The sequence below is a fragment of the Zeugodacus cucurbitae genome, chromosome 5 (assembly GCF_028554725.1).
Source record: "Zeugodacus cucurbitae isolate PBARC_wt_2022May chromosome 5, idZeuCucr1.2, whole genome shotgun sequence".
NCBI lineage: Eukaryota > Metazoa > Arthropoda > Insecta > Diptera > Tephritidae > Zeugodacus > Zeugodacus cucurbitae.
Genome location: NC_071670.1, coordinates 934,916 through 2,087,956, shown reverse-complemented (window position 1 = coordinate 2,087,956; position 1,153,041 = coordinate 934,916). Strand labels below are relative to the sequence as shown.

Genomic DNA, 1,153,041 nt, shown 5'->3' with positions numbered 1-1,153,041 from the left:
AAATCGATACGAGATGTCAGTTACGTAGATATAATTCTACGAAAATTATTACCATCGCCCACGAACCGACGTTACCAGCGTCAACTTTAGCTCATACATACATATGTACATACATATGTATACATACACACATCTACTTGTATACACCTCTCGCCATTTACGACTTTAAGAAAGTGGATATTAATCAAGGCAACCATAAAAAGCAACATCCATAAAGTAGCGAGCAGATTTTGCCCACGTCACGGTATCGTGCAATCAGAGAAGAAAGTTTATTTAATGGCAACTCACTGGCCACACTATAAAATCAAGAATAGTGGAAGTGTTTTAAGGTAAACATTGCGAATATATGTATGTACGTACATATGTATTTACACACAATTTAAAGAAGAAGAAGAAAACTTCTGCAATAATTCCATTATTTAATCAAACCAATTGTTTTCGTAGCACGAAATCGAAGAAGACTAGCGCCTACACCGGCTTGCCGCTGGCCAATAGGTAAATTAAAAGCGGCAAAATGACATGCCAACCCGCGAAAGGGTAGCAAGGACGGGGAGGGAGCGTAGTAACAACGTCGTTGTCTTACGTAAGCAAATGCACATAGCAAGCATACGATGGAACAGAAAGAAAACCCACAACGCCACGTCAAGCTGAAAATGACGGAAGTGAAAAATAAATGTAATGAAAAAACAAAAAAAAAAAAACGACGCTGGCTGACACAAACTGGTCTGCTGTTGAATTGACGTTGGTGAATTAAACGGGGCCTCTTTGGCTGTCTTCACAGAAAGTGGTTGTTGCACTCGCCTGACGGTCTGCCGGCTGAAAGTCTGATGCGCTGGCTGTTTGACGTTGTCTTATACAATTGGAAATGTTGTAGGACGTGGAGGGGTGCAGCTGAAAGTCAATTGCATGCAGAGCACAAATGTTGGAATCCAAAAGAAACGAAATCAACTGTTTAAATACTATAGATAGAGATGTTCGTGGATGATTGGCGGGTGAGTACATGTATATAAATAAATATATACATACATACTTATGTACATATATTCTTCTATATAGTGAGATATTCTTTCGGGATAATGTCGGATAAGTTCAAACAAAAAATAGTAAAAGTAATTCCCATAATTTTCAAGCTTGAAGTAAGAGTTAGCTGATACATAACTAGGGGCTAGCGACCAGGGGGGATCTCCTGTGGCAGAGGGATTCGCCTTTAACTTAACATCGCTGATAACTTCATTTAGCTATCTGTTAGCTCTTGTCACCCTCTCTAAGGCACGGTTATGGTTGTTCATAAAACATTATATACTATGTAGGTACTTGTATACAGTGTTTATCGGTTTTGTAGGCAAAGTGAAATTTTATTACGACTTGAGTTTAAAGCCCTTAATCTTAGTTGATATAATGATGTTTGTTGCAGCAATGTTATAAAATAGGATTTTGTTGATATGATCTAGGTGTCAGATTAACAGTCGATATAGAACGAGTTCGAAACCAGGTTTAAATCAAGATTATGCATGAATATTTTAAATATTTGTATTTGTTACTTCCAATTGGATTTAAGGGTTTTCTGGTTTACACGTTCTGTCCAAATTAATTCCTTAAAACTTCGGACGGGTTTCGAAAACAATTTAAGCATCCTCATACATAGATTTTTAAACTAATTACGAATAAATATTCTTAAGAGCTATAAAAATTAATTATGAGAACACAGAATTCGACTGGTTTCGATTTCACATTTAGCGTCTTTACATACATATGTACATATGCATGTATGTATGTATGTTTTTACACATTAATTCCAACTATTTGAAAACTTCCCTTTCATTACCCACTCATAAACGCTTATCACTTTAGTGATAATCTATTAAACAGCTCCGTTTAAGCACATTGTTGTGAAATAATCTATGAATATTCTCAATTTACTTAGCATTTGAAGCCTACAAACATAGAACTGAAGGCGTCTTAAACTTCAAATCCTCTCTTTTCTTCGATTACAAAAATGCCACTTTGAACTTAATTTGATTTATGTTTAATTTAAAATTTTTTAAAGCATAAAAATGGGAATAGAAAAAAATTCAACTAAAAAAAAAACGAAAGTCATTGAGTAAACGCAAAGTTTTTTCGGGCTAAAAATAAACCTTAAAAAACCACTAGTTTTTAACACGCACAACGCTAAACGACTGATAAGCAACATATCTGCACTATTTATTTAAATTATATGGCGATAGGGTGATTCAAAAATAGTTTTGGAGTTATTTTTGTTTTTTTTTTTACAAATATGTATTAAATGATACACATTGGCTGGATCAGTGCAAGTAAAACAAGCAACGGTTCAAATAAGTCCTCCATATGATCCTCAGAGAATTCGTGTTGACTGTTTTGAAGAAGAAGATTTTTAACACTAGCCACCGCGTGGTAGTCTAATTAAAATTCTTGATTGATAGCTTATATTATTGAAGTCGAGCAACAGAATCATAGACAGATAGAGAATAACACTTAAATTGCTGTGGGCCTATGCGTATTACAGAAAAACTAATTCTTTCCTTCTATTTCTGTTTAATAAACTCTGCCGGTATCATTTAATCGAAATTGTTATGCTCTGAGATTCTTATAGAACCACTGAACACAGTCTAGAGATCCCTAATATCAAGTTAGACACCCAAGTTGCTTCATAGATCTGGTCAGCGTTCAAAAACTATCTGTTCCAAAAATCTAGAAAACGGGTTGCTTGATTCCCTCCACAAGAACTCAAAGGATGATGAAAAAATGTCGTTTAGTCCAGGTCATAGGTCATAACATCTCTGCTTAAGTTAATCAAGCCGATTGCGTCAAGTATGGAATTTTTACGAAAAAGGTAAAATAGCAGTTTAAAAACATAAAAAATTGTTAAAAAAAATTATTGAACCACCCTATATCTGCACTTTGTTTTTTTTTTACATATTTATATTACGTAATCCGCATTGCAATTAAACGATAACGTTGATGAGCATTGGTTTGATAATTCATATCATTTAATCGTTTACTCTATATACATATAAACATATGTATGTATGTATGTATGTGCTTTGTACTACAATGTACAGTTAATGTGCATGTGGTATTTATTTATACAATTACAAAATTTAAATATTTAAACAAGTGATAAAATGCTACAGGTAAAATGTGGGCGCTGCGAATGCGGAAATTTAAGCACACATTAAGTAGATACATAAATACTGTTAGTTCGGATCAAATGCGCAAATGGCTCTATTTATTCTTTTCTCCACACCATTATATAGTATTTACTAATTATTTTTCTTTTATTTCTAAGTAATTTTTGCTTTTTAGTTAACAATAATGCAGCGGTGAGGGGAAGAGAAGAAATAGAGCCGTAATAAGCATCATTATTTATTATAATTTAAATAATATTGCGAATATTTATTTATTTATATTTTTTCTTAAATATGTAAATTATTATTATTTTTATTTAATTTCCGCTTATTCCCTCATTCATTGCCTGCAAGCCACGCACAGCTTACATACGCATACTATACACATACATACATATAAACATTTGTAACTGTGTGCCACTGCGCGCTGCATTAATTACCCGCCGGAAGTTGTTTATTTTCTTTGTTTTCCTACATTGTTGTTGCGCTGCTATTAAATATTTTTTTTTTTTAATTTTTTCGCTTTTCGTTTATTTCAATTTCTATTGTGTAAAATCATGATAAATATTTATTCCTTTATTTTCCTTATTTTTTTTTCTTTTGTTGTATTTATTTTTGCTTTTGCATTTGTAATTTTAGAGGTCAACAATGTCGTCGTCGTCGTCGTCGCATTGTTGTTGTTTGCGTTTTTGTGTTGTGTTGTATTTTTTCTTTGCTTTGCTGTCGCTGCTACAATGTGTGTTTTTAATTAGTTGTTGTTGTTGCTTTACAGTTTCATACACACTATATGTTGTTGTTGTTTCTGGTGTTTACTCTTTGTCGTCGTTTGCATTAATTTTTGCTTATAAAGTTGTAGTTATTTAAGTGTGTTTATTTACAATGCAACTTTGGCGCTTTTCTGTTGCGTTGCTAAAATAACAACAACAACCACTCAGTTTGCTGCTGCTGCGCTTCGTTTTGACAATTTTACACGCGCTAATGATAAATACAAACCTACATACATACCAACACATGTTGTTGTATTTCTTTTTACATCCAATATGCAAGCACATGTGTTTGTATGTATGTATGTATATTTAAATATGTGCATAGCGTAGATGGCTTTTGTACTTTTTTGTGCTTTGATTTCAAACGTCTACATACATAAAAATCTATATGTGTGGTTCACCCTGTCAAGCTTGCTTGCATACAGTTATGCATGTATGTATATACATATGTATGTATGCACCATACATATCTAATTTACTACATTTTAAGTAAATTCACCTGTAATTAATCTTATCGCACCTCTCCATTTCTTAGACACCCAAGGGGCTTGATGTGTGCACATGTTTGTATGTATGGTGTATATGTATGTTCATATGTATATGCTTGAATCAATCAAGGTTATATAAATGTCGACCTTGTCCATTTTCAACGCTTTTACTGCGAATTGCTATTTTTGCTGTCACTGTATGCCGTTGTTGTTGTTTTGATTTTGTGCTGCTGCTCTGCTTTTTAATCTACAAACAGGGTCTCGCATAGTAATTGGTACGTACATATGTACATATATACACGTTAAAATGTATTTTCTATTATGTAAGTGAGATAATAATCGTTTTCGATTCCATTCTCTTCTTTAAATCCTACTAAATTATCCAGTTGGACTCAAGACGGAAGGATATATTAGGTCAAGAGCTCAATAAACTGTTGTTCAACTACTACAGTTGAACTTCCATAACTCGAAAAAATTCGAGTTAGAACCACTTGCGTGTTACGGAAGGAAAGTTGTATGAAATTTGACTTATATAGCCAATTCAAGAGTTCGAGTTATGTGAACTTCGCCTTATAGACGTTCGAGTTGTGGAAGTTCAACTATATTTTGTCTCAATTAGTCTAACTGAGTTGTTTGTTCGTTTCGTTACACTCAAAAGTTTAAAAAATTTAATATAATATTATTTATTATTATATTTTTGTACTCAAATTTATTTATATATTTTTCTTAATATTTTTAATTTAATTCCTTATTATTTATTATTGCTTTGATATTTTTTAAAATTTCTTATAAACAATACAAAAATAACAATACGAATTTCTATACCATTTTGGTGAATGTACGTCATCATCAGCTGTTATCAACGCATGGTCTCATTTTTTTAAATTTCATCCGATCAGCACTGATCTTATTGGATTATATATATATCAGTATGGCGAAATTACCTCAACATATAATCCCAGCAAAAACGGTTGTGCATTTTGGCATATACGAAATTCACCACTGCTTGAACACGCTCTTTACAAGATATGCAACTCTGCATTTATTGCCACTAGTAGCGCGTTTCGTCTTTTTTTCGCACATTCATCCATTTAATAGAAGCACAAAGCAATTAGTACATGTTTTGTATAAGCTGTTCAAAAGCAATGGCTTGGCAACCCTATGCAATGCACTTGTGTCATCCTCTTTTAACTTGCAAAGAATGTGCTGCAGGTAATTGAAAAAGTCAGACAAAGCAGTCGCACCAATTTTCTGATTTGCCATTGGGCGTGCGTGTGTGTATTGGACTGACATTTTCATTTCGTTGCTGTGTTTTAAATGGATTGCAGTAATAAAGTGTGGAAATTTAGTATATTTGTAAAATAAATTCATTGCAGTAAATTAATTGTGGAAAAAATATAAATGTTAGTATATATTGAGTATAACTACTTAACTGTGATTTGAAGTTTACGCAGTTTGATTGCTGTGTTATTTGGTGTAAATTATTTCCCTAATACGTGTATATGTATTGTATTATCCGTGCGAAAAGTTTGGAATAAAATACCAAAAAGTTATAAATATCAAGTGAATAATTTTAGGTACAACAATTATGCTATTGTGCAAAGGTGCATTTGGAAAGAAAATATGTAATTATTGCTGTTGCGCATTTAAGTCAAAGCTCTGGGCCAATTCGTAGCGCTGACGTATATGCATGTGTTTGGTGGGTCTTATTTTGTGGCAATCGTAACAGAAAAGTAAAAAAAAAATACCAACAAAGATTGTAGTGCAATGGTAGCCAGCCTAACTAAGAAGTAGGGAAACAAAAACAGTGCGAAGACTGCATTCCCGTAGACAGCGGACAAAGAAATTATACGAAGTTTAATGCGAGTGCAGTGCTGCAATGTTCCGTCGTTCGGTTCGGTTGTAAATTGTAGAAAATTCATAATTACGTTTTTGTAATTAGTGTTTGGGTGTGTGCGACTTAAATTTGTTTAAAACGAAGACGAAGAAATGCGTTGTGCTCGCTAGATGTGCGCAGTTGACAATTCGAAGTTTAACAAATCATTCGTGTGATAAGGTCGCAATTCAACAATAGTAAATAAATGCGGTCAAAAAAGTTTAATGACACCAAAAAATAAAGTCAATAGCAGCATCTACGAGGCAACAAAAAAAACAACAAAGTGTGTTAAATTTGACAACCATACGCATACATATACATATGTTCAAATTAGATTTTCAATTGACTTGCCAGACCGCCTAATTATTTCAACTTTTATTTTATATTTCCGTGCGCTCTGGCATCTCGTTGCGCCTATACATATGGCAACTATTTCCAATTTGACATTCAGTAATTTCCTAATAAGTAGTTGCATTCTTCTAACCACCCAACTATTTACAAAGCGGAAGCGAAATAAATAGCTTGTTTTTGTATAGGCTCGCTTGCTGTTATCTCTGTTTATTTGATGTATATTTTGTTTTCATTTTCCTCAGGTTTTTCGTTGATTGCCTTTGTGCTGGTCATAAAATTGTTCACTGAATTCATCCGTTCGCGAACGATGCAAAAAATACATTTTGTTGTTGTTTTTTTGGTGGTGTGCATAATCACTATATATAATTGAAAAAGTAGTGCAGTTCATTGTTGCAATGTGTTGAATTTTAAGTGTTTTTTTTTATAATTTTATATAAAAACGTGAAAGCTATTAATCTGAATTTTGTGTATCAAAATAATATTTCCAAAAGAAAAAAAAAATCATTTGTAAAAAGCATTCAAACGAATGAAGTACACGTATAAAAAACGAACTGAATAACAACAACACTCACACACAGTAGCCTTGAACTTTTTTCCCTTCACATCAATTTTTGTATTGTCTTTGCTCTGCTTCTTTTTTCTGATTTTTTGATTATCTCAAAGAATTGGGAAAAAATTTTTTGTGTGCACAAAATTTTCAAATCATTTTAATTCAGATTTTTTCTCATTTTCCCCTAACTAGAACTAAAATTTTTGCTTATAAAGACGAGCGAATTACAAAGAAGGCGTGTGTATTGAAAGTTTTCCCAACAATAGCGAGGAAATATTCCTATTGTGGTACGCAGCAAAGAAGCAAAGCAAACGCCAAAAAACTTGGAAAAGTCGCTCGACAACTACAATTAACTTGACCGCAAAATAAAGAAATCATTGCAAGAGTGACAACCGCGCTGCAACATTGTGGCTGGTGTGCTTGTCACGGTCGTTGCCAAAGCTAAAACCAGGAGACAAAGTCGATCAGCGCCAACGACATTGTTTTCTCAACTCTGCGCTGCCCCCTTTGGCTAAAACGACGCGAAGTGTGTGTGAGTGTGTGCCACTGAACGCCACATACGAAAATACAAAGCCTCGTGTGGGTGAATTGGGGAGGTAGGCACAGCACGGAGTACATAATACACGGAGTCGTATGCTGCGGTGCCAGCGAAGGTGCTAATAGTGACGTATATATACGTGATTAACATATTGGTTACTGCAAACCTATGAAGAAAGCAGTGCAAAAGTGAGCAGTGGAATAAGTAAACGTTGATTAGTCACCAAGCAAAACTGAAATATACAAATAAACGTATTTTCTGTGTATATGACTTGAATTGAAAAAGCTTGACTATTTGAACAACACTATTTGCAGGCTTAACTCTTGTTTGCAGCTAAACCAAACACAACAGACAATTCGCTGTTTGTGGTGCACTTAAAACCGCCAACTGTTAAGATCGTCGTCATCAGCCAAGCTGTGCCTAATTGCTGCTGAAGCAAAAAAGCAAAACAAAAACAATAAATAAGTCGGCAAATAACAAGAATACTGCTAAAACAATAATATGGAGTCGGATGAGGATTCTTATGAGATGGAGAATGTTGATTCCGGCAATGTATCATCAGGCGATGAGGGTGATGAAGATTTCGGTATGGAAGTGGATATACCCTCCTCACATGATCGCCAAATGGAAACCGAGGAGTATCAATATGAAGTGCTATCCACAGATGAAATTGTACTGCATCAGCGAGAAATAATCGATGAGGTCAACAATGTGCTCAAGGTAATAACCTAAATTTGCAATTTTTATTCGTAATCGTAAAATCGTTAACAGCTAGGGGCATATAAATCAGTAGCCTTAAATAAGCTATAAAAATCTGTGGTTATGAAGTGCAAGTGTTTCAATATTTGTTTACTGTCAATATTTTCTTTTCTATTTATTTTTCTTATCGCGCAAATATCAGGTGCTTTTTTTCAGAGTTCAATGTACAGATTTTTGTTAATTGTTTAAAACGAAACGAAAAGAAATGTTTATTAAATTTTAGATACAGCTTTTTATGCCAGTTTTGTGCTCTAGTGAAACGCTCAAGAGATTTTTTTTGTATTTTTTGAAGTGTTTGCCAACTGTTATCTGCTTATTTGTTCTTCATGGCCATTGCTGTATATTTCGAGTACAAATATGCTTGCTATTTTTTGGTTGTAGTATATTTTGGTTATTAAATTTTTTACATATTTCATGGCAAATTCTTTAAAGATTGTCATCAGTATTTATCAAGCCTAGCGATGATCTGTAGCAGCTGGTAACCCAAACAGTCTTACAAAAGCTTCAACACTTGCATATTTACGACCTTCACGTTGAAGGTTGCCAATTTCAATGTGCTTTTACTGGGATGATGATATAACAATGGCTTTCGCTTTTGCATCCTCTAAACACACACTTCCTAAAAACAGATGCATCCGAATGGCAGGCATACCTTAATATGCAAACAAACGTTTGCATGTACAGGCATGTGCTCCATTTCCATTATCCACCCACACAAGCGCAAATTTTTTGCTTACAGCAAGCAGTAGGGGTAACACGAAACAAAGTGATTTCCAAATGTGTCAGCCAAGTGCATTTACAGAATGTATAACAGACACATACACACACACACACACCCTTTCTGTTGACCTATTTAGCAAAATTCTGTATATATGAGCGCTTTCTTAATAGTGTAGTTAAAAAAAAAAACGAATATATTGCAATTACAAACTTTTGTTGTCAACACGCGATGTTGGAAATTTCATGTTTTCTTAAATTTCACTAACAATATTTTATTGATAAATTGCAAGCTTGCTTTTGCCCTTTCTCACAACGAAAGTTTCGTTTGTTTACAAACAAAAATATTTTGTTGCATTTCTGTTGAGAGTTATTGTGCATATGCGCGTTAATATGTATGTATATACGCCAATACACATTTGTGCTTGCACAGATTTTTGCAATGACAAGCATATATTTGTAGTTTCTAGTTGGTACAGCAGTTGGTACGGCTCTTCGCTATAAATAGTTGAGCGTTGACGTCAATTTAGCCCTTTTTGCCAATTTTTCACTTTTCTTGCAATTTTTTTATAGATGAATGCATTTTAATTGCATAACATGACATTGAAAATTGACAGCCAAATAATCGATTGTACAATCGATAACCAGGTTACACACCTATTTATTTATAACCACCACCTTAAATAGTGACAAATATATTATTTTACATGTGTTAAATGTTTTTCTTATTTAACTCTCCAGCTGCCGCCCACAATAATCCGCATACTGCTAAATCACTACAAATGGGATAAGGAGAAGCTGCTAGAGAAATATTTCGATGGCAATACAGAGGAGTTCTTCAAGGGCGCACATGTCATCAATCCATTCAACAAATCCACCAATCCAAGTCGACATAAGGTATGTATTGAGCGCAATTGCAACATTTTGAATTTTAATTAATTGCTTCACCAATTCATATTCGCAGTTGTCCAAAAATCCAGTGGAGGAATGCGAAATTTGTTTCTCTCTGCTGTCGCCAGATGTAAGTGAAATCCATATTCTGTCTTTTTCATTAAAATTCAATTTATCATTTTGCATTTGCATTAAACCATGTTGCAGAGCATGACGGGTCTGGAGTGTGGCCATCGTTTTTGCTTGGGCTGTTGGCGTGAGTATTTAACCACAAAGATCGTCACCGAAGGTCTCGGTCAATCCATCTCGTGCGCCGCACATGGCTGTGATATTTTAGTCGACGACGTAACCGTCACCAAACTCGTGGATCCGCGTGTCAAAGTGAAATACCAACAATTGATCACCAACAGTTTTGTCGAATGCAATCAGCTATTACGCTGGTGTCCGTCCGTTGACTGTACGAATGCAATTAAAGTGTCGTACGGTGATGCACGCCCCGTCAGTTGCAAATGCGGGCATGTCTTTTGCTTTGCATGCGGTGAAAATTGGCATGATCCCGTCAAATGTTGTTGGCTGAAAAAGTGGATCAAAAAATGCGATGACGATTCGGAGACATCCAATTGGATAGCGGCTAACACCAAAGAGTGTCCAAAGTGTAATGTGACGATCGAAAAGGATGGCGGCTGCAACCATATGGTGTGCAAAAATCAAAATTGCAAACATGATTTCTGTTGGGTGTGTCTGGGTTCGTGGGAGCCACACGGTTCGTCGTGGTACAATTGCAATCGCTACGATGAGGACGAGGCGAAAGCGGCGCGTGATGCACAGGAGAAGTTGCGCTCCTCGTTGGCAAGGTGCGGCTTTGGTTGGAATTTTAATTATTTAATAATATTTAATTTATTTAATTATGCTTTTCTGTTTGCCGTAGGTACTTGCATTACTACAATCGCTATATGAATCACATGCAGTCGCTGAAATTTGAGAACAAACTGTATGCGGCCGTCAAACATAAAATGGAGGAGATGCAACAACACAATATGTCTTGGATTGAAGTGTGTAACACACGTGTTTTTGTTATGAAAATATTTAATAAATAAGTAATCATTATTTTCCACATTACGCAGGTGCAATTCTTGAAAAAGGCCGTAGACATACTCTGCCAGTGCCGCCAAACACTCATGTACACCTACGTGTTTGCCTACTATCTGAAGAAGAACAATCAGTCAATGATCTTTGAGGATAATCAAAAGGACTTGGAGTCGGCAACAGAGAAATTGTCTGAGTACTTGGAACGTGATATAACTTCAGAGAATTTGGCTGATATTAAACAAAAAGTGCAGGATAAATATAGGTGAGTGGCAGATTAATGATTTTCATTAACTTTTTTCAATCAATAAAAAAAATTTGACGCCTGTTCCAACAGATATTGCGAGAAACGTCGCAAGGTGCTGCTGGATCATGTGCATGAAGGCTACGAGAAGGACTGGTGGGAGTATACAGAATGACGCGAATCCTGGATGGATGATTAAAAAGCACCAACAAAAACATAATTTTCATTCATAATAAACAATAGAGCGCCGAGAGCAAAGCAAAACGCATGCAGTAGCAGCAACTTGAGAACAGTTACAATGATGTCACCAGTGTTTAACGAATGAAAATGCATGAAAAAAAACCTAAAAAAAAACGAAACCGAAAACAAGCAAAGCGCAACCGCCCACAATGCTGCAACTGTGTAACAAGGATGTGGCAATAAAAAGCGGAAGTGGCAGGAGTAGTGTATGAAGCCAAGTGAGCCAATGCTACATAAATATGTGTGTGTACGTGTGTGTTTAACCAATTATGTGTATGATGAGTGCAGCGCGACGCGAAATATTTTACAAAACCAACAACAAACGGCGGCAAGTGAATAATGCAAATAATACTGCTTTACGAAGTCTTAAGTTGCAAAATTATTATTATGAAATTGTAATAAGTGAATTACGCAAAAAACAGGAAATTTCCCACAAAAAAAGTAGAAAAAATGAAAATAAGCAAAACCAACAAATACTAGCTAATACAGAAAGAAAACACTAAAACCAATACAATTACGTATGTATATAACTGAATGTATGTACATGTGAAGTGTTAGTGCTAGCACTAAATAGGCAGGTGAGCAACGCCCGCAGCAGCTACTGCATTTCGGGTGCAATTTGAAGTGGAAAAAAACACAGAAATGCGTCGAGTTTATTGGGAAAAGGTCACGCAGTCACGCTCCAAAGCCAACAGCACACTTAAATACATACCAACACAACACACACACAACACCACTTACTACTCCACACCAGAAGCCTGAACGCTGCTTCTTACTACAAGCATTTGTTGTTTTTGTTTTGTTTTCGGTTTGCCGCGCTTGTGCTGTTTTCAAGCGGATTCATACTTGAAATTGTTTTTTTATTAAGCAAATTAGCGTTACGAGTGGCGTTTTTAAATCCAACAACAACACTTATCTATGTATGTAAAGAGCAACAATGGAAAATTATACACAACAACAACTACACAAAATGTATATGCAAGCGCATAATATGTAGTTAAGTTACCAATGCGGATTTTGTAGAAAGCAAAAATGTAAATATTCATTTTTCATGCGTGCGGCAAAGAAATCGTTAAAAAAGAAAAACAAGAAAAAAACTACATTACAACAAATTTCGAAAATCCAACAAAAAGATACGAATGTTATTATAGTGTTTCAGTGCATGCGTTCGTTGAAAAAGCGTTCGTATCGGTGATATGCCCACGCCGCTTGATGTAGCATTGTCAACCAAGTTTTTGTGTTATGTAACATGAATGTTTTTAGAAGTTGGAAGCAAACAAATTTGTAATTGTTTTATGTTCTTATTACAATTAATATTAATATTTTTTTTTATTTTTAACTTTAATTTTAATTTAAATGAAGATGAACGCAAAGAAATGTTAAGTTTTTCTCATATAATTGTCATTATAATTATTATTTTTTTTTTATGTTGAGCCTTATTTTGTAGTGTATAAAATCGCAATTTTAAACCAAAACCCCGTCGCACACACATTATTTTCACTCAGCAACAACAACAACAAAACAAACATATGAGAAACAATACAAATTTACTAAGCAAATTTTAGACGCTCATTTAGCAGCAACAGCAACAACAACAACCAAAAAGAGCAGTAGATAAAAAAACATTTTTGAGAAAACTTTTGGAAATTTCTATATTTAAAATTAAACTAAAAAAATTGTAACTAAATAGTAGCGGTGTCAAGTGCGCAAATTGGCATGCAGGCAGTAGTGTTGGAAACTAAAGAAATTTAATTTAGAACAAAAAAAAATAAACAAAAGCGAAAACGAAAGAAATGATAAACAAAATAAGTAAAATCAAAAAACACAGAGTCCACAATTAAAAGCAAAACAAAAAACAAAAACAAAAATATATATAATACATAACATTAGCAGTTATTTGAAATTGTTTAAATGCAATACAACAACAAAACACATTATTATTATGTATAGACGAAATGCAAGATGATGAAAATATTTTAGCAAGCAAAAAACAACAACAAAAACAAAACAAAATATAGTTATATAATAAATAGTTATATGAAACTGCAGAACTATATATAAAAAAAGAAAAAAAAACGCATACATACACACATATAAATAGCGAACACCCACATAAACAAAATAAATATTTAAAAAATAAAAAAATTAAATTTCAAATAAAATAAATAAAAAAAAACTACCGGCAAAAATACAAAGCAAACGGTTATAATATTGTCAACAAATTGCAGGCCCTATAACTAATATATAGCTATATCTAAAGAAAAAATGTGAAATTTCATAGCTGCACTCTGTGAGGTCAATGCATAACTGTGCAGCCAGCGCAATTTGTTTATAATTATTGATTTCATGTTAAAGAAAATAATTTATTTGTTTAAAATGTGTTTCAAACAGTTTTTCTGAAAATCTACATATATGCAGCTGTTACGTCTTGTCGGCATAGCGTGCATTCAGTTAGCAGCGAAGCAGCGCTTAAAAGAAGCATAAAAATTATTAAGTGAAAAATTAAAAATTTAATTTAATTAAAAAATTATAAGAAATTGGAAGTGATAGTTTATAAAATTTTTATGTAAAAAATTCTATTTTTTCGTTTTGTGTTATTGGAAATTTGTGCGAAATTATGATTTGAGAAAAGTAATTAATAATTTGTGCGAAAAATTCAAATTTCAATTGTGTGCGTGTAGGATTTGAAAAAAAAGTAATGAAGAAACATTTAAATTGTCGAAATATCCAAAAAAAACAAAATTTGGTTAAGCGCAGTTTTTTTGAAACAAATATTTTATTTTTGTAATAATTTTTAATATATTACGCTCGAATTTTCTTTTTCGAAGTATGTATATTTTTCGTCACAAATTTCCAAAACTCTTGCAAGTATATTTTTCAAATTTGTTGTTTTTTGTTCGTTTTATTGCATTTTATGTGTGTTGGCTGCTCGTATATACATACCAACTGCTTGCTCACGTGTATTTTTCAGCAAAGTCATCAACTTCATCCCGTAATTTCGCGCTCGTACAGACAAAGACATGTAGTTAAAGTTTTGCGAATGCAACTATTGTTTAAAATAGCATATAAAAAACATTATGTTTATAAAAAGAAAGAAATGTTGTGTTACAACAACAACAGCATTGCGCCCATTTAGCCATCGCCCTTAGCTTGTAGAGTCAAACGCCCCAAATCAATTGATATGCACCACAAATCATGCTAGTTAAACAATCCCATTCTTTTCAGTGTATTACATGCATACATAATGATAATGCGAAACATAAATAAAAACAAATGGTAAAAGAAAAACATTTGAATTTGCAAAATTTAGAAAATAAAATATATATAATATAATAAAAATAAATTCATTATAATGGTCTTCGATGCTTTAAACATTGTGTAAATAGTTATTAAAAAATTGTTTAATTAAAGCAGCAAAAACATCAAAGCGTGTAAAGTCGAACAAAACAGATAAACAGACAAATAATGAAAACTGCAAAACAAAAAAAAATAATAAAATATATAAAAAACAAACATAAACAACTGCTTTTTTACTCTACAGCGTTTATTTGGTTGGTTGGGGTTTTTCTGATTTTTTTTTTAAAAGAGTTTACAAAGAAATAGCGAGCAAGTTGGAATCCCAAACAGGAAGTTGCCGTCGGTTGCACATATTCAAATTACCAGCGAATTTATAGAATTAAAAATCTGTTGCAAATCGCATGTTTTTATAGAAATCAGTCACAAATTGGATTAATTGTTTGTAAAAGTTTCAGAAAAAGGTTTTAGTAGTTACTCCGTGTCATTGGTTCAATATGATGTTCAATAAAACAACATTTTTCATATAATATTTCACTTTTAATGTTTACACTAAATAACGTAATTTATTGCACAATATACGCAATATTTTGTTGTTGGAACGAATGCTTTTGTATGCCAGGCAGTAATTATTCACTTTCTACTTCATTTTTATATTCTCCTTTTATTATACGCATGTGCAAACGCTGGTTGATGCACCCAAAAGTGTTCAATATCGGTGTTACCATATCTTCCACTTTTGAGATGTTTCATATAACTTTATATGCTCATTTAAGGTAAAACATCATGTAGTTTCTAAATTTGCAAGCTAGAACTCGAAATTCCGGTGTTTTAATCAATTTTTCGCTGAAAGTTTGCGATTTGCAACAATTTTTTATTTCTCTAAAATCGCTGGTTCTTCCTGGAATAAATCTTATTATATAGGAATATAGAGCATCCGATTCCGCAAATTTTGACATTTTTAGTTTTCCGCTATAACCACTGGTTCAAAAGTTATAAGCGTTTTTGTGTTCGGCAGCTACCTACTGCCTGCTCCTGGTCGCCTAGTAGAAATCCCAATTTTTCGCACCAGATTGAAATGCATTTTTCGGGCAGCGGTGCCAGCAGAGCGGCAGAGGTGCGTGATGGTATTGCATATGCAAAGGGGCAAATTTGAATTAACGGAAGTGGGAAGTGGCGGGATCGGAAGTTAACCAAGACCGGAAACCGGAAATGGAAAATAACGGTCCTCTACTTCCGGTTTGGGATCCAGACCGGAAGTTGGGGACCGGAAATCGGAAGTTGGGATCGGAAGTGGGCCACATCCGGTTTCTGTCCGATGACATTTTCCGGTCCCGCCACTTCCAACTTCCGTTAATTCAAATTTGCCCCTTTGCATATGCAACACCATCGCGCAGCTCTGCCGCTCTGCCGGCGCCGCTGCCAAAAAAATGCATTTCAATTTGGTGCGAAAAATTGGGATTTCTACTAGGCGACCAGGAGCAGGCAGTAGGTAGCTGCCGAACAGAAAAACGCTTATAACTTTTGAACCAGTGGTTATAGCGGAAAACTAAAAATGTCAAAATTTGCGGAATCGGATGCTCTATATTCCTATATAATAAGATTTATTCCAGGAATAACCAGCGAATTTAGAAAAATAAAAAATTGTTGCAAATCGCAAACTTTCATCGAAAAAGTTGTTAAAACATCGGAATTTCGAGTTCTAACTTGCAAATATAGAAACTAGATGATTTTTTACCTTAAATGAGCACTTAGAGTTATATAAAATATTTCAAAATAAGAAGATATGGTAACACCTAAATCGAACACATTTCGGTGCATCAACCAGCATTTGCACATGCGTAGAAGAAAAGGAGAATATAAAATTGAAGTATAAAGTGAATAATTATGTGTATCAAACAAAAAACAGTCGTCCAAACAACATAATATTGGGTTTATTGTGCAATAAATTATGCAATCTAGTGCAAATATTTAAAGCAAAATTTTATATGAAATTTTTTGTTTTATTGAACATGTGAGGTACTCAATGGATAGCTAATGACACGGAGTAACTACTGACACCATTTCCTGAAACATATTTAAGCAAACGAATGCATCTTGTGTGTAATTTCTATGCAAATTCGCGATTTGCATCACATTTTTAATTTTATAAATTCGCTGATAAGACCAACAGAGAATCCACTTATTTAGGATTATAGTCCATGCGATTCTACAAAATTCGAAATTTAGATCAGCCAAATCGGACCTCTGGTTCAAAAGTTATAAGCATTTGCGTTTCGCTGTTGTCCGGCGCTGCCGACGTCGGCTGCGGGAAAATGCGTTTCAATTTGCAGCGAAAATCTGGCCGATGCACCAGGCGACCAGGAGCATGCAGTAGGTGGCTGCGAAACACAAAAATGCGAATAACTTTTGAACGGCTGGACGGATTTGGATGATTTAAATTTTGAATTTTGCAGAAACGCATGCGCTACAATCGTATTGAAAAATATTTGAAATTGCAATTACGTAATAATTTTAAAAATTAAAAATGTGCTGCAAATCTCAAATTTTCAGCGAAAAGTGGCTAAAACATGGGAATTTCGAGTTCTACCTTGCAAATATCGAAACTAGATGATTTTTTACATTAAATGAGCATACACATTTCAATGAAATATCTCAACAAATAAAGATATGGTAACACCAAAATCGTACACATTTGGTTGCATCAACCAGCGTTTGCAGGTGCATAGAATATAAAATTGAAGTAGAAAATTAGTATCTATTGTATAACAAACAAAAACATTCGTTTAAACAACAGAATAGTGCGAATATTGTGCAATAAATTATGCAATTTAGCGTAAACATTAAAAGTAAAATTTTATATGAAAATTTTTGTTTTATGGAACATATGAGGCACTTAATGAATGGCTAATGACACGGAGGAACCACTAAAACCAGTTTCTGAAACTTTTACAAGAAAACTAAACCATTTTAGTGGCAATTTTCATAAAAACATGCGATTTGCAACACATTTTTAATTCTATAAATTCAATGGTGGTTCTAAAATTTTTTTTTAATTTTAATAAGTATGCTTGTGGGGTTGCCATCATTTTTAACAGTGGAGTTAAATGAATAAAACACAATTTTTTTGTTAATGATTTATTCTTCTCATATATTTTTATTGATAATTTTATAAATTTCTGTACAGGGTTGCCATCTATTTATTTTTTGCGAACTATCAAATTTGCAATATGGGTATCAAACGAAAGGTAATCGCGAAATCTGTCATCTTAACGTATTTTCCTGCAGGGTTGCCAAACTTTTGTCTGTGAAAATAAAAATTTACCACTTAATTTATATATCAAATATTTTAATAACAATAAAATGATTTCTGTAAATTTATGAAATCCAAGTTATATAATATTTCATGTAATAATTTTCTCGAGCAGAGTTGCCATCCATTTATTTTTTGCGAACTATCAAATTTGCAATATGGGTATCAAACGAAAGGTAATTGCGAAATTTGTCATCTTAACGTATTTTCCTGCAGGGTTGCCAACCTTTTGTCTGTTAAAATTAAATTAAATTATTAATTGTAAATTAAAAACTTTCATGCAAACATGTTTCCTATGGATTTTAGTAATAATTCCCTATAAATTAATACACAAATTGAAATATCGTTTTTTCATCTTAATTAAAACGTTTTATTTAAAATATGAAATTACATTTTTATAATCGTTTACTTTGAAACTTTTAATTCACTTTTTGGTAATTACGTGTATATATACTACATATTTATGTAAGTTTTTTACTTTTTACTTTTATATTAATCGGTAGTTACATACATATTTTACATGGCTAGAAAATTTACAACAAGTTCCTAAGCGATATTACATTAGTACTTAGATGTGTGTGTTTGCATGTTTGGGTTTGTTTTTTTTTTGGTTTTATGTGTATGTTTACATGCATTTGTTCCCAACTCAACTGGATTCATTCTAGAAATTCGTTAGTTCCGAGTATTTTTTACCTCGTTTGTGTCTACTCTCTGCTTCTCTCCCTTTCCCTCTACTACTTTCCATCTTCTCTCTTTACCTTTCTTCCTCCTTTTGCCTTCTCGTTTTTAAGAACTATCATTCCATTGGATTAATGCAATTCTTTACGCGTTGTGTTGGGCAACATCAAACACATGAGACCGCCACCTATCAATAGGACGGCCACAATAAACGTCGGTGCCGGGCAATACGTATCCAAAAGTGTAGCTATCACAATGTTACCAATGATGCCACCCATACGCGCCGCCACCATCGATATAGCCACACCTGTAGCGCGCAAATGTGTTGGGAACACCTCGGTGATGAGACAGTCCAAGGCCGCATTGGCCGCCGATATAGCACCGCTAAACACAGCCGTCACGACCAAGTTCTGTGTCGAGTTAGTGACGTAGAACATGCCAGCCGAGCAGACACCGGCCGTCATCGTGCCGAAGATAAGGAAGAATTTGCGACCCAACAAGTCCATGCCCAAAATGGCAATCAAGTTGGCTGGCAGCGCCGAAGCTAGTGAAATTAACGACTCCTGGAACACGCTTTGCGGTATATGCGCTGAGCAGACGCCGGTGTCTTCCTCAATCATATTATTTTTGACGACATAGTTGGTGACTGTGCAAACGCCAGCAGTTTCGTTGGGAAAAGCGCGACCGTATTCCTCGAAACGATTGAATAGCTCAGGGAACCACATCATCAGACCGTAGTAACCGATGTGGAAGGTGAAATTGATAATGATCGAGACGAGTGTGAATTTCAATATGGGCGAGGTGAACAGTTGTTTGCTATGTTCGGCCATGCTCGACATCATTTTACTATATTTGCCCTTGACGCCAGCCTGATTCTCCTTAATCTCAGCCAATAATTTCTCATCGATTTCCAATTCGGCAACGGGATATTGCTCGGCCGGGCGGCGGGTGTTCGTCACGAAAATGCCACGGAAGATGGCCATCGCCTTCTCCTGTTTGCCCTTGGTCAATAGGAATTTCGGCGATTCGGGCAGATAGAAGAGTAGGAAAGCGACAACGAATGATGGCAGGGCACACACCATCAAGAAGATACGCCAGGAATTGTATGTAATTAAATCTGTTTTGAAGCCAATGCCGCTGGGGATGATCAACCACGCCAGGCCGGCAACAAAGAGATTACCAAAAGTCCAGAAGGCAGCCATGAAACTCAGCATGGAGCCACGTTTCGCTTTCGGCTGGAATTCGGCGAAGTACGACCAAATGACCGGACCGCTGCCGCCGAGACTGCAAAATAATGGAAATAGTGGATCAACAATTAGTGTGTGAACATTTAACGTAGATGAGGTGAGTTCAGCGGATGTGCGGAAATGAAGCGAAGTAAGTTTTGGCATTTTTGAAATGATTGAAAGAGGTGGTGAAAGCGAGGATGAGCATAATTTTTTCGAAATAAGCCAGTAAGATGAATGTATTATTTTTTATGTATTTGTATGTGAAAAGTGTTCTCAAAATGAATTGATTAGAAAAATAATTTTAATTTAAAAAATATTGAAATTAAAAAAATATTGAAATTAAAAAAATATATGATTTAAAAAAAATTTTAAATATCAACAATTTTGAAAAAATCTCACACGTTCATTCACACTTTACCGGACAGCTGCTGCAAACAAATTTTGCAATTTAAACTGACCCGTTGGCAAACGGCTGTGATTCATTTTATGTAATTCTTTATTATACGCCTTGTTGTTGTTGTTTCATGCAACAAATTTGTTGTAAATTAACATTTAAATGCGTTCGGCTCGTGTGATTTACATGCTGGCGCACGCTTTTACGCAGCTAAAGTGTTTGACGAAGCAACGAACTGCCGTGCGGACACGGCGTATGAGCAACATTTTTCACACACACACACACACACACACACACACACAAAGTGTGAACGAAAGGAAAAAATCGGGGAAAAGATTGGGAAAAAATACCAGTTGCATTTTGCTCACACGCAAATTGGCCGGAATAAATTTACTTTCAAATATTTTCTATATTTAATTTGTATAAGTAATTGCCGCCATAAATATTAATAAGCGGCCAGCAATGTGCACATGTCTCTGAGTGTGTGTGTGTGTGTTTGTGTGTGTGTATGTGTTTATAAATATTCACTCATTATTATTGCGATTTGTTCGTTCGCGCACAATGCACATTATAAAAGCGTCGATTTGATGATGATTTCAAAATGTTGTTTACGAGTTAATTTCCCATTGAGCGCTTTAAAATCGTTTTTTTTTGCCGTTTTGTGTAAATAAACAAATAACATGCTTGCAGGCGGCAGGCGGCAAGTGTATGTGTATGTGTGTGTGTTTTAGCACATTAACACCTCGCGTACACGGTGAAAATGAAAAATATATTATGTGCGAAAATACATACATACATATTTACACTTGTCTATATATATGTACATATATAGTATATTTGCAATTCCGCTGTGTGTGTGTGAATATGCGTTAGATGGCAAAGAAAGTGTTTTGCCGGCGTATTGAGCGCGTTCGCCTACTCAACTCAAGCACTTTACTGACGCGTTAAGCAGCGTTTAATTTAATTAACGCAAAGGCGCGTTTTTACTTATTTACAACAACTATTGCGACAGCCGCCATGCCAATGATTCATATTTTGGACGATTTAAAGTTTGTTGCCGTTGAGTTAAAATGCGTTCAAATTCACTATTTATGCATGTATATGTATGTATATAGTAGATATGTGTGACTTTTGGTGGTCTACTTACGCCGCACCGTTGAGAAAGCGAAACAGCATAAACCATTCGTAGGTTTGCGAAAATGACGATGCAACAATACAAAAGCCATTCATGAAGGAGATCACAATGAGCACCTTCTTACGTCCCACCGCATCGGCGATACTGCCCCAGAAGTACGCGCCCACCATCATGCCAATGAAAATGATCGAATTGAGCCAACCCTTCGTGCTCGTATTCAAATCCAAATCACATTCAGCCGATGGCAGAATGAACGACATTGAGATGACGTCCATTTCCTCGCTGGTGCTCACCAAACCGCAAATTGCGAGTAGGATATAATGGAATTTGCCATAGCCGCATAATTCGATGGCCTGCTCGAAACCGGCCCGTACGCCAGTGGAGCGTCGACCATCGCCGCTAGAGCCTCCGCCATTGTTGCCACCGCCGCCGTTGCCGCCACCATGTATGGCGACACCGTTGGTGACCTCAATGACGGCCGCACTACCCTTTTCTACGTCATGCTTGTCACCGCCAGCGCTGCTTATGTCCGTCTCGTAACCCTTATTGACTGCTGCAAATTGATATTCGGGATCTTTGCCGCCACTGCCCAACGAATAGGGCTGTAGAATGGAACGATTGTCGATCGAGTTGTTTCTGCTGCTATTGTAGTTTGGTTGGATGCCAGCCTCTACATTATAGGCTGGAAAAAGAGAGCGAGAAAGAGAGAGAGATTGTAAGTAATGTGTTGAAATCGGAAGAGTGTATATAATTTATAGATATTTTTTGATAAATATTAATTTTTAGTGATAAAAATAGCTAATGCGTGCGGAACATTTTGAAATTTTAAAAATCATTATTTTTTATAATTATTAATTCATTAAGTAAATGAATATTTAGTATTCACTTTGACAATTTTTTAACCGAACTTTGCTGCAGAAGTCGCTTATTAACAACAAAATGATTCATAGCAGCCTTTTATTGAAGACATTACTAAGAAAATTTGTTGTCAGGCAGCATATGAATCATTTAAATGTGAAACTGTTATAGATATGTTATAAATATGTATGTATGTATGTTTGAGACACTTGCTATTGATTAATAATTTTTACTACTGGCGTATAGCTAGCCTTGATGCCGATTCAATTAGATAGTCTTGATTAATAAGTGATTAAAACGCGTAGAAATTGTTCATACATATATACAATATATAGCAGACATATGTGTATAGATTTACGATTTCTCAATATTGATTGTTTTCATTAACTCTAAAAGCCGCAATAAATCGCGCTTCAAGCTTTCAAATTGTGCACATTCCACGTTTTTTTGTGCGGTTTGAAAACAAAAATGCAAAATTATGACTTTTCGAGGTGTAAAAAATTTCGTTATTTTTAGAAAATGTGTGCCATCAATTTCGTAAGGTCATGTGTGTAGTGTGTTGTTATCACGAAAACATATTTGTATATATGTATGTATTTTTTAACGCAGACGGCATTATCAGTGGAAGCTGCTAATTCGTATTTGAGCGCGCGTATACAAGGTCGCGGCTACCGAAATGTCTGCTGCTGAGCGACGTTCTAATGTTTACAATAAAAGCTGCGTGTATTTTTTGAAATAATGCTACTCTACCGCATTAGCTATTGTCAAATAAAAGTAAAGGATTTAAAGAATTTACGTTTCATAACCACACTTTGTATACTTACAATCACTTTTATTCTTAATCGAATCACCTTCTACCATTCTATGAGTTCGGTTTTTTGTTGGCTTTTCTCTCGCTTGAATCGAGACGAATAAAATTAAATAAAGAAATATGAGGAAGTGATATGAATCACTTAAAAAATCGTTGGTTTTGGTTTACGGTGTTTTTTACAAACTTTCCGTTATGGGATTCTGCAACTATTTATTTACGGGTTGTAAAAAAATAGTCGATGGAATTTCCTTAGTTGTGAAGATTGAACTTTATCGGTCTGCAAAGAAAAGATAAATGAAATTAGGTTAGAGAGAAGGAAATTTAAAATATTTATAAATTTTTGTAAGAATATGTTATTAACACTGGCAGAAATAGGTCTGCGTATTATATTTTCAGGATTTTTTTTTAATTTTCTTGAAAAAAAAAGTATTTATTTAATAAAAAATATATAAAATATAAAAAAGTATTCGGTTCCACAAAATAACCGGTATATTTTATTTTTTTAAATTTTATTTCGAATTATATGTACAGTTTTTCACTTTAATAAAAAAGTATTCGGTTCCGCAAAATAATCGGTACATTAAAAATATGTTTTTTTTTCAAATTGTTTTAAATTATATATACTGTTATTTGCTTTCAATATACAGAGCGAAGAGATTACGCTTTGTTTTTATTGATTAATATTATACTATATTAACCAGCTTGGGAATGAGATGAGTGCGTTATCAAGCGAAGTTCAACAACTTCAAACAGCGCAAATGTGGCTTAGCAAGTGTGTGAGTATCAACGGTGACTGCAGATAATGTAGCTAGAGCTCATTTGTTTTCATAAATATACAAATACATGTGTGCAAATATTAATTTTATATATTTTATAATATTTATATACAATAGGCTGTTTACACACATTTAAATATTTAAATGCAGACTTGGAGGGCGCTAAATTGTCGATAACACACGTATATACAAACACACACACACATATATATTTAGTTATAGTTGCAGCCACAAAGGCATGCTGTGTTTAGCAAAATCAGCTGTGAAATGTAAATATAGCACGTCTGTATGTATGTAGCGCGAAAGTATGTCACTGCATTACTAGCGTACTCGTATAATTGAAAAATTATATATAATATTATAAAAACAATACTTGTATGGTGCTGTCGATTGATAAATCTCATTTTCTTGGCCACGCACAACACTGGCTTATCAAAAGCAAAAAAAAAACGCAGAACCTTAGCTGTGCGTGACATTTATACACTTAGCGTGTGTTAAGCGAGAAAATTATATTGAAAAAAATGTGTGTAATTGTTTAACAATTTATATTTTGTACACAAGTGTAGACCTATTTATGCATATTTAGCATTTTCAGCTGCTTTACAATTTGTTTTTTGTTTACTTCAAGTTCACTTTTGTTCTATATTTATGTAAGTAAGTTACTTGAAAGTGCCGTTTGCGCTTATTGCGCTTAATGTTACTAAGATAATAATGGTTTATGTATTAACACGCCCGCATTATATAAATGTTTGTGATAAATTGAAAAACTACCCAATTACACGTACTCATAGTAGTCGCATTTAGGGATTTATTTACATTTAAAAAGTGCTTCAAGTTATGTTCAGCGTTTATTGATGTCAACACTTCAAATTCAAGTATCGGAGTACTTATAATTGACTATAAAAAGTTGCTTTGCTAATTCAAGTGTAAACACAAGTTAATCTTCATATACAAGCTATATGTATGTAGTAGACATTAGAATATTACGTCTCTCAAATGACAAAAGCGTCTGAATTGCTTGTTAATTAAGTGGAGTTGCTGCCAATTCAAACAATTTGTAGCAGCAAACGCGTAAGTTGCACATGACTTTTTAAAGATACAAGCACTACTAGCACTCTTGTATACAAGTACGCTTGTACACTTACATTTTGGCACTTAAAATGCGCGTCTGAGTTGTTAAATCATGAAGATGCGCTCTCAAATTCGATTGACTTCGATTTGTACAACAACATTATTTACTTGTAAGTGCAACTAACGCGGAAAAATCAAATACTTAAAGCAACTGAAAATGCATTTAACTGCATGTCGCATGAATGTGTTTATTTTGTTTTTATAACAAATTGTAAAGCGCAAACAAACAAACAAAAAATGTTAAGACAATTTTCTTTCACTTCAAAATAACACAAGCAGCTTTTGTATGATTCAATTGAAATAGCGTGATTTTTGCTTTATACATGTTGGTGCATGTCTTGCATTCACTGCTATATTTTGTTGTGCATTTACCGCTGCTGCATGTATGCTGTCCACCTGCATGATTGCAAGGTGAAATGGATATTTGACAATGTCAGTCACACAGGGTGTTGTGCTATTTAAATGCTTACGTATTTGTTTGCGTGGTGTGTTTACGTAGTTGTTTGCTTGAAACAATACCACAAGGAAGCAAATAAGCAAATATTGTGCACTTATTTGTGAATGCAAAATAATAAAGGCGACTTAAAGCCAACTTTGGCAATAAGAAAATGCTGCAATAAAAAACGTCAATTGATTAATGAGGAAATCGAACGGTTTGCAATTTATGTTTGCATTGAAAATGGTGTATGCAAATTTACATTTATACATAATTATGTACAACCGTTAGTATGCACAACTGCGTGCTGAATGCTGGCAAATGTTTTTTAGCACATTTATTAATTATTTGTTGTTATTATTTTGATACAAAATGTAGCTTTTTCTATTTTCATTACAGTTTCCTCAACCCTTGCCGCTACTAACTTGCGTAATCTTACTTTAAAGCTTGTGCCTTACAAGCAAATATTTTTGCAATCAACAAGCAGTGGCAATATCATTTGTAACTTTAGCAGTAAATAAAAATGTCAACAAAAATAACAATTAAAAGTTGAAAGCAAAATGTACGGCACAAAAAAAAATGCGACAAATGTGACAGAAACAATAACAATTGCTTTGTTTCATTTGTACATTTGCAAATATTAATGCAGCAAGTAATCATCATAAAAGCAGCAGCAGCAACAACAACAAAACAAAGCTACAAAGCTAATTAGATGCAGCCAACAAGTTCCTGTTCTCCTTCATTTGGACTTGGATTTGTTGTTGGTTGGCTGGCTGGCTTGTTGGCTTGTACGGGAAAACATATGTATGCATGTGTAAGATAGAAAATAACAACAACAAAAACAACCACAAGCAAGCTATTACATGCACATAGTTGCAATTTGACTTTAATGGCGCTTAGTGTTTGCCCAAATAATTGACGCTAACAAAATCAGGTTCAATGACAATAAAGCCAGGTGAGCGCCGCAATACCAGAAGTGTGCGTATGTGTGTATGTAAATTGTTAGTTAGTAGTTAATAAAAACAACAATTGTGCAGTTTATTTGCCTTTTAAAACTCGTTTCGCCAAAATTCAACACTTCAAACAGTTTTAGAACAATAAAAAAGATATTGCAAGTCTCATTAGAAGTTCATTAAATTAATGTCCATTTTATTAGCGCTTAGAAAACGCTATAAATGTTTGTATTGCGCCAAACAATATACATATGCTCCATAGTTTCCGTTAAATTAATTGCAAATAATGTGTTGACTTTTATTTGGTGAATAATCAAATGATAGATATTTTGCATAACCGTTTGTAGTGGCAACCACAAAAAGTGTCAAATAATTTCTGTGTTTATCAACAATAGAAATAAAATGAAAATTAAATTGTGAAGCTATTAATTCACATTTGTACAATATTTTATGTAAAATTATGCTAAATGATAAATGTTGAAACCAAATTGTGTTAAATTGTGTGCGTCGAACCTCACTTAAGGTAAAAAAAAATTACGAAAATATTGTTTCTCCCATATTAATAATAGTAATTCGTTGGAAATTTTATTTTTATAACTTTTGTGTTATATTTTTGCTTTTAGTCGCTATCACATCGCACAATTAGTACTAAATGTAAAAATATACTATGCCAAGGCAGTTTAAATTGTGGTGAGGGATGTTTTTAACGAACTTTCTAAGAAACATTTTGGAGTGAAAGTCATTATACAAATTACTATTTCAGTCTAAATGAACTTTCATCATTCGATCATCGATTAAATAAATTTTTATGTATAAATTATAAATTTGTTTATAGAATTATTTCTTCGAACACAAGATAGAATAATTTGAAACTGAAAACTTACAAATGTGGTTATTTTAAAATAAAAGAATGACAAATTGCATAAAAGTATGGAATTGAATTGAAAATCACGATCGATTTTCTTTTTTGCAAATTATGTTTTAAAAGAAGAACTACGAAGAATTGCATGAAGGCATTGAATTGAATTGAAAGACATGAATTATTATTATTAGTAAATAATATTATTTTAGAAAAACTTCGATGAATTGCATGAAGCATTTAATTAAATTCAATAAATCATGATCAAAATATTAATATTCATTAAAAAATTTAATTTTATGAAAGAAAATGTCTCCGATATTCATAAGTATGTATGGAAAGTATTAAGTTCTATCAAAGAAAATGTTAAATTACACGATAGAAAAATATTTCTAATTATTTTTCATATTTTTCAAAGAAAACTTCAGTGCATTATTTAAAATATACATGACTTGCAATTAAATGGAATTCGATACACTCAAAACACATTCAAAACACACTCCACCGCCGCAAATGTAAATTTGAATTTTTGCTGTATATTTTTTTTGAATATTTTTTTTGAATATATTTTTGCTCTACTCTGCAATTCATATGTCACGTTTCGCTTGTGATGATTCTTTGATAAATAATTTCACGTTAATGCACGTTTGTGAGAAATTTTCATCAATTACCTTTCGTTTGAGCTTGTGTTTATTGAAATGATTATGACGCTTGTCTGCCGCTCCTTCAATTTGACTAGGCAATGGCACTTTTATAGCAAGTATTTATTTGTTATATATATTTTAATGTAATATATAGACAAACTGTTCAAGTTTTTTTTTTATTTTTTCAAAAAGATTTTGCCAAGAACACCTTCTGAATATGAAAAGCCAGCGTTATGTGAACGAATTTTTATATTTCTTAGTTCTACGTGTAGTCTTTGTAAAATCACAATATAATTGCACTTTGCTGTTGTTGTTATTATTGCTACTGTGGTACTTGCTTGACGAAAACATGAAGTTTTCAAACACTTTACACACACAACACTAAACCAACGAATGCAGTACGCACGCGCATTCGAGCCGAGCTTGCTTACAAAAAAATATGTTTCAAAAAGCGTTTGGTGAAGAAACTTTTAGAAGTATTCCTTCTTTTCTTTCTATGTCTCTTTGCTACTGTCACAAGTCGCGTTCCAGCACCGTACTGTGGGTGCGCGCGTTGAGTGTTTTTTTATAACAATTTGCCAATAATTGCAAATGCAAAGAACGTCGTGGAGAAACTGTATTTTTATTTTTTATATTTTTGTACTTCTTCTTGCTGATTTTTGTTTTGCTTATTTGACGTACCGAATTAAGGTGACCGATCGACCGCTGCTGTGGGCGCTTGTGATGTTGCGTTGATACGCGTCGAATCCGCTATACTTCACTCAGATCGGTGACAGTTGCTTAAATATTAACAAGTGCGTTGCGTGTTTGACTGGCAGCTGAACGAATCTCATGCCGTGCTCGTATGCGCGTTGCTTCTCTGTGTATCTGTGTGTGTGTGTGTGTCTGTGTGGAGCGACGTCAATTGGAAATGGAACATGTGTAGCGCCAAAGCACAGTTACTTTTTTAGCTCACACACACATACACACGCACACCCACTCAGCACTCAGCGTTCGGCGTGACTCTTGAAACGGATCGAGTGCCGAAACGAAATGGAAATTTCAACGACAGCGAGCGAACGAACGTACAAGTGTTCGACAGGATGAAGGGCGGCGCGAGTGATGAAGGGATGTTGAGCGTTTATTAATTAATTGCGGATCGGTTAGTTAATTGAGCAAACAAAGCATGATCAAAAACAATCAAAATATACACACACACAATAACAATAACAATAACTAACAAGAAAAAACAAACGCCCGCCAAACTGTGCCGAAGCTTGTTTTAGAACTTTGCTGCACAGACTCACGAAGTCGTTAAACTGTAAGCGAGCGCGCACACAAAAGCTGGCTGGTATTTGGAGCAACAACGTTGATTGCAGTTGCGGCTGCAATTTTTTGTTGTTAGTGTGTGTATGTATGTGTATTGGAAACAAAGAACGCCAGTGTCAGCGGGTCGGGGGCGGTGCTGGTCCATATACGAGCACCAAATAGATTAGGTAAGAAGTAATGTGGCGATTGGATTGTATTAACGCCTATAATGATTGGCGTAGTGGCGAGGAAGCGACAAATTGCGCTGTGGCACGTGCCGCTGATGATCGCGAGCGTACAGAAAAAAGTAGAAAAAAATGCAGCATGTCGTACAAAAAAGTGATTGCTAGTAATTAATAAATAGTTGATGTTTAACACCAACAACAGCAAATGGTGAATGTCATATTGGCAGTGACATAGGTTCGGGCGATAAGCACACAGAGTGCTACACATGCTTGAAAATGAGTTTTGTGTGGAATATCGATTATATTTTAATCGTATGCACTAATTTGTTGCAATTAAATTGGAGGATTACATGATAATATAGTTAAATTAGAGAGATTGCTAAGAAATATGCGCATACACGAGGTATAGGGTGGGTTTTGAGAGGTTGGATAATTGCTAAAGGGTTAGCTGTCAAATATGATGTCAAATCAGCTGTCAAAGTATAAACGCACGTTTGACATTTATTAATAAATTATAAAGCAAAGACTTGCACTGGATGTAGGTTTAGAAATCTTCATTTTCACCAAGCTAGTGATTCTTTTGTGGTGTTTCGGATGCTAAATTCAAGTTTAGAACTACTAAAGCCTAAATATTGACACTTTCATTACTTTCTTTGCTTTTTATTCGACACAAAAGCTCTAAAACTCTAAAAAACACCCTTTATAAGCCTACAAACGCCAGTGCCGCCCACATTGTGTGCAAATCATTTGGGGAAAAGTGCCGAGACGCGCTTAAGCTAAGTGTTAAATACAAAACAACGTTGTGTGCGATAAATAAATTATTAATTTCATATATATAAGCAGCTATTAAAGCATAAACTGCATAATCTGCATAAAATAAACAATGTTGTTGTTGCTGTTTTTTTTAATGATAGCATTAAAGTATGTAGTGTTCGGGCACTGTAATTGCGCATTAACTATAGCAAGCAAAATAATAACACTCGTTGAGGTTATGATAAAAGCAATGAATAAACAATGAATAGTGAACAATAAGAAAAACTGCAAATAGAGCAAAGTGTTTAACTTAACTTAAAGTATAGTCACTAACTTGAATTGACGCTCATTATTTTGAGGTAAATGTGGTTATATAAAGAAAATTTTTAAAAATAGAAAAAATTATATTGAATATGTTTAATTTGCAGTGTAGTTCCAGTACATAATATTGACTTTAGAGTATAATAAATAAGGCACTGCCAATAAAATTAGTACATTTTGAGTATTTTGTGTTACAGTTAGAAGTTTGTTTTTCTAAAAAAGTGCCGTTAAACAGACAGTGTTGTTACAAAATTAATTAAGAAACGCCTTTATCTGTACACCTGTTGCTGATTGCTTTGTTTTGAAGCCAAATTAGCGAAAATATTTAACGCATGTAACTAAATCAATTGAAAATTCTCGGTTTTCAACAATACTTTGCTCTAAATTCAACAATACTTTGTGCTAAAATTACCGCTATTATTAAATAATTATATTATTAATAATTTAATAATTCTCCATTTATTTTAATTATCATTTTAGGCTATTATTTGGCTTACTGCTTTGTTGTTAATGCCACGCAAAGCCGCCAAATAGCCAATTGTTCAAGCATTGAGGCAATTACTACGCTTTTACCGTTATCGCTTGACCGAATTTTAGCTAAATATTAGCAATTTGATTGTTAGCTATCAAATACAGACAGTTTGTGACAAGCTGTCACTATTGTATCGCTTCTTTTCAATTGTATTAACTACTTTGTTTGTTGTTTGTGCTGTCTAAACTATTATTATTATTATTATGAATATTCAGAAGCAAATTAATACTTTAAGCCAACACAGTATTGCGTTTAACGGCTTGCAGTGTAAATTGCGAAAGAGTTTTGTACGAAAACAACAATAATAATAAATAATAACAAATTTATAATTTATGTAAAATTATTTATGTAAAATCAATTATACTTATTAAAATCGCTGTGAAGCTTCAAAATCACAACAACATGTTATCATATTTCACCAGCTTCATTCACATGCCTTCGTTTCTGGCATTTTCAACAATTAAGTTGTGCACGGAAATGTGCATTAATGCATTAATTTAAGCGCATAAATTTAGTGAAGTTGTAAAAAAAATCGCTCATACTTCTTAAATATGCACGCATTTGAGTAAATATATTTTCATATGCAAATTTAATGTGTTGTTTAATTAAAGCAAATTATGCTTTATTTAATATAAATTTATTTTCGTACTTTATACAGGCATTGCATGTGATAAAGGCAGCTGGTAAACCTGTCAAGCGGACAGCAGCTGTGTGACTCAATAGTGGAGAATTGCGCATTGGGAAATTCAATTTAAATTGAACTCTTCATACGAATACAGAATTAACACTGTCATAAACTAAATGAGAGCGATTTTCATTCATTTTTAAACTCAAAAAAGCTTTCTCATTGAAAAAAATTGGATTAAATAGACAGTTTTGGCTCTTACATTATATTGGCACAGATAGACGACAGTGCGTATGAGTGAAATTTCTGGGTCAACTGAGTAATTAATGCAAGTAGTGGTGAGTTTGTGGCAATAAATTCATTAAAATTTAAATTTCAGTCTTTTTTACTAATAATTTAATGTAAAGAAAAAAAATATTTAAATTTTATAATTTTTTCAAATTTTTTAAATTTTTTTTCAAAAATTTTGTAATTTTTTTTCAAATTTTTTGTAATTTGTTTACAATAAAATAGTATTTAATATCTCATCACATCATTAAACGCTAACCACATACACTCGCTTTAAGCTGTCAGTCAGAATTTAAGCTCATTTGGCTCGTGCAAATGGCATGCGCGGCATCCCCAGCGCCTCCCAAAACAATCCAGTTATGCAGTAAGTAAGTGCACACAGTTCTTATTTTTATTTACATCATTAATTACTGAAATTTTTTGTGCATACAAAAACAAACAAACACACACATATGAACTACATAAATATATATATATAATACATGTGTATATGTATGTATTTATATAAGAGCGCTTTGTGCGTTGCCATGACTTGCACTAAACTAAATATTTGTCCCTGTCAGCGTGTAAAAATAGCTCAACAGGTGTATTGCAATCCCTTGCTTTGCAACTTCACTTACGCAAACATTGTTAAATAACAAGGTTTACATAATTTTTTTTTTTTTGTTGTTTTAGTATGTAAATAAAAGAATCTTCGCGAATGCTTTTTAAATTCTTTTATTTTTAAAGGCGTTAAGGGTGTGTTGTTTATGATAGTACGAAATACTTTTTTATTAAAATAATATTTTTCGACAATTTCTCAAATTTAGGCGCTCAAACGAATCGATAACAAAGATTAATTATTCGATAAATGAAGTATGGAAAATTACAGGAAAATATTTTTAAAATAAAATTTACAATGTCAAAGTTAAGAAGAGGCAGAAATTGAAAGCCTTTGCAAAATAATGAAATACAACAGCTGCTATGCGGCACAGACAACACAATAAACGTGTAATCAATGAAGGTGTTGGCATAAAAAAATAAGTAGGTGAATGTTTGATTAACAAATTAAACAAAAAATAAAACAAGAAAATAAACAAAAAATGTAAAAAAAATATTAATAAAATTTAAAAAATTATAAAAAATATATATTTAATTTTTTTTACTTTCATTATTTTTTTTATTAATTTTTTTTAATTTTTTTTTTTATTTTTTAAATTTAGAAAATTAACGAAAAATGTAAAAAAAATATTTAAAAAATTTAAAAAATTATAGAAAATATATATTTCATTTTTTTTATTTCATTATTTTTTTATTAATTTTTAAAATTTTTTAATTTTTTTTTTAATTCTTTTTAATTTTTTATTTTTTTTTTAATTTTTGTTTTTTTATTTTTCTAAGTCAAATATTCACCTACTTTATTTTTTTTTTCAAAACTAGAAGTCACCCAGAACACAAATAAGTAACAAAAAGCTACAGATATTTGTTTATTCTGCTTTGAGCTAGCATTTTATTACATTTTGACAATTCTTTTGCTTGCTTTTCAAATCAGCCGGTTTTCGTTGATAATATTAAGCGGTAGCGCGATAACTGACTACTAAATTGTGTTTAATAAGTTGCATTTTTTTTGTTGTTTTGGAATTTCGCTACTGCGTTTCGTCTCAAAAATTTTGCATTTTGCTTATTTAATTGAATTGCGTTTGTAGTTCAGCGGCCAAAATTTCGCGTTTGAATATAATTAAAAGCGAAATAAATAAATAAATAAAAAGTTGATAATGAACCGCTAAATTTGCACAATATTTGGCGCTCACTAGCGCTGACTTTATGGAAATAAACAAAGAACTCATTTACTGGCTGGTTGTGGAGCTATAAAAAATATTTTTTTTTACTATAAAATACATATTTTGTTCGCTGTTTGTATTAAAAAATAATAATAAAGTAATTTTGTTTCTCTAAAAGTTCTTATATGCATAAATTTAATACAAAAATTAATAAAAAAAAAAATTAAATTTAAAAAAAATATTAAAACAATTTTTTTTCATTACAAGTTCTTATATATTTAGGTGTAATATAAAAAAAAATTATTTAAATATTCAAAAAAAAAAATTATTAAAAAAATTTAGTATGAAAATTAATTCTTAATTTAATGAAAAAATTATTAAAAAAATTCAATTGAAATATAAAAAATTTAGTATAAAAATTAATCCTTAATTAATGAAAAAATTATTAAACAAATTTAATTTAAATATAAAAAATTTAGTATACAAATTAATCCTTAATTCATGAAAAAATAATTCCCAAAATCAATAATATTACGCAACTGTTTTATAACGAAAAATCATAAGCTTTTGACCTTAAAACTTTTCAAATCATTAAACTCCACATTCTCAGCAGGCGAAGAATTCAATAATATTTTTATTACTTTACACATATACACACAAACATACATACAAATATGCAAACGTACAAGTGTTTGTGTGTTTAACAAATTTAAATGCATTTTATTTCCGTTTCCAAGCAATTCTTAAAAATGCAAATACGCACTCTTATTAATCGATCGCCACCACGCCTCTTTCACAGCTACCATAAAAAAATTGGTAAACACACGCACATACACATCCACAGAGAGTGTAGAAAAAGTCCCTTTTGATAATGAATATGGAAAAATTTTTGCACCAAAATTAGCATGCAAATAAGCGAAGCACTTAAAAAAATGTGAAATGCAGTTGCAAAGCAGCGTTTAACGAGTTGCAGGCAATTATTACACGAGTATTCTTGGTGCAAAAGTGTAAACACTTGTTAAAGGAAGCGCAGGTGTGCGTGCGATGTATGTGTGTGTGTGTGCAATGTCATCACGCGTTGCAATTAAAATGCCACAATTTCTTGTTTGTGCCGCACAATTAACAATTAAACAGTATTTATGTTAAAAGTATTAAAATATCACAGCAAAAAAAGGTGTGTTTTATTTAGTGAATTTCAAATGTAATTATTACACATTAAAAAGCTGTACAAATGTATGTATATGTATGTGTGTTGTATTTACAATGCATTAGCGTCACTTAGTGTGAAGTTATTTTTTTTAAATTTATTTCTTGAAAAATTCTGCGCTTACTCTGGCGCTGGCGCATACCTTTCTGCTACCATGCCGGCCATTAAGTGCTTGTTGGCATTATTGTTGTGCAGCAGCCGTTGTGCGCTTGAGGTGTGCGCTATTTGCCAAAAGAAATTGATTAACAAGGTAAATGTCAGGGTGAACAGTGGTGTGTTTTATCTCACAAAATAGCGAGTACTTCGATATACATATATACATAATTGTGTATATTTGTATGTGTATATGCAACTACATGTGCAAATGCGCAAGAAAGCAATTTTAGTTTAGAGTATGATGATCTTTTGAAGATCTGTATAGCAATTTTTGTGTGTGACCTTCGTGCTTTTTTCGAGTGAAAGTGCTGTTATTTTAGAAAATTCGAAAATGTGTGTAGATAATATGTATTTATATGTAGAAGATGAGAATTGCGAAAAAATTATTCAAGTTTTTTCATGGTTATATATAGCACTGAAAAATCTCTATTGTTTAATATGAAAAAAATTATAAAGTTTTGAAATTTTCAAAAACAATTTATATTCATTTTTTATAAAAAGGAAACTAATTGTTTCATAATTTCCTATAATAAATGAAATTATAAAAATATTTTGTCATAAAAAGTGAAATATACTAATCATGAAGATGTTATCAAATATTTCAAAAAATTAAAAAAGAAATTTTATATAGTTTAAAAAAAATATTAAAGAATAATAGAAATGTATTTAGTTGCCCACATATTTCTTTCAGTATTAATAAAAACGCATTTAGCTTTTAAATAAAAAATATTTGGAAAATCAAAAATATTTCAAATAAAATTTTACAAAAACAAAAATAGTTTAGTAAGTCAAGTAATATTTTCATATAAAAAATTAATCATTTTATAAAAAATCAGAATAAAATTTTTGTTATTTAAATTAAAATTCATTATTAAATGAATTGTTCATTAAAAAAATTATTAAAAAATTATAGAAATGTATCTAGTTGCCCATATACACAATTTTTCAGGAGTTATATAAACTACCTTCGTTTTTTAATAAAAAAATTAAATGCGAAACCGAAAAAAAATCACATACAATTTTACAAAATTTTTAATCTAAGATTTCGAGTATTTTTCTCATACATGAGATGAATCATATAGACTTCAAACAAGTCTGAATAAAAAACTTAAGAATTTTCACTTGAATAATAATGTACTAAAAGCATTTCGAATTAAAATACTTCACTCGATAATATACGAGGATTACAAGATTGCTTGAAAAAGAACAAAACCGCGCACAATTTCACTGATCGCTTTACAGCCAGTAGTAGTTCATATAGTACGAATACTCAAGGCTTATCTCACACCTGCACTTAGCTGCCTTAGGAAAAAAATATACGCGATCACGTGTATTATTTCACTCACAAATTAATTATTTTTATAATTTTACATTTTTTTTATAATACAACACTGCTCCTCTTTCAGCCAAAAAGCCGCAAGAGTTTAATATATCCAGCCAAACTGTGAGAGATCCTTTCTTCCTTTCATCCTTTCAATTTCAGGCTATTTTGCCCGCAGGATAAAAAAATAACACAAATTGACTGCTTACTAACCGTTAATTGTTTTTTTGTATTGTTGCTGTTCACAGTTGTTGTTGTTGTTGATCGTCAATTTCGCAAACCCACGAAATAGTTAATGCTGATAAGCTGCCGCAAAACTCCAAGCTGCGTTAAAATACGAACACTATCCAGTCACGGAAAGAAAGATTTGTTTTGATAATATAAGGGTTAATGAGCTCTTAACGGCTCTAAAACCCGTTTGACAATGAGTAGCGAACTATGGCAATGCTGGCTTATATTTCGGAAATTTTCACACAGCACCCATAGCTAAGTAGCTAGATATGATAGGATCATCTATCTCTATCTCTGTGTATGTGTGTGTGTGTGTCACATCTGTTGGCAGTGATGTATGATTAATCTTTGGTTACGTGTTTGTTGTTATTGTTGCAGCGCTACTGATAAGTCAATCTACAGTACAGAAGCTGTAAGTGATGCTTATCACTAAACGTAAATTAAAGCGGCAAAAAAATACAGCAACAACAATAACAATAAAAGCAAAGTAAACAAGCAATATAAGTAGAGGGAAGTAGACGACGAAGAGGATGTATGTACATATGTACAGGTATTATCTACGGCGAACTATTGCATTAAATTGTTACTACTCTAGTAGTGACACATTTAATTTGTGTTTAGTTACATATCAACTAGTTTGTAAGTGGGTTTTCACCTCAGAAACAACTTTTAGAAGAATTTATTACAATTTTTATTAATTTTAAAATACTATTTTTGTTGCTAAAATCTGTTGTTTCTTTGGATTTTTCTTTAATTCTTGATTTTGTACTAATTTTCGTACTGGTCCTTTTTGTACTAGTTTGTTACTAGTTGTAAGTTATTAAAGTCAAAAAGGTTCTTGGAACATTTCTTTTGAATTAATAAGAAATTTAAGCTTTTTACAGAGTTTTCGTATTTTTTTATATTTACTTTACATTAGTTGTACTTTCACTAGATCAGAAGTGTCTGTTGTCCTGATTGTGCTAAATTAATGATGTTTAGAAGAAGTTATTAAACATTGTGTGCATTTTAAAATACTTTTTGTGTTGCTAAAAGCCACCTACTATAAATTTTTAATAAATTCTAGATTTTTTACTTATTTTCATATGGACATTTTTGAACTAGTTTGGTACTAGTTTGCGTGTTATTAAAGATAATAAGGTTCTTAGAACATTTCTTTTGAATTAATATTATATTTTAGACGATTTTATCTTTGAAATTTTCATACTTTTCTTTTGGTCCTAACTAGTTTTTTCCGAACTAGTTTCCCTTTTGGTTTAATTTGGTACCAGTTGCGTATTATTAACACTGAAGCTATTAGAGCTTTTCTTTCGACTTAATAACAAATGTTAAGCGATTTTTGGTTTAAGATTTTAGTATTTTTTCTTTGGTCTGAAGTAGTTTTATTCGGACTTGTGTCCTAGTTAAGTACAATTTATTTCTTTACGAAAAATTTAAATTTAAGGGGTTATATCGTCCCCTCAATATAACAATAGCGTATGTGCTCATACGCCATTATTTTTTTATTGCATATTTAGAATCTCCATCATTGATTCTATGTTTGGTCAAAATTTCGTCAAATTCTACTTCCACAAAGTGGGTCAAAATGTCATTGGAAAAAATGGTGTATAATTTCATGTTCAAAAATTTCCTTCATTTCTGATTTGACAAAAACTTTAAACTCGATTTTCATAAAACCCAAAAAAAAGTATACGCTATTGTTATATTGAGGGGACGATATACTGTTAGGAGGTCGAAAAAAAGGCATTTTTCAAGAATTTTTTCTAAGCAAACTATTTGGTTTATTGATTTGAAACTTGGCAGGTATATTACGACAACCTTAAACTATATTCACATATATTTTATTGCCAAAAATAATTATCGGGAGCATTATCTTGCGGTGAACACGATATCTCTAAACCAAATAAATTTCATTTATATAATAAATAATCTAGTGATTGATCGAAGATATTAGCAAAAAAAAAATTTTCACAAAATGGCGGCTACTCAAAGCTAAATTCGGGTCTTTAATTGTTTATAAAAATAAGGCGTTTTCATCGGATGGGGAAATCCTTCGATTAATTACTAAAAACTATAGTTAAGAAGCTTGTGTAAAAATTTCAGACCGATCGGTTCAGCCGTTTCTATAAAATCTTGCTCACCGACTTTGAAAACACCGTTTTGGTTTTCGAAATTCAATTTTTTTTTTGAATTTTTTGAAAATCCTAACTGTATATAACCCCTTAAATATTTCATTGTTGCTTTTTTAGATAGAATTCGAGAGGTTATGACTTCTATTGCTTAGTTTGTTAACTAGGCTTCAGGATTATGCTTCTAGTTATTCACATGAGGGACTAGTCTTTTTTGAACCAGTCCATAATTGAATAAAAAACCTCGAAATTGATATTAAAGGGCTACAAAGGTAACATTATTAACTGAAAGTCCGTCAAAATAACCAAAATATAATTCAGTTGGTAATATAACTAGTCGGGCAGCAAATCAAACACGTTACGGCTGTATCAAAGCTAGTAGCATTAACTTTGGTTATACTAAGCAGCACTAAAGTGGTTAATAAATGATGTGTGCGTCGGTATGTCCGCAAAACAAACAATTAAAGCATACATACACATATATACATGAGGCCCTGTGTTCCACATAGGAACTTAGGGAAAATATATATATAAATTTGTAAATATGTATGCGTGTGGTTTTCTTAGCCAAGTGCATATCACTAGCAGATAATACCGATTAAGCCACTGTAGATATTAACTACCTACGTAATTTAACATTATAAATTTTATTGCAAAATCAAAACACACACAAACACATGCATACTACAGACATACACTTTGTTTAACATTTTTATGGCAACTCAACGATATTCCGGGGTTTATTTGAATATTTTGTTAAATATTTTTCATCTCGCTGTTACTTTTTTCATTATACAATATTTGAAATACAAATGTATATGTTTGCAATAACTCTGAGATCCACAGGTGATTTAGGGCGCCCTGTTGTGCTTTCAACTTTTCACATTACTCGGTTGTTGTTATTGCTTTTAGTTGGCAGACTAGCCACTGGCTTCCAGGCATTCTAAATCTTTTTTTAAACTTATCTATAAGTTTTCCAGCGATTTAGCCAGCCATTATCATTAGTGTATTTAGTTGTACATCTAAATTAGAAATGTTTACAATAGCCGCACACGGTGCATAATTACTCGCAGATATCTCAGGAATTTTATGGACTTTTTGCAAAAAAAAAAAGAAAAATTTTCTTGCAAAAAAAATTATAAAGTAGTCAAGCACTTCTCCTTGCGAAAAGAAATGAAAAGTGCTTTGAGGAAAAAATGAAAATGGAATTTTCGCAATTAAAATTGTTTTCCAAAAAGAGATTTAGTTAAACGCTTTAACCGCACTCACTGCCACTAAAAATGGCTTTTAATCATTGCAATTTGTTTATGAACGCTGTTGAAGGCTGGTAAATTTGCGAATTTTAATTTGTGGATTTAATGGACTTTCATTAAAGTCCCTGTGATGGACGTTATACCGGAAATGTTTGCTTGTCCGAATTTCATACAAATTATTTATTTTAATTAAACTGTACGCGTGTGAGTGTGTGTTTGCGTATGTGTGTGGCTTTAATCGAATTTAAATTTTTTAAATTTATTGCAAAGCCAAAAATAGCAAATACTTGTTTGCGTTTTAAATGTACGAGTATACAGCAGCAGTTCGAGGAAATAAGGAAATCAATAATGCTGTCACAGGGGCTACTGTCGAAACAGTGCCCATATATTACGCAAGTGATATTTGTGAAATTTGAGATATTTTCGGCATAACTGTGTATGAAGTGTGATGATTTTATGTTTAATCTACTCAATGTATTTTAAATATATAGTTGTAACAGTTTTTAATCAAATATTTAGCTAAATAAATTTATATTTTTTTTTTGAATTTTTTTAATAAACTTGTGTTCAAAAAATAACGGGAAATTTCGTTGAAAAAAAAAATTCATTCGTCTACATTAATATTGTCGCCTTTAAAACAGTCGCCATTCGATATTATGCACTTATGCCAGCGCTGCATCCAATCTTCGAAACACTTTTCAAAGTCGATTTTTGGTATAGCTTTCGAATCTTTTAGCGATATGATTCTTTAAGATTTTCTTTATTTTTGAGATATAGTAACAATTGAAAAATTAACTTTTCGACAATTGGATATTTAAAAATTCCCGTTAAAAATCATACATTCTAATACAGTTCGAAAGAATTCACTGATTCATGCTACCAAAAAAAAGTTTGCAAATCTAAATATATGTATTAAAATATATGCTTAAAAAAATAAAAAAAAAAAATTCGCAACACCTAGTAAAAATTGGAAAAAATTGGCATATGACTCAATTTTCGCTTAATATTTACCGTGATCTATCATTTTCAATTATTGACATAACCCATTTCGTTTTGTCGTTTTTTTTTGTCTTTTTTTTTTTGTAAATAGCAACAAGATAATGTTTTGCAATGCTTCATTTTTAATGCTTAAACGCAAGCAAAGACAAATATTTATGCATAGTTCTACATATGTATAAACATACATACATATAAGTAAGTAAGTTTGCGCTTGTAGAACAAGTGAGCTGTGTCGGCGGCAAAGTTATTAAGTCGTCTTTTAGATTAATTCATTGTCAGCGCATACGAATGTAATGCAATGCAATGAATTTTCTTTTATTGCAAAAGTTACCTTGCTTACTGTAAACAACAACAACAAACATTTATAAATATTTATATAAACATTGTATATAGGTATGTCTATATGTCTGTATGTATGTATGTACATACATTTATGCATTATTGGCAACGTGATGCGGTTTTTCTTTCTTTCTTTAATTGAAATGTACTTGAAATTTATGGGTTCACAAATAACGGCACAAAAAATGTGTATTTCTTGCGTTCAGATGAAATGCAATTGAAGTTCATTGGCGAGGCGGATTTTTTGGTTAAACATAAAGGGAACAGTGGGATTACTGGATACATACTCAATGTAGTAGAGAGATTATTATAGTAAATATATTATTATAGCGAAGATATTATTATAGCAAATATATTGCGAAATAACGGCAGAAGTTGGGCGGTGAAATGAGGGACAAAAATAATTCTACTTTTTATGGCAACAAAAACAGCGAAAAGTGAAATAATTTTCTAAAGCGAGAGAGGATTTGGAGATTTTGGATTTATATATACCAAAGTGATCAGGGTGACGAAAAAAGTTGAAATCAGAATGTCTGTCCGTTCGTGAGTGACTAATTTGTGCTTATGGCAAATTTTTTACGAAAATATAGATACATTTCTCATTCATTATATAATAATTCCAAGATGATGTTTTCCTTATAATAATGTGCCTCTAAGCCGAAAATGGACAAAATCTGATCAATGCTACCTCTAGTCCCCATATAAACGGCCACCTAATAAACGGATTTTCGAACTTCCGGTGGAGTCTATACCGTATATATCGGTTAACACATTCTATCCCATTGTACTCGCTTGGATACAGATCTTGTTTTTTTCTTAAGCAAGTGAGTACAATGGAATCGAATGAGTTTTCTGCACCATTTTTTTTTTGTACCCAAGCGAGTACAATGGTATAGAATGGGTTAATATGCGAGATATCATAGCAAATTTAAGGGAGGGGTCTAGGTTTCAGCGCAGAAAAATCACTTTTTTTGTGATTTTTTATCTCAAATATCGATCAAGCAATTTTATTCAAACCTTCTATACATTATTGAACATAGTTTTGACTATGTTCTGTAAATTTTTCATGCAAAAATATTAAACCATTAGCCCGTGACAGAGCTTCCCCTAGGACGTCTTGAAAATAAAAACAATTTGCGATGTTCACTGTAACTCGGCCGGAAATTATCCGAAAATGAAAAACCATCAAATTTTAGTTAAATTTTAAACAAATCTTCCCTCAACATTCTCTGATTATTATTTTTTTATTTAAAAATATTTGGCGGCCATCTAAAGTGTGAACCGTTATTTTCGACTAAAATTTCCGCCATTTTCAGGGTTGGAAACACCCTTAATGTTAAAAAAAAAATTTTACTAAACGTAGGGGGGGGAGGTATTTTACGTGAATAAAATGTGTACCAAGTTTGAAATGAATCGGTCGAGCAGTTTTCAAATGGCAGTTTTCAAATGGCAGTTTTGAGAAAAACGCGTTTAAAGCTGCACTGCAATCCAAACCGCCCGTAGCTGTTAGAGTTAGAGCGTTAAATGCCCCGAGACTAATTAAACAATAACTTCTAGAATATTACTTAGATCGGATTAAAATTTTGAGGACATATTCTTGAAATGTTAAACAATAAGATAAAATAAAAAAAATCGATTTTCGAAAGTGAAAACCCAGACCCCTCCCTTAAGTGAACGTAAAATTTTGAATATAATATAGCTTGGTGACAAAATTAGGAGAATCGGTCCAGGAATAACCTTAGCTCTCATATACTATATATAATGATTTTCGCCAATCTAATAGACTTTATACCGGAAATACGGGTCAATTAGACCTTCTTACTTGCTTTAAGTTATTTTTTATTTTTTTTTTTTATTTATCTAATTTTTTATTCATTTAAAATTATTATATTATTTTTTATTTATTTTTTTAATTTATATATTTTTTTTATTCATATAAAATTATTATTTTTTTATTAATTTAAAATTCTATTTATCTTTTTAACATTTTTTAAAATTATTTTTCGAAATTTGTTACTCTTCCAGCCTAAGTTATGCATGAATTTTATATTTTTTTAAAACAAATTCGACTGAGATAAATTTTATACACCTACATATGTATATATGTGTATGTACGTATGTATTTATATACCACTAAAGTAATATAATTATTTGCGTATATTTTATGTATTTCTTGTTTATACAATATTTTAACAACTTCTTCCACTTAAATTGTAAATAATATAATAATTTCATAATTTTCCAAATCACTACAAATATGAAGTGTTTAGCGTTTAGGTAGCTTTGACGTAGTCAGCGATATGAATAAGATTTAAGATATAAGATATACATAAGTATTTAGATATCGTGAAAAGGAAAACGTGAAACTATGTACGGCAGCCAAAGTACATATCATAAACCGATTTGAAACGTGAACAGCAGCAACAACAAAAATAATAACAACAGCAAGTGTTAAGGAATTGCTGAAAAAACCTCGCATACAAAATAATAGCGAAAAAAGAAGAAATAAAAAAAAACAAAAGTGCAATAAAAAGTAATAAAAAAACGAATTAAAAATAAAATTGTTTTTGTTCTTGTAGCGCAAATTAAAAATAACTACGCATATAGAAATAAACACATTTGCAAGCCGCCTCCTTTTCCACAGTCGTGGCTGCTGCTGTTGCTGCTGCTGCCGTCGCCGTTGACGTCTTTCGCCTTAAGTCCGGCAATAATCATAAAGAAATTAACTGAACACCAGCAGCAGTGGACTTTTCACGGTTTTTGCTCAAATCAAATGTTGATTAATGTAGTTTTAGCATTAAATGTGACAATTTGTTTTTTTTCTTTTGCCAGCTTTAATTTTTGATAAACTTGCGAATAACAACGCACAGTGGCGTGCAAATGTATGCAGGTATGTATGTATGTATGTGTGTGTGTAAAAAAACAACTTTGTTTTATGCTATAAAATAAGCAAATATAAATAAAGTTATAATACACGCATATATACACACACTCACACCCTTGCATTTAGACGCGCACAAACATTTGCCGACGCAGATGGACCCGGCGCTGACGTCATTCACTCCGCCGCCGCTGTGTTTAAGATAAAGACTTTTTGACTAATGTTTTTTTTTGCATGCATGTTGTTGTTGTTGCTCACTGTGTATTGTTATTATTGCTGCACTTGCAGTCCCGTGAGTACGCTTCTGGCTCGACGCTTCCCTCGAGTGTATGCAGTTAATTCTGGGGGCGGATATTTGTTTACATGGCATTATTTGTGGAGTAGAAGAAGAAGCAGCACAATTTCTATTTTTCCAGCTCGAAAAACGTGTATAATTCGGTAGCAGTTTATGCAAATATGAGGTTAAGCTAATAAGCTGGTATGCGGCTATGGTGTTGATCACGTGTGTAATGTCTTTTTGAAGTGTGATGGAAGACGATAGTACTGAGGCTGATATCTCGTAGAATATTTCAGCTAGAGAAAACTGACTAATCACTGCAGCCTATGACCGTTTTCACACGGGCAATTTTTGTCGCGGCAATTCTTAGTTTTATAGGAGAGAGGGCGACGAAGAGAGGAGAATTTCTCTCTCTCTCGCTTCGCTTGGTCGCCCCCTCTCCTATAAAACTAAGAAATTGCCCGTGTGAAAACGGTCTATGAAGCATTAAACTCAATGAGTCTAGTTGAGTGAGAAATCGGGATATGAATATAATTCCTCATCCTTCAAATCTCAATGAAGAGTTACATAAAGAGTGATCGTCATCTCATAAGTCAAATGGATCGTACAAGAACATTGCCCAGAAGAGAGAGAGTGAGCGAAGAGAGAGAAAATGAGTGTTTCCGACTTTTTTGCAAAGATTTTAAACTTTATATTTTTCAGAACATACAGTGAGAAGGAAAGAATACAGAAGCGACTGAGTTTAAGATCTAATTGAACTGCAAAATGGGTTCGATTGGACTTATTTGGATAGTCTGGCAAACTGAGCAGCTTTTCAGGTTAGTTTCTTACGCCTAAGAACCCAGAATTTGTCTGAAAAAAACCTCAAGCAGTAAACATTCTCTAATCGTCATCGAAAATCATAGCATATACGCGAGTTTGTAGTGGCTTGTCAAACAAATGTGCCGAAAAAAATTTACTTTTCGTTCATCCAAATGTAATTATAGATTTTTTAGCAGACTCTCGTGTCACCAAGTTCGCAATTCATAGCGCTTTCATTCACACGCTGGATGGACATTTATTTTTAGCGCATACATCATGTGCCACTGTCTTACTGCTGTTAGGAACAACAGTGGGTTGGGTGGGCACACCGTATGGGAATGTTTCGAAGAAAAACAGCTACATATAAACAATAAAGAATAAATAAGAGGCTCAATAGAAGGAGAGCATGCTTCAATTTATTTGTTATGGCGAAATTCGCTAATTTGGATTTGTTGATTTTTTCGTTAATCATTTCATTTGACTTATGCTGCCGAGCATTTATTCGTACAAACGAGTACATATTTTTATGACTCACGCTTGTTTATGCGCACATTTCAATTAATCAATTGATTAAAAAATTCTTCATTCACAATTGCAGCGATGAGTAATTGAGTCATGAATGTGCGTTACCTCAGAAAACCGATTTTTTAAAAGAGTAAAAATGTAGCGTCTTGTTGCTGTGGGAGTAATGACGCTGACGGATTCATCATTTCTCCGAAAAAGTGTTACGTAAAAATGAATTTTACATAACTTTTCAAAAATGCAAAATAAACTACTTGAATAGGTCTAACTATTCAGAAAATGGTGTCCGAAAAAATGGATACGGAAAAATTTACAATAAAAAAAAAATTAGAAAATGGAATGTAAGATGTATAAAAAAAGCTATAAAGAAATGTGTTCAAGAAATAACGGTAATTTTTGCTTTTCGATTTTTTTTGCCATTCAATATTATCCACTTATGTCATGACTTCTTCTGAATAATTTCAAACTCGATTTTTGGGATAGCCTTTGACTCTTTGAGCGATTTAATTTGGCTTTAAGATTCTCTTTTATTTTTGGAAGTGGGAAGTGGTCGCACGGAATCACGTCAGGCGAATGTGGATGGTTGCAGTATTGATTTTGTCCAAAAATGTATGAATGTATATCAACAATTGGGAATTTCAGAATTCCCGTTATTTTTTTAACATACCTTGATACCTCCTCCAGGTCAACGTTTAATCAAAGAGTAGTAAAAAAGGAGTTATACGCTTCGTAATAGTTAGAGCGAAGCATGTAAATCAAAGTGTGCGTATGGAAACAAGTCTTTATTAGAATTAACTCACAATTGAAAAACGATTTTTCGTGTTAAAAGCTAAAATTCAATTATGATTTGCGTTTTTGAAACTTTAGTTCAAAACAATTTTTCAAAAACAATAAACGAAAACTCAAAGACCACAATTGCTTTTCAAAATCATTAAAAAACAGCGTGTTTTTTATGTTTCCAACAGAGAAAAATGTTAATTTACTATACAAATGAGTACAAAAGCAAGTTGTTTTGGCGGCTGTTTGACGATTTAAAAATACACTCATGTGCGCACAGAGCTTAGAATTGAATATAATAAATTCTTTGGCAAAAAAAATACAACAATAAAAACACAAAATAGTGTATGAAATGAAACACACAGTTTTGAAATATAGAAAAAAAAATGAAAACAAAATCGGAATTCTTGCAATAAAAAACGCAGACGCAACATTAGCATGTGTTTGGCGCGTTCCTGTCCATATGACCGCATGTGGTCTGACGTACGATCAGCTGTACGACGAACGTGCTTTGATTTGGACCCCTATCTCTCTCTCTCTCTCACTCGCTCTCTCCTGCTCATTTGTCTACCGTTCGTTGGCACTTTTTTCGCATTGCACACCGACTGAGTGGTTCGAAGTATAGCGAAATATGACATTTTGGCACATTTGGCCTTGTCTATTTGTCTGCAATGTTCAATGTGCCCTTAATGAGCGATCGTCGATCGTCGTATATATCTAGATATATTTTCGTATTTTCAATATTTTTTTAAATATTGTTCGTGTTTTCGCCAATTTTTATTTTCGCCAAAAAAAGCGGAACGAAAGTACACAAAATTTTTTTGTCGAAAATATTTCTTCGTAGCAACAAAAAATATATATATGTATGTACTTACATATATATATATATATATAGGTATGAACACCTATCGGAAGTATTCGAAATCTTATTTGTATAAAAATAACGCCGCCCGAGTGGCTGTTATTGGGATACGTACATATTCTTGAATATATACAATCATACATATATACAAACTTATGTGCAGACGTGAGAGTCCAGTAAATTGTCGCCTGAAGTCACACAAGCGTCTGGACGTTTTGCTCCAACAACTCTACGAGTATATGCGTTAACTAAAAATAAATTTTAGCAACGGGAAAGTAATAAAATAAAAGAATATGAAATCGGTTCGAACAACAAAAAAAAAAACGAAGAAAACCTTGTTGACGTCAACGAATAAGCGAGATATTAAATAAATGAATCCAAATAAAAAATGAGTAATTCGATTGTGGGCAGTGATGAAGACGTGATGGATGCAGCGGAGAGTACTAAATAAACAAGCACACTTCTCTGCGTGTGTGTCTGTCGGCAATAAAATGGCTTTAAAAATCCATAGATTCGTAGGAATTACTAAATGATATTAAAAAGTAATTAAAAATTATATTTAATTGAGGTATTGAAATGTTTAAAAATGTGCGCACTGCGGTTTTTGATCTGTTTTTGTGGGTGGCGTGCTCCGGAGCTAAGCGCAGTGGAAAACACATGAAGTATAGCAATATTTATGGCGAAGAGTGGGTAATTAAAAAATGCCTTCAAAAGGTACAAAGAAACGCTATTCTGGATGAAATATTTTGTTTTCGAGTTGCAAATAACATATTTCGAAAATAATTTTAATACAAATTTAAATGTTAAAAAAGTTATATACCGAACTGTAGCGGCGCTGTGGTTCAACAAATTGACAAACTGCTGAATTTTCGCTAATTTTCTTCTTTCTTTCATAAATGGTAGCTCAAATCTACTTCTCTAAATAAAATTTGCTGTTTTTGTTTTTGTCAATAAGCTATTTTCTCTGAAATCTTCCATCAGCAGCAATAATTTGACGCAAATGCTCATTTAAATCACCTTCCACAAGACAGATACAGTACGATCAAGGTGCAAAGTCTAAACAAAATCGTCAAATTGCTGGATGACAGCAAGAAAAAAGAGACAAAGGTTGGTTGGTTGGAATTAAGCAATAGAATTATTGTCGGGGGCTATTAAGACGAAAAAAACATTAAGAACGGTAACAAAAAGCTTTATGATCTCAGCAGAACACCAGATTCTGCAGCTACATAGCGAGATCTGTCAGTTCCTTACACGAGAATATAAATTTCAGTGGTATCTCTACTACATATACTAGTCTGAAACCACTATCAGGAACATCAAGAACATCAAGAACAGTGACAAGAAGTTTCGTGATTTACAGCAGAAATTTAACTATATAACAAGGTCCTGAGAAATCTTCCTTACAGGAGCATAAAACTTTCAGTAATATCACTCACACTGGTTTCAAACTAGTCTCAAAGACATTAAGAATAGTTCCTGCAGCCCAACCTCCCATTCTCTTAAACATACACTTTTGGTGAGACTACATTCAATGGAACCTGAATTAAAATGGGTTTAGTAGAAGAAGATACGGTAAATCATTTCCTTCTCGGTAGAAAGTCCCTCGCTTCCTATAAGAATTTGTTACCATTCCTAAAATATTTCTACATAACCTAACCTCACTTCACTTTTTCTCCATCGCTCTAACGAATTATATAAAGAAATGTCCGAGTGTCACAATGGACAGTCGAATCTGTCTAAGTGAGATTTTCTGCATTTGCGGACCTAACCTATCATATGGCGACCTTCGAAAAATTTATAATAAAACTCGGAAGAATAGAATCAAGTACTGCTGCAATATTTCAAATTTCAAATGCTTAAAAGTTTCAATCAATCTCATAAATAAGTTGAACACGCCAAGTACATTCAAATATAGATTTTCTGTCTGGCAGACCATCATTTTTTGCAGTCATATATTATAAGCTTGATGTTTTTTGCAATCACCCGAAAATATATAGACTTTCGCGGAAATTTTAATCTCTTTTTTTTTTTGTTTCTGCAACACGCAGACCACGCAAAGTCTCGCCATTGGCCAGTGACGACCGCACACATTGCGGGTGAAAGAAAGTTGTGACGCACAAGCCTTAAATAATATTGCGTCCGAAGACTAGACTTTTTTTATTGACTTGTATTTGTTTGCGTGCTTCTCGGGGCTAAATCGAAAATATTAAATAAATTCGCTTGAAGCCCCTCTCTTCGTCACTAAAATGAGATGAGATGCGTTAGAGATTCACCGGCAGCCATCATGCGCCCATGCGCCGCCACTCAGCCAGACATTAATGGGTGAAAAATTTGTTTATATAATTTCCGAAAATGAATTATGGGCACCTTAATATACTAGGAGCAAATAGCTACTATGTACATATATTATGAAAATATATACTTTGGTGGATTTATGCATATTGGCTTGTCTGTTAAACGTGCTGACATGCGAACAAACAAAAGAGCAGCAGCATAGCTAAAAGAATTTTAAAACAATTTCAGGAAATTTCCTACGTTGGCTAATGAATGCTTTAAACAAATTGTGCACATTCAAAGTTTTTGAAGAAACTTTTTCGCTAAATTGTGCCTAAAACTAGTATATTTTTGTTTATCTGCTCGCATTATCAGTGGATTATGATATGAAAAGTGCTGGCTGTTTAAATATTTAAGTACATTGAAATTACTACGCCGCAAGTAATTAAAAAATAAATAAATAAATAAACAAATGCCATTGCTGCTGTTGTTGTACGAAGTTAGTGGCGAAGCGCGAGTACCTATGCCCTGGAAGCGACACTCAAGGTGCCTGCCTGCCTGTCTTCACTCACAAGTAGTTGCTTGCTTGCTTACTTATTTGCGATCATGCGTACGTGACAGGCTAAGTCAACGAGTCAACAACAACAGCAGCAACAACACGCATGTAAAGAGATAAGTTGAAATTTTACAGCCCAAAATGGCTGTCACACGAAGTGAGTACGCTAAAAAAGGAAGTAAGAGTGTTGGAAAATTTTGAAGGCTGTGCACCCTGTGTTATGCTGCGCGGTGGCTGCTGGCACAACAAACGGTGTTTTCTCACACATTTTTGGTGTTTATGTTGTTATTTTGCAACATTTTGGCGTTTTTGTGTTTTTGTATTTTCGAATTTTTCGCATTTTAGACGCTATTTAATATTAATTTTTTTGTTTGTTTTTTTCTTTTAATATAAATTTAGCAACAAGCAAATCATCATTAACATAGCGCGCACAGCTCCTCAGCTCCTTAGTGTGATCAAATTTATACACACTGGAATATTTGTAAACAAAGGCAACTAATTGATTTTGACTCGTGGCGAAAACAAATGTAAATGGGTAATAAAAATCGAAAGTAAACAAAATCGAAAGCGAACGCACAGCAAAATTAAGCGTAGAACTAAATAGCACAAGAGCTGTGATAAAAAATTGCAAGCGCGCAAAATAATTAGAAAAAAATGTAAAAAATTCGTTGCGGTAATACAAAAATAAATAGGAAACATATAATAGCGAAATTAAAGTAGCGAAGTGATGTGTTCAAAAAATAACGGGAATTTTTGATTTTTGAATACAAAAAAAAAATATGTTTATCAGTAGGGCTCGCTAAAGCTGTAAAGTTTTTAAGTAAACATGTAATAAAAGTAGCGCTACAACCGCTCATGTATGTGATGTGTTAAAAAAAAACGGGAATTTTAGTTTTTGAAAAAAATATTTTTATATTTAAATATTCAAATTTGGGCATTTGACCACTCTAAAACCATAAAATTTGAAAATTCAAAATTCCCGTTATTTTTTGAACACATCACATACAATAAAATATTTACAAATATGGTGTATATTGACGCGAATTACCGCGGTTTCTCGATGCGCGCCGTAACAAATTGGTTCAGCGGCACTTCGATTGCTCGGTTGACCGGCGTCGTGCGAGTCTACAGCGGTGGCTGCGATTCTCAAAAGCATTTCTTGTGTTGTTGCGTTCAAGACTGTTTGGATACGTTTAAATTAATTTAAATTGATACTCTACGCGTACGTGTATATTCGTAAGACAGCAGAAAATAAATAAATATATAAATATATGAAACAATAAAAGCAACAGCAACAACAACACTGGCTGCGGTCACACAAATTCAGTTTTATTGATAGGCGCATATAGACGCCCCAAACGAACCGCGAACCGCTTCGAACTCGTTACAACCAATTGGCGACCAGTTTAATCCAAGACAATGATTTTCCATTTAAAAATTTATTGTACGAGTATATCTGCATATACAATTTTACGCTGCGGTAACTCCCCGTTATTTGAAAAACGGGTAATATGGATGATAGCTTACATACACGAGTAGATATTTCATGATAATTTGGGATATAAATAAATGTTCTAATAATAATAACTACACCGTTTTAGTCACCAACGTATTAACACGAAAATTCTATTTTTTTTCTCTTTCGAAAACAGTTAAAATGGCACTTCAAAGCACTTGACTTGTATTTATGATGCTTCCTAGGTTGAACTGATGCTTTGGTCACTATCCTATATATGTACATTACATATATGGCATAAGTCCTTAAACCTTTACCGTTACACTATATTCTTATCATCTAACCATACACATATATTTTTTTCTTCTCCAAATTTCACTATTTTATTCTTTGTTTCGTTCACTTTTTGGTACATACCCTGTGTTCTGATCGCTCTCCGGCGTTTGCTGCTGCAGTAGCGCCCAGCAAATAACCCTCTATAATGTGCCGTTAAGGCTTATATTGTGGAAACATTGTTTTTGGTACCATTTCATTGTGGAACTGTACGAAAATTTTCGAAAAAAAGAGAAAAAACAACACACGCACGCACGCCGACCTGCACGATTTTCATATTGAAAACGTTCCACATTCAATAAACGCGCGTGAATACATATTGATATATGTAGGTTTATAGACGTAGCTGAAGGAGTGTGCGTTTATTTCGGCACTTGTTTTGCTGGCATTTCGTTATACATTCGATGTATAATATGGAAAATTGTACGATACTGTGGTTCCACAACAAATTCGTGGCAGTTTTGAATGCGTTCCAAAACTGTGAACGAATATTGAAGGTGGAATAATTGTGGTTAGATGGCAACAACGTCAGTTTTCGTGTATAAAATTATCAATAAATACTTAATTGTATTCTCTACTAAATAAGGAAGGCCATAATCGTTTTGGGTTGGCATGTTAGCAGCAATTTTACATACGCTCCCAAAAGATAAGAGTTTTCTTAGTTTTTGAGGCGTAAAGTAAGATCGGGAAATTAATATATATAGTCTTTCACATTTATTAGTTGTAACAGAGGTTTTCGAAAAGAGATGTGTTCAAAAAATAATGGGATTTTTTTTTAAATATTTATTCACTTGTCTACATTATTTTTGTAGCCTTCAAAATAGTCCCCATTCGATGTTATGCACTTATGCCAGCGCTTCTTCCGACACTTCTCGAACTCGATAGTCGTTGGCTCTTTCAGCGATTTATCGTATGCTTGTAAAATTATGGCCCTTTAAGGTTCTCTTTATTTTTGGAATTATAAAACAGTAAAAAATGGAGTGTATAGCATTGTTACAGTACTGTTTTTGGTCAATAGAGTTAACGAAATTCTCCAAATTCGTGAACTTTTTTATATTTTCCAATTCACGTTATTTTTTGAACACACTATGTACATACCATACAGTTTTCCATGTTTATTGGTGTTGGATCAGAATTTGTTTAAAGATACCCGATTTCTATGGGGTAAGAGTGGAAAAATAGCCTTATAGAACTATAGATCTCTGTTCCTAGATTATGTGAGATAAAATTACTTTCAAAAGGATATATAAATGTGATGAGAATACTGTTCATTAGATCAGTTTCTAAGTCCGGTACATAAAGGTGAAATATAACATTCTCTGGTCTACATCACAAGCATTTATAGCAACGAGATCTAAGCGAAGTACATAAAAGTAAGTAATATCTACATTGTGACTAAACAAGGGAGAGAATTCGATCAACAATAAGCATAAGGACTCACTGCCCACTATGGAGGAAATAGCGAAATTATTCACAAGAAGCTTTGGACATTGTATACGAGGAACGACAACAATAAACACAAAAGAAAAATATTTTAAGACGAAAGGAAGCAAGGAAGAGGCCTACAAAGTACAAAATATGCATTTTTATGAGGTAATGAAATTTTGTAATTTCAAATAATTTAAGAATTTGTAATTAACGGTAATAAGCAGAAGTCACATGTGCGCGTCACTTGATGGATGGAACGTACATATATCACTTAGTTTGTTTATCATTTTCGCGAGTATAAACACAAGCACACACACACACATAGAAAAATAGATTTTATATATATAACCGCTATGGATGTATGTATGTATGTATATTTAACAATTTATTATATTGGATTAAAAACTAAGTAAATAGCAAACACAAACACACACAATTAAACCACTTTGTTATCCAAGTAAATACAAAAGCACATACATACATACATACATACGCGCGCCTAATTAGACGCGCTACAACGTAGTTGTAGTTAGAAATGAAATTTAATGTAATTTATTTATCGTCAACAAAAGAAAAATATTTACATTTTCAAAACGTCCATCTGAGCGAAATGTGATAAAGCAAGCATACGTGTGTGTGTGTGTGTGAGAGAGAGCGAAGCGCGAGAGCAACAGGTTGTTGACGCATGGCGGGCGCTTGACAGTTGATGGCTGACAGTTGAGCGACTGCCGGTCGAGCAAAGCAAAGCAAAGCACAGCGCGAGCGCCAGCGTGTCGGTGCAACATGGCGTATGAGCAACAAAAAGCGCTTAGTGATAGCCATAGCCAAGAGTGTGGAGAGTTTTCGTTTTGTATTTCGTAATTTTTTATTTTATTTTCTTTAATTTTCAGATACATATGCATGTTTATATTAGTGACCATATGGAAGTGAGGAAGTGTGGCAGCGTAAATATATTTGCTTGTTCGTTGGCTTGTAAGGCTGCGTGGGCGTGTGTTTTGTTTTCTCGTGTTCTACACTTGTGCGTATGTATGTTGTGTGTGTGCTTGTCAGTCAAACTGTCTGCCGTGGCAACATTGGCATGTCCTTCACATTCACGAAATATCTATGTACATACAACGTAGAGTGGCGCTAGATAAAAAGGTGACTCAGTACATATAACATAGAGATTATGGCTTATCTATGTTATGCGAGTAAACAGCTTTGGATTGCATAAAATTGGCTTGAAGGCAGCAAATAAAAATATTTTTTTTATTAAAAATATTTTATTTTATTTTATTAAAAATATTTTTTTTTATAAAAATTCAATTTTTTTTCTTATGATAAAATTTGTTTTTGTAGCAAACACTTCAAGTGCACACAGTTAGTGAGCACCCTCCTCCCAGTCGCCGCGATCGTGATCGCTTTTGTTTACCTACCTTTGGGATAATTCAATTTGACGATCCACAGCGTGTAATCGCCGCTAGCGAGCAGGTAGTAGCCGGAGAAGCAGCGTTGCTCTTGTTGTTGTTGTACGCAAGTGGCGTTTGTTGCGACGTTGACGTTGCTGTTGACGTCGCGGTCGCTATTGCTGTGTGCTGTTGCGTTAACTTGCTGTAGTCGGCAGTTATGCGTCTCATAAATGCCACTGTCCAGTGTTTCCATTCAAAAAAGTGTATCGACAGCGTTGCTGACGTTGCACGTCCGTTTGTTGTTGTTGTTTGCAATGGTGCGGTGGCTTCGTTGAGGAAATCTTGACTTGGCGACAGTTGAGCGTGGCTCCAATTCGTATCGCGTATTTTCTTAAGTCACGTAAACTTGCGTAAAACAACAATAAACACTGACTGTATGTATCGCGTGCGTAGTCCAAACGACGTCAAAGCTGATTTTATGCTGCTGATTGAGTTCGCGTTCTTTTCTTTAGCAATTGAGCTTTGTTGATTGTAATCTCAACAAAATTAAAAAAAAAAAAATTTGCTCCTCTTTTACTTTTATTGTGTTGCATTAACTATTGTACTATTCTCTTGATTGTGACATTTATTGTTTGAGTGATTCTTTATTATGTGTTGGTTATTTGTAGTTGTTGTCTATTTTTTGTCTATTTTGTGGCTTCTAACTCGTGTGTTTTTGGCGTACTTCCGTTAAGTTGGAAATTGTCAAATGGATTCATAAATATTTATCTGTGTCTGTGTGTGTGTGTGGCAATCAGGGACATTTCCATGTAAGTCGACGGATTTATTACGTGGCGTAGCGGAGATTTAATACGTTTTGATCTTAGCAATAAATTTTTTTTATTTTATTTATTGCTTTATATATAAAATATTATTTTAATTTTATTATTTATAAAATTTTAATTTTGAACTTCGTTAATACTTTTTTTATTTTACTTATTTATTTTTTCACGTTTTTGTTTAAAAGTCTATCAATATTCTAATATTATATTTTTTATTTATATTATCAGGAATTAAACATATTTTCAACAATTTAAATAGTTTTTTAAATACAAATTAGTTTTAACTATTAATATTTCTTTTGTTTTTATTTACAATTTTTAACTGATATATTTTTAATAAATAAATAATTAATTAATTTTAGTCAATAAATTGCATTTTAATTATTATTTTTGCACTTTTCAATCAGTTCACATATAAAAGTATATTAACACATATTTCCTTGAAAACTTAATAGTTTTTAGTATAAATTTTCAACACTTTCTCAACACAACCAACAGTTATATTCTCATACAGTTAATAAAATACAATATTTATTTTATTAGATATTTTTCTCTGGGGACTTGATAGTAACTCATTAGTTATTTAATTGATTTAACGTTATTTTAATTTAATTTTATTTTTTTCATTTATTTAATTTTTATATACACCACACATCCCTGTAAACACTTTTTACTTTTCTGATTCAAAGAAATCGGTATTTTAGTGTTCACTTCTTAATTATAATTTTTGTAAATGTTTTTAATTATGTTATTTTTTTCGAAATTTGATTCGCTACTTATTTTGTTCAATTAGATTTCCTTGCCATTCAATATTTTTTTATTTATTTCTTTCAATTATATCAGTATTTTGTTTCGTAGTTAAAAGTTCTAGATCCTCAGAAATCTACAAGTTAGAAATTGAGAACTATAATATGTATTTAACCAATTTTCATATATACACTTTAATAAAAATCCAATACCAATTCCCTTTACAGATCATGAATATTCGAAAGCTTACCAGCTCAGAAATTACACTTGGCAAACCAATCGTGTAAATTTGTATCACAGAAGGTATGGAACTACATATCTACAAAGCTATTCAGCGATCGAGATCTAGCATTGGTAATTGAGGAGAGAAGACAGAAAAATTCATTTGTAAATAAAATGTAGTTTAATTTGCACATTGAACTCGTCACATTTCTGTACATACATATGTGACACAGTCCAATTTGGTACTTCGCAGCCGCCGATGCTCAGCGTGAATGAGTTTCAATTAAAGAAGTCAGGCGATTTCAGAAGAACGCGAAGATGCATTAAATAAACACGTTAATGTAGCTATGTTCGTATAAAAATATATTTTTGTAAAATAAAATAAAATATCAGCAAGAAAATATGCCAGAACCTGGCGCGAAAATTGTTCAAAGAAATTTGACATTTAATTGTTTATGGTTTTTTTCTATAATTTAAAAATCATTATTTTGCAAAAAAAAAAAAATATAAAATAAACAGCATTCAATTGCTATAAATATCAGTTTAACTAAACGCGGTTTCGCTATGTGTTCTTTAGGCATCTGCTTTCTTGGGTTATTTCTCCTTTTTCTTTTTCCTCTTCTTCGCTTTATTTATTTATATTTATAGCAAAATTGAAACATTAATTCCACTTAATTGCTAATCGTTTTTAAATTGTTTGTTTACTATTTATGGACGCATACTTTTCGCAAACACTGTTCAATCCATTGTAAATAGTTATTGTGTCTGCGGAATCGCTTTGTTTTTGTAAAGTTTTATTTTTGTTAAATTTTTAACGTCTTTTTGTGATGAAATGAGACACTCAAACGCCCCTTATACTTCTACGAAGTGAACGAGACACCGTTGTTCGTTAAAAGCTCCTTACTTTCGATATATGACAGTATTTGCTACAAACTCGGGGGCAAGCAAAATAACAAACCGGGAAAATTCAGTTTCATTAACGCTGTGCGGCGCTATTTTCGGTGTTTCTGTTGGTTAAGGCACAATGTAAAAGCAATAAACAAAGGTGCCTCCAATGCGGCTTAATGTTTTCATCAATTGCATTAATTATGAATGAATTGGTGGCGGTTGGGGCATAACCGAAAGATAAATAAAAGCACAACAACACACAAAAATCGAAACAAAACAAAATCAACACTGAAAAGATAGCGGTTGTGCATAAAAAAAGCTTTACAGTCATCATACAGTTTACGATTGAGGTTATGTAATACGTACAAATGATGCTGGACTTAGTGAGGCAACGAAGTGATAGATGAAACTACGGACAGACAGGGGTGAAATGGGTGAATAAAGAAATTTGTCAATTGACACTGGTGTATAAATGTGAAATAAGCCATAAGATCCGGAAGTCGGTTATAACAGAAAGTAGATATATAATTTGAGGAAGATGGATGACTGCAGAAACATTTTTGATATAACAAAAATCTAACTTTCTAGTATCCTGTCGAGCGAGCGGTAATGCAAATGTATAGGTTAACGTCTATTTCGCATATAACAGTAAAGTCACGAAGTTTATTTCTGAAAACTCAACAGAGTTAGCGAAGTTAACTGAGATAACTCCCGATTTAAACTCTATTAAAGCAGTTAATCCGGATTAAAGCCGCCGCCTGTCAGGGGTATTAGCTCACTAATTATCAACAACTACAACTGCTTTCGAAAATGAATATATGTATGTAAATCCATTATCTAACCAGATCTGGAGACTAACAACGAATTTACTAAAATTTTTAATATCTTTATCTCAAAATTAATAATAATTTAATCAATTAAAACCATTTAATTTATTTATTGAAAACACGCCATTTTCCCTTTCATTAATCTAAACATGTCGGCAGATTAGAACATTTTATTAATTACTGTCTAAAATGTTTGCCATTTTGTTTTTGTTTAATCAATTAGATAAGCGGCAAGTTCAAACTGGTATACATGCTTTCGTGACGGGAAAACTCTGTCAGCAGGTAATTCAAATTTTTTATTTAAACTAAATTTCACTAGTTCTAAGTGAATGTGTACACACATATGGATGTGCGAAAATTAATGTGAATTACACAAGCAACAATGAATTGAGAATAATAAGTAAGATGAAAACACAGTGAGCTCAAAAAACAAAAGCAAAGTGAAATATTCTACGAGGGTTGTGTGATAATTTGTTGAGTTTTTGTATATTTCATATCGAAACTGTCCACAAAAACTCAAATGCGTGACCGTGGACATCGCTTTGGAAGCCTTACTAAGGACTAAAAGGTCAATTCGTGAGATAAGAACCTATGAGAAGGAATGATATTAAGAAATTGAAAGCTAGGCGATATGAATTGGAGCTGATTGATACTAAAGACGTCTTAGCCGCGGGACTCGGTTTTCCGGGAAAGTTAGTCTTCGCCTTAGACGAAAATAATATCATAGTAATTACTTTAAATTGGAGCTTGACTTATTCCAAAAGGTTTCGATTGAGTTATTTTCACAGTTTTAGATCGTGAAATAAGCGGAAATCAAAGAAAATACGTACATCAAGATAAAGAAAAAATCTAGGTTAGGTCAATTCGATAAATTTGTTAAAAACTCGAGATTCTTCGGTTTCTAACAAGTGGTAAAAGCAGAATTTCTGCATCGTCGTCGATATTTTCAGAGATCGGAAAAAATCGATGCCTAAAATTTAGTAGAATCAACAATAAAATGGATATTTCCAAAAATAACGGGATAGAAAAATGTTTTTTCGAACCCATAGTCATTTACAAGATCGCTAGAATACTTCGAAAGTCGTTATAAAAGTAGTAGTTCTAGATTTTCAATTTCTTATCCTAGTTTAGAACCTCTAAAAGATAACCCGCTCGCTACAAGTAGCTTCCTATAACATATACTTAAGATTGATCCTTGGCAGTTCTAAAGGAGCCGTTGGACCGAGTGATGATGAATTAGAATCCTCAATTTGTTTTAATAAATCATTAATTCTGCGGCTAATACTGTCGAAGCAAGCTTTTTCAATTAAAGTATTTTTTATCCAAATTCACACACGCCTCACCATTTAATCATTTAATCAATTATTTAATTTTTCATTTGTATTTTTTTCCACTTTTCAGTTGTGGTTATTTATTAAATTTTTAAACTAAGAGAAATTGTTGTTTTGATTAATTAATTAATGCGCGCACAAAAAGCTGCCGGCATTTAATAAATAAAATAAACGCCGACAAACCGTGAAGTAAATAGAAAAAAATTATGAAACTGAAAAGGAAAAAGAACATCGCTTTGTTGAGGCGCGATTAAACGCACGCGCTTAGTGTCAGCGGTGGCGATGTCGTCGTCGCTGGAGAGTGGCACCACTGTTGTTGTAAGCCTTAATTTTCGCTTTTCATTCGTTTTTTTGTTTTGTGTTTTTAATTCGGTTTAATATAATTCAATTCCAATCGCTTTTGCAATGATGATGGGAATTTCGCCTGCGCCGCTGTGCTGATTTTCCGCGTTCCAAGTGCTGCGAGCACTCATTTGAAATGCGGATTATAATGCTGAATGTGTTTTTTTTATTTTAACTGTTATTTTTTTCACTTAAACAATAAATGCGCTACGTACGCTTGAAAACCTGATGAAAATGCATTGAAGCCGCGTTAATAGCTTTTCACTACATTCAATTCAATTCAACGTTGCCCCCGGTCGCACTGCTTGGCATTCACTAGTGAGCATTCGATTTCGTATGGAAAAACTCTATTGTGGACTTAGAGAACTCAACTTGTAACAACTAAAAAACTTTTATCCGTTTGAATTTTCGTACTCGTCGATGGAGCGTTATGTGTCGCGGTTAATGCTAAACTGTTTAGCTGATCTACAAGTAAATCCGACAGTCGTCGCTCCAAAAACACAGACACAAACGCCGCCAATTCAATTTGGCGTATGCCGCCCCCCTCTGGTTACGATTACACCCTCCACGAACCACCCATCAACCAAACAACCAAACAGCCAACCAACCAACGGTCCGACTGAATAAACAAACGGTGTTTGGCGGTGCCGGACGAATGCACTTTACAGTTGTCTGTCTATGTGCGCACTACAATTACGAATACAATAACTATTTCATGTGTCTGTTTGTGGGCATGTAAGTGAGTATGCGTGTGTTTGCATAGTTGATTTGTGTAGCGCCTCGGTGCCAGAGCTCGGCTTCAATGCGCTAAATCTGATTATAATGCGATCGTGTAAATTAAATCTGCTCATCAGGCATTGTCAGCGGGCTTGATCCGTTGATCTGTTGATGTCGTTATCGTTTGTTTGTGTCGGCGGCTTCGTTGAGTACTATACGAAAGATATGGACAATTGAATGTATGAGCGAGAACCGCCCGCGTGCTCAGCCACAGCTGATGAGTAAGTTTTCTGTTTCGTGAAAAACGGTAGATTTCCATCGTGGAAAGTCAAAAATATTTCTTTCTTTTTGGGATTAAGTCGTTGCATTCTGATGATCTTAAGACCACTTGGTGGTACATTATGTTGTTGTTGTTGTAGAGCCATAAAATATTCCCAAAATAATTCTGCGGAAGTCTAATTTGCCAGTACTTGGCCGCATAAGGATCCGGATCCGTTCCGCTTATGTAGAACCGACTGTGGTAGGAACGGAGAACGGCATATTATCCTAGATCATGCTGACAAAAGTTCTTCCGCTTGATAGACTCAGAAAATATTGGTTTGAGTTGACCTAAGAGCTATTCGTCTTGTCATAAGTCTCACTTTTTATATCTACATATATGCTCTTTTCTGATGCTCAATTCATTTCGGCCTTAAAATTATTGGTTTCTTCAGTGCATCAGTCAAAGTCCAACCTCTCCAAATAAAATATATTTTCTCTGCTTCCAGAATCATATCTCCAGGAACGAGCTTTACCTTTCATTTCTGCGTTATTTCTTAAGACATCTTCGATATCTATACATTACTCTATCATTACAGACACTCTTTTCTAAGCCAGTCTTTTAATTTGCTGCGGCTCTGTGATTATCAGCAAAAGTGATTATCAGCAATAAATTAATAACAATGACCTTTGTTTCTTCATTAGATGGGTGCATTGTCTGATCAATGTTTTCTTATATTTTTCTTTATTTGAGGTTATCGAACTTCCAACTCACTCTAATGCATACGTACAAGCCACGATCGCCACCATAGGACGCCCACGCATAAGTCAAGCGAAATTGTCACACCACAAACACATAAATACATACATACATACATACATATGTACGATTTTTTTTTATATACCAATCACCATTTTCAACACCACCCACCTGCATTACCGGCACCACCCACTGCCACACTCAACAAGTCACTTATGTACATACATGCTAACATATATACGTGCGGCGAGGAATCAAGCTGAATAAATGATTGCTGCGTTAAAAATTGAATTAATTCAATGAATTTGCATTGTAAAGCGGGTGTGTATGATAAGAAGAGCTCAGAAACGAGCCATGGTATGTTTGTATGGATTTATGTATTATGTATGTGGTATGTGCTATTACAATGAACCAAGTAAATGTGATTGAAGGAAAAGTGTACTCAGTAAATGTACTTGTAATAAACATTTGATAAATGGAAATTTAAAGAACAAAGAGTGTATACATGTACACATTTATGTACAAAAGTTTATACATATCCGCATTATTTTGAATATATACTGTGATTTGAAGCGTACATAAATACCACACAGTCTCATTTGGGAGTTCGTGCACATTTTGCTATACTTCAATTAATTAATATAATATGACAAATTGTGTGTTTGTTGTTGTTACTGTTGTTGTTATTGTGTTGTTATTTTGAAATCTTATGCGATGAAATGTTCTACATACACACAAACATAAACATTTGTATATGTCAGACACCCCAAATAGACCACATATACCACGAAATTTATGATATATTTATCGGTATATAAGTACCTGTGTGTTTATATACATGTATTGTGATAGCTCACAAGTTCGTAAATTAAAGTGTAATTGGATTCAAGTTGCCCAAATGAACTCAAGCATACTCAACGCTGCTGTGAGTGCTGCTTCAAAATGTTCACATAAAATGTAAGAATTAATATATGAAAATTTAAATTTCTAAATTAAGAAAAATTATAATAGTTCCGGCGCTTAAGTGTTAGCGGTAAATAGAATAAAATGAATTTAGTTATTTTAATAACATACCCAGTGCAGCATCACTATCCTTCCAATTTTGTCATGGGTGACCAATCGTCCGCACATTGTATTTGCCTAGCGCGCTGGACAACTTGCCAGTATTGTTTCTCGAGCATAACAATATACGCACACGTATTTACATATAGAGCCTAGTATAATGCTATAATTTATTTATTTTATTATTAACGAACTATTTGCCATGGTGGACGCTCCGCTGTGGCACTAGCGTCCAATCACTCAATAAGATTTTCACATATTGATTTGGAATATTATTTCACTGCACACGCGTTATTTATTATGCACTTTTTCACTTTATCAACATTTTTTTGCATAATTTTCGCTAACTCTATCAACATTTATGAAATAAAATTTAATTTTGCGCTAAAAGTGGAAGTTGCACGCCGAATTAATTTCAACTGTCAAATCTGTGGAGTTGTAATTACAGGGTGATGATGTTACACCAATTCAAAGGGTGAATCATGTGTTGTTAAACTATTAATTAATAAATGTTACATATTATTACGTGTTACTTATTATTAACTATTTGTTATAAAGTTTTATCTGCTTAATTCATAATTCTCACAGCAAATCACTAATTATTTGGCATTTGTAAAAAAAAATATTTTACTTTATTTTGTAAAATTGTCTTGTTGTTGGTTTTTGTTCGGTGACTAAGTCAGTCATGGCTATGTACATGTAATATTCTCGTCTGGCCCTCCGCACTTACCTTACCTAGTTCACCGATGCGATCTATTAGCGTTGTGTAAATTGAAATTGCACAAAACAGTAAACAATTAGAAAACGATACACTTTAACAACGAGAAATACAACAACACTGTCAATACTATTAGCTGTACACAATATATGTATTCTTATTGCAGCCTACCATGTGGCTATGATCGCTAATTTGGATATTCGCGTTAACGGAAGTCCCAAATTGATCGTTAAATTCAAACAGAAGAGTTAGTTTTTATATCTAGCGCCTAAAAGAATACTGCATAAAATATCAAGTAATAAACGCCGAAAACAGTTGTGCACTGAGCCCTCATGGACGATTGAGCACCGGTACCCATGCCCTGCGTGCAGTGAAAGCATGTCTCCCAGCGAAACCTACCCATCTAACATTCCTCCTACCTATAATTCGTTCCTTGAGCCTCCCCTCGATGAAAATTAATCCGCTATTTCCCTACGAACTGTTACAGCAACCACTCATCGCCATTAACCAAATTAAAATAAAACAATTATTTCTTTTAAAAAACAGCGTACAACTGATTTATTGAACAAATATTTGCTACAGTATCAACTGCTGTCCTCTCTCTTATTATTCACTCTCTTATCCACTTAGATTACATCTATTCGGAACGCATCATCTTCTCCTTTTGTCTCTGCAACTTCTTCTTCGACAGCTTCTTCTTAGCTGGCTCGTTTTCGGAGGCCTTGGACACGATCGCTTCCTTTTCAGTGAGGATGACCTCAACGTGGCATGGAGACGACATGTAGGGGTTGATGCGACCATGAGCACGGTATGTGCGACGACGCAAGCATTGTGCGCGATTCACCTGAATGTGATCGATGACCAAACGGTCGACATCGAGACCTTTGCAGTCAGCGTTAGCCTCAGCGTTACGCAGAAGTTGCAAAAGGAATTCAGCGGATTTCTTGGGCCAGCGACCTTGGGTGGTCTTCCATTGCTTGGCTTGTGCGCAACGACCAACACCACCGTTGAAGCGACGGAATGGCACGCACTCTTTCTGTTCGACGACGGATTTCAAGAAACGCTGGGCACGACGCAGAGGCATACGCTTGATAGCCTGGGCGGTTTCATGGGTGTTCTGTAAGAGAGTGAAAATAAATTAGTATCAGATAAAATATATTCGTAAAATAAGTGTCATATGAATCAATCAATGTGCGGTAGGTCAGGTAGTAGCTGCGGCGTTTGAACTAACCAGCGGCCACTGTTTTCCTGCAGCATTACTTCCTTTTAGCATTTTAAGTAGTAATTAAGTATTATCTAAAGTACCCAATTTTTATCAGAAAAAATGCTGAAACATTCTCACAAATTAGCTGGTATTTGTACAATATGCAATAGACTTGCGTTTGGTTATCGATAATTTGAAGTAGAACGCATTAAAGTTGTGGCACAAGTTCTAGATGGTTAAATCGCAGTTTGATGACGATTCCCCAGCTGATGCTTGGCGGCAGGCTAAACGGCTCTGCTTATTTAATCTAGCATCTTTGCAAAAGTGTCAATAAAGAATATTTTTCTCTCACGCACTGATTTAAGATGCAAATTAAATATTTAGTATATATGTATTCTTGTTCAGCACGACAGGTAGTGATGAATCGCAGTGTTAGACGTATTTACCACTGTTTAAGTGCTGATTTAATATAAGCATAATTATTTTAGAAGTACACACATGTTTTCATGCACATCTTAATACAAAGTATGCTACAATAATAATTATTGGATATAAGTTAACAACGTTGCAATGTAGCTCAAGTTCTAGATGGTTAAATCGCAGTTTGATGGCGATTCCCCAGCTGATGCTTGGCCGCAGGCTAAACGGCTCTGCTTACTTCCTCTAGCATCTTTGCAAAAGTGTCAATAAAGTACATTTTACTTACGCACTGATTTAAGTTGCACAATTAAATACTCAGAATATATGAATTCTTGTTCAACACGACAGGTAGTGATGAATCGCAGTGTTTGGCGTATTTACCACTGTTTAAGTGTTGAATTAATGTAAGCATAATTATTTTAGAAGTACACACATGTTTTCATGCACATCTTAATACAAATTATGCTAAAATAATTATCATTGAATATAAGCTAATAACGTTCTTCAACGTAACGATAACCAAACACCTTCGTTTATGTTGCATTTGTAGCACAAGTTCTAGATGGCTAAATCGCAGTTAATGACGATTCCCCAGCTGATGCTTGGCCGCAGGCTAAACGGCTCTGCTTACTTCCTCTAGCATCTTTGCAAAAGTGTCAAGAAACTCATAGTTTTACATGCACTGATTTAAGATGCAGCTTCAATATTTCAGATGTAAACAAAGCTAATAAAACAACATCCATAGCAACATATACGTATGTAATTATGGTTGCACTTTGAATGCAGCAACATCACTTAAGGATGAAATTGTCCACATCAACCGTATCATCATAAAACACAAACTACAGCACTTATTTATACACAACTAAAATCTGGAAGAATACTCACCTTGAAGTGCACACGTAGATTTGGTCCGCGCGCCTTGCACGATTTTGTGGCATTCTCTGGTTCCCGCGAGTACCGTCCCATTGTTGTTTAATTTCTGTAAAATTACAAATACACATTTTATAAGTATATTTTCTCCAGTCATATAAATCATAGTGGATTTTGTTAACAGCAGTTTATGGCGCGCTTGTGCAAAATTGACCAAAATGTATATTAGATACACAAAACTACACTTTGGCGTTTACACGTTTGCACATATTTTCTGTTTGTTTAACATATTTTATTGGATGTTGAAGAATTTTATTTTTCACTTCGACAAAATCGTACCTTCTTCGTGATGAATTAAACCGGAAAAGAACCTATTTGACAGCTGTCACTTGGTGGGTAAGGCAGTGTAGCAGTATGAAAATGTCAAAGAAATTCAACATGGTGGTTAAACCGCAGGGTTGCAATGAGTGTAATTCACGAAAGGTAAGAAAATAAAAATTTGTGAATTAAAAATACAAATAATGTATTTACATTAAGCTTCTTCTAGTTTTTGTCTATACAAATTTATTCATTGTATTATGCATAATATAATATAATCTTATTAACAATTGATATATATGAGTAATCACACAGCGACATCTATGTCTCGATTTCATGTATCAAATTGACATTTATCGTTTGACAAGTAATAAGGCAGTAGGGGGTTGAAAAACTCGAAACCATTAAAAAATCCAAATAGAACGCATCCAACCGAACTTGTCATATTGCAAAACCAACAACAACGTAGTACAAAAACAATATTGAAAGCAACAGAAAGGGTGGCGGTGGGCTGGTTTTGAACATACGGGCAGTAAGCAAGCGTTCAACACTCACCGATAAAATAAAACCTAGTTCGAGTTTATTCGTTTCAAGCGCAGCACTGATTGGGGTTGAGAGTGGCTGTGACGATAAAAGCTAAGCCAAAAATAGGAATAACTTGACGTGCAGACACAGAGCATTGCGTGAGCCGAACAAATTGGAACAGAGGAGCAGCTACTCGGGATTCACGGCGGCCACAGCAGTTGTGTTGTTGTGCTCACAGTGTGCAGTTGTTCAATGTGTGCAATTTAATACTAGCGCCGGGCTGTTAAAGAAACATTTTGAAAATAGCGAATGTATTTCGGTTTATGTGCATGCATTAAGCTTCCAACGCTGGTAAAGCGTTTCATCATCACCAGACCAAATAAATAGAGCTACAACATCAAGCTCCAAAGTAAGCGCAAGGACAAACATAGATCAAGGCTTTTACAAGCATTGGATGTGACAAATCACATTAGCAGCAGTGACCCTTCTAAAGGAAGAGGACATATTGTGCACAATACAAAAACTCTTAAACTGGTGAGTTTTAATATTTTATTAAAAATTTGAATGATATTAATTTATTTTGCTTTTTAACAAACATTTGGTTGATTATATTACGCAAAGTTATAAAATACGTTGATTACGTTGATTGAGTGTCCTTGTTTGTATTGGCTTTTGCTAAGTGCATGAGTTGAGTTTGAAAATGAACAGCTGGACATTTGCATATGCGGCTTAGTAACCCCCTATGTGATATGACAGGCTTACATAACCCGTGGAGCTGGACATTTGCATATGCGGCTTAGTAACCCCCTATGTGATATGACAGGCTTACATAACCCGTGGAGCTGTGCTTGTAGTTGTGACAGTGTGTGTTTGACTAATCCTCGCAACGAGTAATTATTATGAAAGTAATGGAAAGCTAAACAGAGCTTTAAGCATAAATTTTGATTTATTGGTAGTTTAAATTTATTTTTTATTTAGGCAATAATTTCCATCCCGACTTTAAGCAGAATTCAACGCAATATTGTACTTGTCAATCGATTCGCTGCAGAAACTCATTAGTTTGATATACAAGTTATTGTTGGCTTTCATATTTGTTGCCAGCGCCTAAAGTTACACTTTTTTCTATGACACGTACACATATACACACACACTGCTGCAGTACAGGTAACAGCTTTAGTATACTGTTAAAGTAAGGGAGCGCTACACAGCGCTCAATGTACCCTTTCTAAGTCTGCCTTCAGCTTATTTTTACGCTCTTATTCACTCTCTCTCTCTCTCTCTCTTTTATCGCGCCACATTAAAGCGAACATTAAACTATGACGGGCTTGCTAGCTTCGTCACACAACACCTACCCCCTGCTGCAGCCACATACAGCTCGGCTTTGCATAAGACCCACCACCGTTAATAACGGCCACCCCACAGCTCAGCCTATAAACCGCTGGTGTGTGTGTGTGTGTGTGTATGAGCTCCCCAACCAAGTTGGGTTCAATAAATTCACCGCATCGTCGCCGTCTAAAACGGGTCTTATGACCCGCCCAGCAAGGAAGACTGCTTGTCTTGCCCCCCACCAGTAGCTAAGGTTGTCGGTTTGGTTTGTTGGCAGGCTTGTGCGCGAGTTCTGAAACGCGGTGCCGATTTCGTGCTCGTACGATTGCTTCGGCCACTCCTCGTTTTGTGTTGATGTGTGTGTGTGTTTTTTGGTGTGTTGTCGTTGTATTGAAGTGGACTTCCAGCGCTCAATATCCTGTCGTCATCCAAATTGTTTGTCTGTCTGTGCTAATGCCTATGCCGAGCGCGCATTTTAATGCCACAGAGTGTTTTATTTTCTCGATTATGACATCAACTTGTCTATTGTCACACACGTGGCACATGTAAGTGTGTGTGTATGTAAGCGTAAGTAGCCGTAAGTCGTCGCGACCCAAGCTGTCCTCAATATCCCCTGCCATATGTTCCAGTTTTAGTTGGTATCAGCGCTGCGCCTTAAATGACGCTTTAGAGAGTCCTTTTGCGCGCCTTTGTGATTTGATGATTGCTTTGTAGCCTCGGACATACATACGCATGAACATATAAACATCCATGGACTGTCAGCGCAAGCCGAACTGTTGCTTTTGAAGTTCGCTTACATATTCGCGGTTGATTCGATTTTATATTTGCTTGCATTGTTCCATTATCTGACTTTCACCGGTTCCATATGCCTATTGCTTTGGCTTAAGCCCCCTCGCCATTAATGAAAACTCACTTTGAGTCATAACTGGGTTTGTCAGGCGCAGTTTTGCTTATTTCCATTAATTCCATTGGTTTTTTACCGTTTTTGTTTTTGCTTCTCTTCAATTTCTAGCGCCGTTAACTGCTTGTGCCTTGCACCGATTTGATTATAGTGAAACTGCCACCCACACTTCAACCCTCACTTTTTGATTGTCCTCGCTCGGCATTAAATTGCTATCGATTAGTTTCAAAAAGTATCAACTGACTGAGCGACTGCGGTCAAACCGAACACAAATATCTGGTGACTTAGTGACGTTTATTTGCCTATCACCCGGCTCGTTCTAGTCAAAAGGACAGCGTAGAAGTGTAAGAAACGCTATAATGTAATTAGTGGGGTCAGAGCCTTGTGCAAGGTATACAATGTCATTGAATATATATTATAGCGAATTTTGAGAACTTACCGTAGAACCGGTGGGAAAAATATTCATAGAGATTAAATATGGTTTGAATAGTAGTATGTTTTAGACGCCTTATGAGGGAAAGCAAGGAAAAACCATGATCGAGATTAATTAACGAACTCAAAGAAGACATGAAAAAGCGTGGCATTAAAATTTGGAAAGACACCGCAAAGGATTGAAATATCTGGAGATCACATGTACATCTTCAAAAGGTTGAGCTAACGCTCACAAGGAGCTGTAGCGTTAAAAGATGACGATGATGAAGGAAGGATTAACATCTCGCGAATCCTGGAATATGCAGTTCGTAGTCCAGTGATCTGCTTTGGAATGACTGTGATATCATCCGTCTCCATATGTTTAATGCTGCTAGTGGTTTGGTTTTGATTTCAAGAAGAAGAAAGTTATCTGTGTGTAAGGAACCCATCAATTATTTCTCTACTCAGACAAATCCAGAGTTCAGTGTTTATTTGTTCCTCGAAATGTGCCAAATTCAAAATCGTACTGAAACCAAAATCATCTTTACTTGATCGTTCAAACTCAGAAGTCTCCATACGATATTGTCTGCGCATTTTTCTCCATTAGGATGCCTCGAGGTCGTCATGGCGCTCATAAAGTTCATATAACTCTTCTTCTAATAGTTTCATCTAAATCCTTTGCCTTCGGTTCGTTTCTTTTTTATTGTGTCTTGTTACCGAAGTGGCGCTGAATGTCTACAAATCATCAAACGAACAGTCAGCGCATTCGCGTCTTGGCTTCTACGTCACTGTTGGCAGTTAAAACTTTTAAGATTTATGGTCCTTTGAACATTGACAACGGCGAATACCGAAAACGGTGGAACGATGAGCTGTTCGAGTTTTACGACGACATTGAAATAGTTTAGCGAATAAAAAGACAGTGACTACGCTGGCTAGGTCCTGTTGTCCGATCGTTGCAGTATCCGCTGATGAAAGTTGAGGACGAGGCAGTGGGGGAACGATCAGGTGGAGATCGAGCTGGTTTCGCTTCGCTGGTTGGTATTTCTAATTGGCGCTAAATTGCAAGAAGAAGAAATGAATGGCGCGCTATTATTGATTCGGGTATAATCGCGTAGGCGGTGCCTAAACCAATTAGAACACAACTATAAATCCGGGACCGTAACGGTTATGCGAAACGAACTATCGAATGCGTCAAAATAATGCGCAATTTGATCAAATTTCAGCATAATTAATGTCCTTGACCCCGATAAAACTTTCCTTTTTTGGTTCCGGAAGTACTTATTCCTATCCAAAAAATATTGTTCGAATCGAAATGTCGAGCATACCTGTTGAAATCACTTCTCGCCTTCGATATTTTGCTTAGAAACCATTTCCTCCGTCGCCTCGATCTCTGCATACAATTTAGTTTATGGCACGAGCTGTGCCCCTGTGTCGGTGTGTGTGTGTAGACGCCACTCGTGCTTTTATTGTGGAAAAATCGTTGATTTAATGCAATACTTATTGTTACAGCAGCACACTATTGCTATTGCTGTTGTTGTTGTTGTTGTACTATTACAATTATTGCTACTACACTCATACACTTGTGTGTAGATTTTATGCGTGTTTTAAAAATAAACGCTCAGTGCTTCGTATTTTCCAGGCGCTCAGCTCGAGCAATGCACTTGCTGTGCGCTGTTTTATAGGCTTCCTATATAGTATGCTTGTATGGGTGTGTGATCGTGTATTGGTTGCTGCCGTTGTGTATACCTTAGGATCGCGCTGCTGATCGTGTCTTCAATGCAATGATCAGGTCTTGGCTGTGTGTGCGTTTCTTTTTCGAAACAATTTTTATTTTAATATTCTTACATATGTTTAGTTGTCTGTGTCTATTTGAAAGTTTTCAGTCAACAATATGCTGCTCGTGCTGATCGCTACTTCAAAATAGGGTATCAAGCACACGGAGTCGAGGCACTACGCGGCAGGCTAATTACACACACACGCTCACACTTAAATGGCTTAGGCTGCGTGCAATTAAATAGTTTACAGTTGGAAACGGTAAAAGTGTACTGTGCTGTTGGTCATGCTGCGCTTATTCCTTGCTGTAGTGCAAACCCTGTGCTCTATCCCCTCGGCTTGGTGTTCAGTGCTCTGTGTTGCGTTGCGTTGGCGCGTCGCTGCGTCAAGTGTTGAGATGAGTTCAGATTTATTTATGGCTTCCTAGAGTCGTGTTTCGTGTTTCGTGCACTTTACTTTCCAGCGTTGTTTATAAAACTGCGATGGTGTGGACTTGTAGTAGCAGCAGCCAACAGTTAGGCGTATGTCTTCAGGAGGTAATTGAACTGATCTTAAAATAAACACCTAGACAAGTCGCAGTTCAATGCTATTTGGCTGCCAGAGTGGCTGCAGAAAGAGTGTTTCATAAGAAAAAATTCACAAAAAATGTCAAAAACTCCGCTCCACGCATATTTACATATATGTATTATAGGCTGCTGCTGCTGGCGTTCACCAGATCAGTTCTAATATCCGTTTATCTATTACCTTTGCAGCCGCAATGAATTTATATATCATACGCATTTGTGTTTCTTTAAGCAGGCATTTCTGTGTTTTTCGTAAATATTTCAAAATCTGTTGCTATTTTTAGTCCGAGATTAGCAAGCGCATACATACGCTCTTCAGCAATTATTATTCGCTTGCACTCTCTCGCGCGCTCTCTTTTGCAATGCGCCTTGTTGGACGGTATATTGTTTTTGTTGTTTTGGCACACTCTGTCTCGAAGTTAGGCGTTTTAGTAGTAGCAGCCGCTGGTGAGTTAGTCAGTCCGACTGCCAGTCGGTCGCTTGGGCGCTGAGTCACAGCAATGTACTAAGTAGTAATACTCGTATGTGGGGCCATTTGGTCTTGAAACAAACGAAAGATGCTTTCGATATTTATTCTTCGCTTTTAATGACACACATTACAAATGCGCTCACATATAACATATATACTCACGTGTGTATACATATATATTATATATGTATTAGAGTTCTGTGCGCGTATATAAATAATATAAATAAGTTTATAGGCATTTTTACGATTTTCGCAAAATGTGGGTGATGTTATCGAAATTCCGTTGTTTTGTTTGATAGCAATAAGACTAAATATTTAAAGTGTATACGATCGATACATTCGCACCTGGATCGACGATTAATCAGCGGCGACTAAAGAGACATTTATATCAGTTTAAGTAAGGGAGATTTCCCACTTCTTCTTAAGTTACATTCGAGACTGTGATTGATTTCAAAATAATCATAATTAAGTGTTCTTATTTCTGGAAGTCCGATCTCAGCGAAAAGCTTCATACTACAGTTTAGCATACCGACCGAGATTCGCCAACACCAACTGGAGGATATCTTTCAGACTTAAAATGATCCTCAAACGGAATTTCGAATAGTGGCTTCGTCCATGAAGAACATTAAAAAAATCGCCGTAAAACCAAAAGTTATCCTAACCGACTACTAAGATTACAAATTCCATAACTTCCTCAATTGCTCGTATATCTGCATAATTTTGGCATCGTTTTAAAGCTAGACGCTTCTGGAATATAAAACGGAAAACACAGATATAACTTTTAATGGAAAAATATTTCGCAAAAATCAAAAATCTGCAAACTGACCGAAATCAATCTCAGCTCTAATTGGTCCATAACTTTTTGAAATTGCAAGATATGAACATAATAATTTCTGTAAGGATTAAGTGTTGCTCTAGTCATAAAATAAGATCAACTTCATTTTTTTTTTAATTTAACTACATATATGATATTTTTTTTTCATTTTACTCAACTCCTATAATCTCTGGTTTTAATCGACTAAGATAAGCTTCACACGTGCTTCGAGCTCAGATTCCATACATAAACGAGATTGATAGAGAAGCGAGAGATAGTGCCGGAATAGAGGATTGATTTTTCAAAGATCTTATTTGTCTAAAAATTCCACTTTGGTGCTACAAGCTCCATTAAGTTAGGTTAGGTTAAAGAGCAGATCCCTTTGCTCCAGCAGATCCCACTTGGACAGCTCAAACCAGTCTTTTGTGATGTCGCAAACTTCTCAAAGTGGATGCCTTAGACTCTTATTTGTCTGAAAATTTCACTTCGGTGGTGCAATCTCCATTAAGTTAGGTTAGGTTAATGGGCTGATCCCTGTGCTACGGGATATCCCACTTGGACAGCTCAAACCAGCCCTTTGTGATGCCGCAAACTCCTCAAAATGAATGCCCGAGACACTCAAGTGACGACAAAGCGCTTTGAGCCTTTTACGAATTTGTACAGGCAACTAATTTGTAATCGCGGCAGTTCAACTGGTTCTCCGATGTTCGTCCTACTAAGCTGCTCTAAGGTACGCTAGGAATTCATATAGACTTCACGAACTATCGTAATTTAACTTCATGGTTGCGATTTTGTAGCAGCACGAAGTACTCCTTCCTTTCTGAACAGTTAAACGTTATATTTCCTGGCGTCTCTTTAACTCTATGATGGTATTCGAGTCTCGCTTTTCCTAATTGATTCAGAGACCCTAAAAATGTATTCGAATTCGTGTTTTAACCAAAATACGTGCGATCATTCTACTTATGTACCTTTTATAAATAGACTTGTACGCTCTGGTTGCCTTATGTTAGCTTCAACTGAGATACACAAAAGTTTTCCCAATCGAAAAATTCTACGCCATTTGTAAATAAGCATTGTTCCCAATCAAGCGCAGCCATTTCCAACGCTCAGCGCCAATTTGAGTTCATCTTTCTATTTCAGTGTTCGTTCGTATCCCGACACGTCGATTACTTGTGCCTCGGCGCCGTGTTTTCAATTACAGTGTTCTAAAATTCAAAATTACAAAAACAAAGCAAATAAGCACAAAAACTAAAAACCAAAAACACAAACAAAGTAAACTAAGCAGTTCTTCTGGCTGACCTGAACAGCACAAAGCAGAGCAACGCAGAGTAGCGCAACGAGCCGCCCTCGCCCGCTTTGCCGCCACTTTATCGGCGCTCGCCCACATTAACGTTCTTCAAATATTGTATTCCTTTGCTGCGATTTGTTGGTGAAATAAATTTGGTTAATTAAAAATAGAATTCAAACATCGTCTTTGTACGAGCACAACTCTTGGCTAGTCTGTGTTCTGTCTTTGAACGCTGTGCACGCGTCTTTGTTTGTCGTAAACGGAACGAGGTGGAAGTAGCGCACAGCGCAGCCACGCCAAGGCAATTCGAAGCAGTGAAGTGTCTTCAGAAAGAAAAAAAATAAAAGAATTTGAAGTAAGCCAGAAGAGATCGCCACCGATCAGGCTACCGAAAGTGATCAGCGTTTGAGACGATCGTTCGATCGCAAGTGTTTACAAGTAACAGTATTCCAGGCATCAAGTCCCTGCACTAGACAGAGCGGAGGAGTGGAGTGGTGTCCCCGCAGCGGCCGCTGTATTGGTGTCATTCCGCCGTACTATACGAGGTAAGTGCCATAACAGGCAACCAAATGGTGGTCTTGCTGCTTCTGTGGCGGATATGAAAATAAACAAGAGTTCTACGCGGCGCAATTGACGCGTATGTGTGTGCGCCTCTTCACATCTCTACACACACACACACCCACCGATAGGCGCGTTGCATTGTTACACGGCACTTTGCATAACGTCGACTTTCTGCGGACTTTTCCAATTTTCCTCACTCTCCTTGTTGTGGCCTGGCCTTATACGAAGACCTAATAGCGGACAGCTTTTGGCCAACCCGGCCTACCCACACACACACCCAAAAAAGCGGCCCAACAAGCGACGCGGACACAAGCTAAACGAAATCCCACTCGCTGAATTGATACGCCTGCTCATTGCTGTGATGTGTGCGTCCGCTCTCTCTCGCGCTCTCTGCTCTTCAAAGCGTTTGCGCCTTCGTGCCCGCTTTCGCTTGAACTTTTTGGCCACCACATCTTGGCGTGAATTCATTTCGATTTAATTTTAGTCCAAGGTTTAAAGCGTTAGTGGCTTCTGTGCGCGATCGTTCGTTTGTATGTTTGTGTGTTCGGTTATGTACGTTCGGTTCTGTTGGTTGGCTAGCTAGCTAGCTGGCTGGCTGCTTGTTTATTCGACCGATCAGCTGCCTTGCTCTGTTCACTTGCTCACCCTCACGTGCGCACACACGCACACAATCACTTACTTACTCGATCGCTCGTTAGTTGCTCGTCTGTTGGCTGATCGTTTGTTTAATTTGGCTTATTGGTTGCGTATACGCGTGTTGATCAACAAACGGGAACTACAAATTCAATACGAAAATACGGTTTTGTCATTGGTGGTTGGCTGTGCGTTAACATTACAAGTCGGAGGAGGGGTTTCAAATAAATAGCAGGTGAATTTAAATATAATATTCAAGAGACTCAGGTATGTAAACATGTGTGTGCTGTGGTGAGGAGAGTTTAGAAGTTTTGACTTCGGTTTGTTGAGGCTTTCTTCAAATTTTTTTTCCTTCGCTTTCTTCAAAGCAATTTCACTGTAAGTCTTTTCATTAAAGTGTCTCGGGTTTCAACGGCGCGCATTGCTTTCTAATGCCTGATCGTCTCTCACTATAAATAGCCTTGCGCTCTGTCGCTGAATTCGCTGACTGTTTACCTCTACTCCCGCCAGCTTCAGTGCTGATCTTGCATTGAATAATGTTGCAACTCGCAATTGATTTGTGTTGCATATACTTTTCGGGTTCTTTTTTTAAACTTATTTTAAAATGTCTGCAATGAGGGCTTATAACAAGTAATGATTTCTAGGTGTTATTTTATATGCATACTGATCAGTGCGATCTTCATTCTTTCAAGACACATTTCGAAAGCGTTTAATTATTATTTTTATTATCAAAAAATTAGAAACAGGCTGCTCATCTAATTGTGTCTTGGAATATTTAATATTTTTTTACATATTTCTTTTTAATTTTGTTTTTAAATATTTTTTGAAATATATTTTTAAATATTATTTTAAAATATTTTTTTTTGTAATTTTGTTTGTAAATATTTTTTGAAATATATTTTTAAATATTATTTAAAAAAAAATTTTTTTTTTTTAATTTTGTTTTTAAATATTTTTTGAAATATATTTTTAAATATTATTTTGAAATATTTTTTTTTTTTAATATTGTTTTTAAATATTTTTTGAAATATATTTTTAAATATTATTTTAAAATATTTTTTTTTTTAATTTTGTTTTTAAATATTTTTTGAAATATGTTTTTAAATATTATTTTAAAATATTTTTTTTTTTATTTTGGTTTTAAATATTTTTTTTTTAAATGTTTTTCTTATATATTTTTTAGTATTTATTAAAATATTTTTTTTTCCTTTTCTCAAATTCATAAAGAACTATTCATTTATTTTTAAATACACTCTGCCTGTTTCCAACCAAGCGCTCATCGGCTAAGATCGCGTTTATCTATATTTTAAAGCACACACACACATGATTACAAATATACATACATATGAACTCAGTAAGAAATTCGAGCTCTTCCATCCCTTTTACTCACTTTGGCTTTTCTTGTTTATGATTTTGGCTTGGCCAAAAATAAATTTCCCATTTTCTTCGCCGCTGTCTACATACACGCTTCTTTCTATGTATGTATGTTTGTTTGTATGTATATTGAAGCGCATTAATGTAGCTTATGAAGCGCTTTTCTTAGTATATTTATACGGAAAATTTTCTATAGCCACATTTATATGGCTATGTATGTGTGTGTATGTGTTGACATAAACTGAGCTGATTTCTCGGTACCAAGAGCGTATGAGATTCGTATTTGTATTTCCGCTTGGAAAATTCTTTTGAGTCAGCAAAGAAAGAATTTCATATAAACAATCAGCTATCTATAATATATGGAATCAGTTGGAACTACATAAATAATATTTGTACTAAGTTAGCATGAAGATTGCTTAAGCTTCATAGTGTCTCAGGAAATGTTTAAAAGCGATTACTTTAGGCTTTAACAAACTTGAATATTCCATAATTAATATAAAGTATCACTTTAAATAAATTCTAGGTAGAAAAACCTAATGTCTCTTTGAAAGCTCTTACACTCCCTCATTGAGTTCATTAACAAGATCAATAAAAATTTAGATTAATCATTGAATTCTCTGGACTACTGATTGGCAATAATCAACATAACTGTAATTTTTATGTATATACAATGTTTTTTGATCTCGCAAAAGCCGCTAGAAATGATTGTTAAAGCTCATTTATCGTTCTTCGGTGAGATCAGAGGTAGGATCTGTATCTGTATCTGTTACATGTACTTTCATTGAAGCAGGACACTTACTATAAACAGTTTTTAGACCTTTCCGAATTCCCGATACGTTTCTTATGCGTTTCTGTTTCATGTGAGAACTTCATTCTGAGTTTGTAAATAGCTCCTTGAAGCTCGATCGCTCTTAGAAACCATTTGTATCTTTTTGTCAGTTGGTATTCAGGATCATTTGAGTATTGATCATTGAGTATTGATCATTCATTTGTTGAATTAGAAAACAGTTGTTAGTCGTCTCCGAAACGCTGTTGAGATTTAGAGTTCAATCGCTCTTAGAAACCGCTTTTTACTCTTTGAGAATTTAAGTTCAAGATCATTCGAGTGGTAATCATGTGTTTTTTGTGTAAGGTAATCATGTGTTTTTTGTGAGAACTTCATTCTGAGTTTGTAAATAGCTCCTTGAAGCTCGATCTCTCTTAGAAACCATTTGTATCTTTTTGTCAGTTGGTATTCAGGATCATTTGAGTATTGATCATTGAGTATTGATCATTCATTTGTTGAATTAGAAAACAGTTGTTAGTCGTCTCCGAAACGCTGTTGAGATTTAGAGTTCAATCGCTCTTAGAAACCGCTTTTTACTCTTTGAGAATTTAAGTTCAAGATCATTCGAGTGGTAATCATGTGTTTTTTGTGTAAGAAAATAGTCGTTAGTCGTTTCCGAGACGCTGTTGGGTTAGTTTTTTAGTTCTAAATAGTTAATTGAATGTTAATATTACCAAAACTCACTAGATTTGTGCCAAATTAATAATCGACACAATTATCGAATACTCGCCTCCAGTCATATTCCATGTAACATCAAGCCAATATAAACCCCTTCGTGGTATTTCCGGCAACGAGATATCTAAAAAAATAAAAATAGAAGTAACGCGCTCACTTCGATAGATTAAAATCGCTTTGATATATAATTAAGCAATACGCTCTTCAGCGCTTTCTACTTTTGGCTTTGCGACGCAATCAGCTTTAAACGGCGCTGCTCGAGGTAAACTCCAACGTCGTCGCTATAGTCACTATCTGCAGACATACATACAAGGCAAAAAATGCATATACAGCCATAAATATATATACATATGTATATATAATATAATGGATATACGAAAAAATTGCGCAGAACACAGGCTTGAGTGCTTTGGCTGAGGCTCAATGCTTGCGTCACAACGCGAGTGCGCCAAGTGGCAGTGAGAGCAATGTGGCGAGGGAAGAGGGGGCCACTCAGAAATCAGAAATCAGTACTGTTATCAGACCCTTATCAGCAGATTCACCTGTGTGTGCACGACTTTACAGGTAATACACACCTTGCATATATACTATAACAACCAATATGTACATATACATATGTGAGACTCGCAAGTGGCTTTGCTTGTGTTGGTGCAATAGTGGCTCATCGTCAAAGCCATGCGTTTGAACTCGTATCGCATTCGAAACACCACACATACATACATGCACCACCCCACTTAACTCTTAATAATTTCATATTTGCCGAGCACTTTGGTGCCAAGGATTGTGCCGGTGTGTGTGCATATATATATTTCTGTGTTCATTAGAAAAGAAAAGCTTATAAAATACAAGTACACAATACAAGTCGCCGAAACAAGATAAAGATACATATTTATATTTTAATTGTTTCTGTAATTGTCGAGTCAGTGCTTTTGTTATTGCTGTTATTGCATTCTACTATCTTGTTGAATAAAATATGTTCAATATTTATTAAAAAAACCGAAAGAAGTTGTAATATGGTGAAATAGTTCCCGCAGAAGCTCTACTCCAGTGGTAGAACCTTAAAAGAATATTGAAAATGTTTGAAAAATTGGCATAGAAAATCGTAAAATCGTTTCCTTTCGTTTATGTTACTTGGATAGTTTCTGAGATCACGTGTGTTATCGCTAGATATTCTAAAGCAATCTTAGCATATTTCTTAGTCTTTAAGACTCACTTTTGTTATTGTGATCCCGTTTCTTTGGCTTATGTTACCTTGTTTAACTTCTAAGCTAACTAAGATGCTTATTAATTATATTAAAGTAATCTTAATAGATTTCTTAGTCGCTCAGACTCAGACTTTTGATATCGTAATCTCGTTGTATATGACCCCTTCGCCATCTAACATAGTCTATGCAGTTTAAGAGATAAAAGTATCGCTGATATCTATCGAAATATTTCTATCCATGATTCGAAGAAATAATACGACGTATCAGTCAGTCTTTATATAAGCTCTAAGGTCTAACCTCGTCTATTGAACTATCGAATATTAAGGAATTTGATTATCTTAATTGTATTGGTGATTTAAGCTCTATTCGGGAGACTTTTGTAAGGGACCATGATCTTGTTAGGACTCAGACCCGCTGTTTCAACGGGTTTGGATCGTACAGGTCAATGCGAGACCTTTTATGAACAAAGAGAGGAGTCAAAAGTTCTACAAAATTATTCATAGCGTAGGTAGAAATACGTATCTAATCTTTAAAGAATCGTCGGCTTGAACTTTGGTCGATACAAATTCCCCAATTAAAGTAAAAGTTTTTCTCTAATTCTTTCTTGGATTTAGGCGTCTAGGGAGGTATTATCAAATCTGCGTGTGTATTTTAATCTCATAATGTAAATTAACAAAATGTGAGGTTATGTCGAAATAAATTTAAAAAAGCTTATATTTTTATAAAAACTTTACCCGACTACCGCTCATCCGAAGCCCTGCGTACGTGATTTGCGTTCTTGTGTTGTAATAATGGTAGTATTTCGTCATAAATCCCCACCACCTCATAACTCTATAACGTTAAGTATCACTTCACCTGCTCGGTACTCGTACACTTGATCAAACTAACGCGTATATATATATAGTTCACTATATATACCTGGTGATGTGTGTTTGTATGTGAATCAATGCCACATCATTTAACGTTTAGAACCGACTATCGGGCTTATCAGTGTGCGCTTCAATCTTATCTTAAACTTTGACGACGGCGGACTGAGTGTTTGTTTGCCTCCACTCCAATTCTACGCGAGTATACGCGACTGCAGGCAAGCAGGCAGAGACACAGACACAAAGTAATACTTAGAGGTGTACAAATAATTATGAAAGCGCGTATTTATGCATATTTGTTTGTATTTGTGTATGTATGTGTGTGTGTGTCATAATAATAAATAAATATAAAATTCACTTTGCAGCTCTGACTCAGCTGGCTTTCGGCTTTGCGCGCTATCAGTTGATATAGCCTAATTTAATAGATTTTTCCACATACAACAACAGGTATGCGTCGTGGTTTGTGTGTTTGTCTTCTCACCACACTTGCCACTCACCGATGTCAGTCACCTTTCGGGCGAGGAGGCAGTTTGTGCATGGAGTGGGGCTTAGGCAAGGCTAGCGCTCGTGTATATCGGACGGACTTCCTGCACGGACTGCACCGTCTGCCAGCCTGCCACGGTGTCTGTCTGCTATTTGTGTTGACCTATTTAATCCCCACCATTCCAGTGTTGCAATCTTAAATACACACAGTCGCCGAGCATTGTTGACACACAGCCAAACACAGAGTTACAATAAATTCCACTATTTGCTTTATTGTCATTTCTCAAACTGGACTTAAAGCGCTGCTTATGAACTGAAATGAACGCTATATATTAATATATATAGTTATATGTATCGATATATAGTATAGTATATATGTATTCCATATACACTCAAGTCTAGTTGCATGCTAATCAATGCTTTGTTTCACAATGTAACATTAAGCTCGTCATTGTCAGCTTTGCTTAGACAAAAGTATGGTTTGTAATAGTGTTACATCTTCCCCGCACCTCTTCGTGGCTCTCCGAAATAATAAATTGCGTAGCATTTTTTGCATACTGTTAATTTTTCCGCCGATTCGCTAATGATTAATATCGGTTTAACTTGAATTTTACTCGAAGGCATAAAAGCTAAAGCTTCTCTAAGTGTTTGTATGTATGTGTGTGTCTGCATATATTTTCAATTTACTGATTAGATATTTGTCGTAAATACTTGAATTGTATGTAAATATGTGTGTCTTTATCAGGTGCTTTTTCCAGCGCTGGGCTGTTCCCTAGTGTCAGGATGGGGCTTAGTGCTCACCCATACACAAATGTTTTTTTTTTGTATTCTGATTAAATCGTGTATGTCAACAGAGACAGGTATTTTTATTGTGATATATAATAAATGGATTGCTTTATGTCCAAACATGGTTTTGTGGCACTAGATATAGGTTATAATAAAAATGTTTAGATATTAAGTTACATTGCTTTGCTTATTAAAGCTTATACTAGAGCTTATTATTAAAAAAAGTCCAAACAGACTTTCTGAGAAATTTAAATTTATCTTTTTTATATTTTCCAAGCTTTTTTCCCAAAAGCTTAAAAGCTTCCCTTAAGGCAACTTTCTGAGCTTTTCAAGCATTCATTGGCATCGATTCTTCATTTTAATGTTATTTAAAATCTTCCATTAAGTCAACTTTCTGCTGGGAAGCTTTTAGCTTATGTGTGAGCTTTCACTGAAGCTTTCAAAAAACTGTTTAATGTGCTTTACGTGTTATGAAGATGTTTTTAGGTTTAAAGGCATATTTTTTTATATTTTCTAAGCTTTTTTTTTGCAAAAGCATCGATTCTTCATTGTAATGTTATTTAAAAGCTTCCCTTAAGCGAAATTTATGAGCTTTCATTGTCAACGATTATTCATTTTAATTTTGTTTAAAAGCTTTCTTGAAGACAAGTTTCTGCTGGGAAGCTTTTATCTTATGTGCGAGCTTTTACAAAAGCTTTCTTACAATATTTTTAAAGTGATTTGCGTATTTTCTGATTGATTTTTTGACTTTAAAAGCTTCCTTTAATTGTTTGGATTGCTTGTCGAGCTTTAAAAATAACAGTACATTTAAGTCCAGCCAAAAAAAATATATTTAATATTTTAACAGCAAAGAATTGCACAACCTTTGACTCACATCGATATCCACCTATTTAAGCGCCCCCTGCCTGTCTGCTAACGGGTTGTAATATCAGTAAGCTAACGCATACAGGCAGCCACGAGAGATAGCGTTAAAGTCTTTTGGAGATATGGCAAAAGAGTGGCGTGCGCGTCGCGCCACAGACCAACAAACCAGAGACTAAGCTTCAGTTCGCCCAAAACCGTGTGAGCTTATCATAAAGCAAAAATTCGTTATCATTGCTGCGTCAGACAATATCTCAACGTTAACCAAACGCACTCTCTACTTCGGTTCTTGTATGTGTGTGTTTGGGCTAGCCGATAATAGGCGCGCTGAGCCCGAAACGATTGCCTAGCCGAGTGGCTTGGTTTGCCATATTACACTGGTTTGTGGCTGAGTTTTTGTCAAATGCTTATTAATTAATAATAACAAAAACAGCGAAAAAGCGCTAAAGAACGCAACGGCCGCTGAAGTGAACGCACGCACACTTAGATATCGAAGTTCGTGAGTGTGTGTGAGTGCTTGTGTTTGTTTTGGCGCTTACGCACACGAACACGAGTTTTCACGGTTTTTATCGTCAGGCGGCTATCAGTCAGTCATACGCGCTCTGGGCCGAGTCTAACCAACCAGTCCGTTTTACTTTGCTCACAGCTCAACACACACCGTGCGCTGTGCGGTTCGTGACGGTTACGTACGCGAGCGCCTTTACTATTTTAGTTAATTCATTAAGCTCAAGCTTCGTGTAATATTCAAACAAATCTTATTGTGCATACATTTCCTTGTTGTATCGTTTCATATTATACTCGCTTGCTGTGCGGCAGCTTCAAAACGTCTCACAAAAAGCGCATGAAGATGGAGAAGACTCCCCGCTACACGCAACGGGAGCGCAATATGGTGCTGGGCTTCGCCGCTCAATATAAGGACGTCATCGAGAATAAGCGCACCGACGCCGAGTCGAATCGCAAAAAGGACGAAGTGTGGCGCCAAATCGCAAAAGAGTTCAATGCGCGCGTCTATCATCAGCGCTCCTCCAAGCAATTGCGTCAGCTCTACAAAAACATGAAACTGCTGCTGAAGAAGGATCTCTGCGGCGAGAACAAGGGCAATCGCACATTCATGGATCTGCTGAATACGCTGTCGCAGCAGGAGTCCGTTGCACAATACATATCCGAACAGATGTCGCCGAACGGCGGCAGCGGCATTGGCAATAGCGGCTACGGCAGCAATCGACAGCACAAATACGACGATGACTATGATGACTCAAAGGTGAGTTCAAAATGATAAAATACTTAATACTCGCATGCCCAAGTATGGCGCACGAGCTGTAATCACAAATCGAGGTGAGGTGCTCAATTGTTGTTGGTTAGTGGGCGAGCGTGTAGATAAATGGGGGCGATATCTGTTGGGGTGGGCATTGGGGTGCGATTGATAACAAGTTTGGTTTACGCGCTGCACAGATTAAAATTGCGACGGAATAAAAGCATAAATATTAGAAAGTGTGTCATTACAATATTCCGAAAAAAAAATTACTTTTCTAAATCTAGTATTTTCATCAGCACAAAAACTCACTTTCTCTTCATCTTATCTTTTCCATTTAGAACCCCTTCCCACAACTTGCCTCACTCGGCTACGATGGCATGGACCCCGACGTAATCGTCATCAAATCCGAGGACATCAGCGACAATGATCAGTCTCAGGCGCCTGAGGATATGGACGACGATGATGGTGACTGCCTGAGTTCCAAGGATATACCCGAGGTGTGTTTGGAGGAGGAAGACGATGAGATCTTCGCCACCGATTTGCGTCAATCCACACCTATACAGTCGGCGCATGCGTCACAACGCGCCTCTTTCAATTCAAATGGCGCGCATCATCAGCAGAATTCGTCGCAACAACAACCTGAAGTGACAATACAAAATGTCGGCGGCATACGCGTCGGCAGCATTGGCAGCTTGGCGAACCTCAAGGCGTTGCAGAATGGCGGCAATAATTCGGCGCTGAATATACCAAACAACAGCAGCAACGGCAGTAATGGCAATGCGAATGGTTTGTCCAGCAACGGCCATGGCACACATAACGGTGGTGGTCGCCATACGCCCAGCACGCGCCAGCAGGTGAGCGCCGAGCAACAAGCGGCACAACAATTGCTCCTTAACGGCCTCGGCTTGAGTGCGGTGCATCCACCAGAGCCGCCGTTGCCGCAGCTGCAGCGCGCCACGCATACCAGCAATAGCAATAGCAACAACAATCTTATCAATAGTACAAATCAGCTGTTGCTGAGCTTGAACGCCAACGCTGGCTACACCGGACTGCACAAGAGCAGTCACGGTCATGGACACGGTCACAGCCATCACCACCACAATGGACATGGTCATGGCGGCAGCGGTGGCGGTGGTGGCGGCGGTCTGCACAATCACAGCAACAGCAGCAGTGGCAGCAGCAGCGGCATCGGTGGCGCACACAACGCCAACAGCCGCAACCAGGACTACCTCATGTCGCTGGCGATAAAGGAGCGCGAAAGGAAGATTGACCTGTTGAATGCGCAGATCGATTATTGGAAGACGCTAACCAAGAAGTTGGACGTGAACGCTGCGCATAATCCGACGCCCGCGTGCATGTGCCATTTTCCCGGCAAAGTGAATGGTCTGCAAACGCCGACAAGTAGCAGCTAGTCCGACACGGACAGGGTGGAGGAGGAGGAATTAGCGGATGGCGTGTGCGGTATGATTGAAACTGATGCGGTCGCTTTGGCGCATGGCGCGCACGCTTTGCGTAAAGATGACATAGTGCCTGATAAAGTGGTTGGCGATGCGCCGGAAGCGCGCGTTGCTCTAGAAGCAGCGTTGGAGGAGTGCAGCGCTGGCAACTCGGTGACGTCATCGGCAAGCGGTGCGACGCTGAACGAGGCGTTCAAAGTGGCCGCGGAGAATTTCGAAGTACTCGAATTGGACGCCTACGCGGAGGAGATGGAATTCGATGAGAGCGATGTGGCGTGCTTGCTGGTGAAAATGTATAAATAATTGAATAGGTGTGTGCGCACAAAGGCAACTGCAGTACGCATTGCTAAACGTATTTTTTCATGTAATAATAAGCTAATAGATTTGTAAGTTCTACCAGTCAGATTTTTTTGTGTTCAACTGTTTTGTGTTATGCGTTTTTTCTCCTAGCATTTTTAAGCATTTGTTTAGTTTTGTTTTTGTTATGCAGTATTTTGCTTTAGTTCTTAGTATGTGTACTTATTATGTAGTTTATTCAAAATATTTTTCGTAGTTTTTAAAATGTCTTAAACATAGCAAATGTACAAATATGGTTCCTAATCTAGTCCTGTTGTCCTACAAAAGAATTGGAAGACAACAACGGTGTTGTTGCTGTAAATACAAATATGAATTTTTGCCAAACCAAAAAAAAAAAAATATATATGTAAAAAATGTATAAACTTGAATTGAAATTATGCATAAATCAATTAATAGTTTGTGAAGTTGCCATATTCTTATATCAAATGAAAACTAATTTATTAAGGTATTTTTAACAATTTAAAGAAAATAATAATGAAATATTTTCAATGCATATTGACATAAGTAGTATAAGTAAATGTTGTGTATGCAAAACAAATCGGAAATTTCGGTATTGGAAGTCTGTAACTAGCCTTATACATGGTATATATGTGCCCATATATGTTTAAACATACTTAACTACATATTTATATAATAGTAAAATGTGTACTTAATATACCAAAATTTTTATAAACTTTGGATAACGGAAGAGCTTGTGTGTATAATTTCTTTATTTTAAAAATTAAATAAAATTATAATTATATTTATACAAAAATAATACTAATTGTAAAACTCAACTAATTAAATTTTCATGGATTTTTTCATTCATATTTTTTTCTGGTAATAATTAAAAAACATATTCGAAGTTTGCTGAGAAGCATTCTAAATATTTCTAAGCATTTCTTGTTACTAAAAATCAAATTGATTTATAAAAATGTTTAATAGAATCATAAATGTACATTCATATTTTTGTCGTATACAGAACGCGAATAAAATTTTATAAAAAACGTGTCTAAAATATATTGTTTAATTGTACAATCACTTAGAATTTTTAGCCTTTTATTTATTATTATTTTTGCAAAATTTACAAAATACATATTTATTTATTTTTGTTGACAATGTCATATTTATCGTCTCTGTCAAATTTTGCAAGCGCTGTATTAGCATTATCATACAGTTTGAAGTACAATGTGTTATTGTTCTACAGCGGTTGTTGTTTTCACTAAATTGTCAAATTCATAAACATTTAAAAAATAATCTGTAATGCAAATGCAACCATGTGTTCTTATCGCTTTTTCATCTCGCCATTGTATTGACATTCTTTGAAGAAGAAGAAGATCATTTTGCCTACAAATGAAGAAGTTTGTGAAAATTTCTACATATCTAGAGTTTTTTTCACTTTGTTATTGAAAGTTTTTCAACAAATAGTAAATTTCGCTTCTCATTGTATTAATAAATATAAATTGTGCTGAAAATGTATAAGGAAGTGGCGTAAATAAGTAGAAACTCAGTGCGAGTGCGAAAAATTATAGGTGCTGCCTTGCGTTGACTTATTGTTGATTGCAATTGTTGGGGAAAATATCTCGGCGTTGATATTGAAGGAGGCGCGGCTGCAGCACTGATTTCGTCGCAAAGGAACGCAATGCTGGAGTAATGTGAGTGGCAATATGTATATTTAATTGAATATTTGTGTGCATGTTTATGTGCTTGCATGTAAGTGAAAATTGTAAAAGCGCCCACCGTTTGGTGGGTGGGGTGCATTTGTGGTGATATGTCTAGGGGCAATGCAGTGAAAATTGAAAGTGCTCAATTAAATTCCAAGCAGCGTGCAGCAACTTCAAGACGACGTAGTGCAGCTTCGAACAAACCGGGCTGCGTACACTAAGACGTAGCGAGTTTGCCTGCTCATAGGCCATTCGTACCGCAGTACGTCGCTAAGTTAGAGTAGTGTATTCGTCATATTTTGATGTCGGCGTTTCCTACGGCTTTGTTAGCGCCGTCGCAGTCATCGTCGTCTTTTTCAATGTGTTGTTAAATATCGTCGACGCCACTTCGTTGCTTTCCGCTGCCTGCTAAGGTAGTCTAGTGGTGGTCGTTCGCATTAGTAGACGTCGTCGTCGTAGTTGTCGCGTTAAATTAAGCAGATTTCAGTTGGGGAAAACGTACGAGTGGAAAAAAAAGTAAAATTGTGAAAAATAAGTTGAGCGCGTATGCTGTAAACGTCGGTGTAGGGATTAACTTTTATTGGATCTCTCCAAGTAGTGTTTTTTCCATAACGAAACAGTTTAATTCAATGTATTTCCTCTTAGAAGTTTGTGCGGTGGTAAGTTGTGTCGTTAAAGGCAAATACATTATAAATACATTACGTCCTCGCATACGTGTGCCACACGCTGAGTCAGAGGCTTGTTAGACATACAAGTACTGGCGTAAAATAGTGATTTCTTTTGCATATTGCGGCGGTTTTGAGTTTGCTACGGATCCGTGAAATATCCATTCAGTGTCGTGCTATTCCATGCAGGCAGCTGAGAGCTGCGTCTGCCACCGCCCACAAACGTAATTGAGTTTTGCCCATATTATGCCGTCTAGACGTAGATACAACTTCAGCAACGTTCTGCTATAGAAAGTTATATTTATGTATATGTGTTTTTGTCGAATTAACGAGCGTTCATGCATTTATTTCATCCCTACTCCTGAGTCATACCACAAGTGTCTGCCTTTCTGAACGTTAGGTTGCTGTCGCCGCGCTGGCCAATGCACTTAGCAGCGGCGAGGGCATAAAAACGACCAAAACGTCTATACACTGTGATTTAATGGTAAACAAAGGAAGTAGCATAATGGTTGAAAAGAAAAACGAAAACAAAAAAAATATATTTTATTGCGTTTTTAGTATGGCTATTGGATTTTATTTACCTACAACAACTTTGAACAAAGTACAACAGTATATAGTACTGTGAATTATATCATTGATACTATTGTTTTCTGTTAAGCACATTAGTTTAAATTTTTTTGTTTAAATATTGAATAATATTTTTTGTTTAATGCTTCTAACACTGTGCAGAGTTGCAGCGCACTGTTCACCGTCGACGTCGACGTGGTACCGCCACGCTCGTTGTTGTTCCAGCGCCGCGTTGCTCACTTATATTGTCTGGTGCCTCACCTTCTTTTCCGCTTTTTCACTTCCTTTTTCCTGTGCTGCTGTCTACCGTTGTCTGCTGTTTGTTGCTGCTGCAGCTTCCTCCTTTTTTATTTTTACTTTTCTGTTGCATTCTATAAGACTTATTGAATAAGTTAACTTCTTGAGTTGCAAGCTTTTTCAATATTTTCTGTTATTGTTTTTGTATAAATTGTGTGTGTGTGTGAGTATGTCTTTCATTTGCTATGCTATTCCAATTGTTTTTTGGTTTATGTAGCTATAGATGCAAATTTATGCTTAATATATTTTTTTGCAGTTTTAACCTGCCATTTATCGTTGCCATCACTCTGACTCACTCTGCACCGTTCGTTGTGAGTCGTAGAGCACCTCTGCATACAGCAGGCCAAAATATATATAGTATGTACATATGTATTCTTGTCAAATACCAACGTCATCGTTGAAACGCATTTGCTCAAAAACTATTATTAACCGAAATTAATAGTGTGTTTACATTTATTATCTGTGCTAACGTCATCATCAAAGCGAAACCTCATCATTCGCTAATTTTGTGTGTGCTCACAGCATTAAATTAACATTTCAACATACAAATATACATATGTACATGTATAATTAACCTCGCATACGTCATCAACTACATTGCACGCGCCAGAAAACTATTGAAAAAGAAATCGCAAAAATATCGCTGACAAACTAGTTTACTCTACTCTACTCAATAACGTGCGTGTGTGTGCACCTTAAGCGCGAGACATTTAATTAATTTCTTAAAATATTATTGTAAACAAATCATACAAAGAAACATATTCAGCAAAAAAAAAAATTAAATAAAACAAATATTTACTCGCTTTGGCCTACAAACTATGGCAGATTTAATGCGTCTAGGGAATGTGGATGCTGGCATACATAAGGATAAACTTGGTTCACCGACTGGCGGCTTGGATGACGGTAATTTAGCTGCTTTTGGTATAAGCGCTGCACTAATGGCTACAGGAGGTATCGATATGGGTGACTTGGCCCAGGAATTAGATCAGGATGAGTTTGACGGACCGAATATGTTGAATGGTGAGTGCAGTAATAAAGATATTTTGTATTTATTCCGACATTTTAACTAACAACATTGTAATTTTTTGATTTTTAGGTGAGCGTCCAGCCATCATTGCTCCACCGGAGAGTGAATGGTATCATGGGCGTTTGGATCGTTATTCCGCTGAATCGCGTCTACGCGGAACTGGCAAACTGGGCAGTTATTTGGGTAAGTTAGCAGGCAAACCGAAGTTAGAGCCACAAATTGTTACGCGAATGTGTGTTTGAACAGAAATTATTTTTTAATCACAAATTTATTCGCTTTTTTTATATATTAATTTTCAGTACGTGAAAGCGATCGCAAGCCTGGTTCGTATGTATTAAGTTATTTAGGACGCACTGGCATTAATCATTTTCGGTGAGTAATTCAAATATTTTATGCTTCTAAGTATTTTTTTGATATTTTTCATTTATTGCTGTCTCTCTCTCTTGCTCATTATTCATCAGCATTACTGCGGTGTGTGGTGATTTCTATATTGGCGGACGTCAATTCGTTTCGCTGAGCGATCTCGTTGGCTACTACACCTCATGCAGTGATTTGCTGAAACGTGAACGCCTGGTGCTGCCGGTGCCACCGCCGGAGCCGGTCAATGATAAGAAACGTGTTGTGGCGCATTTACCCTATACCAAAATGGCTGACACCGATGAGTTGAGCTTTCAAAAGGGCGATATATTTTTTGTACATAATGACATGGGTGACGGTTGGCTGTGGGTGACCGCACATCGCACTGGTGAGCAGGGTATGATCTTTCGTGAACTAGTCGAAGATTTGGATCCCGTAATCGATCCAAATACGGTCTTTCCATGGTTCCATCCGAATTGCACCAAGAATGAAGCGGTCGACATGCTGGTGAAAGGTAAGTTGCGTTAAATTATTTTCCGTTTTCAACAATTGGTATAAATATATGTGTCTTCTATTCAATTGTTCAACAGCCGGTCCAGGCAGCTTTCTGGTGCGCCCAAGCGATAATTCGCCCGGCGATTATTCGCTCTTCTTTCATATAAACAATCAAATTCAACGCTTTCGCATTGAAAAGAAAGGCGTGCGTTATCTGATGGGCGGACGCACTTTCGAGTGCTTGGATGCAGTGATCAATCGTTATCGCAAAGAGCAAATCGTCGAAGGTCACTCACTCAGTCATCCAGTAAGTGCATTGACGTCACTATTTTTGTATTAAGTTATATTTAATTGTACTACTTTTCTTTTCTCTACTCTTCTTCCCGCAAGGTGGTAAACGGTTCACAGCCTGAATTCAATCAACAGTTTGTGGTGGAGAAGGCAGCCGAAAAAATATATGCCACACTGCGCGAATGTCGTGATCAAATCGGTCTGAAGAAGATAAAGGGCATCAAACATCACGGCCATTTGTTTAAGAAGTCTGATAAAACCGCCAAATGGAAACAACTGTACTTTGCGCTTATCAGCGAGGGCAGCGAAACACATCTCTGCTTCTATGACAATCCGAAAAAGACTAAGCCGAAGGGTCTTATCGATCTATCGTGCGCGTATCTATACCAGTGCCATGAATCGCTTTGGGAGCGGCCATATTGTTTTCAAATAGTCGAGCGCGCTCTGCCCTGCTTGGCTAACAATACGTATCTGTGCGCCACGCAGGAGACGTACGTGGAATGGATTAATGCGCTCAAAGCGCAGTGCAGTTCACAATTCAGTCGTGCGCAAATCAAAGTGCCGTGTTTGCGCGAATTGCGCTGCCTCAATTTGCATGTGCTCGAGGCGCATAAGCTGCCATTCAAATTGGTGCCGCATCCGTATTGCAGCATCTCGCTGAATCAAGTGAAGGTGGGCAAGACGCGTGTGAAGATCGCGCCCGATCCAGTGTGGGAGGAGGAATTCGTGTTGGAGTGAGTTGGAGTGAGCCGTTACTACATGGCACTAATGTACTAATTAAATTTCTCTATTTTACAGCGATGTGCCGCCGGATGTGGTCTCGCTCACAATTACGCTCATTTCGCGTGGTAAGCGTGGCAAAGACTCGGAAGTCGCCGAGCTCACCATCGATTTGGCCAGTTTGAAGAACGGCCAAGAGACGGAGGGCTGGCATCAGCTCGCCGGCATGACACCCATGGGCGAGTGGGGTTCATTGCGTTTGCGCATGCGCTATTTGGACGACTTGATTATGCCCTGCGAGGAGTACAGTCCGTTGCAGGAGCTGCTGCTCGAGCCTGAATTGTGCGTGGTTAAAGCATTGGCCGAACTGTGTCATAATGATCGCGTGCCGCTCGCTACGGCGTTACTACGCGTATTCCGTCACGAAAAACGAGAGACGGAGCTAATACGCATACTCTGTCAAGCGGAAATCGCGCGCGAAAACGAAACGACCACACTTTTCCGCGGCGCCTCGCTGGCCACCACGCTAATGGATCTGCACATGCGCACCGAGTGCTCGGGTTTCTTGAACGCAGCCGTTTCGGAGACGGTGCAGCGCATACTCGACAGCAAGCAATCGGCCGAACTCAATCCCACCAAGATGGATGTGAACGATGATGCTTGCTCGAATGCCGAATTCCTGTTGCAGATACTCGACTCGGTGACGCATTCGATATTCACCTCGCCCGAGGCGTGCCCACGCAGTGTGCGCTACATATGCAATTGCCTGCAGAAGGCGGTCGTCGCCAAGTGGCCAACTGAGCGCTTGGTGCGCACACGCGTTGTCTCCGGCTTCATATTCTTACGTCTGCTGTGTCCGTCATTACTGAACCCACGTCAGTTTGGTTTGGTTAGCGAGACGCCACCAACCATGGCCACGCGTTCTCTAATTATGGTAGCCAAATGCTTGCAGAATCTAGCAAATCTCATTGAATTCGGCGGCAAGGTGCGCTGTGCATGACTTCTGTTGAAATACGAGTTTAATAAGCGTTTGCTTTTGTTGAACCATTACAGGAACAATACATGGAGGTGGTCAATCCATTTATATTGAAGAACAAGGAACGAATGATAGTCTTTCTCGATCAATTATCACTGGTCACGGATCCAAATCCACCGCCAGGCATGTTCAGCGAACAAAACTCCAATCACACCGTGCAGGATACTGGTAAGTGACAGTCAGGGAGGTAGTTAAGTTAGAAATTTGTCACGGTTTCACTCCATCCGAATCCATAATATGGGAAGATTGGGGGTCTAAGAGGTCTGTTGCTTCTTCATCTACAAGTTAGAAATCGGTTAAGCATTCACTCCATCCGAATCCATAATATCGGAAGATTGGGGGTCTAACAGGTCTGTCACTTCTTCATCTACAAGTTAGAAATTGGTTAAGCATTCACTCCATCCGAATCCATAATAGAAGAAGATTGGTGGTCTAACAGGTCTGTCGCTTCTTCATCTACATCTTTTTGGTCTCGACGATAATACTAAAGTTATATATATGGGACCCACCTTTTCAGTGCCAGATAAAGTGAATGTTGGGGGAATTAGGTTTAGAGATATCTTAATGTTTAGAACTCAGGTGTACAAAGGTTAAGAGTGAAAATAATACCAGGGGAGGAAGGATTGACGAGTTTTAGTAGTAGAATCTCCCGTACGACTTCAACATATACGTATCTCTCGAAGGAACTCTGAGGATTAGGGAGAGATCCACCGCGGGTATATTGCATATACAGTAATAATATGACAGCTTCTTGGACTCGCCGTCTGCAAGACCTAATTAGACTACTAAGCAGGGTCAAAAATAATCTGTACAACAAAAACAACAACACTTTATTTAAACTATTCCAGGTCGCGAACTGGCTACACTCCATCACATTTGCGTCTCCTACTTGCCGGAGTTGCAAGGTCTCTCGAATATACTCTCCATTAAGAAGTTGGTCACCGTCACCGATATGCTGACAAAACACAAGCTGAAATATCGCGAGAAGATTAGCTAAGATGAAAGTTATGATGATGTCAATAACTCCTGGAGGATAATAGCCAAACAGTAACATAACAACAACAACAACAAAAGCAGCAACTGTCACCAAAAGTCAGAGCGTCAGTGCGAAGGGGAGATGAGAGTGCACAGTTGAATTTAGCAAATTAATAAGCAACACCAAAACCAATAATTAATTATTTATACAATAGCAACAACAATGGATATCGTAAATGCAATGCGTGTGTGAATTCTGTAAACGCAAGACATAAAACATAACCTAACCTAACACATAAGTAGAAATTAGGAAATAGTAGTCGAAACAGTGAGCAAAATGCTGGTCACAAAAACAAAAACAAAGAAAAATATTTAATTCAAACATATTTTGCATTTGTAACGCAAGCGAAGAGTCGAACTAACTGTACTTTGTTTTGCATTTTCGCCTAAGCGCGCGCTTTCGCAAGCAATTGCTTAGCATTATGAAAAAGTATTGTTTTAAGGCTGTAAACTCAAATTAACTTTTTATACTTTCGAAAATTCGTAAACTTGTCGAAATTTTGTGGTTTTCGTGCGGTTGGAGCGCCACTCACTTGTTTCCACCACTCACTTGTGAAAAGCTGCTCTTCAAGCAAATGCCGTTGCCTTTTTTGTATCAAATATTTGTATAAATAGTATTGTAAACGACATTTTCGTCTTACATGTGTTTTCGAAGCCATCTTCAGCTTTCTTTTTATTTGGTTTGGAATTACTTGTTGTTTCTTTTATTTTTATTTTTTTTTCGATTTATTTTTTGTGCTAAAATCTTTGTTATTCGCAACGCGCTTCCGTCTGCTTCATTTGCACAAATTTTCTTTGCATTGCAGCAATCGTATTTACTTTCGCATTTAGCTAGACACTCGGCGCTCTCTTCCTTACTTTAGTAACGCGTAAAATATATTTTTTTATTACTTGTACAATTTAAAGTTTTTATCAAGTGAATTTTCGCTTCTAATAAATACATAAATACACCTTTTATCCGAAAACTATTTTAATATAAATTTATCTTTTATTTCAAATATCTTCTATTTGCTATAATTTTTTACAAATTTTTAATGTATGTATTTATTGTTATAGTTTTAAAGTATACTTAATTTCTATGCTTTGTAATTTTTTAAATATTTTTTAATTTGTTTATATTTTTTTTTTTATTTATTTTTTTTAATTTTTTGTACTTTCTGTTTTTTTCAATTTATGTTACTATTTTTTTACAGATTTTATTATATGTATTTTCATGTGTATAGAACTGATTTTTTTAACATATTTATCTCTAGATGTTTTAAGGAATATATTTTTTTCTATGAAATTTTGATATTGATATTTATCTGTTATTACCTAATTCTCTGTTTATTTTTTTTAATTTCGTAATATTTTTAATGTATTTTATTTATTTTCAATGAATTTTTTATTCTATAAATTAATTTTAGTTTTCATTAATTCATTTTATTTATTAATTTTTTTATTTTATTTATTAATTTGCTTCTTAATTAGGATTTTTATATTTCTTTAATTTTTTATATATTTTTAACGTTTTAGATACTTTATTAAGTGTTTATTATATTAATTATTTATTCTATTAGGTCTACAACTTTGCTTCCGCCGTTTTTTTGTCAATTTAAGGATTTTTTTGTATAAAAACGGTTACAAAAATGTTATTCACAATATTGGCCGTCGCTAGCTACTACGCTAGGATGCGTATTCCATGCAAACGTCGAGAATTCGACTCAAAAAGTGTCATTTTCAGTTGAGAATAAGTTTTGGATGCAAACAGATCTCTACAAATATTTTGTTGGGTTAATGTTGACACAAATGTCCAAGATCGATATAAAACGATTTAATCGATTTAATCATCCAGTGTTTGACCCTAGAGACATCTATTGGAAAACGGCGGAAGCAAAGTTGTAGTCCTAATATTTAATATATTTTAATTTTTTATAACTATATTTTTTTTACTTATTAATTTATTATATTTTTTCAATAGGTTTTTTATTTAATTTATTTTTTAATTTTTATTTTTTTTTATAATTTTTAATTAATTTATTTTTATTTTATTTAATTTTTAATTAATCAATACATTTTATTTATTTATTTTATTTTTATAAATATTTCACTTTTTAAATTTTTTGCTAATTTTTTAAACATTAATATTTTTAATTTTTATTATTTTTATTCATTTTATTTTTAATTCTTTTTATTTAATTATTTTCTTAAATGAATTAATTTATTATTTTATTTATTTAATTTTTCATATTTTTATTTTATTCTAATTTTTTAATTATTAATATTTTGAATTTATTTTATTATTTATTACTATATTTATTTTTTTTTAAGTTTTTTATATTTTTTGTTTATATTAATTTTATTTTTAATTCTTTTTATTTAATTATTTTCTTAAATTATTAATTAATTATTTTATTTATTTAATTTTTCAAATTTTTTTTTGAGTTTATTTTATTATTTTTTATTTTATTTATTTTTTTTAATTTTTTTTTATATTTTTTATATTTTTTATTTTTATTTATTTTATTTTTAAAATCTTAATTCTTAAATTAATTAATTAATTTATTTAATTTTTCATATTTTTATTTTATTCTAATTTTTTAGTTTTGTCTAACTTGTCTTTTACAACTCGCTTTTTGCTTTGAAGTTTTTCAATTAATTAAATACCAACATATATACTCCAACTTATTCTTACTCATATTAAACGTCTTCTTTTGTAATTATACTCGTATACCTACCTATTTATATATACCTAAATTTATATATATAAAGACATATACATATATAATTATATAATAATAATCGATAAAGAGTAACGGATACGTTTCAAGTGCGTCGCGTTGCTTAAAGAAGAAAACAACTTTAAATTTACTATTTAGCTTTAAAGAATTTCAATTATAAACAACAAAAACAAAAGCAAGTAAATAAATAAAAAAAATATGTAAATTTAATGAAAAAGTTATGAAAAGTGAATTGCAACCGCATAGACATTTACATATATCCTAGTCGAACGTATATATATACAATACAAACAAACATGAATGAATGATAACTGTACTTTTCCTTTGTAAAGCATTTAAATAATTAACGGGAATTTATGCATAAAAAAATAATGAAATGTTTACTTTGGAAAGACACCACAGATACATGACAGTCGGTGAACAATAATAATAACCAAATAGAAACAAATCGAAATAGAAAATGTCGGAATTGCGTTTGTCAAATAAAGGTAAATGTTAAAAAAAGAAATATTTCAATTGAAAACGAGATTCTTTAATGAAATTTGCATATATTTTTTATTTTCAAAAATTGTAATTTTTTTATTTTCAAAAATTATAAATCATATATTTTTTCGAAAATTTTGCATCATATTTTTTTAATCTTGCAAATTATAAATCATTATCTTTTTTTTTTAAATCTGAATTAATTTTTTTTTTTTTCATTTTACACCCATTTTTTTCCTTCATAAAAAAGCAACTCTGCAATTATGAAAGTGTAAACATAATTCTCAAAATCAACTTAAAAGTAATAAATACAATTTTTAACGGCATTTTCAACCCAAACCTATAAACAAAAGCAAACAACAACAAAAAAGTGAAATCAAACTAATATAGGGAGCATTCAAACACACCGTAGCTTAGATTTTTTATGCGCCTGCGCATTTTACAACAGAATTCAATTACAATAATAAACAAAAACAAAAACAAAAAATAATAAAAAAGTTTTTTTTAGCAAAATTAAAAAAAAAAACAATAAAAATATACTCGTATCGTAACAGTTTTACGTACACCAATAAGCAGCAACGGAATTAAAGGGAATATACAATATTGAAGGGAAAATACATACATCCATACAGATATATATACATACATACATAAAGCAAGTAAGATTTAATTGAGAGAGCATTTTTACAAATTTTTGAAACATTTTTTGTTTTTATGATATTTGTAAGAGAAAGATATGTAGATATGCTTATTTTCTAATTTTGAGGTTAGAATTAAAATTTTTTTTTTAATATTGATTAATTTTTATTTCTCTCTTTATACAGATTTTTTTTTAATATTTTGATTTCTTTTATTCAAACGTATTTGATTTTGTTTATATTTAATACCTTTTAATTTATATTATTCTTTTACTTTTTAAGCTGTTTCATTAAAAATTATTTAAATTTATACTTTAATTTAGTTCAATCCATAATCAGTTTATTTTTTGTTTTTTTATTAAACAAATATTTTCAACAAATTTTAATTTATTGAAGATTTTTAATTTTGAAATTAGATACATTTTTTACTTTCTTTTAAATATTTTTACGTTTATTTTATTTCTTTTTATTTTTTCCTTTTATTTCTTTTTATTTTATTTTATTTTATTTTTATTATATTATTGTTTAATATTCTTCTTGATTTATATTTAAATATTATATTTTTTTATTTATTTTATTTATGCAATTCAATTTTACATTAGTCCATACAATTTCTCTTCGCTCCAACAATTTTTCTTAAAAATCTTATATTTCATACCAATAACTCCTAATTGAGCCCAGATAAACCCAGTCAGCCCGCACTTGCGTATTTAGCAGAGGTGAATCCGTTTGAAAACGCACACCACAACAACAGTAGCAACAACAATATAACCAATAAAATCCGATGAAAATGTCAAATAGAAAATAAAAGCAAAAAACCTAAAGAAAGAAAGGGAATAGAAACCAGCGAAAATGCTGCTCCTAAACTTCAACAGATTTTGTATGCATATATTCGTAGTTATTTATGCCAACAACCTATATACAACAAACACACACACACACAAACATAAATACATAAATAAATAGCAGAAATTAGCAAGTCTAATTGCGATAAAAAAATAAAATTAAAGCAAAAAGAAAATGTATTCATAAAAGCCTAAGCAAACGAAAATATGTAATAAGTAAATGAGTAATATTAAATAAAATAAAATAAAATATGATGCATATGTAATTGAATTTGCAACATTTATACAACAACCATCAAAATATAAATACGCATTTAGCAAGAAAAAAAATGGAAAATAACAAGTTTCAATGTTTCTTTTTCTCTTTAATGTTACTTTTGAATTTCACATCAAAAGTGCAAATTAAACAGCACTGTACTGGTTATAAACAATGGTAGAGGTGTGGTAAAGTATCCCAAAGTGTTTTCGCTGCTAAAATATACGATTTCAGTTAATTTAGGCCAACATTCGCATGAAAACACGCGATTTGCAACACATTTTTAATTCTATAAATTCGCTGGTAATTCAAATATGGAACTTTCTTGTATAGGATTATAGCGCATGCGATTCTGCAGATTTCGAAATTTTTAGATTTTCTCTACGACCACCGGTTCAATAGTTATTCCCATTTTTGTGTTCGGCAGCCACCTACTGCCTGCTCCTGGTCGCCTAGTAGAAATCCCAGTTTTTCGCACCAAATTGAAAGGCAAAAAAAAAACATGCAGCGGCGTCGGCAGAGCTGCCCAATGGTGTTGCATATGCAAAGGCGCAAATTTGAATTACCGGAAGTGGAAAGTGACACGACCGGAAACCGGATATGAGCAACTTCCGGTTTCCGGTCCGCAACTTCCGGTCTGGACCCCAAACCGGAAGTGGAGGACCGTTATTTTCCATATCCGGTATCCGGTCAATATCAACTTCCGGTCCCGCCACCTCCTGCTTCCGTTAATTCAAATTTGCCCCTTTGCATATGCAACACCTTCGGGCAGCTCTGCCGCTCTGCCGACGCCGCTGCAAAAACATGCCTTTCAATTTGGTGCGAAAAACTGGGATTTCTACTAGGCGACCAGGAGCAGGCAGTAGGTGGCTGCCGAACAGAAAAATGCGAATAACTTTTGAACTAAAGGTCGTAGAGAAAATATAAAAAAATCGAAAATTGCAGAATCGCATGCGCTACAATCCTGTACAAGAAAATTTAAAATTAGAATTCCCATTGAATTTATAGAATTAAAAATGTGTTGCAAATCGCATGTTTTTATGGCAAATTCCCACCAAAATGATTTAGTTTTCTTGTTTCAGTTTCAGAAAATGATATGAATAGTTACGTGTCATAAGCTATCCATTGAGTGCCTCACATGTTCAATAAAACAACATTTTTTATATATTGTGGTCTTTTTAATGTTTGCACTTAGTGACATTGTTTTTGCACAATTTATTGCTCAAAACCTGTTTTATGTTGATTGTTTTTGTTTGCTACACAATATTTACTCATTTCTATTGCATTTTTATATTATCATCTTCTTCTATGCATGTGCAAACGCTAGTTGATGCAAAGAAATATGTTCCATTTTGACATTACCATATCTTCCTCTCTTAAACTATTTCATAGAATTTTATATGCTCATTTAATGTAAAAAATCATCTAGTTTCTAAATTTGCAAGTTAGAACTCGAAATTCCCAAGTTTTAGCCACTTTTTCGCTGAAATTCGCGATTTGACGTTTTTTTTTAATTTTAAAAAATGTTACGTAATTGCAATTTCCACTATTTTTCGATACACTTGTGACGCATGCGTTTCTGCAAAATTCAAAATTTACAGCACCAAAATCCGTCCAGCCGTTCAAAAGTTATTCGCGTTTTTGTGTTTCGCAGCCACCTACTGCATGCTCCTGGTCGCCTAGTAGAAATCCCAGATTTTCGCACCAAATTAAAATGCATTTTCCCGCAGTCGACGTCGGCAGCGCCGGACAACAGCGAAATGCAAATGCTTATAACTTTTGAATCAGATGTCCGATTTGGCTGATCTAAATTTCGAATTTTGTAGAATCGCATGGACTATAATCCTCAATAAGTGGATTCTCTGTTGGTATTACCAGCGAATTTATAAAATTAAAAATGTGATGCAAATCGCGAAATTTCATGGAAATTACACACAAGATGCATTCGTTTGCTTAAATATGTTTCCGAAAATGGTGTTAGTAGTTACTCCGTGTCATTAGCTACCCATTCAATGCCTCACATGTTCAATAAAACAAAAATTTTCAAATAATATTTCACTTTTAATGTTTGCACTAAATTGCATAATTTATTGCACAATATTCGCAATATTGTGTTGTTTCAACGACTGTTTTTGTTTGATACACATAATTATTCACTTTCTACTTCATTTTTATATCCTCCTTTTCTTCTACGCATGTGCAAACGCTGGTTGATGCACCGAAATGTGTTCGATTTTGGTGTTACCATATCTTTATTTGTTGAGATATTTCATAGAAATGTGTATGCTTATTTAATGTAAAAAATCATCTAATTTCTATATTTGCAAGTTAGAACTCGAAATTCCCATGTTTTAGCCACTTTTCGCTGAAAATTTGCGATTTGCAGCACATTTTTAATTTTAAAAAATATTACGTAATCTCAATTTCAAACATTTTTCAATACGTTTGTAGCGCATGCGATTCTACAAAATTCAAAATTTAGATCATCCAAATCCATCCAGCCGTTCAAGAGTTATTCGCATTTTTGTGTTTCGCAGCCACCTACTGCCTGCTCCTGGTCGCCTAGTAGAAATCCCAATTTTTCGCTGCAAATTAAAATGCATTTTTCCGCAGCCGACGTCGGCAGCGCCGGACAGCAGCGAAACACAAATGCTTATAACTTTTGAACCAATGGTCCGATTTGGGTGATCTAAATTTCGAATTTTGCAGAAACGCATGCGCTACAATCCTGATTAAGTGGATTCCGTGTTGAAGTTACTAAAAAATTTATAGAATTAAAAATATGCGTCAAATCTCGAATTTTCATGGAAACTATACATAAAATGCATTCGTTTGCTTAAATAAGTTTCAGAAAATTATTTGAATAGTTAGTCTGTGTCATTAGCCATCCATTGAGTGCCTCACATGTTCAATAAAACAAAATTCTTTATATAATATTTTACTTTTAATATTTGCACTAATTACATATTTTATTGCACAATAAACGCAATATTGTGTTGTTTGAACGAATGTTTTTGTTTGCTGCACAATAAATATTCATTTTCTACTTCAATTTTATATTCTCCTTTTCTTCTATACACGTGTAAACGCTGATTGATGCACCGAAATATGCACCATTTTGGTGTTACCATATCGTTGTTTCTAGAAATATTTTATCTAATTTTATATGCTCACTTAATGTAAAAAATCATCTAGTTTCTAAATTTGCAAGTTAGAACTCGAAATTCCCAAGTTTTAGCCACTTTTTCGCTGAAATTCGCGATTTGGTGAATATTTTTAATTTTCAAAAATGTTACGTAATCTCAATTTCAAACATTTTTCAGTACGTTTGTAGCGCATGCGATTCTACAAAATTCAAAATTTAGATCATCCAAATCCGTCCAGCCGTTTAAAAGTTATTCGCATTTTTGTGTTCGGCAGCTACCTACTGGATCCTCCTGGTCGCCTAGTAGAAATCCCAATTTTTCGCTGCAAATTGAAATGCATTTTCCCGCAGTCGACGTCGGCAGCGCCGGACAGCTGCGAAAGACAAATGCTTATAACTTTTGAACCAGTGGTCCGATTTGGGTGATCTAAATTTCGAATTTTGCAGAAACGCATGCGCTACAATCCTGACTAAGTCGATTCCGTGTTGGAATTACCAACGAATTTATAAAATTGAAAATGTGTTGCAAATCGCAGTTTTCCATAGAAATTACCACCAAAATGGTTTAGTTTTCTTGTAAAAGTTTCAGGAAATGCGGTTAATACTTACTGTGTGTAATTTGACATCAATTGTGTGCCCCATTTGTTTAATAAAACAACATTTTATTTTTGAAATTTTCATGTTTGCGCTAAATTGCATAATTTATTTATTGCGTAAATTCTGTTTTATTTATGTATGTTTTGGTATGCTACACAATATGTATTCATGGCAACCTGTGTGTTGGTTTACAATGTTTAGCTCTTTGCATTTTGTTTTTGTTTATTTTCATCGAACTTTTTGCAATTTATTTTAAAATATTTATATTTGTTTTTGATTTATGCTAATTTTGCTATCATACATATCTTCATGCTCTTTTACCGAGCCATTCTAAAAGCCAATCAGGTTTGCAAAAATATTTATTTTTTATTTTTATATTGTTATATATACTAAAATAGTTTCCTTTAAACAGAAATCTTGTATCATGCCAATTCATACACACTTGCGCCAGCTCAAATGTGTAAATATTCTCTTTTGATTATTTTTAATTAATTCTCCATATTTTTTGTTGATTATTTTTTATTTATGGAAGTATCTATGTATTTGCATGCGGATCCACACTAATTTAATGTCAAAGCCGCAGCTGCTGTCCAGTTTACTGATAATAATAATAATAATTTTATTAAAAATATTTATTATTACCCATATTGTTATTATTATATAATATTTTAGCATTTTTGTTTTAATAATAATACAAAAACAAAGATTTTGTTACATACAAAATTGAATTCATTGAATTTCCATTTCGTCGTAAAAATAATTCATTACACTTACATTTCTTCTCTACCAATAGTACATACATATGAATTATTACACACATTAGAAGTCGATTACTTTTAGTTGTTTTAGTTTCGTTCACATTTGCACTAAATATACATACAAGTACAAGTACATTTAATTACAACGATAATAAATACAAATAATTTAAGAATAATATTTAATTTTATTTTATTTTAAATATTTCTTAGCATTTAGTATCAGCTTAAAGGTTAATTCAAAAGAGTATCGAAAGCGCAAAGCAGAAGGAAAGCAGCAGGTGTGGGGGTTGGAGTGAGGGATGTAATGAATTAAAGAATCACAACTACTTAATTATCTACTGCAATTAAACGCTTAATTTGTTTGCGGAAATATTTGCAAATTACAACTAATAAATTCCTAATTGCCAGCGACGGTATATCGACCGTTATTTATTTGACAATAATTTTTAAAAACAAAAATAAAAATTATATAAAATAAAAAAATTAACGAACTTATTTTATAATTTTTTTTTTTATAATAATTTTAATGCAATTTTATAAATTTATATAATAAATTCAAAATTAGAAAAAAATTACTTAAAAATATTTCAGCTAACATTTAAAGATTTCCAATTTAAATCGCAAATATTAAACTTCTTACTCAATGTAAATAAAAATTACACACATACATATATATCTGGATATATGTATGTTTTTTTGTTTATTTGTATCACAGGGTAAACTTCGCGCTCGATTTTCATGCGAAATTAATTTTATTTGGGGTATTTCTCTTCTTCAACACTTCCTTCAACACCTTCTTGTTGTTTGTGTGCAAAAAAAGCAGAGTAGTACACTAGCAAATGAAAAGCGGCTAAAAGTGAAGGTTCAATAGCAATTCTGCTGCGTAAAAAAGAGGGGACAGGGAAATGGCATGCAATGAAGTTTTAATTTTGAATTTTTATAATCTTTATATTTATTCACATTTTTTATACATTTCTATTCTGCTGGTGTAAACGAGGGTTAATGCGCCGAAATGAGTTTGAATTTCTGTTTTTCTGGAATTTTTTTTTTTTTATTGTAATACTAAACGCTTTGCTTTGCACATGAAAATTGGCTTTATGATATTAATAATTTTGAAGAACGCGTGCCACGCCGCGTCTGCGTCTGCGCCTACGCTGGCGTTGGTCACGTGCGTTTCCAACATTGCACCATGTCCCAGCTTGTCTTGTTTGGTTAATGAAAGTTTTTTCATTTAATTTTTTTTTTTAATATTTGTTTTGTTGTTGTTGTAATATTTTTTAAATTGCCAGCGTTTTACTGCTACCCAACTTGGCTAATTTTTTGTTTATTTGTAATTTATTTTTTTTTTCAGTGATAGATATTATTTACTTTAACACTTATAGTTGCTTTTAGCGCTCGCTTAATAATAAACTACTTTTGCGGTTTTTAGTTAAAAAATACTATAATTGCTTAATTAGAGTTTATAATTTTTTATTAATGCATTGGCAACAGTGGCGCAGCGCAGCAGTTATTTTTGAATAAATTTTTTCTTCGAAAAAGCAAAATATTTTTAAAAATGTAAACAAGGGTTAAGTAAGTTAAGTGAAAAAATCGGCATACAAAAAATAAAAATTTTTTTTTAGTAATAAAATTTTATAAATAAATTTTTCTCAAAAATTCAAATTATAAATTTTTGCCGACTACAGATTTTACTATGAGTCAGCACTTTAGTAAAAATCTGGCGCACATAAGAGTTAAGTTAAGCGAGAAATCGGCAAAAATCTAAATAATAATAACTTTTTAATAATAAAAATTTCTGCAAAATTCAAATTCCAAATTTATGCTGACCACAGATTTTACTATGAGTCAACACTTTACTTTATATCTGTTGCACATAAGGGTTAAGTGGAAAATATATATTTTTTTTTCCTTTCTTTAATACTTATTCTACTTAACTGGTGCCTAAAATATGCAGCAAATATTAAATTAAATTGCAATTTTACATATTAACCGATTTTTTCAAACCCACTCTCGCTTAATCTCGACATAAATTGCCCCTAATCCACTTTGAAATGTGTAAATTGTGGGAGAAAGTACAATTTAGCTCCTTGCAACTCGCGGTTCTACGCAGTACAGATATCAACTCTCCAAAATATCTTTGGCACATAAGCATGACTCTACAATACCAAAAGTAATACTTTAACCGTTAAATAGGAACCATGTAAGTTTGACTTGAGCGCACAGCCACACATGCAGAGAATTGTTTAGGAAAAATTATTAACAATTAAATAAATAATAAATTGACAGAAAACACATTTCAAAATAAATTTATATGCACTTGCTTCGCAGTATTGTACGTTTTGAAACTCACTCACTTTACTTTTCAAAGCTTCAAAGCTTGCAACTGTTGTGCCTTAACTCTCTAAACTGCTTTCTTTGCCCGCCACTGTCGCACTCTTTTACTTTATGCCTTCCAACTGCTCTCTCTCTCTCTACTTCTCTTCTTCCGTTTGTATGTATTTATGCTTATTATGGATTTATTTCATTACATTAATTATAATTATAACTTCGCTAATTTAATCGTAGTTTATCTGTTTAAAGAGTATGTTGTAACTATATAGTATGTATGTATGGGTGTGTGTGTGTGTGTGTGTGTGTGTGAAAGGTTGTTAGCCCTTTCCTTTTACAGTTATAAATTGTTATTAAAATTAATTAAAAATATAAATTCAGTCACTTTCGTCGCGCTGTTCGTAAGCTGAGCTCCTGTCATGGATCAACATTGAGAGTGTCTCTAAGCTGCGACGCACCTGCAAGCAGAACGGAGAAGAGTTACAGTAATATAAAGGCTAAAGTACCGTTTATATTAGTTTAGAAAGAGTGAAAAAATAAAATGGTATGACAATAATAGAAAATAAAAAACATGTAAGGAAGGACTAAGTTCGGGTGGGACCAAACATTTTATACTGCCGCAATTTATTTTGGTAATTTTATTAAGATAACAAACAATTCGATCCATATATTCGACATAAAGCTCATTAGAATAACTAAAATCGGTATATATAGTACATAATAGTATATGGAGGCTGATGTAACCTGGACCGTTTTAAACTATTTTTGCCACCAAGCAATATTATATCCAAGACAATATATTTTCTTAATTTTGTTAAGATATCTCAAATAATTTCCTGATATATACGGTATAAAGTCCACCGGAAGTTTGAAAATACGTTTAATAGATATATGGGGGCTTGAGGAAGTATTGACCGGATTTTATACATTTTAGACAGAAATGTAAAAGGAAAATATCTTCTCCATATTTCTTTAGAATATCTGGGATTTACTTTTATTTTCGGTAAAAGGCATTAGGGTTCTCATTTCGGGTATCTGGGACCTTGAAAAGTTATAGTCCGATTTAGGCGATTTTTAAACGGGCGATATCAGATTACAAATGCAGTATTTGTACAAAGTTTTGTACAAATCTTAGTAGGGGCGAGTCAAGTCCACTTTTCCTAAAAAATTTCATCCATATATGCCTCTCACTGTACAAAATTTTTATAGCTTTATTTATATCATTTAGAGGTTATACACTTTTCATTCCGAAAACTCAAAATATCCGTGTAATATCCTATAGTGTTTGAGGGAATTTCGGAAATATTGAATTGATTTTTCGTTCACCCTCTCCTCGACAGTGTCTAGTGGTCGATCTGTGTTTGAAATCTTCACTTAAAACTACTGTTATCTCTTCCTGTCACTTATAGCCAATCGACAATCTCTTCAATCTCGTGAGGTTATTACTTTTATGAATGAAACAAACAAAATTGTCATATGCTTGGAAGACCCACAGAAAAAAAAACCCAAACATAAGGAAGCTAATTAAATATCAATAGATAAGCTGTGATAATGATAATTACGGAAATTTGACGAAAAAATGCGCGGAGTAAGAGCACATGTCTTGGATAAACCGATTCAATTGGACATGCGACCTATTAAGAAATATAGAAACCGATAAAACAATTTTAATTGTAATCGATTGCATTGGAAATATTTAATTTCCTGATTGCAGTTATTTAGTTAAACGTTTATTTTTGGTTTACCTTATCGATATTTATGTACTTCTAAGGCTGATAAGCGCTGTGCTAAAAAAAAAATGTGTCGTATGTTGCAGAGCAGACAGCTGGCGTGTTAGAGATTACGGCCAGGTGGCTTATTACACAGATAAAAAACATATACATTGGTATATATTGAAGGTAGCAACGGAAATGCCAAACAAAATTTATACCTAAACATACTAAGTGAGATTATATAGATGTATTTTACATAGATTATTTTTTATTTAAAGCTAAATTGAACGAGAGACGAATTGAGAGGTGTCTTAAATTACTGTTTTTGGAAGTAGACACACAATACACAGACGACAGACATGAACTGCTCTGTCAAGACCAAGAAAATGTTCTAAGGTACTACAACAATAAGATTTTCAAGCGTTTGGCCCTACTCTACACTCCCATTCTCTACATTATTTTCATATTTCACATAAAATGAATATTTCCTTTCGCACTCACCTTGGCAATCTGCTCCAAATTGTGTGTAAGTATATCTTGAGCTTCTTCAGTGCTTTTAGCTTGCAGCTCCTTTTGCCAACGCAAAGCCTCGGCGAATATATCGTCATCGGTGCCGGCGCGCTGCGGGAATAAAAAACAAGAATTTGTATTAGTTTAAAACGCATGCGCACACACCACCTCCACCGCTGTTACTCACCCAGTTGAATTCGGTTGGCGAGCGGTATGCGCTCGTTTTCGCCTCAATGTCGAGTATTCGGTAGAGCAGAAAAACGGAGAACAACGCCAACACCATGGTGAGCAGCACACCCAAGTAGACGACATGTAATTCCGTGGGGAATTTCAAGCGCAGCAACGCCTTCTGCGTGAGCGTCTTAAAGCTCGACACAGCCGCGTGCGCCGCTGATTTCGGTGTGCTGGCCATCACTGTGACGGGTAGCGAGGAAGAGGTTGACGGCGTGGGTGACGACGATCCCGACGTATTGGCGCCGGTCACGATGAGCGCAATGCCGGTGGTCGCAATGCCCTCACCACAGCCGGTGTTGGCATTTGGCGTACCGCCGTCTGCGCCGCTGGCAGTTTTGCCGTTATTGGAGTTGTAACGTGACGAGGGTGGCGCTGAGGCGCGCAAATTTGAGTTGGAGAAAGCGCCGCCTGCTTCTTTGGCATCTATTGGAATATCTGCAATGCGATGCAAGTGGTTTAGGTTAAGATATTACTTAAGTGTCTTCATTTTCGTTTTACACTCACCGGAATGTCGTTGGTTTTGATTTGCTGCTGCGGTGCCATCGGCGATGCTCACACTGGAACCAGCTACATTGCGGCGTATCAGCGTTTGACCCAGTTCATCTATGGCGCCAGCATTGCCTGCGATCGGTGCGCCTAGCGCTTGCGGTGGACTCTCATTGCCGCTGATGGAACAGCTGCTGTCGTCCTCAATTGAGTATTCTTCGGAAATTTCTATGTCTGCGGGTGCTTTTGGAAGATTTTCAATGGGTACTAATGGCGGGCAAACGCTGCACATTAGACGGAAGGCGGCCTCGCGGCTCATAAAACTACCGAAGACATGCCGCTCATCGGCGGTGGCAACACCCACGGCGTTCGGTATGATTTTTGCCAATTTCTCTTTGGAGATTTTCGTCACGGACGACGTGGGTATGACAACCTGGTTGGTGGGTGGTGAACACAAAATATTTATAAAATGTATTGTTTATAAACGAGACGCTCTCACGAACTCACCTTGGTAACATAACCAAATACATTTGAATAGAATGCAAAATGCTGATCTGTTATATAAAGGTGTCCCTGCAGCAGTATGTCACTAACAAGCGCACAGGAAAAATCTGCAAATTTGATTATTAAATTTTATCCTTTGCTTTGTAGCTTCTCAATATTCAACTCACAATTGATGAGCTTCTCATCTTTGGAGACCTGCGTAAAGTGTCGATGGAATTTCTTCACACGTGAACTGGAGACCTCTTTGCGCTTCTTTTCCTTCTCGGCAGGCACCGCTGTGGTAGCGGCGGCAGCAGCCGTTGCTGCCGCTGTCGATTGCTCATGCTTCGCCGTGGTGTTGGTGACGGCACTTACGCTGCGTATGCTGGTTGTGGAGCCGCTTGGCGCTATTGGGTTCAACGATCTGCAATGTAAAAGAAGGAATCATAAGTTTAGTATCTCAAAATGCTAATATGAGTATAGGGAATATACATATGTAATTAGAGTGAGACTATATTGGACCTTAAGTCGACCCTGAACCTGACTAAACGACCAAAGACAATAAAATAAAAGATACCGTTACAAAATATTTATTTTCTTAAAGCTCTTTTCAATAAAAGCTCTTTCGAAAATTCAATGTGTCTTCAGGTGTTCGCTTATACAATACGTCAAACCCACTTAATTCCGTCACAAAGTCCTTTGTTCAATGTTGAGTGCCAAAATTTCGCAAAAATTTAATAGGAACTTACTTATTATTTGTTTTAAATGAATTCACGCTAAGTATGCCACAATATTTGCCTAGTTTGATATATGCTCTGATGATGATGATATTTGCAGACCAATTCACCTCGCAGCTGTTTTGTTTATTTATTTTTTCTTTAATTTCTATTTTTTTTTCGCAACACGCCAACCATAATAAATAACGTGTTAGTGACGTTTGTTGTTTTCCGTTGTTGTTGTCATTCTTTAGCGACGCGCACGCAATCATTTGCGTGTATTTATGACGTCATGAATGACATACTATACCGTTAGAAAAGACAACAATGACACAGAATGGCTATTAATATAGCATATTAATTAAGTGAACAACACCTTGATTGCTGATGCTATGCGAAAGCCACAACAAATATATATGAAGAAACGTTGTTGTTGATTTTTTGCATTTATTTTTGCAATTTGTATTTCTATTAAGTTTTGGCTGTCACTCAAGATTTTTAATTATTATAATTAGAATTTTATGTGAATAGGTTGTGTAGGCATTCATATATCTTAAGATATTACTTTAAAAATAGCATTTATTAGTTATTTTAGACGCCACGATATATAATTGATTTGAAACATTCAGTTATAGGCGCCCACATGCTTTACTATACCACATATACGATACCAAAGTATACTATACTATACTATACCGCAGTATAATATATCACAGTATACGATAACATATTAACCAATACCACAGTATACCGTATACCGTAGTATACTATACCATAATGGTTTACGATACCATAGTATACTATACCATAATGGTATACGATACTATAGTATACTACACCACAGTATATAATACCATAATATACTATACCACAGTATAGTATAGTATACATAATAGTATACGATACCATAGTATACTATACCAGAGTAACGATATGATAGTATACCGTATACCATAGTATACTATACTATACCCAAATATACTATAGCAATCAGTCTGAACCACTTTAGTTGTTAAAAATGCATTCAAACCGAGATCAAATAGACATTGAAAAACGTATTATATAAAATAAGTTGAAAACTGCCCGAGTATAATATTTCGCATATGCAGCGATCCCACGCTGTCTGGTGTTTCGTTTGTAAAATATTAATTAGCCAATATTTAGAGCCACAAAACACAAATAAGGCACTTAGTGGAGCGCTTCTATATAATTTTCTGCAATGTTTTGCTTTTTAATTTGTATAAGTAACTATACTTAATGACTGCAGACGGAACTACCATGCAAAAATAAGTATATTTTCCTAGCAAAAATTTTCGCAATAGACAATAATTTCCAGTAGGTAATGAAAGTATATTGAACAACATTCAAAATTAGTTTGACCCATTTAATGTAACGCTAGTTCGAAATATTCACCTCAGTAGGTCACATTTGAGGTTAAATCGTAAACTCTAGTAGTAGTTGTTTCCTAATTTAATTGCGCCATAAATATTGATTAATCATTAAGCGTTGTTACTATCCAACTAAAATACGTTTATAAAGCGAAAATAATATTAATGATAATTCTATGAAAAGAGTGAGTGACCAGTACATGTAATTCGAAAATAATGGATTTGTCTTTGATATCAGTAGATAAGTACAACCAAATGTTAGTTATTAAAGCGCTGAAGCGGTTCGATCTCTTAAAACTTTTCTCAATTCGATTTGAAAAATATGAAGAATATTTTAATCTTATTTTTAAACTTTAATAAGAAAAAAGTATACAATTTTGAAATTTTGAAACCCAATTAGCCCTTGAGTTTATCGCATAAGTAACTATTAAATAAGAGTTACTTATTATTTTATTAAGAACTTGCGATGATCATGAAGTGGTCGCAATACTTTTTAGTAGTACTATAGGTATTCATAAAACCTTCTTGCATTTCTTAAGCATTTCACTAACTAAATAATAAATTTTTTAAATTAAAACCATGATAACACTGTGATTAATATGTCTAATTAGAAGAGGTAATAAACTGTGGCTTTTGCGTGCTTTATAATTCATAGAAATAAAATGCACAAGATATCTTTAAATAAATATATATATATTTTATAGCCAGCACTCGACGGGCGGAAGTAAACATATGACGGCGAGTGTGTGTTTATAATAATCAAAATATAAGTACTTTAAAAGCGTTGAGCCACAGAAATATGTACACTGAGTAGGCGCGATAAAATGTATTTCGAGATTTCGCATTAAATTTCTTAAGCACAATAAAATCAAAATTTTTTTAACGTAAAAAAAATGGCAATAAAACAGATTTGTGTTATAATCAACAAAACCGAAAAAATGTGGCACTGCACAATCACTGCATTCATAATCAAATTTATACAAAATATTTGCCGGCCTAAAGCAACGATTCTTCACTAATTTAGAATATTTAATATTATAATAATATTTGAACTCACTCCCGCGAAGTGGCGCGATGGAATTCCACCGCGTACGCGTCATGATGCTTCCAGGGCAGCTCGAACATTGATCTGCGCTTGGAGCGCTTATCATTTTCAACCGGCGGCGTCGTTAGCTCAGTTTCGCCATTGCACTCCACATCGGATATGTAATTATCGAATATATATGTTTCGAATGATTTCAAATCATTCTCATTTCTTGGCTGGAAAACACTTTTCGCGCTGTAAATCAGATTGCTTAGCGTGTCGTTCATCATCGCGACGGCGGTATGTTAAAACTCTACAACTCTTTAAAAACAAACGAGTTTCGTACGAAACACTTGTAATTTTTTGCTTTTTCGCTAATTATTATTTTTTTTTTGTTATAATTTGCAAATTGTACACTTTTTTCTTGCTTTTGCTCAACCGCGTGTGGCGGTCATGTCACCACTGTGGTGGATTTCAATCCGCCGTCAAATTTAACTTGGCATTTACTCTGTTATCACAACTAAACGAAGATATGCTGTGGGAATCACTAATACACAGTATTTATTTATGCTCATTTATGCGCATATGTTGTTGGGGTTACGTGAGAATTTTCAATATTTTGCCGTATCAAACAAAACATTTTCGCTGCGCGCAGGAAATTTGCAACTTTATCGCGCCCGCACACTTAGAATACTAAACCGACGAGCGGCGGTGAATTCATTTAAGAGCCCATAAAACAAAGTAATATTGACCAGGATTTGCTGCTCTATGTATATACATATTTATATATAAATGTATATATGTATGTATAAATGCATGTCTGTATGTAAATTGTCATAAAGTGTTGATTGTTTGCGCATAGTTAACGGGCAAGTGGAGGAATTAACTACCTTAAGCTTTTGAGACTGCGACTGGGTGGGGGGCTGTGGAAGTCGGCACACCTGCCGTTATTTGTTTGTTTTTTTTGCTTGCTATTATCAGCTGCTGTATTGCTTATCAGCGCGATATGAACGCGTGGAGCAACGACGGTAGACGAGTTGTAGCCGAGCGTTTGAAAAAAAACTGAATATTTGTAGATTATGGTGGAGAGTATGTACATATCTATCATATATAAGAGTAAGTATGTAGATATGTGTATGATTTCATGGAACAGATTTTTAGGCAAATGAGATAAAATGAAAGAAATAAAATAAAAAATACTCTAAGAAGAGCAGAAACAACAATAATAATAACAAGAAATAGATAACAAATAAAAAAAAAAAATAAAAATATATATTGTATGAAAAATAACAAAAAAATATTAAAAAAAACAAAAAAAAATAAAAATATAAAAAATTATCAATAATTAGGTAATAAAAACAAAATAAAAAATATTATTATAAAAATAAAATAAAATAATAATAATAAATTATAAAAAAAAAAATAAAAAATAAAAATAATAATAGTTGATTAAATTAAATATAAAAAAATTACTCATTCGTAAAAATACAAAATTTCTTAAAATAAAACGCTTTGAAAACAACAAGCGTACCTGCTATATTGTCAATAAGCATTTTTACGCATTTTTTAAGTAATAAAAACAAAATAAAAAATATTAAAAATATATAAAAATAATAAAAAAAATAAAATAAAATAATATATTAATTATAAAAAATATAAAAACAAATAAAAAATAATAATAATAATAATTGATTAAATTAAATATAAAAAAATACTAATAATTAAGTAATAAAACAAAATAAAAAGTATATAAAAAAAATAAAAATAAAAATATATAAAAAAAATTAAAAATAATAAATAAGTAATTAAAATAAAATCATAATAAAAAAATATAAAAACAAATAAAAAATACAAAAACAAATAAAAAATATAAATAATAATAATTAATTATAAATAAAATTACTAATTAGCAAAAATACAAAATGTATGAAACAAAACCACTATACAAACGACAAGCGCACCTGCTGTACTGCCAATAAGCATTTTTACGCAGCATTTCATTAATTTCACTCTAAAATTCCTTATAGCATTTAAAAGTAAATTGGTTTCGCCCGTGGCTTAAGCCGTTCTATGGCATTCCCGCACTACTATTGTCAACAAACAAATTTCAACTAAAGGTTCTATCTCTTTGTGTCTAGAAATACGCTTTGGATTTATGCTAACCATTCGCACAGCACAAGTACTTATCAATTTGCAAAATAGTAACAAGGGTTTCTTTATTATTATTATTTATTGTATCGAGTGGCGTCAGTCAATATGTGGCTAATAAACAAGAACAACAGTGTAATTGACAGCTTGTCAATAGACAAGTGAGACAGGTGGCCTATGAAAATGTTTAGACTCACTACATACGTGTATATTATATAGAAAGTACGTGCGATTAATCAATGTAGTGAACCGTTATTGTTTTTGCCCTACGTCAAATCAGCACAGCTGCAAGATAACGGTAAATATGTAACAAAACAATATTCCACGCATATTTCAAAGCGTTGTTCAGAATGTTCAACTTCCGGTCTTAGACCAAGTATCCTCTGGGTAGCCAGAAAACATCCGTTTGGAGGCGAGCTTTATGTGAGAAGGTGAAACTCGCCTCCGCGGTTGTTCGTAGGTTTTGGGATTCTCCAAATAAAAAAACCTGCAAATTGAACGGCGTCTTTGCCCGAAATAATTAACAAGTTTTAAAGCACGAATTAAGTCTTTAAGTGGACATTAGGAGATCTGTTATAAAATATTAATCTCCTATTTGATATATTGATACCAGCGATAAGTAGAGTAGAAACCTTCTAATTTTCAAAGAAGTCTCTTTCCGTATGGCTACTGTATAACTTTGGAAAACACTACAGGACGATGTCGGAGTGTTGCCGGTATAGGAAGAAAATCGAAAAAGACCCAGCGACAGAACGCTTAGAAAATAAATAAATGTCGAAAGCGAAAAAAGGCTTTCAAGCTAAGTTTCCATATATATACTAGAACATCACAATTAATTTCGCAAAGCAATCCAGCATCGAGTTACTTAGGCGTTAAATTGTTAAATTGATTTCTGTGTGACTGATCGAAAGATAAAATATATTTTTGTACCACTTTGGCTACCTATAAATCACGAGTTCTCCGGGAATGTCGCATGTAATTAAGTATACGCCATTGCCAAACAGTCATGGGTATCGTCTTATTGCCAATAAAATCGGTAATAAAATTTTAAGACTATCACATGGTGCACTAAAGCAGCAAGTTTTATCAATGGGTGCACATATAGTATTATGCGAATTTAAATGTTTTTAAACAAAAAAGTTTAAAATTATAAAAAAGTAATAATGGACAACAACATGAGTGTGTAATAAAAGTGGAAGGGAAACTTTAAGCTGGTGTATACACTAGAGACTTAGTGGTAGAAAGAGCTAAGTGGAGAATTAAGCGTAAACTAGTTCAGTTGTATTTTTGCAGAAATTGCAGAAAACTACTTTCACTGACTAATTCATTCGGGCACTGACACAGCAGATTGACTTGGTTAATCCCCAGAGTATTCCATATTGCCCACATTGCCCACAAGAGGATGAGTAATAGTCAAAACATTGCCGTGGGTGTTTTCGCATACTATCTCTAGCGGTATTTTATTTTCATTATTGATAACAACAAATCGACAATGACAGTTTAGTATTAGCGCAAATCTTATCGCTTCGACGAACACCTGCGTCTCATGCGAAAGTAGACACGCGCAGAGCCCTTCGATAACCCAATGAATAAACTGTATTGTGGTTTTAGTTTTCAAACAAAAAAAAAAACAATTATTTGGCATATTTTTATCAGTTCAAACGCACAAAATTTATGCGATAACAGTTTTTTGTTTACCAATTTTTACGAGTATTTTATCAGTTTGCACATGGGACGACCAGGTGCGCAAATAGTGATTTTTTTCTTAGTTTTTTTCTTTTTTTGGAACGTGTTGGCAACTAAGCCATTCGCTGACACGTCACCGACATTCCAATACTTTGAGGTTAAATGTATTAATACAGTTGGGAATGTAGAAGTGTTTGTAATACACGTTTGATACAATTTGCTTGAATTTATGGATCCACAGCCGATGCTGTGGCAGACCAGGTAGATCAACTTTAGCAGCTATGCTATCAAAAGCGTTATTGAAAGTGTATACAAAAGAATAGTTTTACTGGTGACCTTAGTCGTCCCAAACGTTTTCATATGGTAGGGATCTTAACTTATGAAATAAATTATCTTGAAAATTAATTAATTAAATTAAAATAAATAATTTAGATATTTAAGCCAAATAAATCAATTAGAAGAATATTAACGGCGCAATAACTCTAATTTATAACTCTTGAGTAATAAGCTTTTACGTCTTTAACTGATTAACTTCTAGTCAACGCCTACTCTATATGAAAAAGAAAACCACTTTCATTCATATACTCTCATACATATGTTTGTATAGCGATGCGACAGTCCGCGACAAGAAAAACATTAAACCCCTCGCCTCTCCAACTTAAAGATGTGCCCACACACACTCATTAACTAAATCACGTCGTCGAGGCTGTTCTAGCACTCTACCATCTCGAGATGCTGATAAAGTTATGCGGTTTTCCACACAATAATGTCGGCTAACTCTTAATGTGGCATTAAACACTTGCTGTCTTATCTTGAATGACTATCTAAGTATTTTAATGGATGCATTACTTTTACTTATGTCTTGTAGTTATTAGTCAGTATTTACACTGTAGGCGGCATTTCGCGTGAGTATTCTACGATAAACGAGTATGTGTCTAGAATGTGATCACATGTTGTTGGAGTTGTTGGATTAAACATTTTTATTAATTAATTAAGAACTGTTATGTGTTAATCTTCAATTCTGTTGGAATTTTTTGCTGTTTTTACGCTCATGGCAGATAATTCGTGTCAATTTGATTAATGGAAATAATGATGATGGAAATAAAGTTGAAAAAAAAAAGATTTATTTTTTTTCTAAAAACCTTTTTCTACAGTCAAATAACTTTCTCTTCATGAATTGTGTTTATACACTAAATAATAGTGTTATAAATATATGTTCGTATATTTAGGTCTCTAACAATACTGAAAATGCAGCTTTCGAGCTTTTGAAAACTAACAAAATAGCCGAAATAATATAAAATAATACGCTATTGACCTAAATAATCGATGTATACCTTCAATTACTTTCAATATACCGGCGCCGATTTGTAGTTTTTCGCTCTCAATTTCGTTTTCACATTTATTATTCTTTCTTTTCAAAGAAATATCTTCAATAGATTCTCGTTGTTAGTGAAGGAAAGTATACAATAGAGAAATGGAATGGAAAATGATGATAAAGTAATGGTACCTGCAGTATTATAGCCTTTTCGCACAGCCAAATTAATGTAATGTATTAATATTATAATTGAGAAATCAGTTTTGGCTTTCGCACAGCCGGCTACTCGATTAACGATCTGCTGATGTACATAATTGTTTTTGCTGTTCAGAAGAAGTTGGTAAGTTTCATCCGCTAATTGCTATTTTATTAATTAACTAAGCCAAATTTATAGTGCGTACTCCAGTTTCAACTCGATTTGTATGCGATTAAAAATTAATGTAGTAAAATAAGATTTTTTTGCATGGCAAATCGATCTAAATCAGCGCTTTAATCGAGCAAAGGCCGATTAATTGATCAATTAACTCCTGTGCGAAAAGGCTATTACCACGTTTGGAATAAAGGTGTTTAAACTCACTGCAATCTTTATGACAATTATCCAATGAACTCTCGTTCATACTTAATATTATGTTTAGCTATTTCGAAAGGTATTTAGTCTCCCAAAAAACTGATGATAATTTGTATTTTGGCATTGCACTGCAATAATCTTAGTCTAAGTCTTCTTCTCTAATTGACTCACCCGCCGCCTTCGCTTCGATAATTATTCGAATTGTTCTGTTTGGAACTGTCCGATGTTGTCGTCGAATAGGCTGTTTTGAAGTTATCACTTTGATTTGAGCTTTGCCGCTTATGTTGTTGCTGTTGCTTTTGTTTTTGCGTTCTGCTCGAACTGCTCGAGTTGCTGCCGTTCGGCGAGGTTTCTTTGTCCTGCAAATTCAATGTTGTGACACTTTGCGTTTCAGCGTGACTTTGCAATGGTGCCATGGAAGTAGAATCGTTGGGAGCTGCAGCAAATGTACTGACGCTGGAAGTACAAGAAAATGTGGGAAATGCTATTAAATACAAATGGAATATTGAATTAAAGGATATGCAATAATAATAAAAGAGAGATTACGCTAATTGCATACACATAAATGATACAATTAATATGGGAGAGAGAGCGAATCAGTTACGCAGTTGAAGGCAGACAAGAACAGCTTTTATTATTTTATGGTTCAATATGTACATGGATTTGTATATACATATGTATTTCCAAGTAACAATGATAGTGTTTCATAATACGCATTGTATTATTTGCTTACGTCTTTATAACGGCTTATTATTATCATTATGGACGATTGACAGTATCAAATCAATTGTCCATTGAACCTTTGAACTGATAATTGATTGTAATAAATATATATAATTGTTTGTGTGTTCATAGTTATACTATTTACAAACGTATTTATATAAGTGGTGTGTTCAAAAAATAACGGGAATTTTTGTTTTTTTTTTTTGGAAAATATTTATTTATTCAATGGTCTACATTAATGTTGTTGTTTCAAAATAGTCCGTATTCGATAACAAACCCGATTTTTTGGGATAGATTTTGGCTCTTTTTGCGATATCAACATAATAAAAGAAATTGGTTTTACAATTGGACTCTCAAAACCTGTGAAATCTTACAAATCCCGTTATTTTTTTAACACACCACAGATATTATAAATTATGTACGGAAGAATCAAATATATATTTGTAAAGCTTATCTATTTGTAGATAAGATTATTATAGCTTTTTTATTACTTCTTATTGATCCACATACATTTAATAATTACGCGTTTGAAAATAAAGGGTGCTTTTATAGCTGTATAATGGTCTAGAGTGATAGCTGTCAAAGCAAACAGTTGTCATTGGCATTTGATAATAAAATTTTAGTATATTGATGGTGACCTAAAGTCGGAATATATTGGAAAAAGTGGTGAAAAATTGGTCAGTCTGAGTCGACTGTGTGTAGCTTTGCACAATTTTTATGCAGCGGAGGTGCTCATGTTAAACTGTAACTGTAATTAAACTGTTATTAAATTTGCGAAATAATAATTATAAAATTCACCAAAATTTTTCTATATTTTATAAGAAACTAAAGTGCTACGCCTCTAAAACAAACACCCTGTATATTTGAATATGCGTATTTCTTTGATCGTTTCTTTGTTGTTGCTGCAAATTATTCTTATTTAATATTAATTTCCTTAATCTCATTGCTGAGTAAGGTTTGCACATTTATTCATAAATATGAGGCTGACTTTCATTCATTAAAATTGTGTATATAAAAACACCCACTCATTATCTTTAGGCGCATGTATAATACACTAATACATACAAACATGAAGTTCATACATCAACGGAGGCTAATTATTTTATTTACTATGTTTCATAAACATATAAGAGTTAATGTGTTAAGTGTTTGTGTGTTTACTAGGGCAGACTGTTTCATTTGAGTATTTTATATTAACAAAAAATAAAATATAAAAATAAAATAAATTATTTTAAAATGTAATTTATTTTAAAATTACAACTAATAGCTGTTTAATTCGATTATGTACTAAATAATTAAATTTGTTTAATTTTAAAATTAGATTTTCTAATTAGGTTTAGATTTTCTAATTTTAAAATTTTCTATATTTAAACTCATTTATTTATTTAAAGTCCATATTTTTAATTTTTCTTAAGGGGTTAGGGGTAGTCAGGATTTTCAAAAAATCTATTTTTTTTTTTGCTTTTTCGTTAAGGGTAATGTCTTAAAAATATTCTCTGAAAATTTTAAGTTTATCCGATAATAACTTTTCGAGTTATTCGACAAATAACAAAAATCGCTCGGGCGGTCCAACACGCTACTTTAAATGCGTTTTTCTCAAAACTATGTTTTTTGAACTGTTGACAACTGTAACTCGATAACCGCTCAGTAGATTTTAATGAAATTCATACAGCTTTTAGAATACATAATAAACTCAGGCCTGATCGAAGGATTTTTTTTCGATTTTAAAAGACCAATTAACTGTTGATTTTTTCGTGACTTTAAGTTAAAACATTGTATAATAATGCCAAATTATTACTTTTGTAAAATAACATGATTTAATAGCAAAAAAAAATTACTGAAAATTCTCATGTTTTCGGGTCTCCCTTTATCCCTATCCCTTTATTACATATGTATGTAAATCGACCCACTCTAATATCCTAAATAATCTACACTTGCCTAAAAATACTCATTATCTGCTGCTTAAATGCAAAGTGACAGTTTAATTTATTTGCGCTAGAAGGCGTGGTTCAACATAATGTCGTTCGTTAAAGACTAATGACGTCAATGTATCATACAAATGTTGGAAATGTAAATATGTAGGTAAACATATGTATATAAATCGTATTTACAATAGTTAGGTCAAGGAAATATATAAGTATATTTACAAAAATTCCCTAAAACAATGTTTTCTTAACGTATGCATAAATTGTTGCCTACTTTTAGGCTTCATAGCGCTAAATACATATGTATTTATTCTAGCGGGTATTTGTTAAGGCCGCAAATCGATTGATAAACCTTATCTTGCTTTTGGTCAACTATTTTTAATGAATAAATAGTACATTTGGGTATTTGAGCTACACAAGCATACGCAGAGTAAGGAAATTGTAGGAGGCAAACAATTAATGAAGCATACTTTTGGGTGTTTTGAAGTTGTAGACATATTTTAAAGGCGAAAACATTAATGATCAAATATTTTTTCAAAAAACGAAAATTTCCGTTATTTTTTGAACGCGCCTCGCACATTAACACATTGAGAAAAATATTAATTAATTGAAGCGTTGCTTTATCAGCGTAAATACAGCATACGCATTTGAGTATTCATAAATTTGTATTAGCATACATACATACAAAATAAAATTGATAGCAGCTTAATAAAAATAGTTGCGTGTAATTTATTTGCCTGTTTGTAGAGACATGCGTAAGCAACAACGCGCAATGTTTACATTGATAACGCCATTTAACGCGGCAAAACAACATAGAAGATCGTTTTGATGGAATAACAATTTGAGTGTAATTTGGCACTTTTTGGTGTAGGAGGCACGCTTTGAGAGGCAAAGAGTTGACTAGAATTTGATTGCGGTTCAAATTAACAATTTTTATATGCAAAAATATCTCATTTAACTAGCGAGCGATTTAAGGGGTGGATATAAACAACTTGTGATAGTATTTAGCATTATTATTATTATTAGCTATTTGTAATTCTCTCCGCTGCGCTTTATAAGCTTATCACACTAAGTAATGTAAAAAAGAGTTGCTCGCAAACTCGTATGATATTTTTAAAACAATAACAACTAATGCGATATGATACTACATAAAAAAAAATTGTGAAAATTGCATTAAAGTAAAGTGAACTTTAAAATTGAATTTGCAAATTAGACTCAATTAGTATGTGACACTTTTATTTTATATTAAGTAGCTCCGCAGAAAAAAAGGTGTTGTAAAATAATGATTTCATTGCCCTCAACTCTCTCGCGTACCAAGTGCTAATTTGAAAATAATTTTGTTATATATGAGTGCGCACAATTAAAAGTAATTACTTTTTTTCACCACGAACAAACGGCAGTAAACTTAACAACTTTCGCTAACAAGCAAAGGTTTTATTTTTTGCTGTAAAAGCAATAAGCGCGACAAAGCCAATTTGGCGAAAATCAGCTGATACATAGGTTTGCTTATAACAGATTTATTTACTAAATATACATATACTAGGAGTGTTCAAAAAATAACGGGAATTTATTCATTCGTCTACATTAATATTGTCGCCATTCAATATAATACACTTATGCCAACGCTGCCAACATTCATCGAAACACTTGAAACTCGATTTTTGGGATAGCCTTTGGCTCTTTCATCAAATTTCTTGTATGCTTGTAAAACGACGGACCTTTTGAGGTTCTCTTTATTTTTGAAAATATGAAAAAGTCAACCGGAGCCATTTCTGGCGAATATGGAGGCTGAGATATCGTTACAGTATTGTTTTTGGTCAAGAATTCTCAAACAAGCAACAAATTTTGAGCTTTTAACAAACGCCAAGATCATAAAAAAACGTTAATCGTCTAACAAAATAAAAAATAACTACATATTAAAAAAATAAAAATAACAATGTTGACAATTGAACTCTCCTAGCACGTTAAATTTCAAAATTCCCGCTTTTTTTGAACACATCTCGTATATACATTTTCCCCATATTGTTCATATGCATATTGTTTACAAATAACAATTTGAATAAAAATTTTTTAACTTGTAGAATGCTTGGAATTTCGATTTAATACCATTTTATATTTACTGAGAAACCATAAACTGATTCATAATGCATATATAAAATGTATATAAAGTATATACCAAGGGGTGTTATTGTCTTCTATGCGCTTTTTTTATTGTTTTTATTTTTTTCTGGCCACAAAAAAGCCACAATTGGTTATTGAACTGGAACGAAAGCAACATTGACCCAATATATGAGTACAAAACATGCCGCTTACCGGTAGGAAAAACTCAACTACAGATTATTGAAAGCTTTTACACCGAAACATCTTCATTGTTCTGGCATACATTTCATTGACATTAAACTGCTTTTAAGTTCAACAAAATAAAAACATTTACTTGTCAAATAATGCTGAAAATCAGTTTGGTACGCTGCGGCACAGGGTCATCAGCATACCTTTGATATAAGCTGGCGATATGTTTATTATATTCTACATAGTCCAATCGATATTATTTTCTTGCCACTGCACCCATTTCCTTAATTACAGTTCGTTCAATAGCTTTTGTAAAACAACAACAAAAAAAAAAGTAGAGCAAATATTGAGTTGGTTGTTGTAATATTTGCTTATTGGCCCGCCAATAGTTAATTGCATTAGCTAATGAAGGGTTCAATATGTTTCTAATGAATATATATTTTTTATCGCTGTTTGCATTTTGAAATACATAACGGTAATTGAAATATGAAGAGCACAGAGCCATCAATGTAATTATGCAGTAAAAATATATATCTATATAGTTCGCTGTATAACCGCACGCTTTTCGTGGCATGTCTTTAGCGCGCCAAGTTTCGCAGACCTATTTTTCAACATTTTACAGTTAGTTTTCACCTTGCCCCAAAACCTTCGCAGCTGTACCCATTCTACTTTGTGTTAAATGACCGCAAGCGCTATATTTCCACAAAGCCAAATGCGAATCAAAGTAACCGAAAATGAAAATTTCCCACACACCAAATTTTTTGATCTGTGATTTATGTCTGTATGTATTTTGTGTGCTGCGCACCTTGAAAAGTTTTGTTTGAAATTATATTTCAAATGCATTGCGGCAGCTGCGTAGCAGGTGGTCTGACTTTTAGTTTAGACATTAATTTTCTGTTGCTGAAATGAGTGATGGGCGCGTTTTTTAAACGGTGTGATTAAAAAAAAATTAAAAAAAAAATAAATAAATTTTATTTACACAAAATGATTTGCTTTATGAATTCAGAAATTTTAGTTTACTTAAAACTGTAAACAATAAATTTGCATGAGATGTGTGTTCAAAATATAACGGGAATTTAAAAATTAAAAATGTCTCGGTTTTAGAAATTCAGTTGTAATTTTTTTTTAATTTTTTTAAATTATGTTGGCCCTTTTTTCAAGCCGATAACATCAATGTAGACCAATGAATAATTTTTTTTTCAAAAAACGAAAATTCCCGTTATTTTTTGAACATTCTTCATACTGTGAACACACCTTAAATAATTATTTGGTGGTTCGTTGATTTTATAAAAATGTTAATATATAGCAATTTGCTATTTCATTGCTTTTAGGAAATCACCAAGGCATAGTGGATATTGTTGTAATCAATGTTGGATATTAACAGATGAAATTGCTTACCATGGTTTTCCAAATATTTACTTTGAGATCATAAATAGTATTGTAATAATTATAAAAACCGTAATTTAATTTGCTATTGTTGTTATTTAATAACTTGTACACTCACTTTTAATATTTTCATAATTATTTTTCAGTTTAATTCTTATTTGAAAACACACTAGAAACTTTCCATTCACTAAACATTTCATTAATTGTGTAGCAGAATTAAAGTTTACATGATTATTTCACACACACATACAAGTGTATAACTTGAAAACAGGAAATCGAAAGAAACGCGAACAACGAAATTTTGAAAACGTTTTGCGAAACACAAACCGCAAGCGCCGCGAAAGAACACAAACTGAAATCAACTAATTTTGGCAGTTACGCTATGACCAACGAAACATTAAACTAAACAACGCCGTCGAAGAGAGCACGAGAAGACAATGGAGAATATAAACAAAAAATCACATTAATTGTAGCAACAAAAATCACAAAAAAAAAAAACAAGTAATAATACAAAAAGCCACTGAAACTAGTAAAATGAAATTAAATTTTACACAAAACATTGAAAATACACAGCGGCGAAATAGATAAAAAAAGTAAAAATAAAAACAAAAAAAACAAGTGGAGGCGCACGAAGATGAACAACAAAAGATAAACAAATAAATAAATTAACAAAGCAGTATGTGTGGAAGCGGTGAAATTAAAATGGAATATGGAGAAGAAAAAAACAATAAAAAACTATGGGAATAGAAAATAGTAGAATAAAACAACGAGTGTTGTAAAGAATAAAAGAAATTAAATTTAACGGCAATAAAAAAAAAAATAAAAATTAAAAAAAGAATATACAAAAAAATATATATAAAAATAAATAAAAAAAAATATATATATAATACATATATAAAAAGCAAGAAAGCTAGAAAAGGAACACGAGTTTAGTGTAAAAGCAAAAAAAAAAAAATAATTATATCGAGTTGTTGGCCACAACGTTGTAAAAAATATGAACCACAAGTTGGCCGAGAAACAAATAAATAAGAAAAAGTAGAAAAAAATATATATATACAGCGGAACTTCTTTAACTCGAATCACCATAATCCACAGAAAAACTTCGAGTTAGAGAATTTTCATTAAAACATATAATTTTTCAAAAAACTGGAAAATGTAGATTTATATACTCTTTTATTTATTTACTTCGCAAAAATTTTGATGGACATACGTTACAACATCTATTTTGAAATTTTGTAGGTTAGATTTTGCTATTGGTTGGCTCTTGACGTCTGTATCCCATGCCCTTGTTAGATGATTTATGCAATCCATAAGTGTAACATTCTATTTTTTGTTCACCTCCGTATGATATAGAGGGACTCTTTTAAAATTCAGTCTCGTTAGTAAAATTTTAAATTTTGTATTATGTCCTGACCAAAAAGTTCGATTTATGGAAGGAAATTTGTATGAAAGTTGCCAACTCGTACTATTGCCACTTCAAGAGTTCAAGTTATAAAGAACATCGAGTTATAGAAGTTCAAGTTGTGGAAGGAAATTTGTATGAAATTTGGTTTCTAAACGCTATTGCCAACTCAAAAGTTCAAGTTATGGGGATCTTCGAGTTATAGAAGTTCGAGTTATGGAAGTTCCACTGTACTTATGTATGCCAAAAAAAAAAAATCAAAATTAATGCTTAAGCCAGCACAATGGCGATGACAACGCGGCTACCATCAGTGTGCGATTATTTCGGGAGTTCAATAAACCGTTACAAAGCAATTTAATTTACAAAGCATGTGTTGTGAGCGATAAAAAAAAAACAGTTAAATAAATTAATATGATATTAAATAATTTAATTAAATTTGCTGTATTAAGTAGTAAGAATTAACTCTTTCGAGGCAGACAAAAATCGGAAACAATCAAATGATAGAGAGATAAAGAACCGCTAATCTCTAGTCAGAAAACACCACACAAAAACAATAAACGCCGACGCGTATTAAGCGCATATAATCATTATAATTAAAGAACAGCCCAAATATGTTTGCTTAAACTTAGGCTTCTCAGCGTCCTTATAAATCAAGAACTACTAATCTAGCCAGAAAATATTCCTCAAAACACCTTACAAAAAATGCAAACGAATGTATTATTAATACAAAAACGTTTTATAAATAAGAGTTTAAACTCCAACATTAAAGAACACCCCTAATGTGCTTATACTTGGTCTTCTCAGTGTTCTTATAAATCAAGTTAGCGCGGTAGTTAATGCTTCATACCTTTACAAAATTATGTTAATCATATACTTTTGCCACTCATGCAATACTGACTTGCTTTGTAACTTAATTTCCTACAATTCCACCACCATTTGCGGTCATTAATTCTTGACGGAATTTTTTTGTTGCTATTTCAAGAAGTTAATTCACGCTAAGTTGGCGCTTTTAACCGCCGAATCCATGAAACGTTAAGCGTAGCGCTTTTAAATTATTTGAAAACCATCAGCATTTAATCGATGTAGAGGCTTCAGAGGCGTAAGCAGTATTGAGTTGCTTACATAAATATTTTATAAAAAAAATTAGTCAAGTGTATAAAAGCATGCGAATCCGGTATTTTATGCTGCCAAGCAGAAATTTATAATTTGATACACGTTTTTCTGTTTTTTTTTCTTGACTAACTACGCATTTACCAACACGAGCTTCGTTTCTGTAAGAATTCACGCTTACAAAGCATCTGTTTTCCACTCCAATACTGTTTGGTGTCGCGGCCCCGATTCATAACAAGAAGCGAACGAGCAAGCAAACGCGGCTACTTTGATGTGGGAACTCGAACTCGGGTTTCACATGTGTGCCTAGAGCGCTGCAAATGACTGAGGAAATAACAATCGGTAATAAATGTCGGTCGCAATATACATAAATGAACTAAATCGAATTAATCAATGGAACTAATTTTATTGTATGTTTGCAACACTTATCGCCAACTCGGCGTTGTTGAATGACTTAATTTTATTTATGGGGAACGTATATGAGGAGTATTCAAAAAATAACGGGAAAAAGCCAAATGTTATCTCAAAAATCGAGTTTGAGAAGTGATTCGATTGGAAGAAGCGCTGGCTTAAGTGCATAATAACGAATGGAGACTATTTTAAAGGTGACAACTTTAATGTAGGTGTAAATATGTATATTTTTTCAGAAAAACCAAAATTCCCGTTATTTTTTGAACACACCTCGTATAATTCAATAAACAATTAAATGTATTTCCCCCATTCAATATATGAGTTGACATTTTGGCTTAATTGATTTAAAGTCCTCTTTGTTTACTAACAAACAATGAAGCTTGAAGAGTGAAAATATCATATAGGGTATGGTGGACAGTTTGAGAGCTCTTGTATAGAGATTGTAGTTATACAACTATATTTCCATGGTGCTATAGAATTTGTGCTACCACAATAAAAATCGTAAATCTTTTATTAACAAAAAAATTAAAATGAAAGTAGAGCGAAAGCAGTACAAAAAGTCTTCAGACTCAAGTTGAGCCCAAACAGCTGACACGAATTTCAGAGATGCATTCAAGTGTTGACAAAGCAACACCAAAGTGTGCGTGCCGTGGTGTCGTGCGACAGACACACTCGCATGCTCATAAGTGTCTGCAGGCAAAGGAAATGAGAAATTGCTTGACTGCTGATTGCCGAGGAGGTGAATAAAAAATGCAAAGGTAAATTGGTGCCAGCGGCAAGCAATCGCCGCTTTAATGAACGATGGGTGGCGTTGACTTCTGTGGATGTCTTTATATAATATAAATAAAAAAGTGTGCAGGCAGAAGAAGACGCGACGAAACGGCACATCAACAGGAAGCATATGAAAATATTCGCAATTTATACATACACTTGCAACAAAATGAGTTCTTTGAATATTTTATGTGCGTACTACTAACTATGTTTGAGGCGAAGAAGTGGAAATGTGATGGAATATTTTACAATTACATTGAAAGTAATTATTAAACTTAAAGACGGCAAAAAAATAAAACTTTTTTCTTTTTCAATACATTAAAAAGTTAAAAAATTATTTGAAAGAGAAGATGTAAGAATAGTTAAGATAATTGTTCGCGGTATTTGTTGTCAAAGGTAACAACAAAAAGTCAAAATAAACGCTAAAATAAGCCAAAGTGGAAGACGTAAATTAAAATGAAGACAGGAAATGTCAATTGCACGCGTTGGCGCTGAAGAGGCAGCTAGCTTTTGGAGATAAATGTACACAAATCAACTACAGTTGAACTTCTCTAATTCGAATCAACATAATCCACAAAAAACTTCGAGTAAGAGAGATTTCGAGTTAGGGAACGTAATTTGTATGAAATTCGATTTCTATTGCCAATTCAAGAGTTCGAGTTATGGAAGTTTAACTGTAAGCGGAAGTCAAACCATGTCAAAATATTAAAAAATAAATAAATAAATAATAAAATGAAAACTTGAAAACTATATAATTTGAAAACAAAAAATACAATAATTTAAAAACACATACGAGGTGTGTTCAAAAAATAACGGGAATTTTTAAAATTTTCAAAAACCAAATGTAAAAATGTTTATGTTTACAGAGTATGAATATTAGTTTTAAGGTGTTAAATTATAATAAAATTCAAGCTCTAATAAAAAATTTATTTACTTTAGATTGAGTAATGTCAGGTACAATAAAAATATTTTTGTTCTTTAATAAATTGAGTATATCTACATAAAGTGACCGCATTCATAAATATGAATACTTACACAAAATTCATGCCTAATTTAATTTATTCAACAGAAATTATTTATGCGCACAGAGGAATAAAGACAACTAAACATACAAACATGTGTATCTATAGGGAAGAATAGCCAGAGAGCGCCAAACAAGTTCTTCTATATTGATAGTACACTCATAAGCATACACATATGTAAATATACATATACATATATCAACAGATCTATGTATGTTAGGTTAGGTTAGGAATCTGAATCAATGGAGCCCATTATTATGCATTTGTAGTACATATATTCATATATAAATATACATATGCTTGTAAACTTGAATTTAAACGAGTTGTAGATATTTTTTTCTAATTCTTCTACGTTCTTTTTTAAATAATTTTGTGTATCTTTGCTTTGTGTATGTTGCCTACTTTGTAAGAATTTCATGTCTACCTTCTCAACAGCACGCCTCTACGCCGCCCCACCTCTGTAGGCAACTCTGTATGCGTTATTATGGCTTCCTCACAGCTGCCACGACGTCTAAAATTGCCTTTATTGCTGGCTGCACTTGATTTCTGGTCACCGCCGTTCCCAGAGGTGGCCGCTGCAACACTCTGCATCAGACACATCAGCGCGGTGTTGTTGGAGTACATTTCACTTTCTGGTTCTGCACTTTTAGCAATAATTTTATAAATATTTTTAAACTTTCTTTTCATTCAAGACAAAAAGAGAATTCTTTAGTGCTGGCTTGATTTTGTATTTTACATATTCTTTTTGTTATCGAAATGACACACTTTAAAGCTTAATTTTTTTTATTCAACACTGTTCGTATGTAGGAAATATATTAATAAACAATTTTTTACGCTGATTTGACACCCTCAAACCGGTCGCAAAATTATATTTTTACGCTGATAAAGATACAAACTGTGAATATATATATATGTGTATATATAGAAGATTGTATTTGTGGTTTTGTGCTGAATTAAAATTGCACAAATTCTCCACAAATCGTAATCCACGCGCCCCACATATACACGACGTTGCGGCGCACGCGAATGTTGAGACCGAACTGGCGAGCGCATGGCTGCATTCGAATTAAGTTCAATAAAACAAAGTACATAATGCAGAGGCAGAAAAAATATGTATATTAAAACAAGGATACACACGCACATAGGTAAATATAATGAAAAAATTATAAAAAAAAAAAAACAAAATAAAACCTTGTGAGTTGACGGCTGACTGTAGCTTGCCACGTTGCCGGCTCTTTCTTGGATATGAACCACACTGCACTCATTGGAAAGAAATTTAGTAAATAAGCGCACACATACATGTACAACAACAACAGAGGCAAGAAAAACAATAAACAATTTTATGTATGTTTGCTTGTGTTGTTGTAAGAAAAAGAGAAGGTGTGCACAGCAAAACAAACACCGGCAACTCCGGCAACATACACGCGAGGCTAAACAGTGCCCCAACGCAGTGTGCCGGCTAAACAATGCTGTGTGGATAGCCAGCCAGCCAACCAGCTGTGCATGGCATCTGATAAAGAAACTAAAAAAGAAGATAAACGCGATAAAAATAAAGAAATTACCAACTCACATATAAACATACAAGCATACCAAGAATATGTAGAAAACATAAGGCCAGAAAAGTAAACGGTGACAAGTGGAAAGCGCGTGAAGCAATATCTAGAAGAAATCATAAAAAAATGCTACAAATCATTCATGCAAACGCACACATTGTACGAACGCGTACTGCACTACAGTGTTCCACACAAAAAACCAGTTAATAATTATTGTTGTTGTTGTTAGTGGTGGTGAAGTTGGCTACGTCGCACAGTCACCTTAAAGGTGTTGAATAACTGTATCAGCTGTGTGCAGTCACTCTCAGCTGTTGCGAGAGCGCCAATTCATGCTATGCCACTAATGACCGTATATATGTATGTACAATAACTGGCCGCTTCACCCTGCTCTGGTGTCTGCTGTCTGTTGTCTGTGAAAAGTAGTCTACTCCAAAGCTGATAAGACAAATATTTAACGAGTAGTAATTAGCAACGGTAGCGTATTCAAGTGAAAAGACAACAGTTAAGGGCCGTGAGCGGTAGAGGGCGCCAAAGTGAAGACAGTGTAAGAGTAAAATAGTAAGAATATTTATTAATATTTAACTACAAGTAAAATAAATATGTCTCTTAAGTACTAACTGGGCAAATTTTTGCTGGAAAAGTGTTTCTTTGACCAAAAAAAAAAAAAAAATAGAAGAAGAGAGTAACAGCTGATCGCGTAAGAAGCAGAGAGAGCGCCTGTTGTTGATGAAAGAAACATGATTAATATAGAATATGAGCGCATTACAGCAGGAAGAAGGAATGAACGGCTTTCGATATTACTGGCCAAAAGTTTTGATTTTAAAGATTTTTGATATTGCAACGCGGGTCGTAATGAGCGAAAAAATCGCAAGCGACAAAACATGTAATGTTAAACATTCGCTAATATGCAGTTGTAAAAAATACTATTTTCTTAAAATACTCGAATTACCCGTTTATGACGTAATGGACATATTTTGCTGTAACTTGTAAACCAACCAAGAAGGGCTTCGGTCATATGACCAAACATTTTATACTCTCGTGATTAATTTATTGAATATTGTTAAGACGGGTTGTTTGCTAGAAACATTAAGGTTATATAGTTAACCGATCTGAACAATTTCTTCGGAGATTATATTATGACCTTAAGCAGTAATCCATGTCAAATTTCGTGAAGATACCACGTCAAATACGAAAATTTTCCATACAAGCCATGGATTCCGATCGTTCGGTTTGTATGGCAGCTATATGATATAATGGTCCGATATCGGCAGTTCCGACAAATGAGCAGCTTCTTGAAGAGAAAATCTGCAAAATTTCAAAACGATATCTTAAAAACTGAAGGACTAGTTCGTATATATACAGACAGACAGACGGACATGGCTAAATGGACTCAGTTCACATACTGATCATTCATATATGTATATACTTTATAGGGCCTCCGACGCTTCCTTTTGGGAGTTACAAACTTCGTGACAAACTTAATATATCCTGTTCGAAAACCCTAACATTCGGTATATGGAAGCTAAAAGAAGTTATGATCCGATTTCATACATTTTGTCAAAGAGACATATTATTAGAAGAAAAATCTGAATTTCCATAAAATATCTTAAAGATGTACCGTTATTTTCGGTACCAGATTAGCCAGCCATAGGCACTGAGGTCTTAATGTGCGATATTTGTGGCTTTGAAAAGTTATAGTTCGATTTAGTACTATTTTTAAATGAACGATGTCACACCTCCAATGCAATATTTGTAAAAAATTTTATTCTGTTAACTTCATTGGTTCCTGATGTATTTATGTATACCAAAGTGAACGAATCAAATTAAATTCAAAAATGAGTACGAGTAATTGTAAACAGATTTCTCCTATTTTCAAACCGTAACAGCAAGTTGTTAAGAAAATGTAATGTACCAAATTTACATGAAATTGCTCGAGTAGTTGCTGAGATATGTTTTTTTTTAAGCAAAAGTCAGCGATACCACGCCCATTTTCTATTCTATTCTACACATCTGAGTACAGGCATCTATGGCATCTCCTCATTTGTAGCATAAATTGTCTCCAGCTAGTAAAATAACAATTTGTTTGCTAAAATTGAGCACACACTTCACTCGTCAGGCTGTCAATTAGTTTTAAATTACTCGCCACTTCCTCATTAAAGCTAAATTTCATTTCATCAAAGAGTAGACAGATGTTTAGTACTAATGTATTTGTAACTTTTAAAGTCTGTCCACCGCAATTGCGCTTAATTTGAATATTAAATTTCAATTTCAATTTCCATTTCCTTTGTAAGCACTTCTCGCGCTTCTCAATTTCACTCTCGCCCGTTTTGTAAATTGTTTCAATTGCCACCCGCCACAAATAATTGGCAGCTGATATGTATTTCAGTTTCAGTTTCTATTGAAATTATTTTCAAATTTTTTTTTCATCAGTTTTGTATGATCAACAACAACAAAGGCGGCAGCTGTCAATGTTTGGTTACTCATACGCAACCGCATTCGTTTGCTGTTCTATGCATGCTAACGTCAAAATCAAACATCAACAAAGCTGCTCGATTTTAGTTTATTTTCTTTTCTTCTTCAAAGGCACAATGCGGATTTGCGCGCGCAAATATACAAATAAATGCAAATAGTTTCCTATTTTCTGGGCAGCTGAGTGAAAATGTGGCACACTTACACCTGTACACACTCAGTTACCATATTATGCATTAAATTATTTTGTACCATGTAAACAAATGGGCAGCGTGCCGACAGATAATTTAAATTTAAACAGAATTTAAACGAATTTCAAACGAAATTTAAACGAGTGTTTGTAAGCGATTAGTGCAATACCAAATATTTATTATAGAATTTATTGCAGGCATGAAAAGATTTTAGCCTTAGCTATTCGCTGGCAGTCAGTTTTAGTAGATTTTAGTATTTAGTATTTTGGTAGCAAATGTTTCTAATGCTAATGTTCGTATGAATTTATCGATTTATCGATTAATTTTACGCTTGATTTGTTCGAATTTACTAATAGTTCACACATCAAAGGATATGCTTGTTTGCTGTTTAGACTACAGTATTGAACAAAATATTTGCAACAAAAAAATCTTTGAATTATAAAATTGACTAGTCTTCAATATCACCAATAGTTACGAACCATATAAAGTGCAATAGCGTTGCTAGAGGTTAACATGTTGTCATTCAAAAGCGAAAATAGGTATTGTTTAAAAGCAGTCAAACATGGTCTCTATGTTATGATCTGGGGATGGTATTCTGCTTCCGGTTTAAGATCGCTTCAGAGGTTTAGTGGTACCTTGGATCAGAACGTCTAAAAAATAGAGTGAGTCTTCCAACATTACAACGACCGGAAGCATACGGCAGAAGTCGGAAAATCATGGTTCCAGAGGAATAAAGTGTATAAAATGGAATGGGCCCGGTTATATATTTCTGGCCTAGGCAATACTAAGTGTTGTCAGGTGCAATCTGACATTTCCATTGGAAAGTTTGACATTTTTTAGCATAACATCACTCATAACGTTTTGTCATTTAATCGTGAATTGTCTTATTTACAGGGAATTAAAAAATTCATCTCGGCCAAAAAATGGAATTAACTCGTGAACATTTTCGTGCGATCATTTCAACAACTTTCGACGTGGATTATCGCCACAAGAGTGCATCGATGAACAAAAATCTTTGTATGGCTATGAAGCAACATCCTATAGCACTGTGAAAAACTGGCCGACGCTCGCTCAAAGACGAATTCCGTGAAGGTCGTCCAAAAACAGCCGTTGTGCCAGAAAACGTCGATGCCGTACGTGAACTGATAATGCAAGACCGTCATGTAACATACCTTCAGATAGAGGCATGCCTATGCATCTCTCTCACCAGCATACATTCGATATTGCATGAACACCTGGCCGTAAAAAAGGTTTCTTCTCGTTGGATCCCGCACAATTTGACAATCGCTCAAAAAAAGGCTCAAAAAAAGTGCTTCGAAAATTGGTTTGAGCGCATGCAAAGGTGTATAAATCTTGCTGGAGAATATTTTGAAAAGCAATAAAACCATTTTCGTTGATAAATATTCCTATTTTCATCATTAGGACAGAAATATATATAGCAGCCCTCGTATCATTATTATTATATTTCAGTTGCAAATATTTTGTCCGATACTGTATATTTTGCGATCATTTGGTTTAATATTCAAATTTTTGAAACTTCGGTGGAGATGACATAGTCTTTATGAGTGTTAAATCAGTTAATGTAAGAATTATTAAGTTTTGAGAGCAGAGCAGTCAAAATTAAAAGCAAATTAATCATAATGCATTTGAAACTTGTTCAAAGCTTACTTTTTTGTTTTCTTATTATTGTTGTAATTATAAATTTTTTATTATTATTGCAATTACAACGTTCAACGTTCACTATCAATGCGGCTGGTTAATGAGCGTTTTGAATGTAAACTGAAATAAACATTTACGGCTTATAACTGAAAAATATTTGTGTGAATGAATGTGTTCACAAAAAGGTATAAAATCTAATAATATTTACCACTTTAATCGCATTTTATCATTAACACCGGTGGCAATGTTTGTACATATGTAATTAACTCGAGTAAGAAAATTCACTGTCAAAATGACGTAAGATTTATTGCACATTTCATTGTTTACCATTTCATTGCGAGTATAATTTCAGCAGTCAGTCACTTTATGAGCAATTGCGCTGTAGGCAAGCAAGTTGTAAACAAATTGCCGGAATCGCATATATTTCATAAACTTTTTTTTTGCAAAAAACTAACGTTCAAAGTTTGCTATACGTTTAAATGACAGCAAAGTGACTGAGAATCGCACACACGCGCTGCAAAATGAGCAATTAAAAAGGTTTGCATGGAAAGCGAAAAAAAAAAAAATAAACACAATTAAAAAAAAATTTAATACTGTTGAGTTAATGACAGCGACTCTCGCTGCGCAAGGTATTCATGAATAAAATAGTAAAATGAAGTAATTCATAATTATACGCTGTGTATGACAAGTGCCACGAGCTGTTGTGTGTGAAAGCTCGAGCTTAGATCATGCGGCTAGTTCAACTATTATTTTGATAAATTTTGACTTAGCGAAATATTACTCGCAATGACAGTTCAAAAATGAGTTAAAAACAGGCCCATCAGTCATAAACACAGCAAGTGTGGCAATAAACTTTATTATTCTGCTTAAAGCTTTCGTAAACCAGTTTTAGTTGTATGCTATAAACATGAACTAAGTTTACGATGTTTTGCTTAAGAGAAAATACTCTTGTTTTAGTATTTACTTATCTTCATTCAAGCAATAAAGTGATTAACCAAAGCAAATGAAGTACCCACTTGAAGATTTCGGTGCTATTTAATTTGACTAGCGCAAAAATTACAAAAACAAAAATTATGATAAAAAGAACAACAGTAAACTTTCTGGAAAATTAAAAAATAAATATTTTTTTGTAACGAGTAAAAACCTTTTTTAATTATATGTACTTAGGATGTTCAAAAAATAATGGGAATTTTTAAATTTCGCGAGTTTGGAGAGGATATATATATTTAGCGAAGGACGAATATAGACGGAGAGTAAAATTGTCAAATTGTTGTTCGTGAATTCTAGGCCAACAACAATACTGTAAAGATACCCTAGCACCATAATCGCCAGACGTGACTCCGCGTTATTTTCTCAAATTTCCAGATGAAATAAAGAGAACCAAAAACAATTGGAAAGGGGCCATAATATCGAATGCGGACTATTTCGAATGCAAAAACTTTATATTAATATATAGGAATGAAAAAAATGTAATAAAAACGAAAATTCCCGATATTTTTTGAACACAACTCGCATATGAAGGAAAAAAGAATTCAGCAACAAGTAAGGCCAGTGTTTGCTGTATAGAAATAACATTTGGTAATTTTGCCCATATTAAAGACTTTTAAAATTGCCTTTAATAAAAAAAAAAACTCAAAACTTAGACACATCTATTATTTATTATGTCTTGCCATGTCATTCCACCCGCACTAAATACACTTAATTCAGCGGAAAAACTAGCCCATACTTCATTCACAGAGTCTAAGCATATTGCTTCAGGCCACACAAACACCTATTTCCTTTTCCATTTCCCAACAAATTACTCTTCTATTTTTGCCACCACTCCAACACGATGTAAACAACTCTCACTTCCGCTGTGGCAACCCTAATTGCATGTTGGCATGCTTTTCAAGCAGATCCCCAACATTTGTAGCAAAATAAATGAATATTTCAATACTTAATATGTGTGAGAATATATGTGTATTTGTGTAAAATATTTTTGGAGTCATCTGGACGCGACATATGCTGCAACTCGTGCGCTTTTATTTATAAGAATTTCCCTGCATTTACATTTAGGGGGAGGTAAAGCTATGAAATGAGAAAATAAATGGATAGAAGCGCCACACCACAAGTAGACGGCTGAAGCCATTTGCACGACAAACGACAGGCAGGCGGGCCCCAACAAACAAACAAAACTGACTGGGTGCCACCGTGTATCGAAAACGGAAATGCAGCGCTTTTTATGCTATTCGCTGCACGCAGGTTCATTTACCCTTAACCCCTAACAACGGCGTTGTGGTGGCCAAACAGAAATCCAACCTGTACTGCACGATTATTTAACATTTAATGCAATAAAGCGCAAAGTGAAGGCGCAAAGTTATAGAATATACAAAATCGAAGGCAATGCAAGCGACATTTTAATCGTAATAACAGCAAACGCCTGGTCAAATGTGAAAAGGGGCCGCTTGACCCGACTTTGTGCGGCGCGGCTAATATACGAGTACACTTTGAATGTGTCTCATGCGCTTTGGCTTGAAAGTCAGTCGGGCAATTAAGTGGACGCTTAGGTAGCGAGTGCGCCCTAAACAACCCCTATTTTTTATCGAAAGACTTTAAGAAGCTCAGTTGAGACGTGTACGTAGCGTTCATAGGTTATTTACAACAACAATAACAAAGAATGCCATAAAATGCAAATTACAGCTTTGATTCAATGTTTGCAAAGGTTGGGTGCATATCGATTTCAACCCTGCACATAAAAGTATAAATAATTGAACTTGTGGTTGAGTGGTTGGGGATATCTTAACTAACGTATGAAGAAGAATATTTGATATTTTGAAATGAAGGCCGACAATTATTGTCTTTAATATTAAGAGTTTTGTAAAAAATATCGATAACCGATATACATATCGATAATAAAATGTAGATAGATATCGAAAAAACCAAGAAATGACCAGTAAACTCCTTAAAGCCTAAAAATTTAGCATTTGTAGTGTGAAGATTATTGAAGGTTTGAAGAAATTATCGATAACCGATACACATATCGATAGTAAAATGCAGATAGATATCGAAAAAACTGATTAATTCGCAGTAAACTAAAAATTTAGTATTTGTACTGGCAAAACCATTGCAAGTTCGATATACATATCGATAATAAAATGTAGATAGATATCGAAAAAACTGATTAATTCGCAGTAAACTCCTTTAAACTAAAAATTTAGTATTTGTACTGGCAAAACCATTGAAAGTTCGATAACACCATCGATAACCGACATACATATCGATAATAATATGAAGATAGATATCGAAAAAACCGATAAATTTTCAGTAAACTCCTTAAAGCCTAAAAATTTAGCATTTGTACTGTGAAGATTATTGAAGGTTTGAAGAAATTATCGATAACCGATACACATATCGATAATCAAATGCAGATAGATATCGAAAAAACTGATTAATTCGCAGTAAACTAAAAATTTAGTATTTGTACTGGCAAAACCATTGCAAGTTCGATATACATATCGATAATAAAATGTAGATAGATATCGAAAAAACTGATTAATTCGCAGTAAAATCCTTTAAACTAAAAATTTAGTATTTGTACTGGCAAAACCATTGAAAGTTCGATAACTCCATCGATAACCGATATACATATCGATAATAAAATGTAGATAGATATCGAAAAAACCGATAAATGACCAGTATACTCCTTAAAAGCTAATAATTTAGTATTTATTCCGTGAAAATTATTGAATGTTTGAAGGAATTATCGATAACCGATACACATATCGATAATAAAATGCAGATATATAACGAAAAAATCGATAAATTTTCAGTAAACTCCTTAAAGCCTAAAAATTTAGAATTTGTAATGTGCAGATTATTGAAGGTTTGAAGAAATTATCGATAACCGATACACATATCGATAATAAAATGCAGATAGATAGCCAAACAACTGAATAATTCGCAGTCAACTCCTTTAAACTAAAAATTTAGTATTTGTACTGGCAAAACCATTGAAAGTTCAAAGGAGTTATCGATAACCGATACACATATCGCTAAGAAAATGCAGATAGATACGAAAAAATCGATAAATTTTCAGTAAACTCATTAAAGCCTAAAAATTTATCATTGGAATTTAGCAAATCTAATGTGAAATCTGCTGTCAAATCAGCTGTCAAATCTAATGTCAAATCTGCTGTCAAATCTCATGTCAAATCAGCTGTCAAATCTAATGTCAAATCTGCTGTCAAATCTGCTGTCAAATCAGCTGTCAAATCTGCTGTCAAATCAGCTGTCAATTCAGCTGTCAAATCAGCTGTCAAATCTAATGTCACATCTGCTGTCAAATCTGTTGTCAAATCTAATGTGAAATCTGCTGTCAAATCAGCTGTCAAATCTGCTATCAAATCTATTGTAAAATCTGCCGTCAAATCAGCTGTCAAATCTAATGTCAAATATGCTGTCAAATCAGTTGTCAAATTTAATGTGAAATCTACTGCCAAATCAGCTGTCAAATCTAATGTAAAATCTGCTGTCAAATTAGCTGTCAAATCAGTTGTCAAATCAGCTGTCAAACCTGCTGTCAAATCAGCTGTCAATTCTAATGTCAAATCAGCTGTCAAATCTAATGTCAAATCTGCTGTAAAATCAGCTGTCAAATCTGCAGTCAAATCTAATGTGAAATCTGCTGTAAAATGCAGATAGATATCGAAAAAAAACCGATTAATTCGCAGTAAACTCCTTTAAACTAAAAATTTAGTATTTGTACTGGCAAAACCATTGATAGTTCGATAACTCCATCGATAACCGATATACATATCGATAATAAAATGTAGATAGATATCGAAAAAACCCATAAATGACCTGTAAACTTCTTAAAAGCTAAGAATTTAGTATTTATTGCGTGAAAATTATTGAATGTTTGAAGGAATTATCGATAACCGATACACATGTCGATAATAAAATGCAGATAGATATCGAAAAAACTGATTAAATCGCAGTAAACTCCTTTAAACTAAAAATTTAGTATTTGTACTGGCAAAACCATTGAAAGTTCGATAACTCCATCGATAACCGATATACATATCGATAATAAAATGCAGATAGATATCGAAAAAACTGATTAATTCGCAGTAAAATCCTTTAAACTAAAAATTTAGTTTTTGTACTGTCAAAACCATTGAAAATTCAAAGGAGTTATCGATAACCGATACACATATCGCTAATAAAATGCAGATAGATACGAAAAAATCGATAAATTTTCAGTAAACTCATTAAAGCCTAAAAATTTATCATTGGAATTTAGCAAATCTAATGTGAAATCTGCTGTCAAATCAGCTGTCAAATCTGCTGTCAAATCAGCTGTTAAATCTAATGTCACATCTGCTGTCAAATCTAATGTCAAATCAGCTGTCAAATCTGCTGTCAAATCTAATGTCAAATCTGCTGTCAAATCAGTTTTCAAATCAGTTGTCAAATCAGCTGTCAAAACTAATTTGAAATCTGCTGTCAAATCTAATGTCAAATCTGCTGTCAAATCAGCTGTCAAATCTAATGTCAAATATGCTGTCAAATCAGTTGTCAAATCAGCTGTCAAATCTAATGTGAAATCTGCTGTGAAATCTAATGTCAAATCAGCTTCAAATCTAATGTCAAATCTAATGTAAAATCTGCTGTCAAATCAGCTGTCAAATCTAATGTCAAATATGCTGTCAAATCAGTTGTCAAATCTGCTGTCAAATCTAATGTAAAATCAGCTGTCAAATCTAGTGTCAAATCAGTTGTCAAATCAGCTGTCAAATCTAATGTGAAATCTGCTGTCAAATCAGCTGTCAAATCTAATGTCAAATCTGCTGTCAAATCAGTTGTCAAATCAGCTGTCAAATCTAATGTGAAATCTGCTGTGAAATCTAATGTCAAATCAGCTTCAAATCTAATGTCAAATCTAATGTAAAATCTGCTGTCAAATCAGCTGTCATATCTAATGTCAAATCTGCTGTCAAATCAGTTGTCAAATCAGCTGTCAAATCTAATGTGAAATCTGCTGTCAAATCTAATGTCAAATCAGCTGTCAAATCTAATGTCAAATCTGCTGTAAAATCTTATGTGAAATCTGCTGTAAAATGCAGATAGATATCGAAAAAAAACCGATTAATTCGCAGTAAAATCCTTTAAGCTAAAAATTTAGTATTTGTACTGGCAAAACCATTGAAAGTTCGATAACTCCATCGATAACCGATATACATATCGATAATAAAATGTAGATAGATATCGAAAAAACCCATAAATGACCTGTAAACTTCTTAAAAGCTAATAATTTAGTATTTATTGCGTGAAAATTATTGAATGTTTGAAGGAATTATCGATAACCGATACACATATCGATAATAAAATGCAGATAGATATCGAAAAAACTGATTAATTCGCAGTAAACTCCTTTAAACTAAAAATTTAGTATTTCTACTGGCAAAACCATTGAAAGTTCGATAACTCCATCGATAACCGATATACATATCGATAATAAAATGCAGATAGATATCGAAAAAACTGATTAATTCGCAGTAAAATCCTTTAAACTAAAAATTTAGTTTTTGTACTGTCAAAACCATTGAAAGTTCGAAGGAGTTATCGATAACCGATACACATATCGCTAATAAAATGCAGATAGATACGAAAAAATCGATAAATTTTCAGTAAACTCATTAAGGCCTAAAAATTTATCATTGGAATTTAGCAAATCTAATGTGAAATCTGCTGTCAAATCAGCTGTCAAATCTAATGTTAAATCTGCTGTCAAATCTAATGTCACATCTGCTGTCAAATCAGCTGTCAAATCTGCTGTCAAATCTAATGTCAAATCTGCTGTCAAATCTAATGTAAAATCTGCTGTCAAATCTAATTTCAAATCTGCTGTCAAATCTGCTGTCTAATCAGTTTTCAAATCAGCTGTCAAATCTAATTTGAAATCTGCTGTCAAATCTAATGTCAAATCTGCTGTCAAATCTAATGTCAAATATGCTGTCAAATCAGTTGTCAAATCAGCTGTCAAATCTAATGTGAAATCTGCTGTCAAATCAGCTGTCAAATCTAATGTCAAATCTGCTGTCAAATCAGTTGTCAAATCAGCTGTCAAATCTAATGTGAAATCTGCTGTCAAATCAGCTGTCAAATCTGCTGTCAAATCTAATGTCAAATCTGCTGTCAAATCAGTTTTCAAATCAGCTGTCAAATCTAATTTGAAATCTGCTGTTAAATCTAATGTCAAATCAGCTGTCAAATCCAATGTCAAATCTGCTGTCAAATCAGCTGTCAAATTTGCTATCAAATCTAATGTAAAATCTGCTGTCAAATCAGCTGTCATATCTAATTTCAAATCTAATGTGAAATCTGCTGTCAAATCTAATGTCAAATCAGCTTCAAATCTAATGTCAAATCTAAAGTCAAATCAGCTGTCAAATCTGCTGTCAGATCAGCTGTCAATTCAGCTATCAAATCAGCTGTCAAATCAGTTGTCAAATCAGCTGTCAAATCTAATGTGAAATCTGCTGTCAAATCTGCTGTCAAATCAGTTGTCAAATCAGCTGTGAAATCTGCTGTCAAATCTAATGTCAAATCAGCTTCAAGTCTAATGTCAAATCTAATGTCAAATCAGCTGTCAATTCAGCTATCAAATCAGCTGTCAAATCTAATGTCACATCTGCTGTCAAATCTGTTGTCAAATCTGCTGTCAAATCAGCTGTCAAATCTAATGTGAAATCTGCTGTCAAATCTAATATCAAATCAGCTGTCAAATCTGCTATCAAATCTAATGTAAAATCTGCTGTCAAATCAGCTGTCAAATGTAATGTCAAATATGCTGTCAAATCTGTTGTCAAATCAGCTGTCAAATCAGCTGTCAAATCTAGTGTCAAATCAGTTGTCAAATCAGCTGTCAATTCTAATGTCAAATCAGCTGTCAAATCTAATGTCAAATCTGCTGTAAAATCTTATGTGAAATCTGCTGTAAAATGCAGATAGATATCGAAAAAAAACCGATTAATTCGCAGTAAACTCCTTTAAACTAAAAATTTAGTATTTGTACTGGCAAAACCATTGATAGTTCGATAACTCCATCGATAACCGATATACATATCGATAATAAAATGTAGATAGATATCGAAAAAACCCATAAATGACCTGTAAACTTCTTAAAAGCTAAGAATTTAGTATTTATTGCGTGAAAATTATTGAATGTTTGAAGGAATTATCGATAACCGATACACATATCGATAATAAAATGCAGATAGATATCGAAAAAACTGATTAAATCGCAGTAAACTCCTTTAAACTAAAAATTTAGTATTTGTACTGGCAAAACCATTGAAAGTTCGATAACTCCATCGATAACCGATATACATATCGATAATAAAATGCAGATAGATATCGAAAAAACTGATTAATTCGCAGTAAAATCCTTTAAACTAAAAATTTAGTTTTTGTACTGTCAAAACCATTGAAAGTTCGAAGGAGTTATCGATAACCGATACACATATCGCTAATAAAATGCAGATAGATATCGAAAAAACTGATTAATTCGCAGTAAAATCCTTTAAACTAAAAATTTAGTTTTTGTACTGTCAAAACCATTGAAAGTTCGAAGGAGTTATCGATAACCGATACACATATCGCTAATAAAATGCAGATAGATACGAAAAAATCGATAAATTTTCAGTAAACTCATTAAAGCCTAAAAATTTATCATTGGAATTTAGCAAATCTAATGTGAAATCTGCTGTCAAATCAGCTGTCAAATCTGCTGTCAAATCTAATGTCAAATCAGCTGTCAAATCTGCTGTCAAATCTAATGTCAAATCTGCTGTCAAATCAGCTGTCAAATCTAATGTCAAATATGCTGTCAAATCAGTTGTCAAATCAGCTGTCAAATCTAATGTGAAATCTGCTGTCAAATCAGCTGTCAATTCTAATGTCAAATCTGCTGTCAAATCAGTTGTCAAATCAGCTGTCAAATCTGCTGTCAAATCTAATGTCAAATCTGTTGTCAAATCAGTTTTCAAATCAGCTGTCAAATCTAATGTCACATCTGCTGTCAAATCTGTTGTCAAATATGCTGTCAAATCAGCTGTCAAATCTAATGTGAAATCTGCTGTCAAATCTAATGTCAAATCAGCTGTCAAATCTAATGTCAAATATGCCGTCAAATCAGCTGTCAAATCTAATGTAAAATCTGCTGTCAAATCAGCTGTCAAATCTAATGTGAAATCTGCTGTCAAATCTGTTGTCAAATCAGCTGTCTAATCAGCTGTCAAATCTAATGTCAAATCTGCTGTCAAATCTGCTGTCAAATCAGTTTTCAAATCTAATGTGAAATCTGCTGTCAAATCTAATGTCAAATCTGCTGTCAAATCTAATGTAAAATCTGCTGTCAAATCAGCTGTCAAATCTAATGTGAAATCTGCTGTCGAATCAGCTGTCAAATCAGCTGTCAAATCTAATGTGAAATCTGCTGTCAAATCTAATGTCAAATCTGCTGTCAAATCTGCTGTCAAATCAGCTGTCAAATCTAATGTCAAATATGCTGTCAAATCTAATGTAAAATCTGCTGTCAAATCAGCTGTCAAATCTAATGTGAAATCTGCTGTCAAATCAGCTGTCAAATCAGCTGTTAAATCTGTTGTCAAATATGCTGTCAAATCAGCTGTAAAATCTAATGTCAAATCTGCTCTCAAATCTAATGTAAAATCTGCTGTCAAATCAGTTTTCAAATCTAATGTGAAATCCGCTGTCAAATCTAATGTCAAATCTGCTGTCAAATCTAATGTAAAATCTGCTGTCAAATCAGCTGTCAAATCTAATGTGAAATCTGCTGTCAAATCAGCTGTCAAATCTGATGTCAAATATGCTGTCAAATCAGCTGTCAAATCAGCTGTCAAATCTGTTGTCAAATCAGCTGTCAAATCTAATGTCAAATCTGTTGTCAAATCTAATGTAAAATCTGCTGTCAAGTCAGCTGTCAAATATGCTGTCAAATCAGCTGTCAAATCTAATATCAAATATGCTGTCAAATCAGCTGTCAAATCTGCTGTCAAATCTAATGTCAAATCTGCTGTCAAATCAGTTTTCAAATCAGCTGTCAAATCTAATGTCACATCTGCTGTCAAATCTGTTGTCAAATATGCTGTCAAATCAGCTGTCAAATCTAATGTCAAATCTGCTGTCAAATCTAATGTAAAATCTGCTGTCAAATCTAATGTCAAATCTGCTGTCAAATCAGTTTTCAAATCTAATGTGAAATCTGCTGTCAAATCTAATGTCAAATCTGCTGTCAAATCAGCTGTCAAATCTAATGTAAAATCTGCTGTCAAATCTAATGTAAAATCTGCTGTCAAATCTAATGTCAAATCTGCTGTCAAATCTAATGTCAAATCAGCTGTCAAATCTAGTGTCAAATCAGTTGTCAAATCTGCTGTCAAATCAGCTGTCAATTCTAACATCAAATCAGCTGTCAAATCTAATGTCAAATCTGCTGTAAAATCTTATGTGAAATCTGCTGTAAAATGCAGATAGATATCGAAAAAACCGATTAATTCGCAGTAAACTCCTTTAAACTAAAAATTTAGTATTTGTACTGGCAAAACCATTGAAAGTTCGATAACTCTATCGATAACCGATATACATATCGATAATAAAATGTAGATAGATGTCGAAAAAACCCATAAATGACCTGTAACCTTCTTAAAAGCTAATAATTTAGTATTTATTGCGTGAAAATTGTTGAATGTTTGAAGGAATTATCGATAACCGATACACATATCGATAATAAAATGCAGATAGATATCGAAAAAACTGATTAATTCGCAGTAAACTCCTTTAAACTAAAAATTTAGTATTTGTGCTGGCAAAACCATTGAAAGTTCGATAACTCCATCGATAACCGATATACATATCGATAATAAAATGCAGATAGATATCGAAAAAACTGATTAATTCGCAGTAAAATCCTTTAAACTAAAAATTTAGTTTTTGTACTGGCAAAACCATTGAAAGTTCGAAGGAGTTATCGATAACCGATACACATAACAATAATAAAATGCAGATAGATACGAAAAAATCGATAAATTTTCAGTAAACTCATTAAAGCCTAAAAATTTAACATTTGTACTGTGAAGATTATTGAAGGCTTGAAAAAATTATCGATAACCGATATACATTCTGAGTATAAAAAGTTATCGTTATCGAATGATATCGATAAATGTAAAACTTCTCTAAACCCCTTAAAAAGCAATAATTTAGTTTTTGTTCCATGAAGATTTAGCAAAAAGTCAAGTTACTCCCACCGATAGTCTAGATAGTTGCATGCGCCAAAGTCCACATCTTGTTCAAAAACACTTAAAACTCACTACAAAACATTCGTATAATAATTAGCATGTCATTTAATTGCACATAACTCCCATATACAGTTACCTAATTACTCCTTTCAGCTATTTAGTTTTATTTGATTGGTTATTGCATTTGCACTGACAGTTGTCAATTAAAATGAGTAATAACTGGGCGGTACTTTACAGCTGATTTAAATGGGTATATACGAGTGCATAAATATTTATTGATTTGAGATTTCAGAGCCAACGGATTTGTTGGGAACTTCAGTTTGGATATTAAAAGTTATTATTTTTTTATAATAGCAGTAAGTCTATATTAGGGGGATGATTTTGTTGTAACTGGTTAATTTTTAAGGTATTATTGCTTAAACTTGAAATAATATTTCATTTTACTTACAACACATAATACCATCATTGCTAAATGCATACCTGTAATGAAAAAAACGGTAAATAATTTTAGTAAAAAATATTTTTTTGTAACAATAAAATAGCTCTTATTCATATAAAAGTATAAAATTTACAGCATCTAAAGAATTTTGGTCAATAACGAACATAAAAAACCTGAACTCGAACATAATTAGATGTGTTCAAAAAATAAGGTGATTTTTCGTTTTTTTTTTAATATTTACTCAGTCATCTACATTAATGTTGTAACTTTCGAAATAATCCCCATGTATATCTACATAGTAAAAAATAATAAAAAAATTTACAATTGAAAATTAAATTCCCGTTATTTTTTGAACACACTTCGTAAGTAAACCCTTGTCTCTTTATCAGACTGCATCTTTTATAAAATAATCAACGGAAATACCTGATTACTTCGGTAGGAAAAAATGTAATTTTTTTTCCAGCATTTTTCTCGTTAAGCGCTTAATTACATGTTTTGTTTTAATTAATTAATTACAAAATCTTACGAGAAATCACATTAGTTGCTATTGCCTGACCCTCATCGTTATATACAAATGTAATTTAGTGCAAAGTGCAATATTTTCAGGTTGTCAGTGATGATTTCATTGAATTCATGCTAATATTAGCAGTTTGATATATCAAAGGAAATCACTTTTTAAATATTAAACTTTCATTTTATTTATTTATAATAATTTTAGTACAGTTAAAATACACAAAGCAATATTCACAAACGAAACAAGTGGAATGTAAGTGTATTTATACAAAAGTAATGAATTACGCCAAAAATAAATATAAATTTGTGTTTAAAACTGACGTGCGGTAAGAATAACTTCAATAACGCAAATTTAAAATAAACTCGATTATTATAAATAAACGACAGTATATGAGTAGGAGTTTTTGAAGGTGTGGCTTTAATTTTTGGAGAATGAAAACGTCAGATTGCCTGTCAACTGAGTGTAATTCGAAGTTATTGATTTACATACAATTCAAATAAATATTTCCAAAAATAAACAGAACCTTAAAGGGTCCGTCGTTTCATAAAAGCTGAGAGCCAAATGCTATTGAAATCAAAAATCGAGTTCGAGAAGTGTTCCGACGATTGGAAGAAGCGCTGGCATGAGTACATAATAACGATTGGGTGAAGGTGACAACATGAATGTAAACGAATGAATAAATTTTTTTTCAAAACTAAAAAACTAAAATTCCCGTTATTTTTTGAACACCCCTCATATATACGTAAAACGCAACTTAAAGCTTTTCCTTTTCACTGATAATTTTTTAAAGGCTTATCAGCACAAACTATTGTCTATTTTTACCAAAAAAAAGGCAATATTATTTTTTTTCACACTTGATAACCCCACAACAACTGACCTATACTATAAATTATCAACTCTTCTCTGCCATTGTGCACAACACTATTTTGTTATTAGATTTGCGCGTATGTTAAAGCATAATTAAATTATAGTATAAGCTTGATTAACAATATTTGTAATAAAGCATACACAGAAACATAACTATAAATCATTGTTGCACACACAAAGGGGAAATTTGTGAGTTTTCTGTTCCTTTTTTGTAAGAAACTTTAATAATACTTTGAATAAAACAAATTTACTTATTTATAAATAAATAAATATCGCCATACATATGTACATATATACTCGTACAAAAAAACCGACACAAGTGACAGCGCTCGTTAATGTTATCAGCACATGTGTAAGTTTTCTTCTATCTCATTCATTGACGTCTCTTGTTAAAAAATAATAATAAAAAAAATCTAAAATAACTGTATACATATGGCACTCATTCATGTGCTTATCAGTTCGAACTTTTTTGGGCAGCAATTTATTTGTTCATTTATTTATTTGCGAAATTTGTTGGCGGAAATGGAGAAAACATGTCAGACAACGCCAGGGGAACGGCAGTTGACAACAGCAAACGTATAAGAGAGATGGGTATAATTATTTTTTTGAAGAGGTATCTAAAATAAATGAAAAATACACCCACCAAAAAATTAAAAAAATAAAGGCGTTTGGTTGTCAGTTTAATGTCAAAAACGACTCCCCAGAGATTGCCATTTTGTTTTTGATTTAATAAACAGACCTGCTTCGATTTGTTTGAAATGTTTTAACTTATTATAAACAGTTATTTTATTAATTTACTTTGTAATTTTAATTACATTTTAGTTTAGAGCTTGCAATTTTATTTTAGACTCTAGTTTTAGCTTCTCACTTGACACTGTTTAGATAGCTTCTGATATGCACAAAATAAAGAAAAAATTTATAAGAAAAAAAGCTCACATTTCACACTTCATAAGAGTCTTAAAATACAAAATCACAACATTTTAGTTCAGAAATTTCCACTTTTCACTAATTTCCACTTCCGCAGCACATATATTTCATTTCACAGAATTCACTATACTTCTTATTATATATATTTTTGACAATTCTAATTGCAGATTGGCCAACGCCGCGCTACCTGAGACATGCGAAAGTAAATAATAAAACACACTTTAGTTGTGGCAGAGGAGCTGAGGTAAAACTAACGTAATGTAGACTTGGCAAGCACACAAATCACGTACCGGCAATGATTTTTCAACAGCGTCACACCAACCAACGTAGCAGTAATAAACCCGAGCAAAAAATAAATATCAAAAATCACAGGCAATTGTTGGAAAAATACTATGCTGATTTGGCACAAACTATTTTTATTATCCTTTCGTATTACTTTTTCATTGAACAATTTTGCTTTCTTTCACTTGCAGCGAGAGTATACCACATGGCACTACGTGACGACGGCTCCAGCTGCTGCGCATCAGCTTTTTCGCATTGTACGCGACGTGACGCGTTCGAATCGAGTCGAGAGTATTGAATGATTAAATTTAGCCCGAGTGTGTTCCAGCATAGCAAATGCGCTAGTTGGCTGATGGAAGAGCAGCGAAGCTGTGCGCTGACTAGTAAAGCTTGCTGTTGTTGTTGTGCAGTGTATGCGTTTTTCAACGGCAGAGTTGCCATGTTATTTTATTGTGTTTTTATATTTGAAAATGAGAGAGAAAATAAATTCTTGATTAAAAATATTTCAAAACAAAGAAAGGCAACAGAAGTGGCGAACCTGTCGTGTACAAGACAAGTGATCTATTTTTTGCTGAATTGTTGTGTCAAGTGGGCAACCCTACAACTTGTTTCCAGAAAATTGCAGATGTAATTGAATGATCTAGCATCGTGGCTAACCCAATGAAAAATTTACGAAGCTATATTGGCTCCCAAGGTCAAGATCCCGTCTCAATCTCAAGAACAAGTTGCTAATTTATTAGGTTATACGCCAATAGGCCAATCTGTACATATGGCTTTAAAATTTGGAGCAGTTTAGCTATTTCGTAGTTAAAACCAATTTAAGCTTTTGGGAATAAAGTTCTACGCACCATTGTGGAGACCCCTTTCTATATGGGAACAAAGTTCTCCAATGAAATCTAAAGTTGCTGACTGTAAGGAAAACGATCGAAGGCTAAACCCTTACCTCTTCCGTTTGGAGTACCATGAAAATATATTTGCGATACAACTGCTAGACAATAGCTTACAACGTAGAATAATTAAAAGATACCACCAGTTAGTGCACCTCTCTCCATTAATCCATAATTCATCCGCATTGTATTTTCATGAAATTTAGTAATTATTTTTATAATTAGACATATTCTAAATACATATACGCATGTTTAAAAAAAAAAATTCAACGAAACTATGTAAGATCCATTTATCTTTCTAAAGCGTTGGATTGAGGTTCTTCTTTAAGAGCATGAAATGGTATATTTTCGCCCAGAAAAACTCGATTTAAATTTAAAATCAAAGCTAAGACTTGAAAAAGAAATCTGAAAATATCTAGCAACATCAGAAAGCTCTTCTATAGCTTGTAAGGTCTTTTATAGAAACACCTCAACCATTCTCCACAACATGGCAACCCTTGCCATTTAATGAAAATAGTGTGCTGCATCAGTGAATCTCTCACATCATACATGAATTGTTTTAGTACTACAATGACGCCTACACAATAACTGATTCGAACAAATGAGCCGTAGTTGCTGTCATACGAGTGATATAGTATTCAAATGAGCAAGATGATATCGGTATATATGGTTATATGTACATAGGTATGTATACAAATGAATATGTAAGTGAGCCTGTGCAAGTGTAAAAATTTATACTTTTTTTGTGTAAATTATTCAATTGAATTAGTTGACGCTGTAGAACTTATGAGTTTTTGTTTCTGTACACCTTTCTTTGCAAATAGAAATTTATATATTTTACTCTTAGTCTGTGTGTATGTATAAACACAAGCAATTGTCTTAATCCCGCAATATTTTCATAACTTTTTTTTTATTAATTTTACCTGAATGCTTATCTCCGCTGTGCGCTCGCCACAGGCGTTAGCGGCATGAGTGATTTGAAAAATTATTAAAAATAAGAAACAATCAAAAAAACACTTTGAAATGCAATGAAGCAATAGAGAGCGAAAGCTGGCTGAGATTATTGCAATTGCAGCGCTACATCTATTATGTAGGCCTTTGTTTACACTTATGCTACACACACACAAGAGGTCGGCTGTGGGCGGTGTGGGCAACATAAAAGAGTGAAGCGTCCGAGATGTAAATTGAACATAAATTGAATGCGCTCGACAAATGTTCGAGTAAGCGGATTTGCTACGCTGCAGACAACAATGTTGCAATTTTATTGTTGCAGATGTTGGAAATATTTTGAATATAAACGTTTTTTATTACTTTCGATGCTTCGAAAATGTTACAAGAACAACATTTTTTATTTGATATTAAAGCGAACCATAAATTTTGGGATAATTAACCTCAAATAAATTTCAAAATTTCACAATTTTTGTGCATTTATAAAGATGTATGTATGTACGAGGTGGGTTCAAAAAATAACGGGAATATTCGTTTTTTGAGAAAACAATATTTATTTAATTGTCTACATAAATATTGTCGTCTTCAAATCGATTGGGGACTGATAGTAAGCACTTATGCCGGCGTTTCTTCCAATCGTCGAAACACTTCTCAAACTCGATTTTTGGGATAGTCTGAATATTATATCGTACTTCAGGGACTTATATATCAACGTAATAAAAAAATTTTGACAATGGAACTCCCCAAAATCGCGAAATTTTAAATTAAAAAAATTCCCGTTATTTTTTTAATGCATCTCGTATATGTATGTAGTTTATAGGTAAGTAGATCCGGACTTTGCTATCATACTAGTTTGGGTGCCTGGCCACAGCGGAATCGCAGGAAACTGCAAGGCTGATGAGCTTGCTAGGACAGGTACTTCTGTTGCACTTACAGTGGAATGGGAACAAACAGGAGCGCCGCTGTCCTCTTGCAACTTGCTTCTGGATGAATGGGTCTCAGTCGAACTGAGCAGGCGTTGGACAGTCACTAGCACCTGTTCTGTCGCAAGATCATTCTGGCCCAAAGTAAATCGCAAGAGGTCAAGGGAACTCTTTGCCCTAAACAATATCAATCTTTCCCAAGTTATAGGTGTTCTAACTGGCCATTGTCCCATTGGGACTCACGCGGTCAAATTAAGAATTTTATCGGATGCAAGCTGCAAAAGCTGCCTAGAAGAAGTTGAGGTAGAATCCTCCCAGCATTTCCTTTTGGAATGTCCCGCCTCTGCGAGATCTAGACAAAAAATCCTTGGATCTCATTATTTTGGGCACCCCCGCGAACTAGCGGACGCAGAAGTTAAAAACCTCTGCAGATTTGTGGTAGGTTCCAAGCGCTTTGTCGATTCATAAATAAGTGAGGGGGTTAAATTTTTACGGCATCACAAAGGACTGCTCTCGATAGTCTAAGTGAAAAAAAAAAGTAAGAAAATATTATGGATTTGATTTTACTACATCTTGAATTTATGATTTCATATATATTTTTCGCATTCTATAAGCTTCAGCATTTCACACATACACATGTTGTTGTTGCCACATTTCGCTTTTACAGCTTAATTGACGAGAGCTTACAACTCAAGTGACAGCCAATTGAATACTTTGAATGCTGGCGAATTTCAGTGTAATCAGCAATTGTTGCAGTTGCAATTGCAATGGCAGGCAAGTAGGTCAATTAATTTATGAAGTTTGCAATAAATAAATATCCAACTTATTGCCACGGATATTGAATAAAAATTTAAATGTGCATTTATTTATGTGTTTGCTAAATTATGGCTTGCCTTAATTTGATTGATGATGAGCAACTGCGGTACTCTGCTAGCTATGATTGATGTGACATGTTTTTCAAGTGTGATTCTGCATACCCGAATTGCAAATGGCTAAAGTCCAAAATAAAGTAATCAATGAAAATTTGTTTGAAATGACTCAATAGCTGTCTTTGATGCGTCAAGTGTTGGAAAGCAACGAATCGAACAAACTATGTCATTTCAGTCACTCACAATAGTTAAACTGGTATAAAATTTGTTAAACCAAACTTGAAACTGGTCTCAAATTTAAAAACTGGTCCAAAATATGTCAAATCAAACTTGAAACTGGTCTAAAATCGTAAAACTGTTCTAAATATTTTTAAATAAAATTTGAAACTGGTCTAAAAATATAAAATTGTTCTAAAATATGTTAAATAAAGCTTGAAACATGTATAAAATTGTAAATCTGGTATAATATATGATACATAAAACTTGAAACTGGTCTAAATTTCTAAAACTGGTCTAAAATGTAAAAAATAACTTGAATAATAATAAAATGTGTAAAATAAAACTTGAAACTGGTCTAAAATGTGTTAAATAAAATTTAGAACTAGTCGAAAATGGTAAAACTGGTATAAATTGTGTAAAATAAAACTTTAAATTGGTCTAAAATGAGTTAAATAAAACTTAAAACTAGTCTAAAATTGTAAAACTAGTCTAAAATGAGTTAAATAAAATTTAAAACTAGTCTAAAATGTGATAAATAAAACTTGAAACTGGTCTAAAATGTGTTAAATAAAATTTAGAACTAGTCTAAAATGGTAAAACTGGTATAAATTGTGTAAAATAAAACTTTAAATTGGTCTAAAATGTGATAAATAAAACTTGAAACTGATCTAAAATGCGATAAATTAAACTTGAAACTGGTCTAAATTCGTTAAATAAAACTTGAAACTGGTTTAAAATTTTAAAACTGGTCTAAAATGTGTTAAACGAGACTATGAATTACTAAAGATATCGGTTAAACCATTTCGGTTGAGGTATCCGCATCACTCCCCGACACCTCCACTCGAAAATCCAGCAATAAATGGCAAATGATTGCCGCATGACCCAGATAACATCAGCAATTTCCAGCGCGAAAATGCAAATACTTAATTTAACTGCAAATGTGTCACTAATATTTATACTAGAAGTAGTTGTAGCGCATTTATTATTATTACAGCATCTCCAACAACTGTCAGCAATACTATAGGTGTATGAAAAAAATGACAAACACTCAAATTGACATTAAAGCGCAGTAAAATAGAATGACGTTTGATTGTCCTTTTCGCGTTGTAACTGCTATGTCAAGCAAGTGTCATTATTTATTTATTTATTTATACTGCATTCTTTCAAATAAGACATGCAAATTACGAAATAAATAAGTAGAGTGAAGTGAGCTATCAAATCGCGCATAAGAGGCAGTGAGGTGAGCGGTCTCGCGCGTTGAATAATCAACAAATTGCTCTTTAAGTAATTTATGCGTTGTCTGTTGTCTATTTTGTACTATTTACTTCTATTATTATTATTTCCTTTTGTTACAGTGGCGTGAGAAATGTTTAAGAAGTGTATGTAAGACGTGTCTTGAATTTTTTGGTAAAATTTTGCCATTCTTTTGGCATAATCGCGAGATTCTTATAAGGAATACCTCGAAAAGTTCAAATGTCTAATAATTTATGCAAAAGAATTTGTTTAAGCAGTTATTACCTGTTGTATACTAGTTGCGTGCTATAAATACAAAATTTAGTTATTGAAAAAGAAAGAAAGAATGCAATTGCCAAAAACATCTCTAAAATAATGGAGAATACCGAGTCCGACAATCAGATAGGCACTTTTTTGATTACCTAAGACCTAAACATTGCACAAAAGATCATTTGGAACCATATAAAAATAAGGATAGATATAAAGAATAAATGGTTGATGTATGGAGATCACACGAGTTAACGTAAACAATGACAAGGACCGATTTACCAACTTCGAATCGCCGCAGTATCGCAATTAAATCGATACATTTCTGCAGCGGTTAGACACTGGTGAAGTAAAGTGTTTCAGTAACCACGATATCAAGTGATAAACGGTGGCGCCAAGGCAAGATTTATGGTTCCGAAGAATTTGCTATGTGTTTGATGGGATTGGGATGCAATCAACTACCATGAGTAGCTAACACGGCCAATTAGACCATCTGAAGGAAACAATTGATCTCGAGCGGTCATCTTTGACCAATAAGAGAGGCATCTTTGACTAATAAGAGCGGAGTTTTATTCCATCAGGAGAACGTCAGGCCACACACATCGATAATAACTCGCCTGATGCTTCGAAAGCTTGTTTGGGAGGTTCTCTTGCAATCACTTTATAGTTCGGAGCTGGACAACCTATTGTCCCGTCTATGGCGCAAGATTTTGCTGGTAAAAAATTCGCCTGAAGACAAGCCTTTAAAAACGCGACTGTCCCAGTTTTTTTGTCAATGGGAACCAGGCTTTCTTTTTACTAGACGCTGAAAGTTACATCAATAAAGAACTCACAAAACATTATTCAGTTTAAATTCCACAAACTTCTAAAGCATTTAAAAGTTTAAAAAGTGAAAAAAAATATATAATAAATCAAGAGAAAGCCTCTAAAAGCCGCAATTAGCGTTGCCGGCAATGCGCCCGCCAGCCCACACACAAATGGATGCACGCGATTCCCCACACACAAAAACATAGTTGCACAACATGCAACGTGGCAACTTCCTGCGGCAAGTTTGCGCTTTGTTTGCCATGTCGCCATCTTGTAGCTTCACACACACAAGCATAGTTTGCTGTAAGGCAAATGTCCGCCCTTGTTGCAACAGTGCTAACAAACGGCAACTACTCTTCGCGTCCATCTTGCCACTTTGTATGCCAACAAGCACATCCTGTTTCCGGCGCAACAACATATGTACGCTGGGCGTTGGCCAATTCTTGGTAACAGACAACTGCTCAGCTCTTTGCTTGAACGCGGAAAGTATTTTCTTCTTCATTCGAAATATTCATTCTTATTTGAAAAGTTGCCAATTTTGAGTGTATTTTTGCTTTTGTTGCAGACTTGCGAAGTGCATGCCAAAGGTGTAAAGTTCACGTGTAGCGAATTTTTTTTTAATACTGGCACGCTTGCTAGCCTCTCTTTTGTGTATGATGGACACATGTGTGCCACAGAGAGTTCAAGGTTGAGCTCATTGTTAGTACTAAGATCATTTATATGGTAACTAAGTACTGTCTGCAGTTTGGAGTGAAGCAATCACTCACTTTATCTAATATACAAGTAAAGCATAGGTACCTTTGGGAGCTTTTCTTGGCTGCCGAAATCATAGGTTAGGTTATATGGCTATTTCCCAGAGGGAAACACACTTAGACTATGACATACAGTCCATTGTAAAGCCAGGATCACACCATTAATTGGATAATAAGATTCGTCGAAGCGCTCTGAATTTACTACAAATTTGCAGTTCTGTCGAAATTATACTCAATCGGGATAAAATAATGGAACTTTTCAATATCAGTGAGGGATATACGATATCTTTTCGGGATCGGCCCACAACTTGAATCTATTATGAAGCATGTAAATGGAAGTATGCTTCAAGCTTTCGCAAAACCTTTCAATAATGGAATTAAGATCTCATATTCATCTACATAGAATCATAAAAGACAAATCTAAGAGCGCTTACATTCCATTCAGTGTACAAAACAAAGCACACGATTTATAAACACTGAATTGAATAGCATTTAAATCAAAGTATTATATTCCCACATCCACATCCTCGTTTGAATGTCAAAACACTTGACCTTGAGTCGAGAGTACACAATTCATACACATGCACGCTTTCACAACAAATCTAATGCATTGAGTCGGCATAACACCATAGAACACTCGTATTTAAGTTGCTGTCAGCTTACCTTTTACATAAGTGCTTCCCGCTCGTCCTCAACTTGCGCGCCTCAATATCACAGTTGCCAATTGCGTTTGCATCCTCCTCCGCCCAATGGGCGTCGGTATTGCCATTCACCGTTATGGTAATGCCAACATTTTTACTTTTTTTAAACGACTTTCCGTTGCTGCACGCGTGGCTTGAGTCCGCCGACGCCGTTGAGGTGGTGGAGGAGGACTTGGAGGATGTTGAAGTCGTCGACGATGTTGATGATGACGATGATGTTGAGGATGTGCAAGTTTTCGCTGAGTTTGTGGCATTATGCCCGAAACCGGGAAACCGCTTGTGCGCGCTGAAGCTGCGGCGTATCGATTGCAGGCTGTGACGTAAGAACGACTCGCGTTTAAAGCCATTCTGTTGGGATTTGTTGGATTTTTTGTCTGATTTCTCTGTGTGCGATGGCGCCGCCGGGTCTGGCGGCTTCCGCGTGCTCGCACTCGGCATCGATTTGGGGCGCACATGCATTTCACTCACCACACCCTCCACAATGACGGATGGATGTCGCAGCAAACCGCGGAAATCCTCATCATCCGAATCGGTTGTTGGCGCTTTGCATTTTTTCAGTTTCGCATTTGTTGAATTTTCTAAATTTTTGGGTTTCGCTTGCGATTTTGCGTGCGCGCCGTCGAGCAATAGCGCGTCTATTTGACGTAAACTCGGAAAATCGTCAGACGGCTGCTTAGTCTTTGGCGGCAACGCATGTTTACGCTGCGACTTATCGATGAAGCTGTAGGACTTGATAAGAAACAGTTTTGAGGGATTCTTCTGTGCGTTCAAGCGCGCTATATGCGAATCGGAGCAATTGCGCGGCAGCAACGCAGCGTCGGCGGTGGAGTTTTGTAGGGCGTGCGTCATAATTAATGTCGAGTCTTTAGTATTTCTGGAGTTTGTGTTTATGCGACAATTCAACGCTGCTACTTGGCCAAACAAACTGTCATGCATCATTGGCTGTCAAATTGTTGCCATTTTTTGTTTGTGCAGTTATTTATGCGTTTATTTATTTACAATTTCATAAAGTTTATTTGAGGCTTTTTATGGATTTTTTATCGAAATTTGTTATTGTTTTTTTTTGTTGCTTTTTGACGCGTTTTATTAGGGGCGTTATGAGCTAATTAAATATGATAAACACGCGCCGAACATTCGGTCGATCGATCGATCAGACGCACCAATTCTTAGGCAAACAATGCTGTTTTTGGTCTCACCCACACACGCGCGCACTCATTCCCTCACCGGCGCACGGTCGCGCGATCAGTCATTTGTTAACGCTTTCACGGCGTTTTGGCCGCATGTCGCTGATTGAGTTTGGAATAAAACGCAACGCGCTGCTCATTGCTTATATGCCCGACGCAGCGCGCACAATTTGTCAACTGACAGCTGACAGCGCTTTATGGCTATGCATTGTAGACCAAATAAGTATTAAACACTGCTGATTTCTTGTTTTAGTTGCACTTTTGTTATATAAAGTTATATAAAACTGTAATTTATAAAAACAATATTTTATTTTAGTTTAAATTTATTTCACTTTGTTTTGCTTATTGCTTCTTCACTCCATATGTATGCCACTTTTGCTGTTGTTGACACTGCATCAGCTGTTTTCAAACACCAGTCAAACAGGTTTAACGTTGGAGTACATGCGCTCAAAGATAACAACAACAACCGCTATAAGCACAACAACACAATTTCTAACGACAAAAACTTTCTTCTTCACACGCTTTGCCGTATATTGACAACACTTCGATAAACGCGCACTGATGTCATGTCATATAACTTATAGCGCTAACGGTACACATATATTTTTTATATAAACTTCCGAATTGATTGCAGGCCATATATTTGACATTTGCTTTTCCGATCTTTTAACACCAATTATTGTATGAGCAATCACATAATCTCTAGCACTAAACAACAACTACACAACACATTACACTTATTTCACTGCGGCTTTACAACAGGCGCTCGCTCGTGCTTTACAAAAACCATAGAAAAAAATCGAAATCGAAAAAAACTAGTAACGCACTACTCGCCTTTTGTTCCGTCGCCGTCATGCGCCGAATTCGCACTGAAGTCAAGGCGTTGCTAACGCAAAGGTTCGAGCGGCGAACGCGTCGCGTATGCCGGCGGCGCCGTCGCTGGGCGCGTTTGCGCGACGCTTTTGTTGATTTGCTCGTTTGCTTGTTGGCTTGTTTATTTGCGTTGGTAGTGGTTACTCTGGACACATGCGAATGTTGGTCGTATGTATGTGTGGAGCGTGCGGGTGGTTGGCGGCTAGCCAGGCGCGACGTGGGGTGGTAGTTGGCGCGTTGTTCTGGCGTTTTATAAAATTTCGGACACCAGCGCGTATGAAGTTGTGACAAAAAGTTGGGGTTTTTTTGCAAATGTAAGCAAATTAAAGTTGAACAAATTATATGGAATATGCTAATTATATAATTGTGGAGTTTTTCGCTTCAAGATGAGTTTATATGTACATATGTATATTTTACACAATGATTTCCTGTTGTTTTTGTAGTAATTATTTGGCTTATTGTCACGTTCTTTGTTGTGGTTTTTTAGCAGCAGTTATGAAAGTTATGTAATTTATTTTCTCAATAAGATGATACAATGATTATATGATGTGTTCAAAAAATAACGGGAATTTTCAAAATTCAAAAGTTATGTAATTTACATATAATCTCAATATGATGATAAAATTATTTGTTAAAAAAATAACGGGAATTTTCAAAATTTAAAAATTATGTTATTTATAAAATCAATATAGTGATATGATAATAATATGGTCCGTTCAAAAAATAACGGGAATTTTCAAAAATCAATTTTTTCTTAATTTCTAATTTTTATTCTATTTAAATTTTCAGCGCTATTCATTGTTTACTTTGTAACAGCCGCAGTAGGTGATGTGTTTTTATAAGCTAGGCGATTTCGTTTACATGTGACGATGGCTCAGCCTACATATTCGCCAGCCAGACAGGGCTCCGTGTGGCTTTTTCCTATTTCCAAAAATAAAGAGATTCTTAAAAGGATCGTCTTTTCACAGACATGCGAGATTCGCTGAAAGAGGCCAAATGATATTCAAAAATTGAGTTTGAGAAATGTTTCGACGCTGGCATAAGTGCATTATATCGAATGGGGAACTATTTTGAAGGCGACAACATTAAAGTAGACAACTTCAGAAATATTATTAAAAAAAACGAAAATTCTCTTTGTTTTTTTTTTGAACATACTTCATATCGAATGGGTAATATTTTGACGGGGATTAATATTTTTTTATTACAAAAAAAAACGAAAATCCCGATATTTTTTGAACACACCGCGTATCACATTCAGTGAGTTCAAAATGACATTCTGACTGTAAATTAGTACTAATAGAACATTTTAGCACCAAATTTAGCCAAGATCCGTATAATTTTTATACGGTGGATAAAATTGTTTGACTCCGAAGCTAAAACTCATAGCGAGTTCAGATAAATATTAAAAAAAAAATTAAATTATTTTTTGGTACAATTTTTTAGTTTTTTCAGTTACTCTTCTTCTTCAGTGGGTTTTATTTAGTACGCTCGAAAAAGTTTGTTCGCGTTTTATATATATGTTTCTAATATCTTTATGTCAATTAATTATGTATTGTTTATTAAGTTGAGCTGCGGTAAGCCACTACATATGCATTATATGCATGTACTAAGTACTGTAATAACACATTTTATCAGCTGTTATCGCTTTCTATCGCAATCTTGTGGCTTGTCAAACATCAAGCCATGTTAAACACACATGTGGACTTGGACTTCATTTTAATAATTGTACAACAACCGTTTGAAGGGTTTTCCCACCATATCTACTTATATATTTGTTAGATTGAAACTAGCTGCCTTGAGTGAAAGGCGGGGCGTATACGTATTTTCCCATCCATCCGCGATAAAATTAGAGTTTAGTAGGCGTTTGGTCTACGTGAGAAATTGTCTTGTTTTGTTTTATTTGTGCTGTAGATTTAGATAAGCAAAAATGCAAATCTAGCAATCAAGGAGTTCAGCGTGTTAAAAATTTAAAAAAATTAATATTTGTTTGTGATTATTAAATTTGCACTTTTTATTTATATAAATTTTAAACACGCGATGCCATAAAATTTTTTAATTAAGCGAAAGTGTAAACAAAAATATTTGCATTTGGCTTTTTAAGAAGAAGCCAGAAGCCAGAAGCCAACAGAAGGTGATTGCGTTCTAGCTTTCAGCTGAGCAGGTGGTTGCTGAATGCACAGGGTGGTCGCCCATTTTAATGCGGGTACTAACGTCAGGGCTATACGTTATATAGAAGCGCACTTCGACAGTCACAAGTTCCAACGTAAGCTGTGACGCTCGTGCACTTGCTAATCGTTTATCGATAAATTTCTTTCGAATATCAGCGTGCAAACTGCCGCAATCATTATTTCTATTGCCGCAAACCATTGAAAAACACTTAATCACTAGAGTTAAAAATAATTTGCTGAATATGAACTTAAAGTAAGTGAATGATTCATACAAATATAATCTGCATATTAAAATAAACCGTTATTATTATTTACAGTTCACTGCTTGTTGGTATTTTTTTGCATTTGGAATTCATTGAAGCAAACCAAACTGCTTCATAATCTCTAGCGTCACAGGTGTTTAATAAATAATAATTCGGCAAGCCTTGAAGGTAGATGCGGCGTAAATACAATATGGCCTATAAGGTAATTAATTTATGATTACTACTATCAAAGGTTAATCACTTTTAATTGTGAGCAATTTCGCGTTGATATTGCAATCAAAAAAACTTGCTATGGTCTCCCTAAAAATTCGACGTTTAGCATTTTGTTTATCAGCAGATAATTACACGATTTTCGGTGAGTCAATGAGTGCCAAAAAATAAAGATATTTTATGAGAAGAAAAAAAAAAATATTTTTGAAAATTAGTATTTCTTAATTAAAAAGACTGGTATGATAGCAAGATATTATCAATAATATTGTACAGGTTAAAAAATGTTTTAGCGCTGGTAAAGGATACAATTTTTTAATTTTTATACTATCGCAACAAAAGTTTCTTAGAGAGTATTATAGTTTTGTTCACATAACGGTTGTTTGTAAGTCATAAAACTGAACGAGTTAGATATCTGTCTGTTTGTCTGTCCGTGCAACGGATAACTTGAGTAAAAATTGATATATCTTAACGAAACTTGGAACACGTATTCCTTGGCACCCTGAGGAGGTTGCTTTCGAAAATGGGTAAAATCGGACCATTGCCACGCCCACAAAATAGCGAAAACCAAAAACCTATAAAGTGTCATAACTAAGCCATAAGTAAAGTTATAAAAGTAAAATTTGGATTTTTTGGGGAAATGGGCGTGACCCCGCCTTCAAATCGGTTATTTGCATATATCTCGCAAACCAATAAAGCTATATAAACCACACACCACCATGAAAATAGTTGAAATCGGATAATAACCACGCCCACCTCCCATTAAAAGGTTAGGTTGAAAATTACTAAAAGTGAGTTAACTCATTAACGAAAAAAGACAGAAACACTAAATTTCACAGAAATAATAGCAGAAGAAAGCTGCACTGAGATTTTTTTTACAAAATGGAAAATTGGCGTGGCACCGCCCACTTATTGGTAAAAACCCATATCTCAGGAAGTATTCGACGGATTTCAATGAAATTCGGTATATAACATTTTCTTGAAACCCTGATGACACGTGTGGAGAATGGGCGAAATCGGTTCACAACCACGACAACTTCCCATATAACTCATTTTTGAATTCCATCTTATTCCTTCACCTTATAATATATAGATAAGGAACCAATGAAGATAGCGAAATAAAACTTTGCACAAATACTGTATATGATCTGAATATGAAGAACTCAGTCCCCCAAGGTAACTTTTCACCGAAAATTTCGGTAAATCTCTCAGATATCTTAATTTAATTCAGAGGAAATATTTTTCTTCTAATAGTGTGCCTCTGTACCAGAAAAGCTTAAAATCGGGTCATAACTTCCATTATATATGAATATATGAGAATACCTAAAAGTACTTCTACGTACAAAAAATTTATCATGAATTGTTAACAAGACATTACTAATTATATGCTATAGTACAAAAATCGTTTAGCGCTGGTATAACGGTAATATTTAAAAGTAATTTTTTTATTTTTTTTAACTTATTTCTATTTCATTTCAAAAGCTTTCAGCTAACTGACTGCAAATTTTTTCGTTCCTCGCTCTTGAATTTATAGATTTATGCGCAATTGAGCGGGGAACATAAATATTGTGAGATTTTACTTATAAATGTGGATTTTATGTGATACTACAGGCGTTCAGCTAAATTAATTGAAAATTTCAGCTCATTATACCCAAATTGAAAGAAGTTATGGCGTTCAGAGTGTGAGAAGGTAATGATACCAATTTTAGTTTAGTACCAGTTTTCAAAAAACTTGCAAAAAAAAATACTGAGATATAAAATATATTAACTATCTGAAAAAAAAATAGAAAATTATGTAAAAATCACTGAAAACATTCTATAATTGATGTTTTTACCTATTATTTATTTTTTATTTATTTAATATATTTACAAAAAAACAAAAAAAAGTGATTGCTCATCAGTAACAACACCTGCACTATCAATTTATTTAATTCGCATGATAACACGTGCCGAGCAGACTTCGATAAAACATAATTTGCGATACGTATTTACCGTAATCAGTTGACGAAAAATTGTCTGTTTGATAAAAAAGCAGGTGTCCGGTGTAAACAAAAATATTACTGGCAGGTGAGTAGTTTTATCTATGTAAATGCCAAATTGCTTGATAAAAGAAGCATTATTATTATAATTAATAATTGTAGATTTTGTATCGGCATACGAGAGGTGTGTTCAAAAAATAACGGGAATTTTTCGTCCAACGTTACAATTGTCAAATTTTTCTAGGCCAAAAATAATACTGTAACAATAACGAGGAGTCTGTAACTTCATATTCGACCGACATGACTCCGTTTGAGTTTTTCCTATTTCCTAAAATAAAGAGAACCTTAAAGAGTCGTCGTTTTACAAGCGAACTAGAAATCGCTGAAAGAGCCAAAAATCACATTTGAGAAGTGTTTCGAATGTATATTTTTTTTTTTTTCAAATGAAAATTACCGTTAATTTTTGAACATACCTCAATGGTTATTCTGTACAATCAACAGTGGAGGCAATAAATTATGAAAGAACTTGAAAAATGTTTTCACAATGCAAGCAAACTCTAGAATAGCCATTGGAAACATTTAAACTGTAAAATGTAGGACATCGCCAAACAGTTTTAATGCCACTGATATTTACTACTTTGAAACCGTTATCTACTAGTTTTGCTATTATTCTGTAATTTTCACTTTCACTGCATTAGCAAAGAGTTGAATTTGAAGCACTTAATCAGCTGAGAATATTTTAAAATTACCTAAGCGAATTTATTGCTTTAAATGTTATCAGTTATCATTGGGTTATTTACATAATCTATTGTTGTTTTTGCACTACTTTCGAAAAACGTTTGGTTCATTTGTTCTGAAAAAGCTTAAATATTGGCAAAAGCTTAAATATTAAGCATAAGTGGCACAATTCTAATCTAAATATTTTGATAAAAGTCTTTTTAAATTTATAACAAATTATAATCATGCGAAAAAATATTAAATATTGACGTAAATACTTAGTGATTACTGGCTTGATATACATTTAACACAACCAACAGTACAATCAATTATCACCAAACGACTAACTATGAGGAATGTGTGGGAGAAATAGATAGATAGACTTGCTGTAAACTTCCGGAGGGGTGGAATGTAGGGAATATGTTGCAGTTGTACGCATAATCTGTGGTAATAAAATTTAGAATATTTAACTAAATAGTATTTATAACTAAAAATCAGCGTTGTATGCCCGTCAGCGTCTATATCCCAAAAATGTGTCCAAAAAAGTTTCTTTCCATTTTTTATTCATATAATAGTATTGTTTCAGTTAGTTCTTTCGTTTGATGCCAACAGCTGATTCTACTGAATTTTTTCGCAGCCAACTTCACACTTAACCGCTTTACCGTTACATGTATATGTATTTGAACAGACCTAAGAATTTTATGTAAACAATTTTGTTAAAACTTTTGGAATAGTTTTTGTTTGGTTCCCTATCGAACTGTATTTTCGTTATATTTTACTGTTTTACTATCAGGATACAAATATATATAACCAAGCAAGTCGAAAATCATGTGAATATATTAGGCTTCCGCCGTTTTCCAATAGATGTCTCTAGGGTCAAGCACTGGTCGATTGAATCGATTAAATCGTTTTATATCGATCTTGGACATTTGTGTCAACATTAACCCAACAAAATATTTGTAGAGATATGTTTTCATCCCAAACTTATTCTCAACTGAAAATGTCACTTTTTGAGCCGACTTCTCGACATTTGCACGGAATACGCATGCTGCCAGAAATATGATCAAAAGTAGTAGCTAGCGACGGCCAATATTTTGAATAACATTTTTGTAACTGTTTTTATACAAAAAAAGCCGTAAATTAAAAAAAAAACGGCGGAATCCAATTTGTAGACCTAATATATTAAAGAAGTATTGAAATTAATTTTCGAAATTAAATTTTACTCATAAACTGGCAATTTAATATTAACTTTCGCTCAAAATAAATATTTATATATTTTTGGTATTAATGTTATCAGAGTCATAAAAAATAGTATATAAATCAAGGGATAAATATTTATTAGTTTTAAACAGGGTTGCTCCAATACAGATAAATATAAATTGCATTATTTATTGCTTTAAAAATCAAAGTAATAATTTACATGCAATCGATCGCAATATATTTACTTTCCAAAATAGAATATTTGTTTTCTTAGTTCAAGATTGCCACAATCATCAAAAAATCAAGTAACGAAAACTATAATTTTTCAATAATATAAATATTTACTATTCGAATAACAATATTACAGTTAAATGACTGTAAATACGCCATAAAAGCTGACCTTTGTAATAAATTCCTAATTGTAAACACATAAATTTGAAATTCAAATAGAAAATTAGCCGTAAATATATCTAATACTCGTATAATATACATTTAAACTCTATTGAATGGCATAATAAATATCATTACTTATTTGAAACTTAATTTTTTAACATTCTTTTATTATAGTCCTTGAGGAACTATAGAAAAAAATATATTTGTATATTGTCCTACATATTTTCTCTTAATGACAGTATTAGCCCCGATACAATTTGTGTGCAAATGCACATTGAAATTGCTTTATAAATCTCATTGGTAATTCCACGTCATCACATTTTCAAATTTTCCGCAGAACAGAAAAAGAAACATTTCAGACAACAATCGCACATGTCGCATTTTTCTCACAATCGTCGCTCGCGTCTATTGTTTGTCATCAAACATTTATATTCGTGTTTTTCTCTAAAAATTTTACTAATGCATTAACCAAGAATTCACGTTAAGTTGAATAATCCCATTTCCAATGTAAGAATTTTTGAAAAATCAAATTTTTTAGTTGTTGTTGTTGTGCATATAAAAGTGGCAAAGAAAAAGTTATGTAGAAGAATTTCTAAAAATAATAGAAATTTCGTCTGCGTGTGCCTCGTGATGCATACATATAGTATACAAATACAAATATACTTGTAGATGTAATGTATAGGGAAATGAGGTATTGAAAGGTGGCGACAGTGGGTGGGAAAGGGAGCAAGTTATATTTTTTTAATACAGTGGAACTTCCATAACTCGAAGTTCTATAACTCAAATATCTCCATAACTCTAACTTTTGTAGTGGCAATAGCGTTTAGAAATCAAATTCTATACAAATTTCCTTCCATAAATCGAACTTTTCGACTAGGGCATAATATAAAATTTAAAATTTTATTAAAGAGGCACAATTTTAAAAGAGTCACCCTATATCGTATGGAGAAGTATAAAACATATATTACTCTCAAGCATTTCATAAATCATGTGTCAAAAGTGGGATACAGACTTCAAGAAATTTTTTTTTTTTTTGAAAATCTCTAACTCGAAGTTTTTCTGTGGATTATGGTGATTGGAGTTATAGAAGTTCCACAGTATTTTCAATATAAAAGTATATTAAATACATATTTATATCTAATATTTTCATTACTTTAAAATTGATTATTTTTTATTCTAAACCATTGAAAATTAATTAAAAAAAAAAACAAAAAACATTTTATCAACTTTTTTAATAATTTTTTGGAATTATTTTCTTTTATTCTGAACATACTAATTTTAATAAAAAAATTAAAAAAATATTTTTTGTTCCATTTTTTGAACAACACCAACCCACTGTGCATACTAAAAAGGCATATTTACTTGAGAGTAAACTATGGACTCATGTCATTGTCGATGTTCTTTAAATCAGTTTACTTATTTTGTGCTTTTACCAATTTAATTTCATACACACAGGCACTCACACACTTCATACATTGTTGCCAGCAATTACTTTCACTAGCTGTTGGTATATATATATGTAGTTGTTGAGTTTACCACGCGCTCTTGTTTAGCAGATTAACTAAGACGCCGCTACGTCGGCATTGTAATATAGGAAAACAGCGAAAATCATTTCAACAAATCTGCAAAGTTGACGCAGCGCCCGGCTGCTGGCTGCTAACTGCTGACTAATCTATTTTTATAATGAATGTCTCGTTGTGCGACAATGTTCCAGGAAAATTTTCTTTCTAGTATTTATGTGTTGTTGTGAAAATTTTTATGACTTGGCTTTTAGCGGTTGTTTGTTTGTGATTTTTTTATTGTTATTGTTTTAATTAGCGCTTGTCTCAGTTTTATCGTAGCGTCAACTTGTTGCTAATTGTTTTGTAGCAGTTTGAGTGCCAGTGTATAAGTTAGTTATCTATTTTAGTATTATCTTAATTGTATAATTTTATTACTTTTTATCAGTATAGTATTTGGCGTTGTTCACTTTATTTGTTCTTTCTTGTTTACTCTACACAGATTTTCCCACACAATTATTAGAGAGAAGTTCACACATTTTGCGAAAGAATTCCGAACGCTGTTTTTTATACGCAAAATGCGTGTCTCTGCTTTTTTATTATTACAATTTTTTTGTTTTTGAGATTTTTTTTAAATCTCTCTAAATATTTATGCGAAATTTTTCCGTTGTGCGTTGTTGGCGCGAAAATAGCTGCGTGCGAACTGATGTGCGGAAAATGCGAAAAGCCTAAAAAAGATGATGCGAGCGAAAAGTTCTTGTCTGCATACTATATATACCAATACATATCGACACATATGTATATAATTATGTATGGAACCATAATATTCAGCAAATTTACTAGATCGGGTCGTTTTCAATGGTAAAAAAAATAATGTCATAAAAAAATGTATTAGATCCCATAGATGTCTCTATGGTCAAGCACTGGTCCATTAAATCGATTAAATCGTTTTATATCGATCTTGGACATTTGTGTCAACAAAATATTTGTAGAGATCTGTTTGCATCCCAAACTTATTCTCAAAATCATTCGGCTTCTTTTTGAGCCGAATTCTCGACATTTGCACAGAATACGCATGCTGCCAGAAAGATGGTCAAAAGTAGTAGCTAGCGACGGCCAAAATTTTGAATAACATTTTTGTAACCGGTTTTTTATAAAAAAACCTTAAATTTACAAAAAAACGCCGGAAGCAAAGTTTTAGACCTATAATTAAAATTTTAAAATTTCATTTTGAACAGCCACATTTCGCTTCTTCTAACTTAACTAGAAAACATAGCAAATTTGTTTAGATTCATTACTTACTAACTGATTTTAAGAAGGGATAGCGCATTTTATAGGTTATGAGTACCACCTAGGACTTATGAAATGCGTACGAAGCACCCTGTTAGATATAATATATGCGTGGAGTGTTCAAAAAGTACCGGGAATTGTAAAATTTTAAATTTTATGAGATTGAAGAGTCCAATTTTCAAAATTGTTTTAACTTCCCTGTTAATTCCTGATTACTTGACCAAAAACAATACAGTAACGATGCGACAGCCTTCATATTCGCCAGCCAGACATGACTCCGTGTGAGTTTTTCCTATTTCCAAAAATAAAGAGAACCTTAAATGGCAGTCGTTTTACAAACATACGACAAAACGCTGAAAGAGCTAAAAGCTATACCAAAAATTAAAAGAGCTAAAAGCTATATCAAAAGTTTGAGAAAGTGTTTGAAAAGTGCTTAATATCGAATGGGCACTATTTTGAAGGAGGATGGAGTTATATGTAGAAGTTCACGTAAGTGAGGAAAGTTTCTGACTGTCATTCACTTGGGAGTGACCAGGAACGATTCTTTTACATGTGGCTCAAGCAGCTCACGACGATGAGACGGCACTAGGAGTTTTCGAGAGAAAGGTTTTGCGGAAGATTTATGGACCCTTAAACATTGGCAACGGCGAATATCGCAGACGATGGAACGATGAGCTGTATGTGTTATTCGACGACATAGACATAGTCCAGCGAATAAGAAAACAGCGGCTACGCTGGCTAGGTCATGTTGTTCGAATGGATGAAAGTGCTCCAGCTCTGAAAGTATTCAATGCAGTACCCGCTGATGGAAGCCGCGGAAGAGGGAGACCTCCACTCCGATGGAAGGACCAGGTGGAGAGGGACCTGGCTTCGCTTGGTATAACCAATTGTCGCCAAACTGCCAGAAGGAGGAATACGTGGCGCGCTGTTTTGGACTCGGCTATAACCGCGTATACGGTGTCTACGCCAGTCAAGTAGAAGACTATTTTGAAGACGAATGAATAAATATTAAAAAAAAAAATCAAAATTCCCGTTATTTTTTGAACACACCTCGTATTTTTATTTTTATAATGCATGTTGTATATACAATGTACCCTATTTTTATGAGGAAAATAAAAAAATAAGCATTAATTGTTGACATTAATGGGTGAAATGAAATGAAAACGAATGACGTGTGAAATTCGTGAACTTGCTGAGATAAGGAAATGATTATTGAGATTTTTAACCAAATATTTGCTAAATATAAATTAAGTACATTATTTCTTTAATATTTTTTCAAGAAATTAAGAGAGGAAATTAATAAAAAAAGAAGAAATGAACGAGAAACATTAAAGAAAGGCGCCGTTGAGTGAAATTAATACACACAACTTCTATGAGCAATATTAATAAGTCGTCCTGTGCTACTTTGGATAGCAAATTTAAGAGAAAATACAACTTTAAAAAACATAATATAAGATTCTGTAGAAAAAAATGTCACTCTCATACTATAAATTGCGATGAGTGCCATTAACTGCTACTTTATTTTGAGCTGCAATAAAGGAACCGCCACAGGAGACTGCTGGTGATGCCAACAGCTCCATAGCTATTTACTTCATTCCTTTGTTCATTTTGAATAGCACTGCACTTACTAATAAAACTGAATAATGGCATATATAAAGAAATATAAAAAGTATAAAGAAATATATAAAGAATATAGGAAAAAATATTGCAGGTTGAACAAACAGTTTTATTGCCTAACAAGACAATCTGCTTGGTGCAGATACATAATTGATTTGGAGATCGCATTATAACTTCAAAAACATTTACACATAGAATCTTGCGACTATAAATATCTGACACACTCACTTAAAGTAGACAGCATACGAGTAATAAAAAAATATTAGTCATCAACTAAAAAATAGCGGCTGAAGTGTATAGGCTCATTGTGTTCAGTGACAGCAATGAATAGTACAACGCGAGCAATGACAATTGTCGGCGCACAAGAAGGAGCAGCAGACGATCAACAACAACACACTTGAATGGCCATCAAACTGTCGTGTCCTTTGAATGGTCAACGCGATTGTCGCAAGTGTCAAATGTAAATGTCTACAACTTTGGATTGACAGCTTGGGAGACTAGGCGTTACGCTATTTACAAACATACAAACAAATATATTATACATATGTATGTACACGTGTGCATATGAAATTGTTGAGGTCAAAATCTTGACAATGAAAATTTGAGATTTAATCACACAATTGTATAGACTACATATATGCTTGTGGAATTCGTAGTCTTCTAGCCAGCCATTTTGTATGTAGGTGCGTTACAGTCTGCCAAGCGGCAATGTACCGACATTGTAATTGCCCTTTATGCTTTGACGCGCCAACACAAAGTGACAAGTGACAATAAACGTCATAATTGATGACGTTGCGTTGATATTTGCGGCAAAAGCTAGAAGAAACAGACATTCAGCGAAAAAGAAAAGTAGCACATTTTTGGCGACAAATCGTGTGATTTCATCAAAATATTCACACACACAGCACGCCTTCACGCCTGAGTAATTCTGCTAGGCGATTTGTTCTTATTTTTGATTTTTGTGCTTTTTTCTTAATTTTATTTCGTACACATATTATTTATGGTGAACGATTCAGTTGGTCTAGACATGCGTTTTTCATGGCGTAAGCAATTGTTTACTCTTGATTTTATTTCAAAATGTACATCTATGTATGAGGCTAAGTAGATTGGTTTTTGACATTAACAGTGGTAAAAAGACAAAATCAGAATTTGTTGAAAAACAAACTCGAGTTTAAGATTGTGTGTTTATAAACAAATTTAAATAGAATTTCATTTGATATTTTCAAAAAATAACGGGAATTGTAAAATTTAAAATTTCCTTTAAAAATTGTTTAGAGAGTCCAATTGTCAAAAAAAAAATATTTTTTTGTTTTTTAAAAATAAAATTCCCGTTTTTTTTTGAACACACCTTGTACAGTGACAAGGTACAAGTCATCAATAACAAGAGCAACTATGTTACAGTTTTATGTTCTTGTTGTTGTAGCGACATAACACATTCCCCAAATAATTTTGAGGAATGTTGCCGAAGCCGAATAAAAATCCGGGTCCGTTCGGGTTACGTCGAACCGACTGTCGTGAGAACACTTTTATCTCCATAGTCGCTTAAGCTATATCCTGACATGCCAAGAGTGGAGCTCGAATGCTCTAAAGCAAACAGATATTTGAAAACCTTTCTAAACTGATGTTCTTGACAGCAGTTTCGTTAAGAACAACACCCAAACGGTTAAGCACAATTTCTGAGCTTTAAGCTTATTATAAATAGCAGACATTTAAAAACCCTGATAGCAATATTATTTGACATTCAATAGAGCACAACACCACAAAGAGCGCCAGTATATACATATGTATGTATGTGAACACTTTTGTTACAAAGACACATCCGATGCAGCAGCTTCTGGGGCAAGCAGAGTATCAGTTTGCTTGTTGTTTACAACTTATTGCCCCACTTCTTTATTATTATTGTTATAATTGCGTATAATATTGTAAATATGTTTGCACACTCGTATAAAGTGCTCGTGTTGGATATCGATTTACGGACTTACCTTGAAAGTCTGCGTTTGACATTATCATCATTTATTGGCTTGGTGGTTTGTTGTTGAGTTAATCTGCAAAGGGAGAATAAATCGAAATATTTAAGCTAATTAGTTGTTCAAGCAAGTTCATGAGAAAAAAAACGTAAATTGTTGTGATTGATTGATTGATCGATGCAAATTGTGGTGCGGAGCTTATATGGAGGCTAGTAGTGTGTGCAGATGTGCTAATGATTCCTTCCCTAACTGATTGCTTGCTCAAACAAGCATGCAACAACACTTAACAGACGATTTTTTAAAGAAATTTAATTTATAAATAGCATATGCGATGAGTTATTAAATGCAAATTGATTGACCTAATAAATAATCTAATTGAATTTGAAGAATGATTGAACTGATTACGTCTTGAAAGGAAACACGTAGACACTGGTACTATAAATTCCAAATGAAAAATATTCTAACAGAATGAAACCTCAGGATGACTTGCAACGATTTACTAATTTAAAGCTTCATAAAAGCTTCAGGGAACCAAACAGTGGCTCTGTAACAACAAAAGTGAGGTTAGCTATGCCTTAGCAATAATTCATTTGAATATTATCGGCGATCAGAGTTACGAAAAAAGTTTCTTAAGCTCTTAAAGCTTCTTAAAAGCTTTAGAGAACCCCACAGTGACCTCTTAGCAACAGAAAAGACGTAAGATATGCCTTTGCAATAATTCATGTAAATATTATAGTCGAACAGAGTTACATAAAAACCACTTAAAGCTACCACACATAAAAGCTTCAGAGAACTTCACAGCGACCACTTAACGACATAAGTGAGGTTAGTTATGTCTTAGCAATAATTCATTTCAATATTAACGGCGATCCGAGTTCCGTAAAACATAGATAAAGTAAAACAAACAGTAAATAAATTACATATTTGTACAAAAAACGTCAAAATATAATAGAATGAAGTAACGTCACGCCAACATACATTAAAACAATATGTAGATCATAATAGGAAGAAGAAGCAGATAAGAAACAAATATTTATTACTTTGGCGAGCATAATTTATGTGGAGGATAAGGATATCGTTGTGGTGTGGCAATATCCGCTACTTATTAATATTGAAGTGAGCTAGGGTGGGGTGTGAGTGAGCCGGCCATGTGACGTATGGTAATAGGGTAAAAGTGAGGAAAAAAGCATACGAAAAATTAAGGTAAATAATAGAATGATAAGAATTTCCTGCTTTCATATTTCTCCACGGGAAGGTGCGGCAAAAAAACTATTTGCGCACAGTAGTTTTATTGGTGTTTATTTTTATTTTTTTATTTATGTTTTCATAGGTAGCAGTAGGTGCTTTTTTCGTCACTGTCAGTTTAATGATCGCGCTTTAAATATGTCTTGCAGTAAAATACAATATTATAGAAAACGTTTTTTTTTTCTTGCTAAGATCTAAGATCTCGCTTTTTAAATGAATGATAATGGATAGAGCTTTTACATGGAAAAGCTTTTTGTAAAAATTATTAGTTGTATATCAACAAGCTTAAACCCTAGAAACCTTTTTTTAGGCAACACCGATATGAATATGACAAATCTGACATTGTTTTCGAAAAGTTAAATATTTCAGAATATTCTGTCGTTATTTTCGAAAAGTAAGACATTGTTTTGGAGACATTACAATGGGAGCGGGAAAGTTTTTTGAAAGAGTTTAAAATCGCAACAAATTTATATTATTTTTCATTCAGACATTACTTCTTTTGAAAAATAAAAACTAATGAAGTCATATGCGTTTAGACATTAGTTTAGACATTATCTCATCAGCCAAGTAACACACCTTATAATACGTATGAATCCTATGTATGTACATACAGAATTTAATTTAATTTTTATATTACATACTTCAAAAAAAATTATGCAAATATTCCTCAGCTGTGTATATAAATATGCAAATTATGCATTTGCAACCCCTTCTTCCCTTGCAAATGCTAATTCTCTTGTTCGCACACTCATTTTTTTTTCTCATTATTCTAATTTTTTCCTTTTCTACACCGACACTTTCCAGCACTTTCTATTTCTATAAAATTCTCATTGCCCACACTTCTCACATTCCCTTCTTCTCAACGCATAGTCAATGCATTTTTAAAATTGCACAACCTTCCGAGACTAAGCTTCCCGAGTGACTTCTGCTTACCTCGTTGCTTATTAAAAGCGCACAATCAAAAATACATACATATGAGGTGTGTTCAAAAAATAACGGGAATTTTCGTTTTTTTGAAAAAATTATTTATTAGACGGATGAATATTAATGTTGTCACCATTAAAATAATTCCCATTCAATATTATGCCAGCGCTTCTTCCAATCGTCGAAACAATTCTCAAACTCGATTTTTGGGATAGGCTCTTTGAATCTTTCAGAAATTTCTCGTATGCTTCTTAAACCACGGTTTTAAGGTTCTCTGTATTTTCAGAAATAAAAAAGATACCTGGAGCCATGTCTGGCGAATATGGATATCTTTACAATATTGGTTTTGGTCAAGAATTCCTGAACAAGCAATAAAGTGTGGTTTAAAAAAAAAATATATATACATATATCGGACTTCAAGGGCATGTACGAGTATATCAACATAATAAAAAATGACAATTGGACTTTTGGACATTTCAAAAATTTGAAATTCCCGTTATTTTTTGAACACACATTTTCGCTTGTTTATCTACCGCTGTGTGCAAGTTGCAATTCCCTGCAGCACTCGTGATCTCGTAAACAAGCAACCTACCCCACCAGCAGCAGACCACACACCCACTCCCACCGCACACAACAAGCAAACAGCGACTTATGACACACTACAACAAGAACTATCACCACCACCACCACCACTGCCGCATTCACTATGGCTTTAAGAAGCCCACCTCATTTCGTTGCATTGCCTGTCAACACTCACCTCGTATTCGCATTCGTATTGCATAAAAGTGCTTTGTGCTTTTGCGTTTTGTTCAATTGCTTTACATGGCGTTTGAGATTGATGCAATTCTCCCAAAACGCTTTACACTTTTTATGAATTTCGTGTGCGCGTATTTTGATGGTGATTGGATTACACAATTTTTAGATCACCGTTTTGCTTGCTTTAGTGCGTGTCACAGCATTGAGTACACTTTACCTGAAGAATGCTTATTTGCAAATTTTTCTTCGACGCAAATACGAGTACCAAAAACGCACTGCTGACAGCAGGAAGACCTTTTTTCAAAATGCAATTTTCACTGTTCTGAGCAACTCCACACTGATTTTCGATTTTCGCAATTTTACGCCGTCAAATTTCCAATTTGCATTTGCTTATAGTGAAATTTTCACATTACAACTTTTTCCAATAAAATATATATCTATATGTACTCGTTATTGTAGACACTCATAGCGTTTTGGCGTTTCAAGAATTCAATTTTCACTGACTAGCTAGCGTTCGCGTTCACGACAACCGTCACTGCAGGCGTTTGCTCTCTACACTAAATGTGGCCGCAACTGATTATGACATCTCGCAAAGGCAAAGGCAAAAGCCAGCCATAGATTTCGACGACGACGATGACGACGACGACGCTTCGAAGTATGCCTTCGGCGCCATTGTAAGCCTTTGTCAGCCTCTTTGTTGCGTCGCGCCGCGCTGCGCCACCGTGCGCACACCCGAAGTCAGCGCCATTCGAACGCAGTCACGCCACTCGCCACACGCCATTTGCTGCCGGCCACCCACCCAAGAGCCAGCTGCTGCTTGACTCCTTGTCCAGATGTGCATTCAATGAATATTGAGCGTCCAACAACAACAACGCTGCGTTCGTGTACTCACGCTTTGTGCTCTTACACTCGCGGCCAAATGTCAAATACATCGGCCTTGCCGAAGTACGCGTTTGTTTTCGACGCGACCTTTCGAGCTTCGACGTATATCCTACACAGGTCGGCGCTGCATCACGTGAGTCCTGCGCGCGCACGCGAACCAACACGTCCAGCGCCCAAAAGAAAGGGTGCATTTTGTGTGTGCGCTCTCTCCACTCTCTCGCGCGCTCGCTGTTGCTGCAACCGGCTTTTTGCACGAAGGCAGCGCAGCGCAGTGGATTTTTTATTTGCTTTAGCTTTTACGACTGAAAGGAAGTGAGAGCGCATGCGCTGAAAATGCCTTCGAAATTGCAACGCGTTGTGTCTTCATGCAAAATTGATATTCTTCGACATCGAAAATGGACAAAATGGGTGGTGTGTGGTGGACAATGCCATAATTACCGTAAGTTGGCAGGCGTAATGGCTTTGTTGGCATTTATGTGATTTTGTTCTGTTTTTTCATATTGTTGTTGCTGTTGTTACTGTTTGTGTTCTTTTGTGTCTTTTGTGGTCATCTGTTATGTCAGCCAGGGCCAGTTGCAATTACCCGCTGCTTACAACACTTCCTTACGGCATTTATTCTTCGCTTCGCTTTATGCTACCGGCGCCGTTATTATCACGTAACTGTTATTGCATATAGCCATAAGCGAAGAAGCGGCGAGTCGCTAAGAGCTGACTAATACTGTCCATTACATGCACTCATACACAAAAAGAAGCTTCACAAACGCGCGCAAACAGTCTCTAAATTTAATATTCTCGCTTTTTGTCTTACATTTATTGAGTGTCATTTAAAGGCAATTGGCCACACGCGCCGTCATCAAGCGGGTGTGTTGTACGAAACTTTGCCGTTTCTTAAAGAAGTTCAGTCACCTCTTAATTATGGTCGCGAATTAAACTTACAAGCTTGCTCTTAAAAATGCTCGAAAAAAGTCAATTTCAACCACGCAAAAAGAAGGAAGTAAAGAATATTGTAAATGAACCGAGCAACGAGTTCATGGAAATTTGCTTTCGACAAGACATCCTTTAAAATAAAATATATAAAGAAGCGTGTGGGAGTAGGCCTCTCATGGGAACCTTATTTCCGATCGGAATTATGCGACGACTTACAAATCATATTAATGCAATAAAAGAGAGGATACTCTTATCTAGTGAATACGAATAAACCCATTCTCCAAAATCAAGACGATAAAATCGAGCTAAGACATGAACTTTTATGAATATTGAGACGTCCAAAAAATTACCTCCTGCATCCATATATTACATACAGATCTCTAGCAATCCGATAATAGACATAATACAACAGATTCACTTAGTATAGCAGAATTGGCAGAATACAGAATATCCGCGAAGGATAATGATACGCTAGAACATTATTTTTGCGAATGTCCAGCCTTCAGTCGGTTGAAAAGGCTCCCAATACACCAACATAAGGGAAATTGGGCAGCTGGGATGGAAAAAACTGAGAAGTTTCGTTAAATTTACTGAGTTGTTTATATGACGCTTATTACAGTACATCTAGGGTGCCCAAGAGGGCCCAAGAGGGCCTAATGATGGCTTAGGTGTGGCCGTTTGTGGTCTAGCTCTTACCATCAATAATATATATATTACATAAAGATATCTATCAGTCCGATACTATAGTATAATAAACTCAAGGTAATCAGCAACAAATTTATTGAACCGGGCTTAGAACTTTAGTAGACCCCAAATCATTTATTGGAAAAAGCTACCAACTTGTTAGAACACTCATAATTCTCTCCGAACCGTTTAACACCAAATCAAAATCACCAAGGCTGGAAGGGACTTACAACAAGCATTTTGAAAAATGGAAGGGAGGAAAAACGTTCACGGCAATCGGTGCTACGTAACCGGAATGGAACCGACATCTTATCGCCATTTTTAAGCCAAGTTTAGACCTTTGGAAATCCTTCATTAAAAAGCCTTAAAGTTTTGTAGAACACTCATAGTCCTCTATAAACCGTTTAATACCAAGTCAAATATACATATGCAGTAGTGGACGACGGAAGAAGCGAATTCATTCAAGCATTTTGAAAAATTCGAGGGATCGTTTTATTAAACTTGGCCAAATATAGGCAAAATTCCATGACGGTCGGCTCTAGGTAACCGCAACGGACCCGAATTCTTATCCGGCCAATAATCCAAGTCTTAATCTCAGGCAAAAGACTATATGACGCCGAGATGAAACAAAAATTGACTTACTAACTAATTAGTTATTTGCGGAGCTTGAAGTGGAAACCATATTTATTGCATAATTACCGGCTTTAAAAGCTGAGAAATGGTCACTGCAGAGCAGTTCGAGAACCTCTGACCGTAATTTGCCAATAAAAGTATCGCGTTATCACTTTTTATATACAATTTTTTTAAAAGCTTTTCTTTTCCTTCAAGGTATATATATGAGACACAGTACTTTTGTTTTTGTCTGCAATTTTTGGCAACGACGTTTGTTTACATTCGTTCGCCTATTTGTTTTACCGCTGTGGTAGGTTAGGAATATGACCATATAGCGTGACTTAAAGTAGTTGGCACTGCATAACAGTCATAGTTCGGTCGCTTTTTTATTTCTTTTTTTTTTTTGTCTTTTTTTTTTGCATCTTGAAGTCAACACTAACATGTGAAGTGAGCACTTGTGTCAAAGGAATGATTTTTATTGGGTTACTTATAGTCACCTACTGTGAGTGCTCGATTATATAGTAGTACCGTTTAGTGCAGAAAACATATATTTTTTTATTTAAATATTGAAGATTTTCTCTCTTTAGATTTTTTTGAACGATTGCTAGATTTTTATTATATCTGTTCGAGCAATACTCTCTTGAAAATACGTACGAACGTGAGAAACACAAAATTTAAAAATACACTTTTCTCTAAATTAAGATTGTGTCCGCAGTTGAGGTCATTGCTGTCTTAAAAAAAAGAAGCAAATTCAATTTCTATTATTTGTATCTCCGAAAATATGTTAATTTGATCCGCACTTAAGTAGAAATTAATCTTCCACCTACAATAGTTTCTTAATACAATTTTTGCTTCTGTCATAAGCTCTTTCTAAACCTGTTTACTTTGACAGCAATTAATTACCAACACTGACATCATGACTTTTTGTTGCCCAACTGCTAATTGTTTGAATTCGAAGTTTACGTGTGTTTTGTGAAAAAGAACCCTGAAGGGAGACACAGCCCACAGCTCAACGCGTTTTGGCAAAAGCAAAATTGTGTAGTCGCGATTTCCTTCGTGGTCTCACAGAATATTCCTAAGTTCACTTGTTAACTTAACTCAAGAAGGCAGGGAAGAAAGGCTATTTTGCTTTGGGCCATTAATATTCTTACAACAAGTGGGAATGGTGGTCAGTCACATTGAAATGCGAAACGCGTACGTCATGGCAAAAATTTAACGGGCGCCTCAACTGTAAATCTATGCGACTTTCGTATAGATTTCTATATACAAAACTATTTTTATGTATAAATATTAAACACTTATGACGTGATTACACGGCGCACCTATTGTAGTGTCAGTATTTGGGTGCAGTACTAAAACGACGGCAACCGAAGCATTTCTTAGAAATTCCTCGTGATGTGACTTGCAATCATATGATATGTTTTGATTGCCTTGGTGGGAGCCCTCAGGGCTGGCACTATATAAGAAATGACGTAGCTAGTACCAAACGGTAGCCAGTGATATCATATGATATGAAGTGACTCGACATCATGTCATTATCATATGACTTGTTATGGTAGGCATCCGCTCTGGCACTATATAAGAAACATCGGTAGCCTCCTATGCGACCTATCATCATATGACTTGTTTTTATTTCGTTGGTGGTAGCTCCCAGCTCTGGCACTATATAAGAAACACCGGTAGCCTCCTTCAGACAGTGGCCAGTGGTATCATATGATGTGATGTGACATGTTTTCATGTGATGTGACCTATCATCATATGACTTGTTTTGATTGCGTTGATGGTAGCACCCAGCACTGGCACTATATAAGAAACACCGGTAGCCTCCTTCAGACACTGGCCAGTGGTATCATATGATGTGATGTGATCTGTCGTCATGTGACGTGACGTGTTATCATATGACTTGTTTTCATTGCATTGGCGGTAGTTCCTAGCTCTGACACTATATAAGAAAGACCTGTAGTTGGTTCCTGCCGATGTCCAGTGATGTCATATTATATGATGTGACCTATTATCATATGACTTGTTTCGATTGCGTTGGCTCAGCTCTGACACTATATAAGAAACACTGACAGTACTCAGTGGTATCAAATGATATGAAGTGTCCTGGTGTTATGTGTGAGGCGTGACGTCATATGACCTATGTGTTGATATTAAGTGAAGCATATGATGTGATGGAGTAACACATGGACTAACTAAATCATATTTAACCAAACTGTTAATCTGTTAATATGAACGTGAGAATATCTATCTATGAAGTGTTTTGTGCACCGAAAAGACCGAAATTATGTCGGAAAAGGAGTAACACTACAACAATCGCCTGTCTAGTGACCGAAAATCCGACATTACCATTTCACCCTCCCGCATATTGCACTCACCTTTCATCCGTTTTCGCCTTCAGACCCATCGATGCTGTTGTCACCTTTAATGCTTGTTCAATCAATGAACTCAGCGCACTTGAACGACGTTGATGATGCTTTCGACCAAGTAATGGCGTGGGCGCTACGGAGCTCGCTAAAGAATTGCACGCAGAATTAGATGTTTGTGGCACAGTCAAAGTAGGCACCGGTATGGTAGCTCTCAACCGATCGGTGTCCACCGGATCAGTGTTACAACGCGGACGTGGTCGTGGTAAATATATTTCACTAACTTGCTCTTGACGAAGTAAACGTTTCTTAGGACGTCCGAAACATAGATTTTCGCTGGACTTATAAAATGGTTTGCGGCTACTTGTGGTGCTCTCGGTAGTGCTAAGATTTGAGTCGCTCGAAGTAAACTTGTGTAGTAAAAGCAGTGCTGAGGGTTAGAAAAAAATAGTATGCAGCGAGTTAGAGATAAAGGATTAGTGAGTGGCCGAGTTGGATAAAATGTTTTTAAAAATATTTCAAAATTTTGTTTTGAAAGAAAGAGACAATGAAGAAAGTTGCTAACTGGAATGGATCTCGAATTAGCCGGAACCTTTTATAATGAATATTATGCTTCGTAATAACGAAAACTATCCCGGCTTCCGACTGCGCATTAATTTGAATTTGAACCGTATAAGATTATGCCAATGGCTAACAGACACGACTAGAACGACTTGATACTAATTTTAGACAATTTGACAGGAAAATACTTTTAATTATTTCTAATAAAATATGCTAAACCGACTGATGTCGCATCGTTGCGTATAAAATATAGAAGCACCGACGAGAGCAGTCTCTTCTATACGCTATTTTCTACGTTCTTAAGGAACCGATTCGAACCACCATTAGTAAGAAATTCTTCTCGAGCTAACTATTTGTCGTTTCACGATTAAAAGAGAACAGCTATCAACTTCTAATGAAGCTATGCATATTTTGACTGCAAAATTAATTATTTTTTAGCGCGCAAAATATATCTTCGCCACGTTCGACCTCGACATCTAGGGCTTCCCAGCACTTTCTGAACTACTCACATTTGCTGCTCGCAGTCTTTCTCATATCATAATTGCTTTCGCACTCGTCCAACGATTCCATTGTATCCAGACCGGGTGAGATGGAGCGACTGATGCGTCGATGATCTGTACGCAGAGGACGCAAGTAATCCTCCGTATTAACGGAGAGATATTGCATATTCTTATAATTTTGTGTCATTTTTTGAGTTTCTACCGAAACAATTAAGACAACGCGGGAATTTTGAAAAAAACGTTTTCTAACAATTACTGCCAGATAGATAGACTAGGTCTATTATATTTAAAATTCAAACACAAACAATTTTACGTTGCACACTTTTTGTACGCCGAGCGTTGAGCGTCGCGCGTACGCTTACACTGCCACTGAAATTGACAATGAAAATTAGCAAAATACGCCCGTTTGAGGGCGCCGTCTTACTACTACTCAGGGACAAGTCTAAAGTAAAAATAAATAACGACGAGCAAAATGCCGGTGTTTGAGTGGACGCGGAAACCTTGATGCCAAAAGGCTTGCGGTTTTGTTTTTCGCTCCGTTGCAAATTTGCCACCTCAAATCGACTGTCGCCTCATTTTTCCTTACCCGTTGTTGTTTTTGTTTTTTGTTTTTTATTTGACTATTTGTTTGCTATTATTATTGTATTTTGTTATATTTCTGTCGTATTTGTTGTCAATATTCTTTAGTTTTGCTTGTTACTTTGTAATGAGAAAACATTTGCTAACGTTATTCACAATTGGTTCTACGTTTACAATGGATTTTTGTTACTATTTTTTTGTATTTGTTTTTTGGTTTCCGTTTTTTTTTAATTATTTTCTTCAGTTTTTTACAGTTAATTTGTGCTTAATGTTAATGTGGAAATGGTAATATGTTTTGTTCTTGATGTGGACTCTGTTGACCGTACAGCGCTACAACCGTTACAATGGTAGTGACCGACCGCATGTTGCGCGTTGACGCACCTTCAACACCAGCAAGCGGTTTAATCAGCAAAGTACTCATATGAGGTGTGCTCAAAAAATAGCGGGAATTTTCAATTTTTTTTTTTTCATATTTATTCAATCGTCTGCAATAATGTTGTCGCCTTAAAAATAGTCACCTTATGATATGATAAGTAAACAAGCGCATCTTCTAATCGTCGAAACACTTCGCAAACGAATTTCAAATTTTTGGGAGAACCTATAGCTCCTTTAACGATTTCTCGTATCCTTGTAAATTCACAAAACGTGAAAAATAAAAAAAAAATACATTTAAAATTTTGAAAAATTAAAAATTTAAAAATTCCCGTTATTTTTTGAACACACCTCGTATGAAGAAATTGTTCAACTGACCAGCTAATTCTTTTAAATTATAATGTTGTTGTTCCAGCGTAGGTTTTAGTGTCACCGTTGTTATTTAGATTAGTGTGTTTTATTAAATTAAAACGAATGCGGAAAGCGGTACTTCCAGAGATTGACCTCCGAAGCTTAAAATTTTAGTTATATTTTTATGAACTCGCTTATTAATTTCTTAATTATTTGTAAAATATTTAACTGAGAGATATTCTTTTAAGTGAAATACTATCTTTTGTTTGCAAACTTTCAAGACACCCACGCCTGGCCGGTCCGCTGTACGCGCGCATCCGTTGGCGACCTTTAAACTAAACGACTGCCTTAATTTGCGTTGTCTTTCCGTCTTTCTAACTACTGCGTGTCCGCTCGAATGTGGCAGTAAACGCGCGCGATTTGCTTATAAAAACGAACATATGTATGTACGTAAGCTAGTACTAAGTGCTATGTAGTTAATAGAATTTTGGCTGCCGCAGCTCATCCATTAAAACTTGTATAGGAAAAAAGTTCCTATTATGTTAAGTAACGGCGCTGAGGCGCGGTCAACGACAGACGCTGATCTAATTGAATGTTTAATTTATAGGTTTTCATTGCTTTCACTTGTCTGCGAAAACTTATTTGTATATCTATATATGATGTGTTCAAAAAATAACGGGAAATTTCGCGTTCTAGAAAAAAATATTTATTCATTCGTTTACATTAATGTTGGCGCCTTCAAAATATAGTCCACATTCGACATTATGAACTTCGACTTCTTTGAATCGTCGAAATACTTCTCAAACTCGATTTTTGGGATAGCCTTTGGTTGGCACTTTCAGCGGTTTCTCATACTCTTGTAATACGACGTCTCTTTATTTTTGAAAATACCAAGAAATCACACGGAGTCATGTGGAGGCTGGGAGCTTTTAACAAACGAAAGCTCATAAAAGCACGTCTAACCTTAGCGGCGGGTACAGAGAAAGTAATCAATGAATAAAGATTTCGTACTTCAGGGGCTTGTATATCAAAAATATGAAATTTAAACTCTCCAAACTCGTGAAATTTAAAAATTTACAATTCCCGTTATTTTTTGAACACACCTCGTATGTGATATTATATTATAAACTACGCTGGAAACTCGAAAGATTTTGGGCCCCACTTCTTCTCGCATGGAGTGTATGAGGCATTAGAACACGGAACTCCACTCTTTAAAGATAGTTATTCAGGAGGTAAAGATGATAATTATTGAGCGAAAAGAGACAAATACTATTCGAATTCTTTTATTATAACAAGAAAGTTGTTCGTAATCGGATTTGAACCTGTGATCAATTGACATTTAGTCAGGAACTCAAAACATTCAAGTTGCTCTAGGATTATGCGAATATATATGTACATATGTGTTTTTATATTAAATACATAATTTATGTACATATGTATGTTTGTTTGATGAAATAGTCTTCTATTAGTTATATTATGTTTGTTTACCTTGGCAAGCAGCTGTGCTTGGCGCGCTGCCCAGGTGGAATAACAAAGTTATTATAAAAAAGAGAGAAGTTAATTAGAAAAGCAGGGAATTTTGATTTGAAAAACAAAATTTAATTACTGTATGTTGTTGTTGCTGTTGTTTTTGTAATCGAGTAAACATTTTCAGGCATCTACATATGTGCGGGTAGTTCATGGAATTACTATAAAGAGCATAAAAATTTCGGACAAGCATTAAGCAGATAACTACAGTTGGACTGCCATAACTCAAAATTCCTTAAATCAAAGTTCTCCATAACCCGAATTCTTGAATTGGCAATAGAAGTCAAATTTCAAACACATTTCCTGACATAACACGGAAGTCTCTCTAATTCGAAGTTTATTTTTGGATAAAGGTGATTCGAGCTAGGGAAGTTAAGCCGTATTTTTTGAGTGTGAGAAATTACCGCAAAGCCTTCGTGGTGTAATAAAAAATAACAAAATACCTATATTTAAATGCAGATAAATAATACCAAAATATCTTCACAGTTGTTAGTCAATATTTGCATTTATACAACTACACACCTGTTTGGTCATAGAAACAGATGTCAAAAAAGCGCGCCTAAAATGCTGCTATGTACGGTATAAGAGGGGAGATTTGTGTATGTGTGAATATAAAAAAAAATTTATTTACATGCGAAAACAACCTCTAAAGGAAATTAAAGTAATAAAGAAATAATTTTGAAAGTTCGAAAATTATAAAAAAAAGAATCAATCAGAAAAGAATAATAAGAACTATAATTTTAAAGGGTTAGGTGAGTTTCACAGGCCGGAAAAGTGGTTCTCTTAATTTTTTTTTTAATATTTACAATCATATATTTCTTTTAAACAATTCAGCATATCAATGATACATAAAGAGTTTTTCACGTAGCCGTAGCCCCACTGGAAATAGTCTAACGGTGTTAAATCGCACGACCGAGGCGGTCATGGGCTATTTCGTGAGAGAACACGTTCACCAAGTCTTGACTGGCGTAGACACCGCTTACGCGGTTTTAGCCGAGTCCACAACAGCGTGCCACACATCTCTCCTTTTAGCAGTTTGGCGCCAATTGGTAATACCAAGTGAAGACAGGTCCTTCTCCACCTGGTCCTTCCATCGGAGTGAGGTCTCCCTCTTCCTCGGCTTCTACCAGCGGGTACTGCATCGAAAACTTTCAGAGCTGGGCACTTTCGTCCATTCGAACAACATGACGTGATTCTGCGTTGGATTTCAAGGCTGACATTATTATCGGTGTTGATACTGGTGCCCAGGTATACGAAATTATCTACAACTTCAAAGTTCTGACTGTCAACAGTGACGTGGGAGCCAAGACGCGAATGCGCTGACTGTTTGTTTGATGACAGGAGATATTTCGTCTTGTCCTCATTCACCACCAGACCCATTCGCTTCGCTTCCTTATCCAGGCAGGAAAAAGCAGAACTAACGGCGCGGGTGTTGTTTCCAATGATATCGATATCATCGGCGTACGCCAGTAGCTGTACATTCTCATAAAAAATTGTACCTTCTATGTTTAGCTCTGCGGCTCGAACTATTTTTTCCAGCATCAGGTTAAAGAAGTCGCACGATAGCGAGTCACCTTGTCTGAAACCTCGTTTGGTATCGAACGGCTCGGAGAGGTCCTTCCCGATCCTGATCACGAAGCTTGGTTTTCAATAAATCGATTGTGACATTCGCTGTGTGCCTTGTGGCGCCGTCCTATTGAAACCACATAATCAACCAAGTCCATATCATCCAATTCGGACCAAAAATATTCTGCTACCATTGAGCGATAGCGATTCCCATTCACATTACGCGCCGTTCTTGATAATCACGAAAGAAGTACGGCTCAAACGGAAGAAGTGGTGACTCAAACAGTCGGCGCATTGGCGTCTTGGCTCCCACGTCACTGTTGACAATTATAACTTCGAAGTCGTAGATAATTTCGTATACCTGGGAACCAGTATCAACAACACCAACAATGTCAGCCTCGAAATCCTGCGCAGAATCACTCTTGCCAACAGGTGCTACTTTGGACTGAGTAGGCAATTGAAAAGTAAAGTCCGCTCTCGACGAACCAAAATCAAATTCTATAGGAGTTTTCGAGAGGAAAATTTTGCGCAAGATTTATGGTCCTCAGAACATTGGCAACGGCGAGACGCAGACGATGGAACGAGGAGCCTGGACCAATAACACAAATTTTTTGCTTATTGACAAGGCCATTCAGCCAGAAATGAGCCGACCCTAAATTGGACGTAAAGTTGAGACCACTTACTCCGAATTCCGGTAGTAATTTTTTAATAATTTCTACTCGTTGTTGGATCGTATATCGCCCCTATTGAAAAAACCCTTTATTTAAATCGGGGGAACTTCCAAAGTGAGAATCCGATCCGATTTGGAGAATATTTTAAACATATTGAACTATTTAATAAGACAATAAAAAAGTTCAAATTTTTAAATTTTCAAACCAACCCAATCCCTTAAACAAATTAAGATCTCTGAAATTTTGCAGAAATAAAAAAAGTACCGAACTATAGCAATAAATAACAACAAATATAGAACTTGCAAAAAAAACAGTAATTCATCACAACAACAGCAAAATTGGATACAGTTACAACCGGAAATTAAGTTTAACAAAGCAAATGCACTTAATCGCTTATATGTTATAAGATGTATTTACAAATGAAACACACACGTATATATTTTTCAAAATAGTCTTTTTTACACTTGTTTACAATTGTTTAACAATTTTTCATTAAAATATACAGACACATTTATGATTTTTTATTTTTTTTTTAATTCATGCTAAAATTCTCTAATAAATGCTAACTATATATTTGTTCTGTTTCGCTTCTGTTTTCTTAAAATATACATACATATTTATTTGTGTGTTTACAAGAGTATTTGGAGTAAAATGAATTGCGTTTGTCAACGCGATGAAATAATTTTTCTTTTAATTACGTCTTTATGCTTATACATACATATGAAAAAGTGAGGTTAAAAATATTACTTAGTTTTAGATTTGATGCAGATAGATATGATATAAAATATTTCGTTTTTCATAGCTTTAAATTAAATTATAAATGCAATCTCTCGAAGTATTTTTATGTTTTTTTTTTATAACTAATATAACGAACTGTTCAAACGTAGCGCAAGAAAATAACAATTTATAAGCATAAAGCAAACACAACGGTCTGACAAACTGACATACATTAAAAAAAAAACATAAACAAATTTACTTAATATATTTTACACATTTTTACTTTTTTAATTTTTATTTTTTTGTTTTTTTTTTTTAAATATTTTTGACACCAGTTGCTGGATATCACTAACAGTTTTAATTAATTTGTATAATTCTTAAAAATTTTGGCGCACACTGCTAAGCCACGGCGTTGACCACAATCAACAATGGTCGAGACAACAAACGTTTTCTTATTCGATGCTTATTTAAATTGATTACTCTTTTCATGCTTTCCACATTCGCTCGGCGTTATATTTTAAATGAAAAGCCTTTCAGGTGGCATTGAGTAAAAATTATTAAAATCTATTTGCATGCCATCTATGTATATAAAAAAGATAAAGCTTTCTGCGTATTTCCTTTGAGTGTGCTCCTTTGAAAAACAAATTCGCCGCTAAAACTCTAAAATGAGTTCACTAAAACTTCAGCAAACAAACTTCCTTTCGCGCTTCACGCATAATTGAAGCCCAAAAAGATGGCGCACCATTTGCGATGGCTGTCGCTCAACTGGCCCTCCGCACGCTTAAGCGCCGCCAGAAATGTATTGGACGCATAATCGAACTTCTTCAGCGTGGCATTGAACTCCTGCAGTTGCGCATACGTGCGCGGCGTCAAATACAAACCGGGCAATTCGCCCAACAACAAACGCACACAATTCTCCACAATGAAACGCAGCGATGAGCGTCTGTGATTTTCAAAAGATTCACGCTCGCCATACAATTGCTTCTGATCGTCACACAGGCGTATATCATGCGCCGCCAAGTTGCAACAATAGAGGAAGGAGCTGAGACGCGGTTCGCCCACCGCTGCACGATCGACGCCGGGCAACAGTATTTGTAGCACATCGGCCGTGCTGAGTATTTCCAGATCATCCTGCAGATAGTAGCTGATCAAATCTTTCAGATTATGCAAATGCTCGAGCTCATTCGCTTCGTAATAGCACAATTCGTAGGCGCGCTCAAGCAGCGTTTGGCGATAATGATAGCTGCTGTAGTCGCTAATGTGTTTGCGCATAAACTTTTCGGTGATCATCAGTTCGGAGCGTATCAGATCGGGTGCATTCTGCAGCACCCACTGACGATGCGTCCAGGCGTGGTAATTATTCGCGCTGCGATCGGCGCAACGATCACAAATGCCAAACTCGCTGGGCCAATCGATGGCGTCGTGACCTGTTGTGGAGAGTATTATAGTTAAAAAGCATAAAACTGTGGGTTGTACAAGCAAGTGGAGGACAATTGCAAACTATTTGCGACAAGTCCAAGATGCTCAAAGAACTTCAAGATGGACAAAAATAGTTTAAAAAATCTCCTTTAATTGCTCCAAGTATCTCTCAGTGTACTCACTCTGAAACGAATACAACCAACGGCGATAGGCGAAGGCTTCGCTCGATTTCGGCTTCTTCGACAGTATCAACGCGGAGAATTTGAATTCGCAATTGATTTTCAAGTGATTCGTCTGCACCATTTGGCGGCGTATATTCCAGAATGTGGCCACATCCGTATTAATTAACAGCGCCACATTCAGATACTTCAGCAGCACGTCGCTGTGTTGCAGATAGCGTGATTGATGCTGGCGCCGATAGCCAATTATGGCTTTGTGCGAATGATCGTAGACATGTTTCATACACCACGACTCCAGGCCGAGATGATGTTCCGCATGGACCACCGGCGATTTGTTGCGATTCAAAATGGTCGGTATGATTTCGAATGTGGAGCTAGAACAACAACAAGATATTTGAAAAAGATGTCAGTTAAATGTGCAAATGCTGGATGATTAAATACAGTGTACTTGTATGTGGTGCTTGTATGTGTGTATGTATGAAAGTATGTATGTATGTACTTACATGTATGAAGCGCACTATACTTGCAAATAGTTATTAGAGCACAGCACTACTTGGCTCAATAATAATAATAAAAACAAACACCAAAAAACACAAAAAAAGCAAGCAACGTATGAACGAAATATGCCAATAGCACTTATATAACACAGCACATCACAACGCATGAAGGTATGTATGTATGTAATTTTTTTTTATGTGCATACGTTTTCATCTGCTTCCCCAATAAACATACATATGTACATAGGTATTAGATGAAAATGAATCGTTACGAGCGCAACACAACCAGCCACAGCTCCAGCTCAATTGAATGACAAGGTCAAACATTTGTCGCTCACTGCGAATACAAATAAATTATCATGATAACCGACAACCACAAGAATTCATATGTATGTAGGTACGTGCGCCTGCATTCTATGAACTTGTCGTCCGTCGTATGATATGTGTATGCTTCAGAGATGTGAGCTGTGGTCTGGGGACCGCAAATAGCAACGAGAGGAACGCCGTTGGCGCACAATCAAATCAATTAACTCGCATAGCTAATATCAATGAAGCGGGAATAATGTATGAAATAATGGTAAGCGACTGTTACAGATGTGCTGTTGTTGTAGTTAATTGGATGAGCATACATAAAAAATACATATATGAGCACAGAACATACATAAATATTTTATTTATTTCAAAATATAAATATTAATATTAATTCTATTAATTTAATTTTATTAATATTTATGAGATAAATGTAGTAAAATTAATAAACATGTTTAGTAATCTGTATTAACACAATAAATATCGCACTTTTTGACTTTTTTTAAATTAAACAGTTCCTTCGGTTATGCTACTGCATTACGCACTATATACAGCTGTATGTATGTATGAATGTATGTATGAACAGACATATGTATTTAATTATTAAAACAATCTGTATAAATAGGTCGTGCATATAATTGAGTGGCTTCCACAACAGAGAATTAAACTTTACGCAAATGAGTTTTGCATAATAATTCGACAGAATGAAATTTTAGCAGCGCATATGGTATGTAACTTATACAGTTAAATTGTAAGAGAAATCAAAAATTACATTAGAAAAAGGGAAAGGTCCATAATATTACAGCAAAAACAACAAGAACAAAACATCAAACGTAATTAAGTAAAAGATTAATAATGCATTGTATAGTATAGATGTATGTTTCATTAGTATGCATGTAACCTTTAAAGTCGCCAACTTTACGGAAACTGATATGAAACGATTGTAAAAGTAAAGTTTAAAGACATGAATATAAACATGCACTAATCGAGAGTAAGAATATGAATGCATAAATGTATTTTTATATGAACGAGAATGTTTCTTCTCCCTGATATGATAAGCTGAGATGAGGTTGACAGGAAATTATGAGTTACAAGCAAATGTATGTAATGATTTTGAACTTACAGATCTGGGTCCTTTAGGAATACCGCATGTATGTCGTTAATGATTTTCTCGCATAACACCTCACTCTCATTGTCTGCTACCAAATCCATATTGTATTATCAAATTGCACCTTTAATTTAAATTTTAGACTTTAGAACAACTTTTTCATTTAATTTTTTTATTTGATTTCACTTTCGGCTTTTTATTTTTTATACACTTTATTACTGTTTTTATATTTTATTATTTTACAAATAGTCTTTCGCCAACTCCTTGCATGTTTTTGCGGTTTTAGCAACAATTTGTTGTGATACCTGATGAAATATCAGCACGTTTATTCAACGCTTTTTTATTGTTGTTAATTTTATTTTTAATTTCAAAAAAATATTGCAAGTAAATATAAAACGCGCCAGCCGTCGCATAAAAGAAGGTAAAAAATAACAGAAAACTGCTGAGCACAGCGCAACCGATCCGTTCGACAACAACCGCACCAAATGTTTTAAAAAGTGTAATAAATGCCAATTTAAATAAAACGCAATCCAACAAAAACAAAAACAACAGTACAAGCGTTCTTGATCAGAATTGTCTTTTCTGTCTGTCCATCCAGCTGTATTTGCGCGATTGACCACAATTTTCCCGTGTATGCGTGTATATACGTATGTGTATGCGCGCGTTTTTGTGTTGTTGAGCGCCACAATGCCACAGCTATTTCTCCAAAGCCGTATTTATGGCGTACGCCATAATTTACATATGAATATTATGAGACATGCAAATAGGAGGCGCCTTGGGAAGGTCCTCGAGCAATAAATATACGCCTAAATCGAAACTGAAAGCTGGCACGAGCTGCTATATTCACGGATTCCACGATAACTACGAAAACCGAAATGAGAAATACAGCAGCTATGCTCCAGGGCAACAGTATCACATAAAATATAGAAATAACCTTCAATGTCAAATACGAATTTTAGCACGCACGATTTTAACACCGTTCGCCCGGTTACAATTAATCTTACCGCGGTCGCGTAAAGGCACACAATTTAAACCAATTGGAAACACAAATCCACATAAAATTTATAAATTTCCAATTTAACTCAGAAACACCAACCCACTAGAAATTTTATGATGCTGTCAAACGCCCCGTTCAACTGTCATAATACACATGTTTGCATTCCGTTGCAGATTCGCGTTACCAAATGCTCACATCTTTCAAGCAGTTATGCACTTGGCAACGCAACTCGAAAACAGCTGATTGCTGTCACTCGTTTACGGTCGATTATGAAACGGATTGCTGATAAAAGAGAAAGTAAATAAGAAAATTTGCTGTTATGAATTAAATTGTAAACGTGCGTGCACATCAAATAGTCATATAATTTAAATTGAAATAAAAACGCGTACAAAAGATGTCAACAAAAGTGGTGGCCACAGCGACAGTGCGCGCACTGAAGGGACGCAAATTGTTGCCGACACGAGCAGCTCTTACACTGGTAAGAACGTGAATCTTGTGATGAAATTATGCCATATATGTGTTTAGAAAACAAAATATTTCTTGTGAAAACAAACTATTTTTAGACAAATTCCGCAGTGAACCGCATTAAACAATTGCTGAAAGATAAACCCGAGTTTGTGAGTATAACATCCGGCAAAGAGTTTTAGTCAAATAAGTAATTATAGCTGGTTATTACAGACAGGTCTAAAGGTAGGAGTGCGGCAGCGTGGATGCAATGGACTTTCCTACACGCTGGACTATGCAAAAGAAAAAGGTAATTGTATACATGAGTAAAAAACCACAAGACATAAAATTGATTTATGCTTCTTTGCAGATAAATTCGACGAAGAAGTAGTACAAGATGGTGTCAAAGTGTATATTGATAAGAAGGCACAATTGTCTCTACTTGGTAAGAATTTTTCAAGACTTTGCTTATATAATGCACAGCTGACAGTGTTGTTTACGTTTTCTTATCTTTTGCGTTGCATTTTTACTATTTGGGTTCAACAAACTTTTATTTCAGGCACCGAAATGGATTTCGTCGAGTCTAAACTATCCAGCGAATTCGTTTTTAATAATCCCAACATAAAAGGCACGTGCGGTTGTGGTGAATCGTTTAGCTTCTAATTAAATGCGGAACACTGTTGGACATTATAATATTTAAGCGCGCAGTTTAGATTTCTTCTAGGAGCTAGTAGTTAATAATATATGTACTCGGAAAGATACGCAGCTCTTCTAAACGCTCTTAAGCATAAGTCTGCTTTAAACTAGTTTAAAATTGTCGGTTAAGTACTAGTTTTGTGATTACTATTTGTTTTCAAATGAGTTGAAACATATGAAGATATTTAAAGATGTTAGTTCTATAAATAATCGAAAATAAATAGCTGTTTTAAAGCTTCAGGCAGAAAATCAAAGTTGTACACTATATAAAAGTAAAGAGAACATTAATGCATTTGCGGTTTCTTAAGTAATTTATTTGCCATTGCAAGCTGAATAGCCATTCTCTTCATACTCGTCCCTGGTAAGCAGCATGTCTTTAAATCCATCACTGTTCGCCAATTCTTTGCCACCATACCAACCATAAGAGGTGGGATCTTCGGGGAAAATCAATGAAACTTCTAAATCATCAGGCGCTAATGAACGAATTTCGGCTTTCAAACGTGGTATAAATCCCGGGAAAAGTGAGCTCCCACCTATAATGAGTATATTACGTAGCAATTCACTGTGCGAATAGATAGGACAATCCTTGAGGCAGTCGATGACAGCTTCCGGTATACCAACTTGTTGTATGCCCACATCACTGGGGTTAAAAAGCAATTCGGGCACTGTAAAACGTTCGTTGCAAAGTCGTACCGACTGCTGATCGCTTTCTTCATTTTCTGCGTCTTCTTCCTTATCGCCCTCTTTGTCATTTTTGCCTTTGCCTTTATTGCGTATAAAACCACGTTTAACTGTTGTGAAATCAGGTAGCACATATTCCACCACGACCTCTGCGCGTTTCTCGGCAGCTGTGTGCACGCGCATGTCATCCTTAAAGTCCTGTGAAACAAAGCAAACGTCTTCTTTTATCTGATTAACCACATAGGACTCGTCCATCATATTTAAATGTCGATAGGAAATAAGTTCTTTTAAGTGATTCGTCAGAACTTTGCCGCCAACTTCGACACGTCGTATGCCGCGTTCCACACGCCGTCCGCGCACGAATGGCACAACATGAGTGAAGCTATAACCAACGTCTATAACAACGCAGTTCAACGCCTGCAACGGACTTTCTTCACTTTCTGCGGCGTAATTATAAGCCGCCAATTCGGCAGTTGTGCACTTATGCACACCGGAGCAATGATACTCCTCGAAAAGTATTTCCATCATAGCTTCTTGTATACTGGGGAAATTTAGTTGTGGTTCCGTTATAACTATAGGACGATCTTCCAACGAAATACCCGTGCCTTCATTGCTGAAAATATGATCCCACACGGTTTTCTGTATATCCCAATTAAGAAGGTATCCCTTTTGAAAACACAATATGAAAAATAGTCCTGAAGCATCGCGGCATTCATCAATTTGGCTACCAATAAATGCACGTCGCCGCTCCGCTTTCGCCTTCATAATACAGTTGGGCACGACAGACGGGTCATCTTGCGTTGCTAAACCGACTTTAGCTGTGTAGGCGCCATTATCCAACACAACTGCATCCATTTCGGTATGTCCAGATCGGTTAAATATAGAAAATCGCTACACAGTAGCAACTAAATGCATTTATACAAAATCAACAAACGAATAAACAAGGCACATTTGACAATTTACTTTGACAGCTAACTGGTCAAATGTCATTTCAGAGCAACAACAATTTTTTTGACATTTGCTTCAGCGCTTGTCAAATTTTAGCATTAGTAAAGGAAAATTTTATGTAATAATATAATTCTTATTTATTTGTCACATTAAATATGTCCTTAGTGCGTCAAATTTTCGCAAAAGCACCCCGTGGTGTTCACTGGTAAGTAAATATTTAAAAAATTAAAATGTAGTGTATTTCACACATCGCTTACAGGGCAAAAACAATCAGCAACACTACGCGCTGCAAGTCGTCCGTGGGCACACGCGATGCGCCACCAATCGATGTGTCGCAAGTTATCGCACAACCTGAAGAATTGGAGAGGAAACAGAAACTTAGCGGCGCAATCACAGTGCCCACCAAGGTCGATCTTAGCCCCATAAGTGGTGTACCAGAGGAACATGTCAAAGAACGTCGTGTACGCATACACTTGCCACCCAAAAATACTATGCAAAGTGGCACCGATAATTTACACCATTGGGTGATTGAGTTCGACAACCGTGAACGATGGGAAAATCCATTAATGGGTTGGACCTCAACGTACGTAATATTAACTTATATGTACTATATATACCTTATATATAAATATTTTTTATAGAGGCGATCCACTGTCTAATCTGGAAGTAAGCTTTGGTTCAAAGGAAGAAGCAATCGAACACTGCGAACGTAATGGATGGCGTTGGTTTGTGGACGGTGATGATAAACCAAAAGTGGAACGTGTCAAAAATTACGGTTTGAACTTCCATTGGAATAGACGCACTCGCACATCCACGAAATGAGCACTGCATAGAGAATAAGTGCCGAAACGTTTTTGTTGCAATTTTAAAATTATAAAAGGATTACTAAGGCACATCATGATAAATACAGCATATGTGTGAACTCAACACTAAATTTAGTTTTCATACACAATTGTTCTAAATTTACCTTACCTTTTAACTTCTATAAGCGGCGATGATGTTGTTTATTTCTGTTGTTACTACTACTGTGACTACGGCTGCGTTTCTTACTTCTACTTCGGCTACAGCTGCGCCTCTTATTTCTATTGCGGCTACGACTGCGCTTCTTACTTCTATTTGGGCTACGACTGCTTCTCTTACTTCTACTGCGCCGTTTATGTTTTTCTTGTCTGGTCTTGCTTCTGCTTCTACTGCGACATTTCCGGATTTTACTACTGGTACGATCACTTGCATATTTTTTACTCTTTTTATGCTTATGACTATTGCTGGCACTATTGCTTCTATGTCTGCTCTTCTTATGACTCTTGCGCTCACAGCTTCTGCTTCTACTCCTGTCTTTTTTGTGAGATCTTACAGATGTGTGTGATGTGTTACGACTGTATCCTCGAATGGATAAATCATCCTTATCAGACTTATATTTCTTATTCATCTTTGGCTGATGCATCCGCTCCTCAGCATCCCTTTCTTTAAGATATTGTTGTAAAGATTGCATTTGCAGATCTACAACGGCGCGCACTTCCTCATTATGTGTTGGTTTACTCCGACGATAACGGCGACGCTTTTTTGACTCTCGTTTCTTCTGTGCCACAATTTCGGCGAATGACAAAGCGCCCTCACCTAGGGATCTATAAAAACCATTATCTACTCTTTATAAAAGCTTTACTTTTTGAAAAATTTATGTATACATACTGTACTGTTACTTCTGGTTCTGTACATTTCTTGGTGTTTGCTATTACATGCTCGTATAAGGATAGTTTTTCGGCCCGTGAGAAATTCAACTGCAAATCCGAAAATCTTTTAGGTACATCTTTATCTGGGACACCCAAAACTGTTCGCAATTCGTCAGCGTCTATATAAAAATGTATAAATATCTATCAAAAGCACAGATCTTGACAATAAATAGATGAATTTACCGGTAACAATGAAATTCTCCGACGCACAACTTGGAGGGAAGTCTGGTTCGTAGTCCAACACTAGTTGTGTCTCGTTTTGTTCTTCATTATTCAAAGTAGTATTCGTGTCAGAATCCTAATTGCAAATATAAAATAAATATCCGCCAAAAATTTTAGCGCCTTTTTGGCTTTATATATATAATTATATACATATGTAGCACTCACCAGTTCAGCATCCCATTCAAGACGTTTTAATATTTCTTTTAAACGCGCTTTGCTCTCATCGATGAATTCCGACAATGTGTTATTCCTGTACACAGGACTAAATTCTTTAACTGGCTCATTCATTTATAAAATAAAAAATTATGATAATTCCTTTTTTTATATATATCTCGTTGACGTCGAAAAAGTAAATAAATAAACAAGCGTCACTAGACTATACTTCAGTGATTTTCAAACATGCATAAGTTGCTCAACCATTGGCTCTCAAACATTTATAATATTGTGCGATCAAAAAACTGATAAGTAGGACTTTTAATTGTTTATAATTTTTAGTATTCGTAAATTGTTTTAACTATTTCTTCAGAATTTAATATTTTTATTTATTAAATATTGTGTTTTTATGGTAAATCTCATTTTATAATTCTGGCAGCATCTTCAATTAGATTTGTTATTATTTGACATTTCTGCATTGTTGTCATAACGAAAAGCCAAAACGTAAGATAAGTTATTGGAAAAAGTTGTTTATTTACGAATGTAATTTTTGTGGATTTTTACAATAATATAAACAATAATTAAAAATACAACAAGTAATCCGACGCTTTTTATATTTCTCCACAACGTAAATACAAAAGGAAGGGGTAATTTTATTTGGATGGTCATTTTGGAGGTCAGAGGGAACCTTATTAACACAGGAATACCAAAGGTAGCATGAAGTGAACACCACTATGAATAACAGGAATAAACGAGCACGACTGGAGTTGTCTTTGGCGCCGGCAACTATCGATGCAGGCATCGGTAATAGCTGCGCTATCAACGCAACTGATATAACGTCCAATATTGGTGGCACACCAAAGTGAGTATTGTTACACATATTTTACGTAATTCATTTCACGTATATTCGTATACTTGCAGTATCTTTTTGGGCAATTCGACAAATTCAAGTGCCAATAGTACTACTTCGGTTGGTATGTTACCCACAAACGTATTTCTAACAATCTGTGATGAGAACTCCGACGAGTCGCAGGAATACCTGGCCATTGGCAATACGCTGACGCCCATAAAACAAGAACATACAGATACTTTATGCAGCAGTAGCACACAGGCCACACAAACTTTGCCCCTGCAATATCGCCTTGTCAACCAAATACAACGTCAACCGCACAATATCGATACGATTAACAACAGCAGCATCGTCAGCAGTGGTGCAAATGCGGCTTTTAATGCTGCGCTGCCAATGCAACTACCGAACGGTTGCGAAATCTATATAGTCAAAGAATATGTAGATAATGTGCCCACCATGCTCACAGATGAAAGTGAGTTGTTGCAAGGACCGCCTAGTCCACCAGCGACCGAGACAATAGAAACAATTAAATTAGAGCCGGACTCTTGTGTAACGTCGACAGCCTGCGCTGGTGCTGCCACATCCACAACCACAATCAATGGCGTGCAAATACTGCGTAATACACCGCTGCCGCTTATAAACGCTAATAAGTCGGCCAATGCCACTGCCGATGGGCGTACAAACACAAATAGAAGCGCTACAACGGTAACAAGCATTAGCGCTCCGGACACACAGGGCAATAGTACAAAGCGCAGTTGCATATTGGAGGCGTACAAAAAGGTAGGCGTGCATTTAACGTTTCACATATTTCTATTTTCTTATTTTATTTATTCGTTTTTATAATAAAAATATGTATAGCGTGATGATAAGCGACGCGCAACGCATAATGAAGTGGAACGACGGCGACGCGATAAAATAAACAATTGGATTTTCAAACTGAAAGAAATGCTGCCGACCGAAGGCGTTAACAACAATAATAATAACAACAACCAACAACAACAAATTGGCTTAGTGGAACAGTTACAAACAAAAACGATCGCAAACAGTAATACTAACAATAACAACAGCAATAGCAGCAATCGTACGCCGCCCAATGATTCCAAGTCACAAATACTGATCAAAGCTTGCGAGTATATTAAAACCATGCAGGACGAAATAAAAAGGTAAACAAACTACTAGTGGATAGTTGTAAATTAAATATTATATACGTAAGTAGTTGCTTTTAAATAAAATTAATTTGCATAATTGTCTGTTACAGCTTACGTGAGTGCCTTAGTGAAAATGAGAACCTGCGTCTAAGTAATCAGCGTTTACAAAATGAATTGACCAAATTGCAACGCGAACGTGGCGCTAATTTACACACGCGCAATTTCAATAGCAACTTCAATATAACCTTAAACAGTTTAAATAGCAATAATAGCAATGGTAGTGGCGGCGGCGGTGGTGGCAGCGCCAGCAGTAGCCCTGGTGGCACGGGCAACAGCATTTTTGGCGGCCTCAATATTCCACCACACAGCAGCAATACGAATACGTACACGAAACGCGAGTTAATCATACGTGATTATGTTGATTAGAGAAATCATTCATTTATTATTATTCGTTTTTTTTTTTACTTAAATGACTGTAACGAAGTGTTGTGCTACAAAAGTGCAACTAATTGGACGAAACTGCTGCAGTGCTTATTTAATTTTGTTTTGTAATATATACATATTTATTAATTACTTAACTGACGCGACACTCACTACATATAGTATATTTCATATGAGTATGAGTGCAAAAAGAATTTACTATTTCACTATTATTGTTAACGAAATATACCTACAACTACATATAATTACATATAACAAATGTCACAAAAACAACTATATACTGTAATCTCTAAAACTATCCACTTGAAATTTGTAATTCAACTTAAAGCTCTAGTTACTATGTGCTTCTCTAATACATATTATATGCGCTTCCTTTAATTAGTGCAAAAATCTCACTTGTACTCTTAACACTTTATAACTCTCACACAAACATATGCTATATACATACATATATGCAATAGCTAAGCATATTAGAAACACTCGTTGCATAAATTTAAGAAAAAAAATCAAATTGTTATAAGCAAAATGTATACATACATAGTACATATGTATAAATGTATGTGATGAAATGTGCAAAGCATATTTGTTTTTTTTTATTTTACTATTGTTATACAAGTTTAATGTGCAATGTATGGAACTTAAAACGATTTTCAGGGATAATATTTAAGTTATTTTTAATATTTAAGTTGATAAATCAGCTGTTTAATTTTTTAAATAAAGTTACCAATTTTTTTTACTTTGTGTTTATGCAAATAAAATTTAATTCTTCGTTTTACAAAAAAAAAATTGTTTAATAATATATTTCGTTGCATAAAATTTAATTCTTCTTTTTACAAAAAAAAAAAATATAATAATATATTTTTTTAATAAAATTTTATTTTATTCTTTTTTTACAAAAAATTTAATTTAATAAAATATTTTATAATTTCTTTTTATGCAATTAATGAATTTATTACATGTTAGTATTTAAATTTAAATGAAAAAAAAACGTTCTTTTGATCACCAATTAATTGTTATTTTGTTCAAAACAAATTTAGCGCTAATATTTTTTTTATATTTACATAAGAAATTAATTTTTATAAAGAAAAATTGTTTTTAATTTTATATGTTTAAGTGAACATTATTATTATTTTTTGTATAAAATAAACCTAAATATTTTTATTTTTTATAATTCCATTATAATTTTTCAAAAGTATTTGGATATGACTATTTTCAAAAACAAATACTTTGTACACATACAAAAAAACATATTATACAGTTAAAAGCGGAAGATCGTGTAATTAAAACACTAGAGCGCCATATAGAAAGTTTAACTGCATAGAATTTAATGTAATGTAGAAAGCATACATTTTTTTTTTTTTGAAAACTCGTTTGGAGGTTAATTTTGTACTACTTCCATGCAATTGTTATACAGTTATGTACCAAAAACACTGTTCAAATTGTAGCAATGAATATTTAACTAAACATTTTTAACTGGCTGCCAAAGTCAAAATAAAAAAAAAATATATATATTAATATTTATAAAAAATATATAAAGTACTTAAAAAAAAAAATATATTGAAAACAAAATTAAATTAATTATAAACAAATATATAAAAAGAATTAAATTAATTATAAAAAAATATTAACAAATAAAATTAAATTAATTATAAAAAAAATTATTAAAAAAATTAAATTAATTATAAAAAAATATATTAAAAAAAATTAAATTTGTTTAAAATGAAAATCTAAAACAAATAATAATAATGGTTCACATTAAACAATATTTGCTGTGACACGTTACACTCATTTTTTGGTAAGCGGCGTGAACATAAAATGTTTAAAACAAATAAATAGTTGTTTTTGATAAGCGTTTGTAGTGTAAAGCAAGCAATTTTTTGCCTTTTACCTTATATAACATTTATAAAAGCGTTGAGAATTACAAATAAAAAAATATACACATACATTACATATACTAATATTAGCAAATATTAATGAAAGAGAAAGCGTTAGTGATCGAAAACTACTAGCAGTTATTACTAGCAATTGTTTTTTTTTTTTGTTTACATTAACAAGTAGTTAAAGTTTTTGCGAAATTAAACAAGTGTTGTACAATGTGAAAGCAGTTTGTTGGCGACTACATTTAATAAATAGACAATTAATAAACATTATCACAATATTATACAAGTTAAATATCAATAAAACAATGCAAATATTAAACTGTTAGTTGAATAATGTTTCTAAGAAAGTAAAAAACAAAAATTAAACCATAAATATTAACCATTTTTGAAAAGCATACATTCATACATACAATTGTTATTGAACAGAGAAAATTTAAATTTTTTAATTATTCAAACTACTAAATGTTTATAAGTAGCATTTCCTATATTATTATTAGACATATAAGCAAAATAAAGCTAACAAACATTTTTGAAATTTTCAGATTGAAACAGATAAATACATAAGTAATAAAGTTTACCTCAGAAAATAAAAACAGGAATACCGAAAAAACGTTGATTTTTGTTATGATTTAATGATATTCGAGTAGTGCTTGCACCTAAAGCGGTGCTTTGAACAACTTGAGTAGAAAGTAGTGCTTTTGCTATTCAAACAACATAGCAATTATATATACATACTTTTTTTTAGTATTTTTTATTAATTAACGAGTATTTGAGCTTCTTACGAATTCCATGAAAGCGCAATGAAATGTTTGTTATGTTATAAATGTTACAAAAGATACCAATAGCTTTAGTGAACTTAAAACTACGATGCCACATGCCACTTTAGTAACTTAAGTAAATAGCCAGTCAGCCGCTGGCGCCAGCAGAGCCGCCCAACAAGCCGTGAAGTACAAAAGTCTATTTCAACTAGAAATTAAATGCTTTTTCAAACCACTTCGCCACCTTTCCAACCCACTTTGTTAGTAGACTATCGACCAAACCGAATTCTTTTCGCAATCTTCCAGCGTTGCATACTTGCAGAGCGTATTAAAGGTGGTGTGTTGGGGAAAGCCCAATATTTCGCGTTCCTCATATATGCGATAGGTAAATGTACTCTCAAATGTGCCCATGAAGTGTCGCGCATGCGCACATATTATTTGATCCACAATTGCCAGGCCGCCATCCTTGATGAGCGCTTTTTGAGTCAACGACTCCGGTGTGAAGCGACGCACGCGTATGCGCTGCAAGTACGCCTTCAGGTTGGTTAACTCCATGGCGGTGGTGTCGGTGGCTATGTAGACCGTGGTCAGATTGAGTAATTGCAATTGTGCGCGTATTTGTGTGGCCGCGGACTTCAGTGTGGGCGTGGATTTTTGTCGCCAATGCACAAAATCGCCGCGTCGAAAGTGTACGGCCAAATAGTCGCCACCAAGTGCTTGCTGGTATTCGCGTTCAGACTCCCACATGGGCGGTCGCTGTATACGCTCAATCGCTTTATCTGACTTTAGTATACGCTCGCGATACTCCTCAGCTATTGCTTGCAGTGGTTCGGCAAAGCGCATGGATCGGCGTGCGCGCCAGAATTCTCGGTCGCCCCACTGATCGTGCAGCACAATCTCAGCGTTGAGTATGGCATACACTTTGACATCATTCGCCATCGGCGCTGTGTTATTTTTCAATTCATGACGTAGCACACGTTCCAGTAAGTTCACGCTCCCTTGATAACGCACACAAGCGAAATCGTTATCTAGCAGCATAGGCTGTTGTAAGAGATAGCCGTGCAGATACTGTTCTTTGCGGCAATCGTGCTCGAATTGGAATTTTTCATGAAACACGCCTTGCTCAAACATGTCCTCAAAGTTCAGCAGTTGGAACACCTTTTGTACCTGCACATAGGGTGGTTCTTGCAAACCGAACTGTGCTATCTCCTCTAAAAATTCTGGAAAGTCAAGCACAGGTGCATAACGTCGCATACTTTCAACATCGAAAAACAGTTCCCAGGGGAGGCTATGCTGTTCCAGATGACTCGATTTCCAGTGATATAGCCGACGCCAGGGTGGCAGCACTAAACGTATATTTTGGAAAGGCTCCCGACTTGCTAACTGACGTACGAATACCGCTAAACGTATGTAGACATCGCGACGTAAATTGAAACCCTCCGGCGGATTTACGTCGTAAAGCAGATAAATGGTGTTTCGCAATTTAGCTATTGATTGTGGACAGTGCTGACCGGTGGGCAGATCTTTGGTCAAGTGGAATATATGTTGTAGTTTATCGCAGCTATTCGGAAAGTACGATACATCGCTGCTCGCTGCTAACGTTAGCGCGACAACACAACTGGATACAAATAGATAGCGCCACATTTTGAGCGGCCAATTACAACGCACTAATTCATTTAATCACTAATTAGTTTTAGTTATAGCTATCAGTACACATTTTACCACCTATCAGTTGAAACGCCATTCAATATGCTCTCCAACAGCTGATGGCAAGGTCGAATGTTAGAGTGGACAGAAGCAAAAATAATATTTCGCTGTACTAGCTCTTAAATCTTTAATAACTTAAACTTAAAGTAACTAAATATAAATATAATATAATATATATTCATTGTTTAACATTTACATACCTTTTTCTCAAATAGACACTTAATAAATTTTTATTTTATTTCAAATTTCACATTAATCTATAGCGCTGAACACGAGCTCACGTTCTTATCAACAGCATAGTTCATCAGCTGATTTTGACAGCCGCTTTTTACCAATAACAAAACAACAACGCGTGCTTGCAGCTCGCAAATCGGTCCTTTTTACCTTAGATGTGTGTAGTTTTCCACAATTTGCATTAAACATTAATTAAAATGAGTGTGCGACTGTTAAATGTGACCAGTAAGCTGCAGAAATTGACTTGCACCAGCAAACGCATCGGCTATCATCCCATTCTAGCCAAAATAGGTTATGCAACAAGACCAACGCAGAAATTGTTGCAGCCATCAGCTTTGAGCAGCACCAATGCTATATGCAGTAAATGGAATATACTGAAAAATCCCTTTCACAATGGTTATTCTACAGCCGCTAAAACAACTGCGCCAAAAACGCCTGTACTCACAGTGCTATTGGAGAAGATAGTGGGACTGCACCAAAACACCGGTCAACTTAGCTTCGAGCTGTGTGACAAAATCATCACGCAATTGGAAAACAACCCGACCGTTTACAATCAACTGCTGGACGGTGAACAGGCACATTTTCTGCTACGCGCTTGCGGCACACAAATGCCAGCACGTCCAAGCACCACGCGTTTGGAGCTTTTCCAGCGCTTGTGGTCCTATATGTCTCAGCATGCACAGTTGAATGCGTCACATTATATAACTTGGCTACATGTGCTGCAGCACAATCGTGCACCATGCACTGATTTCCAGAAATTTCTCGAGGAGTTCAACAAATTGAATACAAGTAATGAATACGCGTTGTCCGATATCTATGCAGAACTATTGGATACGGCTTGTGAAGCTGGCGATATGCAACAATCAACGGCGCTGCTTGCAGAAATGCGCACACATGACTTTCCGCTAACTGAACGTCACTTTAATGCGTTGCTATCGGGACACTCGCGTAATCACGATCTGGCTGGTTGCCGCTCGGTGCTCGACAACATGAATGCGGCGGGTATCATACCCAGCGCAGAAACACACTCCTTAATGGTATGTGCATATTTGGAGAACGACGTGGCGGCAAAAGCATCCGAAGTGTTGAATCAATTTCATGGACAATTCAACGCGACACAGGTAGTGCGCATGCTACGCAGTCTTCTATACGTAAAAGCGCCACAAAATGAGGAGCTTATTAAGCAGCTGGTACGTGAATTACCCAGAGATTTCACGGAAGGTACGGAAGTGCCAATACCACTACGTCACTTGTGTGTGGAACTGCTGCATAACGGGTAATTTCTCTGTGACGTATATTGTATTAAGAAAGTGATTACCTTTATTTACGATTTTCAGCAATCTAGCGACAGTGCAAGCCATTATCTTCAACTTGCCCACACCGCGTTTCAACGAAAACCAAAGCATCGACACCTTTGGCGTCTTTCTGCTGCAAGAACTCTTCCGGACTAAAAATAGCGCCGCGGAGATTATTGCGGTAGCCAAAATGCTGCAAGATAGCAACAAGAACACACGTGCACTGCACATTGCCACTGAAATAGCGCTGCGCCGCAACGCCGAGTCGGCAATACCATTCCTGCAATCGTTGGCAGAACAGGAGCCACTGCGTCCACACTACTTTTGGCCACTACTCTTGCAGAGCCATGAACAATCGGGCGAAGCTGGTTTGCTGAACGTACTGAAGCAAATGAACGCGTTAAATGTGAGCTGCGATCGCGAGACCATTGGTCTCTATGTATTACCCAATTTGCCGCTGACGCTTCAGCAACCTGAAAAAGCAATAAAAGCGCTTGATGAAGCAGGCGCCAAACCTTCATTGGTGTTAATTGAACTAGTCATGTATTTACTGTTGCGACAGCGTTTTGAGGCGGCGCATAATTTGCTCGAGTTGTACCCGACCAAAGTGCAAGTTGAACAATTGGTGCCAACGCTTGCGAATGCAACGGTCAATGTGCGCGCCACCAAGCGTTACCAACAATTCGCTAAACTGCTGTCCGCACTGGCAAAGAAGAACGAAAACCGCAAAGCTGACTGGATCGGGCAGTTGCTCTTGAGCATGGTACAAGGTCAATTGCGTCTTCGCAGTGATCTCAGAGCGCTGCAACGTTTCGTTGACGAAATTTCCAAATTCGGTTTGGCAATATCGCCCGCCGCCGCCAACACTATAATAACAACGCTCGAGGAGCAAATGAATAAGGATGAGCACTTGTCTAAGCTGAGAGAGGCGCTGCGTAAAATAACCGATCACAATGTGATGCTGCTGCAAAGCGCCAGCACAGCGGGCAGCAATACCGGTTCGACTTTCGTGAAGCATCCACGTGACATGACGCTCGACGAGTTGGAATGCCATCTTGTCGAATTAGAAGCGAAAGGCATGAATACGCGTGGGCTGCTGCGCCGACTTTTGCAGCTATGCGTGCGCGATGGACGTTTGGAGCGCGCGCTGGAGATTAAGGCCAAGTGTGATCAACTGCAGGTACAGGTCAGTGCTGGCATGTTGGCGAGCACGCTGGATTTGTACATCAAAGTCAATGATCTGCCCAATGCCGAGAAGTGTTTGAAGCGACTGCAGCAAGAGTTCCCAGGTAAGTGAAAAACGCGCCTCTCTTTAGCACCCTCTTGATTTTTTGTTTTGTAGACTTCTCGCTGGACGAACACAAGTTCATCGACTATGCAGCGCTGCTGGTGCACCACAACCAGCTGGAGGCGGCCACGCAATTGCTGCAGACGCGTGCAACCACACAACGCGTCAACGGCGGCGACTATGTCATTAAAAATGTTTGGAATTTCCTCACAAACGTCGCGCAGCTGGCAGCAAAAATGCCGGAACTCGAACCGGAGCGCAACCTGACACGTGAACACTTTCACTTCTTGCAAAAATTGCGATACTGCAATGCGCATAACTCGGTCTTGGGTCCGATAGTGCGCGAGCGCTTGCTGCGCGGCGACATTAAGGGCGCCGTGGCCGATTTCAAAAAACTCGCCGAGCTCTACAAACACACGCCGCTGCAGTTCGAATTGCTCTCACTGCTAGTGCGACTGAGCAACGGCCACGAAACAGTGGTGACGCAGTATGGTGGCGTTACTGGCGATGAGGCACAGCAGCTCTTGAGTGAAACGTCCAGCGCCATCTCCAAAGTACATGGCGCCCTGAACATGAATAGTGGTCTGCTGCTAGCTTTCGCAGAGTCCGGCACGGATAATCAGTTGCGGCGACTGCTCATCAATCCCGAGTTCCGCATCAATGAGAGTTTATTGATGAAGAACTGCGAGTACTTGGGCGAGGAGGGCGCTGTAAGTACGCTGCTGCGTTTGGCGCGTGGCTCACGCGGTTTCGGACGCGTTATTGACGAACAAAACATTTACAATATGCTGCTAACACACTTTGCCAAGGCGAATAATTGCCAAGCAGCGTTGGATTTGTACGAGCGGCTCGAGGCGGACGACGACCTGAAGATATCGCAAGAGTTTCTGCGAAATCTGGTGCAATTGCTGCGCGTCAACAACATCGAAATACCCAGCAGAGTGGCGCTGCGAGCGCAAATCATGTAGTGTATACCTAGCCGCGCGTTGTTGTTAATTTAGTTTAAGTCGTATGTATACTAATTTATAGGTTACGAGTACGAATTGCAAACGCTTTCGTTTGACTATGTATGAAGGCATTTGTGTAATTAGTAAATAAAAGTAGCAAACTCTTCAATTGTTATTTGTATTACTTAAATTAGTTTTATTCACTAGCAATTAAATGCTAAAATATACAACAGCGCAAATACATATTTCCTTGTTATTAGTAAACTAGCGTGTAACTAGGACCACCGACTGGTTGGTCGTGTCGCATTTTATTTGCCAGTAATTTTGATTTCTTGATTTCAGTATAATGCGTAAGTGCTAATTGAATTATATTGTACATTTATAATTTAATTTGAATTTAACGCATTTTTTTTAGAGTGAGAAAATCAATACGAGCGTAAAGAAATGGCGAAACACAGTAAAATAAAATGGCATAAAATAATAAAGGAAATCAAATCAAAATTTGCTATTTAGAGTTGTAGCACACAGTCGGAGGTAAGTTTAAATTGTTTGTAGAGTTGTAAAAAATGCATTGTTTTTGTTTACCACGAAATTCATAAATCCATTAAGTAACAATATTTTTATAACTTTACACTTTAGTGGTACACTTACATATATAGCACTATAATTATTTTTTATTAATTTTACTTATATAATTCGCAGCACATATTAATTATTAATTTTTGTTTTGTTTTTTTTTTCTTTAGCTATTTTATATGCTGCGTGCTTTGCTTTTTATCATTTTCCAAAATATTATATACGCATATATGTACGTATGTATTTTTAAGTATATCACTCAATGCAACCACTATTTGACTGACAGCGCCGACTAAGCGCCAATTTCATTTATACATATTTAGCTAAATAGTTATTTGTGGAAAATTTGTATTGGTTAAACATACGTACACATGCATATACATACATACATTTGTATGTGTTCATCAATTTTTCGTCGTACTACATACAAACGAACATATTAAATGGTTTATTGGTTATTTTGAGATTTAGAATTTAAAGAATCTAATATCGATATGCTGGCCACAAGGCATAGCAGCTAAAGTCGGCTTTGTGTAATGCTGATGCGCCGAGTGTCTTAAAGTGAATTTCGTCACTTCGAAAATTTATATTTGAAATAACTTTTTTGAGTATAACGGTTTTCAAAACCACTTTAGCTGTTCTACTCTGTGGCTATAGCGTTTTATTGAGACTAGGTGGTACATGTTAGATTAGCTGTTGCCTTAAAAAATATGTTTCTTGTTAATTTTTGAATGAAAAGAACTTGTAATCACAGCGTAATTATGTGAGTACGATTATCAATGGTATTAAACACAAAATAATTAATATAATATTAGTTTAAATTAAAAGTAATAAATACATTTTAAAAATTATATTATAAATTCACAAATTAAATATTTAAATCGTAAGTGAAATAAGTTTTAAAATTGAGGATAATTATTTAAATTTATTTTTTTTTTTAATTTTAGATTTTCAATATTACAACAAACAAAAGTGCATAATTAAAAAAAAATATAAAAAAAAATTAATTTAAAAAAAAAATTAAATTAAATAAAAAAAAATTTAATTTAATTTAATTTAATTTAATTAATTAAATTTAATTTAATTTAAAAAAAAAACATCAAAAAATTAAATTAAAAAAAATTAAATTACATTTAATTTAAAAAAAAAATTAAATTACATTTAATTTATAAAAATTAAATCAAATTAAAAAAAAATTAAATTAAGTTAAAAAAATTAAATTAAAATAACATAAAATTAAAAAGAATGTAATAAAATAGAAAACAAAATGCAAAACAGACACGTTTAAACATATGCTTGCTTTGTTCTAAAATCTTAAGGCGTTCCTTTTCTCTTTTCGAAATTTTTTTTTAACAAATACAATGTGTGTGTGAAATAAAAAGATATTTCTTTTTTTTTTGTTTTTTTTTCTTTTATTAATTAATTAATTAATTAAATACAATAATTATTTATTGTTTACCTTAGCGCTTGACTTTTATTAGCTGCATTCGTACCGTAAGACTCACTCTCGCACAACACACGCGTGCATACAAGATTTTGGTTTCAGATTCACATAATTAATAATTCACAAATAGCAGAGTATTCAACCATACGTGCATACATACAGACATTTTGACATTCGCACTTAGAAAAATTCACATCGATAAAGGTTTAAACTCTAGCTTTAGTATGCAATTCACGTTTTTTTGTTGTTTTTTTTTTTTTTTTTTTTTTGCTATTACTTTCGTTTTTGCAGTTCAGTTACAATTTGCAATATTATATGTAATGTACTTCTTACTTAATTAATTTTTATTTGCTTTTCTACATTTTTTTAAATTTTTGTATATTTTTTTGCATAGTTTTATTGTTTTTTTTTGTATTTTTTAGCTTTATAATATTTTTTTTATAATTATTTTAATTTTTTTCATATTTCTTTAATTTTTTTCATATTTATTTTAATATTTTAAATTATAATTATTTTAAATATTTTTAAATTTCAGAATTTTTTTTATATATATTAATTAATTACATTATGCTTTTGCAGTTAAATACAGACACAGTTGTCATATATCTACAAACCTTTAATTTAAGTTTAAATTACTTTTCGAAAATTTTAAATTTGCCTCAAATTTTATAACCTCAATGCTGTGGAGATAATTTTCATACATTTGTTGTACACATTTTAAAATGTTAAATTACAAAAAAAAAAACAAAATTACATGCTCGAAACGCAGCTTAGTTTGCCTTATACATGTATCAAATATATTTTACGCATACACATACATACATATATAATATTTTTATATATAAATAAAGCGTGTATTTTGGGTGTAACGTTTTCTATGTATGTATAAATATTGTATATGCACTTTTGAATTAATGCATTTTAGAGTGTGTGGTGTGTGTGTGTGTTTTCTCTGCATTACTTTGTGGTACAATTTTCCCTAGTTTTTTGTTTTTTTTTTAATTTTCAGTTTTTCTGCTCAAACTTTAGCGTTTTGGTTTTAGGTAATATTTTACAATTGCTTTCATATGCTGTACTCTCTTATCTGTGCATGCACATAATTAGTTTATAAGTATGTACATCTATACATTTGTATGTATGTATATATCAATTTTTTATTTAGCATTTCAACTTGCTAGCTTTTAATATTATTTTAAAAACATAAATTAAGTTTTGAATTAATTATTTTAATTTTTTTAATTTAAAATTTTTAATAAATATTTTTTGCTTTCCTTTAATTTTCAATTTTATTTTTATTTTTAGGTATATTTTACATTTTTCATATTCTGATTTGGGCGTAAACAAGGGTGTGATGGAAGCAGCTTGAGCACAAAGGCACTGCTGTTTGGTTTGGAACTTAGTTTTATGCGAAGTCTCTCTCAAAATCGGCTTCGCCATTAATTTGTATTTCGTATTTCACCATTTTTGAGCGAATGTGAAAAAGTTGAGAATTCACTGAAAATTACATAACTCCGCACACAGAGCTAACTACAACTTGTTGTATTTGCATTTGCATTTAAATTACATATACATATATATAGTTATATTAGTAGTTTAAGTTTAAGTGAGTGCTTAGCTTGTATGTATGTATATATATATGTAGGTCTGCAATTAACATTTTAAGAATTAATTATTAATAAACTTGCATACACTTAGCCTTACACTTATGAAATATTAACTAATATTATGTACTTGCTTAACTACAACTTGCTTATATGCATGTATGTATGTTTTTAATGTTTTAAGCGCAGATTTCTTAAGTTTCATTTCGTTTGTTTATGTGGATTGTATGCTACTGCCTAGTACAATTGTATGTACAATTATTTTTGTTGTTGCTAAAGTTGTATTCCGCCTAAAAGTGCACTATGACAGCTAAGTCGAGTTGCAAATTATTAAAAAAAAAAAATTATTTAAAAAATTGAAGCCGTGGGTATTCTACATTGCATTTTCGAAATATATTTTAAAAAAATTTTTGCAATTTAATATTACAGTTATTTAATTGAAAACATTTTAGAAAATTTTTTGAGATATTATAATTTATATTATGTTTAACTATTACATTTTTCGAACATTAACAAAATCTGTTTTAATAATAAATAATAACGATTTTCGAAAACCAAAATTTTGATATGAATTAAATTTGAATTTAAAATTTTGATAGAAAATTGAAAACGTGGTTATTCTGTATGGTATTTTCAAATTATATTAAAGATAAAAATGTATATAATTTTAAATAATAGTTAATTGATTGAAAAACAATTTAGAAAATTTTCGGAAAACAAATTATGAGTTAGATTATGTTTAACTATTACATTTTTCGAACATAACGTGCTTTAATAGAAATAATAACGATTTTCGAAAATCAAAATATTGAAATAGGAAAACTAAATTTGAATTGAAAAATATATATTACTTGCTAATTACAAACCAAACTAAATTTTGATGTTAATACGTTACAGAAGTAAGTTTCGAATTTCGAAAACCAAAATTTTGAAAAAAATAGGTTTGTATTAAAAAAAAATTATTTGCTAATTTTACATTTTTTATTACATTAATAAAAAGAATAACGATTTTCGAAAACCAAAATATTGAAATAAGAAAAATAGATTTTAATTTAAAAAAATATATTATTCGCGATTTCGATTTTCAAAAACCACAATTAAAAAAAAAATTGATTTTAAAAAAATATGTTATTTGCTACTTACAAACCAAAGAATTTTGACTGTTTTTGTGTTTCACAATATTAAATTAGTGTTTTTTAATATATTTTTCGTATCGCTCAAATGTTTTGCGCTGTTTTCTTAAAACAAATTTCGCTATAATTAATAATTTAAACTTAAATTATACGCTTTTAAATGTGCCAAAGTAAATTAATTATTTTTTTACTATATTTAACTTTTATGTAATATTTTTCGCAGTACAACATACCGGAATCCCGGAATAGACACAGAATACCCACATAAAATTATAAGAAAAAAAATTAGATTTAATTTTTTTTTTTTAGTAATTTTTAACATGCACACATAATTATATAACACATTACGTTTACAACAAAATATGATTTCTTCGATATTTGACTTGTTTATTTTTTTATTAACTTTAAGACTAAAATATATTTTTTATTTATTTGCATTTTATTTTCTATACATACAACTCAAGTACACTCAGACTCAGGCGTGTTTTATGGATGGATGGAGTGTGTGTGTGTTTGTGTGTCTATTTTTTATTTCTTCTCACTCAACCCAGCTCGCCATTAAGGCAAATCAGCTGCTATTGAGCTCAACAAGTTTACACCTTTTTCAGCTGCTAAATCACAAACTGCATTATTACTATTTCTTTTGCTTTGTTTATATATATTATTTATATATATATTCTGTATTTTATTTTACTTCATTATTACTATCATTATTTTATATTTTATTTTTTATTTGCAAGGAACCACATACACAATAATGGCAAAATATGTTATATCATAAGAGTGTTAATATATTTATTAATGGGACTAGGCGCTTCCATTAAGCTGAACGCGCTAAACTCACTACCAACACTAATTTAATTATTTAAATAATGCTTTTCGAATATGTGTTAAATTTAAAAATATTATGTAATTAATATATACGCTAATAGTTAAATGCGAAAATATACACGTACTTCAAATTAAATGTTTCCAAAAAAAAGAGTGGCAGCTGCTAATATTTCAAAATTTTACCACGAAAATGATTAAAAAAAAATAATTAATAATTTCCGTTTTAACTATGCAATTACCCTGAGCCACATTTTCGCTACTTTCTTTCTAATAAAAATTCGTTTTTTCTACATTATTTTTTGTATTTGACTACAAGCGACATTTGTGTATGTACATATGTGCTCACATTTGAAAAGCGTCGCGCCATAAATGATATGCAATTCGTATTTTTGTAATATTTGGAGCAAATAATGCTAAAACATTGCCAAAAAAGGTGATATGTGAAACAAAAACGAAATCTGAAGGCCACAATATACACACATACAATTTTTTTCCACGGAGGTGAGTAATATTTACTGCAAACGAATTCGAATTTTTTGATTACGCAGTCTAATGTGTATTGGCGATAAAAAAATTATGTGCAAGGCGACGCTGGAAGCGGCAGATGGCCATGAACTTACGCGAAGAATAAAAAAGAATGTTAATTTTGAAAATAAAACAAATTTTAATTGAAAAAAAAAATGAAATTTTTAAATTTTTGTTTATATTTGAAAAAAAAAATTTGAAAAAAAATTTAAAAAAAGATTTGAAAAAAAAAAATTGAAAAAATATTAAAAAAAAATTGTTTGAAAAAAAAATAATAAATTTTTTTTTTAATTTGGAAAGATAATTTTTTTAATGTAGTTTTGAATTTCGCATTTAAAAAAATATCATATCTTTTCACCTCTCTGATACGTTATTTTCATGCTTGCTCGTACACTCTTTATGTATTATTGTAGGAAATTTTAATTTTTTATATATTTTAACAAAGAGTGTTACTTAGCTTTACATGATTTTTAACGGTTTAATGAACTCAGCTAGTACTGTTTGTTATGCATATATATATAAATGTGTTATGCTATTTATATGTGTACATTATTGCGTTATTTTGTAAATTTCAAATTAAAAGTTTAACAAAAAATTTCTTTTCTTTTAATAAGTTTGATTATTTTTACATAATACAAATATACACAGTAGTCATTTAAGCAGTTAGCAGTTGTTTTGATTAGTGGAAAAATTGTCGTACACATAAATAGTACAAGTAAATATTTGTTTATACTTTTTTCTTGGTTAATATTTTATAACTTCAATATTTTTCTATACACTAGCAAGTAGTTTGTATTTCCCATATTTTTTTTAGCTTAAACACGAAAAACCCTAATGTGTTCATTTAGAATGCAGAAATTGTTTAATTTCGAAATTCAAAAGTGTTATCGAAAATTCATTATATTCTCACATTTAACTACAAATACATGGTAGAAAAATTTTAATAATTTTATTTTTTTTATTTACTCAATAAATTTGCATATATTTATTAACTTTTTTCTGTAATTATTTCAATTTTATATATTTCATTAATTTTTTCATATATCATTTTCATATATCGTTTGATTTTATTATATACATTACAGCATACTTACATATTTCGCCCGATTTTTAAGCCTTTAAATTTGTGTAATTTTGAAAAATTCCTCTGCAAAACTTCATACATGCATACGTTTGAATTAATTACAGTTGCCTTATGTGCGAAACACTTGAAATGCTATCTAACTAACGCATTGCTAGCTTAGTTGCTACATTATTATACATTTTTTTAATTTTATTTTCTCCGTAACCATATTTTTTGTAAGTCTCTTATGTATGTGCACATTCATTTATACATATGTATTTATGGATATACATATATTTTTTTAAATATCATTTGTCGGTATGTACAAGTTGGAAGAATTTTTTTTTAGCATAGAAATTTGGAATATGTTTAATGCGCGATATTTCAATAACTAACAAATGCATTTTTTTAATTACGTTTACAAATTTTTAAATAAAATTGAACATAAAAATGAAAATGCAAAAAAAAAATAAAAAATAATAAAATTAATTCAAAATTAAATATACAAGAACACAATTAAAATTTTTAGTTTAAATTAAATAATAATAAATAAATTTAAATTCAAAAAAATTAAAAAAAAAAACTGAAAAAATAAAAAACAATCCAAATTATAAAAAAACTCCAAAAATTCAAATAATTAAAAAAAATTCAAATTTATATAAAAAAAATTCAAATATATGAAAAATTATATAATTTTTTGTTTAAAAAAATTTCAAATTTTCATGATATTTAACCGAAACTAAATGCGTACAAATATGATTAATTTTCACAAAAATAGCAATTAAGTTTTTTTTTTTTAATTGAGATTTTAATGTTTAAATCCAACTACGCAGTGCTTAGCATTTCACAACATAAAGTAGTGTTAGAATTGAACTTTATAAATTAAGTAAGCATTAATATAATATTTAAAAATATTGTTTTTTTTGTTGTTGTAACTGCACACACAAAATGATTTGAAAAAAAAAACGCTGTTAATAAATGTAAAAAAAAACATAATCGAAATTTACTTTTTGCCATCATTAGTAATTTTTTTTATTAATACACAATCGTATGCGTTATGAATTGATTAGTTCACTTCAATTATTAACGCTTTTCATTTGTATGCTTTCAATTTTAACTAATCTTAAGACTTCATGCAGCATTAGTGTGCTTTTTTTAGTAAAGCTATTGCTAACCGTTATCTATATTAATTATGTTTTTCAATTATAAATAACCTTAAAATACTTACAAAGTATATACATAGAAGGGTATTTAGTTCATTACGCGTTATTTTCAATATTTTATTATTGTATTTTTTTTTTGTTGCAATTATTATAATTTTTTTTGTAGTAGTGTAGTTAGTGTTAAATAAGTTGTAATATCGCGTGATTTCATTGCCGTTATTATACAATTATATATAGCTTTTATTGTTATTGTTAATGCGGGCGGCATATGTATGTATGTGTGTGTGTGTGGGTGGGTGCATGTTTATAAATGTTTTGCAACAGTTGACTTGTGTACGTGTGTTTGTGTGTGTTTATAATTTTTTTTTTTTTTTTGTTTTATTTGTAATTTATGCATTTTTTAAACAGTTCAGTTGATTTGCTTTAACGCTATTCTACTTATTGGCTTACTTATGCTGTTTGATTTGCCCTTTTTTCGTGTGTTTTTTGTTTTTGTTTTGCCTGCGCTACCGCTTCGTTTGTTTACAGAGATCGAATAGAACGCTCACTGGAATGCAGGGCATTGGAGACAGTGCTGAATCAGTTGCAATCGGTAATATGCTTGAGTTTAATGTAGATTTTATATGCTTTTAAGTGCACAACTTTTTACAATTTGTTATATGATTTGATTTATTTTCCATTTTCAAACACGCTTCTCTCTATGCCACACCTGCGCACTCACCGAGTGCAGTCGACGTTCGAGACGGTAGCACTTGTAATGTATATATAAATTAAACATACATACAGTAATAAAGTACATTTATAGTAGCTAATTATATATTTTATATATATATATATATATAGTGTATGTATGTATGTATGTATGTGTTTAACTACTATATGTATTGTACAGCTTCTTTTGCTTGCGAACTATTAGAGAGAGCACATCCAGCGCGGCCAAAGTTCGCCGTGTTGTTGTTATTTTTTTTTTTAATTTCAGTCACGTTTGCCATACATTAGCTGCATTACATATAAACACCTGTACTTCATTCCCTTCCTTTTACTTCTCAGCGTTGCGCGCAATGCAGTTTGTGTTGCTTCGGTTGTTCTCCATAATATGTAATTCATTAAATTAGCATATAAAATTATTTAAATGTGTATTTTATTTTATTTTTCTTTTATGTTTTTTTTTTCTTTGCAAGTACATATGCGAGACACTTCAGTGCAATTCAATTTTGTATTTCCTTAATTTTTTCTCAAAACCATTTTAAGCTGTGCGCACTTTCCAAACATTTTCATACATACATACGTTTGCGTTTCTTTCTTTAGTTCTATTTCTCTATCTTCATATTTTTTATTTCATGTTTTACGCTCATTTTTTCATTGTCTCTCTCTCTCTCTGTGTGGATTTCGCATTCGTATTCGTTATATAAACTAACCTTTTGCACTGACTAACTTCTAGGTAAATTAAGCATATATTTTTTTCTTTATTTATAGTAGTTGTTAGAGTGTTAGCGTAATTGTGGTTAAGAAGACGTTAAAAAGCACACAAGCAGTCATGTACAGAGAAAATAGCAATATACAAACACATATATATTTTTTTTTGGTAGTTAGTAGGCCATACATATATATTTATGTGTAGTTGTGTTTATATCCTTTTCATATATACATATATATCCTTGTATATTACAAGTAGTATGCTTCCTTACAACGCACGCTGTTCTCTTTTCACTCTCTATTTCAATTTTATTATTATTATTATTAATATTATTATTTTATATTTGTTTGCTTCTTCGTGCTTACGATTCGCAGTTATGTTTTGTTTTTGTTTTTGTTTTTATAATATAATTAAACACTTATAATTACATACTTTAAATAAGCAACTATACGTACAAGATCGTTTATTGGACAATGCAACGCGCAGCCACGGTACTAAGTGCGACGCAACGCTTTCATTTAACCACAGAACACTCACTTTTCACACACTTTTTCGAGCGCCAACAGCCAAATATAACATGACACAACACAGTAACTACACTAAATCCATGCTGGTGGAGCTGACTGGCTGACTGTCTACTCGACGGTAGCTGCTAAATTGTACCAGACGCTGCTACTGTCATTGGTGTTTGACGCATGTGAGATGCTGTTTGACGTTCGTGTTTTGGTTCTTAGATTGTTTCTGTTGTAATGCTGTGATGGCGGTGCCCATGTAGTTGCTGCTACTGTTGTGGCGGCGTTTTATTGTCCTTCGTAGAATTTCGTCACTTTAGCCACTTCCTCCCAAGCTATGAAAAAAAAAAAATTAATTATTGATATGTTTAACAACAAAAACAACAACAATTTTGAAAGCGAATTTAAAAAACTCAAAAACTTCTGTTATCAGCTACTAATGTCAATCGCTTGCACTTACCGGACCCAATGAAATCCACAATAATCTCATTGTGTTGTAACGCATTGTATGCGTTCGACACGGTGGGCGGTATGAAATGTATGTCGAATTCTTTTCGTTGAATATTCACCACAACTGCTGCTGTGGCGTTTGGTGATTGTGGCGGCGGTGTGCTGCCCGTAACGTCACCGTATGCATTTGCATTGTTGTTGTTGCTGCTACTGCTGCGACTGCGCGAAGCACTATTACTGCTGCCGCTTTGGTGGTAGTGATAGTGCTGCTGCTGTTGATGGTATTGACTATGATAGTGGTGTTGTTGTTGTTGCTGTTGGTAGTTGTTGGACGTATCACGCGTGTACGCGGATTGTGAGCGTTGCTCGCGCTGCTGTGGCGGCTCATAAGCATTGCCATACGAAGTACTTCTGTATTGTTGCTGGTGTTTGTGCCGATAGGAGCGCTGTTGTTGCGGCGGTGGTGGCTGCATTGGCTGTTGATGCTGCTGTTCAGCGGCTGCACGCGCCGCCGCAATGATGGCGGTCTCAATGTCATTGCAAGTCTCCAGCTGCTGCAGCTTCTGAGTTTCGCTATTTCGCCGCTGCAACTGTTGCTGTTGCTGCAGCTGTAGCTGGATTTGTAGATCAGAGTCAGTTGCTGACGCAACCACAACGCTGCCAATGTCATTCACATTGACGTGCTCAACGGTGTTGTTGACAACATTGGCCACGGCAGTTGATGGCGTTTTCACAATATGTACAATGTCTTTAGCAACAGGCACGTTGCTTAATGGTGGCCCCATAAATGTAGGCTTTGGTGAAGATGCGCGGACAGCAGCATAGAGCGCTGCGTTCTCCACGTACGCCGTAGCAGTGTTGTCGTTAACCAACTCCATTGGCACGACAGCACTTTTTGGATACGCACTTGCCTGTTGATTCGCAACGCCTGTGTGCAATGTTGCAGCGGGCGCTTGTTGCGTTTGTTGCTGTATTGCCGTTTCATCAGCGGCGAACTCGTCCGGACACTCGTCTTCAGCGAGGTTGTCGTCGAAAAATTTCAGTTCGTCCTCGTTGAAGTCACCGAATGTGAATTCAATGCCAACGGCGCTGCCTTCGCCGCCGCGATCGTCGTTCATAATTATAACTGCCGGCCGACTGCTGGACGCATTGCAACTAAGCGTGCCCACAGCGGCACCAGCACTAGCAATGCTGGTTGGTGTTATGGCAGCTGGTGCAACATGGATTTTGCCGCTATTATTGGCGTTGCTAGCCGGTTGCCTCTGTGGCTTACTTGAAATGGGTGGCATCACAACCGATTCGCTGCCCGCATCGAAACTTGATTGTGAGCGGGAAGTTTTACCACTAGTAACTATGTCCATGGGCGACGCTTGCGTCTGTGTGGCGGTACTCGACTTTTGTGCAACGTGAGCTTGCGGCTCAAGGGTTGGGGTTAAGCCTATGGCCGGTTCTGTGCTCAACACTGGCTGTGACTTCTCTTTCTTGCTTTTCCGTGCTGTAATGACCGCGGCACTTGCGTCGGACGTCTGTGCCGCTAAGTTTGCCGTTGCGATCGGTACTACTGCAGCGATTGCAAGCGCGTTGATTGCTGTCGTCGGCGCAAATACAGTTGTTGGCGACTTTTCTTTTGACTTGCGTACTGGCATTGTTACTGGCACTGTCGCAACAACATTTCCTGCAACGGTAGCAGTTGAATTGGTTGGAACGGCTGGGTATGCAGCTGAAGTGGATGAGGTAGTTGTTGCTGCTACGCCTGATGGCTGTGTCGCTGCCGCTGCTAATGCAGGTTCTTGCGTTAATATCGGCTGCGATAGAGGACTACTTTTGACCGCGATCTGTTTGGCAGCTGCGGCGAAATTGAATTTAGTGGAATTAGCAGCATTTGTGGCTGTTGTCGAACTGATGGCCTGGGTTGGAACACCACTACTGCCGACTGCGCCGCCAACAAGTGGGACGGCAGCGGATGGCGGTGAAATAGATACATTTGTAGCGCTATGACGCTTCACTGTCTTTTCTAATGCAGGATACTGCTGATCCAGGTTAGTGCTGTTGAAACTGTAGCTATCATGTTCAACACTCTTTGACTTTTGCAGCGGCTGCGTCTGCTGCTGTGACTGTTGATGCGGCATTGGCTGGTGTTGTGACAAACGCGCCGAGCCACTGTTGGCATCAACTTTGTTCGCATCCGGTATGGTATTTCTGTCTACAGAAGTAGCAGCAGTAGCGACAGTTGCAGCGGTAGGCAAAACAGCTGGCTCGACTATGGGACCAGCCACTTTTTCACCGCTTGCAACGCCTGCAATGTTGGACGCTGTGATTAGTTGTGCGGGTGCGGCAACTAGACTCTGAGAATAGGATATAGTTTTAGGAGCGGCGGCAACCGCGGGTACCACTGCAGGTGCTATGTTTGGCTTGCTGTTATCTGGCGCCGTCGCAATCGCAACATTGCTGCAACCAAGCTCTGGGAAATCCGGTTTAATTGTGAGCTTCTTGCTCTTACTCTGTTTGCTGGCAGAATTTGCTGTTGCGGCAAGAACAGCTGCTGCCGTGGAGGGGTTGTTATTCGCATTCGTTATTGAGGCGGGTGTGGCAATTTCAGCACTATTATTGGCCACTTGTGGCTGTAACTGTTCGCTCGTATTGTTGGCTATAGCAGGAGACGTATTAATGCCATTTGCCAATGCACTATTGTTGTTAGCGGCGTCCAGACTGGGCCAACGATCCGCCGCAGCTGCCGCGGCAATATGTGCATAGGAAATTGGCGCCGAACCCGGTGAACCACCGCCCGCCGTACTTTTTGGTGTTTCGGGCGTGGCTGTGGGCGATGTGTCGCTCTGTTTGTGGCGCTGTTTGTTTTTGGTCGATGAAGATGTGGTTGATTCTATGGGCAAGGAATGCACCGAATCGAGATCACTTGAATCGGATTTCTCCGAAGGTGGCACTGAGGAAGTTGATTTACGACGCGATTTGTCAGTCGTGCCGCTGTTCATATTGTGAGCATTTACATTATGGGGATGTTGCTGCTGTTGTTGTTGCTGTTGATGATGTTGATGGTGATGGTAGGGAGCTTGCTGCTGCTGCTGCTGCTGGTGTTGATAGCCATACTGCTGATGTGAGTGGTTGCTATTGTAGTTATTATTATAATTGGAATTATAATTGTTACGATAATCAAGGCGTCCATCTTCACCGAAGGTGTTGCTGTTCCCTCCACTACCACCGCCACCGTTGCCATACGAGTTAAAGCCATGCGCATTATTATTATGGTATTTATAACGCGACTGTTGCTGCTGTTGTTGTTGCTGTTGCTGTTGTGACACATTATTATTATTATTGTTGTTGTTATTTTTCTGTGTATTTAACACCATATTGTGCGCACGCGAAAAGCCACCAGTTGTGCCAGAATTATTATTGTTATAGCTATTGTGGCCACTGTTGTTGTTGCTATTGTTATAATTCGAGTTCTGTGTGAAATGTGTGTCGTCAATGGAAGCGCGTTGCTTCTTTGGCTTCTTCTTTTTGGTAACCACATGAAATTCGGCCGTCTCGGATATTAGCGTATTCATAGATAATAAATCGATAGCCGAGAATATCGGCGTGCCGGCATCCTGACGATCCACCGAGTGTGCAATCGGAGTATGCATAATGCTCTCGGACTTTTTGCGTTTCTCCAACTTGTCAGCGCGTTCAGGCTTTTCAATTTTCTCCTGCCGTTCTGCCTTCTCTACTTTATCATTTCTATCATGTTTTTCCAGTTTTGAATTGCCGTCAATCTTATTATTTGTCAGTTTATCATGCCTATCACTGTCTTTTTCCTTTTCCTTATCTTTTTCTTTATCCTTGCCTTTATCCTTTTCAACGTCGCGTTCTTTATCTTTATCCTTCTCCTTCTCCTTATCCTTACTCTTTTTATCTTTCTTCTCCTTCGCTTTGTCCTCACTGCTGCTGCAAACGGAGCCACTGTTGCTGCAAACACCACCAACACTGCCTTCAGTGCCCAAATATTGCAGCTCCTCAGTACCCCATGAGCGGCGTTCGCCTTTGCGATTGTTCGCCATTGCATTTGCAGTTGTGGCAACCGCAGTCGCTTGTTTGCCGCCAGTAGTTGGCGATGAGGTTGTGCCTTCTTTGCTGCCACCGTCAAAGTTCTTATTTATATCAGCTGTGGAGGCAGAATTATTTTTTCCGCCCTTACCGCCACCGCTACCCTTGCTACGCATTGTGACATTATTGCTCTCGGTGGTGGCGGCTGATCGTTTAAGCTCGCCAACATCAATCTTGGCACAACTACGCAACTCTTCCAGCGAATTGCTTTTCTTCATTTTATTCTGTTTCACTTTCTCCTTTTTGCGCTCTTTCTTCTTATTATTTTCGGTTAATTTATTGCCGCCGCCGCCGCCACCCTGCTTACCATCCTCCTCAATGAACTTCAGCAATACTTCGACCGGGTCCTTACCACGATACCCAGCCTCATTCTCAACATCGACTGGTATGGTGTTGTCCTTTTGCGGCTTCTTCTTAGCTTTGGCCTTCGCCTGCGATTGACCTGCGCTAACAGTAATGCTGCCACTGCTGCTATTGTGCTGCTGACGTTCGCAGTCGTTGCCATTCTCGTCTGTCTGACGCTGACGAAGTAAAAAAGAACAAATATTGTATTTTGGCTGCTCAATAATCACATGGCATTGTATTTACTTACCGACATTGGCAGTGATTTTGTGTAGCTGCCTATACCGATGCTGTTGGTGCCAACACCAGCGCCTGCATTATTATTTGTATTGTTGATGGAGCCACCGCTGTTTGTTGTTATTGTGCCGGCAGCCTTTGCTGTAACGGCTGGATTCAAAGTGGCGCCGACGCTATCGCCCTTTTCGCCCATCACCGATTTAATGGACTGGTAACGCTCATCTAACGGCATCGGGAGGGAACAGGACGCAGCCGCCGACTTGTGTTTGTTGCCAATATTGTTAACGGAAATGGCTACTTCACCACTCTCGCACAAACTGCCATCACCGCCATCGATTTGATGAAAACGAATCACTTCATCGACATAATGATGGGAGTGTGCTGGGGCGAAATCGCCACCCTCTCCGCGGTGCAAATTTGGACGCGGTATGCGCATATCAATATCCACACGCTCGTAATACGGTAAGCCCTGAAATTTCAATATTGTAGAACACAATTCCATGAAAATAACTGTGTATTCATTACCTGCCCGCCGTCTTGTGCTTTCGATGGTAAAATTTGCTGCTGCTGTTGTATATCGATCATATCGCCAATATTAATAATATAATCACTACTACCACTAATGGAATTGGCAGTTTTTACTGCGCTATTAACAATACCCGCGCCAGTTGCCATCGTGCCACCAACACTATGGCCACTCGCTGTGGTCGCCATGTTGGCAGCGCCTCCAATGACACTTGTCACACTAGCACCGACACTGTTGCCACTGTCCTTGCTGCATACACCCGCCGAATTCGTGCTGCCACTGCCTGTACCGGTACCAGTACAGCCAGTAGTTGCGTTGGGATCACCACCAACAAGACCACGACGCACCGGCTTATCTGCGTAGCCTGGTGTCTGCTGCTCAAAGGTACTTAGCAAACAATTGGCGTTTGGATCACCCACAGCCAGTCCAACTACGCCGACCAATGTCTTGTTGCTATTTAACGCAACCGTAGCACTTTCCACGCCTGGCAAAATGCCGCGACGCACACGTTTATCCGTATAGACGGATGATTGCTGGCCAAAACTGCTTAGCAAGCAATTGGCAACATTGACGTTGCTGGGTAAGCTGCCGCCTTCGCGTTGCCGTGAAGACACGGACGAGTTCTTCTTGTGGCGTGATGTATGATTTTGGCGTCGAAAATCGGATGGCAACTGTAAGAGATCTTGCAATGAGCCACCCTGCTTCTGTTGATGGCGATTCTGTGAATGCGGATGATGACGATGACTATCGGAACGTGTCGATGTTATGCCCAAATCTTCATTCTCCACCTTCTGTAGCAAATCCTGTAATAGACGTAATATAATTTTAATAAAAAAAATATGTTTTTTATTGTAAAATCAATGTTTGCCAACCAAGAATATTTCGCTTTTATCTTTTTTGTCCTTGGGTGTCTTATAATTGTAGGCCTCGTCGAGTAGCTTTTTCAACTCGGGTTCTTCTAAATCGGAGACATCAGATTTCTGTAATATGGAAGAAATATACAATTTATTTAACGTACACAATGTTAAAAAAACATTTATATCTGTAGTTAAATGTTCACTGTGCTATTTACTCCTCTCATTCCTTGTCAATAATGTAATTTAAGTTGCATACAGAATCTCAAAACGAAAAAAAAGTATCATAACCTTATTGTATGCAAATAATGTATGTATTTGGTACTTAATTTTACTGAAATCCGTTAATTATTCACATGAACTGCACATTGTCTTTTAAAAAGTTTATATCTAATACACATTACTATTTTTTTTTTTAATTTTAACTTTACCTAAAACATTCGATATGTGAAAAAACACAACGAACTGGTGTTCTACACTTTTAAATGTTTATAATAATATCACTATAATCAATAATAATTTCTTCTTATACGAAAATATAAAAATATATTATTTGACGTAGCGCTGCCCTTGCAGTAATGCGGTTTTAGGTTTACCTTTAAATTGAAACACTTTATTTGCTCAACGGACGGACATACATACACCGAATATGAACGATCTAGTGTGTGTTCCATCGAACCAGGCATTCCAAACCGTTTTGTACGACCTGTGTTGCTATTGCTTTTCAGCAATTGGGAGTTATCGCAACGTTCACCGCTAACGGAGCATTGCGGTTTTCTATGTTTAATTTGTTTCTTTATTATTATTCTTTTCTTTCAAGTGTTCATAGGCAAAAAAGCAATCATCGCACTATTTTAACTTAGTGATTATTTTGTTTTGACACTATTACCACCTATTCGGGTGAAGAAGTAGGGAGGGGCGGGGATTACAAACGAAAAACTATATATGAATAAATGCATAAGTGAATCATATGGTCATGCATAAATGTGTATTCATTTGTGTGTATGTAAAATATTTAAAAAATATAAATATGTATAAGAATGAACTCTTTACAAATATACATATGTATTTATGTACGCATGAACAACAAACCACAGCAACAGCATTAAATCGCTTAATTGAAAATGTGCGTTGAAGTGGAGACAGCTAATAATAGAGCTAGAGTTGACATTTTATTAAACTAAACTTAACTAAACTGCGTTGTGCGACGTGTGTCAATTTGGAAAGTACAGGTCATGTGGCGAAGGTTAGCAAACTATGTATGTATTTTTAGTTTCCATGCAATCTATCGGTTGAAGTGTATATTATCATAAAATTTATCAGAGAAGTTTGACTAGTAGGAATGCACTGGTCAACAAATTATACAAACATATAAGAACAAAAATAGTATGCGTTTACTAGTTTTAACGAAATTTCTTTTACGTTTTTTAATCAGAATAACATTTTTTTGCATAATACAGACAGGCTTGTCAAGCAATTTATACATCAAATAATAATAAATAAAAACTCGTATACTAATTGCAATGAACGTATTACGTTATTATTACAGAAAAAAAAACTATTTAAAAAAAATCGCAATCAACTATATTAAAAAACTAAAAAAATGTCCATTAAATTTGTAATATATGTAGTTATTTGCCCAATATTCCAGTTCATATGACATAGCCTTATCTACAACATGTATGTATGTACATAAATATATGTATAAAACATATGCATACGTCGCTATCACTTGCTCTCTGAATTTAGAAAGATATTAATAATTAGCGACAAAAAAGTATAAATGCGCTGTGAAATGAAAAGTATAGATAAATAGATGAGAAACAATACTGCAAGTTGCACAAACAATGGCTTATATATACAATGCTACTAGGAGAAAGGTGAGCGTTTTAAAGGCCACACTATTGATTTCCTACATTTTTTATTATTTAATCGCATCACAGTGATAAACAAAACTTCATTAGCAGTTGTATTTCCACACTAACTACGGTATGGTGATAGCCTTCATCGTCACATACATATGTATATTTATGAACTACACACTATTTGTATAAGAACCGCAAACTTAAATTACACATTTATAAAAGGTTGCAGTAAGTGATTTAATTCTCTGCTAATAGTACTACTAGAACTAATGAAATATACATCACACCAACAAACTTACCTTTGTGTCAGTATTTGTAGTAGCGTCATCTGTTTTTCCAGCATTGGCAATGTTCACAATTGTTGTATGTTCTTTGCCGGTGATACCACCTGTATCGGCTGGTGTGTTAGATGTGGTATTGTTTGCAGCGGCAGTACCGTTGCCTCCTGCTGACTTGGCGACAGCAGCATCAGACATTGGATTGTTTGGCAAATTGGCGTTATTATGGTCTTTGTTGGTTTTATTTGATGGTATGAATGATGATGGTGTTGGTGTGGGGGTCGGTGTTGTTGTCGTTGAAGTTGTTGTTGTGGTTATTTCACTTAAAGTGGCACCGGCTATGGACACAATAGGTGTGTCAGGTATGATGGTAGCGGCGATCGATGCGGTGACGGATAGAAGAGTCTTACCACTGATTTCATTGTTCATTTTTCCGCATCAGAGGTGGGGATGGGCAAGCCAATGCCATTAAAATGGTCTAATTAGTATGTGATTGGGCCTCAAATCGTAGCTTATGCAAAAGTCCTTCTAAGAATATTCTGCGACAGCCGTAAAAATGTACGTTGTAATATTAAATAGTATGTATAGTTTTATACAATTCTCGTTGTTAATGTTATCTCCCTGCTCCACCAGTGTGAGTAGTAAGATAGATGTCCAAAGCCGGTGTATCCGCCACGGACGTACGTGGCTATGGCGACGTTTGCGTATGTAACCACAATTGCAGTGCCAGCACTTTGTAACCAATCAATGATTTTGTTATTGCTTAGTCTACCGAGGTGTTTCTTTTTTAATGGTTTACTTATTATTTTTCTTTAATTTCTCATTTTACTTTCAAAGAGTTGCACTGAAAACCAAATAACACATATCAGAATATATTCTACACGGCTTGCTTGACTACTAAATCATCCATTACAATTATTAATTTCCATAATTATAACACAAAATAATTATTTTAATATATCTTTTAGCTTCCTATTCTTTTCATGTGAATTGTAAAAACTTTTCATATCATTTTACACGATTTTTCGCTGCGTAACACACACAAAGCAAAATATAAAAACAGCGACTTGTCAAAAAACTTCGCCATTTCAATCGTCTAGCCGATATGCCGCATACAGCAACCGCATTTGAACAAAAGAGACAACACTATATAATAGGCGAAACGAAGAAAAGCGACAATATGTAGGCAAATCTAAAATGGCAACAAAGATTACTTTTAAGGTTATAATTTAAGGAGCCTATTGAAATAAACTTGAAATTATCCAAAAATTGAAGATCCAATATTTCTAAACAGAAGCAAATATTCAACTCAGCAATTGTATTGAGTAAACATTCTAATAAATAAATACTAATTCTCTTATCTGTCATAGAATAGACAATATTGCAACCCTGTTCTGTTTTTCTTTTTCTATTTTCGCAAATACACCTAAAATTGGTTTCAAAAAGCAATCGCACAAAATGAGGTAATTTACGGGCAGGTAAAATTTTTTTTGTTCTTTTCACAACAAACAACTTTTGTCTTGATTCACAAATCTGATTTCATATCCCAGTCAAATGATTTCCGAAATAACTTTGACTTTTTGCACAATGCGCGCATGACTTTCATGAGATTGCCTCATCTTTCACAATATAGGGGTTTGAAAACACGTCATATGCAATTAAATAAAACTCGGCAAAGAATTTTCAAACTCATTCAGTTTGTCCTTAGCTTTTACTTTACACAATTTTCCGTTAGCGAAATATGAATTCACTTATGTATGTCGAAAGCTATTTACAAATATGTTAACTTTTTTGCATCGAGTATATTATGATATGCACTTTCAACAAAAAATCACATTATACGTAGTATTGAACGCACTACTTTCAACAAATTGGTAACTGCTACGCACAAAATCCTACATGCACTTACTTCGTCGTTTTAACTACTTTACTCTGCCCGCACTCTAATCCTTTTCTTACATTTCATTTACGTTTCTTCATTCACGCCGTATTTCCAACTTTTTGTTCTGCTTTGTACATTTACACACACACACACACACTGCCACCAATGCTTCTTCTACTTTTTTTTCATTCAGCCATAGCCAGCTAAAATTTCAACGCATTTTCTGCAGCAACACATTCATTTCACAACTTGCTTTTAGTTTTTTCAAGTTTTTTTAAGTCAAATAAATATAGTTTTTTATTTTTTAACAATTTTCAGAAGGTTTTAATGCACGAATTTGTCTGCTCAAAATTCACAAGGACTGTGACCAGAAAATCTATTCGAGGTATTTTCGTTTCGTTTCAACTTCGCGATGAACGAGCAAATTTCCCTACAGAGTTGCACATAAAAGCGTACAAATGACATTATTTTAAATTGTGATAAATACTGAGTTTAAGATTTATGAGTTAAATTATATTCAGAATAGCGTGTACGCTAAATAATTTAAATTCTAATTTATTTGCATTATTACATAAATTTCTCCTTTTGTTATTTATAACGCATCTCATCTACTACACAATTGTTCCTAATTGTAAAATGCCGCCACCCTGAAAGTAATATTTTTCATATTGCTGTTCTATACATTGAACGAGCTCAACCATATTTGTTGTAGAAAAATTTTCAGATAGAAAAATTCTTGTAGAACAAAAAGTCCAGTAAAACTGCAAATAAATGCGTGCAGCAGTTTAAAATTGCATTCCAAGAAGATAAAAGTTCAAAATAAATATATTTTCACCTTTTCAGTTGTTTAAATGTAAAAAGTCTACAACAAAACGCATATTTACAATTTTTTAAGTGTCGGAACAATTTAATTACTTGCAATTAACAACTCATCTCTATTATTGTTGCTGTCGTCATCATAAGCTATTGTGGATTCGGAAGGATCTCATCTGTCTACAAGTATAAAACACAGACGTTAATTAACGTTGCAATACCAAGAGCAAGAGCTGCAGCAACAGTCAAGGAGTCTTACAATGGCGCTGACTGAACATGATAATGTCTTCTTTTTTGTTCCAAATCTTATTGGTATGTAATAATGGAATGTACACGTAATTGTAGTGCAACATTACATAGCTGGCATGTTAATTCAATTAGCCTGTCTCAGTTAATTTTTGTAACTATGCATATTTCTCTATTAGTTATTGATTTTTCACATGTGTGTATATATGTACATATATGGGATAACTAAAATATTTATTGCTCTTTACAGGATATGCTCGCATTGTGCTAGCGTTGATAGCATTCTGGTTTATGTCCACTAATTACGTGGCCGCAGGATGGTGCTACGTCATTAGCGCTCTACTAGATGCTGTCGATGGTCATGCGGCACGCGCATTTAATCAAAGTAAGTGTTATAAATTTAAATTTGTTTGTTTTTTTATGTAAGCATATATAGATTTATAAAATCCATAAAGAAGTCATCGTATGCTTTATCAAAGAAACAATAAAAGTTAATCTTTATAGATATGTATTTACTGATTAGGACTTTCATATTAGAATTATGTTTTTCTCGCGTTAAATTTTTATATTTACGTACTTCTAATAAATTTGTGTTATCAAACCCGAAACAAATTAAAAAAAGTATTTCTGTAAACACGATGCAATGCAATAATAATATGCATACATTTTTTGTGCATACAAAGGGCAAGCGCAAAAGTCAAACACTGATAAAGAAAATTATTAATAGTAGTGTATAATAGATAATAATAATACCCACCTATTTCATTTAATTTCTTAGGTACACGTTTCGGCGCTATGTTGGATCAATTGACCGATCGTTGTGGCACCATGGGTCTTTTAGTGACGCTCAGCTACTTTTATCCCAAATATATGTTCTGGTTCCAAGTCTCAATCGCCATAGATGTTGCTTGCCATTGGCTTTATATGCAAACGTAAGGAATTAGATGAAATTTAATATAAATGTAATAATAATTAAATTCCTCTATATATTTTTTTGTTTCATAAATTTACATAGGAGCGTTATGGTCGGAAAAACATCACACAAATCGTTCGATGTCAAGGAAAATGTGATAATGCGCACATATTATCAGAAAGATGTGCTCACATTTATGTGCTGTGCAAATGAACTCTTTTACGTGTGCTTGTATCTTCTGTACTTCACCTATGGACCATTAAGTAAGTTGTAAAAGCTTTTCATCAATCAAATTGTTAATTTGTTTTTTTTTTTTTTTTGATATCGACAGTCTTTGGCATGTCCCTGTTTAAACTTTTGGCTATCGTTATGGCACCATTTGCTCTACTAAAGTCTCTGATCTCCTGCTTGCATGCCTATGTAGCCAGTATTGATTTGGTCGCTTTGGATATGCGTGAACGTAAGGAAAAGCGCGAAAAGGAAGAAGGTAAAAAGGCAGAATAATTCCACCAATTGAAGTCTTCGAAATTCTTTTGTGATGTATATAATTTTATACAAACATCTATAACGATCATTTACGCGTTTCGATAAAATATTTATTATTAAAAGTATGAGTGTTGTTTAGTCGTAACTAATTTTATTTATTTTTTTATTTAAAATGTAATATTTTTCCTTAAATTTAAATAGTTAATTTCAATTATTTATTCTAAGTCTTAAAAGTGTACCTACATAATTGTTAAACTTCATATATAAAATCACATTGCGAGCGATCCAATGGAAGCAGCATCTTCAGAAACGTTGTAGTATTTTTGTTGTGACTAAGTGAATTATATATTATGCATATATAGAGGAAGGGTAATTGATTGATAATTTAACGTAATATTATTTCATATTAACAAAGTAACAACATGGAATCAAATTAAACCTTAACTGTAGACACTTTTGTTAAAAATAATTGTAGTTTTAGATGTGTAAAAACTGAAATTGAAATATTATATATGTTGTAAAAAAATGTATGTATAAATTTCTTCCAAGTAGCCAAACAGAATGTGAATTGATATGTGTAATATGAAATAAGACATTTGGTAAAGTTATGAAAGAATTTAAATTTAAAGAAAAACATATTAATTGAAAGCTATATGTTTTGGCCAAAAATATTAATTCATGAATGTAACTCACATATTTTATGCTTAATGCACATACATACATATGTATATTTGTTCGGCAAAGGTGAAATCTATAATAAACAAAACTGAATGTCTCCAAATTCGTTTAATTAAAAGAATACTGAGAGAATGACGGAAGAGAGAATCAAGTAGGTGACGCTTATATAGAAGGGTAACGGACTTAAAACCTTACTCCAGCTTTTTGTTAAATGCTATAAAGTTGAAAATGTTTGCACAGTTATAAATACAATTGCGTATTGATTACAATTAACAAACTTTTTTTTTAGTTAACTCTATTTAAGTTTCTCTCACACATTTCAAAAACCTTATATATACAAATATTTTTAACGTTTTTCTCAGTAATCACTGAATGCACCCAACCGAATCAGCTGTTTAACGTTGTTTTCGCAACAGCTGATTTGCTATAAGCCATAAAAAACTTCTTTATATTTAAATTAAGTTTTTAGTTAGGAAAATGTTAAATTATTTATAAATAAATCAAAAATGGTGTCCATACTTTCAAGAGTCAAAGACGTAATAAAATACAGCATGATGTATGCTTGTGTTACGCACTGTACCTTTGAATATGTCGGTGATTTTGTGGTGGTAAGTTGGAAATACAAAATGCAAGTTCAATTTAAATAATAATACAATTCTAGTGCAACGGTCCATCCATGGAGCCTACATTGCATTCGAAGAACATCCTGCTGACGGAACGCATATCCACGCGTTTTCACAATCCGCGACGAGGCGATATAGTTATTGCTGTGTCTCCCACCGATCCCAAGCAGTTTATTTGCAAACGCATTGTGGGCATACCTGGAGATCGAATTGTTTTGAAGAACAACACAACACCGAAAGAAACCGATATCGATGCTTTAGTCACAAGTAAAAAGCAGAAAGTCAGTGAATTTCAGGATGAATATGTGCCGCGTGGTTACGTATGGATTGAAGGTGACAACAGTGAAAACAGTTCGGATTCACGCTACTACGGTCCAATACCACTAGGACTTGTGAAAAGCCGTGTTGTCTGTCGGCTTTGGCCAATAAAAGAAATGCGTATGTTATAGGCACAAAGTTTAATGATAGATTCTACTTTCTGCCAAATAGTAAATATACACTTGTTATTTTCTGTAAGTTTACAAATAAAATACTTAAAAAAAGTACAAATTTAATCGTTTCATAATATCGAATTATTTTTCTCTCATATCAGATAGTATTATTAAAAAAGATATATATTTTTAAACATTTGCACATACATACATATATGTTTTTAAGAAACGTTGGTAATATAAACAAATATTTAGCTATCTGGCAACTACGAATTTCCGATTTGCGCGTGTTGCTTTTGTTTACCGCTTACTTTTTTTAGCTTACTAATAAATATTTGTATTTTATTAATTAGTAACTTTAAGATTTTAAATAATGACTACAAACGTTAACATACGCCTTGCTATTGATCGTGTCAATATGGGTTTGCTGGCACAAAACCAGACACGGGCACCGCGTCTTTACACACCCGGCGAAGTGGTCACTGGTCAGTTTGGTTTCATGAAGGGCCATGGCACCTATGTTGAAGGTGAAGACATTAAAGCCTCCGTGGCTGGTGTGATGGAACAGGTGAACAAGCTAATTTCAATAAAACCACTTAAGAGCCGTTATGTGGGCGAAATTGGCGATGTTGTGGTTGCGCGTATTACTGAGGTACAACAACGACGTTGGAAGGTGGATACGAACTCACGTTTGGATTCCGTACTGCAGTTGTCTTCCGTAAATTTACCAGGCGGTGAATTGCGTCGAAGAGGCGTGGAAGATGAACAAATGATGCGTAAATATTTGCAAGAAGGTGATCTTATATCGGCAGAGGTGCAGAATATCTTTGACGAAGGCACGTTATCACTTTACACACGCAGTTTGAAATATGGCAAACTATCACAAGGAGTGCTTGTTAAAGTATTTCCTTCGTTGGTTAAGCGACGTAAGACGCATTTCCATAACTTGACATGTGGTGCCTCAATAATTCTCGGCAACAATGGTTTTATCTGGATATCACCGACTGTGAATAATGAAGCTGATGGCGGTGACGGTGGCTATGCACAGAATTTGAGTGAAGTAATACCGCGTGCAGACCGTGAAGTGATTGCACGTCTTCGAAATTGCATTCTAGCTTTGGCGCACTGTAAAATGATGCTCTATGATACGAGCATTCTGTACGCCTATGAGGAGTCTATGAAATACGAAGTGCATGAATTGCTGCAGCAGGAGGCTATATTTGATGTGGCATTCCTAACGCAACATCGTTTGCGTTTACAGGAAGAATGAGTGTGAATATTAAGGTGGGTGACAAACTGTAAAATTACGTTAAACACATACAAATAAATGACAATTTTATTATAAATACAGATTTTTTTATTACATTATGAAATACTGTACGCTATATGGACCACAAGTTTGTCTAAAAGAAATTTTGAAAAATCAAATCCGGTTGTGATAGTGTTTTCCGTAGACGCCGCACACTGATACGTTTGTGTCGCCTCTCCACCGGGTATCTGTATCATGGAATGAGTAGGCGAAAGCCGTAAATTCAAACATTTCTTGATTTTGAAATAAATTAGAAAAGACAAGAACAACACAATACACACATAGAAAACAAAAAATTAGATATACACAACTTACTCGAATATACGACTATGATATTCGATCATTATTTTCACGCAATCGGCTAGTAATTGGCCCTCCTTAATTATCTCCTGCAAGTCCGGTGTATTTGCGCCCTTCTGCAGCGGATGGAAAATGGTTGGTGTTATCGATATGGCAAGTGTATCGGCACTGATTTGTTGTAAAGGCACTTTCGTCATCCTTAAATTCAAAATTATTTTTATAAATAAAATAAATATAAAACTAATTGAGTTAATTAACTCACTTATTAAAATGTGCAAAAAGGTAATTCATTGTATCACGATTGACTTCCGGCAATGTGCGTACCAGTTTTTTCAAAATCTCGATTTTCGTTGTTAAATCTGTCAGTACTGTAATGAGTATTAAATTATATTTATAATATATGAGCATAAATATATTCAAAATTACTCATAATTTTACAAGAAAACCAACACTTACGCCACTGATTCGGTTTACCAATAAATGTTTTCGCCTCATTCGCGCTCACTAGTGGACTTTTTATTTCGCGCAGAAATAATTTAAGCACACCAGTCAATGTGAAAATGTCTACATTCGATTGACGCAATGACTCATAATCGTTTGCATCAATGCGAAAGCGCAAAGTTTGGATTTTATTATAATCCCCGCACTGGCGATATATGCCTTCGATGGGTTCCAAAGCCTCGCGGTAATGTTTCTCTATTAAAACGCAGCATTCCACAACGATTTTCGGCACGGTTTTATGGATCTCATGCTTCTGAACCACTTCGATATACGTGTCGAAACAGGGTTCATCTAGTAATGATAAAAAAAGATATAAAAAGGAAAGCTTGAATAGATGGATGTATGTACATGTGCATTTAAATAAAAGTAGATTTAGGTCAGCTTTAAGTATGCAACGCCGTTATCACTGACCCTAACAAGGCCAGTTAATTATCGAAAAGGGTTGCTTGGCTTTCTCCGCATAGCATTGTGATAAACACATATGTACATATATTTGTTAACTACTCGCAATTTGCCTGCATTTAACAGAGGCATGTGAATGTGTTCGACAACTTTATGTTCATCGAGTACGCATAATTGCGTAAATTCGTATTTACATACATATTTTTATTAATACACACATATTGTATATTCATATGTACTATCTTTTATTTTATTCTAACTGCTGCCTAATATTTCCAAAACTCTTATCGTTATGTAGTGATATCAATAGAAATACTGATTAAATTTATAGTTGTGGAAATTGCATACTCCATCTAACAATACTAATTGCAGTAGCCATATATAAGACATAGAAGCCTGTGGTGCAGGCATTAGTCATTTTTTTAATACTATTATCCATGTAATTCGTTTCTTTGTTTACAATTATTTGGTTTTCCAGAGAAAAAAGAGAGTTTTGGCATACATTTTTTTTATCAATTTACTGGAAAATGTATTTTTTGCTCAAAAATGTGCCAAAGCGGGTTTTCTTTCTTTCTCAGACCTGAAATAAATGTTTCTCCATTTCATTTTACTCTCATTTCATTTCCGTTATAATGTAATACACATTTTCACTCACCATTGTAGATATTTTGTTCCTTTAAAGTTGCAATACTGGGACGTTGCTTGAACCAATTGGAAAAATTTATCCACGACCCTAACTTTAAAGGTTGGACCGCGGCAGGCGCTTGCGCATTTGCATTTGCCTGGGGGCCTTTCTTACGAAAACTGGTGAGTTTTCGTTTATCGGTTGGCTTGAACGGACTCAGGTCTTCTACCCGACGTACCAGCTCTTGCATGCGCGTGGACAGTTTCTCTGCAAATGTGCGCTCAGCCAACACTTGCTGCTCCAATAGAGTAACGCGTTGTTCCAATTCTGTGATACGTCGCGCACAATACCCCTCACAGTAGGCATGTTCTTGATTGCGCTGTCCATGTCGCCGCGCCACCGGCGATTCACTTGAGGATTTACTACTATTTGTGGAGCTATCGAAATGCACTGTAGAACGCGTTACATTAATTTCTACGGGTTTTTCCTCAACCGTCAGGCGCGACAAATCGCGAGTGCTCGAACTTTTTAGTAGCGCCAGCTTGTTAATGGAACGTGGCTCTTTTAAATAAATGACGGCTTCTTGTCGCTGGCGAAACTGCTGTTCGGGATTGTGGTTATAGTGTTGTTGTTGTTGCAGTGCGCGGGTATGACTCGGAGTACGGTCGCGAAAATAGTGTAGAATCGTTTTGTTGCGTTTCTCATAAACCGCCTGACCCGCAGCGCCGATTAATATGCCCGCTGAATCGGGCGTACCAGGAGTGACTGGCGTGGTTGGTGCTACATTGTGGCGATTGCGACTATGGCAGCTGTGACTGCTATTGCTGCTGCTGCTCGTTTGCATATTGTACAGCATGAAGGCGCAGAAGAGGAGGAGAAAGAGTTTAAGAAATCACATATGCTTGCAAACTGCACGTTCTATATGTACTCATATGTATGTTTGTATTATTATATGGTATATGTGGTGGATATTTACTTTTCTGACTCGAAGACGTAATTCAGAACCGATATCGTTTATCACACTTGGCGTTTTTGCATGTGCTTAAAAAAACTATTTAGATGGAGCGCTGAGCGGTGTAACCGCATACGGGAGCGTAAGTATTCAGATAACAGTAATAAGTTTGTATACTTATATGCATTCACTTGAAGTATTTTGTTTATTTAACTGTGTGTTTGTATTATTGTATTTTTATTAGCAAACAACTAATTGTAATTCAATTCAACGCGAGTCACTGCACACAACGCTTTCGTTTACAGTATCCCGCCGGCAAAAATATATATTTGTATTTCTTTTCGGATTAAGTCGTCAATTCTTTACAACTTATTCAGGCACAAACTACGTATATATGTATGTTGTGATTTCGCCTGCACCACCGCGCCGGACGACGTCAGAGACAAGCGCTTGTAGATAGTTTAAACAATAGTATACGATTGATTCGACCGCGTTGATGACGCTCAATGCTCCAAGAGCACCTAATTACTGTTTTTGGTAACTCAGGAAACTCAAATTGCATGAAAAGAATCGCATTTAAGGCAGTGTAATCTTATCTATTTGCCAATGGTGAGCGACGCTTACCTCTATACCGCTGCCGTAAGCGACGTCGGAGAGGCCGCACTATATCAACATATAGGCGCTATTTTTTCCAAGCTCTTTTTTCAATTGAAAGAGAGTATAGCTAAAGCAATGCATATTATACTATTTTTTTAAACAATACAAGCCACAAAAGGTACGACTCACCGCATAAGCTTTGTTATTCGTCCCCACGAAAGCATAAAAACTGTTTGCATTATGATTAATCAGAAACAAACTCAATACAACGAATCGCGCGCTCTTATCGCAGTACATATGTATAATTTATATTTAATTAAACTTTATAAAATAAATTAAAAAGAAAATTATTGGACAATATGATGTCGATGTTGTAAAAGGTTTTAAAATGCTACTGGCAAATGACATTCACTTAGGTTTTACCGCCTAAAAATTCAAAATAAATGTTTGTCTCTATCTTGCAAGCGGAAATGTTAGATCATCAGCGGTTTTTGTCTGCCAACAGTTTGAATAACACTAGTTGATTGTGAGTAACTTTCGCCTAATAAATAAAATAAATATGGCAACGCTAATCCTGTATCTAGTGCTGTTTATGATGCGTCTCTTTTATATTCCTCCATTTTGACATTTTAGTTGAGATACAAATTTTCAGTGTAACTTTATTTTCAACAACTTCGGTTCGTTTAATATTCTTGTGCATATTCTGCAGAAATATGCTAAAAATAAAAACGAAGGCTACATGAGATTCTTTTCGTATTAAAAATATTTAAGTGTGAACGTAAGCCATATTTTGCAACGATTGCAAATAAAAAAATAGCATACGCATACGTCAATTAACAGCTGAGCGAAAACTGGTGTGAAGTGGAATATCAATAAAAATAAAATATTTGTGTTTTGTATATGTATCTGAACCGCAGTTCAACATTTGCGTATTTTTGTAAGCAACAGGTAAGCCAGTACTTTTGCATATTTTGCGCTACATATATACAAATACAGCTTATCTTACTAAGTCAATACGTCATTTCCATTGAAGGCACGTAGTTTGCTTTGTATTTGTTTTAGTCATCCTTGATAAGCGCGTCAACGACCGTTCTGCTAATATTGGAATTTAGTTGCAGTGTACGCTTTGATTATAAACTTTGTAATAAATATAAATTAAAGCATTAATTGTCATTTGCTAACTTGCAGTTAAACCAAAAATAAGCCGAAGATGCTAAAACTTGCTGCACAAGGCATTGCACCGCGCATCGTTGCTAACTTGGCAGGTAGCACACAGGGTAGTTGCCAACATGTGTCGCCTGGCGTCAATGCGGCTTTGCAGAAGTTCATTTCGTCAAGTCACTGTTGTGACCGCAAAGTGAATATCAAAGACCACTACGAATTCGATCAAAAGGTTAGTAGAAATTCTAAATACACACACAACCCGAGCATTATGCAATCAAAACATTTTCTTACAGGTAATAAACAGCGACAATCCGGTGGTTGTCAATTTCCATGCAGAATGGTGTGATCCATGCAAAATACTCACACCGAAAATGAGCGAACTCTTGGACAATTCTGAAGAAATCGATTTGGCTACCATAGATGTGGATACAAACTCTGATTTAGTGGAGACGTTCGAAGTAAAAGCCGTGCCTGCCGTACTCGCTTTCCGTAATGGCGTCGTGGTTGACAAATTCATTGGACTAGTGGATGCAAATAGCATAGAGAATCTGATTAACAAGCTAAAACGCAAGAAAAAACCAGTCGACGATACTGCCGTGAACACGCAGGACAAATAAATTGCTCAAAAATGTATTTCAAGCGTGCTGAATAGATGGCAAACAAGAATTGAAAAGAAACGATGATTAATTATAATTGTGTATTTCGTATGTAAGTCTTTATTTACACATTGTATTTTCCTGGTAGAATTAGTATGTATAATTTTTATTACACTCATTACAATGAGGTTTACATTTTATTCTTCTCTTTATTATTTTAAAGTACGTAATACGATTTTATAACATTTGACATAATGTGCGATATTAACAAATAAACTATAAATAAGCAAATTAAAAGTGGCAATATTATAGCCGACTAACAAGCGGATAACGCCATATATATATACTGCAAATACTTTGTTTGGGTAATTATGCAGTTGTTTTTCGAAAATTAATAATTAATTAGTACAATTTAAAAAGTGTTTAAATTCATTTAGAATCCTTTTTATTTTCCTCCTAAAACTATAAATATTAAAAAATTAAAATTGTGACTAAATAAAAAGCGAATCATTAGTTTTTTCGTGTCTGCAACATAAAAGCTTGTTTGAAACGTTTCAATAGTTTTATTTTTAATAAAAGCGATACTACAACGATTAATATATGAAAAATCCTTACTACTCGCAACTTCAGTTAGCTGTTCATCAAACGATAGATGCAACTAAATATAAACAGGTCACATCTACGCCTACAAATCCTACGCGCTCCATTATACTCTAAATAAAAGTTGTTTACAATATATTCAACGAAATTGAAATTAATATGTCCCACATGCCTACAATACTTTCTGCCTTGTTCACATAGAACATTGACACTTATTGTCATCACCTAACGCGCTAGCTGTATGATCAAGGCGGCGCACATCTCGAAAAACTCCATTGTGTGGTGCCCTGTGGGCTGTTGCGGCATCGCACCCTGTACACTCAGCGGCGGTGGCGTTAAACTCTCCAATATAACATCGTCGCCTTGCTCAACCTCTTCGTTGGTTAAAGACTTAAAATCCAGCAAGTAACTCTTGGAATCCACTTGATATAGCTGCAAAGACATCTTGGAGTATTTGCTTGTCTTCAGGTTCTGACGACGCACACGCACATGGTAAGGATTGATGATCTTCCACTCGTAGTCGAGCGCTTTCATGGCGCGATACACTTCCTGCATGATGTCGTTAGGTTTACTTTGTGAGCGTATACCCAAATGCCATTTGGCACGTTTGATGGGTGTGCCGCGTGCTGCTTTTTCAGGGAAGGCACCGCCGCCCGATGCCTGTACGGACATGGCCAATTGACGTTCGCGCATCGGTGCAATGCGTTCGGGATGTGGGCGCATGGCGCTGTTGGTGCCGCCTGGCGTAGAAGTGCCCGAGGCGGAACCGCCGGCAGTGATTACAGCAGTTGGTCCAACTGGTTCAGCGCGCTCACTGGGTGAGTGCGCGGCAGGCGGTGGCGAACCAGCTACGAAAAAGTTATTGATTTCCGTCTTTGCCGCCTCGTCAGCAAATCGTTTGTTGTCGATGATTAAATGGTAGGCAATGGCCAATTGATCGTGCGGATCGCCACTAAGCAATGCATTATGCACTTCTGTTTCCTTAACACCGAATTTCCCACAAACTTCGGCCACTGCGACCGTGTCAATTACATTCGAATCTTGCTCAATTGAAGACGGAAAGAGATAGGATGGTAGCTCCTTTTGGAACCATTCATGCTTCTTAATCTCCTCCATTGTGGCGCGTTTGAGTGGATCTACTTGTAACATCTGGCACACTAAATTCACCACCTGCTTATTCAGGTACTCAGGTATGGGGAAAATACCAGATTTGATTTTGCGGAAGAGAGTCGGCACATGTTCGTCATCGAATGGTAGTGTGCCACATAGCAGTGCATAGAGTATGACGCCGCATGACCATATATCTACTTCGGGACCAGCATAAAGTTTGCCTGATATTACCTCGGGTGCGGCATAATTGGGTGAGCCGCAAGAAGTGCGCAAGAACTCACCATCTAACATCATGTTGGACAAACCGAAATCAGCGATCTTCACATGTAAATTGTGATCGAGCAACAAGTTTTCTGGCTTCAAATCGCGATGTACCACCATATGGCGATGACAATAGTCAACGCCGGATATTATCTGCTGGAAGAAGCGCCGTGCTTCATGCTCTTGCAATTTGCCATGTTTAACAATATAGTCGAAGAGTTCACCACCGCTCACATATTCCATAATCATAAAAATATCAGTTGGCGTGGATATGACCTACGGAACGACAACAACAAATAAGACTTTTAAAACTATCGATTACGTAAAATCAATAAACAAAAATAAGCAGAAAACAATAATTACACTTGGTGACCTTCCTGTATGCGTAATTAAGCGTACATGAGTTTAGTTTTAAAACGTAAACCTACCTGATAAAGCTTAATGATGTGAGGATGACGGAAGAGCTTCAAATTCTGTATCTCTCTACGAATTTTACCGACAACGTCGAGACTTTTAATTTTCTGTCGATTTAATATCTTGACCGCTACCTTATGGTGCGTCATTTGATGCTCGCCAATTTTCACCTTGCCAAAGGTTCCTGTGCCGAGTGTTGCGCCTAGTAGATAGTGACCGATTTTAACGAGCGGCTGTGGGCCACTACCAGTGGCCGCTTCTGCCGCGGCGGCACGTGATTGTGGCATAACGATGATGTCTAATTGGTTTTGGGTATAGAGAACTACTCAAGCCTAATAAAATAGTTTTAATTGTGGTATTTTCCAGTTATGCTCTAAATTTTCACTTCACGTTGCTGAGGTCACGAATGCAAACGAACAAACAAACACACTAGTTCTAGCGTCTTTAGAATTTATAATATACGTTCTTTCAGCAGCACTTCCACTTCCTTATCGCACTATTTGCCTTTTGATACTTATAACTCTCCGCCACTGCTGCGAATATACGCTGCTCGGGCGACGGCTGCTAATAAAGAAAAATTGTCTTCAACAAACATTTAAATACGTTTAATGGCACTTGGTAAGCTGTGGAAAGGCTTGGCCACAAATATTTGGCTATAATTTGATTTTAAAAGCAATTGACGCAATTGACGCAATAATGGAAATATTGGATGTTTCTCACGTAGGTAAAATTTTCGCAATGACGAATGAAAACCAGAAAATTTTCCGATTGCTTTTGACAAATGAACGAAAGACAGAATAAAAACAAAGATCGTGGTAGCACAGGGTGTCGTATTAAAAATTTCTGGGAGTATAAATTATTATGTTAACAAAGAATTAAATAATTTAATATTTTGTTGTTTTGAATATTTAATTTAATTTTAAAAACTAAATCTGATAATAAAGAGCAGATTTGTTAATTTATTAGCTATATTTAACGGCTGCTACCATGCGTTTATTATGGCAACCATAATCGCATAAAAATCCGATTAGAAATCAGTTATTTTCTGACTGCATATATGAGTTTAAACGAGTATACGATATATGTATTATTCCTGATTTTAATGATAGTTTACATTAGTAGGCTTTACTATGTATAATTTGTGCTTTAATATTGTTTTATTTATTACTTTTATTATAACAAAATTCATAAAAAGTAAAAATTCCATTGTACGTTATCCGGTATTCGGTTTTGTGTGTAAAATGTATTGCACAATTGTTCTCCCACCTGAATCGTTTGTTTCTGTGTGTGTGTGTGTGTTAATCTGCCACTGCTGCTGCTGTCATTTTCGGTTGAGCAGTTCAGTTTGTGTCGTTTGCTGTCGTTCGTGTTGTTCGTTTCAATTTTCTGTGCGATTTGAGCAGTTTTTATTACTATTCATTCATAAATTTAATAAATTATTGATAATTGAATAAGAATAATAAAAACAGTGAGTAAAATTAAAGTGTGAATAGATGCAGTGAAGTGCGAAATTGAGTTTTTCTAAAAGCAAGCGTGAGAAAGAAGTTGAAGGATCTGCAATTGCGCGCAGCGCACACAAAGAAATCGAAGCAGCGGAAAAATAATCCAACGTCAGCAAATTAGATGCTGGCGTCGTTACAAGTGCGCAAGATGCGCTGTGCTTAAATGTGATATTTTCTTTAGTAAAAATAAATAATTTATAGTGATTTTACTTGTTAATATTGCGGAAAACGTGAAAAGTATTGTCGGTCTCATAATTGGTGCTTTCGTAAGCCGCTGAGCATTATACATTTATAAAAGTACCAAAGTGTGCGTGTGTGCTACGTGCAGTGAAAAAATTTGTGGTGTCGCTGTAAATTTAAATAAATTAATTTAAATTGTGTTGTTTAACAACAATGGGTGTGATATCATTTACGCCTGCGCAGGCTATATGCGTCTGCTTTATTAGTTTTATCGTAATAGTGACCAGCATACCCACAGTCATCGGCGCAGATGCCAACGCTACTGCTGCTGCCGTCGTCGTCGTCGCTGCTAATACGACGAATTCTGCAGCACCACCTGTAGCAGTTGTCGAAGACGAATCATTTATTACGCATCCTCCGCCACATTATCTAGACAATGGTGAAATCAGCGCACTTTTCGGAAAACTGCAAGATCTCTTTCCACACCTAGCAACGAAATATTCCATTGGCAAAACGGTGAAGGGACGTCAAATGCATGCGCTTGCGTTGACTGCACCCAGCGAAAATGAAAAAAATGGCAATTTGCTGCGTCCTTTGATTAAGGTAACCGCAAATTTACATGGTGATGAAGCGCTCGGCAGACAAATAGTGCTGTTTCTGGCACAATATTTAACAATGAATTACGCCAATGTGCCGGAGGTTCAACAATTGTTGAATACAACAGAAATTCATCTGCTACCCAGCTGTAATCCAGATGGTTTTGCGACAGCCAAGGTAAGTGAAAATATTATAATTATACGAAATTATACTTTCACCAAAGAGAGTACTTTTAAACAACTGTGATTACTTGATTCCGAAAGATTAATTGATCGTATTTAGCTTCCATATTCTGTGCGGCCTTGCGTGGCAGTTCAAAAACAGATGTTTTTATAAAAAAATTAATTACAAACACATGTATCTTTCGTCAGAATTTTTTGGTGAATAACATCTTTAATCCATTGACAATTGTTTTGTAAATAATATTAATGTTTTCGGCTTAGCAACATGTGGCCCGACAGTACATATATACAAATAGCGTTTTATATATCAAAACAGCGATTTCCTAAGAGTAAATCGAAACAAATCGCCGAAAATAAAGTTATTTTGTCAAGCTTGTGCAAACATATGTACGGATCTCTGTATGTATAACGCCAATTAACATCTATACATGTTAAACATTTTAATTGTTGCTATGACTGGATAGCTTAATTATCGTCATTTTTCAGGCGTTTAAATGAATGATAAATTGCTTACAATTTGGGTTTTATTTTTATCTATTTGCCATCATTTTTCGTTAAAAAGGGAATGCAAAAGCACATGTTAAATCTATTTCAATGAATTAAAAAAATCGCAAAAGAAAATAAAATCTCTAAAATATAAACTGCGAAAGATTTCGCCATGCGAAATTTATGCAAAAATATGCTTACCCGAGCTTTCTAGTACATACATACATATGTATGTATGTATGCATTAGCATAAGGAGTACAACACAGTGAAAGTTCATAGATTCATATGCATATATTTGATGCACATATCTAAAATCATCGTTTTTAATAATAATTCATATGTTACAATAATGACAGTTTTAAGCTTTTCAATTTCGCAAGAAATATGCCAAGTATTCCTGTCAACAATGTTAAAACTGGTTCTCAATATTAGCGAGAATGAGCAGACGTACAAATACCTATATATTCATATACGAATATTCTTATGTATGTATGTATGTAAAAATATATAAAGACACGCTTGCGATAAGCTACACTGAGTCTAAATAAATTGATGTTCGTGGGGTTTTTTAACTTTGTTTATTATTTTCTACATTATTACTATCTCTGTATATTATTTTTTGTCTCTAGTAAGATTGTATGAGACTGTGTATGTTATGTATTTCCAGCAAATGAGTGTTCAGCGCATATAGATCTTGTCATTCGTCAGTGTGAAGTGTTATCTGCTTTCAATAACAACCTTTAATGACTACCGTGTAAGAACTGGAAAGTTGTTGCGATAACAGAATGCACTACGTATTTACATACATACCTACATTCCAACAGTGAACAAAGAAAGAAAAAAATGTGTAAAATAATTGCGACAAAAACAAAAGTATCAGAAACAATGATTGACAACACCCTCTGTCACGGGTGGCGATAAACACGTTCACACATAGCCATCAATTCTGCTGCAGTTGCTAGTAGAAATATGTCACGTGTCGCTACCACTCGATAGTGGAATGAACTGTAGATAATTGCAACGAAGATATGCCAACATCAGCTGAGGATGCGACCCAGTGGGTGTTCATGTGTTTTTCCATCACTGCTTCAACACTTTGAAAATAATGTAAAATTGTTCACCACTTATGTATTTGCCACTTGTAGTACTTGTATGCCAGGCGTCTAGCAAGTTCAACGCTTGTTTGCCGGGAATTGACTCTTCTTTGTCAATTTCTTTTTTGACAATTTCGCTTTTTGTTTGTTTTTGTTGACTATTTATTTGCTTATTTATATACAACGTATGTAAGTACGTTTGTCTGTAGCTGTGAATCATCTTCATGCAATAATAACCGGCAAAACTAGTTAAGCGTAGTGTTTATTGAGGCCGGACACTTGAAATTGGCCTTCGTTAATGCCGGCACACAACGGTTTTTTTGGCGTTTACGAACCTACATCTTCTTTAAGTATTCTTTATTATTATTTTTGATATCTTTTATTATAGTATTTGTAAATGCAATTTTGTTTCGCTTGTGTTTCATTCGAACCTTTAAGGTTTCACGTTGACGCTTTTCAATTTCTTACAGACACCCTCTGTAGACAATTATAACCTTAGCTGTGTGGATTTTTACACCTCATTGCTTTCGTGTGATTCTTTCCACAACTATATTTTACAAATTTCGCATTCAATAATGGTTTTTTCACACTTTTGTTGGTTTTATTATTTGAATTGTTATAAAAAAATGGTGAATATATGTATGTACATACATATGTAGTATGTTATGCTTGAAAATGTCATTTTGTTTTTGTTATTAATATAATTTTTTTAATTGTATCTCTCTCTATATGTATGTGTGTATGTTTTCTTCACATTTGTAAATGCTTCATTTATATTTTACTTTCTTCATAAAGCTTTAATATCGTGCATAATTTGCGTTACATTTTCATATTTCTTTGTTTTGGATTTCGTACTCGTATGTGTTGCCTTTCACCTTCTCAGCTATCTGTGTTTAATAAAAGCCCCCTATTGTGCTTTACTGATTAGCATTTGAGTCATGCTACCGCATTTTTTTATATTATAAATTTGCCGCCATACAATCTCTTCTGATGTAAATGTAACGGAATTGTGCGAAATGATGGAGAATTTGGTTTTAAATAGCAATTCGTTTTTTGAGGTTAAAGAAATTATGAAACTTAATTTTTATATAAAATTTCCATCACACATTTTATATATGTATGTATGTATGTTACTTTTGTAACTGTTTTCTGCGAATTTTAGCACGTTGAAAAGTATTCTACCAACGCTCACTCATTCGACGCAGTATTAATGTATGCCCCACCAGCCGGTCCATGTACATTTAACCGGTTTTCCGCTTTTCTTTTCCGCTCACATAGTTGTGTTTGAATTCTAATGCGTATAATAAACTGAGCGAGAAAAGTTTATTTAATAAAATATGTAATCAGCGCACTAGTCATGAAAATAGTACGGCAAAAAAATTCAAGTAATAGTTAATATGTTAGAGATGTGCTTAGATTGTAAACAACGCGGACGGTTGGTTAAAAAGTCGATTGCTTTCGCTCAGTCATGCCGAAATATTTATTGTTTGCGGTTTAAAATCAACACTTTTATGACTAATTTCACAATTAATAACAAATTATATTTTTAAGTATAATTTTATTTACTTAAAAAGTGATTCATTGAGAATCGTAGAATAATCTGTAGGCTGTGGTCGGTGAAATACAAGATATTTAAGTGTTTCGTAGAAAAATATAATTATTATAGCACTAAATTCTATTTTCTACATGAAAATATCGACAATAAATGTACGTACATACATATCTATTAAAGAAAGTCACTTTTATCGTCGAATTTCTCTATAATAATAGCTTCTGCGTCGTTCTATAACAGTTCGCTGACGTATGTCAAGCACTCACACGCCTATTTCTGTGTCCTTCAACTCCATTATTTACTACGAACTTTTGCTGCTACTCAAATAGAAATATTTACTATTGGCTGGTTCATTCATAAATGTATGTAGTACATACATTCTATTGAAAGTGGGTTCAGACCAATTGACGTCGCCGTTTGTTTGGTGGAAAGGATATGAATATATAGAAACATATGTACATGCATTTGTTTGTGTTTCTGTAGCCTCATGCTATTTTTAAACTTATCGCGCGTCACAATCAAAGAAAAAATACTGCATATTTATAAGTATACAAGGAAAAAAGGTCAAGAGAAATATGTATAATATAAACGTTATCTGTACTGACATGAATAATACGCATGCAGAATTGAAGCCTTGCTTGAATTGAAATTCTTGTGGGTTTTACTTTCTTGATTTTGAATTGAAAATAAAAATATCAAAAACATGAGAAATTAAATGAAAACAAATCTCGGATGTTTTAAAGCTTGAGTTTAGCTTATTATTTCATTTGCGCCGCTTTCATTTGAACTATACAACAGTTTTATGTAGTAAATGCATATAAACGCCTCATCGTCTGTAGGCCAAACCGCTTTTATATCACAATGTTTTTTTTCCTAATAACTTAATTAAGCAGAGCTTTAACACTTGAAACGCCTTGAGTTGGCACAAAACTCACTCACACTCGTACATACTGGATCGTGCAACGTCACAAGTCCATGACGAACGTTCAAATGTGGCACGATCACGAGTGCAAATATGCTTATGTGACTGCCAACAGCCAAACAAGCTCAGCCCAGCCCGTCTGCAAAGCATAACTGGCCATTAAAACGTTCGACTGACCGACTGTCTGATAGAGTAGCAGACCGCCTGTCTATTTCTTTGCTACTTCAAGCCACGTCATTTGGCCCCAAACGGGAAATCTAGCTCTAATTTAGCAAAGCGCGCTTGTTTTTATGTGCTTCACATTCGCTTACTTCTTTAGGTTTTGAATCATTTGTATAATTGTTTTCTCTCACACGTATCAGAGACTTTAGACCAATCGTAGCGAGTAACTGTATATACTCTTTCAAGCTACTTATATACAGATCTATCTATGTTTGTTTATTCGGCTCAAGCTCTACTTAATTGTTCAATATATCATTTAATTGTTGTAGGAAGTGCACACACGTACAAATGTACATATGTAGCTTAAATATATTCTAACAACCTAAAAAGTCTAGCTCAAACTAATTTCTAGCACACTTCGTTTCACAATCTCGTATCAGCTGTTCGCGCTTTGATTGACAGGTAATTTCTGAAAGTCACAGACAGACTGCTACACCTGTTTGTGTCTGATTTGCACAATCTATTTCATTGCAAATCGCAAATCGCACAACGAATAGCCATGTGAGTGTTAAATCGCTAATGCTAAGCTTAATTCCAGCAGCATACCGCTAATCCTTTCACAAGCTTAAGTGCTTTTCAAGCGCTCAAATAAACACAATACATATGTTCATACATATAGTATATACATATTTATATGTTTATTTATTTTTATGTAAATTCTTCTACATGCCCGCAAAGCTCAGGCTTTCTTCGTTAAACCTTAAATCAGTTAATAGTTTGTTTACACGCGCACTTAACGTGGCCCAAAGTAATGTGTATTATAAAGCATTAAAAGCTCAAGTGCAAAAATACTCACCACAATTCACTCAGGTTTTATCCAATTTATATTGACGACGTCATTATTTCGCTCTTCGCTCTCGAGTGAGTTTTCCCACATAGGCGCTCTTTTACTCTCTCTCTTATTCTCTGTTTGAGTGCGTGAGTTTTGCTCAACGGTGCTCTCCGTTTTCAACGCTCAATTTGTACGCTCTCGCTTTCTCAATTTAAGCAGTTGATTAAAGCTCAGCTTAAATGCAGTTTGTTTTGTTGAAATCCACATAAGTTGCGGTTATTTTCTTAGTCTTATTTTTGTGGTCTTATCAGCTGTAGATTATGTAGCTCAATGTTGTTTGTTAATCTCAAAAATATTGCAATGAGTTTATTATGCACTTAAGCTTTGCAAAATGTCATTTTATAGTTTGAAATATTTGGTTTATCTTGATATTTGAACCCCACTCGGTAGTTCAAGATACATATGTTTATGTACCTAGATCGAATTCTGTTTATTTATAAGCGATCTTAGAACTAAAATTCAGCATTTTTTGATAATCAACTGCTTTACTTATCGTCTAATTGCAAATCGTAAAGATATGCCAAAGAAAATAATGCCTCACACCAATATTCTTTGATAATATTAATTTATTTTTCGGTGTGAATTAGGATTTATGGCACAATTATATACCATATATGTATGTACACAATCCGCTATTTGAAAGTTTAAGTATGGTACCCTCACTACTACATATGAGTCTCTATGTGATTTTGTTCGACCAATTTGTAGTCCGATAAGATAAAGATAAACTAGAAACTATGATATAAACTACAACAAAGCAGGGTGAAACGTCGTTAATGACATTTATAGATACATACCTATCTGTTTATACGATTTAACGAAGTAAACAGAGAGTTTTTTATTGTGTTGGGGTAGAAACTGGTGAGAATTTATAGAGGGGGGTAAGAGCGAGCTGGCCAGAGCACACAAACTAGTAGTGAGTGCAAAGAGAGCATTGAGCGACTACGCCAAAGCACATTTGTGACGTCATTGAACTCAACAAAAAAATATATAAATACATTATTACCAGCTGAGCGCTTACTGGCTAGAATATTCCTCATTTTGTGAGAATTTGGTTAAAAACTGACTACACCTGCACCTAACTATGCTTGCTTGAGTTGTTTGTCCATCTATTTTGTTTGCCCCAGAGTGCATCAGCGGGGTTTGTGTGAAAACCCGCTTATAAAACGCCGATGAATTTCATTCACATCCAGAGCGCACGCTCCCGCATTGACTCGCGCTCACTGTCATTTGACGAAGCGCTATTTGTATGATGTTGACTTTTGCCGCCGAGTCGCCGCCGCCACCACCGTTGCGTCGTGTCGTTGACGCCGACAAGCAGTTCACACGATTTACGGCATAAATCAGCAGCGAGTCATTGGTTTCCATTCAGTTTGTGCAAAACGAGCGGCGAGCAATGCAGTGATATAACAAATAAACGCTTGTTGACGCTTGAGCTAGAAATTTTTCGGCTCTTCCCCTCAACGTCGCCGAGTACGGCAGCTGGTTGGTGGTTGATAAACAAAGTAAAAAAGATAATAATAATAGCTAAATCGAGCGAAAATCGTGCAGCAGTGCTGAAAAAGGAAAACTGTGTAACGTCACACAATTGGAAAATGAAAATTATATAGACACAAGCTGAAGGCTGACGGCTGCAGTTGAGAAACTCTGTATTGCAAGCTGCGGAACTCCACCAAAGCAGCTTTAAACGGACGCTCTCACGGCTTACGCTGTAAAATAGCAAAGTCGTGCAAAAATTTGTTTCACACTTTGGTGATAACAACGACTGCCTGCTGGAAACTAGTGTAAGAGACACGTAGAAGCGGTAGGAGCTGCATAGAGTATACAGGAAATTGTATTATTTAAATTTCTCGCACCAAAAACAATTCCATCCATCCTGCCGTTGTATTGAAAGACAGCGCATACCAACAGGCGCTGGCAGCAACTATAAATAGACACATCCTTTAACTTCAAAGGGAGAGCGCCATTTGCGCCACACACGCACACAACTCGCACCGCCCACACGCGCTTGCCATTAGACGCCTACGCGTTCCAGTTTGCGTCGTAGAGCGACGAACCGCTAAAAGGCACATCGTGCCCGAAAAGCCCTAGCAGTGCAACCTTGCGTCTCGCAGCAGCAGTATTAACAAATTTGGTATAAAAGAAAAATAAATTTTTGCACCGACGCCACTAGCTGCCATCAGCGAGCTAGCTAACTTCACTTAACTACCGCTCATCACTTGTCAATTTCACGTCAAGATGTTCACACGCTGTCGCCAGCAACAGCTCCCACAGCTTTTCCACGCCTTCACATACGCGGTGCTGCTATGTGCCGCCTTAACTCAGGCATTCGTCATTAAGGATGACGAGTCCTTCCTGCAATCGCCCTACTATCAGTCGCAGGGCGAAATCGAGGACATGTTCGCACGTTTCGCCAAGACATTCCCGGAGAATGCGCGTGTCGAGACCATCGGCCGTTCGCTGGAGGGCCGCAATTTGGTGGTCCTGCAAATCGGTCGGAATGTGCAACAACCACGCACACCACTGACGCCCATGGTCAAGTACATAGGCAATATGCATGGCGATGAGACCATCGGCCGCCAGCTGCTCATCTATTTGGCACAATATCTGCTGTATAATTATGAGACCAACTTGGAGGTGGCAAATCTGGTCAACACCACGGATATATATCTGATGCCGACCATGAATCCAGATGGCTATGAGCGTTCGCAGGTGAATAAGCGTGAAATGTGGTGAAGTATAGTTTAAATTGAAAAGTGGGATATTTTGGAATTTAAAAAATCAACTTAATTCTATCTAAAAAACAGTGTGAAAAAGTGCGAAAATGTTGCTCGGTTTGCCTTTGAAACAGTGCATATTAATTTATGTGTGCCTGTGTGTGGGTAGTATTTAAAATGCAGCGTTGCATTCGCAATCGTTATTCGCCGTAATTTATTTTGTCAATGGCGTCGCTGTGCATGGACTATAAAGTGTTATTTAAAATGGTTTTTAGTTTTATGATTTCTTTCTTTTATTGAAAACTTATTTACGTATTTTGCGCGCCGCTGTGAAGACAAGCAATTTATTTATTTTTTTTTTTTTTAATTTAATTTCCAAACACGTCACTTGCATAACTACCAAGTTTACCATAGTTGTTGTTGTGTTAACTGTAGTTGCTTTCAATAGAGTGTTAAACCAAGAAGGTGAATATGTTAAAATGACAGATAAAATTATAAAAAAATAATGGTGGTAAATAGGAAGGAATTTGTAAATAAAATAAATTAAATGCGCAATAAAAAAATAAAAATAATAATAATCAGAAATAAAAAAATATATAAAAAAATAGTAAAATTATTATAAAAAAATTAATAATAATGAGAATAATAAAACGTTATAAAAAATAGTGAAATGAAATAAATATCTAAAGTAAAAATATTATAAAAAAATTTAATAAAAATTAATGAAATTAACAAAACATAATAATATACAAATAATAGCAACAGTTATAAACAGAAAATTTTAATTTTATATCCCATTAATTAACAAAAAAATAAAAGAATAACGTAAAATTGGGAAAATTATATAAAATTATTCATGAAAGAGTAAAAAATAATTTAAAAATATATAATAAATAATATAAAATTATGAATAAGAAAATTAATAAATATACTGATAAATATTAAAAATTAAAAATAAAAAATATTAAATATCAATTATCATTATAAAAGCTCACAAAACGTTCTGCGCTGATAAAAACCACAATTTATAGTTCAAAATGTGAATACTTTCTAAATTTTATGCTTTTCGAATAACATATAACCTAATTTGTTGCGGTTCTATGCTCCTCGAGGAGCTGGAGTAACTAAAAAGAAGAAGAATTAGCTAACAATTTAAATGATATTTAACAAAAAAATATTTTTTTTTACCATCGCACCGTTTTACAACTAAAAATAAGACATAGTCGTGAGTTCTCAATTTAAATCTGTTTTTTACACTAAATCAAAGAAAATGATATTTCTAAAGTCGCGTTCGAGTTGAAAATTTTACTATATTTATTCTGCTATTTAACACTTACTACTGAAACGCTCTAATTGCTCTACTTCAAGTGCTGCAGTTCTATTTTGTTTGTGAATACCTGTTGATATGCGAGTGTGCGTGTAGATTAAAATTTTTTTTTTTTTTGTGTTTGCTGTTGTTGTGGTTTTGGAGAAATTTTGTTGAAATATGTTAGAAAGATTTGCTTGGTTCATTAACACTTTATTAGCTGTACTATGTAGACAACTGTATTAGCTAAAATGCAGCAGTCGCGCCATTTGTGTAAACAATTTTGTTTTCTATTTGATTTCGGATTTTTAACAACATGTTTTGCTTGTTTTTTTTTTTAATATACAGAAAGAAAAATATATTTGCTACAGTACAAAAAAATAATAATATTGTTAATAATAATATTACAAAAGCTCGCAAGTAAGGCTAAAAGCTCGAAATAAGTTCTAAAATTCGTAAAAAATATGGAAGAACACTTGAATGGAGCGCAAAATATATATATGACGTCACTTTAGCAGTACGCTTGATTATGAGTGAGCCAAGGTTTCCAACTTGTCATATTCTAAGAAACCCGTAACCCATATTCTAAGTACAACCCGTAAAATTCAGCCTTAAAAGCAAAGTTTCTCTGACAGCTGTCTTATGGTAGAATCGCTAGTGTGACGTCAGCAAAACAGCTGTTATTGTCAAATAAACACTGCACCAGTTAGCTGTAGCGTAATCGACTTACTTGTAATTTAACTTAAGAGATTCGAAGAACCCTATAAAGCTCGGATTTTGTTCGATTAGATGCTTTTAAATGCAATTCAAAGCCGTAAAAAGGTTAAAAAGCGAATTTCGATTGCCAAAAATATCCACAGATTCGCAATTGATTATATTTTTGTATGTATACGCTACTAAACAACACGAATATTCTTAGGGTAGCTAAATTTTTGAATCATATACATACATAATTTGTATGTATGTTTAGTATGAGCGTGTGGTTATGTATACGTGATTTGATGTTGATGTCCTGACGCAATTCTAACACCTGTTTGCCAACAACTCAGCTAAAGTTAAAGTCTATCTGTGTTTGTATTATATGTGTGAATGTTTTTTTTAATATATTTTCTCTATAACATTAACCAGTAACTGCCATGTTTCTAAAATATTCTACATATTTTTAGAGCTCTCCGCGCAAGCATACACACTTTCGAAGCTTTTGCTTGTTGAGCACACATTTTACCATAGCGTTGTTAGTTAGTTGGCGAAACTTTTTGGGGAAAATCGATATAGGCCAACAGTGGAGTTCTGTGCCCCAGCTTTGTTGTATTGGTAGCATGAAAATGTAAATTACCCTGATCCACATATACATACGAACAATACATATATACATATATGTATTTAGCCAGCCAACGACAGCAAAATTATAACAATTGTAGTTAGCTTGTGCACGTTAGTTACTAAAAATAATGATCTACAATAATAGCAGCAACAAAATCACTATCATTCAATGTAGGCGCTGTTGTGTGACGAATGAGAATTTTCATTTGAAATGAAAATAGAAAATTCATACAAATATTTTTTTATATTTTTCTTTTTGAAATTATTGGACAAATGAGTTTGTGGCTTTACCGTTATTGGTTAGATGCTGTTTATTTTTTGTTGTAATATATATATATATATCATTTATAAAGCTTTAATAACTCTTGTGCATACAATTTTTTCATTAATTCTACCTTTGTACATATTCTCGCTGGCGCTTGTGTCAACAAGTTCTTTTTTATTGTTATTACTATAGTTTTTTTTTGTATACATATGTCAATCGAATTTATTGTCAACGTTAATTATATAATATTTCTCATCATCAGCAGTGCAACGTATTATTATTCCACTTTGTTGTCTTGTTGTTATCAGCTGGCGTGTTGGCGTTTGTGTTTTCTAATGTAAATATGGAAGTTATGCATAACTACACAAACAAATTGTTATTTATTATGTACATATGTACATGTATGGATTTGCAGTCTAAAGTGTGCACTAACACAATCACATAATGCCACGTTCTCACCTGTTTGCTCTTGGTAATTTTGTTAGCAATTTCGTTAGCCTCGTGGGTGTCTCGCGTGTTTTATTTTTGCTCTTTGTCGTCTGATGTGTGTTTATTTTATGTATTTTATTTGTTAAAAATTTGCATTTCTTGCACATTTGCATATTTATTGTAACTTACAGTGTGCTAAAGTAAAGTTTTTTATATTGTCCATTGGCTTCTTACTCGAGGCACTCAAAGACACTTTATTTTTGCCATAATTGTCAGACATATTTTATCAATTAAAAATAAAATAAATAAGAGATTATAATTTTCTTAGCATTTGATTCGTAATTTACATAATTACAATATATTTCTTTGACATGAAGACAATTTTTAAAAGAGTTGAATTGTTAAAGAATATATAAATTATAAAAAATATTATTTTAAATTCAAGAAAAAATATATAAAATTTAAGAAATTAGTTTTTAAATAAAAAATGTAATAATACGAACTTAACAAAAATTAAATTGAAACAAATTAAATCAAAATTAAATAAAAAATAGGAATTTATTAAAATTATGAAATTAAATAAATTAGTTTTTTTTTTATTTAAAAATAATAATAATAATAACTGAAAAAAAAAATTAATTTAATTAATTAAATTAAAATTAAAAAAAAGTAAAAATTTATTAAAACTAAAATTTATTTGATTTAACAAAATTATAAAATTAAAGAAATTAGTTTTTTAAATAAAAAATGTAATAATAAAAAAAACTAAATTAACATTAAATTCAAATTAAAAAAAATTAAAAATTTATTAAAATTTTACAAAATAAATTAGTTTGTTTATTTAAAAATAATAATAATAATAACTGAAAAAAAAATTAATTTAATTAATTAAATTAAAATTTAAAACTAAAATTTATTTGATTTAATTTAAATTCTGCACCACTGAATTTTTTTTTTAATTTACATAATTACAATATATTTCTTTGAAATGAAGATAATTTTTAAAAGAGTTGAATTATTAAAGAATATATAAATTATAAAAAATATAATTTTAAATTCAAGAAAAAATATATAAAATTTAAGAAATTTGTTTTTAAATAAAAAATGTAATAATACGAACTTAAAAAAAAATTAAATTGAAATAAATTAAATCAAAATTAAATAAAAAATAGGAATTTATTAAAATAATGAAATTAAACAAATTAGTTTTTTAAATATAAAAAAATATAATAATAGCTTAAAACAGATTAAAGATTAATAATAATAATTTAAAAAAATTTAAATTTAAATTAAATCAAAATTAAATAAAAAAATTAAAAAATTATTAAAATTATAAAATTAAATAAATTAGTTTTTTTAAATATAAAAATAATAATAATAATAGCTTAAAAAAGATTTAATTAATTAATTAAATTAAAGATTAATAATAATAATTTAAAAAAATTTAAATTTAAATTAAATCAAAATTAAATAAAAAAATTAAAAAATTATTAAAATTATAAAATTAAATAAATTAGTTTTTTTAAATATAAAAATAATAATAATAATAGCTTAAAAAAGATTTAATTAATTAATTAAATTAAAGATTAATAATAATAATTTAAAAAAATTTTAATTTAAATTAAATCAAAATTAAATAAAAAAATTAAAAAATTATTAAAATTATAAAATTAAATAAATTAGTTTTTTAAATATAAAAAAATAATAATAATAGCTTAAAAAAGATTAAATTGAATTAAATCAAATCAAAATTTAAATTTAAATTAAAACTAAATCAAAATTAATTTAAAAGGAAAATTTAAAATTAATAATTAAAAAAAATAATAAAAATTCATTAAAATTAAAATAAAAATTTCATTTATTTCATTTAAATTCTGTACCGCTTTTTACATCAAGTTGAAAATAGTAAAACTATCCATTTAAAACTTTTTTATATTATTTTATATGTATTTATATTCATTTATTTTATATTTATTCATTTTATATTTTTCCCTAAACGCTTTATCTGCTCTACTGCAGCAAAAATCTGCCAAAGTAATTAAGTTCATTTTACAATGACGTTTTATTAAATTTCGTTATCGCAGTGCATCACGCGGTGGCAGCGTTCTCACGTTATAAAAATTAAAAAACTGCAACATTTGAAAAAATAAAAAATAAAATCAAAAGCAAACACTTTGCGTGTGGCGTTTTTTTCACGAATTCAGTGTTTATTACAAATGTATTATATGTATATATATATTTTCTATTTTTATTTTATTATTTTTTATTTTATTATTTTTTATTTTTTTGTATAATTTTTTTCTTTTTTTATTTGTTTTTTGATTCAGTCTTATTTTTATTTTTGTTTTTTGTTTTGTAATCACAATGATTGTCGTATATACAAATGTATATTCTAACAAATTCTAACAACTGTATCGTTGTTATTGTTGCAGCTGCTGTTGTTGCTTTTATTTTATTTTTTATTTAGTCATTTTTTTCTTTTTTTTTCTTCTTGCTCTAAATTCATGCGAAATAGGAGCATAATAAACAGCTTCACTTTATTGCTGCAACTGTCAATGTGTTGTTTCTTTTTTCTATCATCGCTGCTGCTGCCTGAATGCAACATTGCAATAACAAGACGCCGACTGCGATGGCAACTTTTGTACTTTGAGTTATGCGCATAAATGTATGCAGTTGTTGTGTGTGTGCGTTTGTATATAAAGCGATTAAGTTTTAACGATTCGCCTTCGTTCTGCGACTCGCCTTCAAAGACAACTCTGACAGTGCAATTTTTACACTGTTGTTGTTATTGTGATTATGTGCATATAGCTTGTTTCATTGTTGACTGCTTTGTATTCATTATAATTTATATTTGGGTTTTCATTACTGTTGATAGTGTTTGTTTGTTGTTTTTGTTGTTAAAACAACATTCCATACAGCAACATTTTTCTTATATCAATATGTATGTATAAATAAATAGAGCTAAGCGCCTGTAATGCGCCAATTCACTGCAGTACAAATAAACTCAAAATAAATATCCTCATTCAGCGTGCATTGTACTCGGTTAGGCAGCGCTTCTTAAGCTGCTAAGCGCACAGTGAAGCTTTTAGTAGTAATACAGAGCAAATTTTGTTAGTATTGATTCACAAAATTAACACTGATTTTCTATGATATCTGTACTGATATACTATATACATTTATGTATGTATTTCAAAATCCCCTTATTCTCCATGGGTCCTACTTGCTATTTATGCGATATTTAATATTATATATTAAGTACAGCTTCAATAATATAGTACAATCGTTTCATATTTTTATTTGATAAACTCATTCTTAAAATAAATAAAAAAGTAAAAAACATACTAACGGTATTACAAAGAGATCATTGTGCCTCTACCGGTATCATTAGCAGTGTTCACGAATCAATGAACTTCATACAAAAATATGATTGTCGTCACACACATACATGCGTACACTCAAAATCGCCATATTGTAGGCATTAGCTCGTTTTGAGGTTACTCATACGCCACCGCCACATTCAACAATGGCTGCCACACACAGCTTTATAACAACACAATTGAACGGCACTTAATGAATGTCTGTTTGTAATGTGTTTTAACGCATATTTACTTAAATTATTATATTTTTTAATCAACATTAAATGAGCGCATTTCCGCTAATGTCTAAAGCGATTTTTGGACATTTTTTTGAAATTTTTTTAAATAAATATTTTAATATTATTTTATTTATTTTTATTTTTGTGATTAGATTTTTTATTTATTATTTATTTTATCTATTTATTATTTATTTATTTAAATTATATACTTTTTGTTGCTTTTCTTAGACTTCAATGAATAATAGTTCAAATTTTGTCGGGAATCTCACAAAAAAAGTGAGGTTAAATTTTATTTATGCACCTTGTACTATAATATTACACATCGTCTAAACTACTGATAATGCGAAAATAATTATCATTAAACAAAAGACGAAAGAAATAAATAATGTTGCTAAATTAAAATGCGCAAAAATATAATTTTAAAAGGGAAACACAAAAAAAATTAATAAAAGAAAAAAAATAAAAATCAAAATTCAAAGTGCACGCATTACAAAAAAGTATATTAAAAGTAATTGCTAAAAATTACAACTTATACATATTTAATTCACACATTTTGACAACAGTTGACGCCAGCTATGCCAGTAATATGTGGCGGCTTCACTGGTAATCGCTTTTTTTTTTCTAATTTTTAAACATGAGCACAAATAAACACAAATTTATTTTTTTACCTCTGCTTGTGTTTGTAAAAAGGTATGCATGCACTTACTACTACTTCTATTAACTGTCTCTTGTGTGTTTTTACCTTTTTATGGCACAATTGCACGCACTTTTGCGCTATAATTTTGTTGTTGTTTTTGATTTTTGTCTTCTTTTTTACAAATTCATGTCTTTTCGCATGCGTGCCGTACAAAGTGTTGAAATATTTACCGTCTGTCTGGTGTACTAAATGCCAATTAAGTGTCGACATTTGTTGAGCGATTTTTAACAATTTCAAACTTTTCTAAATTGCCACTAACACATTCATGCTTACATATTTATGTATGTACATATGTGCTTCTGTATGAATATGTATGTGCATATAAATATCTGTGCACACACGTATGTAGTCCATAGATTGGGAGATAGTGGTTTATTTTGCAAGCGTTGGTTATTCTGCGCTCATAAAAATGTAAATAAAAATCCGTTATGCAGTAACAAATTTTTGGTAAAAATATTGGTTTATATGATTAAAAAAAATTAATTTATTTTGTCGAAAATATATTTAAATGTTAAAATTGTAAAAAAAAGTTTAAAAAATCATTTTCTTGAACACCTCATTTTTTTTTAACGTACAAATTTATTTTATTATAAAAAAAAATATTAATTTTGTTTATGATTTTTAAATTCCTTTTACATAAACAAATTTTAAATTTTTTATCAGCTGACAACATACATTTTTATGTTTAATTTTTGTCTTAAAATATTATTATTTTTTTATTAATTATTTATATATATATTTTTTATATTTAACTCTATAAAAAACATTTTTGTTATGAATTTTGTGAATAATAGATAAATTATTGGACTATCGTTCAACCAATGCGTGAAAATGTATTAATCAATCATTATCGAAATCTTGCTTGAGCTTTTACTCTTCGATTGATTTAAGTACAAATATACATATCTATACTCGCTTCGAATATAAAAATAATTTGTTCAATTGTGTTATAACATATTATTCGTTACATGCATTATTTTTTAATATATTAATTTTTTTATATAATTTAATTTAATTATATATATATTTATATATTTTTTGTTTTCCTTATATATATATTTAAATTTTTTTTTTATTTTTTTTAACAAAAACAAACAATTTATGTATTTCTATTTTTTTAGTTTTTATTTTATATTTTTATTTTACTATATTTCAATTTATATAATTTTATGTTTTTGCTTTTTAAATTTATTTTTGTTTTTTGTTTTGATGTTAATTTTATTTAAATTAAATTTTTATTAATTTTTTTTTAAATATTTTTTATATATATTTTATATTTTTTTAATATTACTTTAATTAATCTAACTCTACTTTGTATACATTTGCTTTTATTGCGCTCGTATTACCCAATATGTTTATACGCTCGCATTCCGCGGTTTCCTGCATTGAATGCCAAATTTATGCTGAAAACCCCTCAGCGACCGATCGCTTTGAATAACAAGCATTTAATGTACTTGGAAAGGTCAAGTACAAGCGGTACACCGCATAGTCGTACACCACAATTATTGGGCTTCTTGCAATGACAGTACATGACGTCGAACATACATATGTATCGATAAATACATATATGTATAAATTATTATTATTTTTGCTTCGCTTTTGTTGCTTCAATTTGGCGCATTTGTCATTTAAGTCGGTGGTCGGTGGTATTTAATATCCAAATCCAACACACACGCACCATATTTGTTTGTATGTATGTGTATAAGTGCACGTGTGGTCGCTAGTTAAAGTTGCCATATGGTCAAAAACTAAATCATTAAATTAATTAAATATAAAGAAAATCCGCACTCAGCGCACATAATGCAACAGCTGTCGGTGCTAACTGGTCGTAATTGACACCCACATTGAGGTATTAGCTGCTTAGCGTACTTACTCGTATGTGTAGATATGTATGGGTGTTTGTGCGGGTTTATCGCGTCGTAATATGCTTTGTTTTTGCCTTTCTTCTCTGCGATGCTTATCAATTTCGCACTTTTTCCATTTGAATTTATTTTCTCTTTTTACAGCCATTATCGATTACTCTTATCTGTCATTTCTTTGCATAAAAAAAAAACAATTTTTTGTTGTTGTTGCGCATGTATTTATATCTTATTGCGCCGCTTGTATTTCCAGGAAGGTAATTGTGAATCACTTCCGAATTATGTTGGTCGCACCAACGCTGCCGGCATCGATTTGAATCGCGACTTTCCCGATCGCCTGGAAAATCAACAAGTCACCCAATTGCGTTCGCATCGACGTCAACCGGAGACGGCGGCCATCATTAACTGGGTGCTGAGCAAACCGTTTGTCTTATCGGCGAATTTCCATGGCGGCGCAATTGTGGCGAGCTATCCATACGATAATTCAATGTAAGTGCCTACTGCGACTGAGGAGAAGGCTAAGGAGGAGTGGTGGGTGGAGGTGCGCAAGTTGTGCAGCGGTTGGCAAACGAGTTCACGAGCGGGTTTATGTGTTAACAGCGCAAAAAAGCGCACGTATTACGTATGCGCAAAAATATATTTAAATGCCTACACACACATACACACATCTGCTCATTTACATACATACATACATACATACTATAGTTATTTATTAGTATGTGATTGAGGATACATTTCGAAAAGTGAAAGGATTAATGCAACGTATTCTGAGTATACGAAACAAAGGCTGTGTGTGTATGTATGTTTGTAAATATTCATTTTCGCGCGCTTAAACATACAAACACGCTTGTGAGGCCAGCCGCCAGCTTGCACTGCGCCGAAAGTGGGACATTCTCTTTAACTCGAACGCTTTTGTTGATGACTTTTTTAGTTATATTGTACAGATTTGAAGATATAACTCGCGGTTTTGCACCAATTTCTTTTTATAAAATATAAAAATTTGAGGTTATGTTTTTTGCTTAATATTTTATCACATTTTCTTGGTATAAATAATTTAAAAAATATATTTGTTTCAATTATTAATAATCTCTAATTTGAAGATTTTATATATTTATATGATATATATGAAACATATTTATTTAAAAAATGTACAATATTTGAGGTTATGTTTATTTTTACATTTTATCGTTTTTTTATCGATTAAAATTATCCAAAAAATATATTTTCCAACAATATAACAATATCTACCAATTATCTGCGTTCGAGTTTAGTGAGAATGTTTCTCCGCCACATACATTTCTTAACTCCTCTAAAAATACCCCCGAAAAAACACACCCACCTACATACATATACATATATGTTTATATGACCAGCGCCCATCATGAATGCTGCGAGGAGAGTCTCACTCCCGACGATCGCGTTTTTAAGCTAATGGCACACACCTACGCCAACAATCATCCGGTCATGCGCGAGGGCCACAACTGCAACGACACCTTCACCGATGGCATAACAAATGGCGCCCACTGGTATGAGCTGAACGGTGGCATGCAAGATTTCAATTACGCCTTCACCAACTGCTTCGAGCTGACCATTGAGTTGTCGTGCTGCAAATTCCCCACTGCCGCCACGCTGCCTGCCGAATGGGTGCGCAACAAGCGCAGTCTTTTGCAGCTACTGAAGTTGGCGCATACCGGCGTCAAAGGCCTGGTTACGGACGCTAGCGGTTATCCAATCAATGATGCAAGCATTGTGGTCTCTGGGCTGGAGGATAAACCGATACGCACCACGAAACGCGGCGAATACTGGCGTATGCTCACACCGGGCATCTACAATGTGCAGGCTTTGGCATTTGGGTAAGTGGCATATGGAACGAAGGAAAAGGGAAAGTTTTGCTGAATGTGACTTGGTATGGCTTGTTTGAAAGCAGAGCGTGTGCTTGCGAATGCCTCAAAAATGTGTTAACTTTATGCAAACTTTTAATGTTCACTTCTTTGTGTTTGTTTCTTTCTTCTATCGATGCTTCGCTTTTGCTGCTGCAGCTATCAGCCCAGTGAGCCGAAACAGGTGCACGTGACCAACGAGAACAACGAGGCGCTGCGTCTCGACTTCACACTCTCGCCGCTCGAGACGAGTTACGATGGTATAAGCGGTTATTACGGCCAATATTTCTTTAGACATTAAAGCGTGTGTCCCTCAACTGCTCAACTGCGTTACAATTGCTCAGTTGTGGTGAACACAAGTTTGCATTGTTCGGTTCACACTTTTTACACTATGGTTTCTTTACACTCATTTCATATATGCTTTCAATACTGTGATTTATTAGCGTATGTGGCTGGGAAAATGTGATGCAAAAGCTTGCGCAAGTTGCTGGAAAACAATATATGTCCTACTCTTTGTGTAGCAACTATTGTTGCTACACATGCATTTGATGCAGCAGAGTTTTCGCCAATGTAACTGAAAAGTACAAATTTTTTAAGTTTAAAATTTTTTAAAGCTTTTGCGCAAGCTTTGGTTTTTGCATACAACCTCTGTACAACGCACATTTATCACACTCATTAACCTATAAACTCTCTACTAGCTAACTACTACTCGAATTTATTATGAATTGTTTCACGCATGTACTTTGCAAAAGCTCTCTATGCAAATTTTCACCTAAGCTTTCATCATGCACTCAAGCTTTCACAATGACGTTGAGTCATCTGTAAAAGAACTTTCGCACTATCATACTCACCCACACATTCACGTGCACTGTACGCTATAGTTAGTGTCATGCCGCAGAGCTTTCATTTTCACATATTCACATTAATCACATTCAACACATATACAATTGGCTTTTCACATCAACGAACAAAATTCATTGCACAGTGTCCTTGTATAATTTTCCTTATCTAATATTACGCATTTAGCATTTCATAGCTCCCTATATACTACATTACATATGTATTTAAATAGTGAATACGAGTATGAAATGATATACATACATATACATAGATGTCGATATGTATATTGCATTTGCATACGATAAAGAACAGTTCATTTACTATAATCAAAAAATTAAAACGAAATAAATAATGAATAATGAAAATAAAGTAAACCCACGTACTTATATTATAATAAATGTATGTATATTTAATCACTGTTATTGTTATTATATCAATGTGTGTATGTGAGGAATAAATAAAATATAAAAACCTGTTTTGTGTCCAATTATTTATTATGCACTACATAAAATATATATTTTATTAATAACTAATTATCACCTTATAATAAATACGAGTTCATATATATTATATAACATTAAGCACATATTGGCAAAATTAAACTCACTTAAAAGTTGTCTAAAAGCACAAATATGCAACAACATTAAAAATGTGAAATTCATAAGTTTTCAATTGCTCAGAAATTTTTAGAAGAATTATGTTGTGATTTGTTATGATTTATCTACTGAATTGTAACCAAAGCGTATGTGAGCGCTTAAGCTTTCATCGGTCTGACAGAGCTTTTAATGTATCATCTTATTTACTATGTTAACTTGCAAACAGCTTGTGACAATTTTACGAATTTTAAATGTTCACATATGATCATGTTTTCCCAAACTTCAATCTTTCTTGAGCTTTCACTTAGGTTTATATCTTGACAATTTTAAATGATCACATATTACACTGGTATTTTAATTTCACATTCAACAACATTTTGTGAGCTTTCACCTATACTTATATTTTTAGTGATTGTAGCTTTTGAAATAAAAAGTTTGACTTATAAAGCTTAGCGAAGCTTTCAACTTTAAATGAAAGCTTTAAGCGTGAAAAAGAAAAACGATTCGATCTATTTAATAAATGACTTATTTACAATGACTAATTTATATTTAATTAACAGTTTAATTTTAATGAAAAGTATCAAAAAAAGCCCGTCTTTAATAACAACTAGCCCATACCTGAGGTGTTAATTACGCCAATATAAGCAGAACTGGTTACTTCAAAGCGTATAGCATACGTTTAATAATTCCATTACTGTATATTGAAGTTGTTAATTGAACTCAAATTTAGGCCGACTAAGCTGGATGGCTGAGACGATGGATCAAGACTTCGAATAAAAGTTCAATAGGCGTGATGAGACGTCGCCAAGACTCATAATTTTGTCATATAACATTAAGACGGCAATTTATTAAAAATTTATAATCATACGGAGCTTTGAGCTTTTAAAAAAGTTAAAGTTTTTGAGCTTTCACTTGTCGCAACTAAAACTATGTAGCGTTATAGTAGTAAAAATATAATTTTAAATGTTAAAATACAAATTTAATTATTAAATTATTTATTTATATTATATTTTATTTAAAATTAACAAAAATATGTTATATTAGTTACATTATGGTATTATTAATTTAGCATAAATTATTAATTAATTTATTACTAAAGTAACCATTCAAAGCTAAAAGGGTTACCATTATAGCATATAAATAAAAATATTAAATATTAAAATATATATATTTAAATAATCCACTATTATAATTATTAATTATTAAACAAATTAATGAATTCCAGAAAATACGTAAACTAAGTAATTTTAACTGAATTATCAAAAATGAGTGATTAAATATCAACCAAAGTATCAATAAAGCAAAGCAACTCTGCTACTGTGCACAAATGAATCGCATTTAAGTTTTAACACAAAATAAATATAATAATTAACGACAGCTGTGGAAATCCAGCAAAGTTTGGCGATTTATTTTATTTGAAGGAATATAATGTGAGCTGAGGGTATTTTACTTCAAACTAATGCATTACTCATCCGCTTTTTACTATATCACCACTGTCACAACTATCAAAAGTCACTGCTTAGTAGTCATAGTCTTTAGTTTCTTCTTGTGATTTGGATTGATTTGGTTACTATAGGAAATTTATGAATATAATCATACATTGATTTAGAATTTTTTTTTCCTAATATTTTTAGTGCATTTTTCTATTTTAAATTTGAATTTGTAATTTTTCAGTACTGTAGTTATTTAATTTCATTTGATTTAATTTTTATTTTATTTTATTTTATTTTATTTTACTTTATTTTAATTTTATTTTATTTTATTTTACTTTATTTTATTTCATTTAATCTTATTTTATTTAATTTTTTTCTTTTAATTTATTTTATTTTATTTTGTTTTGTTTTATTTTTTTTTACTTTATTTTATTTTAATTTAATTTTATTTTATTTTATTTTTATTTATCGAACATTACTAATTTATGCTGTAACCAAATCTTGCATGATTTCTGTATTCAATTTCATTTTATTTGTTTATTTTTTAACTTCTTCATCTTCATCATTTTAGCAGTGTAAAATTCACGTTTTCACTTTTCGCACGCTTTTTGAAAGCCATATTCCACCTGATGTTTGCAATTTTTATTATTTTTTTATTACTAATGTTTTTGTTTACGCTTCTTTAACAAATGTAGCGAACCTAATTTTGCATATATTAACACAATTTTTAATTAATGTCTTTTTTTGATATCTCTCATACACACACACATAATCGAACCGAACATCATGAAATTATTTACTTTATTTACTTTCTTCTTCATCATCTACATACGTTCTACTAATCTCTTTTAGGTGATTTCCGCAAAGTGAAAGTGGAACGATCCAAAGCGCCAACGAATGACGATGATTTTCTAACGCCAACCAAATTCGAGCATCACAACTTTACGGAAATGGAAAAGTTTGTATTCAAAAATAGTTACATATATGTAAGCTTTTAAGCTTTTGAACTCAAACAGTTGAAAGTTACAGAAAATCTTACAAACGAGAAAACTCAGTTTAGAACAGTTTAGTATAGTATCCTCGGTATCAATTAACAAAGCAGAATTTAGTTTTGCAAAATAAAGCTTATCAAAGCTTTTTGTCACAGTGATGTGCGCATCGTAGAAGGCTAGAGGTGCTTTACAGCGTTTTTGAAACTTTATGTAAGCTTTGGCATAACGGTAAGTATTTGCTCATCATGAAAGTTGCAATCGATCATTAAGGATTAGTGCCACTACAGCTGTTTTTGGCATTATTGCAGCTTTAAGCTCATAAGCTAAAAGGTTTAATGAACTTGTATGAAAGCTTGATTTATTTTACAAGCTTTAGCTCTTGAAAATATAAGAAGTTGTCAGTCAGTTTAGCAATACTAACTTCTACTAGAACAACTGCTTGAGTTCCTCAAAAGCTTGCTGTAAGCAAAAATTTCACAATTTCACAATTTCAACACCTCCGCTAGATACCTACGCAACATTGCCGAATCATATCCCAGCATAACGCGTCTCTATTCGATCGGTAAGAGTGTACAGCAACGCGATCTCTGGGTAATGGAGATATTCGTCTCACCGGGTCAACATATAGACGGGGTGCCGGAATTTAAATATGTCGCCAATATGCATGGCAACGAAGTAGTCGGCAAAGAAATGTTATTATTGCTCACCAAGTACATGTGCGAACGCTATGGTGTCGATGGACGCATCTCGAAGCTGGTAAATACGACACGTATGCATTTCCTCTACAGCATGAATCCTGATGGCTATGAAGTTTCACACGAGGGTGATAAATCAAGCGGCAACGGACGTGGTAATGCGAATAATGTCGATCTGAATCGCAATTTCCCCGATCAATACGGCACTGACAAGTATAATGCGGTGACCGAACCCGAGGTGGCTGCAGTCATGAAGTGGACGCTCTCATTACCGTTTGTCTTGTCGGCGAATCTACATGGCGGCTCTTTGGTGGCCAATTATCCATTCGATGACAATGAAAATGATTTCAACGATCCAATAGCACGTCTGCGCATGGCAACGACAATGGGACGAAAACTTAATCCGACGGAGGATAACGAGCTCTTTAAACACTTGGCTTTGGTGTACTCGGAGGTAAGTCAGAGTCCCTTTCTCTTTAAGTCTCAACCATAACTGTTTATTGCTTTCTAGGCTCATCCCACCATGCATCTTGGCGACCCCTGTCCCCTCTTCAAACACGAACACTTTCCTAATGGCATTGTGAATGGCGCCCAGTGGTACAGCGTGACGGGCGGCATGCAAGATTGGAATTATATACGCGCCGGCGTATTGGAACTGACACTCGAGTTAGGTTGCGACAAGTTTCCCATGGCCGATGAGTTGCCAAAATATTGGCACGACAACCGCGAGCCATTGCTGAAATTTATAGAGCAAGTGCACAATGCAGTGCATGGCACGGTGCGCAGCTCCATCGGCTCGGCTATAACGGGTGCGGCGGTACGAATGGACGGCGCCAAACATGCCAGTTTCAGTGGTGTACATGGAGATTACTGGAAGTTGGCCTTACCGGGCAGACATAACATTACAATACTGGCTGATGGGTGAGTAGCGAGCGGTTGAAAGAGAGAGAGAGTCGGTAATATTTAATGCATTTTTGTTGCACAGTTTCGCGCCATACCGCGAGGAGATCGAAATACCAGAGGATACACGTGAAATGCGTCTGGATGTTATCTTGATGCGCGACGATCCACAACATTGGTCCTCGGCTAATGATTTCCGTGTGATTGAGAATGTGGTGAAGACGCGCTATCACAGCAATCCGGAAATACGCCAACGTTTAGCTGAGTTCGAAACACAGAGTGGTCAGATTGCGACCTTTGGCTATGCGGAGAGTGAATTCGGCATCTACTACAACTCAATTAAACTAACGGCAGATGTAAGTATTTGGCTTTCAGTTTTACTTGCTTTGGAAATGCATTTCTTTACTTCATTCTTGAATAAAATTCTTGCAGATCGGTGAGCCGGAGGAGACCAAATACAAAATTCTCATACTCAGTTCGTTCTTCGACACCACCTCGCCGCTAGGTCGTGAAATCACCATGAATATAGCGCGTCACATACGTGAGGGTTACCAAATACGCGATACAAGCACCTTGAACTTACTGCAAAAGAGCGTGCTTTACTTGCTACCGTTAACTGACAACTTCAATGTCATCTTCGATATGTACAACAGAAAGTGAGTAACACACAATTGACAGATATATTATATAATTCCCTCTCGTTATCTCTCTCTTTACAGTAACTCCCTGTGCGATCCGGAATTGGGTAATGAGCTAGCCGATCGTTTGCTTAGTCCCGAAATGGAGAAAAAACGCGATTTGCTTTTGCAGTTTTTGGACAGCGAACGCTTCGATTTGGTGTTAACCTTCACTGCTGGCAGTGCAGACTTGACGTAAATCTCTCTGGAAGACTCTACTTATTCCAACTGATACTGATACTTCTCTCTCTCTCTCTAACAGTTACCCCAAAGGCGAACCGATTATCGAGAAGCTCGCACATTCCATCAAAGACAGCGAATTCAGCACTTCACCACACCAGTGCCCGCTCACCAGCACACGTTCGCTGCATCAAGCCACCACCGAACGCCTTACGAATCTTCTCTACAAAATGTACAACATACCGCTCTTCAGTTTGGGTCTCTCCTGCTGTCGCATGCCCGTCCAGTCGGAGATCGCCGGCATTTGGCGCACAAATATCGATAAAATCAAGAATTTCCTGCGTCTCATCGAAACCGGCGTTGAAGGCCTGGTGCACAACGAAAAGGGTGAGCCGCTGCGTAACGCTTACGTGCGTCTCATCGATCACAAGCACGTCTACAATGTTACAAGCAATGCAGCGCATTTCCAAATAATACTGCCACCTGGCGAATATGCTTTGGAAATCAGCGCGCCACACTATGAGTCCGAGGTGAAACGTGTGCTGATCACACCACAGCAGGTCAACAATGTGGGCATGGTGAAATTGAATCCATATACGCTGCTCACCGGCGTAAGCGAGGTGCATCGAATGGGCGGCGACAATATGGGCAGCGCCACCTCAATAACCACACAGTCGGCGACCATCTCCGGCTTCGTTTTGGACACCACCAATCATCCGGTGAAGCATGCAAAGGTTTCGGTCGTGGCGCCACATACGCGCAACTATCTGCGCAATTTCACTGACAGTTTGGGCGCCTACAGCATAAGCGGTGTGCCGCTGGGAGAGGTGACACTCCGGGTGGAGGCGCCGCGTCATGTTAGCACAGAGCGCGCAGTGCACGTGGAAGGTGGCGCTGTGCGTGGAGTCATTTTCCGCCTAACGGTCGACGAACATGTGTGGGGCATGCCGCGTTGGCTGTTCATTTTGTTCGCCAGCATCATCATTATTGTGGGCATGATCCTCTGCTTTTTGGGTGTGCAATTCGTGTTGGCGCGACGTCATCGCGCGGACAAACGCTACTACAGCTTCTCGTTGCTGCCGCAGAAGGGAAAAGAACTGTTCGAGGATGACGGTGACGATGGCGAAACAGAGCTGTTCCGCTCACCCATCAAAAGTATGTACTTAGAAAAGACATGTACTTGGGAAAAAATTGACATGAACGGTCATCTGACCTCTGACCTAATTAAATTTTTACTAAATTATTTTCTTCTCTCTTCAAATTTCACAGAGAGCATGTCCATAAAGCCTTATTATGATGTCGAAGGACTCGAAATGGTGCACAGCGATGAGGATGACGACGATTTCCGCAACGAATTCAATGAGGATAGTGGTGAAGAGGTTGTCATGTTGGATAAACGAAAATAAACTGTGATTAATCAAGGAAATAACAAAAATACACAACAACAACAACACGCTGATAGTAATTAGTAATATAAAGAGCAAAGACAACAGCAAACCAGAAAACAGCGGCAGCATAATTTAAGACAAAGTACGTACTAACTCAGTTTTACATGCTAAATTAGAACATACATTTTATATAATATATAAACATTTTTAAAGTAGTCGATAGTTATTATATGAAAAATAATTTGAATATATTTTTTTTTGGCGCAGAAATTTCAAAAAATTGAAATGCATTAAAAGTTTTAAATTTTAAAAAATAAATTAAAATTAAATTTTTAAATACTTCAATGCAGTGAATGTTAAAAAAGAAAATAAAAAAAAAATATTTTCTAAAATTTCATAATTAATTTATATATATTTAACCTTTAAATATATAAATTTAAAAATGCAAATATTTGAGATGATATTATTCTTAAAATCCTTTATGTACGTAGAATTGTGCTAAAATATACAACAACAAAAAACGAAAAATTAAATATTAATATTTATAATAACTGCCAACCTCTGCAACCGAATCTCAACTAAAAGTTAACATATTGAAATTTTATATAAAAAAAGAAATCAGCTTTAAATACTAAACCTGCTAGTGCTTTCATATTTCGTCAAATTGCAGCTGCGTTCAATAAATAAAAAAAAATCATTTACCAAAAAGACTGAAGGTAAATTGAAAAATCAATTAATTTGTATAAAAAAAATGAACTTTATACAAAAAAAAATGAACTTTATACAAAAAAAAATGTGTGCTTATTCACAAAAATTGTGCAAAATTAAGTTACTCATTTGCCAAAGTTGCTTATACATTTTTAATATATGTGACCTGGTCTACGGAAAGGGGGCTTAGGTGTCAAAAAATCAATTTTCACTTTTTAGTTGATTCGGATGGAAGATGAGAGTTGTTTATTTTTAACAGCTGTTTCCCAGAAAACTAGTTTTCGCACGTTAGCTCCCTTTTCGTAGACCAGGTCACATATATTGAAATGAATTTAAAAGCTAATATAACAATAATTAAACGCGCACTAGTGCTATTAATAATAATAATAATGAAATATTCAAAAATAATGATTAAGGAAAGACAATTTTAATTTTTTTTATTTAAACTCGAGTGAAATTCGATATTTTTTTACAAAATTTTTATTACAAAACGAATTATTTACAAAGTTAAATTTTTGTTTATTGAAGTTTTATATATTTTGGCACTTTTTTCATTATTTGGCAGCTTTAAAAAATTTATAAAAAAATTAAATTCGAAATCAAATAAAATATGTTATTTTTTAGTATTTATTTTTTTAATTAACGTCATATTTTTAATCATTCAAATTTTTTTAAATTACAAATAATTATTTACAGTTATTTTTTATTGAAGTTTTATATATATATATATTTTTAAATTCATTTGTCAGCTTAAAAAAATATCGAAAAATTTTAAATTCGAAAATTATTAAAATATGTTATATTTATTCATCAAAAAATTATCTAAATTTTAATTAATTATTTATAATACTTTTAACAATCATTATAATCACATTACCAGTGAAACCAACATTCCACAAAAGTTGTATATTTTTTCATGAAATTTTCTATTAATGCGCATTTTTTTAAAGAGGTTGTATGTATTTATAAAAACAAAAAATGAAAAAAACATTTTAGTAGTTTGTAGCTTTATATGCTCCATATGAGAATTAAAAAAAATTACTCATTAACATTTTTTAAAGCAATTTAAAAAATATTTTCTAACATTTACATATATAAGTATAGCGTGTGGAAACCAAAACTGTGCAATAAATTATGAAAAAATACATTTATTAATATAAAAGAAAAAATATTTACAAATAATATAAATATTTAAGCAAACACACGCATACGCACGCAAGCCAAGATATTAAAACAGCTGACAGCTATACATACATACATACAGTTTTACAATGAGCAGTGTATTAAAAAAAGATTTATTTGCTTTAAAAGTGACACACCTGCTCTGTATTTAGTTAAAAAAAAGTTAAAATTAAGTATGTGTGTATGTGTTGTGCTCATAGAAATGTGCACACGCGCGAAATTTTATCCAACTCAATATTCTGCAGTTTGTAAGTTAATAAATTTTTTTTATTTAAAATATTTTAATAAAATGTACGCAATATGTATTTATAAATGAAAAAAAAAGATTTTTTTAAACAAAAAAAGAAGTAAGTAGTTAAAAAATAATATTTTTTAAATAAAAAAAAAATATATTTAATGCACTTTTTTCTAAAAAAATCCTTAAAATTAAATTATTATTAATTAAATTTGAGATTTGCTTGCAAAGATATATTTATTTTTTTACTTTTTTGCTTTTTAATTAAATATTTCATTTTTTATATTTTTTTAAATTAAATATTTAATTTTTTTTAATTTTTAATTAAATATAAAAAACAATGTTTTTAAATTTTTTGTAATTTTGCCTGTTGTATGAGTGTGTATGCGCTTCGATTTCATGATGCTCACTAGTAGTGAGTGCCATAATCACAGATAACAACATTGCCGACGTTGGACAGACGACGAAGCAGATGACACTAATGGACCGCTAGCACTGTCAATGTTATTTCTTGAGTTTCCTAGGACGATGCGCCACAGCATGTGTATGTGTATGCATGTTGTTTACGTCTATATGTGACATAAAAATGTGACTTGTGAGATAAGCGACTAAATATTCCACTAGCGAAAGCAAAATAAGGCAATTAATCGGACGCAAAGCAAATATTAGGCGGGGAAATGCTGAAATTAATGAGATTTTTATTTCATAGTTATTTTTAGTAAGAGTTTGCAAAAATTATGAAATATTAAATGAGACGATTTTAACCCTTCTACGACGTGTGGAGGTTGTTGAAATTTTCTAATAAAAAAAATTAAATTAATAATATAAAAATTAAATTTAATAAAAAAAATTAAATTAAATTAAATAAAAAAGTATAAAGCAAAAAAAAAAAAAAAAAAACAATTTAAAAAAATTAAAATTAAACTTTTACTTTTTAAAACATAAATATTATAAGACTAAACCAAATTTTATTACATTTTTATCTTTTTAATGATACTAAAACTCGTTTTTTACATAAAAAATATATTTTTTCCAAAAAAAAAAAATTGGAAGAAACAAAAATATTTAAAATATTAAAAAAAAACTAAAAAATTTGCAAAAACTACCAATATTTGATTTCAAAATATAAATGATTTTAGCACACCAAAATGTATTTATATATTTTTCTAAATTAGAGCAAAATTCGTTTTTATATAAAAAAATATTTTTCTAAAAAATGAGAAACTCAAAAATTATTATAATATTTATTTGTTTTAAAAATATATTTTAACGCAATTTTAATTAAACTCTTGAAACACTCCCCTTTATATCGATAAAGAAATATTTAAAATTGTGTATTTACTTTGTAGTTATACAGAATATATATTTTCTAACCTCACACTTCCTGGTACAAAACACACACTTTTCCAAAAAAAAAAATTGTATACATATATTTATTAGCACATAGCGCATTATGGATGTTTCATTAGATTTACGAGCAAAGGTTATCAGCGCTCTCGTGCGCGAGCGTTGTTTTCTGCTGCGCTTCACTAGCGGTAGATAACAGCCTTCCAAGCAGCATCTCACTCTGGCGGTTTCTATGACACGCGCTGCTTTCATACTATTCTCATCATTCGCCTACTGTTTGTCACACTAATCGGCAGATTCGAGATTACGAAAGTCAGCAACACTCAATTGCTGTTGCCTTGCCATTTTGCTCACTATCGTAAAATATATTGTTTGTATATAAAAGAAAAAGTTTAAAACCAAAAATAATAAAAAAATACCCAAAAAGTGCCGTAAGAACTCGCTGCAAAGCTAAAAATACGCGCGTTAGCTTAAGTTTTTGCCTCCAAGCGGCTCTAATCTGATCTGTAGTAAACAAAATTTGGTGTATTTGTCGCCTTATCAGCGGTATATTTTCCATTTCGGAGAGAAAAAAGCAGCTGGAACCAGTAAACTAAAGATTAACGTGATTCTTCGACTTGTCTTCGAGTGCGCGCCATCATTTGACAACAGTTTGTGTTGAGTAAAAGCGAGAGTGAGACGTGTCCGTCAATTTGCAACGTTATTTCGTGTTAGAAGAAGAGTTTTAAAAGTTTTTCAGTGAATCCGCGTCATGTTGAAGCGTTGTGCCACACGCGTCACGTGCCAATTGAAGCACACACAGCACTGTCGTTACAGCAGCAGCGCCAGCAATGTCGAGAGCGAATCGAAAGCGCGTCTAGGCATTATTGGTGTGCCCTTCTCGAAGGGTCAGGGTAAGGGTGGTGTAGAGAAAGCGCCTGCGTTGCTGCGCGAGCATGGTCTAGTGCCGTTGCTCGAACAAGTGTCCTGCGGTAAGCAATAAACTACCTCATAAGTGTGTGAATATATGTGATTTCAAAGTGATCCATCACAACAGGCCAACTGGAGGTGCACGACTATGGCGATCTGCAATTCGATGTGGATCCCATACCGACGGAGGCGCCGGAATATAGTAAAATCAAAAATTATGGCGAATTTATGGGCTGCAACAGAGCGCTGATACGCAAAGTGCAGCAACTGTTACAGGAGAACGATCAGTTCCTAACGATCGGCGGTGATCATGCAATTGGTTTTGGTAAGCAAACTGCTAATATGTCAGATTTAAGAGTCCATGTACTTAGATCTTATTTTTTTAAATAAAAAAAATATAATCTAAAATATAAAAGTCAATAGTTAGGGTATTTATACTTTTCATGAATAATAAAACAAATAAAATTTTTATTTGTAACAATATTTATTATTATATGTCGTTTTCTAAATAAACCTGAAAAATAGTAGCAGAAATTTAATTAAAATAAATTAATTGCATTATTAATTTCAAACTTCTCAAATATTTTCATTTCGTGCTCAATTTTCATTAAAATAATCCATTTCCGTACTATCTGTCGTTATTCGTCGCATTTCATGTAATTCATGCTCACCTTTCATTAAAATAACCACTTTCCTTACTTTCCGTCAATATACTCGTTTAATTGCATGCAATTAGCAAAAAAAAAAAAAATATCGCATGCGATTTTTTTAACCTCGAAAAGTTTCTTCGCTATGCTCCCATATGTCGCATTTTACCAGTCGCCCAGCAATTTTAGTAAGCATCTGCGATTTTTTTTTATAAAAATCGCATGCGACATATTTTTCGCTCGCATGACACAAAACGAATTTTTGCTGAAAATGCGACGCGCCACATTCTACCAGGCACCCAGAAATCACAGCAAGCAGCCGCCTGCAAAAGTGCGCGAAAAGTGTTGCATACTTTCGGGCGCTTTTGTACAATACAGTGGTGGCGACACACATTACTACCAAAATCGCTTATTATTGTATTTAGGCCTATATTTGCAAAGTAAACTATTTGAAATGCTAAAAAATGAATTTGTCAACGTTTTTCTTATGCGTATTTATATTTTTATTGAATATTTATGAAATTTTCTCCGTTATTATACATATTATTTAGGCTCCGTTGCTGGACATTTGCAACACACACCCAATCTTTCGCTGGTTTGGGTGGACGCACACGCTGATATCAATCTGCACAACACCTCGGAATCTGGTAACATACATGGCATGCCCGTTTCCTTTCTGCTCAAGGAATTGCGCGTCTTCTGGCAGCATGCGAAGCTCGAACAAACGGCACCGGTGTGGTAAGTCAAAATATACCTAAAAAATACTTACACGAATAGCGCATTAAGTCGCATTTGTTTATGTGATGCACACAGTTTACAGTTTACTAAGCCATAATTCCTTATCAGCAAAGGCGATAAGCGGCGCTGTTAGGAAAAAAAGTTGACAGCCAAGCAAAATGAAGAAAACAATTTGTTTTCGTTGTTTTTCCACACTGTCTATTTGCATTACTTTGCTTCTCTTTTCTGAAAATAAAAATAATATAAGTTTAAAAATAAAATATGTATGAATGCTGAAAGTGGGGAGGAAAGCGTGTGAAATTGGTATTTTTTACAAAAAAAAAATTCCTTCTAAGTGACTCCTCACGGCAGTGACATGTTGTCTCAGTTCATAAATGTGTCAATTGTAGGTCGTTCTAATCACTTGAACGCATCGCTCGTGAGTAGCTCTATGTAGCTGCTCGTCTCTCCCGTAATAATGTGTATTTTTTTGTGCTGTAATATTGAAATTGAAATTCGTCGTTTGTTTTTAATATTTTTAGCTTACAAATTACAGAAAGAGTTTTATGAAATATTTTCAATTTATTAGTAGTTCTTAAGCGATTTTTGCTATATGTCTATAGTATTTTTTATAAAAACACTTACTAGTATATAAAAATATCACAAATATTTTGAATTTCATACTTTGTACGTCGCATATTACATTCGTTCGCAGTCTTATTGGAAATGTACATACATACATACATAAACATTAACACTTAAAACTATTTGTACTTGTTTAGATATACATATATATATTTAATTGGAAGCTATTTGATTTCATTTCTTTTTTTTTCTATGTAAATGTTACTACTAGTAGCAAGAATACTTTGTATTAGAAATTGAAAAATAAAATAATTGATTGAAAATAAATTAATTAAAATAATTTTAAATATATTTATAACTAAATTTAAAAAAAAATATAAATAATGGTAATAAAATTATTTTAATATTAAAAGAAAAAATAGTTTATACAATAATATAAAATAAAATGTGATTATAAACATAAATTCAATAAATAAAATTATACCAAAGACATAATAGTATTAGTAATAATAATAAAAATATCAATAATAATAATGAAAAGTTGAAATAAAAATTATACAAAAACATCAAAAACATTAAAAATATTTAATATTTATAAATATAATTTCAATAAAACTATCTAGTTTTAAAACTGTGACGTCTTTTCAAAAGAAATTTTTTGCCTTATAAAACTAAATATTATGATTAAATAAAAATAAATTGCCACTAATAAATGGGTATTTTATACATATATAAAATATAATAAAAATAATATTAAAATATATATAAAAAATATAAAGAATTTGCTTTAAATTAAATATATACATTTTATAATTAAATTCAATAATTTTAGACAGTACAAATAATATTTTCGTTTACTTTTAAAACTCAATAGTAGCCAAAAAGATTGAGTTCTTTTAGTATAATTTAAAAATAAATAAAATAAATTTAATATTTTTTTTAAATTTCCGAAAAATTCAGAACTTAACCTCAAAATTTTCAATTTTTAACATTTCTATGCAAAAAAAAATATTTTTTGCGACTTTTTTTTAACTCAAAAGAAATAACACAGTTTAATATTTTTATAATATCCGAAAAAATATGAAAAAATTAGAACTTAAACTAAAATAGTTAATTTTTAAAAACAAAGAAATACACAGTTCTGAGTTCTAAAAATAAATTTAAAAAAATATTATTATAATTTCGGAAAAAAAAGAAAAATCAGAATTTAACCTAAAAAGTAGTCTTGGAGAGACAGTTGCTCACAAAATATAATACAAATAAAATAAATATTATTTTCTCCTAAAAATTAAGTACAATTCGCGCATAAAATAATTATTAACACTATAAATACAATAAATATATAATATATAAATACATATTAATTAAATCAGTCTAACTAATCGAAATAATGTAATTGCCTTGTGCTTAAAATTACATAGTTAGCTAAGAGCATAACTTAAAAGCTTTAAACTGTTAGCGAAAAAAAAAATAGATTAAATCTAAATTCGGGTGCTGTCAAAGAAATGAAAAATATCGCTTTGAGCTAATAATAAATAAATGTTAATACTTTTGTAAAGAACAAGAAAAAGAACGACGACGAGATAACTTTGCTGGTTTCGTAGAATTGGAAAAAATTACTGCAAATTCATTTTTTCTTTTTTTTTTTGGCTTTACGGCATTTTTTTTCGCTCCCTTTAATCGCGCTCAATTCCTGCCGTGTCTAAGCTTTTAAGCAATTATAATTACAATAATAAGTATAATGATGTAGCATATTCAACTTAAAATTACAAGAAGTTAGATAAAATTTACAAATAGAATAGAAAAATGGTTACAATGGTTGCTTGTGTCAACTAGAAACGAAATATATGTATGCATATACAAAATTAACTGGCAGAAATTTGCACATTAATGCAGAGCCGATATACATCTGTAAATATTTTTGACATTAATATTCGTAATTTATTGAATATTTCACAATTTAATATTTAAAAATTATTTAAAATGCAAAAAAAAAAATATTTTATTTGATTTTTTTAAATATTTTTTAATTTAATTTTTTTTTTTGCAAAATATCGGCTCTGCATTAATGCTTATGGCTATCTGTTTAGGTTGGCGCTAAGTGATGGATGTATTATGGTTATGCTTGTCTTATTTTTGCTATTGTCTGCTGCTTTGTACTGTTTTCATCATATCTTCATTTACAGAAAGAAAATATAAACAAGTCTTACAATCGCTTACAGAAATTATACACTAAATCGTTTTAAAAAAATAAGATTTTTAAATTCTTTACTAAAATATAATAATACAATAATAATTAAATACTTTGTACGTGAGCGGTTGGCGTTCAAGAAGTTCAAATAATCTGGGATACATTTTTTTATATATTTTTTACTGTGAAAATTAGCACACAAACACCTGTAAATAAACAAATCAGAATTAAATTAAAAATATTACAATACAATGTTTGGCAAAATGTACTTGTACGACTAAGTAAGTAATTAAACAGTTGAATAATGGAAGAAAAAGGTTGAAAATACAAACCGAGCGTTTATTTTTGTCGCATTTAACGGTTGACTGATTTTGAGAAAAACGAAAAATTTTGGATTTTGATATTTCTTTTTGTTTTTGCTTTTTGGTTTACAATTTGTTACGGCGCACATCCAAAAATTAACCAATAATGGGTGGGTATTGTTGTTGTAAATTCATAGAGAGAGAGAGTGAGAGAGTAAAATTAAACTAAAAATAAAGAGTGGAATGAATTATACAAGTCATAAAGCCAATTAAAGGAGAAATGTGATATGCTAATTTTTCAAAATATGAAAAATTATAATAACTGATAAAGTTTACTTACCGAAAAATATACACAATATACAGTTATACAATATACGTTTACATTTTACAAAACTAGACTCAACAAATGCGTGAAAACGTAGGAAATACCGTTGTAAATTCTTTTTTTTCTGTTTTTTTTTTTTTTTGTCTACGACGAGTTTTACGCTATGGCGAATTTAGCGTAGTGGTAACAGCTGCAAAAACTGAAAATTTTTTTGGCTTAAAATTTACACTAGACAAAGAAACAAAGAGTTACGAGAATTTGCTGTGCCGACAATTAGACGACACAAAAAAGTACAACAAATAACTGGAAAAAAGAAACGCTTAGCGATGGGATGGCGAGTCAATAATCGGTGTTTACAATATACGAACAGAAGTTTGGTCATCACAAATGAAATTGATGGGGGAAAAAACACAAGAAATGTGAGCACGACTAATCCTTCGCAGCATTTTATATACAGAAAACATAATTTGATTGAGGAAAAGGTCTCTCTGGCAGACGAGGTTTAATAGATAGAAGGAAAAAAATAAATTTAAAAAAATTTAAAATATATAAATTTCCAGAATTATAATTTCTAAATTAAAAAAACTTGAAAATTTAGAAATTTTAATTTTGAAAATTTAGAAACTTTAATTTTGAAAATTTAGAAATTTTAATTTTGAAAATTTAGAAACTTTAATTTTGAAAATTTAGAAATGTTTTTTCAATTATTTAATTATCTGGATTCTAGTTTGAGGTCAGTAGTGGGTTAAAAAAATTATTATTATCAAATTATCTTCTAAAAACAACTTTAACTAAAATGCTGCTTCAAAATTAGTTTTATAAAACGAACTTGAGTGAGAACCCGAGAATAAACTGCTGCCGACGTTGATTTAAAAACAAAATATCGCCCGCTTTTGCAAAGAATCACAGAGGGTGTTACTCAAAAAAAGGAAATTCGAACTAATGAGCTGAAAACCACAAAGCGAAAGCAACCTAAAAGTAAAAAATCACTAGCGAATTCATTTTTGGTACACTGCCGACAAGTTTTAACAATGCTATCAAAGGAAAAGTTGAAAGAAAAAGAAATAAAATCCAAAACCAAACCGAAAACAACTGAAGTCAAGAAAAAGTGTTTTATACACCTTTGCCTTGTGAAAACGTAATTCAAATGAAATTAAATGAAATTAGTGGCAAGAATTTAAAGTAAACGAGACAGGAACATAATGGAGAAAATTGAAAGATGTTAAAAAAAAATGAAAAAACGCACAATGAAAACACAAATTGTTGCAGAATATTTGTGAAATCAGTCATAAACGTAAAACGAATTGAGCAAAAAACAGCAAGTGAAATCAAACAAAACCACACACGATTTGAGAAAATCGCAGTCTAACAAACGAAAGTGCTGAATGCCTACGCACAACACAACAACTGAGTACAAAATTAGAAGTAAACAATATAAAAATTAAAATAAATTTTAAACAAAACACAAATTTAATGGAAAAATGCGCACAAATCGAAAATAATTGAAACACAAAGGTGTAGTTGTTGAAGCGAAGTAAAAAAAAATATATAAAAATATATTCAAAAAAAAAAATACCAAAATAAATATAAAAAATATTATAAAAACATATATTTAAAAAAATAATAATAATAGAAATTATACTCAAAAAAATTATAAAGTATAAATTAAAAAAAAAAAGTTATATTAAAAAATATACATATATAAAAAAAATATAATAAAAATATATATATGAAAAAATAATAATAGAAATTATACTCAAAAAAATAATAAAATATAGATTAAAAAAATATATAATAAAAATAATAATATAAAAAAATATATATTAAAAATAATAATATAAAAAAATATGTATGTATATTAAAAAAAATAATAATAGAAATTATACTCAAAAAATAATAAAATATAAATTTAAAAAAATTATAATAAAAAATAACAATAAAAATATATAATAAAAAAATAATAATATCATAAAAGTCGAAAATATAATTTATACACAAATAATGTATTAAAAAAAGAGTATATAAAATAATTATAGAAATGAATTGAAAAAAAAATATATATATTGGAAACGGAGCTACATCGAAACTAATACCGGAGTGAAAATACATTGGAAATATTACTTGTAATATTTGTTGTTGTTAAAATAAATGAAGAAAAACTCATAATCGTATTTTGAAACACATTTATATGTAATATTACTTTCTTTTTGGGTTTTTGGTTAATTCTTTTTTTTTTTTTGTTTTTGGTTTTGCTTATAATTTAACCGCTAGTATAATAATAATTAATATTATTATAAAATGTAATCATAATATTTCGTTAATATATGTAATAATAAATTGCATTAAATATCATTTTGGTTAAATGTGTATATAAGAAATGAATAAATTAAACTTTATAAACTTATATAATGTCTTTGTTAAATATCAATATCAATATTTTAAATTAAGTTTTCTTTTGTTTGTTGATATTTTTAGCTTTTCATATGACATTGAAAAGTCTTATTTTTCCTTCAAATACATAATGTAGGATACAGAACACGTTCGAATCAACACAAAATTTTTCTTATTTTTTCATTTTTTAGAAATAATAATATTTAAAATGTTAAAACATTTTTGTTGAGTATTTTTGTAAATAAAAACAGAATTCACACTATAAATATTGCAAGTGTTTCAACTGCACATAATATCAACCATAATTAAGTACTAAAAAAAATTTGCTTTGGAATGCTTTGAAAACACAAAGAAACTTGTAAAATTCGTTTCCGCTTTTTTTGTTCAAGGAAAGTTTTCGTTATTTCGCTAATTATTACGCTTTTGACTTATATAGTTTTCTTAAGGGTTTAAGTTTTCCAGACTTTGTTTTTGCATTTTGACTAGCATTGGAATGATTTTTATGACTTTTAGTTTATTAGTTTTAAGTATTACTCATAATTTGTTGTTTTTGTTTTTTTTGTTTAATACTACAAAAAATTAGTTTGAATTCTTAATAGAATTCGACTTGCGAGATCATTAGCATTTAGCCTTTACAGCTGTTTGACTAGAAAGAAAATTCACAGAATTTTTCAAAAAATAATTAAAAATTAGAAAAAAAGAGTTTTCTATAAACACCTATGTATGTAGTTCGAAAACAAACAATTGGGAGAACACGCGTAGTTAAATTAAGTTATAGCATATCCTGCTAGCACTCATCGAGTTGAAAGGAGGCGAGAGAGTAGAAGAGAGCCAATGAATATGTTGCGAATGCGCCGCCACAAATTAACACAGTTTACAACACAATGTGTTCGACAGACAATGCAGCATAAAATCGAGAAACAAACGAAAATGGCAAACGGAAAAACGGAAAATCAAACCAAATGAAATGAAACATATATGTATGACAAAAACGAAAACCAAAATAGTAGATACAACAAAAATTAACCAACCAACGAAATATCGCTATACAACCAACGAAAAACAAAGAGAGAGAAAGTAAGAAGAATTTACAAATTGGTAAAAGTAAAGAAAGCGGGATATATATAATTTTTTTTTGCTGTGGGGGGGTGATGAAGTGATGAGAGGCTAATAATAATGCAATGACATGAGAGCGCGTGACACACATAAAGCGAGTGCATATGTTTTTATGATTTAATATTTATTTTTTTAATTTTTTTTCAATAAAATTTTATCAAAATATTAAAGAAATTAAAGAAAAAAAATTTAGAAAATTTTATAATAAAATGTTATCGAAAAATTAAATTAATTTAATTATTAAATATAAAAAAATTGTATTTAAATTAATTTATTATTTTCATTTAAATTAATAATAATAATAATTTAATTATTAAATATAAAATAAAATTTTCTTCTTATATTTAATAATTAAATTATTACAATTTTATTCAAATTAATTTTATTTTATTTAATAATTAAATTATTATTATTAAATTAAATAAAAATAATAATTTAATTCAAATACAATTTTTTAATATTAAGTAATTAAATTAATTTAATTTTTCGATAAACTTTTATTACAAAAATTTCGAAAATTTTTTTCTTTAATTCTTCAAACGCACCCGCGCTTATGTGTGTGTGTGCAACGCAAATAAAAAAAAAAGAGTTAATGGAGAATATACAGAAATCATAAAGGAAACGTAGTGGAAGTCATGAGCTCATGGACACAAACTAAATGATGATAATGATAATAATCAAATAAAAACAAATTAAATTCAAAAATCAAAATTAATATTTTATTTAAGGTTAAAAACACAATTTGTTGTTGTTGTCGAAAGTCTTTTTTTACGCTTCAAATATACGCGCAACAATCCGCATAAATAATGGCGCATTTAACTTTCATGTTTCAATACAATTTTGATGTTTTTTTTTTGTGTGTGTGTGGGAAATACAAATTGAATTAAACTTTAAATTTAATTAAAATAAAAACACAAACTTATAATTAAAATTAAAATTAAAAGTAATGATAAATTTAAAATTTCTATTTAGCATAATTGCTGTGTTAATTAAAAAAAATTGTATTTAGAGAAATCTGCTAAAATATTTAAATATTTTTGTGCATATTTTTCTTCTGCACAGCTTTTGTGCGAAAAAGTTTTCAAAGTGGCACACAAACTCTCATACGAAATTTGTGTGTAAAAATGTAGTTCGCGTGGAACTCAGGCGGTCATTGGGTGGGACAAAGAGAGCGTCGTGTGTCGATTGATTGCCGAGTTGTGTGCCATAAAAACAGGACGTGTAAGATACACACAATACAGTTATGCTAGGACATTGTAAATTCGAAGTGACAATTTTTTTCTGTTTTTAGTTGAAAAATGCATAATTTTTGCCATGCGCTATTCTAATGAGCACGCTAAAAACGCGCTCGGTTACCGAGAAATAAGTGAGAAACAACGTAAAAACGTCTTGTGTTCTTACTTATTAGAGTTAAAAGCGCTAAAGGCTATAAAAAATTGTTTTTAAATTTTTTTTTCAATTTTCAAGTTTTTTCTTGGCATGTTACAGCGCCCGTCACGGCGTAAACCGCACGTTTTAGCAATTTTCGAAATGTCAACCAACATTTTATGCATCTTTTTTTGCCTCGACTTGTGTGATTAGTTACATAAACAGCAGAAATTAAAATGTCAATTTGTGTTGCATATGAGTTCAGGGGTATAATACAATAATATCAAATAATAAGAGTAAGAATAAAATAATTATAATATAAATTGAAATATAAAAATAATTAAGAATAATAATAATTATTTGTCGCAAAAGAGCGTAGGTGTAACTTTACAACGCTGTAAAGCGTAAAACCTGCAGCTGTACAGCAAAATTTCTCAGCGCTTATATCATTTTTATTTTTTGCATATGCTTTTTTTTACAAAAATTGTATTTTATTCCGCATTATTCAGCTTTTGCGCCGCGAATTGCAATTTTTGTAATTTTTTTATAATTTTTTTTTTTCAATAAAATACTAGCGCTTTTGCAGTTGTTTCAGACATTTTGTCGCTGTAGACAATTTTATTCTCATTCGCTGTGTACAAATATTGTGTGTGTGTGTGTGTGTAAAACATAGACATAAACAAAAAATTATTATTATTATTATTTTAAATTATAAACGGTTAATAAAGTAATATTGAATTGAAATTAAAATTAAAATTATGTGAACGCAAATCAATTACAAACTTAACGCAAGGTATGCGATGAAACGAGCTCTAAATAAGATAAATATATATGTATGTAAAATATTACAAAACAAAAAATAAGTCAATTAAAACTATGGTTTACAAACGCTAGTTACTACTATTTGTTGTTTGTTTGTTAAGTTAAAAAAAAATGATTAAAATAATATTAGAAATCATACAAAACAAACTGAAAACCCATGAAAATAGTAATTATTATTATTATTATTTCTCTGTCCCATACTTGTGTTGGTTGCTTCTTTTTTCTTTCGCTTTTCTTCATTTTAGTTAAGGTACGCATATTATTCATAAGTAATTACTACGAAACATAAAACATTCACATATATGTATATAAATTGTGTGTCATTATGTGAAAATTAATAAATTAAAAACTAATAATTACTTAAAAAGAAAATTAAAATATGCCATGAAACGCACACACATTTCAAAAATGCAATTTGTAAACAAAATCAAATCAAATCAAATCAAATTATAAAAAAAAACAGAAAACACTAAATTCTTGCAACTTTCTAGTGCCGGTATATATGTATTTTAAGTTTAACAGTTGCTTTTGTACGTCAATTTGAGTTGGTTGGTTGGTTGTTTGGTTATACAGTACGCGTATCACTTCAACGCCGCTGCCATTTTAATTCTCATTCTCATGCTCTTACAGCTTCATCTGACTTTGTGTTGGTCGCGGTCTGTGTTTATTGAAAAGCTTCGCGTTTTTGCACATATTTTGTGGCGCTTTTGCTAAACATATTGTTTGCTTGCTTGCCGACTCCCTTCTACTCTCACTACTACTTTCTTTTTAACCATTGTGCTCTCTCAATTGTTTATGCATTTTTTAATTAAACATTTACTTCTTTAAAACGCAGCGCTGCAACCCAAGTACGCACCTTTTATTCGTATTCACTTCGCTTGCTTTTGCTTGATTTCTATTAAATTACGACTTTCTTGACAATATGTGCTTGCATAACGTATCTCTCTCATTTGCGCACGCGCTCTTAACTCTATTTGCCCGTAACGGCTTGCGTATCATTGCAGTTGCTGCATTTCTCTAAATTGGAAATTGGCGTTTATACCGCGGCGTCAAGAAAATAGAAAGCATAAGTTTTTCATCATCATCAACATCAACATCATTGCAACTACTTCATACATACATAAGTGTTGTTGTTGCTGTTTGTTTGTTTGTTTTAAGTTTTCTCATTTTTCTCTAATGTTTAATAAAACTTATTATGCTTAAAATAATTGCTAATATATTAAAAAGTAAATTTTCAATAAAATATATGCAAAAAATTTATACTTTCTTCTGAGATACACATTTTCGCGTAGACACTATTGCACAGAATATCCTTTCGCTCCGTAGCAAAACAAAATTATGTATTTATAAACGCTTTTTTACAACAGACCGCATTTGATTTTTGTAAATAATTTAGTGTGTGTGCAATTTGAACTAAACGTTAGCACGCGCTATTTTCTAAACGTTAGAGAATTGTAAAAAAAATGTGTATAGAAATCGCTACAGCGTTTGTATATAACATGCGCTCAAAATATCTTATTTTTCATTTAAAATAGTGATTTTTAAAAACCACCTGAACTTCGAAAATTTTTCGAACATGAAAAATAGCCGACCATTAGAAAGTACAATTAAAGTAGTTCAAATGCAGCTTCAAACGCTGCTGAAAATTTGTTTTTATACAATTTTTAACGAACTCTCTGGCAAATAAATGTTTCGAACATTCAATGTGGTCAGCCGAAAAGCGCTCATATTTTAGAAATCTATGAAAATAACAACAAAATACAGTTTTTGCAGCCGCAGCGGATATTTGGATAAAAGAATACTTTGTTTCTTTCTCTTTTATCAGTCGCTGAATGATTTACCATTTAAACATAATACAATTGCATTGCGCGTTTTTGCTTTTCTTTTTTTCGATTTATTAAATTAACGCTGTAGCCGTGCATTTTATCGTTTTGTATGATGTATATGTATGTGTGTGTGTGTGGTGTGTGGTTTAGTTACTAATAGCTGCATATCTACTCCTGTTGTTTTTAACTTTAACTTGCTATGCGACATTGAAACGTTTTTAAGTTATTTGTATGCTTGCTTGCAATTCAGACTTGCTTATCGCCTAACTAACTGCTTTAGTTTTTCCTTCAACACATTTCTCTTTTTTTTTCTTTCATTTTGCATTTTTGTTTTGCATTTTTGACTAGAATTCTTGTTTGTTTCATGCGTTTTGTGTATACTTTTTTTGTTTTTTCTTCTTCTTTTTTCCACCTGTTTCGTTTCGTCTCTATGCCATATGCTTAAGTGTAAAATATTTTTCTTTTTTAAATTTAACTTAATTAAATTATTTGTTCTTATGCGTTTTTTTTCGCTTAGCGTTTGCTTTACTCATACTGCAGAGCTTGTTCTTTTTTCACTTTGTTCATGCTACTCGTTTACACTTATGAAAAAAATATTAAATATATATATATTTAGATATATATGTTTAACAAACTGTGAGCGACTCCAGTTGTTGTAGCATCAAAAAAATGTACTAATAATATAACTATATAATAAATATTGATTACTTGTTTTCTGGGTTTCTTTTTGTTTTGTAACTTTTCACTTGCTACACTGCCTGCTTACCTAACCTCAATTATAATTTGTTAAATAGAATTAAATGAAAAAAATCTATGCGCGTATTCACCGTGCGCGTTTTAACGTTATAAAAAAGTTTTTCGTAAAAACGCTAACACCGTGAATACCCACAAGAAGCTAATTTTTTTTTTTTGCTAAATTGAAATTTGTGAACTTTTAAAACTAAAACCACTTAACAGCTACGAAAAATATAGGTTTATATAAATATATGTATGTATATGTAGACAAACACGTACATATATGCATGTAAGTTTAAATTTGTGTGTTGTTATAATGTGTTTGTGTGTCGTAAAATGTTAATGCGAAAATAAATTATATTGTATACATATGCACATAGTATAAGCCGTATAAACATTATTTTTCTTTTAAACATTATTGCGGTACGGTACTTGGTTGAATTTGAAAGCAAAATTGTGGGATAAATCAAATAAATATCCATATGTATACATATGTTGGTTTGTAGATATACATAAAAATTAATATTAGTTGTTTGTGTAAATATGCAATAAATATGTATATAAATATATTTTGCTTAATTACTTACGTACGTACACTAATTAATATATATAAATATGTATATTTATATGTATGCGTGTGTGTATGTGTATTGTATATGGACTGTATATATAAATATATGTAAATTATGTGTACAAAATAGCTGGGAGCACACGCGCGTCAATTTTACATGAACACACAATTTTATTTTATATTTTTTGTTTTAGAGAAAAAATTATAATTTACGAGTGTGGGTACAAGAGAAAAAAAACACAACAACAAACATAAGAGTAGTAGCTGTGGTGAGAAATCGAACGCATCGCAAAAATTATATATTAATAAATAACTGTAAAAAAACTTGAAATCTTTTAGTTAAACGCTTGATTCAAAAATATAATTTTTAGAAATTTCAAACTCATATGGGTTGTAGCAAGTATGTAGCAGCAGTTGTGGCGCATTTAAACGCCAAACTCAAATTAAACTCAATTGAAACAAAGAAATCAACACAAGATGCCAAATGTATTGCACTACGAAACGAACGTAAACAAATGGGCAGGGGTATTCATTTTGCAGCACAAACGAACACAAAATCGTAATTGTAACAAATTTCTATTAAATTATATTTTAACAATACAAAATTGCGCCACAAATGAATACCCGCGCAACTATTGTTTGTAAAGAAATCAAATTATGTTTGAAAATAAACAAATTGGATTTTTGCAAAAAACATTACAAAATTGTAAATGTATGTCTGTGTGTCAAAAATATATATGTATACGTGTAAATGTATGTATATATGTACGCAGCCTAAAACACTTCACACTAAATTATGCATAGTTTGTATTTGTATTTTGGGTGTTTTGTGCTTCACATTGCAATTTTTTTGTCTCAAACAAATTATTGAACGTTTATGTTATGCGCTTTTTGTGTAAGAGTGTTGGCGAAAATGTTGTGTTGCACTCGAGATGTATGATGAATGCAAATTCGCTGAATTTTTATAGCTTTGCAACAATTCAGCTAACCGTAATGTATATTCAGCGCTGTTGTTCTGTTTTTAAATATAACAATTTATGTTTTACATTAATTTTTTCGTATTCAGCACATTACAAACGTTATTCAGCACAACTGTTCTGTTGTTAAAATAGCAACTTGTAATTCACTTGAAATTTTTCGAATTCAGCACACTACAAATGGTATTCAGCGCGCATTTGCTGACATTCAGCGCTTAAAAACTGCATTTATTTAACATTTTAAAGCTATATGCTGGTTGAAGGCATACTCTTAAGTTGTTTAAGCTATTCAGCGCCTATACATTTATTTCAAAATTATGTTATTCATAATTCAGCGCATCACTTGCATTAACAAAAGCTTGAAAGGCCTGAGAGCAACACTACTTCACATTATTTTCGCCACCAAATTACACAGCAAGCTGTGCGTTGGTTTTCTGTCAATATGCAAACAATTTATGTTTTAAAAAATTAAATTTTTATGTTTAATAGGTTATGTATGTTTGTATATTAGTTTAAAATGTATATTGCATGTCACTTGTTTGTGAATTTTAATTATGTAATTGGAATTATTTTATAATAAAATTTAATTTTAGCCTGCTGGAGGCGCATTTATTTATTTAATAATTATTGTAATTATTGTTTCGCATTCGATACTGTCTTGTTAGGGTTGTTTAGCTCATTTAAAATTCCAAGAGATCTACTTTTTCTATAAGTTGTCCATTTGCGCACGCAGGCTTTGCCCCTTTATTTTCTAGTTATATTTTTTATAAACTTACACCAAACTTTTGGTTATTTCTTAGTTATATTTTTTTTAATTATTTAAATTTAAACTTTTGCTATTTAATACTGTAGCAGCCTCCTTGACGTTGCTTTAACTATAATCTCTAAGATTATTACTCATATATTATTTTATTTACTATTTTTTTGTTTTCGTTTTTTGCTAGTTCTTTAAATAATTAAAAATTGGTAAGCTTTCCATTAGTTGTTTTTATTTTAATTTAATTTAATTTAAATTACTTGTTATCGCCTCTGCTCGTCTGGATTTTCACTCTTGTATGTCACTAAACCCAACCATTAACTTTAGCTATTTTTAAGATATTTTCTTTTTATGTTTTGCTAAGCTTTATATTTGAAAATTATTAATATTATTATAGCGCTTTTATAGCAAGTAGCGCAGCATTTAAACTTTTAATTAATGTTTTTTTAATTGTTATATAATTAACTTTAATTTTTTACTTAAAAACCTGCGCACGCATACACTCGTCTATCTTCAAACATTTCTTTCGAGCGCTTTGCTACACATTTTATTGCAATTAGATATATCATTTGCTTTTAACGCATATTTTTTTTAGTTAGAAAACGTATAAAAATTGTCAACTTTTAAAATTGCAAATGAAATTTAAAATACTTTTATTGCTGCCGGCAGGCCAAGTTTGTGATTTACGCCATTTACGACGTTTCGGAAGATTCTTGTTTGCCTTTAATTTCTTAATTATTATTTTTGTATTTTTTAAGAATTTTTTACTAATTCTTTTATGGTTACTGCCTAATTGGCGCTCATTGAGCTATACGGTTTGGTGAAATACTTATGCAGTAGTAGTTTTCGTACAACAATAGTTTTTGGAATTTATCGAAATGGTTTTTAACCTGGAAAATCATGTGTTGATCTCTTCGTTCGTTTTAAATTTGTAATAGGGTACGCATTTAATTTTTCTTTTTTCACACATACAATTTGGCTTTTGTTGTTGGTAGGGGTATTAACAAAGATTACTTAGTATTTAGAAATTCTAGCGGATGCAGATATATTTTTGTTTTTAGACTTAATTTTGCAATACTTTCGCTTTCATTATTTTTCCTTGCATTTTTCTAATTTACATCCAGTGTAATTCGTACGAGTAGTGAAAATATGAAAACATTTTCGTGACTGTGCGCCGCACAGCTGAACAATTCAGAGATTTAATAAAAATATATTTACTTTTATGCGACGGCACATGTGTATACGCGCACGAACTGACACACAGACACAGAGGCAAGCGTTGCAGCTGTTGGCTAATTTAAAAATAACACAAACTTTTGAGTAATAATTTTCGCGTTTCGCTTGCCAATTTGCTTCCCATACAGGCAATGCTAATTTCTAAATTAAGCCAACACTAGGCACAGCACAGTGAAATTGCCAAAATTTGCAAGATTTTTTTTTTTAATATGATACATTTTTCCTTGATTGCTTTGGCATTGTGAAATTCAGTTGAGCGACAAACACACAAACATACATGCGCTGAACTATGGCTGATTGGGAGTGCCTACAGTAACCACCCCAATTGTTTGTGGCGTGTGGGAAGCTAACCGCCTGCTTACGCGCACAACGGGTGGTTGCTAGCGGCATTTGTCGCGCCATTTTACGCATTTGTGTGCGTCCATTTTCTTTTTTCGCAAAGCCAACGCGTGGGTGGAAGTTGATAAGGAAAATGTATTCAACTGACACTCATTGCTTGTTTTTCGTTTTCATATTTTCACTACACTGCAGTTACACTGAATCGATTCACTCTACTTGCAAATGCTTTGATAACCGTAAAATTTTGCTACAACACACATTTCTTGTTGCCAATATTTTCCTGCACCTTTCTACTACTCCGCGCTTGTGATCTTGTTTTAGTTTGTACAGTGTAACAAATTAGATTAATTAACCTCACTTTGTAAAGTTTATCAATTAATTTAATTTCCAGCATTGTATTGCTGCAAGTTGGGATTTCTTTAGCGTTTATACTTTACGAATATGCTTAAATGGTAAAATACAATTGAAAAATGGAAAATACGTGGTTGGCGTGCGCTGCGTAAGTTGGGGGGAGGAAGAGCACCCTCACCCTCCCCACAACACGCTTTGCGCCTCACACAATTTTATCAACATCAAACAAAGCCAACCAGCGCATTTCCACCAACTTGCCTGCGGTCGGGTTACAGCTCCGCTCCGCGTTCACTGATCCGCAATTATGCTGCTGTTGTTGTTGTTACTACTGTATTTCCGCTACTTTTGTATCATTGATGTTATTGTTGTTGTTTTCATTGTGTATGCGTGTATTGCTGTTACATTTGTTTGTTGTTGCTGTTGTTGTTTACTACTACTACTACTATTGTTGCAGTTAGCTGTTACTACTGTAGAGATTTTACGCTGGAAAGATACTTTACTTTGATTTGTTGGTCTTGAAGCTGACTTGCAGCACCCGATTGCCCAGTGTATAACCGTTCAGTGCACGAATTGCCATTGCCGCTTCATCATAATTGGTCATCGATACGAAGCCGTAGCCTTTGCATTGATTTGTGGTTTGGTCCTTAACAATTTTAACCGATTGCACAGCGCCGAATGGGCCGAATAGCTGCCACAGTGATGCCTCCTCAGTTTCGGGTGCCAAATTGTAAATAAAAATGGGATAAGCACCGCCCGGACCACTAGCCAAAGCACTAGCAGCGGCCGCTGTCGCACCCAAACCATTTGGCAGCATAACATCGAGCATATCGCCGGCCATGGGTGAGAAACGTGCCAAGCCCTTGTTGACTGGCGTATGCATAGCTCCGCCGATGCGCCGCACCAACTGTGGATTGAGGAATGCTGGCAATTGTGGTTGCATGATTTTGCTGGTGCTACCCGGTGTATTGGAGAATTTCACTACAATCGGATCGGTACAATCCGGCGGCGTGGTGCCGTTGAGTGCAATAATGGCGCGTGTTGCTTCCTCACGCTTATCGAAACGTATGAAACCGACACCTTTGGTCTGTGAATCATTGCCGGCATTCTGTAGTATACGCGATGTTATTATAGCGCCGAATGGTGCAAAAATCGCCTCCAATTCTTGTTGTGTCATATTCTTCGGCAGTCCCGAGACATATAAATTGGCACCCTTAATGGCGTCCGATGAGGGGCGTGCAAATGACACCTTGATGGTTTTATTCTGTAAACGCAATCCATTCAATACGTTAACGGCCTGTTCGGCATCCTGTGCGCGTACATAGTTGACGAAGCCATAACCCAAACTCTGACCCTTATTTGGTCCTTGTGGGTTCAGTGGATCCATAAAAGCTTGCGATTTGTCGCGTATCAATTTTACAGACTCAATTTCGCCCACACTAGAGAACAGCGAACGTATCTCATCTTCCGTCATTGTTTGTGGCAAATAGTTGACTATGAGATTGGTACGAGTCTCGGATGAGCCATTACTGCCATTCTGTTGGTTATTCGTATTGCCATTGGTAGTTTGTTGTTGTAATTGCTGGGTAACGGCTGCAGCGGCGGCGGCGACGGCTTGTTGTGTTTGCTGTTGCTGCACCTGTAAAATGGCCTGCTGCACCTGCTGCTGCTGTTGCAGTTGTGCGGCTGCAGCAGCGGCAGCAGTCTGCGCAGGCGATGCATTCGAAGCGGCTAGGGCGGCTGCGGCAGCGGCCGGATTTGCAGCGGTTTGAGCCATTAGTTGGGCCTGAGCGTCTACTGTGCCTGCAGCACCGGCATTCGCCATCATAAAGTCCACTAAGTAACAGGCGATGGCGCAGAGGGATGAGTTAAGTCGGTTAGAAGCGGACGTGGGTTATGTAGATGAACGATATTGAGAGATACATGGAAGAAACAAAACAGAATACAAATTTAGAACATGAACTGACATTTTAAAATACTAGAGGTGAATGAATGCATCCAAACACTTTTGTAAGCTGTTTTTACATATTATTAGTTGTAACAAATTGAACGATGATCCAAGTATTAACTCGCAACTTAATCACAGAGAACTTGTCGTTTTTTTATTTAGGATATATATTCCAACTCATTGTCATATATTTCTGTAAATCAACAAGCTTCATGTGATACTATATCCAGTATGATTGCCCTTCAAATATCCCCGTTGTTATACAACTGTTTCAGACATATTAATTTTACTAAATATCTACGTTTGCCTTACGAAATCGTATATTATTTAATTGTAAATATGTATGTATGGCGATTGTCTTAATTACAGACATGAATGTGTATAATTAAAACAATGGAAAATAGTAAAAACAAACGTGATATACGACTAATATTCATAGGTGCATATACTTATTTTTGTGTCATTTGACTTGCATGACTTTGCAACAAAGAAATGGCAATAAAGTCTAGTACTTAAATACGTTAAAACTTGCATGTATGTACTGTGTGATCAAAATATTGTAACTAAAATGTTGCTAAAATTAAGTTTTAAATTCTTTTTCACATTTCATTTGTATTTTATTCCCAGTGATTACAATTTCGAACAAATTAATAAAATAGTGTCGAGTAAAAATTAAACATTTGTTAAGAATATCGCGCCTCACCTTTATGACATACACACATACATACTACAAATTAGACATATTTAAAAAAACAAACACCGACCAGCTATAGCTATAACAAACGCGTTTTACATTCATTAACAATAAACAAAAAGCAGTTTTAATGTTTTTCATTTTATAGGGTGGGGACAATACCGCCACCGCGGTTAAAAACGCAGCGTCGCTAGTATTAGAACAAAATATACGCGCAAATGCAAATACAAACATTACAATTTTAATTCTATTTTGTACAGATGCTCCGACGCATGAAAGAATGAAATAAAACTACATACCAAAAAGGAATAGACAATATGTGCATTTTCAAGTATATGCATATGTACATCCACCCGTATGTATGTATATGCGGAAACGACGGCGTTGGCAGTGGCGCTCCACTATAAGCCAGCGTTTTCATTTTATGTACAAACTTACAAACGAACTTGCTATTATATAGTCATGCGCTTTACTTTTTTTATTGGAATACTCACTTGCGTTGGCGTGTGTTTTTCTCGTTGCGGCAATAATTTTGATGCTTTTTCACAACTTCGCTTTTGCGTAAATTTGTTCTTTCACTTTAATGCTGCGCTGTCTCGACGTTGACGGCTGCGTCTCTTATGTCAATGTTGATAGCTAAAAAGTCGTTGGCAACACTGAATTGAAGCGTGTGTGGAATTCGGGAGAGAGCTGCTAATCGATTTATCGATTTTCTTTATATGAGTGTGTGTATTTTGCTTGCCGCTACCTTTTTCTGTACTTTTTTATATAAATTTTCCGCTAGTGTTGTTTGCTCATATATGTAGATACACTTTTTCTGGGTGTATTTTTCGTTTGATTTTGCACGATGTTTAAGAATTAAGCTTCTTTTTGTTGTTTCTGCAAATTAAATACATTTGGTCAAAAAAATTGTGCGAAAAAACACTTAAAATTTACAACAAAACTACATCTTAGATAACTGATAGCGGTATTAGAGAATATCTAAATTGCATGCATTTTTTACAAATTGTATAATGTCGTATTTCCAGTTCTTTTGGCATGAATATAAAATAAGCGCTTATACGCACACACACAAATATGTAGAGTACTTGCACGCAATTTCATGTCGCTATTGCTGTCACTTTTCTGTTTCTATGAGATACTTTTCTTGTTGTAGTTCAACATTGCAATGCAAATTTATATATACAATACAATTTACTTTTCACATTTGTCTCTTAGCAAATTCATATTAATTAAATAAAATGTGTTTGCACTAAAAACGTTTAGTCTCTCAACTATTGCATTCGTCCGTCCATCCATCAATTATTGCGTCCCTTGCACCGCTGCAGAATTCGAAATCACACCGAACATGCCCGTGCCCGTACCCGTGGGACGACCGCGTTCCTATTTTAATATTTTTACTCCACCTGAACACAAAAATTTCTTTTCCTCTGCCCTGCGCAATTGTGACTTCCGACACAATCAATCGATATATTCACAGATGCCAGCTAGCTTGTTCGTATAATCGTGTCACTCGTCTATTGTCCGGTTGATTTGTGCTGCTGTTGTTGCTGCACCCTTTTCCTTTGCACGCTACGATCTTGGTTTTCCTTCGACTTTTCCAATTTAACGACGCAACAATGGAGTTTAATGAACTTTGCTCACACGCGTTCAATTAATTACAAGCATTAATATAGACAATTACCGTACAAGTGGACACATATAAATTTGTAAGATATTACGCCATTCACAAACACAAATTCGTTAAATTATCGAATTTTCACTTAGCCCCCTTTATTGCTTTTCCAAAAAATTTTCTCTACCCAACAAAATACACACATATATATGTATGCGAATACTGGCGTAATTAGTTTGTAGTCGTGTCGTGTAACTAACGAATACTTTTTGCAGTTCTTATAAATTTTCAACTTTTTATTACTATGCTACTTCGCTCCACTAAGCGTTTTAATTTGTTTTATGACTATTAAAATATTTTTTTCTTCGTTCTCTACCTTTTATGTATACTAGTTAATGCTTTTGGTTTTTTTTTTTCTCTAATTAATTTTGCACAATAAAGACGACAATTTCACCCGAGAATTGATGTGTTTACGGCGAGCGCACGAATTCAAGTGAAGAACGAATTTCATAGATGTGAGAATCGAAGTTACGAATTCACAAACGAACGCAAAGCGGCACGGCGTCGACAGCGCAGCACAAACCAACGAGCACGACGTGCTGCGGAGTCGACTACGACGTCATAAACGCCGCTTTGCGCTTTTGTGCGTTGCCGGATTTTTTATGACTTCGTTATTGTTTAGTATGCTCCATAGAGCAAACTACACTTTTCCCCCTGTTGTATGGTGTTGTGTTAGTGTATGTTTGTGTGTGTTTAACTCTGAAAACATCGGCTATTCTAAGTTCTCTGTCTAACTATACTCGCTGATCTTAGTGCTGCTGGTGTTTTACCTTTTTCACATTTAAAATGGCGGACGCTGTGATGAGCGCAGCAACCGTGTCTGCTGTCTGGAAATAGTTTATGCCGGTAGTCGTGTAGCTATAGCTATGCATACATACATACAAATTTACAAATGTACTCATAAACACACATACATACCTACATGTATGTATATACCTATTTACACACTTTTTTATTGAATCCAAATTATTCATTCAAAACAATTAAACAATTGAACAAAAAAACCATTCCACTTACTTAAACTATGACTAGTTTTCACTTTTCATGAAGTTAACATTTCAGAATTTCCTGAACTGAATAGAAATGTGATGTTCGCGGAAGTATACCGTACACTGCAGAAAAAGGCCGGTAGACAACATATTGTTGTTGTACACGCACTAAGCGCGCCGTGCGTGTATATGTAGATATGTATGTATGTGTTTCGGACAGTGCTGCTGCTACTTCTGTAGAAGCTTTCGACTTCCGTTTTACTCGTAGGTAAACTCACCCGAAATCAAACTACAGTTGCACTGTCCTATTGGACTAAAGCCTCAAATACGCTATTATTTATGAAAAATATATAAATATTGCCCCACCTTACATCTGGTGTAAAAATTGTTCTTGCTTGGACATTGTTTTTTGGCTTCTGGTGTTGTACATTTGTGTGAGTAGCCCCAGATTGCGCTTCTGCTACTAACATTACGTCGGCAATGACGTTGACGTATGCGTCGGCGTTAAAAGCGATATCCGACGTTGTGGCAGGTATGGCAAGCAACGTGCAGTGAACTTACAAATACAAAAAGGGAGTTTCGAGCAGTGCAGAAAAGCTTCCGCCCTACTTCACGCACGAGAAAGAAAAGCGAAAGAACGGACGAAAGAGAGGTCGTCAACCGCTTTATAGTGAGCATAAACAGATAGATACTTCGTGCTGCTGCTGCTGCGGCTACAAAGCACACTCTTTCAGTATTACAGCATGTTTACAACGAGATCTAACTTTTAGCCCGCACACGGCACAAAGCGGTGGTAAGGTTTGCATTACCATATCAAAGCATAGTGGAAATTAGTGGGTAGACACCCCCTTAAGGGTTGGAAAGCCTTTTTTATTGTTTGCGTTTTGCTTACATCCGGCGCATGTGTCGGAGGCGGCGGCGGTGGCGGCGGCACGATGTCAGCAAATCCTTTTCTACACAATCGGGTGAGTCTACATATACATACAAACATACATATTTACATGTATGTGTAATTCGGTTTTACGCAACGCAATTACGTCGCTCTAAAGCAGAGGGTGGCTGGGCTGCATGCAAAAAACTGCGGTTGACACGCTGAATCGCAAACAAAATGGTGGCAACTGCAGGAATATGGAAAGAATGTGTTACATTTTGCATTGTTGAATTAAAATTTTTCGTGCAAAGTGACAAAGGACGTGAACTACAATCACAAACACACAGCATAGAATCACAAAGGCAATATGTTGTGCAATTAATGCAATGCAATTAACACGATCAAAAGCGCGGAATGGCAATGTCGATAACGACAATGGTAGCTGAAACGGCGAAACAGCTGCGACAAATTACCCGGACGCGCGGAGACCGAATGACGCGTTGCCACTCGAGGCGTCGAACGGCGCGATCAGTTCAATTGATTCGCTTCGATACGATTTACGGGCATGATTTATGGACGGACACATATCAGAACGCAGGCGGAGGGGAATCAAAGTAGCAACCACCACGCGCCAATTTCGCTAGCAAAAACAAAATGCAAGTACAAAAATATTTGTGTGTATGTGTATGACGTACTCAACGTATCCGCTTCCTCACTTATGCAGCTGCTCGACAAGGTATACATTTAGACACATGCGTGTGCATACATATACATATGCTCATATTACGCCGAATTTTATGCTTTCTGTAGACAGTGAGGCGACGTCTGGCACCTACAACAACAATACCATGGTACAAAAATGCAACTCAGACGATTTTGTTGGTAAAACAAGTGCTCAGCAAATTTGGGAGGTGGGAGAGGCGTCAATGGACTAGGGCGTATTTCTGATAACCACAAGGGTTCGGAGGACTACATCTGAAGCATAAAACTTAAAATTTCGTTCGCGTCACAGATCGAGCAGCTCGCTTAGCTGAGTTTTAACATGTATTATATATTGGAAATCTCAAATCGCGGCAGTGGAAGTGTGATAGCGCAAAATACATTGGAACTACAGGGACTTTCGTGATTTTGCATTATCCTGGAAGGCTCCAACGTGACAATCACTAACAAACGAAGTACCGTATAGGCCAAAAACGCCATTCTGAGAATAATTGCAACCACAAAGCTCTCAAAGACGGGCTATGTATGAACTTACTGCCACTCTCACGTGTTTAAAAACAATATTCACATGCCTTTATTCGTCCTTTATGCCACTATAAGTGCAATAACTCGAGCGAGCTTGTATTTCCTTGAAGTGTTTCCCACATTCGGCGAGTTGAATGCACACTTGAAACTCTGTGACATGGCATTGTAACACTTGCCAAAATGTAGTGGCTCTTCGGCTTCCTTCGCTTTCTTCAAACTATCGCTTACATTGTTTTTTGCTGAGCGGAAGCACAACAAAAGACGACAAAACAGAAACTTGAGTCACCGTAGTGTAGGTCATGTGCAAATCGACCATATAAGTGAGAAACTTGCATTTTGACAGAAATCCATACCGGATGCGTAGCGAGGCTCAAATATGGTTTTGAAAGTACGTACACGTATTTACTACTGTTATTGCGGGCGTCCGGTTAGGCGACGTCGGCGGAACAAAAAATACTTTGGGTATTTAAATAAGGAAAGGATTTAAAGGATTTCATATAGAAATCCTGCGCTATTTGAAGAATCGAAGTAAAGCTGCTTAGACAATCACAGCCGAGTGAGTTGTTTAAATGATTATAATTCGGGTCGGGTATCAAACGACACTAGAGAAAAATGCTCACTTTGTAGACAATTGTAGCCAACTACTTTTCCAACTCATGAAGCTACATTTTTCTAACCTAGAAAGTCTTCTTAGAATAGCTGTCCGCTAAATGAAGTCGGCTTAGAACTTGTGGGATCATAAATTTGATTTGAAGATTTGTCGCTAAGCGCCAATCTACAGCAGCATAGTTGGAGCTGTTGATATCACCTCCTGAACGATCTATCTTTCTTCTACGTTTTCACTTATGAAGGAACGATTTTTAAGGTATTTTGAAACAAATGCATTGAAGAACTATTGTACCGTATTACCACTGCTATTACAACAATTTTAAATAAGTGTAACCCCTTATCAGGCCTTTTGGGATTTTCGAGTGATTTTGCAGTGATTATTCAGCTTAAGAAAATTATAGCTGAATAACACACGGAAAGACAAAGCGCAGTCGCAGGCCTGGTATGGCGTTGTACGCTTGCAGTTTATGTTGCTTGAAGCGTTTCACTAGAAAGTTGGTTTATTTGTTTTTCAGAAATATTCAAAAAATCAAAAGGGTTACGTCACAGTTGAATAGAATTATTAGGGACATAACAAGGATTCAAAGCCAAACATCTGGAACCTAATTTTCAAAACACAGCCGCTCGTGAAAAAAAAACAACGTATTTATAATCTGTGGAAGCAGAAATCCAAATGGCCAAACACACACAAGGCACTTCTAATCCACCCTTAACTTATGCAAATATGGCGAAAACAAAAAACAACAACACAAAAAAGCAATTTCGGCTTCCATATTTACCGACACACGCATGTAAGCGCGGCAAATGTATGTAAACCAAATCGACAAAACCTGAAAAGTCAGCCGATTGTGTAAGGCGTCCTTACAAGCAGGACGAACGCTACTTGCTGCATAGAGTGGCATGTAAAAGCACCCCCTTTGGGCTGTTTACACGCTTCGTGCTGCAGGATAATGAAAAATGTAAAATGCACTTACAACATCGCACGCGTGAACGAGCAGCGCTGAGGCAAGCGACAACTTGCAGGGTAGACGAAACTGGGCCGCGCATTGTCGTCGTCGCTGGCCAGTGCCAGTGCAGTGGCACATATTGCTACTAATCACGTGTCACAAAAGCAACGCGGCCAACTGGCAGCCAAGCGGTGCGGTGCGCTGTGCTGGAAAATTAAGGACCCTCGAAGCGTTGCTCGCCTTGCAAGGCAAGCTTACATGTAAATACGCTGTGTATGTGTGCGCGTATCCTTTTACAACGCTGCCAGCCGTTTTTCTTGTTTTTTTTTTTAATTTTACATTTGCTGTCTGAGAAACACATGCTCATAAATACATACATATATTGCCTAAACTAATCGCGGTGGGTTGTTTTCAGCTTGCTGCGCCGATGCAAATGATTAGTTTTCGCCCCTTGGGCGTTGCCCAGCCGATCGCGTGGTGATCGTGGCATGTGTTTTGAAAGTTTCCAACAACTGGCGCATTTTCAACGCGCTACGTGGCCTGTCAGCTGTATTGGTTCACAGCCGGAAACCGAAACGATTTTAATTCATAATGATAATATATCACCGAAACCTTTTTTCCGTGTGCCACTCATCGACCACACTCTTAAGCCACTTTCGGGTGTTTGATGAAGTCCAAAGTTATGCTGTCTATCACTCAAGAAATCCGTTTCCAATGGGTTCCATGCATGAAAACGCTGGCGTTTTTTTTTAATTTAAATACGAAGTTAAATCAAAATATGTTTTCTAATCAAAACGAGGCATCGCTTTGGAAAAGTACAGTTATGGTATAACCGTTAAAATGTTTATAAAAATGGTCTAACGGTAGACGATCTAGCAAATAAGTAAATTCGAGTCTAGGCTAGTGAGCCGCGTTCTCTCAATTTTGACATCTCACAATATATATGACAGACAGTAGTAGGACTCAGTTGCTACATCTAAACTTAAAGCTTACTGATCCAAACAGAGTTAAATCGTCGAAATAACAGCCCGGTTCTACGTTACCGGAATTTACACGAATTCTTGTCCGTATAAAAACCGGTCTCACAAAGATCCGGCTGTTGTGAGAATCATTCTGGCTCAGTCCTGTCCGTGTTCAGGTCTCAGTTGGTCCAAAGGAGTGATTGGATTAAGGTGAATGGACAAAAAATGGCTCGATTGAGTAGATATTGCAGGAAATGGACGGCATATCGGAGCTATCTTAAATGCTAGCTGTGCTCTGTCTTAAATCGGGGTTGAATTAAGACCGAAATCCGGTCACATAACCGGGAAGAACACCCGCTTCATTCTTTCATATCTTGGTATTGCAACTAGCCTTTTCTACGAGGCTTTATGACAGATACATCGATTTTAAGCATTAGACGTGGTGACCTCACGAAAAGTTGAGATGAATGTAGCCGATAAAAATCGAACTTAACTTCAAGTGGGGTCCTCAAGCAGGAAAACGAATTTTCTGAACTTTTTTATAGCTCAGAGGTCGATCGTTGAGAGAAAGGGTAGAGCAACCGTTGATAGGAATAACGTTTGAAGTGGTACTAGAAGGTTTAGAAGTGGTACTCGTATCAAAACAAGGACTCGTATCGTGACAATAAGCATTTACAACTACTAGACTGTCTGATCTATTTGGAAAAACTAAGATATCCTGAATCTTTAGCCTGTTTAAGATAAAGAAAAGCTGGAAATTAAAGGTTTTAAGCGGTTATAGTTGCGATACACATTTATTTTCTATCTACAGCAGGATATTTTCGTATATCCTTTAAATATATATGTATGCTTCATTGTCTTATTCTCATTTCTATTTATTTTCTATCATTTTTATTTACAGCTTGGCCGCCGATCAGCTCGTTTATATTGGCTTGAGGGACATTGACCCGTACGAAGCGTATATACTGAATAAATTGGGCATACGAGCGTTTGCAATGGATGTAAGTATACATTACATACACTTACTCAGACTATATACAAACATACATACATACAAAAGGATATGCGCGCGTTCTACTTTAAAACAGTGGGGTCTTTTGAGATTTTGTAAAGAAATAATTGAAGGAACTTTTTAAAAGACTGGCAAATGCGATGCGATATGAAAAATACTACAGATGGCGCATGTGAAGCCTGATTAGATGGGAGGTGGTCTAGGCCAATCCGCGAATTACTTTAACAACGACCCTTCGACAATCTCAAACCTCCGGCTTAAAAGCAGCTATACCTTCTATTTAACAGTAGTCGAAGAAGCTTGATCTAGTAATCTTGTGAACTACGATCCAAACTAAGAGGCCAAAGTAGCAATTTGGATTGAAGAATAAGAATAAGCCTTGACGTACGGTCCTTCAAATTCGAGTGAGATCCAGCCTATCAGAACATCCACCTCAAATATGCATTCAAAAATGTATTGAAGACAATAGTCAGCGCGTGTGAAGAACTGAGTCACCGCGTCTTATATGTTTATTGAAGAAAAGAGTCCAAGTTGACCCACTGTGCCTTAGCTCACGCGATGGGTTTTTGTCTGGTAACGAGGGGGTGCATTCTATACGAGTACACTGTCTGTCTGCGCAAACAACTGCGGCAACATTTTCCGTGAGTCCTTCGGCTGGGTTTCGTAACTGTATGTCCATATGTGTGTGTGCTTTATTTATGCTGTTACAAAACTTGTTTGACAACGTTGTTCCTTCCCTGCCGTTGGAAAGTTGACGCAGCGGCGCCGCTGACAACAGCAGGAGCAAGATCAGTTTACGCTTAGCCCACGGCATACACTGTAGCGATCATTGATATCCTTGCATGGGAGCGAGCTGCGGCGAACAACCCTCGCCGTGTACATTGCAGCGACCGCACTTTGTCTACACCTTGATTGTGGCGTGGTAGCGGCAGCAGGGTGGCGGCGGTGGTTGTAATGGGTATAGGGTGCTAAACGCATACAAAAGGGTACGCAGGATTCGCCGTCACATGCAGGGACATTAATTTTTACAACGCCGCGTCAAAAGGGGAATGAACCGGATCGGCGGCGCGGTGCAAATTAAAAAAAAAAAAACGAATAAATAAATACGTTCATATGTATGTAGACGCTTGCAATTGTGTGCTGGCGATTTCCGCCTGTCGCGCGTATAATCCGCATACGCCGTCCGTTGCTGGGGTGATGCGGCGCTAATAAAGCCTTGCACTTTCCGATCCTACCAACCTATTTTAGCATTTTATTTATGGGACGTGAAAATCGGTGCGTTGAAAAATTCCAATGACTTTTCTTGTGGGAAAACTTGGTGGCATTGTTCTAAGGGCACCTTTCGCATAATGGAAAATGCGTTTATTTTACATACACTGCAAAAAACGTTAGCCCAAATGCGGGATTCACAAAAAGCATTGGAAAGGTGAGTGTAAAATGTGCCTGCTGGAGCGGAGCCGACGAGTGAAAGTTTGAAGACGGCTGAGTTCGACAATAAAGTGAATGGAGGATCAGAAGAACAAGGATATCTGTCCTGAAGGTAGTTTAAAGCGATAAGATGAGAAGTAAAAATGGATTTTTGTAGCCTCATATTTCATTTATTGAGTTCAGTTCCAAGCAGAAAGCGGAGAATTAGAATCTATGAGCAACTAATTGAATATCGAAGTCAGGTCCAGTAATAAACAGATTGGAACCTAAAATTACAACAGCAAAGTTTCCTCCATTTATTACGATCTTGTGCTAGCCTCTTTATCTGACTCCAACTTAATTTGACCTTAGATATTTCGATGTTTAAATTTCTGCTCCAGGTTAGAGCTATAGCGTTTCGTGTAATTGTATCTTGATCGCGGCTCAGAGCCAGCCACATTTTCTTTCGAAAATTTCGGCCCAACTTCTACAAGAGTGTACAGCTGCTGGCGTACGCCGATGATATCGATATCGGACTTCACAACCGCGCCATTAGTTCTCCCATTTCCAGACTGGATTAGGAAGCGAAGCGTCTGGTAGCGAACGAGGACAATACGAAATATCTTTTGCCATCAAAGAAACACTTAGCGCATTCGCGACTTGGTTCCCACGTCACTGTTGACAGTCATTACTTTGAAGTTAGATAATTTCGTCTATTTTGGAACCAGCATTAACACAAACAACAATGTCAGCTATGAAATCCAACGCATAATCATTCTTCCCAACAGTTGCTACTATGGATACGATATATATACGATGGAGTGATGAGCTATAAGAGTTTTACGACGACATTGACAATATTCAGCGAATAAGACAGCGGACAACTGACTCGTTCCGAATGAACGCAAGCACCCAGCTTTGATACTGGTAAAAGCAGTGGAAGACAACCACTCCGTTGGAAAGACCAGATGGAGAAGGAACTGGCTTCACTTGGTACTACGAAAAGGAAAAACAGATGGAGCGCTGTTGAACAACAACAAACAACAAGCGGGAGCAATTAATAACGGATTCGAGCCAAGATGAGTAGGTTGCAGGGTACTGCTCACAGGGCACTGCTCTTAGTGCTTATTTTGTGTCTCTTCTAGTCAAATTTTGGTCATTAAATGGTTTAGAAAGCTCATATTAAGCATAACTAAAACTATAACTAGCTTTTACTATCAAACTGAGTTCAATTCAGGCCCCTCAAGATGGCCCCTTTAGAAACTTCACTCACAGGGTTTATACTTTTATATGTATTGTATATAACTAATTACTACCGTTAAGTGAATTCTTGAATATGTCCTACCTGAAAGCCTCGCCTCACTCTTCTTGTATGCTTTTCTCTTTTCAGTCTGTGGACAAGTATGGCATCTCTAAAATCATCGAGCGTACACTGGACTCACTGAAGCCGCAAAATAAGATACATGTCAGCTTCGATATTGATGCCTTGGACAAAACCGTAGCGCCCAGTACTGGTACCGCCGTCTGTGCCGGCCTCACATTACGCGAGGGTATCTCGGTGGTAGAGGCATTACGTGACACGAATCGTGTGCAAGGCATCGATTTGGTGGAATTGAATCCCAGCTTGGGCAATGAACAAGATGTGAACACGACAGTTGCATCGAGTTTGGAACTCTTGAAAAGCATATGCGGTTACAAGCGTAGCGGTAATTTCGCCAATATCAAGATGGATCTATTCGAGACGTTGAAGAATTAATATACTCACACAAATGTTACTATATAAATGCATATATATGCATACATTCATTCAAAGGTTTTATAATTAAGCAATAGTAAGAAATTCAAGTGTCTTATGACATACATACACATGTAAGTATGTACGTGTTTGTTTAAAATTGTATATTTATTAGCTGTGAGCAACATTGGAATGCTAAATAAAGAATAGTAGCTGATTCTTACACCGAACTATGCATAATATATGAAGCGTGTTTTATTTATGCACCTACATACATACATACATACATACATATGTATGCAACTACAATTTAAATATAATATTCGCTGAAAATAATGGAAAATTGGTGAGGTTTTTACCTCAATCCGTGTTGACCGTGTGCTGCTGTGCAAGAGCTACTTGTGCTGGGTCTCCTCATCCACGCCTATTGGCACAATAGTTGGAATGCCGGCTGTTGTGGTTGTGGCATTCAACAAGCTTATGCTGTCCGACATGCTATTCGCCGTATTTATGAGATTATTTGTAAGTACTTTATTAGTGGGTGCTGTGGAGCTGGCGTCAAGGAGATTCACATTCACAGCACCGGCTGCAACCGCGACATGAGCGCCACTATCACGCATAGCGGCATCAAGGGCTAAGCGTTGAGCTATTGCTTCGTGTAAGAGTTGCGGCGCAACAGTAGTGACGGTAAGGCGTTGCACAGTCACCAACGTGATATTTAAAACGCCTGCAATGGAATCAATACAACTTTATTACAATAATTGAATTCAAATAAATTTGAGCTTATGTGTATTTGCCTGATATAACGATGATGCCAGCTATGATGGAACATAGTCGTATTATGAACTGCACGAGATTATCGCGATCGGTGCGCACAATAATCTTTAATGCCGACCAGTCGTATTTGAAGTAGATGCCGGGAGAGCCGTAAGAATTTTTGCTTGAATCTAAAAATAAAACAAAAATTGTTATTATTGAATAAATATGTATAAGGAAGGCAATAAAGCACAGCATTTATACACACCCAATTGCCGCACATTCTCCGTCACTGCATATTGAAACGTATTGATCGTTGTGAAAGTGTTGTGTATTTCGGTGGGCACAATCTTCAAGAAGTACTGCACTGTAGTCTCTTCGTCGGCTACTAGCGTTTCGTCGCCTTCAAGCGGTTGTACGATACGTCGTGAATATTGTCCAAAACTCAGGCGATTGATGCGATGTGTAAAATTGGCTGGCGTGCGTCGAAAATCGATTGTCCAGTGATCGCCAAAGAGCCCAACGAATGGTTGTGCGCCACCAACCAAGTGTAGTACTCCAGCAACCTTGAATTTGGTTAGTATAGATAAATTTCATAAAATAAGCACATAATTTTGTTATAAAACTACTTTATTTTAAAATACAATACAAACTGTTTGGGAAGCGTTAAGCCAGTGCTACATATACATTTCGGTTGCTAAAGCAGTTGTTTCTTTAAACTTACTTAACTATGGATCGCTACTGTCGAAAGTTTTCGTTACGTTAACACAATACCTGCTTGTCTGTTACAACTACACGTTCGCGTTCAATGCACATCATTTTCGTACAATAATATTTATTTATATATAAAAATAATTTATTATTTACATACAGAAAATTACGATTTAAAACCGAATTTGCATTCGTTATATAAAATACAATAATTATAATAATATAAAAGAAAATATAATAAATTTTATCATGCTTTATAATTTCGGATTCTCAAATAGTGGTCCTCTTGATATCTCTATGTCCGCATATGGCTGGGTCTGTTCAATGTTGAGTGCTCGGAACTTTTTCAGCACCAGAAGCGAGTAGAACTTTTGTGCCGCCTGCTTCCTGGTGTTATTAACGGTCAATGCAGACAATATTAGGCAATCCTGTTTTATTAAACGTGACTTAACGGTATAGAATAATTGCGCTGCACGTTTATTGAGTACGCGTTCCTCAAATTGTTCATCTGTTTCGTTTTCCAACTGCTCTTCTGCGGGATTAGGCGGCGGTGGTGGTAGATCATAATCATTCCAATCTGTTGATATATCGCTGGTGCGTTGTGCCTTGCTGGTTTGTACATCTGTTTGGATATTTGGTATATTCTCAGCTTCTTGCAATATAGATGACACCTGATCGGCTGGTAAATTGGGTAAATGATCGATATGCTCAATACTGGAATGATGCGGAGTTTGGTCGCCGTGATGTAGGCCAGCGGGCGTCGCGTCGCCATGGTTGAAATCATCGGATGCGTCGAGGCCGTGATGCAAATTACTCGGCGTCAGTGGTAAATCGTTAAGTGATGTTAGATTTTCCATACCGTTGATTTCATTCATGCTGAGCATACGGCTGGGACTGCGCATATTGTCAAACAACGAGTTCTCTGCAGGTGGTATTAAATTGTCGCCCAATGAAAATTGTGCTTGACCAACACTTTGTTCGAGGTCACGCACAGCTTCTGGAGCCGCCAGACTTTGTGCCGTCACATCCGCTAAGATTTGCTGTACAGGTTGGAGGTCATGCTTTCGCTTACGACCACGCTTATTATTTATGACATTTGCATCATTTTCATTCTGTATATGCTCTATGGCCAACAAATCAGATGGGCCAAGTATAGAAAAGTCTTCGAGTGCTGAATTGCGCGACACTAAATGACGTTGGTAATTTAAAAACAATGTTCTTGCCGGTATAGTTCTTGAAGGTAATGAAAATAATTTTTCCACACCGCCAGTTTCCTTCCAATAGGTTAAACGTTTTGTTGGTGGTGCTAAATCCAATGTTGTTACAATGTCCGTTGTGTTCGCCAATTGTGCCTTCATTTCCTCGCCAGATATATTTTTGACTTCATCAACAATAAGTTTGCGTTTGCGTTTAGCTTTGGTAACACCTTTATATGCCGAGGCATCTATAGGGGCTAATGCAAAGCTTTCATCTTCATTTTGCAGTAATGTTGATTGATCCAATTGGTTTTCATCTTCCTTTAAATTACCCAAAGCTTCAATACCGTCATCTTTAAGAGCTTCCTTTTCTACTTCGTTTATTTCCGACGCGTGATCACAACTCGAAGCTACAGATGGTGGTCTAATGTCCATATGATCCATGCCTTCATCATCAGATTCTTGTGCCGCTCCAATAGCAGCTTTTAAATTATTGTCACTGCTATCTAACGGCGGTTCAGCGAACAGGTCGTCTTCAAAGAGTTCTGGTTGTCCAAATTCATCGCCAAAACCATCTCCATCCAAACGAGAATTTCCCAAATCTGTGTCGTTTAATGTTATTTTTGGTTCATCCACCAATGTTACGTCCGCCATGCCACCATCACCAAATAACTGATCATCGATATTGGCATCTATTGGACCACGTATCAAATCAGGAGTATCACCTTCAAATCCCATATCACCAAAACCGTCGTCATGTATTGAAAGTGATAAGCTACCACCATAATCCTCTCGCATAGTGATCTCATCTGCTCTGGATTGGTTTATAGCAAATTGTGCCTCAATGTCAATATCATTCAACTCAGGCAAGGCTGTATCAAAATCATGAAATACTTCTGGCAGAGTGATTGCATTTACATTTGCTTCTCTATGTCCTTCCGGAAGATCAACCATGCCAGGCCTAAAAGCCATTTTGATCTTAACAAATGCTTCATTGCAATCCGCCAATAAATACTTAGCTTTCCTAGAATAAATTCTAACGACGCCCAACAATAGATGACCCGAAGTGCGAAGCGCCAATTTTACTTTTGGTTGCATTATGCCTTCCACAGACTTCTCGATATTGGTTTCGAACACATGCGCCTTTGTTATTTTCTTGTCCCAGTGAGCAGCCAACCATACTCGGGCCAAAGGGCCCTTTTTGGCCAAAATTAAATGTGCATAAAACATATTTTTTTATAAATTTATATTAGCTACGCCACAATTAACCAAACATTTCTTTACAGCTTTCTTTTTAGATTGGACTGGTAGTGTTGCCACCGTATTCAAATTTCGATTTCATTTTGATGTGTATACGTTGTTGCCATTCAATTATTAAAGTGGAATATGAAATTTATTTTATTTTTTTTTTGTTTTTGTTTTACTTTACCTTTATCGTGCAATATAATCATTGTTTTATGTTAATCTGTGCATAAAATTGTTCAACAGTTAAATCAGCTACGGATATTTTAATAACATCCCCGCGTTCAGCATTTCGAGTTGCCAATTATGGCACCTATGAATAGAGTTGCCATTTTCCAATTTATATTCGCGAACAGAAAACGTAGTAATTTTATAAATTCAGTGTTTTGTATAATAAAACTAAATAAATATTAATTATTCCTGATAACGCTAACATAATTTATGAATTTCGTACGCCAATAAATCACTAAAATACTTAAATGCAATAAATTTGTTAAAGTCATAAAAATGTATAGTGCATACGCTGTGTAATAATATACCGATTGTGTATAAATAAACAAATAACAGTGGACAGTAATAGTTACGTATGCAAAAAAGCCGACAATCAATTTGTTGATGAAATAAATTGAAAACAATTAATTACCTTATTAATACCCAATGTTCCATGTAAACGGCAAGCATCATATTGCTCCTCTGGCAGTTTCTTTACATTTCCTAATGGTTTTACATTCACTTCATTATTGTTAATAATATCTTTAAAAAGAATATCTGCAACAGAGTGATATTCTTCTCGCAAAAACGTATTCATATGCTGCATGCGTTCGAATTGCAGACGCTCCTCTTCCGGCAAAACCCACCATGTACCTTCTCGTTGTAATGCACCATACGCGAATACGTCCTGTTGTGTCTCATCCATTAGATCAACGCCGGAAAGAGCTACACATTATAAATTTGTATTATTGATTGTATTTTTATGCACTATTTGACAATGTAACATTTACTTACAAGAGCAAGGCATGGCCACAGTAATATCGACATGCATTTGCACTTTATCATCCATGTCGATGTCAGGTTCAAATTGGTATATGAGATTAGCTTCCTTGTAATAGCATACCTCTTTGTATATGAGGTAAATTATGAGCAAACGACTTATTAAAGATACTGGGAACAATGAAGGATACGTTATTACAGTAAATAACTTACTTTTATGCAAATATCTGTATATCAACTTACATGTACCACCTATTTCTGTTGTTTCTGTATATTTTTCGGGCACCTTCTTGAATGCATCCAAATTTTTGGCCAACTCGATGAGATTGTTTTTATCACCACGATAACGCAATGTTGCTGTCATATTCGATCAACATTTAACTAATTATTAGCAATATTAAAAAAAAAAATTATCAATACGTATAAAGACGATGTGTCCATTCAAGCTTCATCTGCAAAATAAAAACAATCGATGGTTGGTAACGCCACGTTGGAGTGTTGCCCATAAATTAAACTCGCGGAATCTGTTATTTTATCGAATTGCCTTTATATTTAGTTGTCAAATCTCCACAGTTGCAACTGCAAACGAGTTGGCAATACTGTATAGTTCGGTTGGACACCATTTTGACAAACAAACGGGACTTTTCGCTTAGAATTTGGACGCCTTCAATTATTTTGTTGGAGTACATTAAGAAAACTGCACAAATTACTTAATTAATATTTAAAATTTAATAATGGCTGCCAATTGGATCAAAATAACTGAAAGGTGATTATCAATAAATGAGTTTTTAAAATATCTAAACTTGTAGTCGTAATATTTTCCTTTGAATGTAAAGGATGCGTAGGGATATGTATAAGGTTGATATATGTATGTGTGTATATGTGGTTATAAATCTTGGATTATAAACCTATTTTTTACTTTGTAGAGCGCGGGAGGGTATAAAAATTATAAATGCGTTACCTTATGATACTTTTACAACCGTTCTAAGTTTTGTGCATCGACAAATGATACCTGTGACAACTGAAGATGCTATAGAGCCCGAAAATGCTTTGGAGGAATTGGAACGCTTAGTTGGTGTACCACGTGCCGATTTTCTACTCATGATAAAAACTTTTTCCTACATTTTACGACGCACGTCGACATTCGTCATCAAACCAACCAGATTACACGCTGAATTACGCGAAAAACTGCAGCTGCAAGATGACGCGAAAATCGATGCGATTGTAAGGTTATGGGTGCGTCAAACTACTCCAATTATGAATAGTTTGGCTTGCGAGCGCTATGAATCAAATGAGATACAAGATGTGGCATGGAAATTAAATGTGGAAATCTCATCGCATTGTGAGCAACGTGAAAAAAATTCCTTGGCAATGTTGCAGTTAAAAACTGGCACAGGTGAAGACATCAATTTGGAGATGAACCACGAAGAGTTGCTGCAATTGTATAATCAGTTTGAGTGTATTCAAAATGAATTAGATGCGCTAAAACATCATCAGGCTGAGCAAAAGGCTTAAATATTTCATGGCATGGTAAAAATAGTAAATACGTAAGTACGGTCATTAAATACAATAGTTGTAGAATTAACGTATAATACAGTATATATAGTTTAGAAAAAATGTAACATACATTTGTAAAACATCTGAAGAAATCTAATTGCAGTGCAAGAAATTACTTAATCGTAGTATAATGTAGTTCACTGCTTTGAAACAGCATTATTACCAGCTTCAAATCTTCAAAATTTGCAATATTATAGTAAACACAAGAAAGAGGAATTAATTATACTTGAAAAATATATCTATTGGTAATTCATGTTACTGAAATTTATACTAATTACATAAGTGCTAATTAGATTTCCATTATACAATAATATATATTAATTTATAGCATAATTATATAGTTAAGCGAATGGATCAAAACGAAGTCAGAAATGATATTAACGAGAAAACTCCTTCTCCTTTTTCTTCGATAACATGAAGTTTCACAATTTAATTTATAATTTGTACATCATCAAGTGTCAAATGATAGCCCTTTTAGGGCTGAATAAGTTATTGCAGTTTTATTTGCTTATGTGAAGTGGTGTGGTATATTCTTTTATACCTGTACCAGATAGTTGGTGAGTCCGTTGTAGTCTTTGATATTACCTATGCCGTCAGGATAATATCCAATTTCGTCAGGTATCGCTAAAGAGGGCAGTCCCCAATGCGTTGCATTCATAAAAGCTACCGGGTTGCCTCGGGTGAGATTGGTTGGCCAACTGACGCCATTAGTCCTTGCTTCTTGCTTCCATTATTACTTGAATTATTAGCTGAACAAGGTTCAGCAGCTAACACTTGTTTGGGTCGTCTTCTTCTCACCTTCTGTCGGTGCTGGGATTAGGTTAGCGGTGGTATTTGCTTTTAATTGTTGGGAATTTGCGCTCATTTTGAAGCGTGATACTTCACATTAAAACTTTTCACTAGGACAATGGTTCCTTTATACCTGTCTTAACTAGCCGTTACAACCGTGGTTCAGTTTCGTTTCAAATTGTATTCTGACTAAAATGATAAAAATGTCAGTTGTATTTATCAATAAACAATTTACTATTAAATTACTTGTTAAACTTCAGTTTGACATTGAAACAAGCCATCGAACTTTAGCTCAGTAGTAAATTCTATTCTTTTTATCGTTAAACTTCGGTTTAACGTTTTAAATAATATTTTGAACATCGGTTCAATATTAATTTATCCTTTTTCCTGTTAAAGTTCAATTTAACGTTTTTAAAGAAAAATTGGAACTTTCTTTTTGGCAGTGACAAAATTTGATTTGAAATAAAACACGACTATGTCGTATTAGGATGAACCCACACTGAATGTTTTCTGACGATCTGTGAAGACTTGTTTTACTAATCGAAAACTGTAAACGAATAATATCGATTTACTTATAAATTTAAACATTTAGCATATAACTCAATCGCGTTCACAAATCTCGAAGGACCATGTATAAAGCGCTGACAAATCTGATCGATCCTAACGATAGTTAAAAAAGTAGCCAAACAGCCATTTGATTATGCATCCTTCAGCAGTGTAATATAGAAGCTAATATATATAGCTTAACTGCTCTAATTCGCCTAATCGTCATATCTACTTAAAAATTTAAACATTTAACATATAATATAGAGATAGCAACAATTAACCCTCTAATGCATGAATTTTTGTTTCGACTGTGATTTTTATATTAGACTATATTCAGGTCTGTGAAGACGAATCTGATGTTAGTTTTTCGATTTGTCAATTTGTGTACCTTTTACAGGTAAAATAAGGTAATCCGCCTCAAGGCGGACCTATGCATTAAAATGTTCATATAAATTTATGTTTTCATTTCTTCTTTATTGTGATATTTGAAAAAACAATCTTTTGCCGTTGAATTGCATAAATTAATTTTACATTTAATGCAAAATGCCTGAGTTTCTGATTTGCATCCACGAAATTTGCACATTTTTTTGCCTGAGCGGTCCAAAAACTTACACCAGTGTCCTATTTGATCGTATCTTATATTTTCTGATAGGTGATACGTCTTTTTAGCTTTTGGTGGAGGTGTTAAAGACGATGGACGACCACGTTTTACAGGTTTTGTCGAACCAATCAAACAAAGTGTTTCTGCCACTTCTGATCTGAAGTCAGGAAGTTTACACTTTAGGACGTCCTTATTTAGTCGGTTATAAAGACAATATGCATTCACCATACTCACGTCCAGCATGTGGTAAAATAATTTATTTGTCCATTTTCTGGTTTTCATTTTTATGTGGTATCGACCAATCAATCCGTCAACCAAATCCACACCACCCATATGCTGGTTGTATTCTTTCACAATAGCTGGACAATCCACCTCAACATTTTGTTTCAATTTTCGATCCCAACGATTTGCCTTTAAGGAATATGAACTTTCATTATGTACAATTGCATCTGTTCCTACGTAGGTGGATAACAGACGAACTGCTCTTGTGTCGTACCACAAAACGCTGCTTATGTCTACTCCAAAAACACTTCCCACGTATTCTTCATTATACCCACGTGCTACTTTTTTTGATTGCAGCTCTGCGTCTGTGGAAAGTTTTATATTTGGTACTCGATTTCCTCGCACTGTACCTAAACTGTGAATTCCGCGACTTCTCATATATAATAGCAATCCCAATGAGGTATAAAAGTTGTCAAAGTAAATAATATGATTGGCATTGTTTGGTATGACTTGTGACAACCTAACTACAACATTGGATGCAGCACCAAGATCTGGACAATTTGGCAAAATTTTGTTATCGCCGGCGCCACAATAAACTTCAAAGGAATACGAATATCCAAAGGAATCGCAAATCACGAATAGTTTCGCTCCCCATTTGTGAGGTTTTGCTGGCATATATTGCCTCACTGGGTTTCCACTCATTTTCGTGGCACACATTTGCTCATCAACGCAAAGTCTCTGCCGCATTGGAACTGAAGAAAAACGTTGGTTGAAATGTTTTACTAGCGGCCTTATTTTATACAAGAGGTCATAACCAGGTTGACCTTTCTCTATACGAGACGCATCATTATTGAAATGCAAGTGGTTTCTAATTTCTTCAAATCGATTGCATGTCATGGATAAACGTATCGGATCTAATCCGTATTGTCCCCAATATGAGCGACTGTTAGGAAAGCGATAAACAGACGTAAACAACAATATTCCCAAAAACTTACGCAGCTCTTGGTGATCGATACAAAACTTTGAAGATATATCTTTTTGCTTGGCATACAAGTTCATCTGTAAGGCTATTGCCTGCAAAATTTTTATTAAAAATTTAATAAACTGTTATATATTAGAAATTACCTTCAGAAAGTCTTCGGTCACAAAATATGCAAAGCAGTCGTAAGGTGTTTTTAAACATTTTAAAAAATCCGGCATGTCCTGGCCTTGAAAAGCCAAATCTGCAACACTCAGCTGAAGTTTTTTCTTCTTCCAAAGAATCGATCTTATCGCACTCATATCGTTTCTCAAATCACTTGCAGCTGGTAGGACTCCGATTTTTTCTTGCGATTCTAATGCTTTGTGCACAGAACGTGTCACTGTCGACGGTAAGAATACACTAGAAGTAACGTCACAAACAGGCAATGGAGGAATCGGTGGCAGCTCAATTATTTCAGCATTTTCTTCAAAGTCTGTCACATTCAAACTGCATTCGATTGCGTTTCGCATCATTTCTGAGGAGTTTAGCATTGCATCAATGATCGTATCATTTTCCGGTAGTGAGTAGGTTGGATCCATATCAGAATCGTCACTATCAAAATCGCATTCATTGTCGGAAGTATCAGTTACCAATTGCGACTCTTCGAAATATTGTCGAATTTCTTCATCCGTCATATGGGTCTTAGAATAACGCGACATATCTGATTATTATTCAATAATAAAATAAGAAAAATTTTCAATTGTATCACAAATATTTCATTTTACTTGAAAAAGGTAGGCAGCGCAATGCATGAGTCCGCCTCAAGGCGGAGTTCAATATTTTCGAATTTACTCACCTGCTATTAGTTTTTTTATTATAAATCGAACACTATCATAAAGAGCACAAAATTCCACACCCGTAAGTATTTTTTTCAACTTGAAACGACACAAGAATTTATATTTCTTGTTGTTCAGAAAATTGTGTTGATTGCAAAAATAATTAAATTGGCGGGAAAGTGCTAATCTGTCACTTCAAATTGACAGTACGTCAAAACTAGAAGTAGTATTGCCAATCTGAAAAAACCATTACGTAAGTTGAACTTTAAGCGTTCTTTTGAAAAAAAATCCGAATTTTAATATTAAAAGAAATATTTTATATCTGATTTTGAAAACACCCCGTCTGTAGGCAGGCATATGCACTAGAGGGTTAAATAAAAGTCATTCATTTAATGGTTTATGTCGAAATAACGAGGTTTAGGCTGTTGAGACGTTTAACTCACTAAACCGCTTGATTTAACATGATTTCTCCATACACTTCATAATCACTTCACCGAAGTGATTTGAAGCTGAACGTATATGAGTCAAAAACAGCTGATTTATAAATCTCCAACGGCAGTGAGAACAGGATAGTTTTGTGAAGCGTTTAAATGTAATCTAATCACTTCAAATTTTCTGTCGGAACATGATATTAGAAATTTTTTTCTTCAATAGTTTCCATTATCTCTGAAAATTAAATTTTATTTATATTTGCCCATATTTCTTAGTACACGTTTCCGGGGTCACCAATATAGTGATGTTTAACAAACATGAAGTAATGACAATATATAATTTCCCATATTTTTAGTACACGTTTCCGGGGTCACCAATTTGGCTATGTTTAACACACACCAAGTATTGGCAACATTTAAATGGACAGTACTTTTGAATGCCTTATCCAATCGCGCCAAAACATTTTTTCACTATTAGATTCTATTGGCTACCATTTTCGACACTGGTAACCATACTTACCTCACCAAATACGCGACAATCCCATGAGTTCCATATTTCGATGGACTCCCCATGATGCACCTTTGGCGGTCGCTGGCGAACGGAGCGAATGTACTAGGTGGATGCACCCTATTTATATATATAGGGGGATGCATCAACCATCACTCCGCGATGACCACTACCGCGGTAATCTGATAAACCGTTTCGGCTTGAAAGCTGCTCGGTTACGTCTGAGTAATTTTATTTTTATTGTTTCAAATTGCAAGTTCCTTTCCTTTCTTGATGGTGAACGGATTGATGACTGATCTCTCAGATCATGGGGATAACGTAGCGAAAGCTTTCCGTAACAACTACTCTCGTCTCGATTCGAATCATTCTTATCTCTTATCCTTTATATCCATCTATCTTTAAGCATTTAACATATAGTTGATAGCATATTTCCGCATCTCGATGGACCAAATATGTCGAGGTTGAGAAAAAAGGTGGCACATAACTAATTGTAGGCGTGTGCCGCCTTTGTGGATACGTTGAATCTGGACCACCCCTTCACTCTACATTTTCTTCGTTGTCCAGGTTCCTTATACTCTTTGGTCAAGTCAACCTTGTTCTTCTGGGGGTTGTTCGAGCTAGTGCTCGAATGTAGCGAAGACTTGCTCTACCTTAATTCACTCTTATCTATTATCCTTTATAACTATTTTTTTAAATATTTAACATATAATTGATAGCATATTAACGCATCTCGAAGGACCATGTATGTTTTCCTTTAAACAACAATAAAAAATAAACAAAAATTCTCAAATGAAATGCTATGAACTCGCATGCGATAAATTGCTGTAGGAGGTGCATCCCTGTACCAAGTCCTGCTAACACGAACATCTGAAATTGTTCTGATCTGAATAAGCGTGCTCGGTACCATCTGAGGAGATTTCGGTTAGGTTTGAAACTATATTAAACTTAATCTCTACTATCCTTGATGTCTAACTTTAAACATTTAACATATAATTGATAGCAAATTTCCGCATCTCGAAGGACCAAATATGTCGAGGTTAAAACAAGGGGAGTGTAGCGTTGGTGAATTGAATATTAAATATGGTGGATCACATGACATAAAATGCGTATATAATTCTTCAATTGATAAATCATTATAAAAACTTGAATGTATTTTTAAAATATTTAACATTAAAAGTGTTTCCGCGATCTGTAATCTGTAATACATATGTAAATAGCTCACCTGTATTACTCCACCATCGCTAATACCAAACAAACTAGCAATTTTAGTAATTGTTGCTCCTTCTCCACATGAACCCAGTCGGTACATTACTACAGCCAATTGAATTTGGATAGGAAACTGTTTACATGAACGTGGACCATTGAACACTTCGTCATCCTTTATCAGATCAATGATAAAATCAAATGTGGTTTTGCTGACTCGCACAATTTCTCGAAACCTGTTTTCATCCAAATGCGGTAATACATCTATTAAAAAGTTGGGTGATTTTGGGACAGAATGATGAACAAATGTAGATCCATATCTAAAATATTAAGCAGCTGCCAATGCAAAGCTAAAGTCTTCCATAATTTCATCTTCCTTTTTGCGTTGGATTTCTGAAATCATTTATATATTTATGTATATATGCGCCTTTAAAAAATGTAGCATTGACGCAAAACAATTACCGTCATGTTTTCCAAACAGCTCCAACATTAACAAATCAAATACTAGTGATTTTTCGCAAAGTTGAATAAATTTTGCTTTTTCGCTAACTTTCGGCATTTTAATATTTTGACACCCAAACAGCTGTTTAATACATAAATAAGTGGCATTTACACAAAGAATTTGAAGTGCGTTCATGTAACACACTGCGTATTTGCATAAATTTATGCGATGGGTAACATTACACGTTTAAACGAATACCCTTATTATAAAAACTTGAATGTATTTTTAAAATATTTAACCCTTAATCGGGCAAGGCCACAAATTTTGAAAATTTTTTTGTTTTTCGGTAGCGTCAGTCAAAATAAAAATACAACTTTCTTAGATTTTATTTTTTAATTTTTTTTTACTATTTATTTAAGAAAATATCTTTTGTGACAGATATGTTACATTGCCTGGAAAAGGAAAATTAAATTTATGTCAAATGGTATGCACGGTAACAGTTATTATGCTTGTTGTAGCACAATGCAATTCCGCATTTTTCACACATTGTTTGGGTAACTCCTTGGCAATTAGGCATCTTGCATCTTATCCTCTTTTCCGTCCATATTGGCCAATGACCAACTTGATCAAGTCGTAAAGCTTGTGGAGGGGCGTGCTGCGCTGGTCCTTTGCGTTTTTTTGCTTGTATTTGTGGCTCGAGGGATCTAATGTTCTTGACGTTGATTTTTTGTCCGTATTTTAAAAGTGTTTCCGCGATCTGTAAGCGAAACTCTGCCGCAGGCAACAACTTTTCTGTGTTATTGGATCGATTTTTTTTATATAGAAGCCAAGCGTTTGCCATCACTAAATCTAATAGGTGGTAAAATACTCGAACTTGCCATCTTTTACTTCGAAGTTTTATTTTATATCTTCCCATGATGGAATCAATAAGGTCTACACCACCCATATGCGCGTTGTATTCACCAACAATAGACGGACGATCAATTTCAACGTACTTCTTTTGAATTTTATCGTACCTTTTTACTTTACGTTTTGGTATTTCACCAAGGAAAGTCGATGCGAGATTTACAATCTTACTATCTTTCCACGAAACTGTTGAAATGTCGATTCCTTCAGCCTGACACACGTACTCTATGCCAGATCCTCTCTCTTTTTTCATCATTTCTTTTTCGCTTGGTAGTTTACAATTGGGAATTCTATTCCTCCGAATTGTTCCCACACTGAATATCCCTTCAATTGCCAAGTATACGAGCAGTGGAATTGAAGTAAAATAATTGTCGAAATAAAGTTTGAAATTTTGGTTTCGTGGAATCATACGTGACAGTCTCATGACTACATTGGAAGAGGCTCCCAAATCCGGCTCGTTATCCCCAACGATATTTTCTTTTCCAGTTTCCGGTTCAATTTTGTAAGCAAATCCAGTTGTCCCGCAGAGAACAAATATTTTGTAGCCCCATTTATGAGGCTTGTTTGGCAGGTAGCGTTTCAAAAGGTTTCGGGCTTTTGTGGAACATATTTGTTCATCGACGCATAGATGTTGTTCAAGAGGCACTTTTGCAAAATTCTTATTTAACTCATCCAGGATCGGGCGTATTTTGTACATTCTGTCAATATTTTTATCAGTCGACGGCAAATTTTTGCTGTTGTCGTTAAAGTGTATGCGACGTCGTAAATTTTCAAATTTTTTCAGCGGCATCGCTTCTTGTATCATGGATGTACCAATTTTGCTCCAGTGACTGGGTACATTAGGAAGTTGTACTAAGGACATCATATAAACTACTCCAATAAATTGCTGAATATCCATTTCTGATACACGAAATGGATCATTAACGTCCTTTTGGACAACATACAAATTTGTTTCATTGGCAATACACTTTATCAATTCTTTTGGAAATAAGTACAAGAAATATTCAATTGGCGCTTCGATAATCTTTATATCATCGGGCAATGATGTATTGCCTGTAAAACGCAATTGGTGCTCTTCCAAAACTAAATTCTTTTTTTTTCCAGAGAATGTCATTGTAACATTTTTTTTGTTGTGCTCTCTCTGCCAAAATGGGCGGAACATCGTTCGAAGGATCTGCACACAATTCCATATTTTCATTTTCAATATCTTCTAATATATTCTCAACCACTTCATCAAAATCAGCATGTACCAACTCTTCATTATAATTAGGATCATCCACATCATCATCATCATCAAAATCGAGTCCATCTTCACTCTCGTCAAGAATTTCTCGAATTTCACCCTTGCGCAAAGTTTTAGACATTCTGCTAAAAATATACTCGCGCTGTAAGGCAATGTGACATATATGTAACAAACAATAAATACAATATAGAAAAGACGAATGAAATTTTTTTTCGATTGCACTTAGTAAAATCACTAAATTACATGCTCACCCAATGTATTTAAACAAATAAACACGTTTTTCACATTCACAAAAACCGCTTTTCGTCACCAATTTCAGCACTTGTTGTGAAATCACCAAACTTAATGCACTACACTTTTGGCACAAAAATACGTTACAATAGGGATGTCTCGCTCTATCTTATTACTTTTATACTATTCACAGTTTGTACCAGTTGTGTTACAAAAACCAATATGACTATATCAAATAAGAATGGCAAAAATTACAGTCGAAAAAAGGGTTTGTAACATTTCTGTCACATGGCCAGGTTAAGGGTTAATGCTGAATTTCTATTAAAAAATTTCCACTTTGATGTTAACCAAATATTCAAATTAAAACTATGATTTATTGGCGAAACTGGGTATTTTTTGAGAAACCGAAGTATCCCCTCTGCTTTTCCTCCTTTTCCACGGATGGATTGGTTGTTATAGTTGTCGTCACTTCCTTCAACAGTTTTTGATCCAAATCAACACTTGAAGCACTTCTTCTTATGCGTTGATTTAGATTATCACGTTGTTGAGTTGTTTCATTTGCCCGACGATTTCTCATTGTTAACTATGCCGTTTCATTTTCCGCCTGTCTTTCTTCTTGTGTTTGTGATGCACGAAGTCGGGCCATACTAACACGGCGCTGTTCTCGTGCGATTTCTTGTTCATCCGTCGTCAATTGATAGGCAATATTCCGAACTCTATTTGCATTTCGCGTTCGATGCGAAAGATTAGATCTTTTGGCTCGTGGCATTCTGAATTAAACTGAGAAATGAACACACAAAACATGTGCTCAAATGTCATAACCTCACAAAATAAACATTTCACATATGTCATTGCATCTTGCGTGGGTTGGCAACTGTGCATATGCATGTAGCTGTCGAAAGTTGATGCACACAGCGCCATCATCTGTTCGTTTACATTTCCTTTTTAAAATCGTATTTGAAAATTTATTTTCTTCATAATTTTTTTTTTCGGAAAATTTTCCAGAATTTTCTTAAATATTCTTCTTGTTTGGGGGGAGACCTGTCCGAATTGGTGGTAATCACCGAAATCGGTTCAGGCGTTCTCCAGTTATAAGCGTAGTAACTAATGTCACTTTCTTTTATATACATACATATATAGATTTGTTCAAAGTGCTATTCAGCAAATTTACAATTATTTCGGAACTTTCTTCATGTGCATCTACCAAGTCTATAATTTTCACTTTGACGCCATCCTTTTCCGAAATGAAGCGAACTAATATCGGAAACATTTTTGTGCTGCCATGGTTAGAGGCGTCCGTCAATATAGTGAAGAAATGGCAGTCATTTACGTCTTTCTGGAGCTCTTGCAATACGAACGGTGCGAACACTCCGGTTGCGATGGCTTCGCATTTCGTTCGCGTACAAGAAAATTTGGACTTTGCGAAACAACTCCGAATGATTTTAGCGAGCGAAAATTGTGATTAGAACTTATCACATGAAATGCCCAAACGCATTCACACGTCGCGATATGGGCGTCTGTTCCGGTCAAAGTAGAACTTTTTAAATATCTATTGAGTGTGTGGCTGGACGTGGCAGCGTGCAATGCATTTTGGTGATTTTTTGATTTAATATGCGACTCAATATCTCGGCGACCACTATGCATAATACTAAAACCCGTGTTGCACACTTCGCAAAGGACATCACTTTCGGTCTTCGCTTTCTTAATAAACGAAAATTCTTCGCGCAATTTTTCGTTAAATATATTTACTCCACGTTTTCGCGACATTTTAAAAAAATAATACAACGTACACACACAATAGCGTCGCTCCCACAATATCACCTGTCAGCATAAGTTCCACAAATTGTTGGTAGAAAATACATGAATAAATGTAAATAAGTAGAGCTTTAACATATGTAATTTCTCTTTAACACGAACAAATACAATAAAAGCATTCCACAAACGGCGTTGCCATAATGGCGAGTTTAACATAGTTAATAGCCTAGACAGACGAACAAAATTAATTGGCATTAAGAAATGATAATGCGCATTGAAATTTTATAGTGACAGACGACAAATTTTGTGCATTTATACAGCTGATTGAGAAATTTGTTTATTTATTACAAACGTGAAATAAAAATGGATAAAAAAGAGTTATTAATGGCAATTTTGGTATTTTTGGAAAACAAAAAGAAATTTAATGAAAGAATTAAATTGTTATTAATACATTATTAATTGTTATTAATACATTGCATTATTGGCTGCAGTCAGCCCTATGATTTGATGCACCGCATCAAAATATTTCCACGTCGATGGGCTGCCCCCCGATGGGCCAGTTTTCTTCTTTTCTTCTCTACAATTTCACAAAGGTTAATAATGTTAAAAATGTTTTATAATAGCATAGTATACCTGTATCTTTGTGATAAGTTTCTAATTTTAATATGGACTTCCTTCGGAGTAAATTTATGTGCCATTTGCACAGATATATCGGCATATATATGCAAATTGCGCTTGGCACGTCTTAAATCATCGGCCCGCTCACGCCACAAGTCAATTAACACACATTCATCAGTGCTAGTCCAAACCACTCGCTGCTTAATTTCTGCCATCTTCTAAAATATTAAAATTTGATTTTGTCAATAAACTTGTACATAATTGAAAAAGAAATTTAAAACTTCTTACCTCTAACGCTTTCCTTTCTATCATTTGTTGACGTTTTCTTCTTCTTCTTTCTATCAATTAACATTCACAATAGCAAAAATCGGGCATTTTTGGGCAGCATTGCCAGCACAAATGTGGTAAATTCAGCTAAATGCACGAAATTTTTGTGCATTACTAATTTGCTTTAAAATGAATTAATGCGCGAGTTAAAGCAAATCATCGCCGCTAATGCAAATTAGCGATGTCGTCTGTCTAGGCTATAAAGCTGGGTGAATATATTTAATTTGCATTAGGGGTATTCATTCCATCGTCACGGGTGGGACACAATTGTATAGCAATTTTTTGTTGTTTTAACGCAAATTACGTACATCAATATTCTTCGTTTCAATTTACGTACATTTTTGTGATTTTCGCTAAAGCTTCGGTACACGGTACATGGCTCGAAATTTACGTACTGTACGTGTCATTTACATACAGGTGGTCAGCATAATCATACTATTACAATTACAAAGGCACTTTCAGTATTGTACTCATGGCCATTGTCAATGCAAATTATCAATTCATGATGATTGACGTTGGTGCCAATGGAAGAGTATCAGATTGTGGAGTGATGAAGAAAACTGTATTCTGGAGAAAGCTTTCAGAGAATCAACTAAACTTTCCACATCCGAGAAGATTAGCTTCCACTGAAAAAAGTACCCATATGTTTTGATTGGAGATGCAGCTTTTCAGCTACATCCAAATTTCATGAAGCCATATAATCGTGCTCAATTAACCAACGAGAAACGCATTTTTAACTATAGATTATCTCGAGCTCGACGAATTGTCGAAAATGCCTTTGGAATTTTGACAAAAAGACTTAAAATATTACAAATACCAATTAAATTTCATCCCGAGAAGTGTCGTAAAATAGTAATGTGTTGTTGTCATTTACACAATTACTTGTCAAACAGGAGCCAGGCTTTTTATATACGAAGAGGTGATGTGGACTATGAGAATACAAACAATGGGACTTTCGAAGATGGTTCTTGGTGAAATGAGCAAAAAATTACTTTGCAACTTCAAAGATCAATCAGAGGTAACTCTTCTGTTGATGCGAAGAATATCAGAGATGATTTCACAAAATATTTCAACTCGCCCGCTGGTTCAGTTTCATGGCAAAATAATTACAGTCTACAGTAGTAATTTAAAATACCACTCATATATGTATGTAAAATTCAAAATTAAAAAAAAATCAGTACTGTACTTACCTCTGTACTATCAGTTGCCGCTATGGCCATTTGGTCTTTGATGAACATCATCTCTTCAAAGTACCATGCTTTTGGAGTTGGAATAGCATCCGTTGATGCCCCTGATCGCTTCGCACTTTCAATTGCTTTGTACATAGTCTTTATTAAAATTTGTGCGCAAGATGTTTATTTTCTTTTTAATTTTTTCTATAGTAAAGTCAGGTTTGTAAAGAACAAGTGCTGCATGGATTTTTTAAATGCTAATTGTTTTTTTGTTTGATTGAAATAATCTTTAGATTTCACTTTCCACAACTCGGGCAAATCACGATAAAGATTTATTAGCATAGAAATAAATTCACGTTCACTTTCACTTGTTTCTGCCATTGCGCACTTGTTGGGACTACTTAACGGGACAAAATTATACACATAAATGAGCTCATATTGATCAATAAACATTGTAGACGTAAATATGCGCATCAATATAGTCGCCGTCAATATGCTTCAATATAAAATCCTATCAATATGCTTCAATACGCCATCAATATGTTTGAAGCCCTCGTACACGTTCAATATGCCCTTCAATACGTATTGATCAATAATATTGATCGTCTACGCGCTACTTAATGGTTCAGATATACATATGTTTACTTGGCACCAACACCAGAACACAAATAGTTCATTTTGCACATATAAATATTTGACTGAGGTAGTAGTAATGATATGCTGAGAATGACGTACTCGATTTATACGTTTCATGACGTTAGAAAACGGATTGATGACTGATCCCTCAGCTCAGGATAACGTAGCGAAAGCTTGCCATAACAACTACTCTCTAGTCTCGATTCGAATCATTCGTATCTCTTATCCTTTATATCCATCTATCTTTAAGCATTTAACATATAATTGATAGCATACAGTAGATATCGGTTATATGCAATTGTTATAATGCAAAAAAAAATTTGCATACAGGCGGTAATTGCAAGCAAGCGGTATTCGCTTATATGCAAAATATATGCATATACACAATCAATTCGATGTAAACAAAAAATAGCACACAAGAAATAGAATATATAAACTTATTCAGTTTTAATAAAAATTATATTTCACTTCAGTCAATTCATTTAATTTGAAAATTGTTAAGATTTACTTAAAAAATCTGTTATTTTCTTCTGGCATTTCTGTTTTTCAGAACTCTCTAGGATTAAATTTTCAATATCTTCAAAAGCCTCTAAGGGATCTATATTGTTATGACAAAAATAGTCACGCAGCGAATCTAAGCTTAGCAAGGCATTTTTCGTTGAGGGGTGTTTAACTCGAATCCTCCTGGTACTTTTATTGTCTGGGATTTCTGAAATATTTAAAGGGATGACTTTTATAGGTCCAATGATCACTTACGTACCATCTTTATTTTAAGGCATCATTCCTAAACCGACTTTTGAGGTGTGACCATATGGTCACACTGAGCATGATATGGGGTAATTTTTCTCATGTTTTTATTTGAAGTAAAGCAAAGATTTATCCCACATATTTAAACTAAACAAGTGTGAATTAAACGAAAATGATTTAAACAGTTATTTAAGTATATATTGAAAACTATTTTTTATTAAAATAATATACATTAAAAACTATTTTTTATAAAAACATTTTATACCGTATCGTATTTAATAATTAAGATGGCACATGATATTTCTCAAAACATTTTACGCAAATCCCAACGTTACATTTCGAGCACTCGGTTCTACCAACAGAAACGCACAAATCGGCAGCACAACGTCTTCTTTTTTCGCAAGGACGAACGAAATGATTGAGCCCATCATGTCTCAATGTCTCCTGTGCTGTTCCTTCCAAAGATCTTTTTCGAGGACCCTTTGATTTGGGGCGGTCACCAAAGTGTTTACAATAGTAAATGGCTATTTGTCGCCGAAACTCGAGCTGAGGTATTTCTGGGTAGACTGATCTGTGTAGCAGCCAGCTATTTTGTACCGAAACGTCAACTAGCCACGTAAAGATACTATTCCACCATTTCTTTCCTCTTATACCTATTCGATACAAGCCCACATTCTGATCCATACGATCTACGCCGCTCATATATTTATTGTACTCCCTGATAACTAATGGCCGTGGAACATCAATAAATTTTTTTTGCTTCTGTGAGTATCGAACTGCATTTGTTACCGGGTTTGCGCCATACGTAGTCGAAGCGATGCTAACAACTGCGTTATCATTCCATTTTGTGAGAAAAATATTAGCTTCTTTCAATTTTGTAGACTCAATATGACCACGCTCCTTATTTTTCAATATTTTTTTATGTTCAATCGGGCAACTTTTTGGCAGCCGATTTTCCCGGATCGTACCTGTTGCGGTATATCCTCGAGCTTTCAAGTAAACTAACAGAGGAACACTGGTGAAAAGATTGTCAAAATAGAAGGAAAATGGTAGATTCTGAACCGCTGGTGTAAAATCGTCTATCATATTCAGCAGTGGAGCTGCGCATTTTCCAAATGTTTGCTCGTAGGTACTATTGGCACGAGGATTATTTCCTTGATAAATTTCAAAATTAACTAAATATCCCGATATCGTACACAAGGACCAAACTTTATAACCGAACCGTAATGGTTTTCCTTTGATGAACTGCTTGCATCCGTGACGCCCAAAATATGATATCATGCTCTCGTCAAATGAAAGCTGTTGTTCTGGATGGAAATGTTTCAGCATATTTGATTTTAAGTGGTCGGTTAATGACCGCAGTTTCCACATCTTATCTCCGTCAGTTATTTTTTTACAACTATCCTCAAAGTGTAAGAATCTCAAAATTTCCTCGAATCGATTTCTACGCATAGCTAAGTATACCATCTCATTGCGCATGTCATTGTCAACGCTCCAAAATGACCTGAACGTACTTCGACCATTGTATCCACTGACCAACAAGATGGCTATGAAAACTTTAAGCTCCGCACTGGTAATTTGAGGATTTGGTTTACCAAGAAAAATTGCATATCTTCGCGATTCGTTTATAATGTGCTCTATGAGTTCATCGTCAAAAAACTTTTCAAGTTGCTCATGAGGCTTCACCTTACAGTCTTCAAAATTTCGTGAAGGGAAAATGGGGATCAATCCGTCCGAGTTATCTTCTACCCACGTAAAATGTGATTCCTTACGTAACAGTGGCGGTGGCACTGAAGACGGTGTAGGTTTCACTTTTCGTAAGCCGCTGACATACGTTTCAGGTTGTGATGAGGACGGTTCTATTGATATTTCGCCCTGTTCCTCTAACAAATTAGTTTGCAAGTTCTGAGTAGAGTTTTCTAATATGTCGATCAACACAGAATCAGCAACTTCCAAGTCATCCTCCTCATCATCATTATCAATCGTTAAAACCCTTTTACCACTGCTCATCACTAACTCACAAGGTGCCTTCAATTGACCAACACATATATCCTCTGGCTTACCTACGTCGTCTTCATCACCATCATCTTCTCCACTGATTCCACCATTTTCGTTGTCCGGAGGTAAGATATATAGAGCAGCGGGCGAATCTTCTTCATCGCTATCACAAAAGTCATTTAGATAGTAAATAACCTCTTGTGTGTTTAAACGTCTGAAAGTTTGGAAAGAATTCACCACGAATTATAAAGTTTTCAATTCATTTGAACGAAAATTACGTTACATAAAATGAGCTTTTAATCTAGCCCAGCGTGACCATATGGTCACACCAGGAAAAAATACCGTTAATGGTCAACAAGAACATTTTATTTTTTTACAAAATATAGTTGTCATATATTTTCACTTTATTATTATTCAAATTGAAACTTAACTTCTTTTAAAAACAACACACTTCAAAAAATATTACGGTACTTACCTTTTGTTTCTATCAAATTTCGCATTTTTTGCCATATTTTTTTCTTTCAACTTTTTCACACCTGCTCACTTCGAAACAAAGACACTTTATGAAAAATTTTAAACGCAGTTCGCTTCGCGCATGCGTATTTACATGGAAAAAGCTAGTTCAAAGGAAATTATTTGGGTGAGCTCTGATTTTTTTTTTTAAATTCAACTACTACTTCTTGCGTGACCATATGGTCACGCTGGGGTTAACTGAGTTAATACAAGCCTCAGATTGCGCGAACACTTCCTCATCTTCAGTAGAATTTTGATTGACGGCCAATACGTCCGCAACAATATCCTCGTCCGACATGGTTCCAAAGCAGACAAGTTCATTATCGCATTGAATGTATTCATTATCGAGTGTGCACCATTCATAGTTTTCGCCTTCTGTGGCTGCAATCTCATCTGTAATGAATTGAATGTTGTCAATGCCTGCCTGAAATGAACAATATTATTTTAAATTTGTACCATCTTTAACACGAAATTTACCTTTTTGAAACAATTACTAATTGTTTGCTGCTTAACAAGGTTCCAAGCGCGATTTGCATAATTGATACCATCCAAAATAGTGAGCGATTTCAGGAATTCAACTATAGATAAGCCCTTCTCCAACGCACAAATTTGTTTTTTTATTAGTATTTGTCGATATTCCATTTTAAAGGAGTGGATGATACCTTGATCAAGTGGCTGTATAAGGGCAGTTGTATTTGGTGGCAAAAATTCAATCGTAATGTTTGAGAATTTCTCATCTGTATTGTGGCAAGGAGCATTATCAACAATCAAACATATCTGCTTGTTATCTTTTTCAAGATTTTGATTGAGATCTATTAGAATCTTTTTCCAAATAACACTCGTCATCCAAGCACTTCTATTATTATAATATGGCAGCGGTAGCTGTTTTCCTTTAAAAGACCGTGGTTTAGCCGACTTTCCAATGCAATATGCACGTTTATACGTGCCGGTTGCATTGCATAGAAACAGAAATGTGAGGCGTTGCTTTTGAGTTTTGAATCCCTTTGGATTCTCATACTTGCCTTTGTAACTTCCATTTGGCAACGCCTTGTAGTACAGCCCGGTTTCATCGGCATTAAATATACAATCCGGCGAAAATTTTTCAATAATATGAGGCAAACGGTTAGTAGTGAAAACTTCTGCACTTGTTGCGTTATTTTCGCCAGCTTCTCCGTAAATCTTGGAGAAGTTAAGGGCATTTCGCCCGCACCAACGCTGCAACCAACTACGGTCTGGCACATAACTTTCGTTTAATTTTAACGCAAATTCCTGTGCTTTAGAAAGCAAGACAGGTCCGGTAACAATTCCATTTTGGGACCGGATTTGGTTAAACCAGGACAACAAGGTTCTGTCCAAATTCACGTGTGCGCCTTTCCTATCCCGTTTCCTATTGGGATTTGTTATGGCGCGGATTTTGTTCTCTTGGATTTGAATGCGCGATATAGTGCTTAAGCTAACTTTATATTTAGCAGCAATGGTTTTTCGGTCTTTGGAAGTCTTTAAATCGTTTAAAACCGCAATTTTTTGTTTCGCTGTTAACACAACACGACGCGACATTGTAACAAGTGTAACACAAAATCATATGTTTGACAATCGATAAATCGATAGAATAAATTTAGTGTTTCAGTGTTGGAAAATTTGCTTAAAACAGATTAAAATTTGTACGTAACGATTCAATTTTGCTGAAATTTTTTTGCATAAATGCGATATTTGCTTATAAACGATTTGCATTCAAACAACCAAATTCATATAATAAAACGTTCTATAATGCGTTGAAATATGAAAATTTTGCATATAACCAAAATTTGCATACAAGCGGTTCGTCATATAACCGATATCTACTGTATTTCCGCATCTCGATGGACCAAATATGTCGAGGTTGAGAAAAAAGGCGGCACATAACCAATTGTGTGCCGCCATTGAGGATACGTTGAATCTGGACCACCCCTTCACTCTACATTTTCTTCGTTGTCCAGGTTCCTTATACTCTTTGGTCAAGTCAACCTTGTTGTTGGGGGTTGTTTGAGCTAGTGCTCGAACGTAGCGAAGACTTGCTCTACCTCGATTCACTCTTATCTATTATCCTTTATAACTATTTTTTAAATATTTAACATATAATTGATAGCATATTTACGCATCTCGAAGGACCATGTATCTTTGCCTTTAAACAACAATAAAAAATAAACAAAAATTCTCAAATGAAATGCTATGAACTCGCATGCGATAAATTGAAATAAATCACATGCTATAAGTTCGCAAATCTCTTGCTATATTTGATGAGAGATCCTTTCTTCCTTCGCAAAGCTGTAGGAGGTGCATCCCTGTACCAAGTCATGCTAACGCGAACATCTGAAATTGTTCTGATCTGAATAAGCGTGCTCGGTACCATCTGAGGAGATTTCGGTTTGGTTTGAAACTATATTAAACTTAATTTTTACTATCCTTAATGTCTAACTTTAAACATTTAACATATAATTGATAGCATATTTACGCATCTCGAAGGACCATGTATGTTTTCCTTTAAACAACAATAAAAAATAAACAAAAAAAAATAAATTGAAATAAATCGCATGCTATAAGTTCGCAAACACCTTGCTATACTTACTATATGCTTAAATGATAACTCGAGCAGCTCAAAAATTTTTGAGGGTAGATTTGACAAAAACAAGTAATGAGTGAACAATATCAATCGCAGAATTCGCGGCAACAGACAAAAAGTTCAAGACTGTAATCTAGTGTAATTAAACATACATATATATGTGCAATGCTTCAACTTTAATTATTTTAAAAAGAAACAATGAAAGAATGTGGAATTTTTTTTCTTGTCTTTTAAATTTAAAAGAACGAAACATTACATAACAAAATTATATTCAAATATTTTTCTTAATTAACCCTTTATAGCATCATGTGACAGATATGTTACAAACCCTTTTAGAGGGCACAAAACATAGGAAAATTAATTTTTCCCTTTTAAGTATGATATACCAGCACTGTCAAACTCCGTATTTTTCAATTTTAAAATTCTCTGGTTTATTATGTATTGGCATCATTTATAAAACGGTACTTTCTTTTTCGCTATGGTAAAGTTAGTGAATGCACGTGCTTGCAATTACCGAAAAGATAAAAATAAGAAAATTTTCAGTGTTTTAATAAAATATTTAGTGGAAAAGTTCAGGTACGTTCACTATTATGTTTAATTCCTATAAGATAATTCAAAAAATGTTCACTAATACAATATATAGTGAAGTTTAGGTTTGTACCATTTCTGTAACATTGAGTAATAAGGTAATAAGCAAGCGATGGCACGTTCGTCTATTTTATCTATTTTTAGACCTTGCAGTGTCTAATGCTTGGCTCTTATACAAAAGAGCTCATAAAGAAAAAAAATTAGAGGGCAATCAGTTGTCATCTGCTGATTTTCGTTTAGAAGTTGCCACGGTGTTGTGCAAATTGGGTACAAAGTCCCCTATGAAACGAAGTTCAATTCCTCTTCGTTTCAAGATACAATCTAAAAAGCATAAGGGCCCAGCCCAACATGTTCCTACTATGGCAGTTTGGCAAGATCAAGTTGGACACTGGCCGGTATGGGCAGAAAAACGAATTCGTTGCAAGCGTCCAGGATGCGTTGGAGTATCACAAACGGTATGTGAAAAATGTGTTGTGACTTTATGCTACAACAAGCAAAACAACTGCTTCAAAGAATTTCACACTTCTTAAAAACATGTAAATATTCACGAAATACAAATATTATTATTGAGCTTAGAGACGTTGTTACATAACGTGACATATCTGTCACATACCCTTTTTTGTTGTTTTTCACCAAAAAAAAAAAAAATTTGTTTAAACTATAAAACACGTATTTCATTTCTATCCGAAATCTATTAGAAACGATACAGTTTTTCCGTTTTTACTTAGTTGAGTTATAAAGGGTTAAAAAAAATAATACTTTATGAAATTTCCATATCAAATATTTATATGTGCAAAAAATTATATCAATCCAAGTACATATCTTTTTATTTATAAATGAAATAGTTTTGAATTTGTTAATAAGGGATTGTGTTACCCTTATGTATCTTCACCAATTGGACACGATGAGGCATTGACTCCACCAGTTTTTTTAGCACAGACATATCAATTTTGTCCCATTCGGCCAAAATGGCATGATTTAGTTGCTTAAATTTTTGCAAATTTAAAAATTTGTATCTCCGCTATTTCTACTGATATGTTTACTTGGCACCAATCAGAACACAAATAGTTCATTTTGCACATATGTACAATACCTGGCCATCGAATTACGAACGGGCAATATTTTCGAACAGTTTCAAGTTTGATCAGCAAAATATGCACTAAAAAAGGCTGAAATATGCTCGCAAATATGCACAATAAAAAAAATATTCAATTAATAAAAAAATTTTGTTTTATTTGTTTTAATTTTCATTGTTGTTAAAAAGATAAAAATTGCATTGCACAATTTAATGTTGCTTCAAATTTTCAAATAAAAGCGATCGTCGTTTTTCATTTAACAATGTGGTGTAAACGGAAAAAGATCTTTCAACGTCCACTGAAGTCACTGGACAGTATTTAAAATTAGCAACTTCCAACGGTGTTAAAGAATCGATGAAGTTATCATTTTCCTTCGAGTTTTTGAAAATAATTCTTTTAATTTTGCATAAAGACGTGTAGCCTTCGTTTCTTTTTACAACTGCATTTAATTTTTGCAAAATCGATTTGTGTTAATGATTGATTTACAACTCCCATGACGTCAATACCTTTTTGCAAAGATAAGCCTTTTGTTCGCAGCTTTTCAATCCCTGCACAAAGGCAAGCAAAGTTTGATTTGATAAAAATAAGGTAATTTTAATATTTCTTTTTTAATATTTCTTCTATTTTTTAATATTTCTTTAGTTTGACGAATAACGTCTGAGTCGTCATTGCTGAGTTTATTAATAGCTGAATTAATTAACATAAAAAAAGGATTTCATTTCAACAAAAAAAAAAACAATTCATTTTAAATAATAATAATAACAAAAATAAAATATAATATAAAAAAAAGCTTTGTATATTATTTTTCGCATAATTGTTTAACCCTTTCGACCCCGATTTTCTTCCTGTAATCTTAAATTTTTTTTTTTAGTTTTAATCTCATTATATTTATTCTAGAAAGGTATAGTAAAATTTTCAACTCGCCACTCCCACCCGTTTGAGCGCTACAGAATGTTGCCTGTGAGCAACGTTGGGCAATGGTGGTATAGAATTTATTAATATTTTTTTTTTCTAATCGCATTTTATTTTATTTATTGGGGAAAAATTAGGTATGAAAAGACAAAAAACAGTTTTTATTGTTATTGCAGCAAAGATGGACCTTACATTTAAGACATTTGGACATTGGAGTTCCTGTCTTGCACAACCTGCAGCGCCCTTTTTCACCGAATACTACCCAATGTTCCGTCTTATCATATCGTTTCGTTTCCGGAGGGTTCGGCTGGAATCTGTACTTTTTCGTGTTATGCGACGACACACTGCTCGATGGAGAGTTTGTATCGCTATCATTCCTCTCTGCGTTGGACGGTCTGCCTCGCTTTCTTTGCATAGAAACTGCAGAAGACGTAGATTGCAGAAGGGCATCAGCAATTTCCAGTTGAAATTTTATTAGGGGAATGTGTTTCTGTTTCGGATGAAGCAAATTTAAATGTTTTCTATAAAGCAGCCACGCATTTGTAACAGACGTTCCCAGACACCAATAAAAAATTCGTATATACCACTTCCTTGAGCGGTGGTTAACTTTATAAAGTTCCATCAACATGTCCGCTAGATCCACACCTCCCATGCCTTTGTTGTAGTTAGCAACTATCGCAGGTCTTTGGACATCTACGTGTGTTTTTTCTTTTGGGTTCCAACGTTTGCAAATGCCAACTGGTTCATGACTTATATGCGATGATATAAGTTGGACCGGCTTATTGTCAAACCACCTTACACATACAATATTATGATTGGTTTCACATTTCATGTCATAAGATCCTCTTCCACGTTTTTTGAGTTCCGCTTCTGAAAGTAACTGGCAGTTGCTTATTCGATTTTTACGTATAGTACCAGTGGCGAATATGCCCATTTCCTTCAATGCAATCAGAAGGCTTACTGATGTAAACCAGTTATCAAAATAAAGTTTGAAGTTCTTGTGTTTGGGAATAGTTTTCGCTAAATAGAGAACTATATCCGAGGAAAGTCCCAATCCATATGATTGACAGGTGCCTTCACCAACATACAGCGTGAAATCATATACAAGTCCAGACGTTCCAGCACGCGTAAACATTTTCAACCCCCATTTGTGAGGCTTAGCTGGATTGTATTGTTTGTACGTTGATCGTCCTGTAAGCAAAAGTAACAACAAAAATACGGATACAACACATGTGTAAGCACATACCTTTGAACGCAATTATTTGCTCATCAACGCTTTGATGTTCTTCTTGAGGAAGTTTATTGAAGTTTTCTCTGATGATATCGAGCAGTGGACGTATCTTGTATAGCTTGTCATAATTTAAATCTTCTTTTTTAGGCTGCTTGCTGTTATCATTAAAATGTAAACACTGTTTAATTTTGTCAAATCTATTACGAGGTATTGAATCTGTTATAGCGGTAAGCTTAATATTTTGAGACCATGCCATTTTAAATTGGGGTAGTTTTAAAACACCTAAGTACAGTAGAGTACCAATATATCGTCTTATTTCTACACTGGTACATTTAAGTTCAAGGCCCAGTTCTTGAAGTCCATACAAATCAGTTTGCTGCGTGATCAAATCAATAGCACGACAGTCAAAAAATTGTGAAAAATATTCTACGGGCATCATGACGTCGTGAATTTCCAAGTCGACATCTGCCTTCCATACACTTTCAGGAGCTTCAAATGGCTTTGATCTCCATTTTAATGCCTTCGAATCAATTTTTTCAATGCAAAACCCTTCACTAGAACAAGATTCATGCTCGTTGTCTTCCGTAATTATATTGTCAAGAAGTCCGATTTCTATGCTTTCCCCTCTTTCCATAATCCCTTGCAAATTCTGCTCCAGCACTGCAGACACATCCTCTATCTCATCACCACTTTCTTCATCAGTTGAAACATCCCAATCGAAGTTTAAAATTCGTTGTACGTCCTCATTTGACAAACCTTTATCTTGAGGCCTCATAACTAAAGTCATGGAAATTTTATACCACAATTGCCCAAAGTTGCTCACAAGCAACTTCGCATATGTAAAAATTACTCACCTGATGTTGGTTTAAAACTAAAGAAATTTTCTTGCAAAAATATTTCACTTAACAATCGCTGAAAAGTAGTTCATTTACAGATTGATAATTTTTGTTACAATTATTTAAAAAATTCTCTCTTTTAAAAATGTTCTCCTTCATGCAGAAATAAATTTTCGCCGACACTGCTGCAGTCTTTATCAAATTGCTTTGCTAAATGATTTACTAGTGATTTTTTTTTTGATCACACCACGTGCTGACTCATAAGACTACCGTTATCATATCGGTTCAATAAACAAAAACAAAAATAACGCTGGTGGTAGGCCTATGAACTAGCGAAATTGCCCTCAGGCAACATTGGGGTCGAAAGGGTTAAGCGAAGCGGCCATGGATTGCACGGAGGCACGAATGTCTTTCGCCACGGACAGCAACTGGTCAAATTCCTCCCGTCGTTTGCGTTCCTGCTCAGCAAGAGTGGTTTTCACTTGTTCAAATGCACTGAAGAAAGTGGCAGTCTGTCGCATTCTGTCTGGTGTGGGCGATGGCACTGTATTGGGTTTGGTTGATGGCAGTGCAGCATTTGAGGTTTTTTGAGGTGTATCCAACACGTCATCAAGTGATTTCTGCAATTCTTCATCTGCACTATCATTCATCTAAATATGAAACTTTGTGATTAAAACTCAATAATTTTTTTTTGTTATACGAAGATATTATCTCTTAAAACCCCGACTCCTTAGTAACGCCATCGCCACCAACAAGTGCAGTTGGGAAAAAGTCCAACACTTGCAGGTCCATACCATCTAGCGGCGCTGGACCTTCAGAGGCAGGACGATTTCCAGTAGCGTTCTAGAAACGCATAATTGCGGCTTGCTGCTTCCTTACGCCTGACTTCCAGTCTGCCCAGCACTGCGAATTGAAATAAATATCAATGAATGCACAATTGTACATACATGCATATGTTTATATATGTGGGATTTTTTATTTTTTTTTTTTTTTATTTATAAAAGCTTATACAAAGTTAATACTATATGTATAACCTAAGGCATGCAGCGCTAGCTACAAAGGCTATCAGCTGTCCGTTGAAGAATGTGATGGTTTTATATTCTCCTCAATAGATCACAATCTTTGAGAAAACGATAGATAATTTTTATATTTTCTTCCGTAGCGTTGGAAAGGAGGGTAATCGGATCTGTGTTGAAGTGGCAATCTCTCTTTTCTTTCAAAGTTGGGCAAAATTCTAATATATGAAGCACGGTTGTTGTTGAGTTACAGAACGGGCAGCAGATGGTACTGTTTCTTCCGAGGAGGTGCGCATGCGTCAGTATAGTATGTCCAATCCGTAGGCGAATGTAAGGTGTTATAAAATTGGTTGCTACTGTTGATGGGTATAGCGGTTTGATTCTGGCTGTGTTAACTATTGAGTAATGGTGGTTATATGAGACCCAATCGATTGCCAATTTAGAGAGCCTATTTTGGTGTATGAGTCGGTATAAATCAGATTTCATGAAGAAACTGAATGTAATTGTGGGCGTGTTGGATGCATTCTTTGCTAGTAAATCAGCGTAATTATTTCCGGATAATCCAGTGTGGCTTGGGACCCACATTATCTTAATTTTATTTTCATATTTTATAAGATATTCTCTAATTGCAGTGATGATGTTAGTGTGGTTGTTGCAATTTTTAATGGCTTGGAAACATGATAAGCTGTCGGTGCATATGACATATTTTCCAGGGCTTTTTGTGGCATGTAGAACAGCATGTAAAATCCCAGTGGCTTCAGCAATGAATATCGAACAAAAGGGGAAAAGCAGCACAAAATTCTGATACATATATCGCATTAGGTGTGGTGGATTTAGGCAAACGAGCTAGTTTATCGATAAACGTGTTTTTTGGAATCAACCATTGTGGATGACGACGTTTAGGAAGTTTAGCAGGTTTTAATGGTAAGCTGTTTATTTTGGCAAAAGAGGAGCATTTATATATGGCTGACTCAATTTTTGGAGGACGGATCCGAGTTGATGATGAAGAAAAGGCATCTTGAAGCACATGGTTAGAACCAAGGATGATCTTCGGGTATAATTTGTATGTGGTGTCTACCATATTATCTATCAGAGAGGGAAGACCGGATTCTGCTAACATATTTTTGATTGGTGACGTGGGGAATGCTCGAAGCGATCTTCTAACAGCGGAGTGATACGGTGCGGCCAACAATTTTAGGTGACTTTTTGAATGATGCCCATATATTTCAAGAGCGTAATTGATGACGGAGAGTATGAGTGCCTTGACAACATTAATTAGCAAAGACGGGCCAATGAGCGAACGCTTGCATGCTAGGTACTTAACAATATTTGAGTTTTTAGTAATTCTATTTCTAATATATTCACAATGTTGTTTGAATGTATATTTACTATCTAGAATTAATCCAAGAAAGTTAAGTGTATGAGAACATGAAATATTTACATTGTTGAAAGAAATCGGTGGAAAATTACAATTATGTTTTTTACAAATGTGGAGTAGACTGGATTTTGAGTACGATATTGAAGCGCCTGAGGAAAGGGACCATAGGGATAGTTGAGAAAGGATTTCTTTAAAGGTAGAGGATATAGCACTAAGGTCAGAAGATTTTGAAAATAGAAGGAGATCATCAGCATATAATTGATGCTGAATATTAGGGAAGGAAGAAAGGATAGAGCTGATTTCATCAAATGCTATGGTGAACAAAATAACTGATAGCGGTGATCCCTGAGGAGTGCCGTTATCCAAAGGAAGAGTCGGTGAAGATATGCCAGAAATCAGAACTTTGATTTTGCGTTTAGAAAGAAAGGATTTAACAAAACTAAATATACGGGGGCCAACCTTCCATTTGATTAATTGTCTTAAAACTACATGTATGCCCACGCGATCAAACGCTTTTTCGAAATCAAGGGAAAGAAGTGAAACATGATTTTTATTAGACAAAGCGTCACATATAAAGTGGTCAAGGTGTAAAAGAGCGTCGATAGAGCTGTGTCCTTTTTTGAATGCAACCTGATTAGGATGAATGAGTTTATTGAAATGGAGAAACCAAGAGAGTCTAGTAGCAACAATTTTTTCTAAAAGTTTGCCTAGACAGGGTAGAAGGGAAATAGGACGATAGCTGGTAACTTCGCACGGAGGTTTGCCAGGTTTTAGAATAGGAATGATTGCGCTGGTTTTCCAGATTTGGGGTATGGTGGCAGTTCGATAAATATTATTGTAATGGTTGATAAGTCGTTTGAGGAGGTGAGGAGGAAGATGTTTGATGATAGGATAGGAAATTTTATCTAACCCAGGCGTTTTACCTTTAACCGTAGAAAGAGCTATATTGAGTTCTATTAAAGATATGTCTGAGTCGAGGTATACGGCTGAAGGGGATAAAGCGGATGAAACGTAATTATAGGCAAGTAAAGAGTTCTTATTAGACGAGTATTCAGAGGAGAAATTATAATCAGAGGAGTTAGACGAGAAAAATTTGGCGAATTCTAAAGCTATATCCTGTGGATGTAGTAGATTGCCTTGAGAGGAGTTGAGTGAGAGAATAGGAGAGAAAGAAATATTGCCAGATAGTCTTCTTATATTTGACCAAATCATTTTAGGGTTAGAAGAGGAATTAATGCTGCTGGTAAATGTATTGAAAGATTTAACTTTAGCTTGCTTCGCTTTTCTTCTGAAGATGGCATTAGCTTTTCTATAAGCAACAAGGTTTGATGATGAACGATTTTGTTTGAAATGATGCCATGTTTGTTGCTTATGCAGTCTGAGAGAAGATAGCTCACTATCCCACCAAGGAGGGTTATGCTTACGAGGATTAGGAGAGGTTTGAGATATAGATTGGTTGGCAGCAGATCTTATAATTTTCTGAATCCTGGAGGTTTCCTGATTAATAGTATCTGCAGGAGGGAGGGTGTCTGAGTAACGTAAACAAAAATCTTGAAATCTGGGCCAATCAGCTGAATCGGAGTTAAAAAATATTCTGGGTTTGAAGAAATTGGAATTATGGGAGGAGATTTTGGCTATGATAGGGAAATGATCGCTACCATGCAAGTTGTCTATACAATGCCAAACAACTTTGGGAGAGAGTGAAGTGGAACAAATTGTAAGATCTATATGGGTGAAGGTGGAATGAGTGGAGAAATGGGTAGGGGAGCCATCATTAAGGACAACACAGTCCGAACAGAGGACAGCGTCCTCAATAATGCGGCCCTTGGAGTTAGTTGAAGAAGAACCCCAAAGAGGGCACCAGGCATTGAAGTCACCGGCCAGTAAAAAAGGAGTCGAGCAAGAAGGGAGAAGGTTAAAGAAGTCTGCTGAAGTAAAAGTTTGGTGAGGAGGGGAATATGCACAGATGATTATGACTTTTTGGGGGGAGGAAATTTCGATGGCAACGGAAGAGATATTCGAAGGAGATATTGGGAGAATATTATACGGTATACTTCTCTTAATCAGGATTGCAATACCTTGTTTGCTTGATGTGATGGAAGGAAGGTTATAAAAATGACCAGCATAGACTTTTGGGGTATGAGCTGATATATTGTTTGCAATATGCGTTTCGTTTAATAATATTACAGAGGGGTTATATTTTTTAATTAAAATTTCAAGTTCAAAGTAGTTATTAATGTATCCGTTTATATTCCATTGAAGGAAGGTTAACATAGGAAATTAAAGTATATATGTATGAAAAAAAGTTCTAATTGGAATTTGATATCAAGAGTTATGTATCTATGGGTACTTGGGTATGTGATTGTGGATGGGAGGAGGGTACAGGTGAAGTTGAGGAACGGGTTATAGTGGTAGGAGAAGTAGTTGTGGAAAGGGGTGAGAAGGGAGGAGAAGGAGAATTGTATAGGGAAGAAACGGAGGGAGAAGGGGTTACGGGGCAATCACTATGGATTGAATGTATATTGGTAGCAATATTTTTTGAAGTTGAGGCTTTAATTTTGTCGTTGGAATTATTAGTGTTTGAAGTTTTTTCGATGTTAATGTTATTGTTGTTGGAGGCTGTTACATTAGCGTAAGAGAATGATGAGGGAGTAGAAGGCTTTTGAGATTTGTATAAATTGATGGCTTCACGCATCGAGCACTTGTGGATAGTTTTAATTTTAAGTATCTCTTTAGACTGGACATATTTTGGACAGGCGTTAGAGGAAGAAGGGTGATCACCATCGCAATTAGCACATTTGACTCTAGAGCATTCAGTGGGAGGAGTATGATTTGGGGGAAGGTTGCAGATAGCACAAGCTGGGGGCTTATTACATCGCTTAGCAGTATGACCCAGCAAATGACAAATCTTGCAGCGCATGGGATTAGGATAGTACGGACGGACATCGAGGGTACACCAGGCAACTTCAATACGACTAGGTAAAGTATATTTATCAAAAGTTAATAATAAAGCACCAGTAGGTACACGATCACCATTGTTTCTCTTGGTAAATTTATAAACTTCAGATACACCTTGATCTTTTAGACCATCAATTATTTCGTCATCAGCAAGCTGACAGATAAATGGAGCGTAGATTGTACCCTTTACTGAGTTCAGAGAGTTGTGAAGAGATACCTCAACAGCACCAGCTCCGGGAAGATGTTTGGTTTGTAAAAATTTGTCAGCGATTTTTTGGTTCTTGACCAAAAGTAGTAGGCTGCCGTCACGAAGCGGTGTGATTTTGTTAATTTCCTTACTTATTGCCTGAATGCCTTTATGTACTGCAAAGCAAGAAGTGGATGCAATAGGTTTTTTGGCGTCCTGTGATTTGATTATGAGGTACTTGGGATCGTCCTTCTTAGAAATAGGTAATTCCGGAAAGAATTCCAGCGTTGAATTTTCTGGCTTTTTCCTTTTGTTTTTAGGACCCGGGGATAATAGTGCAAACCTATTATTCCCCAGACTGTTGGCCCCCGGGGGCATAGCGAAAGAATATACGTTCTTGCCCGATTAAATTGTGAATTTAGCTTTATAATGGAAAACTTTTTATAAAGACACGTGGAAAGTGTAACGAATAGAAGCTCAAAATGTCAAATCTAGGTTAAATTGCGCGTACACCAAGTAACGAGAAGTTAAGCAGCGAGTAGGTATAAACGATTTTACCCGTATAAACGTGTTGACACTATGAGCGACGGCGTTTGACTCCTATGTGGGATTTAGTTTTCCCACACGTTAATAAATGTTCCGAATGATTAAAAGACGGATTTATCTTTTATTACACTGTGATTTAATATAGTAATTCAGTTGTTTTAGTTTATAAATTGAATATTTAAAGTTTGATGAAAAGGAAACTATACTTATTATTGTGAAAACTTTAATTTAATAAAATGAAAATATAGTTTAATATCTTCCGGCGTCTACGTCGATACGTGCGTACGGCTAGACGTCTACCAGAAAACTCTTCGTCTTGATCCTGCATACTCTTGTTCAAAGTTTCGAAAAACGCTGTTCTTCTGAAAATGGGTTTCGGAGTTGTTTGAACACGCAGATTTGCTATTTTATGTAAAAGGAGTTTCAGGATTGCTCAATCCCACATATATAATATACTGAACGAACCTTTTTTTACTGCGCATGCATTCAATTACGCTGTGAGAGTTGCCCATACAACATTAGCAGCTTTGCCGCTGTTTGGGCCACCAAATTGTCCGGTACCAACATTTCTGTGATTTTTCAATAAATCTAGAAATTTTTGTTTTTGTTGTTTGGTAACTTTTCCACTTCTTACTTTTTTCTGTAAATAATATAAACAAAGAGCTCATTGAAATTTCTGACACGTTAGATGGTACCGGCGACGCTGGTGAAGATGAACCTGGCTCCATTCTTTCGGGTATTGCCGATGGACGACCTCTTTTACGTGGGTTTATTGAGGTAATATTAGACGCGTGAAGAAGCTTCATTTGCTATGGATAATTGAAAATCCAGCAATGTCATATATTTCGTTCGTGTGACTTGATTTTTTAGGTCTCGTCTATACAGCAACCAGCTATTGTCTACCACTGTACTATGGGCCATCATGTGGTATTCTTCGGATTAATTTATTTTTAGTACGATTATCTAAGCAGATACTTGATAACAAGGGGTCAGAAGAATCCATAGTTCTATTAAACACATCGACAATATTGTTACTTCGTGAATTTTTCCTTATTTCTTGCTTCTGATGCAGTTTCGCCTAGTCAGCCAACTGGTACTAAAGACGCCTCCATTATTTGTGCCGAATGAACTAAAATCTTGTGGACTGTTGCCGACATTGGGTACCAATCGTACTTATTGAAATATAAATCGGCAGTATCTATACAGAAATCATTGAACTTTTTAAAATTAATGCGAAATTCGCACGAAATCGACACCAGTATTATATGATAATGTCTCAATAGATCAATGTCAACATTAGTAATTGATGCAAATAGTTCAAGTTAGCGAACACTCTTCTAGCCGTATTCCCGTCGTTTGTTGAGCCACATCCACATCCAGTAGTTGCTTGTCAATCGTAAGGTATTCTCCATGCGTATAATTTTCCCGGCACTTTTGAATTAACATCTCCCAAATTTTTCTAATGGGGGCAAATTTGGCTTCAACTATGTGAAGGCGTGCAGATTTATCGTCGAGTCCTTTCCGCAATTGGAGAAATTCGAGTAGCCTAACTGATGTAAAATAATTATCAAAGAACACGTACTTGTTCATGGGCGTCCGCAGAAAATGACTAAAAGGGGGGAAAATCTATTTTATTTTTATTTTTTTAATTTAATAAAAGCCTTCTATTTTGTTCCGCGAATTTCGTGAGAACCTTATCAATAAATTGCTTGTCGTCATTTACGGCTCTTCTGTGTATGCTCAACATGCAAAGACCTTCAAATAGAAAAAGAGTAATTAAAAAATAAAAAAATAATAATCATAGAGAACAAACCATTTAAACGATTTTCAGCCATTGTTGAACTTAATTAACCATGTTTTCACTCGCCGTAAAGTGCCGAACAGGCCCGTAGCCAGCTTTTCATTTCGGGGGAGCTGAAGTAAAAACATATATAAACTTTAAATTTTCTGTTTATTAAAAAAAAAACAATACAAATTCATATACATATTACTTAAATTATTTGGTAGTTGTAACTTAAATAAGTAATATTTTTCTTTTCTTCTTGTTTGCCATATCATTAATTACTTCATCTGTGAGTGAATATTTTTAAAATAATATAATTTAAAATACGTTGCATCGCAATGTTGCAGTAATTTCAACACTTCTATGGTTGGATCTATTGTTGATAAGCTGGCACACCACAATCAATACTCTGATTTTAATGCTGTCATTGATATTTGCTCCTCGAAGTAAATAGTTAAATTTTTTAATTCTTCGGCATTATCAATTGCAGCAAAACGAGGGAGTAGAATTTGAAATGTCGAGGGTATATCCTCATTCACTAATAAACGTTCTGCCATGTTTTGAATCAGAGCATCAACGAATGGAATAGGGGGTTATGCAAGGTGAAACTGAAACAAAAAACAAAAACGTACCGACGAACGCAACGTAGCACAGAAAATATGCTTGTGCTAGACAAAAAGTTATTAAAAAATATGTATGTACATACTTTTGTATTTAAATTTGAAATAATTGTTTTCTCTCAAATTGTAAAGGGGGGCAGTGTCCCTAGCTGAGCAAGGGCCCAGCCTCACGTTTGTGTTTGTTTTTATAATCCGCAGATGAAAATTTCCACAAGCATTGGTGCAATTTATAATTTTGAATAAATTTCACAGTTGTATCATAATTCCACTTATTTGCCATTTAAATTCTTTCACAATGCAAAATGCAATTGAAACTAAATAAACAACATAAAAATCGACCGAGTGGCTAGTGAAGACCGAACGCGTGTTCACATGCAACGAGCGAGTCAGTGATTAGCTCAGAAGGGGCAAAAGAGTGAAGAAAAAAGAAGCACTCTGCCTAGTAAACAAAATGTGATTCTAGTGACTCTCTCGCCCACTGACTCGGTTCATTACTCGCCTTACTGTTTAAACGAAACGAGCACTCGGCCGAGTCACTATCTCGCCGCTCTACTCGTTACGTGTAACAAGGCCATTCGAGCTAGTGCTCGCAGAGATAACGTAGCGAAGGTTTGACTCGATTCGCTCTTATCTATTATCCTTTACATATATCTATTTTTTAAACATTTAACATATAATTGATAGCATATTTCCGCATCTCGAAGGACCAAATATGTCGAGGTTAAAACCAGGGCGGCGTATAACCAATTATAGGCCATCCCTTCACTCTACAGTTTCTTATACTCTTTGATCAAGTCAACCTCGTTCTCCTGGTCGCTGTTCGAGCTAGTGCTCGCAGGGATAACGTAGCGAAGGCTTGCCGTTATCCATCCTTTATATGCATCTATCTTTAAGCATTTAACATATAATTGATTAACAAATTTCCGCATCTCGAAGGACCATATGTATAACTCTTGGTTTCCCACAACTCAATAAGCAGCGCTTCTTAGCTTTTGCAACTTCGAAGGTGAAATTTCTAAGTGTCTCATAGTATATGCCATATGAATAAAATGTACATTCTTTTCAATATATGCAACAAGCTGTTCTTCCTTCTTCCTTGTGAACATTTGTTGGCTTGTATATTTGAACACGTAAATTGGTTTGTTCTCACTGCCGCCCGGCATCAGACAACACAGCAATTGCGTCTGACTTCTTCAAACGCATGAGTAACGTAGTTCTTTTTATTTCATATGTTTTCGCAAAATCTAACCTAAAATCCTTGCAATCAAAGCAGCTGATTAATTTTGATTGAGAACTTTATTTAAACGAAAAAACCAATGCTTCTTTCAACGCATTAAAGTGTAAACAATTAACATTTAGGAACAATACTTTTTAGGTATGATTTAGAGAGATTTAGAGATTTCTTCGTTTGATTTATTACAATGGACTGAATGTGTAGCACATAAATGAAATCCTTAGAAACTATAAGTGATTAGGAACGTAACGAAAATGAAGAAGAGATGGGAGAACAAAATAGTGATGGAAGTGTTGTCATTTCAAACTTCATGAAACTTTATTTCCAACAAGATTCGTTGCCAGCGAATTTTCCTGAAATTTACGTTATTATCCTCTTTTCGGGCTGCTACTTTAAGCGCTTTGTTATAGCCTAGACAGACGAACAAAATTAATTGGCATTAAGAAATGATAATGCGCATTGAAATTTTATAGTGACAGACGACAAATTTTGTGCATTTATACAGCTGATTAATGATAATAAAAATAATGATTCATAAATTTCTGCATTATTGGCTGCAGTCAGCCCTATGATTTGATGCACCGCATCAAAATATTTCCACGTCGATGGGCTGCCCCCCGATGGGCCAGTTTTCTTCTTTTCTTCTCTACAATTTCACAAAGGTTAATAATGTTAAAAATGTTTTATAATAGCATAGTATACCTGTATCTTTGTGATAAGTTTCTAATTTTAATATGGACTTCCTTCGGAGTAAATTTATGTGCCATTTGCACAGATATATCGGCATATATATGCAAATTGCGCTTGGCACGTCTTAAATCATCGGCCCGCTCACGCCACAAGTCAATTAACACACATTCATCAGTGCTAGTCCAAACCACTCGCTGCTTAATTTCTGCCATCTTCTAAAATATTAAAATTTGATTTTGTCAATAAACTTGCACATAATTGAAAAAGAAATTTAAAACTTCTTACCTCTAACGCTTTCCTTTCTATCATTTGTTGACGTTTTCTTCTTCTTCTTTCTATCAATTAACATTCACAATAGCAAAAATCGGGCATTTTTGGGCAGCATTGCCAGCACAAATGTGGTAAATTCAGCTAAATGCACGAAATTTTTGTGCATTACTAATTTGCTTTAAAATGAATTAATGCGCGAGTTAAAGCAAATCATCGCCGCTAATGCAAATTAGCGATGTCGTCTGTCTAGGCTATTAGAAGCTATAAGTGAATAGGAACATAACGAAAATGAAGAAGAGATGGGAGAACAAAATAGTGATGGAAGTGTTGCCGTTTCAAACTTCATGAAACCTTATTTCCAACAAGATTTGTTGTCAGCGAATTTTCTATTATCCTTCTTGTCGGGCTGCTACTTTAAGCGCTTTGTTATGGCTGGAAATTCGACGAATTCGATTCGTTGCGAGGGAATTTTCTCGAAAATTACGTTTCTTTCAAGCTGATGACGTGAAAAATCATTTAAAAAATAAAATCATAAAAAAACTATAATGGAAATGTTTCAACTAGAAAGTTGACTTACTAACGGTATTGCAAAAAAAACGCATATGAACTACAAAAAACGTTAAAATCTTTGCACTGACATTTGATTCATACATACATATATATTTGTAATAAAAATAATTAATTTTACTTGACTTGTGAATTGTGAAAATAAATAATATCACGACAAAATATATATAATCATGCATAGCATATACATTTATAATTCAGTATTAGAAAATTTTTTTTGTATGTATACTTGAAATGCTCTAAAAAGAAAATAATAATGATAATGGTGTTACTTAAATGGAAAAGTAAAATCTACCTATACAATTGTAATGATTTTTTTTTTTTTATATAATACGCATTTAAACACTATCCTTATGAACGCTAAATATTGTGCAGTTATTCACATTCGAATTTTGCACGATATTTAGTATTTTACCTTTAATTGTTTAAGCCCTTAACAAGTGCATTACTTGGCACATTAATAAATTAATTAAAAAATAATGATTCAAATAAGTTTGTTTAGGACTAAGTCCATAGCATTAAATATTTAACTGTTAATTTAAAGTATTATCGCTTATGTTAAGAATAATTAAAAAAAAAATAAAGAAATTGTTGTAAACTCCCTAAATACATACGTGCGATCTCACTCTTTTTTTATCAAACAGCGGCAAAATGCCAAAACAAGTAAGTAAAATAATAAATTGTGCTGCATATTTCATTTAATTTCCTTTAATTTACTTCATATTCTTTAAATATTTATTTTTCTATTTTTAAAACATTGAGTTATCACTTTTTTTTCGTTGATGTTTGCTTAAAATTGGCTTAAAACGATTATGTTAAATTTTTAAAATAAAATTATTAAAAATTAAATTACATTAAATTAAATTTTTTGTTATATCATTTTGAAGTACACCTTTTTTTGTTAAACAATAATAATATATATTTGTATACGCAAACTTCATTATTATTTTTTTTTTTTTTGACAAAAATGTATTTACTCATTTTACATTTTCGGACCTTCATGACAGTGGTCACTTGTGTTTTTATCATTGAATTTTTTTTTAACTTTTTGTTATTCCTTCAAATAAGGTTTTAGATAATCGCTATAGCAACAAAACCTGTATTTTTTTATTTTGTAATGCAATTTCTCTTGGGCTAAAATGAATATTACTCATTAATATTTATTGCACTGTACGACAAAAACTGACTTTTTTCTGGATATTGGACCAAAGTAATTTTTTCCAGGAGATTGAGTTATAAGTAAAAAAAATGGTATTTTTCGATTTTCCAAGTTAGCCTCCAAAATCGAAATATTTGGATTCGAAGTTCGAAAAAAGGACCTTAAAAATCCAAAATATGGGTATAATCTACATTTTTCTCTTAATTCAATGTTGCATAAAGCGTTTTGGTCAAGCTTATATGACAGATGCTATGAAAGGTCAAATTTTGTTCTTCGGAAAAGATAAAAAAAAATTATATCGAAAAATACTGGACCCTTATAACATCTGGCATATAAGCTTGGTCAACAGTTTTATATACCATTGAAATAAGAAGAAATTTAGACTATATCCATATTTTAGTAGCTGTATCCTAATTAATAATAATAATAAATTTATATTTAATAATAATTTTTTTTAAAAGTCCTTTTTCCGAACATCGAATCCAAATATTTCGATTTTGGAGGCTATTTTCGAAAAACTGAGAATATAATCTTTTTACTTATGACTCAATCTCTGAAAAAATAGTTTGGTTCAATACCCAGCTTCTTTAATCTTTTAGGTTTTTGACGGCGTTAAATTTTCGTAATTTGGCATAAACTAATAGGGTTTAAGTCTGTGTCAGTCAAGAAGTGGAATATTTTTGTGTTCTAAAAACTCCTTTATTTTGATATCTTGCTGAAAAAATCGAGTCAAGTTCGCATAACTCTTCCGCTTTCGCTATCATCAAAATTTTCAGCAAATCGCAATTGATTGGCGAGTTAAATTACTTTGGAACCCATGTCATTTCAGCGGTACCGTTAGAGCAAAAAAACTACCCTCACCATAACTACTCACCTGATGGCGCTCAGTTTATTGAAACTTCTTTGTCAACTCGTTTATCATGCCAATAGTGTTTGAATCCATCCGGTCCCTGTAAATCAAACTGTTTTTCATCGTTAAATGAAGCCTTTGACTATTCTGCGCGCTTCGGACGACCTAGTAGATTCTATTGGCTACCATTACCTACACTAGTAGCCATCGTAGCGTTACCAGGAGCGCGACAATCCCAAAAGAAGCCATTATTCTTCTTCCAAATTCTCGGTAAATTTTCTGCAAAGCTCAAAAACTTGCCTTTATTAACTTAAGTTAATGACGATTTCTTAAGGCGTTTTCTTGTACAAAACTCTAACTCGTTCAAATACTTAATTTGTGCGTTGTGAAATCCCTATGAAAGTGATGCAGTTTTTATTTTATTTAATAGTGAGTTTATGTGAATTGCCACCAGTGTACATCGTGGACTGTAGCATTGAGCATGATTTAAAAGCAAGTGACAAAAATTGTTGAAGTCGTTAATATGTATCTTTCCTTACTCTTTGTAGACATACCATATTATTGCATATTTTTGCCTTTCGAGTCGAACATAGCTACGCCTTACTTTGTTTATATAAATTGCCTTTATGATATTTTCATCTACGCGCCTAATGGTAGGCAACAAATCAGTACAGTTTACTTTAGGAGCAAAAGTTCAATTCAACAACGCCTAATGGTAGGCAACGAATCAGTACACATTTTGGTTTGAATTTAATTTTTCACAAATGACAGTGTTTCTTACTAATAATTTTTCTTTTATTCAATAAATTAAATATGTGTAAATTACAATAATAATAATAATAATAATGCGAAAAAAACACTATGGAACAAGAGTGTGATAATAAAGTGTGTATGTATTACGCCATTGCCACTAAATAATGTGTTTATCAAGTCTACATTGTTGTATACCGCGATTAAGTCTTAGTTTTTCCCCATTTGCATTTACGCTTTTCGCTTGCTTCTACGTCTCGAAATGTTTGTAAATTGCCGTTACGTAGGACATGACCTGCGTCCAGTCGGGCCGCTCCAGCTGGCACATGTCGTTGATGTTCTGTAGAAATCGAATAAATCGAACGATTAAAATATGTACTTGTACACATGTGTGTGTGTGTGTGTGTGTGTGATGTCTTACCAGTGTCGTTTGTATGCCCACCGATTCGGCCGCCGCAAATGCCAACGAAAAGTTGCGTCGCTTATTTGTCGGATTCAGCGTGTCGTAGGGTATGCGATCCGGCAGATAGGAATGTAGTATTGCACAAAGCGCTAAACCGTCATTCCAGGACGAGCTGAAATTCGTTATGTCAATATTGCGATAGCCGACAGTTTTGTTTTGACACCATTTCAGCAGCGCATTGCGTTTTGAGCCGCCGTTTTTCGCCAGCATATTCAGTGGGTCCTTACGTTCGCCTGCAGAAAAAAACAACAAAGCGATCATAAATATAAAAGCACGAACATTAATGAACGAAATTGACCCTGTGTGTGTCTGTCTTACTAACCACTTAACAGCGATTTGCTCAACACATTATTTAGTCCAGTAAAGTGATGCAGATTCGAGACTAAGCTGGTTTGTGTTGTTGCTGTTGGCGTTTGTTGTTGCTGTTGTTGTTCGCGCAGCGGTCCTTTGGCAGGTATACTACTACTAACGGTATTACTATTTGTAATGTTGTTCATGCTACTGCTGTTGATTGTTGTTGTGCTCTGTAGACGCACCTAAAGAGAATAAAACAACAACAAAAAAAATAAATATAAATATAACAACAACAAAACAACTAGTGTTGCTTACATTCTCAGTCCAGTCGTTATTCGTTGCATTATTGCCGACGACCGGTGGCAGTAGATTGCTTGTTATCTCCGGAGTGCCGCTGTTCAAGCTAGATGTGGAACTGTAATGTGACTCAGTTTCCTCAACTTTGGGCTGAAAGTGAGAATGAGGATGAGATGGGGAGGCATTTTAATTAGTATAAAAATGTTTGGTAGTTTTGTTGTTGTTGTTGTGCTTGGCAGCTTGAAGCAGTCCTTATTTCTCTACACTCCACAAAAAACTGTGAAGAAAGTGAGGGACTTCTCTATCTCTCTTTTCCGCAAAATCTCGAAACGTTAGGCCTTTTTCTTACGTTATAATCAAAATCCGACATCTAACAGAACTACATAAAGGTTGTGTTGAAAGAGGGGCTCCTCTCTTTAGATCGTTCCTACAAGAGTTGCGCCTGCGCAATCGTCACTAATTTGGGTTTATATCCGATCAAAGATTGTTAGAAAAGCATTCTTATTTTTTCTATCTTGCTTTCTGTTTATTCTTCAATATTCAATTCCAATAATTCGATATTGGCAGACTGAGTTACAGACAAAGACAATCCGACTTGTGTGAATACTCGGACACCGCTGAAATCTGTAGAGCGGATCAGCTTGCAAGAGAGGATACACCCTAGGAATATTGAAGTCGGATTGGAAGCGGGCGGGTAGTCCGTAGTGCACTTGCGCTGGACACACTGACTTCGCTTTGTTGGACAAACGCTGGACCACAACCAGGGTCTTGGCGACCCGAAAAGTATTTGAATGCCACAAAGGACAGTCGAAGTTGTCTTAAGAGTGGTTCTCTGCAGTCGTGGAGATTTACTCTTCGACCTAACATAACCCCAATAACCTGTACCTCTCTTTTTATGCTACTATACCAGCTTTATATTAATAAAGTACATACTCATTACTCACCTTATTGTTCTCAATACTTTCGATGAGCGTCTTCACCGACAGCCGCGAATCCTGTCTATTCAGACTGTTGCCGATTTTACTGCGTCGCGAAGCCATTTCCTGTTGGACAGTGGTCAGCACCGATTGCTGTGTTTCATTCTGTTGCATTTCTACAATGTGTATTGAAAAATTGATTTGGTCAGGGTTGGATTTTTATGCAAATGTTTTGTGTATAAACTTGCTTGACACTTACGTGTTTTTGTCAGCTTCTCGATTTGCTGTTCCAGCAGTCGTATCTTCTCCTTTTGCGTTTTGTTATCGAGTACCAGCTGTTCGCGCGCACTCAACGCTTCAGTCTTAAAATCATTGGCCACACGCACCGTCATTAGCAAGTCCGACTGGAACTGTTGCCATTCCTCGGCCTGAAAAGAAGTTGTTGTTTAGTGGAAATGCTTCACATTTAGTTTAGTTGGCGGTTAGGCATATACCTCCTGTTTGCGCAGTTTCACTTCATCTTCGAGCTGCTTCTCGGTCGCATTTAGTTTGGCCTCCACATCGCCCAAATGCTTCTGCGTCTCGCTGAGTAAGTTTTGTAACTGTTGTTTGTCCTCCAAGTGACATTTACATTGCACCTGCCAATCAATTAAGAGCAGCCACATGTGATGAGTTTGAAACACACGTTTAACACCACACTTACCTGTAATTCGTTGGTGCTATCGACTAGTTGCTGATGCTCCCCGCTCAACTTGTCCTTCTCTTGCTGCAATTGCTCCAGCCGATATTCCAGATCCGAGACGGCACACTTGGCATTATTCTTTGCGACCTTGCACTCCTCAGTCACGCCGGACAGCTGCTCCTTGAGGCGTCGAATTTCCGCCTGACTGCGCGAATACTGATCCTGCAACTCGGCCACGCGCTCCTCCAGCGTATCCTTCTCCTTGCGCGCCGCATCCAATAAATCGGTAAGATCGGTTTTTTCACCTCGCGCCAAATCCTGCTCCAGCTCTTCGATTTTGGAGCGTGCATTCTCGAGCAACGTACTCAGCCGATTTATCTCGATGCTGCGCTGTGAGATCTCTTCTTTGGCCTGCATCAGCTGGGCTTCCATTTGTTTGCGTTCAGCATTCGCTGCATCCACCGTGGAATCCAACAGCGCATTGCGTTCGCGCGTGCGATTACAATCGGCCAAGGCGGCCTCCAGCTGTTGACGCAACTCCTGCATTTCGCCATTGAGCTCCTCCTGCTTGACGAGTATCGATTCGCGTTCTTCCTGTGATGTCTTAATCAGGTCGAGCAGCTTACGTTCGCGTTCCGAGGAGCTGATTTCGGTGCGTAGTGTGTTGATTTGCGTGCGCGAGTCGTTGAGTTTCTCAGTTTGGCGACACAGTGTCTGGAAGAGTACATCCTTCTCTTCGGCCAAACGTTCGTTCTCCGCCTGTGCGTCACTCAGCTGCGACTGCAAATCGGCTAACTCTTGTAGTGTAGCCTGTAGCTCTTCATTGGTCGAATAGTGCGTCTCCTCCATTTGTATGATCTTGTCTTGCAGGCAGGCCACGGAGATTTCGCTCGATGAAGAGTGCTTGTCCCAATCGGGCGTGAGACAGGGTGTGCCCACATCATTGTCGGTCGTCTACAGGGTGGGGAAGAAAAGTTATTGTTAAATTAGGTTTTAAAACATATTTTGTTTTTTTTTTTTTAGAAAACGACTTCCGAGAAGAGAGTTTGAGTTCACAGTTCCCAGTAGATCCCAATCTTTTAATAATTATTGCTGAGTTTCTGTTGCACATTTTAGACTACAAACAAGTCGTTAGTTGTCTCTTCATGTTTACTACCACCCTCCACCTACTCCCTCTACTTACACTTGGCAGCGCAATCGAAGCCGGCGCCGAGCTATGCAAACGCTGCGAGTCTTGTATGATTTGGTGTTTCTCGGCATCCGACAACGGCGAGTTGACGACATCACGCAAACGATTGCGCAACGTTTCATTCTCGTACTTGAGATTTGTCACCTCCAATTGACTTTTCTCGTGCTGGGTCTGTGGGGCGAGCGGAAACAGAAGAAATATAAATAAATAAATATGAGAAAATACGACGTTGTGGCGTGCCATACAAAGTGTCGGCGTTAATTAAATCACACTACTTGCAGCTGACAATTAAATAACTGTAAATTATTAGCAATGCAATGCAGAGTTGCAAAATAGTAAAAACAACTTGTTGTTGTAGTTGCATGTTTTGCTAGTGATTTACAGTTCTTTAATGGAGAGATATTTTGCATATTTATATAAAGACACGATCTCCCACCTGCATCTTGAGCAGCTCGGCCTTCAATTTACCCACTTCGGATTGATACGGCAGCAACTCGGCAATGCGCGCTTCCATCAATGATTTCTCGTGACCCAAACGCTCCAGCTGCGCTTGCAGATCCTGCATTTTGTTGTTAGCCTGCAAGCAGAGAACCATAAGATAGGTTTTTTAGAATTTTATAAAAAAAAACTTGTGTTGTTGTTTCACCTCTAACAATTGTTGCTGCTGTTGTTGTTGCTGTTGCAATAGTTGCTCGTTGTTAATGAATTGCTGATAATTGGCCGCATTCAACTTGTATAAATCAATGCTCGCTTCAGCTGGCGTCGGCAACGCCGCTTGTTCAACGGTGTAATTATTATTGGTTGCTGCCGCGGCTGCGGCGGCGGCGGCTGCTGCTGCTGCAGCTTGTGTATTAACCGCGGAATTGTGACTTCCCGGCGCGGCGGCTATAGTCGTCATTACATTGCCAACTGGTGCGGCGGCGACTACAACTTCGGCGCGTGCCGGCGGCGTTGGTGGCTGCGCTGTCGCTTGCGCTTGCGTCGGCAATTGCTTTGGCTGTTTCTGTCCCTTCTTGCCGACGCCGGCGACCTTTGGCTTCTTGTGCGGCAAAGTATTGGCGCTCGGTTGCGGCGCGTTGCTGTTGTTGTTGGTGTTGCGTAACACTTCCGGTGTGCGACAGCGCGTGCGCGCTGCTAACGGTGCCGCAATACTCAAATCACCGTCGCCTACGTCGACGCCACGCTCTGTGACCGGATCGATGGGCGGATAAAATGTAGCTGCTGCGGCTGGTTCCTGCTGACTGCTGCTGCCCACCGTGTTCAGCGAGGTAGTGGACTGCGATTTGTGACGACTGTTGGAGGAGGAATGCTTGGAGGAGCCCGAGGGTCCTTGCCCTCTGCGGAACAACGATTTCAATTTGATCATTGTGTTTTATTTAGTTGTAAGATATGTACGTGTGTGTTAAATGCAATTTGGGAGTGGGAACTTGTGGGCGGCGAAGGATGTGTGGATGTACGTGGGATTCTTTTGCAAATTTGTGCGTTCTTTTTTTTGCTAGTTGGACTGGTGCGTCTTTTTTGCGCTGAATTCGCTTTTTATTGAATTTCTTTTATCTTTTTGAAACTGTTAACTCTTCAAAAGTTCTTCAATGTCTTTTCCTAATTATCTCTTTTGTGTCTTTTAGCACTTTCATTTTTATTTTTTATACTGTAATAGAATTATTTGGCGATTCTACATGTTTTTGTTTATTTGCAATCGTTCATTGTCGTTTTTTGTCTGTATTGAAAAATAAAATTCAAGCTAGAATTAAGCATTTAACATATCGATAACTCGATATTTATTAAATCGACTTTGATAGATGCTTTGCAAAGGAGACTAAAACATTTCTCAATTTTAGTGTAAAAGTGAAACCTTGCCTCGATATTCTTAACTTTATGAAATAAAGACACAACGATGGCATGAGATCCGCTCTCTCAATACACGTATAACTCCAGAGCTCTCAGTGAGTGTTTGACGGCTCTGGTATTCTACAAACCGTTGTTGACCGATCGAAACCCTTAAGAAAGTTCCCAAGCAACACTCTATACATTTTAAAATAATAAATAAATTGCTTCCAACGCATTAATTGTTTTGTGAATGAGTTTTCATAATGCTAAATGCTTATGTCTGCTCTCAATGGATTAATCAAAGCACAGTACAATCATTTAATTGTACTCGAGCTAATGGCCAAACAACAAGCAGCCAAGTAACAATAAGAAGCATTGTGTCTGCTCTATTTTCATTATTTTTTCTATAAGCAACTTGACATGATGCAACTGAACTGTCATGTATACATACGTGGTGTGTTCAAAAAATAACGGGAATTGTAAAATTTAAAATTTCACGGGTTTGGAGAGTTTGCCAGATTAGGCTTTGTGTGACTCTTCTATTTCCAAAATTATAGAGTTAAGGTTCTCTATATCTATATATACATATATATATCTATATCGGACTGTCGTTTTATAAGCATACAAGAAATCGCTGAAAGAGTTAAAAGCTAACCCAAAAATCGATTTTGACAAGTGTTTCGACGATTGCACCATAATAAGCGCTGTCATAAGTGCAAATTATCGAATGGAGATCATTTTAAGGCCACAACGTTTGAGTAGAATAATATATATATCTATTTGTTTTTCGAATAATTTATATTCCCGTTATTTTTTGAACACACCTCTATACCCGACGTTTTAGTATTTGCTACTCCTTTGTCTTTTTTTCCTTTATTTTTTATTTGTTTAATCCTGAAATCAAATTTTTTTCATAATAAAAGTGAGGAACTGAAGCTTTCTTCAGCTCAAATTGGAATGTGATTGATTAAAGGATCTTCGAAAGTCCAGTAATTTTGTTTATGACTCAATACAGTAAAAAAAACTCAATCATATAGGCGATAATTCGTTGATATTTCACAATACTATTTCAAAAACGTTTATTTTTCTGCGAAACAGTATTTTACAAAAATTAAAAGATTCGCAAAATTTTGAAAATTTCAAGAAAGTATTGTCATTACGCAAATACTATTTGAAATACGTATGTATGTTTGTGCAAATGAATGGCAACAGGAAGGCGCATACAAATAAATAAAAGCTGAAATCAAAACGCCGTTGCGTCGGGAATAATTAATAAGAACCTGCTGACGATCGAAAATTGGCGAAAGAGCTCACTCATGCGACAGCGCGTCAGCAGTCATTCGTGAGTGCAAGTGTGTGTGTGTGTGGTGAAAATACGTAAGACCGCCTTAAACTGTGCACAGCCTTATTGTTTAATAAACAATGTGTGTGTTGTGACAGAAACAGAAACAGAAACGATAAAAAAATGCTCTGATAGCAAAGAGATAAAACAGCGCGATTAAAGCGACTTGTGGGAGATAACGGAAGGCAGCTAAAAATAAAATATGCCTGCGGGCAGAGGGCGGGTTGTGAATAATTTTTTTATAATGAAATTCTCGCCTTAAAATATTTTTTTAACCACAACCTCTTAATGCGAACATCGCGTTGGTTACCGGCTGCCACATAATTTCATGAATGCAATGTCATTGCTGTGTTTTTTTTGTACTTAATTACTGGTGAACCAAATCTGGCGCGGCGCGTTTTTTTTTTTTATTTTTTCAAGTAATTTACGAGCCGACATTTCAATGGAAACATTTTTTTTTATTTTTAATTGATTACCACCTGCGCATAGTAATTATAAGTTTTTGCACTTCAATTGCAATCAGCAATACATTAACAAATGCGCAAGCTTACAGACAGACTTACATACGCATGTGTTTCTATGTTAATCTTATGTTCTTTTTTCATTATTTATTTACACAAATTTTCGCTCTTGCTTTGATTTTTGCTCTTTTCTTGCACACATTTTGCTCTCAAATACATACACACATATAAGTGCCTGCAATTACTCAGTTGAAGCGTCGGACTCATCTACACCAATTTTCGTTACTTTCCTCGATAATTGTCTTTTAGGTAATTTATTTGTGCTCATTTTGACCGGATTCTTTTTTCTTTAAATCATAGACTCAAGTATTTGCTTTTCTTTTAATGAGTCAAACAGCAGACACAGCATTAGTCATAGACAAGGCTTGCAGTAATCGGTGTAATGGACGAAAGCAGTGGTTCCCAAACATTTTGCTTACATATTGGAATGTGCGTGAAGTACTAAAAGAGTGATTATGTATACATATCATAGACTGCGGCCAAATTCAGCACGAGTCTTCACAATATCTAGAATCCCAATAAAAAAAGCATATCAATAGAGGCCTACTCCATGTAGAATGACTTTTAAAAACATCTTAATTGCTTCTCGACACGTTATAGAAAAAATTTTGCTGCTAAAAGTGTCGATAACAGCAAGAAAAGACTATTTGCCACAACGGAATTGCGGAAAAGCAAGCAAGGAAACCCAGAAGACGTGTCTGTTTTCTTAAGAAATACTATAAATAAGAATAAACGATTTTATAGTCGCAAGTAAATACTTTCTACCAGAAGGAATTGCGTAAAAGAAAGCAAGGAAACATGGAAGACACGTCCTTTAAGTAAGAAATACTATAAATAAAGATAAACGAGATTTCATAGAAGCAAAAGGCTTTCTGACAGACGGAATTGCGAAAAAGGCAGCAAGAAAAGCCGGAAGACGCGTCTTTTAGTAAGGAATACTATAAATAAAGATAAACGAGATTTCATAGAAGCAAAAGGCTTTCTGTCAGAAGAAATTGCGAAAAAGGCAGCAAGAAAAGCCGGAAGACGCGTCTTTTAGTAAGGAATACTATAAATAAAGATTTAATAAAATTAGTAGTCGCAGGAAAAATCTTTCTGGTACGACGGAATTGTGGAAAAGCAAGAAGGAATCCTGGAAGACACGTCCTTTAAGTAAGAAATATTATAAATAAAGATAACAGAGATTCCATAGTCGCAAGAAAATACTTTCTGACCGACGGAATTGTGTAAAAATAAGCAAGAAAACCTGGAAGGACGCGTCCTTTAGTAAGGAATACTAAAAATAAAGCCTTCTTCATATTTGTGACATATGTATGTATTTCAAACTAGAAAAATATCCATTAAAGCGTTATTTGGGAACCACTGACTGCTGTTAGTCATACAAATACACCTCTGTACATACATATGAATGTTGTGTGTGCGCAGAGATAACCTACTACTAACCCATTAAAAGAGACGGTCTAAAGAATTTCTATCAATATGTATACATATATCTATGCATGTAAAGTCAACAGTATAAAAGGTTTCTCTTTCAAGCACGGATATAATACTTTACGATAAGCAATGCATGTTGACTTGGGAACCTACATTGCTAGCAAGTAAATCACTATTTCGAGATTGTCTACACACTTCTTTCACAGTATGCTTTGAATCGGCTTCATGATTTACCAGCGCATGCAGAGAACATTACAAATCCACTTTTGTAAGTGTGTATGTATGTAGAATTGCAAATCAGTTTGTCTCACTGCGACTTCTCATCTTCCCCGCTTTTCGTATTTAATTTTTCACATTTTCTTTTAACTCTGTTTTCATGTTTATTCTTTGAAGACACAGCAGCTTTCATATAAAGCAAGGCTTTTGTTGACTCTGCCGTTGCAACGAGAGCGTGTTAAGTGCAACGGCGCGGCAGCCAAATAAACAAGCTCCACACACACACAATGGCAGCATAACGTACTTCGGAGCCCCCTTCTACATCGTGTAAATTGTGGCTCCTCATACATCAGGGTACTTGTTGCTGTTGCGCTGCAGCCGCCACTTTACCAAGCTGTTAGTGCTTACAGTCTCCTCTCACAGCTCGCTTTGTGACCAACTGCAGGCTCCCAGCGTCTCTGTCTACGGACTCTAGCATTGGCTCCATTGTTAATGCTCCCAGTGCTCTTTTCTTTATTATTTTCTTATTATGCTTCGCATTAACATTTTCACTTCAACACACAGCGCTGACGGATATGTCTCGCATCCAATTGTTGTTGTTGTTGTGGCCGCCGCTATTTTGTATGCTTCCCTTGATTTATGCAGTCGTAATGGAGGCTTGTAGTGCCTGTATGTAATAAAGACGAGTATTTTCTTATGTGTTACTAACTTTTCCTTCGTCACTGCTCGTTTTCTTTCTTTTGACTTCTGCTTTTTAATATGATTCTCATGTGACTTACATATGCATAGCATCTGGTAGCTACTCTTGACCTAGCTGTGTTTTGAATAAACGATTGCGTTTGGAGAAATCTCCAGACGGAGTGAATGAATTCTTGGCAGAAGAGTGAGTAATTTGTGTAGATATGAACGGTTTTTTAAGGGAACGATATTGGAAAGCCCCGAGTCTTGGTAGAAGAATGGGGAAGTTATGTAGAAACGAACGATTTTGAAAGGAACAGTATTTGACGCCTCGAGTCTTAGCAGAAAAGTGGGGAATTTACGTAGAAACGAACGAATTTGAACTGTACGGTACTTGTATGTAGAAACAAACGATTTTGAAATGAATCTGTTAGTCCCGCGTCTTGGCAAAAGAATGTGTATAAAAATATTTTGTTTTGATAATTGGACTCGCCGAACCACCGAAATTTGAAAATTCCCGTTATTTTTTGAATACACTTCGTATACGAAAAATTTTGAAGTGAACGGTACTTGTGAGCTCCGAGGCGATCGCCATAGTCAAGGACATGTTCCACCTTCCATTACCCAAACATTATCTACATTTTAAATCAGAAAGAATTAATAGAATTTTAAGGTTAGGGTGCATTTAAAATAAACTAACGATATTCCTTCGCTTTCTGCTTGTTCTTGCTGCTAATATGCTTCCTTTCTAATGGGTTTGAATTGAAAGTAAAGTTACCTATGCTTGAACAGCGTGCTTGAGAGCTTCAAAAGTGAAAATTATTCAACAAAAAAATCGTAAAAAAATTTCCCACACATAAAATATACACCTAACCACTTGCTTTGGGTAATTCCGCACGTGTAGATTAAGCGTGGTCGGCAAAACATATAAATGATTGACTCAATATTCAATAAATGCTTGAGGAGTTGATTACTTGAAAATGTTATGACACCAAAAATGGCTTAAGCGGTTTATTGCGCATAGACAATATATACATACGCTCGTTAGCATGTAAGTTTATCTTTTGTACACAGTTATACGAGTATAAGCTTAAGTAGGCGGAGATACCGTTGAAATGGAGATAATAAAACCGATAAGCAAGTGGAAAACAAATACATTGGAGGTTAATAAAACCTTCTAATTGCCCTGGCAATAAAAGTTGTAAATGACACATACAAAACTATGTCGTGACTCAAATTACATATGTACGCATATAAATAGAAAATTCCTAAGAATTCCACAATAAAAATTATGAAAACATTATGCTCAAGTTATTGCCACAAAGTAGACTGATAACTAACGGAGTAATAAAATTAAATTACAAGTAATAAAGTTAAAACGTTAAAGGCGCTGTGAAGTCATCGTTTTCTGAGCAATACAAGCTTCTTCACAACAATGCAACAGCTGACCTTGGGAGCTTTAGCTTTGTGCGCCCAAAAGTCAACAAATGCCTTTTATGGACTTTTGTAAATCAAAAACAGACTCATTTGCATGCATAAAAATTACAAAAAAAAACGTTTAAAACCTGTATTTGTTGTTGTGCACGTATTTTTTCTTAAAAAAATAACAACAACAACGAATTTCGTTAATCCACCGACACAAAAGCTTGCGCAGCCGCTCCGACTCTTATTTGCTTTTGTTGATCACATATTTGTTGTTGTTGTTGTTTTTATCATTGCATTTTGTAATGCATAAATTATTGATTTCGACAGCAGAAACCATCGCAAGCAAGTGGCAAAAATGTAAATAAATAAATAAATTAAGCAAAAAGTGACTAAGAAAACAACAAATCAGAACGAGTACGGAGTAGTCTCAGTTGTTTGTTGAGCGCGCAGCGATGTGTTGTTGTTTAAAAATATTAAATGCTTTGCTGTTGGATTTACACAGCTCCTCTTTCTACTACTCGTCCATATGTTTGTGAGGTGTTGCTTGATATCTTCCATGCCTATAAATCATATATGCACTCAAATAATCATAAAGCAACCAACCAATAACACAATGAAAAACCACAATTCATAAGGCATCGTAGATTAACGCTAATGAATCAGTGTTGAGCGTTGAAGGGCGAGTGAAGCAAGTGGAGACAAGACAGTGGAGCGAGCGTGTGAGAGTAGTGACAGCTATTGCGCATAAAGGTGTTCTTTTTTTCAAAACTGTGGAGATCCAATGTCGATTTCTTCGGATTTGTTAAAAAAAATTGTGGTTAGGAAGTAAAAATTTTAACAGAGTCGCTTAGATCCTCAGAGCTCCGATATGTTAAACTAAGACTTTGAAGCGAAGATGTAATAATTTCATATTTTGTTTTTTTTTTTTGGGTTTAATACGGCCTCGTCATTTTGTGATTATCTATATATAATACTGAAGCTCGGTTTTGGTTCTTAAGAGTCATATAATCTTTAGAGTTTGAGGTTTTCTTTTCTTTAGATTTTCGATAACACTTCCTTTTAGGCTTCTCCTTTTCACAATTTGCTTAGAATTTTGGAATTTAACTGGGCGTTGAGTTGATCGAACGTATTCTCATAAGCTGAGTTCCCATCCTAAACTTCAGAGAAGTCGTTTCTTGAAGGAAAAACTTTGAAAGACATAATGTAGCATAAAACTATTGAAGGGTGGGCGTGGTATGTTAATTGTGAAACTTTATGTTGACTTTGTGCATGTTTTTTTTTTAATTCTCAGCAACTTTTTGACAACCCTAATGTCATAAAAGTTGTAAAAAAATAGTTGCGCGCTCCGACTCACGTTCTAATTGCACCTTGTGAGACGGTTCTATGTAGTTTTATGAATATTCAAAGACAGTTTCATAGTTTCAGTGATCACATGTCCCTGACGTTTCATAATTAAGAAGTCAACACGAATTAGAAAAAAAACATGACAGCAACAACAACTGCTGCTGCTGAGAGATGACTCAAGGGCTGTCGCTAGCAAGCAAGTATAGTGAAGCGCGTTTGTGCGCAGGGAGGGTTTTGCCTGCGTTGTTACGATCAGTGGGGTGACTGGGCTGTCAGTTTATTTATTTATTTTTTTTTTTGTTATTTGCGACACGACATTGAGAGCGCATGAACGAATGCAAAGTTTTGTATTATTTTCCGCTGAAATTCATTTTAGCAGCTGATGCATGATTCTTATGCTAGCAGAGAGAAGTCCAAAAGAAACACGGCTATTAATGTTTTTTTCTTCTCGTGTTCCGTAGCGCTTTCGTTGCATGACTAGGCTTCGTTAATTCCAGCGCTTCGTGGCGCAGCAATCATGTCACGCATACGAAATTTCACAATTTAATTGCTGGTAGAGCAATTTTCGCAATATTTTCACTCGCTTTTTGTACTTTGCTGGCTCTTGGCTGGCTGTTGGCACACAGCAGTTTTGTCTCACGCACACGCTACATTTGGCATTTACCGTCGAGATATCACTGCCGCCACATTTAATTTAAACTCATTTATTGTTAATATTATTTTGTTGTTGTTGTTATTCTAGTACGCTCTCGAGAAGGTTTTGCACACGCATTAATGAATAGTAAGCAACAACGCCCGAAAAATGGTGAACAATAAATTAAAAACAAGTGAAAAACACGCGCACACCAAATGGCGTTGCACTGTCAGTCAGTCGTCTTGACATTTCGTCGTTTAAAAGTACACACACGATCGTCAAAAAACAGTTGAAAGAAAAAAAAGCAAGCTAGCTAGCTCAGCTCCAAGTAAAGCAAACAAGTAAGAAAAACACTGAAAATCAGTAAGTAAATATGGGTAAACGCAAACGAATTGCTGCCGCTCGGCCAACGACGCGACGCTCGGCCTGCGCCATAGCCACCAGAGCCAGCAAAATAAACCGGTATACAAAATCACAAGCGCACTAACAACAAGTACTCGTATAACTACGTAACGTATGTCGGGACACGGAGCCAGGAGCAGCGCCGACAATCACAAACAGCGTGACAGTAATTGTACAACAAATTAAACACAAAATACAGATATATACATATCTATCAATATATATGGAAGATCGCGACCGTCAATGATCAAAACACAACAAACAATACAATCAACTAGTCAAACCGACCGTTCGTTCGCTCACACAACCATTCGACCGCTCGTTTATCCAACAACTACATGGCGTCTACAAAACGATATCCGGTGCGAGCGACAGCTCGTTGGCTGTTAGCAGTTGCTGGCTGTGTGTGCTCTTTGCAACTCTGCTGCCAAACAAACGTGCCTTTGTGTTGGTGTTAACTGAGCGAACCGGCAAAAATGGTGTTGCCAGATACGGAGGCCGTATATGGAGGAAATTAGAACCGAGGCAAGGTCAATTGTAGACCACATCTCGCTAAAAACAAAAACATTATTATTATTTTGTGCGAATGATCTCTGCTTTAAGCTGAGAAAGGAGTTCAATATGTCGGCCGTATTTACACTGTTGATCTTCAGATACAACGTACAAAATGTGATCATCAGTACCGTCCTTTGTCTTATGACTTATGAGGACTTGTGCTTTGATCAGGACAATGCCCTAGACACCACGATGGACATTCTTCATAAATAATTCGAGTTTAAGGTTTCCATTCGCCAAGGACCATCAAAATCATGTTTACTACTAAAATAGACATAAATGAAGTAAGATCCAGCAAAATATGTATATGAAACAGAGGCATCGAAAAATGTTAGAAACCTTCCCTACTAAGGTCTGGCATCACCGAATGTAATGTTAAGCGCAAGAGAGTCATGAAAGAGCGCTCCAACGAAACTGGTAATTGGAATGTTGATAAAACAACACTAATACAGGCATAAATAAGCATATCTTTGTATATGTAATGCAATTGTTGTGAAGACATGCATTATTTGTATGTAAGAGTAGCCGCTATCGAGGGCTTTACAGCGCACAAATATCGGTATCAAGAATATCGAGGATTAACCAAGAAAATGTTAATGGAATGAAAGTTACAATGTCCTTTAGATTTCAACAACACTAATCGGCAACTAACAAAACCCTACAGAATCCAAGTAGCTGCAAAACCCGAGCCTAGAGACGATCAATGTACTCTACTAATTGGCATTCGCTGTTCCGGTTGCCTTAACATGAACCGCAACAGCTGTTGATCGAGACTCCAAAGAAAGTCTATGTTAATAACATAGAAGTGCTGTAAATATTATGAAATGTTAATGCTCCGTTACGTCGCTGTTGTTGCTCCGTTACGTGTGTACTACAGTGGTGGGCGCGAAAAATAAAAACTTTAGCTTAAATTGAGTTGTGAAAGGTATGGATGAGATGAAACTTTATATTACATTGGCCACAAAAAATAATTGGATTAAATTTCAAAATTTTCACAGCACAAATGAGGCGATCATATTAGGTAACAAAAATTTAAGTAGTCCTGACATTTAACGCTCTAAGATCTCAATTTTGACTAATCTACGCAGGAAAGAATTCAAATTTAAAAGCCAAAACTAATTTTTATATATTGCAAATTATATATCGCTGCTAAGTATTGTTCAACTATCATCAATATGGATATTTCAATTTCGATATTTTATTGATAATAGGAGGCTTGTTCAAAAAATAACGGGAATTTTCGTGTTTTTCTTTGTTTTGAAAAATATTTATTCATTCGTCTACATTAATGCTACCGTCTTTAAAATATTCTCCATTCGATAATATGCACTTAAGCCAGCGCTACTTTCAATCGTCGAAACACTTATCAAAATCGATTTTTGGTATAACCTTTGACTCTTTCAGAGTTTTATCGTGAAAACTGTCTCTCCAAACCAATGAAATATTAATCATATATTATTGTATATTATTCCCGTTATTTTTTTAACACATCTCGTATATAGGAATCTGTCTTCGGCATAAACTTACCGAGGTATGGATTCGACAAGTACATACGTACTTATAGGTACATACCTCTGCTAAATTAGTAATCAATTAAAAACAGTTGCATTGTTACAAACCGTTTTGTTTTTCTCAAGAAATAATTTTGTTTTCCCACAACAAAAATTAAATAATTCACACATAAATCGCTGCCAATTATTCTTAGCATTGTTGATTACATGCCAATTCACAAGCATTCCCCAATAATCGCCGCGAATTAAAAGTGATTGCTCGAAGGGTATAATTAAATTTTAATTAACATATTAAATACAAAGCAAACATACATATGTATGTATGCAGTTAAACAAAACAAATTGTTTAATTATTCCATAGAAATAGTTGTGCAGCGATTTATAATGCAAATAATAACAATAAAGCAACAATAAAAATTAATTTCAAAAATGTTTAGAAAATGTTTTTGTAATTAATTTTATTGCGTCGGCCAGCCATTTGGTACATATGTATGTGCTAGCGGTTGTTGTTGGCATTTATGGTAGAGGAAAGAGTTAGTGTCGTGCCGTAAGAACGACTAGATTCTTTAAGTATGTACATATGTGTGACTAGCTGCAAAGCAATAAATCCAAATCAATTCTACTAGAGGCAAAACATTTATGGAACACGTTTTGCATTTTAATTACTATTTTGCATTGTCTATGTTTATATATTTATAAACATTACATACAGACTTACACATGTTTATACATAGTGGCAATTGCGTGTGTAAACGGCGTCGAAATGCATGCTTAAATGCAACTATGTATAGATATGAGCGCCGTAAAGTGTATTTTACGTACAACAAATTGTTTTGTTTTGTCAATACATAGTTGGTGTTTCATTTGTTGTTTAATTGTTTTACAATTATATATATATTTTTTTTTAATTAAGGTTTACTGTTATTCAATTAAATGCTGTTTTTTTTTTTAGTTTTTCTTCAATAATTTCGTACATAACTACAATTTTATAGCTTAATCGTTTTATTTCTAATTTTATTTTGTTTTAATATATTTAATTTTTATTATTATATTATAGATTTTATATTTTTAGTCTATTTAATTTATTTTATTATTATTATTATTTTCATTTTTTAATTCGATCTTAATTTATTTTACTTATTTACTTTTTTTATTATTTTATTTATTTACTTATAATATTCAATAATTTTTAGTTTGATATAATATTAATTACTATTTTTTTTTATTCTATTATTTAATTTCATATTATTAAAAAATGTATAATTATTTATTTTTTTATATTTATAATTTTACTCAATTTAATTATTATTTATTATTTTATTATATTTTTTATTTTAATTCATTTTTATTAATTTTGAATTTTTTTTTTTTGTCATTTGATCGATATTTTTATTTACAATATTAAAAAAAAAAATTTTGGTTTGATTACTGTTTTTTATTCTAATTTTTATTTTATATTGTTAAAATATATATAATTTTTATTATTTTTTATAGATTTTTTATTTTAGTCGAGTTAATTATTATTTATTTTTTTTATTTATTTTTTATATTTAAATATACACTACTAATTTTTAAATTGAAGTAATATTAATTCATAGATTTTTATGATTTTTATTTAAAAATATTTTATAAATCAAAAGAATTTATTATTAATATTTTACTATTTTATTGATAATATTTCTTTTTTTATTAATAAAATTCTTGAATTTTTTTTAAATATTTTTGACTATAAAAATAATTATATTTTTACATTTTTTCTACATCATTTTTCAATATTTTTATTTTTTTCTCTTAGTATTATTTTAAGATTCACATAATTGTACAAGCAAAATATTTGCATTCCATTTTTAACTTTTAATTTATAATTTATGTGACAACTTGAATGTCGCGCTCCCGTTTAATGCGAGTGCGCTTTCTTTTTATGGCAAAACAATGACAGATGTGCTTGTTTATTAATTTATTTATTGTCTGATAAGAGTGAATGGCAAGTTGGAAAATTTATGGACGTAAAAAAAAATATTAGCGTATAACCTGCGCCCACTTCTTGTCAGAGTCACACTTGGACCCACAGAGGCAGTAAAAATTATCGCATGCAATAATTATAATTATTGTTTTGAATATTAGTACGCTCTCCGAGCCCGAAGATAATCTGATAAGATAATGTGGGCAATATCCAGATTGGATATATAGAGAAAGATACCTCTGTATTAGCTCTTGTTTCGCGCACTGAGCCGTATAGACTCTTATGTACGACTAATATTCAATTTAACCTCACTTTCTAAACTCACTCCCACTTCCAAGTTCAGGTGATCAACTGACACAACTTGTGTAGCACTACTTTAAAAGCAAGCCTCAGAGAATATAGTTTCCTACTACTTTCTCCCAGCCTTCCTCGCAGGGATGTGTGCAATTTTTCCCGCCACATTGTTGTTTTTACTGCTGATGCTCCGACTATCGCCAACAGCAACAATTCTAATGCGTCAATAAGTTGCTCAAATGGTGCAACCGCGAAACAAGTTTCAATTGCAGCGGCGTCGCCGGCAACAATAACAAATAACAATAAACTCAAACACAACAACAACACCGATTTAGCATTTGCTCGCGCCAACGATGATGATCTGCGCATATTAATTACACAAATTAAATGGCAGCGTTGCAAAATGTTGCAGCCGCAATACCGAAGCCGCAACAACAACAGCAGCAGCAGCAGCAACGTCGCTGTGGTGCGACATAAACAAATTGTGTGCGCACAGCAAGCAAAGGAGGGGGTGTAGGAGGAGCAGGGCATGTGAGAGCGCACATACAGGGCGGCAAATTGCGACCACACCAAACAGATCATTGACTGGCTGCTTGAATTGCATGCTTCTCGTTGTTGTTGTTGTTGACGTAGTCACTGTCGTTGTTCTTGTCTTGAAATGCAGCTACATAGATCGTTGCGCTTGTGCGGCTTCAATGCTGACAGCTGTTTGTGCAGAGAGAACGCCTACAAGGAAACACCGTCGTCGTCGGGCGGTTGGCGAGGGTACGCCGCCAGCAGGCGGGTATTTACATATACGAGTCCAAGAGCATGTGTGACAATCAAATCAAGCTGCAATGCCAGCAAAGAAGGGCAATGATCGTTTTCCCATTTATGGTTGAACTATGAAAAGAAATGCTGATAGTTGATCATATAAAAATAGAAAGTGCAATAGCAACGCGATCGGTGAGAGAGCAAGAACGTCAATATAGCACACTTCACTGATAATGGTAGGGTGGATGAGAATATACGAAAATTTAAGGAAGAACCTTCAAATTATGAAATAATAAGTTAAGATCCAGTCTACCTTAGACCAGCCGATAATTATAAAGTGAATAAGTGAAGTCCTACTAGAAAGTACTTCAAAGACTGCTTGTATCTTTGAAAAGATGAAAGATGACAGAATGCTACTTCGTTCTGGATACTGTGGAGGTTAAACTCCTACTTATCCGGACTGAACCCCGACATTCAGAATATAGATATGTCCTGCATGTAACAAGTCCCCACATGATACTAATCACCTCGCTTCATGTCAAACGAATCCGGCTCATCCAACACCATTCTCCCTATGGTCCGCCCCTGCCGAAATAGCTCGTTTCCTAAGCCTAACATTAGATGACCGCGATGAAAACAAGACTTATACTTTTCGGTGCAGCAGGGATGTCCTATATCTAGTCCATAAATTGTGGCTTTACCATCCTAGAACCCTGCTTGATTCAGTAGCCTTAACTATGACTAATTTGTATGCATTACAGGTCTACATATTTTCCAGATCTACTCACTCTGTTGGTCTACGACAAGTTTCAGTGCACTTTTCCCCAATGAAAGTTCTCTAGCTGTTTGCAAGTGCAATTGAAGGCAACTCTCTTCAACTCTGCCAACACTATTCGTTCAACTTCTCAGCACTTGTAATTCTGCACTCTGCACTTTTCTTTTTTGTTTTTGGTTCTCCTGCTTTTGCCGTTGCGCTTCGTTGCATTTCCAGTTGTTGTTTTTGTTCTTGCATTACTGTTTGTTACGTTTGATTGCTGTTTGGTTTTTATTGCCAACCAGACAGTCAGCCATCGTCATTGCAAAGGTTGTTGCTACTATTTTGTACTGTTATTAGTGGTATGGTGGGTATTATTAAATAGCTGTATCTCTCTCTCAAGTATGTAAGTGCAGTTTTTCATTGTTGTTGTTAAGAGTTCTTGTACTGTTTGTTTTTTTTTTGCTGGTGCAGTGTTGTTGCCTTCTTATTTGCTGGCGATTGAGTGTTGATTGGCGCTTTTTGGGTGTGTGTGTAAGTGAGTGAGGTGTGTGTCTGAAGTTCTTGAATTTGCAAAACGGTTTAGATTATTCAAGCCATTCTCTAAGTTTGACTTTTTGTTTTCCACAGATTGCAGCACATTTCACGTCTGAAGAGAGCTTAGCAATTTGTTTTTTTTTTTCTGAATGATTTACCGTTGCACGTGTAGTTTTTTTGGACTTTCCTAATTTATCTGAATACAGCAGCATTATTTTGGTCATTTCGACAAGTGCAACTTTACACTAAGTACCCAACTGAGATTCCATTCCCGTCTTGTTTTAGGTGCAAAAGCGTGGGCGATGTCAACCAACATCCAATGAGATGGCACTAGGAATTTTCGAGAGAAAGGTTATGCGGCAGATTTATGGTCCTTTGAACTGTGGCAATGGCGAATACCTCGGACGATGCAACGATGGGCTGAATGAGTTCAGCGAATAAGGCAGTGAACAGCTAACTAGATCCGAATGGACGAAATCACTCCAGCTTTGAAAGTGTTAGGTGCAGTATCCGCTGGTGAGGAAGACCTTCACTCCGCAGTAAAGACCAGATGGAGAAGGACATGGCTGCACTTGGGATTTCCAATTGGCGCCAAACAGCGAGAAGAAAGAACGAATGGCGCGCTGTTGTTAACTCGGTTATAACCGCATAAGCTGTGTCTACAGAATACTGATACTTTTAAAGTTGGACCTAATATGTCTAAAAACCTTCTCGAAGTGCAGAAGATATTCCGAATGTGTGTAAAAGCTTGAAAAAATAATTTTTTTAAATCAAAAACAACAAATAATAACATTTTTGCAAAGTCTGACTATACGAGGTATGTTCAAAAAATTGCGGGAATTTTAAAATGTTTAACTGTTCAAAAGTCCAGTTGGAAAAAAATTTACAAGCATACATAGACGAAATCGGTGAAAGAGCTAAAACTACCCCAAAATTCGAGTTTGAGGAGTGTGGCGACGATTTAAAGAAGTGCTGGCATGAGTGAATAGTATCGAATAGTGGAAATTCCCGTTATTTTTTTAAATTCCTGCATTGTGCATATTTTAAGTTAGATTTCCCGCCATTCATTGATGAAATTCATACATTTCTGTTTATAAAATAAATTAACCTGTTTGTGGTAAGGTTCACTAAACGCAATTCCAGATTTTTCAAGCACTCGAGAATACAAAAAAAAAAATATTTCAACGTAAAAGCCGCTTTATACTCTAAATCAGCTCAAAATATGTCATTATTATTTACTATTATTTGCACGAGTACTTCGGCACACACAGCACCAACGAGAACCGCGCGTCGCTCCAGCCAAAGCGTAATCAACAACAATTACAAACAAGAAACACACATACCCTCCTCGTGCCCATAGAAATCGTACACCGCACAATGTGAGCCAAACTGTCAACATAGTGGAAGACAAAGCAATCACAGGCAGTGGGTAGTAGCTGTGCCAACAACAACGGACAACAGATGCAAATGGCAAAGAGTTTGTTTATATGTACAATAACAATAACGATTATGTTTGACAATTGACTGCACCAGAGCAACGGCAAGAACAAAACGAGCAAAATATTGCGCAATAATATGTATGTATGGACGCGTGTGTGCAGCAGCAGCTACAATTGAAAATAAGAAATCAAATGTGGATGAATGTGGCTCTGCCTGCATTTGGCATCAGAGTAACTGATGAGCCCACTGCTTACTGAAATTACAGAAGAATGCAAAGCCAGCAGAGCGAGTCTGCCAAGCAACTGTGCTACTGCAAGCGAAAGGAATCGCGCAGGAGTCTGCAATCGACGCATATTGTTGTGAATAGTAAAAGAAAATCCGAATAAGCGCATGTACGAGTATGTGGAACCACACAGAGCTCCAAACGCAGGTAAAAGGTAAAAAAGCTGCAGACTTGTAACGAATGAAAAACCTAAAGCGAGGTAAAATGGGCGAAACGCATGCTACTAGTCGCTGTATGTGTGTGTGAGTGTGTTTGCTTGTTGCCGGTAGTTTGAAAACTAGTCTGCAGATCTTTATTACAAATCTCTGGCGACGCAACAGATCGATTGCAATCAGTTGGCCGATAGCGTGAGAAGAATAGTTAACCAGGAGAAGTCAGCAATGCGCGCATTGCCAATGGCAGCGCGACGCTCTTAGAAGAGACGGAGAGTGGGGTGAAGTAATCAAACATGAAGCAATAATGTGATTAACCCTAAAGTGATCGCGTGGACTAGGAGCAGTTGAGACAGTTTGCGGCAAATTTAAGAATTGTAGGCTTTCTGATTTCGGGATCAATAGGATCATGATCAAATAGATCATTAGATCATAACCTCAAATTGTGAATATTTTATTGAATCAAACACAAAATAGTTAATTTATAAAAATTCGAAAACAAAATTAAATATGTATTAAACAAGTTATTAATGTGCTGATAACAACAACAACAATAACAACAACAGCAGTTGCAACAAACTGACGCATAGCGCTCATACTATATATTAGATGAACTTGTTATGAATACAATCTTTGTTGCAATGTTTATATTGTTGTTGTAGTTTTTGTTATACTCTCTGCTCTGCAGCTTAGTTTGTTGTAGTTGCTGCTTGTCAAGCTGCGCAAAGGCATGTGCTTAATATTGTTATTATTGTTGTTGTTGTTGCATGTGCAGCAGCATTGTTAGCTTTTGTAAAATGATACTACAACAGCAACAACAAAATTCTTATATATATGTATACATGAGTCCGTGGTTAGGCGTATAATTCATTCTTGTTGTTGCTGTTGTTGTTCTTTTTATTGTACTTCTTTACTTATTGTTGCCATTTTCGCTGTTGACGCACCAACATGCCGACTAGTTTTACAAGTTACAACAACAACTATAGTAAATTGTCCACTTTTCTGTCGACGCAAAGCATAGAAAAATGTGCTAGAATTGCAAGTTGGGGAAAAAAAGAAGTCAGAAATGCACCAGCCACATAAACGGGAGCAAAATACATACTTAAGTCACACATTTGTATCTTGTAGATATGCAATTTTGTATAAAAGTTGATTGTTTGCTAAATTCTTCCTTTTTGCAATGTGATAATTTTGTTGTTATTGTTTTGCTCACTTTTATGTATGCTAGTATGTCTTAAGAGGGGTACCAAAAGTTAACTGAACTCCCTTTACATAAATTTGGCGCCCCCTAGTCAAAATTTCATATTCCATTTTAAGTATTCGGGACACGATAACCGAACCGACCTCTGAGCGTACTTTTGCCATGAGAAGATTCTAAAAAAATCTTTTGGTGGTTCGGAGTCGCTTAAGATTTATAGGCCCCAAACATTTGTCGAATAACATCAAAACAAAAGTGGAGAAGAAGCTCTAGTGAGGTTAAGTCAAACGATGCCGATGCCAATTATACATATACTTATATATAGATACATACATACATATATATTTGTACAAGCAATACACCTTTGCCTAGTATCTAATATATTTAATAAGCCGTAATTCGCCAAAAATCCGACACCTTTTGAATTCTTAACTTAAGTTTTTATTTGCCTTTACTGCGCCGTCATCAAATACTTAACCGTAACTTTGGGTAATTATGTCGTTTTGAGCTGTCATTATCGTTGATTGCTGCATTAACAATTTCATTATCATTGTTTTTGTTTTTGTTGTTTTGGTCATGCCGCTCAGGTGTTTTAATGTCTTTGGAGCGTCTTCAAAGCGATTTTGTCATTCCAAATACACTGCTATAATAACAATAGTGTTATAACTTGACTAACAGTACTTTTTGCGGACTGCCATCTTTGACAATTGAAATGCCAGACCAACCGCGTCTAATAGTTTTTTGCACTTTTTGCGACAAAGTGATTTCATTTTATGGATTCCTTACCTTTCCGGACTTTATTGTCACATTGCTTGGCGCGCCGGCCGGCCGGCTACTCATGTGCATACATATGTACATATGAGTGTGCAAAAATATATTCACACCAACAGATATGAATACATACACGCTAGTCGCATAAAAATATCAAATCTGTTAAATTTGTTGTTGACATTTTTTCGCTTTTGCGGTTTTCGACTGCGTCGCAAAGTGAAACCTCACAACAACCGACCGGGGCAATGAAGCGTTGAAATATCAAAATATTTGTACGAGTATGCTATCAGCAGAGGGGAATTTAATTTGAAAGAGCATATGTATAAAAAAAAAAAAAACAAAAAAAAATTTTAATTTGAAAAATATTTGATGACTTAGCATTGCCAACTCTTCTTGTTGAACGTCATCAACCAACCGCCATTTCTTTGCAGCATGTGTGCTTACGCGGCTGTTGAACGTTGAAAAAGTGGCTTTTTTCCTTGTTTTCCGTGCTTGTGGCGTCGCGCATGCGCACAAGCTCAGCCACCCAAGGCACTCAACCGTGCTAGCGGTGCACAGACGAGCGTGGCGGCATTAAGCCGCGGTGGACGAAGCGTCGAAAGCGCGTATAAGCCGCAACAAAACAGTTTTGGCTGCTTCCACTAACCACCACCTTGGCTGTTGCGGTCATGTGCAGTTTGTTCCGTTGGCATTTGCCGTTAGAAGAACGCTACCGCCGCCCTCCCCCCGGCTTAAATGCTAGTGTAGTCACTGAGCCGCAAATAATTTTAATTTTTTTTCCATTTGTTTTTTACGCTTTGGTTTCTCGACTGCGTTTTTTTATGGCAAATAATTATTTTTTACTTTTTACATTTGCGTTTGTTTTCCACATGAAATTGCCATTTCTTTTACGCTTCGTTTGCAACTGACTAAACTGGACAAACGCGTTGTGTGGCTGGTGTTTGGTGGTGGAATTCATGCCACAAGTTATGTCATGCCACATATGGCTAGTTGTTATGGGTTAATGTTTACTTCTTATTGCATTTTTCTTTTATTTTAAGAAACTGCACAAAAATAATTATATTAAAATATTTAATTATCGGTGTGAAATTGCTCACCAGTCTTTGTTATAAAGTGTTCCAATATTTTTTTTTTTTAATTTTTTTATATTTTTTACTATTCTGTGTGCTAAAATTTTCGTAGCGTAAGTAATAAACCTACTTTGAACTAAAGTCTTGTTACTGAAGTGCAGCATGTGTCTCACCTATGCAAATTATTCATTTCGAATAACTTTTCCAATATTTTCAACATTTATTTCTCGCCTATTTTGTTCCAAAAACAATACGCTTCGAATTGCCATTTTCCTTTGCGTCATTTTGCGTTGAAACATGTATTTAGCCTTCGACATTTAAAGCAGCTCCCAGCACCTGCAAACCTAACCTTAAGCCTTGAGCGCTACACTCACTGCTGCACTGGGCCGGTCGAATGCAGGTCGCATGTATGAAAAGAGGGCAACTGCTGCCGCATTCTACGTAGTGCAGTGCAATACGTATTTAAAACTAAGTGTGCCAAGCTCCATCGATCGCATAAACGGCGTCGACCTTACGCCAGCCACTTGCCTTTGACTGGGCAGCTTTTAACGAACTTTGGTACATTAATGTGTGTGTGTATTGATAATCATCACACGCATTCATTAAAAATATTATTTTTCTTAATTCGAAAATTTTTTAAATATTTTTTTTTTTTAAATAAAAACGACACAAATGCATTTTCCTTTCCAAATTTTGTTTGAGGAGCTGTGTTTCATTATTTTGGAGCTTCGTTTAATTGGCTTACGGCATTTCGTTGGATGCCAGCTTATTTTATTGTTATTGTTTACATTTGCTCGCACTCAAGTGTTGTTGTTTTGCTTGTTTACATAAATATACATACATACATACATTTATATGTATGTGTGTAACTGTTAAGTGTTAACATTCGATTGTTACGATTTTATTAATTTTTTCTTGTCGCTGTGCATGTTTAGCAATTCAAATTCAAATTTAAATTCAAAAGAAGCAACAACAGCGCAGTCTCTGAACGGAAAAGTAAGAAATAAATAAGCGTAACAACAAAAGCTTTTAGTAACAACAAAGACTGAAATCGAAAGGAAAGGGAATTTTAGCAAAAGAAAACAAATGATTTCAATGCAATTTCAAGGCAGTTAAGCCACCAATTGCTGTCGCCTACAGCGTTTACTCCAAACCAACAGCGCTGTCCAGCCCCCCCAACTCTCTATATGCGCCAAGCGCTAGGTAACTGTGAAAGTGAACAGCCGCTAGTGTTTGGCATATGGTAAAGCTGAAATAGACACAATAACAATAACAACGCGCAAAATAACAATAACAATAAAAAAGAGCAGCGCAGCTGTTACTATTTATTGTTGTGCCATTTGGAGCATTTTGTTGATGAGAGATTGTATGGGTATAGTGTAACAGCCAGAGTATCTATCTATGGTGTTACCCCACTCAACTGAACTGTCATAACCTATAGAATCGCCAACTATAAACATATGTATTCATACATATGTATAAGCTCACATTGCGGCTCCTCCAGTGCGGGCATGGGAGCGGCGGTTTCTCTGCGCTAGAGTTAAAGATAATTTATTTCGCGATGATGAGTTGATGATAACTAACACATTGGCAATAACGGCGAAGATGATGCGTTGTAAATTAGAAAATTTCTATAAAAAAAACGCGAACAACAAGCCCCAGCAGCGTGCTCGTGTGAGTTTCGTATTTGAATAGGACGGCGTTTGAATGCCAAATTATATAATTAATGCATTTTAAATTGGATACATTAATGTGATGCGGTAAGGCAATGAGCTGTGCCAGCCAACAAAGGGAGTATGAATGTGTAGAAAGTGTATGGTGTGTAGTTGACATGACAGCTGGGAGGGGAAACATGGTGTTAATGCTGGCGACAATTGGGGATAAGGAGAATGTTAAATTGAAAGAAAAAATGGGCGTAGTTGCAGTGTGAAGGGGTTTTCGATAATATTTTATTAAATATACATACATATTTTTGTAACCAAATTATATATCGTTTTAAATTTTAATTGTCTAACCCTCCTACACGACTACGCCCATTTTTTTTTTTTCGTTTATATGTAGTTCTCAAATTAGTATTATAGTATTTTTGTATTGGTTTAGTGTATTATTTAGAGAATTTGACAAAGTAGAAAGCTTACCTTGAAGTTGTAATTTCGAAATGAACAAGAACAACAACTGTGGACGGAGTGGTTAAGTGTTGCCTCTTGGGTTAGGTTGTAGTCGACGGTTTTGGTAAAGCACAAGATTATATTCTTTTTATTTTTAGCTTTAACTTTTTGGTTGTTGTCTGAACAAAACTAAATGTATTTAATTTTAGATTTTAGCTTGTTTCAAATTGTTTTCATTTAGACAGCTGAAAATGAATAATTAGTAGCGATAGAAGCCCTTTTTTACTTTTTAGTTGCATATATTGTATGCCCACAGCTGTTGTAGTAATTTACAAATGATTTTAGTTTTTTTCTGTTTAAATTTTTAGATAACTATAAATAACACAAGAAATATTTGTTAGAAAATTAAAACAAATAATTATGTATCAGCAATTACATTGTTAGCATATAAGCAATTAAATTCCTTGAAATTCCAAGAATTTCTGACACATTACTGCAATAACCGTCAACCCCTTCCAAAATTTATTTTCACTTTGGGGACATTGCACATACATATACTCTACATAATTGTTATTGTTTTTTTTTGTTGGTCGCGCGAATTTAATTACAAATTACACGCTTAATTTCTTAATAAGTCAGCAGGCCTGTGGTTTGGTTAAAAAAAGCATTGAAATGCGAATAACATAGCAATAACAATGCAGCAAAAAATAAGAAAAGCTGATATTTCTTGACATTGGCTGACCACAACGACCGGCTGTAGCTAACGGCAAGTCTTTGCTTTATTATATAGTGTATTAATTTTTTTTTATTATTTTTTCTTTGCTGATTGGTCACAACCGCTGTCTACGACGCACGCAACGGCACTTGTTCGCAACGTTGAAGGCGGCAGCTGCGGCTTACAAACGGCAATATTGCAGCTACTTTTACACTAATTAGCTTTCTTCTATTTCCACTTGTTTTCTTTTATTTTTTTTTACACAAATCATATCTATAAACGATTTTCGTCTAGCTTTCCATTTTGTTACACTTGCTGCGCTATATATTTTGCAGCTGAAATGCGATTTTCTTTTACTATTTGCTTTCTATGAAGGTGTCTCAAACGCTTTCTAACGGCAGCGTCAGCGACAGCAGCGTTAATTGCATTAGCACAACAACATATAGGAAAACAGTACAAATCGGGTGGAAAATGTACACATACACACACAAACACACACTAACACAAACAGCCACCTTCTTCACGTACGTATTTGTAGACAGCGACTGGCACGACAGCTGCTTGCAGGATGTCGCCGCGTAACTGCAACGCCTGACCACCAGATGTGTGGAAAAGCTGCTGGTTCATATGTATTTTCACGAGTTTTCTTTTCACTGCAGTACTTTTTTGGCTAAATGCCTTTCAACGTTATTTCGTTGCAGTCAGTGAAACACATAAAAAAAGCTATAAAATATATTTAGCCTGCAGTGCGGCTTTTTCTGCAGCGCTGCGCACCTTTTTCACACGCTTTCGTTCGTTTGTTATCCTTGCGCTGCGTAGCCAAGCAACCTTTACGGCAAATTGGCACTACGCGAAATTTAATATTTCTTTTATTTATAAAGAACAATTAGACCACTATCAACACTTTTCATTACACAAAATAGTCGCTGTAATATATTTTTTATGAATTTATTTCCACACACGTTAATTTACCGACAACTAACAACCGCAAACGCGCAATTGCAATGTTTCTTCTGCAACGAATGGAAGACAACAACATAGCGTAAATGGCAATAGCTAGGCGAAAACCAGCAAAAACCGAGCGGGAAGAAACAACGCAGAGCGGAAACCAATTCAAAAGTTTGAGAGCGCCGCTCTTAAATATTTTCCCAATTGACAGCAATTCTATGTAGTTGGCAACGCGGCAAATGACAACAAAATTATTTGATAATTTTGTTTATATTTGTTCTAGTGCTATTTTTTTTTTAAAATATTGTTTATATATATAAATTAGTGTATTAAAGCCTTTTTTGTTTAAAAACTTTAATTATTACACAAATTTAATAATATTTTTTGTACGAAAGAGTTTGTTCACTAAAGCAACCCTGTCCAACACACTACTCGCTACTAGCTGTCCAATTTGCCCCTACATTCATCGTGCTGACTCTGTTTCACACCTTCCAATCGGATATCTTTACAACCGGTGTCGCTCTGCAACACATTTACGTGAGCGTGATGCAGGCATATCACTTGCGTTGGCAGCAACAATTGCACCGACGAGTAGGGGGTAAATTGGACGAGTATAAAAATTTTTTCATTTCCAAATAGCGCCGAGAATGCTTCGAATTCAGTTGCAATAAAAAAGTTTTATTATTTTGATTAGTCAAAGTCAAGGAAAAGACAGCAAGTAGTTGAAAGAAAGAGGTGAAAGCAAACACAAAGTGAAAAACAAAAGTTTCAAAACATAAACATAGCAATTAATTTGAAATAGATAAAAAAAAACAACAACTGTGCCGCCAATTTGTGAATTGTGAATAAGAAAATTAATTGAACAAAAAGCTGTGTGTTGTATATAGCTGTGGAATAAGCGACTCAAAAACAGCAAAACCATTTATAAAGCCAAGTAGTAGGTAGTAGCGAAGGCGCAAGTGAAGCGAGAAGCAAAATAAGTCGTAAAAAAAAACGAAAGAATAGAAACATCAGTGCCCGTTGGCCAGAATTTAAAACACAAGCAAATTTGGCTTAAAAAAATCAGTTTTAAAAGTGGAAAAGTGTGGGTATTTTTGTGGTTTTGAAAATATTTAAATTTGTGCAACAATTCGATATTGCTAAAGTACAGCCAGTGTACGTCCAAAGAACAGCGAAACGGTGTTAGCGCGCGCGAGACCCCCTCGATGTTGGATTCCTTTGGATCTAGCTTAGTCAACACCAACGCCGCTGCCGCTGGAATCGCAACGCAGGCCATCATACAGAGCCAACGACATGGAAAGCATCTGTAGATTGTGCTTTCAACCAGCAGCGGTAAGTGGGAAAAGCGCGCTCTTTTATTTTTAGTAATTTCGTATAAGACGCATAAAGCCTAATAAGAAAAATTTCGTATAAATTTCGCATATTTTCTGCTCGTCCAATTTGCACTGTGCGCCATTGCAGTTTTTTTCGGGTGGGAGGAGTTGCCTTTCAATTGTTGGAAAAAATGTGTATTTTGTTATTTTTATTGATTTTTCAGTCGTTTAGGCGGGCGGGCGGTAAGCAGAGAGGAGTGTTGGACATGGGATACGGGCAACGCACACACAATTGGTGGGAGTGGCGATCCAAGCCAAGCGCCAGCTTAGAAGTTTGGGTGGTGGTATTTTTTTTTTTTGTTGTACCACTTTTCTAAAACGGTATAAATTGCAAAATGGAAATTGGAAAGTGGGAAGCAAGGCGCACGAGAGTTGGGGTGAGCTATAGGGATAATAAATAAGTAGGTTGGTTGTACAAAAAGGGCGGTAAAAGCAGAATATGAAATGCTGGCAGTGCATTTTGCTGCATGAAAGGGACAGCGGAAATGCATTGCAATTACTCCGATACGTTTTTTTTAATGTCGTATAGTTTGCTTACTTTGACATAAGACAAAATAAAATAAAAACAAATTTTCGCGGTTTAAGTTTCCCCAGCCACTCACACTCATACTACGTTCGGCTCTTTAATAACCACTTGACCGGCTTGAACGCCACTAAAATGGCGTCTAAAATACGAAAATTTCTTATATTTCTGCCTCTTCACGATTCCCAGCATTTATTACTTTTTCAGCACAATGTACGCTTTGTCTGTTGTGTGCGGCCACTCCACTCCGCTCCACGTCTTCCTCCACACACACGCCGACGAGCAGCCCATTTATACATTTTATTTTCATTATTTTTCATTTTTTTTTTGCGTTGTGTTTTTTTTGTGCGTTTATTTTTCTTTCATTTCTTTTGTTATTCTACCACAATTCCCCCCCAATTTTAAACAATGGTTGAATAGAAGAACAAGAAGAAGGCAACAACAAAGCGAAAGGTAAATAAAAAAAGAAAGCAAAAAATAACAAAAATAATTCCAACATTATATTATGTCGAAGGCGTAGAAAAGGAGAGAAAAGGAAAAAACAGGCACTCATAGGCGAATTAATGTTTAAATACATAAGAGAAGAAAAAAAATTAAAATTGAAAATTGCGCAAAAAATATGCTTATGAAAAATATTAATAAAAATATAAATAAAGCACAAAAATTGCGCCAAGTAATGACAAACGCGCCGACAATGCTCACACACAGCGATTTTTGCAAATGAAATAGCAGCAACAGCAGCAACAACAACACTGCGATAAGTAAACCAAAAAAAATTAAAAATTTTAAGAAAATACACATATAATAATAAAACAACGTTGAATTAAATACACAGAATCAGCAATAACAAAATCTAAAAATGAAAATCAAAATAACAAAAAATCAAACAACAACAACAATGTTAACAAGTCAAATAATCCAAGCGAAGTGTACGACGAGTATAAAGTGGAAACAGTCGACGCCGGCAGCGCAGTTAGCAGCACGAACGACGACAACAACATAATAACAAAGAGCTCAACAAGCTGCAAGCAGTCAGTCGCTCTGCTTGACTTATTACTTTTGAGAACGCTGTTCGCAAAGTATCGCATAGATATGGATGTATTGTATGTGTGTAGCAGTAGAAGGCGAAGAGAGGGGGAGGAAAGCAAAAGCAAAACATGTATGAAGTAGTGTGACGCCTTGGCGCTGCTTGCGTTTCAGTTGGCTGGATGGTTGACTGACTAGTCGACCGTTCGTCCGTCCGACTGTAGTTTTGTCCGTCAATTGGTTTGCTCAACTGCGCAACAACAACAACAAAAACAAGGTATTGCAATGGGTACGGTCGGTCAGTACAAATAGCAAGCGTCGCCGAAAGCAACACATGTAAAAGCAAAACTAATTTTATTTTATTGTTTTCTTTTTTTTTGTTGTTCTTTTTTCACTTGCGCACTGCGCTCAACCAGTTCACTGCAATGAATTTTGTTTTCTTTTAATTAAAAATGCTTGTACAGCATATGTAGCGGGGGTAGGAGTGCGCTGGCAGACAAAATATTGAGTGTGGGTGTGAAAAGCAGGATTGCAACAGAGTTGCCAATTGTGTGAATGAATATCAAATAAATAATAATAATGTCTAAATATCCGATAAAAAATAATATTAATTATAGTTCTAGCCTGTTATTATTGTAGAGGCAGAAAATAATGCTCAGATATTAATTGAAAATACTGCCGAATTCACTAATTTTGAAAACGGACTTTTTATACCAGTTTCTTCAAAGAGTGCCTCGTATAATATATGCGCAGCGCTGAAGGAAGGTTTTTTCCAGCATTTATTCAGCCATTTATACCAGTTTTATATATTCAGCACTGCATAGCCTACCTACTATAGTTATTTATACCACTTTTAACCTGCAAATATGATTAAAAATTTATACCAGTTTAAAATGCAAATGAAACAAGTTCATTTCTAATATATTTCTAATATTAAAGAGTTTACTTATGTATTTATACACTTAATTTTTTATACCAGTTTCTTCAAATTCCTCTACAAATTGTACACAGTTTTGAAAGAAAGATATTTCCAGCGTTTTTACATAAATTTATAACATTTTTATATTTTCTGCATAAAGGGTGGACTTTGCCATTTTCTTTTATACCAGTTCTATACTCTGAATAAGTTTTAAATTTTATACTAGTTTGCAAAGCATTTTATATGTGATATTTCTGATAGTTTGCTATTACATAAGCAATTTCTTATATATTTATCCATTTCATTACTCTAATTTTTATACCAGTTTCAAGATTTTAAATTTTTGCTATTATTTTTCGCCCCCCACAGTTGTTCCAAGTGCCCGGCTATAATATACCCACCTGTGTCAAGTGCTCTGAACATCTAACCGCTAACGGTTTCTATCCATCAGTACGTGGCGGCGGCTCTGGTGCTGGCTCCGGTGGCTCCAGTGCTGTGGATACGCAGAATTTGGCAAATGTCGCCGCTGTCGCAGCGCAACTAAGTAATAACGTGGCCGCTGCTGCTGGCAATAATAACGTTGCTGCTGTCAACGCTTTGGCACAACAACTTCAACAGCAACATCAACAACAACAACAACAGCAACAACAGCAGCAGCAACAACAACAACAGCAGCAACAACATCAATTACAATCAACAAGTTCTTCCGAAAGTCTACATTCATCATCTGAGATTACCGAGAAGGTGAGAGAGAGAGCGGACAGCAGAAGTTTCATATTTTTTGGATAGCATTTTATTTTTGTTGTTGTAGTTGATATTTAGCTTGTAGATGGCGTATGTATGTATGTGTGTATATTTTTGTTTTGTTGTGTTTGCGTTTTGTTTGTCAAGTTTTTGCGTGTGCCAAATGCGGTGTGTTTAATATAGCGGATGCAAAGTTGCTTTGTAACCAGGTCAAAGGTCATCAAGTGTGTAGCTGTTGAACGACTGTGATGCATTGTATTTAGTAGATAATTTTGTATAATTAAACGTGGAAACTAAAGTAAAAGGTGCAAGTATGTATAAATTATTTCAAAAATATGTAAATTGTATAATACTTGGTTTAACCTCAAAAATTTGAATTCTAAAGTCCTGAAGCATACATTTAGGCTGTTTTACAGCATTGTTTTCTAATTAATATTTATTAAAAGTATACTCTTATATTATGTTTACATATAACGAGATTATTTCCATTTACGAGCTTAACTCGATAATCTGTAATTAAGAAACGAGATTTCCCATACAAAATTCCTCTCTGGATAATCCGAGATTATAAAATTATCTCGTTTTATACAACTAGATTTTCGATGTTATTCCTAGGTTTATCGATAATTTTGCGAAGAAAAGGAGAAATGTCAAATGAAAATGTAAACAACAATGGCCGACAGCGAGAGAAATATGTGTAATACAACAACAAATGCAACACATTTGACAATTGATAATCTCATTTGGCTATATGTAAACGGTTAGATTATTGAACGAGCTTAGAACGAGATTATTTTCATATGTAAACATACTAATAGTTTCGAAAATGGAATTTTTAAGCTTCTTACGGTTTTCGAAGCATACTCTTAGGCGCTAGTGTGTTATTTTCAAGTGTTTTCAACGAAATTTTCACTGATTTTTGTGTCAATTTCTTAAGCCCTTACGCATTGTTATTATTTTTAATGAAATATGTATGTGGATATGTGTATTTATATGAATTTAAGTAAAAATACATATTATATGCATTATATAAACATGAATATGTTGAATCCTATAAATATACTTCAACTCTTCTCTTTCTTTATTCACTTTTCTCATTCGCAGCAAAACCGGCAAAATCGTCGCCAGGTTAATTTGCAGAATCGCGCGAAATTAAAAATGGTCACAATGTCCGCATTTGAGTTGGAGAAGACCATACAGCAGTTAGACGTATATAATCGTACACATTTTAGTATATATTTATATAGAAATACTATAAGTAGTTGAAAATTTTCATTTCGATTTGTAAAAAATTGCAAAATTAAACGCTTAATTTGAGTAATTTTTTTCAAAAATTATATATTTAAGTTTTATTTTCTAAAATTTTTATTAATAATCAATTTCTTAAATACAAATTATAACGCTTTTGTATTTAGCGCTGCAAATGTTGTTGTAAAATATATTTTCGAGCAATTTTCTAACTGACGCTTCTGTGTACCAAAACAGGTGGACTCGATTTTCAACGAGGAGGGCTCCTGCCCGCTCTGCAACAAGACCTTCTCGCGCAAATCTTCGCTACTCACACACATACGCAATCATGCAGCCGAACGGAAATTCGTTTGCAATTTTTGCAATAAAGGTTGGTGGAGATTTGTTGTTGTATATAAAATGTGACAAATTAATAATATTTTGTATTTACAGGTTTTACACAGGCGGCGAATTTGCGCAATCACGAACGCATACACACAAACGATCGTCCGTATGTGTGTGTGGATTGTGGCAAGCAGTTTACACAGGTTAGAGAAAAAATTTCCCTGAAAAATTTAAGAAAAATATTTAAAATCGAATTAAAAATGAAAAAAAATATTAATAAATAAATAAATATAATACATTTAAATAAAAATGAAAAAATAATAAAATAAAAAAAGTTATAAATTTCAATTTAAAAAAATTAAATAATAATATATATAAATAAATAAAAAATAACTATAAGTGTAAATAAAAATAAAAAAATTAAAATAAAAAAAAATAAATTTAAAACAATAATAAATGTAAATAAAAAAAATAATAATCTTAGATAGAAATAAAAAAATATTTAAAACAGAATAAATTTAAAAAAAAAAAATAATAGATATAATTAAATAAAAAATACTAAAAATTTAAATAAAACTAAAAAAAATAAATTTAGATAGAAATAAAAAAATTTAAATAATAATAAAAAAAAAATAAATTTAAAACATAATAAATTTTAATAAAAACAATAATAGATATAAATAAATAAAAAATACTAAAAATTTAAATAAAAATAAAAATAAAAAAAAGTTTAAATAATAATAAAAAATAAATTTAAAACATAATAAATTTTAATAAAAAAATAATAGATAAATAAAAAATACTAAAAATTTAAACAAAAATAAAATAATACTAGATATAAATAAATAAAAAAATAATAGATATAAAAAAAATAAATAAAAAATAATAAAAATTTTAATCAAAAAAAAAATAAATAAATTTAAAACAATAATAAATGTTAATAAAAATAAAAATAAATTTAGATAGAAATAAAAAAAATGTTAAATAATAATAAAAAAATTTAAAACATAATAAATTTTAATAAAAAATATAATAATTTTGGATAGAAAAAAAATATAATAATGAATTTAAATAAAAATAAAAAAAATTGTAAATTTTAATAAAAATAAAAAAATAAATAAATTTAAATAAAAAAGTAATAAATTAAAAAAAAAAATAAATAAAATAATACTACATATAAATAAATAAAAAATAATAAAAGTTTTTATTAAAATAAAAAATAAATAAAATTATATCAATAATAAATGTAAATAAAAATAATAATAAATTTAGATAGAAAAAAAGGTTAAATAATAATTAAAAAAATAAATTTGAAACATAATAAATTTTAATAAAAGAAATAATAGATATAAAAAATAAATAAAAGATAATAAATTTAGATAGAAATAAAAAATAATAATAAATTTAAATAAAAATAAAAAAATTTAAATTAAAAAAAAAAATAAATAAATTTAAAACAATAATAAATGTAAATAAAAAAATAATAAATTTAGATAGAAATAAAAAAGGTTAAATAATAATTTAAAAAATAAATTTGAAACATAATAAATTTTAATAAAAAAAATTAATAGATATAAATAAATAAAAAATAATTATAAATTTAAATATAAATAAAAAAATTATAAATAAAAAAAAATGAATAAATTTAAATAAAAAAGTAATACATTTAAATAAAAACAACTGATTAAGTTTCCTTGCTTCACAGATCACAAACTTGAATAATCATCGACGTTTGCATACTGGCGAACGTCCCTTCGTCTGCATCGAACCCGAGTGTGGACGCTCGTTTGCGCAGGTATTGATGACACATTTTTTTCATGTCACTAAGCATTTAACTAACGGTTTTTTGTTTTCAAAACTCACGCTCTGACAGGTGACCAATCTGAACAATCACATGAAGACGCACCACAAAGTACAGCAATACTGTTGCAATCAATGTCCGAAGAAGTTCACACAAGTCACCTCGCTCAATCAGCATCTGCAGGCGCACGCCGGCATCACCGGCTACTACTGTCCCCGTTGCCCGGACAAGACGTTCAAACAGCAATCACAGCTGCACACACACATGAAATCGCACGGCATGGCCTTTCCGTACGAGTGCACCAAATGCGATGAGAAATTCCTGCAGCAGGCGCATCTTGATCAGCATCTGAAGATGCACGACGAATTCAAATTCAAATGCGACACCTGTCCGAGCTCATTCAATCAGGAGACGTTGCTCAAGAAGCACGTGCAGCGACATTTGGAGGGCAGGTGCGTGGCGCAGATTTGAATTTGTGTTTTTTACGATTAAATCAACTATATTAACTGTTATTTTTGGAATTCCGCTTAGGTACCTTACCTGTCCGGTGCCCAATTGCAATGAGGCGTTTGCAGTGCGTCAACATTTATCCAAACATTTGCTAACCAATCACGCACACAACGAGCTGCCGCCACCGAAGCGTTCGAAGAAATCGATAACACTGCAGTCGCCGCAACAGCCGTTGGCTATGATCGGACAACCGCTCTCCATACAGCACACTGTGGGCCAACGTATGTGTTCGAATACAGGAAGAAAGCGTAAACAGAAACAGTTTATTATTTATATATAACGTTAGCTTTAGTGTGTAGTGTCTGCTTGTCCGCCGATTTGCCTCGAATTTCAATCAAAATGCGACAAGCAGGCATTTGCATTAATTGTAAGCTGTTGGGTCGTTTGCCTGTACAATTGCAAAGAAAATCGTTTAATTTGCTTGTCTTTTTCGTTTAATATGAGATTTTAACTTAACCTAACTTTCAACCTAACCTCACTCCGTTCATGTTTTTTGCGTTGGGAGCACTGTTTACTTACATGTTTTGTCTCTACTTTGCCACCAGTTTGATTTCCAGTGCTTAATGTGTCCCGATTCACTATTTCATCTGTTATTTGTGGTCAAAAGTTTTTATTTATGCTCATTAGAAGTCACAATGTACACAATATTCTAACCGTTTAAACCTGCACGCGCTTTTTAATTTTAATTTCCCTACAAATGATGCCCTGCAATTCCAACTAAAGCTCTATTTTTAAATAATTTTCCGTCTTGCTTAATATTTTAATTAATTATTTTTCACCTACTGGCGCCCCTCAAACTGTATTTAACGCTCACTGTCCTTCCAACATTATTTATAATTGTTCAAAAGAATTAAATTGATTTCCATCATCTCTCTGTTTGGTCTTCCAGGCGGCCGACCGCGTAAGAACAAAGAACCTAACCTAAATCCTCCCATCAAAGTTGAGATTAACGAGCCGCTGCACAATCAGCATGTCATCAGCAATGCGAGTGGCTTATCTATACAACAACAACTAAGCCAACATATGCAACAACAGCAGCAGCAGCAACAACAACAGCAACTGCATCAACAACAGCAGCAACAACACCATTTGCTGGCCAATCAAGTGAAGGCGCGCTTCATACCGACGAAATAGAGGTGTGCGCGGCGGCGACGTAAGGACAACAACAACTGAATCGCTTTAAAACTATTTTTTTTTTTAACTTTAGAATTTTTATAAAAAAAATTATAAAAAATTCAATTTCGTTTCGAAATGAATATTCTCTTTTCGTAGCAACTATTGCTATTGCTGCTTGTGTAATATTTAAGGCTTTAACTTAATTTTTAATTAATTAACTGTAATTACATTTCATTTAATTTTGTTATTGTTGCTGCAATGTGTGCAGTGACGTGTTACACGCATATACAGGGTGTATGTAACGCGTGAAAATCTAAGTAAAAACAGAACAAAAAAATTATAAATTGAAATTGTTGTAAGCAACAATACACACATACATATAAATATTATTAATGTTAAGTGTAAAAAATATTATATAAATATATGTGGCGCGTCTGGTGGTAGTAGAAGCTTTGTCGAATGCGGTGTGAAGGCGGAAAATTTATGAAAAAAATTTATGAGGAAGTAATGTTGGTAGAAATGCCATTAATTAAAAAAAAAAATATATTTAATTTTAAAAAATAATAATATGATTTAATTATTTAATGATTTTTGAATATTATTATTTTTTAATAAAAGAAATTTTAAGCTTTAAATTCTTACTTAAAAAAATACATTTCTATTATTTAAATTTTTTTTTTAATTTTATTTAAATTTTTATAAAATATTTTTTTTTTTATTATTTAAAATTTTTTTTTTAATATTTTTTTTATTATTATTTATTTAAAATATTTTTTTTTAATGTCTTAATATTTTTTTTAAATATTTGTTTTTTATTATTTTAAATTTTTTTTTGAATATTTTTATTTTTTTTTATTATTTTTTTTTAAATATTAAAAAAAAAAATTTTAATTTTTTATTTAATATTTTATTTTATTAATGAGTACTAGATTTTTATTTATATACATATTTGTATATTTTCATTGATATTTCTCTCCAACCGCATTTACCAAAATCTGCCACCACCAAAACGCGTGTCGGCGAATATTGTAAATACATACTATTAAAACAATTTAAAATTTTAAGTTAAAAGCGGAGCAATTTTACTTACAAATGTCTCGGCTCGTTGACAAAATGCATATGAAATTGTTTTCACTTTCTTTTCAACAAAAACAAAAAAAAAAAATAGTAAATGTTAAAGAAAGAAATTGAAAAAAATGGACTAGCAATGTAAGCGTGAAAAATAACGAATAATAGGTTATGCTCAAGTGAAACAACAAGAAAAAAAATGAACAAAAAAATTACTTAGAATTTTTGTGAAATGTCTCTACTTTAAAGCGTGTTTATTGTGCGCTTCAAAAAATTCACTTCCAAACATTTTAATTTTTATGGAAAATAGCAAAAAAAAAGTATTATATGTACATATAAATACATACAAACATGTGTACACACACATATTTTGGTATGTATATTTCGAAAGGAAGCAAGAATGATTAATTTTTTTGGTTTTAACTTTTTTCTTATAATAACAATTTTTTTTATTTAAAAACATTGTAACATTTTTATACAATATTTTTCGTTTTTCTTGTATTAAAAAATTTATTGTTAATTTTTAAAAAATTTTAAATTTCATGTTTTAGATATTTTTATACAGAAGTATTTGTTTTTAATTAATCTGCTTAATTTTTGAATTTTTAACCACTTTGTAATTTCAATTTATATTTATTTTTGTTTAAAATTTTGAATCATAATTTTTTTTATCCATTTCTAACAATATTTTTCAACCATTTATAATGTTTTTTGTATTTTCAAGTTTCGCACTTTTTGAATAAAAAATAACTCAAAATAAGGTTTAAATTTTTTTAAAAGTTAAAAAGAATTAAATTAAAAAATAATAATTTTAATTAAAACCAAAATTAATTTTTTTAACTTCTAAAAATTTTTAAATTTTATTTAAATTTAATATTTAATTTTAATACAAGAAAGGTTAATTAATTTTTTTTTTGTTTATATTTTAGATTTTTAGATATTTTTTATTCATATTTTTGTTTTAATTTCTAATTTTTATTTATTTTTGATTAGAATTTTTTAAAATAATTTTTATGATTTTTTTAAAAATAATTTTTATGATTTTTTTAAATAATTTTGATGATTTTTTTTAAATAATTGTTATAATTTTTTAAAATAATTATTATGTTTTTTAAAATAATTTTCATGATTTTGTTTTTTATAATTTTTATGATTTTTTTATAATTTTTTTTAAATAATTTTTAGGATTCTTTAAAATATTTTTTATGATTTTTTTTTTAAATAATTGTTATGATTTTTTTAAAATAATTTTGATTATTTTTTTAAAATAATTTTGATTATTTTTTATAATTTTTTTTATACTGTTATTTGTATTTTCAGGTTTCACCTTTCACCTTTCATATTGTATATTTTTTTCAAAACTGTTCTTTTTTATTTTCAAACAAAATCCTTTGCACTTCTTATTTGTATTTATTCTTCCTGCTTGCTTTCCATTTTACCGGAAACATTTTAAATATTTTTTTAACATATTCGCAAGAAAATATGTTGCTTCAAACAAAAAAGTAATAATAATTGCACACAGTGCATGAGTTATCATCTGCAGTCTTCCCAAGTTTGCTTTCTTATTTTACATTTTACAAATATTTACCTTTTCAAATATTTTTTCGACTAATTTTTTAGTCTAAAATACTTATTTATTTAATATACACATATACATTTTGTGAATTTTACAAATTTCTCCTTTCTTCAAAGACTTCTTTTTCAAGTCTCTCAAGTATAAAAAATTTAATTTTTTTATTATAATATAAAATTTGAAAAGCAAAATTCTATTTATCAGCTGTTCTGCGGCAATATTTGAGTTTTTTATACACATTAGTTTGTAGTTAAACAATTTTAATAATTAAAAACAAAAACAAAAAAAAAACAATTTTAAATTAGTTTTGTAATCAGTAGTGTTAAGGCGCTAACCAGACTATGCGAATTCTACAAAAAAAAAAAAAACAAAAAAAAAGAAAAAAGAAATAGCATAAAAGTACTAAAACAAAATACCGTTACATATAATAAATTCGATAAATATAAACTCAAATAGCAATAATATTAATAACTATACAATTAATAAGAAAAAAAATTAATAAAAATTTAAACAAAAAAAATCAACAAAAAAATATTTCACATGAATTAGAAGTTTGTGTGAAATAAGTGTTTTTTTTTAATATAAAATAATTAATATAATTTTATTTTATTTAGCGGTTTCCAACTGCAATGTTTCAAGAAGTCAACGTCGCAAGAGATTTGTTGGAGAAAAAATGAGAGATTAAAAGAAAGTTGTTTAAATCACTGTAATGCCGTTATTTTGAACAAAATGAAAGCCAGTTTGTAAATGAAAGCCTCTAAGCACTTTACTACAATCAAATTCCTTAACAAAGTATTTTTGTACAAACAAAACACTTCTCGGAAAAAAGGTAAAACTCAAAGTCGGTATGACAATTTGAAAAAAGTTTCCAATTAAGTGATTTTTTCCTTAGACAGCTTCCATATAAGGATCAAGATTAGTCAACAATCAAAACATCCAGAACGCAAACTGCCATTAAAACCTTAATAAACACGACTTATGAAAAAGCTTTGACAAAAAGTGGAGCTATTGCTGTAAAAGAACCGCTAAACGTGCCGAGATCATCAGAAGTATCTCACTGAGAGACTTGAATATCTACTTCTCAAATGAGTACCATTCTCAACGGAATAGTCTAGACAATTTTTGAAGCTTAAAGCTTAAAAGAATGGACTTACGAAAAACTTTCACTGACAAAGAACCGTTAAACTCTCTCAAAACCAGCTCAGTGAGAGACTTGAATATCTACTTCTCGAATTCTCAACGAAATGGTCTTGAAAACTAGCATTATTTCATCTTTGAAGCTTAAAGCTTTCTTGAGTCAAATTCAAAAACTCAGCTCCAATGGAAACTGGTACATAAAGCATAAAAGACTGGATTTACAAAAAGCATCGAAAGATTTCACTGAAAAATAACGGCTAAACTTTGCCGAGAACATCCGAACCAGCTCACTGAGAGACTAGAATCAGCGAAATAGTCTTGAAAACTAAAATGACTTCATCTTTGGAGCTTAAAGCTTACCTGAGTCAAATTCAATAACTCAGCGCCAACTTGGATTGTTCTAAACTTTCCTCAGACACCAAAAGTTATAAAATTTTTTTTCCAAGCGAATAACCTCATTTAGCACACTCTTAAGACGCCGTTTTTGTTTTCTAACTCATGAAGATTTCGATATTTCAATTAATTTGGCTTTCTGTCGATTTTTATATGTATTTCAAAAAGTGGTCCTCACGGCACAGCAGCCACTTCTACAAGGTAAGCAGTCTCTTCTAGTAAACTTTCGCAGTCAGCGTATTTTGAGGCTTCAGAAGATTGATTTTATTTAATTTTGTTTCATTTTATTTTAAGTTCACTTCATCAAATCACCAAAAGAAATCATCAATCAATCACTTCATTAAATTTAAGAAAATAAGCCACAAAGACGGTACGTTCAAGAGGAATGGTGTTGAAAACGCAGGGGAAATTTACCTTAAAGAGCGCATGAAAAATATCCCATCCTTGCTGCATATGTATGAAAGTGTGTGAGTGAAAGAGACAAACAGTGTGACAGCAGCGATTGGGTTGAGAAAAAGAATACTCTCCCTGAAAAGTGATGTGAGGAGAAGCGGTGAGCTGACACCTGCTTGGCGCTCACTTACTGGGGTTGCTCGTGAAACCGCAAAATAAGATGTGATGCGTCGAATGGAGCGCCACTCACAAAGGTATTTAATTTATCACATGAAATACGCCATTTTGCCGAACTTCCTCATACTCCAGTTCGTGCGCCACCCTTTACGCAGGCGTTAGTCGGATGAGCGCATCCTTTTGTTTTGCACTTGTTCGTTCTTTTGTTTGTTGGTGTTGGCAGCTAATTAAGTTGTTGTTTTTTTTTTTAATTTTTGTGGTTACGCTTCCAAAAGGGTGGTTTGATTGCTTGCCTCCTGCCGTCGCGCAGCTCACGTCTGCGCATCTCATTAGAGGCTTAGTGGCATTTTAGGCGCTTTTTACCGTTACACCTGCATCAGCCGTGGTTTCTTACTCAAAATCTGTGTCCAATAAAAGTGTCTGCGTTGACAGCTGTTGATGGATGGTATGCGCGCCTTTGATGGACGATGATGATGAGTTGACGAAAGCGGGATTAGGCATTTTTATGAAATATGTAAAGCGGCAGAGGGTACGAAGGATTATGTTGCTTTTGTTGTAAAGTTTTTAATGAAGCTGCGCTCGGTTGCTTTAAAAAATTTAAATTTCCATTCTTTTAGCCCGACTGTATTTTCAGACTCTTCTTTAGCTCCTCTTAGACAATGCGCTGTGTTCTTTTCGCACTTTTTATTATTAAAAATCATAAATTTTCTGATAACGGTTATGAGCTGCGTCTCAGCAGGTTTCTTTTTTTTACTGTTATTAAGTTGTACGCAGCTAGTTTAACGCCTTGTTGTCAGTTACCTTCTACTTTCTTCGCTCAGCAAGTCGTCTGCGGCCTGTGGCGGCGTCTAGCAAATTTAATGAATACAAATGATTATCACGTGGCAGCTCGTACGCCATTTTTATTTTATGCCTACATTTTTTAATATTTTCACTCTTATACATATGTATTCTTAAAGATGATTATTCTGCGGAATTTTCAATCCTTGAACGAGTCCGTTTCGGGAATTTAGACACCAGTGTCGTGGGAATTCCAATTAGTGGATGGATGTGGTCAAAGGTTTTAATAAAGAATACTTAAGAACTATTCCATTTCAGTAAACTGGAAGGAATCTCTGATCCTTTTTGGATCCAATTCCGAACGGTTCTTATTTAGTCCATTTAGTCGAGTTCTGTACTTAGCGATTTCCAGAAATCTAAATACGGAATTGGCAAGACAGATTTCATTTGATTCGAATTAAAAAACCCTGAGAGGGCTTCGAACCTTGTTGTCTCTTAAAGCCTTCGAGATCCAGACTACTCACTACGTGGTGTACATCCGATCTCTAAGCAAGATTTAGAAGACTAACCGCTGATCTCCTGCGTCGAACTTTTCGTGAAAAGCTTACAAAAATAAAAAATAAGAGGACTGGGTACCTTGTTGTCCTCTAAAAGCCTTCGAGATCCAGACTACTGGAGTACCGTGGTGTACATCCGGACTAATTGCGAACTTCTGCATCGAACTTTTCGAGGAAAGCTTACAAAAATAAAAAAAATAAGTTGGTTATTCCACAAATTAACAGTCCGAGTCCTAATTAGAGGATCCAAGTCCAAATTAGGGTTTAGTTGCAATAAGTTACACATAAAAGGGGTTTACTGCATAAATCTTAACCTCATTTGCGTTTTTAGTCTAATTTTATGTTGATCTCATATAACAGTTATCTTTAAATCCTTCCTGTTTTAAATTTAAGCCGTCTCTGTAAAGCGCTCAAATCCTTTTATAGCGCCTTCGTTACGCTTTTGTTAGAGTCTTGTTGTTGTTGCTATTGTCGTCTCATTTAATAAAGCGTATAATTTACACGCCGCGTTTAATGCGATTTTGATGATTCCATCATGTCATATTACAGGCGAAAATTACATCAATAAGTACAACAACAATAACAGCCATTGAATAAACAACAAATTAAATGCTTCGTATTTACAGCGCAAAAGTCAACAAAATTCACAAAGCCAACAAAAACTACAGCGCTACGAGCGGCAATGTAATGCAAACAACAAATAAAGCTGTAAAATTTCCCAAGGGGGGAGTCAAACAGACCGAAGGCATACTTAGCTGCGCTGCAAACAAGTCGTCGCTTTGTATTCCACTATTTAACGCCTTAAATGATGAACTTTACACCCGTCGAGGCGCAACGAATGCCGGCGCTGAGCTGGTGGTGGGTGTTGTTGGTTTGTTTGCTCGCCGCTGTTGACGCTATAACAGTTAAAAAGCCAATCTTCCTTTTCTACAACTTGCATTGTGCTTGCTCCGGCCTCTACTGTTGTTCTTTTTGTTGTTGTTTGTGTGAAAAACTCATAAACACTTTTGGTGTACAAATTGAAATCTGGCATTTATGCTCTGTTTTTGATGTGCGAACTCATGCACCGCAAGTGGCTGGCCACACGAACGGACGGACGAATTCACGAACGGTTGGGCGAAAAGTCGCAAAGACAGTCACCAGAATTGACTTACAAACATCGCTGATGCTGTAGACACGTGTATATTTTTGTGAGGGTGCGGTGGCGTGAACCCTCAACCGCTGCTCAGCAAACTCATTTAAGCATTCATGAGCGTATGCCACACGTCCGACGGCTGTCAACGCTGTGACATTTATATAAGACTCATTACAACACAGACACTTTGAGACCCACATAGAAATGCATACAGGACTGGAAAAGGACCTTATTGGGAACTATAACGAGTGGAAGAGAGCGTTTAAAGTAGTAAAAAATAATCGTCTCACTAAAAGTCGACACTTTGATTCAACTGCAGAGGGTCAGAATTTGATTATTCATTTTGCTAAAGTGATCTCCTATGATCAATTAACCTCACCTGTCTAACACCTCTCTCACTTTGGTCCGACTCTGTTCAAACAGCTCGACCTACCCTTAGCTGACTTCGATGGCAATTGACTTTTGTTTGCCGATTCAGGCAGATTTAGATAACCGTTACAACAACGCCAACATTCATTTGAACCGACCTCACCTGTGAACCTGTGGTCCAACCTCGCCGAAATGGTTCGTTCCTTACTGTTCGTTGATATCAATTATAGTAGAATGAATGACTTGACGACCTCTAGTAGTCAAGTAGAGAATTGTCTCGTTTTGATGTGAGTTAGACTTTTTATAGCTTTGGTAGTACCTAATGGCGGTTCCAATCAGGAAAAGTTATTGCTGAATCGACTTAAAACATTCTCAAGTATCTTTAGCGATCGTTACTGAGTAGTTCTTGCTTTGTCTGATGTAATTCAAGGTATATTCCGGATTCTTCGACCAATGGAACGGAAGAAAGTCGGGCCTTTGTGTCTAGCCGACTAGGGTTTTCTTCTATATTTCAATACCTTTCTGTAAGTAATAAGCAATTTAATTAATTTGGAAAGATTTGTAATTTTTTGTTTAATTCTTTCTTTCATCTTATAATTATTAGTTTATAATTTTTATATTTTATTTCATTCCATTTCAGTTGAGCTGTTTTCTTGTCCAAACGAAGCTGCCAAAAATCGTATAGAATTATTACAATAGACATTTCCTTGAAGCATACGCATAAAGTGTAGGTAAAACTATTTTTTTTTATACAAATTTTATTTTTATTTAATTTAATTTATTTTTTATTTACATTTTCCATTTTATTTCAGTTAATGTAACACATTTTTAAACACGGTTTAAATAAATCAAACCGTCTGGCTGCGCTCTATTGGCACTACCACTTGGCAGCACTGCACTTTGAAATGTAAACAAAAAAGTCTAACTGTTGCATACCGTTAAGTGAAAAATTGAATTGCATTTTAAAAATTCATCGATTTCAGCGCATGGAAGCCTCAAAATTCAATGTAAGTACACACAAACACATATATAAATATAAATATTTATATATAAAGATGTTTATGATTGTTATGAACGTGTGTGCATAAGCAAACCACAAAATCTGTGCATAATCGCCCAGCTTATCGTGGCTGCCGCGTGCGTTCGCGCCCGTGTCTGTGTCCATGCTTTACATGAAAAAAAAACATACAAGTTACAAATGACCTAAATCTCGTTGTTCTGATAACCGTTTGATACACCAACATATACATTTAATAAATAACCAACCATCCAAGCTATTAAACGGCTTATAATCAATGTACTGAGCATATTGTGGAGATGCTAATCCCTTTATGAGCTCGTCGTACACCCGCCAGCATAACCGAGGACCGGGTGGCGCGTAGCTTATTATTTGCTTATGATTTATGCGCACATTTATGGCTGATGATGTGCAGTTGTGGGTGGGGGTGGTGCTGGGTCGTTGCATGCGGGTTAATGTAAAGCAAGTGACCAACTCCATGAATATACGATTTGCTTTTATGCTTTTTTGGGAAAATGCTACCTTTTCTCATATAAATAAATATGTATTGGTGTTAGCAAAGTGGCCAGGCATGTCCAAATGCTTTTGGCACTTTTACTATTTAACACGCGTGTTTGTGCTTTACGCTTTGTGCATTTAAGTGGAAACTATAGATAAATGTTTTTATGGCTGAACAATATCGGCGGATCGGTGTACGGAAAATCAATGCATGGAGTAGCCCGAGATGAGTGGGTTGATTATGGGAGAATGTGGAGCTGGCTTCTTAAGAGTAGTGTAGCCTTTTCTTCGCTTGAATTTGCACTTCATTGTTAAGTAAATGAATGCATGACATTCTTATGATTTATATTAAAAATGCTTCGGAACATATGCTGGTCAATAGTGGTCAAGTGTGCGGTCTTGTGTCAGCAGAAATAGAGATTTTGCTAAGTGAATTTAGTTGACCGCAATGAGAAGGCATTTCTTCTCTGGTGAAACGGCAATCGTGTGGTCAGCGTTAATTTTTGAGAAATGACTTCCCGACTAATGGATTGCTTTTAGCGCGTATGCAAAGTTGTGTGAAAATTTGTATTAAATATTGAATTAAAGTGTTGAGTACGTGAGTGAAGAACGTAAAAGTAAGTTGGAATTATAGAAGTGGAAAAAATGGTGGAGTTCCAATGCGAAACTTCGTGAAATAGTAAGGAATAAACACTACCCTTGATTACCGGCGCTCAAAATGCAAAACTACTATTAAATATGCAGCTCTCAGACGAAGAAAAAGAGACGAACGTAGATTTGATGCTTCATCTAAGTGCACTGTCAGTATTATATACTATCTTAGCCCACAAATAAACTTGTCAAACACACTCAAATGCCAAAATACGTAATATTTCCGGCCAACAAAAAGTTCAAGTTGCTGTTATATCACCGAACAACAAGCAATTCAATATTGTAGGAAATTGAATGAGAAAAAAAACTGCATGCAACAATGATTGAATCATAGCGAGCATGCTCCATAAGCATACAGATATACGGAAACATGTAATCTGCCGAAATCACTAGCGAATCACTTCCTCTGCATGTCAGCGTATACAAAACATAATCCGCGCACACAAAAGAAGAATGTGAAACTAGAAAAAATAGATGTATTAACTTAAACTAACACTGGACTGGCATACGTCCAGTCAAGTCATCCGGTCAATGCTGTTTCCGTTTTCGAAGCACAAATCTCTGCACAAGTAATGCGCCATCAAAAAGGTTTGTGTGTAAGAAAAAGGTCAATGGCGATAAAGACGATTTGTTGTCAATAATAAAATAATAAAAATGTATGTAATTTCCTATACAATAAGTGGCACAATGACTGCGATACAAATAAAGCCGTAAAGGCAGTGAATCAACTAATAAAGTGAGCAGCATGACAGCGAGTAAAAAATAAAAAGTAGAAAAAAACTGTCCAACAATTTACTTTTTAGGGCAAAAGGCGCGATATGTTTGAAGAAGTGGCTGTAATGAGGAGAGGAAGTGATGTAAAATGAGTGTGTATTAAGGAGATAGTGTGGAAAGTGAAGGTGTTAGTGAAGAAGTAATGGGATCGTGGAATAATGGCTATCAAAGCGAAACGGGTATGTATTTTAAAATTTCATGTATAAATGTTGTTAATATTAATATTTTGCATTACAGTTACAGAATAAAAGAAATTAAAAAACAACAATCTTCGTAAATATATTTAACATCCAAACTATGCAAGTTTCAAGAATTACCGTTATGGAATAAAAGAAATAAAAAGAAAAAATCCTCGCTAATATATACAATATCCAGACTATACAAGTTTCAAACCTAGCAGAACTAGAAATTAGCATACAGTACTAGATTTACAGTTAGTAAGTAGTATAAATTGATCTAAGAGACCAATACGTATATGATTGCTCCTAAAGCAGTGTGTATTTAATATCTACTAACACGCAAAAATTTTCCCAGCTTTACTAGAACGCTCCGAAATAAATTCCCACAACTCTTTTTTGGCATGGAAAAAATGGCAATAAGTGCTGCTCAGTTGACTTTAATGGATCATCGCGTGTATTGCACATGTCACACAGACATATTGATCGTCGGAATATGCATATGAGCGTACATTAAAACATCACTTTAAATATTGCCTTCTCGCATGATTTGCATATCATAACAATAAACGAAATCAAAGAGTGTAAAAGTAATATGATATAAAAATCAAAATAAAGGGCTGTTGAGCGTTGGAGAAACCATTAAACAAATCAAAATCAAATTTTGCACTTTCACATGACCTCGCTGGCTAATTTTGTGGTTGAACAAAACACAATACGACAGCAAGGGTAATAAGGGATTGTATAAAAGCATTGATAGAGTGAAGGCACACTTCCCACGCTAGCGATATGCTAATTGAGACACTTAGCTACCGAGGCGTTGAACCCGAAAATGTCAAAATATCGTATGGAGGGAGCCACCAATGGAAGAATATGAATTTGAATAACTCTTTTTTTATGCCTGCCTTAGCGCGACATGTTTAAATGTAGCCCGAAAGGTGACACCAGTTGTAGCTGTGCTCCTGCCGATAGCCGCCGAAAGGTGAAAGTCAGCTCACGTGTCGCACAATTGCCTGGCACCTACGACATTTTTATGCATCAGCCGAGTATACATAACATTAAAGGGTGCAGAGCAAATCAATCGGTGAACTCAACAACCAAAAATAAAAGAAACAAACAACTCACAAAACAAATGCGACACACAATGTAAACAACGCCCTCACACAAGCTTGTCCTAGAAATCAAACAAATAATAATATACGCTCATAACAAATTATCATGACTGCATATTGGTCTCATATTTCACTACCGACTGCTACCTTGGGTGTCTTTATTTTGTATGTAGGTGTTTTGTTGACTATTTGTTGAACGCCAACCCTTTCTGCTCGACACACATATGTATGTCTGGAACCCTTCACTCGTTGCGTATTGCCTTTTTCGTCGGCAATTTAAGGACTTCCGTTACGCCGCTGTCTTTTCGACGTTAATTGTTATTTTAGCTATTAGACAAGTCAATAAATAAATAATTTGTGCAATGCCTTCACATGGCAACCACGTATCTTGAAAGAAAATAGGGAAAATAAAACGAAAGCAGTCGGCGTACCATCTCAAAGAGGCTTGAGATACTATCCCTATTGGTTCTGAGTTTCATTTAAGTTGAATTCTTCTTAGATATCATAGCTTTGTATATTCCGTGATATAATCACCATTTTCAGTAGTTGCAGTTAATCGAATGAATTCCTGTAAATACTACTCGTTAAGACCTCTTGTTCAGGAGACTTGAAGAAATATGTTGGAAAAGCCTTGAGGCACATTACTAATGATATATGTATATTGTCCTCTATCCTCTTGGATTGAATATGGAGTATTCATAAACTAAATTGGAAAGTTAAAAATAAAGTAAAGAACAGGAGAATTACTCTCTCACAAATCATTGCGCCCTGTTCTGCAACGAACTTTCATAACTTACAACTAAGTAAAGCCAAACTGAATGATTTAGTCACCAATCCGAAAAATATGAAAATTGTCAAAATTAAATAACTGATAATTTATTAGCGGCCCAAAAGCAATTACAAATAACGTGAATGAAGCCAAAATCCCGAAAGTAGCTATTGTTGTTGGGCATTTTTGCCCGAATGCAAAAAAAAAATTAACGAATAATGGAACAAAAGAATTATGACGGGTCACTTAAATGCCAAAGATGTAAGAGAATGCGTTTGGCAGTGAGTGCGAGTTGCTGAGCAACAAAGCAAAAACAAAATTGGAAGCGGGATACACCGGAAAGTCAAAGGATTCAGGCCATTAAGTTCCGGAAGTGTGACAAAAACAATTGAGGCTGAAAGAGTAGCTAGAAGTGATATTCATGTAGAAAATTTGCTTGAAATGTTGTGCGAATTCGAAAGGACGAATAAGGTAAATATTTGCATACGGCATAATTTATTAAAATGTATTTATTTATTTTTTTGGTAGGATATAACGAGTGTGGGACAAACCATTTTAGCCACCGAAGACAGAAAGGGTTTAAAAAGAGATTAGTGTAGACGAAGATGAGATTTATGTTTTCCGCACAAACATAAACAATTGTGTGATTAAGAACCTGTGCTGAAAATAACGAACCAATGAGCTTGTTATGAAATAAGAGTAATAATTCATGAGTCTCTCACTCAAACTATTTTTAATAAATATTTTTTCTTTGCAGTTTGGACACAGCAAAAAAAGTTAAAATAAAACAAATAAAAAGAAAAAATCCTGGATATCATTTACCACAATTCTCTTAATTTTAAATTACCCAAGTTTCTGCTACTCTTCCGTTTGACATAAATCAGCGAATCAGCTGAAATGATTTCTACACAAACAGGAAAGTAGTGCAAAGTAAGCGTCGAAGCAAATTCGCCAAGTAAAGCCATTAAAAGGCCACCGACTTTGCAGTTGGGCGTGAAAAGGGATAACAGCTGTCGATTGAAGTGCTTTAAAATGCGCTTTTTAATAGCTGGCAGGGCATGTAGACACTTCGGAAGCATTCAATAGCCTCTTCATATGTATACCAGTAGACTTGTTAGCATTTCCTCCACACCCACGCTCATTTTAAAGCGCTTAATCGTGAGTGTACCAATTGAAAATTGCAGAAGAATTACCCACAAACGCTAGCGGTCACACGCAATCAAAAAAGGGAGGCGTTTTTCAAACCAAACCACAAATGAAATGAATTTGTAAAATTTAAAATTTCTCCAAACACAAAATTGCGCACTTCCGCTTCAGCCGCATTGCAAAGTCAATTGCTTATTTTTTTCGGGTTGTTATCCTTTTGGCATGTCGTCGTCGTCGTCTATGGCTTTTACAATTCATTTAACAGACGATTTCATTAGTTTAAGTGTAAGCAATACATTGGAATGCAGAGGACCAAACTCGTTTGGAGGGAGTGTGTAGTGCGAAGTGTTTTGTAAACTTTAGCAATAATGTCTGCACTACATTGCCTCTTGCCTTGCAAAGTTCAAAACACCCTCACAATGCCACAACCAAACTATTTTCCATATGCTTCGCTACTTTGCTTACAAATCTTTGATTTTCAGCTAACTGCGTTGAGACTTTGTACGCACTTTGCAACAAAATTCGCACACATATTTGCGTATTTATTGGTCTGCGGACTTTCGCAGTCACCCATCCGCATCGTCCCCACTCTTTGTGCGAGATTGTTTTTCCGCCCAACCTATTTTTATTGCATATCCTGTCGTTTTTTATGCTTTCAAGTGCTCGCAAACATATGTGTCATTCATTCACTCACTCGTCCCTTCATGCTTGCGATTTTCTAACGATTTCATAAAAAATCACGCTCAGCCAGAGGGCGTCTTTCAGACTATTAGTACTAATCTAAACAAATTCGATCATTAAGCACTAACCCTCCGTTCGCGTGAAGCGGACGCACAAAAACAGCGGGTGGAAAGCAGAGAATCCTGTTGCAAAAAACACTAACAAAAAGTTGCGAAATATACTCATTCGGTGTACAAAAAGTCTTTTGCTTCAATGAAATAAAAATAAACATAAAATATTGTCAATCAATTCAATTAGAAGCTGTCGGCACATCCTTGTAAGCATAAAAATTGGCTCTGCTCGTGCCTTGTGATTTATGCGCTTCTTGTGGACTTGTAATTTATGTGGTCAAGCTGAAATCTAACGATGAGTTAGTGGACAGGCTAAAGCATATTGAGTATGTTTTATGTTTGAAATGGTGTGGGCGTAGTTTTGTTGCTGTTGGGCGGGTGTTCGAAGGAAATTTGTTTATATTAAGCGATGTTAGAGCTTCTGCTGAAGAGTCTCTTAATTAATTGTGTCGATTGAGTAATCATGTTTGAACAGTTAATTTCTTTAACTTGCTATAATTTATACACTGTCAGCTACCGAGAGAAAGTGGTAGTGAGGATGCCGGTTTTTTGGCTGATACTACAGTCGTCGATGTCTAAGCTTTTCGAAGAATGAGAAGCTTAATGCTCATATTTTACTAATAAACAACTAATTTGTGAGCTCGACTTCTTCTAATTTGCTCGTCGGTCTGCAGAATCATTTCCGTTCCGTTCCTTTTGGTCCGCATCGAAAGTTCCTTTGTTATGTTCATTAATAGGACTTTCCTCTGGTTGGCGGTAACATGGACTAGGAGAGTCTATTAGACGTCCTGTACAACGATATTCTAAACCGTTCATTATTCCAACATCCAAAGGTACTTCGTAATACAAAAATATCGATACTAAGTTATCCACTCGATGAAATTGGTCTCTAGTCTCCGGACTCTAGTCTCTAGTGAGAGTCTCCTCGAAATCCAAGTTACCATGACTGCTTTGCTGAAGGCGAAGAGGAATCAACCAAGCACTTCCTCCTTCAATGTCCGGCATTCGCCAAACTCAGGTTAAAACTCCTTGGTAGACACAGCTTCGGTGAACCCTGCGAAGTGATTGGTGTCGGTATTAACCGACTTCAGAATTTTGTAATGGTGTCCAAGCGCTTTGTCGAATTGTGAGGATCTTTCAATCCGTTAGGTGTATTTGGGTGCCACAAAGGACAGTCGAAGCTCTGTTTAAAGTGATATTATCGGCAGTCATAGAGATATACACCTTGGCCTAACCTAACCGAGTCTATCGAAACTTAACTTCGTTCGTTCTAATCGGTTTTATGGGTAGTCGTTCCTTTAGTCTTCTGCCTGCTAAACTTTCTATGAAATATTTAGCTTCGAATAATTTCCAATTTGTTGTTTCCACGGCATCGTTCTTCTTCTGAACTCATTTCTTACCGTATTAAGTAGGTATTCCTCTGATTTCTTCCCACTGTTGATTTTTTCTGTCGCCTGAAACCTCAGTCGGTTAGCTGTTAGCTGTGAAGTCATTAAAATCTCAACTAATTAGTTGTGCTTTCCCGCAGTTAAATTTATCATTTTAATGTACAAATTCACACGCGTCCACATGTCGGCGGTGATTTCGAAATGAGGCCACAAAGCAAAGAACCAGAACCAACTACAATTACAATTACAATACAAGCCTGCGATTGTTAAAACAATGTAATTAGCTGGCTAGTAAATGGCAGCAAAGTGGGCGAGGGGGTGTTAAAAATCACATTAAACCACTGGCGGTTGGCTGACAGGGTTGGCGCCCGCTCTTCCAAGTGAACGTACAGGGGTGCGGTCGCTCCGCAATAACCGCCAACACCCTTAATCGACGTATGTAACGGCTTTGATGGGCTTTAAAATGTTTTACAATTTCTACATAATGTCGGCAGAGCGGCAAAACAGTCATTAACCGCCGCGCCAGCTGCGGCATAGCGGCGCGTTTACCGTTTGCCGTCGGCCGATTGCTCAATTTGATTCAGCGCTTTGGCAATTTCTCATTTTCATAGTCAATTAAGTCAATCACACGCCCTTTTAGCCACCTTTTGGTTGGTGCGGTGCGGTGGGAGCGCTTGAGCACTTCCGCTGCGGCGTTGCGACTGCCGCGCGGCGTTAATTCGGCTGCCTCGACATTTATTGCTCAATTTCAGCGGTTTCCACAACAACAACAACAACAGCGCTACATGCTTACAAATGTTTATTAAAAATTCGGCGTGTTGTTGCCTTTTCGCTGCGCTGCCGACGTGTGGGCGCGCTCGCCCGATGACAACATCAAAACATTAACAACAATACACCCGTTGTATAGCACTAACCGTGATGCGCACTATTATTATTAAGTGCTACAAAAACAACAAATTTAGCTTTGTTGCGCGCACACATTGATGTGGTGTTGGCGTAAAGCGGACACGTGGCAGCTGCTTTTAAAATTGAATTTCCAAATTTCCGCTCATGTAATCCGCCAGCGTCAATTGGTTTGGTCTATGCATAAAGTGGTGTTGTTGTTGTTGTTGTTGCAGTTATTGTTATTCAGTGGTTACACCGATGATAATGATGAGTTGCAACATGCATATGCGTACATGCAACATGTTGGCGAGTTGTGAGGGGTTGTTGAAGCGACGCATTTGCATATGAAGAAGTTGAGGCGGGTGGGGAGATTTGCATATAAAGATATGAAATATTTAAATATATTATATTATTTTTTTTTAATATTTCATATTTCATTTAATAAATTTTCTTTGCTAATTTTTCCGATTAAAAAAAGTAATGAAAGCAAAATTTGGTTCAGAGGATGGTGTAATTTTTTTGAGAAAGTGGGTTTGGTCCCGCCTCTTATTCATTTTTTGTATGTATATTATAAACTACTAAAGCTATATCAATCAAATTTCATTTCCTTTAGCCACTACATAGTGCATAGAAAAAACGTTAACTTCGGCTGTACCGAAGCTAATATACCCTTCACATGTGCATTTCTTTTAGTAGGGAACCGATCTGAACAATTTTTTAGTTATTTCTATGAACAATAACTCGCACCAAATTTCGTGAAGATATGTAGTAAAATGCGGAAGTTTTCCATTCAAGCCCTTGATTCCGATCGTTCAGTTTGTATGGCAGCTATATGATATAGTGGTCCGATATCGGCAGTTCCGACAAATGAGCTGCTTCTTGAAGAGAAAATAACATCTGCAAAATTTCAAAACGTTATCTTAAAAACTGAAGGACTAGTTCGTATATATACAGACAGACAGACGGACATGGCTAAATGGACTCAGTTCACATACTGATCATTCATATATGTATATACTTTATAGGGCCTCCGACGCTTCCTTCTGGGTGTTACAAACTTCGTGACAAACTTAATATACCCTGTTCAGGCTATAAAAAGGACGATGTGCGTGGCCGCGTCCACTTATTGGTCAAAACCATATCTCAGGAACTACTCGACCATTTTTAACAAAATTTGGTTTGTAACATTTCTTAATCATCGCAATGTAATTTGAAAATGGGTGAAATCTATTCGAAACCACGCCCACTTTGCTAATAACACAATTTTGAGGTTCATCTGATTCGTTCACTTTACACTACACATATAAGTTAAGCAACAGTGAAGATATCGGAATGAAACTTTGAAAAAATTACTATATTTCTGGTGTGGTATAACCCGTATAAAAATCACCGAAAGCACACTGTAACTTTGTCAAGGCCCCAGATATCGAATATGAGGACCTCGAAGCTTGTAACTAATTTTTTATTGAAAATATCGACAAATCGCTCAGATATTCTAAAAAAATTCAAAGGAGGTGTGTTCCTTTCAACAGTGTGCGTCTGTGCTAAATATGAGAAAAATCAGGCCAATATTTCCTCTAGCTCCCATATACCTCATTTGTGGATTTTCAAAGTTCCTGTGTAGTTTATGCCGGTTTGCATGTGAGATATCTTAGCAAAATTTAGTGAACGTAAAATCTTGGATATAATGTTCCTTTGCTGGCAAAAATAATTGAAATCGTTCCAGAAATTACCCCAGCCACCATATACTATATATAATGATTTTTGTTTTCTACTGAACTTTGTTCCGAATATGTGGGTCAAATTGTGTGTTCTTTGAGGGGGTATTCTGGTCTAGGATATTGAAAAAATCCTATTTTTTTTGCATATTTTGAAAGTTTGGACTTTCCTAGAATATGACCTTGAAAGAATTTTTCAAAATGCGACTTATTTGTGGAGATACAGCCGATTTTGTGACGTGGCGTCCTAGCCGGCCGAGCGGTCTCTTAAACTTTAAACGCGTTTTTCTGGAAACTACTTTTTTTGAGGTGGTTGTCATGATATCTAAAGTTCTACTGAACCGATTCCACTGAAATTTGGTATATATCTTCTTTATACATGATCTATCGTGTCTGTCTTGGATTTTCAAAAATTTTGATTTTTTGATTTTTTGTATTTTTAAAAAATTCGAAAAGGTCGAAAAAATCGGGTCAAAAAAAATTTTTTTTTCAAGTCGACGCCATTTTTTTTTTTTTTTTGGAAATGGAAATGGTCAACCCGATAACGACATCCTTACTAATGAAGAAGAGAATGAAGTTTTAGATCTCTACAGGGGTTGAAATCACGTCAACCAGGACGCACCGCTTTTTTAAGCCCCCACTCCACCGGCCCGTATCTCAACGAATTTTGGTTTTTTTCTTGCAATTTTTGTTTATATTATTAAAATTGCAATAAAAAAACATATAAAAAATGGGTAGTAAAAATGTTTTTAATTTTTTTATCTTAGTTTAAAAAATGTCTAAAATGCATGTGTCTAGACCAGAATGCCCCTTTATAAAATTAAATAAATAAATTGAGAGTGTATAAAATGTTCGGTTACACCCGAACTTAGCTCTTCCTTACTTGTTTAATATTAATATTTTTTTACACTTATTTATTGTTATGTTAAACAAATTTTCCATTAAAATAATTATATTTTTAAAATTTATTTTTCTAATATTTTTTTATTTTATTTAAATTTCAGCAAATCATGCTTCAAAATCCAAAGAGTGTTTTCAACTTTTCAATCAAAATAATGCCATTCAACACATTTTGGCCTCAGCAGACTTCCTGTCCCCAGTGCCACTCCAGCACACACACACACACACACACATGCACATACATACGCGGCAAAGCCAGCAACCGTCGCACAATGCAAAATGGATCGAGTATGGGCAATAAAATGTCAACTGGCATTTAAAAGAGACTTAACTATTTAAATAATCAAATAGCCATGGTAGGTAAGTGATTTTCTTACCAATAAACAAGCACACATACATAGATACATATTTACATAATTAAGTCAGTGAATGACATGGACAGTGTGAGCGAAGTGAATGAGTGAGTGAGTGACTGTATGAGTAAACGATTGAGTGAGCCAACAGACATACACCTCAATGCAGTAGCCAAGCGTTTGTATGTAATTGATATATACGATATAGAGGTGTGTGTGTGTGTTTGTCAAATCCAAGAACGCAATTAATGTTGCCCTACAATCGTCTTATCAATGAGCTTTAAATCGATATGTTTACCTAGATATATACATATATATAAACATTCATATATTCATATGTATATGTGCGTATGTGTGCTTGATATGATCAGCACCTTGGTGCAGTTTGATTAATTTGTTTTCCAACATTTTATCAACAACAACTCCTGTATAAATATTATAATCTATAATCAGCCCTTCTGTCAGCATTACACTTTATATTTGTTATCAATTTGTTTGCCTATAATTTCATTGAATTTTTTTATAATCATAATTTGGTATGTATAGTATGTATGTATGCCGGCCGTTTCCCTTATGCTGCTCATGTTGTTTAAATATGTTCCACTGCCTTCCTTATCTGCCTGCGTTGCGTTCCAGTTCATCCTTAACATAAATACTTTTGTTTGATATCACTGATTTGACGATTTCACGTTTTCATTTCATTTGGATTTCGCTTTAACGCGCCTCTCAAGTGGTCTCAATGGCATTCATTTCATCTTGGTTTCTTTAAATATTTTTCTTTATTTTGTATTTGTTTATTTTGTGTGTAATATTGACACTGTTGTTTATTTACCCTACTGGGATTACGCGTAAGCTCGTATAGGCATGCTGATATTATGAAGAAAACATAAATTTTATATATTCATTTGTCTTTTTTAAATACTTTTGAAGTAAGGTTCCTGGCTGAAGCCAACGAATTACAACGTTATGTATTTCTCAGGTCTTCTACAGCTTCGAGAAGCTTTAGTTTTTACTCCACCTGACGATTACAAGTAAAAGTGCTTTTTACTCTAAGTGACGTGAAATCGTTGCTCTCTACCTTGCAAGTGTTGCTCTTTAGGGTATCTTCGGCTCGTTTTCAAAGTGTTTCTTTTATGAAGTTATTGATGCAGAAAGCTTCAACAACCTGACTTAATGTTATACTCTTCACTAAAACTTCCTCGGACTTTATAAAAATGAGGTCGTTATTATACCAAGCGCCTTCTCTTCTAATCCTAAACCAATGATTCTCACCTAAAGGACTACGATCCAGGGTTAAGCAACTGTAGGCTAGGAGATCCACTCAGTTTTAAAAATAATACTATTTGCCAAGTCCACTCGGTCTCCTTCCTTTAAGAAATGTCATAGTAGTTTGCTTATATTTTTGTATTCCTCCTCGATGGTCTAACCGATAAAACACCATAAACTCAACAGCATTTTCCAAAAATACTTCGGTAACTTTTTATGCTTCCTCAACAATAAAAATAACTGGACTTCTAGTCCTCTTACTGTGAGACAAGGTTCTATAAAGGTTTGCTGAACAAAAGACTGACATTCATTCAAACCATCATGAGTTTTCTAAGAGTTAAAGAAGTCCGGCACCGGCAACTTTTCGAAAGAACACCTTCGGGGTTGTTAAGTTTTGAGATAGCGGGTATCTAAAAAAGTTTATCTTCTCTACAATCAGCTTTGATATTTAAGGAATAATGTCAGATACCGATATTTGAAATTGTTGAAGACCTCGCCACAGCTCTCTTTTACACCAGGAAGGAATTAAAAACACTATGAGCATCATGAGAACTATTTAAGGCGAAATGTATGTAGTTTCCGTATAACTACTTAAGAAGATGGTAAAATGGACGGAACTCCATAGCTCAATATTACTGTGGGGATTATACTTGGGGGAAGAATTCTCTGTAGAGACGGTTCTTGGACTGATATTGGTAAAAGTAATGAAGAAAACATATCAATAGAGTAGAAATAGACAGAAATAGATGAAAGATCTTCGATCCAGCGACAATGCCATTATAGTTTCTTATGGATACTGAAAGGATGTTGGAATGGACCGAACTCTATAGTTTAAAATTTATGTGTGAACTATACTTCGAAGTAGAGATCTCTATGGAGTATGTTCTTGGTGCGGTTTTGGAAAAAGAAATGGAGACGAAGTTGGAGGAAAGGATCGAGTTATGGTTTTATAGCTCAAATGTTAAACGGAGAACATATTTCAAGGAAGAGTTTCACTCTAGATTCGGCTTTTCGCCAGGTTTTAGAATCAGTAATGAGAACAACATAGAAATAGAGCTGAAGTATATTAAAGATCTCCGATCTAAGGCTAAAGCGGTGATCATTTCTGCTCGTGGGTGTTCCAAATCGCTTTTATTCGCAAATTAGTGACATTTTCACACTCTTTCTTTAGTTAATATCAATGCTTTGACAATTGCTAAACCAATAACTCACGTTACAATGCGATAAATGGTACTTTACCGCTAACCTCGTACTCATAACCCACTTACATGACTGACATGAAGATGTTTAAAAAGAAATAACACAATTCTAAAAATAAAATAAAATCAACGAAACACATCAACATTCAGTCAAAACATGCCATGAAGCAACTAACATTTCACTTGATTTGTGATTAAATAAAGGAAATTGTTACTAAATAATTGTTAATAACACAAAAAAAGAATGATGATTATAAATAAACAACAAATGAGCAACATAAATACGACATACATGCTATACTACATACATATGTGCTTATCGTTTATCGTTTATTAAATCACGACTGCGACGACGAGAAGCAGATAACGTCCAACTTCAACTCACTTCGATTCACTCGCTGACAATATAATAATTTTCTGCTTTCGACGGACAAGCGATAGGTTAGTTTGACAGCGCAAAAACAATGAGTATTACGCAACAACAACAGCAACGATAAATATTTAATTTGATTTTTTTTTTGTATTTTTAAACTATAAATATACATATATACTTACATTCATAGAACTCGTCACGAGAAAAAAACCTGGAAACAATTGCAAATATTTATTTTAATTTTGTCTTGATAAATTACTGTTTTTTTTTTGTTTTTGCGATTCGTCTAACTAACTGGGCGCAAATTAAATAGCTGACGAGTGACGTTGGCGAAGTTTAAACGGACAGTTTTCTGTTGTTGTTATGCGTTGAGAAAGAGTGAGAAGCGGATTTATTTACATTAGTATACTTTATAGATATATGTTGGGTCCGTTTTCGAATCCAGAAGTCCGCTCTTCTTACGTTCGTCTACAGAACAAGTGATAATTTGATTACGAATTAAGATATCTTGATGAGGAACCTCTGGCTACTCTTGTCCTTGACATCAATATGAGCTTGATATTGTCACAATTATTATTAGATTATTCGGAAAACTAAACCTGTAGAACTCAGTCACTAACGAAGATACAAAGCGAAGATTAAAGTAAAAGGGGTAAAAAGCGTTAAAGCTCGACCATTCCCATAGCAGTTATGTGCGATACTTATTGCCTGAACAGTAGATAATTAGATAAAGTGGATGTCTTAAAACGCACTCGGGCCTTTAGGAGCTCAATTGTGAAACCACCGGCACTAGAATCCCCTCATATTATCAAGTCCATTCCGAACCATCCTCTGGTCTTGATCAATTTACTCAGTTTAACAAGTACTATAAGTGCAACCTCCGAGAGTCGTCAAGAAAATCGCGACCAATTGTTGTCATTATTTTGCTGTACAAAGCTTTGCATTCACTTAGAAGATGTTATACAGTCTGCTCCCCATTTATTTCTTGGCAGCTTTAACAGTAATCATTGTATGGTGTCCTCAGTCTACTGCCAAGCCCACTTTTTTCAATCGGAGGTTATAGGATTTAAGTTGTAAGGTGGTGCCTAGTCTGGTGGGTCATTTGTATATATAGAGATGGTACAGTAGGTCTATCAATGGATCGGTTCGGAAAAGGAACAGTCGGTATGGAACCGTTTTAGGAGAAATTTCATATCTCACGACTACTTGACCGATTTACAATATATATTTCAAGTATTAACGAATATATTGGAACAAAATTAAACGTATTTGATATGTGGTATTTCTCTTAAAAAATAGTCGATATCGGTTCATACATTTTCTAGTCCCCATATACCTACTATGGCGATCTCAAGGCCTCCGGTCGAATTTATGACGGATATATTGATAAATTTGTAATGTGCTAACAGACATTTCTTCCAGACAACAATGTGGTCTGGTACAAAAATTGATATAATCGGTTCAGAACTTCCCCTAGACCACATATAACTGTTATATTGATTTTAATTATTTTTTTTTTTACTTTCTCTAAAATTTTCTTCTCATACCTGCCATGTTCTCTGCTACTGATACGTGTTCACTTGTCGCTAGAGCTTGTCCAACAAAGTGCTTTTTTGTTTGATAAACCTAAATCGGCGCGACCAACCAGCTGAGCGTATGAGTTACTGTACCGCCTACTCGCTATGACTGATATACCGAAACATATATACATATAATAACAAAAACAACACGTTATACAGTATTTTCAACGCCAATGCAATCAGTAGCAAATAAATCATAATTATGTACGAAGAGAGTGTGTAATTGCTAGAGAGCGGACATATTACCGTTATACATATCTATACGACACTTCAGTGTACGCTTGTAATCGCTTCGGTTGTTGTTTAGCTCCCACCTACCAACCCATATATCATGGCATTTTATAGCACCTCCCTCAACCGAGCGGCGTAGGTTGGTTGAGTCCCCTCTCACACAACAGCACCCTAACCACAACTCTTCTGACTCCACAACTGTTGTGTTGTTGTGTCGATCGTTTGCTTGAAGTTTTTATTTCAGCTTCTTGAGAATCTCAAGTGCTCGAACTGGTTCCAGAACCAATACAAAGCACTGTACACTTGTCCACAAGTGTTCGACAACATATTCCGTACGCCGCCGTTGTTGTACATTTGGTTATTATTTTTGTGTTGTTGTAGTGTTTATGGCACTTGTTGTACTTGTAGTTGTCACTATGATTGTACGAACAAAGCGTTGTTGTATTGATGACTTCGAACTCGGATGACGCAGAGCCCCGGACCGGTGTTCATCACGTTGCTTTTGCCGGCGTCAATGTTGATGATGTGTAATTTAATTTGTCGTTTATTAGTTGAACACTCGTTTGTTTTATGAGACACTCGAGAGCTGTACTTGAATCAGCGAAGTGTTTTGTGGCGTCGAATTGTTTTTTCTTCTCTTTTTATTTTGTTTTGGAACATTGTCTATTTGAAGTACTACTGGCTCTGTGTCGAACACGATTTATACAATAGCATTGGAGTTCGAGTGGTTCTACTTCGTTGATTGTGGAGTAAAGCCAATTATTGGCAATTTATTTGGCTATTTAGATTAGCCGACGGTACCGTGTGAAGTGCGTTAGCGAAAGTTTACTCAAAGAGCTACCGAAAATGAACCAAAGCGGGCATGTGGACGAGTTTTTCTTTGTGATTTCACAAGTAATGAAGTCTTTTAGGGAGTGGAGTCTCTTGATCGCATTAGCTTTAATGAAGCTTTTACAGCTTTCAGTGATAAAGCTTAATTTAGAACTCGATATTCTCGAAATTGGAAACTGTCTTTTCTAAGTTCATTTCCAGGGCTACATAACTTTTTGTTAAAGCTACTTCTAGTTAGTACGGAATCTCTAAATAAAAATTGTAAATTTGTTCCCAGCGATTTCGCCTGCAATCTGCTAAGCTTTCTCAGCGATAAAAGGCCATATTGTCTGGATTTTCGATCTAGTTGAGGCTATATCGCTTCCAGCATGTTTTTTTGCTTTGAATCAATGGATATTGTTGCATTTCTTGCGGGTTTTGAGTTCTTTGACTTCTTGAATGTCTCCTTAGGCCAGGAACTCTGATTGGAAAGCCTACTTTCGATATTTCTTTTGCCTTAAAACTGTCAGTTTATTATTTAAATTTGTTACCAGAGCTTTCACCTCCAACTTTCGAAGCTTTCTCGAGTTGTTTGAGTCGTTCGGATTTTAAAAAGCAATTGATCGAAGTTAGGCAGATGTTTTCAGCAGAACCCTTCTATAATTGATACAATATGAACTAGAAAGGTCACGTAGGCACCCAGAACATTGATCCGAAAGCTTTTTATTATATCTTTGAGGTTATCTATGGCAACAACTGTATGGAAAATCAAATGACTAGCACTTCCATTGATTTATAAACGGTTCTAACTAGTTATATCCGAAAACTATCCGTTTCTAACAACATATTTCGATAACTGTTTAACTGGCAAACTCGGAGAGATTACAAATTTCTGTATAAATATAGATCTTATTGCCAGATAACTGCTGATTGCTGCTGTTTCTTCTCCATAATTAATTGAAATACAATATATGACGTGCGTATAGCAACAAAATAGTTAACGTTAGATCGTTAGGGCTTGTAGGAGTATATATGTTAAGATTAGGTACTAAAATGAAGGAAATTCGAAAGTCAAAATAGTTAGAAGAAGATTGCGTGAGATAAGATACGGGTGTGAAAAAGTAATTTGTGGGGTAAACAAAAAAGTTGTGACGCAAGCTGTGGACAACCGTTGATTAGAAGAGACTGTGGAATATTGTGAAATTGAGCGCGAGAGTGAAAAAGAAAATTAAAAAAAAAATTTAAAATTAATATTAAAATTGTCTGGTGAGTTGTTCAGTTTTGCTGCTGGTGGGCGGCTTTAAATCACCCTAAATCTCCCTTATTATTTAGAAACCGCAATAATTTCATATTCTATACCAATATTGATATTTTTATTTTTATAATTTTTAATTTTATTTTGTTTTGAATTTGCTAACATTAAAATTTACAATTTTACACAAACATAGTCTAGTTTTATATATATATATTTACTATAATAATAAGTATTTATTTTTCAGTTTTTGTTTTTCATTATGTAACTCCTAGCATACTAAATATGCTATTGTAGGTAAAATTATTTTTTTAAGAAATATAATTTTCAAAAATTTAAAATTTTCAAAATTTTTCATTACTTTTTTCACTATATCAGACACACGATTTGTACGGAAATTTAAGAATTAGCAAAAATATCGAATTTTATTAACTATTTATTCCAAATTTTTGTGATTTTTTATGTGGAATTTTCAATTCATCGTTTTTCAGTTTTGTTTTTGTCTTTTTTGTGTGAGTTTTAACTTAATTTTATATATTTTTTTATTATAAACTATGTTTAAGGTATACTTTTGGCTTAAAATATTTGTTTATAGTTTGCCTTTGTTGTTTTTGCTAAGTGTGAAGTGAAGAAAGTTACTTCAAAAGTGTGAATTTGAATGTGAAACAATTTTAGAAGCGCGTAAATGCGGAAATTTTGTGGTTTCTATAAAAAGTTTATTTAATTTTTGCTATAATATAACACTATTCCAATACAGTTATTTACAATAAATTTTTAACAGGAAAACATTTTTATTGTTATATACAATTTGTCAAATTTATTTACATTTTTTCAAAATGGCGCGTCTCTTCACTTTTTACGAAATTTAAGTTTTCTATTAATTTTATTGCACCACAGAGACTGCCGATACGACACTGTAATTTTTGTGTGTACGTTTCTGGCCATTTCAAATTATTGTCCAATATTCGAGTAGCGCCGCTAAAAAATTAACTGCTGTCTCAAAAATTTATGGTTTGCGGCCAATATTACTTTACGCGACAGCTTTCACCGATTTGAGCTTTCACAAAATGAAGCTTTCGCCGATTTGAGCTTTCGTAACATGAAGCTTTCACCGATTTGAGCTTTCATAACATTTGAGCTTTCACAAAATGAAGCTTTCACAAAATGAAACACTCGCAAATTGAAGTTTTTATAAGTTTGTCCTTTCACAAATTCCAGCTCGATAAAGCTTTCATATTATATCCGCTGAAGCTTTCACAAAATTATCACCCAAAACGCTTTTGTTATTGCTGCTATTACATACAAGTACTGTTGTCTTAGTTCACACTGCACTAGCGCCACCAGTTCCACGTCGCCACATCCGATCCACTAGATCTCAACAATATTAGGGCCACCATGGTCGCTGGTGGGAGTGCGCATGAGCTGCGTGAAGACCTGCTGCCGCTACCGCGGCCGCATGTTGATACGCGGCAGCGCCATTCGCATGTAACACCAAATTGTGCGCTGCTGCGGCATTCTGCATTTGCTGCGTCATACAATCCTGCGGCAGTTTGGTGCCATCCGCCAAGCATGGTTTGCCATTTCGCACTAAAACGGGTACGGCTACGCGTCGTGGTGAGGGTAGCGCGGCTGCATGATGCGGATGCATGGCGGGATGATGCTCATAGACGCCTTTCTCGTTTTGTGCGCGCTTCGTCTTGTAGCGATGATTTTGGAACCAGATTTTTACTTGCGTTGGCGTTAAACGTATCAAGCTGGCGAGGTGCTCACGCTCCGGCGCCGATAGGTAACGCTGTTGCCGGAAACGTCGTTCCAATTCATAGGTTTGTGCTTTGGTGAAGAGCACGCGTCGTTTGCGTTTCTTATTCGGCATGCCGTCGGCGCCGTTGCCTGAGCCATTACCGCCGTTCTCGTCGTCATTCTCATCATCCATGATGTCCTCTTCGATGCCGTCCTCAATGAGGCTGTCGTCGTGCGGGTTGGAGGAAGAGCCACCGGCGCTGGTATTGTCCGCGCCTGCGCCGCCACCGCCTCCACCACTCCCCGGCATACTTTTGTTCAGCTGCTGATGATGTGCGTGGAGCTGTTGGTGCGCCGCGGAGCCAGGATGTGTTTGCATATGCAACGAATTCGCATCGCCGACGGAGAGCGCATCGCTTTCGGCGGAACGACTGTAGGTTTTGTAATCGCCAGAGAGCGCAGGCGAGGTCTGACAATTTGAGCCAATGTAGGTGTAGGAGACTTCCGAGGTGTGTGGTGAGGTGCTGTCAGGACTGGCGGGCTGTTGCATGCCTAAAGAGAGAAAAAAGCGGAAAATTCATGATTAGTTGTTGCGAAATATATGTAGAAAGGGAGGTTTTGTTATAAATAAGAGGAGATTTCAGAGCTTTGCAGCGGAGTTGCTAGTGACGATCAAAGGGACTGCAGTACCTTTTTCAATTCAGTAGCATGAGCCTTTATCAACTCAAAATTGTTTCTAAAGTGGCCTATCTTCATTGTCTCCTATTGTTTTCTGTTATATGGTTGTTTCGAGGCGTCCTTAAAATCTTTTGTTTCCCGCGAGTCTCTAATGCTCATCAACTATTAAAAAGCCAATTTGTCTTTCTTTCCGTTCAATTGCAAACTTCCTTTTGTTATTGTTTTCACTTTGCTCCGCTTGCAATTCAAGTCTCCTATTCCCCATAAGACACATCTCTCTCTCATATCCTGGGCGGCAACACTACAAAATACCTTAATTTATTAGCCTCTAAACAAGGCACAATGGGAGGGCAAATCGTCATTTTGGGCGGAAATAAATTGCAGTCCAACAAATATTGACAATCACCGATCTCCATGCCCCAGTGCTCACAAAGCCTGCGCGGACGAATTGCGAGACAATGACGCAATGACATAACAATGCGGACAGCGGCAGAGACCGGAAGGATGGCACATGGATTAGATCACACCTTCATTTGAGGTTTTCACTTTTCACGCACAAAACCCAATTGAAGTCGCACAATGGGCGGACAAGCGACGCTTAATAGTATTTACTTTTTATACAGCAATTCAACTATTAGAAGCCAGTTTCTAGGGGGAAACTCGGGAGCAGCTAATCAATGGCAGCGGGGTGCCGCCTTAAAAAGTCACTGCCACTGCAGCCGTCGGCCATTTCATATGCGTACGAAGGCAGACGAAGGTGACATAAGAGGAATGCAACAACAATGCAATGCAATAGGAAGGTCAGTGGAAAGATAACTGACAAATAGAGGAAGCGCACTGGAAGTAGGAAGTGAATGAACGAGCTGCTTGCCTCGAGAGGAAGTTCAGTCAATGCATTGTGAGTCCGCCGCTTAGGAGAATTTGTGATGCCGCACGCTGAGTTATTGAAAACAACAAATAAAAGAACGTAAAATCACAGCAACCATTGAAGAAATCACTCTAACTGTAGGCTGCGGTGTGACAAGGAGGCGCATTCGTGTGGAATGTGAGTGAGCGAGTGCGAGCGCTTCCATCGACTACACTATGTATGTGGTTAGTTCGCTTAGGCTGTAGTTGACGCCTTTTACTAGTTCTTGTTGTAGCCGCTTTGTGACGTTGCGGAAAATTATGAATGAATGAATGCGTGAGCTCAGGTAGAACTCCGAAGTGAGTCCGTGTTTATTTCATTGCCATAATAAGATTGATGGGATTGTGAAAACTACAGGAGGTTGGGGTATTTAATTGATGCTATTAGTTTATGAATAGCGCTAGCGAGACAAAGGCAGGACGAATGAGAGAAAATGCTAATGATAGAATGCATATTAATAGATTTCAAATTGAGTTCGGGAAGATCGGTTTTGATACTTTCATTCACCGTTAATTTAAAATTTTGCTATACTAACTGTTGTACGAGCTCGGCTTCTAGTACTTGGAAGAACGTAGTGGACGCCTAATATCAGATTATAGACTTCATGGAGCAGAGCTCCAAAAAAGCTTTGACTTCCGGCTATTAAGTGGCGAACTAGACAACTATCTTAACTCAGCTCAGGCGGAAGTTCTTCGCAAGTAGTCTATTACCGCTAAACTTTTTTCTAAAGCTTCTGACTTTATCATTATGATCTTACGATCGTGAGCTCTTACGATCTTTCGTGTTTCGAGGAATCTTGCCCACTAAAATGCCAGCTCACTCTCACTCTAACCTCAATGGGTGTGTAGCCTACATATGTATCCTCATTTCACATTTGTTTCTATCGGAATCACACATTAATTTCACTTACAAGGCAATTCGAATGCATGTACCACCTTTGTTCTGGGGTGTGAAAGGGGGCTGTACCCGCAACACCAAAAGGTATGAATACAACAATGCCGAGCCGTAAAATTGTCGACAAATTTTCCATGTTAACCTTTGTGTTTGCTTAGCGCATAATGCACAGCCACCACCACCACTATCGCCAGCGTACCACCGGTGAGTGTCATACAAACCCACCACAACAACAACAAGTCGGCCATCAAATACAATTAGACACATTAGCTAGCGTCTATGACTCTTGCCGGGTTTCTACTTCCTCCTCTGCAAATATTTTATGGGTTAAGCATTGTTGTTGTTGTTGCTGTTGTTTTTGGTTTTGTTAGGTTAGGTAGGTTTGTGCTTGTCATTAATTGTAAGTTAAAAAGTTATTTTCATTTAACACAATCGATCGATGCGAGTATATATGGCAATCTTAACAAGACAAGAGGCAGATGTTCAACATCACCGCACACTAACACACCCCCCGAGCGCGCGTTACGGTGGAATACATATAGGCACAACCTCGTTGGCCGCAGAATTATTGCAGCAAATGAACCCTCGAACCCTCATCCTTGTTGCCACGCTAGCATCTGCCTTCATTTGTTGTTGTTGTTTTTATTTTGGCTTTTCTGCTTGCTAAGTATCAGCGTTTTTTCCCAAATTACATTTCAAATTTGTCTAATCACATTTGTTTGTCACAATCGTTGTATTTTTGTTGTTGCTTTTTTACACTTCAGGATTAGGCATATTTGTTTAAACGCTCAACACTCGAGGCTTCAACTCTCTCATTTTAATTTGTACTTTCGCTAAATTGTCACGCACTACCTTTGTATTAACCACCTAGATGCGAGTGTTTTGAGAATTCTAGCAGCTGTCTTGTAATGTTTTTATTATTTTTACCCCTTCCCCCCGTCGGTCGCTGTTTTGTAGTTATTAAGTCATTAGAATAGTGTGGTTATGTTGCCTAGGTAATAGGGATTTATTAGCGCTAAATAAGCTTAATTTGTTGTTTCTCAATATGATTCGGCAGGGGTAAGGTTGCCAAGGATATTCGAAAAGTTGGAGGCGTTTTCGGAAAATATGAATTCACTTATGATCCTGGAGCTTTAACCAAAAAGCTTTTTAAACTCTCAGTGAAAGCTTCTCGGAGCCTTTTAAATATTAGCCGCAAGAAAGCTCAAAATTTTGAGGTTTGACAAAAAAGCTCTATAAAAGCTCTTTGGAAATCATTTAATACTATTCTTTAAGTGCGTTAATCGTAAAAGCTCGTTAGCTGCTTTGAAATTTTGAGATATATTTTGAGCTTGAATCTTCACTAACATATCCGGAGGAGAATCTCTTCCTCTCAAAAACTAAATAGTAGTAATAAAGCGGCTGCTTCTACTCACCATAAAGCTCGTTCTCCTTAATCCACGCGCTACGCGCCGGATGCGCCAACACTGTGTGCGTCATTTGATGATACGACGACAATTCATCACTGAAACTGGTGAAGTTCTTTGGCAAATATTGACCAGCAGCGGCGGCTGCTGCCGCGGCCACGGCGTTGTGATGACTAGCTATCAGGTGAGCGGTGGCTTGTGCTGAAGCCGCATTCGCCGCCACAGCCGCGGAGCTTTGATGATGTGCTGCGACCGGTTGGCCGTTAGCATCAGTGCCATTGACGACACCACCAGCTACTGGGGTTGGTGTGGTACCAGCGGAATGTTGTGTCGTCTGATCATCGGTGGGTACCGTTAAGGTATTGCTCGTACCGCCGGTGCCGCTTAAAACTGATGCCGGCGGTGTTAAGTGTGCGCTATGTGCCTCACCATTGCTATTACTATTGTTGTTGTTGTGTAAGCTGGTGTTATTGTTGTTGTTGAGATGCTGGGGATGATGATGTGTCAGGTGGGTGGCATGATGCTGCTGCTGCGCATGTTGGCTAATATCCGTTTGGCTGTGTGGCCCACCGGCTGTGGCATGTGGGGGTACGACGCCATTCTTCAGCTCGCTGCCATCCAAATTGAGTATGTCCGATATGTGAAAGCCGGAGGAGCGTTGCGAGGGCGGCACCTTCGTGTCGAAGAGACTGTTGGGTAGAAGAGAGGGGGAAAAAGGGTTAGTTTAATGAGTAAAAGTGTTTTAAAATTTGTGTTGAAATGAATGTATGAAATGAAGAAATGGAGTCCGAGTTCAGGTCAAGTCGTGACTTGACTAAAAAGTCATATCACTTACGGTCTAGTTTCAAAGTAACCACTTGTATAAGATTGAGCGAAACGCGGATTTGGTTTCTAGACACTCCAGCGCTATAAAGTGTCTTCAATGACCTGCATTGTGTGAGCTGATTATGCTGACCGCACAATTGACCTTTCTCAACAAGTTTGTATTCGAAATAATCGTTGGGAATTCCGTGTTCAAATTACGCCTACTTTTTACTTTAGCGACACTTTAAAGGTATCCTTGTTTCTATTTAAAATCTCGCAGGAATATCCCAATCACGTAATTCCCCAAAGATGGCACTTTCGCGCGCGAATGCGGGAAAATACGGACGCGCAGTCGCGAATTGCACGTATTTACCCAGCAAGGCGGCGAGTGTTGTTATATATAGACGACGAATATATAAATAGTTTATAACAGTAAAACGTACAATAAAAACAAACGAAATCCGTCAGCAGTCACTCCCATCGAGCGAAAACACTCAAGTGTCCGGCTACTTCAGCGGAATGCGCACGAAAGGATCTACGAGCCGCAACGGCATTTTCAACACGGCATTTTCAGCACAGGTTTCGGTGTGAAGGTTGATTGCCGCCGGTACGATGTGGTATGGATGGAATTTCCACATATCGAGACTTGGTGCTTAGATGACATCGGGGAATTCCTGATGAAATGTGAAACATATGTGTGACCAAAAGTTGAGTAGTAAACGGGCGCGTGAGCGTACGAAATCAAAATACAAACAAACAAACAAAGAAGGCGAGAAATGTACGAACATGCAACACACACGGACGATCTGTATGTGTGAATGATACGAGCTCTAGGAACTCTGTAGCGATAAGGCAAGTGGACAACGCACCAGCCCAAGCCGTCTGTGCTACTGCGGAACGATCCGACCGCCGCCGCATGCCAGCCGTACAGGTAGGCAATTGGGCAACTCGGCTGACGACATACTGTCTGGCAGTGAGGGATTCCCCAGACATATTGGCGCACTAACAAGATGACCTTTGAATCAATACAGCAAGCAAGTGTTGGTGCGGCGAACTTGTAACGACGTGGGAAATTCTACAGCAGCAATACTTGCGAGCCGAAGGAACGAGAAGAAGAAAGGAACAGGAAGACCAACAGACAGTCGGACAGTCGGACTTAGTGAATCAGTGCAGTTTCAACGTCACATACGTCACACTTTGCACGAACTCAGTACTCGTAACCTGTGCCGTCTGCACTGCTGGCTTGGGAAACTCCAATTTGGGAAAACCATAAATTGCAACGCAATATGTTTATTGCCACTATTGTTTGAGTGTTTGTTGGTGGCAAGTGCAGGAAGTAACATATGTTTCGCATTTGCAACGCCTATTGCGACCGACACAATGCGGAAGCGGAATGTCCGAGGTAACATTAGAAAAGACGGAAAGACAGGTAAACTCGTGAGCTCGTGCAGTAGCTATGCACCAAACGAGTTTCCCTACTAATCAGATTTGTTTGTTAATTGTTGTGGGTATTAGGCAAAATTTAAATCAAATTTATTTAAATTTGTTTGCTAAATGTAAGCTGACTTAAGCGAGGTAGTCCGACTGATTAGTTAGTCGACGCAAGCCTGCACAGTAAGTCCGGCTGAGCTCAAACATATGTGCACTGTCTAAGGTGCGAATAATCCGACGATTTGCTAGTTTAAATCAAAGTTAATTTATCAAAGGCAGGGATTTGCATGACGAAAGATCGCTTGCGGTAACTAAACTGAAAGAAGTCCAAAAAATGGTTTGCGTCTGAAGGAAAGGAAGGAAAGCGGGTGTCAAAAGAAATACAGTCTTAAATCCTAAATCTTCACACCTTTTGAATGTGCTTCTGCCACATGAATGGCGTATTATTACGTCTGGGAAGCCGATTAATGAGAGCTTCGTCATAGGTCCGGATGAATGACTTTATCAGTGGTTCATTCTGCCCACGACTTTTTGGGGGTGAGTTCCTCGTTTGTCAGGCAAATTCACCCACTTCAGTTAAATATTTTTTAGTCAAAACAGCAGTTAAGTAAAGCTCCCCAAAGTCTCATTTTGCCCATATAAAAAAATATCGATAATACTCAGCAATTTTTTTGTTTGGAAGGATCCCTATTCAAGTTATAATTCTCTGGATCTCTTGAAGTTCTTACGATGACTTTTATTAAAATCAGAGCTTTATTTCTTCGGTTAGATGGTTACTTTTTTGGTTGGTTCTACTTGAAACAACATCCTTACGTCCCTTTGATAACTTTCCGTGGTGCAATTTGAGGGTGTCGAAATATATTTTTTCAACTAAGCATAATCAAACCGGAAATGTTCTTTTGAGTTTAGAAAAATACATTTTTTTTTTACTCAAATTGGCTTAATGTTCCTGAAGAATACTCATTGTCTAAAAAACCCGACTTTATCTGCACCTTCGCACAGGTAGCCGATCTCAACACACTTGTGTCAAATTAAGAGAATCACGTGTTTTCGAGTACCATTGTGCTGATTTCCGTCTTTTTATTGACTTCTCTCATTGATAACACTTTGAAAGGCCCGTCTATAGAAAGGGAGTGTGTGTGGATGTCTGGACAAGTGTGTTGGGATAATTGAAAGTCATTGACTTTGAAAGAAAAAATATTTGATTCTTTAACAAGCGGATGTGTTGGCAAAGGGAAACCAACATAAATTTATACTTGTGCCATTGTTTAAGACAAATTTGGCCACTCTAATTCATGATATTGTTTTTGCACTTTGAAGGGATGTCATTTATACTGTTGAGATTTATATTGTAAAGTCCTTTGAATATTTTCTGTTGGAAAAGAACCTGTTTTGCAGATATGTTCCCACGAAATTCGGCCGCAAACTTGGGAGACATACTGAATTCAACTTTAACCATATAATTTAAGAAATTTGTATACCAAAGTCCGTCACAGGAAGTCTCGCATAAATAAATACTTCGTCAGCAACATGTGAAATTTCTTGGAGCCGTCACAAGAACTATTTTGTTAGAACTTGAGATTTCTTCGAGTTTTGTATTGCATGATCCCGCCCACTTAAAAAATTTCACTTTTTATATGCTTACCCCGGTAACGCGCTACGCAAAGCCGCCGGATAGAACGCGGGTAAGAGCGGATGTCCCCACGGTGGCAGTAGTATCGGTGACCAAGGCAGGAAAGGAGCCGCCGCCGCGGCCGCAGCAGCCGCGGACGGTACCATCAAACTGCTCATGCTGTGCAACGAAGGAAAGGAACTGAATGCAGCCGCCGCTGCTGCGTTTGTGGGCAGACGTAAATGATCCGCGATCGAGGTGGGCGTAACTGTCGCTGAACTATACATGGGCACGGCACCGATAGGCGAATGATGCCGCTCCTTTGTTGGGGTCGCTGATGCTGTGGGCGATGTGGCGCGTGTCGGTGTGGAGGTGCGTGGCGGTGGCGGTAGTGTGGGCGGTGTGGGTGTCCGTGAGCTGCGTCGCGCTATGGGCAAAGCGCTGCGCGGTTTGGAGGGTGAGGGTGGTGGCGTGGCGGCGCTGGAGGAGAGCGATTCCAGCGATTTCCGTCGGTGCAGCGGTGATCGCGGTGGCCGTCCCGGCGACGGCGTGCGTTTGCGTTTCTCAGCCACTTTGACGATGTTGGCGGTACGCGGCTGCGACAGTAAAGTAATCTTTGTGTCAATAGTTTATAACTTGTTGGGGTCTGCCAGACTACAGGTAGACTTTCGCGTATTATTCCGCTTAATTAGTCAAGGACGTCTGGTGGTTCGCGTGTAATTAACTTTTCTTTGTTTGGCTGATCACTGTTTTAATGAGCACTTTAGGTAAATATGGTCCAACGACCGGATTTCACTCACAAAATTCGCACTTTTGATGTATATTCGACATAACTTTTAACAACTTCATTTAGGCTTTCTACAAAATCAATGTTTAGTAACTTTCGAAATTTGATTTCCTTCACGCTTTCAAACGCCGTGCTTTTAGTGGGCGTACTAACTGATAATAGTTTGAGCTCTTCAGTTCGAGTACTATTCGAATTTGGCTGCTCGAATTGAGACCGCGTATACTTTTCAAACTGAAGTGTCATCAACAACTAACGAGTAGCCGTGTACGCCAAGAAGCCACAACCAGTCAGCCTGTCGACCAACCAACGCATCAGCCCAGCTCAGGCAGCTAGGCCCGGCAGCCAGGCCAACCAACGGCAATGCAGTCAATGCATTGTACACACGAACAAACAAACAAACAAAAGTCATCAACAACCACCATTACACACACACGAACCCGTGTGGAGAGTCTGCTGAAGAACGTCAGCCATCGAGCAGTAAATAGGTATGCGGACAGACAGGCCGACAGGCAAGCCTTTGTGTGCAACTTCATACACTCGGGCTGCGCTACAACAACAACAGTCATTCAACTGAATTGTTTCCTTTTTTGCGATCGATTTTACTAAGTGGCTTCTCATGTCCTGCGCGTACAAAAACAACAAACACTACAACACAAGCACGCATACTTCAGTTGAGAGCGTTGCAGAGCGGTTATCGAGTCGAGTGGAATGGAGTGCAGTGGAGTAGAGTGGAAAAGCAACCAGCAACCACCACCGAAGCAGCGCTCCTCGCAGGCTCAGCCCAGTCAACTCGTTGTCTGCTTTTTGCTAGACTTGTGTGTTTGTGTGCCGGCCGTGATGAGTGAATTATCCTTATGCTCGAGAGTCTCCATGCGTGCGTGCGACTGCAATGGCTTATATAGTGTCGTTGCCTTCGTGACCACGAAGCCGTCGTGAGTTTCGTACGAACCGGCTTAGATAGCCGAGAGGGTACTTGAGTGTTGAGTTCGAATTTCGAGTTCCGCCATTGTCTGTGGTGCTAAGTAGGGCACTACTGTGTGCTACTTACGACTTTTGTTGTTGTTGTTGCGCCTTAGAAACGCAGCTTCCAACGGGATTGAGCGGTAGGGCAGGCAGACTGCTGTAGAAACGGCCAGCCAATCAAGCGGCCAGAAGAAATTGTAGGACTGGAGCGCGGGGTTTGGGGAGCTCTCTGCTTTGCATCACATGCATTGAATGGGGATTAGCGGGTGTGCTTGGTGGCGCAAAGTAGGAGAAGACTCTTCGTTCCGGATACTGGTGTGAGTTTTTGTGAGCGTGATTTCAATGATGTGCTGCTGCTGGAGATCCACATGCAGCGGCCATATTGGCATGGTGCCATAAATTCTGGCTCATTCTCTGTCGAACTTAAGCGTCTAGCAGCGAGACGATGGGTTTCAAGCTTTACGTAATGTACTTGGTTCAGTGCTGAGCGCTTTTTTGTTGGTATTTTTGTAATCTTTTTCATATCATAAGGTTATTCTTTGCCTTTCCAGGCTTATGTGCTCTTACTTCCGCTCTGTTATTGCATCGTCAACATTTCCATTTTCATCATCATTCTCATCTGTCTCGGAGTGTGTTATGGGTTTGGGTTTTTGTAAAAGCCAATAGCCGCATTGTCATCAGTTTTTACGTAATACTACTCTATTAGCTGTCACTACAACAACAACAACACTAGTTGTAACTAATCTTATTACATCTGTTCTTATTGCTTATTTCTCTTTTAGTCCAAGCTTTTGGGAAGTGTGCCTAGCTATGTTTTAAGCTCAATGAAGATATTACTTCCTTCTTTTTAGGCTTAGTTAGCTTACTCTGCTTTGACTTTTGTACTTTCTTTCACTTTTTAGGCACGCGTTGCGACGTAAGTCAGCTCCATTTGTTTTGTTAACTGTGCTGTGTTAACTGTCTATTTTGGAGATTTTTAATTCCTTGTTATTCATATGTTGAGATCATAAGATATATCGGGTGCAAAGTCTAGTCCCCTATCATGCCTTCCATGCGACGCCGTCAGACCAGAACAAATTGAGTTCCATACTATCCATTTTAAATTATATAAAAACTGAATTTGACAAATTTTAAGCTTTCTTAGTATTACTCGTCGGATATAAATCGGTTGGCCAATCCTTTTCGAAAATGTTCCTATTTGCCGTTTTCGGGTTCTTAGAACTTGCGTGATTGCATTATTGGGTCCTTTGCCGTTCATTTTCCAAATCGGTTGACGTATTCTCATCATCGATGGAACACTTTTGTTAACAGCTTGTTATAAGTTAGGTGTGGTTAATCCTACTGACTATAGGCTCAACAGAGTGTTTTAGAGTTCGTGAGTTACTAATTCCTGAAAAGCTGTCCGAGGATAAACCGTTAATAGTCGATCTCCATTTATCACTCGACCCTTATGACTAGGTTGCAATGAATTTTTATCTTTCGGAGCGTGAAAACACAATCGGATTTCTCTTTGTAAAATCTCAACTCTGTTTCATTTAATGGAACAACGCGGTAATGCAAAATGATTACTAGATTTGTGTTCCTCAGTTTCGAGTTATGTGAAAGGCTTTCTATTTCTAGACTTGTGAGTTAATTTTACTTCTTAAATTGAAATCTATCGATTTTAGTTTATACCAGATGATATTCCGGTCTGTGGTATGTGTTAGAGGTTTGTTGGAGATTCCTATTCCTTTGAGTTTGGTAATGAGGGGAGTACTAAGCTACGCCAGGCAAAGAAAAAATCGCAGAAAATCTCTTTGGGTGTCAACGTGATCCGGTTGGTGGATGTAAAATAACAGGGCGACATTAATTTTTGATATTGCAAAGAGCTGGATTGGGCCTGTTATCATAAGAACTCTGTCTTACTCTCTTTATTTACCTAATCCTAATTTCTTTTCTACTTCGTTTCAATATTATCCTCAGATCTATTGGTTAGTAATTTTTATGGATATCATTCCCCAAGATATATTTCTTTTTAAATGCTCCCGACGAGACGTAGACATATAGGAAGACGAAATTGTAGACAGTACGATCTTGTGAGCCAGACTGTTGTGGGAACACACGTTCCGAAGCGTTCTCGGGATGCACTGATATCAGATTTTGCTTTTTTGGGAGAGTTAAAGTGGGGCTGATATACTGAATAGCGGAGAGATATACTGTATTAAAAATATTATTCATAGAGTTGGTCAACTTCCTTCAGTTAAAGCATTCTTTACACAAAATTTTCATAAAATTTAAATCTTGAAACATTCTGTGTCTCCTTTAAAAGTAACTAAATTACTTACAAGCGTCCTTCGGCGGAGTCTTTAGCAAGCTCATAACGAACGCAAATTTATTGAAACATATTTATGTAAGCGACCCACACTCCTTGCGATTTAAGAGGCCACTCCAAGGCACATACTCATATGGGTAGTAAGCAGTATGAGAAATCAAAAAACCAAAATCTAATAAAGTCCTCAAATGACGGACACTAAACATTCAACAAGGATTACATTACGGCAGACAGCCCCTAAAAGCATGCCACACATAACAACACTGTCGATTTGCATATGTATGCATGCATGTGAGCACGCGAGTAAAGCTGAAAATATTATTTTTCAACAAAGATGGCTAACAGTCGCAATAACAACAACAGCAATAATTATAATGAAATGTGCTTAGTACTTGCTGGAGTGTGTGAACAAAAAATTACAAAATCAGTGCAACAACTTTGATAATAAATGTGTTCTACTAATAACAACAACACTAACAAAAAAATCAAATTCAAACGCTAACGCCTCCTAACCAGCACTATGCTACTACATTCATAAAAAGACTCGATTCAGTGTTGTTGTGCGCATATCTCTCTGCTTAGAAAGCATTCTAGGTAAGCGCTCAGCTCAAATGGCCAATCAAAATGCGCCACTGGCTGTTTTGTTGCTTTCTAGCAGCGTGTGGGTTTTACCCGCATGACACGCACGCCACAGTGCAAGCCTGATAACGTGTGAGAGCAAGTGAATAGGCAACACCATCGTTCCGTGTAACTCTTAACTCCGCGTTGCTTTTGCTTTTGTGCCTTTACGGCAGCACTTGCGCACTGTTTTAAAGGGATTTTGGGAAATTTTCTCGCGCTTCTCCTGCGCTATGCGGGAAATTCCGGAGAGCTGGGTGCTCGTTGAGGCTTTGAAGTGCCACAAGGACTCGCGCGCTGTCAATGGCGTCCACGAGTGTGTGCAAAAGAGCGAGATGAGTAGATTTGATAATGCGAGCATGTGCCAGATGTCCTTTTGAAGAAATATGCGCTTGTTAAATAATTGTGCACGCCTACTTTCCGGAGGTTTCCACTCGTTCCGCTGCACAGACTTGGACATTTAATATAATAGTAGTTTCTCTTTTATTTTGAAGCGCTCGTTAGCGTTAATGTTGCTGCGAAGAGTGCACAGCAGACACTTTTTTCGACGAGCTTACTTCAATATTCGTCTTTTTTTTTGACGCAACGCCGTTAACAAGTGTATATTTCCAGTGCTAGGTAAATATTGTTCGAAGCACAGGCATATCAGCTTTATTACAACCTAACGGTTTTAAAAAAGTTAGATTTTTGAGGTCTACGACACCCTCGAGCTCACTCAAACATTATATATATGAATGGGTGCGCGCTGACATCGCCCCAGTTCCTCCACTCTCCATAAGTTTAACTCCAACCTCGACACTCGACAGGACATAGGTGTGGCATGCTCCACTTAGCGCACGGCTCATGGCAAAGTATATACTCGTACTCACTTAAATTGATATGCCGAGTAGCACTTAGCATACATATACTCTATATTTACTCACACACTTTCGTACTTACTTTAACTCCTACTCAGTTTATATATATGCTAGGTTTATACATGTCCTTGCTGCTTCTTGGCGGCGCTTAGAGTGCCGTCACTCATGTGTTGAGTGTATGCATGCCTGGCGGCCATTTATCAAAGTCATTAGTACTATCTACGGGTTTATTATGTACTATTTCGCCAAGTCATGTAGACACTTTCATTAGTCTTTGTATTCATATGAGTATTAAAATACAAGAAGAAGAAGTAGTAGCATATATGAAAACTTTTTAAAGGTGATTGCCGTCTAAAGTTACCGGGAAATGCTAGTAGTTTTCTATATACTTCCAAAAATACTAGAATTTCAAGAAAGTTTGTGCCGCTAAAGTTTGGGAAATTCGTGAGAAGTTTTGGAAACTTATTTGCTTTGGGGTTTATTGCACTTTGTGTCAGTTTTCTTTGTAAAACTTCGCATTTTGTATATTGTTAACGCTTTGTAAGCTCATTGGCGCAAGCTTGAAAGCTCCCCGAGCTTCAAATTGTTCAAAACCGTCTGAAACAGTCTAAAAGCGGCATAAAGATACCTTAGCGATTCAATAAAGCTAAAAATCTGAGTACATCCACTTAGATAGATGATATACATATGTACTTCCTAAGGAGGTTTACTTGCTTTTGTGGTTCATACTTGCCTTCTACAAATCTATCCAAAAAATGTTAAAAAATTAACCGCCGACAAACAACTAAATGGATATTTGTCTCTGATAGTCTCTAGATGAGTAGCCGATTTCAAAAATAAAGCGATGTTGAAGCCAAGAGAAAGCTTCTTACAGTGTTGCAATCGGCAGAAAAGCTTTAAAGTAAGTGCATCAAAAGAGAGCTTTGAAGCTTCTTCAATCGCATCGAGTTGGTCTCGACAAAACCAGGATAACTAATATTGCTTTTGCTTTCTCCATTGATTTCAGTTAAAATAGTAAACGTTTTTCTAAAAGTAGTTCCAAGATGCTTTCGGAGTTTCACTTGCAAGATTTTGTTCTGGGAACTTTGATTGATTTGATCTTCAACCGAACGCTTTTCATTCCTTCAACTGAATTGCCCGGCTACAAGGATATTAAAGTCTTTTTGATATATCTGCAGAGTTAATTGAAGTGGAGTCTTATTTTTATCTAACTTGACTGTTTTATAGTTTCACGGGCCGTCTTTGTATCCGATTATCTCTTTTGAGAAACTTGTGAAAATCTGCTGATGTCTTTTATAGTTTTTGTGCCATCTTATCTGAAAATAAACTACTTTGGGCGAATTGAAGAACCCATAAACGGTCTATGCTTGGTGTTGTATAAACTTCAAGAGCTATATGTTGGCCAGATGGTCAAAACCCTTTAAGTTGGATTTGACTTTCTATATTAAATAACCTCGGAGGTGTGGATTTTACTTAAGCAAGATTTCGGATCGCCTTATTTTCTGAATATTTCTTGAGGTTCGCTGAAGTTATAGGTCGTGAAGGTTTCGGATTCCCAGTTCTCTGAATCTTTCTTGAAGTACTCAAAAGTTATAGGTCGTCTAGTCTTCTAATCGCCTTGTTCTCTTAATCTCTCTTAAGGTTCTCAGAAGTTATAGATCGTCAACTTTTCGGATTGTCTAGTTCTTTGTTCCTCTCTTGAGGTTCTCTGAAGTTATAGATCGTTACGTTTTTAGAACGCCCTGTTCTCTGAATCTTTCTTGAGGTTCTCTGTAGTTATCGATCGACAAGTTTTTGGAACGCCTAGTTCTCTGGATATCTCTCCTGAGGTTCATTGGAGTTATAGAGCAGTTATAAGTACGCACTCTACACCTCACCCCAAATCACGCTCAGCGCAATCTGAAGCTGAAGTGCAGCACCAAAAAGCAGATGCTACAAAACATGAGTTTGTGCAAACAATCCCAACAAGAGTCATCAACTTTAGACACTGGTGTTTCAATGAGGGTACGAAGCACGAAGCCGAAGCATCGGCGGCTATTTACGAAACAAAGCAATTCAAAAACTATTTACGCCAAGGATTTTCGAAAACATATAAAAGTCGAAAAGGAATGAAAGTAGCTTATGATAATAAAAATAAATATGCCACTAAATGGAGAGGAGAGGAAAGGACGAGCGCAGCGCAGCGAAGGCAGGAGAGGGGTGCGATGAATTAAATAACGAGCGCAGCAACAACAACAACCCCAATTAGCGTAAACATTACCATAACTGCTGAGATAAATGTTATTGGGAATGAATGACTTTTGGCACGGATGTGTGTGAGAGTGAGTGTGTGTTTGAGAGCCTTGACAAGCGCTAATAAAACTAAAAAAGGCGGAAAAGCGTAAAAAATCGCTACAATAAATTAGTGAACGGCGCAAAAACAAAAAACGAAGTGTGAAGCGTTGCGACAAGAGCACGTGAGGCAGAAATAACAACAAATCGCAGTTAAAGAGCGCTCAAGTTGAGTAGCGGCAGATGCTGCTCTTGTCTGCCATTGATTTGCGCTGTAGGTGTACGCCTATATGTCGATGCTGCTATATACTATATAAATTGATAATGCCGTGCATGCATATGTGTGTATGTGTGTGTGAGCACACTCCAGCTAGCATCTGCAGCCTCAGCATAGCTTTATGGCAGCCGCAGATTTATACCTTTTCAAATGCAATTGAATGATACATATATGTAGCCATACATACATACATAAACATACATATATACACACATACATACATACACACGTGTGTTTGTATACCTTTCAGATTTCAGTTTATCCATGCAACACGACTATTTGTCATCCATTTTAATTTCTCTTTCCGGTTTCGTTTGTATGACTCTGTGCCGTTTTTTTCACATTGAGTGAGGAAGTTACAACAACAACAACAAAAGCAATAAAAATGTTTGTGTGTATGCTATGAATGAATGAAGGTGCTGCCATGTTTTTCTCAAGCAGCTCATTGAATTTGTATTGGAAATAATTTAGAAAAAAAACGAAAGAAGAATCGAATAAATACAAAAAAAGAAAAAGGAAGGAAGCAATGATTTTCTAGTGAGGCGGTACATGCATACATACAAACATATATGTATGAGTGCATGTGTGTATTTGACTAGAATCTTGTCACACCTTTCTTGTGGGCAATATAATTAATGGGTGATTAATGAAAAAAAGGTGAAAAAATCAGAAAAATACAAAAAAAATATACAAAAAAAAATTGAAAAAAATCTGAAAAAACAAAAAAAAAAAAATCGGAAAGATATAGAAGCAATTGCAATATCCATGTTAGCAATAAGAAATGGTAAAAATCCATTCATCAAGCGTCTATTGACTTCAAAGTTGAATTACAACATTTTTACAAAACAGCCTTCAAGGCGTTGAGAGCGGCTTGTATATACATATGTATATGTATACCCAATTATAAGTCACTTCCTATTCCCGCATGAGTTTGTTTGTGTTTTTACTTTTGTCACTAGCCAAGCAACATGGACCATCTGTATTTGCGCAAGGAGACAATAAATTGCATATTAGTAAAGGACCAGCTGTGCATACAGCCGCAAACGGTGCTCCTCACAAATGTCTTTCGAATTGCCAAACAAGCCAATTTTTATGTTAAACTGTATAATTTTTTCTAAGCAAACAAAATCTGTTGCAACATTTCGTTGCGTTCATCGATTGCATCCAGCGATTCCTTTCCTCTGCGATTTGTAAACTTATGGTGGCTTTTGTCGCATCTCTTGTTGCCTCTTGCGGGCTTCCGGTATGTTGTATACATTATTGAGATTTGAGATACCGATATTAAAGAAATTATTTCAAATTAAAATTAAAATCTCATATGTTAATAGTCAAAGGAAGAATAAGGAATATTCCGACTGAACTATATACTGATAAACTCCACAATAAAAGCAATAAAGAGGATATATTTTCTCATTCACTTTTCAGTCAGCGATATTAATTAACTTCAAAAAATATATGGAAAAAAAATATAAGAAAATATTTAATATTTTAGTGGAATAAGAAAGCTGTAGTTCAAGTTAATTTGTATAAACTCTTCAAGATATCCAATGTTCATAATCGAACTCCTCAAAAATAACCAATTATAGTTCGTTGGTAGCTCATATCGACTAGTTCATAGTTAATATCTGACTCTAAGAAGCAGGTTTGTCTAAACCCTAGAATGCCTCAGGTTCCGCATTCCCCTAGACCGAATCAAAATAAAAAAACACTCTCTATAGCTTTCAGTGATTTGATCTCTTGCAGACCTTAAAGTTATGATCCTGCCTACTAATGATGGCGGTTGTGGTGGAACACCACGTATTCCAGAGAGATCAGACATATATTATATATTTTTCGGAAGCAATTGATCTCCGTCCCTATTCTTTTCTATTCTTTTCTCTCTAATTGCTGTTGTATTTCTTATTCTTCATTGAGTCAATGTTTATATTTTTCTTGAGTTCGAGGTTCAAGAAGTTCTTCGCTTTCGTGAATTTTCGTTGTAAATCATGTTGGAGAGCACTGGCGAAAAAGGAGTGGGGTCAATGTGAGAAACAAGTTTTCAATGTGCTACTCAGAAACTCTTATGCCCGGTTTCACAGTCAGTGCTTAGGTTGTGCTTAAGATAAAACAGAAATATTGCGTTTTACAGTTCATACTTAAGTTCTGCTTAAGTACTGAAAATGGGAAACTTAAGCAGTGCTTAAGTAACAGCTGATTTTTGTTTTGAATATGGACTTATTTGTCAAAAAAAAAATAAAATAAAAATTATTTGCTGAAAAATTTTTTGGAATTTCTTGCATTCAATGACTGGTTATATGCTCTCCTGCGAATTGCAATAGGTGCCCCCACTCGCTTGCGGTGAAATTCGGTGTCCTTTTATTGTTTCCATCCATTTCCCATATTCTAAATTTATTCGTCGCAAAGTTATTTTTCATCAACAATAATTTCAATTTGTCAGATGGTATTTGTAAACAAATGTTTTTCATTGTGCTCCCATATATCATAATAGAATTTTATAGAAAACTAGCAGACCCAGCCACACGTTTTGTGGCTAAATTAGTAAATCTTTCAATGCAGAGAAAAAATTCTTACGCATAAAGACGAAACCGTTATAGCCGATAAATTTTAAAATGATTGATTGACATTATTGTAGATCTGTGTTAAGCGTAAATCATCATAACTTGTAAAACTTTAATTTTTTGAATCGTATATTGAAGAAAGTAACAAATGACCAAATTTAATAGTTGGCTCTATCATGGCTTTGGTGACGATATTGATTACCTTCTTCCACAGCCAGTCTTTGCAAAGTTTGATATTGATTTATGTTACGCAGCATGATGACAACTCACACTACTTTTAATTGCAAGTGAGTGGGGATAGTCCAGCAATTTAAAATAGTCTGTGGGATAGTTGAATACGTCATCCTGGTTTGTAGCTGTGTCAACTCTCCTTTAACGAAATTCTAAATTGTCGCATTAAGATCAAAATGATCCTTGTTTTTTTACCACCAATATATGTCATTCATTCAGCCATTTATGTTTATTATATTATGGTTTCATGTCAGAAAAAACACTATGAATAAGCTCCTCTTTCGAGACCATGAAGTGAAGTGACAGAAACCCGTTAAAAATGTTATTAATCCATCGAGGTGTCAACTGCGTCGTTACCATTTTCAACTATTTCTACAATCGCAGTATGATATTGTTGGAAAAATACTCGTATGTTATTTGTTAATTGGAGATTCTTTATGTGTCGCCACAAATTAAATGATTTTAGGAATGTGAATAGTTTGTCAGCGACACTTGATCCAGGAATAGTCTGGCGAAAAACACCTGCCAACAGAATCATGGCTTCACCAAAAATATTTTCGTTGTCGCGAAAATCTTTTAAAGTCCTGTGCAGTACCTCCAGCGACTTGAATATCTGGAAAATCTTCTATCTAGCTATTTATTTTGGCGATTTTGCAGACTGGTGTTTCGTTGATTTGAAATTTAGGAAAAATTTCAAGGCCGAATGTGCCGTTTGTTTGCCTACTAACAGGTGCCAAGTTGCCCCTATTCCCGTTAACCTTGGTGGTGAAAATGAGTGAAATTGGTTCTGGAATTACATCAGCCCTCATATACTATATATGATGATTTTCTATTGGATTTTATGTCGAATATATAGGTCAAATTGTGTGTTATCTTAATAAAATTACAGCAATAAATTGCGAGAGTATAAAATGTTCGGTTGCCCTTCCCTACTTGTTACAAATTGTTTTGGGCTATCGACACAGCCTTATACAATTGAACAATGATAAAAATTTTTTAACAAAGCAACAATGACAACTTTCAAAATATTATTATTTTTTGGTTTTTTTATGTTAATTTTTTGTCAATTCAAATATAATCATCTTCTTGTTATCTTCCTCACAATTTTTCGATATATACTTACTTTCTAATCCTTCTTGACTTTTTCGAGACTAACGACACAAATTGTTTGTATGGGCGATTAGAAAATTGTGATTTAAGACTTTTTCAAGCAATTTTTCATCTAAAAACATTCTAAACAAAGAATTTGCGAAATCGGTTCAGCGGTTCTCGAGTTATGCGCTTAGCAACACATTTTGCGATTCTTTTTATATAATAGATAAGCATCGACTGTGAAACGCAAATGACTACTCAGTCAACAACAATGCTTAGCTAAGATTTTATTTGGGCACAACTTAAGTACGAACTGTGAAACCGGGCATTAGTCCACACAGACCTCTACCTTTGCAGAGACGATTTAGTTTCGCCACCGGTTGCGATCTAGATCTTGATCATCTATAGTGACTAATAAACATTTAGCGTTGCTCCTGTCTTCAAAAGATATAAGTAAATGCATGTCTATGTAAAATTGGAGAGTAGTGGAGAGTTTATATTTTAATATTTCAATCAACGGTTTTTTAAGTTTCATGCAGACCTCCATTTTCGTTTTTTACAATTAATTTTGTTTTAAATAAAAAAAAAATTTTTTTTTTTTTCAAATATTTTTTTTAATACACATTTTTTTATAAAAACTTTACTTTCAAACAACTCACACTTCCACCAAACACCTAAACTAACCTCACTACACTCGCACACTTCCTTCGCCAACTTCCGCATGCTGAGCGTTCAACGCACTCGATTCACTTTAGCTAAGACTAAACGAGAGCCCGAGATTCCGAGTGCCCGCTGATTAATGAATATCGAGTACGGCGTGTAACAGCAGTGTCCAACAACTTCAATTTATTGTCCATACAAATGTTATTTGCGTGCAAAAACAACACACAGAAATTGAAATTTCATTCACAAAAGCCAAACACCTTGCCGCTGCCGATGAATGCACTGTTATTGGCTCGCAGTCAGTCAGTGATTTGGAATAACCGTACGCATATGGCAATCGCTCTGAAGAATGCTTTGGTCAAACAATGAAGAGTCACTGGGAACCTGCTGTGCCTTTGAATTTTGCAGGATATATGCGATATTCGTTGTTGGGCTCTTATCGTTAAAGGTATGTGTGTCAGCCAGAGGTGTCAAAGGTGAGCCAGCGCACACAAACAAACCGATGTACACACTCACACACACATACAAACAGAAATGCCAAATTTCATATGTCCTTTGTTTATTTGATTTCATCTGTGGGCGATTTTGTTAGATCTGCTGCAATTGTTGTTGTTGTTTCAACTTTTTTTTCACTTTCTGTTGTTGTTGTTGCTTTTCTTCCTATTATACATTGTAATTCATTCCATTTGCGCTACTTTTGACACATTAAAGTGCCGCTGCGCATTATTTACGACTAATTCCCCCCTCCCGCACCTCGGGACCTGCTCCAACGTTCGGGGTTCACACTCCCTCAACAATTTTTCTCCAAGCGCATGTTTATTTGGATTTGAGTTTCTTTGTTTGCTACAAATTGCAGTTTTTCTTTTGCTTATTGTTTACCACTTTGTTGTTGTTGTTATTTTGAAATATTTATTTATTTTTGAAAACTAAATGGATTTGCTCTAATTGAATTTAATGTGTGCCAATTGTATAGGGAGTGTGTTCAATTGAGAATGGTTTAATCCAGCTTTAAGTGGCCTATTTTTATAAAAAAAAAATTTTGTTTGTTGTTGTTGTTTATAATTTTTTCGAAAGCTGTTTTTGAGTGACAAATTTTACAGTTGACTATAGAAACATTGTGGTGTCGTTAAGAACATTTTGATTAAATTTAAAAACATTAAAATCAAACTCCACTACTCTCCACTATTTTTATACTCTCGCAACAAAGTTGCTAAGAGAGTATTATAGTTTTGTTCACATAACGCTTGTTTGTAAGCCATAAAACTAAAAGTGTTAGATATAGGGTTATATATACCAAAGTGATCAGGGTGACGAATGTATTTGAAATCCGGATGTCTGTCCGTCCGTCTGTGCAAGCGATAACTTGAGTAAAACTGGAGATATCCTAATGAAACTTGGAACACTGTCGGTTGCCTTACGTAGCCCACCATACACCATGAAAATAGTTGAAATTGGATAATAACCACGCCCACCTCCCATACAAAGGTTAGGTTGAAAATTACTAAAAGTGGGTTAACTCTCTAACGAAAAACGTCAGAAACACTAAATTTCACATAAGAAATGGCAGATGGAAGCTGCACTCAGATTTTTTACAAAATGGAAAATGGGCGTGGCGTCGCCCACTTATGGGTCAAAAACCATGTCTCAGGAACTACTCGACCGATTTCAATGAAATTCGGTTTGTAATAGTTTCCTTACATCCCAATGATGTGTTGTGAAAATAGGCCAAATCGCTTCACAACCACGCCTACTTCCTATATACCAGAACTTTGAAGACAATCTGAATCGTTTACTTTACAATATATAAAGTAAGTACTAGTGAAGATATCGGTGCAGAACTTTGCACAAATACTATGTTAATAGTGTGGCAGCCCCATTCTAAAAATCGCCGAAATCGGACCATAGGTTTTTAAGGCCCCATATATCGAACACGAGGACCTCGGTGCTTCTAACCTAATATTATGGTTTCCAACTTTCAATGGACTTTATACAATATATATAACGAATATGTGGGTCAAAGTGTGTATTATATAATATAAATAAAGTTAAATAAATAAATTGCGAGAGTATAAAATGTTCGGTTACACCCGAACTTAGCCCTTCCTTACTTGTTTTTAATTATTTTTACTACTACTTCAATGAAAAGTTAAAATTGTTACCGACGCCTGAAAGTAGACTTTAACATATTCTCTAGTTCAAAAATATTTAGAAATTAGTAATATTTTTTTATATAATCTTAAAATTAATTCGGTATTTTTTTATCCGTTCATTATTTTTTTTTAATTAATTCAAAAGAAAAAATTTGTTCTTTACACCAAAATTCTAAATTTTATTTGCTTAGTTTTGAAATATATATTTTTTTCAATTTGGCTGAAAATCGAAATTTTCTGCTCGCCGCTTACAAGCATACATAAAAATATATATGTATAAATAAGATGCATGTGTTTGTTGCATTTTCCAACAAAAACAAACTAAACACTACCGTTATATGTATGTACGTTTTCGGGGCCAGTGTAAACAGCATTAGCCGAGATTAGCCGAAGGTAGATGTGACGATTAGGCGCACAAACCCAATTACAATTGCCGAAACGATATATGAGGCACCGTTTATCCGCATATCAATGCAACATATATGTTGTATACAACAACAACAAGAACAGCCAGCAACATTTAACTAAAACAATAACAACAAAAGTGTAATAGTTTTAACAATCACATCGAATAACACTGCCAAACAATAAGCGAGCGCATGTGTGTTTGTGTGTGAGCCCCTATTTGCACCGACCACACTCACAATGGCCAAGGCGGAACTAGAATTTCCAAACGATTGCACATGTGTTGCAGCAATGCGTAAAAACCCAATCGCGTTCTCTAACATATGTTTTTCCCGCACGAGCATATGGATCTAGATTTACAACAACAACAAAACGCAAAATTGCAAATGTACTGACTGGGAATATACGTGTGACAGTGTGACTATTAGACTGTCTAAATGTGTGTTTGCTCAGTTAAGAGACAAAGGCAGAGGCCAGAGCCATGCGGATCACTGCTGATCAATGCTGCGACTTCAATGCGAAGGTGACAAAGTGGAAGTAATGCCAAGAAATATTTACACAACCGAATTGCATATATACATAGAAAGAACATAGAGAATACATAGCGAGTACATAAGTCTATGAATGTCACAATCGCACCACTGTTTGTGCGAGCCTTAGAAGCTACTTTTTTTGCCGGCCGACCGGCTGATCCTTTTTCACATCAATGCCGTAACATTGGATTACGAAACATGCCACAAAGCGGTGCGCATGCGTCTTCGGCAACATCTTAAATGCAATTTCATTACGTTAAATCTCGTCTAAGCCCACAAAATAATTGATTGATTTGCTGTTGCAGTTTGGAATCAGGCGTTGGGATTCTTTGTCGTCGTTGAACGATTCTGCAGGAATGGATATTCAATTGCTTTGAATTGCTTTGACGCGTAAATTGTTTTTACAGCAGTTTAAATTGTCGTCCCTATAGTTTCGCCCACAATGGCGTAGCTTACTAAAGACGCTGGTTTACAAGCAATCTCAATGAATCCATGCAAATCTTTTGTCGTCTCAACTTATTTATGTTTATCTTTTGCACTGAATTGTTGCACAATTGCCATTGATTGTCGCATGTTTTTGCGGGTTTTAATTAATTTTTGACAAGCTTGGCAAATTTGTCGCATTTGGAATGTATTTTTTAAGTTGAAGAATTCTTGGAATGCACTTGTGTAGATGTGGGTTCTTAAGAAGCGGACGCAGTGAATACAGCTGAAACATTATTGTTGGCGAAATATGTTTATTGTGTCTTCTATTCGATGGGATTTTCGAAAACATTCACACTTTTTATAAGACAGAGCTCGACTGAGCCATATTTCAGTGAGTTCAGTTGTGTGGAATTCATGAAATGATTGAGGTAAATCAATGGTGACTGCTGAGTTTTTTTTTTAAGAAAGTAGTAGCGCTGACAAAATTCATGTATGGCGAAAGTGGAACTTCGGTGCTCGCGATCTTGTGAACCAAATTTGTACATCAGTCTATGGATTGATCTTAACTTGATCTTCAATGATCTTAACGTGTGGTCTCCCATCTTCTGATATCATCGCGCGGTCTTTTGATGGCGCCAGATTCAATATTTCTTTCAATGGAAGCGCGATCGTCCATCCTTCTGAGGGATTTTAGCGTCAATGCAAGATAAGTCTATCTTTTTTTTGGAACTAAATCCAAAATACTACTACTCGACTTGCACTCCTGCTCTCGGAGAGCACTCATCAGCATCTCGATATAAGGGAGCTGTGGAACGGCATCTCAAACTCATTGCATACCGCTGCAGCCGAAACGATTGGTCTCCGGCAACGCCAAAAAACCAGTTGGTACGATGAGAATTGTCGTTCCGCAGTGGAGAGAAAACAGACTGCCTACCTCGCAACGTTGCGATCGACCACAACACGTTCGGGGTGGGATAGATATCGAGAACTGAAGAGGGAAGCGAGACGCATTTGCAGACGTAAAAAGAAAGAGGCCGAAATGCGTGAGTATGAAAAGCTTGAAAAGCTGGCCGACATGGGTAATGCTCGAAAATTTTATGAAAAGATGAGGCGATTAACAGAAGGTTTCAAGACCGGAGCATTATCATGTAGGGACCGAGAAGGTAATCTGGTAACGGATGTCCAGAGCACACTGGGATTATGGAGGGAACACTTCTCCGACCTGCTCAATGGCAGTGAAAGTACAACACCAGGAGATGGCGAACCCGATTCCCCAATCGATGACGATGGAATAGATGTTCCATTACCCGACCATGAAGAAATTCGAATAGCAATTACCCGCTTGAAGAACAACAAAGCGGCGGGGGCCGATGGATTACCGGCCGAGCTATTCAAATACGGCGGCGAAGAACTGATAAGGTGCATGCATCAGCTTCTTTGTAGAATATGGTCGGAAGAAAGCATGCCTGACGATTGGAATCTTAGTGTGCTCTGCCCAATCCATAAGAAGGGAGACCCCACAATCTGCGCCAACTACCGTGGTATAAGTCTCCTCAATATCGCATATAAGGTTTTGTCGAGCGTATTGTGTGAAAGACTAAAGCCCACCGTCAACGAACTGATTGGACCTTATCAGTGTGGCTTTAGACCTGGAAAATCTACAATGGACCAGATATTCACCATGCGCCAAATCTTGGAAAAGACCCGAGAGAGAAGAATCGATACCCACCATCTTTTTATCGATTTTAAAGCTGCCTTCGATAGCACGAAAAGGAGCTGCCTTTATGCCGCGATGTCTGAATTTGGTATCCCTGCAAAACTAATACGGCTATGTAAGCTGACGTTGAGCAACACCAAAAGCTCCGTCAGGATCGGGAAGGACCTCTCCGAGCCGTTCGATACCAAACGAGGCTTCAGACAGGGTGACTCACTATCGTGCGACTTCTTCAATCTATTGCTGGAAAAAATAATACGAGCTGCAGAACTAAATAGAGAGGGTACAATCTTCTACAAGAGTGTACAGCTCCTGGCGTATGCCGATGATATTGATATCATCGGAAGCAACAACCGCGCCGTTTGTTCTGCGTTTTCCAGACTAGATAAAGAAGCGAAGCGTATGGGTCTGGTGGTGAATGAGGACAAGACGAAATATCTCCTGTCATCAAACAAACAGTCAGCGCACTCGCGTCTTGGCTCCCACGTCACTGTTGACAGTCATAACTTTGAAGTTGTAGATAATTTCGTTTATCTGGGAACCAACATTAACAACACCAACAATGTCAGCCTTGAAATCCAACGCAGAATCACTCTTGCCAACAGGTGCTACTTTGGACTGAGTAGGCAATTGAAAAGTAAAGTCCTCTCTCGACGAACCAAAATCAAACTCTATAAGTCGCTCATTATTCCCGTCCTGATGTATGGCGCTGAAGCGTGGACGATGACAACATCCGATGAGACGACTCTTGGGGTTTTCGAGAGAAAGGTTTTGCGCAAGATTTATGGTCCTCTAAACATTGGCAACGGCGAATACCGCAGACGATGGAACGATGAGCTGTACGATTTATACGACGACATTGACATAGTTCAGCGAATAAAAAGACAGCGGCTACGCTGGCTAGGTCATGTTGTACGGATGGAAGAAAACACTCCAGCTCTGAAAGTATTCGATGCAGTACCCGCTGGAGGAAGCCGCGGAAGAGGACGACCTCCACTCCGGTGGAAAGACCAAGTGCAAAGTGACCTGGCTTCACTTGGTGTTTCCAGTTGGCGCCAAAAAGCAAAAAGGAGGAATGAGTGGCGCGCTCTGGTGGATTCGGCTATAATCGCTTAAAGCGGTTCCTACGCCAAATATATATATATATAATCCAAAATTCCCGTATACAATTAAAGGTCCTACCGTTTTTAGATCCGATAGAAAATGCTCTCCCTTCTTCCATCCTTTATGGGAACTCAATTCTTCTTGTTATGCTGCTTTCATCTTGTACTACCGGTCTCCCTATACTCTTTGCTTAGCTGCCGGGTTTCTTCATGTTCTCTCTCTGGTAGTAACGCCTATATCTCAAACCTTGTGATAAGTGCTGTTAACGGCGGATCTCATTATGTTTGGCTCCCCTGACAGCAAACAACAATTTTATTTAACACCGATTACATTCTACAGAAATTCATGGAAGATCCTTGGTCAAGTTAACTAAATCAAATCAGGGCTTGAAAGAAAGTCACTTTATCTCGAATTCTAGGGTCAGCAGCTCACTTTCTTTGAAGACTGTTTAGGTTTTGTGGGGCTCACTTTTCTTCAAAAGTTGTAAAGACTGCCATGAGGATGTGAAAGATCGCAAATAGTAAGACTTCTAGAAGTTTTTCCGCCAAACTTCCCCGAAAATGTGACTACTAACTTACCTTCCTCAACTTCGATAGTTGTAAGCTTGTTAGTCACACTCATCTTCGATACAAACTCACCTCCATCTGTGAGGCTCACAATTATAGCGTTTCTTTTCAATCCTTCCGTAATGGTAATCACAAGTATTTGTCAATGCCGATTTGTTGCAGCTCAACAACAACTTCCTGCTTTACAATTTTTTATTACTTTACAACCGAGACTCCCATATTATTACACAACAACAAATAGACTGCCTGCTAGTGTCCACAAGAGTTTCCTGCTTCGAGTCGCATTGTCAGCGTGAAGCGCGTACATTTGATGCGTCTGTATTTGTGTGTATTAAAGTCGCATCCGGTTGAGAGTAGAAATAAAATCACGCGGAAATCATTTAACTCATTTGTTGTCGATGACATTTTCGATTTCTTCTCCTTCTCTCTCTTCTTGCGCAACTCTTTCCACTCTTTTCCAACCGAATCATTTCCTGCTCGCCTGCGGCTGATGCTTATTTATGGCGTTTTTATTGAACAAATCGACAAAGTTGTTTGGCCAAACAAGACAACGACGGACTACGGCGAGCGAACGAGGGTTGTCACTAAGACTTTTTTCCGTTCCACACAAGTTTCCTAAGCCGTCTTCCCGTCTCGCGCCTCCCCTCTGTGTTGGTTTTGTTGGCTTACTTCGCTCTTCTGGTTCTTCCGCGCTGACTTCTGTCTAATTCCTCTCCAACAGCATTTTTAAGATTCTCCACACTCATCAAGCTGAAGTATTTAAATCCGTCTTAATTTGCTGCGTCCATCCAATACTGTCTTGTAGACTTTAGTTTCCTTTTTAAGGATTTAGCATATGAATAATTTGAGTTCATTTTTCAATGTCTCTCAATTTATTAGCGAAAACTAGTTTTTGTTGTTTTTTTGTTGGTTTCTTGTCCTCAGGTAATTAGATTTTATTTCTATTTACATATATTACATATTGTGGCAACAATTAATCTGGCTTGATTTCTTCTTCGATTTAACTTGTCAGTAGGCGATAGCAACTTTTCTCATACCGCTTTGGTTCTCATCGTTGGCTGAGACGAGTCTCTCAACGAGAATACGACGTGTGAACATTTCTTAGTTACTGAAGAAAGTTTGGTTCAAATAAGCAGCTTTATAGGTCTTAAGGTCATTCTCGAAGTGCAGCCGTTATGGAAACTAAGCTTCTAACTAACATTTTTCATGGAAAATCACCAGTTTCAGCGATGCCCTGAATACTGTTTCGTTTAACTAAGCAAGGAGCCGTCAAATGTTCTGATTTATAATCATAACGGAATTTTCGGACTAGACTTGCTTCTAAAAGCTTTACAGAGTTAGCGAGTATTAGACTGTGAGAATTAATTAGTAACTCTACCGCTTATGATTCTACTGAGTTTTGTAATGAAGTAAAAGCCTCAGATCTGCACGCTAAGATATTATAGATCTTCAATAAACGCTCTAAATAGGTCACGATTAAGAGTCAATATCGGGGTTATCGCCTAAAATCGTGTCTCAATGCAATTCATTGGCTCTTAGAAAGTGTTCCACTATTCGAAATGCCGTGTCAATTGGCATTTTTCGTCGCCAATTCAATGTTTTCGCTCGCACTTGTCGTCGAAGTGTGCCCAATTAAGTTTTGGAGAGGTAAAAAAACTTGTTTCTCATTCGATTTAGTTTTTATTTACGGCGACTTTCTTATTATATGTGCACTTTGCTGGCAAGTAACTTCTCTAAAGTTAGAATAAACCCCGAAGTCTGAGTTTGTCATGCCGTGACTTGGAGCCACTTTGTTATTTGTGACTTATCGCAATGAAATCCGAAGTTCGAAAAAATAATTTTATTGCCGAAAAACGACGATTTAAACAAGTCATACGGATCGACATAAAAATACAGAGGCAGTTTGATAGAACAGTAGATTTATTGAATAAACAGCAGTCTCTATCATAGTCTTAGTCTAGCTCGACAGCTTTCTAGAGTTTGGGTTTTATAGTTAAAGATCTTCTGGATACTAGTATGGACTGTGCTAGAGTCCTTTTAATACATATAAGTCAGGCAGTTCTTTGGCGCAGTTCTCGGGCAAGTTTTGGTGGTTTTTGAACATTGAACTTTCTCAGTTCGTTCAAATTGCAATGGAATATCGGTCTATTTGATTGTAATAAGTCAATATGTTCTTTACTGCAGTTCTGGAGAAGTTTGAACTTTGAACTTTCTCAGTTCGTTCAATTTGCGCTGAAATATCAGACTATCTGATTCTATAAGATTGGTATTGGAGTTCGCTAGGGAATACATCTTGCTTCGTATGAACTTTCGGTCTCGTCGAAATTCGGATGAGAGAATACTAACTGAGAAGAACTAGTGTATTAACGGCTGTTACAGTGTTGCACTCCAAGTTCAAAAGGTCACTGATTTATTTAGCCGACCTCATAATTGACAGAATACATACTATATATACCAATAAGTTTTGAAGAAGGAAAGGGGGGAAGAGGGACCATTACAATTTCCGTTTATTTCGCAATGAAGCACCCACTCTGAGCGCCATTTATGGATTTATTTCATTTTTGACGATTTTTGTTTTATAAACTCTTTTCATTAACTGGCAACTTAGACGGCCGTTGAACGCACTCGAGTGGGCTGGCTGCCGGCGTCCAACTGCGCTCCCCTCTGTCTCTCAGACGCAAGTTTATTAATCCTGGGAATTGCTACAAATGTTTTCGCTTGAAATTGTTGTTGTTTATTTTTGGTAGTACCGTTGTAATTTGTATACAATGCTTTTGTTATTGTTGTTGTCTGAGAAGCTATATTGCATGTTGTGACTGCATTAAAAGCGGAAAAAAATTCGGAAATCGTGAAAAAATTGTCATAAACTGCGCGCCTGTCAATCCAAAAAGGGGTCACAACTTTCTCCATAGCTGGCTGAGACTAACTCTAGGGGGCGGCAAGTAAACAGGTGAACTCAGATACACACACATACACACAGTTTTGGTCATTTATATGACAGTTGCTTTCCGTTGTTATTATTTTTTTTCAAGGCAGATTCACCGTTTCTTCCGCTTCGTAACATGACGTGGCTGTCATTTAATTTTCTACTTTCCCCCACTTTGTTGGTTTTGTTTTTGCTTTTGCCTTCTCAACATTTAAATTGATATTTTCATATGTCAAGAGTGGAAGCTTTCCCGTTAACTTTCTTTTTATGCTGGTGTTGTTATTATTGTTGTTGCACTTCACTGTCACAACGGCCAACTAATGTGTTCTTCCGTATGTGTCTGTGTGTGTGTGTGATATGTGTATCCTTTTGCGTCTACTTGATAAGACCGGCGTACACCTGCGCCCAGTTTATTTCACTTCTCTGACATTATGACATTTAATATGTCCTTTGCTTTGCTTTCTTGTTGTTGTTTATATTTATTTTCACTATTTTTTTCTAGCATTTTTTGAATCGCTGAATTTATTTGTTCACTACACTTTTCGAGTGTCATCATTGTCGCTTTATTATTATTTGTTATGGGAAAATAACAATGTCAATGCAAGGAGCTCACGCGTAGCATGCTTGGTTTGAGTTGAAGAACTCTTCTTTATGCGCTTGTCAATCGAAAAGAAATTCGTATTAATAACCCTTACTGCTCCTCTTAAGCTCAAAGTGGAAATTTACTGGATCGGAACACGTCTTTTATTGTTGTTGTAGCGGCAGAAAGAATTCCCCAAAATATTTCAGAAAGACTATAGTCCGGTTATAAATGCGGGTCCATTCCGGTTACTAGATGGGACTATCATGAGAACGATAATCTTTTTGGCCACTTGAGAATATGCTTTCCAATCCAAGGGAGTATTAAATTTTCTACCATTTTCAAAGCCCAAGCTAATTTATAATACACAACTAACGGCTTTTTGTACTTCCGGGTACAAGACCAATATTATTGAGGAGGGTTGTTTGCAGAAGTAAGTAACTTTTCGTCGGGCCCAGACACTTATTAAGCTTTCTATGGATCAGAACTAGAATTGATACTCGTTCCTTCGTACCGAGTTGGGTTCTAAATTGACCGAATTATTCCCCTTTGCCTTCTACTCATAGTATTCTACATTTATGGAAGACCACAGGTTGATTTCTATTTTAAAGACCTTTATTCAAGCTGTGTTGCATTGATAGACAGTTTCTAGATTTGTTTTGATGGAAGGTAGTGACTTTTTTGGATCTTTAGGATTTTTAGGACTTTTTTGGATCTTTAGGATGGTTTTCAATTCGATATATCGCTTTTTTCATCACGAAAACCGAAACTTCGCATTTTATTTTCGAAATGGTGTTATTTAATATGTTCTTATACTAGATTTCAATTGGAAAGGTTTCAAAACTATATATAGCCATTTATTATACAAATTTCACAATATAAAAAATATATTTTTGTTTCAAAAATATAAAAAATCGTCCGAAAAGCTTTAATTTTTTCGAAAAGTTTCGTTAATTGACATGCTGTTAAAACTCCGACGATTGCTTGTTAGGTCTCATCCTAAGAAATTATCTCTAAAGAGCAATGCTTGTTACCTGATACTCGTATGTATTTGTGTTTGAATGAGTGCGAGATTAATTAAGTTGTTCTGTATGAAGATACTCACTCATATTCATGTTGTTTGTATTCATATTCCGGTTGCATGCAGTAATCCTGTTGATACACATTCGTGTTGGTGTAATAGCCGATGTAGTCGTCGTAATAGCCACAATTTGAATTGTAATTGGCCATTTTGACGAGTAGGTTTTATTGTTCACTTATTTGGTATTTTTTGAAATATTTATTTATACTTGTTTAGACTATGTTGTTGGAACACTATGTGTTACTTAGAGTGCCGAAACCACTTATTTCGGTTTATATTTAATTAACAAAAATTTAAAATAATTTTTTTTTAATAATTTTTAATCTTCACTAATTCCACTTCACTTTTTATTACTTTATTGCAAAATTTTGTTTTCATGTATTTATGTTGATTTTTTTTCACTGGAAAAGAAAATTTAAAAAAAATATTTTATTTAAATTGTTTAAGCATGATTTATGCATTTTTGAAAATTTTCTGCGCTGAACCTTGATATTCATTACTATTTACAGCCAAAGTCTTACCGTAGACATTTTTATACTTGTGTCTCGATACCCAAACATATTGAAAAAACGCCTCAACTTTTTATTCATTTTCTACGAGTACATATCCAAGTGTTATTTAAAGCTATAGAGCAGTTTAAGTTTGAATTTATAGCTGGGGTCTTTATATAGTAGAATAGAGGTTCTAAACCAGAGAGGTGAGTCCATATGTAATCTCTCGATCAGGAACCAGTCTCTAACCTAATCGAATGCGAAAACCTAAGACCTTAGATGTTTCTCCACCCGCCTTCATTTCAGTCATAACGATCTAAAGTTCTTTTGGCAATAGGCTCTTTCCATCAAAAATGTTATAGTGAGTTCCTACTTAGAGCTCAAAGTATACAAGAAATCCCTCGACGGAAGTTTATAATAAAGATTTACTATGTTTAAGAGATCCCTTTATTTAATATATACGGAAAGTTCCGTTAGAACTTTGGACGTTAGGAAAAAATCAAGTCATCCATTTAAAATTTCTGCATTCTTTGTAAATTGCGTGTGAATTCTTTTAACCTGAGGTCTGTAGGAAGAGTTTTATAACGAAATGCCATTATTCATTCAGAAGACTAAAACTGGGCTGAGAACGGTGCTGAGAGACTTCAGATCCCTTCAGTGACGAAGTTTCTCCTGTATAGTTAGTCTAGATTTCCGCGCCTTTTTTGACTTTTCCGGTTCATAAAGTTTCAAATTCTTGCTAATTCTTCATAATTTTAAATTTTTTTCTGTATTTATTGCTGTAATTAATCTTATGTAGCGTAAACAACCGTTAATCAATACCAAGGCACATACAGTTATGAATATAGCGGGACGAAAAAAACATTGTATGTATGATAACTGCTATGAATCGATTTATAATACCAATTTGACTGACGATTGTAACGGACAGCAACAACAACAAGAACACTACGTGATTAACTGCGTTGTTGTGGTGGCGTTTAAGGCGCTCGAAAACGATCACTTTTTAATTGTCCAATTAACAATTAATGAGGATGACACATGAGCACCGATTACTCTGCAAAACCGTTAGATATTATATATATATTCGCGCGAATATATTATATACTAACGTTGTTTTTAATTAAATATTTTTTTTTTGGTAAACGCCGTCGGCAAGTCGAACCGCTGATGTTGTCTAAAAAATTTTTAAATTTCTTTTATTTTCTTGTTTTTTATTTTTATTTTTTTTTGGTTTTAAATTATTTATAAAAAAAAATTTGTTTTTTTTTTGCTTAGCATTTACACTGAAATTGTAAATCGTCACTCGATTAGTTGTATCATAAAATTTATATTTCTTTTTCTCTACAGTTTTTATGTGTCACTGATAGTCCATATTGGCTACCGTATAAAAAATTCCTGTCAAGTTTTACTTTATTTATTTCTGCTCCACTGCTTTGCTAACATTTTAAGGCGTACAATAAAGATTTGTCGGTCATAAATTTTCTGAATTCAAAGCACACATAAACTTTTTGGCAGGGAGCCCAACGAGCTTTTTAATTGTTTTTTAATTTTTGAATTTTAAATATAAAAAAAACAATATTTTTTTTAGTGATTTTTGAGTTTTTATATTTGTTTATTTTTTAATTTATGAGCTATATTATATTTTATTGCATTTAAATTTAATTTCTGAATTTTTTAAATTTATTTTTAATTTTAGTTTATTATTCTTCTAATAGTTCTTAGATGTATAATTCAATTTATTTTTGATTTTAAATTTTTATAAATTTTTTTTTATAGTTTTTTTAAATTAAAGTTTGTCTTTTTGTTTAAATTTAGTTTTTTCCAATTTTTTTAATATTAAATAATCTTTTTTGTATTATTAATTTTACTATTAATTAAAAATAATTTATAATTTTAGTTTTTAATATTAAATTTTTTGTACGAGTTGTCTTTAATATTTTAAAATTTTACTTTGAGTTTTTTATTACTTTTATGTTTTTATTTTTGTACACTTTTTAATTCATTAATTTTTGTTACACATTTCTTTCCAACACTTTTCTTTGACACTCAATTTTTCATTCAAATCCAAATAAATTTGCTCAACGCTCAACACCCGCGCCAATTGCACACGCGTTCCGCGAATTCTGAACTTCGATCTCGCCGTTTCGAACCTTGCTGATCTCTTCTGCACTGCCCGTGGTGCTTGCTTTAGCGTTTGTGGTCGCGTTTGAAGTGGTGGTGCAACGAATTTTCATAGCTCGAAAGCCCCCACATTCGTCGATGCCAGTCGAAATGGATATATTGAACGACTTCGGTAGTGCCATAAACGGCGCAAGCCGTACATACATACATACAAACTCACTCAACTACCAACTAACTTATAAACAAATACTTACCCGAGTGTCAAATAGTGGTCCGTTGATTAGCACCCAATTGCTATACGTTATACGCGTCCGTCCGTCCATCCGTGAGCTCCAGCTGGCTTGCTTGTATGCGGCGATATCTCACCGATATGTGTTGCTGATAAGCGTGCGCACACTGTATACCGACTACAGCCCTCCTTTGCTCTCGGACTCCCCAAATGGCCCACCATGCGTCGGAGCTACCGATCAGCATTCAATCGCGGTCGTCTATCTGTCACCTTTGACGATTTCACCTACAACCAATAACTCGCTATATCTCGCACTACTGTTGTTGTTGTGCTGCGCTATTTGCCTTGGTGGTGGTCTCTCTGGTAGCCGTGCTCGAGTTCGGGCGTCTTGTTTACATTCACCATTACCCAGTTATATGAGTTGTGTAGTTGTTGTTTTGTCGCTTTTTGGTGGCGATGTGTATAAGTAGTTATCAATATTTGATTTGTGCAACTGATAGTGAGTCAAACCCGCAACAACAACAACAATGATATCATGCAAATGCAACAACAATCGCATTGTTACGTGTTATCAAAATGTTCGGTACACGTATGCGGAGTTGCGCCTGTGTTGGGGAGCGTCCCATTTGGAATCGGGTTCCGTTGGGGTTCTGTGGATATTTCCAATAATGATGTGGTTTCGGTAGACCCGACATCGAAAAGATCTTTACTTTCACGATTATACCAAAGATATTACAGCTTTGAACGGAGCAGAGAACATATAATAGCTGGAAATCATTTATTCCGCTTGATTTCTGCGGCTTAATCCCCATCGAATATGTGGAGCTCAATTTTCTGCTCAATAAGTAAAGTCCCGCCCATAGAATGGAGTATACTAAGATGCATTACACTATCTGATTCTTTTAAAGCTCAGAGCCTACTTTGGATGGTCAAGCCGTTATAAGACACTATCTCCTTTCCTTGATTGGACCTATCAAAATTCGCTTGGTATCCGATTACCCATATTCGATCAGAACCCACATTGGATGGTCAACCTTTTATAAAACTCAATCTTTTATGAGTTGATTTCCTTGCCTTGAGTGAACCTATCTGATCAGAGCCCACTTTGCATGATCAAGCCGTTATAAGACCCAGTATTATGAGTGGATTCCTTTTCTTTAGTGGACCTGCTAAATCTAGCTTGGTATTCGATTACCAAGGCTCTGTGTGGCGCAGTTTATTTCGAGAATCTATCAGAGCATGTTAATTGGGTTAGGGAACATAGGGACGTGGACTGTTTGTAATTTGAGGTCCGCGAGTCGTTTGGTTCTTGTTATTCCCACTCTAGCGGTTTCCTGTCGGCCCATTAACCGCATTCTATCAACGGTGTATACGGGCAATCATGAACGCTGTCAATATGCGTGTGATAAGCTGTAGAACAATAAACGAAGACTGCGCTTATCACTTGACCAGCACTCGCTGCTTGGCATCTGATCGAATGACGAACGCACGAATGACGAACGAGTGAATATACACCGGAGGCGTACAATGATTGAATTGAATATTATGACGTTGCCACGGCGTGGCATATCACCGGTGGTGTGGGGTTTATCAGATTTTGTCAGGTTTTTTTATTATTTCTTGCTGCTGATTTGGGTTTTTCGATTTATTATTTATTTTTATATTTATATTTGTCATTTAGTTTTTATTATTTTCTATTTGCACAAGCGGACGCAAGGTAAATACGCGAGGTGTGAGTGTGTATGAGTGACTATCTAACCTTTGATGACTTTAGAGCAACCCCCAATTGACTGCTCCCGAAATTCGACCATCCGCTGCCTGTTGCTCCACCAACATCACACGAATTGGTTTGTTTTTATTGTTGCTTTGTTATTTGCTGATCAACTGCGCTCGGTTCGGCATGATAAGCTCATATTACCCTGTATTTCCAGCATTTGATACATTTTCGATACAAATAAATGCTTGTTTTGACTACTGGTTTTTGGCCACCGTCGTTACTCGGGCGTGCGTACCCCCTCGCGCACCACTGCTTTCGTGGCTTATCGCGCTTTATTGACTTTCGTCAGCAATTGCGATTACCATGCGTTGTTTTTGTTGTTCTTGTTGTATATAAACATTTTGGTTTTGGCTCTGAACTGTACTCACGTGGTTGATCCTCTCTGCGGGGTATTTGTTGCATTTTGTTGGTTTTTTTGTTCGTTTTTTCGAACACAAATATTTTTATAATATTTTTACGCATTTTTACGATTTGATTGATTGCCATCCAATATACTGATCATCACTTTTAGCGCGTGAACTTTGTCTTTTGGATTGTTGAAGTTGCTGCTGTTGTTGTTATTGTTTTTAAGTTGTAGACAAACGGACGCCAGTGAGGAAAGTAAGGTGCTGATGAATTAAGGAGAACTTGTGGCTAACCTCACTTCAATTACTTTACAACTGGGGAAGAGGACTTCTAGAAGACAGTGTTGGATCGAATATCTGTTTTCTTTAGAGACTTTGTGACTTCAATTCTATTTGATGGATCTGAAGAGTAACAGGGAGATTATGTCTTTAAGGACATTTGATAGATCCGAAGACTAACGAGGAGTGAGATTAACCTTTCTTGCTCAAAAGGGAAAATATATGAGTTTGCAGTCGATGAACGGAGTTGTCTTAAGTTTAGCAGTCTGGTTTGTGAGTTGAAGATGAGCTTACTCTTCCCCAACCGCTTCAAACTAACCATAGTCCAATCTTCAAGACATTCTTTTCCAGTCAAATATATATTTTCTTTCTTCAAAGCGATATACATATGTATGCATGTAAGTATGTCCATGAAGAATGCAATTAATTAATACGTTTCTGCAAACATTTTCAGTTCATAAATTCCTCACTTTTAATCATTAAATCTCAGCATAGCATAAGTAAACATTAAAATAATTACCCGTTAGATTATGTCGTCGCTTTGTCGATGATTGGCCTTAAGTGCAGCGCCAAAATCACATAACATCACATAAATCGGCACTCAAGTGGCCACTTCAGAAATGGCGAACTACTAGAGAAGAGGAAGACGCCGACGAAGCGTAGCATTCTACAAACTACACTACCGCTGAAGCTCCGCACGCAATATTTTACTGTTATTTCGCGGAAAAAATGTGTCTCGTTATGTCAGTTATTGGATCTGTGTCAAAGCTTGTCGGCATGTAAAGTGATTACAATTATGCGACTGCCACAGAGATAATGACGTGGGTAGTGAGCGACAGTTGGGGCGATTCACGCATTTGAGGGATGTACGGAGTTGAGTGAAGCAGAGTTTGAAGCGCTTGCGATGGTTTAAAAGCGACGTTGATTGCAAGCTTTTGAAAGCTTTTTGGGGATTCTAGGCCATCTAAGCGTAGCGTAATTGCTTTCATCGCAGAATCTCTCAGTTGAATTTGCTTGAAAGCTTTTAAAAGCTTTTGGGAAGTATACGAAACAGCGTTGTAATGTGAGATTAAGTTATAAGCGCTTGCGTTGGTTTAAAAGCGACTTATTTGAGCTTTAAAATGACGTTGATTGAAAGCTTTTGAGCGATATAATTCATTTGAGCGTAAATATGAGTGCCTTCGTAGCATTATCTCTCAGCTTTCCTGGACCTAAGTCATTTATACGTTCTCGAAAACCGAAATTTCGAATATTTCAAGTTTATTTATACATTTATTTCGCCTCGTGAATACCCTCACTGTGCTTTTTCATATCTACCACTGCATTGCCTAGCGAAATAGATAAAAATACGCTGACACGTAATGGAAAATCATGCAGTTTTGTTTGCTAAGTCAAGTGCATTTTGCCGTTCTCCGTTCGTTATCTACAAATATACTTTTTTGCGCGGCATTTTTTCAAATATATTCGGTATTATTTATTTTACTTTAGGGGACTAGGAACACTAATATACTAACATACATTTGCTTTGAAAGCCGGCGATTGAGCATGGCTTTTGCGGCGGTGGAAATTCTAAGTTGAAAAATATCGAAGAAAAGTAAACAGAATTCAACTTATATCTAACAAAAATTTTTTTATTAGAGCCTTTTCAAATAAATAATTTTTAATCATTAAAATTCTTCATTCTCAACTTAGCAACACCCAGCCCTCTCTTGGGCTTTACAATGTCTAACATAATTTCACACATTCGATCTTCCGTTTGACTTACTCACGTTTCCAGCAGTCGATCATATATCAATATCTATGTGGTGCTACATGTGTTGTGGCCACTCGTTGTTCGAGTCGTTTTGAAGTGCGTTGTGTGTCTTCTCGCATGGTTTGAAAACGCCACAATTGGAATTCTCCATAATGCGCGCGATAACATGGTTGCATGTTGATTTTCTATGGATTTTGATTTATGGAGTATTTTGATTCTATTAAGTGGTTAGTCTACTTATAGGAACTTAAGTAGGGCGATTTACGGTGTATAGTAAGCCACTTTTAAGCTAAACAATAATGCACTTAAGCAAGAGAGGATTTTTTACTATTAGATTACTGATTAGGTAAGTGGTATGAGGTGAGCTTTCATCGAATCAGAGAAATCTAAAGAAAATGATAAGCAATTATTTATATGCATGGCTAAAATTATACTTTTAATTGCGTACTAGAAATATAAATTGACAATTTCTTAAATTTTTGGAATTGCAAGAGAATAAAAGAGACCGCGGAGCTTTCACGCTTTAGTTTTGAAAATAGAACACTGTTAAAAAGAGCCAGTCTTCCAAAAATTATATGAATATTAAGTTTGTCTACTGGTTGCACTAGATAGAAGCCTCTTATGCCAAAAGATTGCATTTCTGTTTTTCTCAATTGTATTCTTAACTATTCTCAAAATTTTTTTAAATACTATTATATATCCTATTGGATAGGTCTGTGGTATTTCTTAAAGTCGAGTTTAAAAGCTCTTACGACTTTATCCAATATATTGATATCAACCAAATGGCTTTAATAGTATTTAAGTATTGTAGCTTTCACTAAAGTTTCCTATAAAAGCTTTTTGTAAAGCTTTATTTATTACTGTACAATCTTCTGCTAAATTCTCGTTTTAAATATTTGCGAGCTTATATTTAAGCTTTCGTATTTCAGAAGCTTGCGTAATCAGCATGATCATGATTTCTGCAAAAACTCAATGAAGTCAGAAGCATTCCTATTCGGTATTAGGATTTACAAAGCTTTGTTCAATAGCCCCCTTACGCGTCTTTAAGAATATACATATTTGCCAAATAAAAACAATTCTCCATTTGGTTTTTGTTTTTTTTCAAGAGCTTTTTATAAAGCTTTCAATTGTTAAATTCTCAAAATAAATATTTGGAGCTTTCGTTTAAGCTTTCGTGTTCCAAAAGTTTTCGTTATTCACATGATTTGTTTATGCATGCATCTTATTAAAGCATTTAGGAAAGCTCGCTCAATGAGTATATAGGTCTAGATTTATATGCAGCGTTATAGTTTTTTTCATTTTGTTTGGAAATCTTTAGTTTATAATTCACCACTGTTCCAAAAAAACTTCCACGGACCAAATATTTAGGGCTGGCTTTCGTTTAAGCTTCGTTTCGCAAAAGGTTTTAGCATTCATTTTTAATGTTATGACTTTCATCAATAACACTGTGATAGTTTTTTTCCAAAAAAAAAAGACAAGAACAAATTCGACGGTTTCCTCCTATTTCGGGTCCTACGAATCGAACTGCATCATTACTTTTTTGAGTTACAATCATGGTTTCATACAAAATTTTTTTTTGAAGTTTTTCATCAAAGTGGCCCATTGTAAGAGAAAGGCACTTTTTTCTTGGTCTCTAACTTTTTTAATGTTGACTTTTTTGGTAAACTTTCTTTGGCAAAGCTTCTCAGAATAAGTCTGTCTTTAAGTTCTTAGAGGACTGTAAACCCCAAAATCAATGTTTTTTGTGTCCTTATAGCCAATATGTCGAAAAAACTGAAATTTAATCCATTTTTTTAATGTTTTTGCCCTCAGGTTTCGTCAATATTTTAATTTACCCTTTGATATTTATACATTAAGTGACATCTTGTAATAGTAAGAAACTTAAGCAAAGACAACGTTCTGAGAAAACTAACCATTAGAAAAAAAAACTTAACAAAATTTGTATTTTTTAAAAAAGCTACACTAACTATGTTTGTATGCTATTTTATTCTTTTTGTATCTTATAACTGTTATCAATAAGTATCATAAATTTGTACACAATATTTAAATTAAATTTAATAAGACATCTATCAATGTCCAACACAAATCAGCAAGCAACGAGTCAAGCTTTTTTCCGCTGTACCAATGCTCAAGGGGGCGGCGACTTGATGAAATCTTTCTCCATGCTCATCGAATTCAGTCGGAACTTGCTGCTCAAAATGGTCCTTGTGATGGTGAAAGAAATAAATTTTTAAGGACATATTCACACCTATTTCTTCAAAAGCGTCTACCATGTCATATACATATTTTTTCCAATCTTCAGACCGGTGCATTCCTAAGCAATGGTTTATAATGTGATGGGGTGTCACTTAATGTATAAGTATCAAAGGGTAAATTAAAATATTGACGAAACCTGAGGGCAAAAACATTAAAAAAATGGATTAAATTTCAGTTTTTTTTACATATTGGCTATAAGGACACAAAAAACATTGATTTTGGGGTTTACAGTCCGGACTTATTCTGAGAAGCTTTGCCAAAGAAAGTTTACCAAAAAAGTCAACATTAAAAAAGTTAGAGACCGAAGAAAAAAGTGCCTTTCTCTTACAATGGGCCACTTTGATGAAAAACTTCAAAAAAAAATTTTGTATGAAACCATGATTGTAACTCAAAAAAGTAATGATGCAGTTCGATTCGTAGGACCCGAAATAGGGGGAAACCGTCGAATTTGGTCTTGTCTTTTTTTTTTGACTATCGCAGTGTAATTATTGCAAACTGTTTAAAAAGTTTTCCTCTGAAGCTTTCGTCTAAAGCTCATAGCTTCGACTTGAACTTTTGTATTATCGTAAGCTTTCTTATTCGGTAATATTTATTGCAAACATTTTATAGAACTTTGATCTAACTAAAGCCCAAAGCTTTGGTTTGCCTATAGAACTTTTAGCAGCTTTAAAGCTTTTGTATTTTCGTAAGCATTTTTATTTGATATTACTGTCAAGAGCAAAGCACCAGAGAAACAATGGAGCACCTCTTCTGTGAATGTCCTGCATTATCAAGACAACATAACAAGCGCAGGCATCCTAAAGGATGATTACTACTCATTAACTAAGTGACGGCACTCCATCTGGTATCGCAAAGGACCAAAACTGGTCTATGTGTGGCTTTTTAGCCTGCCAGAGTAACCTAACATTTATTCGGTATTGGTTTGGCAAAGCTTTTTTCAATAGCCGGCTGCTTCCATACTCACCTTAAGGTATATTTCTTGCAAATAAAAAGAATTCTCCATTTTGTTTTTTGTTTTTTTATTTTATTATTTATGCAAAATATTTCGAAAAAAGAACACAAAAAATTCGAAAGAAAAAAATTGTTGTATGTTACTTTGTTTTTGTTTTGTTGTTTGTTGTTTTTTTTTGTTGCATTTGCATTTTGTTGTTGTCTCTCCGCTGCGGCACCACTGTGCGCCCTCTGCTTCACACTGTGTGTGTGTGTGTATACATTTATGTGTATATGTGTGTGTGTTTGGTTGTTTGACTATTTTTTCTATTATTATTGTTTACACTGAATTTAAATTACCATATTTTCATACATTTTTCACCACTTACAGTTTTTTTACCACTTAAAGACTTTTTTTGTTTTTTGATTTTAAATACTTAATAATCCTTGTTTTTTTGTGGTTTTTGCTAATTTCTTTAAGTGTACGCGCGATACTTTCCACTCTGTTCCCCTTGTTGTTTTTTTGTTTTTTTTTTTTCAGCTGGAAACATCAACTTATGTGTTAGTTACATAATTTGCTTCATTTTACTCTTTAAATTACATTCTTCGCATTTCCATTTTGCGCTGAAACATTTTACAATTACAATTACAATTACTTGCTGCATTACAAACACAAATACTATGGAGACAAGTACTCGTACATGCGAGTCAAGTACTCAGCTTGGCTCAGTTGCAAGTGTGGGCGTGTGTGGTGTGGAAGTGGTCTACGGTTTTTTCGGCTTTTTGGTAGAAAATTTCGAAAATATGGATTTGTTATCGCAAAAAAAATTGTTGAAAATTTCTCTCAGTGCATTTGCAAAATGTATCGCATGCTACAACATTTCTGCACACCATTAGTTGCTGCTTATTGTTGTTGTTGCAGCGTTGGCTTTTCTGTGGTTGTTTTTTCGCTACATTTTTGGCAAAAAAGTGTTGCCAACTGTTTGTAAATTAAATGTTTTTTAGTTTTTGTTTTTTTTTTGTTGTGGCGTTTCCTGTTTTGTTCCTGTAGTTTGGGGTTTATTTTCGCTTACTGCTGCTCGCTTGTTGGTTAGGCTTTAGCTATTGGTTGCTTGTGGTCGCTAGTTGTTTTTGTAGTGTTGCTGTTCATGTTGTTGTTTGTGGGTTTTAAATATAATATATTAGCGTACAATTATTGTTGCAATTACAATTGTCATTGAGTACATTCACATATATATGTTGTATATATAATATTTTTTTGTTTTTGTTTTTTTTAATTTTACTTTTAAATTTAATTTATATATATAGAATTTTTTACTTGTTGTTGTTGTTGACTTTATGCAATAATACAATATATAATAATTAATTATTTAATAAATGTTGTTGTTTTTGTGTATTTGATGCACATTTGAAATGAGAAACACAAAAACAAAACAAAAGGAGTAATAAATATTTATTAAATTTTATTTTTTTTTTTAATTTTTTTTTTAAACAATATACATATAATATTTTTGTATGTCAAGCATGTATTACAAATGAAAGTTGTATTTTTTAGTTTTAGGGGCTAGGGAGAGCGACGTCGATAAACAGTTGCGAGCTTCATACTTATTTTTTTTATTAATATTTTTTTTGTAATTTTATTTTTTTTTTGTAATTTTTAAATACAGGCTACACTCTGTATTTTTCGCAACTTAATTTTTTTTTGTGTTTGTAAATTAAATTACTTCTTGATATTTTTTATTTTTCTTTTTACTCTCTCTTCTTGTTTTGTGTTTGTTTGATTTGTGTCTTTCTCCTTTATTTGCTTTAAATTTTTGTTTTTTCTTTTATTTTTAATTTTATTTGCATTTTTTAAGTGTATTTTTTTTAGTTTTTTTATTTATTTATTAATTCACGCAGGACGGGGTTTTTGCTTACAATTTCTTTATTTCATCAGCTGTTTTGTAGGCATTTTACATTTTATTTGTTTTTGCTTTTATAAATTTTTTAAATTTATTTCTACGCTCTTTCCTCCACGCTTCGCTTCGCTAATTGTCAGTGTAAATATCAATTGTTGCGGTCGTTTGTTGTTGTTGTTATTATTATTGATTTATTTATTTCATATATGTTTTTGTTGTTGTTGTATACTCTATATATATATATATTTTAAATATATATGTATGTATGTATGCATGTTGTATGTGTTGTTATGGTTTGCTATATAATAAATGAACATAAAAATATTTAAGCTTTGACTAGGTTTCTTAGGTTTTTTTGTTTTTGTTTTTGTTTTTGTTTTTGGTTTGCTTAGCTTTGCTTTACTTAATCGCTTAGAGTTGCGTTGTTACGCAACTAGTTGTTACGCAGTTATAGTTTTGCTTTTTATTTATAAATAATTTCTTTAGCAATATTTCTTATATGCATAGGGTATTTGTTGTAGAATTGTGGTTGTTCGCTATTTTGTGTGTGAGTGTTGTTGTTTTTGCCCGCTTGTTAGTGGAGTATTTTCTGTTTTTTGGGAATTTCATAAAACGGTTGAGAATTACAGCGACGAACGACTAAAATGAAACGTTAAAGCGAGAGAAAGCGTAAAAACTCCAAAAAGCAGCAGAGTGCGTATAAACTGCTTAACTCCGTGAGTGCGAAAGAGAGCGAGAGTCTGATAAAAAGCTTTAAAGCTTCAAAAACAGTTATATTTCTATATTTCCTGCAATTCTCAACCGTTTTATGTTGCATATTTTGAAATTTATTTTTCGAAAACCAAACAATGTCACCGTTAAAACGTAAATTATCTATAAATTACAACGCAAAAAATGCTTTTCATTAATTTAAGTATAAAGCAAACATTCAACATATCTGTAAACAAGTATATGGTAGTCTTCAAGTACATATCTACATATGTAAATGTTATTAAAGTCAAATGATACACTTAATTAAACTATTTTTATTGTTTCTTTTTTGTTTACTACAACTACGCTTTTATCTCACTTACTTATTCGCTTCCTTAAGTTTCAAGTGTTGATTTTTGCGTCTGATTAAATTTGCACAAATCTTCAAAACTGTCTTTCTCAAGTTACGAGTCATTAAATTATATAATTAAAACACTAAATTAAAATATATACTAAATGCTAAAAACTATTATTTAATAATAAATAGTATAATGAGAATTGATATGAATGCGTTCGTTTTACGTATAGGAAATGAATATCGTTTCTTTTTGTGTGCCTTATCACTTTAAACGCTGATTTGTAGCGATAGATTGCGTGGGCGTGACCACCAGTAATCTAGTTAGCTAGTAACGATAGACAGTGTGTGTGTTAAGTGGTTTTCTACGCGCTCTACTACTTCCAACTGACGCCATTCAAGCTTATCAGTAGGTGGAGCTACTAATAGAGAACTATAATATACGCCCATGAGCTTTTGGGTGATATGAAATCGCACTCTTTGAATACAGGCAAAACGACTTGGAGTTAAACAGTACACGCTTGACGAGCCACGACTCTAAAAGTTTAAGGGAAGTTCTAACACATAAAGCTTTTACAGAGTCACATGATCCATATTATTTTAAATCAAAAGCCTTCACGTAGCACTAATTTTCAACAGATTTGCTGCACAACGCTGGGCGCACTACGTCTCTAAAGCTTTTGACAAAAGTAGTTTTAAGCTTTCATGGATCAAGTAACATATAAAGCTTTTAAAAGCTTCTAGATCTTCCACTATTTTGATTCAAAAGCCTTTTAAAAAGTGCTTATTTAATTGTACCTTTGAGATAATTTAGTGGGTCTTCTCTTAGTACGCCAGGGCTTTTGAAAACAATCAAAACTATTTAGAGTTGAAGATCTACGCCTCGAAAGCTTTTGAAGAACAATGTTTAAAGCTTTCAGGTTATTGCTAATATATAAAGCTTTTTAAAACTTCTCGAACTTGCACTGTTTGAGTTTCAAGCATTTTTCTAAGTGATTTTTTTTATAAAATTCCAAATTGATTAAGTTGAAAGCTCATTCAAAGCATTGAAAGCTTCTGCTCTTGAAGCGTAAATTACATTTTCTCCGCATCTTTCCTCCAGTCTTTTATTGGAAATATACTTTTAAAGCTCTTTTTTAAGCACATGGGCATTAAAAGCTCCCTTTAAGCTCGCACAAAATGCTCTCACTTAACAAGCTCGTATTTTTTGGTATGTCAGTAGTGCTTGTGTATGTCAGTAGGTCATTGTGTGTAGTTTATTTCTTGTATTTGAATGTCTTGAGTATAAGAATAGCAGCAGGCGTTTTTATTCAGTTATGTACTCATGTTTTATGCGCTTCATTTCATTACCTTCAGCTTTTGCGTTCCATTTATATATATATACATAGATTTGTGTATATATATATAGATATATAGAGAATTCTTAACCAGCTAATGCTAAACACTTGTTTAATCATATTCATTTCTTACAGCGTCTTAAGTGATTAATGAAAAGCAGGCGATTGTTATTTTTGTTGTATTTATTTGTTAGAAGTAGAGTGAGTGAAAGTTGCATTTTATATATATGGATATATGTATTCATAGGCGTTGTGAGCTTTTTAAAATTTCCTTTCCACTTTCACAAAAAATTACACTTAATTTAATTATTAATTTGATTCACCAAAACTCGTTTAATTAACGCAAACTTTCCTGTTCCGTCTCTGTGTGTGTGAAAGTTTTCATTCATGTGACATGAGAGAGCAGCTTTTTTGGATGCTGTGAATAGCTTGAACTGCCTTTTCCAATGATTATCAATGCAGGCTAGTCATTTCTTTGAGTTTTCAGGCATGATTTGGCTAAACGTGTTTTCCAAAGCTTTGTTTGAAGCTTTTTAGAAAATTCCTGGTAAGCTCTCACATTTCACTGTGCTTTCCCTATATGAATTTACAAATATTGTTAGCTGTATGTGATGTTCTTCATGCCTTTTTCTTATAAAATATTCTAAAAAGCTTTGAAAGCTTTTAAAGGTTTATGAATGTTATGTATTGGAATTTTTTTTGAAGTTACTCGTCGTTAATTTAAACATTTATCAAGTAGAGTTTTTTCTTCTACAAAAGAGCATTTTGGGAACACATCAGCGTATACGGTATTGACTAACTAATTCTTCCATGACTCTTATTGTCTACACTTTGCAATTTTCTTGATCTTTGCTTTAAGCTCCGTTTTGAGCTCTTAGCTGTCGCTCCGTTCAGTAATTTTTGTACATTTCCTTTAATTGGTTCATCTGTTGTTGACTCTCTCTATCTTCAGCTCTCTCTGTATACAACTATCTCTCTTAAAAGTACCGTTGTCGCATTAGTTAGTTCAGTTCCCCCTCTATACACTCTTTTCTCTCTGTTTACTTCCAAAATAATGCAGTTTAAATCAATCTGCTTTCAATTCTCCCAGCCACTTGAAAGCTTTAAGCTCAAAACTTTCTATTTTGTAGACTTTCACACACGTTTGCGTACGGAAATGCATACTCATTGTCATTCTTTTCCCCCTCTAACTGTTGTTTTGGTCTCTCTTTTGCGTTCAGATTTATGATTTACGTAAATAAAATTGGCTCACACCTTCATTTGCAAAATTTCGAATTCCACTTTTTGCTTAAAATTAATTTGCTTCTTTTTTCTTCTTGATCTTTTTTATTTACTTAAATTTTAATACATTTTACTTTTAGTTTTTCTTTACTCTTTATTATTATTACACATAATTCTTTTGGTTTTTAATTAATACTTTCTAAACAAGAACAACATACTTTTTGTTTCTGAAATGTAGAGTATGAAAGAATTGTGAATTATTTTGAGTTTTATTCCACCCATTGATTGATTGAGTGTTGACTTTGAGTGAGTGTGTTGGCATATTTTTGGGTGAGTGGTGAGTGAGTAAGTGATTATGGTAAGAACTGTATGCGTTTGTGAGTGTTTTGTGAGTTTGAGTACAATTATCGAGCTGAAATCATTGTTTTTGAGCTCTTTATTTTCAAAATCTCTTTTTATTAATTTCTCTTCTTCTTCTTTCAAATGTTCGCCTTCTGCTTCCTTCGTTTTTTCTGTTCCATCTTGTTTTGCTTCGCACTTCTATTTCTTTGCTTTTACTATTTGCATTTATTACAGTTACATCTTACAACTTTGCTGCCCTTTCACTCTCTTTCTATTCTCACTTTCTACATACATTTGTTTGCATGTCATGTTGGAACTGCGCTCCGTTTTGTTTTAATTTTATTTTCTTAAAATTATTTTCATGATTTTTTCTTTTTGGTTTTTGGAAAATATGGTTTCTTTGTATAATTCACGGGTTTTGTGGTTGTTGTTTTTTATTTTTGTATGACTTATTTGTTGTATTTATCATTAGTTGTATGTATAAGTGGGTAATGATGATAAAGCAGGCTTTTTATAGTGGGAATTTATTTATTTTCATTTTTCTGTTTTTCTTGTTTTTTCGGGGGTAGGGGCGGGGCTTACTCTTCCTTTAGTGGGTTTACTGAGTTGTTGAGTGCGTTTACAATATTTGCAAATTTATTATTATTTTTTATTGAATTTATATGTTTTTGTTTTGCTTCTTTTACTCCTTCACCTCGAAATATTTGTATGTTGGGTTCTCGTAACCGTTGATTTGCATGTTCGCCACGATCTTCTCCTCCGGTACAACGGGGTGTGTGGTGGCGTTCTGGAAATGTGAAAAAGTTTGAGTTAATGAATCGTATGAGATTAAAAAGTGGAATATATTGAAGACTGAGTATAATATCATTGAAGTGAAAGCTTTCGCTCCCAGCAAGTTTCGACTTTATTGATTTTAAAATGTTATATTGCATTGAAACTTGAAGATAGAAAGAACGTTTCTTATACTCTCAGCTGCATAGCAAATTTATTCTGATGATAATGTTTCCAACGTTGCCAATTTTCAGTGAAAGTTTACTCTCAAGTTTACTATAGGTCCTGGCACCACAGACTTTTTCTATTACATATTGTTTCATTATTCTAAATATTTTGATTCCAACGTTGCCAATTTTCAATGAAAGAAAGCTCCACAGACACCACTTTCTATTATATATTGTCTCATTATTCTAAAGACATTGTTTGCAACGTTGCCAATTTTCACCAAGCATTTTCATTTAGCAGCATAGAGTTTTCGCTCTCGAGTACAACTCACCTGATCAACTTCAATGAAGCCCTGCGCATGTGGAGAGCGAGATGTTCTCCACTTGGCCACAGCGACACCAACAAAGATGGCCGCTAACAATGCAATGCCGGCGAAGGACAAAGTGAAGTAGACATTGCGTCCCTCCTTGTTCGCGTGCGTGTGTGCGAATTCGCGACGCAGCGAGAAGCTCTGCAAGAAACTCTTTAGTAAACTAATCACATTACAGTATAACAAAAGTGTTTTACCGATTCGCGATGACCCAAATCGTGCGACATAAAGTGTTGCACCTGTGGCTCAGCCTCTTGGTGAGCGACGGCGGCAGCGACATCCTCTACGGCGCGCTGTACGGCATCATCATCGACTGTGGGCAGGACGGTTTGGGTTTTGGTGCTGCAATGGAAAACATTGTAGAACATGGATTCGTGTCTGTATTTGCATGGTACTCACCTGACAGTGACATCGGCGTACTCTTCACCGCCGGTGCTGTCCTTGTCGCTTTGCGCCAATTTAGTGGGATCTGCAAGTTGACCAATCTCTTTGCTGCTCACCTTGGAGTCACCAAGTGCTGCAGTGGATGAGGAGCCCGACATGGACGAGCCAGCACCACTGGCGCCACCATCCTGCTCGGCTTGTGACTTCAATAGCTCATCAACCTTCTTGGCCTCCATGCGCAACTTCTCTTCACGTAATTTCTCACGTTCAGCGGCGCGCTGTTCCTTACGCTGCTTCTCGGCCAAACGTAGACGTTCTTTCTCCGCCACTTTACGCTCGATCTCAACGCGATATTTGTCCAAAATGGCAGCCTCCGCTTCTTCGCTCATGCCCAACGATGAGCCGGGGATGTCGTCCTTGCTGCGTAGCGCCAAAATGTAGTCGTTCATCAGTTGGGAAATTTTGGCAGACAATTCGGGGTAACGTTTCAACATGGTCATGGATTGGTTGACGGCGCGATCGATATCGATGAGACGTTCCAGAGTGCGTGGTCGTTCTGAGGCGGCAGCTTCCAAACCACCTGGACCGCCGGAGTTCAAGAGATGACGATAGTGGGCCAAGGCATGAGCGCGATCCTTGTGCAAGGCGCGCAAAAGCTTCTGCAGACACTTCTCGACGTGGTGAGCCTGCAAGTAAAAAGATAATTTGAAGTAGGCAGCAAGTATTAGCAGCTCAGAATTGCGTTATTCCACTCTGGGCTTGCTGAGCTGCCGCGCGTTGGTGGATAACTCACATTTGGTGGCTGTTCGGTGAGCGCTTGAGTGTAGCAGGTCATTGCTTCACGTTTGCGCTGATTGATGTGGGCCAATACGCGTTGCTGATGCATGGCGGCCAACTGATGCTTCTCGGCGTTGCCTTCCTCCTCGAGTGCCTGAACAGAAGTCTAAAATTACATTCCCATATAAAGACGTATAGCACATCAAGAGAGAAAGAATCAATCAGAGAGAAGAATGAACGAATTGCAATTTTGTTGTAGGGATTGATTGGTTGATTTTCGAATTTTGCAGTGGTGGGAAAAGTTTTGAGTTCTTGAGTTAAATCAAAACAAAAATGGGAACATGTTAGTGATGATTTTTACGGTAGTGGTGGTGGTGACGTAGTGAGTTCTGATGAATGGCTACGCTACGTATACTTGATACTAGATCGATGCTCAAGCATCTGTAGTGAGTGATGACAAAGTGACTTTCTCAGGTGAATTTTTCACATTAGTGTATTCGATTTCAACGTTCCGACATGAAAAATTTGCTGACATTGACAGAAGATTCAGCTTTTTTAGTTTGTTTTCACTACATTTACATTTTTTGGTTTTGCTGGTATAAGAGGAAAGCTTTTCTGAAAGTTCTATGGAAAGAGCTTCTTAGTTCTCATGTAAATTTTCGGTAAAAACGAAATGCCTCGTTAAAGAAAATTGTTGATTGATTTATATTACACGAGTTTAATGCAATCAAGTAGTGGATTGATGGCATTTTTTTAATAAGCTTGTAAGCTTTCACAACGTGAGCTTTTGTTCAATTGCGGTGTAAAAGTAGTTAAAGTTATCTTAAATTGTAAATATTTTGTATTATTTTTTTATTTTCCTTTGCGTTGCTTTTACTTGATGAGCTTTCAGGTGTCTCATAAGCTTTCACTAAAAGCTCAAATATTAAATCATCTTTTTTTTTATTATTAAGTTTTAAACTCTGTGTAGAGCTTTCACAACTATACTCCTTTGAGTTTGAATATCTAAATCATGCTCAGCTAATTAGTTCAATAACTCAAGCCAGACTACATTTAAAGGGATAAAAGCAAAACTTTTTTTGAGGGTTGTTAATTTTGTATCGCTTAATTTATAAATTAATCACAGCTACAAAAAGCTTCCGATCTGATGTCTCTTTCGCTCCCATTTGGCTTATAATAAATAGGCAAAATTAAGTGCAAAATGTGCGAAAATGAGTTAAGAATGAGTAGATGCAAAAACTTAGCTAAATATATGAAAAAGCTAACTTAAAATGTTAAGATGACGGAATTGAAAAGCTTAAATTGAGTATGAGCACTATTGAAAATAAAAATGTAGATAATGAATTATGAGAAAAGCGACGCGCTTAGTGAGAATATTTCAAATTTGGCAAGTGAGAGCTTAAATCGTACGAAAGCTTTCAAAAGCTTTTTGTTTGAGAATAAATTTATTTTATTTTATATAAAATAAAATATGTATTTGTATATATTGAAAAAGCTTTCAGAACAGAGCTTTTCAAAACTATGAAAAGCTTTTTAAAAACGTTTTAGCGATGTTTTTTTTATAAAATGCTTTTACGAAAAAGCTTTCGAACTGAGCTTTTTATTTTCGATGATAACTATAATTTGAAAAGCTCTCACTAAGCAGTTGACTGTTCTGTGGCCATGCATTAAAATGAAAAAATATGTAATAAATGAGCTTTTAAAGAAAAGTGCGGGAAGAGAAAGAGTGATATTACTTTCACATGCAATGTTGTGCCCGTTATAGCTACATGTTGATCTAAATAGTATGTGTGTTCTTGCATGCATATACCCACACACATATCTGTATATATACTACATAAATTAATACCATTTGAGAGCATTTCCCACTCACCTGGAAGCGTGCTGTCATGCGTTGTTTGAATGTCTGTGCTTGCTTGGGATCAGCCATACGCATATCCTGGTACTTCTCCTCCAAATCGGACCAGTCCTTCATGACACGGGTGACCTTCTCGCGATGCGATTCCTCGAGGCGCTGTTGGGCTTCCTTGTTTTAGAATATGTTCGGTTTTGTGTTGATAAAATGCACATTGAATGGAGTACACTTACTTTTTGACTTACTTTGTAGCTCTGATGCTCGTAGTGCGGATCGAAGTGGGTGAAGTATGGATCGACGGTGGGCTGGCTGGTGGATGGTGCTGTGGGGAATTGTTGCTGTGCTGTCGCAGCGGCTGGCGCATCAGCCATCATGCCAGCTGCGCCCTTAACCACCGACTCAACACCCAATTTGCCCTTTGCACCACCCGCCTCATCTGCGTTGGACTTCACCGCCGTTGGTTTCGCGCCGCTTGAGCTACCATTCTGCAAATCCCAGCTGTCCGACTGCTCTTCAGCTGCACCGCCACCATCCTCCTCGTAGTTGTCCAAGTCCTCGCCAGAATCATATTCGCCATTCAAATCATCAGCATTCGAGCTATTCGCCTCACCAGCAGCTGCCTCATCGGCGACCATTTCGTCCTCCTCATCATCGCCCATCAGGTCATCCTCATCGTCAAGGTCGTCATCGGCGCCAATATCTTTGGAGTAGTTCGAGTCATTGTCGTCATCGTTAGTCACATCCACATTGCTGTTGGTAATCTCAGCTGGGGCGATAACGGGTAGGTCGGTCTTCTTTACGCGAATCTCATCGGCTGGTGAGTTGCGTAGGGAGATCGGAAGAGAAAAGTTTTGTTAGTAAATTATGAAATCTTTTGAGGGTTCATTTGGGAAAGTGTAGGGGTTGTGGTAAATTGCGGAATGAAGAAGGTAGCCCTCGAAAATCAAGATATGCGAAGCGAAGTTATTTAGACTGGTTTACGTGGGATATAACCAGAACTTCGAGGGTGATGAAAGGATGAGAGGTGAAGAAGACAGAGTGCATGTCTTTTGTGGATAAGTTGTGTGAACTCTTAAGTTTCTTGCCAAAAGTTGAGAGAGAAATAGCTGGGACTCGCGCTTAACCGAGAGCAAAGTTTCGCATTTTCTTCAACCTTGGAAGGTAAATGAAGTGAGTACTGCTGAAAAGTGGAAATCTCTGGAGGAGGTATTTTCAGGAAGAATAATTAATTATTTGATAATATCCGTCCGAATAAGAAGGATATGGCAATACCCTTTTGAAACATTTTCGGGAGGGGAAAATAGGAAAGGAAGCTAACGGTATTGTCAAGAGTACAGGCCAAAAAATGACCACAAAAAATCATAAAAACTCCACCGCAAGTGAAAAAATCGTGAAATTGTTAGTTTCGACACACAGCGTTGCATTTAGTGCAGATATCATCAGTGTTTGTGGCAATGCTCAGCGCGGCAGGTGGTCACTGCTGGCATTAAAATTCAATTATGCTGCTGTGCATTCACTATGCGAACGCACTTATTGATTGGGGATTTGAACATGTGGCAACTACGTGGCTGGCAAGCAGCGCTGAAAATTCATTTCGACAAATTTGCGAACTAAAATGAAAATGGAAATGCTTGCAACAAGCAAACTACTGCTGTTTTGCCAAAAATTTCGCTCCAAAGAAGCATAGCAGAGAATGAGGTTGTTGTTTAGCGCTTTTTGGTGTTTGTTGTTGTTTTTTCTTCGCCAACGCTCTAACATTACCGCGTTGATTGATTTTCGTTGTTTTCGTTTAGTCTTTGCTATTTATCTATACACCAGCCACTTTAATGGTGACCTATATACGCTGTAACGGTACATATATATAGTTATATGTATTTAACTCCCACCAGCACTAAGCATAAGCACCTTCTCTCACTCGCTTCAATTGCAATTTAACCGCTATGCCCCCACTTTTCCATTCGCAATTACCCACGTAGAACACTGCTTAAGTCTTTGCATATACTCACTTTTGAAATGTTTCGGACAGCAAACGAATTCCACACCCGAGAACAATGAAATACCACAGGGCAGCAACATGGCGAAGCTGCGCATTTGCATGCCGCGCTCCTGACAAGCGGCAGCGCCGGTCTGATTCCATCTAACGAATGGCCAGCAACGTGAGGCGTTGTGGATGTGATCGAAGAGACAACCTTCGGGCACCAGTAGAGCATCCGATTGGAATGGTCCTTCTGAAAGCAAGTGTATAATGTAGCAAGTGGAAGAAATTGTCCGGTAAACGGTTGAAAAGTGGATAATATAAAAATGAAAGAGAATATCGGGAAAGCAGAAAGAGATAGAAAGAGAGGGAGATAAAGATAGAGAGAGAGAGAGATGGAAGTGGGTGAAATAAATTAGTTAGTTGGTTAGCATAATAGAGAAAAAATAATACTCCTATAATTATAGCGTGAATTCTTAATTCTATGTGTTCTATGTTTTTTCTATATTTCTGCTGTATTTCGTTTTCCCCATTTTTAATAAAATAGTCTATCTGCGATATTTTAGAAAATTTGTTGGGTACTATATTCCTATATTTTACTTATATAATCTTTGTACCATAATTTTTAGTTTTCTTCCCAAACTATAGGCTATAATTTCGTTCTTTTCTATAGGCAATTCCATGTTTTTTTCTCACGCTTCATATAAGTTTTACTTCGAATTTTATAATACAATGCCATATAAATTATTAACTTTTTATGTCTGATTTTCGATGTTCTATGTTTTATATTTTTTACTCTTATTTTATTATATTTTCTGTATTTGATATCCAAAGATATACATATGATACACGAATTTTATAAGCTGATCTGTAATCTATGTTCCTATATTCTAATATTCTATGTTTGTAAAGCATATTTTTAATTTATTACTATATGCTGCACTTACTGAATTCCAAAAACAATTTCGCATTTTATATTCGATAATTTAGGAAAAATTCTATGATTTATATTCGGTGTCTTAGAATTCAATATTATGTACGACATTTACTACATTCCAAGACCTATATATTTCGCATTCGAAATCGATATTACATGAAAAATTTAATTTCAAGCAAATTCACTTTCAATCCGATATTTTGTATGTATTTTTGGTGTACGGAATTGCGATTTTAATTTTCAAATTTTATTTTTTTTTTAATTTTAATTTTCACTCGAATTGCAGAACCTGCCTGATATTCTATGTTTTTTTAATTAAATATTAAATAAAGCATATTTACTGAATTCCAAAATCTTTAATCACTTCCTATATGTTATATCCTATAAGCCATTCTATGATTTATGTACATTCTATGTTTTTAGAATTATATATTATATGCGGAACTTAATACATTCCAAGTGCTACATATATATGTATATTTCGCTTTCCAAATGCGATATTTTATGAGAAATTCGATGATTTATATTCTATGTTTCTGAAATCAATATTACATGTAGATTTTACTGATTTCCTAAAGCTTTATTTCACATTTCATAGTCCATATTTTGAGCCAATCTATGATTTATATTCTATGTTTTTGCTGTATATTGTGCATTTCTAAATTTATGACTAATTTATTCTATCCAATCCATCAAATTTATTATACTTTTGTTTCCTCAAGCTCATTATTTTTTATCCTTTCTCTTTCGTAGTTTACTCACCCAAGCAACGGAATGGTTTGATCCAACGATGTGCCCCTTTGCATTTGGCCGAATTCAAAGCGCCCTGACGACACCAGCCGCCGATTTTCTGATAATGCGAAGATTCAACAATATTGGTGATGTCACGATTCGGATAAGCCTGCAAGAAACGGAGTAGAGGGTGAGTAAAAATATTTTTAAATTATAAAAAGCGGTAATGATTAAGATATTAGAGGGTATATGTATTTTCTCTCGGTGGATTTGATATATAACTGAAAAAATAATTGGAATTTGCAGAGAAAAATCTCTCTTTGACGATTTCTTATAAAATGATAATGGTAGAATTTTTCGATAAATTTTTTTTTGTAATGTTTTTGAAAGAGCCTTAGCTAAGACACACACTCAACTTATGTCACTGCTGACCGGTGTCTCACACGACATCATTTAATTCACTAGACTATAATGTAATCCTTTCTTCATGTTGTTGTTGTTAATGGATATATTGCGGTTTACAGTTCATTTTGCACACAAAAACCAACAACAACAACAAGGAAGAAATTTAATTAGCAATTAGTTGAGCTTCGTATGAATTTACCGTTGAGGAAAGTGGCATTGAGACGGACGCTTATTGATGCTGATGCTGATGCTGACCCATCAGAGTTGATGATGCCAAATACGTAAAGAAATTTAATTGGCAGAATGCGGTAAATAAGCGACTGTCAGTTGAGATAAGTAGCTTGAAGGGAGAGATGTAAAGCTGCATATGTGCGTGTATGTGTTTGTATGTGTTTGTGCGTGTAAGTGATAAAGTGTTGGAGCGTTGATTTGCAATTTTGGGGCGAAATGCAACACTGAGTGAGGCGCTTGGGTGTGTGTGTGTGTGTGTGTATGCGGGCAGCATGTACAACAACCTTGACACGACATCATCATTGCACCGTAAGGTGTATGCGGCAACCACAACAAAAACAATAACAACAACCACATTAATTGAAACAACACAACGCTGACAACGACAAATGACAACAACAAGTCAAAATACGGTCCATTGAAATGCAATGATATCGACACTCAAGCTGGCGCTTGCTTTTGAATGTGTTTGTGTGGTTGCTGCTGGCAATAAGCGTGCTGCATACAAGTACACCAACAATGAGCAGATATAGCAGCTGCTGCCACGCATTCCTCCTTCCCTTCCCTTCAACTCTCCAACAAAAGCTTCTTATTGCTTGCGGATATGTGTATGTCCGTGTGTGCCTTCGCACGTGTATCATGCACTCAGTCACTTCGATTACAAAATCAATTTGTGCACCACCTTAACTCGCCGCCTTGCTGCTTTCCGCTTGCCGCCTTGCATTGACAATAACGATGACAGCGAACCGCCACGTACGAGCATGTCAAGGCAAACGCATTGGATGGATGAAGAGCTGTATCCAATGCAACGCCCGCCTGCCAGCACTTGAAAGTGATTTTGTCTGATTGTTGTTGTTGTTGCTGGTGTAAGCTGAACTGTGCCGCTGGCAGGTGGCAGTTGGCAGGTGCGTGCATGCGTGCGTTTGTCAGTCTGTTATTGAGCCTGTTAGCTGCGTTTCCAATTACCCGCACGCATATAAATCACGGTGCATGCAATGTAACGCCTAAAACTAGGCAATATTTGTGGACAGTGGGTGGGTGGCAGGCTAACGGCTACAGGTTGTGAGGCGAATATTGCAGCAGCTGATGCATAACAAACGACCGCAAAGGTGCAGCAGCAGCGGAGCGCATAAAGGACACGAGCACACTGCCTCACACACACACATGCATATGTATATATATATATATGTATAACAAATGCAAATTTATAGATAATAACCACAGCTGTAGCTGTGCGGCAACTGTTGCGAATTACAACGGTACTTTTTAATTTAAATATGCTTGTGTGTGCGTCTCGCATGACAAACAATAAAATTAATTTTGTCATCTAAATTTGCAACAACAATAATCAGCACATATTCAGTCCATACCTGGCCTGCATAATAAACTCGTTACAAACTCGCACAAACACATACATATATATAGTATATATGTATATATATGGCCAACCACATGCACTATGCGCTTCAAATTGCAATGGCATTACTGCAGTTGCTGAAATTTATTAGGAAAATGCGCTCGTCTCATGTGACTGTGACAAGCAGCCATATACATATGTACATATGTATATATGTATGGGTGCCTGTGTTAGCGAGTGCATACGTGCCTTTGCCACACAGCTATGCTATATATTGCTGGCACGTAAGCGGAAATACACATATACTCAAGTGAATTTCTATATTTTTAATTATTTAAACGAAATTGGTGCATTTCGGCATTTCGGGACTAGAAAATTTACATATGGGATCCCGAAATTTTTTTGTTTTTTTCAAAGTCAAGTTGAAAAATTCATATATTTACTGTAATAATAGTGAGAAAGTACAAATATGCATACATGTTTTCGGGATCCCGAAATTTTAGTAAATTTGCTCCGCTCTAAAATTAATAAATTATATTAATTTCTAGGTTTATTATAGTATTTTTTGTCATTTCATTGGAAAATAATGAATCCCGTGTATTGTAATTCCGATACCGAAATTTCGGGATTCGAAAAAATCCGCTTTGCTGAACATCAGCATCAGATACCTATATTTTATACATTTTTGTATATATTTTACTCCGCATAGGCATTTATTGTGCTGCTGCTGTTGTTGTTACTCATACGCCATGTCGTACCACAGCAATTTGTTGAGGCTTCTACAAAAATGCTATAAATACGTGTTCATGCATGTATGTAGCTATGCGCATACACATTTCTGACACTGTTATAATGCGACAGCAATAAATCAATAAATGTTCGTTTGGCATATTTGTCGCGTTGCAACATTATCGTTCAATATGCTTGCGCAATAAAAAAAAAACAATGGCAACGCGCTTAAATTGCAATTTATGGCTTAGCTGTGGAATATTTTGAAACTTCTGTTGCAGAGTTTCCAAACGATTTTCATTATCGTTCAGTGTTGGGGAGAATATTTTAAATATGCGCTAGTATTCTAACGGGAGTTGTATCCTAAATGTATGCTACAAATGATAGTGATTTTGAGGTTTAAATTAAGGGGGCCTGCTTTAGAGGCTTCAAAAAATCGATTTTTTTTTTGCGTAAATCACTTCCTAAACTATCCAAGAATATGTCTCCAAAATTTCAGAACAAAATTCGGATTATTTCCGGAGATACAGACGAAATAGTGAGCAAGCTCCGAGCAGGTATACGGGCGGCCGGACCGCCTGGAGCCCGCTTGCTCCACCCCTTGATCTATTATGTATATTATAATGAAAAGGGACGTAACGGTCTTTCGAGACAGCTTAACTGTCTATTTTTTTAAGAGTCCGAAGGACAGTTATATGGAGCAGGAATCGCTGATTAGCATATTAATAGGGTAAGTTCAAGAAATTTACGATTTTTTGTGAACGAAAACTTTGACACGCGATTTCTTGGATTTCCATTTATAAGATTTTTTCAAATTGGCGGGCAAGTTGCGTTGTATTTGGAATTCAATTCTCTTCTAGGTGAACCTAAAATACATTAAGCAAGTTAACATTAATCCGGTTTTTAAACGATTTAAAGTAAATTTTTTTTAATGCATTTTTTTTTATTCTGCGAAAAATTGTTGAATTTGAGAAGACTCCTCAAATATATAAGAATAAATCCTAAAAGTTTCATTTCAATCAGACATCTCTTTATTTTCCAAAAAAATCCTTGAAAATATAGATTTTTTAAAGCCTCTAAAGCAGGCTCACCCCGTAATTATTTTTCTTGTGATAGCTTCGAATAGTTTTTTTTTTTCATCAATATTACTTCGAGAAAATCTCCTCTCTTTCGAACCTTTCGTTCCGCAATAACATTCATAGAGAGTATTTTGCTAGGAAGGAGAAAATGCAGAGCTTGTTCTTTAGTTAGAGCTGACACTGATCTTTAAGGACACTCTTCACAAAGCCATCACTATAAATTCTATTTCAATTTATTTGAACTCATCCACACATGCATACGCCTTCACAAAACCGCTGCAACCACATCTTTACAGCTCATCTCACTTAATCTTCCACGCTAATAGAGAACACTCTGTGGCCGCCATGCGCCATTCGCCATTCGCATTCGGCCGGGCGACCAAACGAGCCAAAGCCAACATTTAGCGGTTTCATGCCGAAGATGCGTTGCTCATCAGTGTCGGCATGCGACCCTTTGAAAATGCACTAACGACCGTGACGCCGGTCGGAATGCCGCACAATTAATGGCTTCGTTTGTGGTTGGTCAGTGATAGCTGTTGGTGGCCACTAAACAGATTGCAGGCTGCATACATAATTGCAGCATATAATTGGGTTGAATGTGCAGAGAAATGCATCTATGTGTAATATATTAGAATAGCAACGAAAAAAAGTCGAAAATTTGCTTCCTTCAAATTAACTAATATATTAGTTTCAAAATAATACCGTTAAATCACAGTTAAAAATTTAGAAATATTTATTTTTAAACATTTTAAGCTTGCAGCTATTAATTCTATTCATTTTATTGAATTACTTTTGAAAATAGCGCAGTTATGGTCGATAATATGCTTGATGCGCCTGTGGATATGCTATGTTTTTTATGTGTTCCTTAAATTTGCCCTCTTTTCGTGAAATTTTAGTGAAGTGACCTAATATTGCGTAGTTATGAATATTTTTATGTGGAAAATATTCAAATTTCACACTTTAACGGTTATTTTTAGTATTTTGGTGCTAAAACTTTGAAAAGTTCTTTACTTCATGGAAAGTTTTGTTGATAAGTTGATGACTTTTCTCGCATTTTTGATAAAATTAAACAAATCAGATCAGGAAATATATATTATACGGTGTAACTCGCTCTATAACTTTCGCCGTTTTTTTTTTGTAATTTGAACGCTTTATTGTATAAAACGGTTACAAAAATGTTATTCAATATATTGGCCGTCGCTAGCTACAACTTTTGACCATCTTTCTGGCAGTATGCGTATTCCGTGACGACAGAACTCTTCATCTTTCGAGTCGATCCAAGTATCCATCGAATTTTTGACTTCTTCATAAGAACTGAAGTGCTCCTTAGCTAGACTGTGTGCAATCGATCGGAACAAGTGGTAGTCAGATGGAGCAACGTCTGGAGAATACGGCGGGTGGGGTAAGAATTCCCATTTTAGCGTCTCCAAATATTTTTTGAGCACCTTTGCGACGTGAGGCCGAGCATTGTCATGCTGGATAATGACTTTATCGTGTCTTTTCTCGTACTGTGGCCGTTTTTCTTTTAGTGCTCGGCTCAAACGCATCAATTGCGTTCCGTATCGATCTCATGTGATGGTTTCACTCGGCTTTAGCAACCAATTCAGCATCTTCGAAAATCTTCTCCCTTCCACCACCATGCCGGTCTTCGACTTCATAATCACCATTCTTAAAACGTTTAAACCATTCGCGACATGTTCTTTCACTTAGGACAGCCTCACCGTACGTATCCGAAAGCATTCGATGAGCCTCAGCCGCACTTTTCTTGGAATTAAAGAAGAAAAGCAAAATATCCCGCAAATGTCGAGAATTCGGCTCAAAAAGTGACAGTCAGTTTAGAATAAGTTTGGGATGCAAACAGATCTCCACAAATATTTTGTTGGGTTAATGTTAACACAAATGTTCAATATCGATATAAAACGATTTAATCGATTTAATCGACCAGTGCTTGACCCTAGAGACATCTATTGGAAAGCGGCGGAGTCAAAGTTGTAGAGTTTTGTATTTGTCTAAATCGTATTTTTATAAATATACAGCTGAACTTGCTTAACTCTAATCACCATAATCCACAAAAAACTAATAGAAGTTCGAGTTATGTAAAATCAACTGTATATATGTATATTTATACATATGTATCTCTTAAGTCCACTTGAAATTTATATATGAAAAAATCATTAATTTATATTGTTTTAATATTTATACAACTTTAATTGTTTACTCAACACGCTTACATGTGTAGGTATGCACTTTTTTATATGTATTGGTGTTTGCTTAAGACCTTCATTTCACTCTTCTCGTCGTATCCTCGGTCGACACGTGGCTTGACATTCTTTTTTTCCAATATCATTTATTTGACCAAAAGTAAGGTGGCTATATGCTTGTTTATATGTATGTAGGTGCTTGTGTGTGTGTGTGAGTTTGTGTTATTTTGCTCAACATTGTCAGCGAGCGAACAAGTGTATTTGTTTGTTCTTGTTTTTGTTTTTGTGCGCTTGTAGTTGCTGTCTACTCATGCGTGCTTACAAGGTAAATCCACTTGAACTATTTCGCATTTAACCACTTTGTGTCATCAGCAGCGCATATAACCAATATGTATGTGTTTATATGTGTGTGTGTGTTTATGTATCTGCATGGAGATGAGTTATAAAAACAATCAAGGAAAAAAAAGTGAAATAAAAATAAAATGACAACGGCAGGATTCACTCACATCGAATGGGCAATATGTTGCTGTGTACTTATATATGTAGAGGTAGGTGTGTGTTTGTGTTTAAATGCTTGCTGCATGTGACATGCATTTATTGAAAATAAAATATGTGCGCATACCGAAGAACAACACAGAGACACACACACACATACATATATACTAAATTTGCTTTTGTATTGAAATTTTCATATGTGTGAGTGTGAGTGTGAGTGCTGAGCCAGTGGCTGGAATGTATTCACGCGCATCAACAGCGAGCGAGGACACATTGTTGACAAGACTTTTACAAAAGCAAAAAAAAAAAACAACAATTTGCATACACCCACACACAGACACAGAGTCCACACGAACAGCCCCGCATTGGAAAAAGCGCTAGTTGAGTGAGTGGCAGTGTCCAAGTGGGCTGAGTGTGTGCGAAGTGAAGGCGACACTCTACAACAACTTTTATAATGACATGTGTGCGTGTGTGTGCGATTTGAATGGCTCTGGACAGGTGCAATACGCTCATTAGCCAAACATGCTACTAGCTACTATGGCGACTGAAGCACAACAGGACACAAAAAAATAGTGTGTATAAATCACTAATAAGTAGCCGAGTTGTAGAGCTGCGCTGGAAAAAAGTGCAATTGCTGTCAGATGAGAAGAAGAAGCAGCAGCAGCAGCCAGAGCTTTATACAAATACTTTATACTCGTATATGTGTATGTGTGTGTATATATTCGATGGGTTGTGGCCGCTATTGCGGTACAAATGTATTCTGCTGCATCAGGGCACATTTGGGTCGCCAGGCAGGCAGGCAGGCAGCCAATTCAGTAGCTAAGCTTCCCCACAAGCAGAAATAAGTGCTGGGTAAAATGGGTGGATTGGAGGTCTCAACCCAAAATGTCGTTTACATACAGATGCATAAGTATTTTTGCTTGTATATATAGCAACCGTGTGCGTGTGTGTGTGCTGCGTGGCGCTCAGTGAGGCTGAAAATCACAAGCTCCTACTTTCTATGTGGTATATATACTTGTATGTGTGTGTGTGTTGCTGAAATTAGCCACAAATGTTGAAAAACTTATACAATTTAAAGGGCAGGCAAAGTTGTTGTTTTGTTGGAAATTGTTGCAGAAAAACTGGCAATAAAAAAATCAAATGAAAGTCTGGTAGAAAAAAGCTCAACAGAAGGTTGATTCAAAGAGGAAAGTATTTCTAAATCGCAAAGTTGTTTAGGAATTGTGGGCAGACAGAGTGAATGACAAACAGATGAAATTTTTGACAGAGGGATGTAATCTCAAAATCATTTTTTTTTATTTTAGTGAAGACTTTAATTTTGTGAAAAAGCTATATATAAATGCATGATTTAGATTTTTTTTAATTTCATATTTATTTATTTTTTTATATTTATTTTTGAGTCTTACGAATTTTCTATTATGTATTAAGTTGATTTTTTATGATTTTTAAATTATATTTTATAGAATTTAATGTTATTTTCATTTTATTTTTATATAATTTTTTATTTTTTTTTTTAATTATATTTTTATTAATTAATCTCGATATATATAATTTGTAATTATTTTAATTTCATATTTTATTATTTTTTATTTAATGATTGATTTTTAAGAATTTATTCTTTTTATTTTAGTTCTATTTAATTGAATAATAATTTTATTTTATTTTATTTTATTTTTCCTTTTATATAATTTTTAATTAATTTTCTTTAATTTTTTTTAATTTCTTTTATTAATTCTTCTCTATCTTATACGCTAAATTTTTAGCAAAAAATCTTATAATAATTTGCATCTCAATTTGTGAAGTATTATAAGAATTTTGTATTTTTGTTTTATATTTCTTAATTCAAATGTTCAAAAAATCCCTATCCTTTTTCGTTCGCTTAATTTTGCTCTCTTGCAGCCACTTTCATTGACCTTTTTCCACCTCCGCCGCCACTTTCACTCTTTAAGACAAACTTTCGCTCGCCAACTGTTTGAACGCCGCACATTTTTTTGCTTAATATGCGCATTTGTTCACCGCAAAAATAGAAAGAAAAAAAAAAACAACAAAAGTCTGCATAATTTATGCGCCAAGCGGTTGGCCTGCCTGTGCCTCTGTTCCCCCCGCTGTCAGTCAGCTGCATGTGGGTCGTCATGTGGCGTAATTAAATGATGCCGAATTCAGTGAATTCATTAAGCGCCGCCGCCGCTACCATCTCCGTTGTGGCTGCTGCTGCGCTACTTAGGCTCGCGCGCCTTAAAGCATGCTACGCCACGGCAATTAGAAAAAGCGAGACTAAAGCGCTAGCATATCATAGCCATTATCTTCGTTCGCCGGGCTGCCAGTGGTTGGTAGTGCAACGGCTGGCGTGTGCTAAGCACTAAGAGAAAACAGAAAAAAAACACGAATGACACGACGAAATGACAAGCGAGACGGTGTGGGGGGTGTGTGCAGAAAGAAATTAATGTGGCTGAAAAAGCTGAAAAAGTTTCGCAAAAATGGCGTTCCGTAGTTTTTTTCGCTTCTCATGGGTATGCGCCTAAAAGCTGGCTATGCATGCAAAGCATGTTCCTCAATCATGTACCGTTACACATACACAACGTTGCACATGCATACCGCTTCTCCTTGTGTGTCGGCTTAATCTATTGCTCTGCTTATTTTGCTTTTCCACTTGATTATTCCGGCGCTGCCGTTATCGTTTATCTCTTATCTGCATTTTTTCTCTCACTCCGCTAACTTCTTCATTTGGTCAATCCTCTGCCGTACATAGTGTAGAATCTTCCTTCCACTCACCCTCCTCCGCTCCGTATTTCCTAATTGACTGACTCCTTAATAACTTATTTCCCTTGTTGGTCGTCATCATCTGACCGCTTTTCCATTTTCCTTTCCACACACAATGCCCCGACCTCCCCTACCTCCTCTGCTAGCACGCCAACTGGTTTCTCTATCCAGTTTTTAGTTCCGTCCCATTTGTGTTCCTATTTCCTCAACTACTTGCCTTCGCTGCTCATTAACTTCCCTTCCCTCGCTTCCTTAACCAGTGTCCTCTTTTTGGGCACTATTCATGGCGCTTATCGACCCCTCTGCATTGCTTGGTATAGTCATATGTTGCCTTAATATTTAAGCCATGCTATTGTGTCTTTAAATAGTTAGTCACATTTTGTCCTGGATATCCAAGAATTGGTAGTAAAACACGACACAGCTTGGACCTTCCCAGAAGGTAGCCTATACAATTTCAGAATTGAATCTTCTAAGCATGACTTGTATGAGTATTAAATATTGTACTAACTCTGTGAATTTGACGAATCTTCAACAAAAGAATTTTCAGACTTCTTTCTGAGAATATGAAATTTAAAAGTTTTTGACACAAATGAATTTGTCGCTCAGCACAAAGGTATGCTACACTTTGTTTTTTTTTTTTTAATTGGCAGAGTATTTTGTAGTTTTTTGTAGAAATCTCTGGTGTGGGTCTGAGTTAGTCCAAGATAGTTTTGCGTGTAGTTTTAATAAAAATTTAATACAGTATACTCAAACTATTGATATAAATGAGGCATGAACAAATTGTAGCCTACCTTTAGGATTGTATACATTTTTAATTAACATACAGAGACCGTTATAATGCAGTTTCCATTTATTACTATTTGAAATTGCAGTTTTACAGTTTTATACATTTTTTTAACTGATTTACCGTTAAAAATATTTCTTTCATTTCATTGTAACTCGAATAAACAATCCATAATTGATTTCCTTTTAGCTATTATGCGCTCGCTTTGTTTTTTTCTCCAGCGATTTCCGGCACAAATAACGTAAACAATTAATTTTTCAATTAAAAATAAATATGTACCGTTAAATATGCCGTTATTTTTTTATTAGTGATTTAAATATTTCATTACTTTTGCATTACGAAGAGTGAATTGTTGTGTTTTTCCGCCCTCTTCCCTCGCCAACATAATCTAAAGTATTGTCAACATAAATGACAGCGGTGGTGGCAGTGGAGAGGTGGTTTCTGGCAAATCGAAATTGAAGTGTGTGCAAAAAACCAAAACAAAAATCGGAAAAATGAGCGCATAATAAAAATCAATTTCAATGAAAAGCACTTAAAAGCACCGACACTTATTGAGTGCACAAACAACAACAACAAATTGTTGTATATATGTATGCTGTTGTTGCATCAAATTTGCATGTGAGGCCGCTGCAATCAATTGCCTATCAACAGCAGCCACGGTCGCGACAATGCAACGCTCGCTGAGGGCACAGCCGAGTCAATGTTATCCAGCGCACTGGGCTGGGTCCCAATGCGATCGCTCGCTGCTGGGACTTAAGGCTTTTTTCGCTCTCTCTCTTTTTTTGTTGTTATTGTTGTTGAATGGCTGCTGGGATTGCTGTCAGGCGCAGCAGCGACATCTAGTGGCATTTTATGAGGCAATTAAATGTGTAGCGGCGAAGTGGCGAGAGGGGAAAGTGAAAAAAAACAAGGAGGAATATAATAAAAATTAAATAATAATCAAATGAAAAAATGTGAAAATAAAATAAAAATAAATTTAAGAGAAAAATGAATTATAAAATATAAAATATAAAATAAATAGATTAAAAAAAATAATCAAAAATTATATAATCAAAACTAAGCGTACGGAAATTAGAGACCCTCCAGCTATAAAACTAGAGAAACCAGTAAATTAAAAAAATATAAAAAACTGATTATCATGTAAACGAATGTAAATCACAAATCATAAAATTTATGCGCGGAACTATTGCAATTTATTGTCTCGTCAGCGTGGTTGTGTTCTCTTTCAAAAGTATGTGAGAAAAAATGACGGAAAGCTCGAGAGAGTGAGACCAAAAAGTAAAAAAAAATGCAAAATAAAATCTCGCTGACATACTTTTAGGCGCTCAGACACGTTAGCTAGCTTGGTGAATATTTCATTATTGCAATTGACAGCTGTTGATGTGTGATTTTTTCCAAAGAATCAATGAATCTGCATTATTTATGTGTTATTCTCATGGGTAGGAGAGGCAGTGCATGAGCGCAGCCAGCAATAATTGAGTAAACAACAAAAAATTATTTAAAAAAAGCAAACAATACACTTGTTTGATTGAGTGCAGATAGAGTGGGGAGGTGGGGAGCATAAAAAAATTCGAACAATGCTGTGAAAGTGTGCATAGTAAATTAACGAAAAACAAGTGTTTGATACGAGTAGTAAGGAATAAATAAAAGAAATTGAAAAATAGTTTTTTTCTTTCTGAAATGTCAAGTCTTGCTATTTGTTTTGGACGAAGCGCTGATAATTTGCATCAAATAATGGTTTATTTGCTTTTAAAAAAAGTGGAAGAGTGTTAAAGTAATTAAAGAAATGCCAATACTGGTGTATGCTTCATAAATAGCTTAAATATATGATGTAAAAAATTACTTTCTTCATACAATACATAATAATTAACAAAAAAATTCAGTTTTGTGAGTAATAAAGCGTATTTGAACAGCTTTAGCAGTCCTCGAAAGACTCTGCTGCCAGAAAATCTATTTCTCAAACCACTTCATTGAGTGCTCCTAAATGTAGACTGCATTTTTTCACACAGAATTGTGTCAGCCACTTGACGGACAGAATGGAGCTTGGAAAAATTCAGTTCAAAATCAAATCCTGAGCATACTACCAAGCGACCTAGGTAGGAGTGCTTACTGCCACTGCCTGATGGGGCTACATGCCTTGAGGCTAAATAACCTGTCGGATGTAAATTACAAATGGCCAAAGCTGTATGGAAGAAGGTGAGATTGAGACATCGAGACACCTTCTCCTTCATTGTGCTGTTTTCGCTAGACTACAGCTGCAACGTCTTGGTAGAACGAACTTCGGAGAACCAGTTGAACTGCCTTAGCAAATTCGTTTAAGGCACAAAGCGCTTTGTCGTCACTTGAGGCTCTCGGTCATCCATTTTGAGGAATTAGCGACATCACAGAGGAATCGTTACCTTTGCTGTATAAATGGCATTTCCTGTGATCCTCCTGAGACTCGCACTTTGACCTAACCAAGCAATTTAAAGACAGCATAGAACAATTATTGAATAGAAAGCTGCAACAAATAGCTAAAATAACGCCATCAAAAAAATTTTGAGAAAGTGAGGTTGTGTAGTAAAGCTACTGAGCACTAAACAGTTAAATTTTGAATTTCTAGAAATTTAAAAAAATTTTAAATACCAAACTCAGCCAAACATGCAGAAAAATTACCGTCCAAAATGAACGCTTTTCCTCAATTGGAGACTAAAGTGCGCACCAGCCTACAGTTCCACAGCTTCAATAAGCTTCTCAAATTCAGAAAACATATTCCTTTTCACACATATTGATGCACCCATGGTCTTGCTTTACACAAATATTTCGCAAATGTGGTTTTTATGAAAAAAAAACACTGTTGCATACTTTTCAGCGCATTAATTACTGTTATACATATATTTGTATTAATCTGCCATATTTTTTATGTAATTATTGCGGCGCTTAAAGATGTTATGTTTGCATGATTATTAGTTGGCGTCATTTTAATTGCTGCATATGTCGGCCGCCTCGCAACATAACCTCACTTTGCATCATGGCAATGTCAGTGGATATACACACACATGCGCGGTTGTAAAATAACAACAACAACAACTGTGTTTCAACTGCATTTCAATTAAATTCTTTATCTTCTTCTGGTTTTCTTTCTTTTTTTTCCCAACTCAATACAAATTACATTTATTGCTTTACAATTTCACTGCGCAAACACACAAACACACACACACGAGCACTCGCAGGCAAACAGACAGACAGCCGCGCAGTGATGTATGTATATAAATAAATACCGTTATTTGCATGCATTTGCACATATTTATGTTCGGAGCGCAGGAAATGCATTTTGTATTTCATTTGTACATGTGTTGTTGTTATTGTTGCTCTTGTTCTTGTTGTTGTTGCATTCAATTTTGCTGTTGGCCTTCCAATTATTATTACATTTTCATTACAAGTGTTTGTTGTTGCTTGTTGTTTCCTTCGCTTAAATAATGAATGTGCTCGCGTGTTGTTGTTGTTGTTCTGTGTGTGTATGTTTTTGTTGTAATGAGTGCGAAATGTCAAAGGAAATTACTTTGTGCAAGCATGCAAATATGCGCCAGAGTGTCGGTTGGTATGCAACGCAGAGCAGATGGGGAAATGTAGTAGCAACAGTTGTGTGTGAAGGACGGCAGGGTTGCCAACATTTAATTGATAATATAAATTTTAATTATTTTTTGTTAATTTATAAAATATTTGAATGAAAAAAACTGAAAAAAACTGAACATTTCTTTGAAATAATTTAAGATTTTCACAAAAAAAACAACAACAAAATAATAAAGTTGGCAACCCTAATGTTATTATGTGTATATTTGGGTCCAAATACTTCATAATAAAAATGAAATGAAGTTTTGCACACAATTTGAAGATTTCTGCTGAAAAAGAGTATCACTTAACTTTTGTAAGTTGGCAACCCTGTACTTATTATATGAACTTATACCCTTTTCACTAATATAGTTTCATAGCTTTAACCTGTAGCATTATATTGCTTACCAAAAAGTATCTGTAGTTTAAAGTCTTAGTCATAAATTAGTAAATAATATATTATTTTGCATTATGGCAACCCTATAGTTATTATCTTTATTTTCTATTGACAGATAGATAGCAATATATAGAAATTGTAGCAACACATTGTTAAGTAACAAGTTCTGGTCATAAATAATTATAAATTTTTTGTAAGTTGGCAACCCTATAGTTATTATGTTTTTTTTCTATTGATATATAGATAGCAATATATAGAAATTTTAGCAAAAAATTTTAAGTAACAAATTCTAGTCATAAATAATTATAAATTTGTTGCAAGTTGGCAACCCTATACTTGTTATAATTATAAAGACTTCGTTATTAGCTCAAAATTTTCTCAAAACAGTACTTTTTTTGTTAGAACATTAAAGTTCTCGCCATAAATAATAAATATATAAATAATTCTTATCAAATTGTACAACTTGGCAACCCTGTAGTGATTATGTATATTTTCTATTGATAAAATGCTTAAAATTTTAACAAAATCTTGCGTAGAAAAGCAATTTCTAGTATTTGAAGCTCTTCATAAAGCTTTAAATAAATATAAAAAATTGCAAGTTGGCAACCCTATTGCATTTTTGCAAAGTTTCGCCACAGTTGCATAAAAACACAAACGTAAAAGTTGTATATTTTCTGAATATTTAGTAGTTATACCGCTAAAAAATAGTGAGTAATTATTATTTGATTTGGCAACCCTGTTTATATTCTTAATTAAATATAAAATATTTTTTTTATATGCTAGCAAACAAAATAAAAGTTGTGCGCTCCCCAGACAAGTAAAAATGTTATATATAAAAAAAACAACACATGGCGACCCTATCCAGTAGCTGGCAGTTAAAATTTGCAGAGGAGACTGTTGGAATTTTGTATACCATTGACCCATTTTGGATGTATGTGTGTTCTGCCGTTGGTGCATATATATTTCTCGAAAATTATTACCGTTATTATAAAATTCTCAATAATTCTCCTTCGCTTGCTATTTAATTTTTAAACATTTTTATATTTTCATATTAATTGAGTTCTTTTTATTTTTATTTTCAAGTAGAATATGGTTGAACGCACACATCCACAGACACATGGAAGAAGCAGCGAAGTGGCCTTCACAAACTTCCACATACACTTGAGGCTACACCTCCCTCACCCACCCCAAGCGACTGAAGGACAAAAGGACGTTTGCAGAGTTTCACCCAGAAAGCGATATTAAATTGCCAGAGGCGCGAATATTGTGATGCTACAACAACAAAAAATGTCTGCCATTTCACCTTTAAAAAGAAAAAAAGAGGCGCGTACGCCACAGAGGGAAGGGTGATGTGCCACTTTAAAGCACCCACCGTTTGTCTTCAATTTGAAAATTCTCCGAATTTGTATTTTATTTTATTTGAAATTTGTTGTTATTGTTTTTTTTTTCAAATATATTTATTTACACCTTTTCATTGCAGTTTGCAACTGGCGCCCCCATTCGCTGGACTCACCCATTTATTTCTTATTAACCATTCACACCCCGAAAATCAATTGGAAATTTGCTTCTTGCACCCAAATGAAATGGAGAGTTCTAAATGCAGAAAGTAGAGCAAGAATGTCTGCTGAGGTGTGTTCTTGTTGTATTTCTTGTAAATTGAAATTAGTAAATATCGTCTTGTTTGCTTGCAGGTGGGCTGTTGACAGTTTTACGACAACTTCTCATTTTGGGCGCTACGGAAGTGGTGTGTTGTTGCTGCCAAATGAGAGTGACTTTCTTCCTGCCGCAGCCATTTTGCTTCAGCTGCGCTTTATTGAGCTTTTCTGTGCTGCCCCCCTTAACGCTCTCAGCGCCCGCTTTGGCTCATTGCCGATATTGCGATGTTTGTTGTTTTTGTTGTTATTGTTGCAGGTGGACACCGAATTTGGGTCACTTGTGCGCCTTCGAAGTGTGTCGAGCACAAATAAGGTGGCAGTTAGTGGCTGTGTGTGTGTGTCCGTGCGCTGGTTAAACAAAATTTACTGTTTGTCTCAACGGGAGTGGCGTCGCAATTATTTCCGCAATTTTATGATGCTCCATTTGAACAAATTGAAAATCAATTACGTTTGAGGGAGTCACTAAATGAGCAATTGACAAGCCGAAAGCAAATAACAACAAATATACAATGTAAACTCACGCCAAATAATGTTTAAAATGCAAAAAATTCACATAAAAACTGAAAATAATAAAAATGAAAATTTTAATAAAAAAAGTTGTTTTATTGAAAAAGTAAGGCATGGAATCAAAGCTTCGTTGGTAGGTGTAAGTATAAAAGACAATTTTGGCAACAAATTTGCTAAATTACATACATTTTGGTGGTGATTTTCCCAAAAATACGCGATTTGCAACACATTTTTAATTTTCAAAAATCACTGGCAACTCTGGCACTTAATCTTCTTCGCTAGGATTGTAGCGCATGCGATTCTGCAGATTTCGAAATTTTTAGATTTTCTCTACGACGAACGGTTCAAAAGTTATTCGTATTTTTGTGTTCGGCAGCCACCTACTGCCTGCTCCTGGTCGCCTAGTAGAAATCCCAATTTTTCGCACCAAATTGAAATGCATTTTTCTGCAGTCGACGTCGGCAGCGCCGGACAGCAGCGAAACAGAAATGCTTATAACTTTTGAACCAGTGGTCGGATTTGAGTGATCTAAATTTCGAATTTTGCAGAATCGCATGGGCTATAATCCTGGCTAAGTGGATTTCGTGTTGGAATTACCAGCGAATTTATAAAATTAAAAATGTGCGTCAAATCGCAAATTTTCTTGGAAATTATGCACAAACTGCATTCCTTTGCTTAAATATGTTTCAGGAAATGGTGTTAGTAGTTACTCCGTGTTATTAGCCATCCATTGAGTGCCTCACATGTTCAATAAAACAACATTTTTTATATAAAATTTTACTTTTAATGTTTGTACTAAATTGTATAATTTATTGCACAATAAACGCAATATTATGTTGTTTGAACGATTGCTTTTTTTTGCTACACAATAAATAATCACTTTCCACTTCATTTGTATATTCTTCTTTTCTCCCTTGCATGTGCAAACGCTGGCTGATGCACCCAATTATGTTCCATTTTGGTGTTACCATATCTTCTTATTTTGAAAGATTTCATAGAATTTTATATGCTCATTTATTGTAAAAAATCACGTAGTTTCTAAATTTGCAAGTTAGAACTCGAAATTCCCATGTTTTAGTCACTTTTTCGCCGAAATTCGCGATTTGACGCATATTTTTAATTTTCAAAAATGTTACGTAATCTCAATTTCAAACATTTTTCAACACATTTGTAGCGCATGCGATTCTGTAAAATTCAAAATTTAGATCGCTCAAATCCGTCCAGCCGTTCGAAAGATATTCGCATTTTTGTGTTTCGCAGCCACCTACTGCCTGCTCCTGGTCGCCTAGTAGAAATCCCAATTTTTCGCTACAAATTGAAATGCATTTTTCTGCAGTCGGCAGCATCGGACAGCAGCGAAACGCAAATGCTTATAACTTTTGAACAAGCGGTCGGATTTGTTTGCTCTAAATTTCGAATTTTGCAGAATCGCATGGGCTACAATCCTGACTAAGTAGATTCCATTTTGAAATTACCAAAAAATTTATAAAATTAAAAATATGCGTCAAATCGCAATTTTTTTGGAAATTACGTACAAACTGCATTCGTTTGCTTAAATATCTTTCAGGAAATGGTGTTAGTAGTTACTCCGTGTCATTAGCCATCCATTGAGTGCCTCATATGTCCAATAAATCACAACTTTTTATATAATATTTTACATTTAATATTTGCCTTAATTGCATACGATATTGCACAATAAACGCAATATTCTGTTGTTTGAATGCATGTTTTTGTTTGCTACACAATAAATAATCACTTTCCACTTCATTTTTATATTCTCCTTTTCTTCTATGCATGTGCAAACGCTGGCTGATGCACCCAATTATCTTCCATTTTGGTGTTACCATATCTTCTTATTTTGAAAGATTTCATAGAATTTTATATGCTCATTTATTGTAAAAAATCACGTAGTTTCTAAATTTGCAAGTTAGAACTCGAAATTCCCATGTTTTAGTCACTTTTTCGCCGAAATTCGCGATTTGACGCATATTTTTAATTTTCAAAAATGTTACGTAATCTCAATTTCAAACATTTTTCAACACATTTGTAGCGCATGCGATTCTGTAAAATTCAAAATTTAGATCGCTCAAATCCGTCCAGCCGTTCGAAAGATATTCGCATTTTTGTGTTTCGCAGCTACCTACTGCCTCTCCTGGTCGCCTAGTAGAAATCCCAATTTTTCGCTGCAAATTGAAATGCATTTTTCCGCAGTCGACGTCGGCAGCATCGGACAGCAGCGAAACGCAAATGCTTATAACTTTTGAACCAGTGGTCCGATTTGGGTGATCTAAATTTCGAATTTTGCAGAATCGCATGGGCTACAATCCTGTCTAAGTAGATTCCATTTTGAAATTACCAAAAAATTTATAAAATTAAAAATATGCGTCAAATCGCAAATTTTCTTGGAAATTATGCACAAACTGCATTCCTTTGCTTAAGTATGTTTCAGGAAATGGTGTTAACAATTACTCCGTGTTATTAGCCATCCATTGAGTGCCTCACATGTTCAATAAAACAACTTTCTTTATATAATATTTTACTTTTAATATTTGCACTAATTGCATAAGATATTGCCCAATAAACGCAATATTATGTTGTTTCAACGAATGTTTTTGTTTGCTACACAATAAATATTCACTTTCCACTTCATTTTTATATCCTCCTTTTCTTCTATACACGTGTAAACGCTGGTTGATGCACCGAAATATGTTCGACTTTGGTGTTACCATATTTTCCTCTCTTGAAATATTTCATATAACTTTATGTGCTCATTTAAGGTAAAACATCATGTAGTTTCTATAATTGCAAGTTAGAACTCGAAATTCCGATGTTTTAACAACTTTTTTGCTGATAGTTTGCGATTTGCAACACATTTTTATTTCTCTAAATTCGCTGGTTATTCCAAGAACATATCTTATTATATAGGAATATGGAGCATCCGATTCTGAAAATTTTGGCATTTTTAGTTTTTCGTTACGACCACTGGTTCAAAAGTTATAAGCGTTTTTGTGTTTCGCAGCTACCTACTGCATGCTCCTGGTCGCCTAGTAGAAATCCCAGTTTTTCGCACCAAATTGAAATGCATTTTTTTGGCAGCGGCGCCGGCAGAGCGGCAGAGCTGCCGGATGGTGTTGCATATGCAAAGGGGCAAATTTGAATTAACGGAAGCGGGAAGTGGCGGGACCGGAAGATGTCGCCGGACGGGAACCGGATGTGACCAACTTCCGGTTTCCGGTCCCCAACTTCCGGTCTGGACCCCAAACCGGAAGTGGCAGACCGTTAAATTTCATTTCCGGTTTCCGGTCTGGGTCGACTTCCGGTCCTGCCACTTCCCACTTCCGGTTATTCAAATTTGCCCCTTTGCATATGCAACACATTTTGCAGCACCGGCTCCTCTGCCGGCGCCGCTGCAAAAAAATGCATTTGAATTTGGTGCGAAAAATTGGGATTTCTACTAGGCGACCAGGAGCAGGCAGTAGGTGGCTGCAAAACACAAAATCGCTTATAACTTTTGAACCGCTGGTCGTAACGCAAAACTAAAAATGCCAAAATTTTCGGAATCGGATGCTCTATAATCCTATATAATAAGATTTAATGCCGGAGTTACCAGTGATTTTTGAAAATTAAAAATGTGTTGCAAATCGCGTATTTTTTACAAATTACCTGTTAAAATGACCATTTCTTTTATGCTAGGGTCTTGCAATGTGTTGGGGATACATTTCCAAGTATTCTCCAATTTCTTCCATATCAAAAAATTTAAAATTTCGATCAATATTTCAATATATATCTTGTTTTTTAGTTGGCAGTTTGCATACCAACTTACCAGCACAATGCAGCAATTTCTTCGCTCAGTTTCTAAAAAGTTGAGCAGGAGGTGCAACGCTGACATGGGCTTGTACAAAAAATGTGTAGCTTTAAGCTTTTTGCGGCTGACTAATGATTGAAAATGAAAATGACTTTTTAATGCCAGAAACGCTTCGTGGCTTGTGGATGTTTTTTTCGGTGGTGTCATCGCAGGGAAATGAAGGCTGGTTAGTCAGCAATCATTTGCATAAGCGCCTCAGTATTCGTGTGTGTGTGTGCGTTTGTGGCCGTAGGAAATAATGCAAAAAATTACATTTCAAAAGCCAGTTCTGCGACATTGACAAGCGCCACATGTGTGCGTCTCTCCCTCTGTGTATGTGTGCCATTGGTTGTGTTTGTTCAGAGCTTGAGGCTTTGCGAGTCATGTAGCCAGCAAATGTGAGACATCATTACACTTGTGCGGAGCGCCTTTCATGGCATATCCGGTGACACAGGCCAAGCACAAGACACACACACAAACAGAAAAGTATATCATAAAAAAACAACAACAACAAGAAAAAACACACATGTCATTCGAGTAAGTCCGCGTGCATTAGGCCCCACACAATGCCACACAAACACCAAGTGAATCCATGCGCTGAGCTCTCAAGTCAGTTTGCTGGCCGCTGGAGGGCGACATCATTATCATTCAGCGCGTTTTCTTTTTGTTTGTTGTTGGTGTTGTTGTTACCGTTTGCTGCAATCCAATGGTGACTGGGTAAAGGCTAGTTGGAGTAGGAACGGGGGCAGAATAAGTATCTGGTACTAAGCTGCCCTTTGATTTGGTGGAAATAAATAAAAACAATCCTTTTGAGGAAGTTGAAAAATCGATTTTATTTCATTAAATGGCTAATTTATTATAATAAAAATCGAATTTAAAATGTTTAATCTTTGTTATTGCATAAGATATACAAATGTTCTTCAGAGTATCAAGGCTCTCTTTGATTAGTGGTAGTAGACAGCTTATAGGTAATCTGAGGGCTCTACTATCAGCTGCATATTAGTTCGGAACTTTACTATGGTGGAAGTGTCCCAGAGGAAGAAGCTTCTTTACCTTATGCATAATCTGCGTTAATTGTAGCTACTTCGTTCATTTCGTGAGTAAGGAGGATGTCTAGTCTTGGATGCAGGCATTTTAGAGACCTCTTCACTTAAGTAGATGTCTTTGCAGAGAATGAAACATTATTTTTTCATTTATAATCTTCAAGGCCGGATATAAAACCGTCAGTCCATTAAAGAATCGATCAGACAGCCGAAAATATGTTCCAGCTAAGCTTTCGATGTCGATGATGAAATTCATTCTGCCCAAAATGAGCTGACGCAGTCGACTTTTTGAAACTGAAACGGAATGAAATGGTACTTGCCAAATTTCAGTCTCTTCTGCAGGAGACGACGATGCTCTTAAATTGTTCTTGAAGGCTAACAATTGCTGCCGATCGCTTTGTGTCACATGCCATCACAGTATTCTCGATGTCCATTTCTTTAAACTAGAATCAATAGAAATTATTATCTATATATCTACTCTATAGGTTTTACCAAAACCACAAATCAGTGATCGGCACAAGTCAAGGATGAAACGGTAGTTGTCTTTGTTTAGTTCTGCATGAGAATGCAGCTATGTAAACAGTAAAAAGTATAGATGTACCGTAGATGAGCGTAGAAAATCTGAAAGCCATATCTCAAACTATTAAATTAAAGAAGCATCTGGTCTTCAGTGAAGGCAGGCTTATTAGCTTACTTGACACTCAACCGGTGGAAGGACGGATATTTGTCAATATTGTTGTCTGGAATTGTCATCTTTCTAAGATTTTCGCCGACTTCCTTGTACAGGCAGCTCATATTTTATACGAAGAACCTTCTTTTGCTCAAGCATGCTTCGAGACAACTCTCACATTACTTCTGTGTTTGTATTCACAGTTATGGAAAGCTTTCAAGACAAGTAGTTACCTGACTGTTTCCACTTTACTTTTAAATTCTGAAGCTTCCTTTGGAAAACAGCCACTTTCACTCATTACTTTAACGAAAAAAGTCACTTCGAATTCCAAGTCACTTCCTTGGCAGCTAATGCGCATCCTCTACGCTTGATGTGCATCCTGACTCTTGCCAATAGCTTCCTGACATTATTGCTCATGTCCTTTGACACATCCTTCCTTCCTCATAGCAGCAGCAACTGTGGAGGTGCATCCTCATTTCGCTGTTTCTTCTGTTTTTTTTTTCGCTTTGCTTTTGACATATTTCGTGAGCTTTCAATATTCCAATGTCTCAATGTAGCCTGTGTCGCTGCTTGGCGCTGCGAAGGCCACAATGTGCCATTTGAGAAACAAGGACATGTACATCAAAAAAGAGAGAACAAAAGGAAAAAGAAAAGAAAAAATTAAAATAAAATGAAATAAAATAAAAACTAATATATGTAATAATAATAATAAATAACAAAGCAAGAAATAAAAACAAAGAGAAAATGAAGGCAGTCCAAGCTTCGAAATATGAAATGTACAAAATAAATGCAGCGCAAACTGCTGCAGTATACTTGAGCACGTCCTGCGCCACGCTCGAGCCGTGCCAACGCTTGACATTGAAACGGAGGCACGCAAGCGTACGCGTCTATTTATAGGCGGTATCTACTTACAACAACGGTATATTTCGGTGAGTTCACAGCGTATTTCTATAATTTTTATAATTTTTTCTTTGTTTTGTTGCCAACAAACAAGTTTAGTGGCGCATAAAGATCGCTTTGTTCGTTGCTTTGTTTGTTTCTTTTTTTGTGTGTGGCGAAAATATTTGTTGGTGCATTTAAAAATAGTTCCACAGCAGTTTTGGTGACCACATACATGTTTAGCGTGGTTTTGGCAGTCGCATCTATACGAACAGAACCTATCCAAAAGTTGCTTGAATGAAACAAATTTGCAATGAAAAACTAGTTCAGAACTGGTCTGAAAAGGATGCAAGTAGCAAATAGGCGATTGCATGCCGTTCACTCAGCTCCCCGTGTGAGGTAATCAGTTAAGAAAACTTGAACTGTTTGTATGTAAGGTCAAAAGATAAACTATACCTACATAGAATAAAAGGAGAATATAAAACTGAAGTAGAAGTGATTATTTATTGTGTATCAAACAAAAACATTCCTTGAAACAACAGAATATGGCTTTTATTTAAAATTAAAATTTTATATGAAAATGTTGTTTTATTGAACATGTGAGACACTCATTGGATGGCTAATACCACGGAGTAACTACTAACACCATTTCCTGAAACATATGTAAACAAACGAATGCATTTTATGGGTAATTTCCACGAAAAATCGCGATTTAACGCATATTTTTAATTTCATAAATTTTTTGGCAACTTCTAAATGGAATCTTCTTAGTCAAGATTATAGCCCATGCGATTCTGCAAAATTCGAAACTTAGATCACTCCAATCCGACCACTGCTTCAAAAGTTATAAGCATTTTTGTTTCACTGCTGTCCGATGCTGCCGACGTCGACTGCGGAAAAATGCATTTCAATTTGCAGCGAAAAATTGGGATTTCTACTAGGCGACCAGGAGCAGGCAGTAGGTGGCTGCGAAACACAAAAATGCGAATATCTTTCGAACGGCTGGACGGATTGGAGTGATCTAAATTTTGAATTTTACAGAATCGCATGCGCTACAAACATATTGAAAAATGTTTGAAATTGAGATTACGTAAAATATTTTAAAATTAAAAATATGCGCCAAATCGCGAATTTCGGCGAAAAAGTGACTAAAACATGGGAATTTCGAGTTCTAACTTGCAAATTTAGAAACTACGTGATTTTTTACAATAAATGAACATACAAAATTCTAGGAAATCTTTCAAGAGAGGAAGATATGGTAACACCAAAATCTAACATAATTGGGTGCATGAGCCAGAGTTTGCACATGCAAGGGAGAAAAGGAGAATATAAAAATGAAGTGGAAAGTGATTATTTATTGTGTAGCAAACAAAAACATGCATTCAATCAACAGAATATTGCGTTTATTTATCAATATATTATGTAATTATTGCAAATATTAAAAGTGAATTTTATATAAAAATGTTGGTTTATTGAACATGTGAGGCAGTCAATGGATGGCAAATAAAACGGAGTAACTATTTAACACCATTTCCTGAAACATATTTAAGCAAACGAATGCAGTTTGTGTGTAATTTCCAAAAAAAATGCAATTTTAAGCATTTTTTTAATTTTATAAATTTTAAATAATTTCAATTTGCAGCGAAAAACTATTTGATGAATTCCCACACAGGGTTGCATTTACACTCGCAAAGGTAGTGGGCACCTTGAGTACTAGAACTAGCTACTAGTTGTATTATTTTTTAATTGCTTTGCTTGCTGGCGGCCAGAAGCCATTTACATATACACAGACACACAAAGGGCAAAGGGCAAATACGCATACAATTACATTCAAAATACAGTATATAGGATATATATAAACAACCTTTGCGTATTATATATGTGTGGTTGAGTGTTTGAGTTTGTGTATGAGAGCCACTCATGAACTTCGCTAAGCAAACACACTTGTTCAAGTGCAAGTCCACTGAGCCACCGAGCGCACTGACATTGAACTCCGTTATGTTTTTTGTTTTTTCCTCCTTTTTACCTTTGCTCACTAGAATTTCCTTTTTCATTTATATTTTTCACAAAAATTTTTGCGTCAAAATAACATTTTTGCATGAATAATTCTTGAATTTGTTATTTTGTTTTGCTTTTTTGCATTGTTTAAATTTCATTTTAATTTTAGTTACACTGCGTCACCTTGCAGATCGACTCTGATTGAATTGTATTAGAATTCAAAATATTTCTAGCGCAAAGCTGGACAAGAAATGCATGCTTTTGTTAAGTAAATCTTGAATTAAGGGTGTTTAGAGTTGCTGGTCGGACTCTTTGTACCATTTAAACTATTATTTTGAGAACCCTATCGAAGATTTCGAAAATAATGCCTCGATGAATATTGAAAATTAACCGAAGGGACTGCACATTTTGGCGACCGTTTGACTGGAAATACAATCGAAGTAGAGGAATGTGTTGAAACAGAAGAATCTCGCTAATCAAAGGAATGAGTTTTAGCCAATAAAAGTAGGTACTGTCCTGAAAAATTTCCAGGTTCCAGCTTTAGGCCCTTCTGGAAAGTATTATTTAGTTTTTGCTAATAAAAATTGTCCATCAGTACCTCTGTCTCGACGAGTTTTTATAGCCTTCTTCGTTTATCTCAGATCTCGAGCTGCGGTTGGAATCTCTCAGTTGTCTAAGATCAAGAGTTTGGGAAGTAGTTCCAAAACTAAACGGCATTAAGTGCAGAGAGGATAACCTCTTTCGCATTCTTAAAGCTAATAGTTTAATTTATTAAACCAGCTAGAAGACAGCGTAGCTTTAGTAGATTAAGTTAAGAGTTCTTCGCAAATCGAATTCCACGTCTTATATTTTCCAATTGGATTCGGTAAATATGGCACGCCTCCTGCCACAATTCAAGATAAACTAGTTTAAAATATTTCCGACACTCTCAACTGTCTAAGCTTGAGTTGATAATAAATGGAAATATCAGAGAATTCCAAGAGTTAAATATGTTTTGTATTTGCACTGAAAATTCACTATTTTCCATATTCACTCAATATTTTACATATATAAACATATATATATGCATATATGTATATCTATATATTGGCATGTAAATTTGTATGTATATGTATAGTTGTTAGCCTGCTGCGCATAAATTTAGCACAATTGCGACTCACAGCTCACAGCTCACAGAATTCGCACATAAACACTGAAACACAGCACTTGGCATAAATACAGAGACACACACAGACATACCGAAATACCCAAACGACGAGCTCATTCTTTGAATGCCTCTTCAATGCACATACATATACATATATACCAGTGTTTGGTATGTGTCTGGCAAAGTAAATATGGAACGATTCAACGATAATTGAATGAGTGTATAAAAATAATCTCGGAAATATAAATTTTGATTTATTGCGACACTGCGAGAGACTAGCACAAGCACAAGCACAAGCGATGAATCAATTGTGTGCGCATAAAGACGAGGAAGAGGAGGTTTGCAAGGGCTCAGGGAGTGAAATGCTTGGAATTGCGAATCAAGTGATTTTGTAATAGAAGCGTATCAGCGTTGTAAATAACAAATTTTCTGTTGAAATTTCTATTAACTATTTGAAACATTTAACTATAGGGAAGCTGAGACAATATGCCGGACCTACACTGCGAGAGAGCTCCGTTAGAGCCATTCGATGAAGTAACATTCTTGGCAGGGAGCACAATGGGCCTAATAAACGCCTAAGTGCGGCCGCTTGCGGCCAGGCTCTCTTCGCCTCCCTTTTAAACCAACCAATATTCTTGGCAGGGGAATATTGGATAATATGATTATTACCTCTACTATAGGTAGTCAAGGGTAGGTAAATCTTAAATACATTGTGATCTTATTGTGATCTTAATATGCTTGAAATACTCGAGCTCATAACTAAAGCTTCACAGGGTTTCGAAGATATTCAGACGGATCCCTGGAAAGCGAGCTAGTCACTAGCAATAATATCAATAAGTAGAATGAGGCTTCAAATTCCGACGAAAAATGTCAGATTTTCCGAAAATGCTTCTTATATCTACAGAATCTATCTATTATATCTACAGTATTGCTCTGAAACAACATCAGTACTCAAGGATTCCTTCACTGTCTTCAACTGCATAGCTTCTAGCAGTAGTGCAGTGTATTAAAAAAGCTTTTTTGGTCAAAATGGACCCCAAACAGCATATTTCTGATTTCATAGGAGTTATTCCAGCTGAATGGAATAAGGGCCGTACATGACGACTATTGAAATGATAAAACGTACGATTTAAGAACTCTACTATGAGTGCTAACAGCGATACAATGATTACTAAAGAAGCTGCCTGGAAGTAAAAGAGGAGAAGACTATAGGACATCCTCAATGTGGATGCAAGGCTTTGCACAGGAATATAATGAAAATGATCGGTCGCGATTTTCTTGACGATGACTCGCAAGTTCAGAGATGGCATGGTTGTGTGAGGGGATTCTAGTTCTGGTGGTAGTACAATGGATCTCGCTAAGGACCTAAGTGTGTCGTACGACCCCAGCTGATATGGTCATTATATGAAAATGCCTCTCTGTTTGTCTACTTCTGCAGTTCCAAATACAACTCTATGATAGTGTCGAAACTACCAGGAATGTGTTAGACGACTACTGAGTAATTACGGTTGTTATAATCGGTAAAGAAACTAAATTCCATGGAATTTAATATTAAACAACTGCAAAGTGCTCTTTTCAAAACTCCATAAATTCGGTATCAGCTGTTATGCCTTGTTGTTATGGAACAATATTTCGCATTGAAAAAAAAAAAAACTTTCTAGAAATGCGTGCGATTTTCGAAATTAAAAGCGCTTCATGAATATTCAAAAGTTGCGTAAAACACCTCAGCACAACAAATATATTTTGCTTTGTTATTGTTGTTATTTTATTACTTTTCGAATTGAATTAATGAAATTCGAATAATTTGTTTTTGTTATTGCTGCGCAAGGCAAAGGTTAAAAGTGAAGGCAGTTTAGAGAAGGCTTGCTTTAGAACCCAATGTACTCACTCTGGCTTAGAATGAGGAGAATGGACATGAAATGCGTAGCGTAAATATGTTTCTATATGTATGAATCCCATATTCAGATAATGCTGTCATGTGAACAATGAATTTTCATTCATAGAAACTGTTCAATATGCGGCGTGAGCTATAAACTACACGCAGACCAGCCGAACGGCCGACCATATAAGCGAGGCAAAAGTTGAAATAAATAAAATTTAATAAATTGTTACATAAATATCAGCGCAGACAAATAGGAAATATTAATTTATTATTTCTATACATATACATATATGTATACACACAATTGACTATGTGTAGTGAATCAGTGAATTATCGAAAACGAAAGAGTGAAATAGAGCAATAAAAACGAGAATTTATTGCAAATATTTCTAGAAGAATTCAAAAATAAATATAGAACCTACATTTGTCGGTATGTGTGAGACTCAAATTTCGAATACACAGAGTAATACCGTTATGGCGTTGTCAAACAAAACGACACGATAACCTCTGACCCCACAACGTTTCGGAATACTTACTCGTGTGTGTGTTTACAATTGTGAAGCGAAATAAATAAATACAACATACAAATCAATATAAATGCAAATCAGCGAGACAGCAGAATGGAAAATGAAAATGAAACCACGCAAAAATGTATGCGGAAAAAATATAAAAAAATTAAAAAATAAAATATTATTCCAAAAATATTTAAAAATACGAAAAATGTTCTATAAAAATATTTTACAGCAACAATAAGTGCAAGTTCAGCGCGTAAACTGCAAAAAAAAATTAAAATTGACAAACCTATAGGCCTACAGAGTGTGTGTGAGAGAGAGAAAGAGAGCGAACGAGCGCCCACAGCGTTCTCTGGTAGAAAACAAGCCGCTCTGCTCCGAGCTCCAACTGTTTCCGATAAGCCACCATTTAAATGCCAGCTGAGCGTTCGCCTTTCGCTCTTTTCGGTTTTCAAGCGCCTCAGGCATGACTTGGGGCACGTCGGCGCTTGTGAGCTCAGCTCAGTTCTCAATTAAGTTTCAACATGTTCTGTTCACGACAAAGCGTGTTTTTACCGAATTTCTTGCTTTTAACCGGCGCGATGGTGTTGTTGCTTTTGCATAGCAGCACCACCGAGGCATACTCGGGACTAATACCGGCCGATCCAGGTGTGTGGAAACTTAATGTTTTAAAAGTGTAAAAGTTCAAGAAGTCACAATAAAATTGAAGAAGATTAAAAATAATATATTTTAATAAAAAAAATTGAAAGTTTATTATAAAATAAGAAGTGAAATCAACGCTTGTGTTCGCTAAAAATATCTACCATTCGCTACATTTTTCTCATTGTTTAACCCTTTTCTGTTAGATAACCCGGGCAAGTGTATTTATCGCGGCGATGTACTGAAGCCTGGCGTGAATGAGGGCATTGCGCCGTGCCAGCGCCTCACTTGCAATCAGGACGGTTCGATATTCATTGAGGGGTAAGTTCGCTCGCATAATTAAGGAAATTTAAAGGAATAAATTCTTTTGTAAATAATATTAAAATAAAAAATATTTTGTGTAATTAAAAATGCGTTAACGCTGGTGATGGTATGGGAAGTGATGAGTGGAATAATATAAATATATAATAAAAACAGTGTATAATAAAAAATTAAATTACCTCAGTAATGAAAAACTTAATTTAAATTAAAAAAAATTTAAATAAATTTATAAAATTTGTAATCAGCAATTTTTTTATAAATATTTTTTGAACAAAATTATTAATTATTTAATAAAAAAAAATAATTAAATAAACAAAAATTTAAGAATGAAATTTTTTTTCTTCATAATATTTTTTATGGAAAATATAATGACTTAACGAACTTATTAAGAAAAGGTATGCATTTGAAATTAAAATATGTTTGAAAATATAAAAAAATTAGAAAATATATCGAAAAATTCAATAATTTTAATTTTAAAAATTTATTTTCCAAAATTGTTAAACATAATCTTATTCAGTTTTCTATCAAATATTATTTTTTAACTAATTAAAAAGATTTGTTCAAATAAAAACATGTATATGTATATAATAAAAATATAGATGTTTCTAGGGTCAAGCACTGGTCGATTAGATCGATTATATCGTTTTAAATCGATCTTGGACATTTGTGTCAACATTGATCCAACAAAATATTTGTAGAAATCTGCTTACATCCCAAACTTATTCTCAACTGAAAATGTCACTTTTTGAGCCGAATTCTCGACATTTGCACGGAATACGCATGCTGCCAGAAAGAATGGTCAAAAGTAGTATTAGCGACAGCCAATATTTTGTATAACATTTTTGTAACCGTTTTTATACAAAAAAAGGCTTAAATTTACAAAAAAAATTACGGAACGGCGGAAGTAAAGTTGTAGACCTAATATTAAAAAAATAATGCGCAGAAAAAACGAATATAAAATTGAGAGATAAATCTAACAAAGAATTATCAAATAAAAGAAATTGAAAATAATAACAAATAATTATTAAAAAAAATATATTTTAGAAATATTTGTTGTGAATTAATTAATTAAAAAATTTGATCTAATTTTTTTATAAAAAAAATTTAATTAAAAAAAAAATTAAATTATTAATTTTTGTGTATTAAAATATTTATTTATAAATGTAATATAAAAATAATTTTTATTTAAAGTCTTAAAAACTTTGTTTATGAATAAGTTCTACAAGTCGTAGCCTTAAATTTTATTAAATATTCCTTTACTATGAATTATTAAACAAAAAATGTAAATTCCAATTCTCTCTCTTGGCAAGCCAAGGCCATTGCAAATGAGTGCTAATAAATATAATAAACATAAGTTTATAGGCATATATAGCACGTTCGCTTTCTGGTGTATAGTATATAGTATATGCACCAGAAAGTGCACTTATCACTTTTGCAATTTTAATCAAATTAATTAATTGAGTCAATTAAACAAACAGGCGGCAGACACAACTCAATTATTCGCTGCACTTTTTGCACTAACTTTTAATTATTCTTTGCCACATACGACATACACGAGAGCATATACATATACATATGCCATTATGTATATATATACAGCATTATATAAGTAAATACTTTTGCTCCATCATTAATCTAATTTTCGTTTCACTTTTCGTTTTCACTTCGCCTTCGTTGCAGTTGCGGCCGCTTACGCATCGAGAAGTGCAACAACGGCGAGCGCATACACATGGACAAGCCGTTCCCGGAGTGCTGCAAGCTACGCTACAAGTGCAAGAAGCCCGACGGCTCGCCGTACTACATTGAGCGCGACGCATTCGGCGGCGATCAACAGAACAAGCTCCGGCGCTGAGCGCGTTTTAGAGAGTGTGGGAGTGCGAGAGCAAGAAGGTAGAGAGAGAGAGAGAGAGCAGTGATCTTGTTGAGCCTGAGCGCTCTAAAAGCGTTTAATGTCATCAATTGGAGGTTGTTGCTGCTGATAAGGCTTACACGGTTCATTTGTTTGTGTCTTTCTTAGTTAGTTGTATATGTACTGTTTGTATAATCTTAGTTCGTAAATATTTTTGTTTGGATTACATGTTTTTATTTTTATTTTGTATTTTTTCCGCTTAGATTTAGAAATAAACAAATGCATATTTATTATCAACAACAACAAAGTCGGTGCATAGATTGGGGGGAGATGTGGTGAAAATGTATATGCGATAATTACTGTAAAATAGCTGAAAACATATTTGGAAAACAACGGGAGCTTTATCCGAGAGGACAGGGAGATCCGGTTCTTATGTGTTGTAAACAGTTTTGTTTTTTTACTGGACCCAACAAACGTTCTAGGTTTGAATGAACTATCACTCTATGCCAGTATTTAAATTTGAAAGAACTCCAGAGCGACTCTCTTTCGAATAACTGGTAAATACTACAGTCTCTCCTTGTTTAATTATCTACCCTTCGAGGTAGGAACAAAAAATGGTAACCAAGTCTAGTTCAAGATCCCGAAGATATCTGTAAGATTTCTCGTGAGACTATGACAGCCAGTTTAGAAGCCACAGCTTTGAGTTCGAGATAGAATAGTAGGCAAGAAGTGATGACGTAATGACATCTAGAGAGGATACAGATCCCAGCTCTGAAAGTTTTCGATGCAGTACCCGCTGGTGGAAGTCGAGGAAGAGGGAGACCTCCACTCCGATGGAAGGACCAGGTGGAGAGGGACCTGGCTTCGCTTGGTATAACCAATTGGCGCCAAACTGCCAAAAGGAGAGATGCGTGGCGCGCTGTTGTGGACTCGGCTATAACCGCGTAAGTGGTGTCTACGCCAGTCAAGAAGAAGAAGAAGAAGGATACAGATGGTTAAGGCCAAAAGATCAGTTGACTTGTGATCATTAGATGGGAGTGTAGTAGAAACAGAACAACTATTCTTTGAAAGAAAACGGATCATCCTAGTCGGTCTCCTATACTTATCAACAACTTTTTGGAGAAATGAAATTAATAAATTCAGTTCGACTCGACCATTATTTGTAATGGATGCTCTAGCTAGCTTTCTGGTCTCTGATTTGTCTGGTATATTAAAATATGGCATTCTTGCTTTGAATATAGAATAAAGATGTGAAGCTAATTTTTATCAATAAAATAATCGATGTGAGCTTGTTTTCCTCTTAGAGTGACCAGTAGCTTTAAATGCCCTGCTGCAAGTGCAAAAAGCCGGCCGACCCAAAAGCCACGGGATGATAATTTGTTTAAGCTCAAACAAAAGCTCCAGGATCCGCGCACGTGCGTTGCAACAGATTGCCTTTGTTCATAAAATATTTCGCATTGTAATTATATAATAAGTTATTTTTGATTAAAAAATGACATGCATGCCTATGATGACACAATGAGAACGAGCGCGTGCGACAAAGGATCAGCGTGAAGAAGGAAGATGGCTTATTTATGGCCAATGTCAATAAGCAGGCAATTTGTTGTTGTTAATATATATGCATAGTGCACATCACCAACACCACTACACACACACACACACAAACGCGTCTGCATTGCAGCGCATAAAAGACGAAATTACACGATGCAGCGAGGCGTATGAGCAACATTGCCGCTTAATTAAATTTATGCAAAATATGAGATGGAGACGCCGCCGGAGCGAGTCCAGGCGCTGTCATGCAGCAACAGAAAGCCGTAATGTGTATGAGAGTGACTGCGTATGTGTTTGCGTTTATAGTTTTATGCGCTTCACTTGCGGCGACACCCCTTTCCCTCGTGCGCTCGGCTGTGTAATGAAGCGCATCAAATGAGCTTGCCATTGTCTTCGCTGATGAGGCCACAAAAGCCTACCTGCCTAGGTGGCAAGTGGGGCAATTTCGCTAGCACTACGTGTTATTTGAAAGCATGTTTTTGTTGTTTTCATTTTTTTAATTGTCGCGCGGACTTCGCGGTTATAAACAATGTCAGCAATGAAGGCTGACAGGCAATAAAACAGGTTGACAGGTAAATGCAAGAAGAGTTGGGCAATTATGCGAGAGAATATTCGTAGACAGTCCGAAAGAAGAGAGAGAGAGGGACAGAGTAGAGCAGTTGTTTGCGGTTGAAGGCAAATGGCATGCCGAGAATTCGTCAAGAAGTTGCGGTCAGGTTTGTGCGAAAAGTAAATGAATGCTGTCAAGTAACGGTGAACTGCGGTAAGTACAGATTACAGCAAGACATGTAGTCGGTTCAAGTAAGATGCTGCAGAATGGGTTGGATGGGTAGGGTAGCCAGGCTAGTTTTTTGTTGGTCACATGCAAACTCACACTTGAGATAATTTAAGAATCCCACAAAGTTTGCAGGAATTAAAATAGTTTAGCGATAAGCATGTCTAAAGTGTTTAGCTGACAGTAAACAATTAAAAGTTGGCACTGTTTAAAATTAAAAATATATTATATACTAATTGACAGCGATTTGCTGTGAAAGTGTAAAATCATGAAACTTTAGCGAATTCGTTAATAAGAATTAAGAATCGGTTAACGCCTTATCTGCTTATATTCAACTAGGGAGTACAGTGCGGAAGGGTGAGAGTAAGGTCTGACTGGGAATTTGAAACGTGAAAGATTTCATGGCCTCTTTGATTCCCGAACAGCAAGGATATCGCTGAAGAGCCTTCAAAGTGGATGTAAGCACAGTCAAATGTTCCATTTGTCTCATAACTCTGAAGTAGCACCTACTCAAAGGTAATCTCACAGACTTGTGTCTCATCCCACGATCGTCTTTTAGACGACAGATTCGATTATCATGTGAATACCATCTGAGATATTCCTCACCTCGAAAAACTCCAATGGACACTTCTAAAGATCTCAATGCACTTTTTCCACTCTCTTCTCTCTCGCTCTCTCTCTTCTGATAGTCAAATATGTTGCTGACTAAATGTTTCCGTATTTAAAATGCTTCGTGCCAAGTCAGCGTAATTCGTGAACAAGTTAAATAAATGCAACGCTGAATGTAAGGAAAAAATATTGAAACGAGCAACAGAAATGCTGCTCACAAACAAGTGCAATTTTTCGTTGATTTTATGCAATAAATTAAATTGCAGCAAAATGTCACGCATACGCCATGGCGGGTCAGCGCACAGACAACTCGCAGGCCAAGTGGGTAAGTGAGTGAGCAAGTAAGTTGGTGTGAGTGAAATAATATAAATGAAGCGGCAGGACAGGACAGGAAGCACTACGGCAGGGAATGCAAAGCGAAAGCTTTCGAGAATGGGAATGGACGAAAAGGATTTTACGCTGACTGCAGCGCATGAAAAAATGTACTTAAAATTGAGACAAGTGAAGGATGCGAGTGCCAAGTGTGACCATTAGTGGCATGGTAGAAGTGGGTGCGGTGTATGGCGAAAAAATTCAAGACTTTAGGCGAAGTTGGTAAAAATCTGCCGCGATTGCGGAAAAATGTGCAAAAATAATTTTTATTTGTCAAAAAGATTAAATAAAAAACGTAACAAGAACAACAACAACAAAGTAATAGTAAAGCTTTGGCGTCCACAAACGCTTAATAATATGAACAACACGCCCGAAGCGCATATATTATAAGAGAATTCATACACAAACATAGAGAAAAGGGTGTGTAGCGCTGGGAGATGCAAAGCGAGAAGGCACGTGGAGTTATTCAATATTTTAGCAACCTTTTCGCCACCAGCACTCCGCTCTCTGACACATTTGAAACACACTTCCTCTATCAGCAACACTACTGACACACCTACAAATACAGTGTATATTATATTACAGCCATTAATTTTGAGTCCCAATGGGAGAAGGAGGTATTTTATATTTGATCAAAAACATAAAACAGGAAGGAGTTGGTGTAATATGAAACTAGTGACTTGAGTACTAGTTAAAAAGTGCTTCAATGATGATATACTTAAGTAAATAGTGCTGTCGAAACACAACAATCTTAACACATACATTTTTTTAAACAGTTTTGAAAGCTACATATGTGGTAGTTTTCAAAAAGATCTGCTTCAACGCATTTACATTTTTTTTTTAATTTCGAAAACAAAAATCGAATTCGAACTTGAAAGAAAGTTTCAACAGTTGTAAGTTTTCAGCAAATGATTCATTAGCCACCTTTTCGACATTTAAATAACATTTTTTTACTAAAAAATTCGATTTCGAAGTCGAAAATAGTTTCAGTCTTTTAATTTTTCAGCTAATGATTCATAAACTATATTTTTGATTTCTGATTGTCCTTTTTTGTTATTTCGAAAAAACTTCGAATTCGAACTCGAAGGAATTTTCCAAAAATTTTGAGAATTTCGAAAATTTAAATATCAAAAAATTTAAATTTTTAAAAGTAGTTCGTACACTTTCTAACCACCCTTTTGCGAAAATTAACCGACGTAAAAGCGAAAACTGCTGTCATCCTTGCACCAGCGCCAACCAAGAGTATTCGCCAACACGTGAATCCTTAAAGTGATTTTAGCTATTTTTTTCACACAACTGACGCTGCGTATACATATATATGTGTATGAAGGGCGGTTCCTAACTGTAATTTTTCAAAATCTCGTGCTAAGCAAAAGTGCAGCCAAATAGTCAAATAGCCAAGTGCGAAATGAAATTAGTTTTTTTGGCTAGGGTTTCGCCTGGCAATCGATAAGTGGCTTAAGGATGGGTATTACCAGGGATTTGCACAGCAATAAAAATGCAAATGCTCTATATATTGTGTGTGTGTGTGTGTATTTATGAAGGAGTGAAATAGAAGCGCAAAGTGTCTGCATTCTATATGCATAGAGTGATGTAGATAGTATGTGTATATGTATGTAGATGCCAAAAGTAATTTTCATAAATTTTTCTCTGCATCCATTTGACAGTTGACCCATTTTGCACACCTTTTTCGCAGCGCATGGTGTTTGTATAAGGTCTTTTTACTTTGGATTTAAGCCATTCGATATTTGGGGTTGGGCTACTTAATATTATTCTATAAAATTTTATTATTTTTTTGCAAATTTTCGATTTTTATGACTCACCTTTTTGCAGTAGTCCAGTAGATCCATTTTGTCGCGCAAGCATGTGGCGCCCGATGTTTTCTTATTCAAATCCGTTACCCAGCGTCCCTCTTCGGAGAGGTATTGCGGTTGGAATACTTGGCCAGCTTCGCAGAGCACCGCGATTTGTGGCTCCCAACGCGGTGAGGCGGCCTGAAATTACAAAAAAAAGACAAAATAAATTATTAATAAATAGAAAAAATATTATTTTATTATAAAAAAAATGAAAAATATTACTCTAAATTAGCTAAGCATTTTGCTTTTACAATTTTCACTTCAGTAAGCTCGATTTTTCCACTTCAGCCACACAAAAGTATTGGCTTCACTCAAACTATATATATTTTTTGCTTTAAACTTTAATTTTCTTCATTCCCACTTGCGCTTATTGCCCTTCCCTGCTTTCACCGCCATTTTGTGGTGCATTCACGCTCCAATTCGAAATCAACATCAATCATACGCCCTGTTGTTCGTTGTCCGCTGGCCAGCGCTCGAGTGCCGTGCCGACTGTGTTGCCGCACATTTGTCGCACACTTTAGCAGCCGAAGCTAATTTTTAATGCTCACTTTAATAAGCAGAAACGGCAATTTCGAAACGTGATAACCTAATTTCACATGACCAACAGCCAGGCCATTGGCCAGCTTGGCGCTCACTTCACTTTGAAAATATGAACGCTGCCGGTTGAGTGACTGGTGAACGCTGGTGCTGCGTTCAGTTTTAGGCGTTAATTTCTTTTGGTTTTTTATGTAAATTTCTATTTTAATATTTTAGTTGAAGTGGAAATTGAGAGAAGCACTCTTTGTGCTAAACGGAAGAAGAGGTTTGGCGAATAGAGTTCCTTTAGACATAATATATAAAAAGTGAGTACTTAAAAAGTAGTAAAAAAACGTTTTTTATTAAATTTTTTTGAAAAAAATATAAATAAATTTTTCAAAAAATATTACTTTCCAAAAATTTTCGAAAAACCAAAATGTTCATTCTTAATTTTTTTTTCAACATTATAATTTTTTTTTTTGAGTCATTAGAGCTTTATTATGCGAAACGTGGCATTTTTTATGAAAACAAAAATTTTCTGATTTTTTGAGCGAATTTTTTGCCACCTTTACTAGTTGAGACGCACTCACTTAATCTAAATCACAAAAATATGTGAAATATTCATGAAGAAACGCATAATCGAATAAAAATTGCCGAATCAGTGAACCCCAAAAAAGGTGCACGCAAACACGCAAAAACATAGGCAATTTTTTTTTGTCAAGGTACAAAAACAAAACAAAAAAATCGCAAAATTACGCGCTCTGACAGTCATCAAATCGTTTTGTTATTGTCGTAGTTGTTTATTTTTACGCATGCAATTTGCTTGTTTAATGCTTGTAAGCACTGCGGCAAGCGGAGTGATAGCATACATACATGAGAGCACACACTCATACATACAAATACGTGCTCAGGTGCAGAGCGTGTGATTGATGACTATTTAATTGTAGGCAAAAACAAAAACAACAAGAAAAAAATTGAAAAAAAAAAAAAACAGAATAAAATTCGGCTAGGCAATTAAGCAAAAATGAGAGAGACCAAATTTCAGTCGAAGCTAAATAAGAGAAGGAGGAAGAGAGACATAGATCGACAAAAACAAATTGATTTTGGTGCACGTTTCGTGACCACAAAAAGTTGCCTATAAAGCCCGACTTCAGAGGGTTAGATTTCAGCTCGAATTTTCACTACGTAGACATCTTTTAAGAACATATTTTCTAAAGGGTTTAATAAATGTCTTCTCGGTTCGCGAAAAATATGATATCATCTGTCAAATCTACGACGACTTTGGAAGATCTATGCCATCATACGATACCTCTACGACTCCCAAGTGATTCCATTTATTTTTGAAAAGTTTGGTTTTGAAAAGCTAGCGTAGACGTTTTCAAAGAGTGAATGATTTCAGCTTTTCGAAGGTAGCTTCTCTTGGCAGAATTGTGTTTTTGCTATTCAAAGAGCCATATATGTAGTTGAAGCCGATTACTTCGTGTTCACTGATTTCTAACGTCGAAATTTCAAGAAAGAGCTCACCCGCCAGCTTCATTGTATTTAAAACTTCTGTTCTCAGACTGTTTTTGTAAGTCCAGTCCAATCTTTTTATGTCTAAAATGCGTCATTGTGTCTTATGACCTTATAACCATAGTTACATTACATTTATCTAAAACAGTTTCCTAACAGTTCAACCATTTTGCGTCCACTCTTCGAGAAGTCCTACTGAATTCTGCATTTTCTACACTTTCCTTTTTCTGCAATTAAAATTTGTTTTTGTATTCAACAGCATTGGTCTGCGCTCATTAGTTCCACTTCAGTGCTGTAATGCATTATCGGAGGCTTATTTTTGTTGTTTTCATGGCAGTCCATTATATTCGTAGCAGCGGCGTGTCCATTTGCATTGTTAATGCGGTCGCATTGTCATACGCACGCATTGGCATTAGCATGCGTTTCTATTAAGTACAAATACAACAAATAAACAAAGAAGTGTTTATGTTGTTGTTGCATTTCAAGCATATGCTTTTCAGCAAATGAATATGTACTTCTATTATTTTGTTTATTGTCAATTGTTTTGTTGAGCTTTTTTATTTTTGTTTTTGTTACATTTCTCACTTCTTATTGTTGTTGTTGTTTCACTGCGGATATGTGTGGCCTTGTAACAGTTTTTTGCTTATGAAGAGCTTGTTGTTTACAACAAATTTCATGCGCGCTTCCATTGTGGCAGCCATTCAGGATGGTAAGCGTGAAATAGGCTTTTACAGACACAGACACTCGCTTACACAGCTGGAAGGATATGCAAGAGTATGGTGAAAAAAAGCCGTTAAAAAGCCGAGAGTGCAGAGAAAAATAGTACGAAAGACAAATAGAATTGAACAAAAGTTGACAATTCAAGAATAAAACAATGGAAAAATTGCTTAGAAATTTTAATTGGGCAAAAATAAATATGAAATAGGGCACCTATTTTACTCGCAAGTGGACTTAATGACTCGGAAGAACCAAAATATATTGTATTCGAACATGCGATTCATTAGTCTTCGATTCAATGACTTAATGACAAACTTTTTCCGAACAGAATCCAAAATGCCAGACAGACTATTTGTATTCTGAATGAGGAGAATTACAGAAACTTAGAGTTAATCACAAACTTCAAATCAAGGTTAGTTGACAATCAGTATCCTTTCATAGAATACGATTTTAGAATCGAGAGATTCGAGCAGTTTGTAGCAAATTTTAGTCGTCGTCGCGCGTCACGGACGAGAAAGTCGTCTGGTAGTTTGGATCAGTTTTAGAGGTCTATTGATTTACTGTTAGTTGAGATGTATCATCTTATGTTGGAAAGACTCAAGTCTGTTGCTCAGGTGGAAAGATTGTTGCAAACATATGTATATGTTTGAGCCATCTTAAGAATGAAATGGTTGAATTTAGTTTAAAATTTAGGACCACGTATCCACTACTAAATTGTGAATGAGCCCCATCCTTCTAACCACTTGAAACTGCTGACGTCAAAACACTCTCAAGATTTGTTGTGTTTTGTATGCAAAATAATAATACTCCGACCCTGCTCTTCCTCTACTTACTACATCGCTTCTTTGTTTCACATTTTGACCAATTGTTACGTCACTTGTTTTGTTGTTATTATTGTTTTTTTTTCACTTTTAAGCAGATTAACATTTTTGTCTCTATTTTCACGCATTTACATCGAGTGGTTTGTGGCGAGATGAATTTTATTCACACTAAACAATCGTACAGCTCCACAACCAGCAACAAGCTCCAAGCCCTACTAACTAACCATTCAGTAGCTTCTATACTGAGCCCCTACACAAGGCGTGGTGCCCTGCCGCTAGCTCCATCCACGCAGCAGTCTCATTATCCTTATTGTCTACACAATTCTAATGGTCTGTTTTGTTTTCTAGTTTTTAGCTGCTTAAACTTTTTGTTGTTTTTTTTGTTGTCGCAATTACACTATTGCGGTTAAATGTAGTAGGGAGCCACACTCTAGTTGGAGATAATATTAAAAACCCCCGTTTTTGCGATTTTTTTCGCATTTGTTTTGACAACGCAAACCGAAATTTGGCTTCAGGCGCCTACAACAACACCAATAAGTCAAATAATCAGTGACATTGAGTGTGGAAGTTTGCTCTCAATTAGTTTAACACAATCTTGGCATGGAAAAAAGTGAAGGTTTTTCCAAAAGAGTGGACGGGAGAAATTGTGGAAAGTGACAGTGGATTATTTTCACCACACATAATTAAATTTGGTAATTTAACAGAGCTCAACAAAGGTTTAAGTCTCGAGAATTAATAATTATACACGAACAACTTTCAGAAGGAACTATAGATCCTAAGATAGTTAAGAAGGAGTACGTAAAGTAGAACACGACCTCTGACGGATATATGTACATACTTCTCAGGCTTGTATGAAGTGGTCCCAATATAGAACATAGGCTTCCCTTCTTTCTCTCTAATATGAGTTCTGTGACATCTCATAAGGATGACTCATCACTAGCTAGTTCAAACTAATATGAAGATAAAATAACAAAGATATTTGGTACTGGGCCATTTCGATCTTTTATATATATAACATAAATTTAAACATACGTAAATCGGGTGAGAGTTATGGATGAAGAAAGTAAATGAATGTGTAAATATATAGCACTGAGCTATTTGATGCGTCGAGATGCTAGAAGATGAAACGATTATAATTTATACAATTAATAGGTTGAGAATTCCAAAGCACTATGGATACAACGGAATGAAATTGTAATTTTTGAGGAATCTCTGCTAGATTTTCCAGCTATTGTAAATGTAAATATCTATTTAATACCACGAAAAATGCGATAAATTCAATGTCAACTAATAGAGGCCATTAAGGGAGTAGTTTATCGTCGAATATATCAAAATACATATTTTCCAATACAACTGCGCTCCCGTTGCACAGGAGCTTACTTCATACTACACTGCGTTTTTTACTTTTGGCCTAATTTTCGCGATTCCTCGGCCACAGCGCGCTAAGCGCTTAAGCATTTCTAAGCGTCTTTGTCAAGCCACTCAAGTGGATTTCGCTGAGTACCCTGCTGTCCCTGGATCTATGTGGGCGTTAAAGCATTAGCTCTCTTCGCGCGCAAATCCACTTTTGTCTGTCCGTGCACTTTTCCAATTCCAATTCAACAAAGAAGATGTTGAAAAGCTAGTGGAAGGCAGAGTGCCATTGTTCGGCGGTGTCAAGCCTTGAAACTTTAAGCGGCAAAAAACAAGAACAACAAAATAAAATATAAACGAAATTAAATAATATAAACTAGAAACTGAACAAGAACAAAAAAGAACAATAACAATAACAAACAACAAATACAAGCGATAAAGAGTGCCGAAAAAAGTTCGCACAAATCCGTGAAAAAGTGTTGAGAATAACAACAGCAACTTTGCCACACTCAAACAACAGCAAAAGGCAAACAACAAAAACATCACAACAACAGCCAACAAAGTAAGCGAAGTGATAAAGCGGCAAACTAAAAATATGACGGCTGATACAAGAATTAAGTGGACGGTCGAAAACACGTCCGAGTTTCCAAGGGCGAAGTGCCCAGAAAGCGAGGGAGTGCAGCAATTGGCTCTGCAAGTGCGAAAGAGTGTTGACGGCTTAGTGCCAAAAGTCGTCTTGGCCGGCAGCAAAGTGAAAGTGAGCGCGATAAAATTGAAAACGGAAATCGGATGCTGTCTTAGGAGCGAAGCGACGCAACAGCCAAGGGGTACAAGAAAGTACAAGAAAATACGCGAGATTCACACCGCTGATAGCAGCTGAGCCGTACTTTACAAGACAGCTAAAGTGTGATAAGATAGTGTGTACATTGGTTTATGCACAACTTTGTTAGTTACCTTTATTTTGCAAAAGACAACGCTACAAAGGTGAATAGAAAGACGGTGATTGAAGCTGGAAGGGGGACCTATGCAGATACAGCTGACTTGAATTGGCTGCTGATATAATGAAGAGACACTGGGGTAGAGCTATAACTGAGATTCCGATGCAGAGATCAGATTGAAGACAGAAACAGAGACCAATACTTGAACTAGGTCTCAGATCTGGACTGATATTTAGGTCTATCGAACCTTTGGTCTATCGAACCGGATTCCAATACAGAGATCATATTGAAGACAAAAACCGGGACCGATACACTTAAATAACGTCTAAAGACTGGACTAGGATTGAACTATTTCCTTTGGTCTATCGAACGGATTCCGAAATTATTACTGTGATGTTAATTATCATAGACAGAATCTGAGAAGAGGAGTGGAACAGAAACCGAGATCGAGGCTATTATCGAGACGAAAACTGTCGTTGGTATGGTATAAGGTGACTTAGAGTTAATGTGATTCCGCAATTAAATTCAGGAGGTGTAGAGCAAGACATTTAAGTACTGGCCTGTTAAGGAGTTTATTGAGACTTCTGAGGCGACGGAATCTTGTGTGATCTCGAGACTACACCTGATAATTAGGTTAACACAAGGTTCAGATAAAGATGGATTGAAATAGAGACAGTATTAAGCTGTATTAAGCAACTGAAACTGAAATATAAACTACAACTGAAAGTCATCCGGAAGTTTAGGTTGGAGTTGAAAACGATTTGAATCAAAGACTAGTACTGAGACTGATGACTGAAGGAAGACTCGGACTGATACAATGACTGAAATTGGACGAAGCCGTGGTTCAGGTTATGAGTGATACTGTAACTAGAACCAATTTTGAGACTCTCAGTGAAGCAGTAGCTTTCAAGGCGCAGGAGTTCCGGACATTTCTGATTTCTATAAAGCAGATAGGAACTCTGACTGTATCTAAAGCTAAGAACATGAATTGAAGCAGAAAACGAACCCTAAACGTGATACTATGACTCACAATGTAACAGTAACTAAGGGACTAACACTAAAAGAGTGCATGCTCGACTCAGCAAGATTTCTTCGGCCGAGATTTTGACAACGCAATCTTTCCACAAAACCAATAATTATTTATTTAATGAGATTTCTATGAATTTCGCTTTAATATTGCCAGTATTCAAGGAAATTTTTGTTTTCGTAACCAAGGTCACCTTGTAGAAATCTATATTACTACACATTTTCATACAATTTATTTACACGCATCACTTTGCATGACTCCGCAGCACTTTCTTCACGGAATTATGCTGCCTTTGAGGGCGCACAACAAGTTGCTGCCACAGCGTCTTTGCCTCACGGCCGCGGCAGGTGGCACAAGGCACCTTAGCAGCGGCCACCGTAAGCTGTGTGTGCGTACTATATGATATTGCTCATATGATATTTAAGTATATAATTATATGTGTATATGTATATATGTATAAGTAACTTAATAATTTGCAATGAAAACAAGCCACGGTCGCAAGAAAGCGAGTGAGAGTGCGCATAGGTGACGTGGGAAGCTCAAAGGCAGTAGGGTACATGTAGGCAACTGTGGTTGCTTAGCGACGACTGTTGTTGTTGTTTTTGTACTCTATTTACTTAACTGTTATGCTTTCAACTTTTTTACTGATTTTTTAGCAACTTTCTCTTAGTAATATGCAACCTTTACAAGCTTTAAAATGGACTCCTGCGGTTGCTTTGTGAGTGTAACCGCTGCTTTGCTGGCGTTTTTTTCTACTTTTAATAATAATTTTATTATTATTTTGCTTATTTGCCACACTTTCGTTATTTTATAACGTTTTTGTTGTTGTTATTTTTATTAAGCCACATTTTTTCTCAATTATTTTTCAACGTTTTTCCTATTTATTATCTCCTGCTTTTAATTTTTCCTGCCTCACGTCACTTTATCTGCCATAATTCAATATTATATTATCTGCGCATTTTTTTCTATGCGCGCTCTGCTGCTTAAGTCCACATGCGGCATGCAAATACGTGATTTATTAACCGTTCCATGCATGCATGACGCACACCATTCCACCATACACAGCGATATATGTATGCCTACCTATTAGAAGTCCGTATGTCTGTGTGTGTGTGTGTGTTTGTATGTTCGTGTGCGTCGACATAATTTACTCTGCACGAATGAGCAAACAAACTGCGCAAATAAGCGTAAAAAAGGTTGAGTAGTTGGGGGAAGGAAGTGCATTTAGCATAAAAAATATTTATAAATAAAAGCGGAAGCGGTGAAATCCATTGGGTCGTGACAAAAAATGTTGTTGTTGCGCTGCATCGATAAATAAATACTTGTTTGTTGTTGGCGCGCATATGTTCGCGTGTGTGTATAAATAAATATTATTTGTAATTTGTTATTGTTGTTGTTATTTTACATATACATAAATGGAAATATGAGCTTTTTTATGCTGCTTAGGCTACGTGACTGCAAGGACAATATGCCAAGGCAACTTCATATTTTTTTCCAAAGAACCTTTTGGGCGGATTGTGTAAGTGAGGGCATAGGTGTAATGTATAAACATGAAATAATAACAAATATTTGCATTATTTTTTTAATATTTCAGTCAATATGTAGTAGCAGTAGCAGTGATCTTCAATATATCCTTCATAATTCTTAATTAAAAAAAGCGTTCCTGACCATTAAATGAAGAGAAAAGTTAAAAATATTCCAAAAAATGTGTAAGTAATCGCTCAAGAATACAAGATTTTAAAGCTCAACAATGCTCTCTGACCGGAATTTGGAGGACTCATAGACTCTTATACGAAATTAGCCTGGTTCTACGTTAAGATCTATTTAGCAAAAAGAAAGCAAAAATGGGAAATGCCTCAGCTGCCGACAAGCGATGTTTTAAGCTTTTATAATAAGTTGAAATTGAGAGACACATATGTATATTACGACTGACCTTAGGCAAATGTTATGATTGAGGCTGAAATTAATATGGAGAATGAGACGTAGACTAACTGAGATCTTAGTACTGAAACAAAATTTTATAAATATTTCAGATAATTTCGAATCTTGGCTTCGAAAAACAGGCAAAGACTGTAATTAGGAACTGAGAGCAAGAGTAAGATTCATGAGTATCAAGTTTGTATAGAGATAAACATTCAGTTTAAAATTGAAATGGAGATATTATGCGACCATATGGAGGTAGATATCACATTTAAAATTATAAATAAAATAAAATCGCTTTGAGAGATCGCAAATGAGCAATGTGTAGTAGTAGATTAGTAGTAGCTTAGATCTTAACTTGTCCGAAGGTGACTAGAGACCAAAGCAACAACAGCAGCTTAGACAACAAGCCACTGAAGCTGTGACTGGAACATCAGCTAACAGTGAAATTCAGTGTTGGACGATAGCTGAGTTCGAGACTGACCCCCAAACTAATACTGAGCTTCCAACTAAGATCCGTACTACCAGTAAGACTAAACTGAGGTTGGAACTAAAAGGGAGATTGATACAGACTGGGATTGAAATAACTTAATGACTTAAAAAACATTGTAGCTAATGTTAAAACTAGATCAATTATTGAGACCACACTATAAAGCTGCGATAAAACGAAATAAGATTTTGAAAAAAGATTTTGATTATGCTCAAAAATTATATCATAAAATTAAGACTGAGCACTGAGTTACTGAACATAGCAAAAATTTTAGTATAGATGAGCGGCAAACATTAAATTCTAATTTACGCTTTACAAAAAGTATATAAAACAACAACAATAAAGTTCGGTTACCTTGGTTTCGCGTGAAATTGAATGTTGCGTATACGCAATGGCAAACACACGCGCCAAAAGCCACAGCCACAGAAGCACACATACATCAACGGCAGTACAGTGTGCCGGGCGCCTTGTGGTGTGGCCTAGTTTTAGATAACTGTATTTTTTTCAAATATAGTATTTTTTCATTTTTCCAAAATAACGGGCGTACAGCAGGCAGCGCATGGCGGGTGACCACCAAACAAGAAGTTTGCGTTTGATGTATGTATTTATTTGGCTACCCACTAGCTGTTGTTGTTGTTGTTGTCCACAACAGCTGCGAACGCCGTTAGTTGCTCAGCTGCGGTGCAAAATTTAGTTCATTCGCGGCCGCCATTGACGCAGCAGCGCGCACAGCGACAAGCGGTGCATAATGAGGTTGCTGGCGAAAAAGCAAGCGAAAAAAGAAACAAAAAACTACACGCAACAAAAACAAAAACAACAAACTAATGAATAAACACAGCAAAATTTAGCAATGAAAACCACAGCCACGAGGCGTTTGAAATATATAGAGGTAGCGCAGCGCTGAGGTAGCAATCTTGTCAGGCGTTAGTTGGGGATTGTAGCGGTTGCGCAACAACAAACATAACAACAACAACAGCAGCGCTAGGCAACAATTAATTGCGCAGCATATTGACGCTGTCCGCCACGCACACACAGGCTCCAGGTTTTTTATGCCGCGAGAATAGCCGGCAGAGAGAAGCTGCGGCGGTGAACGATGCATGGCGGGAGGAGGCAGGGATGTTGTTGATGTGCGCCGAATAGCTGATTTGCCGTTTTTTCAGCTTTAATATTTTTAATGCTGCAGCAGCTGTCTCATAAAACAAAAATACACACACACGTAGAGGATGCATGGCGTTGCCACATATTTCCAGCCACAAGAGAAAAACAAAAAAAAAAAAAAAAAACAACACAAATAAAACTGCCAGCAAACTGCTGCTAACGCTGCATAAAAAATTAATCAAATGCTGCCTTCACACATAATGCACGGAAACTACCGCTATGCTTTTGCGTGTGTATATGTTGGTGTGTCTGTTGTTGCGCCAGCGCGTCAGTTGGCCAACACGAAAACGAAAATGTTAATAATGCAAAGTTTTAGTAGCGCGTTGGCGATTTTTTTCTGTTGTTGTTGTTGTTTGGCATTTGGCATGCTTTGTTTGTAGCGGCGTCTATTTGCCACAAACCTGCGGCGCATGAAAAATGAACTAACTTTGTGCCACAAATCGACAAAAAATGTGTGTCAAGCATTTCGAAAAAAATATATATATTCGAACATGAAACTTTTCGGTATTATGCGTGAAAATTTATATTTTTATTTTAATTTTTATTTTTTCAATGAGCCTTACTCAATTTGCGCCTAAATGTTAGAGATATTTAGAACATTGAAGTAAAAACGTGTGAAATAATTTAAAAAATTAAATGTATGCCGTAAAATTATTTCTATAATATCTATTCTTTGATTTGGAAAATTTAAAATTTTTCTATAATAAAAAAAAGCAAAATATATACCCTTTTTTTGAAAATCTATGCCGTAAATTTTTTTTAATAATTTTTTTTAATTTCGAGAATTTAATTTCATTGTAAATATTTTCTGGGATATTAAATTTCGTTAAGAAAAAAGGTAAAATATTGAAAAGTTTGGAAATTTATGAAGCAAAAATAATTTAAGAATTTTTTTAAGTTCGAAAATTTAATAACTCTCTATTTTAGAAGGTCAAATATTATTGTTGAGATAAATCGTTAAATTGTAATAAAAAAGTTTAATATATTAAAATTTTTGAAATTTATGCCGTAAAAATATTAAATTTTTTTCTTATTTTCAAAATGAAAAAAAAAATAAATTTTTTATAATTCTATAGCGAAAAATCGCCATCCATATTCTCACTTCATGTGGCGTTTCAATCACCTCGAAACACATTAGCTCTTCTCACTGAGTAATCCCTTCGAGTTTATATCTGCCTATTGAAGTCGACGCTTCCCTCACTGCCCCTAAATGTATGCTACACGCCGTGCGACACACGGCCGCTAAGAATATTATTGAATTTGCTTTGAAATATGAATATGCAGGCAAGTATTTATGCGAGTACAATGGCATGTATAGTAAAGCTTCATTGTCACACACCCTTTCTCCGTAACACTCACACTCTCATAGAAATACACTCATAAATTGCGTTGCATTGTTCGTGCCATTCATTGAACTTATTGACATTTTTCACGCGATCTTGACTTATTGTGCAATTTGCTCGGGCTTAGTTGGCTGTCTGCACTGCAATATAGTGTAGTGGCATACGCTACGCCATTGTGTTGAGTTTTTCACAAATTTATTTCACAAACTTTCATAAATTTTTATATATATTTTTTGCATTTCTTCCATCCACAATTCGCTGCAAGTTGTAATCAGTGGCGAACAACTATGAAGTATGAGCGGTAACAAAGGAATATAAATATGAATTATGGCAAGTGGAAAAGTATTTGTGCGGAGCGGGAGATGTTCAATTGTAAAGCGCCTAGAGGTATGCAATATTTGTTTGTGAATAAAGTGATAACAAACGAACATGGAATTTGATGCGAAATTTCAAACAGAAAGAGGAGGGTAACAAAGCAAAAAGGGTGCAGAAAAGGTCAGGTAAGGTCAATAAAAGTAACTTTTATACACAAATTAAAGATTAATAGAAGCGCTAAGAAGCCTACAGTGGAGCTTATAACCGCCTTTAAGCCGAATATTTTAAAACTTCATCACCACTCACACAACTTTGAATATATAGTATATAACGACAATTTACTGTAAGCGCCTAAAAGTATGCTAATTATTCAAAATTCTTGAATAATCGTACGCATTTCCTTACAAGGCCTTCAACTACACAAAATTGTTCTGAAAATACTAAGAAATTTGAATCAAAATTGCGCCTAAAAGTATGCAAAATAATTTACACTTACGAAAATTCGAAAGCTTTTAACTTTCAAGCCTTTCAGTAAATTAAAAAATATATTTTCACCTGCCAACCTCTGCTCTTCACTTCAACTACGTTGTCAGCTTTGTTAATAAACTCCCAAAACTATGCCAAATCTGTTAATTGTTATTATTTGTTGCCCATCCCTTTGCACTCACTCTTCCTTTCCTTCATTGCTGACAATCTATTTTAATATTTGCGCATAAAATATGTGTCAGAATAGTTTCACTGAAAGTTTTTCGTCTACCCAAAAGATTGCTGCAACTTCTTGCCTACCTTGAGGCGCCACTTGCCTTAACGCAGCTGTTGTGCCTTATCAGTACATCAGTGCCAGGTTGGTTGGCTAGCTGACTGTTAGACTGATGTGTGTGCCGTCTTGTGACAGTCAAATAAATTTAATTACTAATTTACATTCATGAAGCGTGCAGCAGCCTAAAGTTATGCTACACCACAACTATTGCTGCTGATGCTGGCATTACTCCCGCCTGCTCCTTTGATATTTCGCCTACCAGGCATACATTGCCGCATGCTATTTGCCACCACAAACGTGTTTACAATCGAATGTTGGGCGCATGCACACCTGCACGCCTAAAAGTATGCCACACTTTATTATGTTCTATATATTCGTAAAGAAACTTTTTTAGTTTCGCAAAATTCTTACCGGAAATGGGTAAAAGTTTGGCGCTGATTTACACTGCCGCTCGCAATAAATATTTCGAGTGTCGAGCAAAACTTGTAAGTTACAGTTATCAAGTGAAAGAAGAAGAAGTAGAAGAAGAGGCAGCAGTAGTGCAAGTTTCATAGTTGTATGGCAAAAGCAAAGTTTCAGGCGCCGTGAGCACTTTTCTTCAAGCGCATTAACGCTGATGGGAAAAGTAAAGAGACGAGTGCGCTTAGCTGGCAATATAAGGCTTTCCGTCTTTCTCGGAAACAACTAATTGAACACAGCCTACACACCTGATGTCTCGCACGCTCACTCAACGGCCAGGACTACCTCAGACTGCTGTCGAGGCATTAAATTCTCTTGTAAATCTGCACAAATTAGTTTCTTGCGCAGGCGGTCCGGCGCGTAAGACGAATTACGGATTTCATTAAATGTAATTTACTCCACACCAAAATGTAGGCAACAATTTCTTTACACTAAGTTGCAGCCTGGCAAAGTTCGCAAATGAAAAAGTAGCACAAAACTTTTTTGCGAACCAACTGAGCAGGGGGAACGAGTAGTGACGAGAAGATGGAAAAGTGACGAGTGACAAAAGATAAAAGTGAAAAAACGTGCAGTGAAGTCGTGTGAAAGTTTAATCACATCACGCTCAAATGGAATTTGATTTGTTTAAAACATTCGTGCGAGCAGAGAGAGAGAGCGAGACAATGGCAACAAGTAAGTGCGCAGTGACAAGGCGAAGGCGCTGCGAAGCACGGAAAGCGTGATTAGTTTTAAATGAACTTAGACAAAAATAACAACAACAACATGTTGTTTAGTATCTTAAGTGCCTAAGTGTATGCAGCAGTCTACAGCTAATCTTTGAGCGAACTTTTTATACTCTTTGCTAAACAAAAAAAAAATGTGGAAGAACTCTTACTTGCATTAAGCGTTGCAAATTACGGTAATGACGAATGAGACAACGCAATGACAAAGTGCTTTTGCAGCTAAGTGCACCTAAATGTATGCAATGAACTTTAGACAACAAAAATAGCAAAAGCAAAATTAAGTGCGAAAAGTTGCAAGCAAATTTTTACAGCGTCGCGTTTACACACTTTTAAACGCTCTCATTTATTTTTGAGTTACTGCATACTTTCAGGCGCACACACTTTTTATAGCGTTTTTTAACTGCCAAGCGTCAATATCCCGTTTTAATATCCTCAAAAAATTGTTGTCAGTCAATATGGAGTACACAGTACATAGTTATTAAAGTATTTGAGTTCAGCGGACTGCTTGTGCAAGCAACACGACCCACTTGCCACACACACACTTGTGCCACATCCGTTTAATACGTTTAATAGCAAACAGAGATGTTATTGCACGTTAAATGCGAGTAAATTAAAATGACATCGGCGACAAATAGTTTGGAGAGGCAGCTGCAGCGGCAAGTAAACAGATGAGCAAACAGAATGAGTGTGTAAAGTGATATAGTACAGAGTGTGTGCTCAACGAATGTGGCAATGTGTGGATGAATACGGAGCAGTTTAAGTGCAAAGAGCGGTCGGTTGGATCGACAAGTAGTCATATATAGTTACTACAAGCTTCAAGTGATCTTACTACTTGCTCTTTTATATAGCCGCAATGGGAGTCATAACGGACTACAAAACAATATTTATTCATATAATATATAGTAAGACTTAATTAATTATGACAGAGAGGAATACAGATAAAAATCTTTTCGAGGCGAGTGAAAGAGAGGGTAATAGAGATAAAGAGAGAATAGATATTGAGAGAATTTGATGGTAACGAGAAAAGAGAGGCGTTCATTTCTAGTATAGATCAACAGAGGCCAGGAGAGAGATGTAAAAAACATGTTTTCAAAAACCCATCGAACAATCCGGGAGGATAATAGAGAGAAAATAAAATGTCCCAGGAAGTTTTAGACAGAGTGGGAACTGAGTATGATTTTTCTATTGAATAAGAAAGAATTTTGAGATTATGCTGCCAAAAAAAATCTCCTTTAGAGAAATCAATAGGAAGAAACGCTCAAATCGTTGTAGAGTATTTCTAAAAAAGGTTTCTTCAAAGGAGAATTAGTAATATGACTGAGATTAGACATAACACAGCCACTGAATGAGGAATGAGTAGATAATGAGAGTGTCAAAGTGAAGCAGGAGATGAGGTATGCCAGAAAAGAAAACATGGACCACTCCAGAGAGAAGTAGTACCAGCAGAAGTAGCGTTAGTGAAGAGAGCTTGACTTATATGCACATTTGTAATGTACATAGAACAGTTAAATATCGAGTAAATTCCAATTTGAACTCAATCAACTCAATCACGGCTGTCAGCAGATGTTACACTACGTTCATTACAAGTGCTATTGACGCGGCGCACACACATACAAATTTGCTTTATTGACAGCTGGCACTTAAAAAATAAATACCGAAATTTGTGTCGAACATACAAAGAGACGACGACGACGACGATGATGAAAAAAGTCGAATAACCGAAGAATGCGAGTACACATAAGTGGCTGACCAAGCGAGGCAGCAGCTGGCAATGCTGCTGTGGCGCAGACAAATTGCAATAACGCTGGCGGCGACACCAATTGCGACAGCAACTAAAATGTCGGCGAAAAATAAAATACGAAAACAACAACAACAAGTATTTACCAACAACAAACACAAGCGCAATATTTAAAGTAAATACCAGCAGTTTGAATTGACTCGCAGTGTTGCAGGAATGCATTGGACTACAGTATAACGGTAAATTAAAAATAAGTAATTTTTTTGTTCAATATTTAACAATTTTATAAACATTTTCCATTATTTTTTTTTTTAATTTTTAAACAGCCTTAAACCCTTCCCCCTCTCTCCCTCACTTGTTTTGCTGGCCATTTCATTTACTCTTTGGTCACACTACTACAACAACCTCCATATGTGTGTGTGTATATTTTTATTGAGCTCTTTCTCTGCAGAGCTCCCCAACCCCGTCAGCTGCTGTGCCAAATCCGTTGGATGACGTTGACGCTGGCGATGATGATGACGATGACGACGACTCAGTCGCCATTTGCCATTTACCAGCTGCCACATTTAATTTTTATAGCTTTGCTGCCGCTTGGCGTTGGTCAACAGCAGTTGTGCAAACAACAATTGCAACAACTGCAACAAAAACAACGAAAGCAATGCAGTAAAATCTGCACTTTTTGTTATTATTTGTGCCAACAACTATAATTACAACAACAGCCGTCAGCAGTCTCCGTCTGTCTACTCGATTATTCTCTGTTATTAAACTTGTACAAACACTATTATTATGAGTATTATAACGACAATTTGAGTGACTGTGTGCATAGATAAGTGAATGAGTGCCTGTAAGTATGCAATGTTTGCAGTAAGCAAAGTGGAATGAACTATGCACTGTCGCCAGGCGGTGGAATGGCTGCAATAAGCGAGGACACACACCATAAATGGGTGGCTGAATGCAGTTAAATGGCGCTGAATATGATTGCGGACAGCTGAATATGAGCGATGAAGTGCTGAATGGGATTGGAAAAGAAAAACGTAGGAAAATTGCATATTGCTTGCAAAATATACTTTGAGATCTTAGCGTTATTCTTGCAAAAGAGGAAATTTTAAAAAGAGCGCGCTAAAAACTTTGTTTCTAAATGATAACTAAATTCTTTTGAGTTCTGGATTAAATATTTCAACTAAGGTTTTTTTTTATTTGGAGTAAGTTGACTTACAAAGTGAATATAAATTAATTCAACAGATATTTGTCCTCTTCCAAACAACTTAAGGTTATCACATCTACAGTAGAGAGTAATAAGTTATGTATAGAAGAACATTTTAGAATAAAAAAGATAGTAAAAAACGAAAAATGTAGTCAAAATCAAAGTAAGTAAGTCTTAGTAACTAAATTACAAATAATAAAGGACCATAAAGAGAGAAAGATATAGATGATGTTTAGCATTCAAAAGTCAATTGCATTCACGAGTGCAGCGCCGGCTCGAGGCCAACTGCTTACCTCACCAGCACTTATTTGTGGTGTCTTTCTGGCTGGGACTTCTGCTGTTTCTACTTTAAACATATTTAACTTTCTCATTTGAAGCGAATGCCACTTTAACTGAAGACATAAAAAATAAATAGAGTAGAGCAAATGAGTAATGGCCTGCTGGTCGCCAGCGCACACGGCACTAGCATATATTTACTAACAGTTGAACAGTAAAACTTGAAATTGCAAAATTTTAGTGGCCGTATACAGTATAGTATATGAACGCAAGTGAAGTTGGGCGTTGGGAGAGCTGAAAGCACATGTGGAGTATGCACTAGTTCTAGTTAGTCGTGTTCAACCACAATTTCCCGTTTTTTCTCGATTTTTTTCTTCTATTTTTACGCTCCCCTATTTAAGTTTCTCCGCACACACACAGCCACAAAAGTCTCAACGTTGTGCTAAATAATAAAAATGTAAAAGAAAAACAAATATCCCTGCATAATGTGGAGCAAATAAGTAGAATGCCAAGTAAGCACCCTCATGTTGCTGGCTGCTTTAGACTACATTTTCCCCGCAACACTTCTGCCTGCTTACTCATCTTTAACTGTTTTCTTACGCCGTCTCCAGTGGAATTGCAGTCGCCCACTTGCTTTCCTGGCTGCTTGTTTGTCCTCTTTTCTGCACTTGAAGCTGCTCCTTTTTCCTCATTTTGTTTCTTTTTTTTGTATTTGTTACCCTCTTTCAGTGGCTTCTTATGTGCTGGCTTCTTTTTCTACACTCCTTTTTTCAATTGCATCTTTATACTCGCCTGCCATGCAAAGCAAACATTACTTCGATTAAATATTTTTCACACTATTCTTATTTTTTCCAATTTGTTTCTGAGTTGTCTTCGGGGCGGCACGATTTGCTCCTAATTCGTCAATGGCACAGTTTCCAATATTTTTTATTTCTCATTCTATATAATAGTTTACAAAAAATGAGTTCCTATTGGCAGTCCTGTGAGTGTAAGTTGGCTACACTTTATACTACACTGGAGGTTCTCGATAGGGCTTATACTATATTGATGAAGGAAGAAATTGAGTACAAAAGGGTTTGCGAACGTTAAAGTTAAAGATTGTACAAGCACTGGATGGTAAGCCGGGACAATATTTCGATCTCTTTGTCGGTAAAAAACAAACAAATTTTCTCGAGGGGTAGACCCATATGACCTGGATGCGTATGAAGATGTTTTAGATTCTGACAATAAAATTGTTCTCAAAGCAGTCAAAGATTACTTAAAGACATTCCTATTAGAAACATTATCAAGTCACTTAATAGTGAAAGAATTTTATAATTTTCAACAATCCTAAAGGTATGCTTCGATGTATGGTATATCCGACTGATGGTTATTTAAATTATTGTTTGTTGAATTCTTTTCATAATTACTTTGATAAAATACTACTCTCTTTGGAACTGTTACTTTAAGCCCAAAAGTAGGCTTCAGCTATTATTCAAATTCACATGTTCAAGGGTGTACGCCCTAAAGTATGCTTCATAATTAAATTTCATTTGTATTATTTCACTTTAACGTAAAAAAATATTTGTAAAATAGTTAAAACAATTGTATATTGTATTCAATTTGTACTCGTTTCTTTAACTATAATTTATGTAATACGAAATTAATTTTTTTGTTATTGTCATCCACAAACAAGAGCATTGAGAAGAAGAGACAACAATAAATAAGTAAACGATATACAAGTCAAGTGAGGCGAACAAATAGTTGAGCGTGCAAAGTGCACAAGGAATGAACATTCAATGACTATGGTAGCTAAGAAGAGGTGCTGGGTGGAGAGGTGCGAAGAGGTGTATAACAGCATTGAAGCGCCCTAAGTTGTATGCAAGTTTGCGCTGAGTGTCACAGTGGATGCGCATTCTAAGCAAATAAATTTGCAGTTACATAAGAAAGCAAGTATAGATTAGATTATATATTATATGTAAATGTACAGGGTGACTGTGTGAGGAATACGAAGAAGAGGTAGAAAATATGAAATTAGAAGCAATTAAAGTGAGCATTGAAAGTTGTTGTACAATTTTTTATAGTATTTTGCAATAATTAAAATCAGAAAAATCTTATTAGCAACACCCTGTATATATTTTTTCTAAATGACTTGCTTGGTTATGTTATAGTTGTTATAAATTTTACTAAACTTTTATTTCTATTTTCATTTTGCAGTCAAAAAGTTGCACCCTGTATATTCGTACTTTATTTTGTCCGTCCACGCAGCTACTTTTTGCCTTGCATTCACATCATTACTGCCATTATTATTATTATCTATGAGTATGTGTGTGTGTGCTGGCAGCACAAACCGATGACTCAGCATGAGTCATAGCTCAGCACAGAAGCGACAACAACAGCAACTAGCAGTGGGATAAAGCGCTGACTAGAAGGGAGAGACAACGGGCAGCGGGCAAGTGCGGCCAAATAGCAATGGTACAGCAGCAGCAATGTACATTTGTATGAGTGCGTGTGTTTGTCTGTATACCCGCATAAAGGCATTGCCAAGCAAAAGGCATTTCATTGTGGTTGGCTCTGCATATTTCAGCGCAAATAGCTGAGAAAACTGCAACTGTGTGACAAAGGGCGACAGAGAAAATGTAAAACAAAACTAAAAAAATAGTAAAATGAAAAAAAAGAGCGAAAGCGCATGGAAATGAATGAGTGAGGTTGCTCATACGCCCTGGTGCCACTATTTACTTATGCAGAGTTAGCTTGGCAGTCTACATATATACAGATGTATGTGTGTGTTTGTGTGCAACAAAGTGGCACTTTAACCGCATTATTGTTATGCTGACTGGTGTTAGATGTTATGCTTTGTTATTGTAATACTATTACTTATTGTTGTTGTTTGACTAAGTAAATTTGCAGCTGCATGCTGTCGTACAGTACTTCAAATATATACATATATATAGACACACAGAGTGCTTCATATAGTTATGCATGCTAAGCTTTTGCTGCTAGTTTTATGGCTGAGAGAGGACGAAAGGAGTGTTAAAGGGATATTGGAGAGACAAAGAATGAGACGAATGTCTCTAAGCAGGCGAGGATATGCCAAAAATGGTAAAAAACGCGCTGTGTTTGTATGTGTGCCATTTCTACATATTTACATGTATCTAATATAGTGCTACGCTAAAGAATGTGAATAATCGTGCGCAAGAAATGCAAAAAAAAGTTAAAAAAAATGAGAAAAATTTAAATTCTCTTATAAGCACATAATGCCATATTTGCAACAACACATACTAAATAAGCGCATATGTATAATACTTATTTATGTATTTATCTAAATGCACAGCATGCTGTGTGTGCAAAATATTAGCAGTGTACGCATATTTACTATATAGTACTCCTCTAGATATTTCTCTATATATTTCTGCTTTGTATACTAATTCTACTCCGGCATATTTTTATTTATTTCTCTTGTTATGCTTATTGCTGTTGTTGTTGTTGTGTAGCCTTCACATTTTGTCTATTTTATTAATATTTCATTTGGCATTCCATGTCGCCGTCGCCGCTGCACGTCGCTCCCATGTATTTGCATTTTGGGTAGCGCCAGCGTTTTGCAACTTTAGCGATTTTTAAGTGGCTTTCCGCTTGTGCGGGTGCCTGGGTGCGCGCGGGTTGGATCGGTGCGGTTGTTGAGGGCGTCGCAATGCTATCAACCATTATCCTTTCTGTCAGCTGCTGAGTGCGCATTTTAAAATGAGCTTTTGCTTTTTCGGGTTTTGGATGCCAGTTGGCTGACTGTTTGGTTTGGATAGCGGTACGTTCTCCTTTTTGGCAACAGCTTTGCCTAATCATATGGTCAATTTAATGTGGCAAATAAATTAGAACGAAATATTAAATTAGTTTTGAAACGGCATTTTGGGTCGGCCGATAATTGCTTATTTGCGGTGAGCGAGAGGGAGGGAGTGAGGGAGAGATAGAGAGATAGAAATTGTTGTAACTTTTGATGCAGATGAGCTACTCAGAGGTACCACTAAATCTACCCATTGTTCTAATTCTTAAAGCTTTTCTGAACTGAGCTCGCTAGACGCTATTGAACAACAATGGACCAACTGGAAAGCTAAGAACCAAGTCGACCTCGAGTGAAAATTATTTCGAAGTAAACTCACTTATTCACAAGGAAGAATTGACCGATGAATTACTAATCTACAATAAAATCTACTCAGGATTGTCTATAAAATGAAGCAAAGTCTCAGATTAATGGATTAGGATATTTTCAAGGTACTAAAGAGCACTCCAGACATTGAAAAGTTTAACAAATTAATTAGAAAAAGATAACAGAATAAATTTAGAAAAAGTTAAAGAAAATCCGCCTAAAAGTATGCAATCAATCCTAGTAAAGCGTTCCAACAAATGTTCCCTTGAACTATGTACTTTGACAAGAGATCTTAAGTTAACTGTTTTATTTAAAAATTTTCGAAGGGTAAAAAAAATAACGAGAAATAAGTTTGAGCGCCTAAAGGTATGCTACCAAAAACATTTTTATGATATATGTTATGTGTAAATAACATTTGAACATGGTTTATGGCTACGTAACAACCTTAGCGAATGATTTTTGATAATTGATTCCTGTTTTAGGATAAATAAGTCAAAAATATCAATTTCACTGAAAGTATCAAATTAATATTATATATAAAAATTATATAAGCAATTGGGAAGGGTCAAGTAACTTAATCTTTTTTTCATTGTTTTAAACTATTTAATAATATCCGTGAATAATTTTTTTCATTTAAGTGCACAACATTTTTTAGAATTATTTCATTTTCACGGCATCCAAAAAGTATGCATTTCAATTTATAATTAATATTTTTTTATTAGCGCGAATTTTTTTATTCATTAGCAAGTATTCTTTAAAAGGCAAGCGCCATTTAAAAGCTCACTCCGTATTAATTTCACATTAAGAGCAAAATCCACCCGACAGCCTGTAAGTATGCAGACAATTATAGCGCAGCTATTGATATTTATTATGAGCAGCGTATCATTAAGAAAATTTCAGCGTAGAAATGCTCAAAACTCAATCAACACCTCCCTTTTGTAAGGGAGCGTGCAACTAATAACTGTACCGCCGAGAATGCGCGAGCACGCGCTGCGAGATATCGATTCACGGGTGCGCAAAGTGCCGCAAAGTATGCTTTACTGGCATTAATTACGACCTGCTGCTATTACTTAACGAAATTATAGTAATTTGCCGAGACTTTTGCGAGTTGCTGTCGTTCCCCAGTTAACGGCCTAGGCAGGGCGTGGTATACGGAAGTCGACAATAAGACGGTTCACAATTTGGTCTATGCAAAGTTGGCTTAATTAAGGTTCATATTTAATGAAACCACACGCGCGCTCTTGCACATTTATTTTCCAGCGTGCCGCGACTTCTGAGAAATCTCGGAAAAATGGCAGTTCAACTGGGAGTTGATTGTCGAAACAGGAGTCATAAATTTCATTCGACTTACGCGTGTTTGTAAGTAGCAGAGCATATAAGCGCCAAAGTAATGACGTGATTTAATATATTTATGTATAGCATACATTTAGGCACTCCACTTCACTTTGCAAAACCTATCGACTGTTATATTTCAGGGGGCAAATTACAAAATTATGAAGCAGAAAAATTGTATAAATTTCTTGGCAAATCGTGCGCAAAAGATGAATGTGCAAATCTTGGCCTGGGCTATAGCAGCGTTTTAGGAGCCAGCAACGCCTCATTTAAAATAACAGTAGTACAACAAACACGCACAAACGGCGCGTAACATGCACTTAAAAGGGCGTCAAAGACTGCCGCCTGAAGTGACTTATAAAGTGCCAGCTTTTATGCTCTATGCACTGCGCCTAAAAGCCTACTTTGGTGTGAGTAAGTGATGGAATTTATGGTACTAGCATGTGCAGCATGAGCTATAAACTTCAATATTATCCACTCAACGCTAGCAGGTCAACCGAAGATAACAATTTATATATCAAACGCCTAAAAGTAGGCAATATTTCACGGTTTTTATGTTAAATAGCAAACTTCTCCACTCAGTAACGCTGGAAATTTGCCGATCAAGCAGAATAATACACAAAATATAGCTGAAGCTTATCCTTGACCGCACTCACCCCAAGCAGAAATTATTAAAATTTTACATGTATGCGCTCGCACTCAATAGGCGCTCATATATTGTGATTATATGTGGCTATCGAGAGGTAATTTAGAAGACTGTATGACATTTTAATTTATGGCTTTCGATGTCCTGCAAGCTTCCTCACTTGAATAAATAATCTTCTTGGATAGTGATTACAGCTGCATGCCACAAAGCCATAGTGTGCGTGATAAACAAGATTGTCAAAAAGAGACTAGTTGTTAAAGGGTATATGTTTTATAAACTCTAAATGAAGGATTACTGAAATTTTATATCATATGCGCCTAAATGTAGACTACAAGTTGGTGAAAATTAATTAAACTAAAATTTAAACGATGCATAACAAAGAGATGGTGCTATCTTTAATATTTATTAATGCAAAATTCATCAATTTATCAAAAAATAGCATTTATAAGTTTATACGCCTAAAACTATGCAACTAAAATTAACAAATATTAGTTTGAGAGCCTAAAATTATATTTTAAAATTAATGAGCGCAACTTTTAAGCTTCAACTGCGCTCGTAATGCCTGTCAAAATAAATATTAGAATTTCAAAAGTCTACAACAATAACAATAAAACTTTCTCAAGTGTATAATACTAATATGTTGGCAACTAGCTATACTGCTTGCTGAAGGCCGACAAATATGCTGAACGCCTGGCAAGTTGATTAATTCGCAAACTATAATACGTTAGAAAAACAACAATCATAGTCACAACAAAAACAACTTAGAGTACACATACATATCTTCTATACATGTATATATGAGTTTACTAAGCCCATTGAAGTGTACTGGCGTGCGCCTATAAAATTTCCAAGAGCCTACACTCATTTGTCTTACTGCCAAGATATTAAGCAACTAACAGCTCGGCTTCTGAGCATTTTTCACTACTTCTCTGGCTTGTTTCTGCACTTTTCTTTCTCGATTCTCGCAAATAATGAAAAACACTGTTGACAAATAGAGAAGGCTCGTGCACGCCCCGAATGCAATCAATTGCGAAAAATCGTGAAGAGAAATTAATGTGTCTACACAAACGCATTTGCATATGGGTGTGTGTGTGTGTGTGGCAGCAGGCGCCTAAAAGCATGCAAGTTGCAATGATTTCGAAAGTATGTCGAAGGACATTTGCTACGCCTGTGTGTGTTCATAGACAAAAGCTTAAGTAGATACACAAGTATTTTTCGTATTTTTTACAGTGTATTTCGCTTCGAGCGTGTTGTTTCGAAGCTGTTGAGCTGACTTAATCACACTGAGTGCACATACATTGGCACAAATACTTGTGAGTGACGCCACTGCACATACTCCTACAATGGCATTATGCAAATGCGTGTGTGTAAGTTTACGAAAAAACCATATAAAAAAGTAGAACCTTTTCAAATCAATTGTTTGAATTTTTAAGCTGCTTGAATTCACTCTGGCACACCTAGCATACTTGCATGCTTCTACTTGAAAATATGATTTCTCATTTGCAAATAAATACTTAACTGCCAATGCAAAAATTAATCATCGAATTCGAAGGTTTTGTATTTTTCAAGGAAAACGCGCCTGAAAGTATACTAAAAGAATTACAATAAACGATTTTGTTTGTTATGAAGCAGTTTTTTCGATTTTAATATCAGAATTTATATTTCGCTGAATCACGAAAAATTTCGAAATTTCGATTTTGAAAAAATGTTTTTGAACTTTCAGCCAAGCATTTCTTAAAAAAATGTACATAAACGTCTTATATATGTTGTCAAATTGATATCAAAGTAATTTCTTCGAAGGACATTTTTTCGGGATCTCGAGTTCAACATGTTTGGCATCCCGAAAATCCGGAGGAACTATTAATATCAGTAATTGCTATAAATGTTATAAAACAAAATATAAAATAGAATATATATAGAGAAATAGAACATCTGAATCCCGGAATATATCAGAATCACAATTTTTCAATATACGTACACATGTTTTTAAACTTTCACCCGAGTTAAATATGAAAAACGCCTTAAAATATGCAACAAAATGAAATAGAAGTAACCAAAAAAGTTTTAAAGTACCCTAACATCACTAATTTTCAAATCCCGAAAATTTTCCGGGACGCACGAAATCGCTCTAAATTGCATTTCCGACTATTTACTATTATATAATATATATAAAACATATTATGTTTTTATATTAATTTGATTTTTGTTGTAAATTTCATTATTATTTGCATTTTTAAATTCTCTCGCCTAGATGTAGGCAACGCATACCCAGTTATTTTTAGAATTGCACAAAACTCAATTTTAAGCAATTATTTTCAATTGTCTTTCACATGTATTGCATTCTCTTGAAAATAATTTTTTTCCAAATGAAAAATACTCCAAATTATTTCTTTCACTCTCGCTGTACGCCAACACAAGTTTAATTAATACGCGATTATTTGCTCGTTTGCGTGTTTATTCGCTTGCATTGCGTCCCCGCAATTTCTCGTTCACGTTTGCGCAGCGCACCACGCTTTAATTTATTTTATTTACGCACACGCCTTTTTTCTTTTTTATTTATTTTCATTTCCATTCTCTATTCTGCCCTACTCTGCTCATCCTTTCTTCGTCAGTGCGGCGCAGCAAGTGTAACGGTTTATTTGTTGCGCCCGCATGGCAGCCGTTTTAATCGGCGATGCATGCAACACGCTCACATTTTAATTAAAGAAGCAAACATTGCATTGCGTGGGTCGCCCTGCTGCTCAAGAAGCAGCGGCTGGTGAACCGAGCAACCGACCGAGCAAAGCAGTTAAAAATCAAAGAAATGCGCGAATAGTTTGCCTTCAAGTGTCAACGCTGTGCGACTGTTTGCTGTTGGCCAACGAAATCGCAAAAGTGACGAATTGACTCTTTCGAGTGATGGACGCACTTACGGACTGCTCGGCCGGAAAGGATTGGCCAGCTGACGGACAGCAATCTTCTTCATATTTTTTTGGGCTCAATAAAAGAAACTACTCTCGCTTCGAACGAGCTCACAGGAATGAAACTACTTAGGAACTACTTTGAGTAGAGATCACTCAATTCAGGAGTTCTCTCCACAAGAAGTAGATCCTAACTGAACTAAAGATTATAATAAGACTGTCTTGAAAGATACTAGACAATTCTTAACTTAAGGGCATGCTTCTCGTTGGATGTAGATCCCAGACAAACCCAAAACCGAAATAGATCCTTACAACATATGGATAACGGAAATTAGACCCAAAGGTTCAAGGTTTCTGAAGGTAGGTCGCCTTTAGCAATGACTTTTATTGGAATCGAGAATGAACACTGTAAACAAAACCTATACCTAAGTATAGACCATTTAAAGACGTAGAACCATATGCTATGGAATTTAAAGACTCGCAACCACCTCCAGGGTATACCAAGTCTACAAAGAGACAGTATTTTGTATGTGAATAAGCACGCTTTCGGATGAGTCACCTCTTATTTAAACGCTAGGTAACCTTCAAAGTTCGACACCCGCACCGCGAAGCTTCAACACACTTCATTACTTGGTGCCCTTCGGATGATGATGATGATGGAATACAAAGGAGAAATGATGCAAAATGCAATCACTTCCAGGCGATTAGCATATGACAAAGCAAAAAAAAAAAAACGCTGAGCAACTACAAAGACAACAAACGGAGGGAGGGATGTGACAAAAGAAACGAAAAGAATGATGAGTAACAGAGAAAAAAAGAAGTGGAAAGAAGAAGGGGAAGACAGCAGAGCTCGCGTTGAAGCGAAAATCTCTTTTGATCTCGTTTTCGGTAGAAATGCAAATGATGATATCAACACACGGTAGAAAGAAAGTACAACAACAAAAACAACAAATGGAACTCCATATACTCACCGAAAGCCTCGGAGAAGTGTAAATGTGGCACCGCTTGGTAATGTCTATAAAAGATTAGCTTCGTCTTTTTTCGCTGGTGTATTGTAAGCATTGCAAATAAATACAAACAGCAACTACAATAATACGTTTCCTTTTTGGAATTTTTTTTCGACAAATGGCGACGTGTTTAGCTTCTGGCAAATGTTCGCAGCTGATACACCACTTCTGCTCAAGTTGTTGTTGTTTTGTGCTGTTGCCGCGGCAGCTGACGCGATATGACAAGCAAATCCGCAACATTTGTTTAACAAAATGTTGAAACACATTCGTCGCGCGTGCAACCATTCTGCGACTGCGACTCACGTCCTCAACTCACACCATGCTTTTGTCTCCGTTTTTTTTTCTTTGCGCGCCTTGATCCACTCTAACTCCCCCAGCAATTGCTTGTGCTGTCACAGATTTGTATTCCCTCATCGCACTTAAGCCGCTTTTTAGATGTTTCGCCGCATGTACTGCCGATTCCTGTTGCTTTTTAGTCGCGGCTTTTAGTTCTACTCCATCGGCTCATCCACCACCGACCCTCCGTCCGCCAGTCGGTCACGTTGCTCACTTTTACTAACTCAATTTGAATGTCATAAATACAATTTCGCACTCTGGCAATACAAACGCGAGCCACCCTCAGGTCCCCTACCTCTCATACCCCTGGTGGCGCTTTGTTGCTTGTCTTGCCATCTTCGGTTCCACGTGTGCAAATTTAGCACGAATCAGCAAACAGCGGCAACCACGTAGCAGATTGTAGCTCTCGTCACTGACTAAATGAGTGATTGAGCAACTTGGCAGGCGGGTGCTCATGATAGCAGCTCACTTTGGCAAGCTATTTTTAAACTGAATTTCCTTTGTACTCTCTTTTTATTCGATTACCGATGTGCTTTTATCAAGCTGATCAAATTGAGTTCGCTTTTTAATGTAGAACAACCTGCTGATACCTGGGTTTTAGAAGACTAGTCTCCACTACATTGAGGTTTGGCTCCTCCATTGTAAAATGATTGGCTTTCTTGATAATTCTGGTATAATGTAAACGGAAATGGAGCTGCTCAGTAATAGACTTGGCACCACTACGTTGAGCTTTGGTATTAGGTGCTTATTATCGGAAATGAGGAAATGAAGTTCCTCAGTAGTCGCATTCTATAAGCCGTATAAAGATCAGATTTGTTTAGGTACGGTTATCTTTGAGAAGCTAATATCGTTAGTCGAGGTTCCAGATATAAGATAACTCCACCCAGTTACTGAAAACTTTACTATAGCAAAGCTCTTGGAAAGTCTCAGATCTCTTCGCAGCTGAAATAGGTTATTAGGTTTATTTTGTCTGAGACATTTTTTCTTCCTTCATCCTCAAACGTATAAGACAAATTCAAATACAAATTTTGCCTTTAGCGAGAGCAAAGTGAGTCTTCGACTCAGTCACTAAAGCGGTGTTTAGAGAAACATTTTTGGTCCTCAGGATATTGTATCCTTCCTTAACTACACTAAAACGCTGTCGTACTTTAAATTTCGTTCCCATCTGGGCATCCGGTAAGTGTAGGAATCCACCCACACACTACTAACATATCGTCCTGACATTCCCCACTCACTTGCCCAATAAATCTCTTTGTCACAGTCCATGGCCGAAATGTGACTAAAACTTTGTCCTTATTTGCCACACCAATACAATCAATATCGCCCCCGTGATGTTACTTCGTCCCCCGCTGTTACAACGAGCCGTCTGTTATTGAGCCCTCACAGTGCTGCTTCGTATATCTTTCTCCCTAGCAACTTCGTCCGCTTGAATTCCTTCTCACATATTTTTTCCCAACTAGTTTTTTGTCTTCACTGATTTTTTCGTAATTGAAATTTGCCATATCTGTAGTGCTGAGCAAATAAATAAACATGTACACAAATGCCAAAAACACGCTCACTCGCACACACAGAGAGTTACGGGATCCTTTGGAACTACTTTCGCAAGCTCCCCCGGTTGGTTGCCGAATAAACACACATAACAAACTAGACGACATGTTTACCTAGGCGCCGAAGCGATACATTTGCCAATGAAGTTGCTGTGAAGCTTGCATCCATACTCGTTGAGATCCCGGCACGTATATCCCGTATGTGTGCCAGAGTTTGGAGCACACACATGTGCGGGTGTGTGGGGATACGCCTCCATCCGTGTGTACAAATATGAATGTGGCAGAGGTAAGCAATCATGCGACATCCTTTCGAGCAGTACGTGCCTCTCGTTTAATTGCTTTATTGACTAATTCCAATGAATTTGTGCGGTGCCCAGCAGAGCTTGTCCGAGCTCCAAGTGTAGGGATGGCAATCAGGAAAAGACGCCAAAGGTAAATGCAAATTGATATTCGAGTGGGAAGAATTATGCAGCAGAAATTGAATGAACTGTAAACGGAATGTTCAGGGTTCATGCAGTCAGGTCAGTTTTGGATTTGGAGATTTGTCGATTTATACATTTACTCATACGATTGGCTCTAATCAGCACAGCTCTGACACCGACTCAGCAAAGTAACGATATGTGAGTTGCCAAGAAAAAAAATTTCTATAACATTTTTATAACTTCGCATTGGCCGGCAATGACTTTTACCGTTAGCAACAAAAATTAATTGATTCGTACGGAAATCAGTTAAATGCAGGAACGACAAACTAAATTTCGTTAATAGGTGGAGAATTGAAAAGCCCAATTAACAGCGAACGAAACAAAGCGCCAGAGAGAGATAGACAGTGAGTGTAATAGATAAAGAGAGAGAGTGGGATCAAACAAGTGTGAGCGATAGACCATACAAACTCAATCAGTACACAGAGCATGCCGACCAACTCGGAACGTTAGGACTCCCCATTGTGCTCCACACCGCCTGCTTTTATGGAGATTGCTGTCCCTGACTGCCATATATTCTTATACTTCTGTATGTAGCTTAGTTTATTGCAGTTCATCTCATCCATCTACTAATTTTGCCATTTCCCCATGTCCGTGTAGAAGTTTTGTTTTATGCATGCAAAGTAATTTCATTAAATGCTCAATTTCCTGAATACCAATTTGCAGTTAATACAAAAACAAGTACAAGTAGAGAGGAAAAAACACTTTGTTGTAATGTGAAAGTGAGTGTGCGACAAGCATAATTGGTGCATATTTGAATTTTTAATAGTTTAAACGAATCGAATGAGCTCTGGACCGGTCAGTAAACACGAAGACTGGGTTGGTAGAAGCTTCATACGGCCATTTTGTGTGAGGTTATGGGATTCGTAGTTAAAGTTTTGGTGCGAAATGGTTTGATTAAAGCTTGTGATTGAAGGAAGTTAGCGAGGTTAGACGGTTTGAGGGACAGTGGAACTGGGCCTCAGCCCACCAACATAGTTCTAGGAAAACAAGATCAGTTATCTAGGTTACTCTCTTTAGTTCGGACTTTTCTCTTGACACTTAACGGCTTAAATAGTAGTTAACTATGAGTTCAGTAAACTCGGCATCATTGATGTCCCACAAAGAGAGGACCTTAGTAACAAAGAGAAAATAAAACGGGTTCTCTCACATACAAATAACGATACAATGTGAACTGAGTAGATAAGCATCTTCCACGGATTTTCAGTCGATTCTAGTTTTAGATGTAAGACACCGACGAAAAAACTATTCCCATAAAGTATTACCTTTCTCGGGAGAGTTATAGAGAAACAAGCAAAGGTTGAGTTCATTTCGGGGCGATTTCTTTTAGAACTAACCTTCCGACAGTGATCGAGGAACAAGACTTTTAACTTCCCATGAGTATTCGTAGCCGTAGAAGTCCAAAAGTTCGAATAATCATGAGAGAGAAGAGCGATGAGAACCAGCAAATGAGAGGAATGAGAGCAAGGTTAGCAAAAGAAACAAACCACAAAGAAAGAAAATCATCAAATAGATGCTGCGAGACAAAGATACGAACCACACACAAAGAAAGGCATCAAATTGGAGCTGCGTATATAAAAAAAAACACAAAATAACGGAATGTAATGTCTGCAGCGATGAAAACCAATTTCCACAGTGTCTGGATGCGTACGAGCACGAGTCAAGTTAATTTAAAGAAATTGACACAAAATTGAAGGTCAACAAACAAGAAATTGCCGAAGCCAAATTACCAAAAGGCGAAGAAAATCCACAAATAAATTACACGAACACCAAAATGGGTGGACAAATGAAGTAGACAATGGCCATAATGATAAAAGACGATGAACTAAACAACAGTGGCGGGAGAGCTGTGGCGAAGTGCGCCCGAAAGCCGCATGACAACTAAAAATACTAATTTGTCGTAAATTCGTTTGATTTACGAATGCGAATTGCCAAAATTGAGTAGGCCACTTTGAGATATACCACCGAGGAGACTGCTTTAGATGGTAGCCTTGTCGATGATTGCTTGGCAGCGCGCTGATGGCAGCCTACTGAGAAATAACGAAGTTCTCTTTGGACTGGCGGTGTGAGAGGGTGTGGGTGCACAGCACAGCACAGCAGGGATGTACCGATTACTTAGAAGCCAATTTAAAGTAATAGCGTGGCTTAATTTGAAGGCAATAACGGTAAGGACGAGATGGGCTTCATTTTAATTGGACATTTTAATGCGCAACAACAAAGGCAACGGGATTAAGCAGCACAGCAAGTGGAGGGGGTGGAGTGCGGACGCATGACAGTCTCAGAGTAAGAGTCAGAGTCAGTATGAGTGATGATGATGCGGTTAAGCAGAAGAAGGCATAATATGAAGCTTTCAGCTTAAGAAGCTACCGAAGTTTGAGTGTGTGTGAGTTGAAAAACACTTTGAAGACAGAGAGAGAGATAGAGAGACCTTCAAATTTTATGATTTTCATATGCAAATATTTGACTTAATGACTTTTATTGCTGTGAAAATGGGAAATATATGTAGTTTATGTATAAAAAAAAATTATATTTACAAAAAAAAATATTTTAATTTTTTAATTTTATTTGAATTTTCGTATATTTTTTTTTGAGGAATTTTTTTATATTTTTTTCAAATTTTTTTACATCAAACTCCTGAAATTCAAGTTAAATTTAAAATTTTATTTTATTATTTGCTTTTCTATAGTATTTTTGCTGCTCATAATTCGCTGGCGCATGCTGGCAATTCAATTAAGTTTGAGTTTAGCCTCAAAGCTACAAACATACCAAATGCACCGTTGGACTAATAAAATTAAATTTTTGAATAACAACAACAAATTACAAGCTTCAAGTGTGCAATGATGCCTCTAAACAAACAACAAAAGTGCAACAAAAGCAATAAAATAGCATTTAACGCCAAATAAATTTAATTTATTATAAAATTGACGCATAATTTGCTAGCGATTTGTGCAAATTAAGCGAAAAATAACAACAAAAATAATTTTGAAATTTATGCATGCAATAAAATTGTGTTGGCTACTCATAAAGTGACTCACTGGCATATGCAACTACTCATAGGTGAGCGTGTGTGTCACAGAGAGCTGGCGATGCGTGAAGCAAAAATTTAAATTAATTTTTATTATAAAAAAAATTATATAATAAAAAAAAAACAAAAAACAAAATGATAAAAAAAAATAATAAATTATAATAAAATTTAAAACAAATCATAAAAAATTTATTATTTTTTTAATGTTTTTTTTGTCACTTCAAATTAACTGTATTATTTACATACTCACAGTAATTTACTTTTTTAATATATCACCTTTATGCAGCGTTTGATTGCGCATAAAATTAATTTAAAATTTGTGTTTTTGTCACTTGCTTTGTATCAATATCAATACAAGTGGTAAACTCAAATTGACCACAAAATAAATATGAAACTTCAATAATTCAGTGCTTTAAGTGCCTTTTAATGAATTTTACGCGGCTAATTACCAATGTTGGTATATTTGAAATATTAATAATGAAACAAAGGTAATTAAAAAAGTATTTATAGAATTTGATTTAATTGGTAGCAGGCTATGGACAAATTAAATTTTAATGAAATTTGGCACAAAGTGATTTTGAGTGAGTTAAGTGTGACAGGCTAATATTAAACAAAAATTAAAAAAAAAACTAGAAATTTTAAAAATATTTTTATATTTTGAATATTTCAAATTTCAGTAATTAAAAAAATATATGCATACAAAAATTTTGGAAAGTAAAAAATATCTCTACAAAAAATTGCTCTCCAAAAATATATTAGGTCCACTTTGCTTCAGCCGTTTTTTTTTTTTGGAAATTTAATTTTTTTTGTATAAAAACGGTTACAAATGTCGATGTTACAAATGTCGATGAGCCTCAGCTGCACTTATCTTGAAATTAAAAAAGAAAAGCTAAATTTCCCGCAAATGTCGAAGATTCGGCTCAAAAAGTGACATTTTCAGTTGAGAATAGACATTTTCAGTTGTTTGGTTAATGTTGACACAAATGTCTAAGATCGATATAAAACGATTTAATCGATTTAATCGACCAGTGCTTGTCCCGCAAACGTCTAGAATTCGGCTCAAAAAGTGACATTTTCAGTTGAGAATAAGTTTGGGATGTAAACAGATCTCTAGAAATATTTTGTTGGGTCAATGTTGACACAAATGTCCAAGATCGATATAAAAAAAATCGATTTAATCGACCAGTGCTTTACCCAGAGACATCTATTGGAAAACGGCGGAAGCAAAGTTGTAGACATAATATAAAGCAGTTAAATTCTTTCAATATTTTTTTCATAAAGTTTTTTTTGGAAAGTAAAAAATATCTCTACAAAAACTTCTCTCCAAAAATTATGAGTAACAAAATTTTTTTCAATTTTTTCTAAATTAAAAATAAGTGTTCATAAAACGTTTTTGGAGATTTTTTTTTAGATTTTTTAATTTGTCTACACAAATTTCTCTCCAAAAGTGAATCCAATCAAGTTTTTAATATAAACCGCTTTTTCTAAATAATCTTCCAAAGACGATGAGGCCTAAGTCAACCGGTCAGCAAGCTTAACTCAATTATTTGCGTAGAAAAAGTGCAAAAATTGCCAACAAACAATACAAAAAAGTCTCCATAACTTAATTTCGGCAACAAAAATGTTTTTGTTTACAAATATCCAGCAAGTTTTGTGCTTCTAACAAGTGAGCAATTTGGATGAGTTAATTGAATTTTCTCGCTCTATTTACACACAAGGACACTGCGCCAACGCCTGGGGATATGCAACGTGCTGCCACCCGTGCGAGTGAGTGGAGTTCACAACAACACAGACAAAATAGCAATAAACTGGAGTAATGAAGTGCACACAAGTCAATACAAAGCGACGGCGACCGGCAACAAGAGCCGGGCAGGCAAGGCATGGCAGCTTAGAAGAGCGGAAAGCGAGAAGTTTCGGTACAATGCGCTGCAGCTGCTTTCAAGGCAGCGCTGCTAAGCGCAAGTGCAATTAACAGGCAGGCAAATTATCATTATAAATAGACAAATATTATGTATTTATAACTGTACTTGTGCGCCATTGACAGGCGTCTGGCGACAATGGCATGCAAATATTGCTGACAAACACAGCCACAAACATGAAATATTACTTATTCCTTGACTTTTTACTTGTATTTAATACAATTTTATTCAAGGCCTCTTGCTGTTGGAGTTGTTGTTGTTATGTATGTTGTATCTTTTCGAGTGCATAAATTGCTCGCCTGTTAATGGAGCATCACAATTCAATTAAGTGTAAAAATTAATTAAGTTTTCTAAGTGTCTCACAGACGCAAACCAACACGAACAACAACAACACCAACAGCAAGGAACGTTTAAGCAGCAAGCCAATTAAAGCGAAGGCACCCACCCTACAAAGAGAGTATGAGAGAGAGGGAGAGTGAAAAATGTAACCAAGTAGCTTTCATAGTTAAGCCACACACCAGGAGAAGCGAACATAATGTGTGGAGAGTTAAAGTGGGAGACCGACAAATGACTAAAAATATTTTAGAGAGATTTTAATGAGACTTGAGAGTTATTATATAACATTTCTTCACTTAAAATTAATGCTTTTAAAGTCAATTTTCGTTATTAAGAGTATACTTCTAAAGTTTGGTCATTTGCTTTATATTTCAAGTTTTTGGAACCAATTTGAGACTGAGCTACTGAGTTACAGGTTTTTTGGAATCTAAATAGGTTTGAGAATACTATCTTCGGCAGTCACAAGTCACAGGCACATGATGAGTAATACAAAAGAAACTAAAATTCAGCTAAGCCAGTCTTCAAAGCTTTCAGCCATAAACTTCAAGTCCTGAAGAGCTTTTGAGAACTTTATTGATCAATAAAATAAAAGCTAAAATTTAATTCAGCCGCTCCCAAGAGCTTTCAACCATAAGCTTCAAGTCCTGAATAGCTTTTGAGAGCTTTATTGATCACTCTAAGCATGGATAAATGATAACATAAAAGCTAAAATTAAAACCAGTCTTAAGAGCTTTAAGCTTTCGATGTGGCATTCAAAGTAGGACTATTGCAACTTGTAAGCTTGAGTTTCAACCTGCTGGCATCAAAAAAAAATGTGTTGCTTCTGTAGAGATATCAACTAAGTTTCATTTTGTTACTTATCTTTAACAGTCTAAACCCGGATCCCCTTGCAACAAATGCCTGAACTTCAGTCAGCGCGCGCTCATTCCTGCCATACTGGCGGGAATACAATTCAAACCTTTCTTGCGGCATTCCAAAAACTTACATGCCCCCAGTTGCAACTAAATCGTTGTATCTAAATGTCTACTGTTTCTACTGGCGAACTTTTGTGAGAAGAAAACAAAAAAGAAATACTTGAAAATGCTGGCCAAACTTGTGAGTCACAGTGCCCAGCGCCTGAAATGCTGCTATGCGCCTGCATGCTAAAGCACACCTACATATTTGTCTGCGTGTTCGTGTATGTATGGCAACTGACTTTGGCAGCTGCTCAGGTTACAACCGACCGCTGTGCGTAGCCTCAGGCATGTTTTACATATGAATTTGTGGCTGCCGAGCGCCGTGCAGTATGCAACATATATTTGGCTAGAGGAATTCATGATGGCCCAAGTGTGGCTGTGTGTCTGTGAGTGTGCGAGCTAGTTGCTTACACTTGAGTGCCTTCAGAGAGAGGCACTGCCACAAAACTATATGCAGGCGTGAGCTTTTCGAGGCATTCACACATACAAACAGAGTTCATATAAAGTGGCATGTGTGTGTGTGTGTGGCTTCTTTATATGGCAAAAAGTTAAAGTTGCAAAATTTCTAATCTAAAGGCACGCACGCACGCACGCCAGCACTTGCAATGCAATCTACATTCGTGTGTGTGTGAGTGCTCGCCCAGCTTGTCTCTACCTCCAGCGTCAGCTCTAGCTCCAAGTACACATGTACTTGACAAAGTGGAAATTTTCGTGTAATACAATTTAAGCACATTTCTTTGCAACTCTGCTGAGCACAGAAAACAACAACAAAAACAGAAAACAAAGTACCGTTAATTTTCCTTTTGCTCACACACGCGACCTGTGTGCGTCCTCAAAGCCAATTTCTGCTTCTACTGCGTCTGCAGCACTGCAGCTCTCGGCAGCAAACTTTGCCACTGCACTTTCGTTGCAACTCTGTGCGAAATTGATTGCAAATAACTACAAAATCAAAAACAACAACAACAACTACAGCAATAAAAGCAATAACTACAACATATCACCATGTCAGGCAACCGCAGCACAAAATTTCTTGTGCCAAACTTTGGCGCGCCAAACTTCCAACAAAGTACTCACACTAACTTTCTGCCAACTAACTACTACCAGCTTTTTATTGTGCGAACTCCTTCGTTGCATTTTTTTGGTTTCGGAAAAAATACTGTCACAGCATTGCATGTGATTTAGGCAAATGCAATTTGCTTAAGTGAAGTTTAGCGCTCTTTCTTTGCGCTCGCTCGAACTTGCTTGCACTCTCTTCTGTTTCTTCTACCCCTCCGCCTTATGTGCTTACAACTTTTATTACTGTGATTTAATAGCTTCGACCTCTAATTGGGCCCTTACGAAGTTTTTACTGTCAAAGCACTAATTTCGTAACGAACTTTAAGAGCTTGCAGCCTGATTGAGAGCGCTGATTGAGTGGCAAATGTGCTTCAAATGCGATAATTAAATCGCTTCCGAAATGAGAAAGTGTGTTAGTGGCTATCAGATGAAGTTGTGAAGGTAGTTTAGCAGAAAAAAAAACATTTTTTTTCAAAAAGCTTTATGAGATCCGAAACCAACACAAAGTTAATGAGAAGCTTTGCTATTGTTCCGAAATCTTTGATTTTACAGCAATTATATGCACGAAAAGTGGACTAAATAAACTTAATAGAACCCTTAAAACTCTTAAAAGAACTTGCAAAATTAAGATTCCATGGCTAGAGAGCTTCTGAATTCTGTGTTGATCACTTTAAGCATTTTAAGTGAAATTAAAAAAAGCAAAAATTCACCCAAGCAAGTATTCAAATCTTGCAACTTTAAGTTTTAAGTTACGAAGAGCTTTTAAAAGCTTTTCTAGACACTCCAAATATAGATGAGTAATAAAAAAAGAACTCAAAAATTGAGCTAAGCCAGTCTTAAGAGCTTGCAACCTTTAGCTTTAAGTATCGAAGAGCTTTTGAGAGCTTTTCTGCTCACTCTTGGAATAAGTGAAAGCGATCACGTTATGCTTAACTTGTCTTTAGAGAATTAAAAGCTCAGTTAAAAGTTTATAAAACACAGATTTAGAATGCAAAGCTTCTCAGGACCTCACAAAAACAAAAGGGAAGTCGGTAATTCAGCAATTCTGATAAGCTCAGAAGAGTATATCTGTGTCTCAACGACAAAATAGGAGCAATATAGTGGAAATTTTACCAGACTTTCATCTCTAAGAAGTCGAAAATAACACAGGTCGACACAAAAAATGCTCAAAGATCAGACAATGATATTCTTATAGGATTTCGCTGAATACGAATATGACCTCCAAAAGTGCCTATCACTATCATTTTTGACTGATTCGAACTTTCGATTTGATTCTTATAGTTGACAGTTTAAGCTTCAATTTAAGCCTAATTAGAGACTTCTAGCACGTCAGCATAATTCTCTGGATGTGATCAAAAAAGGCCAAAAACAGGGTTTTTTGAGACTTTGAGTCCATTTTGCTCAAAATCTCGACGTGATAGGAGGACATATTCGTGTTCAGCGAAATCCTATAAGAATATCATTGTCTGATCTTTGAGTCAGAGAAAAAGTTACTTTTTGTCGACCAGTGTAATTTGAAAAAGAGAAAAAGACTGGGCTAAACTGAAAGTAAGAAGGCCACATTCAATTAAAAGGAATTAGGCCTTGAGCAGGATATTACATTGAACATTACAACCTATTTACTCAACCGGGTCCTTGTCTGGTAAAAGTGTATCCTCAAACTCAAATTTGGTACCGAATCTCGAATATGGAGCATCCAAACTGGAATTTCAATTAAAATTTTGCTCATTTCTATGTCACAGAGTTACATATTGCTTTAATGAAGATAAAACCGAAAGTGTCCACACTTGACCACAATAACAATAACAACAACAATGCACTAAAATTACACACATAGCAGTGTATTTCCACGCTTGCTCTTCTTCTTCTTCTTCTTGCCGAGCAAAATTTTCACTGGCCTTGCGGAAATGTATTTTTAATTAAATTGCAATGCTGGCATGCATCACAACACATAACAAGAAAAATGAAGAAATTGCAGAAGCACAAAAAATATTTAATTAAACTTTTCTTCTCTATAAAGAAGCGCCCTACCGTAGGCAAACTGCTGGCGGGCGCTTGCCGCTCATCAGCAACTCTGTCGCTTGGCAGTCGGTCGGTCGGCCGGGTTGACGGCTGGTGACACACCGAAGGCATTCAGCCGGCGGCGAAAGGGTGCAAAAGACATTGTCATGCTAAGCGCATGTGACATCTTGGCTGTTGCTTTCACTCTGTATTGTTGTAATCGCTGCAACCTTAATTTTTATATATTATTTTGTAAACTTTAGCTGTTTAAGCACAGCCCCGTCTTTGGCAACCTTTCATTTTTTTCATTATTTTTATACATTTCTCATTTCCTTCACATTTCGTTTTAGTTGCGACCTTTCCTTGAAACTTTTCGCTCAACAAAAACATTTAATAATTTTCTTCTGGCATTTAAGTTTCTTTTCTTTTTTTGACATTTTTCATTGCTACTCACACCAATCGGGCGCTTTCGTTGGTTGTCATGCATTTTTTATCGCCGCTTGAGTACCGAAATTCCCAAAACTCCCCTTCCATCCCCCTCCAGCGAAACATTCATAATTTAAAAGCCTCCTTGGCAACTTTCTTTGTGTGGCATTCAGCCCCCCCACTTGTTATTTCTCATACAACCGTACCGCTGCCGCAAACACACAATCCATCTTCCGCCTCCTCACGATTAACAACACAAACATACACTCGCCCACTCCTTGGTTTGGTATTAACCACACACGAGCATTCGTTTTTAAGCGAAAACTTTTTCTTTTAGCCGCCCAAAAGTTTCAATTCAAATAAATTCCAAATTGTTTAGCGATTACTTCCGCGGCGGGTACACTTGAGACCTTCAAGTGAAGCGACTGCTGTCGATTTCTACATGCGCAAGGCTCATTTTCTCCAAAAGCATTACAAAACCGCTAAGTTTTATATTAGTTGGATAATTGAAAGCTCGAATGCCGAATGCTTTGGGACATATGTGTGTATACAGCGCATGGATTCACCGAAAATGCACAGAATATATACTATTGATGCTGTCGGTGAATCATTAGTACATAATGAGTCGATAAACCTTAAATCCGGTGTTCATTGAGCGTAGTAGAAAGCTAAGCTGTCGTGACGATCCAAAAAAGTTCTATAGTTCGTACCCCAAAAGCTATTTTAAATTTAGCTTTTAGTATTTTTAGAGCTTATTGAATTTATTTCGAGCTTTTGAATTACCAACTATCAAAAAGCCTTAAGGAATTACTTTTAACGAAATAACTAGCGAAAGCTAGTTTTGAAAAACACTAAAGCTTTTGAAAACAGATTTAGAATAGATAGAAAATTTTAATAAATTTAAAGATCCAGCCTTTTGATTACCAACTAACAAAAAGCTCAAAGGATTTTTTTTATTTTTTAGGATTTTTTTAAGAAAACTTTGAAAAGTCTAAAATATTAATCAATATAACCAACTGAATGCCGAGAAGATCATGAAGCTCCACGGTTCGTACAGAAAACATACTCAGAAACCAACCGAATAGTGCAAGCGAAAGAAATAGATTTGGAATACAACAAAAGCTTTTGAAAATTGCGATTTTAAGGTTTTTAATAGCTTTTTTTCGAGTTTTGAGCGCTTTAATTTTCGTTCAAAACTTTTTGATTATCGAAAAACAGGAATGAAATATTTTTAATTTCTTAGAAATATTGAAAAAATCAACGTTGTCAAGATTTGGAAACCAGCAAAAGCTTTTGAAAATGGAGCTTTTAATAAATTTTAAAGCTTTCTGTGTTCTTTTACAGCTTAGGTAGGCTTCTTAAGAGGACTGCATATAATTTATTGTAAATTGCAGAAAAGTAAATATCAAAATCTAACTTTATTCTCAAATTTTATTACACAGCAGCTTAAAGTATTGTTGTTGTGTTGTTTTATCTGACAGTTAGAAGTTTGAGAAAATGTTTAAGGAGCTCAATGAAGTTGTAGAATACCAAATTAGCAAAAAATACCACAAATTTTCAGTAAACACACAAATCAGCGTCAAAAGTGAAATATTTTAGTAATTTTCAAAGAATTTTTCTCACAAATATCAAAGTAAATATTATTAAATAATTTTCTCAAAAATATAAAATATTCTTTTTTCTACAAAATATTAATTTGCGCAACGCATTTAAAATATCCACACAGCAGGCATATGTCAATAATTACACGCTGCCACACATACATATATACATAAGAGAATAGCTGCTCGAAGAACTTAGAAAATGTATGTCATATTCAAATAACAGCAACAACAATAACAAAAACTTACTAAGACTGTACGACAAAAGTTTAATAATAAAGCACGACATTCTTCGGCATACATGCACACATACATCCAGCACTTATGACAAGCAGTAGCTCTCACACACACACATAGAGAGGCAGTCACTAATACCAGCATATGTGCAAGGATAATGAAATATATAAGCGCTTGTTCTACACATAATAAGTGTTTTATATCGAAACTTTCCTTATTACATTATTTCATTGCTAAGCTGGTGTTGCTCGCCTGGCAAACATATGTTTTTGGTGTGCGCCTAAATGTATGCTTGCTCGCTCACAAACTCTTACGTTACGGCGCTACGCCAGGCGGCTAAGTATGTGTGTAAATATATATATACATTTTTAAGACGACATTTATTAAATTTTGAAATAAGCGCACGCATACACACCCACATATGAACATATGTATGTATATACTCTCATAAGTATGGCACACACTTACATTTGCGACACAGTGTAAAACAATAAAGTACTTACAAGGCAAATAACAAGACATATCTGCGGTTAGCAGTGAAATAGGACAAACAACAACAACAAGCAAGTATAGCAGCAATAATAATATTAACAGCAACAACACCAACAACTGCAAATGCTTAGTAGCACTCAGCCGCCAACAACACGTACAACATCATGCTTATTATTAAGTACAAGTCTCTCCAATGCTTACTCATACGCTTACTCAGCACTCGAAAGTACTTGAGTATACACCCAATATAAGATATATGTACATAAGTTCAATTGTTGGTTATTGATTTAAATATATACATATGTGTTTACATTTATATATATGCGCTGTTGCCAAGTTTATCTGCCATGCGTGAATTTGAAATTTAAAGTTGAATTTAATTTGTTTAAAAGCAATTGCTTTCATATTGGCATCATATGCAAGTCATCTACTTGACGCATTCATGCAATGTTGCCAATTTTCACTTAGATTAACTCTTGCATTGTTGCCAATTTCTTTTTAACGCAAATGTTCACTAAAGAAGGAACTCACTTCATGGCAAATTCAAAAGCTGTCAAGCAGCCAGTGCTTACTCTTAAAATAGTTAAACTACCTTATCAGTAAATTAGTAGAAATAAACATTGTTACCAAATTTGGTATTGGAACTTGAGAATATATGAATGTAATAGTGAAACAGACAATAGAGAGTCTGTTGAGTGTTAATTAAGAGTAAAATTAAAGAATTTGTACACTTTTGTTTCAATATTATATTATTTAATTAATATTATTACTCCAACACAACGCTATAGTAATACAACGTTGCCAAATTCCACAATAAAAAGCGCGCTGTTGCCAATTTTCAACAAATAATATAGCAAAATTTAAGAAACTAATCAAAAAATCATCAGTAATTATTCGCACTGATATCTCTTGATAATTAGAGGTTCGCGAAAAGTTCATTCTTCCCTTACTACTACTGTCAAGCTCTTCACTGCTTTACACAAATTACCATTAACGCACAAGCCGCCAGCGACTCAGTACACTATCAACAAATTTCGGCAGCAATTTCGCAAAAAAGTCTGTGAACTTTGTATAAAGTTCGTATAATCACTTTAAATATCGTTGCAACTAATCTGGTGATTAAGCTGGCGCGCAAAAGAGTGCTTCCGAAAAGAAAAAAATTAACATTTTGCCATGGGGAGTACGCAAGCTGCGTAGCACTATTAAAAGTGATATTGTTGGAGGTATATTGAGCAACTAAGCCAACGCTAATAATGAGCTACTTAGGTATTTGTGTGGCAGACACAAAGCAAAGACGCTACAATTTTTATACTTGTTTCTTTGGCAGCTATCTGCGCGTACGTAGTTTAAAATTACCCGCCGGCATTAAGCTAAATGATTGCAATCAACATTAGGCGGCAAAGACCGAGCAAAAGACAGCGGCAGGCTTTATCAAACGAAGTTCGGCAACATAGGTAACGGTAGACACTAGCGAGGACTCGAACCCAAAATGGCAGCATTGAAATGCGCAGACACCGAGTCAAAGGGTGAGTGCCGCCATCAGCTTAACACTAAAGCTTTCAAAAAAGGATTTAGTGATCTCTGGACAACTGCCTAACACTTCGGCGGCGCCCAGCTGGTTTTAGAGCTGCCGCTTGCGCTTTTGTGCTGCCTCTTTATTCATTACGGCCAATTTCTCACTTCTTTGTTTCATTTCCGTTCAGCGCGGTGCTCGGCGCTCGCTCGTTTCTTTTACGACACCCTTGAAACTATCAAAACAAATCCGGGCACAAACAGTGTTGGCATAGACTTTGGCACTAAGTAAGCGGAAAGCGGAAAGTTGAAAGCGCCGCATTGGGTTACACTTAGCAGCGTCATTTAGCCTTTACGACCACTTGTCACTCACCGCAGTTTGCTTATGCCCACTTCGTGCGCACTTAAATTGCCGAAAGGACGGGCGAAAGGTAGCGGAAGCATTAACCATTAAACTAAATGAGCAACATTTTCGAGTATTGCCAGTTGAATTGTAAGAGTCGTCAATGTTTATTCTGGCAGGCAGCGCGCACTTTTTCTCCAACAATTTTCTGCGATTTTTCTTTGTTTTTCCTTCTGCTGCCTTCGTCATCTTTGCCTTTGCTCAAACAATGCCGTAGCAACGTTGTGTAGTTGATTGTTATGGCAGTGAAGGCAAAAGTAAATACTTTTATGCTATTACTACTTGAAGCGTCCCTGCTATTTTTGGACTATTCCCAACTCACCGCGCGCGCTCCCCTCTCCCTAACTCCTGTGTTGGGTTCGTCGTATTTAGCTGTAATGCAATATTTTGTATCACTTTGCCGCCGACTGTTTTTCGCTAGAAAAGGTATGTTTACAGTGTTGCATGAAATGGCAGCATACAATTTAATTTAATTGCCAATTTGCAGAAAATGGAAAACATATGAAACAAAGGCGGGAGAAGCGCAGTGGAAAAGTATGTAGCAATAAGAGCTTTGACTTTGAACGCCAGCGGCGGTGGCATAGGGCAAGAAAGTGAATTTATGAAAAAGTCGGAAAACGGAGTTTAATTGAAAATAGCTGAAGTAGAAAACTCTTAAAGGAGGCGAGTGGAGCGAAGAAGTTGTAAGGGAGTGAATGTCGGTAAGACATTGAACTATGTAGGAAATCACTAAGAAAAACAGGGTGCAAAATGGAACAAATTGTATGCAAATTAATCACAAAGGGTAGTAGATTCAAAAAACTATGGTGAAAATGTATTTGGAATGAATTAATTGAAGCAAATCATTCGTTTTGAAGGAAAATTTAGCTGTGATAGACTATAAAAATAGTCAGAGACCCCAAAAACGCTTATATTCATATAAAAAAGTAAAAAATTATACCGTGGGAATTTTAAAAATACGAAAAAAATTGTAAAAAATAATTTTTAAAATAGTAGTAGAAATCGAAAAAGGTACTAGACGACAAAAAAGTTTGAATATAGAGCATATTTGCCACAAATAGATAACAGAAGTATTGAAAAACGTTTTTCTGTATTAATAAAAAATAGTAGTAGAAATTGAAAAAGGTAGTAAACGGCAAAAAGTTCAAATATGCTTCGAATATAGAATAGAAGTACAAAAAACGATATCTTAGCACTGTAAATTGATTGGGAGCCTTAACGATTTACTAGTCGGAATCTAAAAAATGTAGTAGATTACAAAAACGTTCAAATATGCTACGAATATAAAGCAAAAATACCGACAAATGTTTTTGAGGCAATTTAAATTGATTGGGAGGCGACCAGAAAAGCCCTAACAAAATAGTAGTAGAAATTGAAAAAGCTGACAAACTACAAAACAATTTAAATACGCCACGATTAAAAATTAGAAGTACCGAAAGCCGCTGTACAGACAATTAAAATTTATTGGAAGATGCACAACAGTCTTTTAATAATAGTAGTAGAAACCAAAAAGGTATTAAACGACCAGAATGTTTAAATATGCCATGAATATATAGTGGAAGTACCAAACATTACTTTTAAAAAATTGAAAATGATTGGTTGCTGCACAGCAGCAATTTTTAAAATAGTAGTAGAAAACAAAAAAGGTAGTAGACGACAAAAATATTAATATATGCCACGAATATATAGTTGAAGTACCAAAAAAACGCTTTTAAAGCAATTAAAATTGATTGGAAGGCGCACAGCAGCCTTAAGAAATATAGTAGTAAAAGTACAGAAGTGCACTTAAAGCAACAAAATAATATCAATTGCAGCAGCAATGCGATGCAAGATGCCAATTTATGTTACGACATTTATGTAGTGGCACGCAGCACATGATTTTTGCAGTTTATTTTAACTGTTTTTTTTTCGACAACACCCTCTTCCCAGTTTTTATTAACATATTTTTCAGCATTTTTCGTGAAAACTAAAAGAAAAACGCTGGCAAATTGCAATTTGTATACACAAAATTGCAGTTCGCAAAGTGCAATAAACGCAAATGGCGGCAAAGACATAAAAAGGGAGAAGAAGTAAAGCTGCACTGAAGGAAATTCACATTGGACAAAAAGCAAAAGAAGCCACAAGGCGCCACAAAGAAGGGCACGAACAACACACGAAAAAGTGTTAAAACAACAAAAATAGACGAAATCGTGTGCGAAAAGTTATTGCTGGCGAAACTTGGCAGCATTGCGAATGCGTGCGTAAAGCATAAGCGTACGTGTGTTGCATACTTTTAAGGGCGCGCAAACACACACATTTAGTCTACGAGTATTTGACAAAATAGAGAGCTGCCGTTATCTACATCACAGCTGAAGAACGGTAAAAAGTTTTCATGCACACAACTTTTACCGCTACAAATGTTGCTATTGCTATTTACTGCAACAAGCGATGGCTACAACAACAACAATCACGTATAACAACACCAAATGTGCAACAACACTTGCGGAATTTTTATGAAGTAGCAGCGACTCTGGTGTTGATAAAAAGCGGACAAATCGCTGTGTGCGCATAAGTAAAGTAACGGCATAAGTAACGGAATAAAAATAATATGCCAAAAAGGAAGCTGGTGGCAGATAGCTACAACTATATTTTTAGCCACTTAAAAGTTCGTATTTATATATTTATGCACACACAAACACAAAGAATCACGCCCGAAAGTATGCAACTGTGTGGTGGAAAAGCGCAAAAGAACGCGCATTTTGTTAGGTTAGTTGTTGGTGTGTGTGCGAAGTGGCTCGCAAAAATGGCACGAACGCAATGAAATGCAAAGCTGGCGTGTGTAAAAAGCAAGATAGTAAACAATCAGCGCGGCAAAAATCGCACTCAGCGCCAACCGCCAACCGCCACCCGCTTATTATGACAGTTGTGGCGCGGCATTAATGCATGCAGCGGGCACGTTGTGCGGTCGCATTGAGCTTTACTACCAGCTTTTTGCAGCAACAACTTAAAATCGCATTTTTTTCTCCTGCTTCCCCGTTCGTCAGCTTGCCAATTTATGCGCGAGCAGCCCCAAAATACACGAAATGCACCCCAGTCCGCAGAGCGCCCTCTATATGTTCGGCGCGTTGTTTGTGCTGCGACTTGGCTTGCATATATTTAGGCGCTGCAGGGCGGTAAACTAGTGTTGAACGAGCGCTATTTCAAGAGTCGAGCGCGCTCCCCACTACAAATCATTTATTTCATTTTTTCCACACAACGCTCAACGCTGCAACCCTGCGTTCTAAGGTAAGGGTGAAGGTTTCGACATCATTTTATTCACCTTTTAAATATTCATTGGGGTTTCTCGTATTTTTTCCGCGCTTAATGAGCAAAATGCAAAAATGCAAAGGCGTTGCTTTGACGATGCCACACTCACGCTCAAGCTTTGAGAGCTGGCGGCAGGCGTGCGGATTAGAGGGGCGTGGGCGTGGGCGCTTATAATAAATATTTAAATGCGTGCAGTTGTGCAGGCGTTTTGTACGTGGCAGATAAGCACAAATCACAGGTGCAATAAATTCGTTTTGTCTTGAACTTTACGATGACTTTGAGCGCAACGAGTATTTAAGGTGGGAAAATAAATATTTTTTACAGAAGAAGTAAATACAACGGAGACTAGAGGTGGCTGTAGTAATACAGTTGAATTACGTACGAGTTCATGAGCTAAATTTGTTTTTAGCCTAAAGGTAGGCTATAAGAATCAGTGAAACTTTTCAGTAGAGAAGAAATTCTCTTGAGTAGAGCAGAAGTAAATACATCCGAGTCTAAAGGGGTCTGTAGTACAAGAATAGAATTGCATATGAGTTCCTGACCAGCTGTTCAATATGTTTGGAGCCTAAAGGTAGGCTATAAGAAACACTGAGACTATTCAGTGGAAGCCAGAGAAGAGAGAGAACTATGGAAAGATTACATCCTGAGAGACAGATGACTGTTATTTAATTTGGATTTACATTTAAAGCATCTTAATGGATTTTCTTTCAATATTTCTGCAGTCATTAAGGACTGTGGTATGCGGATCTCCCTGATTCCTTCTTTAATCCCTTTGAGGTACAGGGAAAGCATAATTCTGTGGAAGTGAAAGAGCTCGAAGAGGTCGAAAGCGATGGCGTTGGCGTCAACAGCGACATGCGGAAAGTGATCTTGACACTTAAAGCCTCTCAAAGTTATGAAGAAATAGTTCAGAGATGATTACCGACGTTTCAAGTTGGAACTTGTGGTTCAATCAAGCTGACAGACCTCAAAAGATTAAGTGAGAATCCTCAGAGAAAGTTACCAGGTTGGTTTGACACCTTTGGAATCTTATTTTAAGAGCAATGAAACCTCACAGCGAAGCTCTTCACGATTCATAAAGTACAGACCGGATGTGAGAATCTTCTTCTACCACTTTCATAAGAACAAGCTTCAAATAAACAATTCCAACGATGTTTACAATAAAATAGATTGTGGATTTTGAAGGAAATTCCACGAAAAGTATAATAAATAAAACAATTTAGAAATTTTAGCGAGAAAAATATCGGCGTAAAACCAAATTTAAAACTACCCTCACCTCCTTCGCGCATTTCCAATCCATTCGAAACGCACCCTAAATTTAAACCCAGAAATCGCATTTGCTGCGGCCTAATGCAATATCGAATTCATTGAAAATATGATTTTGTGCCGCGCGGCGCACACAAGTAATAGAGTAAATCGCATTAAATCTAACGGTATTTGGCAAATCAAAGAAAAGCCAAATAAAATCAGATCAAAATGGAGGCAGCGGAAAAAATCAGAAATCAAAAATCAAAAATGAAGGGTAAACGATTTCACAAACAAAACACACACCGTCGCACTTACGCAGTTGGCGAGCACCCACAGCGGTGGCGAGTTTATTACGCAAGAGAGAGTTGAAGTGGGGTGAGGGAGACTGAGTGGTGAGAGAGGAGGAGAAGGAGCACAACTCAAGCTACAAAACTAAATAAATTGGCATTTAAAAAATTCATTGATTGTGGATGAGTTGAAGAAGCAATGATTTAGAAGTGATTTGTCGATGAAGCGTGCAGTGATTTCATCTTTTTATGTTGTTTTCTATGCTCATTCTTACTTTTCTTATTTCGAATTATCTTTTTCTAAATTTCACTTAATTTCTTATGCACTTTTTTCCATTATAGATACCTATTTCAAAATATAATATTAAATTTTCCTTGCGCACAAAGCTATGCTACAAAAACCAATACATTGTCATTTCAAAAAAGTTTCTTCGTTGCGAAAAAAAGTTCCTTTAATAATGACTTCTTATATTTTTTCTACTTTCATTAAAATTTCACTTTTTTGTCGCTATTTCATGAACTTGTTTGTAGCAACCTTGTACTCGAGGGTTGTACATATTTAGATATCAAAAATGTTTAGCATACTTTTTTGCGCAAACAAACAAGCAAATTACCAAGAGAGTGCCACTACAAATTCGCTGCAAAATTTCGCTTATCAAAAATTCTCAGCACAAAAAAAGATGAAGGAAACGGAAAATCAACCGCAATTTTATTGTGAAGAATATATTACAGAAGGCAACCACTAGTAGTTATAGAAGTATGAAAGTATGGAAGTTCTGAGCAATGAACGGGTGTGCGAGTGACAAAGAGAGTGAGACAGAGCGAGCGCGAGGACGCCAGCGTAGCGTGAGAAATCAAATGCTAAACAGCACACAAAAGTACAGTAATAACCACAACAAAAGCAATAACTACAATCAGCGCAAACTTTTTCGCAGTTACTCTAACTGTAATATAGACAGCAGAGACAACAAGCTAAAGCTGGCTAAAGAAATGTACGAGTATGTAAACAACAACAACAAAGCAAATACTTTGCTTATAATGAAAGTACCGAAAAGCAAATAATAAAATGTGGCGAACGAAAGTGGTTGTAGCAAACGAACGCACGAAGGAAGAGTAGGGCAGAAGGGACGCTGCATGGTAAAGACAAGCGTACACCCTCTCGTAAAAACTTTTTAGCAATTTAACAGTTTCAAAAATTTGTTTGTTTTTATGTTGAGTGTTGCTTTTGTTGTCGTTGTTGTTGCAAACGACAAGACTAAAAGACAATCAAAATGTGAGTCCCAAAGCGCAAATTCACAATGTAAAAGAAGAAGAAGAACCAGAAGCAGTACAAAAAAGTATGGAAAAATTGCAATTCTACAATAAAAAGAGAGATAAGACAAACGAATTTCTACGGTGGCAGCGCAGAAGGACAGTGGGGAGCGCGGTGAAGAGCATTGCACGAAAATAGAAAATACTTAACTAAGTAAATGAGTGGGGGAGTCGCGTTCGTTGTAGAATGGAGGTGGAGCGCTACACTGTGGGGCCTGAGTGGGTGTGTGCGCCAGTAGAAGAAACCACATGAAGACAAGCACAAGCGACGAAAGGACAAGCTCAATGAAGTGGTTGTTACAGTGCTGTGGCAAAAAGGAGTGAGTTGTTGAAGGGGAGGCGAGGCGCTGAAGAGACGGGTGAACTCGGCACGCAGGCAAGAGGAAGGCGCTGAATGTTGGCATCCGAAAAAAACCCAAAGAAAATGGCATAAATTTGCAATTACGTCGCACAACAACAACATGCAAGCAAGTAAGCCACGGCAATATGCTTTCTCCAAACACCACAGCTCGCAAAGCGCAGCTAATGGCACCTTCAACACACTCGTGCCGTATTTAGGCAACGCCACGGCAACGGCCATAACGGTAAATAACAGTGAGAAAATTGCGTCTGCCATAGCGGATAGCACATTTGTGCGAAATTGAGAAAATGAAATTATCGATTTTCATCAATCGGTGGGCGCGCGCGTTCCCTGACTTGGGTTGGCAATGACAGTAGGCAGCAGGCAAATGGGCGGTCTGACATGTGGCTGAGCTGAAGGGAGAGGAGCGGATCCGAACCGAACCGAGTTGTGACGTTTAGAAGTGCGTATATGCGAGAAGCCGATGAAGGTGCGACGACAGTGGCGTGACAGAAACGATAAAAGAAATCAAAAAGTTGTTAAAATTGGGTGTGGCAACTCCCTACTTATGAGAGTGTCAGAAGTCGGAAAATATTTGATATGAACTGCATTCAGATCTCGAAGGCAAGGAGGTTAGGTGCCAAGGCTGATCCTATGGATCTCACTTGAACAGCTAAAATCGAACGTTTTTTGGCATACCGAAGGTAAGGAGACATAGTTGCTATTTTTGTAGATAGCATCGTTGTAGCGTCTTTCTATCGATCTAGAAAGAGTTACATCTCGTGAGAATATATAACGGTATGGGGTTCCCAAAAGAGCTGGCTGTCGGGAGTTATCATGGAGGTTAAAGACTTCGAGAACATATATAGCCGAACTGATGTGGTTTCGCTACATATAAGGTCTAAAGATATCTAGCTGAGCATTCAATTTGAAGTTTCGGAAGATACCTATTGCGTAAATACTCTTTGATTTGGATTTCTGTGATTCTAAAAGATAGTCTAGATCACTTCCAGCGACTCTAGAAAATTATGACTTCTCTCAAGTGCTAAGAGTCTAAGCTAAGAGTTCGCTAAGAGCCTTCTGTTAGTTAGATACCATAGTAATCCCGAATTTATATCTAATTTATATTTCATTCAACATTTTGAAACTTTATTTCCACACCATCAATTCCAGGTCATAATTTTGTTATTAAACATTTTTTATAACGTCATAAAATATTTAGTACTTACTCAACATGAGTTCACATTTATGACTTTCAGCTTACCTGCAATTAATAAAAAATAACAATTTATTAAACATTAAATAAAAATGAGTATTTTTTAATTTTAAATAAATTTCAACGGAACATTTTTATTAAAGATTCGGCCATACATATGTATATATATTTTTTTAAGCAACAAACTACGTCACTGATTTCAAATAACAACAACAGCAAAAGCAATAAAAACCCACACGCAAGAAAATGTGTAAGTTGAAAAGCAGTGCGAACACAACAAAGGACCCCTTAAAATATGCAACGTCAGAGATAAGAAAGCAAGCAGGACACGCACGCACGCACAAACACACACATACATACATAAATACATACAGACTTACAGTAAGCGCTATGCGTTGTGCATATAAAATACGACAAAAGTAGCGGCAACAAGCGACAGCGGTGAGGGTAGTACAACAAAAACAACCACCTAAGCAACACTTGGCGCACAGCTCACCCACCCACAACTGCGAGCGACACGCGTGCTTTTAACACAGCCAACAACTACAACAACAACAGCAGGAACAACAAGGCGACTACTTTACGGATTAGGTATATAGTATATATATATACATATATAAATTTGTTTGTATGTATCACTTTGCAAGCAGGTTGTTGATGTTTTTGTAGTTATTTTCCCTCCCCCACCGCTCCCGCTTTCTTTTGCCGTGTTTATTTGTTTTCACTTATTTTCGTATGTACCACGCAGCAAGGCATAAATTGTGAAAGCAATGCTAAGAACGCACGAACAACAAATCCAAAAATAACAACAACAGCAATCGAGTAAGCCGTAATCAAAGTAGCTGCCTGACGATGGCGTGCCATGGCGAGCGCGTAGGGAATGAGACGAAGTGGAGTGAAGCGTGGAAAATGGTAAGAAATAACCACAATCAGAGAAAGCTGACACCGTTGCTGCGTAGATGAGTGTGCGATTGCGTGTGTGTGTTTAAACAATGTGACAAATTATAGTTAAAGAAATGACCTCATCAACCAAAGGGAGCGAAATTCAATCAAGCGCGCTGGAAGATAGAGTAGAAAGAAGTGGAAAAGACCGAGCGCGCAGTTGGAAAGCCTAGCAGAATAACCGACCGAACGATATTGGACCGGACAAAGGCAATTTGCAGAAAGGATATCCCAAGATCAAAGACCCGAACTACCATGAATCTCACTCCAGCTCCAGAAATTTACATGCGATATCATCCCTAAGTCTACCTACTCTATAGAACCTCTTCTGTCGATCTGCCGATTTCCAAATAACAGACCTAATCTTATATAGGCTTAATATATCTATTTGCCTCTCAAAAATATAGATACGCCCACTTCCATGAATCTCAATCCAACTCCTGAAGTTGGCTAGCTATATCTTCCCTGAGACTGTCTTTTCTACTCTAAATCGAGCTGTTAAGTAATTGGAACCTCTTCCGTAGATCTGCCGATTTTCTGATAACAGATCAAAGCCTATATCTTGTCTTGATCCTATCAATCTCCTTAGCAGAGGTTCAAGTCATCCAGTTAGTATCGGGACAAAGCAGGCAACATCAAGACGGGTCTTTCTTGCATGACGATTAATTCTACCTTCTAAGCATTTTCTAACCATTCCCTGTAAATAATTCAACAATTTGTTTTACGCTCCAGTCGAGGAAGTAATGAGGTGCAGTCAACAAACCGCCAGGATAGACAAAAATTCAAAAACAAATGCTTCTTGAAAAGCCTTACTGCCTTCCCTAACTAAAAGCGTCAGCGGCAAATGACTGTCAAAAAATTCTCATGCCCATACAATTTGTATGGCGCATACCGAAATAACGCGACGGCGGCGCTAGGCGGTTGAAATTTTCTATTTTGACAAAGCGTCTCGAAGTAAAGTTGGCTGCGAAAAACGAAGTTTCTCTGTTCAATAAAATTTCACAACAACAATTCAAGTAAACATTCTGATATTTGACGTAAATTTGCCACTTTTATTTAGGGATGGCACATCGACGTTAACGCTGAGCGGAAAAAAACGTTCCGCCAACGCTTTTATTTAGGGAAGGCAGTTAAGCGACCCACAAGACATGCCGCGCATCTCATAAGCCACATATTTGCGACACTGCCTAGCCTAGCTACCTCCAAGCACTTCATTACAATGCAGTTGGAAAAAGACGAGCGTTAGCTCCCAAGGCAGTTGCAGCGACAGCCAAAAAGCTACAGAAATGCGGAAGAAATTTATGCCAAGAAATTCGCCAGCCAAATAAGAATGGAAACAGGAAAAAATCAACGTTGTCGCGGTGAAATGAAATGGAAAATATGCGCAAATAAAGAAAAAAATAGTGTGTTCCATGCGACAGCGTTGCATTTGCTTGCGGAAATATTTCTTTCTTTCGCAAATTTCATGAATTTAACTAAGTACACTGCTATTTACTTTCCACTTTCAGCGCGTGAAGATCAATTTGACGTTTGTGAAAATCAGTGAAATGAACGCGCTGCAAAATAAAGCAATACGGCGTGTCGTGAGTGAAAATTGGCAACAACGCCGCAGCGCAATCAAGCATGAAGCGCTGAGTGCGCGCTTACCAACACTGCCGCTGGAGTGTCACTGCGTCATTTCGCCATTTGAGTGGAAATTTCATTCAGTCAACAATAAGCAAACAAAACGTATACGAGCACATTGAGACATCTTCGCATTGTGCCCGAGCGTGCGTATTTGTTGTGCTGCCAAGCGACCGACTAAGCAACCAGTCAAGCGTAACATTGTTATTCGACGACAAGCAGAAGAAGAAAGCACGAAGCGCAGCGGAGCCGAAGAGGACAAAGGCGCTGATGGCAGTCAAAGTTACAGTTAAAGACAACAGAGCGGGCAGCGAGATGGAGCGCACAACAGCAAGGACAACAAGGACGAAAATATTCGAGCGTCACTTAAACAGTACACTGGGGAAGTCTTCGACCGGAGCTGGGGTGGCGGCAGCAGCTGCAAATGTCCCAACAAGCTGTGCATACTGGCTCGCCAAAGCGCCAGCGTTGCCAGACAGGTGTGAGCAACGGCCAAGAAAGCGAAGAGTCGACACAGCCAGCAGAGGGAGCCTTGAGCGCTGACGTTGATAAAATTCGCCTAAAATATGCTGAGCACGTTGGGGCATTTGTGAAATTGCTTTGCTGCAACCATTACTTGTTTTTATAACCGTTGTCGTCGACGACGTTGGCACCGTTATTTGTGCGATTTGTTAGTGCAGTCAAATAAGCAACTCTGCGATAGCGTAGCGAGCGACGGCAAGTGTCTCGCGCACACGTGTATTTATTTACGAGCGTAAACTGGCAATTGTGTGGCACACACTCGGCTCTAGCAGTACACACGAGTATGTGTAGACGACGCTGTGGCAATAACAGTCAGTGGAAGAAACGAGCGTAAGAATGGCTTTCCAGCGCATAGGTGAGTACAAATTAAAAGCGTATGAAATAAATTTAAAATGTATTTAAATTTCAGCGCGCAGATAACGGTTAGAGGAAGCGAGCAGAAATAATGGGATGTCAGCACGTGTGTGGGGTGGGCGGCAATAAAGTGCAGAAGGTGATAAATGAGGTGAGTCGGGTAAATAGCAAGACACGAAGTAGAAGCGAAAGGCATAAAGTAGAAATCGGACGGTTGCAAGAGGTAAGTGCGCAGGAGTCGAAGCAAACGAGTAACGGTAAGTTAAGAATGAAACGAAAATACGCCATCAAATGGTGTGCAAGCAACAATATAAGACTCTAAAGCGACTTCGGAAGGCTGACAAGCTACGGGTGGCAAAGTAGGAAAGCAACTTGTTGTTGACACGAAGTATCGAAGTTGAAATGAAGTTGTGAGCCGCTGCCTCGACTCTGGCGTATGCTTGATGAGCAGCAACGGCGGAAGTGTTGTCATTTGTTAGGTGCTAACTGCCACAGTGACTTATAAATAAATGTGCGCCGCGAAGATAAACGGAAATACCCGGAGATGGAGGCAGTATGCAGAGCTCTTGGAAATTGAAAAATGTAGAAATATGTGGAATGAAAAGAAAAAATGGAGATGAAATGCGGTAAATTAAGGTGAAGGAATCAATTGATGTCAGACGAAGACAAGCATATTTTTGATTATTTTAGGAGCTTGCATAAGACTAAGGTTAGTTCTGAAAGGCGTCTATAGTTCTCAATTTTATTAAAACCTTTGCTTAAACTGGTTTCTTTTCACTATGAAGCTTTCGAAAAGTCCACCGAGAAACCCAATTGAGGCTATGGAATCAGAATGTTACACTGATTCTACTAAAATTATACTTTTATGAAATGGAGATGTACATACTACCCCTAAAAAGGCTAGACTAGACCCCCAGTATTGGTTAAAGAGACATAGACATGAATTTCAACTCCACATTTCCTTAACGTGGGTCGGGTCCATACTCTTTACTACAGTGTCTGAACCCAATAGATTGCAAAACATCCTAAAATTGCACGGAATGTCCACCCTTGTCCCTAAAGTTCCCCAACTGCAACACCCAGCCTATACTCTAACTAAACAGGGTGTTGTAACTGTACAACAACAACTAGACGATCTCATCAAAAATTCCATAAACCACTATTTCACTTCCGAGTAATAACAACCGCCGTTTTTGGATAAATATTCGCCAATTCTAACTAACTTCACTAAAATATGGCAACACTGGCGAGAAAAAGAAGTATGCGCATAACAGAACCCGTCAATATTTTTGCACCATTTCGTTTTTATTAACTCGCTTACGCCTCTTTGCCGCTACGTTTACGTACGTCAAGCGATTTCTCTCCAAACGCATCGTGTATAACCTCACATAAACCGTTGTATGGCGTACTCGTATTGCTGTAAAATAAATATGGCGCAAAATGCGCTTAAAAAATTCCAGGCAAGCAGGCGAGCGAGCGCATTTGCATGTGTGTACCACCCTCTGCCGGTTTGGTCATAAATTAAAAGCGAGCGTGGAAAAGTGTGCTGGCAGCGGCAGGTGGCGCGCGTGTGTATGTGAGGGTGTGTGGCATACTCTCGTGTGGCTGGGAAATTAGAGCCAATAGAGCGAGCGTTGTGTATGGCAGCTAAGCTCATATGCAAACGAAGCGCTTACATACCCAAATTTCCACCAACACACACCCACACACATACGACCGGATAACGGTTGCTGTATGTGGATGTATGTGGCAGCACACGTGCGCTTTGGCCACTTATGTATGCAAACACAGTGTTGTATTTTTTCTGTCCTTAGCTACACTTTACCGTTATTTTCTTCACTTCACTCGCTCACTCAACGCCAAGTGTACTGTGGTTAAGTGAACCTACCGCAAAATTTCCATGGACACTAAAAGTGCCAGGTGCAGACAAAGGCTGGCTGCCGACACACACACACTCATACACACGTGGACTTATAAGCTTACTTCAGTGCCCTGGTGTAGGCGTGTCTCCTGTGCAAGCGCGTGTGTGTGACTCGAAGTCAGTGCGAGAAACTGCCGAAAAAAACTATAATCAGTTCATGGGGAAAAGTGGAGCAGCAAAGAGTTATGCAAAAGTGGTAAGGAGGATGTGTGAAAAAGGTTAATGGAAAAATGCAAAACGCAAAAAGGGAACAGCAAAATAGGCGCAGACAAGCGACTAAAAAGCGTAGCTAATGCTGGACAACTACATGTACCCGTATGGATACATGCCCGTGGCTTCTACGTCCTCGTCGAGTACCTTTTACCACACATTGGCCGATTTTTTCATGCAAATTCCCAGACACTTTGCTGGCATGCCGGAGCTTTCTTTTTCGACCACTTGTGCGAATTTTTCTGCTGAAATGAAGCTTTTTTTGCATTCTTAAGGTGTGTTAAACAGGATTGCTTTGTGAAAAGAATGGTCTAAAAATACTCTTGTGAGAAGTGTACATAGGAGAGAAGTCATTAAAAGTGGCAGTTGATGACAGCATTTTTTCAATTACAGCTTAAACAAGCTGAGATCAAGCTTATACTTTCATCAAAGCTAAATTTTAAAATTTCCGAAGATCCGAAACAATGGCTGTTAAGAATTTTTGCTCTTGACGAGCCGATCTCAACTTAGTCCATCCCTAAGTCATCTTTGTAAGACTATCGCTATTTAATATATATCCCAGAGTTGCTCCTGACATCTCGATCTTCATTTAGACCTTCCGTAAGTCGTATTTGTGAGACTACCACAACTTACTCTCGATCCTGATCTCAGAATAGATATTTCTTAAGTCGTCTGGATAGGACTACAATAACTTACTGACAATCGGCTTCGAAAGTTCGTCCTCCAAAGCAGTTTAAAGCCTTCCAAACAAAAAGTATCTACTTGTCGACACAAGATGTCATGTGGAGCTCGTTATTTCAGCTTTCAGCTCAGTCCCAGAATTCAGTCTCAAAGCGAAAAAAGTTATATTTAAGGCTCTGATAATTAGATCAGCATCCAGACGAGACGAGACGAGGCCAGCAGTTGCTTTTGGGGACCAATATCTCATATTTCTTACATCAATAGGAGAGTTTACAAAATCGAGTTTAAGTTCCTGCTTGCTTCGGAGCTCAAAATGTAAGTATCTGAAGTTCTGAATCCGACTCGAATATTTATGGCTGATAAAAGTGGTTGCCTCTAACTTCTCGATCTCATCTTGGACTTTTCGTAGTCGTCCACTAAAAGACAGAGGCGTCATCCAGTACGAAGGCTTCCAAAAAAGGATGTCAAAGACCGAAGAAAGCTCTAGAGCAAATGTCATATTCAATCCCAGTTCAGCATTCAGACGAGGTCAGTAGTTGCTTTTGGGGATCTCAAGCTCATATTTCGCACTTAGTAAGGAGAATTTGCAAAACTCAGCTAACAGTTCTGACACCTCAAAGAAAATGAGACGCTCGTTCAACTCTATTACCTAGGAGAAACAGCGAAGCGCATAACACAAAGAGTAAGATAGGTGAGATAAGGAATTGTCGTCCCACATGCGACTTAACAGTCCAGAGTACAATATCGAAAAACCCAGAAACTAATTTGGAGCTTACTAGTCACTTCAAAGCCTTCCAATGAGTTTAACTGTCATTAAAAAGGAAATAATTTTGATTAAAGAATGATCATGAATCATTAAGTCTTAGTCTCAAAGAACGCAAGTGACACTCCTACAACCACAAAAACCTTTCAAAAACCGCTTTGGGACCCCAAAAAAGGTGAGTAATAAAGTTGAAATCTTAAATCATCACAATTAAACCACAAAGAAGGAAGAAGTTTTAAGACCAAAGGTAGCGTAGGCAGTCCAGCAACCACCTTAGCTATGAGGCAACACGAGCGCTGGCAAGTAAAGTTAAGTTTAGTGGCGCAGAAAAGTAGGCTACAACAACGACTCGCTCGCTCGCTTGTCGTATGCTGACTACGCTGAGTAGGCCACTAGTGTGACTTGGCGGCTGGCTCAAAAGTCAGCAGGGGCAAATGTAAACACATAAAAAAGTACGAATGCATGGTAATATAATTTGGTTTTATAAGGATTTATGCGAGCAGCAAGGAGGTGAACTAGCTGCCAGGCAGGCACTACAGAACAGGGCGGGTACACAGCAAAACCAACAAAACCAACGATGCAAACGAAAATGTTTATGTTAATGTATTTTAATTTAAAGCACTGCTTGTTTGGCTCTGTGTGAGTGTGTGTGTGTGTCGGAGTGTTTTCGTTACATTACTTTTTCTGTGTTTTTTTGCGCCCGGCCACACAATCAACGCCGGCAAAAAGGACTTTCATAGTGAAAATTTGAAAGGCGCTGCTGTGGTTTATACTACGAGAGCAGTTAACACACACACTCACACACTGGCAACTGTATTTAAGCACATTTGTATGCATGTTGTTGTTGTTTCGTAGGCAATTTCACGGCTTGTGATTTTCCAGCTACTCAGCGCCGCCATACTTTTAAACACTTTTGTAGTGCCACACGCGCACATACATACCGTTACTATTTTGCATTAACGGGGCATTGTAGCTCATTTACACACCATCACCGCCGTCAACAACACGCTCGTTCAACGCTCACACGGCATGTTTATGTGGCTAATTTTCTAATTTTTCCCCCGAAATTTCGAAATTTGTGTACGAAATGCGAAATTAACAGTTATACATAAGTAACCAGCGTTCTATGTGAGTGTGTGTGCCTGTGTGTGAATAGACTTTTAGGCTTTTAGATAAAGTCATGCCATTTGCATCGTGTATGAGAGCGTTGAAAACTGCCAAATAGATTGCCACAAAAGCAAAGCAGATAAAAGTTGAAAGCTAAAAGCATTTTACACGCATCACCCGCTTGGCCTACGTGGCGTATACGTAACTAGCATCAGCACAGGTTGCTTATAAACATATGTATAACAGTAAAATGTAACCATTGCTGAATTTCCATCAGCGCCCTGACAGGCGGTAGGTGATTAGCGGCATATGTGTGCAGTGTAATTGTTTCTAATTAAAAAAGTTGCCTGTCGTGTGAGAACCAATAACTGCACGCCTAAGGTGAGGTAAGTTTCTGAACAACTCTTTGTATGGTAAAACATGTTTTCGAGGTGTTAATGGCACCGGTTAAGTTTGTAGTGATTGAAAATCTTGTACATAATTCGCTTTGATTGGTTTTAAAGCGAAGTGTGGCATGAAAATGACAATTTTGTGGTTGTTAATGACTGCTTTGAAGTTCAGAGGTCATAAATTGTATGCAAACGAATGAGAAAATGGTGGGTTTCAACTTTTTTTTTATGTAAATCACATTATTAAAGCAATCACCGTATGTATTCCTGGACAAATTATATACCATTTATTCTAAAAATTGTGTAATTTTTGATTTTCTCAGCATTTTGTAGTATTTAAAACACAAAAGTACTATAACCGGCCGAATTTCTAAAACTCAACTATATTTTATAAATTTTTGGGATTTTTTATTTTCTAAGCATCTTGAAGTATTTAAACCACAAAAATACAATAACCTATTCAAAACCGATTCAACCGGTTCAGCCGAATTTCTAAACATCAACTATATTTTATAAATTTTTGAGATTTTTGATTTTCTAAGCATTTAAAAGTATTGAAACCACAAAATAAAATTAACCGATTCAAAACCGTTTCACCCGGTTCAACCGAATCTCGAAAACTGAACTGAAATGTCTTAATTATATATAATTTTATCGTTTTTTAAACATAATTCAAGTAAAATAAAACAAAAACTACGTTAGATGCTCGAAAACTTTAAAACGTTTTAACAACCCATCTAAAATTGTAGCATTTATTTCATAACCAACTAACGAAATAGATATTTGAAGTGCACAGTTCTTAAAAAGTTCACTTTTCCTATTTGTACACCAATTTTTCAATTATGCATCCCTTCTACACCGCTTCTACTACTTAAAACCCATGATATTACTATAAAGTTTATGATTTTAGCGTATATTTCGTAATTTTTGATATAAAATAACAAAAACCGTTTCGCCCGTTACGAACCGGTTTGAACCGGTTATGCTTTTTTCAACATACTTTAAGTGTAAACCAACGTTTAATGCCAAATTAAACTGTCAAAACTACATTCTACACCGTCTTTCAAACAATAAAGCTTCACCAACAACATTTATGCACAAATCCAGTTAGGCAGCTTAAAAGCGCATAACTAGTTTCTACCACCGTCCAAAATTAATGCTCGTAATTTATTGCGCTTTCTATGCACAAAAATCACTGCCACTCTAACTTCGTGTTGTTGTTGCTGAAAATGCTTGTTTTATTTACAAAATCACAACACAAATCGCCATTTTAATAGTAAATTCAGAAATTTTATGCACAACCAATATTTATCTAAGCCAAGCAAATACCAAATATTCGCATAAATTTAACCACGTCTAAACAAACTCTAATATTGTGCAGTGAGCGTGGTTGGCAATGGTTGCTGCGCCTAAATGCGCGCACTGTGTAAGCCAATTTGCATGGCTCATAAAATAAAATTTCACAAAATTCCAACGCAAATAAATATTAACAAACGAATGTGCGATTTTATTGCTAACAAATGACTACACAGAGTTGGTGATAATCCGCGGAGTGGAGAGCGTATAAGCTGGGATTGAGTTTAATGAGAGTTGAGAGCGACGAGTTGCTGCGGTCGCTTGATTTACAAACGGGCTGAAAATGCGACGGTTAGCGGATTCAATTAATAAATTTCTTATGAAAATTTGAAATAAAATTCGTAAAAATGTGAATAAACAGAAAAAAATGTTTTATTTTGACGCATACATTTCATTTCTTCAAAAGTGCACTCAGATTACCAGCTTTCAGGGCGCTTCAACCATTCAACCCGTTGCTTTTCATTTTATTTTTAATTTATCTTTACTTAAACCATTCTCTCTGCGCTTTTTCTTCATTTCCGCTTTGCAACCGAGAGCTACTATCAACGCTATGCTGCCACATAAATTCTGACCTATTTCCGTTTATTAAATTCCTAAATGGGCAAAAGAACACAGCACACCGCAACGCCGCGTCAACCGACAAACGTACAAAACAGATAGAGAGATGGACGGACAGACGAACAAACCTGGCAGTCGACCAAAGCATCAGCTGATGTGGCCGCTGAAGTGTGGCTCAGCGCCAGGCTGGCTAACAGGCTGAGATGAAATGAAGCGCTCGTACCAATGAATAGCCAGCTCTGATCCATAAAAAATAAGCGGTACGTTGTTAAAAAAATACAACAACAACAACAACAACTGCTTCATGAAGTAAATACATAAATAAAAACATGACGGCTGCTGCAGTTTAAATGAAAATTGAGAAAAAAGCTCAAAAAAATATGTGCACAAAACGGTATTTATGCGAAAAAAATGTGTACCAACATCAATGAATTGCATAAAATGGCGAACGAAGCGTTGGTTGTTGGTCAGATGTGGCAAATAACGGGAGTATGCAGACTATTTACAAATTAAGCCTGAACTATTTGGAAAAAACTGATGAAAAATATAAAAAACGTACTGAAATTTGATGATTACTCTTATGCGCCCAAAAGTAGGCTATGCAGTTTTCATTTTGTGCTCGTTGGTTGGAAAAAATCACACATTTTTTCTCTGTGAAATATGAACATGCTATTAGAAATGAATATGGGCATTAAAACACAAATAAATTCACGAGATAGTAAAAAACAGGGAGAGGTAGAAGAGGAAGAGAGAAAATATAGCTTACAATAATATTTAGCCATTTTTTTAAATAAATATCTTTAATTCAAGAGGAGAGTAATATGAAATGTTTTTTATTGCAATAAAACAGTTTATAGTTTTGTCAAAAAGCTTCAAAATACATTTGAAAACATTTTCTGCAAAAAATAGAGAATAACCGTTTCACCCGTTTCGAACCGGTTAGAAAATATGATGCTTTTTGCTTCAAATATTAAAAATTTGCAACTAAAAACGAAAATAAGACAATAACCGTTTCACCCGATTCGAACCGTTTCGAAACGGTTATGCATTTTAGCTCTAAAAAATAACAATTTTTAATTTAAAGTATTATTCGATGTCTAAATTTAAGCATTTGTGCAATATTTTTCCTCTTTCAACAAAAATTGCCCCACCTGAGGTAAGAGACTTTGGAAAAATAATCTTTAATTTTTCGGATGCACACTTTTTTGCTGGCCAGCGAGATTAAAGCGTTTATCCGATGCCTAAATGACATACCGCAGCGGCAATTCACCGAATCTAACCTTTATTACGCCCAATAATGCTGCCATTAGAGCTACACAAGCACTCATGTGTCATGCGTTTGTGATTATGTGTGTGCGTTTGAGTGAAGAGATTGTTGTAATAAATGAATGACAAGTAATGTGTATAAATTATTTGCCGACATTTCTTTTATCACCACTACGACAAACTATGTGTGCGATGCCTGCTTAATAGAATGTCCAAGCACAACAGCCCCCCCCCCCCCCCCCCCCTTATGTATGTATTTGCCTAGGCACACAGCACACTTGAGTCAACAACAAACAACGCCCACACATAGCACACACTAACCCCTCCTCCCATAACTGCTTACCCCTTTATGAAATAAATGATTTTTTCCCTTGTCCGTTCGTGTTTTTTTTTTCTATAAATATTTTTTGAGCCGCTTTTGAGTGTCAGTTGTACAAACTGTCAGTGCGATTTGTCAGTTAAATGAATATCCTGACGCATATCCTGGCAAACGCTGAAGTGTGCGTACGTTTGTATTAGTGAAGCGCAGAGTGATGGCGCAAAAGACAAGTGAGTTATTTGAACTGCCATAAGTAGGGTTGAGTGTGTGTGTTTGTAAGCTGAGATGAGTTTGCTTTTCATGCAAATGCTTATATATATAAGAGTGTGTTAGTGTGTGTTTGGAATGATGAGTTTTTGCGGCTGACAGCATTCAAAGTCATTTTTAATGTGTGTGCGTATGCATTTATATGCAAAATAAAAGTGAAAGAAGGCGGAGAATTTCTTTTTTTTTTGCGCCAAACAAACATGAATTGAAGGATAGGCGCACCAAAATGGCATAAAGGATGTGAAGTGTGGAAAAAAATTGCAAAAAAAAAACACCGTTAAAGGTAAGAAAAAAGTCCGGCGGAGGCGAGGTGAGTGGTCGGAGATGCCGAAAAAGGCCGTTTTGTTGACAGTAGTTGAGCGATTTTTGTATTAAAGCCAGGATATGCCACTAACTGTACACTTATGTGCGCCCAAAAGTATGCAAAGTGAGTGAATGGGCGGTCTGTCAATGTGATGAAGGTTCAACAGCGAGATTACAGTGATGGCAAACGGGTTTTAAACGCGTCTAAGCATATATATGTGTGTGTGTGTGTGTGTGTGGAATTACAAAAAAGACAAAAAAAAATAAAAAAATTGGTGAGTGTGTGTGATGTCTGGCAGCCATTCAGGCGTATTGTTTACTTAAGTATTGTTTACACACATTTACACAGAGCGAACAATAGCGCCACACACAGACACAAAAAGGGCGGCTAAAGCGGTTATAATATTGCTTGCGGTTGGCTAAGCGTTCACTTACACATACATACATACATCTACATCTATGTATATTTAAGACAATTTTTATGTACACACACACACACTCTTAGCTACCAAATAAACTAGCTTGCAGAACAAGAGCTCAAAAATTATGTGTTTGTGTGCGCCTAAGCAGCCATTTCATTTAATGTTATGTTATTTATTTTCCATGTTTTTTTTTGCTCGCTTTTCGCCTACAACAATTGAGTTAATTTAGTTGAAAAGTGGCTTTTTGGCACTTAATTGTTGCGCTTGAACGCATCGTAAAATAAATACACTCACACTTATTTAAATACACACACAGCTGCGCAAACACACACAGACAAACTGGCAAGCTTATTATAAAATCATGGGTAAAGCCAGCGAAGCGTTGAAATTTACGCTTCATGCGTTTTGCAATGTATTTCATGTGCAATTTGGTGTTGTTTTTACGTGCAAAATCATCTAACATAAACAAGTATTGAACATATTTTGTATATATTGCCTATTTGTTGTAGTGGAAAACTTTATATTTTCGGGAAAACAATTTGAAATTATTGGCTTTCGAATTTTAGACACAAAGAAGACAGCATTGATTCGCAATATTTTACACAAGCTAAGCTAAAAATCACTGCAAAAGTAATATGCCGTCAAATTTCAATATTTACTGCAAAAATGTGCGAATTTTGTTTAGAAACATGCTTGCTAAAACAAAATTTATTTTTTTTGCTGTATTTTCGCTTTTTCGAAGCAAATAAACATAAACCGTTTCGCCCGTTTCATAACCGTTTCACCCGTTTCGAACCGGTTCATCGCCATCGCTACTAAATGAAGCTATTTGCAGCTAAATGTTATTTCGACATGAATTTATAGCACTTCCGGCCACGGAAGCGGCAATGGCAGCTCGCAAAAGGTGCACGGCGCTTTAATAGACAGCTACAACTGTGGCGCTGGCAAGTAGTAGTAGTATCATAAAACGACACTCCACACAACCGCAAGCCGCGCAGCATACCAAGCATATTTTTCCACATTTATGCGTGCATATTTCAAATAACAGTTGGCACACAACAACAACACAGCGCGCACATATTTTGTTTTTGCCGCCGCCAGCCAGCAAATGCCGGTCGGCCACGTACCGCTACCCGCTGAAGGCATGTCGAAAATTTCAAACAAAAATGGCGGCAACTGCAGCACAATGTGTTGTTGGCATGCTAAGTCATGCATAGTTTTTGACGTGCTGATGCTGACGCTGGGCGCGCATTGCATTCAAATGAGCTGTGCAAGCGGGCAGGATAGTGGTGGTGGTGCGATATGCAGTGGGGCGTATGCCAATGGCGCACAACATTATTTCCGTTTATGCTTGTCAACAGTAATTTGACTAAATGTCCCGTCGCCTAACGGCACAAGCGAACAGCAACAACAACAACAATAAGCACACTATTAGTACAAACAGTTATTGCTGCTGTCAAATATTAGTCAAAATGTTCGAAATGTATTTTCAAACCACCAAACAACAACGACAACAACAGCAGCAACAAACAACATCGCATAGCGCACACAGTTATTTGTTCAACCCCCTCCTCTCCACCACCGCTATAGCGTGTATGCTTGTCGGTTTGCAACAACAAAATTAACGTCAAAAGCTTCATGGCGAGCATATAAAATTTTACTGACATCTCGTTGTAAAGTGCTTAGTTGGTATGACTTCAAACGCCCCACAGTTATTTATCAAACCACACGAAACACACACACGCACACAGATGGAGAGAGTGAAGGCTACACAGCACTTCCTGCCCAAAACCAACACAATTAACCTAAGGGATCTGAACGCACACGAACACACACACACACACAGACGCATTAAGTATCGCACCCATACAGTTACATGGAGACATGTGGGGAGCATACATACCAACAACCGTTACTTATACGCCCTGTGAGTGTCAAAAGCAGGAACATAAAAATCCACAAAAACCTTACAACAAACACAGGCATACTTATAACCTCACAAGCAGCGCCCATCAAGTGGCATCAGCACAGGGAGTCTCTCGAAAACGCCAGTCAAGCACGCACGTCTCACGTCGCATTTGTATTTGTATTTGTATTCGTACCTCTGTGGCGTACTATAACTTCATTAAGTGAGTGTAGTGACGAGCGTACAAGAGAGTGATTATGCGAACGTGTGTTTGTGTGTGTGTGAAGAAGAGAGAAGACAACGGAGAAGAGTGTGTGTGTGAGTAATGACGCTGACATGCTGCCGCTATGTGAGTGTATACCTAAGTATCTAGGGAGTTTCGAGTGTTGCCAGATGGATGGAGTATTTGACGGATGTGAAAAATAAGATTCGAGATTGAAATTTAAAAAAGTGAAGTGAATATGGTGTTAGGTGTTCTATCAATGCAAATAGGTATCTTCCAGTTATTTGGGGGGTCAAAATATGACTCAAGGGGATCCATTGATCGTTTTCTTAACAATTTTTCTAGAAAGTTAATAAGATATATCTGATAAGATAAGATCAAAATGAAAATGTTATTTTTCTCAAATATTTAAGTTCTAAGTGTTCTACCAAGCTAACTAGGTGTCTTCTAGCCCTTTTTGGAATTCATACTTGAATCAAGGTGATCGATAAAACATATCTATTGACTTCATAACGATTTTTCCAGAAAGTTAGTAGGAAAAATCTAATTATGAGACCTGTAAGAGACGTGACCTCTTGACCTCTCTAGTAATTTTTTGCCTACTACTTTAAATTTATACTGTAAAACCTTAATTAATGGTAGAAAAGCTCATTCATTCATTTCGACCAAATCGGTTCAAAATTTGCAGTACGCACCTTCATTATTGGGATAAAAATTCACATTTGGACGAAGCCGGTTAAAAATTTCAGGAAGACCCCTAATTATTGCTAAAAAGGTTCTCATTTTGACCAATTCGGTTTAATTTCAGTAAGAAACTTAATTAATGGAATAAAAGCTCGCGTCTAATAATACTTTTTGACTATATTCACTGAAGCTACTATCCTCAAAATCTTCTCAGAAACCTTATTATGCTTCCATATATTGTCTTCCCTAAAGCCGCATAAAAAAGTTTTCTGGCAACTCAGTGAAACACTTTTCGTTACTTCGGCCCATTAACCAACACACTCGCATTGTTATGGCTGTTTGGAACGCACACTTAAACGCCTCCTGCCGTCCCCCTTACTCCATACGGACTCCAAAAAACACACACGTATATTAAAGCTATTAACAAACAAACAGGCATCCTGCCACCTAGCCATCTAGCCACCCGAGCAAATATTTATTAGTCGTTTGTTCGGGCAGGCACCAGTTCATTCGCTGCTTCATTTGTTCGCTACTTACGAGTTCGTTTTATGCGCACATACTGAAGTGTCGAGCGGAGGAGCGGACACACAATGCGTCGTCGTGTGTTTGTGTCTAAGTAAAGTATTCAATAGAGGGCGCTAGCGTCTTTCGTTTGCTATTCGTGCGTTCGTATGTCTTCGTTGCCAGTTTTCGGCTAAAACGGTTTTTACATTTCATTTGCTGCTGGTGAGCATTACTTGCGAGCTCCGTCCTGGCACTCGTAGCAACCATTTGGGTTCGTTCGTTTTTCCGGGGCGTTGGGCGGTTAGGTGTCTCACGTTCGGCATGACGCTTCAATTTGGTTTTTAGTGAGTGCGCGTGTGCGTTTGCAATTTTGTTTGCATTGCTTATTCAGCTTTTAATTTTTGGCTGTCATTGTGTTGTTGCTGATGCTTTTCGGCAGTGAATGGAACTCAGGATTGATGTGGTCTCTGGGGAGATGGTGGTATATGTGGGTATATATAAAGTGCGAATTCGCATTGTGGCTGATTCACCAAAAATGAAATTACTGCCGAATGACTGAATGACGTGTAGGCGTACAAGTGGGGATTGCAGTCCACGCCATCCTCTGGCAGGTATATCGAGTTTTACTTGCGGTTAAGTGGAAGTAACGGCAAATGGAGGGAAAACGTCCGCTTCAATGGCATTCATTTGAGCAAATAGCAACGTGAGTTTTGTAAAATCTTCATTTTTGAGTGTTAAGTAGAGCTTATTCGAGATCCAAGGAAGCAAAGACTCCTTTGGGAGTGGCTAGTTTGAGTCTTTCACAGAACGTCCGTTGAAAGTATATGAAGTCAGTTAATAATCGCATAAAATCCGGTGACTATGTAGACTTCATCCACATTAGATAAGCTTTAGAGAGCCGTATGCCTTGGCTTCCCTGAGTTCACCAGTTTCCGACATATGCTGTGGGCTGCAGCGGCTCAGCTCGCTCAGAAATTAGCTACCGCCTCCTCTGTTCTGGCCTCCATGCAATACTTATTTTATTTATTAATTACAATTTTCTCTTGGATTTATGAACTTATTGTTTGATTGATTTATTGATTGAAGGCATGACATTAATCCTGCCACGATAGGTGTCTGCGCGCACTCAACTCACACTGACCAGCCATTATTTTGGGTTCATCCATGCGCCACTTGAATAAATCATCAGTTCGCTGCTTGCCACTGCGCCGCTTGTCATTCCCAGCGGCGCGACGCGGCGAGTGTGCATCCATTGTATCCGCTGTGACAACGGCCGCACACGGGCTTAACGGAACCGCGTTGGAGTTCTGGAGTGGACTCCGTGTCACAAAGATGAAGTGTAGAGTTGTGGAGAATGAGTGCATAAGAGTGTAGAGCAGCATGCATATGGAATTTTTGGCAAGTCCACAACTTTTACGAGCGCTCCGTTCGGCATATGACATGGCGGAACTGCTATTTATTACAACACGTGGAGCACAGACAGGCGTATCCTGCAATCCACTCCGACTCACTTGTCTGTTGTCGGCATACTATTTTATTATTCCCCAAATCCCATTTGACTATCAGCAGGCGAAACAATAAGCTGTTGACGGCACGAAATTCGGTATGAGTTCGGCGGAGCGCCAATGAGACTGAGTCGGACCGTAGTATAGTAAATAACAATAAAAGCAACAAGCGTGGTATGCTGTAAGCGAGAATAATATTTCGTTGTTGGCGAATATTCGAAACACCATAAGCTCATCAAAAATTTCCAGCAATACACACAGCATACTCGCACTTTCCTCTTCTACTCCAGCAAGGGCATCACCAGTGTTGCCATCATCATTACAAGCATCACCATAATTTCCGGCGCTTTTGATTATGGCCGACTGCGCCGTCAACAACAACAACATCAACATCATCATCATCAGTCGCATTTTGCGAAACCAAGCGCCATTAGAGTTGCCACCTCAATTCCATCAGCGCCAGTCAAGTGTCAGTCAATTATGGCAACAAAAGCCTTTCATACGTGACTGTCATTTCAACTATGCGCGTGTGCTTTACACACAGACACACATTCACGCGCCAGTACTCGCTTTTAATGCATAAAAGTATGCTTTGCAAAATGGCATATGCCAAACACATTCAAATTGGCGTTGGCGAAATATGCGCACACACATGCGGCTCAGACACACCGACACACTCGGCTGTTTTGTAATTCCCTGCTGCATATAACGGTGTTATATATATTGTTGTTTTTGTTGCAAACTTTGACATATAAAAATATGAAATTAAATTAAATTTTATTGCCATATTTCAAATGTTTATGGCCGCGACAGCAGCGCGCTTTTATTGGCATATGCTCTACCTATGGCGCTTGTTGGGCTGTTGCGCCTAAAAGTATGCTTTTATGATGGCTTTACTATGCCTTCCTGCGAGAGAGTATGTGTCATTTTAAGTGCGTCTGTTATGCGCGTGGCTTCGGCATTGATCACCGACTTTAATGCTTATTGAAAATGTTGCAGCACATAAAAAGTGATGAGTCAAGCTTTTGCGGGCGCACGGGTGACATATTTTGATTTTTTTTATAATTTTTTTTTTTGGTTTTTCATATATTTTTTGCTGTGCTTAATGCTGCGGTTTGGCGTGTGTCTTTTTCCATTATGTTTTGTTTTGTTTTGTTTTTCCAATTATTTTTTTTTTTTTGCTTTTTTTGTTTTCACGTAAATCCCGTTATTTGTATCATTCGATTTTTTATGACAAGCCATTTTTTCACCATTTAATTATTGTATAATTACATTTGCTTTGTGTGTGTATTGGTTTATTGGTTTATATTTTCCCCATTATTTGTTACCACATTTTGTTACAAAATTCGCGCGTCGTATTATCATTTTTAATTTTTCGTCCACAGCTCATTGTGGTTTCGAATTGAATTACAATATGTCATGCTTTATTGAATTTTGCGGTTTCATTAACGAAGACAAAACTGCCGGCTGACAAATTGACAAACTGATTTAATGATGGAAAACGATTTTTTTTTTTTTATATAAAATACAATTTTGATTAAAGAGGGAAGGACATATTTATTTTTACGAATTTTCAATTTCAAAAAATTAAAAAAATCATTAATTAAGTACATATGATAACTGCTAATTTCTAATTTCAATCTATTTAAATTTCTTTTGACGAATTAGCAATAAGAAAATATCTATAAAAAAAATTCATTAATTAAGTACTTATGATAACCGCAAATTTAAAATTTTGTTAAATCTATTTCAATTTCTTTTTTTTTTGAATTTGCAGTTATAAAATATTTACAAAAAATTAATTTATTAAGTAACGGTATATGATGATAACTGTAATTTTAAAAATTTCTTTTTTTTTATTTTTTCTTTAATTTGTTTTCAATCTTTCTGAAACCCAATTTTATTTCTTTTTTACAATCCCAAAGTTATTTCTACCATACTCCGCTCAAATTGCTTCCGCCATTTAATTAAGCACACGCTTTACGCGCCTAAATGCATGCTATAAGCATATACAGATTTATATGCAAATAAAGTTTCCCGTCGAGGCATTAACTAAAAGCTCTCGTGCATTTAAAACTTCTAACTCAATCACATTTCGCATGCATTCCGTCAATTATTCAAGCATTCTTGCATGCAATCAGTCATTCACTCACATATCGTTGCATTCTCATTTAAACAATCATTCACCTAAATATACACACACACACACACATACACACCTGCAATTTTAGTAAAACTCACTGCAATTGCAACTCGCCAGCTCCACACGCTCGCTCACAGCACTCATCGAATGATCGACGGCCGGGCGTAGGTAGTGAAGCAAACTATTGGCATGCTGGAAAAGCACTTAAGCTTATTACAACATTAGCGAAATTGTTTACATTTGTTGCTGGCAAAACAGCAAAAATGGAAAGTTTGTAAAAATATTAATGCTCCTTTTTGTGCGCCCAATAAAAAATATCGGAGAATTTAGGGCAATGAGTTGGAAGTGACTTGGAAAAATGTGAATGAAATGGAAAAAGGTGGAAAAAGCAAATATTTCGAATATCAGTTTTATGATTTCTAAATCATGTATAATAAAATTTGATTTGATTTCAAGCTATATACTATGAATTACATAATTACGCCTAAAAGTATTCTGTGTTTTCAGCTAAAACGCCAAAACCGAAGTCAATTTCAGTCTACTTCTCGGCAACAATAGGCAAATCAATCATTTTTTAAATATTAAAAATTTAATTGAATAAAACTAGTGCCTAAAAGTAGACTAAATTTTTTAAATTCAATAAAATTCTGAAGTGAATCCTTTTTGAAAACCAATATTATGTTTTGCTTTCATGCCTCTATATAATAGAAAATAGTTACCAACTAAAATATAAATCAAATTGCATGATTGAAAAATATTAGCGCCTAAAAGTAGACTGTATTTCCGACTAAAACTTGATAATCGAAGTCAATGGAGAGGCTACTTCTCTGAAACATATGGCAAATCAATAATTTAAAATGAAAAATAAAATTTAATAAAACTAGTGCCTTAAAGTATACTATAATTTTTAATGGAATAAGATTCAGCAATCGATGAGTTTCGAAAACCTAAATTATGTTTGTTTTTGATTTATTTAATTATTGGAAAATAGTTACGAAGGCAAATATAACTCAAATTGCATGATTAAAATATAGTAGCGCCGAAAAGTATATTGTATTTTCAACAAAAACTTCAAAACTCAAAAACAATGGATGTCTAGTTTTCGGCGAAAATTACATAATCAATATATTTCACAAAAAGTTAATGAAAACAGTGCCTAAAAGTATACTACAATTTTAAATAAATAATATTTTGCAGTCAATGAGTTTCAAAAGCCATAGATAGGCTTGGCTTTCATTTCTTTAAATAATCTAAAATAGTAACAAATTAAAATATAGGTCAAGTCAATATTAAAAAATTTTGGATGCCTAAATGTATACTACAAAATCAAGAAAAACTATTTCTGACTTCTTTCAACGTTTCTCCAACATATTTGATATATAACTCTAGCTAAAAAACAATCCAACCAACCGATAGCCTACTTTTAGGCGTCTATACTGAAAATATAAAACAATCATCCATCATGTAACCAAATCTGTCACAAATACATATTTTGACCATTTTACTAAGACTCTCGTATCTCCCCAACTGCATTTGCCTGCATTTCTAATATAAATTCTCAATGGAGAATGTGTTTTTGTTTTTATTTTTAATTATATTTCATTATTCCATTTAATTGTTTCACTTTTCCTTACCCTACATTACATTCATCTCCCGTTTTTCATTTATTTTCATATTGTTTTTTCAGCGATCTGCACACTTTGTCTTACACCACTCCACGCCACTTGACTTGCTGACGCCCAAATGTATGCCAAGCCAACTACTTAATTGATTGACGTTTAGCTGGCTGCTTGAAGTGCATACTTCCGCCGCTGCATGGCAATTCATTAGCCAGCGGCAACACTTATTTACTCCACTTTTGCAATTCACTTATTAACTTTAAGTACGTCGCACACACACACACACACACGAGTCTACATCACCTCTAACGGCATGCATGTGCAGCACACTCATGCTGTGTAGCATACTTTTAGGATTGCATGCATTTTGCAGCAAATATCTAAAGTACTTTCGAACTTTTAGCGCAAGCATTTTGTAATCAATAGGAAATGAATGAAATGTAGAAATATGTGGAAATCGTGGAATGGCAAAAAGGTGCGGAGCTCAAGGATTAAAAAGTGTTGCAGCTATAGGAGTGGAAATTACTTGGAGCACTTCAAAAGGTGCAGCGGATACTGATTAAGCAGCAGCTTATTGGAGCTGAATTGCTGTTTCTTGTGCAGCATGAGTTTTGAGAGGAGTGAAGTGGGGAGAAGTGAAGCAAAGTTGAGCAGTGTGAAGTGGAGAGATGTGAGTGAAGTGGAGTGCTTTTGCAAGGAGCAGTGTATGTGGCGAAAAGCAATATTGCCCTCATCAATCGTTGTCAACGTCAAAGGCCCGCAGATAATATGGCAATAGAGGCGAGTTGAAGCAGAAAAATAGCTATTGAGGTTAACTGAAGCTTTCGAGGAGTTTAAACTGCACACACAAATATAAATTCACCAATGTAAATATATATAAAAAAACAGGCAAGTATGTGTGCTGAAAAGGATATTGGCAGTTTGAAAAGTTGCAAGCGAGCGGATATTTCAGGTATTCGAGGAAGGAAAGCCACAAGTGATTGCTACTACTTTTTTTAACAAAAAAAGGTGTTTAGGTAAATGGCTAAAAATTATAACATTAATGAAGTAAGAATTTTATAAAATACTTTCAAAAACAGTAGAAAACCTTCCGCTAGATGGCGCTGACGTCAAAATGTTTTCAAATACATTAAATATGCATCTACTAAAAGGCTTTGGTTCTAATTTAATATGCAATTTAAAATATTGGGGCAGAAAGCTACAACAACAAGTGAAAATAACTATCCGCTAGATGGCGCTGATGTCGAAAGTTCTTTAATTACGCATTTACTTATAGGATTTGGTTCTAATTCTAAATATAGCATGTAATACACGGATAGAAAGATATAAGCAAGAAAAAATATCTAACCGCTAGATGTCGCTGATGAAAATATTACCTCTTTTGACTATGTAAAACCTCACACTTTTACTACTGATTTAAACTTTTAAAAACCACATCATTGCTGTCACATACACCTTTCCACATTTTCCGTACATTAATCAAGTCAAAAAGCGGGAGAGAGTTGCTATACGCTTATAGAAAACTTAATTCACGCGCTTGTAAATGGTTTCACCACCTTGTAGACCTTATGAGCGAGTCTAAACGACAGCGCACACCTCTTCTTTCAGCTCTTGTCCGCACTCATGAAAGGTGTGTTGTTGCTTTCAAGCATAGAAGGGGTGCGCTACGGGGACACGGTCGAGTGCGCGTCGTTTATGGCCGCATATCAATTTAAAAATCGACTACTAATTTTCCTATACACACACAAATACATACATACATATGTGCTATGTGAGCCTGTAGATGTCTGCATGTGTCTCGTTAACCACAAAATCGACAACACTGTGATTTTATAGCCTTTTTCCGTTACCCCAAACCGCTTCCCACCACTGCCTACACTCTTCCCACCACTTTAAGCTTTTTATACGATTTTTAAGCACGTTTCCACACATCGATAGTGATGACCATACTTTCAGCACCCTCTTTACATGAGCGATAAGCAAAGCGACATGTGTGTGTGTTTGTATATTGATATAAATCGGCTCTGTAACTCAGGTTGCAAGGTTCGCTCTCGCCTTCTGCACGATTAGTTACACCATTGTATTCTAAATGGTGGCATTAAGAGGCAAAGCCGTTTGCTTTGCCAAAGCAGGGTGGTCATAAAGGCCAGTAGATAAATACCGCTTATCGACTGGGTGAGTAAAGCACATATGTATATACCTGAAGACATGTATATGCCGAGAAAAACCCAACACTTTTTAATGACAGGAAGTTTCAAATCAATATGTATTCATATATGTTGAGTTAAGTGCTGTATACACTTCGATAATCAATCGTAATCATTGTAGAAAATAGTATGCTTTGGTTATACTAGGCGTATAAGTAACTCAATCTAATAACGGTACAAGCTTAGCCAAGTGGAAGGAAAAATTATAATAATTTAGAAATGTATAGTGGAGATAGTCAGGTTTGCAAAGGAACTTTATGTTTGGAATAAAGGCATTTCACTACTTTTTCTCTTCGTTTTACTTCACAATCTACTACTTTTTCATACTCTGTTATATATTTTGTTGCCAACAAAACTTAAATGGTCTCTAGTTTTCTCAAGTAAATCTTCTAATACAACTTTTTAACTACTTTTGTCTACTCCTCTTTCTACCACCCTTTTTCGACTACCTTTTTCTACTACATTTTCTACTACCATTTATACTAAAGCCTTCTAGCACTACTTTAAATTATTTTTTTACATATTTTCTCGTCTACCCTTTTCTACTACTTTTTCTGTTGCACTTTTTCTACTACACTTTTTTCACAACACTTTTTCATCTACCTTTTTCTACTACTTTTCCTACTCCTCTTTCCACTATCCCTATGCAATCAAAATTTGTTCATTGAATTCCAGTCCTTTCATTTATCTCCTTACATACTCGTAAGCCATTATTGTCCAACCACTTCTTCGACCTTAGTGAACTGTCCATTTTAATTTCACTTCCATTCACAAGCCGACCACACTCTTTCCGTGTGTTTTTGTCGTCCGTTTCTGTTCTGTTAACATTATGAGCTTAGACCTCTTTCTTTTTGTTCGGCCAATGTATTGTCTCACCAACAACGGTCCGACTGTCCAATACACCGCTTGGTCGGTTCTCTTGTCTTCATATGATAAACTCGTACTCATCCCCGTAGGTGTATAGGTTCTACGCTGGGTTCGAGCATATGTTCGTATGTATATCTATTCGTCCAAGTAAGTATAATGGCCACTGCTCGTCATTATTGCTGCTAGTGCCTCTAACAACCGCACATTGTCCGTCCAACTAGCCCACTTTTGCCCTTTGTCCAGTCCTTTTTCGCTTCGATAGCTCTTACTACTTTCATACACACACACAGACACACCGAAACATTTCATTGAGTTTAGCCTCCACTTTCAATGACGCTGCACGAGGACACTGCCGCCGCCGCCGCCTCTGCCGATGTCCCTCAGCCTGCTAATTCCGTAGCACATCGCCTTTATGCCGAGCCCAACAGGCTAACGAAATCAAAGCCTGTTTGTGTGTGTGTTGTTGTTTTTGTGTTCACAATTGTTTCGTTTATTTTCGCTGCGCTGGTGCTCCGTGGTGCCCTGCTAGTGCTCCTCCATTTGTTTTTGTTTTCGTTTTTGTTTCACTTCATTTCCAGTTTACCGGTTACTGGCACTTTTGAATGGGTGCCCCAACTTGAGCGAACAAGTAAGTCGCTTGGGTATTTACCACAGCTGCTTTGGCAGCTTTCACTGCCTCAATCCCTATATCCGCGTAGCCTGAACTCCGCTCTGCCTCTCGTAGTTTTTATTTCCGCTTTTGCCGCTTCACGTCCAGCAAACGTATGCCTCACTAGCCTGCCTTACCACCTTTTTCGTCATCATTTTCTTTTCTATTCATTTCAGTTCATTTGCTCGATTGTGTGAATCATCGTCATCGTCAGCTTTATTGGGTTGAGTGCATGCTTGTTTGGCTGGTTCGTCGTTGGGTCGCTTGGGCGTCAGGCACTGGGTCTGAAAATCGGTTAGTGGCAACTAGGTTGCCACAGAGACTCGAAATCCAATGATCCAGAAAAAGCTTTCAATGTTTAGTTGAAAGATTTTAAGAGCCTTGAAGCTTTTTGAGTTCCCTATCTGTAGTCGAAGATAGCTTTGGTGCCTTTTAAGCTTTTCTATCCAAAAGGTTTGGAAACTTTAAAAGAGAGCTTTTGAAGAGCTTTTCTCAATACTGTTCTTTTTAGAATGATTTCGAACTATGAAGGCGGTGAATTTCCATACCTTTATGTAGTCTATTTTTTATTTCGAAAACCATTTTCAACATTAAGTGAGTTTTTATATTTTTCTAATCGCTTTCTGAAAGAGTTGAAGAGCTTTTAAGCTTCCAATACAATGTCGAAAAGAGCTTAAGTGTGTTTGAAGATATCATTATATATCCGAAAAGTGTTTGGAAGCTTTTGAAGAGCTGTTTTCCAATACTGTGTGTTGTTTAGGAAAATTATGGGCTAAGAAGTCGATGAATTTTCCATTATTAAAGGACATAATCATTCGAAGTATTAGGAGAGCTTTTTACTTGTTATGGACTTTCGAAAGCTTTTATTCACTTCGCAAAAATCTCAAACATTTTAACAACACTACCGTTATCTGAGACAATATTTTTCACACCATTAATTTTAGTACTCGGTACTAACTTTTAATCGGCACTACTTACTTTACGAGCATGAACTATTTCTACTACGCAATGCGACTGCACAGGCAATTCTTAGCGCTATAAAAGGGGATACTTGGAAGGGTAGTAAAAGTAAAGACGCACTTGGTAGGCGATATGAAATCGGTCACAGTATGGTATTAGAAGCAACTAAAACAAAAGAGAAAGAGCTTTCGAAGCATGCTACTCTGAAAAAGAAGGGGAAACATTGCAAACCGTTTCGGTAATTAAATAAATAATTAGGTAATGAAGCAAGCTAAAGAAATCAATATCATTCTTTCCTCCCCCGCTCCGATCTTGTAGTAAAATTTACTGTCCATTTCACACATTAACAACCAGGCATACAAAGTGTGCCTCAGTGGTGGTGGTGGTGGTGCGAGCGTCTCATTAACATATATAACGGCGCACATATGCAGCGTGAAGAAATGAAAGCTCTGCGGGGAGAGTGCGGGACACACGCAGCAGGCAAAGGCAAATGAATGCGAAGTAATGGCATTCCGTATCATAAATATAAATGTACTGAAAACAAGTGAGAGGCACAGAGGGGTAGTACCCTTTTGTATTTTCATACGAACGAAGATATATTTGGAGTTGTGGCGTTTGCTGCACCCTTAAATATTGCATACTTTCAGGATTCAACAACATAACGGACTGTGTGAATGAACTCGGTGGCTTTATCTTCCGGTTTATAGGCAATTTCAGACATTGTCTTCAGCGAATTGGCGTTAGTAATGGTAACAGTATTAAAGTTGTTTCTTAAGGGGACTACGCGTTCTTATTGCAACAAGGGAAACTAATTTGGTGGAAGACGTGTATTTAATGCGCTTCTGGGCTGTTGAAGTAGTAATTTATATAATCAATATGGACAAGAGAGCTCACTAAGCTTTAAGTCAATTTTTTTCATAAACCATTTGAGAATTAAACGTGTTTGTTTTGGATTGAGTGAAAAATACGTATTTCATAGGTGTTCCGCCTAAGTGTATGCCTCCAATTTTATAATTCAAAGATAGAAAATACAAAATGTAAGTACCTTTAGTGCCATTTCTTTGACTGTAGAAGATTTCCTTGCAAATATGGCCAACAAATACGCAATTTTTGTGAGCTTCAGCTACAGTTTTTTTACCAAAGTTATATCTTTGCCATTTTTGATTGTTTGTATTATTTTCCATTCATTTTTATTATTCATTTGCCATTAATATGCACATATATATGATTTCTTTTATTTCTCAGCACAAATGATTCCCTTTAGACGCCATTCAGTCACTTCATTTATGCTACACTCATAAGTACTACATATGCTCATTGCTATTCTAAGCACTAGGCATTTACCTATTATTTCCTATTATATTTTCCCAGGGTCTCCCGCCGCCTCTCTCACTGTCTCGGTGCTCCTCTATTCTTATGGTATTTATTTGCGAAGCTTTCTTTCTTCATTGTCATTCTACACATGTACGCGCCTTTTGTTACAATTGTCAATTTTAATTTCGAACAGCAGTGCTAGAGTTTCATAAGCGAAATCCCAAAGCGACCACATGGAAATGAAAGAATGATGAAGATAAAGAAAAGGCGAACAGGGCTCATATGTCGAGTGGTCGCCGCATGGGTGGGACGGTGTGTGTGTAAGTGTGTGCGGGTTTTTGTTGGAAATTATAGCCGACAAGCCGGAAAGTTGGCGGAAAAGCTGAATAACCGGCCGCCTAACAGACTGTCCTTGCCGCTGCACGCGCTTGAGTCGCCGCTTGGCATACCCTCGTCTACTAGCTGACTAACCCCGCCTACTATCGGTTCATTTCTAAGCATGACTTCTTCGTGACTTTTTTACATTTTTTACTTTCGTTTTCTTTTTTTTCACCGACTTTTTTGTTCCTCTTTCGTGCCATTTGTTGTTGGTTTGGTTTATTAAATCTCTCAACGCTTTTGTATGTCATACATTTCCCTGTTGATTGCTGATTTCATGCAGGGGAGCAGCACTACTTACTCCCCGTGCAGTTAGCCAGCCGGCTATATCATTACAATTGCTTTTATTTTTGCACAGAAGTTTATTTGTTTGAATGCAAGGCATTGTTTGCGGCGACTTTTCTTTATGCCAAACCCAAATCAAATGCAAGCAGTAAATCAGCCTTATGTCACACACGCCAGCATATACTTGATCACATATCCCTATTTGTCCCACAATATAAACGCTTATTCTCCACGTTAAATATTTATGAGCTATAGAGGTTTGCGAGATATAATTCTTAACGTCTGACTGCCTCCATTTTGCGTTTAATTTTTTATTAGAAAGTTTTAAATTTGCCAGTTTTTTCCTCACTAAACATAAATTGTTGCCTACCTTTAGGCGCCGCTATTATTTTAAACAGCCATAACTGTGCTATCTTTTTATCTCTGATCTTGTTTGATCTTATTGACGCAATTGACTATTATTCAATATTAGATAATTTTCCTTGACCCTGTATTTACAGACTTCACCCACAAATCAGTAAAATAAGTCATTATTACGCAACACTTTGTCGACGGTGACACCTTCTCTATTCCTTTATTCCACCTACAATATGACTACACTCAAGCACCTTTCTATCGCTGTTATCAGCTGAATGCTCAATGCTAAAAAGAAGAGTCAACTAGCTCTTGGTTACTTGAATAATCGCAAATAAAGGTTGAAGATATAAAAAAAGCGAAACTCGATGCGAAAAGGAAATTGAAAGAGCACCAAAAGTCTAACAGATATTTATCTATACAATATTTTGTGAATGCCTTATCCGTCGCCAAGTGGCATAAATAAGTGAGTTAAAAGCAATTGCAAGATAACGGTATAATGCAGAGTAAATTGAAATCGATAGAGAAAGGATTATTGGGATTGAATTAATATAGACTGTAGAAAAAAGGTTATCTAGTGGTTGTTAGGCAAAAGAATTTTAAGCAAAATGGTAGAAATTCAGATGAGAAGATTTGTTCAGCAAATTAAAAGTGTTCACAACCTGAAAGTATGTTATGAAAAGTGTCTTACTACAATTTTATAGAATATTATAGCATACATTTAGGCTGTTAAAGCCTATTAGAGTTAAGTGTATGGTCAGTTATGCAAAGAAAATGCGAAATTAATTTTTAACATACTTTTAGGCATTTAAGGGTAATTAACTTACAAAGATACACTTGATCAGTTAACGAGCAAAATCTAAAAACACTGACCCTAATAGTATGCAACGAATTTTACGAATTCTATTTTTCAGCATACATTTCGGCTCTTAAAGTAAGATAGCTTACATAAATCAACTCCGACTACGCTTTTCTTCATTAATTCATTTCACTCACGCATTTATCTGCCTATCTAAAATCAATTTGCCCCTAAGTCTCAGCTATTAGCTTCTTGGCCCGACGCATTGCATGTAAAATGCATTCGCCCGATTTGCGACTACTCAACTCGTGTATTCCTAAGGCTTGCCAAAATGTATGAGTCATGAAGCCACCGCCTAACACTGCGTTTTGGCCGAAATCCAGCTGTCTTGTGTGACGCTCACTTGCGGGGGTCAAGGCAGCGTACGCGCATCGGCAAAGTAATGGGTAATTTATCTTTTCTACTGCAAAACAATTTCCGCTTGTAATGCACCAGTTCAAAGGCATATAAATATAAGCAGCGGATCGAAGTAAAAATAACAACAAAAAATATAGCTTAAAATAATACACAAAGTATGGCACGGAAAATACAAATTTCGTTAGGGTCAGACACTTTGCGTGTCAAAGGAAATTAAATACACCAGCGTCCTTTTCGCAGATAAGTAACAACAAATACACACACACACCCCTGTACACGCGCTGCACACGTCAACCGTTAGCGACATAAACTTCAATTTGTCCAATCAAGCGGCTACAAATATCCCTTCAGCGCTAATGTACGCCTGTATTGGTCGTGTATATATTTAACAAAATGTGTATGTGTGTGTGTGTGGGTTGTCATGACTACACGCAATCGCCAGCGAATAGCCATGACTAGCAGCGCTACCCGAACTCACGAAGAGCCTTGAAAAAGTTCAAAACGCTTTGGAAATTGATTTCACAATACACACACCAAGAAAAACAAATACAACAGGAGCAACAACACGTGAAAGAAAAATGCAAACAATGAAAGAGTTAATAAATGATTTCGTTACTCGGTATGTGTGTAACGGTAAATTGTCGAAATGGTAAATGCAAATGAGCACAAATGCTTATGAATAGAATGTTTCGTAATCATTCGTTTTATACCGTTATACCGTTGATTTGTGATTTATCGTCGCTTATTATTTAACGAATGGTGAATTGTGTCAAAAGTGCTATTGATTTTTTAGCTGAGAGTAGAAAATATTGGGAGGACGTGGTGGAGCGAGAGGTTAAGTGAAGCTATTCGACCTTTCTAGCCAGTTTGTGGGGTTTGAAAGGCAATCAATATCTACCTATAAAGTGGAATGAGTAAGAATTTGGTGTATTTATCAGCTGAAAATTTGATTCCAAGTAGATGTAAAGATACAGGAACTAAAGCTTTGTGAGAATCTGAAAGGATTTCTTTCTTTCCTACTTCTACAAACTGAAGCGGTTTTTGATTGACTTTCTTCCCGAGCTTAATTTGAAAGCTCTGTTATAGAGCTTTTAGTAACGGATTCGGAACAGAAACGATAAAAAATATTCCAAAAATATCCCAGGTATGAGCTATATCTCAGACTTACACTCTAGTCCTAAACAATCTTCTCCGATCCAGATGGAAAAAGTACCTATTACTCCTAACAATGTTAAAAACTTAACCGTAGAATCCGCTCAGTCCCTGCCTATCATACCTGGGAAAGACGAAAGACAACTCAATAAACCGTTTGAGAAGTGTAGATGCAAGCATCAACGGAAGGAAATTCAAGCAAATTAAAGGTCAAAATAAGTATATGCGCCTAAAAGTATGCTTTTCATACAATTTGCTTAAAGAGTTGAAGTGACACTTGCTCGTACAGTCTCTTCTAGCATCTTCTGACAATGGAACACTTCACACGAAATGCAATTAATTTGCCAACACTCACTCTCTCCCCGCCATGCCTAGGCTTTCTAGGTTATATGACTATGTATGCGAGGCACATAAAATATATTTTATTGCTGTTTTTTTCGCAACTCGATGGCTTTTCGACATTTACGAGTATTACGGCCGCATATTTGTAAGCCAAATTCAAACGAGCGAAAATGTCATTTCCATTTTAACAATAAAACCGGACAATCCCTGTGCGCAATAACGTTGCGGCTGTTGTTGCTATTGCTATTGCTGTTGCTTACTTATTTCATACGCTTTTATTGCCTTTTATTTACTGCAACAGCAACGGCAACAGCAACCCCTAACCAAGTTGGAATGAATGAGCGCGGCGCAGCGTTGAATTTTCGAAAAAAATGTGGTGCGGTCACCCCAAAAGCAGGACTGCCACAAATAACAAAAAAAAAAGAAAAAAACAACAACACCAAAAATCGAATAGGAACGCCAGTGTGAAGTGCGGCGCAACGGAGCATTATAATTATTTCAGTGACCACAACAAGAGACAACAAACACGAAATATATTAAAACGAGAAGACACAAGAAGACCGTGGCTATAAGCCATATATAAGAAACCAAGTAAACTAGCTACAACAACAGCAACAACAACGCGGCAAGTGAAGCAGAAGAAGCAACCGAGTCGTTGGAGAAAAAAGGTCATAAAAACGACGAAGCGTGGCAAATGGTAAAAAGCAACCGACAACACGACAGCGCCAACGACGAAGAGTCGACTCGAACGAGTTGGTCGGCGGCGCGCACGAATGCGGGGCCGTCGTAAAGGTGAATGGAAGGCAAGCAGTACTAAAACAGCAAAATGTTGGTAGCGCTCGAGTAGCAAAGGGAGCACTCACTCGTCGCTGTCACTTTGAAGCTCGTGTAACTGTATATGTATGTTCGTGTATAATAATATATGAATAAACAGTTATACTTTGTGCCTCGTGTGTATACAGTAGTAATGTGTATAGTAGGTATAATAATCATGACTCACTCACCTGTACATTTGGGCAATTTGTCGCACAGATGACAGTTAAGGCCAACAGGCCAAGACTGATTTTACTTGAGTCTAACATTTCGTGTACGATGTTTGCTGCTTTTGTTATTATTGTTGTTGGTTTATACACAAATTTCCTGTTTGCACGATTTTTCACCACACACACTGGCGGAGTCTAATTTACTGTTATTTTGTGTTAATTGTTTTAAATTTTTTGTTTTTTTTTTACGAATGTTTAGTTGATTTTCACTGGGTTTTTGAAATTTGAAGATTTTTATGAGATTTTTTTAATTAGAAAATAGTTTCGAAAGCAGTAAAAAATGCCAAAAATATATAGAAGAAGATAAATGGAGAAAAAATAGTTTAAAAACTCAATATTTATCTAAAACGAAGTTTAGTTTTCGAAATTCAAGCAGTTCAAAAATGTTAAATCTCAAATTTATAGCCATAAAATATGACAACATAAGTCATAGACAACAAATCTATTCAAACTAATACATTTTTGAGTTAGAAAATCGGTTTTTTGAAACATAGAAAATTTTCGAAAATTCAAAATATTATATTTCAGCCTAATTTTAGACAATCTTTATAAAAGAAAGCAAATTTCTTGTCGAAAAACAGCAATTTCGAACTTTAAAACTTAAAAATTTAAGTTTCGAACTTTTGTGAACTATAAAAATAATTTATATTATCAATAAAATCATGTTTAAAAAGTTAATTTTTTAACTGTTCAATTAAATTGAATTTCGAAAAATACTATGGTTTTAAACAAATAGAAATAAAATATATTATTGAAAAAAAGCTAACATTTCAAAAGTAACATACAAAAGCAGTAACTTAAATTTATAAATTCAAAAATTTAATTTTCTAAATTTATATGTGTAATATTTAAGTGAACAGATAAAGAATCTAGTAAAAAATAATTAAAAATATTATATGCATCTGTATATTTTTAATTATTAAAAAAATTGATTTCAAATAAATGTATTTTTTTATATTTTATATTTTATAAAAATGTTTTTTGGCAATTATATAAGGTTTTAGGACGTTTTTATTGCTCAACTAATGGCTTTAAATATATTTTTATATCCGTTTTTAATTAGCCAAATGTAATTTCATATTGTTTTTTTTGTTCAGAACAACTTTAACTTTCACTACTTCTAGCACAAACTCAAACTTTATAATCCTTTTTTCCTAATATTTTAAAATTTTACAGTTATATTAAACAAATATTTATAATTTGCCGTTCATGCGCCAAAAAGTATGCAACGATTTTCAAGTACACAACTAACGTCTCTGGCGCAGACAAAACGCAATTAGCTGTGTTCGCTGCTTTTTCGGCTGCAAATCGTTTCGTTTTGGTGGTCCTAACTCGCACACACACACACGCGCGCTTAACCAGCGCCGACTTTTTCAGCAGTTTTTGCGCTACTTTTCCGATCTTTTATTGTTGTATTTTATTTGTTTTTCTTTTCTTTTTTTGCTAACACTATTTTCTGTTTCTCTTTTTTTACAAAACTTTTCTGCTCCACACTTTTTAGTTTTATTTTTCTTTAGCTGTCTTTTTTTTGTTTTGTTGTTGCACAGCAGTGGTGCGTTGGGAAAAAGCAACGAGAAAAAAATCGAAACTGTCAGTCACACCCCTGAGCGAGAAAAATGTGTGCGACAACGAAACACCACCAGCGCACAAATGCACACTTTGGCGGTGCTGTCGGTGGGGGCACAGACAGACCACCAAAGAATTCTTCAATTATTTTTACTCGATTTTAGTCAAAAATTCAACGACTTTGGCACTGGCAATTTAAAGCGGCGATTATATGTAATGACTCAGCGAGCAAATGCCCTAAAAAGTCTCGAGTTCCGAATTCGTCACCTTCAGCGCACAACGCTGGTATCCCCAAAAATTCACACTTATGCAAAACGTGCAGCAGTTGTCTTCGTCGCCACATAAAAACTAGTTTACACAACACACGCCTTTATTTGTTGCAAAATTCTACTGTTAGTTCACTTTAGTCTCGACAATTACTTAAATTTCAACACTCAATAGATGACAAATCACTTGCATGGCAAGTGCAAGAAATATGGAGTCAAATTTCTTTGCTTACTTTGCAATCAACTCATTCGGTTGTTCGCCCGTTCGTTAGCTACGCTTCGGTTCGTTTGATTGAAACGCTTACAAATGTCGACGACGACAGTCTGGTGTATGGAAAAATTTTGCACTTAGCAATCACCTTTAAGGCTGTCAGCGGCAGTGAGTCGCGCAGTGCGCAGGCGCTGCTCTCCGATACCGTTAGCATTGTTATTCGAACGTGTGGAACGTATTGGCAAAATTCAATATTTACATCGAATTCGTACAGGAGAACAGGGTTGATTTTTAGCAAAAGGAAATAGAGATGCCTTAAATTTTTAGACTCAAAGATGTGTCAAGAGGCTTTAAAAGTATATAAAATAAAGGAATTTTTATTAAACCTCGCTTGGAAATGTTGGTACTTTTGTTAAACACCACCACCAAGTTTTTCGAACTCACATTTTGAGAAATAATTTTTCAGAATCTTCATATTTCCAAATGATTTTTCAGTATTTTCGAGTTTCGAATAATCCATTCACAAATACTGATTCGAATTGAAATCGGTTTAAATTTGTTGTTAATCATTTTCGAATCGAATCTATGCTCTTCAATTTCGAATAAATACATATTCGCATTGACAGGTGTCAACACAACATCAGGCGCTCTCTTCAGCGAGTATAAAATAGTACAAAAGAATGAACGAGAAAAAGGACGAGTGCGAACACTTATTGTGTATTCTCCGTAATTAAGCGCATGCGCAATACCAACACAATCCAATTAAGGACTTATACAAAAACTGTGAAGTAATGTAGTTAACAAAGCAACAACAAGAAACAGTAACACTCATTATGAGTGTCATGCTGAATACATACAAACAAATACCGTTACTATATTTTTTGTATGTATTGTAGGTTGAAATTGAGTGCTCAGAGCTTAAATCGAATGAGAGAATGTGCAGCAAGGATGGAGAGGCACAAACAAGGTACTGTTATTATTTTCAACAGTATGTTTTAACGTTATGTGCGTAAGAAGACAAGTGCTTTCGAAAATAAAGCTTTGAGCTTTCTGTTTGATAGACTTTTCGAACTTTAGCTTCAAGACAAACCTGCTGTGCTAGGGACCGTTGAAGCTTTGCTCTTGTAAAATCGTTTAACATAACTGCAACTCAAGTCATGCGATCATAAAGAAAACTGAATTTATGAAAAAAAAAATATAAAAAGTCCAAATTCTTATTTATCTCTACCTCTCATTAGCCCGACATTCAGGTTAATCATATGCAACACTTATCTTGCCACAACCAGAGAAAACATTAGAATGCGTCAAAAATGACAGTTCGAAGGTAAATAACACGTTACAAGAAACACAAGAAATTTTATCACAGTTATTTGTCAAAAATGCGATTCACCTGAGAAGCGACAAATTAATAACAAAAAGTACGGAAATCATGTAAAATAATACCATGAAAAAACAGCAGAACAAGTTCTACACGCATATAAAGATATATGTAAAAGCAGCGTTGTAAAGAATTACCACTAAAGCGCATCATTAAAAAATGTAAAACAAATCGTTAATCATGTTTTACAAATTAAAAAACACAAAAAAAAGAAAATAAAAAATCTCAAATACCTGTGCAATAAATATGTATACTTTCAGCGCACACGATCAGCTAGCAGCTCCGCTATCGCTTTCTTTCATTTCCTGCTCCCACTTAAAACTGTTTTACACACACACATAAAGACTATCACTTTACGCTTTTCACATGTTCTTCATGCGCACATCACTTTTTTTTTGACAGCGACCTACAACTCGCGACTTGAATTTAGCTCATTAAACTTGTACAAACTTGTATAAACATGTATACGGCACCCACGATGGGCTCAAATATCAGTCACATACACACACTCTTTAATTAAACCTATACGAATAACTTTACATTACAACTGCCGTTGCACCGCACAATCTGCCCACATTTGCAGTCTCATAGCTGTGACGGGACACCACTGCTGACTTTTAATTAATGTTTAGTTTATAACTTTACATTTGTTTATGCAGCGAATCATGTTCACTTGTCACTTTGTTGGTATATTGCACATTAATATTCAGCTAGCAGCACAAAAACAAAACGCTGGGCTTGTGATCATTACACGGCGAGTGCTTCAGTTTTCGTTTATATGCTGCATTCATTTAAAATATTGTTATTATTTATTGCACATTCGATTTACCGCACTCTCAACACTTGATTGCAAACTTAAAAGTTACAAAAAGTTTCAATTTAGAGCCCAAATGGGGCAGAAGCCGCTGCGAGCACCCCTTCCTGCATTGCAGAAAATCACCACGCCAGCTGCTCAATTATACATTAAATACACACTGTACTATGCACTTATACACTTTCACACTAATTTACTGCTGAATTTTCACGAAAACTTAAAGACTTTTGTAAAAATATGCAAATTCTTGCTGCACTGCTTGTAAAATGTGCATGACGCGCAAAAAATTAATCAAAACTGACGTGCACAATGAAAATGTCGATTACAGGGTGACCCAGCATATTCGCAATGCGGAAGTACAAGGTGAAGGTGTGCATGAATTTCCAGCTGCTATGGCGCATTCACAATAGACGCATTTTATTATTTGAAAATAATTACGTTTAATTTTAAATGTTTGCGGTTTAATGCGGAAGTGTTCACAGTATAGTAATGATTATTATGGTATTTACTAATTTATAAAACGCATTTGGAGTTATAATTTAATTATTTTATTAATTTAAATTTTATTAAATATTAATTATTTTTAATTTTCGATAATTAAAATTAAAAAAATATGGTTTCACTTAAATTAATTATATTTGCCAACTGAAATTAAAAATTAAAAATTGTTCAAGACAATATTGTGATTTTGTACTTTATTATAATCAAACTTTATCTTTTATACATTTTATTTATTTTTTTTAATTATATTTTAAATTCACGCCTCTGTTGATTTCCCGTCACTCCCCAACTCCACTGCCTCAAGTGACTGCCCGTCGATCTTATTCGTACTCAATTGCTCGTCTACAGCCTCCGTCGTCTTTTGCACCAAGTTCTCCGTTATTTCACTCTCCGCTCCAGTCTTTGCCGTCACTTCAGTTTCACTTTTAGACTTCTCCGCCTCAGCTGTTCCCGTTTCCGTCTTCTCGGTGTCCACACCCAGTTCTACAGGCAGATTCATTTCATCAGCGCGTGCCAACACCATCAAGTCCTCCTCTTCGTCGCTGGATGTGCGTCCCTCCGGCGTCAATGAGCTTCGCACTGCGCCCGTTGAGCCCACACTCACTGGACACATGCAAGGCACGAATTGAATTTGTCCACCATGACTGTTGAAGCGCGTCACTGGCGCCGTCTTGTAAACCGTGTAGTCCGGATAGGGATAGGCCGGTCGATACGAGTGCGGATTGTAGCCCATGTAAGCGCGACGGTTGTAAGTGGGATAGGGATATGGGTATGGTTGAGGCTGTGGCTGGTGTTGAGCCAACTGCTGAGGCTGAGCTTGAGCTTCGCTCGTCTGTGTAACCGGAACGCTGGTCGTGGTACTAGTGCTACTACTGCTGACAGTCGTCGATGGCGGCGGTGGTGTTGTGGTCGTTGTTGTTGTAGTAGTTGTGGTGCTGGTAGTCGTCGGTGGCTCAGTGCTGGTAGTGCTTGTTGTGGTGGTTGTTGGACTCGGCAACGGCTTCGCATGTAACACCGGCGTCTGCGGCAACTGATACATATGCGGCGGCAGCATTGTTTGTTGTTGTGACTGCGACTGCTGTTGTTGTTGCGTCAAAGCGACACTCATGGGATACGCGCTGCCATGCATGTAAGTGCCATGCTCGTAGCGCGCCGGACCCGCCAGTAGCGGCGACTGCAGTGCGCTCGCCGCGTGATGGTAGTAGGGAAAGGCGGCGAACGGATGACCGGCAATCGGTTGGTAGGTGTAGGTGCGGAAGTAGGTGAGCGGTATCTCTTTGAGCGCCAACGGCGATTCGCTGGAACAATCAGAATGTCTGCATGTTTAATTAATTGCATTTTAATTTGAGAAACTACTAAGAGCTTTGGCCAATAAAAATGTGAAAATGATGTAGTAAAATATGCTAAACTCACGTTGTGGGTGCTGCAGTCGGTGGCGCCCACCAGAAGGCGTGTGCGGGCAATAGTAACACAGCGATGAGTAGCTGTAAGGAAAATAAATATTTTGTAGGGTTTTTATTTAGCAAGAATTATAGATTTAGTTGAAAAAAATATTAATGAATATTTTCGTAGAATATTTGTTTAATTCCTTAAAATTTTTATTTAATTTTTTATATTTTTTTTTCAATTCTGCATTCTTTTATTTTTATATTTTTACATTTTATTTATATTTCTTGTATACTCTTTAAAATATTTTTTTATTTTATTATTTTTTTAAAATAAGAATAATTAAAAGTAACATATTGTTTCTTAATTTATTTAAATTTTTTATTTTTTTCCACAATTTTACTTTTATATTCACTTAATCTTATATTTGATTTTTTTTTTTGTGAAATTATTTTTTTTTAATTTTCGATTTTTTTTTAATTATTAATTTTTGTTACTGTTTTATTATGTATGTATGTTCACTGTTAACTTTGACCCACCAGCAAACATTTCAGCAACTCTTTATGAATCATTTTCGATTTTTTTTTTAATTTCTTAAAAAAAAAAAGTTTTTAATTAAAAAAAAATTTTATTTTTTAAATGTTCAACGCCTTCAAATTATTAAATGTTAGTGCTTTTAATGACAGTTGGTTGGTATCCCGTTATGTATTTCGAAATTTTTTTGTTGGTGTTGTTGTTATTAAAAAGTCACTTTATGTTCTTTTTTTATTTTCACAAAAATCCTGGATTTTATGCACACATTCCAGTAAGCCTTCAATATTTTACACTTGAGTCCTTTTTCGTCCTGTGAATTTTATATTTTAATTTTTATTATTTTTTAACTCCTTTTTATTTATAATAATTTCTTAGTATCCAGCAAATTTCCCGTTCACCACGCTGCTTGACCGCGCGTCTGCAGCAACACAACAATTCTAAAACATGTTCCAATGACCCCGTGCGCTTTTATAGCCAACCTCCGGGTCGAAGCACCGCGCAGAAGGCAGACGAAGGGTCAGCGTTTGAGAAGACATGAATCTTTAATTCTAACAAAATTAATTGAGGTACTAAACTAAGCGGGCGGCGTGGAGGCATGCTAATACAAATTCGAAAAAAACAACAACAACAAACGCAGCAACAGTTTTCCCAAAAGCAAGTGCGAAGAGAATTTCGAAGAAAATAGGGAAAACAGTGGAGAATGTAACACGCACGACTGCACGCGGCGCGCACGCAACCGCAAAATCAATAAAGCAGCGTTAAAGAACAATAAAACAACACCAGCAACAACACGAATAACAACAATAGCGAAAGAGTTGTGTAGTGGAGATCAGAAAGATGCGCGAAGAGGCTGAAAGACTGCAGCGGCGCCGGGGGCATTGCGCGATCGCTGCATTGCACTTCGACTGCGGCACGATGGCTCGGCTTGGCGTCGTTAAAAACGCATTTGACTAAGTTTTTATTAACTGTAATTGACTCCGAAGGTGGACGTGGAAAAGTCGTGAAGAAGAATTAGTAACAGACACATTAAGCGGCCGCAGAGGGGCGGCCGGCAGTAGCCGTTAAATAAATGACTTCTTAAAAGACTTATCAGCTGGTGCTCGCTTGATGGCACATCGAAAACGCAGATATTTTATATTTTTATTGAACGCGCTGGAAGAATGATTGCTCTATTGTTTGACAAGGCGATTTTTGACACTTTGAGAAATTTCATCGCTCCATTGTGGCAACGTAAAGCACAGCATAAATACAAGTTGTTGAAAGTGAAATAAAGAAATTCTTCTAAACATTTTGTGGCTCGAAGATTCTTCATTTTTCATTGAATTTGAATTTGAAAAACATTTTTTAAGAAATTAATGGCGGCTATTAGCTGCTTTGGCGCATTAGTAGGCAGAGTGTGAAGCGCATTGTGCGCCGAAACAAGTGATCAAATCAAGTGAGATTAGCAGAAAATTAAAATTTTTTGAATTTTTTCAAAAATATTTAAACTTTTAGATGCTTGGAATAAAAGCTCATGAAAGCTTTTTTAGAGAAATAACTGAATTTATAAAATTCAAAATTTTCTTCTAACATTAGTTGCATTTATTAAATTTAAATACTTAAAACACAAAAAATTTAAAATAAAAATTATAAAATTCAGCTTACAATATTAAAAAAAAATAGATATTAAAAAATTTTAAAAGCTTTCACTCTTTTATATAAATATGAAAATTATTAATAATTTGTACTTAATTTGTAAATAAATAGGAATGCCACTTATTGTAGGAAATAAATAATTAAAACTATTAGCTTCACATAGCGCTTAAAACCACCAAAGCTTTATACGAAAGCTTTCGAACAAAATCATTCGTCCGGTTCTCGCACATCTGTTGTATGTATATATTTCGAAGAGAGCCGGTATTCGTTGTTGTTTTGTCTATGCTGTCCTTTGTATCTAGAATTCAAAAAGTCAAATTTTAGAGAAAGCTACAGAAAACCATAAACTTTAGGGGCAACAATTTAAATAATAGTTACAACATTTGTAAAATAAACAAAAAGCTTTAGAGCTTTCATAAAAGCTAACCAAAAGTGAAAGCTTAATTTAGCTATTTACAAACTTAGTAAAGCTTTAGAGCTTTCACAAAAGCTAACAAAATGTGAAAGCTTAATTTAAGTACGTTTTCAAGCTTTCATATATACAAGTTCTCCAAAGCAAAACCTTATTTCAAAACAGCGTTAAGCTAAAACAATGAGCTTTCACACGCACTCAAGCAAAGTCAGATCAGGGAGCAACACAAGCAACTTTAAACTATTATTTTGGTTAGTAAGTACTTTTGAAAGTTGAGAAGACCGTGAGGCTCAAAAGCTTTCATGTTTATGCATTCATGAAAGTTCTTGAGCTTGCCACTAAAATTTCATGGGAACTTAACACTTAATTTAAAAGCTTCCATGTGTATTTCACTCACCTCGAGTTGAGTATGAACCAAGTTTCCACATCATCCGCTTCACTATCCTCACTTTCCTCCGCACCCACATTATTACTTGTCATATTTATAGGCATTTCACTAGCGTCTTCCATCTGTTGTTTCCTGTTGTTCTCGACCGGACTATCAATGGTATTTTGCATCATAAAAGTGGGTAACTCCTTCTCGGCACCTTCAGCCTCGGACTTCAATAGCTTGCCGAGAGTGAATACCGGAAAGGCGTAGTACTCCTTGGAGAGCGAGTAGCGCGAGCTCTGCAGTGGCGCTTTTGTGGGTGCGGTCGGTCTTTCAAGACTGTCGTCGACACATACGATGCGCAGCCGATCGCCATCCATTAGCAACTCGTCCTTTTCTACATCATCCTCCACACTGTCCGTTTCCGATTTGTAGGTTATTTTGTAGTTGGCGAAGGAGGGTGGTGTTGTGGAAGACACTTCCATATCATTAATGAAACGATGATTTTGCGGCGGACTGGGAGCGGTCAGCGGAAAGGGCGTTGTGGTCGATGTGACGAGCCGCAGCTGTTCCCTCGTCATTGGCGTCCACTGCACCTCGTTGGGCGAGTGATACGCCGAATAATGTTTGCCCTTTTTCATGCGCAACTTCTTCGCTGTTGGCGCCGACTCCGCGGTCGCCGAATCCGCAATTGGAGGCATGGCAGCCGGCGCAGCGTACACCACCGTGGCCTGCTCTGTAGTGGCTGACTCACGCGGCAACGCCTGCTCAGGGTTTAACATGTGCGACGCCTGACGTATATCAATGGCCTCGTGTTCGTAGAACGGTATAAGCGTGAGATTCAAAGTCTGTGTACTGCCCGGCATGCGGAAGCGTTCCACAATCGGTTTGGGCCGGAAGACGGGCACACTCGGTGGGTACAATACCTGCCCCGGCACTGGCTCTTGCATTGGATACTGTGGCGCGGTGAGCATGGTGTTCAAAATCAGCTCGCCTTTGGGTCCCGCGTAGATGAAGACCGGCGCGGCGCGTTCGCTCTCATCGCCAGGCATGCTGTCGAATGTGGGCATGCTGAGGCGTGGTATGTAATTCTCCCGACGAGGCGCGGGCGCCACTGGATTACCAGTCATAAAACGCGGCTTCTTGCGCGCCAAAAACGGACGCTGACGCTGCGGGAAATGCAACCGTTGCAGCGGCAAGTAGCGACGTGGGAGTGGCAGGCGCGTTGACTGCTTGGTGACGCGCGTTTGCTGTCGTATGTGCTGTATTGGTTGTGGCACGCGCATCGCCTTTGGTTGATGCAGCTGTGGTACTCTATTTGGCGGACTCACTTGTTGCAGTTGTGGCGCGCTGTGCCGCAGCGCTTGCAACTGCTGCATCTGTGGTAGGTGGTAGTTGTAGGGGCTCGGCGTTGTGTAAACCAATTCTGCATAGTCGCTTCGCGGCACTTGGTCCTCCAGTATCCAGAGTGGCCGCTGCTGATTGAGGTAGCTGCTGCCTAGATGTTTGCTGACGCTGTCGACAGGTGGCCGGTTTATTATGGCTTTGACTTGCGGAAGACTGCAACAGAGCAGCGCTAGCAGGCAGGACAGATATCGGTTTGTGGAACGCATGATTTCTTTCGTTATTTTTGTCAGCTGGAAGTGTTTTGGCTAAGCTCGCGTTCGTCAAATGAACTTGAAATATGCCTAACGGCTGTTTTTATAAATTTTTGTCAGCAGTTGTAAACAATGAGTGACTTACTCTTTTTAATTGTTCTACATTTTCCAGTGCAAGTAATTCTTTTTTTATTGAAATGTGCAGTCTTTCCGGTTTTTGGAAGAATTCTTTATGGTGTTTTTATTATTTTTATTGTCTTGTATTTGTAATTGGGTGTCTGTTTTTCCCACTTCGCTCTGTCTGTCTGTTTTGCTCTCCATATTTTTATGTTTTTGGTCACCTAGAACCTCAAGAACTGGTTCTCAAGTAGTGTTCTACCACTTTCGTTGCCGGTGAAATTTGCACCAAATTTTCTTTTAATGTTTTTATTGTTGTTTGTATGTATGTTTTCGTATACGCCACAGACTTAGTTCTGGCTTTTTCTCAAACAAAAAATGTAATTGTTGTAAACAATTATAAAATAAAGGCAAAAACATATACAACTATGTAAATGTTAAAAAAATGTAAATGTTAAAAAAATATATTTTGAAATAATATTTCTTTCTATAATTTTTTTTAATATATTATATTTACTGAAAATATTTTTCGAATTCTGAAATATAAAAAATAAAATTTTGAATTTTTTTATTTAATTTTGAAAATTTATAAATATATTTTTTTCGAATTTACAAATATGTATAAAAATTAAAATTAAAAAAAAAAATTATATATGAACATTAAAAAAAAATTTATAATTTTAATTTTAAAAATATATTTTTCGAATTTACATATATAAAAATAAACTGAAAAAAATTTAATTTGACGTTGTTTTTTGAAAATTATGAAAATATGAAAAACAAATTGGAAAATTACTTTTTAATTCTGCATTCAATTTGTTTTTTTTTTTTAATTTCACAAAAATAAAATTTAAAAACATTGTTTTTGAAAATGTTTTATGAAAAATATGAGAATTTGAAAAAAATTTTGGAAAATTACTTTGTTGAATTTAATTTTTTTGTTTTAATTTCACATTTCTACTTATTTTGTTTGTAAAAGCCATATACTAACTCTGCACATAATTTCAACACATGAACTGCGGAGTTCTAACGGTTAAGAGCTATAGAACCAAATAGTACTTATTCTTGACGATATCTTAGTTGAATTATTTCAATAATTTTCCATGCAACTAATATGAAATTATATTTGAATAAGACAGCTGAAGTGAAGTAAAAATATTTCCAAAATTGTAGAAGTTATATCGTTTCATTTGCGGAAAAGCTAAAATTTTTGACTTTTTATTTGGGCAGATTATTTTTTTAATTTTTTTCGTATTTTTTAAATTAACTATTTATTTTTTTAAGCCTGAAAATGTTTTTGTGAATTCCTATGTTTCAAAAATGTGGTATTTAGAAAACAAAAATAAAAATGGAGATTTTTGTAGACGAATTTTGAAAATCGTTCAAAAATTAAATACAAATATATTTACACTAATCAATCTTATATTTTATCAAAATTTATATTTTATTTAATTTTATTTTATTTTATTTTATTTTATTTTATTTTATTTTATTTTATTTTATTTTATTTTTTTATTTTATTTTTTTATATTTTTTTTATTTTATTTTATTTTATTTTATTTTATTTTATTTTATTTTTTTATTTTATTTTATTTTATTTTTTTATATTTTATTTTTTTATATTTTTTTATTTTATTTTATTTTATTTTATTTTATTTTGTTTTATTTTATTTTATTTTATTTTATTTTATTTTATTTTATTTTTTTATTTTATTTTATTTTATTTTTTTATATTTTTTTATTTTATTTTATTTTTTTATTTTATTATTTTATTTTATTTTATATTTTTTTATTTTATTTAATTTAATATAATTTTATTTTATTTTATTTTATTTTATTTTATTTCATTTCATTTCATTTCATTTTATTTTATTTTATTTTATTTTATTTTATTTTATTTTATTTTATTTTATTTTATTTTATTTTATTTTATTTTATTTTATTTTATTTTATTTTATTTTATTTTATTTTATTTTATTTTATTTTATTTTATTTTATTTTATTTTATTTTATTTTATTTTATTTTATTTTATTTTATTTTATTTTATTTTATTTTATTTTATTTTATTTTATTTTATTTTATTTTATTTTATTTTATTTTATTTTATTTTATTTTATTTTATTTTATTTTATTTTATTTTATTTTATTTTATTTTATTTTATTTTATTTTATTTTATTTTATTTTATTTTATTTTATTTCATTTCATTTTATTTTATTTTATTTTATTTTATCTGGTGGGGCCGAGCTCAGGCTACCACCGGGGTCACAGGCGGCGGATAGTGAACGGCCTATGTAATAGGTTAGCTGCGAATAGTAATACGCAGCCCCCGACCAAGAGCTGCAGGAGAAGAGGGCTTGGCCTAAAAAGCCTTACGCGCCCAATGAACCTCCGGCGAAGAGGCGAACAGATGCCGCCCCTAACTAAGCATCCACAACCCCCACCGGGGTTGCATCGAGGGAGAACCTACCCACGAGAGGGAGGCAACAAAGCAACGAGGGATCAACCCAGCGATCAGCACTTTAAGGTGCTTAGAAGCTGACGTAAACACTGGACAAAGTCCATCAGAATCGAGGCCAGTAAGATTCTGATTACGGTATACTGGAAACGCGAAACGGATTAGGTTGACAAAGGGCTGGTGAGGGCAGCATTCTGCCACTTTAGTAGGTAAGAGTGAAATCTTACCGAAATGGCTGGCAGGCAAATGCTGTACTCATCTCCGTCTCGTTAAAACCTTGGCAGGTCTTCAAGTACGTTCAATGCATGTCGCCATTAATTTGGCCGTACAGGTTCAGTTGAGACGAACTCCTGATTTGTGCCCGAACCTGGCTCTGAACATAAGCTCCCATAAGGACTTGTGTCAACCCTCGCGTGTGTTACAACGTGCGGAGATAGCGGCTTGAAGCGGAGACCCTTTTAGCATACAATGAATACACCAAACCAACAACAACAACAACAACAGAAACAACAACAACACGAAAAGTCACAACCCAGCAAAGAAAACCAAGGAGAGGAATACAGTACGGTTTCCCGTAGGGCTAGTAGGATACTTAGATCCCCTATACTTACGATCACACCAAAACAATCGGACAAAGCAGCAGAAAAGACAGTCGTGAGAGAAACCCCACTCACGCCAGCGGGTGCCGCAAAGCAGACAGAAGTAGAGAGCACTCCAATTGTTATCACAGAAGAACCTCGGGCCACCCAAAACTCTCCAAAGCAGGAATATATTACCCAAATGAGACGAGCAGAAGAGGAATCTCTTGAAAAATGCAAGGGTATCGTCCAAATAATGAAAACGGCGATGGCAAAACAGAAGAACGTCAGCATGGATGTGAAAAACGGAGCAGCACAACTAGACGAACTTTTTGATGTAATAAAAAGCTACCGCAGAAACTGGCTTATTGCAGAAAAAGACCCCAGACGGGGACTTTTGAGTAAAAGGGCCACAAACGCAGAGCCAACCTCCTCGAAGCGACGCGCGACAAGCCCTGTGGAACCTCGGGCAACCGTGCGACCACGACACGAAGACGATGACCAGTGGAAAAAAGTTGTACCTAAACGAAAGAAAAAGCCTCAAGCAGATGTAGTAAAGTTAAACGAAGAAAGACCACAAGGAAAGAACCTAGCTGCAAATGCGAGAACAAGCAACAGGATCAAGAGACAATCAGAAGCTGTGATCATAAAGCCGGCAGAGGGAAATAGCTATGCAGAAGTCCTCAGGAATATCCGAAGCAAGGTAAACCTAAAAGAAGCCGAGGTCAAGATAAGAGGCATCCGCAAAACAAGATCCGGTGCGCTATTACTAGAAATGGAGAAGGGACAGTGTGCAAAAGCCAGCTTCTGCGAGGCGCTCAAGAACACACTCCAAGAATCTGCAACCGTGGCCGACCTTAAACCAAAGGCTACCATAGAGGTTAGAGACCTCGATTCCCTTACAACAAAAGAGGAAGTAGCAGGTGCTGTAAAAGAAGCGTTACAGGATCATGATGAAGACTACAAGATAAGCATCACGTCTCCAAACACCAGAGAGCAGGTAAGAGCGTACATAACACTCCAAAATGATAAAGCCGACGCACTAATGCGCCAGGGTCGCATTAAAGTTGGCTGGGTTAACTGTAGGCTGCGACTCAAAGAAATCGTCAGAAGATGCTTCCGCTGCTTCGGGCCAGGGCACCTAACCTGGGACTGCAAAGGTCCCGACAGGAGAGGACAAGGTATCTGCATTAAGTGCAGCCAACCAGGACACAAGCTAAAGGAGTGCACAAAGCCCCCCTTATGCTGTCTTTGTACGGAGGCGAAACATGAAGAAGTCGTTCATATCCCGGGCTCTGCAAGATGTGAGGTATACAGAAACTACCTGAACAAGTGAATTTTCTACAGGCAAATATGCATAGATGCAAGACTGCTGACGCACTACTCTCTCATATGGCGATAGAGAGAGGTTATGACTTAATAATCATAAGCGAGCAATACAAAAATAAAGAAAGTGGGACCTGGATAGAAGATATTAGCTCAACCGCTGCTATATGGCTTCCTCAAGCAAGTAAACTTAACATTATTGATACAGGGAACAGCAATGGTTTCGTCTGGGCCAGATGCGACCTTTTTACAATAATTAGCTGCTACCTGACGCCAAGCGATAACATACACGAATTCCAAGAAAAGCTCAACAATATCGAGGATACAGCAAGATCTATAGAAGGCCATCTAATCATCGCCGGAGACCTAAATTCGAAAGCTATAGAGTGGGGTATGCCAAGCACGGATTCGAGAGGCAAGCGCATTTTGGAAATGTCTGCGCGACTTGGTCTAACTGTACTAAACACAGGAGACGCGACCACGTTTAGAAGACCGGGATGTGAAGAAACCACTCCAGACATCACCCTATCATCAGAACGCTTGGCAGGCTCAATAAAGAGTTGGAGAGTCCTAGAAGATTACACTGGCAGCGATCATCAGTACATCTCTTTTACAATCGACACCGGAGCCAACGCAAACCAGAACAGAAAAAACACTTGCACTCGAAAATGGAACGTCTTGAAACTAAACCCTTCGAAACTGATTTCTGAACTAGACGAGCAGATCCCACCCAATAGCTCTCCCAAAAACGCAAAGGAGATTGTAGAGCACACAATGCTAAATATCACACGAGCCTGTCGAAAAGCGATGCCCAAAGCCTCACACAGCAAACACAAAGCAGCGGTCTACTGGTGGACAGAAAATATCGCTCTAATTAGAAGCACATGTCTCCGCTTTCGCAGAGCGTATACAAGATCCAGACGCAGAGGAGCCGCACCGGAACTAGCCGAACAATATCGAGCGGCGAAAAAAGAGCTTAAGGACGCCATCAATCTTAGCAAAAAACAAAAATGGGAGAAACTAAGAGATGACATTAACCAAAACCCCTGGGGACTCGGGTATAAAATAGTAATGAAGAAACTCGGAGCTCGCGCAAAACCACCCGACTTAAACACCGCCAAAATGGATCACATCGTAAGTGCACTCTTCCCTATACACGAAAAAAGGACCAGTGAGCCAGAACAGGCTGCAGGGCAACTGGAAATCCCCAAATTCACTCTTGAAGAGCTACAACTAGCCGCAGGGAAACTCAAGACCAACAAATCACCCGGCCCGGACGGGATCCCAGCAGAGATCATTAAAAAAATCGCCGTAGAACGACCACTAGTCCTCCTGAACATGTACAACGCCTGCCTCGTAGCTGGAAAATTCCCCGAAGTCTGGAAAAAACAACGGCTTGTCCTTATCAGCAAGGGAAAAGGAGATCCCAGCTCACCATCAGCATACCGTCCACTATGCATGCTCGACACAGCGGGAAAACTATATGAAAGACTACTTAAACCCAGACTTCAAGCGGCTATCAGGGAAGCTGGTGGACTTTCCCCTAGACAACACGGGTTTAGACCGGGTAGGTCAACTCTAGGAGCTATCAAAAGCGTCATTGAAAGTGTAGAAGGAGCACAGCGCAGAAGCCATAAGTATAAACGAATAGTCCTGTTGGCGACAATAGATGTCCGAAATGCCTTCAACAGCGCGAGATGGGTGGATATGATCGACGCTCTAGAGAAGAGTTTTAGGATCCCAAAATACCTCAACACGGTTTTGCGGAGCTATCTCAGTAACAGGAAACTGTTATATCAGACAAGAGAGGGAACACGCCAAATAGAGGTCACGTCAGGAGCAGCACAAGGATCCATTTTAGGCCCAGACCTGTGGAATATTAGTTATGATGACATACTAAAACTAGAAATGCCAGACGAATCATATTTAATAGGCTACGCTGACGACATCGCAGCAGTAATTACAGCCCGAGATACAGAGGAAGCCCGAAGAAAACTAAATCAGGTCATGATACGGACGCAAATATGGCTGGATTCACATAATCTCCAACTTGCCACAGAAAAGACAGAGCTGCTACTTCTAACAAAAAAGCATATTCCACTAGAAGTTAGTATGGAAACGACTTCGGATATTCTAAGGACAAAAAAAACAGTGAACTACCTAGGTGTAAGACTGGACCCCAGATTAACCTTCTGGGCACAAATCCAGCACGCCGCAGTAAAGGCAGCGAAAATCATCTCCAAGCTAAGCAGATTAATGGCCAACATCGGCGGGCCCACACAAGAAAAAAGAAAGCTCCTAATGTCGACTACTATCAGCGTATTATTATATGGAGCAGAGATCTGGGCAGATGTGTTAAAAAGGGAAAATCGACATAAAGTATTGGCCAGAGTGCACCGGACCGCAGCGCTAAGAGTCGCATCAGCCTACCGAACAGTGTCCAGTGAAGCAATACTAGTTATAAGCGGAAATGCCCCAATTGACCTCCTTGCTTACGAAAGGAAAAAGATGTGGGAATTGAAGAAAGTAAGTCCAAACAACAAGAGCGCAATTGAACAAGTAAAGAAAGATACGGTATCAGCATGGCAACAAAGATGGGAAAACGATAGCCGCGGCAAATGGACGGCCAGACTTATAAGGGACCTGAACCTATGGACAAGCCGTAAATTTGGAGAAGTGGACTACTTCACAACACAGATGCTATCTGGTCACGGATACTTCAAAAAATATCTCCACAGAATGGGAAAAGTCGAAGAGCCGTCCTGCCTATACAACGACGCGACAGAAGATGATGCTGAACACACATTCTTTAAATGTGCGCATTGGCAACGGGAACGCACCATCGTAGAAGACCTAGTTGGACCAATAAACGCAGATAATATAATCAGCGTCATGATGGAGAGCAAAGAGAACTGGAATATTATCCAGAAATACGCAGCTAACTTGCTACGTAACAAAAAGCGGGACCTGGACGCAGGTGTGTAGATGTAAATCTCTCTATGAGAAAAATGGAACGCCACCCTGAAGTAATGCGAAAGCGGTTCCAGGGTGGGCGACGGTTCCCTAGAGGGGGGGTTTTTAGTGACCTGCAAGTGGCACATACCATTGCTGCGACGACAGCTTTGATGATGCGGTAGGCATTTTCCACCCCCTCTCCCGCGAAAAAAAAAAAAAAAAAAAAAAAAAAAAAAAAAAAAAAATTTTATTTTATCTTATTTTTTGAACGGTCACTCAATTAAATTTCCCAGCCAACAATTGTATCGATTTCAAGGTTAAGTGTGATCCCTTCAAACGCATGCGCAAGTGCAACAATAACAACAATTGCGCAGTCACTGCAACGAGAGCAAGTGCGCCACCAACACCATCGAGGTCGTCGCTTAAGTCTTTTGTTTCCAAGCTGAGAAGAAGCCTAAACATTTTGAACTCATTTCAAGTGAGTTCCATACAACAAAAAGAACACTAAAACTACACGAATTGTGCGAGCAGACAATGTTGAGTTGTTCTTGTTGTTGTGAAGCAAAACGCCCACAAATTGGCGTACAAATTACCTTTTTGTTAATTTGGCGGCTACTGAAACCCTTCATTTGCTTTTAATTTTTAATTTTTTTTGTTAGCGCGCGAGCGGAAGAATGACGCAGCAAAGCGTGGAAAGTGGAAAACGGTGCTTCGGTGCATGCAACAAATGCAACAACTACAAGAAATGCCACACTTCATTGAGCGCGAATGCGTGTAGAACAAAACGGGCGGACGGACAGACATTGTAGCTGTCAAAAGTCAACATCAATCAAAAGACAACAACAAAAGGAACAACAACAAGTGCTGCTTTGAGAAAAACTATGCGGACCGTTTTGTTGTTTGTTTATTTTTACTTGTGTTGTTGTTGTTGTTGTTGTTGTTGTACTGAAATTATGAAGTATGTTGAAGTGTTGGCTGAAAGAAAGAAAACCTGTTGCGGCTCCGAATAAATATGAAGAGACGTGTTTTCTTCAAACATTTTCAAAAGACTGTTTTTGTTGTTGTTAAAAATTGCATTTGATTGAAATGAATTTAAATAAATATAAGCTTAACTTAATTAAATCGCTAAGTCAAAGGCTAATCAAATATAATTAACTAAAAACGGCGCACTCATAACCTCAAAATCGAACATTTAAGCCTTTTTTCTTTAGAATGTGAATATCTTTCATTCTCCAAAAATCCGCAAACGCTCTTCAACTGCCAACACGAATTCTCAAAACTCAGTGAAGAAGAATCTTCAAGTAAAAATAGTTTGATTGATGACCCACGCGCAGACACAGAGAGCCACAAGCATGACCGATCAATCTGACCCAATATTAGACGTAATTAAAAGTAATTTGTGGCAGCCCGCATGCAACATGCATGCAACACAAGTAACAACAAGCAAAAACAACAACTAGCAACAAGTGGCAACAACAACAACATTGAAATATCACACAAAAAGCAAAACGGGGAAAATTATGTAAGCGCAACGCTTGTGTGTGTGTGTGTGAGTGCCACAGGCGTACAACGGTACATAAATTAGTGTAATGATACACAGTCAAAATATTTAGAATATTTTCCGAAGACTTTTTGGGTGGCAGCACACACACACACACTCACATAAGCACCCTAGTAGTGTGCGCGCCATCGATCACAACGCTTCACAAGCCATTAGAGCAGTCATTCATCTACGCTGCCAGTTTTCACCCAAAAACAGAAAGAAAATTAAAAAAGACAACTCCAAAAATGAAGAAGAGACAGCGCTACAATTGAATGAAGCCACTTTGCTGTAGTTTCTTTACTTTCTTCCCATCTTTCTCCTTCCCTGCCTGGGACGAGCGGACAGCAGGTAACACGCAGAGGCAATAAATTCCAGCCGTTTTGCTACCAGTGGCTAGCTTTAATTGTCGGTTCGTTGTTGTTGTTGTTGCTGCCACAATATTATTTAGACTTCAATCAATAATTTCGAATATTTTTTTAATTGTTTTAGTATTTTTTTTACTTTTCTTGTGTGTTTCCCTTGCACTATATTTACTTTTTCTCAGCTACCCATGCGCTCCCTAATTTGCTCTAATGAGTTGGCATAGCGTGTCTGGTCTCACTCCTTTGTATGCTAATTAAATGAATATTTATTTTACTAACTCAAAATTTTGTTGGAAATGTTTTTTTTATTTTTTTTTTATTTTTTTTTTTATTTTTTTGATATTTTTATTTTAATTTTGGAATTTTCTTTTTAATTTTTGAATATTTTTTTGAAGTTTTTTATATTTTTTTTTTATTTTTTATTTGCTTTTGATGGCATGTCGCGCATGTTCATCGTGTTGTAACACATGAGCATACATAATAAAGCCACAAATGCAAACAATTTTGTTTAAATATTTGTGTTATGAATTGCTTGCAGCGCTTGCATGTGGCAGCATGCGAATGCAATTAACTGTTATACAAATGATGCGCTTGAGTTTGACTCTGTTATGAAGGCGAGCGAGTTCGTTGCTTAAGTCTTTTGTTATGACAAAGTTGATGGTAACGAGATAAAGAAAATATATATTTTATAGAGTAATTTATTTCCACTAATTAAGCTGATTTTTGCAGTTTTTATTTAATTAATTAATAATTTATTAAATTTATGTTAATTGAAAATTAATTGAAAGTAATTAAAAAATAGAATTAATTATTTTTTATTTATACTCCTTATTTTTGATTATTAATTAATAAATTTTTGTAATTTAAATTAAATATTTAATTTTAAATTAAATTAATTATTTTATTATAATTAACAAATTATTAATTTAATATAATTCTTTAATTATAAACAATAAAATAAATTGTTTATTTAATTTAAAATCAAATGGAAATAATTAAATAAATTAAAACCAATTGTTTTTTTTTCTTTTTTATTATTAATTAATACATTTTTGTAATTTAAATTAATTATTTAATTATTATAATTAACAAATTATTAATTTAATATAATTATCAATTATATTTTCATGGAAAAAGTTAAATAAAATTTTAATTAAGAATACTTAATATAATATACTTAGTTACTTTTTAGTTCTTGATAATTAATTCAATATTTTTTCATTTAATTTTTTTAATTAATTTATTTTATTTGATTAATTTTTTTTTTAATTAACTAATAATTTATTAAATTTATATTAATTAAAATTAATAAAAAAAATAAAATTAATTATTTTTTTATTATATTTTTTATTGTTAAAAAATATTCTTATATCACTAAAACTTATTATTATCATTTTTAATTGAAAAAACAATTGTTAGGTTCTTTAATGTAATTTAAAATTAATTCGAAAAAATTTAAACAATTAAAATTAATTATTTTTTTATTACACCCCTTATTTTTTAATAATAATTTATACATTATTTTATTTAAATTAATTAAAAAAGTAATGTAATTAACAAATTTCTTAATTTCACTTTCATGGAAATAATTTAAAAAAAATTTTAATTACGTATTCTTAATATAATTTAGATAATTACTTTTTAGTTCTCTATTTATTTATAATTTTTATATATTTTATATATATTATATATATATATATTTTTTTTTAATTAATTTATTTTAATTTTAATAAATGCTATTATAGATTTTTTGTTCTAATTTTATTTATTTAACTAATCTGTTGTATTTTTATCTATATATTGATATTTCTATGTTTCCAGTTTTTAAATAATTTTAATTTTTTTTAAATATTTTTCTATAGATATTTTCAAATAAAAAGTTCTATTTTTTGTTTAATTTTTATTTTCTTAAATATTTTTTTTAGAATTTTTAATATTACATATTTATTTTGGATGTCTATTTTTATACTGTTCTATTTTTTATTTTAAGTTTAATTTTGTTAATTATTTATAATTTTGTTTTAATTTTATTTTAATTTCTTTTATATTTTACTAATTTAATTTGAACGTTTTTGAATTCTTTATTGTATTTCTGTTCTGTTTAGTATTGTTTGTTATTTATTATACTAAAATTTTTAAGTTTAATTTTGTTAAATAATTTTATTTTTGTTTTAATTTTATTTTAACTTTTTTTAATTTTTTATTTAGTTTACTCAATATTTTTAATTTGATTTTTTTAATTTTATTTCACTTTTTTTCCGTTCCGTTTACAATTTAATTTAATTATATTTGTTGAAAAGTATTTCCGCTGACTGACTTTCTGTTGAGCTTCCGCTTGGAGTAATCAATAATAATAACAACAGCAAATTAAAACTATAAAATGCAATAAAACGTGGGCAAAAGCAAATATTTGAGCGGAGAGAAAATAAAAACAAATATTTTTTTTTTCAAATTGAAAAAAAAGCGATTAGCTGAAAAAACGAAACGCGAAATACACCCAGCCACCCACGTAATAACGGTTTATGGCCATATCGGCAGCTTTTGTTGCACTCCGTTGCGCATGCGCGCCGGCGATTACGTCGCAGCTGTTAATGCTAACGCCAAGGCACACAGACACTCAGGCGCGCGCGTATTGCATGCCACTCAAGTAAAGGAAGCGAATATCGCCCAAATTCCATGTTTTCTGGCGTTCCACTTTAACAGCAGCCCGCACTCGGCTCGCCCCGTGGCGCTCACTGTATATATGTATGTTTGTTGTAGCTGTGCTTTACAGTTATCCGCATTGCGGTTTGCATGTTATAAAAGTCTTTGGCCAACTGGGCCAACACTCATTTCGTAGACTCCAAGCGAGGCGTGCAAACCGGCGCTTCCAATCCAATCTTCCTGCTCGCGAAAGTGTTACAAATCTACAAACTGCTCGATAATGCAGCGAAGACACGTGGTGAGGCGAAAATCTAAGTGAAACTTGTCATTGATAAGCTCTTTACTCTAAACTCGTTCTTTGTTTGTAATTCCGTCAGCTCCTCAAAGTGATCATCGTGCTGGCCGCTCTGCTGCTGCTGCTGTGCGCACAAAGCGCGGATGCCAAGTAAGTGTTAGAGCGGAGATCAATAGGAGCGGCTAAGAGGCCTCGGATTCCGAAAACTATATATCTTGGTCTCTGTAGGAAAAATAAACTCGAACCCTGTGTGATTTTCGGTGATCATGAACCCACTTTGCAATCTCCAAAAATACCAAAGAATTCGGACCATATTATTCGAATATCGACTAATTTCTCAGTTACCCGTCTCTTAGACGCTTGAAAGCCCTCGATCTCCTCATGAACACTCATTCTCTCTATCTCTCTCTTCCTCCCTCTTTCATTCCGCAGCGGCCATCAAAAGAAGAAAAAGGTCATCATACATGTACCGGTCCACAAGAAGATCGAACAACACACCCACACCATTATAAAGCATATACATCATCATCACAAACCGATTGTCATCAAGGAGGAGAAGGTTATACACAAAGAACATCATCCGGTCGTACACCAAGAGCACATCCAACACGAGCATCAGCATCACCATACTGAGAAACATGTACATCCGATTATCGAAGAGGAGGAGGAACATATACACCATCACCATCAGTATGAGCACAAGGAGCATGAGGAGGGTCATGAGAGTTGAGCCAAGTCCACTCTGGTCAATTAAAGCCATGAAAAGTAGTTGAAATTAATTAGGAACAATTAAATTTTAATATTTCAGAAATCATTAATTTCAAAATGGAAACTAGGTACTAATTTCCAAATGTGGATCCTAAATTAATTTATATAAAAAAAAAAATTTTAAATAAAAGGTTTGAAAATATACATATGGTTTTGAATTTATGGTAAGTCAACAAGTTTTCAAATCTCTTACCATATTTTTTAGCAACTAATATGTCTCGTCACCATTGTGACTTATTTTCAATGAAGAACAAGCAGCGTACTTCACCATTGTGAACTGTGTTGGTGCATAAGAGGCAGCATCGCAGGCACTGTTTTTGACGTTTCATTATTCAGAGAAATTCAAAAAAAATCTTAAATTTTCAATTGGGTACCGCAATTAATTGCCCAATCAATCAATTGAGCATTGAAAGCATACGCTAGCGTATCGACACAATCGAAAATATGGAACAAAGTGCAAGCAGAGAAAAAATTAAACTGAAACCTTGAAGGAGTTGCATCCGTAAGAAAAGTAAAATAAGCATAAAATACTCGTAGCGAGTAACAAAAGGCAAATCAAAGAAAGGCCATATTACCAAAAGAAAAAGTATAGCCGAAAAATTGTCCATGCATTGAAGTGAAAATTGTGTAAATTAAAGTGGTCGTAATTGGTGAAGTAGCAAAAGAAACAACGCACACAATCGAGTTCTGTAATAGCAGTCGTGTGCAAACAACATTACATATATATCACGCTGCGGCGCCTACAAACAACGTCAGCAGCGGCAGATTGTCAAGTTGCGCTTGTCGGTCGTTTCAAAAACCACATACGCTTCCTGTTTGTACATTTGAGAAACCCACAACCAATATATATTTAACGACTGAGCGTTTAACGCGTATAATTTTGACCGTGAAACTTCAAGGGAATCGCAAACGTTGTCTTCGTTGCTTTTAGAGACGTCGTCTTCAAAACACCCATCATCGTGGTTGTGGTCGTTTGCAACGCCAAATCACAACCCGTACCGCCCCCTACACACGAACAGCTCATCCATTGCACACCTGTGACATACGTACACATATACAGCGCATTAACTCGCGCCATTCATACTTACTGGCTGCCAATATACACATACGCATGTACATGTGCATTTCATTTGGCAGCGAGCTTACAGACGACATCTTTGCCACTGGACTTTGGCAGGCCGTATAGGAGATGCCTGTTAGTTTGCCATGGGTTCACAAACCTTGGAGATATTGCGCCAGGGCGTGTGGGCCTCACTGACCGGTGGCTGGTTCTATGATCCCCATCAGGGTGTCTTCTGTAATGTGGTACACCTGTACCTTTGGTTGTACTTGCTGTGCTCACCGTTTGTCGCCTATCTGGTATGTATTTCGAGTGCAACACTTTTAGTTTGGCATTGAGATTGGGCGCCGACGCAGCGTTATTGCAGTGATGGTTGGCAGCAAAACGGCGTCAAGGCAGCATAGTGCGTCACTCACAAAATGCGATACATCAATGTTAATCAAAACAAAAAAAAATGTGCGAATAAAACGATATGGAAGATCTCACCGGCTGTTTGCTATTCGCATGCCAAAGTGTAGCACTTGACGCACCCGTGCCAAATACAACAACAGTTGTGTAGTGTTGTGTAAAGTGGCGCACCATCACACCTTCCTCCGACGCTGTCTCTGTCGCCGCCTATGTCGCGCCCACCAATGCCAGAGTTGTTTATTAATTCACACTTGTTTGTTTTAATTTGTACAATATGTTATTGCAGTATTTTCCAAGTACTTGGCTAACATGGTGTATTTACTGCACGCTCACAAGCTTCACCATATTGCTGGTGAAACTAGCCAATATGGCGCTCCATCGCCTCTACGATCGGGCGCAAACCATGTCGGAGGCGAATCTCAAAAATCCATTCTTCAAAATCACCAAGGAAACGGAACCACGGTGAGTGTAACTGCAGGGAATGTGGAGTAGTGAAAGTCAATATGAATGACCCTGTTGGATGTTCTTCGTTCGTTAAACAAAAGTGTGTGTAATAATATTAAAATTAAGCATGCATTTGTGTGCATAGTTTTGTGTGTTTAAATTAAAATACAAATAAAGTGAATATAATGCATCGGCTGATAAAATACAAGCACGCATAACACAACAAAAATGTTAAACTGCTGATAAAGCTAAAAAACTGAATACAGTGCAAAATAAGTCGGAATAATGCATATTTATGGTATGATGCACCAATTCTTTATATTAAAAAACAAAACAACAAATATATGAAGTCAAAAAATAACCCGCAACAAATTCACGAATTTATTTAAAAACGATTAAGCGTCCCAAGTTATGTACAGATGTTTAACAACAACAACAATCACTATAAGTGCCGATCGTGCCTTTAACAATCATTTACTTTGAAATGACTCACAATGCCTATATGAATATATACATATATATATAAATTCGCAATTGTTTAATAATTTGTTGTTGTAAATTGTGTTGGTTTTCGAAGAAAAAAAATGGAGCATGTGCGATAATGCCAAGTGGTAGGTCAAAGCTCTCTCTGTATAAAGCAAAGCAAGCAAACGAAGGAAATAAATTCAAATAAGTGAACAAAGAAGTCGTGATTAAAATAATAATTGTTTTAATTAGTAATCATAAATTTGTCATACGAGTGGTTAAAAAAAATATATATATTTGAGATAATTATCACTAAGTTACAATAATAAATAAATTATGGCGCCCAGTGACCTTGGTGTCGAGAAAATGCAAGCTTTTCTGTTACTAAAATTTGTCAAAAGTAAAGAAATGCCTCCCTGCCATGTGAAACCATGATTATGTATGTTTGCACGCGGATGACAGTATTTTGATGGGTAGAAAGTTTGATTAAGGCTACAAGGCCACGTGCATTGTTGTAAATACCTTCCCAAGCACATCATACACAAAGGTGTATGTGTGTGTGTATGCGCGATGGCAGGAATATTTGTTTATAAACGATTGGTGTTGCTAGTTGGCCGAAGGCATTGACGAGCAAGGATTATGAACTTTTCGTTGCATTGCGAGTGGGTGTGCACCCCAACGCGATGTGTGTGAACTAGAGCGTGTGTGTGTTGAAATAGCGTGGCATGTTGATTGTTTATAAACAAAAAAGCAACGCGTTAAGCAGCACGTGCCTTAGTTGGATACCAGCTGCTACATTCTGAACTTCCCCATCCAGTGTGCGCAATGTTTATACATTTAAAATTTTGTACTTAATTTCAGTGAAAATGAGACGGGCATCGAAATGAAGGTGATGCGCAACGATGGCTCACATAATTCCGTGGAACAGGCCATAAACGAAGCAAGCGAGGAGAACAGCATGATGTCCATGGAGAATGTAAATAGCATAATTGGTGAGTTCCGTAGAAATTATAAAATTAAACAAACAAAAATCGTTAATAATGTGCTTTAAATATTGACCGCAGACCTCAAGGTAGACGTACATCGCAAGAACAGTTCGGAATCCATTGAAATGCTCTTCTATCCCCCCTCGTTGGTATCTGGGAATAGCCAGCAGGATCAACAGTCACTTGCTGGCTCCGTTAGCGTCACAAAATCCATACGTTCCACCAATGCGCCCGTCACTGGCGCACTCAGCGTCTACCCGGAGCATGAAAGTGAACATTTGAGCAACGCCGACGCAACCGCGCACCACAGCACATTAAAGCCCGGCGCCATCAGCAGCACCGCTACCAACAGCGCCACCACACGCCACATGCCACACTTATTACGCAAATCATCGGAAGAATTCAAGCGTCGTCATCAACGGCGGCGACTTGAACGTCAAGGCAGCCTGGATGCCGCCGCCGAGTCGTGCTTGGCCAACAAACTGATACGCAATCAATCGGATACAATTGCGACCAGCGTCGCTGCGCGTTGCAATGACAATTTTTTGCATCCGCAAGACGTGAACGTCGCTGTAGCTACCAAATCTGCCTCAGCATCGAAAATGGCACACAATGCGCTGGGCACAATTGCGTTAGACGCTGCCACACAACGAACTGCCACAACGACTAGCGCCACGACCACTCTGACGCTCCCAAGTGCTAACGCAACGTCAACGGCAACAACGAATATGTCAAGTTCCTCAGGCGCAAGCGGCGCTGCAGCTGGCGGTGTTGCACTGAATGCGAACCCAACGCTGTCGTCGGCCAAGAATACGCGTCTGCAACGGCATCGCAGCTCCGAAACGCATGATGAGCGCATGAAACAACAAAATCGCAGCCTCTTCCTGCCCATTCATCACGAGCACCAGGCGCACCATGTGTCCAGCGGCGCCAGCAGCAGTAGCGCGCTGGCGGCGATAGTCGGTGACATCATGGATGGCGATGACATGGAGTTGGACGGGCTGGGCGGCAGCGCAAGCGGCATGTCAGGGCATGCAGACACGCGTGCGCGCGTTCTGCAGCCGTGGATACTGGGTAAGTATGCAACTGGTAACCGCTTTGTGTATATTTATATAACAGAATTCCTTTGCTTTCTGCAGGCTCTTCCTCCGATGTCTATATCGACGATGACAGCTACACGAAATCGGATTTTGGTATCGAACAATTAGATGGCCGCAAATCGAATCGTCCCGGGTTCCTATTGCAGCAGCAGCAGCCATTCAACTCGCATTACGCGCAGTACCAGCAGCAGTTCTACCGCACGCCTCACCACCACCATCATCGTCACGGCGTTGTCAACATACGCAAAGACTCCAGCAGCACCAGGTCCGCGCTGCAACTGCCCGTTGGGAATGCGAAACCGAATGCGGGTTGCGGCGCGGGGAGCGGCAGCGGAATGAAGAGACGCCGGCATTCCAATGCCACCGCTTTGTATAAAGGCGGCGCTGGTGGTGTGGGCGCGCCGAATCATGTGCACTCCAACGCTTTGGCCGCCGCTGCTGCGCTGGCATCCGGCCAGCAACCGACTGTGCGCCGCATAAAGAGTGCCGCGCTAGAGATCTCCTGCCCGCGTCCCTCAGTCTCGAACCTCAGCCCACATCCCAACAGCGTGGAGGCGATCAACGGTCAGCAAATGATAAAGAATCCGCAATCCGCCTTGCTGCCGCCACCCAGCAAGTGTCTGGTGCGCAATCAACATTTAAATCTGTGTCCGAAGTTCGGCGGCAGCTTTGGTGGTGCGAGCAGCAGTAGTGGCGGCAGTAGCAGTCTGAACTTCGGCACAAGCGGCTCGACCACGGCGCTCATTGAGCCCGTTTCGCCCATTGTAGAGCAATCGGATGAGCGCGCCTCATCGTTGGATGTGGCAACGCAGCGCAGCGACTGCACGTTGGAACTGAACGACGGTGATGGCGTTGACTGCGGCGATGAGGATGAGGACGAAGATGTGGAAGACATCGAGGAAGGCAATGAGGAAAATGACATTGAGCTGGACGATCTGGATGACGACGAGGATGATAATGTCGACGACGAGGTGGATGATGTGCCGATGCGCCGCAGACGCAAGGCGTTGGGCTGCCTACACCACAGCGCCGAATCGGATGTGGGTGATATACTGGGCGATGAAGTGGACAACGACGAAGACGACGAGTTCAAAGACTTTGATGACGATTTAGAGCATGGACTGAGCAACGCTGAACTGAAATCCGTCGTGTGTGAGGTGCCGCAAGTCAGCCAACCAAAGACGGATTTCACAGATGATTTTGACCACATACTCAATGGACTAGAGCAGATACAGCAGGATTTGAAGCGTTCGGCGGCGGAGAACAATCGCAAAGCTCATGTTTATGCGGCTGACAGTGAGGACGAAGTGGATGAGCACTCGACAAAGCAGCGACAATCACTTTGCTCGACATCGGCTCATACCAAAGTTTTACCTGCGCTGGACGACGAACAACCGTCGACTTCGCAGACCTTACGACAGCGTTTACATTCCACCGATTCGGAGACGGACAACAACGGCTCACGCTCGCCTCTGCTTAGTGGCAAATCATGGCAGCATAGCAGCAATAAAAGTCAAGCCGCAGAGCAGGATATGTACATGGAGATCTCGGCATTGCAGAAGCACAAAAACCTGGCTGGACATCACGTCAGCGTAGGCGTTGCTGCACCACAACACGCCTACGAAATGCGACCGCAGCATGCTGCTCGCGCTGATGGTGACTCCGGCTGCCCCTCAAGTGATTGCGAGCAGGTGAGCGCCAGCTCAAAAGACATGCTGCTGTCGGGCATGGAGGCGGCTGTTAGCGTTGCGCCGCCCAAAGCAAAGGCGGAAACGCAGAAAGTGAATAAAGACGTCGAAGAGGGCTTGGAATGTGGTAGAAAACCGTCAACCAGCGCGGGCGCAAGTGGCAGCAAGAACCTGGGCGCCATACCAAAGGTCGTGAAATACCGAGAAGTAAATGAGACGGCAAGCGGCAGCGGCGGTGGTGGTTCACAGCTGCATAAAAGACGCGGTGGCAGTGCCGGTGCAACCAGCACGAATACAGAGATGTCGCTGGTGCCATACAACGCGCATCATAGCGTGACGTCGAAAGCTGCCTCGCGCACCTCGTCTTCCACATCATCGCGCAGCATAAGCGCCGACTCGTTCTCCGCAGACATACACAGAATGCTTTGGCTGATGACTGAACACGGGTGTCCAGAGGGCACACAACAGGGTTACGCTACAGCAAGCAGCGCGGCAACTGGCGCAACAAGTAACGTCATCGGCGCTGGTGCCGGCAGTGGCTCAACTGTGACGGCTAATATGTCGAGCGCACATTTTCAGTTCTACCAGGACGCCATACAGGCGCTCAACACCTATCCAGCCACCTCGACTGATAGCCTCTGGCTGACCGAGCGCATGTACTACCGCGACAAGACGCGGCGCAACTCTAAACAAATTTCCGAGCCAGGCAACTCCTCCATTGGTGATTACTCGCACGCGCATGAGCTGCAATCGGCGCAACTGAGCAGTCAATCGGGCGCTACAACAGCGCCCATACGCAATCTGCATCCGCCGCTCGGCGTGGTGGTCGCCTCTTCGTCGTTGAACGCACGCACAGTATACAACGGAGCTGGACTCTCCATACAGGGACTCATAAATGTGCTCAACGACGAGGGTCAACAGCGCGGTTCGCAAGGTCGCTCCGGTAGTGGTAGCAATGCCACCGGCACTGGCACGAGGTTACTCAATGGTCGTCCCATAGAGAGCTACTTTCGTCCATCCTTCCCGTTGTCTGCTGAAAAGCCAGTGGCACCAAAGAGCTACTACAAGTATCGCTTCAAGTGTTGTGGCTATGAGCACGAATTCAAGATCTCCATGGACCGGCTGGAGCTGTTGGCGCTGTTCGATCGCGACCTGCATTGGCTGCATATAATGTTGTCAGTGTTGTTGTGCGCGTTGGTCGCCTATCTCGGCGCCACTATTCTGCAGCTGGGCTACTACAAAGATCTGTTCGCGTTCTTATTCTGCGCCGTAATAGCGAGCGCGCAGTACTCGTTAGTGAAGAGCGTACAGCCGGATGCGGCCTCACCCATACACGGCTTCAACAAGACGGTGGCTTACTCACGCGCCATTTACTTCTGCATATGCAGCGCTATACTCTTGCTTTGCGAGCGCCTGAAGCGTGAGTACGAACAACAGCCTGTGCCGCCGGCGGTGTTGAGCTTCTTCGGTGTGCGTTATTCGCCGCTGGTGCTGACCGCGACCGTTCTGCAAGTGATGTACGTGTTCCTATTGTGCTTCCCTATAATCTTCTCTTTGGGGCTCTTCCCGCAGATCAACACGTTTCTCATGTATCTGCTGGAGCAAATCGATATGCATGTCTTCGGCGGCAACGCAGCCGGCAGCCTATTGGGTGAGTTCGATATTTGGCATGACATTGGAAATATAAATTTAATCGCGCTCTTCTCTTTTTTATGCAGGTGCTTTTCTTTGTGTGCTGCGCTCCATACTCGGCATCATGCTGCTGTATGGCCCACTCTACAGCGCATTCGCTGAGGCACGCGGCACGCAATTCATTGTGTTCTCGCTCTTTTGCGCCATACTCGTGCCGCTCGGCTACCATCTATCGCGCTCGGCCAGTGATTTCAGCCATCTGTGGGCGCTCATCAAGAACTGCATTGTCAGCACTTACCATGACGATGATGATGAGGATGAGCTGAGCGCCGCGACCATCGACGGCAGCGCAGCGAGTAGTCAGAAACTCACTACGAATACAACACTGAAAGGGCGCACGAAAAGCAACAGCGCACGCGCACACGAACAAATTGAAATGTCTGCGCTGGATGAGAAACTAACGACGGAGTTGGGCAAACGCGGCGTACTCGAACACATAAACATCGAAATAGAGGGCAAGAGCAGTAAATCAAAGGCATCCTCACTGGCGAGCAGCAGTCAAACACTTGCTAAAACGCAGTCAAGCAATAGGAAGGGTATGACCACGTCAAACTCCTATGTGTCGGTGGCGAACGGCAGCGGCGCGCTTGTGCCAAGCGCTGAGAGTGCTCAAGGCGCAGCGGCGGCAGCTGGAGCCAACAGCAACGGCGCACAGTTGTTTGAAACTGAAGCGGTCGATGCGGCGAGCAGCGTAGTCACAACTCCAACAAATGCGTCAAATGAGGCCGCAGGCACCAAGGAACCGACACCGGTGGACGCCGCGCAGCACGCCGTAAGAGCAAAGTCGGCAGAGGTGGATGTCACTGCTGACGCGCAACAACAAGCGGCCGAGGAGGAAGACAAAATGTCCAGCTCCTCGACTACCAACCCTGGTGACATGTCCACGCTGACCGCAGGTGGCGTCTGCGCCGATGTGGAGCCGGCCGCCTTGCCGACGAACGCCGGCAGCGCGAACCTGGACAACGACAACGACTCGCCCGATCCGCTCCCCAAGAAGCTGCAGGCCACCGTCAATATGCGGCTGAAGAATGATCTTGTGGTGACCACACTGCTGGCAGTGGTTGTCTTCGGCCTGCACTGCAGCACCGTCTTCACCGTGTTGCAGCCGGATCTGAACATCGTGCTGTACGCCTTCACCGGCGGTCTGGGGCTGCTGCTGCATTACATCATACCGCAGATGCGCAAGCACATGCCTTGGCTCTGCTTCGCGCGTCCGCTGCTGCGCCAGAAGGAGTACGGACAGTTCGAGGTGTCGCACGCGCCGAAGGTGATGTGGTTCGAGAAGGTCTACATCTACCTGTGCATGCTGGAGCGGAATGTGATGTTTCCGCTACTGGTCATCTCAGCGGTCACTGCGGATGCGCAGATAATTGCCAACAAATTCGGCATCGCCTGGGGCACGCTAATTGTGGCGGTGTGCGCGCTGAAATGTGAGTACGAAGAGGCAGTGAAAAAATGAAAAAAAGTTTATTTTATTTTATTTTTGGTTTGCTCATTAGTGATTCGCAACGCGTACTCGGACCCGACAAATCAGTATCTAATTGTGATGTTCACCGTTTTGTGCTTTCGCTACGACTTCGCCTTCGCAAGCGAGACGTTTCTCATCGACTATTTCTTCATGTCGTTGGCCTTCCGCAAGTGCTGTGATTTTCTACTCAAGGTAAGGCACAGGCATATTTATTCGATTACATAATTCTTTAAATAAACTCTATCGCACTCTCTCTCTACTACTCTCCTCGCATAGCTACAATTCATCGTTACCTACATCGCGCCGTGGCAAATCACGTGGGGTTCAGCGTTCCACGCATTCGCACAACCATTCAGCGTGCCGCACTCGGCAATGCTCTTCCTGCAGGCTGGCGTCTCAGCCATACTCTCCACGCCGTTGAATCCCTTTCTGGGCAGCGCCATATTCCTCACCTCGTATGTGCGTCCCATCAAGTTCTGGGAGCGCGACTACAACACGCGCCGCATCGATCATTCCAATACGCGTCTGAGCTCGCAGCTGGAGCGCAATCTGGGCGCGGACGATAACAATTTGAACAGCATTTTCTACGAGCATTTAACGCGCTCGCTGCAGCACTCTCTCTGCGGCGACCTACTGATGGGCCGCTGGGGCAACGTCAACCAAGGCGATTGTTTTGGTAAGTTGTTTGTGTTATTGTTGATAATGATTTCACGTGCTCATTGTTTTAATTTCTGTTCGTCTAGTGCTCGCCTCGGACTACCTCAACTGCCTGGTGCACATCATCGAGTTGGGCAACGGGCTCTGCACCTTTCAGATGCGCGGCTTGGAGTTTCGCGGCACTTACTGCCAGCAACGCGAAGTGGAGGCCATAACCGAGGATGTGGAGGATAACGACGGCTGCTGCTGCTGCGATCCGGGTCACTTGCCGCGCATGCTCAGCGTGAACGCCATGTTCTCCACGCGCTGGCTCGCTTGGCAAGTGGTCGCGGCGCAATATGTGCTCGAGGGCTATTCGATATCGGATAACTTGGCCAGCGCCACGTTGCAGGTCTTCGAGTATCGCAAAGTGCTCATCACCTATTACATTAAGGTAAGTTAATGTTAACGGTTATACGACAGACATTAATGTGTATTTGTTGTTGCAGAGCATCATTTATTATGTGATCAAGAATCCGAAGCTCGAGCAATGGCTCGCCTCGGCGCCGATACAGGAAGCGCTTCAGCACACACTCAGCAGACAGTTTGTGGATCTCGATCCCATTTTCAACTACAATCTCGATGAGGATTTCGATTTCCGCGCAGTTGGCATCACGCGCTCAAGCTTCTGCTATGTATACCTCAGCTGGATCAACTATTGCTTTGATAAGCGGAAAGAGTGTCAGAATGCTACAGCGTCACCGGCGAATAATAACGGCAGCAGCGCAACACAAGCGGCGCCGGCCGCCCAACAACCGCCACACACACCCAACACCAATAACAATAACAACAACAGCGCGTACAACGACTCGAAGAGCACGCCCAATCTCTCCACCACCGCGACAACCACTACAAGCAAATCACAGTCACAACAACAGTTGCGCACGCGTCCGCAGAAGAGCGCCACAATGAGCGGCAGCACCACAACGAATTCCTCGGAGCATATCGCCATTTCGCCCTCATTTGCCAACATTTCGCGGCAGACGTCTGAGTCGGCGCCGGGTTTGAGTGGCGTAGGCGGTTGTTATATCTCCGCAAGTGCCGTGCATGCGCCGCTTGACCACAGCTTTACGAACAGCGCGGCAACAGTGGGTGCCAGCATCTCAGCGGCGGCCAAAATGCCAACACTGGGCCAACAAATGCGCGGCGGTAAGTCAGTGGGTGCTGGTGCCGCAGCATTAAAAGCGCTGCGCAAAGAAGCCTCACCCACGGCTAGCGCAAACGCCACGAACGCGCCTAATGGCGGCACAGAGCGTGCCGCTTCAGAAGAGACAAATTGCGAGCGCCCGTTGCTGAAGTTGAAAGTTCCCAGTGTGACAAAGGATTCACCGATAGTCTCGCTCTGCCTGGCGCTGGGATTGTTGGCGCGCCGTTCGTTGGCGAACGCTTCGCACAGCTCGCTGACGGGTGTAGAGTTCTTCTTGCACGGCTTACACCAGTTGTTTAAAGGCGATTTTCGCATACAGTCGCCGCGCGATGAGTGGGTCTTCGCCGACATGGAGCTGCTGCATGCTGTTGTGGCGCCCGCCGTGAAGATGGCGCTGAAGCTACAGCAAGATCACATCTCTAATCCAGATGAGTTTCACTATCCGGAGGCGTTGTACGAGGCGATCGATACGTGCGCAAATGATTTGGTTATATCACACGAGGCGGATCCTGTGTGGCGCAGTGCAGTGCTGAGAGGCGCGCCCAATTTGCTCGCCTTGCGCCATGTGATGGAGGACGGTTCAGACGAGTATCGCATAATCAGACTGACGAAACGTTTCCTCAGCTTCCGTGTGATCAAGCTCAATCGCGAGTGCGTGCGCGGCCTGTGGGCGGGGCAGCAGCAGGAGCTCATCTATTTGCGCAATCGCAATCCCGAACGCGGCAGCATACAAAATGCCAAACAGGCGCTACGCAACATCATCAATTCAAGCTGTGATCAACCCATCGGTTACCCCATATACGTTTCGCCGCTCACCACTTCTTACGCGGACACCAATGAGCAACTCTGTAAGGTCATCGGCGGCGCCATCACGTTGGAGTCGATCAAATCGAACGTGCTGGACTGGTGGCATCGCATACGCGAGCGCTGTCGTCAAGGCTGCAGCTCAGGCTCGGCGATGGAAAGCTCTAACCTCGGCCTGGGCGTTACCGGCGGAATGGGTAGTGCCACAGCGGGCAGCGGCGAGTCAGGCGGTGACATTGCGCCCATCTACATCTCGGCGCCGCTCTACAACACGCTGACAGTAGGAAATATGTTCGGCTGTCGCCCGGTGCATGGCGTCTCCGTACCAACCACCATTGGCGCTACACTTGGCACGCAATTTGGCAGCGATGGCGCGGTGGTTACACCGTTATGGCGTTGTCCTGTGGTAACGGCAAAGCCAGCGCTGCTCGCCGGCTTATTGAATCGTGAACGCGAACAGGAGCACGAACGCGAACGTGAACGCGAACAATTACGCGGTGTCGGCATACGTGTGTCGCATTCGCTGTCGCGCGTGGAGCGCGAACGCCGTGTTACACTGCCTATTGCAAGCACTAGCGGAAGCGCGAATGCTGCAGAGGGGGGTTGTAATGCGGCGCAAACAACGACGAAATCTGCAGAATCTGCGCGTCAATTGGAGCCGCATGCTGGCGTTGGCGGTGAGTTACAGCCGAGCAGCAGCAGTCCGCGGTATACCAAAATGTCCAGTTCGTCGGGCAGCATCGGCATTGGCAGCATCATAACGACGCCGGGCGACTATCCGCGCAAATCGAAGGGTCCAATCAGTCTTACGGCGGCCGCAGCACTGGCCGCAAACGAACGTAGCGGCGTGCCCGAGATGGGCGGCAAGTCGAGCAGCGCTGATATGGTGGCTTCTTTGGCGGCGGCGGGACACGTGCCGCGCATCGGGCTGTACAAGAGGGTCGTCATAATCGATAACTCCGAGGTAAAGTACAAATGTTGAAATGGAAAAATGTTTATTTTGCTAAGTTTTGTGCGTCTGCAGATTTTTAATCGCATCGATGTCGGACATCGCTTCAACATGTTTTGGCCCACTGAAGAGATGCGCGCCAAAGGTGGGCGCTCCGCGTGGAAGGATTGGCTACCTTGTATCGGAATGGTCGGCTACGTAGTGCACTTCTGGATGCCCGGGCATCGCGATCCGCTCTTCCGTTCGCCCTTCAACCGCGTCGTCTATCTGGTGGCCATGAATGGTTACTATGTGCCCGTCGGCGAATTCGGCATACGGGAATACGATGCGATACGTGATGGTGATGATGGACTCAGTGAAGAGGAGGAAATGGCCACTGCTGCGGCGGGTGTCTTGGTCGCAATGCGCGCGGTTAATGCGCGACGAAGCTCCGTGCAACACGAGCTCCACGAATTGGATGAGCTACAGCTGCAGCAACGCGAACGTCTACGCGGCGAAGGATTAACACCGATACTGGGCAGCAGTCTCGAGTCACCGACCTCACATTTGATGGGCAGCAGCGTTCTAAGTGGCGTCGGCGTCGACGTCGACGTAGATTCCTATACGTACGACGACACAAAAGTCGAAGACCACGGGCCGCCGGTAGACGCTGTCGGCGAGCGGGCGAGCGTTAGTGGTACGATGATAAAGACGTTACCTGGTGCGATCACATGCGGCAATGTGCAAATGCGCGCAGTGAGCAGCAGCAGTTCCGAGGATGAAGCCGAACTGCTCAACTACGAAATGCAGCGACGCGAACAATTCTTCAATATGTGGAAACTCATGTCGGAGCACAAGGACGCCGAGCTCAAGCAAGCAGAGCAGGCGAAGCGTGAAGAACACGCGAAGGGGCTGAGTCCAGAACCTGCGGGGAGTGAACAGCCGGAAACAGACACTGCCGTAGCAGAGTGTGGAGGAGACGCGAGATCGTCAGTTACGCCGAGTGATGCCTCGGTGCGAAGGGATGATGCTGTCGGTGGACAGGAGTGTGAAAGGGGGGAAGTAGAAATAAGCTCAGCTTGCGTAACACAGTTGGAACAGCAAACACTGCCAGAAAGCAGCGACGTTTAGCAGCTGCTGAGCAAACCGCACGGCAATGTAGCGTTAATACGGTACATACTCACTCTATTGAGCTGAGGGGGACTATATGAAAAATGAAAAGTTGTTGAATTTAATAGCCGCCAAAGTGGCAAAATCAAAATGAACAAATCATGAAGCAGAAAGAGAAAACAACAAAAACAAGCACTCGTTTGTAAGATTTACTAAATAACTGTAATTACATGCATACATACATATATATTATTGCTAATTAGTGTTAATTTGGAATATTTTAAGTTTTTGTAATTATGTAAGGTTGTTGTAATCGTAAGCACAGAATCAAAAAACAAACAAAAAAAGGAAATGCAAGTAAAAACAGGTGAAAATAATAATTGTATAGAAAATTATGATAAAGAGCATATTAAAATATATCAAAAATAATGAAGGCGCAAATTAAGTTATAATGCATAGCAGAAAACATACATACAAATGTACATATACGTATCTAAGTGTAGCATTCGTTAAGGGCAAGCAAAACAAAAAAAAAAAAAATAAGGAAAATTAAAAATAATTATTAATAATAATTAATTCATACCGATTAATAACGGATACATACTCATTCCTAGAGCAATTGCAAATCTTCCTACTGTACCTACGTAATAAGTATAGCGCATACATACATACAAATACACATACAAACACACATACATTTATGCATAGAACGCATGCATACACCGTTATATTTACACACACACACACACACACACACACACACACACATAAACACATTTTAACCGTAGCTGTGACGCCAAAAATGCATAGAACAAAGTAAAAAATGCTTAAAAGCCAAACTTAAGTGCATTAAAATTATTCACACACACACATATACACATACACTTATACACTTACATCCATTTATAAATTTTTTTTGTGTTTTATAAGCGAGACACATAATTTATTTTAAGCTAGTGTGAAAGAAAAATTATATTATAATAAAATTTAAAAAAGTTTTTTATGGAATAAAAAATATTTATTTTTCATATTTTGTATTTACAATATTTTTTTTTGTTTTTTGATTTTATTTTTTTTTATATTTCAATTGTACTTCGAAACTATTTGAATAATTCTAAACTTTTTCGAACGTTAAAAAACTGATTTTTTTTTTCTAAAGAAAGATTAATTTATTATATTTGGCTTGGATTAAGCCTTTATAACCTCAAAATTTTTCAAAAATAAAAACGTCAAACGAAATTAACGGTACGTTATTGTATTTGTAAGACCATTTCGCACTGATTTTTTTATAATTATTATTTCTCCCTTTTTATATGTTATACACTTATAAAGTTAAAATACTTCAAACGAAGCAAATATAATACGGAGCTGATACCTTTAAAGTTTTTTAAATATTTTTTTTTAATCAGATTTCACTTAATTTTCGAAAGACCAAAGTTGAGTTCTATATCTTTGCACTAAAATATTTAATTTTTTGATAAAATAAAACTTAATTTTTTATGCTTTTATTTCTTAATTTTTTTATATAATTTGTTTTATATTTGTTTATATAATTTGTTTTATATTTTTTTATATCATTTGTTTTATATTTTCTTCTTAATTTCTTATTTTTTTTTTCTTAATTTTTTATTTATTTTTTTCTTAATTTTTTATTTTTTTATATTTTTTTAATATTTTTTTTTATATTTTTTTAATATTTTTTTATATTTTTTTAATATTTTTTTATATTTTTTTAATATTTTTTTTATATTTTTTAATATTTTTTTTATATTTATTTCTGTTTTTTTTTCATTTTTATTTTCTCCAATAATTTTTTTAATATTTATAAAAGATCATAACAGTTTTTTAAAGTTTTTGGGTGCATGTTGAATTTATTTAAAAGTGGGCATCTAGTTTATTTTAGTTCTCAAACGAAAAAAAAATATATCACAAATAAGTTTTGTAAAGTTTAACAATATTTTTTTTTAATAATAAATATTTATATATATAGAAATCACTTTTCTTTGTAGATAAGAAAATAGTTTTATGTAGAAAAATTTAAACTATGTACATAAATAATAAGTATAGTAAAAAGAAAATAAAATAAAAATGTAAAAAAATATAAACAAAAGCAAGTGTATAAATAAGTATATTAAAAATTTAACTTTATTATTAAAAAAAAAAATTAAAAAAATTAATGCATACTAATTAGAAATTTAATAACTAAATAGAATATAAAGCAAAAAAAAACGAATTAATTTCAAATTAAAAAAAAAACACGCTAAAAATACACAAATAATGTAGCTTAAAATGTTGAAATATTAAAAAAAAAGCGGACTTGGACTTTTCGTTGTTTATAAGAGAGAAGAAGTAAATTAAAAAAAATGTTGAGAAATAAAAATTAAAAATAAAACTCCAAAAAAATATTGAAAAATTAAATTTTTTCAAAAAAAATTCAATAAATAAATAAACAAAATTTTAAAGATTGAAACTAATTATGAATTGTAAAAAATATTTGTCTCAACTACGAATAACGAAAAAACAACACACCGCTACTCACTTGTATGAAAGAAAATAAGAGTGCGAAAATTAATTTCGAAACGAAAACGAATTAATGATTGCTATAGAAAGCATATATGAAAAAATTAAAACAAGAAAATATTGGAAAAAGCTCTCATGTTGCCTTAAAATATTAGACTGATTTTTTCTACACTTAACTGTAATACTAAGCAAAAAATAATTGAAGAAAAAAATAATTAAAAAGCAAAAACAATAAAAATATTTAAAAAAATAATTAAAATAAATTTGGCAAACCCAATAAACAAATAATTAAAGCAGCAGTGCAAAACTACAGCGAGTTAGCAGCAAGAAAACGAAAAATAAAATACAAAAAATTGAAAACGAAGCAGCGATGTACTCAGTAATACAGGCAAACGCTGAAAAACTAAAACAAAAATTTCATAAAAATAAAAATAAAAATAAAAAAAAAATATAACAAATGGTTGCGTATTTGTTTTTGCGCGCCAAAATGAAGTTAGCAAATACAAATTACCCAAAAGTTTACGTAATAATATGATAACTAGTTGAATTTTGTTGTTGAATTACATATGTATGCATATTAGTGCTGTGTAAGAAATATTAACTATTGAATTAAGCAAACCGTACATTTTTGAAAACACTGTAATTAACAAGTAACTGTGCAAAATTACTATAAAAATTGCAAAGAAATGTATTTTGTGTGCAGTTGTTATGAAAGGAAGACGTCTTCAGTGGTGCGCAAGCGCAATTTGCAATTTGGGACAGTTGAGTTGGTTTTTTGGGACACATTTTTAGGATGTTCTCCTTAGTTGAAACGACTTCAAATGCGTTTGACACTATTTAGATAACATTTTAAAGTGTTTAAAGTGTTTTGGGACAAATAATTATTTTGGGACACATGTCTGATACGGCTCAAACTACAAAGAATTACAATGTGAAGCATTTTAGGTATTTCCAAAACAACAATTTAGACAATATTATCACTTTTATTGCTTTTAAAAGTTTTCAAACGTTTTGGGACACATTTTTTATGATGTTTTCCATACTTGAAACAACTTCAAATATATTTGACACTATTTGGATTACATTTTAAAGTTTTTTAGAGTTTTGGGACACTTGTTTGACACGACTCAGACTACAAAAAACTTTAGTATAAAACATATTTTGTACTTCCAGAACAACAATTTTGACAAAATTAGCACTTTAAATACTTTTATAAGGTTTCAAACGTTTTGGGACAATTTCACATCTTATTGTGTACAAAAAATATGACTGTGAATACTATATACATAACATTTAAAAGCTTCGAAACAGTTTGAAAACAATTTTATAATAAAACTGCGACTTGAAATGATTTTCGAACTTGTGCTGACATTTTTGGGACAGTTATATACAATGTTGTGTATACCACAGACGATTTTAAATGCACTTTGGCACCATTTATATTGCATATAAACGATTTACAGCCCTTTTGGGACAAACAAAATTTTGGGGCACTTATTGGATGGGGACACTTAGTGATTTCCAAAACATAAATCAATTTGAAAATTTGTATATACTGCTCGAACAACTATCTTAAAAAATTAACATTAACATTAAACTTTTAATGTTTTTAAAAAATTTAAAACACACTTTGGGACACTTTTGGGACAGTGATATCTCATATTGTGTGTACCAAAAACAACTTTAAATGCACTTGGCACTATTTATATTGCATATAAACGATTTACAACCATTTTGGGACAAATAAAATTTTTGGGACACTTTTTGGGACAACATATTTTGTTTGAAAGTAAGCTTGACTTGCATTTAAAAGATTTCGCAACACTTTCTGAATTTTATTTATTTATATTTTATGACTTCCGTGAGCCTGAAGACGTTTTCATTACGCGCAAAATTACTTTTCGGCCAGTTTATGTTTTAGCGCTTCGTTTTAGTGCAATTATGAGATAATCAATAAATAAATAAATTAGGTATGTGTATTGAAGAAAAAATCGTATTAAACATTAACCCTAATATTAACCCATTAACTACCGATTTGTATATGCCCTTAAAAAGTTACTTACATAAATATGTTATTCACAACAATTCATTATATATGTATATATATAAATATGTATGCTGATATAAATAAATTTATGTAACTTGAATATCCTCGAGAAAAAAATATATACACACAAAGAAAAAAATATTACAAAAATTGTTAAAAATGAATTAATACAAAAACCCAAAGAGATTCCACAAATTATTGTACTTTATTACATATATACTTATACTTACATATTATATATATATATATAATAGACATAATGAACTGGTATTTTTCCAAATAATATATAGCCTATCCTATACTGCTAACTAATATGTTTATAAGAATTGTAATCAGACTTTCGAAAACAAAAAATTAAAAAAAAATTAATTTAGAAATGAAATTTTAGTACGAAAGCGTGCTGTTTACAAGTTAATGAAATAATTCAAATCTTTTTTATGATAGTTAAAAGATTTTAGAATTTCAGTTATGAAAAAAAATAATTAAAAAAAAAAAACAATTTAAAAAATTAGTTATTAAAAATTTTAATTTTATAAAAAAATAAAAAAAACTTAATTTTATAAAAAAATAAAAAATTTAATTTTATAAAAAAAAATTTAATTATATAAAAAAAATGTGACAATTTTAATAAAAAAAAACAGTAGTTTAAAAAAAATTAAAAAAAGTGACGAAAAACAATTTGAAAGCGGTTTTGTTATGTAATATTTTTATAATTAAAAAATTACTCGCTGTTTTTTGCCTATACCACAACTATCCACTCTCTCTCTCTCCACTCTAACTCTACACTAAACTCTATGCTATGATACACACTTTATTGTAATATTTATAAACTTGAAATTTCACCGCCAAGCAAAAAACGACTCGCAAATTGTTAAATAATTCCTCTTTTGTAAAAATAAAAAAAATGAAAAAATAAAAATTATAAACAATATTTTCTCTTCTAAGGCATTGCGCTAATTGTTTGTATACAAATTATATAGTTGAACAAATACAAAAAAAATAAAAAAAAAAACATTTAAAATTAAGTATATTTAAACAAATATTAAATTTCACTGTTTTTTATCCAAATTAATTACAAAATGCATAAAAAGTGTTTTTTCTCTTCAAAGCAACAAAAAAATAAAGAAATAAATAAATAAAAAGCATAAGCATATCATAAACGAATAGTTAAAATATTTAAAATATAAAATTTATAAACTAATAAAATATGAAAATTGTTTAACGAAATTATTTTGTGTTAATTAATGAGCTGAAACTGAAACTATTTTTAATATTGTGCTTGTACAACAAAAAAATTGGAAGATTATTTAAAATAATTTTTGTAATTTTTTTTTTTTCAAATTTACAATTAAGCATTTATTTGTAGAGCAAAAACTTTTTTTTACAATATTTGTTTTATTTTTTAAATATTTTTAGAAATATTTTATTTAGCTAACGGTAAACAATTATGGATTATCTTTTCCGATTTCAGATTATTCAACTCTCCAATGGCGGCCATTTGGCTGACAATTCCGCGATGGAGACATCATAAAGCATGTTCTGGTACTCCTCGAGTAAAACTGTAAAAATATTACAACAAAAATGTAAGTTTTATAAATATTTCGATTTTCACCAAACAAAACTTACAGTTAGGATTGCGCGCCCACTCCGCATGCAGCTTGTCGCGCGTATTGATTTGCTTGCTGTTGAGCGCGCGCTTGAAACGCACCACACTCTCATTCAGATTCGACCAACTCTTCACCAGCGAAGGCGGCGTGGCCTTCAGCTTCGCTTTATAAGCGGCTAAAGCGGGACAAACTTGTCCGTCCAGCAGGAAAACACCAAAGTAGCTGCAAGCCTTCTCGCCCGCCGGCATCTCGAGTTCGGTCAGTGGCAGCTCCCAGCCCGCCTTGCCGAATGTGGCGTCCACAAAGCAATACACCTTGCCGTCCGCCTCTTTGTAACGCGGCATTGGCTCCTCCTTGATATCGCGTATATTGCAGAGTAGTGGCGCGTACAACAGCAGCCATTCCGGATCAATGGCGGTGATGCCGCGCATATACATTTTAGAGCCATCACCATGCTGCGTCTCATAGGCCTCCTGGTAGACCACCCATTCGGGCAGTTTTGTGCGCAGCACCGACGAGGAGTGCATGAAAACGGGCTCCGCCATATCGGCGCAATTGTAGGCGAATTTGAGACGCCGCTTCTCCTCTTTGTCGCTGATGTCCGTTAGTGGCACTTTGCGCGCCACGCGATCGACCATGCCGGCCAGCAGAATTTGTCGTAGGAAGCGCGCCTGCACATCGGTGGGCGGCGCCATCGACGGATCGACACACAAGTCCACGCCGGTCACGTTCAAATTGATTTCGTTTGTGAGTTGCACGCGCAGCTTGCGCACCTCTGTCAGCGCTTTGGGTCGCAGTCCATTCTCAGCGCAGAACTGCGCCAATTTGCCTTGCGAACCTGCGTACTCTGCCGCGCCCACAGCGCGCAACAACACCATGGGATCGCCGAGCAGCTGATAATTGCCCGTGGCGGCCCAACTGTTGCGTTTCTTCTGCCACTTGTTGCGCGCAAATGAATTGCCATCATCACCGTCTTCAGTGTGTTCGCTTACGCCCACCTCCATCAACAGCTCCTGCACGGATAGTGCCGCCACCAAGCAGACGGTGTAGGGAAGCAGATTTTGTTGATGCGAGAGCGCCAACATTTTACCGAAGCGCGGCGCAACAGGGAAGCGCGAAATGACTTGGCCGAGTTTGGTGACAGCTGGTGGCAGTTCTTTGCCCCCTTTAAGCGTCTCCATGCGTTCAAGTGCGCCAAGCACAACCAAGCGTTGTTCGGCCGCCTGCAGTTGCACTGTATCCGGCGGTGAGGGGAAGGGGAAATTCACAACTCGATCAATGCCCATGCAACGCATCTGCAGCATGAGATCGTCCACCGGGCGCTTTTGTATATCCGGTTGGCTGAAGTCCATGAAATCGTGGTTGTAAACCGCGCTCGAATATAGCCGATAGCAGTGGCCAGCGCTTACACGACCGGCGCGACCAGCACGCTGATCTGCCGAGGCTTTGGAAGTGTAGGTGACAACGAAGGCGCTGACACCGGTTATTTTGTCGTAGAGACGCGTCTTCTGGCGACCGCTATCCACGACGTACTTAATATTCGGTATCGTCAACGATGTTTCGGCAACATTTGTGCTGACTATGCAGAGTCGGCAGCCCTCGGGTGGCGGTTGGAAAATGCGGTTCTGCTTCTCCGGCGAGAGCAATGAGTAGAGCGGCAGCACCCATAGTGGTTGTTTGGTGGCGGCTATATGAGCAGCAGTATTGTCATCGCCATCGTCATCGTCCTCCTCATCGGTATTGTCACCACCTATTTCGGCTTCGGATTCGCTATTTTGAGTTTCGTGCATATCGGCTTCTGTGTCATCGCCGGGCAATTTGTAGTCGTCCAGATTAATTTTCGGCAACGCAATTTGTGACATGAACTTCTTCTTCGACTTTTTCACACTGCGTATGGCGCGCTTCATATCGAATTCAATATCAGAGTCGTCATCGTCCCGTGTTACAAGCTGTTCGTTGTCGTCTTCAATAGTTTCCTCCATGTTTTCGGCTTCTTTGGGTTCAGCGGCGTGCTCCGAGCTATCTTTCGTTTTTTCGCCTTCTTCTTTATCGCCAGATTTTTTGATTTCTTTTGCATTTTCCTTTCCCTTCTTATCATCCTCCTTTTTGTTATATGGAAAAGTGCGTCGCAACTTGCGCACCAGCGTGTTGACCTCCTGCTGACCTGTGAGAAACACCAAAATGCCACCGTCGGGCAATTGGGAATGTATTTTGGCTGTCTTTTTGAAAGCTTCCTGCAGATAATCAGACGGTGTGCGTCGCTGAAAATGCACGGTGACAGGGAACTGACGCGCCTCCACTTTCAGCACCGGCGGTGGATATTTAAAAAGCTTTGGATTGCCAATGAAGTCGTCCACACGCAAAGTGGCAGACATGATGATCAACTTTAGTGGATCGCCGCGTTTCTGCCGCAGGGGTACGATGCGCGACAGCAGTCCCACCAGTATATCGGTGTAGGCACTGCGCTCGTGCGCCTCATCCAATATGATAACCGAGTAGCGATGCAACAAAAAGTCACTTTCGACCTCCTTCAGCAACACACCATCCGTCATGAATTTAATGCGTGTCTGTGGCGTGACGTTACCCTCGAAACGTATCAAATAAGACACCTCCTGTTCGCTGAGGTTCATTTCACTAGCCACACGTTTGGACATGGCGATGGCGGCCACACGACGCGGTTCAGTAATACCAATGATTTTGTTGTTCTGTGCATAGCCGGCCTCGTAAAGAAATTGTGGAATTTGTGTTGTTTTGCCAGAACCAGTCTCACCAGCCACAATTATGATTTGATTCTCATTAATAGTTTCCATAATTTCTTGTTCTTCGCCCAAGATGGGTAGCTTAAGGCGCGCTGCCTGCATTTCCGCATCACGATGGACGGGCACATAGACTGTGGTACGCATTGGTACTGCTGGCTTATTGGGTTTTGTTGCACCTTCTTTCTCTGTAACTTTCGTTGATGTGGAGGGCATTTCTACTAGCTCATCAGTGTTTACTTTACTTTCCACAACATTTTCTTCGACACATCCAATATTAGATTCTTCCGCCATTTCATTGTCACCCTCACTTTCGTTTTCACTATCGCTATCACTATCACTGTCCTCATCCTCATCATCTACGAGACTGAGCACATTGGGATCACGTCTTTTAGCTGCTAACGCCTCCTCATCCTCTATAAGCAGCTTGCGTTTCGCTGCTCCTTTGATTGCGCTTACTTTGCCCACTGCTTTGCTGCTACTTTGCTCCGTTTGACGTTGCTGCTTCTTTGCCAGCACCTCTTCGAGCGTCTGTAACTTCTTCACGCCCACCGTCTGCACCTGGCTGATAGATGTATACTGCTTAAGCTCGTGTTCAGGCACCTGCACGCTAGCCAAGGCTTGTAGCAACTCGGCGCGCTGTTCAGATAATAGAAATGTTGTATTTATTGTACAAAATATGTTTTAAAACTACTCACACCCTCCTTCTTCTTCTTTTTGTCCACAATTTGTTGCAAATGTTTGCGTTGTTTCTTTGTTAGTATTTTTACGTGTTGTTGTTTATCCAATTGCACTTTGGTTGCACGCTTCTGCGAGGGCAAAGCCAACGCATTGGCATCGTCATAGCCAGCGCCGGCTTCTGCAACACCTTCAGCCCATTCGATTTTGATCTGGATTTTGGAAATGTTACAAGAAAATATGAATGTATACAGGTACTCATAGAGTTATGTAGGCACAAAGTTTTTTCCGCACTTACGTCCTTCACTGCCGAATTGTCCACCAGCGTTTTAGGATTCTGACGCGCTTTGGCGTTATACACCTTTTTACCCATTTTCACTATATTTTTCTCTAAATATTTAAACAAATTAGCACTAAACAATTGTTATTTTGCATGCATGCGTCCAGCTGTTGCACGTGGTGTTACTCGCTTTGCGGATTTTGACACAGCAATGGCAGCGCATAAAAAGGTGGGGATAAAATAGCGCACATGAGAACAAAACAAAAAATAGAAGCAACTTGAAAAGGAAATGTGCAATAAAAGTGGCAACAAAACATTGAAAAAATGTAAACAGAGAGTGATTTTGGCTGTTTTGAGAGCAAAATTGTGTGAACAGGGTGTCTCAACTGATTGCATTATTGTAAAATCTTGTATATTTTTGGCTCAAAATAATTTTAAAAGTTGCTAAATCTAATCAATTTTGTGTTTATTTTTAGTGCAAATGCTAATTTCTTAAGTTATAACTTGATCTTATGTATATAATATATATTCTCTACTGCTGACTGGGTAACCTTTCTCATCTCCAAGAGTTTGCTCGCTGGGCTTACTTTCATTTCCTTCCGTTTGCCATTCGCCGCCGTTTGACAGTTTGACTTGAAGTTTCGCGAATGTAACCGCTTTTTTAGTGCGTACGTGAAAATTTTGCAATTAAACGTTTTTGCGCTAATTAAAATGTAATAAAACAATAAAAACAAGTGCTAATCGTGTATATGTGTATCGTAAATTGTGTGTGTAGTGTTATTTCCTTTCCAAGTGTTTCTAATTGGAAATTGTGAAAAGGAGGCACGCTTGCCCATTTTTGGAGCACCCTTCATTATATCCGCCCAAAAGCTTAGAAAACGCAGCCTTTTGTCAAGGGTAAGTCTTATAATGACTATTTTATTGTATTTCAAACAATTAAGTTAAATATTTGTAAACTAAACCTGAAATATGCATATTCTATTAATGTGGACGGCGAGTGAGATAGCAGAATATGTAAACTGCTGCTGTAGCTGCAAGTGCATGTATGCACACACACACAAACAATTACAGGGAACGTTGCAACTTAAATGCGAATGTGTAGAAAATATAGTTTCGTCAATTTTTAACTTGAAAACCAGTTGAAAATTCCACATTTAATGATTTTCATTGTTTAATTCGCGGAATTCTGGCTTATTTGTGAGCATGTATGTGTGTGAACAAAATTTTTAATGTTTCTTGTGCCTAAAAATAAATGAAACTTAACCAAAGTTTATAAATAGAATTTTGTGTATAATTTTATTAAATGATTTCTTAAAAAATTACAAAATCAATGCATGATAAATTTAACAAAAAAAAGTACATGGATTAAATACAGTGTTAATAAAAGCTAAAAATTCAAATTACACACCTAATTAATGGAATATTTATATGAACTGTAGCCGCTTGGCTGAAAATGGCCACCGTCGTAGTTGGTTTGGAAATCAGAGAATGCGTCACGGAACTGATACGAACCCTTAGCAGGACTAGCACGATTTAAGCCGAAAGAGGAACTGCCAAAGCCCGAGCCAGCACTAAAGGAACCGAAATTATATGGTGAAGAAGGAACTGAATCATAGTAGGATGGTGCGGCAAAAGGTGGTGGAGACGCTGGCCTCGCGTTAGGACGCCGACCAAAGTTGGGCAGTCGCGGTGATAGAACTTCGGGCGGTGGTCCGGCGTCTTCATTATCTGGAATTTCATTTTCATCACCTACATCGCCATTCGTCGCGTCAGCGCCCTCTGGTGCTGCATTGAGGTTGTCGTCTTCTGCTTCTGCTTGTGGTGGATTATCTGCTTCGGGTGCGGTCTCGGGCTGTTCGGCTTCTGCATCATCGTTGTAATCATTGGATGAGGTATCTGCAAAGTGAGCTTGTGAAGCCAATCTTATGACATTTAATTAGAAGTTGGCGTATGTTACCATCTCGCTGCGCATACTGGTACAATAGTCGTGCTGATTGTGGCGGTACTCGTGGTGGTTGCGGTGGAACTGGGCGACGCCTAGCTGGCGGTGGTGGTGGTGGAGGTGCTGGTTGTGTTGGTGCTGGCGGTGGAGCTGGACGACGCCTAGTTGGTGGCGGTGGTGGTGGAGGTGCCGGTTGGGTTGGCGCTGGTGGTGGTGGTGGAGCTGCAGGGCGTTGACGATTGCGCGCGTTTTTACGTGGCGCAGGCGGCGGCGATGGCGGTGGTGGTTGCGGAGGTGGTGGCGAAGGCGAAGGAGGTGGCGCTGACTGTGCAGCTGGCGTGTCATCATAATCATAATCCGCAGGACCAGCGCGCAGGTTGCCGCGTGACAGAAAGCCATCGTATCCAGATGGATAAAAGTAGTCATAGTCATAGCCACCATATGGTTTATTAAAACCAGGCGGTGGACGTATGAATGGCTTAGGACGTGGGCGCGGACGTCTGGTCGGCGGCGGTGGCGGTGGTGGCGGCTCTGTCTCAGGCGCCTCAGTGGTTGTGGTCGTAGTTGTTGTGGCGCGCGTTGGTTGTTTCCAGAAATCAGACGAGCCGGCAAATAAGGCAAACTTGTTAAAGAACGGATTAAATGGAGGTGGAGGTGGCGGAGGCGGAGCCGGTGTGGTGGGGGGACGCGTTGTCCTCGGACGCCTAGTAGTTGGTGGTGGCTGTGCGGTGGCAATCGTGCGCGTCACATTCGCCTTCAATTCACTTGCAGTGGCGCTATTTAAAAGCAAATTACGTAGTAGCCAGCCCACATCCAAGCTACGCCGGCTTCGCACCTGCAAATCGAGCTTTGTGCCTGCATCTGAGCTGAACGCTAATGTGCTGCAGCAGCCGACGAACAGCGCGACGCCAAAAAGGACTCGTACGACGCGCATAGTGCCCGAAAAGATCGCTTAAAGCGAAGCGTTAACTCAATACGAAGCAGCGCTGACTAGCGTTGCTCGGATAGAGACTAATATATACTATATTACAATGCTGCGCGCGCACACTTCAACTTTAACAGCGTTTCGAAGGAGCTTACGACCGTTTGTTGCGGCATGCAACAAAGAACTGTGCGCTTGGCTTGTTGAGATTTCTAGCTAAAGGTTCGCGTGCGGCAGATTTGTAGCGCCGAACGCGCTGGCAATTGCTGTGGCGTGCTGCAACTAGTAAAACGAGTTCACAGCACAATCCGTTATTATATCATGCGCACGAATGGCGAAAAAAGCTTTGGCCAGCACACAGACGACAGGTCGTGGAAAACTGCTGCTGCCGCTGCCGCCGTCGCTGACATAGAAGTGACCATTGCAAGCGCGCAATATTATTTGCATTTTCCTGTAGTGCTTTTTTTGGCCAGCTATTCGCCGCAGCGGAACATCGATTTTAAAAAATATTATGTGTAAAACAATTGTATTGTGTGTAATTATTATATTATAAAGTTTACATTTTAATACACAATTAATCATTGCTGTCAGTATTGAGGCGGTGTTTGGACAACAAAAACAGTTATATTTGTTGTCAGCATCATAAACATTGCTGTTTCCTGACTTTTTTATTCTGAAATTTCTCATGATTGCCAACATGGTGTTGCTATGGCATCACAGCTTGAGTTAACGTGCATTGATTAAGCATGAGGAAATCATCACCACTTGCTTTAATGGTGGTTAGGAACGCAGTCTATATACTGCTAATATAAAATCTTTAAACCTAAGCAAGCTTTAGGTCCTTCTTCCTGCCAACTTCTTCTTCAAGCCAACCAACTCTCACAGCTTTCAAATAATATACAAGACAAGTAGATAGGTCTGATACCACTGGTTCTGTTTCTTCGAAGTATTTTCGTTACTTCCATCTAATCAAATTTACAAGCAAGCGAGGTAGAAGTCTTCGCTAACGGCAGTCCAGTATGCCTGATTTCACTTAGTGAACACTATTAATCTCCTTTATTCAAAGTCCGAAGACTATTTTAGTGGTGCTATAAAAAGATTAATTTCGTCTTCTCCAGCGTTTCGTTAAGTTGTTACTCTGCTTGATATTTTGAAATTTTTAGAGCCGAACCGATGGTACTTCGAAACATTTTGTTTACGAAAAGTCGGTTGGTATCCAAAAAGAAACTTGCTTTCAGTCCCAACAGCTTCTCGTTACTCACACTGAGCTTGCCATATATTCTATACAGTTTTTTCATCTATTAATCAATTAATTTATGCAAACAACCTTAAAAATATTAACAGCTATTTGATATACAGTTGAAAGCTTTTATCTAGGCTTGCTGAAAGTGTTGCTCATTAGCTTTGATTTAAGGTCGTGTAAATTTCGCGCACTAAGTAACGCGCTCGCATTTTACCGTTACCGCAACGAGACGCATTAGGGTCAAACTAATAGTGCGTACTGGCCTTCGACGGTTTGGCTCACGAAGTGCTTCTAAAGCGGCATTTTTGCCCAAAATCGCACAGACATTTCAATAATCCATATATCAGCATGGCCTGACAATTGTCCCAAGCACTCGAACAATTCGATACACAACAAACCAGTATTTTATGCTAAATTCGAAAGTGAAACAAAATGAAAATAAGCAACTGCTTCTAGATTGCCGTGTGCGACTGCTGGCGCTCAAGGACATGAGACGTGACGCGGTCGGTTGTAGGCTGGTCCAGCAAGTTGTTAGAAAATAAAAAGCGCACAGTGCTACAGATAATCCTAGTCGTTAGTATACGCAGAGACACCTACATACATATCTACACATGTACTAATTATTTATTAAGACATGTTTGCCTTTGCTATTCTGTGTGTGTGTAGGTTATCTGATCTCTTACAGCTCAAAATGCTGTCCGGCCACTTCGAAGTGGAGCAAATTAGTGCATTTGTAAAATATTCTGCGCTTTTTGTCTGTGCCACAGACGGTTGCATGACTTCATTTTCGCTTGTTTCATAACGATTTTCGCTTTCATTTGCAATTCAATTTGTGTTCCTAACGATCATCGTTGATTCATGCCTGTCAGCGCGCTGCTGTTGTGGTATGCCCAACAGCTGACGAACGCATAACTTTGAACTCGAAGACGCGTTGTGTGCTGAGAATGATGGGAAATGAATAAAGTCCCGTTTGGCACCTGCTTAGTATAGCAAAATCAACTGTTCTGACGTCATAATAGCAACGTTTATGGAAATAATTACAATTTTCGGTCGTTTTAAGACTGGAAGCTAAGCTATGCTGATCTCTGCATAAAATTGATATTGATAACTATGATATCGTTGGCACTCGATGAGGTTCGAAATCATGGCTATGATTGGCCATGATTTACTAATTTGATTCAATGCTGGGTGATCCAAGTACTGAAATCAGTATGGAAGACCACCAACATCATGTTAAAGATTTTAGTCCAACGAAACGTATATCCTGAATATATTCGAAACGATTTAAGACATATTCAAATGTCAAAAACTCATCCTGAGATCCAGATAAGATACTTCCCATATATACAAATCAATCAAGGCCCCTTCAATATTACTAAACAGAATACTACTAAACACAATCTGGGGACTAAAGTCAAGACAAATCTTCTTTGTGCTTAAGACCATTATAAGACGAGCATATAATCCTCAATTTAGGGACTTATAGTTGGTTCAGAGGTTCGATTAGGTCAAACTTGTCTACAGAAGAGCTGAAGGAGAAGACTTTGACCTCGCTTGCTTGTACATTTGACTAGATGTTAGTATCGGATAGAAGTAATGCGGTTCCGAAGCCTCGAAGTGCGAACTTCTTGAGAGGAGATACCAATCAAAGGATTATTCATTCCTTCATAACTCACAAACCCTTCCACCGATATTGGTCTTAAAAACGCTGAAAGTTTCAGTACGCAAGCAATGTGACTCCATCAGCCAGACTTAGATGTAGATAGCACAGGTCTTGTACCCTAGGTACTAACAAAAGCGCGCAAAAGCAATGTTTTGCAGCAACCTCCAAGCTGCAATATGTACAACAAAACTAATTCAATAATTAGAAGCTGCGAATTTTTGCACAATCATAAATGCGCGAAGTAATCGATAATTACACCTAAGACACTCATAGCTCGCTGTACAGCTGAAGCGATTTTGCAATGCATTAAATTTAATGTACACCAATTTAACAGCAACAAAAATAACAACAGGCATCACTGGCTAAGTGATCTGGTTAGTTATCCGTCATCGAGCCTGCAGTGTGTCTTAAGCGCAGCCGAAAGATCTCCAGCCAACCGAAATAACCCACCTTGGGTCCGCCTCTTTGGCACTGCGAGCCAACGGACCAGTTTTGAATTTTATTACCCGGTTGTAAGGTTTAGCACAAAGCAACAACAAAGCGCTGAAGACAGTTAAGATATTAGACATGTTTTCTGTAGAAGCAGTGCGCGAAAATTTCAACGTTTTGTTAATTATACAAAATGTGCTCCAAATTCGCCACAGACGTCATAAAAGTTGTGCAGAAAAAACGGCAATTGGCCAATTAAATTCATTCATAAAAATTACAAAAAATAAAAATTTGACTTTTTATTAAATTTCCCTTTTTTGGGAATATTATAACAATAAAATTTAAACAATTTATCAGTTAATCAGTATAGTACAAAATCTATGTATGTATGACTGTGTGTGTACGTACTGCTTTCGGGCAGTAAACGGGCAATTTTACAAATACTCATTGCGACCAGGCCGGTTCGGCTGCTTACGAGAACTTGTGTTGCAGAAATTCGTAGGCATACTCGAAGACCAACAACATTATGGCACCGCCCGGACCCAGACGCATCACCTTCGGCACGAGTCCCTTGTAGAGCGCACGGAAACCCTCCTCGCGGTACACAATGCCAATAGAGCGGAAGGTGCCCTTATATTTGACCACACCCGCTTGTGGTTGTGGTCCCTGTATGCGCGACTTCGCCACATCGAACGGTATATTGATGAAGCAGGCCAGCGTGCCGGATGTGAAACCGATCAATACCTTGCGTATGAACTCCTGTGTGCTGTCCTCAAAGGCGGGCACGTAATTCTTCACACTGTGATAGAAGCCAAAGTAGACCATGTTGAAGGTGCCGTTGCGACCCATAGTCGCGGTGACACCTTTGTTGAGTCCCTGGAAACCCAGTCCATTGGTTTTGACTATGCGTTTCGCTACGGACCAAGTGCTTTCGGCTTCCTTCATTTTCGTGCGATCCGCCTGTTGTGCCACTTTGACCACCTCGAAAGGATTGACGGCAATGGCTTCGATGAGACCGGCAGTCAGACCGGCCAGCGAGAATGTCTGTTATGTGGAAAGAAAAGATAAAAACCTCAGTAAAAGCAGACTACTGATAAAATGGAGTGTTTCATAAGTTCACACTTACCAGTGGTGTGGGTGCTGGTGCGCCAAACAGAAATAGCGGTTTGGTTTGTTCGAAACAGACGAATTTAATGGCACGTTTGGGTGTCTCTGCTATCACTGGCGGCAGAATACCCTTCCAGAAGGAGAATAAACCCTCTTGGCGATACATTTTGGCGAAGCAATCGAAGACACCATTGTAGTGGCTCTGTAAAAGAAAAAGAGATGAAAAATATAAGTTAAATTATACTAAAATAGAGTCGTATGATATAAAAGAAAATAGAAGGTGACAAAGCCCGGTACCCGGTTGGTCAAATGGATATTTTATCCTCCCTGCATTACCATCTAAACTTTAAAAAATTCAAAGAAACTCTTTAAGTCCCACATCCGGAAAGCACTGCACTTTATAAATTGCCGGAATCTGGAAAATGAGGATCACCCTAATGTACCCATAAAAAATGTTTTCCAACGTATTTAATATGCTCCATTTCGCTTGTTTCGAAGCAGCAAGATCACAGCGGAAATCGAGAGTCACGAGACAGGCCTCTTTAAAATTCTAAAGAATCGCATATATTCACACTCAAACACACATACATATGGACCTACTCTGTAGTATACTTTGGGTGTGTGATGCATTCGAAGCATCATTACTTTCGATTGAAAGCTATTTTTAGGCTATTAACAAGCGACGTTCGAAGAGAACGTCTCATACACCATACATACATACATACAGCGTTGCTTATTCACTTTCAAACAAATCTACATCAGACTTTGTATATTGAATTCTCAGTTGATATTCCCATTTATTTGCAAATTATTTGCTGTTTTTACTTTACACCAGCCTCATTAGCAAATCAAATGCAAAAACGAAATGAAATACAACAACAGCAATTCTACGAGAGACGTCTAATTACATTTACTAATGAGCGCAATGATCATTACACTAACAACATTGTTAAACGGAGACGGCTTCTTATCGCAGTGACACTTTAAGTCTATATAATTTAACCCTCGATTTACTTCGCTGAAATCGGATAGAACGTTGATTCTTAAGCATAAATATAAAACCTCTCTTTTGATCTCTTAAGCTTAGCTTTCTTACACACGAAATGAGTCTAACTTCAATTACACTAGAAACGATTTGAACTCGAGTTCTCAACAGTGTCTTTCTGACATGTCTAACTTCTTTAGATCTGTTTAGACCCTTGATCAAGATGGTTTGACTACACAAGAAATGAAACTACCTTAAATTACACTAGAAACGATTTGATCTCGAGTCACTTGACCTCAACGGAATCTTTCTGGCATATCTAACTTCTTATTATGAGATGAGACCCTTGATCAAGATGGTTCAGGCAGAAGAAATCCGAATTACTTTGGTGTCTACAGCCGACGAGGTGCTTAGAATGATTTATTTCAGTAGTTTTCCCGTGAAGTCTTAAATTGTATGGGTTTATATGAGGTCTTCATTCTAATTAAAAGCTACATTGCTATCGAGCTTGATCTTGAAGCGGGTTTTGAGCCATTAACCCCAAAAATTATTATGTGTTCGAACCGGTTAGGTTACTTAAGAGATTTCAGAAACGTTTTTAGAGCACAGTGTTGTAACTGAAGAGATTTCTGAAAGCTGAAAGCTCAAGTTATGGTAACTAGTAATCTCCCTCGTGAGATTCTTATGGATTTTCGATTTTCTAGATCAACAATATTTATATATTGTTATTGTAATAAGTGTTTATTTCGACAAAATTATTCAATTTGGCTCACAAAATGGTTTTTGAAATCTAATCAGAGTATTCCAACACCCATATAGCAATTTTCCAGATTTAGAACCTGCTTTGCTCTACTGCTTCTTATCTCCGCATTATTTAGTGTATAATTTCGAGTATATTTATTTTGTTTTTTGTTTATTAACACGTACACACGCCAAATATTAAGCAGCCAGTGGTTGTGATCACTGGAGGTACGCAGCGTTAAAAGGGGGGAGGGACCAAGTGTGGGGTAGCAAATTGACGAAATCTTATTTAGCAATAAAAAAGCATTACCGAGCATATAATTTTGTGTGTGTTTTTATTATTATTGCCATTATGCATGTAGATTATTTTTAGCATTTTTATGAAGTGTTTTCGACTGCGTACAACCGAGTCTGTGTCTGTGTGTAGGGGCCCGCTAAAGCATTTGTTCAAGTGTCAGACATGCGAAAGCCCATTAAGCTGATAACGCGATAACGTCAACCTTTTTGTCAACTATCTGCGTGTCTGTGTCTCTGTGTGTGTGTGTGTGTAGTTGTGTGTTTGTAAATAAATATATTTTTTTAATAAACATTTCTGAAGTGTATTCGGGGGGAATAAGCACTAGAATGCATGATTAAATAATTTTGGAGTGGAATTTGTGCGATCAAAAATCAAAACAAAAATATTAAATAATATTATTAATAACAAAGTGGCAAAAAATAAAATTAAATTAGTGTGCACGCTAGGGTGCTTAAAATAGGTGTTCAATAAAAAAAAAATATTATCTAAAAATTAAAAAAAAAATTTAAAAAAATATATAAAAATAAATATTTAATTATTTGCTAGCATAATATATTTTTTAATTGTTAAAAATTATAATAATTAAAAGTAATAAAAAACCAATAAAAAATTTAAAAAATAACGAAAAGGAACACCCTAATATTTGTACATACTTCCATCCATTTAAATACATGCATATATATTTTGGTCTCTGGCAACTGCGCGTTTTTTAATAGAAAATTGTCTGCATATTTTCTTAAATAATTTTTTCGTTTATTATTTTTTTGCATATTTCCTTTTTTACTTATTTTACTGATTTCTATTAAATTTTTCAAAATCTTCTTTCACTAATTTGAATGCTTTTGAGCCTGTTATTCATATTTTCAAGCATACCTCCAATTGTTTAGCTAAATGCCTGCTGTTACTGTTGACCTTGGCATGCCCTTTATGCTCAATATTTAGATATGATAGCTTATATGAACTAGCATTGCTATAAAAAAATGTTAAATGGGACCACTGTCGACGCGCTGCAACGTCGGTAATTACCCTAACTAGCGTGTAGTTCAAACAATTTGATCGAATTTGTTAAACTCTACTTAATAATAATATAAATGAATGTGTTTCATGGTTTTGGAAAGGCAAATCAGTAAATCATTTCTACTGATGCTAGTGCGACTGATAGTATTCGGAGTATTTTTTATTGATTTTTCCGGCATTCTGTCAATTCGGAGTTGATTACAACTATGTTTGAACAGGAAATAGGTTTTCCATGTGATAAATATGGTTTTAAGTCATTCAGTTGTAATGAATTTCAAAGCAATCAGCTGTTTTGCTGACGTCACAGTAGCAATAATTGATTGGAAATGGTCAACAGCGAGTTTCTTGTTAAAAATTCGACCACTTTTATGAAAAAAAATATAGAAAAATGTCAATTTGTTTAAAAAATCTTAATCTACGTCCTCTCCAGGAGCTTTGCTAGTATGACGTCACAAAAGATGACTTCTAACTAATTGGCTTTAAATTAGGGAAATTGCATGAGTATGCATTTATGGTTGAAGGGTGTAGAAGGAGTTTAGCTACAACTATAGATTTTCTTTAAAAAATATATTTAAAAAAGAAAGGGACTATTTTATAAGGTTTCTTCGGTTTACGGCTGCATTGAAAAGATGCTAGACCACAAGAGTTTTTATTTTTTGGTATATTAATATTAGTATAATTAATTTTTTTTTTTTATTTTTTATTTAATCTGAATTGATATTCTCAAGAAATACCTCCTGAAATCACTGCTTCTGTTTAACATATGTTATTATCCCGAGAAATTTAACCGTTTTTATCTTTAAATGAGCTTAATTCATGTTTTATTTATAACTCCCATTTGCGCTATACAAACCACAAATAACAATGAGCATAAATCTTTTTATGCGCTCAAAAAAGTATTCGTACGAGGGCAGTTTGATAAAGCCGTGAAAATTTGATACGCTAGATGCAATTTTTAGAGATTTTTTATTTAGATTCGATTTTTTTGTTAGTAGAATCTAGTTAGGTAGACTAAGTATTTTCATCGATGTCATCTAACGGGAGCTCTAGGAAACTATGCTTGGCCCATATGCCGGTCCTACATTATGAGAATTAAAGTGCCAAGTTATCTCAAAGTTCTCTTCATAAGACCCGAGAGTTCTTTATAAGTCTTTCTCGATTTTTGATGATTTTGATTTGATAATCAAATGCATTACATTTCCATAGCTGTCAAAATATTAACATACCTTGCACCAAATATGACAATTAGATATTAACGGTTATTTCTTGACAGCTACAGTGTTGCATTTGATAAGTTAAAAGTGTTAAGCTCAAATAGTCACTGGTTTAAGGAGGTCACCTTGCCAGTAAACCTGTTAGATCACCTTAAATCTCACACTCTTCCAACTAACAACTTCAGTCACCTCTCTGACCCCTTTCACAGCCTCTACTAATACCTTTTCAAATATTCTAAGCATTGTGGACCCAAAGTGTCGCACAGTAATGTGATTTTATTTGTTTTCTACTATATTTTTTGCTTTGTGTACAACAACGAAAACGTGTCACTCTCACCACCTTTACTTAAATCCGCCAGTATTAGGCGACATGCTCTCTTTTGACTTTTCTTTTTTTGCTACGCTTTGCTTTCAATTTCTTTTATTTCTTTTTGTTTTGTGCTTTTTGGGGGGCTTTTCGCGGCTATTGATGATTAAGGACAATGTCAATGTTGAAATTGTTGGACCGCGAAGCAGGAAGCATTGAAGCGAGTGTTGTTGGGGTGGCGAGGTTGAGAGTCATGTGCGAAGATGGGGTGATGTTAATGTGCCTACTGTTGTATGTACTTCATTTTAATATTAAATTTAATATTTCTAAAGAATTTTTCTTCAAAAATAAATTATTTATCTTATCAGCGCTGTTTACAAACGCTGCGCAGAGTAAATTTCAAAACAGAAGTCTCAAGTGCCTCAATTAGCATGGATTTGTAAATATAATACAAGCGCGCACACACATATGAATATATGCTAAACTCACACATACAGAATCGCGCGCGCTCTACTAATCCGTATTCCACGCTGACGCGCTCCGCTAAAAGCGATCCTCACTCACTCACAACACGTACACACGCACAGTTCTATTGCATTTCATCCTCATCATCATCTACGCAATCAGCACGCGCGCACTCTACCCACCTCTCCCAGCGCCTTGGTCGTCGTCTGCAATTGCATACGCGTCTTCACCACATCCAGCGGCTGCATAATGCAGACCTCCACAAAACCGGCCGAGCCGCCGGCCATCACCTGCAGCGCAGCGCGCTTCAGTCCGGACAGCTCTTTCGGCGCGTCCGCCTGTTGGTGTTGTTGTGGGCGCGCCACAAGTACGGCGGGTGTCGGGGGCGCACTTGCTGCCGCCTGCTGCGTGGGCGTTTCGGACATATTTCTTTGTGCGAACTTTCAAAATTTATGCAGTCAAACTCGTCTTCTCACTCGTCACTCAACGCAGAGTTTTGTTTATTTTAGATTTGGAATTTTACACTCTCCAAGTTGTGCGTTGCTTCAGCACTGCTGTGAACCGCGTGCGCACTTTGCAGAATTGCCTTTAACACTTTTCACTCTTAATTTGTCACTTTGTCAGTGAATCTTCGGCGTACACTTGCGGCCGTGTTGAGCTCACCCGTCCAACTGCCGGTGTACGTTGGCGGTTTGGCTGTTGTCAGTGCTGCCTGCTGGCTCGCTGCGAGTGTGTGTGTGCACGCGATGAAGCCGAACAAAACATCATCATTCGGCGAGCGCGTGCAAAGAAAGCGCACACGGAGAATTCCAATATGCGGCCAGCGCTCGAGCAGAATCTTCGCATAAGTTCTAGGTGACGGGGCGCGACAAGCGGTCTAGTACTTTGTGTGTGGCGCTCGAGCGCTGCCGGCATTATGTGTCAATGCAAATTATGCGCATTGCTTCAGATACTTGCGGGTGTTTGAATGTGTGTGTGTGTGCTTTCTCGCCTAACTGTTTGTATGTGTGTGTAGTTTACGAGTAGGTTTTGGAAAAAGTGCGGAATTTGCCGCAGCTGCGCGGTTCATTAATATTCCTCTAAACGCTCAATCATACTCTCTACTTTTGCTTTATAAAGGGTGCTACTATAAGGGCGGACCGTTGTTCATTTGAGGTCGTTAACTAGATTTTGATGATTGTTGTTGTAGCGGTTATATAAACCCAGTTCGGTGGTACCTAGGTAGTTAGGCTAGATATTGTAATCGATGTTATCTAAGGGGAGTTCCAGGAAACTATGGTCTGGCCATAAGCCGGCCCTGCATTATTAGAATTGAGCCGGATTTTATCCTGCCAAGGGTTTCTAAATTTACGTTCTATTCCTGTAGCTGGGTCTCAAGTTATATCTGATTCTTCAACTACCGGGGTCCTCGTGTGTTAGTAGCCTGACTCGAACCCGGTTCCAAAAATGTTAGAGTCTACTTTGAAAGTCGCGCTTTGTCGTCTTCCATAAAACGGGACCTAAAGATAAAATCTGTATTATTCAAATATGAATTTGAATCCACAGTGCATACAAAAATATAAGCCGAAGATGTAGATTTATGTTCGTATACTTTGATTTGCATCATATCATTACTCTTTCTGTCTTTCTCGGCTGAGCTCTCTTTTCAGAGATCTAATACAGAGAAATGTTCTTGGGAGCATTAAATAAACTTGTCATCACTCTCCAGAAAAATCGTAAAACGAAATCAAGAGTGTATATTAGGTCAGCTAATTGTACAACACTGTGAATAAGCTGGACACACCCTCTGAAGCTCGGTTTGACCTTTGACATTGCTGCGAGTGGTTGGGTTCGCTTTGAAGAAAAGTCTTTTACCTTAAAGAAAGTTATTTAGACTTCTTTTTCGAAACTCTACAAAAAGCGATGTCTCCGCTTTGTTGTATTTTCCCCCCTCTATAGCTTATAAATGATTTTCTCGCTTGCAAATAGTGTTGTTGAAAGTTATCTGTATTGTATATTTATGTATCTTAGTCGTTCAATTATTACATTAATTTCAGTAGTATTTTTATTCTTTATGTTAACATTTCAAGCAGTTGAACTTAAGCACTCAAATTCCGCATGTCACCGGCGTGTGAAGAAAGAAACAACGCGTTTTACCTCAAATGCGCGTACGCATTACGTAAAAAAATTGCATATAAAATAATTATAATAGGCAGAGCTAGTGAAATTGTGCTGAGCTCACTCGAACTCGCATTAACTAAAATGGCGCACTCCCGCAACAACTGGCGCAGACATGACGCCCGCACAGTGGGGCGAGAGTGCGCCAGCAGCAGTTTATGCTACCGTTTTCTTTGTTGCTAATTTCTTCGGCCTTCACATTTGTTCGCATCATTCAAGTTTCTTAGAGTGTTTGTTGTGTTTGACTGGTTGCCTGCTTGACGTGTTACGCTGCGGCGCTGGCGTACGCCTTACTCTTCCTCGATGATCTGCTGTTGTTGGACTTGTTGTTCGTGGTGCTGCTGCTGCTGCTGTTGTTGGTGTTGTTGCTTATGATGATGATGCTGATTGCGTTGGTTGCGATTGCGCTGATTGCGATTGTCGCGTCGCTGGCCACCCCAGTTGCCGCCCTGGTTGTTCTGGTTGCGGTTGTAGCCGCGATCGCGGTTGCCCATGTTGCCGCGCTGGAAGAAGTTGCCCTGCTTCATGTCGAACACCTTCTCGTTCACATCGACCAGATTGGTGACCTTGTCCACGAATTGCATGGCGAGCGCTTGTAGGCGCGATGGCTCCGAACGGTGCATAACCACGGTCTCTGTGGGATCGTCTAAGCTGGCCATGAGCTCCTCGTTGATGATCATTTTGCTGATGAGCGAATGCACCTTCTGCACGGGCAGCTCGTACATCTGCGCCAATGAGGGAATGCTCAGCGAGGTGTAGACGTTCGAGTAGGTGAAGAGATAGGTGCGCAGCGACTCTTCTTTGATGAATTTCACCAGCATGTCGCGCACGCGATCGGCCTCGTAGAACAGATCCCAAACCTTGGTGTTCATCTTCTTGTTGACAATGAAATTGGCGCAGGCTTGCCAGTTGCCGCAACGCATGGCCTTAGCAGCAGCGACGACGTGCTCGCGCATCGACTCGGGTGGTCCCACAAGCGATTGGCGCTCGGAAGAACGCAATTGTTGGTAGAAAGTTTTACTGAAAAATGCAAAATTTTCATTAGTGAAATGAGAATGGCTTGAGAACGCTTCTTGGGTCTTACCTGATCATGCGGCGACGCGCATCGAACTCGTGTGCAGCGATGTAGGGAATTTCCAAAAGCATGGCCGACACCAAGTACACACACTCGAGCAACTCCAAATTGATGTGCATGTGGAATGGCATTTGGCGCTGCTTCTCGATCTTCTCCTGCTCGGCGGAGCGCTCATGCTGACGCTGTGGCAGCAAGCCTTGTGCAAGCAACTCTTTTGGCTTTCCAGTCACCATTAAGTCGACCAGGCAATGATGCGCATCCCTGATGTTCTCCTGACGGAAAGCGCACAGGCCCAAATTGGCCATCATGCGATTGTAGAGAATGCGTGTGGAAGGATCCGCAGCATCGATGGTGTCCTGCAAGTGCGACATAAGCACCAAGTCGCGTGCCTGGAACCAGTTGTCGTGCATGGCGTGATGGTAGATGTGCGCCAGAATAGCGCGTGTACGTATACGATCCGTGTCGTCCTTGGAGTAGATGAACTTGCAGAGACGATCCATTACATCAACCGAGGTGACGGTGGTTGACGGCAATTCGCCGCGCTTCTTCTTCAACACATCGGGATCGAACTTGTAGTACAAGTGCTCGATCTTACGCAAATAGACGCGACAGCGCTCATTGTTGTTACCAACGCGCTCAAAGTACTCAAGCACAGACTCGATGATGCGTGTTACGGTGACTTCATCCTTCAAACGTGACACATAATCATTGGTGTGTGGATCGCACTCCTTTAGCAGCTTGGTGAACTCATCATCCAAGCGCTCCACTGCAGCCAGCGAACAACCGCGTATCGCGTATGGCGCAGTTGCGAACTCTTCGTTCTCCTCTTGCACCTCCTCGCTCATGCGTATATCTTCGTTGGCCAGCAGTATTTTCATCATACTTTGCATGACATCCAACAGCTTGCTCCAGTGCTCCAACTTCATGGGTTCAGAGATTTTCTGGTTGTAGTCGAAAATGGCCGAAATGATGCTGAAGTGTATTTTAACAGCCACAGCATTGCCCAACTGATGTTGTTCGGCAATGTCGCGCAACTCAAACAGCATCTCGATTTGCATGCGGCGATCGGTACGTCTTTTGCCGCGCGCTGCCATAATTTCAGACAGTTTCTGCAGCGTTAGTGGCACATCGATTTCGGCGTCCTTATCGAACATCTTGGGCTTCTCAACGGTGTGGGGGAATACGGTCTCCCATTCACCTTCTTCATCGGCATCCTCTTCAATACGCTTGCGACGTTGCTTAGCCTCCTTAGCGCGTTTTTCCTTCTTGCGGTCTTCGCGATCCTCCTTCTCTTCCTTTTCTACATTGGTGCGCTTCAAGAAACGCTCACGCATGGTTTGATATTGATTTTCATCGTCCGATGACTCGGACTCCGACTCCGAATCGGAACCCCAATCAATAGAATCATCGGAGTCATCATCCTGTACAGCGGCTTTAGACGGCGCAGCCGCTTTAGCAGACTTTGCTTCGGCTGGTTGTTTGAAGTCGCGCAAAACATCTTCCGAACCAGCATCGTGCTTATCCTGATCAGAGTCGTATGCCTCCTCTTCTTCGGCGTCACTTTCTTGGTCAGGCGCTTCACGGAAACGAGTCAAATCCTCCTCGAAGTCTTTGATGTACTTGCGCACCTTTTGGCGCAATGTGCCCAGCGACTTTGAATTGTTCTTTGACAAGTTTTTACGCCCTTCACGGTCCTCCCATACTTCGTTAATGAAGTCTTCCAGCTCGGCAAGAACACGAACGTAGAAGCGTGGAGTGACGCCCTTCTCTTCTTTTGTTATAACAGGCAACGCCTTAGTGTAGGCGCGTGTCAGATCTTCAAAGCTTGACAAAATACTCGACATATCCTTAATTTTCTTATGGTTGCGTATGCTCTTGATAATTGCTGTCAGATTTTCATAGCGTTTTTCCTTGGTGGAACGCACAACGCGTTTAACTTCCTCCTCATCATCACTGAATTGCTGTAGAAATAAAATAAAAAATTATAAAGAGCATTGAAATCAAAATTATGTTTACATACGAAGTTGGTCGCTTTGCTGTACGCTTGTACTGGGACCTCCTCATCACTGGACTCGGTCTCAGAGTCAGAACCGGTTGCAAAGAAACGTGACATGTTTGGTTTTTAAAAGTCGTGTATACCTGTTTTCTAAGAAATAAATGCTTATTAATAGGATAATCGTATATTGCAAAAATATCAAACAGGCAAAGTTTGAGGTTAGTTTTGATTGTATGCATTCGCTTTTGGCCAACATGGCGCTGTCATTCTGCCACACCATACACGAAATGCACGACCACTTTTCACAAACACATTTTCGCATAAAGACCTGCACTCACTTTAAAACTTTCAAGGAATTTGATTAGCGCAATCGTTCTTCTAGGCACAAGCACAAATAGAGAATAATTTCCCTCAAATAAGTGTGAAAAACTTACAATTTAAACGGCGAAAAGATTTTCACCGCTGACGAATATAGCTGGTAGCCGTCGGAAAGACATTGCCAGCATTAAATTTATAACTTTTGACGTTTGAAATAGAGTTGCCATGCAATCAAATACCACGAAGCGAGAAAGTATTGAAAATTGAATTGTTTAATTCAAAATTTTATATATAATTAATATAATTAATTGTGAAAAATAACTTCGGAATAGTGATGCTTGCTTTAAATAAAAATTAATCCGAGAAAAGTTATTGACTAATGTAACTTACTTCTCAAATCACTCGTCAAGTTAAAAAATAACTAAACTACTGACGACCGTTTGGGAGTTTTATATGTATATTAGTACCACCTATTGCATTTAGATATGGGGAGAACCCCATTCAGAAATTTTGGAACAAAAAACAAAAATTATTTATAAATCTTTCTAAAAAAAATATATAATAAAAAAATTTACAATTTGTTTACGTAGTATTTTTGCGCTTCGCTCCTTTTTTCGCTTTATCTTTGCAAAAAGCGCCTCATTTTGCAATCGCGGCTAACTTCACTTTACGAAAACGGATTCGAAGAAAGGACAAAGATGACATGATACGAAACTCTTTATTCTGAGAGAGCGCTGTAAAAATCCACATTTTTTATAACATTTGACAATGATCCCGCTATGTAAAAAAATAAATTGGGCATTTTAGAAATAACTTTTGGGTATTTTAACTTTTAGATATTATTTTTAAATGCTCTGTTCCCTATTAGACCTATATCATATATATACTAACTTAAATATATTTATATACTAATTATAAATAATTAAGAAAATAAAAACATGATTTTTTATAAATTCATGCAACAAAATATATTAATTTATTAACATAAAATATATAATATATTAAATATAATGATGTCATTTGATATATTAGATATCATTTGTAACAAATAATAGCAAAAATAATAGTTTCACACAGTTTAATATTATCAGTGTATTTCCCTAAAATTATATTTCGCACTGATTTTGTCATATACTTTTATCGGTATTACTTCTGGCATCCCGCCTTTTCTGTCAAAAATTCCTTCAACTCGCATTGCTACCAACTTAAAATGAGAGATCAGGGAATTCGGTTTGAGGAAAAATGAGAGAGTTTCGTATCATGTCATCTTTGGAAAGGATAGTGAAAAAGACGCACATCAATACTAGATCGGAAAATTTCGTGAGAAAATTTATCCGTTTGGCTTAGAAATTGAATAGCAAAGGTAAAAATTCATGTTAAATTAAATACAGTAAACGTTCCATGGAAACTAAACGATAAAGTTACACCGCATGATTATTTATAACATCTATGTGGTTTGGCTTCGCTTCGTGTTTCCATAACGAACGGCACTGGATTGCATTTGCCAAAATTCGGCTGCATTGAATAGAGAGTCCTCAAAAATACTTTTTGTGTTTTTCCTACAAGTTGGTGTATTTGAAAGTTCACTTTCTTGTAAGAAATAATAGATTTTATATAAAAACACGTTAACTCGCAGTGAAGAAAACGACACAGCAGCGCCGCTATCAAAATCGCCAGCAACGACAACAACACTATGTCTGAAGCGGGCGAGTATTCTGTGGAACGCATTGAGGATAAACGCATATGCAATGGCAGAGTAAGTTGAGCAAGTTTTATTTGATTGGGCATACATATTCAACACGTTTCTGCTTGCAGACCGAGTATTTTTTAAAATGGAAAGGTTATCCGCGCAGTGAAAATTCATGGGAACCCGTCGAGAACCTTGATTGCCCTGATCTGATCTCAGCATTCGAGGAATCGTTGAAAACAAAGAAAGGTGAGCCAATGTGTTTAACATTAAAGTTGAATGGCAAATAAATTTGTGGAAAATTATTTGCTTTTACTAATTAAATAGAGAGCAAAAAACGCACCAGTAGCACGCCCGTGAACGATACAAAAGTCAAACGAAAAGCTGTCGAAGAGGAGCGAGAAAACCGACGCACAATGGGCTTTGAACGAGGTCTAGAACCATCTAAAATACTCGGAGCTACCGATTCATCGGGCGAGCTGATGTTCCTTATGAAATGGAAGGGCAGCGACGAAGCTGACTTAGTGCCGGCCATACAAGCCAATGTTAAATGCCCAGCGATAGTCATACAATTCTATGAGGAACGTCTTACTTGGCATACAGCTAACACGGAAGAGGATAGAAATTCAACCAGTAAAGAACCGACCGAGTAAGACACTAGTTTAAGGACTTTTAAGTGCAAACAGACAAGAAAACCACAAGAATTGCAAAATCAAATAAACTTATGTAGGTATTGCAATGATTGTTTCAGCATACACAGTAAATGAAACAAATGCAATACGAAGAACAAAGCGCGCAAGCGGCAAGAATCAATACAGACGTAGTGTTTAATTAAAAATAAAACTCGTTTTTATTCAACGATATACATATATAAAAACGTTCAAGCTGCAATTCAATCGAAAATATACATACTCTATGTAGTAATTTCGTTGTTTCGCAATGAGCACGCTCTTGTAGTAATATAGTTTTTTTAGTAAGCTGCGGTATAAGCTGAATCATAATTAAAATGAAATGTTGGTACTTTTTTTTAATAATTTTAATTTTTTTTTTTTAAATAACTCCAATAATATGGTTTGAAAAACCAACAAGTGAAATCATACAATAATTTCTATGAAGCATATTAACTTAAAAATAAAATAATTTAATTTTTATGATTACGTTCAGTGTTTAAGGACATAAATAAAATGAATTGACATGATATATCACATGAAACGAAGTCCAACATATATAAACATTACAATTAATAAAAATAGTTTTAGAGCTGAATGTGTCAGTGGTTGTGCTTTTCCATGTGGTCAGCGGCACGACAAAAACACATTACTGCTGGTATGCCCAATTATTAAAAAAACAACTTATGTAAATATTTTTTTATTTTTTTTTTGTTTTTATTTGAGCCTTAACAATAAAGCAAATACAGGCTATAAATTAACGACTTACGAGGCAACCCGAAAGTGTGCTATAACGAAAATTTATGCGAGCTGCAATCACAATTGGAGATCATTTTGTGCGCCTCACAATGGTTCAGCATTTAAATGTTGATATCATTGCATTGGCTACCGCTGCAACGCGTCAAGTTCGCCAATGCCAAACTATAAAAAGCGTGTTCAATGGGCAACAAATCATAGCCGATGTTATTGATTTGATGCGGATCATCGTTGACATCGTAAGCCTCAACGAAATTCTGAAATTTGAAACTTTTATTTATTGAAACAACAATCAACATATCAACTGGTCACCTCTCTGTCGTTGAATTCGCAAAACAGCCGATCAGTGTTGTCTCTAAATTGCCTCACACATGCATATGTATTATTCCAGGAATCTTGACAATGGCAATCCGCCACGGGCGTGCACTCGGACAAGTGGTCTTTCGGCGACCATGGACAACTGGGATTATAAGTGTCAGCGTTGCCTTCACCCCAATGCTGTATCAACACACTGCGCCGATAATCTTTCAACTGCTTACCGTCGCTCGCGCCTTGTAAGGCCACCTGTATTGACAAGCCATCCAACGGTGTGGGTGCATGCAGTGACGTCCACTCCAATATTGTCGGCATTAAATCTAGTAGCAACGTGGGTTGTGGCGCTACAGCACCTTGCGGTATGCTGGGTCCACGCATTAGCAGCGGTACGCGTATGTCGGTCTCATAGGGCTGACGCTTGTCCCAGGGTTGCGCGTGCTGGCCCATGTGATAGCCATTATCTGATGTGTATATTATATAAGTGTTGTCCAACTGCCGTTGACCATCCAATGTCTCAATGATTGCGGCCACCATTTCGTCGACGGCCAACAATGTTTCCCAGCGTTGGCGGTAGTAGTTGTCTAGTAATTTCAACGTTTCATTCGGTATAGGGCGTGTTGCTGCCACAAGCCAGTGCTTCTCTGAAATTTTACAAGGAAAATCAATTAATTTTATAACCAAAGCTGCACGGCAGCGTTACCCTGCGGCAATGGTACGCGATTGAAGTTGGGTGTGCGCAAAGCCTTAACATTGGCAAATGCGCCACGATGTCGCTCTGCTGGGGTGTGTGGTGCGTGAGGAGCAGGTGGTGCGATCATTGCGAAGAATGGCTGTTGCTTATTGCGTGTTTTCAGAAACTCCAACGCCTTGTCGCGCAACAGATCCGTTAAATAGGTGTCCGTGTAGCTAACGTTGCGTTCGTTCTCACGAAGCGTGTAGTTGTAGTAGCGCGAATTGCCATGTAAGCCATAGAATTGTGTCCAGCCCGGCGGCTTGCGTTCGCCGTGAAACTCATTCAAGTATTTGCCAGCGAAGAAGGTCTCATAACCGCCATCGTCTTGTAGCAGCACAGGCAGTGCGTGTGGCTCAATTTCTGTGCGCCAACGGTGGCCATTGCAGCCGCCGTTAACGGTGTTGTTGATAGTGCCATGATTGTGCGCATACGTGCCAGAGAGTAGGCTGGCGCGTGAGGGACAGCAGAGTGGTGAACTAGTGTACTGGTATAATGTGAAAGAAGTAATAATATTGTAGCGTGAGATGATTTGTTTATACCTACAGCATGGCTGAATTGTGCACCGGCTTTTGCGATTAACTTCTGCACCTGTCTCATCGGGGTCATGCCCTCCAGTGTAAGGTCTTGGTCATCGCTTAGAATAAGCAAAACGTTGGGTTTATCGTTCACTTCGCCGGCATTGGTGGGTGGCAAGGACACGCCTAGCAGGCATGCGACAATTGCCAAGGTCACTGACGGAATTCTTATGCGCAGCAGAACATCGACACCATTTTTGGCTGAATTTAATGCCATATTTGCTAATAATTGCTAATTTAAATAATTTCGCAGCTGCTTTTGTCTTCTATTAGTAACCACTTGTGAATCTCTAATGACTGCAAATAACCATCGTTGCGTTTTGTTTTTTCGCTATTTATGCACTTTGCAAAATAAACACAACAGAAAAGTAAATTGACATTGAAATTTAAGAGATAATCACTTTGAAGAGAGTGGACGTTGCAGTGTTGCCTGATCAGTTGAAATTAATTCTGTTAAAATTTTGATAAGTTTGTTTGAAGTTAAATTTTTTTGTAGAGAATATGTAAAATTCTTCTATTCTCCAATTCTGATGTATTTTCCTTGTTGGTCCAACAAGCCAAAGCGAAACACACTAGTTATAAGTCTTAAATTTATTTGCTCTAAAAAATATTCTGATATTACATGTTTGAATCAAATAAGAATGCGAGCCAATTTAACTTTTTTTCTGTCATTTACATAAAAATGCACAGGATGAGTGGATAGGATGGATGTCATAAAATCTTAACTTATATGCTGGAGCTCGTATTGCATGAATTATGAATTGGCTGCGATAAGCGCACCGATGCAGAAATAGACGTTTTATTACAACAAAATGGCAAACTAAAATGTTTGTAACTGGAGGTAAAGTGTCCACAAACTGCGCGCATCGTTAACGCCACACTCACTCTTTGCATGCATTTATACAACACGTTTCACTTCGAAGAAGCGTTTCAGGTAGTAAACTTGACCGATGGTCATCAGTACCAGCACCAGCGCTTCGAAAGTAGACCACAACACAACGCGTGAGTTGGTGCTCTCGTTGATGGAACGATGGATTTTGTCACGCACCTGTCAAAACAAAATTTGGATTAATAATAAAATATGTGCAACGCGGCAGTTACTCGGCACTTACATGCATGTATTCCTGTTCATGTTTGACACCCGTCAGTGTGCCTGACAATTGCTGAATCATGTCTTCCAACTTGGTATGACCAACCTCTTCCTCGCTAGGCGCACCCGCTGCACGATGCGGCGTGTCGCTCACCTCAATGGAGAACATCACCACCTTGGGTGTCATGCTGCTGCGCTCATTATTGAAGCAAACGCGATAGATACCCGTTGAGACGGTGGCAAAGGTATATTTGCCAGATGATTCCTTTTCACTCTCGTGTATGATATTATTATCTGGGCCGGTTATTTTGATATCGATATCGAGAAAACCGCCTTCGATCACCTCGAATGTGACGCCTGACATAAAAGTACAAACAACTTAGCAATAAACAACTAAAAGATCGTATTTGATTAAATATAATTACCGAATTTAGTGCCGCCTTCCACCTTCTCAAAGAAACATTCTTCATTGTGTGCGTCAACAGTGACGATGAACGCTTCGCTGGCACGCAGCAATTGCAGCAGCACTAGCGCACATAATGTGCCGAACAATTTGATATTCATAATCGTTTTGTTATGGTATAAATCTCAAATTGCCACAATCTACAAAATTAAACTGTATTAAAGAGATTCTTGCAGATTCTTAACGTTGAGCAAATACCAAATTAGAGGGGCCACGTATAAAAGCACCTTCACGGCAGTAGTTGTAGAAAAAATACACAGCAGTTGTCAAAGTGACGTAGAGATATTTGTACAATCAGTTGGTAGTACTGCGCGCGCACAGTGGGTTGTAGGGGCAATAGTTGATGTGTAAAATAGAAATGTGGATTTTGGAGATTTTAGAATCAAATTTGGATTAATAAAAATTATAAATTATATTTTTAATAATTTTTAGTTTAAATTAATATTTTTAAAAGTTAAAAATAATTAAATTAATTAAAATTATTATTAATTAAATTAATAATAGTAAAATAATTAACATAAACATTTGGATACAAAAATAAGGTTATGATAATTATACTTTCTTATTTTATAATTTTTATACTGCAATAAAATACAACAATTTTATTACAATAAAAATTGCTTTACACTAGCGTTAAGTTAACTCTAAAAATGCAATTAGACTCATTCACACTTTTCTGCCAATAATTGCATTAAAAATACTTCTGTCAGAATTTTGTAAACAATTTTATGAACCCAATTTATTTTAATTATATATTTTTTTTAATTATATTTTTTTCTTATTTTCAGTGGTGTTCTGCGTGCCTCAAACATTCCACACACGACGCCAGCTTCTTCAAATGATTGCGCGCCCGTGACCCCATTTTCGACAGAGTTATCACAATTAAAATAACCACTTTGAAGCTTAATGCTTGCCCAACAACAAACGAGATCAGCTGTTGACGCACCCACACACACACGCACCGCAGAAAAGTGGAAAACACAACTAGAGCAAAACGCCATCCACTCAATTAAGTGGGAGAGTTGTGTACAGAAACCTAGCACAAGCAGCAGTGAGGGGGGTGTAAACGTCAAAGCGGGCGAAAGTTGCGGCAGCTGCGCAGTGCCACCTTCATGTGGATGCAGCAAACACTGATAACTGGTCCATGACGTTTGGATGTTGTTGACTACAAGCGCGTTCATCCGGTTTATGTGTTCGCTGGAAAGTCTCCAAAGCATGGCAAAAGCATACACGCCGTGTGTTTGTGCGAGTGTCGGAAAACAGTCAACGGCGGATACACTTCGCTTGGCCAACATCCAGTGACTGCTAGTCGTGCGTATTCATTCGAGTTTGCTGGACCTTAGCGAGGACGAAGCAAATCTCAAACAAACAATCAATGAAAATCAAGTAGTTGCTCCTCACAAGAAACGTTGAAAGTGAACTGTGTGTATTGGCAAAAGGTGTGTATGGCGTATGGCCAAAAGTCAAGTAGTGCGAAAGGCATACAAAACGGAAGTTGTAATAAAACTTAACAATTAAATAAATTGTGAGTGCGAGCGAAGAGAGTGTGTGCGAAAGCGAATTATTTTTCGCTTCATACCGTTACTCGCATAAATCCCGTGTGTTTGACATTTGACGTTTGCTTGGAGAGTGTGTTAATATACTTGAGTGCTGCGAAAAATGTGTAAATTTTGTGAAAAACGCTGAATTATAAAGCATATCAGTGCTGAAAGTAGTGAACGCGCCTCGTACCACCCAAAAACGCAGCGCACCGGCGGACCAGCTTAAGCACGAAAGCGCATGAAATAAATAGTGCGCCACCCCGTGTGAAATCCTTATTAATGACACACATATTACAACAATGAACCACAATGCGCACAATAACAACAACAACAGCAAGCCAAATAACATGTAGTTGAACTCTATTAAGCAGAACAAATAACTGCGGCCAAAACTGATTGCAGTCGTTGGCTTAACGAACGCATTTGTGTGGCAGTGTGCAGCTGTGCAGTTGTTGTTGCGCGTACAACAATAAAGGAGTTGTTTGTGCCACAAGTATAAACGTTGTTGCCTCCTCCCATTGCGTGACTTGTGGGGTTTGGGTGTGAAGGCGTAGCAGCCGCAGGGACGCCGTGTGCGCTCACAGCAAAAGTGTAAATTATAAAACAGCAACGTCTGCAATAATCCTGTGAAATACACATGAAAATACAAATAAAAAATATACAAAAAAAATAAATAAATCAGCTTGCAAGCACGCAGCTGTAGTGAAGCGTAAGCCAATAAGTGCTGCTGTAAAAGTAAGGTTAAGTGATGTGTACATACACTTACGTGCCGCAAAGGAAACGAGCAAGAATCGAGAGTTGATCAAGTGAAGTGTAAAAGTAAATTGGCAAACAAAAGCATTTAAAATGAAGTTAAAGCGAGCAAGTGCAGAATTGTGCAAGTAAAGAAGTGCAAAAAAGTAGTGAAACGCCAAACCATCGTGTGTGTGCACGAGCAGAGCACAGGTGTGCTAGTGAAACGGTAAAAAACATACATACACACATATTCGGCACGCAGCTTCCGGTGTTTTCCAACCTACATATTTCCACAACTCACCCACCTGCCCACCTGCCCACCGACTGCATTGCCATTAAAATGCATGAATCGGCAAAAACAAACAGGTTGGAGCATGTGAGTTGCAAAAACAAAGAAAGTGGCATTTACTACTAAAGGGTTAGGTGTGAAAGTGTAAGCGTTTTTCGCCGTAAAGCCTGCAAGCAATTGTAACTAATAGTAAATTCTAGTGAAAAGCTGGTAATCATATAATGGTGTGCGGCTAATAAAGCTAATAAAGTGAGTAAATTTCTGTGTGTGGGTGTTTATAGCATAACATTAGGGTGTGCCTTTTATAAAGTGTTGCTTTTTGATGGTGTAAAACTGTTTAAAAAATTAGAAGAAATATATGAAATCAATAAAAAAAAAAAAATAATAATAATAATAATAATAATAATAATAATAATAATAATAATAATAATAATAATAATAATAATAATAATAATAATAAATAAATAAAATAATAATAATAATAATATAATAATAATAAATAAAAATAAATATTAAATTTTAAGAAATACATAAAGAAAATTGTTTAAAATTAATTAAATTAATTGCTAAAGTAAAGCTTATGTCTAAATTGAGGGATTTGCATATATTTTCGTTATTTAAGCATAAATTAAAAAAAAGAGTATCTAATATAAAAATAATTTTAATACAATTATAAATTAAATAATATAGGATTCTGAGCAAAAAAATATATAAAAATACTCAATTTATAAAAATATTATAATATATAAAAAGTGCATATGTACATACTATATATGTATAAAAGCGTAATAAAATTTTTTAGTTCATTTTAAAATGAAGCTAAAAAATTTTATTTAATAAAGACATAATTCTAATATGTACAATTCGAAATAATATAAAGTTAAATTCTAAGCAGAAGAATATGATAAATATGAATAAACTCAAAAATATGATATAATGATCTAAAACAATTTTTATAAAAGTTTTAAAATTTTCAAGTATTCTTATTTAAGCAATTTAATAGATTAAAAATAACTAAAAAAATTATTAAAAAATTAAAACTCACCTTATATTTCATAATTGAATTATTTTTTAATTAAATTCGATACAATTTTTTATTAAAACACCCAAACTAAACGAAAAATTTCACTTTAAGGCTAGTAATTTTGATAAAAAATATTTTTTGTGTTTTTTAAATAAATTTTCATATGTATTTGTTAAAGAGGGCAACACTTTATAAAAGGTCAACGCACTCCACGCTTGTGCTGTGTTTGTGAAACACCTTAAAGTTTCTCCTTCTCTCACAAATAGCTGGTGTCCGTAACATTAATGAAGCGTACTGTGTATAAAAACAAATGCAAAAGTTTAAAATACCCAGAATAAAGCAATAACAAATATTGCGATAAAAAACTAACGGTCGTGCACAAAAGTACCCGTCCCCAGTGTGTGACACAGACACTAAAAAGGTGTTGTTCGTGCCGGAAAAAATTGCAAACTTTACGCCAATGAAACTGTATACGACGAGTGCGATGAGCAGAAAAAAAGTTTGTGTAATTATGTGCAACACCTTTGTGCCAGCTACATGGCCTTATGTGCAACACGCCACGCGGCAAACAAACTAGTCACGCGTGCATATCCTGGTGGCGTACATACGTGGCAATAACAATAACAATAAAAAGGCGTACAACTGATACTTTTATGTTGAACATGTGCCGCGTTCGGACAGTAAATGAAGCGACTGTTGTGTGTGTAAAAAACAACAATAATAATAACAACAAATAAAGTAGTGACACATTACAGCACGCGTGTTGCAAGCGCGCTTTGACTGTTTGACTGTGACTTTGTGGCGCGCCTGTTGCTGGCCTAAATTTTATGAGCGACGCATGGAAATCCTCGCGGCTTTAACTACAGGTGAGTTCAAGCTTAATGTTAGTATATATATAATAAAAAAAGGGTTAATGTTTTGCCGTTGCTTATATCCTTATTGTGCTCTCTGTACTCTTTGTTATTATGTTATTTTGGGGCACGTGTTATTTTATAGCGGTACTATTTCTATTTCTGTTTCTATTTTTATGGGTGTCTTGCCATCCTTTTGTTTATTTATTTGCGTAAATCTTAAATTTATATGTATATGTTGTAATAACACTACTTGCCTCGCCCTCGCCCTTGCATTTGGCATGTTTGGGGAATTGCCACTTGTCGTGTAGGTTAAATAATGCCAACATTGACAGGCTTTGGCGTAAAAAATAATCAATCTTCCTGCCGACAGTGGCAAGTGTCAATTTCTACTTACAAGTACAAGATTTCGATAAAAGAAGCGAAGAAAAAGCAATAACAACAACAACAAAATAAGAAAAAACAACAATAAAAAATGGCGAAAAAACGCAAGCAATCAAACAGCCAATTCCACCAGGATTGACATTAATTTATACATTGAAGATTGAAAAGAAGAACGCCAACAGTGCGTGGGTGGGTGCGTGGATGCGTGTAGCGCTTGTAACGTACACGAAATGTTGTAAAAAGAAAATGAAAACGTTAAGTATGTGCATTAAAAATGAGCGGACCCATGTCGTAATGCTCATTCACGTTTTTTTTACGACAACAATGACGGCAAAACAGGTGCGGTGCGATGCGGTGTGGCATTCAACATGCGCTTGTAACGGGCGGTGAATCGATGAATGAATGAATAAAATAAAAAGAAAGTATCAATACGCGTGTTGTTGTTGTCAGCAGCAGCGGCAGAAGCACGTAATTTTCAACGCACTTGCTTATTGACAATCAATGCAAATTGCTGCAAGATGTCGTCGCCATATAAGTAGCATTCGAAGACTATCGTCGAACATATGCTGCATAATTGAAGCAGCTTATTGCCTGCTTAGCGACTTTTCGCTGGGCGTGTATATAAATAACGGCACAAAAGGCAAATTAAATGCAAATGTTTTGCATGAAAACAACATAAAACGGGCGGGGGAGGGAGGTAGATGGAGTTAGAAAGACAGCGTGGGAGAGAAGGAGAGGGTGATAGAAATAGAAGAGAGGTGGAAAAATGCTCTAGCTTTGCTTAGGCTGCCAAGCGTGTCGGCGTAATTTAACGGCGTTTTATGTTTATGTTTTATGCGACTACTTCGGAGTCAGAGCATAACGATGCATTACCTAGCCGCTGCATAAGCAATTTTATTGGGAATGTTCGAGAGCGTGCCTTACTGGTTACTTCTATTGTTTAGACGACGCTTTCCAGCTCTTCGAAAAGTTTCGGTTCTTAAGTTTTGATTTTCGGAAGTTGCTCTTACGCGCCAGCAATTTGTTTACCTTCGTAAGTTTTACAGTATGGCTCCCTTGACAATCCTAAATACTTAAATTACGAAAAGGTTCATATCAGTATATGCTCTGGCACTTATCATTCCCCAAGCGTAGTGACAGTGTTCGGTATATATACATACCTCTATATAGTACCAACAGTCTGCTCTCGCTCAGATTTTTATTTTTTAATTTAACACACATATTTTATAAGTTTAAACTCGTTGTTGACGCCACTTCCCGAACTTCTAAACTTTCCAACAGCATTTCCCCATAGCCGCGCCTTACTTGTTTACCGTTATGTTATCAGCGTCACATGCGGATAAACAGCTATGCGCTTACGCATTCACGCACGGAGCCTCTAGAGCCGCTGATTAGACACAGTGTAGTGTTTGTTGTTGTTGTTGCAAGACAGCGTTTAACATTACCCCGACCGACTTAGGTTGATACCTGTCTGCGAACTAAGCATTACCCAGCAGTGCGTATGCGTAAGAAGCGCGTTCCATCTAAGCGTTGTTGTTGTCGCGCGCATAGCCTACAGCCTTTAAGATACGCTTGGGAACTTCAGCTTTTTGCCTTCTCCACCTTCTCGGTCTTCCATTCTTGTACACTGTCAACCTTCGTGTGTAATCCAACGAAGTTTTCGCAAAATCGTTTGCTCCTGTGTGGAGTGCGGGTACGGTACGAGGTGAGGCGGGCATTAGCGATAAAAGTCATAAATTTTTATACACCAAAATATTTGTTTTTATTGTGCGGCGTTGCCACCTGCCGGAAAAGCGACACCCCAATGCTTGCGTGTATTCACGGCACTGAAGAGCCTCTCTCCAGCACCGCGCACACACATGTACGTGCCCATTATCAGCACTCACATCAGCGCTCTCGTGCGCTACACATGTGTTGTTGTTGTTGGTTGTTGGCTACGGTTGCCTACCTTTTCACACCGTTAAACTAATAATCTTGCCGCCGCCGCTGCCGTTGCGTAGGTGTTTTTGGGGCTTTGACAAATGTGCCTAGCTTAATGCGGTCAATTTAGTGGGGGCTGCCTGGCGTAAGATTTTCTCGGCGGATTGGCAGCAGTCTTTAGCGAATTGAAATCCCAATTCGCATGGCTCATTGTACGCACCCGCACTTGATTTATGTCAAGAAATTTCTCAATAAAATTAAATTTATTAATTTTCGCCTTCTTGCAACGGAAGCGGAGCGCGGCAGCGTGCGCGTCAGCCACGTTGTATTGTCAAACCGAGCGCGTCATTACCATAAATCGCTATGCAATCTTTATAAATCGTCTATGTGGCGGGGTCATAAAAAACTTTGCAGCAGCCATTGCTTGGGAACGGTGGTGGTGTGATTCGCTCTTGCTCTTACTCTTCTTGGAAGGAAATGTTTATTTTTGTGTACAATATTTCAATGCTTAATGCGTTAGTGAGCTGGCACTGTGAGTGAATTAAATTCGGTTGGAACGTTAGAAGAGTAGACGAGATAGAAAGAATCGATTTCCGATTTAAAGAGTCGACCGAAGAGAAGTCAAGAAAAAATGGTATTTAAGTGGAAATGACGTAAAATCGATGAAAAAATATGAATTTGGTTTTCAATACAACACTGACATGTCAAATTTAATCACAGCTGACACTCTCTGTATTCTTTACAGCTGTCAAAATGACCACAGAACTGTCAAAAATTCAGTTTAAAATCTAAAAATTGTATAAAATACAGCCTCTACGGAAATGAGTTGCTTAAAATTTATCTGTTTTTGATGTTTGCCAAGATCAAATTAAGCGAAAATAAATATAACAGTTAACTAAGAGTCTTAATAAGGCACCGACATTATTCCAGTTCGATCTTGCCTTCGTAGAACTTTCTTTGGTTTGACGAAAATTCACTGGGCTTGCAGAGAGTTCCCCACTTACAAAAAGTCGCTATCCTTGCCAAAGTTTTGTGACATTTGTTCCAATCTCTCTCGAATGATTGACCTCAAAGTGATCTCACCTTAGATTATTGTATAGTAGATGGCCAAAGCAGTCCCTTTAGGGTATTTTTTCAAAAATTGGTTCCTCATACTTTCTTTGAGGCCTTCTCCTTCCTTTATTTAAAGAACAAGTCGACTAAGTAACCCGTTTGCGATTTTTTTCGAATCTTGGTAACTTATTCTCACTTAGAGTCCCTATTCTTCTTTTGTTTAGGACGTAACGAATCAGTACTTTGCTGTCAAAATCACGCAAAGAAAGTAACTGTTACGAAACTGTCATAATCTCAATTTCTATTAAGCTTTTGGATACAAATAGTTCGCCACAACCAATTCTAGAGTTCGTTGACTTTGTGATCGTCTCAATGAAGTCATCCTTTGTTTTGACAAGTGCAAACAATAAATACGAAAATCTGTCGTGAGCGCTTTGCAACTAAGAACCTTTTCGCAACCAGTGTTACCATACTGCCAATATGTTTATGTAATTAATTTTTCATTTGAAAAACAAAAAAAAGAATATCTTACAAGTTAGATAAAGTTACATAAGCGGATCAAATTAAGCTACACACAATTCCCCCGCTTCCGAAACAGCGGTGCAACACTCATGGAAGCTCGGTATCTCTCTCCCTCTCACTCTTTCTCGGTCATTTTGTTGACAAATGTCTTTTTTGGTTTTAAATATGCAAATTATGCAGACATATCTATTACCCAAACCAAGTGACCGCAGCGTAGCTGATGGATTACCTATTAAAAAAGTTTCGCCGTTTGTGTGTAATTTTGCGTTGAGAGAGAGATCGCGTGGGTTGCTGTTGGGGGCTCAGAGTATAACTTGTGGTTGTATAACTGTCGACCGTCGACCTTCGTACCGTTGTTATGTTACGCTGTTGTTTACTTAGACATCCGTTGCGGTAATGCCACGAAATCTAATCAACTCCCATTTGTATGATAACAACTTGCATATTACTTTTGTTGTTGTTGTTTTGGCTTTGTTGTTCTCTCGTCGTTGTTCCATGTAAATTCGTACTTATTCTAGTCCATAATTACGTTTATCCTTTGAAAGCACGAAAGCGTTTTAAATTTAAACGCATTACGAAAGCTGTCTGTCATTTAAGCATTTGGCGGAACAAGTTAGTTAGTCGGTCGGTCAGAAGTTGGCGCGTGTCGCCCCCCTTGCTCTGCGCACACATTTTACGGACTCTTTCTTTTAGCTAATTATAAAATTTACATTTTTGTCTACTTTCCTTGCTGCTGTGCTGTCTGCGAAAGTTGGGGAGTTTCCTTTTTTATTTGGAGAAATCTTTGAGGAGAGCTTATGAAGATCTTTCTTTCAGAAGCGGACTTAGTTAATACTTGGAAACATCTGTTGAGTGTAAAAGGTTCTTCGTATAATATTATTATAGTCTTTTAAAGCCTCAAAGTCAGGTCCCGATAAATTTTTTGGAACCGACGTGTGTGGAAGTATAAAGACAAGCTATGTAATGAAAGAAAATTGCTATCTCCCTCTCTCCCTTTGGCTTCTTGTTTTTAAAGATGCTTATTATCCTATTTGTTTAACTATTTTCCTCAATACGGAAGAATCAAAGTAGGTCAGTAGGGTTTACCGTCTTTGTAACACGAATCTTTCCATGCTTGACCCAAATAAATGTTTAATGCTCTCCACACTCTTCGTATAATTTCTCATATTTACACCGTCAATTTGTTGCTAATGACTTCCAATTCTCCATCTCCGCTCTCCAGGTCATTCTACAGTCTAAATGACCCGAAATTCTATTAGTAAGTTCATTGTAAAATTTTATCAAGTTTGATTGTCGTTATTTACAAGCATTGCACTCACACCCTGCAAGCATATACGAGTACCCTCTATAATCTTGATTGAAGCCCGTTTGAGGTTATTATTTGCTGCTTTTAACCCAACAGCTATTTATACATTTTTTTTGAGGCACTTAAGTGGCTCAACCTTTTCGTCGTTATTTAATTTTGTCAAAAATTTGCTACGGCCACATTTTGAGCACAGATAAATTCTTTAATTAAAAGTGGGTATGTTTGTAGAAAGAATGCCCAAAAAATTCGGCTAAAAATAAGGCTAACGAAGCGAATGAAGTGTTGTGTATTAAAGGGTCAATTTGAGAGTTGAAAAGCACATTTATTGTACACTTAAAAAAATTGAAACACAGTATTTGAAAATTCATGCTATGATTGACGTTTGTATAAAGCGTGATTGATGATTGATATGTGTAAAAAAATGTTAGTTTATTTTCAATAACAAGCGTGTGTTAAGCCATGATAATCTGAACTATTTTTTCAACATGATTGATTGAAATAAATTTGATTGATGCACAATTTTGAGCATAAATACAGAGAAATTTAATTGTTTGAAATTGATGTTAATGCTATGTTATACACTAAGAACACAATTTTGAAATTCAAATATGCTTGATCATGATTGAAAGGGTGTTTAAACATACCAAACCTTATTTAAATAATACTCGAAGTAGATTCCACAACTTAATATTTATGTCAAACGTTTTGGTTCACTTGATGATCCAATGTTATGCTTGAAGACATGATTGATGATGAATAATAAGTGTTTAAAACATATTTTACCTGCTTTTGAAGACTTGTATAAATTAATAATTAAAACTTTGCTTATGCGTGGTCGAAATTATGCTTGAGAGCTTTTTTTGAAGATTGACAGCTGTTTTCATAGGCTAAAAAGCTTAATATTAAGCTTAAATGTTATGAATGTATATTTTTTGTAAAATGATGCTTGTGATTGTGATTGAACACCTCAAGCACATTGCCTTGAATGTTAAAATTAAAAATTTAATCTAATCATTTTCGTCAGTGCAGAAATAATGCCATTCGACAAATAATGGCAGCTTCCTTCTGTCAGTCAATGAGCATGTTATACCTGACTAAGTGGCTTATTTTAAACAGGTTAAATTTGTATGCAACCTTTCTTGAAATCCCAAAAGGATATTTATTGTGGAAAATACAAATCTTTGTTTATTTGCATACTTTTGGGCGCGCGTGTGTTTGCCTACATATACTTCAGAAGAAACCTTAAACACTTTAATAGTGACTGCTAAGGATAAGCAGCCTATACTATCCAAAGGTTTGAAGTAAATTCGTTGTTATGGCAATTTAATAAGCCGAAAAAAAACGAAAAATAAATAATACTAAATAGCTTACGTGAAGCCGCATGAAATGACCAAAGGATTTGGTTACACAAAGTAATAAATGAAAACGAAATGACAAAGAAGAAAGTATAAATAAATAAATAAAATAAAAATGTTTCATCATCGAAAAGCCATTGCGCCTTTGAGCGAACAATCGCACAGCGCCAACTGTCAAAGTGGCGTGTAAGCGGTGAGATAAGAGGTAAACGACGGCGCACAGATGGAAAGCAGTTAAGAAACAAGAAAAGTGAAAGTAGAACGAAGTGAAACAAACATAAAGAACTAAGATAAATAAAGTGGCCAACACGCAACTACAGAATGCGTGTGGCATAGTAAATGTGGGCCATTACCGTTACACACACAAACATAAATACAACACACAAGCAATATGACCGTAAACACACAGTGTTGCTGTTGTTCAAGCATACGCGCCAAGCATAAGCACACAACCATGATTGGTGGCCTTTGTTGCTGCTGCTTCTGCTGCTGTGGTGGCTAATGATGGCCAGCATCTAGCATCTGACTACTCTAGTATTTCATTTGTTTGTTTATTTTCACTTAAGCCTGTTGTTGTTATTGTAGTAGCTGTTGTTTACATGTCCGAAAAGTTTGGCACTTGCGACTATAACTGCCGTAATTTTTGACGGAAGTTGTAATTCATTTGGCCTTAATTGGATTGGAGTGTAACTAATTTCATAGTTTGGATGAGTGGCGTTCTTGAAATGAATGCCTTCGAAAGGTGGTGACGGTGGATAGTGGTTGTTGCGTAGTTTGGGCACTCAAACATTGCACAAGCTAGAGAATAAAGGAGCTTTCCAAAATGTATTAGATAACAGTAGTTGATGTTCAATTAAAAAGTATCGTTTGCAAGCTGCATTCAAACATATTGTGATAAGTGGCTTGCTTGATGTTCATTGTAGACATTTCTGATCATTGATTGATATCTATTGGTGGTAACTATATTTTTAAATGTATTTTCGAACATTTATAATAATTTTTAGGTTTCATTGAACGTGCTTGATGTTCATTGTTTACATATTTGACTAGTGATTGGCAGCTATTATTGATAAAACTATTATTAAATTAATTTTCGACCATTTCTAATTGTTTTTAGGTTAGCTTGAACATGCTTGATGTGCATTGTAGACATTTTTGAGTAGTAATTGATACCTATTCTTTATAACACTACCTTTAAATGTATTTTCTGCCACTTCTAATAGTTTTTACGTTTGATTGAGTATGCTTGTTGTTAGTATTTTGAAATTTTTGACCAGAGTTTGATATCTATTGTAAATAAAACTATTACTAATTGGATTTTCGACCTTTTCTAATAGCTTGTTGGTTTTATTGAACATGCTTGAACGTTTATTTATAGTGTGAGGAGCATGACAAGAGTTCTTTGTTCCTATAGTATACCATCTAAATTTATTAGATTCCTCCTAAATTGTCTTTTATTGCGCAATCACATTTGTGTAACATTAAATAAATAACATCGTAACGTCCCCATTTGCTTGAGGGTCAACTTGTGGGTATTAAGAAAATTCAATTATTCAATTGTCGCCTACTGATGCTCTCATTCTGCCGGGTGTATGTACCTTCTTAACTCAAAGGCTAGCTGACCTAAGGTATTTCATTGCTGTTTGTCCATATCATTTACACCAAGCCAACGCATTTACATACCTACACACAAGTGCGTCCGTGGAAGTTAGAAATTAATTAAAATACCCATCGTCATTAATATTAAAATGAGGTTGGCCATTGAAAATTGACACTGTTGCCGTGGCAGTAGTTGCTTAGTAGGAGCAGAGAAGCGAGGTGTGCGAAAGTGTGATAATGTTGTGTTAAAAATTAATGATATGTGGCTTTTACGCAATCACGTGGCAAACAATAGAGATGGACAAGCTTACAAAAAGGTCGAAATGAGGGCGCTGCGAAACTGGGATATTGCGGGAAAGGTGTGATAAACCATACGCACGTGTGAAAATGTCGTAAGAAGATTATAAAACTGTGGCTTTCGGTATATGTTATGTACATTTTATTATCACTAATTATTTTGCTTGATTGTTGCTGCGTATGTGTTGTTCAATCATTGAATATGACTTTTAATCATGTAAGTAACGGGCGAATGTGTAGAAATTTCAATGAATAATATTATAAATATGTAAACTAATTTATAAATGCATCAAGCATGCATATAGCAATTTCAATCATGCTCAAAAATGATTTTTTGAAAAATTCATATATTAACTAAATTAACTGTATAAACTTGTGAAATCAATAAGTTTATGCTGAAAAGGTAATACTCGCGGTTGTCAATCACTTTTTTTTTTGAAATATTTAATCAAAAATTTTTAGTATTGATTGAACCGCATTATTTGCCTGCATAGCATGCATTTAGCTTTGCCAATCATCAACGTTTATTTGCTATTTCACCCATCTACGTTGAGAATCAAACACTCAATCATTGTCCGTCATCAACAATCATTGTCAATCATCGCCAACCATACGTATACATTACAATTTTATTTGCCAGCATGCAATTGCTGTAATTTTTTATTGAAATATTTATAGCGCTCTTAAAGAATTTAAGCGTAATCGCCAACAATCAGCTTCAATCAAGCAACAAGCATAGAATTATAGTTTTCGAATGTATTACGATTTTAATGCGCGCACAAAAACTTGAAATTGATTTTTGTTGGATAATAAGTGCTAACGGTACTTTACACTCAACTAAAGCCATAAATTGTTACAACACCTATAATAACAAATATTGAAAAATGGAAAAAATAATAAAAAAGTAGTTTGAGTCAAAAAATAAAAAGAACAAAAATTATAAAAAATTTTGCTCATTAGCAGTTTAAATCGCTTTGGATCGCTGGTGTTTAATAATTACGCAACAAGCATGCGTAATAAATTATATGTCACTTCATGATTGTCATGAAACTTAATCACATTTTTTTGTGGACATGAATGTTGTTTTTGTTTTGTTTTTTTTTTGTTTTTATGGCTTGAGATGTGTTTGTATGTTTGTAGTTGTGCAAATTGAAAACTGTCATTAATGAATTTTTATGAGCAAGCTATTAGCTTGATTGAAATGAGATTGCGAAACAAGCGCAAAAGAATTAATAACAATAAAGCGCTTATGCAACACTAAATACACACAGCAGTCGAATTAAATTTAAAAAATTATATATTTTTCTATATGTATGCCGATATTTTGCGCAAACAACGGCACACCCGCATCAGTGTGACATGTCATTAATATTAATGCGTGGTCATTATGTAAAATATTTTAACAAATTAAATTTCCGCCCCACCACGATTGACTTGCACACAGCACTTGAAAATTATGTTAAACTTCGTTAGAAATTTGTTTTCTGTTTCTTCTTTTGCTAAATAATCTTCATTTTAATTTCCCAAATGATTTCTGTTCAATCACAGCAAGCTGCAACAGACAAATTGCGAATATTTCGCTGTGATTGTTTTAAGTGCCCGCAATAAATCAAATTAATTGCTCTGCAAATTTATCAAATCGTTCAAGCAAAGTTCAATTCCATGTCCAATGCGAACAAGTAACAAGTTTTCTTTGTGCTTTCTTCCTTCAAATGCTAAAAATAACTAATCACCGAAGTGTAAATAATTACGCTGCCACTAATAGCTGCGCTGATGTTTTTTCATATTTTTAGTCTGTTTGTAAAATTTGTCCACAGCCGCCAAAACCACCACAACCACAAATTTCAAATTTAGAAAATTTATTTACTCCTACTTGCGGCGTCCATTTTCTAATTACAAATAACTTTCGCTGCTTTGCTCTGCAGTGACGCTGCTTGACAGTTGTTGTCATTGTCAGCATTGTTGTGCGATTGACGACTTTGACATTGACAACTGTGGTGATTGGGGTAGCCAGATGGCGCCAATGATTGTGAGTTTTTGCGCGCATAATGAGTGCTCACTATTTTACACTGGAAGAAATACAGCAAGAGTGTGGAAACACTAAAATATTAGTTCAAGTAAATTACGCAAGCATGCAAGCATTTATAGTTTTTAGTAATTAGTATTTTAGTAATTTAATTTTAAAACCATGTTCATTTTATTTCATTTAGTTAAAATTTTCGTAAGAATAAAGATTAAAGTAAAGATTTTTGCTTTTATCGCTTGACAAGCAATTATAATAATGTTCAAGCACATTCAAGCATTCTAAATATCTAGTTATTGTGATTTATTTAAGAGAAAACACTAAGCTTGTATGTATGTATTTATAAGAATGCTGAAATTATGCCATCAATCATTGCCAAGCATAATAAATAAAACACTGAATGAAATAAAACAATTCGGCATAGATGTTGAGCTGATAGAACAGTGCTACAGCAAGCATTTAAGCACTCTAAGTCCATTGATTTCGCGATTTTTATGAGCTATAAATCATATAAAATTTAAAATTTTCATCAAGCATGTTTTATTTGCGTAAAAATATATAAACATTTGAACTAATTGCTATAAAAGGTTTTTTAATAGTAATAATAGTCTTCAAGAATAATTTTTATGCGTCAATCATGTATGAAAAATATTATAAAATTAGTTTAGTAGTGATTAAATAGTAATTTTACTATATCTAACAATACTATGTTTACCCAGTGATCATTCAAGCACTTTTAAGAAGCTTCAAGCATGACAATTTTGCACTAAAATAATTGAAAGAGTCTAATATTTGTTAAAGATTTTATTGGAATCAAAATTTGAAAGCTTTTCGCACTCAAATCATAAATCTTAATGTATTTCTCTCAATCATGTGAAAAATATATTTAAAGCTTACTTCAATCAAATCTTACACGGCACAGTGTAGCACAATACCGAAAAATTTAAGAACTATTGTAAAATTTGTTATCTTTTCTATATTTTTTTTTGTTCAAGCACACCCTCCAACTCATTTGACCTTCAACTAGTCACCCTCGCCGTTTTTACTAAATATCTCATCAGTGTCAGGCATCTATGCCCTGTCATGCTCCAATGCTTCCAACATACAATGCGTGTGTGCGTCAGCCGACAGGCTCTGTGCATGTTCGATAATGATTACACTCAAGGAATTTATGTCGCATAGTTAATTAAATTTCGAACAGGAAAACTAACTAACAGAGCGACGCAAAGTGAATAGATATGGTTGAAGAACTTTTGTCGTTTCTTCGCGTACTCCTGCAAATGCTTGTGATTGTGTGCTTGAGGAGTGGGTGAGCACAGATGAGTCGGTGTGTAAAGGGCGATTGATTTGCCGAATACTTAAGAGCGACCAAATTGACATTGGCATTAGTAGTTACGAGTATTCAGTTGGCATTTGGCCTCGGTAAAGGTTCGCCGCGTACGGCACCCCGGTAGGAAATTTAATGGAAATATAACTGCCGAACAGTTGTCTACCTCACTCTCTCTCGCTCTCACCCAAACTTATCTCAATTTCTTTACGAATCTTGATTGAAAATTCTCGCTGACCTCTGACCTCTACAAGTGTCGAAAATTCTATGTTTACTTGTCACATTACCAATAACGACTCGTCTCATTCTGCCAACGACCCACTCTTCGTGTACAGCCCACCTCTCTTTTGTCACTGGTGTTGCCAATTGTTGGCGGTAATTTTCTTAAGCTCATTCACTCACTCATTCATTCATTCATTTCCCTCAGCATTGTCTCACTAACAAGCACTAATGGCCATTTCACTTCTAAATCCGTCCGTAGTTGATTGAGTGAGTGGAGTGAGGCTTGGTAGCGCACCCGCATTTGGAACACGATGTCTTTATTAACGTTTTTGTTGCTTTTGTTTTGTGGCCCATAATAGTGGCGTTGCTTATTCCGTTACCATTTTAGCGTTAGTGTTGGCGTTGCACAAATCAAATTCATGATTTTAATCACTTCTTAGCTGCAAACTATTAATTTTCGGCCAGACCGACCGATCGACCGACCGCCTGTACAAGATTGTGACATTAAATTTTACTAATTGCCAGCTTTTAGGCGCGCTCATTAACGGTAATGCGAAAGTAGATAAATTCCGGAGTGCACTCATTTCGAACTAATTAATTTCGATATTTATTCTTTGGAATTGCCAGAATGATACTCACTAAAAGAATGGTTTGCAAATTATGAATATTATCTTTGCAATTACCAATTACGGCAAAATTAAGAATGTCAAAGGAAAATAGAGGAATACATAGCTCAAAGTGTCCCATGCTGAACTGGAGGGGTTCTTAGTAGTAGTCCTCAATGTATAAGGATTTTAATAAACGTCTTTAGTGTTTTTCGTTGCAACGGCGCTGGGTGATTGAAGGAACCATGTTTTCGGAGAGATCCTCTCCCACAAAGCTTTCTCAAGTTCAAGCCAAACTATTTATAGCAAATATGCTTTCGAGCGAGGTCTTTTTCATATTCATTTGCTATGCATTGAGTCAATTGCATTGTTTTAGAATGCTCTGGCGTGATTTCTTTCACTCGAAAAATGTCTTTGTAATTCTCAACTGATATATTCATCGACGATGATCGTATGATGCTGATCACTTCATTCTCGATTTCATTATTGCTCTCTCTCTCTCTCTTTTGCTATCTTTATTGATCTCTTTCTTTTTCTTTGCATTGCTTTTTTTCTCGTTGTTTTTCTCTTTCTCTCTCTGTATTGCTCTCTCATTTTTTTGTTTTCTTTCTTACCCTCTATATTTATTGTTCACTTTCTCTCTCTGTATTAATCTCTCTAACTCTTACATTATAGCTATCTCTCTCTCTCTATTTGTCTGTCTATTTATTGCTACTTCTCTCTGTTCATCTTTCCGCTTTGGTCTTTCTCTCTTTGTAGTGCTCACTCTCCCTCTTTGCCTCTCTTTATTGCTCTCTCTCTCTCTATTTCTCTCTTTGCCTCTGTGTGTATTGCTCTCCCACTCTCTTTGTGTATTGTTTTTTACAGACCGCTCTCTCAATTTCTAACTTTCGCTCTCTCAACTATGATTCCTTGAAAACAGTATTGCCACTATAAAATATCTGTCTACGCGAACTTTTGACAATTTTTTTCACTCCTCGGCACTGTTTATTTATTTTTCTTTATGTCCCTCTCCAAATAAAACTGCTAACGGTACATAGTGTACTTGGTCGTTTATCAACTTAGTGTTGACATTAGTGTACATTTTCGCCACGATTTTGCTGTAAGCTATTTGGTTGTAATTTAGTTGTTGTTGTTTTCACTTTACTATACTGCGGCCCTCAATGGGTTTTTTGTTGCAACTAGTTTTTTGTGTGCCTTCGCTTTTGTTTTTGTAAATGCAGTTGTTGTTGCTGTTTTTTTGCACGATAACTTTTCATTATCGCAAATCAACAAAACAAAGTAATCAGACAACAAATGCTGCATGAATGTACATGTAATGCATTGAGAGTGACAACAAAAATAACAATAACAACACTAGCAAAAACAACATCCTTTCTCATGTTTACTGTGAATGGCTGACAGAGTAGTAAAATCAGCAACGCGGCAGACGCGCAGCACGCATTAAAATCAGCCAACTGTTGTAGTAACGGTAAGTGGCAACAACAATAAAGCAGCAAAGCAATAATAACAACAAAAACAGCGTCAGTGTTATAAGCGCGAAAACTACCAACGTTTGTAGAGCAGAATTAAAAACAAACATAACAACAACAACAGTAACAATTACAACAAACAGTAAAGTAGTAAGCGCAGAAATCAAGTAAATCGTGTGTGAATTGCAGCAGCGGAACCAGAAGAAGAACATCAACAAGCGAAAGAAAAAGTAGCCTCTGCAACAACAAAAACAACAGCACAAGTTGATGATGATGATGAACACGAGTGCCAAATGATAACGGTACAATGTTTGTGCTTTTATATTTGTCAGCGCGCAAGTTGTTGACGCGCCACGCAGGATGTGACAACTGTACATAACAAAACAACAACAACCAATACTTACTACTACAACAACAAGCATAATGGCCACAGTCATAATAATAATAATAATTTCGCAGGAACTGCGAAAAACACTAACACCAATAACACAAACAATGTTCCCAAATGTTGCTACTGCAGTCACCGGTATGCGCCCCATGGCGCGGCAGTGAAATAAAAAAAACTTGGATCTTTTTTCCGCTGCACTGCTGCTTTGCTTTAATGAAATGTGTAGCACAAAAAACAACAACAACAGCAACAAAAACACCCTGAAAACAAAATCACAAAAACAAGTGTAAACAACAGCGAGCGAGCACACGCAAATATGCAAGTAACAGCGTGGAAGAAGAAGAAGCAGCAGCAGCAGTCACAGTCCTACTAAGAGCGACGCAAGTAAGTGACTGCGTCGAAGGAAATGAGAAATGAAGATAAAAATGAAATAGTGATAATGAAAAGTGCTGGCAGCGGCAATAAAGACACGCATAAATGCAATAACACAAGCAGCAGGCAACAACAACAACAGCAATATTAACAACAAATAAGAGCACCACTAAGCGTCGCCTCGTAAAAATATGAAAAAGGAAAGGAAGGCAAATGTGGCGTAATGCAAAGAAAGTACATTGCTGTTGTTGTTGTTGTTGTCACCAACATCATTGTAGGCTGCGGTTGTAACTTTTTGCGAGTCGTTTAGATAATGTGTGCATGATGTAGCGAAAAATATTTGCAAAAAAAAAAAATTTCAATGGGTCTCATGTTGTCAAGCCGGCTGTTTGCGCAAACAGAATTTTAATTGGAATTCTGCGGTGAGCGGGGTACGCTGTAAGTGTGCGCGCGGCACAGCAGGGTGGTTTAGCGAAAATTCAATCTTTTTAGTGTTTGTTTTTTTTTAAAATCAAACGAAAAAAAATAGATCGGTATTGATTTTTATACCGTTAGCTTTCGATTTGCAATCTCCAGCTTATTCAATTTCAGTTTTATTACTTTAATAGTCCAGATTGTTTAAAGATAAGCGCTTATTATGAAGTTTTCATTCGTTGCAAAAAAATTGCTCTGTAATTCTCAAACTGTTTATGTAAAATATTTTTTGAAAACCTCTCTAATTCCTGTTTTAGTACTGCAATAGTTTACATTATTGGCAAATAAACACTTATTATGCAGATTTCATTCACCACAAAAAATTTTCTCTAATTCTTAACCTGTTTATGTAAAATAATTTTTTAAGAAACTCTGTTATCTAACTTTGTTTGACTCAAAAAAGCTTAAACAGTGTAAAATTTCAAGTCAAAGAACTTAATGTGTTTTAGTCCACCCACTGCTTGCTAGATTAGCGCTTTTAACAATAATTATCGCTCTCTCTTTCTCTCTCTCTTTATTTCTACAATTTTCTTTCTTCATGCTATTAGTCTTATGATTTTGTGTGCATTCCAAAGTCGGGTTCTTAAAATGTATATAAATGTGTCTAATCGCCGTTTCTCTCTTTATTTGGTGTTCAACTTCGTTTTGTTGTCTTCCAACGTGTTCTTTGCTAATGTAATGGCACTGCAAGCAGTGCCGTTAATAGCAAAATGATGTACTCAGTTAAGCTCAACGCAAAGTCAGCTTGTTCGAAAACATACACTTTTCACACATTCACAAAAAAGAATAGCTTGCATTTGGACCCATAGGTCCTTTCATTTCATTGCATACCAAAAGAAATGTGTCACCTCCACAGAGTCTGTGGCTGAGTCAGTAGTCAGTGAAGTGGCTGTCGCGCTCTTCAACTATGCTGTCAGGTGGGCAGCAGCGTGATTGGCGCCTAAAAGCAGCACACAAACACACAAAATACAGGGGGAGGGGGCGTTTCTCCGCAGCTCAACATCGCATCGCGTGGGGTGTCAAGGCGGCTTTCCTGCCTAATTAGCTTACTTTTACTTTCAAACTTTTCGGCAACAAATACCTCGTAAGACCCCTCAGATCTCCACACTGCAATAACTATTTTAACCAGCTGAGCTGAGTTGAGCTGCGCGCTTTGGCATTCATTCATTCATTCATTCATTGCACTTTGCAACAGCTTCGCTACAGTCTGTCTGTCTGTTCGTGCGAAAGTTTTGTTGCAAAAGAAAAATGCTGTTATTCCGCTTAAATATAAATGAATTTATAATGTCAGTGTCGCTTGCGTAAATGCGTAATAACAAGTGGCTGGCATACTTTCGGGCGTTCTACGCCTTGAGTTGACGTTGGCATTAAACTAATTGAAAGTTTAGTTTCAGGCGTGGTGACAACTTTGTAAAAAGCCGGCGAATCTTTGACAGTTGCGACAAATTAATAAAATTAAAACAAAAAAATCAGACAGAAATTGGTTAGCTTTCGGCGCTTTCGGATGCATACATTTAGGCGCGGAGCGCGCACAGTGCGGGCGCTGTACTTGAAAATTAATTATTTATTGGGAAGAAAAATGCAAATGAGTAGTGTTTTGCGCAAGAGGAAGTTAATTAAAGCAATTGCGAGTAAATGAGCGAAAGTGCTGCAAGCTTTTAGGCGTTACGGCGTGAATGTCCATTGCACAGTACATTTGAAAAGTTTGTTAAGCTTTTTAAGCTTTAAATTGGTTTATTTATATTAATGTTAGGTTTTATATTTTGATAGTTAATGCTGTCAATTCGAAATCGATTCGAATAAATTCCGATTGATAGATTCTGAATTGTGTTTATTGATTCATATGAATTTTAATCGATTAATTTTATCGATAAATACTTATATTTAAATATATATAAAATATTTGATGTTTTTTATTGATTCAATATTGCACCTAATATCGATATAGAAAATCGATTATTTTATTTAAAAACATCGATATATATTTTTATCGAATTTTTAACTTTTTAGTATTCTTTTACTAAATATATATTCCGATTTCTCGATTTTTAATTGAATTTATCGATTCAGATTAGTATTAATCGATTAATATTATCGATAAATACTTATATAAAAATTTATATTGAATATTTGATGTCTTTTGTTAATTCAATACTTGAATTGAATCGCAGCAAATACTGATTTAGAAAAAATCGATTATTTCATTTAAAAAATATCGATATGTTATTGATCGAATTTTCAACTTTTGTTTCTTATTTTATTCAATTTTTGCTAATCGTTCGATATGAAAATATTTTAAACTAGTGAAATATGAAAATTTCGACTAGATGTTTCGATGACATTTATCGAAACAAAGTGTATTCATTCGATTTTTTATTTCTTAAATATTTATCTCACAACAACAATTTAATCCAGAAATATTTTTAAGTTAAAATAAATTGTCGAATAAGTTCAAACTTGTGATATTTATAATTTACCGTTACAATTTCGCTTTTATCGATAATTTCCGGTGAAAATTGAACCGTTTTGCTGCAATTGAAATGTAATTAAAAATTGCAAACATCTGATTGCGCTCGCCAACATTTAACGCCCACCACGGCGAAATGACTAATTATTTGCGCGCACGCAAAACGTAGCATACTTTTTGGCGGTTGCACGTTTACACCGCAACAGCAAACGAAATTACCAGCCAAATTTCAATGAACACCGCAGAAACGCTGCAATCGAATTCAGTGCAATGTTGAATTTTTAATTTCATTTGCATGCACAGCAGTATATTGCTGTTGCCTACATTTGGGCGTTCGCAAATGAATTTCGAAAATTTTAAATATGATTAATAGCGCTGTTGCAATTAGCAAACAAAACTAAACTAATGCGTTTGCAAAACGTTTCTAAATATTTCCAAACAGGTGCGTAGCTGTATAGTCTGCATTTAGGCGTAAATTGCATATATTTTTATTTTGTAAATTTATTGAACCGTTAATTGGCGCACTGCACACACCGCATTTGCAGTACAAAGTTGTTATTGCCATTTAGAAAAAAAGAAACTCGCAAAAACAAAAATCACATTGCCACTCCAGTCACAGTGCATTCATATTCAAATTAATTTAAGCATACTTTACGGCGTTTGCGCGTAGCAGGCACATTAGCATGCGTTTGTTTGCTGAGTGAAACTAGCAAATTTTGCGCAATGAACTCGTGTGCATGCTAAATGGAAAATGCAAAATGTTTAATTTGCATGCATGATTATAGCATATTTATAGGCGCTCGGCAACCGTTTATGTGAAATACATTTTATTTTGCCCCTGATTGCTGTCGTTGTTGTTATAGATTGCGTAAATTTGTGGTCAGCGTCATGCTTTATAAGGGTAAATGCCAGAAATGGGTATACTTTTAGGCGTGCCAAGCATATGCCATGTAAATAATGTGTGTTTTCACTTTTATTTTTTGTTTATTTTTTCAATTTTTTGTGTAAATAAAAACACTTTAGCGTTTATAGGCCGAAAAGTCGTCGAAAGTGCCGAAAGTTTTGGCCGAATTGTTTGCTTTTCTTGTGTATTTAGAATTTAATATAGTCGCAATCACTTTACCAAACGATGCAAAGCATTCCAACAACGAACATACGCACACGAACATATTTGATTGCTTTCGAGCACTTGAGCAATGTCAATAATAAAATGAATATGAGAAAAATCGTCTGCTGTAAATAAAAATCACTAAAAATAATTTATCGACAGTGCGCCACAAAGTAGGCTACACGCAGTTAAAGCAGTAAAATTCTTTTAAAAATTCCCGCCTACATGCCTTCCATGGCTGCTTAAGTGCTTCGTTTGGCTTGCCTGCTTGTTGGCTGGCTTGTCTCAATATCGACTTGGCAAGCGCCTGAAAGTATGCAGCAAATGTATGACTGTGTCAAGTTGTTTACACTTGTGCGAGTGTGTGTGTTTGACTACAATGTTACATGCAATAAGTATGCTCTGCTGAAGGCCTTTGGGAAATATTTTATGCGCACATAAACACATACTTACATATACATACATACATATGTATAGTTGCTTACGCTCGCAATCAATCGCTTTCAATTACTCACAATTACCGCATTGACCTCAAACGGCTGCACTTAAGCTTAAATAAATTTGTTTTCAATACACTTTTGAGCGTCAAACTGAAGGATCTCAGCCGCAACCACAGGCCTAGCCACACTCATAGGTCGCTGCGAGTCTTTGGCTTTGTGCTTTGTGTGGGCGTTAAGCATCTTTCTCGCCGCTGTTGCCTTTACAATTCACACTTTTCCTCTGATTTCCTCTACGTTTTTCATCATATTTGATTGTTGCTGCTGCTAGAAATATTTTCTTCAGCACTTTTCAATTTCCATCGACGCTTTGTGGCACACACAATTCGCACGCTGTGTAATTGTGTTGCATACTTTTACGCATGAAAGTTTCGAGCAATTTTTTTCATGAAAAAATCTATAAACAATGATAATTGCATGCTTTGCAAGCTGAAAAACGATTCGGCGCCTGCAAGTATGCAACAAAAAATATCTAGCAGTATGTAGCTAATAATTAACGTTTGATCGTTTATTTTTTATGATTTCAATAATTAAATATTGCAAAATTACCCACAAAGTTAACGGTATACGCACTTTGAAGCACAAGCGCCTCAAAGTATACTACACGCTGACATTTATTGATTGTATGAAGCAAATTTTTATATTTTCCTTGCGTTAAAAGTTGTCTCGTCGATTAAAAAGTGATTAAACTGCAAAATAGACAATTGAGCGTGATGATGGGAGGAAGAGAAGCGGTCCATTAAATAAATAAAGGAAGAGAGTGGGGCTTGCCATAGTCATATCGACAGTTAGTGCTATTACAGAAACGGTTTTTGCAAATATTAAGCTCTGTATAGCAGTGTGATAAATATGAATGGCTATAATGAAGGCAAGCTATACTAAAATATATATTTCAATTGATAAGCTTGATAGTCTTGAAGAAAGATCTTTTACCGATTTTTTGCTGTTTAAATAAATTTAAAGGCTTCTTAATGGAAGAAACGACAGGTCTGATAAGTTGTATAGACCAAGATTGTGTTTTCGGTGCTTAAAGATGAGCTTTTCTCCACCCAAACCGATACATTCAGCGGATTTAACCTTAGAAAAAATTATTGTGGTCAAATTTCATTCGATTTCCTTTGTAATTCTCAACTGGTTAATTAATTAAATATAGTTCCTATATAAAATATTTCCTATATAAGATATTTCCTTAAGCTTTCTTGGTGGTCCTAGCTTTTAGACTTTGTTACTTGTATTTTCTGTCTCTGTCTTCTCAGTTCCCTTTTTGCCAGGGTACTCGCGGTAACCGCCGACGGCTATTAACAACATATTATGATCTCTAATGTGCAGAACTGATACATATTTTCCGATTCAGAAGCATAACCGCTGTCTGTTAGACATCCGCTACGAAGTAAGCATGACTGTGAAATCATATTTCTTTCAGCGCTAATGCCAAGAAGTCGACATATGGTTACAGAAAGAGAGCAGCTGCCATTGCTGACTGCTGCTCAAGTCACCTGTCCGCCAGCTGACAGCTAAGCACCTTGACATTAATTAAGCGCCAAGTTCAAACTTTTCATTAATATTTTTTCCCATTCACTGCGTCGCGCACATCATTTGTATTGCAACACACCTACCGAAGTCCCACAGGCTTCTTCTGCTTCACTCTTTATGGAAATTGATAAGCTGCAGTGAAGCAGAAAAATGTCGAGTTTTTTCCCGCTGCCGTTGCCACAGCGGCTGAAGTGCTGAAAATGTAATACGCAAATTAACGTCAAAGAAGGCGAGCGCAAAGCGGAGCGCCGAAGAACCGGGCGAGCCATGGGAATGACGCTGTAGGTAGCCTGTCGGCTTTACTTGTACGAGTACTTATCCGCCATATGAACTCGACGCGATTCAATTGTACTGATTACGACAGTGGCAATGCGGCTCGAACAAATTGAATTGACGCAAGGCAGGCAACGAATGCGCTGAGATTGTGGCGGGCCGACGCGCCTTGTTGTTATGTAATGGCGCGAGATTTCGTTTTCAGATAGCGCAGGGCGTCGAGGAAAGTGTTGCTGTACCTCAATGGTTATTGCCACAACATTTCACACAACATTTTCCGGCGAAATGCCTTTTTGAGGAGTGATGGGCGGTGGTTGGCTGTTTTGTTTTTCGCCATAATTTTCAATAAATATTTGCACCTTTTTGTCGATTCTGAAAATTTCGCCATTCATTAGGCTTCTGTAGCGTTAATAATTAGCAAAGTTCGGCACTCCGTACACAATGCAATGGATAAATAATGAATGCAAACAAAAGATAAGACGCTGAAATGGGTTATGGAGAAGGCAAACACAAAGCCGGCGCATAAATGAACTGAAAGTGCTTATTTGTTTTCATTCTGATTAATATTTGTATTAATGATTGAAATGAAACTCAACCCAGTGGTTCGGGCGCTTGTGGAAGCATCGAGGCGGACAGCATAAAGGCTTTAGGGTGAAGGATTGAGGTGATTGTAGAACTTATTGTAACGGTGTAAGTGCTTAGTATGTTTGGAGAGAATAAGAAATTAAGCGCTCTTGGAAACCTGTTCTGAAGTTAGCTTTATCTGGTCGATCAAGTTCGAGTTTCCTTTGGGCGAAATAGCTTCAAATTGATATAAAGAAAAGGGAATTAAACCGCTCTTTCGCTTTCTAAAGTTAATGGATAGCGTTCTGATGGGGTAACCTTCTGATGGATCTGAAGTATAGCTCTGAAATTCTCTTTGGGAAAAGAAACAAGGAAGGTCATTCCACGTGCAGTTAGAATCATCATTTTAGACGATTTTTCCACATAGAGCCAATAAATTACCCAGGGAGCGATTGTTCATGATGTCAGACAGCGCCAAAATGGAGTTGTGAGTTTAGGTGGAGACCAAAAGGAGAATATTTGCTTCGAAAATTTTCGAGTTAAATGAAATTTATGGGTTATTTCTTCAAGAATATTATGCTTAGTCCCTCTGAGACTAGAGTTTTTGTGTGTCTTTTAGAATATTTCTTAAATTTTTAACTTTATTACATAATTTCCCAGTCTTTGAGTTCATAATTAGCTTTCATCACCACTGACTAAACAGCAAATGGCGCAAGAAATTTACAGTTATTATATAAGCATTCATATAATAACTAATCACACTTGCTGATGAAAGCCATCATCACAGTGATGAGTGGAAATTTCTTAATTTTTTTTTCGTTTCGAGAATGTATGTGTTCACTTGAATTTCTGCTAGTCATTGACTTTTGCTGTGCGCCATCACCATGCAAAGTATGCGCGATTATGTATAAATGCCTTAATTAGGCTAAATACTAATGTGCAAGTCGGGCTTTGTGTGTGTGTGTATCGCATATGTAAGTGACATGTGCTGGTATTGGTGGTGCTTAAGTGTGTGTGTGTGCCATTGTATAACGGAAAATGTCATGCTAATGCCGTCTAATTAATGAATATAAAGCACCAAAATGGTACAACACGACGTATGATTAACATTTAATAATGAGCGCTGGATAGGAGAGTGTGAGCGAAAGAGGGGCGCAGAGAGAGGTAGAGGACGGTAGAAAGTGAGTGAGAAAAATTGAGTGTCACTGCTAGTGAGTAAGAATGGAAGAAGCGACGTAATTAACATTTTTTACTGCAATATTACAGTGAAAGTGACTCGTCGGTGGGGTGTAGTTGAAGGTTATTGTAAAGAGAATATGCAAAAATGGACGCTAGATACTTTTAGTAGCGTGGAATTTAATAAAAATATCACTAAAGTCAATAGAAAATAAATTTTAAGAAAATAGCCTAAAAGTGTGCTACATAAAATATGAAATACAGCGCGTTGTTGAAGATGAAATACAAAATTGGTCGCTAAACACATGTAGGAACGTAAAATTGGTTCAAAATATGGTGAAAATCAATGAAAATAAAAAAATTCTTAAATTTACGCCTGAAAGTATCCTACACTAAATATAAAATATAGCGCGTTGTTGAAGATGGAATACAAAATTGGACGCCACACAATTTAAGCAAAGTAATATTTATTAAACATATCGCTAAAGTCAATAAAAATAATAAATCTGCATGTTACGCTTGAAAGTATGCTACATAAAATATTAAAATCATTGTTAGAGAAAAAGTACAAAAATGTCCACAACCAACTATTCAGAACGTAAAATGTATCAGAAATATAATATCAATAATAATAGTAATTAAAAATTTTTACGCCTAAAATTATACTACATCAAATATGAAATATTGGTAATTGTTGGAGAATAACTACAAAAATGGTCACAACACACTATAAAGAACTTATAATTAATAAAAAATAACGAAAAAGTCATTAGAAATAATAAATATAAATTTTACGCCCAAAAGTATGCTACATAAAATATGAAACACAGCTAAAACTCACTCTAAAAGCTACGCTAATCAAAAATATTTAATAAAATCACACCACATTGCTTTCTCAATATCTGGCTAATTAGCAATTTATTTGCGCTCTTTTCCATTTTCGCTCATTTTCCCCGCATATTTCATTGGCCCCCCCATAATTTAATCAGCAAACATACGCACACACCTAATTGACTAGCAGCCCAGCCAGGCCAGTCTGCTGTGCGAGACGCTAAGTAGGTATTAACTTACGTGGCGTGGCACGCCGCTGCGCCGTTTTCATTATTCAAAGCCGCGCCACGCCCCGCCACTTCAGCAACACAGCAAAGCCTGGCAACACATGTAGTTTATTGCTGGTGTTATTGTTGTTGTTGTTTTTTTACATTTCGCGCTGTTCGCGCAATTATTTGTGAATTTATTAATTTCATGCGCTTGTAATACGCTGTAATCGGCTTAGAGTAAGGTAAAGTGGGCGTGCATTAATTAATTGTGAAGCATAAAATGCGCGTGAATTTCAGGTGCAAGCCCATAAATAAAGTGTGTTTTTAGGCGTAAGCGAATTTCGTTTTGACGCAATGCGTTACATATCGCTTACGCAAATATTATTCTTCCATCGAAATACACAACACAAGTGGCCGCATGTGTTGCTCCAAATGTTCAGTTGAGATTTTTTAGGATATTTTTATTTTATTTTTATTTTGTGGGGGAAATAGGAAAGCATTTAAATTTATTCATAGCAGTTTGAAAATAATATTTTGCTACTGTAATATATATTTTCATAGCATTAAAGCACGATAATAAACATATATGCGCAAAATAAAAAGGATGAGAACAAAATTTCCTGGTTGTATTGAAATTTATATATTTTTTTAATCGATAAAGTTAAAATAAATGCAAATATATCAGAAGACTATTATATTTTCGTAAAATTACACAAATTTAAGAAATGTTCATTAATTTTTCAATTACTGACCTAAAATAACTTCAAATAGTTTTGGAAATCATAAATTTGAATATTTAAAATTGTATCGAATTTTTTTTTCCTTGTCGAATTTTCTATCAAATTTGTTTTTTTGAAGTTAAACATATATTTAACATATACATTTTTAATTTTTTATATGGAAGTTATCGAAAATTTACAAAATTGTTATCGTTAATTATGTTGTTCCATCGGATTTTGTACTCTCGATTGTTATTGAGGTTAATTATTTCCTTTTCGAATGATATTTTATTTATTTTATTTGGAAGTTATCGAAAAAGTTATCGAAGTTATCGAAAAATTGTTATCGATAATTATTGCATTTTTATCAAAATGAAATTACTGAAATTTTCAAGATGTGTTTTAAATGTTTGTCAAAGATGTGATGATTAAATGTATATCGATATTTTTGTTCGATATATTGTTGCCAAATTGTTATCGATACTTTTTTAATTTTATTTCAAAATATGAATTTATAATTTTCTGTGGATTTGTTGTAAATTTTCGTCAAAATATATTAATGATTAATTTTATATCGATATCCTTTATATTATTGCTAGATTAGCTACCTCAGGGAAGTTATCGAAAAAGTTACTAAATTGTTATCGATAATTATTGAATTTTTATCAAAATGAAACTCTTGAAATTTTCAAGTTGTGTTTTAAATGTTTGTCAAAGATGTGATGATTAAATGTATATCGATATTTTTGTTCGATATATTGTTGCAAAATTGTTATCGATAATTTTTAAATTTTATTCCGAAATAATAATTTTGAAATTTTTTTGGTTTTGTCGATATCTATAGTTTCAACTATAACGAGACATATGACATATCGATTTTTTATCGATATTTTTTATTTTAATTTTCTATACACAATATTCACAACAACAAGTATCATCCTTTGTATTGTTGCCAGATTAGCTACCTCAGGGAAGTTATCTAAAAAGTTACAAAATTGTTATCGATAATTTTTGAATTTTATTCCAAAATAAGATTATTACATTTTTTTGTTTTTCTGTAAATTTTCGTCACAATATTTTTATTTTTAATTATGTATCGATAGTTTATAATATATCGACTTTTATCGATATACGAATCGATATTTTTCATTTTCTATACTCACAATATTTATAACAACAGCAATGATAACTGTAAATTTTCGTAAAAATATTTTAATGATTAATTGAAGATTAATATCGATAGTTTATAATATATCGACTGTTATCGATATTTTCACAATATTTACAACAACAACAATGATAACTCTTAACTCATGCACTTTTCATATTCTGACTTTATTTAAACTTCGATATTTTTTACGCTTCTCACGAGTAGTTGCCCAAGGCCACAAATGCCGTCATATCTTTTTCCAAATTTTATTTTAGCTTTCATTGCGTTCAAAATTCAACAACGCTAAAGCGAATTCGCGGCACAAACACGAGTAAGTGTGCTTTGAGAAGCGCACTCGACAAAGTTCTTTCGATGAAATCAAATAAAATTTGCTTTTATCTCTCTGCGTGTGTGTGTGTGCGAGTGAAACTTCGCGTCATTTCGCTGAAACCAGTATCTTGCGCGCACTAAAAAATTTGTTTATCTAAAAATTTTTCACTTTTTCCTAATAAAATACGCAAATAAACTCACAAATAATCCAACCATCGAATCCAATCAAATCACGCACACACACGCATGTATGCACTTTGCAAACGAATTCGAAATTTAGACATGTGTGTGTGCGTGCGTATGTGCATATGAAAGGATTTGATAGTTCGATATGCTGGATATGCGCCTGGAAATATGCTTTAGCGCCAAAATTGGGTCATTTGCATCCGTGTGTGTGTGTATGCATCTCTATGCGTGTGTTTGCGTGCATTATGCGTGCATGTATGTGTGCTTGCATTTGAGTTTTATTTGCGAGCCCCGAAATCCATATCAACTGAATTTTGTTTGCTGCACAAAAACGCTGCGAATTCGAAGCAATTTCAATATCCTTCCATTCTCGTCGCCTCCTTCTCCTCTCAAGGCGTTTATCAGTTGCCAAACAGCTTAAACAGATACCGACAACATAAGTGCTGTGCAATAAATGATAAAAACGCCTGTAGGGAATGACGTGGAGTAGTGCCGAAGATAGTTTTTCTCAGCGCCGAAGATTTGTAGCATCGAAGAAAGGTAGACTCTGCTCGGCGCAAACAAATTGTTGGCCATTTGTTCTCGAGCAATGAAAGCAAAGTCAACAAGTTGCAAATGCTCAACGGCGAAGTATAAAGGTTTCTCACACACACAAATGATTTGCGAAAAAATTGGAAAATAAATGAAAGATAAGCGGAAGGAAGGAAACATGCGAGAGTTAAAGCAAGAGCATAGTAAAAAGGGTCTCGTAGACGTCGCTAGAAGACGTCACGCATTTCCTGGAAATTGTTAATGCTAAGCAAACAGAATGTGCTTCTTCATAGAAACGTATGCAAATACTCGTCGATTTGCTCGCAAGTGCGTGCGCCTGTGTGCGTGTGTATGTGCGGTGCTGGGGAAATGAAATTGATGCGTTATTAGAGAAGAAACTTGTGCAAAATAAATATAAAAAACGAAATGAAGAGAAATATGCTGTAATTTGAAATAAAACGGGCAATAAAAGTGGCAAAGTGATGCCAAGTCTAATATAATACAGCAAATATTTCAAAATGCAAGAATATATGAAAAATATGTATTTGCCACTGATAAGGTTAGCAAAAGGAAATAAATAAATGTCAGTATAAAAGTGGCGATTCCAAGAAGTCAACCGATTCTTAGCAATATGCAAGCAATTTTGAAAGCTTTCATATTTTTCAAATCAAATTTTCAGCTTCTTTGAAGCTTTCGTAACCAAAAGCTATATTTTTTGGCATAAACTGACAGCTTTTATAAATTTTGAATCAGTTCTTGAAAGCCGCAAATACTTCCGGTACTCAGATATTTTTATTTTCTACTTATAAGTTTTCTGCAAACCATTTTTTTCCGATTTAGAAGCTTTAAGCTTACTTTCAAAGCGTTGATAACAAATTTGTTTCTTTGCATGAGAATAGAACTTTTGATACAGCATGCATAATCCGACATATATGTCTATTTTTTTATAAGCTTACTTGAAAGCCTTTAAATATTTAAAGCTCTAAGGCAAACAACATTAATTTCTTCATGTTATTTTATATAAGCAATACTTAGTGTTGGAGGCATAATTTCATATTTTCTGAGAGCCTTGATGTATACATCGAGATTTTTTGGAGCTTTGATAATATTTATTATGTTTAATAATCATTCCGTTAAACCATTTTAGTGTTTTAAAAGCTCTCTTAGCAAGCTTTTTTGATGTTTTACTTGTAAGCTCACTTGAAAGTTAGGAAATATTTAAAGTTCTTAGGCAAAAAACATAAATATCTTCTTCATTATCGTATTTAGAGGTAAATTTTATATTTGCTTAGAAGTTTGATGTAGACAGCGAGCTTTTTTGGAGCTTTAATACGATGTATTTTGTTTAAAAATCACTTCATGAAACATGTCTAGTGTTTTAAAATCTCTCCATTTTATAAAGATTTCAATTTATTTTTTTAGAAAGCTTTATATAAGCTCCTTTAAAGCTTTCACAGAAAAGTTGTTAATTTATTACGCCAATAATATATTATTTCATAAGTGTTATTATATTTCACAGGCGTGCTTTTACGTTTTCTAATGATAAGCTTTAAGCTCTTTGCAAGCTTTCACTGATGGACTTTAAGTGCTTATGCAATCCGCAATCATTTCATTACATTATGTTATATAATCTTAACCAAATTCAGATACCGGTTTTTTAGTTGTTTAGATGCTTGATATGTACGGAAAGCTTTATTAGAGCTTTAATACGATTTCTTTGGTTTTATGTGCATATCGTTTAGCTTTTATATTGGATTAGAAGCTTTTTATTTCAGTAGCTTCAATTTCATTATATACCTTATAATTTTATTTATTTTAAAAAGCTTTAAAAAAAGCTCTTTGAAAGCTTTCATTGAATAGTTGCTAATTTATTGTGTCTGTAAATTATTATTTCTTAACCAAACACTATTTAATATGCTTTAACGCTTATTTTTTGATAAAAGCTTTAAGCTCCTTTCAAAGCTTTCACTGTAAAGTTTCCTCAAAAATGTTATGTGATAAAGGTAACATAAACGTAAAATAAATTCAAAACTACTTTTCCATATTGCATTGTTTATTTTCACTTTAACGAAAGTTTTCTTGTGGCATTTAGTTGCTATTCAACATTTGTTTTATTTCTGTACCGTAATTGAAAGCTCCTATGCCACATTTCTCTGCTGTCAGTGCGAAACATGCTCAGCAGTAAAGTAGTTTTATATGCATCTATATATTCCCATATAGTTTGCCATATCAGCAAACAAATGAATTTCTAGTGCGAAAGTATCTTTCAAATGTTGCGCATACGCCATGGCATACACAACGTATTGCGTGTGAAAATAAATAGTGCGAAAATATCAAATATATTCAAATGACGGCTGGAATTGTGTGCACAAGTGCTGGACGTGACAGTGGCTCAAATGGCGCACTCGACGGCGCGTAGAGCAAGCGGCACGGGAGGAGCTGCAAATCTAACCGAAAACTAATGTCTTGGCAGGCGAGTGCGGCAGCGGACATGGCTACCAAACAATTGAAAACGAGCTGCGCAAAATGTATTTATTTGCTTGCCTAACTTGCGAACGCGTGTGTGCGCTGACATGAGCAAACCTGATGGTTTCTCTGATGATATGTATTATGGTCGCACGTACGCGCAGCTCCGGCTTACCCACCGCCGCAGGCCCCAATGCAAATCTAATCAGATAAACATTTCCAACCATTTCGACAAGCCCGTGCCTGCATATACAACAAGCTGAATTTAGATAACAAATTATATGGAAGCCAGCAAAGTCACAATGCGGCTAAGAAATAACGGAAAATAAGCAGAGAGCTAAATAAAATGCGCACGGTAGGGAAGTGTCTAAATAGAAATAAAAGCGAAAAGGCGCAAAAAAACAATTCGAGTCGCTCACCGTGAGATGATTTGGGTTAAAGCATACTTTTAGGAGGCGAAATCCTTTTGCTTAAGTGGTTGCGAATGTGTTACATATGGACACAATCAGCTGGAGGGGTGGCAGCAGAGAAGACATCGAGGTTTTTGTTTGTGTGTTTATCTGCCTGGGAATCCTTAGTCCATATGTGCAATGCCAACCACAAACCGACTGAAGCCGCGCCAAAAGGTATGCCTCACACCACACAAATCTCAGTTCGCGATAGCGTCGCAACCGAAATTCGGTAGCTGCTGGCGCCGTCTGCATACCGCGCGCCAACTACCTATCCTGTAGACGCAAACATGTTGCGGCCTCACTTTAAGTTTATCACGTCGCAAATGTGTTAGGCTTAACTGCGGTCGGTCATGAGTGTCAGCCAGCCAGGCAGCCAGTGAGAAAACCGCAATATCAACAGCAAACCAGCCAACTACTGACCACCATTAAGCTGGCATGTGTGCTGGTAATGTAAATGCCCGACACGTATTTGGCGCGCCCATACAAGGGTCCAACTCACATATGTAGGTGCTCACATAAGCTTAGCTTACGGTAAATAAGAAAGTGAAGGATGCTGTTGTAACCAGCCGTTATGGTAGGCTCGAAGATAGACTGGTTCTGTGCCAACTACGCACGGCATGCCACTCTCCCATGCAAATCGGAGTGCCGCAGTTGTGGTTCTTTTGCCACGGCTTCACTCTTTAGGTAGTCTAATTTACTGTGGAATATATTTATTTATCAACGCATACATTCCGAGCTTCGGACTGCTAGTATTTCATTCGCATCGTGAGTGTATAAATAATCAGTAGTTACAGATAAAATGTACCAAATGGGACTATTTGTAGCTTTGTCATAAAAATATGAAGGGTTAGAAGTGTAGGGTTGAGAGGAAATCGGACTGGAGGGTCTCAGGTCTCTAAGCTCTTGCTTTATAAATACTTAAAAATTGAGAGTTTTGCATACGAGTAAATTGATCAAAAAGGTAGAAAGCTAGTCGGGATCGGACCTTAACTATGTTATGCTATGCTAAGACTAACTTTTGAGGCACAAAAACAGAGACAGTAATGGTTATATTTACGATGAAGTTATGTTATGTGAGGCTATGCCATGCTGTGCTATGTTATGCTTTGCTATGCTAAAAGATATGAAGAAACTTGTAAAAATTCTCAAAATAGAGATACATATTGCTATGTTATGCTATGGTAAGCTGTGCTATGTTATGCTGTCGTATGTTATGCTACAGATAGTACAGATTTTGTTAAAACTTACAAATAGAGATAAGTATTGCTTTGCTATGTTACGTTATGTTATGCTCTACTATATAAACTGTAATTTTCATACATCTCATGGTGCTCGTCTCTCCAGCTACCACTTGCCTACAGGGTCAGTTTAAAGAATTTCATATTGTTCATGTTTGCGTTTATGTGCTTTCATTGGTTCGTATGTGGCTCACATCAAGCACGCAGTTTGCATATAAAATGATGGGTGAGCGAATCCATACTCGTGCACATATGAGAATTGATATACTATAATGTGGCCAAAGCAAAATTATCGCAGCCGCTGAGGGACTGAGCAAAGAAATAAGTATTTGAGAAGACTATCGGCGAAGGACAGCAATTGGCAGTTAAGCAGGCAGGCACACACACATACACAAGCGAGACATGAATACTTAACCATGTGTGTGCGAATCAAATGCGGTTCGAAAATTGAAAATGCGGATTCGCATTTTTCACATTTTATCCTAATCAAACGAGCTTAATTCTTCCCAAGTGCCGAGAGTGAGTGGTGAGTGAGTGGCAGAAGCCAAAAAGCATGCCGAAAACGCTGAAATTGGTAAAGAGACCCAACAAAGTCAAGCACACACATACACTCACATGCACACCAATAAATATAGAGTGACTGACTTTTGCGAAATTTTATTTAAATTGTAGCATAGTTTCGGGCGCATACACGCGCTGCTCTTGTTGTTCGCTTTGTGTGTGTGCGCGCTTTGGCTCGTTGGCTGACTTATTTTATTTGCCGATGCTGGCAAGTGATGGATTTTGTTGTGCGCTGCCCGTTTGATTGGAATTGTTGTTGGTGGCTTGTGTAGCGAAAACCTTTTCATATCGCGCCTCTTCCACTTTGTTGTAGCAACTGCCAGTACAATTACAATATTTATACGAGGCACTCGCTGGCTTTGATTTTATCGCCGCGTTGTATTGGCGATTTTTTAACCATTTGCCAGTCGGACGAATAAAATTTATTTGTTCAGATTTTTTTTATATTTTTTCCAATTTTTTTTTTAATTTTTTTTCCACGATTTTTGCACTCGCAACACTTTTGCGCTATTTTAACACGCTTTTCTGTGTATTTTATTTGCTTTTATTTTTACTTTGCAACAGTTCTCTTGCGCCCAAATTGTGCAGGGTTGCCGGGTTGCGTCGGCATTTGCGTCAATACCGTAGGCTTACGGCGCGCTTTTTGATGTACTCTCAACAGCAATATCAATTTTTTTCTTTGTGTTCCTTATTTCTTCCCCCTTTTTGTATCACTCTTCAACGCCACTCGTGCTTCATGCTTTGTTCGTCCAACGCCTGGCTTTATCATAATGAAATTCATGCACACTTAATTTGCATGTTGTGTCAGTGTCCGTTATTGAACAGCGTTGCCGGACTACAAAAAAAAAATAAAAAGAAAAGGAAAGCAAAAATTAATGGTTAACAAATAAAAGCGGCACTCACGAATAAAAAGTGGAAAATTTTTGTAAACAAATACATATGCATAATACATATACATATACAGTTATTTGTATATCTGTTATTGCCGAAAGCCAGCCAGCTTCAATACTCGGCATGTACGAGCATTTATTTTTAATACACTTGCTGTGTTTAATGTAGTTCAGGCAGTGATTTATCAGCGCTTTTGATGGGCACTTCTTGTGTGCCTCCCTGCATTGCTTGCTCCATACTCGTTCACTTTTATATGTGTGTTCGGCAACGGTCGGCTTTTTGCCGTAGTTTTTTTTTTTTGTTACATTTGCTTCCTTAATCTTTCTTGTGTTATTTTCGGCCGCTTATTGACAGCGTGCTGACATGAAAGCACTCAATTTCGTTTGGAGCATGTTTGATTGTTTGATAAAAGCTGCGCTGAAGGGATTTGTTGGGCCAGAAGTCTTAATTTTTTTGTGCGCTCGTATACTTAAAAGCCAAAGAAACTGTTGAGCTCTTTTGGTGTTTTCTTTTTTCTTTAGTAAAAAATGTGGATTATATTTCTTCGTGGAAGTATTTTCAATTAAAGCTTAGTTGTGATTTTTTCTACATATTTTGGGTGAAGCTTGGCGTTAAGAAATTATAAATATTTCCTAAAATTGTTTTCGTCAATAAAGAAAATATAATTTTTTAATTTTTAATATAAAGATATAATTGCATGATTATTTTTTAATTTTCTTGAATTATACTGAGTTCTTTTTTAATTTTTTTCTTATTTTTTATATTTTATTTAATTATAACTTTTTTTTGCATGTATTTCTTATATTTTTTTTATTTAATTATAACTCTATTTTATATTTTATATTTTGTTTTTATTTTTTATTTTTATTTATTGTATTTTATTTTGTAAAATTTTTCATATTTTTTCGTAAATATTTTTTTCGTTCAATAAATAATAAAATACATATTTAAAAATTTTTTTATTTTTATTTTGGTGAATTTTTTGACTAAGTTAGAATTATCACTTTTTTTATAAATTAAAAAAAATATTACAAAAAAAACAATAAATAAAACAAATATTTAAAAAATATAATATAATAATGTAAAAAATATAATAAAATAAAAATATAATTGTTATTGTTATCATTATATATATTTTTTTCATGTACATTTTATTCTTAAAATATTACATTTTTAATATAATAAACAAATGTTTTTTTATTAAAAAATATAATATTTAAACTTTTTTTTCCAAAGTATGGTTTTAAATTTATTTTGGTGAAGTTTTGTGCAGAATTAAGATTATTATATATATTTTTTTTTTCAATTTTAAAATATTATTATTATTAACATATTTTTTGGTTTTTTTTATAAAATATATTTTTACATTTTTTATAAAATATTTTATTTGCATTAATTCAAAAATATAAAATAAAAACATATTTATTTTAATAATTTAATATTTAAATTTTTTTCCAAAGTTTAATGGTTTTAAATTTATTTTTGTGAAGTTTTGGGCTAAATTGAGATTATTCTTTTTTTTCATAAATAAAAAAAATATTCGAAACAAAAAATATTTCAATATTTCAATTTAAAAAATATTATTATTGACATATTTTTTAGATTTGTTTATAAAATATGTTTATTTTCATTAATTCAAAAATATACAATAAAAAAATATTTATTTTATTAATTTAATATTTACAAACAAATTTTCCAAAGTATGGTTTTAAATATATTTTTGTGAAGTTTTGGGCTGAATTAAGATTATTAGTTTTTTTCATAAAAATTAAAAAAAAAAATATTCAAAACAAATTTTTAATTTTAAAATATTATTATTATTAACATATTTTTTGGATTTTTTATAAAAAATAATTTTTCATAAAAATTAAAAAAAAATATTCCAAACAAAAAAATATTTTTTTCAATTTAAAAAATATTATTATTAACATATTTTTTGGATTTTTTTATAAAATATTTTTATTTTCATTAATTCAAAAATATAGATTTTTTTTTATTAATTTTCAGAAAACTTTACTTATTTAAAGCTTAAAATTTATCACAAAATTGCATTATTTATAGAAATGGGATATTTTAAATACTTTTCTTCTGTCAATTTTCATACTTTATAAGCCTCTTATTGAACTAAAAATATGATTTATTTCGATGTCCAGCCATTTCCCTCTCTCTCTCTTTGTGTGATTCACATATAAATTGATATTTTGCACAAATTTCCAATAAAAACAAACATTTTCATCATTTAAAGAGGCACTACCTATATTCATCGGCCTTGAGCCACATACAAAAAAAAAAGAAGAAAGGCTTTACATTTCTAACCGCAAATGTTGCGTTTTTCTCCATTTTATGTACTTTCAATTACAATTACAAGTACTTTAACTGTGTTGAGCACACCATATAATAACGGTAAAGTGCTAATACCTAAAAAGAGAGAGAGAGAGAGAGAGAAAATAATAATAAAAGCAAATAAAGTAAATAAAAATATGCTGACAATAGAGAATTGCCTAAGCCTAGAGGCGGCGTAGTGCCTTCAATACGCACACATCCATACAAATACACACACACACACTCATACTCACCTGGGGTCCTGACAACAAATCGTTGGCATGATTGGCATATTCAACTAAGTGGAAATAGCCAATTTTCAATATTAACTGACCTCATGCTGGCACATGGACGAAGGATACCTTTTGTCGTGCTCACCTGTCGGCCGTCCCGAGCCTGGGATGAGAAGTCAAGCTGTAGTATTTACAGTGCTGCTGAATACAGTGTGCACATACAAATCCTTGCTTTACAAAATCTCATTAAAAATCCATACAAAGTGGACAATACAAACACACACACGCACACATGTGTACGCACACAATTTACGCACCAGCTCCACACTCATTTATTAACCTTTAGAATTGATAGTGAATGCGTTGGCAATTGAATGGGATGTGTGTGTTTTGTTCAAGTGTTTGTTGGCCCATTGAGTTTTTCAATTGTTTGCCTTACTTACTTACTACCACGGAGTATTTGTTGTTGTTTTTATTTTTGTCTTTACTTAGTACGCACTTACAATTTTCTAAATGCGAATGTGTCACTGACATGTTTCATGTAATTTGGAGTGAGTGGGCATTAACTGGGGTAAAAACTATTTGAGTGTGTTCTTTATTGACTGAGTATTGAATAGCGGTGGTGTGGCTTTAAAATAATGCAGAGCTTTCTCTTTAAATAAGTTGAAGACATCACACAGTTGCTGAGGACAGGAGAGCTGAGAAAGAATATATCTTTTTGAGAGGCAACTATCCTTATCTAGACGAAATGGCCCGGAGTCGAATGAGAGTGAGAAAGGGAGAGAGAAGAAGAAGCAATGCTAAAAATGGAGATAGGGAGTCTTGGAGAGAGCAAGGGGAAAAGAAGAGAGAAAGGGAGAGATACGAAAGAGCTCAGGAATAAAGAAAGATAAATAGTCGTGGAGAGAACAAGTGATGAGAAGAGAGAAAGGGAGAGAAAAAACAGAAGCAAAGAAATGAAGAGGGATTTATAGATATGGAGGGACCAATAGATCAGAGGAGAGAAAAGAAGAAGCAAAGGAAGAAAGAGAGCCATGGAGAGAGTAAGAGTGTACAAAAGGAGAATAAGAGCAAAAGATAGAGTTGGAGAGAGAGGGACAGATAGAGATACAGGAGAGATAGGTAGATGCAAGTAGTTCCAGGCTCAAACTCAACAGTTTCTGCAGTCTGAATAGTCAGTTCCTGACTATCTGGACTCTCGATCCCCTCGAGGACAACAATTGTCGTTCTCGGAATGATGTCATGTTATTGCAAGACAAATGATTATGTGGAGCTCTGCGGGTTCGGACACAGGATTCTTACTAGAATCTTTTCCGGTTCTCTGCAGGCTATTCTGTGAGAGTTAAGTTTTTCTTCTTCATCTCCAAAACTTTTCCACTCTAAAATCGAATCGAATCTTTATATTTTACTCTTTGACTTTCCCACCTTAAGTATGTCGCACGCCTTCAGCATTTTTTGGTGCACATTCTGCTTGTCACATTGAAATATATCTCGTTCGCATTGTGCTCATTAAAATTTAGCATGTTGCATGCGCGTGGACCCAGCCACGACCGTGCCACTGTGCGCCGTAAATATTTTCGAAGGACAACCTGTCGTATACGTGATATTTTCAAAATTGCTGTGAAATGCGACGCTGTGTGCCTCTTTGGCTTGCCATTTTCATGCATTCCACGGAATTCCTTTGTATTTCTTAGGTTTCTGCTGTCGAAATCCGTTATGCTCATTTTTTACAATGTCTGCTTGTTGATTTTCGTTCATTTTTGTTCTTGTTGTTGTTGTTTCAATTTATTTGTATTGTGGTTGTTGTTGTTTGCATGTGATACAGACCAATTTGAAATAATACCAAGAAAGTGCGCACGTGTGCCACAAACAAGAGTGCAAATACTTAGACAACCGACTGGTTGAGGCTGAGTTAGAGGCAGTGCCGTTGAGGGGAGCGGAGCGCGCGGCATGGAAATCACACAAAATTGAAATGAATGGCGCAAAAGTGAAATAAGCGCGAACGGCGCAGGTAAAGAAAGCAATGAAATTAATGTCTGCGCTTGGCACGAACGTGAAGCCACAGCAAATGCGCAGACACGCGCCAAATGCACAACAACCAGAACAGCAACAACCGCAACAGCGTCACAACTGGCACACCACTAAATATTAGTTTATATTTTTTGTCTTTTCGGGTGTGTGTGACTCTATGTATGTGCCAGCCGCAGAGCGTCTGCTCAACAAGCGCGCGAGCGCCGCTAAGCCCTTGGCGTCGCGTTGCAATCAGGTCAACCTGACCCGAAGTGGCTAACGCAAATACCAGCGCACAATTTCACATACAAACTCACTGGTGTGTGTGTGCTCTTCTATTATCTATCTGCTAACTGCTCTGTGGCGACGGCCAATGCTAAGCGCGCCTGCACACACTGCAGTTTAGGTCACTGAGCTTGGCGCTCGAGCTCCAGCTCCAGCACCGGCTCTGGCTTCATGCTTCGGGCTCGAGCGCTGCTGTGGCCCATTGTGGGCGTAGTAATGACCGCATTTCAATATCCGCATTTGGGAGTACGTCGCCCAGCAACGGGCGCTGTGCGCTGCGCGGAGTAACACAGCAACAGCTGCCAGCAACGTACTCACATGGATGCCGACAAATAACCAAGCGCACGTGTGCATTTGCAATGCGAATAGTCGAATATTGCAGCAATGGATTTAATTGTTAACTCAACCGAAATTGTTAGCCCGGATTTCAATGTATTTGTACTCGGTTGTTGTCGTCGTTGTTGTTGTGTGCGCTCAGCATGTTGCTTGCATCGGAATTCGCAACGCAAACACAGTAAAACTATTAAATATACAATTTGGCCACACATGAGCATGAGCTCAAGCATTTACGGTGGTGGTTTTGGTTTTGCTATGCGAGCACGTTTCGAATAACTGCAAATCCGAGCAGTTCGTGGTACATGGAGAACTACAAAATATTACTAAATTCTATGGAAAACGCATGGAATTTTCTAATTCGCATTAAGAAAAGTGCAAATGGAACGTTAGAATGAATAAAATATATGGAGAAAGAGTAGTGCAATACTGTGAACTTTAACCCGTAGAAGACTGACTTTCTCGTATTAAGAGACATACTTTAACTTTAAGAGCCCAGAGAACTTGATATTTCGGAATGCTCCCTGAAAGCTCCTGAAAAGCTTATCCTCAAAGGCAAAAATGGTGTAAGAGCCTTTCATTCCTCCAAGTCTGACTTCAGGCAGTCTCTTAGGTAGCTCGTTAACCGAGCTGCTGGTTTCCTCTTTGGAGCCATACTTCATTACGAAAAGATGGTTCTTTAATAGAACTTGTGCTTCGTAATGCCCACTTAAAAATCTCCTGGAAAGTCTTCGAAAGCTTTCTTAGAACACCCTTAGAAGAAGATGGCCTAAAGATGGTCCTCAGTTTTCGGTAGTTTGCGGGACATAAAACGGTTCATATTCTGAAGTTCAGCTAGACTACCGATCTCATCTTTATTTGCTGGAGTGTCGGAGCCAGACTACCGAAGTAAAAACATGGTGTTTGGAAAGTGGTGTAAGTGGTAAGGATGGACCTCATTTTGTAGTACTTTGATTTTAAAAAGGTTTGTTCAGATCTAGGAATTCACTTGGTCCTGCGGCTGACCTTTGGAGCTCTGGGGCCATACTACCAGAGAAAAAAAGTCCGTCTCACGAGCTCGATACCGATCCCAACATCAAAAAATATGTAAATATAAAAGGAGTCACTACAAAAACCTCCCCGACTAACTAAATAATAAAGAAACGTTCAACGAACTCCGCATTGAATGGTCCCCTCAAATGTAACCATACAAAGCCATACGCAAATGTCAACGCAACGCTAACAGCCGCTAACTATCACGTGTGTGTTCGGCAAGCGTTGTCGATGTTTGACAATGCACAAGTACCGTTATTTTTGTTTCAATAAAGCCAAGCGTAAATACAATTTTTGGAATTTTACAACACATGCATAAGTGGAAGTTGGTGCGTTTGGCGTGGGAGTGGGGGAGTGCGTGTGTGTTTGCATTTGCCAAGAGCCAAAATCGTCAGGCTTGCGGCTGCCACTACGACGACAACAATTGCTGCGACAGCAACAAGCCAACATGTTTGCCACATTGTTAGTCAGCTCAAGCGGATGTTTGCTTTTGCAACAGCAACAACAACAACAACAACCACAACGTTAAACTATCGTCCGTCGCTAGGCTGAGCGGGGCTTTGAGGGCGGTGTTGTGAAAGCAACTGCAAACGCATGCGTTGGCATTCGCCTTTTGAGTCTCATTCTATCTTTATATGTACCAGTTGTTGTTGTATATTTTTGTTGTTGCTACATATTTTTTTGTGTGCTTTTTGGTTGTTGTTGGCTGTGTTTCCGCTGCTTTCGATTTTGGTAATTGCTTCGCTTCGTTGACGCTTCATTCCATGGTGACTTTGACGTTGGCGGCTTTCGGCTGCTGGTTTTCTTTGCCTGATTGTTTGCTGACTGACATTTGCTGATTTATGCATAATTGTTTTATATTCGAGTGCGTGCGTGGGGAGACTGAGTGCGTTTGTTATGAAAAAAAGGCTGTTATTAGTAGAGGAATACTGCCAATAGTGTTAGCTGGATTTAGTAGATTACATTTGGAGATGAGGCTTCGCATATTTCTATTTGTGAGTTATCGAGTTCTTGAGTCCTTAGGTTCTCGAGAACAATATCAGGACTCCGGATTTAGTAGATTACTTTGGGAGTTCCTGAGTTCTTTAGTTCTTGAGAATAATATCGGAACTGAAGGTTCGCAGGTTTCTTTTTAGGAGTCCTCCAGTTCCTGATTTCTTTGGCTCTCGAAAACAATATCGGAATCCGGATTGAGTAGATTACTTCGGAGATGAAAGTTCGCAGGTTTCTATTTGGGAGTTCCTGAGTTCTTTGGTTCTGTTTGGGATAATTAGGATAGACTCGGAGGAGGAGGATAGACGGACAATAGAACGACTGACTATCATTGCAGCCAGTCTTCTGGCGTTTAAAAAACTGTGTCAGCCGTCGGAGACTTATAAGTATATGAAGATTTTCTCATGCTGTTCGTTTGTGGACCAGCTTCGTAAAATACAAAATTAAGTGCCACTTTATTGAAATCTCTTGAGTGATTTACGCACCTTTAATATATTTATAAATGTATTATTAAAATTATTATTTTACCTAGCTCACCTCTACTTTATTCCTGTCTTCCATGCATAAACGTCATCAACAGTTTTACCGTTATACTTTCAGTCGTTGTAATTTTTTCCTCAACGCAAATAAGTTTTGTCCAGCTCTCTATCTAATATTCTCATTTCCCTTTTGACCAGCCAGAAACAGAAACTCAACTAATTAATTTGTCCGCTGCACATTTTTTTCAATAAACTTAAATTTTATTACCAGCACATCCAGATGTTTTATTTTTCGTTTTTTCGTTGCAAGCTTAATGTCAATATAATAAAATGTTTTTAAATTAAGCGAAATTAAATAGCGCCGTCATGAGCTTTGTCCTTCAGCAGCAGCTGACTTTGTTGCACGTTGCTGTACGTATCTCTCTTTCTCCCTCCCTCTCTCTATATATACATATGTTTGTTTGTGTTTGTGTGCTTGCCTGGACTTTGCGTAATAAAAAGTTATTCAACTCTATCTCTCATTACTTTTACTTTTATTACAGCTTCCGGCGACGGGAAAACAATAACAACAATTGCAACAGCTGGAGTTTGGCCGAACAGACACCCGTTAAGTGGTGCAACAACAACACCAACAAAGCAAGCCATATAAATATAAGTGTTCATAAAAGCTGCAAGCAACAAGCCATACTGTGGCGTTATTATTTTTAAGCGCTGCGCGCCAGAGAGTGAGCGAAAAAAAACCCGTTGCGCTAAAAAATAGGAAACATAATTGCCAACAAAAATGAGTTGCGAAAGTTGTTGCAAAATAAGCGGCGAAAAAATTAGACCAGAAAACTAGTGCAAAACAATAGAATTGCTGCGTGAGAAAGCGAGAAGAACTAGTTAACGCGCTTAAAGCACAAATTTAACGGCAGTTTTGCATTTAAGCAGACAAAAGTTGCTTTTGCCCATTAAAACAGCTGAACAACAGAAACTAAACAGCTGTTTCTACAATACTAGAGCGCACAGACAGCGTGAGTAACTGAGCACTAAGAGTGAGAGAGAGCGCTAAACTGTTTAAGAAGTAAAATTTGTAAGCGGTCACTCTTTCTTTCACACCCTCCGCTAATTGCCGTGCTGGCCATCGTTCTCACCTAAGGCACCACGCCCATACGTGGGCGTTATTATGCAGAAGAAACCCCCGTTGCCGTTGACCGCATTCATTGGTGGTCCGACGCTCATACACGCCTCTCAATCGGCGATCAGTTCGAGCAGCAGCAGCAGTATTGGCAGCGGAATGTGTTTCCCCAGCAGTAAAAGTGGTAGCGGCGGTGGCGGCTCAAACGGTGGCAGTGGTGGTGGTGGCGGTGCGGGTGAGAAGCAGCGCGGCGCTGGCGGTTTATGCGGCTGCCAGAAGGCGCCCAAGTCACATTGCATATCGGCGACAGGTGAGAGAGCATAAAATAATGATCAAGAGAAATTGATCAGAAGGTGGTGAGAATGAGAATAAAATGTGCAATTAGTGAATTGGGGAGAAAATTATTAGAGAGGCATAGAGAAAATGCAAGAGAGATGTGTATAAACAAGAAATGAGTAGTAGGAAACTATTAAAGCTGAGTAGCAGAAACTATTCCGAATAAGTAGAAGACACGACCAGTTATATAATAATCTAATATGAAAAACGACAACAGTGTAATATAAGAGAGGGAGTGAGGTAGAGATAGAGAGATATGGAATATATAGATAGAGAGTGGGAGATGATAAAGAGATAGTGAGATATATAGAGAGAGATAGAGATAGATAGATGAATAGAGCCAGATATTGCATAGATAGATAGGGAGTGAGAGATAGATAAACAGATAGAGAGAAAGCGAGAGAAGGAAAGAGAGATCGGGTTAGTTAGTGAGTAAAAGTGAGAGAGAATAAACAATTTAATGAACAGGTTGAAAGCATAGTGAAAAATTAGGAAAAAATTTGTAAGAAAATTTAGTAAAAAAATATTATATGATTGAGAGGACAAAAAATTGAGATCGTGTTAGTTATAGGAACTGAAGCCGAATAAAAATTGTTATTAATAAAATTCATAAATTGAAAATTAGTCAACATTTTCAAACTTTCCGAAACAATTTTTTATTATTATTAACGGTAATTTAATATTTCCTTTTCACCCACATTAATCTCTCTACACATTTTGATCCCTTCAGGCGTACTCCTGCTCGTGCTACTCTATACCGCCATGGGCTCCATTATTTTCGTCACACTCGAGGGTGAATTGGACGACACCAGCGCGCTGGAGACCGCAGTGGCGGCATCCAAAAAGTTTCCACGCACCGAATTGGCCAATGAACAAATAAGATCACGGTGAGTAAACCAAAAATAATTTCGCCCGTTATGTCATATAAAATTTTTAAACAACACACCACTCCCCCTCCCCAAACCACTCGAACTGTGTCTTGCGACATGCCGCAAAGCAACTTACGTTGAGTGCTCGCGTGTCGTACACTTTCCAGTCACGTTTCGGTCAGTTAAGCACGAAAAAGCAAGGTTTTCCGGTGATTGTTGTGCAACAACAGCAACAATACTAACACTAACTATTTCAGTGCTATTTTGGTGCAAGTACTAGTACATAAAATGGGCGACTACAAACGAAATCGTGTAATGACAGCCAGCAGATGAGCGTGCGATGAGAGTGAGTGGTTTTGGGTCGTCGGGGCGTATACGTGACATTCGTACACTGTCACACTCGTACACCACACTGTGTGTTTGTGTAATTTAAAGTAATTTATTTTTAAAAGCAACCTAAATATAGTATCCGATTACATGAATTGACAAAATGGCAAAAATATTTTAATGCTAATAAACGCATTGACAGGGGCGAACCGAGCGGCCAAGGCGACTGTGCGGTGTTTAGTGCGCGCTTAGCAAGCCATTTTGGGTATTTAGCCGTTGGCCAAGCGCAACAACAGCGGCTGTTGGCCTTCGTTGTAGGACATTTTAAGGCGTTAAGTGATAAAATTTAATGGCTGTCGCCTTGTGCTTAGCAAGCCACTTACAGGACACACTCACACAGACACTTTTATATGGTTGTCTCTATATGGCTTTGATCTTATGTTTTCTACTCTACATTGCCCCTCCCACCAACATGACTCTCACTTTCTTCATCATCTCCATTATATTTTAATATTATCTGATGTGTTTTTTTTTTTTTTTTTGTTTTTGTATTACATTTTCCATTATTTATTCTTTATTGCCTTGCCTTGTCTATTTGCTTGTGACATTTACTGTTGAACTAATCACTTGTGTTGCCCGGCTGCTAGGGCATACTGAAATGTATGGCTTGCCTTGAACTCATTGTGTTCTCGTTTAGATTGCAATTTGAGATTTTCCATATTTGCTTTTGTCTCATAAGCAAATAATTTCTTGTATGATCATTATGCGTTTAACACATTTTCCTTTTTCTTTTTCTTTTTATTTTTATGTAAAATTCATTTATATTTGATATGCTTCTTTTCGACCTTATAAATGCTTATCTTACATGAACACACACACAAACATCTTTTGATTCAACTTATTTTATTGGCTTAGACAGCAGACTGATATATGAAATGTTTGTGGGGGCTTTCATATATGGTGATGTGCAAATAAAATTTTATTAACATCCATAACTGTACATACATATATATGCATGTATTTATGCAGCTTTATTATTTCAGTTATTTGTAATGCGAAATATCTTTCATACCAATAATCTTAAATTTCGTGAAATCATAAATTTGAAAAAAAAAACTTTGAAGTGCTTATTTATATACAGTTACAATTTTTAATTTAGTTTTCTTAATTTTTAATTTAATGCATTTGTGGGTGTGTTTTTTATTTATTGAAAGAAGAGAGTCAAAAGAAACTTTTTTTGATTTTTTTTTTTTAATTTTTTTGGTAAAATAACTCAAACTTAAAAACATTAACATTTTTTTTTAAGACTAAGAAGCAGTTGTTTCTAATGATATATTATTTAAAAAATATAATTTATTTATGAATATTTTTTTTTTTAATAATAACTTATTTATGATTCAAAATTTTAATTTTTTTAAGGAAAGTAATTTTATATATTTTTTATATTTAACGTAAATTAAATATTGTTAATAATTATTAATTTGTTTTAAACGTTTTTTATTTATTTTCGAATTATTTTTTAAATATAATTTTTATATTATTTTTTTCTGACTATATATTAAATTTTTTAAATATTTTTTATTAGTTTCTATTATTATTTTTTGTTTTTATAATTTTTTTGATTATATATTATTTAAAAATACGTAATTGAAAAAATATTGCTAAATTTTAGATTAAAAAAAAGTGGAATTAATACTACTTTTTTATTTTTAAATTAAATTAATTCATGTTTATTAATCTTTATTCTGCTTTCAAACCGATATTTTTAATAGTTTTTTTTATTATTTTATTTTATAACAATGTTTTTGGTAAATATATTTTATAATTATTTTAAATACTTTTTGTTGTTGTTTTATTATTATTTTTTAGAATTTAAAAAATATTATTTTTTACGAAAACCACTGATCAAAATAACACTTCAATACTAAATAATAAAAAGGTAATAATTATATGTTTTAATTAAATTAATTCCATTTATTGACCATTGCTCAGTTATTATTATATTTACACAATTTTTTGTTACTTATTTATTATTTTTAATTTTTTTTTTCTGATTATTTTATAATAATTTTTCTTTTATTATAATTTATTTATTAGTTTTATTATTATATTTTGGTTATATTTATTACATTTTTGACTATATTTTATAATTATTATAGTTTTTATAGTTTTTTTTATTATTGTAATATTTTTTTTTGTGATTATATTAGTCAAATGTATGATTATATATCAAATATCTCCCCTCCTCTTTTTTGCGCTTTATTCAACGCTTTATAAAATGTGTTATAGTGATCGGATTTAGTTCCAATATGCGCTCTTTCGTTCAATAATATGTTTCCATCTAGACGGCAACTTCATAATACCTCCCTCGTAAAAGCCCCCCTTCTTATTTGCGTCCTATCGGACAACCATTTTTCCCAAGCCTCTTTTGAGTTCACCGTTACACCACCAAGGGCGTTCGGCATGGGCAGATGGTAATCACTTGCCGCTCTGTTCGGGCTGTATGGTGGATGCGATAAACCCTCCCATCCGTGCTCCCGTAGCTTCTGACGAGTCATCAACGAAGTGTATGGACTGGCATTGTCCTGGTGGAACACTACACCCTTCCTGTTGGTCAATTCTGGACGCTTCTGGCCGATCGCCTGCTTCAAGCGGTCCAGTTGTTCGCAGTAGATGGTAGAATTAAGCGTCTGGCCATATGAGAGCTGCTCATAGTGGATGATTCCCTTCCAATCCCACCAAATCCACAGCAAAACCTTCCTGGCCGTCAATTCCGGCTTGGCCAATGTTTGGGACGATTCACCGGGCTTCGATCACGACCGTTTTCACTTGATATTGTCGTATGTAATCCATTTTTCGTCGCCAGTCACCATCCGCTTCAAAAATATGTCGAGTTCGTTCCGTTTCAGTTATTTTTATATCGAGTTCAGCATATGTATTTTTATTAAACCTATTTTTATTAAAATTTATGATTTTTTTTAATTTTTATTGTTTTTAAAATAGTCTTTGAAATAATTTAATCAAAATTTATAAAATATTTTTAATTTTTAGTAGAAAAAATTCAAAACTTATTTAATTCAACATACTTTATTTTTCACTCACTACCATCGCCTTTTCACAAATGTTACGTATACGCCCTGTCTGCCGACTAAATTGAAAATAAAACAGCGCATAATGGTAATAAACACAAATATTTAGCAGCGAATTAGCAAAACACATTCATAACTGTTGAAATTACACAAATATTTGTCGCACAACAAAACAACAAAGCCAGTGTCAGAGACAACAAACAACAATAGCAGCAACAACAACAACAACACTAGCAACAGCAACGTGGACAAATTGTTAATAAGATTCACAATAATTGCATGAGAATTTATTAATGGCGAGTAAAGCAATTACTTGAAAGTAAATCCGTCATGAAACCTTTATGGAGCTGTTATAAGTCGAGCATTAACATGGCAAGCCGACAGGTGAGCGATGAGTAGGTGGGTGGTAACGCAGCGAAGTATGGCAATCAGTGCAGTGGCCTTTGCACACACCCACACACCGTGGCACGCCACCACTCATTTGCACAGGCACAGCAGAGCGCAACACAAATCACGTTTTGCACCTTGAATTATGTGCACGTCATATTGAAGTGTTGTTGTTGTTCTCCTTGCTTTGTATTGTGGGGTTCGGGTGCGGGAGAGACCCACAAAGTAGGGTCACATTTGCTGCTTTCAGGTGGTTGTTGCTGTTGCTATTGTTTATAACGGTGTTATTAGTGCGGTTATTTAGTGGGGCAATTATGTCTTTCGTCGAGGGTTGATAGGCCGCACACACGCCCTCAAAAACACAGACAGCTTTCGCTCAGAGCGTGAGATGGAGAGAGATGAGAAGCAGGGCGTGTTTGTCCATTTGTTGTGCACAGCACATCTGCCACCCATTAGCTGGTTGGTTGGTGCGGGGCATTGAAATAAATATTCCGAAGGAGCCGAAAAATTTCCAAAGCTAATAATTACATTTAATTTATTTCAATTAGCTCTAAATAAAAATGGAGAGCTTAAGGAAGGTCGTCGATACGTGTAGTTTGAGTAGAATTATTGTAGTTTGACGCAGTTGGGGCCTTTTTGAATATTTATTAGTCATTTAGTGAGAAGAAAATCAGATTCTTCCTCTCTTCTATCTCCGGTCAAATGAAGAGTTCTCTGGAGCTTTTATTACCATTCATGATTTCTCAATAGTTAGGGCTATGTTAGTAGATCTTTTGTAAAATTTAGAATTAAATTGTAGAATTAACTTAATTATCGACCTTAGGTCATTGTTCAACTAAATCCACTCTTTCAACCTATCTATGTGAACCTCGTCTTCAAAAAAGGTGGAAGCTCAACATAAAAAGGCATAGAGAGATTTCTGCCAAGTGTTATCCAATTTTATCACATAATTTTAGGCGCTACGTCCTTTAGTTTTATTATTTCATTCGTTAAGCGAAATTAAACCATACTTCTCGACTGGTTTATGAATTTATTATTTAAACTTTAGCTGTTCTACAAAACCAAAGTCCACAAATCAAATCTTAAATATATACATAACTCTCCACAATCTCTCCAAATGTTCTTCCCTGACAATCTACGATATTTCACCTTAATTACTGGTATGAGTAACCAAATTACTATTATTACAAGCTGAGTTGATGTGAAAATTGCTCAAGACTATCGATTATAATTTATGTGTTGCTATGCGCATTCGCAATTTCATTACTGAAATTTCTAAAGTCTTATCTTACAAGCTCTACATAATTGCGGGTTTTATTACTGCTCCCTGTGTGTCTAGCGTTCGTCTTCCTACTACGGGGACTAGAAGCGTCCGCCTTCCGCACCATTCGCATTTGACACAAATTCACTCAAGCCATTGTGTTTTCGCTTCATTTGCTGTTGTGAACTCCGGTCGCACCTTGTGATTTACCTCGGTGGCCCGCTGCCTCGCCGCCATCTATTCATTGCTTCATCCTTTTAATTTTTTGTAGTTGTTTCTTATTTTGCAGCATTAAATGCGGCACACCTTGAATGCTTCCGCAAACTACGACTATAAGCAGCTCAAGTGCTTTGCTAGTGCTTCGGCCACTAAGGTAGAGCCGTAGAGTTCGTGGTCTATAGAATTGCTGTAGCTTCTTTAAATTCAGCTCCTCAATGCTGTGCTGGCAACGTTTATCGGTGTACTTTTATCGTGAACCACTTGCATTATCTCTAAGAGCGGCTCGCTGCTCACTGCTCACTGCCTTCAGCTTAACTTTGTTCGTTGTTTTTTATTTTTCTTCGTGTTTACCCCTGCACCGCCTCAACTCGTTCGCTGTGCTAGTTTACATTGCTCTCCGCCTTTATGTCCGTCTTATCCGCACCCTTTCATCGTTTTAATATTCTTTGCGTGCATTGTCTTCCTTGTTGCGGCCACTTCGTATTCCTTTCGCCGCCAAGTGTCCCTTTTTTATTTCCTGTCGTTTGTTGTTGTCCTTTCTGCCAACCTGACTACTTAAGCGTTGCTCCATCGGCCGGCCGACTCGTGGGGCTGTGGCCTCCGCCACTAATGTGCCTTATTTCAGCTGCCATTTTTGTAGAGTTTCTTTTATTTTCTCTCTTCATCACAGCCGGTTCAGCTGTCCTTTGCCTTCGAGCCGTCTGAGTTCCTGTTTATTTTGTTGTTTGTTGTGCGCCTGGGTTCACACTCTACTGCGTGGTAGCGCCTTTGTGCGCTGTTGGAAATGTAGCACCAATAAAGTGTAAACGTGAATCCTCTCAGACGCAAAACAAATGTGGACATTTCGAGTGTCGAGCTGGAGTGCACTGAGAGAAATGGTTGCAATTTCGTTGGACTTATGTAAGGCTCGAGCAGAGTTTAGCAGGGATGTTGGACAAACTTGAACTCTGCGAACTATCACTAATATGGATCAGGATAAATAATTTATGAATGCGTTTGGATGCGTTACCCGTATACTCGGAGGCTTGTTTTGACCGGATCCTATGATCCATCGTTATAATTGTATCGCAGAACTGGTTTGGATAGAAAGTTGAAAGAATAACCATGTAATCTCGTTATTAGGATGCCATTCTCCTTAGTTGGTTGATCTTAAGTAGTCAACATTGAAGTCTCCGTTTCGCTGGGTCCATTAGGGGACCTCTTTAACTATCGTATGTTCCATACTATACACCATAATAAGACTTTCTTGCTTTTAGAATGGTTTTAGGATCATACTTCTGGGATATTAATCGGTTAGTTGACCAGTTATAATGAGTTTTGGTCCGGTTTCATCGACCTGGTTTTCTTCGAAGTGGGGAGAATATATTCGAAGAGATATCTATCGAAGCTCTGGACGAAAATTGCCTTCTCTGCTTTCTCTTCGCATATCAATGAACACAGAGGTTCTTCAGCTTTTTCTCTCAGTGTAAATTAGTCGGAGCATCGCCACTTCCAAACGTGTAAACTTTCACACTATTCACATTACAAACGAACAGAGTTCTTCTCGTTTTTGTTGTTGTAGTTTCATCATTTGCGCCTGTGATTATTGTGACTACTTAGTGCTAATGTTTTTGTTTTTATTGTTGCCACTGTAGCATAATTTATAAATAACCGAAGCGTTACAAATTACGAATGCTTAATGATGCTGGCGCAATTCGTCTTCTGTCTCTCTACTGTTGCTGCTGCTGTAGTTGTTGCTGTTGTTATTGTTGCTATTATATTTAGTGTTTTAGTTTGCGCATGTTGTTGTTGGTGCTTTAATTACTGTTGCCACTCGCATAATTGTTGGTAGGTATGGGAGGACTAGAACTCTGTTAGTGAAGTAGGACTCTTGCCATTTATAATGGAGAAATATTTATGAGTATACGAGTGCTATGTTGTTGTTTTTGTAGCTTTTTGCCTATTGCGTTCGCTGGTAGACTGTGCAGGAGCTGAGCAAAGAACTACTGAGTTTCCGGGTTAGGAGTCCGTTATTGGTTATAGTATAGTATAGTTACTGTAATTATATAGAGGCGGAAGAAGGCCTTTGAGAGAGGCCGAAAATTTGTCGATATAGAGCTGAAAATAATTTATATTTTATAATTAATAATTCGAATTTATAAAAATAGTAACTCAAAAATCCAGAAAAAATTTGGATCTTGAAAAAAGTATTTGAAAATCTCGAAATTACTGGGTTCTGCTTGGAATCAGCTATTGCTTATAAAAATATAGTTACTAAAATTATATAAGCGACGGAAGAAGGCCTTTGAGAAACCGAAATTTTCGGGATTTTGAGTAAGAGTTTTGAATAAATAAAAATATTCGTTTGAATTTTTAAAAATTTTAATTCAAAAATCCCGAAATCCCGAAAAAAGATTTCAAAATCCCGAAATTCTAAACATAATTCTAGTTGCAATTAAGCAAGCAAGTAGACTGAATTTATTTATTTATTTATCTCTATTTTACCTCTAAATTTTCAGCCTTATTGTAAGCAGGCAGACGCAGTTGTCAGTTTTTACTGCTTACAACATTTTTACTAAAAATAAATTTTTCACTGTTTACAGTATCTATTTAAGTTCGCGTGTCAATATAATCACATTCATATTTCTATGCAAGTATATATGGGAGGATGGAGTCATATGTAGAAGTTCACGTAAGTGAGGAAAGTTTCTGACTGCCATTCACTTGGGAGTGGCCAGGAACGATTCTTTTACATGTGGCTCAAGCAGCTCACAACTTCCGGTCTTAGACCAAGTATCCTCTGGGTAGCCAACAGACATCCGTCTGGAAGCGAGCTAAAGTGAGAAGGCGAATCCCGCTTATGCGGTTGTGCGTAGGGCTTGGGACCCACCACATAAAAACGAATAACCAGTGAATAAGAAACACAGGCCTCGGATGAGAAACCCCCCTTTTGATGACGACCACGGCAAACGTATAAAGGACTATGATTTAAGGGCATGCACCTGGAATGTCCGGACCCTTAATTGGGAAGGTGCCTCTGCCCAGCTGGTTGATGTCCTCGTAAGAGTAAAGGCTGACATCACCGCAATCCAAGAAATGCGATGGACGGGACAAGGACGGAAGAAGGTGGGTCCTTGTGACATCTACTACAGCGGCCATATAAAGGAGCGCAAATTCGGTGTGGGATTCGTGGTGGGAGAGAGACTCCGTCGTCGAGTCCTGGCATTCACTCCGGTGGATGAACGTCTAGCCACAATCCGCATCAAAGCGAGGTTCTTCAACATATCGCTGATTTGCGCCCACGCCCCGACGGAAGAGAAGGACGATGTGACCAAAGATACCTTCTATGAGCGCCTAGAACGTACCTATGAGCGCTGCCCCCGCCACGATGTCAAAATCGTGCTTGGCGATTTCAACGCTAGGGTGGGTAAAGAAGGTGTCTTTGGCACAACAGTCGGAAAATTCAGCCTCCATGACGAAACATCACCAAACGGTCTGAGGCTGATCGACTTCGCCGGGGCCCGAAATATGGTCATCTGTAGCACTAGATTCCAGCATAAGAAAATCCATCAAGCTACTTGGCTGTCCCCGGATCGAATCACTCGCAACCAGATCGATCATGTTGTGATAGATGGACGACATGTCTCCAGTGTTTTTGATGTGCGTACGCTTCGTGGTCCCAACATCGACTCGGACCACTATCTTGTAGCAGCTAAGATACGCACCCGCCTCTGTGTAGAAAAGCGCACACGTCAACAAACACAAGGAAGGTTCGACATCGAGAAGCTGCAATCACAACCGACAGCCGAACGATTTTCTACTCGACTTGCACTCCTGCTCTCTGAGAGCACTCATCAGCATCTCGGTATAAGGGAGCTGTGGGACGGCATATCAAACTCCTTACGTACAGCTGCAACCGAAACCATTGGCTTTCGGAAAAGCCAAAAAAACAGCTGGTATGATGAGGATTGTCGTCTCGCAGTGGAGAGAAAACAGACTGCCTACCTCGCAATGTTGCGATCGACCGCAACACGAGCGGGATGGGAAAGATACCGAGAGCTGAAGAGGGAAGCGAGACGCATTTGCAGAAAAAGAAAGAAAGAGGCAGAAATGCGTGAGTATGACGAGCTTGACAAGCTGGCCGACAGGGGTAGTGCTCGAAAATTTTACGAAAAGATCCGGCGACTAACTGAAGGTTTCAAGACCGGAGCACACTCCTGTAGGACCCCCAGCGGTGATCTAGTGGTTGATGACCAGAGTATACTGTGTTTGTGGAGGGAACACTTCTCCAGCCTGCTGAATGGCAGTGAAAGTACAACACCAGGAGATGGCGAACCCGATTCCCCAATCGACGACGATGGAACAGATGTTCCATTGCCCGACCGTGAAGAAATTAGAATAGCAATTACCCGCTTGAAGAACAACAAGGCGGCGGGGGCCGATGGATTGCCGGCCGAGCTATTCAAATACGGCGGCGAAGAGCTGATAAGGTGCATGCATCAGCTTCTTTGCGAAATATGGTCGGAAGAAAGCATGCCCGACGATTGGAATCTCAGTGTACTCTGCCCAATCCACAAAAAGGGAGACCCCACAATCTGCGCCAACTATCGTGGGATAAGCCTCCTTAACATCGCTTATAAGGTTCTATCGAGCGTACTAAAGACTAAAGCCCACCGTCAACAAACTGATTGGACCTTATCAGTGTGGCTTTAGACCTGGAAAATCAACAACTGACCAGATATTCACCATGCGCCAAATCTTGGAGAAGACCCGTGAAAAAAGGATCGACACACACCATCTATTTGTCGACTTTAAAGCTGCTTTCGACAGCACGAAAAGGAGCTGCCTTTATGCCGCGATGTCTGAATTTGGTATCCCCGCAAAACTAATACGGCTGTGTAAGTTGACGTTGAGCAACACCAAAAGCTCCGTCAGGATCGGGAAGGACCTCTCCGAGCCGTTCGATACCAAACGAGCTTTCAGACAAGGTGACTCGCTATCGTGCGACTTCTTTAACTTGATGCTGGAGAAAATTATAAGAGCTGCAGAGCTAAATAGAGAAGGTACAATCTTCTACAAGAGTGTACAGCTCCTGGCGTACCGCGATGATATTGATATCATCGGAAACAACACCCGCGCCGTTAGTTCTGCTTTTTCCCGCCTGGATAAGGAAGCGAAGCGAATGGGTCTGGTGGTGAACGAGGACAAGACGAAATATCTCCTGTCATCAAACAAACAGTCAGCGCATTCGCGTCTTGGCTCCCACGTCACTGTTGACAGTCATAACTTTGAAGTTGTAGATAATTTCGTATACCTAGGAACCAACATTAACACCGATAATAATGTCAGCCTTGAAATCCAACGCAGAATCACTCTTGCCAACAGGTGCTACTATGGACTGAGTAGGCAATTGAAAAGTAAAGTCCTCTCTCGACGAACAAAAACTAAACTCTACAAGTCCCTCATCATTCCCGTCCTACTTTATGGTGCAGAAGCGTGGACGGTGTCAACATCCGATGAGACGGCACTAGGAGTTTTCGAGAGAAAGGTTTTGCGGAAGATTTACGGTCCCTTAAACATTGGCAACGGCGAATACCGCAGAAGATGGAATGATGAGCTGTATGTGTTGTTCGACGACATAGACATAGTCCAGCGAATAAAAAGACAGCGGCTACGCTGGCTGGGTCATGTTGTTCGAATGGATGAAAGTGCCCCAGCTCTGAAAGTTTTCGATGCAGTACCCGCTGGTGGAAGCCGAGGAAGAGGGAGACCTCCACTCCGGTGGAAGGACCAGGTGGAGAAGGACCTGTCTTCACTTGGTATTACCAATTGGCGCCAAACCGCCAAAAGGAGAGATGCGTGGCGCACTGTTGTGGACTCGGCTATAACCGCGTAAGCGGTTTCTACGCCAGTTAAGAAGAAGAAGATATATGCCCATATTTGCCTAACACACTCGCTTGTAGCTTTCTACGTCTGTCTACTGAAATAATGCATATCACTGCCGAGCCTCATAAATCGCACTGAGTCAACGCACAAATAACATGAAATAAATGCGAAAATAATAGAAAATGTTTGCATTGCAATTTGTAGTGGCCTTGGGCATTGCTTTCACGCATATTCATATGATACTTCCAAGTTCATGCAGGATATTGGCTTACATGCTTAACATAAATTTTAAAATATATCATGTAAAATCGCGGCAATTTTGTTAAATTTTCATGGCTAAAATTTGAAATAAAAGCTTTCTTTTTTAAGCTTTCATCAGTAATCAAGTGAAAGCTTGCAAAAGCTTGCAAAAGCTCTTGCTTGCTGGTTTTATACCTAGACCGTTTGCATAGAACTTTGAGCCGTTATTGCCAGTGGCTACTTCGAAAAATTATGATTTTTATAGAAGAATTAAGCGAGTTGGTCGTCTCGCAATAATAAACTGGTCATCAGCCTCACTGTTCTGAATTCCATCATACTCCGAAGATCTCTTGCGTCTTGCTTAAGTTTTACTTAGTTCTGTTCCATTACTGGTTGTACATATTTATTGTTGTAATAGTAGTATTTGGTTCGTGAAGCGTTACAAGTAAGGATAGATTCGGTTATGAGAGCTCCGCTTCCACGACCTCATCCAGACTTTCAATTAAACTGTAGAGACTTTTAGTATCCGTTCAAATTTTTAGTCGCTCAACATACGAGATAAGTCTTTGGAGTTTCTTATGCTTAACGAGCAAAGATTTATGAATCAAAGGTCAAAGTGAAGCTGTTCAGACTTTTTCGCAATGTGTTGGTATTTCAAAGCTCCTGAAACATTTATTAAACATTTGCTGACCTCTTTTTAAGAAACTTATGAAGCTCTTGTTTGTAAATTTTGGCTCGAATATCTGATGTTCATGTGGTTCGAGATGTTATGTTAAGGGAGGCGAAGAATTGTTTCGATGATATTAAGTCGGATTTTATTATATTAAGTCGTCATAAAACTTCATCTACCGTACAAGAGGTCTTTCGTAGACCTTTGCTTAGTATTTTGCAAGAGCCAATATTGTCCTCAACAAGGTGATTCCAACATCTATTGTGACGGGCATACTGAAAAACTTATAAAGTTTTATTTTTGTTTCTCGAGAGTAGACTCGCCACACCTTAGCACCTTAACCTAAACTAACTTTATCTGAAGCCTGTAGAACTCACTTCTACCCCTTCTATTACTATAGGTCCGTATCCCAACGAGTTCAGTTTCGATGCGAAGTCAAAGAAAACGCAATACATGGGTGCTGTGAGCAAAATAAACAACTAAACAGCAACCAATTTATTTTAATTTCCTACACTACAGCCGCGTCTCCGCAGCTTGCACAGCACCAGAGCTCGCGCTTGGGCGGTTCAGTGGTCCTTGTGAGCTCCGTCTATCTGCTTCTGAGTCTGAGTTAGTGGTCCGCAATTTTGCTGGCAAATAAACTAAAGCTGTTCGTGGAATAGTTATAAATGGTGGACATGTGTAAATGACGACAACACCAAAAACATGCAACAACAACTAAAGCTTTAGATACAAACGAAATGCGCGAAGGCAAATAAATAAAAAGCGAACGAAAAAAGCGCATATTTATAGCATTTGTCACTGACAGTCGCCGTTTCTCGTCGCTTTGGCTCTCTCTCAAGTGTGTGCCACAATCCAGCGCACTGACCACACTACACACACACACACACACACGCGTGACTGCCAGCGCTCGTCTACACTAATTTCGTCTGTGCAACACCAGCGAACTTCAGTTTTTGTGGCTCGCAATATTTGACGTGTAAATTTTGGCGTTTGCTTTTATGTGGCGGCTGGTTGTTTGTAGTTGTTGTTGTTGTTGCTTGTTGTTAGCTGTTAGCTGTTTTTGGCCAACACGACCACAAATGTTTACAAATGCTCCACAGCAAATAGCAAATGTAGAGACAACAAAAGCAGCAGTAGCAACAACAACAACAACGACGACGTCGACGTCGACGCCACATGCAAGGTTCTCTAATGTTGCACGGCAGTGTTGGAAAATTTATATATATTGCGTAGTAGTGGTTGTTGTAGGTTTTAGTTATTTCTGTATTTATATATATTTTGTTGTTGTTGCTTTTGTTTTTTGTTGGCTTTAGTTATTTCTGCTGATTGCTGAACTCGAGTCGGCTAAAATAAACAAAAAGCAACAACATCAACCAACAAGCCAGCTGGAGTGAGTGGTTTACCTTGTTGTTGTTGCTATTGTGCCACTACTTTGACAGTTATGCAGGTTTTTCTTCTTTTTTTGTTGCTGTTGTTATTGTTGTTGTTGCTACAGCAGAATTTTATGCATTGTTCAGATTGTAAATGTTAACTGCTGTTATTGCTTGTAGTTGTTGTTGTTGCTATTGTTGTTACAGCACATGTTGATTTAACAGCTTTGTTGCATACAAACTATGTCGTAGTTGTTGTTGCTGCTGTTGTTATTATTATTGTAATTGTTGTTTGCTATTTATTTGCAATGCAAATTTCGTGCGCTCTCACTCTGTCTCTGCGTGTGTGTGTGAGTTGTTGTGCTTCGAGTGCATTTTGATGCGTATAAATAAGCAAACAACAACAACATCAATACAACAACAATTGGTATGTGTATATTGCATATAAATATATTCATGTACTTGCAACGACAAGTTGCCACACACACACACAGGCATACATTTGTCGACGGAGTTGCATATGCAAACACATTTAAATAGTAGTAGCAAGTGAGTACACTAACACATACATAACAGATATACTAACAGATACACTTTAGCATTTTGTTGTTTACCCACATTTGTATGCACAAAGTTGCATTGCATTAATGCTTAATTCCAGTGCGCTTCAATTGTGTCTACGTGTGTGTGTGTGTGTGTGTGTCCGTGCGTGCTGCATGCAAGTTGATGAATCACATGTCACAGTTGTACATTTATAAAATGTCAAATTCATTTAGTAGAAATACATCAAATATTTTTTTATATTTTTGCAATATTTTTTCCTTCCTCTTCTACCACTTCTTCCTCCTGCCACACACACTTTTGTACTGTGTACACAACAGTAAAACCCACATTACCGTAATGAAATGCAAATCAATATATTCTAATCTCAGCTTTTCGAAAAGTAATTTGGTTCAAAAATTGTGCGAAGACTTCGACATAATAACGGTAAAATAAATAAGAGAAATGTCCACACAATAGCATTACTCAACTTAGTTGTATGCTTTTGGAAGCTTAGAATGGTTAGAAGTGCACCAATTTGTTTGGTAATGCTGCTATAAAATTAAGAAATTCTTGTAATTTATTACAGAATTTGCAATGTTTGATTTATGAAAAGAGAAGAGTACAGCGAAAAAGTTATTCAGTTCTCTTATATTCTTTAGCTTCGAGCACTTAAAGGAATTGAAAGTGAAATTTTGTTCTAATGACCCTAAAAATGGATTAATAAGTTACTGCTGAAGTTAGTGGAAGTCTGAGTAATTGACTACTTCCCTCTTTCTGCCTCTTTTCTATACCTTTCCGAGCTGGTTCTTTCGTTTTCTCTCTTCGTTGAGAGCTCTCTCTACTTCATAAGTACTTCTCTAGATCAGCATAAGTTGACGTTTCTCTTTCTGTCTATTTTTTTAATTTTTGCGATCTTGTTCTCTATTTCTAGTATAAGATTTTTCTTTTATGTAAAGATTTCTCTTTATTTTGCCCCTCGTACGCTCAGCAGTGCTTAAAAGTTGTTCTTTCTATTTGCTTCTAAGCTCAGTGCCACTTGAAGACGATCCTTAGCCGATGTTCCGTCATTTGCCACAGAGTAGAATCACAGGAGCTTGGCAGCTATCACATTAAAATGTCTTTAAATGGCTCGTGGTCCCTGAGGGAACTTGCGGACGCTAAACGGAATTTAAACTCTACTTTGAGAGGCTTTTGAATTAGGGAATCCAATGTCCTAAGGTTGTATGTCTCATTCACCTTTTAAAAAAATTAGGAAGCTTTGGAGGGAATGCAGTCTAAGTTGAATGTCGCTAATTTAAAAATTAAAAAATAAAAGTTGCCTAGACCCTACAGCCGTCCCGAATCTATACAGATCTTTGGAATCGTCTTGGTTAGAACCAAGTTCAGGCAACTGAAAGTAGTTCTGCCAAAACGGGAAATGGAAACCACAGGAAGACGGAGGACAAGACAAGAGTCATCCACTGTTCTATATAGATCATTAGAATCGACTTGTTAGAACCAAGCTCAGATAAATGACAGTTGTAACAAAAAGATAGACGGAAACCACAGGAAGACGTACAAGAGCTTTAAGCCAAGATATCAGAGGTCAGGTCTTTAAGAACGGAAAATCCAGGAGGCCGGTTGTGTCCTCGGTAATTACATTGCCTTCCTTTTTTATTTTATACAAAAGAAATCGTTTGCCCTGGCCTTCAAGGCAGCCCAATCTTCCGTCGTCGCACACGCTACCAGTTTACCTACTTACCGGAAAAATAAACAGCCATCTCCGGTCAAAGTGTAATGTCTTACATCCGCTGAAGTGTCTACATCGCCGCATATGTGAGCTGCTTGTTTACCAAGTTTATATACTTTTGCATTACACACAATGTCGTGCTCTTCATAAGCTTGAGTTGTTTATGCACTCCCACGTACACACAGATGGACCGACCGACGGACAAATCCCGCTGTGAATGCCACAAAGCCACAATACTCATAAAATAGACAAGTCAAAAGGCAATGATATTTGGTTCGTTGAACAACCCGAGTAGGACAAATGGCGTCCGTCCGTCCAGCCAATGGCATCTCTCAGCCAAGCACTCAGGCCACTTACGTCGCCCAGGCGTCACGTCAACCAACGTACGCTGTGCCATACGACACTGGCTCTGGTTCTGCCTCTGTCTCTACCTGCCTGAGTCCATTGGCATTTATGTATCTTTCTGCTTTGTTGAAGTTCAAGTACGCACAGTAATAACAACAAAACAATATAAGCTCTCATAAGTAGACGCACAGACGGACACACAGTTTCACAGTTAGGCAGGCAGACAGACAGTGAGACAAAGAGACACGAAGGCGCAGGTAGAACAAAAGTGCTGACAACGTAGTCAACCTGAAACCAAAGTGCAGACAGTCTGTCGCAGTATGGAAGGGCAAGGGTAGACGTCAACTCCGTCAAACAATCGTCAGCCGTTAGCCCCGAACTGCCAAGCTCCCAGCCAGTGGCTGTGACCCTTTGCATTGTGTGTGGTGAGGCGGGAGACTGTGTGGTTCCGGAGTTGGTTTGCTGGAGACATGTTTGTTTCTGCGTCCATTACGCAATGACGCATGCATTTGTATGCGTGCGTGCGTACGCGTTACGTTCGGTCATCCGTTTAAATTTTCTGTGAGGCGGATTAAATTTAATTACTTTATGGACCCACGTGAGTGGCAGACGGCCAACCGCCCAATGGCCCAGCTTGGCACATGAGCGAGTTTCTTCGGCTACATGGCCGGCGCGTGTGTTGGCTCTAAGGCGCGTGCAGTGTCTCAGTGTTGGCTCCTGCTGCTTAATGGCCACCACTAGTGCCTGTTATCCTGCGGTGTTTTCGTACACAAATGTGAAGTAATTCTTGTTTTAATGAGAATGCATTTTCATGTTTGGTTTTGGCTCGAGCCAAATCGTATTAAGTAATTTTTGCCATAACAAAGCAAATATTGCAGTGGCAGCGGCAAGCCGGGGGGTGATTTTAGAGCACACAAACTTTCGGGTACATTAACTAAAATATTGGTTTTTGGGCAAAGGCTAATAGCTGTCACATAAGACTTTGCATTGTTGCTTTTAGAAATCCACATGTCTCACATGTTCGCCTAACCAGAGGGTGCGCCAGAGGAAGGTAAGTGGTTGAGTAAGCAATGTTTGTGTAATTTCTTGTTGCTCTTACGCATTAATATGTAATTAGTGCTGTAAAGTGCTATGTTTCTTCAGTAATGTGGAAAAGTGTTGAGCTTCTTGTACTTTGTGTTTAAGTAGAAGTGAGTGAGGAAACATTTTGTTTGGTTAATTCTATGTTAAATGGACTGAAGGGTGATGTGTCCGGAATTCTTTGACTCGAAATGTGTTAGTGTAAACCGAAGTCTGAACCGGAGTCTTTAAGAACCCCAAGGGGGACCGGTGGATTTCACGAAATTTATTAATGAGAACCGAAGTCCGAACAGGTGTATAGATAACCTTTAAAGAGGGTTGGGGATTCCTCGAAATGTGTTAGTGATAACATGAACAAAATCAAACTTTACAAGTCACTCATTATTCCCGTCCTGTTTTATAGTGCAGACGATGTCACCATCCGACGAGACGACTCTTGGGGTTTTCGAGAGAAAAATTTTGGGGACGATTTATGGTACTCTGGACATTGGCAACGGCGAATATCAGAAACGATGTACGAGTTCCGCGACGGCATTGACATAGTTCAGCAAATAAAAAGACAGCGCTAATTCTGGCTAGGTCATGTTTTCCAAATGGACGAAAATACTCCAGTTTTCAAAGTGTTAGATGCAGTACCCGCCGGTGGAAGCAGAGGAGAAGGAAGGCCTCTACTCCGTTGGAAAGACCAAGTGGAGACAGACCTGGTTACGCTTGGGATCTTGAGATCCAACTGGATTGGAATTGCGAGGGAAATCGAAAAATATCGCGTTTTTATCGATTCGGATAAACGGTTCCTACGCCAATTACATACATATTCAAGAGGTGTTTATGGTTGCTTATAAGAAGGTTGAGATCGAACTAGCTTCTGACTCCGCTCATTTCGCAAGATAAGTTCAGAGTTGGAGCTCCTATTTAGGATCTCTTCCGTTTATAACATATGGATTTCCCAAAATGGAGATGAATAGGGCCTTACGACTCGAAACAAGATTTGAAATCTATACAGAAAGTGATGGCCTGGAATTTGATCTTAAAGATCGGCCCTCGTATCGTTAATCGATGATAAGAGATTAATGGAGAACTGAGTTAAAGCTTTGGAAAGTAATTGTGAAATGTGGTTAAACATAAAAATGGAATCTTAAAACTACTTCAGTTCAGTTCTTAAAGTCGCTTTGTCCCTGAAACTTTCTGGAAACCGGCTTTATATGCTAAAAAAGAGTAATTTTGAGTTACAGAGACTCTGTTCTTCTTGAGTTATTGTTAAGTAGAGCCTTCAGAGTGGAAAAACTTATACCCTTAAGACCTATATATCATCTATTATGCCAGCGTCACATGCAACCCTGGGTTGAGATTTTCTTTTCTTTTGATTTAAGTCTCGAAATCCTACCAGATTACATGATTAATAAAAGAACACAAAACACTTGCAACAAAATAAATATTATAGACAGTTGTGATTTTTAGTAATGTTGCTTATACGCCCCGGGCGCTCATACAAATGCCGACAAAAGCCACAATGTCTCATCGTCGCAATTGTGTAATTGAGCGAAAGCAACTTCAATTATAGAGAGTTGAACTCGCTTGAGCGCGCATTTATTTATTACTTTGTGCAACTAATTTATTACTATTTTCTTAGTTTTTTTCACGCATCGGCGCACAAAGAGAAATATTTCGAAAAAAATTGCTCAAGCAAATAATTAAAATGCAGCACCAATTGTGTGTGAGTGTATCCTTCTACTGTGCAAAGTGTGCATAATAAAATACAATATTCAAGTGAGTGAAATGAAAGACCAAACGCCGCTTAGAATAAGAAATAAATTTAGTTTGAATAACAAAGGAGCGCTCGCTCTCTCTCTCTTGAAGCTCGCACAAAAAATGTATTTTCGCAAAATTCTATACAAAATTTCAACAAGCACGTTTGGCAACTAAAAAAAAAACTTGCAACATGCAACAACAACAACGAAATTGAAAATGACAACAACCAATAAAATTTACATTTGCTGCCATACACACACCGGCAGCTCAACCGTGTTGCATATTAATGAGCGCCCACCAGTGTGTCCTTGTGCCTGCGGTGGACGCGCAGGGCGAGCGGTCAATCCTTTCATTGCCCACCTGCTTGCAGATTTGGCCAAACCTTTCAGGCATTTTCGTGTAAATGCTTCGGTGTACTTGTTGTAAAATCGCTTACGCATTTTGCATAACGGTGCATAGTCGCTGCTGCTGCTGCTGTGGAATTTTCAAGTAGCGCGCAGAGATAAACAACTACGCGTCAGTATGTGTTATAATTTATGGTGCATGTGTGTGTTGGTGCTGAAAATGTAGTTTTTATGCTCCTTGCAACGCTCGCGCCTTTGTATTTGTGGCTTTTTTATGCGAATTGATTTTAATTTCACGAAAATTGTTTTTACGCTTGCGATCTCTACAGCTGCGTATGTATGTGTGTGGGAGTGTGTGTGCATTTTGGCTGGCAACCTTTTAGTTTTATGGTGAATTTGCTGTTTTGCATGCGAATTGGCGCCGCAATGTGCAGGGCTATCGACACCTACCGCAATCTTCTGTGGCGCTGGCATAAACTACATTATTTTAGTGTTGTTGGACGTTTTTTCAATTGTCTTGATAATGATATGACATCGTGGGAGATAGCACAGCCATTACGTTTTACACATTTTACGTGCGAATGGCGAGATCAGGCGATTACAAGTTATTCAAGTCACTCAAACCGGGTCAAAACTCTTCTTTTCTGACCTAAAATTGAAGTGAGCTGCATTCAGAGAGGTTTTTGCTCCTCTCAAGAAGCTTTGCAAATATAAAAAGAGGATTATGATTTCTATAGATTAAATTTCAAATATGCCTTTTTTGTGGACTCAGTGGTTATTCGGTATATCTGGATGAAAGAAGTTCCATTGTACTTGTAGTTCTAAACAACTACAAAAGAAGGATTCTCGAGAAACAGATAATAGAGTTGTACGACAATCTCTTTAGAATCCCTTTAGGATATTAACCTAAACTTACTGACTTCATGGAAGCGTCTCAATCACTTGAATATGTCTAGACCACATTATCAATTCAATATAATACATATAGAACTATATATGACGACAGATCCGTCTTTGAAAAGAAAAATGTTCTGAAGTCATTAATGGGAAGCTATTAAAGACGGAAGGTGAAAGGCTTTGAAGCTCTCTTACTTTTGAGAAGAAGAGAAGAAAAATTAGGATAAGAAGAGAAGAACAGCGAGGACGAGAAAAAAAGTGAGAAAGAGAAGTGAAGTAGGAACACAAGTTAAATGAGAAAGAGAAGTGAGGAAGAGAAGGGAAGTGTGGAAGAGAAGAGAATTGAGGGAGAGAAGAGAAGGCAGAAAGTGAAGTGAAATGGTGAATAGAAGAGAAGCAAGAAAGAGAAGATAAATAGAAGAGAATTGAGGAATATAAGAAAAGTGAGGAAGAGAAGAGAAAAAAGAAAGAGTAGGGAATTGAGAAAAAGAAAGGAAGTGAGGAAGAAAAGAGAAGTGAGTTAGATAAGTTAAGTAAGGAAGAGGAGAGAAGTAGTAAAAAGAATATAAAGAGAAGAGAAAAGAAGTGAGGAAGAGAAGAGAAGTAAGAAAGCGAAGAGCAGGGAGGAAGAGAAGGGAGGAACAGAAGAGAAGGGAAGGGAAGCTAGGAAGAGAAGAGAAGAGATTAAGAGTAGGGAATTGAGGGAGAGGAGGTAAGTGTGGAAGAAAAGAGAAGTGAGTTAGATAAGATAAGTGAAGAAGAGAAAATACTTGAGGAAGAGAAGAGAAAGGAGCAAGAAAAGTGAGGAAGAAAAGGAAATGTAGCAAGAAAAGTGAGAAATATAAGAGAACTGAGTATGATAAGGAAGATAAGAAAAGGAAAGAAGATGAGGGGAAGAAGTGAAGAAGAGGAGAGTAGAGTAGAGAGGGCATAAGGTTCAATAAACACATTATTCCTGCAGAAGTGAAGAGAAGAGGCCACGAGGTACAATAAACGTGTTATTCCTAGAGATCTCCCCCATCACTGCATTACCCTATCACTTAAAACCCTTATGAATTATTCCAAATATTCTTAGACACTTTTGAAGACATGCAAATTAATTCTCCAATCGCTTTTACTCTTTTCATTTTCAGCACCGTGGATCGTTTGTGGTCGATTACGGAGGATTTGAATATTTTATACAAAGAGAATTGGACACGTCTGGCCGCACAGGAGGTGCAACATTTCCAGGTAAGTGTCGGCGATTGCAAATGAATAGTAAATAAAGAGCGAAGTGCACGAAATAAAGAAGCGAAGAATGCCAGCGGCGCAAGCAACTTATATTGAGTCATAAATGCAAACGCACAAACACACAAATATACAGTAACACTTACTTACTAAGCACAAGCTGCCGGCGCACTAACCAATTCATTGCCGATTTCTATTACTGCCGACTGTCTTGAAATGTGTGCATTGTTGGCCGAATTCATTTATTCAAATGTCCAGCAGCCAAAAATTGTCATTCACACACACAGACACACTCAGAGACAGAAAGACACAAGCACTGGTTCTCAGTGGTGTTTATGTGTTTATGTGCTTATGTACAGTTAGACTCGTGCATGACTTTGCTTGTTTCACTTTGTAATTTATTTAATGGTCACACAAACAGACACACGCACGCACACTCGTTTGCTTGCTAGTTTATGGACTCGCATGAATAAACAGGCACATGCATACATATACATATACATATAGAAAGTGGATATGTGTGTGTGCGTGCTTTAGTTGGTATTTATGCATTTTCACATACTACTTATTTACATACATACTTTGTTGGCTTGCTCGACTTCATTGTCTCTGCTTGACTGGCTGTTGTCATACATACACACACACACATACATATTCACTTCCATATATTGAGGCATGCAACTTCATCAATTGTGTTTTTTAGCTGCTGCTGTTTGCTGTTGTTGTTGTTGCAGCACGTGTCCACCTCGCTGTTGTCAAGGCAGTGTGCCCCACATATTTATATTTGTATGAGTGTGTGTATGTATTTGTATGTAGTTCTCTTGTATGTTAACATGCAAAACACATTCGAGCATTTTCAGCAGCTCTAACTATTTGTAATGCGCTTCAAAGTGTCTACGCCGGCACTCACAATTTGCCTATTCATTTTCATTTTCATTTGGGTTTTTATTTTCCAAAAAACCAAAAAAGAGAGAAAATTCCAACACTGAATTATTCATTTAGTTACTAGTAACAGTCGCACTCGCCCATTTACTACTTGCCAAATCACTTACTTAACCGAGTATATATTTATACTGTACTAATGCTGCTGCTTCTACTTTCTCTTCTTCTCTTCTTCCCCGCAGGAGACCTTGCTGCGCGCCGTACGCCAATCGAAAATTTATCAACCCGGCGAACAAATGAATCCACCCACACACAAGTGGACCTATGCATCGGCGTTTCTCTACTCATTAACATTAATTACAACAATCGGTGAGTACACAACAATATACTTTTACTCGTATACTCATATATATATATATATATGCTGTATAGATAAATAACAAACAAAAGCTTTTTCGATAACATTGACACACACACACACAAATAATGAGTTTGTGCCTTCGACCGGATTTTCACTACAATTGAAATGCATTCTTTTGTATTTATGTCTATATATACATAGATATGTGTGTGAGTATTTATTAGTGTCTATAGTGCTACTGTGACACGCGCTAGTTTATCTATTAATTTGGCACTCAACCCACAGCGCAGGGTCAATGTGATGTGTGTCCTTTCGAGTGTTTAATTTGCTAATAGGCTGAGGGTGAGGTGGGGTTCATGATTGCAGGGTTGTTGTGTTGCTTTAATTATTATATTTCGGGCAGCAAATAATTATAAGTGTGACAGGCAAATTAAAGGATGAGTATCATTTGAACGACTTAATGATGTTGATGACAAAGTGTAAATGGATACAGGGTGGCACAAAATATAAACGATGTAATGAGAAGTTAATATTTGAAAATTAAAAGCTCAGTTTTATAAAGAGAAAAAATTACAGATTTTTAAAAATTATTTTACAACAAATAAGCAAGCGCTAAATTCGACTGTAACCGAACATTTCATACCCTCTCAATTTATTTATTTAATTCGACATTTTATTTTATACGCTCATTTAATTTTGCTCGGGTATCTGACATATTAACACAATACATACGGTATAAAGTCCATCGGAAGTCTGAAAATCCGTATATGAGGTATATGGGGGCTAGAGAAAGTATTCACCTGATTTTGCCCATAATTAGAAGAAAAAAAATTCCTCTTACTTTCTTTAAAATATCTGAGAGAATTACAAGTATTTTTGGTAAAAAATTTTCCATTGGCACTGAGGTCTTATCACTCGATATCTGGGGCCTTAAAAACTTATAATGTTTTTAAATGAGTCGGACATTCGCAAAGATATATATCCTGATTTCAACTCGTCATCCTGATCACTTTGCTATAGATAAACCAGCTAAATCGTTTAGGACTTACAAACAACCGTTATGTGATAATTATGTTAGGCTAGGTACGAAGGCTATTTCCTTAAAAAGGAAAACCACTTAGACTATTAAGAACAGTCCTTTGTAATGCCATACAATTTCAACCCCGTCACTTAAATTTATGAATCGACAAAGCGCCTAGAACCTACCACACATTTGAAGAGGTTTTTCATTTCTGTATCCGCTAATTCGCGGGGGATGCCCAAAAAAGTGAGATCCAAGGAGTTTTTGCCTACATCTCGCAAAGGCGGGGCATTCCAAGAAGAAATTCTGAGAAGATTCTACCTCATCCTCTTCTAAACAGCTTCAATGACCAGTTAGAACTCCTATAACTTGGAAAAGATTGACCTTGTTTAGTGCGAAGAACCAGAATGATCTTGCGACAGAGGAGGTGCTAGTAGCTGTCCAGCGCCTGCTCAATTCAGCTGAGACCCATTCACCCAGAAGCAAGTTGCAAGAGGACAGCGGCGGTCCTCCTTGTTCCCATTCCACTGTAAGTGAGACCGATGCGCCTAGCCTAGCAAGTTTATCAGCCTTGCAGTTTCCTGCGATTCCGTTGTGGCCAGGTACCCAAATTAATAAGATTGTGAAGTGTTCAGATGCAACTGGTAGCGAGAACTGGTAATCCTTCACCAACCTTGAGCGCACAGTCATCGTGATTAAGCTTATGTAAATGAGCTGAATTTTTTTTTAATTTCCTTTTTCAATATTTGCCTCAAAAATAATAAAATTATAATAATAAAAACCTGAGTTTATTTTAGAATTTATAATTGTGCTTTAGATGAAAAAAATCAGAAATACAGCACTTTTAGTTCTTCATCTTATTTTAAGAAAGTTAAATTTTCCAAATCCAAAGTTCCACAAATTTGCTCAAAATTCACTAACATGTAGAAAATTTGCTGGAATTGCTTAAAAATCTACTAAGAATAGCGCACTGTGTTATAATTAGCCAAACTTGGTAATACTTCCGATACTTGCGTGAGCGTGCAAAGTTTGTCTGAGCTATAAATTTCGAGGAATTCGCTGGAAAACAAAAAACTTCCAGCTTATTATGCACACAATGCATTCATTCTGCACGAATAGTTGCTATTTTGTAGCTGCGAGTGTGTTTAATATTTATTTTAAACTTCATGCCACGGCGTATGAGTAACATTTTTGACGCTGCAATATTAAATAATTGAAAGTGAGGAAAATGTTGCAGTAGAATGTCGCAGCATGGCGTATGAGTGATTCTTTAAGTGAGGAGATTATACATATGTTATATATCCACTTAAATAGTCGGGGTTTAAGTCCCGTCACACCACTGACTGTCCACTCTATAAGCGTAAAGCCGCACTTCATGTAACAAAATATTATTTTAACAGTTAATTGCGCGGCCAGCGTTAACATCTCTTCTCTCTCTTTCCCTCTATCTTCTCACTCGCCGCTCTTAAGTAGTGCACCGCCTTAACGCTCTTAAGCCGCCCCAACGCACTAATACCCCGATTACTTATTTATGCTCGTAAGCTTAGTCGGCAGCTGCCCTCGCCCTGTGAATACGAAAAAGAAAAGAAATTATCTGTGCCTTGCTGCAGCTGCCCTCATCCCTAGCCGCTTAATAGCAAAATAATCAGCAAATCATAACACAGTGACATACTGCGCTGCTGCGACGACAGCAGAGCGTGGAAGAAAGTGTGTGGAAAGGGAAAGTGAAATCACTTGCTCAGCCGCAACGCGCCGCTCGTCAAGGCAAAGTGGCAATATGTCCATTGAGTCAATAGCGTCGACAACAAAGACGAAAACGTGCCTGAGTAGCCGGACAGCTGCTCGTATTTGTGTATTTGAGTGGGCCTGAGCCCAGACAAAGCGCGCGTTCCTTATTTGCTGGCTTTGCATTCTTCGCGTAATCGAAATTAATTTGTGCTTAATATTGGTTGTCTTTAGTTGTTTTTCTTCTCTTTTGTTTCTTTTCTGCTTTGCCACTCATATTTTATTTATTAAATGTATAAGCTGTCGCGTTGTAAGTGATATGGACTTATGTGGCATTCACTTATGTTACCTAAGTGATTACTTGACGAAGACTAAATGCGCATATTATATAAGCTCTTCATTAAAAGGCTTGTGTGTGTGTATTTTGCGTAATTCAATTGCGAAAGAAATGAAAAAAAGTAGAAATTTACCGCATATTTACATAATATATATGTGCGGTTGTACACGGCGTATGATAATTAAATTGCAGGCAATTTTAATTCCAACTTCTTTTGGAGGAGTGGAGTTAAGGAATTCGTCACGAAATTGAAATAAATTGTCTTTTGACAAAGTATATTTATATATGAGCCTTATACCAATACCCTTTTGTTGCGCCTACACCACTCTGTTCTAAGGCTTATAGATTTAGACCGTATATTAATAGGAAAATTTGAAAATGCCATTTGTGGCATATCCCAGCGCTCAATGGTCATAAAAGTAAATTATTTTCTTACCGAAATCCATCTGAATTCTAAGAATAAAATATTTATTTTATGGCAACTCACGCTGACAGCCCTTTGTGTGCAGGCAGTCCCAGCGCCAGACCGCAAATAAATAGCAAATCAAGAAATTGAAAATTGATTTCAACTCACTCATTTAGACTATTTTTCAACTGATTGGATGCTACGATGTGTCTACATACATACATATGTGTATTACAATGTGTGCTTGTATCTGCTTCACCATCCACACTCATATGTGTGCGTGTGTGTGCGAGTTTGCCCCGCAGTCAAGCGTCAAATTTTACAACGAAAATTTTATAGTAGGCAATAAATCGTTAAATGCTCTGGGGATGAATGAGTGTGTGGCATGTGTGGCATGCAACGAAATGAAGATGGAAAATATTAAAATGGTCGATGAAGAAGAGGCAGCAGCAGCGGCAGCGGCAGTCATAACTATTTTGTGAGCAAATAAGTATATAAAATGTAGCAATCAAGGAATGTAGCGCTTGGAATTCCTGAAAACGAAATTGAGGCAATAATGATGGAGAAAATGACTACTTTTTATACGTTGAAGAATTAAAGAGGAAAATAGCACTGCATGCCACATAAAAAAGTAAGCGTTAAATGAGAGAGGGGGTGAGGCGTAATGACAGACTGCATTGTAGTGAAGTGTGAGAAATTATGTGGAAAAAATATATAAATAGATAAATATGGGTTGCCAGTGGGGGAGTGACTAAATGAAGAGAAAAGCAAATTTATGAAAAAACCCGAAATTTCGGGATTGTCTATAAATAAATTAATCTCGAAGTGCCGAAAATTAAAATACAGAAAATAGTCATAAAATAAAATAATATATAATAATATCTAGAAATTTCGGATTAGGATTACAAAATCCGAAAATTTCCAAAGCAGTTTATTTAAAAAATCGAGGATTTTTTTTTATTTTAGTAACGTAGAAATTTTTAAAATGAAAAAAAAACAAATTTCGAAATTCGAAAACTCATAAAGGTGTTCGAAAAATGTAAACTTCAAAAAATTTGAAACAGTTTTGAAATTAAAAAAATTCTGATTTTTCGAAATTCGAAAACACATTAAGGTTTTCGGAAAAATTAAATTAACAAATATTTGAAACTGATTTGAAATTAGAAAAATTTTGAGATTTCGAAAACACATAAAGGTATTCGAAACAAGTAAGGAAAGGCTAAGTTCGGGTGCAACCGAACATTTTATACTCTCGCAATTTATTTAGAGATTTACCTATATTTTCGGTGAAAAATTACCCTTAGGCACTGAGTTCTTCATGTTTGATATCAGGGCCCTTGAAAAGTCATGGTTCGATTTTGACAATTTTTCCACAAGTGATGTCACAGCTCAAATATAGTATTTGTGTAAAGTTTTATTTCGCTATCTTTATCGCTTCCTTATGTATACATTATAAAGTGAACGAATCAGAAGGATTCAAAATTGAGTTATATGGGAAGTAGGCGTAGTTGTGAACCAATTTCGCCCATATTCCACCAGTGTCATCAGGGTGTCAAGAAAATATTATATACCGAATTTCATTGAAATCTGTCGAGTAGTTCTTGAGATATGGTTTTTGACCCATAAGTGGGCGACGCCACGCCCATTTTCCATTTTGTAAAAAAATCTCAGTGCAGCTTCCTTCTGCAATTTCTTATGTAAAATTTGGTGTTTCTGACGTTTCTCGTTAGTGAGTTAACGTACTTTTAGTCATTTTCAACCTAAACTTTGTATGGGAGGGGGGCGTGGTTATTATCCGATTTCTTTCATTTTTGGACTGTATAAGGAAACGGCTAAAAGAAACGACTGTTTGGTTTATATAGCTTTATTGGTTTGAAAGATATATACAAAAAACTTATTTGGGGCGGGGTCATGCCCACTTTTCCAAACAAATGACATTCAAATGTGCCCCTCCCTAATGCGATCCTATGTTCCAAATTTTATTTTCATAACTCTATTTATGTCTTAGTTATAGCTCTTTATGTGTTTTTGGTTATCGCCATTTTGTGGGCGTGGCAGTGGTCAGATTCCGCCCATCTTCGAACTTAACCTTCTTATGGTGCCAAGGAACACGTGTTCCAAGTTGCATTAAGATATCTCAATTTTGACTCAAGTTACAGCTTGCACGGACGGACAGACGGACGGACGGACAGACAGACATCCGGATTTGAACTTTACTCGTCACCCTGATCACTTTGGTATATATAACCCTATATCTAACTCGTTTAGTTTTAGGACTTACAAACAACCGTTATGTGGACAAAACTATAATACTCTCTTTATCAACTTTTGTTGCGAGAGTATAAAAATTAAAATGCAAAAATAATTTAAATAGTAGTCAAATTAATAATTTTCAAAATTCGAAAACCCATAAGGGTGGAAATTTCGGAATTGACCTAACATTTTTCGAAATCTATTGCAGTATATGTAATAATATATGAAAATGCGTGAGATATGTGGTTTCAGAACTGTTATTTTCATCTTCGAAATTTCAAAATTGACCATTTTCCAAAACTATTGCGACTTTCAAAATAAAATATCAGAATTTGTCAGATATGTAGTTTCGGGACTACCCGAAATCCCGATTAAATTCTATAAAGGCTCTGCCAAAAATTAAAAAAAACACCACATTAAATAATTGCCTGTGGGTGGGTTGGCCTGGAAGACCAAATGACAATATTAAGTGTCTTCAACTGTAAAAAAGTTAAGAACGAAATAAAAATCGCATAAAATGTGAAAACGAAACAACAATGTCGAGCAAAATTTTTCACATATTTCACGCTACAAATAGCACGACATATTTTTAAAAATAAAAAAACAAAAAATAAAAGCGGATTGTAAGCCCCAAAAAAAAGCTTCAATAAAAGGTGAAAACTTTTAAAAGTTCCAAAAAAAGGAAACTTTGTGAAAAGCAGCAAAAGAATTCAATAATAAAACGCAGAAATAATGAAATGTCAAATTCTGTAAAGAATTGAATGATAAAATTGCGGAAAACAAGTCCCTTATCATGTCAGCATCAGCGTATTCACGATTATCCCACTCACCAGAGCACCACTCACACACACACACTGACTTGCTGAAAACTTCCTTGTTCTTGTTGTTGTTGCTGTTGTGATAGCCCCATTATCTGCGACATGGGCAAGTTTATTGAACATCATTAAGTTGAGCGTCTGCCGACAGCAGCCAAGCCAAGCCAAGCCCAGCCGGAGGACCACGAAGTGAAAGCAGTAGAAGTAGAAGAACGAGGAGAAGAGCAATGCGAGCAGGAAGATGAGTGCTAGCCAACAACAACAATAAAAATAATAAAAAATAATAAAAAAGGTTATATGATTTCATATAAAATCACTGTGGCGCTCAACAACAACAAGCGCAACAACAATGTTGTAAATTTTTGCCCGTCGAATATGGTTAAAACGAATATATGAGCGTTGAGGCTAAATGTCAAGGGAAAAATTTCGCGCATAAATTGTGTGTAAATCTTGTGGCCTATGTGGACTTATAAGTGGTGCCGTGCTGAAAAGGGGTCGGAGATAGTAAATTTTGATGGCGGAAGTAAATGAGGTGTGATGACTTCGTTAGCGGGGTAAACCGTGAGATTGAGTGGTTGCGGGTGAAGTTTAAGAGTAGTAAGAACTTCTATAAATAGTTTGCACTCAAGTGTTGGTGGGAGTATCACAAGGAAGAGGAGGAGGAGGGGTGAATAAATGCAAAGAAAGGGTGAACTCAAAAGAAAAATGAAAAATTGAATGTGATTATTAGCATAATCTTGAAATAAGTATCGGGAATTTATAGTTTATATTTTCAAACAGATGGCAACTCTATGAGACTCTTCTTTTTACATCAGGTGTTAAGTTTATATTTTTTTAATTTTTGATAATGGTTGGCACCCTATTTCAAAATAAATTTCGAATAAATTTTACTGTTATTCAAAAATTCGTATTTAAAAAGGGTGGCAACCCTGTTTTTTATTTTTTTTTTTAAATTAAGTGTTTCTTGATAAAATTTAATTCTTCGAGTTTTTAAAGCCAATGTTTGGTCTCATTTTAAGTGAGTGTACTCGAGTACATGCCGCCGTAACCTTCAAAATTCACTCAATGCTCCTTTAATATCCATTTTTCGTGTTTCTTATCGCCGCGCTGTTAATATTCATTGGTTTGCTTTGATGATATTTTCAGCCCATTTTTGCCAATTGATTTGTAGCAATTTTATGCTGTCAGAAATTCAATTCATTTTCCAATGCCTTTGCCTACGCAACTCCTTCCCCTACCCCCCTCTCGGGGTATCACAACGGAAAATTATAAGCGATTTTTCTTCGGAAAACCCATGTAATTGCTGTTGCTTTTGTCTTTTTGATAATGTGCGCAAAAATGCGCCAAGGTCCGTGAACTGAGGAACAAAAATGGAAAATTTATTGTGTGTCAGCGTTGTGTTAAAGCCATAAATTACCAGGCTTGACAATAATTATATCCACAAGGCAGTCAGTCGCTGCTAGCTATCTGCTAGCAGAAAAAGAAAGATAGAGCCTCGCAAATAGCGGTGAGAACAAAGCAAATTACCCGGTGGAGAAGGGAAGGAAGAAGCAGAAGAGAAGACAAATAAACAAAGGTCTGCATAAATTGAATAACAAATGAATTTCGCATTGAAATGTGATTAGCTGTGGGGATGCATGTGCCCAAAAGGGGTGAGTGGTAGGGCTCACTTGATGTGCCGAGTAGTTAGGTGGGGATGTGAGCGGGTGTCGCGTTACTTCAGGCAACTCTTGCTTGCCTTTTCGTCGTTGGAAAATTTGCTTGCGGCAGCTGCACGCCTTTTTACGGCTTCCTATTCTTCGAGAGCAAGCCCACTCCACACACCCTCACCTTCTTCTTCGGCTCAACTTCTGTTTTATTTGTCGCTTGTGTGATTAAATATTTTCAATTCATTTCACTTCCATGCGCCGGATTTCTAAATGCCGACATTGTGTAACATAATTTATCAAATAACTCATTTGTATTGAGGCATATGCGCCCACACAGAGGCATGACGCACTCGTACACTCGTAAACTCACTCACTCATTCATATTTACTTGCCGTTGCAAATCATTTTCAAATCACACCAGATATATTTATCTAACAACAGATTGTGCTTCAGTCCTAGCTGTTGTTCTTATTGTTGTGGCTATTGTTGTTGTGGTTCTTGTTGCTGTTGTCATACTTGTGGCAAACAATGCCTTGTTGCAATCACTGCCATTGTCGGTCGGTTGGTCGGTCAATCATTGCACCAATTGCATAATTAATTAGTCAGTTGGTCGGTCGGCAGTGTGTCGACCACTCAGACGCACCAAAAATAAAGCGGTCAGTTTGGACCTAATTTTAGACATATGTACGTATTAAGTCTGTCGTACTAAGTCCCCATTTATGCTGTCTAGTCCTTAATTACCAATTTATAGTGCCAAGTAATACACTCGGTAGATGAATTATGCAATGATTGAGATATGAATTCGATTATTCAGTGCATTATTGATTGAATATGTGTCAGTGCTTGCATAAAAGCCAAGTTAGAATACTAGAATTGAGCTATAAAGTCTGGGAAAATTTATTAAAAAAGTCAATTGGACAGTCAGTTCTGGACTTTGTCATTGTTAGCTTAAAGACAGCTGACATTTAAAAAGTCAGTAAATGACTTTTACTCTAATTATTTAATCAGTCACAAAATCACGACTCACATGTAAAAAATATACTCTTAATATGTTAATTAATGAAGAGATTAGTCGAATTGAATTATTCGTTTAATAAATCAATTAATTAATGAGAGGTCGGTTAATGACTTTTGCAATTCCAATTTTCCAATTAATTAAACAATCACAAATTCATGACTGATTAATCAATTAATTAATTAGTGACTTCGTTGAATAAATGAGGTTGGAAAATAGTTGATCTATGCTCATAAGCTAGAATAACTGACTTAAGTCAACATTTAATTTGAATGTAGTTATTTATTTTGCAGTTATATAGTATATAGTTTGACTGCAGTCAGTTATTTTATTGAATAAACATATTTAGTCGCTTCATTAATAGATTAGGCAATCACTGATTTAATTCAGTAGTCAGTCTTTGTTAGCCACTTACTTATTCACCAGTCGGAACTTAATTTGACTGCAGCCAGTTATTTAATTGAATAAACATATTTAATATCTTCATTAATAGATTAAGCATTCACTGATTTAATTCAGCGATCTACCGAATTGCTAAAATTGACTTTATTAGTCACTTAAATCATTACTTTGATTGCAGTTAGTATTTAATATATTTATTCACTCCATTAATATATTAATCATTCACTGATTTCATTTAGCAGTCAGTCTGGCTGCGTATATTGACTTTGCCAGTCAGTCTATTAATCACCAGTGCGGATTTCTTTAATTAGTTTGATTTAATCGTATTTAGTCGCAGCATTAATAGATTATTCAATCACTGATTTAATTCAGCAGTAATCTTAATTACGAAAAACTACATTATTAGTCACTTAATTAATCAATAGGCGGCTTTACTTCCTCACACAGCCTTTTCAAACATCTGTCAATTTAAAATCCTGTCTCAATTAATTAATCAGTTTTCGCTACCAATCAACTAAATGCAAATTCGGTAATATATGAGTTTATAATTCATACTAAATTTATGCCTCCATCAACATTAGAGCAGCAAGTGAAGCCTCCATTTCAAATTGTCTATTTTTTAGCTCTCATTGTACAATAAACAAACATTAATCACATCACAAGCAGTCAAGGGATGCATAAATAATTCATGCAAGACAGACTTTCTTCTGCAAACGAATAGATAATGGTAATTTGAAGATGACTACTCCTTTGCCTCGATTTAACAAAATTTCATGTGCACCTGTGTGTATGAGTGATTTCCATTTAAATAAATAGCAACAACCACAAATGCTGCAATAAATGCGAAGACAATACAACATGTTTTAATTAAATAATCATTTAAATATTACTAATTGTATTGCAATTCAATGCAGGTGGCGGTAAGTGGAAGTGACAACTGAGGCTTGAAGATGTGAATTTATTGCAAAACAATTTATTTTATCTAAATTTCATTTGATTTTCAAGTGGTTGGTTGAGTTGTAGGTTTGTTAACTTTCTTCAATATAATTAAAGTGGAGATGGAGTCATATTAATTTGCCCCCAAACTGTCTTTAAATATTTTTTTTTATTTTAATTTTTTAATATTTTCAGCATCAGTAACCTCAGAGTTGCTTTAAATGAAAAAAAAATTATTTTTAAATAAATTATTTTTTTTTATTACTTTTTTTTCCACTTTTGTGACCTCAGATTTGCTTTAGAGTGATATTTTTAAATATTTTTTATTCAATAATTCTTAAATTTTGATTTCTAAAGCATCTTCAAATATCTGCTAGTCAGTCTTGCTAACGCTTTTTTGATTGCTTTGATTAAAAATTTACCGTTATTTACTGCGAATTTCGCATGTTTAAACGGTTTGTTGCTACGGTTTCGCCACTTTGCCACAATCAGCCGCGGACTTGAACGCCTACACGCAGCGCGGCTACTTAAGACACATTCAAATGCCGCACATTTTTGGGGATAAACATTTCAAGCGGCCGCGTGACAAGCTTGAGCTGCTCTTTTGTGCACTTACACACACCAGCAAAGCTAGATCTATGCTTAGTTGAAATCCTCGCGCCCACTTTCGCTGCGTTTGCTTTGCTGCTAACGAGCGTTGTAAGCGCTACTAAGCAACTGGCGCTGCCGCACAATAGCAACGACGCCGCCGTGCGCCATATTAAATCACAGCAAACGGCCAGATAATAGGCGACACAACAAGACAAGACAAACGAACAAAGCGAGTTGAGATGAGATGAGACGATTGAGATGGAGTCTCAAGTTATGTGCATTTGTATGTCGGCTGGTGTAATGTGAGTGTGTGTGTATATATGCTTGTGTCTGTATTTGTGTAGCCATATAGTCGCTGAGTGGCTGTCATTTGTGACAAACAGTCAGACACACACACACACACACACACATGTGATGTTCCACAAAGTCACGCTAGGAGACAACGCGCCGGCGTGATAGCGCAAAAACTCAAGAAACAATAACAACAAGAGCAGAAAAAGCAGCGAAAAATGGCAAATGAAAATTAATTAATTAAACTGGCAAACGCAGATGTGGCGCGACAGCGTAAAAAACCCGAAAGAAATATGAAATAAAAAATGCTGAAAAATCGACAAAAATAAAATGGCGAAATTGTGTTGAAATTAAATTAAAAATATACTGTTACTTTCATGCAACAACTGTGTGATTTTTCAACGCTGTGCGCTGCTTTAAATTGCCAACAATTGCAAGGCCACGTCTTTATATGTATGAGTGTGTTCAAAAAATAACGGGATTTTCCGGTTTTTTTGAAAAACATGTATTAATTCGTCTAAATCAACACACATGCGGCCAAAGCTGTTTGGCGAAAGACAAAGTGGAATCATCCAAGCGCTTCCTTCTTCAATCACCAGCATTCGCCAGACCAGTTAGTCGAAGACACCTCGGTAGGGCACATCTTCGGCAAACCCAGCAAAGTGACTGGAATCGACATTAGCCGACTTAAAAACTTTATAATAGAGTCCAAGCGTTTTGTCGATTCATAAGGGATTTAGTGATCCGCCAGGAGTACCCGGGTGCTACAAAGAACAGTCGACCTGTCTAAGTGAGACTCTCTGCAGTTGCGGAGATCTACCTCTTGACCTAACATATATTAATGTTGTCGGTTTTAAAATAGTCCCCATTCGATATTATGTACGTAATCCGTATGTCTTCCAATATATTAATTTATATAAAAAATGAAAAAAAAAAAATTATTTTAAAAATTCCCGTTATTTTTTGAACGCACCTGGTACACGTGTGTTTGCATGTAAAAGTGCATTTGTGCGCATTTCATGCAACATTTACGAATGTAACGTATTTTTTTTACTGTCACAACAGACATGAATGCGGGCATTGGCGAAAAAAGAATTAAAGTAAATAAAATATTAAAAAAAAATATTGGAAAATACAAAAAAAAAAAAGTTAAATGAAAAAGAAATGGAAAAATGGCAAATGAGGTTTAAAAAAGGTGAAAAGGTAAAATATTATTTAAATATCGCTGGAAAAATATTTGCGGCATGTTGTGGTTAACTGTTGATGGCAGCAGCGGTTGTACATTTGTATATATGTGTATTTCGATAAATAAATATTTAACTGTATATGTAGCGCAGTTATAAGTATCAATGATCAATCCGATGTCGCAGCAATGCTATAAATTTGCAACTGAATCGCTGGCACTACGTACACATGTATATATACCAATACATACATATATATACGTATATATACATATATAAAAATACATGTTGCCATGCTCATATAACAACAACAACAACAAACGCGCTTATCATCATATTCGGCTTTAACTTTTTCATGCGATTATCATTTATACCCGCCTGCAAATGCTTATCAATTATGCTCTTTTACGTTTTAAACGCGCTTAATGCTGCTTTATTGCGCTGATGCGCATACACACACACTCGCATACAAGTATATATGTACATATATTATGTTAATATGTGGTAGGTATGGCCATAAGTGGTTTTCACTTTTCGAAAAGTTGCAGCGCGCAGCTTATGCTGACTTTTGTTCGGTAATTTGGTAAACAGTCAATTTGACTTGTCAGTTGTGTGTGCAAACAGGGTTGCTTGTTTTCCATACTTGCCAGCAGCTATGCGGTGAGCGTGACACGAAATGCTCATAAATTTCAAAGTAGATAATGTTTGTTTGTTATTGAAAAGCATTTCAACGCTGGTTTAATTACCTGTAAAATATATTTTTTAATTAAAAGAAAAACTTAAAACATATTAAGTTTCATTTCCATTTCAATTTTTGTTATTTTTTACACCTTTTTTCAATTTTATTAAATTTTAAGCTCATTGTACATTTGTTTACTTAAATTTTTCATAATAAAAATTTTCATAATTTTTTAAATTTTAATAATAAATAATTTGAATATTTTTTTTAAATTTAATTAAATTTTATATTAATCTTCCACATATTTTTTTAAATTTTTTATTATAAAATTTTTAATAATTTTTAAAATTTTATAAAAAATAATTTAAATATTATTTTTTTATTTTTATTAAATTTTAAACTCATATTCCATTTATATATTTAAATTTTTTATAATAATAATTTTCATATTTTTTAAATTTTAATAATAGATAATTTAAATATATTTTTTTAATTTTTAATAAATTTTATATTAATATTCCATTTATATATTTACATTTTTTATAATAAAAATTTTCAAATTTTTTAATTTTTATAATAAATAATTTAAATATTGTTTTTTTTTCGTTTTTGATATTTTTTTAAATTGTAATAATAAAAAATTTTAATATTTTTTACATTTTTTTTGAATTTTTATTAAATTTTATATTAATCTTCCATATATTTATTTTAATTTTTTATAATAAAAATTTTCATATTTTTTTTATTGTAATAATAAATAATTTAAATATTATTTTTTTCGTTTTTTATATTTTTATTAAATTTTATATTAATCTTCCCTATATTTATTTTAATTTTTTATAATCCACGTTTTCATAATTTTTTGAATTTTAATAATAAATAATTTTAATAATTTTTTTCACTTTTATTAAATTTTATATTAATCTTCCGCTGCTTATTTTTTTTAAATTTTGTATAGTCAAAACTTTCATAATTTTTTAAATTTTAATAATAAATAATTTGAATGTTTCTTTTTTAAATTTATTTTTAATTTTTATTTAATTTTATATTAATCTTCCATATATTTATTTACATATTTTATAATAACAATTTTCATATTTTTTAAATTTTTATAATAAATAATTTAAATATTTTTTTAATTTTTATAAAATTTTATATTAATCTTCCATACATTTATTTAATTTTTTTATGGTTAAAATTTTCATAATTTTTTAAATTTTAAGATTTTTTTTTATTAATTTTTTTATCAAAACATTTTTCTTTTTTTTTATTAAATTTTATACAAATCTTTCAATGATTTTGAGTATAAAAGAGGTTTAAATTAAAGCAAGTTTATTAAATAGCTCACAAGCATGTCTATTTCGCTTCAAATTGCTTCTCATCACTGAGTTATACGCCAACAAAAATATTGCCCTCCATGGCGTATACGCAATTTAAACAACAGATACACACAATTAATTCAACACAACACTTACAACTATTTGCTATTGCAACTATTATTAATATTACGTGTTTTCCATGGATTTGCGACCGCAATTGCTTAGCCCATCATGGCGTATGAGTAACACAATTCAGCCAAATCACCATAAACATGCAGCTTAAAATGCTTTTAATTGCTTGCGCAGTATGGTTGCTTAACGCACAGACATGGCATTTCACTTCAATGACAATCGCAACAACAATAATAATAACAACAACAACACCGTACAGTAATACACATAAGTAGCCAGCTTATTTACACACTTGAAAGCTTAGTGGCGAGATTCTCGAGTCTTCTAGCTCGTGTTTCGCATTGATTAGCCAGCTGGCAAGCAAGTCAGCCTACTGCTCTTACTCTTGTCATGCTAGCTGCCCAGTTAATGACCAAATATGCTACACGCTGTCCACACACGCACTCACACACTTCATTTGGTGCGAGCGAGTGAATTCATGTGCGCTGTGACAGCGCTTAATGTGCTAACAAGGCCTTACAAGTGGCCTCATTAAGTGTTTGTGCGCCTGTGTGTGTGTGTTGCAGTTGGCAATGTCATGCGGGGGACATATTCGTTTGAATGCGTAGGCAAAAGTTGTGATTTTTGCGGACAGCAAGCAAATGTTGTAGCGCAAAGTTGAAGCGCCACACAGCATAAGTGACAGCAAGTGGCGACGAGAAAGCGTGAGAATTGTGATTTTCCAACTTCGCTTTGACTGCTATTCGCAAGTGCTCAGCGTCGTCACTGATTTGCTGCTTTACTTTTGCCTGATTTTCCACGCTGTTTATTTAACTAAATGTCGCAGGAGAACGTGTGCTAATGTATATATGTATATGTAAGTGCGCGTAAATATCGTGATTTGTGTGAGTGTGTGTGTATCCGCTGTTTGTGGTAGTTGAACACGTTCGTATGGCATAAATCCTGTTAAATTGTTAATTTGTTCCGTGCTGTGATTATGTTGGATCACAGACAAACAGCATTTTACAACGTAAGCGTGTGTGTGTGCCTGTGTACACTTGCAATTCGCACTCGTGCATAACAAAACAATACCTTGTGGGGCATTTAGCAAAGCATTCACACACTTGACGGTCGATTGTTAGACAATTACGGTGGAGGTCAAGCGTCTATTTGCTAATATATACAGTTGGCAGTGGGGCGTATGAGTGACTTTTTTAGTTTGGAAAATGAATTTAAAACAATTTAAAGGCAGCAAAAGTGCTGAAAAAACTTTAATGATGCTTTAAAAGCTCGAATTAATCAATATAAAGCTATGTAACATATTTGTGTTTACTTTGTGGAGCAAAACCTTAATTCCCAATAAGTGCACACACGGCGTATGTGCAACCTTTTGATCCTACCTTACATTTTATGCCAATAATAACGTTAATTAACAGCTTACAACTTACTACGCGTGTTTTAAAGCACATTTTAATTGCAATCACTCATGTTACACTGTTTTAAATATTCCAGCATGCTGTCATGTCGTATGAGTAACAACAAGCTATTTAATAGTAAATTTCTCACGTAAACTGCTGCGCTGAAAAGCTGCTTTAAATAGTGTTGCAAATGCATAAAATTTGCATTTATTTACAGTTTAATGCGAATTTGCGCGAATTTGAGTAGTTTAATATTTTTCGGCAAAACTTTCATTGCATTAATATATTAACACTAACCTTATTTGAAGCGCATTTTTTCGCTTTTTGGAATTTAACTAAGCTATTTCGCGCTATTTTAACTGTTTGGAATTTAAACTTTTTTCAAACTAAGCGGGAATTTTCAGAAATTTGCTATATAAAGTTTTGCGAATTATTGGAAATATGTTTAATTTTTATGTGTATTAGCGGTGAATTATGCTTAGCATGAAAATACTGCGTGCTTTGAATTTATTTTATTCACTTTTTACATATTTCGCTGAATGCCATGGCGTATGAGTAGTATTATGATATTGAAAGGTATACAAATATTTTGTGTAGTCTGTAGCAAAAATTGCATCAATAAAGCGTTAGCTATCAGAAATATAATTTTCTAATTTAAAATATTTATATAGCCGATTTTCTTAAATATTTTCTAAGTGAGCCACTGCATATGAGTAACAATTTTTCACATTTTATTTGATACTAGCAGACCCGGCCACACGTTTTTGTGGCAAGGTATACATTAAATTAAATTGGTCCAATCTTGGCTTCGGCGACGATATTGATTACTCGAGGTTTATTAATGTTACGCAGCATGATGACAACTCACACTGCTTTTAATTGCAAAGTGAGTGGTGATAGCACAGGCAATTTTAAATAGTTTGGGATAATTGACTACGTCATCCCGGTTTGTAGCTGTGTCAACTCTCTTGGATCGAAATTCTAAATTGTCGCATTAAGATCATCTACATCTTTTTTTACCACCAATATAGGTCATTCAATCAGTCATTCAATCATTTATGGTTATCATATTGAGGTTTCATGTCAGGAAAACTTCTCTTTCGAGTCAATGAAGTGACAGAATGGTGTGACCCTACCATTTCCAACTGCTTCTACAATCGCAATTTGATATTGTTGCAAAAACACTCATATGTTAGTTGTTAATTGGCGATACTTTATGTGTCGCCACAAATTAAATGATTTTAGGCATGCGATTAGCCCGTCAGTAACAGTTGATCCAGGAATAATTGGAAGAGTATGGCGTAAATCACCTGCTAACAGAATCCTGGCTCCACCAAAAACGTTCATCGATAATCAAGATATTTTAAAGTCCTGTGCAGAACCTTCAGCGACTTCTTTAATATTTGGAAAATCTTCGTTATAGCGCTATTTTTGGCCGACTGGTATTTCGTTCATTTGCAATTTAGGAGTAATTTCAAGGCGGAATGTCCCGTTTGTTTGACTACTAACAGGTGCCAAATTGGTGCTGAAAATGAGTGAAATTGCTTCTGGAATTACATCAGCCCTCATATACTATATATGATGATTTTCTATTGGACTTTATGCCGAATACATACGTCAAATTGTGTGTTATCTTAATAAAACTACATCAATAAATTGCGAGAGTATAAAATATTCGGTTGGACCCGAACTTAGCCTTCCCTTATTAGTTACAAATTGTTTTGGGCTATCGACACAACCTTATGCAATTGAACAATGACAAAAGTATTTTAACAAAGCAACAATGACAACCTTCAAAATATTATTTTTTTGATTTCTCTTTTTATATTTTTCTTGCCAACTCGAATAAAATATTCTTATTATTATCTTCCTCGTAATTTTTCCATATTTACTCACTTTCTAATCTTTTTCTGGCCTTCCACGAATATTTCAAGACTAAAAGTAGCCAGATCGTTTTGGCCGTTCTCGTTTTTTTGCGGGACAAACAAACAGCAATTCATTTTTATAATATATTATTATCAAGCGACAAATTTTTTTAATTACGCACATGACCATTCATTAAGGGAGCCGCATAGTTAGCCGCCGAGCGGCTTTTCAAAATGTTTAACCCGTGATATCTTTTGAATGGAATGTCAGAATCTAATAATTCAAAATTAATTAAGTTATATAAAGGAAGCGATTTGAAGCGGTCTTAAATAATATATCATTTATTTCGATAAGGATTAATACTAAGGTACAAATAAGGAGCCTTTTCAAGTAGTGGTATTTTAATTAATTTTTTTTTATATAAAATCGCTTATTGTGACAAAACTATAATAGTTAGAGATATGATGTCGCGACGTTTTTTGTAGATAATGATAAGTTCTACAAAATTGTAGTACATCACTTTGTTATATCTTCAATCGTTTTCGTAGCATTCGCGATTAAAGAAAGTTTTTTGGTATTTTTTTACATTATCGGAGTTTTGGTAAGGAACCCTATTTTTTTAACTAAATTAGGCAATATTTATTTATTGTCACTCAGGGATAGTATAGCTTTCCAACGGTGAAATAATTTTTAAAATCGGTACAGTAGTTTCGGAGCCTATTCGAGACAAACAAACAAAAAATCAAACCTTTCCTCTTTATAATATTACTATAGATTAATGAAGAAAATAAACTTTTGCCAGCAAAATCCTTTCGAACTACGAGGTATATAAGTAGTAAACTGCTTGTTCCCAATGTGTTACAGGGCGTATGAGTAACTTTTTAGCATCAGTTCGTTACTTTACAGTTTAAAAGTATAGTTTCTATAAAAAAAAGTTATTTTTTAGTCATTTTCACTAGGCTTCTTATTATTAAAACCTTTCATATACAAGCTTTAAGTGGTAAATGGTGGAGTCTGGTTATAATAAACTAATTTTTTTGTAAATAATCAATTTTAGAAAACCGTCAAATCTTTCGAGGCATGTAATATACAATACAATTTACAATTCAATATATTGCTAATTTCTATCTCCATTTTTCGGCAATAAATCTAACCACAGCAATTGCATTTCCATCCGCCACGGCGTATGAGTAATATTCCCAGCAATATTTTGCATTTCACGCCGCTCAAAGTTTTTTTAATGAAACAAAGAAATCAAGAAATCCGCACGCTGGCGGTAGCAACACATCTTAAACTCATTTGCTGTGAAATGCGCATTTTTTCGCATGACATGCCACGGCGTATGAGTAACATTGTGCACTGCATAAAATTACCACTACGCATAAACAAGCGATTTTCGCATTGTCTGCTTGAAAATTAACATTTCTAATGTTAGATGGCATGCCAGCAATGCTCTGCAAGTGCATAGCATATACTTTTCCATTTAAATCACACAGCTGCAGCTTTGCAGCGCTTCGTGAGCATGTTCATCCCCCCCGCCACACCAGTCTTGTGAAATTTGCAATTCCAAGTGGCTGGGCGATGCTTGCGCTTCATGCAATTGCAATTTGTAACTGAATTTGAAGTGAGTGAGTGCCTTGAGTTAATGCTTGGCATGAACTTATGTTCAACTCGGCGCGCGTTTGTTTGTGTCTCTGTGTGTGTGTGTGTGTGTGCTCTATGCATGGCATGTTGCTAGCAACAAAGCAAAGGTCATGTACATAAACAAGTTGCTAAGACTTTTGGTACTTACGACAGACACATACACACACATACACATGTGCTTGCAGCAACTCTTTACCTGCTTGTGTGTGTGTGTGAGTGAGTGAGTGTGAGTGTCAGTGATATGCTCGCGTGCAACACATAATGCCAAATTGAGTCAGCAGCACACCAGGGAGCAGCTCCATCACACACACAGTACAGTCAGTGCTGCGGGGCACTGTAAGAGGAGAAGAGTGAGCGGTGGAGTGCTGAAGCTGAGAGCAGAGAAAGTGAAAGCTTCACTGAACACACTACTGCGCTCATGTTACATGTGTATGTGTGCAATAAACAAAGATCACTGTGTGTATATGGCTTATTTGAATTTACAACGCATTCTAATGTTAAACGACAACAACAGCAACTACAATAGCAAATAGCTGAAAATTCTGCTTTTAGCTCGACATTGTCGTGGCAATGGCAGTCGCACCGAAATCAGCTAAAGCTAAAGCATTGCCAGAACATCATCAAATTTAGTGTTGCAACAACAACAACAACAACAACAATAGCAGCAGCAGCAGCAACAACAACAATAGCCAGCAATATTGCAATCAAGCCACACTGTCACAAATGCACTTGTCACCGATTGTATTATTAGTTGGATTTCTCAAGCACCACTGCTGCCGCAGGATATGAGAACTGTACAGGATATTAGATACCAGAGGATCTTGTGATAAATGCAAATTAGAAATATGAATGTGCTGATGTTGCCACATTGGCGAGTGCGAGAGTGCATTGAGCTTTAGCTCCAGCAAATGGCAGCTTGTGAAATGAACACACGGACATAACTCGCTTGTGTGTGGGTTCAAATACAGTCGAACACACACACACACAGACACATACATAGATATGCGAGTGACCCAAAGCAATTATGTTTTACGCCTGTTTTTTTTTTTGTACAATCAGCTTTTGCAAAGTGTGAAATTTAATTGAGAACTTGCGAAAAATAAATATAAAACTTGTGTGTGTTAATCAAAGTGGCACGAGTAACAGCTGAAAGCTAAAGCTTTATTGCATCAAAAGCGCTGGCACATAAATTGCGGTCAACCAGAAATAAGTAAAATTTTATTGCAAACGCCAGTCAATCAGCTTGGACTTTAATGCAACATAAATTAAATTGTGGGTGAATTAAGTTTATTGGCATTATTTAACTGTTTTGCGGTTTAGAAGTATTGCTGAGTGATATTGATAGCGTTCTACTAAACTTTCAGTGACTTTTTTTGAGCAGAAATGGGGTGATGCAGCGCAAAAACTAGGCTAGAAGCTAAAGAACCGATATATCAAACTTAAGTTTCGAAGAAAGTGGCTTTAGCTCGCTTTTTAAGTGTTTAAAAATTTTCAAAATTATCATTTGATTGTGAAACTAACAGTTTTATTGCTTTCTTCACACAAAATTCTAAATTCATAGAACCGCAACATTGTTTTAGGACTACTGTATTCGGAATTTATAACTTTTCGGCAGCTTTTCACATATAAAAAATGCATTTTAGCAATTTTCTGTAGCCTAATTTTAGGCGCAAAATGAATAAAAATGAGTTTGCTTTAGTTATTTGTGGCTTAAAGCTATTGCATAAAAGATGTATAACTATTTCACAGTTTTTCATTAATAAAACACATTTAAGTGATTTTCTGTAGCCTACTTTCAGGCGCTTAATTAATATATATTGAATTTACTTAGTTTATGCTTATCTTGAAGCTACTGCATTAGAAGTTTATCACATTCCAACAGTTTTTCATATGAAAAAGTACATTTTAGCGATTTTCTGTAGCCTACTCTTAGGCGCAGAATTAATATATTATATATTTACTTTGATTAGCCTCACCGTGGTTTAAAGCTGCTGTGTTAACTTTTCGACAGTTTTTCAGACAAACTAACGCTTGTTTGTGACTTATGTAGCATACTTTTAGGCACTTAGTTAATATAGTTGAATTTACTTTAGCTTATGCTTATCTTAAATCTATTGCATTAGAAGTTTCTCACATTCCGACAATTTTTCATAAAAAACAAATTTTAGCGATTTTCTGTAGCATACTTTTAGGCACATAATTAATATATTTGTATTCACTTAGCCTAACCGCGTTTTAACTTTACTACTGCTACTGCTTTAACTGTCCGACGTTTTTCATACAAAATGAAGCTTGTTTTAGATTTCTGTAGCATACTTTTAGGCGCAAGTCAATATATTTCGCTTTACTTAGCCTAAGCAGTGCAAATCTGAAACAGTTTTAACAACAACAACAACAACTTAATTAGTCACTAATTATTGTCATTATTAAATTTTTTATTTTTTTCCCGAATTTCTTCGTTGCTTTTTACACATTTTTCGCTTGGGTATTTTTATTAAAAACCTAATTAGCTATAAATTACATTTAATGTCAACATTTGTGTCTTGTGCAACAAAAAGTGAAATTTATTTTAATAATAAATGCATGTCACACATTAACGGCGCAGCGTCACTTAATGGCCCATCAATAGACAAACGAGTGCGCGATATTGTCAGCAGTAATGTTTTCTGACAGGCGCAAAAAATAATTTACTTTGAAATATACAAGCAGTTGTGACATGAAATTGCCTGCTGCGGCTAATAACATATGAAAATTGTCTATAATTTTGTAAAATTACAAACAAAAACAATTTAGCAGTTGCTGGCCACAGAATGAGTGTGTGAAATCAAATGAGAACATTAAAATTTGCTATGTGAAATGAAAAAGGCTGGCTATCAAAAGTTCAAATGAAATTGTTGCTCATAGCCAGAAATGTTATCATAATTAAAAAAAAATACAACAACAATGTTCCAATAAAAATTCTTATCATAACCGTTTATTTACCGTTAGAACGCTGTTATTTTTGCTCAAACGAAAAAAATGCCCGCATACATTGTAAACAAATGTGTGAATTTCACGCATTTTTTGCGTTTTTCGCCTGCTTTGTTTGTTCGGCTCACTAAAAAAAGCAGTTATGCACACGATGTGTCAATAAAATACTTTGCACCGCATTCATATGTCATCATAAAATTCTTAACACAATTACGTTAGTAAAAATATTTATAGAAGCGATGCGAAAATTCTGTTTAAAAATGCAAATTGAATTATCAGTAAAACGCTGATGATCTGTGTAGCTGAACAGAGGCGACGAGTGTTTAATATATAATGAGGCAGAATAAATGATATGTTGTAAATAAATATGAAAACACATAATTTTTTGAGCATTTGAAGTAAGTGTATAGAAGTGGTGCAGTTTTGTGACTAGTTAGAAGTGGTATAGTTGTGTTACTAGTAAGCTAGTAGTGAAATTTAGAATAAAATTAGTTAAAAATTATAATGTAATCAATTTAAATCAGTGAAAAATGTTGATAAATGGCGAACTAGTTACAAAACTACTTAATGTTTAACTAGTCACAAACTAGTTCAATTCTAACTAGTCGAACTATTGACTTAATTTCTAGCCTTTCTCTAATTTGACTACCAAATATTATACATTTTCTTACAAATCTTTATAATTATGCGCAGAATTGAACCAGTTTTGTAACTAGTAAGCGGACTAGTTGTGTTACTACTAAGCTAGTTGGGGAACTTAGATTGCAATTAAAAAATATAAATTAAACGAATTATATAAATGATTTTTTTTTTGTAAATAAAAACTAAGTACACAACTATTTAATTTTTAACTAGTTCCAAACTAGTTCGATTGTAACTAGTTGAACTATCAGCTTCATATCAACTGTTTCTTAAATTTGACTACTAAAATTTCAAAGCTCTTACAAATCATTATTATTACATATGAAGAAGAATCAAGCTAACAACATAAGTGGTCTAGAAACGTATTCTAAAGCTAACTGAGCGGAGCAGTCCGCCTCAAACTCGTGTCAGATTAGTATTATTCTGAAGAAACACTCTTCTTTACTGGCTGTTAACCTGCTTACTCTCTCATAATTAAGCGCTTGTTTTACACTAGTCTGAAATGTACTAGTTTGAAACTAGTTCCTCCTATTTGAATTACTAAAGAATCAGTTTTAAAGCGAAATGAAAACTTATAAATAAATATGAGCGATTAAAGAATAGAAAGCATATATCATTATGTATTTTTGTAACAACAACAACTGCGTTAGTATTAATATTAATTGCAACAACAACAACACCAGTGTTGACCGCATTGAGCATATCAACAACTTGGTCATGCCAATAAAACCACAACCAGCGACAACGTGTGATTATTAACTATAAATCATGACGTAGATGATAATAATAGCAACAACAACAACTACGACAACAACACCAGCAACATTTGTGGCAAGGCAATAAAGCAATCAACAGCCAATATCTACCGTTATATTAGCATTAACGGTTTTCGCAAATACACTCATATGTGTGGCTGTGTTTATGTTTGTCATCACTGAAAATGATTAAGTGCCTGCGCTGCTGCGAGCATACACGTGTGTGTGTGTGTACTTTCTATATTTAACCAGTGCATTGCCAACAACGCAATTGGCCTCCGGTGGCTCTCTCGCGTGTGTGTGTGTGTGTGTTAGCTGATGTTTTGCACATAAACCCACAGCACAGCACACCGTTAGCGGCGTGTTGAAATATTGACAAAAGTGAAATGCAAAGCGCCTCTGAGCGCGATAAGGTAATCTGCGCGTGAAATGCACTGAAAAGTTTCGATATCAAATCAAGGTAGTCAATTCCAGCTAAGCGAGTTTATTTGCACAAATTCTCAGAAGCGCAAATGTGCATTGGAGATAAAAGTAAAAACAGATTTATTAGATTATTTGTGGATCGATCAAAACCGCGAAGTCATTTAAATGTCAAGGTGAATTGGCATAAATTTAATTTTTTTTAGATTTTTTATGAATTTTTTCTTTAAACGCCTTTTAGAACTGAATAGAATTTAGAACGTTTTACTATTTCAGTGAAAAATATAACCTAAATAGCATTAAAAGGGTCAGAAAAATATTTACAATCCACTCGGTATGTTATTTTACCACTTTCTAGGCAACTTGTATAGCATACTTTTAGGCGTTTTACAGTTTGAACACATTTTATTGCTTCTAAGGCTATTTATGTTTCTATTTATGCTTTCTAAATAAGAAAAGAAAGTTCTTCACATTTTAAAAATTTGCGCTGAATGAAAAAATACGAAAAACTCGGGTTTAAAAGCTTTAAAAGCTATTTGGTCGTGCTAGTATACATCTATTGATACCTCTTAGCCTATAATTCGGCACGAAATCATTCGATATTTCGTCGCTGAACTTTATACTAACTAATTAACGCTTAAATACATAATTTTGTTCGTACATCATTAAGTACATGAAATTCTCAACCGGTTTATGAAATATTAACTTGTTTTTCGCTTCAAAAGATTCACATACACCTCTAGCGGATGTTTTCCATGTAAGTTGTTTAAAAAACTTGCTCAAAACTGTTCTCAGCGTATCAGATATTTTAGCATACTTTTAGGCGTTTCACAGTTTATATCCATTTTATTGGTACTGGCTCAACTATTTGTGCTTTCTAAACAATTTCGAGAGTTCTTCACACTTAAATACATGCTGAACAAAACTTTAAAGGAATTTGGTTTATATAATACATCTTTGAAGAGTTTTGGAGCTGATCAGTTGTCTTAATATATAATACATCTTTTGATACATCTCTGTAGAGAATTCAGTACGAAGTCATTTGATATCTCAACTCTGTAATTAATTTTAACTATTTTTCGCTTAAATATGTAAATTTCGTTCGTTCCTGATTTCTGGTTTGGAATTCTCACCTGATTTATGAAACCTTATTAACCTTAATATATATCAAAAGTGTCACAGACACCTGTACCGGCTAATTTATGTAAAATTTCTTCATTCGCTGTACTGCTCCAAGTGTCTAAAATTATGAAATATGTGCTGAAATACCACTCCATATCAGAAAGTTTTTTTATTAAACTGAATAAATAAAAAATATAATTAAGCGTAAAAATCCTCTCAGTCGTCATATCATATTCTACGCTTTAACCACGAATATCCTTGCTCATTCAAGGACTCCGTCATCAAGTTTCAATGCAATAGTTTGCTCTTGCTCATCTTGCAAATCAATACTGCGTGCACTTATTTGTTTTCCTCACTTGTGTTTGTATGCATTTACACGCTGTCAACTGCCGACGCGTTGCAGCGCTTTATTTGCATTTGTATTGGTGCAGCAATACATACATACTCATATATGTATGTGTGTGTGTGTATATAAATAAGGCAGGCAGCCTGATGCGACACATCAAATGGCCAATAAATTTTTGTAATGTCATCAGCGCAAACACACTCACACACATGCATACTCATGCTCCGTGGCACAATGTGAGAACATCATTAGTACGCAGGCAACGTATTATCGCTGGCACGGCTACTCTTGTTGCGCCCTCAAAGTAGTTGCTGGGCGCGATCTACTGGGCGTTGTATGCAAAGCGTTAAGTTGTCAGCGACCCACAAAGCTTTTGAATAGTGTAGCATGAGCCGGGCGACCCAATGATGACACAACACAACAGTTATGATGGAGTTGCTGCTATTTATTAAGTCAGTTTTGCCTTGAAAAACATTATTGCTGTTGTTGTTGTTGCTGTTATGGTTGTTTGCGCTGCTATGGCGATATTCATGGCAGTTGCTTTTGTTATTTTTGTTGTTGATTTTTAAGTTGAAATTGTTTAACATCAATATTGGCGTTGGCTGCCTCATGTGCTGCCACACACTTCACACACATATATAGTTGTTGTTGTTGTTCACTGTGATTATTAGCGCAAAAAGGTCAGTCAACGAAGTTAGCGTACGAGCAATTTCTGACTTTTGAAAGCACATCAAAATCGAACTTTGACATATGCGCGCTCCACACACTGACATATACATGAGCCAGCGTTTACTTGTAGTTGTCTGTGTGTGTGCGGCTGCAAGTATTTTTAAGTGCTTTCCACATATATGCGAGCGCGTGCTTGTATTAGTGGGCGCTGTCATGTGTGCCGATGACACAAACGATAATCACGCACGAAATTGACATATGTCAATGTGCGCCTGTGTGTATGCTGTATGAAAATTGTGGCGCTCGAGATATGCCCAAACTACTCAGCACACACGCTCGCTCACACCCAAACTCACGCTTTTACTACTTTTGCACACTCTGCGCCGCTGTGACCCCTTTTTAACGACCTGTGTGCGACCCTCGTCGGCGATTATCGCCTAAATTTATGCAAGGCACATAAATATCCTATCGTATTGCGTTGTTGTTGTTACTACGAAATGTTGAGCAAATGGGCAGGGAGAGGGGGGGAAGGCGTTAGCTATCAATATGCCATAACTGCAGTGTTGTCAGCTGGCGCTGCGGCATATTTTATGTTATGACACTGGTCACTCAAACATATAACTCAGACTTTGACGCGAGTACTCGAGTATGTTTGGAAAAAATAGAAATGTGTGGCAAAAAAGGACGGTGTAAAGTGTGACAAAATGTATGCCAAAAAAAAACCGAATAGACACAACATCAGCTGCGGCCTGATGAAACAAATCAGTGTTATACTTAAGTACAGAGATATTAACTAATACATACGTACATGCAGACGTATTTGTATAACTGCCCTGTAGGAAAAAATTATATATTATCATATGACATTTCAGACCCAAAACTATTCTCTATTTTGTAATTTATAATTTTTCTTGTCCCAAAAATAATTTTTTTTGTCCCAAACCTTTATAAACAGCAACAATAGCTAATTTTAATGAATTTTAGACATGCATCTAAATTGCTAGCAACAATAGATAGACATTTTTTTTTTGTTTTAAGTGATTATTTAACCATTTAGCCTAGTTAGTTCGAGATTTCTAAAAAGCTATAATAATATATTGTCCCAAAATGTGTCCAAAGTTTTTTTTTTTTGTAACTACTATGCGTCTTTTCAATCTTTTCGACTTGTTAGTTCGAAATAAAATACATCTTCTTCTTCTTGACTGGGGTAGACAACGCTTACGCGGTTATAGTCGAGTCCACACCAGCGCGTCACGTATCCCTCCTTCTGGCAGTTTGGCGCCAATTGGTTATACCAAGCGAAGCCAGGTCCCTCTCCACCTGGTCCTTCCATTGGAGTGGAGGTCTCCCTCTTCCTCGGCTTCCACCAGCGGGTACTGCATCGAACACTTTCATAGCTGAGGCACTTTCGTATATTCGAACAACATAACCTAGCCAGCGTAGCCGCTGTCTTTTTATTCGCTGGACTATGACCATATCGTCGAATAACACATACAGCTCATCATTCCATCTTCTGCGGTATTCGCCGTTGGCAATGTTTAAAGAACCATAAATCTTCCGCAAATCCTTTCTCTCGAAAACTCCTAGTGCCGTCTCATCGGATGTTAACATCGTCCACGCTTCTGCACCGTAAAGTGTTCGTCGAGAGAGGACTTTGCTTATCAGTTACCTACTCAGTTCACAGTAGCAACTGTTGAGAAGAATGATTCTGCGTTGTATTTTAAGGCTGATATTATTATCGGTGTTGATGCTGGTGCCTAGGTATATGAAATTATCTACAACTTCAAAGTTATGACTGTCAACAGTGTCGTGGGAGCCAAGACGCGAATGCGCTGACCGTTTGTTTGATGACTGGAGATATTTCGTCTTGTCCTCGTTCACCACCAGACCCATTCGTTTCGCTTCCTTATCCAGGCGGGAAAAAGCAGAACTAACGGCGCGGGTGTTGTTTCCAATGATAGAAAATTGTACCTTCTCTGTTATCCCAAAGAGTGTCCCAAATTTTTTGGCGTTCCTGCGTGCAATTTTTTTTATCTTTAGCCTTGTTGGTTGGATATTCATTAAAAAGATAGCCCTTAATGTAATATTTTGTCCCAAAATTTTCCATTTTTGCTGAAAATAAATGAACTGAAACATCTTTAAGTATTTGGACGTATTGATCAAGATATTCCTTTAATTCTTCTCAAAGAGCAAGCAAGACTGGTATCCTACAGGTCGTCCTAGTCGCCAATACCTCTCACTTCCCGCCGCAATCATCTCCGCTTGACACACGCCAGACTCTTAGGTCACAGCTGTGGCCAACAGCTAAAAAAAGAAACGAAACCAAAAAGCTGTGCGAAAAATATGCTTAAAAATATGCTGTTTATAAATATAATACACAGCAAAAAAGCGAGTCTCCGCAGCTAAAGCCCAACAGCGTGGCATTGAATGACAGCAGCAGCAGTAAGCGTAAGCATTAAGCAAAACAGAGAGGGAATTATAAAAAGCAGTAAAAATGAAATGAAAACAACACGTACGTAATGCCGAGAAGCAGCATTTTCACCCTTTCGCCTAGCCACAAATGCACACAGACACACATTTGCTAATATACTATAATATATATGTCTGTATGTATGTTTGGCAGCATTGATGTGCGTCACGACTTAGCCACGAACGCGGCGTTTGATGGTCACGGTATACGAGTATCTCTCCATTGTAGTGGTTTCAAATGTGATTTGCTGCTACAAAATTCACTGCATGCTTGTTGTTGCTGTTGTTGTTTTCGGTTGATTTTAACTCTCACTATTTGCGGCATTGCACCAGCGTATAGCGACGGATAACATATTTCCCTTGCACATTTGTTGCGGTCAAATGCAGACGTGCACGTTTCGTCCGTCCGGGCGTATGAGTGATTAAAAGCTAGTGGTGCTTAGTGCAGTGCAGTTTCAAGTTCGTGAACATTTTTGCGTTGCATTTATAGTAAATTCACAATTAGAAATAATTGGATCGCTGTATGGAGGGCGAAAATTGAGAGAGAGAGAGAAATGTGAAAATGTATTAAAAACTTAAATGGAGCTGACATACAAGTATCGAATTGACGTGAGTGAGATGAATGGGAAAGGGAAAAGCTAAAAATAAAAGAGTGAAAAAGTTGAAAAAATCACAAAAATATTGACGAAAATTGTTAAAACTCGAAATTCCAAGCACAGTAGCGAGGTAGTCAGCAGATTTGTGGGAACTTGTTGTTGGTGTGTGGTGTGAACTTTTGCTTTCACTGTTCATTTATGCTGCAATGCATATAAAGCTCCGGTGGCGTTTGATACTCAGTAATGCAAGCAGCATTTATATTTCACACATTGCTAATGGCGCATGAATGATGCCTGTCTAATTTTGAACGCTGACAGAGAGAGCAGGGGTGATCCAATGATTTGGTTACTTTAAAAACTGTTCAGTAAGAAAATTAATTTATTAATATTGAAATTTACTACGTTTTATAGCAAAAATGTGTGTCCCAAAACTGTCCTAAAATTTAAAAAATCCTTAAATTAGGCAAATTTGATTCAGCATGAAAATAGTGTTTATGATATGAAAATTTGAAAAGTGTCCCAAAAATTTAGTTGAATTTATACATAAAATTTGAATTTATGTATAAATAATGTTTCTAAATTTCGACTTTTAATGATTAAATTAATTCTTTTGTCGAAGTTCGAAGAAGTTCAAAAATATGTGTACCAAAAACTGTCCCAAAATGTAAAAAATCTTAAAATGAGGCCAAATGCTTCAGCATTAAATTGAAATAACGCCCATAATAAAGAAAAGAAAAAAAATTATAGGGCATCGTCCCAAAATGGATGTCCCAAAAATATTAGTTCTCTCAAAATGTGTCCAAAAATTTACAAATTTCGTTTAAAGGAACATACTAACGCCTAACACTAATGAAGAAAAGAAAAAAGAAATCGGCATTGTCCCAAAATGGGTGTCCTAAAAATATTGGTTCTCTCAAAATGTGTCCCAAAATTTGCAAAACTTTGTTTAAATTGTTAAACTCACGCCTATAATGAAGAGAAGAAAAAAGTTAAGGGGCATTGTCCCAAAATGTGTGTCCCAAATTTTTGTTCTCTTAAAATGTGTCCCAAAAATTTAAAAATTTCGTTTAAAAGATTTTACTAGCGCTTCGACGACAGATAAGTAAATATTTAAGACATATTGTCCCAAAACAAAGTATTTTATATATTTTTTTAATTTTATTTTCCTCATTCTCGTACTATTTGCTGTCTTTTATGCCTCTTACTGTCAATTTAAGCCATATTTTCATGAATTCCGAATATATTCGTAGCATTTATTTATCTCCGCCATTTAATAAATAAATGTAAACACGCAAACAACTTGCAATTACTTGCATTTTATGTACGAGTACAACTGCCGAGTATCTGTAACAGTTCGGCGCAGTATTGCAAGCGTGACTGCAGCACCGTCTAGCATGCTCAATGCTGTACGCTCCATAACTCAGCGTCGCTCGCCGCCGCTGCTCCACATATTTTATGACATTCGAAGCGCCAAAATGTGTCATATTTCGCGGTTACTTTCGCTTTCGCCGCAGTTGAAGCTGGCGTGCGTGAGTGTGTGTGCCATCACATTGCAGAAATACCACTTATCATCGAAATTTCACTACAAAACTCGCATATTTTATGTGGCACGCATAAAAAATAAAATGGCGGAGGAAAAGTGCATAGAAAAGCATACGCTGATTTACAATCATGGACTCATAAATCAGCTTTTTTGTCGTATGTGGTTGTGTCGCATAAAATATGCCAAATATATGTTTTCAATAAAATATGCGATGAATGTTAAATCAAAAATTGATACAGAAGGCTTTCGGCGCAAGGCTAGCAATAATTTAAAATATTCCCAGAAAAAGCGGCGCACAAATTTCGTATATCTTCTCTCCTACTCAATATCTGTAAATAAAATTAAAATATAAAAATTGTTTCCAATTTTTTCTTTTTTTCCTGAGAATTGCCATTCACTCTAGTACTTATGACGGCTTCCATTTTATTTTCGTGCAAAAGGCAAGGGAGTAACCTTTTCACCCTCCCGCAACTGCGCTTCATCATTGCTTCCGCTAACCGTTCGTAGGTCGCAAATGAGTGCGTAATTTAATTTAAGGTTTCGTAATATGCAACGTCTGATTGAATTCCGGCCTAAAATTTATTTATTTCCCTACACTTCACCACCCTCTCTCTCTCTATGGATACTTTAAAGAAGAGCGGTAGCTGAATAATAGCTGCAGGGTGAAAGGATGCCTCAAATATGTTGGGGTCATGACTGCCAAGTTGGTTGTTAATAATAAGTCGTAGCTTACAAGAAGGAGCTATGCGTCGAAAGTAACGGGGATGTGGAGTTAATAAAAAGGAAACAAAAGTAATGATGAAGATAAACGTAAGAAGGGGGAAAAGAAGTAGGAAGTGCGCTTCTGTTTAAAGTGAAAGTGAGGAAGTGCGTGGACGGAGTTGGTGTGATAAGCTTAAAATCTTAAAATCATACAATATGAAATATAACATAGGCGAAATCGATATCAGAGATGATTTTACTAGCTTATTTAAGAATTTTTAGTTTAACTAGGGTTTTGTGGCTATTAAACTGCAACAATGGTGCTTTTGTGACTTATACAATTTGTTCGATTTTATCATGTCCCAAAATGTGTCCCAACATTTTTTTTTTTCGTCCAATTCACTTGCTGAAACTCTTATAAAATGTGATTCAAAGTCAAATTAGTATGATAAATAGTACTCAATTGCTTCTTATGTTAAAAAGCAAAAGTTTTTTTCAAAGCATTCAGAAAGCTCGAAATCTTCTGTTGGTCAGATATCATATATTCATTTTTCTGTGATAGAAAGAAATTTAAAATTTATTTAGAAAATTAACGAATCAGTTATAGATTATAGTTAGTCGAAAAGTCACAAGCATTTGTGACATTGTCCCAATCAACAAAATATGTTATTTTATAGAATTTTTCTAATTAAATACGCTTTTCAAGAGTAATTAATTGTAATTAAAACAAAAATTTAGTAAATGGATGCATTTTCCATGCCAAAATGTTCAAAAAGTTGTCCCAAAAAGTGTCCCAAAATATTTTCCTGTCCCAAAATGTTTAATTTTTGCCATCTTTTTTGAGACTAGTCTTATCAAAGTAATATTTTTTGGTTATCAAAAGTTAAGTTGTTCCAAAAAGTGTCTTAACATTTTTTCTCTCTCAAAATTTTTTTCTTTTGCTAAACCACTTCTAAATCTATTATTTAATCTCAAAGTAATATTTTTCTGTTAACAAAATCATTACTAAATGGCAATCATAGCATATCCAAAGTCATCTCTTTGATTAAAGTTTCCATCCGAACCCCATCCAAATACTAGAGAATATCAAGAATCAGCTATTATCGCACTTGAATCTCTAACCTCAATGCGTACGGTCAACGCTGGCGGCTAGACGACCTTTATGGCTGGCTGAACAATACAATGGCTCGTGGGTCCCCTCCACCCGCAGGCCGCTAGTTCACAGCAGCCGAGTGAGTAATGATTGACTAATATATTTGTGGCAGCTGCGGCGCACATGTTTGGGGGGAAGCTCTAAAATAAATTGACTGCCAAAACAAAATAGAAAACAGAAAACAAAAAAACGAGTCGAGAATTATCAAAAACCATATCAGAAGAAGGCGCTAAATGGCGCGTTCGATGACCGTTCAAATTAGTGCGTGTTGACTCAAACGGGCTCTAAACTTGGCCGCAGATTGTCATTTTTTTAACATGCCATATTTAACGGTTACTTACATAAAATCAAATGTGTGTGTGGGTCTTAGGATTGCGTAGAAGGAAGGCAGAAAGCTGATTAAATATATGTGACAAGCGAATATATGAGTGTATCCGAAGCTATTAGCAGCGTCTGCTGTGCCATTTGACCCGAACGATAAAAATCAAATTCTTTCACTTTGTGGGTCATTGTTTACTGGATACTCTTTGTTTTTGCGCACAACACCAAAAAAATATAAAATTTTCAATAAGAAAAGTGCCATGAACAAGTTGTTGTTGTTTACCGAAAGTGATTTTGGGTCAAAGTGTCACACACATTGTCGGCTGCTGAAGACCCACAACAAAAGTGTTATTCAGATGTTAAATTCTACACAGTATAAATAGAGTTCTTTCAGCAAAAAGGCAAATTTCAAAATTAATATTAGCTATTATGTAGTAATTAATGGCAAGCGGCACGTGCTACGCGTACAAATAAAGCAATTTGGCTCACTTTGGGACAATAATTACATTAAAAATGGCCGATTTAATTGAAAACAAGTGCAAACATTTGGAAAATGCTGGCTTTGTTATGAAATTTTTTATTATTTAATGCAAAAATTTGTGTAACAAAATTTTTCAATTTTTTGCAATTCAATAAAGGGTTTGTCCCAAAAAGGTTAGATTTTAAAATTCTAAAAAAAAAAGACTTTTTTTTATTTTTAAAAGTATGCTGAAGTCGACTAAAACTGTTTTTAACTGCATTGTGACTTCGTTTCAATAATTTTTAAAATAAATAAGGTCAAAATTCCGTGCCCCAAGGGGTACTATGTGTCCCAAACGCATTTATAGATCACTTTAACTTGATTTTATCAATAATACCCAACTTATAAGGGTTCTAATAATAGAAAAGATAAAAAAATTGAAAATTGAAAGTGTCCCAAAAATTGTCCCAAAATTTTTTTTTCGCCTAAATTTTTCTTAAAATATCATTATTTTTAGCAACAAATACACTGCGCACTTAAATTCATATGTTTTTACTTGATTTCATTGAACTGCTTAAAGTTTCATCCGTACTTAAGTACACAGAGATCTGCTTCAGTGCAAAATTTTCGCATACATTAACAAGAGGTAAAAGCGCAAATTAAGCGAAATTAAGTGGCATCCGATATGAAAGGCCAACAGCTTTTCGAAAACAAAAACTATTGTAGCACTCGCACAGATTTGCCTTTTTATGCATGACACTCAAGTGGGTCTAAAACTTTTGGGACACACACGCATACATACATGATCGGTATGTGTAAACTTATTTATAGTCTACCTATTGTGTAAACTTCTTTGTCATGCAAATACATTGGTGTGTGTGAGTGTGTGTGTGTGCGTCTCTTTTGTGGCATTTGTTTTTCACTTGGTCTAGACAAACTCGGTTTTGCCTTACGCACACAAAATAAAGCATATTTTTAGGCGAAAGAACCTTTCATATTTGATATGTATTAAATGTGGAACATTCATCAATTTGCTGCAGTACGGATGAGTGATGGACTGCTTGCCTTGCTTGGCACCTCATGTGGGACCGAGGCTTCATGTGTTTGAGTGTATTTGCAATGCTAACGAAGCCTTTGTAGTGATGGTAGAGAGCTGCGTACTCATAAATATTCATTGCTTTAATATTTTTCGAAAATTCAATAGAAATTTGAAAATTAGCTTTGTTGATGTTGGCGCAAAATTATATGTGATTTTATATTTGATAGCATTTTTCAATGCAAACCAGATTTTTGGAGCATGCTAATGATTAGCTTGATTTAATATTGCTACATTGGAATTTAATCATTTTGTAATGTTGTGAACTTTCGTATAATCAGGGAAAATAATGCTTGGAAAGAAACAACAAGCCATTTATTCAGAGAAAATGTATCCAAAAAGGTTGTCCCAATATTTTTTTAAATTAAAAGTCACCAATTTTTGGTTGAAACGTTCTAGAAAACTTTGAATGAAGCTCTTAGCTAAATATTTTTGGTCACAAAGTGTCCCAAAATTTGTCCCAATATTTTTTTTTTTAATTAAAAGTCACCAATTTTTGGTTGAAACGTTCCAGAAAACTTTGAATGAAGCTCTTAGCTAAATATTTTTGGTAACAAAGAGTCCCAAAATTTGTCCCAATATTTTCTAAAAATATAAAGCCTTTACTTTTTGCTTAAAAATCCTAGAAGGTTTTAAACAAAACTCTTAGCTGATTTTTTGGAGTCAGAAACTGTCCCAAAATCGTGTCCCAATATTTTTTTTATATAACAAGCTCAAATTTTTGGTTGAAACGCTCTAGAAGTCTTTACATTATGCTCTTAAATAATTTTTATGAGTCAAAAAATGTCCAAAAATATTGTCCCAATTTTTATTAAATATTTTTGGTCACAAAGTGTCCCAAAATTTGTACCAATATTTATTTTTTTTATTAAAAGTCACCAATTTTTGGTTGAAACGTTCTAGAAAACTTTGAATGAAGCTCTTAGCTAAATACTTTTGGTCACAGAAACTGTCCCAATATTTTTTTTTTATAAAAAAAGCTCAAATTTTTGGTTGAAACATTCTAGAGGCCTTTAAATTATGCTCTTAAATAGTTTTTAAGAGTCAAAAAATGTCCAAAAATTTTGTCCCAATTTTTTTTTTTTTTTTAAGTAAACATCACATATTTTTGGTTAAAACATCATAAACTCCTTCAAATGAAGTTCTTTGCTAATTTTTTCGAGTCACAAACTGTCCCAAAATTGTATCCCAATTTTTTTTGTTAATTAAGAGTCACACATTTTTGGTTGAAATGTCCAAGAAAACTTAAAACAATGTTCTTAGTTGTTTTTTTGAGTCAAAAACTGTATTTTTACTAAAAAAAATATTGAACATACTCCAACAACGAATAAATATAATTCTCTGTATGATTAACTTAGAAAATTTTCATCTCTAAACTGAATAGAATAAACTCCGGCAGTATTAAACAGCATCAAAATGAATTTTCGTGGCAAAAAAAAAAGAAACTAGACCTCAACATTTATACGAATTGAGTGAAGGTAGCGTAATAAAATATGCACCGATAAGAGTAGCGAACAGTGAGTGCGATAGGGTTAAGTTTCCCACTAAAAACACAAACTAATGAAGACATACAAGTACAAACATCAGCACATCATTTTACAGATTCAAATTGGCTTCAATTTTATGGCTGATTCAACTGCCACTCACCTGTTTACATGCGCTACACAATATACAGTCTCATATATATAGTTTTTATATTAACAACTGCGTCCCTCAGCCTCGCCACTGCCCTCCTCTAGAGAGTATAATGAGCCTCTTCTCCAGCTTAATGCCACTTTATCCAATTATAGTTGAGGATTTCGGGTTTCAAGTTGACTACTACTCACCACACCGTTGCAGCATAACTGTATAATACATGCAAATGTGGGCACCCTTAACTACCCAGCGCAAACTATGCAAACAACAACACCGAACGCATAAAATTTTAATGCCAAACTTTTCAAAAATTATTATCGTGGCATTTAACTATGTATGCTATAAATTTTTTTCTCACCCCGTAAGTGACACATAGAAAACCCTTTTTTGCTTGCCCACATATACATATATAAAATATATGTACCCATGCATGTGGGTGGCGTTGGTTTTCACAAGAAAAAGAGGCGTCCGAAACAAATTCTCATAAATTGCGGATTTTCCATTTAACAACTCAACACCGGGCAAATGGACTGTTGGCCAACTGTTTTGCGCACAGCCTTCGCACGATCTCACACACACACACACACTTACTAGCAAACTTATACAAATTTGCCTTTCACGTACGCCATTAGCCGTGCAAGCTCCCTAGCGTCGTTATTGCACACTCTTTCTTTCTCGGCCTTTTGTTCTCTATTTTACATATGCTCACTGTCATTTACACCCGAATAGTCGTTCGTTTTTGGTCAAATATTTGCATTAATATGAACTTAGTTGATAAAGTTTTATTTCTCTATGAATTAATGTTACAGAGTGGCAACCCAGTGAGGAAATTCTGGCGAGTAGAGAACCTAAATATGGTCTAAAGTTGTAAAAAGAAAAATTTATTTAAATTTTTTAGCTTTTAAGAACTTTTATTTACTTTAAAATGCGTTTAGTGTCCCAAAATAGTTGTCCCAAAAAACTGTCCCAAAACATGATTTGTCACAAAATGCGCCAGAAATGCTTGTAATCATACAATTTCTTAAAAATATTGTCCAAAAAAGTGTTATTTATGCGTTTAGAACCAAAAGTTACCAAATCAACAGAAAATTTATTTGATACTCTTGTTTTTTTACCTAATAACAAGCTTTTCTTTCAATATTTGGCGACTTTAACCTCACATTTTTTGTATAAAATGTTTTTATATTAAAAAATTATAAATTTACGCATAAAATTTGTGTCCCAAAATTTTTATTTCACAATATTTCAACATTTTTAAATCTTTAGCATGATCCTAAGTTCAAAATTAAAAAGAACGTGTTTTTATTTTAATTTTGGGACAACATTTTTCTGGCCCAAAATTTTTATTTAACAAAATTTCAGTTTTTTTATAAGATTATCATCCTTTGAAGATCAAAACTAAAAATAATGGGTTTTGTTTAATTTTTTGGGACAAAGTTGTTCTGTCCCAAAAGTTTTAGTTTTCAAAATTTAAATTTTTTTAAGTTTAGGATGTTTTTATGGTCAAAACTGAAAATAACGTGTTTTTTACATATTGGGACAAATTTTTTTCTGTCCCAAAATTTGTATTTTTCAAAATTTCAACATTTTTTAAAGTTTAGCGTGATTCTAAGGTCAAAGCTAAAAATAATATATTTTTTTTTTGTAATTTGGGACAACATTTTTCTGTCCCAAAATTTGAAATTTCGAATTTGAATTTGAAAAATTTCGTTAAACAAATTTTTACAGCTTTAAAACATATTTCATCTATTCAGAAGTATATTATGCATATTTAATGCCTGCTCACTGCACTGTCTGAATCTGAAAGCACACAGGGTGTGTTGCTAAACTATGAGCTGTGCTCTGGCATCATTACGCATATGCTACGGTGCTGCCCAGTCACAACTCGTGAGTCTCTTATCTACGCATAAGCTGTGTAGGTGTACATAATCTATGAATATTTATGGTCGTGCCTGTATTTATGTACATGCCCGCATATTTGTATAACTTGTGGACGCACAGAAATTTTTACTCAATTATAAAAGTTTCCACATTAAAACTGACAAACTAACAACACGCAACACACAACTACAACCGAAAGCGCCAACCGTAACCAGCAAAACGTTTGTGTCATGTGATATATGCAACTATTATATAATATATGTACATGTGTATTGTTGTTGTTGTAGTTGTAGCGCATGAATGAATGACTTTGGCGTTGAGTGCCGTAAAAGTTTTTTGTTGCGTGCAGGCAGTCAGGTTCGGTTTGTATTTAAACGAATTTGACTTCTCTGCTTCGCTTTTCCGCTCTTGCTTTTGTTGTGCGCTACGTTTTTGTTGTTATTTTTATGACAGCAAATTGTTAGCCAACTAGATTGGAAGGACTATAAAAACACATAACAAGCGTAGCAATTCAAATTACAATAACCACAACACACAAAATAAGTTGCAACAAAGTCTCAACAAAAAAACCAGAAAAAACATCTGATAATAAAGGGAAAACGAGCCTAACAGCTACAACAGCAACAAAAACTTGCATGTGGAGGGGAAAATTCTAAATATTTTTTATTTGCTACACAAATGACAGCTGAAGTGATAAAAAGCGTATAAAATAGTGGTTCCACGGCCTGCAGCTGGTCATGTCTACACACGTCTCTTCTCGGTGTGCGGTGTATGTGCGCGTTTACGGTTGTAATTGTGGCCATTCTTTTGTGCCGAAAATGACTCTTTCAACGGAGTAGCTAAAGAGACCATTAATTTTAGTTCCATTTTTATTTGCGTTGCATTTAGAGAACATTTTGCTTGCTTACTGGCAAAAAAACTTACTTGAGTGTTTACAAATCTACAGACATATATATGTTTATTAAGCCTACAAAGAAATCCTGCAAATTAAAAAGACAGGGAATATACTTACAACATTCTACTTAAGCTGAGGAGGAAACATGTTCACTTTTGACTTTTTGGAACAAATATATTCTGCTTTTTTTTTCTCAAAAATTTAATTTTTAAAAATTTGGAACACTTGTCGAATACTACCAACGATAGGAAAATTAAAATATTTTTTCTTAGCAGTAACTTGTCTGACTTTTACCCACTTTTTAAAACTAAAAAAAAAAATTGTGACAATTTTGGGACACAAGAAAATCATTTGGGACATAACATTTTTGATATTTTGAAAACATTCGGTACATATTATTGCTTTTTAAGCTTTTAATAAGTGTTTCTGCCGATAAATTGAACGCTTTTGATATTTTAGGACAAATAAAATGATGATATTTTTGAGAAAATACTGAGCAGAAAGCATATATTCGTAGTTGAAATAAGTATTTGTAGTAAGAACTTCAATAACACTTGATTTTGGGACACATTTAGTTTGGGTAAATAAATTGGGACAATTTTTTGACACAAGAAAAAAAATTGGGCATGCTTTATTTGATATTTTTAATACATTCGTTACATATTGTTGCTATTTATTTATTTTGGGACAAATAAAATTATTCAATTTTTATTAAAAAATCCGAGAAAAATGAATTTGCTCACAGTTGAAATAGCTTTTTGAAAAAATAATTTTAAATACACTTGGATTTGGGAAATTTTTGTGGCAATTTTGGGACAGACGAAAAATATTTGGAACTTGCTATATTTGATATTTCGGAGATATTCGTTCGTTTTTGTTGCTATTTGAGTTTTTGTTAGTGTTTACAACGATCCTGCCAATAATTAATAATAATAAATTTTTGGGACAAAGAAATTGTGATGTTTTTGTGGAAAAAAACTCAGCAAAAATATTTCGTCGCTGTTGAAATAGTTATTTAGAGTTAGCATTTCAAATACAATTGGATTTGGGCCAGGTAGAATTTAAGTAAAATATTTGGGACAATTGTAAAATACAGTTTGGGGATGCCAAAAAATGTATGTTGTATTCTTGATACTTTTTTAATCTAAAACATCGTTTTTCATTATTTTGGGACAACAGGTTTTCTTACATTTTTGTCAAAAATTCTGTTTAATGCTAACGACTTTGGATTAGCATTAACCCTGTACTTCCAAATATATGTATGTAGCTATTCATATGTAAATTTCTCTGAAATTAGAGTTTTGCCACTATACCCTTTTCAGCCAAAGGGTTTTCGCCCAAATTTTGAAGTTACGTGTCATACTCATAACATCCGTTAAATAATTTTGAAAGCCGTTGAATTTCAAACGATGAAACGTGACCAGCACTGAAATATTTCCTAGAAACTCCATTCTACCGGCATTTAGCGGTAATTCACTTTAAAACTTGCCACCATTTGAGGTCACACACGGAGACGCACACACAAAGGCAGTGAAAACAGCAGAACTAGTAAAATATCTCATCAAAGCATACACACAGGCGCCGTCGCATAAAACTTGCACACGCATGTATGTTGATATGTATAATTAAGTATTAGCATAAAAGCTAATGAAGGGTCCGGACGTAGTACGGAACGTGCGGTCACAGCCTCGAGGCGTACGTGTGCTGCCGCCGCGCGCTAGCGAATGCATGTGTTTGTTTAAGTGCCGCAGAGCAGCGCTTAAGTGTCGGCGGCATATGTGCAAACTAACTACACTAGCGCTACATAGAAAACATAGAAATATAGAAACACAGACACATAGACACATGCACACTTGGATAAATTGAGCTTAACACTTAGTAGTGCACAACTATGCCCCATCGGCGTTGCCGTGACTTCGCAACAGTTGACCGACGTTAAATCCCAGCAAAATATACCCGACTGACCAAATTTATACACACACCACACCGCACCACACCACGCCCAGCTTACTTACAAAGGGCTCAATGTGGCAGAGACAGGCCTCTGTCTCTGTGTGTGTTCATTTATTGTCTGTCTTGTTGGCTCACTGCCCCGGTGGCTAAATTACGGCAAAGTATGGTATTTAGTAACAGTTGCTTAAGTGGCAGATTCGCTGACGGAAATGGGCCTGTGGCTGTTTGAAAGCCTGAAAGGGTATTTACATACACATACATGCATATATGTAAATGTTTTGGTGTATGTGTGTGTAATCATGCATAAGATATTTAGATTTGCACATCATGTATGTATTTATGTCTATATTAGCGTAACATAGCAGACGACTGACTGTGGTGACCGCAAACGAGTCACAATTGGCCCAGTAGGAAAATGAGACACCGTACTTATGGTAGAGGGTCTACTTGTAGTTGATTAATCCTTTAATCTATCGATAGCTTATCCACAACTGTCTTCTAACGATAACTCAGCTCTCTTAGTTCGAGTTTAAGCTCCTCGAAGACCTACAGAGCCATTTCGACATCCAATTGAGGTTTAGAGTAAACATTTCTTACAGACCTTATAACACATAAACACGATTTCAATTGTCTTCCGGCCACAATGCAATAACCTTCACAAAGGGACCAATTCCAATGCGCCAGTCAGGGCGTGTCAAAGTAACCACAGGCATTCAAATTTGCTGTTGCATACATTTCAGCGCGTAATTGCATTTTTTGCGGCGCTTTGGAAGGAAACTTACAAGCGCCTTAATTTACTTTTATTAAATAAATATACACAATTAATTATTCTATTTATTGTCAATTTAAAATCTAAATATCCTCTCTCTCTCTTTTTCCAGGTTACGGTGGCATCTCTCCGCGCACACAGTGGGGCCGCATCGCCGCACTCATCTATGCGCTCTTCGGCATACCCATCGTGCTGCTGTACCTATCCGCCATGGGTGAGGGTCTCTCCGCCGCCATGCGCTGCCTCTTCCGCAAAGCGCGCTCCAAAAGCGCTGTGAGCAGTGGCAGCGGCGCCGGCAATGCTGGCAATAACGGTGGCGGTAGCGCTAACAGCGGCAACGGCAAGTTGCCACCGAATGACAGCGGCGGCAAAGGGGCGAACAAGCATTATCACCACAGCGGCGGTGGCAGCGGGAAGCTACATCACTACGGCATGCCGAAGCCCGCCTACCATCACAGCGGTTCAATGGGTGTGGGCATGCATGCGTCGTCACACAGTCCCAGCGTGCCAATCTCCATATGCGTCATGGTGCTGGTCTGCTATGTCACCTCGGGCGCAGTGCTCTTCCACAAACTGCAAAACTGGAGCGTTTTGGAGGCGCTCTACTTCTGCTTCACCTCGCTGGGCACCATCGGTTTCGGCGAACTGGCGCCCACCGGCAACCTTACACTGTATCTCGCCTCCGCGTACATACTCGTCGGCATGGCGGTGGTGGCCATGTGCTTCAGTCTCATACAGACCGAGATTGTGATGTGGCTACGCAAGTTCAGCGTGCAGGACCACGTCATGCCGCAGGGTGAGGATGTTGCGCTCGTCTCTGTAGCGGTTACGCCAAAGTCCTCTTGACAACGACCCGCTGCTGAGCTGCTCGCATTGGGTGGCGGTGGCGGCGGTAACAGCAGCAATGGCAATGCAAATATGCCAGCACAACTTGGCGGCTTTGGCGGTAACACACTGGGTCACCACCAGACGATGTTCTTCGGACCGGCGCATACGCTCACACAGTACAGTTCGCTGCCGCGCCGTTCGGCAGGTTCCGCATTCCAACGTAACACACCCATTAGACGCTCCACCGGCATACCGGAGCACCACATGGAGTACTTCGTGCCGCGCAGCATAAGCGAGTTCAATTTGTCGGGCGTCGGCGATTTAGCGCTGCCACCGCCGCGTCGCTATTCGCCCACCATACAACATGGCGGCGGCATGAGCATGGGCGGCGGTCTACCGCACGGCCTCCAGCTGGGTCCGCCACAGACGCTCATTTGCACCGGGCAACCGCCACCACCGCAGCAAATGCAGATCCTAATGAAACCGCGTGAGAAAATGGTCACCTTCGAAGACGAGTCGAAGGCAATGAGTGCAGCTGCGGCTGCGGCGGCAGGTGTAAACACCTCGAACGCCAGCACAGCGACGCACTGTCCACATGGCGTACCGACGACGCCGCGCAAAGCGGGCGGCATGGTCGGCGCTGGCGCTGACGTCTTTATGTGACGCGAATCGCTGAGATGACCGCACAGCTTGCTGCTGAGCGACAAGACTGGTGACGACGCGGCGGCAGCATATGCGGCCACCATGCTGGACGATGGCTTGGGTGGCGTCACAACAGGCGCGGCCGCCACAGTTAACGCAGCGACGGCGGCGAGCACAAGCGCGCACAGTGCTGCTGGCCTAGATAGCGACAACGAGCACGACTCACTAGCTGGCAGTCTCAGCGAACTGACATCCAAGTCGAAATCGACGCCGGGCGACGTGATACGCGTGTGAGTGTGCGGCGGCAGCATTTTCTACACTAAACTAAGCCTCAAGCGCATATTCATCAGCATCAGCACAACGCCGAGACTCATTATGTGAATCGTAAGTAAGTCAAGCAAAGGGGGTGGGTGGGTTGATTTGTTTGGATGTGTATGTTTGTGCGTGTTTGCAGCATCTGAGTGTTAACTTTAATCCATGAAGGCCAATTGGGACGTTGTAGTTTTGGGCGTTATATTTTTAGACGTTGAATTAGGCTGTAAGTTTTTAGCTAAACGTGACTGAATTAATATTTGTGGTGTGCATGTGGGTGCGAATGGGTGTTTTTATTAATTTTTCATAATTTTTTATATATTTTTAAAAAATATATTTTCATTTTTACATTTTTGCATATATTTTTTATAATATAATATTTAATATCCTTTTTTTATTTTTGAATTTTTTGTAAAACATTTCAATATTTTTTCATAATATTTTTAAAATATTTTTTGTAGTATTTAATATTTTATTATAATTTTTTTAATTGTCTTTTTTATATATTTTCGTAATCTTTAATATTTCTTTTTAATCATTTTTTAATTTCTTTGTATATTTTTGCACTTTTTTATTTTTTTTATATATTTTTTTATAATTTTTAATATTGTTGTATATTACTTTATATGTTTTAAGATTTTTTTTGTTTTTTTTTTTTCATTAAATTCGAACTTATTTCGAATTTAACCCTTTCTATTAACTATTTTAATATTTGTAAATATTTTTAAAACTAGTTTCCTTATAAAATTGTCTGTTAATACTTCTTCTTTAATACTTACACCTCAGTTAAGTGGTTAGTTTCAAGCAATATTAATAAAGAAATTTTATTTTTGAAAAAGGTTCGAAAAACTGAAATTCGAAAAAAAATATTGAAAAGTTTTTTTTTGTGTAATTTCAGTTAATTAGAAGCAATATTAATAAAGAAATTTTATTTTCGAAAAACTGAATTTCGAAAAAAAATATTCAAAAAAATTTTATTGTGTAATTTCAGTTAATTAGAAGCAATATTAGTAAATAAATTTTATTTTCGAAAAAGTTCGAAAAACTGAAATTCGAAAAAAAAATATTTCAAAAAAATTTTATTGTGTAATATCAGTTAATTAGAAGCAATATTAATAAATAAATTTTATTTTCGAAAAAAGTTTGAAAAACTGAAATTCGAAAAAAATATTCAAAAGTTTTTCTTTGTGAAATAAAAAAAAATATAAAAAATTTGAATTTTCCGCAAGATTAATTATTTTAGAAGTAATAAAAAAGTAAATTTTTTTTTTAATTTTAGCTGCTTTTAAGCAAGATTAAAACATATTCTTGTAAAAAATATTTTTTTTTAATATTCATTGGATGCTTATTTTCCCCACTGAAATAGCAAAATTTCTAATTTTAGTATTTCTAACCACGAAAATGTTGCTTAAAATTCTCTGCTAATTGTCCAAAATATATACAGCATGACAATTCACTAATTAACAAACAATCAGGTTGGCGAAGCACAAAGTCGACAAATGCAAATTTCGCATTAATTTCAACACAAATGCATACCGTTATTTTGGCTGCCAAAGATCATCCAATTAAGATACGAGCAATTATATGAAATAATGCCGCCTGTTTGTTGTTGTTGTTCTGTGTGTGTTTGTGTGCTTGGCATACCATGGCAATGCGACGAGTACAATTATCACAAACAATCAGCACAACTATTTTAACTAGTCGGCAATGCCACAAACACATACACACATACACAGAGACTACAGTCAACACAAGCCACTAAATTTGCCACATTTCATTTAATTAAAAAGCCATGTGTTTTATATTAACATAAATGTCATGCCATTAGTTGCTGTGTGATGTGTGTGCGGGGAGTTTATTTGCTGCCAGCAGACAACTAAAAATTGCTTACATAAATTTAATTAAATTTAATTGAATAACGTTAACCGAAACTAGTTAAAAACTGAAGTCGGTCAACCGATTTGACGATTGGGCAACAACAACAAGAATATCAGCAACATGCACATAAAGCACAGTTTATATAGAACATTCATTTGCTATTGTTGTTGTTGTAAAATTATTTGTATTGTGTATGTGCCGCAGTAATGAGGTGAGCCCGGCGACAGCATTGACATATTTCTCCGCAGCTGACCCTCAAATAACTGTATATTTTATATTTGCTGATTGTTGTAGCATACTTTGCGGCGCATACTTACTTGCCAACTGACCACTTCAGCTGTCATGGGTATGATAATGGGCAGGCTCAAGCTGCTATACAAGCCAGCACACCCACACACATCGAGTTATATGCTCTATACACATGCATTGAGTGTGTGTGTGTGTGTTCGTGTTTTCGCATTTATTTGCTTGCAAGCCAGTGTCTACACTGTTGCCATAGTGGTTTTGACACAATTTTTTGCAACAGTCTTATGTTGTTACTGTCTTCAAGTGACTTTTGAGATGTCTTATTAGTCGACAGTCACACACACACACACACACACACACACACACATGTCCGCACTCATATATGCTAGCTGCCAGCTCAGCTTGAGATATGAAAAGATTTATGAATCGCTTGTGATAGTACGCAGTCCGTTCGTTGGGTTAGCCACATAACTGACTTTTAGTCATGCATGTGTATGACCCTGTGTGTTCGCATAAGAATTTCTCTGTACTGTAATTCGGTTAAGTTGGCTTTTGAGTTATAGACCAGAGCGTCAGCAGCGCTCTAATACAGTTTATTAGGTTGAATAATGGTTGACGTGCATATTTGGATTTCATATTAAAATGCACTCAAAAATATGAGTGTAGTATTTCGGCAATTTATTTTTGGTTATAACCAGGAGAGGTACATATATTTTGTAGGCAGATAGGAAAAAAAAATGGATAGAGGGAAAATTTTGTTATGTAATTTACGAAAAAAAATATTAAAAAATATATTGAATCAAATTTTTAATTTTGATGAAAATTTAATAAATTTTCTTAAACTCTATTTTTGGTTTTTTTTCTCAAAATTATTTTTTTTCGAAATTTTTGTAATTATTTTTATATCTTTTTTCTCTAGTTGTTTGCCAACTGAAACATATTTTTGCATATTCAGATTATTTGTAGGCAGCTTGAAAAAATAAATAATAAAAAAAAATGTATTTCGAAATTTTCGAATTCCAAAAAAAAAATGTTTTGTAATATTGCTTAAAAGTAGTTAAAATAAAAAGCATTGAATATTTTTGATACTTTTTAATTTAAGTTTTTTCGAAATTATAAAAAAAAATATATTATAATAAATAATACTGTTTAAAATGTGGTAAAATTTAATTATATTAAAATTATTTACTTTTTTTGTAGGCATATTAAAAAAGTCGAATTAAAAAAAATATTTGTATCTTTTAATATCTCGTAAAAGTAGCTAAAATTAAAATATTTGAATATTTTTATTACATTTTTAATTTTAGTTTTTTTCGAACTTAATTCGAAATTTTATTTCCATTAATATTTCATAAAATTAGCTCAAATTAAAATATTTCATTATAATTTTTTCTTTCAATATTAAACAAAATTAAAACTTTTGAATGTTTTTATATTATTTTTCGAACATGTTCCGAAATTGCTTAAAATCAACTAAAATTGAACAAAATTAAATTTTTTGAATATTTTTTTCGAATTAAATTTTTCGATCTCAACATTTTAGAAAATTTTAGATGTTAAAATATTAATAATATTCTTTTATATTGCTTAAAAATAGCTAAAATTAAAATATATGTAATTTTTATTTTTTTGTTTCAATTTCAATTTTTCGAACTTTTTTCGAAAAAAATTTGTATATTAATATTGCTTAAAATTAACTAAAATTAAACAAAATGACTTTTTTGAATATTTTTTATTTATTTTTCGAATTTAGTTTTTTCGAACTTCTATTTTATTTGTTTTCTACTAAATTTTTATTAAATTTTACCAACTTAAACAACTTTCGAATATTTTACAAATTTTTCAATTTGTCTCTAACAACTTCAACTGCCTATTTACTGCAAGTTTTCTTACTTTTTTGTGAACTCGCCTGCGCTGCTTGACCCACTGTCGTCGCATTGCATTGCCACTCAAGACACAAATATCATACTCAGCGAATTCCAAGTGCCTGTGTGCGATATGCTCAGCCACAGTAGGACATCAGTAGCTACAACAACAGCACTAACAACTGCCAGTGCCACACAGTGTGCAAACAGAAAGTAAAAATAGCAAAGGAGCGAAAGATGAAAAGTAAAATGAAAAAACAAAAAAAAACGAAAAATGCCAGAAACTTGACTAAACTCACAAACAAACACACACACATATGCATACATGTGTGGATACATTCCTGTGTGTGCTGAGTGGCGAGGAGTTTGAAGTGAATTGCATGCAACTGGCACTTCACCGCCATCTAACAGCGCAGACCACTATTACACGTAAGCTCGCATGTTGATTACGTATACGACATGATGTACTACAGACTTTCACAGGCGTGGAATATGCTTGAACTGCTGAAATTTTGCAGGCGAATGTTGACATGCCGAACACACACACACACACACAGAGAGAGAAGTCTGCATTTATTTAACTGTATATGTGTTTGGGTGTGTGTGTTTGTGAGTTGCAAACCAGAAGTGCTCCAATTTCTTTGCTATTTTCGTTCCGTTGTGCGAAGGAGGTGAAGTGCGAAGTGTAGTGATGTGATGCGTCGTTGCTATCACTCGTTCGTTGTTGTTACTCCTCGCTAGTTGTTGTTGTTTTTGTTATTGTTGTTGCTACTCGAACTACAGTCGGTTCGTGTGGGTTGGCGTACATTTTCATGCACTGCCGCAGACAGCAAATATGAAAGCAGCAATGAAGGCGACCAACTGAGCTCAGCTCACTTGCCTGGTAATGCGCAGCAAAGCTTGGGGAATGCGGCAAAGAGTGAAACATATCAGTTGAAGGCATGAAATGCTAAACTAAAGTTGAGATTATTTTGAGTTTAATTTTCTGTCGTTGAAACTTTTAGAGTTTATGGCATTTTAGTAGCAATAGAATTTGTTACAGAGTTTCCTAGTTGAGAAGTACTTTAAGGTTTGAAAGAAAATAAAATATACTAAAAAAATTTGAATTACGAATAATTCGAATTCGAAATTAAATTTACCGTTCAATTACGCAATTAAAAAAACAATTATTTTACTTTTGTGATATTTTTAGCTTTAATTTCATAAATAAAATTGATTTTTTATAGATTTCGAAAATTGCGAATTTTTCGGTTCAGTTATGAAATTAAAACAAGTAAGGAAAGGCTAAGTTCGGATGCAACCGAATATTTTATACTCTCGCAATTTATTTAGAGATTTACCTATATTTTCGGTGAAAAATTACCTTTAGGCACTGAGTTCTTCATGTTTGATATCAGGGGCCTTGAAAAGTCATGGTTAAATTTTGACAATTTTTCCACAAGTGATGTCACAGCTCAAATACAGTATTTGTGTAAAGTTTTATTTCGCTATCTTTATCGGTTCCTTATGTATACATTATAAAGTGAACGAATCAGAAGGATTCAAAATTGAGTTATATGGGAAGTAGGCGTAGTTCTGAACCGATTTCGCCCATATTCCACCAGTGTCATCAGGGTGTCAAGAAAATATTATTTACCGAATTTCATTGAAATCTGTCGAGTAGTTCTTGAGATATGGTTTTTGGCCCATAAGTGGGCGACGCCACGCCCATTTTACATTTTAATCTCAGTGCAGCTTTCTTCTGCCATTTCTTATGTAAAGTTTGGTGTTTCTGACGTTTCTCGTTAGTGAGTTAACACACTTTTAGTCAGTTTCAACCCAACCTTTTTTATGGGAGGTAGGCGTGGTTATTATCCGATTTCTTTCATTTTTGGACTGTATAAGGAAACGGCTAAAAGAAACGACTGCAGAAAGTTTGGTTAATATAACTTTATTGGTTTTCAAGATATATACAAAAAACCTATTTGGGGGCGGGGTCACGTCCACTTTTCCAAAAAAATTACATTCAAATGTACCCCTCCCTAATGCGATCCTATGTTCCAAATTTTATTTTCATTACTTTATTTATGGCTTAGTTATAGCTCTTTATGTGTTTTTGGTTATCGCCATTTTGTGGGCGTGGCAGTGGTCTGATTCCGCCCATCTTCGAACTTAACCTTCGTATGGTGCCAAGGAACACGTGTTCCAAGTTTCATTTAGATATCTCAATTTTGACTCAAGTTACAGCTTGCACGGACGGACAGACGGACGGACGGACAGACAGACAGACAGACATCCGGATTTGAACTTTACTCGTCACCCTGATCACTTTGATATATATAACCCTATATCTAACTCGTTTAGTTTTAGGACTTACAAACAACCGTTATGTGGACAAAACTATAATACACTCTTAGCAACTTTTGTTGCGAGAGTATAAAAATAACATTTGTGATTTTTTCTTTTAATTCTTTTGATAGTTTTAGCTTTAATATCATAAATAAATTTTATTTGTTCTAATTTTCGAAAATTTCCAAATTTTCGAATTTTACACTTCAGTTACGAAAAAATTTTGAGTAATTTTAATTTACTTTTCTGATAGTTTCAACTTTAATTTCAAACAATTTTTTATTTTTTTTTTGAAGTTTCGAATTATGAAATGAAAAAAAAATATTTTTTCTAATTTTTGTTTAAACTTTTTTGATAGTCTTAGCTTTAACTTTAGTTTTTTTTAATTTCGAAAAATTTCGAATTTTACATTTTAGTTCAATTGATCTGATATTATATCTGTTGTTTTGATTGTTCTAGCTTTAATTTCATAAAATTTTTAAAGTTTTTCGCACTCAATTTTTCTAACGAAATTTCAGAATAAATTTTCATATTCATTTTTTCTTTTAACTTTTTCGAATTTCATTTTTTTTTTTTAAATTTTATTGTTCTTAAAGCTTCATTTCATATCTATTCCTAAAGCATTAAACAATGCCACAAAGTAGTCTCACCACCGCATACATTTGTATGTATGTGTGTATACTTGGTCACGCCTGCTTATACTCGCCACTAAATAGACACCAAAACTACTAACTCACACACACATACAGCCACAGCCATAGTATAATAAATAGCGCGCCCACATATCCATCTTTGGCAGCGACGACAAATGTCCGACAGCTGAGAAATTATGTGTGCCATCGCTGTGGCGGCGTTCGCGTTTACATTCGCGGTTACTCATACGCCCCGGTCAACACCCATCAAACTACACTTATATGCAGACTCACACACACTAACACGTGTAAATGTCGCGAAATGAAGTCAACAAAGACAGTCGGCAGTAAATCGACGCAGGACACACACATACACAGACAAGGAGGGAGTATTATTTTTGGACCGTTGTTTTATTCAAGTTTTGTTGTGGCTGCTTTTGTTTTGCACTGCTTTTTATAGCGTGTTTTTTGTTGGTGTTTTTGTTGTTTTTTATGTGAGTTTTGAGTTTGTCAATGAATTGTGGTTTTTTGTTTTTTTTCTGTCAATTTTTATTGCATTTCTGCTTTAATTACTCAATTTTTGCTTAAAATTTTGGCTTAAAGTGTGAATTCGTGCGCTTGAGAAGAAGAAGCAGCAGAAGCATGCAAATTTGTGCTTTGAAGTGCTGGCGAATGTGATTTTTTTTTCCTTTTTTACTGAAAATTGTTTGCTTTGGCACTCAAAGTGTTGTTTCAGTTTACTTTGTGTGTGTGTGTGTCTATGTATGTGTGCGTTGGTAATTGCGGTGGAAATTGAAATGCATTAAAGCAAATGTAAATAATAGTTGAGGTTGAGCGTTAACATAGCAACGCATATACTACATCACCTGTATGTTTGTGTGTGTGCGTGTGTTTATGCAAATTTGCATATGAAAATAAATTAATTAAAATATCTAACACAGAATTGAATAATTTAATTCGTGCAAACAAAAAGCGTATGTTTCACAAACTCTGTATATACTATATAGTTGCTACATACATATGTACATACAAACCAAAAATAATACATCAAAACACGTGTGTTTGTGTGTGTGTATGTCTGCTCGTAAGTGGTTAGCTAAGTGTGCAATTTAAGTGAAATAAAGATTAAATATAAAATTAAATTAAATATTTGCATGGCATTGCATTAGAGTGCACTATGTGTAAATTAATTAAATTAATAGCAACAATAATCGAACAAAAACAACAACAACAACAGTAAAATTTTAGCTTAAATGTGATTAACGGGTATAAGTTCGAAATGTTTACAGACATAAATGTGTGTGTGTGTGTGTGTGTGTGTGAATTTGTAGCAAATAAAAAAAAATATTTGTAAAAACTATGAATGTGCAAAAAACAACAAGAACAACATTTTGTATAATACAACAAATATTTTACAAAAACAAATAAATATGAACTAGTCAACTAGTTAATGCGTGTGCAAAAGTAAGCCAAATTAATGTTAGGGATAAAAACAAACAAAATTTAAGAATTAATTACTAATAATTAGCTAATAAAATGCGTTAAATAGTGGAAAAGCAACTTCCATTAACAGCTGAATTGCGCAAAAAAAAAAAAACAAATTGACAAAAATATCAAATTAATTGTACAAGAATTTTCAAATAATAACAAACAATGCAAGTGTTAAGCAAGCTAAAATTGTGTAATAATCAGTAAATCACTAGAAAAAGTAAAGAGCATGTACTCAATATGAAAGCAATTAATTAAAATGTGGCATGTTACTCATACGCCATGTCTACCCGCTAGAAGGTTATTTTTGAGTCAAACACATTTTGCTGCTTCCAAAAATATTTTTTTTTTTTTTGAATAATATATTTTGAATAATATATTGTTTTTTTGTAATTTTTTTCTTCCTTTTTCAATTTTTTTAATTTTTTTCCATCCATATTTGAACCGCCTGAACACCTTTTGGTAATGATAATCAATTTTTTTCTATTTGCTACGCTCAATCAATTATTAACATTAATTTTTAATTTTTTTTTATCTTAAATTATGCTTTGATTTATTATATTTTATATACAAGCTCTTCTTTATATTCTTATAATATATTTATTTATTTTAATAGCAAAAAAAAAAATTATAAATTTTATTAATTTTTAAATATTTTTAAATTTTATTATATATGTAAATTTTTTTTTATTGAATTTATATTAACCAAATATTTTATTTATATTAATTTTTAGGTATTTTTATTATTTTTTAACTCAATTAATACTTGTATTACTTTTTTTATTCAATTAATTTTTCTATAATATTTAAATATTTTTTTCTTAAATTTATATTACTCACATATATGTATATAATGTTTAAAGTATTTTTACTATTTTTAAAAATACATATTTCAAAATTTTTTAAAATAATTTTATCACCATTAGATACAAATATTTTTTTTTTATTTTTAAAAATTTCTTTTTACGTCTGAAACTATTATTTTTACTGATTTCTTTTTTATTAAACTATATTGTTTTCACAATTGTTAATTGATCAATTAAAATTTTGATTGGGAAACCAGTTGTTGTTCTTCATACTGCCGGCTACTCGATTAACGAACAGCTGTTATAAATTTTAGTTTTTGCTGTCCATAAGTTGACAAGTTTTATCAGCTGATTGCCATTTTTAGCAGCGACATCGTGTAGCGTGAACAACAGCTCGCAGACAAAGAACGTATATGTAATTACAAATACGTTCCTTGTCGCAGAGTTGCATTTCATTTTCAAGTCGATTAAAATTCAATCAAAAATTAGTGTAAATTTTTATTTTGTATGGTAAATCGATCTTAATCAGCGTTTTAATCGAGCAGAGGCCGGTTAATTGAACAATTAGCTCCTGTGTGAAAAGGCTATTTTGAAATTATATTTTTTTTTGCTCCCTTCTTCACTGAATTATATAAAAAAAATTGTTTATTTAAAAAAAATGTTTTAATATTTTCCCAAATTTTTTCGAAAATTATACCCTAAAATATTTCTAAAAATTTTATTTATTAAAAAAAATATTATAATAATTTGTAATAAATTTTCTGCCGTTTTTTTTAAGCTTTGTATCTATAAATTAAATTTTCCAAAATATTGCTCTTTAAATTTCAAATATTTTAGTATGTGCATTTCAAAAAAAAAAAAAAAATAGATAATATTTTTTTCTCCAACAATGCCAAAAAATTTGAATTTATGAAGAAATCAATAATAAAAATGTTATTGAAAATAACTCCAATAAAAATTCTCAAATAGCACACAACACACAATTATAATAAATTCAACACTCTTTAAAGTAAGATTCCTACAATTAATAACATATTAAAAAAATAATTAAATAACTAAAATTTTAGTTTTTTGTATGGAAGTCTTGCATTTACGAAAAGTTTTGAAGGAAAGTAACACAATTTTCTCCAAACAAAAATTACCTTCAAACAATTTAAGAAGAAGAAGAGCGCAAATAATGTTTTAGACTAATTGAAATCACTTATATTTAAACATTAAAATTAAATAGATTTTAGTACGAAAGCAACTAGTTCAGCATAATTCCATTCTAGCCTAACTTATGTAAGTACTGTGAGCCATAAATTATGTGTATGTATGTATATTAGCGGTATATTTGTAAATTATATTAAACTAGTTAACTGAATAAGCGAATACCAAGAAAATATGAACTAATAGCGAGTCTAAACTAAGTCTAAGCAAGAAAATATTATAAATTATTATTTAATTAATTAAGAAATTAAATTAATTAATACAAAATTGCAACTGAAATGGAATTCAATGCATTTTATGTGAACTCAGTAAGTTAAAATAACACATACGATAAACACTGAGCGTAGTAAATAGGAAATAGTAGTTTAAAAATGAAAAGAAAAACAAAAAATGTCAAATAGAAAAAGTAATTAACTTAAGTGAATGAGTAACGTAAATTTAGACAACAAAGAAGTACGAAATCTTAAATAAAACTAAAAGTTTTCAAATCAATAAAGATCAAAATTGTTTTAAATACTAGAAAATCGCGGATAGTGGAAAAATAGAAATTGTCAATTAAAGGTGAGTTAAAAAATAAAAATTAAAAATTAAAAAAAAAATAAATTTAAAACTAATATATGTGACCTGGTCTACGAAAAGGGAGCTAACGTGCGAAAACTAGTTTTCTGGGAAACAGCTGTTAAAAATGAACAATTCGTTTCATCCATCCGAATCAACTAAAAAGTGAAAATTGATTTTTTGACACCTAAGCCCCCTTTCCGTAGACCAGGTCACATATATCAATAAATATAATAATCAAGTAACTTGATTTTTTTTCGAATTAATTTTTTTTTTTAATTAAAACATATTTTTATCACAAAATTAAATATAATAAACTTAATAAAACTTAAAATAATATTAAATAATTTTAAAATTTTTTAAAAATAAATTTCACAAAATAAAAAAATAATAATAATTAAATTATTAAACAGAAATTATAAGAGATATAGTATTTAATATAAAATTATATGTGTTATTAATAAAATAATAATAATTAAATTATTATTTTTTTTTTTAATTTTTAAAAAAGATATTTTTTTATAAATTTAAAAAATCATAATAATAAAAAGTGTTTATGAAATTAAAAAAAAAATAAATATAACAAAAATCACAAATTTTTAATTTATTGTAATTTTTATATAAATTTTTAAAATAATTTTAAATAATTTTGTTTTACTTCAGTTAGTAAATTGATATTGAAAAAAGATTGGATAAAATTTGTATATATATTTTAAATTTTTATTATTATTTTTTGATATTTTTAAACTATTTTTTTTATACAAAATTTATTTGCTCTTCCACACACTATAAAAAATTCCTAATTTTATTTTTAACACAGAAAAAGAAAATATCAGAAATCCTTAAAATAAAGTTTTTGCGTGTCAGGCAACTAACTCTACTATTTTTAGCGTCAGCAAATTAATTGCGCAAACACATGAAAAAAATTATAAATAATGGGCGCTAATTGATGGCACTCATGCCCTCGGCTGTCGGAAGTGGCGAACTTGTCAAAGTTACTTGTAACAAGTTGACACTTTATTGCTGCTTTTATTTCTATTTCTTTGTTGCTGTTGGTATTTTTTTTTTTTGTCACAACTATATTTTATTTACTTACTTTTCTGGGGTTTGTTTTAAGTTTGAAATTCGTTTCTTATTTTTTCTCATTTTCTTTGTATTTTTTTTTTGCAATTTCCTTTTAATTTCATTTTTTTAATTCTCTTTTAGTTTTATTATTTATTTTATTTTTACTTTTTCTTTCTTTTCAGCTTTCCATTCAACTCAGCGTCGAATTTTCCTTACTCAGCTGAATAAAGTTCGGTGCGAAATCGACATCAGCGCGCTTCTCAAAGTGACTATCGAAGCAGGCGAGCAAGGCAAGGTAAAAGACACGCACGTCATCACAAACACACAAATATTCCAGTTATGTGACCGCCTGACTTTCGCACACTCTTGCTGTTTCTTCCAGGTATGTACATTTGTTTTTACTTGCGCCTATATGTATGCTATTAGTATGTATGTGAAGAAGGCTATAAAGCATGTATCATGTTGCCTATGATTTATGTGATGATTGTGTGTCTGTGCGTGCTCCTAATAGACTTTTGCAAGCGAGTGCTTTTTGGTCTGTCAGTCGAATTGCGTTAGTTTCTGGTTTGCACTTTATCGTAGCATACTTTTCAGCGTCGCGTCAAAGCAGCAACTCAAAATTGTATTTTTCATTTTCATTTTGTGGCTGCTGCGCACTTTTGCCCTAGTTTTGGATTTAAAATTTCTTGCTGTTTTCACTTTTCACGCAATTTTTTGCATTAACGGCAATATTTTTTTGGAAATCAAGGTCATACACATACGAACACATACTCCGCAGTGCTGGGGTTAAATGTCTTGAGTGTGGCAAGACAACAGCCTTCCGTTTTTCTTGCAGATTTTATTGTGTTTAAAATATGAGAAATCCTCACAGACAGCCTCACAGGAAGCAAAGGCTTTGAAGTGCTAAAAAGTTGCGAAAGAATTACAACGAATTTTGCGAAGTTTGGATAATCTATTCTCACCGCCGTTGCAGGCTCAACTCCAAACAAAGTGGTGAGCTGCAGGTAGCAAATGCCGTTAGTCTGAGTTTTGGAGATATTCAGGCCCTCTTTTAACACGTTGACCCACAGCAACATTTTACCTTAATTTTGTCCTGACTCTTCGCTTTTCGCTCATGCCTTTATCCGGTTCCGCAAATACACTGCCACTTCCAAATCTTTTGAGCTTCTTACTGAGATTCGTTATTTTTGAAGATATTGAGTACAGAATAGATTTAAAGCAAATACTCTATATCACTCCCGTCATTATCGTATAGCTTTGAGAAGGGTTACATAAATATATGTACAATAAATGCAACGAACAGAAAGTGGATCCTCTATGGAACCTAGTCTCCCTATGTCTTCGAACTTTTTCCGAATGAGGTCACTTTAGAAAATGGTTCCTGAATTTCGAAGGTTACCTTAGCCTAGGATAGGTTAAGTAGGTTAAGGTCAATAGATAGGTCTCCTCAGCTGAAGAAAAACTCAAAACTGTCTCTTGTGGCACCCAAATACCCCCAACTTGCGTCTGCCTTCATCTCTAATCGGCATTCTACTTTGGGTCGATCGAATATCTAGTTTCAAAGCTTCTCAGCATTTTTGGAAGAATATTAACGGGCAAACCTTCATTTTCAGTTTTCAGGAGAGCAAAGCGCTCTCTCTCTCTCTCTCTCTCTCTCTCTCTTAGAGCTTAAAGCTTGCTATATGTGATTTTTTACTAAAAAAAGGTAATAGAACAATGAACTTCTGACACTGATAAGCTTCCAACAGAAGCAGAAACTTTTTCTTCTACCCTCGTTCACTAAGTTTTACTGTTTAATTAGTATAGAGTTAAAGAGAAGTAATGAGATATGAAGAGTATATTGAGTCCGACCTTTCTTTCTCAGATGTTGCGTAAACTCTTATGTAGTCCAGGGATCGTTTCACTACAAATTTTCCGCTTTTCATTTCACTAAGCACACTCAACTCAACTTAGTTGGCAAGCCTTCACCACAAAGTGAATTGAGGCATGCTTTTAGGCGTACGCACGCTAGCCAAAGCAATCTACACACTATTAAGCACACACAGAAAAAGCGAAATAAACTCGCTTTTGGGATTTGGAGCGACGCAGGCACGTAGCTGCACACGCCGCCAAGCTTTTTGGCAGCCGCGCAGACGCTTAGCGGCGCTGTGTGTCAGCAGAACTTGGCCAACGCATAAATTCGTAAATTCGTTGTGTTCCAAGCAAGCGCTGAATGCCGTGAGAAGATAAAACAGAAGATAAAAAATCCGAAAATTTTCACAAAAATTAAAAAGAAGCCAAATAAACTGAAAGCTGACAACAAGAACAACAACAGCAGCAAAGTGAAATTTGAATTGAGTGTTTGGTGTTTGAAAATTGAAAAATCCTTGCATGAGTGTGTGTGTATATATAAATTTCTATTCTTCGGAAATTATATCCAAAGACTGTGCGCCAGTGACGCGTGCAGCCGCAGCTTGCGGTGGAAGGCGGCAGCAGCGGCGGAAGTGTGTGGGCGCGCATGCATATACATATGTAAATACATACAAATACTCTTTCGTGTGTGTTTATGTGTCTCTGTCTGTTGCTTTGTGTGCGTACGCGCTGCGCTGCGCCAAGATAGTTGTTGACACAGAAAACGCAGAAAAGTGAAAACTTTTTTGGCTTCGTAATTTCTTTTTAATTGCAGCAAAGGCATGAGTGGGAAAAATCGTCAACAGCGCTTTGTTATGATTAATCTCTGCGCCTTCCCCTCGCCCCAGTCCGCTTCCCTTTCACTAGCGCCCTTATGACGCTTTGTGTGCGGCAATTCGGCGATGCATTCACAGATTTGGCATTGAAAGTGAATCACAGAGAGATTTTCATTTCATGTGGCGTCGCTTTAAATTGTGTGGCTCTATATGATTGTGTCTATGTTTGTTTGCGGTTAAAATATTTATTTTTCGACGTTTCTTCCTTGTTCATTTTAAATGTGCTCGCAGTCATGGTTTAATATTCTTCCTTCTTCCTAAAGAGCTTTCTAAATAACTTAAGATTTTACAGTTTTGATTTTTAAAGTTTCAGCTCAGTTTATTATAGTTTTGAAAAATGGGCGTGGCCTCGCCTTCTATTGGTTTTAATGTTCTCCTAATTCTTAAGACGAACTCGGGAGAACATTGTATTTCTTTATTCTTGGTTCGATGTGAAAACTAGTGAAATCGGGTAATGACCACGTCCCTTTCCCATACAACGGTTATATTAAAAGCTACCAAAACTATGTTAATTGTTTAAAAATAACGCCAGAGACATCATATTTACCAACAGGAATGCAGAAGTAGGTTCATGTATCAGATCTGTTAAAAAATTGTAGAGTGTGAGTGGCACCGCCCACTTTCGGGAGAAATGTCGGTTCTACAAAACTATTGGCCCGATTCAAACCGATTCCTTCATGATATTTTTATTATATTAAACAAAACTAAGCTCAAATAGAGCCACTAGTATGTGTAATATGTGTGTACAAAAAATGGAGGCTATACGTGGTTATCATCCCTCTACTCTTGTCTTTACACGGTGCATATCTATCAAGACCTGAGATACAATATCTTAATTGAAATTAATAGCCATTTCACACAGGAGCTAATTGCTCAATTAATCGGCATCTGCTCTATTAAAACGTTGATTAAGATCGATTTACCATACAAAATAGAAATCTACATTAATTTTTGATTGAATTTTAATCGACTTGGAAATGAAATGAAACTCCGTATTTGTAATTACATATACGTTCTTTGTCTGCGAGTTATTGTTCACGCTACACGACGGTAGATGTCGCTGCAAAAAATGGCAATCAGCTGATGAAACTTACCAATTTCTTATGAAATGCAAAAACAAAAATGTGTAACAGTTGATCGGTTATCGAGTAGCCGACAGTGTGAAGGGCGAGAAAAGGCTTCTCAATAAAATTTTTTATTGAACAATTAATTTGGCTGTGTGAAAAGGCTATAAATGAGCATATTTCCTAAACATAATTGGTTACAAAAATGGTTCAAATCGAGCCACAACTGAGACTAGTCCCCATATATCTATTATTAAATGCGTTTAAATAAGTTAATCGCTGTCATTAAATTTTCGCACACACACACACATCGTTAAAATATTTGAAATTTTTACTTTCAATTAATTGATTGTAAACTGACACATTTCTTGCATATTTTACGGCGCTTCAGCGCAACAGGTGGCTGGCTGATTGCTGAATGACGTGTACGCAAATTAACACAAAACCGCAGATAAACACTAATTAAATGTGATTAGCAGCATGAGTATGCGGAAATGTTGAACAACCGTTTAGTTTCAATTTCAAAATTATGGAATTTTATACAAAATTATAATTGCTAGCGCCGCATAAATTAGAATAGTGAATGCATGCTTCTCTACTTAAATAAAAATTTCCATATTTACTTTTCATTTTCAATTGCTGTATGCAATAATATGCTAAGTGGCGTCAAGTTTCAATTGCTATGCAACGGTTGTACGCTGCGTATGAGTGACATATTGCCGTACTAAAATCTTAGCTTGAAGTGTTTTATTCAGTATAATGTGAAATGCGTGTCTGCATTGAGTTGTTATTAATTAAAAAATATAATTAAATAAGTTTTGAATAAGTAATTTAATTCATGCAATGATCTTAGGCTCATATGACACATACTCATTTCAAACCTATCTCTCTCTTCCACTTTCCACTACATTTGTAGGCACCACTCATATCTTCTCTAACAACTAATCCTATTAACAGTATTAAACCCTTCAGCTATTTGGCATAATTTCCGTCATACTTCATCGCCCTTTCAAGTGCAGTGCAGCGTCGCTTTCAAACCTGTTTTCAGTTTTGTGCGCTCTTCTCCTTAGAATTTTTTCTTTTTTTACACCATATCTTTTTCATCTTCGTTCGCGTTTAGACTGCCGCTTGGCACTTGTAGCAATCAACATCGGTTGCACTTTCTAATTATATGCAATTTTAGCCTGATTTCAACTCTGTGACTAAAACAGTAAACAGACTTCACTTGTGTGCCGCCGTGCAGTGCTCTAGATGGCGCTTGTCAGCCAGCAGTTGACGCCTGAAAGTTAGGAAGAATGTTAGTGGATGATTAGTGGAGGTGTGTGGCATGTAGGAATATAAGCTCTCAATGCTCTAAAAGTTTAGAATCTTGGATAAAAGTGAGGTTAAGACCTGTGTCTAGACCACTTCCTTCGTATCAAGTTTGACGAAAGCTCAAAAGCTTAGTCCCCGAAGCTTTCATATATATTACAGGATGTCCAACTAGAAAATCTACTTTGAACTGGCTTTTAATGTGACCATAGTGCCAAAAGGACTAGGAACTGATAAAACTGTTGCATTTCAAACTAAATCAGAGGAGTTTCCAGCTCAATAGGTTATTTTATAGAAAGCCTGGGTTATGAACAAAGATTTCGAGGAGAGTTTTTCAGATTTCGAACGCTTCAGAGGCCTTTAAGAATCGTTAGATCGAGGAAAGAAGGACTAAATGTTCCAGTCAGGTACTTATATCGAGTTTTCAAGGTCTTTCGTGAGAATCGGGCTTCTAGAAATGATCTCAGAGCTACATAAAATAATATTACCGCTACTTCGGCAACCGAACTACCACTAGTACTGCAGAAAAAATATTTTTCCACTGGGCTTCAACTATTTTTCGTATTTCTTATGCACCTCTTTGTCCAAAGAAAGTATTTTATTAGTGAATATGCCTCAGTATATGTCTGTCTCTCTGTCTGTGTGTGTGCGTGTGTCGTCTAAGTTCATTGCATACTAATTTCGTTAAACGCTTCGATAAATGATTATGCATACGACAAGCGACGGTTGTTGTTTCTGCTAGGAGTTAGGCAGAACTACTGCTGCTGCAGAGAAGCCAATGTACTCTACTTAGTCATTTGCATAGGCAAATTTAGCTGCATATGTGTCGGTGTGAGGGTGTGTGTACCTGCAACTAACAACTTTTCAGTTAAATTTTCTTTATGTAGAAATTCAAAATTCCACTAATTATTAGTTGAAGGTGCTGTTGAGGGGACTATATGTGTGTATATGAGGAACTGTTACAACAACAACAACAACAGCAAATAATGTGTTGAGTATGTGTATGAGTGTCATTTTACAAGTGATGAAGAGCATATGACAGGCGTGCTGTATATGTAAAGATATATATTTTACATATATACTTTTGTTGTTGTTGTATATATACAGATTATATAATATATATATATGTATTCATGTCTCAATTTCCATTTATTTATAGCAGCGCCTTGGGTAAACACCGCGCGCTCAGACACATTTGCGGTGGCATGTCTTCACAGTAACATAACATTCTTCATCTCTAAATATATATGTATTGAATTCTAACATATAGCAAAATACATATACGCGAATAATAACAATAATAAAGCCGAGTTATTAATGAAAAAAGGCAGAAATTGTCGCGGCTTGTTTATGCAAATAAACTCATTCCTTCACTATATCACTATATATATATATATAATGTATATGTATATACGCTGTTGCGCTCATATTTGCAAGTGGCATGTGGCATATGCGACATGCGGCACGCCACGGTTGTGTCATGCGACAGCTCAGCGGCAAGAATTGTCATAACATATCTATATACAGCACGCACTACCTTGCTACTGTTGCTTTTGTTAGTGTTTTTGTTGTTGTTCACTCCTGACTGCGCGCATTAATTTTGATGTCTCATTCACGAGCCGCAGTGGCATTGCTTCGCTGTCAGCGCGGCGCTCTTCTTATTATTATTATTGCTTTTTTTCTGTTTGTTATTTTTGTTGTTGTTGTTGTTGTTGTTGCTGTAGCTGTTTTCATTGCTTGCGGTTGCGTTATTGCCACAAGCATTCACCATAAACCCGTTGATGGCGAAAATACACACTTGACATAATTTCATTATGTGTGCGCTCGCCTTCACGTTTCATTATACAAGCAGCGCGGCGCGGCAGCACACAAGTGCGCGCTTTCACATGCACATGCATACAAGCACGCGCGTAATCGCTGCTTATACTTATATATTTTATTAACTTGTTTTGCGCCACGACAGCAACAGTAGGGGATTTCTAAGTCGCGTGCTTGCTTAGCTCACAGACTGACTGTCAGCGTGATGTTAGTAGGCCCAGCGCCTAAGTCCACATGTTATCGCGTGCGCTTCTACAAATATTTATGTTTGCTGTTGTTTAACTATAGCAAATGATACGCGCTTAGCTTTGGTGTTGATTTTTTTCAACCATTTTTCATATTTCCTATTTCATCCACCAACTCCATCTTAAGCTTCTACGCTCGCCTCAGCGGCTTTGCCGATCGCTTAAGTGCTGTGCAAACAACTTGATTACGCTTGTTCGATTTCGCTTTCATTTTACACCACTTGGCTGCGCTTTGCGCTAACAAATACAGCTTTGCCTTTCTGCTGCTGCTGCTTCTTCCTCTTACTCTTATTCCTTGTCTTGTTCCACTTCTTTTTGTTGTTTATTCTACCAACATTAACGCTGTTTACTTGAGTTTCCTTTTAATTTCGGTTGTCTTCAACAAGTTTGTCTAACTGTCTGCGCTTTTGTCATTAGCACGCACACACACACAACTCTCAATATGTACACCCTCAAAGCTAAACACACACATTTTAAATAACAATTTCAGCGATTTTTAGGAAATCCATTGTGAAGCGCAGCATTTCAACAGTTTGCGTTTAAATTGAAAATCGCAAATACCGTTATTAAAGTATGTGTATATGGAAAATAGAGAGAGAGAGAGAGGGAGAGAGTATGCAAATATTATAAAATATGCATAGCGGTTCAATTGAAATGTATAATTATAATTTTCACTTTTGTTTTTATTATTTTTTTGATTTCTGATTTTAAATGTTTTTGTTGTTGTTGCTAGAAATTTTAGTAACAGCTCATAAATTTTTTAAAACTGTAACGCGTGCTCACCTTGCATTGCATTTTCACGAATTCACGCAAATTTGTTGTTGCCCAAAAAGCAATGAATGCCATTAAATTAAAATTTAAATGCGAAAAAAATTGTAAATTTAAAATTTTATTCATTTATTAATTATTTTTTTGATTTTCTTGTTTGCATAATGTATGAGTTGCCGCACAATGCGCTTGGCTTGTGCGCTCACAAATTTAATTTCGCAAATTTCTAATAACTTCAGCTGGGCAATTTTCGTTAATTTAATAAACTGACTAAGCAAATTTAAATTGCAATAAATTGGAAAATTTCTGCCGAAAATAAATTGAAATTTTTTAATTTAATTTAAACTTCTTTCCGCAAATAAAATTGGAAATTCATTAATAATTATTTTCACAAGCACTTTGCTCCAATGATTACGAAAATATGCTAAATTAGCTGCAGTTAATTAGAAAAAAAAAATTTAATTAATTTTCTTATAGCATAAATATATAAGAGTTTTTTTAGTAATTTTTTAGACTCTGTAGCAACCTTATAGCTTATATTAAAGGGTGATTTTTTAAGAGCTTGATAACTTTAAAAAAAAAAAAACGCATAAAATCTCATCGGTTCTTTATTTGAAACGTTAGATTGGTTCATGACATTTACTTTTTGAAGATAATTTCATTTAAATGTTGACCGCGGCTGCGTCTTAGGTGGTCCATTCGGAAAGTCCAATTTTGGGCAACTTTTTCGAGCATTTCGGCCGGAATAGCCCGAATTTCTTCGGAAATGTTGTCTTCCAAAGCTGGAATAGTTGCTGGCTTATTTCTGTAGACTTTAGACTTGACGTAGCCCCACAAAAAATAGTCTAAAGGCGTTAAATCGCATGATCTTGGTGGCCAACTTACGGGTCCATTTCTTGAGATGAATTGTTCTCCGAAGTTTTCCCTCAAAATGGCCATAGAATCGCGAGCTGTGTGGCATGTAGCGCCATCTTGTTGAAACCACATGTCAACCAAGTTCAGTTCTTCCATTTTTGGCAACAAAAAGTTTGTTAGCATCGAACGATAGCGATCGCCATTCACCGTAACGTTGCGTCCAACAGCATCTTTGAAAAAATACGGTCCAATGATTCCACCAGCGTACAAACCACACCAAACAGTGCATTTTTCGGGATGCATGGGCAGTTCTTGAACGGCTTCTGGTTGCTCTTCACCCCAAATGCGGCAATTTTGCTTATTTACGTAGCCATTCAACCAGAAATGAGCCTCATCGCTGAACAAAATTTGTCGATAAAAAAGCGGATTTTCTGCCAACTTTTCTAGGGCCCATTCACTGAAAATTCGACGTTGTGGCAGATCGTTTCATCATTCATGATGAAATGTCAAAGCATACTGAGCATCTTTCTCTTTGACACCATGTCTGAAATCCCACGTGATCTGTCAAATACTAATGCATGAAAATCCTAACCTCAAAAAAATCACCCGTTATATACTAGAAAGCAAACATTTTAATATCTTCATTTTATTTATTTAATTAAGGCAGTAAGTAGTCTGCTTTACAGGCTTCAAAAAATCGATTTTTTTGTTTTGTTTTTAATCTCTTCCAAAACTATCCAAGAATAAATATGTCTTTAAAATTCCAGAGACCAATTCGACATATTTTCGAAGCTAGAGCAGTTTTAGTGGCCGAGCGTCGAGCAGGTGCGAATGCTCAGGCAGAAACTTTAAAGATGATCTAGCTTCAGTATTAAATTATCTTCTATTTGAACTAAAAAAGTTGGACAAAATAATTATTTAAACTACTTGTTTTGCAACTTAAAGTCATTTTTTTTTTTAAACTTCGAAAAAATTTGGAATTTTATAACTTCTTCGGTATTTTTTTAGTTCATAAAGAAAAGAAACTTATAAAAATTAAAAAAAAAAATTGGTTCGACTGTTTCAGATGCATCGACGGACCTCCATCACCGGCACCGATTTACAAGTGCAGACTCCAGGCGCTCCAGAAAAATACTTACAACTTTGAACAAATTTCAATATTTTTTAATAATAAGTATTGTTTCTTAAGCCTTAAACACTATCGTCTTAAAATTCCGTTTACCGCAATAATTTCCTTCCCTTAAAAAAAAATTGCAAAAAACGCTTTTTTGGGTTTCTAAACCAGACTACTTACTGCCTAGTCAAAATTTGTGTCAACCCTATAGCTGCTTAGGCAATTATATACTAGAACAGAACCGTTTTAAGACCGCACTCTCGTTTTTGTTAAAGTTAACTGAACCGCTTTATAATGTTGAAATGTTTTAGTCAAAATATGTGGCAACCCTATTGATCTTAAGTGTAATATATAATATAAAGCAAAAGTTTTAAGATCTCACTCTTTTTTTATATTTAATTAAACCCCTTTATAATATTTAAATCTTTTAGACAAGATTTGTGGCAACCCTTAAGATCTTAAGCATATTATACACTAGAACAGAACCTTTTTAAGACCGCACTCTCCTTTTTGTTAAATTTAACTGAACCCCTTTATAACTCTGCAATTTTTATTTGCCAAAATTTGCGGCAACCCTTAAGCGCTTAAGTATGTTATACACTAGAACAAAAGCTTTTTAAGAGCGCACTCTAATTTTTGTTTAAAATAACTAAACCCCTTTATAATGTCGGAATTTTTTATTCATATTTGTGGCAACCCTATAGCTCTTAAATCTATTATATACTAGAAAACAAAAATTTTGAGATCTCATTATTTTTTCATACATTCAATTAAACCTCTTTAGAATAATAAAATCCGTTAGACAAAATTTGTGGCAACCCTATAGCTCCGAAACCTATAATATACTAGAACAAAAACTTTTTAAGATAGAGCTCTCTTTTTTTAAATTTAATTAAACCCCTTTATAATTTTGAATTTTTTTTTGTCAAAATTTGTGGCAACCCTATAGCTCTTACGCCTATTATGTACTATAAACAAAATTTGTAAGATCCCAAGATCGCTTACTACAGACTAATACAGACTCAAATCTGGCTAGAGCGATCTCTTTCTACTAAGAGCTATTTTCTTATCCTAAACTCCTCGAAATAGATATGATTTAAGGCACTTGCTTCTTAAGAAAAACCACCAAAATTTTTCTAGATGATGGTGCTCTATTTTTAAAGACCACAAGTAGAACTATAAGACTTTAAGAATAGTATAAGATTGAATATTTATTGAAATCCGCCAACAGCTTCTCTTCGATTGGCATTAAAACAGTCGAAAACTCGGTTCCATAATATAGATAATTGTTGCTTGGACACTCACTAAAAATCAATGGTTCTTCAAACGCGGCCTAACAAGAGAAACCTCATTAAGCGGCGTTCTGACTTACTTCAAACGCCTTTAAAGTTGTTAAAAGCGCGATTTATAATTTCTCCGAAATCAACTGGACCAAACTCAGTCAAGTTCTCTGTGTCTAAAAACATAATTAAACCCCCACTTCTTCCTCAAACATTGTAGTTCTTATCGACAAACTGTCTGTGTTCGTAGTTCTTTCTGTTCTTGCTTAATTTAGCCGTCACTTTGCCTTTCTAGAAAGTCAATAGGTTTTTTGCTGCAAACCTCTTCAATATTCATTTCGCTTTGCTGCTACTTTTTTGGCTGATTCAGTCTACCAAGAATTTTTTCGACTTTAGTCCTGGCCGATTGTGGACTTCATGGAGGCGCCAACTGTCTGCGAGGCGTTCAAGTATGCAATTGCTGTTTTCTTCATTACGCCCGCGTCAGTCATGTAAAACGTGCAGGTAGTATCAAGCATTCGATACGCATTCGGCACTTGAGAAGAAATGGTATACGGAAAAGACTAGCTAAAAGCCAGCAACAACATGTAGCATAAGTAGAGGTGATAACCAAAAATGCAACAAAAACTCCACCTTTCCTACTACATTTTTGCTCAATTCCACTTTTGCACAACCAAACACACGCAGCAGTCTATGCATGTGCTGTTGTTAGTTTATTATGCGCCTAAATGCATGCTGTAACATTTTGCTTTTTCGTGAAAATCGTAAATATCGAGTGGAGTTTGATTGATGAGTTAATGGTTTTCAATAGAATTCTGTTCGGCCTATCGCAATGGTGTGTAGCATTGAAGATAAACCAACAAAGCAAGCGGCAAATGGAGAATGCTGCACGCATTTGTGTGCATAACTGTGTAAATTGTGGTGCGTTAAAAATGTTTGAATATCTCTGCAGTGCAGTGTGTGCGATTGTTTCGATGCCTTATTTTAGGCGCTTTACAACTGTTTACCTAGTATGCGGCTTAATTCAAATTAAAATTGTTTTTGTAGTATACCTTTGGGCGCTGATTTCGCAGTTATAGTTTTGGAAAGATTGATTTGTTGTTTGAATTTAGTTTTTTTGGCGTAGAACTCGATTACAAAGAGTGAAAAAGTACTTTTTGGCTTGAACCAGGTTAATACAAGGTATAACGCCTAAAAGTATGCAGGATTTTCCAATTTTTATCCTATGTAAGAGCTCATTTCCAGTCCGTTCTCTATTGTTTTTACTTCATTCATTCATAATTTTTAGTTGATATTCCACCCTCTCCTAAGTTACAAATATTCCGATGTCCCGGATCGGGAATAATTTCCAATTTTCCACTATCTTCAAAGTAGTTTTATTTTAAGTGCAGTGTTGAAGCTGGACTTCATTTTCTCTTCGCTTTTTACTCTCTCTTGGAGTAGCGGCTCCATTTTTTTCATGAGTACAAATCATTGATAAATTGCAGCTTATTAGCCCGTTTTGGACCTTGTATTTTTATTTTCTCCTAACATTAGCCTTCTTTATTGGATTCCGTAGAAGACAAGTCAAACTTTGAAGGTATATTCCATTCCAGTCACTCACTCCTCCTTATTGTTAACTAAGATCATTTTATTGACAAACCTTTTCAGAATAGGGGTTTCTGATATTATTTACTCTATCTCTATCTTTGAAAGGAAAATCTCAGCTCCGAAGTTTGCCCCCAATATCTCACTGTTTTCGGTAGTGTCAAGTCAAGTCAAGATAGTGTCTGATTTCTCGGCCCATCGTCCGTACTCCGAAATTCGAAGAACCGTAAATCTCGTACTGAAATCTCGCTGACCACTATTCCTTTGCAACCTCTCTCTTCTTCTTTTTTAATAAAGTTTCTCACAAATATTTTCATATCCTTCTTCAATTTGGAATTATTACGTTTTTCTCGCTTGAACACTATCATCGTAATTTAATATAAAATCCAATTCAACCAAGCGGATAACGAGTATGAAATTGAGTCGCTGAGTACTGTGGTCGAGTGCACCGTGCCGCTCTCCAAATTGCTGAGTGTTGTAATAAAGCTCGCGAACGCGTGTGGAGAAAAGTGAGTTTTAACGGTAACTGGAAGCAGAAAAAAAAATCTATAGTGAAACAAAAAATAAAAAAAAAAACAGAAGAACAGAACGAATTGAAAAAGTCAAATCCGAAGAATTTTGTGGAAAAAGTGTAATTGCGAGAATAATCCAATATGGCTACACGAATCAATTCGAATGCTTTGGATCAATGGGTAAACCAATAATAGCCACTGACAGTACGAAAGGGAATACCAAAAAAAAAACAACAGAAACACAAAAACGCTGAAAAAAAATTAAACAACAAACACAACAACAGCAGCACAAAAAATATAAATCTAAGCAAAAACAACAATACACAACAACAGCTGTAACGGGTGCAGAGAGCGCAATGCAACGACAGCAGACGACGGGCGACTGGCGACACTCAGTTTTCAGGCAATTTCTCGATTTTGCACTTGCAGCGTTGCTATTTCCCACACTGTGTTTGGTGTTGTTCTCATTGTTGTTGTACGCTTTTTTCTTCACTGCACGTCTTCAAGTTGTCATTTCAGCTATTTTTTGTCGCTTTCTGCGTCATTGGTGGCTCATTTTGTAGTTTGCATTGTAAAGCTTTATTCCTGTTGTTGTTGTGGCTTTTTTCTTCGCTAGCTATTTCAGCTCTGTGTCGATTTCAGCTTAGTCGTTGCAATTTTTGTCGCCTGATTTCCAAGGCACTTCAAGCCGCCGGTTACAGTGATTTAAAAGACATTCTTGTTGTTGGTTGGGACGAGTGGAAATCATCAGAGAATACAACTTGTGTCAATCGGAATTCAATGCTTGTTATCTTTAGACGCACCTCGGCGGGAAAAATTGTAGGAATAGAAGCACTATTATTAGTCTAGAGTAGGGCTCAAGTTTTAGGGTTGACCAGAGTCGGCCGTCTTCTGTTGTAGTGGAGGTTCCGATATCTTGTTCTCAGACAGAATATAAGTATAGGTTGCGTCTTATATCGTGAAGTGAGAGGACCATACAGAAACGCAGAGGACCTTCTAGCAGAATATTCTTCAGTTGTTTATCATCATTCAGATCTGCTATCTAATAAGTTCCATCCAAGAGTTAAGTTTCTTCGCCAAAGTTTCATGTTAAGCACAAATCTTCTCTCTTTCTCTCTCTCTCTGACTAAAGACAGCATCCCAGTCCAAACTTACGCTCCTCAGCTGAGTCGCTCAGTAAGCTCATCAACTCCATGAAAGTTCTAGTGAACAGCAGCTTAAAAGATCTGAAAGGCTCAGAGCAAGCTCTCATCATCTTCCGAAAGCCGTCTTTTTTAATAAAAACTTTCATTAGTGATTCCATACTCATCACATTTTCGCATACCATCATGCCTGGAACAGAGCTCGAAAGTTCCTTAAAGGCTCCTACTTCAGGCTAATATTCCGCGAAAATCCTTTCATAGTGGACCTTACTGTTACCGATGTCAAACTGAAAATATCAAATCCGTATCCGTCATTTAGACTGATCTACCTAAGGACTGGTCTCAAGATAATCAAAGACTTCAGCGTACCCAGAGCTGAATCCCTTACCTGAGTCTCGAATCCTGTTGCTTCGTCCGCTCGTCGTCCTACCGGCCTTCCACCTTCGACTTCCTGCTCGTTACCGTTCCTTATGCAGCCAACCCGGTCAACTGCTAATTCATTGCGTAGACAACAAAGGGGCACAATAAAACCGAACAAAGCTCAGAGAGGAAGTAATCTGAAATGGAGGTAACGAGAAATAACCAATAATGGTTATCCAAGCACGCAATACAATGCAGTGAACTGCGAAGCGTAGCTTGCACCAACAGATTACGAAATTACGCCATTGACAACGGTGGAAACGGAGGCGATGAAAAAATCTGTACAATTCGAATGAAAGGAAGTCAAAATCAAAGTAAAAGTAAAAGAGATAAAAAGCAAAACTGTGAACACTGGAAAAAAAGAAGATGGCGTGGTCGAGACCGCAGCAAGTAGCATGCAAGAGATGCGTGCGTGCAAACGTGCTGAGAAAGTAAAAACCTGCTGGATAAAGGTGCAAGGCATACAAGAGACTCCATCCAGCTCGAGCTCGAGCTCCGGCAAGTCCAAGCAGATTCTTCACTAGCGTAACGGAGTCGATCAAATCGTCTAATGGCATTGCTGCAATAATAGCAACAGCAACAGCAATGGGGAGCGGCAGAAAACAATAATATTGGTGCTGACCGAGACAATAACTCCAACAACAATTCCAAATAGATAACACACAATGACACTGCGACAATGAAAATTGCCTCGAAAAAACAATAGGGTCTCACATACTGCCACTCCTGGACCACGTACAACGCTACTGTTAGCCTAACGGCAATGGCAATGCGAACAACAATAACAATTGTGCTAGTCACATACACCGCATCATTGATTGGTTAGCCTGCAAGTACAACAGACAACTGTTGTCGCATTGCCAATAAATGCAATAACAACAGAAACAACAAGAATAACAATAATAACAAAAGCAGTAAGCCGCAGCAGCAAAGTATCCATACATACATGCGTCCATGCTAAGAGAGCACGAAATTTTCAATTCAACGCCTACATGCCTCAATGGCCCAAATGGACCGATGGACCGACAGAAGCGGCCGTTGAAGGCGCACCCGGAAGTGCGCACATGGCATGAGAGTAGCAATAAAAAGTGGAAAACATGCGTTCGCAGCAACCGTCCGAAGCGCTGAAGTTGTGTACAAAGGATGCTCGAAATGAACGATTCTGTAAGTGGACACTAGAGTGAATTAAGTGACACTGTACCTTGTTGTTGAAGGCGGCACGAGGCAGCAAATATTAGTTTTTGTTCGACGGCGACGCCAGCGGACGGAATTCGCTGGGAAGCACTGTATCGGTTGCTACCGAGGTTTCTAATGTTGTCTGATAAGATGATGTGGGGTTCACTCTAAAAGTTCTTGAATGTATAGTGTTGGACCTTGACTTTATTTATCGACCCAATTTCCTAAAACAAGACCTAGAAGCGGGGCTGGCTTAATTGGAGGGAAGCCCTTTCAAATTATATCCGAAGTCTATCTTTGGAACCTGAATCTAGAATCGTCCTCTTTCTTTACTGTAATAATGGACAAATCTTTAAAGACCTATAAATTGATTCAAATCCGGATCCATCACCATTCGAACTCGTGGCCACCTCGAGTTTAATATGCCCACTCTGCCTCCTGCCACCTCGACCAAATTTCCTAAAACAAAACCTCGAAGCAGTGCTGGCTTAATTGGAGGGAAGCCCTTTCAAATTATATCCGAAGTCTATCTTTGGAACCTGAATCTGGAATCGGCCTCTTTCTTTACTGTCATTATGAACAAATCTTTAAGACCTATAAATTGACTCAAATCCATCGGATCCATCGCCATCCGAACTCGTGGCCACCTCGAGTTTAATATATTCTGATATATCCCACTCACTCAATCGCCTGCTGGCCACTCTGCCACCTGCCACCTGACCAAAAATGTACCTTCACTAGAACGATAGCCGAACTCTAGTACTTCTTGAAAACTCTCATTTCATGAGGTAAGCTCATGCGACCATCTACTTTTTGGTCGGATTTTTCTAATTTCGGGAACCAACACGTCTTGGATAGAGAGAAATAGGAACTAATCCTTTATTTTTCAATTCTATGTGAACCGAATTAAAATGTATTTCAATGTCCCAGCTAACTTTTATTACCTAAATTTAATCACTTTCGTACCACTGTGCTCCTTGTGCAACAAATTCGATTTCATTTGATTAGGCACTGATTGAAGAGTTCCGACAGTTCGGACAGAATGGACAATACGGATGTGCGAGCAAGGACATCCAAGTGACTGGATAAGCCAACACGCACATCCGTATGTACGCCTAAATGTATGCAATGTGATGTGGTGGTCTTATTTAGGCCAGAGCTACTCTATTTTCAGCTCTGGTGCCTTGCACGGCAATTCTCTGCTTACGAATCCGCACACACACCCTCACTAACAACAACCTCGCTTACTCTTCTCATCCATTTTATCCGCTTTTTCTTTTGCCTTTCGATTTTTTATATAGTTTTAGCTTCTTCAAACCACTTCTCTCTTTTCCCTTCCCTGAAGCCATTTCTCCTCCTGCGGCCATTGCCGGTAGCTGCCATAAAAGGTTAGTTATATTAACAAAAACACATTTAAACGCTGATTTTATGACCTCTGCGTGTAGTATGTGCCTGTGTGTGTGTGTGTAGTTGTACGAGTTTGCCATATGAACGCATTAGAGTTGACAAGCGAATAACATTTGTGGCAGGACAATAAAATTAGCAAACAAAATTAAAATTTTATGCAAATTTCCGCAGAGAGAACCCATTCGGTGTACTTATTTATTTAGCTGTGGGTGTGGAGGTGAACTAGTACTTACGCGGCAAGCGCAGCAGAAAATGCTGAGCATAAGAAAAGCTGGATTTATTTTTGGAGTTGTGTTGTGGGTGAGCGCATGAATTATTCATGTTTTTTGCTGAAAGCCGCGGCAAGCATGGTTGCGTGATGCTTCAAAAAGGATAAGTCTTTTTAGGCAAGATTTCCGATGGATTCTTTGTGATATGAATGTTATTGCTGAGAAGGGAAAACATAAAGTTGTAGAGAATGTATCTACAAAAGAAAAATATTTGAAATGTAGAACCACAAAAACCCACAAAAGTGTAAAAAACAAATGGTCAATCAACCTCTCCCGTGACTCTCTAAAATATAAACAACCGTGACACATCATGATCCCCAAATTTTAACAAACCTGACATCACGTGATCCTCAACTGTAAACAAACCGGATATCACGTGATCCCTAAATGTAAACAAACCTTACATCACGTGATCTTCAAATGTAAACAAACCTGACATCACGTGATCTCCAAAATGTAAACAAACCTAACGTCACGTGATCTCCAAATGTAAACAAACTTGACATCACGTGAACCTATAATGTAAACAAACCTGACATCACGTGATCTCCAAAATGTAAACAAACCTGACATCACGTGATCTCCAAAATGTAAACAAACCTGACATCACGTGATCTACAAAATGTAAACAAAACTGGCATCACGTGATCCCCCAAAATGTAAACAAACCTGAGGTCATTGACCTTGGGCCGGTTTGTTAACATTTTGGGGTGAGGTCAACGACCTTTAGCTAGGTTTGTTTACATTTTGGGAGGGGGTCATTGACCTTTGGCCAGGTTTGTTTACGTTTTGGGGTGAGGTCAAAAAACTTTGACAGGGGTTTGTTTATGTTTTGGGCTGAGGTCAATGAACTTTGGCAGGGGTTTTTATACGTTTTGGGGTTAGGTCAGTGAATTTTGCCAGGGGTTTGCAAACGCCTTGGGATAAGGTCATAGAACTTTAGCAGGGGTTTGTATACGTTTTGAGCTGAGGTCAATGAACTTTGGCAGAGGTTTGTTTACGTATATTAGGGATGTCAGTAAACTTTGACAGAATTTTTTTTACATTTTGAGGTGATTTCAATGACCTTTGGCAGGGGTTTGTTTGGGTTTTGGTGTGGGGTCAATAAACATTGGTAGGTTTTTTTTTGCATTTGGGGTTTGTTTACATTATGGTTTTGGGGTAAATAAAGTTTGGCGGAATTTGTCATCTTAAGGTTGTAATATTTAAGTAATTTCATTAAATGTTTTTTTATGCTTTAATATATTTTTATTTTTGCTATACAATTTAAGCCCAACGACTTTTGTAATACACCAGCAGTATACCCGATTGCATGTCTTAATTGAATTATTTACATTTCACCTAAAAGCCGAAATTATCATTGAATTTCGAAATAAATACATCTATCAAACCCACTTTTATTCGGAAACTCAACGCTCTGCTCTGCAACGGCACCGAATTGTGAGGAGTTAGCAATTGTGTTCCATATAATATTCCCGCTTAATCATATTTCAGCCTCACACTCACACACGCACAAATGTAGGTATTTGTGTGTGTGTGTGTGTATTAGTGGTGTAATGTAACCGTATTTACCGTTCATATTGCCAATTATGAGCAACTGAATTATACAGCAAATTTAACTTCGTCGATTGAGCGTTGCTCTCAATAAAGTAATCCTTTCTGAGCTAACGGTAAATTGCTTTGAATTGAACACAAGCATTATTGAGGCAATAACCGAAAGTCTATAGTAGTAGTAATAATAATAAATCCCACATAGGAATCAATCAATTAAATACGTAAAGGAACTATACACAAAAAGCGACTGCCGGAGAGAGAGAATTTGTGCGGTCGAGTGGAAAAGGTTGCATATTTACAGACGCTGAATACACACAACGACTTTGGCCGCACACCAAAAGCACTAAAATATCAACTTCAACGCATAAACTACACACATACACAAACGCGCTTACAACAATACGTGCGACTGCAGCCAACTAGGCTTATCTATCTATGCCATCGAATCCCAAAATATGCATACAAATCATATTTGCTCGGCCATAAGTGCCAACATAAATGATGTGTGCGGCCAGCATATGAAGCGACAAAGCAGCAACACACACTAAAGTGTTGCTCCGGCATTTTTTGTTTTGGTCAAAATGTCATTCAACTCCGCGCAGCTCTTCGCCGTTGCTCCAGCCCACAAAGCCGAACTAAAACCAGCCTTGTCGGTCGGTCCATTTTATGACATTCAATCACTTTGTATGCGTGAGTGTGTGTGTGGGGCGGCATATGAATTTGCTGTGAATTGCCGGGGCAAATCGAATATTACTTACTTTCGTACAAACGAGTTCAATTCAGCTGTTGCCCCGGCAAAATATTCATAACTTTGTTTTCTACGTCCGTCGACGAATGGAATTGGTTCAATCAACAAACACACACACACAAACGCATATTTGTGTGTTTGTATGTTTACACTCGCATGGCCACTTAGCTGCATATATGTCTATTTACCAACACACGCGCTTGAGTATTTTCGTTTGCCTCGCCTGCGTGCTCGTTCGAATGCAAAGGTACGAGTACACACACCCGGGCATTGCACTCAGCAATGTCCGAGCAGCAGTCCGAGGCTAGTCAAGTGACACGTCACAAGCGCCTAAACGAATGTCTGGCCAGCAGACATACATACATACACACTCACAGAGATGGGCGTACAGTTTTCATTAGTGGTACACACAGACGCAGAGGCACATTCGCATGCATGCGGCGTGTGGCGTTTGTATGTACATATGTATGTAGTTCGGTCATCGATTCATGCATATGCACACATTCACACCTCATCGACGCAATCGCATATTCAATCATGCCGAAAACTTAATTTTCTCACTGGCACTACATGGCGTATGAGTAATTTTCAGTTTACCGCCAATGAAAATGTTGAGCCTACAACGAGCGCCACACCGCAGTGACAGACACACGGACAGACGTAGAGAAATACATTGTGCATTCAATATAGAATTTATGTATATATTTAAATGCATGCATGATGCGTGCTTGCAGGCTTGTTTGTATGTGTTTGTTGATGTTGTTGTGTATGTATGTCTGTAGGCGTCTAGGCGTACTTTATGTTTTAATATGCAAGTGAATCTGTAGAATATATATGCATATATAGCAATACATACGTTCAATTTGACATTTTTATGCATGAAATCGAAACTGTGCCAGCGCAAATACAGGGTGTTGCAGAGATTTTTTTAATTTGAACAAAATGGCTATTATTTGCTGATTTGATTTGATAATTTTGAATATTTATTGATGAGAAAATTTTATTATTAAGTTTTCATCAAATTTTGTTTTTCATAAATTTTTTTGAAACAAAAATTTATTAAAAAAATGAAATTAATAAAAAACGAATTAATTTAAAATTTAAAAAATCCATGCAAAAAATGTTTTGGATTATTTTTTTGAAATTAATATTAATTTTAAAAATTAAAACAATTATAAAAAATTTAATTTAAAAAAAATTAAATTAATTAAACAATAAATTAAAAAATATTAATACAAATTTATTAAAAAATTTCAAATTGCATTATAAAGCTATGGATGATTTTTGCTTTCTTAATTTTTTCAAATTTTTTTATCAAAAATCCTAATTAAACCCCGAACCAAATATAAAGTCTTCCAGAACATCTGTGGTTTCCTAATTATTTCAATTGTGAGACAAGCTATAAAAAATCAATATCTTAAGAATCCCCACTATTATCAAAATCATGACTTAATTCAAGTTACTAATTCGATAAATTGATTAATTGTTAATTAATTAATAATGAAAATCGAAATAAAGTCATACTTTTAAATCAATTTTTAATTCACTTCCGAGATTTCAATCAACTATGTTAAACAGTTTCATGCTCACAATGAGTTGAAGTCATTTCAAGTTGCAATCAAATATCAAGAAATTAAATGACGAAAAAATATAAATACAAGTCTTCCAATTAAAGTCAGAGATTGAATTATATTAAAACTTCGAAAGAGATATTTCTGTGATTGCGAAGTAAAAATGGAGACTGAATTTATGAAACTCATATTTCCAACTTTTCATAATGGAAATTTCATATTGTATTTAATTTAATTGGAATTAGTTATGAATTCAATTAATTTAATTTTAATCGAAGTCAGTATGCAAAGAGCTTTTCCTTTAAATGACTTTTTTAATAAATACTGAAGTGTAAATCCATCTTTAGTCTAAATCTAAATAATATTCAATTCAATTCAAAAAATATACGATTAAAATTTCAATTAATACAGATTTAAGTCACAATGCTAGTCGACTATTAGTCAAACTAAACTTAGTTCAACTAAAAGTCATAATCCAATTTAAGTCACTGTGACTTGCAGCACTTTTTCAAGTTTAAAAGTTTAAAGGCGTACTTTCTAGCATTTATTTAAAATCAAAATTAGAGCTTTTATCAAACTAAAAATGAAATAAAAAATCCAAATCAAACACAGAGTTCAAGGTCACACACTAATTTTACATTCAAGCGCGTGTGCTGCCGCTCTACTTTCTACTCTAGAATTTTCCACTAGTCTTCGCGTAGTCTCTGTAAAGCAGTGCCTAATTTAGAAATCATGAAATGTCATAAGTGGCACGTTTTATAATAAATTTCTTTTGCCTATCATCCAAATTCGCAGAAAGCAACGCAAGTACTCGTGCATATTACACCAAAGCAGACGCGTGGCACGTAGCAATTCCACTGTGGTGCACAACATTAAGAAAAATGCTCTTTCTCACGCCTCAAACTGCACTTACACCTGTTCGGGGAATTTGAGATTCGCTGATTCGCATACGAGGTTGTTTTTAGACTCACAAGCTTTTTTCAAGTTTGATAATGTTTATAAATATAGCCTCATGTTTATATAGTGTTGGTATGAGTTGTAAGGATGCATTGGTTTGGTTAGTTGGAGGCTTGACTACCTTGAATGAGCTAACTAGGCTGAGAAACGGAAATATTATATTTCTTTAACAGCTTCCTCGAATTTAAGAAATCTCTTATTAGCCGGGTTTTCAAAAACTTCTCACAAGATGAAGTGAGTCTTCAGTTCTTCAGCTTCTTAAGACAAGTTAACGAGCTAGAAAGAGATAATTGTCGAAAATATAGAAATATATTCATGAGACCTTTCTTTAGCAGGATCCTGATTTAGATCTGGACTCTGTAGCTTCTAATGGACCACTATACCGTTGTCAAAAGGTGTAGGCTAGATTAGGTTAGAGGGCGGAACCTTGCTTTCGATGTCGGAAAGGATCCTATTTGGACAGCTGTAAATATTAGTCCTTTTTGAATCCTGGCCATGGACCAAGACGACCCTGGCGTGTCTACAATGCACTCACGAGTCTTTCTCAAAAGCGAACGTTCTGAGATCATTTCCGAAACCCAAATTCCGCGAAGCTTCTTCTCTTTCTTAAGAATAACACTTTCAATCTCTTCTATTTTGTTTGCAGACCAATTATCATTCCGAGTAAATTTTTCCCACAGGGTCTATACCCAAAAGCTTTGTGTGTCATTAGTTGCTGCTACTCCGGACATGACTGCGTGTGTCCACATTGGGCTCTTAGCATAACTTCCGCCACAAGCTGCCTAATCAAGTTTTACACGTTTATGCTGATTATTGTCTCTTCTATTAGACGTTGCTAGCAATATTGTAGAAACAAACTTTTTTAGAGAAGCTTTTTTTCACTTTTTATTGCGGAAATTTTCCAAAAATATTGCGCCCTCGAAAATTTCTCATAACTTTTTTTGGTTGTTGTTGTAAAGTGAAACTTTTCTACTTTATATGAAGTCTTCAATTACCGCCGTCGCCACATACACCTTTCAGAATAGATTTCTACACAGCAAAACGTCGTGACTCTGGCAACGCTGTGACGACGGAGTCTTTCATGCCGTCTCCTTCTAACTTGCAAAGTTCATGCATTCATGGCTCCGACTGCCATTGTACAACGCCATTATTGCGATTTCCATTTCGATTTGTTTCAGTTTGTTTCGCATTTGTTTGTTAATAAATTCAATTTTCTTGTGTGTCGCTCGAGGAAATGTCATGCCAGCTCAGCAGCTCCCCAGCACGCCACCGCGCGCTTTACTCAAATCCAGCGCCATGCTTCATTTATATGCAATTTGGTAATTTTATACAAGCTATTTTTTTGTACGCCGAGAAGGTGGCTTCGCTGGGTTCAGCAGCGCTGCATGCTCGAGACGACCAACCTGCACAAAGCGCGCCCACAAAAACCCGCTTAGAACAACAGACTTTGTGTAGAACATTTATGGCAACCCAGGCAACTTTTCGCCGTGACGCATACAGTTGCACTTATGTGGCTGACTGCTTCTTATGCTAATTTCCATGGCTCTCTTTAACCCACCGCGAGCCTGCCTGCAAGACTTTGACTGTGTGGCTTTGCATTGCAAATAAATTAGTTTGAATATTTTCAATGCGACAGCTGACAGCAGTTACGTGTCCCACAAAAACACAACAACAACAACTTAATCGAAGCAAAACAGTAAACAATATGTACCAATACCGCCCTCAACTTCTTTCATTCGCTGCGAGCATAACTTTGGTTGTAACGCGCAGCAGGCGTCTGCAGCTACGACTACAGTTCCAGCGTTCAGCAGACGCTTTTCCTGCTTGTTGTTTCTCACCGCCACCACCTTCCCTCCGCTGCTTCTGCTGCTGCGCTGTGGCCTTCATTCATCGTGCTGTCAGACAAAATTGATAAATCGTAGATGTAACTGTTATCAATTCGGTTGTGTGCGAGTATGTGCTGCCCCTCTTACCCCTGCGACGTGCGTCGTCATCTCTCGGTCCAACCGAGATTTCTGTTTTCTGTGCGCATTTTGCGCTTGGCTTACTGCTTTCTTTCTTTCGTTTCTGTTCTGTCTTTTTGTCGCAAATTATTGAACACGCTTTTGTTTGGTTACTAGTTTTGCAGACGTCGCCGCTTTGGTCTGTCGCATTTTTGAGAAGACTTTGGTAACAGTTATGCGCATCAAGGTTAAGGCACTCGTGGAGTGTTCGAACATTGTAGCAGAAAGTTTAACACATTCATTCGCCGGAGAGTTAAGTGCATAGAAGTTTTTGGTAATTAATTCATAAAGCAAGTCAAGGTCGTATTTGTTGAAGTCACGGAAGCTAGAGAGGTTTTTTGGAAGGAAGGGGCATATAAATTTTGAATGTATGTTCCAGTTTCTTTTGCTCAGCAGGTCATCTTGACCTTAAAAGTTCTCATCTTATTTTTTTTTTCTGAACAAATCTAGCAAGAATCGGCTTTTCCTTCCTTCGTGTTAGGTCTGAGAAGATAGTGGCCGGATATATATATATGGCATATATATATTATATATATCAAATATAATATGCACCATCCGCAAAGGAGTTTCCGTAGCCAAATGGTGACAGGAGCTTAACCAACCGATTTCCTAAAAATTGTCTTAATGTAGCAACAATATCGTTATCAGCTCTCTAATATATGCGGAACTGAACATCATTAAAAATTTGTATTCATTACCATATAAGCTCTACAGTCCAGTAGAACTATGTCTGAAAACTATTTCTAAAGTTCGGAATCAAGTAGTATATCAAAATATTTTTCTATAAATCATCTAAGAATTACAGCGCGTTAATGAGGTCGAACGAAATAGTTAAATATTGAGCAACTAAGTTATTGTATTACTATTACTACCGCATTCCAGCCACAGTTTTCTCACTTAATGCCTTTCTACAATGATACACTCATGAGCCCAGTATTTTGAAATCACTCCCGAGCAATTTACGAGTAACTAACAGTTTCACACTTTATTGCGGCCACCAAGTGTTTATGTAAGATACTAACTGAGGCTCTAAAGATTCTTTAAGTTGATTTACCTGCGCGACTTCACACCTCCATCATACGAATTTTAATGCTGCCACTCATTTGGCATTTAAATTATACTTTTTTTCAAATTAACGACTTCTACCCTCCCCTTAAAGCAAGTGCAGCCAAGCAATTAGGCAGTCAGTCAATCAGCAGGCGACCACTCAACTTCGTCGGCTAATCGGATTCATTAGAGAAAAGTGTGCGCTAGTCACAGGCAGAGCAGGTGGAAGGGGCGACAACTGAAACGTGGCGTGCAAGTGGCGGCGGACGGCAACGGCTCATTCACGGGCCGCCGTTAAATACAAACTAAATGAGATGCGCGCATTTACGAGAGTGCATAAAAAATCATCATTAAGTGCAAATGAAAATCAGTGAAATGTAAATGGAAAGTGCGAATAGAATGAGGAATGGGAAATAGAAAATGGAAAATGGAAAAATAAAAACCTGAAGAGTGTGATAAAATGAAATGAAAGGCAGAAAAAAATTAAAAAAATGTGCGAAATAAAAATTGAAAAGCGGCGAGTTGCAAATGAAGTGCAGCGCCGCGCTACAGTGAGGTGGAGGCGGAGGTGGAGCGCGCAAATAGCTTAAATGAGTTTTAATCAAAACTTTGCAGTTGCCACGCTGAAAATATGTATGCTGTCTGAAAGCCGCGTGAACACACTTTCGCGCTTCAACGAACGCTCCACTCACGCCGCCCGCGCTTTCTGTATTATTATTATCACTTCTTCTATTTTTTTTGCGCCGCGCCATTCATTAGTTGCCTGGTCAGCAAGTTGTTATTGCTATTGCTGGTTGCTGGTCGCCAGGCGTCAGCTGGCCGCGTGTTATTGCAACTGCTGGCCGCCACAAGCCCACAGGTGCGCCACCGTCCCTAGCGTCTCTCGCCGGACAAATGTCACACCTGCGCTACCGCGCGCTGATAACTAAATGTGGTGGCGCGTGGCTAATAGCCAGCGGAGCATAAAGCTCAATTATATGCTGCAATTTTGTTATTACTTTTCATTTCTTTAATTTGCCTTTTATATTTAGAAATGTTTTTTTTGCGTTTAGCTCCATATTATTTTTAATTCACTCGCGAATGACCTGAGCGCGCCGAGTTGAAGTGCTTTAATGAAGTTGCTTTTTGCGGCGTGTGCGCTTTTGAAATGTTATTTGATGCGCTTATTATTTTTGTGATAAACAGCACTATTTGCAGGTGAGAAATATGAAGTTGGCTACTTTTGTAGCATACATTTGGGCGGAATGAGTTTTGTTGAAGTCGCAAAATTAGCTGAAGTAAATATAAATTGATGTTGATTATTTGCAGATAATTGTGGTTAGCTCTGTTATCTTCTTCTCCAGCTGTGGGTCTGAAATTAAGTATCTGCCTCTACGCTGTCTCTAGCTCTATACTCCCTTCGATACTTAGCAAACATAGAAACAAAATGTTGCGCTTAGTTTCAGTGTTTTATTGACACTATGTTACTAGCATTCCTACAGTGAAGCCTCTTTAACTGACAGTCTTAAACCCCAACTTGCAGTAAATAAACGCGCGCTTACGCTGTAACTTACATTCACTTATTTCACACTAGCGGACTGCCGTAAAAAATTGTAGTTGTTAACTATTGCGCACACGTGTTTCGGCAACATTTCTTGGCGCCTAAATGTAGGCAAGCACACATGTGTTACTGCCGGCGGCGCTGGTAAAAACATTTGCTCGCACCTTTTGTAGCACTTACTTGCACCTGCTTGTGTTGGAAATAAAGTTTTCCAGCACTATTTATGGCATGCAAAAGTATGCAAGATTTTGCCACGGTAATTTGTTGCTGTTTCCCCACATTGCCGCTTTCTTCGCTGCACCCGCATTTATTAAGCGCGCATAAATGTTTGTTGGTTGTCTCCAAAAAAATAGAAGGAAAGCAGAAGCGCGGAGACAAGCATGCAAACGCTGCTTGTGGCACGACGCAAGCTTTGGCGCCTTATGGTATGCATCACAATGCAGTAAAATGTACTTCACCCTGCACAAGTTACCTTTCATAACCTTGCACTTTTGCAACCGCAATTCTTCACTTGTTCACTGTTTTTTATTACTTTCTCATATTTTATTTCCTTCCTTCAATCTTCAGTATTCATTTATGCTATGATTTTCATTGCTTGTTGCCACTTTTGATTCCATTTTAAATTACGCTTATGTAAATGTTGCTGCCAAGTGCTAATAAAATGAAATTTAAACAAAAATTTTGTTTGCCCTTCTTCACTTTAAACTGCAAGTCTTCAGTCTACTCGCCTTGCGTTTCGCGGTTTTGGTTGCCACAGCTTTGCTGCAAATAATTGTTGCGGAAGTTTAATAAGAAATTTTACAAGAAATTTCCCTGGAAACCGCTAACTAGCGTAACCGTAAATGCTGCAATAATAATCTTAAAAATTATATTAAAGTATTTTTAACAATTTGTGAAGCAGATGTGATGCGTAATTTTGGGAAGGGCGCTCATTAAAATAGTTACTTCGGATATGTTTTTGTTGCAGTTGCCTGAAAAAATCATTTTAATTTTTCGTAAGATATTTCGCATGAATACTTTTTGTATAAATGTTGAACAACATGAATTTTTACTGTTCAAACTAATGAAATTATAATATTTATAGAAGTTGAAATGAAAAAGTGGCAACTCTGTGCTTTAATTCCCCAAATAATCTACCATATCTCGCATTAGTTAAGTACACACCTGAAAAAATACTTTATAAGGCTCAAATATATAGTTAAATTTTCTTTCAGAATTTTATATGGCAACCCTAGCGAAAAATGTCATTATTCTTATTATTTCTTCAAGGTTTGATCGTTTAAAAGAATTGTAATTTAATTTTGAAAACTAAAAATGAATTTGCAACTTTCTACAAAAATTAATGTGACAACCCTAATACAAAATGTATAAAATATAATGCAATGGAGAAATATTATTAGGGTCTCTCATCCGAGGCTGTTGTTTGCAATGCATTGGGGAGGTTTTTTTATGAGATTGGTCCCAATCCCTACGCACAACCGCATAAGCTGGATTAGCTTTCTCACTGTAGCTCGCCTCCAAACGGTTGTCTGTTACCTTAGTCTAAGTCGTGAGCTGCTTGAGCCACGTGCAAAAAAATCGTTGATGACTCCATCCTCCAGCTGCTGGCGTACCCCGATGATATCGATATCATTGGAAAATTAGTTCTGCTTTTTTCAGACTAGATAAGGAGACGAACCGAATGGATCTGGTGGTGGACGAGGACAAGACAAAATATCTCCTGTCATCAAACAAACAGTCAGCGCATTCGCGTCTTGGCACCCACGTCACTGTTGACAGTCATATCTTTGAAGTTGTAGATAATTTCGTATACCTAGGCACCAGCATCAACAACACCAACAATGTCAGCCTTGAAATACAACGTAGAATCATTCTTCCCAACAGTTGCTACTGTGAACTGAGTAGGTAACTGTTACTTATCAGTCCTCTCACGCCGAACAAAAACCAAACTCTTCAAGTCCCTCATCATTCCCTTCCTGTTTTATGGTGCTGAAGTATGGACGATGTCAACATCCGATGAGACGGTACCAGAAGTTTTCGAGAGAAAGGTTTTACGGACGATTTACGGTCCCTTAAACATTGGCAACGGCGAAGAGCTGTACATATAAGCTAAGCGACGATATTGACATAGTGCAGTGAATAAAAAGACAGCGGCTCCGCTGGCGAGGTCATGTTGTTCGAATGAACGAAAGCACTTTATCTTTGAAAGAGTTCGATGCAGTACCCGCCGGTGGAAGCTAAGGAAGAGGGAGAACTCTACTCCGTTGCAAGGACCAGGTTGACAACGGCTTGGCTTCTCTTGGTCTTTCGAATTGGCGCCAAACTTCCAAAAGGAGAAATGAGTGGCGCGCTGTTGTAAACTTTCATTTGAAATATAAAACAATTTAAAAGAGATGATTCACGCATATTAACAAGAGAATTTATTTTTATATTAAGAAAACACATATCAACCCTGTTTCGAATATTAATAGTTTTTAAATTTTATCAATAAATAATTTGATTGAACAATTTCTGTTTCAATATTTATTATAATCAATTCAATATCAATTTAAACTGTTCATTGTATTGGCAAATTAAAAATATTTTTTTTACCTTTTTTTAATTTTTATTATATATCTCCTTGCAGATTAACAGCTTCAACTGAATACCGATCATTCGCTTACGAAATTCAATCGTCTACACAACTATTACAGCGAGCACACTCTGCTCTCTGCGTAATGTGTGCTGACCGAATTCAGCAGGAAGAAGAAGAAAAGTAAACAAATAGTGCAAATCAAATGAAGTGCGCGTAATTAAATACGAAATTGTGATTTAGTGTAAATAAAAGCAAAATTAAAAGTTAGAAATAAAAAGTGCGTGCTTTTCAGTGGAAAGTGTGTGTTTGTGGTGCAGTGAGAAATGTGTTTTAATATAAATAATAAAGTAAAATAAATAAAAAGCAATAAAGCGTAAATCATGTGTTAGAGTGCAGTGTTTATAAAATGTGTTTAAAAAGTGTGAAAATGTGGCTTGTGCAATGTGAAGTGTATAAAGTGAGTGTGTTTATTACAGTGAAGCGTGGAAAGTCAGTGGAAATCCATACAGCAAGCGTCTTGGCGGCGTGAAAGTGGACACTCAGCAAATCCACAGCGACGACGACGGTGGCAACAGCTTAAGTGGCTGACAGCAGTCGGAAGGCATTTAACATAAGGAATGTGCAAACAAATAAGAACGCGCGCTCGCTGGCAGACAAGCTGAGACAGTAAACAATGCAAGGTAAGAATTGTTGGCACTCATATTTATTTATTTGCCAAGGCTTTTGTTATCGCCGGCGACCATATTTATTTGTTTATTTATTTTGTAATAAGCGCAGGAAACAATACAATTGAGAGTGAGGAGGGGGGCCATTGTATTATATATACAGTGCGAGTGTGAGAAAGGGTTGCAGGCAAACATAAAAAGAAAAGCGAAAAACGCAAAGTAGCGTGTGAAAATGCGAGACAAATAAAAATATATATGTGTGTGTGTGCATGTTTATGGGCGGAGTGCGATACATAAATAGTAAATAAAAATAAAAATAAAGCGAAAAAAACAGAAAAGGAAAATGAAACGGAAAAGTGTAAAAAAGTGCCGGCTTGTGAAAAATTCGCGCTCCACACACAGGAAACACTTGTTTGACTTATGGCAACAGGAAGGATGCAGCCAAAGTGGCAAAAGCACCTGTGCACACATACGCAGACGCTTTCGGAGACCTACAAGCTTGCGTTGGCAACGGTATGGTGTGTGCTTGCATACGAAAAAGGGTTAAGCGAAGACATAAAAAATATTCCATGCAAGCAATAACAATAATAAATTGCCCAGCTTTGGTGACAAGAGCAAGAGCAAAGGACACACGCGGCAACTAAGCGGTTGTGCGCGTGGGATGGTGAACGATCCGGAGGACCGTTAGGCCACAACAACCAAGTGTTGATGCTGATAAGGCAGCGGTGTGAGAGATGCAACCAAAATTTGATGGTGTATGACTTTAAAAAGAAAAGGTGGTGAGATGAAGCTTTTTAGTGTGTAGCGTTGTGTAGCGTTGTTGTTGTGGCTGCCATAGAAATGCAAAATTGTCACCTGCCGGACAACAAAAGCGCCGGCTACCAGGTTGCTGACACGTCACACGCCGCGGCATTCACTTAACTACGGGTGTAAACAACACCGTGCGGATTATGGTTTGTGTCAGATGCTACAGCAGGGATAACAATGCGCAAATTGTGTGCTGAGGACGATGGATAAGCGCAGAGAAATACTTGAGTACAGCTACAATTTGCCATTACATAAAGACAGCTTAAGTTGTTGTGAGACATCCAAAAATGCTGCATGTAGAATTATGAAATTTGCTTTTGAACATAAATATGTGAAAATTCGTGTGTGTGTTGTTGTTGCAGCGAGTAAAAAAAAATATTCTCCAAAAAATAATTTTAAGTTGACAGTTCTTGGTCTGTTAAAATGCAGTCCATTGAAGTTACTTTAATTCGGCCGCCACGTGAGAGGACTTCTTAGTTACTTTTGTTATTGTTACGGTGATTTCCTAAGCTCTGTAAGCTCTGTATGGAGATAGCTTCACTTATTACCAATTTCCATCGCGACATCTACTGTGTGAACCAAGAAACGCTTGGTTGCCATGTCGACGCCATGTTAATCCACTCGCTTTTCGCTGAAATTTCCTATCAGTTTACTTTTGTAATTAAATTCATGAACAACAAGCTTATCACTTTCACGTAAAAGACCAGCTTTATCTGTATCTTCACTTTCACATACACTCTTAACAACTGCTACCATGCCTTGCGACGCAACACTTCCTCATACCAAAGCTTTAATCGCACATTTTCTCCATAATGCCATACCATAGAGATAATTGAAAATTAAGCAAAGCCATAAGAAATGTTTAATGATTTTTGTTTAGTGTGAATAGATGAAGCGTGTGATAGCGTCAGATAATGGGTACTAAGCAAATGAGTTCAGGTTTGTGTGAATGCGAATGTGCGCGCTGGAATAGAGGGGTGTGTGTGTGTACGCGTGTAATAAAATAAATTGATAGCGCATTAGAAACTAATGTGTTTTCTACTTTCTACATTATGTGTACAAAATCGCGTGTGTTGAAGGGAAGAGTGATAGAGAGTGGCGGAGATAACGTGATTTCTAGTTAAAAAAGGTTTTATTCATTTAGTTATTCAAAGCTGGTACAGCAGCGCCATCTCTGCTAAAGCTACAGCAAATAATCTACTTCATTCTATGCTTGGCTTATGAAGTGCGTAAATGGCAAAAATGGGAACGTTTGTCTTTCTTAACTTACATGGTTCTTTAATGATAATCCTAGATGTCCACAGATCTTTCCCTTATAATCAGACAAATGATAGTTTTAAAGATCAGCTGAACCATTGCCTTGGAAACGGTTTTTCTTATTCGAAAAGCAACCGATAGTTATTAGCTTAGGCTTTACATATGTACTTACCAATCCAAACATGGTTAGATCGTCAAAAAAGAGCCCTTGAGCAGATAAAATTCGGTTCAATTTCGGTAGCGTAGAAACCGGCTGTATTTCCTGGTCACTCCCACAATACGTCGACGACTTAACAGACTGCGGACATTGACAGCTGCAGACACGTTTTAAATGCCATTCACATTGGAGCCACTAACTCTTTCCATGCCGCCTTCCTAGTGAATGTCGTCCTTGGTGTCGAACCACCACCCATAGCAGGCGAAGAGCACAACTTCGTTCTGGATATTGTAGCAGTTTAAACTCCTACATATCCAAACTGAACCCCAACCAGAATAAATGTCCTGCATGCAATGAGTCCCCGCATGATACTAGTCACCTCTTTGCATGCCAAACGAACCCAACTCATCTAACACCTCTTTCCCTTTGGTCCGACCCCCTCGAAACAGCAAGTTTCTTGGGCCTCCCGTTAGATGACCTCGTCGACAATTAGACTTGTGCTCTCCGTTTCAGCTGGGCTTGATAATCGTTTCAGCAACAGCTTAGGCTTTATAGCATATAAATACATATATGGAACTGATACTATTAATATGTCCGCTATTTGCGAGATTCTTCAGTTGTTTGGTGCATATTTTCATGATAAAATTGAGGATTCCAAGAGCTTTAAGATTCATCTATAAAGCGGATCGAATTTTATTAGCAGATTTATATGATCTGATCGCGTTGCTAAAGCTTTTCTTCTAGATTCTACCTTAGTTTAGGTGTAATGGTTGCCTTTCGTCACATCTAATCCTTTAGGAGGTCCGTTGTGAACCACCGGATTTGGAAACCCTAGATCTTTTGAACTTTTTCAAACCGAAAATTGCCTATTTTCGCCTACTTCTAGCTAATCTCCGCGTAATTACAAAACTCCAAAGAAAAGGACCGTTCCACATAGTGGGAAAACATATATATCTTTAATATCCAGAACCAGAGTAAACTGTTAGTGACGTGGATGTGAGTGTGATTTTAGTACAACTACTACTTTCTTAAGCTTATCCTTTCTTTGAAGCATCACATCTTGAGTATACACAACACACCTGCCTACAATAGCATGCAAAAAACTGAACTTTATTACCGCGAAATTCGAAATAACTGTAAACCTGATTTTATGATTATGAAAGAACTACTTTGCCAGCAGTAATTGGTGACACATTTTCCAATAGATTCCCAGAAACTAAACATGTTATTACACTGCTACCTTGAGAGTGATAGAAAACAAAATTGAATTGCAAATGATTTATTCGAAGACATGTGTGCATATCTATACACATATATAAGTACTTTTCGTCGTAACTTCAAGTGATTTGCATTGAAATTGCGCTGTAACGCCACAAATGCAATAACAAAATTCATTTATTTCTTACGAAGGTGTTGGAAATGTTTATAAACTGTGCTTCAGCGCCTAAAAGCAATCTACGCCTTTCTTACGGCACAATAAAACGCGCAACTCTTAGCTTATATATAAAAAAGTATTCGCACAATCTGTCAGCTACTTTTAGGCGCTAGCGCTTTTTTCCCGTCCTATACAAGTGTATAGCATACTTTTAGGCACTCAATTTTATGCGACACCAAAAATCACAAAGCGCGCGCGAATTGAAGGTAGTCAGCTGTAGCTGTGTGTGCACGCTAAAGTGCCGCCAACGCGTACAGCAGTTGTGTTGCTGTCGTTGTGGTGTGTGTATGTAGAGACGCGACATGTAGCACATACCATATTTATGGGCGCGCTGGCGTTATGATAAACGGCTGTGAGCGTGTAGTGCGACAAATCGCGGTAAAAACGCATGGAATTGATAACAAGAAGTTGCGAGTGTATATGCGTGTGTGTGTGTGCGCCAAAAGAAAATGGCTAAATAATGTTCACTTTGCTTTCACAGTACTCAAACCGCACACATACAGGCATAAACTTGATACTATATGCCACACAAGTGCTCGACAAAGCTTGAAATTCTTGTGTGTGTATGTATCTGTCAATATTTCTCCTCAGCGCTGCCTGGCAGGTGGTCCCCACAATTTAATGCTACACTCCACAGCGCGCGCTCACACATCAATACATGCATACATGCATGTTTGCTTATATGGAGCTGATGTGTGTATTTGTCTGAGTGCCTAAGAGAGCTTAGCGCAAAAGAAATGAAATTCAAACGAGTGTATACTGTGAAGTGATTTCTGAAGTTTGGCACTTTTGCTATTTTCTCTGTCAACTGCGCTGCGCGGTCTGAGCTGCGATGCAAGTGGCAACAAGCACGTGCGGGGGTGTGTGTGTGACGGCGCAGTTGAGTAACGCCTGGAAATCAATTTGGCAGACAGTTAGTTTTAGTTTTGCATATGCAAAAGGTGGCGGAAGGCGGTGCTCACACTCAAACTAGAACTCGGAAAAAATGCACACAAACACAAAACACATATTTATTGCCTGCAGCATGTGCGTGTTGCTGCAACCACACACACAGATGCATACCTAAATTAATATTCAGCCAAAAGTTGCACCTTTTTTGCTTTTGTGGGAAGTATGAGTGCGTGTGGGCGCTTTTTGTTGGTTTCTGCTTCAAAGTCGCATTCACTTGCTATTGCGGCATCGGTGTAAATAAATTAAAAGGTGCACTCGTAAATGTGGCTTGCGTGTTGAGCTGCTGAGCTCTCCAAAGTGTGCATTTATGAAAATCTTCAAATAAATTTCGTTGCTTAAAGTGTTGCTAGTTTTTTTATACGCCACTGCAGGCATGCAATTATTTTTTGCTTCAAGCAGCTGTGTAAAAAATTATTTTTGCAATTTTCATTGAATTTTAATTTTCACTCTACGCAGAAATTGCTTACGTGGCATCTTTTACGCTTCAATTGACAAACAGGCCAGTGTAACTGATTTCCGGCAGTGTTGTTGTTGCTGCTATTGGCGTTGTTGTTGATGCGTCAATAATTGCTGATGTGTTATGATAATGAAATGTTTAAAGGCATAATTGAAATTGAAAATGCCCACACACTACCTCGGGGCGCTTGGAGCTCTGCTTATACATATATAGGGGAGTATAGGGTTACCAAGTTGGTCGGGAAAGAAAGAACTTTCTTTCGAAAATAATTTTTCAGTCGCTTAAAATTTAACGTTTTATTCTAGTCCAAAGGGAGTAAAGGATTATTTTATTATCAGTTTAAGAAATGCTTCCGGTCCGACGTACGAACGCCGTATGAAGCGATATCAAAAATTCAAAACGTCACACAATTTCGATCCATATATCGGAGGCTGATCTAAGAAAACTTCTGATCGAAATTTCGAACTCAAAAGTGCGAAATTTCAGACATTTTCATTTCTTCGAGGGCGATTTGGAAACATGTAAGACCTTTTATTTGACAGATATTATCATAGATGGAGATAATAAATATGTTCATAAACCATCAAGTAAAGTTATAAGCTTCGTTTGAACAGATTTTAATCAATTCTGCCCACTAAATCCTCTATTTTCCATACTCAAAGCTCTAAGTTACTCTCCTGAGATCTACTCTGATCGCACACTAAGGATGCCATCCTTATTGGTAAAATCTGGTCATCTATTTAATTTTTAAGCAACTGCATCAGTTCCGAAATTGAAGAAATTTATTTCGGTATTATCGGAGTTGATATGAACTGGTCTCACTAGGGGATTCACTTTTTATTGAAAGAAGTCAGATGGAACTCTCGAAATGTAGATAGAATATCTCTTAGAAGATTTCTTCTAAATCGTACGCTTCTCCAGAGACGTTCTGCAATCTCTTACGACCTTCTCACACCTATCATCTCATTATGAGACCCTACTAACTTAAGATCACAGAACACCTTTCATAAAACATCGCACACACCCTTTAAATTAAATTCAGACCATCTGGCTACCCAACACAACGTCACGGCAAGTACTCCTCAATGAGCGTAAAACCGGCAAGCAGCAACTTAAATTGCCAATAAGTGAACTTTAAATGGCCACAGGAGGAGACAGCAATAATGCAAACAAACAGTCAATGATGGACGTAAGCAAAGGCAATAAAAATACAACAACAACTACAAAGTAAAAAACCACAAGCCAACAACAACGATGACGTCAGCAAGAAAATCAAAAGGCGTTGGAGATAGCGCCGATGAAGACAGATAATTATGATGACGCAGTGAGGGAGGGAGGAGGAGGCAGCAGTGTGAGGGAGTTCGAGGAAATCAATTGTAGGGGGCGGAATGATGTGGCAATATGTGCAAATAAATGCGAAGGCTGCCAAGCGCAGTTCAATGAGTGTGTGTTGTGTATGGAGAAGGAGTACGGTGGGCGCAGGAAGTGTGATAATTACGTGTGAATGTCGAACGTGGATGCACATCCTGACAACGGCTGCCACAGCAACGCAAACCATGGCTGCGGTTGACGTCGCCATCAGCAGGCACACCAGCCAAAAAACATCGTTAAGCGCCCCACTAGCAACAACAACAACAGTATAGCATCTCCTACATTTCCGACGGCAGCCAGCGCACCTTCGTTCATCATCGTCATCTCCAACACGCTGCTCTGCTTAGCTCAGCCGAACTCTGCTCTGCTTGGCGTTTGGCCTGCGGCGCTGGCAGCAATGTTGCAAAAAATTTAATTATGCTCGCTCGCTCGATTTGCAAGAAATGCAATTTTCCACCAAACGCGCTGGTCTGGCGGCCAACTTAAGACGAGTGAGGCGAGTAAGGCCAGCGTCGAAGCTTCGGTTGGAGCTCGGTGTGTGCAACACGGGCAGGGCACTCAGCCGCAACCGGCAGAAAATCAATTCGGATTCTTGCCTTTGGCGATGTCTGAACGCGCGATTATGTAAACTTACATATAACTGTGCATACGAACGCGTGTGTGTGCGCCGACGACGACTGTTCACAACATGTCATATGCCAATGTGGCGAGATTACTACATTGATGTTGCCATTTATTATATTATGCACTCACACACGCACATTTATCGCTATTTGCCAACCTGTCTCCTTGGCTGTGTGTGCGGCAGTTAGTTAGCTTGAGCTTCAGCTCCAGCTGCAACGCGCTTTGGTTGTGGCAAATATTCGATTGCCTGCCACTATTTAAACTCGCATTAAATATATGTGTGTACAGCAGCGTGTTTGTGCAAGTATTTACGTATGTCCGTCCGTCCGTCGGCTGCTGCTGCTGCTGCATTGCCGCAACAGCATCAACTTTTGCGCTTTGCGGTTGTTCGCCTTCAGTGTTGGCCTGAATAAATCAAGACTCCGAGCCAATTGAGTTGTCTGCGCGGCAATGCGCGACTTGCCAGCCATGTTCGCGATGATGATCGAATGCATATGCCAACTAGGCACGCACACACACGCTCCACTCACGCTGCAGTAGAAGTGACAATGAGCATTTCGCTGCGCGTACAAAGAGGAGGGAGTGGAGCACTCTCCGAAAATGTGTGCATACAGTCTCTGGAATAAACAGTTCCTCACTTCGAGTGCCAAATATATTTTCAGTTGCGACTTTCAACAGTACAAGTGCCTGCTACGATAGTGGTGGGCAATAAAATAGCATGCAAAGACCTTTGAAGGTTCTATTCTGGCTCCATCGATCTAATAGTTGAGTTTTAGTATATGTGTATGTGATTGGCGTTGCAACTGTTTAGCCGGTTATAGCCGAATCGACGATAGTGCGCCACCTCTCTCTCTCCTTCGCAGTTCGGCGCCAGTTGGAGATCCCAAGTGTAACCAGGTCGCTCTCCACCTGGTCCCTCCAACGGAGTGGAGGCCTTCCCCTTCCTCGGCTTCCTCCGGCGGGTACTGCATCGAACACTTTCAATGCTGGAGTGTTTTCGTCCATTCGGACAACATGACCTAGCCAGCGTAGCCGCTGTCTTTTTATTCACTGAACTATGTCAATGTCGTCGTATAACTCGTACAGCTCATCGTTCCATCGTCTGCGGTATTCGCCGATGCCAATGTTCTGAGGACCATAAATCTTGCGCAAAATTTTCTTCTCGAAAACTCCTAGTGTCGTCTCATCTGATGTTGACATCGTCCAAGCTTCTGCACCGTAGAGCAGGACGGGAATGATAAGCGACTTGTAGAGCTTGATTTTGGTTCGTCGAGAGAGGACTTTACTTTCCAATTGCCTACTCAGTCCAAAGTAGCACCTGTTGGCAAGAGTTATTCTGCGCTGGATTTCGAGGCTGACATTGTTCGTGTTGTTGATGCTGGTTCCCAGGTATACGAAATTATCTACGACCTCGAAGTTATGACTGTCAACAGTGACGTGGGAGGATATAGAATGTATAAAATAAATCTCGTAATCCAGTTTCAGGCACTTTGCATATATGTTCTGCATAAGAACAAAGATCCTTAGATAGATACCTCGAATATTCTGAAAGAAAGATATGTCCTATCATACTAGTTCTGGGTTTCTTTCATCCTGATTTTGCTATCCGTTGTCTGAGTTGAGTTAGGAATACTGAGCTAAGCTGAATGAGAAATACGATGTAACCGATGTCTAGTTTCTTCGATCTGATCGAAATTTCTTAACGGGTTTAACCGACTTTACACTATTTTTCTTCTAATTGTATATTCTCCTTCTGAGTAGTTGTCGAAGTCCTCCAAAAGCAAAAGAACTCATTAGGTTTCGATTTAAGACTGATCGAAAATATCATAAGGTCGAGAAGGCAGAATCAAAAGCGATCGAAGCTCCTGAGCTGGGGCTTTTCCTATCTTTCTTATTCAGTTACGGCATCGATCAGTTACCGGTCCTAATTTTTTAAAGCTGAAGTGACAAGACTGATACGGAAATGGATCCGATCCCCAGTAAACTCATACGATCCGAGCATATGCCGAAAAGTTTCAACGTAAATTTACGATCTAATCACATAGATATCACGAATCATGTTATCTCTAAACTGACTAACTGTTTGACCTAATCCAACTGTGTGTGTCTAAATACACTCCTTTCCAACATATTTTGTCATTCACTTCATCATCTCCCGTTATCTCTTTATCTTCAACTCAGTTCAATGGAGACACGCAAAGGTCACACGAGCCTCAAGTTTGACCCCAAGCACTACAATAGTTGTTGGAGCGCTTCTTTAGGCTATCCTTTCTTCTATTCCCACCGCTATTGTAGTGAGCTCGATAGGCTATGCGGGCGATTATAACGAGCTACTTCCTAGTCCATAAACTACGTAAACATCTGAATAACGTCCGACAACAACAACAGTGGCCATGCGCTGCGAAGCACTTCAAAAGCAAATAAATAAATTCGCTCGGAAGTCACAAAACTCTGTGACATTCAAAATAATCAAATATCACGTGAGTTGTCACTAATATTCTATATACTCGACATATACTCTACATATGTTTGTATATTTGTGCGCTCGCAGTGCTTGTTTACCAACAACAACAACAACAGACGTTCTTAGCCAAATCAAGTTTGTGCAAGTTTCAGCTAAACTTTACTCCAATGGCATTTGCAGCGCCAACTTCGTCGTCGTAAATTGTCGAAAGTTTTGTTTGTGGTCAAATGGTCCTGCACGCGCCGCCAATGCTGGCTAAAAGTGACAGCCAACCGCACGCCGCAGCTAACGGTACGTGTGCGTGGGCGACTAGCGAGTAGCGGTGTGTGTAACTGCACATTTGTGTCGGTATTGACTTAAATCCTCCGCAGCTCAATGCGTACGTATGGGGATCTATTAGTAGTAAACCGTCGTGCATTGTCACTGCGGGCGCACAGTGCAAACTTTCAAATTGGAAAATTTTGACAGATTTGTGGTTGAAAGGTTTAAGAATACTATCAACTAACTAACTGTAAGTCGTACGAGCAGCTCTAGAGTATGCAGTTATACACTACACTACTTCGAGAATGTGCGGAGTGTGTTTGGTGGCTGGTTGAGGGGACGTAGAGAGGGCGCGTTGCAAGTGCAGCATGTCCTTTTCGCAGCAAAGTTTTGCGGTTGCATTGCGTGTGCTCGGGGTTTCGAAAGTTAGTCAATGCAACGGTGTTAAATTGTTAACTTGGCTTAAGATATTCGCAAGTCAAGTTTTCCATGAAAATGAGCTGAGATTTTCGAATTTTTTTTAGAATAGTGGTAGCAAATATCTTTCTTATTACATATTTTATTTTATTGTTTTATTGCATATTCAGCATTCTATCCATTCTCTTTTAATGCTGTCATGTTATTATCCGCACTCTTTCAATGTCTAGTCGCCTATATTCTATATGTAGTCACATTCTGTAGCTCCCATACCGTTTATTAACTCTCTGAAAATCATTATCCCATCTGAGAAGCAGAGGTTACCAGAAGATCCCGTGTTCTAGCTATTGTTTTATCCTCTCTTCCAATCTTTGGATCATTCTCTTCAGGATCGTTTTCAAACTTGGTACAATTGTCTTGAAACAAATAAGACACACAACTTATCCCTCTCTCTCCTACTATTTTTATCTCAAATAATACTTATATTTATCACTCTCTCTTCCCTATATTCTATCCTCATTTATCACTTCTGCCGCTACATCGATCTCTATCGCTCTCTCTCTCTCTCTTTATTCTTATATATATCACTTCCAGTCTTTCTCTATCTTTTACTTTCTTCACCATAACTCTTTTTCTGTCCCTATCTCTTTCCATACCTCTGACACTCTTTCAATGTCTAGTCGCCTATATTCTATAAGTAGTCACATTCTGTAGCTCCCATACCGTTTATTAACTCTCTGAAAATCATTATCCCATCTGAGAAGCAGAAGTTACCAAAAGCTCCCGTGTTCTAGCTATTCTTTTATCCTCTCTTCCAATCTTAGGATCAATCTCTTCGGGATCGTTTTCAAACTTGGTACAATTGTCTTGAAACAAATATTATCCCTCTCTCTCTTACTATATCTATCTCTAATACGACTTATATTTATCACTCTCTCTTCTCTATATTCATATATCTATTTCTGTCCTCATCTCTCACTTCTATCACTACATCGATCTCTATCGCTCTTTCCCTCTCTTAATTCTTATATATATCACTTCCTGTCTTTCTCTATCTCTTACTTTCTTCACCATAACTCTTTCTGTCTCTATCTCTTTCCATATTTTTCTCTCTGTCTATATCTCTATTCCCAATCTTTACTATCTCTGTCTCGCTCTATATCCCTATATATGTACCTCTATCCCTACCACGATCTTCAACTCTTTAAACAGTATTCCGAACCACATACGCGGCTTCCAGCTTCTACTTGTTCTCGTAAAATAAATATTGTTTTGTTTTGAATTTTTTACCAACTCTAAAAAATTCTAAATCAAAACTCCACAAAGCTTTTGCATTTATGCGTCAAATATTAAACATAACTTTTATTTTATGCCACACATATTCGGCCCGTATATGTATTCATGTGTGCATTTCTATTGCAGCAACAAGGCAAAAGTGAAAACTCTTAGATAAATAAAAACATAGCAAAAAAGTAAAGCAAAAATTGAAAACTCTGAAGCGTTGCTAGTGTGGAGCTTCGGCCTAAAGCCTTAAAATAACCAATAAAAGTCAACGAGTAGGAAAGCTTATAAGCGTGTTTACATGCTGCTGTGCTCTCTAGGTTTTTATACAACGCAACTTTTTTGCACTCCATACACACATGGAAAAATAGTTGGCAGCTGTTCTATGGCAGAAAGAAAACATTTGGTTGCACAATGCACCGCGTATAGAGGAAACAACTTGTGTTTCCAAAGCATATGTAAACAATGAAAAATTGTTTTAATAACTAGCTGAAAGATACCGACCGAGGGGCACAACACCCGCCTGTAAGCATGGTAGAAATATAGACATCAGAGTACTGTCGGTTAGTAAGAGTTATGACGCACTGTCCCTGAGAACCGGCAGGCTTCTTGAATAATGAAATCAGAATTCGAACTACTCGAATCTGAAAACTGACTGGAGAGTACAAAGCCTCATTGGGTTCCCAATGATTGCTTATTAAAATTCGACGAAAGTGTAACGAAAGTCCAGTGCCTAAGGAGCCCTTAGAAATACTAGTTTGACTGTTGAAGTTAGAGGTCCACCAACTGGGAAAATTCGGTGCTAATTTCATGATAATCTTTGATGATCGAAATCAGATCACTGGTCCAACCAAAGGTATATATCGAGCTTCATTATAAAGTTTAAGATCTAATCGAATTATATCAGATGAGATTTCACTAAAAAACCCTGACTTCAGAATTTAGGGCCTAAAAGATTTTCTTATTAAAACAATCCATTGGAAGTTCGAGTTTATTTGTTATAATAAGAACGATGACGGAGATCTGATCATCAAAGCGACGCCTCCGGATAAAACAAAAACTAAATCGAGCTTACTGATTTCCCTAACCCTCATAGATTCTATAAATTCCACTGAACCACCTCAGTAGTTCATAAAGGCGATACTTCTCTAATGAAAATAAAGGAACCCTCCTGCCATGTGTAATATTTCGCCCAACACTCTCACAGTTTATATATTCATTTGCTGATTAAGACTATTTGATTTTATTACGCTTTTACTTTTTACTACCAGCGCGATATGGCAACTCTGCACGCACTAAAGTAACAACGTAAATTTTACCACAAAACTGGAATTCATTTTTCGAAATGCGAAAAGTTTCCGACCAACTTTTCGAGACTCACTCATTCAGCCATCAACTTTCGCACAGTGGAAGCGCTTCTATCTAAATTTATTCATATGCTGATTCGTAGCTGTCACTTTACATGCACTTTTCATGCTACTTAGAAATGGGAAACCCGAAATTTGGGGATGCAGAAGTAGAGAACGGAATTGAGGGGAGAAAAAAGTGAGGAAATAGGGAAGACAGTTTGAAAAAGAAAAAGTGCGAGGCGCTTTGTGGAAGTCTATTTGCTAAGGAACATGAAAAAAGTGCTTCTTCACATATGAAGTCCTTTCTTTCTGCAATTTTGACGAAAATGTTGAAATGAGTATGTCAACTGCTTTGTTGTTATTTTTATAATGTGCGTCATTTAATTTCCAATTAAAATTTCCACCATAAATAGTTATATGCCTGCACACATATAGAGGGGTACGCGTATATAGCTGAGGCTATGTTTAATTTAACTTTTAGGCCATCACACCACACACCAACACACCCGCGCGCACATAAAGCATCACCGCAAACCGCAATGTCAAAAGCGAAATTTCCACTGCGCTCGCGTTAAAATGCTGATCCTAAATGTATGCTACATACACGTACACTCTCCACAGCGCTCAAGGATTGTTTGCATAATAATTTGTGTGCGAGCGCGCGTCGACTTTGTTTGAAGCACTTTTTGGGGTTAACATACTTTTTGGCGGCAGTTAGTAATTAAATGCTTACGCAACAATTACGTTGCTCATGAATGTATAATTTTATTTCGAGTAGAAATTACAAAATATTTTAATTTACCATTTTATGGCTGATCATGAGGTATAAGACACAAACGTTGTGTGTGGAAGTGATTAACGGTGTATGCGAGAGGGGAAGTCTTTGATTAATAATTTACTTTTGTCGTAAAATATATTTATTGTTCCGCTAGCGCGTAGCTCTATTAGTTTGTATAATGAAACAGAAGGTGTTCATTGGTTATTGCCTCTTCGGCTTCTGTATGTAATCAGAAGTGTCTCTGAGGTCTGAGGAATATCAATTTATATGTGTAGATTGGTAAATGTACTGCATAATATTAGAAAAATGCCTGCAGTATTCATAAAAATAAACTGTTGTAGTCACACAGTGTTTTAAAAATAATAAATTCACTTTGCGCCTAAAAGTATGCTTCAGAGTTGCATTAAAAATTAGTTTATTTTAAAATCTATTTTCTATACTAATTAAATTCCGCAAAAAATAACTGAAACAACACTAATTTGTAATAACTTCCGTTGCTGGTAAATGAAATATTTATACGCCTAAAGGTATACTTCATTAAAGTAAACATAATCTCTTTGCATACTTCAAATTGCTACAAATGAGAGTTGTTGCTGTAAATAAGCTTATATTTCTCACGCTCTGTTAAATAGTAATTCTAATAATTAATACAGTAATTAATAAAAGTAGGCATTAAAAGGGATAATATTTTGATAAAATTGAGACATGCCTTCGAACTTACAAAATAATAGCGTAAAGCATTTCTAATACCACCTAGAGGAATTTTGAAAACTACAATTGTTCGAAACTACATACCACAAGCCAACTCAAGGCCGCTGCTGCAATGCCGATAAATCGTAGCATACATTTAGGCGCACCACCACTTATACATGCGTAAATCATAGGTGGCGTGCGTGTGGGTACAAGCCAAGGAAGCTGGGAAGGGTAACGGTACAATTACTTGCGGCACGTCGCCATTCGCACGTGCGTATCCTTTCAATTGCTACGATTTCGAAAGCACCGCTATAAATAAATAAAATCGGATTTTCCATGCACACACGCACACATACACGCATGTACATTAGCATATACGTACGCCTAGCATGCATTGGCTTAAGTCAATCTTATTTATTTCTATTGCTGATTCCATTTTCTAAGCCACACAGTCTCACATCCATTCATTCATTCAACCGTTCATCCATTCATTTATTTATTTATTTATTTATTTATCAAATGCAACGCTGCTTTTGCATTGCAATTTCGAAATTGCGAATTTAATGGCAAACTAATATCATGCCAACGAGAGCATATGTGAGCGAACGCATGCAAACTTGAAAGAGTATGTTCGTGTGTGCTTGTGTTGTCGTGAAAGGATTGAGATATTGAATGCGATTTGCGTTGTTTGAATTTAAATTAAAGTTCAGCATTAATAATTAAGCTTCGATTTCTCATGCAACTTGGCACGTGCTCCCGTCATACATATTTACATATGTATATGGAGATCGTTGAGCGCGCACATAGCCAAGCTGCCGCCCGTCTTCAGCGTTGTGCCATTTGCGTTCGCAGCGAAAACAACGTGAAATTAAATGCTAGACGTGCGCTGCCAATGCAATGAGTTAAGTGAGTGTGAATGAGTCAAGCCATCAATGGGTTAACTAACACACATACGCTCACACATGCAATTATTACATACTGCGCTGACTATTGTAAGCTCGCATACGCTTTTACCCGCCAGTCAATCAGTTCATTTTGGTTTAATTGCGCGCGATTTTCTCTTTGAGGCATTCAATCTTAATCAAGCGCGCTCTAAGCGCATTTACATTCACCAAGCACATGTGTATATGTGTGTCTGTGTGTCTTTGTACAAGGAGTATCTAATTACATACAGTATGCTTTCATTGCATTCTTGCAACGATAATCTCCAGCGTTGAGCTCTCGAAATCGGCGCTAAGCACTTGGTGAGCATTTAAACTCATTACTGCAGGGCAGCATACACACATGGATGCGATGAAACCGTAGGGGGGAAGCGTAATAACGTAGACATGTTCTGCGAATGTGTGAAAATTACACGAACGTGACGCTTCAGCAGTAATTTCAAGGAGTATGCATTTTAAACTCGTAAATCTCGCAGAGTAAATGTGCGCTCTTTTAGCGGTAAACTGCTAAGAATTCGCCCCACTGCAGCAGCTGTCAAAGTAAATACCCTCAACCACAACCAGTTGTCATTAGAGGAGGAACTTTGTAGCACATCTCTCAGTTTATAAATATCTTAGAATGCCGATACAAATGGGGTAAAATTGAGGTTCTTCACCGTTAGTTAATCGTAAGTCGTCTTCTAGGTTGACTGCATGCCATAAGGTTTCAGCTGATCTCGTAGGAATGGTGTTCTTCGGCAGTTATGAACTCAAGATTAGGACTCATCGCTTTCTCATGTCTCTTCGAAGATCTTTAGTAAAAATATATTATAAAAAAAAATTTGGTTCCAAAATGCCTTTCTTGTGGATCCTCCAATGGTTGAGTTGTCATTAAAATCCTCGATTTTTGAGGTTAGTTTTCCTAGTCCTAATTAGTAAAAACATTTCGACATTTACCATTCATCTGATAAATACTTTATTAGCCGGATGTTGTAAGGATACTCAGATGGGCTCAAAAAAGTATATTAAATATTATTGTTTATTTTATTACAGGAATATTCATCCTTTTTGGATGATAGATTTAAAACCGTTATTTCACTCTTTAAACCAAATTATCTCAATTATTGTCGGAATCTTTGCTGAGAGATCGCGAGAATAACTTTCTGAAACGTTGAACATTTACTAGAGAGTCAGAGAGAGAGTGAAAAAGAGATCGACTGAGAGAGAAAGGGATTTTAAACTTGTCTATTTATAATTTTTGAACTCTTTAGAGTTTAAGGGTTTTGAGAAAGTAAGAGAAGGACTGAGTGAATGAGAAGTGACTGAGAGCGAGAGAGAAATTTTTAAAATTTTGTATTTACAAGGAATGAGGAGGAAAGGAGAAAGAGTGAGAGAGCGATATTTCAAACGGGTCTATTTATAATTTATACGATTTTCTCAAATATCTCTCACAAATTGTTAACCCCAAAAATAAGTATTAATCTAACAAAACTTTTCTTTTTCCATTCGCAGATCCTCAACACTGCATACACTGTCTCCACATCATTTAAAGAGGTAAGTGCACAGACGCATAAATATTTGAACACCTGTACGACTTTATGCAATTTTTTTTTTTGGCATTACGCGAAGAAGCACTTTACCGTTGTGGCTCATATAATTTCCAATGACTTGTACAAGCAATTTTACTTCGTTTATTGTTATTATTCTTACCTTTTCTTCTCGAGCATTTTTTGTTTGTAAATTTTTTCATTTTTCCCAATTTTTTTGGTAGAGAAGTGACTTGAAATTTTTCCTCACAACGCGCAGTTCGCATTTTTTATGCCGTAATAAAAATCACTTTTATGAGCAGCTTAAATTTAATTCAGTGCTTAGTACAGACAGCAATCAGTTAAAGAAGAGCATTTGCGAAGAAGTATCTATAAATAAATGAATGGGCGCATGTCTATTGACAACAACAACTTTATGTTAATTCTAAAATCAACACACATCACACTTCTGATTAAGGACTTGAGAATGCTTGGAATGTGGGTGTAAAGGGCGAAAGTGTCTGAAAGAGAGTGGGTAAGAGATAGTACTAGTTCAGTGTGGGTGGTTTGCGACATGAATAAATTCAGAGAGGAAGATAAAAAGAGAGAAAAACATTATTCTAATTTTAAATTCTTTTGAGATTTAGTAAAGAGACATGTTAAAGTAATAGCCATTCGATAACAACATGTTGGGAAAGGTGTGTGACTTTACTAAATATATTTCTCTTTCTTACATGCTTATGTTTATTATGCTCTTTGACTACCATAAATTATCATTTATCTAAGCTTCCGTGAGAGAGAAGCTGTCTATCAACCAAATTTTTGGCAGAAAACCCAACTAAAAGAACAAACAATTCAGAGCTGCGTGTCTTGATTAAATGTTTTACAGTTATACATACTCGCATAGACTCAGTAGAAACAGAGCCTAAAATATGTCTTGCCTAAATATACAGGTAGGTGGAACTGTCTTTCTCTACATTTCAAATATATTTTCGCACTTCATCTACCATGTATGATGCTCTTTACCTCTCGCATTTATATCCCCAAAGCATTAATTTTTTAGCAATAACATATTCCAACACTTTCTCTCTACGTTTTCTTCTACCATTTTTTTATTTTTGTATTTCTCACTTTTCGGTTTTCTTTTTTTTTTTTTGCAAAAAGTCCCAAGTTCCCGTTTTTTATGTGCACTCGCGCGCATATTTACGAGCCCAAGCAAGTGCGCTTCAGTGGCCGATTTGACCATTAAAATATCGTTGAGCGACGGCTAAACCGTTGCTTTAGTGGCGGCAACGTGTGGCGGCGCAAGCCAGCAGAGCTGTGGCCGTATCTATGGCAATGGTCACCATAGCTGCCTTGCCTCTATGGCTGCTTTGACTGCTTTGGCGTTCGCCTTTTGGTGGTGTTGCTGAATTTTATATGATGCTCTCTCTTTTTGCTCGCATTTGTGCATTCTTTAGTAGTTTTTGTTTGACTCCGGTGCTCCGCTCGCTTCTCACTAGCATTTCTTTCACATTCAAAAGGCCATTTGGTGCATTTTTTAGTAGTTGGTTGCTGGCAGCAACAGTTGGTACGCAAATCACTTCACGAATTCACATGTGGACGAGTGTGAGCAACGAAATTTATACTATAGATTCTATGTCCGGCACCAAAGTTCGGTCATTGCCACCACCCAGCTCAAAGATAAAATATTTCTTTTTAAATTAAATTTTATAGAGTTAGGTTACAAACTGATCCGTGGAGGACTTAAAAAAGGACGGACTTCTAGTAGACTTCTCAGACATCTGCGGTCCCAATATGGACTTAGTGGGTTAAATCTAACTTATATTTTAGTATGAATCATACTGTCCTTATGTATTGCTTGAAATGGTTTAAATTCATATTTTATTTTGAACTTAAATTTGAGTGTATGTTAACCTTATCGAAATAGTAGTGAAATAACTTGAATTTTTGATATCAAGTCCATATCGTCTGTATGATTTCTTCACTTATTTTGAATAGATCTCATGTCAAAGTTTTTTTTCCCTTCCGCTCTCCTGCTCGGTCCTCAATAATTCAGTTGTGATTTTGTAAGCACTCATCATCACGGCTGACCTCTGCTTGGAATAGATCATTAGTAGGATTCACTCTCTCTCTCTCTCATCGGTGGCTTCCAACAATATCCGGTCCACTCTCACTTGCTGAGCAAATGCACAAGGTGCTAACAGCTGATTCCAAGACATTGGCTCTCTCCCGCTCTTCCTTATTTTTAACGGCCTTTCTGCTCTTCTTCTGCATATTACCGAAAGCAATTGTTTTCAAGATCTGCGCATAAAGCCCCAATTTCGTCTCCAACGCCATATCTATGAAGAAACGCTGAAAGTCCAGTCGTCGAAAGCGTCGTCTACCCAACGCGTAATAGTTGACATCAGAGTTCTCAAAGCGATAAGTCATCATGATCGGATAGAATTTAGGCAGCAAATGCGAGATATGCACTTTGAAGTTGACCTTAGTCATAGCCAGCTGTTTACTAAACTCCAACTCGGGTTGCAAGTTACGCGAGAAGTAGGCACTCAAGGAGTAGGTGCACCCCTGCGGCTGCTCGTTCACCGCATCCTTTTCCAGCCGCACCTGGTACTGCGTGTTGGGCGTGAGACGCCACAGACTTAGGTAATCGTAGACCAACTGCACCAACCGATGCAACGAGAATTCGTCAATGCGGAACCAATCAATGCGCTTCGTCGCATTGACTTCGGTAACAGCGCGTATGCTGCTCTGCCGCTCCTTCGCCGAAGTGGAAGCACTTTCGTGGTCAGCGGGTGCAAGCTTTAAACTATTGTTTGCTTGCACCTCGCAGTCGTGTGGATACTTGTAGAGGAACTGCTCTGCGGGATCGGAAACTATCCAAGCGATGGCCTCGTTGATGGCTTTGTCCACGGTTGCATTGGCGCAAGTTTGTATGTCCCCCTCCGGAGCTGTGCTGCAAGACGCCTTCTCTTGCATGACTCTGAGAGAAGTGCAGTTCTGGGGTGCACGAGAGTCGAAAGTTTATTTAAAAGAGAGAAAGAAAATTTACAATTTCACAATAAATTTTAATTAGCTGTGGTTTGAACAAAAATTTTATGGAACGAATCACAAGTTGTACAAAATTTTGACTGAAATGACATACGACTTTCATTGGAAAACAAACGAACGAGCTTGTGAGCGTACCCCAGTGGCAAAATAATAACGTTCTGAGTAAACTTCATTACGTAGAGATCCGGTGGACGGCTCTTTTTTTTAGATCCGTGGGTGTAACAGGCTTTATGGTTCCATTTGCCGATTAACGATGCTCAAATGCCAATTTAGTTCTAAGGGTTACACTTATTGAGGTAATAAATAGACTGAGCGTGTCTTATGTTGTTAGCGAATGGTTACAGACTTCAGTGTAGTACTGTGATGTTCGAGAGAATCTTTCCTTAATCAGTTGAGTTCGTCGTAAATTCGACTATCCTCAAGGATCTCCGACGCTTTTGAAAGTTCTTTCAGTTTTTGAATATAAAGTTCGTAGCTAAGGCCGATTGGATCCCTCTCCCCTCCTTCGTTTTATACGCCACGAATTGTGCATATTTTATTACGAGCTTCCCACCTCGGCTCTGGGGAGCTGCTTCTTTGTTTCATATTTTCATTCAATTATTGTAAACAACTATTTAAATATACCCCCGCTACTCACGCTCAGCATTCAATCTGTGTCACTGGGGTCACTCAAACTGCTGTCCATTCTTATCGTAAGCCAGTTCAATGTACGCTGTCGCCGAACAATAGCCGCTCTAACGCCGTTGCTCAAGTAGGTATGGGTTTTACATTAAGCAGATCCAAGTTTCAGCAGCAGCACCAAATCCCCAAAGTCCATGAAATGCTCTTGAGACGTACATAAATTCAAAACTGTTCACAAAATTAATTACATTTGCTGCTGTCCTCGATTTGGCGCGTTGCTTGACAGCGATGCAGACAAGTTGATAAAGAATGTCCTCGGCTGGAGATTGTGTGTGTGTGTGCGCAAGCAAAACAAAAGCAAAGATTGTACACAAAAAGCGCAGCCAAGATGTGCGCCTGTTGAAGGCGAACGTATTTTATTTGCTGCTGCTTCTTGCTTTTATTTACACCACGCGAGCTCAGAGGGGTTCCTCGTTCCCACGCCGGCGCTGTGTGGGAGAAAAGTGATTTGTCGCACAAGCACTCACAGTCAAATTCCAATGAAGTCAGCAGTCAGACATGTCACTCACTAACTGGCTTTTCGGCCTTCTTTCGCAGCCTGCGCGTCGTGTCCACCCACTCACCCATGGACTGCCTTTGCCCTGCATTCCTGGCTTTGTTAGCCGAATGAAATCAGCAGCTCATTCACTTCTGCGCTGCGCCCCGTATACCTCATTGTTAATCTGCAATTATCGCATTTGTCTCTGTGCTGATGCGATTTGTTCCCCCGATTTAACCACTTCGTCCGCCCTTGTGCGCCTCTCTTTCTCTCCCGCGCACAGCTCAGGGCGCTGCATTGTCGCCTGCGATTTGACACAATGCCGTAAGCAACAGGGCTGGGCTCCAGTTACTCATAATTCCATTTTCGGTTTCGCCCCTCTTTCATTAGTGCAATCAAGCAATGCCGCTTCGAAATTCCCCAAATCACCTGCCAGCGCTACAGGTGCGTGAGAATCGTGTGCAGGAATGTGGTGTGCAATTTGCCAACGGCCTAGCTGTCAACGAGATTTGTTGTGTTCTCGGTGTGGTTATTGGTTTCCTAACGCAGCTCGGTTGGTTTGACTTACTGTCGTTTCGCCGCCCTATTTTTATTCAATTTTCTGCCATTCATTTGATTGAGAAACCTTTTACGTAATCTGTGCGGGAGATTTAAAGTGTCTAAAAAAGTTGGAGAGTTCTGCTTCAGTAAAGTTGAAGTGAAAAGTTCAGTGGTCGCAACATTTCGCTTTAAGATTTGCCAATCACATGCAGTTCCTAAACGCTTTGACTTTAGACGTCCACGGGTGTATTTCTTGTGGTAACTTTTTATTAGCGGAGGGAGATCAGGGTCATTATTTAGCTTCGTGGTTCAAAAGTTGAAGAAGAACATTCAGAATTCTATACAAATAGTTCTAAGCTAATCATGGGCTTTGTAAAGACTTTCTGTACTTTATATAAAGAGTTTTTCGTTCTGGAAGAACTCTCGGAGCAACAAGTACTCACTTGACAACATTTCTTTAACAACACATATCATCTATTACTGAAGATTCTGCAAGATAAGTCAAAACTATGTTTCAGTTAGAGTCTGAAGACGCTAGACTTCCATCGATGGATATCTCAGTATCTTCCGACACATGTATTTTTGAATAACACTGGGATTGCATTTTTAGTACTTTGGTTGTCTGATTCAGAACTTCAGTTAGGTGCGAAATCACACTAATACTTGTTCGAAACAAGGCTATGATCAATGCTTTCTTTCTTCACTCTCTATATCCCTCCCTATTTAGCTTATGTTCTCGGATTGTAGACTGCTTCAGATTTAACCAAGTTTTGATATAAGTACGAGGTGTGTTCAAAATGTTGTATTGGCCTATAGTCCAAAAATTCGAAAATTCACGTTATTTTTTGAACACTCCTCATATAAGGATGAAATCCCATATCTTGCATCTCTCCCTAACTTATTGTATCTTCAACTTCAATTTGAGCTTAATAATTCAGTTTGCTAGTAGTCACGTGGTCACATAGTATTTTACAAAAGTCCACATTAAATTTGTCAGCTAAATAGGAAATAATAAAAGTAAGCAACAAATCTAAGCACCAACAACAACAACAATATTGTTGCAACAACAGCCACAAGTAATAATCAACTAGGCGTAAGCAACGACAAATGGTTACGACAATTTACAGCTGTCGACTGTGCAGTCCGAATGAGACGGACGAGACGTGACTTTACAACAACAAAAACAGAAAGCAACAGCACCAGTAAAGAGCAAAAGTGCGGCAGAGGATGGAAAATGGATGAGCGCAACCGGAAAAAAGCAGTGCAAAAACCGGAAAAAAGAGGTGGTGAAGAATGAAGAACGAGGACCGAGGCGCTGACTTGTGATAGGCGCGCACACAAGCGAACGAATGCTGAGACAATGCACCGCTGGCAGGCAAGAGTCAACAGGCGCCCGACACAGCGTAGGGGGCAACAATGTTGCGCAACATTGTTGCCACTTGCCATTTGTTGCTTGCTGTTTGCGCTCTGTTGTACGCTGCCCGCGTAACGGGGCAATAACCCAGCGTGGTCTTCGCTGGCTGCAGCTTTTATGGCGCGTTTATGCAACTTACGGATTTATGCGCGCTGCAACAACGGTTTTTTCTTCTACTCTTCTATCTTTTCGCATTCATTATGCACGTATTGTTTTTGTTGGGCGAGTTACTGTTGCAACTGCCAGCTGCAGCCGTAGCCGACTTCCGACTGCACGGAATGCGAAATGTCAGCGGCAGCAACAACAATGTAAAGCGTAAAAGTGGCGTGTAAACAACGCCGAAAGGGTGTGAAAGCAAAACAATAATGTTGTTGTGGCCAGCAATAATAATGAAGGGAGCAACAACAGAATGCAATGAAAGAAAAAAATGCTGGAAGAAAGGATTTTGATGTCAGACGTCACTAACACGCTCAAGCGGTTAAGCTTAAGTAACTGCCGGCGCAGCAGTTGCTGATTAACGTGCAGTGTTTTTGTTGTTCTGCATTTTTAGTTTTACCATTCTTAATGACTGAGTTTTGAATTTCACTGAAAGGGTACCCATATTTCTGCTATCTCTTCTCACTAAACTTCGAAATCGAGTTATGTGGAGTGTTAATGTTATCTAATGTATACTCTAGTCCTTAGCTCCGCTTTAAATCTCCTTCGTTCACTCATTATCCCCGCCATGCTTTTATTGAGAGGCCTCGTCTTTGAGGGCGTCACATTTGTTACCATGTCTCTTCAACATCACTAAAATACACTAAGATTCTTGAAAGTATTTCCTCACTTCTCAGCTCTGCTTTCACAAGATCTTACTTCATGTAAGGTGGACGTGTTTTCCCATGGAACGTACATTAAAATATTTTGCCCTTAAGGAAGCATCCGGAGTCAGTCTCGACCATCTTCATTAGTTTAATGTTTCTTGAAAAGTTTACTCAATTCTCAGCTCAGTTTCCAAGTCCTTAATTCATGGAAAGTATGTCTGTCTTCCCATGAAACATATCATAAACTATTCTTCCCCTTAAAAAAACATCCGGAGTCCGCCTCGACCTTCCTCATAAGTCAAATGGGCATGGTTACGAGTATAGTTACCTGCCAGTTGTCAGAGTGGCTTTCATCAATGTTCCATTCGAAGCTCGGAGGACTCAAGTTTCTTGAACCTTTCGGATCGTACGACATTAAACTTTTTGAAGGAGCTCTTCATACACCTTTTAGCTAAAATTCACAAATTTCAATATCCAGCAGCGCTTTAGAAATACATCTAGTGTCAGCCTCTCGCCAACTCTCTCTATATATACCGTTGTTGAGACTGCTCAACTGCCCTTGAAATCTGCTTCCTTCCAGCGCTCTTTTTCGGTTCGCAATCACTAGTTGAACTCTACGCCCACTGAGCTATTTACGAAACTCAAAAATTCAATTGCAAATGTATTTTTATATATTTTTCAAATACACATCCCCGAGCACATGCACACTTCCTCGCTCGTTCGAGTGACGAACTCAAGGACTTTTGGGAAAATTACAAATTCATTACTGACATTTGACATTCACGCTTGCCAAATATGCCATGATTTATTTTCTGCCAGTCATTAGAGAGCATTCGCCAGCACAAAAATAACACAATAAAAAAATATACATTACAAAAACAATAACAACAATAACATTGACAAGACATTGTAGAAACAGCTGTAATGAAGGCAATACCGAGCTAAGCGTGACGCAAGCGTAAAAGAAAGAGTTGAAATGTCTTATTTCTGAAGGCGTTTGACTTTTTCTCGCTTGGCTAATATTGTACAAGCCGGATATTTTTGTTGCTGCGATGATTTGTTGAAAATGCACAAGCAGCCGTACGAGAAGTGGAAGAAGAAGTGTTTGAAGTTGCAGAGCAAGAAGAAGAGTGATGAGCCATGGCATTTTGTTAAGTCAATCAGGCGTCAGCTGGACGAACAGGCACAGCAAGGATGTGTTTGCAAGGATACTGAAAATGATTATACAAACAGCTGAAAATGTTTTCGTTTTGTGTTTTTATTCAAAATGTAAAATTGCATAAAAATACAAAAATTTTGCTTTCGCTTCAATCAACCAACCAGCATTTTATAACCTCAAAAATTTCATATTAATATTCACTATGCAAATAACTGAAATGCATGCCTATCACCTGCATGCGTGTATCTTCTCGGCTGGCTCTTTGTGTTGTTTGTGTACTTTACTCATTTCCAATAAGCGTCTGGTCTGGTCCTGGCTCTGAGCTGCTCTGGCGCATAATAAATACTTGTCTCTTTGTTTCTAACTGTGCTGAGTTACTCGAACTTTATGCATATAACAAGTGGCCTTGAAATGCGCATCAACTTTTCAACTCTCCTCACCTCTCATTGGTAAACGACTGCGACAGCCAAAGTGGCGCAAAAGGTGAGCAAGTAAAAAAACAAAGGTGAAAGAAAGGTTGCATATGTCAGTCACTTTCACTTAAGAAACGTAAACGAATATGAAATGTCGTAAATGTCAGTTGAAAGTAAATTTCCATGTTTACAACCGCACTGCGGCTATGCTGCGCTGCTGAAATCATAGACAAATAGCCGCGCGGCTGTCGCTGACTAGATGAAGTGTGCAAAGAGGCAGCCGTGCAAGTTAGTTTTTTCTAAAGAGCAAGTTAAAAAGAATAACAAAAGACTTTTTATACAAAAATTTACAAATAATGGGTTTCAAGTAGTAATAAAAAAGGAATAAGCGCCTAAAGGTATGCTTCAATTTTTGGTAAATTATCATTATTTTACAAACCTCTCAGCACAGGTCATATAATAGACTTTAGATATGAAAGTATCTGAATTTTTTTTATAATTGTAACTGTAATTGAGAGTTTTAATAGCCTCAGTGTAAAATGAGCGCCTACATGTAGGCAACATTTTTAAACAGTCCACGAATTTATGCTAATTTTACCTCAGATCTAAATATAAGGCTCATCCGTTCATTGCTTTAAGCATTTTTATACTCTCGCAACAAATGTTGCTAAAGAGAGTATTATAGTTTTGTTCACATAACGGTTGTTTGTAACACCCAAAACTAAACGAGTTAGATATAAGGTTATATATACCAAAGTGAGCAGGGTGAAGAGTCGAGTTCAAATCGGAATGTCTGTCTGTCCGTCCGTCCGTCCGTCCGTCCGTCCGTCTGTGCAAGCTGTAACTTGAGTAAATATTGAGATACCTTGATGAAACTTGGAAGACGTATTGGCACCATAAGAAGGTTAAGTTCGAAAATGAGCAAAATCGGACCACTGCCACGCCCACAAAATGGCGAAAACCGAAAACACATAAAGTGCCATAACTAAGCCATAAATAAAGCAATGGAAATAAATTTGGTATGAAGGATCGCACTATAAAGGGGCATATTTGGATGTAATTTGTTTGGGGAGGTGGGCGTGGCCCCGACCCAAATAGGTTTTTTGTATATATCTCGGAAATCAATAGAGCTATATAAACCAAACTTTCTGCAGTCGTTTTTTTAGCCACTTCTTAATACATTCCAAAAATGAAAGAAATCGGATGATAACCACGCCCACCTCCCATACAAAGGTTAGGTTGAAAATTACTCAAAGTGGGTTAACTCATACATAAGACATAAGAAATAGCAAATGGAACCTGATTTCAGATTTTTTACAAAATCGAAAATGGGCGTGGCGTCGCCCACTTATGGGTCAAAAACCATATCTCAGGAACTACTCGACCGATTTCAATGAAACTTGGTTTGTAATAGTTTCCTTACATCCCAATGATAAGCTGTGAAAATAGGCCAAATCGCTTCACAACAACGCCTACTTCCTATATACAAGAACTCTGAAGTCGATCTGAATCGTGTACTTTACAATATATAAAGTAAGCATTAGAGAAGATATCGGTGCAGAACTTTGCACAAATACTACGTTTATAGTATGGCAGCCTCATTCTAAAAATCACCGAAATCGGACCATAGGCTTTTAAGGCCCCATATATCGAACACGAGGACCTCGGCGCTTCTAACCTAATATTATGGTTTCCAACTTTCAATGGATTTTATACAATATATATGACGAATATGTGGGTCAAAATGTATATTATATAATATAAATTAAGTTAAATAACACCCGAACTTAGCCCTTCCTTACTTGTTCAATTAACTTTCGGCAGAAATACAAATAAAAACATTGAAATTTTGTGTGAAAACGCTTTTAAAAATATGTATTTATAGTTTTTGATGATTTTCTCATTTCTTTTATTTAAAAAATCACATATTCTTGTTTTTAGCTAAAAATATTAATAATAGCTCATATTTGTTGAGAAAATGGCATTAGATCCATTTTTATTCAACCAGCGCCTAAGTGTATGCTACGTTTTCTCATACTTAACCACAATTTACACATTTTGACTAACTTTAAAGCGGTTTTCTCGTCACATTCAAACACGCACCCGCAAACAACGCTTCATCAAAACCTAATTAAACACACGTCCCCACCTACCGCATCTACATAGTTTGCTTACTAAGTGGACCCTTTGCGCCGCTCACCAACGCCAACTCACGCATCCCCGACTAATACCAGCTGTCAGCGAAGTGGCCGTTAATCCGTTGTACCGCCATTGTCACGCTGTCAGCGCTAATACCATTGTTAACGCTTGTCTATTTGTTTGTTTGTTTGTCGTCGCATGTCTCTCGGGCCGCGCTTTCAATTGTCGTCCTTTCGCTGCCGATTGCATTGAATTTGATTCAGCGCAACTCGTGGCACTCGTGACACTCGTGGACTAATGACGTCTTTTAAGCTGTCTCATGCAAATGCTGCACGATGACATTCAGCGGCCTGGCAGGGTCTGCACGCTAGCACATGCACCAATATTGTTGGTGTTGTTGTTGTTGTTGTTGTCGCGGTCATGATACGTTTTTGCCACTCATTATTACCACGCTTTCGCTGCAAATCGAAGCTGTGCACTTAAAATCTTCAAAACGGCGGACTTTACAACAATAACGCACCTCCCTGCCCGCACGGCCTCACCCTTTACACTCTTCACTTGCTTTTGTTGCATCTCGGTTTTTGTCGCATTTTATTTTCCACCCGTTTGTTTATTGAAATTTTTACAATTTTGTTGATTACAATTGTGCCATCTGCTGCCACGCCCTCATATGCTCATTTCCGTAAAGCGTGCGCCAATAATGCTGCCCTGCTTCCCCCTCGGCGTCGTGCGCTTCCCTGGCGATTTGTTTGGCATTTATTATTGTCCCATTTCCAGGCGGGCTCCCGCGGGTCACACATTTCACTTTTCTTTCACACACTTCTATGATGTTGTTGTTATTGTTTTTGTTTACTGCTGACCGCGTCATTTAACATTTCGGCCACCTGTTTCCGTGGAAATGTGTGAAAAGTTGTCATATTTGACGTTGCATTACAGCAATTGTAACGGCCACCGCTGCTGTTGTTGTTGTTGTTGCCATCCGCCATTGTTGCTGCATGTATATATATTTAATTTTTTTTTGTTATTTTTCTTTCATTTTACTGCTGGCATTTGCTCTCGCCCAACTGACACAGAATTTTCCATTTCGCTTTCTCTCTATTTCGCCGTTAACCGCACTGTTCAATATAAAATTTTTATTTCACTCCCATTAGTCGTTAGAATTTTGCGCTTTTTTGCCACGAACAATTATAAAAGTAATTGCGATTTCAACTGTTTCGTAATTTAATGTTTGCTGTGCATTCGTGTGGTCACATATGTATGTGCATTAGGGTGCCACAGTGTGTGCGGGAAAATTACTAAATAAAACAAATAAAATCTTGGAAAAATTTTATTAAACTTTACTTTTCTCAACTTTAAATAATTTAGTTTTCTTCGAACAAAATTTAATTTATTTGTTTAGTTTCAAAAAATCGTTCCACCCTAATACCCGCTGAAAATTTTACACACATTCTATCGCTGTTGTGGCTTTTTTAGTCGGCCATTTATTGTGTGGCAATTAATTTAAGTATTTGCACAATTTGCCATTTTTAATCACAGAAAAAAGTCTTTGCAATGCTTTTTTATTCGCGCATTTTTTAGTGCACTCATTTTAGTGCAATTAAAATTTCATTTTAATTCATTCAACTGTTGACTCTTCGACTGTGAAATTAAACAATTATATTTTATACACATATAAAAAAAAATTCAATGTTATATTTAACTGACTTTAAGAAAATTTTTAATTTTTGGATTAATTGATTTTAATTGAATTCAATTTTTAGTTTAGAATTAATGTTGATTAATCACACTCTAATTCAATCAATTTAGTTGCCTGAGCCACCACTTAATTCACTTAATTTTAATAGAATTCAATTTCTAGTGTAGAATTAATCTTGATTAATCACATTCTATTTCAATTAATTTCGGCTATAATGTAATAAACGGTACATATGCCAATTACATTACAATTCAATTAATTTAATTGCAGTTGTGACTTAATTCACTTTATTAATCTTAATTTTAAATTTTTTTGTTTTTGTTTAGTAATTGCATTTAATTTCGAGTTTCGAATTAATCTGGATTAATCGCATTTTAAATTAGTTGATTTAGTTGAGCTGTGTTGAGACTTAATTCACCCAATTTTAATTGAATTAAATTTCTAGTTTAAAAATAATATTGATTAATCACACTCTAATTCTATAAATTTAGTTGCTCTGACTTGTGACTTAATTCATTCTGTTTTTAATTCAGAAATAATCTAGATTGGGCACATTTTAATTTAGTTATACTGAATTATGACTTATTTAATTTAATTTTAATTATATTCAATTTCTTGTTAAGAATTAATCTTGATTAATCATGTTTTAATTAAGTGAATTTAGGAGCACTGACATGTGACTTAATTCACTTTATTATCATAATTTTTATTTAATTGATTAAATTTTAGCTTAGTAATTGAATTCAATATAATTAATCTCGATTAATCGCATTTTAATTTAGTTAATTTATATACATTGAGTTTAGATTTAATTCAATTAATTTTTAATAAATGAATTAAATTTCTAGCTTAGAATTAATTGTGATTAATCGCATTCTAATTCAATTAACTTAGTTGGACTGGCTTGTGACTTAATTCCTTAATTCACTTAATTTATCTTAATTTTAAATTAGTTTCTTTTAGTTATATTCTAAATATTCTTTCATTTTAACTGAGTTCTTGACTTCTGGTAAATGAAATTTTATTTTCTCAAGATTTTGTAGTTTTAATTTGAATATTTTTCAATTAATTTTTAAAACATGTGTCATAAAATATTTTTATGATTAATTATAATGTTTTTTATTCACATTTTTGATTCCAAAACTCTAATTCTGCTTTCTATTTTCGATATTTTCATTTTCAAATTTTTTTATATTTTTTTTTCTGCCATATTTTGAACTTCCGCACACACTGTATCTCAATTAAAATGCCAACACACCTGCTACAAACGAGTCAATAACTGTGGTACAGTTACTTTAATAGCCAAAAATTGCGCGCAAAAAGTACATACACCAACAATTGTATGACCAAAAGTCAGCGTGTAAAAGATGAAGCGCGAATAACGGTGTTGAAACACGAAACGCCAAATAAAAACAACACTCACATACACATACTCAGTGAATTGTAGCGCACATTTCAACGCCGAAAAATGTGAAAATATTAAAATTCACGTAAATTATTTATTTCATTTGCCGAAAATAGCAATAAACATAAAAAATTCTCCTCTCTCTTTTTTTCCTTTGCCACCGTTATTTATCGAACGGTTTTTGGTGAAAACTGTCAGCCACAACTGTTGGTCAATTTAATTGCTTGCCGCAATTAATTTTGCTATTGTGGCAATCAGCAGTGGGAATACTGGGGAGAGAAAGAGTGTGAGACCAAGCACCCATTCTATCCACATATACATATATGTACAAGTATGTATCTAAATGTGAGAGCGCGTTGCAAATTTTGGTAAGCATGTTTTGTTGTAATGTTGTTGTTATTTGTTATATTTGCTTTGCTACATTGCTTCACTTATTTTGTCGATATTTCAAATATGATGTGTCTATATATATCCTGTCTCCACTATACCACTGTCCGCCAGCATATTTTTAGTTTCGATTCAATCGAATACTTTTGGTTTCCAATCTGTGAGCCTATTTGTCAGCTCAATTGTTTTCGCTCTCAGCGCAGTTGTTGGGTTTGTAGCGCCTCCCAACCAGCCGTATCTCCCCCTCCGGCGTCTACCGCTTGCCAACTACTTTATTTCCTTCGGTCATTTTTCTAGCTTCTCATTATTTTTCTTTCTGCAGCACATACAGTTTTTACTCACTACACACACACAATCTCACAAGCAAACCAGAACTCCTTATACATTGTTAATGTCTTTACTTTGTTGCCTTTGCTAGTTGTTGTTGCTATTCTTGTTGTTATTACTGCAATACAAACTCATTTAAAGTTGGTCTATGTGTCACGAGGCGTATGTTTGCTCCACTTCCACTTCGACTTCTGTTGCCATTTTTTTGTTTTATTTCATTTTATTTTCCTTTTTCTTTGCTTTTGCTTTTTCTTAATTGTTGCTCATTTTCTGCTTCGTTTTTTGTTTTTGTTGTGTGTGTTTTTTTGCGGCTAAAAAAGTATGCTTTGTATTTGTTGTTGTTGCCGTTAATTGCTTTTCTCTACTATTTAATCAGTATTTGTAGCCATTAATTGCGTATCCTCTAGCGTTGCTCTGCCTACTCTCCGCCACAGCTGTTATCTGTTTTCATTTGATGAAAATGAGAAACTGGAAAATTAAATCAAAAAGTCAACAGCAGCCTCGTGAGAAAATTCAATGGGAAATTATAAATTGAATCTAAAATTTGGAAATTTAAGGTATTAGATTAGAAGAGCTCTGAAGATAGCAATAGTAAATGAAATTTGGGGGATCCATAATAATGACTATCCGCTGAGACTGAGCAAAGGTGAAAAAGTACCATAATCTAGTGGATACACTGGACACAGATAAAATGTCAGACTATTCCTTTAAGTAGAGTAACTCAGATAGAGGTCTTTTAGACAGGCTCTCAAATCCTCTACAAAGAACAGAAATTTTGCTGGAAAAGCTTTTCTTTCTTCGACATCCAGAATGCCCAAGAACTATTGGGCCTATCACCTATTAGGAGGTGATTTTCTCCGCTATCCTTTGGATTGTTTCTCATTTTTAAGAAAGATAGGAAAAGAAACCGTTTCACAAAGTCGGACTTACGTGTCCAGAAGGGAACCGGATTTCATCAGCAGTTCAGCATTTCTGAAAACTATAACAATAATAGAATGCCAAAAGCTATAAGGAACCCTATGGACATAATCATATTTGGGGGTGAAGATACACATATTGGATTCTATAATCCCTAAAAATACATAAGATCGGTTCTGAAAATTTAATATAAATTCTTTTGATGTCTCAAAGACACTGGGATTATTAATCTATAAAAGAATCCCGCTGAATATATTGGTACCTTAAGAAGTTACACTAAAAAACTCAGCTCATAAGTCCATTTATCAGAGCCGCGCCGGGTTCGGTGCAAACGTGAAAGGTGTAGAACCTGGAAAACCTGGTCAGGAAATGCTTAACTCTTCCTACGCTTAATCGAAGCTCGCCACAGTGTAGATGAAAGCAATTTGAACCTCCCTTGGCTGCCACAAGGAAGCCAGCGTTCATTATAACCTCAACGTATAACTTCTGTATATTAAATTTGTTCCCCAAAACGCTTCCGTTTAAATTAACGCGCAGGAAAATGAGTTTAACTTTGAAAAAATTTCTCTCACTCGTTTAATCAATGTAATTTCCCTTTCAATTTCAAATTTTCCCTGCAAACTTTTTCCAACCGACACTTTTTAACTCGAAATTAATTCACGCATTTGTATTTTTCATACTTGTTGTTGTTATTGTTGCTGTTGTTGGTTTTTTTGTTTGTTTGGCTCGCGAGCTACGCTTGCTGGTGACACTCGAGGGCACACGCGCGTAAATTTCCTTGCTAGCTTCGCATAGCGCAAATAACGGTTAAAAAATAAGCGAGAGTCATTTTGCTTTTGTAGATGTATGTGTGTGTATGTGCCAAAAACAAAATACTAAATAATTGTAAACAAAAGTCGTGCATGTGCGCTAACAAGTTTATTCTTATGAGCAATTGAAGTGCATACATGTGTGTACGGAACACACTCACACATGGACACAGACACATCCACACGCATGGTAATTAATTTCTTTTAATTCGCTCAGCAGTAATGAGACTAAAAATGTTGCCTACAAAAAATGAGAACAGCAACAGCAAAAAACAATAGAAGACGCCGAAAACAGAGTAATGCAAACCTTAATTGTGGCGAAAAAAGACACAAGGCGCACAGTGGGATGTTCTACATGAAATTAGGACAAAGAAAATTTGCGAAACCCAAGTAAAAGAATGGATTTGAAGAAACTTAAGCCATCTCCGCAATATTCTCCCATCTTCCAGCTATCATAAAGATGTTGAAGGAACTAGTTTTATTGGACGGTGGATCAGAGGCTTCGAATACCAAAAAAAGAATGCATGCGAAGAAACCTAGGTCACCTCCACAACCATCACCCCTATTTGAGCTATCTGAAAGAAGTTGAAGGAACTTAATTTATTCGACGTAGGATCGCAGGCGCCGAATCCCAAATTCAAGAATGGATTCGCAGAAACTTAAGCCACCTCCACAACCTCCTCCCCTCTTCTAGCCATCTTAAAGAATTTATTTTGTTGGACGTAGGACCGGAGGCACTGAATTCCAAATAAAATAAAGGATTCGTAGAAACTTAAGCCACCAACACAATGTATTCCCTTATTTAAGCTTTCTTAAAGAACCCGAAGGAACTTTTTTTGATCCACGTAAGATCGGTGGCGCCGAATCGCAAAAAAAAATAATGGGTTTGAAGTAACTTAAGCCACCTCCATAATCACCTCCCCTCTTTCAGATATCTTAAAGAACTTGTAGGAAATTGTTTTGTTGGACGTAGGACCGAAGGCTCCGAAGGTGTAGGAATCTCTTCTGAGGAGGTTTCTAAAACTCCAGTTAAAATCAGCAGACTCTCCGTTCCCGGTCTAGCTCCATGTTTTCCACTATAAGTACCCGTTCTGCTTATAATGAACCTTTAGAACCTCAAGCTGGCACTATTTTCAACTTTTAAGATCCCAAATGCAACACTGTGCTCAAGTAGAAGCTAGCGCGTCAGCACTAAACAAACTAGATTAGAATAAGAAAAGTGCTCGAGAAAGAAACGTTAAGAAAACAAAAAGAAACGCTACGCCGGCAATAAAGCCAAACAAAATGGAGAATCCAACTTCACTTTGCCGGCAATTTTTCGCCATTTTCTTCGCACAACTTTCGCCATGCCACACTTTGTTGCTGCTGCCTTTGTGCCGCTTTCCCATTTACTTTTGCTACGCTTTACTTGGCTTTGCTTTGTTTACTACTTTCTTATTTTCACTAAAGTGAAAAAATTCCAACAGGACGGCATCGCACCCACGCGCCGTACTCCATGGGATTAAAAAGATGATGTAGCAGAAGAAGCAGCAGCAACAGCAAGCGGCAAAAGGAAGCAGAGCGCAATACAAAATAAATGGAGCGAATGCAATCAATGTGCGGATAGGCGAAGATTGAAGGCAATACAAGACTGATAACGAGCTGCAGTGAAGAGTCGACGGTGGTGGCGGAGTGGTGCGGTGCGGTAGAAGTGGGCCTGTTGGAGTTGTGGGAATGTTTTCAATAAGCAAGCGGCGAGTAAACGGCGAAAGCAGCTGGTAGTTGTTGGTAAAGAAATAGTTTTACTTGGACGCGTGTTGTTGTTGTTTTTTTTTTCTTTTCTTTATTTATTTAATTTTATTGCATTTTATGGCAAGGGGCGAAGCCAATTCTCTTTTATCCCAAAACTTTAGTTGCTGCAGTTTGGCGAGTCACGCACGGCGAATGAGTAACAATAACACGCGCACACACACATCCGTACGCACGACCGGCGCCGTCGTTGGCAACGTCAGCGTCGACGTCGACTGCGGCGGCTTTAAAATCCAGGACAAGCTATGATGAAATTAAATTGTTGTGCGCACATTTTTTTATTATTTTGTTGTTGTTGCCTGTTGTGCTTAATATTATAGTTGTTGTTGGCACCCACTTGCATCCAACGGCAATTGCAATTGCAGTGAAAATGTAAACATATTGAACTGCAGCGATTATTGTGAATAGAACATTGGTAAACTGCTGAACTTTGCTCTGTTCTAGCTGTTGCTGTTGCTGTTGTTGTTATCGCTTTGTCGTTTGTTTTTAATGCTTAACTGTTTTGGTTTTTGTTTTTTTTTTTGGTGTCACTGCTGGACTATGTCACTTCACTGTGTCGGGCGCTAAGCTCGGCAACATCTGTTGTCATCAGCGAAGCTCACGCCTTTGATGTTCTCATCTCCAAGGGGACGCAACTCTGGGACGCCAACTGTGCCATCGATTTAGCGTGAATTCATGTATTTGCAATGCATGCTATAGCTATAAAAATAAAAATTAAAAATCATAAAAAACATGGAGAGACAATTGTCTCCAAAATTCAGGGATTTCAGTAGAAAGTGGAGCGCGTCAAAGCACATGTAGATTACTGCATGGGTTTCAACATAACTTAGGGAGACTACGAAAAAAGAAAATTGAAGACTAAAGGGTGATTTTTTAAGAGCTTGATAACTTTTTTTAAAAAAAAAACGCATAAAATCGTTCATCGGTTCTTTATTTGAAACGTTAGATTGGTTCATGACATTTACTTTTTGAAGATAATTTCATTTAAATGTTGACCGCGGCTGCGTCTTAGGTGGTCCATTCGGAAAGTCCAATTTTGGGCAACTTTTTCGAGCATTTCGGCCGGAATAGCCCGAATTTCTTCGGAAATGTTGTCTTCCAAAGCTGGAATAGTTGCTGGCTTATTTCTGTAGACTTTAGACTTGACGTAGCCCCACAAAAAATAGTCTAAAGGCGTTAAATCGCATGATCTTGGTGGCCAACTTACGGGTCCATTTCTTGAGATGAATTGTTCTCCGAAGTTTTCCCTCAAAATGGCCATAGAATCGCGAGCTGTGTGGCATGTAGCGCCATCTTGTTGAAACCACATGTCAACCAAGTTCAGTTCTTCCATTTTTGGCAACAAAAAGTTTGTTAGCATCGAACGATAGCGATCGCCATTCGCCGTAACGTTGCGTCCAACAGCATCTTTGAAAAAATACGGTCCAATGATTCCACCAGCGTACAAACCACACCAAACAGTGCATTTTTCGGGATGCATGGGCAGTTCTTGAACGGCTTCTGGTTGCTCTTCACCCCAAATGCGGCAATTTTGCTTATTTACGTAGCCATTCAACCAGAAATGAGCCTCATCGCTGAACAAAATTTGTCGATAAACACATTTCGAACCGAACACTGATTTTGGTAATAAAATTCAATGATTTGCAAGCGTTGCTCGTTAGTAAGTCTATTCATGATGAAATGTCAAAGCATACTGAGCATCTTTCTCTTTGACACCATGTCTGAAATCCCACGTGATCTGTCAAATACTAATGCATGAAAATCCTAACCTCAAAAAAATCACCCGTTAGTATGTCAAGGAATCTTTCTACGTGGCTTCTCTCAAATAGGTTTTTGCTTAGTCAAAAGCTTTCATTGTTTCCTGTGGTCTCTCGAAGCGTTAAGATCCATGAAGACCAGAGCTTAATAGCTTTCAGACGATCCGAAGAGCTTTTGAGGTAATCGCAGACACAATCAAAAGCTTTCCAGTTGTCTCTCTAAACGCTGAGATCCGTGGAGACCCGAGAATAATAACTTCGGAACGTTCGAAGATATTTTCGAAGTAATTTTTAACTCACAATAACGAAGCACGTTATCACCAGGAATTTCAGGAATTGTTTTTTTTGGAATGTAAAAATTTTGCGATCAATCTAAAATACCACATGGAACTCCTGCTGCATCCCGCAACATTTCTTCAAACTTTAAGCCCCATTTAACTCGCCTCAATAGCCTCTCAGTCTACTTCCGTAAAAAAAAAAGATATGCAAAGCGCATTAAAAACTGCCTACCCAAAATAATTTAACTCTTAATTAAGTGTATGCTATTTGAATACCTCAACGAGAGTCGTAATTTTTCCATTTCTAAAACCCACTTGGACTAATAAAGTCGCAGTGTATGTATACAACTACACCCTAAATAAGAAAAAAATTAAGTTAATTGCACCCTAAGGCGTCTGCTGTTGCTCGGTCCGCAAGCTCACCTTCAGTAAAAAAGAAAAAAACGCGTATTCTCTTGACCTTGCTGCACGCTGCTTTACTTCAATAAATTTTATATTTTACTTTATTTTTTTTTCGTTGCTCTTTCATTTAATTGTCTAACCTTTCGCTCTATTGACAGCTGTGCCAACCCCTTGTGGGTCCGCCAACATGCACCTACTGTCCACGCGCTCTCGCCAGCGCTCCATCAACTGGACTTCAACCGTCCGTCGCGCTTCATTGCAATTCATTTAAATATTTTATTCATGTCCTTTTGCGTGCATTTTTATGTTTTTCCATTTTACGACTTCAATTACACTAGTTCCTTCCATTAAATGGCGGCGAAACATTTCCACTTTGTTACTCTAATTTATGGAAATATTATTTTTTTAATTACTCTCAGTAAAAAATCGTTACTTATTTGTTGTAAAAAGAGGAAATAAGGAAGGTTTAGTGCCTTTAGAATTAAGTATTCTTACCTGCAAGTGTTTTTACCTTTCATGGAGGTAAAGCATTAATATAGGGTTGGATTAGTTTTTTCGATATTGAATCACACTGCAGCCATCTGTAATCTTGATGTGAGGCACCTCGGATCGGATCAATGGTCGGTACAGTCATTAATACCAGCTCTAAACTCACTGAGTAGATTCAAATTTTAGAGAATTATCACAGAAATTGCAAGCCCCACCCACTGTGGCTTTAAATATAGTTTTCAAACTTGTGGTAGACTGTATTAATGAATGGACTGAATTCCATACTCGGCGCAGACAATGAAATAATTGGATTTCAACAAGATCTCGTAAGAAAAATTTGTCGCAGAAGCACATGGACTCTATCCGCTACTCATTATGGCTGTAAGTGCCTTCAGTTGAGTGCATTGAGTTCACATAGGGACCAAAGGGCTTCCATATCGATGGATTTGTACGATCGGAAATCATAATTTTATCATCCACATTGTACACCATACATCCGATCATAGTTCCCCGATGACAGTCAGTTCAACTTAACCAAAATGGGCCTGGGTCTGGCCCAGCTTTGTCGACCCAGCAGCATGTATACGTATCAATTGTGAAATATTTTCTGCAGCTACAACAACAGCAGCCACAGTAGTCTCTTGACTGCTCCGACACATTTCTTCCCACGAGCGCTGATGCGGTTTTTCAAACAAGCAATAATATATTCCATTTGGCTCAAGGACAAGGGCTACTTCTGAAAGAGCGCAGTCTCATGATTTTAACTAGACTCTCTTGCACTTGTGGTTTTAAAGCAAATGCATTCAGGTTTGCTTGGTTATCAGTATTACTTGCGGTTCCCACAGTACCCATCACAGGTCTTCGAGGACTAGCATTACTGTTCGTACATTCTCCCCTTACTTCATACCTTTGTCTTCACAGCCCCAGAGGTCTTGGAGACGTCTTTAAGCGAGTGCTTAACTTTGTTCCCTTAAGAATCAGAAATTGGATTCATTTTAAGCCAACCTGTGTGGGTTCTCTGATATTTTTCCTTCACCGCTTTCATGCTTGCTGCTGGCGCTCTAACAAATATATCTCTCGTGTTGATGGAAATCTGCGTAATTAGTTTTCGCTGTTTGCAATATTTTTCTAGCATTTCTTTTTTTGTTTTTTGTGTTTTACATTTTATTTCATTTATTATCTGCTTTGAGTTCCATCTCTCGCTACTGATAACGGATTGCATTTCGCCAGGAACGATCTTTGCATTGCTACAAAGCTTTGCCTTAAGCCAATTCACACACACACGCACAACCAGGTTGTAGAGATACTCCAGCTGTAGTACTCTGAAAATCTACGTCGCTTCTATTTGCCTCTTTCCCTCCCCAGTCAGTCGCTAACTACAGCACGCTTTGGACTTGTTTAGCGAAAATTACTGCAGTTGCACAACTTTATAAGCCACTTCAGTTTAGTTACTTTTTAGCTAAAAATGCAGCTCAGCGAGTGTGTGTGTATGAGTGTCTCTCACATATTTGCATGCAACGCCCATAACGGTTTATTCACACATACACTCGCATATGCATTTATATGGCAACTGTAATTAAATTCTAACATTTCGCCTCAACACACACACATACACTTTTACAGCTACTTACTTTCAATACGTTACTTTTTTTTGATTTTCCTTTTCAATTTCTTCGCTTTTGGCTAGATTTTCATTTTCACTTACATTTTCGGTTAACTAAAATTTTATTCGCTTTTAATGGCTTTGCGCAAAAATTCAGCACCATTTTTTGTCGAGACACTAACACATGCATACATAACGCTCATCGTGTGCGCTTTCCACTAAACACATAGTACCGTTTACCGCTCTACTAATTCACCTGACAGTTATTTTTATGCAAACGCGCTCACACTCTCCCTCTCTCTAACCTAAAACTATTGCATTTCGTAGCAACTGTTGTTGTTATTGTTGCTGTTGCAGTTGAGTTTTTTATTTTTTGTGGCTTATTTCTACCAGCAGTTTTTCGATGAGTGCGTGCATTTTAAGTGGAGGTCATACTCAGTGTCTAATCGCATTTTTCACTTTGCACCAGCATTTGGCGGCGCAGCGGAATGTGAAGCCGTCGTTGCCGCTGGCGATAGTAAAATTTCACTTATTTTAAATACTTTTCCACACACACATACTCTCCTCTCTCTAATTTGCATAAGCATAAAAGTGGTATTTAATTTGGTGGCAACAACAAAAGTTTACTTGTTGAAAGCTTGGTTGAAGAGAAGGTGAGATACCAAATTTATTAAATTGAGACCATAGCCATGGCGAATAGATAGATATAGAGAAGGTGAGAAGCCGTATATGAAGGTAAAGGTCCTCACAGGTTTAAGCGAACGCAGCAAACTTCAAGTCGGTTCAAAGCGTTCCAAAAGTTCATAAAATTCATAAACCTTAGAAACTGACTGGCTCATCCAAAAGTACAACCCTGCATAAACAGTTAAGTTGAAAGAATATTGAGACTCACCCGCTGCTAAGAGTTATTCTTCTTTGCATTACAACCTTGGTTTGGGCAGAGCCGATAACAAAAATCTGCGCCAGTTACCTCTATCTTTTGCAATGTCACGCCAGTTGAATATCCCAAGAGCAGACAGGCCCATACCCACTTGAGCCTTCCATTGGATGCATGAGCGCCATTCGTCTTCCATACGTACGACATGTCTCAACCATTCGTTTTCGATTTCTATGCGCTTACTATATCCATGTCGGCATAGATCTCATAAAGTTCATGGTGTCATCTTTTTCGGTACTCCCCGCTCAGGCAACGAACTAAGTTCCTATGAAGTGCCTGTCATCTAATATTCATCGCGTTAGTGGCCGCATATTCTCGCTAGTTTTCGAATACCATTTTGGTAAGGTCATTCCATGAAAGATAGTTCTCTAGGGTCTCCAGTTTTCATACAACCACAGATTTCATATTGAAAGAATTGTTCAAATCTGAAACAAGCTAATTTTTCCTTTCAATCGAAGCTCTCTTGAGTCTCTAGTAAATGGCTCTCTTTCTCCAGAGCTCACACAAAGTGAAACCCTCTCTCAAAGCGGTCCTAAAATCAGATTATAGATGTACTCTGAGTAAACTTAAGATTATCTTCTGTCGTCCTCTTCAAATCTGAGCTTTTTATCAGCTACTATTGGAAGAAATCTAGTTTCTTATGTTCACATCTGTGCTTTGCTAGCTTCATAAAAATAAATATTAAAAACCTTAAAGAGTTAAATCAATCCATAAAAATGCATGAAAAATGTTAACCCATAGCAATTTTATAACCTCTCTAGCTGTCACTCGAAACCTCTGACCCACACAACTCCTTCGCCGAAACCGAAATTCATCACGTCGCACGAGCATAATTCACATCACGCATTGATTGTCACAGACATTTTTGTTTTATGTCAACTAGCACGACTTCGCGCACACGGATTTCGCTTGCATTAGCGCCTGATTATATGCTTCTAAAAGCATTTCAAAGCTCCTCAAATGCTGCTTTAATTTCACACTAACTTTATTGCCACTCTGCCACATTTCACTGCTTGAGTCAGCAAGTGGCTGTGGCAACTTCAAAGCAAGCTGCCACCACGCTGCCAGCGCACGGTGCTTGGTGCGCCTTAAAATATGCAATATTTTATGTTTCCACGCTTTATTGCGAACACGGCGAATATATTTTATTTTGTGCTTTCTCAACAACTAATGAGCGACGCGGAGGTCAAAGATGAAGAAGAAGGGAGAAGCAGGGTGTTAAGTAAAATATGTGAGTGTGTGTTTGTGCTGGCACTAATCCATAGGTGTGAGTGTATGTGTGTAAGAAGACAAGCAAGCGGAAGGTGTTGACAGCCAAAACACTTTTCGGCAAATCTCCGTTGTAGATGGCCAAGGCCACGTTTGCTCCTGTCGACTCTTGTGCTTGTCTAATTGTTGTAGCGGCGCGCTCACAAACACACACACTCAGACAAATGTGTTTTCATGTTTCACCTTAGCTGCTGTTGCTGCTACAGTAGCTGTTGTTGTTGCTGTTTCTTATGTTTTTGTTGTTGGCAGCCAACACTTATGCCACAAGAGAAGAGGCTCATACTGAAGTACCTTTTAATTTACGCCCGAACCTTGTAACAATAATATCATTTGCCAAGTGCAGAAAGTATAAAATAAACAAACACTGTAGCAATACAGCAACAACAACAACCACAACAACAATAGCAATAACATCAGCATCCACTAAATCTTCATAATAGCCCAGCGTGTCGACGTTTAAATGGCGCAGAAGCGCAGCAAAGCACATACAAACATGCACACACAGATAAATACCGTTATATATATTTGTATATATGTGCATTTGTGTTTACATGCGCATAACTGTAATTACACTTGCTATTAAATGCGAGGCATATAGTACGCGCGTATTGTGCCGCCATTGCACTTGAACTTACCTGCACGCCAACAACAACAACTATAGCAGCAGCAACAACAACAACAACGACAATAACATACAACTTGTCGAGTTATGTTGGTTAACGGTGCACACAAAGGGCAGGATAGGGGCGTATACCGACACACACAACCTCACACCCACCCATAGAGGATGTGCGGCATGTGAGCGATGTGTTAGAAAATTACTCTTTCGCGTTTGTTAGAATTTAATTAACATTTGGTGCGATGATTTTGAGGTTGCCCGCGAGGCAAAAGCAGTCAGCAGGAAAAAGCCTCACACATCGAAATCATTTGATGAATTTCATTCAGAGAAAGTTTGTTGCGCATAGAGCTTTCACTTAGGAAGACATAGATTCACTGCAAATTGTTCACATTGAAAGCTTTCAGAAAGCTAATTCTTCAGTTTTGCTGAATTCGATAGCTTAGAAAGCTTTCGAGGATGCAATTTTTTCCATGAAAGCTCATACTCTTTTTTAAGATAGATAAATTTATAATAATTATCTTCTTATTATTATATATTTTAGCTCATCTAATTAAAGCTTTATAGAAAAGCTTTCACCAAAAACTCACATCGGTTTTAATACAATTGCACTTATTTACTTTCTACTCATTCCATGAAAATTAAGAAGGCTTTCTCGCACAGCTTTCAGTTGTGAGTGTTATTTTAGCTCTATAAAATAATGGAACATAAATTGTTATTATCTAATTGATTTTTATGGTTTTAACGTTATCTAACAAAAAAAATTAGGTGAAAGCTCTCGTAAGAAATTTTTATTGGTGCAATTTCCTCAATAATACTTCATGAAAGTTTACTTAATTTTTGGATTAGCAAAGCTATAACATTAAACAAATCTTGGAAAATTTCAACTTAAGTATTTTTTCTTCTGTAACAACTCATTTATGAAAAGCTTTCGAAAAATATCGACTACATAGTAGAAACATCTTTAGTGTTTACCTACGTAAAGCATTGGTCGATGAATCTTTCACTTTGAACTTTATGTGGGAGCTTCGTACAGTAAAAGCTCATGTATGAATAGCTTTCGAAAGATATCGACTACCCAGGCCCTGGGTGGCCTACGTTAAAACATTGGACTAGTAAGCTTTTACTTTGAGCTTTTTGTGAAAGCTTACTACAGTAAAAGCACATAATTTGCGCTTTCTTTTTTGGTTTCAATTTTTCTTTACCATTTAAACATCATTAAAAATAACTTTTCAGTGGTCTTTAGAGTAGCTCTCTTTATTCGTTTTCTAAACCTTTTAGATTTCTACCGACCGTTTTTCTTGTAAATTAAATGTGTTTAGATTTTATTTATGTCCGCATACGGATGTATGTTCGTGCATTGGTGCTCATGTAGAAAGCTAATGGTGTTGTAACGGAAGTAATGACGCACATTTAATAACACCAACAACAAACAATAAAGTGACACGTACAACAGCAACAACAATAACAACGAATGTGTTATAAAGAATCACAATCAACCAGGCAGTAACTTCGTGCCAACGCCTCTTTTAAACGCCACGAAGGGCGCTCTTCTGGAAGTAACAACAACAATAACGAAAAAACGCCAACTCATCACCCCACACACCGGGCAAGAGGAGCTGTGCCAACACACTGTTGCATGAATTTTATGAACATGTTTTGCCGCTTATGTCAGCCGCGAGATTAATGATGTCGTTCGTGTCGACCGGTCGCCGTGACAGGTGTGCGCGGCGGCAGCGACTTGGGTGCGGGTTCCGCATTTTCCGACATGCAGACGTACTTATGCGACACATTCGCTGGCACCCACCAAACTTCATTCGCACGTACATTCTTCAACATCACATACAAATGCCGACGATTTTTACAACAGTAATCCGCAGCGCGCACAGCATAGCACCAGCTACAACAGCAACAACATTGCAATGTTAAATGAATAAAAAAGGGCGAAATCTGAAATTTTTTCCTGCTTCCTTCCTTCGAGTGCTGCTGCCGCCGCCGTCTTTGCTACTTTGCTACATTTTAACACACGGCGAAATTATTTAATTTAATTACATTATACAAGCACTTACGCTTGCCTCTAAACGCACACAGCCACACACTCGGGCACTTTCATGCACAAGGTTAGCGGCAAACAGAACTAAGCTCTTGGCCAAAGGCTGCCAGCAGTTGCAACGCATTTATTTCAGCTCGCTTTGTGCCGCCAGCCACACAAACACACACCCTCATATACTTGCATACATACATACGAAAATCTAACGGCAGTCGTTTGTTGCAGTTTAATTGTTGGCGAAAAGCGAAGACTCTTCTTCCTCCACACTTTAATCCCCCATATTACCTTCCTGCTGTCGTGATGCCGTTATGCCATAAGTGCTGGTGTCAGCCCAAGCTGAAGTGTTGTAATTTATGCTGTAAATACCGGTATTTATGGACATTTATGCATACGCAAAGTTGCAAAGCACCATAAGGGCTATGGGGGCCATGACTATGACAGAGAGATAGCTCGTAATGTCACTCATACAGGGAGCATTTTAAGTGTCTGCCCGGTCGCAGTGGTGGTAGCCACGTGTGTGGGTGGGCGGCACCCCGCTGTGGCTAGGATTTGTTCTTGAATGCATTCTGTAGTGAAGAATTAGCAGCTTTAATTATGAGTCGTTTATTGGCAGGTAGTGCAGCTCGGAAATCCATGATTCTCCTCTTTAAACCAAAGACATTGAAATATTGATTCACACTTCTTCTTATTTGGCATTATAGCCAGGGTCGGTCTGGGCTGAGAACACAAAACTTCGCTAGTTGCCTCTATGCTTTGCGAAGTCACGGCAGCTGCACATCCTAAGAAAGGTACCTATGCAATTGGTCCTTCCACTGCAAGCGTGGGCGGCCTTGCTTCGTCTGTCCACCCATGGATCTCGAAGAAGCTTTTCACTGCAGCATCGTCTTCCATACGTACGACATGGTCCAAACAGCGCATTCATTATATATTTTTTAACCCTATCCATGTCGTCGTAGATCTTATACAGTTCATGGTTCCATCTCATTCAGTACTCCTCGCTCACGCGAGCGGCTCCAAAGATCTTGCGGAGAACAGTTCTCTAGAAAGCTCCTAAGTATCTTCTCATCTCTGCTGAAACCAGTTGAGAATTTCAAACTATACGAATAAGTCATAAACAAAATACTTCCCTAAAGTTATCCACAAGCTCCAATTACAGGAAATTCATAGCTTGTGGAGTAATTGGGATGCTTAAGGCGTGATTGAGTGAACTGAGCGTGCAAATGTGTTGAAATTGTTTTGGGTTGAACTGGAAGGGAAAGGTTTTGGCTGCCATTGCTTCGAAAATTATTGTGCAATGAAAAGAAAAATTCTCATAGTTAAGCTTCAAGCAAGTAGTGCTTTTCTTTTATGTATTCTCAGCTGGATTTTGTATCTTCCAAGTATTTACCTCACTTGCTCGGTTCATTATACCGCCAGTAATGCAACAGTTCATTGGTCCATTATGGCATGCGGTTAGTGTTGAGGCAGCTCTGGCGCAGTTCAAGAATTAAGACGGGCAATATTATAAAATTGTAGAAGTGCGCTGGCATTTTCCGCTACATTTTTTTTACATTTTTCAAAGCGGTCAGCGCACTTCCGGTCGCCACTTGAGTCATGAAGCAAAAACGGCGCTTTAGTCGCCGATTTTTTGCTTCACTTTTAATTGCTGCTGCGTCTATGCTTGCTGCCTTTTATTTCTTCTTTTTTTCCTGTAATATTAATTTTCATGATGTCTTCCCTCGCAGTAGATTCGAGCATTCCTTGCGTTGACTGTGCGCGCCACACGCTTCGCAATCCGCCCCGCTGACTATTGCCCCGCACTAATTTGATTGAACAAATCCACAAGCAGCGCTGTGCGGCGCGCAATATCCGCCGCCTGCGTCGCCGTCGTCATTGGCTCCACGCGCCCGCACTTCGCGTTGCCAAGCTTTGCTTTGCTTGCTGTGCTTCACTCACTGGCCGCTTTCACACTTTCTTACAATACAATCACTCACTCCTTTCCGTGCGCGCTTCTTCCGCCGGATTTATCATTTCCTTCATTAACTTCCCGGCAGCCGAACTCAACGCAGCAGCCGCACGACTAGCTTGCGTCGCCCTCCCACCATCGTGCACTTTGCGACCGCCAACACCAGCGCCGGCGTGCGTCTGTTGTCCTTCATTTGCAGTTCAGTTATCCTAATCTGCTGTCAGTCGCACCGCCGCCGCGCCCCGCCCCATCGTTCGAGGCTGATGTAAGCTGCAAGTAACGGAAGTTGTGCACAAAAAAAAATGATAAATGTTGCAATTTTTGCTTTTTTGCCGGTTTCACAGCGAGCAGCGCTGAGTTTTTTATGTGCGCCCTCTTTGTTGTTGCTCTTGTTGGTTTTTTAGATTATTTATTGTTGCTGCGTTCGGTATTAACTCACTTGAGTTTATCGCATTATTATATTGCTTATTATTTTTGTTTGTCTTTTCAAAAGCATTGCTGTTGCTTTTGTTGTTCCTTTTCAGAGCAAAGTTCTCGCGCTCCTTCATCCGCCGCTCCTTCTTTTTGCGCTTTCCTTCGTCTTCTGCTGCTGCTGCGCATCTTTTCTTTATTTATGTTTAATCTTACTTATAATCTCCCATCTAAGTTGCCCATGCCTCTTGTGGTGCTTATTGTTATTGTTGTTATTGCTATTTAATTTAGCTGCTTATGTTTCCTCGTCGATGCGGAAAAAGTCGCTAATGATTGTTCAACAATTAACGGTATAACTTTTCGTATTCGCATTCCCATTGTTGTTGTTATTTGCTGTTGTGTTTTTATAATCGCCACAATTGTTGTTGTTGTTATTGTTGTTAAGTTGGTTGAACGTGCTTGGCGTTCTTAAAGGAATGCTTTCCCCGCAAAAATTTAGCAAAAATCAAAGATTCTATAGTGTTCAAGTATGGCAAAGTTTTACAAGTTCTGAGTATAGAAGATGAGTATAAAATAAAATCTGAAAAATAAAAAAGCGCGAGAAATTAAAAATTAAAAGCTTTTATAGATATTTAAAAAAGTTGTATTTACTTTTCCGCTTTTTAAGTCGGCTTTAAAGTTGATTAAATCTGAGCGCATAGTGGTGTAAGCACATAGAATGGCGACAGCATTGGATCAGAGCTCAGAAAATGAAAATCCAAACAGCGATTAAGACTAATATTGGCGTTGTTCTCTCTAGAATTAAATATTTATCTCATCCATCTCGATGCTCTTCTCTTCACTATGTGCATAGCTTAATGTTTTTGAATGTGTTTGTAATCTGTCGTGATCCAAGATTGCATCGTTCTGATAGATATTTCAGATTGATCAAAATTTAGAAAGAGTGAGTAAAAACCTCTCCAAGACCCCGCTTTATAGATATACTAATGAAATCTATAAAACGACAAAATAATGTTGGGTAAATAACCAAGGCAAGACTATATCTCACTATGTATGTATGTGATTGGCGTTGCAACCTTTTAGCCGGTGTGTTTTCGTCCATTCGGACAACATGACCTAGCCAGCATAGCCGCTGTCTTTTTATTCGCTGTACTATATCAATGTCTTCGTATAACTCGTACAGCTCATCGTTCCATCGTCTGCGGTATTCGCCGTTGCCAATGTTCAAAGGACCATAAATCATGCGCAAAATTTTTCTCTCGAAAACTCCTAGTGTCGTCTCACCTGATGTTGACATCGTCCAAGCTTCTGCACCATAAAGCAGGACGGGAATGATAAGCGACTTGTAGAGTTTGATTTTGGTTCGTCGAGAGAGGACTATATCTAGTCAAAAATAGAAACGTAGTCCCAGTTATTGATATTTACCTCAAGAAGACTGGTACTAAATTTTTGGAAACAGACTCTCGAGTACTTCTTCATTTAAAACAGTGTTCTAGGGTTAGTGTTTCCAATTTACTCAATCAGCAACATCATAGGAACGTCAGAACATGATTTCTTATAAGCATAACTGATAATTCGATGAAAGACAACAAGGCTTCAAACGGTTTCAGAGAATATCCTTGCTCTTAAGTCTACACTGTCTGTTCCCGAGAATGTGTTGAAGAGAAGTTGTCTGGGGACTAGTTATGAATTTGATTAGATCTCTGTACTTGATTTGGTGGTCTACTCTTGGTCCGTTGATCTTATTGTTTTCCACAGTTTCTTCTCAGTTCTCTCAAACTATAGCTCTTTTTGGAATTTTTTCATTAGACTTTTGACCAGCCCTCTATCGGATACTTCAGATCTAGTTTGATAATAAAAGTAAGCGCCTAATAGCTTTGGGGACATATCGGGGTGTATATAAATATCCATATAACGAAGCATCTGATCTTTCGGCTCGTGTGTGGTCAGCCTTTGTAGACTTCTATTCCCACCGAGACGTATTATTTTTATACTTTAATCTAACTCAAGCCATACCGAGCATACTAAATATAGTTATTCCATGCAAATAAGAAAAGGTGGATGGATGGTGATGAGGCAATTTCTGTTTTTTTAGAAAATCTGCCATTTTACAGTTATAAATACGCACACTTTCTGCACTTTACGAAGCAAGCTAGACATTATTCTAAGAGCAATCTCTAAATATCAAATATGTACGGCCGCACATACACACACACACTGCCGCGCATTCGACTAGCTCGCACGACACACATTTGACCAAGTTTTGGTTGTCTGCCAGCGACATAATGCCAACACTCTCAAGACACTCAAGACAATAAAGCAAATATGAAAAATGGCATACATGGCAAGCTGACTGACACACAGGCACAAGTTGGGGAATGTGAAGAACATGCCAGCTCTGGCTGAACAAATGAGCAAATAAATGAATAAATAAATACATAGAAACAACAACAACAACAGCAGCAAAAACAGCAGTGAATACAGAAATAGGAAACACTATTATGGATAAGTGCTTGAGCTTGTGTTTGGGCTTGAGCTTATGCTTGAACGTGTGCTTGTGCTTGGGATTGTACTTTTGAGCACAATGACTGCGAAGAAGTGACATAAACAAAGAGTCATATTCAGGCGCACACACACACACATAGACACAATCGCATACAAACAAAAATACATTCACTCGAGCATTCAAGCATTTCGAAAGCGAGTAAATATTCAGCGCGCTCCGAAAAAAAAAACAAACGGACTAAAACAAGGAAGAGCATAGCTCATCAGCATACCATCAGCAACATAGATGTATGAGAAAAAACTTGCGGAAGAAAAGAAAAGTGTGAAACTGACACAGTGAGTGTCAGGAGGGGGGGCCGAGTTCTCTAGAAAGCTTCTCCAAATGCAACTTGGCATTTGAAAGAAAGCCTGAAAGACTGGAAGATTTATACTCGTACGCACTTTTTTCTTGCTATTAATTTGTTGTTGTACTCAACTTTCTATTTAAAAGACACCATCGCACCGCACCCCCCTCTCTCTTCCAAAAAAAAAAAAGCACAAGCAGCTGGCGTTAAACATGAAAGCATGAAAAAATGTGAATCAGACAATTTTATTGTAAAGTGCCAGCACAACGACAGCAGTTAACTGCTTGCTTCCTGCTTACATGACCACAACAACACAACACAGCAACAATACAACAGCAACAAGATAATATAAATAATAAAAAATTACACAATAAAACTCGGTCGTCGCCTCAGCAACAAGCTTCCCACATCCGCGCGCCAGCAACACAATGCAATAACAAAAATATGTGTCCTTACAACAACAACAAGAGCAACAGCAATGCGTCACATTTAAGCGACAACAGCCATAATTGCCATTACATGGTTTGTGAGTCGCAAAGTCCTCACCTCCGGCTACAAGCCACTGACTCTTGGCTATCGCGCGGGTTACGCGCTCGAAACTCCTTTGCACAGGCAGGCTACTTACACCCAACCCAACGCTTGTGTGCGCCACACCACTCAAAGGGTCGCCAAAACGTTAAGGGTTTGTGCGTTTTCAGTTGGTGGAACGCGCGGTTGAGCGGTCAGAAGTAAGGCACAGTGACTCAGTAGCATCACAATGAACTGGTAGCGCAATGTCTTTCTGCCCGACCCTCGAGCAATGGCTCTATGATAAGGAATATCCAGGAATTTCTCTTCGTTGGGATAAGTTCGACTGAGAGCGGTGACTTTATTGTGGTTGGCCTTACATAACCTTAAATTTATTGTCCTCAATCCAGTGATTAGAAAAGAATCCAACGGAGCCTGCAACTGCAACGGAGGAGTTGCAACTTTGTCTGATGAAGAACTTCCGGTAGGTGGCTCAAACGCTTCGGCGCGACAATCCCAAAAGTTCCCAAAGAACTGGCGCACTTTGGCGAACGGAGCGATCCTACTTCTTCCAAACTTCAGGTGCTTCGTTTCCCTCAAAGATATCTGACGTGCAACTAGTAAACTGTGAGCGTATCCAGATATAAACGGCTTTACCTAAGAGTTGGACCCATGTTTCTCCTAACTAAGTATTTAAGTAAAGTATTTTTAACTCATTCTACTAAGTCAGAGCTCTTTTAAAAATTAAAGGATACCTTAAGCTTCCTAATCTTACAATTCCGATACAGTCTTAGTAGTGCCCTTAGATACTTACCTAATCCTTTAAGTTCGGCAAACAGTCCGAAATCTTAACATCCCCAGACGTCAGACAATTGGAACCACATCCTCATTTAAATATTCCACAGAGCTCTTCCTACCACATTCATCCCACTGTAACTCAATTTTAAACTGGTTTTCTCATAGTGGACTCCATAAACCGTTATGTGTTCATGAGTTGAGCTTTTATGAACTCTTAAGGCAAAAAATTAAAAATGAAAAGCTTGGTCAGGTCGGACGCTGGGCACGCCGGTCGGCAGAGTGGCTGAGGAAGCGAGTGCAGAGCGCGGCAAGTGGTTCCTAGGTTAGTCAATGGCTTTGTAAGTTGGTCAACTGCCCAACACAAAGTGGCAAAGCATTAAAGTAACAATAAAATGGCGGCACACTCATGCGCTAGCATAAATAACGGTAAATAAACAATGCTGCGTATATAATTAGACCGAAAATTGTGAAGACTGCTTGTCAAAAGCTGACGTACGTAACCTCAAACCCACTGACGGAGTTGCATTTGCTATTTTTAACATAGGCACATAGCCGTAATTTAGTTACCGTTATTTTTACAGTTTATTGCCTGCTTTTGTTATCGCCACTCATTTCCGTATGCATTGCGTTTGCGGTGACGCTTGCAACGGTGCCGGCGTCATTGTCATTCCGTTTATTTCCGCTTCGCATTTGCACCTCAAATTGCAGGCAATCCGAAATGCTGGCACACTTTTGCTGCCGCAGCGCCAGCCACGGCCAGCGAGGTTAGTAGCACGCCGAGAGGCAACATGTTTACCCACCCCAGCACCCACAATGCGCTTGCCACATAATGTCGTGCAACATGCATATGGTAGATGCCATCTCCGCACGGTGCAGTCGCCGCCAACGCCTGTGGCATCCGGCGCAACGTACGATTCACCAAACACTTCCGCCCCTGCTCCATGCCTCTACCTCCACGCCTACGCAGACGCTGAGGTAGTGGCATAGTGGCGGCTTCGTAATATGTTTAAAATTTGATTAGCAGTAGCGGCGGCAGCAGCAACAACAAAAACAACAACCAAAATGGCAACAACAACTGCAAAAGTGGATACTCAACTCCGAGACGAGCCACTCAGCTGCGCAGGTCAGTAGTTGCTCTCGCGTTTCACTGGGAGACTGGAAGTTGGATGAATTTTGAACAACAACAACGCCACTGTGGAACAGGTGGCGCACGAGTTTGACAGTTAAATGACAGTGGATTTCATTTCTCGCAGTGAACGCAGCCCTAAGCGTCTGTGGCTGCGAAGTAGCGCCGGGTTGTCCTGGTAACGGAACGCAGCGCGGTTCGAATAATGTTGATATGTGTGTCGAATAACCTTCCCGTTACAGTTGTGTGTGAAATAAAAGCAGCGAAAATTAGTTCGTGGAGTGAGATATCGTTTTTAGTAAGTAACGGTTCTTAGAATACCTTAAAGCTGAGAAGACAAAACGCAAAAAAAAAACAGAAAAATGTTGATATTTAAATATGATTGTTCGTTTGAAACTATAAATCGTTCCAAAGCTTTGAGAACACGAGCTAAACTTTCCGAAACAGTCCTACATACCCCAAGAAGGATATTGAAATGTCTTCACTTAAAATCTTTCTTCAAATTTTTATTGTCTCCATTATTATTTCACTATTTCATTTTCATTACTCAGTTCTTATAATTCTGAACGTCAGCACTTCACACAGCAAGCTGGAAACTCGCCATCAAATAATTTGCGATTTTCACAAGTTATGCGCAAATCGCTGCATCTGAAAGAAAAAGTAAAAAATTTTAAAAATAAATCACTTTCATTTTGTTTATGAATCGCCTGCTGATAAATCTGATTGATATGTTTACGTTATGTTCATTTAATTAATTGTTTTCAATTAAAATTGTTTTCATTTCACTTACTTGATCACTTGCGTCACGTACTCCTTACTGCACCGCGCTCGTTGTACGCAAAGACCATTTGTATTGGTGCCGTAATCCACATATTCCACGCTCTTATCTGTGGCGGCATCGTACGTTACCGCTTGAGAGCCGCCAGTCAATGAGGTGTAACTGCAAGTTTTCAGAGAGGCTGTGGAATAAGATTAAGAATCTGCTGATAATTTCTGTTAATAAAAATAGTACATAGAACAAGTAATTAAAAGCATCAGAGGAAGTATAAAATGACCATATTAGTATTTCCATTCAAATCAATGAATTGGTGGTCAGATCTGAGACTTCTCCCAAAAAATAGATGAATCACAGAAATGGAGGTCTCCTCGGTTGAAGGTGGAAACACCATCCTAAGGTTTATGTGAAATGCTCAATACGCTGATAGAAAGAAAAATACGTATCTTTCAGAGAAAAAAACGATATAAGTGTAGGAACCTCCATCGGACGTGCTTTAACTTTTGAAAAAGATATTGTGAGAAATTTCAGAGCATTATCATATGCTACTATATGGGATGATTTATCAACTCTGTTATACAAATATTTATTGAGAACTGTAAAAAAGCGTAATACAATATCCCACAACAGAGTTATATAATCAATGACAGCATCGGAAAAGGTATCCGAAACCAGTTTTTTTTCGAATATTGCTGCCCTAAGGTATGCGAGGTGTGTTCAAAAAATAATGAAAATTTCAAAATTTTCAAAAAATTATCCAAAAGAATTCTTGGTCAGAAACAATACTGTAGCGATGTCCCAGCCTCCATATTCGCCAGACATGGATCCATGTAACTTTTTACTATTTCCAAAAATAAAGAAAACCTTAAAGGTCCGGCGATTTACAAGAATCGATGAAATCGCTGAAAGAGCTAAAGACTATACTAACTGAGTTTGAGAAGGGTTTCGACGATTTGCGGACGAAAGACTTTATTTTTTTTCAAAAAACGAAAGTGCCCGTTATTTTTTGAACACACATCGTATAGAAAGCCATGGACCACCACTTAAACTGAAAATCGAGTATAATTGAAAAAATTGTCTACTAAACAAACCAGGACACTAAGTTTGTTGTCTGACTCAGGGTGGTAATGATGGTCTAGTGCTCCGAAAATGTTCTTGGCGGGGTAATAACAATATATTAAGCTTTATTTATGCGCTGAATCCAGAAGTAAAAATCTTCTTCTGAAAACCAAATTACTTTCAAAAACGAGGTAATGGTTTTTCAGGATCCAATCAGTTTACCAGCATTGACTCCAGTCAACATTTTAATATATTTTTATCACTTACACACATAGGGGCTCCAGAGACCAATGGTTAGAACCAGCACAGAAAGAAATTCAGTAATTTTCATCTTAATGTTATTTTTTTGTAATTTTATAGATATCCCTTGTAATTGAGAAATATTTTTTTATTTATTTATAAAATATTTGTCTTCTATAACACAATATTTGTTATTATCTTGCTTTTTGCATGAAATTTAGTGCAAATATTTTTATCAGAATCTTAAAATTTCATTCAACAAAATAAATTGAAATTTTATTCACCAAACTGATTGCGTTTAAAGCGTAAAGACCGAACTGAAACCCGAATTTAATTTTCCACTCGCTTTTATAGCGAAGTTCACAACGAACGCGTATAAACAACTCAATTAAGTAATGGAAAATATTTCAATTTGTAATTACGAGTACGAGTATTATGAAATTCTTACAAGTCGCCATCGGAGCCCTCAATCGTTAACCTTCTGTGACATGCACCAGATTTATTTGTTTACGCACTTTCCCTGGAAATACGAGAGCAAGTCAAGTGATTTTAATTGTTTTTTTTTCTACATCACTTGTTGTTGTTGTTACGCCAATCGTCAACATGAAGGCGCCGAAACGATGCCCATAAGTGAATAAATGTATATATGTATGTTGGTGTTGAGCAAGCGCCGATAAGCTTGAGAATTTCGGTGCAACAGCAAAGATCGCTTGCAGAGTGAGATTGGACACATCCGATTGCAGCGGGCGCTGACTAACCTAGTGACTGCACAGGCAATTTTCAACAGCAAGCCGAATTCAAGTGTTCACAACCAACCGATTTCTTCAAGTGAGTGTCTTCTAAGGGTAAAGTGAGAGCGAATAGAAAAAATTATTCTGTCACGAAGACCCAAGTCATATGTCAACTCGTGACTGGTGTGGTGAAGTGAGGAGAAACATTACAGAACACTAAACTCACCACACTCCATCAATTCTTGAAAGTGCAGACACAATGTTGTTTTTAACCATCTATGTATGTAGTCATGATAGTCTTTACGAACAGATGTCCATATTTAATTTCTTTAAGCATGGAAGGTTATATTAATGAGAGTACGCAACCGATCGTGCATGTAAATTGATAAGGGTATCAGAGCATACCGAGGTTCATGTGCCCATTTCGTTCGTACAGTGTAACCTTGGCTAGTGGGAACCAGCTGCTTCAAGTCCATTCATTCTAATTAGGTCGTTTATTTCACTAAAACTAGGTTATCTTCTCAATATCCAGCTGTCGGGTGGTAACAGGGTGGAAATAGAATGAATGAATGAGGTGACGAATAAAATATGTAAGCTCGTCAAGGAACCGAAATAGCTCCTTACACTCAGGCACATATCAGACCTCATTGAGCATACTTCGTTCCATAACTTACAATTGAGGTCCTGAAAACATAATTTATTGAGCCCCTGATCGAATAAAGACAATAAAGCATTTTTGTATTTCGGGTATTTTCCTGAGAATATTACATTACCCAGATCCATAAGTAGTGATTACAGCCGACGTGTAGAGATTACAAAATGATAGCGTAAATAATCACTCCAATTAATATTCAGTCTGGAACTCTTCGATCTGTTACTCTTATAGGCTCTATCACAAACCGATAGAATCTTTCTGTAACATTTTTAGAAGGAGATTGACTGATGGATGATTACGCCTTGACGTCATGAAGAGAGAGTATTATTCTATGTTGCCTATTCTCATTCTGTTGCTCATCACTGTATCTCCATATGATTGTCTTTGTTATCGTTGAACTGCGTTTTTATTTTCAATTAACGATTTATTTTCACAACTTTTTACAACAAAAAATTGTCTTTTTAATTATCATTATTATATTCTTGTTTTCGATTAATCTCATCACAATTCGCAAATTATAAAAAAAAAAAGCTTCGACTTTGTTCTCACCCCCTCTGACATCCCCCACACCATATTATTGATAATTTATGGTGCATAACGTGCTTATTATAGCTTCTAAATCCACTCAAATGACGCCACAGCGTCTCAAATCTCAGCATCTTTAGTCGCACCTTTCGCAGATTCGCATTTGAAATTTAAATAATAAATAAATTCCAACTCGTCGCGTACAAAATTCAGTCGTCCGACAACTAGCTTACAAAGCAGATCTACGCATAGACCAGAACGGTGTAACAAACGGTAAAACAGGTGCGAAATGAAATCATTAACAATATTAAGCCTCGCTTTGTGCTTATTTGCGTCAACGCAAGCCGAGTCCTACGTACCCAACTCGGCGGATCCAAGTAAGCTTAAGTTAAATGTTTTGGTAATATGTTTTGGTAATAATCCTTATTAATACTCCGTAATACAACCTTTAGATAATCCGGGTCATTGCTACCACAAGGAGCTGCAGCTCCCCATCAAACTGAATGAGACCATCAAACCGACCAATGTAGACTTGTGCGCCGAGTTGACCTGTCAGGAGGAGGGACTCATACGTGTCGGCCAGTGTCCACGCGTGCAGCCCAACTGCAAAGACTTTCAGTATCAGCCAACCGATTTTACCAAACCCTATCCGGATTGTTGTGAACGTTACAAGTGCAATAAATAGTTGATAACATTAAAGTGTTTCTATTTCCTTTTTCTTTTCGGGAAAGGTTTTTGTAAGACACACTGGTTAGTTATTGAAAGAGAAGCCTAGCCTAGCCTTTGTCAATATTTAAGAGTCTTATAATTACTGTCATTATTATTGCTTTACAATCTTTTTGTTCAACAAATGTTGTTTTAATTATTCCAAAGCTTTGCGCTCAACAGTTTGTGTTGTGTCTCACATCATTGCATCTATTATTCGACCCGTTCGGGCAAACCAGTTTGCGCATCTAATTACAATAAATAAACAACTGTATTTATAGATATTTTATAGCAGGTGACACATCTGTACAGCTACCGGTATTGTTTACTAATGAGCTGCTAGTGAATTACGATCTAAGGTTATCGATTAACAGCTGATACAGCAGTTAAACAGCTGTTTTCTAAGTAATAATCAACAGTGATTTTGACCTATAAGTAGTTTCTTATTTTCTATAATTAAATAACTAAGACATATGTAAAATTTATAAATTTCATTTTATTATTTGATGTATAATTTTTGACAATCTGCATATTTTTAGTAAGGCACCCTGTCCAGTCAATTAACACTTCACACAGCAGGCGGGGAATGTAGTTTTATCGGTTCCACCGTTATTGCAATCCACTTTGTAGTCATTACAGCTGCAAAGAAAAATAAAAAATAATCGATTACAAGAAATTATCGATATATTTATCGATGATGGATATTTATATGAAGTTAAAAAGTAAAACACATCGATTACAAAAAAATATCGATATATATATATGAAGCTAAACGATCATCAGCGACTATTTCATGTTGTATAACAGAAGTTATAAAGTTCCTTCTAGACATCCCATTTTTGGACCGATAACTCCCCTTTACGGGGATAAACTTGAACAATAACTAAAAAATCTAAAAAAATATGTCCATCTATTCCATGGCTTATCACTTGGACATCATTTGCTGAACTCTCGGTATAACCTCAACACATTCGATATGATGTAACATGTCATGAAGGACTGTAAGCGCTTAGAACCTCAAGGATCAGCATTTAGATCCCAAAATATTATTTTTACAAATAATGCACCACCCCTCGAGTACTTACGACTCCACTTTCGTCGAGTAGTCCTCCTGGCACACTGCTCTTTGCAAGCACACGCCATCCGTTCCATCACCGTAATCGATGTGATCCTGGCCCTCCTTTACAGCGGGGAAGTAGTGCAAAAACACCATTTCCCCATTGAGTGCTTTGTAGCCACAGACCGGTGGTGACGCTAGCGTAATTAAATATGCAAATTTTATGATTTTTTTATTTTGAGTTCCCTTTTTTTCAATACTCACTCGCTTCGCTGCCGGCGTAGAGACACACAAACGCCAATAATAATAACAAATATTGTTTCATCGTCGACACTTCGATTGCAATTGATTCGCTGAACAAAGTCGCACACAATTTTATAGGCTTTACAACAACACTGGAGAAGAGGCATTAGCAATGCAGAGCCAGCCAACAACAATAAATTAAATATTCGTCAAATGATAAGCAAATATGAAATCTGTTTAATAGACAGGTGTGTGTTTGTGTGAAGTGCACTTTCGGCTAATTGCAATAAAAATATTGACGATGAACACGTTATGAAGTCGTTAAAGCGATATACAGTGTGCGACAAAAGGCAACGGACCAAGAATATGCACTTTTTTGTAGAGTAGATTAGCCCCTCTTTGATGATTCGAGGAATTCAACAGAACAGGAGTGAGAATTGATGAGCGAAACACGCTGAGAGGGCTTCCATTTTCTCAAAAGCTGTAACTCATCTGGTAAATCCGGTCGAAATACCCACAAATCAGTGCTTCCTGTATATTTAGAAATAGATATATAAAGATTTAGAGGTCCAGGGAAGTCACTAATGGTTATGACATGGAGTATATCAAGCTCAAACTCAGGTTTTCAAGTTCGGTTCTATTTCACATCTTTAGGAATTCTGCATTTGAAGTTTCATCATCTCTATATGAACTTTGTTAAAAGATATCTCTTGAAATTCTTTATTCATTTTGTTGCTCTATCCTTTCAATTCGAACTTAGACATTTTTTGTCAGATAAAAGTTCCCACTCATAGCTCGATTAAATGTGGGCTTCTAATCACAGAGTTTTAGATTCTGGTCTCTCAAAAGTTTATAAAATTCTTCTGAAGTTATCACCAGTGATTGGTCCAAGTTCTCTCAAATTTTAAGTAGAAACTCTTTATTTCCTCAGCTTCTTCTTCTTTAATGTCTTCAATTAACGTCGGCTAGTCAATATTTGTGTTATCCGGGTACAAAATTTGAAAAAATTCTTAGCGGTACTCTAGTTTTCGATTGAAATCAGTGTTGTACCCAGACTTTTGTCTCCAACTGTGCATAATTGCTGTATCAAAGCCATTAAACATTTCATTTACATATTTTTTTTTGTTTCTATTATTCTTTTCTTGTATACTTTTAATTTAATTTGCAAATATTTTATTCCTCAATACATTGTCTATACTGTCTCTTTCACAAACAAACAAATAAATATATATGTATATCTTTAATAAATATAAAAACAAAAAAACAAAAAACTCGCATTTGATAAACGTGACAAACTATTTAAAACAATAACAACAATAAAGCCAATTGATAATTGAAAGAATTAAGTTTCAACAATTAAGTCGCAATTAAAAAATTAAATGAAATTGCTGTCGGTTTGACACACTAAGCGCGGACAACAAGCTGGATATGCGCGCCGCATGTCCGATTCGATGCTGCATGTCGCGTTCGGCTGCAAGTTGTGGCGGCCGCAGCTGTGGTGAGAAGGAAAAATAAAAACCGGACAATAAAATAAACGAAATTTGCACGATTTTTGAGGTTTTTTGTATAAAATTTAATAAAATAAATTATTAAATAACGGTTTCACACTTACTAACGAATTTCGAGCACGAAGTCTTTGCGACAGAATATCGATTCACAACGCCCATCGCGATTTATCGGTTTGTAGGACTGATTCGTGGGTATCGGTTGCCGCAATTCCTCATAGTAGCACTGACCAGGGTAATCTGAGAGGAAAACAACGATTGTAAATTTTATAATTTATTAAAAAATTATGAAATTTTGAACCGAAATTTTAAAAAGTAAAGTTTTTCAATGATAAACAAATCATATTATTTATGAAATATGTTAATTTTCTAATTAAAAAGTTTCAATTTCAAAGTTTTATTGCAAAATCTTTATTTATCTAATTGGAAAAAACATGAATCATTAAAAAATATATAGAATTTTTATGCAAAAAAAAATAATAATAATGGAAAAAGGTTTTTAATGGACGTTGCTAAGATTAAACAAAAAATTTTCAATATTAAAAAATACTAAAAAAATGTTTTTTAAAAATAGTAAAAAAAATTTTTTTAAATATTAAAATTAATTTTTTTTATAATATTACTTTTTTTTTAATTTTTAAATTTTTATTTATTTATATATTTATTTTTATTTAATTTTTTTAAATTAATTTATTTTTTTTATTTTAATACTTTTTTATTAATATTAAAAATTCTTTTATAATTCTTTACAATTTATAAATATTTTTTTTATAATTTTTTTTTTTTATTTTTTATTATTTTTCTACATTTAAAACAAACTCAAATTCGCTCAACGCTCACAACACACCTGGATGCACGGCATTGCCGCGATAGCGTAAATCCCCCGAAACGTTATAACAAGCCAAAATTCCCAACAACAAAGCGCACAGCAAAGTGGTTTGCATGATTTTTAATGACAAGCAAATTAGTTTCAACTAAACGATTTATCGCGAATTGATTTGATCACAATTTTTTGTATTTTTTCTTCAATTCTCTTGTAACTATATTCGCTTTTTGATTTTTTTTAATTTTTCCAATTCTTTCGAAATTTTTTTCACTTCTCACTTCATCGAAATAGTTTCAAAGCATCTAAGCACTTTAAGCTCCCGCTCACTTGGCGTTGCGACGTTATTTTCGCGACTGAATGCTTTAAAAACAATTGTTGTTGCTTTTATATAAAATTAATTATGGACCACTTGTAGGCGGTGCGAGTAGTCCGTCTGTGGAAGACAATAAGTCCGACTGGCAGACCGCACCGACTTGCATACAAACACTTGCTGTCTGCACAAACACTCAAACTCGCTTGTACATATCTACATACCTTCATAATTATATGGGGATAAATACATCAGTATTTATATACATTGTATAGTCTGACACTCTACTACTCATTCAGTCCATTTACTCGCAAGTATTTTTTCTGCTTCTTCTTCTTCTTGCTCTAGTTTTGATTTCAGCACACGGGCTTTTATTGATATTTTTACTTTATGACAGTGATTGTGTTTTTTGTGGTTGTCTTTGTTTTTGTATTTGTTTATCCAGTTGTGTCGCCTTCGTCGTGCATTGTTTGCCGTCTTTACACATTGCTTAATTAATTAAGTTCAAGCGTGAAGCTGCATTTCAACAAAAAAAAGTAAACCTGAAATGTAAGCGCGCTGGTGCTCAGCCTCAAAATGGCATGAGTTCCACCTTTTTCACAGAATCCAGTGTCTATAAGAGCGTTGGAAAGCGAAAGTGCGCTTTTATCTCACGGCAACAATTCTACAGTTCTACCGAAGCTCTGCAAACCGATTTTCGTGGAAATCCCACGATTTGGGACCGTTACCGTCCCTGTACTCATTCAAAATTTGTCTCGCCGAAAAAAAATTGCACGTAATACTTTAAACATTGGTGTAATTTTAAGAAGCTGATAGCTATCGGTCTCAACTAAATGGGTGGTCTACTTGAACTTGGTTTCCTAGAACAACGAAAAAATGTGTGTTGGGAGAGCCGAAAAATCCAGTATCATAGAATAAACCATTTTCTAAATATTTATGATTGTATTAAAAAAAGGCCATATAACTACAGTGGAGCTTAACAGCATTACTATTTGTTCAATCGGTCCTTATTTAAATAACAAATCCGGCTTCAATTCAAGCCGTAAATATATCAAAATTAGTCCATAGCTTTGTTTTCGAACTAAGTGCTGATAATCTCTAACTTCTTGTACTAGATCGTATGTATGTTGGAGATTGAAATATTTTAACGGAGGTTGGTTCTCAAGAGATTATTTCAGATTGAGAAAGGGAAATCCGAAAAAAGATATTAGTATGAAAATTTTTCACATCTTGGTAACAAACTTGGATTCTTCGAAAGCTCAACCCATGTACTAATATCTATTAACTATATAGAGCTTAAATTTCTCTGTAGAACTCGAAAGATAATGTGAGAGATGTTTTTCTGGAATCGAATTATCACCAAAAATTTATTTGATGGTTGATTTTGTTTGATTATACATATATTCGTTAGGGGTCGCCAGAGTTCATATACTAATTTTGATGCATTTAAACAGATCTTCAGGAAGCAGTACGCTCTTATAGCCTTTTCACACAGTTAAATTAATTGGTCAATTAAAATTTTTGTTGAAAAATATCAATAAAGAATGAATGTAGATTTTTATTTTAAATGGTAAATCGATCTTAATCAGCGCTTTAATCGAGCAGAGGCCGGTTAATTGATCAATTAGCTCCTGTGTGAAAAGGCTATTAAGTGACAAAGAATTGGGTCACATATTTGCTAGTACCTATACAAGTAAGCTTTATAGAGAAACTTGCGTCATCGCGCAAAATCCTTGGAGGGCGTCTGCTATGAAAAAAACACGTAAGTGTTCAATTCTGTGAACCTCTGTCTTATTTATGACTTTTTAAGTATTTTGGAAATCAAAAATGAGTAAGAAAACATAAGTAATCTTCGAAGAATTCCTAAAGTCAACATCACCTATACGAGTTGAAGCATATGAAAAAAACGAAAACGAAAACAAAAATCAAAAAATAAACTAGCTTAAGAGGCGACCAGACAGCGCTTGTCCGCTTAGCGCTCACGACTTCAATGCTAATTAAATGAATTAACAATGGCAAGCTGACGACAGTTTTGAATTAATTAAACACGCCACACACACACAAGCGTTGCGAATGCGCAAATTTATATAAACAAATAGTCTTGTGGTGTTATGTTATTAAGCAATTTGTAAAAATAATAAATTATCTGCGTTAATTCCGCGCCACGGAGACACCTGTGTGCACCGCTGTTGTTGTTGTCATTTATGACTATGATCAAGACATTTCTCATTTACTTAATCTTGGGTCAATACACCGTAAACATTTCGTTCGCCACTTAAGCCTAGTCCAAAAAAAAGATTAAACTGCAGTTACCGCTTAGCGGTTCATTGCGGTTTCATTTCAAGTACACACTAAACGGTACTTGAAGTCAAAAGTAATACGACGATATTGAAATACACCGCAAGAAATTTGTTTAGAATTTTAAAACAATTCTGGTGATTTTAGCTCAGATTGATGATGATCTGTCTAAGCTGGTGTGATGTGTACTGAACAACCGGATGCACAAGCTTCCATATAAGAAAATCGTGTAGCTAGACTTGAAACGTACCCCGCGACAATTTGTTGAGATCATGTGATCTGTATAAGTTTAGATGATGTGATCTCAACTGGTCTGCTGGCCTGGTCGTCTATATAAGAAACGCCGGTAGCAGGGCTTTCTACCCTTCTTGTGATGTTATGATGACATCATATTATATGATTCGGTTCGTGTGATGTGATCTCAACTGGTCTGCTGGCCTGTGCGCCTATATAAGAAACACCGGTAGCAGGGCTTTCTACCCCTTCTTGTGATGTTGTGATGACATCATATGATATGATTCGGTTCGTGTGATGTGATCTCAACTGGTCTGCTGGCCTGGTCGCCTATATAAGAAACGCGGCAGCAGGGCTTTCTACCCTTCTTGTGATGTAATGATGACATCATATGATATGATTCGGTTCGTGTGATGTGATCTCAACTGGTCTGGAGGCCTGTCCGCCTATATAAGAAACACCGGTAGCAGGGCTTTCTACCCCTTCTTGTGATGTTGTGATGACAGCATATGATATGATTCTGTTCGTGTGATGTGATCTCAACTGGTCTGATGACCTGTCCGCCTATATAAGAAAAACCGGTAGCAGGGCTTTCTACCCGTTCTTGTGATGTTGTGATGACAGCATATGATATGATTCGGTTCGTGTGATGTAATCTCAACTGGTCTGGTGGCCTGTTCGCCTATATAAGAAACGCCGTTAGCAGGGCTTTCTACCCCTTCTTGTGATGACATCATATCATATGATTCGGTCCGTGTGATGTGACTTGGAATATCAAAAAACCTGTGCTCCTATAAAAGCAACACTAGTGCCTGGGCTAGCTGCCCATCCTGTGATGTGTTGTTTATAACATGTGATCTCTCTCAACCGATGTGATGTGACTTAAAATTTCTGATGGACTGCCAGCCTATATACATAAGAAACGCTATGTGGGTTAACCACCCAACCCGTGATGTGTTGTTTACGTCATGTGATCTTGTGATGCCGATATGATGTGACTTAAAATCCCGAATTACCTACCAGAGTATTTAAGAAACGCTGCTTTCTGGTTTGGCCACCCATCCCGTGATGCATTGTTAAGGTCATTTGATATAATTCGGTTCGTGTGATATGATTTTAAGTCAAATGCATAATTAATTTCTGATTTCTATAGAAGAAACGCGACTAACTGAACCCTACCCACTGCGTGATATCTTGCTGGTTCGTGTGATCTGTTTAAGCTTAAGTGATATGTTCTTAAGTTATATCGTGTGCGATTGAGCGGACGGAGCAGTCTGCTATAACATATGTGAGTGTGTTTGTCATTGATAAATGGAAATGATGCCAACATATGATCTCAGTGCATGAAAGTGAGTTTTAAAGTATGCTGATAAGGCGACTAGTCGTGTGATTAATGGAACACAGACTGGCATGTATGTATGTATGAATTGTTGTTTATTTATTATTTTTATGATTTTTTTATTTTTCGAAAATGTGTTTTTGTGTCTCCGCAGCTGTTTAACAGCCTTAAATGAAATTATCGATCTCTTTAACCTGTAAACAGGCGTACATATATTAACACATTGTTGCTGTTATCATGTATGTGCATATGTGGCACAGCTTGATAGCCTTTGAATGCTTTCAGTAATCTTTTATTCGAGTTAAACGAGATAAGCGCCAACGGTTTTGAGCTTCCTAAAATTATAAACGCTTGAGTATAATGGAAATTTTAAACTTCTCAAGATTTAATGAGGGCATATTTCTTACTTTGTGTGCTTCTTATTGAGATTATTCTTGGTTTATTTATGAAAATTTGTTATAATTTTTTTATATTTTTTTTTTAATTTTCTTTTTAATTTTATTTTTGTAAAATTATTTTGATACTCAAAATTCGTTTTCGACATTCATTTCCCAACACGCTTCCAAGAACTACAATATATGTGTGTTATGATTACATTTCATCTAAACTATTCGGCCGCAAATAACGGTTATTTTCAACTCACATAAATATGGAAATAAATAATCTCGCACAATTTGAACTTGAAGCGCTCGCTGTCGCTGTCGACGTCGCAGTTGGCGTCGGTGTCGGTTAACTCACCAGCCTCGGCAGCTCCACCAGTTGCGCCAAGAACGCCTCTCAATTCATTGTTATGATAATCCCATGCCAATTAAGCGCCGATTATTAGTCATATAGCAAAAATACGCAGGCTCATGCTATTTGCACTGGGAAGCTGTAAAATTTTCGATCTTAAAATCAATATTAACTTTACACTTCGCTCTTTCGGTCATCGAAATTTTGCATAGTGAAATTTAGTAGCGCTCACAATTTCTTCGCAGGCGCGGCGGCACCTACATTACATTGCTATAGTAGCGGGCCGTGAATTACAACAAATATAAAGTTTTGTTACTTGGTAATTACTATAATTTTCTTGTGTATGTGGGCGAGGGTGTAAATGTTTTATGCAAATATAAGTGGAAGTGTAAAATGAATATTTATTAATTTAATGTTCTTGGGAAGACAACCCATAATCAACAAGTGTAAAGCTGTCAGTGTTGCATTTATCAGCATTTTGATCGAACCCAATGTCACTACAAAGCTGGGCAAGGCCTTTTACGAACGAAAACCGCCTATAAAGGGCCGATAATGATCAGCAGAAAGGATCGTCGATCTGTAGAAGAACATATTTATGCCTATACCGGATCACAACACGCAGCAGTGTCTCGCTTCATGTCTGTCTGTCCTTGTCCATTTCTTGTTGTAGTATTCTTAGTTATGTGCATATGGTTGTATTAAATTATTTCATTGAAATTTTTTATAATTTTAATTTTTCTATTTCTTTACAGTTATCATCAAAAGAAATCTACAAAATGTCTCCACTACTCATCTGCATCATCTTCACAGCATTACCCTTAACTTGGACATTCTCCACACAATACTATGGTAACACTAAGCATGCCGGTAAGTCAGAAATATTCATTCAGTTATCATTACATGCTTTTCATTGTCATCAAATGGGGGTTTAATCAAAATGATACTTTCATGTTTTTTTTAATATTTTAATTTAATATTTTTTTTATATTTTTCCATGACAATTTCTTATAATAATTTGTTTTTAATATTTCAAAAAATTTTTTTTACCAAACGAAATGTATTAAATCAAAATTCTTTCATCACCTAAAATTTTAAACTTCCGAAATATTTTCAAAAACGTTCAGCATTCGAAAGTTAGTGCCTTATAGTTAGCTCCGTATCGCATTTAGTCGTTAATAAAAATAAATAATCGTCAAGTATTAATTTGAAAATTTCTCTTATACATTTTTTTCCAATTAAAATTGTTTCCTAAAAAAAAATAAAAATTTATATAAATTCATTTCCATTACAAAATCATTAATTTCCATACGAAAATAATTCATTCCACTTAAATGTGTTTCCTTACTTTTATGATCTTACTGTTTGTTTCGCCATTTAGTGCTACCAAACCACTGTTACTATGAGGAACTCCAGCTCGCGGTGCCGGTCAATGACACCCTGTATCCCATAGATATAGAATATCAATGCATAACGGTATCTTGCCGCTACGATTATGTGCTGGTGATAAAGCAGTAAGTTGGGATATTTTTTTATTAATTTAAAGTGAACATTAAGAAAACTTGTTATTGGTTTTAAGAATTTTTTTTTTCAAATCTATTTTAAATTTTTCGAATTTTTATTTTTAAACTGAACAATATATGATAAATTTCGCTTAGATCTTTCGTCGCTTTTTCTGTTAACTCCATTCTTTCTTTTCAACCAAAATTAATTTGTAGAGAGTCTGCGATACAAATAGCTCTTAAAAATGAGACCTAGTACTGAAAGTAAGAAAAAAAAGAAATCTTGGAGCTTGATCAACTTTTACATTTTCTCCTTAATATGATTATTGCATTTTTTTTTCAATCTTGAACTGTTATTTTTCAAGATCTTTCGCTTTGTCTTACTGATCTGTGACTTTAATATCAAATTTGTGTATAAAAATCAGTTTGCCATGTCTTAATCTAGTTTTGCTCGCATTTTGAGTACTAAATCGTCTCCCTGTAACCTCTTTATCGACAATTTACGTTATTAATCTTATTGAGATTCCTAAACCACCAATTCGGTACACAATTTAGGAGATAACACAAACGTAGCTATTTTGTTCAGTTAGTACGTGACCACCGCTCGCGTTTTTGTAGGTATAAAACCTACGAGGCAGAAACATAGATTAATTATATTCAGCTATTTGCTTTGCTGCCGAGTAATGGCTAAATTTCACTATAATAAACTGCTTAAAGAATCTATCAGACTTTCGATTAGTTCCGTATAGCGTAGGGCCCTTCAGTTTACACCAAAAACTCGCCCAAGCAACTGTCAGAATTTAAAATCCATACTATTAATCCTTTTTTGTTTTAATTTTAATAATTTACTTTTACTTTATGTGCTATTTCACATTTCTCACTTGCAGCTGTGACCGTTATCTGCTACGACACGGTTGCATTGAGCAGCCACCCGATTATAGCAAGCCTTATCCCGACTGCTGCACCCAAATCAAATGTGCCGACTAATGCTAAGTTGTCAATTAATCTATTCCGTTTGTATATTTAATTTCGAATTAATTAGAAACAAAAATTATGAATTTAGAATAAAAAAATCGTAATTGCATATCCAAACATGTCACTGACGTAAGTTCAAAATACCCGTGTACTTAAGGGGCAATTATCGGAATATTAAAAAATCGTATTAAACAACTTCATACGGGAACACAGCGAGCCTCCAAAACGTGTGTGTGTTTATATTTGAAAAAAAAAATACTGTTCCCCCACTCCTCACCCTATCACCTGCTTGAACCGAACCGGTTCTCAAGCGTTCCGGCAATCCCCTATATTTTAGTATCTGTCTTTAAATCGCACTGAATCGCGCTGATAGTTGCGCTGTGTTCCGAGCACTCAATAAACACATTAAATATTAGAATTTCAAAACAAAACAAAAATAACTAACAATAAACAACCGCACCGCACTGAAGAGTATTAATAAGCGCTGACATTGAGTAGGCAGCGCACAGTCGTTCTTTGAGTTTTGTCAAGTGAAGATAGAAATCTAGAAATCTCCCATAAGTCGCTATGAAGTTTTTTGGTGTTGTTGCTTTGTTATTGGTGGTGGTATTAGCTGCCTTGCTGGACAGCGCAGCGGCCGGTAAGTGTGTGATGGCGCGTCGATGTGTTTGAAAATATTTAAAAAATAATATTTGCTTTCTTCCTTTCGATTCCCCAAAAGCCGATTGTGAGCTTAGCGGTGAAAAGGCGAATAAGCACGAAAAGTTCCAAATAAGAGGCGAATGCGCCCAGTATACCTGCGATGGACCCGGCGAAATCTCTGCCATAACGTATGTTGCTGCGCTCCACTTTGTTGCTACTTTTAGTGATAATTATTGTTTTTTATTTCAATTTGTTGTTATAGCTGTCCGTCCATTGCCGCACCAGCTAGCTGCAAGCACACGCCGCAGGACAACTCCAAGCCTTTTCCCATGTGCTGTGAATCCTACGATTGTTAATGGCGCCCGCGTAGTCGAAATCGTTTTTGTGTTTTTTTGTAATGGCAATAAAAGAGAGGACAACATTTTGAAATGCCCACAAATTTTATGCAAAATTTTGGCAAACTTATTTTGGAGGGTCCGTCATTAGTTGTGTCTAAGTGAAAATTATTATGGGTTTTCGATATTAAAGTTTTACGTGTTACGTAAGTGCTGTATTTTCTTGTAGTGCCGGTTTCTCTCGACTTATGTAAAATGGCAGAGAAGATTTTTGTGGTTTTTCAAATTTTTACAACAAATGTTGATACTTTTTTAAGATCAATTTTTATATTTTACCTTTTTGGAAAGTGGACCAAATAATCTACTAGCTACTAGCTTTCGAATGCTGAAAATTTCTACACAAAAAACGCTAGTTTTATTTATTTACCTTTTGCATTTTAATTTGAAACCCAAACTCCCATACGGTTATTTGACTTATTGTCCAGTAAATACAGTTAATAAATGTATTATAATATATTTCGTAACTTTTATCCGAAAAATGTGCTCCTCTCACTTCGGCTCCACTCGCTCGTCGCACTCCTTCCAATCCTCCTTTATAAAGTCAGCCGCACGTTCGCCAATCATAATCGTCGGCGCATTCGTATTGCTTCGTGGCACATCGGGCATTATGCTGGCGTCCGCTACGCGTACATTCTTTACGCCGTACAGTAGCAAGCGCGGGTCCACACAGGCATCCCGATCACTTTTGGGTCCCATTTTCACCGTGCTTGTGTGGTGGAAGCCACCCTCGCCCATGTATTTGATGTAACAGCGCCAATAGGCGTCCGTACGGTACTTGTAGCCGTCGCATTCGTCGCAAGGTATATGAATCAGTGTTGCATTTAGCGCGCGCATCGTCTTCGTGCGCTCTAGACGCTCGAGAAAGCGTATGCCTCGCAGCAGCGTCGCCACATCTTCGGGATCATCGAGATAGTTGGAGTACATGCGTGGCGGATCCAGATAATCGGCACTGCGTAGTCGTAACTTGCCAACGGAGCGTGGTTTGGCCAATATCAACATGAAGGATATCAAATGTGCGTCTTTGAAATGCTTACTTAAGCGTGCAACGATCTTATCATCGCGCCTGCTCAAGTGACTTCGGAAGTGGTCTATATTTTCACGTCGGTAGAGCGTGTAATGCAGCTGTAAGTCTGGCACCGCGCTGTCACCTTTGGTATTTACAAAGGACGTGGTGCCGCTAGGATTGCCTCGCAAATTGCCGCGATTGTGTATTAGATAGTCGTAGATGCCATCCAAGGCGCGCAATTGACTGGGCGCAATCAAGGTTTTGTTGGGTAACCTAAAGAAAAGCGTAGTAATCACGTGATCACACAAGTTCGTACCGATCTCCAGGTCGCGCACCACCGGTATACGCAACGCTTTGAGATGCTTGTGCGGTCCAACGCCGGATAAGAGCAACAGCTTTGGAGAATCTATAGTGCCGGCTGAGAGCACTACCTCCTTGCGCACCTTGGCGCTCAGCTCGTACATGCCACGCAGCACGAACGTCACTTTAGTGGCTATCGTACCGGCGCGGTCGAAGTGTATCTTACGCACATGCGCGTTTTTGATCACGTGCAAATTGGGGCGCCCCGACACTTTAGCCAAATGCACTTTGCCCGTGGACATGCGTCTGCCATCTTTTATCGTTATAGGCAAATACATTGTTCCAACTTCTATGCCATTGTACAGCTTTCCCAACCTTGGCAAGCCCAACTCGGCGGTGGCATTGAAGATCGCCGTGTCTATCATCGTCTTAGCGCCTGTATAGTCCTCGGTAAGCACCACATAGCCCTTCGGATGTGTGGCGTTACCCACCGGGCGCACTGCCTTCTCATAATAGCGCTTGACATCCGCCCAACCCCACTTTGTGTTGCCGGCGGCTAGCCAATCATCGAAGTCCTTGCGATGCCCCTCCACGTAGATCATTCCGTTGATTGCGCCCGAACCACCTATTGTCTTCCCGCGCGGATGGTAACAGAGGCGGTGCTTAAGCCCCTGGCAAATGTGTGGCAGTGGCTCGGAATAGTAGTGCCAGCTGTGACGGCTTTGCTGCATGGTAACAGTAAAGGTGGGGATCTACAATAAATACCTGACTTGAATAAGAAAATATGCTTATAAAGGGACTGTTTTCACCTCCGACTCTTGCGGTGGATCGTCGCCAGCTTCCAACACCAGCACTTTCCACTTGGGATTCTCACTCAGCCGACTGGCCACCACCGAACCGGCTGAACCGGCGCCGATAACGATGAAATCGTATTCGCCAAGTCCATCCTTTAACGCCATGTCGCCATAATCCTTGGGCCAATCGGACTTAGTCGAAATAGCACATTGTGCTGTGAGCAGTGTTTGAACCAATGTGGACACCAAACTGTTTACTGCACCGACGCTTTGCGATGCGCAAGGCAGCTGAAACGAAGCGCTTGCCATAACGGTTATTCTTAAAATAACTACAAACTTCTGAAGCTCGTCAGTTAAAAGCTGTTGTCCCACATTCAATTCAAAGCGCGTGTTGGTGACTTATTGTTTAATTGTGATTTGTATGGGGCCATTGTTCTATAAAGAGCACAAGCAAGTGTATTTTCGGCCATGATATACTTTCAAGTCTCTCTAGAATGCCAACTGAAGGGTTGATAGGGTCTTGAAGTAATCGGGACCACTAAATTATATTCTTCTGAGAATAGAAATTTGTTCAACATTCAGGTGAGAATGAACCTCTGCAGCAAAGACAGTACTTGGACAGAAAGAAGACGAGATTAAAGGGCTGTGGCGACATACACAAATATATCAAACGTTTTACGATAAAAGCGAAATTGCGTAGATACAATACTACGACGCGTGATCGGACGGTATAAACGGCTGGAGAACTCAAACATCTATGGTCTAGTCTAAGCCGACCATATTGGTGCAGCCTAAAATCAACTGATTTAATGGTCTAAATCGAAATTTCTTTGTCTTTCCCCCCGGGTCTGGAAGCTTAAGTTATCTAGGTCAGCAAGCGATTGTTTCCTTTTTAACGCAATTTATCTGGAACGAATTTTATTGAAACTAAACAACTAGAGCACCCTTTATGACACGTGTGCCCTCATTCTATAGACACTAACTTCGCAACTGTTCTGAAATGGAACCCAAGTGAAACACTTTGACCTTATGTTTAGTCTAAAATATAACGGCATTACACAAGGTTCGCATCATAGACCTCAAATGTCTGCGCCGCTTTTGAACGCGCACTGTCCCAATCCCAATGTGGGCCTAGCGGGCAGCTTGTTGAACACCTTGATACAGACGCTCATTACCGCGCAATGCGCAATATCCGCCAAGGACGATTGGCCCAAGGACTATGGCGAAGAGGCGCTGAATAGTGGTTTGTCGACATATGACTTTGTGGTGGTCGGCGCTGGTACGGCTGGCTCTGTGGTTGCTAGTCGTTTGAGTGAGAATCCTAATTGGAAGGTACTCGTGCTGGAGGCAGGCGGTGATCCACCGCAGGAATCTGAGGTGAGCGCATTTCGCTGAATTGAGTATTTATTAAACATCTTCCCCCTCTTCTTCCATATTATGCCAAGATACCCAGTTTTTATCCGTATACGTTGTTTACGAATCACACCTGGAACTATTACACTGAACCGCAGACCAACGCCTGCTTTGCTGCGCGTGGACGCGCATGCTACTGGCCGCGCGGTAAAATGATTGGTGGCACCGGCGCCATAAACGGCATGATTTTTGTGCGTGGCAATCGCCGCGACTATGACAACTGGCTGGCTATGGGCAACGTCGGTTGGGGTTGGGATGATGTGCAGCGCTACTTCCGTAAAGCTGTAACCCCAGTCGGCAATCGCACGCATCCCATGGGTCACGTGGTGCTGAATGATTTCAATTTCGCATACGATGATATTCTCAATTTGGTTTGTAATGCTTCGGCAACGTTGGGTGTGCCGCGTGTGAAGGAAATTGGCGATGATGGCGCAGCCATTGGTTGTACACGCGCGCCAGGCACCCTGGAGAATGGTAGACGCATGAGCACCGGTAAGACTTATCTGGCACGCGTAAGTAAACGTCCGAACCTACATGTAATCAAGCATGCGCGTGCAATAAAAATCAATTTCGATAAGAGTGGGCAGCGCGCAACGTCGGTGACATTCATGTTGCGCGAGATGTACAGCATGACAGCAAAGTTTCAACGCGAAGTTGTGGTTTCTGCTGGCACAATTGAGTCGGCGAAGCTGCTGCTGCTCTCAGGAGTTGGACCGAAGTCACATTTAGATGAAATGAAGATTCCATTGGTGCACGATTTGCCCATTGGTAATAATCTGCAAGATCATGTAATGTCTTCGATATATTTCAAAATGAATGCGCGTCCTAAGAAGCGTATTACCAACGAGCAGGCCATGCATAGTATGTTTGACTATTTGTTGCATAGAAAGGGACCTTTCTCCAGTCCATCTACCGTTTCCATGGTTAGTTTTGTCAATACGGTGCCCAAAAGCGATGTGCCATACCCCACAACCGAGTTCCACAACATATTCAATCATTACAGTGACATCGGCGCAATAAATCTATCCACCGATTCGTTAGCAATGCAAACACAGTATGCTGATTACTTACGTCGTGCTGTGAATCAAACAGATTTGATGCATACCTTCAATGTGCTTGCGCATCCGAAGTCAACCGGACAAATACGTTTAAAAAGTAAAAACTATAAAGACATGCCACGCATTATACCCAACTACCTCACAGTGCCGGAGGATTTGGATAACATGTTGCATGGTGTGCGCTTTCTGGAGCGCCTAGAGCGTACTGCAGCATACCGCGCTGTAAATGCCACCATACTACATATACCTGTAGAGGAATGTGATAAGCTGAAATTTAGAAGTGACGATTATTGGCGGTGTTACATTAAATATTTCAGTGCGACTCTTTTCCACATAACAGGAACTGTGAAGATGGGTCCACCAACCGATGTTACTACGTGTGTGAATTCGCAACTGCGTCTGCATGGCACTTGGAATGTACGAGTGGCGGATGCGAGCATAATGCCCAATGTGGTAAGCGCTAATACCAATGCGGCAATCATCATGATAGCGGAGCGTGCAGCGGATTTCATAAAAACGGATTGGGCCGTGCTGAAGGCGTTGTCACAAAGACAGCCTACTAGTAATAAGAAAGATTAACATCTAATTATTGTTGTGTTTATAATCATTCTTTAATTTTTATAATTCGATTCTTATCAATGCTGAAATTTTTTGATACTGTTTTATTTATTTACAAATGCAATCGACCTCTGTCTAATAAGAAATCTATTGTGAATGGCAAAGTATGTCGGCGAATTCGTCACAGAATGAAATGCGATGGTATTGCCAAATATATATTTGCTTTGCACAATTAATTTGTTATTTATTTATAATAAAAACCTGCAATAAATGTCATTACGAATCTGCATTAAAATGGGTCAAATATGCAAGTTAAACCAAATCAAGCCCGCTAATGTAGATTATCGCTACCATCTGTCTAGGCTATTAATTAGTTTGACATTTCTACTATTTAAGCATTTGCCGTTAAAAGTCATATGGCAACCACACTCATGCAGTTTCGCCCCAAAGCAGCTGTTTTCTGCTCCCCAATTGGCGAATTGGCCGTAATTTTTACAAATTTTAGTGAAACGTTTTTTCATCGTTCTTTTGGTGGCATTTGCCTTAGTGTTGTTGTTTTTTGCGCTGTGGGGTCTGATTTGCCAGCTGCTCCTCATTTCTTTACGTGAGTAAACGTCAAATAAACGAAACATCAACGATTACAAAGCTCGAACAGGAACTCCCGACCGTGTTGCCTTGCCCGGAAAATGCAACACCGGGCCCAATTCACTTTCAGTCTTGCCGTCATTCTCGTAGCAAACTCGATTTTCGGAATTTGACAGCAGAGCTGCAAGACGGATATGTTTTTTTAAATAATTTTTTCATATTTTCACATTAGTAAAATTTCTATTTATTATTTTTAAACGTCTTTTTAACCATACGGGAAATAAAATAATAAAAAAATTCCAATACTATTTCGATCGACAACATTGGGCAGTCAAATAAATTTTCTTGTGCAAAATTGTTTGTATGTCGACGAACAAGAGCGAAAATATATGAATTCATATGAGTTCGGTTCTAAGTGAATTACAAATTTTAAATATATTTTAAATTTTGGCAAAAATCGCCAAGATATTGCGTTTGGCAGCGCAGACGGAGCGTTTTTCCGTGTGTCCTTGCGAGGTGACTGGTAAACATACATAAGAAAATTTCTTATAGAGGATTAGTGTTGTGAAAAACTTTGCCGTGGAGTACCAGAAATTAACTTGGAATAAAGGGGCTTCAAGGAAACTGAAGTGCCCAAAAGGTGTTGTGAAAATTGTACTTCGTAAAGGCGGCAAATACTGTGTCACCTTAAGAAATTCCCGTCAGGAGATAGAATCAACAGCAACATCAAAGCAAAATTTATCAACACCGCCACAAACTGTAACAGAAAAATCCCACGTTGCAGAAGGCAGCGCGAAAACATTGCCTAAAATTGCTCCAGTTCGGCAAAATAAATCTACAGTCCGGCTACAAAGAAAGCCGGAAAATCGGCAAGTCAGGAAAAAAATGGAAAAGAAAGCACATAAAACAATACGGAATGGCAATATGATAGTAACAAGCGGTGGTGGTGTCAGTGCCAGCACTGGCAGTGCAGTTACATCCGCAATGACGCTTACCGCACCCACGCTAACAGTTGGACAAAAACATCACACGACAGGCGGTAGCGCTGTAGCAGCAACCATGGGTACTAACAGTGGTCTCAGTAGTGCCGGCAAGCATCGCAGCAGCAACTCAAGCCATCACTATCACGCCCACCACGGGCACACCACTAGTCATCATCATCCACACACACACAGTCAGAAACAGCAAACGCAAATGCATCACACGCCGAGTCCAGCCCTTATGCTCGCTGTCGGCAAAACGGCCAACGAATCCAGTAAAAGCACGAAAATCATGAGCACACAAATCACCAACGCAATGGAGCATGCCGCAGCGATGGTAACAACAGTCAGTCCCAAGTTAACAACGTCGACGGCGATGCGCAACAAAAACGAAGGTGAGTGCACTTGACACATAATTCTACAGTGTTTATCACTTGTTTGCATGACAATAAACCGAAAGTGAGAAAAGCCCGTTAGCATATATGTATAGAAAATAAACAATAATCAGTTGCAAAAAAATGTTGAAAATTTACTTTCCAAGCCATGGGCATTGATGGAATTTCTTATCGGGCACTTTGTGTGCGAGGTGTTTGCTCAATGAAATTTGAAATTTGCTGTGATGTGCGGACACTCATACATGCTTATGTATGTACAAAAATAACGTTTGTGATAAAAAACGACCTTTACTAAGGTTGCCGCAAGCGCCACCTAATTAGTAAAGGATTAAGATTTTTATAAACAATGTCCACATCTAAAAAGTTTTTAAAGAAATTGTAAAGTAAAGGCTTTTCTGACTTTCTATTTATTGTAAATAAGCTATTTTTTATATGAAATAAATAATTAGTTAAAAATCGCATCTTAGTAAATTAAATAGCGCACTTATATGTATATGTATGTATGTATGTATATATTTGGTGATTTAGACATTCACTTGTAAACGTTTGTAGGCACTTATAATAAAATTTTATTGTTCTACGAGTTAGATAAGTTTACAAGCCGCAGTCATAAGCCATAGAAATATTGCATGTGCAAACGTTTAACAATATTTTACATAATTCTATAATTAACTCGACACTCAAATAAACAAACGCGCTGAAACGTTTTGAATTTACTTAAGCGCAAAAGACTTTATATGCTCGTACATTTGAATGTACATATGTATATAAAACTATAATCAATAATATTCTGAATAATTCATCTGCGTAGTACTAGTTCGACGCCACTGATTAAGCTATTATTTATTACTTTGGAGTACATAAGTATATATGCAATTATACATGCGCCTATATACAAAAAATGCTTATTTGCTTTTTCAATATTTCGTATTTATTGTTATCTATATATCTAGCTGTTATTCAAACATACATACATTCGTACATGCCTATACGTCACACAGATAAATTAATAAGGTACTAAATTCATTTTTTTATAACTGTATTTATAGAGGCTATCAACGACTTACGTCAACGCATTCCTGAAATCGAAAATATATTCGATGTACACAGTCGCATCGGTAATGGCACATTCAGCACCGTGCTTTTGGGCACTCTGAAGAAGGAACGTGATTTACCTGAGCACATGCGTCGTAAATTTGCAATCAAACATCACATACCCACCAGTCATCCGGATAGGATAATGAAGGAGCTGCAGTGCATGGCGAAAATCGGGTAAGTGTGAATCGATACTTTATCAACTGATAACAGCGATAATTACATGCGTACATACAAAGTTTACTCGCATTATCAAAGTATTTGATTTCACATACTTAACATATGAAGCTGACAAAAATTTCCACTTTACTTAGAAATTCTATTTCCCAGCACACTTCACACTTTCCAAATGTGCGTCACTGTCCCTTTATATAGCAGAGCCGTCTAAAAGTATAGATATTTTGTGTTTCAATAAAATCGTTAGCTATGTAACTCATACAGCAATGTGTATATAAATAGAAACATTTTTAAAATTATCAAACCAGTTTCTGCAAGCAGTTTTAATACAGATACTTTATCTCAAATTAACTCTCCTCTCCTCAAGTAAATATCAGACAAAAAAGTGAACCATTTCTGTTTTCTCGGAACACACTGTATATTTGGTGTCATCTCTTTATTTGAAGTGCCCACCAAGTCGACATCTGAAGCCATATCTAAAAATAACCACATCTTTTGTTGTCTATTTCCATAGAATTTCATATTACGGCCAATTTCGCAAAATTCTACAAAAAAGTTTCATCGTATTTTCAATACATAATGATTATACACATTTTCGCTGCCCATCCAGCGTTGAAAATTAGAACACGCAGCATATCATGAGTATACCACTTGTCAAAAGAAAATCGTCAATTCTATAATTTTCATTTGTTTTGTGAAAAAGAGTGAAAATTATTGCCACTCACGCGCCCAAATGTTGACGTCGCCCCAACAGCACTTCGCATTCGAATTGTGTTGGCAGCTTATGACGTATTTCAGAAACCACTAAGACTTGCGTATTCTTGAATCTATGCACATTGTATGCGAAAGACCCTAATATTACTCGTGTACCCGCCGACTGCCAGGCGCTTTCCTTTAATGTGTGTTGGCGACGCCTACGGGCGCATTGCTGGCACTTGTAGGTACTGTACCAATATAAATATATGCATACATAAGTATGTATTTGGATTGACATCTGCTTACAAATGAGCATACCAATGTGCTTACATACATACATATCTACATATGCACATAATATTGTGGGCAATGCGCCCGTCGTACAACGGTAGTCATCATATTATATGCGAATCAGCGACAACGACAACGTCAAACTACTTTGCAAATGCGCATGTTAAAAGAGCAACAATCAATTGTCGGCACCCTACAACGCCCCCGCCCAAGTTGCCGCACACCGCAGTTACAGCGACGTATCCGGTTAACGACAATGGTGTTGGTGCCTGTGCGGTCAATCGATCGCCACTGACGTAACACTTTGGCACAATCAGCATGGCGTGCGCCGGCTGCAGAGTCGCGCCGTAGGCACTTTGTGTAAATAAACCAAACTACGAGTACTACTACTACTACGACTACTGTCTGGTCGGGCCGGGCCGGGCCGCGCCGCGCCTCGCCGGGTCGATATTGCCCGTGTAACCTTCACCTTCGCTGATACGCCGCTGAAGGCAGCCGTGCGCTAGCAAGGTTGCAGTTATTGCTGTTCTTGCTTTAATTGATTACCAGCGCTACATGCTCTTACGCATATATCTACATACTCGTACATACGAACATGCAAATAATGGCTTTCGCCAGAATTTACTAGCTTGTTTTCGCTTACGCGCGGAGCATACCGTGCACTATCGCACATTTGAAGTGAAGTACTACAATCAGTCGATTTGATGCCACATTGTTTTGTGTGTGCCTTATTTGTCTTCATTTTTGTTTTTATATATTTTTTGCCTCTTTGTACATCTTTGATAGCGCTGCGTCGTCTAAGCGCGCATGGATGTACGTCACAGCTTGCGGACGGACGTCACAGCAAATTTATTTCTATTCAACTCGTTGAATAGCGGTCTGTCGCGCTATCTGTTTGTCTGCCAGGCGGCCTGACTAGCAGGGCGGTGAGCCGGCAAGCTTGTAGGCCACCTGCTTAAGTTTACCGTTAGGCGTTTTGCATTCCTAAGGTGAGCCGTAGAGCGTTTGTCACCTTCAAACGTCAAGTATTCCGTATCAAATCCTATTTCCAATGAGCTGCGGCGACCCCTTACTGCTTTGATCGCAACCCCCACTCAATACTTGCGCCCACCAAGCACAGCAACAAACGTGTCATAAGTTGTATATTGGTTTATTCATTTATAATGCGATTCGTATTTATTGTACTCGTACATACAATACGTCTGCCTGTTCGTTCGTTTGTTTGTTTGTTTGTTTGTACATCCCTTGAGCGTCAGTCAGGCGCATGTTTTTTTCTGATTGCGTGCAGAGGAGTTGGCGTTACGCGGTGGGGGTGGCGGCGACGGCGGCGACGTGACGTACACTCACGCTTCCTCTGTGAAACCGTCACTCACCCAGCGCTTGTTATTGTTGTTATTGCTGTAGTTGTTCATTGGTGGCTTAGGTTTATTTTTATACACGAAATTTTTATTTACGTAAATAACAGCGCCTCGTACATTTTCTCGCCTTGCAGCCGGTGATAATTGCTAATATTAATGTTTGAGCTTCTGGGTGAATTCAATTATTAATATTTTGTTTTTGTTTTTTTGTTCGTTGTGTGACGCTGAACGCATTGTTTTCGCACCGCGCTCTCAATTATTTAGCTAACCCATTTTTTTCGTAATTTTATTGCCAACCGGAACTGTTCTAAAAATTACAAAATTACTTGCCTATTTTCACCATTGAGAGTGGTTTCACAAACCATGTGGGGTCACAGAAGATCCTTTTGAAACTAAACTCACATATTCCCGAAACGAGGTCTTGACTAAATGATGGTAAAGAATGCTATAGATGTAGAATTATAAATGGAGTCACACCTCCGAGGCCAGGAACTATCTACAAAACTAATAATATCTGTTTGTATCTCTCTCTCTCTCTCTCTCTCTCTCTCTCTTTCTATTCCATTACTCATGCCTTTTTCCTTTTTTTATTGCAGCGGCACGGACAATGTAGTCGGCATCAATTGCTGCATCCGCTACAACGAATCGGTGGCCTTCATCATGCCATACATGCAGCACGATCGGTTTCACGACTTCTTCAACAAAATGGATCTGGCCGAATTGCAACACTATATGCGCAATCTGCTGATCGCCCTGAGGCACGTACACAAATTCAATGTCATACATCGCGACGTGAAGCCGAGCAATTTCCTATATAATCGTCGCAAACGCCAATTTCTGTTGGTGGACTTCGGCTTGGCGCAGCAAGTGCCTACACCACACATGCCGAGCGCGCTGGAAGCCGGTTGTGAGCAATCGAATGCGTCGGCCGCCTTAACGATCGGCACGGAGGGTAAGCGTCCGCGCGATGGTGACGAAACGACATCCAGTAAGACGATTGACGGTTCCAATTGTAGTGTGGCGGCTGGTGATGCCTATGGCGGTTCTAAACGTCCGCGTTGCACCGGTCCGCTAGGTGACCAAGAGTTGGCGGCTAATGCGACGCCAAATGCGCGCGTCGCTAACAGCTGCATTGTGGGCGGGTCACCATTCAAAATGCCACTGAAACAGCTGAACGAGATCACCGCGGCTGCTGGCAATAAAAATGGCGCTGTAGGCTTGGCAGCTGGTACTGCTGGAGCAAGCGGCGTCAATAACAATACTAACAACAGCGGCGGTAATGGCATTTGCGAGACTCCGCTGGGCCGTCAAGTGAAGTCGGCCATACTGGGGAGTACGGCCGGTAGCCGCTTTCAGCAGAAGGTACGCCAAAGCGCTGGTTGTGTGCGGAATCCCAGCAGCATTGTGCCGGAAGGCGCCACTGGTTCGAATGTCGCGCCACAGTGTGCCGACATGGCCAGCAAATACAATACCAACCGCAACCTCAGCACCGCCAACGGTCCGAAATGCGTCTGTTATGGCAATCCACAGGTGTGCAATATGTGTCTGGTCAAAAAGGAAATGCATGCGTCGCGCGCCGGCACGCCAGGCTATCGACCGCCCGAGGTATTGCTCAAGTATGCCGACCAAACCACAGCAGTAGACATTTGGGCGGCGGGTGTAATTTTCCTATCCATACTGTCGTCGGTATATCCATTCTTCAAAGCGCCCAATGACTTTGTAGCGTTGGCCGAGATGGTGACGATATTCGGCGACAAGACCATACGTAAGACTGCCTTCATACTCGACCGCCTGTTGACGCTCAGCCAAAAGACGAAACCGCTCGATCTACGCAAGCTGTGTGTACGCTTTCGCAATCGCATAAAATTTAGCTCACCGGATTTGCTGAAGAAGTATCAGCGCGCAGATGGCACCTGTGAGGTATGCCGCAACTGTGATCAATTCTACTTCAATTGCCTGTGCACGGAAACCAATTACAATACTGAGCCGCTGGACGATGATGATCCATTCCCCGCGAGCGCTTACGATCTGCTCTACAAACTGCTCGAAGTCAATCCACTGGAACGCATCACTGCCGAGGAGGCGCTCAAACATCCCTTCTTCAGTGAGACATCCACCAGCGGCAGTGCCGCAAACAACAACAATGGAAGCGGCAGCGCAATCGAATTGGAGACCACTCAGAAGAAGGGTGCACGTGATAAGGTAGAACCTTGAAATTTGCGTAAACGTCGTGGCAAACGCAAAGGAAAGGGGAAGGGGAGAGAGAAACCAAAAGAAACAGAATGTGAGGAAGAGCAAGTGTGAAATGTATAGTCGGTGGAGTTCGTTGTTATTTTTTGAAAAAAAAAAAAACTGAAATTGTTGATCTTGTGCACCTTCAGTCTCGGACGCATCGAAAACTAGGCAGCCTCAGTGCTGCTCTGATAACGGAACCCAATTCGCCTTGTCAAATCATACGACGATAATATCGTATTGTGTATTTATTATGATTAGTAATTTGTAGAAATCGCTTTGGGCCATTCTCTAAATCGACAAATGTCTGTATAAATTTTACAAATGCGTTGGAAAAAATTGTGTATCATAGTGTAGTAGCGTTTTATATATATATAAATAGTATAGAAATATATTTTTCAAAATCATCCAAATGTGCGATGATTGTTGTAAAGAGCAAATGAACCAGTTATACCTCTCTAGTCCATGGCAAACGGCTTTGGGCGTTGGATTTTCGAAAACTACCCAGTTATAGTGTAAATTTCACGCTTTATTTAGTAAAAAAAATGCTTTCATTTATTTATTTTAGTTTTAATACTTTTTTTGTTGAACATTTGCGCTTATACATATTAATTTCTATTTATTGAGTATTATTAATGAGAATATAACGGTAAACATTAGTTTTACAAATTACATGTTTGCTGTGCAAAAATTTGCTAGTTTTTAATTATTAGAATTGTGTGTTTGTATAAAAATTTATGTTTGTTGTGTGATTTAGCGTATATTATCTAGTATATATAAACTTACTAATTAAAATATTTGTTGTTTTATCAAAAAACACCACTTTTATTTTGTGAATATTTTTTGTTGTAATTTTCGATTATGTTATAACAGTTGTCGTTGATGTGTTGATTTTTTAAAGTATTTATTAATTTATGTTACGATTGTAACGATTGTTAAATGCGTTTTTAGAAAAAATTGAAAATTGTTTATGAAATCATCATATATTGCAGGAGCAAGACTACCGCTTCTCACAATAGAAAAAGTTAAAGAATATTTGAGACTATTCTCTAGTTGTTGTTGTTGTTGTTGTTATTGTTATTGTTATTGTTATAGCGACATAAAATATTTCCTAAACATTTTTGTAGAATTTTTGATAGTTCTTCAACGTATAAAAATCCAGTTCCGTTCCGTTCGTGAACGAGGGACTGTCGTATGAACGGCGCTGATTTCCAGTCGATTGCAACAAAGTAAATTAACATCTGCGTATTCCAGCAAATTAACGTCACCTATCTAACCATTCTTAGCTCGATACACTGAAGATGTGCCCCGTCTGATCTCAACCAACACTACACATGCTCCCTCAAACTAAATCAAGAAGATTTGGGTCCTCTGTACCTCCACCGTTTTCTTGCATTTTCATCGATGCAAATTTGTTTCTAAATTATAAAAATGCGAAAACAAAAAAAAACACATTAGTTACTTTCCTTATTCTAGTTTTTATTTTTTATTAATAGCGTAGAAATCGATATATTAGTTTCTCAAACAAAGCATATTTGTTATTTCTGGCAAATGATATATACACTATTTATGTTTGCATTTTCTCCACTTTTCTCTTTGACTTGGGCGCCTCATCCTCCTCCAATTTCTCTTCCAATTGTATACGTTTACCCTTCTTGACTTCCGCTTTTGTGGGTTGTGTTTTTATAACACGCTTTTTCGGCGCTTTATAACTACCTTGACCAGCAGCACGTTCGGCTTCCTCAACGGTATACGGTTCCAATTCTAAAGCTTTCATGCGACGTTTGTGCACTTTGGTGCGAAAGTGTGCCTGCATTGCGTGGTCGTCGATAAAATATTTGGCACAATGTACACAGTAGAATTGTGCGAAACCAGTTTGTTCAAGATCCACCTGTTGATCGATGAGCTCTCCGGATTTCGTACGCAGATCGTCATCAATCTGATCAAGATCACGTCGCCTGCTGCGTACACGCCAGCGTCGCCGCAAATGCGTATCGCCAGAGTGCATTTTCTTACGCTTCTGTACCATACCCATTTTGATGAGAGTTCTTCAAATATTACACTTGCAGGGAAAGAAATTGGTAGATGTAAGCTAAATTAAGAAAATAACAATTAAAAGTTTGAATTTTTATAAAAATATACAACATTTACCAATTAAATTGCGACTTCAGGTGAACACGCGTTTTGTTTTTATACAACACACACAAAATTCCGTAGACCTTATCATATGTTTTTGACAGTTTACCTTACATGACGTACTGACACTCCATTCGCAATAGTATATTTGCCTGTTAACAAATAATACCATTATTTATTTCATTTGGTTAAAATTGCTAATATAAATTCATTAGTTATTTCGAAAGTATTTTCTAAAATCAAATTAGACCTAATCACAAATTACTTGATATGCAAATCAATCCCAATTTTGCCATTCACAATAGACGCGGCTAATTATGCACTTCTGTCAACAGCTGTGCACTTTGTGAATTGTGCGCTCTCTGGTTGGTGGGCTGGTGGAGCTCAGCGCTGCAAAGTTGTCAATCGGTCGAAGAACATTCAAGTGATTGGTTATGTGCGTTTTCGATTGTAGCTAAAATTAAAATATTTGTTTTTAAAAGATGTTAAATAAGCGTATCCACTTCCTCCACATAAGTAAATAAAGTATAAAAGTTGCAAAGGGATTTCAGTAATTGGGTAAACATTTACGCCAGCTGAGTGACAAAGTGTATGAATGTGTTGGGCATTTTGGAGCCAAAATCGTAGTTTTGCACAGTGATGATTGTATGAAAAATAACGCTAAATTGTTAATAAAAAAACATTCAATTAACGAATGATAAATATCAATTGGTTTGAATAAGTTAATGAATACATTCCGATAAAGTGCATTCAACTGCGGCAAAAACCAACTGCGACCTAATTAAAGCAACTGGACTGGATCAGCTGGTACAGACATAACCACTGCACATTTGGTCTTCCATCATATCACACAAGTGACGACAGTGCAGCAAAAGTGGTAAGTGATAGCAGTAAATGCATTTTTACTTCTAAGACATTTAAACAAGCTTATCAGCAGCACTTATCGGCTCTTACAGTCATCAGTACATTTTTCATACATATTTACACTCGTCACGCTAAACCCAAAGAATTAAGTTATTTTCGATTGTTTTCGTTTGTTTGCCGCGCATAAATATTGTTATTATTTATACTATTTTGGTTGTATTTATCAGTTTGTTGTTTTCATTTATCTCGAACACTATGCGTTAATGAATAGGTTGTGTTTCGAATGATGTAACGCGTCAGCTAGCAAAGCAATCATTTATGCACACAGCAGTCGTCTAATAGCAAGATATTCACGTACTCATGCGTAGATATAAGTACAAATGTATATTCATTTGCGGGTATATTCCATATGCGAAAGCGATAAATAGCAACGTGTCGTACCATCGTACAACGGATTGAAACAAAATCACATTGTTGCCTAATCAACAACCAGTTTGCGCTGAGTCTGGTATTCCGCACAGACATTATGCCAATTATCTCATACAAATACATAAGCAAGCACTGGCATCTTGCATCTGCACTATGCTGCTGAACTCCATGACTTGCGGGGGAAATACAAATATGAAATATTTAATCAGAAATGCAGTTGGTCGGTCGCTTATTTGAGAAACACGGGAATTAATTAATAAATCATACAAGCACATATTAAACTTTTAATATTAGCGATTGTAGAAATTTAATATTGTTTATGAAATGTAGCTGCAAGCATCTGAAGCTCAATTAGCACACATTTGGTGTATTTTAGTTAATATGCAAGTTTTTTTGTATAAAATGACACGTATACACTGCAATATTAATAAGAATGCAATTTCAAAAGCTTCATTACCAAATATGTAGTCAATTTAAAGAGTTAGACGTTTGAAATGTCCTCACTGCTAGCAAAAGTTAGTTAATTTGTTGCTTATTTCTATTGCTATTATTGTCTACGCTATACTTACTCCCCTGCGCTAATAATTTGTTATCGCAAGCAGTTAAAAATTCAAAAATTTGCAATTAAAGTGATTGTTTGTGCTTGTATACTTTGTGAATGTTAATTAGAAATTGTATTTTATACTCATCTGTGGGCTTCACATAAAATTATCACGTTTTTCGAATTTATTTTTTTTTTGGTAACTAAAATCTGCGCAACAGGTTGTTGGGCCAGGCAACTATCAACACTAACACACATACAAACATACAAGCGATCAATTTCGATATAAAATGATTTAAAAAACCATATTGTGCTTCTAATTATTTGTAATTGTATACAGTTCCGTTTGATTGCCTAACTGCTAAACCGCTAAAATTACTTTTAGCTATAAACCTGTTTATTTATATGCTTATCCGTTTACTCATCTGTGGGCTTCACATAAAATTATCACGTTTTTCGAATTTATTTTTTTTTTGGTAACTAAAATCTGCGCAACAGGTTGTTGGGCCAGGCAACTATCAACACTAACACACATACAAACATACAAGCGATCAATTTCGATATAAAATGATTTAAAAAACCATATTGTGCTTCTAATTATTTGTAATTGTATACAGTTCCGTTTGATTGCCTAACTGCTAAACCGCTAAAATTACTTTTAGCTATAAACCTGTTTATTTATATGCTTATCCGTTTACATTACATGTGGACAATTTGTTATGGAACTGGTTTTAGCATATCTAAATAACAATAATATTGTTTCAGCGCGCTGTTGCTCAGTCGAAAGGTAAATTAATTTCGCATCATTTGCTTTTTTTCGCATTAATTAAGGTATCCTCTCTTGTATATGCTATCGAAAGTTAAATTAACACTTCTGCAGTACTAAATTTTGTTCTAAACATACATACATATTTGCAAAAAAACAAAGTCACAGTACAAGCAATTGTTAAAGCTATTGCTAGAGATAAGAATGTAATTAAGTGTGAATGACAAGATACATATGTACATACTTATATATGTATATAAATATGTTAGCAGTTAGCAAAATACGTTTGGATATTCCACCAACAAGACTCGCTTTGGGATTTAACGTTTTATTAATATTAACTTGCAATAGAGCTTTTCGCATAATTTTCTTTCCATACACATATGTACATATGTATGTAAATACAATTGTATGTGATTTTTAGTTATCTCTTTTCATTCGAATAATAAAACTCTGCATTATATAAATTTAACTAAATTCGTTAGTAGAATCTATAATCGATAGTTATCGACTTGCGATAGTTTTCATGCACTCAAAAGGCGCTGTTATCTCTCACAAAAAATTTCATATTTCATTTTATTTCACATTTTCATTAATTCAACTCTTTAAATAAATATATTTGGCTCAACTGTAAAAATATAATTAGTTTTCTATTAAGTTTTAATTTTGATTGATTTCTGGCACTGATTTGTGTAATTTGCATTTAATTTATTTTTTGGTGCGTCTCGATTTATACTGTATTTGTAATGTTGTGTTGCCGGCATATTTTTACTAATTTATTTATTTAGTAGCTAAGTACTAATTGCAATCGACGGCATCCTTTACCACAACAACAACATTCGCTTATATTTTTTTTATTTAAATAAATTGACAAATTCGTCTGCTATTCCCAATGTCAATGCCAAATGACCGCCACCGGTATAGCCGGACATTGATGAACGCATAATTAATAGGCTTACCAAATGTGTACATATGTACATTTGTAAATATACTTATTAACATTTGGTTGCATTGCTAATTACTGGCACGGCTGCAGAGCGCGATCGTCAGTTCTTACTAATTAATAAATTCATTTTCCATGGCTGCCGGTATTGCATGACAATAAATATATGTTTTATAATTTAAAGTCGTCAATATGCATTTGTAACGCACATTTTTTCAATTTCAATTACAATAACAATACGAACAACAAGGAGTTGCAGCAACCGTCACTGTATTCAGCTGCGGCTTCGATTACAATCAACACAGAAATACACAAATGCTTGCGCGTTAATTAACAGCTAATAAGTAGTAATGGCAGCGAAGGTTTCCGATTTCATAGGTGTGAAAGGCTGCGTTGCGTTTATTATTGTTATTTTAATATACATACATACATATTTATGCTTGTGGATAGGCGGTACGCAGCTGCCAACCGGTTGGACAAAGTAAAATAAATAAATAAAGTAAAAGCAAATGTCGCAACATTTAAGCCGACAAGCAAATCGCAAGCCCGCTGAGTCACGTTGCAATGCGCCGTGCATTTAACTGTTTACTTTAGAAGTACATACCTAGATATACCACACACCGCGCTCTGCTGGTCAGCACCACGACAGGCAACGCCGTAAATTCAAAAGGAAAGCTACATATATTCTAATCAACATGCATTCCAATTTTTCGGCAATGCCAGAGCCTTGGCAAAAAACACTTCGCTGGCGCAGCAATTTTTTAATTTTCTGCTGATTCGCCGCATCGTGCCGGTACTAATGGCGCAGCAAATGTGGTGAATTACGGATTTAGGTTTGCATGTGTTGGTGCCACGGCACGTATACGCAACATTTCCTTTACAAACACATGTATTTATATAGCTGTTCATGAGATCACACACACACACACACAGCTATGCATACGTTTGTTGCATCAGCGCAGCAGAAAAATGCTCTTTTCCTCAATTATTTATTACCAAGCTTTATTACGCCAGCTCACAAACACACACACGTTCATAGATACATAAATGCAGCTAATTTTTTACCGTTTTGCTGCGCTGTGCGCTGTGCAGTTTAGCGTCTTAATTTTGCTATCTGTCTAGTTTCCAGTTATTGTCTTTGTCGATTTCGTGCATTCGCCTGAGTTTCTTTTTGCGATCACATGATTTTTCGCTGCCATGTCGAACCTGCCAGCTTCAAGGCAAGCCACTTGTACGCGCTCGCTGAGTGGTGAATGGTTTGGAGCTTAGATTTTACCGCTTGCTTTAAGCCTTTGCAGTGCTTTTGCATTGCCACAGCGCGCAAAATGTTGGCTAATGAGTAGGCAAAAAGAAGAAGGAGGGAGGTGTAGCAGATTGGCTTTCGAAATGCAATTAATGGTTGTGCACAACAATGTCTATATATACATACATATATACGAGTGTTTATGTGCAGAAAGAATGCAAAGCGACCTATATTTTGGTATTTAGAAAGAGATCTCCGAAGGTCTCTACCAAGCTCGAGCGTGCTTTGTTTGAAGTTTATGAAAATTTGTGAATTGTTTCGAATTCCGTTCATGCCTTTAACCGATTTCGGCTGCAAATGCAGAAAAATCGCTGAGCTAATAAAATACCTCTCCATTTTGTTAGCTCTGAGTCCTCAAAAAGTGATCTTTAATGAACTTGTAGAGCAAACGAGTCAATAGTCTTATTTTTTCTGAAAAAATCTTCATTTAAACCGATCGAAGATTACTAGGCAACACAAATATTTATTAAAAATAGAGAACTTTGAAATTTTTACAGAATTGAACCGACCGCGACTTAGCTCTAGTCTACTACTTCATCTATGGTTTAGCCCAGGGCGTAGAGACCTTTTGGTTTCATGTTTCTCTAGTACAAAGGAAGACAAAGAGGAATCATCGAGGCAATGCCGCTTTCAATTACCAGCATTCGCCAGACTAAGGTTAAAAAACTGCTCGGTGGGCACTCCCAGCGAAGGGACTGGAATCGACATTAGCCGACTTAACAACTTTGTAATAGAGTACAAGCGTTTTGTCGAATCTTAAAGGTCTTGACGAACCGTTATGAGTATTTGGGTGCCACAAAGGACAGTCGAAGCTGTCTAAGCGAGACTCTCTGCACTTCCGGAGATCTATACCTTGACCTCCACTCAGACCGTAACTCCACAACCGAGATCATTCACTCCAATTTTAATTGAAAAAGCATTGTAAAAGTCCATCTTCAACTCTAGGTTTCTCCAAATTTTCTAAAGGTAATTTCGCTCAGTTAACGGTAACCAATGTCTAAATAGCTAACGCTATTTTCCGCTTCCGACTTTGCGAATATTCATTTCAACAAATTAAGTCAATAAAAATGAAATTTGCAAATCTTCGCAATATCCATGCTTAAGCCATTAAAAACTTTCGAATAATTTACAAATTGCACAAAGCTGCCATTTCACATTTCAAATAAAATCAACGTTGATTTAATCAAATGTCGTAAGTTGCACAGCGACAAGCTAAGGCGGAGGCCAGCGTTCAGGTCCGCTTTGAAATGTGCCAAAACAGCGGGTTTGTTGACCCAGAAGCGTTGGCAGCAGCGCGCAAGCTGCGACTCAGCGCTACGCAACACAAAGTAGCGGTAATAAAAACAGTTTAATAAACAGTTTAGTTATCTGTATATGGATGTGTGTGTGTGTGTGTGTGTGTGTAGTGAGTTTCGCTTGCAGTCAAGCTGTGTGCGCATAAAATGTAATAAAAACAACAACTTCGTAAGCTGTGCGCCAGCAGAGTAGTGTAGTGAACGCTTTGGCGGAGCTTTTATGGCGTTTTCTTTCATTTTTGCTGGCGTTGCTCTTGCATGTTTGTGTGTGTGAGTGTTTAAGCGTTGCATAAATTTTAGTTTGCATTTAATATTAGTTATGAAAGTGAGCGCTCGTGCAGAAAATGTAATTTGTACTCATTTATTAGTTGCTAATAACACTTACTTTGTTTTTTGCGATTTTGTTGTTTTTGTTATTTGTTTTCACCTTTTATTTGTTTATAAATTTAGCTCGTGCACTTGTATGCAACTCTTTTCGCCTTTCTCTATGTTCTATTTTCGTCTGTATTTGTTCAGACTCTTATCACTTAATGGGCGTTATTTACAGTCTAGAGGCCTTTCTTATCGCCTGTCTTCATAAATCACTATAAGCGCTTGCTTTAACCCGCTCCACCAAAACAACAACAACAAAATGTGTAGGCGTCGCAAAAACTAATTGTTTTTCAATAAAAAAATATAGTTTATTTGCATATTAAACTTTACTTATTATTTGACTTTTACGCTACTTTATTTATTTAAAGAAGCCGCAACGACCATACACTCCAACATACATACTTACATACAAAGTAACCAGTTGCTTCCGCCCCCACATGCGTCGCCTTATTAATTAATACAGCCGTAAAGTCTTTCAATTTCCTTTTGTATTTACCTCGGTTTATGAGTGCATATGCACCGGCTACCGCTTGCACGCTGCCCCCCGGCCCGTCTTTCACGTAAATACCGCAAACACAAACTTGTGGACAGGCGATAATTGAAAATTCCTACCCTTGATAATCAGCGCTATCGACAAGTATGCGAAAAATTAAAACAAAAACAACAAGCACAACAAGATAATGCAAAAAGCAAAACAAAAAAGAAATAATAATAATAAAAAGGAAGCAAAAAAGCCACCATGCAAGAAATACATAATAAGCACGTTCACTGTTATTGGCAGTATCACACCTTAACGGCATTTTCTTCGCTTCTTGTTTTCCACTTAAGTGGCATGGCGTAGCTGGGAAAGTGGGGGTTGACCTACAATTCTTTATTGCTGTCTTCGTGTGGTTTTCCAGACAGCCTTTATGCTCGTCTTTCGTATGCAAATATGTAATTGTATTTAGGCTTTGTTATCTGAATCCTCCAAAAGAAATCTCGAAAAAATGCATGGTTCTCAAAACTGGTTCTATTTTTTATACTTATACTTGCTCTTCCAATTAAGTGACTCCAAAATCCGATAAGTTTTTTTTTGGTTTTGTGCTCACGTCCAAGCAGAGAAAGGTTTCTTCTTCTTAGCTCGAGGTGGTACAAAGGTCCATAAGTATTTTCTTTCACAATAGTCTTTCTCTGGAACACACCAAAGCTGCTTCATCGGTTAGAATATGTTTGGGAAAGGTGTAATCCCGATGAAACCTGCTAATTTAATACCAATTCTTTAAATTATAAAACCTTTCTACTTTGTGAATCATTTTCAAAATAAAGTTGTATCATAATCGGTCATAATTCGAGTTTATTTCCGTTAAACCTTCTGGATACTGCAAAACTTATCAGAAGATTGTTTAAATTCGTTCGGACCACATGCATTTCTTGTATTATTTTGTTTTATACCATATCTCCGGGGAACCGATATCTATAAAAAATACCCACTTAACTTTTACTTTTAGTAGCAAGTTTAGGATTAACCACTCAATAATAAAGCTTTCCCGCGAAAATAAAAGGCATGTCCATTCCAAGCTGTCCTCGCTCCGGCGTAGCTCGAGAAGCTTCAGTACTTCGGTACACGATGACATTTCATAAGCTTAATTATCATAAATTGGCCCGCTTCAAGCTGAGTGTCCTTCAATTTGAAGGTCATCACATTTCATCGAATCTCAACTCTTCGCGTCTTACCTCGTCTTCTTTGCAATCTTTTGTTGAATAACTAAAATGATGACGTTTCGAGATAAAATCGTGAAAAGCGCTTAAACGGAAGTGCAACCCTGTAGGCGGCATTTGCCTTTTTCGCTTACCACGTCATTTTCGTCGCAGCTTGTTGTGCGTCTCAATCTTAATTTTACATAAAATAACATCTTGCAATGCAGCAGCAGCAACGTATAATAAAGACAACCCCATTTATACGATCTTATTAAGCACATGCCCCCGGTGACTTCCTGCTTTGCTTGCATCTGCCTGCGCCCACACCCACGCCAGCCAGACAATGCACCAACGAGTTTAAGAAATTCTATTATTATTGTTTTTGGGGGAAAAAATACAAACGCCACAGCGGGAGTCCATTGTGTAAATAAGGCATTTTCAAGTGCAGATCTCATTTGCTTGCATTTTTTCTTTTGATTTTCTTTATATTGCACTTTGCCTCCTTTGTTTCGTACTGCCATCGATGTTGTCGTGTTGTTGTTGTTGCTTTCCAGTTCAGTCGTCAAAGTGTAACAACATTTTTTTATCTTCTTATCCCCCTGTAAGTCGCCTACAGTTGTCGCTGACACGTTGAGCCGTTTGCTGTATTCTGAGTGGGGGTGCGAAGCTTTGGGCTGACTGCCTGAAGGACTTATAATATAGGCCTCGCTTAAGTTGTTTGGCTAAAGGTCAAAGGTCGGCACAGATCGCTGTTGGTTATTTGAAAGGTGTTGTGTGGCTACAACACATGGTTTGCTCGTCACTTTGTTTGTTTTTTTAATGACTTGTAATTCTTAACCGGTTTATGGAATTTTTATTTTAAAGTTGATCGAAACTTAGACCGAATTTTTCCTAATAATATTATTAGCGTTGTGTGGCTTAAAGTTTATTGACAATTTCACTGACATTGTATAGTTGTACCCAATGAGCGTCCTAAAAATGTTTAGTTCGCCGATGACTAGTGTTTAAGCTGGGGTAATGCAAAAAAAATAAGCTCTGCAGCGCAAGCCATTCCCTTATATATTTATTACTCAATTTCGAAATTCCTTTGCGCTACACTCCGCGATACCTTGGTTCTGAAAACCTCCAGCTGTGTCAACTGAGTTCTGATTTTCATACTACATTCGTCAATTTTCTATTGAAAATTATGTGTGTGTGTTTGTGTTTGAAATTCATTTAAAAAGAATTCGATTTTCACACCTCAGTTCGCTGCTAACCCAACCCGCTCCCCCCATATGTACCTTGATATATAGAGCGTTAATTTTTTATTTATTGCATTGAATACAAAATCAACTTTTTCTCTACAAAAGAATACTACTAAGAATTCTTCATAAGCTTGGTACACAGTGCAGACGATTTCCGCTTCCTCCCGCGCTCTCTTCACTTCACATCACTCAAACTGTCTGTCTGTTGCTTGCAAAAAGTTGTTTATCCAAGAAAACTTGCAATTTCTTGTAGAAATTGTCAATTTATACCTTTCAACTGCGCCACCTCACCTTCACATGCACTTTCAACTTGTTTATGTATGCGTATGTGTGTGTGTTTAAATGTTAGCGCGTATGATACTTGATTATACAATACAGATTTTAATTACTCGTACTACACTGCGTATACGCAACACGTTACGTGCGCTGACTGCATAACTCATTTTATAGACACACATACACACCTAGAGATACATATGTAAATATATCTGCATGTATATTGTATGTGCGCCTCAAATTATATTACTTTCTCTTCCCTAGTTATACAAAAGACTTGCTTAAAGCGTTCATATATAAGACTTAAACACTCAGAGCAGTCTTTGGCACCTCAAGACACCCTGTATGCGGTTGGAAAAAAATCGGTTGGGTAACTAAATGTGTACTACATATGTCTAACACAAGCAGAGTCTTGTTTCTGGCTTTCTAAAGTCGTCTAAAGTAATGTCTCTATGGATTCTATATAACTTTCGAGTTTAGACATCATGTGAGAGATGTCGAATCGTTCCGCTATAGAGTTTATTTGGTTTCTACAGTTCCTTAGTCGCACTAGATTTTTTTTTAGTAGTTAGAATAATCTGAATATAGTACATATGTACGCCCTCTTAATTCATTAGACTGTACCCAAGAAGCTACATCAATTTTGCATTCTGAAAAAGCGCAAGAGTCTATGGAATATCACGTAGCCTCTGCACCGTCACTTAACATGAAACAATTTTATTAAAAGTCACTTTCTTACTAAATTTGATGAATCGCGTTTTAAATTAATCCACATCATATTTATTCTGGGTGGCCAGGGTTGCATTTAACTCTCACATTTTAATAAATAAAATAATTTCACTTCATTTTAATAAGTTCCCGCGCTTTTCTCAGCCAATTTCAACTGTTTGATAACATTTTGTTGTTAAAATAAAAAAATGCACAACTGTGACTTATGCCAAAAGCGCGCGCGTGTCCACACAGCTGCACCGCCAGTAGCATTAGTATTTCTTATATATTTTCTAAGAACAGCACACTTGTGTTTAAAGCCACTTTCGCGCGCTTAATTAAGAAAATAAATCAAAAATGTGCCATACAACAAACACAAACACATTCATTCTACAACAACTTACAACTGTGCATTTTGCGCTAGTAACCGACTAACATTTACTAGTGCCACACCTGCCACACGCAGGTGCTTTACAGCTGTGATTTTATTTTATTATATTAAAATTAAAAATAAAATGTAGTTCACTCGCTGCTGGGAATTACATTATTAATACTTTTATTTTTTTATTTTTTTTTTCGCTTGAATTTTGCATATTTCTTTGTGGCTTTTGCCGGTGCTTACATGCCACTTTTTCCCTAAATAAATTATATTTTTATGCCTACACATTACCTACGCACGTATTTATTTCGGTATTTATGACATTTATTTCGCTTCCAAGTAATCAAATGCCGCATTACCGCAAACAAAGCCGCTGATTACATTCAACTAAAAATGAGCTATATATTTCAGTTTGAAGCCGAGAGTATTCATATCAGTTTATCGTTTGAATATACCGTTTTATGTGACTGTGTGTCGCTTGAGTACACAGAAATTGATTTTATACGGAAATCGATTCCTTTTCACTGTTAAATCATCGATATTTCAAATAGTTTTCGGAAATTTTAACCAAACACGAAAGCTTATTAGTGCGCATAGGCTTAATTAAAATATCCAAATAAAAAAAATTTAAATTAAATTCCTTTTTCCATTATATGTTCAGTGTATAGTACACTGTTCTAAATTGAATGATTCAATCAATATTCAAGAGAAGAATGAAAGACCTCAATTAGAATTGTTTTGGTCATAAAATAACATGGGTCCGTTATACGCGAGGCAGCTGTTGAAATATCGTTCTTTGAGTTCATTCACGCTCATAAACCTGTTTCAAAAATTGTTCTGCGGTAGATCTCTTGACATTTCCTTTGATTTTAGCCTATCTCAGACACGTCAATTTGCATACGTTGAAAATGAATTTGTATCCTCTCTCCATTATCTGCTCGGTGCATAACTTAAAGCTTTAAATTGAATGCTTCAAATAATTTTCAAGAGAAGATTTGAAGACCTCTGTTATAATTGAGTCAGTTTCTTATAAAATATGAGGCTTTATTTCACTGTCAGTGTCACTAGTCACTGTCACTTGGAAATAACGTTCTTTGATATCATTCGCGTTCGTAAACCTGGCTCAAAACTGATTCTACAGTAGGTCAATATCCATTGACTCGGTAGACATGTAGATGATTTCTGTATTTCTGCCGGCTAAGCTACACTAGAAGTTCCCTAAGTTCTATCAGTTGTCTGCAGACCGCCGAAAGAGTAGAAGTATTACATTATTATAAGAAACCACATTCTGTTTTCGAACGAACTTAAAACCGTCTTTAGTTAAATTTGAATCGACACGAGAGAAAAGATAGTTCATCACTCTGACTTTCTCAAGCGTATTAAATGATTTACAATTTTCTAATGCCAGAAAAGAACGCATATTTTTGACGGTTTTTCTCTCAGATTGAGTATTCTCTTGAACATGTTCCTGTCGTTCTCTTTCCTCATTTACACACTCCATATTATATTTGAAAGAGTCTAATAGCCTATTCACACAGGAGTTAATTGATCAATTAACCGGCCTTTGCACGATTAAAGCGCTGATTTAGATCGATTTACCATACAAAAGATAAATATAATTTTACTACATTAATTTTTAATCGAATACAAATCGACTTAAAATTGAAATGCAATTCTGCGGGTTGTTGTCTACGCTGTAAGTTTGGCTGTGTTTATTGACAAAATAGCAATCAGCTGATGAAATTTGCCAACTTCTTATGAATGTATAACAGCTGTTCGTTAATCGAGTGCCTGGCTGTGCGAAAGGCAAATAGTAATTTCTCGATTATATTGTTAAATCATTAAATTAATTGGCTGTGCGAAAAGCCTATAAGGTTGTCCTTCGACTAAATGAATACACAAATATGTCCTAAATGAGAGATGAGCATGCGTCCATTATACCTCAAACTTCATATGATGCTGATTAGTACTTCAAAATACTCGAAGGTGTACTTTGTGTAGACATTGAGTGCACTGTATGTATGTGCGCTCAAGACACCTGTCGCGACGGTGCAACTGTTTATACTTCATAAGTCGACGCGATAAGTTTATCTTAGAGCCCAGCTAAGGCCACAAACACACAAGCCTTTGTTGACACTTTCAACTGTTTCTGTTGTTTCCACACTCGCCTGTGTTTACCTTTGATTTAACATATGTATCTTCAACCGTCGTGTGTGTGTGTGTGTGTATGTGTGCTTTGTATTCTTATCGCTAAATTGCACTTGTGGAAACAGAATTTCACTTTCGACCGCATACAATGCAAACAATGGGACACATTATATCATTTTCGTTATCAGCCACAATGAAGTTGGCTGCGGTGACAGTGGCGGTGGCGGTCAGCGCGTAATGATTAGTTGAAAAGTTCACAGCGCTAAAAATTCCTGTGCACATTTGTATATGTATGTGTGTGTCTAAAATTTGTACGAATTTTGTGAATTTTAATTATCGCGATGTGGCAGACCGCGGCTCGCCGCATGCAGCGTTCGATATGAAAATTAGATTAGAGTGTGAGAATAGACAAAGAAGCTTGTGTGTGTGTGTGTTTGATAGTAAAAAAGCGAAAGTTCGCGCTAAATGCATGAGACAAACGTTTTTTATGCCGCAATCACCTTTTATTTTTTATTGAGCCTGCGGTGCCGTGACAAAACGCTACGTGGTTTCGGACAACGAACAACAACAAAGCAACAACAATCGCTTGCTGCTCTTTGAGCTCGACTTTCAACGCTGTCAGTTGCCACTTATTAGTTGTGCATTTTTTTGCTCAATTGTTGACGAGCCTTCAGTGCGCTTGGACGTCAAGCTAACTTGTTGTTACCGCTTAATTAATACAGTTGAAAGCAAAGCAAAACAAAAAAAATCACAGTACGCTTACGAAACTTTGCACATTCGTGTAATAATTACCGTTATAAAGTAACAGTGAAACCGTGCAATTGTTGTTGCCACGCAACCTACGCACTGCGACGGCCATATTTGTGCAGCATATTTGAGCTCGTTAACTGTGGGACACAACGCTGGACGACGCTACGCTTGATCGAGCGAAAAGGTGAGCGCTTCATTGCATATGTGGTTGTGTGTGTGTTTGTGCAGGGTTGAGCCTGCAAAAGGCAACAAATCAGCGCTACTTTTCACCCAATTGCCAATGCAGTTGGCATTGTCATCTTCTCTAACATGCAATTAAAGTCAACTAACTGTACTATTAATGTAGGTATGTACGTAGAGTTGCCACCGTGCCTTTGTTAGTCACAAGTGTATATCAGCATGTGAGGAGCGTGCTTTTCCGGAAATTTCTCATTTTACAATACAAATATGTGTGTATGTGTGGGTACACACATATTTGCACTGCATTAAGGACACGCAGCCACAAACAGACAGACGCTATAACGGTACTGCATTTATAATTGCATTGCGCAACAGGTTGCCTCGAGAATGTCAGTGTTTTGGGGGGCAATAAGTGGTATTTTTGTAAAATGTGTTTGTTTGTATGTATGTATGTAAGATGACGCTTCGTCGTCGGTCACACGCGTTATTGAAAGAATTCTGCATACAACACAACAACCAACTCAGCGCTGGTAATTAATAACTATTGGCTGCGTGACAACAATCAAGGCAGTGCGAAGTCAATTAAAGTCGTATATATATATATATATGTGTGTGCGTGTGCAATTGCGTACAATAAGTAAATTATGCTGGAAATCATATAAATGTGCTGCCAAGAAACCAATGAAGCAATATTTAAAATCTAAAATAATTGTAGTTGTTGCATGACGGGAATAATAACAGAAAAATATGTCGACAAAGTAGCAGTAATTAACCGCTATGATTTATTTTTTTTTTTGGCCAGGAAAACCTACAAATTTCGTTACAACATAATTTGAAGTTTAATTTCGTTTTATTGTATATTAAATTTGGTATTAATTTCACTGATCTTCGTTTGCTTTGAAAGTTAAATATTTATAGGCGGTGATTTTGTAAATATTGAAGCATAAATTCAGGCGCTGGAACAGTTTGTACTTCTTATTGCGTATTGCTTCAAGACATTAGCATACTTTTAGGCGCTTGGTTGTATATATATTAATAAAAATGCTCCCCCTCATAAATAATACACTAAAATAGCTTTGTTTTTATTCTAAATTTGTATTTTATATTTTATATTGTCCTTGCAAAAACGCCCACTTTCACAACAGACAATTGACAGCTCACATGCTTGCATGCATTGTATTCGTATTAAATTTACATAAGCGACTGTGACCACTCGACTGCATGTCCCTTTTAGCTGAGTGTCTAAATTTTTAATTGCTTTTTTGGCATTTTGCATGACCAACTATCAGATTAGTGCAAATTCGGTCACGGCGAGCTTATTCACAGCCACTCTGGCACGCGCCAAATGAGTTTGCAGTCAGTTTTTGGTAAAATTATATTGCAAGCACTTTTAGTTTTGGGGGGAATTCTAATTTGACATTTAAATAAAATAGAATTGTAAAAAAAAATAATTTAAGAGACACCGATAAACTGTTTTTTAATTAAATTATAAATAATTGTATTAAAAATTAATTATTTTTTGGTTCTCTATTACATATATTATTTATATTTTTCCCACTTGAAAAATTAAACTAAAATGTCGCCACACAATTTTTACTGTCGCATATTTGCATATTCATTGCATTGTTTGCCGGCGCAGTTGTGCGTTGTAAATATTCCTGTTTTGGTCCATAAATAATATATATAAAAAAGTTGGTCCCATAAATATTCACTTGAACGCTGGTTATTGCGTTTACAAGTTGATGCACATCGCCCTTTGCACAAGCGCTACGCCTCCAACCGAAAACCACACACTCGTAGACACCATATTCGTGTGTGCCGTTATAACTGCACTTGTTATTTTCTAGCAATTTCACATATTTTTTATTGACTGAATAAGTAATTTGTAAACCAACCTCTATTTGCAATTGTGCAAGAGCCGAAAGCATCATTTATCATAGTAATATTTAGCTTCGTACCACCAGCGGCGGAAAATGCAACTAAATTTATGCAATATTGCAGTTGAATAAATGTAGAATAATTTTCAAAATGCGTTCGTCGTACATTTTGCTAAAATTGTGAGTAAATTTGTAAAATTTTCTTTTGAAAGCTCGATGAAAGCTTTCACTAAATATAAACTTTCATATAAACATTTGTGAAAGCTCAATAAATATAAACTAGTGATTTCATATGAATATTTATGAAAGCTCGATGAAAGCTTTTCCTCTAATATCTGTAAACTCAATAAAATAAGCTTCTGATTTCATATGAAAATTTGCGAAACCTCGATGAAAGCTTTGCTCTAATATAAAAATATGTGAAAAAAAAATATAAATATAAAAGCTTATTTATCGTTAAACTTATACAACTTCTCACTTTATATTTAATTAATATATTGCTAAAATTGTTAGTATTTTGTATTATAAAATTAAAAATTGCTTATTTAATTTTAAGTAAAATATGTGAAATTTCATATGAAAGCTCGATGAAAGCTTAAATGAAAACATTTCACTAAATATATGATTGATTTTTATTATAAAAATATTGTGGAAGCTTTTCCTTAAATATAAGTTTATGTGAAAGCTCATTTGAAAGTTTATTTATCTTAAAACTTGTAAAATTTCATATGAGAGCACGAATGAAAGCTTTTCCTTAAAAACAAGTTTATGCGAAAGCTCATGTGAAAGTTTATTTATCTTCAAACTTGTGAAATTTCATAGGAAAGCACGAATGAAAGCTTCTCACTAAATATAAGCATGTGATATTTTTATATTAAAAATTGTGGAAGCTTTTCCTCAAACAAAAGTTTATGCGAAAGCTCATATGAAAGCTTACATTTTCCTAAAACTTACGCAACTTCTCACTTTACATATAATCGCATATAGCCTGTTTTTTCTGTATCAACTCACAATTTCAACCACTGACACTTGCGCCTAATTCTTTGGAGACTTTTTTCCCACAATCATCAGCACCACATTTCACAAAACTATACGCAATTTTTGATCTCTGGCATTTACACAAATTTTTACGCGTGCCAAATTCCATACTCGGTTCAAAATGCACACTCCAATCGACCAAGCCGTAAGGCATAACGGAATGTAAAAATTATTCTCATATAAATTCCAATGCGTGCCAAATGCGTATCTCAGCCATTAGTGGCTGCCTCAGCCTCCTATTTGTCCCTCTGCTGCACTGTCACCCATACACAAACACACGCATAACAAAGCCAATAGCAACAACAAGGCTCACACCACACCACATAACCTTCAATGTGTTCAAGGCGCTAAAGAAATGCCGTAAATACGCAAGTAAACGAACTTTTTTTCATTTTCCGGTGCGCCCTGTGCAGCTGATCCAACAAGTTGCTGTTGCCGGTGTATTACGCTTCCTGGAAGTCCTGCCTCGCCAGCGTTTAGCGCAGCCGCCCACAATTCTTTACTTATATACTTACTTGCTTGCTTACATCTGTATTAGTGTATTTGTATTCACGTGGGTGTCGTGCTTATTGTTCTTAAGGTTTTTCTGCTCATTGTTGTTGTTGTTGCTGTTCTTGTTTTTGTTGTGGTTCTGCATGACCTGCATGTTCATTAGTCGTCTGACAATGTCAACCGCATTGCTATCCATAGCGAGCTCACACACACACACACACTCCCACTCGCATTTACTCAAGCATATTTTATCAGTGTGTGTGTGTGTTTGTATGTATTATATTCGCATTCGCACATATACAATAAGATTTTATCCTTCAGCATTTGTCCTTTGCGGTTAAATGTAATGGAGCTGTTCTCCGCTCTTCTTTCATTGTCATGGTTGCGCACAGATACACACACCCATACATACATACTTACTTGCAACAAATGTATACTAAATGCAGTTCCAAAGTGCAGGGAATACAGGGACAGCGTGTGTGAAGAGAAAATTATATGTTTTATTCGGTCGTAAATGAGTGAAATTAATGTGCGACTAACAATGAGTGGGTTGTGAGTTCAGATGCCAGCTTTGGTATTTCTTCTTTCTACTTCATTTCTTCATATATATATTTACATTGCTTCACATTATTTACATCCATTAGACAACAAATTGGTAGTAGTTTGTTCTTTACAATCGTTCTCGTCAGTTAGCCTGGCCAGCGTAGCCTTCCGGGAACCTCAGTTCTTCGCTTGAGATTCGAATTTAGATTACGAATTTCTGTATGTATGTGATTGGCGTGGAAACCGAATCGATGATAGTTCGCCACTCCTCCCTTTCCCTCGTTGTTCGGCGCCAGTTGGAGATCCCAAGTGTAACCAGCTCGCTCTCCACCTGGTCCCTCCAACGAAGTGACGGCCTTCCCCTTCCTCGGCTTCCTCCGGTGGGTACTGCATCGAACACTTTCAGAGCTGGAGTGCTTTTGTCCATTCGGACAACATGACCTAGCCAGCGTAGCCGCTGTCTTTTTATTCGCTGAACAATGTCAATGTCGTCGTGTAACTCGTACAGCTCATCGCTCCATCGTCTGCGGTATTCGCCGTTGCCAATGTTCTGAGGACCTTAAATCTTGCGAAAATTACGAGCTTCAAGCCGCCGAAATAATAGAAGAATATTAAACGTGTCGGGGAAGGCTTTCTTGTACCTAAGGTAATATGTTACCGTTGAGGATCCGTCAAGCAGACTGTCTTAATCTAACCTAACTTTTTCTTATATTTGCTAATTACATATCATTTCATATAATAATCAACTGGTTCCCCAGAAAAGAGTATTAATTGTGTCAGAAAATATATAGAAACGTGTTAAACATAGCTCAGCACTTTCCTCTAATAAACTCTTTATTCAGCGTACTTTTTGCTTTCCCCTTTCACAAGCGCCCATAAAACCGTTGTAAATTTTTACGAGTACATATTGCCCACAATTGTGTGCCTGTAATTTCCGCTTTTCTCATTGCTTGCTTTCTTTATTTCGCCATCAACGTGCTTTCTTTTTCGCAAATTGCGCGCTTTTATTGCAGCGATAGTGCAATGCGAGTATAAATCATGCCCTCGCTCACTGCTCTCACACTCTCACGATATCAACGCGGTGCTTACAATTTATTAAGTGCAAATTTATTGTTTAAAGTGCGCTTAATATAGCAATTTAGATTATTTACAGCATTAGAATAGTGACTAAGTCAGTGGTGGATAGTATATTAGTAAAAGTGGCGGAGTGATAGTAGGAAGAATGAAATTTATTACGTTACATTTGATGAGAGAAATCCATTGTTGTAATTCTCACATACCATATGAAAGTGTCATCGTTGATTTATGCGCCGACAAGTTAATATCAGCAGCTTCTAAAGAAATAGCAAAATGTCAGGAAGTAGACATACAGCGTGAATTAGTCAAATATTTCAACAATTTATAGTCTTAATCATAAATTATCGCTTGCATTTTGAACATAACCTACAGTTCTTCATATGAAAAGTACTTTTCTTTTTCAGAAATTCAATCACATTTAACCTGTAAGCCAACTGGTTAGGGTCTTACGTCCAAAATATGTTATCTTAATGTCATAAAAAGCTTTCCTACTAACCGTTGCTTCTAGGATTGTCTGATCTTCGATCGTAATTCTAACCCGAGAAGTCTTCTAAAAATTAATTTCAACTTGACAGTTGTCGTATGCCATCCATCTGACAGTTGCCATCTAATGTTCTTCTTCTTCGTTTGACAACTGCAGTAAAAGGAATGACAGCTATTATCTAACATCCAGCGGGGAACTGCATTTTTGGAACGTTTGCGTTCCTCTTGTTTAATCTTTAGCGTTCTAAGTCATGACGTGACTTTTATATATATATTTAGTACACCCCTTAGTACTTAGCGATCCTCACAGGGTTAGATCGTCGAAAGGCAGCCCTTGACCGGATAAAATCCGGGTCAACTCCGGTAACGTAGAACCGGCAGCAATGGGAGACCCCCCTCTCCATCGCTTTCTGCTTCAAATCACGAATTCAAACTTTAAATATTGCTCATAAAAAGTGGTCATATTGTATTTTTTCATATTTATATAATTCCCCTTCACCAATTCAACAGTTCAATTAGTTCGTTGTTGTTGTAAGCAACGATAAGCTAACAATAAGTCCGCCTGAATGCTGTGCACACCTTTCTCCGCATTGTTTCACCTTCCTTTCGCTTTTCTGCAAGTAAAGTAAAAGGTCTGCTGTCTATTGTTTGCCGGTTATTCAACCAAATCGCAAGCACACACACCGCTTGTAACGCTTGTTATTCGCATCACGGCGCAGTCATCTGCCGAAAATGCCCCGTTTACTCGATAGCAGCCAATCGTTCAATTCAACTCTTGCTTCTGATAAATTCATGCGCCAAACACAGCAAAGTTGTTTTATTCGAAAAGCTAGCAAACAGCTTCGATTTGCGGTGACGAGCTAATAAAAGTTCGAAAACCGCCATCCGTTCGAAAGTTTAACAACTTCTACCGATTGTGAATGGTTTTGGTGGCATGCCAATTGGTCTGGGAATAAAAATTTATTTCTTAAAATTAAATTCGACTGAAAAAATTCTTTCGTATTGAATTTTACTATGCAAAACTTCAGTTCATTTGAGGAACCAAGTTCGGCTAGAAATCTTATAGAGTCAACTCCTCGACTTCCTATATCTACATAGAGATTTCTTATACCAAAATACATCTACCGATTGAATACTTGAAGTTCAAGGCTTTGGAACCTTGAGGACCAATGGCCGAATATTGAGATTACGATCCAAGTTCGGCTAGAATTCGCGTATCAATTTTTACAAAATCATTCTTTCAAACACCTATAGAGCCTACTCATTAACTTCCGACGTCTACCAAAATACATCTACTGATCGAAGACTTGAAGTTCAAGGCTTGGGGATGGCGATTTGCAGATCCTCCAGATCCTGCAGATCCACTATAATTATAATGCAACTCTCAGTCAAACATGCAGTCGAAGTTTAAGCTCCAATGACCGTATATCAAAATTACGTTGCAAGTTCGGTTTGAAATCGCGTATCATTCGGTAAAAAAAGCATTCCTTCAAACTCTTATCGGATTCCAAGCTCTTCCAAGAGATTTCTTACAACAAAATACATCTGCCGATCGAACACTTGAAGTTCAAGACTTGGGGAAACCAATGAAATCAATGGCCGACTATCGAGATTACGATCTAAGTACGGTTAGAAATCGCGTATTATTCTGTAAATGATTTTCCTTCTAACTCTAATAGAGCCAACTCATCGACTTTCGATCCCTACCTACATGTTCATAACAAGATTAGTGTGCCAGTTTCATTTGAGTGGTGTCGAGCTCGGGGACGATTGTCCAGAAGGCTCCGCGCCCAATATTCGAAACACTTAAATTAAATTGTTGTAACTGTCACATTCACTCGTCGGTCATTAACGAAATTAAAAAGTGAAATTTCAGGATAAAATCAATTGGGCCTGTTCATTCAGCGAGACGAAAGTGGTCGCACATGTTCCATGCCACACACCGCAGTGCTTAATATGCGTAAACGAAATTCATAGTAAAATTATTAAAGTCCATATAGCCCGATTGTGGGTGAGGCGACCAGCCAACGGTTGTTTTCGTCGAAGATAAAAGCCTGAAATGTTCAAATAATTAATGAAAGTGTTGTGTTGTTGCAATGCAACACATGTACTGAGGTGTATACCATATATGTATGTATGTATGTATGGGTGTTTGTGTGTACTTGGCGAATATTTAGTGCATTTATTCGCAAAATTCATTTATGTAAACGACATGCGGGCCAAAATTTGTGGAACAACAGTCAAGGTTTGCCATTGAATTATTCTTATTATTATTATTATTTTATTGTTGTTGTTGTTGTTATGGTTAGTGTATTGTATCGGCTTTCGCCCAAATCGGTGACCTCTTTCGACAAATCTGTGAGCCTTTTGTGACATAAAAACAACCGTTTTTTTTAATATATGTGGTTACTGCTTTGATTTTCGCGAATGCAGTGCGTACATGTCCGCACGTGCGTGTGTATGCGTGATTTTGACGGTAACAGCGTTGCATGTGCGGCATCACGTACGCATTATTCATTGTATGGCAATATTTTTTGGGCGCGCATGTTTTGCATTGCAATTGCATAAAATTTATACGCCCGCGTTGGTACAGTAGCGTACAAAATATTATATTCATATGCCATTATATTAGTGCTTTAGTTCTTTATTTGTTGAGATTTTTATACGTACGAGATACGACACGTTTTTAAGGGCATAACTAACGCGTCTTAAGTTAGGTTAGGTTAGGTCTCTGTGTGATGTACTGGGTTACTACAATCAGATCTCAATTCATATATTATAATTCTACACCACTTCAATTAAATGAGTGAGAAACAGCAGGAAAAGAGGGTAGAGAAGTGGCAATGATTCTGCAGATAATATGGTTTCCTGGATTTAAGGTCCTTTAAGGATCAATCTTTATTTTATTAATTTAGTGTCTTTTTATTTCAATAACGGTCTTTAATGGTGGCGCCCTACCCCCTCGACCGTGCGTATTTCTGTGAACTTGGCCTTTGTTTTCAATTTGACGTTTATTCTGTTATTGTTGTTGTTATCATTATGGTTATTGGTGGATAACGCAGTGCTGCAATTCTGTGAACTCTTCCCGCATTTTTCACTTTTCGATTTTTGTTTTTGCACTCAACCAGAGCAACACAGCTCCACAACCGACCAGCGTTTGAATTTCCTAACTTATTCTGTCTTGCGAAGGAGGCAACACGCATGTTGCGAGCATATGTACAGTGGGGCACATAAGTACGTACTCTTTTATACACACACACATGCATACATAGACCCCGTCACGTGTCTGTTTGGAATTTGCTTTAGTTTTGCTAGAAAAAACTGACTAGGAAATATTTTACACAGAATTATCGATTTAACACTCGTCCGTTGCTAAGCATAAACATGCTACGCACAAAAAGAAAAAGCTCTGTATCCACTATATAGTTTGCGGCGGAGTAATGGAAAATATTCAGTCGTTTAGTCCTCCTTCTTCTTCTTTACAACAGCGCGACATTCGTACTACAGCCAGGTCCTTCTGCACCTGGTCTTTCTGGCGGTGTGGAGGTCTTGCTCGTCCTCGACTTCCACCAGCACGTACTGCATCGAACACTTTCAAAGCTGGAGTGTTTTCGACCCTTCGAACAACATAACCTAGCCAACGCAGCCGCTCGATCGGATGTTGACATCGTCCACGCTTCCGCACCATAAAACAGGACAGGAATGACGAGGGACTTGTAGAGTTTGGTCGTCGAGAGAGGTCTTTACTTATAAGTTACCTACTCAGTTTATAGTAGCAACTGTTGAGAAGAATGTTTCTGCGTCAGATTTCAAAGGTGACATTGTTGTTTGTGTTAGTGCTGCTTCAAGATAGATGAAATTATCTACAACTTCAAAGTTATGACTGTTAAAAGTGATGTGAGAGCAAAGTCGCGAATGCGCTGACTGTTTGGTGTCAAGAGATATTTAGTCGTTTAGTCGTGAATGAAGCTAGAAAGGCACACCAATTCAAACATAACCTAACTTAACCTGACCAGCTTTAGGGAGATGGCAGGTTTCTTAACGCTGAATTCATCCATCGATGAATCGCGCATTCTGAATAAAAGCAGGAGCTCTAAAACGCGTCCGATCTACACAGCTATCATGATGTATCTCAAACATATACTGTCCTGCAAGTCGGTTCCGATCTCCCGATAAGATAGGTCCAAGTTTCCTAACGCTGAATCCAACCATCGAACGCGGATCCTGAATAAAAGCAGGAGTTCTAAAATGCGTCCGATCTACGCAGATATCAGTTCATCGTAATGTTCATGTAACATCGGTCAGATTTTTCGATAACCTTCAAAACTAGTTTTAACCAGCCGCACGCCCAGGATAATTGGCTTGCATTTCAAGACAGCTAAGCTGTTTAATTAACGGTAAAACTCTCCATAAGCATTTACATTGCGTTTTTAGCAACCGGTTTTTGTTTCAACGTAACCTCATTTATTTGCGCCTGTGTCAGTTGTACAATGAGATTAGTAGCTAACGACTAAACGCTTCTTTGTCTGCCATTTGACAAACTGTTGCGCACTTGTGGGCGTAATTATTAATGTCGGCGTGTTGTTTTTGTTAATTTTTTGCCTCGTTCGTCACGGTTTACTGTTATGGAAGAGCTTTAGGAAGCTTTATCAGCTGCTTAAGTTGATTATTTATGCGCATAAAACGGATTTTTGCTCCATCATTCCTATCGCATTCCGTTATCCTTTTCTTTTATTTTATGTACCGTTAGACCACCGCATTTAGCTCGTTACACAACGCTTAAGTATGCTTAGTGATTCTTCTTATTGACTGGCGTAGACACCGCTTACGCGGTTATAGCCGAGTCCAAAACAGCGCGCCACGTATCCCTCCTTCTGGCAGTTTGGCTTAGTGATGCTTAGTGATAGTCCTTGCAATATAAAATACTGATATGCGTAATTAATTTCGGAGAATAGGAAGCATAACAAATACAAATTACAATTAGATTTCAAATGTTTTAAAATATTTTTTCTAATTTTTTTCTCATTTTTACTATCTCTCTCTCTCTCTCTCTATTTACAGTCAGCCATTTCATCACCGCCTTCTTCCTAAATGCCAAAGCAAGCGTTGGTGCGCGGAAAGCCCTCTTTTTAATTAATTCCGTTGATTTTAGCTACAACAACTACAATAATAATTGTTAACCTGCGCTCCGTAGTGGCACAATGGATCATTCACAGCACAGTATACACAATCACGGTAAGTTTCGCATAATTTAACTGCAGTGAAACTGCTTGAAATGCTTTTTTCACTTCTTTTTATTTATTTTTTATTCATTTACTTTCTTATTGTTTTATTTTGTTTCTTAAAATTTTTAATTTTTTCATATTATTTTACTTTGGCTTTATTTCGACATCTCTCGCACACCACTTGATCTCTTGTATCTTGCCACTTCTGTACTAAAGAACATCATGTTCTGGCCCTAGATACTGCAACACCACTCGATCATGCCGCTACATTATTATCCACCACCACTGTGAGCCCGCTGGATGCGATGGGTCATGGCGGTCATGTGGCCATGAACGATCAGCATGCGATGCATCACAACCATGATCACGGTGCCATGAATATGGAAGGAGCGATGCATCATATGATGTCGATGGCGGTAAGTAATGGCGCTTTGTGAACTCCAAAAGGTAGTCCCAAATTATATTCACACACACACAATTCTTTTTGCAGTTCCACTTTGGCTACAATGAGACTGTGCTCTTCTCCTGGTGGAAATTTGACAGCATCATGGGCTTGATTGGTTCGATGATCGCTATATTTGTAATGGCTGTGCTTTACGAGGGCCTCAAGTACTACCGCGAGTACCTGTTCTGGAAGACCTACAATTTGCTGGAATACCGGCCGGTCACCGGACCGCAACGCAATCCCGAGGATCCGCAACGGAGTACGCCGTCGACGAGCGCCTCACCTGTGCAGTAAGTGATTGTAGTTGCAGTGTTAACCCACTATTGGTAGTCCCTTAGAAGCTTTAGACTTTACTTTAGTACTTCTTATGAATAACGTGTTTGTATGTTTGCTATTGTTGTAATCATATTCTAATTCGCATATGTTTTGTCCCTTTTGCTTCATTTTTCTCTCTTTCTCTCATCCATACACATTTGCGCACGCAACGAAAACCAAAAAAACAAAAAAAAAACACGAAAAATTCTAGATATGTTGGCGAAGTCATACACAAGCAACCGTGAGTATAAAAATGAAATTTTACATATTTCTATAATAAATAAGTGGTGTGAACGATTACAACGCGAACGACAAATACTTTCATTTCCATCAAAATGCGTATGCTTTTGTAATGGCGCAAGAACTTACAGTCTCAAGCCTAAACTAATCTCAATCTAAACACCAACCATGAAATCATGAAATGTTAACCGTAATCGCATAGTCATTCGGACATCCAGTGCAATTTGAACTGTTGGTTGTGGTTAGGGATGGCAACGATTAATCATTTGATTAAATTAATCGATTATTTTCATTCAATTTACGATTTAATTGCATCGAAACACCTTTTCTAATTACTCGACTATTACTCGAGTAATTGCAAAATAATCGCAAACCGCATTTTCAAATTTAATACATTTTATGTTCATCTAAGTTAGCTTACAAGGGTCGAAATCGGTCACATCAGTCATTAATGACTGCAAACGTTGTAAACATAGTTAAATTCTAATATGTCAACGTAGTTTAATATCAAAAAAAGAATGTCTGGTAACACTGCATTTACAGTTAAGTCAAACGCATTTTACGTTCAGTTGTTTGAAGTGCAATGGCGCCAGGTAAAAGCGAAGTATGGAAATTTTTTAATAAAATAAGCAATAACTACGTTAAATATCAACTCAAATATCGAGTGCAACTGCGACCGAAAAACGCAATCGTTTGACAACAAAACGTTTCTCGAAATTGCTTTTTCTTCAAACTTGGTTGAACAGACTTCTAAATTTTCTTGACTTCAATGAATATATTTTCCTTTATGCTAAGACAAATTAATTTTTAATACGATATTTTAATTTTATTTCCGTTTTTATTTTTGTGTATATACCAACACAATTTGAATGTCTGAAATAAGAATATAGTCTCCTATATTTTATTGGTTTTATTTTTACGCAAAGTTGCAAAACATAGTATTTCAAGCAAGAGGCAATTATTTTACTTTAAGATTGTTGTGCATATTTTGAAAAATTTAATGTCATTGTGCTACTTAACTTCAAATGTAGGCCATTTTCTCTTTTTGGATATGTCTGGGACTCTGTGATAGAGCATTATAATACAAGATTCGGCGCTGAAACTGGTGGTGGTCTTTATGCAATTTAGTATTATTTGAAAACATTGGAATTAATCGATTAATCGATTTTTTTACATTAATTGCAATTATTTTTTTATATCTTGCAATTAATCATTTGATTATTTAATCGATTAAAAAAAAATTTTTGCCATCCCTAGTTGTGGTCTAAAAAGCGGGCATCCTTAGACGTAGTCTCGGAGTTGGAGTCGTTGTCTCAAAAGAAGTCTGCATCAAAACTTAACCTCCCCTCTTTGATTGCTCACTGTTAAATTTCGCAAAAAACTCATTTTTATATAATAATTAAATGTAGCGTATACGTCATGCCATCCGCCATCCATTCATTCAAAGTAATCAACCTGGTTTGTGCATGTGTTTGCTGGCGCATCGATTATCCGCTTTTTAACGCATCAAGTAATTCGCTTCCTGTTGCCATTTTATTTTTAAGCCATTTACATTTACATTTACTTTCCCTTACGCAGCCGTTACTAATCCTCCACTTTTTCTCCCTCTCTGGCTCTCTCTTTCCACCTGCCACACACACAGTCCGACGATGCTGTCGCTGAATCACTTCTATCAAACCGGTCTCCACATCGTGCAGGTGACGCTCTCCTTCATGCTGATGCTGATCTTCATGACGTACAACGTTTGGCTCTGCATTGCCGTGGTGCTGGGCGCCGCTGTGGGCTACTTCCTGTTCTGCTGGCGGAAGTCGGTGATTGTCGATGTAACGGAACACTGTCACTAGCAATGTTTAAAATGTGAAAGGCGCTTCGCTTGGATGCGCTGCCTTTGGCCAAGGCAAATTGGCAATACTAATTATCAGCATCAGCAGCAACAACAACAACATCAACCGCAGCAGCAACAGCAAAATCAACATCAACAAACTATCGCCACCACATCAGCAACAACAACAACAACAGCATACAGCGCCAGCAGCAGATTGAGCAACTGCACACGCGCCATCGACAGTCGCGACGGACAGAACAACGGCGACGGCTACGTTGGGCGTAGAAACGGTGGCGCAACCTGCAAGGCAACAGCCAACACGCTAATGAACAACGCCGGCGGTAGTGTACGCTGTGCGCGCTACGTAAAGCGTTCCACAACCGAGCCCGGGCAGCGCGGCATGCAAGTGACCATGGCCAACCACAACCAAAAGGACTATGATATCTACTACTACGAGCGTGATGAGTACGAGGATGAGACAGTAATCATCGATACGATTGCCGTGACGGCCACCACCACCACACAGCTCATGGAGAGCGGTTGCGGCAGCGTTGGGGCTAACTGTCAGAAATGTCGAAATATTAAAATTCTACTAAGACTAAGTTTAAGATATTTTTATGATATAAACTGTGAAATTGTTAAGAACACCATTTAAGGGAACAAACACACACAAAACCATTAGCAACAACAACAACAACTGAAACAAAATCACAATAATAATGATAGCTAGCAAGTGCGGGAAGACAAAATGAGTATAACGAGAAAAAAGTTAGCAATAGCTAGTGTATCTAGTAGTTTATAGGCAAGTGATAGCGCGCGCGCAGTCGTACGTCGGCGGGTGGAACTTAAGAAGCATAAAGTGAAATATTTTTACACGAACTAGTTGTACGATTGTTTAGGTGTAATTAGAAATTTGTAAAATGCAATTTTCGTGAGATAAATGCTCGTTTGCGGATCGCCTGGTGCTATGCATACGTTGACCTTCGACTAAATCGAGCAAACAAATGTACTTTCGATAATTTACTACTTTTTCGTTTATTAAATAGCGATTGTGTATTTTTTTTTTGCTAATATTTACTATTTTGAGTTTGAAGTTTCCTCAGCGGTACGATGTTGTTGCCACTTAATGGCGTTTCTATACAATATTTCAATAATTTATGCCTGCAAACACAAACATACATACTGCACACATGTACAACATATACACACATGTTACTAGCTTATAGATTTTTTAATTTATATATTTTGCCTTTTTTTAACACATTATTGTAGTATTTAATTATATTTTGTCGGATTTTTTAAACAAAGTTTTACACGCATGTATTAGGTCGCAAAGTTTACCAAGCAATTTGTTATAGAAAGTGAGGCTGCAGCATATTCCTACATAAAATCCAGTAATAATATTTAATATTGTACATACATACATACAACTCTATAAAAATTGAAATAAGAAGAATTTGTTACAGTCGCGAGCGTAAAGTGCAGCAAATGTTACTGTATATTGCATGTTAAGTTTGGTTTAAGTAAAAAAATTGTGCTATAAAATTTTACAACGCATTTTATGTAAGAAAAGAAACCTACTAAACATAGTATGCATATATATATATATATATATGTACGTATTATAAAGATATATTGAATGTGAAGCCAACACTAACTAACATTGTATTGTAAAATTGTTTTTGAATATTGAGGCGAATGTTAATCCTACTGCAAGCATACATACATACATATACTCACCTATATACATACATACAAAAATTCATATGCGTAAATTTTTCAAACTTACTGTGTATACTTCAAATAAAGCCCAAAATATCCTTTAAGCCCAAAATCGTTGTTGTTTTTATTCAAAATATTCTTGAAATATTTTCTTTATATTTGTGATTTTTATTAATTTAAATAATAATTTTAATATTATTAATATTATTATATTATATTATTATTTAAATACTTAATTTTGGTGCAATTTGCTGCCTTCACAAGCGAGAAAATAAAAATCGCACAAAATCCGATCACCCTAGCGCAGGCAGCGCAGCGTGAATGTCACATTTTTCGGCGTAGCACTAAACCAGCTGAAGTACTAAGCGCCCAGAAATCATAGCAGGTGGCGGAAAAACACCAGGCAACAACAACTAGTCGCTCTCTCGCTTTGTGCCGCATTCGCTTATCCTCAACGACAGGGTGGTGTGTCGCTATTTGGCAGAGTTGTTTTAAATTTTAGTGGGACATTTTTAATTAGTAACCATAAATATTTATATTTAAACCAGTGATTGAAAATAACTAATAGTATTAAATTCTCATTGGATTATTTAACAAGTATTTATATTTTCCGTACAATTTTAATATTTCTTTGATAAAAATGTACATAAAACAATAATTAAAATTTTGCACCTTACAAGTATGTCACCCTGTACATTTATTGCGCACATCCTTTTATTGTCACATTCTAAACAAACCACAAAAATGATCGTTGTTCTATTTTACTTGTCATGCTGCTGCATGGACTTTTGCGCATTTACACATATAGATAAATTTATGTGGTGACGAAAAGCACAAACTTCCTGAATCCAGTGGGTGAACGAAACGTCAACTGAACTAATTTTGATAATATATAAATATTGTTTTATTAAATTAATTATTATGTCTAATATTATTATTTAAATATTTATTTTTAGTTCTATTTTGTCTTCACAAATCAGATCACCGTAACGAGCGCGGAGCAAATTTTTTGGCGTTGGACACAAACAGCTGAAGGACCAAGCACTCATAATTCAATCAGATCGCTGAAAACACCAGGCAACAACTCGTTTTATTTAAAATATGAAAGGATTGCTCATGGATGCCGGAACTATGTTGGGCGTAGAGACGGTGGCGCAACCTGCAATGTAACAGCCAACACGTAGCAAAGTTTTTCGTGCGCATGTGTTAGTTCGCGAACCGTGTACGTGAGCTGCCCATGTGCGATGGGTGCATGGAACATTAAATACACGCGTGTGCACGTGGACTGTTGCACATTTACACACATTTAAAAAGTTATGCGGTGACGAAAAGCACAAACTTCCTGAATCCAGTGGGTGAACGGAACGTCAACTGAACTAATTTTGATAATATATAAATATTGTTTTATTAAATTAATTATTATGTATAATATTATTTAAATATTTTAGTTCTATTTTGAATTCACAACCGAGATGATAAAATTAATGAAATCACAGTAACGAGCGCGACGTGAAGGACCAAGCGCCCATAATTCATAGCAGGTCGCAGAAAAACATCAGGCAACAACTAGACGTTCTATCGTTTTATTAAAAATGTGAAAGGCGCTTCGCTTGGATGCGTTGACTTTGCCCAAGGCAAATAATAATTATCAGCATCAGCAATAACAACAACCGCAGCAGCTAAATCAACATCAACAGCATGCAGAGCCAGCAACAGATTGAACGACTGCACCCGCGCCGTCGCCGTTGTTGTGTCTGTCGCGACTATGTTGGGCGTAGAAACGGTGGGCAACCTGCAATGTAACAGCCAACACGCTGTTGAACAACGCCGGCGGTAAACGTAAAGCGTTCCACGGCCGAGACTGGACGACACGGCATGCAAGTGACCATGGCCAACCACAACCAAAAGGACTATGCTATGAATACGAGGATGAAATAGTTATCATCGATACGATGGTCACCACACACAGCTCATGGAGAGCGACTACGGCAGCGTCGGTGTTGTCAGAAATGTCGAAATATTAAGATTCTACAAACACTATGTATAATTGAAATAAATACCAAAATATATTATTTCAGCGCAAAAATGTTATTTTTATTAAATTAAATAATAATTTTGATATTGTTATCAAAATAGTTAATTTGAGTTCAATTTGCGGCCTACACAAACGAAAAAATAAAAATCGCACAAAATCCGCTCACCCTAGCGCAGGCAGCGCAGCGCCGACTTTGTCACATTTTTCGGCGTAGCACAATACCAGCTGAAGTACTAAGCGCCCAGAAATCATAGCAGCTCGCAGAAAAACATCAGGCAACAACAACTAGTCGCTCTCTCGCTTTGTGCTGCATTCGTTTATCCTCAATGACAGGGTGGTGTGTCACTAATTAGCAGAGTTGTTTTTAATTTGACTAGGACATATTTAATTATTAATATTTTTATTTATAGCAAGCGGGGATGTTGAAAATAATTAATAATACTAAATTTACGTTGCATTCTTTAACAAGTATTTATATTTTGATTACAATTTTAATATTTCTTTGATAAAAATATAAATAAAACAATAATTAAAATTTTGCACCTTACAAGTATGTCACCCTGTACATTTATTGCGCACATCCTTTAATTGTCACATTCTAAACAAACCACAAAAATGATCGATAATCTGTTTGCTTGGTATTTTACTACAAAAAGTGAAATTGATTTTTAACGAAGTTTTTCGTGCGCATGTGTTAGTGCGCGAACCGTGTACGGAGCTGCCCAGGTGCGATGGGTGCATGGAACATTAAATACACGCATGTGCACGTGGATACACATTTGCACACCTTTAATTATACATATGCATATATAAATTTATGTGGTGACGAAAAGCAGTTCCTAAATCAGTGGGTGAGCTAAACGTTAACTGAACTAATAATGAGCATATGGATTTTGGATCAATTTGCAAATTTAGACACATTTAGTATTGATAATATATATGTAAATATTGTTTTATAAAATTAATTATTATGTCTAATATTATTATTTAAATATTTATTTTTAGTTCTATTTTGTCTTCACAAATCAGATCACCGTAACGAGCGCGGATTTTGTCAAATTTTTTGGCGTTGAACACAACCAGCTGAAGGACCAGACGCCCAAAATTCATAGCAGATCGCTAAAAAACACCAGGCAACAACTAGACGTTCTATCGTTTTGCTTAAAATGTGAAAGGCGCTTCGCTTGAATGCGTTGACTCTGACCAAGGCAAATAATAATTATCAGCATCAGCAATAACAACAACTGCAGCAGCTAAATCAACATCAACAGCATGCAGAGCCAGCAACAGATTGAACGACTCCACCCGCGCCGTCGACGTTGTTGTGTCTGTCACGACTATGTTGGGCGTAGAAGCGGTGGGCAACCTGCAATGTAACAGCCAACACGCTGTTGAACAACGCCGGCGGTAAACGTAAAACGTTCCACGGCCGAGACTGGACGACACGGCATGCAAGTGACCATGGCCAACCACAACCAAAAGGACTATGCTATTTACTACTACGAGCATAATGTATACGAGGATGAAATAGTTATCATCGATACGATGGTCACCACACACAGCTCACGGAGAGCAATTGCTGCAGCGTCGGTGTTGTCAGAAATTTCGAAATATAAAAATTCTACAAACATACTATGTATAATACAAATAAATACGAAAATACATTCTTTAAGCCCAAAAATGTTGTTATTTTTATTAAATTAAATAATATTTCTAATTATATTATTTAAATGCTTAGTTTTGGTGTAATTTGCCGCCTTCACAACCGAGAAAATAAAAGTCGCACAAAATCCGATCACCCTAGCGCAGGCAGCGCAGCGCCGACTTTGTCACATTTTTCGGCGGAGCACTAAACCAGCTGAAGTACTAAGCGCCCAGAAATCATAGCAGGTGGCTGAAAAACACCAGGCAACAACTACTTATCGCCCTCTCGCTTTGTGCCGCATTCGCTTATCCTCAACGACAGGGTGGTGTGTCGCTAATTGACAGGGTAGCTTTTAATTTGAGTAGGACATTTTTAATTACCATTAATTATATTTATAACAACCGCGGAGAATAAAAATAATTAAAAATAGTAAATTTCCATAATATTCTTAAACAAGTATTTATATTTTGAGTAAAATTTTAATACTGCTTTGATAAAAATACAGATAAAACAGTAATTAAAATTGTATAGCTTGACGATATGTCACCCTGCACATTTATTGTGCACATCCTTTTAGTGTCACATTCTAAACAAACACAAAAATGATCATTGTTCGCCTGGTATTTTACTACAAAAAATCAAATTTATTTTTAGGGCAGTTTTTCGTGCGCGAACTGTGTGTGTGAGCTTGCTCATGTGCAATGGGTGAAAGGAACGCTTAATGCACTTATGAGCACATGGATTTTGGAAAAATTTGCACACATTTAATATTAAAAAAAATATTATTTATTTTATGAACAAAGTTTAAGCTCCTTAAATCCATTTTTCATGTTTTTTTTTTTGCGAAATAAATATCCATTTGCAGAGCTTTACAGTAATTTATTTAATGCAATAATGCGCAGCTAAAACATCTAAAAATATATTTATATTATGTATGTATGTAATATCATTGTAAATAGAGATTCCCGTGTTATCAACTAGCACACAAACTGCTCATTCACTCCAACTTAGCGTCCAAGTGCAATAAATATGTATGAATTCAGATTTTTTATGGCGCGCATGTGACAGTTTTAATTAACACTCGCGTCCAAACACACAAATATATACAAATATGTAGATGTAAAATACGTACATAGTTCGTTACAATTATGAGAAGTACTTGGTCTCCTGCATAGAGATTTGATTGACACAATGACATTCATGCACACAGATCCATTGGAAAATACACAAATAGCTTGGGCAAAACACATCAACACAGCACTTAATATAATGTTATTTCCGTATGCATTTAATTTAGTGGGATTACAAATTTTCGGACGCCGCACAATTGACTGTCTAGTGTTTTGTTGATTCCGCCGTCGTTTTGCCTGCATCCGTATCGTCCAGCGCAGTGTCACGTTCCGCTAATTGCTTCAGCAATTCAAAACCACTTTTCCACTTAATGACATCTGCGCGCAAGTCCATTTTATTGCGATGCGTCGTTATTTTCTTGTCCAGCGCAAAATCTTGTCGAGGACACGCTATATCGCCTTGCCTTAGCTTCAGCACTGGACACAAGTCGTTGTGACCATCACCGACATAAATAATGCGCTCGTAGTGTGTGTTATCGCGCAGATTCCGCTTGGCTACAAAGTGCTCCAATATCTTGCCCTTACATAAGTTGGCAGCGCTCAGTTTGCAATCGGTCTGATGATGATAAGGTTGCACATGCAATAAGCCGTCATTGTCAAAATGTGCTGGGTTTGTGAAGACGCTTTCAAAGCAATTTGCCAGCCCATGCGCCTCCAACCACTCATTTATAAAGACAGTGTTTGAATCACTGATAATTATCAAATCATATTTATTTTCTTGCGCCTGATGCAAACGCTTTAGCAAACGGACAAAACCAGGTACCTCCGGTATGCAGCGTATCTTGTCCCGTATGGCTTCTGGCGTATAGCTTTGATTGTGCAAACGTCGGAAGACTTCAGCCATGTACTCCTGCCAACCCTCCTTGTGTATGATGGTTTCACTGGGGAACTTGTCGGCTGGCAAGAGATCGCGAACCACAGTATCTGTGTTATCATCCACTACGGTACAATCGAAATCAAACGCGACTAAGCGCCGCGACACTCTTGGCAGCATCTTACAGCCGGCCATAATGGAACGAGTTATATCTAGTGGTAGCAAACGCACACGAAACGCCAATGCTGACGGGTAGATATGAATACAAGCAGCTGATTTTCCAACGGTTACGTATGTCTAATTTGCATAGGTGTGAATGAGTAGGTGGAAATTTGTGCACTCGAAAATGGCTAAATTTGTTCGAGGTCATAAATTTGACCTTTACTTTGGATTAAGCGCTAACAAAGTAATTACATTACACTCGTTATAATGTTATTTCAAATACTTTGTATTCGGACAAACAATTTGTATAAATTAAAAGCGAGAGCGCGGCAAATACTAGCGGAGTACGTAAAGTGGAGACCACATTAGGCAATGTTGCATTTTGCAGTACCTACGATAAGACCATTTATTTATTTGTGTGTCTAAATTAATAATATGCAAAATAGATATGTTGTATAGAAGTTTTTGTAATTAATTATTTGATATACATTATTTTTAATTATTAGTTTTCTTTATTTAAAACAATATATGAAACACCCTGTGGTGTGATTTGTTTTGGGGAAATTTCCTCAGCCGCACCCCACATTTCACTTATTACCTTTTCCTATTTATTCCTTTTCAAAGTGAATAACAGCTGTTTAGCTGCTGCGTCAAATGTAAATAAAACAAATTGGCAGCTGCCAACAACAACACAGGTTTGCGCGGTCGTGCGCACAACATAGCACCATGTGTTATGTTGACGTTTACGTTTGTTTCCAATCGAGTGCAGATGAAAGTTTTATGTCGTGCTCCACGCTCAGTGCATCGCAGTGTGCGCTTGGTATTGAACGTGTTCAGTGAGCAGCGCTTCCAAAAACTTTCGGCAAACATTGTGCTTCCAGTATTGAGGTAGAATATAAATATAAATATTGTCGACAGTACAGAAGTGAACAAAGATGCAAGTGGAGCGCAACCTGGCGCAAGCACAAACGATTGCGACCAGTACTCAGGCTACTGACAACACAACAGGCGCAACAGTTGCCACAGGTGTGACCGTGAAATGTGCAACAATTGCCAATGTCAGCAGGAATCAACGGCGCCTACAAGATGTGGGCACATTGCGACGCGAAGACTTCGATGGCGGACCGGTGAGTGTGGATGAAATCGTGCCAGGACTATATCTGGGTAGGTGAATTAGTGTATTTTGTGCGACACAGAGTAATTTGTATGCATTCACCATTGCAGGTAACCTAACCGCCGCTACACATATGGAAACATTGAAAAAATTCCAAATCACCCACATATTGACGCTGGACTCAGTGCCGCTGCCACAACATATCACTCAGGCGAGCTTTCTTACAACCAAATACGTGCACAGTAAGTTGTGGTTCCCAAGCACAAAACTAAACACACATACATACATGTGTAAATGGATATAACATACTGTTGCAAATCATATACAGTATATATCGACGCATTGTCAGTTTCCAATCTATGTTCGAAAGTTAAAATCAATATAAGCCAGGAATCTGTGAAGCTATTTTCCGCAACTGTGATAAGTCCATTTGACGTCAGTCAAACACAAAGTGGCTTCAGCGCGTCCCGCTTTATACCTTGTTCACTTTTATAGCTGACGACGGAAAACAGAAAAGGAATTGAATGCTTCTATGCTTCTAGTGTCGAGGGGCCTATTAGTAGCAGCAATTTGTTATATGTTGCAATCCTGGTTTAACACACACATTACCAAAGCTATTTAAAGCTCCCACTGGTGATACAACGTTTCAGTTTATGATTGCACACAACCTTGACAAGATAGCTTCAACTGTCTAAGCTTCTAATAAAGGACATGATTTTTTTTCCTTTCAAATATGCTTACACACAAGTAACATATGCGTATTTGCATAGTCGAGTGCTCGACATCACAGTCAGTAGCCAAACGCGCATTACAGGCATATTGAGACGCACGCACTTATATCAAGCACAACATCAAGCATGTCCACAGTCACTATAGTTTGTAGACATGCAGGACTGCCCCTTGTCACTTCACTACCTGTTACCAATGAGTGGCACACACCAATGCACGGCCATCTCCCCGCTGCCACCGAACTCCCCACATGCCTTGTGTCTTGTCATGCCACATCACATGTGTTAGTGTGCGAGTGCATTCAATTACTGCCGTTGCCATAAAATTTCGTTTTGCGTAGGTTTTATTAAATTTAAATATTTTCTGCTTGCTCACGCCACTTCAATGGGCGGCCTTAAGGACAACCAACATACAACGCACGGCTTTATAGCCATTGACAACAACGACAAGCGAATGACAGCACACAGCACCGCACACATCATCACCACACAAACCGACACGAATATCAAAGTAGACATTACATTGAGGATTTGTGTGCGGCAGCATTACACATGTGTGAATGTATTTGTGTGGTTTATGAGAAAAAGCTTCACATCCCCGTCCCTCGTTGTTGCCTCCTGGATGATTTGTTTGCTCGGATGCTTAGTGCGGCTACGTTTGTTGTTATTATCGTTTGCCTGTAGCTACAGCACCCCTTTGCTTGCTTGCCGTCAAAAGCGTGGGGTTTTGTTTATTATTACGCCATTATTTGAATGAAGACACAAGTGACAGGCTACAAATCTTTTATTGGCAGCGCGTTTACTTTTCAATGCGACGCTTGTGGCAGCGTGGAGGCGTTAGGAGTGTGGGTGGCTCATGCATGAAATAAACAAATGGTGGTTGATATCCATAAACAGGGACAGATCTTGATGTGTGACATTTGAAGCGACGGAAATTATCTTTTCAATATGCCAGACGTGCTGTTGATACAAGGAGATTATGTGTGCCTCGAGAGCGTTATTTTACGCAGATAGGCCTTTGATGATTAGATGCTAACATCAGCAAAGTTGACAAAAAATCTACATTTAATTAAATTAATTATTTAAATTTCACCCTGAGCTTTCATGATTTAATCTTTCCTTACTCATTGTACCACCAAGTGTTCTAATAATATTTTTGCCTTATGAAAAATTGATGAAGTGCGTTTAAATTTCACTTAGACAAATTGCTTTAAGCCAATTTTTCTGCATTAACTTTGCCATCAAACTTTAAATGACTCATTAACCCCTCCACTAGTTGCGGATATGCCAAAGGAGGACATTTTGCACCATCTGGATACGTGCACGGACTTCATAAACATGGCTATGGCGCAAAAGGGGCGTGTGCTCGTGCATTGGTGAGTATCCGTCAGCAAAGCATTCAATAAATTTCGTATTTTGTAGAATTATAAATGATTTACCTTATTATCTCGAACTTCGCCGCCTGCCGTTTCAGCTACTTTGGCGTGAGTCGCAGTTCTGCCGTTGTCATAGCTTTCATTATGAAGCAACACGATCTGGAGTATCAGGCTGCCTTTGAGTTGGTGCGCTCTAAGCGTCGTTTTGTACAACCAAATCCCGGCTTCGTGTCGCAATTGAAGCTCTATCGGCGCATGGGCTGCAAAATCGAACCACAATTTCAACGTTATAAACTCTACCGTCTGCGCTTGGCGGGCGAACAAGTGCGCAAAGGTAAGTAGTTTGGCTTCCATCTAAACACACACACACATTCGCACAATATAACTGTTGCACACACTCGACAGCGAAAATATTGCCACAATCCTTCAATAGTCTGATCAAATCGGATCCGGCCGTTACGCAAGAGAACCCGGAGCCCATTGTCTACCGCTGTCGCAAGTGCCGACGAGTTTTGGTTTCCAAATCGCACGTACTGCTGCACAACAACAAATCACTTGTGGCCACGAGTAGTCCGCCAGCCGCAACAAAGCCAAGCGGCAACAACAACGCCGCCGCGGTTGAACCGCAAGCGCCACGACTGCTCGATCAGATTGCCGCGCAAATACGCAAGGCTTCACTGGGCTCACCCACCGGCGCCGCCGCCGCAGAGGGCGAAGGCGATGCGGCCAACGAGCAACTGCCGACGGTTTGTCGCAACATACTGTTCGTGGAGCCGATCTCCTGGATGCGCGACATCTCGCACAGCACGCAGGGGCGCTTGCATTGCCCGAAGTGCGACCAAAAGGTGGGCAACTTCAGCTGGATCAACGGCTGCCAGTGCCCGTGCGGCGAGGAAGTGTCGCCGGCGTTCTACTTGATACCATCGCGCGTGGAGCTCTCCAAAGCTGTGCAGAATGTGCAGACAACGCTTTAGACTAGCGTCGCCGTGGCGTACACAAACGCTGGCTGCCTGGAGCATTTATTCACAAAAGTATTACTTGAATTTGAATTGCATACAAAGTAAAGAAAGAGAAAATAAGAAAAAAACACAAAAACAAACACAAAATTTATAAATCTTGATGTGTACCATTGTGAAATTGAAATGCTTCCATTTTATGTAAATATGTTAAACGAGACTCAACTCAAATTAAATGTGTGTGTATTGAAACTAAACAGTTATCCTAGCTAAAATATCAAAATTTTCAAGTTGCGCTTAAATAAACATAAACAAAATCGATAATAACAAATTCAATGCCACAAAATGTCTGCAACAACTGAAGGGTTTCAGGCGCGCCAAGGCGATTTTCATGTGCAAAGAAAAAAAAAAACATTTGATATATGAAAATTAGCTAATTCTCAATACAAAAAATATGAAATTGAAAAAATATAAAATTTAAAAAAATATGATATTTAAAAAATATACATTATATGCAACAATATTGCTTGTATTAAATTAAATTTATAGAATTTCTCTAAGAGCTTCGACAATACTTAAAATCGTTTTAGAAATGTATGGCGCTTTATGCGCATTTACAAAAAAATGTTCGAAACATATTGATGTCAAAGTTAAAAAAAAATATTTAAAAAAATATAAAAAATAATAAAAAAAATGTTGAAAACGAAATAATTGTTTGAGCTTTTCATTTTATTCTTGGGATGCAGCAAATTTTTGATAAAAAAAATTTTTTTTTAAATAAATTGTTGAATTTTTAGAAAATTAATTTTTATTGCATATAAAATATTTTGTTAAATTCTGCAAATGTTTCATTTAGAAAATATTTTAAAACTAAAAAAAAACCTTTAAATTAAACTTGATTTTAAATTATTTCAAATTATTAATTCATAACATCACTTAAACCCTTTTGAGGAATTGATTTAATCAAATAAACTAATTTATCCTTATTGAAAAAATAAATAATTAAAAAATCATATGAAAAGTTAACATACAAAATTTAATTAATGTTAAATGCATGAATTTATGAATGTTAAATGCATGTTAGGAACTCCACCCACACCTCTACGCCCCCAAAAGGTATGCATTGGCACCCTTTGTCGAAATAAGTGCTTGCCAGAGACATCATTTTGCTGCGAGTACGCAGAATTTATTAAAAATTTCCGCAGCCATATGTTTATGATAAATTACTATGCTACTATTATTTTATTATTTATACCTACAAAACGGGGTAATTAGCTCTGACTGCGTGCGTGTTCTATATAAGTATGTATGTATATGCAAGTAAAAAGTCAATTTGACGTAAAACTAAATTTTAAAACGCGCCAAAGCGTCAATTGTGTTATATTATATATTACATGTTGTTTTTAGCTTTTTAACTTTTTTTTATATACTCGTATATATTAAGTTGTTTATTTCAATTAAAATTGTTTAAGAAAAATAATTTATATTAGGAAAACATGAAAAACGTACGCATTCGGTGGCTGCACACAAAGCAGCAATTTTCAAGCGCTTTGTGCAAGCAAAGATTGCTTTTGTTTTCTCATTCTCAGAATCTACATGTTACCTTTATAGACGTTTTCGCTACGCTTCAAATACAATTTGAATTTAATTGCAAAAAGTTAAAAAGTTACATTATTAGAAAAAAAGTAATTCAGTAGGATAATTCATTGGGCGCCTAAATACCATTTGCCAATTTTTCATTTTTTTAGAAATTATTCAAATTTGTTTTCAAGTAAAACTCAAGCATAAAACTAAATAGTTAAAGAAATCACCTCGTTTAACGGCGTTCTATTGCGGCTTAAGACAACGGTCGATCTCATTCCAGTTTTGATTTGCCTTGTGCTATTGTTGTTGTTGTTGCAGCAGTTGTAGTTGTAGCACTGCAAACATGTTACTTGAGTTGCATGCATGTGGTGGTGGACTTTGACTAACGGAAGTGCTTGCAAGTGCACAGGCTGTGTGTTGGACTGGGGTGACGGTGACGGTTTGACTTGACGTTTGTGTTCAGCTGTTTGTGTTTTTTGAAAGAAATGTTGATTTTTGGAAGGTGTCTGTTACCTGCAATGAGTTGACGGCGCTTCGTACAGCATGGCTGGTTGACGTGGTATGCCGCATTGCAACAACAAGGAAGTAGTTGTTGATTGTTTTCGTGACAGTAACGTTAGTTGGCTTCATGTAGAGGTTGGTTTTCTGTAAAAGTGCACAGTTCTGTGAAAGTTTTGCGAATGCCTCAATTCATTCAGAGTTTATGACTAAACAAAATACCATCACACAAATTCTTTATTAAGCCTTACACTTGTATTAGGGAGAATAGAAGAGGTAAACGATGAGGAGGGATGCGCTGTGCCAGCGTTGGTCACGAAAGTTTTTTGAGAAAACAGAAAAAAGATGAACTTGGCAAAAATGCGCCGAAAAGTATGCAACGTGCAACTGTTTACGTTTAATTTTTAAACTTTTTACTTTTTAATTTTATAAATGCATTTTTAAACACAAAAATCCGTTAATTACAAATTTTCGCTTTGAGAAATGTGAGTTGTACTTCGGAAAAAACTTTCGTGCCACATTTTTATGGAGTGTGTTGTGCGGCGAAATATTGAAATAATTGTTTTTTAAGCAACTTAAGTCTAAAATTGTTTATTTTTTTTTGCATTTGTAATTAATGTATTTAGTTATGATGGATAATTTTGTAATTTGTATAACTTAACGACTATTTATTTAAAATTATACGAGAAAAGAACATAAGTTAACCGTAGTATCATAAATTAATTTGTTACCTTTGTAAAGCGGGTATGAAAAAACTGAGTTTTCCACTATAAATCACACATCAACTTCAATCCCTTCACTTCCACCATATTATTTTATAACTTCTCAACACACAAACTCTCTTTTTTACTCCTACTAAATAAGAATTAAGACGCAATTTGCAAAATTTGATTTTTGATTTTTGTTTAAAACAATTACCTCGGTGTGGGTGAATGTGCGTACGAACAACGTAGTATCGAACTGGCGTACGAATATGAGTGCGTACGCGGGTCACTTAAAATCTACAAATGCTTTTGGTATTGGTAATCTTCACATGTTGACTTCCAGGACATATAGTACGAAAAATACGAGTATTAATTTGTTTTCTGTTTTTTTTTTTGTTTTTGTTTTTGTTTCATTCAAAACTGTTTCACGATGTTTTTTTATCTTTAAACTACATATTAGAAATATTCCAAAAAATAGAAAAAGTACCTTGTAATCGAGTTTGTTTGAAGGGGACTGGTCTTGTAGGCGCAACTGAACTGGGTACTGGAGGACATTCAGTTACTCGTGCTCAAACGTATGCGTTTACGTGTGCTTTTACTCACGCTATGAAAAGTTAAACAAAAAACTCAAAAATTAAAACCAACTACCTTGCAAATAAGCTTGTTTGTTCATAAAACTTGTTTTTATTTAGATTGTTTGCTTGAAAAGTACCTCGAAATAACGCTGACAGCGAAACAGATTCTAGATTGTGACAGCGCACAGGACCTACAGCAAATTATGGCCACAAGTATAAGGAGCCAGCGGAGTGTCGAGTCGAATGGAGTGAATTAGCCGACTCGTGTTGCCGGTTTCAGCCAATGCAACTACTCTTCGCCTAGCAATTAAACATTTAAATATTTAAATTTTTAATAAATAAATCAAATTAGTTTAAGGTAAATTATTTCTTATTATTTTTTTTAATATATTTACGCTCGCAAAGCAAAAGAGCTTCTTCAAAGGCACTTAGGGCGTCCTCTTATGTTTATATGTAATAAAAATAGTAGTGTTCTAAGTGTAATTGCTCTTTATAATAAATAATTCGAAATATAAACTTTTAGACGACCACTACAAACGTTAACATGCCATACAAAATAGTTAAATCCACGCTAGGCGAAACAGAAATCAAACCTTTCGTCAAAAGAAACCCCTTTATCGCATCCAATACTAGCTCTAACCACAAAGTGAGAAACAGCCTGCATAATATTAGCTATATTCATTTCGCTTATGAAAACAGTTTTACTGTACGCATTCACTTTGGAAATATATGCAATTTGATAGTTCGAAAAAATGTGTATGTAAGTTTATATGCTTAAATAGATAGACTGTGGAAAATACTTTTGTACTCACCTTGTTTTACGACTTGAGATTATTCTTTTTATTTATTGGGCTAGATTTTTAGAGTTTATTAAATTTGTTTTTGTTTTTGGGGAGAGTACCTCGATCCGCCACGTACAAATGCGTGCAATTAATAACGACTGCGGCTGCGACTACGGCTGCGGCTATGGCGATCTCTGCTGTTGCGTCGGTGGCTGCTGCGCGAGTGGGAACGCCTGCGATGCGATGCTTTGTGATGATCTGAAAGTTAAAAATAAAAGCATAAGCAATGTTTCTGTGCACCAAATAGAATTTATAACTCACGTCGATGTTTGTCGGCCGTATGTCGGCTGCTGTGCTCACGTGAACGTCCGCGATACTCACGCTCACGCTCACGGTCACGGTCGCGATCGCGATCACGATGATCATGGTGCTCACTGCAATGGAAAGATTTTTGTTGCACGTAAAGACATACACATATCATTGTATACACTTATTTACCGTCTGCGTTCGTTATGGTGGCTGTAGGTGTTGCGCTGTGCGCTGCGTTGTTCACGTTCCTCGCGCCTCTTGCGCTCCTCCTCCTCGCGATCCTTTTGTCTACGCTCGTGTATTTCCTCCACGGCTTTACGCAATCGTGAATATCCTAAATGTTGTTTCCCCATTAGATGGTCTTCAATACGCTGCTGCGCATCGCCAACTATAAGAAAGGCTCCGCAGATTTCGCATACTTCCATTTGCTTTTCAGGTAGTGTACCCAGATCCTGCATCCAGGGCAGCACTTTCTTCTCGCTGCCACCATCTTCACTTTTCGGTGATTTTTCGCCATCTGATTTGTCCGCATTGCTCTCTGGCGGTGGAGTAGTCAAACTTTCTTTCAATAAACCATTTGTCTGATGGTGTAATTGTTGCTGCTGTTCGTGTTGTGCCACGAGCGCTTCTTTCTCGTCTTTTAATTGCTCGCAAAGCGCCATAAGATCTTTGGCCTGGTCAACATCACCGCGTATACCAGCCTCTTCGGCTTCGGAGAGCAATTTCTTAATACGTGCGTTCATGTTGTTCAACTGTTCCTGATATTTAGAAAGCGGTATAGAAGGTGCGGGCTGATCACGATGCATTAATTGTAGACGTTGCTTGCCCTTTTGGATTTTTCGATCGACATCATTTAACATGTTGTTACAAAATCGCAAAAACTCATCTTCGTAAGAACGCTTGCGAGGAGATGGACGTGCTTCGTCATACAAACGCTTTGCCTCATCGTCATGTATTTGTGTACATGGTCCCAAGTCTGCGCGCGTATTAATAAAGAGATCATGTGGACAAAATTTCACTATATAATATTGACAGAACTGAAAGGAAACATAAAAAACGTCCATTACTTATTGCATTTACTTTGAAGCCTGCGCATACATTATTGATTTTGCTACGAACTGTAATGGTAGCAATATATATATTTTCCCCTGACAAAATCTGAATTACTCACGTCCGGATCATCCCAACTAACTTTACGGGGAGCCTCCGATGGATGTAAATTTCTATTACGACCCATCAGCTCGTCCAGCATTTGGCGTGCTGCGTCCACCATGGTTGGTAAAAAATTGTATTTTTCTCTTTGCGGGGATGAATGTCCGACTTTTAACCCCGCACTAGCTATGCCTTTGTTACGATGTTACTCGTGTTCATACAATATATCAAGTTTTTATTATTTCTATTGTTTAAACGGTAAACTTTTGTTAGTAATTGTTTATTTTTATTTTAACTTCTTTCTGGAACGATTATTTGTGCAAATATTAAAAAAAAACTCAGAGTTTTCACTAATTTATTACAGGAGATAACCGAATTCTACAAATATGATGGCAGAACAAGAATGACAGTTCAACTGCGCCAGTATGTTAAAAAGGCATGCACACAGGGTTGCTATGGGAGCGCTATAAAAAATTAATTTACAAGGGGCTTACACCCGTAGTTATAACAAAAACTTCATTCGATCAGATATTATCAAGAAAATCAAAATATATTAATAGCAAGATAACAAATGTATTATAAATTTAACGGTTATGTATATATTGCATATAACTATATTCATAAATCTCGTTGACTGTAGGTCTACTTCTTCAATCAGCCTACTACTTGTAGGTGCTTTGTAAGAGGTTGGTCATAATTAAACATTCCTGTCCTCCGCTTAATAATACTTAGTTCTCTTTTTCAACCATATCCGGAACGATGTCAATACTTTTTTGTGGGTCCAGTAAGAGTTATTTAAGCGCTTATATTAACCAAACAATAGATGATCCATATGAAAATCCCAGACACATAAAATAGTGTCGTACTTCTTCGGATCCGACGTGATTTTAGTAACACCACTTTCCGGAACTCCTTTCCTTTAAGTTGTCTATAAGAATTGTCTAACTTTCAACAAAACACGTTCGTCATTCTTATTTCACATTTTGATTTTATCGTAATAAAATTTACTCACCAAAATTCAAATAAAAAATTATTTTGACCTTTGCTTTTGAATATCTCTTAATAACACTAAAAATGGTTTTTGGACCACCCAAAAGACGTCTCTTGATATTCGATTTCGACGAAACTCTTACTGCGCTGGATTCCACATATCTTTTACGCGACTTGCTGCCTGTGTATCGTCGTCCCAAGGAAATTAATCAGATAAAAGAAGGACGGATTTCATATTTGAACAAGCTATTTGCCGAATTACGCCTGGCGGGTTACACATCGACCCAACTACGTCGTCTAATAGCAGCCATACCGCCAGTGCCAAGTATTGTGGACTTTATAAAACATCTTTACGAATCTTGTGATCCCAAATACGACATCATCATTATCAGCGACTGTAGTAGCATCTTTATCAAAGATTGGCTAGCCAACAATCAATTGACAGAATGCATCAAAGAAGTCTTCACCAATCCATCATTTGTTGTTTGCAGTGACGGTATACGAGCAGAGGCGCTGCAGCAGGCCAAGTGCCCTCTGAGTCCGCCTAATCTATGCAAACGCAGTCTTTTGGAAAGGTATCTGACGAAGCGCCAGGGGATGGGCGTGACCTACGAACGTGTGATTTTCGTTGCCGACGGCGCACACGACTATTGTCCCACGTTAATCATGCGTCGGGATGATATTGTGTGCGCGCGGAAAGGAAAGGATCTTGAGAAGAAAATCCGTTGTTATCGCAGAAAGTGCAAGGTAAGACCGCTCGTATTGCTGTGGAGTACCGGGCACGGACTGCTGTCACTTTTGGAGTCTGCCTTAGACTGTGTGACTATTTCAAGCATTTAATTGACGGCACAATTGTTTTAAATCAAATTGACGCGAAATGATTTCAAAATGACACAAATTGAAAGGATACATTGAGCAAAAGTAGACAAACGCGTACAGCAGTGACAATAAATAGTGCGACAGTGTAAAATTCTTAATACTAATTACGCATTTTTTGGCAAAATAAATTATTGTATAAAAATAACTGCATATTTTATTTTTATTATATTCATCGTCATATCATTAATATAGTTTCTTCATAGCATTTATTTGGGTAAATTAATTACTTTATTACAGTTCATGAACCTGCCAGGCATGTCAACACACAGCGCACTCCATTGCTGAGGTGCGCGCCGTGCCTCTTAGTTTATTTGTTTAATTTACTCTTTTAGACTGTTTTAATATTCGTTTGCTTCCTGCTTTTCCTGCTTAGTTTGCATTTAAAACTAATTTTTAAATAATAAAAAATAAGTTTACACGACTCCTCATGGAGTCATCTATGATGTTTGCACGCAATTTTTGTAGGATGTTAATAACTACAACTTAGAAATAAAAAAAAAATAAAAAATAAATTGTACGCGGACTTAAAACTGACATATATAAATCGCAGCGGCGGAGTGCGGGTGGCTAACATTACAACAGAATTGAATTATTTGTATGGATAAATTGATTATTTTTAGTTAACTCCTCGTATGCAAAAGTTGGAACACTTAAAGCGTTGCGTAAAAGAAAAAAAATATTCCGCTAATATTTACAAGAAAATATTAAATTAAGCAAAATAATAGATGAGGAACACACACAAAGTGCTGCATAAGTGTTAAATTCACGCTTTATACATACATGTATATTACTTAATAAACTTAAGTAACCTAATAACTTTAAATTTAAGAAGAGTCGCTTAAGTAAGTAGCTATAATTACAGCTAAAACCGCGTGAATACTATTTGCCACTCCGCCACTTTGAAAACGAACTTCAACAACTTCTTTTTGACTTTCATTTAAAAACTATACTCGTATATATTTAAATACATATTGTTTTCAATTATTAAACAGTTATTAGTGTTGTATACAAAGTGAATTTCACGGCTTATATAGTTTAGTTTGATATTTAATAAATTTTATTTTATTTTGTTATTCTGGTAATTTTTTGTTTTGTTTTCAGCTTATTTAGGACTTAAATCAACTCTTATGTGCATTATTTGACATATTATAGACATGATTGTGTTTGCATGCAGCAAATCGATTACTACTTAGTTATTTAGTTGAATTTGTTTCTTATTGAAATGTACGTAAACATTTGCCTTCTACTCCTACATATATTCTCATTAGTTTCTGTTTGCACTATAATACATTTGATAAATTAACACTTTAAGCCTAATGTTGTAGCATAGGAGAATCGAGTTGTTTCTTTCTTTCTATCGTAAATGTAGCTCTTATTGTTAAATATTAACCACAACTAGACATTTAAACTTAATTAAAAAAGTATGAATTAAACTTTGTTGTTCTTAAATGCTAAAGTAAGTGTTATGTTTATGAAAAGGCGTTAAGTTTGTCATCAATTCTTCAATAATATGTTTTACACGAATTAAACACGCGTGCTATTCCTTGAATACATATTCCAAATGTTAATTTCTGAATTCAATTTGTTCCAGCGTGTGTTTCACTGCACCGACGCTGCACGAATCTCCCTCACAGCACCACCTTCGCCGTCGTCGGACATAATTGCTACTACATATCGTTGTCGTTCAGGCTACTACGCTTGGGGCAGTAACGTATCACCCCCACTCAGGCAACTACAGGCGGTGGCGGCGGTAGCGTACCGGCTGCGTTCGTCTTATTCGCTGTCGGCGCGTTAGCTGCACTCTTGCTGCCTGCGCTGCTCGCATTCGACGAAACGGCCTCTGCAGCAGCGGTACCAACTGGCGGTGTTACACTGGCGACAGCAGTTGTGGCACTTGTCTGTGTCAGGATTTTAACCAGCGGTTTCTGTGGTGTCGCGATAGGCGGTGATGGTTGTGGCGTGGCACTGCCGACGCATGTTGCTATGCTGCTAACGCATGGGCTGGCTATCTGCACGCGTTTCACGTTCTTGGCGCGTCCACATGGCACACACAGCATGGAACAGTGCTCGCGTAGTTTCGTAATGTGATCTATGCGGTACTCATTGATCCATTTCACCTTTTTGTGCTTGACCTGTTTGACTTTCTCGCCGTTCGGCGAAATCGTGTTTGGCTGCTGTGGCAAGCCCTCAGGTTTTGTGGCGCCACAACGCATACAGTAGCTACAGCGATCACAACTCCAGCGAACTGTTTAAATGAAAACAAGAAAAAGAGTTGAAAATGGCAAATATTCATGGTGGTCACAAAATGTCAGCTTTACTCACCATCAGGCACGGCTTTGATGCCCAAGCAGTAAATGTGGAAGCCGCGATCGCACTGCTCGCAATACAGCATTCTATTCTGATCCTTGTTTCCTTTGCATTTGATGCAGCACTTGCAGTCGGCGCATTGCCAATTGTAGTTGCGGACGCGCCCCGCCATGCGGGAAGGCATCTCAATGCAGCTTGGGTGAACTGTAAGCAAAACCAGTTGATTAAATATCAATTTCAGTAATTTCAATTCGCTTAGTTACCTTTGCGTCGGCATGTGAAACAGCGTATGAATACCTCGGGCAGGTTTTTCATGTTGCGATTCTGTACACGCTGGCACACACCGCACTTGGCGGACGGAGCACTCTCATCTTCCGATGACGAAGAGCCATCGTCGCTTGAGTTATCGGAGGAGTCACTATCCGAATCCTATAAAAGAGAGTGGTGATTTCGTTAAAGACATACACATCACTTGCGGGTATCTCTTAACTTACCGATTCACTTTCGCTTTCGCTGCCCGAAGTGGACATGGCCGACTCTGTTGCACTACCGCCTTCTTCGGCTGCAGTCATGTTATCACAATTAGCATACGCGGCAGAGCGTGAGCGCACGCTGCGTCGGATAGTATTGCCTTTTGCAGTTGTGCTCTCCTCTGGCCCGTTGACGGTTTTTGTATCCGGTGCTTCGGTGAAGAGTTTTTGATCTGCGACGTTGGGCGGGTCTACTAGCTCCTTGCCATCCAACATAGGAGGTGCAGCTTGCTTTAGTGTCTGTTGTGACGTACGTTCAACCAGCAAACGTGGGTTCTGCAGCACTGTATTCAGCGGGAAGTAACTATTGGACGAGAAGCAAAATGTATTAAAGCACTGAAGAGAATTTGCGCAATCCCACTTTGACTTACCTCAACTCAAGTGGCGAGTATTGGCGATATTTCGCGCTATACTGACCGGGCACCAAAGCTACTGGGTAACTGGCGTCCAAATCACGTGGCGGAGTAGTGATGCGCGGTCGCAGCAGCGTTGGTGGCTCAGGTATGTTCTCGGCTTTAGCGGCTTCTGTCACTGCGTCGGCAATTGGACGATTCACCAGAGTTGTAGTGGGCGCTGTTGCAGGCAATGGCACATTCACCGTTAACGTCTGCAAGTCCAGACATGCTAAACGTTCCTCCTTGCGGCTGCAATACAAAACAAGTGTCATTCAAAAGTTTTTTTTTTTATTTATGTGTTTGTGTATGTTACCTTCTATTGAAGTAAGAATTCCATTTGCTGGCCGAAAGCAATGCACGTTCACGCGCTTGCAGTCCACGATCAGAAACATTGAGACCCAGTGCTTTCTGTTTAGTCTCGATTTCGCGCAGATGCTTTTGCCGTATGAAATCCTTGTACTCCTCGTATTTCTCATAGAAGTCGGTATACATAATGTCGAGTATGTCGGATGCCCAAACGGCTGTGATGCCCAGGTCGCACATACGCTCCGACACGAGACCCTTCTCTTGCAACCAATTGCGCTCCTCCATGTCGATTTGGCGGCGCGGCAGATCAGGATATTTCCGCTTAAAGCTTTTAATGCCCAAATACAAGGCGACCTGCTCTTGTATCATAAAAGTGTCGCGATTCTTCGATGGACAACAACCCTTCGGCGGCGGCCAATCATATTCAGCGATAGCTGCAACTGTTATTTCAGCGCTGAAAATATAATTCAAATATTTAGTTGATTATGGCAAAGGGGTAAAGTGTGTGTGTGTGGATACTCACTCTTCAGCAACGCAAACTTCCATTTTCTTCTTCTTTGGACGTTTAATAGCGCTGCCATTTTGCACAGCCGCCACAGTGTTGGGATCTAAAATGCTGCTCGTACTAACCACAGAGGACTGAGACTCGTCATTATTAAGAAAATCGGGTTGTCTAAAAGTTTGCGAACTAAAATAATTCGAAATAACGCTTGTTAATATGTTTTAAATAGTAAGTATGTATGTATGCATGTGTTTTACCTTATAGGAGTTGCGGGTTCCGATTGCAACTGCATTTGCATTTGACTTAAATCGGCGCTCATACGTGTATCCTCTTCAAATACTTGTGGGGACTGTGAAGAAAGAATATTTGGAAAAATATTTTAAGTAAAATGATTTCATATAAAATATCAAAAATTAGACAAAATTAGTGAATAAAATTGTTTACTAAAAATATTTTATATTAAAAACAATGGTTTAGTCTTATTTAATATTTAAAAAAATACATTTAAACATTTAATAACTTATAAAAATACTTTAATAAAAAATATAACAACCAGCAGTTAAAAATACTAATTTATGATAAAAAAAAAAATAAAAATTATTATTTATATATCCGTAATTTACGTTTATGAATTATATTTATTATTTATTAGAACGAAAAAAATAATTAAAGTGCTTTAAAAAATTCGAAGACCCTCTGCACAAAGCATGTATGTTTTTAAGTAAACGCCGCAGTTGCTGGGCTAGTTCATTAATTGTAAATGTATTGTAACATTACAGTTACTACTAGAGTAATTGCCACTCTAGTTCATGGGAGATCGCTTCAGCTGACTGCTATGACAGCAAACGCAATAGCAAAAACAGCGACAAGCACGAGTGGGGTTTCGTTTATTCCCCATTTGCTGGCTAACCAAGCAGGGGAAATTTTCGTAGCTGGGGAAGACGAGCATTTACGTATTCTCCGCTCTACAAGAAACCCCATATTTGCACGCGTGCCGATTGAAAACATACACACACTCGCATCACATCAAAGTATTCGCAAGGTGGTGAGTACAAGTGAAACACACCACAGCGAAGCAGTCAGAAGCACATAAAGCAGCTGCTTTGCACACCTGAACTTTTTTAGTTTGCTTTTAATGATTGTGAAGTGGTATGTGGTGGCGCAGTTGACGTGTGTATATGCCGTCGGAACCTAGCAAAAAATGAACGCCCCTTTCGTCTTAATTCGATGTGATTACATAGATAATATATATGTACGTGTATATGTGTGTGTTACTTTTATTCGCATTGTTCGCTTGACAATTCGAGGTTTCAGCACAGTAAAACTTAAGTACACCATAAGCAGATGATAGAATTAAAATTAATAAGCTAAATAAATAGTAAACAAGTCCAGCTTCAAAGTACTAAACGTTTCTGTAGCATAAATTTAATTTTCGAATATTCAACGAGCGGACTACTTACCGGACTAAAAAGACCTTTCATTCGCTCTGGATCGGGTGTATGCTTTAGGCCGCCGACGCAGCGTGGCCGACTGAGCGCAATTTGTTTGGCAACAGCACTGGCACCACGTCCCAAACGATGCGCGCGACTGCCACGGCCGCTACCGCGTCCAGAACCACGTCCTCGGCCGCGACCCCCTCGTCCACGACCAACGGGTGTAGAAATTGAACTTGTATTCGAGTCGTCTAAAAGAGGAGAAGGCAAAATATTTATACACACTCGTACCTTATGCTTCGATATTATATTCTCTCATATAATTGCACTTTAGACATCTTTCGGAAACCGTAGAAGACGCTTACCTCCAGATATGTCCGCACCGCTGCCGTACGCGCCGCCACCTTGACTGGCAGACTCATCATCGTGCATATTGAATTTGGCGCCGTCCAGTGTTGTCTGCATACGCAACAGATCCGTCTCTAGGCTTGTGTTACAGTGCGCTGCCCGCAGCTGTTGGGTTGCCATAAGTGATGAGAAATCGTTTGGTCTGAAGACCACATCCGGCACCGGATCCGATGACGAGAGTATAGTTGCAGGCGGCAGCATTGAACTGCTGCATTGATTTTGTACTGCGACGTTAATTGCTCCGCTGCTAGACACAATACTGCCGCCGGCTACGGTCATAGTGGCGGTTGTGCTGCCATTGCTCCCTGATGACGAGGATGAGCACATTGTCAGGTCAATTTGCGTTGCCAATGAAATGGAAGTGGGCACACCGGCGTTCCCCTGGGCGCCAGCCGCTGTCGTCACAGTGGCAGAGCTCATCGAGCTGCTTGAGTAGGTAGAGGAGATACTGGAATTCGAACCACCATAGTGATTAAGGACGGACGTAACGCTGTCAGCCACCGAATTGGTGATTGTGGCGTTTGCTGCAATTGTAGAGCCAATAGCGGCGCTGCCACCCATCAAGGTGTTCACCGAACGCTTACGACCCTTTGTAGGCATCTCGCCATTGTTACCGCTACACTTGATCTTTGAAGCCGGTGTAATAGCGCCACCCGGTAAAATGCTACGCCGAGAAGTTCTGGCGCCCGTGCGCAATGCGCGATCTCGCTTCGAAGCCTCTGTTGTATCTGTTGCAGTATCTGTGCTGTCCTGTTCCTCCATTGGCAACTCGCCGTCCACCATATCGATAGCGAGACGCTTGCGTAACAGCTCCACACGGCGCGACTTCGACACGACATCTGTGCCCGGTGTGTCGACACCACCAATACTGGTTGCATCATTTAACGTGGCCGCTGCTGCGGGCGTTATTACAGCTGCAGGGGTCGGAACACTATTCAAAGCATTCTTTTTCGGACGACCGCGTCGTTTAATGGTGGCAGGAGTGTTCGCTGTGATCAATTGTTCTGTGGCTGCGGCACCAACCTTCGCAGATGGTAAATGCGCATTTGATGTGTAACAATTGAGGGCTGTATCGTTATTCAAATTATACTGCAGTGAATCTTCCTCGTCCAACGGTATGGCCAATAGATGCTCATGCCGTTGTTTACGCGGACGATGGATCGAGGTTTTCGGTGAGGAAAGATCCATTGTGGTGGTGGAATTAGCCGTGGGTGCCACGTCGTTGCTGATGTCAACAACATGATGATTGCCTCCGAAGATGGTGGGCGACGTAGTGATCAATTTTGTGTTAGATGACTCATCATCCGTCAGAATGGTCAGTGTAGCCATGGTGTGGGATTCACTATCAATGCGACGAACTTTGTTTGGTGTGATCTATGCAAGGAAAATAGGTAAACATACAAAGTTATGGTGTATAAAAAAATAAAAGTAGTAGCAGTAGTGTCTGTCACAAATCTAACACACCCATCTATTCGGGTAACTTAAACCTAACAGAAGTTAAGAATGATGTTTCCCATTATATACATTTTCTAGACTCACCTCGATACACTGCTCATCCACGTCATTTTCCATCATCAAACTGGACAATGTGTTCGCGTGCCTCTTCAAATTCACTTCATTTGCTGTTGCAGTCGGATCCTCCAGGACATTGTTGTTGCGTCTCAATATGTCGGCGCTATTCTCCTCATAAGCTCCACTGGCTGGTGCATTATTTATCAAACCATCTTCGTTGTTCATGTGAAGATTTTGGGGCATCCCAGCGGTATCGTCCAATGTCAAACGCGGACTACCCTCGGGAGTGTCCAGAATCTCAATGGAATCTATTACCTTTTCCATTTGCGGTGTCAACTGATTTGTGAGTGCTGTATTATTCATTGGTGTCGCAGCATTGCTAACTGCGTGCAACATGTTTGCATTTTGATGGACCCGTGCACCATTGGCCATTAGACGCTCCGTCAGTTGTGGATATTTGATGCTATTGCTTATTTGTTGCGGCAGATGTGGCTGCTTTTGTACCTGTGGCTGTTGCTGTTGTTGTTGGTGATGAGCGTGTTGTTGTGGTTGCGATGGCTTCGGCTGCAATGGCGGCGGAGCACCGTATTTGCTGGCGTTCAGCGGTGAATTCAATTGGTTAAGCAGAAGCCTGTTATCCATTGGCGGCGCTGTTTGTATTACGCTCATTTCACGCTGTAGACGCTCCATAAGTATGGTGGCTTGTGGCGGCTGTTGCGCATCGTTCACTTGCGGATCGGCATCGGTGTAAGTGAAATGCGCAGGCGACGAACCCGGCGATGGCGAGGATGTTAAATCGACTGTATCCACTACATTCGACAAATCTTCAGCAGGCATTGGGGGTTGCATTAGCTCCGTTTCTTCGGTATTATCCAGACGTAGCGAATCGCCATTGCTGACATGAAAAACATTATTGAATACCTGTGGATCGTGGTTTTGCAAACCCTCATCAATGTCCATGTCGTCAGAGTTGCGTCGCGGTTCCTGTATGTCTTCCTCATCAGCGAACGCTGTGTTGTCGTTGTTGAAACCACAAAACTCTTGACTGCTGCTCGATTCGCAACCGTTAATCAATTCGCGAGAACTACTCTCCTTACTTTGTTGTGTATCCAGCGACCTTTGCGCCACGCCGCAATCGGTTGTGGCGTTTGTGTCGGCGACGGCGATGTTTTTTGGGTCGCTGGATTTTCCACACTTTTTTGAAGCATTACGTTGCGATTTGTCTTCCAGCACCGCTTTCATGCGCAATGTTGGCGAAGAAAGGTTCTTAATAGTTAGTTTGGGCACCACTTTGTCAGCCGCTCCGTCCTCGGCGGAGGATAACGGCGGTGAGGATTCGCCGCTCATACATTCATCACTCTCCTCCGAGGATTGCTGTTCTACGCTGGGTATGGATTTGATAGTCAGTTTCGGTATTTTCTCCTTACACTCGCTACCGCCACCGTCCTGGCTGTTGGTTTTAATTGTCAGTTTGGGCACCACTTTCTCGGCGGACGCATCACAGTTGCTACCTTTGATATCCTGTCGAGATATCATTAGCTTGGGCAGTCTCTCTGGTGACTCTGGCTTGCGCGAGCTGCTCGACAACTGCCGCACCACTAGCGGTGACTGCTTTGGTGATTGCGGTGCCGCCCCACCATCCAAATTCGCCATGGAGATGGTCAGTTTCGGAATGGTGTGTGTGTGTTCCGTTTCCGTTTGCTGCTGCAACGTCTTAATGCAGAATTTGGGCGTCGTAGCCTCTGTTGCAATTTCATGAGTTTTTATTGTAATCTTGGGTATTTTCTCCGGTGGTGGTGCTGGATCCTCGCTTAGATCGCTTAGCGACTCCTCCGCCTCCAGTGATTTGGTTTTGATCGTTAACTTTGGTATGACCTGCGCATTGGAGTTGTCGTTGTGTTGCGTTATAATCACCGCGTGTTCCTGACCAGTTTTGATCGTAAGTTTGGGAATTTTGCTGCTGCAGTTGCCAATGTCCTCGGCGTTTGTATCCCCAGAAGCGTTGTTCGCTGATGTGCTCACACAGGCACCAGCTGCACTTGTTTTGATAGTCAGCTTTGGCACCAGCTCCTCGTGCTTGGGCGGCAATGTTTTAATGGTCAACTTAGGCACAGAGCAGGCGGCGGTGGCATTAGATACAGTGCACGAGGCAGTCACTGACGATAGGGACGGCAAACCTGCGGAGGAGGATGTGCTCGACGAAGACGAAGATGAGGATGCTGGCGATATCGTCGACATTATCGACTCACTTGTGCCATCCATGGATGTTTTTATGGTGAGCTTAGGCAGTGGCGGTGGTGAGTGGTCCGTAAGTGATTTAGCTGTAACCGCGTTGTGTGATCCCGAAGGCGCAGGCGACAATTGACTGATGCTACTATTGTTATGCAAATTGCTTTGCGAATCGGACATCTTGATTGTCAACTTGGGCACTACTGAGCTGTCCGAGCTGTCGTTGGCAGAACGGATTGTTAATTTCGGCACAATGTGTGGCTCATCACTACCGCCAACGACTGCAGATGACTTAATGGTCAATTTCGGTATTTGTGCGCCTAACCGTGTGCTGCAGGCCTCAACCACCGCCTCGTCTTCGGCTGAAGATGAGCAATCCGAGGATCCTACATCATTGTGCTTCTTCACGATAGGTTTAATAGTGATTTTGGGAACAATATTCGTGCTGCTGCTGCTGTTGTGCGCATGTAAATTGATCTTGAGTGGCTCCACTTTGCGTATCGATTCCGCACCGCTGTGACCGGCAACGCTGTCACAACTGCTCAACGCGTTGGTATTACTCTGAGATTCACTGGAGCGCGTATTAACGCTCGTAGCATTTGGTTTGGGTAATTTCAAGATAATCTTGTGTGTTTCGGTGTTGTGCTCGGTCTGCACTGCTTGGCCTTGCCCAGCGCCAGCACCTGCACCCGCCGCGTGTCCCATAGCATTGGCATCGCCGCTTGAGGCCACGGTGGTGGTTGACTGTTCGCGCGCAACCATGTTCGTGTTGTCGCTGTCGCCGTTCGTATGCTCTAGACTACCGTTACTTATATTACTAATACTAATTTTGTTATTGTTGTTGCTGCTCGCAGTATATACTGCACGCATCAGTTCCGTATCCACACTTCGAACACCTGCTGAACGTGTCGCCGCTGCAGCAGAAGTTGTCGGCATCACCGAGTCCAAAGCAACGGGTGTTGCACGTGCAAATGCGTGGACTGCACTTGCGCCCGGCTTCAATATGCTTCGGCCAATGAAAGAGGATTGCGTCGATTGATGTGGCGATTGGGATTCATCCTCGCTGGAGGCATCCGTTGTTATGTCGCCGCGATTATGTGTCGATTGTCGACCACTGCCGCTACCGCCACTGCTACTACTGCTGCACGTCGTGGACAACACACGCTGCGGTGAGGAGCTGCAGTCATTCCCGGTGGAGCTGGTGATGCGCGCCGGCGATGTGATCAATGCCTCAAGTCGTGGCAAATGACCAGTAGCGCTTGTATGCGTCTCACACGACGTCGACGTGACAATTTGCTCCTGTTCTTTTTCAGTACTTGGATTATTGGCTTGCACGTGAGCCAGAGCGGAGTTTTGATTGTGATTAATTCTTCTACTGGCGGCGTACAAAGTGTTCTGTGGGTTCTGTGAATCTTCGGGCGCCTGATTGTTTGTAACATTCATTGCTTAGCTGCCTCTTCCTTGATTGAACGTTGCGATAGTTGGCGAAAACCAATCGAGAGTCGCGCTTCGTTTCCGTTGTAGATTAGTTAGCATTAGAAGACTGCCATGTCTTCCAGAAAATCGCGAACAATGTCTACAAGAAGAAGGAAAACAGAAATTAGTTAAAATAAGATCAGATGCATAAATATATAATATATTATAGATATATATTAAAAATAAGTTACTTCAGACTAAACTAATTCAACATAAACAATCAATCAGCCTAACATAGTCCCTAACGCTCTCTTGAAACGTCTGCCTTTGATGTCACCAAGAAATTCCCCCATGAATAGCAAAAATTCACAAATAACACATTCGAGATTGCGCCGTGCAGGCTACTTGTGAGCCGACAAACCAACTAGGCACCGTGACGCTTTAGCCGCGCGCAACATAGACGTATTCGTCATCAAATCGGGGAATTCGATTTGTCGCCACCGAGCTCACACGATAGGTGGATAGTGGCATTGGCGGGCAAACCGACAGACAGACGACGAGGTCCAGCCGGCGAATGGCGCGAGCAAAACAATAAAAGCGAAATAACAGAAAAAACACAGGGTTTTTTGATTCTTAGTATGTTTCAGCAGCGACTGTTTACCGTTGTTTCGCCTCGTAGTAGCATTTTATACAACGTAATCGCATCAGCTGTTCACTCATAGCGCTCATAGCTGAGCTTGTTGCTTTTTGCTGTTACTGCTGCTGCTCTTGATGGCTGCTTTGGTGCTCTATTCCTTGCCTTTGGATTCTTCACCTTATCACACACATTCGCCGCCCCAACCGATGCCGCGACATCGTTGCGCTCTCTCTATATAAAATATATATGCACATTTTGTGCGCTCTCACTCACTCTCTGGCGCGCGCGTAACACAGCCAGTCGAGCGCGCAGTTCGTTTATATGTTACAGCCAACAGCTACTTACTGCTGCTGTAACGATGACGCCACCACAGGCGGACTGACTTCCCCTTCGTCTAGGCGCGCGCCGAAAGTTCGGCAAATCCACCGACAGCAGCCACGACAATATTCAAAAGTGAGGTGATTCTTTGATTTACCATGAATTAAAATATTCGTCGTGTGAACGGGCGCGCGATTGCCGCTACTGCTGGCCAGCCACGATATGACAGTCAAGAGCCAGCCGTCGCCGTCAACCAGCGCAAGCACACAACCAGCCAGTCAGCCAAACCGATGGCTAGGCAGTCAAGCCGAGTCAAACGTTGTCACATTTGCAAATGGAACTCCAAGCGAAGCACAACCAGCCGAAGCGGCAACAGCACGAACGGGCAGCAGTAAATACGCGCAATTGAATAGCAGCACGCCGACTCGTTCTAGTAAACGTTGAAAAGCTTTTTCTTGTGGAACTACGCCGAGGCTTTGGAGAATATATAAATTATGAATCCTGCATTAAGCAATAATAGGTAGGAATGCTGAAGTAATCCGGAATGTAAATGCTTATAAGGAAGCGTGGAGATCATTTTTCAACCGCACGGGATGGGCGGTAAACTCTGAAATACTTTACGGCTCAAGTTTTTCAAATTAGTGTAATAAGTGTCTGAAACTGACCAAACAGCCAAAGTAATTCGAGTTGGAAGATATGTGCATATTGGAGAACTCCAAATTCTTGCTATTGTTATTTAGCATTTGTTAGGAGCATGCAAAGGCGACTAAAGTTTGTTGTTTTCCACCTGCGTAGCACAGCGAATGCTACGAGCAAAACAAAAAACTTGAACAAACAAGCGAGCAAAACAAACACGAAATGCCGCAGGAAACGAAGAAGCCGTGAAAACGTTAAGACTATGATGGGTCGATACCCAGCTGCCGGCAGTGCAGCTAATCGAAGCAATAATCGGTCGTGTGCCCTTATCGACCAAACGACATAACTTACCGAGCGCGACCGCACGAACAACTAACCGAGCAATACAAAACCCGAGCACTTACACGACCCCAAAATTTGCAAACGCCAGACATGACACACCGACTAACCTGTCGCCCGACCGCCAGACGGGCAGCCACTCAGCGGAAAGTATAGTGACGAGAACAAAACGCTGCTAAGCGCCTCACATCCTCCACCGCAGCCTCTACCACAACCAAACACCATATTATCAAAATCAAATGTATGAATGGCTGGCGCGTGAGTGAGTGAAGGAATGTATGAATGAACGTATGGAGCTGGCAAATGAGCGAACAAACGCACAATTGTTGCATCTTCTCGCTGCGCGCAATGTTTTGGTTTCGGGTCATTCACCCGCACCGTACAGACAGTCAAGCTTAAAGTCACACCAACTAGCCGGCGTACACTTTCACATTCGCAAGCACCTGCAATAGCAAAAGCAACAGCTTCGGCAGATACGTTTCATTATGAACAATCTCATTCAGTTTAGTTGACGATAGCGAGCGGCCTTTCGTTTCATACGCAACGCATTTGGCTCGTTGATAAGCGAGCCCGTAGAAAAAGTATTCGCTACTAACGGTACCAAACGAACAATAATTGCGGCGATGACGAAGATGATAACAGAAACTGCAGTCAGACAACTGGGCAACTAAAACCACACACGAGGAACTTTGCAAGCAGCGTAAGCGTTGGACGGCCGGTACTTAATAAGCGCAAGGTCAGAAAGCTGCATAATGAGGTGATAATGCAGTTTTTAGTCAGCTCTATTTTTGGTGCGACTACTAAGATCTTTAAGGTGTAATGTGCAATTTATTGTTTTATGAAGGCACAATTGCTTGATTAAACCCAAAATACTTGTCATACTATTCAAACTAGAACTGGCCTACGCCCTACTATAGCTTTCGTAAATTTTGCGTGCAAGAAAAGAAAGGCAAAAAGAGAGTAAGACAAGCAATACGCAAAATATTTGCCGGTTTTCAAGGTCAATGTATGTTTTGTATCAGATATTTACGTTTGTGTGTTTCTGACGGAGATGCTTATATTCTATTTGAATATAAAATTTTTTTAAACAGCGTGACTAGTAGTCACAATAATAAAAAATAATAATAAATATTTTCAAATAAAATTAAATATTCTACATATTTGCTTTTAAATTATGCTTCGACTTCCATTTAATCGAACTTCATATAAAATTCTATTTATTTATATTTTGGCAATAAAAAAACACTACTCTCGCTTTTTTCGCATATTTAAAATGCAAAATTAAGTTTGAGATTGTCCTTTACTTGTTTAATTAAACTCTGAATGTCTGCATTTCATAGATTAAACTGCTCTAAATTAATTAACATATAACTTTTTGTTAAAATACGCTAAAAATGCAGCACTAAACGCTTGGACGGAGATTTAAATAATCATAACAAAACATATTTTATTAAAAAAAACTGACAAGAGCTGACGGCTACTACAGCGTGGCCACATGCACGACTTTTTCTAAAGGCTTACTTTTTGATCAAATAAATAAAATGTGTTAATGTAGTTTATTAACTTCATATGAAAAAAAAACATAAAAAATTCCGCTTGAAAGCCGTTTGAAACAGAACAAAAGTGTTTGATGTTTTCTCCCTCATATGAAAAAGTATGAGGTAATATAAATACTAGAGCAATTTAGAATTTTTATTTATGTACATTGTACATATGCCCGGCGCTGTCAAGCACTTACAGTACACACAAACATACATACACAGGTCGTCAAAAATAAATAAATAAAAAAATTATACGAAAATGTACATTGAAAATTGTAATAAAGTTGAAAACCATGCGGTGTAAAAGCAGTTTGCGAGCAAATAAGTAGACAAGTGAATATGTAAATTTATTAATATAATATTAATATGTAATATTTGCATGTATAACATGTATATATATGTACATATGTAGGTGTTTGCCGAAAGCAACAAATACGTTGCCCATGTAAGTGTATACGAATGTTTATGGCTATTCAATCACTTGCCTAGCCGTCAGCGGCTAATGTACAATCCGATTTCAATATTATTTTACGTATTTATACATATTTGTATTGTAATGTGTATTTAGCAGCTTATACGCTGACCTTGGTATGGCTTAATTGTTTTTATGTGTATGAATTTAATTTGATTATGGCTTATGAACAAGCAGCGCTCACGAAAATGCTTATTCAACCTACAAGCACACATATGCACTACTTTGAACTCACGAAATGTGTAATTATAACAGAATTTCCCGCGTAGCGTGAGAAGAAGAATTTGTCGAGATCAGCAAACTGCTGCAGAATATTGTTTTCTTTATACGATTCCAAGGTAGTAGCAGTTTAGAGTGACGAATTTTTACTGACAACTACAAATTGTTTGTGTAAATAAAAAACTGTTACACGAAGTTGCATTTTCATACACACACATACATATGCAGATGGCAGCTGTATGGGTTGGCAACGTTGAAATGCAGTTGCTGCACTTGTCGCGGTCGCCGTCGCACTTTGCACATTAACTTTTTATAAAACTTTGTATATCGTAATTCAAAGCGTTTTTAGCACTCAGCACTCATGACTACAGCAAATAAATACACAAAAAATAACTTACTGTTTGTTGTTGTATATTAAGCGGCTTGTTAACACTTTGGTGTTTGAGCGTAGACTTTCTTTTCACCACAAGATATATTTTATTCTACTTGAAAACTTGAGAGTATCTGCTCCTGCACCACCCTCTTTCACAAACACACACCGTGCGCAGAGACAATGTGCTATATGTATGTAGATATGTACGTGAAGTTGTATGAGCGAATGAATTTTTATGTATTCTCCATCACACCATAAACGTCTGCAAGCAAAGCTGATTTCTACGCAAAACGATGACTACTTTGTCATAATTTTCACCTTCACTATATAGTATCACATACAACCGAGAAAGAATGATGGAATGATAGGTCGTCGCTTTTATCGAATTTTTCTAGCACTCGACTAACTGAAAACTGCATGCACTTCGCGTAAACGCAAACGTAACGCACTGCACTGCACGCGTTTCAAAACGTTGAACTTCGAAACCGAAACCGAAAACGAGAACAAGAACGTAAATGAGCTGCCTGCAGAGCGAAAATTGTGTTGTATCATTTTTTGTAAAATATGCGCTGTGAAATTTTCAATGCTGTGCCAACGAACCAGCACTAAACGTATGAACGAATCGTACGAGCCAGCGCACGAAGCTGTATGAAACAGAGGCAGCGATAAACAGCAGCGAAAATGTGCGACAAGAAACGACAAAGAGACGATAAAGCAAAGCAACGAATGTGGTACAATGACAGCTATAGCTATAGCTACGCGCTGCCCAAGGTAGGCAACGTGAAGGGTAGGTTTAAGCAGCAAAGTGCGAGCAACGACAAACTAAAGGCAGCGCAAAGCGAGGGAAGAATGATGATGGGTGACGACGAAAACCGAGCGCGCACACAGACCGCACGATCGTAGCACGGGCCGTACGAAACACGTGCACAGCGAACACGAATAAAAGACGATGCATAGCAGAAACAAGTTAGCATATGGATAGATAGACATGCATACATACAAAATCATTCGACCATACATACATACATGTGTAAGACTGTGTGTACAGGGTGGATATAAGAAAGTGCCAACAGCAACAACAACGCAATCTGTTAAATGGCACCAAAATATGTTTAAAGCAACTGGCGTAGAGACGAGCAGCAGAGGTAGCCGCTGCGACAAACAAAGAAGAAACCAAAAGATACTCGAGCGCCTGCAAACACACACACACAAACATATTTATATGTTCACTCCAAAAGGCATGTCAAAAGGTATCGTAAAGTTACACACACACATCCAAAAATATGCTAGTTTGCACGTGCGTATGTGCGCTGGTACATGGAGAAACATACAAAAACGAGATATTAATGGCGTAGCAGAGAATTTATAAAAAACATGCATAAAATAAACGCTCGCAAGTACATACAGATAAAGAAATAAATATTAAAAAAATCACATTTGCTATTAGCCAGTCACTGCCTAATATTTCGTCTAATAAATGCCGTTGGGCGGTGTGGGTGGCTGAGCATGCCACTGCCAACATAGAGAACTTGACTTCAACGACTGCCACAGCGTACACCCCAACAACAACAATTTGTATGCGACTATGACGAATTAGCCCGGCTGAACACGATTATCATACATTTCAAACAGATACGAAGAACAATATTACGACGCACAAATACATACAAATACATACAAATGACATTACAAATACAATACTCGTATACAACAAAATAATTTTTATTACAAATACAGATGTTCGCTCGAGCGTTCACTCGTTTCGGCAAACAGACATACATACGTATGCGTTAATGCATTGCATAGCAATTGACCGAATGTCCAACCAGCCGACAGCCAATTGACGATTGAAAATCCAACATCATGAATGCAATATGTACATATGTATGTATGTTTATAAATATATCAAATGAAGCAAAGTCAAATACACAAATCGCGGCATCCAACTCGAAAAGACAGCAAACAAAGAGCACCACTCTGCAGTAGCAATGTATGAAGAAGAAAATGAGCGAATTAATTTAAGAAGGCGGGGTAACATGGTGAGGAATACACTGCTCCAGATGCGCTACTTGCGCCACAGAGCAGGGTGCGCCAAATGATTTCAATAAATGACTGATGACGAATACATTCGGGTTGTCCCCGAAACTTTAATGGGATAAAAACCGGAAAATTTCGAATACTAAATCAGAATCAATATGTTAGAAGTAGAGTTCTACACAGCTTCGTCCTGATACTTTTTTATTACGATTATTGATATACAATTAAACTTCAATAACTCGAATCACCATAATCCACAAAAAACTTCGAGGTAGCGGGACCTCCGAGTTACGGGGGTTAATTTGTATGAAAATTGACTTCAGTTGCCAATTAAAGAGTTCGAGTTATGGAAGTTCAATTGTATAATTAAGTGACAGTTTAAAAAATTATTTATTTTTCAAACCAAATCACCGTATCGAAAAGGTTTCAATCACTACAAGATAAATTCTCAAATTAAATGCAAATCCAAATAAAATTATCAAAAGTTTGGAAACCCCTGCAATTTGCATTCAAACCTGCTGCTGAACCAACAGTTCGCTCAGCTGGTAGGCTCGTTAAACGGCCGAGTGGGTGTATTGGGGTTGCCCCACGAAAGTTTCATTTTCACTACTGTGTTCGTATATATACACATACACTTGTAACAACGGTCGTGTGTGATTCGTTATTTTAGCTATTACAACAATAAAAACTATGCGAGCAAACAAAAAAAAATAAATAATACAAAATAGGGAAGACAACTAGATATTGTTGAAGCCCAGCAATCGAAAATGCTAAATTAACACAACAACAACAATAAATAAATAGATAAGTGAAGTCAAACCGTCATTCTGTATGTTATGTTCCAAGAGATTTTAATGAAAGCAAAACTATGAACCAAATAATTTTCGTGTAGAAATCTGAAAAAATACACAATGTTTACAAGCACAAACAATGATGTCGAATGCGAAAGCAAAAGATATAATGAAAACAAAAGCAGTGGAAAACTAAAAATAAAACGCGAATGCAACATATGAACTCCCCAGCATAAAAAAAATAAAAGAAAGAGGCGAGAGAGTCGCAAATATGTTGAGAGCGGAATACACAGACCAAAGTCGAAAAAAAGATATATGATGATATGTATGTAACCATGTAGATATTTACAATTGAATGTGATTTCTCAATATTAGCGAAGTTACTAAAAACTTTAAAGGGCTGACTTTTTGACCATTGTCACCAAAGGCAGTAGTTAAATAACAGTTAAGCTGCTAACAAATACTGCATACATATGTACAAAATAAATATTGTGGGTATTTCTTACATTACTCGTGAATCATTAAGGGGGATTTCATTGCCACAAATGCCAATGCACTTTTCACCTCACAAATCAATAAAGTATCGATGGGCCCGAGTCGTGCATTGGAAGTAAATGTATTTCTCGCACTTCAGTACGGATATTACATCCCCCTCTCCTCAATTATTATCGAGTTTTGCATGCGCGATATAAATTGAGAATGTTCCCAATTGAAAACCACACGTTTAACCAAATATTCAATGCTTCTTTTGATTCCCTTCCAGCACATCTGCATTAACAAGAATACAACAATAATATATTTTTTAATGTACTTATGATATGTATGCATCCATTAAAATATCTACTTATACATGAGCATAAAATCGCATTTGTAGTCTTGCAGCAAATGTTAGCGCCACTGACTTGTGTGCTCTTGATGGTAGCAGGGTCGAAATTACTTTACAAAACGCGCGCGCGTCTATTAAGTAACTCTATGTCGGGGAAGCACACACAGATACAATACATTGCGAAGCTAAATTAAAACAAAAAAAATAACAAACGAGGGAATGTAGTGTGGAGAAATTTGTGAAAGTGAAGAAATGGTGTAAATGTTTGTAGAAAATATTGAGAAGCGGAGAGTTTCAGAGCGATATAATCCAGGTGTGGTGAAATTACTGCAATAACGAAGACGCTTGTTTGAATGTTTTAAAAGTGACTAAATTGAAAAGATAAATTTTCTATATAATAAAATCCTTCTAACGATGTACCAAACATTATTTATTTTACTTGAAACTGATTGAAATATGAAAAATGGGATTGGCAGGGAAACATAAACTTTCATACTTTCAAAAACATTTATTCAATCATTGGCATACGTTTTTAAAGATTGTTTTATAATATAACGGTTCAAGTAAAGGTGCATACAAATTTATGATCCAAATATTTAGACATAATCCGGAAAATATATATGAATTGGTGTAATTCTCAAAAGAATGCGCAAACAGGATTCGAATTGGAAATGTACCTAATATTTTGATTAGAGGGAATCTACTATTAAACATTGAGCATCACACAAATGTCTAACGGTGCATTAAATACCAGCCCATATTTATCCGATACGATTATTATTTTTCATATAAAAAATACTTTACTTTATCTAAATACTATTGCATGACTATATATGAATGTGTGTAACTGAAGCATGAAATTATTGTTTTATTGTAATATACTGTTCATTAACAATTACAATGTTGTTTCCCCTTCTTATCACGCATTTCTCTCCATCAGTTGGTTCAAAACCCACCACACCGTAATCAAATAACGCGCCTCCTCGCGCGCAACGTACGAGCATGGTGCGAACGAAAAATGCAAAACAACAAAAATAATAGCAAAGAAATACTCACCATTTTAGCTTCGCATATGAAAGAATACAATGCAAACATATGAAATGGCGAGAGTTGTGTCTGTGTGTGTGTTGCTTGTGTTGTATTTATTGAAATTAATTCACTTCTGCTTAATAAATTAAACTCTCTCCACTTTTCATTCACTGATTACACTCTAGCACTCTTAATATTTAACTTATAGTATATTTGTTTTGAAATCATAAATTTTAGAATAGTAATTTTAGCCATCAACGGACATTTGAAAGCGAACAACGAACGCGCATGTAACTCGACGAATAGCTTCGACAATTTTGTATGAAAACAGTGCGTGGCGCACGAGACGAGAACCCACGGTGAGTGTGAGTTTGTTTGTGTGTTGCGCTCGGTGTTTGTGTTGGTACGCTGCTGCTAGTCTGGCACAATTTTTCTACACAACGAAGCAAGTTTTACACAACTTTTTGTCAGATTTTCATTCAATTTGATATTTACAAATACCATGTAATATCTTTATTTATTTACGTCTTTTAATAACAATAAATACCCGTAAACTCACGCGTAACAAAACGCACACAATCAATTTAAAACTTCCCGCAATGAATTTTTCATCTTCACTGCTTATGCTTTTCACTTCCTTTAGCAGCTACTATGTCTTAGCACGAATTCGCTGGCACTGGTGCTGGTCTGCCGCGCTGCTGTTCTACGGTCGCCGTACCCGTATCCGTCTTTTACGACTACACCGCTCTCTTCACTCACTATTGGCCCACTTTCATTTCATTTAGCTTTTATCGCCTTTATATTTCATATTACCATCTTCGAAATTATAACAAATGTTTTTATGTATTTATTTGTCACTTTAAGCCTAATATTAGTTTATAAATCTTTATTTTTACTTATTATATTTAATTTAAATAACACACTAAAAGCGACACGATGCGTTTCGCTGCGAACGAATTGACAGACCGTGAATTGAACAACGAACGAACGATGACAAACAGCATTGCCAGGCATACATTTTTCAAACATGAAAAGTGCGGCAAAAAACTTTTGAAAATGTCAAACATTGATGAAAATTAAATACTTAATATAATAAAAAGTTCATACAAAAAGTTTTGAAGAAATATAAATACTTATACTCATAGCCGATTTACTGTTATAATAAATAAGGTGCTTCGATCGATATCTTAATCGCCTCTTAATTGCAACAATTTATAGTATAATATCTGATATTTTCACTCAGTCTGCCTACAATATTATCTTTATTATAGTGAACTTGGTGATATATTTATTAATTTGAATAAACTTGTAACTTATTAAAAAATAAAAATTATAATTTTAAGAAATTTATTTTTAAATATTTGAGCAGAGAAAATGCAACTTTGTGTTCAGAACTTCTCTCTCATTTCAGCGGTTGTTTGACAAGTCTCTCTCAAATTAAAGTAATCAGCTGTTGAAGACGGTTGAACGTGCAATTTTACGATTATACCAAAATTTAAATCGCGGCTAATTTTCAATATAAATATTATTTTTTTAATTTAAATATGACTACATTACGCCCATTCACCTGCGATGACCTCTTCAAATTCAATAATGTGTAAGTACAACACCTCACCTTGGTTTTCATCCCAATTGTTTTGCGTTTTCGTCGGCTCTTTGATTCAACAAACAAATTTTTTATTTCTTACAAAAATGTACATTTTTGAATCTTCACAGCAACTTCGATCCACTAACTGAAACTTATGGACTTTCGTTTTACACACAATACTTGGCTAGATGGCCTGAGTATTTCCAGTTAGCCGAATCCCCAAGTGGCCAAATAATGGGTTACAGTGAGTACAAAGCTAACAAACAGGAAATAGTCATTGAAATATAATAATTTTCTTTGCTCTCAACTGCAGTAATGGGCAAGGTTGAAGGACATATGGAGAATTGGCATGGTCATGTAACTGCTTTGACCGTTTCACCTGACTACAGACGTCTGGGCCTGGCTGCGTTACTTATGAACTTCTTGGAAGATGTCTCTGAGAAGTACATATTTTGCTATCAAATTTTTATATGTTTGCTATACAGAGTTCTTCAATTTTCAGAAAACGTGCTTATTTTGTTGATCTATTTGTGCGCAAGAGTAATCAAGTAGCGATCAACATGTACCAAAATTTGGGCTATATTATTTACCGTACTATACTTGATTACTATGCGGGCGATCATGACGAAGACGCTTATGGTAAGTTCCAAAAGTTATAATAGAGTACATAAATGTATATTTTTAAATAATAAACTCCATATTTTTCTAATACAGACATGCGGAAGGCATTATCGCGAGATGTGGAAAAGAAATCCATTATACCATATACACATCCGGTACGACTGGAAGATTTAGATACCAATTGAGTTTAAATGTGCATTTCGTGCTGCTTGCGGTCATCATAACACATAATACTTCATAAGAAAGCATTTGCAACAAAAGTCAAAACAAACCTACATATATACTACATACATACAATAAATGAATTATAAATCAAAACTATTCCTCCTCTAATGTTGCTAATCAGTTGGCGGCAATTGCTTGTGCAATTCTCTAAAAGCTACCATTGCGCCTATTGTGTTTATTTGTAATAGTTATATCTGTATTTGTTTGAGATCTTTAATCATGCTGTTAGGGTTGTAACTAATTATTTGCAAACTACTACTAGTAAACTGATAAAATCAAAGGCATGAGCTATGTAACGTTCTACGTAAAGTATATAGTGCACCACACCATAACACATTCTAACAATAACAAGGTAAATTCATTACACATACTATATGTATATGTATATGTATGTTTCTACTAAACATTTATTTGGCTTTAATGTAATATTGTATAAATGAATTTTAAAAAGTTTATTAAGAACTTAATTTTTTACAGATAACGACCCATCAATTACACCAATCAAACCAAGCTCTGGCTTCTCCGCCTTAGAGGGTTGCAAAAATAGCAAATTCAAATTCGCCTGTTGCTGGCGCATATTCTATATATCACTTTTGATGTAAATCATAACGCATTATTCGTTATTCATATCTATATGCATAGTTGTTTGTTTTTTAAATATACTTCAGACGATTTTATTAAAAATATTACCTACATTTGCGAACACCTGTTTTGTATTTTAGAAGTATTATCAGACATCCGTAAAACAAAAAATTTTTGCCAGCGAAAAATTTATGTAAAAAAGCAAAAAAAAAAAATGTTGGAGGAGCGACTTATTAAGGAGATTCAACAGAACGAATGTCTCTGGAATAAATACAACCCAGACTATAAAAATAAGCGAAAGAAGGACGTCTGCTGGAGCTCTGTATCAAATAATGTCGGCGAATCTGGTGCTAATTCTGTTTGTTAATATTCTCTTCTACAAATATTTATTATTTTTTCTTATCCAAATTCAGTGGAGATCTGTCGCAAGCGTTGGAAGGCTCTAAGAGATCGTTTTGTAATTGAACTGAGAGCACGGAGTAAAACAGGCGGCAATACGCAGAAAGAATGGTTATTTTTTGAGCAACTATTTTTCCTCACAGCCGCAATAACGCCAAAAGGGTGAATAAAGTTTATTTTATTTATTTATACAGTTTGGCTTTCCTTTATGGGCTTACAAATGAGTTTCAGTACTTTTAGTTCACAATCCGCGCCATTGCTCAACTCACAAGTGGCACATCAATCGAAATTAAAGAACCCCGTCGACAAGAAGGACAAACAACTCGAGTCCCCAAAAACTGCTGCAGCGAAGGTCGCCAGCGTCGCCTTAGGCTCCGATGCACAACGTTATTCTAACTTGGATGAAACCTTTCGCACACTCGTGGAAAATTATTTGAATTTTGTAAACACCTACAAGCAATCGGCCGATCCATTTCTAGCTGTTATCCAAGAGTTTTTCGACAAAGTGCCACAACACCGGCAAACGGCATTCAAAATGGAAATACTCAATTACACCTACAAAATGTATATCGAAATGAAGGATTAGCAATAAAAATAGCGCGACTTGTCAATTGCGAAATATAACACAGATTTTTAAATAATACATTGTTTTTTCTTACAAACGACTTTCCTAGTGTGCCTCCGGAAGTGAACTTAGTGAAATGAAATAATAGCCCCCGGAATTACTCCGAGTTGAATGGTGGCAGTCATTGACCCTTCAAAGTCAACCAATTTGATGTAACAAAGTATAATTTCGAAATTTATGATTGTTTTTTGATAGGAATATAGCAAAATCCGCTATTTATGCATCTACCGGAAATATGCTACATCTTTTATAAACTACTTCAATTTGAACAGTTAACAGAAAATAAGCAAAATTGCATTTGCAAGCGAAACGTTCAAATTAAGTCAAAAATGAAAGTACTCTGGGTATATCAGAAATCAGTTTAGATAAATATGTTCGTATGTATATATAGTCTATCTTGTATAACAGTTTCTCTTTATATATTTCCCAGTAAAGAAATATAAGTGAATAATCGAATTTTATATTTCCCTTTATAACTTCTCTATCAGCTACATCTTTCGCACACATACATACTCCTTTTCGCAATGCTTCGTTCATTCGCTCGTTATTTCATTCCGTATCCGCAATTGCACATTAGTTATCATGTTTTCCTCTTGCTGCCTCCTCGTCATTTATCTTCGTTTAAAATACGCTTTACCGTCTTTCGTTGCTTCTTCGTACTCAAAATGCAATACAAAGGCAAAAGTTATGGACACACACACGCCAGCCCAGTTTCACACCGCCAGCGTCAGCGATGTGAAATTCAAAAATGAGAATGGCAAAGCAACGATAATTCAAAGGAAATTCGAGCGACGAACGACAATTTACAACATCGCCTTTTGTGCATCCGACAGCGTACATAGCAACAATATGCAATGTAACCAGAATCAGCGATGAGTCGGCAACCAGCTTAGCAAGCATTCATTAACGAGCATTGTCGCCTATTCATCGCTGGCTGTCGTTGCGCCTGTGTGTATGTCGTTGTTTTGTTGGCCATTAATGTCGCACACACACAGTCGTCGCTTATCGACACACATCGAGTTTTTCAACCGAAGCGCAAAGTCGCCGCAAAGCAACAACAAAACGCTCGATATGTGTGTGAATGAGTAGAGAAAACGCGCAGCTGCTGCCAAAAGGCAAGCGCTTATGTTGTCATTGTAGTTGTCGCTGTGTGTTCTTGTTTTTGTAGTGAACACACGGTTGTATTTTTGCTGCCGCACGTACATAGCCAACCACTTCGGCTGCGCTGAGGGTCGTGCGGGTTTTTTCCATGCGCTGTTTCGATTTTCGCTGTCGCTGGCAATACCCGATTATTGTTTGTGTATTCGCAAATGCTTGAATACCTACAAAGTTTCATGTAAATTTCAACGGTTATGCCCACTGTACGTTTGTATCTACACCAGCGAATATGTGTAAAATGCAATAATTTGAAATTAAAAAATATACGTATTTATTTAAGCTGCAGAAAATATTACAACATTTACATTTTGAAATTATAAAAAAAAAAAATGAGCAAGAAAAAGGTCGAAACGGTCACTGTGCGGAGCACAGTTCACTAGCCGTTCCCATTTGTTTGTGGAATGTTTCAGCGGCGCATTGCAACCCTGAATCAAGATAGTCGCGAATTGTGCGGCGAGCGCAGCCGATTCATGCGATGCAAACGATTACCGACAAACTTGGAACAAATGGACGCGCTTGGTTGCCGTAGAATGAAATAGGCAAAACCTGGTGCATGCAACAACAAATACATCGACGAAGTTGCCACGTGGTTGCAAACGTAATGCCCATAATTTTGCTTATATATCTCCAATATACAAACGATATACAATTTTCAAAAATCTTTTGGCTAAACTAGCATAGTTTCATGAAGACCAAAGTAATTAAAAGATGTTAGGGCTTTATGAGTGTGATATTCGTATCAGAGTTTAAATAATTTGTTCTATCATCGTTTTATAGCAAATTAACTATTTCAATTAAGACAAAAAATCTTGTAGGAATGCTTGATTCATCCAAAACGTGGTATAGAGTCTAAATAGTAGCATATATTCAATCTGCTATAAATTAGTTAGTGGCCAACATAAAAGTGGAAAATCCACGCATTTGCCCGTGTTTTGGGTGGATTATGGAAAATCGGTTAGGTGGCATGCTCTTTCGCAACAGAAGGCAAACTAGCAGGCGAGTGAACGCAAGCTGAAAAATCATCGGTCAGGCAGCAACGTTGTTGACGGCGACTAGTTTAGGTAAAACTCAAATCGCAAACGCACAGCAACGGCGACGGCAACAACTACCAAGCGAGCAAGCACGGCAAACAGCGCACAGTTCAATACAGGCGCACATACCTCTGAGTGAACAGTGTGAAGGCGCTGTTGTCGCTGAAATAAAAGAAAAGCGAGACAACAACGACAACGAAGTGAACCACAAAAAGGAAATGACGATAAAACGAGAAAAAGAATTCTGTCGATTTTTATTCGTCGCTCGCGTAGACTGCGAAACTTGAAAGTGAATTGAAAATTATTTTTACTGTCAGTGGCGTAAAGGAGGTGATTTCGAAGATAAAGTGTAGTTTTCCAGGCGCAAAGGAGCCACTATTGACGTATTTTGAATTGAGGTGAGTGCAAAATTGTATTTAAGAAAGTATCAGTGTATTTTTAAAATTAAATTAGTGTTTGTGATTTAAGAGTGAAGAAAGTTTGCCAGTGCTAAAACTTAGTTTAGCGCATTGTTTCTTAGGGTAAATATAATTTTATAATATTGTAACCAGGACAAGACGGTTTTTGCAAATATAAATCAACGTATAAAACAAAGCAATGCTTCGAATTTGCTCATAAATATTAAAGCCAAATAAATGTGCGCGTACCTAGAAATCAGAAATTTGTAACGCTTTAAAGGTGTTTGCATTCAAATGCAATAAAATTTGCAAGTTTATTAATTTAGGATTTGTCAGTGGCAATTCAATAATATAGAATAACCAACATACGCTTTATCTTCCACACAGCCATTACGACTCATCCACCACCACCACAAATACCATTGTCATTATCATCACTACCACAGTTGCGTGTGGTACCAACACCAGCAACAAGCAACCACCAGTGCAACCACTGTTTCGCTAACCAGCATTGCCATCGATCGATCCATCTGCCAGCAACAGAAATAGCAACGGGCTCATACATTTATCAGAGAGTGTACATTTAAAATTGTCAGCGTGATCACCACAATAAACACATCTGTCTTCAATATGACAAGCAACAAGGACACTGCGTCGTTCTTCGAGAACGGGACAACGCATCAATTCGAATACTGTTACAAACTTTATCCACAAGTGCTGAAGCTAAAGGCAGAGAAGCGCGGTAAAAAGCCTCAAGAGTTAATTCGTTTGGACGAATGGTATCAAAATGAATTGCCAAAGTTAATTAAAGGACGAGGGAAGGATGCGCATATGGTGTACGATGAATTGGTACAGACCATGAAATGGAAACAGTCTCGTGGTAAATTTTATCCACAACTTTCGTACCTGGTAAAGGTAAACACACCCCGTGCTGTTATGCAGGAGACAAAGAAAGCTTTCCGTAAACTGCCTAATCTAGAACAGGCCATAACGGCGCTATCAAATCTGAAAGGTGTCGGCACTACTATGGCTTCGGCGCTTTTAGCGGCTGCTGCTCCCGATTCAGCACCGTTTATGGCAGATGAGTGCCTAATGGCCATTCCAGGTTGGTAATAATGCTATACTTGTTATATTACGTATAAACATATAAGCGAATTAATTGAGGTCATTGAAAAATAAATAATATTACTAGCGTAAGAATCATTTTAGCATTCCTCTATTTAAACTATATTTTCGTATTGCAGAAATCGAGGGTATCGATTATACCACCAAGGAGTACCTCAACTTTGTGCAACACATCCAAAATACTGTTGCACGCCTGAATACAGAGGCTGGCGGAGAAACACCACATTGGTCTCCCCATCGTGTAGAGTTGGCGCTCTGGGCACACTATGTGGCAAACGACTTGAGTCCGGAACTACTGGATGAGATGCCTGGACCAGGTGCCGGCATTGGTGCAAATACCAATGGTAGCACAGTTAAGACAGCTAAGGTTCTTGTTGGTGAAGATACCAATGATGGAGATGAAGAGAGCTTAGGCGCAGGTATGTAAAAAATTTGTTTTTCTCCATTTCCACTTATTTATTGATTTGAATTGCTGTTGCAGCTGACAATGAACACATTAATCCAACACCGATTGCGACAGTGCCGGCTGCCTTGCAGGATGGCGACTCAAACTTTGTATCGAACGACTCCACCTCACAAGAACCCATCATTGATGAGAATACAACCCAGACCACAGCTACAACCTCAACCGATGACGGAGAAGTGGGCACACCGCTCGCATCCGATTCAGAGAGCAACTTGGAGGCACCCGAAAAGGCTAAACTTAAACTTAATAATAGCAACAATAGCATGAATGCGAATACAAATAGTAATAGCGACATTGTAGGCATTGACCATAGTGTCAGCGACAACAGCAACAACTGCAGGCAGAAAGCTGTAGTCGATGCATTAGTTGGTAATAGCAATGGTAATGGTAACGGTACTTTAGTGTCTTTGGGAGCAACCGGTAGCGATGGAGAGAACAGCAGTTGTCTACGCTCAACGGGCAACGAAGAGGCAAGCGAGGAGGACGATATCGATGCAGAGGATGACAGCAGCAACAGCCTTCACATCGACCAGAACCACAAATCGATAACTCCATTGTTTGGTGGCAATTTGAACGATTCGACAAATTACACAAACGCCAACGCCAGCGATTCTAACAACGATTCCACGCTCAGCAGCGCTGCCGGTGTCGTGGCGCAAAAGCGTGCACTGCATTGTGACGGCGCCAGTGATGGCGAGCGTATTTTTACGGCGGATGATGCTAACAGTCAGCCAGAGCCGAAGAAGATACGGAGTGATTAAGTAGAAGATGCTGTGCAAATGTTTGCGAACGGGCTAGACGGGGGATAGCGGTTTAATTAGGGCGTAATTAAAGAAAAATATAGCATATAAGGAGCGAACGCGCTGGCCGGTGGGCAGGTGAAAAGACACATACCACATACCTAACAATAATAACACTACAACGTGCCGCATTTTATTTAGAAATATGGGCGAAACAGCGCGTGTAGCATTGCAGGATCACATTAATTCTATAATTTTAAGTGAAATTTTTACGGTTAATACCTTAACTAAAACACAAATGTATCAAGAAAGTAAACTAGAAATAGGCGAGCGAGCGAAAAATGCAAAGAAAGCGTATGCGACTAGCAAGCGTTTAAGTATTCCAAATAGTTGAAATAGAAATTGTCATGGACGCCAGTGGGCCGACTTGACGAAAACTCCACATGCAGCGTACACGCAGAAATGCTGTTGTGTAGTTGTAACAAATGCCTTGAAACCGTACAGCGTCCAGAAATTGCATGCAATCGCTTGTATGCTTTCTGTTTCCAGCAGCTGTAAAATTTGCATTTTGTTGCCGATTCTAATTTACCCTTCATACACAAGTAATTTTATTTTTATTTTTTATTACATTTTTCTAATTGAGTATGTTCCAGCTATTTATCAATAAATAAGAAAAGCTTCAAAATTAATACTGTCTTGAAAGCGAAAAAAATATATAATTTTAGTTTAATAATATTTTTTACATAGTTTACTTTACCATTATAGCGTATTTATTTCTGCATTTTTTCCACAAAAGAGACAACTTCAAAACAATACTTTAATTAAAGAACTAGCAAAAAAAAAACATTACGTACACGTTTATTAATTTACGCTAAATGTAAAACAAATAAGCAAATACATGAATATACAATACTTACAAAAACAAAACATAATACTAATATAATGAAAGTTGAGAGGAAATGTGAGTAAATGGAAAAGTATAACGATAAAATTATTGAGCTAAAGCCTTGAGCAAACATAACACGAAATTATAATTATTAAAATAATAAAAATACAGTAAGTAATGCAAGTTATTTTTAATTAATTAGTAACGTAATGTATACTTGAAAGCAAATTTAATTGCAACACACCACACACATACATACATACATGCATGCATACAAATATACATTCTACCAACATATTCAATCACACATTTGCAAAAAATTACTACAGAATAAACAGTGATAAAAACAACAAGAATTGGTTATATTTTACACAGACGAAAAATTTGTTTAATAATTAACCGGGTAAATATGTTTCATATAGTTTTTTTTTGTCAAATTAAATTTTACTACAACTACAAAAAAGCATAATTTGTATGCTTATGGTCTAACAAAGTATATTCTTTGGTTCTGCAAGCGTTTCGATACATAAATCCATGACAACATCTCTATTGCACACATTCTTTTCTATTTAAGCTAATGCGAGTATAATAAATAAATAGACAAATATGCAAAGTGATCAACAAATTCCACTACTACCTTAAATAGAAAGCAAAATAAAACATACAAATCGAAAATTTTTACAATAGCGCATTTACAACATATAACATACATATATAGAGCAAGTAAAAAGCATATACAAGAAATCGGTGAATATAATAATAACAGATTTAGTTATAATGCAGTATAAATAAGCAACATTTATAAACAAATATAGAAGACGCGAAAGAGAAATGAGATATTCAAAAATACAATAAATTTAAAAGCATAAATATACTTAGGTAATAAAAATTTTGTAGTAAAAAATCAAAGAGCAGATTAAAATTGTAGCATTATAGAGTAAAACCTGGCTTCTATTTAACAAGAAAAGTTGGGAATATACATACGTTGAAATGAAAGTGTAACACTAATCGCAGATGTTCGGAACTACACAATGCACGGCGCTGAGGAAAAGCGTTTGCAAAGAAATAGCAACAGCAACGGTATATAAAGAACATAAAAATGTTTATAAAAAGTAATATTAACAAATAATAAACACATATTTAAAATAAACTTACTTATTTTCAAATTTCAAATCGGTTTTGGGTGACACATGGAACGCTGGAACGTGTACGAGACAAAATTTAAAAGCATAATAGTCAATTACGAAAATTAGCTGCGCTCCGCTTGGGTGCCTGTGTAAATATGTTGGTTAAATTGGACTTCTTGTCATTAGTTATATATTTACAATGTTTACTAAGCGTTAAGCCAAAATTCAGGTGTGCCACTAGCCTCTAGATGTCGGTAGTTACTTCTGAGGTAAGTGGCCACTAACGACGGCCTACAGTTTTTTTTTTTCAAAAAGACGCTTTGATGTCAGAAGCATACTTGGTGGGCTTGGAAAACATCAACTGTTTGGCGAAGAGAATGATTAAAAATATTTAAATTGTACTTTATTTTACATATTACTAACTTGCGTTCATATGTACATATGCGCTTACAATAAAATGGCGCAGCCAGGTTCCGCCTCAATTTGCAAATATAATGCTTTTAAATATGAATTTTAAATAATTTTCGAGTTATGTTCATTAAATTTCAACTAATCGTGCGTATTTCGTGATCACTCGCTATATTTACTGCTCGTTATATTAATTTTGTCAAAAATACACGCTTACATACGCATTGAAAGTATGTACATATGTGTGTTTAAGTGCTTGACTTGCAGCGAATTTAACGCTTTTTTGGGTGCATTTGGATGAACTTCCGCCAAAGCACAGTGTGTCGAAAGTCCGCAAATGCACCAAATAATAATTATTTCAGAATCTCCATACGCTAATACAACTGCATAAATGTAAGCATATGTGAGTATTCATTTGAAATTGTTATATTCATGCATATGGAACAGTGTAACCACTTTCAAAATGGCCAAGCACGACACTCATCGGCTTGTGAACGATGCAAGTAAATAAAATTCAAACAAATACAAGCGAATGTGGTAGCATACGTGTGTGTGTGTGCCATAAGCCGGCAAAAGGCCACCACCAACGGGGCAGCTGCACCGCTGGAGGATGAACGCAAACAAAGGCATCGGTGGCAGGTAGCAAACAGTACCATTGTTGTTGCCATACAGCAAGCCGTACACAATTTCTACGCTTTGTAGCTCGCATGTATCCGGCAACGCTGCACTTTGTTGTTGTTTACATTTTGCTTTGTGCCGCCTTCGGCATTAAATACTTGAATTTATGTACACAAATAGACGGAATAGCAATGAAAAGAGAGAACGCAGATGTATGGTGTAGTTGAAGAAAATATAGAATGGCGATAAATGTGGATGCGAAAGAACAAACGAAAATAACAATATGTAGCGGATACTGTAGAATGGAAGATGGCGAAAACTAAACAACCCCCGGCTTTTGCGATTTTTTTGCTTTTGTTGTTATCGCTTGCGGAAGTGTGCACAATGCGAGATGTGGAAAATGTGCTACTGTATATTTGTTTGTTTGTATATCGGTACATATGTATAAATATGCAAATGGAAGTTCACACAATCTAAATTTCTAATGAGTGACCCTGTTTGTTGGCAATACGTGCTGGAAGCGACAGCGCTGTAAGCTGCGCTAAAGCAGCGGAACGACAGCGCCACATATTCACAAACACATGCGCACATACATATACACACAGATGTGCAATAACTAGGTATATCCGGTCTTTCGAGCAAACCTTATCCACTATTTCCGAGTTTAGCAATACTACAGCAAGGACAGGTGCGTTAAGCAATGAGGCTGATAAGTTGTTGTTGCAAAAGTAAAAAGGTAAATATTGTTGGATTGTCGGTCCATGTCTTGATATATAATCTATAAATTTATGTTTGTATATATTTTAGTCCGAGGTATCATCGGGACTAGCCGTCTCGACTGTGGGAAAAGAGTTATCAACGAGTTTTTTCCAATCGGTAGTGCACTTTTTCAAGCTTTGTCACCACTCCAGAGAATTGGTTAGCGTTCTACGCAAGATTTTAACAATGCCCACAAAAGCTTCCAGTGCTGGATATTGACTACCCGCAGAATTATCTATCTATTATATCTCTGATGCTGGTAGGAAACTATTCGTCATAAAGAGCCCTAATGGACCCGAGTATCAAACAGTAAAATTAGGTTTCTCGCATTTAGTGGTTCTGATGTCGGAAATGCTTACGTTTTAATGTTCCTCATACTTAGTTCAAACTGTTTGCTACCAAGTAATCGGTTCACCTTACTATATGCCCAACATACATATGTCTAACCAAACCGGCTGGTTTTCGCAAATTGCTTACTCTTGGCCGCTTGGCAACTCTTCGCTTGAGTGGAATCGCGTTGGTAAAGTCGAATGCCGCTCATCCAGCTACTAAGTGCACGCTATTGCGCTAACCAACCAGCCAGCCAGCCATTCAGTGAATAAAGCGGGTCGCTCAAGTGAGAATGTGTCTTCAATGAGTGCGCAACTTGTCTGCCGTAGTGGGAATATTTATTGACTTCTGCTATACAAATTTGTTGCTGCAGCAAAGATTTTTTTACACCAAAAGCAGTCAACTAAGCAAAACGCAAATTAAACTGGAAATCAATGTAAGCAACACACGTCAATTGCAATTCGCGCACTTCGGTGCTAATTACACAGTGAATCAATGCAAGGAAATATAATAGCTGAAATTTAACCTGGTCAACTGCAAACGAAAAATCTACCGTGTCAGCGTTTAGTAGTAGTAAGAAAAGAAAAAAAACTAAAGCAAGAGAAAATCGAAATTTGGCTTTGCATTGGTGATTTGTGAAAAGAAATTTACTTTTCGTTACAATCGACGCTGCGCTTCCTCACTTTTACCTCAGCGCTCACCTACAGCAGCGCGCGTAGCACATACAACCACACAGCCACACGGGCGGGTGCACAAGGCGTACACACATCTTCTTACTTACCATCCTCTAGCGACTGTCAATGAAGCGCCCACAACAACAAAGTATAAATAAAAAAACCACTCGGCGCTTACAACGACGCGCTGCTCTTTGCGCTCACTCGCGCTCTGCGCTGTTTGAGTGGTTTGCTATGAGCGCCAGCTGCGTGTTTTTATTTAATTTACGATTTTTTTGTTTTGCAATTGGAAATACTATTCTTGGAGAATCTCACTCGTTCGGTAGTTTAATGATGCGCGGCATAAGTAAATAAATTTATTGTGTGCACTTTAAGCAAAAATCTGGTATGTGTAAGATAAAAATCCGTTTATGACCGCAATTGTGGGGCGTACAATAACAAACAAAATGAAAAAAAATCGAAAAATTATATAAAAAGTGATCTAGACGCATTAAATCTATGTCCATATAGTCTTATCAAGTGAATCACTGGCGCGTTACAGTTGATTTGCTGCTGTTGTTCGTGGAATTAACAGAGCAAATAAATAATAAAAATATAAAAATAAATGAAAAGCAATTTAGTGCAAAGTGTACATATGTATGTATGCGTGTATGTACGGGAGCAAATGTGGTGACATGCTCGTGTGCTGTTTTTAAAGTTAAATTCTTCTATTCTTACTAAATACAAACAAAATTCCGTGTTAAGTGGAGCACTGACGTGGGGCCAGTGCCAGTGCTGGACGTAGTTGGTCGAACTCACAGGCGTGCTACTTTGGTTAGCGTTTGTTAAAGTTCATTAAAATTCATAATTTGCGGTTAAGTGTGATTAAAGCAGCATGTATGCCTGCCTGACTGTTACATGTCATACATATTATACATAATATATGTATGTGTCACTTGTGTATATAAACATGTTTACAAAGAAATTCTTCTGTTGCAAATAAAAATATGTATATATTTAAACACACCTGTGTAAATATGTTAAAAAATATATTAAATTAAAAACAAACTCAAAGCAAATAAGCGCTTTCTAATGATAAATTTGCTCATAAGTTGCCTCGTCCCGTGCGAGTGAAATGTAATTATCCTTAAAGCTCCCCAGTGCGTAGCAAAAGTAATTTCATTAGCTCATCGCTGTATAGTTTCATTCAATTAGTGCGTGAGTTGCCCACTGGCCTCACTGATAACTACATGATCGGAAGTAAAACATAAGCTGCTGTTAATGTCAGCCGGTGAATAAGAAGGCGAAAACAAAGCAAATTATCAAATAGTGAGGCTGTACGGAAAATACGCAGAGATTGGGACAGTTTGGGATCTTTATGATCAGTGGTATCGATAAGCAGTTTATTTTACCGTTACAATTCACATCCATTCACGGTTAAAAATTCGAATTGGATCTGGTTTGGCGGACACCGATAAGCCAGTTAGCCAATCAGAATACATACGATATCTTTTGAGTTAACGGTATTAAACGCTTCATTTCGTTCGGCAGCGGCAATACAATAATACTACTGGGCCCAGATCCCTGCGGTGGGATCCCATACAATCAAGGATATGTTCCGGATTGAGGAAAATATAGACTGAGAGCGGCAATGGCGACCGAGAGCTGGTCTACGTTTAGCAAAACGCCTAAACCTCCGAAGGAGCAAACTAAGAATACTGGTGGGACTTTATACAGGTCACTGTAAGCTCAGGAAGTATCTATACAATCTGGGCATGATATCATTAGAAACCTGCCGCTTCTGTGACGTGAAGGATGAAACACCTCTACACCTGCTGTTAGATTGTGTAGCACTTCACAGGAGCAGGAGCAGGAGCAGAATATTGGGTCTTAGTAATCCAATTGAGGAGCGCTTCGGCTCCCTTACTGCTGTCTGGAATACATCAGAGTGATGTGACTAATGGAGTCGATGTAGATATCGTGAGAGGACCATAGACCACAGGTCGCAGTGCATATCTCAATAATTACTCTAACACTCCATGCTTAAATTCGCGATTACACTCGAATATAAAAAATATTGAACTAATAACGGTTCTCAATTTAACATTTTTTTCATAGTAGTATAGGGAGTTATCCACCGGCATCTATAGGGACTGACCTCCCGTCATCTGCAAGGAAAAGAAGATACCCATAATTGCTTGGAAACATTCTCAGATTGTCTTCTTAAAGATTATAGCTTGGTCTAAAACAAAATACAGTGTACAAGCGTGTTCCGATTCTTTAACTTATGGGATTAAATCGACACATTTAGTTCGAATCTCCTTCGATGTTCGGTTTAACGAAATCTTTCAAATTCAAAAATTTTTTCACTAAACATACTGTTAGAAACACTTAACTGACATCTAACTTTATTTTACTGATATTTAGTTCAAAACATCTACTACCTCTCCATGGATCTGAGCAAGCACATTGACGAATGGAGCAGTTATTGTTAGCGCGACATCCCATATTTCCCGGCGCCTTGAATTCCAATTGAGGAACGTACATATCATCTACTTATGTACATATGTATGTGCGAATACTATAAATATTTTCTAGCTGACATCAAATTCTAAATCACAACAAGAACAACAGACGTTTTCCTACTAATTTTCGTCAAAAAAATAAAATTTAAAATTACAACCTAATGTCCTTGTTCCGACAATTTTTCGGCTCCACATCAAATTCATGGATACGTGCCCTCATCATCTTCGTACTCACCTGGGCGCTGCTCGTCTACGTTTTCGTCAATAAACTCAATACGCAACCGAATGCGGACATAGATACGATAACGGCGAAACGCATCAATCAGGCGTTACAGCTGCTCGAATACTCAAAGCAACGCAATGAGGAGCTGCGTCAGATGATCGAAAAGCTTTCGAGGTGAGTAAAGCCAACTTAGTGAGGCTAAAGTAGTTTAAGTCGTACGGTATAAAATAAAAAGACGTTGTCAATGTTCAAAGGACTACAATTCTTCCGCAAAATCTTTTTCTCGGTAACTCCTAATGCCGTCTCTTCGGATGGTAATATCGTCCACGCTTCTTAAACGGGAATGGTGAGGGTCTTGCCTATAGCTTTATTGTCTTATAACCATGGCTTTCGGATAATCGGATATATCTGAACCATCTTTAATATGTCTGAAGCTCATTTGAACTCCTCTAAACTGACCAGAGCTTACGTTGAACTTTAGCACGACCGGGGTATTGAATTCGAAAAGATGAGAACCCTTTAGACTTACATTTGTTCTTTAGATGCTCTTTTATAAATTTACGAATATATTTGATGTTATAACGGTATCTCGCCGGTTAAACAGTGCGCTTTATTGTTATTCTTTATGCAATTTAATGCATTCCCATTCTTCCACTCCAGCTGCACACGCGCCAATTGTTCGCGGATTAAGTAGCCTCCAGTTACCCGCTCAGCTGCGTGTCGCACACGATTGCTTGCTTTTCCAATTGTATAGCACAATACGAAGAGATAGGCGCCCTATGCCGCGCTTGTGGTGGCTCTGTTGTCATTATTGGGGCATAAGTGTTTCTCGCAATCGTGGGCCGGTTGTGTGCAAGAGATTACAAGCGATCAAAGTGTGGCTGCGCCATGACAAATGCGCGCTGATTAACGCAGTGAAGCCTAACGGTAATTGCGCCGGTAAAGGGTAGTGATTGCTAAACGCTTTCAATGGCCAGCTAATTGAGCTGCAACGCTACCGTAACGACTTTGAGTAGCTAGCAAATGGCGCGACCAGAACTAAAATACTCACCTTGCTTGCGTCGACGCAAATTTGCACTAAGCTTAATACATAACCGTTAACCGTGTGTAATTTTCTTTCGATTACTCTTCCACCGTGTAGCGACCAAATCGACAAGCAATCGGCGCAGCGGCTCATCGAGAAGCTCGAATTTAATTTACAAAACTCCATAAACGTACAAAATCAGGATGCAGTGTTGGCTGATTTTATGGGCGCCGGCGACGGCGATAGTGGCGCGGACTTGTTTGGCGGCATGCCGGTGCCCAATGCAGTTGCACAAAGTGCTGGAGGCGGCGTACACGAGCCCAGCTTGGAATATGAGCTTCTGCGGCGTCGCATCGGTTCGAATGTCGGCGAAATTTGGAACTACTTCAGCAGCGAATTGGGCAAGTTGCGCAAGCGCGCCGCGCCTACACAGCCCGAACTGACGGAGGACATCAATCAGGTGTTGCAGCTGGGCGCCGAACATAAGCGCTCGTTGCTGAATGACATTGAACGGCTGCGTCAAGTGGATGGTTATGAGGCATGGCGCCAGCAGGAGGCGCGCGATTTGAGTGATTTGATGCAGCGCCGTCTGCACTACCTGCAGAATCCGAAAGACTGTGCAAATGCGCGTAAACTGGTCTGCAAACTGAACAAGGTAAGAGCTTCGCCGCTGAAATGCTGCTCTTTTTGTTTCTGTGAACTGCTTTGTTTCGATTGCAGGGCTGTGGTTATGGCTGTCAGCTGCATCATGTTGTTTACTGCTTCATTGTTGCCTATGCGACGGAGCGCACCATGATATTGAAGTCGCGCGGCTGGCGCTACCACAAGGCTGGTTGGGAAGAGGTTTTCTTGCCCGTGTCAGAGACCTGCTTGGATGCAGACGCTGCGCATGCGAGTAATTGGCCAGGACGTCATGACATGCCTGTGCTAGTGTTACCCATCATCGACTCACTGATGCCGCGTCCACCGTTCCTGCCGTTAGCCATACCCGAGGACTTGGCACCACGACTCAGACGCTTGCATGGCGATCCGATTGTCTGGTGGATTGGGCAGTTCTTGAAGTACTTGCTGCGTCCGCAAAAGGGCACATTGGAGTTCCTAGAGTCGGGACGTACGAAACTGGGTTTCAAGAGGCCTATTGTAGGGTAGGTTCAAATTTCTTTTAATTTTCATATTTCTTGGTATTAATAATATAACTTTTGTGCAGTGTGCATGTGCGCCGCACGGACAAAGTCGGCACCGAAGCCGCTTTCCATCGTATAGAGGAGTATATGACGCACGTGGAGGACTACTTCCTCCAATTGGAGATTAACGGTACCACAGTGCCGCGTCGCATTTTCCTTGCTTCCGACGATGCGCGTGTCATCGAGGAGGCGCGCACCAAGTACCCGCAATACGAGGTCATCGGCGATCCCGATGTGGCGCGTATGGCTGCGGTCTCCACGCGCTATACCGACTCCGCGCTAAACGGCATCATACTCGACATACATCTGCTATCGCTCTCCGATTATCTCGTCTGCACGTTTAGCTCGCAAGTATGTCGCATGGCTTACGAAATCATGCAGACACTATATCCGGATGCGGCACACCGCTTCAAATCGCTGGACGATATCTACTACTATGGTGGGCAGAATTCGCACAATCGGCAAGTGGTGATCGGTCACACGGCGCGCAATCAATTCGAGATCCATATGAAATCAGGTGATCTAGTGGGCGTGGCCGGCAATCATTGGGACGGCTACTCGAAGGGCCAGAATACGCGCACAAAGCAAGCGGGACTCTTCCCCTCCTTCAAAGTGGTCGACAAGGTGGAGACCGTCAAGCTGCCGCTATACGAGCAGGTTCAGCAGGGGCGGCTGTGAATGGCGGCGCATGCGCCGAGTGTGAGTGCAACGACAGGAAGCGTATAAATCAAATTTTATGCCCGGTTTCACAGTCAGTGCTTAGGTTGTGCTTAAGATAAAACTGAAATATTGCGTTTTACAGTTCATACTTAAGTTCTGCTTAAGTACTGAAAATGGGAGACTTAAGCAGTGCTTAAGTAACAGCTGATTTTTGTTTTGAATATTGACTTATTTGTCAAAAAAATAAAATAAAAATTATTTCTTGCATTCAATGACGGTTATATGCTTTCCTGCGAGTGGCAATAGGTGCCCCCACTCGCTTGCGGTGAAATTCGGTATACGTTTATTGTTTCCATTCATTTCCCAGATTCTAAATTTATTCGTCGCAAAGTTATTTTTCATCAACAATAATTTCAATTTGTCAGATGGTATTTGTAAACAAATGTTTTTCATTGTGCTGCCATATATCATAATAGAATTTTATAGAAAATAAGCATCGACTGTGAAACGCAAATGACTACTCAGTCAACAACAATGCTTAGCTAAGATTTTCGTAGGGCACAACTTAAATACGAACTGTGAAACCGGGCACAAGTTTTTATTTGGGTCAGTGTATGTAATTTATTTTTTTATTAGATTTTTTTAAGTAAGCATACATGTTTCTGTGCTGTGCAATAATGTTCTGCTAGATGCTAGATTTTAGTCAATAACTATACACACAATATGAAAGTTAATGCACGTACATATATATATTTTTATATAAAATTTTCGATATGTATGTGAACAAACGTAATTTGATTTTGCATACGAATTTCTATAATTGATAGACAAGCTGCACAAAATCGTTAGTATGATATTTTTTTAGATTATTTTTTGATTGAAAATCATGTTTATTTATTTTGGGAATGTTTATAAGTTAGCAATTAGGTAGTTGTAAGTATGTTACGGTAAGCAGACACCAAATCAATTGAATTTTTATAAAAAAGAAACGTATATATATATCATAAAAGCAACATAGAATACACAAAATAAGAATACGCTGTTAAGTAGGGTTTAAAATAGAATTAGCAAGACTTTAAAACTACTCGAATATCCGATTAAAGACATTTAATAACAAATTGCCCGGTTCCAAACACTACGAAGCTGAACTGCACCAAAATAAATTAAAATAAATTGCAAGTGCTTTATCAAAGCAATATTCCAGTGTTGAGCTAAGCATTTAGAAAATAGTTTTATGCAGCGTTGACGACTGTATATATAATAGACAAATTATTAGAATATAATTTGAGAACGAATCTGAAATACAAATAAGATAGTGTTCAAATAAATATTAACAAATCATTGTGTCGTCGCAAAAAATATCAAATTCCGTTTTACAAAATGGAAATTGTCGAGAAGTGAAACTTTATTTAATTTTTTATTTTTATTATATGCGTAGCACAACGCGTTATAAGCCAACATATTTGACAAAATTTGCACATATTTCTAAGACCAGATCAATAATTTAAAAACTGTAATTCATAAGTATAAATTATTAAATAATAAGTATAATTAAAAATGGAAAAAAGTCTTTAATTTGCAAAGGATTCGCCGAAAATGAAAGGTAAAGACATGCATGTATTCACATTAACTACATATTTATTATTTCAAACTATCAAATAAGCATTATTTTTATTAAATTTCGATATACCGTTATTTTTCTCAAACGAAAAAAACCGTGAAATTTAATATAAATCTCAAACCTATGTTTTATTATGCACATTTCAATAATTTCATTGATTATTTTCTTTTAATTAAATTAAATTTAATTAAGAAATTTTATTTGATAAAATTTTTTCAATAATAAATTAAATTTTGTGTAATATTTTTTTCAACCTTATTTTTAAGTTCGTGCATTAATCGTATCTCCATCATTTTAAATTCTTTTTTGTTTTCATTTTTTCCAAAAAAAGTCGTCTTTATGTTTCCCAAAATCTTAAATATAATCTCAAAATATATTTTCAATATATTTTTGAATTTCAAACATTTAAAAAGTAACGCATAACGCAAAGCCATTTGAAATCAACATGCAAATCAATGGGCAACACTGTTTACGATCACCCAGTGCCAGAGAACGTTAAATATAGAGAAGGACCAATTGCGGACCAGCATGTGAATTGTCAAAAACTAACAAGATCCTATAAGCGAGTTTCACCACGGCAGGCTCGGAAGGAGAAATATTAACAGTGCCTCGTAACAGAGCTGAGTATTAATTAAAAAATATGCTCACAGGTTTACATTTCTATTATAGACGCATGTTATTCGTTTTGCGGATATTTATGAATGCATCCACAATTGAAAACATTATGCGATTTAAGAGGTATATTTGTAAAAAATGCATTAATCGTATCTCCATTATTTTAAATTCTTTTTTGTTTTCATTTTTTCCAAAAAAAGTCGTCTTTATGTTCCCCAAAATCTTAAATATAATCTCAAAATATATTTTAAATATATTTTTGAATTTCAAACATTTAAAAAGTAACGCATAACGCATAACGCAAAGCCATTTGAAATCAACATGCAAATCAATGGGCAACACTGTTTACGATCACCCAGTGTGAGCCAGTTGACAGTTGTGCTTTCATAATTCATTCGTTGCAGTAGCGGTCAAGTGCGCGTTTAACTTTTCGAGGATCTCTATAAAATATCGCGTATTTGTTTATTAAAAGTATAAATAATGTAAGTAGTTAGTGCAATTTAGTGCATATTGTTTGAAAATACAAGTAAGTGCAAGTGAAATGAAAGTGGTGCGCCGGCTACGCTTTGGTTCAGTTATGTGCAAAAGTGTATAAGCGAAAGCGTCAATTTGTTATTGTACAAATAAAATATGCTTATTTATAAGCATAATATGCTAAATAAATGTGTAGTGTGCCTAAATACACAATAATAAATGTAAAAATGAAGAATAAAGTGAGAAAATGCCAACAAGGACACATTCCAAAGAGACAGTGTCGTTTGGTGAAGGTGAATACAATGACAGGTGAGTTTTTGTTGCACATGTTTTGTTTACAGCTTTTAAGGATTGCATGAAATTGAAACAAAAGAAAAAGAAAACAACTGTCTTTTTATGGCATTTTATTTTTGCAAATACTCGAAATTATCTTTGTAAAAATTATGGCCAAATATAGTTACTTAAAAGCGGGTGATTTTCAAATTAAAAAATCTCTATTAGATCAGGTCCGCATTCTGGTCCTGATTTGGTCCCTGAAAAGTGTAAAACGACGTAACCTCGAGATATTTTAATACAATTAGTTAAACAACAGTGGGTTAAATGCTGTCTTTAAATATTAAAAAGCTAATGCTTTGCTGCTATAACACTACTCCAGTCCCAAGCGCTCTCTAATGCCCATTTTCTTGATCAGCGTGTACAATGAGAATGAGAACTTGGCGATCTGTTTGAATACTTTGTCAATAAAATCAAAATCTGTTATAACAATAAACCAAACTCACATTGAGAAAGCTGCCCAGTGTTATGGGAAAAATTTTGCCCGCATTTAGTTCCATCACACGCTGTGTGCGCTGCATAAAGAAAACAAGCATTTTGCGAAAGCGCACATCCTGCGCCACCCAATTGGAGTGAAATATCTGCTGCGACAAGCGTTCACTGTCGTCCATGAGGCACTGCGCATAGTAGCAAAGCGGAAAGATCTCAACCACAACAGCCAGTATGTAGAAACAGCATGCGATCTGCGCGGAAAGCTGCTCGGCGAATATAAAGATGTTAATGAGCGTTGCGCTGAGTATGCTAGCAGTGATCATGAATTGTATGAAGATTGTAAGGGAAATTATGGGTGCCACCACGTCGTAGAGTCTGCAATGAGCCCAACAGTTATGAATAATATGGTCCACCTAAAAAACTCACCCCAATAGATTTTTGTGATCAATTATACAAAGCTTCAACTCTTCTAAATTTGCATCCAAATTCGTTTCGTCATCGGTGGCGAGCCTACTGAGTCTCACCAATAAAATATTCATATGCGTACGTAGTACGCAGACGTAAATGACGGCATAAGAGTCGTCCACCACCTGTTGAAAGCAAGCCACATCCATGAGCGCGAATTCCATGATTGATGCTGCTATGAACTCCAGCTTCGATTTGCGCCAGTCAATAAGTGGATTGTACAAAGCATATGGCGGTCGTCCGAAGATCACCGAGCCGAGGAATGTGCTCGACGCATAACTCCAGTACGACATGGCGAAGAGCACGACGAAACGATTGCCTTGTTTCACAAGTTTTCGCAGCTCAGCGATTTCTGCTTCAACGCGACAACGCGCATCCAAACGATCCATGAAAACGTTTGCTGTGCGCAATTTGGGCAGCAGAAAAGCCATGACCACTATTTTCACCGAACAACCAATCACATTTATGGCCACTTGAATGGAAGTGAGCAAGCTGCTTGGCACCAATTCCTCAGTGGACATGGTAGCGTAACTGAAGACGAACGATAGAGGCAGCCAAATGGTGACCAATACATTCGGTATGAGCGAGTACAGCGCGTAAAGCCATTTACGATGCTTAGGCATGTAAATGCCCAGCACGCGAAAACCTCTAAAGAGATAGTCGGTTGCCTGCACTGTGCGCACTGCTGGTTTATCTGTTGTTTCTGCTGAAGATTCGCGCAATAAATGATGGTTACGAGGCTGCTTGGAAATTGAATCTAGTATTACTTGCCTGTTCGACGTTGGGCTGCAATGTCTGCTTGTAACTGGTGGCTACTCGATGGTGCGTCCTCCATATTTGCGGCGAATTCTCAATTTTAAAAGCATAGCCAGTCCTTCGAATGTAAAGTATTTATAGCAAATGCACGCCATTACTTATGGAATCGCTTGCAAAATAAGTTTTGAAGTAATTTCGAAAGTTTTTAAGTTCGCGTCAAGGGTTTGGGACTGTCAAAAATGGTTGGCAAAGAGTGTGTATCTCATCTGTATACCAGTAAATTTCGGTTGAGAATTTGCCTAATTTGTTCTCTCCTCTTTTGAGGTTCAATATCAAGGTTAAAAGAGAGGACTATCGCTATGGTGTTCCATAATCTTAAGTTTTTGTCTTCTGACCTTTGCTAGCTAGAAAGGGATTAACCATTACAAAAATTTCTGTTAAAAGTAATACATCTTTCAACTGTAAGGTCCCGGTTGCTAGTTCCCAAGATCATTCCACAACTTTTTTACAGCTCATCAGGTTCGTTCAGTTTAGACTTGCCTGAGATATATTGTAACCCGTATAATGTAACCATAAATGCTCTCCGACTGAGTTCTTTTTGTCAGTGTAGCTGCGTTGGGTTTTTAGCACTTTAAATATTCAATTAAAAATTAAATTTGGTCACAATGCTTAGACGATAAACTTTATCGAATGAATTTTTATTTATTAATAAATGAAACTTTTATTATTTTGGTGTGAGTGGAAACTTATGTTCGCACAACTCAGAAGTGGAATAACTGGATGTGTTTAATTGTTCTTTAAACGTAATATTTACCGTTTAAGAAACGACATCGAAAGTTGGTTTTTGCTAATTGAGTTATTAAAGTGTTGTAGGAAATTCAATGAGCTACTTTATAATAAAATATAATTTTAACGTAAGCGTTGGAATAAATCCGTTATAAATAAGACGTATGTATGTTCGTAGAAGGAGGGCTTAATCGCATGCATAAATAATTGAGTATGATTTGCGGTTGACAATTTCACAGCGAGAGTGACATAAGGAGGTGAATGTTGCCGTAAAAACTATGCAACGCGAACGCCCCTAATTATTTTTTCTCATGAGTCTATTTCTGATATTCCCAAACGGAGGGTGTAGAGTATGTTCATAAAGTGTAATGACTGCCTGTTGGCACCAAACCATACTATATATGATTATTACATAAGACTGCTTTGTGAAATCTTATCCGTTGGTTACGTTTGCAGACAGGTGTATTTGTAATATTGACCAAGAGCGAGCAGTGATGGTTTAGTATTTTAAATATTTCGATTCAGCAGACTGAATCTGATATCTACTGATATGAGAAACTGAGATAGCTTTAACACCCACTTTCAATTAATTCTCAGACGTCTTAGACACGACACTTATAAACTCATCCAAGTTCACTGTCTTGTTCGTTTTTTTATAAGGATTATTTTCTCGGAAACCTATATTTTACTTCTTCTATTTATTTTGACTCGAGAAAGTGCTTTTGTTTGCGTAATCCTTTGTGCACTAAGATTTATTGGACTTTGTGATATAGCTTTTTTAAATAACAAATATAGACAGTGAAGTGATAAGAGTCTGTGATATCAACATTTAAGTGCTAGAATAATAATTGTCTTCTCATGTAGCTAGAAGCAAGTGTAGTATCAGCCAGGCGTGCCTCATCATAGTATAATGTTTCTTGTACCGATATCTTCACTCGATACCGAGTCGTTCTTTCAAATTCATTTTTTCGATGAAAGTGTAAAGTGAGAAAGAGAATTTCGCAATCTGAAATGAGAAACAGATGAGATCTCGTAGAAGATGCTTCAAAGGTATTTGAAATCACTCACACTCACAAAACTGCTGAGCGTGACGGGAAATAATTTTCCAGCGGTCAAAAACATCGGACGCTGTGAGCGCTGTAAGAAGAAAATCATTAGCTTGCGATACTCCTTGCTTTGTTCCACCCATTTCGAGTGGAAAATCACATCCGACAAATTGTCACTCTCATCGATAAGACACTGAGAGAAGTAGCAAGCCGGGAAAATCTCTATCAACACAGCTAGTATGAAGAAGCAGCAGGCCACCTGTGTTTGGAACTCATTCGCAAAGATGACAATGTTGATCAGTGTGGTGCCAATACAAACGGCGGAGAGCGTGAATTGTATGAAAAGCGTCACTGAGACGATGGGCGATATGATGTCATAGAGTCTGGTAAATAAATGAAAAAGTTGGTTATCGCAGCGTTCGATTCAAACGAATCCCCAACCTACTCAATCAGCAATTGATGGTCCTTTATGCACAACTTCAACTCGCTGAGATGTTCTTCCAGGGTTAGCGCTGTGTTGTTGCCCAGTTTCTGTACGCGAAGCTGCAGAATTTTCATGTGACAAAGCATCATGTTGATGTAGATGACGGGATAGCCGTCGTTTACAGTTTGTTGCAGACAAGCGAGGTCCATTATAACGAATTCAAGGAATGAAGCAATTATGAACTCCGAGTGCGAACGACGCCATTTCAGAAAGGGAAAATACAACGAATACGGTGGATAACCCGAAAAGAATGAGGCCATAAATGTGCTGCCCGAGTAGCATAGAAAGATGGTCAAGTAAAATATGACGACCTTTTGACCGAAGCGCACCATTTTCTGCAACTCAGCGATTTCATCTGCGGCACGGCAACGCCTATCAAGCTGTTGTGTGATTGCCTGCGTTGCACGGAGCTTTTCCAACATACACATCATTACGATGAACTTCGCCGATCCGCCGTAGACATCGAATATGACCTGCAGTGAGGTGAGCAGATTGCTGATGTTTATTTCGTCGGACAGTGTGAAGAATATCAAAGTAAAACCAATCGGGAAATAGAAGGTGGTCAAAAAGTTGACCCAGAACGAATGTAAGACGTATAGTGCACGATAGCGCGAGGGCATAACAATGCCCATTAAGAAAGCAGCTTTGAAGAGATACTTCGTTGTGTCTTGCGTACTGACAGGCTGTACAACTGTGAAAGAGAAAATTCGAGTTAGAACTTGATTTAAAAATGTCGCGTCTACACCTACCGTCTTCCTCTACAGTCTCCTCACTTAAAGTTTTCACTAAATTCTTGGCTTCAAGCACACTTAACGGTTTTCTTTGGACGTTGGTATTCCGCTGTGCTGTCTTCACATCCTTTGCCATAACGGCTGTTAATTGAGGCTGTAACTTGCTCATTTTGCAGAGCATATCTGATGACTAGTCCCATAAAGCCAGTCGTAGCGTCTTTTATAAGCATTACGGCTCACAAACTGTTTGGGATCTGGTTGGTTAGAAAAGTCGAAAGGTCCCAGCACCGCCTGCTTTTGCACGTGGGCATGGTTTTTTAATGACTTTTCCGCTCCCATTGTGCTTTCATCGCCCTAATCTGTTGGCTAAGCTTTAACGGAATTTTCGATTCTGCTGAAATTATGGGCGAAACTGCGTCCAGCCCACCAGAAACGGCTATAATTAATGCATTGGCTGTGTACAAATGCCAGATGTGCTGGAGATTTTTTTCGTTCCAATTAGTAACTAATAACGTTTATTATGTCAAAGCGCTAGTTAGTAGCTGTTTAGCAATTAATCCGACATGTTGGGCGCGAGGTAATAAAGATTAGGACCGCGACTCAACTGGAGCTTGCACCTGTAAATGTTCCACGAACGTATTTCAGGGGGATTGGAACTGTCACGGATCGGTTGTTAGAGAATTTCGGTTTCGTTGAATTTTCGTTGAAAGCCGTTATTTGCTATTTGTAGTCGTCGTACTCGGCGGAAGTAAAGATTCCGCTACCGTTTGCTGCATACTCAGTTGGCCATACCATCCACGTCCTTTATAAGGGACTACTGATTAAGTCGTTTTCATTCGTAAAAATTGCGGCGCCCAGCTGATATTCGTTACTTTGTTATCTCTCCCCTTCTTTCCTCCGCTCAAATAATTTTCAAAAAACACATATTTTTTTTATAAAAATAATTTATTCGAATTCTCGTAATGCTATACCATTTGGAAAAAGAGTTACAACTAAATGTGAATAATACAAATACATTTTAGTCGCAGATTTGTACACTAAATTACTATAACGTTAGAGGCTAAAAGCGCGTTTAACTTAACTGTAAAAAACGGCAAATCAAAATCAGAAAAAAAAAAACAATTGTAAAAATGTAAAATAGAATAAAAAAATTTCATATTGCAACAACAGTATGACAAAAAAATCAGTGTGGACTAGAACAATTTATCAATTTAACGGTTACAGTTACCGTAACGTATAACGGTTTACATACACATATAACATACCGTTGGCGCTCAGCAAAGCACCGTTATATTATTTTGTAATGCCAATATTGTTTTTCATGTTTGTTCCAATACAATTGTGGGTAACTGTTATTTGGTATGCTACGAAAGTGGTTTGGTGTCGCATTAAATTGAGGTTATAAGCTTGCAACGTTTTGAATTTGTTTATAATTTCAACGTTTTAATTAGCTATGTTTATTTGTGTTACACGTTTGTTGATTTCTTTGTTTGTTTGTATATATAGTTTGGAGTTGAAAGAAACGCAATTAATACTTAATATGTAATATATGTTTGTATGTATGTATGTGTATATAATTGTTGTTTTTCATTTAACAATTTGACTAAGCAGAAGAAGCGCTATTTATAAAGTAACTACTTATATGTTTAATAATTTTTTGTTGTTTTTTGGCAAAATATATAATTACATAAATACAATATATATATGTATGTGCATACATACAAGTATGTCAAACTAACTGTAATTAATACATACTAAGGCTGACTGCAAGTGAAAGTTTTTGCTAAAAAAACGGAAATGAATCCTCGAGAGGAAGCGCTTTTTTTGAAAAATAAAAATTCAATATTTATTAGGAAAATTAATTAATAATATTCGTGATTAAATTTTTTTTCTGAATAGTAGCTTCTCGGCTGTGTTCGCCATACAGTCAAGCGGCGTTAATTGGTATTGCTTCAAAGAAAATCGATTTGATTTTATTTTTTCAAAAAATTTATGATTCTTGTCTTCGTCTTTCAATTTATCCACACATTTCGCAAAGCGCTGCTCTGAAGTTCAAGCTAACGAGTTTTGACTGTACTAATTTTTAGTATTTTTTGTTTTTTTTTTTCTTTCATGTTTTCAAATATGAATTCATAAACGTGATTTATTCACTTTTCACTTTGCTTGTCGATTATTTATATACGTCTGTATGTACCATATATATGTATAACGGTAATGCATACATACTCTACACTTATGAAATAACATCAGCCTTAAAGTTATGCACCTAACTCTCCGTGAGTATATATTTATATAGAGATGAAGAAGAAACTTACAAATTCCTAATATCGTAAATTCAAATATCCAATTCAAAAGCGAATGTCTCTCGTATAATATATGTTGAGAGTTGTTCGTTTTAACGGTTTTTACCTTTGATTGTTTTTTTTTTTTCGAATACACAATTTTTTTGTGATTTTTGTGTTTTCTGTTTTTTTTTCCTTTTAGTTTTGCTTGAGTTTTTAATTTTTCCACAATTTTTTTTTGTTAAGGCATCAATTGCATACAATTTCACATTGAAAAAGGATTTTATTATTATTTTTTTAATTTTCGAAAATGCGCAAAACATAATTAGGCGATTTTGAAAAATGTTTTCCTGCGTCCCTTTGTATTGAGCACATTTCTAAAATCGAATTTTGACATTCTTAAGTAAAACATAAGCAATGAATCGACTTCAAAAACGTACGCAAAAACTACTATTTCGAAACTTTTTTTTAATTATCGATTTATGGTTTACAACTCAATTTAAATGACAATTTATGCGATAAATTGCAAGCTTTGATAATTTTTGTTTCTCAAAATAAGCCGCAGTAGGAATTTGTTCTATTAGTTTGTATGTTGGTTTGTATCTATGTACAAATTCTTAGCATCTTATGTCTTTATCATTTGCTATATGTATGTACATATGTATGTTTGGCAAAACCAATTAAGTGTTTAGGGGTATGATTGGCATGTTTGGAGTAATTAGCTGCAATTTGCATTAGTTTTTACGCGTTTTTGTTCATTTAATTATACTAAGCTGCACTTTCTGCCGCTTATTAGCGTTATTAGCACTAACTAAAGCTGCTTAGCGAGTTTAAACACTATTCAGCTAAGTTGAAATGTATTCAGCGCATTAACTAATGTGTTATCTCGTCGTAAACTTCGCTATTAGTTAATAACTCGCATTAAAAATGGACATAAGTTGTATTCAGCTGCTAGTTAGAGCGCTGAATTTACACCCGGTTGTTCAGAACCTTTTAATTTGCGTTTTAGTGAATTTAAACGCTATTCAGCTAAGTTGAAATGTATTCAGCGCATTTACTAATGTGTTAACACGTCATAGACTTGCTTAGCGAGTTTAAACACTATTCAGCTAAGTTGAAATGTATTCAGCGCATTAACTAATGTGTTATCTCGTCGTAAACTTCGCTATTAGTTAATAACTCGCATTAAAAATGGACATAAGTTGTATTCAGCTGCTAGTTAGAGCGCTGAATTTACACCCGGTTGTTCAGAACCTTTTAATTTGCGTTTTAGTGAATTTAAACACTATTCAGCTAAGTTGAAATGTATTCAGCGCATTTACTAATGTGTTAACACGTCATAGACCTGCTTCTAAGTTATTAACTCACTTCAAAAATGCACATAAGTTGTATTCAGCGCCATTCAGCTGCTTGCTAGAGCGGCGAATTAGCAACCTGGTGTTATGAATTTACTGAATTGTGCACATATATGAATTTTTTTTTTATTCAGCGCACTTAGTTGTGTTTTAAAGCTGAAATTCAACTTTTTTTGAATATAGATTTTTGTTTTCTATTTCTTTTCTGGTGCAACAAAAGCATTCAGCAATGTTAAATGTTGTTTTTTGTTGAATAAAATTCGAAACTGCGTAACAGTAGCTGGTGTGCATGAATTCAGCGCGCTTATTTGTAATTCAGCACATGTATTAGTCATGTTATATTCAGCTTAAGTTTATCATTAGTAAATCAATTTCATGTTCCCTAAATATTCGTATGGGTTTAGGGCGTTAAAGCCACTTATTGTGTTCGACAAATTGTTTAATCTAAAAATGTATCAATAAAGCGATTGCTGAATACGCCTTTCAAGTGTTGTTTAAGTGATGAAATGGAAAAGTTGTTCGGGAGTATAATAGTTACACATGTGTTGTATGTATATGAGTGTAAATTGTTCCATGTTTTTAACATTTGAAATACTACTACGGTCTGCAAGATAATACCTGTCTAGTACGCTAAGTTAAGTTTGTAATTTCTATGTACATCTCCTTTGGTTGTACGCTGTGATTATTTATGTAAAAAGTGGAAACCGAAAATGTTACAGTAGATTATTCGGAACACCGCGTGTTCCTTTATACAGTACATAACTGTAGATAACAGCATGCTGCTCCACACCGCTTGCTTCGTCTCTTTCCTACTTCAATTACTTAAATTTTGAGCTTTAACCGCCTACCACCATCCGCTTGCTTACAACCTATATTCGTAGTGCGCCGAACGCGATCTTCGTGCACCCGAGTACCAGCGATACGGCAGCTGCTGCATTGACGGTTGCGCCGACGCGGACAGCTGCGGCTGCTGTTGCGGCGAATTCAACGACAACGAACTGCTGATCAATGCGCCTGGACTGCGCGCCAACTGCAGTGTTGTATTGGTGAAGCGTGCGGCGCTGCCCTGCTAGGAGGATGGTGGTGTGCTGGCGGACATGTCGCTGGTGTGGCGCCGCGAGATGCGTCGATTGAAGAGCGATATTGTCGATTGATTGAGGTAGCCGCTAGCGCTTCCATTGCCGCCGCCATTGTTGCTGTTGCTATTATTGATGCTGCCATTGCCGCTGCTGGCGTCCAAAAAGGCTTCGGGGCTGAAGCGCACGCGGCTGTGTTGCGACGAAATGGAGCCCTCCTTGGCACTTAGATACGAGCTGTCATCACTGGTGAGCGAATCGGGTGGTGTAGGATTAGTAGGCGTGCCCTGCTGTGAGGAGATGCTGCCTGGGCGCTTCGCGACGCCGTTGCCACCCACCACGGTGAGTCCATTGCTCATATCGGTAGCGTTACCCGTATTAGCCGCGGAACTGCCGTTAGGCGCCTTGTAGTTGTATTTTTTGAGTGAGGAGCGCAGTTTGCTACCATTGAAGCCTAGTGCTGCTGTTGTCTGTTCGAAAGGCAGCGAAACTGGGCGCTCTTGCGCGCTTAACGGTTTCATGTGTATCGGACTCAGCGGTGTCGACTGCGCGTGCGCGGTGTGCGTATAAAGACTATGCTGCGGTGTACTAAAGAGCGATTGATGATGCTGCTCACGTTCACGTTGCATTTGTTGCAGATGCTGCTGTTGCGCCATGGTGTTGTGAAACTTCGTACGATGTAAGGGACTGCCTATGTACGCGGGTACATTCTCATAGTCGCGTATGCGGTTCAACCCGCCTCCTGTGTCAGCACCACCCATGCTACCACCTGCGCCGCCGCGCTTCAGGCGCTGCGCCATTTTGGGTGAGCTCTTGTAGAGCTCGTGTTTGCTGGGAGGTGGCACCACGCCAATGGGCGCAGGTGGTGGTGGTGGCAGTTCTCGGTAGTGCGCAAAGTCTGGCGCGCCACCGCCGCCACCCATATTTATGTTCAGTTGCAAATTGAGATTGTTGTAGTCATACAAATCGGCCGCATGCAGCTCATCGTGATCGAAAGAGAAACCCTGATTGATGTTGGAGCTATTGGAGATGGTTGAGGGTGTGCGCCTATGGCCAGCAGCGCTGACGCCCATTTGGGGCACCCGCGGCGGCGGTGTGCGCGTTTGGTAGTGCTGCTGCGCTTGTTGTGGCTGATGCTTTGGCGTTGATTGCTGATGCGGCTGCTGTGGGTCGTAGTTGTAGTCGTAGTAATTGGGCAGCCGATGATTGTAGTCGTAAGAGTAGTCGGGATACGATTTACAGTCGCGTTGATACGCTAACTGCACCTCGGGCCGATACGGAAAGTAGTTGGAGCCTGAAAGAGAAAAAAGTAATTAAGTACTGTATGTGAACAGAGACAGAGAGTCGCATAAGTACCGAAGTAGCCGGCGCGATGTACACCTGCGCCATAGGCGCCGCCGTCATTGGAAAAGCTGGGTCCGTGTCGTAAGTAGTCGGCGCGCGTATACTGCGTTGTGGAGGGCGCCATGCCACTGCCAGTGTGAAAGTCATCGTCAAAGGTGCGCGTTGGTGGCGTGTCATCGTGCAGCGAGTACTCGAGATTCTCGGTGAACGAAGATGTGCTGATTTTGCGGCGCGGCGACGGTGTTGGTGGCTGCGTATGACTGCCCAAAGAAGACGAAAGCAGCGCTGAAGTGTTGTTGGTGAAATTAGAACCCAGGCCGCTTGTGGTGGAGCCGGTTAACGGCAGCTGCTGATGCTGCAGCGTTTGCTTCTGCTGTTGCAGTGCCAACTTGCTGTCAGCCGGAGTTAACGCATGTTTTTGGAAGTAATAGCTTGGCGCGGCGGCATGCAGTTTGGGCGAACCGCGAGGACTCTGATGCAGTGGAGCGCGATGCTCCTCCAAACGCGCAAATGTGGCGGCATTCAGGGTGGCGCTGTGTGAAAAAAAATTATAGCCTGCTTAACAACAACAACGAGTAATAATTGCATACTCACCGATTGTGCTTGTTGCCGGTGCCATGATAGGTGTTGGCCGCAAAGCGGCTGCGCTCATCCAAGATGCTCGGAAACTCCATTTCCATGGGCGCCTTCAGTGCGGGCACGTCGCTGAGCAGCATCGGATGCACCGGCGATACGTTTGAGATGCGCACATCATAGCCAGCGGCGACGCCGGCCAGCAGCGCGGCCATATTGTAGAGCAGCACCTCGATGACGGAGAGCTTCGGCTTACGCACCGCGTCGCCGGCGTACAGCGTGGGCATGGGAATGTTGGAAGTGAAGCGGCTCAGCAGGTAAGGATTGGGTGACATAATGGGCAGCGGGGCGTCCACGATGGAAGTGCCGGCGCCAGCGGCGGCTGGCAGCGCGTGCAAAGGCGAACACCAGTCTTTGGAATTGTAGCCTGTTGGCGGCGACAATGCGCGGCAGCACAGTTTTTGAGAAGAGTGTAAAAATATCGTACGTGTGAGTAGCATAGAAATTGAAATTAGATAACGGCGCAGGGCAAGTCGAAGGAGCGTAGATATGTGTAACTAAACCGCAGACAAACCAAGTTAGGAAAACCAATAATTATAAAACTCAAAACGGAAACTAGCCAACACCAATTTTTGTTGTAAAAAAATAATGAAACTCAAAGTTAATTGTAAATAAAACTAGAATACAAATTATTTATTGCTTGACGTTTTTTTGTATAATTTATTTTAGTGTTTTTATGTTTTTTGTATTTTTTGTAGAAATTTTCGAGGGATTAAGGTAATTTTTTTTGTGTTTTCACTACTAATTTTGCTTTATAAAATGGAATATTTATCGTAGCTTAAATTTTAGTTAGAGAATTCTCGTAAAATAGTGTAAAAATTAATTACATTCTAAATGTAGTGGTAGTTGTTGTTGTAAAAAATGTTGACATTACTTATGGAACACACTGTAGAAAAGCAAAAGTTGAAAAACATTTTTAGTGCTGAAAAATTTAGGGAATTTGAGCGACTCTAAAAGACTGAATAAAATTTGACAAATTTGAAATAAAATAAAATTAAAGCTAAACACAAAATTACAATAAAAACATAATTTTTTTCTTAAATAAACAAAGGGCGTGGTCTGCAGGCGTAGCGTTGGCTGATAAATTTTAGAAAAAAAAATTGTTTTTTTTAATAAAAAAATATTTAAAATAAATTTATTAAAATTATTAAAAAAAAAAAATAAAAAAATATTTTTTAAATAAAAAATTTAGAAAACAATATTTGAAAAAAAAATATTTAAAAAAAATTTAAGTTAAAATTATTCGTACATTTTTATTAAACAAAAAATAATTTATTATTTTAGTAAAAATTATTGCTTCGCTACTGCCGACCACTCTATAGACCTTAAAATGCCAGCGACTCACAATTCTTCGCGATGATTTGTGGGCCCCTGGCGTACTCGCTGCATACTTTTTACATAATTTAATTTCTTATTTCGCCCGCCAGGTAGCGCATATTGTGTTTCTCTTTTCTTTTCGAGACATAAATAAATTATGTTAATTTTTTATATAATTTTTTTGTAAATAATACCCAATTGACGCCAATATTTTGATAAAATAACTACTTTTTTTTACAAAAACAAAAATCAAAATGTATCTTTTGATTGTCAGCCACGTGATGTCGCCTATTGCGTATTGGCACTCTCATAAAATTACAAAAGAATTACAAAAACAAAAAGTCATTTTGGGTGCGTAATAAATTATACAATAATAAAAGGGGACAATTTGCACAGCTTTAAAATAGTTTTTTTTTGTTTACTTTGTTTCAGTTTGTGATCACAGTTTTTCCAACAAAGAGCGAAAAATTCAAAATCAAATAAAAAAAATTTAATATTGAAAAAATTTCTAAATAAAATTACAACGAAATAATAGTTGTTTAGCATAATAGATAGCAATAAAAAAAAAACATTTACGGTATACAAATAAATATGTAGGACTCTCATACACTTTATGAAATCAAATAAAATAACATTTTTCTTTAACTTAAAAATTATGCAAAACATTGCAGCGCCAACGGTGTTGAAAATAACGGTGAAAATGTGACGACGTACTCCGCACCAAAGCTGTGTGTATGAAAAGCTCAAGGAATACGCGTACGGTTTATATTTGTTTTGATTTTGTTTTCGGGTGCGTTCGTTTTTAACTATTTCTGCTTAGAGGCACATAAAGTCTTATACTTTAGGCTTAAAACTAGTTTTTTTCTGCGTTTTATCTTTTCTTTCGTTAAATGCTAACTTAATTGCGTACAATTTGTTGTTTTTGTTTTTGTATTTAATATACTTTGCATTAGTGCAGCAATTTGCCATTCGCCGAAATTTGCGCATTCGCCGGTTAACGGCACTCCACCGATTTTTCGCAATTCACCACACCTCATGGTGTGTGTGGTGAGTATAATATGCGGCGTTAAAAATAAATGCATAAAAATGCACATCCACTGGCTGACACGAGCTCGAGTCCAGTAAAAAAGTCTCAAATACGATTTTGTTCCAAGCTCAATAATACCGCTAAGCACCTAGACAACTGCGGGTCGTTCACTAAAATATTACGCGTTAAATCGAAATTAGATTTACTTTGAATTTTGCGTTACAACTTTTTGACGCGATTTCCGCACATCTCTTTAGTTAGTCCATTTCGCCGCACTTTTTCAAATATGTGTTTGCCTTCGCCTCATTAGACCGCTTTCGAGCTACTTTATAAAATTAACAGTACTCTTAGTCTTAAGTTCTTCTAAGAGTACTCTTAGTCTTAGTATTTCCTAACCTCACTTTCGGCACTTAAACTTTGAGCGCCACTGTGCGCACGCACTACAGTTGCTCACATGACTTCGCTTTCGCCTTCGCTTTGACGCGCGTTTCGTGCACGAACTCCGAGTTGGCGTTCTCGAATAATTTGTATTCACTTTCTGACTTCTTCTTGCGTATCGTGAAGTAGTTCAGTATGTTTTGCACTTTGTGTTGGAACGACACCGACGCTGTCGCCGTCGTCGCGCCGGAGTCTTTCGCTTTGCCGCTCGCTTTCTTCGTGTTCATTTTATGCTTGCGCGCCTTGGCTTCCTCCGCCAGCAGCAGACTTTGCTTCATGCGTAAAACTTCTGGCGCCGGCTGTACATCCTGCAGCTTCAGGTCGTGCAGCAGTGCGCCCTTCGGCACGGCGTTCTTTGACGTAGCTTGGCCTGCGTGTGTCGATGTCTGTTGCGTTGCGCTGCCGCCGCTGTTGACGAACTGCTCGGCAGTGTCTGTGCCGGTGGAGTTGAAGGTTGTGGAAAAACTGTATGACTGATTGGCGCTGGCACTGGTGCTGTTCGCGTGCTCATCGTTTGAAGCGCACGAGTTCGTTTGCGAGGCGGAGGAGTTTAGCTGGAAGGTGACCGACGATTTCCGCGATGTCTGTGTGGAGTTGGTCGTGTCGATGGACGAGGACTGGTCGGAGCATATCGAATTGAAATGTTCATCGCCCGAAAATGAACGAAATGAAGCGTTTTGTGATGCGTTGGTGCTCGCGTCGTCGTCCACAGCCTCGCCGGCATTAGACGGTTGCCGAAAGAAACACTGTCGCGGGAATTGCGAACCAGAGGCGTTGCGCTGGAAACGGTATGTGGACTCTTCGTCGGCAGCATCCTCGGTGAGTTGCGACGTCGAGTTGTATTTGGTCAAATCGCCGCTGGACTTCGAATTAAGTCGTTCAGAGCGCTGGCTGCCGAAACGGCCTGCCGGCGCGGGCATCGAGAATATTTCCTCCAGGGATTTCTGTATATCGCGATAGAAGGCACGATCGTACGTCGGATCGTTCGGCTCGTTAATCAGATTGGTCGCACTGTTGGTAGCGCTAGCGCTGTGTATGGATGGCGGCGCGTGTTTATCCAAATCCGACAGCAACATAACGATGGGCAACATCTTGGCTTGCCGCTGTACGTGTTTCTGTTGGCGCTCGATCGCCAGCAGTTCGCTGTCGAGAGAAAGCTTTTTCCGGCCGACCGCTGGGCTGTTGCCCAGGCTGCTGAAGCCGCTGATGGCGTGCTCGGAAAGTGGACTGCGGTCGTGGTAGGCGTATGGGGGCAACGGCGGCTGTTGCGCCACCGGCGACACCTTGCGGAATGGAAAACAACTGACGGTGGGCGTGGGTGGCTCGGTGTCGGTGTCACTTTGATCCGACGAAGGGTAGTCGGGCGCTGGCACAAACTGATATTGCAACAGTGTCAGGGGTGAGCAGGGATAGCGCGCCGGCAAATTCAGTCCATCCTCTTGGCTGCGTACCATGGGCGGCATTGGCTGGAGACTCGGCTGACATAACTTCAGTTGTTGTTGTTGCTGCTGTTGCAGTCGACGTAGTTGTTGCGCCTTCAATTTCTTATTGCTACACAAACTGAGACTTTTCACACCAATAGCGCTGCTGCCAGAATTCTTTCTGCTACCGTTATTATTGTTATTATGGTTATTGTTATTGTTATTACCGTTATTTCTAAAGTTATTATGGCTATTATTTTGGATCAGTGTACTAGTACTTGTATTACTACTACTATAGCTATTACTATGATTATAGCTGTTCTTGTTTTTACTATAAATGGTCGGGTCAAGTATGAAGTTATTGGCGGCAAAAGTGCCGCTATTGTTGCTGTTATTACTCGAATTACTATTGCTATGATGTTGGTGTTGTTGTTGTTGATGCTGAAGCTGATGCTGATGATTATGGTTACTACTAGTATTATTAATATTTATGATTGAAGTGGCATGCAGTGGATGGTGGTCGTTTGTATTATTGAGTAATGGGAACGTCACCAGCGATGATGAATTGCATGTGATCGCGCAGGGCGACGTGTTGGGCATATTGTCCGTCGCTGTTAACGCTGTTGTTGGTGTTTGCGTTGGTGTTGTATTGCAACTATTGTTATTGCTGTTGTTGCTATTCTTGTTGTAATTCCCTATAATACAAATACCTGACTCATTGTAGCCGATACAGGCGTCAGAGGCATAGGTCGGCGTCGTTGGTGAGCACGGCATCGAACCGAATTTATACTCGAAGTGATGGGCATGCGAATGATGCAGCGGCAAATGTTGGTGGCGGTGATGCAACGGCGAATGCTGACGCAGTGCATGGTGCGGCAGCTGGCTGTGGTGCATATAGTGCAGTTGCGTCGGCCGCACAGCCTTCTTGTCCAGATTCGGTGCGCTCTTGCTGAACAGCGAGTTGGTTGAGGCCGGGCCGGACCATTCGGTGGCAAGCAGCGCCGGCAAGTGGGGACGCTCGCGCTGATGCACAGTCGAAGGACCCCAAGTCTTGCCTTTGTAACCGTCGGGCGGCAGTTGTGGTGGCGTCACTACCCAACCACACACACACGCATGCGCGGAGTATACGAAATGGTAAAAATAAAGCGGAAAAGAAGAAGTAAAAGAAAAAGGCAAAAGAAAAAATAAACAAAACTAAATTAATACGAAAAATAAATAATACACTATAATTCAAATACATAAAATCTAAAACTAATTTTTACAAAAAACACAAAGCTCAATTTATCTAATAAAACTATTATTTTACATAAAAAGAATTAATTGGATAAATATGTAATGTAAATCATATGCATAACGATTTTGAATAATATTAATAGAGAGTCTTTGGAAAGTCAGCTACATTTTCTCTTGAAGAAACACACACATTTTCACTTCATGGCGCTTTCACTATAATTCTTAAATGTAAAACCAAGTGAAATAAGTTCGACTTACGTGCCACAATGCGCACTTGGGAAATCGCTGGTGAGCCCGGCGGTGTATCAGTCAATGGTTTATCGTGTATCGCCGTCACTGTGTGCCGGAAGTCCGTTGGTAGTGAAATTTGCACTTCATTCTTCTTAAGAAGCTGCGAAATAGAAAATAAATTATTACTTTTAAACGCTGCCTTATTTGGGTGTTTGCCTTGCTTACTTTGAGTTTCACTTTGCTGAACTTGCCACGCCTACGATTCGGTGTGGGCGTTTGTTGTGCTATCTGCAGCTCACGCCCAATTAAAGCCATCTCGCGCAGTTTCAATTGCTCGGCGAAGCGTTTCAGATTAATGGCCTGTTCGTCCTGTTCGCTCTGAACACGATTCAAGCGTTCCTCTTTGGTGCGCAATTCCTGGGAGAGAGAGTAAAAATGTTAATGTGAACTTGAAGAAAATTAAACAAATGAGAGGCGCAGGAGTGCATGCAAGCCTCTAACAGTAAAAGAAGACAACTTAATTTCACTTTTGATATATTTTAATGCAAAAACTAAAGTTTAAAGCAAATTTTCGGATATTTCGGATTTAAATGTAACGTATTTGTAGTGTAAAGATCGTGTATGGTTTCGTTTTATTTTGATTTTTTTTCAAAAAACGTGCATATCATTTGCATATTTGTGAGCAAATCGTTAGCAAAATAAACTCAGCATCAAAAGCATTTGTAAAATATTAAAAAAATTGCCACATTCGGTATTAAGCATGCAGCATAAATTAGAAAAAAATGTGTGAAATAGAAAAAAAAAGGAAAACATGATTTCCAAAAAAAATGGAAATGCAACACAGCCCATTAGCGTTTTGCTTTGCAAATTGTCGGCAAGAAAATGTCGCGTCTTGCTGCTTACCTCTTCGATTGCTTGGAAACGCTGTGTGAGACGTAGACGTAATCAAATGAATCAGAGAATATGTTACGATTTGTTCAAATATGCAAACAAATTATAGAAGTACAGGGAGTATACAAAATTAATAACGTGTAAATGACAAGGTCGAACCGCCAAGTACATAACGGAAAACTACACACTATCAAATTACAAAAAATTTACAATGTACGCGCCTAAAAACAAACAAACACGCACGCACACACCACACAAATAGTCACTAAATGCGTTACAACAATCAAATGTCAAATCAGCTATACATTTTCAGACAAACTGCTATATACTAGAATATACGGCTACACTACGTGCTGTTCTGCTTAAGGCACTCACCTTTTCTTTTAAGCGCAACTCTTGTAGCACCTCGGCGATCTCCTTTTTCCAGGCATCTTGCATCGTGTTGAACGACTCCTGTGGCGTCAGCGTGAAACCTGAACGTGCAATGTCCTCCAGCTTCGTTAGTATGTCCCTGAAACCCGGGCGCTTGTGTGGATCATTCTCCCAGCAGCCTGTGATAAAAATAAATCAAATATAAATATTATGTTTCGAAAGAATAACCTACTTGGAGTACTTACTTTTCATGAGTTTTCCCCATGCATCCGGGCAAGTTTTCGGTATGGGCAGCGTCAGCATATTCACTGCAATGCCAAATACGACTGAATACGAATCGAAACCTTTGTATGGCGTCTCGCCTGTGATGAGCTCCCACAGCAGCACACCGTAGCTCCAAACATCTGATGATCTGCGGCAGTAAAAATAATGCAAATAAGCAAAACGCGAAGGAAGTAAAAATAAATTTAAGCCACTGTAGGTGGCGCATAGCCCTTACTTGGAGTACGTGCTGCTCTTTATCACTTCCGGCGGCATCCAAGCATAAGTGCCCGCCGTTGATATGCGTGTTGTGTTGTAAAGCTCTCGCGCCAAACCGAAATCGGTGATCTTCAGCGTTTTATTGTGCAGATTGCCAGCAATGATTTCCTCCAAAATGAGCACTGTAAATGTACAGGCGTTAAAAAAATGAAACGATAAATTTACTTGGAACTAAAAATAATAATTTTTATCAAAATGAAACTAATACTTAATACGAAATATCGAGTTTGGCACGCGTTTAACACAAACACATAAATAATTAAATCCACATTTTCACTGCTCAATAAACAAACGCCGAAAAAAACTTTTTATAAATAGTCGTAAAATTATAAGAAACACCACTCAAACAAAATTTATTTCGCTATTGCGCTGTAATAACAACTGCCGCTACACAAACGCGTGCGTGTTATCAACCCCAAGCAAAACAATTCGCCAACAATACACACCCTTACAGGCAAATATACGCAACTCACCATTGGAACTCTTTAGATCGCGGTGTATAATCGAAATGGGCGCTTCGTTGTGTAGGTAGTTCATGCCACGTGCTATCTGTATCGCCCAGTTGACCAGCACATCGGGCGGAATCTTGCCACGTGCCAATATGTGATTCAAACTGCCGCCGCGCGCATACTCCATCACCAGGCACAGATCGGGCGGCTTCAGGCAGACGCCACGCAATGCCACTATGTTTTCGTGCTTCACGACCCAAAATAGCTTCGCCTCTTGCAGCACATTGTCGCGATTCGATTCGACATCGGCACCCGCCTGTGGCGCCACTTTAATGGCAACCTCTTCGCCGCTGTAGTAGCCACGGTGCACCTTGCAAAAGCCGCCAGCGCCTATCACTTCGCCAACCTCGAGTTCGGCGTAGTCGATTTCGTGCGGTTGTATGTCGCCAATGGCGGAGGGCACGTCCGGCAGCATAGGATCTTGGTCTGTCACAAAATTGCTGGGAAATATGCCGACCTAGACGAAGATAAGAATGTGTCAATGCAAAATATCACAAAATCTAAATATAAAACATATGATTGCTCATGCACTGGTGGTGAATAATTACACAAATAAACAACAGCAAGTCACGGGTCTTATCAGTAGCTAACATTTTTATCTAAATTTTTAATAATTCATATTATTTAAAAATACTAATTTCACTTGCTTGCTACAAAATTGAACAAAGTTTAATCTCAAAAATTCACAAAATCGCAGATGCTGCCCGCGGTTCAAGTAGCTCAGCAAAGATAAGGTTTAGATAAACAGTACGCCTTCTTATCAATACTGCGCTGCAAAGCAAGCAGTAGGAGGTGTACATACGAAAGGCAGCATATTAGCGCGATAAAAAATGCCGTCAGCACAATAAAACATTGCAAAGAAAAGAAGTGATAAAATCCCGAATGTGAAAACGTCGTTTATTAATTCATTTAATTGCATAGTATATATGCGCACTGACGTCATTGATTTAACGCTACAGCCGCAACTTTATTATTCAGCAAACAAGTAGCTCCGGTTTTTTTTTTCATTCTTAAATAAAATTTCATGACTGTAGCAAACTAAACCAACCTTATCACCAATTTTGCCCGTCCACCAGCCCTCATCGCCCGATATATTGCTGTCCATGGAGAGCACCACTACAATTTGACCACGACGCAGTGTCAACTCATCCTCGCCTTTGGCATCGTAATCGTAGAGCACTGACCACAGTGGCCCGTCTGGTAATGGTGGTAACTGTGTTGTTTCGTGTGCACTGCCGCTGTTGTTATTGCTGCCGGCAGTTTGTTGACGTTGTTGCTGTTGCTGTTGTGGATTGGTGATGTTGGCATTGCCATTGGCATGCACCTCACCATTGCCATCGCTGTGATTGCGTTGTTGCTCCTCGTTGATAGCGAGCATTGGTTTGGTTTCAGGCGGCGAGTGATCGTTATTGGTTAAACAGTGTGCAGGCATATAAGTGATTAACAGGTGCTTTCCAAAATGAAAAAAAATAATAACAAAAAGTGCTGTCGAAAAGTTAGAGGTTGTCTATTGTCCTCTAGCGCCAGACGACAGTGTGTGTGCAGCAGCAGGTCTTCGGTGCATCCGTTTATGAGCCATTCGTTAGTAGCACCACAATATGCGTAGCGTAAAGCTCGAACGACTGCTGTCGAAGAAAACAATCAGAAAAACAATAATAAATTGTGTGAATATAAAAATCGTATATTTAGAAGGTCAGCTGGTTTGTACTGTCTAAACGTGCATTTAAAAACACAATATCGAGACAGTGTTAAAGAAAGTAAACAAAAAGCAGCTAGTATGTTGTACTTGGCATTAGCTCCTTGTTGTTGAAACAATAGGCGCATATTAACAACGTACTAATTATTGTTGTCTTGATTACACCGTCTTTGTAATAATATTTCGCAGCAATGCATATCAAATATTACCTGGAGTTTACGCAGTCAGTCTACTCCACACGTATACGTGTTGTTCCCTAATCCACACAACCGTTTGTATGTTTCAAAATAGTTTCGATTTTGTATAAATAAAAAATCGCCTTTCGTCTGGCCAGCAGTAATATCTTTTATCCACAACTCCGTTTTGTGCTTATACTTCTTCGTCGACTATGTCGTATTGTTTTAGTGCTATTCTCCTTTCCTACCCTTTATATGTACGCAATATATATACATAAATTGAATATTACTCGTTTGCAACAAATTGTGCGCTCCTGTTTGGGGCACAAAATTCGTTTTCGTTAATGTAGTTTTTACCAATTTCCTAAAGGAATTGGTTATTTACACCAGTGCCTGTCACAGATTCTTATTTTTATCATTGCCTTTCTTTTTATTTTTTGCTTCGTCGTCGTCGTCGTAGTCTTCTTTTTCGTAGTCGTGCAGCAGAGAAATTACATTTTCACTAATTCATGTGCAGCACTTTGGTTTCGTTCGTTTTCGCGTCGTTTAATTTTTGAATATTTTATAAAATTTAGTTATTTCTATGTGTTAATACGCCAGCGTTGCGTTTCCGATTAGTTTAATTAAGAATTTATCGCGTTTTTGTGCAAATTTAAGTCATTTGCAAATCTTCGTTCTGAACTGCTGCTTTTCGGTTCCACTTCCACTTCATACACTGCATGTCGTCTTTTGATCTTTCTCTTTTGTGCTTATATTTCTACTTCGCCTTTTTCGTGTTGCCACCAGACAGTAAAATGTGCGCGGTTGCATGTTGGGAATTGTTGCAAGTGTGAAAAAATTTAGTTGAATTTACGGCATTTGGTAAGTATTATTAAAAAATATATTATTTATGTTAATAAATAACTGTTTATAAACTTTTTATTATTATTCGTGTGTGTTTAGACGTTTCACTTCGTATTAAATACAATTATAATATTTTTATTAGCGGCAACAAGGTGGCAGCACACACATTGGGTTTGTGTCTTGGCTAACTGTGTGTCATTGTAAACGACAAGAACCGTTGTTGGTGTCTTTACTTCCGACATATGTACCGCCATTTTGCAGCTGTCAGTAAATTAGTTGAACAACTGTCGGCATCCTTTGTGCATTTGCGAAAAGTGATTTCATTTTTATTATACTTGCGCGTGTGTAGTAATTTAACGTGTGCCTTATCAGCGTCTCTTCATGTGGGTGGATGGCTGCTTACTGGTGATTACATGGTGAGTTGTTTGCAGTGCTCAATAAAGTCTCCAAAGGGCAGGCATGCGTGTCGTCACCGAGCAGTGGCGCTCACACCTAGCGCTTGCATCCAGCATCTCTCGTGATTTCCGTATTGGATGCGAGCTAACGGGAGCCAAGCGGCCACATATACAGCTCGTTGTTCGTGCGCCACAGCTGAGCTGTGCTGAGACAGCTGTCGTCCTTCTTTTCGTGGCTGCTGGTGCCGCGGCGGTGTGAAAATTCTGTGTGATATGGAAACTCGCTCAGTAACGCGCAGGAATCTAACGAAATCGTACACGAGATGACAAGTGCCGTCGCGTGTGTGCTATATGCGCTTAGCAATTTTACAGAAATTTTTTGAAAATAGCAATAATGAAAAGTTTGCATTTGTTTAAAAACGCCTTTGAGTTAGCCTTATTGGCGTTATAACGATGTGTGTGCAAGTTGTGCTCAAAATCAAGTTGTAACCACCGAAAGCTAGAGTTTGCTGTCGAAAAAAAATCAAAAAAGTATTTGCAAATACATGTGTATATGTGTGTGTGTGTGTAAAGAAGTGGAAAAACGCAAGTATGCAGATGTGAAACGGTGGAAAGTACGCGGTGGAGAGGGCGTGCGAAGTGTGGTGTGCTTGAAAAAGTTGCAAGCAGCGGCTGCGGCGGCACACTCCGCACACGCCCTATTTACCCACTTATCGAATGGCAGTCGGTGGTTAGCAGCCAGCAGCGGCAGCGCGAGCCGCACTAGCGTTAGCAGCTGTTGAAGGTGCGTGTGTGAGTGCGTCGCAAACATGCAAAAGTCGCAAGCGCAAATAAAAATTAGTTTTCGGCCAATTTTTTTTTTTTTTTTTTTTTTTTTTATTTAGCTGCAGGCAACGATTGTGCAAAGACAGCAGCAAATTAGTTACTTAACCTACAAAAGTGGCAACACAATGTGCAAATAATTTTGTGTGGATACTTAAATGTGTTCATACGCGTATGTATGCAAGTGTGCTGTGTTCAGCGCTCGCCTTGACACATGTTGGCAGTGCGGATGGCAAAATTCGGTTTGCTTTGCGCTGGGCGGCGCGCTTTTAAGTTGCAAAGAGCGTGTCAGCAGCATGCTTAGTGGGCGTTTATTTAAGCGCCCACTACATATTGTTGTTGTTGTTGTTTTGTTTGTGTCGACGACATAATTTGTAGCCACACGTTTATGCATTAATCCATTATGGCGTTAACCGCAAAATTTCATGTTGTTTACAGCGAAAAATCGAATTTATTAAGCACGTATGCCAAAAACAACAACAAATACCGTATACTAATTAATTGCGGCCACGCCATTTTCGAATAGTGCGATTTTGTTGATATGTAAATGTGACACCTTAACATATGCATACATATTTATATGTGCGCGTTAACAAATTCGCAGCATACCACAGGGCGTAGCGCATAACATTGTCGTGCCGTCGGTGTTTTAAGCGCAGCAGCTTTGAAATTGCCTATACAATAGCTGCTTCCCTTGGTGTGTCCTTCGCATTGTCTTTGTTCTGTGTGTGTTCTGTTGGTGTGTCTTGTTGCCACTCATTACCATTTCTTTTACTTTACTTAGGATCTGGTTCTGTTTGGCATATTAATATCAGCAGCAGGCATTATCATGCATGCACACATATTCATTTAGCAAACAGATGTGTATAAGTGCCAGTAACGTACATCAAAAAAGCATAAAAACCAATGACATTAACAACAACAAAAACCTTAATAGGTGCTAGCGTTTTTGTGCCGCTGCTGTCGACTGGTGCTTGAATCGGTCCTGCGACTGCCGCTGCTTTTTGAAATATTTCGTCTGTTATTTTTGTTACACGCCCACATTACTAATGTTGTTTTTGTTTTCTACTTACAACTACTTACAACTTAACATGAACATTTGCGCTGCTGCCACACCGATTTCTTCGCTTGCTGCCACTATAAGCAGCACTGCCGCTGCCGCTGGCGCTGCTCTTTTTAAGTTCAGGCGTGGTGGTACCGTTAGTTCTTCTTTCAATACGCTGTTAGGTTTATTAAACTTCGCAGTAGTTGTTGTTGTAGTATTTATTGTTATCCTTGCTGGAGGTGTTATTTATCTAACGAGCCATGCGTCGGCGGTGTGAGAAATTGGGCATTTCGCAATTGTAACTGGCAGGTGGCGATGGTGTGGGGCGAGGTTGAGAAAGCATTGTGTTCGTACTCGTATTTAGGCCTCCTAGCATCTGCAAAATACATAAATTATTGTGGTGCGAATTATTACTTCTTATCTTGTGTCTTATTGTGCCAGTCTTAAGGTCTGTCACATGGGTTCACACCTTGATTTTCTTCTAATTATTTCAGTCGAATTGAACTGTGGTGAGGTAATTTTGGTAGACGGTTGGTTAATTAAATCGAAAAATAGTGAGAGACTATGAAATATTAAAAACATAATATGCTCACATCAGACCGGAAAATGGGGTGCACCGAAAAGCCTATAATACGCTTATGCTCGTCCTTGAATTGCCCAGTATTTTACTTTTCATTGTGTTAAAGGCTATTTCCGGTATTATTAACAACATATCCAGGTTTCATTTCCAAGTTCCTTCCAGTATTGTTATACTTTGCTTTGCTTTTAGTAATACTAATGAGTTCAGCCGATAACTGTAGCATTTTTTATGTCAAGAAATAGTTCTTAAACTTATTTTTCTCATTTATATTTGTTTTTAAAAGTTGATTTCACATTTTTTTAAATTTTTTGGCCTATTTTTGTTATTGTGTCACTCACATCTTAGCTGCTCCTAACTTCATCTACTATTCTCATCCAAATGCACAGCTACCTCGCAGTATTTCATTCAAGCATTCGCCCGCCTTCTCATATTCACTCTGTTACAGCGTTCACTGCTGCTGCTCATCGATAACTCTGTCCACCGACATGTCCAACCATTCCTTCATCTACGCCTTCACATATACACACACTCGTCGTGTTGGTTGTCACACGGCCACGCAGCTGTCAGTTAGCGTAGTGCCAGCCTTTTGTAGGCAAAACTTCCATAACAGCATATCCTGGATGGATGGATATATCATGGCTGGCGGTTTCGTGAGGATGCGTGCGCTTCGCTGGTGTGTGTGTGTTTCTGTAGTGTAATGCTGTTTGGTCTGCCTTCGTCAGTATAAGGCACTTTCAATGCTGTTTCCGCTGTCATCTCATTTTTTTCGATGAAGTTCTTCTGCCAACAGTGCTTCACATATCTATCGTAGTCTTGTTGTTGTTGTGTATTCTTTGTTTAGTGCTCCTCTCGTTACTGTTGTGTCAATTCAAACATTTTGAAGTGCTGAAATTAAAATACTGTCAAACGCTTACAAGTGCGGAATGTTCCTATTTTTGGATATATTCGTATGTAGAGATCGTGTTTTAGGGGTTAGCTCGGAAGAACTCGGAACTAGAGTCGCACTTTGTTAGATTAGGTCAATGCATGTTCGTTTCGATATGTGAGTTTGCCAGGTTAGAAAAAAGTCCGTCTACCGTCAGTTCTGTACTTCACATGAAGTAGAAAAGTTTTCGATACCGTTACTACGCATCTTCAGCTCTTCTTCTCAGCCTCTTTTCTGATAATCTATATCTTTTGTAGCTTGTTTGTATCTTTTCCTATGAACTTCCAGTAATTGTGTGCTTATCAGCCGTTCACACTCGACGTGCCCAACAGCGCGTAGACTCAGTTAATTATGCTGCCAGCCATTTTATAACGGCATTTATTTAGGGAATACACAATCAATAAATTTACGCGCTGTCGAATTGCTCGCCGAAACAGCGGCGGCAAGCGGCAAGCGGCACTGTCTGTCGCGATTTACTCTCACACGCGCCAACGTCACCGCGTCAAGTACTTTAAGCCAGTTAAATTTAGACAAAATGGCTGGATAAAGTGTTTGTAAAGCTCCCCTTTCTCTACTCTAGCTATAATCGCTTGAGTTCTTCAACACAGTGAATTAATTGAAATATTCAAATTTGCACAGTGTTTCGAAATAAATATCTAAATATAACCAATAAAAATCAGAAATAGTGTTATTGAATATAAAATAAAAAAAAATTATAAAACAAATTAAAGTGTCTCATATATAGAGTTTAACGCAAGTGAAAGTGAAATCTCCTCGCAAGCAAGTGCTCAAAGTGCAAATTGCAAACGTGAAAATGCATAAACCCACGAAATTCCAACGCCTGCCGCTAGCTATGTCGTGTCACGCTTCCGGTGCACATTCGTTGCAGCGACAATGAATAGTTGAGGGCACGTGTTCGGAGGTGTAGTGCGTGCGTGTGTATTGCTCCGCTCATTACCACAAGCCGTACACGACGTAACGCTTCAAAGCTTGTGCGATTGTTGTGGTTGTGGTTGTTGTCGTCGTTGTCGTCTAGCGCGTGTGCGTGTCAGTGTGCATTGCACAACGCTTGTGCCCCGCCAGTGCTGACCGAACGCTTAGAAGCCGCCTGTGGCCGCGCACGGGCGCCGAGTTGCAATGCAAGCGAACAACAGCGGTCGAACGGCTTTATCAGCACAATCATCGGGTACACCGTCGCAATCAACGATCTCGTCGTCCGGCAAGGTAAGTGCAAATACACTACAAAATAATATTTCGTAACCGAAAAACTGAGTTTTAGAACCACGGAAGAAAAATCTCTGCAGATTTCTCAGCGCGCTTTGTAGAACCATAATATCTAATCAATGCGGTGATCCTGGCTTCACAAAGGACAAATACTGTCTTTCATAGTCTACGTGTGTTTCCTTCTGGGGAACAGCCTTACAACCTATTTTAAGATATATCTGTAGAGTTGTTCTGATGGTGTCTACGAGCGGCTTTCTTCTTACGTCTGATTTTGTCCGAGTTTAACTTGTCTATTTTGCTAAACTGAATTGATTTACAAAGATTTCGACTTGTCTTCGTCCGCTAAACCAGATATTAGAAACCCTCGGAAGCTCATAGCGTCTTAAGTTTCCTTTTTAGATAAGTTAATAAGTCTCTCTCTCTTTGCCAGTTTTGAGATAGAATTCTTGATAGTTTAGTGGTAGGATTGCGGTATATGCTGTATATAAATTACCGTAAAATCCTTTGGTCAACAGTTGTTTTGCTCTCTTCCGTGTGTGAAATCCTCTAAGGACGACTGTAGATAAGGAAAACGACACTCGCTGGTCTATAACTTATGTATTGGTTAAGAATGAACTTCCTTACATATGTACTTAAATGTCAGAGTTTCCAATCCCGTAATAATTGTAAATCATGTCGTCATTGACAAGTCTTGCCCACATGTAAGCAAAGCAAACCAATTCAACAGCTTAATCCACTCAAAGTAGCGCTTTGGGACTGCCGTGGAGAGCTTTGGACTTCGTTTGAAGTGTACAACAAACCAAAAAAAGGTCCCACGTGTCGAACACATCCGCTTGCTCGTACTGACTCGTATATGTGTAAATGTGTCATCGTGTATGGCGTTTTATTGCATTCCAGCAAAAATAAGCTTTACGACCGCAACTTAAGACGATGCGATGCGACGCGTACGCAGCCGAACTCGTAAATCAACTACGCCACACACGCTAATAGAGCGATAAAAGAATGGCAGAACATGCCAAAGGCAAATGCTCGCATGCGGCCAGGCAGCAACAGTTGATAAAGCTAAGCTTTCCAACAGTTCAATTAAGTCCACCACCCAAATAGAGCGACCGCAGAAAATGTGACTTCATAAAAAATCAAACAACTTAAACAATGGAAAAATAGCGCTCGTAAAAGCGCACTATGCAAAAATAAAGAAAGCCATCAAAAAATGGTTGAAATAAAAAGAGAAAATATGCGCGAAATCGTAAACGACAAACAGACAACTTCAAGCACTTTTATGCGACCCTGGGGTATAAGCTTAGGCGGCGCGTATAAAGCGTCGGAGACGCATTGCCGGCGGATGACTTGCGAGTGTTGAGCGCTGGCTTTCTACCAGATTATTTCCTGTCAGATTCACGACACAACAAGAGATTTTGTGGACACAACGAGGTCTGTGTAGACGCGATTGGCGCGCATAAAGTTTTCGTAATCTAATACCAGTCAAATTCGGTTTGTTTGTTCATCAAATGTTCTGCTGCTTTATGTGCTTGTTTGCTGACTGTCGAATGATTATTGAAAATGCAAGCGAAGCCAATTGTTGGCAGGACTCAAGTGACTCGTGTGTGGAAAATATGAGTGGCAACTGCAAATTACATATAATTTGTATGAACAAACTGCACGAGTACTTAGTGGAGCTCATAAAACTAGCAAGCAATAACATCGACATAAAATATATTAGAGCAAAACGTTTCTGATTTTTATACGCCTTCCTACGAGGGTTGTGTGGTTAAAACACGGCCAGAGAATGTGAATAAATGCAATTGTCGAGGTGTTGGGCGGCAATAAAAGCCAAGTGGAACCACTAATTTGGGATATCGTTGGTAGGACCTGGATCTTTATGAGACTCTGCAGTAAAAACCGTTATAGAAACGCGGTAAATCCTTCTAGGAACCCAACCTTACAATCGTTGGAGGGTTAAGCGGCTTTAAAAGCCAAGAGGAACCACGAATTTGGAATATCGATAGTATAAAATGGTAACCATCTTAGAATGAAGTTCAAGGAGAATATGTTGAGACAGCTGAATTCAACTGCCTTCATTAACTAAATTCCCTCAGAGTCAGAATCAACTATCTACAATTTCCCACACCGGCTCTGCGTCAACCGCAATCCACCAGCGTAAATACGCCTAAAAGTAGAATACGATTTCATTTTATTCTATTTAAGCTTATCGCAAAAAGCCACAACTAAAAGTTCGGGTAATGGAAAATGAAGGATGCGTTTGCTAAAAGCAAAATGATCACACACGTTTTGCTTTCATTTTATGTATGCTTGTACGCCAGGCTCACTCCACACATCGGCTCACTTTCATACTTCAGGGCACAAAAGTACAATTGAAAATTGCAGACAGTTCTCCCAGCGGCTTGGGTATTCCATATTCACAAATACACGCACGCACGAACTCACCAGACATGATTGTATTGGTGCCATTATATTTATTAGCGCGCTTGCCTGCGCACACACAATAGTTATTAGTCTGCTTTTGGGCGCAGAGCCATCGACTGCCACCACACGATTGTGCCATAGCCAAGCGTACCTCCGCTTCTCCGCTTGGCAATTCTAAAGCGACACAACACTTTCGATTGCACTGTATGGGTAGTGTTGTTGTAGATGTTATTGTCGTCAGTGTCAGCATTGTTGTGGAAACGACCACTCGTTCTCGGGGTCATTCACAGTTTTGTTGTATTCTCCATCCTGCTTTAGCTGTGTGGTCCATAGGCATATGTAAGCAGTGAACCCTCCTCCCCCAACCCACTGCCGCTGCCAACTAATAATGGATTCATTTATGGGCCAGCACATGAATTTGATTGTTCACTTGTGTATTGTCCACTCGTTTAGTCCACTATCTATGTTTGCATGTCCTTTCGCTCGTCAACCATAATCGCTTGCATTCAATTGTCGTGCAATGTGCGACAGTCAGCTGGCCAGTCGATTGGACTAACGGTCATAGAAGTTTTGAATTTTTCATTCAAATGGCCAATAAATGTTTGACTCTTTGTGTGACCTGTCAAAATGACCGAGCCAGGAGAGGAGGGGTCATTGATAGCGTCGAGTAGGGGTGCTTGTTGCAACAGTGCAATCGTCGGTGTAATTGAGAGATTAGGGATTAGTGACTTGCATAACTGTTTAAATTAACAATGGTAATTGAGTGAGAATTGAAAGGTGAACACGAATGGTCTGGGGAAATGTGCGGGTTGGGGGTCATACTGTGGCGCTTCAATGTGATTGTCTACAAAGTATGGCAGTTAGGTGTATGTGCAAAATTCGAGTGCTTGAAGGCCTAAAGTGTCCATGAAACACTAAGAAAATAAATCAGAGTCTAATTTTGGAGCTATATTGTAGAAATATGTGCATATTTACTTCGGATATACTTTCTATTCATATATAGGCTTTTGTTATCTCAGAAAACATATTGGGAATCAGTTAGCTAATAGCTTGAAATTGTAAATGTGACTAATTTAATGCTTAGTGAACTCACTAAAAACACTTAAGGTCTTTAAAGCAAGAAGAAATGATAAAAGAGAAAGTTGGACTCTGGAACTCAGGACTCAATGGTATAATATCGTACAAAAGCTATGATTTAAAACGGATTACCGAGAATGTAAAAGTGGAAAAGTCTTCTGTGTTTCCTTAGTAACTGAAAAACTCAATTCCGAAAGAAGATTACTTGAATGGTCAACCATCATACACTTGATTTTCATTCGTTCAGCTTTTTTTTCTAACAAAACTGTTAGAAGCTTCGGGTAGATCTTCATGTAGACTCCTTATTATGTAATAAGAGCTTTCTTAGGACTGTTTCTCGTTCCAAAAAGACAGTCTCATATTACAAGTTTCTCCCCCTTGATATTATTACGTGGAGTTCGACGCAGTTATTCTTTCAACCGACCACTTGAACACTCTTCCCACATGCCTGCCCACTGCTTTGGCAAAAACTTCCTCCGATACTCTGCAAATATTTTCTCTGCCATTCAATATTTATTTCGGCGGCGAATAACGTAAGGACACGCATTCTTCTGACGACGAAGCAGCGCCTAACAGATACGACCTAATTTCGTATTACCAACGCCGACGCTGGCATTGCTACGCTTGCAGAGATTGCTTCGCCACGCTTTTTCCTGCTGCTATGGCTGTGGCGTAACCTAGAACATGTCTATTTGCCGCGGCGCACACTGCTCAAACTGCTTTTACCATACATAACGGTTTGCAGTTTCTTTCAGCAGCTTCTTTGTTGGCTTTTGTTAGTTTCGGAACGTATGTGTGTGAATGTTTGTGTGTCACGTACGAGTGCGGCATATTTGTTCGCATCCTTGAATCCAGCGAGTGCGCATGTCACACAGCCGGCTAGCAGGGTTTCCGCGGGTGAAGCAGTGCAAAAATGAAAGCAAAAGTAAGCAGAGGAATTCGCATATGTGGTGGGTGGTGTAGTATGAATATAGAAAAAAAAAGACGGCGAAACTCTACAAAAATCGACTGTGACTATTCACGGATTCGGCTTTCGTGCGCCCGTTTCTCCCGCTATTGCTATCGCTATTAATTCTCTCTCTCTCTCTCACCGCTTACCCACTGCCATGTGGTGTTGTTTATCGTATCGCTGTTGCTATCAGCGCCTAACTTTTGACAGCTGATGCTGGCCATTTGACAGTTACCCCAATAACGCCCCTCAGTTGCACACGCACTTATGCCGCCATTCTCACGTCGCTTACACACTCGTAGGCCATCGCTTATCAAAGGCGCTCTCACGCAGCGCGGCACTGGGTCAACTGTTCGTTGTCGACTTTTAGGCGTGTACTCTCGCACATGCTCGGCTATTGTTGTGGAGACTTTTTTGTGCGTTATCGCTAGCAGTGCTTAGTTGGACTCGAAGCAGCGGGCGGCGAACGTAGCGGAAAATTCAAATAACTCATGGCCAATGTTTCAGCTTCAGTTGAGTCGCCGCGAAGCAAGCAAACTCAATAGGAAGAACTGTTTTAAACCACTTGAAAGATGATCCAGTTAAGAAAAAAAAATATATAGTTTCTAAGCAGCCGTATGAAGGCCTTGAAAGGGACCTACAGTCAGCTCCAGTAGGAAGATGCTATAGTTTCTACAACAGTCCCCAACGTCTACGTCTTTTAAGTTAGCAACCATTGGTGCTCTGTGCCGCTGTGGTTTCTTCCACGTTCCGAACACCCACTACTGCTTCCAGTTCCTTCCTCTTGTCACCCACCTCCACGTTTCATTGTCACTTGTGAGTGTGTGGAAATAAGCTCAACAATGCACAATTTCTACATAATTGCTGCCATTTTTCATGAGAGACCTTACGAGTTGGCGCTATACTTGCCGAAATGCCGAAACCGTTAGACAACAAGCCGAACGTAGGAAATTGCGTCGAAATCAGAGTCACAGAAGACAACGACGCCAACAGTTTGCACAGCGCCAGGATAGTCAGACGTCGACTGCGGCGCTTGTGAAAGCCAGCGAAGCTTGCAGCGACATTCGAGCGATTGCGAGCATTCAAGCTGGTAGACTAGTTTAGTAGAGAGCTTAAGCCAATGCCAACGGAATAAAAGACGGCAAAGGATTTCACAAACACATTTTAATAATAAAATGAATTGTTGTATTAGATGGACGGACGCGCTAACGGCAGTGACAGAGAGATGCTCACGGTCGCAGGGCGACAAGGCGGACGCGTGGTATGCGTAATTCAAGCAATTCAGTCAGTCAAAAGGCAGAGATGACAATTATTTGTAATGTGAGTTGGCAGCTGTGGACGCGATGTGCGGATGCTCGGCGGAGGCGGTGGCAGTGGTGATGGAGTTATTCTTGAGCGCACAATGCCGAAATGAGGGTGTGTCTGTGCCCATTCATGCTTTGTGCCTCGGCATGCGTGTGTGTGTTTGTGTACGTAGCAGCGGCCACAGTTGAGTAGGTTAAATAGCACAGCATGCGGGACGCGCCCAACCGCCAATCTGAATATTTATTTACTGCCATTAAAGTTGGCTGGCTTTTGCGAGACTTTGCTACGGCAGTCGTTGGTGGGCGCTGAGCCATGCATAACCCCTCCGCAAGTGGTCGCCTGCCCACTTGCTTCTGCTATGAAACAGTCTTTGAATTTTTTTGTTCTTTGCTTCACCTTCTGTTCCCCACCACCGCAACAGCGCGCGTGTCGCTCGAACATAGATCGGAGTTGACAGTTTTGGCTCGCGTGCGCGCACTTGTGACTGCCACACACACCCATACAAAGATATGTGTTTATGGCGACGCATGCGGAAGCTGTCGAGTGTGCTCGCATGAGTGTTTTTGCTTCCTACTTCCTGCTTCCTTTCCAAGTCCGCATTGTCGAATGCTTGGCTCGCTGTGCCTCTGCCTGTGCCATCCATCAAGATAACTGTTATTTTGTTGTTATATTTTTTATGAATTGCCACAATTTAACGGGTCTGCTTTGACTTTGGCTTTGCTTTCTGCTGCGGTTTGATTTCTCTGTCTTTTCTTTTTTCTAGCTGTTGTTTTCTTGCCCTGCAAACTGTGTGAGTTTGCCTTGTGTTCCTCGGCTTCGCATTTAACGCCTGTAAAGGGACTGATTATAATGGATTTTTGTCTCTGTCCTTTGAGTGTGACGCTTTTCTATTGAAGGAAGTTCGTTTATATTTTCCAAGCATTTTATTATTTGAGGGTTTCTGTTCTAAATGAAGCAATCCGATCAGTCGCGATAACAAAATAACCTGTTGAAGATATATTAAGTCGATTATCGTACCTCTCCCGAAATTTTATACGGCGCTTAAGATAAAATATAGTGGGTTCAGCCTTCGAAACTGGTCTCTACTCCATGATCATTAGAACCACATTTACCAGATTACAGTCTGAGTGATTGCCTCTAAAAATATAATCTTTTTACTAGAGAAATAGTTCGGAGGTGTTCCCAAGCAGCTTGGTATGAGGTTCAGTGTGGTGAAAATAAGTATCTATCGACATATAAGTATCTTTTGTTATCTCCTGAGCACAATTGGCGGAGTACCAAAGCTCAAAAAAGTGATTTATGAGTAAACAGGCTTGAGGTCAAAGTTTTCACGGGGTTTCGGTTAGTCGAATGCAATGCTATTTGTCGGAACGAACGTCATCGATCTTGTACCCACATGGATCAGTAGAAAATGGAACTTCCTTCCCGAAACCAACATATTGTGGGAATAAGGTATTACAGACCTGAAATAAAAAAATAAGTCACGAACTTCATCGGTAGATACAGCACCGGCGTTTTGCATTCTTTATTTTAACCCAAGCCATTCTCAACACCTCTTAGCGAGCTCCACTGCTTTCCACCTACGTTTAACTCTCCATATAATTCTCAAAATTTATTTACTTGAAAACCACACAGACCACAGAGCAGGCAAACCGCAGCGCCAACAACACAACGCAACTGCTCGTAACTCCGACAACATTTTGAAAGCAGCAACAACAAACAAACGAATTTAAACGAAAGGACTCGAATTTATTTGCACATATTTTGTGAAGTTTTTTCGGACAAATTTACACCAAAAATCAAAAAAATAACAAAAACACGCCAAAGGTCCTTGTGCTGAGGCCATGAAAGCAAGTGAGAAGGCAAGTCAACAACAAAAATGTGTCAGCAAGTCAACTTGAATGTCAGCAAGCTGAATGGACGTGCGTGTTGTTTGCATTGTTGACACCAATAAAGTGGGCGCGGCGCGACAACAGCGGCGGACAACGTGCACCAATGCGACATGGTGGCATTCGAGTGAGGCTAAATGTACACAAATAACGTGGGAACAAGGCTCAACCTCAACCAGCGACTAAAAGCAGCATTAACAACAACAACGCCAACGCCAACACCAACACAAAAACAAACAAAACGGCGCGACAACCTAGAAAACAATGGGCATCAAGGACGTTTCACTGTGCACAATGCTAAATGATAAAGGCCTGCTGCAGCAACAAGAACAACAAAAGCAACAGCAAAAAGTAGAAACAGCGCAAATGGTATGTAACAATAGTGTAAAGTACAACAAGTGCAATTGCATTGCCAATGCCAACAACAACAACAGCAATGTACGAGTTCATATTAGAGTGCCAGCCATGCGATGGGAGAGGGACAGCAATCAACAGCGACACCTACCGTGCGACAAGCGATGCAACATGCAGGCGACGACAGCGTTGATTTTATGATTTTTAACTGTACAAGTGGGAAAGGAGTGGGAGACGCGGGAGTAGTGCTTCCACAAACGCTACAACAGCTGTTGATGAGCAGCTCGGCCCACTCGCCATTGAATGCCTCAGTGAACGGAGCGTGTGGCATGAGAGTGAGTGAGCTAGAGGAAGGAGGAGCTCGAAGCCTGCTTGCATTTGATTGCACTTTGTGGCAGCACATGTTGTTGCCACTTTTCTCACGGCAGTGGGTGCTTCCTGTGCCCACTCGCCGTCGGTGTCGTGTTGAACGGTCGATTGTTAGCTTGTCAACATTGCTGGCGCACTGCCAATAGACTGGATGACTGTAACGGCATTTAACTGCAGCGGCTGCAGCACCAAAATAAGTCAGCGAAATAGTTGTGCTTTCAAATGCTGTGCTGTTTGCGCCACCCAAAACAGGCCTCGACCTCCGTTCGAGTCGACTCCGCTCGTGCCAAGTGAGCTCTGGATGGCTTGAACTGTGGTGAGGCGGCGCTGAGCACCTCACCTCGACAGCTGGTCTGCTCGTCTGCTCGGCACCTAAGCATCTCGCTTCCCGCACAGCAGCGCATGTCGCTCGGCCGTCTGGCCGTTCGTTCGTTTGTCGCGAGCTGGCATTGTTTGCTTGCTTGTTGCTGCAGCAGCAATTGTTGCGCCGTGTCGTTTGTTGTTGTTGAAGAGATTTGCTTTTGTTGTCGAGCACCTACTTTGCTGGCACTTGGCAAAGCTTTTAGGGCATTTTGTGCGCCTTTTTTGCTTTCTTCTGCGCTTTGTATGCGGCGTTTTCTTTGCACCGCTGCCGAGTTGCAGCTCGTGCTTTTGTTGCATTTTTAAATTAGCAATTCCTATAAGCACTTGTTTTACACTTTGCCTTTTCGTTCGTTTTGTGTTTGGCACGGTGTACCGTCGTTAATGTTGAATTCTCCGCAATTTATAGTCTTTGATGTTCGTCATTTAAACTCGGTAGTTTTGCTTATCTTGTACTTTTATCGGCACAGCGCCCTCAAGTTTTTGCTGCTAATCGTCCCTTTAACGCCTCAGTATTATTTGCCGCCTGTGCTGACCTTTCACCTCCGCAGTTGGGTTGATACTTTGCCGTTGTGGTGTCTACTGCTGCCATTTACTTCCATTTCCGCAGCCTTTGTTATTTCCGCTGCCAGCACCGCTTTGTTTGCCTCGATTTTGTCTGGACGCTTCGTTTGCCTCGCTTTTGGCGCAATTATAAAGTTTTATTGTTGTTCTAATGGCTTTTTGAGAACTTTTATCTTTGTTGAATTAACATTTGCTTTCGAATGCTTCACAATAGCGATGCAATCTCTTAATGCTTTTACCAGCAAAAGGTTTACAAAGAAGCGAGAAAAGTTGTGACCATTGAACGGCGGGTGGTTCATCAAGTGAGTTTCCGATTCAAGTTTCAGGATCAAAGGAACTATGATAACGAATTCATTTAAGCTTCTGATTTGTTGTGTAATAAGAATTCTTAGAAGATTTGCCGCTTTCTGAAATTAGTCGTGGTAAATACTAACAAACACTTCTGCAATCGAGGTCGTGTTAAATACCAAAATGCTAAAAGTACTTCAGTAAGTAATGAGACACACTAGATATCAATATTTTATGTGGTAGAAACATCGACAAGACGAAGCTCGAGTTGATTTGATGTATAATGGAAACAGGCAAAGCTTTGAACCGCTTATGAAAGCTCGTTGACTGATCTTTTTTCATAAAACTGATGGAAATTTCAAGAAATTTGAAATAATACGAATGAAATGATAACCGTATGGGGCAAACAAGTGACTTTACTTCAATTGGATGGATTGACATTACAACCAGTTGAGAATTGTAAACGATCTTATGACATTCAACAAAACCCGCGATTTCGACTCAAACTCTCACTTAAACTGAGTTATTACTGATTTATGCTCGAGGTATGCTTGCTAGTTAGGTCCGTCACATTTAGAAACTCGCTGCTATAGTTTAAAAGCATCTGGGTGTCAGACCACACTTCCGCGTGGCCATATTCGCTACCTTTATTAGCCAGCCTTTTATGTTTCCCACATCTCCCACACACTCTCATTTGCAGTTCCACTTTGTTAATTTGTTGTTGTTTTTTGTATTTTCTTGCGCCCTTCGAATTTTCCTGTCGTTGATTTCACTTTTGCGGCCGAGCAGCTGCCAGCATTTGTTACCACAGCACGCTGGCCCAGAGTCCAGTCGTCGCAATCAGCCTGGGTAGTTGTGACGCTTAAACGCAGTCAGGTATTGCTAATTGCCCAACTGTACTTGGCGGTGATGCTGCAGCCAACACTGTTGTAGCGGTTGCTGCTGATACAGCTGTTGTTTGTGCTGTTATTGTTACTGTTGTTGTTATTGCTGCTACTACCTTGGTCTTCTGTGCTGGCAATTAGTGTTGCTTTTTAATGTCAGCAACTACAATGTTAGCAGAACAAAACGTTATAATAACAACACATTAGCATACATATGTATTTGTTTTTGCATTTGTTGTTGTTGTGAGCCAGCAAACGTCTACCTCAAGGGCGGGTGTTTGACCAACTGCAATTTGATGTTTTTATTTGCAGCTTTCACATTTTTTTCTCTGCCTCTCGCAAATAACTTGCCTCTGTCATTTTGTTGTTATTGTTGCTGTTTGCTGGCATTTGCCATTTCTATTTTCTTGGCATTTCTGTTTTAATGTTTTTTGAAGTGATAACAGCAAATAGGATAATGACAAAGGATATGACAGTAATTTGTTGTAATTAACGTGGTTGTTGATTTTTACCATACATTCATGTGTGTGCTGACAGGCCGAGACGGCTCTTCCTGCCTGTGAATGCCTGCCTGCGTACTTGCATGCCTTCCTGTGGGGAATGTTTGCATGTCTATGTGTGCGTGTCGACGCATGGGCGTCTAATTGTGGTTATATAATGTAAATAAGATTAATTTTCGGTGAAGTTATGTGTTATTAGACAGACAGACATACCTACAGCTACCTAATAGTTTCTCGGTTGTGGTCCTACATACATACATATATGTATATTTTCATATATGGCCTTTGAGTAGTTTATGGTTTAATTACAAACGCCTAAAAGGCTGCTACAGCCCTTCCATACACGCTCAAATAAGCACCTACGCATTTCGGCAGCGACGTGTGTGCGCTTTGAGGCGTAACTGTGTTTGCCTCGCTGCAGAGGCATTGATTTGGTTACGTATACGACACGTGTTACTCCTGAATTTGCAAGTGATGTTTGTTAGTGTGTGTGTTTGACACATTTACACCTCCATTTATTTACATAACATAAATTAATAATAAAATTTGCTTAAGTAAATATGCATTAATAACACGCTTCCTCTGTCCTCTCCGTTCTATTTGCAGCAACAGGTTGTCGAATTATCGGGCTACGTTATTATATTAGTGAAGAATGTCGAAGGTAAAATCAAGTTGTACGGCTCACCGCCCGATCGCGATAATCTGGAAGTGGGCGATGAGATACTCGAGGTTAACGGTCTGACCTTGGAGAATATCTCGTATGCGGAGATTATACGCCACATCTATGAGGTGAGTAAACTGCAAAATATTTGATTAAATTCTATATTTTTATATATTTTTAATTTTTACTTATCTATTCTTCTCTCTATTTTCAGTGCATAAAATCCTGCACCATTTGCCTGCGTGTGCGTAAAAAGAATGATACCAGATTAGGTGAGTGCTAGCTGTAAGGATTAATCATAGATTATCGGGCAGACATTATCAAGCTTCATAGACCATTCAAGATAATAGAATCTCATCTTAATATAATTTTATAACCTTTTCTTAAGTTGCTTTAGATTTCTTCCTATAATATATATTCTATGCAGTTATTATATATAACGGTTTCTACGCTCTCATATGTCGGCAGCTGAGAACATTACTATATATTTTTTTATATTTTTTTTGCCTTCTATGCTGAGATAATTCCGCCTTTCGAGTTCAGGGTCTTAGCTTGCGTTGAAAACCCAGCCTTTGGGGTTCGTCGAATATCAGTGGTTCTTAAAGCTTAGTGTGCTGATTATGTCTACTTCTTAGTTGCTGAGGCTTAATCCAAAATCGTCGCTGAGACTCCGAAGACTAATCGTAGTAATATGGACCTTAGTTATAATTTTTTTTTCTTTATGTAAACAGAAAGAAAAGTCTCTAGAAGTGTTTATCAACTAAACAAGACATCTCAACTCATTTAGTTTCACTTATCTCAGGTCTCTCTCTCTCTTTTCTCATGCCTAATATTACTAAGGCGTGCTGAAATAGTGTTAAGACTTAGGTTCCTGGTCTCTAATGCAAGCAACCGATTGAATACCATTGCGGAATATACCAGGATTCGCTTAATCCCTATAAGCTACTGTTTTCAGTAAGTTCTATGATCTCTCTCTCTCTCACTACAAAGCTGAAGTATATTTGCTCGCTTCTACTATAAATTAAAGCTTTAATTTACCGTAAAACCAGTCCGTCTCTCCTCAATTCATCATCTCCACTGTGCCACATTCGCTAATGACCACAATCAGCAATCAAACGGGTGCTTTCATGCGGCAGGCAGTCCTAGCAACCACTTGAGCCAACTTTCTTTATGCTACAGAGACTTTGAAACGCATCAATTTTTCAAATTCCCTGCGCGCATTTTTGCTTGCAACACACCTATCCGTTTCATTAGGCACTCATTCGCCGTGTAGAGGCTTTCTAACTGTCCATACAGGCTCGTTAATAGCGATTTACCTGTGCAAAGGCAAAATGCCAGCAATTAGCGACGCCATCAATTGGCAATCATTCGAGCGGCGCTGCCGCTGCAGCATCTCCAACGCAACCACAAGTGTGGCTGGCAAATGGAAAGCCTGCATAAGCCATGGACAAATCGCAATGCACATAGCGCCACTTTAGTTGGCATTTAGCAGCGTTGCGCGCGCATAACTTTCGATAAGCAATTGTCTACGCGAACGTGTGTGTGGGTATTTATAGTGGCCTTAGCGGCTTAGGCAAGTTTCGCAAATGAATGCGCATTTAATATTTACACTCCCCGCGCCGCCATTCATGTGCTTGTTGCATTCCGTTGGCTGCCGTGGCTTCCCGAGATCATCGCTTAGCGCGCGCTTCCGTTTCCGTTTGCTGATTGCAACGCTGGCGCTCGGCGGTTGGCTACCTGCTGTGCTGCTGGGCTTTTTGTTTGCTCAATGACACACACTGACCGCACAGTCGCTGGCCCTGGGCATGTGTGCGGCGCATTTTTAACTACGTACAAATGTACACTTGTGGGATAAACATCGCCACTTGGCATGTGGTTGAATTGAATTCTCAGCGCTTGAATTACTTTATTATGTAGATGAGTTTTGCGGCGGTGTAAATAGTTTTGAATGCGCGCAAGGGTTGTATTCTAATATGCTTCGTGTTTTGGGCCATTTCCGCTTTTACTACACATACTCAGGTGAAAATACGCGGAGCTTCATTTTTGCATGGAAATGTGAGTCTTCTTTATCTTGCTACGCTCTACGCTACGTTTGTTTGCATAGTATGTACAAGGTTGAATCCTTCCAGTTTGGACTGACCAACTCACGAGATCAACGCGGAAAATATATCTTGTCCACACAAAACACCGCTAAACCTTGACGATTTGAGATATCCTCGTTTAACTGAAGCCATATCAGATACGGAGATCCAAGATTTTAAGACCTAAGTTGGTTTTTTCTTATGTGGAAACTTGAGTTTCTCCCGGCACCATACTACTTAACTTACTTGCTTAAATTAGGTCTAATTTCTTATCTAATACGGTTATATACAGCTCTAATTGACCCTGGGCTTACCACTTAGACGTCTCTCTTCTTTGAAGTTAGAGAGGAAAATACTTTTCTAAAAATTATCGGCGCGTTGAGATCATTTATTATATTCCTCACTTCAGACGTTTTCTATTTAGTTCGAGTTTACCCGCTATTTTACCGTAGATTTCTTCGTTGAAATGGGATCTGTCGGTTGCTGCTCTGCTTCAAACAACTCAGAGTTTTTGAAAACATACCTCTATTTGAACAGTCCAAAAATGGGTCACACTTATTATCAGCTTGTATGAAGCTACTAAATTGCTGTCAGCACTCTTTCGTTGAAAGCTTTTTGTCCACTTTGCTGATAAGTGCCGCTTATCCGTAAGATAACAGAATGAACACTGTTGTGTTAGATTTCGAGTGAGTTATGAGCGAATGAGCGTATATGTATATAGAAAGAAGGGGCCTGTTGGAAAAATTTAAATGAAGTAGAGAGAAGTTGAGTATCTCAATCGAACTCTGAACGCCTGCGAAATATTAAAATGTTCGAGCTGGAAAACGTATTCCAATTTATATAGGACGTTACAATTCGAAATATATATTCGAACTCTCTGTTTAAATATCTAAACCAAGAAAAATGGGGGTCTGGTAACGGAAATGTAAAAGAACTTTCAATCGGTAATTATGGTTAAGAATCGCTTTATATAACTTGTAAATATAAGTCTTTGAAAGACTTAAAAAAACTGTGTTGAAATAGAGGAGCTAATGACTCGTTTGTACTCTATGAAAAGTCATTTCTTACATTTTAGTGTTTATTTTGTTAAGCTTCGAATTGTAGTGTCTTTTCTATTGTCTACTATTCTTAAAAACGTCAATGAAAAATTGAACTCAAGTCCATCACCTCGACCAACATTATCTAAAATCAGCTAACAGGGCGTTGACTTGGTTTGGCACGCTTTAAACTCAGCTAAAAGCAGCGAAGCTCTGTTAAAAAATGAGGAGAGTAGAGAGGTAGTAAATACGCTCAAAGTGTTCCCAACGACAGAGAAGTTATGTTGGCTTGACTGGGAGACCCGATTTAAGGTTAATATGAATGGTTCAATATAAAAATGAGAAGTTGCTTTAGTATTTAATAATTTGAAGTTCAAAAGAGAGAGAAATAGCGAGCGTCCAAAACGACAACTTGTTGGCTAAAAATATATGAGACTAAACGATTTTTTCAAGATAGAATTTGGTTACAAATCTGATCCCACAGAGCTCAAGTGGTGTTTAAATTTGTCAGCACACAAACACATTAGTTAATAGCTGCTGAGAGAGCGCAGAGCGCGCATGAGAGCTGCATAAAAGCAGTTAGTTGAGCTGCGATCACTGATTAACTGAGCAGCAGAGCTAACGTGGAGCACATCGCTCCACTTCGTAACTCGTTCGTCAAGCACAAAGCGTAGCAGAGAGCAAATAGAAAAACAGTAAAGCACAGAGCGATAAATGATCTGAGTAGCACACACAATATTTGGGCCAGAATGAAAAGCTAAAGCGAAATGATAATTAAACGAACTGAAATGATGAAAATGAAAAGAAGTAAGAAGATAAGCGAGAAACCGCCACAATGGCTGACTGATTGCCGAGTGTTTGATGGATGCAATACCCACTTGGCAGGTTGGTGGGGCGTTTAGTTGACTCATTTGCAACCTACTCATTTTGTACATAAAAACGCCAATGACTTATCTACACATGTCTGTACACATTCTATATAGATATGTATGTATCAAGCGACGTTCGCTGCGGATGTGGCGTAGAGCGCGCTAAAGATTAAGCGCAAAGCATAAGCTGTCGCAAAGAGTGCGGGCCAAAGCTGAAAGCGCCACGCCAGATTGACCGACTAGCGCGACTGCTTTTGGGTCGTCGTTTAGCTGGCCGCGTCTGGCTGAGTTGAGTGGCTTTGTTGGCCGTAAGAGCGCACTCAGACAGGCTGGCTGACTGACTGCTTCGATGATTGGCGAGCGCCGCTCAGCGTCGCAACAGTTGACGGCTAAAGCAGCTCAGTAACTGTTGAACGGCTCGGGTACGCGGTCGCGTGGAGTTTACGTCGTCGACGATTTGAATTATTTCATTAAAATATAAATATATATATATATATGTATTTGTAAAGAGTAAAAGATAAACAAAAAATAACGAATCTAAACAGTAGGAGCTGCAGCAAAAGTCGAGTAAGAAAGAAGTAAGCAGCAGCAGCAGCAAAAGAAGAAGTAGAAGAAGAAGCAAGAGCTGCCAGCCAGCGCTTAGTGAGGTGAGAGCGCGCGCGCGTGTTGGCCTAAAACGTTTGGCAAATTGTTCATTTGTTGGCTTCCACTATTTCGTACACACTCACATACATACATACATGTGAAGTTGTATGTGTGTTTGTATTTGTTTTTGTTTTCAGTGCTCTGTTGTTTATTTGCCTCGCTTCGCGCTGTTCGAAATTATTCAAATCGAAGTAGAAAAGTTTAGTATTAATCAAAAGAAAATTAATTGCGCTGAAATTAGTGAAGCGAAAAAGCGGCGCTCCTGAAGCGAGCTGGCATTGGCAATGCGCTCGCTCGGTCGGTAGCTGTTGGCATGTGGATGCTGACAGCTACATAACCACACACATGGCTGCCACATACACAAACACCTGTTTTGCGCTCTCTATGTGGTTGTACATATGCGCATGTGTGTGTGTGTTTGTGTGTTTAATGACCGCTTGATCGGCGCATTGTCGATGTTTTCTCTAATAAATTAATAATAATAAATCAGTCTGCATTGCGCGTTTCATGCGGCGAAAAAACGTTTTGTATCACGTTTAGCTTGTTGTTGTTTTTTTGTATTTTTTTTAATTTTATTGCCAAGTCGTTTGCGTGTTTGTGCAACACGCTTTTGTTCATAAAAGTGGAAAAGTAGTGCGCGCAGTCGAGTTGTAAGCCAATTTCGGTGCGGCGCGTCGCTCAACAGCGCTTTCAGATGCGTATTTGGTTTGGCATCGTTGGATGCTCGGTCACTAATGCGTCGGAAAAAAGAGGTGGCAACACAAGTGTCGAAAAGTTTAATATCGATTTGTGCTGATTTGTGAAGTGAAGTGAGTTGTGGAAAAAAAAATTGGTAACAAAGTGAAAAAATGTAACGGAAGTTTTCTGATTGGATTTTGAAGGCTTTCAGAGAGCTATACTAAGATCATCAACTGAAATTGGAACTCTGTAATGCTTCAACGTCCAGCTAAGTGTTTCAATTTGTTCGAAAAACACCCATAACCTACTTAGGAACCGTTAAACACATAACCAATTTTTTTATTGACTACATAATTGAGTCAATGATATTCTAATTACTATTTTATTAATATTGGTTCACTTTAAAATTAGTTTCTTAAATTTATTCTTTCGTTTTTTTTATAAAAATTAGTTCATAAATTTTTTTCTGTATTTTTTTTTATAAAAATTAGTTTATAAATTCAGAAAATTTAACTATATTATTGAAATATTTTTTTTATTTAACAAAATTTTTGAATTTTTTTGATTTTTTCTATCAATAGAAATAAAATTAATTAAATTAAAAAAAATAATAATATTTTTTGTGAGAAAGCTTTCAGATTTTATAACCTTAAGTGTGTGCCAGTGTCTTTAATCTGCAAATAATTGTAAAAATAAAAAATAAAAATTCTAAAAATAGTGAGAAATTGTGAGAATTGCGCGTTCAAGTGTTTTCGAAAATTGGTGAATTGTGAAAAAATTGCCACAAGTGTCGCATAAGTCATATTCGAATCTCAAGTGTCGCAAGTGTGTGCGTTGTTGACACACATCCGCAGTGGCTGCTACCATTTGTGGCATTTAAAGTGGCACGTTTCAAATGCGCGATGCAAAAATAAAATAAAATTTAAACAAAATTGAGAACGCAAAAACAGTTAAATCGCGCGAATTGGTGCTGCTTGCAACCCCAATACTGTTGCCGCGTCTAAAGCGATTTGCTTTGACACCCACGACGCGGTTAACCAACTGGAGAACTGCAGGAGGAGGAGGAGAAGGAGGAAATAAGCGGCGCTGCGTCGCACATTCGCATAAAAGACGACGCGCGTACGGTCAGCGCGGTGAGGCGTACAACGTGTTGCACGTCAGCTTGCTGGTCACAGCGACTCGGGTAAATAATATTTTTGTTGTTGTTATTTTTATTTATTGCCACACACATGTTTTTATTGGTTTTTATTTTCCATTTGACGATTTAGCGACTTTTCTGCTTTGTTTTTATTGTTGTCATAAAATTTTTATTTGTTGTTGTTGTTTTCGGTGTACGTTGCACAATTCACGAAATTTGCTTTTTCTCCATTTTTACTTGGTTTTTGTTTTGTTTTGTCAGCTGACTGCAGCTTAGTGGTAACGAAGCCCACGCGACCGGCGTTGATTTGTTGGTGCTGCAGCCACACATGTGTTGTTGTTTTTATTGTTGCTCTGTGTGTGTTTTTGTGTCTTTGCTAACTCACTCACACGCTCGCGCGCTCTAAGCAACAGTTATACTGACACCCATTCAATTTAGTTGAGCTGCACCAACGCCCCCTCCCTCCCTTGCGGCTCACATTCCGCGCGCCACTCACTTCGTGGGCGCAAGAAATCTCAATTTCTAATTGGATTTAAACTTACAAATTTGTTGCATCTTATTCTGACTTGCGTGCAACTGCACATTCATACATATGCAATTGTTGTTGTTGTTACATTTCACCGCTGCATTTGCACTTTAGTTGGCACTTTTGCATAATTTTTTTACTTTCCCACTTTCTTTTTTCACGATTTTCTTGTTTTCTTGGTGTTTGCTGTCACTTTTAAATGCAATTTGCCACTTGCCACTTTTTGTGGCAACAACATTTAGTTGTCGGTTCGTCATAAAGTGTTGCCCTAAGTGAGGTGTGGGGTGCGACATAAATATGCCGTTTACAAACTGGCACAAAAGTCAGTCAGAAATGAGAGATGTTGCTCTAAATAAGACTTGTCTACAGACAAGCTATTTTTTTGTTATATTTGCTGACGAAATAAGGTTAATAATATGCCGGAGGGTGTACAGTTACACAGAGGAATATTTTATACAGTCAGATGCAAAAAAAGTTCAGTCGATAAGCCGCAAACCTTTTAAGGGTTCTTTAGTCCCTTCATATTGTGATTCATTTTGGAGATGTACGCCTTCATGCTTTACGTTGATCCTTTAAATGATTGATCCTATCTTTTTTAAAGATAACCGAAAGGCGGCAATATATCCTCACCCGTAGTTTTGAAATCAGTCCTCGTAGGATGTGAAGCCACAAGCCTTTAAGTTCCCGTTACAGACCCCACTACGTCAACTATGCTTTTTTCCGTTGGTTATTTGTTCGAATAAGTGGTAGAGTTAGACAGCAGAGCAGCAGGTCTCAACCTTTCGGTCCGTTAAGTATCCTTGGGCTCGAGAGAACTGAGGCTGGACCGAACTGAAGCTGGTTCGATTGCTGTGAGCGATCTGCGGGGTTCTTAGATGTGGCGACTTCGTAGAACCTACAGCTGGTATCTGCATCAACTAAAAAAGTCTATACGATAGAGCCGTTAGTACTATAGAGGTATATACACAGTCTAAACAGATTGGTCTATAAAACTTAAATGTTCTGTATATGCGGTTCCAAGAATATTTCGAATTTCCAATATTTATATATTTCGTTGTTCAAACTACAAATTTATATTTGCTGCAATTAACTATTGTCTCCACTTACCGCCGCCTGGAGGTGTTGGTTCTTTATTTACCCGTACATTAACAAACATTTATACGCTCTTGAAAGTGTAAGCTCTTATCAAGCTCTATTTGCGCAGCACTTAAGCCTCATTTGCATTTGTTTACCTTTCATTAAATTGTTTTAAATACAATGCAATCTTTGGCAATATGCATTAATAGCTTTTAAAAGCTCCCACCCACCAGATATCATATGGGAATTTTCAATATTTATACATTAAACTTTACTTTCAATGCCAACGGGAGGGAGTTTCCATTGTTGTGACTTCGTGGCAACCCAGTGAGCAGTTGGGTGCGATAAAAAATGGTATAGAAGGTGGGGTAATTATGTGAGAAAACTGAAAACGGTTAAAATAATTTTATCGGTTGAGACGAGGAATATGAACTTCCATGCTTATTTTAATGCGTTTTCTTTTAATCGTTATAGAACCCGAGTGGTAAAAAGCTGATAATAGTGAAAAAGCTCAGCCCTCGACTTCGAAAGCTTTTTTAGGCTTGTTCAAAGAGTCAGCTTGAAGGGCTAGTCGTTGTTTTGATTGAAATTATAAGTTTATATTGACTTTTGTAGTTCTTTCGGTTCTGCGTAGCTTAAAGCTTCCTAAAAGCTTTCATAAAGCTTTTTGATCAATATTCTGCTAAGCTTTCTCATTCATCGACAGTATTTTTGCTATATTTTAAGCTGTTACAACAACACCAAACACTCACTAAAATCTATTTCAAAAACGCTGTACCCACATCGTCGCTTTACTGGGCAAGCAAAATAAAATATACTTATATTTACTTTCAATTAAATTTTCACGCAAACACACACAATCTCCCTCACTCACATTGGAGCTCATCGGTTTGCGCTTGAGTGGCGCTTAATGCAGGTGTAACCGATTGACTGCCCGCATGACTGACTACTTGGCTATATCTCTCGAACATTATGAGTATTTAACGCTGTCGCTGCTAGTAACTGCAGACGGACGGTCGTTCCAGTGCCATTCAGCAACTGGTACTTGTCGTGCTGTTGTTGTTGTTATGTTTTATTTTAACGTAATTCATGATTGCAAAAAGTTGTTGCTTGCTTCTCACACTGCAACCCTGCGTTTTTTGCTTGATTTACGGTTATTGAATACTGAATTGGAAGTTTAATTTTGTGAAAATTCAAAATAATTGTCTATTTTGTGTGCAATTAGTAGAGAATTGAGCAAAAATAAACGAGTTAGAAAAACGCTCAATTGCATTCTTCACTTTTTCTCTTTCATTGCTTTTGTCAGTTGCACAAATACTTGTTTTTATTCAACTTGTTTTTGTTGTATTTAATTTTCCATGAATTTACAACTGTCTAAACGCTCCATTAAACCCAGCACATATTCAGTTTATTCAGCAAATTTTATATTTAATTTTTCTCTATTTCTTTGATCTTCGAAATTCACCGAATATCTCGACGGTTGGCCACAAGTGTATAGAGACACACACCCGCTCTTGCAACACGGTCTTGCAACGGCAGTTTGTTGACTTTCTGTGATTTTTAGCATATTTTCATGTCTGCGAAGTAGCGGTAAATTTTCGAGTGTCTTTGATTTGTGTGTTTTCTGCTGTATTTGTTCTTCGTGAAGCTCCATTTCCATGCTGAGTTCTGAGCAAATAAAGCATTCGAATTTATTTCAACGAGTGAAGTCGTAATGTAATCGAACTAACTTTCTTAGATTTAAGGAATACATATGTTAATGTGTGAATCCAGTCGAATATTCTAACAAGCCGGTAATACTGAACTAAGTTCTTCACTTCCGAGCATCAACTCTCCTTAATAGCTTAGAAGAGAGCTTATTTACTTTCAAGTTCTTAATCAAATGAGTAAAAAGAGCTCCAGAATACCTTATAAACCTCTGAAGATACTAAAAATCTGAAGTGGAGCTTTTCGAATAAAAAAATCAAAGTTCGAAAGTCTTTAAAACCGCACTGTCACAATCAATTTCCACACTTCGTTGACTAAATATATTTCACATTGAATATATCCCCGATACTCCGCCGCTCTTGTGAATATTAAAGCTCTGAGTACTCCGAGGCGACACGCAGAGCTCAGTCGATAAGAAAAAAAAAATCATTTAGACAGCCGTATTAAGTTAAAAAAAGGGTAAATTTAGTCCGATATCGATGGTTTTGTTAGTTATATATCATATATTAAATACGCCACCCTCTCTCCAGATAAATATCTACATACAGCTGGTTACTTATACTTCCTAACGCCTTTGCATAATCATTACTCAGTCGTGACTATACAAATAAATGTCTGAGTTTGTACGTATAATTACTGATAATCACCTGCTTAAATATTGTTATTTATGACTCACGTATACTGCACAATAGTCAGTTCTATTATTTGTCGATATATTTAATACACGTGCCACAGGTATTTGTTTATCACCGGGCGGTAAGAAGTTTTAAAGAATTCAATTCTTTAGCTTGGGTAGAATAGTCTCGAGATCTGAGTCCAAAGACGAGAATCTGACATTATCCGATGGGATCGTAATGGGTTTCTGATCACAGTATAGGCCATCCCGAGCTCGATCAAGTTACTTTTTCTTTCTTTCTCATCAGAAGTGAGGGTATGTGAATACAACTGCTGGGTCGAACCACAGGAGTTTGGAGTAGAATTATATTTCCTGATACTATCGATACCCTCTCTGATGTCTTAACGGATTTCTGAACAAGCCATGCCAGTTTAGACCATCCTGAGCTCGACCAAGCTACTTCTTCTTTCTTTCCCGTCAGGAATGTTGGATATGATTGGATTGGACGTGGATTATAATTTTGGTACTATCGATAACCTCTCTGAAGTCGTAATGGGTTTCTTGACAAGACTAACAGCTTAGACCATCCCAAGCTCGGCCAAGCTTCTTTCTTGCCAGAAGTGACGAGATGTGAATGCAACTGCTTGGTCGAATCGCTGGAGTTTGGACCTGAATTATATCTTTGGGTACTCTCGATAGTAATTCGTTTCTTATGTTTCTGAACACCTCTGTTCATCTTTTGACCCGTCGGCTCTAGCGTTTCTTCTTTATCGTTATCGAAGTTACAGAAACGTCTACAAATACTTGTACGAATTCCATTGGTTAGCAGTTCTATTATTAATCGGCTATCAAGACGATAAAGAGAACAGCAAATATTTAAAAAATTTCAATTCCATGACACATCCATCACTGGGTTCCGGGAAATAGAGTTAAAAATAATAAAATGACAAACCGCACTCGACACGTTGCCGTGGCTCATTTGCAGCCAACAACAGGTGCACTAAAAATAAAAGTGTGGAAAACAACAACAACAATAATCACAACAACGTCACGATAAAACGCCGCACAACTGCTGACTGGAATTCGATTTCATAACATTCCGTTTTATTTTTCATTTTTATTCCCCATAATTCCGTTGCAAACTTTGATTGAAATGAAAAAAAACAACAACAAAAACATTGCGCTAACAAAAAAATCAAATTAAAACTAAAATGAAATTCAATGTAAAAAACAACAATAAACACACAATCAAGCGGAAGGAGGGAGCAGGCGGAATGCTTAGCGCGAGCTGATTATGTTGCCAGCGCCGCGCAGGGGTGGTACGCTTCGTTTAGCAAAAACAAAAACAGATAGTATGTGCGGTACGCCCCTTATAGGAAACATGTCTATGAATAAACAGAAATCAAATGTGATTATAACAACAAGAACGAAAGCACAGCTCCATAAATGGGGCGTATAGAGGGCACAACTGGTGCGCTGACGTGATAACAAACAACGCCTCTTAATCAGCTGATTTGGAAACTTTAGAACTCCAGTTACATGGGAGACTTTTGTTTTCGGTCTATATGGTAGAAACTGCAGAGGAACTTTCAAAAGTAGTACGAGTTAAAATAGTGCTCCCAAGCCTCAGCTCCATGAAACCCTTCAGAATTCTAATTGCATTCGAGTCTTTGGTTTTCGACTTAAATGAAAGAACCTGAAGAACTTGTAAAAGTAGGTCAGCTTGACTGTTCTAAGTGATGTCCAACCAATTTCTATCCGCTATTGACTTTATGGTGCCACCACTTTTCCGACACATTCAAGCATTTCTTGCAACGTGAGTTGTAGCTCTCTTTATTTTATGGTGTGCCTAATGGAACCCTCGCCACATTACCGTTGAATTACGAGCACCTAACACGCAGTGTTGTGTTTTTTGTTGCAGAGCCGACGTGTGTTTTTGCGCTTGACCATGCTGAATAGTCAGTCGGTTCGTTTTGTTGCACACACATACTCCACTCAGCAGTTTTTGCTGCTGTTGTTGCACACATGCGAAAAACTTTAAGCGAGTATGTTATCGAGCGAACGAAGCTGGCGAGCGAACGCTGCATAACAACTAACGTGGAAATATCGGATTTGATGATACCCTTTTATGGGCATCGCACGTTCGCTGCGAAAGCGCTCATGCAACGCCATGTGGCATGATAGTCGTATGAGTGCAAGAAAAAAGAAAAAACCGAACAAAAGTCGAAAGAATGAATGCAATAGCGAGGAAAATAGTTACACACACGCGGGTCCGAGTGCAGGTGGCAACTGTAGCAGCGGATCTTCTAGCGCGAAATGAAAAGCAGAGTTGCAATAAAAAGTGCGCAATGCAATTCAGTGCAGAGGGCAGCAAGTGCGGCAGCGACGTAAAGTGCTGGTTGGTGCTGCCGTACGTGGTGTCTAAATGGATTGCGTTTTATGAAGGAAAGTTCCATGCGAAGTTTGCAAAATGAACTTTTTCCGCCGCAGTTTGCTTAAAATGTTAACACATGCATCATTGCGTTTAAGAGCGTACGATTACGCGTTGTGGGTCTTTTTTGCTTTCTTTCACTTTAATACTTTTATTCTTGCGGGATTACTGCTAGCGAATGCGGGTTGCCTGTTTTACTTTCGAAGAAAAAAGGAGGAGAGGGCTGTTTGTCATTGTACTCCGAGCTTCAATCTTTTCGAAAGTTCTACCTTTTTAAATGGCGTCAGCAGTTTTATGCTGGCGTTGCACGCTGCAATTTGAGCCAGATTTTATTAGCAGATTGTTAACCGCCTTCCCCTTCTTTATTTGAACTGATAAGTTAGCTTATAGTGGGTTGAATCGCCAGTTGATGTGACCACATTTAATGAATTGAAGCTCTCATTTCGGTAGTTAGTTACTTCTCTTTGATTTCAGGCGTTTTTCCTTCTAAGTAATTGTTCAAAATGATGCTGGAAGTAAACATTTATTAGACAAGGCATGTTCAGTGTGTATAATCTGCTTGCTAGAGTTCGGACGCTCTCTTTTGATTAACCCCATAACTTTAATCCATTTCCAAAGAATCTAACGGTTTCAACGACTCTTTGGAATGAAATAAAACTAATTTGAAATGTCATTAAGAGAGAAAAATAGAGATGGAGAGAGTGAGATAAAGATAGATAGAGATAGAGAGATATAGATGGATAAAGAGAGAGATAAGATATTTCACTAGCATTTACTAACCTTTCTCATATTTTTTTGTTGTTTTTTGTATCAGTAATTTGCATATTTTTTATTTACTCCCAATTCTCGTGACTCAAATAGAACTCAGTGAATCTGGTATCTGGCAGTTATTTGTTAAGTAATGTAAACAAATTAATTGCCTTTTGGCCATTAGCAGCAGATAAGATTAACACTTCAGTACTTAAGCGTAGAAAGCACGATTTGCTGATAAGAATTAGCAAGTGTGCTAAATTTAACGGTATATATGTATACTATATCATATACAAGACATATACATGAATTATTTAATTTTATCAAGCCAACAGGGTGGTTCATTGAGGACATAATAGTGTGAGGGGATCTCAGCCTCGTCAAAAGACAGCCACTATCCTAACCTAACATATATGAGACCCGCTCTTTTATAAAGCACCGTTGTTTACTTTACAACCCTTCTGTTTTGTTGAGAGTTCGGATGAGAGCGAGATCCAAGTTCTTCGAGATCTTCTCAAAGAGTTTTGAAAAAAAATCAGTGGTATAATCAGTTGTAGGTGGATTGTAGGATACTAATCCAAATCTATATTGCTCTTCTCTACTCAGTTGTGCTACCTAAGCCTATCTTCTAAATGCTGCTAACGATAAAACTCCTCGTATGAATATTAAAAAATCATTTCCGCTTCGGTATTTCCTGAATCGAATTCTGAAGTTCAGCACAAAGCAATCTCCAAACAAATTTGGTCGATTTGGTCGACGGAACCGCTGATTCATTGGCCATTCCAACCTCCGAGTCGATTGAAATAACCCATAAATTCTGAGAAATTAATTCGATTCCAAATAATTGCCGCCTGCTTTCTTGCTTTCTTGCCGGATATCATTTGCTGCGCGTGCGTCCATAATACTGTTGCCAACGACGCCGCGGCTGGCGAGCGTTGTGGATCAAACTCGTTTCGGAGTATTTGGGTCAACGACAGCGGACGCAGCAACTCAAACAAACAGCCAAACAAGCGAGAGGTCGGACAGAAAATCAGCAAACACGTGGGGTCAGCCAACAAGCTGGTCAAGATGAACCGGCTGCCGAGCTGCTGATGCTTCAATGGGGACGGCTGCTGTGTAGGATCAACGCGAACTTCGGCAAGTCCCACACTCGTGCAGTGATACGCCGTTCTGTATGTGGGCACCCACTTTAGGTTGAGCCAAGAGTTTGCTTAAGAAATTCCTCAAGCGAGTTAAAATTGAAAAGGTAATCAGCAAATGAGAAAAACATAATGCCAAAGAACACAAAGCACACAGTGTGCGAAGCGAAGGAGTGGAGCAAGAGCATACTCGTACAGCAGACACAACGAACTATTGTGCAAAGCCATAAAGTCTTCGAGTCTTCGGTGTTCTTGTTTGCTCACAACGCAAAGGCAACAAGCTACAAACAAAAAACGAAATAAAACGAAGAAATTTATGAAAATGGGAGAACATGAAAACACACACATAACATAAAGATGATGGCAACAGCAGCAACAAAGACACTCCAGTCATAACTTCAGCGCAGCAATGACAGCAAATACAACAAAAAGGTTATGAAAAAACAGCGACGAAGTGGAAGGCCAGGCACCTAATACCATTATGGAGCGGCAACTTGTTGTTAGAACATTCAAACAACAACAATTACACGAGCACAACAACATCAACGCTATCATGATGGAGATTCGAAACGCAAAGCCCAAGATGCCCAACAAAACGAAGCAACAAATTGAAAAAGCAACTAGAATATCGAAGAATCGAGCAAACAACAACTGAAACTCAAGATGTTGAGGCTGCAGCTCGTGAGTGTGCGTTGGAGCGCCTGAAGGGGGAAGGAGGGTTCGCGGGAATTTCTAACCCGCTCAGCATCCACGCAATCCGGTGGGACGAGTTTTTCTGTCTCGTTCACGTCGTATGCGCTCCAAAGGCGCCTATGTTGTTTTGATAGTAACTGCACGACGAGCTCATAGAAAATATGATATCTTTGTTATTGCTTCATTTTTATGGCCCGGTATATTTGTTGACTTAGATGTATGCTATACTGTTGCATTGTTGACTGAGCTCACAGCGTTGCTGCTATTGGCTTAGGACGTTTTTTATGGTTCGACTCCTACATAATCGTTGAAGAAAAAGCGTTTGTGAAAAAACGTGTATAATTAGAGTAGAATAGCACAAGAACACGCATTCAAGAACACGGATTTGACATAACTACAACGTTTTGTTGGTCGTAGGTGGAGTCTCTGAGTTTAGTATAAATATAACACGGATACTCAAAGCAATTGTTGAACTGAACAAGAGTATAAATGGAACGAAATAAGCTGCAAAACAAAAGCAAATAACTTGTAGCTTTCCCGGAGCTCATGTGAGGCTATTTGTGTTGTACAAAGTGAACGATAAAAATGGAGATAGTTTGTTTACAATACGTGATCTATTATACTAAACTCCTGAGGCCTTGACTTTTGCTGTAAGTTTACCCACTTTCCAGACTCGTTTCTTTCTACTTCGTGGGAGTTCGTTGTTGTTATTGTAGTTGCATAAAATATTCCCCACATTATTCTGAGAAATGGTGCCGATTTGACAGTACATGGCCGTATAAGTATCCGGGCTCGACCCATTTACGTAGAACGGGATATCGTGGGAACGGCCGTTCGCCATCACCAACCGTTTAATTAGGTTAGTGAAAGCCTTGAGATTAGGATCAGATCGCAAAGAAATTATACTTTTTTGATCGTGCTCCATAAATATAAAGTCTGTGACGGCGATCAGTCTGATATCGAAATTAAAAATTCGGAAGTCCTCTGTCTTTAACTGGTATAGCGGTATTATTGGTGGGGCTCTTTTGGTGGAACTAAAAAGTCTTCGGTCGAGTTTATAAATTGTTCTATAGCAACCTCGGATTGCATCGCCTTCCTGTTAATAGTTGGGATCACATGTATAGCTTCGGGAAATCCAAATGTCGGAAGGTTCAATTTCAAACCGAGAGAAGTTTCACACCGATCTGAATCCCAGCTTATCACCACTTACTCGGCTCCCTCTCCATCCCATGATTACCTATTTTTCTCGCAGATTTCTCAAGTTTATTGCAATTTACCGTTCTCATCCATACATTGCTGTCTTCTATTACAGTTTCTTGCAGTAAAAACATTGTTTATTTATTTTTTGTTATTATTATTGTTGTTGTTGCCTTGGCTATTGCCAAACGAGTGCTGCTGTGCTATTTTTGATGACGCCAACGACTTGAAGTTTCCACGTCGCTGGCTCATCTGCGCAGGCGAATGACCAGACGCGGTGGCGGACAGACGCGGTGGCGGACAGTTGGTCGAAAGTGGTGAATATGTGAATAAAAATGCGAAAGTGATTGAAATGATATTTTCGAAGCAGAAAATTGACTATGAGGAATATTTTGAAAAATAGAAATTGTAATTGAAATGAATATTACATCAATATTTTTTTGTTTTTCTGAAATAGTAGAGATCCGTAAAATTGGACTAATTTCGCCACATTTTTGCAGTAAATTTTTTTAAAAATATTTTTTTAATTTTTGATTAATGTTAATATTTTTTTGTAATATTACATATTTTTTTAAATTATTATTTTTTGTTTAAATATTTTTTTTTTTAATTATTAATTATTTTTTTTTTAATTATTATTTTTTCTCTTTAATTTTTTTATTTATTAATTATTATTTTTTGTTTGAATATATTTTTAATTATTAATTATCTTTGTAACAACTCCGGTTTTTGCTTCGCTCTGCCCCTCTGTGCTGCATTACGGCGAATTTATTCCGCTTCATGATTTGCTAAATATTGCTTGAGTGCTAAATGAAATTCTACTGCGCCTGCATAAAATTACACAAAATTAAGAAAAAAAGAATCTTCTACAACAAATACATGACTTGAAAAAAATAAAAAAATGAAATTCCAATAATGAAAAAATATGCAGAAAAAAAGTGAATGAATGAACGCCAACGCATTCTATTGAAAGTAAAAATAGCTGCGAAGACAGCATAAAAACAATTTAAAGGAGAGTATAGAAATATTCCAAAACAACAACAGCAACAAATGTTACAATTTTAATGTAAAAGCTTGCAACGGCAGCGGATGAGTTGCATATTTTCGCTGTACACTGCCAGCTGCCGCAGCAAAAGCAGCAGCAACAATCTGTGGAGGGTGGGGAGGTGTTTTCCACTGCTGATGGCAGTTGTCGACAGCGAAGCGCGCGCAAGCGAAAAATTAAAAGCGCCAACAAATTTGCGAAAAATAGAAAATTTGTTGGCCAACACACGCACACACACACATACAAATAAACAACGACGAAAAAGTGGCAAACAGCATGGGAAACAGCGCGCAACAAAGGCTTTGGGCGACAATATGTAACAGCAACAGCAACAACAATGCTGTGTAACAAGCATAAATAGAATTTGCAACAAAAAATGGTTATGCAACTTTTGAAGCTTAGCAGCGAACTCGCTCCATGAATTCTCGTTCGACGAAAGTGATAAAAAATGCAGCAATGAAAAAAACTGAAGAATTCGAATAAATAAAAAATCGCAAAAAATGGAGAAAAATTTTGAATTATTTGCTGCTGCAGAATGCTTGTTTATTTTATGTTATTTGCGCGGACTATGCGATGCGGCTAATAGCTGCTGCGCTCGCTGAGTGGCACTTACAATGAAAGCGACAACAACAATAATAACAATAACAAACAATTTGTAAATATTGAAATGAAAATTTGTGGCTAAAAGCGAAAACAATGCAGCGCAGGGTTGCTTTTTGTTTCTTTTTTTGGGTTTCGAATATTTTTTGTTGAAAGGAGTTTGTGCAAATTTGTGGGGAGTGAATTTCAAATTTTTGTTTTAATTTTTTTTTTGTGGTAAAACATATTTGTTTGCTGTTTGTATCGTATAAATTTGAAAAAACAAAAATTTTATTGTCCAAAAAATTTGAAAAAAAATTATTAAAATGTTATTGGCTAATATAATGCAAAGAAATTGCTGCAAATCCATTTCGCGTTAAGTGCCACAAAATGTTGCAGCTGCCACAAGTAACTTGCAACGGCCACAAGCAACTTGCAACAGCACGTAGCAGCCACATACTTATGTACGTGCAATCACGCGAACTCCATTCGCATGCCAAAGCCATGTTGCCACAACTGCAACGGCTTTTTTATTGTCTTTACTCTCATTTGTACAATATTCTATTTGCTGTTTTATCCCCCTTACTGCACCAAACTCGAATTGCGATTTGCCTGTGTTCGAGCTTTAATAAAGCAATCATTGCCAGATTAGACCGTACAACTACAAGGGCGATTAGGAAGGAATTATAGAAAATTGCTGCAACATTCGTGTGTTGCATGGCGTTGTAATGGCGGTGAACTTATGTTGTTGTCTTACTTTGTTATTATTGTTATTGTTGTTGTTGTACTACATACTTTGTATTAGTGAAAAATGCGATTTACCGTTATTAAGATGCTGTACCCCTGACGAACAGTTGTAACAATTATTGTTGTTGCTGTGCTTTTTTAACATTTTGGTACAACATTTCCGTAATTTAATATAATTTTGCCAGCAATAACCGTTACTTCGAAAATTAGACACGTGTGCAGTACCAATAGCGAACTGCTTGCATGGTTTCCTGGTTTTAGTACGTAAAGAGCAGAGGACAACCTTCGTGTATGTTGTTGTAGTGCATATTCGAACCTGAACTCGTTATATTGCCGAAATCAAAGCCCTCCGTCGGCTAGACTACTTTTTGGGACCGTTAACGTAGTGTTTGACCGTTCCCTCTACCACAACGAACCGTTATTATTCTTGTTGAGTTAACAGTGGCCTCGAGAAACTACTGATTTCTCTTATAAATATAATCCGACGCAATCATAGCCCTCCGTCGGCCAAACTCTTTTTTGAAACTGGTAGCGTAGAGTGAGATCGTCTCATACGAGCTCGTATACTCACCATAGTTATTAGTCTTGTGGCCTCGAGAAACTACGGATTTTTCTTTTAAATATAATCCTACCGAATAGATCAACCCAAGATTAGTGGACGTCTGAGCTGATTTAGTCGAAAGTTTCTTTATTTATTTGTCTTAGCTTGGCTCCAGGGGATGGAAATCCTTTCTACCTTACGTCGTCAGAGACCTCACAAGCCCGTGCCTTTCGAACCACCTAAAATAAACAAGAAGACCAGAACATAAGCGGATCTTTCGTATAAGATTGCTAGTTCTGTTCCAAAGCCCGACTGGCTTCAACGAGTGCACTCGTGCGCTATGCATCACTTCATTGAGTCCCGTCACAATAGACTTCTGGTGCGCCTTTCCCTCCGTTACCTCGACAGGTTTTTCAACATTTTCGTCTCAACCTTCAGCGTGTGTGCGGTTCCGCATGAGTTGTAACGCACGCAAACGCATGAAACGATACTTCACGGCGCGTTTTAGCTTTGTTTATTAACTTCTATTTACTATTATTACTTTCCACTTGTCTGGCGAATTTATGGCCGTCTCGCGACTGGCGCTACGTGGTACTTACTTATTAACGCGCTCTTCGTCTCGATTACCGCCGGCAACGCCACCAATTACCAGTCGGAATTAGCCATAAGTATTGGTTAATGAGCGCTCATATTCCACGTAAATAAATCATAAAATAGAAATACAACAACAGCAAGTGCATATTTATAGCCGTATGAGTAAGGCATTGGCTTGTGGAATTTCACTTGATTTCGTACTAGTAATGTATCGCGTGCGATTTCGAATAGAGAGCAGCGCATTTTATAGCTCAACAAAGCGCAGTTACATTAAATGCAGTTTACAGTTAGCGTTACCGTATTTCAGCTGCTCTTAAATTGCGAATTATGAATTGCGATAATTTCCACATTTTTGCGTTGCTTTGCGTTGTGAACTTGTTTTTTACTACAGTGCTTCCAAGATGTTCTTGTTGTAATGTAGTTGCCCCGGTAATTTCGTGTAACAGCACTTTCAACTAATCATTCTGCGTTTCTGCCTTTTACTGCGAGCTGTAAGCCGGTAATGGCTGGGAAAAAGCGAAAGATGGAAGGAAATGCTATGAAAAAGTAAACTAAAAAATTATGTTTAACCCATTTTCGTTCGTAAGACGGGAAGTTAAGCGAAAGATGTAAACAGAATATGTCGAAATTAAAGCATTCTCTTTTCTAACCGGTTCTGCTGTACTTAAATCTCTTACAATTTTTGTTATTTGTAAGTTTCTTCTTCTTCTTAATGTGCTGTATTACAAAATCTTGCTCGCCAGCTTCTTTTCGGTGCTCTGAACCCATTAAATCTGTAAGCAGAGCAAAGTAGTTTTTCACTTCTTCATCATCCGAAAAGTAGTAAGGTCTTGGCTCATTCCTATAGGTTTATATCTTGTGTTCCAAAAGTTCATATATTTGGTTATTTTCAAAAGACGACTATTTCTTATGGTTTTTGGAGCTTAGCATATGCCTGTACGAAATATCTGTTCGTCCATTTAAAGAGTCTGGGCAGTTCGAGATAGAGACCAAAGGGTGAATCACATTACAATTTTCTAATTAGCGAAAAAGTAAAGTCCTCAACATTCCAGTTCTACTTTATGGTGCAGAAGCGTGGACGATGTCAACATCCGATGAGACGGCACTAGGAGTTTTCAAGAGAAAGGTTTTGCGGAAGATTTACGGTCACTTAAACATTGGCAAAGGCGAATACCGCAGGCGATGTAATGATGAGCTGTATGTGTTATTAGACGACACAGACATAGTTTAGTAAATAAAAAGACAGCGGCTGCGCTGGCTAGGTCATGTTGTTCGAATGGACGAAAGTGCTACAGCTCTGAAAGTACCCGCTGGTGGAAGCCGAGCAGACCTCCACTCCGTTGGAAGGACAAGGTGGAGAAGGACCTGTCTTCACTTGCTATAACCAATTGGCGTCATACTGACAAAGCGAGTAATAAATGGCGCGCTGTTGTGGACTCGGTTATATCTGAGTAAGTGGTGTCTACGTCAAGAAGAAGAATTAACGACTAGCTTCATTAGATGAGCTTCGAAGTAGTACCAAATCAGTGAAAGAGAGACAAGAGAAAAGCGTAACTGTGCCTTCCTGTTCTTAAGTGTAGATATTATATAATTCGAAACTCATCGGACTTTATAAAGAAAAATGTGGATTCAACTTCACATAAACACCAAGTCTTTTCCCAACAGTCGGGTCTACATAACTGGAACGGACACAGTTTAGAGATTGTCGACTCGCGATCTTTCTTAATAATATTTGGCAGTACATATAACTCATGCAGTGAAATACTTATCTAAACCTTTTCTCATCATTCCACAACCCACACTTAACTGCCAGAATATGCCCACCGCGACCCCCACCAACCCCAGATGTCCCAACTGCCAACGATGTGCGCGTGTTTTAAGCTTATTACTTATTATTATTACCCCACTTGACGAGTTCGTGTTGTGCCGTTTGCCATTAACTGTATGTACATACATATCTATATATGTATTTGTCTATATATAGCAATATGTCTGTATGTATTCAACACATTAATTATTTTCGGTATGTAACTAGAAGCTCTGTGCTTTTTTTGTAGCTAATTCTATTGAACAATCAATTTTAGCCAGCAATGATATGTGATATACAGACAAACTCATACATACATATGTACATACACAGAGAGATATTGCGTAAAGCAAACTTTTTCATGAGCATAACTGTGCTTTTGTTTGTTTATACGTCGTATTTTGTGCATAACTGTAATACCCACTTGACATACTAGATAGTAAACGCACTCAACGGCAGGCACATACAAACATAAATACCTGCGTGATTGCCCATACATACATACATACATACATACCCGTATATAAAAGTGAATGCGTTTGACAATCTTATCAGCGACAACTGGCTGCTTGATTTGTTGTCTGTTTATATTGAGTCAAACATACTTATATTTACACTTACAAACACCTACGAGTATTTATTAGTATGTTTGTATGTGTGTGTGTGTGCGTGTGATTACACTTGACTATTATGTTACGTATACGCCATATACAAGCTGATCACATAAATATGAGTATACATACATACATACATATATGTATATTTACTTACATCCATTTGCACATATATGTATAGATATATACATATATAACTATTTATAACTGTCTATTTTTATGTCACAGTGCCTATCTAACGGTGCACTGGCAGTCATTATAAACAATGTGTGCCTGCCACAATTTAATTTACTATAATGTTTGTTGTTGTTGTTGTTGTTTATAGTTGTAATTGTTGACTTTTCAGCGATTTGTTACAACGCTGTTGATTTTAAACGCTTCAACACACCGCCTCACCGCTCCTCCGCTCTCCATTCGCTCACGCTGTAAAGTGAGCGCGCGCACGCGACTGCCGACAGCTGACAGTTGGCGGCGGTAAAGTCACATCGTGCATTAAACGAAAGTCAATAATTGTACGCATATAAGTACATACATATTTATATGTATGAATGCTAATATACATATATACATATTTACAATGCGCTCCATAGTACTATTTGCTGTTTATATGATATGTTGAATATTTATTATGTGATTGCTGTTGATTGCCAATATCTACGCATTGGATTTGTCATTTACACAACAGCAACAACAACAACAACAACAACAACACATCGTTTAGCAATTTATTGGCATTTCGCTGGCTTTTAGTTGGACTCATAATTTATTTACTTTTTGATCAGCGCAAAAACATATTATTTGTTTTTGTTGTTGTTGCTTGTCAGCAATAATTTTACAAGTTTTTTGCTTCCATTTATTTATCTGTAACACCTTTTTTTAGTTATTTCTCTTGATTTTGTAATGCATATTTTTTCCATTTTTATCCGTAATTATTCACGCATGCCTTGTCAGCTGTTATTACTTTTTGTTGCTTGCCAATAAATTGCATATTTCGTTTTTTTCCTTCCCTGAATAATATGCGCTCGCTGCAGTAATATAAATTCCACTGTTTTTGTTGCTGTTTTTTGTTCGTTTTTTTCCATTTACTTGCACTTTTTTGACGTATTTACGCTTATTTATTTTCGCTTTTGATTTATTTCCATTCTCCTGCAGTCATTATCGTCGCTTAGTCACTTTTATTACACAATTTTATTGATTTTTATTAGCCATTCGGCTGACTTTACAAGCTTGCAATAACTGGCGCTTGACTATATTTAAATATTTATGTGTAAATGAGATTGTGGGAGTGTTATCTTCGTGCAAAATATAGGTTTCTTAAACTACTTGAACGATTTCACCCGGATTTCTCACATAAGTCCCACTTGACCCTTGGTATTCGGACCTACATTTCTCCAAATTCTTATTTTAAGATTTTCAACTAATAACGATGATTGACTCTTTTGAACCTATAACTTTGAACTAAAACTGTTAAGAAGCTGGTTGTGTTCTCTGAATCACTATCTCTACTATATAGTTTGTATAAGCACCTGTGATCTTCGTTAAAATACGATTTATACTTTCAAAGCTTGAAATGTTGAAAAAATCTCATTAAACTCAAACATAACAGTTTCTCAACAGTTTCATTAAAAAATACATATCTACATATTTCATAGTTTTAAGAAGCCCTCATTCATGCTTCAAAATTTCCTTCAAACTTCTCTCGCCGCCGGCAACGTTTAACCCGCAATAAAACTTGCCTTGCCCACGAAAAGTTCGCCCAAATCAAGCGTGGTAATTAAGCAGCAGTTGCATAAACTTTTCGGTAGCATGCAACACAAAAACACATACAATTTTGACAAGTTTCGGTTTTTTGGTGCTGCTTGCCACAAAATAGATAAAATGCAAGCAGGACTTGCCTCTGAAGGCGAAATTGAGAAATTGAAAGTCAAAAAGAACAAACCACAAAAACTGTCAATGCCAAATGACATGCAACACGGAAACATTAAACTGTATGCTAAGTTTGTAACAACAATAACAAAAACTGTAAAGCTATTGGCATTTAAGCAAAAGCGCAAAGCCAAAAAAGACAAACTCATACTCCGATATGGACTACTAGCGTACACAATAGCCGCAAGTAATGTAACGGCGCTGGCCCCACCCAATTTCGCTATACAGCTGCAGCATCATCAATACATTTTTGGCATTGTACTACCCTTCTAATGACAATTGAGAGTTGGCAGTGTCTTGTTTGTGTTGGCAAACTTTTGTTGTTGACACTGACATTTTTGTGCAAATTATTGTTTTTCTCAGCTTTTGTTTTGCTCTTGTTGCAATTATTGATTCGGCAGTCACTGATGTTGCATTGCATGTAACTGTAATGAGCGCATTGTTGCCAATTTTCGCTGTGATTTGTTTGTATTGCATTTATAGCGATTTTAGAGCGACGACAAAGCTTCGAGGAGCTTTATTATAGCACATGTCTTTAGATTGATTAAGAGCACTTTTATATTAAATTATTCTTATATACACTGTTGCCAAATTTCTCCCTTTTTAAACAAAAATGTTTCCTAAACGCTTTGCTATAGTTTGTGGTTTTAGAAGCTCAATACGGGACTCGAAATCAATTTTGAATATAATCAGTGTTCAGACATTCAAGTAAATATATAAACTGACTATGAATACAATGTTGCCAATTTTCACTATTTTCGTGTTTGCCTTTTCACATGGTCTTCTTTACAGCTGTCAAATCATTTCAAATCACACATTGCTTCCACTACTAGCTCATAGACTTTCCTAGATTCGCACTCTCTCTTCACTGAAAATTGGCAACATAGCATTGTATATTTTGCTTCCTCCGTCCACACGTCACACATTTAGTAGTCTATAATTGCCTTAGTTAGACACACTTTAGGCAGTTCATTTTGCAAGCATTAAAAACAGAACAACAATGCAAAGCAACAGCGTTGCATTTCGCTTTTTCTGTTAATCAAATTTCGTTAGGCAAACAATAGCGATTCCAACTACAATTGCGTGTGAATGAGTGTGAATGCTCGCAGTTGATGCAATTATATGGAATCAATTGGATTTGGCTGTGAATTCTAAAGAGGTTTTATGCGCCGCTCTTTGCATACGCTTTTAGTATTGCTTTTGTTTTTGCCGCGGCTTTTGCACAGTGCATGTTATGTCTAGATGTGTGTGTCTCTTGTGTCGTTCGTCCGCTGTGTTGTGCTCAATGCCAATAGCGCAAAGTGCATTTAATTTTGTCAAATTGATGTCATTGATGCGATTATGGGCTGGCTTAGCACACGCAACAAGACCGTCTTCCGAATGCATTCACTTTTAAATGTCGCCCCTAAAACCGCCGACAGTGTGTCGTGTGTAATTTGATTCCATTCGCTCTGTGTGCGTTGCCAATGGCAATTCAAATGAGCATGAGACGACGTGGCAATTTCTGAGAAAATCTAATTTGTAAGAAAAACTGGCGAACTCTAACGACTCTACCGGCATTTGTACCCCTTGTAAGTGCTGTGTGTGTGTGTGCTTTTATGGGCAATGAAATACTTGTCGTGCGGTTAATAACGGTTTAGCATCGTTTCAAACAATAGTAAGTCGTACAAGACCACAATTCGGTAGACTGGAGTGGACTTAATTTAATCTTATCTTGTCAATAAAGACTTTAAGGCATTTACGCGCATAAGGTTAAGTACTTCAGTTCGGCGTTAGAGATAGATTAGGCGATAGAATGTAAGATTAAGGAATCATCTAGAGGCTTATAACACATAATTACACACAGTTGAACTTCCATAACTCGAAGTTCTCCATAACTCGAACTCTTGTATTGACAATAGAAGTATAATTTCATACAGATTACCTTTCGTAACTCGGAAGTCTCTCTAACTCGGAAGTTTTTTGAGGACTATGGTGATTCGAGTTAGGGAAGTTCGACTGTATATACACAGATATTTAATTAATAGCGTAAAAGGAATCGTCGCATATAGTAACTCTTCGGCCGGAGGAGCTAATGGAATATAACTCCACAAATACTTGAAATGCTTTCTTTTAAAGACAATGTAGTGTTAAATATTATTTAATGTGTTGATAATGTTGTTTTTTTAGTTGAATATCTTCTTAAATCTTCCAAAATAGATCTTCGAATTTTCGAATATAACTTCGATTTTTCGAACATAATTTCGAATTATTTAAGTGTTTGCTATTAGTGGTAAATACTTCATGATTACAGTTTTTCGAATATTTGCAAATTATATTTCGAATTTTCGAAGATGAATTATCGAATTCCAAAAAAAATTATTCAACAGTGCTATTAAGAAGCTAATTAATTACGACTATGTAATTTTTATAATTTTAATGATTTAATGGAAAGTAACAGCGACAGTTGTATGTCATTATATTTGTAGGAAGGCATTTGCATTGTATTTGTGTGCGTTTGTGTCTGTTTATCATTTGTTTGACAATAAAATCCCGTTTAAAACGCTCGCAGCAATTAATTTTAAATTGTGGCATGTCAACAATATCGCAAATGATTGTGTAAATTCTATTAAAATGCAAACATAAATTCATATTTCGAATGTACATTTGTATGTTTGAATGTAAGCACATGCGTGTGTAACGGTAATAATCACAGTCTAACATATATAAATATCAATAATAACAGAATTCAAATTGCATGCCAACACATTGAATTACACTTGTGTGTATGTATGTTTTCGTATGATTCTATGAAATATGAGTATATGAGTGTGTGTGTGTTCACTCGAGTTCACCAAAATACCTTCACTATCTTATTTAGGCAAACGCATTAAATCAAATGATTGAAAAATTAATTGCTATTTGATTAAGTCGAGTGTTTGTTGTGTGCATAGCGAGATAGTGGCATGCAACACCGTTCAATTATATGGATTCCATATGGATTTCTAAACAAATATTTGTTAAATACTTTGGTTTGTTGGTGTTGTTTGTTGTACCTTCTTGTGAAGTCAGCTATGCGGCAGTGATAAGAATTTACTGAAGCGGTCTATCACTTAATAAAGAGATTTGATGGTTTTCCATAGAGAAGAATACTCTAAGGGTTTACGGTAGGTCTACGTAACAATGGATCTCCAATACTAAGGTCTTTAATGATTCTTTGGATGGATTGGACTTGCTTTATTTCTTTCCCCATCCAAATTGAAACAAAATAAAAATCTAAAACGCATCTTTCGCCTTACACAGGCGCCTTTCTCTTATCTCTAAACTCTGAAGAGCCAGATAAAAGTATTGCAAACTGACTTAGTCGATCACCTTTCATTCAAGTTCCAATTAAGTCCGAACTCGAACGTCGAACGTCGAAAACTGAAAGCCTTGATCCGAGACTCGTGAAACTTTATAGCAGTAGCGGTTTAGCTTTTGTCTACTCGTTTCCTTAAAGAATTGAAGTTTCTTACATTGGACGGCAGTAAGAGATGTAGTTGATTTAGTTAAAATACCGTGTTTGTATTGTCTCTTCAGAGAAGTGTGCTATCAGGTATTCTTGAAACTAAGGCTTTTCCCTGATGCTTGGTGGATAATGGATTCCTACTTCGGCTAATACAAGATCAAATCTCTTCTTATACCGGCAAGCAAAACATGCCAGTAAGGTCCTTAAAGTCTAAGGTGCAGTACATCAAGACCTTCAGAAAAAGTTCAGATTCTGAATCCAGTCTGTATTGAGCGCTTGCTTTTTTATAAATACTATCTGATCTATACCAAAAGCGTCTTCTGAAGGGTTTCAGAAGTTAAAAAGTTTTGAGGTTAGAATCGAATTCAACTCATATATACAAAATTTGGGTGAAAACCATTTCTCAGTTGTCTCTACAATTGTACCTCCAATTTGCATTTGAAAATCCCGTTCTCGTAATCATATTCAGATAATTTAAATTCACTAAAAATATGAGCAAACATGCAAATATGTTAATGTGTATGTGTGCTGGTTTGTATAGCAAAGCTACAGCAGCGCCTCATTTTTCATGCATTCGCCCGTTGCGCCACGCCCTTGCACCGCCCACTCGTTTTCATTTATATGAGCGAGCGAGCACTCGCTCGCCTTTGCTTGTTTGTGCCATGTGGCATGCAGAATGTTTCATGCGGTTGCATTTTAATTGAAATATTTTAGTGTATCTCCATACCCACTAACGGTATTATATCGAAATTGTTACAGCACACTCACACACACACACCCACACACCCATTTGTATATCCACATCGCTGATATATCTGCTGCCATCCATCGCTTTGTTTGCTGTTGATGAATTACACTTCGCATATGTTCACCCACTTCCGTTCGCTGCCCACGCCACCACGCGCCGCCGACTGCGCTGGTTCAAAGTCCAAAAAAAAAAAAACCAAGCGCCCAATTCCATTTCCACTCGCTTGTTAGCGCAAATGAACAGCATTGATTTTGTTGTTGTTGCTGTTGTTATTTTTGCTTTTGCATTTTGTTTTTGTTGCTGTTTTTGTTGCAGCTGCTTGTGGTCGATCGCCAACTTTATGGAAATTATTTTCATTCCGCTTCATTGTAGCGGTTTTGCTTGCTTGCTTGTTTCTCGCATTGTTGTTGTTGTCACAGCTTTTGGCTCAGCTTGTTTTCTGGCTTTAACTGATTTGGCACAGAAATATTTTACATAACTTTGCCTTTTGTGTGGCGGCGGCAGCGGCATCGGTTGTTGTTGTTGTTGTGCGCTTAAGCGCTCTCTCACTTTGCATTGTTTATGTTAATATTGCTGCTGTTGTTTTTTTTTTTTGTTTTTATTGCTTATATCTGTCTTTGTGGCGCTGCTGCGAAGTGCGCGTGTTTGCCAATACAAGTGGCGATCTCCACCTCCCCCGCAACAGTCCTGCAGCCCCATGTTCAGCACTCTTCCGCGCAACTTTTATTGTTGTTGTTGTATTGGTTATATCTCGCGAATTTTTATTGTGCTACTTGGCGCACACGCCCTCCGATTGGCGCTATCACGGCTGCCTCTCTTATTGCCATGTTTTCGCTTTTAATGCTGCCGCTGCCATCGCTACTGCTCTTGTTGTTATTGCTGTTGTTGTCCGTCGCATGCCATTGCTGAATTTTAATAACATCGTCTGTGGTATTCATTGCGAATATGAAATTTTAATTATATGAATTTTTCGGGGTTTGCGCTTACTTACTTGTATTTGCTTTTGATTGTCAACCGCGTTGGTTTTGTTGTTGTTGCTGTTCTCGTTTTTGTTGCTTACTTAAAGTTGTTGCTGTAATTATAGCAAATGAGCGCCGCACGCGCTTTTAATGAAGTGATGGGCGATAAATTATTGCGTTGGCCAGCGGGTGCTGCGCGGCTGGAAGCGCGCCGTTTATGGCCAGCGAGCGGCGCTCGAAAGCAAATTAATCATTTCGAAAGCTCTCCACGTCCGCAGGGGTTCGCATTTTTGGTCAGTTATCATTATCATAATCATAACCAGTGCCAAGCATAACAAAAATATTGTTTAATTTATATGACAAGCGAGATGACATAACCCTTGCTTCTAACCTTGGCCTATTTTACATTGAACAAGAGCTTTCCTTCGTTTTTCGTTTTCCGAACTGCGTTTTGTAAACAGCAAACAATTATTCGGCCTTATTATTTCAGAGGGTGCATTCTTAAGGCTCTCTTTAACTTCAAAACTAACCAGTCTAAGTCGGACGTTCTAGATCTTACGAAAATTTCGGGGTTTATGCATTCCTTGTTCAATGAAAATGATGTTTTTGAAGCTTCATTCACTAAACAAAGGAGATACTTATTGGAGTCCTCTATTTAAAAGAACCAAAGCTCTTAAATTTCATGTACCTCACAATTTCGAAGAGGTTGGTCAAAGGAATCAAAGCATACCTTTAGGTTGAATTCATTTTTCGTTCATCAAGCTAAATTGTTTTATGAACTTCTCAAAGAGTTTGTAAATGAACTTGAATTGCTTGAGTGTCTCGTTTGATTTAAAAAACCACAACTGGTTGAGCAGTATCTTCTATCAACAAAATATAAGAAAACTAGCTATCCGAAAACTAGAGCTATACTCATTTCCGTCCCATACTTTTCCTAACCAAAACTTAATTTCGGGCTTCAATTCGTCCGCATCAAAAGAAATTTTCAGCAAATTTGTTGCCTTCGGTACAAATTTCACATTAACCAAATGATATTTAGAATTTAAAATATTTAAGTGAGCCATCTTCGGCTTTTCTTCTCGCTTTTTTTCAGTTTTAAGTTTATCCTTCCAGTTCAAAAGTTTCGGCCGCTGCTTTAGCTGCTGCTGGCCACAAACCTTTAAGCTTTTTTCCAACTCACTCACTCTCTCGGTTTGCTTTTGTTTTGCTAACTTAAGCGCACTTTTCTCCATTCTGTTTTCTTACACTTTTGATTCGACATCTTAGTGTGCTCGTGAAAGTTGGCCGAGTGCTGGGCTAGAATAACTATTAGCATATTTACATAGTAATTTCATGTAAATAAGTTTACCAGCTACATCAAACAGCCAGGCCAGCCAGCACTTATGGCAAGAGAAATATTTTAAAAGCAAAGCTGAGTTGCAAAAACTGTCGGCTAAACAGCCTGCCTGCTGACTGCCTGATCAGCTTTGTGTGTCCTTTTCATGTCGTGTCTTTGTGGCAAGCTTGTGTTGTTGCTGACCACTGCAGAATGCTGAAAACCGTATGCAATATGTTTAACTTGCGTTAACATTAATTACTTTCGAAAACTTTTTGTAATCCTTGGCAAACATGAGCGTGTGTGCCGCCCAAAGTATGCCACATAAAGTCTTTCTGTCTTACGCTTTAAATGTAGCATACTTTGCCGCGCGCGCTTACGTAGGGCTTCTAAAATTAATTTAAGACGCTTCCGAGTCCACGAAATGGCAACATATTTTCGTAAGAATTATTAGTTTCGCCAAACTTCAGCGCTTCTTGTGCTTTACCTCTTTTAATAACCATTTTTTGTGGCGCTCCTCAAGCGTTAGGCGTGTGATTGCGCGTCTTCTGGCAATAATTTGGTACATTCGCGCGCTAAAAAACTTTTTGCGCCCGCTCTCCTCACGTTCTCTTTCTCTATTTCCCCATTAAAGAGTGCCAGCATATGTTCCACTTGCTATTTACCCACTCCTCTCGTCGTCGCCTTTTGTACTCTTTCTCATAATTGCTGTGTATACGGTACTTTTGTCAGCGTTATGCGGCGCACTTTTAGGCGCTGTCTAGTTGAAAACTTTTGTCTCATAAAAATCAAATTAAAGCATACTTTTTGCAGCTTCCACCCAAGTTTTCGGGCAAAAAGGGCACTATTTCTGTATATTTTGAGTGGGTGAGTGCGAAAAGTAACGGAAAAGTATGTGTACATTGTAATAATAAAAAAGTTCAAAATGCGCTTTATGCTGTGAACATACTTTTCCATTCAAAAGGAAGAAAAGAAGAAGGAAGTATTGTCATGCTAAAAATTTCAAAATTAAATTATGTCGAATAAAATATTTCAAAAGTAATTTAAAAGCTGTCGGCGAGAAAAGCTGTGGAGGGATACTGAAGTTGCCCCTCACAGTTCCACAGTTCTACTAGAGACCGATTGTAGCAACATAAGATTATCGAAATATCGTGTTGCTGTGGCAAGTCAAAGCATCGGTCATTGTCAGCACATAACCTAAAATATTGCTGCAAAGAAGTGGGAACGAAAAATCAACAAAAAAAAAAAAGAAATGAAAATTCATGATAAATAAATACTTGCAAACTTCGCTGGCCAAAAACCATTCACTCATTCCCTTTTTGATGTCCGTCCAAGCAGTTTGCTTAAGCTGCTGTACAGTGGTGTGGAATCCCCAATTCGCTCATCCATCTGCACTCAATTTTCCACCATCTTCATAGTGCTTCGCCGTCTCACAGCCGCCGCTGTTTCTTCAATCTCTTGCTCCCCACCTCCACAACCCTCGTTGTTGTGGCCGAAAATGCTTGTAAAAGCCAGCGTAAATACACATTTCCATACAAAATTCATTTCTGGTTGCTGCTGGTCCTGTTCCGAGTGTGTGCACGAGGTCACTTTTTGTTTGTGGCGGCGGCGTCTGCCAACGTAAGTGTAATTCATCTTCTTTTCTTTTTGCGGCTACCGCTTTTTTGACTGACTGGTACACGCAATTTGGCTTTGCGTCATCATTGGTCAATTATCGTGGATGGATGGCGACGGATGATGATAGCTGAGAATATATGGTGGAAAGCAAGAAAAACGATGTGACTACAAAAGGAATTTTCGGAAAAGATTCTTAATCCTAGACGTTGCTGGTAAGCAGTGTATCGGAGTTGAAGATTTTCGATGAATCAAGGTTATACATGGTTTCAGAGCTCGAACCAGAGATCTTTGGTGTTTTCAAGAGAGTTTTTACTCTTCCGAAGCTCAGACTGAGCCATATGGAGCTAAAGACCTCTTGAACTCATGTTGAGGATCTAACCACGAGAGGAAGTTCAACTATTTTGGAAGTATTCATATAAATGAACTTTGGAATCGAACTAGATCCTCACTTGGCTGTCGGCTCAGCTACGTTGCTTCATGTCACAATGACAAAGGCCATGAGGTGGGTTACAGAGCTCAGCAGTCCAACTGGCATATGCCAAGTGGCAAAGTGTCAAAGCGATTAATTCATATCAGCTGCACATAGATGCCCAGCTCGCTGCGAGCGCTGAGGCCCATGAAGAGACAGACCTTTTTCGTATGAGCTCATACAATTTAGCAACAGCATGGCGACGTTGACTGCAAGTGCGGTGTGTGGCAGGTCGCCGTGATTATCAGCGTTGCATGCAAAGTTGCAACATGTGCAGGATTATAATTGCAACGTTGCTAGTGAATGTTGGTTGAGATGGCAATGATTTGCATGCAACTCTGCGTTTGGCGACAGTCGAAAAATAATGAAATCTGGGCAACAAACAACACAACAAAAACACACAGCAGTCAAGCAAAGTTGAGTTAGAGTGACATTTGAGTGACATTTGTGCTTGCAACAAAATGTAGCAACGCGTTGACGAATGAAATGCACGCAAAGAAATATGAACACACACACCACGCATGAACGCAGCGCCGTTGCGCCTGTGTAGGCCTGGTGCGAGCTGACGTTTAGCGTCGCCATTCGATTGCAGTTGCAACGTTGCGTGCTTCATCAACTAACTGTCACCGATGCTACGCGACGCAAGTGATTTTGTTGCTGCCGGAGTTTTTGTAGCTTTCATTGCTGATGTGCAACACACACACACATACAGAATCTCCGGCGCACACAACTAATCCAATTACGTGCAACAAAGCGTGCTGCCGACCCAGTGAAGGCTTCGTGCCACACTCATATATGCGGCATATCCGAGGCAACGCGCTGAAGGACGCGTCTGCTCATGTGGAGTGGTGTGAAGCCTACTCTCTCGCTTGTTGCAACATTGGCTGCACCAAATTGTAGCGTATCGTCAATCCATTCTGTTATGATGCCACGCATTGATTGGCATTCGTTTGTGTTGCGCTGCAATTGGATTTGGCTTGTGAGTCCACTTAGTTGGCGTGTTTATATGACACTTAATTGCAGTTGCATGCCACTCGGTCTTGCGGATTTGCATACAATTTATGAATGCATTTGGAGCCTGGGGCAGTTTGAATGTCCTTTTAGGCGGTGATGTTGGGTTTAATAAAGTCTGTGTCTTCGAAGTTGCTTATACGCCATGACCATTTTTCATGGAATCGATTTTTTAATATTTTACCACACGTTATAATTGCCCAAAACCCACTCTTTTCGTGGGCACTGTTTTACATATTTATCCTAGGAATAACTCTTCCAAAAACACAGTCCGTAGAATGGAGCTTCTGAGCTCCTGACTTCTTCTCTCCTGTCTCTAAATATTAATCAAGAATTTGCAATGAGTATGAGAATCGCTTACGCAATTTTGAAGGGTCGAAAGTCCGACCTGGGTTGGGTATAAAGACCAAGCCTTCTCATTAGGATCATTTAAACCACACCTTCGGCGTATATTGCATATTTTTAGGCAATCTGAACTTTTAAACAATTATTTCATTCATACTATCGAAATAGGCTTTTACTTCTCATCCGGTTTTTGAAATTAAATTTAAAGTATATTGACGCTGTTCGACTGAGCTCTCGTTAACCATAATGGGTACAATGCTTTGGAAGCAAGTTTGATACCAACGTTCCTACTATTTCTTTTGTAGCTACTACTTTTCTCTCTCTTTCATTTCCCTTTTCACAGCGATGTTTAAATCCTTACCTCATAGCTTGAAGCTGCCTTTGCCTACATTTAGGCGCTCAAGCACTCCTTTACTATCTCCACTTAACCAAGCAGCAGCTGTTCTTTGAAGCGCACAGTTTAAAACGCTTGTCGCCGTGTTCGAATTTCACTTAAGACTTCCTTTTGTGCTCGAAATCTTTTTAATTTAAATTAATTTTTATCATCTCCTTCACTATACTCATGTGCAATTGCAGTCGCCAGATTTATTTGGCTGTCGCTTTTGTCTATCGTTCAGTGACGCGCCCGGGCACTTGCCATTCCGCCGAGGCTTTAATTGAGTCACAACTATTCAGTTGCTGCAAGTAATTCAATTGCGATATGCCAAAAGAGTCGCAGACATAAAAAACACAGCAAAGAAGACACTTAAAAGCTACAATAAAATGAAAGTTTATTGTTCATTAAACGAATTCGAAGGCGGCGAAATCATTCCGGCGACGCAAGGAGCGCTGCAACTGGTGGAGCCGTCAGCGACTGCGATGAAAAAAGCCACTCGAAATGCAATTTGCAAAGATAAACTAATAATGGAATGGCTGCCAAGGCGTTTGACAAAGCGCGGGTAAGAGTGAGAAGCGCCGCTGAAAGTCGGCAAATGCAACGAAATTGATAGTGGTTAGCGAGTCGAGCCGAGCGGGGCGTACGACAAGCGAGGTTTGGAGGCGTTGGCATTTTGCTGAAGCGCCTCTACAAAGGCGCAGATTTATTGAATATGTTTCGAGAGCCGCTGCTATTATTTCAGAGAAAGTGCAGATTGTCTTCAACGCGTCCTCTTGCCCCAGCACTTGCATACTCTTCTCCCAGCAACAACAATTGCAACAAATCAAATCACTTGCATTGTCATGAATATATAATTTGCCACTTGAATTCAACACAACCTTCCGAGTATCAACGATCTCCCCCACCGACGCGTTTTACTAGTTGCAACTGCTCCTCTCTCTTTGTTCCTCGCCGTTCCTCATCATTCAGCAATCATCTCCTGTAGAAGCTTTGCACTAGAACTATTCTATAAGCAGCTGCTGGAACAACAGCGAAAAAAGACAGCTTGGCAGTAGCGCAGTTGTCGGGTTTCCGTTGCAGCATGCAGCAGCTGCCATCGCTTCCTCAGCTGATTGAATTATTGATAGTACAAATTGCAAAGGGTAGGAAATAATTGAGTGTTAAGTGTATGCGGCAGGAATGCTGAGTGGAGCTGCGTGAGGTGCGGAGGTGGACTGAGAGACACAAGAGCTGGGCTTGGCGGAGCACCAGAGGAGCTGTGAAGGTTTCGCTGTGGGCTGAGCTGCAGTCTCTTTAGAATGGAAGCACCTTTGTGTGGAGTATGAAGTTCATCCGAGCAAAGTAATGGTGGGGAGTGGGAGAAGTGAGTGCGGAAATTTGTCAAGGAATTTACAACATTTTAGCGCCGTGTTGTATTCTATACAAACTGCAATGCCTAGCAGCTGCAACGACTGCGCTTACATTAAGTGCTTTATGAATATTCAAAAGCTTTTTCTAAAATGTAATTGCATTTTTTAAGTGATTGCATTCCGTTTTTGTCAATTTGAAATAATTATTTTATTAGTTGCTTTTAAGGAAGTGTCTAAAAATGAGGAAATCATATTAGATTGGAACGGATAGCTGACAGATGTTGCTCTTCAGTGGCTTCAAGTTCCGTTGTTAACCGGCCGTGAGACGACGGGTCCGATTCTCACGGGGTAACTTCATTCATGCGTTGCTTCCTAGGTACCAGGCTTTGGCTGGCCAGGCTCTTTACTTCTTCCATATAGATCTCTGCTCAAAGATATTCTATACAGCCAACTGGCTTCAAACTCTCTTTAAACACACTCAGTTCCGATTGAGGATCATAGTTCGGAGTCACTTATTATCGCACCTCTCTCGAGAATAGTATAATCCCAGATTTTTCCGGTCTTTCATAGCAAAGCCTTTGAAATTTTGGGGAGTATTCTCCATATAACCTTTAGTGTTCCCAGTCTGCTTTAGTTGTTACCAAGACTCTCCAAAAATTCAGCGTTCCTTGGCTTCTGCGTCATGTTAGGACCTTTCTTCACATATAAATTCCGCAGTTTTGACCCGGATTCACATTTCAGTGTTACTGTCAAAGCAATAAATCATTCCGTTTTGTGAAAAACAAAGCTTTTTTCATACAATCTCGGCGACTGATTTCTCAACTCACCTGCAACAAAGCACCGGCTTCGCCATGAACCACCAACGGCAGCCTGCAGTTAGCAGCTGCCACATTCAATTGCTGCAGTTTTCGCTTATTTACTCAACTATTTTGTTGTTGTTGTTGTCGCTAACAACTAAACTATTTGCAGCTGCATTAGGTCTGAATTATTTCCTAACTCCGACATTTGTTGCACGTAACGGGCTTGCCATTGCTGGCATTATCTGCACCCAAGTATCTGCTTGTAGTCACATTTCTTATCTGCGCCTCGCATCTGTGTGTTAGAATGTTGCAAGTTGAATTTATGGCACTGCCACGAAACGCGCTCGAGTTTTGTTTTATTTTTTCGGACGCAGTAAGGGGAAGAGGCGAAGCGTTTGAGCTACTTGCCTTGAACGGAGAGTTTCCCACATTTTCTACACCAGTCGGTCGGTCGACTTTCGCGCAGACCTCAATTAATTTCGGAGTAGTCGCCGTCGCTGGAGACGAAGCAGTTGTAGTGGGGGAGCGGGAAGTGTTGGAAATCAATGGGATTGTATAAATAGTTGGAATTACATGAAAATGAGGAAAAGCTGAAAAATGTCGGAAAGCTATGTTGGGCAGCTGCCTGACTGCATTGCGATTGCTTGCGGCTCGTGCAGCAACAACACAAACAAGTCTTGTGGCCGACATTTAACTGTATTGCATGTTGTGTGGTGGTTGTGTTGTTGTTGGTTTTTCTAGTTCACCAGCGTTTTGCGAGCGTTTACTATGAATTACTAACATTTCACCTTGAAATATGCGAGTGGCGAGCAATTTTTCTATTAATTTCCGCACGACTGCATGCAACAATACAATAAAAAAGCAAAACTGGCAGCAAACAATGCAAAATTGCAAGTAATAAATTAATAACAACAACAACATTGCTACAACAATAGTTTGGTACACAAAAGCTGTTGGAATTTTTAGGGTTTTTCATATTTTTTTATTTATTTTTTATTATTTTTTTTTTAATATTTTTTAAATTTATTTCTTCAATTTTGGTTTGGGTCTTTCACAATGTTGCTTTTTATTGCTTAATTGTTAATTTTTATCTCAATATTTTTTAACAATTTTTTTCTAATTTTTTTCTTCACTGCCCCGTTAGTTGATTTTCCCATAAAAATCTGAGTCAGCACCATAGTTTTGCCATTTTTCCCATCGCGTTTCCATCGCGAATTTGCGCTCAAACACTTGTTGCTAACACTTTGCTAACTGTTGTTGTTTTTTATTGCTGATTTTGTTGTTATTATTGTAAATAGTATTTAATTAAATTATATGTTGTACGCGAATCGGTGTTAATTAAAAGTGTTTTATATGTTTGCGCGATTTTTGAGAAGATTACGCTAATGAATAACCAACAACACGCCTCTCTATGCTGTGGGGCTGGGAGCGCGGGCGGAAAATGTTGTTCAATTGTTTGTCTGAGTAGTTCAGTAGCTCAGCAGCGCTGCTGAATATGCTTTATGCTGGCCTCGAAACATGGCGCGGCACATTCCGAGTGAAAATAAATATTTATTAATTGCGATTTAGTGTTGTTAGACCTGTATCTTTGTATGAAAACACGGTTAGTGGCTGCGGTGTAGAAGTTAATTCCATTAAAAGTGCTGTAATCGAATTGTTATGGCCATTTGGCTTCAATAGTTTAGAACAAAGCCAATTGGAGTGGAGATTTATTTGGCTTCACCTGGGTAAAAGGTATAATAGAGCTATAAAATGGAAATAATCCTATATTTGTCAAGCTAAAAGTGCATTTGTTTAATGAAAAACTCTAAAATATTTTATTTATATTTATTACTACACCAATTCAAGCTTGAGTTCTTGCTAAATATGTGTTATAAGCCTGAATGTAGGCAACGATTTTTTAGACTATGCTATTACTGTTATACATGCATATAACCAAACGTTGCATACATTTAGGATGATAGTGAAGAATAATGAAGATGTTTGATACTAGACTCCCTCAAATTTCTACGAATATCTCAAAACTCGATCCTCTTTTTATCCACGCGGCTCAAGGTAAGTTGAATGTTTGTTACTTAAACACCTAATTTCAACTTCTTCCCGTTGCTTAGCGGTACATTAGTTGCCCAACTGGCACTCTATCAAATTCTTGCATTCGCGCTCCGCTTTGACTCATTTTCGCGCTGTAAACTCAACCTGCCACATTCCTGTGCCGTCTATGAAGTGAAGTGAAGTGTATCGGTGGCAAATGCCAAGTGACATTTAATTGTTTCAGTGGCAGCTGTGGACTGAATTTCCTGGCGGCTGGCGACTACAGCAAATTGCTGGCCACAAGCAGTAAAACTGTTCGAACCTGGTTTGGTATGTAGCGCGACAGCTGCAGCTGGCAATTTATGTCTGTGCCATGCCACTGCTCAAGCGCACAGCAGCCGCGCCAGCCCCACAGTCATCAATCGCCAGTGCGCTCAATACGCCAGTCAGAGACGTCGCAATTAAGTCTGGCTGGTCTGGTCGGTCGGCCTGCCTGACGGGTGGACCAGCGGCGCAGTGCTTGGCTGCCACCCTGGCTGTCTGACACAATTTCCTGCAATCGACGGAATTGAATGTGGCGCACATTTATGCTGAGCCTGCGTTCGCATGCGGCATGTGTGGCATGTGTGGCATGTGTTGGCAAATCAATTTCGGTGCGCTTTAAATTGCCACAACATGCGGCAAAAGTAGGCAAATGGGGCGCCGATAGTGGCTAGGCAGTGGCACAGTTAGCGCACACGGCGTTGTTGCAACATGCCACATGTGTCTAGTTGTAGTGTCGTTATGCTGGAATTCGCATTGAGAAAGTTGTCGGCGCTTGCAGCAACGGACATTGGTCGGCTTTTGCACTGATCGCGCGTATGAGTCTCTTGAGAATTTCCGCTCGCAGCGCCGCTGCATGCAACGCATGGCAGTTTCTATTGAGTAAAGTGCAGCAGGTCGCATATTTGGCATTATTAGGCAGGTGAGAGTCACAGAATTAGTACAGAAGTAGATTATTTTAGGACTTAGTAGGTCAGTAGCATTATTTATTTGTCTACATTGTATATAGATAGATTTAGATATTTAAATACATTTAAATAATATTTTTTATTTATTTCTTCTCGTCTTTCAGCCTGGGACATTGGCAATTCGGTGCAGGAGGCCTTCGTTATCGCGGTCGAGGAGCATGCGCGTGAGCGTCTGAAACGTTTGGCGGCGCTGAATCGGGTAACACCGGTGGATATAACGGAAGTGTCGAAAACGGTGAGTCCAAACATGATTTTCTGTCACCCACCCATCAATATTTGTTTCTGAAACTTCTATTTCGAGAAAACTACTATGAAAATCTAAAATCTAAAGCTTATCCACGGATTTGGAATCGCAACTCCAAATTGGAAATTTTCGGACTAATTCCAAACTACTGTAAATTGGACTAGTCCAAACTGGTTTCAGAAAGAACTAGTTCCGTAATGTTATTAAACATTTTGTGATTTATCTTACTATAAAAACACATTTTAGTTTAACTTGTCGACTTAGAAAAATGTTTAGCTGAAATTCTTCTGGAAAATAGTTTAATTAAAACATAAATTTGACAAGCGTCGAAAAATAACTGAAGTTACGCTTACAACCACATATCTGACATACGTACTTAAATAAATGCATGTTCGCTCAGTGCCCAACTCTTGCAACAGCACTTATGCACATATGTGGACACATTCTCCACATTTCTTCCAGTTGCATTTGTTGTTGCGCCAAAAAGTTGTAAAAATTGTTGAACTTTTATGTTTTGATTAAACTTACACTAACTCGCACACTAACACACGTGTTTGCACGCGCTGAGCGCCATTAAGCGCACTCCCGCGGAATCTGCTGCCCATCCACCGAGCGATGCACACTGTCCGCTGCCCTCCAGCAGCTCATTTGGGAACTGAAGTGCGTCCACTTTATTGAGTCGTTCACTCTGCGGTCGGGCTATTCTTTGACTCATTTGTTTGGCTGTTACTGTATATTACTCCTCCTCCCCGCTCCGTGGTCCTTACTAGCAGCTGACTGTGGTCCGTTTAACAACAGAGCGGAGCTCGCGTGAAGCGTGCAAACGCCATACACACCTTGCGTCCCGAGCACTTCAAAGTCATCAGCATACAACAATAGCAACAATCACAGTCTAAGTGTATAGTAACAGTAAATGGCTAGAGCAACACTCGAACGCGGACTAAATGGGCAACCGCCAACTTTTTATGTACTTAAACTTTTTAAAAAATCCACAAAAAGCAGCAGACGAGAGGCAGAGGCAAGCGATGAGCTTGATTAGTAAGTAAGGAAAAAGCGAAGCGCGGTAGGAAGAGCAGATGTCCGCACGCGTCAAGTGTCTTCGCGTTGATGGCGCCGACGAAGGAAGAAGGAGTGAGCGCCCGGCAGGAGAAACTTTATTATTATGCTCTGTTGTAGTATCTGTTAGATACATTTTTTACTAGCTGTGCACATTTAACAGCACGCGTATGCCATTACAACAACAACTATATTAAATGAAGCCACAATAGTCGCAGACACACACACACCGCTGTCCACCGGGGACGAGTATAACGTGAATTATGAGATATTTCTTTGGTTATGGGGAGAAAAAACTTTATTATCGCATCATTTGAAACAACGATTGAGGGCAACAATAACAAAAGAAAACGGTAAAAATAAATATTTAGTTAGCCAAAGTAACGGTACATAGCTGAAATATGAATGAATGCGCAGGGGTTGGAGAAATGTGAAGACTAAAACGTAATTGCCGGGGAAGGAGGTAATGAGAATTGAAAGAAAGAAGTAGTTATAGCATGAAAGGCCTCAATTCGAACAATACGAGTCGAACTAGCTCCGAAAAGTTCACTCAAACTCTTCGATACGCATATTTTGACTTTTGTTCGTTAGATTTCCGGTCATCTCTATTAGAGTACCGAAAATAAAGAGAAACTGGCTTTATGAGTGTGAAAAAAGGCATATCTGAGGACCTGCTCCAAAGAGAAGGAATTACAGCTATTTTCAGATTCGTGAGAAGCTGCTGTCTCTCGACTCCAGCTTTAAATATATACTTAATCACGATACATAATCAGGGTTCTGACAGATAAATGATGTCCGGCTAAAGGAATAAGGAAGGGTAGGAGGGCCAACCATTTAACTGAGGTTAGGTTGGGTTACGCAAACGGGTAGATCTCAGAGTCTCACTTAGACAGCTTTGACTGTCTTTTGTGGCACCAAAATATTCCTAACGGATTGCTCAGACCGTCATGATTCGACAAAGCGCTCAGACTCTATTATAAAGTTCTAATGGAGGATGGGATCATGTGTAGAAGTTCACGCAAGTGAGGAAAGTTTTTGATTGTCACTCACTTGGGAGTGGCCAGAAACGATTCTTCTCCACATGGTTCAAGCAGCTCACGACTTCCGGTTTAGACCAAGTATCCTCTGGGTAGCCAACAGACATCCGTTTGAAGGCGAGCTAAACAATTGGTTTTCGGCAACGACAAAAAACAAGCTGGTACGATGAGGAGTGCCGTCTCGCAGCGGAGAGAAAACAGACTGCCTACCTCGCAACATTGCAAACGACCACAACACGTGCGGGATGGGATAGATACCGAGAGCTGAAGAGGGAAGCGAGACGCATTTGCAGACAAAAAAAGAAAGAGGCCGAAATGCGTGAGTACGAAGAGCTTGAGAAGCTGGCAGACAGAGGGAATGCTCGAAAATTTTATGAAAAAATGAAGCGACTTAACGAAGGTTTCAAGACCGGAGCATCCTCATGTAGAGACCAAGGTGGTAATCTGGTAACCGATGTCCAGGGCATACTGGGATTATGGAGGGAACACTTCTCCGACCTGCAGAATGGCAGTGAGAGTACAACACCAGGAGATGGCGAACCCGATCCCCCAATCGATGACGATGGAACAGATGTTCCATTACCCGACCATGAAGAAATTCGAATAGCAATTACCCGCTTGAAGAACAACAAAGCAGCGGGGGCCGATAGATTACCGGCAGAACTATTCAAATACGGCGGCGAAGAACTGATAAGGTGCATGCATCAGCTTCTTTGCAGAATATGGTCGGAAGAAAGCATGCCTGACGATTGGAATCTCAGTGTGCTCTGCCCAATCCATAAAAAGGGAGATCCCACAATCTGCGCCAATTACCGTGGGATCAGCCTCCTAAATATCGCATACAAGGTTCTATCGAGCGTATTGTGTGAAAGACTAAAGCCCACCGTCAACAAACTGATTGGACCTTATCAGTGTGGCTTTAGACCTGGAAAATCGACAACTGACCAGATATTCACCATGCGCCAAATCTTGGAAAAGACCCGAGAAAAGAGGATCGACATACACCACCTTTTTGTCGATTTTAAAGCTGTTTTCGACAGCACGAAAAGGAGTTGCCTTTACGCCGCGACGTCTGAATTTGGTATCCCCGCAAAACTAATACGGCTGTGTAAATTGACGTTGAGCAACACCAAAAGCTCCGTCATGATTGGGAAGGACCTCTCCGAGCCGTTCGATACCAAACGAGGTTTCAGACAAGTTGACTCACTATCGTGCGACTTCTTTAACCTGATGCTGGAAAAAATTATAAGAGCTGCAGAGCTAAACCGAGAAGGTACAATCTTCTACAAGAGTGTACAGCTCCTGGCGTACGCCGATGATATTGATATCATCGGAAGCAACAACCGCGCCGTTTGTTCTGCTTTTTCCCGCATGGATAAGGAGGCGAAGCGAATGGGTCTGGAGGTGAATGAGGACAAGACGAAATATCTCCTGTCATCAAACAAACAGTCGGCGCATTCGCGTCTTGGCTCCCACGTCACTGTTGACAGTCATAACTTCGAGGTCGTAGATAATTTCGTATACCTGGGAACCAGCATCAACAACACGAACAATGTCAGCCTCGAAATCCAGCGCAGAATAACTCTTGCCAACAGGTGCTACTTTGGACTGAGTAGGCAATTGAACAGTAAAGTCCTCTCTCGACGAACCAAAATCAAGCTCTACAAGTCGCTTATCATTCCCGTCCTGCTTTACGGTGCAGAAGCTTGGACGATGTCAACATCAGATGAGACGACACTAGGAGTTTTCGAGAGGAAAATTTTGCGCAAGATTTATGGTCCTCAGAACATTGGCAACGGCGAATACCGCAGACGATGGAACGATGAGCTGTACGAGTTATACGACGACATTGACATAGTTCAGCGAATAAAAAGACAGCGGCTACGCTGGCTAGGTCATGTTGTCCGAATGGACGAAAACACTCCAGCCCTGAAAGTGTTCGATGCAGTACCCGCCGGAGGAAGCCGAGGAAGGGGAAGGCCTCCACTCCGTTGGAGGGACCAGGTGGAGAGCGACCTGGTTACACTTGGGATCTCCAACTGGCGCCGAACTGCGAAGGAGAGAGACAGGTGGCGCACTATCGTCGATTCGGCTATAACCGGCTAAACGGTTGCAACGCCAATCACATACATACAATGTCGGTTAAAGTCGACTCCATTGACTATATCCTGGTTATTGGCTGATCAGTCCATTTCTTTAGATGATTTCTTTAGAATGGGAGCCTAAATGCTTGGATATTTTTGTTCTTTGACTCAATAGGACCCTTTATTGGCTTGTATAGAGCCATCATCTGTATCCATCTATGAATCTTCATAGTTTTCGAAATCTTTTTGTAGGAAGAATCTGCTAAAGCGCGAAAAGCACACAGCACAGTTCGTCATATGTGGAATTGGAAGTAATAATCCGAGTATAAAAAGGTGAAAAGTATTCAAAACTGCTTTCGGGGAAAAGTCGTTAAAATCCTACATCGCTTCTTCTGTTGTACCAAATAATACTTTGAAAACTTTTAATTTTTTTTGGAACTTATGCAGACGCTAATAATTGGTTTATTGCGAAACAAAAATTATTAAAACTTAAAACACATTGAACTTCGACCGACATTCACTCGCGACCCAGATCACTGAACTCCAAACAGTAATTAAAATTTTTACATACCAACAGCACAAAGTGGAGAACTAAAAAATATTTAAACAACACTAAAAAGCAATTATTGTGAATGCAAAAGGCCACCAAACTCGGTGTGATGAACAAAAAGGAAAGAAAATAAAAAAAGAAAATAAAAAAAGTCAATTTTTGTGGCAATTTTGTTGGTATAAACTTGTTGTATTGTGCGGAGCTCAGACGAACTCAATTTGAGGACTGTTTCGATACGGCAGCCGATACTATTCAACTCGATATTCTCTAGTACCAGACGATTTTCCTCTATAGAATCTTTTTGTCCCATCCCAATACGGAATCCAGTTCGAGAGTGTTTTCTGCACTCATATCTCTCACAGTACCAGACTATTTCGGACTCCAGTTCACTAAGTGTTTTCAGTGGTCACAGCTTTCAGAGTTCCCGACGATTTCCTTCCGTAGGACTTTTGATTTCGGACTGCATACCACCAATACCAATGTGGACTCAAGCTGGCTAAGTGTTTTCGTTAGTCACTGCCCCTCACAGTCGATTCCTTTCTATTAAGTTGAATGGCTTTTTGTAACAGTAAATAACTGCGTTTTTTTTATCTCGACCAGCGAATATTGCGCTGCCCACGGACTTTGGGAATTAATGGTGCAAATAAATTTGAAATGCAAAATAACTCGAAACAATGAAGGCGGCCAAAACAATGCTGACAAAAACAACCAAAAAAACCAACAGAAAATAGAATTTAGTGGCTTTGCAGCCCGACAGTCCGTGAGTTAGTTAGTCAGTTAGAGCCAGCTATCGGTGCGGCAATTAACAAACAACAAATGCGGCGGTCGCAGCGGTTCTAGCGTCGAGAATTGTACAAATAGTCAACAAATAGACAACAGACAAAGCGCCGCTGCTGACCAAATACCGCGTTTATTGACTGACTTGCCTGGCTGAGCGCTGAGCAGTTGTTGATTGGTACGGTTATGGGGTTTGACTGGCTTAGCCGCCGTTCGCCAAACATGTGGGCTCTCCGGGCCATTGTTGCTATTGTCGTTGCGGTTGCTTTATTGGCGTGGCGTGACATGGCTTGCATTGAAATGTGCTACAAAACGCGGACAACAGACATAGTATTAAAAATTCATAGATTTTATGACGCGTCGGAGCAGAAAGTGAAAGTGATACGAAAGTGTGCGTACATGCCCTGTAGGAAAGTTGACGCAATAAAAATAACTTGATTCTTATTTCTGTGGCGAAGACTGTTCAAATGACACTTTTTAGATGACAGAATTATTATAAAAACCATTTAAGATAATTTCCAGTTATAATATAATTTTGGATGCTTTAAAATTTGAATTGGTGAAAATGTAACCAGTTGCGGACTAGTTCCTGACAATCTTTATATATCATTTTTTAAAAATTTCTGCTGTTATAAAGTGTCATAAACACATTTTTATAGTGCACACTTTGAACTAGTTGAAAATGGACCAGTTTTCGACTAGTTCAAAATTTCTTCAATAAATGTGATTCTTGATATTTGGAAATTTCCGGAATTAAATATGTAATTAATCACATTTTCATAGTGTACAGTTTGGACTAGTTCCAAATGCACTAGTTTCGGTCCAGACAATTTCTTTTTCAAAAAACACAAATTTATACAGAAACACTCACGCATCGTCTACCAAAGTGATTCACGCTACGATTCTTCTACATATGACATTGCGTAACAAATGTATGTATGTGTGCTGCCTGCGTCTGCGTTTGACAGCTGTCAAAATGTTATTCAAGCAATTTTGTTGAAGTAATTTTTTTTGCTTTTAGCTTGCCATCTCTCCTACCAATTCGCTTTTCATGCATAACAACACATGTGTGACGTTGTAGCAACTGCTATTGTTGTTGTTGTAAAGGGTGATTTTTTAAGAGCTTTTTAAAAAAAAAAACGCATAAAATTTGCAAAATCTCATCGGTTCTTTATTTGAAACGTTAGATTGGTTCATGACATTTACTTTTTGAAGATAATTTCATTTAAATGTTGACCGCGGCTGCGTCTTAGGTGGTCCATTCGGAAAGTCCAATTTTGGGCAACTTTTTCGAGCATTTCGGCCGGAATAGCCCGAATTTCTTCGGAAATGTTGTCTTCCAAAGCTGGAATAGTTGCTGGCTTATTTCTGTAGACTTTAGACTTGACGTAGCCCCACAAAAAATAGTCTAAAGGCGTTAAATCGCATGATCTTGGTGGCCAACTTACGGGTCCATTTCTTGAGATGAATTGTTCTCCGAAGTTTTCCCTCAAAATGGCCATAGAATCGCGAGCTGTGTGGCATGTAGCGCCATCTTGTTGAAACCACATGTCAACCAAGTTCAGTTCTTCCATTTTTGGCAACAAAAAGTTTGTTAGCATCGAACGATAGCGATCGCCATTCACCGTAACGTTGCGTCCAACAGCATCTTTGAAAAAATACGGTCCAATGATTCCACCAGCGTACAAACCACACCAAACAGTGCATTTTTCGGGATGCATGGGCAGTTCTTGAACGGCTTCTGGTTGCTCTTCACCCCAAATGCGGCAATTTTGCTTATTTACGTAGCCATTCAACCAGAAATGAGCCTCATCGCTGAACAAAATTTGTCGATAAAAAAGCGGATTTTCTGCCAACTTTTCTAGGGCCCATTCACTGAAAATTCGACGTTGTGGCAGATCGTTCGGCTTCAGTTCTTGCACGAGCTGTATTTTATACGGTTTTACACCAAGATCTTTGCGTAAAATCTTCCATGTGGTCGAATAACACAAACCCAATTGCTGCGAACGGCGACGAATCGACATTTCACGGTCTTCAGCCACACCCTCAGAAACAGACGCAATATTCTCTTCTGTACGCACTGTACGCATTCGTGTGGTTGGTTTAATGTCCAATAAAGTAAACTGAGTGCGAAACTTGGTCACAATCGCATTAATTGTTTGCTCACTTGGTCGATTATGTAGACCATAAATCGGACGTAAAGCGCGAAACACATTTCGAACCGAACACTGATTTTGGTAATAAAATTCAATGATTTGCAAGCGTTGCTCGTTAGTAAGTCTATTCATGATGAAATGTCAAAGCATACTGAGCATCTTTCTCTTTGACACCATGTCTGAAATCCCACGTGATCTGTCAAATACTAATGCATGAAAATCCTAACCTCAAAATTATAAAATCCGTTAGTTATCACGTTTTTTGTTACTGTTGTTGTTACAATGTGTCACTCTTATTAATTATGAAAATCGCATACGCTGTCACAACAAATTTTCCATGGACAACCGCACGCTCTAGCTGACAACAAAAACGTACTTATGAACTAAAAATCAACAATAACAACAACAACAATCATATTGGCAACATATTGAAAATAAAAGTAGATACATGTGTTTGTATGTATGTATGTGCGTTGACATTTATAAAACTTTTGTAATCCGCTTAAATTGTTTGCCTTACAAGTCTTCTGTGGCGTTGACTTTGCTCTTTGTACGAGGTACTATTGTTCGACATACATACATATTCACATATATAGACATACTTATGTTGGTGGTCGCAACTGTGTTGCGTATGCTAAGCCTCTGCTTGTTATTGTTGTTGTTGTAATTGCTGTCAGTAATTATTGTATGTTGACAATAACGGCTTAATTGTTTGCGCAAATTAAATTAATAACACTCAAATCGGCAATATACATTGGCATACATATAGACATACATCCGTACATACAGACACCAACATAAGTACATAACTGAGTCCACAGACACACTCACACCCAACTATTGTAGTCACACAAAAATACTTTTCGCTGCTTTGAATTAATTCGCCAGCATTAACGCATTTTTGCTGCAATTTTTTATTGCTGTTGTTGTTGTTGCAGCTGCTGAATTTCTGTCACTTGCAGCATATTGCCGCTGATTAAGTGCCATGAGCGCTGAGCATATATTAACCGATTGTGGGTGTGTCCCAGCGCTTGCCATAATTCGACATTTTTTCTTGCGGTCCAACCCATTTCCCGACAGCAGCGCTGGCATTTTGCACTGCTTCGGCATGTCTTTAACCCCATTCGACTGCAGCAGTGTTTCCTTCCACCTCACATCACTCCTATATATGACTGTGTGTTTGCGTATTCGCCCACTGTTTGGGATTTGCATTTTTATCTCATTTGCCTTTGGACGTGCCCGCAAGTTTATGACTGCGGCTGCTCGCCTTGACTAGACGGTGGGCGTGGCGTGCGTTTTGCATACGCTTTACGGCGTTCAACGAGAAAATTACTACATTTTGCGGTGATGCTTATTGCAGGGCTTTAAAGCGAGTGAGAGGTGTCTTAAATTTATGTTTTTATAAATATATAGTGACAGAAAGGCTTGCAGTCTCCCTCTGCAGTACTTAAACCTACTTTGGAGGGGCTTTCACTTCCAAAACGAAAGTGACGTTTTGTAGGTACATTGAACTGAATAACTCTTTCCTTTTATCAGTCTGAAGGTTCGAAGTAGAAGTTCTAGATTTGCAAGATACAGTCGAACTCGATTTCCAAACAGCTCAATGAGTCAAAGTTATACTTCGATTCGAAGGGTACAGAAACTGGGACAAGGAAGTTCCATTATAACTAGGACATTCGGAACATTGAGAAGGGTCTTATTAGTGTATTAAGAGGTCCTTATCCGATTAGGAATCGCTTCTTTTTCACCACTTTCTGTCTCTTCACAGAAAAATCTAAGTTTTCTGTACTTGTTTGTCGCCGCAGCTTATCGCCTACCACATCCATTTGATTTATGCAAATTCCGTATGCCAGACAATTTTACGCCATCAATTTGGCATGCAAAAAGCGACGCCTGCACGCAAAATGAAGGCGCGCCGGAATTATGACATAATTTCCATTGTAGTTGCTTGAAATTCATCTCAATTCTTATTATACTTTCGAATACTTCAATAAATACTCATTTTTATTAACATTTCTTTTATTCTGATTCTACTTCTTTTCGCTTTCTTTCAGCTGCAACAGACCAAAGGCGGTACGCAATCGACACAGAAACAAGATCTGAGCTTCCTCAACGAGGCCTCGCCCATTTACGTCACCTCGTTCACCAGCACACAGATCACGTGCAGCAGCTCGACCGTCACCACCGCCACCGCCGCAACTGCCGGACTCATTACCTCGTCGACGATTGCGCCAACCGCCTCGGCGACCGCGACGGGCATCACCACCACATCGGCCATTGTGCACTCAGCGGTGCCACAGAGCTCGACAGGCGCCGTAGCCGCCGATCGGAATGCAAACCAGACGTCGGCAGCAATTGTGAGCGCCACAGCAGCAGCGGCAGCCGCCGCCGCCGCACCAACGAAACTAGCCAACCACAGCGGCAGCAGCAACGTTTACCAGCAGCAGCAGATGCCGCAGCAGCCGACGTCGGCGGCGAAGCCAGCGATCGCAGGTAAAGCTCAGCAACAACCACCACCGCCACTTACCTTGCAGTTCCAGCAGCAACAGGCCGCACAGGTGGCGCAGTTGGCGCAGCTGCAGAATCTGCAGACGCCTACCATTGCCACCAGCTTGCAGCATTTAGCTGTCGCGGAGGAAGAGGACGACGACGACGATCTGATCGGTGTTGCCGGCAACTATTGTAGCATTAACTTTATAAAATACAACAACAAACACGCACAATTGCCACCAGCCACATCGGCGGTGGTGCTGCCCGCTGCAGCAGCCAGCCAGTTGCAGAGGCAACAGCTGCAACAGTTACAGCAACAGCAGCAACAACAACTACAGCTGCGTCAAACGAAGTCGCACCCGCACATCCCGCCCCCACTGCAGATCCCCAGCACAATACTTGTCGATGCACAAACCTCCACCTCACCGCTGGCCGCAACCGCCGTGGGTAATCTAAAGGCACCGCTCACAGCAGCGCCTGCGAAGTCCACAACAGCAACCGCAACTACAACAGCGACTACAGCTGCCAGCGCCGCAACAGCAGCGGCTGGCTCGACAACCCCGACAACCGAGTACTCAACAGCCATATCCAGCAGTCATCTGCAGCAGGCGTTCGCCTCGGCGGCCGCGGCGGACCAGCAGCAGCAGCAACAGTTGTTTAACAACAACAATATAGCAGCATCAACTCTAGGCGCAGCCGCGGCATTGAGCAACAACAATAATAAAGCGGTGCCAGGTGTCATTGTGGATCAGCCCACAGCCGGCGGTGGTGCGGTTGCGGCTGCAGCTGGGGGCAGCGGGCCCTACGGTAGTAATATTAGTAGTAATTGTGATTTATTAATATCGAATAATATACAACCACCGAGACGAGAGGTGAGTGATGTGGATTGGAAGAGGCGTTGAAGTGCCAATGACTGTTGCATGCATTGTTGTTGTTGCTGTTTTTACGTTTCAACGATTTTTGAGTTGCTGAAGTTTCGTTTGTTATCGTTTTACAATTGTTACGGCGACTGTTTCGCTTTTTCTTTTTCTTTAAATCGCTTTTACGATTTACGATATACGATATTTCTTAATTTATTTTTTAACCTTTTTTTTATTAATTCTTTTTCAGATGAATTTACTGTCGAGAATTTAAACGTTTTTTAATTACGATATTTTAATGAGTGATATATACATTATTTTGTTTTTTGATATTGATAAAATATCATGCTTTTTAGCTTACGATATTATCGAAAGCTTGAATAGTGTTGCATTTTATGTAGAATCGAGTCTTGTTAATTGTTTCTTGTGCAATATTTTACTTAAAAAGCTTTATCTTCTTCATTTTACGATATTAATTTTATTTACGATATTAGAAAATTTGAAGAAAATGTGAAACTTATTCTCTGGCTGCAAGAATAACTTAATTTCGAGCAAAACATTAATTATTTGCCCTTACGATATCAGGCAAAATTTACGATATCAGTTAAATTTTTTAATTTTTCTGTATTTTCGTGATTTTTTGCCGTAATTTCAGTGATAATTAATTAATAATTGGTTTTAACGTCCCAACACCTACGATATATGTTTACGATATTACGCAAAAATCTTAATACGTGCGTTTTATCAAAATTTAAATAAGAAATAACTGTTTGCCATAGCTTTTAGTTCATTTTTGCATTGATAACAACGTGTAATTCCCACCGGTCAATTAAAAATTTAACTGGTATTAAATTCGTAAAATCCCCTTTGGCACCTGTATGAAGGCGACAGCTATGAAAATGCGCAAAAACAACTATGTTTATGCCAACAGCCAATGTTGTGCAATTAATCAATTACGATATCACCTTGGCGTTACACAAAGCGCACAAAGCCATTCACTACGCCGTCGTCAACAGAATTTTAAACACTTATAACAAGCAATTACCCCTTAATGACTGTCACGGCGCATTCCTTTGCTGTATTGGAATTTCTAATTAAAGTAAATAAATCCATAGTAATGCGATTAGCATTGACATGCAAGTAATCGACATATCGATTGAGCTGCCAAAAGTTCGGCAAAGTAGCTGGGAACGTGGCATGCCACCCACCCACACACACACACACACACCTTGCCACAACGCCAAGCCACGTACTTCAAGATTAATTAGCTGTGCTGGGTTGGGTGGCAAGTGGCGGCGAGTGCTTTGGGCGGGAGTGCGGAGAGTTTTGTCGGCGTTTATAAAGGGTTGTGCGCTGCGTTTGACAGCGCTCTGCTTTTATTGGCATGAATGGAATTATGTGAAATCATCTTTGAAGGGTGCTAAGTTCATGCGATGTTTGACGACAAATAACTGTCACAAGTGGCTTATAAAACATGAAGAGGGGAGTGAAAATCGCAGAGTTAAAAGGGGTCACTTCGAGTTCAGCACTGAGTTGAGAGTGGCAATTGACTTGAAATTTTACGATAATTGAAGTTGACGTGTGAACTGCGATTAAAAATAATTTAATTATGAAAAATATTTAAAATCTTGTTTTTTTAAATATTATTTTCTTTATTATAAGACTAATATATATTTTTATTAGTTTTATAAGCATTATTCTATACGAAATATTCTTTTATATACTTAAGTGTTTTATAAATAATTTTAAGTAATTTGAATCATGTTAAATCTCTTCTCTCATCAGCGAAACTGTGTGCTCAAGCACTTCACTACTTCTTAATTTACTGAATTAATGCATTTATTCACATGTTTTTCGCTTGATTATGCAAATCTGTATTCTGTAGAACTTTTCAGTTTCCCTTGAAGTTTACAAATTGTTCGCATTCACTCATCCCTTTGCTCTCTCCCTCTCTTGCAGTTACTAACTACACTTAACGATGATGGCAGACACTTTGATGGCGATGCGGCAAATAGCAACAACAACATCAATAAACAAAGTGCCAGTGGCAGCAGTAATAGCAACAACGATTTGCTAAATAATACAACAAATTTATACGATAATAAACAAATACAACAATTAAGAAGTAGTAGTCCCAATAGTAGCATATCAAAAGGAAGAACTGAACTTTTATTAGGAGATCAAAGTTTAAGGCAGGAAATACGGTGAGTGCAAATTTCATTTTTTTTTAATTAAACAGTGTAATTTAATTAAATTTAAATTTTTTAATTATTGATTTCAAAAATATCTCTCTCTTGTGCTAAACGTGTCGAATGAGAGCTGAAAACTAAAATCATTGATGAAAAAGTGATATTTAAAATAATCGCGATCTCTTCCGCGTTATTTTTGATCCAAGAAATGGCTTTCTTCCTGTAAAAGAATCGAGTTTTCACGCCTTCCATGATTACTGAGCTTAATGTGAATCTAGTTTTGAGATTGCTTTATGGTTTTTTGTATTCTTTTGGGTTTGATTTGCCAAAACATCAGTTGAAGAGCTATCCTGGTACTACCAGAGGATTATTTACTCCAAATTGACTCAGTATGTGCTTTGTTTTATAGAGAGAATTCTGTCTCTTAAAGAGCACATCTTCAGCTGTTGTATCAAGTTCCATCTGACATAACCCCTAAACTACTGAAATTCAGAAATCTTCTCAGTAGAATCTTCACAAAAAATTTATGAATTTTTAGTATACTCGAGCTATCTAGACTGGTCTTAGCCACTTACCATTGACCGCATTAACCCTTAGTTGACGTGAGCGGTACTCATTAGTCCAGACGATTCTTAAACCGATTAAAACAAAAAAGTTACACATGATAGATAACCTGTGCATTGAGTGAAGTAAAAATAATGAATATCATAATAAATATGGCTCACACATGTCCCTCGCCAAAAATATAGCATAAAAAGCTACTAAAAAACAACAAAAAAACTGTCGAAATTTTTTCCAACCCGCTGCCTACTGCGCCAAATTGCCTGTGCTCGGTCTATTGACGCATCTGTTCCGCCATGATATTTACAGCTTCCGGCTTATTATTAGCCTCACATGACTAAGCTGTTAGGTTGAATTTGCTTTTGTGCAGCCTTTGCCACTTTAAATTAGTAAATGTCGTCGTTAAAATAAATCAGTGCTGCGAAATTAATTTGGAAAAAAACACAAACAACCTGAAAAACATTAACAACAACAACAATGTAATAGAACATGTGTTCACTTGTTGCCAATCGATTACATTTGTTTTCTGGCTTTAAATTGCATTTTATTATTTAACTTTTCGCGTCACTGGCTTTATGTGTTTGCGCGAGTTTTTCAAGCTTCTACGCTTAATTAGCGCGAAATACGAAATAAATGCGCACCACAGGCGTTTGGTTAACGGTTGTTGTGCGCATATGTTAATTAGTATTTTTTTTTAATATATTGGAGTAGGCTTTCCATGCATGATAAAATTTATTTGTGAAGAAAAAATTCATAAATTGTTTTTACAATAATTTTCATATTTAATTTTATTTAAATAATTATTTTTGTTTTTTTTTTATAATAATTTTTGTATTTATTTTTTTTTTATAATTATTTTTGTTTTTTCTTTAATTTTTTTAGCAAGTTTTTTATTAAATAATTTAATATTCTAATAGTCTCATCCAAGTTTTTTTATTAAATAATTAGAATACTAAATTACTAAATTACTCCAATAGAATACTAAATTATTTAATAAAAAAAACTTATGAGACTATTTGGTGTTCCTACTTATGCATATGGCAGCTCAATGTTAAATTTCAATTATTTTTTAAAGTAATTATTTTTAAAGAGTCGACGATAACTTATTCAAACGGTGTCTTATAATCTTGCATTAATTTACAAATTTATAATTTGCACTTCCCATTTTGTTCAGTGTATTTTGCTCATTAATTGTGTTTAGTTCAATATATTCATTGCATATCTTTAGGCGCATTATTTACTATAGTGGCACTAAAACTATCTTACTTGTGGGAAGCGACCTCGTTCTCATTTTAAAATTATTATATTTTTTAAATCTTTTTTCTTTTAATATTTTTTAAATATTTTCTCTTAATATTTTTTTTTTTATAATTTATTTATTTTTTTTTAATTTTTTCTTTTAATGAATTTTTGTTAAATATTTTTTTTGTATTTTTAATATTTTCTTTTTAATATAATTTGTTTTTAATATTTTCTTTTAATGAATTTTTGTTAAATATTTTTTTTTGTATTTTTAATATTTTCTTTTTAATATAAATTTTTTTTTAAATTTTCTTTTAATGAATTTTGATTAAATATTTTTTTGTATTTTTAATATTTCCTTTTTAATATGATTTTTTTTTTAATTTTTTCTTTTAATGAATTTTTGTTAAATATTTTTTTTGTATTTTTAATATTTTCTTTTTAATATAAATTTTTTTTAATATTTTCTTTTAATGAATTTTTATTAAATATTTTTTTTGTATTTTAATATTTCCTTTTTAATATAAATTTTTTTTAATATTTTCTTTTAATGAATTTTTATTAAATATTTTTTTTGTATTTTTAATATTTCCTTTTTAATATAATTTTTTTTTTAATTTTTTCTTTTAATGAATTTTTGTTAAATATTTTTTTTTGTATTTTTAGTATTTTCTTTTTAATATAATTTTTTTTAAATTTTCTTTTAATGAATTTTTATTAAATATTTTTTTGTATTTTTAATATTTCCTTTTTAATATAAATTTTTTTTTTTAATTTTCTTTTAATGAATTTTTATTAAATATTTTTTTTGTATTTTTAATATTTTCTGTTTAATATACATTTTTTTTATTAGGTCTACAACTTTGCTTCCGCCGTTTTTTTTGTAAATTTAAGGCTTTTTTCACTTAGGACAGCCTCACCGTACGCATCCGAAAGCATTCGGTGAGCCTCAGCCGCACTTTTCTTGGAATTAAAAAATAAAAGCAAAATTTTCCGCACATGTCGAGAATTCGGCTCAAAAAGTGGCATTTTCAGTTGAGAATATGTTTGGGATGCAAACAGATCTCTACAAAATTTTGATGGGTTAATGTTGACACAAATGTCCAAGATCGATATAAAACGATTTAATCGGCCAGTGCTTGACCCTAGAGACATTTATTGGAAAACGGCGGAAACAAAATTGTAGACCTAATAATTTTTTCTTTTAATGAATTTTTGTTAATTTTTTTTTTGTATTTTTAATATTTCCTTTTTAATATAATTTTTTTTTAATTTTTTTTTTAATTTTTTCTTTTAATGAATTTTTGTAAATTTTTTTTTTTGTATTTTTAATATTTCCTTTTTAATATAATTTTTTTTTTTAATTTTTTTTTTTAATTTTTTCTTTTAATGAATTTTTGTAAATTTTTTTTTTTTGTATTTTTAATATTTCCTTTTTAATATAATTTTTTTTTTAATTTTTTTTTTTAATTTTTTCTTTTAATGAATTTTTGTTAATATTTTTTTATTTTTTCTTTTAATGTTTTTTGTATACCTATATATTTAATTAATTATTTTTTAATGTTTTTTATTTGTAAGACTTTTTAAGTCGTCAGGCGACTGTCAGCTAAATAGTTTTAGTTAATGTTGTCCTGCTACCGATTTTTAAGGGCAACATTTAGGTCTTCAACTATTTTTCGCCATAGAAAGCGTCCAAAAATGCTTCAAATCGCTTAAAATATTTTTTAAAATTATTTTCCGTAAAATCAAAGCTTCTTTCCATTTTATGAATTCCTTTTTTGTAATAAATTAAATTAATTTTAATTTAGTTGCTGCTTCAGCATTGCAGCACGCTGAAAATTCAATTTCTGCACCAGCAAACGGGCGCAACGCAAATAAATCTCGAGCTTTTGGCTATTTGCCATAAATTTATGTAAATTTCACTCAAATATATGCTGACTACACACACACACGCATGCATTTACATATACATACATATATATATTTATATCATAGACCGCAAAAATATACCAAATTTAGCACATTTCAAAATCACAAAATTTGCGCCTTGTCGCAGGACGAAACAGCAAAGGACTCAGCACTAAGGCAACTACAAATATTTAAAGAAAATACACATATACATATACATATATATATTTATGTTTGAATATGCTTTCTGCACTTAAACCGGGAAATAGTGCTGCTTTGAATCGCTTAGAAATTGCTTTGCCTCCTTCATGTTGATATGCGTGTGAGTGTGTTTGAAGAATGTAATTGTTGTTAGCTGCCACAAAATTTTCCTTGTGGCAAGTGGCACTTCAAACAATTTCTTGCTGCGCAATTGAACTTGCACTTGTATATGCCTGTGTATGCGGGTTCGAGAGAACAAATACGGGCTTGAGACTCACACACTTATAAATATGTCTTTGTATAACTAGTTATTAAAATTTTGACGCTAAATGAGTTGGTCTCCTCAATATATCATCGAAAATGAGTCCGTACGAAGCTTTCTTATAAGGGTTCTGTGTTTTTAAGAATCTCTCCTCAATAGTTTATCACTTTAGCAGCAATATTTGAGAATAGGTTATGTAGTGGAAGCCGAGAATTCGTCATTTGGTTTAGTTACGGGTTCTTGAGAATCTTTTTGTATCAGAAAGTCAACTTATTTGAAGCTGTAACTTCTTTGAAATCTTAAGGGAACTGCAGTTCCCAGGTTCTTTGGAAACTAACTGTTTGTCTCTTTTTTTTCAATGATATCCAAAAACCCAGAGTAAAAAGTTTTTCCGGTAAAATTTTAAGTAGAAATATTTTTTGCAGTCGTTTCCATATATTCCATACATATTTACTAGTTTGACCTGAGAGCTTCCGAAGCAATAATATGGTTTCTTCCGAATACAAATAGGCTCCGTCTAAAAGTTTTTGACAGTTCTAAGGACTTTTTCATTGACTTACTTAGTTCAAAATCTCTACTCACCTCTACATTAACAAATATTTTGAAACTCCTTTAATGGATCTCTTTTTCTCTTCCCTCCATATCCTACCCTCCAACTACTTATGCTTCTTCAAATAATAAAAGCAACTACTCCTGCCACAACACACAATCGAATCGAAGATTGCGATTGCGACGTCCTTACAATTCATACCTTTGCACTTGTTGTTATTGTCCCGCATTGTTGCGGTCGCCTGCTGTCGGCCGTGTGTTATTTATGCGTATTTGAGTATTCCATTCCATTTCAATTCATTTCATTTCATTCCATTTCGCTTCACTTCATTGCTGTTGGCCAATCGATATCTCATGCGCCTCCACGCAACTCAAACACCGTTCGCCACCACCCACATAGCGTTATTTGCAAGCGCATACATGGCCTTTGTAAATATGCGGCAGTCAGCTCGTCATCCTTTCGGCCACTTTACAATTTATAATTTATTTGCATGTTTACGCGTGTGTGTGTGTGTGACTGTGTCGGTGTCTGCAAGTGATATTTTATTGCTTTTATCATTGTTGTGGCACAAACAGTGGCATTGCTGGTGTTGTTGTTGTTACTTTTGTTATTGTTGTTTTTTGCTTTTAAAATTATTTTCCCATTAAATACTGTCGGCGCACGCCACCTGCAACCGGAAGTTGTAATGTGGAGAACTTGCCACACACATACACACTGAGGCAGAAATGCCACGCACATCCTAGTACATATATACATTCATACATATTTATATGTACTAATATAAGCAATAACGCACATGAAAGGCCTCAAATGAAGTGGCTCAGGCATACGCACTTGTTTCCCACTGCCACTGCCACTTTTTTGATATTTTTTCCGCAAAACTTTTTTATTTCCATTTCATTGCTTTTATTGTTGTTGTTGTTGCTTTCATTTTGTCTCCATTGTGTTTTCGATTACTTTCATCCTTTGGCATACGTTTTTTGTTTTGTTTCGTTATTGTTTTCATTATTTATACGATTTTTAATCTTTGTCATCGCACGCTGCTCTCTCCCTCCCCCTCTCTTCCCCTCCTTCGCTTCTTTCTTTCTGCGCTTCCACTTGCCCCTCAGCGCGCCATTCTCCACTCATTCACTCCATCACATTTCCATTTCCGCTTGCAATTCGCTCATATTATTTACTGCTTTTTTATGATTATTGCCTGCCAGCGTTGCCAGATTATATGCATTGCGTTGGCAGCGCGCATCTGCAACTGCGTGGCAATAAACATTTTTTATAATGCAACAAAGCGCTGGCGTTGGCATCGCTTGCAATTTTGTGAGTAATTAAAGTTGTTGCATTAATTTATTATTTTTATTTTTATTGTTGTTGTTGTTGTTGTTTTTTAATCGCTGGCGCGCGTCGCAGATATTATTATTATTATTTTTATTGTTATTATTATGGTTATTGACGTGCAGCAGCGCGTTTGAGCCACAATTTTATCTTTCACGCATATTTTGCTTTGCATGCTGCTTCTTCTTCTCAATGTTGTTGTTGTATTTTTGTTTTTATTTTCATTTATTAATATTTATATTTATATTTTTTTCTGCCATGCAACGACGAAGTTTTAATTACACTCAAACACTTTTGCTGTAATTTTACTATTATAACTTTTTGTTGTTGTTGTTCTAGTTATTGTTGCTTTAAAATGAATGAGGAAGTCTGTTAGTTGTTGTTGTTGTTGTTGTTATTTCCACTTTATTGGTAATTCGAGTATTCGCAATAAATTTTACCGTTAGCGCAAAAGTCATTGAAATTGTATTGATTGGACGCGTTTGGAGTGGCGTGTGGCGGCTGAGCGCATTTCGTGGTGAAGAGCTAAGCGTCGGCAGCCGCGCAGCGATTAACTGCCGAAGTAATATAAAAAAACATATTTGCCGGCGTGTTTGTGTGCGAGTAATATAGTGCTATTAAAAGCTCTTTATCGCTCTTCGTGGCAATTCATGTATTTTTAAACGCTTATAACGGTTTTATTGCAATTTTTGGGCGAAATTAAATTGGGTTTAAATTTACCTCTTAAATTGGAATACTTTTTTTGCATCTTCTCAGTCCATGTTCAAACTTGTGGATCCTTTCGAGCATGACTAGAGGCTTTACTCGGCTTAGTTACTCTTGTACTTTTGTCGAAGTAAAGTTTCAGGGTCCAGACCTACAACCTTTAGAAAATACGTGAAACCTACAGAAATAACCGACCTCAGAGCTTCAAAGGCTTTTAAGCTTTTCTCTTTCTCGGCTGTCTATTAAAGCTTCAAAAACTTTCAAACTCTTTTTTCTGATGTGTACGCTTTACCCGAGGGTTCCTTGGCTCTCTAACACAGATTATTATATTTTTCAAAGTTTTGACTTCTTATCCTGTTAGCTAATTTTGTGATTGTTACTTTTTAATTTAACTTACTAATTCTCCTTTCAATCAATATTTCACGCCCCAACTTAACCTTTCAATTTGCGGCAGCGCTATAACCCTTTTAATTTCACGCACTCTCAAACACTCCCACACTCTCCCTCTCTCTCACTGCTACAACACTTTCTTTCTTTTATTAAGCTATCAAATTTCCCCATCAATAAATCATGAAATCTTTCAGTAACACCAACAAACCTTATTGTAACTTTGTGTCTGCGAGCGCGGGGTGCACCCATTGCATCTCTCTCCACAAGTATCATATTCATACTTCACTCTGATTTCTGTGCAACAACCTGCCTATCTGTTTAACCTTCGAATCAGCGCTCCAGCCTGTCAGCCGACAGCGCGTCACACCAACTGTCGGGTTTGCTTGGGCTCTGCGTGTCTCGTTGTGCGTTGTGTGGTAATTGGATCGGATCAGTTTCCTTCTCACTTATCAGGTGTGGTTAATCTGGACTTTGTGGCCAGCAAATAAATAATAATTTTTGGCTTCTTCTGCCTTGTCTTTCTCCGTAATGGGACTTTCTTCATTCACGCCTGAGTTGCTACGGCGATCCATACGTCCATCTTCGCGCTTCATTGGGTAGTGACAACTTCATGCGAATGGCTTTCATATTTACGGCGCACTTAATTAGTTGACTTCGACTTCTGAAAATGAAGTTGTTATTTTACGGAGTTTGGGTATTCGTAATATTCTCGATGCTCCACAACAATTTCCATTGAACCGGTGTTTAACTCGAAATTCACTAGAGATGAAAAGAGAGAGGAAAAGGACGGGTTTTGAACCGCTTTCTTCGACAAAACTGACTGACACCATTGTTATTTATTGTGACGAGGTCATTTCGTTAGTCCTAAGCGTAGGTTTGTCGGAGCTTTATGCTCTTGAAGCGACCTCACCTGTTCGGATCGGTATCGTAAGCTTGAACAACTAATAGAATGTCTAAACGAAGCTAGCATAGTCATTGGAAGCTCGGAAACTTTCCTAAAAAGCAGTGTGGAGATCAAATTCTTCATCGAAGCCTCTCAAAGCTGTTTCATAGATGGCGCTGTCATATCAATTTTCTCTCAAAGCAGCCCATTCACTGACCACACTTCATGGGTCAAATATTTACGTAATTCCTCGGTATTTTTCTAAAATTACAGTTATTGCGGTGAAAAACAGTTCATATTAACTCACTTCGAAGCAGGTATTTATGTAAGAATGTTTGTAATAATCGCTTTGATTAGCTGCCAACTTGGCTGCCGCGGCGTATGATGCGAACCGACCGCGTTTGGTCTCTGCAATCAGCGGCAACAACAAAAACAAACCGCCAACGTGACTTGCAGCAACACGGCAGCGCTGACCAATAATGACCGCATAAGAAATTAATAAACAACGCACACATACACACACTCATAAACGAAGAAATTGCATGGCTATGCGTGAGTATGCATGTGTTTGGCTGTGTTACCGCACCCAAATGTCTGTATGTGCAAAGTCCAATAAACTCAAGTTGACGGCGCTGGTAGTTGCAAGCAACAACGCAATTCGCAGTCTGAGTGCAACGGTTATTGTTATTGCATATTGTTTTTGTTGTTGCTTTTTCCTTTGCTTCGTCGTCTTCTTCCCCAAGCGCTACAAGTCGCTGGCCGCGCAAAGAAATTGCAAAAGTTGGCAACAGCAGCCGTCAACAACGGTGGCGCAACAGTGGTGCGTACATTCCACCAGCAGCAACAGCAACAACAGCAGTGATAGCAAAATAATGCACCAAAATGGTAATAAACATGATTGCCACAAATGCTGACGTATGGCGACAGCTATGCGCGCTATAAAAAAATTACAACAATAATAACAGCAACAACCACAACAGTGGCAACAGCAGCGATATGCAACAAACAACTCTCACGGGTGCGTGTCAACAAATGTGATGCGTTCGCGCGCTCGCTCGCAATGCTACAATGTTGCAGGAAGCAACAAAAAAAAAACAAATATTATTTATTGTTGTTGTTTTTGTTGTTGAAGTCAATGCAACTGTTATTGCCTTGCGCTGCCACGCGGCATTGCGTTTCAACTATGTTGCTTGCAATGTTGTTGGTTTTTGCTGTTGTTGTTGTCCTGTCGCAAATATTCACATATGCCACACAGCGCTGTCAATGCAACTGTCACTTTGACAGTTAGCGCTGAGGCGCTCGAAATTGAAAATACGCGCCACAACGCGCATCCCGAGAAGCCTCACAGGATTCGTTTCTATGTGTGTAAGCATAGCGAACGGGTAAGCAGGGGCGTTCAATTTAGTAAAAAGGGGATTTTTGGGGGATTTTCGGCGCTCTCACTCGGATGCGCCTCCATTGGTGACAATTTTTTTTCACATTTCATTAACTCACTCCTCTTCGAGCTTCAAATGGGTACGCCCATGTTATTATTGTATTTGTAAAGTTGTTGTTGTTGTTGATTACCGTTCACGCTTTCGTGCCGAGCGTAAAACAGTCTGCATTTTAATTGAAAATCTGTTGTTGCCACAGCGAACTCAAAACTTCAAAAGAACAACAGCAACAGCAACGGCAATCCGGCAGCTAAGCGGCAACAACGCGCAAACAAATAAATAAACAACAACAAGAGTGGACGCAACGCGCTGTCATTTGCTGTTGTTCGCAACAGCTTGGCGTCAACGCGTGAGCTATCAAATCACAACGCGTCAACAGTTCGCTGAAAACGCGCGTAGAACAACAACAAGAAACTAAATAGTAATACCAGTACTGTGCCGTACAGAACAGTATAGTGCCACTGAGCAACTATAACAACAACAAAGACAACAATCCGCGCTTATCAGGCGCTGTTACACAAGCTGTTGCCATAAATGTTGTTACAAATGTTTTACGCTGCCATATTAGCTGCCTTAACAAGGGCATGCGTGTCAGCCCGCCAGAAGCGACAACAACAATAACAGTGAACTATTTTACACCATAAGTGCCAATAACCGCCGACTTAGGCCAAGCGCGTGTGTCACTCAGTTTCGATGGACTTTTGCAGGAGTTCAATGTTTCATGTCACAGGCGTGTTGCACGCGTGAAATGCATAGAAATTCGCACAGCAAGTCAAGGAAGTAGTCTGATTTGGTTGAAGAAGTGTTTTGGGACAACAAAAGCAAGCTAAAATTAGCGAAATACATATCAAAAGATTTTGCCTTTTGCTAGATTTTTAATCCAAAATATGTTAAAAATAAATTTTTGGGACCCTTTCAATAATTTTGGGACATAAATGTGTACTACATTCAACTCAGTGCATGAGATAAACGTAATTTTCGATGGAATAATGCTGAGTAAACTGTTTTGGGACACTTTGAAAGTTTTTGGGACACTTGAAATAAGTTGATAAATTATCTAATATGATACCATATCTGAGTTTTTCCTAATTTTCAAAAAAAAAATCTCGATACAATTTTGGGACACCGATCCACAAATCATCTTTTAGTCATCGAAATCAATTTTAGGACTTCCTAAATGTGATACAAAAATGAACAAAATTTTGCTCTACAGCCGATTATCATTGATTTCTTTAAATTTGAGACACTTTTTAAAGTTTTGGGACAACTTAGTAATATCAAAAAAATAAAAATAAATAAAGAAAATAATACTTTGAAATGCTTTAGAGTCAATTTATCCTCATCCATCGTTTATTTCTATTTTGGGACATTCCAAAAAATTTTGGGACGTTTTTTAAAATTTTGGGACAGCACAAAAATATTAAAAACAAAAGAATTGTATAAAATTATTACTTTTAAAATAGTTTTGAGCCAATAGCATATCTTATTTCTATTTCGGAACATTACAAATATTTTTGGGACAACTCAAAAGTATTAAAAAAGTATCAGTTCGCAAAAAATTATCAGAAAAACGTCTGTGGCAAACAAAATTGTATTGCAACATGCTTAAGTGTGCAGTCTGTGGCTTTGTTGCTGTGGTTGCAGCTGACTTTAGAAGGCGGCTTGCTTGTGCGAGCCTCTCTTTGTTATTCTTAAGTTATGTTTTCGCTTTTCCATTATTACCTTTTGAGGGTGCCACTTTACCATAAGTATGTGTGGACATGCGTGATTATACGTGGCATTTCATGAGAATGCCTCTAAGCGACGGTAAGCGTAGCAAATTGTGGTCATGCAAGTCACAAACCACAAAAACAACAACAAACATGCATTTCTATATATAAATAAGTATATAAAACTCTACTAAAACGTATGCATTTACGTACAGCAACTTGCCACATTACGTGCAACGCATACCGACACGACATGGCTTAGATAGAGTTCGCATTCGAGTTACAAAAACAACACTGCCAGCGATTAGAAGTTTAAGCTGTTGCTACTGCAACAATAAAAATCAATTGGCCCGACTCGCTCACCGAAGCCCATTGTGCAATCGGCATGAGTATGTGTGTGTGCCTCACAACTGATGCACTGTGTTGCATGCCGCACCGCACTGCAGTGGTCAGTTACACGCCTTGAGTTGCATATGACGGCCGACGTCTGACGATTACGGCTCCGACAGACTGGCCGAGCTCTGAGTTCGGTTGAGTGGCTCTGAACGACAGATGATGGACGGACGCAACGAATGATTGACTGTTGGAATACAAGACCGGTTTTCGACTTGTTGTTATTGTTGTGCGCACTGATTATTGCACTGACTCTGGAGTTTTTTTATTGCTGTTGTTGTTGTTGTTGCAATACAATGAATGCTTGTTATTTACCTGTGAACTTGGTGTAGCTAAGCATCGACTGTCCCGTTGTTGTTGTTGTATGCAACGGAGAAGCACTCATTCCACACACATCCAGTCACAGTCACATATGAGTCTCCTGGCACTTGTTTACGTACGAAATTAGCTGACGTGTTTGCCCGGTTCGCCAGTGGCCAGTTGCAGCAATTGCAAGCGATACAACTTGCAGCGGGCGCAGCATGAAGTGGCCGACTGCTTAAAGTTGCATGAAGGGCGAAGGTGCTCGGCTGACTTTGCAGTGCTGGTCTGTTGTGGCAGGGCGTCGAAGGCAGTGTCAGGGGGTCTGAGTTGTGTTGTTTTTGGTTTTATTTTGTGTTTACATTTTTAGCTCATCTCTTAGCCTTCTTTTTTGTTTCCATTTTTGTTTGACTGGCAGGCATAATTTGTTGTTGCTGCTGAACTTTGCGTTTTGTGACTTTTTTCGGTTTTTTTTTGGCTTATTCACATTCTCATTCTTATATTTAGTTTGTCTCAATTTATTTTTGGCTTTGCACATGACTATTATTTTCAATTGTACGTTTGACCGAAGTTGTGTTTGCAATGCAGTGAGAGAAATGTGTGAGGAGATGTTTGGATCTGTTTCTTTTTGCACTTATCTTAATACCCAGATTGGTTTGGAACATAAACCCAAGTTTTTCGGCTGTTAAGAAGCCGATCTGAGCTCTGTCTTAACTTCTCTGCCATAGAAGATCACTTTCTTCAGAAAAGTGTGTCGTATATATTTGAATGTTGAGTGCACGGATCATAGAAAGACCCACCAAAGACACTACATAAGGGTCCAAATCGAGGTAAAGACCAACTTACGATTCTGTTTACTTCTAAGGCTTCAAAATATTGGACGGTTCGTATTTAAAGTAAAAGGTTTCATAAGCTAGCATCTTCCTTTTCGAACTCGTCGCCACAATAATCGATCTGACGTCAAGTAATGTCCCACTGAACTTCGCCTTCCTTCATTAGTACAGAGCCATTCCCCACTTTTTACTTCAGAAAACAAAAGACTGGATATAAATCTAAGTCATTCCTTTATGTAGACTATACAATCCTCGGAACATCTTCGTCCATGCCTCATTGGTTAACTAAAATGTCTGAGTTAATGCCATTTATACCGCGTCGTATAACGTAAATTTTGGACAGATCTTCATTCCATTTCCTTTTTGTTACGCTCTCTACGGCAATTGGTTCGAAAAGTCAATACTTCCTTCTTGTATGTATGTGGATCCGTTCTCCACACATGGAAGCTGAATTCAGGCTCGATCACAAGGTCTGTTCTTCCAGAATTTTTAATAATCCAATAAACCGCAATGGTTCCATTAACCTCACCCCCTTCTTCTTTTTCTGAGTTATTATTCTAAATAGTGGCTAAATTAAATATTAATATATAGTATAACAGGAGACTTCCATTCAGGATGGCTCTCCAACGCAGAACGACTAGGAAATTGTAATTTTTTGGCTCAAGTTTATTAAAGACACCTCTTTTTCTCCAGTCATTTTGCAAATGGGGCAGTCGATAGCTTAAACTCCAAAGTTCCTTCCTGACTATCCTCATTCCACTGTTAGTTCCGCTGTGATCCTTTCATCGCCGTATACACCTTCAAATTCCAACGTCTATACGATCTCCGATTTCCCAGCCGCGTTTGCTTCACTCGAATTGGATTTGTTACGGTGTAGCCTCCGAGCAGTCGCAGGTAAATTGAGAAGCAACGCTTGAGATAGACTTCGTGGAATTCGCTGACGAACAAGACGACGAAAAACAACAACGAACACAGCAGCGCTGTGTATTGAGTGCGTTGTTGTTGGTGAGGAAGCGAAGACGAGCAGCGGCGCTGACTGAATACGCTGCTGGCGGCAAGAAAACGTCGCAGCGCGCGTCTCAGCCGACGTCTGCGAAGGCTTGAGTTTGTATGAGCGCCATTGTTGTCGCGCGGACGGACAGCCGAACGAGCGATGTGTCTGTGTGAATGTACCTGCACCTGGGACCGGCGCAAGTTGGCGAGCTGCAGAATATGTGAAGTTTTCGAGCTGCGCGTCGTTGCAATTGTTGTACTTTTTCGAATGTGTGAGTGCCTGCGCGTGTGTGTAGCGCTGCCTCTGATTGTTTGACTATTGCTTTGCTAGGGTGTGCATGTGTGTGTGCGCGCTGTTTGCTCATTGTATTTCGCTTTATTTGATTTCATTGTACCTGTGCGCTCGAAGCGACTATTTGTTTGCTTGCTAGTTGCCGTTGTTGTTGTCGCCGTATTTGCTTAGAGGCACTTTTGGATTCGCTTTGTTGCCGAAGTGTATGTCGTTTAGCTCGGCTGGCATTGCAGCAGGTTTGGCGTTGTCAGTCTGTAAGCGACTTTGCCACAAACGGATGCGACGGCGCAAACGCGACGGAAATACTTAACAAAAACAACAAAGTGCATAGTAATTACAAGCAAATCAAAGTGAAGAAAATAAGTAAAAAAATATAAACAACTCGCATTCAACAGGCATCAAGTGCCACAAATGTGCAAACACGTCGAAATATTCGCGTTCAAATTGAGTTTTTGCCCTAAAACGGCAGCGATCTACCAGCCAGCGGCTTCATTACACAGCTTAGTCAGTCGTCTTTGCGCTGTGACAGTTCGGTTTAACGGCCGCTGATTTGAAAATCACAGCAGATAACGGAAAAGTGAAAAGCGCCACATTAGCGGGCAATTAGAGGCAACGGCGCAGGCGCAAAGGAATGTGCACAAAAGAGTTCGATCAGCAACTGCCGCGCCACTAACAGCAAATGCAACATTATTTTGTGTCGCTTTTTTTGTTTGGAAAATATTCAAACCTTTTTCGTCGTGTGTTGTTTTCGAAAACTTCATTACAATTTGTTGCCAAACCGGTGCCATGTTGCATGTGCCTGGCCCACCAGCACCACCAATTAGGGGCGTCAACAGCGGCGACCACATCTTTGCCGCATTTTTGTAATGCCACAGATTTTTCATAACGGTTCGTTACGCTCAAAAACGTTCAACGCGCTGAAAAACTGTGAAAAACTCGTTGAAAATCGTCGCAAATCGCCAATGCAGCGCAACGTCTGCGACCAAAAAAATATGCAATAATAATAAAAAGTAACGAAAGTGAAACCGAAACGTTCAAATACTCCACGCCAGTCAGCCGATCAGTGCGCGCCCGTACGAGCGTTGCTGCAAGTGCCACACTAAGCTGTCGAGTGTGAAAATTGTGATTTTCCAAGCAAAAGTGTAATTAAAAATCTCGAAAATATAAATTAAATTCAGCTGCAAGCGTGTGTTGAGCGCATTTGTGTGTCGCGCATGCGCAGTGATGAGGAACGAGAAATTAAAATTCTTGAAACTGAAAAAAATAAACAAAATTTAGTTAAATAAATTGGAATTTAAGAAAAAATAATTTTGAAAAAATTTCACAATTTTCAAAAAGTTCATGTGTGTAGTGATTCAATATTTGAAAAATACTTAAAAATATATAAAAAAAAGATTTATACAATTGAAAAATTATTAAACATCGCACACAAATGTGTAGTGAATTGTCGCATTCCATTATAAACTTTCGACTGAATCGAAAATCCATAAAAATTTCTTCGGAGTTTTCGATTTACAACAAAACAACGGCATCTAAAATCATTTAGTTTGCGAAAATCAAATAAAAATGCGTATACTCAAGCATTGGTAAGTGATCTACACAGAAGTGGCTGGAAATTTATGTCAAAATAACTGTGAAATTGAAAATACATATAATAAATAATATAATTAGAAATATATATTAATATAAAAAAGTCGAAATATATACCTAAAATTATCAAATTTGTGTTCACTTTGCATTTATATATGTATTTCGTTCGTGAAGTCAATAAATTTGGAATTCCCCTCAAGTTTAGGAAAAATATCTTTAATATGTTAGCGGCTTAATAACCTTAAAACAAAGTTTTATTATTTAAAATTTGATCAAATTAGTGTTAATGCTTGCGTGAACAGGCAAATGAAGAAATGGTCTTATCAGCTCCCCATTACCAGAGTACCCTTGGTATGAATTTTCGAATTGATGACCGATTATATACATTTCCACAGTCTAAACGTACACATACATTTCTTCCTGTAATTGGGTCTTAGGTACTGTTTTATTCACCTAATAGAGTTATCGGATCAAAAAAAAAAATCTTAAGACTAATGTTTGACGATTTTAGTTATATTATTGCTGAAATATTATGTGTTATAATAAGATGGGATGGCTTGGAGAGTAGTCACAGTGGAGTACTTTATCCATGTCTATCTGTCCTTTGGTCCTCTAGTAGTCCCAGAGAAATACGTTTTTTCATTCATTAGCATAAATTATTGCATAATTCTCACCGGACTTATAAAAGTTTGCTTCAGATTTAGGTTGCTTAGGTTGTAGAGGTTTATCTATATTTTACTATCAAAAAACATTTTTAGCATTAGTTTATTAGAGTATTAGGCATTCTAATTGTTCCTACCAACAAAATAACAGTAAAATCAACTGATTTGTTTACTTGAAATAGCTACTCCTCTAAATTGCCGAACATATGAGCATTGCAGTGCCTTCACTTCACGTGACTTCTTTCCTGCTTGTCTCCCTTCGCTTCTCTTGTCGTGCCTTCGTTATACCTGCGCTTAGAATTCGCTCCCACACTTCGTTTATTATTTATTGCACAATTTCAATGAAATTATTTATGAAGAATAAGAAAAAAAAAACAAAAACAAAGTTCAGTCGTTGAATTTGAAATTGATAAACCAAAGCGAATCGTTAAAAATTCAAAACACGCAACACGCAACCGTACAGAACAAAAATCAAAACAACAGCAACAAAAAAGTAAAAAAATCAAGGTACCAACAAAGCTGCGTGCTTATAAGTCCATAAGTAAGCCGCGTTGAAAATTTGTATGAACAAACACACCGATGCAGCTAAATTGCTTTTGTTTTTGTAAAAGAAAAAAAGTTATAAATAATAATAAACAAACATGCGTGTCTGAGGTGCACTTACACAACATTTCGGTAGTGTTTAGCGTAATGCGACTGCGCGGCTGTGGCACCGACGAGCGCGGACGCGCAGTGGACCCAGCTGGAATTTTAATTGCGAACCACGTAGCGATTGCGACACCAGCGGTCGCGCATACCTCAAAATCGTATGCCAAATGCATGTAAATTAGTTTTGGTGTTAGACGCTGCCGCCGCCGCGCCACTGCTGCTTCCGTGCGCGTTCGCCCGCTTACATACAAATGCAATATTTGTAGTGGTGGGGTGGTGTGCAACGCCTGGCATACCAAGTGTCAGCGTGTGGCGCAGCGTTTTTTTGAAAAGAGGAAATGTCGTGATAAGTGACTGTAATTCATCGGCAAATGCCTAAGTAGGGACGCCACGACTCGCCAGTTAAGTGCAGTGATGCGCTTTAGGTAATTTCAGTTGGGAATAATGTACAAAAAATTAATTGAAAAAAGCAATAAAACACGATAATGCATGTGATTGCGCTACCGACAAGGTGGCAGCTTGAGATTTAAGTGCCTTTTGTATGCGCGATCTGATTTGGGGAATTTTTCATAAAAATTACTCTTAACGAGTTTTGAATTTTTTTAATATTTTTTAAATATATTTTTTTGCATACTGAAAAAAAAAATAAAAAAATATTTAAAAATAATACTTTAAAAATATTTTAAAAATATATTAAAAAATAAAATAAAATAAAAATATTAAAAAAAAAATTAAAAAAATTATTCACGTTTTACTTTTTTAATTTTTTTATTAAAAAAAATTGTGTTTAATATATATTTTTATTTTTTAAATATATTATAAAATATATATTTTTTTTTAATTTTTTTTTAAACAAATTTTGGTGAATATTTGCCTTTTTTATTTTTTGAATATGTTATGTTCAAAATATATTTTTTTGCTTTTCACTTTATCCAAATATCTTCTTCAATGCTTGCTTGATGAGAGTGGGTGTGTTAATATCACCAACAAACAGTATCTAATGTCATATTTCTTATTAAAGAACACACCTCAGCTTATAATCCGATCTTTCTACCACTTGCAATCCTTTCTTCAGAGAATTATGAGATTTACATGTCAAACTGGCTGAGCACTCATATCAATAGCGCTTTATCCATATCTGACGCTGATATCATTCAAAAACAATAATTTGTTATTGTGTCAATGTTGTTGTAGAAAATCACAAAAACAAATAATGCGCGCTTTTACTTCTCAAACAATCGATAAATCAGACTGAGATTTACAGCGGAAGCTGCAGAGGCTTCGAGTTTCAAAGAGAGAGTGGGTCGAAGAGAGAGGGTGTATAAGCAAAAGGAAGTGAAAACTGTTCAAAAACAAACCTAGTACATCTCTAAGTAGTAAATTCAATTTAATCTTTACGAAAAAACGAAAAGTTTTTTAGAATTCACACATTTCACTGTCAGCTCAAGCGATTTGCAGCAGAAGAAGGAAAGCAAAGCTTTTTCTTTACGAACTTGCAACATGCAACTTTCTCAGGTGATTTGAAGCGACGGAAAGTTCTTAAGCGACCGACAGTGAAGAGGGCAGTGAGAAGGGGCGGTACAGGCTGTGGGCACAATTGCGCTCAGCTGCAACACGAAAAACTTGCGATTTTTGCAGAACTTTTTTCGCTTTTCTCCTCTTTTTTCTGTGCAAATATGTTGCTGGCGGTGGCATGCAACGCGACGCGCTGCATTGCAGAAATACATTTACGGCTGTGGCACACACGTACATACGTGAAGTGGCGCGCTGCAGCTGGGTCGACCCAAGTGCTTGCCTGCTTTGTGGCAGCTAAGCTGCCGCTTGAAGCACTCACACACGCGCACACGTGATCTCGAGCCTACAAATAACACAAAAGCACGCGCATATTTTAGTCACATAAGCACACCCACACAAGCGCTCATGTACATATGAGTGGTAAAATATGGCTTTGCTCCATAAGCAGCGTCCAACATGCCGCTTACCTTGTCGGTTCGTGTGTGTGTGTGTGCATTCCCCACTTACATGCCACATTTATCAGTTACTTTAAAAATGTTCGCCTGCATTTGTGGCGTGCTTTTCGTTCTTTCGTTTTAAATGTTTTGTTGCCTTTTTTGTTTTTGTAAATTCAGTCACTGCCATTGTTCGTATATCGCTTGCCCTTTGCTCATGTCTCAACGATGAATCATGCAACGCCATGAAGTTCAGCTTGCTGTTGGTTTTCTGTTGTTGTTGTAGTTTTTGTTTTTGTTAGCGTGTTTCGTTCACATTGGAGTTATGTTGGCGTGCATTACTGCTTTTAAGCGCGTACATATGGACATACCAATGTATTCAGTGGGGGAAGGGTGCAGTGCTGAGGTAGGGGAAGGCAATTTTAGATATTAATAATTTTATTTTTACTTATATCGAGCGCTTTGCAAAGCGTTTCAGCTTGTTAAAATCTTGAAAATTGATATTTTAGAGATTTCATTCACTTCACTTACAATTCTCAACCGTTTAATGAAAAAGCTATTTTGTTGAATATATGCTTTACTAGCATTTAGTTCTAACTTTTCATCACATATTTATGCTTTTTTTCATAATTCCAAATGCTTTCGAAATATTTCCCATGAATTTTGAATTTCCAGAAATTTAAATTTCCTACTTTTGTGGCAAGCACAGCTGGCCGAAAGTCAAAATATTCAAATAAGAACCACAACAACAAATGCAGTAAGCCGATTGAGGGCATACTCACTCAAAATTAAATTCCAAAATCGCAAAAACACACAGACACACTCACGCACTCAACCACTCACATTTATATGCAGATTTCTGCTTCAACACAAAATCACTACGAAATGCGCGTATTCAACCGCACACACACCCACACCCACGAGACTCGAGTCTCGAGCACTTAACCAGCTGAGTGTGTTTTTTGTGCTCTCTCATGCCGGCAAAGTGAATAATAATGAAATGATATTTCGAAAAAATGGGCGTTGAACAAGTTCAGATTTGAGCTGACTTGTGTGTACAAAAGGCTTAACGTGGCTTATGTTGTTGTTATTGCTGTTATTTTCCTAGTTGCGCTGTCCTCTGCTACTTCTCTTCCATCGCACCTCAGCTTCTTCTACTTGAACGTAGATATTTTTTGAATTTTCATGAATGCATAAGAACCGTTTCTATGTACGGCTGTGTGTGTGTGTAAGAGTGGCGCAGCGCTCAAGTGTGGGTGCTTCTGCTCTCTACTGGTGTGTGCGTGTTGGTGCGAGGACATGTGTGCCATTGTGGCATGCTGAAGAGTACATGAGCTTGAAAGCCTGCTTGAGTGTTTAACTTGTTGTTATTGTTGTTGTAGCTGTTTTTGTTGTTGTTTTATTTTCAGCTCGTTTGTCATCCTCTGGGCTGTCGCCTGCAGTCGTTTTTTGCGAGCTGTTTATTTTTAGTGCCAAAAGTGTTGCCACCAAACGGGGCCAGGCGAGTCGCACACACAGCCTCACGAGGACTCACACGCACAAATATACACAAAAACAAATCGTCACACACGCGTACTCAGTTATGTTTGTTGTAAAAAGAAAACGCACGTCATTGCCATTGCCGTTGAGCGGGTGCACACCGTTCCCCTTCTGGAACTGCTTTTTTTGCCTTTTATTTTCCGATTTTATTTCCTCTTTCGCTTTACGCTTTAAACCTACTTTTAGCATTTGCTCGCATAGTACAAATAAATAAACAAATATAATCCGTATTTTCTTACGCACACTTAGTTGTCCATGTGTGTCCTCTCTTCGGGCGTCTGCCCTCACCTCTCTCGCTCTATGTGTTTGTAGCCCATTTACATATTATCTTATTTACATTCAGATATGCTCGTACTATTTGCGTCGCCGCGTCTTCTCGCCTACTTAGCTTAGCCTCTTTTTCCACTGCTCGCAATACGAATGTGCCTCCTGTGTATTGCTGCGCCTTCCCGCCTGCATTTGTTTATTTCAATTTCAACATTCTTAACTGGTTCTGTGCTGAGCCCTCTATCTATCTGGGCCCTACACACCCATCCGCTGTACGCGTAATTTTTTATTGCTGCCTGTCTGACGGTTGGAGCGTCTCTGCGCCTCCTCCACAGTGCCGTCTCGTGCTCTCATGCTCGTATATCTGCCATTCATTCATTGTTTGTATTTCGGATTTGTGTTGCCAGCATTTGTTACCACTCCCCCGTCATCCAGTCCACAGCAGCCGCCACATCTCGCCGCTTTTCTTGCAGCTCACTGGCTGCTTCCTTCATCTTCTATCCGACGCTAACGAACTGCGTGTTCCTCTGTCGGTCGGTCCGCCCGCCTGCACCCCTGTACCGTCTTTACGAGCATCATAGACCCATTACGCTGTATTCCGTGCGCCTTAACCGTATGCCTGCGCCACTTGGGGCTCTACTATAAAACCCTCCTTTATGCGCTACTATTTTTCAGTCTCGTTTTTTTCTCGTGCGGCACTTTATTCGCTATTTTCCCGGCTCGTATAGAATTCACAGTTCAATTTCCATGTGTTTTATGCGCCGTATGTTTTGTTTTGTTTTGTTCCCAGCCCGTTTATTGTTCGGCATCACAATTTCAGTGGAATGTTGTGCGTTTTATTATCTTTATTTTTTCGTTCTTTTTTTTGGAATTCTTCGCTTTGTTCTGTGCATTAGTTGTTTATTGTAGGCTCATGTTATGTACTAATTTTGTAAAGAGCTTTTTTGAATTCACCTCCGCCATTGTAATGCATGATGCTGTCTTGAATTTCATGCCGTTCGCTAGGTTTCCATCACATTTATCTGCAATAAATGCCAATCAAAGAGTTATGGATATCATATCCATGATTTCTCAAGCAATCACTGTCACAAATTTGGTTTTAAGCGTCTTCGGGGGCCGCTGTTGCTATGAACTTTCGGTGTTTCAGTATTTTCTTTCTATTTAAAGGGTGGAGAGTTTGATTGCAAGCGTGTTCCTTTCATTTTCTAACGCTTCCTCATACAGTAGATTCTATCCATGTATTTCTTGAGTATTTCTTAAATGCAGAACAGTGCTCAGAAGCGATACATTCGTTCTTATTACAGAGTTTATGGTTTCTACTTGGATTCCAAAGCATCTCAACATTGTGAGATACGACTTCGGAACTGTACATCTATCTCAAAGACTTTTTTTAGTAGATAATATTATCTAAATGTTCTAAATACTTTGGGGAATCCTGCCGAGCTGACAATCGTGTATGGTTATAAATCCGTGTCCATTCAAGTCTACGTACCGACTGTTGTTTGAAGAAGTGTGTTCAATTCGAGCTTTAGTTTCTGTAATACATCGAAGTGCCATTCAGTCAGGTTATATTACTTTTGGTATCATGTTTCGAAGCTGTTTTATTAAGATAGGAAGAAAGTGATTATACATTCCTATAAATTCATCGGTAATGACAGACCATAGCAAGTGAAATTTGATATTGAAGAGGATGATGTCTTTTGTTTCATTCATTATGTTTACTTTCGAAACGAGTTGGAACTGGTTGGCTTTGATTCTTCTGGAGACATCGTGGCAGCTCACAGGACTTTTGTTTGGCGATGGAACTAGAGCCACTAATCTTCGAGTATTCTTTTTTGATAGAAGAGTTGTTGAACCGAAAGTTTAGAGGTTGGTTTAGAGAAGCTTTTCGACATTCTTTGAAGTAGTTACTGCAACATATCCGTGGGCTCTCATTCAGTATCGCTTAGTAAACGCTTTTGTGGTAAATAATATAAAAAATATATTCAATCAACAACAACAAACATAACGGCTGCAATTCGCTCCACTTTCCCACGTTTTCCGACTTTGCGCCGCTTTCACAGCACTTCCACTTGATTTATATTATTTTGCCATAATTAAAGTGAATTTCTACAAACGTTGAATACGAGCGTATCAATTAAATGTAATTGATTTATAATTTTCACTTTTCATAATAAAACAAACGTACCGTTATGCAACCAAAGAAGCGACTGCATGTCACATTGCGCGCATTTTCCCCCTCGGAGTAAGTGAGCTCAGCGTGAAAATCGCGCGCCTCATGAACTTTCATAAGCTTAGTTACTACGGAGAAAATGTTAAGAAAATGAAATTAAAGAATGGAAAATATATTTGAACGAATTTCGAAAATCAACAACAAACTAATCACATTAAGTGTGCAGCAACAACAACAACGACAATAACAATAAATGTATTTATAAACATTATAGTTGCCTTTATGGGCCCTTGCAGGTATGGGTGTATGAGTGTGCTACTGTGCACCTTCGACTCCGGTCACAGCCACTCAGCTGTGGCGCCAGTATCACGAGTTTGCCACGACTAAGCATGACTAAACTCAAAAGCAGCTATGGCCCAAAAACAACAAAAGCAACAAAAACTTACAAAATTCATTGCATTTGCTGCAGTCAAGCAGTTGGAGGAATATGTATATATGTGAGCAGTTGGGCAACTGTTTCGCTGGAACCTTCGTGAGCTTTCAAGTTCATTGGCCCTTCATTGGCGCGCTGCAGTTGAGCTGCAATTTCGTGTGTGCTGCGCTTTGTTTCAAGCACACCAGTGCATGTGTGTGTGTTCGTTGGTAATGCTAAGGGCTTGCTGTGCTCCACTGCTGTTACTTGGCTGACTGGTTGGTTGGCTGGCTGGCTGGCTGAAGAAGAGGCGTGTTGAATGCATTCGCGCCAGACAATAATCATTTTTCACTTTGTCACAATGCTAATGAGTCTGCGCAGCCGCAACAGAGTTGAAGGTGTGCTGGCAGAGCTGCAGTGTAAGCTCCCTAAATACTTTTGTGTATTTATTTATAAACATTTTTCTTGTCGCCGCAACTGACAGACTGACATACATACTTATTTACATATCTTTTTTTATATACACAATAACAAAAGCGTAATTTAATGAAGATAATAACTTAATAGCGTGTATATCAACATTAAGTGGACTTAACGACGCTGAAGATAAATATATACAAATATTTTTTTTCTCACAAACACGCTAGAGAACTTCAGTCTGGAAATGCCTTCTAAATTGCTGAGAAAAAAATAAAAAAATGAAATAAAAAAAATTATAAAAACAAAAAATAAAAAATAAATGTGTAAAAAAATATATAAAAAAGTCATAAAATATATATGTATATGTGTAAATAATATATTTTGTGAATCAGAGATATATTTTCAATGCAAACACACCTGCAGGCAAGCAAATCAAATTCGCTTTTCACTTCCTCATCACTTGATTTTCCCGCAAATCACCGTCAATTGTGCTGAGCTGGTCACCAGATACACACTCAAAGTCAGTCAGCTTACATGAAGACTACAAAAACGCCAACAACAACAATAGCAATAATATGCATATAATGCTTAAGACAATGCCAACGCCAAATTAGCGCTAAAATATTGTGTATACAAAGCAATAATATTGCGCAGTCAACAAAGGAAAAGATTGCCTTTTACGCGCACAACAAAAACAATCATTAATATGATTATGCTTACAACAACAACAACAAAAAATCAATTAAGTTGCAAACTAATGTTTACAAGACAAAGGCAACAGCGAGTGACTTTGAACTTGACAGTCACAACTTTATTACTCACCTTTTGACGTATTTAAATAATTACTGTTGTTGTTGTTATTGTTGTGTGAAGACACTAGAGCATTTCAATATTTTTTATTTAATTCCAAAAGTTAAAAATTATTTTTATTTATTTTTTGTTGCTGCTTTTTAGTAACAACCGAAAAAAGGTGGCAACTCTATTTATTTCAATGCCAAATATTTCTTCACAAAAAGCATAAAACAACAAAATTTAAATATTTGTTGCTTTAAATATTCGAAATTTAATTATTTTTAGTTTAGATGGCAACCCTATTTTTTATTTTTCGAAATATTATACTAGGTGGCAATATTTTTTTACGCTTGGAAAAGTCAGAATTGACCACAAATATACTTTTTGTATGTTAGCCACCTTAGCTGTAAAGCCCTTTAACGCACCCTAGTAAAATTGAAAGCCAGCAATTCTTGATAGAGTTCTAAAAGGAGATATATGTATATTCTTTAACTATTCTCTATGAATGCATATTTTCCCCACTAAGTTTTTATGATTTTAGCATTAAAATATTTTATGTTTCAAAAAATCATAAATCCAACAAAAACACGGCTTGGTTGCTAATGGAAGACTCACAGTGTATTTTCATTCTCTTTTCAATAGATATTCTCTTGTATTGTGTGTTATTATCTGTTTCTGCTTCGCCTGTGTATGTGTGTGTGTGGGTGTTGCTTGCCGTTAAAGATTACTCAAGTCAATGTATTCGAAAGAAACTGCTTCGTAATCCGCCTGAGAAACGAGGTGTATATTTTGCCGATGACTCAGAAGGAGTTTACGGCTAAAAATCATAGATAATGACAGGAGTAGGTAGACGCATGTGTGCGCGTAATGTGGGTTTTATAGATTCTTTCTTTGTGTTCTTTTGTGCTCATTGCCTGGCGACTTTGTTTGAAATGATAGGTAGGCCGGTACGCAGGTACCTCAGCTCTCCGATAGCAAAGCTGACGCAATATATTCCGCTGTTCATTAATTTCGGTGCATTAAATCACCGCACAAGCGTCATCTTTCAATTACTTACGCGGCGGTGAGGTCCCAATCAGTCAGTGGGTCAAAGATTAAGCAAATGCTGGTCTTTGTTGCGAGATTGATAGCGCTCTTAGAGGATCACAAGTGTCGATCAAAGTGAATGAGTAGCCGTAAGAATGTACATTTCCCATTCAGTTTTGATTTATGAACTCATTAAGTAATCAGAAACATCATTAGTTATGCTCATAAGAGGATCTAGCTGTTGCTTGTGTTTAAAGTGTGCTTTGCAGGCTAAAGAATTTCAATTAAAACGTCTTTTATTAGCCGAAAATTTGTGTAAAGAAAGGCTGTACTGTCGTCTCCTATCTAAGGTAGCGAATACAATACGAGCTCGAAAGTCCGCACATCGGCTGGAACGGAACGTCTTGAGTTCAAAGAATTGCCTTCAGATTTTGAGAGAACTTTTTAGATTCATCAGAGTAAGATTTTTACTTCAAATATTGGTCTTCCGGATAGCTCTCCTTCCTCTTAGCCGAGGAAGATATCCAAATTTTTCGTCAACTTACATACAAGTTACTCTTCTAGTCATCAGGACCTTTCCCAGATCAAGAAGCAATAACAAGAGATAACTAAGAGACACTCACCACTTTTCGATCATACTAGTTTATGTCTTTTATGATAATATGTGATCTCGAGATGGACACCTCAGTGGAGCTTAACAGACGTAACCATGAAGTTCTGATTAAGTTCTTATCTTTAGGGACTCATTGTTGCCTTGTCTTGTCTTTTCACGGTTGACCTCACGCTGGGAGGTGACCGTCCAAGCCAATAAAACAGTAATAGCAAAGTCATTACCACTCTCTTTACTCGCGGCGCCACACTCTATCAACTGCTGAAGTCTTCAAAATGTAAATGAACGATTGTAAATAAATAAAAATTAATTTGCTGTTGACTAATTTACAAGTGAAAACCGTGTTTCTAGTGACTTTTAAAATTCCATTAGTTCCACTTTCAAAAGCGCACACACACATTCATCATATATATCCGGTGGTTGAACGTCCCCAGTCGAATGATGAACGTCGCGGTAATTTGCAGGCAGACAACTTCCGGAACACAAAGCAATCACATTGACAATTCGTTGTCTATGGCAGGGGAGTGGTAATTAGAGAGTTGCGCAGAACGGAAATAAAAAAAGTGGCAACATTTGTTGCACCGACATCGGCTGTAGAAGCGCATGCGCTCGCGCTGTGCATTCGAAAATAAGTTTTGATAATTCAAAAATGTCGAAATCGACTAGTCACCCTCGAGTTTCCACTGTGTCCTCGGCATAGTTTGAGGTGCCTCAGGCATTTGTGTGTGTTCGTGCGTAACTTGCAACAAGTGTATCGGCACTTCCGCGCCGCAGCGAGACATACTCACGCTCTAGAAAAGCGCTTCCAATTCAGCACCTTTTGTTGTTGCCACAATTTATTCATAAGCAATGCATTTAAATGATATCTACTGTTGGTATTATTATCATCGAAGTCGTTCGAGTCGAACTACATTTGGCTCGGTGGAGTGACTCAACTGTTTGTTGTTTTTGACGGGGTAACCGCTGAAGCGTGCCGCCTGTGAAGTGCTTCCAGTGATTTGCAGTGCATATTTTAAGCTACATGGAAGTCAATTGCTTCAAAATCCATACAAAATTATTCAGGGTTGTATTTGTAGAGAGACTGTGGGGAGAAGTAACGGACAGAGAACAAGTATTTAGTTGAGATCCCTTTACCTCGGCTTTAAATAGCTTACTTCCAGTAGGTCTTGTTGGGCGCAACGGCGGCAGCCGTATGGCGTATAGAATAGATCCCAGATCTATAGACAAGGTGCTGCAACCGACTCCGACGAAACGTCGCTTGATTTGCATTTCTTCATCCGGAGTTCCTTTAGAGTCGTAAGATATTTTAGATTACCTCAGGGGCATTATGCAGTCGATTATAAATATATAACTCATAAATTCCCTCTAAAATTCCTTTATTTTCGCCTTGCACTCAACTCCATCCAAATACGCAGTCGTCTTTCTCCTTAACCTAATTCCATAATGTGACAACTTCAACCCTACTTGGCTTTGCAACTCATCTCAATGCGTTAAGCACCTGTTCATTAGCTGAGCTCTGTGGCTGCGGCATCTCATTGCCAACCGAGTATTAATACTCCCCTAATACCTTTAAACCGACCCTAATCAGCATGCATTACTGCAGACGTCTTCGGCAACTGCAAACTCCTTCTCAGATTCCCCCTTCGGCGCCCAGAAGTCAATGTGGCATTCACATTCACATTGCGCTAATTCAGTTGAACTTTGCTGATGTGGCAACTCCGTGAACCTCGCACGCTCATAACAAGCACATTTGTACAGTTATCTGCGGCACACTGTGCCCCACATCATTGGCAACGTGACTTTGCTATTATAGACTTGACGTTGCACAGTGTCAGCGCCAAGTCTGCGCTGTCACTTTTCGTCGATGATTACATGACAAATGCTTAGCGGTGTTGCTGTTGCTTGTGTTGCATATAAAATGCATATCTGCTGTTGCCAATTGGGGCAGACATGATGTTGCAACATTCAGTTGGGTGCGAAAACGTTTACTCATATTGTTGGCGCTCATTGCCTCCGAAAATTCCACGAAACGTGTGAATTCGTTCTTCGCAGCAATATTGTCTTCTTAGAAAAAATAGCGAAAACGGATGGAGAGTGTGTTTCTTATACGCCTTAATTCGATATTCCACTAGATATTCCAAGTGACCCTCTTTGCGCCTTCCATTCCTTCATCAAAATTCTTTTGCTCTTTCTCTTGCAAATCTGCTTACTATATTAAGACCTTTGTATTTTCACAAGTCTTCTCGATACCAAAATACCCTCAGTATACTTTTCAATTTCCTCACCGTCTGTTCTTCATTATCCATTCCCTTTACAGGACTCCGTTCTAACCTCATTCATTTACGCTCTCCCTTATTAACTCTTCAAGCGTCACTCGTAACATTTCATTTCCTGTGGTTCACAAAATCCACTTTAATTGAGTGCGGTGATGATATCGTGCAATTGACTGGATCACCCCTTTTCGAACGGTTTGTAGGAATGCCACTACAGGTGCTTCACTTGCATAACAACAACAACTGCAATAATGAAACGTCGGCTGTTTGCTAAAGACATGCTGGTTAGTCAGCATAGCTGATGAGACAGGGGTTAATACAGAGCAAAAGAGCGCTTTAAAGAAAGAGAGAGAGAGAAGGGGAGAGTTAGAAGGGAATTATTAATTTTGCAATAAAGTACTTAACTCGGTCATTTCGGTGACAACAAAGTTAGTTTCCCGGTTGTAGGGATTGTTCTTAAGGGGACAAAATATACGAGTTTTCCGTCATATATAAACCCTACATTAGGGTCAGAAGTGACTCGGATAGATTCGATAAGCTTGGTTTAAATGTGTATCACACTCGCATAAGGCGGTAGCTGGAAAATAGGGATTGACTAGATGCTGAAGAGGTTCACTAAGAACCTCATTTCTCGAGCAGTGTTTCTGAAATATTAGAAAGGCGAAAGTTCCTGTCGATTTGTCCATTAAGAAGGTCATTGTTTCTGCGTGCCAAGTGTTTGGGGACTTAGTGATTTAAGGATAGAGGGAAGTCACAGGACCCAAAGAGATTCCATTTGTTCTGACGATCTTAGTTCTTCGAAAAAAGGATAATGCTATCATGCTCTGTGGTACTTAAAGTAAACTCCTCCTCTTCCTCTCGAGCTCTTAAGCTTCACCAAACCATAGTGTTAAAAGACCACCTTCGTTTTCTTCAAAAAGCTGACCAAGCTGCGTTCTTCGCATAATCATAAATTTGTTTTATGTTTTATGTAAACAAATCATAACAGTACTTTTATAACTCGTATAATGTATGTACACATGTATCGAGGCGAGGGATATTGATATGCACACATAAAAATTGTTGTAATCATCGCAAAATAATAGCGCCAACACAACAATGGAGAGAACGATGTGGTGGCGGTGAGTGGAGGTGTGGAAGCCTTGAAAAACTAAAGTGCGAAAGCACACAAAATCAGTTGCGTAAGGAAATTATGTTGAGTGCGGGGATGTGAGGAAGCCATTAAGTCGAACTCTACTCAATCATCGTCGTCTGCTCCAAGACTCTGAGTGCTGCGCGTCTTGCGGTAACACACCGTGTGCTTGATTGCATAACTGTTAGAGCGCACAGAAGCTGACATTCATCGGAATAATCGCATCTAACGACTCACGTGTAAGACATGATGGAGCGCTGAGGTGCGCCTTAATGGAAGATGAGGGGCGGGTGTGGAGACACATTGTGTGTTCGCTGAAATTCGCTGTATGGCGAATGAAAATTTTATTGAAAGCTCGTGTGGAATCTGCGCTCAATGAAATCCGTTGGGTGAGTGTGTGGGTGGCACTGGCATACAGGCCCTTCGTCTACTTCTTACACCGCTGGCGTTTTGTTCGGCTCTGTGGCATTATACTCATAAGCATTTCAATTTTCCAATTTCATATGTTTAAGCTGCCATGCCGCAGCAGATAAGTATATATTTCTATGCAAAAGCCACAGCAACAAGCATCAGAAGACAAGCGGTATTTGGCTTTCCGCGCACGTGTTTGCACTCACACTTCAAGCGACACCCACACGTCTTCAAATACTCTATACGAGCACATACGCAAAAGTTTTCCATACACGAGTCCGCGTGGCATGCAACGCTCTTACGAGGCGCGCACCACAATCCAGCCACTCAGACGCCCAAGCGGGCACGGCGCAGGATTGTGGCACGTTGCGTGCTTGCTACAACCGGGCTTTGGCATTGTTTCCCCGTGTGTTTTGCTGACAGCGCGGCGGTGGCAGCGGCAAATGGAAATAATAATCACAACAACCGCGGAAAACAATATGAATGCGAAGCAACAAACAACAAATAATATTCACATAACAGCAAGTATTGTCGCCAGCAACGCACAACATGCCACGCTCGTTCGCCGGTTTGGCTGGCAGCACCTTTTGTGAATTAGTTTGTGTGTGGCAAGCTGCGGATGCTTGCAACAACAACCACGCCAAGTTGCATGTGTTTATATTTTATGGATTAAGCTGACACCAACGGCAACACGCGTATGCTGGAAGATGCCACAAGCGTAGGTGAGCCGTTAACACTGTGTGCGCGATTTCAAGAAATCGCTTTAGCCCCGCACTAAAGATGGCGATGGAGCATTAGAGGCACGTGAATTGAGAGTGTGGCAATGCGAGCAGTACGTTTATGTAACAGAAGAAAAATAACAACAGGAATTCCAATCTGCATATTAAGCAGGAATAGGGGTCTTGCTAAGTCGACTCCACTCCAAGCTGTGGTCTAGGAGACCTGACATTTTCCGACTTAATCCCTAAAGAGATAATGAGTGGGCTCTTTTTGGAAAAGGCTGGAAAATAATACAGAATTTGGCCACTAATATGTCTCACATTGGCGCCTAAGGTTTTCATCGAAATCGGAGCACAGAAGAGATATTCAGTTCGAGTCGAGAGGAAACCTAAAGATGAATGGACTAACTTCTGTTGGAGCACGAATTCGTCGGAAATAAAGAACGTAAGACCTAAAAACATCGAAGCTTATTCGGTCCAGTCCAGTTTAGATGACCGTTAAGCTAGCGAGCCAGTGAGATCAGATTAAGGTTAGAACAGAACGTAGATTGTACTTAAGGTTGGAATTGACAGACTGTTCCCTTAATACTAATATTGTTTCGCTATTTTGGTCAGTATTTTAGTGTACTAATGTTATACGTAATGGCATTAAGAACGACTGACTCTTCGAATAGCGAACTGAAGGAACCCGTGTGTATTTCTAAGAACTGTTTTTTTAGTTAGTGTGTTTGTCTACAAAAAAGCAATGTGCTTTGCTGATAAATCGCTCAACAGTTGTGGCAGCGAAGACACAAGGCTGGATTTTGCCTTTCCTCCGACTGCTGCCGGCTGCCACTTGATTTGGGGCAACAGCAGCTACGACAGCAATAACTTTGGAGCAAACTGGGTGCAATAGCGGGAGAAATGTGAATAAATATTTGGGGGGAGCAAAGGACGGGCGAACGACAGCAGCGCATTTGCAGTCCATTGACGTTGCAACAAACTGGCGAGGAGCAGATAGTGAAATTAAAGCAAATAGTGAAAGAAGGCGGAATGAAGGAGGAGGAGAGAAATGAAAGGGCAGGAAATAAATGGAAGTTTAAGGAAAGACGCACACGCTGCCGCTTTGTTGTTAGAATTTGCAATTGAATGCGCAGCAGTTTGCGGCAGCTATCAATGTGGCACAAAAGCACCGACGTCTAAGCACTGGTGACTCGTGTAGATGCAGATAATAAGAAGAGCAAAACAACAGAACAAAATAAAACGTGAATCGAGTTGAAAAATATGTGTAAAGAAAGCAAAAAGTGCAGAAGAATGTTGCATAAACAAGCGAGTCAGTAGTTAGAGCTCGGAGACAGCGCAGACTGCAGACTGTGTGGGCGGCCGAGCGCTTTCGCTGCTGAAATCTACTACACAAATCCACTCAAACAATTGGGATGTCAGTTGTGTGTGGCAAGTTAAACCGCATGATGATTATGGGACAATGAGGGAGCTTCGGATTACTACTTGTCTTCCAGCTGCTGGTGGCAATTGAGATTGTGTTAAGCAGAAGCTGCGCTACGTTGCCGAAAGGTTGCTCAAAGTCTGCAGGATTAGTGGGTTGTCGCTTATGCTATCAGCTAGTATGCAGCTCCGCATTTATCCTTTTCAGACTGTGGCAGCAACTTCTTAAGACTTCGGTTGCCACACGAAAAGCTCATAAAATGCCATTATACTAGCTTGCCACCGCTTTCTTCGCCCACTCTTGCCTACTACCTTTGATTTCTGCGAAATTGGCATCACCTAGAACGTGCTTAACTGCCAGAAGGACTGCCAAAATAGCAACAACTAAAAGACATTTCGTAGAATTGCTCAATCCAGATGACATTAGAAACGAATACAGTCACACACACACACAACAAAACCAACAATACGTATTTATACTCATTCAATGCCCGAGTGCTGGTCATAATCAGCAAGCGCTTAATCTCTATCGGCGATTCACAGCTTTGGCATTCATGTTTAGTCAGCCACAACAGCAGCAGATATGTACACATTTAATACAAGAAAAGCTGTCGCAACAACAACAATAGCAAAGCGAAAGTCAAGGCAAACAATACAACCAAAACCAAATCTCTGCACAAAAGCCGTGTGTTTGTATGTTTGAGTGTCGTAGCTATCTCAGAAATTGTCATGCAACATGCAACAGACAGTTGACAAGTCACTGAGCCACTGCATTGACAGCTGTGACTTTTGCCATAACCGGGTCCAGCATTTGAAGAGTGCAACTCTTAAGCAGCAGTGGGTTGTAGTGGGTCCAAAGGGTGCCGTCGGGCGGTCAGTCAACCGGTCAGCAACTGCTTTAGTTTAACTGTGCTTTGGTTGCTGCCCCATTGCGCTTTTTGTGTGGCAAGTCGACACTTTTTCTCGTCTCCGCTGCTTAGTTGTTGTTTTTCCTTGCTTTCTTCTTCGCAACTCATTCGCATTGCTGTATTTGAGGGTGTGGCATAGGTAAGAGGGGTTTGTTTTTGTGAATTTCGAATCTGTGGTTTGCTGGATGGCATCAGATTTGCGAAATCTCATGTAAATTGCGGTAGTTGATGGGGTGTCAGCTATGGACAGATCATCATGAAATGAAATGTTAAGTAAGTCGCTCTGAAGTTGTGATTTGAGCACGGAAAAGTTGAGGGGTTCACATTTTTATAAATTTTATGTAATGATTTAAACTGAACCCATACCTCTTACATAACAGCAAAATGTTTGGGTTTCCAGCAACACTTGTTTATTTAAATATTTTCCACATTTTTCTGCCGAATATCTCTTTCATATGCGCATTCTTTTAGAAATTACTTTGAGTCTACAGTTCCCAAATCATCCGAGTAATTGTCAGTTGAACACCTGTGCGGCACATAATCATTTTCCTCACTCGCATTTTTCTCAGATTTTCCGTAATTACGGCGAGTGAAAAACAATTTTCGAAATTAGAAATTATCAGCTAAAAGCAATTTTCTGCCGGCAAATGCATGCGCCGACCCAAATGCGGCATGCAACAGGGGCATGCATGCGTATACCGTACGGTACACAGTGAAAGAAATGGAATGAAGACAGGTATATATACCTGACGGCAAGGACAGAAGAAAGCAAATAAACAGCAGACGGCAGTGGAAATTTTCCTTTCTACACGCTGCGACGCGTTGAGTTATGCCGCAGCACATATAAATACACTACAACAACACTCACCTGTATCTGCCGCAGCAACAACAACATTTCTCGCCTTTCACTCACTGATTTCTGGAACTCTGCTTGCCACAAACCTGTAGTTTTTCGTTATTGTTGTTGCTTTTGTTATTGGTAATTTAATATTTCACTGTGTATCTCGGCAATAATGCGACGTCGTCTTCATTCACCGTTTATGGGCCATACTTAATGCCTCATTGGCCGGCTTTTATTTACCATATTGACCTACTCGCTTGCCGAACGCGTCTTCCTCGCTGCTTGTTTGTCTGTTAGTGTGTTGCATTCACCCTCATCGCGCTGCCTTCTCTTGCCTGTTCGCCTGTTTCGCAATGTCAAGCGTTCTTCTGGCTTTCCTCGCATTCCTGGCAGGTCCACCACTTTCGGCTTCAGTGCCTTCAATTGTGCCGTTATGACTATGCGAAGTAGTTAACGCTAAAACACTATTGTTCATTTTATGACACTTTTAGTTATAGAAATCAGGCGAATGAAAGACACACCATCAACTAACGGCGGTGAGAAGCGAGAAGAGCGAGTTCAATCTCTGCACATGTGTGAAACGATATCTTCCACCGAAAGAAAAAGTAAATAATGAAAAATCACCTGCTTTTGCTACGAACTCGTCTCTTCGCTGCCTCTGCCTCTACCATTTTCTTTGTCTCGGCTCCTTCGACTTCGTTTGTACTATTTACTTTAGCTTGAATTCCTTTCCTCCGTCAAACTTCCACACCGTCCATCGGCTCTGCCTTTGTTCGCTCTAAATGAACCGAAATGTTCGATTTGCGCGTTTGTCAATATTTATTTTGTTGCCATTGTCATCTGGTGGTGTGCGAGGTGAGCTCGAACGCATGTGGCAGGTATTAGATTTGTCAGCAACTAGCTCTCTGAGTCCGTAAGCCTCGTCCGAAGCGGCAATGGCAATTGTGCGCTCAACACATTTAGAATATGCCCGGAATGTGGCTGTGGTTGTTATTCTTGTTTTCAATCATCATATCTACAACGTTATCTCTACCTAATCTTTATGTATTTGAAAATCTCTTTTCGCATTTCCAAACAAATCGTGTCTGTGTGTGCGAAGCGGCTGTGAAAACATATTTCATAGCAATTTCCGGCCATTAAATCCGAAAAGTGGCTGTCACATATTCTCTGCCTGACATTTTGGGCTGTTAAATAAATTACTTTAATTATGTGCGCTGACTGGAAGTGATTGAAAAAATGACAGTCGGAAAATATTGTTGCCAATATTAGAACTTTGGTGATTGCTGTCATAAAATGGATCGATATAAATGTGAATGCTAAACTTTATTTGAACGTTGTGGTGGTGTAGTTGACTCCTCTGTCATTGACGGATTCTATTTATGTGTCCGTTATAGAACTCTTATCGTTACTGAATAACTGCTCTAGTGGAAATTGAAACGTTTGCTTTCCGATCTCTTCCACTATTCGAAAACTCTATTATTTTTTATACTATCTTACTACAGACACTAAAGAACTTTTGATTTGAGCTTATAGCTCTTTGGGGAGCTTTTAAAGCCTTTTTATTTCATAATATTTTAATTTAAGGGATCTTTCAAGTTGAGCTTAAAGCTATTTGGGGTTTTCGGTGAGCTTTCAGAGCTTTTTCGTTTTATAATACATTTATGTACTTTCATTGCAATATATTAATAAAATATTTATCTTCACCGCTTCTTTATAAAAAAATTCTCATCATATTTTCTTCTCTCCTTACAGGCCTCGCCGTCGTTCTGGCTCCAGCATTGTCGTTATTGATGGTGATGATTTGAAGCCATGCTTACCGGACGACTATATTAGTAGTCAGCATTATCGACAGCATTCTGGTGAAAGCAAAGAAATCGATCAGGAAATGTTGACAATGCTTTCAGTTAATCAAGATAATGGTGAGTTACAGTGCATGTAAGCACCAAAGCACTATCTCGCTCATTAATACTTTCGTTCGTTTTTCCTATAGGTCCACATCGTGAGATGGCTGTCGATTGTCCAGATAATTTTATCGCGCGTAATAAGACACCACCACGTTATCCACCACCACACCGTCCACCACAGGTAAATAGTCTTAGGCTTGATGGGAAGTCAAGAATGAAGCAAAGCACATCATCAATGAAAAAGAACTGCACCATTTACTCAAACACCCTACCCAATAAGCACAAGTGCATGCAAGCATTGAATAACAGTCCACCCAACACACTCACCTTCACCAAAAACCAGAAAATTTCCAAACAACAACACACAGACACACAATCATCATCGACACACTCTTTAACCTCATCACACAAATCAGCCGCATCAATAACTTCTTCACTGACTGACACCTCATCATCACCAACAACACCAAAAACACCACCTCCACCACCATTACCAACCACTCCCCCACCTAACTTACACAAAACACACAGATCCCTTGCACCACACACAGCTTTCATCAAGAGCTCATACAACACCGACACCACCACAGACACTAACCAGTTTTCCACACAATGTGTTGAATTATTTAACGGTAATGGCAACAGACTAATCGTTACGTATCATTCTAAATGCGACTCATCACCGTCGACATCACCATTACCAACAAAAACAACAATCACCATGTCAACAAATACATCACCGACATCATCGACACACTCCACCACAACGTACACCAAAATTGCGTTACTCAATGATACGAACACACTGTTGCAACAACAAAATTTGTACAACCAACAACATCAATTGAAATTGGATCAAATTGAAAATTATGAAAACAATTTGGCCACTGAAACGGAACGTACACAAAACGCACAACAACAACAAAAACAACATATTAACAATATGCAGCCACCAACACAATACAAAAGCAACAACAGTACACCACAACAACAGACACCGACGGCGACACACACCAGCAATGGCGGTGGGAATAAGAAGGCTCTACCGACGCCGAACAACAAATACGCCGCCACCAGCAGCAATCCGAATGGCACCGCCAGCGGTGAGGAGTTCGAGTTGGTGGCCATCGATGGTGGCTTGCTGCAACGCGCCGGCTCTTCGTCCTTTTCATCCTCGTACGAGGATTCAATCGGCAAGAGCTCCTTCGATTCCATTGCTTATTGTCATTTACATAATAAACAAAACAACAACATCAACAGTCTCAACAACAATAACATAAACAACAAACACTACAACAACACGAGTAACTCATCAAATTCATCAACGCCAACGAAGCGTGGTGGCGGTGGCATTACCGGCGGCGCTGGGGATAGCACCGGCTCGAATGGCTCGTCGCCCGGCGTCAACGAAGCGCCATTGATTGAGGGTTTGTCTGGCGGACCGCCCGAGTATGAGCTGCTGCCGCTGTCGATGTGCAAGCAAGTGGCTGCGAGTCTATTGGACCCGCCATCGGGTAAGCACCGCGAGCTGCCCGTCGATGTGCCGGACAGTTTCATAGAGATCGTCAAGACACCGCCGCGCTATCCGCCGCCACCACATCTGTCCTCGCTCTCATCGCAGTTGTCGTCGAACTCATCCACTTCGACGGCCAACACTACACTGACGCACATCAACTCATCATCCAACTCATCCACCAACAATCATACCAACAACAACGGCAGTCACACTAATGATAACTCCTTCTCGCCCACGTGTTCCTCCGTATCGGGCTCATATTCGGCGCTCGCTTCCATCTCGGCCACGGGTATCGCAACACTGTCTGCTTGCTCGCCGCTCTCCACGGATCATAAGTCAAAATCAGCAAGCACAAAGTCAACGTCCGGCTGCCATCCACTGAAACAGTTGGTTAAACAGAAGAGCTTGATATCGTTGGGTTCGCTGAGTGGCTCCGCTGAGAAATTAGATAAATCAACAGCAGCAGCAACGCAACGTCAACAACCGCAACCGCAAGTGCCAACGGGTGGCGGCACAAGTGCGGTCGACGGCTGCTTGGTGAGCAAAAGTGCTAAGACGTCGTCGTCCAAGCGCAACGATGAGGTATTACAACCACTTGTTTCACACTCCTCTGTCCACTTCACTATGTAAACTTTGAAAGAATTCTGTAATACGTTGTGCCTTCCACACTTTCCGGACGCACCGCGGTGTCAAGCAGGCGAAAACCGACTGCAACTGCCTGCAGTCTGCTCGTAGTCCCCGATTTGCCTCTCACTACTCTTTGGTATCGGCAGAACTTCTGTATATTTTGTTTTTCCAATTAATTTTTTTTTTTATTTCTTTTAGTTTGTTTCGTAGTTGTATCATCTTTGTAGTTTGCTTTAGTTTAGTTCACCTTATTTTTAGTCCTCCTTTTGTATGTACGCTGTAATTGTAAAGAGAAAATTTTATATATTGTGCGCGCATGGTTAGTTTCCAACTTTGTACCTACCTTGTCGTGCACGTCGCCGCTTGGAATGCCTCCTCTCCTGCTAACATGTCTCACATACAAAACTGTCGTGCCTTGTAAGCTCACGTGTGAACCACCTTAAGGTGCTGCTTGGTCTTATCAAATGGCTATCGCAGCCACAAAAGTCTGCTTTCACGCTCTCGTCTATCTTTTGTCTTTATTGAAAGCACTTAATCATTGCCAGCGACACTTATATTTCACTATTCTACTATACTATACTATTATCCAAAAGATGTTGCTTTAGGGAGCGCATGACGTTTTCCACTTAATAGAGTTACGAATCTCAAGCGGTTTCGCCTGTTTTGTCTCACACGCAGTCTGCGGTGCTAACGTTGACTATTTTCGAAAGCTGCTAACTGCACTCGTGTGGGTCTGATCTTATAAGCGACACATTAACAAATCGCCCTGCCATTAAATTTTTCATCCCACATTATTTCCTAAACTCTACGCATCCTTTATATGTAATTCAGCGCAAGTTCCACCTCGCGCTCCAACGTAGCATATTTTCGGCGCGTGTGCTTCACTTTTCCATTTTGTTGACAGTTATGACGCACGAAATGCTCGTGCTGCAATTGAATGCGCGTTGGCTCCTGCTGGCAACGCCGCCTCAAACAAGTGGCGCGCTGTGCAACTGTTGCTGCCACACATGTTGCGCGCGCCACAGGCGTGGCATGGCATTGTGCAATGGCTGGGGCAAAACTTTATTTTATGAGCAGCGCATACGTAATATGCGCCATTTCATCGATGTCAAGTCGTTGTCACTGCGCGCTCATAAATTCCAAATTTCCACCCAAAAAACGGGGATTATGTGTGCAAATGCATAAAAGCTAAGTGCGACAGGCAACATCCGCTGGGCAATCAAGCACCGGCGCTTACTAACGCGCGCGCTGAAGTGCGTTTGCAATTGTGTTTGTGCTGGCAGCGCACCAATTGTTGTCATATTTTATGGCAGTTTTTGTGGCAACATGCTTGTTGCACGCAGCGCTCGGAGCGCTAAATGTTGGCAGCGTCCCTTTTCAAGAAGATTTTCAACTTTTTTTGTTGATACGCTCTGGTATACGTGCTTTTGCATTTTCATTTATTCTGCGAAATTGCGACACACTTTGTGCGTCTGCCACATGTGTGGCTAGTGTCTTATTTTGGTTTGCAGCTTCCCTCTTCTTCTCCTCCGTCGCGTTCCGCTTACTTACGCTTCTGCGGAAATGCACTTTCTACGCACTGTGAATTTCGTCCTTTGCCCTCACCGAAGTATGCCACTTTGAGTGCCAATTTTTATGGCTATCATAGTTGCCACTTTGGCGCACATTAAGTTGAGTTTATGTAGCCTCATGTGTGAGTGGAATTTTTCCACATAAACTCTGGCGTTTACCAACTTAATTAGTTTAATATTCAGCATTTTCTGTAAAAGTATTTCCTGCGCGCTTTTATTTTGCATACCTTTGCTGAACCTTCAGCAATTACTTTCGCCAGATAAAATGTAATATTTCAAATTGCAATCTCGCTTGAAATCTCTGCATTAGCGCTTGAGCTATGGAAAATTAAATTTCGCATTTTTATATAATTTTGCCAGCGCGCCCCCACAGACACGTGCAGAATTTCTCATCTCCGTCAGCAGGGTACACCGTGCGCCTCCCTTCAACTGGGCGGCGCTGCCATGCCAACCGACACTCTTCACTTGAATTCTGTGTTGCCTTTCGGCTGCCGCCGGAAATTAAGGCAATCATAATAATTTTAAATGTTGCCGGCACTGACGTGTCTCCCTCACAACTTGCCCGTGAACCGTGTGAAAATAGCTTACCGTTATTGCGCATTTTGTATGACGTGTTGCATGGCAGCACATGTTGCCGATGCTTATCGCACGGACAGCGGCACGGAAGACTAAGAAGCAATATGTTTAGCTACGGCATGCATATGCATATATATAATATTTCGCGCTGCTAGCGTTCAACATGAGTGTTCGGCCACTTCGAGCGAAACTCACCGGTGCAAGCTAATCTCACGTTGCATCGGTATGCAACTGCAGCCCCCAACAGGCGGAGCAAATTGACCCAATTTTCTGCATGTTTCTGTGAGTGGTAGGCAAAAATGTAGAAAAAGAGTTCAAAATAGACAGATTAGTCATGGTGAGAAGCAGCGCCCAATTTCCGCGTAGAGTAGTTGGAAGTAGAAGCTATGAATTCTCATAAACCTTGCTAATGAGAAGATAACTATTTGAATCACAATTCGAAAGCGCGGCTTACGCGGACTTAGAGGCATCCTTTGACAGTTGAGTATACGCGCTAGGCTCTCATATATTATACGAAACGCGCTTGACATTCGGAATAAAAATGTGAAGCAATCGCTAGTACATAAACTAAATCTAAAATTAAATCCAGGTTGAGATTTTTTTCATTTTATTTCTTATATTTTGTAGTTGATCCGCGCGTTGTTTGATTTCATTTCATTTGCATTCTGATCTTCAGAAAAAGGCTTTAAAATTGTAAAATTCAGTTTAAGAATATATTAGGACTTCCTTTGCTTTTCGTTGGTAAAGTGCTCCTCTACCAGCGGCCATACTGTTACCATTTGCTACAAGAACTTAAAAACACTGATCAACACTTTTGTTTCCATTAAACTCTCACACTCGCATACTCACCAACTCGCTTACATAACATCATTCTCTCCATCTCCGTTACATGCCGAACTATCGTAACAAGAATAACGAAACTAACCGCTACTAACTAACGCTTGTAGTAATACCGTTAACTCTAACACTGAACAACACAAATTATTGTTTAATATTTTACTGTGATTTTGCTAATTGAATTTTGTTTTTCTACACGCGCGCCTCGCAGTTGAATGGCTCTGTGAAGCCAGTACCGCCGCCGCGCGATCATCTGCGCGTCGAAAAGGATGGCCGCCTGATAAACCGCACGCCCGCGCCGCAACTACCAGATCGCCGTTTGGGTAGCAGTGGTGCCGGCGCGCCTCAACAGATAGCGCAGATAGTCGAGCCGACGCTGGAGCAGCTGGACAGCATCAAAAAGTATCAGGTGAGTGCTTGAGTTTTTATTCTATATTTCTATAACGCCATTGCAAGCGCGCTTTATATGGTTTCTAGCGTAATCGTTAGCGCAGCGTTGTATTTGTCATACTATTAAAGTGCCGTTAAGATTTCCGCTATGCGCGCTGCCTAAAAGTATGCAATATTATTGCTCATTTGCAGCTGTGCGCTTTTATGTTGGCAATACATTGGCAGTAAAATTGTCGGTTTTTAGAGCGCGGCTTTGTTTTGTGCGCTTTTCATGCTTGATTTAGCATATTCCTTGCATTTGGCATATTTTACGAGCGCATAAATTTGTATTACAAAGTAGTTGCGCGTTTTGTGGACCATAAGCGCGGCGTGTGTTAGAATAATAAACTTGCAAACAATTTGTGGATCCGTCGGTACGCCTTGTAGGTGGAAGTGTGGGCGTCTTATTAGATTGCATAAAAGTGTGCGCTCTGTGTTAGTTCAGAAATTAGGCAGTTATTGCTCTTTTAAAAGTTATTTCGCAACGCAAAAATAGTAATAGAATAATAATAATAAATCTACTCATCACATAAAAATCAAATTGTTATATAAAACTTAAGTGATCTAAATAGCTCCTTACACGAAGTATTTGTCGCAAAATGACAGCCAAACAGAGCATAGAATTATGCGCCGCGCTTGAGTGCCACGCCCACTGCAGTCACACGGCAGAACGATGCAAGAACATGCAAAGCAAAATATGTAAATTGCAAATAATATAGAGTAGAAATCAAAAGTGCCTGGGAAAAGGTGCAAGTAAAAGCGTCAGAGCCAGCGCTTGGTGAATACGCGAGGCGCGCGGTGCGGGCGCATTTGAATAATGCGCACCAAGCAGAAGTAAACAAATATGGAATAAAGGCAACGATAGTGAAATGTGCAGCGCTGCAGGTGCATTGAGAAATGATATTGGAAATTCAATGGATTCAACCGCAGCGAAGAGGAACTGCTATAACGGCAACCAGCACCAGCAAATATAACTTGTAACGTTAACAATAATCGCAGGAAAAATAGCAAAATACACAACATGCGAGTTGGTTGGCGAACAGATAAATAATGCATTCCGGGTGAGAAAGTGAGGTTAGAACATAAATAATGCATGGAAGTAAGGCAGGTAAGGAAGGCGGAAGAGCAAGTGGGTGTAGCAGCAAGCAACGCTGTCAACTGACAGTTGGCATCGCAAGACCGAGTAAATAGTAGTCTAGTTCTGCAGAAGAAGCAGAGAGAAAGGCGCGCTGTAGAGAAAGAGAAATGGCTAAAAATAAATGAAATAAAAAGAAAAAACGCGCAAAAATAAATACAAATGAGTAGCGGAAATGTCACTGACGCAGGCGATATATAGTAAAGCCCATTACACTCTGGTAAATATACAGTTTGCAATGGCAACGGTGCACGGCGCGTGCTTGGAACAGAGATGGAAAGCCGGTGAGGCGCGCGGAGGCACCAAATCAATGCATATTCTGTGGTCTGTGACTTGCTGCAGCGATTGGTGGAGCATGACAATGAAAGGCCCGCGCGCTGCTTGCGGCAGGGATTGAGCGCTTCACGTGCACGTACGCCCCGCTGCAGAACTGGAGCTGCAACCAAAATAACTGGAATTGTTTGAATTTAAGTAAATATTTGAATTGGATTAGTTTGCAAAGTGCATAAGCGTTAAAATGTGCGGAATGGCGTAGAAGATCTTATGAATATTGACACTAAGATTGTGGCAAAGCTGCATTACGGAAAATGCTATGAAGTAGAACAGACAAAGAGCCAACATGAATTCTTGCTGATGGGAGAAGACTGAAAGAAAACCACCGCAGCAGTAATACAAATACAATACAAGATGGCTTATCTCATAAATTACAACCAAGTAAAGATTGTGTGGGGAGCATTCAAAGTTGGAATTGAAGAAGATTGAGAGTAGCCGCCATTCATGCAGAGATTGTGTAAGAATCTAAAATAAAAACAAAATAGTACAAGAAAATCAAACTAAAGGTAGTTAGTTACTCAAGGCAATAACTAAAATGATAACAAACTTCAGGCAGTTAACATGCAATAATATTGGGGCTTCAACGCCGAGCTTGCCACTAAAGCAGAAAGCTAACCGAAACTCTGTAATAAAATGGTGAGCAACCTTATCATATCAGAAGTAGAGCTCTGTGTCATTAGCCAGTCCTTAACACACACTTTTGGCCACTTACTTAATATGTCTTCATCCATGAACATAGCTTACTTAACCTGCACCATCTAACGACGCCCAGCGCCCGCCGACAATTAAGTTCATCGCCTGCAAGTGTCCTTACAGCCCTTAAGTGCTGCGTAAGTGCGCAATCACCTGCGTAACTATTGCGACAACTTGTCACATAAAACTGACCTGTGCCCACCTCCTGCGCCAACAACAACAAAAAGCCGCATGTTGTTGTAAGTTCCTGGCATATCAGCAGAGTCATGAATTTGAGTGGCGGAAACTTGGAGGCGCTCTGTGGTAGTTTATGCCTTTTAATAACAACAATTTGAGTCGAGAGAACTTTTCGTATAAAAATAAATAGAGTTGGGTGCGAATTACAAGCGCCCGCACGCAAATGAGTTTCTATTTGCTTTGTGTGCGTGACAGCGTCTCTGACGCAGGGTTGCTTTATGTGACAGGCAGTAAGAAGATGAAGAGGCGTTGCGTAAACGGTTGACGACTTCCGGCGGCAAGAAAAGGCAGTGGCGCTCAAACTGAAAGTAAATAGACGCTTGCTAATAATAGCGCTGAGGGAAGTTTTCAAATGCGGCCAAGGAGCAGGGAGCGCAAAATGTGTGAGCGCGTCGAATGAGTTGCATAAATGAAGAGTGACGCGCGTCGGGAATACGTTTCGGACGGCATTGAAGTGTCAAAGTGTCGAAAGTGCCAAAGCGACGGATGGAAATGTGCTACTTGAAACTTATTCTGCAAATTTGAGTTACACAAACAAAAAGCGACATTTCAACAAACGCAGTACTTCTCAAATAGATAGTGTGGCAGTGGAAACGTAGCGCAGCGCACAGCAGAGTGAGTGATCGACCCGCGGCCTACCACAATCCTTTGTTATACAAGTACATACCAAACTTGCGCTTCATCACTGGCATATTTTGCACAGAAATCGATATTGAGGACCAAGTTGGGCGCCAACAAGTAAATGTCTGCCACACCCATCCATTTCGCGTTGGTGTAATTTACACCACTTGAGCGCTCTGTCTACAGCTGCAATTTACGCGAACTACCTTACTTTATTGACCGTGTAGCATATTTACTTTTGTGCAAAAAAAAGTGTCGTCTCCACTTGACTTCGCGCGCGCGTTGTCCTTTCGTTCTCTTTGTTTAAGTGCCGACGATATTTATGAACTTGAGCTCATTTCTTACACTATTTTCGGTTGACCCATGCTATTAAGTGTTCTTCTTCCATCGTTGGCCTTTGTGCTTTTTATGACGGCGCCATCAGAGTGAAATGGCCCGGTCGTCCATGTCATATAGCGCGTTCATCAGCACATCGTTCGGCAGTGGCGAAAAGCTGTCTTCGGTCTGTTGTAGGAAATATGTGTCACAACTAGTTGTTGCTCTTATTTTTGCTGTCGTTTAGCCGGTTCTTGCTGATTCAAATGTCAATTTTTTGGCTGTCCTTGACTACAAACGAATTTGATGCTATGTCGCGCGCTTAATTTGTGTTTGTACTATGGCTCTTTTTTCTTTCTTTAGTTTTCTCCAGCAATACAGAGTGTGCGTTTTATGAGTTTTATGTTTGAAGCAGCCATGAACGGCAGCTACGCTCGGGATAATTTTAAGTGTGTTACTTAGCGCCACTGACTGATGCTTAGGGCTCGTTTCCACTTCTTCTTGCACTGAGTATTGTATAATAGTATATGTATCTATCCTTTGTAGTCTTTTTTTCACTTCATCCTCGGAAGTCATTTATTAGTCCAGGTTTTGGTTTCTGATTTTAAGAGTTTAATCCTAAAAAAGAGTTATAGAAGAATGCCGTCTTATAATTGGTTCTATAATTTAAAGACCATTCAGCCCATCCTTAATGTATTTTTGGTGCTCTCAACCCCATCGCCGACTTCATTACTGTCTTTCTTCGGAGATTATACTTTTTCAAAACCTCCAGAGTGGCCGAGTGTTCCTACAGTTACTACTAGAGTCGAGTATAGTTGTCGTATTTTGGTATTATATCTTATCTACTAAAGCTTTGACTATAAATACTAGGTATTGGACTAGTTAGGAACACCAATTCGCTTGTTTTGAATAAGCTCTACTGATTTAGACTAAGTAGTTCGTAGGTTCCAAGCATGGATGGGGCGATATTTGAATGTTACTAAGAGTTCACCTACTTCAGCGGGTACTTTTAAGTGTCAGAAAAGCTTTAGAAATGGAAAAGCTTCCCATAAAAGCTTGTTGGTCGTTGTGTGTCGTCGCAAAACCGTATACCGCTCTATTTCTGTGATGATACGGGACTTGTTAGAGAAAGAGAGGCCCTGCTTGATGACTCTTCACACTTACTGTTCACAATTGGTAATATAGAATTCAAGTTCCCCCCTTCTCCAAAAACTTCGTTTTTAAATCTATATTATTTATTTACCAACCATTTGAAACACCCTGTATTTTTGTGTGTTTATTTCACTTTTACATCCGCACTTAGTTGCATGCAAAGTGTGTTAACGCGGTTAAGCACAGCTTAATGTTGACTAAAACAACAATTGAAACGTCACCGTGGATGGATTTTTTCGGGGAACGGTCGGTCGTCTGGTGCGTTAGTTGAACTGCTTCAGTATGCAAACACAAATAACATTTGCATACTCGATGTAAGTGTGTGTGTGTAGCAAAATAAAAGAAGCCAGCCACCTGCTCTGTTGCATTGTTTACCTGTGTAGAGCTTGGACCACCCTTTTTTCATGAAGTAGAGCTCGCTCAGCCCGCTTTGACGCTTGCATCAGTTTTTGTTGTTTTGTCTGTTTATTTAATGTTGTTTATTGTGATTTCGTGAAATGTTAATTAGCTTTGCGCCACACAACCAACCAGTTCAAGAAATAATAATAATAAAAAAGCAGCGTAATATAATAACAACAAAGGCAAGAAACAGATTAAATCACGACTACTACAATAGTAAGCTTCTCGTCTTGGCAAAGCTCTGTGTGGTGTGGTAGAATGCCACATTAGTTTTGTTTTTGTATTTGTATTTGTTTATTTGTTTACTTTATAGTATTTGAATATTTTCTTTGCCATTCGCACAAAAAATGCAGTAGAACAGGTTCCACAAACAACAAAAGGCGACGGAGCAAGGCAAACAGCGTTGGGCAAGGAATGCTAATAGAGGTTCGACAATAAAGACGCTCTTCGGTTGCTTTGCACACATTTTTTCAAGCGTAAATATGTTGCTTACTGTTGAAGGTGGTCAGAGTCATGTGACTAAGGTGGGGTTTATACTAAAATGGCTTAGAGCGAAATCACTAGTGTCAACTCTAGTTCTAAAATGAGAGAATTTTTCGATAAACGGTCGAACCCTAGTCATTAAAAAGAATAATTTTCGAGTTTCCCCGTTCATTTGTCGTAAGTTTCTTCATATTTAATCTAATCTAGTATCGGTTATGCTTAGAGAAAGTAAATAAAGACATTTTGTTCTATAGGATCTAAGTTTAAAAACTTGGATGTGTTATAAAAAATGCTTCTATACATATCTCCTCACATCTCTTTATAACCTAGTCTAGTCTTCTTTTCTCCCGTAACCGCGATTTTCATACAAATATATTTTCTTTTCTCTCAAACTCTGTTATTCACAACTCCATAGACCACCGAGCGTGTCTGGGCCTATATAAATGTCGACAAAAACGTAAATAAATAAATAAGTAGCACGACCAACAACTACTACGCGCACATTGTTATTGTTGTTGTTGTGTGGTATGCTATTGAAAGAGGTTTAACCACAAAGCCACTGCATAAAGCCTGCCCAAGTGCCAGACAGCAGTTGGTGGGTGACGGCAGGGTGGGCGGTGTGTATTGTGCGCTTACCTGGATATGCCGCGCGGTGTTGTGACCGAGGGCAATGAGCGGAATTGCAATGGAGTGCAACATTACTAACAATTAGCGCGATATTAGCGCTGCAGCGTAGTAAATTCCAATCTTGGCGATTGTGTGTTTGTTTGCGTGTTCGGCTATTTAGGCTGTTAATTAAGCGTGCGCTGCGTACAATGAAGCGGTAATTACACATGCAGCAGTTGGTATGGGTTTGCCAAGCGTTCACGCATATACATACACATACATTGTTAACGCATATGCAAATAGCTAACGCTAGCGCAACGCACTCGCATGCAAATGCAACGCTGTAACGCACCTGGTAACGCACAAAAAACTCACAAGTGCAATATGCGCTCTCTCCGCTGCCACTCACTCACCTGCGGCTGTATGTTGTGTGCGCGTGTGCGCGTGTGTGAGTGGCTCACTCTCTCAACTCTCCACTTTCTTTGTTCGCTCAGCGCTCAGCCGTTAATTGACAGGTGTTCGTGCGCTGAGCAGCGTATTTGCCATGCAAATAATACACCTGCAAATTCCAGTCAATACGGATCTCTCAGTACCGTACCGATCTCAGTGCGCTCGAACATTGTAAAAATTCCGAAAAGTAAATAAAACTGAAATATCAGCAGAGAACTGAAGTACTAAAGTACTCAAACTATTACTAACTTCGATTAATTTTGCTTCTCTCCTCTTTCATTCATGCAAATCGTGCGAAACGTTTGCTGTTTTTTGGCTGCTAATCAGCCTTTTATCACTCATAAATATTTTACATTTTACACGGTTGAAATTTTATCGCCGCTTAACAGCTTTTTCGTGCTCATGTGTTGTTGCTTATTGAATATTTTATGTTATTGTAGTGGAAAATAAACAGTTACGTCAATCGTTTGACATTTAAATTGCCTATTCTGCTGGCGTCACTTTGTTAGATTACAACGCGAAGTGTAAATGAAGCGCGAAGGACGACTATGGCGATAAAAAATGTAATGGTTGGTTCAAAGTTCTCACCTTTTCGGAGAAGGGTTGAGAATCCGAGGGGTTAGTACTCTCTCTAACTTTTCTCAAGTTTTTAAGGTTCTGTCAGCTTTGGTTGCAGTCTTTCGTGCTTCTTTTGTGCTATTCCAATAGCTCCAACGCTCTACCCTGGTCGAAATTGGCTTCATGACTGAAGATTCCCACCTATAACTTCTTAATATTCAGAATTCGTGTGCTATATAACCACTATTCCCCTTTCATGTTGCCTCTTAAAATCTTTCATTTATTACATTGAAAGATAATCAACTTCTACTATTTGACACACCAAATGCAACCTTGTCATCTGCGCTCGTCACCAGCATCGCTGACGTCATTGACACTTACTCTCACTGTTGCACTCTTTAGCTACGCTCTCCCATCACACTCTTAACCGCTTGGTGAGCCATGTTTTACGCCATTTCTGGTTGTTGCTTTTGCATACGTGTGATAGACAGGTTAATGCAATTTAAATGTGCTGCCGTCACTGGCTGAACATCACTGGAAAAATTTAAAACACGTTAAGTGAATAACGTATGACCTTATGTGTCTAGTTGTGTGTGTACTTATTATATTTTAATGTTGTTATTATCTTCTTGGTGTTGGTGGTGTGTGCTGGCTGATTGAAACCAGTAAGCCACAGCTGTCGTAAGCGCGCGGAAAAATGTTAGCAAACTCGTCACACATTTCGTGTCAATCCAAACGAAAGGCATTTTCCTGCTGGAAACTCTACTGCCGTGATGGTTCGCACTGTTTTCGCTAACTTTTTGCGCTGGCTGTGTGCGCCTATTTTTACCAGCACACTTGCAATTTCCCAGTCCGTGCGCCACAATCGGCAAACGCTGAAAATATAAATGGAAAAGTGGAAAAAGCTAAGCGAGAATATTTTATTTTAAGCCACAAACTGGCAGCGGCAGCAGAAAATACAGGCGCGAGGGTTGGCAGCGGCGCGCATACTGTGCGCTGTACAGTAGCGGCTGGTGGGGTGGCGCGCGCGGTTGTCATGACGCGGGCAATACAACGAGACAAGTCAAGTAGAAGTTGTCGCCGTTGTCCGCGTTTCGGTCTGCCCGGCTGCGACTGTGACTGCGGCTGTGTTTGTGCTTGTGCGCTTTGTTTGGGCCGGTCGGCCGGTCGGTCGGTCGCTTGGTATGGCTGGCGCTGTTGTTGCTGGCCGAAACTGAAAACATGTAACTGGTTTCTCAGGCAGTGCCATTTGTGGCGTTAGACCGAACGACAGCAGTGCGCATAGAATAAACGGGAAACACGACAGCGCATAACAGTTAATAAACAACCGCGGAAGCTAGTGAGAGCATGGTGCGGTGTGGCTAATGAACGCTCCGAAAAGAGTGTATAAAACTAAAAATAAAACAAGCGGAAACGCATCACTTCCCGCTGGTTTACATAAAACAAATAGTGAATTGTATGTATTTGCAACAACAAAGCGTTAACCCTATCACATATAATTACAAAATACAATGTAATCATAATGCTGTGCGGGGCAAAGCGCATTGCGCGCACATATGTCTGAAATGAGTTGCGGCGCTTTGCGCTTCATAATTGTTTGTTTTGTCTGCCGCGCACCCACACACTCACACGCGCGCGCGCTCTCACATATACGCGCACTTATACAAGCGCGAGTGAGTTGGTCGAAAGCGTCGTTGACTTGCCGTTGGTGTTATTGGCAACGCGCAAATCAGTTGTCATTTGTTTTGGCCAGAAGCGGCTGCGGTCTCGTCGCGCTACGCTTGTTAACTGCTTTAAGCTGAGCTGGGTTCGAATACGCGAAAGGCTTCGGCGCTGTTTTTTATTATTTTTTTCGGTGCATCGCTGCAGTCACGCGCCGTTGCGGTCTGCTGGAATACGGTTAGAAATATTTAGTGATTGAATAAGAAGTGATTGGTGTAAAAGTGTGTGCATCGCGGTGGTCAATAAGCGCCGCATAAGCTGGCAGTAAATTTAATTAGCGCGAAATCGATTGAAATCCCGCTGTGCAAATAAAGAAAAAACGTTTAAATGTGAGAAAGATGGAATTTCAAAAGCGCTAAAGGCTTAAAGTGTGCAAACGTGTGCGATAATAAGAATTTCATATTTAACTTCTCAACTAGCCGTACTAAACTGGCAGCCATTAAATTTAATGCATATAATATTGGCAAAATCACAAATAAAAACAACAACAAAAAACTTTAACTAACTTTAAATAGCGTGCGCTTATCAGCTCGGTAACCAGGCGCAGTGCAAAAACAAAAGCAAGCAAAGTGAATGTGTGTGCAGAAGTTAAGCAGATAAGCGTACAAACGTGCTTCAGCGCTCGCCGCAAAGCAAACTTCTGCCTGAATAGTGCTCTGGAATGTGCTCACTCCACTTCCACCTACCGTGCACCTGTCGTTCAGTCCACTCCACTTCCACTCTCCGCTCCGCTCCAATCTCCTCATCTAGGCATTGGCTCTTTGTTGACTGTCATAACTTTGCTATTTGCGTGTGTAATTTGTTGGCATTTTGCTTATCGCATTTAGCTGCGGACAGCTATTAAGTCAACTAAAGACGCTGGCGTGCCGAAAGTTTATGGAAAAAGTGAAAATCTATTAAAACGAAATTTATGACAAATGTAGAAATGGAAACTTTTGCATGAATGCGTAGAGTGTGTGTATAGAAAGAACTCCAAAAAACTGGTTAGAACAAGAGAGAGAAGAAATAAATAAAAAAAGTAAATAAAAAATTATAATAAAACTACTGGCAATAACCAGTTACACCAACAAAAATATTTAAAAATTTAAAATCACCATCATTAACCTTGCTGTTATGCTACTGGGTCCTACAGATCTGTCACTCTTTTTCATAGCTAAAAATGGGGGTTATAAAGCTGATTTTTATTTGTCTATTTTTATTATAAAAAATCATAATTTAGTTAAAAATGCATTTCAACTGAGAGTTCTTTCGATATTTTTGACATTCAATGTCCATTCAGTGATGACGTGTTATGACAAATAATTTCAGATTTTAATTCAGCTACTGCTTTGACGAACGTTCCCAAGTTTTCTGATAGGTTTCCGAGATTACATTTTTAAAAATCTATCATTCTATCATAGGCATGTATTTAATATAAGGTTCCGAGGTTCTTGATGTATATCATTGGATCATCGTTGTAGCTATTTTAGTACGGCACTAGAGTATTCGAAAACAGATTCTGGAAAAGTGATAGTTGGAAAGCTATTTAGAAAGAGCGAAAATAGAGAAAATATTTTTAGAGTAATTCCATTACATATACATTAGTGACTATATTTAGTTAAAGACCTGAGTAAATACGACATTATACTGAACTACTCTTAGAACTCTACACTCTTTACGACATTATGGAGACATTCACTCGACAGTGGATACTAATAAACGAATTGACTTCGACTTCAACGATTTTCGAGTTTTGGAGTCAAAGGAGAATATTATATTGTAGATATCCTTATTAGACAAGCTTCGACTGACGTCATTTCAGTATTGTTACTTGGTTCTGTTGATAAGAGAGAGATAGTGTAGTCAAGAGTGGAGGCTGTACAGTGACTTATTTTCAAAGTGGGAAAGTACTGTAGCGAGTTCGTGGGCTTACACCTTGATTATGTTTCATTAAAATGGATTATTTCTGATAAAAAATTTTGTTTGAGAAATAATAAAAAAATGGGAATTCTATAGATTTAGCTATTTTAGTGGGGTTCATGGTTTCGAATGAGGGGTAATTTTGTATCATACTTTTAAAAAATATTGAGCAACATTTTTCCTTCGCCATTTTATTGTTTTAATAATTAAAAAGAATAAAATATGAGTTTAAATAAACTCCCTAGAAAAATATTTTTTATCATCGCTTCTATTTGTTCAATGCACTCGTGTTTGTTTAAAATATTAATAAAATGTATGTATGTATGTGTATTTCTATTTGCATTTACACCGTGTTTAGATGGGATGGAAAACAGGTAGCGATGTTTGTTTGTAGTTCGAAGTTCGCTCATTTGCACTTTTAATTAAAAACGAAAAACTGGATTTAAAAAATAGAAAACTTTAAGCTTACGAGTACAAACAAACACACACACACAACTGCTGCTGCTACTTAGTGGTTGCATGTTAATTTATACAAGTAAATAATATATATTTTTTTGTATTTCACTTGCACATACATACATACTTACAAACTAATTTACATTTAAACACAAATGTAATACAAATATACAAAAAAAAGCAGTTTGCTTATCATTAGGCAATAAAAATGCTAAAATGACAACATATACATATATATGTATATATACGGGTGTTTGTATGTATGTTTGTGTGTTTAAAAACACGTTTGTCAGCGTGTGAAATCACTGCCGTGAAATTTTATTTTCGAAATTATTTGGCAATAAAAATTAAGTCAACTGCAGGAAAAAATATATAAAAAAGAAAAACAACAATAGCACACATGTAGAAATGAGTAAAAGTTAAGGAAAAGGTAAAAGTTGACATTAGAAAAGTGAACTACAAAAAATTTGTTATTACTGTTGTGTGTTGGTTTACGTATCCGCGCACAGCTGTTGCAATAGGAGCATAAAATGCTCGAATTTAATGGAAAGCAATGAATGGTGTTACAAAAAAATGCTTTCGAATTTGCATGATTAGGCGGTTGGAATTACAAACAAACATGCATATTTATATGTACATGGACACATACATGCACGAAAAAAAAATATGAAAAACAAATTTAAACTTGAAATAAATAAATAAATAAAATAAAATATGAAAAAATCGCATGCTATATTTTTATACAATTTCGAAAAAATGTCATGCGATTTTTAATAAATTTTCTAAATTTCATAATAACTATTTATTTTTATAAAAAAATTAATTTAGTATCATTTTGTTCATTAATATAAAAAAATCGTATGCGATTTTTAATATATTTTTTTACAAAAAGTTTTAAAATTGCCATTTTTTGTAACAAATGCAAGTAATATATATGTACATATGTCTTCACATATGAAAGAGCAAAAGTGAAGTGATTTATTTTAATAACCAGCTTTTGAATGCCCGCGCTAAGCGCTTAACAATCCGCGCACGTTCTTCGCGATTACGCATTTAGCTGTGGCACTATTATTTACGCTAACAGCGTATGCCATTTGCATGGGCTATGTGCGCAAAGTGGTGTATTGTTTTTCTCAAAATGCATATAATTAAATTTTATTGCCTTTTTTATGCGTGGCGGCAAGGCGTCTGTTTTTTGTTTTTTTTTTTTTTTGTATGACTTGTGTGCATGTGTGTGTGGGCAGACTTTGTAGAAATAACAATAAAATAAAATAAAATTAAAAATAAATCAACAGCAAAACAATGCAAGGCAAACATTAAATTAATTTACAACAAAAAATCCAGCAAAATCCCTGTGAGTCATATTTCAACGCGTTTCCTCCTGCGCGATTGCATGCATACATATGGGTTTATGCTGCTATGAAGTTGTCGCTCCATCCACATACATATTGTTTTGTATAAAATATGTTTGGTAACCACTTTCCTACAGGGCTTACATGCTATCACATACGTTTTATATACTCTACATAGTATATTCATATGTATGTATGTGTTCATAAATTATATGTACCTTAACTGTTGATTTTGCATACTATGAATGTTTGTCTGTCCCACCAAAAAACACGTCCGACAAACTAAATCAACCAAATCAGTGCCAAACACGAATTTTGGAATTTTTCGCTAAGTAAACCCGACAAAATAAACGCAATTTGTTGTAAATAAATGTGAAAAAAAACAAAAAAAAGTTTCGCCAAATGTGCTAACGAAAAATATTTTTTGTGTTCGTCACGTACCACGAAAAATTGCAGCGACAACTGCAGAACTGTTTTAACAATGTGCATAACTCGGCGAAACTAACTTACAAACAGACATGAGTTTTGGCATACAAATATATTCTGACATATACATATATATTTGTATATAGACAACAACAAATTTTGTTGCGATGATCGCTGATTTATGACTCTACTACGTAACTCCAAGTATACGAACAACAAGCATATCGTACTTACATTCATGGCTGATAATAAATTTTTATCTCTGGTTAATAAAATTTTAGGTGATTGCAAAAATTGTTTTATAAAATCAAGGTGTGCCAATAATAATAATGTATAGCAAACAAGTAATCGGTCATAAACAATGAAAAAATAAAATGAAATTAAATTAAGTTAAATAAATTTAAATACATATATATGCTATAAAATAGCATATAACATAATACAACATAACTTAACTTAACTTGACATAACTTAACATAACATAATATAATATAAAATCCAATAATTTTATTAAAAATTAATGTATAACACATCTTAATTTAACAAAACATAACTTAACTTAATTTAACATAACTTAACTTAACTTGACATAACATAATAGAATATAAAATCCAATAAATTTATTGGAAATGAATGTGTAACATATCTGAAATTAACTTAATTTAACATAACTTAACTTAACTTGACATAACTTAACATAACATAACATAATATAACATAACATCCAATAAATTTATTAAAAATGAATGTATAACATATCTTAACTTAACACAACCTAACTTAACATAACATAACTTAACTTAATTTAACATAACTTAACTTAACTTGACATAACTTAGCATAAAATAATATAATATAATATCGAATAAATTAAATAAAAATTACTGTATAACACATCTTAATTTAACATAACATAACTTAACTTAACTTGACATAACTTATATACCTTAGCTTAACATAACAAAACCTAACTTAATTTAACATAACTTAACTTTACTTAACTTAACATAACATAACTTAACATAACATAATATAATGTAATATAAAATCCAATAAATTATATAAAAATGCATGTGTAATATATCTTAACTTAACATAACATAACTTAACTTAATTTATCATAACTTAACTTAACTTGACATAATATAAAATACAATAAATTTATTGAAAATGAATGTATAACATATCTTAACTTAACACAACTTAACTTAACAGAACTTAACTTGAATTCAATCAAAACTGAGAGAAAATACAAAAAAAATCTTATTTAACTACATACATTTATCAATCTTTTCAAAACTTCATAATTAATAATTTTTTTTTACATTTTCTAAATGAGGATTTATTCGCTAAATATCAACTTCTAGTGCAAATTCGTTAATTTTGTAAAAATAATGTAACACCATTAATGCAACTTAGTATTTATTTGATAACTTTCTATTAAAGTTGACATTTACTAGCTTTGACAGGCTGTCACTGTCACCGCTTTACATTTGTCACTGTCAGAAAACCTTTTATTCAAAGCCCGAAGTACGAGTATGGGCGTTCGGTCGCATCCGATCATTGCCAAAATCTGTAATTTCTCGTTCGTTTATTTACGATTTTCGTGTAATTCATTGTTGATGCCATTACAATTCGACGCCCTTGTTGGTATGTGGGTTGCCACTTGACGCCCCCTCCCCGCTCATTTGCCACACTCCATCGTGATTTATATGAGTTGTTTATTGTTTTTTGCTCGTGTATTTTTTCAATGCGGTATTTCTAATTATTTTTTAACGAGTTTAACACACGCCGATACGCAGCTGCTTATGTGCTTTATTTAAGCTTTATGACGATCGACTAATTGCCTTTTGCTAGTGATTTTGAGCGTTTCGAAGTAGCGAGGCACGAATCTTGTTTGTGGGGAGGTGTTTAGGGTCATATGGGTACCTATGATTGGGTCTCTAAAGATATGCCTTTTGGTGTTTGGGTCCATTGAATGTACTTTTTAAGAGAGAAAAAAGATGTGCTGTAACATTTGGGAAGAGAAACTAGAGTTGAAATATTATGGTATTGAAGGTGTCAAAAAATTATTTAAAATGTTTGAAATGAAATGTAGTTGAGTTAGAGCTATTTATCGGATTGGAATGGAGTGAAGTGGAAAACATTGGATTCGAAGTTAATGTGCAATGATAAATGACAAAAGTAATAGAGAGAAAGGAGCAAATGATATAAAAATTAAAACAATTCGGAAAAAAAGAGAAAGAAATCAAAAATCGAAGTAAAATTATTTTTTTCATAAACGCGATATTTTATTCAACAGCTTTCAAAAATAAAAAAATAAAAAAAATTGACTGTCAAATCACGATCACAAAAAACACAAACAAAAAGTGAACAATGACTATAATTACCGTTAATGGTTAATTAAGTACATCAATTGAAAAATAATCATAAAAACAGCAACAAAGAGTTCGTCAAATAGTGCGCAGCAAATGCAAAAGCTGTCAAAATGGTTGTGTCCACATTGAGTATCACGCTCGACAACAATGGACTGGTGGCACCGCCTGCGCCAACAAATGTTGTACGCTCGATTACAACAGCAACAATACCGACGATAATCACAACGAGCAGCAGCGGCGGCAATAGTCCGGCTGCGGGCGGCGCTAAATTTGGAAATGGTGTGCATAATAACAACAACAACAATCAGAACAGCAACAACAACGGCAGTAGCAATAATAATAATAATACTAGCAGTTTTAATATAAATAACAATAACAATAACAACAATAGCAATAATATTTCTAGCAGCCACAACAGCGCTAGTAACGGTAAAAATTTAAGCCAGGCAAGCAGTTTTTGTGATATCAATGGTGTTGCGGCCGCGCCAACAGCGGCTACAAAAATAGCCACAACAACAACATTCATACCAAATGCCAATCTAATATGTGATAACAATAATGTGCCACAGCAACAGCAACAACAACCAACAATACCAGCGCTGCACTGGCATTCACCGCAAACGGTTAAAGAGTCAGCGCATCAGCAGCAACAACAACAATTGCCACAGCGCAGCAGCTCATTGTTGTTGCAACGCGATGGTCAAGTGAATATGTCGAATCGTTTGCGTCAGCAGCAGGCAAGTAGCGTAAGCAAACTACAACAAAACAATAAAAATAAAATGAAAATGCGATTGGTTTAAGAAAACCGTAAAAATAAGACAGAAAAATTTTAATATAATTGAAAAAAAAAAAATTGAAAAATTATTTTTCAAAATAAAAAAAAAATAAAAAATTATTTTTTCAAAATTAAAAAAAAAAATAAATAAAATTAAAAAATTTTAGGAAAAAAATTAATTTGATTTTCTAAAAAAAAAATATGAAATTGCAATCCATAATTTTTTTAATATTTTTTATTAATTACAAAATTATTTTTTTAGGCTTCGAATAATATTTTGCTCTGAATTCTCGTATAAACTCATCTTTTGTACACAAAAGTAATGGCAATTAGTCATTATGACAACTAAAAATTTATTAATTATGGTCATAAACTTGTTTAAATATAAATAAAGTAATCGGTTAGCTAGCTCCCATATATATACATATATGTATGTATGTATATAGATATGTCAAGTGATAACTCAGAAATATTTATGAAATGTAAATAACCAATACATGCACACACACTGATATATATATGTATATATATATATATACAGGTATTCAACTCCAACACATACAGCCCCACACTCACCTGCGTCCACAAAACCAACAAAAGCAATCAAAACGCTCCACTCTAAGCGCTGATGTCATCGTTACGAGTGCCGCAGCGCATTTCGCCTGGTTTTGACGCCCGCAACTTGCTCGCTAACACACACCCGCGCGCCGCCATTCCTCTCCGCAAACATGACTTGTCGCTTGTCCGCCTTGTTTGTTGTTTGTTATTATTTTGCGCAGATTAATATCAATATTTTTTATGGTTAATTTGAAATTTTTTATTTTTAATTTTTTTCCGTGTCGTCGCAATTAGAATTTTATAGCAAAGCTTCTTGGACAGCGCTGTTGATTTAATTATGTGAATTAAGAAAACATTAAGTTGAGGAAGTGCTGAGGGAAAAAACACTAAAACCAGCAACAAAAAGTTTATATGAGGCTGTTTGCATTCTCATATTTCAATTTGAGGTTATGTGAAGCCAGTTTTCAAACTCTAAATTATTCTAAAACACGCTGAATTTTCCCAGCCTACTCTGCACAATACAGAATTGAGTCGCTTGCCCAATTTCACTCTTTTTCGATTGCCCTTTTACTTGACTAATTTCGTACCAAATCCAAAGCACGTACGCAACTGTTGTCTAAACCGAATTTGCCGCTTTAGTTGAGGCATGCCCTCGTCGCCTAATATGTCAGTAACCCACATACCTGACTCATACCAACCGGCTTGTTTATTTATTAGGCTTTGTTTGGGCGTCCATAAGCGGTTAAACGCTTGATATCGGAAGCGGCTTTTAGGCGAATTTAAAGCTTTTGTGGGAGACAATGAAAATTCTTTACTGAATTAAGCTATTTCTCAGCAATTTCTTCGTATATTTCGACAACTAATATTTATGCCAAAAAATATTTAGAAGAAATGCATATGTTAACAAATCATGAAAGCTTTACTTAACTTTCACAGCCACGCTTGTGGTTGAGTCATAAATTGGCAATTAACAATTTCGAAAATGTTTAAACCTCACCTTTTTGCTTTTTTGTCAATTGCGCTTGTATTTTTCCATTTCTACGCCTATCGTAGGCGCTATTTGATATTCACGCGACAACAACAAGCAGTCTCCAAGCTCTCAAAACTGCCGGCAGGCACACCTTTTGCTTACAGCCTCCACTCAATGCTGTTACACCTTCAATAAATCTCAATTCTACGAATTCAGCGAGTTATTTGAAATGTGAAGAACGGCTTGTGAAGCACCTTCAGCATTTGGCAGAATTCAAGTGCGCTAAGCCTCGCTTGCAAAATCACACATGTTTACAATTATGTGTGTATCTGACTACTGACATATGTTTACAAAAGAATTTTTAGTGTTTTTTCCTCACTTTTTGGCTTCGAGCTTGGCTTGTAAATACATGAATAACTCTGAAGTTTTTTTTGTTGTAACTCGTCGCTATTTTTTCGCGTATGAACTCGTCATTGAAACGCCACACCGTCAGAACTCTACACACAACTCACTGATATTTTTACTATAGATTATTTACAGCAGTATAACACTTTGAATCCAATTCAATTTATTACATAATTTTCGTAAGCTTTTTATAAAGCATAAGTATATTAATCTATAATGAAAGCTCGCTGGGAAATACGTATTATTAAATTTCCGTGTTTAAATTGTAGCTGATTACCATAAAAGCTTTGTTATATTCATTAAAAGTCGTTTTGAAAGCTTAATAGCAACATGTGAAAGCTTTTCGAAAGCTACTTTGAAAGCTCTTTAGATATTAAAAGTTCTGGTATACATTGGAACGATTTCTGAAAGCCTCATAAAGATTTTTCAATAAAGCGTTCACTGATTTGTGTTGTAACAGTGAAAGCTCATTACAAAATTTATGTAATGCATCAATCATACGATAAAGTTATCAGTTTCCTTTTGTTAATATGTAAAAATTATGATTTATTTAATCATATGACAACTAAACATTATTATAAATATTCATTGTGAAAGCTTTCACTGAATTATATTAAATCCCAGATCGTAAATTTACAACGCATTAGCATCTTCGGCGGATAAGCATAAATTCATAAAATAGTTCTCTACTAATTTATTGCATTTTTTATAGATACAACTCCTAAGTAATTTGTTATTGTAATCACCTGCTGTGCCTTTATTTGAGTTTCCCATTGCCGGTGCTTTTTTATTGCCACCATTAACGGCTAACGGGTTCACACATAGTCCGTCGTCTTAGGGATTTCCGCTAAATTATGTGCGAATAAAAAGCAATAATAAAACTGTCGCATTGTTGTTGCACGTTGTTTGTTGTCATATTTGATTTGCTCGAGTTGGAAAAATGCAAATATTTCATGTCTTGAAAGAGAATTTATTTGCGTTTTCGGGTAGCTTCCAGCCAATTGGTTTTTGGGAAATCGCATTGTTGCGAAATTTCGCTCTTTAGCTTTTGTTATTGTAAAAAACAGTTGTTTCGCAGTGCGGATTTGTGGCCTGCATTCTTCGGTTGTAAATCATGCTTACGAGCTTTGCGTTTTTGAAGGTTGCTTTGTCAGCGAAAAGCGCGCAGAAAATTATGCAAAAAATGAAAACTAAATAAATGCGTTAACAAAACGGTGTTTTGTTGCATGCGATTTTCTGCTTCAATTGCCACTGCTCAGGCGGCGCTTATACATCGAGAAAGAGCTTTAAGTAAATAAAAGTTGCGCTGCGTGCGGCATGCAAATCGCTGACACTATTGTGCAACTGCTGCAAGAGACTTAATGCAAATCATTCAATGGTGCAACAATTTGTTGTTCTCCTATTTTCGCTCAACATTTCCATTTCGCCCTTTTCACACCTCTGTTGTTGTTTGACTGTTGCCTGTTATTTACATAAGGCTTGTTGCATTTGTACTTGTCACACGCATTTGCATTTCTTGTTTTTGCCACTATTGACACACACATACATCGCCATCATCAACACTCGCCCTATTAGCTATTGCCACGCCTTCTCCCTACGCAGCGTGCCCTCTCAACACCTTCTTGGCACTTTGCCCTTTGTAGGTGGGCTTCCGCCTCCACACGCTGATGGATTGCCCGTAATCACACTTGACAGGCTTCCACAACAAACAATGCACTCGTTCAAGTTCTGCTTGTCATATTTTCTCTGCGCATTCTGTGACGCTTTGTCTGTTGCATGTTGCACTCGTGTATTCTGTGTACATTTCAATGCACACTTTCATATCAATACAAAACGTTCGTGCCACTTTCAAATGGCTTTGGGTGCGGGGGCGAGCAGCTGCTTATGTGATATAAAGGTGCGACGCCACGTTGGTTGTGTGCGCCCAGTGGCGTTCGAGTATCCCTTAGAAGAGGGGGTATATGGACGGGGACTTTAGTCAAAAAATTCCGGGATCTGGAATTGGAACATCCGAATTCGCTTATATATTGTGGTTTATTTCAAACATACATCTCTAAGGATCCAAGAGACCATCAATATCGTCTTTATTTAAAACTCCTATTTTGCCTTTTCAATACTACTACAGCCATTTCGTTAATTTGTCAAAAATCACCTAAAATTCTGAGCAATGTTATAAATAAATTTTATAATCTAGCTGTTGGTGAAGACACCTCTAGTTAGATATCTACATCTCAAATTGGGATTCTAATTTTGATTCACTAATCGTTTTGAGATCCCCACACCATATGCTAATACTTTCAGATCGATTTCATCTAACGTAACGGTATTTATCTGTTTTCCTCTTACTAACTAACAGTTCTTTAATTTATTTCACCCTTCATTCTGTCTATTTTTAAGTGTCTCCTTAAGTGAACACTAAGCAGCTGTGTTTTGTGATTTGTTTTGCAACGCTTGTGTCTTTGAGCAGCCGTTCAAGTGTTGCCACTAAATGTGGCAAGCACAATATAGATGGGAACACATGTTCGTTAAGGGCGCCCCCTAGCGCTGCTACCAGCGTCACAATTGTCTTCCTCCAGTGCACGGGTTGACTTCTTTCGCCGCCCACGCCCTTCTTCACTGTTTTGCTGAGCCACCGACCTAGTGGCCCATTCACCCCATTAGCGCGCTAATTAAATTAAGCGAATTGTTTTGGTGGCGAAGATTAAGTGGCACAAATGCGCTGAGGACATGCTCGTGTTAAGTAGCATGATTGGCGGTAAGTGAAAGTGCCCAGGAAGGGGGAAGTGCGTATGTAGAAAGAGCGACAATTTTCATTTATAGGGTTGCAATCGCGCTTTATCTGTTCCAAATACGCATTTAATTTTAATATGCACTAAAACAATGCAATTCTTCTGAGTTATAATGGCGCAGATGTCCGCGGATTCGAGACTACACTATCTGCCCATATTTCTTTCGACCGCGTTGATTGTTTTTCAACGCAGCTTCAGAGCTACAAACAACTTGCAAGCATTGCAACTGACCAACATCATCTTTTCTGTCTTTCAGGAGCAACTACGTCGACGTCGCGAGGAGGAGGAGCGCATCGCGCAACAAAATGAATTTCTACGCAACAGTTTACGTGGCTCGCGCAAGCTTAAGGCGCTGCAGGACAACAAGGCGGCGGCACAGCAACAGCCGGCCGCGGAGCGCGTTTCGGGCGTGGAGAACGAGGCGTACATGGACGATGAAGAAGTCGAAAAAATCAATGGTGAGTCCAACCACATTTATGTTTGCTCAGCATTATAATACTAATTCTATTCTCTCCTCCTCTCCTTCAGGCTATGGCGAACTGATCGCCGCGCTGACACGCCTACAGAATCAACTCACCAAAAGTGGTATGTCCACACTGGCGAACCGTGTCATGGCCGCCCACAATGTGTTGAGCAGTGCTGGCGTTGCACATGCGCTTGCCGCGCGTGCAGCCGTCTTGCAACGCCGGCGCCCGCGAGTCGCCAATCCAGTAAGCGTGAACGCCACGACGCTACAAAAGGATATTGTCGAACTGCTGACGCAATCGAACTCGGCCGCTGCTATCGAACTGGGCAATCTGTTGACGAGTCATGAAATGGAGGGTCTGTTACTGGCGCATGATCGCGTTGCAACGCTCACCGATGCCACACCATCACCCATTCTTAGCGGCTCTAGCAGTCCACAGCAGACGTCAACAGGCGCGCCAGTGCCACTTCCCAAAAGCGCAGCGGTACGCGGCACAGCCGTGCCACCGCCAGTGGTACCGCCGCCACTAGCGCAACGCAGCGCCATGCCACTGCCGCAGAATATGACGGCGCCGCCAGTACCACCCCAGCATGGTGGTTTCATGAAGCAGCCAATGCGCGCCGATTCTCCACCTCTGAGCGCCTGCTTTGGCACGCTTAATGACCAGAACGATAACATACGCATCATACAGATTGAGAAGTCCACAGAACCGCTCGGCGCGACGGTACGCAATGAGGGCGAGGCGGTCGTCATTGGACGCATAGTGCGTGGCGGTGCTGCCGAAAAATCTGGACTGCTGCACGAAGGTGACGAAATACTCGAAGTGAACGGTCAAGAGTTGCGCGGCAAAACTGTGAACGAAGTCTGCGCGCTGCTCAGCTCCATGCAGGGTACGCTGACATTCCTCATTGTGCCCGCTGGCAGTCCACCACCCGGCGGTGGCCACCGCGAGAATGCAGTACTGCATGTGCGCGCCCACTTCGACTACGATCCCGAGGATGACTTGTACATACCGTGTCGTGAGCTGGGTATTAGCTTCCAGAAGGGCGACGTCTTGCACGTGATCTCGCGTGACGACCCCAATTGGTGGCAGGCGTATCGCGAGGGCGAAGAGGACCAAACGCTGGCCGGTCTCATACCTAGTCAATCGTTCCAGCATCAGCGTGAGACCATGAAGTTGGCCATTGCCGAAGAGGCGGGCTTGGCGCGCAGTCGCGGCAAGGACAGCAGTAAGGGTGCGACACTGTTGTGCGCGCGCAAAGGTCGCAAGAAGAAGAAGAAGGCCAGCTCGGAAGCGGGGTGAGTTAATTGTGGGATTATAGTGATTTCGAACTCTTATATCTTGTGCCTTCCAGTTATCCGCTGTACGCCACAACTGCACCGGACGAAACGGATCCCGAGGAAATACTCACCTACGAAGAGGTCGCCTTATACTATCCACGTGCCACACACAAACGGCCCATAGTGCTCATCGGGCCGCCGAATATCGGACGACACGAGCTGCGTCAGCGATTGATGGCCGATTCGGATCGTTTCTCCGCGGCAGTGCCACGTAAGTTTGAAAATCTATTCGGTGTTTAATGTAAGGCGTAGGTTGGCTAAGCGGTGGCAGCTACACTGTCTAACTGTGGTTGCTTTTTCTTGGTGATTCGATTTCATTTAAAGCGCGGGTTTGCTGCCATTTTTATTTTATTATTTTTCGGTTGAGTTTTCGGCGCTTTTCATTTATTATTGTGCAATTTTATTTTTGACCGCGCGATTTTTTCCAACACTCGCCTTTTTATCGAAAATATTTTCCTTGTTTCATTTCGCTTTAGTTTTCTATTTATTAGAGGAGAAACTGAAAAAGGGTAAATGCGCCTAAAAGATCGTTACGAAATTTGCATCGCCTGCATTTAGTTGTTTTAGTATTCAATCATTTATGTCACACTGTACCTGTGCACCAGCTGACGCTTGCTTTCTGCTCAAAAATTTGTCATCTGCTTTAAAGCCCCAACATAAGCTCACAAACGGCGGCGTACAAAAGTAATTAAGCGACAATTTCCTTGCGCTCTACTTCGCTGATAATACACACACTCACTCACACGAGTACAGCTGCATATATTGGTGTGCTTGCCAGCGCTTAAGTCCTTCTGATAGACCTGCAAGGACGAACATATTAAGAGCGACTTCGCGAGCATACAATATTTACAGCTGTGTGGGTGTGTGAGCGAGTGTGTCACTAACGACTTAATTGCTGCAGCCAAAGCCAAAGGCAAAGCCGAAAAATGTTCACCTTCAATTCAATAGCTGAGCAGCAGCAGTCAACAGCAAGCAGCCTTGGCTTATCCTTAAAGCTACAAGCTCACCGTCAACACTACAGCCAACAAGCAGCTGCTGCTGTGCTCCGCTAGCTCCTCGCCCGCTTCCTACGCCCTTTCATTTCGCCACTCACACACACACACATACACACTGTCATGCACATATTTATTTATTTACCTGCTGCACTTGTGCGGCTCTTCTCTTTGCGCTTCCTTTACTCCGCAGATACGTCACGTGCGCGCCGCGAAGGTGAAGTACCCGGCGTTGATTATCACTTCATCACGCGCCAGGCCTTTGAGGCGGACATACTGGCGCGCCGCTTCGTCGAACATGGCGAATACGAGAAGGCTTACTATGGTGAGTAATTTACCATGTAATGAGTACATACTCACACTCGTACTCATACATGAATGCGGTATGAAAGGTAACTGTAGACACTCAGTGTGCCTTTCATATCCTATCTTTTAAACGAATTAAGTAAATTGCAAATTTTCACATATGCCCTTCGTCATCGACGTTGTCTTCCATCTTCCATCGTTGCAGGCACCTCGCTGGAGGCCATACGTACAGTGGTGGCGAGCGGCAAGATTTGCGTGCTGAATCTGCATCCGCAGAGCTTGAAGCTGCTGCGCGCTTCCGATCTGAAGCCGTACGTGGTGCTCGTGGCGCCGCCGAGTCTCGACAAATTGCGACAGAAGAAGATACGAAATGGCGAACCCTTCAAGGTTAGTAGAATTAAATTTTATGAGTTCAAGGAATTAAAGGATCAAAAAACATGCTGGCTTGAATTTAAGACGCATATTGCTTCAAAGGTTTCGGAAGTAGTATGAGAGAGCGACTATTACATCACTTTAGGTTCACAGTTTCATTAAGAGCTTATATACCCGGAATCAAGTTATACTGGTTCGAATTCTCATCTTTAAGGTTGTTACCTCGGATAGAGAGCAAGAGCTCCCTGGCTAGACTCAAGTGGGTTTATTTTGTGACCGAAAATTTGAAAGACGATCAGGGAGCTCTTCATACTTGAGGCAGTCTGCCTAAGGCTTCTTTAATTTTAATAGTTGTGAGTAGGTTCCTCACAACCGCCTTCTCAGGCATGGACTTTTAGCCTTCGTCCGTGCAACACTTCATTGCCCGCCTTTTTCACTGCAGCTTGTCAGAGTTTTTTTCCTCTGGTTCCTCTTTTTGCACCATATTCGACTTTTATTTTCATATATTCATCATTTTTACTAATCTTACCTCTTACGCCCGCCAGGAGGAGGAACTCAAGGACATTATAGCCACTGCCCGCGACATGGAGGCACGCTGGGGCCATCTCTTCGACATGATAATCATAAACAACGACACAGATCGTGCTTATCAACAGCTGTTGGCCGAGATCAATTCGTTGGAACGCGAACCGCAGTGGGTGCCGGCCAGTTGGGTGCATAACAATCGGGACGAGTCATAAAGTCAATGGAAATGAATTGCAAGCGAAATGAAGTGTGAGACGAACGTAAAACAGGGATTTGTGCTTAAGGAAAATGAACTGGAACTGGTAGAACTAAGTGAAGACACGAAATGAGAACACAAAAAGCGCTGCAGTGCAGCAGTGAACTGTCTACGAGAAGCTTTTGATGTTAAATTTTTGTTAAATTTCCAACTTCCGCTAGTTGTTTGTTGTAATTTATTTGAGTTCTACATACCTACGGAGCTTTCATCGAGCTTTTGAACTTTCATTTTCTGGTTTTATGAGCTTTCACTGCACAATTTCGCTAACTTCTGCAAAGCGTAACTGTTTTAGTCGCCACTTCACCAATATTGTTCCACAGTGTTCGTGTTACAACAAAAACAAACAAAGGTTTCGCGTCGAGCGCTCGTGAGTTGTAGCGTGCAAAAGTATATGCGAAAGCTTTATTTCCAAAACGAAAATGCAATACTTACACATAAATATAAATACAAATATACATAAATATTATTTACTTGAACATACCGTATACTATATACAAACATTTATATATAAACACACACATACACACATGCATACAGCGCAGAGTTGAACGTTTTTATGTATAATTTGTTGATTTAGTAATAAAAAATATTAATTTTTAAAGTTAAATTTCACACTTCTGCGTTGCAAAAGCTGAGCAAAACTGTTGAACGTTGGAGAATGTGTGTAATAATGCGTGTTAAATATTAATTATAATTCAATATTTTTAAATTGAAAATATTTTGAAAAAATTACACAAATTATGCATGCAAAATACTTAATTTTTAAAGCATATATTTAACGGTCTTATGCATAAAAAATATTGTTTTGTTTATTTAAATATTTTTATGTAAAATTTATTTTTTTTATGACTTTTTAATATTTTTTTCTTTTTTTAACTTAATTTTTTTTTTTTATTTTAAGATAAATGAATTTTTAAAACTTTTTTTTTATAAAAAAAATACTTTTTTTGTAAAAATGTGTTTTATGTATTTTTTAAATTTATAATTTTTAGAACTATTTCTGCAAATATTTTTTATAAAAGTATTTTTTTTATTTAAAAATAATTACAATTAAAAAATAATTTTTATCTACAAAAAAGTAAACAAAATAATAATTTTTTTTTTACAAAACATATTTTTTTTATGAAAAAATTTTAAATTAATTCATTCAAAATTTTTAAATATTTTTTCATAAAAAAAAAATATAAATTAATAAATTAAATTCTTTTTATTATTTTTTCATAAAAAAAATATTTTTTGTAGAATAAAATTATTTTTTGTAGAAACAAATTATTTTTTTTTTAATATTTTTTGTAAATATAATTTTTGTGTTTAAATTTTTTTTA

At 36.9% G+C, this 1,153,041-nt stretch overlaps 72 protein-coding genes and 4 long non-coding RNA genes across 174 annotated transcripts; 34 read left to right on the top strand and 42 right to left on the bottom strand.

Annotated features, from left to right (window-relative positions):
- The first annotated feature begins 5,636 nt into the window (after window positions 1–5,636).
- On the top strand, window positions 5,637–13,585 carry LOC105208740 (E3 ubiquitin-protein ligase ariadne-1). Of its 3 annotated transcripts, XM_054231627.1 has the most exons (9): window positions 5,637–5,804; window positions 7,371–7,967; window positions 8,031–8,436; window positions 9,934–10,089; window positions 10,157–10,213; window positions 10,291–10,937; window positions 11,012–11,135; window positions 11,208–11,434; window positions 11,507–13,585. In XM_054231627.1, the coding sequence occupies exons 3-9, from the start codon at window positions 8,218–8,220 to the stop codon at window positions 11,586–11,588; spliced, it is 1,512 nt and encodes a 503-aa protein (XP_054087602.1). In that variant the 5' UTR covers window positions 5,637–5,804; window positions 7,371–7,967; window positions 8,031–8,217; the 3' UTR covers window positions 11,589–13,585. The 3 variants fall into 3 exon arrangements, with proteins under 3 accessions (XP_054087602.1, XP_028893793.1, XP_054087601.1); XM_029037960.2 differs by lacking the exon at window positions 7,371–7,967; XM_054231626.1 differs by lacking the exon at window positions 5,637–5,804 and adding an exon at window positions 6,877–7,025 and having other exon boundaries at window positions 7,371–8,436.
- Window positions 13,586–18,601: 5,016 nt separating this feature from the next.
- On the bottom strand, window positions 18,602–37,041 carry Sv2c_0 (synaptic vesicle glycoprotein 2B). Of its 3 annotated transcripts, none has more exons than XM_011178742.3 (4): window positions 36,813–37,041; window positions 23,379–23,642; window positions 21,709–22,378; window positions 18,602–20,222 (listed from the first exon to the last, which is right to left on the bottom strand). In XM_011178742.3, the coding sequence occupies exons 2-4, from the start codon at window positions 23,413–23,415 to the stop codon at window positions 19,070–19,072; spliced, it is 1,860 nt and encodes a 619-aa protein (XP_011177044.1). In that variant the 5' UTR covers window positions 23,416–23,642; window positions 36,813–37,041; the 3' UTR covers window positions 18,602–19,069. The 3 variants fall into 3 exon arrangements, with proteins under 3 accessions (XP_011177044.1, XP_011177046.1, XP_011177045.1); XM_011178744.3 differs by lacking the exon at window positions 36,813–37,041 and adding an exon at window positions 28,846–29,003; XM_011178743.3 differs by lacking the exon at window positions 36,813–37,041 and adding an exon at window positions 28,192–28,832.
- Window positions 31,848–55,838, top strand: LOC128922103 (uncharacterized). The gene is made up of 2 exons (XR_008471368.1): window positions 31,848–32,205; window positions 50,900–55,838. It is a non-coding gene; the product is annotated as an uncharacterized LOC128922103 (long non-coding RNA).
- An 8,486-nt stretch (window positions 55,839–64,324) lies between these two features.
- Window positions 64,325–66,701, bottom strand: LOC105208742 (60S ribosomal protein L17). Its single transcript, XM_011178745.3, has 3 exons — window positions 66,635–66,701; window positions 66,311–66,404; window positions 64,325–64,915 (listed from the first exon to the last, which is right to left on the bottom strand). Exons 2-3 carry the CDS (start codon window positions 66,389–66,391, stop codon window positions 64,436–64,438), a joined length of 561 nt encoding a protein of 186 aa, XP_011177047.1. The 5' UTR covers window positions 66,392–66,404; window positions 66,635–66,701; the 3' UTR covers window positions 64,325–64,435.
- Window positions 66,702–67,021: 320 nt separating this feature from the next.
- On the top strand, window positions 67,022–85,778 carry LOC105208743 (uncharacterized protein DDB_G0283357). Of its 5 annotated transcripts, none has more exons than XM_011178746.3 (3): window positions 67,022–67,672; window positions 83,770–84,214; window positions 84,547–85,778. In XM_011178746.3, exons 2-3 carry the CDS (start codon window positions 83,795–83,797, stop codon window positions 85,618–85,620), a joined length of 1,494 nt encoding a protein of 497 aa, XP_011177048.1. In that variant the 5' UTR covers window positions 67,022–67,672; window positions 83,770–83,794; the 3' UTR covers window positions 85,621–85,778. The 5 variants fall into 5 exon arrangements, with proteins under 5 accessions (XP_011177048.1, XP_011177050.1, XP_011177049.1 ...); XM_011178748.3 differs by lacking the exon at window positions 67,022–67,672 and adding an exon at window positions 74,900–75,228; XM_011178747.3 differs by lacking the exon at window positions 67,022–67,672 and adding an exon at window positions 75,797–76,112.
- LOC105208744 (uncharacterized) lies at window positions 77,089–81,601 on the bottom strand. The gene is made up of 3 exons (XR_008471232.1): window positions 80,692–81,601; window positions 78,762–79,046; window positions 77,089–78,700 (listed from the first exon to the last, which is right to left on the bottom strand). It is a non-coding gene; the product is annotated as an uncharacterized LOC105208744 (long non-coding RNA).
- Window positions 85,779–87,317: 1,539 nt separating the features above from the next.
- On the top strand, window positions 87,318–95,135 carry Rasa1_2 (ras GTPase-activating protein 1). Of its 5 annotated transcripts, none has more exons than XM_011178750.3 (11): window positions 87,318–87,656; window positions 89,451–89,551; window positions 90,020–90,214; window positions 90,291–90,404; window positions 90,521–90,593; window positions 90,683–91,092; window positions 91,169–91,380; window positions 91,464–92,098; window positions 92,163–93,069; window positions 93,138–93,288; window positions 93,969–95,135. In XM_011178750.3, exons 3-11 carry the CDS (start codon window positions 90,025–90,027, stop codon window positions 94,115–94,117), a joined length of 2,841 nt encoding a protein of 946 aa, XP_011177052.1. In that variant the 5' UTR covers window positions 87,318–87,656; window positions 89,451–89,551; window positions 90,020–90,024; the 3' UTR covers window positions 94,118–95,135. The 5 variants fall into 5 exon arrangements, with proteins under 5 accessions (XP_011177052.1, XP_028893835.1, XP_011177053.1 ...); XM_029038002.2 differs by having other exon boundaries at window positions 89,451–89,555; XM_011178751.3 differs by lacking the exon at window positions 89,451–89,551.
- Window positions 95,136–103,665: 8,530 nt separating this feature from the next.
- Window positions 103,666–182,278, bottom strand: LOC105208747 (uncharacterized). 4 transcript variants are annotated; one of them, XM_029038035.2, is made up of 10 exons: window positions 181,865–182,278; window positions 180,807–181,224; window positions 172,414–172,476; window positions 118,367–118,651; window positions 109,539–109,774; window positions 109,375–109,478; window positions 108,886–109,300; window positions 108,335–108,816; window positions 108,139–108,258; window positions 103,666–106,383 (listed from the first exon to the last, which is right to left on the bottom strand). In XM_029038035.2, the coding sequence occupies exons 1-10, from the start codon at window positions 182,040–182,042 to the stop codon at window positions 106,303–106,305; spliced, it is 2,382 nt and encodes a 793-aa protein (XP_028893868.1). In that variant the 5' UTR covers window positions 182,043–182,278; the 3' UTR covers window positions 103,666–106,302. The 4 variants fall into 4 exon arrangements, with proteins under 4 accessions (XP_028893868.1, XP_011177060.1, XP_028893869.1 ...); XM_011178758.3 differs by lacking the exons at window positions 172,414–172,476; window positions 180,807–181,224; window positions 181,865–182,278 and adding exons at window positions 157,004–158,624; window positions 167,963–168,205; XM_029038036.2 differs by lacking the exons at window positions 172,414–172,476; window positions 180,807–181,224; window positions 181,865–182,278 and adding an exon at window positions 149,590–149,891.
- Window positions 182,279–187,347: 5,069 nt separating this feature from the next.
- On the bottom strand, window positions 187,348–191,355 carry LOC105208753 (protein prenyltransferase alpha subunit repeat-containing protein 1). The gene is made up of 3 exons (XM_011178775.3): window positions 191,166–191,355; window positions 189,240–189,610; window positions 187,348–189,065 (listed from the first exon to the last, which is right to left on the bottom strand). Exons 1-3 carry the CDS (start codon window positions 191,252–191,254, stop codon window positions 188,347–188,349), a joined length of 1,179 nt encoding a protein of 392 aa, XP_011177077.2. The 5' UTR covers window positions 191,255–191,355; the 3' UTR covers window positions 187,348–188,346.
- On the bottom strand, window positions 191,266–197,344 carry LOC105208752 (putative RNA-binding protein Luc7-like 2). 2 transcript variants are annotated; one of them, XM_011178764.3, is made up of 5 exons: window positions 197,034–197,344; window positions 196,830–196,944; window positions 196,606–196,765; window positions 195,889–196,541; window positions 191,266–192,429 (listed from the first exon to the last, which is right to left on the bottom strand). In XM_011178764.3, exons 1-4 carry the CDS (start codon window positions 197,154–197,156, stop codon window positions 195,899–195,901), a joined length of 1,041 nt encoding a protein of 346 aa, XP_011177066.2. In that variant the 5' UTR covers window positions 197,157–197,344; the 3' UTR covers window positions 191,266–192,429; window positions 195,889–195,898. The 2 variants fall into 2 exon arrangements, with proteins under 2 accessions (XP_011177066.2, XP_054088585.1); XM_054232610.1 differs by having other exon boundaries at window positions 191,266–191,455.
- On the top strand, window positions 192,384–193,579 carry LOC105208751 (iron-sulfur cluster assembly 1 homolog, mitochondrial). The gene is made up of 5 exons (XM_011178763.3): window positions 192,384–192,625; window positions 192,711–192,764; window positions 192,826–192,901; window positions 192,962–193,036; window positions 193,151–193,579. The coding sequence occupies exons 1-5, from the start codon at window positions 192,542–192,544 to the stop codon at window positions 193,252–193,254; spliced, it is 393 nt and encodes a 130-aa protein (XP_011177065.1). The 5' UTR covers window positions 192,384–192,541; the 3' UTR covers window positions 193,255–193,579.
- Window positions 193,388–194,966, bottom strand: LOC105208749 (actin-related protein 6). The gene has a single exon (XM_011178762.3). It carries the CDS (start codon window positions 194,821–194,823, stop codon window positions 193,600–193,602), a length of 1,224 nt encoding a protein of 407 aa, XP_011177064.2. The 5' UTR covers window positions 194,824–194,966; the 3' UTR covers window positions 193,388–193,599.
- LOC105208748 (NADH dehydrogenase [ubiquinone] iron-sulfur protein 4, mitochondrial) lies at window positions 194,983–195,843 on the top strand. The gene is made up of 3 exons (XM_011178761.3): window positions 194,983–195,121; window positions 195,176–195,499; window positions 195,558–195,843. The coding sequence occupies exons 1-3, from the start codon at window positions 195,072–195,074 to the stop codon at window positions 195,736–195,738; spliced, it is 555 nt and encodes a 184-aa protein (XP_011177063.1). The 5' UTR covers window positions 194,983–195,071; the 3' UTR covers window positions 195,739–195,843.
- Window positions 197,345–197,540: 196 nt separating the features above from the next.
- Window positions 197,541–199,524, top strand: LOC105208754 (signal transducer and activator of transcription B). The gene is made up of 4 exons (XM_011178776.3): window positions 197,541–197,883; window positions 197,943–198,651; window positions 198,730–199,034; window positions 199,130–199,524. Exons 1-4 carry the CDS (start codon window positions 197,756–197,758, stop codon window positions 199,443–199,445), a joined length of 1,458 nt encoding a protein of 485 aa, XP_011177078.2. The 5' UTR covers window positions 197,541–197,755; the 3' UTR covers window positions 199,446–199,524.
- Window positions 199,525–201,551: 2,027 nt separating this feature from the next.
- On the bottom strand, window positions 201,552–203,903 carry LOC105208756 (GDP-fucose protein O-fucosyltransferase 2). The gene has a single exon (XM_011178780.3). The coding sequence runs from the start codon at window positions 203,740–203,742 to the stop codon at window positions 202,360–202,362; it is 1,383 nt and encodes a 460-aa protein (XP_011177082.2). The 5' UTR covers window positions 203,743–203,903; the 3' UTR covers window positions 201,552–202,359.
- A 141-nt stretch (window positions 203,904–204,044) lies between these two features.
- Window positions 204,045–207,738, top strand: LOC105208757 (leucine-rich PPR motif-containing protein, mitochondrial). Its single transcript, XM_011178781.3, has 3 exons — window positions 204,045–205,315; window positions 205,377–206,623; window positions 206,677–207,738. Exons 1-3 carry the CDS (start codon window positions 204,237–204,239, stop codon window positions 207,588–207,590), a joined length of 3,240 nt encoding a protein of 1,079 aa, XP_011177083.2. The 5' UTR covers window positions 204,045–204,236; the 3' UTR covers window positions 207,591–207,738.
- Window positions 207,739–210,397: 2,659 nt separating this feature from the next.
- Window positions 210,398–228,760, bottom strand: LOC105208764 (uncharacterized). Of its 5 annotated transcripts, none has more exons than XM_011178790.3 (7): window positions 228,397–228,760; window positions 226,509–227,331; window positions 224,363–224,470; window positions 223,490–224,293; window positions 222,978–223,433; window positions 218,295–222,906; window positions 210,398–218,169 (listed from the first exon to the last, which is right to left on the bottom strand). In XM_011178790.3, the coding sequence occupies exons 2-7, from the start codon at window positions 226,914–226,916 to the stop codon at window positions 218,123–218,125; spliced, it is 6,435 nt and encodes a 2,144-aa protein (XP_011177092.2). In that variant the 5' UTR covers window positions 226,917–227,331; window positions 228,397–228,760; the 3' UTR covers window positions 210,398–218,122. The 5 variants fall into 5 exon arrangements, with proteins under 5 accessions (XP_011177092.2, XP_054088567.1, XP_054088568.1 ...); XM_054232592.1 differs by having other exon boundaries at window positions 228,447–228,760; XM_054232593.1 differs by having other exon boundaries at window positions 228,548–228,760.
- Window positions 228,761–229,043: 283 nt separating this feature from the next.
- LOC105208762 (CDP-diacylglycerol--inositol 3-phosphatidyltransferase) lies at window positions 229,044–231,602 on the top strand. Its single transcript, XM_011178789.3, has 5 exons — window positions 229,044–229,494; window positions 229,679–229,813; window positions 230,207–230,360; window positions 230,444–230,604; window positions 230,673–231,602. Exons 1-5 carry the CDS (start codon window positions 229,443–229,445, stop codon window positions 230,843–230,845), a joined length of 675 nt encoding a protein of 224 aa, XP_011177091.1. The 5' UTR covers window positions 229,044–229,442; the 3' UTR covers window positions 230,846–231,602.
- Window positions 231,603–231,891: 289 nt separating this feature from the next.
- On the top strand, window positions 231,892–232,677 carry LOC105208761 (mitochondrial inner membrane protease subunit 1). The gene is made up of 2 exons (XM_011178788.3): window positions 231,892–232,113; window positions 232,167–232,677. The coding sequence occupies exons 1-2, from the start codon at window positions 232,012–232,014 to the stop codon at window positions 232,575–232,577; spliced, it is 513 nt and encodes a 170-aa protein (XP_011177090.1). The 5' UTR covers window positions 231,892–232,011; the 3' UTR covers window positions 232,578–232,677.
- A 127-nt stretch (window positions 232,678–232,804) lies between these two features.
- LOC105208760 (exosome complex component RRP4) lies at window positions 232,805–233,905 on the top strand. Its single transcript, XM_029038010.2, has one exon. It carries the CDS (start codon window positions 232,933–232,935, stop codon window positions 233,827–233,829), a length of 897 nt encoding a protein of 298 aa, XP_028893843.1. The 5' UTR covers window positions 232,805–232,932; the 3' UTR covers window positions 233,830–233,905.
- On the bottom strand, window positions 233,553–237,406 carry LOC105208759 (rho GTPase-activating protein 15). Of its 3 annotated transcripts, XM_011178785.3 has the most exons (6): window positions 235,727–237,406; window positions 234,625–234,960; window positions 234,431–234,536; window positions 234,184–234,366; window positions 233,924–234,056; window positions 233,553–233,855 (listed from the first exon to the last, which is right to left on the bottom strand). In XM_011178785.3, exons 1-5 carry the CDS (start codon window positions 236,550–236,552, stop codon window positions 233,963–233,965), a joined length of 1,545 nt encoding a protein of 514 aa, XP_011177087.2. In that variant the 5' UTR covers window positions 236,553–237,406; the 3' UTR covers window positions 233,553–233,855; window positions 233,924–233,962. The 3 variants fall into 3 exon arrangements, with proteins under 3 accessions (XP_011177087.2, XP_011177088.2, XP_028893839.2); XM_011178786.3 differs by lacking the exon at window positions 233,553–233,855 and having other exon boundaries at window positions 233,927–234,101; window positions 235,727–237,389; XM_029038006.2 differs by lacking the exons at window positions 233,553–233,855; window positions 233,924–234,056 and having other exon boundaries at window positions 234,180–234,366; window positions 235,727–237,401.
- A 455-nt stretch (window positions 237,407–237,861) lies between these two features.
- On the top strand, window positions 237,862–239,302 carry LOC105208758 (thioredoxin, mitochondrial). Of its 5 annotated transcripts, none has more exons than XM_054232607.1 (4): window positions 237,862–238,193; window positions 238,308–238,364; window positions 238,434–238,638; window positions 238,703–239,302. In XM_054232607.1, the coding sequence occupies exons 3-4, from the start codon at window positions 238,456–238,458 to the stop codon at window positions 239,024–239,026; spliced, it is 507 nt and encodes a 168-aa protein (XP_054088582.1). In that variant the 5' UTR covers window positions 237,862–238,193; window positions 238,308–238,364; window positions 238,434–238,455; the 3' UTR covers window positions 239,027–239,302. The 5 variants fall into 5 exon arrangements, with proteins under 5 accessions (XP_054088582.1, XP_054088580.1, XP_011177086.1 ...); XM_054232605.1 differs by having other exon boundaries at window positions 238,287–238,364; XM_011178784.3 differs by having other exon boundaries at window positions 238,279–238,364.
- Window positions 239,303–239,515: 213 nt separating this feature from the next.
- On the bottom strand, window positions 239,516–242,162 carry LOC105208765 (5'-AMP-activated protein kinase catalytic subunit alpha-2). The gene is made up of 2 exons (XM_011178792.3): window positions 241,405–242,162; window positions 239,516–241,252 (listed from the first exon to the last, which is right to left on the bottom strand). The coding sequence occupies exons 1-2, from the start codon at window positions 241,675–241,677 to the stop codon at window positions 239,831–239,833; spliced, it is 1,695 nt and encodes a 564-aa protein (XP_011177094.1). The 5' UTR covers window positions 241,678–242,162; the 3' UTR covers window positions 239,516–239,830.
- A 562-nt stretch (window positions 242,163–242,724) lies between these two features.
- Window positions 242,725–270,945, top strand: LOC105208766 (carboxypeptidase D). 3 transcript variants are annotated; one of them, XM_011178793.3, is made up of 12 exons: window positions 242,725–243,846; window positions 261,405–261,640; window positions 262,525–263,004; window positions 263,191–263,291; window positions 266,753–266,858; window positions 267,399–268,041; window positions 268,099–268,508; window positions 268,573–268,843; window positions 268,920–269,143; window positions 269,207–269,359; window positions 269,427–270,499; window positions 270,614–270,945. In XM_011178793.3, exons 1-12 carry the CDS (start codon window positions 243,286–243,288, stop codon window positions 270,748–270,750), a joined length of 4,395 nt encoding a protein of 1,464 aa, XP_011177095.2. In that variant the 5' UTR covers window positions 242,725–243,285; the 3' UTR covers window positions 270,751–270,945. The 3 variants fall into 3 exon arrangements, with proteins under 3 accessions (XP_011177095.2, XP_054088570.1, XP_011177097.2); XM_011178795.3 differs by lacking the exon at window positions 242,725–243,846 and adding an exon at window positions 250,137–251,672; XM_054232595.1 differs by lacking the exons at window positions 266,753–266,858; window positions 267,399–268,041; window positions 268,099–268,508; ... (3 more) ...; window positions 269,427–270,499; window positions 270,614–270,945 and having other exon boundaries at window positions 242,728–243,846; window positions 263,191–264,346.
- A 3,617-nt stretch (window positions 270,946–274,562) lies between these two features.
- Window positions 274,563–306,704, top strand: LOC105208770 (arginase-1). The gene is made up of 5 exons (XM_011178801.3): window positions 274,563–275,175; window positions 275,241–275,438; window positions 276,312–276,498; window positions 303,208–303,307; window positions 306,116–306,704. The coding sequence occupies exons 1-5, from the start codon at window positions 274,956–274,958 to the stop codon at window positions 306,479–306,481; spliced, it is 1,071 nt and encodes a 356-aa protein (XP_011177103.1). The 5' UTR covers window positions 274,563–274,955; the 3' UTR covers window positions 306,482–306,704.
- On the bottom strand, window positions 274,963–297,158 carry LOC105208769 (protein elav). 6 transcript variants are annotated; one of them, XM_029038007.2, is made up of 4 exons: window positions 297,000–297,158; window positions 295,503–295,887; window positions 292,870–294,202; window positions 274,963–276,723 (listed from the first exon to the last, which is right to left on the bottom strand). In XM_029038007.2, coding segments are annotated over exons 2-4 (1,455 nt in total). In that variant the 5' UTR covers window positions 295,504–295,887; window positions 297,000–297,158; the 3' UTR covers window positions 274,963–276,602. The 6 variants fall into 6 exon arrangements, with proteins under 6 accessions (XP_028893840.2, XP_011177102.3, XP_054088575.1 ...); XM_011178800.3 differs by having other exon boundaries at window positions 292,870–294,169; XM_054232600.1 differs by lacking the exon at window positions 297,000–297,158 and adding an exon at window positions 296,693–296,971.
- LOC105208768 (endoplasmic reticulum-Golgi intermediate compartment protein 2) lies at window positions 306,572–311,837 on the bottom strand. Its single transcript, XM_011178797.3, has 6 exons — window positions 311,599–311,837; window positions 311,371–311,526; window positions 311,009–311,301; window positions 307,485–307,782; window positions 307,258–307,407; window positions 306,572–307,187 (listed from the first exon to the last, which is right to left on the bottom strand). Exons 1-6 carry the CDS (start codon window positions 311,717–311,719, stop codon window positions 306,856–306,858), a joined length of 1,350 nt encoding a protein of 449 aa, XP_011177099.1. The 5' UTR covers window positions 311,720–311,837; the 3' UTR covers window positions 306,572–306,855.
- Window positions 307,826–310,702, bottom strand: LOC105208767 (double-strand-break repair protein rad21-like protein 1). The gene has a single exon (XM_011178796.3). It carries the CDS (start codon window positions 310,351–310,353, stop codon window positions 308,182–308,184), a length of 2,172 nt encoding a protein of 723 aa, XP_011177098.1. The 5' UTR covers window positions 310,354–310,702; the 3' UTR covers window positions 307,826–308,181.
- A 113-nt stretch (window positions 311,838–311,950) lies between the features above and the next one.
- Window positions 311,951–383,903, top strand: LOC105208771 (uncharacterized). 6 transcript variants are annotated; one of them, XR_008471601.1, is made up of 4 exons: window positions 311,951–312,121; window positions 312,282–312,902; window positions 338,488–338,779; window positions 338,840–339,349. XR_008471601.1 is itself a non-coding variant. In XM_054232603.1 (3 exons), exons 1-2 carry the CDS (start codon window positions 312,090–312,092, stop codon window positions 312,868–312,870), a joined length of 621 nt encoding a protein of 206 aa, XP_054088578.1. In that variant the 5' UTR covers window positions 311,951–312,089; the 3' UTR covers window positions 312,871–312,902; window positions 383,775–383,903. The 6 variants fall into 6 exon arrangements, 4 of the variants coding, with proteins under 4 accessions (XP_054088578.1, XP_054088579.1, XP_054088576.1 ...); XR_008471602.1 differs by having other exon boundaries at window positions 338,488–339,170; window positions 339,252–339,349; XM_054232603.1 differs by lacking the exons at window positions 338,488–338,779; window positions 338,840–339,349 and adding an exon at window positions 383,775–383,903.
- LOC128922362 (uncharacterized) lies at window positions 323,861–324,629 on the bottom strand. Its single transcript, XM_054232609.1, has 3 exons — window positions 324,493–324,629; window positions 324,220–324,422; window positions 323,861–324,163 (listed from the first exon to the last, which is right to left on the bottom strand). The coding sequence occupies exons 1-3, from the start codon at window positions 324,514–324,516 to the stop codon at window positions 324,052–324,054; spliced, it is 339 nt and encodes a 112-aa protein (XP_054088584.1). The 5' UTR covers window positions 324,517–324,629; the 3' UTR covers window positions 323,861–324,051.
- LOC128921907 (tigger transposable element-derived protein 6-like) lies at window positions 325,032–332,360 on the bottom strand. The gene is made up of 5 exons (XM_054230907.1): window positions 330,075–332,360; window positions 329,762–330,021; window positions 328,601–329,298; window positions 325,722–325,846; window positions 325,032–325,157 (listed from the first exon to the last, which is right to left on the bottom strand). The coding sequence occupies exons 1-5, from the start codon at window positions 331,152–331,154 to the stop codon at window positions 325,032–325,034; spliced, it is 2,289 nt and encodes a 762-aa protein (XP_054086882.1). The 5' UTR covers window positions 331,155–332,360.
- Window positions 334,733–337,216, bottom strand: LOC128922359 (piggyBac transposable element-derived protein 2-like). 2 transcript variants are annotated; one of them, XM_054232599.1, is made up of 3 exons: window positions 336,858–337,216; window positions 336,019–336,780; window positions 334,733–335,963 (listed from the first exon to the last, which is right to left on the bottom strand). In XM_054232599.1, exons 2-3 carry the CDS (start codon window positions 336,776–336,778, stop codon window positions 334,906–334,908), a joined length of 1,818 nt encoding a protein of 605 aa, XP_054088574.1. In that variant the 5' UTR covers window positions 336,779–336,780; window positions 336,858–337,216; the 3' UTR covers window positions 334,733–334,905. The 2 variants fall into 2 exon arrangements, with proteins under 2 accessions (XP_054088574.1, XP_054088573.1); XM_054232598.1 differs by having other exon boundaries at window positions 334,734–335,963; window positions 336,019–337,215.
- LOC128922361 (uncharacterized) lies at window positions 346,708–347,785 on the bottom strand. Its single transcript, XM_054232608.1, has 3 exons — window positions 347,537–347,785; window positions 347,264–347,466; window positions 346,708–347,207 (listed from the first exon to the last, which is right to left on the bottom strand). Exons 1-3 carry the CDS (start codon window positions 347,558–347,560, stop codon window positions 346,991–346,993), a joined length of 444 nt encoding a protein of 147 aa, XP_054088583.1. The 5' UTR covers window positions 347,561–347,785; the 3' UTR covers window positions 346,708–346,990.
- LOC105212640 (cytospin-A) lies at window positions 350,871–364,919 on the bottom strand. 2 transcript variants are annotated; one of them, XM_054232596.1, is made up of 12 exons: window positions 364,801–364,919; window positions 355,336–356,406; window positions 355,126–355,266; window positions 354,684–354,860; window positions 353,522–354,454; window positions 353,313–353,456; window positions 353,078–353,246; window positions 352,846–352,994; window positions 351,920–352,051; window positions 351,633–351,846; window positions 351,269–351,543; window positions 350,871–351,187 (listed from the first exon to the last, which is right to left on the bottom strand). In XM_054232596.1, exons 2-12 carry the CDS (start codon window positions 356,053–356,055, stop codon window positions 351,098–351,100), a joined length of 3,144 nt encoding a protein of 1,047 aa, XP_054088571.1. In that variant the 5' UTR covers window positions 356,056–356,406; window positions 364,801–364,919; the 3' UTR covers window positions 350,871–351,097. The 2 variants fall into 2 exon arrangements, with proteins under 2 accessions (XP_054088571.1, XP_054088572.1); XM_054232597.1 differs by having other exon boundaries at window positions 355,336–356,337; window positions 364,801–364,918.
- Window positions 380,196–389,811, top strand: LOC105212641 (zinc finger protein ZFP2). 4 transcript variants are annotated; one of them, XM_011184750.3, is made up of 9 exons: window positions 380,197–380,896; window positions 383,775–384,149; window positions 385,254–385,358; window positions 385,635–385,767; window positions 385,830–385,924; window positions 387,427–387,516; window positions 387,595–387,974; window positions 388,054–388,253; window positions 388,922–389,810. In XM_011184750.3, the coding sequence occupies exons 1-9, from the start codon at window positions 380,858–380,860 to the stop codon at window positions 389,164–389,166; spliced, it is 1,662 nt and encodes a 553-aa protein (XP_011183052.1). In that variant the 5' UTR covers window positions 380,197–380,857; the 3' UTR covers window positions 389,167–389,810. The 4 variants fall into 4 exon arrangements, with proteins under 4 accessions (XP_011183054.1, XP_011183053.1, XP_011183052.1 ...); XM_011184749.3 differs by having other exon boundaries at window positions 380,198–380,896; window positions 388,054–388,280; XM_011184752.3 differs by lacking the exon at window positions 385,254–385,358 and having other exon boundaries at window positions 380,196–380,896; window positions 388,922–389,811.
- A 1,637-nt stretch (window positions 389,812–391,448) lies between these two features.
- LOC105212642 (uncharacterized) lies at window positions 391,449–489,487 on the top strand. Of its 9 annotated transcripts, none has more exons than XR_008471554.1 (10): window positions 391,449–392,618; window positions 392,686–393,520; window positions 393,614–393,966; window positions 397,371–397,457; window positions 397,543–397,737; window positions 408,661–408,912; window positions 473,222–473,390; window positions 488,013–488,160; window positions 488,316–488,858; window positions 488,921–489,487. It is a non-coding gene; the product is annotated as an uncharacterized LOC105212642 (long non-coding RNA). The 9 variants fall into 9 exon arrangements; XR_008471550.1 differs by lacking the exon at window positions 488,013–488,160 and adding an exon at window positions 397,161–397,254; XR_008471552.1 differs by lacking the exon at window positions 488,013–488,160 and adding an exon at window positions 397,161–397,254 and having other exon boundaries at window positions 397,371–397,461.
- LOC105212647 (homeobox protein vnd) lies at window positions 416,282–451,927 on the bottom strand. Of its 3 annotated transcripts, XM_029040544.2 has the most exons (5): window positions 451,850–451,927; window positions 450,600–450,873; window positions 449,230–449,606; window positions 421,255–421,934; window positions 416,282–417,912 (listed from the first exon to the last, which is right to left on the bottom strand). In XM_029040544.2, exons 3-5 carry the CDS (start codon window positions 449,352–449,354, stop codon window positions 417,005–417,007), a joined length of 1,713 nt encoding a protein of 570 aa, XP_028896377.1. In that variant the 5' UTR covers window positions 449,355–449,606; window positions 450,600–450,873; window positions 451,850–451,927; the 3' UTR covers window positions 416,282–417,004. The 3 variants fall into 3 exon arrangements, with proteins under 3 accessions (XP_028896377.1, XP_054088365.1, XP_054088364.1); XM_054232390.1 differs by lacking the exon at window positions 451,850–451,927 and having other exon boundaries at window positions 450,809–451,271; XM_054232389.1 differs by lacking the exons at window positions 449,230–449,606; window positions 450,600–450,873; window positions 451,850–451,927 and adding an exon at window positions 425,126–426,490.
- Window positions 459,540–597,521, bottom strand: Appl_2 (amyloid-beta-like protein). 13 transcript variants are annotated; one of them, XM_054232386.1, is made up of 12 exons: window positions 596,634–597,521; window positions 592,941–593,188; window positions 509,306–509,476; window positions 473,231–473,369; window positions 471,563–471,784; window positions 469,790–470,370; window positions 469,575–469,727; window positions 467,718–467,867; window positions 466,940–467,610; window positions 466,738–466,882; window positions 466,502–466,681; window positions 459,540–466,018 (listed from the first exon to the last, which is right to left on the bottom strand). In XM_054232386.1, exons 2-12 carry the CDS (start codon window positions 593,016–593,018, stop codon window positions 465,914–465,916), a joined length of 2,595 nt encoding a protein of 864 aa, XP_054088361.1. In that variant the 5' UTR covers window positions 593,019–593,188; window positions 596,634–597,521; the 3' UTR covers window positions 459,540–465,913. The 13 variants fall into 13 exon arrangements, with proteins under 13 accessions (XP_054088361.1, XP_011183065.1, XP_011183059.1 ...); XM_011184763.3 differs by lacking the exon at window positions 596,634–597,521 and adding an exon at window positions 595,045–595,460 and having other exon boundaries at window positions 469,575–469,715; window positions 469,802–470,370; window positions 471,563–471,781; XM_011184757.3 differs by lacking the exon at window positions 596,634–597,521 and adding an exon at window positions 595,045–595,454 and having other exon boundaries at window positions 471,563–471,781.
- On the top strand, window positions 501,795–504,482 carry LOC105212644 (uncharacterized). Its single transcript, XM_011184753.3, has 3 exons — window positions 501,795–502,014; window positions 502,212–502,326; window positions 504,007–504,482. Exons 1-3 carry the CDS (start codon window positions 501,891–501,893, stop codon window positions 504,176–504,178), a joined length of 411 nt encoding a protein of 136 aa, XP_011183055.1. The 5' UTR covers window positions 501,795–501,890; the 3' UTR covers window positions 504,179–504,482.
- A 424-nt stretch (window positions 597,522–597,945) lies between the features above and the next one.
- LOC105212739 (mucin-2) lies at window positions 597,946–599,890 on the bottom strand. The gene is made up of 3 exons (XM_029040548.2): window positions 599,641–599,890; window positions 599,129–599,199; window positions 597,946–599,013 (listed from the first exon to the last, which is right to left on the bottom strand). Exons 1-3 carry the CDS (start codon window positions 599,671–599,673, stop codon window positions 597,972–597,974), a joined length of 1,146 nt encoding a protein of 381 aa, XP_028896381.2. The 5' UTR covers window positions 599,674–599,890; the 3' UTR covers window positions 597,946–597,971.
- A 1,501-nt stretch (window positions 599,891–601,391) lies between these two features.
- Window positions 601,392–603,685, bottom strand: LOC105212740 (uncharacterized). Its single transcript, XM_011184956.2, has 2 exons — window positions 602,080–603,685; window positions 601,392–601,568 (listed from the first exon to the last, which is right to left on the bottom strand). The coding sequence occupies exons 1-2, from the start codon at window positions 603,663–603,665 to the stop codon at window positions 601,478–601,480; spliced, it is 1,677 nt and encodes a 558-aa protein (XP_011183258.1). The 5' UTR covers window positions 603,666–603,685; the 3' UTR covers window positions 601,392–601,477.
- A 12,145-nt stretch (window positions 603,686–615,830) lies between these two features.
- On the top strand, window positions 615,831–616,839 carry LOC105212648 (uncharacterized histidine-rich protein DDB_G0274557). The gene is made up of 3 exons (XM_011184765.3): window positions 615,831–615,930; window positions 616,010–616,077; window positions 616,360–616,839. Exons 1-3 carry the CDS (start codon window positions 615,913–615,915, stop codon window positions 616,655–616,657), a joined length of 384 nt encoding a protein of 127 aa, XP_011183067.1. The 5' UTR covers window positions 615,831–615,912; the 3' UTR covers window positions 616,658–616,839.
- A 207-nt stretch (window positions 616,840–617,046) lies between these two features.
- LOC105212650 (protein pecanex) lies at window positions 617,047–631,737 on the top strand. Of its 2 annotated transcripts, XM_011184766.3 has the most exons (11): window positions 617,047–618,054; window positions 618,450–618,625; window positions 619,934–620,064; window positions 620,137–621,132; window positions 621,198–624,497; window positions 624,565–625,968; window positions 626,038–626,198; window positions 626,283–626,682; window positions 626,750–627,096; window positions 627,152–629,617; window positions 629,678–631,737. In XM_011184766.3, exons 1-11 carry the CDS (start codon window positions 617,902–617,904, stop codon window positions 630,710–630,712), a joined length of 10,569 nt encoding a protein of 3,522 aa, XP_011183068.1. In that variant the 5' UTR covers window positions 617,047–617,901; the 3' UTR covers window positions 630,713–631,737. The 2 variants fall into 2 exon arrangements, with proteins under 2 accessions (XP_011183068.1, XP_054086743.1); XM_054230768.1 differs by lacking the exons at window positions 617,047–618,054; window positions 618,450–618,625 and adding an exon at window positions 618,656–619,472.
- A 4,854-nt stretch (window positions 631,738–636,591) lies between these two features.
- LOC105212651 (probable ATP-dependent RNA helicase kurz) lies at window positions 636,592–640,826 on the bottom strand. Its single transcript, XM_011184767.3, has 4 exons — window positions 640,598–640,826; window positions 640,320–640,511; window positions 636,885–640,260; window positions 636,592–636,817 (listed from the first exon to the last, which is right to left on the bottom strand). The coding sequence occupies exons 1-4, from the start codon at window positions 640,670–640,672 to the stop codon at window positions 636,735–636,737; spliced, it is 3,726 nt and encodes a 1,241-aa protein (XP_011183069.2). The 5' UTR covers window positions 640,673–640,826; the 3' UTR covers window positions 636,592–636,734.
- Window positions 640,827–641,987: 1,161 nt separating this feature from the next.
- Window positions 641,988–643,687, bottom strand: LOC105212652 (uncharacterized). Its single transcript, XM_011184768.3, has 2 exons — window positions 642,537–643,687; window positions 641,988–642,475 (listed from the first exon to the last, which is right to left on the bottom strand). The coding sequence occupies exons 1-2, from the start codon at window positions 643,453–643,455 to the stop codon at window positions 641,988–641,990; spliced, it is 1,407 nt and encodes a 468-aa protein (XP_011183070.2). The 5' UTR covers window positions 643,456–643,687.
- A 3,365-nt stretch (window positions 643,688–647,052) lies between these two features.
- On the bottom strand, window positions 647,053–653,604 carry LOC105212653 (mitochondrial 2-oxodicarboxylate carrier). The gene is made up of 3 exons (XM_011184770.3): window positions 653,095–653,604; window positions 647,905–648,087; window positions 647,053–647,822 (listed from the first exon to the last, which is right to left on the bottom strand). The coding sequence occupies exons 1-3, from the start codon at window positions 653,335–653,337 to the stop codon at window positions 647,250–647,252; spliced, it is 999 nt and encodes a 332-aa protein (XP_011183072.1). The 5' UTR covers window positions 653,338–653,604; the 3' UTR covers window positions 647,053–647,249.
- Window positions 653,605–654,877: 1,273 nt separating this feature from the next.
- Window positions 654,878–658,728, bottom strand: LOC105212654 (eukaryotic translation initiation factor 3 subunit C). Of its 3 annotated transcripts, none has more exons than XM_011184771.3 (4): window positions 658,575–658,728; window positions 658,165–658,290; window positions 656,154–658,105; window positions 654,878–656,089 (listed from the first exon to the last, which is right to left on the bottom strand). In XM_011184771.3, exons 2-4 carry the CDS (start codon window positions 658,255–658,257, stop codon window positions 655,360–655,362), a joined length of 2,775 nt encoding a protein of 924 aa, XP_011183073.1. In that variant the 5' UTR covers window positions 658,258–658,290; window positions 658,575–658,728; the 3' UTR covers window positions 654,878–655,359. The 3 variants fall into 3 exon arrangements, with proteins under 3 accessions (XP_011183073.1, XP_028896319.1, XP_011183074.1); XM_029040486.2 differs by having other exon boundaries at window positions 658,165–658,283; window positions 658,575–658,665; XM_011184772.3 differs by having other exon boundaries at window positions 658,479–658,633.
- A 1,003-nt stretch (window positions 658,729–659,731) lies between these two features.
- On the top strand, window positions 659,732–661,195 carry LOC105212655 (chromobox protein homolog 1). 3 transcript variants are annotated; one of them, XM_011184774.3, is made up of 4 exons: window positions 659,732–659,821; window positions 660,095–660,214; window positions 660,274–660,394; window positions 660,473–661,195. In XM_011184774.3, the coding sequence occupies exons 2-4, from the start codon at window positions 660,152–660,154 to the stop codon at window positions 660,796–660,798; spliced, it is 510 nt and encodes a 169-aa protein (XP_011183076.1). In that variant the 5' UTR covers window positions 659,732–659,821; window positions 660,095–660,151; the 3' UTR covers window positions 660,799–661,195. The 3 variants fall into 3 exon arrangements, with proteins under 3 accessions (XP_011183076.1, XP_011183075.1, XP_028896322.1); XM_011184773.3 differs by having other exon boundaries at window positions 660,025–660,214; XM_029040489.2 differs by having other exon boundaries at window positions 659,738–660,214.
- On the bottom strand, window positions 661,019–663,572 carry LOC105212656 (N-acetylglucosamine-6-sulfatase). 3 transcript variants are annotated; one of them, XR_008471199.1, is made up of 5 exons: window positions 663,161–663,572; window positions 662,585–663,101; window positions 661,882–662,525; window positions 661,583–661,826; window positions 661,019–661,468 (listed from the first exon to the last, which is right to left on the bottom strand). XR_008471199.1 is itself a non-coding variant. In XM_011184775.3 (4 exons), the coding sequence occupies exons 1-4, from the start codon at window positions 663,407–663,409 to the stop codon at window positions 661,674–661,676; spliced, it is 1,563 nt and encodes a 520-aa protein (XP_011183077.1). In that variant the 5' UTR covers window positions 663,410–663,571; the 3' UTR covers window positions 661,506–661,673. The 3 variants fall into 3 exon arrangements, 1 of the variants encoding a protein (XP_011183077.1); XR_008471200.1 differs by having other exon boundaries at window positions 661,019–661,465; XM_011184775.3 differs by lacking the exon at window positions 661,019–661,468 and having other exon boundaries at window positions 661,506–661,826; window positions 663,161–663,571.
- Window positions 663,573–663,768: 196 nt separating this feature from the next.
- Window positions 663,769–665,064, bottom strand: LOC105212657 (transmembrane emp24 domain-containing protein 2). The gene is made up of 4 exons (XM_029040488.2): window positions 664,944–665,064; window positions 664,708–664,885; window positions 664,305–664,639; window positions 663,769–664,240 (listed from the first exon to the last, which is right to left on the bottom strand). Exons 2-4 carry the CDS (start codon window positions 664,844–664,846, stop codon window positions 664,091–664,093), a joined length of 624 nt encoding a protein of 207 aa, XP_028896321.1. The 5' UTR covers window positions 664,847–664,885; window positions 664,944–665,064; the 3' UTR covers window positions 663,769–664,090.
- A 449-nt stretch (window positions 665,065–665,513) lies between these two features.
- On the top strand, window positions 665,514–837,877 carry LOC105212741 (uncharacterized). Its single transcript, XM_054230733.1, is given in 10 exon segments — window positions 665,514–667,559; window positions 668,601–669,200; window positions 709,916–710,800; window positions 711,557–711,713; window positions 732,947–733,043; window positions 734,165–734,291; window positions 776,455–778,200; window positions 790,382–790,581; window positions 819,940–820,568; window positions 837,288–837,877. Coding segments are annotated over 5 exon segments (2,022 nt in total). The 5' UTR covers window positions 665,514–667,559; window positions 668,601–669,200; window positions 709,916–710,538; the 3' UTR covers window positions 777,834–778,200; window positions 790,382–790,581; window positions 819,940–820,568; window positions 837,288–837,877.
- Window positions 837,878–839,151: 1,274 nt separating this feature from the next.
- On the bottom strand, window positions 839,152–840,439 carry LOC105212664 (uncharacterized). Its single transcript, XM_011184787.3, has one exon. It carries the CDS (start codon window positions 840,281–840,283, stop codon window positions 839,441–839,443), a length of 843 nt encoding a protein of 280 aa, XP_011183089.2. The 5' UTR covers window positions 840,284–840,439; the 3' UTR covers window positions 839,152–839,440.
- A 32,395-nt stretch (window positions 840,440–872,834) lies between these two features.
- On the bottom strand, window positions 872,835–874,821 carry LOC105212662 (uncharacterized). The gene is made up of 3 exons (XM_011184786.3): window positions 874,451–874,821; window positions 873,140–873,308; window positions 872,835–872,997 (listed from the first exon to the last, which is right to left on the bottom strand). The coding sequence occupies exons 1-3, from the start codon at window positions 874,512–874,514 to the stop codon at window positions 872,919–872,921; spliced, it is 312 nt and encodes a 103-aa protein (XP_011183088.2). The 5' UTR covers window positions 874,515–874,821; the 3' UTR covers window positions 872,835–872,918.
- Window positions 874,822–876,520: 1,699 nt separating this feature from the next.
- LOC105212661 (uncharacterized) lies at window positions 876,521–877,033 on the top strand. The gene is made up of 2 exons (XM_011184785.3): window positions 876,521–876,711; window positions 876,787–877,033. Exons 1-2 carry the CDS (start codon window positions 876,624–876,626, stop codon window positions 877,017–877,019), a joined length of 321 nt encoding a protein of 106 aa, XP_011183087.2. The 5' UTR covers window positions 876,521–876,623; the 3' UTR covers window positions 877,020–877,033.
- A 482-nt stretch (window positions 877,034–877,515) lies between these two features.
- LOC105212660 (uncharacterized) lies at window positions 877,516–878,557 on the bottom strand. Its single transcript, XM_011184784.3, has 3 exons — window positions 878,361–878,557; window positions 878,125–878,293; window positions 877,516–877,678 (listed from the first exon to the last, which is right to left on the bottom strand). The coding sequence occupies exons 1-3, from the start codon at window positions 878,419–878,421 to the stop codon at window positions 877,600–877,602; spliced, it is 309 nt and encodes a 102-aa protein (XP_011183086.3). The 5' UTR covers window positions 878,422–878,557; the 3' UTR covers window positions 877,516–877,599.
- A 1,006-nt stretch (window positions 878,558–879,563) lies between these two features.
- LOC105212659 (glucose dehydrogenase [FAD, quinone]) lies at window positions 879,564–891,131 on the bottom strand. 2 transcript variants are annotated; one of them, XM_011184783.3, is made up of 3 exons: window positions 880,692–881,072; window positions 879,952–880,084; window positions 879,564–879,832 (listed from the first exon to the last, which is right to left on the bottom strand). In XM_011184783.3, exons 1-3 carry the CDS (start codon window positions 880,786–880,788, stop codon window positions 879,715–879,717), a joined length of 348 nt encoding a protein of 115 aa, XP_011183085.1. In that variant the 5' UTR covers window positions 880,789–881,072; the 3' UTR covers window positions 879,564–879,714. The 2 variants fall into 2 exon arrangements, with proteins under 2 accessions (XP_011183085.1, XP_054086916.1); XM_054230941.1 differs by lacking the exons at window positions 879,564–879,832; window positions 880,692–881,072 and adding an exon at window positions 889,462–891,131.
- On the top strand, window positions 885,633–888,174 carry LOC105212658 (uncharacterized). Of its 3 annotated transcripts, none has more exons than XM_011184779.3 (4): window positions 885,633–885,902; window positions 886,336–886,450; window positions 886,962–887,094; window positions 887,970–888,174. In XM_011184779.3, the coding sequence occupies exons 2-4, from the start codon at window positions 886,360–886,362 to the stop codon at window positions 888,067–888,069; spliced, it is 324 nt and encodes a 107-aa protein (XP_011183081.1). In that variant the 5' UTR covers window positions 885,633–885,902; window positions 886,336–886,359; the 3' UTR covers window positions 888,070–888,174. The 3 variants fall into 3 exon arrangements, with proteins under 3 accessions (XP_011183081.1, XP_011183084.1, XP_054086926.1); XM_011184782.3 differs by lacking the exon at window positions 885,633–885,902 and adding an exon at window positions 886,020–886,221; XM_054230951.1 differs by lacking the exon at window positions 885,633–885,902 and adding an exon at window positions 886,020–886,275.
- LOC105212665 (uncharacterized) lies at window positions 888,536–889,150 on the top strand. The gene is made up of 3 exons (XM_011184788.3): window positions 888,536–888,697; window positions 888,779–888,887; window positions 888,962–889,150. Exons 1-3 carry the CDS (start codon window positions 888,625–888,627, stop codon window positions 889,053–889,055), a joined length of 276 nt encoding a protein of 91 aa, XP_011183090.1. The 5' UTR covers window positions 888,536–888,624; the 3' UTR covers window positions 889,056–889,150.
- LOC128921920 (ecdysone oxidase-like) lies at window positions 890,974–891,503 on the bottom strand. The gene has a single exon (XM_054230953.1). The coding sequence runs from the start codon at window positions 891,501–891,503 to the stop codon at window positions 891,189–891,191; it is 315 nt and encodes a 104-aa protein (XP_054086928.1). The 3' UTR covers window positions 890,974–891,188.
- A 720-nt stretch (window positions 891,504–892,223) lies between these two features.
- On the top strand, window positions 892,224–895,194 carry LOC105212668 (glucose dehydrogenase [FAD, quinone]-like). Its single transcript, XM_011184792.3, has 2 exons — window positions 892,224–892,571; window positions 892,640–895,194. The coding sequence occupies exons 1-2, from the start codon at window positions 892,224–892,226 to the stop codon at window positions 894,242–894,244; spliced, it is 1,953 nt and encodes a 650-aa protein (XP_011183094.1). The 3' UTR covers window positions 894,245–895,194.
- Window positions 894,848–902,208, top strand: LOC105212667 (cell division cycle 7-related protein kinase). The gene is made up of 3 exons (XM_011184791.3): window positions 894,848–896,183; window positions 897,233–897,455; window positions 900,397–902,208. The coding sequence occupies exons 1-3, from the start codon at window positions 895,694–895,696 to the stop codon at window positions 902,012–902,014; spliced, it is 2,331 nt and encodes a 776-aa protein (XP_011183093.1). The 5' UTR covers window positions 894,848–895,693; the 3' UTR covers window positions 902,015–902,208.
- A 1,282-nt stretch (window positions 902,209–903,490) lies between these two features.
- LOC105212669 (zinc finger protein 593 homolog) lies at window positions 903,491–904,339 on the bottom strand. The gene is made up of 2 exons (XM_011184793.3): window positions 904,184–904,339; window positions 903,491–904,124 (listed from the first exon to the last, which is right to left on the bottom strand). The coding sequence occupies exon 2, from the start codon at window positions 904,065–904,067 to the stop codon at window positions 903,600–903,602; it is 468 nt and encodes a 155-aa protein (XP_011183095.1). The 5' UTR covers window positions 904,068–904,124; window positions 904,184–904,339; the 3' UTR covers window positions 903,491–903,599.
- A 189-nt stretch (window positions 904,340–904,528) lies between these two features.
- Window positions 904,529–933,437, top strand: LOC105212671 (high affinity copper uptake protein 1). 4 transcript variants are annotated; one of them, XM_011184799.3, is made up of 6 exons: window positions 904,529–905,045; window positions 928,615–928,788; window positions 929,016–929,194; window positions 929,269–929,513; window positions 929,750–929,779; window positions 931,421–933,437. In XM_011184799.3, exons 2-6 carry the CDS (start codon window positions 928,755–928,757, stop codon window positions 931,620–931,622), a joined length of 690 nt encoding a protein of 229 aa, XP_011183101.1. In that variant the 5' UTR covers window positions 904,529–905,045; window positions 928,615–928,754; the 3' UTR covers window positions 931,623–933,437. The 4 variants fall into 4 exon arrangements, with proteins under 4 accessions (XP_011183101.1, XP_011183102.1, XP_011183097.1 ...); XM_011184795.3 differs by having other exon boundaries at window positions 904,533–905,045; window positions 928,995–929,194; XM_011184796.3 differs by lacking the exon at window positions 904,529–905,045 and adding an exon at window positions 917,770–918,047 and having other exon boundaries at window positions 928,995–929,194.
- A 4,432-nt stretch (window positions 933,438–937,869) lies between these two features.
- On the bottom strand, window positions 937,870–939,473 carry LOC105212672 (probable phosphatase phospho2). Its single transcript, XM_011184801.3, has one exon. The coding sequence runs from the start codon at window positions 939,142–939,144 to the stop codon at window positions 938,341–938,343; it is 804 nt and encodes a 267-aa protein (XP_011183103.2). The 5' UTR covers window positions 939,145–939,473; the 3' UTR covers window positions 937,870–938,340.
- A 253-nt stretch (window positions 939,474–939,726) lies between these two features.
- Dusp12_1 (dual specificity protein phosphatase MPK-4) lies at window positions 939,727–943,481 on the top strand. Its single transcript, XM_011184802.3, has 5 exons — window positions 939,727–940,275; window positions 940,336–940,467; window positions 942,230–942,329; window positions 942,428–942,663; window positions 942,735–943,481. The coding sequence occupies exons 1-5, from the start codon at window positions 940,047–940,049 to the stop codon at window positions 943,301–943,303; spliced, it is 1,266 nt and encodes a 421-aa protein (XP_011183104.2). The 5' UTR covers window positions 939,727–940,046; the 3' UTR covers window positions 943,304–943,481.
- A 965-nt stretch (window positions 943,482–944,446) lies between these two features.
- LOC105212674 (luc7-like protein 3) lies at window positions 944,447–949,277 on the bottom strand. 7 transcript variants are annotated; one of them, XM_054230949.1, is made up of 8 exons: window positions 948,909–949,277; window positions 947,927–948,774; window positions 947,750–947,862; window positions 947,459–947,686; window positions 946,559–946,946; window positions 946,286–946,407; window positions 946,099–946,222; window positions 944,447–945,514 (listed from the first exon to the last, which is right to left on the bottom strand). In XM_054230949.1, exons 1-4 carry the CDS (start codon window positions 949,008–949,010, stop codon window positions 947,577–947,579), a joined length of 1,173 nt encoding a protein of 390 aa, XP_054086924.1. In that variant the 5' UTR covers window positions 949,011–949,277; the 3' UTR covers window positions 944,447–945,514; window positions 946,099–946,222; window positions 946,286–946,407; window positions 946,559–946,946; window positions 947,459–947,576. The 7 variants fall into 7 exon arrangements, with proteins under 7 accessions (XP_054086924.1, XP_054086923.1, XP_054086921.1 ...); XM_054230948.1 differs by having other exon boundaries at window positions 946,099–946,407; window positions 946,559–946,675; window positions 946,784–946,946; XM_054230946.1 differs by having other exon boundaries at window positions 946,286–946,946.
- A 567-nt stretch (window positions 949,278–949,844) lies between these two features.
- On the top strand, window positions 949,845–951,604 carry LOC105212675 (probable phosphatase phospho2). Its single transcript, XM_011184804.3, has one exon. The coding sequence runs from the start codon at window positions 949,964–949,966 to the stop codon at window positions 950,717–950,719; it is 756 nt and encodes a 251-aa protein (XP_011183106.1). The 5' UTR covers window positions 949,845–949,963; the 3' UTR covers window positions 950,720–951,604.
- Window positions 951,605–951,964: 360 nt separating this feature from the next.
- On the bottom strand, window positions 951,965–971,995 carry LOC105212676 (supporter of activation of yellow protein). 2 transcript variants are annotated; one of them, XM_011184805.3, is made up of 12 exons: window positions 971,042–971,995; window positions 958,179–961,956; window positions 956,597–958,013; window positions 956,259–956,482; window positions 955,056–955,147; window positions 954,820–954,984; window positions 954,304–954,750; window positions 953,967–954,239; window positions 953,560–953,899; window positions 953,329–953,494; window positions 953,081–953,269; window positions 951,965–953,003 (listed from the first exon to the last, which is right to left on the bottom strand). In XM_011184805.3, exons 2-12 carry the CDS (start codon window positions 961,821–961,823, stop codon window positions 952,483–952,485), a joined length of 7,479 nt encoding a protein of 2,492 aa, XP_011183107.2. In that variant the 5' UTR covers window positions 961,824–961,956; window positions 971,042–971,995; the 3' UTR covers window positions 951,965–952,482. The 2 variants fall into 2 exon arrangements, with proteins under 2 accessions (XP_011183107.2, XP_054086915.1); XM_054230940.1 differs by lacking the exon at window positions 971,042–971,995 and adding an exon at window positions 966,357–967,941.
- A 443-nt stretch (window positions 971,996–972,438) lies between these two features.
- Adf1_24 (N-alpha-acetyltransferase 20) lies at window positions 972,439–974,147 on the top strand. 2 transcript variants are annotated; one of them, XM_054230950.1, is made up of 6 exons: window positions 972,439–972,611; window positions 972,731–972,846; window positions 972,916–973,045; window positions 973,105–973,241; window positions 973,317–973,378; window positions 973,926–974,147. In XM_054230950.1, exons 1-6 carry the CDS (start codon window positions 972,559–972,561, stop codon window positions 973,977–973,979), a joined length of 552 nt encoding a protein of 183 aa, XP_054086925.1. In that variant the 5' UTR covers window positions 972,439–972,558; the 3' UTR covers window positions 973,980–974,147. The 2 variants fall into 2 exon arrangements, with proteins under 2 accessions (XP_054086925.1, XP_028896275.1); XM_029040442.2 differs by lacking the exon at window positions 973,926–974,147 and having other exon boundaries at window positions 972,441–972,611; window positions 973,317–973,541.
- Window positions 974,148–974,226: 79 nt separating this feature from the next.
- Window positions 974,227–975,548, bottom strand: LOC128921921 (uncharacterized). Its single transcript, XR_008471243.1, has 2 exons — window positions 975,089–975,548; window positions 974,227–974,984 (listed from the first exon to the last, which is right to left on the bottom strand). It is a non-coding gene; the product is annotated as an uncharacterized LOC128921921 (long non-coding RNA).
- Window positions 975,549–977,224: 1,676 nt separating this feature from the next.
- LOC105212678 (dual specificity protein kinase splA) lies at window positions 977,225–981,041 on the top strand. 2 transcript variants are annotated; one of them, XM_011184811.3, is made up of 4 exons: window positions 977,225–977,641; window positions 978,029–978,746; window positions 978,886–979,185; window positions 979,248–981,041. In XM_011184811.3, exons 2-4 carry the CDS (start codon window positions 978,272–978,274, stop codon window positions 979,991–979,993), a joined length of 1,521 nt encoding a protein of 506 aa, XP_011183113.2. In that variant the 5' UTR covers window positions 977,225–977,641; window positions 978,029–978,271; the 3' UTR covers window positions 979,994–981,041. The 2 variants fall into 2 exon arrangements, with proteins under 2 accessions (XP_011183113.2, XP_054086917.1); XM_054230942.1 differs by lacking the exon at window positions 977,225–977,641 and adding an exon at window positions 977,643–977,764.
- Window positions 981,042–984,059: 3,018 nt separating this feature from the next.
- LOC105212679 (alpha-(1,6)-fucosyltransferase) lies at window positions 984,060–990,641 on the top strand. 3 transcript variants are annotated; one of them, XM_011184812.3, is made up of 5 exons: window positions 984,060–984,536; window positions 987,181–987,675; window positions 988,643–989,180; window positions 989,246–989,670; window positions 989,733–990,641. In XM_011184812.3, the coding sequence occupies exons 2-5, from the start codon at window positions 987,440–987,442 to the stop codon at window positions 990,385–990,387; spliced, it is 1,854 nt and encodes a 617-aa protein (XP_011183114.1). In that variant the 5' UTR covers window positions 984,060–984,536; window positions 987,181–987,439; the 3' UTR covers window positions 990,388–990,641. The 3 variants fall into 3 exon arrangements, with proteins under 3 accessions (XP_011183114.1, XP_011183115.1, XP_011183116.1); XM_011184813.3 differs by lacking the exon at window positions 984,060–984,536 and adding an exon at window positions 984,723–985,159; XM_011184814.3 differs by lacking the exon at window positions 984,060–984,536 and adding an exon at window positions 985,272–985,587.
- A 2,841-nt stretch (window positions 990,642–993,482) lies between these two features.
- LOC105212742 (odorant receptor 7a-like) lies at window positions 993,483–995,022 on the bottom strand. Its single transcript, XM_029040468.2, has 3 exons — window positions 994,271–995,022; window positions 993,859–994,219; window positions 993,483–993,800 (listed from the first exon to the last, which is right to left on the bottom strand). The coding sequence occupies exons 1-3, from the start codon at window positions 994,930–994,932 to the stop codon at window positions 993,726–993,728; spliced, it is 1,098 nt and encodes a 365-aa protein (XP_028896301.1). The 5' UTR covers window positions 994,933–995,022; the 3' UTR covers window positions 993,483–993,725.
- A 1,312-nt stretch (window positions 995,023–996,334) lies between these two features.
- On the bottom strand, window positions 996,335–1,001,470 carry LOC105212743 (odorant receptor 42a-like). The gene is made up of 4 exons (XM_011184959.3): window positions 998,131–1,001,470; window positions 997,343–998,072; window positions 996,920–997,280; window positions 996,335–996,857 (listed from the first exon to the last, which is right to left on the bottom strand). Exons 1-4 carry the CDS (start codon window positions 998,291–998,293, stop codon window positions 996,783–996,785), a joined length of 1,329 nt encoding a protein of 442 aa, XP_011183261.1. The 5' UTR covers window positions 998,294–1,001,470; the 3' UTR covers window positions 996,335–996,782.
- A 938-nt stretch (window positions 1,001,471–1,002,408) lies between these two features.
- On the bottom strand, window positions 1,002,409–1,015,386 carry LOC105212682 (mitogen-activated protein kinase kinase kinase). Of its 4 annotated transcripts, XM_011184826.3 has the most exons (12): window positions 1,014,687–1,015,386; window positions 1,013,830–1,014,406; window positions 1,012,746–1,013,238; window positions 1,012,232–1,012,394; window positions 1,011,978–1,012,144; window positions 1,011,736–1,011,911; window positions 1,011,373–1,011,393; window positions 1,010,695–1,010,886; window positions 1,010,497–1,010,629; window positions 1,004,764–1,005,169; window positions 1,004,182–1,004,702; window positions 1,002,409–1,004,119 (listed from the first exon to the last, which is right to left on the bottom strand). In XM_011184826.3, exons 2-12 carry the CDS (start codon window positions 1,014,211–1,014,213, stop codon window positions 1,002,819–1,002,821), a joined length of 3,957 nt encoding a protein of 1,318 aa, XP_011183128.1. In that variant the 5' UTR covers window positions 1,014,214–1,014,406; window positions 1,014,687–1,015,386; the 3' UTR covers window positions 1,002,409–1,002,818. The 4 variants fall into 4 exon arrangements, with proteins under 4 accessions (XP_011183128.1, XP_054088170.1, XP_011183127.3 ...); XM_054232195.1 differs by lacking the exons at window positions 1,002,409–1,004,119; window positions 1,004,182–1,004,702; window positions 1,004,764–1,005,169 and adding an exon at window positions 1,005,404–1,010,096 and having other exon boundaries at window positions 1,014,687–1,015,385; XM_011184825.3 differs by lacking the exons at window positions 1,002,409–1,004,119; window positions 1,004,182–1,004,702; window positions 1,004,764–1,005,169 and adding an exon at window positions 1,005,404–1,010,096 and having other exon boundaries at window positions 1,013,830–1,014,403; window positions 1,014,687–1,015,385.
- A 4,571-nt stretch (window positions 1,015,387–1,019,957) lies between these two features.
- On the top strand, window positions 1,019,958–1,152,579 carry Mpp5_1 (protein PALS1). 7 transcript variants are annotated; one of them, XM_029040463.2, is made up of 16 exons: window positions 1,019,958–1,020,487; window positions 1,032,057–1,032,239; window positions 1,032,326–1,032,383; window positions 1,072,170–1,072,300; window positions 1,082,024–1,083,331; window positions 1,085,279–1,085,523; window positions 1,121,039–1,121,205; window positions 1,121,277–1,121,371; window positions 1,122,140–1,123,288; window positions 1,126,529–1,126,726; window positions 1,147,715–1,147,916; window positions 1,147,987–1,149,223; window positions 1,149,280–1,149,476; window positions 1,150,451–1,150,582; window positions 1,150,769–1,150,950; window positions 1,151,481–1,152,579. In XM_029040463.2, exons 1-16 carry the CDS (start codon window positions 1,020,401–1,020,403, stop codon window positions 1,151,673–1,151,675), a joined length of 5,766 nt encoding a protein of 1,921 aa, XP_028896296.2. In that variant the 5' UTR covers window positions 1,019,958–1,020,400; the 3' UTR covers window positions 1,151,676–1,152,579. The 7 variants fall into 7 exon arrangements, with proteins under 7 accessions (XP_028896296.2, XP_054088165.1, XP_054088166.1 ...); XM_054232190.1 differs by lacking the exons at window positions 1,019,958–1,020,487; window positions 1,032,057–1,032,239; window positions 1,032,326–1,032,383; window positions 1,072,170–1,072,300 and having other exon boundaries at window positions 1,083,042–1,083,331; window positions 1,123,043–1,123,288; window positions 1,151,481–1,152,555; XM_054232191.1 differs by lacking the exons at window positions 1,019,958–1,020,487; window positions 1,032,057–1,032,239; window positions 1,032,326–1,032,383; window positions 1,072,170–1,072,300; window positions 1,122,140–1,123,288 and having other exon boundaries at window positions 1,083,049–1,083,331; window positions 1,151,481–1,152,551.
- Window positions 1,152,580–1,153,041: the final 462 nt, after the last annotated feature.

What these genes read in the sequence shown, in the direction of transcription:
- LOC105212740 (XM_011184956.2), bottom strand. Translation starts at nt 603,665, where the DNA reads ATGCGTTCCACAAACCGATATCTGTCCTGCCTGCTAGCGCTGCTCTGT. An exon ending in TGGTTCATACTCAACTCGAG is followed by an intron (nt 601,569 to 602,079) that starts GTGAGTGAAATA and finishes TTTGAATTCTAG; the next exon opens with ATACAAAGGACAGCATAGAC.
- LOC128922359 (XM_054232598.1), bottom strand. Translation starts at nt 336,790, where the DNA reads ATGACTTTAGTTATGAGGCCTCAAGATAAAGGTTTGTCAAATGAGGAC. An exon ending in GCAAATAATTGCGTTCAAAG is followed by an intron (nt 335,964 to 336,018) that starts GTATGTGCTTAC and finishes TTTTGCTTACAG; the next exon opens with GACGATCAACGTACAAACAA.
- LOC105208764 (XM_011178790.3), bottom strand. Translation starts at nt 226,916, where the DNA reads ATGAACAATGAAATCAGTGGTAAGACTCTTCTATCCGTCACCGCATCG. An exon ending in CTACAAATACTGACACAAAG is followed by an intron (nt 224,471 to 226,508) that starts GTAAGTTTGTTG and finishes TCCATATTACAG; the next exon opens with AAATCTGATGTCTCCGATTT. An exon ending in ATAAAAGCGAAATATTCTTG is followed by an intron (nt 224,294 to 224,362) that starts GTTGGCAAACAT and finishes CGTCTATTACAG; the next exon opens with GATTTGCTACAGAAGGTGGA.
- LOC105208749 (XM_011178762.3), bottom strand. Translation starts at nt 194,823, where the DNA reads ATGGATGCAGTTGTGTTGGATAATGGCGCCTACACAGCTAAAGTCGGT.
- LOC105212662 (XM_011184786.3), bottom strand. Translation starts at nt 874,514, where the DNA reads ATGAAAATTACTGAATTTCTTTCTGTGCTGGTTCTAACCATTGGTCTC. An exon ending in TCTCTGGAGCCCCTATGTGT is followed by an intron (nt 873,309 to 874,450) that starts GTAAGTGATAAA and finishes CTTATTCCACAG; the next exon opens with CCTCTCTGAAAACTTGCAGT. An exon ending in TACGTGACGCAAGTGATCAA is followed by an intron (nt 872,998 to 873,139) that starts GTAAGTGAAATG and finishes TTTTTCTTTCAG; the next exon opens with ATGCAGCGATTTGCGCATAA.
- LOC105212647 (XM_054232389.1), bottom strand. Translation starts at nt 425,379, where the DNA reads ATGTATAGTTCAGCGACAGTTACGCCCACCTCGATCGCGGATCATTTA. An exon ending in TTGCGTAGCGCGTTACCGGG is followed by an intron (nt 421,935 to 425,125) that starts GTAAGCATATAA and finishes TCTACCCAACAG; the next exon opens with TCTCTTCGACACGAAGGTGC. An exon ending in TAAGGAGAACGAGCTTTATG is followed by an intron (nt 417,913 to 421,254) that starts GTGAGTAGAAGC and finishes TTCTCTCTTTAG; the next exon opens with GCATGCAACAGCCCGCCAGT.
- LOC105212664 (XM_011184787.3), bottom strand. Translation starts at nt 840,283, where the DNA reads ATGCAAGAGAAGGCGTCTTGCAGCACAGCTCCGGAGGGGGACATACAA.
- LOC105208754 (XM_011178776.3), top strand. Translation starts at nt 197,756, where the DNA reads ATGAATAACAGGAATAAACGAGCACGACTGGAGTTGTCTTTGGCGCCG. An exon ending in AATATTGGTGGCACACCAAA is followed by an intron (nt 197,884 to 197,942) that starts GTGAGTATTGTT and finishes GTATACTTGCAG; the next exon opens with TATCTTTTTGGGCAATTCGA. An exon ending in ATGCAGGACGAAATAAAAAG is followed by an intron (nt 199,035 to 199,129) that starts GTAAACAAACTA and finishes TGTCTGTTACAG; the next exon opens with CTTACGTGAGTGCCTTAGTG.
- Adf1_24 (XM_054230950.1), top strand. Translation starts at nt 972,559, where the DNA reads ATGACTACATTACGCCCATTCACCTGCGATGACCTCTTCAAATTCAAT. An exon ending in TTGGAAGATGTCTCTGAGAA is followed by an intron (nt 973,046 to 973,104) that starts GTACATATTTTG and finishes TTCAATTTTCAG; the next exon opens with AAAACGTGCTTATTTTGTTG. An exon ending in TTATACCATATACACATCCG is followed by an intron (nt 973,379 to 973,925) that starts GTACGACTGGAA and finishes AATTTTTTACAG; the next exon opens with ATAACGACCCATCAATTACA.
- LOC105212742 (XM_029040468.2), bottom strand. Translation starts at nt 994,932, where the DNA reads ATGCCTAAGCATCGTAAATGGCTTTACGCGCTGTACTCGCTCATACCG. An exon ending in GATCACAAAAATCTATTGGG is followed by an intron (nt 994,220 to 994,270) that starts GTGAGTTTTTTA and finishes GGCTCATTGCAG; the next exon opens with ACTCTACGACGTGGTGGCAC. An exon ending in CACTGGGCAGCTTTCTCAAT is followed by an intron (nt 993,801 to 993,858) that starts GTGAGTTTGGTT and finishes GTATTCAAACAG; the next exon opens with ATCGCCAAGTTCTCATTCTC.
- LOC105208771 (XM_054232603.1), top strand. Translation starts at nt 312,090, where the DNA reads ATGGCTGCCAATTGGATCAAAATAACTGAAAG. An exon ending in TGGATCAAAATAACTGAAAG is followed by an intron (nt 312,122 to 312,281) that starts GTGATTATCAAT and finishes TTTACTTTGTAG; the next exon opens with AGCGCGGGAGGGTATAAAAA.
- LOC105212678 (XM_011184811.3), top strand. Translation starts at nt 978,272, where the DNA reads ATGACAAGCAACAAGGACACTGCGTCGTTCTTCGAGAACGGGACAACG. An exon ending in GTGCCTAATGGCCATTCCAG is followed by an intron (nt 978,747 to 978,885) that starts GTTGGTAATAAT and finishes TTCGTATTGCAG; the next exon opens with AAATCGAGGGTATCGATTAT. An exon ending in TGAAGAGAGCTTAGGCGCAG is followed by an intron (nt 979,186 to 979,247) that starts GTATGTAAAAAA and finishes TTGCTGTTGCAG; the next exon opens with CTGACAATGAACACATTAAT.
- LOC128922362 (XM_054232609.1), bottom strand. Translation starts at nt 324,516, where the DNA reads ATGATAGAAAGGAAAGCGTTAGAG. An exon ending in TAGAAAGGAAAGCGTTAGAG is followed by an intron (nt 324,423 to 324,492) that starts GTAAGAAGTTTT and finishes TTAATATTTTAG; the next exon opens with AAGATGGCAGAAATTAAGCA. An exon ending in AACTTATCACAAAGATACAG is followed by an intron (nt 324,164 to 324,219) that starts GTATACTATGCT and finishes GTGAAATTGTAG; the next exon opens with AGAAGAAAAGAAGAAAACTG.
- LOC128921907 (XM_054230907.1), bottom strand. Translation starts at nt 331,154, where the DNA reads ATGTCGCGTCGTGTTGTGTTAACAGCGAAACAAAAAATTGCGGTTTTA. An exon ending in TTAGTAATTGTTTCAAAAAG is followed by an intron (nt 330,022 to 330,074) that starts GTAAATTTCGTG and finishes TGTTCATTTCAG; the next exon opens with GCAGGCATTGACAACATTCA. An exon ending in CGGCAACTGATAGTACAGAG is followed by an intron (nt 325,158 to 325,721) that starts GTAAGTACAGTA and finishes TACTTTTTTCAG; the next exon opens with TGGAAGCTAATCTTCTCGGA.
- LOC105208762 (XM_011178789.3), top strand. Translation starts at nt 229,443, where the DNA reads ATGGCGCTGACTGAACATGATAATGTCTTCTTTTTTGTTCCAAATCTT. An exon ending in TTTTGTTCCAAATCTTATTG is followed by an intron (nt 229,495 to 229,678) that starts GTATGTAATAAT and finishes TGCTCTTTACAG; the next exon opens with GATATGCTCGCATTGTGCTA. An exon ending in CTTCACCTATGGACCATTAA is followed by an intron (nt 230,605 to 230,672) that starts GTAAGTTGTAAA and finishes TGATATCGACAG; the next exon opens with TCTTTGGCATGTCCCTGTTT.
- LOC105208766 (XM_011178793.3), top strand. Translation starts at nt 243,286, where the DNA reads ATGGGTGTGATATCATTTACGCCTGCGCAGGCTATATGCGTCTGCTTT. An exon ending in TGGCTTTGGTGTACTCGGAG is followed by an intron (nt 268,042 to 268,098) that starts GTAAGTCAGAGT and finishes ATTGCTTTCTAG; the next exon opens with GCTCATCCCACCATGCATCT. An exon ending in ATTACAATACTGGCTGATGG is followed by an intron (nt 268,509 to 268,572) that starts GTGAGTAGCGAG and finishes TTTGTTGCACAG; the next exon opens with TTTCGCGCCATACCGCGAGG.
- LOC105212669 (XM_011184793.3), bottom strand. Translation starts at nt 904,067, where the DNA reads ATGGGTATGGTACAGAAGCGTAAGAAAATGCACTCTGGCGATACGCAT.
- LOC105212671 (XM_011184795.3), top strand. Translation starts at nt 928,755, where the DNA reads ATGGATCATTCACAGCACAGTATACACAATCACG. An exon ending in ACGAGCGCCTCACCTGTGCA is followed by an intron (nt 929,514 to 929,749) that starts GTAAGTGATTGT and finishes GAAAAATTCTAG; the next exon opens with ATATGTTGGCGAAGTCATAC. An exon ending in GAAGTCATACACAAGCAACC is followed by an intron (nt 929,780 to 931,420) that starts GTGAGTATAAAA and finishes CCACACACACAG; the next exon opens with TCCGACGATGCTGTCGCTGA.
- Sv2c_0 (XM_011178742.3), bottom strand. Translation starts at nt 23,415, where the DNA reads ATGGTAGAAGGTGATTCGATTAAGAATAAAAGTGATT. An exon ending in GATTAAGAATAAAAGTGATT is followed by an intron (nt 22,379 to 23,378) that starts GTAAGTATACAA and finishes CTCTTTTTCCAG; the next exon opens with CCTATAATGTAGAGGCTGGC. An exon ending in CGCTTTCTCAACGGTGCGGC is followed by an intron (nt 20,223 to 21,708) that starts GTAAGTAGACCA and finishes ATTATTTTGCAG; the next exon opens with TCTCGGCGGCAGCGGTCCGG.
- LOC105212675 (XM_011184804.3), top strand. Translation starts at nt 949,964, where the DNA reads ATGGTTTTTGGACCACCCAAAAGACGTCTCTTGATATTCGATTTCGAC.
- LOC105212668 (XM_011184792.3), top strand. Translation starts at nt 892,224, where the DNA reads ATGTTTAGTCTAAAATATAACGGCATTACACAAGGTTCGCATCATAGA. An exon ending in ATCCACCGCAGGAATCTGAG is followed by an intron (nt 892,572 to 892,639) that starts GTGAGCGCATTT and finishes TATTATGCCAAG; the next exon opens with ATACCCAGTTTTTATCCGTA.
- LOC105212640 (XM_054232596.1), bottom strand. Translation starts at nt 356,055, where the DNA reads ATGATCAAATTGAAATCGTTGTTCCGCAGAGGGCAAGGACCCTCGGGC. An exon ending in AGCAGCAACAATTGTTAGAG is followed by an intron (nt 355,267 to 355,335) that starts GTGAAACAACAA and finishes CTCTGCTTGCAG; the next exon opens with GCTAACAACAAAATGCAGGA. An exon ending in CTTCGATTGCGCTGCCAAGT is followed by an intron (nt 354,455 to 354,683) that starts GTAAGTAGAGGG and finishes CCCACCCTGTAG; the next exon opens with ACGACCGACAATGATGTGGG.
- LOC105208747 (XM_011178758.3), bottom strand. Translation starts at nt 157,980, where the DNA reads ATGATGCATGACAGTTTGTTTGGCCAAGTAGCAGCGTTGAATTGTCGC. An exon ending in TATTTGGTTATGTTACCAAG is followed by an intron (nt 109,301 to 109,374) that starts GTGAGTTCGTGA and finishes CCCACCAACCAG; the next exon opens with GTTGTCATACCCACGTCGTC. An exon ending in CGCCAACCGAATTCAACTGG is followed by an intron (nt 108,259 to 108,334) that starts GTGAGTAACAGC and finishes TTATTCCCGCAG; the next exon opens with CGCGCCGGCACCGATGACGA.
- LOC105208765 (XM_011178792.3), bottom strand. Translation starts at nt 241,677, where the DNA reads ATGCCACAATCACGTGCCGCCGCGGCAGAAGCGGCCACTGGTAGTGGC. An exon ending in ACATCATTAAGCTTTATCAG is followed by an intron (nt 241,253 to 241,404) that starts GTAGGTTTACGT and finishes GTCGTTCCGTAG; the next exon opens with GTCATATCCACGCCAACTGA.
- LOC105212682 (XM_054232195.1), bottom strand. Translation starts at nt 1,014,213, where the DNA reads ATGCCTGCACACTGTTTAACCAATAACGATCACTCGCCGCCTGAAACC. An exon ending in AGTTGCGCTTAAAAGAAAAG is followed by an intron (nt 1,011,394 to 1,011,735) that starts GTGAGTGCCTTA and finishes CGTCTCACACAG; the next exon opens with CGTTTCCAAGCAATCGAAGA. An exon ending in CCAAGTGCGCATTGTGGCAC is followed by an intron (nt 1,010,097 to 1,010,496) that starts GTAAGTCGAACT and finishes GTGGTTGGGTAG; the next exon opens with TGACGCCACCACAACTGCCG.
- LOC128922361 (XM_054232608.1), bottom strand. Translation starts at nt 347,560, where the DNA reads ATGATAGAAAGGAAAGCGTTAGAG. An exon ending in TAGAAAGGAAAGCGTTAGAG is followed by an intron (nt 347,467 to 347,536) that starts GTAAGAAGTTTT and finishes TTAATATTTTAG; the next exon opens with AAGATGGCAGAAATTAAGCA. An exon ending in AACTTATCACAAAGATACAG is followed by an intron (nt 347,208 to 347,263) that starts GTATACTATGCT and finishes GTGAAATTGTAG; the next exon opens with AGAAGAAAAGAAGAAAACTG.
- LOC105212656 (XM_011184775.3), bottom strand. Translation starts at nt 663,409, where the DNA reads ATGGCATTAAATTCAGCCAAAAATGGTGTCGATGTTCTGCTGCGCATA. An exon ending in TCGCGTACCATTGCCGCAGG is followed by an intron (nt 662,526 to 662,584) that starts GTAACGCTGCCG and finishes GTAAAATTTCAG; the next exon opens with AGAAGCACTGGCTTGTGGCA. An exon ending in GCGAATTCAACGACAGAGAG is followed by an intron (nt 661,827 to 661,881) that starts GTGACCAGTTGA and finishes TTCAAATTTCAG; the next exon opens with AATTTCGTTGAGGCTTACGA.
- LOC105208767 (XM_011178796.3), bottom strand. Translation starts at nt 310,353, where the DNA reads ATGTTTTATGCACATTTAATTTTGGCCAAAAAGGGCCCTTTGGCCCGA.
- LOC105208769 (XM_029038007.2), bottom strand. An exon ending in TTCAAGACCAACAAATCAAA is followed by an intron (nt 276,724 to 292,869) that starts GTAAAGTATCTT and finishes TTTTATTTTCAG; the next exon opens with AAAAGAGAAGCAAAGTAATG.
- LOC105212658 (XM_054230951.1), top strand. An exon ending in TGGTAACACTAAGCATGCCG is followed by an intron (nt 886,451 to 886,961) that starts GTAAGTCAGAAA and finishes TTCGCCATTTAG; the next exon opens with TGCTACCAAACCACTGTTAC. An exon ending in TATGTGCTGGTGATAAAGCA is followed by an intron (nt 887,095 to 887,969) that starts GTAAGTTGGGAT and finishes TCTCACTTGCAG; the next exon opens with CTGTGACCGTTATCTGCTAC.
- LOC105212679 (XM_011184812.3), top strand. Translation starts at nt 987,440, where the DNA reads ATGTCCTTGTTCCGACAATTTTTCGGCTCCACATCAAATTCATGGATA. An exon ending in TGGTCTGCAAACTGAACAAG is followed by an intron (nt 989,181 to 989,245) that starts GTAAGAGCTTCG and finishes TTTCGATTGCAG; the next exon opens with GGCTGTGGTTATGGCTGTCA. An exon ending in TTCAAGAGGCCTATTGTAGG is followed by an intron (nt 989,671 to 989,732) that starts GTAGGTTCAAAT and finishes ACTTTTGTGCAG; the next exon opens with TGTGCATGTGCGCCGCACGG.
- LOC105208770 (XM_011178801.3), top strand. Translation starts at nt 274,956, where the DNA reads ATGTTGAAGCGTTGTGCCACACGCGTCACGTGCCAATTGAAGCACACA. An exon ending in TGATCATGCAATTGGTTTTG is followed by an intron (nt 275,439 to 276,311) that starts GTAAGCAAACTG and finishes CATATTATTTAG; the next exon opens with GCTCCGTTGCTGGACATTTG. An exon ending in TACGAGCGTTTGCAATGGAT is followed by an intron (nt 303,308 to 306,115) that starts GTAAGTATACAT and finishes TTCTCTTTTCAG; the next exon opens with TCTGTGGACAAGTATGGCAT.
- LOC105208748 (XM_011178761.3), top strand. Translation starts at nt 195,072, where the DNA reads ATGTCCTTAGTGCGTCAAATTTTCGCAAAAGCACCCCGTGGTGTTCAC. An exon ending in GCACCCCGTGGTGTTCACTG is followed by an intron (nt 195,122 to 195,175) that starts GTAAGTAAATAT and finishes CATCGCTTACAG; the next exon opens with GGCAAAAACAATCAGCAACA. An exon ending in TTAATGGGTTGGACCTCAAC is followed by an intron (nt 195,500 to 195,557) that starts GTACGTAATATT and finishes TATTTTTTATAG; the next exon opens with AGGCGATCCACTGTCTAATC.
- LOC105212659 (XM_054230941.1), bottom strand. Translation starts at nt 891,131, where the DNA reads ATGCAGCAAAGCCGTCACAGCTGGCACTACTATTCCGAGCCACTGCCA.
- LOC105208757 (XM_011178781.3), top strand. Translation starts at nt 204,237, where the DNA reads ATGAGTGTGCGACTGTTAAATGTGACCAGTAAGCTGCAGAAATTGACT. An exon ending in GTGGAACTGCTGCATAACGG is followed by an intron (nt 205,316 to 205,376) that starts GTAATTTCTCTG and finishes TACGATTTTCAG; the next exon opens with CAATCTAGCGACAGTGCAAG. An exon ending in ACTGCAGCAAGAGTTCCCAG is followed by an intron (nt 206,624 to 206,676) that starts GTAAGTGAAAAA and finishes TTTGTTTTGTAG; the next exon opens with ACTTCTCGCTGGACGAACAC.
- Rasa1_2 (XM_029038001.2), top strand. Translation starts at nt 90,013, where the DNA reads ATGGCAGATTTAATGCGTCTAGGGAATGTGGATGCTGGCATACATAAG. An exon ending in ACTGGCATTAATCATTTTCG is followed by an intron (nt 90,594 to 90,682) that starts GTGAGTAATTCA and finishes ATTATTCATCAG; the next exon opens with CATTACTGCGGTGTGTGGTG. An exon ending in GTCACTCACTCAGTCATCCA is followed by an intron (nt 91,381 to 91,463) that starts GTAAGTGCATTG and finishes TCTTCCCGCAAG; the next exon opens with GTGGTAAACGGTTCACAGCC.
- Appl_2 (XM_054232386.1), bottom strand. Translation starts at nt 593,018, where the DNA reads ATGTTAGACTCAAGTAAAATCAGTCTTGGCCTGTTGGCCTTAACTGTC. An exon ending in CTGTCCGAAACATTTCAAAA is followed by an intron (nt 470,371 to 471,562) that starts GTGAGTATATGC and finishes GCAACTCACCAG; the next exon opens with CCGATGAGATTCGCGTAAAG. An exon ending in GCATGACAGCACGCTTCCAG is followed by an intron (nt 467,868 to 469,574) that starts GTGAGTGGGAAA and finishes ATGTAATTTTAG; the next exon opens with ACTTCTGTTCAGGCACTCGA.
- LOC105208742 (XM_011178745.3), bottom strand. Translation starts at nt 66,391, where the DNA reads ATGGGACGGTACTCGCGGGAACCAGAGAATGCCACAAAATCGTGCAAG. An exon ending in ATCTACGTGTGCACTTCAAG is followed by an intron (nt 64,916 to 66,310) that starts GTGAGTATTCTT and finishes ACTCTCTTACAG; the next exon opens with AACACCCATGAAACCGCCCA.
- LOC105212743 (XM_011184959.3), bottom strand. Translation starts at nt 998,293, where the DNA reads ATGCTCTGCAAAATGAGCAAGTTACAGCCTCAATTAACAGCCGTTATG. An exon ending in GGAGACTGTAGAGGAAGACG is followed by an intron (nt 998,073 to 998,130) that starts GTAGGTGTAGAC and finishes TCTCTTTCACAG; the next exon opens with TTGTACAGCCTGTCAGTACG. An exon ending in CGCTCAGCAGTTTTGTGAGT is followed by an intron (nt 996,858 to 996,919) that starts GTGAGTGATTTC and finishes TTCTCATTTCAG; the next exon opens with ATTGCGAAATTCTCTTTCTC.
- LOC105212650 (XM_011184766.3), top strand. Translation starts at nt 617,902, where the DNA reads ATGGGTTCACAAACCTTGGAGATATTGCGCCAGGGCGTGTGGGCCTCA. An exon ending in GAATGTAAATAGCATAATTG is followed by an intron (nt 620,065 to 620,136) that starts GTGAGTTCCGTA and finishes TATTGACCGCAG; the next exon opens with ACCTCAAGGTAGACGTACAT. An exon ending in TCATCACCTATTACATTAAG is followed by an intron (nt 627,097 to 627,151) that starts GTAAGTTAATGT and finishes TTGTTGTTGCAG; the next exon opens with AGCATCATTTATTATGTGAT.
- LOC105212648 (XM_011184765.3), top strand. An exon ending in GCACAAAGCGCGGATGCCAA is followed by an intron (nt 616,078 to 616,359) that starts GTAAGTGTTAGA and finishes TTCATTCCGCAG; the next exon opens with CGGCCATCAAAAGAAGAAAA.
- LOC105212667 (XM_011184791.3), top strand. Translation starts at nt 895,694, where the DNA reads ATGGAAAAGAAAGCACATAAAACAATACGGAATGGCAATATGATAGTA. An exon ending in GATGCGCAACAAAAACGAAG is followed by an intron (nt 896,184 to 897,232) that starts GTGAGTGCACTT and finishes CTGTATTTATAG; the next exon opens with AGGCTATCAACGACTTACGT. An exon ending in CAGTGCATGGCGAAAATCGG is followed by an intron (nt 897,456 to 900,396) that starts GTAAGTGTGAAT and finishes TTTTTATTGCAG; the next exon opens with CGGCACGGACAATGTAGTCG.
- LOC105208753 (XM_011178775.3), bottom strand. Translation starts at nt 191,254, where the DNA reads ATGGATTTGGTAGCAGACAATGAGAGTGAGGTGTTATGCGAGAAAATC. An exon ending in TTCCTAAAGGACCCAGATCT is followed by an intron (nt 189,611 to 191,165) that starts GTAAGTTCAAAA and finishes TTGTTGTTCTAG; the next exon opens with CTCCACATTCGAAATCATAC. An exon ending in TTGGTTGTATTCGTTTCAGA is followed by an intron (nt 189,066 to 189,239) that starts GTGAGTACACTG and finishes TCTCCACAACAG; the next exon opens with GTCACGACGCCATCGATTGG.
- LOC105212674 (XM_054230943.1), bottom strand. Translation starts at nt 949,010, where the DNA reads ATGGTGGACGCAGCACGCCAAATGCTGGACGAGCTGATGGGTCGTAAT. An exon ending in TTAGTTGGGATGATCCGGAC is followed by an intron (nt 948,775 to 948,908) that starts GTGAGTAATTCA and finishes GTTTCCTTTCAG; the next exon opens with TTCTGTCAATATTATATAGT. An exon ending in TACGGCCGACAAACATCGAC is followed by an intron (nt 947,687 to 947,749) that starts GTGAGTTATAAA and finishes TTTAACTTTCAG; the next exon opens with ATCATCACAAAGCATCGCAT.
- LOC105208768 (XM_011178797.3), bottom strand. Translation starts at nt 311,719, where the DNA reads ATGACAGCAACATTGCGTTATCGTGGTGATAAAAACAATCTCATCGAG. An exon ending in AACAGAAATAGGTGGTACAT is followed by an intron (nt 311,527 to 311,598) that starts GTAAGTTGATAT and finishes CATTGTTCCCAG; the next exon opens with TATCTTTAATAAGTCGTTTG. An exon ending in GGAGAATGTGCGGCAATTGG is followed by an intron (nt 307,408 to 307,484) that starts GTGTGTATAAAT and finishes TTTTATTTTTAG; the next exon opens with ATTCAAGCAAAAATTCTTAC.
- Mpp5_1 (XM_029040463.2), top strand. Translation starts at nt 1,020,401, where the DNA reads ATGCAAGCGAACAACAGCGGTCGAACGGCTTTATCAGCACAATCATCG. An exon ending in AGTTTAAGGCAGGAAATACG is followed by an intron (nt 1,085,524 to 1,121,038) that starts GTGAGTGCAAAT and finishes CTCTCCTTACAG; the next exon opens with GCCTCGCCGTCGTTCTGGCT. An exon ending in ACAGCATCAAAAAGTATCAG is followed by an intron (nt 1,126,727 to 1,147,714) that starts GTGAGTGCTTGA and finishes TCTGTCTTTCAG; the next exon opens with GAGCAACTACGTCGACGTCG.
- LOC105212665 (XM_011184788.3), top strand. Translation starts at nt 888,625, where the DNA reads ATGAAGTTTTTTGGTGTTGTTGCTTTGTTATTGGTGGTGGTATTAGCT. An exon ending in GCTGGACAGCGCAGCGGCCG is followed by an intron (nt 888,698 to 888,778) that starts GTAAGTGTGTGA and finishes ATTCCCCAAAAG; the next exon opens with CCGATTGTGAGCTTAGCGGT. An exon ending in GGCGAAATCTCTGCCATAAC is followed by an intron (nt 888,888 to 888,961) that starts GTATGTTGCTGC and finishes TTGTTGTTATAG; the next exon opens with CTGTCCGTCCATTGCCGCAC.
- LOC105212661 (XM_011184785.3), top strand. Translation starts at nt 876,624, where the DNA reads ATGAAATCATTAACAATATTAAGCCTCGCTTTGTGCTTATTTGCGTCA. An exon ending in ACCCAACTCGGCGGATCCAA is followed by an intron (nt 876,712 to 876,786) that starts GTAAGCTTAAGT and finishes TACAACCTTTAG; the next exon opens with ATAATCCGGGTCATTGCTAC.
- Dusp12_1 (XM_011184802.3), top strand. Translation starts at nt 940,047, where the DNA reads ATGCAAGTGGAGCGCAACCTGGCGCAAGCACAAACGATTGCGACCAGT. An exon ending in CGTGCCAGGACTATATCTGG is followed by an intron (nt 940,276 to 940,335) that starts GTAGGTGAATTA and finishes TCACCATTGCAG; the next exon opens with GTAACCTAACCGCCGCTACA. An exon ending in GGGCGTGTGCTCGTGCATTG is followed by an intron (nt 942,330 to 942,427) that starts GTGAGTATCCGT and finishes CTGCCGTTTCAG; the next exon opens with CTACTTTGGCGTGAGTCGCA.
- LOC105208751 (XM_011178763.3), top strand. Translation starts at nt 192,542, where the DNA reads ATGTCAACAAAAGTGGTGGCCACAGCGACAGTGCGCGCACTGAAGGGA. An exon ending in GGACTATGCAAAAGAAAAAG is followed by an intron (nt 192,902 to 192,961) that starts GTAATTGTATAC and finishes GCTTCTTTGCAG; the next exon opens with ATAAATTCGACGAAGAAGTA. An exon ending in GGCACAATTGTCTCTACTTG is followed by an intron (nt 193,037 to 193,150) that starts GTAAGAATTTTT and finishes CTTTTATTTCAG; the next exon opens with GCACCGAAATGGATTTCGTC.
- LOC105212653 (XM_011184770.3), bottom strand. Translation starts at nt 653,337, where the DNA reads ATGTCCGAAACGCCCACGCAGCAGGCGGCAGCAAGTGCGCCCCCGACA. An exon ending in CGACCAAGGCGCTGGGAGAG is followed by an intron (nt 648,088 to 653,094) that starts GTGGGTAGAGTG and finishes TTTCTTTTACAG; the next exon opens with AGCCACTACAATGGTGTCTT. An exon ending in CACCAGCACCCACACCACTG is followed by an intron (nt 647,823 to 647,904) that starts GTAAGTGTGAAC and finishes TCCACATAACAG; the next exon opens with ACATTCTCGCTGGCCGGTCT.
- LOC105212644 (XM_011184753.3), top strand. Translation starts at nt 501,891, where the DNA reads ATGTTCTGTTCACGACAAAGCGTGTTTTTACCGAATTTCTTGCTTTTA. An exon ending in ACTAATACCGGCCGATCCAG is followed by an intron (nt 502,015 to 502,211) that starts GTGTGTGGAAAC and finishes CTTTTCTGTTAG; the next exon opens with ATAACCCGGGCAAGTGTATT. An exon ending in GGTTCGATATTCATTGAGGG is followed by an intron (nt 502,327 to 504,006) that starts GTAAGTTCGCTC and finishes CCTTCGTTGCAG; the next exon opens with TTGCGGCCGCTTACGCATCG.
- LOC105208760 (XM_029038010.2), top strand. Translation starts at nt 232,933, where the DNA reads ATGACTACAAACGTTAACATACGCCTTGCTATTGATCGTGTCAATATG.
- LOC105212641 (XM_011184749.3), top strand. Translation starts at nt 380,858, where the DNA reads ATGGAAAGCATCTGTAGATTGTGCTTTCAACCAGCAGCG. An exon ending in CAGCGACATTTGGAGGGCAG is followed by an intron (nt 387,975 to 388,053) that starts GTGCGTGGCGCA and finishes AATTCCGCTTAG; the next exon opens with GTACCTTACCTGTCCGGTGC. An exon ending in TTCGAATACAGGAAGAAAGC is followed by an intron (nt 388,281 to 388,921) that starts GTAAACAGAAAC and finishes TTGGTCTTCCAG; the next exon opens with GCGGCCGACCGCGTAAGAAC.
- LOC105208743 (XM_011178746.3), top strand. Translation starts at nt 83,795, where the DNA reads ATGAAGATGGAGAAGACTCCCCGCTACACGCAACGGGAGCGCAATATG. An exon ending in ATGACTATGATGACTCAAAG is followed by an intron (nt 84,215 to 84,546) that starts GTGAGTTCAAAA and finishes TTTTCCATTTAG; the next exon opens with AACCCCTTCCCACAACTTGC.
- LOC128921920 (XM_054230953.1), bottom strand. Translation starts at nt 891,503, where the DNA reads ATGGCAAGCGCTTCGTTTCAGCTGCCTTGCGCATCGCAAAGCGTCGGT.
- LOC105208740 (XM_029037960.2), top strand. Translation starts at nt 8,218, where the DNA reads ATGGAGTCGGATGAGGATTCTTATGAGATGGAGAATGTTGATTCCGGC. An exon ending in TTGCGCTCCTCGTTGGCAAG is followed by an intron (nt 10,938 to 11,011) that starts GTGCGGCTTTGG and finishes TGTTTGCCGTAG; the next exon opens with GTACTTGCATTACTACAATC. An exon ending in AAAGTGCAGGATAAATATAG is followed by an intron (nt 11,435 to 11,506) that starts GTGAGTGGCAGA and finishes CTGTTCCAACAG; the next exon opens with ATATTGCGAGAAACGTCGCA.
- LOC105212657 (XM_029040488.2), bottom strand. Translation starts at nt 664,846, where the DNA reads ATGAATATCAAATTGTTCGGCACATTATGTGCGCTAGTGCTGCTGCAA. An exon ending in GGAAGGCGGCACTAAATTCG is followed by an intron (nt 664,640 to 664,707) that starts GTAATTATATTT and finishes CTTTTATGTCAG; the next exon opens with GCGTCACATTCGAGGTGATC. An exon ending in ATGAACAGGAATACATGCAT is followed by an intron (nt 664,241 to 664,304) that starts GTAAGTGCCGAG and finishes TTGTTTTGACAG; the next exon opens with GTGCGTGACAAAATCCATCG.
- LOC105208761 (XM_011178788.3), top strand. Translation starts at nt 232,012, where the DNA reads ATGGTGTCCATACTTTCAAGAGTCAAAGACGTAATAAAATACAGCATG. An exon ending in ATGTCGGTGATTTTGTGGTG is followed by an intron (nt 232,114 to 232,166) that starts GTAAGTTGGAAA and finishes ATACAATTCTAG; the next exon opens with TGCAACGGTCCATCCATGGA.
- LOC105208758 (XM_054232607.1), top strand. Translation starts at nt 238,456, where the DNA reads ATGCTAAAACTTGCTGCACAAGGCATTGCACCGCGCATCGTTGCTAAC. An exon ending in ACTACGAATTCGATCAAAAG is followed by an intron (nt 238,639 to 238,702) that starts GTTAGTAGAAAT and finishes ATTTTCTTACAG; the next exon opens with GTAATAAACAGCGACAATCC.
- LOC105212655 (XM_011184774.3), top strand. Translation starts at nt 660,152, where the DNA reads ATGTCTGAAGCGGGCGAGTATTCTGTGGAACGCATTGAGGATAAACGC. An exon ending in AACGCATATGCAATGGCAGA is followed by an intron (nt 660,215 to 660,273) that starts GTAAGTTGAGCA and finishes TTCTGCTTGCAG; the next exon opens with ACCGAGTATTTTTTAAAATG. An exon ending in ATCGTTGAAAACAAAGAAAG is followed by an intron (nt 660,395 to 660,472) that starts GTGAGCCAATGT and finishes CTAATTAAATAG; the next exon opens with AGAGCAAAAAACGCACCAGT.
- LOC105212651 (XM_011184767.3), bottom strand. Translation starts at nt 640,672, where the DNA reads ATGGGTAAAAAGGTGTATAACGCCAAAGCGCGTCAGAATCCTAAAACG. An exon ending in ACAATTCGGCAGTGAAGGAC is followed by an intron (nt 640,512 to 640,597) that starts GTAAGTGCGGAA and finishes TCCAAAATCCAG; the next exon opens with ATCAAAATCGAATGGGCTGA. An exon ending in GTGGGCGCGCAATCCTAACT is followed by an intron (nt 636,818 to 636,884) that starts GTAAGTTTTGTT and finishes ATATTTTTACAG; the next exon opens with TTTTACTCGAGGAGTACCAG.
- LOC105212672 (XM_011184801.3), bottom strand. Translation starts at nt 939,144, where the DNA reads ATGGCCGGCTGTAAGATGCTGCCAAGAGTGTCGCGGCGCTTAGTCGCG.
- LOC105212654 (XM_011184771.3), bottom strand. Translation starts at nt 658,257, where the DNA reads ATGTCACGTTTCTTTGCAACCGGTTCTGACTCTGAGACCGAGTCCAGT. An exon ending in ACAGCAAAGCGACCAACTTC is followed by an intron (nt 658,106 to 658,164) that starts GTATGTAAACAT and finishes TTATTTCTACAG; the next exon opens with CAATTCAGTGATGATGAGGA. An exon ending in GCGCGTCGCCGCATGATCAG is followed by an intron (nt 656,090 to 656,153) that starts GTAAGACCCAAG and finishes TGCATTTTTCAG; the next exon opens with TAAAACTTTCTACCAACAAT.
- LOC105212739 (XM_029040548.2), bottom strand. Translation starts at nt 599,673, where the DNA reads ATGATTCATAAAGAGTTGCTGAAATGTTTGCTG. An exon ending in AGTTGCTGAAATGTTTGCTG is followed by an intron (nt 599,200 to 599,640) that starts GTGGGTCAAAGT and finishes TTTTCCTTACAG; the next exon opens with CTACTCATCGCTGTGTTACT. An exon ending in CCGACTGCAGCACCCACAAC is followed by an intron (nt 599,014 to 599,128) that starts GTGAGTTTAGCA and finishes TGATTGTTCCAG; the next exon opens with CGAATCGCCGTTGGCGCTCA.
- LOC105212676 (XM_011184805.3), bottom strand. Translation starts at nt 961,823, where the DNA reads ATGAATGTTACAAACAATCAGGCGCCCGAAGATTCACAGAACCCACAG. An exon ending in TGAAAGGTCTTTTTAGTCCG is followed by an intron (nt 955,148 to 956,258) that starts GTAAGTAGTCCG and finishes CTTTCTTCACAG; the next exon opens with TCCCCACAAGTATTTGAAGA. An exon ending in GCGAAAGCGAAAGTGAATCG is followed by an intron (nt 953,495 to 953,559) that starts GTAAGTTAAGAG and finishes TCTCTTTTATAG; the next exon opens with GATTCGGATAGTGACTCCTC.
- LOC105208752 (XM_011178764.3), bottom strand. Translation starts at nt 197,156, where the DNA reads ATGAATGAGCCAGTTAAAGAATTTAGTCCTGTGTACAGGAATAACACA. An exon ending in GGAGAATTTCATTGTTACCG is followed by an intron (nt 196,766 to 196,829) that starts GTAAATTCATCT and finishes ATTTTTATATAG; the next exon opens with ACGCTGACGAATTGCGAACA. An exon ending in GAACCAGAAGTAACAGTACA is followed by an intron (nt 196,542 to 196,605) that starts GTATGTATACAT and finishes TGGTTTTTATAG; the next exon opens with ATCCCTAGGTGAGGGCGCTT.
- LOC105212660 (XM_011184784.3), bottom strand. Translation starts at nt 878,421, where the DNA reads ATGAAACAATATTTGTTATTATTATTGGCGTTTGTGTGTCTCTACGCC. An exon ending in CTACGCCGGCAGCGAAGCGA is followed by an intron (nt 878,294 to 878,360) that starts GTGAGTATTGAA and finishes TAATTACGCTAG; the next exon opens with CGTCACCACCGGTCTGTGGC. An exon ending in TACTCGACGAAAGTGGAGTC is followed by an intron (nt 877,679 to 878,124) that starts GTAAGTACTCGA and finishes TTTTCTTTGCAG; the next exon opens with CTGTAATGACTACAAAGTGG.
- LOC105212652 (XM_011184768.3), bottom strand. Translation starts at nt 643,455, where the DNA reads ATGCGCGTCGTACGAGTCCTTTTTGGCGTCGCGCTGTTCGTCGGCTGC. An exon ending in CCAGTATGCGCAGCGAGATG is followed by an intron (nt 642,476 to 642,536) that starts GTAACATACGCC and finishes CTCACTTTGCAG; the next exon opens with ATACCTCATCCAATGATTAC.
- LOC105208756 (XM_011178780.3), bottom strand. Translation starts at nt 203,742, where the DNA reads ATGTGGCGCTATCTATTTGTATCCAGTTGTGTTGTCGCGCTAACGTTA.
- LOC105208759 (XM_011178785.3), bottom strand. Translation starts at nt 236,552, where the DNA reads ATGCTGTACAATATGCAAACGAGCAGCAGCAGCAATAGCAGTCACAGC. An exon ending in CTTTTTGCACATTTTAATAA is followed by an intron (nt 234,367 to 234,430) that starts GTGAGTTAATTA and finishes TTTGAATTTAAG; the next exon opens with GATGACGAAAGTGCCTTTAC. An exon ending in TATCATAGTCGTATATTCGA is followed by an intron (nt 234,057 to 234,183) that starts GTAAGTTGTGTA and finishes TCCATGATACAG; the next exon opens with ATACCCGGTGGAGAGGCGAC.